This window comes from Staurois parvus, unplaced genomic scaffold, assembly GCF_062004578.1.
Source record: "Staurois parvus isolate SC_StPar_1 unplaced genomic scaffold, SC_StPar_1.0 ptg000104l, whole genome shotgun sequence".
In the NCBI taxonomy this organism is placed as follows: Eukaryota; Metazoa; Chordata; class Amphibia; order Anura; family Ranidae; genus Staurois; species Staurois parvus.
The window spans coordinates 9024576-10178008 of record NW_028317900.1 but is presented as its reverse complement, the minus strand read 5'-3'; the positions used below and the strand labels follow the sequence as shown (position 1 = coordinate 10178008).

General features: G+C 41.6%; 1 protein-coding gene across 8 annotated transcripts; it reads right to left on the bottom strand.

The window, feature by feature from the left end:
* Nucleotides 1-184710: 184710 nt before the first annotated feature.
* Nucleotides 184711-1139271, bottom strand: RYR3 (ryanodine receptor 3). 8 transcript variants are annotated; one of them, XM_089671311.1, is made up of 104 exons: nucleotides 1139106-1139271; nucleotides 996406-996525; nucleotides 935232-935339; nucleotides 916345-916365; nucleotides 861429-861503; nucleotides 859103-859181; nucleotides 843346-843458; nucleotides 838384-838489; nucleotides 835445-835538; nucleotides 829742-829816; nucleotides 829496-829652; nucleotides 828152-828316; nucleotides 820958-821079; nucleotides 816298-816487; nucleotides 800708-800843; nucleotides 796611-796706; nucleotides 792708-792826; nucleotides 786577-786710; nucleotides 784262-784503; nucleotides 760693-760885; nucleotides 758499-758715; nucleotides 757835-757939; nucleotides 756502-756605; nucleotides 745584-745667; nucleotides 736861-737020; nucleotides 721159-721306; nucleotides 719133-719338; nucleotides 717595-717769; nucleotides 714442-714650; nucleotides 714196-714356; nucleotides 699882-699918; nucleotides 699501-699664; nucleotides 698026-698191; nucleotides 697389-697475; nucleotides 696588-696814; nucleotides 678696-679500; nucleotides 678167-678367; nucleotides 677131-677233; nucleotides 672757-672894; nucleotides 659142-659415; nucleotides 656611-656725; nucleotides 656376-656508; nucleotides 651774-651877; nucleotides 641105-641240; nucleotides 636418-636598; nucleotides 634125-634233; nucleotides 632565-632685; nucleotides 624220-624389; nucleotides 614221-614441; nucleotides 603119-603209; nucleotides 598772-598912; nucleotides 591680-591861; nucleotides 582308-582386; nucleotides 578333-578422; nucleotides 559824-559970; nucleotides 550803-550865; nucleotides 526074-526149; nucleotides 514650-514773; nucleotides 514346-514461; nucleotides 511382-511449; nucleotides 509045-509166; nucleotides 503307-503356; nucleotides 495408-495468; nucleotides 494816-495054; nucleotides 491478-491559; nucleotides 471628-471758; nucleotides 468099-468419; nucleotides 465061-465301; nucleotides 464883-464970; nucleotides 460813-460905; nucleotides 452101-452271; nucleotides 445294-445353; nucleotides 444566-444694; nucleotides 444180-444292; nucleotides 441994-442093; nucleotides 417878-417984; nucleotides 415710-415761; nucleotides 378344-378391; nucleotides 378007-378106; nucleotides 377101-377180; nucleotides 376570-376646; nucleotides 376127-376200; nucleotides 373661-373678; nucleotides 365459-365539; nucleotides 363816-363904; nucleotides 360047-360175; nucleotides 341283-341387; nucleotides 337565-337646; nucleotides 332596-333914; nucleotides 281142-281200; nucleotides 274118-274289; nucleotides 273342-273428; nucleotides 272555-272761; nucleotides 266152-266282; nucleotides 245856-245898; nucleotides 225815-225942; nucleotides 223509-223569; nucleotides 223249-223395; nucleotides 218620-218754; nucleotides 217613-217769; nucleotides 210893-210957; nucleotides 199475-199575; nucleotides 196008-196059; nucleotides 184711-186389 (listed from the first exon to the last, which is right to left on the bottom strand). In XM_089671311.1, the coding sequence occupies exons 1-104, from the start codon at nucleotides 1139151-1139153 to the stop codon at nucleotides 186294-186296; spliced, it is 14634 nt and encodes a 4877-aa protein (XP_089527437.1). In that variant the 5' UTR covers nucleotides 1139154-1139271; the 3' UTR covers nucleotides 184711-186293. The 8 variants fall into 8 exon arrangements, with proteins under 8 accessions (XP_089527437.1, XP_089527438.1, XP_089527440.1 ...); XM_089671312.1 differs by lacking the exon at nucleotides 441994-442093 and adding an exon at nucleotides 441396-441492; XM_089671314.1 differs by having other exon boundaries at nucleotides 591680-591843.
* Nucleotides 1139272-1153433: the final 14162 nt, after the last annotated feature.

Sequence of the window (1153433 nt, the reverse complement as noted above, 5' to 3'; positions counted from 1 at the left end):
GGTCCACACAGAATCTGGTGCAGCTGTGCATAGTAACCAATCAGCTTCTTACTTCTGCTTGTTCAATTAAGCTTTGAAAATAAAAGCTGGAAGTTGATTGGTTACTATGCACACCAGCCCCAGATTCTGCGTGCTTCAGTTTTAGTAAATCGTCCCCAATGTGTCAAAGCCTGCATTCACAGCTGAGCAAAGTAAGTTTCTAGTGATTTTTTTAAACTTTTTGGGGGGCATTTTACAAGCTTTTTGGAGGTGTTTTTGCATGTCTAGGTACTTCAGGTGTTTGGTTCATGGACTAGGAAAGGGAAGAAGAGATAGAAAGGAGGTGCAAAAACCTGCATAAACACACATGCCACACACACTGAAGTCTATGTGGGCAAAAATGCCTGAATAAAAAAAAAAAAAAAAGCTCATGTACTTTTGTGGATTTAGAGTGTGACCTGTTTGAATTTGAAAGAATGAGATTCTGCATGTTGGGCATAGTTAGATGTTAGGGAAAAAAGCTGAAAAATGCTCACATGTGAATGAGAGAAAACTGATTATTTCTAGCATGTGATTAGGTCGCATAGGTGCTTCTGTAGGAGAAGCCCTCTTTCGGTTAGTAAAATGTATCATGGGGTTCTCCAAATGTTAAAGGTTATGTGGTACCCTTTAGGTAAATTTTGATAGATCCTCAATATTCTTCCATTTAAAAACAAGGAACAAGAAACCTTTTATTGAAAATTGCAGATTTACACTCACCGACCACATTAATAGGTACATCTTCCTAGTGCCAAGAAAATATCCCCCACACCCTTACAACACCACCAGCAGCCTGAACTGTTGATACAAGGCAGGATGGTTCCATGCTTTCATGGTGTTTATGCCAAATTCTGACCCTCCCATCTGAATGTCACAGCAAGCAGTCTATCCATTCTTCTCTGAACTCTGACATCAACAAGGCATTTTTGTCCCAACATTGCCGCTCATTGGATATTTTTTCATTTTCAGACCATTCTCTGTGAGCCCTAGAGATGGTTATGCATGAAAACCCCAGTAGATCCGCAGTTTTTGAAATTCTCAGTACAGCCTTTCTAGCACCAACAACCATGCCACGTTCAAAGTCACTTAAATGTCCTTTCTTCCCCATTCTGATGCTCGGTTTTAACCATTTGACCTCCGGAAGGTTTTACCCCCTTCATGACCAGGACATTTTTTGCTGTTCCGCACGGTGCTACTTTAACTGGTAATTGCTCTGTCATGCAACACTATACCCAAATGAAATTTCTATAATTTTTTTTTATTATTGTAAATTTTTATTAAGGGCCGAAGCCCATTCTTCAAGACAAAATTACAACAACACTTTAGGTGTAAACATTGCATTGAAAGAAAATCACATTCAATATAAAGAAGAACATAAGCAAAAGAAATGTGAACGTAAAATAAATAGACATCATGGTAAACTGTACAATGCGTAAGCACAAAATGACATAAACCTGCACATTGTTGAATTACATTATTTGTCAGAAGCTAAGCAAGTAGAGATGTGTATGAGCTATATAAGGAGGGGGGGAGAGGGGGGAGGAAGAAAGTCTACTAAAGAGAGAATGATCCCATGGTTCATGGTGAGTAATCACCCACCAGTGCTGTAAGATATTCCATTTCTCTGATTTCAGAGATCACTCTTAAAAGATGATTTAGTGTGGGGATATCGACTGATTTCCAATGTTGTGGTATCACCCGTCTAGCAGCTGTCAAAATACGTATTCCCAACCTTTTAGACCGCTTAGAAATACCCTTAAAGGGTAGCCCCAAAAGGTAGTGTAATGGGTCTAGGGGAAGGTTAACATTGAGCACTTGCTCTAAGACCATCTTAACCATATGTCAATAACTCATAATCTGTGGACAGAACCAAAAAATGTGCGCCAAGGTGCCTGCTCCTCCCATGCACCTCCAGTACCTGTCAGACAGATTTGGGTTGATTGCGTGAAGCACTACAGGGGTCTGTACCAATGCATCAATATCTTATATAAATTTTCTTTGTACACAACACAACGAGAGGTCTTAGTAGCAGAGTCCCAAATCATCTGCCAGCATTGCAAAGAGATTGGGCATCAAAGTTCTTCTTCCCATCTCTTCATATAATGGTGAGGGTGATCAACAAGAGACCCTGCATTGAGGAGTAGTTTATATAAAGAGGTAATGAGATGTTGTTGGGAGGGAACTTTGGCAGCTATCCTCTCAAAATCTGTGGGGTGGTCAAGTGTTAAAGAGGAGCTCAAGGTATGAAAAAAGTGATGGAATTGTAGATAGGTATATCTGGCTGTTACAGGTATAGTGGGTTTCCACGCCATAATCTCCTCAAATGACCGAATCCTTCACGAGACTGGATTGATCAGATGACAGAGTTGAAACATCTCATTTGTTGCCCAAGAACTCATATGTGGGTAAGACAAACTATCTGGGAGCTCCGGATTATACAAAAACATTCTACAATGGAGAGCATACAGACAATAACTGTTGGGATTTCACACAGGCCGACCAGTTTTGAGGGTGAATTTCATATAATCAAGCATAGGGGGGGGAGGAGACAGAGGTAATGCATACTGAAAAGGATGTAGCAATGAACATGTGTGGATCGGATAGATATATCCTAATTTTATCTCTGCCCATCTATTCTGGGGTTTTTGGGTGAACCATGATAGTGTCTCAAATGAGTGGCTAGATAGTATTTGTTAATATCTGGTACTCCCAGACCTCTGTTGTTTTTAGATGTCAAGAGAACCGTTCTCGCTATTCGAGGCTTTCTGGCGTGCCAAATAAATCTAAGAAATGCTTGCTGTAGAGTGTTTAGTTGAGCTTGTGGTATTGCCACTAGGAGGGTCTCAAAAAGGTAAAGTAACTTTGGTAAAATTGACATCTTTAACACATTCACCCTGCCTAGTAAGGATATCTTATAGGTATCCCACTGATTTAGGAAAGCATAGATTTCCCGAAACAGTGGGGGATAGTTAGCCTCAAACAATTGAGCATAAGTTGGAGTTATATAGGTGCCTAGGTATTTAATAGATGACATGCACCAGTGGTAAGAGTAGTTTTGTTGGAGCAATAAGAGATCTTGGGATGGGATATTGAGGGCAGAGTTTCCGTTTTTTAGGTGTTTATCTTATAGTCAGACAAGTCACTAAAAGCTTGTAAAAGTTTATGCAAAACAGGCAAAGACAAGTGGTTTTGTAATAGTCAGTAGAACGTCATCTGCAAAAAGTGAGCGTTTATACTTCTTCCCCCTCACAGTCACCTGACTATGTCAGGGTGTGCTCTGATTGCCACTGCCAATGGTTCAAGGCATAACACAAATAGGAGCGGAGACAGGGGACACCCCTGTCTAGCTCTGTTGAGCATGGGAAAAGTGTCAGATGTGGCAAAGGGAAGCTTAACCTGTGTGGTAGGTCATGAATACATTGCCGTAATTGCTTTAAAAAAAGGCCCTTGTATTTCTACATGTCACAGTAGTTCAAACCTATAGGGTCATCCCAAACGATCAAATGCCTTTTGAGTGTCTAAACTTAACAATAGAGCTGGTGTTTGTGAGCCATTGAGTATATCAACCAAATTAATGGTATGCCTGGTGTTATCTCCTGTCTGTCCTGCCAATACAAATTCAACCTGATCATTGTGTATGATTTTGGGAAGTAAAGGAGCTAAAAGTTTCGAAAAGATTTTATAATCCGTGTTTAATAATGCTATGGGCCTGTAGTTAGCTGGGGTCGTTGATATGAGAATGTTGGAACTGTGAATGACGTTCTTCTCTGCTCAGCAGGGAGGAGTAAAATTCCAATAGGGCAGGGCCTATATCTTCGATAAATTTCTTATAATATGTGTAAGAAATCCCGTCTGGACCCAGTGCTTTGTGTGACTGGAGTGCTTTAACAACTGCACATAGCTCCTCCATAGTAATGGCTGCGTTCAAGAATAATCTATCTTCCCTTTTAAGTTAGGGATGTGAAGAGCTGAGAAAAAAGCATCAAAGGCAACTCTATGGAAAGTGGGGTGTACGTCTGGTGATAGAAAATTATAAAGCTTATGATAAAACTCTGTGAACACCACCTGGGCTATCTGTTGAGGGCAAAACGTGGGAGTGCCATCTGTTTGAAATAAGAATTCAGGAGAGGAAGTAGCCGAATGTGTTTTCAGTTTATTAACCAACATTCTATGAGGCTTATTAGCATATTGATAGAACTTCTGTCTCATCCATTTCTTCGCTATAGAACTGGCTTCAAGCGTCTTAAGTTGATCCTTAAGTTGTACCACTAAATGAAGTTTAGGTAAGGAGGGTGAATCAATACTTTTTTTTTCTGCTTGGGATAATTGGTCATAAGGTCAGTCTTCTGATGGAGCTGGGATTTCTTAAGGCGTGAGCTTTCCATTAAAAAATGACCTCTAATAAACGCTTTATGAGCTTCCCACAAAGTTGAAGATCCTGAGACTGATCCATTATTGAGCTAAAAAAATTCACGCAATGCTTTCAAAATAGAAGACTCTTGCTTGACGTAAGAGTGTGTCAGTCAAGTGCCAATGGCATGTACGTGAGTTTGATTGATCTACAAATAGATCTAAAGCCAAAAAAGAATGATCTGACCAAGAGTTGGAGACAATATCGGATCCCACTGTCTGTTTAAGAAGGGGGGCTGAAAGCAAAAAATAATCTAATCTGGTGTAGATATGATGTACAGGGGAGAAGAATGAAAACTGTTTAGCATTCGCATATTGTATTCTTCAAATACCAAACAGCTTATGTCCCCTGATCCATTGACAGAAGGAGGTGGACTGTTTCATAACACGTTTTGAGGCCAATTGGCCCCGAAGGGATCTCCTATCTCGTGCGGGTGTTATAGCTAAATTAAAGTCTCCACCAATAATCGTGAAGGGATGTGAAGAAGCTAAAAGTGGAGATATAGAGTCTCTAAAGAACAACAATTGATTAGTATTAGGAGCATATAGTACATTAATAATTGTAATATAGGTGTCACCATATTGACATTGCAGTAGTATAAAGCTGCCCTTGGTGTCTAGTACAGAGGACAACACCCCGATAGGGCAACCTTTCTTGATAAGAATAGCAACACCTGCTTTACCAGAGCTGTCCATAGTGGAGTATATTATAAGAAAATACTTAAAAGCAAAGTTAAATGAGCTTCCCTTTTTGAAATGTTTTTCCTGGATAAGGATAATATCAGCTTTAGACTGACAGAATCCCCTAAAAGCTATTGACCTCTTCTTCATTGAATTTAAACCTTTAACATTGCAAGAGTATAGCCGTAAAGACATGTTGGTGTGTTTTGAACATGAATCAGTTGTATGCAGGGTGATATGACAAATAAACCAAGCTGTTCTAACAAAGAATAACACAAAAAACAAAAACTAAGGAAGACACATCCAGTGCGTCTCAGAAAAACTAGCATATACAGAATAAACAAATCCAAAAACGATTTGCAAACATAGTAGGATACCAAAATATGGAGGAGGCTAGAGCAACCAAGGCTGCCCAGGCATCCACAGCAATAGCTGTAGATGTTTGGGGACAACATAGGGAGGGTGAAAAATGTGCGGTAACTTCTCTTCCAAATTAAAATGCAAATAACAGGGTAACATCAGAGACAATCCCAACAGGGTATCTGATTTATCCCCAAAAGGATACCAAAATGAATGGGCAAGACATGTCTATAGACATTGAGTCTTAGGTAGCAGCAGCTGTGGTTTGCATGACATCATCAGGTAGTAGAAGATAACCAAGATGCAGAAGACCGTTGAGGAATCGGAAGGCATGTCTTGTTTCTGCACCTTGCCGGGGTCCACATCTTGTTAGGAGTGTTGACTGCTCTTGGCTTAGGTAAGAGTAGTGCTAAAGCTTCGTCCGGGAGAGGGGGCAGGCCCAAGTTATGCAGAAACGCCTCTTCTTGAAGATCTTTGATCATGTGTTGAGTGCCATCTTTGGTTATGGTTAACCTGAACGGAAAGCCCCATCTGTATATAATGCGATGTTTCTGAAGGTGGAGAGTAAGCGGACGAAGTGTACATCTCTTAGACAGTGTGATAGGGGACAGATCACTATAAATTTGGAGTTTTCCCCTCTAAAGTTAACCAAGGCCGTGTTACGTGTAGAATTCAGCAGAGATTCCTTACTATCATAGTAGTGAAATTGGATAATGATGTCTCTCGGTCTCGCGCCCAGTGGAGGTTTTGGAGCAAGAGAGCAGGGGGCCCTATCCATTCGCCAATCTATGTCCAGAACCACTGGGGCCACTGCGGTGAATAGACCTCGTAAATAATCTTGCAGATCAGTGTCTCCTATTGACTCAGGAACAACGCGTATACGGAGATTCTGACTCCACTCCCTATTCTCCAAATCTTCTTGTAGTAATTGCAACTGTGACATCTGTTGTTTCAAAGAATGATCATCTTCCTCCAGTACATGCACATACTGCACCAGATCATCAAATTTGGTTTCTAGGTGATCTGTACATTCTTCAACCAATGCTATCTCCCCTCTGAGCTCCTGAGCTATTTTTCCCACTGCAGCAGAAATAGTATGGGACAAACTCTGCAGAAGACCATGTAACTTATCATCCAGAATGTCTGCTGTGAGATAGTGGACAAGAGAAGGGGGGGATAATGCAGAGTGCTGTGGTACCCCTGTGCGATCATCCAGTTCTGCCGCTGGGATGATGTGATCACTCAAGGCCTGGCATGCGGCCCGTGACACATACTTATCTATATGTGTAGGCCACAGATGCCTGTAGGGTGATGAAGCTGATACTTGTGCTCCTCTGTTGTGGTAGGCTATCATTAGTTCCGGAGGAACTGGAAGAGAGAACGGTAAAGCGGAGAGGAGTCTGCAGCCTCCGCGCATGCGTCCTGAAATTTCTATATTTTTTTACGCACAAATCTAGCTTTCTTTTAATGGTATTTAATCCCCACTGGGTTTTGTATGTTTTGCTATGTAAACTAAATAAATAAACTATATAAAATATTGGAAATTCTGAAAACACTTTTTTCTTAATTTCTGTTATAAACCTTTGTCAACAAATAATCTTTCTTCATAAATTTAGCTTACAATGTAGCCTGCTACATTTCATTAGCAAATATAACACAAATTGGTATAGATCATTTAACCACTTGCCCTCATGAGGATTTACCCCCCTTCCTGACCAGGCCTCTTTTTGCTATGCACTATTTGAACTGGTAATTGCGCAGTCATGCAATGCTGTACCCAAACAAAATTTATGTCCTTTTTTTCACACAAATATAGCTTTCTTTCGATGGAATTTGATCACCTTTTTATTTTTCACGGTATAAACAAAAATAAAATTTTGAAAAAAAAATGATATTTTTTACTTTCGGCTATAAAAAATATATAGTAAGCTCCAAGTTAGTCATAAATATAGGCCAAAATGTATTCTGCTACATGTCTTTGGTAAAAAAAATCCCAATAAGTGTATACTGATTGCTTTGTATGAACGTTATAGTGTCTACAAACTATGGGATAGATACTGCAATTTACGCATTTTTTGCTGTACAGCGGTGCACTAGTTTAACTGAGAATTGCACGGTCATGCAATACTGTACATAAATTAAATTTATGTCATATTTTCACACAAATAGAGCTTTCTTTTGGTGGTATTTGATCACCTGTATGCTTTTTATTTTTCGTGCTGTAAACAAAAAAAGACTGAAAATTTTGAAAAAAAACCCCAATATTTTCTCATTTCTGTCATAAAAAATGTCCAAAAACTCAAATTTCGTCATACATTTAGGCCAAAATGTATTCTGCTACATGTTTTTGGTAAAAAAATCCCAGCAAGTGTATATTGATTGCTTTGTGTGAAAGTTATAGCGTCTGCAAACTATGGTATAGATAATGGAATTTACACAGCTTTTACTTTCTGACTGCCTATTACATTTCTTGAGGTGCTAAAATACCAGGATAGTACAAACACCCCTAAATGACCCCTTTTCGTAAAGTAGACACCCTAAGCTATATGTTGAGAGGTATATTGAGTCCACGGAAGATTTTTTTTTCCACAAGTCTTTAGAAAATGTTAAAAACATTTTTAGTTTTACACAAAGTTGTCACTTAAATGATATATTGCTCACACAAGCCATGGGTATATGTGGAATTACATCCCAAAATACATTCTGCTACTTCTACTGAGTATGGGGATACCACATGTGTAAGACTTGTTGGGAGCCTAGCCACATGCAGGAGCCTGAAATCCAATGACCACTTTGAAAGCCTGAAGGTGCGTAACTTCCTCATTTCGCTTCCTCATTATCCTAGCACAGTTTCGGAGGCCCTGAAATGCCAGGATAGCATCAACCCCCCCCCCCTCCCAAGTGATCCCTTTTTGAAAAGTAGACACCCAGAGGAATTTAAAAAGAGGCATGGTGAGTATTTTGCAGATCTCATTTTTACTCACGAGGTTTTGAAATATAAAAAAAGAAAAAATATGTTTTTGTTTTCTTTCTTTATTTGGGGCTAAACGCTAGTGCTGGTAGTGAACAGGGATGATTCTGCTAACACTGCGTTTTGGGGGCACTAATACTAAGGGGGCACTGGTATAGTTTTGTTCATGATCAATATATTGATCCATACAAACACTAAACTAGTAATGACGGTGATCAGCGACCTATAGCGTGAGTGCGATAATGTGTGGGCAATCTAACGCTAGCTGACCCTAGCTGGGAGGGATGCTAACTGACCCTGATGCTAACTGATATCGCTAGTGGCACTAATACAGTGATCAGTGAAAAATACTGTACACTAACACTGTACTAATGGCACTGGCAGCATGGCAGGGGGCAATCAAAGGGTTAAATGTGGCAATAAAGGGGTTAAAATATCTACCTAATGTGTGTGGGTGCAGTGTGCTGCTTTTACTCATGTGTGATGGCTTTCTTCTCTCTCTGGAACAAAATGGTTCCAGGGAGAGAAGAACCAGCTAGATCCTGTGCCTGTATTTACAAATACAGGCACAGCTCTGCATCTCCATTCGCTGTAGGAGATCAGCAGAGTCCCGGCCAAAATCACTGGCGGAGACCTGCTCACATACACCTCATACGACAAATGACAGCAGGGGTCAGCGGAAGAGCAAAGCGGGCGGGCGGTCAGGAAGCAGTTAATGTACAAACTATGGTATACACTGTATATTTGAAAATTGATCAATCCTGTTGTATTGACAGCCTGTCTCATTTCTTGAGGCCATACAATACCGGACAGTACAAATGACCCCTAGGAAGTTCAAGGTATTTAGTAAGAGGCATGGCGAAGTTGTAATTTTTTGTCACAATTTGCATACTGTCACAGTGCAGTACAGTATCATCATATGACTAGTGTGGCGATGATCGGGGATACGGGCTGGTGATGGTATGTAAAAAAAAAAAATAATAATTTTTCATTCAATTTAGTAAATTTTCTAAACATTTTGTTCCTTTTTTTTTTTTTACATACTGTCATCAGAGTAGTTCAGTATAACTGTGATGATCACTGTTATAAGCAATAGTTTTACATTCATGACAGCTTGCTTACTATTACAATGATGTGATTGGCTACAGGTAATCACATTGTACAAGGTGCCATGTACCATGTGATAGCTGTGGGACAATCACAGCATCACAATCCTAAGGAAGCTATAATGAATAGAAAGCCTTTATGACAGTTTTTCTTACATGCAGTCATAGCAATCACATGATACCCCGACTGCTCACTGTGGCTGGGTTCTGAGCACCGTGATCCTCTCTGTCTTCCGGACACAGTGGTCACAGAAGGGCGCGCCAGTGACCATGTGCTGAGCGGTGTACTATTATGTCGCTTAGCCTGTAGCCCCCACCCTCCCGCAGTAAATGTACTGTGGGCGGGCAGCAAGTGGTTAACTTCAGCAAGTTGTCTTCACCACGTCTACATGCCTAAATACATTGAGTTGCTGCCATGTGATTGACTGATTAGCAATTTGTGTTCCCAAGCAATTGAACAGGTGTACCTAATAAAGTGGCTGGTGAGTGTATATCACATCACTTTTATTTACATTTATTAAACAGTTTCCAAACTGCTATATATTAGATATGCACCCTGTTTCTTTCCTACAAGGTAGTGAAGCCATGGCAGACACTTTATTAAGTTTATCTCACCTTTTAACCTTCTAAATAGATAGAATTTCTGTATAAATTGTAGAAAATGGCAGTTAGTGTTTCTCTACATTGCTTTGTATTTGTTACAGGGAATTGCCACCTTTGCCTTCCTGCCTCCTCCTTCCCTTCTGTGTTCTGGGTTCTCATTACTGAATGTGATACGAATATAAAATCCTGATGGAATTAATATAACAACATTTGCAAAGTGTTATGTGTTGACTAAAAAAATACTCCAAGCAGTGAAATTGAGGTCATTCATCCCAGGAGATCTTACAGAAACAGTCCCACAATAGCATGTACAATTTTGTGAACTGTTATTTAGAAGAAAATAATTTTCTGCACCCTATATGTATACGTTAAGCTTCATTTTTTTGTTGCTTCCGACATTTTTTTTATTAAACTAAAAAAAATGTATACATTTTCCAATATTATACAATTTTTCCCAAAATGCAGATTCCTTTGTAGGTGCAAATACATTTGTCCATCTCTTAAATCTACATATTTATGCAGCTACAAATGGGTTGCTAATATTTTTTTTTCTAATATTATTTTCCAAGGGCACTTTTTTGCCTAAAAAGGACTTGAGTGTTGTTGGGAAATGTCTAACTTAATGAGCAAGTTTAAGGGCTTATCTGTATACCTTATATGTACATCTTAATAAAACTGAGCAGGAAAAGGAAGACATTCAGGAATCCATGCTCAAATTTCTCATAAATAGGTGGACAAGAGCTGAGTGAGTGAAATGAAAACCTGACATTGAGAAGCACTAAATATAGTAAGTACACTGCGGACAAAGGGAAAGAGATCGATGGAGAAGCAGAGAGCTGAAAGCACATCCATGGGAAGACTGCAATACGCTGAAGCCAATAATTAATCTGCATGCTAGTGTATTTATGTATCATTTATAATGTGTATACTGTACATAACACAAGGTTTGTGCTTCACTAGAAGTTCATTATTAAGTGTTAAGTAACTGATCATCAAACATACTTCTGGCTTTTTGGTTCAAATGTATCTGATTAATCCTTTTTTTTTAATTTAATGTACTTCTCATTCTAAATTTATGTTAGACAGTAAAAAGTATTAAAGCTGAACTCTTTGCACATAGCTAAATAAAGAGGTACAATATACTGTATATAGGCGAACTGTTTTATCTGCCAAAGGATTTGTATTTCATCTATTCTGCCCTGAGATTTACACAGCTCTGCCATATTGGGCAGACCTAACTGGTAGGGGAGAAGACCTGATTTTCCACTTCTACAATTCAGTACCACTTACTGGTCTTGTTCCTCCCCCAGCTTGTGATGAATATGAAAAAAGAAGCGGCATAATGGTAAACTCTACTGTGTCACTCTGATTGCTCCTCCATTGAGCCATAAAGTGTTACCTGTTCTGTCCTCGCTACACTTTTCCCTGTGTGTAACTCGACACGCAGCTAAACCCTTCTATTCTGCAATAAACCAGACTGAATATAATCCTGAACAAAACAGGGTGGATGAAACTATTGAAAAAAAAAACAGATAAAAAAATGCTTACAACCATGTGTAAGGAAGATAAAGCCTTCTGAGTGCATTAAAATTCATTAAAGTGTATTTTTTCCCAAAACATTGAGTTGGAAAAATTGCTGCACACATACCATGTGACATAAAATATTGCAACAGCAACCATTTATTCGCTATGGCTTTTGCGGTAAAAATAAATAACTTTAAAATATATATATATATATATATATATATATATATATATATGGGCGTTTTAAGTCATTTTCTAGCAAAAAATACTGATTTTTACATGTAAACCAAAACTGTCTGAAAAGGTCTGCTCTTAAAGTGGATATTTATACTTGCAGCTTTTTGACATAGAATGTGGTCATATCTAGAGTCTGTGTTGATGTTCTTTGGGCTTGTGTAAATGACACCACTGAATCCTTAAATCCTTCCTGATTTAGACAAATTTTTCAACTTCTGAAACAGTTACCAGAAAAATACTGTATATGCATAAGCTTGTCAAGTTGTATTTGAAGAAGACTTTTTCTAAGGCTCTGAATCGCAATTAAACCATGATTAGAGCCTTATTCATCAAACAAAGAATGTTAAGAGCAAGGCTCAACCTATCTTGCCTTCCATCTTGCCAATATCTCTGCTTGAATGACCCCTGAACAACATCCAGGAGATTGCAGGCCTCTTTTGCCTCATTCATTGATCATGGCTGAACAATAACAAAAACCTTGTTGGAAACATGGGATACACAGAAGAGGGGAAAACATGAACCTCCCAACATTAAAACCCTATACAGTACAAGAAAGGCTAAAGCAAATTATAAAAACATGAACCTCCCAACATTAAAACCCTATACAGTACAAGAAAGGCTAAAGCAAATTATAACAAAAAGACTCTGGTTCTGTGTTTATTTTCTATTGATCTGAGTTTTTTTACTTCCATTAAAGGGATAAATCCACATTAAAGAGTTTTCTTTTTTCTACATTAAAAACACAGGAATTCTTAGACTGGTGGGTTACACTGTCACCTTCGAAGAAATGCACACTGGAATAAAAAAGTAGGCCAACACAGGGAAACCCTGTCCACAACCATCATACCTCTGTTTTTGCTTTTGTCCTTGGGAAAGTGGCCATGTTTCCTCCAGCTCTGCTGGTAAATTCATGCCAGATATGTTAGATACTGGAGGTTTCACCAATAAGCCAATGTGTGCAGGCTTTCCAAGTTTACAGCTTTATAAGTTTCTTATATTGAAGTTCTCTCATTACCAGCTCTGAATTTCTGGACATTTTTTCACTCATTTACTGTTTCAGCCCAGTTATGGAAATCCTGAACTGCTCTCCTGTTGGCCATGCAGTGCAGGTTTCCAGTTCAATATTTACACTAGTGTTTCTTCTTTGATAGTCCTGTAGTTTCAGTTCACACAAGATGCTGCTATTCAGATCAGACCAGTTAGTCTAAGGTTTCCTTATGGTGTTATCAGTTCAGGGCTAAAGCAGTTTTACTGTCCTTGTCTCTGCAAATCATTGTTGTGAGGGTCTAGCAGGCTTATGATAGGTTGGCTTCTCCTCTGTTTAGTACTGAGGTGACTATAGCTAACTGGCCATTTTGTTTGGAGTTAAAATTCCCCTTTTCTGTCTTCTACTTTACCAGTTGGCCCCTTAGGGTGGGTGGCCCATTCTCATTTATGCTCAGGCCATATAATGGGAGTTGGGATGTAGCCGGGTTGTTGACATTGATAGGGATATTGAAGTCTCCAAGGATGATGGTGGGTAGCTCAGAGGAGAAGAAGAAGGGTAGCCAGGTGGAAAAGTCGTCAAGGAAGCGGGATACGGGTCCAGGAGGCCGATAGATTACTGCAATCCTCAGAGGGGTTGGAGAGAAGAACCAGATGCAGTTAGCCTCGAAGGAGGAGAAGGATAGAGAGGGGGGGTTAGGGAGAACCTGGAAGGTGCTCAGCGGTGACAAGAGCATGCCGACCCCACCACCTCTACAACCGCTCGGTCCGGGTGAATGGGACCAGACGAGACCTCCATAGGAGAGTGCCACAGGGGAAGTGGAGTCAGTGGCTTTGATCCAGGTTTTGGTGACCACTAGGAGGTTGAGGGAGTGGGAGATAAAGAGGTCATGGATGGCAGTGAGCTTGTTGCAAACCGATCAGGCGTTCAGGAGTGCAACCAAGAGTGGAGGGGTGGATGCGGGGAGGAGGGGGACAGGTATAAGGTTGAGGGGGTAGTGGTGGTTTGTGGGAGTAGGAGGGTGCCTAGTGGGTGAGTGAGGTGGTGAGGGGCCAGAGTTCGGGGAGATATCCCCGGTGGTTAGGAGAAGGAGAAGGGTGAGAAAGGTGGCATGGGAGTGGGATGTGCAAGAGCGTGTGGATCTGTTAGTGGTGGCGTGTGGGTCGGTGGGAAAGTGGAGTATCAGGAGGAGGTGGTGAGAGCTGTAGTGGGGAGATGGAAGTAATGAGGGTCCGATGTAAAGTTGTTTTGGGGGAGTAGGGGGGTAGAGGGAGGAGATTTTGGGAAGGGAGGAGAGGAGTACGAGGAGGAGGAGTACAGGTGGCATATTAGGAGGGTGAGTGGAGTGCTGGCCAATTGAGGGAGGTGAAAGGTTTCACATCAGGGTGTATAGATGCGGAGAGTCTGTCGCGCAGTAGCGGAGGCAGAGTCAGGTCTCGTAGGTTCATCTGTGGGAGGAGAGGGAGAGTGGTGGGCAGCTGGGTCCACTGCTGGCTAGTCGCAGTGGTGTGTGGGTGCTGTGGGCCAGCGTCTGTAGGTACTGTGGCCAGGTGTCAGGAGGTGCTGTAGAGCACGGCGTCTGGAGGTGCTGTAGGGCAGGGAGATAGAGTGAATGTCTCCTAAACTTGCAGTGTTCAGGAGATATTCACGCTTGAAGCAGCCAGTGATGTCACCAGCACATGCACACTGTACTCTGAATTGGCAGCACACTGATTGTGTTGTCAATCCACAGCACAGCGCCGCAGCCGTGACTTCATCATGTGACCTCATCGCAGCCCGGCCAATCAAATGGCCTCAGCCCGCAAAGTCAGAAGGAAGAGCTACTGAAGATGGAAGTGCTGACAGAGCACCCATAGAGGGCTTCATTTTAAGGTAAGCCTGTTTTAAGGTAAGTCTGTCATAATGTGCTAGAATGCAAGGCCATATATTTTTTTTCATCCAGCAGTGTACTACCTCTTTACATACAGCAATTTTCACAAAATCCCATATTTCTCTAATTGTTCGACTGGGTAAGTATTTTTAAAAATCAGTTTCTTATTGCCAGAATGAAAATCTTACTCGGAGAAGTAATATTGCCTTTTTCAAATACTGTTTCAGTAAGATATTTCTTAAATGATGGTATCTGTGAAACTAGTGTTTGGTTAAGTTCAAGTTTTCCTGCTTGTAATTAGGTGACTTTTTACCCAGGACTTTGCTTAAATCAGAAAGTCCCAAACACTCACTAGTACACATTGCCAGATGAAAAACCATGTTGAGGGCTATTTCCCAGCAGTTCCTGGGAATGTGTTCAGTCACAAATCTTGTGAAGGAACAATACCACTGATGCAAGTGAGCCTCGCTTAGATCCTATCAGTCTCGTAACTGTTCCAATGAGCACTCCATGTCAGCAGATCACTCATTCACAGTTCAAGGCATATTAATGTCTTGGATCATCATACAATAAATCACACTTGATATTAAAGTTACAGATAAGATATTACATTTGAGTAATATATGCTCAAAATTGTGTCAAAATGTTTTTTTTTAATCTGATGAATCCTCTTAGACTAATGGGTTGTTCCATTGCTCTGTCTAATTGCACACCGGGGAAGCATCTATCTAATCATGTGAAATCACAACTAACAATGAGCCAGTGCTTGCATTAGATGCTATTATATAACAATCGCAAATACTGTATATACAGAATGTGCTCTTACAGTTGATATGTACAAGAATATAAATTTGATTTTGATGGTGCTTTCCCATTTGAAGCATTGACCTACTGTACATATTACCATAGCTTAAAAAAGGAAGGGTGAGGATTGCTGTCAGAATATCAGTGCCTGTGGCCCCACTGGGGGGATGTACCATCACTTTCTGTTCTGCTGTCAAAAGATTGGGATATCAGGTGTTACAAGTACAGGAAGAAACAGGCAATAAAATCTGACAAATGTTCTAACTCTTACCCAATTGTTTTTTTTGGTTTTTTTGGGGTTTTTTTTAATGAATTTTTCAAAAAGATAGAAAGTATTGTGGAAATGTCAGTATGAATTGTAACACTTTACATTGAACTTTATCTTGATAAATCAGTTAAAAAAATATGAGTGATTAGAATAAATGAATACATGTATTGAAACAACACACAAACTGCAATGGCTTATAATGAATATAAAGCTTTGCTTTGTCATTGCAGTATGAGCTGTTTAATTTTGTAACTAATTTTCCTAGCTATTTGTTTTTAGAAAAAATGAGGATTTAATTTGGTATGTTATTTCAGTAAAACCCTGCACTCCTTTTTATTATAGGCTGCAAAATGGACAAACAGTTAAAACAAAAAATAATGAATCTAATACTTTTTAATAGTGTAATTATAACTGACATTTACTTTATTAAAAGCACACTGCCATCTTTGGGATGCCGTGACTATTACATGCTCAAGGTTTGTTTTGTGAATGAATCATTAGTCTGAATGCAATCATAGCTGACATAATGAAAACATACCAGGGAACCACTCTGATTGGTTCCTGTTTATCTAGTGGGGTACAGATTTGGCCAGAATTGCAGAGCAAAAACGTTTGGGGGAACTTATCTCAGATGACTACAAAATGAGCAAAAAAGCGTGGCCAGGCAGTTACAAAAGCAAATAGAATTCTAGGCTGTATCACTAGAGGGATTGCCAGTAGTAGGAAGGAATTCCCGATCTCCTATACACTGTACATCTTAAGTTGGAATTAATTTAGAAGATTTTGTCCAGTTATGAAGACCTAACTTACAAAAAGATATTGATAAGACAGAGTGGCCCTGATTTACTAAGAATTGAGTCTACCAGCAGACACTGAACATTCAGGCAGACTCAATTAAATCAATCAAGACCTGTCAGTCTTCTGAAAGGCATCTAGCAAACTCATTGAAAAGCATCTACTTTGTAGACTCTTTCCTGTTAGTAAATGTGGAATCACTGCTGGCACATTTTAGGTGCAATACCGGATATGTTCGCTAGGTGGCGCACAACCATGGGCTTTGTACAGCTGGCGTTTTTGTGTTTGCATATGAGAATACTTATACCTTAAAGTAAAAGTACACCTATATTTTTTTTGGGTGCTGTTTCTCCAAAATGATCAGCCAACTAATGCATTTCCTAATGAATGTCATACATTCTATTTTCAAATGTCATACATTTTCACACTTATATCTCAAATAATTGGGAATGTCTAGTTCTAATTTCCCAATATAATGATGTATCTTCCTTCTCTTTAATCATGTAACTATTCTATGTTAAAGTAATAGTGCAGCGCTATAAATGCATGTTATCAATCATAAACGCATGTAAAATCAAAAAAGTGCAAATAATTGCAATAATGATGTAAACTGGTAAATGGCGCTAAAAAAAAGTTCATATAATCATTCCTGAATAATGGAATGTCATTCGTGTTAGAGTACCAACTCAGAGAGTGCCTATGAATGGCACGTGTGTTTTATCCGTGACGGACAGTAGTGCAGACGGTTTATCCGTAACGGACAGTATAGCGGACACTCCTCAATGGCGGTGGCATGGCGTCAGCAATAGGGCTCCATTCAATGCATTTTGTGTACCAACACGCCCTCAGGGGCACACCAATAGGATGTGTTGGTACACGTAATGCATTGGGTGGATCCCTATTGTTGACGCCACACTGCCGCCATTGAGGAGCGTCTGCCATCTTGGTACTCACTTTGCTGTTATTTTTATTACTCCACGTGGATATTTTAAATTGTTATTCGTGACCATTATAATAAAGTACTACACTATTAAGCACCTTTCTGGCTCCAGTAGCTGAGCTATTTCCTCCCCAGGACCCTGATGGATGGATGGAGTTGGATGACTAACCCATAGCTGCCAGCATACCGCTGCACCCCCAGATGTGTGATGTGTATAACCCATGCGCATTAATACTTTTGTTCTGGTGAGTGTTCACTCGTCCCAAGGGTGGATTACCTTTCACGAGTCCATGCACTACTGTCCATCACAGATAAACCACACGTGCCATTCATAGGCACTCTCTGAGTTGGTACTCTCACACAAATGACATTCCATTATTCAGGAATTATTATATGAACATTTTTAGCACCATTTACCAGTTTACATCATTATTGCAATTATTTGCACTTTTTTTTTTATTTTACATGCGTTGATGATTGATAACATGCATTTATAGCGCTGCACTATTACTTTAACATATTTCTATTCTGGGACTGTTGCCAATATCCTGAGTGCTAGCTGCTACCTTCATATCTATACCTATATTTATATTTATTTTGTGTAATACCATTTTAATAGTCTATATAATTTTACCAGCGCTTGCGTTATCATTATTTTTAAACAATATAACTATTCTACATTGCAGCTCAAAGTCTGTCTCCTACAGTGGTTTAGTGGTTAGAACTCAGAACTTACAGCACGTGGGTCATGAGTTCTAATCCCAGTCATGGCTGCATCTCAGTTGGCATGCTTTCTCTGCATGGGTGTGTTTCTGCCAACACTCCAAAGACATGCTGTTAGGTTAATTGGGCCTAGTATATGTGAAAAACAGGCATTTTTTGAAAAATCGGTCGACGTTACCACCAACGGCAAAAAAATCGGCCGGACGGCATTTTTACTTCTGTCCCTTGCAGAGAGCTCCGCTATTATATTTTACATGAAAAGTATTGTGGTTGCAACATTGTATTCATTTCGGATACAGATGTTTTTATTCGGATACAAATAAAATTGCTGCAACCGCAAGACTTTTCATGTAAAATATAATAGCGGACTGGAATTCTTCTTCTTCAATAGAAAAAAATATGTGCCAAAACCCCAAAAAATGGCCGACCAATTAACCCACTAACGGTGCAAAAATTGGCCGATTTTTTTTTTCAGTCGATTTTCGACCCATCTATGGCCTGCATTAGATTGTAAGCTCCTTGACATTTGTAAATGCCCAAAATATGGAGATCAATTTCCAGGGATCTGTCAGTGCCAGGAATATAGATCAATTAATTAAGATTTTGGCTACTGACCAGAAAGTGGAAAGGGAGTGAATCTTACCTGCGTCCTGTTCTTCTGACAAGTTTGAAATATTTCAATTTTCCTTCTGTTTATATTTCATTACAACTTTATCTTCTCTAAGGCTGCGTTCACACTAGCTTTGTCAGCAGGCATCACACAGGCATTTGGGAAGCGTTTTTTACGCTTCTCAAACGCCTATGAAAATTCTGCACATGGCAGCACACAGTGCTGTTCACACTGAAGCGTTAGCATTGCACCACGGCAAAACTGGCACCTCATGTCGAGTCAGGAGGAGTTGAAGCCTCCCATTCAAGTCTATGGTGCCGCTCCTCAAATGCCTGGCAGATGTTTGCAGTGTGGTTGCGAGGCATTTTCGGAGCATCAATACCATTTAACTTCATTACAGACATTTGTGGTGCAGTTTTAACGCTTGGTAAATGCTTACCACATGCCTCAAAACCGCACATAGGGTGTTTGGGGAGCATTTGAGGAGCGTTAAAAACGCTTCCCAAACGCCTGTCAAACACTATAGGGGCATTTGGCAAGAGTTAGAAATAAAGTCAAGTGTGAACGAGCCCTTAAACCTCTCTCCTTATACATCTTGACCCCCTCCATCACCCCCCCTGTCATCACCTGTTCCATCTGCAAATCTATGAATCCCCGCCCCACTCTTTTTATTTAACTATTTATTGATCTTGTTAATGTGTCTCATTTCCTATCACCTACAGCTCAGATCTAGCATTATTATATGATTCCTGATTGTATCTCGCCACTAGTCTGATTGAATTCACAATTCCTGGTCAGTCCCGTTCCCTGACCTATAATAACCTTTAGGGCCAGTTCACACTACATGTGTTTCAGTTGCTTTTTTTGCATTCAAAACGCACAGAAAGAAGGTTATATGGTTGTCAATGTCATAGTTCACATCAGCGCTTGCAGTTCCAGTGCATTGCAGGTGCTGCCAAAAAAGTCAAACAGGCTGAATTGTTTATGCATAGAACTGTACTAGAACGCGGTAAAATGCCCTGGAATGCACTAAAACGCACATGTCCTTAATTAAATTTTAGAAAAAGAGAGGGGAAAAAATTAACTGGAATGCATAAAAAATGAACTGAAACACGTCAAAAACGCATCCAAACTGCACTGGAACACACCAAAAACACATCCAAAATGCACTGGAACACACAAAAAATGCATCCAAAATGCAGTGGAACACATCAAAAACGCATCCAAAATGCTCTGGAACACACTAAACATGCATCAAAAAAGTGCCTGCAAAAACACATCTGGAACACATCTAGACTGTTTCTATAGTGTAAACTGGCCCTTAGGACTTGTTCACACCATTTGTGGTGCAGAAATGCATGCAAGAGCATGCATTGTCCAGCACAGCAAAGAAATGCAATGCCCTCTGCAGATGTGCGCAGGTACCATGATGAAAACTTAATTGCACCTCCACATGTCTAGTAAACACAGATGCATTCACAGCCACCAAAACGCATGGCACTACACTACTTTGCAGTTAGGTGCAACACACTTTTACAATAACATGCCTGCAGTATTTTTGCATGTTCCCACACATTAGGTAGGCCATTGAAATTAATGAGCTGAGGAAAAAAAACTAACAAATGCCCCATTCCCACAGGTCCTCTGTCCTGTACAGCATGAATGAGTGGGTTGTTCATGTGGCTAGAGCCACCTGTTACACTATGGGGACACAGCAGCTGTATGAACACAGGTTTTAATCTGACAGGTGTGAAGGCATGGGGAAGTGGCCCTGAATGCTCACTGTCTGTGTTCAGGGCTGTACACCTGCACCCATATGCTTGTCAAATTATAACCTGCAACATTTCCATTGTGTAACATAGGTTGCCTGCAAACGGCGATAGCCACAAAAACAAACCACTGATTCCCACTCTACAGGCCACAGCACCCATGTGAATGAGCCCCAAGACCTCAATTACACACAGCTTTATTTATGAACTCAGTACAGTTTTATCATTTAGAATTCACAGGAATATGGTTGGGATTATGTCAATTAATAATGTTTTTAGTGTATTTTTACCATAAATATAATTTGGATATTTTCTCTGGTGGTGGGGGTCTGTCAGGTATGCTGTCGGGGGCCCCGTGATATATAACAGTGGCCCTGGGTGTATGCTTGTGTCTGTGCCACCTGTATAGTTAGGAAGAACCTTGAACCTCTGCTATGTACCTCAATGGATCTAGGAATTGGACATGTTTTCAACTGAAAATACAATTATTAGTAATGTTTCCCCTGCAAATGAGGATCAGCTCCTTGGTGGAGAACAGCAATCTCGACATGTCCAGATATGGTCTGGAATTCCACAAAAGAACAATTCACAAAACTAAAAAATAGACTTGCAAATTACCACTAAACTCTCCTAACTACACTCCCATCTACTAACACTCCCAACTACCACTTCCGGGTGCGTGCAAACGTCCTTCCGCCAACGTCATGACGTATTTCCGGTATGACAGCTGCTCTAGCGCCTCCTCCAACAGCCGTCTTGGTGTTTATTTGTGCACCAATTTTACATGTAGCTCCATTGTGTATATGACATTCGCAAATATGTTTGCAGTTCTATTGTGGATTTGGCATTGGCGAATGTATGTTTGCAGCTCTACTGTGTATATGACATTGGCAAATATATATTTGCTGGTAAAAGCCCAAAGTCAATATAAATTGGGGGGCCCAATTTATTACTGTTAACAGGATTGTAGAAAAATAGCTAGCTGGACATTGAACACGACCTATTCATTGGTACATAACATGGTCTTGGTGCAATAGGGGGCTTTTGGTTTGTTAGTTTGGACATACTTGCATATGTGCACTCTAACAAGGAAGATTTGGGCATATTATATAGCTAGCAAAAAAGTAAGTGTTAGGGGTGCTAGTACATTAATTTATTTCAGATACTTATATAGCACTGTCAATCTACACAGCGCTTTACATATATATGTGGTAAATTCACATCAGTCCCTAAACCTCAAGGGGCATACTATCTAACTTACATTCATACATACACATACTAGGGCCAATTTTGGCAGGAACCAATTAACCTACCAGCATGTCTTTAGAGTGTGGGAGGAAACCAGAGTACCCAGAGGAAACAGGCACAGGGAGAACATACAAACTCCAGGCAGGAGGTGCCATGGTTGGGATTCAAACCAACGACCCTAGTACTACCAGTTGGAAGTGCAAACCATTTGGCCACTGTGCTACATTCGACTAGAACATGAAATAATCCCCCCAAAAAATACATAGTCCAAATGTTTATTGATCAAATACACATTCCACATTTATTTGGACAGCAACAACAAGTAGGTAAAGGGTCAGAAGTCTTCCTGCGCTATAAAAGGAAGTATACCTAACCTGAAGCTGCCAACACTCAAAAACTGATACCAAAAACAGTGTTAATCATATATATAAAAATAGTGTAGCGCTCATAACAAGTCAATATATACAATGTGACTCTTCACTGAAAAATACTAAGAAGATAATAGAAATAAAATCATACAATGTGACTCTTCACTCCAATAGTGCAAAACATATATAGTGTACCTAAAATGAATATCTGTGCCCCTCACTTCAGATCGTGCTCACACACTAAATAAATACAATAACTAAAAATGTGCCTTTCACTTGGGAACAAACGTGCACATACACTTAATTTTAAACCATGTATCAAAAAAACCCCTAACAAACATGGGGCTAAACATATAGTGCTAAAAGTGCAAACAAAAAGTGTCCACTCTTCAAAATGATCATAAAAATGTCCAAACAGTGAGGAATAAAATCATGCAATGTGCTATGGTGTTCAACAATTCCGTGATTGTGCCAAAACTCTTCTTCTGTTTGTGGCTAGATTGCCTCCTCACCCCTAGGGGCCAACACGCTTGCAGGATCACCCTGGATCCTTAACCATTAGCCGCCCGGCCAATGGCCGTTTGGCGGCTTCAGATGTGCCTCTTCATTCCGGGTGCACACCATTTGGCGTGCTCCCGCACATGCGCCGTTTGCGGTAATGCAGAGCGGCGCAGCAGCGGGATCTGTCACGGGCCGTGCACCTCGGACACGGCCGATGACAGATCCGAGTACCGGCTCCCGTTGCTGGTACCATGTGACCTGCTGTGACCAATCACAGCAGGTCACATGACAGTTGTATACAATGGATGGCTTCATTCATGATGCCATCCATTGTATACTAGTGCCTAGCTGTGAATGGTCACAGCTAATCACATGCACATGTCATGTAATTAGCTGTGACCAAATCACAGCTAAGCACAAAAAAAAAAAAAAAAAAAAGCTGAATGAATCGATTTCATTCAGGTAAATGCTTGCTTATAGCAAAGTAATTCTTTGCTATAAGCAAATTGTGTAAAAAAAAAAAAAAAAATACTGATCACTTCCCCAAAGTAGTACAGTGTTACTATGGTAACATTGTACTACTTTGGTCATAGTAAAATATGAAAAAAAAAAGTAATAAAAAATTAAATATAATAAAAAAATAAAAAAAATTAAAAAAATATATATATATATTTTTTTTTTATACTGTCACCAGTCAGTGTCCCTGTTAACCGCCATGCCAGTTATATGATGACGCTGTACTGCACTGGTGACAGTATGTAAAAAAAAAAATAGTGAAAATAATTTTTTTAATTTTTTCATTTTCCGAAAAATTATGACAAAAATACAACTTCAAAAAACTCCTGCCTCTTATGAAGTACGTCGGACTGTCTACTCTGCAAAAAGGGGTCATTTGTGGGATATCTGTACTGTTCTGACATTCTTGGACCTCAAGAAATTAGATTGGCCATCAGTACTTCAGGATTGATCAATATTCAGATCTATACCATAGTTTGTGAACTCTATAACTTTCCTACAAACTAAAAAATACATCCTAATTTGGGTTATTTTCACCAAAGACATGTAGCAGAATACATCTCGGCCTAAATTTATGAAGAACAATTATTTATTTGTAAACTTTTATAACAGAAACAAAGAAAAATGTGTTTTTTTTTCAAAATTTTCTGTCTTTTTTTGTTAATTTAGCAAAAAATAAAAACCCCAGCGGTGATTAAATACCACCAAAAGAAAGCTCTAGTTGTGTGAAGAAAATGATAAAATTTTAGTTTGGGTACAATGTTGTATGACCGCGCAATTGTCATTCAAAGTGTGAGAGCGCTGAAACCTGAAAAATGGCCTGGGCAGGAAGGTGTAAAATTGCACGGTATTGAAATGGTTAAATCATATGGATCAGCAGCCTTCTTCCTCCAGTAGGTCTCCTTATGGGGCTCCTATTGCCCCTAAACAGCCCAGATGTCTCTAGGGAACAGTGGCTCACCCACTGAGCCCAGCCAGGCGGTATGGAGTGTCCGGGGTACCAATGGTCAGGAGCCCCTCTCCAGCCAGATCTGCATTTGAGCTCTATGCAGTTTAATACAAGAACAACCAAACCAGCTCTCTAATAAGTGACACCTTGATCCACCTATACGTAGGAGCGAGCGCCTAGCAACACTGCAGACATTGAAAATTCAATAACTCATTGGTAAATCTACAGAAAATATGGTGAAATTGCCAACAAAAAGCACAATTTTAAATTGCATCTAGTGTGAAACAAGCAGGCAATTCAACAAAGGAAATAAATCTTTGAAGGCATGCGGTATCTGCATGCTCGGATAAGGGTCTGTTAAGGATTTGGGGGGGGGACTCCATGCCATTATTTTATTAATTTTTTTTTTAATCCTTTTCTCTCTCTTGCTCACTCTTCTCATGGTTTGACAAACCTTCCCAAAAGGAGGTGGAGTGCAAACCAGCATTATCCAATCAATCATTAGTCCAGACCCTTATCTCATCCCATCGTTTGACATTTACATAAGGTTCAACTTTAAAGGTGTTTGAACAGACAAGGCCTCATTCTAATTCACATTCTAGGGATCATTTAGACAGAAAGCAAAGATGCTGCCACCAGCGCATGTATGTTAGGGTAGTCACACGTAGATCATGCAAATTAATTGCCGTGGTTGGGATTCAAACCGATAACCCTAGTGCTGTGAGGCAGCAGTGCTAATCACTAATCCACGGAGCTGTTGAACACTAGTCCTGCCTGTATTTCTGTGGTGTGAATCAACCATAAGTCCCTGGGCAAAGTCAGTGTAACTAGCCAGATGTCTCCAATGTGACACAAATGTTGTGCCAATTCAGATGTATGTTGGTTCTATGCAGGGGCGGACTGACCATTTGGAAACTCGGGCATTGCCCGAGGGCCTGGGGTCAGTAGGGGGCCCCATGAGATGCCCCTGGTACCTTTTTCATAGGCTTTTTTGTTTGGACAAGGACACAGGGGCCCCATGATCCCCTATTGCCCGGGGGCCCCATGAGTTGTCAGTCCGCCCCTGGTTCTATGTATCCCAATACAAAGGATTGCAATACTAATACCTGGGTTTACCAACGCCTCGGTTAACGCAATTTTTGGTTTACGAATGAAAATCCATTGAAAATAATGCCTCAGTTTACACAATTGTTAATAATTTTTTTCGCAGTACAAAGTGTATGCAGCGCTGATTTTCAAATGTAAATGCCAGCCTTTTTTTTTTCTTCACTATAGTTCACAAGCTTAGAAGTCACTTTCCCCGAAGTTACAGAAAACTTTGTATCTTTTAATAAACTCAAAGTAAACATTGTTTCCTTTAGGGATATAAATTCCAAGAAAACTTTCTCTTTTAGCTGGGGGAAGTGACAACTGAATTTCTGAGCTATAGTGAAGAAAAAAAAAGGGAGAATTACATTTAAAACCCAGCACCATAATAAATAAAAAACGGCATGGGGTCCCCCCTCCCATCCACACCAAGCCCTTCGGGTCTGGTATGTATCTTAAGGGGTAACTCCACACCAAAATGTAAAAAAAAAATGGCGCGGGGTCCCATCCACAACAAGCCCTTCGGGTCTGGCATGGATATTAAGGGGTAATTCCATGCCGAAATTAAAAAAAAACTGCATGTGGTCCCCCCAAAATCCATACCAGATCCTTATCTGAGCATGCAGCCTGGCAGGTCAGGAAAGGAGGGGGGACGAGCAAGCGCCCCCCCCCTCCTGAACCATACCAGGCCACATGCCCTCAACATGGGTGCTTTGGGGCAGGGGGGGCTTCCCCCCAAAGCACCTTGTCCCGATGTTGATGGGGACAAGGGCCTCTTCCATTAGTGGGATAATTGGTCGGCCGTTTTTTCGGGATTTTGGCACATTTTGTTTATCGATAAATTTGGAAAACAAACGGCCGATTTTGCCGATCGGACAATTTTTGCGGCAATAATCAGCAAAATCAGATGATTTTTTTCCAAATTTAAGATTAAAAAAAGTGCCAAAATCCCAAAAAACGGCTGACCAATTAACCCACTAACGGCCTGAAAATCGGCCGATTTTTTTTTCAGCTGAAAAATCGGCAGATTTTAGCTCCATCTATGGCCTGCTTTTCGACCGAAAAAAAATCGGCCGATCACTCGGGCCGTTAGTGGGTTAATCGATCGGCCGTTTTTTGGGATTTTGGCACATTTTTTTTATCGGTAAACTTGGATAAAAATCGCCTGATTTTGCCGATCGGCCGATTTTCGCGGCAATGATCGGCAAATCGGCCAATCTTTTACTGATAAAAAATCTGCGCATGAGCCGTGACCTTCAAAAAAAGAAGAAAAAGAAAAATGCAGGCCATAGACGGGGCGAAAACCGGCCGTTTAAAAAAAAAAAAAAAAAAAATTAGTTGTTCAATCGCCTGACATTACCACCAACGGTAAAAAAAAATCGGCCGATTTTCACCCGTCTATGGCTGGCAAATATAATAGCAAAGTAATTACTTCTGTCCCTGCAGAGAGCTGCGCTATTATATTTGACATTAAAAAGTATAGAAGTTGCAACATTGTATCTATTTGTATCCGAATAAAAACATCTATATCCAAAATGGATACAAATAGATACAATGTTGTAACCTCTATACTTTTTAATGTCAAATATAATAGTGCAGCTCTCTGCAGGGACAGAAGTAATTACTAATAAATAATAGAAAAAACTGCGTGGGGTCCCCCCTCCCATCCATACCAAGCCCTTCGGGTCTGGTATGGATATTAAGGGGTAACTCCACGCTGAAATTAAAGAAAAAAACAGGCTGCTGTTCCCCCTAAAATCCATACCAGACCCTTATCCGAGCATGCAGCCCGGCAGGTCAGGAAAGGGGGGAGGCGAGCGAGCGCCCCCCCTCCTGAACCATACCAGGCCACACGCCCTCAACATTGGGGGGTGCTTTGGGGCAGGGGGGATCCCCCCCAAAGCACCTTGTCCCCATCAATCACAGCGACCCGAAAAAAGAAAAAAAAAAGTTCCGCACCCGACCAAGGCTAGCTGCCTTATGCAGCCAGTCTTGCTGACAGGTCTTAAGGTAAGGGGCGGGGGCCAGCCGGGGACATCATCCGAGTGACCCCGCCCCATGTTACATGCTTGATGTCCCCGGCTGGCCCCCGCCCTTACCTATTTAAGAACTGTCAGCGAGACTAGCTCCTGCATAAGGCAGCTAGCCTCAGTCTACAGTGGACCTTTTTTTTTTTTCATTTTTTGGGTCGCCGTGATTGATGTTGGATCTACTTCGGGGGACATTGTTTTATTAAAGGATTTGTCAAAGACCCTGTACTGTGTTTGTTTACGTTACACTTTTGCTTTTTTTGTGAATTAGTAGCGGTACCGTGTACCGCAGACTTATTCACGTGGGGGGGGGCGGGATCTGGGGGCCCCCTTGTTAAAGGGTTGTGGGGAAGAGGCCCTTGTCCCCATCAACATGGGGACAAGGTGCTTTGGGGGGGAGCCCCCCTGCCCCAAAGCACCCCCCCCATGTTGAGGGCATGTGGCCTGGTATGGTTCAGGAGGGGGGGCGCTCGCTCGCCCCCCCTTTCCCGACCTGCCGGGCTGCATGCTCGGATAAGGGTCTGGTATGGATTTTAGGGGGAACCCCACGCTGTTTTTTTCTTTAATTTCGGCGTGGAGTTACCCCTTAATACCCATACCAGACCCGAAGGGCTTGGTATGGATGGGAGGGGGGACCCCACGCTGTTTTTTATTATTTATTAGTAATTACTTCTGTCCCTGCAGAGCTGCGCTATTATATTTGACATTAAAAAGTATAGAGGTTACAAAAATGTATCTATTTGTATCCATTTCAGATATAGATGTTTTTATTTGGATACAAATAGATACAATGTTGTAACCTCTATACTTTTTAATGTCAAATATAATAGCGCAGCTCTCTGCAGGGACAGAAGTAATTACTTTGCTATATATTTGCAGGCCATAGACGGGACGAAAATCTGCCGATTTTTTTTTACCATTGGTGGTAACGTCGGCCAATTGAACAACCGATTTTTCGTTTTTTTGTAAACGGCCATTTTTTTTACCCGTCTATGGCCTGCATTAATGTTTCAGCTGTCAGCGGGGTTCCCATTAAGAATTGTCAGCGAGACTGGCTCCTGCATAAGGCAGCTAGCCTCAGTCTAGAGCGGACCTTTTTTTTTTCTTTTTTGGGGTCGCCGTGATTGACGTTGGATCTACTTTGGGGGACATTGTTTTATTAAAGGACTTGTCAAAGACCCTGTACTGTTTTTTTTTTACACTACACTTTTGCTTTTTTTTGTGAATTAGTAGCGATACCATGTACTGCAGACTCATTCACTCGGGGGGGCGGGATCTGGGGGCCCCCTTGTTAAAGGGGGCTTCCAGATTCTAAAAAGCCCCCCGCCCGCAGACCCCCACAACCACCGGCCAAGGTTGTGGGGAAGAGGCCCTTGTCCCCATCAACATGGGGACAAGGTGCTTTGGGGGTTTAACCCCCTGCCCCAAAGCACCCCCCCATGTTGAGGGCATGTGGCCTGGTATGATTCAGGAGGGGGGGGGCGCTCGCTGGTCCCCCCCCCCTTTCCTGACCTGCTGGGCTGCATGCTCGGATAAGGGTCTGGTATGGATTTTAGGGGGAACCCCACGTTGTTTTTTCCTTAATTTCGGCGTGGAGTTACCCCTTAATATCCATACCAGACCCGAAGGGCTTGGTATGGATGGGAGAGGGGACCCCATGCAGTTTTTTTTTCTTGCAGACCTTTATTTTTACACTCGGCTTCGAAATAAGTAAAATCATTACAGAAATAATTATAAAGGATAAGAAACAAAAATAGAATCAGAAGAACTAAGGAAATCAAATTAGAATACATAAAGATATGCCTAGTGCTGTTTGTTAAAACAGTAGACGCGACTGAGTGCCGTCTGTCAGTGGACTCCACACAGAGATTTACTATTGAACAGCGGCTAAAAAGCAAGCGCCCACAGAGGACGTCTAAAATGTGTTCTGCACATGCACATTTATATCGGCCAAAGACGCTCTACAAGCGTCTAGTTTTTCACAATGTCGACTTTCTTAAAAAACACTATTTTTAACACATTTTAAATTTTTTTTGAAAATGGCAAATATTGTTTAAAGTGAAGTCTTGATTTTTGGCAAAGCAAATTTCAATGTGAACATGTTTCTGCAGTGATTTTTCATGGTGTTAGACATGCCTCTTAGCAAGTCTGCTTTTTGAGTCTGATTCCTGCTCTGTGTCTCATTAGTAAATTCAATTTGGCGTCTACTTGTTGACACTCTCTTTAGTAAATCTCTTTGCGGTGTAAAAGTAGACGGTCGCCACTAAAAAATAGATGTTCGCCCACGGAAATGTGCCTGGGCACAATAGTAAATCAGGGCCAGTAGAGTCCAGAGATGTGCAACAAAAGTGGTGAGGAATAAAACATATCAGGAGAGACTTTAGGAAATTATTATGTACAGACCGGAAGAAAGAAGGGAATGAGGAGACATGACTGAAACCTTTACATACATTAAGTATGTGAATAAGGTTCAGAAGGGCAGTATTTTCAATATGAAGCCAAGATAATGAACACGGAGACATGACCTCAAACTAGCTGGAGAAAAGTTCAAAATTAATTGTGAAAGACCGCCTGGCACCTCGGCTGGGTGCTTCTGTCAGAGAGCTGCTTCCTCACCAGTGGGACACAGAAACAAGGTATTATAGCTGGGCATTGCACCCAAGAAAAAGACAACACTAGCTTAGGTACAACTGGAACTCAACGTTATTGAACATTCACACCAAATTTATATCACATAAAATCAGTTAAGAGCTTGATCACATGATTCTACAGAATACAACCTGTAAAAGTGATATTATCAGTACATCTAACAATACCTATAATGAACAGCTAACATTTAACAGTGATCTAATCAAACAGTAATCTAATTAACAGTTAGCAGTTAACAGTGATCTAATTAACAGTAAGTTAATCAACAGGCAGTCACCCAGACCAGCTAGGAGCCCAAACCAGAAAGCAAAGTACATTACATTATTAATAATGTACAAAGTACACTACACATGCTGTCTTTCAGGTGTTTGCCTTTTACTTGTATAATCGGTTCACTAGAAAAGTCATCATAAGACAAAGCTCATACAATATTCCAAAAGTCTGGAAAAGTGGAATTCATTTATCTTCATAGACTTCTTGAGGGAGATTGGTTTCCCAAGTAGAGGAGCTTCTCTAACCCAGTCTGCAGGAGGGCCACCATATTTCCTCTAACCATTAACCTATGCCAGATCAATATTACACCTTTCTATCCACTCCAGAAGGGAGTTTTTATTGTCTTTATTCAGAGAATTAATCCAAGCTTCGCTCTCGGCATTCATCATGTTATTGTCCATCATTAGAGAATGATCTGCTCTCTCCATGGGATCAGAGGCTGAACTGAGCATTTTTCCATGCTCTAATCAAGAGAAGCAGACAAAATCCTTTGTCTCCTCCATGGGCCCTACTAAATGGGTAGAAGGCTAGCCCCTAGTCTTCTCCAAAAGACCCTTTCTGGTTGGGTCTGCCACACAAATCATAGAAAGTATTATTTTAATGAAAGGGTTGTTGATGATTGGAATAGTATTCCAGCAGAGGTAGTGAGTCAGTCAACAGTAAGTGATTTCAAACATGTTTGGGATAAACATAGATCTACTGTATACTCAAAGACAAAACTAGCAAACTCGATTGAGGTCCTAGTCTTATTTCTGCCACCATTCTTCTAGTTTTTTATGTTTTCTATGTGTCTGGCATTGTCACTGACAACCTGCTCTGATAGTGGTAGCCACACTTTGTGTTGGTCTCTAGCTTTTGTAGTCCAGTGCTGGTCAATTTATCTGTACCAAGACATCTATAATAATGATTGTGTTGAATTAATGCCCCCCTCTAGTGTCCAGCTGTAATAGTGACATTGTGCTAATGACACTGAGAGAGAGGAGGATCTCATGGAGAGCAGGGGATTGTGGGACATGTAGTCCGGATAGGAGAGACTTTCCAAGAACCTATGCTGCTGGGAACTACAGGATCCAGCCTGCTGGAGGAAGAGAGGTGAATGTTGGGGGAGGATATATAAGTCGAGAATGTTCCTCCTCTTGGGACTACAGTCTCGAGCTGCAAGCAGGGACCTGGCTGCTGTGAAGAGATGAGCAGGGCATGCGGTCCGGATGGAACGGGAGTAATTGGTGTGTGTGCTATTGACCATCCACCAGAACACCCGTCTGCAGTTTCCTGTTGACAGACGTGACTGATCCAAGGCATGAGCAACGTCACCGTCACCGTCTCATCCTCAGCGAAATCCCAGTGTCACCAGTGACTAGGCCGAGCATTCCAAACCAGTTGCAGATTCTGTGGGACCCTTCCAGGACACCCTGGATCTCTTAAGCCATGATATCGCCAGGATTGGTGAGTGGGCACAACCCCACAAAGTGTACACTCTTCACTAAGGGACACTGCATGCAGACACCTTTTTATACCTCACACCTGCTTACAAGTTTTAGACCCTATGCCTGGAATCATCCCCGTAAAATATTGAATATTTCTGGTCTCCTTTGCACAGCAATCATTTGGACCCTCATTTAGCAAGCTGAAGACTCAAGACATCCTTTCCACTAGAACTCTCCTTGATACTCCTTAATCCCAGGACTCTGGGCTTATCCATGTACATATGTTAAAGGGACTCTATTTAAAACAGTTTACTTGCATAGCTCATACATTTAATATATAGAGTGTGCTGTTTAAAGGGCCTGTGGCATCAGGATTCTGAGGGAGCAGGCTGACATGATAAAGTCTTCCTCTTCCCTTTTCTACCTGAGGTCAGAGGCCTCCCTTACTGACTATATTTGAAACCCTATTTGAATTATTGTGTTTACCTCTTCCAAGTTCACCTGTGGTCATGGTTTTGAATTTCCAGCAAGGTGTTTGCCGTCTGAGAGGTATTCTAGTAACTGGTATTTACTGTTTACTGACTGGATAATTCTTAGTAAAGACTCAACTGCATTACTGCATTCAAGTGTCAGTGCAACTTTTTCCTGTGTGCATTATGTCTGAACCCAGAGTGTCAGAGCAAGCTTTGGGGGTCCATGTCTTACAGTGGCCCTCATGAGGGTAGCACTACACTTTCAAAGGAGAAAAACAGATTAATGTTCCCTCCACACATAGCCTTATACAAAGGAGCATTAATCCTCGTTCACATTGACATACATAAACATACACACATGTGAGATTTGTGTTTGCCTTCAGAGGATGCACAGGTGTTCCAGTGCATCTGTGTGCAGGCAATACCTTTCATATCAATTGGGATGCAGTGGCTGCACAGACACAGTCCATATGTGTGCAAGTGCATGTCCCTGAATGCAGACAGTGTGAGTTTGGGGACACTCACCTGCACCCACACAGATGTTGTCTTGACAAGGCTATTTCCGTGCAGCTGCTGTATCCCCATGGACATGAAAAGGAATAATACATGGATGAGTGAAACACCTGTACATCCTATGCGGGCAAACAAGACTCTTCACACAGGTCTGTACTTAAGTAAATTCTTATAAACATGGCCCTAGTCTGCAGATTACAGGCATAATGCACATACTTATCTTTCTTTTGCTTCACATTCATTAAATTGTCAGAAAGAAAGAAAAATACCAGTGTAATACCCTGCAGGTTAGCCAGATAGGGTGGTTTGGTTTTTTTTTAGGTAGAGGCTGAGTAGCAGTCTAGGATGAGTCAACCTGTGGGTGAGACAGGAGTTCACTCCAGGACAGACTAGGGAGGTTCAGAAGGTCAGAGCTTCTGGAGCCTTCCCACCTCTCCAGAACCTTGAGAGCTTTCAGGAGGAGGAGGGACGAGGGAGGGGAGGAGGCTCAGATCTGCATGCTTGAGGGTCCTTGGCCAATACCCTGACAGGAGGCTGGGCATTGTGACCAAGCCAACCCTTAAGTATCTCAGAGCCTGGGAGCAGTCAGGCAGCGTTGGGTGGAAGATGGACTGAGAGGAAGGCTGGAGTGAAGAGCCTGGGAGAGGACCCTAGGGGCCCAGGGAGTGGAGCCCACTGGCAGGCAGGATTCTGGAAGGGAGGATCTCCTTTGTCCCATTGTCTCCTTGGGAGGACGGCCTGTGAAGCAGGGAAGGTGCCAGCCCAGCATAAGGCCTGAAGGCAGCCACCAACTCACCATGCAAACAGGGAAAAACAGAGTGAGTACTCCTACACCCCCTGGACCAGATAAAGGGAGAGAGTGGTCAGGTGCAATACCCAACTAGTCTTCACCCAGGTCTGTCCTCAATCTACAATTCTTGGGCCCCCTTGCCCAGGGAATACCCTCAGGCTGCTGGGTGAAGAGAAGGATTCATCCAGGGGTCTGACGATTTATACGAAAGAGCTTTGGAGGCTCTTAGAAGAGAGACTATTTTTGTCCACATTTTTTGTACATAGTTATTCTAAGTTGTCCTCAAATTTACAGTTTCTCTTCTCATCCTGTATACCCCTAGACCCCATCCAAGTTGTTAACCCCTAAATAAAACAACAAAACCAAGCTCTTGGACTGTTTACTGTCTCCAGTGTGCAAAGTGTGGAATAAAATGTGTTGCCTGTCTGTGTAGAACTTTAGGGGGACCCAAAATTCAGAGACTCCTAAGGGGGTATTGCTACACTTGGTACTTTTGGTATGAAGGAGCATGTGGCACACTCCCTGTGAAATCTAAAAGAAGCAAAGAGGTAGCAAAAGAAAAGTATGTGGTGCTGGGTAGGGGGAAGGTAAAGTGATTTGGTTGCTCTTCCCTCCATGGCAGATCACAGGTTAGCTGTATTTTCAAGCATCTTGAAAATGCAAGGTAGCAAGCAGGAAAAAACCAAATCAGTACTTCTGAATTATACTAAGTTGCACTGCCCAAACTATATATAAACCACTTTGCCTTTACAATATTTTCAACAATAATAAGGAATGTGCAAGTAGCTTGTATTGCCTGATACCTGGTTTATATTACAGCACCTTTACCCAAAATATTTATTTCAGTAACAGGTGGAGCCTGATGTGCTGCTAACTGCTGGATTCCTTTATTCATACCTGGGAACTTGCCAGTCAAATTTCTGTAATTATTTGTAAACGTTGCTTGTGGAAGAGTCCTGGAGACATGTCAAAGTCTCTCGTGACTATTGGAGTGCTAGCCAGAGGTGAAACTGAGGCTTTGCTTGCTCAGGTTCTGCAGAGAAACAGGAAGTCCCTGGGACTAGGCCCACATGGATGCAGATAGTACTGTGAGGCCCTACTTTTGGTGGTCAACTCTCAGCACATAGATCTGACAGCACTGGAGTGACTTTTTGGGGAATTACAGTGGAGAGACTGTTAAACTTTCACTTTCCAAGGCCAACAATTTAGTACTTTGGATGGAACAGCACAGCCTGTCAGTAATAAGCAAAATAAATTGTCAGTTTTCAAGTAACTACTATGCTTTGTGATTACCCTGGCGGTGATCTCCTCCCAAAAGTTGAGGATTTTATTTTTACCGATGTGGCTGTTAAGGAAGTACTAGTATTTGATAACATTGTCTGGGGGATAAATAGAGGATGTGCTGCTGCCATGTCAGCCTCCGGCTGGGGCAGCAACAAGTCTATGGAAAATGTTAAACAGGAAGTAATAAAATGCATCTGGAATTTTAGACATTTTTGGACCCTTGAAACGCATTCAGCACTCTTTGGAATTTCCCCCTGACTTGGGAATAAAGTTGTATCTGGACCTTTTAGCAGTGGTATAGTGCTTTGACTTCCATTTTTGTTACATTAGATCTTAAAGACATCAGTGGACCTTTGACTAGTGGAATGTTGGGAAGAAGAAACTGCAGGGACTGGTCTAGCAGTGCAGTGAAGCCTGCAGGAGCAGAAGATCAGGCATATAAAACTACTATGCCTGATCCCCTAGGCATAACCAAGCAGCAAACTCTTGCAGTACAGTTGTAGCCTTACTGCATGGGAAGACTTCTAGTTGTTCTAGAGTTCAGCTTTGAAGGATAACTAAACCCAAGAACAAAAATGTAATATAGTGTATCTCAGCTTACCAGTCCTTTGCTGCATTTGTAGGCAGGTGCAGTTCACGTCCTCCAATGTAGGTGGCACTCGACAAGACCAGTACCACAACTGGAGAGGTAGTCAGGAGCAATCTGGTTTCTCTATGATTACCTGGTCCCTGAAGGCAGTGTTTCGGATGGCTACACTGCATTCAGGTAACCCCTGGTGTCAATCTTGGGTCAGCAGAGCCTTTATAAGTCCCTGCCCCCAGGTTTTAGCATTCTTTCGCAAAGTGGTCAGAGTAGGGCAAGATCACCCATCTGTCACGGATAGCGATTAGTGGCAGGAGAAGGTTCCTGACAAGTAGGGACAGGCTAGAGACACATAATCCTGCACAGAAGCCTCTCCTTTGGGACTGGACTGGCAAGGCCCTCTGAAGATGGACGCTATCATTGCATCTTACACGCTGCCTCTCTGCACTGAACTGTGAGTTTTATGATGAGGTGCTCTCCTGCTTGGATTGTTTGTAATTGTGCATATTCTTCAATACAAGGGTTTTTTTAGTTATCTGTACCCGCACTCTGTGTCATCACTGCTGCCACACCATGCTGTACCTACCCACATGGTGGCTGCATTTGTTTTCATTTTACAGTACACAAAATACCAGTTGGCCTTGCTAGAATGTGATATCCTGTTTTGCTTCCTGTGAGCTGCACTGAAAGAAAAAATCAACCTTATGTAATGCAGATGAACATAGGCAGACATATTTATGGCTCATGTCACAGATACAGTGGAGGACTGAACATAGCCACCTAGAGACATAGAGAGTTTTTATTCTAAGAATTAGTAGGTGAAGACAAAGGAAACAAGCCAAAAAAGCAATGTAGTCACTCCACCTATGCATCTATGCAGTGGTGTATTTAGGTTTTGTGCTGCCCTAGGTAACACAAAAATCAACCGCTGACGCCAGATTCCCCCCCCCACTTCCCTGCCTCAGTGGTACCGCCCCCCTAAAAACGTACTCTTCACGGTAAATACACTCCTCCTCTCCACCAAGTATAGAGCCCCCCTCAGTACAGACCCCCTCTCCACCAAGTATAGACCACCCTCCCCACCAGGTATAGTCCCCCCTCAGTACAGAACCACCTCCCTGAGTACAGACCTCATTCCCCTCTAAGTATAGATTCCCCCTCCCTCAGTATAGACCCCCCTCCCCACCCAGTACAGACCCTTTTCCATCACTATAGACCCCCCCTCTCTCAGTACAGACCCCCCTCCACTTATGCTAGTAGGGAGGTGGGGGGGTCGGATATGTGCGGGGGGGCACTTTGGGAGGGGAGAGGGCTTGTGCTCTTGTGTGGGGTCAGATTTTAAATCCAAAACCAACTTCTAGCATAGATCCTCTCCCCTCCCAAAGTGCCCCCCCCAGCACATATCCTCCTAACCCCCCCAATCACTAATTTTTTTAAACCCCTCCCCCCACCTTCTCGGTCATGCTGTCCCCCTCCTCCACCCAGGAACAATATAAGAAAATTGGTACAGACCTCAGATCAGCACAGACATGCACAGTGGTGTATCTCTTCCTCCCCCCTCCTCCTCCCGTGTACATGTAGACAGCAGGGGAGAGGGAGGTGGCTTTGGTGCACTCTGCTGGGAGCCAGTCGGGGACAGAGCTGTGGATCAGTGTAGCTGGTTCGGTGTCAGCTCTGGTGCCCCTGCCGATGGACCCTGCTTCTGTCCGCCTCCCCTTTGCACACACAATGACCACAGCTGAGCACTGGCCGCTCCCAGTCCCAGCACTCTGATCACTCTGTGTCCTATGTCACTGCTGCCCGGGGAGGGGGGGGGTGGCGCCGCGCCGCCCACCAGAAAAATGCTGCCCTAGGCAAACGCCTTGTTTGCCTTGCAGTAAATACGCCCCTGTATCTAAGGACTTGTAAGAAGCTGCAATATATTACATTTTTGGGGGGCTAGATTTGTTTTCATGGTAACATATTAAATTTAACTTTCTCTGTCTGATATTAGAGATTGTAATGAATTTGACAGCCCCGCTGATTGTGATTAGTTTGGTAATTAAATTATATTGCTGAAGTCAATAAAAGCACACAAAAGAAAGGAAGACCTACTACCCAAACAGAGGTCTAGAAGGGGTTGGATGTATTGGTTTGCTCTCATGGAGATTATTTAGGGTATTTACTTAGGGTATGTACTTAGGCCACATTCTGATGCTCACAGGCTGAGTCCTGGAGCACTTACATGTCTAGCTTTACCACAATCACATAACTGCAAATATAACAATTTCATTAAAATCTTCACATAACAACTGTGTATATTTTCTCTTGCTATTTGAAATGTGTGATAGTATTTAGTTAATATCCCTTACAGCAAGATACAGTAAGCCACTGACAACAGGAAAACAAATGGATGATTGGATTTCCACGAGAATTGTTGCAAGCTCTTCTGTACTTTTCTTGACCCTAAACACATTTTCATGTGTTTAGGGTCAGGTATGCTACATGTCCCCTGTTGAAGGCCAGGCATTATGAGAAACATAGCTAATTAATGATGTTTTTGTTAATTGTGTCACTTTTGGCATTCCAGTAATTCACAAGCAAAGAGCAACACTAATTGGGAGCGCATTGTCATGCTGGCTTGGTGACAGGAGATATTAATGAATGCAGAGGTTCTGATGGGATGTGCTAATGACCTCAGCTGTGCCTCGGTAAATCTGCACTGTATATAGGACGTTAGAATCCAAAATGCATGCTTGTAGGGTAGAGTTTATCTATAGCAGTAACGTATGTATGAGTGTTAAGGAAACAGTGGGCCTCACATAATGCATATAAAATTCTAATGAGGTAAGAAGGTCAACAAATCTATTTGGGAAGTCATCTTTGTTCCTATTGTTCCTTTCCTCAGGCTTCTTTTGTAAGATATTGAAAAGATTTGATCACAGCCTACAGGGGCTTTGCTGAATGATATAATGATACAGCTGTAATTGTATTCTATCTCTGGTCACTGCAAAGTGACAATGTCATTATAAAATGCCGTGTACAATCAATAAGATTTCATTTGAAAGATATACGCCTGAGTTTTCAGGGCAAGTAGGAGGACAAGCCCCCTCTTTGTGACCTTAGATTGTCCTATTGTCATCTTCCCTTACATAAACTAGTCTGTAAGTTCCTGGACTCGACTTGAACATTTTTGTATTGTTTGCTGCAGGTTTGGTGTTGGATGAGACCTTAATTGTAACTCTCAGCCAAGTAAAGTCCTGTGCTGCATATTCTAGTTCAATTTTATCAAAGTTTGAACTTAGAGAACATGGTATGGAACATGTAAACACATACCAGTGAATTACCTAAGCTTCCTGCACAATTATAATGAAATAACCCGTCTAATGTCGTTTTCTATTTAAGAATGAAATAGAAATTAGAGCAGGGTCTACAGCTAATTAACAGAGGGAATATGGTAGTTTTCCATATAGAAAGCTTCCGCAGATCCCTGCCTGCTCACAGATGGCATACCAGATGTGAGCTGTCACACAAGCACAGCGGAGCTGCTGGTCAACATTCAGTGTTCCCCTCTGTCTCGGTGGCTTTGTAAAAGTCTCCTTCTCTCCCACTCTTTTGTTGCAAAGGCCCCTGAGAGCTGTAGTAATTTCCTAGCAGAGAGCAGTCCCACTGAGATCTGATTGAACTACATATCCCATGATTCTTCTCTTCAACACTTTCCTCCCCTTGGCATCTGGTCTAAGCCAATCAGCAGGGGACAATGGAAGACATTGAAACTTAATGTGCAGACATGTGGGAACTTGCTGTCCCACAGTAGTTGATGCAAACAGTCTTTTCTCAAGGAACTTTAGGCTAGCACTAAGCTACACAAAATACTAACAACTACATAGAAAGCCATTCACATCTCTGCATTGAGCTACATCACCAATCATGTTTTAAAATATCACTCAAAATCATCCTTTCCTCTCCTCCCAAGGCCTCCTGCTCTAGAGCTCTCTTGTCTCCTCCTCTCATGCTAGTCTCCAGGAGTTCTCCAGGGCCTCTCTCACCCTCTGGAACTACCTCAATCTGTCTGGCTATCTCCTTCTCTGGCCACCCTTTGGCAGTCCCTGAAAACTTATCTCTTCTGGGAAGCCTATCCCACCTCCACCCAATAACTGAACTTTTAATTCTTCCATCAGCTCATCCCTCATAGATACCTTTTGTACCATCTGCTCAACCATATTATATCGTAAGCTCTTATGAGCAGGGCCCTCTTAACCCTCTTGTATTTTATTATATTGTAACTGTATTGTCTCCCTTTACACTTTACATTACATTGTAAAGTGCTGTGCAAACTGTTGAAGAAGAAGAATACTTCATATTGCTTGCTTTAGAAAGGTCTGAGTTGAGATTCTTGCCTCATGGTGGGAACCCATTTAAAAATCAGAAACCTAGTGAGGGGTATAGAGTAAATTTTCTAGAGCTGTTAAAATGCTAGTCAAATTTACATCGCACAGGCTCGCCCTGATCTGTTGAATATGAACAACTGAGAATTCAAGCAAGGATTGTCTTTTCCTTTACTGCATGCTACCAACTGAGAATTATCAAATAGTATTATCCAGAAAACACTGCAGTTGTGCTATAGTTTGAAAATCCACTCGGTTTACCATAACCTGTTTTTTTAGAAGTTCAGTTTAGTCAATTTACAGTGGTTTCAGCACATGTAAGACATGTAAGGTCCTAGTTTTGTGTAACATCCTATCTACGTGCTTGATGTACCAGATTGAATCCAACAAGGCATTTGAATTTGACTGGTGTCTATGAACAACTTCTTAGTACTTGATGCTTTCATTCATCAGATGTCCTGTTTTTGAGAGACTGAAGACACTAATGAGCCTACATTGTGTGTGGTTAAATAGTGCGGGAAATACTTTACTCCACTGCAAACACCCCAGAAAATGGAAATCCTAAATCCCCAAAATCTCAATAATTACAAATGGTAGGTGTGGATTGGAGTGGATTGGTGGACTCTTGCTATGCTTGAAATTTTAATCTTTGAGCAGGTAGACAGAATTCCCTGTATGCATTTAAAAGATTAATTTCTGGTTTTGACTAGTGTAGTGTGTATGTTACCTCAACATTTTATATTTCTGATGTAGTGTCCTTGCCCTGGGCTAGCTAAATGTAGTATATAGCTTTGCTGTAGCCAGCTGAGCTACAATTTCCTTTTTAGGCCTGATCAGGTTTATCCCTAAACCTGGGGGGTGATTGCTTCTGCCTACCTCTAGAAGAATGTTCCAGAAATAGTTTGGGAAGATCAATCCCTTGGGTATAAATACTTATCTAACTCTAGCTAATTCCTTAGAGATTGACCCAGAAGGTTTGGCTTGGGAGAAGATAAAAATTTGGGAGGGGGAGCATGTATGTGTGTGTTCCAGAGATGTTACCACTGCTGGGCCTCAGCAGGTGTTATGGCTTAGGGCTTGAACAAAGCTTGACTTAAGGAAACTTTCTCATGAGCTTCAGATACAGAACTGCTCATTGAGGCAGAGATGCCAATGGTTGTTGCTTAAGGATTGTGATTGTATACAGGGTCATATTGACTAGCTGTCCCTTTTTCTGCTGGAACCATTGCTCAGGTCTCATGCCTCAGGTCTTCTGATCATCTAACACCATATCCCTGTGCTCATAGACAAACGCTTTACCTCTGTGAACTCTCTTTACAAATTCTGTACCTCCATCAGCTCTCTTGTACTTGCAGCTCCCTGCTACTCTGGCCCTCCAGCTTGGGCCTCTGACTGTTCTGTGCAGACATTCACACCTCTGGCTGCTCCCTTGCACCCAAATGGGGGTGGAGCCTAGAACTCTAGTTCTGATTACATTAAGAATCGAGCACATACCTGCACCATCAGTGTTCCAGTTTTCTGTTAAATCTGTTCCAGTCTGCTTTCTAACACTTTCTAAATGTCATTTTTGGAGATTCAGATGTATCCAAATTTCTGAGAGGACATAGTAACGAAAGGAAAAAAGTTCTAACAAAATGTTTGCATTCATTCAGGTTCGTTCGGATTCATCGAGCAGCTTGTTAAGGAGCAAGCGGCCACCGTGTCCTTAACAACCCTGAGTCATCTGCTTTCAGAGGAATTCCCCACTGTCAGCAGAATGTAAAAGTCACAGTCTCTCCATGGGAAAGAATAACTGAGACTGAAACAGCTGATTTTGATGCTACTTTATGTACACATTTGAGAAATGGAATGGTTCACTTTAAAACAGACGTATGGCCAAAGCTTTTTGTCCATGCATTTCTTGTGGGTTGCAGGAGAGCACTTACTGTTGCTTTCCTGTGACCCAGAGTCAGCTTATAGTGGGTTATTGTCTGTTATCAGCTGACATGGCAGAGGATCTGGCAGGCTCTTGACAATATTGACGGAATCCAAACAGGTGCCTGTTTGGCAGCTGACTCAACCTCTCAGCGTGCCTCCTAGAGCCTGAGATAGCTACACCCACCCCCTTTCTAGTCCCACACTCCAGTGAGAACTGGAGGGAAGAGCAGAGAGTGAGAGAGACAGAGAACGGAGGGATCAAAGGTCATGTAATTGCTCAGTTCTGTGTTTAAGCCGAGGTAGGACAGCTGCAGCATGCAGATGAGGATGTGTGTGTGTTTTCAAATCCCACACTTATCCTTTAAAGGATAAGTTCAACTTTTGTAACATGTTACACCCATATAAAGGGTGTAACATGTTACTGCAGGGCCGCCCCCATACCCTTCCCCCAAATCCCCCATTGTGACAGCTAGTGAGGGATCTCCCCCCCCCCCACTAGCTTTCATATTTAAAAAAATGTGAATGGGAGCCTCTACGGCTGTCAGCTTGTAGTTCTCAATGAATTACCACGGCACTGATGAGCACTGTGGTAGTTCATTGATTCTTCCTGTCAGTGTAAAACTGCCGGCACTGACAGTCTGCAGGAGACCTGCATGGCACCAGAGATCTGCTGATTGCTGGTGCATTGTTTTCCAGGCTCTTAAAACTAAAAATTGTGCATTTATTATGTTTTGTTAAAAGGTTAACGTAACCCTTAAATCATTACTATATTTCATTGCCTTTAACCTTGCTATCCATCTGTAGGTCAAGATACCTCGCCCACTTTTTAATTTCAATTCTTTCACTATATTACATTTTTTATCTCTGCTATCTGTTCATTCTATACAAGTTCAGTTCTTTTTTCTGTTTTAGACAATAAAAATACTAGCTATTTGTGAAGCTTCATTGTTCTGTTCTGCTTTAATACAGATGACACCAGTAAAAGTTCATTTAGTAAAACACAGGCTTGCCTATAAAGCCAATTGCCAGTAGCGCAATTTTTCAGGATAAATATTATGAGACAGTCATTTACAGCAGTGATAAAAAATGAGCAGAGGGTATAAAAAGTGTGTTTATCAGACAGTTGGTACTTTGAGGCCTTGAGATCGCAGTAATGTTGCCTTTATAGTTACAGTTTATTTCGCTATGCTCTTCTACATACTGTGTAATATTCTGTCAGCTCTCTAATATTCTTATACCATTTTGGCATGTATTTTACATAGTATTATCTTTGCATAGGGATATTTCTACTGAATAACATTTGCTCTCTTTCCTAATTAAGTAACAGTCATTGAATAATCTCTTATTGAGATGTGCATGATGAAAAAAGTTGTTTTGGAGTTATTCGTTTCCTTTTGTTATATTCCTTATGTTAGAATGATTTGTTTTCGAAATGCATTTCATATATTCAGATTCATTTAATATATTCCTTGTTCCGAAACAATTTGTATTTTCAGAAGTTGTCTCACAAGTTTTGGATTAGTTCCTTACCTTGTTATGTTATTCCGATGCTTTAAACACAAAGGCTTGGTTTACACTAATGGAACCCCAAAGTAGTGTGACTTCCAGTGCAGCTTTACATTGTGACTTACTTTCAACTTGATGCCATTTGCTTGCAACGTCAATGCAACTTTAAAGCAATTCTAAAGCTTAATTTTTTGGGGGGGAAATAACAAACATGTCTACTTACTTCCTGTGTGCAGTGGGTTTGCACAGAGCAGCCTGGATCCTCCTCTTCTCAGGTCCCCCGTATGCTCTCCTGGCTCCTCCTCTCTGTCCGGTACCCCCACAGCAAGTAGCTTGCTATGGGGGCATTCGCTGCTCCATGTGTCCATTCACACACAGAGCCGAAGCTTGGCCCCGACCCTTCTCTCTCCTCATTGTCTGACTGGCTGTAATTGCCAGCAGTGGGAGCTAATGGCACTCGCTTGCTGTCTCAGCCAATGAGGTAGTAGAGACCCGTGCAAATAAGGCTGTCATTCATATCGCTGGATCGTGATGAGGCTCAGGTAAGTATTGAGGGGGATGGTGGCACTGCTGCACACAGAAGGATTTTTATCTTCATGCATAGAATGCATAGAATGCATGAAGGTAAAAAACCTTGAGCCTTTACGACCACTTTAATGCAACTTTTTTGCAACTTTGGCCAGTCATAACAATATAAAGAGTGATGCATATTATTGAACTTCCAAAACCCTCTGAAGTCACAAAGTAATTAAACGAAAGAATACAAAGGAATTTGTTGTTTTCGTTATAATTTATTTTGGATTCATTGAAATTCATTTCTATTGTGATTCAGAGATTCAGATAAATCCAAATCTCCCAATAACGAAAATGTTGTCCACATTTCAATTCATAACGAAAAGGAATTTCTCTGAAAGCAGCTTTTCTGTTATACACCATACATTTGTCCAAGTGGGGTGAAGGAGTTAAACAAAACACCAAGTATTGTCTTTCTGAAATGTGCATATCTGAAACATTTACTTTAGTGATAGGAAGAATTTTCTTATACAGATAGACCAGACACCTACCTTATGCTTTCTAAGGCTTTAAGAAATGACGATGCTGTCTAGTTGCTATGGGCAACACATACAGATCTACATTGGCAGCTTAGCCAAGTTCCATCATGTGTGAAAAGAGAACATATTAATAAACAATTTAGTCACAGATGATATATTTCCAAAATTCTGAATGACCTAATCTAAACATGTATCCACAATTAAAATTTGGGATTAAAAAAGTGCTGGGAAATGGGAACCATTAAAAAGACTGGTGGTACCTGTAATGTAACAGAAATCATATTGCCAGCACTATTGCACCTTAAGAAACATTATGGGGGAGATTTACTAAAACTGGAGCACTCAGAATCCTGTTCAGCATTGTATGGTAGCCAATCAGCTTCTAACTTTAGCTTGTTCAATTAAGCTTTGGAAGTAAAACCTGGAAGCTGATTGGTTTCTATGCAGAGCTGCCCCAGATTTTGCACTCTCCAGTTTTTGTAAATAACCCCCTATGTGAATGTGTTTGAGGAACGTAGCCAAACTACCTCTCCATACCACAATGCACTGTCAGATGAGAACCGCAGAAGGAACGTGTCTAAACATGTGCAAATACTGACTTATTGTGGGCAGTGGAGGCCATGGCAGGAGAAATTTTCTTACAAAGCAGGTTTTAGACCTAAACCTTAAGATGTTTGTTTCTCAGTATTTGGTTCATCTAGATTTTATTTGTCCCTGATAGTTCTTTTAAACTTTAGTTTAACTCTTTCTCTATACATTAAAACCATTTGGCTTCTGGAGACTTGGGTTGAAAGCAAAAAAGCCTTATTTTGAAGTATTGTTTTGTTCATTTGTTCATCCGTCACACCATACCCTGATACAGGTTGTACTGTATGTTTGCTTCCCATATCCTTCTACAAATGATCTGTGGTTTCCATATCTTGCACTCCTGAGAACTAAGGACAAAGGTTTAGGAGGTCTGTCCATAGGCTTTGGGCTCATTGACACTCGCATCCAATTGGCATCATTTTGAAATGCTTCTGAGGTTATTCAGAAACTACTGCATTTGACCTGCTTCAGGTGGAATTTGCACTTCTATAGACATGTCTGGGAATGCAAAACTGGTTTGATGTGAGCAAAAGCATATTGACACAGGACCTTATTTGATTTGGATAAAGGGTTCCATATTTAGTCGATAAACGTACTATACACTAGTGGTTCTGAGGGCATCATTGACCACAGTCCAGCATTCTAGAGATCAATGTCTCTCCCTTGACCTGATGAGCTCGGTTATATAATGCTAAGTCTACACTGGTATTTACTTAGCTTTATTCTTTAAAGTGATTGTAAACCCTTACATACTGTATACCTAGTGAAGTGACTGGCCTCAGGTGATATGCAGAGATGAAACAAATCCTCCTACATAAGTTGTGCCTGTTTATTGGCTTGTCTTCTCTACATCTGTTCAAAGAGCTGAATTTTAAAGCTTGTCTGAGAGATCAGAAAAGAGGGGCAGAGAGATGATTTTACACTCTGCAGAGCTCAGTTTGGAAGCTCTGAGAGCTGACTGGAGGGAAGAGACACACACCCTCCACACAGCTCACAGGAACAGAGCTGATGCTGTCAATCTGCTGGAGGTCACTCCCCTGTCACCATTTTTCTCTTAGGCCCTGATTCACTAAGATGTGAGTGTAATAGCAGAGACTGACCATTCAGGCAGACTCCGGTCAATCAATCAGTCGTCTGACCAGCGTCTAGCAAGCTCATTGACGAGCGTCTATTGACTACTTTGCTATCACTGGCACAGTTTTAGGTGCAATACCGGATATGTTCGCTAGATGGCGCACAAGCGCGGGCTTTATTTACATTGGCGTTTTCATGATGGCAAAAGAATTCTTAGAATGTTATAAATACACCTGTATTAGAATTTTCTATTTTATTCTATTTATTTTCTTGCTGTGTCTCCAAAATGATCAGGAAACTAATGCATTTACTAATGAATGTCATACATTCTGTACTCAAATGTTAAACATTTACACACTTATATCTCAAATAATTTATATACTTCTAATTTCCCAATATAATTATATATCTTCATTCTCTTTAATCACGTAACTATTCTATGGTAAAGACAAGTGCAGCGCTATAAATGCATGTGATCAATAATGAACGCATGTAAAAACCAAAAAGTGCAAAGAATTGCAACAATGATGTAATATTGTAAATGGTGCTAAAATAAGTTCATAGAATCATTCCTGAATAATGGAATGTCCTTCGTGTGAGAGTACCAACTCAGAGAGTGCCTATGAATGGCACGTGTGGTCTCTCCGTGACGGACAGTAGTGCATGAACTCGTGAAAGGTAAACCACCCTTGGGACTGGTCTACACTCACCAGAACAAAAGTATTAATGTGTATGGGTTATACACATCACACATCTGGGGGTGCAGCGGTATGCTGGCAGTTATGGGTTAGTCATCCAGCTCCATCCATCCATCCATCCATCCATCAGGGTGGGTGCCCAAATGGTCCTGGGGAGGAATTAGCTCAGCCACAGGAGCCAGAAAGGTGCTCAATAGTGTAGTACACTGTCACAGGGGTGGATGACCTTTCACGAGTTCATGCACTACTGTTCGTGGTTATATTTATCTTGTGTAATACCATTTTAGTAGTCTATATAATTTGACCAGCGCTCGCTCTATCATTTTCAAACAATGGAACTATTCTACATTATAGCTCAAACTGTGTCTCCCACAGTGGTTTAGTGGTTAGAGCTCAGAACTTACAGCACTTGGGTCATGGGTTCTAATCCCGGTCATGGCTACATCCTAAAAAATGGAGATCAATTTTCTGGGTTGTGTCAGTGCCAGGAATATTGATCAAACAATTATGATTTTGCCTAATGACTAGAAAGTGGATGAATGTACTCTTCTGCCAATTAGGAAATGTGCCATTTTCATGCCGTGTATATTTCATTGTAACATTTTTCTCTTTTAAATCTGTCTCCTTATACAACTTGACCCCCTCCCCCACCCCGCCATCACCTGTCCCATATGCAAATCTATGGATCACCGCCCCACTCTTTAACTATCTATTTACTGATCAAGTGAATGTGTCTCATTTTCTATCAGCTACAGCTCAGATCTCACATTATTATACAATTGCTGATTGTATCTCACCACTAGTCTGATTGAATTCACAATTCCTGGTCAGTCCCGTTCCCTGACCTCTAATAAACTTTAGGGCCAGTTCACACTACATGTGTTTCAGTTGCTTTTTCGGCATCACAAACGCACAGAAAGAAGGTTATATGGTTGTCAATGTCATAGTTCACATCAGCGCTTGCATTTTCAGTGCATTGCAGGTGCTGTAAACAAAGTTGACCACGCTGCATTGTTTCTGCACAGAACTGTACTGGAACACATTGAAACGTCCTTGAATGTACTAAAACGCACATGTCCCTAACTACATTGAATACAAAGAAAATAGAAAAAAATAAGTGGAAGGGATATAAAAATGCAATGTAAACATGTCCAAAACGCATTCAAAATGTACTGGAACACACTAAACATGCATGCCAAAAGGGCATGAAAAAAACCCATCAGGAACACATCTAGACTGTTTCTATAGTGTGAACCAGCCCTTAGGACTTGTTCACACCATTGGTGGTGCAGAAACGCATGCAAGAACACACATTTTCCAGCACAGCAAAGAAATGCAATGCCCTATGTAGATGTGCGCAGGTACCATGATGAAAACGTTGTTGCACCTACACACGTCTATTAAAAACAGCCCCATTCACAGCCACAAATACGCATGGCACCACACTACTGTGCGGTTAGGTGCGACACACTTGGAAAATAACATAAAAATAAGCCAACATGGCTAAAACATATCTTGAAAATATGGGGACTCTGATATCCGGCGACAGTCCGTTCACGAACGAGAAGCAATTCTGCACCCCTAAAACCAACATAGAGGAAAGGGATGGTCAAATTGCTGTGCTGCTTCCAAACCACCTCTGGCATGCCAGGGTCATTATGCAGGTCCTCGATGCCAGTTCTTGCCTGCAGCCACAAAATATCCACTGGCCACGAGTGAAGGTGAGTGGAGGACGTGAAGGTGGATTTCTACCAGCTTCAACCGCAAGCAGTACCACTCCTGAAAAATGAGAGCAAATAATCATTGACACGTCATCATGACAGTCAATTCTCAGTGCAGGCTATCTAGAGTGTCTTTCCTTTTTAACCATTTCAAGAGTTCAAGGAAACATTCTTGGAGCATCTACTGTGTTTGGAAAGGCCAAAGGTCCCCCCCCTCCCCCAGGCACACTAATGCTTATGCAGACCATAGACGGGGAGAAAAACGGCCGATTTTTCTTTTAAAAAATGAAAAATTGGTTGTTCAAGCGGCCGACGTTGCCAGCAATGGTAAAAAAAAAATCGGCCGATTTTCATCCCGTCTACAGCCGGCAAAAAGTGTCTCTGCAGAGAGCTCCGCTATTTCTTTGACAGTTCCTTGACATTTACAGCGGTTGCAACAATGTATCTATTTGTATCCATTTAGGATACAGATGTTTTTATTCGGAAACAAATAGATACAATGTTGCAACCGCTGTAAATGTCAAGGAACTGTCAAAGAAATAGCGGAGCTCTCTGCAGGGACACTTTTTGCCATACTGGAATTCCTCTCATTTTTCATCCTTCTTCTTCTTCTTCTTCATCATCATCCTCTTCTTCTTTTTCATCATCATCCTCTTCTTTTTCATCATCATCCTCTTCTTCTTCATCCTCTTCTTCTTCATCATCTTCATCCTCTTCTTCTTCATCCTCTTCTTCTTCATCATCTTGATCATCATCATCCTCTTCTTCTTCTTCTTCTTCATCATCATCCTCTTATTCTTCTTCATCATCATCCTCCTCTTCATCATCATCTTCTTCTTCTTCTTCTTCTTCTTCTTCATCATCATCCTCTTCTTCTTCATCATCATCCTCTTCATCATCATCATCATCCTCTTCTTCTTCTTCTTCATCATCCTCTTCTTCTTCTTCTTCTTCTTCTTCATCATCATCATCATCCTCTTCTTCTTCATCATCATCATCCTCTTCTTCTTCATCATCATCATCATCATCATCATCATCATCCTCTTCTTCTTCATCATCTTCTTCATCATCATCATCCTCTTCATCATCATCCTCTTCTTCATCTTCTTCTTCTTCATCATCATCATCATCCTCTTCTTCTTCTTCATCATCATCATCCTCTTCTTCTTCATCATCATCATCCTCTTCTTCTTCTTCATCATCATCATCATCCTCTTCTTCTTCTTCTTCATCATCATCCTCTTCTTCTTCTTCTTCATCTTCATCCTCTTCTTCTTCTTCATCATCATCATCCTCTTCTTCATCATCATCCTCTTCTTCATCCTCTTCTTCTTTTTCTTCTTTTTGTCTTCCTCTTGCAGGTCACTGCTCATGTGCAGATTTTTTATCAGTAAAAAATCGGCCAATTTGCCCATCATTGCCGCGAAAATCGGCCGATCGGCAAATTCGGCCGTTTTTTTTTCCAACTTTACCGAAAAAAAAAATCTGCCAAAATACCGAAAAACGGCCGAACAAATAGCCCACTAACGATCCGAAAATCGGCCGATTTTATTTTCGGACGAAAAATCGGCCAATTTTCGACCCATCTATGGCCTGCATAAGATATGGTGTGGCCCTAGGGTCAATGTGTGTTTAGAATACTTCCAAAATGCACATACAAAAACACTCCATCCAAATGCATGTTGCATTTCTATAGCATGTTAAACAGAAGAAAAATGCACTTCCATAATGTTAACATGCGCAAGTAAAAGTAGACAAAATCCACATCCTTTTATTCTGGCTTCACATACATGCATTGTGGTCTAACACCGCACTCCTGGGCAAATCACATGCAATTTGTGTGCGTTGCAATTAGAGACAAACATTTTGCACACCTCAAATTGCACCGCATCCGGGCCAAAAATGTGCAGGACCCTTTTTCAGGGTATGCACATGTATTGTACTGTCCAAGGCATTGCACACTAACGCATTGCACACTAAAAATGTCAAATACGTTAGTGTGTACAGTGCATGAGTGTAAAATGCGTTAGTGTGTACAGTGCATGAGTGTAAAATGCTTTAGTGTGTACAGTGCATGAGTGTAAAATGCTTTAGTGCACACTGCAGTGTACAACGCATTGCACACTGTAATACACTGTAATACCGTGTACACCCACACATTGTAGACTGTAATGCACTGTACACTATCATGCAGGATGGAGCAACGCATTGCACACTGTGATACCGTGTACACCCACACATTGTAGACTGTAATGCACTGTACACTGTCATGCAGGATGGAGCTACGCATTGCACACTGTGATACGCTGTCCACTGTCATGCAGAATCCAGCAACGCATTGCACACTGTAATACCATGTACACCAACACATTGTAGAATGTAATGCATTATACGCAGTATACATGTCCAGATATTCAAAGATTAGCCATGAAGGCCTAGCTGGTTACCTATTGGGCGACCGCAGATAGCCGAATAACGCTACACTGCATCCAGGCAGCTCTGGGAGGGTGTCATATGACATCCTGGCAGAACGCGCTCTCCGTGATTGCTGTGTCCTAAGGACACAGCTGATCACGTGATGTGGTAAAGGCCAATCACAGCGGCTTTTTACCATGTGATCAGCCATGTCCAATGACACGCTGATCACCGGGAAATGCATTTGCCGGGTCTTGGCTGCACTTTCATCACGCTATCAGAATGTGTGGAAAGTACTGCCGAGAACCAGCAGTTATCAAAGCAGGGGTCGGCCCCGATGATCAGTGCCCACCAGTGCCACCCAACAGTTACGCCCACCTGTGGCCAGCAGTGCCACCCACCAGTGCTGCCTCATCAACGCACATCAGTGTTGCTAAATTACCAGTTTACCAAATGTTATAATATAAACAGACTTTTATTCATTATGAGCTATTTTGTGGTTTATCGAGCAAAAAGTAAAACACACAGCAGCAAGTCAATACCACCCAAAGAAAGCTCTATTTGTCTGAAAAAACTGATATAAATTTAAGATGGGTACAATGTGGCATGACCGCACAATTGTCATTCAAAGGGTAACAGTGCAGAAAGATGAAAATTGGCCAGGACAGGAAGGGGGTAGGAGTACCCAGTAGGCAAGTGGTTAATATCATTGACCCATCAATACCCAGGAGCTAATGTACAGATAAGTAGCATGTGCACCAAGTGAGATTCTGCTAGGCCCCACCCACAAAATTGCAATTACCTGTCCCTCACATGTTATAAACATGTTTGCAATGGCCACACTTACTGTACATATAAGGATCATCTCCTCAGTTGATAACTGTGCTCTCGCCATGTCCAAATGCCAATAAGGTTATCAAAATTTTCAACCAACACAAAACCTCCAACCACTTGTCATCCACTTACACTCCCCACAACCACTTCCGGGTGCGTGCGCACGTGATGACGGACTTCCAGGATAGCCGTTCATGCGCCATGCGGACACCTGTTTGGTGCTTATTTGTTTGCAATCGCGCATTTTTATGTGCGGCTATGATAGCTTTCGCAAATGTGTGTTTCTTATTGATTTGTTTTTTTTAACCTTGGCTAATATTTGTTGCCAAAGGCCAAAAATCAACAAAGTGTGGACTATTTTATTACTGTAAATCGAATTGTAGAAAACCTGTAGCTGGCTGCACAGTGAATGTGACATTCATTAGTACATAATATTGTGGTGCAAGTGGGTTTTTTTTTTTTGGTTTTGAAAAAGCCAGTTTGCACACACTTGCATATTCACGCTCTTACAAGCTACATTTGAGCAGATTATATAAGTATACAAAGTAACTATTAAGGTTGTTCATATATTGAACATAAAATAAACACAAAAACATCGGTCAAATATTTATTGATCAAATATATCGTCATTTATTTGGTCAGCAGGAACAAGTAGGTACAGTCAATATCTTGGTGAGTCACAAAAATAGGATTGATGTGGTAAAAATAAAACACTCCTGCTCATAAGAGCTTACAATCTAAAGATACTTCTAATGAACTGTGTGTGCTCAGGTTATAGCAGGAAACAAAGGGGAAGATGAATCAAGTAACATTTTCATGCACATAGGATTTACTTACACAATCACGTAGTATAAAGATCCATTCAAAAAAAAAAGTCTTCAGATCAAAATATCAAGAAAACAAAGCATGTGAAAAAAAACCCTCCCACCTCTACAAATCCCCTCCCACCTCTACAAATCCCCTACACATACATTTGTCAGCAGGTTTGTCAGAAAAATGCATTGGAGTCTAAATAAGCAAGCAAAATTAAAACAAGAGCAGATTTTAAACAAAACGATTGACATGTGTGAGGCTTTCAATGCAAAGAGAAAAAACACAATCATTGTGCAATAACACACAAACACTTTACAAGGCCAAAAATATGCAAACATTTCCAGCCCACTTCCAAACACAGCCTGGGTGGTGTCTGGGGCAATTCAGCACAAAATCTCTTCTTCCCCCAAACCACTACAAGCAAGGACTTAGTCACAAACCACCCGGCCTAGTAACAGGCCAAATCACTCCCTACTGCACATCTTTATATAAGCTAGGTTGTATTTGGAGCACGCCAAACAAGGCCCCACACCCAATGAAGCCACACCCACCACTGACCTTAGTTTGGTCAGTGAAAGTGTTTTCACCTGATGAATCCGCTTCCTACCTGCATTAACCCTTGGTATACAGGCCCCACAAATCAGAAAGAAATATACAGTGAAATGTACGTGTGCAGCATACCACAGAACATTGAGCAGGGATGTGAAAGGGAACCCCAATTGGAACCGTTATTGCTACTATGGTCACAATTCCCTCCAGATTCTCGCATGAGTTAAGACAGTCACATGACCACATCTTGTATGCAATACTGAAAATGACAAATCGATTTGACTAGTATGGTGAATTTCCCATCAATTGGCAAAACACTCCAGAAATCAAACATCACCAAACATTACACTCTGGGCAAAGCTGATTTACAAATCCTGCGACTTACAGTAAAGTTGACCATTTTAATGCAATTTTCAAGACATCTGACACAGATCTCTATGCAAATTGCCACTAAAGTAGTACATGTACTACTATAGAAATCAGTGTTTGAAACGCACCCATGTGGTCACTCTAATAGCAGACAATAGGGTGCGACTTTGCAGACGATTTACAACTTGCATGTTGTGCAAATCACATGCCAAGTCCCACTCAATGTGCACGCTATTGGAGCGTTCATATTGTTGTGGTTCAAACTTGGTTGGAGCCGCAAGTAATAATAGAGTAATGAATACACTACTTTTCATGCAATTTGCTGAGAGATCGGTGTCGATTGTCTTGCAAATTGCACTTGAAATCACCATGTACCCTAACTTTGAAATCATGCAACTTCTATGCAAGTCACATGATGTGACTGTGGTGTCAATAACACCACTTAGAAATCTGCTTTAATGTGACCGGGTAGCCCCCAGTAACATTGTTTGCGATTGCCATGCAATTGGCATTACAGGCGACTTGCAAATCGTAGACCAAGTCGCACCCTATTGGCCACTGTAGGCTCTGTTCATATCCAATTGGATTGTGAACTCGTGCAACTTCACTGTAAGTTGGGCAATTGCCGCATCAGATTAGATGTGACAGTGGTGTTAGCCCCCAGTAACATTGTGTGCAATTTGCCATGCAAAGGGCAAGTTGCTGGCCATGCCAATCGCATGACAAGTCGCATCCAGGGTGTGCAATTTCAGGTGCGATTTGTGAATTGACATGGTACCTGATATTGGATATAATGAATGTGAATGTGAGTGTATTAACGTACGCCATTTGTTGCAGTGAGAGTTCAAAGGTATTTGAAGATTTTGGCCATTTATTAGCAATTTAACATCTAGACTCAAATAGAAATCGCAATGCTACACACAATTGAAAACACAACTAGTTAGTAATTCTCTAGAAAACACAGTAAAATTGGCAACTTAAACAGTAATTTTCATTTGCATATAGTGTGAACGAAGCAGGAGAATTAACAAAGGAAATAAATCTTTGAAGGCGTGCGGTCTGCTTTGCATTTGGTGGAAAAATCCATACCAGTATTTGTGACAAGTTTGATGTGTGGATTCACCAACCAAGTCTTTTCTCTCTCGCTCACTCTTCTTTGTCTCACTGGCTCGCTCTTCTCTCTCGCTCACTCTTCTGTATGTCTCTCTTTATCACTCTTCAGTATGTTTTTCTCGCTCACTCTTCTTCATCTCACTGGCTCGCTCTTCTCTCTCTCTGTCAGCTCTTTGCTTGCCAAATCCTTCACAAAAGTGGGTTGAGTGTAAACCATCATTATCAAATCTATTAGTGCTCCAGGCTCTTATCTTACCCCATTGTATGACATTCACATAAGGTGCAGCTTTGAAGGTGTTTCAACAGACAAGGCCTCATTCTAATTCACATTTTAGGGATCACTTAGACAGAAAGCAAAGATGTTGCCAGAACATCTATTTGAAGACAGCCACACACGGAGATCATACTACTTCCTTGCCGTGGTTGGGATTCAAACCGACAACCCTAGAGTTGTGAGGCAGTAGTGCTAACCACTAATCCACGGAGCTACATTGCTAATCCAGCCTGTATTTCTGTGCTGTGAATCAATCTTAGGTCCCTGGGCAAGTTCAGTGTAACTACCAGATATCTCCAATGTGACACAAATGTTGTGCTATGTTGCCAATTCACATGTATGATGGTTCTATGTATCCCAATACAAAGGATTGCAATACTAATACAGGCGTACCTCGGTTTACCAACACCTCAGGGAACGTCATATTTGGGGTACAAATGCCAAACCATTTCAGTTAATTGGTCTGTTTACAAATGTTTGAATAATTTGGTATGGGCATGTGGCCTGGTATGGTTCAGGAGGGGGGGAGGCGCTCGCTTGTCCCCCCCCCCTTTCCTGACCTGCCGGGCTGCATGCTCAGATAAGTATCTGTTATGGATTTTGGGGGGTACCCCATGCTGTTTTTTATTTAATTTCAGCGTGGAGTTACCCCTTAACATCCATACGAGACCCGAAGGGCTTAGTATGGATGGGAGGGGGGACCCCACGCCGGGTTTTTTACAAATTGTTTATAATTCCCTGCAATACTTTTACATCAACTGTCAGTGGGGAACTCCGCCGACAGCTGAAACATGAGCGCTGCATTGGTTTTCGCTACTAAAATGCTGCATGAGTTGATAACATAACTCATGCGGGATTGTAGGAGCGACAGCCATGTGTTAATGTTTCAACTGTCAGCGGGGTTCCCCACTGACAGCTGAATGTAAAAAAAAAAAAAAAAAAGCGTGGGGTCCCCCCTCCCATCCATACCAAGCCCTTCGGATCTGGTATGGATATTAAGGGGGAACTCCACGCTGAAATAAAAAAAAACAGCTTGGGGATCCCCCCAAAATCCATACCAGACCCTTATCCGAGCATGCAGCCCGGCAGGTCAGGAAAGGGGGGGGGACGAGCGAGCGCCCCCCCTCCTGAACTATACCAGGCCACCTGCCCTCAACATGGGGGGGTGCTTTGGGGAAGGGGGGCTCCCCCCCAAAGCACCTTGTCCCCATGTTATTGGGGACAAGGGCCTCTTCCGTTATTGGGATAATTGGTCAGCCATTTTTTGGGATTTTAGCATATTTTGTTTACCAGTAAAGTTGAAAATTTTTTGTTCCAAATTTACTGATAAAAAAAATGTGCCAAAATCCCGAAAAACAGCTGACCAATTAACCCACTAACGGCCCGAAAATCGTTCGATTTTCTTTTCGGCAGAAAAATCGGCCGATTTTAGACCCATCTATGGCCTGCTTTACATGGGTCTAAAATCGTCCGCAAAAAAAATCGGCTGATTTTAAGCCCGTTAGTGGGTTAATTGGTCAGCCATTTTTGGGGATTTTGCAACTTTTTTTAATTGGTAAATTTGGATAAAAATTGGCCGATTTTGCAGATCGGCCGATTTTAGCTGCAATGATCGGCAAATTGGCTGATCTTTTAACAGATAAATAATCTGCACATGAGCCATGACCTGCAAGAAAAAGAATAAAAAAAAAGAATAAGAAAAAGAAAAATGCAGGCCTTAGATGGGGCGAAAACTGACCGTTTTAAAAAAAAAAAATCGGTTGTTCAATGGGCCGACGTTACCACCAATGGCAAAAAAATTGTTCGATTTTCGCCCCATCTACGGCCTGCAAATATAATAGCGAAGTAATTACTTCTGTCCCTGCAGAGAGCTGCGCTATTATATTTGACATTAAAAAGTATAAAGGTTGCAACATTGTATCTATTTGTATCCGAATAAAAACATCTATATCCGGAATGGATACAAATGGATACAATGTTGCAGTCTCTATACTTTTTAATGTCAAATATAATAGCGGAGCTCTCTGCAGGGACAGAAGGAATGTTTCAGCTGTCATCGGGGTTTCCCACTGACAGCTGAATTTTAAATTATTTCCGTGAATTAAATAAATAATAAAAAAAACAGCGTGGGTCCCCCCTCTCATCCATACCAAGCCCTTCAGGTCTGGTATGGGTATTAAGGGGGAACTCCACGCTGAAATTTAAAAAAAAAACAGCGTGGGTCCCCCTCAATATCCATACCAGACCCTTATCCGAGCATGCAGCCCGGCAGGTCAGGAAAGGGGGGGGACGAGCGAGCGCCCCCCCCCCTCCTGAACCATACCAGGCCACATGCCCTCAACATGGGGGGGTGCTTTGAGGCAGGGGGGGCTCCCCCCCCCAAAGCACCTTGTCCCCATGTTGATGAGGACAAGGGCCTCTTCCCCACAACCCTGGCCGGTGGTTGTGGGGGTCTGCGGGCGGGGGGCTTATCAGAATCTGGAAGCCCCCTTTAACAAGGGGGCCCCCAGATCCCGCCCCCCCCCTACGTGAACGAGTCTGCGGTACATGGTCCCGCAGACTCCTTCACAAAAAAACTAAGTGTGGTGTAAAAAAAACACAGTACAGGGTCTTTGACAAGTCCTTTATTAAAACAATGTCCCCCGAAGTAGATCCAACGTCAATCACGGCGGCGGCGGCAGGGACCCGAAAAAAGAAAAAAAAAAAAGGTTCCGCTCCCGTCGGAGGCTCCCAGCCTTGTGAAGAAGAGGCTAGCTGACAGTTCTTATATAGGTATGGGGCGGGGCCAGCCGGGCACATCATCCCCGCCCCTTACCTATTTGAGAAATGTCACCCTGTCTCTCCGCTGAGGCTAACTAGCTGAATGCAGGAGACAGTCTGACATTTCTTATATAGCTATGGGGCGGGGTCAGCCGGGAACAGCAAGCATGTGACATGGGGCGGGTCACTCGGATGATGTCCCCGGCTGGCCCCGCCCCATAGCTATATAAGAAATGTCAGACTGTCTCCTGCATTCAGCTAGTTAGCCTCAGCGGAGAGACAGGGTGTCATTTCTCAAATAGGTAAGGGGCGGGGATGATGTGCCCGGCTGGCCCCGCCCCATACCTATATAAGAACTGTCAGCTAGCCTCTTCTTCACATGGCTGGAAGCCTCCGACGGGAACGGAACCTTTTTTTTTTTTTCTTTTTTCGGGTCCCTGCCGCCGCCGCCGTGATTGACGTTGGATCTACTTCGGGGGACATTGTTTTAATAAAGGACTTGTCAAAGACCCTGTACTGTGTTTTTTTTACACCACACTTTTTTTTTTTGTGAAGGAGTCTGCGGGAGCATCTACCGCAGATTCGTTCACGTAGGGGGGGGGCGGGATCTGGGGGCCCCCTTGTTAAAGGGGGCTTCCAGATTCTGATAAGCCCCCCGCCCGCAGACCCCCACAACCACCGGCCAGGGTTGTGGGGAAGAGGCCCTTGTCCTTATCAACATGGGGACAAGGTGCTTTGGGGGGGGAGCCCCCCTGCCTCAAAGCACCCCCCCATGTTGAGGGCATGTGGCCTGGTATGGTTCAGGAGGGGGGGGGGGGCGCTCGCTCGTCCCCCCCCTTTCCTGACCTGCCGGGCTGCATGCTCGGATAAGGGTCTGGTATGGATATTGAGGGGGACCCACGCTGTTTTTTTTTTTAAATTTCAGCGTGGAGTTCCCCCTTAATATCCATACCAGACCTGAAGGGCTTGGTATGGATGAGAGGGGGGACCCACGCTGTTTTTTTTTTTTTTTTTTTTTATTGTGGACCTTTATTTTTACATTCAGCTGTCAAAATAAATATTATCTAGACCTTTGAAATAAGTAAAATCATTACAGAAATAATTATAAAGGATAAGAAACAAAAATAGAATCACTAGAACTAAGGAAATCTAGTTAGATTACATGAAGATATGCCGAGTGCTGTTTATTAAACACAATAGTCGCGAGCGAGTGCCGGCTCTCAGAGGAATCCACAATCAGATTCACTATTAGTCAGTGGCTAAAAAGCAAACGCCCATGGCAGAAGTCTAAAATGTGTTCTGCACATGCTCAGTTGTATCTGCCAAAGACACTGCACGGGCTTCTAGATTTTTACTGTGTCGATTTCCTTGAAAAAAACGATTTTTAACACATTTTTAATTTTTTTGGAAATAGCAGATATTGTTTAAAGTGAAGTCCTGATATTTGGCAAAGCAAATTTCTAAGTGAACATGTCTCTGCAGTGATTTTTCATGGTTTTAGACTTGCTTCTTAGCAAGTCCGTTTTGTGAGTCTGATTTCGGGCGTGTGTCTTTTTGTGAATTAGATTGGGCATCTGCTTATGGGCTCTGCTCAATAGTGAATTAGGTTGCAGGGTAAAAAATGACGGACGCCCATGAAAATTGGGCTTAAGCCCATAAATATGCGCCCACGCCCAATAGTGAATCAGGGCCTTAGTGTCAGGAAAACTTGTCAGAAGTGAATCATGCAGATAGCAGAGGAACAAAGCAGCAGACAGAAATGGCACTTAGTACTCCTAATCAGGGGTGTATTTACCACAATGCAAACAAGGCATTTGCCTAGGATGGAATTTTTCAGGGGTGCAGCACCTCCCCCCCAGAACAAGAGATGGAAGAAGGGACAAAGGTGCCATGGGAACCAGGTGGGATCCAAGAGAGGTTGCAGGCTGCTTGATGGTGTATGTAGAGCCTGACTCTCATTCCCAGGGATATCCAGAGCTGTGAAGATGAGTGCCTTTCTTTCTATATATGGGGGGCAGGGGTGTTGTTGGTCAATGTCAGGCTCTCTTCACGGGAAGGGGGGGGGGGTGTTGGTTGGTGTCCTTGGGGGCAGACAATTTTTGTGTTGCCTAGGGCAGCACAAAACATAAATACACCACTGCTCCTAATTGAGACAAGTACACACTATAGAGGGATATGCTTTGTTCATATTTCATGTTTGAGGTTTACAGCCACTTTAACTTCTCAACATGCACTCATGACATGTATTGGAAACTCTTGACTCAGGCTCAGACGTAATGAAATTTTTAAATAAATTAGTGCAAATAAAAATAATGTTCAGTAAGCTATATAAACTGTCAGATCACTGAAAGATCAATATTCAATAGCTGTTAGACATTACAAATTACTTTTTAAACTGACTAGGTTTGTGTAGGCTAACAAACAAGGTTATGTGCCAAGCAAGTTTTGGCTACTTCGCACACCAATTCCTCAGTTTTAACAGCAAAGTCTGTTTGCATATGCCTGATGGAAAAGGTGGTTCAGTAATGATAAGGATGTAGTGTTCCAAAAGCAAGACTTTCAGTACAAGGCTTTATTAATATCATTGATGCTTATAAAAATCTGAATGCAAATGCATTTCTCCCAGCACAATGGAGACAAAGGCCTCAGTGATGCACCTTATCTTCAGCTATTTCAGGGCAACTTGACAAAGAATTGCCATGTTAACCTTGAGGAGGAGGAGGGAGTAGTGCTTTGATTAACCCTTTATATACTGTAGTTGGCTTGCACTGGGCATGAGTTCTTTTTCATGAAAGGTTATCGGAAATGAAAGTACCTCTTTGTCTATTTTGTTTTTTGCACATGTATGGGACAGACGCTATTAAAATAATTACTTTTTTTGTTGATAAACTGTATGTTTTTATATAATTTTTTCTCTATTTAAAGTGTCCTTTTTTTCATTTTTTTACCCTTTTCTGGTTCTTCATGGAGCTCTGGACTTTGGATTGAAAAATTCCATTTGTTCATGTGATGGCAGGTTTTCTTCACCTATCCAAATCCACAGTCAAAGCTCTTTTATGTGTGTAAGCTGCAACAATGACACCAAAGGGACCAAAGAGAGCTGTACCTTAATATGCTCTATATTGCTTAAAACACACCAATAGTAGCAGAGGCATAACTAGAACCTTCAGGGCTGTGATGCAGGAAACCATGAAGGGACCTCCTGGCTGGGGCCTTCCCTCCAGGCCCGGGACCCTTCCCACGCATCCTAGGGGCCCTTTTCTCCCATCACGGGGCTCTTTATTATGGTCCCATAGCAGGACCCCTTTACATGTTCTGCAGCAGGCCCCCTTCCTGCTGTCTGGGGGGCCCCCCACATTCACAAATGCAACCTTTGCAACCCAATTTTTTTAGGAGTCAGGGGTCTTGTCGGGAACCATAAACCAGGCAGAGATAGAAAGGGCAGTTAAAATCACACCTTTAATGAAATAGTAAAAATAACACAGTTCAGGAATGTAGTAAAAAAAAAAGACAGGATTTGGATGCCAGTGTGGATATTCAGACAAGCCAGGTTCAGGAAACCAGAAGTCAGTGTAGTCAGGAGTCAAAATCAGGAACAGGAATCGAAAGAGAAGTCAGTCAGACTGAGTTGTACACAGAAACACACTGGAGATCATAGACCACGCAACGGCGAGGAGTAAATGAGCTAAGCTGCTAAAATAGCAAAATGGGCTGGCTGTAGGCTGGACTAATGAAGCAGGTAATGGTATCCAGGTGAGTCACTGTGGGGACAATCAGTATCTGGTAATTAATCAACAGCTGAGCAGCTTCTGAGCACTGAAAGAAAATAGCTGCTAGTTAAGTCGCAGGAGCCCAGCCCTGACAGGTCTAACCAGACCTCTGATGTTTCACCTTTGGGACAGAGAAAGAAGATTGAGGACACAGCCCTAAATCTCCAGCTCTGCAGCCGCAGCTGTTCAGAATTAAAGAACCGGAATAGCTCTGTAGAGAGCATCCTGTTCATTCACAAAAGGAAGCATAGTAAACACAGTTCACTATGCTTTAGGTGTGAATGATTAGAGTCAGAGTCAGTCAATGGTACTGATCTCTTACTCTGTTCATTCAGAAAAAGAAAGGGCCTGTAAATTACACTTTTACCAGCCCCTTCCCTGCTTTCCATCCTGACACATCACCCGCAGAAGCCATGGGGGGAAGGGGGGGGACCAGCAGCACTGTGGGGGTCAGGGGAGCACACCAGGGCCTGGGGGCATCATATAGAGGAACCAATCCCTTCCAATTTCTTCCTGCAGAGATTGAGTGCCTGCAGGAGGAAGATGAGGATAAGCAGGCTTTCAGTGGCAGGGCATTGGTTCCTCTACATGTAGCCACCCCTCCTATTCAGGAGTACAGGGGAGCCTCATGAGCCCCTTGGAGCATAAGGCCAGGTCACAATTGTGACCCCTATAGCTTCAGCTCTGAATAGTAGGAACACAGTACTGAAGCATGCACAGCAACTGCAAGATTAACCTGCATAATCAATTTTGTCTGCGACATCGGGTATTCATGTTACAGCTTAAAGTGGTTCTAAAGTCAAATAATTTTTGACCTTAACGCATTCCCTGCATTAAGTTAATAAATGTCCTACTACTTGTTCTGGCTGCTCCCTTCCCTCAAACACCTACCTGACACCTCTCACTATCCAGGGCTGTCCCTGCTGACAGCCCCACTATTCTCTCTTCCTGGATTTACAGGCTTTACTGGCAGCGGAAACCATTGGCTTCTAGATTGTAGGCTCGAAAGAGGAGGGCCCTCAATCCCCTCATGTTTTGCATTGTATTGGTATTGTTCTGTCACATGTTCTGTCCCCCTTTGAAATGTACAGCGCTGAGTGAACTATTGGCGCTTTATAAATACTGTACAATAATAATAATAATTGGCTCCTGCTGTTGTCAGTCAAATCTGGGGATTAGGGAGAGGGGGGACATGGCACAGCTGGCATTATGTCTGTCTATGGGCACATTAAGCCCAGCTCTGGAAAACACAGCTTGCCACAGGGGCACTCCCAGGAAGATGCAGACTGGGACTAGGAAAGGGACTGCTCTCTGCAAAATCTTGCAGGTAAATATGAACCTTTTCTTTATTTCAGGAAAACACACTGCCTTTAAAACCACCTTAAATCAACTTCAGAGCCATTTTAATTGCTTTTATAATAATCTTTCCACCAGAGAATGCAGACTTCCATCAGAGTATTAGCACAGGTGTTTTGCTTCCTGACATATTCTGTTCCATAAGTTTAGGTGAGCTGTGTCAATAGAAATTAGAAGCAGAATGAACAGATTGCTGGGGGGTAAGGTAAAGGATAAAATTATAACCACATTCATTGGTTTACCAAAAGTTTCAGGGCCAAACTTTGAACTTGGCATTGGTTTATCATCAGTACAGGATGCTTCTAAATACAATCGGAATGTATTGACAGATGAATATCACTTTCAGTTGACCTCATTTTGACTTGTAATTGACTTGCTTTAAGGGAAATTTGCATTCCTATAGACTTGTGTGGGCATGTTTGAAGTGAACAAAAGTCCATTCACCCTGGTACTTAGACATAAAAGTGTAAAAGAACTTTTCCAAAATTAAACCTAACCTCAGATTACTTCTACATCAGGTTGAGGAGGCATTGGTATAACAATGTTATTCAGTGCTGAAAACCGACACTAGTAGTGTTCAGTGTGAATTTTTGTACTAACTCCTGAAATTAATATTAAACTCCTAAACTCCAAATAACATTTTTCAAACCCTTAATCTGAACCTTAATCCTTAGCAACTAACCTGACCCTAACACTTAACTTTTATTTGCATGCCTAACCTTAATCACTAAAGTATACCTAAAAACTTTTTTTGTTTTGGAAAGTAGTTATGACACCTGTGAGGTTTTTACTGTTCTCTGTGCCCATTAGGGAGATTCACCATCTATATTTGTCCTGCTTACCATTATCATCAATAATCTTCAAATATGGACACTAGTGCTGTTGACCCTGACTAGAAACAAGGATTCCCTCACACTGATATATTCTCACCTCCCATTTTTACTTTGGAACAGGAAGTGGAAATTTTCCCACTAGGATCCAGATTTTAAAAAAATGAGCAGCTTATAACCTTAAATTTTACTGAATCTATAAATTAAAGTAAAAATTCAGTTTTGGCATAAAAATGATTTTCATGGGTTCCTCATACCCACATCTATACCCATACCTATACCATAGATACAGTATGAACCAGTATCCCACAGTCACCCCCTGTGCCAAGCCATGTGGTGTTTACATCTGTTTTGGGTAGGAGTCTGTGCTGCAGTGTGCAGTTAAAAGAATAGGTTCAATAGAGGTGAAAGGGAGACCCAAGACAGCTTTTTAATTGCACTGTGTGATTGCATTGCTTGGCAATGCATACATAGTTGTTTCATGTTGCTATGCAGCTTATACCTTGCTCAGCCCATAGTTTCACTATTCAACAATTGATAACAATTACTTTCTAACCTACCATGTTTAACTGTAAGTGGTTTTGGTTGCACAACCCAGCTCCTAAAATCCCCTCTGTAACTTTGGCTTAAATTTAGGTCTTCTGGTTGTCTGTTGCTTTTTTCTTTTTTCCTTTATCACAAGATTCTACTTGAAGAAGAATTCCAGGTATGGATATTTTATACAACTGTAGCACCCTCCTAGATAGGTGCTAGGTTAGGTAAATCTAGTTCTTGGGCTCTTCTGTAATCAGTGGAGCTGCTTGTGATTACTCTGGTGTGCTCTGAGTTTCACAGGCTGTGGGTTTGACTGCTTTCCCTTGTCTTCTGGATGGTTTTGGAGAGTAGTAGGCTGTTAGAGTCAGATTTATAGTCTGAATATTTATGCGGTCCCAGCCAATCCCTAGGAGAGGATGCCCAGTTGGTGACTGGGAGGGAGCATAAATAGTTTGAGGCCTGGAGCAGAGGTGTTCTTGTCCAGGAGGAGAAAATTCCAGCCTGAAAGGCTGCTTCCCTTCTGTGCATGGTGGTCATGCTTCATTTACTCATTGAGGTCCCAGCTGAGCTAGCTCGGGGGCCTATTCTGCTGGACTTTGCTGGAATTGACTGAGGGATTTCTATTTGGGGATCTGGTCTGAAGAGTTCACAGGGGAAATGTCTGGCTGATCTTGGAAGGAGGCATCCTTGAGTATAGACCCGTGTGTGAGATCCCAGTGATTGTGTGCTGCTGTTGTCCCTCTTGCATCAGAGTCAGCTTGTGCTAAAAATGGACATTGCTCATGGTGTCCCTGTGTAGCTCACCAAGGACTGTGCTAAGAATCTTTAGGCATAAGATAAGTGTCCAAAAGTTACAACTTAATGTTACTAGAGTATCCCATGGTTACCCTGCACTGATCCAAGTTTAAGTTTTCAATAAAGCATCAAAAAAGGATACTTCTATAGCAAAAAAAAGTGAATGAGACAGTGTGTCTGCCTGCTAGTGCACTTATTAAGGAAAGAACCTTGGGTCCAAATTAGAAGACCCTTTCAGGGCTGAGTGCTACATGTAGTGGCTCGACCAGGATTTCCCCCTTCCTTGCCCAGCTTCTCAAAGTGTATTCAAGTCTCGGCAGTGTACAGTGAACTGTGTCTGTGCTCTGTTCAAGCTACTGTTGCCAAGCTCCCACCCATTGTCACAATCTCCACTCCCACCTCTCTAAGGCCGACCATAGATAGATAGAATCTAGGCCGCTTCCTGAACCTGCTGTTTGTGCCCCCCCCCCCCCCACCAGGAGAATACAATGGCTCAGCTGGAGCAGGAGGAATCGAGTAAATTACTTTCCTGCAACCCATGGTTGCAAAAAAGAAATTCACTCCATGTAGGCCTAAGCCTCTTATGTAGCAAGAAGAGGTTCACTAAAAAAGAAAAAAATGGTATTTAGACTAATTTACATATACAAAAATATGCTGCCTTGCATTTCGATTTTAAACTAAATGGGCTGTTTTGCAAGGTAAAGGTTCACATACTTTAACTTAAAAAAAAAATTGGCAAATCAGTGTTGTATTATTTGGTATTTGTGGTAGAAGACGAAGATATCTAAAGTTTCCTTTGTTGTTTTATGACTGCCCTGTGCGTTACATCTTTCAGATGGCCAAATATATGCATGCAACATGGACCTAGTTTTTGTTGTGATGAACTAAGCTAACTATTCATTTCTTCTTCCATCTCATGGTGACTTTAACACTTGTTTTCTATTCGATAAATTTCTGTACCTCGTGACGCTCAATGTGCGTGCTGCTATTTTATCTTTCCTCCTGGTTATATTGACCAAAGTGCATCAGAGAGAATGAAAAATTTTTCTTGAAGCTTTCATCTGCTTTCTTTTGAATTCTGCAGGGGAAACTGTTTAAGTAAGATAGGGTAAAATGAGCACCGAAGAAGGTTGCTGTATGCTGAGTGAAAGTTGGACATATAATTACATGTTAGGTCTTCCAAAGCACTAGTACTTCTGATTTTTTCCCTTCCATCTTTTATTGCAAATGTCCCATCTTTGAAGTAATTTTTTTTTTCACCTAAATGTCAACAGAAACCACGGCTGTGTTCCATCACAGGCACATATTTCCTTTTTTTCTAAAAAACCTGCAACTTGCGCGCTTACCTGCCTGTGCAAGATGATACAAAGAAGAGAAATACAAAGCAACATGTTTCCCTAGTAAAACAGCACGCATAGTAAAACACACACAGTACACAGTTAACCCTTTGATCGTCCAGAAGTTAACCCCTTCCTGTCCAGTGTCATTGCTTTTATTAGCACTGATCACTGTAATAGTGTCACTGGGGATGTCAGTGGCAGGCAGTCAGTTCCCACCCAGTGTCAGAATGCTTGCCGCAGTCCCGCTATAAGTCGCTAATCTTTGCCATTACTAGTATAAAATTTTTTTTTTAAAAATTCCAGTATATATACCGCCATTTGTAGTTGCTATAACTGTCAAGTAAACCAATTCATTTACACGTATTGAGATTTTTTTTTAGCAAAGACATGTAGCAGAATACATTTGTTGTTTGAAAATTTTTCTTTTCAGAAAATTAGTTTAATTTTCTAAAGGTTTGTGGAGTCAAACTGATGTTTGTGTTTGATTAGAGAATTAAAAGGAGCAGGATGGAAAATGTTTCTTGAACAAATACATTTCTAAATGTGAGGATGGTTTTTGTTTGGGAAAAATTTTAGATATTGTAATGAAATCTGTTTAATATGTCTGGAACTACATTGAAATAGCAGGTCTGCATGTAATTTTAAGGGCTTTCAAACTAAATTAATTGACTCAATAATGTCAAGAAATAATGTGCAATCGTTCAAATGAAATCTGGATCTGTTTGGCCAGCTTTAGGTATCATAAGAACTTGATAACACCTGTGCTCATGAAAGGTTACAGCTGACTAAAGAAAATACTGCCTATGTTAGCATTGCTAAGGACCAAATGCTAAGGACAGAAGATAATGTATTGTTATATGTACCCAATTTTATGTTTGGAGAAAACACAATACGCCATACTAAAGCAAAATACAGTATTTCTCCATATGTGAAGCATGGCCATCACCATTCACTTGGTCAATTAGGGTCATACTCTGGAAAGTATCAACGTAAATCTGCTATGGGGATCACAGGTATGCGCCCACAGCTGCAGACAAGAAGCCTGTACAAATCAATGACAGACACTGTGGCTGTTGGTATGTAACTGCACATCATAGTTACATAGGTTGAAAACAGACACAAGTCTTTCTAGTTCAACCAATAAATCATCTGTATCCAGAGCGGCCCATCTGTCCTTAATCACATGTAATTGCTTGATGTGTGGTTACATGCATTATTGATTTGTGCAGTCTTCCTGTCTTGGCTGATCACACACACCTGTGATTTCTGCTTCAGATTAACACTGATATTTGCTGGTTTATGACCCTAATTAGCCAAATAAATGAGACCTTATGGCGTAGGGCAGTTTTTCTGGCTCAAAGAATGGATGACCTAAAGTTGCATAGGAACCAATGAATTCCTAGTTGTGTCAGGAAAATCTGCTGCAGAGTGTCAGGACACCTACCTGCGGTCTAAAACTCAACAAGCTAGGTCATGCAACATAACTGTCTAAACCACAGGAGTAATTCAATTATGAGCTTTGAGCTCTGTCTAATAAAAAGGCTATGCTGTGAGCTAAAGCAGATTTCTCAAACAAAATATGCAAGAAGTATGCATAAACATGAACTGAAATAAATTCAAATGCAGGAATAGGTCTCAATTGCTTGGGAATTGAGGCTAGTGTTTATAAAGGCGGTTACTCTGGTACGTAATTTAGGAGATTGCATCCTTTTTCCATCATTCTTATTTATATAATTTGTTTTTATATTATATATATATATATATATTATCATTATAGATAATATGCTGTTGTATAAGTAAAAGAAAACTTTTATGAATTAAATTGATTGTTGTTATTGTTGTTGTTATTGTTATTAGTATGATTGGCTTATAGTGTTTGTCTCTCTATGCTTTAGGATCCCATAGGAACGCTTAAAGTAGGTAGTTTCCATGGTACAGATGGGCTAAACACACACAAAATGCATTGTATATGTTTTTGCATGATTACTAATCATTTGAAATTAGCCTGTTCTTGCCAGTTCCATCTCTTCTTTAGAATCTTCGTCCTTTTGAAGATCTGGAAATGTTAGTAGAATCTTTAGCAATTTCTAATGCCTTATATAAAGTAATGGCACAAACCCATGGACAGATTAAGTGGCCTGATTACATGCGCATATACTTTAAAAGTAAAGAAGCATAAAGTGTTATAATTTGAATAACTGGATTCTGGATGTTGCCCCCCTCCTTAATTCTAGAGGGGAAAGTCATTCACTGCCTTTCCTGTAGGTTTTATTTAGCAAAAGCAACTGTGTGCAGTAACATATAACATCCAATCAGGTTTCACCTTTTATCAATTTACAGCAGTCAGAACCTGTCACTGGGTTACTACACTTTGACTGCAAAATTAATTTACAAATGCCTGGTGGAAGAAAATGTTAATGGTAAGTCAGGTTTAACCACTTGAAGACCTGCATATTAAACCCCCTTCCTGTCCAAGCCATTTTTCAGTCTTCAGTACTGTGATACTTTGACCAACAATTACTTGGTCATACAACACTGTACCCAAACTTATCACTGGGTTTTATTTTTTACTATAGAAAGGAAAAACCTTAAAATTTTGGGGAATAAAATGGTTTCCTTAGTTTCTGCTACAAAACTTTGCCAATTAAATCATCTTTCTTCATAAATTTAGGACAAAATATATTCTGCCACATTTCTTTGGTAAAAAATTTATATTATTTAGCCTATGTGAAAGTTATAAAGTCTACAAAGTATGTTATATATTTGAAACTTATCAACCCTCAGCTCTGTGTATACAAAGGAGCATGGGGGAGTGCTTGTCCATAATGGGCACGGTATTGACACAGCTCCAGATTATCCACATTGGCTCACAATTGATATGATCCAGAAATATTTAGACAGAATAATGATGAATAAAGCACCTTGACTGGATGGCATACATCCACGGGTCCTTAAAGAATCGAGCTCTGTCATTTCAAAGCCATTGTTTCTCATTTTTAGGGACTCTTTTAGTGACTGGCATAGTACCACTGGATTGGCATAAAACCAATGTGGTGCCTATATTTAAAAAAGGGTCAAAATCTTCACCAAGTAATTATAGACCTGTTAGTTTAATTTCCATAGTTGGGAATATACTGGAGAGTTTAATAAAAGACCACATAGATGAGTTCTTGCTGGAAAAAAATATTTTAAGCAACAGCCAGCATGGATTCATGAAAGACAGAAGTTGTCAAACAAATCTGATTTCTTTTTATGAGAAGGTGAGCAAAGCCTTGGATAGAGGGATAGCGGTGGACGTGGTATACTTGCATTTTGCAAACGCGTTTGACACAGTTCCCACACACGGCTAATGTATAAGGTAAAGTCTACAGGCTTGGAAAAATCTGTATGTAAATAGATAGAAAACTGGCTAAAAGAACGTATTCAGAGAGTAGTGGTTAATGATTCATACTCTGAATGGTGTAGGGTTGTCAGTGGTGTACCCCAGGGTTCAGTGTTGGGACTCTTTCTTTTTAATATATTTAAAAACTATATAGGGTCTGGGATTAAAAATACCATTTCAGTTTTTGCAGATGACACCAAGCTGTGCAGTGGAATAACGTTCTTACAGGATGTCTCCAATTTACAAGCCGACCTCAATGCACTGTTTAATTGGGCAACTGTGTGACAAATGAGGTTTAATGTTGATAAATGTAAGGTTATGCACTTGGGGGTTAAGAATATGCATGCATCATACATACTAGGGGGGTACAACTGGGGGAATCAATGGTGGAGAAGGATCTGGGAGTTCTGGTAGATCACAAGCTTAATAATGGCATGCAATGCCAAGCTGCGGTTTCTAAAGTGAACAAAATCCTCTCTTGTATTAAAAGAGGTATAGACTCCAGAGAGAGAGATATCATATTACCCCTGTACAAATCATTGATAACACCTCATCTGGAATATGCAGTTCAGTTTTGGCAACAATTCACAAAAAGAACATTGCGGAACTGGAGAAAGTACAGAGAAGGGCAACCAAACTGATAAGAGGCATGGAGGAGCTCAGCCATGAGGAAAGATTACAGGAACTAGTTTTATTCTCTCTTGAGAAGAGGATATTAAGGGGGATATGATCAACATGTATAAATACATCAGTGATTCATATAGTGCAGAGTTATTCACCCTGAGGTCATCACAGAGGATAAGGGGGCACTCTTTACATCTGGAGAAAAATAAATTTAATCTCCAAATATGGAACGTTTTCTTCACAGTAAGAGCCGTGAGAATGTGGAATAGACTCCCTCAAGAATTGGTTCTGGCCAGCTCAGTGGATTGCTTTAGCTTTTGCAGGAGAAAATTGGATCATGCTTTGCTGTTTTTTTTTGCTTTCCTCTGGATGAACTGTGGATGTAGGATTATAACTTTTTTTTTTATGGTTCAACTGGATGGACTTGTATTTTTTTCAGCCAGACTAACTATGTACTCTGATATACAGATTGCCTTTCTCATTTCTTGAGTCCTGAAAATTCTAAACACCCAAATAATGATCTATTTTTGGGAAGTAGTCACTTCAAGGTATTTGTAAGACACATCATACATTTTTTTAAGTTGTAATTTTTGCCACATTTGTTTTGAAAATGAAGAAAGTAAAAGTTATTTCTCACACACAGCATGGACATACTTATAAATTATAATAATACACCAAAACACATTCTTCTACTCAACCTGAGTACGGGGATACAATATGTGTGAGACTTCTGAGATGCATAGCAGGGCCAAGAATTCAAGGAGCACCTTCAGTCTTTTAACTGGCATACATTTTACATGTGATGCTCTGACTACATAAGAAAATTACAATGCATTTTTTTACACAAAGTTGTCAATATATAGGATATCCCTAATATACATTATGGGCATACTGAGAATTACACCCAAAACACATTCAGGGTTCAGGAACACTGTTGCTGGCTTACACTGGTCTAATGATACTGGGTCTGGTGCAGCAGTGACCAGGAACACTGTTGCTTGCAAACACTGGTCTGGTGACACTGCAACTGGCGTAGCAATGATCAGGAGCACTGTTGCTGACTTACAATGCTCTGTTAACACTGGCACCAGTGTGTCTGCGATCAGAAACACTGTTGCTGGCTTACTCTGGTCTGGTGACAGTGGGACTGGTGTGGCAGTGATCGGGAACACTGTTACTGGCTTACAATGAACTGGTGACTCTAGGTCTTGTGCGGTGATGATCAGGGGCACTGTCGATGGCTGCACTGGTCTTGTGTGGCAGCGATCACAAAAACTATTGCTGTCTGTACCACTCTGGTGACAACATGACTGCTGTGGCAGTGATCAGGGACACTGTGGCTGTCTGTACTGGTATGGTCACACTTTACTGGCATGGCTAGTGATCAGGGCCAGCCAATGGCCTTGATCACTAGCCACCCCAGTACAGCGTGGCTGGGGTGACTGCTTTAGTGACACCATATAAAAAATAAAAAAGGTGACAAAGTGTTTCCTACAGTGCCGAGCCTTTGTTTACAAGTGTGATTGCTGTTATTGCTAACAGCTATCACTTAGTATAGGGCCAGTTTTATTGGTCTTGTACCTTGATCTGTGATCTGCTGTGTTTTAAGAATACAGTCATTACAGGGCACACATGAGCAGTGGGAGCGGGAGGACATCTCTATATGCCTTTTCAGCTGTTATGTATACCAGCCAGACGGTAAGTGGCTAAAGAAATCCTGCTAGCAGACAATTCATTTCAACAAGAAATCTTTCTATAAGATTATGAAAGATTAAGATTAATAACATTATCATATCCATCTTATTACCTGTAAAAGTTTCATTTGTGTAGACAAAGCCCTGGGACTGCTGCTGGGTGTCACCATCTTGAAATAACATGACTTTGGCAGCTACAGCACATTCAGAACTGTTACTCAATTTGACACTCAATAGCATTCCCCTTCGCTTCTTCCCCAGAAACTACATGTAATGTTATACACTGGGGACCACTGGGGACAAGCATTATCCAGCGGCCCCTGCGGGGGTAGTGCTACATAATGAAAGCAAACTTGTCATTCAAGAGAATTCACCCTTGTTCCAAGTCAGTGAATTAGTAGTTAGTAAGGCTAGACACAGGGGTTATTCCTTGACCATACCACTGTAAAAACAAGTGTGTAATCACAGGTCCCATATTTCCGACCTCACAGAAATGAATCAGAAATGTGTGGGGGTTATTATAGCATTCTACTGTAGATATGCATTATGTTACAGATATCCCCATCTTGTGATGAGTTAGTACCATACTGTATAATGCTCATGGTTCTGATAATTCAATTTTAGTCACTATTAAATTTAAGGGAAATGACAGATGATTATTACCTATAATTACCATAATTCAGGTTTATGCTAATTTGGGCAACTCAACATGTTTCTGAAATTTTAATTGCATTATTTTATAATATTTATTTTCTGAATTCAAGTGGAAAAAATCTCATATAAAATGTGGCATATGAAAAAATTATTTTCCATTGCCAGCCATGTAGATTTTTTTTCTGCCTTGGCATTTTATGTCTCTTTTGGCACTTAGAATTCTGATATATCCTGCAGCACCTTTAGCCCTGGTTCACACCTGAAGTAACATCTAATGTATTTCTATGGCACTGTCTTAATAGCTGTGATTTCAAGTAGCATGATTTGAAAAATAGTTCCTGCATTACTCTTTCACCACTTCAGGGCAATTTAACTCCCATAGACTATTATTATTACAAGTACAGTATAGCACTGTCAATTTACCAGCACTTTACATTTATTTTATACATCAGTCCCTGCTCAAATGGAGCTTACAGTCTAAGGTCCGTAACTCACATTCATACATATATTAGGGAAAATTTATATAGGAGCCAATTAACCTACCAGCATGTCTTTAGACTGTGGGAGGAAACCGAAGAACCCGGAGGAAATCCATGCAGGCACAGGGAGAACATGCAAACTCCAGGCAGATAGTGCCAATGTTGGGATTTGAAACAACAACCCTAGAGCTGCAAGGTGGAAGTGCTAACCACTTAGCCACTGTGCTGCCTATAAGGTAAATGGCACTGAAATCTGTGTCTATATCAGCACCACTTTTAAGTTGCACTTTAAATGGGACCAAATCACACCACTTTTAAATCGCATTCTGTGTGAACCAGGGCTAACTGTTAACACTTCAATGTTCAACAGTGCCTCACCCCCTCTGTGCAATAAACCTCTTCCCTTCTTTTTCCATGAACTGCACATTAAAGGATTATTAAACCCAAGAAAAAATGCAATATTTTGTGCCTAACTATTGCTTCAATGTGGTGACTGCATTCATTTTTATCTATCAGGCTAAGATTATTTTCAGCATGTACAGAACATATCTGTTGATCGTGCCAGAAATTCCATGACTTAATGTTACTTCCTGTAAGCTGCACTGCAAACAAAGCAAACGGGTGGTGATGAACAATGACAGCAATCATGGCTTTCTCCATAGATGCAGTGGAAGGGTGAGCATTGCCACCAATAGGACAGGAAATGTGTCATCTGCAGGATTATCAGGTAAAACTAAAGGCAAAAAAGCCTTCAAAGAATATGAACGCAGTCAGCTGATTTAATACTTGGTAAGATGCAATATATTAATTTTTAGTTTTGGGTTTAGATATGCTTTAAGCTTTTACTGTTAAAATCACATCATTATTTAGTTCAAGTGCACTTTACATTGATTGCACATTGAATTATGTTATACTGATCAGCTTTTTACACTGGCTGCAAATTACAGTGCATCCAGAAAGTATTCACAGCGCTTAAGTTTTGCCACATTTTGTTACGTTACAGCCTTATTCCAAAATGGATTAAATTCATTTTTTTCCTCAGCATTCTGCAAACAATACCCCATAATGACAACATGAAAGAAGTTTGTTTTGACATCTTTGCAATTTATTAAAAATAAAAGACAAAAAAAAAACACACGTACATAAGTATTCACAGCCTTTGCCATGACACTCAAAATTGAGCTCTGGTGCATTCTGTTCCCACTGATCATCCTTGAGATGTTTCCACAACTTGATTGGCGTCCACCTGTGGGAAATTCAGTTGATTGGACATGATTAGGAAAGGCTATATAAGATCCCACAGCTGACAGTGTCAGAGCACAAACCAAACCATGAAGTCCAAGGAATTGTCCGTAGACCTCTGAGACAGGATTGTATCAAGGCACAGACCTGGGGAAGGGTACAGAAAATTTTTTGCAGCATTGAAGGTTCCAATGAGCACAGTGGCCTCCATCATCCGTAAATGGAAGAAGTTTGGAGCCACCAGCAATCTTCCTAGAGTGGAGCACCTGTTTCTCTATGGAGAGAGGAGAACCTTCCAGAAGAACAACCATCTCTGCAGCACTCTACCAATCAGGCCTGTATGGTAGAGTGGCCAGATGGAAGCCACTCCTCATTAAAAGGCAAATGGCAGCCCACCTGGAGTTTGCCAAAAGGTACCTGAGGGACTCTCAGACCATGAGAAACAAAACTCTCTGGTCTGATGAAACAAAAATTTAACTCTTTGTCCTGAATGCCAAGTGTCATGTCTGGAGGAAGCCAGGCACCGCTCTCCACCTGACCAATACCATCCCTACAATGAAGCATGGTGGTGGCAGCATCATGCTGTGGGGAGTTTTTCAGTGCAGGAACTGGGAGACTAGTCAGGAATGAAGGAAAAATGAATGCAATAATGTACAGAGACATCCTTGATGAAAACCTGTTCCAGAGCGCTCTGGACCTTAGACTGGGGTGACGGTTCTTCTTTCAACAGTAAAACAACCCTAAGCACACAGCCCACATAACAAAGGAGTGACTATGGGCCAACTCTGTGAATGTCCTGGAGTGCCCCAGCCAGAGCCCAGAAGTGAGCCCAATTGAACATTTCTGAAATGTTCTGAAAATAGCTGTGCACGGACGTTCCCCATCCAACCTGATGGAGCTGGAGAGGTACTGCAAAGAAGAATAGGAGAAATTGCCCAAAAATAGGTGTACCGAGCTTGTAGCTTCATACTCAAAACGACTTGAGGCTGTAATTGGTGCTTCAACAAAGTATTGAGCAAAGGCTGTGAATACTTATGTACATGTGTTTTTTTTTAGTTTTTTATATTTAATAAATTGCAAAAGATTTCAAAACGAGCTTCTTTCACTTTGTCATTATGGGGTATTGTTTGTAGAATGTTGAGAAAATAAATTAATTGAATCCATTTTGGAATAAGGCTGTAACATAGCAAAATGTGGCAAAAGTTAAGTGCTGTGAATACTTTCTAGATGCACTGTATAAGCTCTACATTGCTTGCCTGTATATTATATACTTTGCACTGCTCAGCTGAGCAGACTGTGTATTATGTACTGCACATTGCCCACTGCATAAACAATGCTGTACATGATACTTTTCACTGTGTTCAGCTGTGTACACTGTACTGTACATTATACAACTACAGTGTGCGCTACCCTGTATATTCTGCACTGCATAAACCTTTGTATGTAATGCAGTATACTCTTCAGTGTTCATCTGTATACATTGTAGTATACATTGTATATTCTACACTGATCAACACAATACACTTTACTATATGTTATTTACTCTTCAGTTGGCTGCGCACACCACCTTACATTCTAAACACAAAGCTACTCTACTGTACATTCTATGCAGAAAATGATATACCTCCGTGTTGTAATGTTATACCAGTTTTATGAAAAATACTTCATTTATCAGGAGGAAATTTTTGAAAAAACTACCTGTCCAGGGGCTAAATTGGTGTCCTAATCTACCCTAATGTCCCTCATGACAATCTACTTGTCCTGATAAAAAATAAATACATTTTAACCAAAACTGTATTTAAATCTGAGGTGCTGTTAGGAATGTCTGGGGCTTTAAAAAAAAAGGGGGGCTTTATGGCGACTTAAACATTTAATATTTTTAACATTGAGCTCTTTATCTCCTCCTCCTCTCCCTGCCTGTCTCCAGCATTGCACTGTAATGAGCACTGATTGGCTGCTCCTCAGGAAAGGGGAGTGTCAGGGCTTATCCTTTATCCCTTTCGCTGCCAGAGCCGTTTTTGTGTTTTTTGCACAAATTTAAAAAATAATTTTAGGCCTGAAGATCACATAAAACCCCCAAACATTATACATTTTCTGAAAGCAGAGACCATAGACAATAAAATAGTTGTAGTTTCAAATTTTTTTGTTGCATGATATTACCGCAACATTTCAGTAAAAAATACAAGTAAGTTAATTTTAGGGCACAAAAAAGCAATAAATTACCCTATTTTTTTAGAAAATATAAAAGATGAGGTTGCATCGAGTAAGTAGATTTCCAGCTTGTCAAACCTTAAAGTTGTGCGTGCTCATGAAATGGTGACGAACTTCAGTACTCTATATTTTCTATAGGTTGGCACTTTTAAAGCTCCTTATAGGTCATCAGTTTAGCATTACGGAAGAGGTCTGGTGCTAGAATTATTGCTCTCATTCTGGTGAAAGAGGCGATATGTGACATGTGTATCGCAATTGACTGTTTCATGCGTACAGTAGGTGCCCCAGCGTGTGCTTTTACATTTTTACGTGCGTATATGTGGGGGGCCTCAATTTTTTTTTGGGGGGGGGGATGGTATGTGCTTGGGTGTAACTTTCATTTTTCACAATTAAAAAGAAAAGCTTTTTTTTTAACTTTTTTTTTTCATTGCATAGGGGACAAAGTTCCCTATGTGATGATTTTTGGTGACAGGTTCTCTTTATTGAAACACCCAAGGTCTAAAAGACCCTACGTGTCTCCCCTCTGCTCCACTGAATGTAATACAGTGCACATTGCTCTGCATTACATTTTTTCTTGGCCTCCATGGCCAGGATTCTCTCAACGGGGAGCCGGAAGTGACATTATAACATCACTTCTGGGTCAGGACAAGAAGGGGAGGGGAGCGGACTCTAGCCAATGGCGGTGAGCCGGTCCCGGGCCTGCAGATGAGCAAACAGAGCCTGAGAGACCTCACGGGGTGGGGGTGGGGGGGGAGAGGCTGGCGCTATGTGGAAGCAATCGGGTGGCAGCACTGTCTACAGCAGGGCTAAGGTTAAAAAAAACTACCTGCCTGGTGCCCAAAACTACATGCCCCTGGCGTCAGGCGATAGGAATGGAACATCCCTGATAGACAACCAGTAAATACATAAGTATTTTAGTTATTTGAAGAGACAGAAAAACATTTGCAGTTAGGGGTTACTGGTAATAAATGTATCCTTGTCTAAGGGAGCTTTATGTTAGGTGGCCCACAACAGATGGTGTTTAGTAAGCATTGGCTTTCATAAAGTTGTATTATATACTTAAATGAAACCCCAAGTTTCCCCCTCTGCCTTCCATTTGTCCCCAGCCCTCATCTAGGGGCTCCCCTGGCAATATTGTATATTTTTTGTTTATACCTACCTTTTCCAGATGTCTTCAGGCTATGTGGGATTTTCTTGCTCTTTGTCGATTGTCTGGCACTAAATGGTTCTCAATGATGCTGATGTAATAAGCATCATGATACTGTGAGTGCAGTGCAGGGTGGGGTGAGGATGGGTCCATGAAGTCCTGCACTCACAGGGTGTCCTCAGTCTTTGCGTCAGTGTTATTCAACCTGAAAAGCTGAAGACATCCAGCGGTGGAAAGAATGACTGCAGGTGACAGTTTCAGAGGGGAGATGAGTGTTGTAGCCAGAGCTGGGATACCATTTAAAAAAAGATTTGTAAACGGTTTTCCAAAACTGGGCTTTAAATAAACTTGAGAAACTGTACTTTGTACTGTATACTATTTTTTAATTGCAATGTGCCATACCTCTGTATGCATCACCCTCTGTGTCTGAAAAGGGGATCACAGATCTCTGTCTATTCTCCCTGTTCAGTCACCTGACACTTCATTGTTTTAATCATCATGATCTCTCCTTGGCCAAGAATGGGCACATATTTGCTATTCCTTTGTAAATAAATCAAAGTCCAGTTTCCAGCACAACACTAATACCCCAGCTGCACAAACAAGAAGCTGCTTATTTCAATGTGTTGAATACAGCATACTACATAAATACAGAACATGGCCAAACCCACAGCAGTTTCTGTAATGCTCCTAACAAAGGTCACACATATCTTCTGTAACTCCCCGATATAGCACATTCCAGAAAATGTTTCATTTAAGTCATTCTCCTTGAACTGAGTTTTAATATCTGTTGCCATCGATTGTGTGCAGCTAATGCTGTTGTGTTAGATTTGTGTCCTTTTCAAAAACAAGTGCATTTGATTTCTTGCACTGTTCCAGGAAATCCTGTATGTCCACATGCTGCTGTATTCCAGACTGTATGGAAGATTTGTGGGCTATTATCTAAAACTGAATAGATATTTCTGTCATGAACATAAATAAGAGTTATAAATAGATGCCAGTTCCATGTTTTTGGCTCACATGTCTAAGATTTGTATCAAGCCTAGATGAAGTGGGCGATATTTACTAAACCTGATGCACTCAGAATCTGGAGCAGCTGTGCATGGTAGCTGATCAGATTCTAACTTCAACTTGTTCAGTTAAAGCGATACTAAAGGTTAATTTTTCTGTTACAATGCCCTGTTCTGTGTAGTGGTTTTGCACAGATCAGCCGGGATCCTCCTCTTTTCGTGTCCTCTCAAGCTCTCCTCCTTTCTGTCGGGTGGCTTCATAGCAAGGGGCTTGCTATGGGGGCACCCACTGCTCAGTGTGTCCAATCACACACAGAGCAGCAATTTAGCCCTGCCCCCTCTCTCTCCTCATTGGCTGACTGGCTGTGATTCACAGCAACGGGAGCCAGTGAGGAGGCAGAGACCCGAGACAGCCAAGGCTGTCATGCACATCGTTAAATCTCGATGGGGCTCAAATAAGTAGTGAGGGTGCTAGGGGGGATGCTACACACAGAAGGTTTTTTACCTTCATGGATAGAATGCATGAAGGTAAAAAACCTTGAGATTTTACAACCGCTTTAAGCTTTGACAATAAAACCTGGAAGTTCATTGGTTTCTATGCAGAGCTGGACCAGATTTTGCACTCTCTAGCTTTAGTAAATAACCCCTGTGTGCCTGTTCATTGAATGGTAAAAAGGTAGAAAAGGATTGTTTGTATACAATGACTTACTTTACCCATTTTTTCATATTCTACATTCTCTTTTTCAGCAGCTTCATGTTCTCCTTCCTTGGCTTAATAACTTGCATTACCTTGAAACCTCTGTGTCCTGTTTACCTTACTTAGCAGTGTCCTGAAATAACCTGTCCCCAGCTTAACACCATAGTGTTCCTGAAAGGAAACATTGGGGTTTACTGTAGCGCTACCCCCTTGAGGGCCACTGGAGTTTACTGGGTCCTCCTAAGCTCTGCACAGCCAGGCAACACACATTTTCCACACTTTCTACCAGAGTCAGTAAAACAGTGCTTGAGCTTGATTTTGTTGTTTTTTATTAGTGGTTAACAACTTGGATGGGGTCTAGAGGTATGTGGGATGCTCACAGAACTGTAGAACTTTGAGAAAAACTTTTTAGCAAAAAAAAAGAATGTACACAAAACATGTACAAAAATCAGCAACAGTCTTAGTAATGAGCACTGAGTCCCCTTTGGTGAACCTCCACAGATCCTCTCCTCATCCACCCGGCTGTCCTGAGGGTATCCCTGGGCAAGGGATTCCAAGATCTACAGTGAAGTAGTCCCAGATGAGAACTAGTTGGGTATTGCCCCTGACCGCCTTCTCCCCTCTCTGGCCTAGGGGGGTGTAGAAGTACTCACACTGTCCTTTTCCTGTAACCTAATAGGTTGCAGTTGCTTTCAGGCCTTACAATGGGCTGGCTCCTTCCCTGCTGACAGGCTGTCTTTCCCAGCATACTGTGGGACAGTGGAGATCCTTCTGTCCAGCTTCAGCCTGTAGGCAGGCCCCCCTTCCCTGGTGCCCTCTCCCAGGCTCTACACTAACACCTTCCTTCCCTCCATCTTCCACCCGACTCCAACAACTCCCCTGCTAATCAGGCTATCCCACATTGAAGGGTTGTCCTAACCACCATGCCAGGCCTCCTTCCTGGGGATTGGCTGGGTTCCCTCAAACATGCAAATCCAGACCTCCTCCCCTCCTCCGCCTCTCTTCTAGAAAGTTCCAGCAGTTTCTAGAACTGTGGAAGGTCTCCAGAAGCCATGACCTGTAGAGCCTCCCAGCCTGTACTGAGGTAACCCCACTGCCTCACTTTCAAGGCTTCTACCGAAACCTCTGACTCGCAGGCAAACCTCCTAGCTAACTAGAGACGGCTACATTAATAAACTTGTAAGTGCAAAATCTAGTGCAACACTGCAGAGAAACCATTCAGCTTCCAGGTTGAAGGCTTCATTCACACTACTGCCGTTTGAATATTTTTATCTCCTGCCTTTCCGATGTAGATGTAGGAAAGATCTACTTGCCAGCCAATTCGTTCACGAGGTGTGTGTCTATACAGAATAGCGGAACTAGCAGATATTCTTCTCTAAACTGACACAATAAAGGATGAATACAATAAATGCACATTATTATTATTATTATTATAATACAGGATTTATATAGCGCCAAACAGTTTGTGCGGCGCTTTTCAAAATGAAGGTAGACATTACAGTTACAATGCAATTTGGTACAAGAGGAAACAGAGGGCCCTGCTCGTTAGAGCTTACAATCTAGGAGGAAGGGTTGAGTGATACAAAAAGGTAATAGTATCTCCTAATACAGCAACCAGTGCAATAGAATAATGAACATTGGTTGCCTCACATAAACCACAACATGATATTTAATATGTCGTGTACAGCTCATCTCTTAAAATCGCATAGTAAGCAGGCATTGCTGGCCAAAAATCAATACTATATTTGCAGCTCAATAACCACAATATACAGCATAACAATGGCTAGATGCACATAGTATCATGCAAAAAACTATTACTACTAACATAATTTAGCATAGATTCATGCAAAAGTAGACATTAAATGACATAAAAATACTGTATATTCAGCAAGACCACTTGACTTTGTCCAACAAAATTCCCAATATGCCTCTAGGTGACACGTTGTAATCAAAGGTCATGCTGGCATTTTCTTCTGTTTTTCAGGTCCTCCAGACAGTGTGATATAGGTTAGCTGCAAGCTTTGACTGGCAGAAGAACCTCCCTTTCTGCATGGCTGGCATACTACACTGCATTATTTTCTTGCTGACATCTAGTATTGTGCTTTTGTTCTTCTTGACAACTAGTGATTTTTTCAAATAGATACTGCACTAGGTGAACCCTTAAAACTATATGAGCACTGTGGAGACCTTCACACCACTGAAAAACTATGGTAGCCCTAGAGGACGTCTTTTGATGACGAAACATGTCGGGCAGAGCCTCCCTCTGATGTTATCGTGCTGTCGCCCATCTTGGATATGGTTCATGTGAATGCTTTTAATCGTTCTACAGCTTTCTGGCACTACACTTTGAGTTTACATTTGAGTTGAAGTCCAGGAAGTTCCATGTTTTGTGGCGTAATACAGGAAGCCTGCCAGTGCTCTACATTATAAAGCTGGTTGGGATCTCCATTAAGGGGTCTCCATTTTTGGTAAGCCTCCATTCATTGTTTTGGTGGTGGTGTGCACTCTGGTGACCAGTTGTAGCAAGTTTATCTACATTTGCACTTACAGCATTGTCTACAATAATACCATCGATTGTGGAATTTTCTTCTCATACTTATGGACTATGGTTTATGTCTATTATGACTTTTTGTTATTGTTTTTTTTTTTGTACTAACCTTTATGTATATTTGAGGTGAATTTTTTGCACATTGAGATTTGACCTATCCTCAACCTCGATCACTCTTCAGAGGTGTGAGGGTCTTCATAGGGCTCATAGATAATGCATGATATTTTAGGTTAATTTGACCACATATCACGGTTCCTTACACATATTTATGATTACTGTACTCACTCCATTTATTCAATCAATTTTTTCAAATTTTGATCGCCCTTCAGAGGGGTGAGGGTGTTCATAGGGCATATGTATGTACTTATTTAGTTTAACTAATATAGTGTTTTATTTTCAATTTTTGATCGTTTTTGGTGTGAAGGTCTCCATGGTGCTCATAAAGTGTTCAGCTAGCGCAGTAGACATTTGAATTAGCCTTTTAAGAGAATGTATCCTCTTATATACTTTTAGCTTTGTGACTTCAGTTGATTGGGGATTTGCGCGGTTAACTAGTGATTTTTGCTTTGTAATATTTCAGTTTTTGAACATTAAAGTGATTCTAAATGTAAAGTTTTTTTTTCTTTAAAATAACAAACATGTGTCATACTTACCTGCCCTGCGCAGTGGTTTTGCACAAAGCAGACCCGATCCTTCTCTGATTCCCCGCTGGTGCTCCTAGCTCCTCCCTCCTCCCCCCACCCCCCCTGTAGTAAGACCAAGGTACAAACATATGTACATATGGTAATATTAAAAAGTGTGCTTTTGTATATATTTAGGCATACTTCCTAATTTACAGCATCAACCTACAAGTGGAAGGACTTAGTATGATCTCCTGACTTGGGCTGCAATCTCATTTAGTGAATTGCCTGGCCCTTTCTTTCACTGATGGTTCCATGTGTCTCAGGTCTAAATTATAATAATTTCATTAAACACCAATGTTTTCAAATTTTGATACTCTTTTTATGTTTTTTTTCATCTTTTTATATTTGTACCACTGCATTGCCAATTAGCCTTTAAAAAGATTTTTTTTTAGTTTTGGAAGGAACGTGGAAGGGTTAAAGCCTTTGTCTGGTTTATTATTGCTGTCCTCGCTGGGTACCATATTTTCCGGCGTATAAGATGACTTTTTACCCCTTGACAATCTTCTCAAAAGTCGGGGGTCGTCTTATACGCCGGTATACGGCATGCTGACACTTTTTAGGAGGGGCAGTGCGGTGCCACCGCCGCCCCCCTCCAACGGAAGGGACACTAAGTACAGGGGTGGGCAGGGGCTGCTGTCTCTTACCTGGCTCCGGTCCTGCGACAATCCGGTCCAGGAAGTGCGGCTGCTCCTTCATTCGGTTCGACCACTGGATGTTCGCGCGGCTGCTCGGGTCCGCCTCCTCACCGGTGATTGGCCGCCAGAACTGTAGCTCAGGAAAGGCACACAGGTGGCCAATCACCGGCGAGGAGGCAGGGCCCCGCGAAAATCGAGTGAAGGAGCGGGCGGTAAGTGTGCCGTGCAGAGGTGCTGCTGCAACCACATATGCTGGCTGCAGCAGCACCATACTAGAACAGGTGTAATTGGTGTCAGTGGGAGGAATAGTGCCCCATCATTGGTGTCACTGATACCAATGATGGAGTACTATTCCTCCCACTGACACCAATGATGGGGCACTATTCCTCCCACTAATACCAATGATGGAGCACTATTCCTCCCACTAATACCAATGATGGGACACTATTCCTCCCACTGACACCAATGATGGGGCACGATTCTTCCCACTGGTGTGCATTGGAAGAGGGGTAGTCTTATACGGCGAGTATAGCCCAAACACTACATTTTAACAGGAAAAGTAGGGGGTCGTCTTATACGCCCAGTCGTCTTATACGCCGGAAAATACGGTAGATTCGCCCTTTCTGTATGGCCTGGTGACCATTGTCTGGTGTAGAAATTCAAATTTTTGCACACTGCCCATATTTCCCTAATTATTGGTATAACATGAAACATGGTCTGAAGAGTGGAGTTCACTGTTAGCCTTGTTTCACACTTCTGTGGTGCGGCATATGGCATGTGATTTGCACAGGAACCATACCGCATTTGCACCAAAAAGGTACAGGACCCTTTTTTTGTCCGCACTAGAATTGGATCGCATGGGTATTCACACCCATGTGATCCGATTCTGCACATCGCACCACGATTTGCAAACCGATTTTGGGGTGTTGTTAACTTAACACACACACCCGCAGCAGTTCGCATGTACAGGGAGCAATTATGATGCAGAGCGGAATTCGCATAGAAACCAGTGCAAATTCTGCACCGCACCAGTGTGAACCCAGGCTTACTGTGGTTGTAAAGGCTCAAGGTTTTTTACCTTCATGCATTCTATACTTTCTGTGTGCAGCAGTGCCCCCAGACCTTTCAATACTTACCTAAGCCCCTTCAAGATCCAGTGATGTGCATGACAGCCTTGGCTGTCCCGGGTCTCTGCCTTCTCATTGGCTGAGACAGCAAGCGGGAGCCATTGGCTCCCACTGCTGCCAATCACAGCCAGTCAACCAATGAGGAGAGAGAGGGGCAGGGCAAAGCCATGGCTTCGCGTGTGAATGCACAGATGGAGCAGCTGGTGCCCCCATAGCAAGCTGCTTGCTGTGGGGGCACACAACAGCCAGAAGAGCGTGCGGGGGACCCAAGAAGACGAAGATCTGTGTAAAAACACTACACACGGTAGGTAAGTATAGCATGTTTAATTTCCAAAACAAAAATGAACCTTTAGAATCGCTTTAAGTGCTAAATAATGCCTGTGCTTGATATCTGTTTATGAAGCCAGGGGGATTATTGATTGAAAATTGGCTAAAACTAGACTATCTACAGTTGCAAGAAAAAGTATGTGAACCCCTTGGGATTACGTGGAGTTTTGCATGAATTGGGCATAAAATGTGCTCTGAACGTCATCTAAGTCACAACAATAGAAGAACACTGTCTGCTGAACATAATACTACACAAACATTAGATGTTGCCATGGTTTAATTGCACATAACTTGTAAAAATTCACAGTGCAGGGAGGAAAAAGTATGTGAACCTTTGGACTTAATAACTGGTTGACCCTCCTTTGGCAGCAATAACCTCAACCAAACGTTTCCTGTAGTTGCAGATCAGACCTGCACAACGATCTGGAGTAATTTTGGACCACTCCTCTTCACAAAACTGTTTCAGTGTAGCAATATTCTTGGGATGTCTGGTGTGAATCGCTCTCTTAAGGTCATGCCACAGCATTTCAATCGGGTTGAGGTCAGGAGTCTGACTGGGCCACTCCAGAAGGCGTATTCTGTGCTGTTACAGCAATTGGTTTGTTGAATTACTTGTATGCTTTGGGTCATTGTCCTGTTGCATCACCCATCCTCTGCAGAGCTTCAGTTGGCGGACAGATGGTCGTACGTTTTCCTGCAAAATGTCTTGATAAACTCTGGAATTCATTTTCCCATCAATGACAACAATCCATCCAGGCCCTGAGGCAGCAAATCAGCCCCAAACCATGATGCTCCCTCCGCCATGTTTTACAGTGGGGATGAGGTTTTGATGTTGGTGTGCTGTGCCTTTTTTTCTCCACACATAGTGTTGTGTGTTCTTTCCAAACAACTCAATCTTGGTTTCATCTGTCCACAGTATATTTTGCCAGTAGTGCTGTGGAACATCCAGGTGCTCTTTTGCATACTTCAAACGTACTGCAATATTCTTTTTGGACAGCAATGGCTTCCTCCGTGGTGTCCTCCCATGTACTCCATTCTTGTTTAATGTTTTCCTTATTGTAGATGTGTCAACAAAAATGTTAGTATGTGCCAGAGATTTCTGTAGGTCTTTAGCTGACACTCTGGGATTCTTCTTTACCTCATGCAGCATTCTGCGCTGTGCTCTTGCAGTCATTTTTACAGGACGACCACGCCTAGGGAGAGTAGCAACAGTGATAAACTTTCTCCATTTGTAGACAGTCTGTCTTACCGTGGACACATGAACATCAAGGCTTTTGGAGATACTTTTGTAACCCTTTCCAGCTTCATGCAAGTCAGCAATTCTTGATCGTAGGTCTTCTGATAGCTCTTTTCTGCGAGGCATGGTTCACATCAGACAGTGCTTCTTGAAACCAGTAAACCCAAAACAGGTGTGTGTTTTTTAAGGGCAGGACAGCTGTCAGCAACACATCCAATATCATCACACTGATTGGAGTCAAAGTTGGCTCACTCCTGGCTCCAATTATCTCTGGGAGAAGTCATTAAGCTAGGGCTTCACATACTTTTTCCTCCCTGCACTGTGAATGTTTACATGTTATGTGCAATTAAACCATGGCAACATCTAATATTTGTGTAGTATTATGTTCAGCAGACTGTGTTCTTCTATTGTTGTGACTTAGATGCCGTTCAGAGCACATTTTATGCCCAATTCATGCAAAACTCCACGTAATCCCAAGGGGTTCACATACTTTTTCTTGCAACTGTATATTCCTGGTGCCCAACACATGGCCTGTAAGCTGCATGCAGACTACCAGCGAGCTGTGTGTGGCCCACGTTGTTTGGGCTGGACCTGCCACCTGGAGCACTGAGTCTGAAGTATTGGGCACCTGAAGTCACAAAGCAACAGCTTGCAGATGCTTGCTGCTTCCCTGATAGCCCTGGTCACATGGGCCGTTAGGTGAACATGTGACTTTGTGGGGCTAGGACTGAGGCTGTCAGTTCCACCCTACTAAAGGAGAGAGATGAAAAATGCAAAGAAAATACAGTGAGTTAAATAAATTAAATAAATAGAATACATGGAGCGAAATACTGTATATTACTCAATGCAAGATAGTCTAAGATAGTTGAAAAAACGTTAATTTTTTATTAGGTACTGAATTTAGGGAGGAAAAAAGGAAAAATATGAACTGGAAATAAATCTGGAATTCACACTTTTCCGGTGAGATGTATTGTGTTAACACGTGTTCTTTCTCACATTAATGTGTAATGCATTAGAGCAGCCCTTAACAAATGTGCTGGCTACACACCAAAACATATAAAGGATAGAAATTCACAATTTTTGGCAATGTAGCCTATCACAATGCATGGTAGTATGTTACCATGAATTGTGGTGCATTGCATGACATGTGCGTTAGAGTACCTTTCAAACTGAATGGCACTAAAGTTCACTAATGCATGTTGCATGCATTAAGGTAAGGAGCACATTACCCCAACAGAAAATTGTGAATCCAACCTCAATAGCCCATCCCCACTTTTCTGCACTGAACTAGAATGCACGCATTTTAGTGCATTAAGAAATGTTGTGGCATGCAACATTAGGCAGCCCTTTCAAAATGAATGGGCTTCAATGCATGAAAATTTTGACTCCAACCTCAATGGCCTATTCCCAGTTTCGTTCACTGAACTAGAATGCACACATTTTTTGTGAGTTGAGGCATGCAGCGTTAGGCAACCTTTTTTCAGTGCAGTGTACAGTTCGTACTTTGCTGTAAGGCATGCATTTTTACTCGTGTTAATGCAACACATTTAAACTACACATGTTACTGTGTGGCATTTAGGACATACCATAGACTGCACTTGAGGCCCTAATTGGCCACCACTGATCTGGATTATCTGAAATTCCATTAGAATGATATTATGTGGCCAGGTTTGTTTTTTTTAATGAGTGCATAGAGGCAAATCACAATCAGAAGTTCTCTTTGCTTTTCATTTGCATTGTTTTCTACAGGAATATAGAAAACTGGCAGGATTTCTAGGAAGCATCATTCTCTTACCGCTTTCATAAAGGCAATCACTTGCCCCAGTTTACTAAGCTGTTCAGTTTCTTTTTTCTCTATGTTGTAGTTTTATTCATGTGAATATATTTATTTGAATAATGCTCAAAGCTTTATAAATGAAGCTGACTGTGCATCAAAAGAGCTGTCAGCATGTAGACACAGGGCTTAGAGACCGCAGGATGCTGTAATGAAGAGTGACATCGAAAGGCTGGAAATGTATCATACTGAAATCCTCACTGCTAGATCATCCAAAACTACAGGAAATTCATGTATTCACTGCAATAAAAAGAAGAAAATGTACAGGCTTTCATAATTTTCAAATTGGGTGGCCCTTTTGTGTTTATTTTTGCTGGAATATCACCCAATTTTTTAAACAGATCCCCAGTTCTAATCCTTTCGTGCACTTCTTGTCTAGGATAGGAGATTTCAGCATGTATCGTTATGCTTTTTAAACAATATAAAAGGGCCAAATATGACACAGTATATTATATATATGTATATGTATACTGTATATATACAGTATATAATACACATACACACACCATGTGTCAGAGTTTTACTTAAACAAAACTGTAGCAAGATTTTAGATGATTTACACTTTGCCTATTTTTATTTCTCTGTGTAACTTTAGATCTGCTGACCTCTGTCCCTTGTTACCATCTCTGTCTAGCAGTATTACATGATTATTTAATCTGTGTAAAGGCATGGAACAGCTACAGTATGTCTCTAGCAACTGATATTGAACTTGGGCAAACAGGGCCCTTTTGTGTAGAAGGAAGTTTGTCTTCAAGTTGTTCTCTCAAGACGAGTTGGACATCCTATAATCCCTTATCCCTATCCAAATTGTATTTCCTCAATAAAACAACAAAAATAAGGCCATGGACTGGTCATTGTCTCTGCGAGGAAAGTTGGAAAATGCATGTTGCCTGGCTGTGAAGGTATTGTGGGACCCAAAAATCCAGTGGATCCTAAGGGGGTAGCACTACACAATATATTTAAAAAGTAATTAATCCTTGTATTTGCTGTATGTGTGTAATGTGTGTAACAGGCACGTTGTCCCTAAAAGATGTAAGAAACCCATAGACCAGGCATCACTAAATGAATACGGACCGAGTGACAGTACCGTCCGGACTTAGCAGCCTGAGTGGACTCCTCCCACCATTGTAGCTGTTAGAAATCAGGAATGGCAGGGTGGACTCCTATTCTGTATGTACTCACCTGCCACCGCCGTAGCTGTGCTGCTGTTGAAGTCACAGCAGGGAGGAGGGCGGAAGGAATGGAAGAAAGGACTCCTCTTCCGAATGTACCGGTTTGCTGCCACCGCCTCTGAGCTCCAGCCAGGGATGGAGGGTGGGAGGCACTGTAGGTCTACAGGGGGAGCGGGGGAAGGGAACCTTTCATATTAACAAGCGGGTCACTTGCTTTTTAACAAGAAGAGTTGGTCAGCTCAAGCCCTCACTGGAGACCTTCTGTGCCTCCTGCCCTCCTCCCTGCTCTGAGTTCAGTGGCTGCTGTGGCAAGTCAGTACATTCAGAAGAGGAGTCCTTCCTTCCTTTCCTCCCACCCTCTTCCCTGCCGTGACTTCGGTGACGATGGAGGTGGCAGACGAGTATATGTAGAACAAAAGTCCGCCCTGCCATTACTGCCACCCTCCACAATGCTGTTAAGGTAGGGGAAAGATTATGGGGGGAGGTGGTTGTGATGTCAGAGGGGGGGGATCTGTGATAAGGAGGGGGGGCTGTGATGTAGGGGAGCTGTGATGTGGGGGGACTGTGAGAGGGGGGAGCTGTGATATGGGGGGCTGTTAGAGGGGGGAGCTGTGATATGGGGGGACTATGAGAGGGGAGAGCTGTGATGTGGGGGGACTGTGAGAGGGGGGAGCTGTGATATGGGGAATGTTAGAGGGGGGAGCTGTGATATGGGGGCTGTGAAATGGGGGGGTTGAGTGTGGAGCTGTGATATGGGGGGCTGTTAGAGGGGGGAGCTGTTATATGGGGGGGGCTGTGAAGTGAGAGGGGGGAGCTGTGATAGGGGGATGTTGTGATACTGGGGGGCCTGTGATGTGAGGAGAGCTGTGATAAAAGGGGAACTGTGATGTTAGAGGGGGAGCTGTAATATGGGGGGCTGTGATCTGAGAGGAGGGAGCTGTGATATGAAGGGTCTGTGATGTCAGGAGGGAAGAAACTGTGATGTGGGGGGTTGGGATGTGAAGAGGGGCTGTGATGTAAGTGGAGCTATAATGTTGGGGGGGGGCTCTGACGTGAAAGGGAGTTGTGATGTACAGGTGGCTGTGATAGGAAAGGGGAGACTGAGGACATTATTTAGGGACTGTGATGTGAAAGACCTGACTAATAGAAGAAAATGAGATTCAGACCTCTGCAGAAAGAAAATGTTATCAACTGGACCTCCTTGAATTTTAATTCAGTACCCCTGCCATAGACTATAAATGAGCATTATTTATGCAATTCCTCCTTTTGGCCACAAGATGGGGTTATGCAGAAGCTGGCCTTTTCCTTTAGGAACTTCCAGAAACACAAAGCACACTGGGAAGTGTAGTTTGTAGGCAGCATATGGACACTGGATTTGTTAGAGTAAAACTACATTTCCCAAATGCCCCAGGAGCAACAGGGGAGGAAAGGGAACAACCACATGGCCAGGGACATCAGGAGTGAGAGAGAGAGGACTATGTGGAGGGGGACTTTGTATCCACAGCTGCAGGAGCAAGAGGCTCTCCCACTTTACCTGTTTGCTGTGGGCAGAGCAGAGACCCTTCCTGTCAGCAGACTCCATTACTGGGCGGAGGGCCTACTGCAACAGGCACCTCATAAGCAGTGTGGCTACTCAGGGCTACTTCCTGGTACACCCACACAGACAATGCTGTATCCCTGGGTGGTCAGGTTGCCAGCCAGTCAGGCATCCTTCATCTGACTGGAGATCCTGCAAGAGCCTGTTTGGGGACATCCTATCTCCAGGAGTCTTGGTATCTTCAGGATTGGTGAGCGGGCAGAAGCCCAGTTTAATGTTACATTCAGAGACACTGCATGCAGACACCTTTAGACCCCCCCCCCTTTTTTCCTACATCAAAGGCCTTTTACTGGGAAACAAGTTATATCCAACCACCTTGCTGGTCGCCATTGCACAGCAAATTTCATTGGACCCTTCGTAGCTAGCTGAAGCTCTTGGACCTCTTACTTCAAGGACTCCTCCACCCAATGAAATCATCCTACAGAATGTGTTACCATTTAAATTGTTTGTAGCACCTGCTGATCTTAAAGGGGAACCCTTACCCAGATTTCACATCTTGTGTTATTATTTTTCTGTGGCCATAGAACTTGATGCAAAGTCTTTTCTTCCCCTGTTGTTCCTGGGATCATAGGTCCACCTCAGGTTGGTCGGCCCTGCAGTCAGGCCCATTGTTATGGTAAGGCCCTATGTACACAGGACACTTCTGAACGATGGAAACTGACTGCTGGAAAATGTAGGTTAAAAAACATCTGTTTAGGTGCGTTTGCATAACACGTTTATGTGCATTTGCGTTTAGAAGCGTTTTTTAAAGATAAACACAGGAGAACCTCCCAAATGCCCAGAATGCACTGAAAAGTGGTAAATTATTAACTATTTCAGACTGTTTCAGAAAAATACACACAGTAGAAGCAGAGACAGCAGTATGTGTTGAGATAATTAGGTGTGAGTTGCTCATTAACATTTCTTTTGTTTCCAAGGGTGGGAAAGGTGTCTGGTGGAGGGAGTCATTAAGGCCACCTGGCAGGGGGTCTTTCTGAGGATTTGAGGTGTGAATGGGCATTAACAGATCTTTTGTTTCCAAGGGTGGGAGAGGTCTGAGGTGTGAATTGGTCATTGCAATGTGTGACAAGCTTGGTAGGAACATCCTTTTTTCAGTGTTTTGTCCATATGAGTACATTGAAAACACTTTGCATGCATTTTTCATGACGAAAAAGGGCTCTGGACAGCATCGGGAACTGAAAGAGTTAAAAAAATATTTTGAGATGCAAACTCCTATAAATGCGATTTGCCACGTTTTGCGTTTGAAACGCTGATAAAATCGACTGCTGAACGCAAGTTTTCTGCGTTCAAAAAAACGTCTGTAAACTCAAATGCCTGTAAACGAAGGTGTACATGGACACATAGGAAAACATTAGGGAGAGTTCAGGGGCTGCTGAAAAAACCGCTGAACAGCTCCTGAACCTGAGTTTATAAGCTGCAGTGTACATGAGCCCTAAATCTTGTATATTTTTGTGACTCTGTTTAATGCTAAATCCTGCAATCTGGGGAATACCCACAGTTTACATTTTAGTCATTTCTGTTGACCTAATAAGCTCTAGTAAATTATTATCTTGCAATCCCTACTATTCCTTTTAGTGTCTTTTGCACTTGTGCCTGCAGGGATTTTATTTTTTAACCAGGTGTGCCCGAGGGGCTGAGGTTGTTCTGGGTTTGATGTGCAGAGCAGAGAACCCAAAATTACCAAGCGGCTCCTTAAGGGTGGCACTACATGTGTATTATAGTAGTGGCATTTTTAAATTTATCAGTAATGTTTTTTCAGTTTAACACATTGAGTACAGTAAAATAAACATTCCCCAGTAAACTATTTAGCAAATGTCTTACTCCCGTACTTACAGTTTGAAACTTTCAATGCTGCTGGCTCCTGCTCTCTCAGTGCTGCTTCCCTGAACTTCTGACCCTCACAGGAAAGAGTTAACAGTAGAATGTGCAATTTCCAGTCAGTCTTTTGGCTTGGAGGAGTAGGGCAATGCGTATTCATTAATGCAAGCAGTGTAGAGAGACTCAACTAGTCCCTGCATGCAAGGGTGGCTCCCAAAGATGGAACAAGAGAAAGGAACCATCCTAAAACTGGAAAGCTAGGGCAGTGGTCATGGCATCAGCTTAAACTGGAGCATAAGCAAAGATTAAAAGACAAAGAAGCTTCACACTCAGTGATTAACCACATGCCACCCAGCCACTGTAGAAATACGTTGGCAGCGCAGCACGGCTGGGCAAAACCATGTTTTAAAAACGGGGCGTGCGAGGCGCGCCACCACCCTACCTGTCCCGCCGATCACGGCCGCGGATGTCAGTTGCCGGGTCACAGCCGGTCGTTAGCGGCTGTGTCCCGGCGATTAGCGGCAATCACTGACAGAGAGCACAGCTGCAGTAGCTGTGCTTTCTGTCAGTTCCCTGACAGCTCCTGACATGCTGAGCAGGAGAGAAGAGCCCCCTAGTAAAACACTCCCCTCACACAGTTAACCCTTTCAATGGATAATAAAATTAACCCCTTCCTCCCCAGTGTCAGTGTTTTTTTTTTTTTTGCACTGATCACTGTATTGGTGTCACTGGGGATGTCAGTGAACCCAAGTCAGTTCCCCCCCCAGTGTCAGAATGTCCACCGCAGTCCCGCCATAGTGTCGCTGGTTGCCGCCATTATTAGTATAACAAAAAATTAAAAATCCCAGTATCTTTCCCGCTATTTGTAAATGCTATAACTTTCATGTAAACCAATCAATTTACACGTATTGGGTTTTTTTTTTAGCAAAGACGTCGCAGAATGCATTTTGGCAGAAATTTATGACTAAATTAGATTTTTAAATTTTTTTTTACTGGACATGTTTTATAGCAAAAAGTCCAAAATATTGTTTTTTTTCCTCAAAATTGTCAGACTTTTTTTTTTTTATAGCGCAAAAAATAAAAACCGCACAGGCGATCAAATACCACCGAAAGAAAGCTCAATTTGTGGGAAAAAAGGATGTAAATTTAATTTATGTACCGTATTGTATGACCGCGCAATTGTCCGTTAAACTAGCGCAGCGCTGTATAGCAAAAAATTGGCGTAAATTGCAGTATTTATACCATAGTTTGTAGACGCTATAACTTTCACACAAAGCAATCAATATACACTTATTGGGATTTTGTTACCAAAATCATGTAGCAGAATACATTTTGGCCTAAATTTATAACTAACTTTGAGTTTACTATATATTTTTTAGTAAAAAATATTGTTTTTCTTCAAAATTTTCGGTCTTTTTTTGTTTATAGCGTGAAAAATAAAAAGTGCACAGGTGTTTAAATACCACCGAAAGAAAGTTCAATTTGTGTGAAAAAAAGGACGTAAATTTCGTTTGGGTGCAGCATTGCATGATCGCGCAATTATCAGTTGAATTAGTGCAGCGCCGAGTAGCAAAAAGAGGCCTGGTCATTAAGGGGGGTAAATCCTCAGGAGGGCAAGTGGTTAAAGCTGGCTATAGATGGATCTTTGTTTTTCTTTTAAGCCAGCTGGCTGATTAAAACTAACCAAACCTTTCATGGTGGATAAGGGAATTCTCCCCACTGCACTATTGTATTTTGACAGCAGGAACTTCCTTGGTTAGAACACACTGATCACTGCTGCAGCTGATTGGCTGCAGTGCTGATCACAGCAAACTTTTTCAGCAAGCCCGTTCAAGGGCAGTCAATCCTTAAAGCAACTGCTCCTGGAAGGGAATTGCCATAGATGGATCCAAATTCGGTTCCCAGCTGAACCGGCGGAATTTTAATCCATCCGTAGTCAGCTTAAATTATCTGCTGAAAGGGCATAAAAACTGACGGATTAATATAATGTAAACATTTTTAGCATTTAAACTATTATCTGTTTTTGTGTTTCAGGAGATTCTTTTACCCAATTCTGGTTAGAAACTGACACGAAGTTAAGCTGGCCACAGACGGTCCCTGCTGAAACGAACCATGTATGGCCAGGCTGAATGTATCCAAGATGATCGATCGATCAACTTGGGTACAACCAGCCTGCTGTATTTTACATGTGATTATTAGTAGTGGCTATTATAGTGACTAGCAATAATTTCTATGTTCTCTTGGTGGGGACGGCTTGGGGATTCCCTCATCAACACTGACTCTGTTGATCAGGGAATGAAGCAATCTTCTTTCCTTCAACTTGTGGTTGTAGGAAAGAAAATTGCTCCATCTATGGCCTGCTTTAGGTGCTAAGAATAAAAGCAGTACAGAGGTGAGAGTTCAGTTTATATGTACAATACACGAAAGTTATGACTGTGGGACACGTGCGGTATCTAAACCCCCCTGTCCTAATAATTACATAGTTTTATGTCTGCTCAGAGAAGAGTATATCTGTGTTGGTCCACTTTTTACTTTGGGCTTTAGACAAGAGACAACAGTTGCCCAATTTGTTTTTTTTTTGGACATCACTCTCTGTGGTTTAAGCAGAAAGCTGCCAGTCTATACCTTCGATGGAACAGCTGTTCATAACCTGGACCATGGACATGTTCTGATCACTACCAGGTTATAGCTACACCTGCCCTTCTCCCGTAATGGGATACACTGATATACAAAATAAAATCTCATTTTCCTTGACAAATTGCTGTTGTTCTGCCTGTATTCTAGCAAAAGGCTTTCTTCTTTGATCAGCCATTTTGGTTTAATTTCATTGTGTCTGGAGCTGTGCATATTTCTGGTCACTTTGCTCAAAGACCTCATGGTACTGCACATGAACTTCCTCCTCAGCTCGACAAGAATAAAAATAGATAAAGCATTTAGATAAAACAATTAACAAACTGGCGCCAGATGTAATTGCTCAGGAAGGTTCATGCCTGCAGAAGTCTTTCAGAGTATCTATCTATAGGTAGTATTCATATATCACTTGTGCATAATAATATAGTATATTCTGTTTCCATTCCCTGAAATATGTCATGAGAGATAATGGAACCAGATGCAGCACAACTCAGCCACATTTGCTCAGTCCACAATGCAGCATGTTTAGGTGTTGTTGAGTAGTTTGTAGCGTACTGATAAACCTAAGACAGCAGTTAATGTCTGTCACAGCAAAAACATTTTGGAAGAAGAATTTTGGCTTTCCAGTGATTGTTGCAAGAATATGCAATTATCAAATCTTTTGCCCAGGAAAGGGCTTTACTTATGTATAGTCAGTGTACAGTGAGGCATTGTGCACATGTGGAAAATGTAACAGAGAACCACTGATACAGAACAAGCATGCAGATCAGGTATTCTGTCTTTACACAGGCCAGGCTTGGTTCATACTGCTTACAATTCAGTGAATCAGAAAGTACTGGAGACAGCCAGGCAGCCATATTTCTCTGAGAGGTTTCCATGTATGCCTGTTGTCACCCACTGTTTAGACTAATGCTAGACTTGCGTTTTAGACTACTTATTAGTAAATTGGAGAGCACATTGGTACATGCCTGTAGCACTGCTCTTTGTAGAGCGCATAAGGCCACATCTCTGTGGTGCAGCTAATTTTAGTGAGCAGACGTAGAAGTCTGGGATGCAGCTTTTTGCAGCGCATACAGGCACATCTCTGTGGTGTCTCATTTTGGAGGGCACAACCTGACATGTCTATGATGTATCTTTTTTTTTTTTTTTTTTTTTTTTTTTTTTTTTAGAGAACACACAGGCACACATCTGTGATTCAGTTTATTTGGGTTTGTACACAGGCACATCTCTACAGTGAACCTTTTTTTAAAGTGCATACAGGCACCACACCACAGTACTGGAATACAACATTATTTTGTATTGGGAGGAATTCAACATTCCAGGTTTATCCATCATTTACTTTCCAAGCACTGACAAGCAGACTTTCTCGACTGTCAACTTCTGGATCCATGGAGATGGGCCCTACACCCAGAAGTGTTCCATGACTTGTGGAAGATGCCAGATCTGGAGCTCCTGAGCTCTTAAGTTCAACAACAAACTAGACAGGTTTGTCTCCAGTTGCAGATCCTTTGGAGGAAGCAGTGGATGCTGGAGAGGCTCAGTGAGATCAGTACACCTTGACCTATGACTTTCCTCCTTTGAAACCCCTTTCTCGACTCCTCTGCAAAATAGGGATGGAGGGTATTTGATTATAGCTCTGGACTGGCTTAGGTGGAAATAATGATCAGAAACCTGGCAGAAGCATCATGTGATCTTCCAGATCATCAGGATCATCTGACCTAAGGATTGGCTTACCATCCTGTTTCACAGTTGCATAACACATGGAATACATACTTTGCTTGGTGCAAGGAATGAAGCTTGCATTCTAGAAAATATCCTGTGGGATGTGTTCTGACCTATTCTTGATCAGTATTTAGCTCTTAGTACCATCAAGGGTCAAATGTCTGCTCTTTCAATCTTGTTGCAGGCACAGCTATCCTCTCATTCTTTTTTTTTTTTTTTTTCTCAAGGTTTTATTAAACATGGAATAAAGTCATACAAAAACCAGAGCACATCAAGAATACATACCTTGCTTCAAGGAATCACCTACAGTTATAAGAGAGCCAGTGTATTCAAAGACAATAAAGGAATAGGAGGCACAAATACCAAGCCAGTACACATTATGTTACACAAAGAATTAACAATATAATATCACCTTTATTAAGCTATTACAATATGCGGTTCATAACCAGGTCTACTGGGGCTAAACCAGGAGTATCTAACCACGGGGCCCATAATTTGAAAAATTTACTGGTGCAGCCTCGGTGTTGGTATATATATTTGTTAAGCCTATTGGTATCCCCCATTTCGGCTACCCATTATTTCAGTGTGGGAGGGACAGCAGATATCCAGTGTCTCAGAATCAACGTTCGTGCCTGAAAGAGGGATCTAGCTATGGCCTGTTTAGGGATATCCTCAACAGAGAGATCACCCAGGACACCGAAAAAACTATATTTAGGGTCTTCTGGGATCTATACCTGGAAAACCCTACTAATAGTGGCAATAACCTCCTTCCAATAAAGGTGTAGCTTCGGGCACCTCCACAGCAGCTGTATCAGGTTACCGTGATCTCTACTACGAGTGCAGAGAGGGTCTGCTCTTATGCCCATACGAAAAAGCTGTACTGGTGTAAAGTGGACCCTCAGAAGGAGGTATAGTTTGGAGAGGTGTTGGGTCACATTTAAGGAGCACTGAGCCAAGAGTGCTTCCTCCCACTGCTCCCCCTCTAGGTTCCCTATAGCCTTCTCTCATTGGGCTAGTCCTATAGAAAAATATTTAATAACATAGCATAAGCATGTGATATGAACCCCTTTATAGGAAGTCACCTCAAACATTGTTAAATTGTTAAAGGTAGGAGAAGAAACCCAACTATCCGTTCCTTTTTGAGCCCTTACTGCATGTTGGAGTTGCATATAGTAAAACTGCATATGGGAAGGGAATTGGAACTGCACTTGTAGGTCTGAAAAAGGGTGTAAGCTGCCATTGTGAAAAATGTGGCATAGATGACTAATACCATAATGTTTCCATTTTAAGCTGTATTGTAACAGCTTAAAATGAGAATTATCCCAAATGGGGCTAAACTTCGTAAAGCCTTTAACTTGTTGCATCGCTCTAACTTTACTCCACACTTTTTGTAACAAAACATATGTAGGGTAAAGCTTATTGGATTTGCAAAAAAGTAACGCTTCCAAACCAGTAGCCACCTCTGCGCCGACTGTGTATTTCAACAGTCTAGTAGCTGGGTCTTGGAGATTCACCTCAAGGTTAGCTTCGGAATGCATGGCCTGTGCTATGTGTTGTAGCTGGGAGGCTAACTGCTCCAATTTAACTCTGTAGGTTTTAGATTGCCATAGGAGAGATTGATAAATCCAGTTAGTAACGCAGAACATTTTCAGAGGGATAACAACCAAAGAATTGTGGAGAACAAACAGTAATTTCGGCATGAGGGTCATTTTAATAAGAATGATCCTACCTACCAACGACAGTTTGACCCCGGACCACACCTTGACCTGATCTCTAAAGTGGGCAAGGAGAGGTTCCAAACTCAGATGATTGTATTCAAGAGGGCTTGGAGTAATCTGTATGCCCAAATACTTAATAGAGGGTGAGACAGGAATATTTTGTAGCGGTAGTGCCTGCAGGACCGGTTTGCTATCTAATAACAAGGGACAAATTGGACCAGTTTATGACCAACCCAGAGTAAGAACCAAAGGTTGTCATGACCCTCATAGTTTCTTACAAAGAAGAGGATGTGTCTACCAGCATCAGCATGGTATCATCAGCGTATAACATAAGGTTTTTCATTAAGGTCATCGTAATGGAACCCTTGAATTAGCTAATTGGACCAAATAAGAGAGGCCATTGGCTCAATGGCAAGGGCAAAAAGGAGTGGGGACAATGAGCAGCCCTGTCTAGTACCTCCATGGAGCGGGAAACAAGGGGATACCCCTGCCGCCCCCATGATAACTGTATTAGGGGTGTGGTAGAAATGTTAGACCCAGGAGATGAACCCAAATTTGTGCATAATAGCCCAAAGATAAGCCTATTCAATGCTATCAAATGCCTTATGGGCATCAAGGGATAATAAGGCTCAATCTCCCATATTATCCGCCCTTGATTGTATGTTTAGAAATAGTCTGCGCATATTAATGGTGGGGATTTTTGAGGCATGAACCCGGATTGATCCGACTGTATAATAGAGGATATGACTTTTTTCAATCTAAGGGCTAGGACTTTTGCCAGGTTCTTCACGTCACTCTGAAGGAGTGAAATGGGTCTTTATGATCTAGGGTCCAGCGGGTCCTTACGCGGCTTCAATATCAAGACTATATGGGCCCTAGGCATCGAAGCCGGAAGGCAACGACAGTCTTTTGCATCATTAAACACTTTAACCAAATGTGGTAATATAGTTTCTGAATAGTATTTATACACTTCCATGGGTAGGCCATCCTCCTCTGGGGCCTTCGAGTTTGAAAACTGACTGGGTGCCAGCTGGAGCCCCTCCAAAGTCAGAGGGGCATTTAGTTGCCTCCTAGAGGCCTCAGTGAGGCATGGCAATTGTATAGTGTGGAGATATTTTGAGAGGGAGTCCTCATTTTGTTTAGATTGATACAGGGTTGTTCTGTCTCTCCAATCTAAGCATTGATGATCTCTGTAACTTACAGTTATGATGAGATAGCGATAACTTCAACATCAGTTGGATACCACAGTCGGTGACTCAATTGATAAGACATCTTGTAGATCTTGTGAAGTTTATTCCATAAACTGAGAGAATCTTACAACAATGAATATTCGATAGATCAAAAGATCATAATGTTTCCTGCTCCATGACATGATGCTAGAGCTGCAATGCATTTCTGGGAAAAGGGGAGGGCTATCTATACAGCTTGAACTAAACCAAAGGAAAGGAAGGAGCAGAAACAAAATATAGAAACACTTAAAGGCATATGACAGTCAATATGACAGTCATGTGAAACATGACATTCCCCGTCGAAATCTATCATTTCTATTATAATAAACTTTAGTTCAAGTCCAATATAAATAATAAGGATTCTTTCCAGGAACATCTGCAAAACAAGAGGGAAGGGAAGAACAAAGGAAACAATGCAAACATTTAGCATAATACTTGCAGATGTTGGTCTCAAAAGTCCAGGCTGAGGCATGGAAATCCATATTCAGAGGGGAAGGCAGCAACATGCACATTAATTCTTACCTCCCTTTAAATCAGGTTGATGACTTGTCTTCCTGTTTGGGCAAAAGAAGTACTAGTACCTTTTATAGGCCTGGAGTAAAGGTGTGTAGAACCTTCTTTCATGGTGGATATAGCCAAGATGTGTCCCGAAATGCAGAAGTAGGTACTTCACAACTGCCGCAGTCAGCAGGGTTGAAGCTAGTGGGAACATAGTGCCATTGTTCAGGCGTAGAGAAGACCTGAATCTCTCTTCTGGTGGCATTTTTTAAGGATGCTTGGGTGTAAGAGCGTGGTATCTGGAGTTGTTCTAATGCTTTTAGAGACTGTTTCCAGGATTCCCACCTTTTGTTGTTTCTCCTTAGGTAAGGGGGTATCGCAGTCTGAGCTTTCAGAAGTAAGTTGTCTCATCAGTATCTTACCCTGAATGGTGAGAGGTGTAATGAAACCTAATGGATCATAAATGCTGTTCACTGTAGACAGTGCTCCTCGCTTTGTGGAGGGCTTGTCACAGGCTGATGCTTGAAATGTGAATGTGTTTTGTTTAACTGCCTCCCGCCCGCCATATAAGGAAATGATGGGCGCAAGGCGGTTCTCTCGTTTTGGGAGGACATCATGACATCCTCCCACTCTAACCACGCATGTGCGGCTCAGGGAGCACGCAGCACGGCGATCGGTGCTGCGCTGTGTCAGACACAGCAGATCACCGATCAACAGAAAGAGACAAAGATGTCAGCTCGGTCATGTGACCAGCTGTGTCCAATCACAGCTGATCACATGTGTTATGGACCAGCCGGTGGTAGCCTCTAGCGTTCCACAGACCAGAATTCCCCAGGGTGCGGAATCTAAGTTCCGACCTGCTTGTTCACCAGAGCCCCTAATGGTGGGGATGGACTTGGAGCAAGCCGAGACCAGGTCGTGGCCCCTGGGTGCAACCAGCTGTGGTAGAGGCACCTGTCAGTGGTATGCAGCAGGTGAGAGTCTGATGTGAGGAGGTAGAGTAAGCGAGGTCAGACAGGCCGGGTCGGTAACAGCGGAGCAGGTCGGTACAAAACGGCAGGCAGAAGAATAAATGGGTCACGGTCCGGGTTTGGCAACAGGAGATCAAAAGTGCAGGAGCAGGCAGGAGAATGGTCAGGCAAGCCAGGGGTCAGAGCAGGAGAAGTCAGCAGATCAGGATCCGGCAGGGTCAGTAGCAAAGTAAACTCACAGGAACACAGGAAAGACCATACGGCACTTGAGCATTGCAAGAGCTGGATTTAAATAGCCCGCCCGACTCCTGACAGGCGTTCCTGGGTCCTAGTGCTTGCTCAGCGCCGGAATTGGTGACAGGCGTGCCTGGGTCCTAGTGCCCGCCTTGCTGTACGTTTCTTCAGTATTCTACGCATGTGCGGATTCGATCGCCGCAGCGATCTTCCCATTCCCTGACATTGCCCCCCCCTAACGGGCAGCCTCCGGATGCCCAAACGATTTCTCCTTTGAGGCTGGTTGTGAAGGAAATCCCGAATTAACCGAGGGGCATGAACATTACGAGCAGGTTCCCAAGAGTTTTCCTCTGGCCCATAGCCTTTCCACTTGATGAGATACTGTGTTTGCCCCCCCCCCTCCGCCTGCAGTCAATAATAGCCTCCACCTCAAATTCCTCTTCCCCATCTATGTCTATGGCCTCTGGGGGTCTAGATCTACAATCTGTAAAATGATCTGCTACAGCGGGTTTCAGTAGGGACACATGAAACACAGGATGGATTTTGAAGGACTCGGGGAGTGCCAGCTTATATGCTACCTCATTAACCTTACGCTCTACCCAGAAAGGACCCACAAATTTGGATGCCAACTTTCTCGATGGGCACGCCAGTTTCAGATTGGTAGTGGCCAGCCACACCTGGTCCCCAGGATGTATAACCAATTCCCCCCTTCTCTTTCTATCAAATATCCTTTTACTGTCCTCCTGGGCTTTTGCCATGGTTTCTTGTAATAACTTGTTATTGGTTGTAAAGAAATTCAGGGTCTCTTGAGCTGCTGGGACTGGTTTTTCCGGGATCAAATCAGGTAAGAACGAGGGATGGAAGCCATAGTTGGCGAAGAACGGGGATTGCTTAGTGGCAGAGTGGCAAGCATTATTGTATGCAAATTCCGCTAGGGGTAAGGGTGCCAGCCAGTTGTCCTGGAGGAACGATTTATAGCACCTAAGGTACTGTTCTAGTGTCTGGTTGGTTCGCTCAGTTTGACCATTTGTTTGCGGGTGGTATGCTGAGGAAAATGAAAGTTCAATTTCCAACCCTTCGCACAAAGCCCTCCAAAACCTTAAAGTGAACTGAACACCCCGATCAGATACAATGTTTTTTGGCACTCCATGTAGCCTTACGATCTCCCTGATAAATACCTGTGCTGTTTTCCTCTCAATGGAAGGAAGTGAGCCATTTTTACAGGGGGGGTGGAGCCTGAACATGGCGGCATGAGAGAGTGTAGTGTAAAGCACTCCTCACTCCCTTCCCCAACAAACCTCGCTATGGTGTCCCTACCCTATAACTAGCTGCACTGGAGAGCGAGTGGAGTCTTACCCGGCTGGAGAGGGATTTTGGAGACGACGTGGCGGCAGGTCCAGGAGAGAGACGTCTGGAGTTCCTTCTCTCCTCGTGTCTCTCGTGGTAGCTCCGGAGGAGAAGCAGGGTTGCCCAAGAGACGAGCGTAGCGTCATAGCGGCGCTGACACGTGGGCAGCCGCGGAGGAGCTCTGGGACTAGGAGAAACAGCCGGCTTCCCGGCATCCAGGGGAGCCAAGTGAGCGGTGTAAGGCGGTGCAAGGTGGAACACCAGTGTACCGCTTCCACGTCACCTCCATGCCACCTCCACACCATCCCCTCCACACTAGTCCCAACCATCTTCCAACTAGCAAATTAACACTAACTACCATACCATCTATAATTACCATACCTCCTCCAATCTTTTGAAAGCAAGATAAAAGTATAAAGGTTTAAAGAGACCCAAAGGAATGCCCCAAAGAGAGACAACTACAGGAGAGGACTGCATACTGACAGATATCCCACAGAGGAGGGTGAGTGATAACTGCGGGTGTACTGCAGGGCTCCTTAGATACTCTTTATATACTCTTCATAATCTGGACTTATGTACTGGATTTTTCTTTTCTGTATATCGGATTTATGCAATGGTTTTCCTTGTGTTTGTAATAAGACATTGTATTATCTAACTTAAAAGAAGGAAATAGGGGATTCCCGGGAGGGTCTGAAGGTCTGGAGGAGCTAAAGAAGAGGAGTTTTTGGAATAAGAATAAAATTTAAAAAAAAAAAGGAAATATAACATGAAAGGTATAAATACTAAAGGGAGTGGGCTTAAGAATTCCCAAACTGGTACGATTAGGAAGTATATGCCACAAGGAAATTTGACCCCAGAAAGATCTCAGGGAGTATGTGAAAAAAGTGAATTGGAAATAAGTTTGGATAATAGTCCGAGACTTTCCTTGGGACCGGTATATAACAGCCAACAATTAACAGAAGGTATAGAGTCGAGAGAAATTGAAAGAGATCTGCAAATACCAAATAAAAAGGAAATGGCGGAAATGTTTAAAAATTTTAAACTATCAATAAAGCAAGAGATGGGGACAACTCGGGAAGAATTGGATCAATTACTAACCAGGGTGGAGGAAACAGAGGAAAAAGTTCATGTTCATGCCCAAATTATCCCAAAATTAGAGAGATGGATAATAGATAACAGAAAATAACAAAAAAACTGCTTTTTATGATGGAAGAACAAGAAAACAGAGAAAGGAGAAATAATCTGAGTAAGAGGAGTCCCAGAGTTGACCCAGTGAGAAAATTTAAAAGAGTTAATTGGCAAAATCCTGAACTCCATAGTGGATAAATCGGAGGTTGTGATGTTTAAACTGGATGGAGTGTATAGGATAGGGAAGTACCAACAAGAAAAAGGATCAGAAAAACCAAGAGATATAATAGTTAAATTTCATAATTATGGAGATAAAGAGGAGATATGGAAAAAGATTAAAGGAAGAACAAGTATTATAGATGGAGGGAAAAAAAATCCAAATTTTTGCGGATTTAACAGCAGAGACTTTGAGACGAAAGAGAACATTTAAACCCTTATTAGAAGCGATGAAAAAACATAACGTGAAATATAGATGGGGTCAAGCGGCGAGTTTGATTGGTTGGAGAGATGGAATTTCTGCAACTTTAAGATTTCCGGAAGATCTGGAAGATTTCTGTGATAAATTTGGACTGCAGAGACTAGAGATACCGGGTTGGGAAGTGGAGGAGGGAGATTCATATACTTTTGGGGAAGGAAAGTGGCAGCTGGTTAGAAGAGGAAATAGAGAGTTATTAGATAAAGGGTCACCAGGGTGGAGGGGGGGAAGGGGAGCGGTCATGGGCGGAGCCAAACCCCCAGGGTAGGGATCAGAGGTGGACAATGCTCTGAAGGCAAAGGAGGCCTTGGGGGTCGTGGTTGGGGGGGGGTGTAGGAGGGGGAGGGTAGGGAGGGTAATACTCTGCAAAAGGGAGGAGAGAGAGAGAGAGGAAGGGTGGAGGATAGAGAGAGATAAGAGGAGTGGGGTAACATGGAAGAAGTTCAGTACGTAACTTATAATGTAAAGGGGCTAAGTTGTCCTGGGAAGAGATTTAGATTATTTAAGGAGTTACAACACAGAACATCCTCAGTAGTTTTTTTGCAGGAGACACATTTAGAGATGGAATCGAAGGTTAAGCTGAGGACCATACATTTCCCGGTATGGTATTATGCGGGCTCACCAATAAAAAGAACAAAAGGGGTGGCTATAGGTTTTGCAAAAAATATAAGGTTTGAGGAGGAGAAGAGAATAACAGACCCAGAGGGAAGGTTTCTGTTTCTGAGGGTAAATTGCAGGAAATTGAATGTACATTGGCTATTATATATTGCCCAAATAAGAAACCAGAGATATTCCTGAGGGGAGTATTGAGTAGGCTGGTGGACTTCAAAAGGGGTCGCCTGATAGTAGCTGGGGACTTTAATATCTGCATGGACTCACGGATGGATACTACTTCTTGTGTGAGGAGGGAGGAGAGTAAGTCCTTGAGATTATTAAAGAAATCATTGAATGAATATCAATTAGTGGATATATGGAGAATTAGGCATATGAAGGATAGAGATTATACTTTTTTTTCACAAGTTCATAAGACTTACTCTAGATTGGACTATATATTGGTAGATCATCAATTTATAGATTCGGTGGTAGAAGTAAAAATTGGAGGAAGCTCTATTTCAGATCATGCCCCTGTTGCAATGAAGTCAAGATGGGGTAGAGAGGAAAGAGGAGGATTTGTTTGGTGGATGAATGAGACACTTCTTCAGGATGAGGAGATCGATCGAAAGATTGAGATAGAAATTAAAAGATTTTTCGAAGAGAATGAGACAGAGGAAATATCGGTTGCAACAGTGTGGGAAGCCCATAAGGCTTACATTAGAGGACTATTCATTGCAATAGGGGTAAAAAAGAAAAGAGAAAGGAGGGAAAAGATTAATAGACTATTAAATGATATATTCGATCTGGAACAGTCTCATAAAAGGAATACATCTAAAGAGATAACGCAGAGAATAATAAAGAAGAAAGAAGAATTAGAAAAGGTAAATGAGGAAGAAAAAAGAAGAGTTTTCAACAAAGTAATAAGTGAAAGGTATAGATGGGGAGATAGGCCAGGAAAATACTTAATGAGGGCCTTGAGGAAAAAGAATAGGAATTATATAGAAAAAATAAGAAACTCCAAAGGTGAAATGGTGCATTCAACTAAAGATATCTCTAGAGTATTTAAGGATTATTATAGTGAACTATACAACATCATACCCCAGGATACTCCTAATAGTGCTGAAACAGTAAATAAAGAAAAAAGAAGAACTTTTTAAAAAAATGCAGGTTTAGCAAAATTAAGTGAAACCCAATTGAACTCCCTAGAATCAGAAATTACGTCAGAAGAAATAGAAATGGCATTAAAAACACCGCGGTGGGGAAAAGCCCGGGTCCAGACGGGTATACCGTAAAATACTATAAAAAATATAAAGAGCTACTAATACCCAAATTGAAGATATATATGAATGCTTTGGGAGGAGAGATCGAAATAAGGGGAGAGTCCTTACAGGCTAACATAGTTTTAATTCATAAGGAAGATTTAGACCCCTCTCAATGTGCAAGTTATAGACCAATTGTGCTGTTGAATGTAGACACCAAACTTTATGCAAAGGTCCTGGCAAATAGACTAAAAGTCTTGATGCCAAAATGGATACACAGGGATCAGGTGGGTTTTGTCCCGGGAAGAGAGGGTAGAGACAACGGATTGAGATCACTGTTGCTCATTCAGGAAGGGAAGAAAGGGAAAACCCCAGTAATATTACTGTCAATAGATGCTGAGAAAGCATTTGATAGAGTGAGTTTGAGATTTATGATGGACACCCTGGAGGAGATAGGGCTGGGAGATAGAATGAGGAAGTGGATTGGTAACCTATATAGAAGGCCTACTGCCACTGTTATGGTTAATGAAGGAAGATCAGAGACTTTTAGGATGTAAAATGGAACAAGACAGGGATGTCCTCTATCTCCACTGCTGTATGTCTTATCGTTGGAGCCACTGCTGTCTATGATAAGAAAGAACATAAATATAAAAGGAATAAAGATAGGAGACAGAGAACACAAAGTAGCGGCCTATGCGGATGATTTAATGTTCTATGTTGGAAACCCTCGGATATCACTCCCAAATTTAATGAAAATACTGAAGGAATATGGGGAATTATCAAACTTAAAAATTAATCCAACAAACTGAAATCTTAAATATAAATCTTAAAAATAGTGAAAAAGAAAAAATACAAGAAGAATTCCCTTTTGTTTGGAGAGAGAGAATTAAAGTACCTCGGGATAAAATTGTCTGTTTCAACTAAAAATATGTATAAAATTAACTATATTTCACTTTTAAATGAGATCAAGGAGGAGTTGAAGAGGTTGGGGAGTGGAAATCCGTCTTGGATGGGTCGTATAAACTTAATAAAAATGATAATTGTGCCCAAAGTTTTATATAAATTTCAAATGATCCCAATTAAACTTCCAGAGGTTTTCTTTAAAACACTTAGAAAAATAATGTTGAGATATATATGGAGGAATAAAAAACCTAGAATACGTTCTGAAATGTTGACTAGAACTAAAGAGAGAGGTGGTTTAGGACTCCCAGATTTTAAGAGATATTATAGAGCGGTGATAATTGCGAGAATTTATGACTGGACTCATAACCCAGGGAAAAGCTGGGTTAAAATCGAAAACACACGGAGTAGGACAAATTTAAGTAGGATTATATGGTTACCAGCACAATATAGAGTATTAGATGTTAATACAAGTGTGTACACTTTTATTGTTTGAAAAGTTTGGGAAATGTTATATAGACAAAAGGGATGGGTTTTTAACTCACAGTTAATGCCACTAAGAAATACAGACTATTTTGTTCCCGGGAAGGAAGATATCACAGGGAAATGGATCATAAAACAGGACGCGCAATTAAGAGATATAATGGTGGGTGAGGAAATAGGTACATATAGAGAGTTGGAGAAAAAAAAGGGGGAGGTTTTTAGTAGAATGGATGAGATAAGATATTATCAATTGAAACATTTCTTTGAGTGTCTCTCAAAACCGGTGAGAGCTAGAAAGGAGTGGAATTTATTTGAAAGATTACTAGAAACACGGGGAGATGGGAGACACGGTGTTGCAAAAATTTATAGAATATTAACGGAATTAGACACGGGCACAAAATTAATTGATGTAGAGAAATGGGAAAAAGACATGGGAAGGGAAATAGATGAGGAGCAGCAGAGGAAAATGTTTAGATTAATACACGAAAATTTTAGCATGCGGGAAGTAGAGTTGAACTACAAGTGTTTAGTTAGATGGCACATTACACCGAATGTGGAGATTTCACCACTGTGTTGGAGAGGGTGTGGAGAAGTGGGTACGATATATCACATGTGGTGGGAGTGTTCAAAGATACAGGTGTTTTGGAAAAAAATTATTTATTTACTAAGAAAAATTACTGAGATCGACATTAGATTGGATCCAGAGTTATGTCTTCTCCATATCACCGAGCTTTCAGTGAGGTCATACAAGGATTCAGGGATTTGGCATTTCCTAAGCGCAGCGAAGAGTTTGATACCTAGATTCTGGAAACAAAGGGAGGTGCGGACAGAGGAGGATTGGATGGTCAGAATGAATCAGATTTGTGGGTTGGAAAGATTGTATTATACGCATATAGATAAGATGGAAAAGTATCATATAAAGTGGAAAAAATGGGAATAGTATAGAGAAAAAGTGAAATATATGATGATGATTTATACCCCTTGAAACAAATATGGACTGTAGAAATGTTTTTTTGGGTTAGAAGAGAAATGCAGAGTGGGATGGGGGGGGGGGATTTTCCAAGGGTGGGGGTCGGGAGGGGAAACTGATAGGGGTGGTTGAAGACGCGGGAAATAGATAAACTATGTCAGTAGGAAGATATTAATTTTATGTCTTCTTTTTTTTTTCTTTTCCTTTTGTTAAAGGAGGAAGTGATTGTGATTTTTACTTGGTTGAAAAATTAATAAATATTTATAAAAAAAAAAAAATATAACCTTTTACTGTCCTCCTGGGCTTTTGCCATGGTTTCTTGTAATAACTTGTTATTGGTTGTAAAGAAATTCAGGGTCTCTTGAGCTGCTGGGACTGGTTTTTCCGGGATCAAATCAGGTAAGAATGAGGGATGGAAGCCATAGTTGGCGAAGAACGGGGATTGCTTAGTGGTAGAGTGGCAAGCATTCTTGTATGCAAATTCCGCTAGGGGTAAAAGTGCCAGCCAGTTGTCCTGGAGGAACGATGTATAGCATCTAAGGTACTGTTCTAGTGTCTGGTTCGCTCAGTTTGACCATTTGTTTGCGGGTGGTATGCTGAGGAGAATGAAAGTTCAATTTCCAACCCTTCGCACAAAGCCCTCCAAAATCTTGAAGTGAACTGAACACCCCGATCAGATACAATGTTTTTTGGCACTCCATGTAGCCTTACGATCTCCCTGATAAATACCTGTGCTGTTTCTGAAGCAGATGGTGTACCTCTCAATGGAAGGAAGTGAGCCATCTTGGAGAACCGATCTACCACTACAAAGATCGCAGTATGGTCTTGTGATGGCGGTAATTCCACCACGAAATCCATTGCGATCATACTCCAAGGTCTGTCAGGCACCGGCAGTGGTCGCAGCAGGCCCCAAGCCTTCTCTCTGGTGGGCTTGTTCCTGCTGCAGATAGCACAGGATTTGACATACCTTTTGCAATCTTTGGCCTTGCTTGGCCACCAAAACATGCGTTGGAGCAAGTCCAATGTCTTGTGTACCCCAAAGTGGCCTGCTAACGGGTGGTCATGGCAATAGCCTAAGACCAGAGCTCGCGTCTCGTCGGGTACCAGGATCTGCTCCCCCCTCCACAAGAGACCTTCCTTGTTCTGCAATGAGACTCCGGGTGGCCTAGGAGTCCCCGTGGAAGCAGCTTGAAGTCTGGTTAGGAGTTCGGACTGAAGTAGCAAAAAGCTACTCGCCGGCAGAATAGTATCAGGTTTGGCTGTCTCCCCCGGTTCCTCAAACATCCGGGAGAGAGCATCCGGTTTAGTATTCTTAGATCCAGGCCGATACGTGATGTGCAGAGTAAACCTTGAGAAGAACAATGCCCATCTGGCCTGACGTGGCCTGAGGCGTTTCGCTGTCCTCAGATATTCTAGATTTTTATGGTCAGTATAGACCAGGATGGGATGCAATGCCCCTTCCAATAGATATCTCCATTCCTCCAGTGCTTTCTTAATCGCTAACAACTCCCAATCCCCAATATCATAATTCTTTTCTGATGGGGAGAGCTTTCTGGAAAAGAAAGCCACTGGGTGCATCAGCTCCTTCACTCCTATTCTTTGCGACAGAATAGCTCCTACCGCATTTTCCGAAGCATCTACCTCCAGAATGTAAGGTAATGAAGCATCGGGATGACTCAAAATAGGGGCTGTCGTCAATAGTTTTTTCAAGGCTTCAAAGGCGGTCTGTGCCTCAGGTGTCCATCGGAAACGCACCCCCACCTTAGTGAGCTGAGTGATGGGAGTTACTAGGCCCGTGAAATTTTTAATAAATTTCCTGTAAAAATTGGCGAAGCCAATAAATCGCTGGACCCCCTTTTTATCCATGGGCACTGGCCATTCTAAAACTGCAGATATTTTTTGGGGATCCATCGCAACTCCATCGGTTGAAATGATCAACCCCAAAAAGGGAATGCTGCTCTGCTTAAAGCTGCATTTTTTAGCTTTAGCATACAGCCCATGCTTGCGCAGCCGCTCCACTACACTCCTGACGTGATCTCTATGTGTCTCCAGGGATGAGGAAAAATTCAGGATGTCATCCAGATACACAATCACATAGATGTCCAGGATGTCCCTAAAAATGTCATTCACAAAGTTTTGGAATGTAGCCGGTGCATTACAGAGACCGAATGGCATAACTAGGTACTCAAAGTGCCCAAAGCAAATGCGGAAGGCGGTCTTCCACTCATCCCCCTCCCGAATGCACACCAGATTATAGGCTCCCCTGAGGTCTAGTTTGGTAAAGATGGAGGCCGTCTTTAGCCTCTGAAATAATTCAGGGACTAAGGGAAGGGGGTACCGGTTCTTAACGGTGATCCTATTCAGGTCCCTATAGTCTACGCACGGCCTCAGGGACTGGTCCTTCTTCTCTACGAAAAAGATTCCCGCCCCGGCTGGTGAAGTGGAGGGGCGAATAAATCCCTTCCGCAGACTGTCATCAATGTATTCTTTTAGGGCGCCCAACTCTCATTCAGACAGCGGGAAAATTTGGCCGAGGGGAATTTCGGATCCTGGGAGCAGGTCAATAGGGCAGTGATAGGCCCGGTGCGGAGGGAGAATCTCTGCACCTCGCGGGCTGAACACGTCAAGGAAATGATGGTATGCGGAGGGCACAGTCTGTGCTAGATCTGTATCTGTATTCACACACAACAAGGTTAGGGGCCCTGGTGATGACTTTAGGAGACAGTGCTCCTGGCAGTATAGTGAGTGAAATTGAACAGATCCAGTCTTCCAGTTAATTTGGGGATCATGAGCCCGTAACCATGGGAGCCCCAAAATCACTGGAAATAGAGGGGACGCAATAGCGTCCAAGCAGAGGAGTTCCTGGTGGTGGCCTGCTACTGTGGTGCACAAAGGAGGGGTCTCTCGATCTACCAACCCTGATTTAATTTGTGAACCATCAGCCAGAAAAATATTCAACCCTCGTTCTTTGGACAATATTGGAATTCGTTGCTGAGCTGCAAAGTTAAGGTCCACAAAGCAACTGCAGGCCCCAGAATCAATAATAGCCATTACCTGCACGGTTCTTCCTGGGAGCTGGAACGAGATGGGCACGACTACATGAGTAGGGTCATCTACACAGGTTGGAGACATAGAAAAAATGGTAGAGTACTTACAGAGCTTCTCAGGACAGGAACACACCATGTGTCCTGCTGCTCCGCAGTATAGGCATAGATTATTCACTCTGCGTCTGTGGCATTCCTCAGCAGTGAGAGATGGCTGCATTAACCCAAGTTGCATAGGCTCTGTTCCGTCCGCAGGTTCAGGACTCCGATTGCTGACTGCAGGATGTGATGGGATTGGGACCCATGGTAACATCCATGTAGGCCTTGACCCTTGACCAGACCTTTCCTGCCTTCGTTCCCGTAACCTACGGTCAATCTGAATTGCCAGGGTGATTCATTTCTCCAAAGAATCAGGCAAACCTACCCTGGCCAATTCATCCTATAGGGGCTCGGATAATCCTAGGCGGAACTGATGGCGCAGTGCTGCATCATTTCATTGCGTATCTCCAGACCAACGCCTGAATTCCGAGGCATAATCCTCTGCTGCCCGGCGTCCCTGCTGCAGAGAATGTAGGGCTGCTTTGGCCGAAGCGGCTCACTGAGGATCGTCATATAATTGTGACATCGCCTTGAAAAATTCTGCCACAGAGTTCACATGCGAATGGCGAGCCTCCAATAGACGATGTGCCCAGGCCTGGGGTTCACCCTGCAGCAAAGCTATCACGAATCCCAGCTTCACAGATTCGGATGCAAATGTTGGAGGTCGAAGTAGAGCTGGCAGGAATTCAGGAAGCCCGAAACTTCCCTCGATCTCCATGGATCCGCCCAGTCATTGGGACTCGAGGCTCCGGCGGGGGAATGGAGAATACTGCTCCAGCAGAGGGTCCTGCGGGGCTAGTGGTAGGAGGTGAACCGAACGGGTCTGACGCTGTAACAGTAGGAGCGGCTAGATCCTGGACGCGTCCTTCCAAGTGTTTATAACCCTCTTCCAGCATCTTGACAGCTTGGTTAAGCGCGGACAGATGGTGGCACATCTCTTCCCAGGGAGAGGGTCCTCCTCCAGACTCCGTCATGGCTGTATGGTTCTATTAGGGACCAGCCGGTGGTAGCCTCTAGCATTCCACAGACCAGAATTCCCCAGGGTGCGGAATCTAAGTTCCGACCTGCTTGTTCACCAGAGCCCCTGATGGTGGGGATGGACTAGGAGCAAGTCGAAACCAGGTTGCGGCCCCTGGGTGCAACCAGCTGTGGTAGAGGCACCTGTCGGTGGTACGCAGCAGGTGAGAGTCTGATGTGAGGACGTAGAGTAAGCGAGGTCAGACAGGCCGGGTCGGTAACAGCGGAGTAGGTCGGTACAAAACGGCAGGCAGAAGAATAAACGGGTCACGGTCCGGGTTTGGCAACAGGAGATCAAAAGTGCAGGAGCAGGCAGGAGAATGGTCAGGCAAGCCAGGGGTCAGAGAAGGAGAAGTCAGCAGATCAGGGTCAGTAGCAAAGTAAACTCACAGGAAAGACCATACGGCACTTGAGCATTGCAAGAGCTGGGTTTAAATAGCCCGCCCGACTCCTGACAGGCGCTCCTGGGTCCTAGTGCTTGCCCAGCGCCGTCATTGGTGACAGGCGCCCCTGGGTCCTAGTGCCCGCCTTCCTGTACGTTTTGTGAGGATTCTACGCATGTGCGGATTCGATAGCCGCAGCGATCTTCCCATTCCCTGACAGCATGTAAATAGGGAAATGTCGGTTATTGGCATTTCTCTCCTCACAAACTGTCACACTGACAGCTAGAGAGGAGAGGAGAGCCGGTAATCGGCATTCCTCAAAAGGGATATGTACACTGATCATCAGGGCACTCTGATGATCAGTGTGGCCCCAGCAGTGCCACCTGTCAGTGTCCATCAATGCCAGCTGTCAGTGCCACCTGCCAGTGCTTATCAGTGTCACATCAATGCCACATGTCAGTGCCCATATGAGCTGGCAGTCAGTGCCACCTATCAGTGCTAGTCAGTACACTGTCACACTCTATACATTTGATCGCTTTACAGTCCTTTGCAAAGTGTTCTGTGGAGACACAGCATTTGTAGCAAACCCCAAATTTCTTCAAAAGTTCCTTACGTTCTTGGAGGTTTTTCTTTCTGAAGCTGATACATTTCTTAAGTGGATGTGGTTTGTTATGTATTGGACACTGGCGATTTGGGTCCGAAGTTCTCTTGTTTTGATCAGTCTTTTCAAGAACTGTAGCAGGTGCCGGTAGAACATTAGTCCTTTTCACTAACGCTGGACCTCTACGTCTCTGTGCGACATACGTGTGTTCGTAGGTCTTGGAGAGAGTGTACTGAGAGGTTACAGTCCCCATATGAGAAATTTGGGTCATTCTTAGTGTCTGAAATTCTTTTGATGAATTTGCAGAAGTAGGAAAAAGGAGGAAAGGCAACTCTATGTTCTTCTTATACTTTTATCCAATCTTTTTGCCCATCTTTCTTGAATTCCATATGGTAGCTTGAGAACAATAGATTTGATGCCATGAGAGGTGTCAAGGTAACTGAGACCAGGTAAGCTGATGTCAGCCTTAGCAAGTTGAAGCTCTAATAGAACAGCGCTGAGTTCTTGAAACTTTAGATTGTCGCTAGCAGAAATCCTTGGGAAGTTTTGCAACCTTTTTGAATAAAGCATCTTCAATGGCCTCTGGGCTGTTCACTTCTGCCCCAGCAGCACCAAGGCCTGCAGCAGGGTTGTCAATATGAACTGCTTTGAGCTTCTTGATGCGTTTAGTAGACTGGGGACCTAGCCATCTGATAAGTAGATCTAATTCCTCTGTGGCATTGATGTCTAGGTCACTCAATGTGGCCTTAAAAGTGGATTTCCAGCCTCTGTAATTTTCAGGCTTGTCATCAAACATCAGGCCTGTCTTAACAAGCTCTCTGCGGAGCATGTATTTATCAAACTGTGACATGTCTGTGTTTTCATATTTTGGGTGCATGACTGCAGGTGGAACAGAGGTTGGTTGTGACAGTTGGTGGACTTACGTGGAGTGACTTGGGAACATATGTTGCTGCTAAGGCATTCAATGCCGAAACTGGCATTGAGTCCATTAGCATGTTGGTTTGTAGAGTAGTGTTTGCTAGGAGGTACTCTGTTGGTGCCAAAGTATGATGGACTGTCCATTAAATGCACACCAGTGTCTGCGGCTAGCTGAGATGCTGCAGTCTGATGTATTGGAGGATATAAAGGCAAATGGTCTTGAGGTACAGTAGGTGCAGAGAAGAGACTTTGATGCAGTAGTTTGGCTGCTGTGACAGGGAGTTGACGTTCTGGAGAGGTGTGTGAAGAATCTGAGACATAAGATACAACTGAGTGTCTGGAACTGCTGTCTCTTTTGTTTTCACTAGCGGCTTGTTCTAAGACCCTTAACCTTGCCATGGCTGTGGCATGCTCACATTGTTTTTCCAGAACTTCAATTTCTGCCTTTTGGCGTGTGAGCCTCCATTTCTGCTTTCTGATGTGCGGCCTGAGCCTCCATTTCTGTGGCCTGAGCCTCCATTTCTGCTTTCTGATGTGCGGCCTGAACCTCCATTTCTGCGGCCTGAGCCTCCATTTCTGCTTTCTGATGTGCGGCCTGAGCCTCCATTTCTGCGTTCTGATGTGCGGCCTGAGCCTCCATTTCTGCGTTCTTATATGCTACCTAAGCTTCTATTTCTGCTTTCTTTTGGGCGAAAGCTGCCTGAATTTTTGAAGCTTTAGCATCAGCACAGGCTTTTTAATAGTTGTTGACTGAGTGCAGAAGACCTTGATTGTAGGGATTTGGAAGATCTTGAGGAGCGTCTAGTACAGGGGTCCTCAAACTATGGCCCGCTGGCCACATGCGGCCCGCAGAGGACATTTATCCGGCAGGGGCGTATTTGCCGCGAGGAAGGGACACGAAGTATAGGGATGGGCAGGGGGCTGCTGTTTCTTACCTGGCTCCGTGTCCCAGTCCCACGACGATCCAGTCCAGGAAGCGCTGCTCCTTCATTCACTCCGGCCATACCCTCAATGTTCGCGCTGCCGCTTGGCTCCGCCTCCTCACCGGTGATTGGGCGCCAGAACTGTAGCTCAGGAAAGGCACACAGGCAGCCAATCACCTGCGAGGAGGCGGAGCCGAGCGACCCCGCGAACATCGAGTGAGGAAGAGGCCGGAGTGAAGGACAGCTGACGGGTAAGTGTGCCGTGCAGATGGTGCTGCTGCAACCAGGTATGCTGGCTGCAGCAGCACCATGCTGGAATGGGTCAGCAAGTTAAGTGTCATTGGTGTCAGTGAGAGGAATAGTGCCCCATCATTGGTGTCAGTGGGAGGAATAGTGCCCCATCATTGGTGTCATTGGTACTAATGATGGGTCATTATTCCTCCCACTGGCACCAACGACGGGGCACTATTCCACCCCCCACTGGCACCAACGATGGGGCACTATTCCACCCCCCACTGGCACCAGCGACGGGGCACTATTCCACCCCCCACTGGCACCAGCGACGGGGCACTATTCCACCCCCCACTGGCACCAGCGACGGGGCACTATTCCACCCCCCACTGGCACCAGCGACGGGGCACTATTCCACCCCCCACTGGCACCAGCGACGGGGCACTATTCCACCCCCCACTGGCACCAGCGACGGGGCACTATTCCACCCCCCACTGGCACCAGCGACGGGGCACTATTCCACCCCCCACTGGCACCAGCGACGGGGCACTATTCCACCCCCCACTGGCACCAGCGACGGGGCACTAATCCACCCCCCACTGGAACCAGCGACGGGGCACCAATCCACCCCCCACTGGCACCAGCGACGGGGCACCAATCCACCCCCCACTGGCACCAGCGACGGGGCACCAATCCACCCCCCACTGGCACCAGCGATGGGGCACCAATCCACCCCCCACTGGCACCAGCGACGGGGCACCAATCCACCCCCCACTGGCACCATTCCACCCCCCACTGGCCCCAGCGACGGGGCACCATTCCACCCCCCACTGGCCCCAGCGACGGGGCACCATTCCACCCCCCACTGGCCCCAGTGACGGGGCACCATTCCACCCCCCACTGGCCCCAGCGACGGGGCACCATTCCACCCCCCACTGGCCCCAGCGACGGGGCACCATTCCACCCCCCACTGGCCCCAGCGACGGGGCACCATTCCACCCCCCACTGGCCCCAGCGACGGGGCACCATTCCACCCCCCACTGGCCCCAGCGACGGGGCACCATTCCACCCCCCACTGGCCCCAGCGACGGGGCACCATTCCACCCCCCACTGACACCAAGGACGGGCACCATTCCACCCCCCACTGACACCAAGGACGGGGCACCATTCCACCCCCCACTGACACCAAGGACGGGGCACCATTCCACCCCCCACTGACACCAAGGACGGGGCACCATTCCTCCCCCCACTGACACCAAGGACGGGGCACCATTCCTCCCCCCACTGACACCAAGGACGGGGCACCATTCCTCCCCCCACTGACACCAAGGACGGGGCACCATTCCTCCCCCCACTGACACCAAGGACGGGGCACCATTCCTCCCCCCACTGACACCAAGGACGGGGCACCATTCCTCCCCCCACTGACACCAAGGACGGGGCACCATTCCTCCCCCCACTGACACCAAGGACGGGGCACCATTCCTCCCCCCACTGACACCAAGGACGGGGCACCATTCCTCCCCCCACTGACACCAAGGACGGGGCACCATTCCTCCCCCCACTGACACCAAGGACGGGGCACTATTTCGCTCCATAAGACACACTTGGGGGGAAATGTCTGTGTGTCTTATGGAGCGGCCGGCCCAGTATTCCCTCCGCCGTTGTATGTCCGCAGTCTCTGGTTATCTCCTGTACTGTGTCCGCAGTCTCTGGTCATCTCCTGTACTGTGTCCGCAGTCTCTGGTCATCTCCTGTACTGTGTCCGCAGTCTCTGGTCATCTCCTGTACTGTGTCCGCATTTGTTCATAGTTTTTTTTTTTTTTTTGGAAACTATAGTCCAGCCCTCCAAAGGTCTGAGGGATAGTGAACTGGCCCCCTGTTTAAAAAGTTTGAGGACCCCTGGTCTAGTAGATGCAGAGTGATCACATCTGGATTCATGGAGCTGTGTTATTCTTACTTCTGCCTTCGTCTTTGTTCGCACCACTAAATTGTTTCTTTCAAGATTGCACTCCTCAAAACTCTTAATTCTTCCAAGTACCTTTTAGTGTTGTATTGCTTTAACAGAGCAATATATTTAACATGCAGTCTTTGATTATTCTCATAAGCAACATTCAATTGCTGGATAGCGCCCTCTAGTTATATTGGCTCATGAGATTGTTGGGAGAGAGCAGACATGCATTTAACAGTATTAGACCATAAGTCATTAGTATTAGACAGCAATTCTGACTTGTTAGCATTAATATTTTCTTGCACTTTCCAGGCTGGATTTCTTAAGCGTTTTTCTCTTTTATCTAAGTACTGCTCTGGGTGTAGCTCTGATTGTAGTTGTGTATTAGTTTCCCCAGACTGTATATTACTTTCCTGAAACATCATGTTAGCAAGGAGAGGGGTTGATAGAAAATTTACAGAGAAATGTATCACTTTTTCTGTGGCTGAGTTCAGGTTTCCTAGGCAATGATTGCAGAAAGAATTTCTTTTTCTTTCTTATATGTTCACAGGCAAGAGTTGTGGTAATGTATACAGATGCAGTGAATAAACTTGCAGTTGTAAAACATTCACATCAATAATTTGTCCTGACACTGATGAGTTTTATGCTGGGATATACTTGGAGGCATGTACAGACTTGTGTAGAGGTGGATGCACTCTCCAACTGTTATATCCAGTATCCATGTAACATCTCACTGTGTATTCTAGCTAGCAAGGATACTTATGAAGACAGTCCACTGATCCTATGACTAGCCAGGATCCTGAGAAGCATTCCACTGATCTTTTAACTGTTCTGTCTCTCCAGTCTAAGCATTGATAGTGTGATCTCTGTAACTTACAGTTGTGATGAGATAGCGATAACTTCAACCTCACTTGGATACCACAGTCAGTGACTCAATCGATAAGACATCTTATAGATCTTGTGAAGTTTATTCCATTAACTGAGAGAATCTTATAACAATGAACATTCGATAGATCAAAAGATTATAATGTTTCCTGCTCCATGACATGAGGCTAGAGCTGCAATGCGTTTTTGGGAAAAGGGGAGGGTTATCTATACAGCATTAACTAAATTAAAGGAAAGGGAGGATCAGAAACAAAATATAGAAACACTTAAAGGCATATGACAGTCAATATGACAGTCATGTGAAACATGACAAGGGTAGAGTATTAATGTATGAGTTCAGACAATATCTGAGGAGTTAGTAACAGACCCCTCACGTGTTCGCAAAATGCCAATGTAGGGAAATATCTGATGGGAATGTGCTATTTTAGCCAAAAAGCGACCAGTCTGCTCCCCCTCCTCATAGAAGCCCAAACTACGGTAGAAGAATTTCCGTTCCACAGACAGAGGTAATACAGCCATACATCTCTGACTCCCTGTTCCTGTCAGAGAGATCTGTTATAAAGTCCGCCTTCTAACGGCTCACCAATTGTGCTACTCTTTCCCTCTGTTCATTAGTAGCCCGTTTAACAGCCTGAATCTCTGAGATGAAGAGCCCTCAAAGGAAGGCCTTAAAAGATTCCCAGGTAGTGCCAAAACTAGAGGAACCTGCATTTTTAGCCCAAAAGTCAGATATCTGTGATTCTATATGGTCAGGGGATGGGAAAAGGTGCAGCCAAAAGGCATTGAGCTTCCATGGGGTCTTGGGCAAAGTAGAGGGAAGCCAGGCCTCCAATTTAACTATCAGAGGGTAGTGATTGGATATGCCTCCTAAGGGCATAACTAATATCATGGAGATATTGTTCAGCAGGGAAGGCACACAGGCACAGGTCTGTACAAGGCAAGTATAAATAGGATCTAGAAAAACAAGTGCCTTTCCCCTGGGTGTCTGTGACGCCAAGGATCGATCCAGCCCACTTTTGCAATAAATTTTGATAGGGCAGTGCAGTGACAGTTATCCCTCACAGTAGCAGGGGGATGTTTATCTAAAGCTGGATCAAAATACCCATTGAAGTCCCCCATTATAAATAGGGGTACATCTCGGTGGTGGAGCTGGTACTCTTGCACAATACTCAGGATCAGGCTGTTAAAAGGTGATGGGATACAGATAAACGCCAGGATGCATTTCAAAGTAAATAAGCAACACAATAATATAACATATCTACCCTCATCATCTATGACCAGGTCAAATTCCTGGAAATCTAGGGAGTTGTGTACAAGTACCCCGTGAGTAGGTGGTGCGAGTGGAGTGGTATGCTTTGCCCACCAATGCAAAGTTCAGACAGGATATAGAGTCAGCTGTAAGGTGTGTTTCTTGCAAGGCACAGATGGCAGGTAAGTCCTTATGTAGGGAGGTAGTTACACTTCAGGGGATTATGCAGCCCCTAATGTTCCATAACAGTATTGGTACCGTAGTCATTATAGGAATAGATATAAGTATATGACAGGATAATACATCAGTGCTGCAGCCAATCAGAGATCATAGAAATGGATAGTATACTGGCTGAAGAGTAGGTGACTTTAGTATGCCATCCATGTACAGTGAAGGTTTACTTCGAGTCCAGAACGGATTATGACAGAGGATGTAGAGCTCTGGAAAATTAGGACCAAACTGGCTGAGTAGATGAGCGCAACAGCGCTCCAACATGTACGGTCAGGTAGTATCGGAAGACATCGTACAGCAATAGGTCAAACCTGAACCAGGAAATCTGTAGTGTAGCAGTGATGCTACATACATAGATATAGGATACTTCCGAGGACCGTAAAAACAGGTAGAGAACAATGGGTTCTCTCAGCCGCAAGTACCATGGCAGTATATCATAACGTTGTACTGAAGAGAGTATTGAAAAATGAACCATACAATGCAAAAATAAGGGTACAGCTCTCTGCATTGAATATAGCTATTTATTCCCAGACACTGGTACTAACAGGAATAAGATGAAGGTGGCCTGTAGTCAGCACACAGTAGAAGAATGTGCAACCAAGGGAATGGGCAAACTCAGTCCTCCTCTGCAGCTGGTCTCCGGGCCTGGCGGAAAGCATTTTCGTTTGCGTCAAGCCAAGTGGAATCCTCGGCCACATTTTCAAAGAAATGTGCCTGTCCCTTGATGGCGATGCAGAGCTTGGCAGGGTAGAGCATGGCATAGGAGGCCTGCAATTTCTGAAGATGTTGGCCTCCTCCTCTCCTCATGGCCATCTGTAAACCAGTTTCATGCACCTTCCTGAAGATGTCACCATCCTGGCATTATGAAATGTGTTGTTGGTGTTGAATGCATTATCCATGATCGATAAACATCTACTTTATGAAGATAAAGTCTCCAAACACATCTTTTGCCAACAGACATATGCATGCTGAGTGGAGGAGGAAGGCTTAAAGGGACCGGTCACTACTGAAAAAAGATTCTATATACACGCCATTATTTGTGCACTTCAAGGGACACGTGTTTTTTTACCTAACTTTCTGTGAGGTCAAAAACTCCAGATGAGGGCGCATGTGGTGTTTGTGGTGGTGGATTAAGTTTTAATAAGATATATAGAGTTATGGAGTTTTTTTGAAGCTGAAGAAGCAACACTATTAAGAAACTTTTCAGTTAGGATTGTTCACTATATCTCATTATATTTGTTTGCATTCACATGTGGTTTTGGGGCATTTAAAGGAAGTGCGGCACTGTATGTTCATTTATTTTTATTATATGCATGTTAGGAGTATGTGTAAGTGTGAGCTGCTTTCTGGTTTGTATCTACCGTATTTGCCGGCGTATAAGACGACTTTTTACCCCTTGAAAATCTTCTCAAAAGTCGGGGGTCGTCTTATACGCCGGTATACGGCATACTGACACTTTTTAGGGGGCCGGCGCGGTGCCGCCGCCGCCCCCCCCCTTCCTGAAGGGACACTAAGTACAGGGGTGGGCAGGGGCTGCTGTCTCTTACCTGGATCCGGTCCCACGACGATCCGGTCCAGGAAGCGCGGCTGCTCCTTCAGTTCGGCCACTGGATGTTCGTGCAGCTGCTCGGCTCCGCCTCCTCACCAGTGATTGGCCGCCAGAACTGTAGCTCAGGAAAGGCACACAGGCGGCCAATCACCGGCGAGGGGGCGGAGCCGAGCGGCCCCGCAAAAATCGAGTGCAGGAGCAGCAGGTAAGTGTTCAGTGTAGAGGTACTGCTGCAACCACATATGCTGGCTGCAGCAGCACCATACTAGAACAGGGTCAGCAAGTGTAATTGGTGTCAGTGGGAGGAATAGTGCCCCATCATTGGTGTCACTGATACCAATGATGGAGCACTATTCCTCCCACTGACACCAAAGATGGGGCACTATTCCTCCCCCCCCACTGACACCAACGATGGGGCACTATTCCCCCCCCCACTGACACCAACGATGGGGCACTATTCCCCCCCCCCACTGACACCAATGATGGGGCACTATTCCCCCCCCCCCCACTGACACCAATGATGGGGCACTATTCCCCCCCCCCACTGACACCAATGATGGGGCACTATTCTCCCCCCCCACTGACACCAATGATGGGGCACTATTCCACCCCCCACTGACACCAATGATGGGGCACTATTCCACCCCCCACTGACACCAATGATGGGGCACTATTCCCCCCACTGATACTAATGATGGGGCACTATTCCCGCCACTGATACCAATGATGGGGCACCTATTCCCCCCACTGATACCAATGATGGGGCACTATTCCTGCCACTGATACCAATGATGGGGCACTATTCCTGCCACTGATACCAATGATGGGGCACTATTCCTGCCACTGATACCAATGATGGGGCACTATGCCTCCCACTGATACCAATGATGGGGCACTATTCCTGCCACTGATACCAATGATGGGACACTATTCCTGCCACTGATACCAATGATGGGGCACCTATTCCCCCCACTGATACCAATAATGGGGCACTATTCCTCCCACTGATACCAATGATGGGGCACAATTCCCCCCACTGATACTAATGATGGGACACTATTCCTGCCACTAATGCCAATGATGGGGCACTATTCCTGCCACTAATACCGATGATGGGGCACTATTCCTCTCGCTGACACCGATGATGGGGCACTATTCCTCCCACTGACACCGATGATGGGGCACTATTCCTCCCACTGGTGTGCATTGGAAGAGGGGTAGTCTTATATGGCGAGTATAGCCCAAACACTACATTTTAGCAGGAAAAGTAGGGGGTCGTCTTATACGCCCAGTCGTCTTATACCCTGGCAAATACGGTATTTAGTTACACTCACTGAATACGTCAATATAGTGTGTTACAATATTTTTTTGGCTGCTCATGAGAATTAATTGGTTATAAGAGATTAACAAATGCTGCAGTAGCCAGGGATGGGTCATACTTCATTGGTGGTGATATATTTTTACTGTGCAAGTATATAGTTTTTGGCCAGAGTTCAGCTTTAAGTTTACAGTATATATACATTGAGGAAAATATACATTATAAAGAGTCATGCTTTTATACTTTTTCATTTACTACAACATACATCGCACATTTTCCCAAAATCCACAGAATATTCTACTCATTTGCTTTGCAATAGAACATGCCTTTTAAGAGAGAAAATTCAGTGCTTTGAAATTACCCAATGTTCAGTTTGTGTCAGGTATATAAATCTCTCTCGATGTCTTGAAAATGGAACGCACCCCTCCCCCCCACTCAATACAAAATGCATTATATGTATATTTTCAGTTATTACATTTAAATAGTAACCTCTTGTACCATTTCTTTTCCTGTTTCATGTTCGTATAATGGAATCCTGTATTTGTTATCCCTATGAGACTGAACGCTATCTCCTTTCTGTTTCCATTAAGACTGTTCTGCTTGTGATTCCCCAAGCTCTGACATTCCTGTAGGCATTGAACAGTTTGGTACAGAGAGTGAATTATAGAGCCTTTTAAAAGTGTAGCTCTGAAGTGTAATGCAGCAAGAAACCAGGTGTGTTAGGAGCTGTCTGCCAAGAGATAAGGCTTCATGACAGCCAAGTGGCAGCGATTCAAGTGATGGTTACAAAAATTAGATGTGATCCCTGAACTGCAGTCATTAGCAGCTGCCTCTCCTCTGAGCCATTGCTGCCTGCAATCAGACTTCGATCGCTTTAATAGCAATGGGGTTTCCTACTGAAGAGCCCCCCGAATGTCCAAGCCTTAAAGCTGAGGGTAGATAAGGAGTCACTGATATCTGTGGCTTTAATTCTCACTTGAGACACAATGAACTTTAAAAGTGCAGCTGAGGGACAGTTAGCTGTCGCCTTTAATCCCAGAGGTTCTATCTGAATTACTTAGCATTTTCCTCCATGATACAGCTGCATACTAATAGGATGTCAATGATGATTTTAAAAATGTTGAAGGATGATGGGCAGCTCTTTGACTGCATGCTGCATGTTGGCTATGTGCCAAGGCAGGGTCCATTTTAGTCATTTATTGACTCAGAAGCTGGTTTTATTAATCTGTTAGCATTTGTCTTGTAATTATTGAGTAGAACAGTAGTGTTTCTATGTTTCAGTAATTATAACTACATTTTAATTTGTTCCAAGGTAGTCAGTTCTTTTAGTGTGTAAGTTCTGTAGTATGTCGGAAAGCTCTGCAGAAACTGTTGGCGTAATATAAATCCTCTGTAATAATAATAAAGTCTCTGCACATTTTGGTTATCAAGGCTGAACTGATATCACATGATGAATGTGATGAACTGCACATGGGTACTTTTCATCAGTACTAGATGCAGCATAAATGACTATTGAACTTATTCAACAAATACCGTAAATATATTTCTTAGGTGCTGATTTTTAAAGAGAAACTGTCACCTTGTGCATTTTGGGAGCATGGTATATTTTTTTGCATCAGGGTTTTATTTTTTTTCAGCTTTTGCCGCCCTGTCCTTTATGACCTGTTACTGTAAGCACAGAAGCCAGTAAGTGCCCGTTCACATATATGCATATTGGATGTGGTCTGAACCGCATCCAATCCGCATGACATGTGAAAAAACATTGCTTCCTATGGTGCCTGATTACATATGTCCTGAACACTGGCGGTGCAGATTCAGTGCAGTTTTAAAGAGTCATGTCCGATTTCTGAGCAGTGTGTCCTGTTCAGGTGCAGATTACAGGCTATTGACTTCTATGGGAACCGTTTCTAAACCGCATATGTGTAAATAGGAAATCCTGAGCTAATCTTGTCCTGAACCTAATGTAAACCTGACGTGGACCTGTGAACAACTACTGTGTCAATTGGCTGTGAAACTTGAGCTTCAATCTGCACCGTACATGTGTAAATCAGCTCTTCTGCACTACTCACTTCCTCTACCAGCTTCTCTGTTTACATTTACATTGAGCCTCACTATTACTCCAGAGGACTTCTCCCTGGAATTGTTAGGGGAATGATGGGAGCACTCTGTAGTGTGTGTGTGGGGAAGGCTCTCTATTACTTGTGGGAGACTCTGTACTGTGTGAGGAGGGATCTGTACTGTATTGGGGTTCTGTACTATGTTTGGGGGGCTCTGTACTGTGCGTGGATGGCTCTGTACTGTAATGGGAAAGCTCTGTACTGTGAAGCGGAGAGAGATCTGTTTACTGCGGGGAAGGGGGAGAAGGTAATTTTTGGTTATACAGTGGTCTGAGTTCCATGCTTACAGTGAGGAACAGAAGTATTTGAACACCCTGCGATTTTGCAAGTTCCCCGGTTCACACCTGTGCAGCTTTGAAGTCATGCTACTTCAGAGCCGACTATCAGTGTGATTTTATATGGGGCTTGCTAACATCTGTGTGACTTCATTTAACATGTCAATGGAAATCACAGTGAAGTCACATAAAAATAGCACAGGAACCTGCAACTTCGCTGTGACTTGAACAGTTCAATTTTGGCAACTAGGGTGAGACTTGTCATGGGACTTTGAACTGTCAAGTCACTTGACAAGCCGCACTGGTGTATACCAGGGCTAAGGGCTACTGTGCAGTGGGTATACACATTTGGAGTAGGATGCTTTTAGGAATCTGTAAAGGTGTTTGCAAGTCTATATACAGTGAGGAACAGACGTATTTGAACACCCTGGGATTTTGCAAGTTCTCCCACTTAGAAATCATGGAGGGGTCTGAAATTCACATTGTGGGTGCATTCCCACTCTGAGAGACAGAATTTAAAATAAAATAAATTCAGGAAATCACATTGTATGATTAAAGAATTTATTTGTCTTGCACTGCTGAACATAAGTAATTGAACACCTGAGAAAATCTGTGTTAATATTTGGTACAGAAGCCTTTGTTTGCAATTACAGAGGTCAAACGTTTCCTGTAGTTCTTGACCAGGTTTGCACACACTGCAACAGGGATTTTGGCCCACTCCTCCACACAGATCTCCTCTAGATCTGTCAGGTTTCGGGGCTGTCGCTGAGCAACACGGAGTTTCAGCTCCCTCCAAAGATGTTCTATTGGATTTAGGTCTGGAGACTGGCTAGGCCACTCCAGAACCTTGATATGCTTCTTATGGAGCCACTCCTTGGTTATCCTGGCTGTGTGCTTCGGTTCGTTGTCATGTTGGAAGACCCAGCCACGACCCATCTTCAATGCTCTGACTGAGGAATGGAGGTTGTTGCTCAAAATCTCACAATAAATGGCCCCATTAATCCTCTCCTTAATACAGTGCAGTCATCCTGTCCCCTTTAGCAGAAAAGCACCCCCAAAGCATGATGTTACCACCCCCATGCTTCACAGTAGTGATGGTGTTCTTGGGATGCAACTCATCCTTTTTCCTCCAAACATGACGAGTAAAGTTTAGACCAAAAAGTTCTACTGACCACATGACTTTCTCCCATGTCTCCTCTGGATCATCCAGATGGTCATTGGCAAACTTCAGACGGGCCTGTACATGTGATTACTTGAGCAGGGGAACCTTTCGTGCAATGCATGATTTGAAACCATGACGGTGTAGTGTTCTACCGACAGTGACCTTTGAAACTGTGGTCCCAGCTCTCTTCATGTCATTGACCAGCTCCTCCCTTGTAGTTCTGAGCTGATTCCTCACCTTTCTTATCATCAGTGATACCCCACAAGGTGAGATCTTGCATGGAGCCCCAGTCCAAGGGAGACTGACAGTCGTCTTTAGCCTCTGCCATTTTCTAACAATTGCTCCGTAGCCCTTTCCAGCCTTGTGGAGGTCCACAATTTTGTCTCTGGTGTCTTTAGACAGCTCTTTGGTCATGCCCATGGTAGTAGCTGGCATCTGACTGACTGTGGGGTGGACAGGTATCTTTAAAGAGCTCAGACAGGTGCTACTAAGTTAGATTAATGAGTGGAGTAGAGGTGGACTTTTTAAAGGCACAGTAACAGGTCTTTGAGAGCCAGAATTCTTGCTGTTTCTTAGGTGTTCAAATACTTATGTTCAGCAGTGCAAGACAAATAAATTCTTTAAAAACCATACAATGTGATTTCCTGAATTTTTTTTTTAATTCTGTCTCTCAGAGTGGGAATGCACCTACAATGTGAATTTCAGACCCCTCCATGATTTCTAAGTGGGAGAACTTGCAAAATTGCAGGGTGTTCAAATACTTCTGTTCCTCATTGTATATCCCCCCTGGCAGCATTCCTCCATCATTCCATCATCCATTGCAGACACAAAATATTTGTATTGTATGAGGGAGCATATGACCTTCCTAGCAGTCTCCGGCCAGATCCATGGCATGGTATAACATAGTTGGCTGTTTAAATCAATTAAGCTAGAGCCATCAGAATTCATCCTGCACTGATCTGACTTCAGCAGATTGAATTATGGTTGGTTATTATCAGGGTGGATTTGATTTAAATCAAACTGATTTAAATCACGATTTAAATCACTAGTCAGTAAGGCTTGATTTAAATCCTAGTTTTCTACATAAAGACTAATTCTTGCTGGTATAACTTTAATATGCAAGTAGATGAAGATTTTTAGAATAACAACTTTTCATATTAGTTTTTTTATCCCCAGTTTAATAGGTTAATCATTCATATTTGGACAACTTTTCTGTTGTACTTAGGAAGGAGAAAAATAATCATTACCTTTATAATAAAAATTTTAATAGATTTATTCAACTGAAACAATAACATTCCAGCATATGTTATTTGCTTAAACATCCATGTTTGTTAACTAATTTGGCTAAACAAAATATATATATTTTAAGAAACTTAGACTGTCAGCCCCTTCCTCCGCACACTTAGTTTCACTTTCTTCTTGTGCAGATCTATTCCACTCCAAACAATCAGAAAAATATTGTTTCTATTCACTGAACTTCTTGAAACTTAGCACTGAAGGGGTTGATTCTGTATTCATAGGTTTGTAGAAGTTAGGATGAAGGTCTTTTTCTTAACTCTGTTCATGTTATAACATTTTTGCTGTGAAGAAGAGGCATGTGATCTCTGCTGAGTCAGATTCAGTTTTGAGAACTGCAAAAGTAAACCAAGCATCTGTGATAATATCTTGTAGGCAGAGAAACTGCCCAATAATCTTACAAAAACCTCTGGAAGAGCATGACATTGTGAATGGATTCATGGAATTTACCAAAAAAATTAAACATATACAGCCTTATTCTACATAATTAAAAAATGAATCTTTATTTCATGATGGAATAACCTTTGGATGGTAATATATTCTCCTCAAAAAGCATTTTATTTAAAAAAAATCCGATTTTTAAATAAAAAAAAAATCCTTTTTTTTTTTTTTTTTTTTTTTTAAATCATTGATTTTTATCCACCCTGGTTATTATGGGTAACTGCTCCAAAGAATAAGAACTATGGGTGGTGTGGCTTAGCCATGGTGCTGTGAAGAACCACATTCACTATCATGTTTTATTTTACCATTCTACAACACAGCCGGGTCTCACACACTCCATGACCAAGATAAGAAAAAAAGGACTCAAAGATCAACTAAAAAGGCCACTAACAAGCAATCAGCTGCTTTTTTTTTTTTTTTTTTTTTTTTATCCAATTGGCAGCAAGCTCCACTGATGAGGGTTATAACTATAATGCATTTCCTAGGTCCCAGATCACAGTCTCCTGAGTGCTATCATAATCATCTAACAAGGAGATATGAATACCTCTACACCACAAGCACAAGGCCGGGGGGCAATTCATGTGGTCCTTGCACCTCTCCTGCAGCTACGGCACCCCCTTTTTCACCGTCTAAGGTGGACAGAACTCCTACTACAGATCCTGCACCTCTCTGTGCAGCTGCAGCAACCCCTCATCTACCTCCCCTGGTCTCAGCAGACTCCGGCAGCTGACTCCAGCCCTCCCCTGTTCCTCCTTCAGAACCTGCACTTTCTTCTTCCCAACTCAGTTCCCAGCTTCTTCCCAGTAGCCGCACAAGGTAAGAAGAGTGCACTGTGATGTAAGGGAGAGTGGGGGGGGGGGCTCTTGACATCTGATGTAAGGTGGGTGCTATGGCCCTCTTCTTATATTTATTAAGAGAATATTATGATTCTTTGCAAGCTGAAAGGAGGGTCATACACCACTGGTTATCCACAAGAAAGCCATGTTCTGTCTGAGCAGTAAACAAATATGTTTCTTCTGGATGATACCAGCGGTGTGTGACCCTGCTTTTCAGACTTTCATCATCTGCTACAGGAGTGCGAGTGGGCTCCTTGCTGGTCTGCACCTTTCATAGCTTAAGTCTTAAGTTCTTACTAAAACCAATAATATGCAGGGGTAAGGAAAAGTGAGCTGGCGGTCAGCTGCAGCCGCCAAAAATGTGTGTACCTCTGACCCCCTCCCACCGAAGCCACCACCGTAAAAAGGTTAAATATATGTAAACCCAGAGGTGGCAGCCCTAGATGTCACTGCTATCCTTAACAGCCAGGAGGGCAGCCCATGTAGTATTGGTGGTGAGGGTAGTGCAGAAAGGCTTGGACAGTTGGTGGTAACAGTGGATTCTATAATCAGAAGGACTGATAGAACAATTTGTTGACAGGATGGCCTCAACCGAATGGTTTGCTGTCTCCCTGGTGCGAGGGTTCAGCATGTGGTGGACTGGGCTGAAAAATTACTGGGAGGGGCTGAGCATGATGCAGCTGTCTTGGTACATGTTGGAACCAATGACAGAAGACATGGGAGGCAGAGGCTCCTTAAGAATCAATGTAGAGAACTTGGCTGCAAGATGAAGGGAAGGACCTCCAAGATGATATTCTCTGAAATATTGCCTGTGCCATGCGCAACACAGGAAAGACGGGGAGCTTAGAGAACTGATTGTATGGCTAAAGACCTGGTGTAAAGAGCGAAGGATTTGGATTTCTTGAGCACTTGGCTGACTTTTCATTGGGGTACAACCTATAGGCTAAAGATTGTTTGTTTGCATCTAAATGGAAGGGGGTCTGCTGTGCTGGGGGAGAGGTTTATGGGAAGGCCGGAGGAGTATTTAAACTAGGATCGAGGGGAAAGGTGAATTAGATTATAATGGGGCAGAGAAAGGTTCAGTCCCTAATGGTGGGTGGAGTGGGGAAAGATGAAGGGAGGGCTCTGGCAGGTAATAAGGTTCCCATGTTACAAACAACTGGAAATGGTACTATTTGAAGTAAAATAAATAATATGCAAACTGTGACAGGGAATTAAAGTCTTTTATTTACCGATGCCAGAAGTCTGCCAAGCAAAACAGGTGAGTTGGAAGCATTGGGGCATGAAGAAAACTGATTTAATTGGTATTGCATCTTAATCTGAATCTTGGCTTCGTAATTCACATTACTAGACTATTAATCTTCCTGGCTATGCTCTCTTTCGGAGAGCCAGGAAAATGGAAAGGTGGTGGTGTCTTTCTCCATGTGAGAAGTGATCTCAAAGTGAGTGTAAAAGAGGGCCTAGTTGATGGAGGTGGTGGAGACTTGGCTCCTTGCTCAGATAGAAAGGGATGCAAGGGCTGGGGCAGTGATAACTACCTGGAAAATGACTGGAGTAATGGCACTGTAGAAACAGTTAAAGTGCAAAAATGTATAAACCTTTTACAAGACAATTTTATGGTACAGTTCATAGGGGCCCCAACTAGGAATGATGCACTGCTGGACCTCAATCTCAAACCATGCTGAGCTTATTACTAATGTTCATATAAAAGAACACCTGGGTAGCAGTGACCATATCATGATTTTATTTAATGTCAGCTGTAAACAACAAATATTGGAAAGATAAAAACACTTAACTTTAAGAGAGCTAATTTTCCAAGGCTGAGGGCTACTCTCCAATGCTTAGGTTAGAAGGAAATATTGGCATCAATGAATACAGGACAGAAATGGGAAATCTTCAAAACCACTGTATGCGAACAAACTGCAAAATATATTCCCATGGACTCATGGCCAAAGTTAAAAAAGATATAAATAATAAAAAAACTGATTTTAAAAAATATGAAAAAATAAGGAACACTATCATCATTTAATTGTTACATGCAATATAACCGAATATGTAAAAGGGAAATTAAGGGCAAACATTTTAAAACGAACGACAGATTGCAAAAGAGAGTGAGACAAACCCAGAAGAATTCTTCAGATATCTTAATAGTAAAAAGGTCAGATCTTAACAGGCCCTTTACAAAATAATCTAGAGTGGGTGATTGGGGACAAAGAAAAGGCAAATTTACCCAATTCATTACCGGGCAATTTTACACCTTCCTGCCCAGGCCATTTTTCAGGTTTCAGCGCTCTCACACTTGGAATGACAATTGCGCGGTCATACAACATTGTACCCAAACTAAAATTTTATCATTTTCTTCACACAACAAGAGCTTTCTTTTGCTGGTATTTAATCACCTCCGGGGTTTTTATTTTTTGCTAAATTAACAAAAAAAGACCAAAAATTTTGAAAAAAAACCACGTTTTTCTTTGTTTCTGTTATAAAAGTTTACAAATGAATAATTGTTCTTCATAAATTTAGGCCAAGATGTATTCTGCTCCATGTCTTTGGTGAAAATAACCCAAATTAGGATGTATTATTTAGTTTGTAGGAAAGTTATAGAGTTCACAAACTATGGTATAGATCTGAAAATTGATCAATCCTGACGTACTGACAGCCAATCTAATTTCTTGAGGTCCAAGAATGTCAGAACAGTACAGATATCCCCCAAATGACCCCTTTTTGTAAAGTAGACAGTCCGACGTACTTCATAAGAGGAATGGTGAGTTTTTTGAAGTTGTATTTTTTTTGTCATTTTTCGGAAAATGAAAACATTAAAAAAATTATTTTCACTTTTTTTTTTTTTTTTTTTTTACATACTGTCACCGGTGCAGTACAGCTTCATCATATAACTGGCATGGCGGTGATCAGGGACACTGACTGGTGACAGTATGAAAATAAAAAATAAAAAAAAAATAAAATATATATATTTTATTATTTTTTACATTTTTTTATTTTTTTTTAAGATTTTTTTTTTTTCATATTTTACTATGACCAAAGTAGTACAATGTTACCATAGTAACATTGTACTACTTTGGGGAAGTGATCAGTATTTTTTTTATTTTTTTTTTACACAATTTGCTTATAGCAAAGGATTACTTTGCTATAAGCAAGCATTTACCTGAATGACATCGATTCATTCAGGTTTTTTTTTCTTATTTTTTTTTTTTGTGCTTAGCTGTGATTTGGCCACATCTAATCACATGACATGTGCATGTGACCTGCTGTGACCATTCAAAGCTAGACACTAGTATACAATGGATGGCATGAATGAAGCCATCCATTGTATAGAACTGTCATGTGACTTGCTGTGATTGGTCACAGCAGGTCACATGGTACCAGCAACGGGGCCGATACTCAGATCTGTCATCGGCCGTGTCCGAGGTACACGGCCGGTGACAGATCGTGCCACTGTGCGGCTCTGCAACCGCGCGAACTGCGCATGTGCGGGAGGACACCAAATGGCGTACACCCCGGAAAGCTAATGCATTTTTGCGGCCGCCAAACGGCTATAGGCCGGGCGGCAAATGGTTTATAAATACCTTCTTCAGCTCTGTATACAAAGGAGCTCATGTCCATAATGGGGGTGATATATCCACAATATCTCAGAATTGATATGATAAAAAAAATATTTAGACAGAATGTAGGTGAACAAGGCACCTAGACAGGATGGCTTACACCCTGTCCTAAAAAAAAATGAGCTCTGTCATTTCAAAACCATTGTTTACAATTTTTAGGGACACTTTAATGACTGGCATTGTACCACTGGATTGGCGTAAGGCTAATGCGGTGCCTATTTTTAACAAGGGGTCAAAGTCTTTACCAAGTAATTGTAGACCTGTTAGTTTAACTTCTATAGTCAGAAGATACCAGAGAGCTTAATAACAGACCACATAGATGAGTTTTTGCTAGAGAAAAACATTTTAAACAAAGTCAGCATGGATTCATAAAAGACAGAAGTTGTCAGACAAATCGTTCTTTTTTTGAGCAGGTGTGGAAAACCTTGGACAGAGGGGTGGCTGTGGACGTGGTATACTTGGATTTTGCAAAAGCGTTTGACACAGTTCCCCACACACGGCTAATGTGTAAGGTAAAGTCTACAGGCTTGGAAAAATCAATTTGTAAATGGATAGAAATCTGGCAAACAAATCGTATTCAGAAAGTAGTGGTTAATGATTCATACTCTGAATGGTCTAGGGTTGTTAAGGGTGTACCCCAGGGTTCAGTGTTGGGACCCTTACTACTTAATATATTTATAAACAATATAGGGTCTGGGATTATAAATAACATTTCAGTCTTTACAGATGACACCAAGCTGTGCAGTGGAATAACGTCCTTACAGGATGTCTCCAACTTACAAGCCGACCTCAATACACTGTTTAATTGGACAACTATGTGGCAAATGAGGTTTAATGTTGATAAATGTAAGGTTCTGCACTTGAGGGCTAAGAATATGCATGCATCATACATACATACTAGGGGTGTACAACTGGGGGAATCAATGGTGGGGAAGGATCTGGGGGTTCTGGTAGATCACAAGCTTAATAATGGCATGCAATGCCAAGCTGCGGTTTCCAAAGTCAACAAAATAATTTATTGTGTTAAGAGAGGTACAGACTCCAGAGAGAGATATATATATATCATTAGTAACACCTCATCTAGAATATGCAGTTCAGTTTGAGCATCAGTTCACAAAATGGATATCGGGGAACTGTAAAAAGTGCAGTGAAGGGCAGGCAAATGAATAGGCATGGAGGAGCTCAGCATGAGGAATGATTAGCTGAACTGAATTTATTCTCTCTTGAGAAGAGATTAAGGGGGGATATGATTAACATGTATAAATACATCAGTGGTTCATGTTGTGAACCACGTGTTGAGTTATTCACTTTAAGATCATCACAGATTTCCAAATATGGAAAGGCTTCTTCACAGTAAGGCTACTTTCACACTGAAGAGTTTTTGAAGCATTTTTGCGTACAAAAAGCACCTGAAAAGCTCAAGAAAAATGCTTCCCTTATGTATGTGAATGAATATCTATGTATATTTTCACACTCAGGTGTTGCACTTGCAATGTGGTGTAAAAACTCCTGCTTGCAGCATCTTTGGGGCATGTTTGGTGAGTTAAAAAAACTCCCCAAAAACGCCTTTTCCCACTGAAATCAATGGAAAACTTCTAAATAGCGCCTCACAAACGCCTTTTTAAGTCACTTGTCCTTTAAAAATGCTCAGTGTGGTAAAAACACCTATGCATTTTTGCTGTTTTTGCTGTGCATCAGAGTGAAAGTAGCCTAAGAACTGTGACAATGTGGAATAGAATCCCTCAAGAGTTGGTTCTGGCCAGCTCAGTAGATTGCTTTAAAAAAGGCCTGGATTCTTTCTTGGATACACAGAATATAACTGGTTACTAATATTTATAGGTAAAGTTGATCCAGGGAATATCCGATTGCATTTTGGCGGATCAGGAAGGAATTTTTCTCACTGCTGGAGCAAATTGGATCAAGCTTTATTGGGTTTTTTGCCTTCCTTTGGATCAACTGTGGCAATGGGATATTGTATACGGAGGTTTTCTGTGTGTGTGTGGTTGTTTTTTTTCTTTTGTTATGTTTGTTGAACTGGATGGATTAGTGTCTTTTTTTTCAACCAGATTACCTACTATATGCAACTGTGTTTTTAAATACAAGCAGTGTAAGTACAGTACACTGTATGTACAGCAGAGCTTAGAGAGGAGGAAGAAGCAGCACAAGGAGCGTGTGTTGCAGTGCAACAAGCATTCTGGTAGGACAAGAGAACAGAGTGACACAGAAATAAGCTCATCAGTGTCCTGCTGCATTTTTCATTGTCCAGTCCCAGTGTGGGGGTGTGGAGGAGACCTGTGATTTAAAGTGAAACTGTAGCTGAGAATGATCAGGGCCCCTCTCCTGTCAGGTAGGACTGTTCTGTGTGGCAGCACTGTGTAAATATCAGGACTTCGGTCAGAAATACAAATCAAGGCAGGTAAAACAGCTATGACATGCATTTTTCTTTGCCTGGAGTTCAGGTTTGAAGGACAACTATGCTTTCTTTAAAATATCCCCTAGTCCCCTAAGCTAGGTTAAAAGGATCAAGGGTGTTAAAGCAGAACTAAACCCATTCTTATCTGTTTCCCAAAACTGTTACATTCAAGGCATTCTTTCATTTATAACTGTCCCAGTTGCTTGTGCTCACAATTAAACTGTCAAGCCATTAAATACCTGGTATGATAACTGATCACGTGCAGCACCATGGCAACTGCAGATCAAACAAAGGCTCCCTTGGCTGTAAAGGATAGGAGGGCTTAGTTTCACTCTAGTGTAAAGTAAGCACTGAGGTGTGGAAGGTTGGGGGCTAAGGAGGGGTGCTAGGAGATATTGTGGAGAAAGCGTAGTTGTTTAAAGTTTAACTCCATGCAGATGATGATTTCTATGTAACATTTTCCATTGAGAATCCATGGCTGAATTAAAATTACCCCCCTCCCTGTTTGGAGGGGTGTAATAGAGTTTCAAAAGTCAGCTTAGCTCTCAGGAGACCACTCTATGATTAAGTGCTCTGCAAGTGATTTTTGCTGTGATGTAGTGTGTTTTACAATGTTTAACAATTTAAAAAAAATAAAAAGAATAAGGAACCTGCAAGTATTGGGCGGTGTGCAGTCATCCAATTATTTATGATTTGAAAGTGACAAGCTGGACTTGCACACAACTTTCACTCTGCAAGTGTGATCCAACATGGAGCTGCAAATATGAAGAGAAATATTAAAGCAGAACAAATTCTTACCCCTGAAGACAATCACCAAGTGAAGATTTGTAAGAATTTCTGCATTGTGAAGATGAGCCTTTGATGCACAGAAGATGGAAAACTGGAGACAGAAAGTCATTTGCTACTAAAGGAAGAGGCAGCACTTGGAGCTAATTGGGAACTTCTGCGTGCACATGTGCAGACAGAGAACATGCTGACTTATCAGTGAATTGCTATTTTTTATTGTTATCCTGGAAGCATTGCTTAGGATCCTGTCAATGCTGGGCTGCAACAAATTCCCCAAGAACCCCCAATTCTCCCTTCTATCTACACCCCTGCTAATCCACCCACCATCTTTATTGAGGATGGTGAGCAGAAGCACTGTAAATGTATTATATTAACTGATACCTTAACTTTCCTGATTGAGCTCAGGAGTGTGTCTACTGAGCACTCCAGTGTTTATTCATAACTGAAGAGTATGGCCTTTATTCAGCGGGAATTTGGGGGAATGCACCTGCAGCACTGATTTATATGTAGTGACAACGGGTGGTGGGTTGTGCTGGAGGGTCATTGATACTGGCGGATCTATTGTTGCTTGGGGATTTTTTTTTATATGGGGGAAATCTATTGTTGCTGGGGAAGTGTATTGTTGCTAATAGGGGATTTATTGTTGCTAGAGGCTCCTATGTTGCTAGAAGGGTCTATTGATGCTGGCTTCTAAGAATTCTATTGTTGTTGGCAAAGGTATATTGTTGTTGGTGGATCTAGTGTTGCTGGGGATCAATTTTACCTCTTTTCTTGTTATTAACAAAATCCTTACAAACTACTTAGCACCACAAAATGATACAGTCTGGCTGTCAGTTCTCCCTTCTGCCATTAGGTGTCATTAGCACATCTAGCACTAGTTAGGTGGATTTTGCTTAGTGCATGTTGGGTAAGGGTATAAATATTTGAGTGAACACACTGCGTTTTGACTCCTTCAGGCCTTAAAAGGCCTGCGTGGAAATTGATCCTGCGTTTGCCTGCCTGAAAAAGCATGGATGTGAAGGAATCTTAACTACTTGCCATCCTGAGGATTTACCCCCCTTCCTGACCAGGCCTCTTTTTGCTACTCAACGCTGCACTAATTCAACTGATAATTGTGCGGTCATGCAATGCTGCACCCACACAAAATTTACGTCCTTTTTTTCACACAAATAGAGCTTTCTTTCGGTGGTATTTGATCACCTGTGCGCTTTTTTATTTTTCACCCTATAAACAAAAAAAGACCAAAAATTTTAAAGAAAAACAATATTTTTTACTTTCAGCTATAAAAAATTATGTAGTAAACTCAAAGTTAGTTATAAATTTATGCCAAAATGTATTCTGCTACATGTTTTTGGTAAAAAAAAATCCAAATAAGTGTATATTGATTGTTTTGTGTGAAAGTTATAGGTCTACAAACTATGGCATAGATACTGCAATTTACGCCATTTTTTTGCTATACAGCACTGCGCTAGTTTAACGGACAATTGTGCGGTTATGCAATACGGTACATAAATGAAATTTATGTCCTGTTTGTTCACACACATAGAGCTTTCTTTTGGTGGTATTTGATCACATGTGCGCTTTTTATTTTTGGCGCTATAACCAGAAAAAGTTTTGAAGAAAAAAACAATATTTTCTCATTTCGGTCAGAAAAAATATCCAAAAAAAACTAAAACTTCATTATAAATTTAGGCCAAAATGTATTCTGCTACATGATTTTGGTTAAAAAAAATCCCAGTAAGTGTATATTTATTGCTTTGTGTGAAAGTTATAGCGTCTACAACCTATGGTATAGATAATGGAATTTACACAGCTTTTACTTTCTGACTGTTCATCACACTTCTTGAGGTGCTAAAATACTGAGAGGCATATTGGGGTTTATTTACTAAAGCTGGAGAGTCCAAAATCAGACTCCCTTCTGCATAGAAACCAATCAGCTTCCAGGTTTCATTGCCAAAGCTTCATTGAACAAGCTGAGGTTAGAAGCTGATTGGTTTCTATGCAGAAGGGAGTCTGATTTTGGACTCTCCAGCTTTAGTAAATAAACCCCATTGAGTCCATGGAAGATTTATGTTTTTTCCACAAGTTTCTGGAAAATGACAAAAACATATATATTTATTTAATTTTTTTTTACACAAAGTTGTCATTTAATTTATTTATTTCTCGCACAAGCCATGGGTATATGTGGAATTACACCCCAAAATACATTCTGCTACTTCTACCGAGTATGGGGGTGCCACATGTGTGAGACTATTTTGGGAGCCTAGCCACATACAGGAGCCTGAAATCCAATGACCACTTTGAAAGCCTGAAGGTGTGTAACTTCCTCATTACACTTCCTCACTACCTATCACAGTTTCGAAGGCCCTGACATGCCAGGATAGCACCAAACCCCCCAAATGACTCCTTTCTGGAAAGTAGACACCCCAAGGAATTTAAAAAGAGGCATGGTGAGTATTTTGCAGATCTCATTTTTTCTCACAAGGTTTTGAAATATAAAAAAAGAATAGAAAAAATATTTTTGTTTTTTTCCTTCATTTTCCAAAAACTTGTGGCAACAAACGAGATCTGCAAAATACTCACCATGCTTCTTATCAAATTCCTTGGGGTGTCTACTTTCCAAAAAGGGGTCATTTGGGGGGGGGTTAGGTGCTATCCTGGCATTTCAGGGCCTCCGTGTTAGGTAGTCTGGAAGTGTAATGAGGAAATAAAGTCCTTTAAAAGCCTAAAGGTGCTTATTGGATTTTGGGGTCCTGTACTTGGCTAGACTGCCAAAACGTTTCTCACATGTGGTAAGGTGATGCGCTGTGGCATAGAGGAGGGTGGGGGACTCTTGACATCTGATGGTGGTGGGGTTGCTGTGGACAACTGCTTATAATTATTATAGGAATAATACAGTTCTATGCCAGCTAAAAAAAAGGTTCGCAAACCACTGGTATCAACCATGTTCTGTCTCGGCAGTCTCTAGTAAAGTTTCTTGTAGTTGATTTCAGTGGTGTGTGACCCTCCTTTTCAAACTTGCATCATCTTCTACAGGAGTGTGACTGGGCTCTATACCGGTCTGCACCTGCCATTCACAGCTTAAGTCTTAAGTTATTAATAAACCAGTAATAATTGAATGCAGAGGCAATTTTGTAATATGATAAAGATTAGATGCATCTAAATAGTCTTACAGATACAACTGACCCTTTTGAGGGCAACCATAATTCTGATGTGTCCCACAATGAACCACTGACCTAAACTATCTGAACTTTATACCCTTTTCTCCCTGGACTGTAAGTAATAAAACGGTGGTGATACTTCTGTAAAGATTTGGCAAAAGGGGATACAATCTGAAGTGAAATTTTCATTTTTTTCAGATTTAGGGTGTCCAAAAGAACTTTACCTTTTTAAAAGCATTAAAATGAAATACAGACCACTATAGCTCTCTTCAATTTCAAATCTAAGTAAAGTGCTGTGAAAAGATATTTGCCCCTTCCTGATTTTTTTATTTTTTTTGCATATTTGTCACACTTAAATGATTCCAATCACCAAACAAATTATAATAGTACACAAAGATAGCTCAAGTAAATACAAAATGCAGTGTTTAGTTGATGATTTAATTTACTAAGGGAAAAAAGCTGTCCAATTCTGCCTGTCCCTATGTAAAAAAGTAAGAGCCCCCCTCCCCTTGCTAAATCATGAATGAACTGTGATTTATCATATGTTTTGGAAATCTGAGTTAAATTTCACTTGCTACACCTAGGCCTGATTACTGCCAGACCTGTTGAATCCGGAAATAATTTAAATAGAAGCTGTCTGACAAAGTGAAGCACACAAAATGACAACATGCCACTATCTAAAGAAAGACAAGAACAGATGAGAAACAAAATGAGTGACATGTTTCAGCCTGGAAAGGGTTACAAAGCCATTTCTAAGGATTTGGGACTCCAGTGAACCACGTGAGAGCCATTATCCATAAATGGAGAAAACATGGAACAGTGGTTAACCTTCCCTACCAAAATTAGTCAAAGAGCACAACGACGACTCATCCAGGTCGTAAAAGAACCCAGAGCATCTAAAGAACTGCAGGCCTTGTTTGCCTCAGTTAAGGTCCGTGTTCATGATTCAACAAAAAGATAAAGACTGGGCAAAAATGGGAGAGTTCTGGGGTAAAAGCCACTGCTGACCAAAAAGAACACAAAGGCTCATCTCAGATCATTTACCCAAAAACATCTTGATTATCCCCAAGACTTTTGGGCAAATATTCTGTGGACTATTGAAACAAAAGTTGAACTTTCTGGAAGGCACGCGTCCTGTTACATCTGGTGTAAAACTAACCCATAAAAAGAACATTATACCAAAAGTCAAATACGGTGGTGGTAATGTGATGTCTGGGGCTGCTTTGCTGCTTCAGGACCTGGACAACTTGCCATAATTGATGGAAACATAAATTCTGCACTCTACCAGAAAATCCTGAAGGAGAATGCACAGCCATTAGTTGCTGACCTCAAGCTCAAGCGCACTTGAATTATGCAGCAGGACAATAATCCAAAACACTCCAGCAAATTTACCTCTGAATGGCTCAAAAAAACAAAATTAAGGTTTCAGAGTAGCCTAGTCAAAGTCCAGACTTAAATCCAATTGAAATGCTGTAGCATGACTTTAAACAGGCCGTTCATGCTCGAAAACCCTCCAATGTGGCTGAATTAAAACAATTCAAATCAAATAATGCAAAGCAGAGTGGGCCTAAATTCCTGCACACCGATGTGACTCATTGCTGGTTATCACAAATGCTTGATTGCCGCTGTTGCCGTCAAAGGTGGTACAACCAGTGATTAGATTTAGAGGGCAATTACTCTTTTTCACATAGAGCCAGGCAGGTTTGGACAGCTTTTTTTTCCTTAATAAAGGAAATCATCATTTTAAAAACTGCATTTTGTATTTACTCAGGTTACACTGTTCAACAAATTTTTATTTTTTGCCAGTTTTGGAAACAAAAGGATCCATTTCTTAATGAATTTCACATTCTGAGTTCAAATATAACAATGAAATTTGTCAATTGGCTCTAGTTTTTCTGTAAACGGAAAGTTTTCTACTATAGGCGTAATGACTACATAATGCACAATAATTATATAGATAGATGTCTTTCCACAAATATAAAGCAAGTGATATTGACTACATAACAAAGCCTAAATGGCATAATATATTGCATAGGATTACCAAGAAAAATTATAGCCATAAGTGTCATGGAAATTTTGTATTGTTGGTCGAACTTTAAATGTGTCATATATTCGTGTTATTCATATGTCTCTCGTGTGGCTTAATTAAAGCTCTGAAGGCTGCAATTGGGCCATGCGCATGTACAATGTATGTATTACAGTACTCAGCTTGGTAATGGATGAGATGGCAGATCTGCGCTTATAGACCGGCGTGTATACCACCACGGCATTCGATGCGAATGTCGCTGGCAGTAGACCGTGGGCCTGTATCCACATATCAGCAGCATAGTACCACGTGGGCTTCATAACGCAAGGCGCCAAGCGGTACGAACTCCACGTGTAGGCTTATGCATATCTTACAACCCATTACCAATCTGAACTGTATCCGGATGGATGTGTTTTAATAAAGATCGTATCGGGCCCATCCAGGTACAGACTGATATTTTTAGGGAGTGCTTGTGCAGAGAATGGACATACCAATAGAAGCTAGTAGGACAGGAAATATGACCTCAGATGGCTCATGGGGGGGAAGGGGAGGAAGTCTGCTGACCTCAGAAGGCTCATGGGGGAGGACCAGTGATAGATAATAGGAAAGGCTATGCTCCAATTGGAATGTACATCCTGTGTATAGGCACTCCCCATTGCATTGTTCGGTGGGAGGGGATTGACTTTATTCATGTGGGGGGCATGTGTGTATTTTTAATAAAACAGAGAGCTGGGTCTGAAACCAGCCCTTATGTGAATTCAACCACCATCCTGAGAGTGTCGTTTGATCATTCTAGGGTAACGGAGCTCCACCCCCACATCTCAACAGAGCTAAAAGTAGTTGGATGGGCAGGAATCGTGTAGTTTAGCTGCAGTCGTGGTAAGCGAGATTCGCACAGCTTTAAGGGGGATTGCTGCGCATCCAACTGCGAGTACTCACGGTAAGGAGAAATTCGTTAAAGCGAATTTCCAAGACAGTTTGGCGAGCCTGGTGGATACTAACGCGTATTCTTGCATAGCTAACCAAGAACGGGGGGGAATAGCCATCATGAACTAGCAAAAAGTATGCCGGCACATTTCAGGTCTCTCTGCCATTAAGAGGATCGCTTTTTGCGTGTTCGTGTGGCTGATTTCGCTCTCTGTTAGCTAACAAGAATTACCGCTTGGCAAGGACCTAGTTTTTTGTCCTAAACTCTTGATTTGTGGGTGAAAGACAAGGGTTTGTCTCTGCGGAGAGCAGCAGAGGGGTGGGTTTGGTTGGCTGGATTTGGTAAGTTTAAAAATCTTCCAACCAAAAATTAAACGGGTATATGTTTTAGCGGGTAAAAGTTGTTGCATAGTGTTAGGTAAGTATTTGTGGGCTGTAGGTACTGTGGTAATTGCTCTACCCCCCTCCACGTGAGGTAATTATTACAGTGCTGAAAGGTTTAGGTTAATTGTTAACTGCTGTAAGATCTCTGTGTGTATGTAGTCTGTGCAATGTTTTGTGGTACTACTGCTCCCAGCGAGCATGCAGCAGGGGGTCCTTTCTGTTACATGTGCATGTTAGTGTGATATGTTGGTGTTTTATGTCCGTTCTGTGATTGTGCCAAATTGTGTTGTATGTGTACTTCATATTGTTGTGTAATTGTCCAGTGTATGTTCTGTCCAAAAGTCTGTTTTATGTAAGAGGTTAGAGGCAATTTTGAGGCTAGAGTCTGCCATGTGCTCCTCTGTGGGGGGGCCATTCTAGTGTTACCATGTGCTTCCCTGTGGGGGGTAATTCTAGTATCTGCCATGTGCTCCTCTGTGGGGGGTCATCTTCTTGACTAACCACATGGACTCCTTTTGTTTGGTGGCCATTTTGTTGGCTACCATGTGCTTTCCCTGTTGGTGGCCATTTTGTTGACTACCATATGTGCAGTAATCTCTATGCAATGTGTATGCAGTTTCCTATATGCATTTGAGCCATATTGTGTTTTTAATCCAAATTTTTTACAGTTTCATTTGTTTGCTTTTAGCTTTAAATTTGCGTATTGCCAGCCAATTTAAAGTGTGTTAAGCGAGTTTTCCCTTCACGTGTTCCACATTTAGTGAGCGCGGTGAAGTCTGGGTTTTTGCACATAGATTTCTTGTATAGTGATTATGTTTTTCTTGTGTTTTTCCTGTTAAAAGTAGTTCCTTATTGTAAAGCGGGTTTGTTTTAAGCTGCTGTGTCACGTGTTTCGCGTCCAGCAGACTTTTTGTGTAAACGGTTTTAGGTGGTTGCAGCGAAGATTGCGTGTGTAACGTGGATCGTTTAGCGGTGCTGATAGGAGTGATTTTTGCGTCAGCAACAAGGTTACTTTTGGCGCAGTTTTTCGGTTTACCTCTGTGTAATTGTTTTACTGTGAAACGTCCCGTGTTTTTCATAAGGATCCACTTTGTCCTTTTTAACAGTTTTTCAGGTTGAAAAAGGGTTTTTCTGTGTGTATTAGGAAAGTTTTTTTCTTTACACAAATTTCCTAAAGGTCAGTTAGCAGGTTTCTGGCCAACCAGTGACCCCTAAGTAACATCCAAGAACCCCTCTTTTTGTTTTGACTTGTGTTAGCTACTGTGTGCAGGGAGAGAAAAGCCACTTTCATCATTGTGCGGTGTGGCCTGCCAAACACAGTGGGTGATGAGAACCACATAAATTACGCTGTGGGAGTGGCCGGTCCAGGGAAGTATAACACTTAGCCTGGTTACCACAAACACTTCGGGTGGTCAGGATCACATAAATTGCGCTGTGGGAGTGGGAGGTGTGCTCTCAGTCTGACCGCCACTTGATGCGCTTCGGGTGATCGATAAGTATCACATAAATTACGCTGTGCTGGGAAAGTGGTGGAATCAGGCCTCTCGGTAGGATCCCACCGAGTGCTCCAGGGGGTAAACAGGTACCCGGACGCGGGATATATACCAGTGACTAGTCACGATGGGCAGTAGTCAGTCCATGAAGAGAGAGGGGGAACCAGCCCTCTTCAGGGTAAGGACAGCTGCACAACTGATGAAGGTGAGTTTGGGGGGGAAGTCTACAGAACCCCTCAAAAGGTGGAATAAATGGTCGAAGGGTACCAGATGGGAAATTCCCCGGGAAGGTACATTTGACGCATGGAGGTGGGAAAAATTCATCTCTGAATTTGAACCACGGATGCAGGCGTCAGAACTAGAGATCGCACAGCTATGGCTTCACAGGTCAATCCGATTAGGGAAGCAGGGCATACATAAACTGGTGTCTGTCCGGAAGAACCAGGTGATGTATACCTGGCCTCCAGAGGGAATAAAACAGGAGGATCCAGTGTCAGAGGTGGAGGAAGCTCTTTCAGGGCTGACTCTACTAAGGCAGGCAGGATCAGGGTCTGCTGGGGTTCCCCAACAACCAACAGTGGCTGAGATAAGTATAACTGCACCTGTCTCTTCTGTTAGTGACATCACTCTTGATGTACCTTCCGTGTCTTCTGTATCTATGCCTCAGCCTCTACCTCTACCTCTCCCTTCTTCCTGCTTCACCCCAGCTCCTTCTGTTTCCAACTATGAAGCCTACTCAACAACCGATTTGCAGACTATCTGTGAATCAAGGGGAATAGACACCCGGTTAAGAAACAGGGCGGATTGCATCAAAGCGCTACGAACCACTGATCAGACCCCTGCCCCCCAGCTATACCCTGATCTGAGGGACCTCAAACCTGAAGGTGCAGTAAGCGAGGTGGTTAATCTAAGCCCACCGATGAAGCTGGGTCAGCCCTTGCACTCTTCCCGGACCGAGGCCTATCCAGTCAGAGTGCAGCAATTTGAAGGTCCTCCCAATGCACAGGGGGAACGGACTTTAGGGGAACGGGTAGTTTGGCATGTCCCCTTCACCCCGGCAGAGATCCGCACTATTCTGGCTGAGCTCCCGGACTATCGAGTCAATCCGAGAGGATTTGCTCGAATGTTTGGACAAAACCAGTTCAGCTATGGTATGAGCGGGTCAGATTGTGCGCAGATCCTGCGGGCTAAGGTGGGCATGGAAGTGGCCAGTACAGTGATTGCAGGGTGCTCTATAACCACTCATGAGGAGATGACTTCAGGGGGCAAAGAGTTCTGTACACAGCTAAAGGCAAAGCTTCCAGAAATGTATGGTGCTACCTCTACTACGGACATGATGAAGCTCACCCAGGGTCCTAATGAGGAAAGCGCCTGCTTCTGGCGCCGTCTCAAGCAGACGGCACTGGATGCGGATCTGGAAGTTGGACCTGATGCTCCAACTGAAGGGGTAAAGGTGACCGCGACGCACATTCTGTTGCGGGCCAAATTTTTGGAAGGCATCAATATTAAAATTCGGGAAAGGCTGGTTCTGGCCCGACCCGAATATAATGAGATGTCTATCCCTGCTATCCTTTCCACTCTTGCGGCAATAGAGAGGGAAATGGATAGAAGAAAACAAGACAAGGCCAAAGTTCTTATGTCCCAGACCCCACACGAAAAACCAAGGGATCTGGGTCACAGGAAGGATAGGCCCCCACCCAGGTGCTTCCAGTGCCACCAAATGGGGCACATGAGGAGGAGCTGTCCCCAATTACCTAAAGGTCGGTGGCAGTTCATTCCTGATGAGTCTTCTGCCCCTATGACCACCATGGTAAGTAACTCCTATGAATCCTCATAGGAAGTTGACAAATCGGTGTCGGCCCAGATCCATCTTTTTCTAGAGGAATTAAAATATCCCCTCCCTTGCCTCACCGACACCGGTGCAGCAAGAACGGTCCTGCGAAAACAGGACATCCAAGGCAAGGTACCCCTCTCAGGGGAAAGCCCTCCTAACCCCAATTAACCTCACTATCAAACGATGCACTATTCTTAACCCAGCTTCTCTTCTTCCTGTGTTGGAAGATGAGAAGGGGGGGGGGAGGACAGCAATGACAGTGCTGAATTTTGCAACACGACTAACAATGCTAACACCTTTTCTGCTAACATGTCTTCTTTGTCCACTACTAACCTCTCTTCCAAAGGACACGACTGCATTTCTTTGGTGGAACTGGAGTCAGCGGCGACACACCCCATATCATCCCGAGAGTAACGGTAAGGTTGAACGTCTTCCGATACCCAAAAACCTTGGCCTGAGTGTCCCCCCATTGCCCCCTATTCCATCCGGAATGCCCCTCGGCAACCACATGGGCTGTCACCCTACGAGGTGTTGTTTGGGGGACCTCCCAAAAACAGGGTTGTACTTTCCTCAACAGTTGTCATCTTTGCATTCACAGCTTACAGGTTATGTGCAATCTCTGCAACGGGAGCTGCAGAAGATACACCATCGGGTTCGCGAATCGCTCCCCGATCCAAATGCAATAACAGGTGTTCTTTCTATTGAGCCAGGTGATTGGGTCGTCCTAAAGAAACATCAAATAACCATGGTTCACTGGACCATACCAAGTCCAGCTGACGACACCTACCTCACTCAAGCTCGAGGGACGAGACAACTGGGTGCACGCAAGCCACTGCAAGAAGCTTTTCAGCTACACCAGAGAATGAGGGGTGTCATTTTCCTTTTTCTTTTTGTTTGTATGTCTTACATGTGTGTGAACGGAGGAAAAGACGGCAGATACCCCAACCTTTTATTTAAAATGCATCTGCGTTTAGCCAGAACCGCCAACAAAACCAACTGTTGGGTATGCTCTAAGCCCCCACCCAGTCATCACATGTCCGCAATGGCCGCTGTTCATGCCCTATATGACATCCGCGTCGGCATGAAAAAGCAAGGGACCCCTGGTCAGCCCCCACATAGACATTTGTCGGTAGAACTTAATGACACATTTTTAGCAGGTAACATCAGTTTTAGCACCAATATTAGCTCTAGCTCCTGTAGGACCCTCGTCAGTCCATTATGGGTAACTGGGCAACTAGGCAGCCCTCAGGTGTGCTTTAACATCAGCTTTGGCACAGGTAACAAGTTTGTTGGGACTACCACCTGTGAGGGAGGTATAACTGTCAATCTGACTAACCAGACTTCCCTTCTGAGTAACAACACTGACCGACCAGACCACGTTTGTTGGAAGGACGGATGTGATGTGCAGACTGAGGGAGCAATCCCCCAGTCTGTGCAACTGTTGCTCAGTGCCAGAGGCCGAACAAGGAACTCCTCCTGCTCTGCTCTGACAGGTCCATACTATTTTCTGTGTGGTTCGGCAGCCTATAGAACATTTCCCCAGAACGCAAAAGGTTCGTGTGCCCTCATAAAGCTAGTCCCAGCATCCTATGTAGTGATGGATCATGAAGAGTTGATGGTCCGCAAGAAGGTAAGGATGGCAGGGAGAGTTCGCAGAGAGCTGTTCTCTGAGGGCGACCAGGCATGGGCTTGGTTCCCCTCATGGACAGGATGGGGAATAGAACTTATGAAACGCCTGAACAATTTTTCTGTCATCGTGGATAGTATGTTTAACGAGACCGTAGAGGCTGTCAGAGAAATTGCCCAAGAACAATGGCAGATGGGAATTTTAGTGCTTCAGGAGAAGATGGCCCTTGATTATCTTTTAGCCGCCAAAGGGGGGTTCTGTGAGTTCATCGGAGAGGATTGTTGTACTTGGATAGAAGACACCGATGACAAGGTCCAGGCCCATATGGACAAAGTTAGTGAACTACAGGGAAAAGCTAGAGCTATAGCTAGAGAGGGTTGGAATCCGTTCAAGGGTTTGGGAGGATTGGGAGATTTCCTGTTCTCCATCGGATCTTGGTTGAAGGAAGTGGGAGTGTATGTCCTGATGCTTCTCTTTTTCATCTGCCTTTTATATGCCGCGGTGAGATGTTCCTGTTGCCTCATCGACCGTGTAAGCCAAGCTCGGGCAGACGACCACATCTCCATGCCCGCTCCTGGGATCCCACTCCAACCACTGATCGGAGGAAGACCTCACCAACCAACCACCTTCTCTACAGATTACGTCCTGGCTTCCCTCTAATTTATCTCCCTGAAGACCCCATTCTCCAAGACCTTCAAGCAAGCTTCAAGCCTCATCATGGTTTGTGTCTGCGATTTGGAAAACTGTCTGGGTCGAGACCAGCCTTGTGTGGCCCCGTCTGCAGGGGCAATTTGAGAATCTGTTGCTGGATCTCCCCAGACCACCGTGGGATCACAAGCCTTATTCATACCACAAGTCTGTTTGTGGTTTTTGCAAGAGCCTTCCTGTAGTGAAGGTTCCAACGCTCTTGAGGATCATTGCTTCAATCAAGCCTGTTTGCGTCGAGTCTGCGTCGGGTCTTGTTGTTTCAGGTACCCCGTGGAGCTTTATTCTCAGGGACAACTACAGGAACTCTTTGAAGTTTGAGACTACACCCATCAAGCTGAAGAAGATCAAGAAGGGACACGAGGAGAATATGATAAAACAGGAGGGAATGTCATGGAAATTTTGTATTGTTGGTCGAACTTTAAATGTGTCATATATTCGTGTTATTCATATGTCTCTCGTGTGCTTAATTAAAGCTCTGAAGGCTGCAATTGGGCCATGCGCATGTACAATGTATGTATTACAGTACTCAGCTTGGTAATGGATGAGATGGCAGATCTGCGCTTATAGACCGGCGTGTATACCACCACGGCATTCGATGCGAATGTCGCTGGCAGTAGACCGTGGGCCTGTATCCACATATCAGCAGCATAGTACCACGTGGGCTTCATAACGCAAGGCGCCAAGCGGTACAAACTCCACGTGTAGGCTTATGCATATCTTACAACCCATTACCAATCTGAACTGTATCCGGATGGATGTGTTTTAATAAAGATCGTATCGGGCCCATCCAGGTACAGACTGATATTTTTAGGGAGTGCTTGTGCAGAGAATGGACATACCAATAGAAGCTAGTAGGACAGGAAATATGACCTCAGATGGCTCATAGGGGGGAAGGGGAGGAAGTCTGCTGACCTCAGAAGGCTCATGGGGGAGGACCAGTGATAGATAATAGGAAAGGCTATGCTCCAATTGGAATGTACATCCTGTGTATAGGCACTCCCCATTGCATTGTTCGGTGGGAGGGGATTGACTTTATTCATGTGGGGGGCATGTGTGTATTTTTAATAAAACAGAGAGCTGGGTCTGAAACCAGCCCTTATGTGAATTCAACCACCATCCTGAGAGTGTCGTTTGATCATTCTAGGGTAACGGAGCTCCACCCCCACATCTCAACAGAGCTAAAAGTAGTTGGATGGGCAGGAATCGTGTAGTTTAGCTGCAGTCGTGGTAAGCGAGATTCGCACAGCTTTAAGGGGGATTTCTGCGCATCCAACTGCGAGTACTCACGGTAAGGAGAAATTCGTTAAAGCGAATTTCCAAGACATAAGCTAAGTTGAATCATTTTAATACTTAGGATTCTCACTAGTTTTGTCTTCAGTTTGTGTCGGTTTTGCTTCTCTTGGCTTTTCTCTTGTATTCGAGGAAAGGGCTATCTCTTACAACTGCACGTGACTACACGCTTCAGGTTCTTCCTCACTTGACTCAACCACGAAGGATTCTGGTGCTTTAGGAATTGGTAGCCCCTCTCCATGAGGAACTGGACGTACTGCCGATGGAATATTTGGATAGTGCACAGATAACTTTTTCTTCTTATTTAGCCCTTTTACAATTGGAGGCACCATACAAAAGTAACAATTACTAACATGATCTGTTGGCTCTCTCCAAATCATTGGCACAGCGAAAGGCATAGATGCCTTTTTTCCATTCAACCATTGCTCCAGTGCCGTCCCACAAGAATTGCAGCATATATGTGGTGCCCAGCTCTTGTCCTGGTCTCCTATCTTGCAGCCAAAATACAAGTTGTAGGCTTTCTTAATCATTCCTGTTATCCTCCTTTTTTGTGAGATAAAAGTTATTTCACCGCAGATATAGCAGAAATTATCTGCTTTATTCACACAAGTTCGAGGCATTACTGAGTAGCCTATATAAGCATAAAACGAAATGTAAAGACGCTGTCCAACTACAATCAGCTACAGATACTGCAGCTTTTATGCAGTGAAGTGATGCAATTAAAGGCTAATATTGCATCATCTCAGTATACATGCAATTTTCTATTGGTCACCAGTATCAATTGCGCAATATGCAGCTGAAGTTGCATCATAATTTTGAATGGCTTACGTCATTAGATGGGTGAATATATCATGGAAACTGGAGCCAATCAACATTTTATTTTAGGGTCATTTTTCTTTTCAGCACCCCAAAATTATGTAAGATTAGCTAATTTTATGCCCAAAACTTTTTACCTGTTGAACAGTGTTATCTTTGTGTAATGTTAAAATTTGTTTGATGATCTGAATCGTTTAGGTGTGACAAATATGCCAATAAAAAAAAAATCAGTCATGCTGGACAGTCAGCACTTGAAACAGTTGGTACATTATTATGTACTGTAGGTAACACAGATTAACAAGAGTTGAAGAGATGGACCCAGAGTGGGTGCAAGGCAGAGTGTTAAGAGTGGGGGGCTGCAAAGTGGTGATAGAAGCAGGGAACAAGGGTGAGAGCATAGGCATACAGGTGGGCATTTGTAAGCATGGTGGTGGGGGAAGGGATTTAAAAGGTGGGGTTTCAGCAGAGTGGTGAAGGGGCCAGCAAAGAGGTGAGCAGCGGAATGATGTAAGCTTAGCGGGCACGTGAGGGTGAGCTTAACTCCCTCAATCTTGAAAGATAATCAGGAATATTGCGGCAATGTCACATGCATGTGCAGTCATGGCTGTTCTGTACCGTCACCACTGTGCATGTACAGGATTTGTCCACCATTTGTTTTGCAACACAATATTGCAGAGAAATCCTGTGCATATGTGGTACTAGCAGCACAGGGCAGCCGCCATGCGCAGGATATAGCTGTCATACTGCTGGCTTCCATTGTGTATATTGTATTCTGTAAGCATGACCAGGTGTTGGGAAGGCATGGTGAAATGGAATACAGCATAGCAAAAAAAGTGACTCTATGGGCAAATAAATTGCGCATGCTCGAAACAAAATCTGGGAACTTAGGCATACTACCATATTGATAGGCGGAACCCTGACACCATCTTGCTGAAGTCCAGGGGGGAAATTATTATTTTCTTTTATCCAAATAAAAAAATGTGCACCTCTCAGGTGAGTATACCTGCTATAGTCCCTTGCAAGGGCTCGCCAACGTGTATACTGAAGAAAGCGAAAATGATGGCCGCACACCACCGTAGGACTTGATACAAACAAAAAATATTTTATTTCTCCATTCTCAGAGAGCCAGCACAAAGAACTAGTGAACTGTTTATAGATGTGTTTCACACAGTTAAGTGCTTATTCATAACATGGAGGTTGTCAAGAGCGCTACTTTTTAAGTACACAGACACAAAGCGCATCACCTGCACAATTTAGCATTTAACATTTTGACAAAAACATTTTAAAATGATATTTGTGTAGTGCTTTTAAAATGTTTTGTCAAGATGTTTGTAATACAGTACAAGAAGTTGTAATTATTAGATTAGAATGAGAGTCAGCAGTGAATAGACCGAGGGGATCCTAGAGAAACCCAGTTTCTCTTGACTTCCTCCTCCAGCTGCATTGCCGTTCCAGACAAGCATCACCTGCAGTGGAGAATGTAGACTGTAGCTGCCTATATGTGAACACAGTTTGTCATACCATCCAAAAATGCAACATAAAGCTCTGTCATGCAAAGAAGAAGCCATATCTTATCAGGATCCAGAAACTGGCGCTTTTACCTCCTTCCTACCCAAACCAATTTTCAGCTTTCAGCGCTGTCGCACTTTGAGTGACAATTGCGCGGTCATGCAACACTGTACCAAACAAACATTTTTTGCATTTTTTTAAACAAATAGAGCTTTCTTTTGGTGGTATTTAATCACCACTGGGTTTTTTGTTTTTTGCTAAACAAATGGAAAAAAACTGAACATTTTGAAAAAAAAAAGCTTTTTCGTAGTTTCTGTTATAAAATATTGTAAATAAGTTTTTCTCCTGCACTGATGTGCGCTAATGAGGCTGCAGTGATGGGCACTAATAGGCTGCACTGATGAGGAGGCACTGATAGGTGGCACTGTTAGGCGGTACTGATTGGAACTGTTAAGCGGCACTGATAGGCACCACTGAGTGGCACTGATAGGCAGCACTGAAAGGCAGCTCTGATGGGCACTGATATGTGGCATTGATGTGCACTGGTAGGCACTGATATGTGGCATTGATCTGCACTGATGGGCACTGGTATGTGGCATTGATGGGCACTGTCAGGTGGCAATGATGGGGCTACACTGATCATCAGGGCACTGATAATCCATGCCCTGATGTTCAGTGTACATGTCCCCTCTGAGGAATGCTGATTACCGGCTCTCCACTCACGCGCTGTCAGCATGAGGAGAGGACTGCTGATAACTGGCATTTCCTTGTTCATATGCGATCAGCTGTGATTGGACACATCTGATCACATGACAGAGCCTGTGTCAGCGGTTCTTTACTCTGATCGGCGATTCGCTGTGTGATGCGCAGGTAGAGTGGGCGGACGTCCTATGACTTCCTCCCAGAACGAGAGGCCCGCCCAACACACACACACACACACACACACACACACACACACACTTTTTCTCAAAATTAACAGACTTTTTTATAGTGCAAAAAAAAAACTGCACAGGTGATCAAATACCACCGAAAGAAAGCTCAATTTGTGGGGAAAAAAAGGACGTAAATTTCATTTGGGTGCAGCATTGCATGACTGCGCAATTGTCAGTTAAAATAATGCAGCGCCGTAACGCAAAAATGGCCTGGTTAGGAAGGAGGATAAATCCACTGGAGGGCAAGTGGTTAAGTGACAAGTGGCTGATAAAAGAGTAGGAGAGAGGGATGATTGGATGGGGATGGAATGGCCTTATTACATGCCTGGTTCTTGGCAAATTTAAATAATTTCCATAGATACATTTGTGTGAGGAAATGATTGGATCATTTCCCTTGGACAGTAGTCACACCTAAATCACCTCCCACTAATGCAGAAGAACAGACTCTACATAGAATATATGGAAAATATACAGATACCGCAAAAAGGTAACACAGATTGGCATGTATGTTACGGTGCACAGTTTTTATTTTGCAGTCTTGGAGTGTTTGCATTAAAAAAGATACTTAGTTCCACCTGTAGTATACCTATCCTCAGACATTTGGGGGCTGCCATTGCTGAGCTACTTCTTCTAATACTCTTTGACTAGGTGTTATGATGACCCACTGACTTAAATACTTTCTGAATCACTGGATTGAAACAAGTATAATCTCAGAAAAGTTGGATGAGAGCCCTATTCAGAAAATTTAAGAAAAGAGGCTCTGTAATAGAGCCAGAAATCTAGCGAGCCTTACAAAAAGAGGTCAGTAATGGCAACCTCCAAGTGTTTATCATGATTGCTTTAAATCACCTGTCAGAAGGGTCATTATCTAGATAAGTGGGACAGCTGGCCTGGGCCTACTGGTCCAGGTGGCTCATCAGATCAAGGGCAATTTCTAGTCTGGCTTGGGAGATATAGAAAAACACGTAATATATTGGTTTCCAGGGTCCCCGGACCTTAGATCTTGGTTACACAGTAGAATCTACATGGAAGAATTCCAACTATGTAGATTCTTTCCCTGGGCCCAGGAGTGTCTTCAAGAGCACTGGGTCTATTTATGAAGAGAATGATGGTTTTACGAATCTGTACTGGAACTTTTCTTAACCTCTTGCTAAGAATGCTTGCTACGTAATGCATATATGTGGTGGAAAGAAAGGTGGGTTTAACTCCGAGGTGCCAGACATATTGCATCCACTGTAGCTCAAGGTTTGTGTGCTGAAAGCGTGCAGTGATCACTGACCGCTTCCAATCAAGACTTCTGCCTGGGAGCCAGCGAACATGTGACTGCTGTGAGAGCCAATGACAGGGCATTGCCTCCCTGGCAGTAAAGCCCCCTTAAAGGACCTCGGGAAGGCGGTGTAAAGGGGTTATGAATCATGTATAGATTAAGCCCCGGTTCACACCTGTGCAGCTTTGAAGTCATGCTACTTCAGAGCCGACTATCAGTGTGATTTTATATGGGGCTTGCTAACATCTGTGTGACTTCATTTAACATGTCAACGGAAATCACAGTGAAGTCACATAAAAATAGCACAGGAACCTGCAACTTCGCTGTGACTTGAACAGTTCAATTGTGGCAACTAGGGTGAGACTTGTCATGGGACTTTGAACTGTCAAGTCACTTGACAAGCCGCACTGATGTATATCAGGGCTAAGGGCTACTGTTCAGTGGGTATACACATTTGGAGTAGGATGCTTTTAGGAATCTGTAAAGGTGTTTGCAAGTCTATATACAGTGAGGAACAGACGTATTTGAACACCCTGGGATTTTACAAGTTCTCCCACTTAGAAATCATGGAGGGGTCTGAAATTCACATTGTAGGTGCATTCCCACTCTGAGAGACAGAATTAAAAAAAAAATTCAGGAAATCACATTGTATGATTTTTAAAGAATTTATTTGTCTTGCACTGCTGAACATAAGTATTTGAACACCTGGGAAAATCAGTGTTAATATTTGGTACCGAAGCCTTTGTCTGCAATTACAGAGGTCAAACATTTCCTGTAGTTCTTGACCAGGTTTGCACACACTGCAACAGGGATTTTGGCCCACTCCTCCACACAGATCTCCTCTAGATCTGTCAGGTTTCGGGGCTGTCGCTGAGCAACACGGAGTTTCAGCTCCCTCCAAAGATGTTTTATTGGATTTAGGTTTGGAGACTGGCTAGGGCACTCCAGAACCTTGATATGCTTCTTATGGAGCCACTCCTTGGTTATCCTGGCTGTGTGCTTCGGGTCGTTGTCATGTTGGAAGACCCAGCCACGACCCATCTTCAATGCTCTGACTGAGGGAAGGAGGTTGTTGCTCAAAATCTCACAATAAATGGCCTATTCATCCTCTCCTTAATACAGTACAGTTGTCCTGTCCCCTTCGCAGAAAAGCACCCCCAAAGCATGATGTTACCACCCCCATGCTTCACAGTAAGGGTGGTGTTCTTGGGATGCAACTCATCCTTCTTTTTCCTTCAAACACGACAAGTGAAGTTTAGACCAAAAAGTTCTACTTTGGTCTCATCTAACCACATGGCTTTCTCCCATGCCTCCTCTGGATCATCCAGATGGTCTTTGGCAAACTTCAGACGGGCCTGAACATGTGAGACGGGCCTGAACTTCAGACGGGCCTGAACTTGAGCAGGGGAACCTTCCGTGCAATGCATGATTTGAAACCGTGACGGCGTAGTGTTCTACCGAGAGTGACCTTTGAAACTATGGTCCCAGCTCTCTTCATGTCATTGAGGAGCTGCCTCCCTTGTAGTTCTGGGCTGATTCCTCACCTTATCAGTGATATCCCATGAGGTGAGATCTTGCATGGAGCCCCAGTCCGAGGGAGACTGACAGTCGTATTTAGCCTCTTCCATTTTCTAACAATTGCTCCAACAGTTGATCTATTTTCACCAAGCTGCTTGGCAATTGCCCCGTAGCCCTTTCCAGCCTTGTGGAGGTCCACAATTTTGTCTCTGGTGCCTTTTGACAGCTCTTTGGTCTTGCCCATTGTAGTAGTTGGCGTCTGACTGACTGTGGGGTGGACAGGTGTCTTTAAAGAGCTCAACAGGTGCTACCAAGTTAGATTAATGAGTGGAGTAGAGGTGGACTTTTTAAAGGCACAGTAACAACTCTTTGAGAGCCAGAATTCTTGCTGTTTCTTAGGTGTTCAAATACTTATGTTCAGCAGTACAAGACAAATAAATTCTTTAAAAATCATACAATGTGATTTCTTGAATTTTTTTTTAAATTCTGTCTCTCAGAGTGGGAATGCACCTACAATGTGAATGTCAGACCCCTCCATGATTTATAAGTGGGAGAACTTGCAAAATCGCAGGGTGTTCAAATACTTCTGTTCCTCACTGTATATTATGAAAAGGCATTTTTTGGAAACTCTGCGTTAGTTGTTGTGTTGAAATGTGGTAGCAGTGAACCACTTTGTAATTAATGGTACAATCACAATCGAAAGATCAGCTTTAGTGCGCATCCCTGGCAGCTGAGGTTAGAATGGTTCCCATGGCAACAGACATGCTTTGCACCAATCAGTCATTATTAAATGTTTGGTAACTGATGCACAACACAAGGCTGTTACAAAAACACAGAAGTCCCGGATCCTTAAAGCAAGATAGACTTTCACAGAGCAGTGGCAGTATGGAATATGGCATCGTATGTGTTCTGAGCAGAAGGAACTATAGCACAGCAATGTTGAATGTCCTGCCATTACTGAAAGTTGATGACCTTAAAGAAGGACATTTGTAAGACATGGGAGGTGTGATAGGAAACTCACATTCATCCCATTCAGATCACAAAACTGAAAGGTAACATATCCCTACCCCAAACATACCTCTCTCTACTCACTTCCTCCCCGGGGAGGACTGACAACTCATGTGGCCCCCCGAGCAATAGGGGATCATGGGGCCCCTGTGTCCTTGCCCAAACTCAAAAAAGCCTATGAAAAAGGTACCAGGGGCATCTCACAGGGCCCCCTACTGACCCCGGGCCCTCGGGCACTGCCAGAGTTTCCAAATGGTCAGTCCGCCCCTGCTTTCTCCCCTTCTTTATCCCAAGTCTTTTTTTTTTTGCTGTATTGGTTACAATGCTAAGGTCTATGAAGATCCTTCCACATATGCCATATCTGGTCCTTTGAGCACAGGAGGTTTACTATTCTTAACTTATGGCCCCATCGTTGGTGCCAGTGGGGTAATTAGTTCCCCATTTCTGGTATCAGTGGAAGGAACAGTGCCCCGTTGTTGGGGTCAGTGAGGAACAGTGCCCCGTCGTTGGAGTCAGTGAGGAACAGTGCCCCGTCGTTGGGGTCAGTGAGGAACAGTGCCCCGTCGTTGGGGTCAGTGAGGAACAGTGCCCCGTCGTTGGGGTCAGTGAGGAACAGTGCCCCGTCGTTGGGGTCAGTGAGGAACAGTGCCCCGTCGTTGGGGTCAGTGAGGAACAGTGCCCCGTCGTTGGGGTCAGTGGGAGGGACAGTGCCCCGTCGGGGTCAGTGGGAGGGACAATGCCCCGTCGTAGGGGTCAGTGGGAGGGACAATGCCCCGTCGTAGGGGTCACTGGAACAGCGCCCCATCGTTGGGGTCAGAGGAAGGAACAGTGCCCTGTCGTTGGGGACAGTGGGTGGAACAGCGCCCCATTGTTGGTGTCAGCGGGAAGAATAGCGCCCTATCGTTGGTGTCAGTGGGAAGAATAGTGCCCCATATCAGTGGAAGGAAAAGTCCCCCAAGGGCCGGATAAAAGCAACCAAAGGGCCACATCTGGCGACCCCTCTCTTATAGCAACCAAATTACACCTAAGTGGTAACTATGTCCATAACTGTGTTTTTACTTTAGGACCAGTGGACTTCATCAGGGTGGGGACAGCCACAACAGGCTTGCTTAATTTGGACAAGGTACAGCCCATCTCCATTTGTACTATGTTTTTCAGTTTTTTAGTGTATGAAAATAACAATATCACATATAACAAAACAACAGTACGCGTTTAAATGATTTCAAAGGAACACCCAGCCCTGTATTCTTGAACTGTGCCTTTTTCATGCAATAAAGCTGTTATAGGTCCCTGTTTGCTACTCTAGGTAAAATGGCACTTGGTTCTAGCTGCTAATGTATGACTGCTGATTTCAACTGGGGCAAGTTGTGCTTTTCCATCTTGAAGCCTTCAGTCTCCTCCCTCTATGTAATTATTCCAGTTAGCATTTATTGGGACTGCCCACATCAAATGTCTGAGGAAAGACCATAAGGAAAGTGTGACAGACCACCTAGCACTCCACTTGAGTGCTTCTGTCACGTACCTGGATAGCGAGCCTGACATAAAGAGGCAGGCCTGCCATACAGCTCCGGCTCGAGGGCTACTGATAGTGGGATAGCAGCCGCAGGAGCATGGCGCGGTTTGAGTGCCTGTGATCAGTCCAATAGTCTGTGTTTCAGTTGTAGCCATCAAGTAGGCAAACCAGCAGGACAGACCGATGGCAGAGAGCCATGCTGGATGGATGGATCACTGGGGAGCAAGGTGGAGGATGTAAGATCAGACGAGCCGGGTCGGTAGCAGTCAGGCAGATCAGGCATAGACGGCAGGAGGTAGCGTATTCGGCCAGGTCAGCAGCAGAGGTTCAATCAGACAAGAGCAGGAGGCAGAAGAGTAATCCAAGACAAGCCAGAGGTCAGGGCAGGTAGCAGACAAGCTGGTTTAGTATCAGGAGTCAGGCATAAGGATCAGGATACACATTCAGGAGCTAAAGACCAAACAGCAAAAAGACATTACTGCAGCCAGTTTAGATAGCCCTTTTGGCACCAGCATTAGCGCCAGGTGTGCGCCTGGATGCGCGAGTGCGCACGCACGTGCCTATGCCCAAGTACATGCACATCTGTCCAGCCCATCGTCCTGTGCATTCGCATATTTGTGCGCCGCGAATCTTCGCCTGCATTATGGGCAAGCCTTTCCTGACAGCTTCCTTCAGAGAGAGGATTCCTTGCCACTGGGACACAGGAACAAGGTATTATAGCTGGGAATTGCACCCAAGGAGTAGACGACACTAGCTTAGGTGCAACTGGTACTCTAACTCCCTTTATTGAAATTCACACAGACTTTATACTACACAGGATCAGATAAGAGCTTGATTACATGATCCTAAATAATGCAAACTTTAAACAGTAATATCATCAGTACATTTAACAGTGATCTAATTAACAGCGAGCAGCTATCTAATTAACAGTAAACTAATCAACATCCAAGCACCCAGGCCAGCCAGGAGCCCACCCCAGACAGTCTGGCAACAACAACAATGAATACACAAAGTACATTACACATGCTGTTTTTCATGTGTCTGTCCCCCACCTGTGCCACATGTGCACTAGAAAAGCCATCATAAGACAAAACTCATACAATGTTCCAACAGTCTGAAAAAGTGGAATTAATTTATCTTCATAGATTTCTTGAGGCAGATTGTTGATAAATATTTCTGTCCCATTTGGAGGAGCTTCTCCAACCCAATCCGCAGAAGGGCCCCATATTTCCTCTGACCATTAACCTGTCCAAGAATAATATTACACCTTTCCATACACTCTAGAAGGAAGCTTTATTGTCTTTATTCAAAGAATTAATCCAAGCTTCACTCTCATGTTCATCACATTGTTCTCCATCATTAGAGAATGATCTGCTCTCTCCATGGGATCAGAGGCTGAACTGAGCTCTTTTCCATGCTCTGACCGGGAGAAGCATGGGCCATAATCAGTGGGTAGAAGAGGCTCCATTTTGTTTAGTGCCAAGAAATATAATACTCAAAATATGCAAAAAACCTAAATCCCAAAAAGACCTCTCCCTGCTTTCATAGGGTTGACTGAGAGCAGTGGGAGCCGTTGGTTCTTTCTACTGTCAGTCAAAACTTGTGGGTGGAGAGTGGGGGGGCAGGGTCGACCCGAGCTTGGCTCAGGGTCAAGAATGCACGAGTGCCCCTATTGCCCCTATTGTTTTTTTTTTCCAATTTTTAAAATAGTGGCAGAATAAAAAAAAAGCAAATTGTGTACTATGGATTCTGGGCTGTACTATGGGTACAAACGACAACTAACATACACAAGTGGTATCGTTGCGATCGTCAGGAGCAGGAGAAATTATTTTGGGTTGTTCTTTGGTAGTAGGTTATGGTAGTACCAAGAAATATACAGCTAAACTTAAAAAAGGTTTTTTTTGTTTTTTTTTTTTACTATTTTGGGTCAGTTTTCCTTTGATAATAAAAAAAAAATCAGGAGATATCCTATACCATTTACCACCAAATGAAAGCGCAATTTGTCCTGAAAAAAACAAGGTATAACCCACCTGGATGCACAATGTAGTTGTGATGATATGTACGGTTTTGCTAACACATGTCAAAGTTGCAAAATTGTGTTTAGGCGATCTGATTTGTTTTATCCTTCAGCACAAAGGGGTTAAGTTATAACTCCCTAAAAAGTGTTGGAAGTGGAAGTGCTGGAATTCAGCTTTAAATTGTTATTCAATTCCATCTACATCTACTATTCAATCTAACACTACCCTCTCCATAGGCTGGCAGTGTTGCTGTTCAAGGGTGGCTCCACTGCTCCTCAACAGAGCAGAGCCACTCCAGATTAAAATAATATAAAAAAGACTAAGAAATAAAACAAATGTAGTTACCACATGTATGAACTGGTAAGCTGAAGTATACTATATAAAGTTTTTGTTTTGGGGTTTAGAATTTTATCTGAATTTATTAGAATTTTTAATGTGTGTTAACATGGTGTGGTGTGCTGCGATTCATCTTGAATATCATCCCAGGGCACTACTACATTGTACTCCAATGCATCTGCATTGCAGCACACAACATTGCAAGGTAATGCACATACTATTCATTGTGGTGCCAGGCATGGGAAATAATGGTGTATACTGATTTTCACTGTGTTGTGGTTCTGGGGCAGCCCATGTGCAAACTGATGTCCCTATCTCTATTATACCTGCCATCATCAACTGGCATAGGTAGTTCTCTGGGATAAATGACGATGATGGGCTATGTGTATATATAAACAGGTACAGTAATTATATTGGCTAAACATAATAACAGAGACAGTGTACATAATGATTGGTTGTGGCATTGTATCTTGTGATTTATTGGGCAGGATATATATTGATTAATTGACTGAGGCTGTGTATATATTAAGTTAAGCTATCACTGTTTTAAAAGTGAGTGTAGCTAAAATTGTGACTATACATAAAGAGGGCCTGACCTCTAAAAGTGAGTATTTGCTTTGTTAAAGGGAAAATCTAGAAATGTTAAAACCCAATTTTGGGATAATGTTCACCCTTTTCCCACCTCCTCTGACTAATCGCTGGAAACAACCTAAATGCCCTTTTTACTTATCTAAAGCTGCAGTTATGTGACACTATAGTCCAGAGCTTTCTCTCATCTTCGGTCATCTGGGGGGATGGGGTCCTCCTTCAGGTGTCCATGTCACTGCTTGCGTGATGTGGATTAGAAATGTGCATGATGAAAACATTTTGTTTCGTTTGGATTCATCCATTAGGTAAATTATTTCATTTCTTCATATTCGTTATGTTAGAATGATTCGTTTTCAGGATTTGTTTCGTATAGTCATTGTTCCTAAACTATACATATTTTCTGAAGTTATTTCAGAAGATTGGCTGTATTCATTGGTCACAGTTCCTTAAATATGCAGATCAGGCCCTCTTCACCCCCCCCACCCACTGTCTTCTAGAAGCTTCTCAAGCTTCTAGAGCAGGGGGAGATTTCAGGGAACGGACCTGCAGAGCCCTCAGCCCTGGCTGCTATCCAGCTTCTAACTAAAAAAAAACCTAGCTAGCTCCCCCTGGCAAACTAGAGGGGTACTGCAGGTGGATTATTTGCTTATATTTGAACAAAGTCTCGTGTATGGCCAACTGTTGCAGATATACAAGGCACATGTCGTCGTATTGAGGAAATGAAGACAGAATTTCTGTCTGTCCACACTACGCTGCATCCATGTGTTTATCATTCTGCATTGAACAATCTTAACAACTGGTTGCCCTAATGAATTTCTCTGTTTTTTAAAGTTTTATTTATTCAGCTCCCTGTGTGATTTATTATATATTTACATATTAACAGAATCTCCAAGCTGGGCTGAAAGCCGCCTCAGTGCTCCCATTAACATATCATTAATCAGACAGGAGCACAAACAGAAAGCGTTTCCATTTACACCATGTATTTGCATTTATATGCCAAACAGAGATAATGTTTTTCTGCTCTGCTGGATTGCAATGTTAAGTATTTGTGGAGCAGAGTCTGGCAGGGAGCAGAGAGGTGAGCCATGCTGGCGTGGACCAAGGGAGCATCATTAGAGCACAGCCACCATGGTGCTGATCAGATGCACTGCACACACCGCCTGCACTGTTTGTGATCGGCCAGCTTGAAAGATTTGTTTTTGTAGGTAGGACTAAGCACCCATATCATGATGATTGCATTGTTTAAATGATGAGGCCTGAATAAATGACATCACTAAGCAAGTGCTTGGTAAAATTTCAGCTGTTTGATTTTATAAATGCGACTGTTTTATGCTTTTGATTCTGTATTTAGAACCTATATTTACTAACCGTGGAGAAACTGTCCTTTCTTTGCAATTGTTATTTTAACGTTTGGCCATATAAAGCTTAAATGCTGCAAGTGAAACATACTAGAGGCTGCACACTATATGTTTATGGATTTTGTTAATTTCAAAATTACATTAGCGCTAATGGGATTTTCAGGTTGGCTGACTATATATTGCAATATTGAAGAAAAGGTATTTTGGCTACATGGTGGCAACTGAGAGAAGCAGAATTTAAAGCATTCTTTTTACATTTCATATAAGGTTTACCCTTTTTATACATCCAGCTGAGCCAGTATTGACGCAACTAATACTTGTCAATTTTCCCTACTGAGCAGCATAAAATATTTTTATTTTACTTTTGCTTTTAAAATATATACATTTAACATTGGATATTTTAGAGCTATGTAGTTACGCTTAGAGATGACATAAAAATTCTGGGTATTTTTTTTCTTCTATCATATTGATCTTTCTGAATGTTGGAGGAGCTGTATTACATGCAAATAATTAATTTTGAACGCAATTTAGGTAAATACGTAGGATTTTGCAGGAATATATGTATTTTTTTTACTTATTAAATGTATTATATGTTATCTATATAATAGAGATCAGCTTGATTAATATACTTTTAATAATATCCTAGATTGTAAGCTCGAAATAGTAGGGCCCTCGAACCCCTCGTGTATTGTTTTGTTACTGTATTGTCTCATGTTCTGTTCCCCACTATAATGTACAGCACTGAGCAAACCTTTTGGCGCTATATAAATACTGTATAATAATAATAATAATATCAGTTAAAGTTTTAAAAGCATGCTGTTATGTATAATTTGTATTATTATTATACAGGATTTATATAGTGCCAACAGTTTGCTCAGCGCTTTACAATATAAAGGGAGACAATACAGCAACGATACAGTTCAATACAAGAGGGTTAGGAGGTCCCTGCTCCTTGGAGCTTACAATCTACGAGGGAGGGGCTGGTGGTACAAAAGGTAATAATAACTGTGGGGGATGAACTGATAGGAGGAATAAAAGATTCAGTTATTAGCAGGATAGGCTTCCCTGAAGAGAGAGGTTTTCAGAGATCGCCTAAAAAAGGGCAGAGTAGGCGATAGTCCGATAGATTGCGGTAGAGAGTTCCAGAGGATGGCAGAGGCTCTGGAGAAGCCCTGGAGACGAGCATGGGAGGAGGAGACAAGGGAGCTAGAGAGCAGTAGCTCATGAGAGGAGAGGACGGTTTGGGTGATATTTGGAGACAAGATTGGTGATGTAATTTGAGCCAGATTTATAAATGGCTTTATATGTTATTGTTAATGTTTTGAATTTTATTAGTTGGGCAATGGGAAGCCAGTGGAGGGATTGGCAGAGGGGTGGCAGATATGGAACGGTTGGTAAGGTGGGTGAGTCTGGCAGCAGCATTCATGATAGACTGAAGAGGGGATAGCCTGCGATGAGGTAGGCCAATGAGGAGGGAGTTACAATAGACAAGGTTAGAGATAACAAGAGAGTGAATAAGTTGCTTAGTGGTTTTAGAGGTTAAAAATGGGCGTATCTTGGAGATTTTGTGGAGATGAAGTCTACAAGATTTGAACAGTGATTGGATTTGGGGCTGAAAAGACAGATGGGAGTCCAGGATTACACCTACTATCCTGGCATGAGGGGAGGGACTGAGGATTGTATTATTGATCTTGATGGAGAAGTCATGGGAGGGGGCACGGCCTGGAGGGAATAGTATGAGCTCAGTTTTAGAAAGATTTAGTTTGAGGAAGTGGAGTGACATCCATGCCGATATGTCAGTTAGTAGGTCAGTGTCAAGTTCCTACCTTTTCCCAGAGGTTATGCTGCTCCATGTGCCGGCATCCATCTTGGGTTTCTGCAAAGCATGGTGGGAGCCTTTTACGCTTTCAGGCATCTGCGGTCCATCCCCCAGAGGGGTGTGGTTGATCACATTTAAGCCTGTTGTCTGCACTTACTCTTTGCATTCGTGTCTTGTATGTTCGTGTTGCAGCAAGCTCTGTTTCTACTCTTGTGGCTCTCCTGGAAACTAACTCGGCTTTGACTAGACTATTCTCAGGGTTATCCCTTTATTTGACCTCCCGTTGCTGAACCCAGCTTATGACCTGTATATTCTTGTCTACCGTTCTGTACTGTCTGTCCCGCTGTTATCGACCCGGCCTGCCCGACTACGCTATTGTCTTATCTGGTTCCTACCAGCTATACGCCATTGGCGGCGGCCAATGACTCGGGGGCCGCGACCTGGTCCCTGGCTGCGTCAACTCCATCCCCACCATCAGGGGCTCTGGTGAAGGGCAGCCTGGGGCTTAGACTCCGTGCCCTGAGGGACTCCGGTCTGTGGGTGGTGGTTGTCGTCAGTTGGTGCGTGACCCTGCCATTAGGCCTGCCTGTCCGTTCCACAGCTCCTGCCCTGACATTCAGCAATGCGAGAGGAGACTGAAAGGGTGAGGTGAGGAGTAGAAAGATAGATTTGTATGTCATCAGCATAGAGATGGTACTTAAAGCCATGGGAATTTATCAAGTGACCAAGGGAGGAGGTGTAGATGGAGAAGAGAAGGAGTTCAAGGACAGAACCTTGAGGGACTCCTACAGAAAGATGAAGTGGAGAGGAGGAGACAGAGTTATAGGTAACGCTGAAGGAGCACTGCAATAGGTAGTAGGAGAACCAGGATAGAGCAGAGGAGGAGAGTGGAGTTTTTTAAGGAAAAGGGGATGGTCAACAGTATCAAAAGCTGCAGAGAGGTCAAGTAGTAAGAGTAATGGAGTAGCCATTGGTTTTATCAGTTAGTAAATCATTAGTGAGTTTTAGTAGGGCAGTTTCAGTGGAGTGGAGTGAGCGAAAGCCAGACTGTAAAGGGTCAAGAAGGTTGTTGTCAGTGAGGTAGGAGCTCGGGCGATTTGTAGACTAAGCATTCTAAGATTTTAGAGCTAAATGGGAGCAGGGAGATGGGTCTTAAGTTCAGATTGGTGGGGTCCAGCAAGGGCTTTTTAAGTATGGGAGTGATCTGTTCATGCTATAGAGGTGAGGGGAAGGTGCCAGTAGAGAGGGAGAGATTGAAGATGTGAGTGAGGGAGCATAGGATGGAAGAAGAGGGTGACCATAGTAGTTGTGAGGGGACAGGATCCAGGGGCAGGTAGTGAGGCGGGCTTCTGAGAAAACTTTAGTGACGTCTTCAGTAGTAGCAAGGTCAAAAGAGGCTTGTGTTGAGGGAGGTTTAGTACAAGGTATACTAAGTGGGATGGATGTCTGTGCAGTGGAAATGCCCCTACGAATTGCATCAGTCTTGTTTTTGAAAGGGTTGGAAATCTCCTAAGCAGTGAGTGAGTTACTGGGTGGAGGTGGAGAAAGTAGAGAGTTAAAAGTAGAGAAGAGACGACGAGGACTGGATGACAAGGTATTAATAAGAGTGACAAAGTAGGCTTGTTTGGCAGCATGGAGGGAGGAATTGCATTGTAGCCTCCCTAGTGGTCTGATTATGTCCATATTTGTGTGCTCAAAGCAGTACATTTTTTTGCATGGAAATATGTTGTTTTTTTATTGTAGGCCTGTAATTTTTAGGAATAACTCACTGAAATCTGTCCGAGCAAGAGTCTAGTAAACATCCCGGTTATGTTAAAACTTGAAACACGAAATCATAAATTATAATTTAACAATCATAAAAATAATAATATAATAAATGTAATTCAATAATATAATCAAACCAAAACCACAGAAATTTCAAATATAGCGCCAAGTTTGCACATCACTGAGCAAAGTCGCAAAATCGTTTTCAGTGTCTAATGATGAATTTCCCCACGAATCATCACTCAATTCTGCAACTGGTTAGAATTTACTATCGCTGTTTTCTAGCTGGTTTAAAATCGCTTTTGACCTAAAGGAACGCTTTTTGGACACCATGGACATTTCTCAGTTTCAAGGCAGAAAAAACAGTAAAAATGCAGGCAGGGCACAGGACAAAGCACTCGGGACAAAATGTATAATGTTATACTATGTGATTTTAGTGAATTTAGTGAATGTCACTTTTAAAATGTTCAAATTTCCCACCATTTCTGTCCCCCGTACGTCCTGACATCACAGGGAATGGACCCCGGAAGACAGATGCTGGCATCGGCCAGAGGACATTGCCAGGGACACTGCAGGAGGGACATCGCGGGAGCGCAGGACAAGGTAAGTGCAGAAATTATCCCAGAGCAACGCTGCAAATTAATTCTTGAAATAAAACTTATTTTACCTGCCTAGCACACACTGATATAAGATGACTATTTTACCCAGGATACAATTTTTTCTGCAGATAGTGTCTGTACCCCTACCCAAGCACCTCTTTACACAGATTGAAAGCCTGTTTTATTACGTTTGTGTGGAATGGAAGGAAGCCACAAATAGCTATGACTATTTTAAAGTGAACTAAACAGTCAGAGGGTCTTGGTATATCTGGTATACTACAATACTATACAGCAGTTGCCCTTCAGAGTATCCTAAACTTGCAGTTTCATGCTCCCTCTAAAATCTGGGTTCCAATAGAAAAAACACTGACTGGATCTAACATCGGGAGCCCAAGGGCTATAGATGTCTCTAAGAATGAGTATCCACTTTGACGCCTAGCGCCCTTAGAGTGTAGGATAAGCGCAGTTGCTCATCTTCATTGACCCTTCCTGTGTCTCGGCTACCACTGGTGGGTGGACGTGGGGGGGGGGGGTTACCCATGGTTTCCCCGGAGAAAGTCTAGTCTCTAATTGTCCATTAATTTTCTCCTTGTATTTGTAAATCATAAAGATTACATTTAAAAATGTGAAAGTCTCAAAAAATAGTTTACTGTAAACATTGCAATAATGATTATGCAGTCAGTGAAAGTATCACATTTTCCCTGTAAAGGGATGATCCACTTCCAAATTTACATTAGGCACAAGTTTCAATTTATTTCAATGGAAAACACAAGTAAAAATGCAATCGCATCCATTAACACATGCATTATTACATGCCTTAAGACATGTTGTGAAGCACATCAATGCATCATGACACGTTCTCACATCAGGGTGTGCATCAATTCACGTTGACATGCGTTATGATGTGTGTTGACATTTAATAAAAAGTGCATTTTGACACATGTTGACATGTGTTTTGATACACTTCGATTGATTTTAATGAAAAACGCATCAGGGAAAAAAAGCATAGATTTAAATCCAGCCTTATGGATGGAAGTTAGTGTTCCAAACTACCTAATGGCCTTGTGTATGTTTTGTGATCTATAGCGACAAGATCTTTCTGTTGTGGTTCTTTCCACCATCCATTTGCAGGCTTGCTCTTGTATTTACTGTAATGTAAACCAAATCCATCCAGAAATGTTATATGCCCTCACATTGCCAACTGTATTTGGATTGGACTGTGAAAGCTCCATTTGTGTTGCTGGTGTTGAGCTAGTGCTGGTAGTATAAGTGGGGGTACTAAGACCCAGATCCTGAATTTTATGTTATAATAGTATAACAGAGTTTAACCGTTTCAATACCGGGCAATTTTACACCTTCCTGCCCAGGCCATTTTTCAGGTTTCAGCACTCTCACACTTTGAATGACAATTGCGCGGTCATACAACATTGTACCCAAACTAAAATTTTATCATTTTCTTCACACAACAAGAGCTTTCTTTTGGTGGTATTTAATCACCGCTGGGGTTTTTATTTTTTGCTAAATTAACAAAAAATGACCAAAAATTTTGGAAAAAAAAAACACGTTTTTCTTTGTTTCTGTTATAAAAGTTTACAAATAAATAATTGTTCTTCATAAATTTAGGCCAAGATGTATTCTGCTCCATGTCTTTGGTGAAAATATCCCAAATTAGGATCTATAATTTAGTTTGTAGGAAAGTTATAGAGTTCACAAACTATGGTATAGATCTGAAAATTGATCAATCCTGAAGTACTGACGGCCAATCTAATTTCTTGAGGTCCAAGAATGTCAGAATAGTACAGATATCCCCCAAATGACCCCTTTTTGCAGAGTAGACAGTCCGACGTACTTCATAAGAGGAATGGCGAGTTTTTTGAAGTTGCATTTTTTTTTGTCATTTCTCGGAAAATGAAAAAATTAAAAAAATTATTTTCACTATTTTTTTTTTACATACTGTCACCAGTGCAGTACAGCATCTTCATATAACTGGCATGGCGGTGAACAGGGACACTAACTGGTGACAGTATGAAAAAAAAATATATATATATTTTTTTTATTATTTTTAATTTTTTTACATTTTTTTTTTAAAAATTTTAAGATTTTTTTTTCATATTTTACTATGACCAAAGTAGTACAATGTTGCTATAGTAACATTGTACTACTTTGGGGTAGTGATCAGTATTTTTTTTTTTTTTTTTTTTTACACAATTTGCTTATATCAAAGAATTACTTTGCATTTACCTGAATGACATCGATTCATTCAGGTTTTTTTTTTTTTTTTTTTTGTGCTTAGCTGTGATTTGGCCACAGCTATCACATGACATGTGCATGTGACCTGCTGTGACCATTCACAGTTACGCACTAGTATACAATAGATGGCATGAATGAAGCCATCCATTGTATAAAACTGTCACGTGACCTGCTGTGATTGGTCACAGCAGGTCACATGGTACTGGCAACGGGGGCCGGTACTCAGAGGTACACGGCTGGTGACAGATCGCGCCGCTGCGCGGCTCTGCAACCACGCGAACTGCGCATGCGCAGGAGGACGCCAAATGGCATACACCCCGGAAAGCTAAAGCATTTTTGCGGCCGCCAAACGGCTGTAGGCCGGGCGGCTAATGGTTAAAGTAACAGTAAATTCTGGTTTTAAAAAAAATAAATTCTAGCTTGTTTTCTTAACTAAAAAACAAAATCTCTGTTATTGCCCCCAGCCTCCTCCAAATTCCGTTCTTTTTTTTTTGGGGGGGGGTTACTGCTACTGCAATCAAACTTCCTCTTAGAATGTGGCTTAGTGAGCTCAACATTGTCCCACTGTATGAATGCCACCCTGTAGAGTCTATGGACAATGGGGTATAGAGCATTGCACATGACTGCACCTAACATTCACTGCTCATCCCATACAAATAAAAAAAGTGTGGGAGGAAAAGGAGAGGTTCAGGAGCTCTTGTTACAAAGAGACAAGAAAACACAGTAAGAAACAATTTCATCAAAAATAGATTACAAGGCCATTAAGTAGTGCATGTGTACGGATTATTTCTGGAGAACAAAGATATTGTTTAGTGTCACTATAAGTGCTTCAGTTAGGAGTATAATAAATACAGCGTATCATACAGATTGCAGGCGTATGTAATGCAGATTGTGATATGTAATGTACTGCCCCTTGCACTGGTATCAGTGGTATGTCTGTTACAATGGCATCAGTGAGCAAATATTTTCCTACACGTTCGGTGTGAGTATTTTGCTCCCCTACATTGGTGTCAGTGGGAATAGAGTCCTGTACATTATTGTCAGTTGAACGCACTGACACCAGTGTAAGAAACACACAGTACTTCCACTCAGTAGATGTATTATGTCTCTTACATTTGTGTCACTGGGAACAATATTCACTTTACTTTGGTTTCAGTGCAAGAAATAGTGGTCCAGTACTGATTTTCAGTGGTTGTTACCTAAGAGAAGCAACCCTTAAAAGAGAAGTATGGCCAAAGCTTGTTTGGCTGTACTTCTCATGTGGGTCGCTTACTTTTGCACTCCTATGTCCCTTGGCTAAAGTCTGCTGTTAAAAGCGAAAACGATTTCTCCTGCGCTCCGGGACCCAGGCCGGTGGTGAGTAGGTGGAATTAAGTAGAATTAGAATTAAAAACTCCAGAGAAGCAACCACTGGAGTATCCAAGGTCGTGCAGCTCCAAACCAAGACTGGGGAAGCCCGAACAAACTGCGAAGTGAAACAACAAGAAGCGCACCAACCTTGTGCATTACCTCAATAACCAAAATTTATTAAATGAAGGAAAGGTGCTCACAAACAGCGAATAAAAACAGGCATGTAAGTCCACCCAGGGACTTCAAAGGTAAGAGGCCAGCGCGAATCCCATCATGGGTGTAGGTACTCAGTCCAGCTGATGCGTTTCGAAGGTCATGCCTTCTTCCTCAGAGCTAGCTGTTTTTATTCGCTGTTTGTGAGTACCTTTCCTTCATTTAATAAATTTTGGTTATTGAGGTAATGCACAAGGTTGGTGCGCTTCTTGTTGTTTCACTTCGCAGTAAAGTCTGCTGTTGCCAGATGACACAGAGCCACTCCAGTCTCTGGATGTATCCCAACAATTATGTCAGGATCCACCCAGATGCCTGGACCAGCAGCTGGCTCAGCCCGTCAGTAAATCTCCGAGAGCCTGGGACAGCTGCTTCTGCCCCCTGCATAGCCCGGTGCTCAAGTGAGAGCTGGAGGGGCAGAGCACAAAGCAGTGATTGACAGTTACTGCTCTTTGCTCAGAGCGAACCTGAGAACTGAGTGAGCAGCTATATAGGGGAGTATGTTTTTTTTTTTTTTTTTTGCTTCCCACACTTCTCTTTTAAAATATTGCACATGCTGTGCAGCTCTGCTCTCATTACTGTGTTGCACCTACACTTTGTATATACTGGCCCAGACCTATAGAAATGGGAACTATGTTGTTACATATGATGTATTATTAAACAACAACAAAAAAACCTATGGACTTCAACCATGTGATGGTGGTGCTACATAGGTGCTGGGAGAAGCACTCCATGCTGCTCCTGATTGGTTAAGCTCTAATGCAGAGACTGCATAGGTGGAGCTCCTAAAAACGAAGATGTGAATGAATGATTCGCCCCACCAGCATTTATTGGTTTTAGTTGAACAAACACTTCATACTGTGTATTTCTTCTTTTTACTTAAAGGTTAATACTAGAGATGAGCGAATTATTCAAAAATTCGGTTCGGCTGATTCGCCGAATTCGCCGATTAAATTCGCTTCGTGCCGAATATATTCGCTGCAAATTTAACTTATAAAAAGGGTGTTTCTAGGCTTCAGAGAGCCTTTATATTAGTGCAGAACACTGTACCTTTAATTTAAATGCCCTTGGAGTCTGCTGGGGAAGAGAAATAATACTGTCAGTCAGTATGACATGCAGATGAGTGCCGTCGATCTTAGAATCACCGCACACTTCACTCATTTGGGCAGTCACGGGGCCAAAACCAGAGTGTGGAGCCACAGTGTGGCGGTGGAGGCAGCAGCAATGGGAGGCCATACAGCACCCTATGACAAAATGGAACCCACCAGCAGTGTGAGGAGACCTGAAAGTGGCACATGGCAGAGTGTGGCGATGGAGACAGCAGCAATGGGAGGCCGTACAGGGACCCATGACACACTCTGGACCTGGCAGCAGCATGAGGAGGCGGTACAGGGGCCCATGACAGATTACGGGCCTGGCAGCAGCATGAGGAGTCGGTACGGGGGCCCATGGCAGATTACGGGCCTGGCAGCAGCATGAGGAGGCGGTACAGGGGCCCATGGCAGAGTGGCGGAGCGTAAGCAGGTAAAATTGAAGGCCATACAGAGGCCTATGTTAAAAAGTCCCCCCAGCAGCAGCGTGGGGAGACGACTATCAAGAGTCCAATGGCAGAGTGGCGGAGCAGAAGCAGCTTCAATTGAAGGCCATACACAGGCCTAGGTTAAAAAGCGGAAGCCGTCAGCAGCGTGAGCAGACGACAGAGACACATGGCGCAGGGTGGCGGTGGATGCAGCAGTATTCGGAAGCCAAACACAGGCCTCGGTTAAAAAGCGGAAGCCGTCAGCAGCGTGAGCAGACGACAGAGGCACATGGCGCAGGGTGGCGGTGGAGGCAGCAGCAATGGAAGGCCATACAGCACCCTATCACAAAATGGAACCCACCAACAGTGTAAGGAGACCTGAAAGTGGCACATGGCGCAGGGTGGCGGTGGAGGCAGCAGTATTCGGAAGCCATACACAGGCCTAGGTTAAAAAGCGGAAGCCGTCAGCAGCGTGAGCAGACGACAGAGGCACATGGCGCAGGGTGGCGGTGGAGGCAGCAGTATTCGGAAGCCATACACAGGCCTAGGTTAAAAAGCGGAAGCCGTCAGCAGCGTGAGCAGACGACAGAGGCACATGGCGCAGGGTGGCGGTGGATGCAGCAGTATTCGGAAGCCAAACACAGGCCTCGGTTAAAAAGCGGAAGCCGTCAGCAGCGTGAGCAGACGACAGAGGCACATGGCGCAGGGTGGCGGTGGAGGCAGCAGCAATGGAAGGCCATACAGCACCCTATCACAAAATGGAACCCACCAACAGTGTAAGGAGACCTGAAAGTGGCACATGGCGCAGGGTGGCGGTGGAGGCAGCAGTATTCGGAAGACATACACAGGACTAGTTTAAAAAGCGGAAGCCGTCAGCAGCGTGAGCAGACGACAGAGGCACATGGCGCAGGGTGGCGGTGGAGGCAGCAGTATTCGGAAGCCATACACAGGCCTAGGTTAAAAAGCGGAAGCCGTCAGCAGCGTGAGCAGACGACAGAGGCACATGGCGCAGGGTGGCGGTGGATGCAGCAGTATTCGGAAGCCAAACACAGGCCTCGGTTAAAAAGCGGAAGCCGTCAGCAGCGTGAGCAGACGACAGAGGCACATGGCGCAGGGTGGCGGTGGAGGCAGCAGCAATGGAAGGCCATACAGCACCCTATCACAAAATGGAACCCACCAACAGTGTAAGGAGACCTGAAAGTGGCACATGGCGCAGGGTGGCGGTGGAGGCAGCAGTATTCGGAAGACATACACAGGACTAGTTTAAAAAGCGGAAGCCGTCAGCAGCGTGAGCAGACGAGAGGCACATGGCGCAGGGTGGCGGTGGAGGCAGCAGTATTCGGTAGCCATACACAGGCCTAGGTTAAAAAGCAGAAGCCGTCAGCAGCGTGAGCAGACGACAGAGGCACATGGCGCAGGGTGGCGGTGGATGCAGCAGTATTCGGAAGCCAAACACAGGCCTCGGTTAAAAAGCGGAAGCCGTCAGCAGCGTGAGCAGACGACAGAGGCACATGGCGCAGGGTGGCGGTGGAGGCAGCAGCAATGGAAGGCCATACAGCACCCTATCACAAAATGGAACCCACCAACAGTGTAAGGAGACCTAAAAGTGGCACATGGCGCAGGGTGGCGGTGGAGGCAGCAGTATTCGGAAGACATACACAGGACTAGTTTAAAAAGCGGAAGCCGTCAGCAGCGTGAGCAGACGACAGAGGCACATGGCGCAGGGTGGCGGTGGAGGCAGCAGTATTCGGAAGCCATACACAGGCCTAGGTTTAAAACTGGAATCCAGCAGCGTGAGCAGACAAAGACGCACATGGCAGAGGATGGATCTGGCAGCAGTATGAGAAGGCGGTACAGGGGCCCGTGGCACAGTGTGGTGATGGGGGCTACAGCAACTGGATGCCAGAAAGTGGCCGATAGGGCTATATACTGCATGACTACATAGGTGGTTTTTATATTGGCCTCCCTCTCAGCAGGTGTGAAAAAGGCCACCATTTTTGAACGGTAGCGAGGGTCCAACAAGGTGGACAGCCAAAAGTCATCCCTCTGTCTGATGGTTATTATTCGGCTGTCGCTACGCAAGCAGGCGAGCATGCTATGGGCCATTTGTGCCAAGGAATGCGAGGGACTCCCTGCCTCCATCTCCACAGCATACTGCCACGGTGCGTCTGGGTCCTCTGTCTCCTCCTCCTCCTCTACCAGATGCTCCTGCTCCTCCACTCCTGTCCGCTGAGTGGAAAAACCACCCATTTCACTCAATAATTCCTGAGCACCAATGTCCTCCTCTACCTCCTCCTCTTCTTCCTGTCCTGCCCCCACAGGGGTCATGTGGCGTTGAGATCTGTGCGCCACGTCTACCGCACCCTGACCAGCCATTGTTAGCAGCATTTGTTCCAGGACGTGCAACAGAGGAATGACGTCGTTCATCCCATAGTCCTGCCGACTCACGAATAGCGTGGCCTCCTCAAAGGGCCTGAGCAAGCGGCAGGTGTCACGCATGAGCTGCCAATGGCTGACATCTAAGTTACACAGGGGAGTACCTTTATCCGCTTGTAACATCAGGAAATCGGTGATGGCCTTTTGCTGTTCGTAAAGGCGGTCTAACATATGTAGGGTTGAATTCCACCTTGTTGCAACGTCGCAGATCAGGCGATGCTGTGGAATTCCGTTCTGCCGCTGCAGCTCAAGGAGGGTGTGCTTTGCGGTGTAGGAATGGCTGAAATGCATGCAAAGTTTACGTGACATTTTAAGGATGTCTTGCAGTGGGATGGTGGATTTTAGGAACCGCTTGACAACCAGATTGAACACGTGAGCCATGCATGGCGCATGGCACAACCTTCCTTGACGCAGAGCAGACACCATGTTCTTTCCGTTGTCGGTCAACATGGTTCCGATTTTCAGTTTGTGCGGAGACAGCCATCTGTCGATTTCTCTGTTCATTACACTCAGAAGTTCCTCCCCTGTGTGACTACGTTCGCCAAGGCATACCAGGTGCAGCACAGCGTGACATCGTTGCGCCCTGCACATGTGATATGCCGGTCGGGTAATGGGACTTGGCACGGGGGTGGCGGCTGAGGACACGGAGGAAGAAGAGGTGGTAGAGGCGGACATCTTTGCTGGACCAAGGACGTGCAAACGTGGAGGCAAAAGCGGCGTGACCTGTCCAAGTTGCTGGTGCGGCTGTGCCGGCACCATGTTCACCCAGTGGGCCGTAAATAACATGTACTGTCCCTGACCGTAGTTACAGCTCCACACGTCGGCGCTGCCGTGCACTTTGGCAGAGACCGACATGCTCAAAGACTGGCCCACCATCTCTTCTACATGTGAATGCAGGGCTGGCACTGCCTTTTTGGCAAAGAAATGCCGGCTTGGCACTCTCCACCGCGGCTCGGCACAAGCCATCATTTCTCGGAAAGGTGCTGAGTCCACCACTTGGAAAGGGAGGGACTGCAGCACCAGCAACTTGGACAGGAGGACGTTCAGCTTCTGCACCGTCGGGTGCGTGCTCGCAAACTGTTGTCTCTTGGAAACGGTTTTCCCAGGCCACCGAATGGCGACGCTGCATATGCTGACGCAACGCTGTAGTCCCAACATTGGCCCCCTGGCCACGATTGACTTTCTGGCCACATAGTCGACATACGGCTACGTTTACTTCCTCGGGCGGCGTGACGAAAAATTGCCACACCGCCGAGTAGGAAACTTTGCCCCCACTACTCCTCACTGGCTGACTGCTACTTCCTCCGTGCACACCGGCACCACTACTGGCCGTGGTGGTAGGCTGCAGTGGAGCTGGTGCTCTACTCCATGGCCGTTTGGCTCCACTGACACTGCTGCGACCCTGCTGCCTCCTGGGCAACCCACCAACTGTTTTGCTCACTGGCAAGCTGGCACCCTCTTCTCCTGATAATGCGGAAGCAATAGCCTGATGACGACGAGGCTGCCAAGTGCGATCAGCCTCATCATCATCAATTAGGGTCTCCGCGTCACTACTAGCCCCCTCGGCTGCGTGTGGGTCAGGAGACGGACCTGTCTCTAGACCGGCTACCAAGCCACTCTCCTCGCCAGTACTTCTTCGCCTGGCTGCTGAAGAGGCGGATGTCTCCCCCCGTTCCTGACCGCCCTCTGTTAGCTCTTCCTCACTGTACAGTGGGGCTGAGCCCACAGCATGCGATACTTCGCTTGGTGAGGGAACACCAAAGGACAGGGGCAGGTCGAGGACACGTGATTTCAGTGGGCTTGCTCCCGGGCCATGCCAACTAACGGTTGTGTCTGACGTACCCACCGACCTTTGGCTGTAGATGTCAGAGGTGACCTGGGAAGAGGAAGACGACCGAGTCAACCAATCGATGACGGCAGGGTTGTCGGTGGAGACACGACCGCTGGATGACACCGGGAGCACTGGCCTCTGGCTGCGACTAGTGCTGCCTCGACCCCTTCCTCTGCTGCCACGTCTGCTCGCTCCTGAAACATTGCCTCCTCTGCCACTCCTCTGCGTGTTGTCTGACATACTCTTTAATTCAATAAGCACCCCAAAAATAAAACCGGATTTAACTCTTTGAACGTACAATAGTGGTTGTGAAGCAGAAAGTCAGTTTATTTAGCACAATCGGTCAATTGCAGCTTGCCGTTGGCTGGAAACTGTACGTTTATGTCACTGGAATGCACTAATCACCCAAAAAATATTACCGCCACCCGGCGTGTAAATGGATCTAACTCTTTGAACGTACAATGGTGGTTGTGAAGCAGAAAGTCAGTTTATTGTACACAATCGGTCAATTGCAGCTTGCCGTTGGCTGGAAACTGTACGTTTCTGTCACTGGAATGCACTAATCACCCAAAAAATATTACCGCCACCCGGCGTGTAAATGGATCTAACTCTTTGAACGTACAATAGTGGTTGTGAAGCAGAAAGTCAGTTTATTTAGCACAATCGGTCAATTGCAGCTTGCCGTTGGCTGGAAACTGTACGTTTATGTCACTGGAATGCACTAATCACCCAAAAAATATTACCGCCACCCGGCGTGTAAATGGATCTAACTCTTTGAACGTACAATAGTGGTTGTGAAGCAGAAAGTCAGTTTATTGTACACAATCGGTCAATTGCAGCACCAACTGTGCACGACAGCCACCAAAAAAAAAAAGGGTGTATGTCACTTTAAATTTTTGATTCTTTGATAGCTGTGGCCCTGAGTAACGATTCTGTGTCCCTGAGTAACGATTCTGTGTCCCTGAGTAACGATTCTGTGTCCCTGAGTAACAATCCTGTGTCCCTGAGTAACAATTCTGTGTCCCTGAGTAACGATTCTGTGGCCCTAAAGTCTCTGTGGCCCTAACTCTGTCCCTTAATACAGACAGGTCTGTCTCTCTTGAATGACCGGAGGCTAATGGAGAATTCTAAGATGGCCGCGATTTATAGCTCCACCATTACACAGTGCTGGCTGGCTGCTGATTGGCTAATGCGATCACATGTCATGATTCATGACTCATGAATGCATTATGGGTCAGCGCGCCTTGTCTGCGCGCCTTCCCAGAGATCCCCGCCCCATCTTCTCTGTCCATTTTCTCCTGTCGCCACACATGTCGCCGCCATTTTTGGGAAAATTCTGCTATCGTTTCCTTTTTTAGGCTTTCTTTCTTCTATTTCCGTATGGTAATTTATCCAGCAACTCTGCTGTTTTCCAAGCTCTCAAGCAGAATGTATCAGTTTACATCCATTTACCACTGGCAGAGGTGATTAAACCGCCTCCCGCTTGCCATATAAGGAAATGACGGGCACAAAGCGGTTCTCTCGTTCTGGGAAAAAAATCACTTATTTTCAAAATTTTATAACACAAACTAAGAAAAAAACTTAGTTTTTTTCAAAATATTCAGTTGTTTTTGGTTTGTTTAGCAAAAAATAAAAAACCCTGAGGGAATAAATACCACCAAAATAAAGCTCTGTCTCAAAAAATAACAATTTCATATGGGTACAGTGTTGCATGACCGCGCAATTGTCATTCAAAGTGTGACAGTGGTGAAAGCTGAAAATTGACCTGGCAGGAAGGGGATATAAGTGCTTGGTAGGCAAATGGTCAGCTTTTATTAATTCATGTAAAACCTTTATCCCAAAAGGAAAAAAAGTTTGCTGTAACTGTATTATAAAGTGTTAGCAGGAGTCTGGCTTCAATTTGGTATTGTATTCAAATCTGCTGATTTAACACCCCCCCCCCCGACTGACAATGCTGCTCTCTGCTGTGCTCATTGCTCATTCCTCCAAAGTGGTGTCTCACTGATACCGGAGGTATGTTACTGGTCAGATCACCAGGTGAAAACAGAGGGATAAAACCCAAAGAAAGGAAAACTGATGCAGCCACCATATCTAATGCTTGGTATGCTGCAATATAATACATTTTTGGTTTTGGGTTTAATATCGCTTTAACAAATAGTTTTTATTAGTTTAATCTACCTTTAATAGGCTGCGTAAATGTTCTATGTTGCTAATGACAATGGCTTGATTGATTTTTTTTCCTTCAATTACCCATATAGAAGAGAATGTATCCCGCATCATTTTGTAGATATCGTATTGTATGACATGAGAGAAAACCTGAATGACTCACCAGCAGGCAGTGAATGCTCTAAAAATAACTTTTCTCTGCTCCCCTCTGGAATGTAGCTGTCAGTTATGAGATGGAATGATAACCCAGATGCAAGGTACCGTAAGATCACACTTTGGGCAGGTTGCTGGAGAACTTGGTCGAGGCTGAAAGCACATCCACAGCCCCATTTATACTAGATCTGTGGCTAGGCCGCTTGGACAGTCTACTCTTCTGTTTTGCAATGGCAAGTTGTGGTCTGCATATTACATTCAGCAGGAAATATTTTTATATAATCAAGGAGAGATACATTTATATGCTTCATTTCACAGTCTTGTCTGCCTTTTATCTGTTTGTGAGGTTTGTAGGCGGGGCCAGTAGTAGAGTACCCAACGTCCTGAAGCAGCACACAGATTCTAAGAAGAGCTAACAGCTTTTGTATGTAGCAGTTTGTGGGTTAAGGAGCAATATGGTCCCACACGTCATGTGCTGCTGTGCCATGAAATGAATTAAGTGTAACACTGTACGCTTCAAATAAAGTTCTGTAAAAAAAGGTAAAACGCACATCATACTGCCCCCTGCTGCACAGTTCTGCAGCTCACAATGCAGTGCAGACAGCAGCGTTTTGGGCTGAAGGTTAGTGTGAAGAGGCCCTTAGTGATGTGTTTCTTGAATTCCCTGCTCTTAATTAAAGTACATGATTTGCCTGCAATGGCTTGCTGGACACACAGCAACAAAATAGGGTTTATTAACTAAAGCTGGTTCATTCAGAATCTCGTGCACTTCTGCACAGAAACCAATCCGCTTCCAGGTTTTATTGCTAAAGCGTAATTGAACAAACTGAGGTTAGAAGCTGATTGGCTACCAGGTCAGGTGCACCAGATTCTGAGTGAACCAGCTTTAGTAAATCTACCCCAATGTGTCCCTGGAAATTTTTTCATTGTTGGTACCTAAGCTTGTGAGCTCCAGCAAACTAACCTTTAGACTTCCTTCACATCTATGCATTCCATGAACATGTGTAAATAGGTGCATTCTGTGAATGCATGAAAAACGCTCATTGCGCTTGTGGTGCCATTGTTAATGGCATCATAAATGCAGCCAGCAGACATGTGACAAACATGTTGTCCTATGGATATCATGCAAAAATTGGGAAAAAATGTGCATGAAAACACACATTCACACAACACTAAGATGTGAATGCAGCCATTATGGTCCAATGAGAGCAGACCTTAACATTACTATGTTGGCAAGGCTTATGCAAACCAAAAGAAGCTGATTAACCTCACTAACAGCAACTTCCATTAAACCCACATCAGTAAAAACTATCAATATATGCTGTACTGCATGCTAATTACACTCCCTCATTCACTATGGGATTTGTCTTCTGTGTTCTGGCTGCAGTTGGAGATTCTGCAGAGCAGCCAGTTTACAGTATGTTGCTATGCTGAACATTTCCTCCCTGTGAAGCCCATGTGACTATAGAGTCACACATGTGAGCATATGCACAGAAATAAATGACAGCCCACTCCGCCCTCCTTCTCAATGCCCACTAAACAGCTCCGCACTATGGGAGCCGGATATTACATGTTGATTGATGGAGGATTCACCTTCCTGTAATCTCTACACGCATACAAACAATAGACACAGGCTGGAGGGGCATGGAGCAGGCTGTGACTGTCAGAATCACTTCCTAGATATCATTACAGTGTACTTTTGTTAACTCAATAGAAGCTCTTCCCACCAATGTTTTCCTGAAGAACAGAGTGAGCTGGGGAAAGTCACATGACTGCTGTATATTTGCTGTGAGGTACTTAGATTTTTTTTTTTAACCACTTGCTGTCCCACTCACAGTAAATCTACACAGACAAGCATAGCGATGTACTGGTACATCACCAATGCACATGCGCACTAGTGCACCCCCTGGGGCATGCAGTGGCACCATCCGTGACCGCTGTGTTCTCCAGACAGATCAGTGTTCAGTACCCAGCTGCTGTGAGCAGCTGGAGTATCATGTGATCGCTATGACCAACCATAGCAATTACATGATATTATATAAGCAAACTGTCATGAATGGCTTTCATTCGTGAACAGCTTGCTTACTGATGTGATGCTGTGGGATTGGCCCACAGCTATTTCATGGTAACTGACACCCTGTACTATGTGATTAGCTGTAGCCAATCAAAGCATGTCAACAGTAAATAAGCTGTCATGAATGGAAAGCCATTCATGACTCTTAACTTTTGCGTGTAACAAAAAAAAAAAAGTCCCTGATCTCCACCAAGAGCAGTACAGTGTCATTATGGTGACATTGAACTACTCTGATGAAAGTATGTCAAAATGAAATAGTAAAAGAAAAAAATGTGATCAAAAATTAAATAAAAAAAATATTTATTTTTATTTTTTTTACATACTGTCACCAGTTAATATCCCTGATCACTACCACGCTGGTCATATGATGATGCTGTACTGCACTGGTGACAGTATGGAAAGAAATTGTGAAAGAAACACATTTTATTAAATTTCTTAATTTTTACAAAAAAAGTGGGATAAAAAATACAACTTGAAAAAACTTGCCATGCCTCTTACTAAATATCTTGGACTGTCTACTTTCCAAGAAGGGGGTCATTTGGGGGTTATTTGTACTGTCCTAGTATTTTAGGGCTTTGATAAATGGGACAGGCCGTTAGTACACCAGGAATGATCAATTTTCAAATAACTTAATTACCATGCATACCACAGTTTGCAGACTCTATTACTTTCACACAGACTAAATAACATACACTGATTTGGGTTATTTATACCAAAAAAATGTAGCAGAATACATTTTGGCCTAAGCTTATGAGGAAAGTTTATTCATTTGCAAAATTTTATAACAGAAACTAACTTTTTGCTTATATAATTATAAAAAGCCCAGTGGTGATTAAACGCCGTAAAAAGAAAGCTATAGTTGTGTGGAAAAAAAATATACATTTAATTTGGGTACAGTGTTGCATGACCAATCAAATGCCAGGTAAAGTAGCACAGTGATGAACAGCAAAAATGCCCTGGTCATGAAGTGGGTAAAACCTTTCAGAAATCAAGTGATTAATGAATACAGAGGCATCATACATGTATGTAAATAGAAGGGATAATGCATATTAAAGTGTCTTTGTTTAGTATCACTTTAAGATCCTGTACAGAACTTGCAAAGTTCCTTCCAGGTTTCACTAAATTACAAGTCTTCCCACAGAGTGCTTCAGAGGTTACCCAGAATCACATATTTGTTGGTTCTGTTGAGCATGTTTTACTGTCTGGAATAGGTTTACCAGACTTATCTGCAATGTTCTCTCTAGAACCATCTCAAAAGATCCTTTAGCCCTGCTGTCAGGTGACAACCCCCAAGCAGGTGCATACCTACAGGGGTCAGAATTGCAACCTGGCTCCATGCTTCAGGGAGCTCATGCAGCTGCCCTCTACAGCTGGATAGGAGAGGTGCGGGGACAGCATATAGTGGAACCAATTCCTTCCATTTTCTTTCTGCAGCCACTGAATGTCAACTTTCCCTCCTCTCCCTCACACAGGTATTCAGCGGCTGCCCCTAGGCCTCTGTGGTTTTTTTTTTCCCAGCCCCCTGTGCTCTCTCCTGGCCTTCCTGTGCTCTCTCCTGCCCCTCCTCCCCCATAATGCTGCTGGCTTCCCCTTTCCCCCTCCCTCCAGCTGCTGTGGGGAATGCTTTCAGGAAGGAGAGCAGGAAAGTGGGCAGTAAATATATCGTTTACTGGTTCCTTTGTTGTCTGAATGGACAGAGTCAGTGATTGGTACTGATCACTGACTTTGTTCATTCATAACTGAAGTATAGTAAACAGTGTTACTATGCTTCAGTTTGAGAATGAATGGAAAGCTCTGTACAGAGCTATTCCTGTCCATTCATTCTGTGCTGCTGACGCTGCAGAGATGGAGACTGAGCGCTATGACCTCAATCTCTTTTCTCTGTGTCAAAGGTGAAACATCAGAGGTCTGTTTAGACCCCTGATACCGCATTAAAGCTCCCCAACAGGGCTTCTATAAAATAGTAATATTGTAAAAAAAAAAGACAATAAAATAGAGAAAATATATAGCAATATACTAAATAAAAAAACTGAGGACACTTATGGCATAACTACCAGAGTCGTAAAGGTTGCACTTGCGACTGAGCCCTTTTTTTCCCTCCACCGGGCCTGAAGGGAAGGACCCAAGGCTGGGGAGGGAAGGTTCCCATCTAGGGGTCTGGGGGGGGCGCCCTTCATGCTTTCTTGCACTGGGTCCCTGAAGGTTCAAGTTACGCCTCTGCCCCTAAGGATGTCTGGCTCACAGACTAGTCCAGCACATAGAAATGGCTATCTGGACCCATATAGAGTCCAAATGGAGAACAACATCTTCAAAATAAATGGCTATTAAAAAAAATAGTACACTCAACCATAATATTTGGGAAAAAAAAGATTTCAAAACAGATTCCTTAGAGACCTGTTTAAATACTCTGCAACCTTGGCTAAACGTTAGCTCATGAACAAGATGAATTAAATGCATGCAGGTGATCGTTTACCACACACAATAGTCTATTGATTTTTTAGATATTTTTTACAGCAAACGTTAATTCATAAAGACTATTACATGGTTTATTGCTTCTTAAAATACAGTTAGCTTCTGGCTAAAAATAACATTGAGTTTCCATGAGGTGCCTATCGACAAGAGCAGAAAAAAACATTTATGTGCTAATAGAATGAGTAAAACTCAGCATGTTGAGACCATAGGAGTTTCAGTAGTTTAATGTTTTTATTTCATGAATAAACATAACACAAGTTAAACATGTATATTTGTGAAATGGCCATCTTCAGAGTGAAAATGTTTCAGGAAGGTTAGTGTGTGCTCCGAGCTACAGGGAGGATAGCGTGTGATCTCTGCTCAGGCATCCTGTTGGAACCACAGCACAGCATACCTGACAACCCCCCCCCCCCCCCCCCCCCAAAAAAAAATTTTTTTTTAAATTAACAATACACATAAATCATTATTAGCAAACAGGGGGCAGGAAGGTACAGTACAGGGGAGGGTAAGCAGATACAGTACAGGAGGGTGCAGTATAGAAGCAGTAAAGTATAACAGGCTGTCACTGGGCTAAATCTACAACTGGAATGACGTCTTCCCCTCCAGAGTTCCTGGCTGTCTTCTGGCACTTTGCAGGGGCTAAGGAAGAACCCCAAGATGGAGCATTTATTACTATTGCTGTACACATCCTGCCCACACAAGCAGCAGTAGTAAAATGCTCTACCTTGGGGTTCTTCCTTAACCTCTGCAATGGTTGAGGTGGGGAGGAAGAGAGCAGTGAAGACAGCTGGAAATGTGAGAAACAGGAACTGACCTGAAAGCAGAGAAACTGCAAGGACCCCCCCATGCACTTAGGACCCCTGGGTAGTTCCCAGAGGTGCCAGCACATTAAGATAGCCTTTAGGAATGAGCCAGTCCTGACACATCCCCCTTTTCCCTTGGCATCTGGCGAGAGAGGCTACTGGACACACACACCACACCGACCCGCCTCCCTGTCTGGGCCCCCTCCAGGAGGACTGGTGGGCTCCCCCTATTGGCGGCCCTGATCACATAGCTGTTTATGCTTCTACTCGTGTAAAGGACCTTAAGCTGCTAATATTACTTATCATTTTTCCTTGTCAACTTTGTGGCCAGCCAGGATTTACACATTGCTTTTCTTTCAGACACTATACTCCTGTTAAACAAGATTGGATCTTAACAGCTGCCAGACCCTCTGCTGGTATAAAGAAATCTCACATGGCACCCTCACATCCATGATTGATGAGCCTCTTTCAGTCTGCATTATTCACAGAGTAGTTGAAGGCCACATTAACCCCCTAAAGTAGTGGCAGGACAATGTGTGTAAGTGTCATAGTGTGCAGGAAGGCTGTCCGGAATCAGGCTGAAGAAGGGGAATGCATGTGATTGGAGAAGGCGAGGACTTTCCAAACTGAGAATGTGATACAACAAAGGAGGGGAATCTGCTTATGCTGCACACATGCATTTGTATTCTGAGATGGAAAAACAGGTCATGTTTTTGTAGAATGATGGGCTCAGTGAGGATTATAAATGATGGCATTAATGTTCATTTGTTGTTAGTGCCGCAAAGACAGAACAACCAATCCACACGTACACATAGCTTTGCTTAGCTGCCACCCCTTTGTAGAAGACTGCAGCATCTATGGTTGGTTTGTGGGAAAAACTGCTGCCAACAAATATGAAAGCTGGGCACATATGATAAAACATAGGAGCGTACAGTGTGTTTGTGTACACTTACTATATTCCAGCAACTCCTACCTTGACATATGATGTCTGCTCAGCTGCTGTGGAGAGCGCAAGCTGTATCTCCTGAAGACCGACTGGACAGTATGATCGCCGGATACCTTCCAACCACAGCAGTACTGTGCCTTATAAGCTCCAGCGAGCTGACTGCACCTGGGAATTAGGACCGGCTGTACAAAAAAGTCTGTTCTGCCTTTCACATAGAAATTGGTTGGCTTTATATAGAAGGGGCTGTTTCAAGCAGAAATAAGGGATTTTGCTCAATATTGTTACCGGATCATCTGCTTTATAGCAAAAATAAGTTGGTGCAAAAAAAAAAGAGAGAAAAGCAGTGGAATGGTGTATGTTTTATTTCATATTTGAAGTACTGAACAATGAACACCCAGCATAAAGCAAATCTTGTACCAAACGAAGAAATAAGAAGGCCAACTTTCTGAAAATGCTGGTTCCTGGCCCTGCTAACCCTGATCTGCATACTTTGTCTGGGGTCAATAACTCAGACTGAACTGATCCAGTGTCTGGTGTGTGCAAAGGAAGACAAACGGCTTGGCTGGTTCATAATTTATTTATTGCGATGGGCACTTTATTGTATTTGAAGAAAAATGCATAAAGTTAGCAGCTTCACTACAGCACTTACCAATGACCAGAAAGCAGTGCTTGAATTTTGGCATAATATTTCCATTTAAGAGAATATAATTTTAATTTAAGATACATTCCAGTTTCTTTAAATAACAGTAAACTGTCATTGAAAGAAAAACTAAATAGCAACTGAATGCAGTTTCTCATTTCATACAGTAAGACAAAGAACAGCACAACATATGTGTATTTTGTTAATCTAATATACTAACATGAAAGAAAGGAAAAAAAAAAAGTCTTGCATAGCTACGTCTACAGACGGTTAAGGCACTTAATCGATTAAGTTCACGGTCGAAAAAGTGTTAAGAACTAACTTTTCCTTACTAACTTTTCCTTCAACTGCCTGAAGCTGCTTCTCACTCTATACAGCGAAATGCTACCATTGTGTCACACTAGACTATCTTACATAGGTAAACTTGTATAGTTCGAGCTCCCAGCCAGAGATATCCAGCAGCTTACCATTAGTACCTAAGGCCATGACCATTTCAGCCTGTGTACATCCAACTGAATTTCTTTAGGCTTCATAGCATAAACATCCTTACAGTCGCAACAAACTTCGATTAACTTGACGTCTGTGACTAGCATCTGATAATTATTATTTTGTTTTAAATGACATCCTTAAAAGCCTAATTGGCAAAGTAAAAAAAAAGAAAAAACTGCATGCTTCTCCAGACACAGAATCATTTCTAATTGTTGGGTGAGTCTGCATTATTTGTGGTTTTAAACGTTTGTAATAAATCTGCACTTCAGCTGCTGTGATAGGAGAAAATGCCATAGCAGCTGATGTGATGGGAATTTTGTGAACTAAATATGTGTGCCAATTAGCCCTTTTTAGTCCTTGGGCAGCCAAATGTATGGCATTATTTTAATGAGATGTCTGCCCGTGGTTTTATCACTGACAAAAATCAAGATTTGCTGGGAAGCAGATGCAGTCAGGCTGAATAGCACTGATTTGTAAACTTTCCCCATTAGTCCTCACTAGTTTGCCCCAAATCATAGTTACTGTCATTGTATGTTTTAAGTGACTTGAAAAATGCACTATGGCTAAATGAGCATGGTGTAGCACTGGGTTATTGATGCATTGTAGTGATATTTTTTCTGTAAATCTCATATTTCATTGCACATTTTTCTGCAGACCTGTTTATATAATACACACCCACAGGCAGGTTGTGGCACTGTTGGGAAGATGTGGCCTATGGGTAAACGTGTCCATTTTGGGTAAGTCTTTATTCCAGATGCAGTCTCCTCCCATTAAGCTTGCTCTCAGTGAAATATTTATTCATTATCCAAGTAGGTCTTCATATTGTTTGCGGAAACAGTCACCTGCTGGGAAGAAATCCCAACATCTCTCCTGATACATTTTCCAGACATAAGATTCCTGAAAGAGACATTGAATGATTTGTAAATGCATGGAAAGTAGGTAATTTCATTTTATTTTCAGTCTATTTAATGTTTGGGAACAATTTGGGAACATGAACAATGAAAGCTCTATTGCTAAAACACAGCTTGTTCAAAAACATATAATAGCACGAGATGGTAAAAGATGTCTTGGTTTGTATAGAACTATAAAATAACAATAGATGTACCACTATCCCCTCCCTCCTAGATTGTAAGCGCCAAGGAGCAGGGCCCTCTAACCCCTCGTGTATTGAATTGTACTGTCTCGTGTACTGTCTCCCATTATAATGTATAGTGCTGAGCAAACTGTTGGCGCTGTATAAATACTGTATAATAATAATAATACATTTAACACTACATTTGTATATTGATACAGTGGTCTCTATTTTTGGGACACTTGTGAATTTTTATTTGTATTTGTTTAGTCTTGATTAAATTGGCACATAAGCAGTTCAGCTGTCTTGGGGTTGTTTTTATGAACAAAAAAAAAACATTGGCAACCACTTGTGTGACTTCTTTGTTGATGGACTTCTGAGAAAGTTTATTAGTATGTATATTATCAAAAATCTGTAAATTAATATTTGCTTTTAAACTACTTGCAGTTCAGTGGCTTCACTATTATTGACCTCTTATGAAAAGCCATGAGTGTAACGGAGTTAGTATTGTAACAGTAGGTGGTCTGCTTTTTTTCCCTGTGAATTTATCAAGTTGACTTCCCTAGGGGCTGGTTTGCCTCTCACAAATGTGAACCAGAATGTCAGCCTATGAATCATTTATTGCATTTTGTGGAAGCTAAACCATTAAAAAGAACTCTTTCACTTATATACTCAAAGGTACACCCACTCAGCTAGCTGCAGATGAAGTGTTCAAATAGTTGTATCAATTAAAGGGGAGCCACAGCCAAATAAATATATGTTTTAACATTAGATTATGCGTTTACAAGAAATCTGGGGTGTAACCGCTGGCCAGTACCAAACCACTAACACAAGTTTGAAAGTGGTGCTTATGAAGGACAAGCAAGGAGATCACCTGGCATGCATGTCTGCTATTCACTTCATGTTTGGTGAACTAGGTATGACTATTAAGAAAATTATTAAGAAAATTAAAACTGGAGTTACCTTATGCATTAGCCTCCCTAGCGGTCTGATTATGTCAGTATTTCTGTGCTCAAAGCGGTACATTTTTTTGCATGGAAATATGTATTTTTTTTTATTGTAGGCCTGTAATTTTTAGGAATAACTCACTGAAATCTGTCCGAGTCTAGTAAACATCCCGAGTATGTTAAAATTTGAAACACGAAATCATAAATTATAATTAATCATAAAAAATAATACATTTAATTCAATAATATAATCAAACCAAAAACACTGACATTTGAAATATAGCGCCAAGTTTGTGCATCACTGAGCAAAGTCACAAAATCGTTTTCAATGTCTGATGACAAATTTCCCCACGAATCATTATCACTCTAACTGCTTTTGACCTAAGGGACGCTTTTTGGACGCCATGGACATTTCTCAGTTTCCAGGCAGAAAGAACAGTAAAAATGCAGGCAGGGCGCCGGACAAAGCAGTAGGGAAAAAATGTATGTGAAATGCTTTGATACAGTAATGTTTTACTATGTGATTTTAGTGTATTTAGTGAATGTCACTTTTTCACATTTTTAACCACTAGCATACAGGGCACTTATACCCCCTTGCTGCCCAGGCCAAATTTCAGCTTTCAGCGCTGTCACACTTTGAATGACAATTGTGCGGTCATGCAACATTGTACCCATATTACATTTTTATAATTTTTTTGAGACCGAGCTTTCTTTTGGTGGTATTTTAATCACCTCTAGTGTTTTTATTTTTTGCTAAACCAAAAACCACTGAAAATTTAGAAAAAAAAGTTTTTTTCTTAGTTTTTGTTATAAAATTTTGTAAATAAGTGATTTTTTTCCTTCACTGATGTGCGCTAATGAGACTGCAGTGATGGGCACTGATAGGTGGCACTGATGGTCATTGACAGGCATCACTGATGGACACTGAAAGGCAGCACTCATATATGGCACTGATAGGCGGCACTGATAGGTGGCATGACTGGCACTGATTGACAGCACTGATAGGTAGCACTGACTGTCATTGATAGGTGGCACTGACTGGCACTGATAGGTGACACTTAAAGGCAGCTCAGATGGGCACTGATATGTGACATTGATGGACACTGACAGGTGGCACTGCTGGGGATACACAGATCATCACGACACACTGATCATCAGTGCCCTGATGATCAGTGTAATGCCGTAATGCCGATTACTGGCTCTCCTCTCAAGCTGTCAGCGTGACAGCTCGTGAGGAGAGAAATGTCGATAGCCGGCATTTCCCTATTTACATGTGATCAGCTGTGATTGGACACAGCTGATCACATGACCGAGTCGACATCTACGGCTCTTTCCGTTGATCGGTGATCCGCTGTGTCTGAGGGACACAGAGCACCACCAATTGCTGCGAGCTCCCGGAGCTGCGTATGCGCTATTAGAGTGGGAGGACGTCATATGACATCCTCCCCGAGCGAGAGAACCGCATTGCGCCCGTCATTTACTTAAATGGCGGGCGGGAGGCGGTTAAATTTCCCACCGTTCTGTCCCCGTACGTCCTAAGGTCGCAGGGAACGGAACCCAGAAGACGGATGCTGGCATCAACCGGAGGACATTGCCGGGAACACTCCAGGGGGGACATCGCGGGAGCAAAGGACAAGGTAAGTTAAGAAAAGATCCTGGAGCAGCACTGCAAGGTATTCCCGAGTGTTGCTCGGGGTTACCGCTTGTGGTGCTGAAACTTTACCCCGAGCTACACTCGGGAATACCACCAGGGAGGTTAAGAGAGGCAAGAGGACAGCAAAGCAAAGTTATTTACTAGACCATTGTCTCTTAACCCAGCTTTTTTCAACCACGGTGACTTCAGGAATGCCTTGGCAAAATGCTTAAAAATTTCCCTAGTTGCCGAAAAACTGTATACAAGCCAGTGGGTGGATCAAGCCTTTTTTACAGGTTTTAATTTTGCAGCATTACAAACTTGGGCACTGTGTGAGCCAGCCACTGGTGTCCTAACAACTGATGACATCATTGGTTGATAAGGAGGATGCTGGGAATCAGTACAGCATCATCTTTTGCCTCTTCTCTGCCCCTCTCCATCAGCACTGGCTGATCGCATTAGGTGGGAATAATAATTCCCCTCTAATGTTGGGTGTCCTATGTTTTGGATGATGCTGCATTATGTAAAACTATTAGTCTAGTTTTTACATTTAGAATGGGGTGCCTGGAGATTGTTCATAATTTTAAAGAGTGCCTTGACTGAAAAAAGGTTAAGAAACACACTTAAAGTGGAATTCAACCCATAACAGTTCGGTAACAAAAAATGTTCCCTTGTCTTTCTATGGGAGGTGGACACCCCACATTGATGAAGGCCATATACGTACACTATATTGCCAAAAGTATTGGGACACCTCTCAAATCATTGGATTTAGGTGTTCCAATCATCTACATGGCCACAGGTGTATAAAATTAAGCACCTAGGCACTGGACTCTAGAGCAATGGAGAAGTGTTCTCTGGAGTGACAAATCACACTTCTCTGTCTAGCAATCCAATGGACTTGTCTGGGTTTGGCGGTTGCCAGGAGAACAGTACTTGCATGACTGTATTGAGCCAAGTGTAAAGTTTAGCGGAGGGGAGATTGTGGTGTAAGGTTGCTTTTCAGGGGCTTGGCCCCTTAATTCCAGTGAAGGGAACTCTTAAGTCGTCAGCATACCATGACATTTTTATAAATTTCATGCTCCCAACTTTGTGGGAACAGTTTGAGGATGCTCCCTTCCTGTTTTAACATGGCTGCTCACCAGTGCACAAAGCAATGTCCATAAAGATATGGATGAGCAATTTGGGGTGGAGGAACTTGATTGGCCTGCACAGAGTCCTGACCTCAACCTGATGGAACACCTTTGGGATGAATTAGAGCGGATACTGCAATCCAGGCCTTCTCATCCAACATCAGTGCCTGACCTCACAAATGCACTTCTGGAAGAATGGTCAAACATTCCCATAGACACTCCTAAAGCATGTGGACAGCCTTCTCAGAAGAGTTGAAGCTGTTAGAGCTGCAATGGGTGGGACAACTCAGTATTGAACCCTATGGACTAAGACTGGGATGCCAATAAAGTTCATGTCTGTAAAGGCAGGCATCCCAATACTTTGGCAATATAGTGTATGAGCCACAGCTCACCATTGTATTTTGTTGAGGTTTTTGGGTTAGGTGAGTGCTCTGGTATTCTGTTTATTGTTGCCTATGGGTGGTTCCGCTCACGTCCCAAAATGTTTATCTGACACCCCCCCAACTGGGTTTTTATTTTTTTGCTATATAAAATTTAAAAAGTACTGAAAATTTGGGGGGAAAAAAATTTTTTCTTAGTTTCTCTTTTTTCATAAATTTAGGCCAAAATGAATTCTGCTAAATTTCTTTGGTAAAAATAACTCAAATCAGTGTATATTATTTAGTCTGTGTGAAAGTTATAGAGTCTACAAACTATGGTATGTACACTGCTAAACATTTAAGGAACACTTTGAGATCTCAATGGGGGAAAATATCATGCTGGATATCTATACTGATATGGACTGGGTAATGTGTTAGGAATGTAAGGATGCCCCATCGTTTGATGGAAATGAAAAATACCAACCAACAGAGGACAGAATTGAAAGACACCCAGCAGCCTAGTCCATTTTGGTGAAATTTCATTGCAGCAACTGAGAATGGTACTCAGTAGTTTGTATGGCCCCGACATGCTTGTATGCATGCCTGACAACATTGAAGCATGCTCCTAATGAGACAACGGGTGGTGTCCTGGGGTATTTTCTCCCAGATCTGGACCAGGGCATCACTGAGCTCCTAGACAGTCTGAGGTACAACCTGGTGGTGTCAGATGGAACATGATATCCTAGAGATGTCCTATTGGATTTAGGTCAGGCGAGCGTGGGGGCCATTCAATGGTATCAATTCCTTCATCCTCCAGGAAAGGCCTGCATACTCTCGCCACATGAGGCCGGGCATTGTCATGAACTACGAGGAACCCAGGACCCACTGCACCAGTGTAGGATCTGATAATGGGTCCAAGCATTTCATCCCGATACCCAATGGCAGTCAGGGTGCCATTGTCTAGCCTGTAGAGGTCTGTGCGTCCCTTCATGGATATGCCTCCCCAGACCATCACTGACCCACCACCAAACGGTCATGCTAAACAATGTTACAGAAAGCATAATGTTCTCCATGTCTTCTCCAGGGTCAGCCTATCTAATTTTTTGAGGGTATAAAATGCCAGGGCAGTACAAATAGCCACAAAAATTTTGGAAACTAGACAGTCCAAGGTATTTAGTAAGTGGCATGGTGAGTTTTTTGAAGTTGTACATTTTTTGTCACCATTTTTTGGAAAATGAAGAAATAAAGTTTTTTTTATCATTTTAATAGAATTATTAGATTCTAGTTCCCCATACGTCTATCAGTGTTGCATATAGGCATGTGCAAGGCAGGTGCAGAGGGAATATGAGATGCCACACTTCTTTTCAGCGTCAAAGTAAACAGAAAAGCAGAGAGGAGTCGTCAGCTTGCTCTGTGTTCTGCCCTGCCTGCTTCCTTCCCACAGTTGTTGTGGCTTAACTAATTTGTCCTGGCAGCTTGCTCTGGGTAATTGGGAAACTAAGTGGGGGAAGGAGTTCTGCGAGGGGGGAATTTCTGTTCTGTTTTGAAAATTGATTGGGGATGGTGATGCTGAAGTTATTGGGTGGTGATTACTGGTCATACTATAAATACTGTACATACATGACATGATAAATTTTACAGTTCTTGTGCAGGTACTTTTTCAGTGTAAATTGTCTCCGGGTCTTTGCATTGCTTCACTGGCACACTAGTAAAAATTCTGTTCTTGGGTCCTAGTATAGAAACAATTTTCTCATTCTCCAGAATAACATGCTTAACCTTCCATTATGTAAATTATCTTGTGAGCCACTGGAGTATAAATGTATTAGTTCGCTGGTTTAACTGCCCACTCTCATGTACTGTGCGCTTAACTATGCTTAACCTTCCGTTTATCGACATGGGCCGGACGGGAGCGCTGCTGATGCAGATGGACGTTTCTAAACATCCCCCCGCATCCATTGCCTGTGCGCGCTCCCTGGGATTGCGTGGCACCGCAATCGGTGGTCGCTATGTCCTCCGGAACACAGATCACTGTATGGGACATCTGTGTGAGGTCCCGATCATGTGATCACTGATTGGCCAATCAATGATTACATGAACAGTAGTAAGCAATGATGTCAGGAAGTGACATCTTGTTGACTACTTGTGAAATCTGTGAATGATCACAGAGGTCACATGGTACAAGGCTATTCACAACAGCCTTGTACCATGTGACAAGCTGTGACCAATCACAGCTCGCACAGTATTTCTCAATGGCTGCTGGAATGCAGCCAGAGAGAAGAAGAAATTATTGCTTTTACACCCATAAAGGCTGTAAATGCAATCAGTGTAAAAAAAACATAAAAAAAATCTTCATCAACCCCCACAAATAGTACAGTGTCACTATGGTGACACTGTACTGCTAGGGTGACAGTATGTTAAAAAAAAGAATTGTAAAAAACATTTTTGAAAAATTTATAATTTTTGGTTATAAGCTAATACTAAAAAGATAGATGAATACATTTTGGCCATGATTTATGAAGAAAGATTTATTTATTTGCAAAATTTTTATAAGAAAAACACTTTTTTAAAAATTTTTTGGACTTTTTCATTTATATAGCAAAGAAAAATAAAAATCCCAGTGGTGAATAAATACTACCAAAATAAAGTTTTATCTGTCTCAAAAAAATGCTAAAAATGTATATGGGTACAATGTTGCATGACCGCGCAATTGTCATTCAAAGTGTGATAGCACTGAAAGCTGAAAATTGGCCTGGACTGGAAGGGGGTGAAATTGTCTGGACTTGAAGTGATGAAAGTGATTGTAAAAAATATTTTTCATATGGCTTTGAACAGAGCAGCCCTGTCCTCCTCTTCTTGGGTCCCCTGGCACTCCCAGCTACACCCCCCCATAACTGCTATGGGGCGTTATTGCTTCAGTGTTGCCTCTGTGTGTCCATAGACACAAAGAGTGCCTCACCCCCCCCTTCCTCCTCACTGGCTGTGATTGACACTGCTCTCATGCCTATCATTGGCTTGAAATCAAGCTCAGGTGAGTAAAAGGGGGGGAGGAAACATTGTGCAAAAGGTTTTTTACCTTAAAGTGGTTCCATAGGCATATGCATTATATGTATGAAGGTAAAAAAACTTTCAGTGTGCAGCTCCCTTATGCCCCTCTAATACTTACCTGAACCCCATTGTGATCCAGCACTGTACACGGGTGCCTCAACTATCCCGGGTCTCTCCCTCCTGATTGGTTGAGACACAGCCAGTGAGCCATGCCCTGTGTGTCCCATAGGTTCACAGAGGCGGCTTGGGATCGAGCACGCATGAGTGCCCCCAGAGCAAGCAGCTTGCTCTTGGGGCACTCTGGCAGGGGACTTGAGAAGAGGAAGATCAGGGCTGCTCTGTGCAAAACCATTGTACAGAGCAGGTAAATATGACATGTTTGTTTTTTAAACTGGAACCTTTAGAAACCACTTTAATGCATAGAATGAATTAAGGTAAAAAAAACCTTTTGCCTTTGGAACCATTTTAAGAACACCTACACTATACCACTGGAACTCTTTCATAATCTCACATGTACCATAATTAAAGCATTTCCTTAGGTAACAAATTAATGTAGCTGTGCTTCTACCTAGAACTGAGGAAACTACACACTGTTGGTGGCTTTTGAAGACAACCTCACAAGTGTATGCAACTTCATCACTGGAGCATCAGGCGAGGAATGTAGTAATCCTGATACTTGAAGTTGTTTGAGGATACATTGGTCTGAGGCCAACCTTATTTTTTAAAGCAGTTCTGAATCTGAGTGATTATGCCAGGGCCACACAGACACTTCACATTTATTTTCTTTGGACGTGAAAACCTTCATTCTGTGTGCATGTCCAGCACTGGGTTCAAATTTAACTGGGTGTGCAGTCTGCTGCGGGTTTCAATGTAATCCTAACCACACCCTACATGTAGATTGTAAATGCAGTGTATTTGTCTTTGCTGGATTGCATGGTACCGCAGTACTATGCAATCCAATTACAGTGTGTTTTCAAAAGTAGTGCCTGCACGACTTTTATAGCAATCCAGTGCTATTTCAGCCCAATCAAATGAATGGCCTGAAAATCGCATTGCACAGAAATGCAAAGAGAGGAGAGTGAGGAAATTCATAGGTTAGCATATACAAAATCGTATTGTGTGTGGTCAGTGAAAATATTACAGGAAAATATAAAAATGTGGTATCTATCAAAATTACTGTGTGTGTAATGAGGAGATGGCTGAGAACCCCAGTCAATTGTGGTTCGATTCTTTGTTGCATAGTTACAAAACTGATCATAGTAAATAGGGAAGTAGTTGAGAAAGCTATTAGCTAAGACAAATTATTTAGTTATAATATTGAAGATTTATGCAATACACAGCTAGATGGAAACACTTTTCCTTTTCACAATAAATACAGTTTCAGCATAAAGGCACAGTTTGGTTGTAGTTTATTCATTTGGACATTCTGTCAAAGCATAGAAAATATAATTTTTAAATGTTTATAAAGCCCTGATCAACAAGACTTCACCAACGAATTGCAAACAAACATTTATGATATTGCAGCTTATGAATTCTTAGATGTAATGGCTACATTCGTTTTATTTTTAAAGTGATAAAAACATTTCTTAATGGATTTCTCGCATTAAGGTAAAAAACAGGGATGAATAGGTGCAGCGCTGTGCATGGCTGCATCTCTTCTCCCCAATCTTTCTCTTCACACAGCACTCAAGCAGCAGCAGAAGCCATTGGCTCCTGGTGCTGTTAATCAAATGCAGTGAGAAGTGGGGGGCAGGACTAAGTCCTGCTGTGTAAGTCTATGGAGAGCAGCTCCATAGACACACAGCTTGGGAGCACGCAAACACTGTGTGCCTCTATAGCAAACAGCTAGCTATGAGGACACACTAAGAGGAGGAAAAGCCAAGATCGCTGGCTGGGGGACCTGAGAAGAGGAGGATCAGAGCCACTCTGTGCAATACTGCCGCACAGAGCAGGTGAGTATAACATATTTGTTATTTTTATTAAAAAAAAATTTTGAGTTTAGTAACACTTTCTTTTATTATCATCTAGTGATCCAGCCAGGAATCTCCTGGTTTTTTTTTTAAAAGCACAAGCTCTCCAGCAGAATGTATCAATTTACATGCATGAGATAAACTATGTAATGCTAGCAGTGGTGGTTAAAATGATCAGCTTTATTTAATCATGTAAAATCTTTATCCCAAAAGGAAAAAAAAAACTGTTTGCTGGAACGAATGCAGCCACCAGCTCTAATGATTGATAGCTGCAGTATATTAAATTTTTGGTTTTGGGTTTAATATCACTTTATTTTTTCCTAAAAGAGACAGAAAATGAAGAGCAACAGAAAACCTACCTGGCCGGTGTGTTCTGTTTCATCTTTATTAATTATATACATAAGGAAGAACCTGAAACAAGCACAATGTTATTCACATAACTCAAAAAGATAAGGCTAGAAGAAAATTTCTACACATTGCTAGTGATTACTGTTAATGAGCTCTGAACAAGGCTGATGCATGGGTATTTCTAACAGATAAGCATTACAAATCAGAGGAACAGAATTCCTATTTTTAATAAATGGACCAAAATGTTGTTAGCTTTTTTTCCCTCATTGAAGCCATTCCTTTATCTCTATTTTGGGAAGTTGTTCAGATATTTTAGTAAAATATAGGGTAGCAGAGGCAAATAATTTCTTTTGGCACCATGATTTTGGCACTGTAAGACTGTGAGGGTAGCAAGGTAAGTACATAGTATTAGGGATTAGGGTCCAGTTAAGGTCTGGTCAGAGTAAAGTCTTTTTTTAAGGGTTGGGTTATAGTGATACTAAAGATTTTTTTTTTTAATTAACAAACAAGTCATACTTACCTGCTCTGTGCAGTGGTTTTGCACACAGAAGCCCAGATCCTCTGCTTCTCAGGTCCCCCACCGGCGCTCCTGTCACCTCCCTCCTGTCAGGTGCCCCCATAGCAAGCAACTTGCTATGGGGGCACCCAAGCAGGCATGTTCCTGAGCCACAGCTTTGCGTGTCCATTCACACACACAGCCACGGCTTGGCCCCGCTACCTCCCTCTCCTGGCTGTGATTGCCATTGGCTCCCACTGCTGCCAATTAGGAGTGAGTGTTCCCAGGGAACATTGCTGGTTTGGGATGGGGCTCAGGTAAATGTTTTGGGGGGCTGCTACACACAGAGGTGGTTTTACCTTCATACATACAATGCATAAAGGTAAAAAAACCTTGAGCCTTTACAACTACTTTAAGACTCTAGTCCTTTAATCTAGTCCCCAAGTTCCTCCCACGGTTATGTTTTCAGGAAGTTCCTTAGATGAAACTAGAGTAATTACTGAGCCATTAGTATTGATTGGGGACCAATTCACACCAGAATGCAGTGTGCTGCAATCCACATATTTTCTTGCTTTGAATGGACTGTAAGTATAGCAAAAAATAGGTTTTCCATTTTTTTTGCACCACAGCATAGCACAACACATAATGATCTGCGGCACGCTCTAATTCAGCTGTGTGCTGGAGAGCCATTGGGGTGGTATTCAAAATGTGCTCCTAGCAGGCTGCAAAGTGTTATAGTGCCATTTAGTCATGCTGAGTCACATTTCACCATTTGCTGGTGTGAACAATCCCAGATGGTGTAAGATGACCAAGTAGGAGTACTTGAGGCCCCTTGTATGGGATAAACAGCCAAACTGCATAGGATTGAGTGGAGGGGTTTTTTATTGTCCTTGACACTGCTTGGGAGACTTTGTCACACATCTGTCTTTTTGACAGCAGAACTAGAAATGCGAAAATCAGTTGTGATTGGCAAAGAAAGGCACAGACAGTAATAATAATCGAATAATAAAAATTAAAATCACAGCATACACTTTCATTTTTATAACATCATCATTTGACAATCCAATATAAGATTATTTGAAAAATCTCCATTCATGCTGTGAATGCAGACTGTCTGCTGGCCATATTTTTCAATAACTTCCTGAATTCCCTACATGCTTTGTAGATTTTCCTCTGATCATTCCATTGGCTTACTGTTGATTTATAAAGACTATATATCCCATAGTACCTTGCTGCCTGTAAGCAGATATGATGTGGAGTGTTTCCTATACTGACTGTGCCTCCTGTAGTTCAGAAGGAAGGCTCTGTGAAATTTATGACACAAGCAGTGCATATACACAAAACATAGTGCATACGTGTCACAGAATTCAAGGAATTAAATGTGTGGCATTCTTCAGTAGGTTTGTTAAACTTCAAGAACTCCAAAATTAATAGGAGCAGGCTATAAATATTTGAATACATTCACTTTTACCTTAGATACAGTTTGTTTAAGGCTAGCCTGTAAGCTGAAATTCCTATAGAAACTGACAATGGGAGGCAAATGCAGGCACCCTTTGGAGCCTTCATGTTTCTTTGCAGATCACCTTGTTACCCATTATTACAAGGACTTATATAGTGCCATCAATGTACGCAGTGCTTCACATATACTGTATATTGTACATTCACATCAGTCCTAGCCCTCAAGAGGCGTACATTCTAAGGTCCCTAATTTACATTCATACATACACATACTAGGGCCAATTTAATCAGGGCCCAATTAACCTATCAGCATGTCTTTGGAGTGTGGGAGGAAACCATTAAAATCTTATCACTCGTAATCAAATCGATCAGGATCCCTTTCCAGTTCTGATGTCCATCCCTCTCTGCTCTCCTTCTCTTCCAATTGGTTAATTAGGCTACCCATCACACTTTGCTGTCAAATGGCAGTAGATAGGTAGGGGCAGGCTACAGAGCAAATAGGAAGAAATTTTGTCATTACTTACCTAATAAAACACAGGGAATTTCAAAATAATAGGGTTATCTGAAAAAAGTGTGCATATAGGCATTGGAAGGTGTCTGCACTTGGGCTCCCTCATCAGTTCTAATTGGTTATTGTTAAAGCTATCCTCATCCCAACATTCCCCAAATGTTAGTCAGGCCAAGTAGATTGTTTATAGGTCAGGGACATAAATGCACACACTTTTAAATTACACTGGTTTTCCATGCCAAAAGCACTATTCTGAGAATAATTGTGTAGAAAACTGATGTACTAATTACAGGGAAATAAATAGACCTGGCTGTTTTTCACATACAATGAAGGCAGATTACTAACACTTGTTGAAAAGACTGTTAATATCATTGACCCTATTGGCCAGTGAAAATTCATGAACAGTTGTTCCTGCAGGCAAGAAGGTATAAATACTCACTGGAAACACTTAAGGGTTCGCTTTGTAATTCCTAATCTGCTGAGTGACATATTTGATTGCATTGGCAGTAGCTATGACAGCTCATGCTTAGGCATTCTCACTTCACAGCACTATCTATCAGCAGTAAAAGTAAAAAAAATCATCATGATATGAGCTGACTTCAAGAGACATTTGTAGATATCCTGTAGGAATTAACATTTGACACCTGTGGCTATACAGCGTCTGTTTGAAAAGGTCAGTGTGGAAGAATTCCTTCAGCTATGTCTAAGATTGCACATGAAATGTTTGAAGGAATATTTAAATATTTTCATCAGTTGTCTCTACCTGTCTTCCTTTTCTATATGCTATCAGCCACCACTTTTCTCCATCACACACAGTACAGATCCGCAGCAGAATGAATGAAAGCATGTGCAGGAGTTTGCGGCTTCAACCATTTAGGACGCATGAATAAAACTGAAAAAATGTGCCTGATTGTGAACATCCATCTTCTCTGGCTGGCAAAGTTTTTACAGAATACAACATTTCACAGAGAGGATCCAGCACTCACTGCTAAGCAGAAGAATCCTTTTCTACTTACAGATAGTTGGCCAAATTGTGCTCTTGTAAGGTGTGCGTTTCAAAGCCATGCGGAGTCGTGTCAAAGTAATCATTTCCGATTCCACAGATGAAACATTTCGTCTGAATGGAAGAAAAAATATTTGAGGCTTTAATTTTGGGTAGTATGGATACAGTGTAGTACGGCATAGCCTTTATATGGAACTCTAGCAAAAAATTTGATTATTGACTAAAGTGGCAAACTAGTGTTAAGTAAAAGAAAAAAAATTATGTCTCAATGTGTCCACGAATGTCAGTGGAACAACATTCTGTGAATATAGCACAGAACTGGTCAGAACATGTGACTATGCCATAAGACAACACAGTTCACATCAATATAACAGGTAGCAGAAGGCATCACTTGCCATAATGTGATTTAGCAAGTGAGGACATATCATCTGTCATAGGGCTCCATGTGCTCGGGGAGTACCTTAAAGAATGTCTCTTATGCTTGGTATGTTCCTCACAGGGTGTCAGTATGGCAACACTTCAAAATATCACAATGTCCCATGTAGTTACATTCTTTAACACATTTTATCAGTGTCCCCAAAGCATTGGAAAACCCCACCCTGTCCCACTGAGGTGTCACCAGAGCAGTGATGACTGGAGGTAAGAACAACTGTTCAAACTTGTGTTACAATGTGCCGTTAAAATATGTATATGGTATGTATTGAATGGGAACTATTGTCTTTTAAAATGCTCTAGTTTAGCTTAATGTTGTCAGTTTGTGCTAACATATCAGAAACCTTATTTTACACGTAACAGACAGTTCTAAGCATAAATGAGTACACCCCCACAGATTTGTCAGAAATCAATATTTTCTATGGGACACTATACTACAAAATACTCCCACAAATGCAGGTGATTGAGTGCAAAAAAGATTTGTGAATTTGCACACACAAAGTATTTTTCTTAACAAATTCATTCAACACCATGTTGCAAAAATGAATACACCCCATTGAAAGTCTTAGGAGCAAAGCTAAATTTTAGACAACAGAATCCTAATTAACAAGAATTCAACTACAAGTGAGTCTATTTATTAATTAAACAGGTGTCCAGCAGACAGTTGATAAAAAGACATTACTTAACAAAGAAAACCCTTCCCATTTCATGCTGTCAGCAATGGTACCACATAGAAGAGAATGTCATAAGGTCTGAGAAAGAAAATAATTTCTTTACACAAGAAAGGTGAAGGCTAAAAGAAGATCAGCAAAGCTTTACTTATCAGTCAGAATACTGTAGCAAAAGTGATACAAAAATTTAACAAAGATGGAATTGCAACCATCTCACAGAGACGTCCAGGCATTCCACTGAAGTTAACACCTTTTTCTAATGAGAAGGGTTGAAGTAAATTGCCATGCAAGTTCACTGCAGTTAACTAAAGAAGTAGAAAGCCAAACCGAGGTGATTGTTTCCAGTGACACAATATGGCGTACAGTGCAGAGGAATGTCATGCATGGGTGTCGTCCACAAAAGAAGCCTGGAATTTGCCAGGGCCCATTGTGAAAAAGAAGACTACTGGGACTCTGTGACTCCATAGAGTTTTGAAGCCATAAGTTCCAAAAACATTTATCTTGGTATCATCATTCCAGACTACAAAGGTGAGAAGTACAAAGAAAAATGCATGGTGGTGGTAGTGTCCTTCTGTGTGGCTGCATGAGTGCTGCTGGTGTTGGGGAGCTGCATTTCATTGATGGTATCATGAATTCACAGATGTACTGCTCTATATTGAAAGAGAAGCTGCTACCATCACTCTGTGCCCTTAGTCGTCGTGCACTGCTCCAACATGACAACGATCCAAAACACACATCTAAGGCCACTATTGCATTTTTGAAGAACAACAGGGTGAAAGTGATTCAGTGGCCAAGTACAGTCAGGTCCATAAATATTGGGACATCGACACAATTCTAACATTTTTGGCTCTATACACCACCACAATGGATTTGAAATGAAACGAACAAGATGTGCTTTAACTGCAGACTGTCAGCTTTCATTTGAGGGTATTTACATCCAAATCAGGTGAACGGTGTAGGAATTACAACAGTTTGCATATGTGCCTCCCACTTATTAAGGGACCAAAAGTAATGGGACAATTGGCTTCTCAGCTGTTCCATGGGCAGGTGTGTTATTCCCTCATTATCCAAATTACAATGGGCAGATAAAAGGTCCAGAGTTAATTTCAAGTGTGCTATTTGCATTTGGAATCTGTTGCTGTCAACTCTCAAGATGAGATCCAAAGAGCTGTCACTATCAGTGAAGCAAGCTATCATTAGGCTGAAAAAACAAAACAAACCCATCAGAGAGATAGCAAAAACATTAGGCGTGGCCAAAACAACTGTTTGGAACATTCTTAAAAAGAACGAACGCACCGGTGAGCTCAGCAACACCAAAAGACCCGAAAGACCACGGAAAACAACTGTGGTGGATGACTGAAGAATTCTTTCCCTGGTGAAGAAAAACACCCTTCACAACAGTTGGCCAGATCAAGAACACTCTCCAGGAGGTAGGTGTATGTGTGTAAAAGTCAACAATCAAGAGAACACTTCACCAGAGTGAATACAGAGGGTTCACCACAAGATGTAAACCATTGGTGAGCCTCAAAAACAGGAAGGCCAGATTAGAGTTTGCCAAACGACACCTAAAAAAGCCTTCACAGTTCTGGAACAACATCCTATGGACAGATGAGACCAATATCAACTTGTACCAGAGTGATGAAAAGAGAAGAGTATGGAGAAGGAAAGGAACTGCTCATGATCCTAAGCATACCACCTCATCAGTGAAGCATGGTGGTGGTAGTGTCATGGCGTGGGCATGTATGGCTGCCAATGGAACTGGTTCACTTGAATTTATTGATGATGTGACTGCTGCCAAAAGCAGCAGGATGAATTCTGAAGTGTTTCGGGCATTATTATCTGCTCATATTCAGCCAAATGCTTCACAACTCATTGGACGCTGCTTCACAGTGCAGATGGACAATGACCCAAAGCATACTGCAAAAGCAACCAGAGTTTTTTAAGGGAAAGAAGTGGAATGTTATGCAATGGCTAAGTCAATCACCTGACCTGAATCAGATTGAGCATGCATTTCACTTGCTGAAGACAAAACTGAAGGGAAAATGCCCCAAGAACAAGCAGGAACTGAAGACAATTGCAGGAGAGGCCTGGCAGAGCATCACCAGGGATGAAACCCAGCATCTGGTGATGTCTATGCGTTCCAGACTTCAGGCTGTAATTGACTGCAAAGGATTTGCAACCAAGTATTAAAAAGTGAAAGTTTGATTTATGATTAATATTCTGTCCCATTACTTTTGGTCCCTTAATAAGTGGGAGGCACATATGCAAACTGTTGCAATTCCTACACCGTTCACCTGATTTTAATGTAAATACACTCAAATTAAAGCTGACAGTCTGCAGTTAAAGCGCATCTTGTTCATTTCATTTCAAATCCATTGTGGTGGTGTATAGAGCCAAAAATGTTAGAATTGTGTGGATGTCCCAATATTTATGGACCTGACTGTATGTCTCCTGATTTAAACCCAAACACCTATGAGGAATTCTGAAGAGACAAGTTGAGCTTCACTCTCCATCCAGCATCCAGGCTCTAAAAGGGATCGTTCTTGAAGAATGGAAAAAGATAGATGTGGTCAACTTGTTCATTCCATTCCTAGAAGACTTGGTGCTGTCTTTACAGATCATGGAGGTCATACAAAATACTAGATGGAGTAGTATTTGTTGTGGAGTTTTTTCATTTTTGCATCAACTAATTTGTGTAAAACTGAAGATTTTGTAATCTAAGTTATATTATTTACCCTTACTTTCACGTAATGAGCTAAACAAATGTTTAGCGCATTTGGCCTATTATAATTTATAGGTGAAACTTCAAGGTGAGCAGGGATTGGGGCTACAATTCAAGCACTGTTGGGAAAAATGAGCTAGGGCTATTGATTCAGGGCTAGGGCTATTGTTGAATGATAGCAAAACATATGTTGGATTGGACTGATACAACTTCACATTTTGCACGTTTGTGGACTGATACTGCATATTTTTAAAGCTGATGTTTTCACATTTTGAGGAGTTAGCGCATCACATTTTTGTTTAACTATTTAATTTGAGTGAAAGTACACTTGATGAGTGAGTGCAGTAATCTCCTCCTTCCTTTATTGAATTTGGGGTGTAGCAGTGCACAAGCCTTTACTATTTGTATATACTGTAGATCAGGGGTCAGCTTCGTTTCAGTAGATCTTGGCCAGGTGACTGATAGATCTTGGTGTGGGTTTGCTGACACGCCATTCCAGAGCATCAAACAGAGTTCAATCCAGAGGAACTGCTTGTAAAGTTGGAGCTGTAGTAGGGAGCAAGAGCCACATAAGTTGATGTCTGCTCTGTAGTGCTGCTCTTACGCCCTGTTATGGTTGGTGGGTGTAGCACCTGCCAAGCATGACTCATTCAAGTGAAGGAGGCCGCTCCTCAATTGCCCTGCAACCTTGTGCAGTACAGCAAACAAGGGGTTAAATGAAGTTTGAAGGTCTTTAGCTTGCTCATTCCATGCCTATGAGACATTGGAACACCTGAATCCGATGATTTGGAGGGGTGTCCCAATACTTTGCAGGGTGTCTTGCTGCTCCTCATTGTCCTCATTTCTCATTGAAAGTCTTACAGGATTTGTCTGACTGAAAACAATATGCTGTGTGCAATCTTTAAGCATTGATTGACTTGACTACTAGAAACATTGTAGATGTCTCATGATATTAGACTTTAGCTCACTAAAGAGCTTGGGGAGCAAAGGTTTTTTTTATTTTTTTGGCAATAAATATTTTTTTCTTTCTCATCCATTGAGGGACACAGGAATTCCTAGACTGTTAGGTTATACTGCCCCCTATAGCAGAAACAGACCAGAAAAAACAGTCACCCTCAGTCGACCAAAGAGTGCAGATTTTCCTAGGTTTACTGGTGTTCTCTCTTCAGCTATGATGAATTTCTGGTAGCTTTACAGTCATCTTCAGTTTCTGGCAGATTCAGGCTGGATATGGAAATCCTGAAAAATGCTCCAGTTGGCCAAGCAGTGAAGGCTCCCAATTCGTTATCTATCTACGACAGTTCTGCAGTTAGCAGTGACTATACATCTGTGTTCTAGTTCACACAGAACTCCCCTATTCAGGTCAGGTCAGTATGTCTGGGGATTCCTTACTGAGTCGTTGGTCCAGAGCTCAGGCAGTTTTCCTTTCCCCATCTCTGCAACTCATTGTTGAGAGTACCCAGTAGGTTCCTCCTGGGTTATGCATCCTCTCTTTGGCACTGAGGCAAATTGTACAGTATTTGGTACAAGGGCAACTGTAGCTGACTGGTCATTTTGTGTGGGGAGTGACAATTCACCCTTTATTCTGGGCTTGCTTTACACCTTATGCATTTTGCAAGATGGCCACTAGGGGGGATTCCTCATGTTTATTTTCAGCTACAGGCCTTACTATGGAAATGTTTTCATTTGCTTTTTTCCTACTTCCTTCCCCCACCAACTGCACTGCAAGCCCCAGCCTCAATTAAGTAAGAGCACATGAATGCACAAAGGCAATATCACAGCTATAACAGTGAGACTTTTTGTACTGTCTACTATACAGTGCCTTGAAAAAGTATTCATACCCCTTGAAATTTTCCACATTTTGCCATGTTACAACCAAAAACGTAAATTTACTTTATTGGGATTTTATGTTATAGAACAACACAAAGCGGTACATAATTGTGAAGTGGAAGGAAAATGATAAATGGTTTTCAAAACTTTTTACTCTGGTACCCCTAACTAAAATCTACTGGAACGAAATACCTTCAGAAGTCACATAATTGGTAAATAGAGTCCACCTGTGTGTAATTTAGTCTCAGTATAAATACAGCTGTTCTCTGAAGCCCTCAGAGGTTTGTTAGAGAACATTAGTGAACAAACAGCATCGTGAAGGCCGAGGAACACAACAGACAGGTCAGGGATAAGGTTGTGGATAATTTTAAAGGGTTAGGTTATTAAAAAATATCCCAAATCTCACAGAGCACTGTTCAATCCATCATCTAAAAATGGAAAGAGTATGTCACAACTGCAAAACTACCAAGACATGATCGTTCACTTGAACTGACAGGCCGGGCAAGGAGAACATTAATCAGAGAAGCAGCCAAAAGGCCCATGGTAACTCTGGGGGAGCTGCAGAGATCCACAGCTCAGGTGGGAGAATCTTTCCACAGGACAACTATTAGTCATGCACTCCACAAATCTGGCCTTTATGGAAGAGTGGCAATAAGAAAGTCATTGTTGAAAGAAAGCCATAAGAAGTCCCGTTTGCAGTTTGTGAGATGCCATGTAGGGGACACAGCAAATATGTGGAAGAAGGTGCTCTGGTCAGATGAGACCAAAATTGAACTTTTTTGCCTAAAAGCAAAACGCTGTGTGTGGCGGAAAACTAACACTGCACATCACCCTCAACACACCATCCCCACCATGAAACATGATGGTGGCAGCATCATGTGGGGATGTTTTTCTTCAGCAGGGACAGGGAAGCTGGTCAGAGTTGATGGGAAGATGGATGGAGCCAAATACAGGGCAATCTTAGAAGGACACCTGAGTCTGCAAAAGACTTGAGACTGGGGTGGAGGTTCACTTTCCAGCAGGACAACAACCCAGAACATACAGCCAGAGCTACAATGGAATGGTTTAGATCAAAGCATATTCATGTGTTAGAATGACCAGTAAAAGTTCAGACCTAAATCCAATTGAGAAAAACTTGAAAATTGCTGTTCACAGATGCTCTCCATCCAATATGACAGAGCTTGAGCTATTTTGGAAACAAGAATGGGCAAAACATTCACTCTCTAGATGTGCAAAGCTGGTAAAGACTTACCCATAAAGACTTGCATCGGTAGTTGCAGTGAAAGGTGGTTCTACAAAATATTGACTTGGGGGGGCTGAATACAAATGCATGCCACACTTTTCAGACATTTATTTGTAAAACAATTTAAAAACCATTTATCATGTGCCTTCCACTTCACAATTATGTGCCACTTTGTGTTGGTCTATCACATAAAATCCCAATAAAATACATTTACATTTTTGGTTGTAGCATGTCAGAATGTGAAAAATTTCAAGGGGTATGAATACTTTTTCAAGGCTCTGCATCTGCAACTGTGTGGCAATATCTACAGCAGGGGTGTCAAACTGGCGTTACCCTTGCAATGCCTAATGGGACTTGTAGTTTGGCAACAGCTGGTGTACAGCATTTATAGTAAAAAAAAAATGTCCCAGCTTCATTTCATCACGCTTTCATTTTTGTAAATGTTTCTAGGTTTTGTTATTGCATAATTCCCAAGAATCTTAGTTAAACTAATTCTAAAGGCTCAATGCATGCATTCTGTGCATGCAAGTAAAAAAACATTTTTGTGCAGCATCCCCCAGCCCCCCTAATGCTCACCTAAGCCCCCTCTTGATCCAGTAATGTGCACTGGAGTCTTGGCTATCCCAGGATTTCCTCTTCCCATTGTATGAGACAGAGACAGGAGCCATTGGCTCCCACTGCTGTCAATCACAGCCAGTGAGCCAATGAGAAGAGAGAGAGAGGGGCTGAGCCACGGCTCCATGTGTGAATGGACACATGGAGCAGTGGGAGCCCCTGTAGCAAGCTGCTTGCTGTGGGGGCACCTGACAGGAGGGAGGGGCCAGGAGAGCCTGTGGGGGACCTGAGAAGAGGAGGATCCAAGCTGCTCTGCAAAACCACTGCACACAGCAGGTAAGTATAGGCATGTTTGTTATTTTTTCTTTAAAAAAATATAGGCCCTTAAAATCACTTTAAGGTGCTGGATATACAAAGGAGGGAATTTACTAAAATTGGTGCACTCAGAATCTGGTGCAGCTATGCATGGTAGCCAATCATCTTTCAACTTGTTCAATTAAGCTTGGAAGTTGACTGGTTTCTTTGCAGAGCTGCACCAGATATTGGACCATGAAGCTTTAGTAAATAACCCCCAAACTGTTTATTCTGCATGGCCTTCGAGGGACAACATCTCTTTGGATCAATTCTAGATACTATTTTTCTAAGGTGCTATAACACCCATCTTCCTAAACTGAAAAAGTATTGAGCAATAGACTGCTAAGCTTCTCCCCACCAGCTGTTAAGTATTGTCTCTTTGTTTATCCACCTCTTCTTCACAACCCTCCATGACTCTGAGTCTGTCTGAAACTCAAAGTTTGCCAAATTCTCAGACAAGCATTCCTCAGCATGTAGGTGTTCTACTTCCTAGAGTAGGGGGACCGCTTGAACAACTTGCATCTCCAAATCCTGGGTGCTATCCCAGAGCTATAAACTAGAGCTTCACTCCCTGCCCTCTCTCCAGTTGCTCATATAAAAGAAAATTTTACAGATTTGCAGATTTACATCAAGTTCAACTTCTTAACTGTTCCCATGCATGAAGAGGCATTCCTCCCCATCTTGGATCTCAAACTTCAGAATATCTTCAATTTAATCCAAGAATTCCACATGAAATCCACCATATCCGATATCTCCCAATTTCACCAAGTAGATTTTCTGTGGACATCAAGGATGTGTACCTGCTTGTCCCTATCTTTCCAGCACATTTAAGTTTCCTTAATTTTTGTTGTAGGTTCCCTACACTACCAGTTTGCAGCTTAGCCCTTTGGCCTCTTGTCTGCTCACCAAGGTGCTAGCTCTTGTATTAGCCCTGCTACACACTCATGGCATCCCTGTTGAACGCTAATTAGATGACTTCTTTGAGGAAACAGTCGGCGTGGGCTTCTGTCAGACAACATGGCCTCGACTGTCCACAAGTTGCAGTGATTCAGGAGAATCCTGAACCTTCAGAAATCATTGCTGAAATAAACTGATAGTCTCCAAGTTATCTTTATCTAGACCTGGACACAGCTCAGGTCATAGTGTTTCTTCCACAGTCTCAGATTGAACTTTCCAGGCCAGGAGTTGCTTACTCTCTACTGTTTCACAAGAGTTTTTGGCCTGATGGTATCCTCCTTTGAGACAGTTTCATTTGCCCAGTTTCACTTCAGACTTGTACAATGCAATGTTCTGTCAGCATGGGACATGTCAATCAGGCCTCAGGTCCCTGAACAGACTGATTAATTTGTAACCAAGGACCAGGTTGTCCCTGGCCTGGTGGCTCAGGAAGCTGGCTCTGGAATCAAAGAATTCCTTCCTTCCCATGTTCTAGAAGATCCTCATAACAAATGCCTGTCAGGCTGGGGAGGAGTCATGGGCTGCCTGTTGATGCAGGGGGTTTGGTCCTTGTCTCATGTTTAACATCATGGATTTTCAGGTGGTTTGACTATCTCCGCAGTGTTGGACCATCCTGCTAAAAGGTCACCTTATTCGGTTTTAGCTGGATACTGCCACAATGGTGGCATGCATAAACCATAAAAGAGAATTAAGAATTGTTGCTGTGCAAGACAGAAGTTTGGGACCTGTCTTGGGCACAACGTCTACATGTAGACAATTTGTAAGCAAACATCCTCAGATGACAGTGCCTTGACTTGGGGAAGTGTTCTCAACACCTAATGGTGTTTTGGGACCTATGTTGCAGGTAGGTAAAGCCATATGTGTATCTTCTGACCTACAGAAGGATCTACAGACTGGTAAGAATTATCTAAGGTGCAGAGATCCTTTACCAGACATAGTGGATGCTCTGGTAGCTAGGTGGGATCAGTACACACTGCTCTATACCTTCCCTCCCCTAAAATTGTTTGTGTCTGCTTGCATTTAGGTGTAAAGCATTTCGGGGTGCCTCATTGCTCCAGACTGGCCCAGGTGGATATGACACACCAATCTAGTAGAGTCTCCTGGTGGATGCTCAATGGGTTCATCAGATGGTCAAGATCTTTTGTCCCAAGACAGATTTCCCATCCTACTTCAAGATCACTAGATTTAATGGCATGGTTGTTGAAGCCCAGATTTGTATGTATCTCTGCATTGAATACATAGAAAGCTGCTGGGTCTGGACCAGAATTTGTCTCTCAACACTGTCAAGGGTCAGCTTTCTGCCCATCTATCTGGTTTCAGAGACTGTTGATCTATTACTTCTTGATTTAGACTTCTGTATGCTGCGTTTCCCATGTAGCTACCCCTGTTTATCTCCCATTACTATGTAGGATCTGAACCTGTTCTCTCTGCACTTCAAAAGCCACTGTGCAAACTTTCTCTGTCTACTTTCATGCACAAGTTGGTACTTCTTGTAGTCATCATCTCTAAGAGGCAAGTGTTTGAAATAGTGGCCTCTTACTGCAAGGAACCTATTTTGTTTTTGTACAGCAACAATGTAGTGTTTAGACTTAGCACATCCTTTTTGTCTGATATAGATCTGCATTTCACCTGAAACAGGATATTTTTGTCTTGTCACTCTGTCTGGCTCCTGATTACCAAAAGGAAAATTCCCTCCATTGCCTAGATATGTTTTTGTATCTTTGGAATTGGGTACCATTCTTTCCTGTCAAAATGTGCTCTACTAGGTCTGAGAGCTTTTTGGTCTATTCAGCATCAGGCATCCTTTCACACTTTGCAAGGCTACCACCCGATTCTCTGTTTCTTCTACAGGTAGATATGTAGACCTCATTTGATGCCATATTCTGGGATCTTCTAGTGGCTATATGAGCTGCAAGCAGTCCCCAGTTTTTCATGGGTTTGTTAGACTATTTTGCCCATCCCTCTGTTGGTCTGCTTTTGGACATCCCAACAGCATAAGAATTCCTGTGACCCTCAATTCCAAAAATATATATATTTAAGATAAAGAAAAGATATTATGGTAAATACAAAAATCCTGCCTTTTTTAACTTAAAAACGTAATGGGAGTTAGTATTACTGCACTGAAATTGATACAACAGTCCCTTTAGGCCTCATGAACATGGGGAGTCTGTAAACGCCTCTCTAATGCCAGAACTCTTGGTAGGAAAATGCTGCTTAAAAAACATGCTATAAGCAGTGTATTGCACATTTGTTTAGGCATATCTAGCTGTTGAGGGTTAATGCATTCAAGTGGCTAGACTATTAATTTATTCTGGCTATTGGAATGCATTAACACACAATGTTAGATGCGTCTAAGGTTTATGAGCATTTAGGTGTGTTCCACATTTTTTTCTGCACTTCAGCCCCTCTCCTGAATGCACCTTTGGTGGGTTTTCTTCAGCCTGTAAATGTTGCTTTTCTATAAAAGCCTGTAAACACCTACAGTATGTGTGCATGGACACATAGGTTCACATAGAGGTGTTTTCACAGACTAAAAAATACATGCTCAACGCCTGTAAAAATCATGTAAGAGGCATTTTTAAAGCTCTGTGTGCATAAGCCTTTGTATGGAGTGTATCTGCTGTTTTTCCTAGGTACATACAGTTACTTTGCTGGACTTTTGCATACCTCCATGTCTTCCCTCACTTGTTCCTGTTGATCTCTCAGCTCTCCAAAAGCATCAATGATCAAACCTATGGCAAAACATACCAAATATTATATGAAAAGCAGTTATACTGGAACCTTTATCAATTAATATGAATTCATGTACTGTTGGGTTTACAACTGGCCCCTGCAGAGTGTTTTCTTTTGCTGCTGTCTTGTAAGCCACAATCCTTAGCATTGTAGCTAAATTATTTAAAAGGAATAGCTCTGAAATTTAGACTATATGAAACAGCGTTTGGAGAATGTTAGTTATAGAAGCCTAGATCCCCAGATCAAATTTAGCAGCATCACTGTGCACCAGTTAACTTGACAATAGTTATATGACCAATATGCCTTGATAAATATTTTTTTCAGTTGTGTATGAACATAAGCAGAAATTTGGATTTAGGGTGGAACAATTTACTGGATAACTAAAAAGATTGTAATGCAAGCTTTTGAAGCATATCAACCTCTTCTTTAGACAATATGAACTGACAGTAAAAAACATGAATTTTATACATAAAACAACACGGATACAGATGCTATAAAGTAAACAAATGAAAGGCATTCAGTGCTAAAAAGTTTACAAAACATAGATATGGATCTATGTGAAATAGAGAAAATGTCCTGTCACACTTAGCACCTAAAGCTGGCCATACACTCATCAATTTTTAGCAGATTCATGCTGAGTCGACTGAAGTTCATTCTGTGGGTGGCTTTGTTGGCACCACCCTGCTCAACAAAAGTGGATTGTTCAATTGACTTGTTGAAGGAGCCAGGTGGAAAGTTGTTGGCCAAAAAAAGTGGCTGCATCCAGTCAGATGCCAGCACTGTTAATGTATTCTAACAGCCGACAGCACCAGCTGTCAGAATACAATAGCCTGCAGCAGTAGACTCATCTATCCATACCATTTAGAGTGAATGAAGGAATCTGTTAGATTTCTTTCATCCTGTATAAAGCAGATTTAGTAGAGATGGTGTGAATCTTTGTAAAGCCCCTTTGATGTGGAGATGTGTCTGGGATGATAGTCCACAGATCATCATAGTGGCACATACATTTTCACACACAACAATATAATCAGTAACCTCAACTAAATCACAAAGAGACAGCAGAGATGGCTGCTCTGGTTGGGACTTGATCCTGACTCCAGGAACTGTCCTTTGTCCTGCTACCCTCCAAACTCAGCCTGCGAGTGTCTATACTCTATGTGAGAATGGCCACCCCTCACTGTACAGACAGGCAGGCAGTATACACACAGAAGCAGTCTCTGTACACCAACATAGCATTTTACCTTCAGTCTCTCTTATTGCAGCTACAGCGACTAGTATATATAAGAACTACCTGAAACTGTTGTACAAATCAGCAATCTTAAAGTCTAACTCCATGTTTACTGTGCCCTTAAATAGTTCATCTGGTCCAAAACAAACTATTTTCTTCACTAACAAGTTACACCAACTTTCTGGCTGCACTGTATAAACTGTATTTAGCATCAGCTATGCAGTATACAGCACTGTGCTCCGCCACTGGGATGGAGGCTTCTATGAATGAATACAAACCTTTCATTGATTGGCTGAGGTGGAAATTGTGATGTCGTCTGCCTGTCTCAGTCAAGCAGAGTATTCCTAGAATACAAGGCTACCTGTAAAACTTGATTTTGTTCTGGGAGCGGGATGGGAAGAATCCCATCCAACTACTGGATCACAGTGCTGTATACTGTGCAGTATGTAGATGAAGCTACATACAGTTTATACAGTGCTCCTGAAAAGTGCCCCTTGATCATTTGTTCCAGCTTGGACCAAACTAACTATTTAAAGGCACAGTAAACTAAGGCTTCAACAGAATTGTCACAATGGTTTCCTGAATCAGGCACAGGGCTTTTTAAAGGCTTCACAAGAAAAGTGCCTCAAATGCTGTACTGAATAACACTCCCTGATTCTTACATAAACTAAACGTTTTAGCATCTAATGCCACTTGCGTGTTGTTTCATGTATAACATGAATGTTAATTAATTTCAGTTCATATTGTGTAAAGAAGAGGCTGATGTGCTTTGAAGGCTTGAACTGCAATCTATTTAGTTTGCCAACAAATAGTACCACCCTAAATCCAAGCGATTATTTTTGTCGATAGCTACCATGGTACCACACTCTGTTTATGGGTACACGGAGCATTTATTAACATATACATTTATTATCTTCCTGATCATGTTTTTATAAACTGACAAAGGTGTTTAAATAGTATGTTTTGGTTATTTTTACATTAAACAAATTTTAGTCACAGTTTATGCAGTTATGTATTTTTTCAAATCATTACATGCATTTTTAAATGCAACCAATACAAGTAACATAAATTTTACAAAGTATTATCCTCCTGTTATCATCTACACAACAGCAATGAGGGGCAGCACGAGGAACCAACCAGGTGTGATATATTACACAATGTGCTGACAAAGAACATGTTGACTAGAGGAGAGACCAGACAGATTAACTTCTCAGCCCGCTGCATTTTCTTCAATGTCTATGAGGCTGGAGGGGCTGAGTTCCTTAACTGGAGAAGAGGTCACAATTCTGGCTGTGTTGTCTAGAAGGAATGTGCAAAGCTGACCATACATGGGTCAGTTTTTTTACTCAGCCTGCAGGTTGAAAGAATAAAACTGACCCAATTCCCCTACCCACACATTCAATGTGGATCTGGGAATCCTGTGACATTGTATTCTGACAGTGGGCCTCCCCCACTGTCCGAGTACACTGTTCAGTGCTGCAGCCAATTAGCTGCAAGCAGTGATTGAATTGAAACTTTCCAGCAGGACTACTTATGAAAAGTGAATCAAAAGTCGAACAGGAGCTGGCAAAAATGGATTGAAATTTGGCCGGTTCAGCAGGAACTGGCCGAATTTCAATCCATGTATGGCCAGCTGAAATCTCCGTTCTGGAAGGAAAGAATTACAAATTCTTTGGTAGGTAAAACAGTTCCCATGTATGCATTTCATCTGTGTATCTAGCGGTGTACATGGAATTCAGTTTTAAACCAATTTAATTACATTATTTTATACACAATTCACAACAGTGACAGCTATGCCTCTCCCTCTGTGCACAGTAAGTACAGAAAAAGAGAGGGTTGGTTTTTAACCACCTTCCGCCCGCCATATAGTACAATGACGGGCGCAAGGTGGTTCTCTTGTTCTGATATGACGTCCTTACATACTCAGCGCGCATGCGCGGCTCAGGGAGCATGCAGCGCGGCGATCGCCGGTGCGCTGTGTCCCTCGGACACAGCGGAACATGGAAAGAGCCGAAGATGTCGGCTCGGTCATGTGAGCAGCTGTGTCCAATCACAGCTGATCACATGTAAACACGGAAATGCCGGTTATCGGCATTTCTCTCCTCTCAAGCTGTCTTGCTGACAGCTCGAGAGGTGAGGAGAGCCGGTAATTGGCTTTCCATGGAGGGGACATGTACACTGATCATCAGGGCACTGATGATCAGTGTGCCTTGATGATCAGTATGGCCCCAGAAGTGCCACGTGTCAGTGTCCATCAGTGCCAGCTGTCAGTGCTAATCAGTGCCACGTGACAGTGCCCATCAGTGCCACATATCAGTGCATACCAGTGCACATCAATGCCACATATCAGTGCCCATCTGAGCTGCCTTTCAGTGTCACCCGTCAGTGCCACCTATCAATGCCAATCAGTGCTGCCAATGAGTGCCAGTCAGTGTCGCCTATCAGTGCCAGTCAGTGTCGCCTATCAGTGCCAGTCAGTGTCGCCTATCAGTGCCAGTCAGTGCCGCCTATCAGTGCCATATATCAGTGTCATGTATCAGTGCTGTCTTTCAGTGCCCATCAGTGATGTCTGTCAATGCCCATCAGTGCAACCTACCAGTGCCTCCTCATCAGTGTCCATCATTGCAGCCCCATTAGTGCACATCAGTGAAGGAGAAAAATCACTTATTTACAAAATTGTATAACAAAAACTAAGAAAAAACTTTTTTTAAAAATATTTCAGTGGTTTTTGGTTTGTTTAAGAAAAAATGTATTTTTGGCATCGATAGGTGGCACTGACTGACCACCAAAAGAAAGCTCTGTCTCAAAAAAAAAAATGATAAAAATTTCATATGGGTACAGTGTTGCATGACCGCGCAATTGTCATTCAAAGTGTGACAGCGCTGAAAGCTGGAAATTGGCCTGGGAAGAAAGGGGGTATAAGTGCCCTGTAGGCTAGTGGTTAACAAATCTCATGTGGCCACAATGATTGGTTTCTGAATGTTAAGGTGAAACCTGTGGCTAAAAGGGTAAGCACAGTTTCAGAACAGAGGTATGGAATAGAAACGTACTGGATTTTCATATTGGTCACTTTGTCCCCAGGTGGTCTGAATGAGGAATTAGATGTTAACACTATTCTCTAACACATTTTACTCCGCCTTATCTCATCATTTTAATTTTTAACCAATTTTTTTACATTTATTTATTTATTTCAGGTACTTATATAGCGCCGTCAATTTACGCAGCGCTTTACACACACACACACATATATATATATATATATATATATATATATATTTTGTACATTCACATCAGTCCCTAACCCTCAAGGGGCGTACAATCTAAGGTCCCTAACTCACATTCATACATACACATACTAGGGCCAATTTAGACGGGATCCAATTAACCTACCAGCATGTCTTTGGCGCGTGGGAGAAACCGGAGTACCCAGAGGAAACCCATGCAGCCACAGGGAGAACATGCAAACTCCAGGCAGGTGGTGCCGTGGCTGAGATTTGAACCAACGACCCTAGTACTGCCAGGCAGAAGTGCTAACCATTGATTTTTTTTCAATTTTTTCTGACAAGTATTCGCAACATATTCTATTTTATTTATTCATTAATTTATTCCATTATTTTTTAATCTTCAATTTAAATTTTTTTCCCATCCTTTTTCCCATATTATGTTTTTTCCATATTCATGCGTTTATTTCCATACATCATGCATTTATTTACTAAATTTAATTTTAATATTTTTTTCCATTTTCTATTATTATACTCATTTATATACTTATTCATATCCATTATGGCACCCCAGGGAGGATTATGCATAGTTTTTTATGTTTGTGTTTTTTTAATTGCTTTTTATCTAATTTTTTCATATTTTTATTCATTATTTTATTCTTATCCCCCCTTTTTTATATCATTTTAATTCTTCCCCCATTACCTGTATCATGGTAATGTTTGTCATTTGTTTCCCCTTTTTTTCCCCTATTATTGTAATTTTCCCCTGCTACTGTGTTGTCTTCCCCTACTTATGCTTTTAATTGTAAGACCCACATGTTCCTCATCACTAACCCACGTTTCCAATTATGCTAATTGTTGTTCCCGAATTGTTGATTGCCAATTAAGGCACATTAGCCATTATAAAAGGAACGGCCCTTCTGCCATGTCATTCCCCTGCTTGAGAAAGGAGTGCGCTTCCACCATTAGAAGTCAGCGCATGCTCCGAAACGCGTCACATTGCATCGTGGTCACCGACGACATCACGCCTACACCGACGTTGCGGTTCAGCGTGCGTTCCAGCCGCCATCTTTAGAAGTACGTGCATGCTGGCCGGCTAGCTCCACATCTGTCTCCCTCCTGAACCACGCTCCCTACCACTGAGATGTGGATGATGCAGGCACCAGTGACAGCCGTTCCACATGGTGTTTCTATACCACAATACCCTACATGCTTTTATTACTCTACTACCATGTGAGTGTTCCTACTTTTTATTATATATTAAAGTGGTCTGCTGCACTTAGAGGCGCTTCTTCCTCTCTCCTTCAGAACCGAGAACCGGTGTGTGCTGCTGTTTTTAAGATGGAACACAGATTATCCTTCTTTTAGCCTGAAATTTTAAAACATGACTGTCCAACGTCTCTTTCAGCTAGTAATGCCATATATTCTAAGAAGCCACAATGTATTACATTTTAAAAATGGTGTAATGGCTTATACGTCTGCAGATAAAGTTAGTTTGCAAGCAACTCCCTCACTACTTGTGGCTGGAGGGCGGTCAGAACATCAGAAGTTGGCAGTGTTCTAAATAATTTAACAAAGTTAAGCTGGCCATAGATGGATCAAAAATGGTTCAGCAGGAACCGGCCAAGATTTGATCCATCTATGGGTAGGCTGGTTTCATTTCATTGATCAACTTGGGTACAACTAACCTCTCAGTTTTTTTTACAAGCAGTTACTGCCAGCGGCTATAGCCGCTAGCGCAGGGCTTGAAAATTCCACTCGCCAAATGGGAGGGGTAATTCCTTTCTGGCGAGCACAGTAATGCCCTGCACATTTATTGATGGAGCGGGTGGCTTGCAACACGATCCCCAGGCTTGGGGATCCACTTGCGCTCCAAGCCTTGTTTTGAAGCTGACTTTAATTTGGGGGACGGGCCTGGGGTGGGGATGGAGGCGGCCCTGGGTAAGGTTTGGTGGGGCAACTGGTGAAGAGTAAGGTTTTTGCCTGGCTAGTAGGTCTAGACTTGAAATTTTAAGCCCTGCGCTAGCGATCATTATTGTGTTCTTCCAGCCAGGTAGGCTCCCCAATGGCAGAACACAATAGTGCTGCGGGAGGGATTCCCCCATCAATACTGACTATGTTGATGGGGGAATTTAGCGATTTCCTTTCCTTAAACCTGTGGTGGAAGGAAAGAAAATCACATAATCTTTGGGCTGCTTTATTCACCTTGAATAATGGCCAGAAGTATGACGATAACAAAGAAGAAGAAGGTGATGTCAAACACAATACGATACATCTCGTAAGGGTCACCGGCAGGGTCCTCAATCTCATCTCCAATTCCACCTCCAGCTCTCACTCCCACATACATGTGGAACAGATAACACTGTAAAGCAAGAATAAAGCACAGTTGATCTGGTCAGCAAAACCAAGCAATGTGTCAGAATCATGTAGTACACTTATGGAAGTTGCAAACTACAATTACTGTCCCAGGTTCCAAACAAGGCAGGACGGGTTCTTAGAAGGGTGATGGAGGCATAGGCCTCACATGACCAATAAAGCTGGTACCATTACATTTTTAATACATAAAATAAAATACATAATATGGCAATTACAATGCTAATCATTATTTCATCAATAAAAGCACACAATATGGATACATAACAGACTAAAACAAGTAACCATCACTCTTTATGTATTTGTGGATGTAGACAGAGCTCTCCCCTTTGCCCTGCTGTCACAACATGTTCTCAATCTGGATGTTTGGCCCCAATGAAATTATATTCTAAGCCAAACTAAGTGAACATTTTGTGGGACAGCTGAACATGTCTATAATTCCAAGTAATTAAATGGTTTTCATACAACCAGAGAAAAGTGTATGATATCTGATTGGTTGCATGGTTATGGGATAGTCCATTGCAGATTTAGATATGTGGATAAATACTGGAGTTTAAGGAAGACAACTGTTGCTTATAACTGATTCTAGCCATCACGGTTTTGCCACAAGTTAGAAGATCTAAGTAATTGTTAAGATGTGATTAGTGGTATAACACAGGCATGTTCTTTTTATCCAGTTGTAATACATAAGCCATGTTATTAAAGTCTATAGTGTTCACTATGTGCCAGGCTAGGAGATTTCTACCCCTAACATTGGACATGGGTCTTTGAAGGAGTACTAATATTGTGCTACCTCTATCCAATTATATTTATTTTTGCATATGTTGTTTGGGACATACCGTCATCATGTCATCACATTTCATATCAGGGTCATCTTCATCTTCACTTTTGTTATAAAATTTTCGGAAGAAGTTGAAGGCCACAACAGTATAGAGATAAACAACTACAGCCAGAAGACCGACTGTGAGCACCAGCTGGGGAAACATATGACATTAACCATAAACCAGATCTAATTCTACATTTCAAAAACACAAACATTTGTACACATGGAATTAAGAACACACATTATGAACACAGTGGACCTACCTACACAGTAAAACCTCTTTGTAACCACCAATCAGATTGAAAATTCCAGACAATGGATGACAGAATTTGCAAATCTGAAAGTGACTTGCTTTGGGCAACACAGGAACTAAACAATACCCTTTTCCTAATGATATGTTAGTTGGTAAGAACAATTTTAAAGACAGAATGGTTGATAAAATATAATGCTGAACAATTTTGTGCCCAGGCTGTGTTAATGGACCTTCATCTTATACAGCTGTAGAAAAGAGTGCTGGAGAAGAGCACTGAGTAAATGAATGAACTGTAAGCTATGCAACATCATTTATTATACCAAGTAGCAGCTGTGAAACTGCAATAGTATTATAGTAGCATCCCTGTATAAATCCTCACACTCAGTCTTCTATGTTTGATCTGTGTGATCTTGAAATTATCTTACAACTATACAGCCTGAATTCTCCCTCAGTATCTGAAACACGAGTCTGAACTGTGAAATCTGGTTAAAGACTGCAGGAGATTGGATGCAACTTTAGGAGTCATTCAGTCCACTTTTTTTTAACACTTTAGCAAGGAGAGTAGTTCCTTTTGCTACACGTCTGATTTGAAATTTTAGCAAGTCTGCCTAGATTTCCAAAGCAAATACTTTCAGAAAACATTCCGTACTGTTGTAAAATCTTGGAAAATGACCGTGCCATTAAAATTTGTACTATGAGGAGAAAAGTACCGCACTACATGAATACACAGCTGTAAAGTCCATCAGCAGGGATACATTTTATAAGCTCATCTCAGAATTCATATCTATTAAAGGTGGTCTGTACTGTCATATTCCCTGGGGTTTATAGAAGAAGAAATAGGACAACTGTGGCATGTGCTTGATGCTCTATTTTGGAAAGCGTGCATCCAAAGGTGATGGAATTTGAAGTCTATTTGTTGATGTATATTTTCCAAAATAATGTCTATATCTTAAAGCAGGCACCTGTTAACTTGCATTTGCCCGCCAGAGGATTTACCTCCCTTCCTGGCCAGGCCATTTTTTGCGACACAGCACTGCGTTACTTTAACTGACTATTGCGCAGTCATGCAACTCTGCACCCAAATTAAATTTGCGTCCTTTTCTTTCCCCACAACTTGAGCTTTCTTTTTGTGGTATTTGATCGACTGTGCGGTTTATTATTTTTTGCACTATAAACAAAAAAGACCTACAATTTAAATTTTTAATATATATATATATATATATATATATATATAAATAATACAGTGATCAGGGCTAATAAAAAGCACTGACACTGTACTAATGGCACTGGGCAGGAAGGAGTTAACATGGGGGGCAATCAAAGGATTAGCGGTATGCTGTTTTATTATGTGGGCTGTGTGTGTGTTTCACAAGCACAGGCGCGCGTGCCCCCTACATGGAAATGAAAAACGTATATAGTGTTTCTGCTATAGGGCAGCACGGAAGCAGTTAAAGGGTGGGTTGTATAAAAGCAAACTATTCCTTCAGCAACAATCCTTAACATTTTAGTCTTTTCCTATTCTTACCTCTATTTATAGCATTGAGGTGGAGTTTATACATAAAAATTACTAGGCCAAAACATGCTAAAGAAGCAGACTTTTATAGTGCAGAATGGCCAAAACACATCTAGAAAAGAATTTCCAAGTTGAATCCATGGTATCTCAAATGTGTATTAAATCAAGAGTGAATTTAAATCAAAAAGTTCCTTCTTAGAAAATGAAGTTACATTTTCATGAGCTTTAGAAATACCCGGAATTAGCAGGCACAATTATTTCAAAGAAAAAAAAATAAATAATGCACTCAAACCTGTACGCACGCTCACCACGCAAGACTCAATTGCTGAAGAAAAATCATGGTGAAGCTTGTTTAGTTTGCTGCACAACATTTAGACAAGCCTGGGAAATACTGGGAGAATATAGTCTGGCCAGATGAGAGCAAAATTGGACTCTTTGGATGCCATAATACACACCATGCACGGAGGTCAAATGGCACTGCACATCACCCCAAAACATCATACCAACAGTGAAGTTTGGAGGTGAGAACATCATGGTGTGGAGCCGTTTTTCACCATACGGAACTGGCAAACATCATATCATATCATTGAAGGAAGGATGAATGGAAAAATGTACCAAGACATTCTTGATAAAAATCTGCTGCCATCCACCAGGATGATGAAGATGAAATGAGGGGACATTTCACCAAGACAATGATCCCAAACATAAAGCCAAGGAAACTCTCAATTGGTTTCAAAGAAAGAAAATAAAGCTGCTAGAATGGCCCAACCATCCAATCACCTGACTTGAATCCAATAGAAAATCTATGGAAAGAATTAAAGATCAGAGTTCATAGAAGAGGAACCTTCAAGATTTGAAGGCGGTTTGTGTGGAAGAATGGGCCAAACTCACACCTGAGCAATGTATACGACTAGTTTCTCCATACAGGAGGCGATTTGAAGCTGTCATTACCAACAAAAGATTTTGTACGAAGTGTTAAAATAAATTTCAGTTAGCGTGTTCAATACTTTTCCCTTTCATTCCATTTTATTACACGTAAATTAATCTCTGAACGTATTTGTTTTGGTTTCTTTGTATGTAAGGATTCCATGGGTTGTTACTGACATGTGGTGACATGTCAAGAGCACCTTTAGAAATATATTTACTGAGAAAAATCGTGACGTGTTCAATCCCTATTTTACCTGCTGTACCAGAAACCCCGGAGATAACATAGAACACAGCCATATTGGGATGAAATGTTCCTGACTATGATTAGCCTTCATTTAGATGATGTCACTAACTTAACTTAACCTGAGTAGCCTGCCACTTTCAGTTTGAAAGCAGATAACTGTAGGGGGATGACCATAAAACAAGCAAAAAATGCACAGAAGTCGAGAACCCCAAGATTCTGGAGATACATTCTCCATATATACAGTATATACAAATTATTTATACATTAGTTCATCAAAAATATTAACATGATCAGGGTTGTTTCTAAAATTATTATTTTTTTCTTAGGTAAATATGAAATATTTTACATGAATATTATGCCTGTTTTGAGTCAGCAGGTTGATTTGTATGCCCCTTTTTACATATGTATAACTACTGAAAAAATAATTTTCTTTACAAACTCCTTACTCACTTTACATATAACTGAATGGCATACAGTGGTGACTGATTCTATGTTGTACAGGGTTTAGGGTCTAGGGTTTGAGTCACAAAGGAAGTCACAAGGCAAGCAAGTACTGCTGTGTACTATGGAGTGCTCTGAAAAACCTTTGTCATGCAGTAAATGTTTGTTTGTAAAACAAAGACAGTATATACAAAAAAAAGATTCAATAGAATTGTTTGAAAAGGTGTAACACCTTTAAAAAAACAACTAAAATCTGTTTGATCCAGAACCATTAGAGTCTCCTTTTAAAAGGAGGCAGTCCAGGAATTTCTATAATTTCTGTATTTGGTCATCCAGATGTTAACTTTTTATTATTACCATTGTTAAAAAAAGCTTCATAACTTTTAGGCCAAGATCACAACTGTGCAATGCATTATCGTGTGTTGTGCTAAACTTTGAGTAAAAGTAACAAATTTAACATAAAACTATTTTTCTAAAAACATAAACCTGATAAGGAGGACAATTGTCACTTAATTCTGAAGGAAGGGTTCTGCAGGGTTTTTCATGCGACCAGTAAAATTTAATAGTGCATGCTGTGAATGTTTAAAGCAGCTGCTTGGCCTTTTCATAATTCATGAGAAAACTACAACAAACAGCAGCCACTAAAAGCCAATAGAAAGGGGATAGGCAGAAAGGAGTTTGTAGAAGAGCAGGTAACATTTAGAGATGGAAACTAAATGTTATCTGCTAACAGAGCAAGCAATGATATTACAGAGAAGTGGAGTTGTACATTAGTTTCCTTGATAAACTTTTTCTTACAAAAGTGCATGACCCAACTATAAGTACTAGTACAGAAGTGGCAAGAATTACTATCTAATCTAGTGCTAATATCAGATATTATGGTTTATGAACAGCTTCCATGGTTTTTATGACTATCCATTTACAAAGGCTCCACATATCTCAGCTATTCATGTAGGATGGATGGCTAAGTGTACTACACCAAAGGTTGAACTGTGAAATGAGCAGCACTTAATTCAGCAGTCTGCAGCTAGGCAAGACTCTTTCTGGCATAAGTAATGTGAACATATTAGTGGATTCAGTGAGTCATAGACCATACATGCTGCTGCTAGAGAAACCAGGCCATGCTAAAGTGTAAAGCCTTCATCTTTTTTTTAATCTTGGTGCTTATTTTAGAAAAATTGCAATCAAATGGTAATCTGTGTCATGTATAAGATTAATTGCTATAATCAGATTTATTAGAAATGTAAGAACATTTAGACAGGTTTACCTGTTTTCCATTGTGGGTTACTGAGGAGAGAATAGTTCTTAGGGTCTTGAAGCCCATTGCAATGTCCAGGAGATGAGCTGCAAAGAAGAAGTTGTTGTAGTGTCCAAGTATTGACATGGTTGTGTACCAGGCAAGGTAAAGGAATGACTGCAAATAAAACAGTGAAAACATTTATAAATGACAACACAGCCCAGTTATACCTTCGCTACATAAATGGCATCTTCAACAACAAAGTTATCTATATGAAGACGGATACTTACATTGTCAGTAAAAACCACTCCAAGCTTCCAAATGTGGTACTTCATGTCAATTGAACTCAGCCTACCAAAAAAAAAATTTGCATTAATTGTTGTATTATTTTTTTATGTGTGTACATTTGTGTACAAGAATCTATTGCAGTGTTCTGTATTTTGGTTGCTTTTTTATATTTCGCTCCTATTAATGCTTTTTTGTTTCGCACAGTGGAATAAAATGTGTGTGTTCTGAAATGAATGAGTTAAAGCAGAACTTTAGTTTATTCTGGCATAAATGCTTTTTCCTTGCTAGCATTTCTAATTGTACACTGAGCCATACACATGCAGCCTGGTGCTTAGTGCACAGTTGAAAAAGGCTGGATTATACAAAATATAAAGTTTCAAACATTTTTGCAAAAAGTGAATCAAGTCAATATATTATTTTAATGTAACTAAAGAAAGAAACTAACACAGTAATAAACTATTATCCAGTACAAAAAATATATATATTTTGTAGGCATATAGCCCTGTTATATAACAACTGGCAGCATTGGTTGTTAGAAAACAATAGCCCAGCAGGGCAGATTCATCTGTCCTTGGTTTGATGGAGGAATTTGGTAATTTTCTTTTGTTTGGCCTGCAGCCTGAATAAAAGGATTCTACACATGTATGGCCAGCTTGAGTTGAACCAAAATGAATAAATGAAACAGAAACAGTGTAGAGGGAATAACACTTGGCATGGTAGAAATATACCACAAAGTGAGATTGCAATAGAAAAAAATGACACCATACCAACTGTGAGCATAGTGACAAGACACAAGGTGGACCTACTGCCTCATCAAGGTCTCTTCCAAGCATAATTTTCCAAGCAGACAATTGTTTCCATGTGTGCTGCCTAACCACTTCTGTACAAACAAGCAATAGTTGAGACCACATAAACTGAGTGCAGCTAATGAGAAAAAAATCAAGTCCACTTCCTATGAAATCAGATGTCCAGCACCACAATCAACTCAGAACTGGCAGAATCCACTGAAATGTAATGGAGTTTCCTTGCAGGTTTAGGGATGCATTTCGTAAAAATGGGGTTTGTGATCTTGACAAATCTTAAAAATAAGTAATTATTTTCCTTCAGTGCAGTAAAGGAGGCTGACTCCTATCAGTCCAAAATTCATTATGCAGCATGACAATAATCCCAAACATAGCCCAAATTATAAAACAGTATCTGCTACAAATAGTATGCCCACAGAGTTCTAATCTCAACAACCCTCAGGCAATTACTTGCAGAGAGAAACAACTAAGGCTTGGTTCACCCTAGTGCGATTTCAGGTGCACCTTGAATCACACAGAATTGCACGACAATGGAAATCACATCGTTTTCAATGGTGTCCATTAACATGAATTCAACACAGCATGGTGTGATTTTGGAAAGGGTGCAACTGTAGTGTAATTCCAGTGCGATTCTGGCCCCACAGAATATGAAAACCAAATCCAAAATGCAACCAAGTAACACTACATAATCGCAATGAAAATCAGATCAAATTGCATCTGCACTAGTGTGAACCTAGTCTACCATAGCCAAGTCTGCAGCAGAACTGTGGCAAAATCTCCAATAGGATTGGAACAACCAACCATGTGATTACCTCCAGAAACTGTATGCATGTGTACATCTAAAACTGCTGCTTCTTAAAGGAAAAGAGTGGTTACACCAAATAATTTTTTTTCTTTTTATTTCCCTTTTATGCCGATTAATAAAAACTATTAATTGCATTATTTGGTGTAGCATTTCCACTTTAAAACATGCCTAAGAATAATGTACTGTATACAGCTTAGGTTTGTGGCATAAATACATACAATTCTAAGATAACTCAGTTTTAAATGTTAGTGCTTAGGATCCTTTCTTACATGCATTCCTAATTATGAATTACTCTTGGTCTGTATGAACATTCTGATCACTGCGGGGAGACAAAAAAATAAAAGACACTTTAACAGATGAAAAGTTCACTTATAAATGATATGGAGATTTCTTTCTAGAATGTCACCTCAAGGTCAGCATTATGCAAAGTGTTTAAATGTGCCTGATCCCAAGGCTAATGACTATATGGAAATGAGAAGTACATGTACATAGTAAGTTGCATTGGCAATGACAGGAGCCGATATGTGTAAAAAGAGCGATGCTGACTTTCTCCACTGCAATGAACTTATGAGCAATAAACATTTGCTTGGCAAAGTAGGAACACTATCTATGTGCAACATTCAGCACTCATGTTCACAGTATTTTACTGATTATAGCAGGCACTTATAATAATTAAAAGAAACAAATATTTTATACACACCATGATACAAGTGATCCCTCCTCTATTTTGGTCTTTTCTACAGGGCTGAAATCAAGAGCATTCTTATCCAATCCAAGGAGTTCGGCAATTCTATCTGCTCCATATAAGTCTCCGTATTTGTTAATTACCTTAGCAAAGAAAACAGTTTCACAAACATTAAATTCCACAAGGATATATTTTCTAACAAACTGCCAGCAGAGACATTTATTAGGAGAAGCTTGCTGGTAGGTGAATTGGATCCTGTAAAAATTGGCCCTAGTATGTGTATGTATGAATGTAAGTTAGGGAACTTAGATTATACATCCCTCGTGGCTGGGTTCACACTGATACGGTGCGGAATGCGCAGCGTTTTCTGTGCAAATTCTGCACCGCATCAGAATCACATCCCATTCATGTGAACCGCTGTGGGTGTGTATGTTAACTTAACAACACCCTTGAATCGGTCCGCAAAACGTGGTGCGATGTGCAGAATCGGATCGCATAGGTGTGAATACCCATGCAATCTGATTCTAGTGCGGACCCAAAAAAAGAGTCCTGCTCCTTTTTGGTGCTGGTGTGGTGCGATTGGAGCCATACAAAATGTATGGCTCCAATTGCACCGCACACAAATAGCATGTGATTTGCACAGTAATGTGGTGCACTGCATATATGTGAACCCAGCCTGAGGATTAGGGACTGATGTGAGTGTACAATATATATGTAAAGCACTGCATAAATTGATGGTGCTATATAAGTACCTGAAATAAATAATTAAAAAATAAATGAAGTGCAGCTAGCTGCAGTGTTAGGGACTGTTATAGACAGCACATGGTACATTTATGAGCAAGGCAATGAAAGACAACAGACTCCTCACCTTTACCAGTTTACGCCCTGATTATCTAGAGATGCTCACAGCTCTTCAATAGGTAAACTGATCTAATCTGAATATTTCAGACCTAAACCTAGCCATAGATGGATCACAGTTTAACCGTTTAGGGGCCAACCAAATTTCGATCCATCTATGGCTGTTCAAGTTTTAGTGATCAACTCCTCTCGAACAGGACTGTTGGAAATTTTGTGTTTGATGTATTCTGGCAGAGGAGGAGTCCTGTTGTCAGTATATATAAGAGTACAGCAGGCAGGAGTCCCACATCCAGCTAAAATGTGAGGATGGGGAAATCTGTTTTTTTTTTTTGATCAGCCAGTTGGCTAATCAAAAAAACCATTTATGGTGAGCTTTAGGTCAAGGCAACAGTATCAAATCCAAAACATCAGTACTGTCTGGAGAGATGTTAACCACTTAGGCATTATGCTTCCTTCTAAATGACATTGTATGAAATGTGGTGGAAGGAACACTTTTATTGCCTTTATTCATGGATCTCCACAGTAGGTTTTGAGTTTGTATTGGTTGTATTGGGTATTTACATAAGACACATTTCTATGGCCTTGTGAAGCTATCCTCACTGCTTACTGAAGTAACAGATTTGTTTGCTGTTTACAGTGATAAGCAATGCACTCATAATACTTTTATAAGCACACTGAAGGACAAAGAAAATGCAAGGCAACTTCTAACAAGTATGTTGCTAAAAGTTGCCATGGGCTAAGAATATAAACTATGATCAGACAATTATTTCTGAACATCTGTCCCATGTGGCAAAGAGCCACTTATTTACTATAATTTCATGTGTGCTAGAAGAAATATAGATTGTTTATTGCAATGACAAAAAAGACAAAACAATTAAAATGCAATACATCTCAGTCAACAGTGCAGAGTTGAAGCTCTAAGTGAGATAAAAGCTTATTAACGATGTTGCTATGCATTATTAGCTTAAAACACGCCACATGGAAAAGACTCCAGGGATTTACTGAAGAGCTGTTAGAATAAAACTGACACTATGTTACCTCAATATAATTTTGAAGTACTCCAGTAAAAGGGAAGAATTAAATATTTTTTGCTAGTGCAGAACAGATATTTTAAATGCTGACATTCATTTCATTTGCACAGAAAAGGCATTCATTTACATGTAGCTTTACAGTACAAACAGTTCATAAGTGGATGCATATTATGAGAAGTTTATCAAATCTATTCATCTTAAAACACAGTATTAATATCTGTATTAGACTGTTCTGTTTGGACATATACTCTAGATCACTGGGCTGAAATTAAGCACAATGTTATTTATTTTAAATAATACTGGAAAATATATTTCTTTCAATAGATTTCCTATGCTTCTTCCCAAGATGTCTCTTACAACTGTCATCTCTATAGTGTTGCAAGCTAAAGTATGCTGCTAACATTAGTAAATGGATCAGAAAGTATATTAAATTTACTTGTTTTAAAGGTTTTTTTTATGTTTCTATAGTTAGTTCCTGGTTTCAATGGCTAGGCAAATGATGTCATACATCCCAGGAGTCTTCAGGAGGGGAGAAGGGGCTCTATCAGTTAAGCACACCCTCCTGCCTGCATGCCTGAGCTAAGGGTAGATGGATTCCAGATTTCAGAATGTAAATTAATATGTCTTCACTTAAGATGTTCATGGCCTGGAATGCTAGAGGGGTGTTTTTCAAGGTAACATCTCAGCAAAATAAAAGCATTGCGACGTAGATGGATGGGGGAGTTTGCTTTGAATATTAAAAATGAATTAAATAGTGTTTTATCCACACATACATTTCTAATGAAGAGAGGACTTTGGTCAAATGCATAGGGGAAAAGGATGTCTAGGAACTGCTTGAGATTCCTTGGCTAGATAGAAATACAGTGGGTAAAATAAGTATTGAACACATCACCATTTTTCTCAGTAAATAAATTCCTAAAGGTGCTATTGGCATGAAATTTTCACCACGTTGGTAACAACCCATGCAATCCATACATACAAAGAAACCAATACAAATACGTTCAAAAATTAAGTTATGTGTCATAAATTGGAATGACACAGGGAAAAAGTGTTGAACACATGAAGAAAGGGAGGTGCAAAAAGGCATGGAAAGCCAAGACACCAGCTGAAATCTATCAATAATTAGAAAGCAATCCTGCCCCTTTTCAGTGCAAATTAATATCAGCTGGTTCAGTCTCAATTGATGGCCTATACAAAAGGTGTCTCATTACCAAGGTGTCACACAAGAAGCATCTCATAATGGATAAACGCAAAGAGCTCTCTCAAGACCTTTCACAACCTTATTGTTACAAAATATACTGATGGCATTGGTTACAGAAGGATATCTAAACTTCTGAATGTTCCAGTGAGCGCTGTTGGGTCCATAATCTGGAAGTAGAAAGAGCATAATTTCACCATAAAGAGGTCACGACCAGGCAAAACATCTGACAGAGGAGTGAAAAGAATTATCAGAAGAGTTGTCTAAGAGCCAAGGACCACTTGTGGAGAGCTTTGGAAAGACCTGGAATTATTAGGTACAATTGTTTCAAAGACAACAATAAGTAATGCACTCAACTGACATGGAACCAGCAAACACAAATGCTCCTGCGCTTGGGGATGGACTCGATGCAGGCTACAACCACATTAAGAATGTCCTGGAACACGCACACCTTGCTGCCCTCAAATGGACCGGGGGAATCCAAATATACTGAGTGGGGAAAGAACAAAGAGAGGGCGCACAGGCCTAGTGCATTACCATAAAAAATGTTTAATAAAAAATAAAGTAGGTGTTGTACTCACAAACGACAATGTAGTCAAGGCACATCATAAAAGAACAGCTGGGTCAACACCGCGCTGAGTAACAGTCCGCAATAGGGAGTGTAGACATCCAATAGGCTGACGCGTTTTTTGAGGACTTGCCTCTTCCTCAGAGGCAAGTGAGGAAGAGGCAAGTCCTCAAAACGCGTCAGACTATTGGATGTCTACACTCCCTATTGCGGACTGCTACTCAGCGCGGTGTTGACCCAGCTGTTCTTTTATGATGTGCCTTGACTACATTGTCGTTTGTGAGTACAACACCTACTTTATTTTTTATTAAACATTTTTTATGGCAATGCACTAGGCCTGTGCGCCCTCTCTTTGTTCTTTCCCCACTCAACTGACATGGCCTGTATGCACGCGCACCACGCAAGACTCCATTGTTGAAGCTTGTTTAAAGTTCACTGCACAACATTTAGACAAGCCTGTGAAATACTGGCAGAATACAGTCTGGTCAAATGAGACCAAAATCAAACTTTTTAGATGCCATAATACACACCATGTTTGGGGGTCAAATGGCACTGCACATCACCCCAAAACACCATAACAACAGTGAAGTTTGGAAGTGGGAACATCACATTGTGGGGCTGTTATTCAGCATACAGTACTGGCAAACTTCATGTCCTGGAAGGAAGGATGAATGGAAAAATGTACCAAGACATTCTTGATAAAAATCAGTTGCCATCTACCAGGATGATGACGATGAAACGAGGGTGGAAATTTCATCAAGACAATGATCCCAAACACAAAACCAAGGAAACTCTCAATTGGTTTCAAAGAAAGAAAATAATACTGCTAGAATGGCCCAGCCAATCACCTGACTTGAATCCAATAGAAAATCTATGGAAATAACTAAATAACAGAGTTCATACAGGAGGAACCTTCAAGATTTGAAGGCTGTTTGTGTAGATGAATGGGCCAAAATCACATCTGAGCAATGCCTGTGACTAGTTTCTCCATCCAGGAGGCATCTTGAAGCGGTCATTACCAACAAAGGATTTTGTACAAAGTAGTAAATATATTTAAGTTAGCGCATTCAATACTTTTTCCCTGTGTCATTCCATTTTATTACACATAAATTAATTTCTGAACTTATTTGTTTTGGTTTCTTTGTATGTATGGATCGAATGGGTTGTTACCGACATGTGGAGAAAAATTTCATGTCAATAGCACCTTTATGAATATATTTACTGAGAAAAATGGTGATGTGTTCAATACTTATTTTACCTGCTGTAACTACAGTTGCAAGAAAAAGTATGTGAACCCCTTGGGATTACGTGGAGTTTTGTATGAATTGGGCATAAAATGTGCTCTGAACATCATCTAAGTCACAATAGAAGAACACAGTCTGCTGAACATAATACTACACAAACATTAGATGTTGCCATGGTTTAATTGCACATAACATGTAAACATTCACAGTGCAGGGAGGAAAAAGTATGTGAGGCCCTAGCTTAATGACTTCTCCCAGAGCTAATTGGAGCCAGGAGATAGCCAACCTTGACTCCAATCAGTGTGATGATATTGGATGTGTTGCTGACAGCTGTCCTGCCCTTAAAAAACACACCTGTTTTGGGTTTACTGGTTTCAAGAAGCACTGTCTGATGTGAACCATGCCTCGCAGAAAAGAGCTCTCAGAAGACCTACGATCAAGAATTGTTGACTTGCATGAAGCTGGAAAGGGTTACAAAAGGATCTCCAAAAGCCTTGATGTTCATGTGTCCACGGTAAGACAGACTGTCTACAAATGGAGAAAGTTTAGCACTGTTGCTACTCTCCCTAGACGTGGTCGTCCTGTAAAAATGACTGCAAGAGCACAGCGCAGAATGCTGCATGAGGTAAAGAAGAATCCCAGAGTGTCAGCTAAAGACCTATAGAAATCTCTGGCACATGCTAACATTTTTGTTGACACATCTACAATAAGGAAAACATTAAACAAGAATGGAGTACATGGGAGGACACCTTGGGGGAAACCATTGCTGTCCAAAAAGAATATTGCATCACATTTGAAGTTTGCAAAAGAGCACCTGGATGTTCCACAGCACTACTGGCAAAATATACTGTGGACAGATGAAACCAAGATTGAGTTGTTTGGGAAGAACACACAACACTATGTGTGGAGAAAAAAAGGCACAGCACACCAACATCAAAACCTCATCCCCACTGTAAAACATGGTGGAGGGAGCATCATGGTTTGGGGCTGCTTTGCTGCCACAGGGCCGGGACAGATTGTTGTCATTGATGGGAAAATGAATTCCAGAGTTTATCAAGACATTTTGCAGGAAAACGTACGACCATCTGTCCACCAACTGAAGCTCCGCAGAGGATGGTTGATGCAACAGGACAATGACCCAAAGCATACAAGTAATTCAACAAAACAATGGCTGCAACAGCACAGAATACGCCTTCTGGAGTGGCCCAGTCAGAGTCCTGACCTCAACCCGATTGAAATGCTGTGGCATGACCTTAAGAGAGCGATTCACACCAGACATCCCAAGATTGCTACACTGAAACAGTTTTGTGAAGAGGAGTGGTCCAAAATTACTCCAGATCGTTGTGCAGGTCTGATCTGCAACTACAGGAAATGTTTGGTTGAGGTTATTGCTGCCAAAGGAGGGTCAACCAGTTATTAAGTCCAAAGGTTCACATACTTTTTCCTCCCTGCACTGTGAATGTTTACATGTTATGTGCAATTAAACCATGGCAACATCTAATGTTTGTGTAGTATTATGTTCAGCAGACTGTGTTCTTCTATTGTTGTGACTTAGATGACGTTCAGAGCACATTTTATGCCCAATTCATGCAAAACTCCACGTAATCCCAAGGGGTTCACATACTTTTTCTTGCAACTGTAGTTTAGAAAACTAATTATTTTGCTATATATTCTACCCAGTTTTCTTATTTTGTGGTATTATTTTCTGTTTCTGAGCAGGCAAATACATTTATATTTAATGGATATGTAGCTATTTTACAAACATTGATATCTATATTATCTATACAAACAAGTATATTCAGAGTAGATACATTGAATTATACCATACCACATGTTAATACAATCAAAATGTCAACTTAGCAGTTATTCTTAGCAGAATTCAGCCCTTTGCACTGATCATGAAATATATGGCGGCGGGAGCGGACGCACATCAGTGAGCTCCTGCGCTCCTGGCCCCAATCCGCTGCCATCTGGGCCGCAGCGGGGCCCCTATGACACTCAGGTCCCTGCCTGGCCACCAAGGAAGGCCACCAGACCTTTTCCCGGAGCTCCGGGAATCGCGGCCTACTGCGCACCCGAAGCCGCACCCTCGATTTTTGCTGCGGCCGACCCGGATCGCCAGACGTCCTCCCGGACTGCCGCCGCTCCGTTCCCCGGCTCCCGCCGACCTGCCTGCCTCCCCAGGGCCCTCCCCATCAGCCCTATGTCCTCGCTGACCACCAGGAACCGGCTCGACCCCACAGTGGACTGCTGCTCCACCACCCAGCCCGCCGACCTGCCTTTCTCCCTGGAGCCCTCCCCACTGGCTCTCAGGCCACCAGCATCCAGCTGCCACCTCGGGACACCCTGCTACCGACACCCAGCTGCCCACACCCGGCGGCCTTGCCTGGGGGCTGCTTCGCCAGCCCCAGACCAGGGACCTCTCCAGGCCTCTCGAGAATCGACACAACGCCGCACTTCCGCCACCCGCATCAAGAGGGTAAGCCTCCTCTATCAGTTCTCTCCCTCCGGGTACCACGCGGCCGGGCACCTACCACCTAACAGCCCAAGCCCTGTCCAATCCGGCGGAGTCAAGCCTGCCACGCGGCCCTACCGCTCCCACCGACGCTGGGCCCCTAGCACCCTCAGTTGCTGGCCTGCAACATCCACTTGCGCTGCTCACTTCACCCACGGACACCGAGCCCTACTGCAACTAGCCCACTCCACCTCCAGACATCGGTCCATACCACCTCCTGCCGACGACCCTTCAACACCTCCTGACGCCGGGCCCTTCAGCGCCTCCCGACGCCGAGCCCTCAGCACCTGGCCCACAACATCCACCTGCGCTGGCTCACTTCGCCCACGGACGCCGAGCCCTACTACAAATACTAACGCCCAGCCCACTCCACCTCCAGACGCCGGCCTACACCACCTCCTGATGCCGGCCTACACCACCTCCTGACGCCGGGCCTTCAGCACCCCTGACACCAGGCCCTCAGCACCCCCTGACACTAGGTCCTCTGCGCCTCCTGCCAAAGGGTCCTCAGCTACTCCTGACACCAGGCCCTCAACACCTCCTGATGCCGGGCCCTAATCACCTCCCGAAGCTGTGCACTCCACGCCTCCCGACGCCGGGCCTCCAGCACCACTGACGCCAGGCCCACAACGCCTCCAATCACCGCGTCCCACGGCTAGTCCAGCCGCCGCACCACTGTGCCCACCGACGCCGTGCCACAACACCCGCAGACGCCGGCCTACAGCACCCACAGACTGCAACCAGCCAGCTGCGGCCCCAGCCGCCCACCACTCCCTCTCCCCTCCTACGATTGGACACTGATGAACTCCGACATGGCATAATGGACTCTCCCCATCCTCACGTCCTGACTGAAACCTTCCTCCTCTCCGACCCGATCAGCATTCTGCCCACCCTAGCATGCCACCTGCACTCCTCCTCGTTCTCCTCTCCTCCATCCCCAAACTTGCCTCCCTCTACCCCCCTACTAAAACACCTCTACATCGCACCCTCACTTCTTTCCTCCCCCCTCTACGGCTCTCACCACCTCCTCCTATTACTCCACTCCCCCGCCGACCCACAAGCCACCACCAACCGACCCACGCGCTCCTGCACCTCCCATTCCCATGCCACCTTCCTCACCCTCCTTCTCCTAACCGCCAGTGACATCTCCCCAAACCCTGGCCCTCCATCTCCCCCTCCCAGCACCCCCCTACTCACGCCAACCACCGCAACCCCCTCAATCTCATATCTGTCCCCCTCCTCCCCACATCCACCCCTCCCCTCTTGGTTGCACTCCTGAACGCCCGTTCAGTTTGCAACAAGCTCACTGCCATCCACGACCTCTTTGTCTCCCACTCCCTCAACCTCCTAGCTGTCACCGAAACCTGGATCCAAGCCACTGACTCCACCTACCCTGCTGCCCTCTCCTATGGAGGCCTCGTCTGGACCCATTCACCCAGACTGAGTGGACGCAGAGGCGGAGGGGTCGGTATGCTCCTACCACCACTGAGCACCTTCCAGGTCCTCCCTAACCCTCCCTCCCTATCCTTCTCCTCCTTCGAGGCCCACTGCATCCGGCTCTTCTCTCCCACCCCCCTACAGATTGTGGTAATCCATCGGCCTCCAGGTTCCGCATCCCCCTTCCTTGATGACTTTGCCGCCTGGCTTCCCTTCTTCCTCTCCTCCGAGCTACCGACCATCATCCTAGGCGACTTCAATATCCCGATCAATGCCAACAGCCCGGCTACTTCCCAACTCCTCCTTCTAACCTCCTTCGCGCTCACACAGCACTCTCAGTCCTCCACCCACTCCAACAGAAACACCCTGGACCTCATGTTCTCCCACCTCTGCACCCCCCACGAATTCACTAACACCCCCTTCCCCCTCTCTGACCACCACCTCCTCACATTCTCCATCTCCCCCTCCCTCAACTCCCCCCCCCCCCCCCCCCGAAGCATCTAACCATCACCCGCAACCTCCGCAATCTGAACCCGACCCATCTCCACCCAGCAGCTGACCGTCTGTATGGCAGAATCCTCCCTCTGTCATGCCCTGACCTGGCCACTACTGCATACAACGACTCACTGTCAGCTGCCCTTGACTCCCTGGCATCCCTAACCACACGTTTCAACCCTGGCAAACCGACCACACGAAATGCCTCAAACGACGCAGTCGCGCGCTGGAGAAACTCACAATCCACCTCTCCACCCAGCCTCCCACCCTCCTTCAACCCCTCAACCCTCCCCTCCCCTGACCTCATAGTCGCACTACCCCCCACTATACCTAATGCCCCGCACATCATCACCTCCCCAACACTCCGCTGCTTCAGCCCAACTACCCCCGAGGAGGTCTCTAAGGTCTTCACTGAAGCCCGCCTCACAACCTGCCCCCTGGACCCTATCCCCTCACAGCTCCTCCAGTCACCCCCCCTCCCATCATTCGCTCCCTCACCCACATCTTCAATCTCTCCCTCTCCACCGGCACCTTCCCCTCCCCTCTAAAGCACGCACACATCACCCCCATACTCAAAAAAACCTTTCCTTGACCCCACTAACCTTAACTACCTTAGACCCATCTCCTAGTTGCCCTTCACTTCCAAGCTCCTTGAGCGCCTAGTCTACAATCGCCTAAGCGCCCACCTCACTGATAACAACCTCCTTGACCCCCTACAGTCTGGCTTCCGTCCCCTGCACTCCACCGAAACCGCCCTACTTAAAATCACCAATGACCTGCTAACCGCCAAAGCCAATGGCCACTATTCTATCCTCCTGCTCCTCAAACTCTCCGCGGCCTTCGACACTGTTGACCACCCTCTCCTCCTTGCCAAACTGCACTCCCTTGGCATCAAGGACGCTGCTCTCTCCTGGTTCTCCTCCTACCTTTCCCAACGCTCCTTCAGCGTCACCTGCAACACTGCCACCTCCCCCTCCCTCCCCCTCTCTGTCGGGGTTCCCCAAGGCTCTGTCCTCGGGCCCCTCCTCTTCTCCATCTATACCTCCTCCTTTGGCAAACTTATTCACTCCCACGGCTTCAATTACCACCTCTATGCCGACGACACCCAAATTTACTTCACCCCCCACCTCACCCCCTCACTCTCTGCCCGCATTGCCCACCTCCTAAACGACATATCAGACTGGATGTCGCTCCATTTCCTCAAACTTAACCTATCCAAAACCGAGCTCCTGGTCCTCCCCCCCACCCCGTGCCCCCCCCCCATCTTCTCCATCACTACTAACAATGCCACCATCTCTCCCACACGCCAAAGTCCTGGGTGTCACCCTGGACTACCACCTCTCCTTCCTACCCCACATCCAACTGCTATCTAGATCTTGCAGGCTCCACCTCCACAACATCTCCAAGATACGCACATTCTTCACCCCAGACACCACCAAACAACTCGTACACTCCCTCATCATCTCACGCCTGGACTATTGCAATTCCCTTCTCACTGGCCTACCCAAACAAACGCTATCCTCACTCCAGTCGATCCTAAACTCAGCGGCTAGACTCATCCACCTCACCAACCGCTCCACATCTGCCTCCCTCCTCTGCCAATCCCTTGATTGGCTCCCGATTGCCCAACGCATCAAATTCAAACTGCTAACTCTGACCTACAAAGCCATTCACAATGCCGCCCCGAACTACATAACTGACCTGATACCCAAATACTAGCCTACCCGTGCCCTCCGCTCCTCACAGGACCTCCTACTCTCTAGCTCCCTGGTCTCCTCCTCCCACGCCCTATTGCAGGACTTCTCCAGGACTTCCCCCATCCTCTGGAACTCCCTACCCCAATCCAGCAGACTGTCACCTACCCTCCTCACCTTCAGGCGCACCCTGAAAACCCTCCTCTTCAGGGAAGCCTACCCCAACCTCACCTAACACCCAACCTCACCTAACAACTAACCTCCTCCACTCCTCCCACCACTCCATCCCCCACAGCCATCTCCTCCTGTACCACCTTCCCCTCCCTCCTAGATTGTAAGCTCGAAAGAGCAGGGCCCTCAAACCCCTCGTGTAGTGTATTGTTACTGTCTTGTCTCATGTTCTGTCCCCCTTGCTACTGTACAGCACTGAGCATACCCTTTGGCGCTATATAAATACTGTATAATAATAAAAATAATAATCTGTTGGGGAGCTTTAGTACAGCATAAGACACAGATGTAATTTCTGTGCTGTCTTGCCAAAATAGTGATAATGCATCATTTTGTGCAAGCATTTTGACCTCTGTGAGTTTAAAAATCTCACATGTTTATCCTAACAGGCTGGATAGTGCAAACAAAAGGAGCAAGCAGATCTGTGATCTTTTCTGGCTGTGTGTTTACTTAAACTCCCAACCTGCAAGTACCCTCTTCAGTGCTGAAGGGCATTACCGCAGGAGATGCTTCACTTAAGAAATGACTGACATCTCCCACCCCTGGTGGAATTAAACATGATCCCAAAAGGAAATGTCAGTAGTAAGTGAAGCACCTCCCAAAGTAATATAGCCTGCAGTACTGAGGAGTGTACTCGCAGATTGGAATACTAGGGTTCATTTACTAAAACTGGAAAGTGAAAATCTGGTGCAGCTGTGTATGGTAGCCAATCAGCTTCTAACTTCAGCTTGTTCAATTAAGCTTTGACAATCAAAAATGGAAGCTGATTGGTTTCTATGCACAGCTGCAAAGGATTTTGCACTCTCCAGTTTTAAACACACAGCCAGAGAAGATCACAAATCTGCGTTTTTTCTTTTATATGCAATTTTTTGGCATCTCACAGCTCGCCATTATGTTTTTTCTTTTGTTATTAGGGTACCAATGTTTGTGTGTTTTTGGGCAGCCACTAGCCTTATAGATATTGTTTTTAAGATAACAATAGTCAGGTCTCTCCACTGGCAGGAAAATACTGCCCCAATCTAATAATGGAATTTTAACTAATCATATAATTTTCACCCTCCTTCATCCTTTCACAGCTAACAGTTGTAACATTGTGGTATGGTTTACAGACAACATTTCAGTGCAATAAATTCACCCAGTGCTCAGCTGGGACTTAACATCCTTCCACAAGTCTTAATATCCATGGAAACTTAGCTGGTGGATATTATTCTCTGATTAAAATGTGGATTTGTACAGACAGCTGAAACCACAATGCTTGGCTTTTCTGAGTAAAGTACTGAGCAGGTTATGCTGTTTTCAGATTGATTATTGACAGCACAGCACCTCAGAAATATGTGAACATTTTACCTCTGTAATTTAGTTCAGTCATAGCTTTCTTCTACATTTGCTAATTAATTTCTTCTGTCATGTCTTGTCATATTTTCAAGTCAATACTTTTAAAAATGACTAAATAAACAATCTGATTATTGTATACTAAGGATCACACAAGCACATTCTGATTGCAAATCAAAAACACAGCAGAAACATTACAGCCATAAGATTTTATGCCTCAGTTGATACTTGCTTAACCACTTGTTGTCCAACCGCTTTTTACAAATAGACAGACTGCTGCTTCCTGAGGGCAGGAGGCAGTTTTAAAACTGGCTCCCTTTGCAGTAGTCATGTGCACTAATGTGTGAATGAGCATGTTCTGTGATCACAGTGTTCATGGACAATAAAGTAGTACCTGTACTATGTGATCAATCGCAGCATTCAAAAGTTTAAACAAAGGCTGCGAGAGAAAATATAGCTTTTCTTAGCTGTGACTGCAGCAGTGCTTTTTACAGTGCACCAGGTCAGCCACATGTCCCTGACTGCTATCCACACCAGTGCAATGTCAGCAGACCAGTATAAGCCAGTCACAGGGTCCCTGATATATAGCTACCACAGTCTCAGTGTCCCTAATCATTAGTCACACCAGTCCCAGTGTCATCAGACCAGTGTAAGCCAGGAACAGTATTCCACATCACCGCAGCACCAGTGCTAGTGTTGCCAGACAAGTGCAGCCAGCAGCAGTGTTCCTGATCATTGCAACACCAGTCCCAGTGTCGCCAGGCCTCTGTAAGCCAATAACAGTGTTTCTGATCACTAGCCACAACAGCCCCAGTGTCACTAGACCAGTGTAGACCAGCAACTATGTTCACACCACACCAGTGCCAGTCTCTGCAACAGTGTTCCTGTTCACTAGCCATACCAATTCCAGTGTCCCCTGACCAGTGTCAGCTAGAATCAGTGTTCATGATTGTTAGCCATAGCAGTCCCAGTTTTCCCAGACCATCGTAAGCAGTAACAATGTCCGGATTGTTGCCAGACCAGTGCAACTAGCAACAGTGTTCGTGATTGCCTCCACACTAGTCCCAGTGTCACCAAACCAGTGTAAGTCAGCAAAAGCGTCCCTGTTTACTAGCCATACCAGTGTCTGTGTCACCAGACAAGTATACACCAGCAACAGTGTTCCTGTCTGCTGCCTCACTAGTGTCAGCTGACCAGGGCAGCCACCAACAGCATTCCTGATCTCTAACCACAACAGTGTCAGTCTCAACCAGTGCAGCCAGCAACAGTGTCCTGATCACTGCCACACCAGTATAATATAACCAAAGACTTTGTAAGCCAGCAACAGTGTCCCGATCACTAGCCACACTAGCACAGTGTAACTAGAGCCAATTTAAGCCAGCAACATAATTTTGATCACTAGCCACACTAGTGCCAGTGTAAGCCAGCAACATTGTCCTTGTCACCACAACACTGGTACAGTGTCACCTGTACCAGTGTAATCCAGCACCATTAACCTGATCGCTAGCCACACCAGTACAGTGCCATCTAGTATCACTGTTAGCTGAAACAGGTGTCTTGTTTATCAACCAGTACTGGTGTAATCAGGTATTTGTACAGATACTTCAATAAATGTAAAAGAAAATGTACAACAGTGAGGAGGCCTTTCAAATTCTAAGCATGACTGATGAGGGAGACCTCTCAATCAGATTTGGAGTATGAACTTGTGGAAGCAATGATTCCTTAATGGCCTCTGATTCAGAGGATGAAGGGGTTTCTGGTAAAACAATCGGGTGTACTATGTCAACAAGTGCTGAACATCCTACTGAATTTCGGCAGGCAAGCACCAGCAGCACAGTATATCCTGGTGAAGTGGCAAGCACAAGTAGTGGGCCGTTACATCAGCCACAAAAAAATTAGGCGCACACACTTCACAGGGCTAAACTAATCATAAAAAGTTAGAATTTAAACATACTATCCCAGACATAATAATATATATACTGAAATCAACTTCCAGTGAAAATTTATAAAATAAAAATTCAGTGATAAAGAAACATCCAGTGAGCAAATGAACAAAATTTAGTGATAAAAAAGTCCAGTGATAAAGAAATGTTCAGTGATGATGATAAAAAGAAAATACAGTGTTGAAAAACACAGTGGTCACAGTGCGCCCCCACACGGGTGTGCACTTACCAGTGTTTTAATCTCCTTTGCCTTTAGTATGTAAAAAACAGAAGAGGGCTTCAACTGGTAAGTACTGGGAGTCCCCAAACCTGACTCATTCAACAATCATGTACCAGGGTTTCACAAAGTATCCACTCCGCTGTTACTCCATGCCCAACCACATCATGGTCTCACATATGATATCTTTATTACAGAAAAATAATAATTTTCTTTATCCATTTTCCGACAACTTGTGGGAAAAAAATTAAATATTGAAAAGACTCACTATACCTTTTAAAAATACTTTTGAGTTTTTGGTTTCCAAAGTGTGGAACATTTGTTTTGTTTTGTTGTTGGCATTTTCCTTTAAAAATCTAAAAAGTTAGTTAGGAAATAACTTGTGCTCCTTGAAAGCCTGAAAATGCTCATTGGATTTTTGGCAACACTTTACAGCCAGGCTATTAAAAAGTGTCACACAGGTGGTATTACCATACTCGGCAGGAGAAGCAGGACATGTTTTGGGGTGTAATTTTAAGTTAGCCCATGCTGTGTGTTTAAAATATCCTATTCATTGTCATCTTTGTGTAAAAAAAAATAGTTATGACCCTTTGAAACTTGTGGCAAAAAAGTTCACTTTTCAAAAGACTCCCTATGGCTTCTAAAAATATGAAATGTGGTCACTGTGTGGGTGCTTCTACTGTTCTAGTGCTCCAGGGCCTACAAAAATGTGATAGGTAGTCAGCAACTTACATACATAATTTATGCCCCTTGAAACCTTGAAGGAGCTTATTAGATTCTAGGCAGGGTCCTCTATGCAGCTAGCGTCTGAATAAGTCTCACATATTTGGTATTCCCATATTTAGGAGGAGTAACAATGTATTTTTGTGTGTAATTCTAAGTTTGCCCATACAGTGTGTTAGAAATATCTTTTAGTTTACAGCTTTGAGTAAAAAATAAATTTTCATTTACTTTCCGCATTTTCCAAAAGTTTTTGTCAGAAAATAAATCTTCAAAAGACTCACTATGCCTCCTAAAATACCTTGGGGTGGTTGTTTTCCAAAATGTGGTCAGTTATGCATTTTTCTAATGTCCCAGTACTCCAAAGCTTCCAAAAATATAATAGGTAGAGTCAAGAAATTAGGTGCGTAATTTATGCCATTTGAAAGCTCTTTGTGCCCATTTATATGGTTAGGCTGCAAAAAAGGCTTACACATGTGGTATCCTCATACTTGAGATAAGTAGAATGCTTTGGGGTGCAATTGTAAATATGCCTATGCAGTACGTGGAGAATATAATAATATGCAGTCAGAACACCTGGGTTGATACATTTCAAATATAAATATCTTAGTTTGTAGCTCTCTATTTGGTATTTTTTTAACCAAAGAACTGTAAAGTAAAAAATAAACCTGTGACAGGAGTGACTTTTGGGGGTGGGGGACCCCTGTCTTAGCTCCTCCTGTTCCTCTTATGTCTAAGGCACCCTGTGCCTGTTAGGGGTACAGGGTGAAATGTTCTAATATTGGTGTGGGGATTGTTCATTGCTCTCTGCCATGCAGCTGCATCCCATTGTTCTAGCAAACTATTATGGGATGTAATGTTTGTGTATTGGTGTGGGGGTTGTTTGTTATTCACTGCCATGTGGTCCCATTGTTCTATTATGTGTTTGTGTATTGACTTGCTGGGAGGTGCTTTGGAGTGGAGCCCTCCAGGGTGCTGGTATGGACAAGGGCAAGTGCTATCCAACCCCAGGGGAACGGGCCTGGGACCAACGGAAGTTAAGGATGCCATTCCTGGGAGAGCGACCCCAGGAGTAATGGGTGACTGAGTTGGACAGGCTGGTCCAGCAGGAGATATTGCTGGACAACAGATATCGGGCTCTGCAATGGTACGCAGAGCAGGAATATTTAGTGGTGACAACAGAGTGCTCTCCGGAGGAATATGACTTTGGTGGCCCTGGATTGCTGATGGAGAGCCTTACAGATCATTTTGTGTTCGGCGATGAAGGAGAACCTAACCTGGAAGAGTTGCGAGAAGACAGAGAGGCTATGTTCGGTCTCACAGGGGTCTCGGGCTTGAACCAGATCTGGAATACCTGCTGAAGAAAGAACTGCATCTGGAAAGGGCATACAGGCAACTGCTAAAACATGTTCGGCAGCATGCCCAAGAATCGGCAGTGGAAATTCCAGAGATTGGGGATTTGATAGACTTCTCTGCTGAGGAAACACAACCTGGTAAGCTTCCAGCAGAAAAGCTGGCAACAGAGCCAAACATTTGTGAACTCTGCCTAGCACTGGTAACATCTTCTGAGTTCCACGGGCAGGAGATGCTGAACCCCTATCCCCAGACACCAGTTCCAGAGACTGGGAATTTGATTGACTTTTCTGCTGAGGAGGAACCAGCCGGCACGCCTCCCACAGAAGAGCTGGCATCAGGGCATGGCGTGGTTGACCTCTGCCCACAACAACCAGCACCGCAGGAGCTATAGGAAGAGGATGCAATCAGCACCTCACAACAGCAGCTTGAGCTGATGTTCATGGATGGGACTTCGGTCTCCACTGAGACAACCCCAGAAAAGGGTCTGGCATTGGGACAAGAGGATGTCAGCTGTACTTTGCGAACACTGGGGGATGTCCATCAAGTCAAAGTGGATGAGACTACAGTCGCCACCTGGATACCCCAGGGATGCTTGGCAGTCGGCACAGATCCCCCACCGCATGATGGAGCCGGCCCAGCCACCCTGTCTTCTCCCCAGCGGCTGAGAGGACTTCAGGGAGAAGGACCAGTCCGTACTTCTCCCCAGCGGCGGGTATGTTCAACGGGAGAGGCAGAGGTTGGCTGGGTGAGTAATGCTTTGTGTGGGACAATTTGTTTGGGGTACTGTGTGGGTGATGGCATTGGGGGACTGGAAGTACAGACTAACTTCGGAGTCCATCCGTCTGGGATTCACTCCTGCGTTAGGGGAGATATGTGACGGGAGTGACTTTTGGGGGTGGGGGACCCCTGTCTCAGCTCCTCCTGTTCCTGTTATGCCTCTTATGTCTAAGGCACCCTGTGCCTGTTAGGGGTACAGGGTGAAATGTTCTAATATTGGTGTGGGGGTTGTTCATTGTTCTCTGCCATGCAGCTGTATCCCATTGTTCTAGCAAACTATTATGGGATGTAATCGGGCGTATTTACCACAAGGCACCTGCCTAGGGCGGCATTTTTCAGGGAGGGCAGAACCTCCCCCTAGAAGAAGGGATGAAAGAGGGCACACGCGTGCCATGTGAACCAGGTGGGATCCGAGAGAGGCTATGGGCTGGTTGATGGTGTATGTAGTGCCTTACTATTGTTCTAGGGGATGTCCAGAGCTGTGAAGATGAGTATCTTTTTCTTTATTGCCGGGGGGGGGGGGTGCAAGGCTCTCCTGGGTGGGGGGCAGGGGTGTTGTTGGTCAATGTCAGACTCTCTCTGCAGGAGGGTGAAGGGGGGGGGTGGTGTTGATCGGGGTCTGTGGGGGCAGACAATTTTTGTGTTTCCTAGGGCAGCACAAAACCTACATACACTACTGGATGTAATGTTTGTGTATTGGTGTGGGGGTTGTTCATTATTCACTGCCATGTGGTCCCATTGTTCTATTATGTGTTTGTGTATTAACTTGGTGGGGGGTGTTTCCAGCAGCCCTCCTGATGGAACTGTCTGTTGGGATGTGTCTCTGGTTGCGAAATTTGGTTTGCCCCATCCTGTGTCCTTATGTAGGGAGGTGGGTTGTTCCCTTGAATGTTTATATCTTGTGTCTGTGTAAAAATAAAGCAGTCCACTTCCTGTTTTAAGAAGAGTCTGGTCCTGTCTTATTTCCTGTATGGTCAGGGTGGTGTACGGGAATCTGTGTTCGGATAGGGAAGCGAGAGTCTAACGGAAATGCCCTAGCGAAGATGGGGTCCGGTTCCATTACAAAACCGAATGGTGATTAAATACCATCAAAAGAAAGCTTTGAGTACAGCACTTCATGCCGTAGTAATTGTCAGTTAATGTATTACAGTGCTGAAAACTTGGCCTGGACAGGAGGGGGGTTTAACATGCTGGTCTTCAAAGGGATTAACAAACACAGATGTATTTCAAAATGACACTGTAGCACTAAGAATTTTGTGAGGACCAGAGGAACTGTAGTAGGGACCAGTGTTTCTCAACCTTTTTTTCAGTGAAGGCACCCTCTGAAATTATGGACAATCCCAAGGCACCCTTTAAAAATATGAACAATCTCAATGCACCATTTAAAATGATGGACAGCCTTGAATCACCCCATTCCAAAATGTACAACTTGATTCTACATAATGCATCAATATCCACACACATACAGTAGGACACCCAACATTTAAGGTGATTTATTCTTCTAAATCAAAAACACTTTTGCACACTGGTACTGACTAGTATTCTAGTGTTTCTCTTTTTCCTACGTTTTTCTCTATCACTCAGCTAATGTGGCCCCAGCGCTGATGGAGAGAGGCAGGGGAGGGAAAAACAAGGATGCTGTGCAAGCAGCCAGTGTCCTGCTTATCAACTGATAGCATTGTTTTTTGGAATGCTGGCGGCTAGAAGGTCGTAATGGTGCACAATGAAAACTTGTGGCTTTGTGTAACTAAAAGGCAGGCTTAATCCACCTCCAGCTTGTATACAATTTTTTGATAATTTTTTGGCATTTTGCCAAGGTACCTCTCAGGAAACCTCAAGGCACCCCAGGGTCCTGGGCATCCTGATTGAAAAAGGCTGGTATAGCCCATCCAGATATCAACTATTGTCTTGGAATGGTAAACTGCACAAGTGCTGCCCTCTTCAGACTGGGAAATATTGAAAACAGGTGTACTCAAAAACAAAAGGGCAAAAAGACATTACCAGTTAAAACATTTTTTGGAAAAGGAGAAAGTAGAAAGTGCATACTCACAATGGCCAAAGGAAAAGAAACAATATAGACCAGACCTAGTTGGCAGGGTAGCCCTCATGAAGATGAGTGTCACCACATCCCAGGAGTCACTGAGACTCTCCAGCTAACACATGTCAAGGGACAGACCCTCTTCTTCAGAGAATCAAGCTGCTTTGAAGAAGAGGGTCCATCCCTCCAAATACCTTATTTTTTTGTGTGCATCCATCTTCAAAGTGGTTAAGCTAAAATAAGTTGCAGTTGTTTTGTACTTGCTATATTAAATCTTTTTTATAGTTAATATCAATTGTGTTTCATGTACTATATTAAACATTTTATTCCCGGGGAACTATATAAACAAATATTATATTGTATGACATTCACAGTAACTATACACACAGGAAACAAAGGTCTTACCTTCCTCTTAACAAACTTATCCCAGTAATTATTAGGGAAAGACCTACAAACAGAATAAAAAAAGTTGCATTCAAATCACCTGCAACACCATAATAAACATACCATAGATTTAAGTGATCTGAATTTCAATGACAAAAGCAGATAAATTGCTACAGTTAATAAGGGACTGGATTAGGCTTAGATTGTTTTATTCTTGAAAATATTACTTTTTAGTAATCCATCCTAAAGATGTCACATTCTCCTAAGATAACTGCTTGCAGTATTTTCTACCATTCAAACACTCAAAGGTAATCTTGATAATCACAAAATGCTAGGAAAGAATATAGGGGGCATGGTCTAGGCATGGAGGCATGAAGCAGCACAGAAGCTGAGCTTCTGAGCCATCTACCTTATACAGCTACCTTGCTGCTACTAGCTTCCCTTGTTTGAATTTGCCACCATAGAACTTTTCAAGGTTTTTAACTGGCTCAACCTCCTCAGCTGCTTGTACCTGCCAACAGACCCTGAAGTAGATGGAGAGTGTGATACCATGATAAACAGGATACAGCTGTAACACCCAAACAATAACGAATCATAGAGACCTGATACAATGACCCCTACCTCAGTTCGTTTGAGTTTTGACATCTTTGTGTTAACACTACATTTACTGAAATTGTTTTATCCTTCAGACTCCCAGAGGGAACCACTCTTTAAAGGATGTACTGTTAGATTTTCCCTTTTGTTGGATAGCAGAGACGTCAGCGGCATGTCTTCACAGGGCTCCTGAGAATCCTATCCTTCCTCCCACCATCCAAACCGCCCCCCCCTTCCCCCACCTGGGCAGACAACCTCATTCACATGATTTAACCCTCCCTGCTCTCAGCCTTTGGCTGCGACAGTCTAATAGGTTAGACAAGTAAGTAGAACTCATAAATGACCCCATGATTGCACCACCTGCTCCTCATACCTACTTGGTTACTGGGTTTCAATGCAAGATATACTGTATTTTTCGCTCCATAAGACGCACCTGACCATAAGACGCACCTACGTTTTAGAGGTGAAAAACAAGAAAAAAAAATATTCTGAACCAATGGACTGCAGACACAGTACAGGGGATGACCAGAGACTGCGGACACAGTACAGGAGATGACCAGAGACTGCGGACACAGTGCAGGAGATGACCAGAGACTGCGGACACAGTGCTGGAGATGACCAGAGACTGCGGACACAGTGCAGGAGATGACCAGAGACTGCGGACACAGTGCAGGAGATGACCAGAGACTGCGGACACAGTGCAGGGGATGACAGAGACTGCGGACACAGTGCAGGAGATGGCCAGAGACTGCGGACACAGTGCAGGGGATGACCAGAGACTGCGGACACAGTGCAGGGGATGACCAGAGACTGCGGACACAGTGCAGGGGATGACCAGAGACTGCGGACACAGTGCAGGGGAGGACCAGAGACTGCGGACACAGTACAGGAGATGACCAGAGACTGCGGACATAGTACAGGAGATGGTCAGAGACTGCGGACACAGTGCAGGGGATGACCAGAGACTGCGGACATAGTACAGGAGATGGTCAGAGACTGCGGACACAGTGCAGGGGATGACCAGAGACTGCAGACAGTGCAGGGAATGACCAGAGACTGCAGACAGTGCAGGGAATGACCAGAGACTGCAGACAGTGCAGGGAATGACCAGAGACTGCAGACCTTTGGGGAGGGAGGGGGAACGGGTACCTGAATTTGACAGGTACCCGCTCCCACTTCCGCGGAGTTGTCCTTCCCTCTTCTTCCCGGGCCGGCTTCTGTGACAGCCGGGTGCCCACTGCGCATGCGCGAGAAGCGCTGCGCTTTGTGAATGGCCCGGCGCCTTCTGGGACCTGTCATGTGTCCCAGAAGACATCGGATCATTCACAAAGCGCAGCACATGCGCAGTGGGCACCCGGCTGTCACAGAAGCCAGCGCGGGAAGACTGTGCAGCGCTGGAGCGAGGAACAGGTAGGGCCCTGCAGGAGAGAACAGCTGAGCGGCCGGCCCGGTATTCTGACATGGTGGCTGCAAAAATACCGGACCAGCCGCTTTATATTCGCTCCGTAAGACGCACTGACATTTCCCCCCCTTTTTTGGGGGGAAAAAGTGCGTCTTATGGAGCGAAAAATACGGTAATATCTAATAGCTATGGTGATACTACAAATCACAACGTAATTGTAACAAAGGTATGGACCGCTCCTTTTTTGGGGGGGTGAACGCTGTACTTCATAATATTTTAGTGCCCACTGCAGCCAGTAATGCACATGTTTTAACAGCAAACCTCCTTGGAATTTTAATTACCCTGACGGAAGCAGACTGCTTTCTTACCAAGGTGAAGGTCTTGTTGGCCTGGTGGGTGGGGTGGAGCTGCGTCCAATGTACACACTCAGTTACCCAGGTGAGGCAATTTGCAGGATTATCACCCAAGTGTAGGTTGGGTGGGCATGGCTTTATCTGATCCACTAGACGTGATGAGCATTTTAGTATTCCAATCCTTCAACACATTTTCCTTCCATATCAAGCCGGTTTCATCCCCGCTAGAGAAGCAAGGGATAACACTATCTGTACAATTATTATCATCTCTGAAGCTAAAACCTCATCCACCCCTTTGTTCCTGCTGTCTATGGACACAGAAAAAGACTTTGATAGGGTTTATTGGACTTATGCACATTAACCCATATCAGAGTCTTAGACCCCATGCTTACCTGGATTAACACTTTGTTTACCACTTCCTCAGTGACTGTCTGGATAAACAGTAGTGAATCTGCCCCATTTGACATTCATAATGCGACTAGGCAGGGATACCCCTTTTCACCTCTAAATTTTGTGCTAACCCTCAAACCCCTCTTAAATTATATTCAGACCAATCCAGATATCTCCTGCCTTTCAACCTGAGTATACCACCAAAAGGTTGCAGCTTATGCTGCTGATCTTTTTTATATCACTAACCAGATAATTTCCCTTCCATCCATTCTACAGGAACTTCGTATATATATATGCCACACTTTAGATGAAGATACTGTGAAATTTTATTGGGCTAGTTTTCCATCCCACTGGGTGTCTTAGTCCATCAAATATCTGGGTATGAATATTCTTGCTGATCCTTCCCTGATTATTAAGCTACACTATCTTCCACGTTCACAGTCCCTACAGAAAGACCTAGATTCCTGGACTAACAATGCATTCTCCTGGTCTGGGAAGTGCAATGTGCCTTAAAGTCAGAGTTTATTAAATTTGTCTGGCATGATAGGGTTCCCCAAATTAGTTGAGATATTCTGATTAGAAAAAAGGTGAAAGAAGGAGTAGGGACTACCGGATCCAAGATACTATTGCACTGCAGCACATATGGCACGGGTAATCGACTGGTGCAGACTTGGCGATTACAAACTGTAGGTCCTACTTGAATAGGATTGCTCTCCTGTTCCGATGTCAGAGTTCCATTGGGCTGGACAACAGGTGCATGGATCCTCCCTTAAACTCCCTCTAATAGGTCCGATGCTCCATGAAGCTGAAAGTCATATTTCAGGTCTTTCAGGGTGTACAAACCCTTACACATCCCAGCTAATGCAGTAACAAAATTTTCAGCTGGCACTTGCTTTTTCTGAATGTTCTTTAGTTAACAGCTTTTACTTTACAAAATCCAGTTAGTTGCATAACAGTTCTCCAAACTGAAGGTCACATTATCCCACACAGAGGAGTTGGCTACCAATACTCTTAGTTTCTGCCTGGCTGCTTTCATAGTCTATCACCCTCAGGTATATTTAACAGGCCCAAGTTGGGCCTGCAGAGGGAAAACACAAGGTTATCTTACCATGACAAACGGGAGGCCTTTCATGCTTCACACTGGTTGGAGACAGGATGAGGATAGAGACCATCCTAAAAGGGACATTGGCTGTCAGGAACTGCTGGTGCAATGTGGTTCCCAAACATGGATGGTGTAGGCCTAGTGTCCACCAGTGGGTGTCTCCCAGCTGCCAGCAAATCCCAGCAATTGGTCTTGATCTAATAGTTTCTGCTCAGAGGCTATTTTGTCCCTCCTCTATTATTCAATAATGCCTCAGTGTTTTGCCTGTGTGTCCCATGAACTTGTTCCCTGTGACCTATGATTCTGTTCCTGTGCTCAAAAACCATCTCCCTATTTTGGCTTATTCCTTGCTCCTCAGCCTGATCTTGCTCTGCTATGGTTATCCTGCCATCTGTGCATAGTTTAGTTTAGGTAGGGCTGCTTATTTTTTCTCTCTTCCACTGATTAGGTTCGTTTTATGTAGGTTCACTGGGTTTTGGTATTCTTTGGTGTATTGGATGTTTGTACTTAGTGTTGTATTTGAATGTGGTTTATTAGGAAAATAACACAAATTATACTTTCATTCAATGTGGAGCCTGGTGATCTTTGATCCATACATATCTGGTTATGCTTGTTTCATAGGATTCCAGCACTTGGTATCATGACATTAAACCCCGCTACAGGTAGACACCTTCACAACATCTTAAAGCTTGGGAAATAGATCTTGGCCATACTTTCACACAGAACCAAGTTGAATGGATCCAATTCCCTAGTCACGAATCTTTGGTTTCTAATAAATGTCAAGAATCCTGATATAAACTGCTTATTGGGTGTTACAAAGCCCCTGGCCATCTCCATTAAGTCTGTCACGTTGTCAGTTTCCCTACTGCACCCTGTTTGGTAGGAGGCATCCTTTGAGCCTCAATGAAGCCTCAGTTGCTGCTCAGAAACTGCTGTCAAGTTGTTACTCCATGTTGCCAGTGTAATACTGGTTCTAATATAGATCTGTGAAGTCACTGTTGTCACTAAGTATTGTTGCCTCCGAAACACGTTAGCTGTTTTTATATGACTTTTTTTTAACACTTAAAATGATCTTAGACTTTTTTTATCCTGTTTTTGTCTTGCGCTCCGTTCTATACTTCTACAATAACAAGGCTTAGCAAGTAGGAAAAGGTGGGGCCAAACTAAAATTTTTCAGGGAAAAGCAAGATTTGCCTGTCGTGTTACCTGCCTGTTTTACATGAAGCTTTCAGTGAAGTTAACTGGTACTTATAATATGTTTGCCAAGGTTTTTGAAATGTTTACTTTTTAAGAAACTTATTAGGAGAGCCACTGTTTAACTTGCAGAAGTAGTGGCAACTCCATGACAGGCACAAATTTCTGTACAGGCATTTTCCTGACCAACAATTAGTAGGTGTTTTGGGAATTTGGGCAATGGCAGCCTCCAGTGTTCCACTGAAGTCAAACCTTTGGCTATAGCAAATAACATCTGTTATAGCAGTTTCCCTGTAAGGGAACACAGACAGTCATGACCTATGTTCTGCTTATGATATCAGTTAAAGAAATCATACAAATTAATAAATAGAATGTATTTCTGCATAACCTCTTTATTACCCTTTTTAACCTTTTGTTCCCATTAGCTATTATTTTCATTCTACTTTTTTTATTTTCTCTTTAATACATTTTATTTTAACGTTTTTCAGTGTTGCATAACAAGGAAACATGCAAATCTATATAAAAACACCTTTTTAGTCTGCAAATAACTTTGCCATGCTTTGTACCAGAAAAATCGTTTTAATGTAATTTTAAATAGGACAAATTATAGCATAAATGTATACTTTTTGCTTACAGTAAAAAAACTTAAAAAACGAACACTGGTCAAAAAAAAAAAAAATTCCCTTTTCTATATCTTTTTTTTTTTAGACACCATAGAAAAATCATGGAATATATTTTTTTCCAAACAATATATATATATATATATATATATATATATATATATATATATATATATATATATATATGTATATATTTTCTTTTTTATTTAATGAATTAAATATTCAATTAAATTCCATGCACAGATAATGTCAAGTGCTGTACAAGTGCTGTTCTTCCTTGGCATGGCTTAATACGGGCAGAAGTACCCTGTGCTGTTCTGTTATTTTATTTTGTTGTTTCCCACAATTGTTTTCTGCTGTTAATTTTAAGGTGGATAGGCAATTTCCCATTTTGGTTCAAGCCACCAGATATCTCCTACCCCCACCCAAGGGATGCCCCCCGATTCAGGGGATGTTTTGATGAAAAAGCAAATAAGCTGTTCAATATTTTTAAAGTGTATGGTTTCTACATTCACCAAAAATGAAATGAACTGGCACAAAAATTCTGCTCACCTGTTAATCCAACTAGCAGTCTTTTAGATTTGTACATAACACTCTGCCCATTACACAATGTTCAGCTTGTTTTATTACAGATTACTGTCCTCAAATCCTTCAGTACACTGCATCTTTTACTCACAGATTGCAAATCTCAATCTATTTTCCTAGCCATTGTTTTCTATTAGCATCTTTATAATCAGTCTGCCTAATTTTAACATTCCAATTGACATTCCTTTCCTCCCTAGAGCTCACACAAGTGCGCTCTGGACCTACTTACTTCACTTGCCTTTACTTTGTATCACATTTTTTATGCTCTTTTTTCCCACTTTTCTCCCGGATCATAACCTATTAACATTTATCCTCCTCTCTTTCCTTCCCATAAACCCTCCCTGTGTAGACAGGGCTTGCGCAAACACAGAAATAATTGCATTGTAGATCTCTGTTATTTTACTGACTGACTATCTTAAACCTCTTGCTGTGTTTTCCTTAACTATTGAGAAGTACCACGAAATGCTATACAAAAAATTCAGCCTTGGACTTAGTTGCCCCTTCACCAATCCATGTATCTCTTTGCGTTGGTCAGAGACCTTGGAGAACCAAACATACTTAATTGGTGAGGAAGTTTTGACAAAAATGGGACACTGTTAAAGAACAAAACAAAGCTAGAGAAGATTTACTAATTTACAAACAGCTCCAGGAATACAGGAATGTGTCCTCATTTGACAAACAATCATAATTATTTTCTCTCCTATATACAGTACAATCAGGCAGTGCAAACCAGTTTTGCAGTTCAACAGCATACTCTGTCCTCTGCCTCCAACCTCCTGTTCATCACCTTAAGATTTTGAAGTTATTACTAATTTTGTCACTAGTTAATTTAAATACGTGCCACTCTACAAACCAGGTCAGCTGGCTTTTATTTTCTGATTGTCTTCAGTCTGAATTTGATTCTGATTATTCCACTTAATTCACCATCACTAAATTTGCCAAGGGTCCACTGAGCATCATATCTAAATGCTACTACTGCACATACTTGATTCTTTTTGAAGTGTCCTCACTCAGTCCATAATACTAATGACCAGTATGCTACTGAATATCCTCTACTCTTTAGATATTAAGATCTTGAATTTCTTGGATTTTTTTTACCTTTCTAGATATACTTTCAATGTCTTCCATTCCAATTCCTCTTCACATTACTCTCATTTTGTTGGTATTCAAAAAGCTTTCCCTTGTCTTCTCTATAACTATAGGCTTTGCCAGCTGATTATAATATTTGGCTTTCACAACACTTATATTCTGATAATATGCTGATAATTCTGATAGTATAAATTAAGATTTTAATTTAACTTCCTTACTTTCATGCTCCTGTCTCTTTGGCCATGTATAAAAGGATAAAATGTGTTATTTTTCCACTGTTTTCAATTTACTGCCCTGTGTGCCTCAACAGTTACTGTTTAATAAAATAACCACAGCTCTCCAAGATTTTTATTTATGGGTAATGTCTGTTTCCACTCTTTGACTTAACTAATTCCAGTGTGGGCCAATTGTGACATTCATTTTCCGACATGTATAAAACATCATTTTTCGCTAGAAAATTACTTAGAACCCCCAAATTATATTTTTTTGAAGCAGAGGCCCTAGAGAATAAAATCGTGGGTGTTGCATATGTGTATGTCACACAATATTTTCGCAGCAGTTTTTCAAATGCAATTTTTTTTTAAATACCCTTTTAAAAACACTGAATTTATGGGTATGCACACAAACACTATAATACCCAATTGTTTGCTAAAATCTAAATGATGATATTACGCTGAGTAAATAGATATCAAATCATGTCACGCTTTAAAATTGTGTATGCCTGTTGAACGGCACATTATTACATTACATTACATTGAGTTTATATAGCGCCAAAGGGTTTGCTCAGCGCTGTACAATAGAGGGGGGGACAATACATGAAACATTACAGCAACTACAAACAGCACACGAGGGGTTATAGGGCCCTACTCTTTCGAGCTTACAATCTAGGAGGGAGGGGGTAGTGGTACAGGAGGAAGTGGCTGTGGGGGATGGAGTGGTAGGAGGAATGAAGGAGAGCAGCAGGTAGGTGAGGGTGGGGTAGGCTTCCCTGAAGAGGTGGGTTTTCAGGGAGCGCCTGAAGGTGAGGAGGGAAGGTGACAGTCTGATGGGTTGGGGTAGTGAGTTCCAGAGGATGGGGGAGGACCTGGAGAAGTCTTGCAGACGTGCGTGTGAGGAGGAGACCAGGGAGCAAGATAGAAGGAGGTCCTGTGAAGAGCGAAGGGTACGGGTAGGGTGGTACTTGGGAATCAGGTTGGTGAGGTAGTTAGGGGCAGTGTTGTGAATGGCTTTGTAAGTCAGAGTGAGTAGTTTGAATTTGATGCGTTGGGCGATAGGGAGCCAGTGGAGGGAGAGGCAGAGGGGGGTGGCAGAGGTGGAGCGGGTGGTGAGGTGGATGAGTCTAGCCGCTGAGTTGAGGATGGTCTGAAGCGGGGAGAGCCTGCACTGGGGTAGGCCGGTGAGGAGGGAGTTGCAGTAGTCAAGGCGTGAGATAATCAGGGAGTGCACAAGTAGTTTAGTGGTGTCTGGGGTAAGGAAGGAGCGTATTTTGGCGATATTGCGGAGGTGGAGCCTGCATGTGTTTGTGAGTGATTTGACATGAGGTTGGAAGGAGAGGTTAGAGTCCAGAATGACTCCAAGGACTTTGGCTTGCGAGGCGGGATTGATGGTGGTGATGTTAGTAGTGATGGATAGGATGGGGGGGGGGGGCGCGGGCAGGAGGGAAGACGAGAAGCTCGGTTTTGGAGAGGTTGAGTTTGAGGAAATGGAGCGACATCCAGTCAGAGATGTCGTTTAGGAGGTGAGTGATGCGGGCGGAGAAAGTGGAGGTGAGGTGAGGGGTGGAGAGGTAAATTTGAGTGTCATCAGCATAGAGATGGTAGTTGAAGCCGTGGGAGTGTATGAGTTTGCCAAGGGAGGAGGTGTAGATGGAGAAGAGAAGGGGTCCAAGGACAGAGCCCTGGGGGACCCCAACAGAGAGGGGGACTGAGGGGGAGGTGGCACCATTGTAGGTGACACTGAAGGAGCGTCGGGATAGGTACGAGGAGAACCAGGAGAGAGCGGTGTCTCTGATGCCAAGGGAGAGTAGTTTATTAAGGAGGAGGGGGTGGTCAACTGTGTCGAAGGCCGCGGAGAGGTCCAGGAGGAGGAGGACAGAATAGTCGCCTTTGGCTTTGGCGGTTAGTAGGTCGTTGGTGATTTTGAGGAGGGCAGTTTCGGTGGAGTGTAGGGGACGGAAGCCGGACTGTAGTGGATCAAGGAGGTTGTTGTCAGTTAGGTGGGCGCTTAGGCGGTTGTAGACTAAGCGCTCCAGGAGTTTGGAAGTGAGTGGCAGCATGGAGATGGGTCTGAGGTTGTTTGGGTCAGAGGGGTCCAGGGAGGGCTTTTTGAGTATGGGGGTGATGTGCGCATGCTTTAGGGGGGAGGGGAATACGCCGGTAGAGAGGGAGAGATTGAAGATGTGGGTGAGGGAGCAGATGAGGGAAGAGGGGGGTGACTGGAGGAGTCGAGAGGGGATAGGGTCCAGGGGGCAGGTAGTGAGGCGGGCTTCTGAGAAGACCCCGGTGACTTCCTCAGTGGTAGTAGGGCTGAAGGAGTGCAGAGCTGGTGGGGTTACGGTAAGCGGGGTCTTGGGTGTGGAGGGGGGCAGTGCGGTTGCGAGGTCAGAGGAGGGAAGAGATGAGGGTGAGATAAGGGGGGGGGGAGGCTAGGTGGGGAGGTAGATTGCGAGTTGACTATGTCCTGACGGATTGCATCAATTTTGTTGTGGAAATGAGTGGCAATTTCGTGGGCGGTGAGTGAGGTACTGAGTGGAGGAGGGGGGGGGGAGAGCAGGGAGTTGAAGGTGGAAAAGAGACGGCGAGGGCAGGAGGAGAGGGTGTTGATCAGGTTTACGAAGTAAGCCTGCTTGGCGGCGTGGAGGGAGGAGGTGTAAGTGAGGAAGGCAGATTTGTAGAGGGAGAATGAACGGGGGGACCTGGTTTTGCGCCATAGTCTCTCTAGCGCGCGACTGCGACGTTTGAGGCATTTAGTGTGGTCGTTCTGCCAGGGTTGGAGCGGTCTGGGTTTGATGTAGCGTGTGGTTAGGGGTGCCAGAGAGTCTAGGGTAGCTGATAGTGAGTCGTTGTACGTGTTAGTGGCTAGGTCAGGACAAGACAGTGGAAGGATGCTGTCGTGTAAGCGGTCGGCAGCTGAGTGGAGGGGGGCCGGGTTCAGGTTGCGGAGGTTGCGGCTGGTGATGGTTTGGCGCTCTGGGGGGGGGGAGTTAGGGGAAGGGGAGATGGAGAACGTGAGGAGGTGGTGGTCGGAGAGAGGGAAGGGCGTGTTAGAGAACTGGTTGAGGGTACAGAGGTGGGAGAAGACGAGGTCCAGGGTGTTCCCAATGATGTGGGTGGAGGATTGAGTGTGCTGTGTGAGCGCGAAGGAGGAGGTTAGGTGGAGGAGTTGGGAAGTAGCCAGGCTGTTGTCATTGATGGGGATATTGAAGTCCCCGAGGATGATGGTTGGTAGCTCAGAGGAGAGGAAGAAGGGAAGCCAGGCAGCGAAGTCATCCAGGAAGCGGGGTATGGATCCGGGCGGCCTGTAGATCACTGCGATCCTTAGGGGGGTGGGGGTGAAGAGCCGGATACAGTGAGCCTCGAAGGAGGAGAAGGTTAGGGAGGGAGGATTAGGGAGGACCTGGAAGGTGCTCAGCGGTGATAGGAGCAGGCCGACCCCACCACCTTTGTGACCGCTCAGTCTTGGTGAATGGGACCAGACGAGACCTCCATAGGAGAGTGCCGCAGGGGAGGTGGAGTCAGTGGCCTGTACCCAGGTTTCGGTGATGGCTAGGAGGTTAAGGGAGCGGGAGATAAAGAGGTCATGGATGGCAGTAAGTTTGTTGCAGACCGAGCGGGCGTTCAGGAGTGCAACCGAGAGAGGGGGGATGGATGCGGGGAGAAGGGGCACAGATATGAGGTTGAGGGGGTTACGGCAGCTGGCGGGAGCAGGGGGGTCCCTAGAGGAGGGGTGAGGTGGCGAGGGGCCAGGGTTCGGGGAGATGTCCCTAGCAGATAGGAGAAGGAGAAGGGTGAGGAAGGTGGCATGGGGATGGGAAGTGTAGGAGCGTGTGGGTCTGATAGTGGTGGCACGTGGGTCGACGGGGGAGTGGAGTAGCAGGAGGAGGTGGTGAGTGCCGTAGTGGGGAGAGGGGAGAAGTGAAGGGGCAATGTAGAGCTGTTTTGGGGGGGTAGGGGGGTAGAGGGAGGTGATTTTTGGGATGGTGGAGAGGAAAATGAGGAGGAGGAGTGCAGGAGGCATGTTGGGGTGGGTGGGGTGACAGTTGGGTCAGGGGAGGTGAAGGGATACAGGTCAGGGCAAGGTGGTGTGGGGAATCTGTATTACCGTGGGAGAGTCATTTGAGTCCTTCTGTAGGGGTAGAGTGAGGGTGGAGGGCGGCAGCTGGTTGGCAGCAGTCTGTGGGTGCAGTAAGCTGGCGACCATGGGTGCTGTGGCATGTCTTCAGTGGGTACGGTGGTTCGGCTAGTGGAGGGGTTGTAGGGTGCGATGGCTGGGGGCGATGGTAGGCACGGCGACTGGTGATGCTGGCGGCTCGGTGACTGGGGTTGTTGAGGCCAGGCGTCGGGTGCTGAGGGCTCGGCGCCGTGAGGCGCTGAAGGTGTTGAAGGATCGTCATCAGGGTCGAGCGGGGCGTTGCGGTAGCGATCGTTGGCCCTGCGTGGTTTGTGCTCAACCGTGATCTGTTGCGGCCGGTAGGAGAGATCGCGGCTTCAAGGGTCGTGGTGGGCCATTAGTCGCCGGGGTATCACCAGAGGGAATAGCGTGCCGGAAAGCAGGGTGCTGGGCGAGCGGTCCCTGGTGTGGTGGCTGGCTGGTAGTCCCAGGTGGGGTGGTGGGCAGGGGATCCCCGGTGGGATGGTGGCCGTGCTATCCCTGGTGGGATAGTGGCTTAGGGTCCCTGGTGGTTTGGGGTTTCAGGTGGATGGTGGGATCCCTGAGTGAGTCCTTGGAGGCTGGCGGTGTGATGGTGGTTGGGCTCCCTGGTGGGTAGTGGGCGCCCCTGGTGAAGTACCTGGTGTCCTGGAGCGTCGGGGTGGAGGTGGATCCCTCCTGGGTTAGCAGGACCGTTGGTGGTGGTGGTAGCTTCCCGGAGGAGCGGAGGCGTCCCGCCGCGGCCGCAATTACCGCCGCGATTCCAGCCACGGCTGGCAGGAAACACCGCGGCTTCGGGTGCCGTGGTAGGCCTCAAGCTGCTGCGAACCGCCGGAGCTCCGCTGGAAGGACGGAGTGACTGTGGGTGTTGGTGGGGACCTCGGCAGCAGGCACAGGGGCCCAGATGGGCCCTGATGGCAGCGGTAGGTGGCACCAAATTACAGTACCTAAAAAGCCTTTACAGGTTATCAGTTTAGAGTTACACAGGAGGACTGGTGGTGTGATCGGTGTTTACATATGCGTACAGGACTGACGCGTGCGTTTGCGGGTGAACGAAGGGAAAAGAGGTGCTTTAAAATGTATCTTAATTTTAATATTTATTTTATTTTGAAAACTTTTTTTTTACACTGTTCCTTATTCACTTGTATTGCTATCACAAGGGATAAACAACATCCCTTGTGATATCATGGGCTGTGACAAGTCCTCTTTATGGAGAGATCTGGGGTCTGTTAGTCCCCATACTTCTCCTCTGCCCTCCATAGCATTTGATCATATTAATATTGGTTTGATCAGATGCTTACACAAGCCAAGCTAGTTTACACAGGACTGAACCTGAACACAAGGCTGAAACTTTGCAACTGAAAATCCTTGTCGCTTGCGGTTTCTGATGAAACACAGTGGGGTGAACAACATCAGTTCCTCTCACTGTGTCCCAGGAACCAGCTGCCCGGTGAAGGCGGCAGCAGGAGGAGGGTGACTCTCTACCACCACTTGTAAAAGTAATCCAACGGCTCTATAACTGCTAGTATTACTTTTACATGGAAGGGAACTGCTGACTCTAAAAAATTATATGTCGTTCATTACTGCAGCTGCAACAATTACCAAGATATCCCCCTTCCCGTTCAAGGACATACGGGTACGTACTATGGACAGGATACTCAAAAACAGACACCACCTCTTGCGTGAATCATCTACTTCACATTTTGCTTATAAAATGCTGCTCTCTTCTTCATCATTCTTTGTAATGTGGCCAGTTACAGAGAAATAATTAAAAATAGCTCGAATATATCAAGTTTTCTTTAATCTGCTTTCCCCAGATATAATTCCAGTAATTGACAACTATTAAATCAAGTGCAGTCTTCACTCTGCAAGTAATGCTTTTGCTTCCACTCTAAACACACCTTCATATTTTAGGCCTCTCACAAATCCAATGCATTCCATTCTAACTTCTATATTCCATTGTGTACTATAAAACTCTTCAAACTACCCTTCAAACGCAACTCTTCGGGCAACCATATATTTTGACCAAAGGCATTATTTTCCATTACAGAATGCTTTCTCCTCAACTATCTGTCAAGGCAAACACTGTAAGCCAACATTAAACTTACTTGTCCCAATTAACTTTTGTTTTGGTCCTTTATTCCTGTAGATTGTATACCTCAGCAGGCAGGTCTTTGTCTCAGTTTTTTTAATGACATAATATGTTGTTTCTGTACAATTATATGTAGCTGCTTTGGAAATAACTGCTATGGCTGCAGTTTGTAGTGTCATAGCTGATTGGCTCTCTTATGTCCATGAATCAAGTCACCTAGCTTGCCCCTATTCGCTAAAGGCACAGGCAAATTCTTGTTCCAGGTCACACTGTGTCTAATCGATGCCTTAACATTTCTTAGTGCTGCATCACAAATGTGGAAGTGCTAATGTGATGAAACACACCTCTTATTTTCACTGCTGTGCCTGATTGTGGCTGCATTGGATCTAATTACAACACCGAAACCCTCTAGGCTCCTTCTCTTGAGCTTGTAAACATAGGAAGCCACTTCCTATGGTCGCAGACAAGCTGGCTCAACCCCAAGCTGGGCTGTGTACATCTACTTACACACACTGTGGCTCAGACCCCCCCCCCCTTTCCTCAATTGCTGGACTTGACTGACAGTGGTGGTGGCAATGGCTCTTACTGCTCTCAGCCAAGCCTGTGAGAGAGCAGAGAGAGGCAAGAAGACAGGCAGACAGGCACAGCAATGGATTGATACAGGACTCAAGTAAGTATTTTGGGGAGAGAGGGGGAGAAACGAGAAAATGAAATGTCTTTTACCTTAATGCATAGAATGCATTAAGTAAAAAAAACTTATGACTATAAAGCCAATTTAAGCTGTCATATGCAGAACACTAGACTGAGAGACCCAGGGATTGTGGAAAATGTAGTTTTTTCACAGGAAGTGTCAGTTCCTAGACTACAGATCAAGGTCACGTATCAATCTGTGCAGTGCCATTGAGCATGTCTTATGTTTGAACACACATAGAAGCTGCTGACATTTTTAGAATGCCTTTAAAGAGTTCTTAATCCTAAAAATGAAGATGTATTATATTTCAGCTTACCATTTCTTAGTGGCTGCATTTGTTTTATCTTTTTGAGCTATTTTCACCCCATGATCACCTAGGCGGGGCAGGATCAGATAATGTTGTAAAAAACAAAAAAGTGTGAATAAGAAAAAAAAACTCCTTATTCATGTACAGGACTGGAGGAGGAGTGGAGCAGAGGGACAACATTTTGAAGGGTGAAGATCCAATTTAATTTAAGTAAACCTTTATTCCAAAAAAGTGTTAGCATGTTAGCAGGAGTTTGGCTTTAATTTGTTCGTCAAGCCCATCTAAATCTGCTACAGCATCTAACACTACCCTCTTCCTAGATTGATAATGCTGTTGTCAAAAGGTGTCTCTTTGCTTCTTTATCCAAAGTGGAAACACCCTAAGACAGGGAATGTGTTACTGGCTGAATCACCAAGTGAAAATTAAGGCAAAAAAGACCTTAGAATAAAACTACTGCAGCCACCACATTTAGGGATTGGTAAACTGCAGCATATAAATATGTTTTGGGGTTTAACGTGGTTCTAAAGGCAGAAAGTTTTTTCCCTTAATGCACTCTATGCATTAAGGTAAAAAACCTTCTACATGCAGCTCCCCCCTTCAGCCTCCCCTTATACGCACCTTAACCCAATCTCAATCCACCGATGTGCACGAGAGCAGCAGCTCTCTTGACTCCCTCCCTTCTCATTGGTTTAGAGACAGTGGCAGGTGTCATTGGCTCCCACTGCTGTCAATCACAGTAAGTGAGGAGGAGCTGGGTTCAAGGACACACAGCACAGGCTAAGGAGAGAGAATGCATGAGTGCACACATAGCAAGCAGGGGGTATTCGGTGGGGGGGGGGGGAGCACCAGGGGATCCAAGAAGAAGAGGATCAGGCTGTTTTGTACAGAACCATTCCACTGAGCAGGTAAGTAAAACATTATTATTATTATACAGGATTTATATAGCGCCAACAGTTTGCTCAGCGCTTTACAATATAACGGGAGACAATACAGCAACAATACAGTTCAATACAAGAGGGAAAGGAGGGCCCTGCTCCTTGGAGCTTAAAATCTAGGAGAAACATGTTATTTTTAAAAAAAATCTAAAGTGATCCTTTATGATCACTTTAATACTGCTTTACCTATAATAATTTTAATAGGTTCTCTTGCTCTTTCCTCTTCATTTCACACGTTCAAGATTGTTGTTTTCCAAAAGCCCAACAACTATGTGGTCTTGACAATGCAAAATCCACCCTCCTAGCAACAATGAATATGATTAGGTCTGTTACAAGCTGCTACTTAATCTATACCTCTGACTGATGTATTGTACTTCAACCTATAATACATTCCAGAACAGGCTACACCAAATTTATCCAGACAAATCTGACCTCTTTTCACTCTGGAGTAGGCATGCTATCCTTCTGAGACAAAATTGCTCAGAATCATAACTGGGTCACCTCCTCTACAATCACACTTACTCCAGAACTTACCTTCTCTCTGATTCCATGCCCAATCTCAACAGCTAAAATATCTAGTCAGATTTTGCAACTCTATAGCCAGGGCAGTTATTCCCAGGCACTGGCACTCCACCAGGACCCTGACCATTCCAGAATGTATTGCCAAGATCTGCCAAATGATGAAAATGGACAAAATCATAGATCAGCTTCATACATATGACTCCTTCAGAAACAAATGGACTGCATGGATTATTTTCATGGGGACCTTGGAATGGGCCAGCTAATATTCTGCCCAGAGCAGGGTTACATCCATGACTGTCTGCTCTATCATTTTCCCGCCCATTTCATATGCTACTTACTTATTTTCCCACTCCTCACCCATATTCAATTTGCCTGACATACCCCTCTTTTTTGCCCCTTTCCACCTTGAACAGCCTTTATAGTCATTTTTATAGCTCTTTTAGATCTTGTTCTCCTAAATAATCTATAACTACCCCAATTTAATTTAGAGGTATACTCTCACTGTGTTGTTATACCATAAGCTGGCAAGTTGATTGTTGGGTAGGGGTGTGAGATCTACTGTATTGATGAAATTTGTTAAAATGTAATTTCACCTTTTCACAAAAAAATGAAAAGGTAAACTAACACCCTACACCTTCCCCACCCCCAATCTCCACTGCACTTTACTCAGGTGTCCTCACCTCAGGGCAGACACAGAGGATGTATCTATACTCCTCCTACGGGGTTGTGCTACACATCTAAATACATAGATGTAATAGATACAAATGAGCTGTTTTACTTGCCAAATGATTTGTATTTCTGTCGATTCAGTCTTGAAATTTAAACAGCCTTGTCACAGTAAAGCCAAAAGGACAATATCAATTTCTGTTACAGCTAAGGAATACAGTAGTGTCATCTCTACCCCAGTGAATGATCAGCAGGGTGATAAGCCCATCCCTTTGCTCACTTTGCTCACTCCTCCTATCACTATCCTTTCTGTTTCTGAAAATTTGACCATGAACAAGCATGCGGATAAGGAAAGTCAAAGTGAAGTAATACCTCCTCATCTGCATACTTATTTCAGATCAGGGACTGAAAAATTGCAGAAGCCATTGGATGGTGGCACTGGTGATTTCAGAAGGGGGGATCAGCAGTGGCAGCCTCCATACTTCCTAAGTACAAGTTTGCTTTAAAACCAACATGATGCAAGATATAGCAACATTACACAATTATTTCCCCGTGCCTTAAAAGTAGTACATGGGATAGTCCACAGTCTTAACTGCCTAGGGTAAATAGAAAAGCACTTAAATGAATAAAGAATGAATATGTACGATAATGAATACAGTGAGTACAACATATGAATAAAATATGACTTAGCAGTAATGGACCGAAACAACTGTAATATGTCAGTAATCAAAGTGTGGGTATGAGTCAGTGCAAGAAATAACCCAATTGAAAAACTAGTTACACAATATGTAAAATTACATAAACCAAATTAGATTTTTGGAGTACGGTTAAACTGAGAATTCCCAAAATTACCCTCTACCTTCCCAAACTTAGAGGCGGTCTCAGCTTCCCTAATTTCTCTGCTTATTATCATGCAGCTCATTTAGCCCTTCTATCTAAATATGATGCAGTACATGAAGCCCCACTCTGGGTAGTGCTAGAATCGGTTGACTCCGACCCTCTATCAGTAGCCAACTTCTTATGGCTTCGTCCAGCTGACCGTGCTAGCCTCAGAAACCCAGTGACAAAACACTTCCTGTCAATATGGAATAAACTAAAGATAACTTACAGATTTCAGTCCACATACAACCCACTCTTATCATTTCTCAGTCTTCTACCCGGCCAGGGAATCCCATTTCGAGTGTGGACTACATCAGGCCTCATCCGCCTGGTTAACCTGTCATCCACTATGTCCTTCCAATCCTTCCCAACCCTATGCGAGACAAATGGTCTCCACAGTCTGAAATGTTCCAATACCTACAAATTAAAAACTTTTACCTACCATTCATACATGCTAGAGATTTACTAAACCAATTTACTAGATTTGAGCACTTCTGCAAACGTGACCGACATGCAAGAGGCCTCATCTCGACTCTCTACAATTAACTTCTTACAAAACAGGACACAGGCCCACCAACTTATGTAGCTAAGTAGGAAAGAGACCTTGGCTGCACTTTAGACACTGTAGACTGGTCCGAAATATGGTCAGCAACTAAAGCTTCCTCACCTAATATGCTGGCAGTCGAGACCAACTATAAAGTACTGAGTAGATGGTATCTGGCCCCAACTAGAATCATTAAATTTACACCTATTATGCAGCCTCCTGTTTCCGGGGCTGTACTGAGGCGAGCACTTATATGCATATATGGTAGGACTGGCCAGTGGCCCAAGACTTCTAAAAGCTATCTTTAGGCTGACCTCCACTGTATTTGACCTACCTCTCAGTCCAGATCCTACAAGTGCCTTCCTTAACCTGAGGCCAGCAGCTTTGACGTGTAGGCAATCCAAGCTTTTGATCCATCTCTTAACGGCCACAAAACAAGTGATAGCTAGAGCCTGGAAATCCCCCTCCTTGGTAGTGGCTGAAACCAAACATAGAATGAACTGCACCTTGATTCGCGCAAAGATGGACGTGCTTGAAAAGACCAGATGGGCAAATTCAATAGAACATGGCAATCCTGGATCAAGCACTGTTTACCACCTGATTTTGCAGGAACAGTGCTTAAATCTTGGTAATGGAACCTAACCCATGTACCATACTTACCGAATATTGAGCAGCTGCACACCCTCTGAGGAAATTCTCACTACCTTCTATTCCCTTTCTTCCCTTACTTTTTCTATTTTCCCTTTTCTGGTTTCTTTTCTTCCACTTTTCTGTTTGTGTCTCTCCTATTGCTCCTGACAATCTTTCGCTATGACTCTTAGCAGAACTTAGCGAATCCATTTGTACGATACTCCCTGGGCTTAACCTCCATTACAGTTCTCACAGCGATTCAGTATTCACTGAAGAATGTCAGGAGCGACCACTCAGCTAAGTTGACCAACCCTCAAGGCCACTATCCACATATTCTTCATTATTCTTCTTTACTGTTGATGTATGATGTTCAATTTGCAAACCAGGACTGAACTCAGTTTTGTAACTGTTGTACACTAGACCTACTGTACATGGACAGTCTGCTTTGCATTTGTTTCATGTTTTCTTACTTGTTAAACTAATAAAAAACTTAAGCAAGAAAATTAGATTCAACAAGAGTCTTAGTTGTATTTTATTATTTTATTTGGGGTTTTAAAGGGTTCAAACTGTAAAAAAAAGTGGCACTCCCCCCCCCTTCTAATACACTAATATCATCAGCCATGGATGATTCTGATGATATGGCCGCTGCCCCCTTACTGACTACAGTGCAGGTATAGTGATGTCAGCAAGAGGAGCAACAATAGAACCATCTGGAAATTGGCATCAGGAGCAGCTTCAGCGTATCAGTCATCTCATCTCAAAATGGCAGGGAGGAAGATTGCAAGACTGTAGCTTCTTTATTAGCAAAGTAAAGAGGCGATTTTAATTTATTGCAATGTACTAAGGCTTTAATTAGGCTATTATTCCATTTCTCCTTTCTGTTCTTATTCTATTCATGAGTATTTGGAATGTGTACATAATCATGTGTTCTCAAACATAGACCATATCACAGAATTGTCTAAGTCAATTTTTTGTGGTCTACGTGCAGGTCCCATCCCAAATGTTAATTAATTGAATCATGTCTATAGACGCACAGAACCCAGCTTGAGGGTGAGCCTGCAGTGCGCCCCATAGGAAGCAGCTTCCTATGGTGGTGCACAGAGAAGAGGAGGAGCCAAGTGGCAGGAGACCCCATAAAATGAGGATCAGGACCACTCGAACAAATCCATTGCATAGAGCAGGTAAATATATCATGTTTGTTTTTTTTTTTTTTAAAAGAACTAAATTAAGCATTACAACCTCTTTAATCAATTTGTGGATAAGAAAAATATTTTACTGCATAGCAGAAAGGAAGTATATTTACTACAGAATCATAATAATGCGGTATCAAAGTCATAAAATTAACATATCTTACGGAGTATTGATGACAAGGCGATCCCATTGCCCCTTAATGTCATCATCTGAAGGCTGTTCTGTGATGTATAGGCCATCAAACTCCACATTGCGAGCAATTTCCTTCTCACGTTTAAATACCACAAGAGGAACCTTTTGGAAGACAATGGAAAGGAATGTGTCATTAAATATCTGGTTAGTCCTAGGATAAATTACAAAACCGCTCTTTATGAAAGTCATCTCATTGATGTAATCAAAGTGGCTGAGTCTGACACTTTCCTCACCTTAAGCCAAGCCCCTCAGATGCATTTCACCCTGACTGGGCTTATTCAAATGAGCTCTTTCTTAACCACCACTTGGAGTGGTAGAGGACCCAAGAAGAAAGCTTGCCACTTGGAGCTGTGCAATCTCTTTATCTGGTTTTTTTGATTATCATTTCAAATCCACTTTTAGAATATATTTTATCTGTTATATACTGTATATATATTAGTAAAATAAAAAGATAATTATCAACTCTAACCTTTAGAAAAAAAGTTTGATATATATCATAGTAAGATCTATTCTGTTTTTTATTTGTGTGTTTGATACCAGTCATAGCAATGATTGAGATATATATATATATATATATACATATGAAAAAGAAAGTATGTGAACCCCCTGGTCAATAGACAAACACAATGTGCTTAAGTTGGTACACACAATTTAATTCTATTTCTGTTTAATAAACACACCCATTAAACGTTTACAGTGCTAGATGAAAAAGTAAATGAACTCATAGACTAATTACTTCAACAAAAGCTAAATGGAGTCAGTAGTTTGTACACCTGGAGTCTAATTAATTAAATGAGTTTGGAAGTGTGTTTTTTTAAGATTGCTGTTCATAAGAAGCATTAGCTGATGTGAACCATGCCCCACAAAAAAAGGAGCTCTCTGAAGACATACAATCCAGTGTAGCTGATCTGCATAATGCTGGAAATGGATCAAAAGTAATCTCAATCTCAGTGTGTAGGCATCCACCAATTGACAGTTAAACAAACTGTCTAAAAATGGAGACAGTTTAGTATTGTGGCTACTCTTCCTAGAAGTGGGTGCCTAGCCAAGATAACTTCCAAGGCACAATGTAAAGTACTCAATGAGATAAAGAACCACCCACAAGTAACAGCTAAAGACTTGAAAACATCACTGGAACTGGCAAACATCTCTGTTCATGAGTCTACTAAAAAGGACACAGCTTACCACCATCAAAACATCATCCCAATATTGAAGTATGGTGGAGGGAACATCATGCAAATTATCTTGCTTTGCTGCCTCAGGGTCTACACCAGTTGTTATCATCAAGAGGAAAATTAATTCCCAAGGTTATTAAAATATCCTACAGGATAATTTCAGAATAGCTGTCTGCCAGATGAACCTTAGCTTAATAAGATAATGACCCTAAACATCAAAGTAAATACACTACAGACTGGCTTCAGAAAAGGAAAATGCCTCTTTTGAAGTGGGCCAGACCTTAACCCCATATAGATGCTGTGGAATGACCTCAAGGGAACTGTTCACCCTGAACATCCTACAAATGTGTCTGAGCTGAAGCAGTTTTGTAAAGAGTAATGGTCAAAAATTCCCCCCTAACATTTTTTGTTAGCTGTAAACAGCAAACACATACTGGAAAAATAAAACCGCTCAATTATAAGAGAGCTAATTTTATGAGGCTGCTCTCCAAGACTTAGACTGCGAGGGAATATTGGCTTCAATTAACACAACACAGAAATGGGAGTTCTTCAAAAAGACTGTATGTGAACACACTGCAAAATATATTCCCATGGGCAACAAGTTTAAAAGGCTAAAAATCAAACCTAATTGTGGCTTAAGGCCATAATTAAAAAAGCTATAGATAATAAGAAAAGAGCTTTTTTAAAATATAAAAATGAAGGAACACTATCATCGTTTAAACATTACAAAAAATATAACAGAATATGCAAAAAGGAAATAAAGGCCGCAAAAATTGAAAACGAACGACAGATTACAAGAGACAGCAGGAACAACCCCCAAAAATTCTTCAAATATATTAATAGTAAAAAGGTCCGGTCCGAGCATGTAGGCCCTTTACAAAATATTCTAGAGTGGGTGACGGGGACAAAGAGAAGGCAAGTTTATTAAATACCTTCTTCAGCTCTGTGTATACAAAGGAGCATGGGGGAGCTCTTGTCCATAATGGGTTATGGTATTGACATTGGCTCACAATTGATATGATCCAAAAATATTTAGACAGAATAAAGGTAAATAAAGCACCTGGACCGGATGGGATACACCCACGGGTCTGGGTCATTCCAAAGCCATTGTTTCTCATTTTTAGGGACTCTTTAATGACTGGCATAGTACCACTGGATTGGCATAAGGCCAATGTGGCACCAATATTTAAAAAGGGGTCAAAAGCTTTACCAAGTAATTATAGACCTGTTAGTTTAACTTCTATAGTTGGAAAGATACTGGAGAGTTTAATAAAAGACCACATAGATGAGTTCTTGCTGGAAATAAATATTTTAAGCAACAGACAGCATGAATCATGAAAGACAAAGGTTGTTAAACAAAGCTGATTTCTTTTTATGAGGAGGTGAGCAAAACCTTGGACAGAGGGGTGAAGGTGGACGTGATATACTTGGATTTTGCTAAAGCGTTTGACACAGTTCCCCACACAAGGCTAATGTGTAAAGTAAAGTCTACAGGCTTGGAAAAATCTGTATGTAAATGGATAGAAAACTGGCTAAAAGATTGTATTCAGAGAGTAGTGGTTAATGATTCATACTCTGAATGGTCTAGGGTTGTCAGTGGTGTACCCCAGGGTTCAGTGTTGGGATCCTTACTTTTTAATATATTTATAAACAATATAGGGTCTGGGATTAATAATCCCATTGCAGTCTTTTTAGATAACACCAAGCTGTGCAGTGGAATAATGTCCTTACAGGATGTCATCAATTTACAAGCTGACCTCAATGCACTGTTTAATTGGGCAACTATGTGGCAAATGAGGTTCAATGTTGATAAGTGTAAGGTTCTGCACTTGGGGGCTAAGAATATGCATGCATCATACAATATGGGGGGGGGGACAACTGGGGGAATCAATGGTGGAGAAGGATCTGGGAGTTCTGGTAGATCACAAACGTAATAATGGCATGCAATGCCAAGCTGCGGTTTCTAAAGCGAGCAAAATCCTTTCTTGTATTAAAAGAGGTATAGACTCCAGAGAGAGAGATATTATATTACTCCTGTACAAATCATTAGTAAGACCTCATCTAAAATATGCAGTTCAGTTTTGGGCACCAATTCACAAAAAGAACATCGGGGAACTGGAGAAAGTACAGAGAAGGGCAACCAAACTGATAAAAGGCATGGAGGAGCTCAGCTATGAGGAAAGATTAGAGGAACTGAATTATTCTCTCTTGAGAAGAGGAGATTAATGAGGGATATGATCACCATGTATAAATACACAAGGGGGATATGATCACCATATATAATACATAAGGGGGATATGATCACCATGTATAATACATAAGGGGGGATATGATCACCATATATAATACATAAGGGGGGATATGATCACCATGTATAATACATAAGGGGGGATATGATCTCCATGTATAATACATAAGGGGGGATATGATCACCATGTATAATACATAAGGGGGGATATGATCACCATATATAATACATAAGGGGGGATATGATCACCATGTATAATACATAAGGGGGGATATGATCAACATGTATAAATACATCAGTGGTTCATATAGTGAACTCGGTGTAGAGTTATTCACACTGAGGTCATCACAGAGGACAAGGGGGCACTCTTTACATCTGGAGGAAAAGAAATTTAATCTCCAAACACGGAAAGGTTTCTTCACAGTGAGAGCTGTGAAAATGTGGAACAGACTGCCTCAAGAGTTGGTTCTGGCCAGCTCAGTGGATTGTTTAAAAAAGTCCTGGATTGTTTCTTGGATACACAGAATAAAACTGGATACTAACATTTATAGGTAAAGTTGATCCAGGGAATATCTGATTGCCTCTCGGGGGATCAGGAAGGAAGTTTTTCCCCTGCACAAGCAAATTAGATCATGTAATAAATAATATCAAACGAGCCCTGAGTAAAATAGGTAGAGCAGCTGGCATGAAAGGTAAAACCTCTAAAACCTTCTCATGAAATCATAACATAAAATATGCAGCGCTATATAAGATGATGATAAATAAATAAATCAGTTGCTTAATAATATCATAAGCAATAAAATGGTAATAAAAGCGCTTCAGAGCGCTAAACACAGTAATGTAGGGAGGTGCCCTACTTGGTGACGTCACTCCGCACGGCCCACGTGGATGGCCGGCGGCCATTTTGGATTCAGTCATTGCCAGATGTGAGTTCATATCTCTTTACCTGATGTATTGTTCCATCGCCTAATAAAGTACTACACTATTGGAAGTTCTTTTCTCTGGCTTGTTTGTTATAAGCCCCCCTAAGGTGATTCCCTGTTACTCTACATGTACCTTCACGAGTGGTTCCCCCTGCTGGATGTATAGTGTGTTCCTGGAACCTGGAAATGTACGCGGTGTGTTACCTGTCTTGCTGATGTTTGCCAAATGACCCCCAGTGTCCCATTTCCCAGATCCAGATGACCAGGAGTTGGTTTTGATATACTCAAATGCGCATTAGATTGCGCTTTCTGGTTAGTGCAATCTATACTCATTTTCAGCCACTGGAGTCACAGAGTTACACCTTTATATTGATATTGAACTTGAAATAATTTGATTTTACACCACTTTATTACGTCACACCTGGACGTTATTCACATTACTGTGTTTAGTACTCTGAAGTGCTTTTATTACCATTTTATTGCTTATGATATTATTAAGCAGCTGATTTATTTATTTATCATCATCTTATATAGCGCTGCATATTTTATGTTACAAATTGGATCATGCTTTGCTGGGTTTTTTTGCCTTCCTCTGGATCAACTGTCGGTATAGGATTATAACTTTTTTTATTTTAATGGTTGAACTAGATGGACTTTTGTCTTTTTTCAGCCAGACTAACTATGTAACATTGCACAGGTCTGATCCATGGTTACCGAAAAGGCTTACTTGAAGTCATTGCTGCCAAAGGAGGTTCGACCACATACTAACTCCAAGGTTCACTTAATTTTTCCTTTAGCACTATAAGGCCTCATGTACACATGAACTCTCCTAGTCGTTAAACTCTCCTGGCAGCAGAACAATGCTAAACGCAGGAAAAATGCGGTACCGCGTTTACCTGCGTTTTTAGAGCTTGGGCATTTATTAATTTGATTGGGCAAAGTATTTTTCATTGACATGGATAAACGCCCAAGCACTAAATGCCGCTAGTGTTTAGCTGCGTTGCCACATGTTTTTGCTGTGTTTAGCGTTCTTTGGCCAAAACATTCTTCTCCTGAATGTGATTATTCTGCGTTCAGAAGAGGAACGTTTAACTGCCTCTAAACTCTGCTGCTCCTAAACACTGATAAAAGCCTATGTGTACATTGGACACATATGCTTCTATTGAGTTGAGTTCAGGGACTTTGGCAAAAAAATGCTAAAAGCTCCTAAACTCACGTTTAGGAGCAGCAGTGTACATGAGGGCTACATATTCATCGAGTGTGAGAAGTTAGAATTGTTTGTGTGTTACCAGCTTGAGCACATTATGTTTGTGATGTTGTGAAGATCAGATGACATTTAGGGGTTTATTTACTAAAGCTGGAGAGTCCAAAATCAGACTCCCTTCTGCATAGAAACCAATCAGCTTCCAGGTTTCATTGCCAAAGCTTCATTGAACAAGCTGAGGTTAGAAGCTGATTGGTTTCTATGCAGAAGGGAGTCTGATTTTGGACTCTCCAGCTTTAGTAAATAAACCCCTTAATGTCAAAATACTGAAGAAAACCAGTTACCTCCAATGAGGTTCACATACTTTTTCATGCTACTATATATATATATATATATATATATATATATACACACACACACACACAAACATACATTACTTATTGAGGTGTGGTAGCAATTTCCAACAGTGTCCATATGAAAAGGTATATTTTATGCTCAGCCTTACTACCCCAGAACAGGACACTCCCTTCTGTACCTTATTGCATTTTAGTTTGTTACTCTGCCTTGTTGCAATACAGAGGAATGTTAAGAATTTTATATTTTACATTGAAACATTTATTTGTCTTATCATCAAAGTTTGGAGGTATTAGATTGGACTACGTGAATACATTAATTCAAGGTTAGTAGTAAATATTTTTACCAAACTTTTTGAGATTAGGAATTAGTCAGGTATATCTGTAAAATGTTGTTTTAGTCATTGATGCATATAACCTCATCTGATGCAATGTATCAGTCAGAGCCCCACAACATCTTTTAAGTGTTACCTTAAGACAGTAATATCCAATAACACAGAGGAAAGAAATTATGGTGTGAATAACAGCCAGGATACGCAATGTTGGAGCCATGTAGCCAGTGGATTCCTGTAGAACAAAGTAAACGGCTCCCTCCTCTGCTTCCTCCTCGTCTTCCTGATATGTGTTCCAGAGGTTTGGTTCATTATCTGTGTCATCACTGACTGGTTCCTCAGTTACCTAACAACACAGAGGAAATTCTAATGATACCAAGTAGTATTTGACTGAGCACTACAGGAAAAGGTTTTTAAGTACTTGAACAGTAAAGAAAACTGCTTTCAATTTATCATACTGTATGTAGCTACTGTATGTCAAGGTTAATGCAGCAATGATATTATTTACATTATCAGCATCCTAACTAGTCTTATTAGTTCTATTAACATTTTCTTTTTTCATACTGCACATCACATCATTTATTTCCTGAGATACCAGGCCAAGGCCAGTACAAGCTTCAGTATTTGGAAACTACAAAAACGTTCTTTTTTCTCTGTTTAACCTTTCTAGCACATGGATTGGCAGCAAAGCGACATAATGAGCAGCGTATGGGCTGACTGAGAAAGAATAAAGCACAACTGAGCTTCAGTGTGATACTGACGATGAAAGCTCGTCTTGAGAACAGACACTGAGATGTCTGTCTTTATAAAAGTCTTTTCTCACTAGAGGACAATAGAATAAGAAATATGAGAAAAAGATTCTGTTCTTAAAGTACATTGACTGAAGACCACTCTACAGCACAGATATGTCATATAAAAGGCATTACCTTGTAGAACAATAAAATGAAGTTAATGGCAAATGCAACAAACAGAGCAAGGAATCGTAGATTGTAGAAATTTCTTGCCAGATAATTCTGAAAGGAAAGAATAAAAAGGATTAAATTATAAAAGATATGTCTTGGATCCATATTTAGCTTTAAAGTATTCAACATGTTTTTACTGTGCTCTCTCAGGGACAGCTGATTTTTTTCTATGGTCATTTAGTTTAAAGATAAACGATGTAAGTTTTTATGAAAAGTTAAGCTGAAATATTCACGTTGATTAAATAAATTGCTGCCAAGACATGGACATAGGTCACTGAAAATCAGATTATGAAAGTAGGAGATACAAAGAGGATGGTGAGAGAGGTAGGGAGAGTGCTGCACAATCTGAAAAGTTTTAGTAGCATCATAGCTATTTACTTTGGTAACATTTACCCAAGACGTTAGCCGATTTATTTCATTTATATTTTATAAAACAAATAAAAAATGGAAAATGAGTCTTTATATATATTAATGCAGATAAGAACATTAACCCTTGTTCCTGAATTATTGTTGTGGACAGCACCTCTACAAATACTTCTTTTATGGAAAGTTTTTTTAAGCATATACAATATTTTACCTTATCATGTTGAGTTTTTTATTCAGGTACAAATGTTTACATTTACAGATTGCCATATTCTTCCTGAGCATTTGCTACCCAAAAGAACACATTTATATTACATTTTATTTGGATTTAGCCTATAAATGTTACGGAGATGCAAATGTTGCCTGAACATTCTTACTAGCATTTTGGTTTGGTAGATCTCCAGTCCTGCCAGGAAATTTGCCATGAATGCTTCAGGCTCTTCTTTTTTCTGTCCACGTCTCCTCTTCTTCCTTGGTTCTGTTTTGCTTTCTAATAATTCAGATTGTTCTTCAGTTTTAGCTTTGTCCTTTTTTTCACCATCCTCCATACTGCAAATTGAAAGTAGTTACTGTTAGTAAAAAGCTTATATCACTTTAATAACCACCATAGTCACTCCTAGCAACCTTGGAAAATGTGGTCAGCTTAGCATGATCAGTCGCTAAGTTAAGTAGGGCTGTACTTGTGTTTGGAAGGCTCCATGCACACTGGCTTAAAAATGCTTCTACATGTTCTACATGAGTTTTGTGTTTTGCCTGTAGATGCAGCTCAGTGTTATCCTATGTGTCCATGCACATTAGGACGATTAGAGGCATATTTTTTATACATTTAGGTAGACACTTGTTATGAATGTAATTTTATTATATCAAGATTAATAGAGTACACTGAATTTTGTTTTTTGCAGTTAAAAGAAAAACCAGGCCAGAATGTGTAGTACTTTGAACTATTAATGAAGGTTTGCAACCCCAATTATGATCTCATTAGTGCCTGTTCAGGACTCTGGTAGATGTCTTATGACATGGCAATTTTCATGAAAGGGCTTAATTGGAAGTCTTTTAGGGCTGTGCAGACCCTGGCTAAGTACGGTTTATTCAACGTAAACTGCTTAAGCTGGTTGTTGTTGTGCAGGGGTTGTATGAAATATGTCAGTTCTCTGCCTGGTCACAGACACAAGTTCTGATTCTGGTTGTTTTATCATTAACTTAAGAATTTTGAAGAAAGAAGGGTAGTACTGTGTTCCATACGATTTATCAACATTATCACTGCATTGATATAGCTGAATGCCATTTCTGAAGGTATTCATCATTTTCAAATATAGAAAACATAAAGAGCATATCTGCACACATAATGGTGGCTACAGCTTCACTATTTAAAGTCAGATTAAAGTTTAAAAAAAAAAATTGCTAGGAGGCAGAAGCATTTGGTCACTCTGCATGCCTCTTCTTTTTTTCTCCCAGCAACTGTATACTTTTTGTACAAAGCAGGTGATGCAGTCACAGTTCAGTGTACACTCCTGCCTCCCTGCTAGTATCTATACGATGCTGAGAATGGAGTCAGGTTCCAGGATGATGTATATTCAGTGCATATGCATGGGAGTTAGATCTACAGTGGCCATTTTAAGGCTGAATAAGGAAAACACTGAACTGGTAGAGATCACAGCAGCAGCAGAGGACAGTGTAGTGACAGAGAACATGGAATTGTCAGCAATGGAGGGAGACTAGCATACACACTGCACATTAGTGCAGGACCCCCCCCCCCTTTTCACAGTAACTTTAGCCACATCTGCTGAAAGTAACAAAAATAAAAAGGTATTAGAAAAAATGATTTATAATGTAAAACAGTCTTGTACTTGAATTTTAACTCAAAGTGAAACTGTGCTTTGCCCACATGGGGTAAATCAACAGGTTCCATTTAACACAGCGCACCCCCGGCAGGGTATACTTAACTTCCTTTTACCCTTTTGCTCCCCTGCTGCTTTGTTCAGCCACCAGGGAAAAAAGGGTAGCCCTGTGTAAGCTGCCAGTTGCTGGAGTCATAACCGACACAGGGCTATTGACTGCCTGTTTGACAGTGCTGTTTCGGAGTGTGTCACATGTTCCTCCATAGCCGGAAGTATTTTTTACAGCTCTTGGCACTCAATGGAGCAGTGAAGGGCAAAGAAAAGGGGAGCGGATTTAAAGAAAAACAGTTGTTTTGTCTGAATGGGAAAAACTCATCTAGCTATATTACAGACTTGACATTGTGAATAAATGTAATAGGAGGGCTGAAATGCTTGTTTTCCTAAAATAAATGCAACTCTATGCTCCCTTCAGCACTAGTCATATAAACAGAAGTGCAGACATTTGGTTACCGGAGACCTGCTGGGGAGGATCAGAGATGTTTAGTTATGTGAGCAGCAATGGAAAGGAAAGGCAGGCATTTTCCCATCTATTATTCTTTATTAAAGCGGAGTTCCAGCAGATTTTGTGTTTATTAAAAGTTGTAGCTGTAGCTGCTGACTTTTAATAAACACACACTTGCCTGTCCCAGAGACCAGCGATGTTCTCATGCGCAGCGTCCCTTCTCCCCTTCTCTCCTCCACGGCACCGGCATCTCTACTGTGGGCACCAGGCTGTGACAGCTTACAGCTTCACAACCGGATGCCCACTGTGCATACGCGAGTTGTGCTGCTCATTTTCATTGGTCCAGCAGTCTTTTGGGACCTGTGAAAGTTCCCAGGAGACTAGAGGGAGAAGGGGGCCGAACTTCGCTGCGGTGAACTGAGCCAGAAGTGTTAGTGGGTACCTCTCAAAAACAGGTATCCGCTTCCCCCCCAAACCAAAGGTGCCAAATGTGGCAGTGGAGGGGGGGAGGAGGCAAATAAGTGGAGCTTCCGCTTTTGAGTGGAACACCACTTTAATCCATTAAGACTATTCTTATACTTTTAGGTACACATTTGAGTAGATGTACACTTTAATTAATCTGCGCCAATCAAATATACTCAACTAAAGTCAAATGTTAATTCAGACACTTTCAGGAGCCTGCATGTTCCTTTAGATATCTTCTCAACGTCAAAGTTTTGCTATTGGCAAGAAAGGCCATCCTACACAGTAACCCTACACAAAATTGGGTTAGTATAGATGTGGCTGTGTGGGCAGAGCTCTGCATAGCTGCACTCTTTTCAAAAAGTGACAGCAGATGCAGTGAGAAGAACCCCCACTTGTTGTCACAGAGGGGGTGAGGTTGCAAAAGCTGGAGCATGTGACTTGTTCCTCTCTAAATGTGGGTGGAACTGTAACACGTTAAAAAGGTGAATTTAGCCTTTAAAATGAGTGCAGCTTTGCTTATTCTACCCCTCAGTTGTTAACTATCTATATTTAGGTCCATATATATTTGGACACAGGTACAATTTTCATACCTTTTGGCTCTGTATGCCACCAGAATAAATTAAAATGAAACAATCCAAATGAATTGGAGGTGCAGACTTTCAGATTTAATTCAGGGGGTTGAACATAAATATCAAGTACAAATTTTAAGAACTGCAACCATTTTTATACACAGTCCCTCCATTTTCAGGGGCTCCAATGTAATTGGACAAATGAATATAATCATAAATAAAATGTTCATTTTTAATATTTTGCTGAGACTCCTTTACTGGCAATGACTGCCTGAAATTTGGAACCCATAGACATTACCAAAGACTGGGTTTCCGCCTTTCTGATGCTTTGGCAGGCTCTAACTGCAGCTGCCTTCAGTTGTTCTTTGTTTGTGGGTTTTTCTGCCTTTAGTTCTGCCTTCAGCAAGTGAAATGCATGCTCAATTGGGTTGAGATCAGTTTATTGATTCGGCCATTGCAGAATTTTCCACTTTTCCTTCAAAAGCAGCACCTTTTGCAGTGTGTTTTGGATCATTGTCCATCTGTACTGTGAAGCGTCATCCAATCAACTTGGCTGAATCTGGGCTGGCAGTATATCTATAAACACAGCAGCATTCATCCGGCTGCTTCTGTTTTCTGTCACATCATCAATAAACACCAATGACCAGTACCAGTGGAAGCCATGCATGCCCATGCCATCACACTGCCTCCACCATGTTTTACAGATGACGTTGTGTGCTTTGGATCATGAGCTGTTCCAAGCCTTCTCCACGTGTTTTTCTTCTCGTCATTCTGGTACAGATTAATCTTACTTTTATCCGTCCAAAGAATGCCTTTCCAGAACTGGTTTGGCTTTTTTAGATTTTTTTTTGGCAATGTCTAATCTAGCTTTTCTATTCTTCAGGCTTATGAATAGTTTGCACCTTGTGGTGATCTCATGAAGTCTTCTCTTGATTATAGACTATGACAATGATATGCTCACCTCATGGAGAGTGTCCTTCACTTGTCTGGATGTTGTGAATGGGTTTTTCTTTACCATAGAGAGGATCCTGTGATCATCCACCACTGTTGTCTTCTGTAGACATCCATGCCTTTTTATGTTGCTGCGTTCACCAGTGCATTCTTCTTTCCTCAGAATGTACCAAACTGTTGATTTGGCCACTCCTAATGTTACTGCTATCTCTCTGATGGATTTGTTTAATTTTTGAAGCCTTACAATGGCCTGTTTCACTTGCCTGGACAGCTCCTTTGAACGCATGATGTAGGTTCATAGCAATAGATTCCAAATGCAAATACCACACTTAGAATTAACTCCAGAACTTTTACCTACTTAATTGATGCAGAAATAATGAAGGAGTATCCCACACCTGGCCATGAAACAGCTTTTGATTCAATTGTCCAATTACTTTTGGTCCCTTGAAAAAAGGGGGGATGGATACTCAAGAGCTGTAATTTCTAAACCCTTCCTCCAAATTGGATGTACATACCCTCAAATTAAACACGAGAGTGTGCACCTTCAGCCCATATCCATTATAGAACTATAACTTCAATGTGTTTTGGTAAATACCTGAAAAAAACTAAAATTGTGCCTGTGTCCAAAAATATATAGACCTAACTGTATATACACATACACTATATTGCCAAAAGTATTGGGATGCTTGCCTTTACATGCATGCTTGCCTTTAATAGCATATCAGTCTTAGTCCATAGGGTTCAATATTCAGTTGTCCCACCCTTTGCAGCTGTAACAGCTTCAACTCTTCTGGGAAGGCTGTGCATAAGGTTTAGAAGTGTGTGTATGGGGATGTTTGACCATTCTTCCAGAAGCGCATTTGTGAGGTCAGGTACTGAAGTAGGACAAGAAGGCCTAGCTCGCAGTCTCCACTCTAAATCCTCCCAAAGGTGTTCTATAGGGTTGAGGTCAGGACTCTGTTCAGGCCAGTCAAGTTCCTCCACCCCAAACTCACTCACCATGTCTTTATGGACCTTGCTTTGTGCACTGGTGCGCAGTCATGTTGGAACAGGAGGGGGCCATCCACAAACTGTTCCCACAAAGTTGGGAACATTAAATTTTCCAAAATGTCTTGTTATGCTGATGCCTTCAGAGTTCCCTTCACTGGAACTAAGGGGTCAAGCCCAACCCCTGAAAAGCAATCCCACACCATAATCCCCCCTCCACCAAACTTTACACTTGGCATAATGCAGTCAGACAAGTACCATTCTGCTGGCAACAGCCAAACCCAGACACGTCCATCTGATTGCCAGACAGAGGAGCGTGATTCATCACTCCAAAGAACATGTCTTCAATTCTCTAGAGTCCAGTGGCGGTGTGCTTTACACCACAGCATCCGACACTTTGCATTGCACATGGTGATGTAAGGCTTGGATGCAGCTGCTCGGCCATGGAAACCCATTCCATGACGCTCTCTACGCACTATTGTTGTGCTAATCTGAAGGCCACATGAATTTTGGAGGTCTTTAGCTATTGACTCTGCAAACAGTTGACGACTTCTGCGCACTGTGTGATTCAGCATGTGCTGACCCCACTCTGTCGTTTTACGTGGCCTACCACTTCATGGCTGAGTTGCTGTTGTTCTCAGTTGCTTCCACTTTGTTATTGCACAAGTGGCAACCTATCACGGTACCACAGTTGAATTCGCTGAGCTTCTGAGGGGACCCATTCTTTCACAAATGTTTGTAGCAGCAGTCTACATGCTAAGGTGGTTGCTTCTATACACCTGTGGCCATGGACGTGATTGGAACACCTGAACCTAATGATTTGGAGGGGGGCCCCAATACTTTTGGCAATATAGTGTGTGTGTGTATATATATATATATATATATATATATATATATATAAAATATCACGGTGCTAAAAAAACTACTAAACGAACTACCTTCTTATATGTATAGAAGTATAATTTTTATGCAATAAGTATATTTCAACTATTTCACTCCAAATTACCAAACAGTGTGTACAAAATCTTTCCCCTTTATAGACTTTTCATGGAACCAATTCACTCACATTTGTTGTGCACTTTATCTGGTGCACATGGGTATACTGCATATATCGTTCATATCCAATAAAGATGCCTGTATTGTGATCTCCACTGCTATGTGATGCAGATCACACAGCATTGCAGGTAACAATACAGACATCTTTATGGGATTTTAATTATACTGTATATGCGGTATACCCATGTGTACCTGATAGAGAGCACAGCAAAATGTGAGTGAATTGATTTTATATTTTTAATAAATGTTTACAAAAGAGTGAGGAGGAGACAAGAAGGAAGAGATGAGTAAAGAGCTATTAAAACCTGTGAAGAGGAATGGCTTCATTTGACCTCTATAACAGGCCGCTTGTTGCATGCCTGAAATAGAGTGAGAATTTGATGCTGAAGTCGTTTCAGTTCTTGCTACAGGGCAAGGGAAGCATTGTCACTCTGAGGCTGAGTGCTGTGAGGGCCTTTAACAGAGTGAACGTTCATCCTGCTGTTTCAATTTAGCTCCCGTTTGCCTGGTCTCTACCACAGCTACAAGTAAGGGTATTCTCCTCATGGAGTATAGTGTGGGAGATACGTTAAGCGTGAACACACAAAAAGCCAGGTGTAGACTGTTCTACAACAAATCCATGTGGCCAAAGGGCAGGAGGAAGTGCCTGAATACCTTATAGGGGCTCTAGGAGGAAGTGACATTAAAGTGTGTGACCAGTGGTGTGATGTAACACCTGGTCATTCACATGAGGCTGTGCTTTGAGTAGCTGAACTTCACCACCAAGTTTGAAAAGTTAGCACTGTGAAGTGAATACATTCCAAACACAGCCCCATTTACACAGTAACTGTCAAATACAGGGTAACACTCTCTTATTTATCCACAATGATTTTCAAGTGTCCTTCTATGCAAAATAATGAGCTAAAAGTCAAGGGTAGTTTGAACAGTTATGGATAAGTGAGTATGTGAAGCTTACTTTTACAAATGATTTTAAGCACTAGAAGTACTGCATTGTTAAAGAATGGTGACAGAGCAGATATTTCAAAAAACTTACTCAGCCTTCTCCGATTCAGCTTTAGAGTTGTCTTCATGTTCTTTAGCAATTTCTGCTTCCTGCAACCACAAAGTAAGAATCGTATTGTAAGAATATTCATGTTATTTTATAACCACAATAAGAATTACATTAACATGGTTATTGGTGCATGCTGAAGATCTTTTACTTACTTTGGTCCTGCAGACTAAAGCAGTTTTGCAGCTAAATTAATTTGTTGAAAGAAGATTTTTCTAGCTATAACAGAAACCTTTTTCACAGTTCTTCTCTACAGTAATTCCTTTCACGATTTTATTTAATGATAAGGTCTATTTTTAGAACTATTTAAAGTTCACCATGGTAAAATGAGATATAGGAGTAATGGACAGCTAGTTATTCCTGGTCACATGCATATGCAGCCAACTATAATGTCTGTAGACAACTGAAGGCAAAACTTTTTTTTTTTTGGTATTGGATAGAGTAGAGATTGATTAGAACTCCTGTTTGTATTGCTGTCTTTGGCCCTGTTAGGGGGATACATCCTCTCTATTTGTCCTGTTTGCCATTATCAATTAAAAGTGAAAGTAAAAGATACTCCAAATGTGTTGGCCCCAGAAAAGTAATAGAGTGGAAGTTTCCAATGGGGACACTAGTTCTGGTGACCTGGGGTCCCCAAGAAATTCCCCTAATTTGCAGAAATTTTCAAACTTCCTGTTTTGGCTATAGGACAAGAAGTGAAGTTAAATCTCCCCAATGGGAAACAGATGGCAAAAAATAAACTGGCAGGGGTTATAACCCTTCCTTACTCTATCCAAAATGATAAAAAAAAAGGTTTTTCCTGTAGTTCTAATTTAAAGATGTTTTAAAATCTGAGATATGTCATTCTGTATAATCCCTCTATATCAAACTGTAGATTTTCCCACAGGGTGATTTGTCTCAGGCATTACTGTGTCAGTTTCCTGACAATGACATATGGATATGCCCAAGACATGCAGCCAATCAAGCACTATATGTGTGCAGTATTATATAGAAACTTTTTATTTCTCTCCCAGAAATTGTGTTTTATGTAGAGCCTGTTCTATTTCACTGTTTAGTTCTGAAACTACTCTGCTCATGGACATCACTAACTGATCCAGTTTTGAATCCCCTGGTCAGTTTACAATGATATATCCACCAATTGTGCTTGTGCAATGTAGACTACCATAACTAATTTTCAATAACACAGCTGCCCTTGGGGGGGAAAGGTCAGATGTTCTACTAAGAGCAATCACACACAAATTTGAAGAATGGTTCCCTTCCTGATGTACTACGGAAACAACTCTCTATGGTTACAAATACTTTCCTGTGCTGTAATTACTGTATATGTACCATTGATAATCCCTACATGCCTAGATAGTCACCTGAGTTATGTGACACATGCTCAAAATAGTCACAACAATTTTACCTGGAGTTTCACTTTACTGATAACAGTTCTGCTAAAACATTTATGTTTTTGTTACAGTAGTGGTGAAGTGGAGAATTACCCCGGCTTTTAATAGAGGTATAATTGAATAAAAGGAGCTGAAAGCACATTTCGCCTTATAACTTAAAAAACACTGAAACCGTTTTTTTTGTAAAAAAGGCTATTAATCTAGCTAAAGTGTATGTGAATGGATAACTCAGAGATGTTTTTGTTTTGTATTTTTGCAGAAAAGCTTTATAAAATATATTTACATTTTTATTTTCAAACATGATTTGTATTACATTTTTCAGGAAAAGAAAAAAGAAACAAAAAAAGAAAAAAAGACAACTCAGAGTACACAGCTATACCCAAGACATTTGACCACATGACAGTGGACATTACTGCAACAGACACTGACCATAAACAATACGGGCCCTTTTACACCCAAGACAGTAGGATGCAGTTGGCTGCACTATGGACTGCACTCCAACTGCATAGACAGTCATAATCAATTTAATCCTATAGACATAGTTCACATCATTGCAGTGCAATGCAGCACAGTTAACAAAAGTAGAGCATGCTGCATTTTTCTGCACTGCAAATTCGGGTGAACACACTGCAAATGCGCTACAAACACATTTCAAATGCACTGCACTGTTCCCCTTAAAACAAAAAAAATATTTTACTGAATATTATAACTTGTCCCTCCCCATTCCACTTCCTGGATCTGTGCATGTGGTGTTTGTGCAGAGCCAGTGTACAGCCATGATGGCATACAGGTCACCCATAAATGCAGAGGACGTCATCACAATGGCCCCAGAGTACCCTGTGCTCTATGACTCCAGACTTAAGCATTATAAGGGCAACAGAAGAAAAAGGCAGATCTGGGTGAAAATTACAGCAAGAATTTACAGATTATGAAGAAATGGAAACAGACAGATAGGAGAACACTGGTAAGTTGAATACTGCACGTGTTTATCACGATAGCCATATCAGTCTTCCAGAACACAGTGCAGTGATCACATGATCCTTGCTTCTGCCTGTACCAATGATGGAAAATGCTTCTCTCTACAAACTACGAAGAAATAGGGACCTCAACAGAAATAGAACAGCAAGCGAGCATGAAGCACGTGTCAAACAAACAGCAAGCGAGCATGAAGCATGCGTCAAACACAATTCAAGTGCATGTAAACACGCAGTCAAAAATGCGCAGTTATGTGCAGGTTCTGGTGTGAATAGGACCTAAGACTGATAATAAGCAGAGTATAATACAACATACATACTGTAACATACAAGAGACATCATAAATCAGGCTCTGGAGGTAAGAGTTTTTGGACAGAGGACATGGTCCCTAGAGCTTGTCCAACTGATGCCCGTGTCCCCTAAGTTCATAGGTTAATCTATGGGAGGGGTGCATTACATTTTTTTGACATAACAAAGAAGTCAAAAGAGCTCTTGGAAGACATAGTAATAGAAAAGTAATTGATGATTCACCTGTGCATCCCCATGAATATGATTTTTAGGCTTTTTTAATCAATATTGTTAATAAAGCTTGTTATATACTTTTTAACCTTCATGATATTGCTTTACATGCTACTGCCTCAAAACTCTCATGGGAAATGCATCTCACACTTAGTATCTGATGAGGGATGTTGGCAGTCCTAGGGTTTAGCTAATGACACTATCTGGTGTTTTAATAAAGGTGTACTTTCTACTTATTACATGAGAGCTCCGAACTCTGCTGTTATTGTTCTAAGAAGAGGTTGAGAGAAGATTGGTGAACTGCTGTTAGTGCAGTGCCTTCAGTTTGTGAAGCATAGTGCCATACTGAGCTTCATCCCTGTGTGCAGTGCCTTATACAAATAGTACTTTTAATACAATCATCTATTTGTGAATCTTCCTATAAGTTTATGTTATTTGGCTTTTAGGTGTTATTTGAGCTCTATTTGTGATTTTTGTTTACAGCTTTCTATAATGTCTTTCCTCAATTATACCTAGAGCTACATTTCCTTAAGCCTCAGCCTAGATCATTCAGACTGAGTGTTGCACAAAGGAATACTGTGTTTTTTACTGTTTCTCCAAATTCCTTAAACTGACACAACAGATGAAAGAGAGATTGCTTTGGTTCAGATATCTGTATGAGGATGTAGCTGCTGTATACTGATTTACCATTCTTCTAAGGAGTTTCCACAGAGGTCTTTTAGTAGGGGAGAGCTATGACTCAAATTGGCTGCACTGCAAATTCATAAATTGAAAAAGAAAGGGACATTCCTGTTTTGTACACCTATGACTTTGAGGTGATAAAGCTGCCCTACATTGGCAAAAGCCGTGTGTGTGTGTGTCAAAAGAGACTATCACCCTCTTTGCAATGTTCACATGTGTAAAATGTGTGTTTATAAAGAAACAGCATATGTTTATTTTGGTAGGTATTTTGGTTGATCATTACCCACAAAGAAGCCAATGTGTTTATCTAAATCAGAGGTCTTTCTAAACAAAGGGTCAGTTTACTGTGCTGCAGATTTTAGGGGAAGCTGGACTGTGGCCAGTGGGAGTTGAAATTGTCCTGCTATCAAAGAAGCAAACAATTCTACATCTTCAGTGGGAGGAATAGTGCCCCATCATTGGTGTGAGTAGGAGGGATAGCACCCCATGATTGATGTCAGTGGGAATAATAGTGCCCTATTATTGGTGTCAGTGGGAGGAACAGTGCTACATTGTTGGTGTCAGTGGCAAGAATTATACCCCCATTGTTCGGAGGGAAAGTGCCCCATCAATGGTGTCAGTGGGAGGAATAGTGCCCCACTGTTGGTGTCAGTGGCAGGAATTATGCTTCTTTTGGTGGTGTCAGTGGGAGGAATAGTGCTCTATTGTTGGTGTCAGTGACAAGAACTATACCCCGATTGTTGGTGTCAGTAGAAAGAATACTGCCCAGAGGGCCGGATAACAGCAAGAAAAGGGCCACAGTTTAGAGACCACTGATCTAAATCATTAGGATTTTAGTGAGTATTTTGCATCACTTTTTATTAAAAATGTTGGCCAATAAGATTCACATCTACTGGAATCTTATTTGGATTTTAAAATAAGGACTATAAGGGCCTTGTGAATTGAAGGGGTAATATAGCTTGGTCAAAGGCTATATTAAGGGTAGCTAGAAATTGAACACTCAGCTAAGGTTTAAACGTAACATTCCATAGGGAAGCCATCAAGGCCAGCAGTTTTTTAACTGGGAGTTGAACAAAGGCAAGTTTGATCTATTCTGTAGTAAAGGGAGCATACAATTCATCACTTGCTACAAGGGAAAGGGTTGGTAGGGAGACCTGGCTCAGATAATTTAACAACTCCACCAGCATGTATTGTGCAGTAGAGCCATAAAAGTCAGAGTACAAGGCATCCAGAATGTTCTGTGTCCGGGTACAGAGCTGACTCATCTGGTTCAAAACCCGAGGAATAGCAGTTAGGGAATATTCAGGTCTAGCTAGGTACGTAAGAAGTCTCCCAGATTTATTGTCAAACTCAACATTTTTTGAGCAGTATTTAGCATTTTCCTTTGGGTTTTGCAGAGAAGGAAAAGTAAATGATCCTTTTACCTGCCAGTCCATATAATGCTCAGAAGAAGGGGTAGCTGCATGTGCTTTCATATTATTGTGGATAATTCCAATATGTAAGATGAATGAGCCCCTCATGGTAGCCTTAAATGCCTCCAATTTGAGGGTTTTTGCTGATAAAGAGGAGTTGTTCTCACAAAAGTGTAAACTATCTTTAGCACAACCAGCCAGATGATATAATCTAACCAAAAGGGCATCATCCACCAAAGGCATGTACATTTCAGGCCCAGACTGTACTTCCAAATTAAGAGGAGTATTGTTTGAGATTCCCCTGATCAAATTGTAAATACTGCCAAATGCAAGATTTATGCAGGATACAGTTCCATGGGTTTCTGGGTAACAAGAGAAAGCTCTGTCCTCTAGATGCCTCCATCTCCAAACATCAACTATAGTATATATCTGTTAATCTAGTCTATAAATTGCAGGTTTTGCTTACATGAGCCTGCCAATCAGTCTAGGTGGACATCAGGGATTGCATTAAAGTACCCCAGGACAAATATGGGTCTCTCAGATAACTCCCAGGCCCTCAAAATAGCTCTGTGCAGAACTCCAAATCCAGTGGGGGACAGGCATAAACAATAAAAATGAGGTACCGTCTATCACTACCCTACCTATAAAGAAACACTCCAGTGGATTTAGTCCAGAAACTCAGCATTGAGGGCCTCAGACAACAGGTGTAAGGGATTTCCGGCAAGATGAATCGCGAACTCCTGGAGAAGAGTTGCCAGTTGTGCTCATGCACGCAGAAATGCACAATCGTGCACATGCACACACACACGGCGAAGATTGGCGCCAGACGGCCTATTTAAAGAGTGTCTCTGCCCATGTTAGGTGCTGACTGGTCTTCAGCTCCCCCGTGTCCTGCTTGCTCCCGTGTGATTCCTTTGTTGCTTACCCGGCTTGTTCCTGACCTGACTCTGATTGCTCTCCTGATTGATACTCGTTCCTGACTTCGGCTCTGCTCCTGACCTTGGCTTTCCTTCTGATTCTGTACTGTGCTGCCCGACTGTTGATGACCCTGGCTATTCCCATGACACTGCTCCTGTCTCTTGTCCTCATTACCTGCCTTGCTCTGGTGCACGCCTGGCAATCTACAAGACCTGCTCTGCTTTTTACTACTGTGCCTTAATCAGAAGATCATCGGTCCTCCAGGGTCATCATCTACAAGAGCTGCAAACAACAACTACTGGCGCTCTTGTCCCCCTGGTCCCTAGACTCCCTCTGTCCCAACTCCAGCGGGGTCAGGGCTAGTGACACAAGTGAGGCCGACCTCGTCATTTCAGTCTCCCATCAGGTACGTGACAACAGGATAGAGACCCTTCTTAAATATCAGTTGTTGGCAATAAAATTTGCATACACACCAAGTGAGTGTTGTAAATTGTGAGGTAATGAACGCCAGGTATCTCATCAACTTGGAATCTAGTCCCCTGGTGTTTCAAGAGAAATTTTTGTAATTATAAGTCATAGTCATTGGTGCTATATTTAAACATAAAGGATAAATCAAATTACTATCCTGCAGAAATGTTACAAAAAAAACATTTTTTACAATTGCTTCAATTCATGCCCAAAAAGATATTTCCCTCCAGCACTTATTTGTCCTAACTTGGATCCTCAGAATAAGCAAAACAGAATCCTAAACTTTAACAATGTGGGCAGTTGGTTGTCTGATAACATGATCAGGTATGCAACATAAACTATCAAAAGAAAGACAGTAAAGCAGCCCAATACAAAAGTACCATAATATGAGGATAGAATATAATTGACATAAGCAAGAGGGGTGTTCCCCTTTTGTTTTCAACAAGAAATTACTCTATCTGTAAAGCACATAGGATAAAGACAAGGATAGTTCATTCTCAATAGATCTGGCAATCTGGTACACCCCCAGGCAGTCAAAACATTAAACACAAAGCCCACCAGGAAGAAAGCCTGACTGGCCAATGTCATAGGATGATATGTCATAAGTAACAGAGAGGCACAACATCCAGAAATATCTGTGGGGAGAAAATGTCCTTTACAGTGGACAAGAGAGAGTATGTAACAGTCACTCAAAATAGTAGTAGTTAGTTACATTCAACTGGACTTTTGTAAGGTTGAAGACATTTTCATAGCTTGTCCAAACCTCTTCTTTAATTCTAATAGGGTCAGAAAAATACCACAGCATGGAAAGGCAGATGTTACTGTCTAATGACAGGAAGGGAAGCGCAAAAATCGTGAGTCCACCTTGTTCTAGTTACATAATCCCCAACACTGGAGGGCAAATTCAAGTCAAGACTCAGCGGTTTTCCTACACATTAAAGTACAGTATTTGTGAACACACTACTATGATTGGTAACTTTTACACATTATAAATAATTTCCTAAGCTGCCATTATTACAAAAAAGCTGAATTGTTTAATGTGTTAATGTGTGATCACACAGACTCTTGTTCCTGTTTGGAGTTACAAGATGCTGGAGTAGATTTACTAAAACTGGTGCACACAGAGTCAAGTGCAACTGTGCATGGTAGCTAATCAGCTTCTAACTTCAACTTGTTCAATTAAGCTTTGGAAATAAAACCTGGAAGCTGATTGGTTCTATTCAGAGCTGCACCAGTTTTTGCACTCTCCAGGTTTAGTAACTAAGAGTTACTAGAGTAACAGAGTGGCAGAAGAAGCCACTGCCAATCAACACAAAAAGACCGGATGGAAGGCTTTGTGACCAAACTGACTATGGTAGATACAGGCATGCTGTGCATCAGCTCAGCATTCTGTAACTCCAAGCAGAGTGCACAGTTATGTAAAGTGACCGGTCAAGCACAAACTGCTTCTGTGCTTGCCATGGTCATTTGCAATTTAGGTAGAACAGGGATTGGTACAATTATCAGGTATTTCCCAATCAAAGCTAAAACAGAAAATCCTGGATTTACCAACACTTACATATAAACACAGCACCTATTTTTAATAGGTTTTGAGTAACAAACACTTTAAGGAAAAGGAACATGCTTTTGAGGTGAACAACTGGTTTGCAATAGGTGTAAAAGAGGCTAAGTCGAACTGGAACAACCATCATTGAACATATGTGCCTTTCACATAAAATGCCATTTTAACATCTACTCTATGGAGTTTTGACAGCAATTCACACCTTCAGCAATGTAAATCCAAGGATTAACATGTATGAAGCCTTTCTGACACCAGGGATGTGATTATGTAACCAGGAGAGGGTGCTCTCACAATGTGCACACCTCCCATTCTATCCTTTGTCAATAATAGTGTATCTGCCTTTCCATAACTGGATGAAGGTGTTGGTGATGCCTTATAACAAGAACATACCGAAATTTATAGCTCCACTCAAGACTCACTCCTCTTATCATACACGGAGAATCTGGGTGCTGGCTATTGTAGCCTGTCGCCACTCTCCATCAAAGATATTAGAAAATATCAGCCACACTCCAAACTAAGCTTCTCTTGCATTTATTGACGCATTTCACCACTCCTGGCTTGCTCAGAAGCATAGGGGAAGACTTCCCCCACCCTTCTGAGCAAGCCAGGAGTAGTGAAACACACCAAGGAAGGTATGGAGACATGTTGTATGCAGCCACTTTAGTGACATACAATACATACAGCAAGAGCAGCTAGGTTTGGAGTACAGCTGAACTTTTCTCATATCTTTATCAGTGCTGCTTGTTTGGATATAAATGCTGAGATATATTACTGACACCCATTAGAACTGAAAAAGTATCTTTGGAGAAGCTATAGAACAACTTCAAAGCTAAAGAAAAAGTACTATTGTGAATAAAATATGGGTTTATGGGATTTGCAAATCATTGCATTCTGTTTTTTTTATAGATTTTACACAGCATCCCCATTTTTGTTTAATTGGGGTTGTACTAGATACTGTATATCACAACCTGACTAAATGTAAGCCTTCACAGACAACAGTCACTTATGATTGATGCAGTTTGACACCAAGGTCTCTGTGAGTGGTATGGAAATGCTGAAGCATTATCACTAGAGAGTATCAAGGCATCCCAACAATTATATAACTAGAAAAGCTACAATTTCTGGGGAAATTGTGGGAAGTGTTCTTGCCTCCACCAGTAGTCTACAACTGGAGTGGGCGGAGTAACTGGGTGGAGTGGCTTGTCACTCTGCTGCCTGCTCACACACCTGGGTTCCTATGGCAACTCACTCTACAGCAAGGGCAGAGAAGAGCGGTAAAAACAAACTGCTCCAACTTGCTCACTTCACTGGCGGTTGCCATCTTCAAATGGTTGTAGTTTAAAAATTATACATCCTACACCGAAGAGCTTTATATTGTGAGAATCACAAGACCTACATTTTGATGCATAGTATGTCTCTGAAATATTAAAAATGAAGGCACAGTCGCAGTTTAGAAATTGCCCTTCAAATTTGAGGTGGCTAGAGTGGAGTTTCAATGAATGTCAATGGGCGGCATGAGTTGCAAACAAATGGTCATATTGTGAAAACTATCAGGACTATGGCTTAGCCGACATTTTTAGTGGCAGCATGGATAGCTGAACGTTTTGATATAAGATTTGTGTAGGTGGGCTTGAAAATGAGGGAGTGATGGCAGTTTAAAAATCATGTCCTGATTTTTCAGCTCACACTCTAGCTTTTGTCAGCTCCCACTCTAGTTTTGAACATTCCGCCATTCATTCCTATGGGACCAATTTCACCACAAAAACGCTGATATTTTGTGAACCATTCAGCGAAACATTCCACAAAGTAATAGCACACCAATCGGGAACAATCCGCACGTTTTGGTATATTACTGTCTATGTAGTGTAAAAACTGTGGGAGGAGTTAGGGTGGTAAATTTGGCTATAATAATAAGAATATATATGTGAGATAACAGTAAGTGGTCTTGCCATGCAAGAACAGTTAATAAATAGGTAAAACAGATTACATAAAAGGAGAGCTTTCAGTATAGAGTGGAGGATAGACTGAATTATTATTATCCCAAAGAGAAGGTTTTCAGGGCAGACAGTGATCAACTGCAGAGCTGTGTGTCCACTCTGTAGGTCCTCTGGACCAAAGACAAGGTTACGTTCTAAAGTATAAATGGTATAATTCTTTAGAGAAATGAAGGCACAGCATGCCATCAGTCTCTTCTTGGGGGACCACAAGATGTGGAGTTACCTTTGCCAAACAGCCAGTTAGGAACTTAATTTGTCATCAAGAAGAAGGAAGTTTTGTCATCATTTACTACCCTGAGCTTAGCTGGGTAAAATATAAAGTAGACAACATTCCTGTCAGGGAGGAATTTCTGTACTGTACATCCTGGAAGGAAGATTGCTGTCTCTAGACCTCAGTGGAGAATCAGAGAAAAAGGCAATATATGTACTATTAAAGTTTAATATTTATGTATTTCATACAACTCTAAGTATAGCGACTTTGTCCTAAAATTTCTGAATGTTGGCTAATAAAAGTCAGAGTTCAAGGAAAGCTACGGTTCTGATATGAGCGTGCAGTAAACAATATCGGGGGGGGGGGGGGCAGAGCATAGGAGGCCAGCAGGGCAGTGTACAAAAACAGAAATCAGTAGCGGAGTTTACTGGCAGTCAGCAGGGAAGAGGATGGGGTTTAGCAGAGCAAAGGGCAGGGATAAGCAGTTTGTCGGGCACATGGGGTCAGCAGGGCAGAGGTCGGGCGATCAGCATGGCTGAAGACAGGGATCAGTATGGTAGTGTATTGCAGGGATCAGCAGTTGGTAGGCCGTGTACAGAGGGTCAGCAGGGCAGAGGACAGTCAGTCAGCAGGGGAGTGTACAGGGGTCACTATGCCAGTGTACAGGGGGTCAGCAGGGCAGAGGACAGTCAGTCAGCAGGGGAGTGTACAGGGGGTCAACAGTGCACAGGACATATAATATGTTTTTAAAGGCAAACTTAGCCTCTAAACAGTATAAACAATGTATAAACATTGACAATACTCATAACAAGTAATCTGACTGGCTTTACAATTAAAAAGTCAAAACAGGATGACAAAATGTGGGCAAAACTGGGATTATGAAAGACATGGGGCACCCTGGAAAAGAACAGAGAAATAAGTTCTGTGGCTGACCAATGGGAGGGTCTTAAAGGGGGATTTAGCAGAATCTGTGCCTGCTGTATACAATGCACGCCTATACCACAATCCTTGTACCCACAAAATACTAAATACTGTTCCACAACCGACAGTCTTAAAGACATAAACCTCAGGAGCAATTTTTTTTAATTAAATGTTTCCATTTCATATGTTTTAATGCATACAAAAAATATATTTTTGCTCTAGGAGGCCATACTTGGATCAAAACTCACCTGCTTCAGTAGGGACTGGTTGAATTTTGATCCATGTATGGGCAGGCTGGTTGTACAGAAGTCAATCTACCAATCAACTTCTGTACAGTCAGACTCTACGAAAATGTCTGCACAATTAGCACTGCCGGCTATAGCTGGCAGCACTGATCAGTGTATTCTGGCGGCATTGAAGTCTCTTCTCTGTCAGAACACATTATCTTCGCAGGAGTGATTCCCCAACTACACTGAATTTGTGGATGAGTAAAGACTAATGTATGGGCTGCCTTACTGAGCCTACCTTAAAGAAGAACTCCATTAAAACCAGCAACTGTTGATAAAATGAACAAACCTTTTTCAGGTCTATGTATATTGTACAAAATACAGGGGTCAGAATAAGTAAAAAACAAAACAACCTATGGAATGTAGCAGTCAGGATGAGTGCCACATTCATATCAGAGTCCCCCCCCCCCCCACTACATCAATGTCCCCAGAGTGAAAGCACCTTACATTACAATCTGCAGAGTTTCCCTTAAATCAGAGTCTGGCACAGTGCCCCCCTTACTTGAGAGTCCAACAGAGTCCCCCCTTACATCAGAATCCAGTAGAGTGCCCCCTTACAGCACAGTCTGGCAGCCAGAGCCCATGACAAAAGGATTTTTTACAGGCACTTTTCTCCTGTCCATGAACATTTGCGGATAGCAGAAAAGTGTCTGTTTAATACAAACTGTCTGTAAATTCTTGGATGGTTGGCAACACAGAGTTGGGGTGTACACATGCTGCTACTGTGATGTTTTGAGGCTGTGGAAGAAATCCTATCCACTGTTGCTTTCTGTGGGCACAGTGCCTGCTGAATGTGACCCATTCAAGTGAATGAGGCTATTCTGCAAGCACCCCACAACTGCGTGCAATGCACGTGGTTGCAGTGTGCTACTGTGGAGTTCTAGGCATTAAAGCAGGTGGTGAGGAGGTTATACATCTCCTCACTGCCTGCCAACTGATCTGAAGAGTGATTTGAATGCAGACCCCTCTTCAGAGACCAAAGCTCATGTGTCCAATCCCCTAAAGGGATTCTGGGGCTGGACAGAAAGAGATTAAACAGAAGCACTACAAACTTGTGAATAATAACTCCATCAGTTTATCCAGCCTTCAGATTGTCAGCCATTCCCAATAAGTTGTCCCTGAATTTTAACATGAACAGAGAGGGGGAGGGAGACAGATGGGGGAGAGAGGGGAGGAAGACAAATGGGGAGAGAAGGGAGGGACATAGAGGGAAGGGGAAGAGATGTGGGAGAGAAGGAATGGAGATAGAGGGAGAAAAGGGAGGGAGATAAGAGTGGGGAAGGAGAGATGGGGAGAGAGAAGGGAGGGAGCTACAGGGGGAGAGAAGGGGTGGAGAAAGAGTGGAGGTAAAGAGAAGTAAGGGAGATAGAGGGAGAGAGAAGGTGGGGCGATGGAGGGGGGGGAGAGACAGTGGGGAGAGATAGAGGGGGGAGAGAAAGGAGGGAGAAGGTGGGGAGATAGAGGAGGAGAGAAAGGTGGGAGATAGAGGGGGAGAAATGAGGGGGTGTGTAGATAGAGGGGGAGAGATAGACGGGGGGAGAAGGTGGGGAGATAGGCTATATTGCCAAATGTATTGCCACACCTGCCTTTGCACACATGAACTTTAATGACATCTCAGTCTTAGTCCATAGGGTTCAATATTGAGTTGGCCCACCCTTTGCAGCTATAACAGCTTCAGCTCTTCTGAGAAGGCTGTCCACAAGGTTTAGGAGTGTCTCTATGGGAATGTTTGACCATTTGTGAGGTCAGGCACTGATATCGGATGAGAAGGCCTCTGCTCTAATTCATCTCAAAGCTGTTCTATCGAGTTGAGGTCAGGATTCTGTACAGGCCAGTCAAGTTCCTCCACTCCAAACTCGCTCATCCATGTCTTTATGGACATTGCTTTGTGCACTGGTGTGCAGTCATGTTGGAACAAGAAGGGGCCATCCCCAAATTGTTCCCTCAAAGTTGGGAGCATGAAATTGTCCAAAATATCTTGGTATGCTGACGCCTTAAGAGTTCCCTTCACTGGAACTAAGGGGCCAAGCCCAACCCCTGAAAAACAACCCCACACATAATACCCCCCTCTACCAATCTTTACACTTGGCACAATGCAGCCATGCAAGTACATTTCTCCTGGCAACCGCCAAACCCAGATACATCCAGCAGATTGTCAGACAGAGAAGCATGACTCATCACTCCAGAGAACACGTCTCCACTGTTCTAGTGTCCAGTGGTGGCGTGCTTTAGACCACTACATCCAACGCTTTGCATTGCACTTGGTGATGATGTAAGACTTGGATGCAGCTGCTCGGCCATGGAAATCCATTCCATGAAGCTCTCTATGCACTATTGTTGCACTAATCTGAAGGCCACATCAAGTTTGGAGGTATTTAGCTATTATGCACTGTGTGCTTCAGCATGCACTGACCCCGCTCTGTTATTTTACGTGGCCTACCACTTTGTGGCTGCGTTGCTATTGTTCCCAGGTGCTTCCACTTTGTTATAATATTACTAACAGCTGACCATGGAATATTTAGTAGCAAGGAAATTTCGTGGATGGACTGCACAGGTGGCAACCTATCACGGTACCATGGTACCACGCTTGAATTCACTGAGCTCTTGAGAGTGACCTGTTCTTTCACAAATGTTTTTAGAAGCAGTCTGCATGCCTAGGTGCTTGATTTTATACACCTGTGGCCATGGAGGTGATTGGAACACCTGAATTCAATGATTTGAAGGGGTGTCCCAATACTTTTGTCAATATGGTATGCAGGGGGGGGAGAGAGGGGGAGAAATAGAGGGGGAAAAGAAGAGAGGGAGACAGGTGGTAGAGAAGGGAGGGAGATGGGGAGAGTTCAGCTGTAGTGAAGAGCTCAGCTTGGCTGCCTGTGCCAGTTTGGTACGTGAAAGTAGACTAGCTTCTCTGCAGAAATTGGCTGCTACCTGACTGACATTTACCATAGTGTGGCTGCACACTGTATTCTTAGGTGGGAGGGAGCAGGCAAAATGGAAAGATACCCATAGACTGCAAGATAACTGTAGGCTAAAGCATGTGTGGTAGACCTGCTACTCCTAGCATCCTCTAATGTTCACAGTCAAGCCAAACAACACCCCCCCCCCCAAATCTCTGTACTTTAAATTTTAAATCAGTAATACTGGACATCTGCAGTAACAGTAACATCCTGTGGGAAGGCAAGAACCCTAGGGTTAATCGTTTAATTTAATAGCTAATTAGATTGATAAGAATTGTTTGTTTAACACATTGGGGGCGATTTAATAAGACATTTGCAACACATTCCTGGTGGTGTGGATTGCAGTTCCAACGAATGAAACAAATGCATGTAGTCTATATTTAAGTCACTTTTGCTTGTGTGTGTGATGGCACACATTTAAGTGATGTTGTATCACTGAGACAATTCTGTCATATAATTCTTGGAAAATAACTCTAATTAACTTCATATACACTTTATGAACACATACATGAATCTGTTACAAGTTGTGCCATTTGTGTACTACCACAAGTCTTGTTTCTAATGAGTATCTGCAACACTCTGTACTCTCACAGATTATCCTTAGGGTAGAATGCATCATGACTAGCAAAATATAACCAAACGTTTTGGTGATTTTAAAATCAATAAAAAATTATTTACAAACGTTTTTTGTTTTTATTGCTAATAGTCTTGAAAACTTGAATTTGCCTTCCAGGCAAACACTCTAACTTGAAGAAGACAGTTAAAATGGCAAATAAATAGGCAGATGACATGGGAAACAAGCTGTTTCTCAATAACATTAGACTGGTCAGTCTCTGATGATTCTTGAGCACTGGCTTTACTCTGAATTCAGCACTGATGACCTATCCTCCCGTGTCATTTCAGAGAAAGCCTATAGTTTCTCCACCCTTCTTACACCTCTAAGTTCCTCACCATGCTCAATGGTATTTCAGTTACTAAACTACAGGGACTATATCTTGTGCAAGGTCATAGACAAATATCAATATTTGATATGATAAAATATCAACAGTACTATGGTTTCTTTTTACTCTGGCTTCTCTGTGACGATCGCGGCGTCAGACCCCAACTCTTCTCACCAAACTCGTGACTGAAGGACTAGCCAATCTAAAACCGCACTGTCACGTGTGCAACAATGCCACACCCAGCTGCACCCTGCTCAAAGATTTTCCAGCTAACGGACCACAACCTGTGTGCCAGCAGCCTGGGAGCGATTGTTACTGGGTTAGGTTAATTACGCAATTAACCTTTCACACTGCCACCACCTCCTTTTTGTACAGAGAATGAGGAAACTCGGCAATATCAGCAATAACACTATGATGTTTGAATAATCGTCGGTATACCACTGTCACCGCAGGCAGAGATATACCGAAGTTTAAAACACACACAGTAGCACTTTTCAGAGGCAGGGATTTTTAATTTGCATTAAAGAGCTTTAGAAACAGTTCAACACTTTCAGAAAGTAAGATTTATTACTAAAAAGGTGCAATAAAAATATTTACAGAAAAATATGGAGCCAATATATATATCTAAATATACAGAAAGCAATAGCACAGCAAAGAGATAACAGAAAGAAGTTTAGAGGGATAAAGTACTTGCCGTCAGCCTTGGTTTTAAGCAGATCAGGTTTCAGAGCAAAAAGGATGCCTTGTCTCCCAACGTTAGTTCCGATGTTAAAAGGGAGATTCTACAACTTCAACTCAGCTTAGCTTTTTCTAGAAACTTCACAGGGTGTGTCCCTGAAGCAGAGAACCAATTGCCTCCTTTGGGGAGCGGGTTGTGTAGGTGGGGAGCTCACGCTATGAGCAAAGCCTTCACAAATTATACTATGGCCAATAACTTTTCCTAGGTACATATAACATTCTATCCACGAGTAAATTAATACCCAGAATCATCTGCTGAAAGGTTACATATGAAATATGACATACCTGCTTGAATGGTTAAGGAGATATCATTTTCTGCTTTCCTGTATATGTCAGATAGGGGGTGTAATCTATCAGGCGATTTGTATTAGAGTGAGCCATCCGAATATGTGCTCTTTGTTTGGGTAATTGTTTCCTATTTGGAGATATCAAATTATATGGAAAACTGGGTTTTAAAATGTAAGTCTGTTTTACGACCCCCTGGAAGATCTTTTGAAGCTCAGTGAGGGCTCGGTTTATGGCTTTACAATCCCTTCTCCAGCAAGAGTCTTGCAGACAGAGGGGCACCAGCTAGTTGTGGGATTTATAACCATGATGCACTCCCAATGAGTTTGCTGCCTGTGATCTGCATCAAACAGACCAAGAGGGAGGGGGGATGAGGAAAGCTGATTTGGGAGTAGAAATGATACAAAATGGAAGATTCTTAACAAGATGGATGACCACGTCCATCTCGGTATGCACAATTGCTACATTCTCCACACAAGCAAAAAAGCAACACTCCCAATTCCTTACAATTAAACAAAAGCTGCGCTCTATGGATTTCCAATATGCCATGATCTTTCTAGCCAAAATACATATTCAGTACCAGGGCAGGGCACAATTTTTTACTGTTCCAGATAACACTCTCACATCTTCTCCTGGAGTGGCTGACCCTGCAAGAACCTGCTCCTAGGTCTGATGTGACCGAGCAAGGATATGATACTCCCAGTTTACTGTTTATGACATGGTTGCCATTCTTTATATGCGTTTTTGGATAGGTCCAAGTTAGTTTCAGGTGTACTTGGGTAAGGGAGTTTTATACGGTTACTTCAGTCTGTTCATTGACTTCACAGCTTTGTACACTATTGTTTATACATGTTTGTTGTGTCTGCAGTTAGGAATATGTGTAAATGTGTGTACTGTGATCCAAAAATGTGAAAGCTCCTGGTCCCGACAGTTTTTTTAAGGGCTATTATAAAAAAAAATTACAGAACACTTGGTCCCATATCTATGTACACTCTTAAATGCTATTTGTAAGGTGGAATAATTGGGACCATCTGATAATTATGCCTTTATCAATGTGGTGCTCACATCGGGTAAAAATATGTTGGATGTTACTACTTTTAGATCTACATCTCTTATCAACTGTGATTTTAAAAACACCGCCGTGAATGAACGTTTGACCGCGCACTTCAAACTCAACACAAGTCTATGGGACTTGAACTTTTTAATTCAAAAATGCCCATTTTGAAGGCTTATATGCAAGTTATTGGCCATAAAAAGGGTATGGGGATTCAGGTACTGCCCTGAGGGACACGAATCAGTGAAAAACATTTTTTCAAAAAGTACTGTTTTTAAAGGGGCAGTAATTTTTCATTTCTTAAAGTAAAAAAAAAATGAAAAATTCTTTTAAATATCATGCCTGGGGGTCCCCTTAAACGACCTGCAAAGTTGCACATCTGTACAATGTATAGACCCTGCTGCAGCAAGTGCGATTGGGTCAGCAGGCGTGTTTTTTTTTCTTTCGCGAGTTGACGTCATCGGGACAACGCTGGATGCTGTGACTGATGGATTACATCGATCAGAACCATTTTTTTGGCTTTTTTATTAACTAAAGGCATTTTCTAAATGTAACCCTTTAGTGAATGGGTAGGGGTACAAGTACCCCTTACTCATTCACAAAGGGGGGCAGCATCAGGGTGCCCCCTTATTTAAACGGGTACCCTGATGCTAATGACCCCCTTGCCCGCAGACCCAACAACCAGTGGGCCAGAGTTGTGGGGAAGTGGCCCTGGTAAGCCACAAGGAGGGGGGGGCGCTCAATCACCCCCCCCTTTCCTGCCCTGCCAGACCTGTGCTTGGCTCAAGGGTCTGGTAAAAATTTAGGGGGGACCCCACGCTTTTCCCCCCCATTTTTGGAGGGTGGGGTTCCCCTTTAAAGTCCTACCAGGCCTTGTATGGCTTTTAGGGGGAACCCCATGCACTTTAAAAATAAAAAATATTACTGTGTACTAACCTTCCTACCAGACCTAAATTGCCTGGTATGGATTAGGAGGGAAACCACACTGTTTCTTTTTTTTTTTATGTATTTTTTGGTTTATTTGTTTTTTTTAATTAATTTATTTTTTTTGGGGAGATTATTTCCCTTCTGTCTTCAGCAGTGTCCAGCAACACACTGCATAAGGCTGCATTGTAGACAGCCTTATATAGTGAGGGGCGTGAACTTAGCCGTGAGCCATGAGTGACCAAAGTCACCAGGACTTTGGCCAATCATAGCTCTCACAGTGCGTTATGGTGTGATTGGCCAAAACACTGCTCAGGTGCATTGCTTTGGCCAATCATGGCTCTCACAATGCACTATGAGAGCACAGTGCATTGAGGGGCGCTCGGCAGGTGAACAGCCTGGCAAACACCCTTACCATTCATGTGTTCAGACGGCTGATGTTCAAACCCAACACTATACATGACCAGAGCCCTAGCGTGCATATTAATTCTTTTTTAAAACATTATATTCACAAAGACCAAGCTGGTTTTGTCAGAATTAGGCAGGTGGTTGTTAAACAAGGTGAGTAACTGATTTTTTTTCAGTGACACAATCTAATTCGGATCCAAAGCCTAAGCTTCAAGCCATGCTTTTGTAAACCGATTTACATAAATCATTTAACGGCTTGTATTGGGAATATCTTCTAGCCATTCTCCTATCCTAAAGGTTTTGGTCCAATTTTTTCAAATTTGTAAATACACTATGATATTTCTATGGCCCAAGTCTCACCTAAAGGTTTTAAGGTAGCACCATTTGCCATTTCTAGAAGTATGAGACAAGGATGTCCATGGTTTCCATTGCTGTTTGTATTAGCAGTTCAACTGCTAGCAATTGCATTAAAATAAAATCCTAATATTATGGGTATTCCCTGCAGTACAGAGGAGCACAAATACTCTTCTCTTATGATATTTTCCTACCAATTACAGGCCTCTCTCATCTTTTTAAGTGGGAGAACTTGCACAATTGGTGGCTGACTAAATACTTTTTTGCCCCACTGTATATACTGTATGCTTTTAAAAAGAACTTACGAAAATAGTGTATCTTTGTCGAGCTCTACCCATACCTGTTAATAAATGTGATGTAGGTGGATTTCAAAATCTTTTGGCGCATTATATCTGAGAAAAAAAAGTCCATCAAGTAAAAGGAGAATATCATATACCCCCAGACCCATGGGGGAATTTGTGGATGCCATGCATGATAAAATATTATCAGGCTGCTCAATTTGCCTAAGTAATGCTTAGCATGTGTAAACTGAACGCATCTCAATGGGTCAACATGGAAATTCATTCTAGCTCTGCCGGATCTAACAAAGCACTCTTCTGGCTGGCACTCATCACATTCCCTGGCATTGTGGGATAGGCTGAACACAAATCATAATTTATAGTTACTGCACTCACTACTTGCTCGTTTCCTGCCGGAAACAATATAAAGTCCTTTCAATGGTGGATTAACAAAGGCTTTCAAAAATAGTTGATATCATGAGGGTATTAACTGGACTATTAAGAATTTTAACACCAGCTACTTCCTAGTTAATTGTTTCATTTTAACCAAATTCACTTCTATCTCCATATGTAGACATACAGTATCTCTCAACAAACAACTTATCCTGGATATACTTTATTTGAAACACTGTCAAAAAATGTTGATATAGTGAGGTGTCATATCACTAGTATAAACAAATAGTATATTAAAACATTTAGCAACATAAAAGTTAATGCCAGAGGCAAAAGACAGGTCATGTGGTCACTGTGACTGGCCGTCACAGTAATCATAGGATCAGAAGCCTGTTGCTGACAGTGCAGTCAGAGTTCTAGAGGTGTGTAATTGAGTGTGCTCCCAGTACAAAAACAGTGACACATAAATCTGGTATCAGATCATAAGGCCCACTCCATGCTGCCACATACAGTCATGGCCGAAATTGTTGGCACCCTTGATATTTCTCCAGGAAATCATGTATTTCTCACGAAACGTATTGCATTAACACATGTTTTGCTATACACATGTTTATTCCCTTTGTGTGTATTGGGACAAAACAAAAAAAGGGAGGAAAGAAAGCAAATTCGACATAATGTCACACAAACCTCCAAAAATGGGCTGGACAAAAGTATTGGCACCCTTTCACAACTGCGGATAAATAAGAATGTTACAAGCATGTGATGCTCCTGTAAACTCACCTGGGGCAAGTAACAGGTGTGGGCAATATAGAAATCACACCTGAAAGCAGATAAAAAGGAGAGACGTTCACTTAACCTTTGCATTGTGTGTCTGTCTGTGCCACACTAAGCATGGACAACAGAAAGAGGAGACGAGAACTGTCTGAGGACCTGAGAACCAAAATTGTGGCAAAATATCAACAATCTCAAGGTTACAAGTCCATCTCCAGAGAACTAGATTTGCCTTTGTCCACAGTGCGCAACATTATCAAGAAGTTTGCAACCCATGGCACTGTAGCTAATCTCCCTGGTCGTGGACGGATGAGGAAAATTGATGAAAGATTGCAACGCAGAATAGTCCGGATGGTGGATAAGCAGCCCCAAACATGTTCCAAAGACATTCAAGCTGTCCTGCAGGCTCAGGGAGCATCAGTGTCAGCGCGAACTATCCGTCGACATTTAAATGAAATGAAACGCTATGGCAGGAGACCCAGGAGGACCCCACTGCTGACACAGAGACATAAAAAAGCAAGACTACAGTTTGCCAAAATGTACTTGAGTAAGCCAAAAGCCTTCTGGGAAAACGTCTTGTGGACAGATGAGACCAAGATAGAGCTTTTCGGTAAAGCACATCATTCTACTGTTTACCGAAAACGGAATGAGGCCTACAAAGAACAAAACACAGTACCTACGGTAAAATATGGTGGAGGTTCAATGATGTTTTGGGGTTGTTTTGCTGCCTCTGGCACTGGGTGCCTTGACTGTGTGCAAGGCATCATGAAATCTGAGGATTACCAAAGGATTTTGGGTCGCACTGTAGGGCCCAGTGTCAGAAAGCTGGGTTTGCGTCCAAGATCCTGGGTCTTCCAGCAGGACAATGACCCCAAACATACGTCAAAAAGCACTCAGAAATGGATGGCAAAGAAGCGCTGGAGAGTTCTGAAGTGGCCAGCAATGAGCCCAGATCTAAATCCCATTGAACACCTGTGGAGAGATCTTAAAATTGCTGTTGGGAAAAGGTGTCCTTCCAATAAGAGAGACCTGGAGCTGTTTGCAAAGGAAGAGTGGTCCAAAATTCCGGGTGAGAGGTGTCAGAAGCTTATTGATGGTTATAGGAAGCGACTGATTTCAGTTATGTTTTCCAAAGGGTGTGCAACCAAATATTAAGTTAAGGGTGCCAATACTTTTGTCCAGCCCATTTTTGGGGTTTTGTGTGACATTATGTCATATTTGCTTTTCTGCCTCTGTTTTATATTTGTTCCAATACATACAAAGGGAATAAACATGTGTATAGCAAAACATGTGTTAATGCAATACCTTTTTTGTGTGAAATACTTGATTTTCAGGAAAAATATCAAGGGTGCCAACAATTTCGGCCATGACTGTATATGTCCACATTTTAATTCCAAAACATAATTTCTTATGTTTTCTGTTTACCTCTAAGGATCCTTTGCTGCTGACAAGACGCCAGGCCCGAATGGTATACCACCTAAATGGTATAAGCCACAGAAAGATCACCTTACTCCACACCTATTAAAGGTGCACCTGGAGGCATTGACAAGAGGTAAATTTCCTGCTTTATGAATAAGGCTATTATAGCCTTCATACCTTAACCAGGAAAAAACAAAGAGCTGTGCACATCCCATTCATTTACTAAATGGAGATATGAAAAAGCCTTTGTGTGCCCATTGATTCTGTGCACTGGCATTTTATCTGGGAAACTATGCAAACTATGGGTATAGGCTCCTTTTTACTTAAAAAGAGTAAATGGCTCTATAGTAAACCACTGAGTTTGCATTAAAGGAGATACTTCATATGTTTACCCTTTTCAAAGTGGCATTCATCAGGGTTGCCCCATTTCCCCACTTCTTTTTGCCATAGCAATGGAGCTCTTGGCATGATTAATTAAAATATTACTGGCAATTTTTGGAATTCAGTAGGTCCCCCCACGGGTGCACACCTCTTTAAACGTAGAGGATGCACTAGTTTCCCTCGATAGTTCTGAAGACTTGTTTATAGCCCTCTTTGATATAATACAAACCTTTGGTGTGACCTCTAGTCTGGAAGTAAGCTGAAAAAAACAACAGCATTCCTATTGGTTCCCCTACATCCTATCCATTCCTAGCAAGCCTAGCAAGCTCCAAGCTCTCTGCTGTTACTAGTTTCAAACATCTCCGTGTTCACACAGTGATCTTTTCAAACTGATATCACTATGTTATAATCCAAACGGAGTCCAAATGGAAGGTTTGGTACATCTTCCTGCTTAACTTAATCGGTAGAATCAACTCATGATGATATACCTCCCTGAATATCTCTAGCTGTTTGGGGCCTCTGTCTTCTTTCTCCCCTGGAAAACCTTCCAGCAAATTCACTTCCTCCATCTCTTCCTCTATTTGGAATACCTCTATCCCAAGAGTGTCACAATCCACATTACAAGCTTTTTGTGTAAGACCCAGCTTGCTTTCTGGACTTCACCTTTGCCTCTTGCCTTCATTTGGTACCTGCTTGACTGATACGGACATTGGCTTGCCTACTGGACTTGTCTCTGCCTCCTAATCTTGTACAACACTGCCTGGTTGTTACTGACCTCAGATTGCTTCCTGGGCCTTGACTTGCCTACCGATTTTGATACTCCGCTGTCCAGCTGCTGTTGACCTTGTACTGCTTGTACCTCAGATTCCTCTTTTGTCTTTTGCTTCGGTGTTAAGTTGTTCCTAAACCCCAGTCCTGTCTAGAAATCTACTGCTTCCAGCTCTACTTACCTGGCTTCAACACAGATCCTGCCCAGCCTGAAAACCTTGGCACTCTAGTTACTCTCTGAGCTTACACTCTCTGCGCTCACCTTAGAAATTTTGGGCAGGAGGTGTAACAAGAGCCTCCTCAGCTACTCGGTCTCCACCAGGTACATGATAACTACTGGAGATAGGTATCCAGAAATCCTGCAACAGAAACTGGTTTTACAGCCTTTACAAACCCAGAGGTACTTTTGTTAGGTGCTCTTGAATATTTTATCCCTAATTCTCTCAGAAGAACCATGTTAAGATTATTATGTTTCTATGCATGTAAAACTATACTGTTCCACTGGAAAAAAAACTGCTCATCTTTGAGGCAGAAATGTGCTCAGACAAATTTACTATTATCCGGCTAGAAATGGCCAACATCGAGGCTTATTATCATTCACAACTTCTGAACTATAATTTTCATACTGTATTATTCTATGCTGACAGCGCTATCCTTAATCTAAACAAATGTGATTACACCAAAGTATACCATGTAAAATCAAAACCATGTAAAACAAAATAAATCACAATATGTATACAAAAAAATTCAAACATAAATTGTGCTTAATATAGTGTCCTTAGCTTTTACACTGTTTGCACTTAGCTCCTATTTCATAGTTCATGCAGTATGCCATGTGAGATCAAAACCATATATAAAAGGCTGGCAAATTAGTTTGTGGGTAGCACATTGTAAAACACGCATTTAAGTTCATAGAAGGGCAATTAACTTAAACCAGATTGAAAACTTTACAGATCTTACAAATCTTTGGATCTAAAGGATGAGAAATCTAAAGGATGAGAAAGCAAGATTTTGATCAAGGATGCAGATGTTCTGAGTAATTGAACTTGTAGGTCTTTCTTACCTTTAATTTATATAACTCTAAGGTCTCATGCACTCGGGACGTTAAAAAAAAACCTCTCCTAGAAGCTGTCCTCCTGGCTGCAGCATTTTTGCGGAGAAAATGCCCGATACTTGTAAAAGTATCTAACGCTTTTATAAGTGTTTAGGCGCGTATACAAGCGTCAAGTACTTGGGTGTTAATTTAATTGGCCAGAATGATCATTTATTCTGGCCATTGAAATTAATAATGCTCAAGCGCTAAATGCGCCTAACGTTTAGATGCCTTTAGCCGCATCAACCGTTTTTTCTGCCAAAATTCGGCTGCTTCTGGAAGCACTGGACCTGGGTTTTTTTCCTGCTGGTTAACGTTACTGCTGCTAAAAGCTTCTAAAAGTCTGTGTGTGCATGGACACATAGGATAACATAGAGGGTCATTTGGAAGCAGTAAAAAAAATGCTTGATGCCCCTAAAAGTGGCAGCAAAAATGCCCTATGTGCTTGAGACCTAAAATAGGTAAGATACAAGTCTAAATAAATGTTGACACCTGGCAAAATGTGTGAAGAAAAATATTTACTGAATACACCATAGCCAGAATTACTTGTGGAAATTACAGAAGGATATTTTTTATAAACTAAATGAAAAGGCATTGAGGGTTGGCAAACCTAGATTAATATTCCATAGCAACAGGAACCATGGAAAGCACAAATTGTCATGGACAAATAGCTGATAGACAACAAGCAGACAATAAAAAATAGGCAGACAAACACAAGACTCAGTGAGACACCATATAAACTAATATTAATAAGCTTTTGATTGAAATGCAGATGACATGGACTGATTTAACATGTAATACTCAAGAGAAAATGTAGTATGCACCATTCACCAACCAGGACAATATTAATTTCACTGTGATCTGTACTGCTGATCAATACATTTCTGGTTATGCATTCAGTTTAAAAGTAACAACTAATTAACATCCACCAGCTAATTAACATTCAGCACAATCTAATTAGATCCCTTGGATGCTAGACTAGTCTTCAATATATCCCTGCACATGAGAACAATGGTGAAATGTGTACATTTTTATATAGAAACCTTTTAATTTGAATCTCCAAATGACTGGTGCAAGTGTGGCATTGTCATGTGTTTATTCTATAAACTATGTACATAATTAACCTAGTCTTTGAATACGGTTGAAAGTGTGATATATGTTCAAGCACATTAAACACAGTGGATTCAGTTCTAACCCTCTACGGAATTACATATGAAAGTAGGAACTGTCCTAAGAAATTTAATAAGGTGTGGATAGACGCTTATGGTCAGGAGGTTGTAGATGGCATGTGAAGAATAATGTTTATTGTCCTATCCCTCTACATATTTCCTTCTTCCCTTCACCCCCCCCCCCTTCCCTTGCTGGAGCCCTATCCGTGTCGTTTACCCCCCCCCCCTCTCTTTCCAACTTCCCCCTCTCCTATTTTTCCCTTTCCCTCTTTTCTGACCAGTTGTATCTTGTAACAGTCTAGAGTGGGATCTGCCTACTTCTGTTTTTCCTATCTCAGTGTAAGAGGAACGACTATGTTTTCACACGTAACCGATCAGGCATGTTACATTATCCTTTGCAGTTCTTTGAACTATTGACCGCTATTGCTGAATCCTGTAAAAAATGTTATTGTACCATGTACCTGCATACCAATTGTACTACCATGAACTCTGTCTTTGTCTAGTAAACCTTAATAAACGTTTTTGTAAAAAAAAATAAAAACATAATAAATGAATTACCCATTTATACACTATCACATTTTTTAAAAATCTATGTATGATGTGACCACAGAACTCTTTTAAACTATTTTCTTGAAAACCATTTGCATGGCTGTGAAACAGAACAAAAATAGTTACCCTATGAAGTGACCAATATGTCAGGAAATGCCTGGTGGCATATGTCTAGCAAAGTCTTACCAGCACTATGAAGCAGCCACAACAACATTAATGTAGCCCTTAGAACCACAAATAAAGTCCAACAGAAAATGCTTGGGATCCCCTCGACAGTAAGAAATGATATGCCTATTGAAAGGTTTAGTGACATTACACCACAACTTTAGCCAGCTACAACATCCTTGTTGTGAATTAAATGTACTACAGAACCACAAGCCTTTTCTTTGTGAAAGCATTGTGACATAATATTACTTTTTTCTGTTAAAAAACATTAATATTACATATTTACACAAGTAAATGGTGTAGCAATCATGCACATAGAGATGGACGCGGTCATCCATTTTGCTCCAAACCCCTTCATTTTGTATCTCTCCCAAATCAGATTCCTCCGATATCCCCCCTCCCTCTCTGTTGAGTGACATGTGGTCTGGATGATGACAGAGATCACAGGCAGCAAACTCATTGGGAGGAAGTCATGGCTATAAACCTTACTAGCTGGTGCCCCTATGTCTGTTAGACTCGTGCTGGAGAAGGGATCGTAAAACCATAAACAAGCTTCACAGACATTCCAGGTAGTCGTAAAAACAGACTTACATTTAAAAACTCACTTTCCCATATAATTTTATATCTTCAAATATGACATAATTACATAAACATGGAGCACATATTCGGACGGCTCACTTTAAGACAAGTCGCCTGGTATATTACACCCCCTAGCTGGCATATACAGGAGAGCAGAAAATTATATCTCCTTAACCATCCAAGCAGGTATCTCATATTTCATAAGTAGACATTCAGCAGAAGATTCTGCATATTAATCTACTCATGGAAAGAATGTTATATGTACCTAGGAAAGGTTATTGGCCATAGTATAATTTGTGAAGGCTGTAATGGACCGCCTGACAGCACCTCTATCAATCCCCTGGCAGAGCCTCTCCAGAGTGCGGAGTCTAAGCACCGGAGCACTTGTTCACCAGGGCCCCTGATGGTGGGGGTGGACTTGGAGCGCTCTGGTACCAGGTCGCAGCTGCTAGGTATCTTCAACAGGGGTAGAGGAGTCTGACAGGAGCTCCAGGGGGCTAGGAGCCTAGGGATCCCTGCGGGATGGATGGATGAGCTAAATCAGAGTCATACAGGCCGGGTTGGTAACCAGCGGGTCAGTGAGGTACAAAACGGTAGGCAAAGGATAGTCGGGTCACATGCAGGGTCAATACCAAAAGATCAGATTTAAAGGGGAACATCCAGGAGCAGAGTCAGGCAGGCCAAGGGTCAGGACAGGAGAAGGCAGCAAGGTCAAAAAATCCAGATCAAGATACTCACAACACAGGTAACAGCATACAAAGACCATTCGGCAACAAGTGTTTGTGCAGAGCTGGTTTAAATAGCCCGCCCTGCACCTGACAGGCGCAGCCTAGGTCCTAGTGCCTGCCTAGTACTGTCAAGACGACGGGTGCACCTGGGTCCTAGTGCCCTGCCACCTACATGTCTTGGCAGACACCTACGCCTGTGTAGACCCATGCGTCGCGATGGTCCCTGACATTGGCTTTGGTCATAGCCTGAGCTCCCCGCCTACACAACCCCCTCCCCAAATGAGGCGATTGGTTCTCTACTTCAGGGAGACACCCTGTGGAGTTCCTAGAAAAAAGCTGAGTTGAAGTTGAAGAATCTCCCTTTTAACATCGGAACTAACTTTGGGAGATAAGACCCAAAGGCTTAACCCAAGGCTGACGGCAAGTACTTTATCCCTCTAAAATTCTCTCTGTTATCTCTTTGCTGTGCTATTGTTCTCTGTATATTTAGATATATGTATTGGGTACATCATTTTCTGTAAATATTTTTATTGCACCCTTTTGATCTTTTAGTAATCAATCTTACTTTCTGAAAGTGTTGACCTGTTTCTAAAGCTCTTTAATGCAAACCAAGCACCCCTGCCTCTGAAGAGCGCTACTGTGTGTGTGTTTTAAACTTTGGTATATCTCTGCCTGCGGTGACAGTGGTATACCGACAATTATTCAACCATCATAGTGTTATTGCTGATATTGCCGAGTTTCCTCTTTCTCTGTACAAAAAGGAGGTGGTGGCAGTGTGAAGGGTTCATTGCGTAATTAACCTGACCCAGTAACAATCGCTCTCAGGCTGCAAGTACACAGGTTGTGGTCCATTAGCTGGAAAATCTGTGTGCAGGGTGCAGCTGGGCGTGGCATTGTTACACACATCACAGCACGGTTTTGGATTGGCTAGTCCTTCAGTCACGAGTTTGGTGAGAAGGGCTGGGGTCTGACGCCGCGATCGTCACATATTGTACACATAATAGTGCCTTTATTTAGGTACTATTATGTGGAAGTACCTTCCAAGTGAGTGCATTTCATTTCAGGTTTTGTAAGCACCAATCATTTTCTGTCTCTGGACAAATGCAGCAATTGATAGACATGCACACAAGAAGGAAACAATGACTGAGATATTTACTGCTTTAATCAAAATGTGTGATAAACGCTGTTTAATGACTAAGGAGATTATATTCTTCTCTACCCTGTACATTTCAACACCTCTTTACACAGCTGAAATTTTGTGTCTTTCAAGGGACAATACTGAGATTTGACTTTTCCCTATACTTATAACTGCATTTGTGAAGTCTCCCTCACTGTAAGATATATTCAGATCACACATACTGTATAAATCTGAGTTTCTTTTTAAAATATGTTTTTCAGTGACAGCTATGTTAATAATTTTGCAACTGTTAACCACTATAAACTATAATCTCAGCAGTCACTGCAACCAATACTAGTCCCACACAACATGTATTACAGTGGAGGTAATTTACAGGCAAGCTGAGCCAAACAAAGTATGTATTTATGGATAAAATTCCAGACATTTGTATCTTTAGTGACTTCAGGGATAAAGTGTAAATAACATTTATGAAATCATTATAGGTTCTTCCTGATTTATTGTCACATGACACCAATACCAGCAGGGAGACCAGTACCGCCGTACCTGTAATTTAAGCAGTCCAAAGACATAAAGGGGTTTATTTACTAAAGCTGGAGAGTGCAAAATCAGACTCACTTCTGCATAGAAACCAATCAGCTTCCAGGTTTCATTGCCAAAGCTTCATTGAACAAGCTGAGGTTAGAAGCTGAATGGTTTCTATGCAGAAGGGAGTCTGATTTTGGACTCTCCAGCTTTAGTAAATAAACCCCAAAGTGACAGTCAATCCCAAGACTATGGTGACAGGCAGAAGCTCACCAGAAAATATTCCTCAATATTGCTGGTTAGAACATTCATCTGAGTGGAAATTGTTTTCCCCAGAGATAAACGGTACTGGCACATTCACCTCCTTCCCCTCTTCTCTCCATTGGCAAATGGAGGATCGAACTAGTGCTCTGCAGTGCTCCAAAGGTTTGCAGCTTGCCAAATTAAACTAACAGGATTCATTGCAAACTGATGTGCCTGCACTGTGTAGACATATTTTTATCTATATCTGTTTGCCAGTTGAACTTCCCTCTAAAGCCCTCCAGCCTGGGCAATAGACAAGTGGGGGGTTATTTACTAAAGCTGGAGAGTCCAAAATCAGACTCCCTTCTGCATAGAAACCAATCAGCTTCTAACCTCAGCTTGTTCAATGAAGCTTTGGCAATGAAACCTGGTTTCTATGCAGAAGTGAGTCTGATTTTGGACTCTCCAGCTTTAGTAAATAAACCCCGCGAGGTCTGCTGGAGCAATAGGATGACATGTCTGAGATGATGAGGTGTGCTGGTGGTGGTATCCGGTGTTAACTATTAAGAGCTTTGACTGTTCTTGGAGAAGGAGACAGCATTCCATTGAGTGGAGACAGATTGCTATTTGACCTTCCTGTTATTAAGGTGTCATATTGATTTGGTGAGTGCATAGTGTATCACCAACTCACTGGGTGCAACACATGTTTTTCTGAGGTGGGGGAGAAGAAGCAAAGTTTGGGGCACATTTGTTATAATAAGAAGTCACGGTTCACTAAAAAGAGTGGATTAAATTTCAAATATTCACACAGGACTTTGATCTGGAACTTTTCACTATTTTCTGGTTTGTGAATTTAAATGTTTATGTATTAAAGCACCTAATAATTTTTGTTGTATGAATCTAGGTCCATGTTTTTATTATAGGCACACTGTGCCCCCTGTTTTTGAAATAATTAGGACTTGTGTTGTGACTTATGTCTTGACTAGAAAATTGGAAAGCCTGAAAAATAATTGGTGTTATGTTGTAAAACAGACTGTTTGAGGGAGGTCTTCCTTTAAACAAGGAATCCTTTAGCTAATGTACCTTTTGCCCCTGAATGAGAAACTTAAGGGAAGTAGCATTTAACAGCAGCAGACATTTTTGTGAAGACTTGCCTAACTTGAAGAATGCTGCACCATTGTAAGCAGAGCTGTATGGTTTAATTTAACTGTACAAATACTGTTACAAGTCTAAAAACGTAGTAGGAGATTTCCCCTGTTTCTAGGATATTTCTGCCCTTGTCCAGAGAGCTAATGCAAAAAAAAATCAGTAAACTAAATAGTCACGAGGCAGGAGATTATCCATGTATACAAAATTTGTGGTGACCATCTATAGGGACCTGAATATGGTTAGAGGCAGAAAAGGAATGCCAGTAGGAGGACTGAACGCTATAGCTCCTACTAGCAGGAAGTATCTCGATTATGGAAATGCAGCTTCAAATTCTAATTTTGGGCATTTTGGGATTATAGGGACAAGCAAGGGTTCAGTGGATATGATGGGTTTGGAAAGATGAGTGCTGCCCTTAAGGTGAGAGAGGGCTAAAAATTTTAAAGTAAATTGAAATAACATTTGTAGTTTGCTAACGCACGGTGTATCATAAACAATTGTAATTTTATTAGGTTTTTAAAATCTGTTTTCACCTTTCATCTTTTGTTGCATATCGGCACTGCTGATCTCAGGCAGCCTCTCTGCAGCCCCTTTCTATCTACATCCATGCATTTGAGTGATGGCTGTGTAGCATTTCTCAGTGAAAGTTTCCTGATGGTGACACTAGTGGACCATACCTACATTATGTGTGTTAAAACAATCACCTGTAGTCTCCACTGGGAGACTGTGTGACAGGTTGACAACACAGTAGAACAACTGAAAGAGCGTTGTCACCCTCTAATGGGAAGTGCCCATAGAAGGACTTTCATGGCAGGATCACTGTAATAAAAGCAGTGGGTTAAAATTATTATAACTATTGAAATATATACATAAGTGTGCAGCGATTAACAAAGTGACAGATAATTGTAAGAAAACAGAAAAAATGTGTCAAAAAATAGTCCATCCAAAAATAAAGAAAAAGTCCTGGAGGTTGTGATGAAACAAAGGAAATCCAAGGATAGTTGTGTCACCAACCACTCATGCAAAAGGCTTACCAGAAAGGCATCACCCCCTGTTAAGAGTGGTCAATCGTGCTTTGTTAAACCCAGAAAGCTGGTCACTGGAATCCTGCGGATCACCAAAAGAGCAGATAAAGATCTTGCAAACAACGGACCTTACTTAGGGTAGCTAAACCACTCAGCATAAGGCTCAGACTCATAGTAGGAAACATTCAGCCCCAATCCCAAATTTGACACTGTGTATCCCTGCCTGGGGCAGCACAGACTTTGGGGCACAAAACAGCTACTACTGAACATGCATATAGATGGGAAAGCCTTTAGCTTTAACAGACATGACCTGTCTTCTCCCCAAGCTTGGAAGATCTTTATCTCCTTTTTTTGTGATCCGGAGGAGGATTTGAGTGACTGGCTTTCTGGGTTGTTTAACAAAGCGTGATTGACCACTCTTATCAGGGGGTCATGCCTTTCTGGTAAGCCTTTTCACTTGTCACTATTATTTCAATAGATTATATATATATAAACCTGCGCTAACAAAAATTTTATTAAATGATCAATAATCAAAAAATGAAGTGTACAACAGCTGAACACAACCCTGATACTAGGCAATAACCAATATATACATAAGAGTGCAGCTCTTAAAAAAGTGACAGATAATTGTAATAAAACAGTGAAACAATTTGTCAAAAAATAGTCCATCCAAAAATAAAGAAAAAGTCCCAGAGGCTGTGATGAAACAAAGGAAATCCAAAGACAGTTGTTGTGTCACCATTTTTTGACAAATTGTTTCACTGTTTTCTTACAGTTATCTGTCACTTTTTTAACCACTAGCCTACAGGGCACTTCTACCCCCTTCCTGCCCAGGCCAATTTCCAGATTTCAGCGCTGTCACACTTTCAATGACAATTGCGCGGTCATGCAACACTGTACCCATATGAAATTTTTATCATTTTTTTAGACAGATAGAGCTTTCTTTTGGTGGTATTTAATCACCTCTGGGATTTTTATTTTTTCTTAAACAAACCAAAAACCACTGAAAATTTTGAAAAAAAAAGTTTTTTCTTAGTTTTTGTTATACAATTTTGTAAATAAGTGATTTTTCTCCTTCACTGATGTGCGCTAATGAGGCTGCATTGATGGGCACTGATAGGCTGCACTGATGGACACTGATGAGGAGGCACTGGTAGGTTGCACTGATGGGCATTGACAGGCATCACTGATGGGCACTGATGCGCACTGATAGGCGACACTGACTGGCACTGATAGGTGGCACTGATTGGCAGTACTGATAGGTGGCACTGACTGGCACTGATGGGTGACATTGAAAGGCAGCTCAGGTGGGCACTGATATGTGGCATTGATGTGCACTGGTATGCACTGATATGTGGCATTGATGTGGCACTGATGGGCACTGGCACGTGGCACTGATGAGCACTGACAGGTGGCACTTCTGGGGCCACACTGATCATCAGGGCACACTGATCATCAGTGCCCTGATGATCAGTGTACATGTCCCCTCCGCGGAAAGCCGATTACCGGCTCTCCTCTCCTCTCGAGCTGTCAGCGTGACAGCTCGAGAGGAGAGAAATGCCAATAACCGGCATTTCCATGTTTACATGTGATCAGCTGTGATTGGACACAGCTGATCACATGGCCTAGCAGACATCTTCGGCTCTTTCCATGATCTGCTGTCTCCGAGGGACACAGCACACCGGCGATCGCCGCGCTGCGCGCTCCCTGAGCCACGCATGCGCAGTGAGAATGGTAGGACGTCATATGACGTCCTATCAGAACGAGAGAACCACCTTGCGCCCGTCATTGTACTATAGGGCGAGCGGAAGGTGGTTAAGCGCTGCACTCTTATGTATATATTGGTTATTGCCTAGTATTAGGGTTATTGTGTTCAGCTGCTATATGTTATACACTTCATTTTTTGATTATTGATCATTTATTAAAATTTTTATTAGCACAGGTTTAGATATATAATCTTGAAATAACAGTGACATGTTAAAGCTTATCAAAAATTTTAGTGATTGGGTTTACACACTTAAAGTGCTGTCTTCTTTTGGATCATAATGTTTTTCATTTGTCAAGCTCAGAGATCCATTTGTCTCAGTCAGCAAGGTACCTGTAATAGCAGCTCTTACTTTACAAAACTTTAGTTTGATAGTACTTAATAGCTCCACTGATGTCATCTGCTGCAAGAGATCTACCATGTCGAGACTCAGGGAAAGTATCTTGTCTTTGAAGGATCGGATGATCATGAATCATGACACTGTGCTTTGGTGTGAAAGACCCAATGTTGTGCTGATCTGCTCTGAACGTGTTCCTAATTAAACAACATGTGCTTTTTTGCTTTCATTATCTGCAGCCTTAGAATCTAACCTTATTTGTTAGTTGTTACATGCCACCCGTACACCTTTCCCATCCCTGCAACATGAAATCTGAAAGCTGTAACATTAATGTCCATAATTGGTAATTGGTCTGTGACAGTTTATAGAAAATTGCAATAAAGTCTGACCATGATGTCAAATATTCAGCTTAAACTTGACAGACATACAAGCAATCTAAGTGCCAGATTCTGATACTGCAGGGCAAATTATTTATTTTTCAACAATACCACCACAATTTTCTCCAGAAAAAGAAACTATTTAGCAAATCATTCACAACAGAAGAACATCCAAAGAATTATCACTTCTCAGTTGTGGTTCCAAATATTACTAGTCACAACAGTACAAGAATGAGTCTAAGATGGTGTGAGAAATAAGTGCAGATAAGTGGTTGAGAGTTCCTGTGCTAAATAAACATAGCGTCTCTAGAATATGGACTATGTTGTTCCAGTGCTGTTCTACATGTGCTCGTATCATTGGGGGATCATATACAGTGCATCCAGAAAGTATTCACAGCACTTAACTTTTACCACATTTTGCTATGTTACAACCTTATTCCAAAATGGATTACAATAATTTTTTTCCTCAACATTCTACAAAAAATACCTCATAATGACAACGTGAAAGAAGTTCATTTTAAAATCTTTGCAATTTATTAAAGATAAAAAATTAATAAAAAAACACATGTACATAAGTATTCACAGCCTTTGCTCAATAGTTTGTTGAAGCACCTTTAGCACCAATTACAGCCTCAAGTCGTTCTGAGTATGATGCTACAAGCTTGGCACACCTATTTTTGGGCAATTTCTCCCCTTCTTCGTTGCAGTACCTCTCAAACTCCATCAGGTTGGATGGGGAATGTCGGTGCACAGCCATTTTCAGATCTCTCCAGAAATGTTCAATCAGGTTCAAGTCTGGACTCTGGCAGGGCCACTCCAGGACATTCACAGAGGTGGCCACTCCTTTGTTACATGGGCTGTGTGCTTAGGGTCATTGTCCTGTTGAAAGATGAACCATCGCCCCAGTCTAAGGTCCAGAGCTCTGGAACAGGTTTTCATCAAGGATGTCTCTGTACATTGCTGCATGCATCTTTCCTTTGATACTGACTAGTCTCCCAGTTCCTGCCGCTGAAAAACATCCCCACAGCATGATGCTGCCACCACCATGTTTCAGTGTAGGGATGGTATTGGCCAGGTGGTGAGTGGTTTCCTCCAGACATGACGCTTGGCATTCAGGCCAAAGAGTTCAATCTTTGTTTCATCAGACCAGAGAGTTTTGTTTCTCATGGTCTGAGAGTTCCTCAGGTGCCTTTTGGCAAACTCCAGGCAGGCTGCCATTTGCCTTTTACTGAGAAGTGGCTTCCGTCTGGCCACTCTACCATACAGGCCTGATTGGTGGAATGCTGCAGAGATGGTTGTTCTTCTGGAAGGTTCTTTTCTCTCCACATAGAAACGCTGGAGCTCTTTCAGAATGACCATCGGGTGCTTGGTTACCTCCCTGGCTAAGGTCCTCCTCCCTCACTCGCTCATTTTGGGCGGGCGGCCCGGTCTAGGAAGATTCCTGGTGATTCCAAACTTCTTCCATTTACGGAAGATGGAGGCCACTGTGCTCATTGGGACCTTCAATGCTGCAGAAATTTTTCTGTACCTTTCCCCAGGTCTGTGCCTTAATACAATCCTGTCTCGGAGGTCTACAGACAATTCCTTGGACTTCATGGCTTGGTTTGTGCTCTGACATGCACTGTTAACTGTGGGACCTTTTATAGACAGGTTTATGCCTTTCCTAATCATGTCCAATCAACTGAATTTCCCACAGGTGAACTCCAATCAAGTTGTGGAAACATCTCAAGAATGATCAGTGGGAACAGGATACACCAGAGCTCAATTTTGAGTGTCATGGCACAGGCTGTGAATACTTATGTACATGTTTTTTTTAGTTTTTTATTTTTAATAAATTGCAATTAACTTCTTTCACATTGTCGTTATGGGGTAATGTTTGTAGAATGTTGAGGAAAAAAATTTATTTAATCCATTTTGGAATAAGACTCTAACATAGGAAAATGTGGCAAAAGTTAAGCGCTGTGAATACTTTCTGGATGCACTGTATGCATGGTTAGGTTTCTGTATAGACAAGCCATGTCCTAGAGTGGAAGCCTGGCAGGGGCAGCACACAGCTTGGAACACATAGGGGGAAAGCTGGTGCACACAGAATCTAGAATCTAGTGCAGCTGTGCATAGTAATCAGCTTCTAGGTTTTATTGTCAAAGCTTACTTGAACAAGCTCAAGATAGAGGCGTATTGGTTACTATGCACAGCTGCACCAGATTCTGTGTGTACCAGTTTTAGTAAATCTCCTCCATAATGTTGTTCACAGTAATTCAAACTTGTGTGTAACTTGTGTTTCAAAGTACCACTCTTCCTGCCACTGTAAACCATTGTTGTATTGGGGTTTATAGATCTAGAACTGTCTTGCTAGAAGAATAGGGCAAAGGCAAAATTAGAAAACTGAAGGGAAAATGCCCCAAGAACAAGCAGGAACTGAAGACTTTTGCAGTAGAGGCCTGGCAGAGCATCACCAGGGATGAAACCCAGCGTCTGGTGATGTCTATGTGTTCCAGACTTCAGGCTGTAATTGACTGCAAAGGATTTGCAACCAAGTATTAAAAAGTGAAAGTTTGATTTATGATTATTATTCTGTCCCATTACTTTTGGTCCCATAACAAGTGGGAGGCACATATGCAAACTGTTGTAATTCCTACACCGTTCACCTGATTTGGATGCAAATACCCTCAAATTAAAGCTGACAGTCTGCAGTTAAAGCACATCTTGTTTGTTTCATTTCAAATCCATTGTGGTGGTGTATAGAGCCAAAAATGTTAGAATTGTGTCGATGTTCCAATATTTATGGACCTGACTGTATAAGAAAGTCACAGATGGGTAGAAAATAAATCTGATTGGCTGACCCCTTATAATATGTATCATATTGCATCATCTCTTAAAACCAAGTGGGATATTTCTGTGGTTTCGTGACAGATTATATGCAGCTACATTAGTTGTTGTGACAGTGGTGACACATAATTCAGCAGGACAGTAACAGATTGTGTACAGTGACATATTACATACACTGACTTTCACTATGACAGTTAGTGAAAGATCATACACAGTGACATTAATCAAGACCATTTTACCACAGACAGAATATCCTTATAACCAAAGAAAGTGAAGCCATTTTAGCATGCCCATTACTGTACAATCCTGCAGTACAGATTTAAGCACACATGCATACACAAACAATCCTGCTCTATGTACACACTCAAAACATGCAATTCTGGATAACAGAGACTCGCATACATCCCCATCTTCCCTTATCTTCCATAACAATTACTGAAAAGAAATGAGAACTATTCCCTGCATTGCAGGAGGGGGAAAGAGAATGCTGCTAAACTGTGCATCAGATGGACAATGCGGGGTAAGTGGACATTGCTTGCCTGAGACATACAGACACTTCACACATCATACAACATTCCTCTCAATATGTAATGAGTCTGGTGGGACGATGGGTTCTGCACACTGATGAATATCTATAAAGATGGTACCAACCTTGAGGAGTGAACAGAATGTGTACTCATATGAAACATGTTCTGCATAGCGAAATAATTCACAACTGGGGACAGACTGCTCCTAGGGACCTCTCTGTAGTGAGTTCCTCTTTATGGATCATTGGCAGAGGCCTGCTCTTCAATATGTGGTGTGGTCATAAGCCATTCAGTTTGCTGGTAATGAATCCTTCTGCTGAAGCATTTGTTTCCTCCCTTGGTCACAGTGTCCACCTGTTGTTCTTACTACTGTTCCTTTTGCCTTTATTGGTTTCCCTACACCCCAGACCTCTTTCCTGGTGTGAGCAAACCTGCCCTACGTTCAGGTGAGTTGCACACCTACATGGGCATGGCCAGGTGCATGTTCCTAGACTGCTACACACCCATTTCAGAGTACATCACAGTGTATACTCTAGTGGTCCAGTTGATCATCTGTCAATAGAGTGTTTGTCTGTCAATAAAATGTTTTTCTCTGCGTAATCTCCAATAATATTTTTTTCATTTGTGGCTGTCTATCCTGTCCTCTAATTGTTCCTAGTAAACCCGATTCTTGCTAAGTTCCCAAAATTTTGTTTTATTTGACTATTAGCTTCTGTCTGTTCTCAGTCTATATAGACCTTTTTAGCTTCCTAAGACTAATATTCATGTTTACATCTATCCTTTATCTGTTGCACTCCCTGCATCTGATCTCTTGCTTGACCTGGCTCTCTTAGTACCCTGCCTGCCTCCACTTTCGCTGTGTCAGGCATCCTCCACACTCCTGTATTGATGCTTGGCCCTACTTACTGGTAATGACCTTTGGCTACCTATCTTGTGCCAAATATAATGCCCCAGTTCTATATTAAACGCTAAAAAGATAAATACAAACACATATTTATCTTAGTGCATCAGGTAAAGTTTATCTAAACCCAAGAACAAAAATGTAATGCATTGCAGGCTCCCCAGTCCTAAAAATGGTAGCTGCATTTTGTTTTTTTTTCCAGTTTCTTTTCCCCCTTTTTTTCACAGTAACAGATTTCCAGCCCAAGGGTGACAATCCTCACTCACTCACTGTACTGTAACTAAAGTAAAGCAGCATTTTCACCCTAGGACAGAAGATATTTTAGACCTACTGAACTCCCCCTCTCCATAACTACAGGTCACAATGTGTACAGGGCAGGGTTGGTAACACTGCTTGAGATGTAAGTGCAGCAGAGAGTGCAAGAAGTTATGAACCCACTAGATTTCAGGAAGAATTAACAGATTTGTTTCCAATACTTTAACTGTCTGTAAAAAGACAGAAGCTGTGAAAATCTTCATGCGTTCGGGGGGGGGGGGGGGGGGGGGGTTGGGGTGTCTGGAATAGTTTTTTATTTGGTACAAGATGCACATTTACCCCCAAATCTTTGTTCTCTTTTAATCATCTAAATTATTATCCTGGATGTATACTATTGGTCAATGTCGTTTACATACTCAATTTAGGAACGTCTGCTATGGAAAAAAGTTTCACATACCATGATGTTAATATTAAACTCTAAATACGTGTAATCTAACCTACAGATTACAAGCCCTGTCATCAGTTTTGAAATCTTGATTGTCTATTTTACATTTCACTAATAAACTACAGTGTGATACTTGAGGCAGTGTATTATAAAGATTAGACTTAAAAGGTGCCAAAAATGGGAGTGAAATGCATTTTGGAGGCCTACCTTGAATGGGCATGGTATGTTGATGCGGCTATGATGTGTATAATCATGTATTTATGTTTTACATTATATGTATCACTTTTGTATGCTTATTACTTATTATGTGTTTTTCATATTGTAGTGTCCTAAAGTAGTATTTTTACATCTTGATAAAGCATTATTGCGAAACATGTTGAAGTCACTACTTGCCTACCAGGAAACGAAGACACTGAAGAATAAGATTTGTATCATGCTGACATATGTGAATAACTAATTTTTAAGATATATGTGCATTTTTTTAGAAACAAGCTTTGTATCAAAAAATACTTTTTGGATGCTTATTTTTTGCAATGGTTTTTGGCGCCTTAAAACGCCCACCATTATAATACTATGACTTATGTATGTTTCCATTATCAAGGGATGTGGTGTCTAGTTGGCCCTCCCACAATCTGTCTTATTTTTTGTGTTATTTACTGTGTACTATTGTGCACATGGAGATGGTTCCTTATAAAAAAAATCAGCACAATATATGACAAATACGTTAAACGAAATACATCCCTAAAAAGGTCATAGGATGAAAAATATTCCCTAGCATATGCTACGAGAAAACAAAATGATTGTACTTACCATAAATTCAATTTCTTGGAGGACCATCCCAGTATAATCCTTCCTATTCCATCATGTCTCAGTTTTGAAGGAAGACGATATCAGGAGCAAGATCATAGAAACAGAGGGATGGGACCTCTACCCCTCAATTCCAAGAAATGGAATTTATGATACATACAAAAATCTAAATTTCTTTCTCGTTACATTCAGAGCTCAGCATAAATGAGTACACCCCAACAGATTTGTTAAAAGACCTTTACTTTCATTACAGAATCAACATTTTCTATGAGACACTATACTACAAAATACTCCCAGAAATGCAGGCTTTTGATTGCAAACAATCAAAAAAGTATTTTTCCTAACAAATTCATTCAAGACCATGTTGCAAAAATGAATACACCCAAATGAAAGTCTTAGGAGCAAAGCTAAATTTAGACAACAAAATCCTAAATAACAAGAATTCAATTACAGGTGAGTCTAATTATTCAATAAACGGGTGTCCAGCAGACAGTTGATTATAAAAGGATGATACTTAAAAAGAAAACCCTTCCTATTTCACGCTGTCAGCAATGGCACAACATGGAAGAGAAAGGCCTGAGAAAGAAAATAATATCTTTACACAAGAAAGGTGAAGGCTACAAGAAGATCAGAAAAGCTTTACTTATCAGTCAGAACACTGTAGCAAAAGTAATCCAAAAATTTAACAAAGATGGAACTGCAACCATCTCACAGAGATGTCCAGGCCCTCCATGGAAGATAATACCTCCGCAGGAGTGTCTTCTGATGAGAAGGGTTGAAGAAAATCACCATGCAGGTTCACTGCCGTTAGCTAAGGAAGTAGAAAGCCAAACTGTTTCCCATGACACAATACGGCATACACTGCAGAGGAATGACATGCATGGGTGTTGTCCACGAAGTAAGCCTCTCCTAAAGCCCATGCACAAAAAAGCCCACCTAACATTTGCCAGGGCCTATGCTGAAAAAGAAGAAGACTACTGGGACTCTGTACTCTGGAGTGATGAGACCAAGATAAATTATTATTATTATACAGTATTTATATAGCGCCAACAGTTCGCTCGGCGCTGTACATTAAAATGGGGGACAATACATGAGACAGTACAATAACAATACAGTGCGAAACACGAGGGGTTCGAGGGCCCTGCTCCTTGGAGCTTACAATCTAGGAGGGAGGGGATAATGGTACGGGAGGAAAAGCTGTGGGGGATGGAGTGGTAGGAAGAGTGGAGATCGGCAGTTAGCAGAGGGTGGGGTAGGCTTCCCTTGAGAGGTGGGTTTTTAGGGTGCGCCTGAAGGAGAGGAGAGTGGGTGATAGTCTGATGGATTGGGGTAGGGAGTTCCAGAGGATGGGTGATGCCCTGGAGAAGTCCTGGAGGTGGGCATGGGAGGAGGAGATCAGGGAACTAGAGAGAAGGAGGTCTTGTGATGAGCGGAGAGTGCATTTTGGGTGGTATTTGGATATTAGGTCGGTGATGTAGTTTGGGGCAGTATTATGGACAGCTTTGTACGTCAGTGTTAGCAGTTTGAATTTGATCCATTGGGCAGTCGGAAGCCAGTGGAGGGATTGGCAGAGGGGGGTGGTGGAAACGGAGCGGTTGGTAAGGTGGATGAGTCTGGCCGCCGTATTCAGGATCGACTGAAGTGGGGATAGCCTGTGGTGAGGCAGGCCAGTGAGGAGGGAGTTGCAGTAATAGAGTTGTGATATGATGAGGGAGTGGATGAGCTGCTTAGTAGTTTCAAGGGTTAGGAATGGACGTATTTTGGCAATGTTGCGGAGGTGGAGTCTGCATGAGTTTGTCAGCGATTGGACTTTGGGCTGGAAGGATAGATTGGAGTCTAGTATGACACCAAGTACTCTGGCTTGCGGGGTGGGCTTGATGGTGGCATGGTTGGACGTGATGGAGAAGTCAGTGGGGTGCGCTGGCTGGGGGAAGACTAGGAGCTCTGTTTTGGAGAGGTTCAGTTTAAGGAAGTGGAGCGACATCCAATCTGATATGTCGTTCAGTAGGCTGGCGATTCAGGCGGAAACTGAAGGGGTGAGGCGAGGGGTTGAGAGATAAATTTGCATGTCGTCGGCATAGAGGTGGTAGTTGAAGCCGTGAGAGTGTATCGGTTGGTCAAGGGAGGAGGTGTAGATGGAGAAAAGAAGGGGCCCGAGGACAGAGTCTTGAGGGACCCCAACAGAGAGGGGGAGTGGGGGGGAGGTGGTAGTGCTATAGGTAACGCTGAAGGAGCGTTGTGATAAGTAGCATGAGAGCCAGGATAGAGCGGAGTCTCTTAGGCCAAGGGAGTGTAGTTTCTTGAGGATGAGGGGGCTGTCGACTGTTTCGAACGCTATGGAGAGGTCGAGGAGTAGAAGCACTGAGTAGTGGCCATTGGCTTTGGCGGTTAGCAGGTCGTTTGTGAGTTTGAGTAAGGCGATTTCGGTGGAGTGTAGGGGACGGAAGCCGGACTGTAGGGGGTCAAGGAGGTTGTTGTCGTTGAGGTGGGAGCTTAGGTGAGTATAGACTAAGCGCTGAAGGAGTTTGGATAAATGGCAGCAGGGAGATGAGTCTAAGGTTGTTCGGGTCGGTGGGGTCCAGGGAGGGCTTTTTAAGTATAGGAGTGATGTGTGCGTGCTTCAGAGGAGATAAATGTTAAATGTTTTTGGATCTGATGGCTTCAAAACTGTATGGCGTCACAAAGGTGAGGAGTACAAAGAAAAATGCATGGTGGCTACAGTGAAATATGGTGATGGCAGTGTCCTTCTGTGGGGCTGCATGAGTGCTGCTGGTGTTGGGGAGCTGCATTTCATTGATGGTAGCATGAATTCACAGATGTACTGCTCTATATTGAAAGAGAAGATGCTACCATCACTCCATGCTTTTGGTTGTTGTGCATTTTTCCAACATGACAATGATCCAAAACACACCTCTAAGGCCACTGTTGCACTTCTGAAGAAGAACAGGGTGAAAGTGATTCAGTGGTCCAGTATTGTCTACTGATCTGAACCCAATCGAACGCCTATGGGGAATTCTGAAGAGACAAGTTGAGCAACATTCACCATCCAGCATCCAGGCTCTAAAAGAGGTCATTCTTGAAGAATGGAAAAAGATAGATGTTGCAATGTGTCGGCAAATTTTTCATTCCATGCCTAGAAGACTTGGTGCTGTCCTTACAAATCATGGAAGTCATACACAATACTAGATGTAGTCGTTTTTGTTGTGGGATGTATTCATTTTTGCATCAACTAATTTGAGTAAAACTGAAGATTTTGTAATATAATATATTATTATATATATAATTGTAATATAATATAATATTACCCTTACTTTCATGTAATGCGCTAAACAAATGTTCTGTAAGACTCAGTTTTGTAAAAAGTTTGGAAATTGTTCTTGTGTTCATTGAGATATTGATTAAAGTCTTACCTTTCATAAGGGGTGTACTCATTTATGCTGAGCACTGTGGTTACATAGTTGGTAAGGGTGAATAAAACATCAATCCATCCAGTCCAACCTGTGTGTAGGTGTGTGCTCATATTAAAAAAATCATAACCCTGCATACTGTGTTCGCTAAGAAGACCATCCAAGAGTTTTTTGAAACAATCAATACGTCCCGCTGACACCACTGATTGTGGAAGTGAGTTCCACATCCTTACTGCCCTGATAGTGAAAATCCCCCTATGCAGTTTAAGGTTAAACCGCTTCTCCAATTCCATTGAGTGGTACCGTGTCTTCTTATATTCCCTGAGACTGAATGGTTTATTCTTTATGCTAGAATCACCATTAAGATATTTGTACATTACTATCATATCCCCTCTCAAGCGTCTCTTCTCCATGGAGAATAGGTTTAACATCTCTTGTCTTTCCTCATAACTGAGGTCCTCCAGTCACCTTATTAGTTTTGTTGCCCTTCTCTGAACTCTCTCTAGTTCCAGCACATCCTTCCTGAGGATTGGTGACCAGAAATGGATGGAATACTCCAGATGTGGCCGAACCAGAGTTTTATAAAGTGGCAGGATTATAGTTTTATCTCTTGAGTAAATCCCTTTTTTTATGCATGTTAACATTCTGCTGGCTTTGCTTGCTGCAGCCTGGAATTGCATGCCGTTGCTGAGTCTATCATCTACTAGGACCCCCAGAGCTTTTTCCATCAGGGATTCCCCCAGAGGTTCTCCCCCTAGCAAGTAAGTTGCATTCATATTTTTAACCCCCAAGTTCATTACTTTACATTACTTTACATTTTTCAACATTAAACCTCACCTGCCATGTAGTTACCCACCCCTTTATTTTATTGGAGGTCTTATTGTAAAGTTTATATGTTCTGCTGTGATGTTATAGCCTTTCTTATCTTTGTATTGTCAGCAATACTGAGATTGAGCTAATTATGCCAGCCTCTATATCATTTATGAATAAATTAAACAGAATTGGTCCCAGTACAGAGCCTTGGGGTACCCCACTTACCTCTCCAGACCAGGCTGAGTAAATGCAATTTATTACCACCCTTTGGACACGCCCCGGTAACCAGTTTTCTATCCATGTACAAACCCTATGGTCCATGTCTACAGACCTAAATTAAGCATTCATGTGGGACTGTATGGAATGATTTTGCAAAATCCAGATACACCACATCCACCGGCCTTTCCTGAGCTATATGGCAGCTCACTTCCTCATAAAATGCTAACAGATTGGTTTGGCAAGAATGACCTTTCATAAATCCATGCTGATTACTACTAATTATACTGTTTTCATCAACAAATTGGATATAATCCCTTATCATCCCCTCAAATAGTTTACATACTATTGTTGTTAGACTGACTGGCATGTATGCTGTCCATAAAAATTAAGAATAGGGGTCTGGCTATAGCCTGACTGAGTTCTTTGAAGATTCTTGGGTGGTTTATTTGCGTTAAGTTTTTCAAGTCTTTTTCAGACACTGTCTTCTGTTAACTACAAGGGTACTTTTTGTAATGTGTTCCTAATGATACAGGCATGGTTACTATAACCCCCCTTTTTCTTTGTAAAAACTGAGGAGAAGAACGCATTTACTACAGTTGCCTTCTCCTTATCATTTGTAACCAACTCCCCTCTGTCATCTTTTATGGGGCCAATATGTTCTGACCTCACTTTTTTACTGTTAATATATTTAAAAATGTGTTTTTATTTACTCTCCTGTGCTATGTGCCTCTTGCAGTCTATTTTATCTCCCTGATTATGTTTCTACATTTCTTATTGCATACCTTGTAGTGTTGGAATTCCAACAATGTCCCATCTGTTATTTTTTAAAGGCCATTTTTTTCTCTATAATGTATTTTTACTATAATGTTTTGCCGCCCAGGTTTAACCTTTGCGGTTTTATATTTAATGCCTATTGGAATGCACTGGACAATACCTTTCTTTAATATGCTTCTAAAGTATTCCCATTTTTTCTCACTGTTCAATGTTTTTAAGATTTGGTCCCATTTAATATCTTGTAGTATTGAGCGTAGTTTAGAAAAGTTATCTCTTTTGAAATTCAGTGTTCTACCCTTGTGCCTCTTTTTCCTATGAAAAAAAGATGAAAGGAATCAAAGAACAGGGAGGTACCAGTCTCTGGAACAAGATCACAAGTGCTGAGGTCTAGCCTTTGAAGGTACTCAAGGCCAACTGTTTGATAGTAGACCTTGCAGTAAGCAGAACACCAAACTTTTAAGATTGTGGGAATCACAGATTCAGATATACCCATCACTCAGGAGCCCACAGAGCATCCGCCAGAAGTCTGATCAGATCAGAATGCCCTATCCTCCTGGGCCAATCCAGAGCTATGAGTATTACCAGAGTGTCCTCCATTTCAATCCTGCAGAAGAGATGAGGATGGAATTTCATGGGAGAAAAGGTATATATCAAGTTGTACTGATCACACAGAGCCACCAGAGCATCCATTGCTTCTGACAGAGGCTCTCTCTACCTGGCAGCAAACTCACCTAGTGTGTTGTTGAACCTGAATTCAAGGAAGTCCATTTGGCATCTTCCATCTGTCATGAAGGTCCTGGAGCATCTCTAGGTGTAAGGACCATGCCCCCAGATGCAGGTGCTGTCAGTTGAGGCAGTGTTCTTGCTAATTGTTCATGGCCAAAATGTAAACAGCAGACAACGCCAGAACATCGAATCTGAACCAGGGAACCCATGGTTGCAAGCTGAACACCCAAATTGCTAACAATGTTATCTTCCAGATTAGTCTCCAGGATTGTGACAACACTGCGCAGATGACTCAAGACCAGGTGATCCATGTTACAACCTGACTTACAGCCCAACCTCCTCCATTCCAGTCATAAGAACCATGCCGGCTGTGGTCCCCATAATGTGCTACTACTACTGTCCTACGGTCTGAACAGGGGAGGAGGCAGACAGCATAACTCTAGGTTACAGACCTTGGAAGCCATCTCCTGTACACAGATATGCTGAGTTTGTAAAGGTTAACAGATGTCACCTGAACTTGGAAAGTGGGGGCTGCCCTTCATGCTAAAGATAATTTTCAGCAGACATGGGAGATTTGGAAGCACAAGACTGAACATGAAACTTAGGCTTGGGAGTAAGAAAAACTCTCCTTGGCCTCCAACAGGAGGGTGAGTCTTCCTAGGTGATGTCTAGGCTTCTTCTGCTGGTGTAGGTAAGTACTCTTGATCCCAGTGACTTCCTTGAGGAGGGTTTCCAAGGCAGATCCAAAGAGGCGACCCTTGAAAGGCAGGTATAGCAAACCCTTTTTAGCATGCCTGCTCCTCAGCCCAACATGTTCACTGTCTAGAGACTTGTATGGGATATACATGAGATAGCCACAATCCTGCCCATGCAGTAGCTTAGGGTTGCTGTCATGAGATCAATATTCTCCATAAATAAGGGATCAGTTTGGAGGGAAACAAGATCACTTCCTATTGCTCCAACCCATTCTGCTAAAATCTGATAGACAAGCATCACCACTAGGGCATGTTGCAATGCAGGGCCAGTCAGAGAAAACACAGCTTTGGAAAGAATCTCCTGGTTATTGTTGGGATCCTTCAAAACAGGCCCATCCTTCATGGGATTTTCAGTGCTCTATTAAAACAGAATATTTAATATTTGGTATCCACTTCTTGATAAAAGACTCCTCAAATGGGTATAATACTGCCAAATGTTTGGGAGGTGTAAACAGCTTATCAGGACTCTCACAGTCCCCATATAGGATGCTTTGGATTAGCAGGTGCACTGGAAAAGTGTTGGTAGTCTTAGCGTCTCTAGGGGATCCCAGACAGATAGCCGCACTAGTAGAGAAACTGCAAGCTGATCTTTCTACAGAGCCAAAATTGTCTCTAAACCCTCAGTGTTTCTCAGTTTAACATATTGAGCACAACAAAATACAAATTCCTCAGTAAACTATTTGTTAAAGTGGTTGTAAACCCTTTAAAAGAAAAATGAACAAAGCATATTTTCATACAGTGTGCACTTGCCTCAGTTAATAGTACCTAGTGTGGATTCTGGCTGCTCTCTCCTTCTACTGCAATCTGCATCTGTTACTGCAGACAGTTTTTTCTCACACCAGCCAACCCATTGACTGTATTGAGGGGTGTGTCCCCCTCTACATTGCTTCCACTCAAGTGTCAGATTACATTCAGCTCTGTGCTGTGGAACATGTAATGTCAGATCCCTGCCACCTGCCTGCTGGATGCTGAGAAATACCATCTTATCTGTGTACTTTGAAAGGCTCTTGAGGAGTGAAGACTATGGATAAACAGATATCACTTTTGTGGGAGGATTTGTTTAATCATTGTGTAATATCTAAGGCTAGTCACCTCAGTGAGCTTATGTAAGATTTTACAATCACTTTCAAATTCTTACCCATGCAAATGCAGTTTTCAACTTTCAATGCTACTGGCTCCTGATTTCTCAGGGCTGCTTCCCTGAACTTCCACACTTCACAGGAAAGTTTGTGGGCAATGCAGTTGGAGTAGTCTGTTAGTTTGTAGAAGAGGGGGGGAGTGCTTTGCCACCATAGACTATTGGGCTGTGTGTTTCTATTAATGCACACAGTGTAGGGAGACCATCCCTGCATGCAAGTGTTGCTTCATAAGATGCTGCAAGTGAAAGGTGTCACTCTGAAACAGGAAAGTTGTGGCAGTGATCATGATACCAGCTTAAACTGGAAGAAAGGCAATGTTTAAATGATGACCTTTCATACTTGGTAAGTGCTTAAATCAGCTGCTGAAAATTCTTAAATATGAGAGTTTAATGGCACTTTAAGGTTTTTTAAGGACTCAGTATCAGACAGAGCCTCTGTGGCAGAAAGCTCAAAGGCCACAGACAGATCAAAAATAATTTAACAGGGGAAGGCATAGAAGCATGCTTTGTTGTCTGCGGTCAGCAATCAAAGATTGCAATTTGGCCCATAAAATCCTGAATAAACACAAAGAAATCCTCCCTAGATAGAACCAATAAGGGACCACACTTGAAGGAGCTAAGGAAGACTCCAAGGGCTTAAACAGAGGGCAACATTCCAAGCTGTCAGCAACAGGACCTAAAACTGGTGTACAGCTCCCCATGCTGGGACTATATGACTTACTGACAAAGTGAGTCTTCAGATACCAGGTCACACCAAAGGCTGGGTCATTATCTGGTTCCATAAAACAATCCACAGCTAATACAATATGCTCAGGTATGATAAGCACAACAATGTGGACCCCAGTGCCTGAAGGTCACATTCCAGAGGTCTGGGTATGGCCGTCAAAGCTATTGCTGAGGATTTGCTGACACAGAGAGATTAGAGTATAGAATCTAGCTCTAGAAGCTTGTAGGAGAAGACTGAAGAAAATATAATTTTGAATGAAGAAAAAAAATGGCTAGATTGCCAGCTCCAACTTCAAACCAACGCAAAAAACTATGTTGAAAGTGCAAAAAATCACCGTGTTCTAGGAATGTTATACTCTAGTAAAACAACGTACCTAGATACATCAAAGTGTGTCTTCAGAGACTGGGTTACACCAAAGGCTGTGCAATGACTCTGGGTCCATAAAGCAATGTAAAGCTAATACAATATGCTCTCCATGATCCCAGCAGTTCATTGCCATGTGAGAAACTTGTGAGTTCATTACCATTGTTTTGTTATTTCTGTTAACATACTGTAGCCCCTTATACACTATCCAATTTTGATTGCACAGATTGAGTTCTGATTTTTAGCAAGTGAAGCGCTGTTTTTTTGTTATTTTTTTTTATATTTTAAAGTTGCACTTCTATTTGTCCAAAATGCAATATTCTTGTAACGCAATGTGGTTTTATTCATAAAGACATTATATCACAACGGCTAAATCTGTGTCCATAGTGCACGTAGTACAAAAAACTTAATACCATAAAAAATAACATGTTATTAGATTTTTACTCCAGAAGTTTGGACATTCTACAGAAATGCTTAAATAATCCATTACTATTAACTAAACCCATTAGATTTTAGTCAACTAAAATGTTTTTAGTCGACTAAAACGTACTGGAGATTTTAGTCAACTAAAATGTAGGAGATTTTAGTCATCTAAAATGTACTGGAGCATTTAGTCGACTAAAATACGACTAAAACAATTCAGTTGACTAAAATACGACTAAAACTAAAATGGCGTTTTAGTCAAAAGACAACGACTAAAACTAAATCGAATTTTGATGTCAAAATTAACAATGATACCAACAAATTTTTTCATCAAACTATCAAACAATATACCAGTTAAAAATAAATCATTTAAACTAGGTATTTGTGTGAAAAGAGCAGACCAAAGCACAACACAATACCAAGTAATTAGAAAAAGCAGGGTCTTTCTAAACATTAATTGCTCTGTCTTCATTAGGGCCAAAATGAACATCGCAGTTCTGCATCAGATAACTATGGAATATTGTTGCAATAATGTGACCTTGGCCTAGTTCCTTAATGCTTGTGACAGCCAGTAAGTTGGCTCTATGATAATACTCCCTTAAGCCAAGACATTAATTGCAATTTATTTAAAATAAACAAGCAAACAATAGACTCCTAGCTATAGCAATTTTAATTCCCTGGACTAAGAATGTATGTGTACTTTTTCTGAAAGAGTAAAATGTTTTCTCATTATGAACATAGAAAAACAAAATATTTCTCCTGTTCTATATGTACAGTAGCCTTTGTTTTATGATCATGCTTTAGATACAGTAAAACCCGGGATGTAAATTTTAAAATGAAAATAGACATTTAATGTTGCCTTAAGGCATCATAACAGAGCATCTGCCAACTAACAAGCATAACTAACAAGTAGGCCTGGTTCATTAATTCACTTAGACAATCAGAAAAAAAAAAAAAGATTGCCAGCTCCAACTTCAAACCAACACAAAAGACAGTCTTGAAAGTACATAAAAACCACTGTGTTCTAGGAATGTAATACTCTAGGAACACAATGTTCCTAGATACACCTATTCTCTCTTCGATTACACTGTTCAACAGGTAAAAGGTTTTGGGCATAAAATTAGCTAATCTTACATAATTTTGGGGTGCTGAAAACAAAAATGACCCTAAAAAATGTTGATTGGCTCTAGTTTCCATGATATATTCACCCATCTAATGACGTAAGCCATTCAAAATTATGATGCAACTTCAGCTGCATATTGCGCAATTGATACTGGTGACCAATAGAAAATTGCATGTATACTGAGATGATGCAATATTAGCCTTTAATTGCATCACTTCACTGCATAAAAGCTGCAGTATCTGTAGCTGATTGTAGTTCGACAGCGTCTTTACATTTCGTTTTATGCTTATATAGGCTACTCAGTAATGCCTCGAACTTGTGTGAATAAAGCAGATAATTTCTGCTATATCTGCGGTGAAATAACTTTTATCTCACAAAAAAGGAGGATAACAGGAATGATTAAGAAAGCCTACAACTTGTATTTTGGCTGCAAGATAGGAGACCAGGACAAGAGCTGGGCACCACATATATGCTGCAATTCTTGTGGGACGGCACTGGAGCAATGGTTGAATGGAAAAAAGGCATCTATGCCTTTCGCTGTGCCAATGATTTGGAGAGAGCCAACAGATCATGTTAGTTGTTACTTTTGTATGGTGCCTCCAACAAAAGGGCTAAATAAGAAGAAAAAGTTATCTGTGCACTATCCAAATATTCCATCGGCAATACGTCCAGTTCCTCATGGAGAGGGGCTACCAATTCCTAAAGCACCAGAATCCTTCGTGGTTGAGTCAAGTGAGGAAGAACCTGAAGCGTGTAGTCACGTGCAGTTGTAAGAGATAGCCCTTTCCTCGAATACAAGAGAAAAGCCAAGAGAAGCAAAACCGACACAAACTGAAGACAAAACTAGTGAGAATCCTAAGTATTAAAATGATTCAACTTAGCTTATGGCTATAATTTTTCTTGGTAATCCTATGCAATATATTATGCCATTTAGGCTTTGTTATGTAGTCAATATCACTTGCTTTATATTTGTGGAAAGACATCTATCTATATAATTATTGTGCATTATGTAGTCATTACGCCTATAGTAGAAAACTTTCCGTTTACAGAAAAACTAGAGCCAATTGACAAATTTCATTGTTATATTTGAACTCAGAATGTGAAATTCATTAAGAAATGGATCCTTTTGTTTCCAAAACTGGCAAAAAATAAAAATTTGTTGAACAGTGTTATTTACCAAAGAAAGCAGAGAAGACTTAAATGCTTCATTGAAAGCAATACAGCAAAATACATTTTTTATACATCTAGAGAATCAATTATAAAGGAATTTCAGGGACAACAAAACTGCAAAAGCACAGTATGCAGAAGAAAAATAATCCATGAAAATAACACGAAAAAAAAGAAATTGTAATATACTCACAAGAGCTTTTCTTTTTTTGTGGACAGCACTTTCCAAGCTAGTTGTATCCTCTGTTCCTACAATCTCCGAGAAGTCACCTAGGCCAATTTCTGGACCATGCTTAGAGCCTTCTTTTTTTGTTTGTATACCAAATATCTCAGGGATGTCAATCTCTCCTTTTTCTCCTTTTACAAGTTGGGCAAGTTCTGCTGATGAAGCGTTTTCAGGGGCGTCTGCTTTTTCAGTTTCCATGACATCGTCGTGGATTCCAAACTGAGTTGGATCAGGCATGTCTCCTAATATTTTGGTAACTTTAATGTTTTTGGCCCCTTCAACTAAGCCACCTCCAAACACAGTGCTCCAAAGAATCTGGAATATTCCCCATACTACAGTAAACACAAATTGGAACAGACCAACAAATAGCATCCAGAAAAATGAGAAGAAAACTTTCACTAATTCTTTAATTGTCATTTTTTTCACCTTCCTAAACTGTTTACTAATGTTCTTCAAAGTTAACATTTTGAAGAAGTTTGAAGTGTTTTTCCTAAGTGCTGTGCAAGCTACAATAAAAGCAGAAGATGATTCCAAAGACTTTTCTTCCTCATTTTCTTCACCAACTTCAAGCAGATGGTGAGGTTCCTCCTCTTCTTCTTCTTCAGGTCTATCAGCTGTATCTGACTCAGAAATCTGAGATGCCAGCTGCATCTCAAAAATTGTGTCCTCACAGAAATTGACAAACAGCTCCATTTTTTCCTGTTCTCCGCCTTCATTGACCACATCAAAAATAAATTGTCTCTTGGACTCCTTGACTTGTGGCTTCTCCCACTGTGTCCGGCTTGACTCGCTTATCTCAAAATATACTCTTTCTATTCTTTTTGCTCCACCCATGATTTCGATACGACCCAAGTATGGAGAAAAGTAGTTCAGAACACTGTTTGCAGGATCCAACAAACACTGTAGTCGTGAATCATTTGGCATATGCTCTGAGAGATTAGTCAACAGAACAGCCACATTAAATCCAATATCTTTAGCTGGTTCATGAAATCTGTCTACAAATTCAACATAGTTAAACATGTCATTTTCATCTGCTTCAGCACAAGAGAGAAGGAATTCAATTTCAGATTGTGCGTATTGTTTTTGCCCCTCCATGGCTTTTTGGAACTCCTTTTTGGAGATAATACCTTTCCCTTCTGGGTCATACTCTTTGAATGCATCAGAGCTAGTTAGGTCTTTCAGCTTTAGGAACATGTCAAAGAACTTAAGTATCATTTCAACATTGCTGGAAGATTCTACAAGAGTGTCAACCATTTGTTTTCCAATAGTTCCATTAACTACGTTGCCTGCAAAATTGAAAAAATAGAGGATTATAAAGAGAATAAAAATAATTATATGATCATATTTAAAATAAGTATACATTTAAGATGTATATGTTTAAACAGTACCTTATGATAATATGTGAACGTTATTAAATTCATATGTAAGTTTATATTAAAAGTGTACATATAGCCAAAACTTTTTTTGTTTTAGTTTTTGATATGGCCCCTGTCAGGTTTAGTACCAGAGCAGGAAGTGTAGGGAGTGCAGGATAACTTAGGATACACAAGAGTAGTCCCCATGGTAAAACCCCTAGGCAATGTTCTTATAGCATAAAGAACCCTTTGGTTTCCAGCCCACCCCTGGTTACCTGAGAAAGAAACCCTGTCTGTGGATAGTGCCCTAAGGGTCAGGTTATGAATAGATGGGGTGATGGCATGTGTTTGGTCACTCTTCTGCTGGCTGGCCCCAGGAGAAGGGACTATTCTCTAGGGTATGGATTGAGTGAGAATGTAGTCAGCAGGACATTGCATGTGAACTTTCCCCTTAGAGGGTCTTCTCCCTGATTGGGGTCTAGAATGAAGCATTCCATTGCTGGAGGAATGAAAGGAACTGGGCACAGGTCTTGGCTTTGTTGTCCATTTACTGCTCTCATCTAGTTACTACTGCATTTAGAGTGTCATAACCTTATTAATTATATGCCTCATGCTATGGTCTTTATCTTTATCAATATATTAGTAAAAAAGTTAGTCTACTTTAGTGGTGATGTCTCCTAGACATGGATCTTTGCAGGAAAAGTGAACAGAGCAGAACAAACCGAGATGTGGGGAAAAAAATGTTACTATATTCCAGCTGAGCCAGGCTGGGTTACCCTCAGATTCATTTAGGAAGTGTAGTCTCACTGTGTACCACTTTGTCTACACTAGTTACGGTGATTGCTCGGCAATTACCGGGAGCTGGTGAGTAATCACCGGCTGGGACCCGGTGATTGACAGCCACAGCCGCGTATGGCGCGGGCCCCCTACCTGGAAATGCTATATATTTATATCTGCTATAGGGCAGACAGGAAGTGGTTAAACTCAAATCTAAGTTTGTATGGGTTTTGATAAATTGACTCGGAGGTCTTATCCTGGATGGGGTTTATATCACACATGGAATGTTGTGCTTGCCGAGGTGACTGACCCAACCTTGGGTTTTAGGCACCTGACTGGAAGGCCATTGGTGCTTGATTAGAGGAGGGGTATCTCAGGCAGTGAGAGGCTGCTTCATGAGCCGAAGGAACACTCCAAAACTGAATGTGCTGCTGCAGCTCAAACAAAAAACTGGTTGGCTCTCACTTGTGTTTCTTACATGCACCCCAGGTGGAAAGATTTTGTGCTAAAGTTCTTAATAAACACGAGTAAAGTCCCATCTGATATTTCCTATGTGAACTCTGAAAACATTGACCTTTTGCCTTTGCCATCTGTAACTCATCCCTTACATAATTAATTTGTCTGTTCCTATGGACTTGTAAAAGCAATATCATTAAAATAAAAGGCAAAGAGCTAATCCTGAAAAATCCTGAACTTTGCTGTTCGGCAACAAAGTTCATGTAGAGGGCTTTGTCGCTAACTGCTTCTGGTAGAAAGATGTCATTATCAAACATCCACTCCCTTTAAACTGGGCCCTCTGTGTATCATTTTGAAAACTCTTTTTGCTCTCATCTTTGTTGAATATTTTCCATTATACAACACAGATGACTATGCATCTGTCATGTTCTTGTCTGATCTTGATTTGTTTTCAGAATGTATGTACCCATAAACTAAGATAATAAAAGTCTGAAAAATAGCACAGTCAGGTATGCCTACAAATAAAATCTCAATTTAAAAAATATTGTTATGAATTCCCATATAGAGTTTACATTTCCATGTGTAAATATGAAGTTGTCATTGCCCTCTGCAGCCCCCTGGTACACAAAATGGGAAACCGGTCAAAAGTGATTCTACTTTCCCAAGGCAAACTCTACAGTGAGGACAACCCCCCTCAGGTGAGCACACATAGGGGTATTGTCAAAACCAGTGGCAACATACAGTATCAGACTATAATAGATAGAATCTATATGCATAGCATCAATAGAAATATGTAATAGCAGTAATATTTCTAACCCCTTTGTTATGGTAGCAATAGAAAAATACAACTGGTGATGCATGAGCAGAGCACAATTTTTTTTTCCCTTAGGCAACACACTCATTTAGAACAGAAATCAACTAATAAAGTGTGTTTTGTTTATTTTTTTTTAATAAAGACCACGTAATAGTACTGATCAACATGCTGAGGCACCCAAAATTAGTCAAATAGAAGTCAAATGCAAGGGTGCAACTTTTTGCCTATTTTTGGGTGAATTTGGCAGGCTTAATGAACCTTTCATTACATCTTTTAAAGCCCTTCAGCACCACAGTAACATTACTTCTGGAACTTCAAAGAAGACACCAGTGGTTGCAGCTGCACCACCCACTGATCATAAGGGTCAAAGGGAGAGCTGGTATAGAAACACTTTTCACAATAACACTATCATGTCTCAGGCAGTATGACCTGTAAGTTTAAAGATAATATGGCCCATTTGAACACCAATATGAATAAAACTTGTAACTGCTGCCACATTTTCTTTGTGTTAGAAATCCTGCTTTTGGTAGCCAAATTGTCTGGCCTCATCACAGCTATGCCATGAATTTATCCTGCTGTTTGCTTTGCTTACCCACATGATAGCCACTGCAATATGAACAATGATGTTCATAAATGACTTTACAACTAACAGGACAGAATGCATTCTCAGATTTACCAAAAAAGGTGGAACAAGCAAATTGGGGAAATAATAGAGCACAATTCTAATTGTGGTGGTATGTGTGTGTGTGGTTGGGGGTAACTGCCATATGATCTTGAAAAATCCCCATAGCTTTAGTAAGGTTTCATTTGTTTTGTTTGTAGATGTTCATTTATAGCATTTAAAGCAGTTGTTATGGCTGAAGTAGTAAACTGAATATTCTGTGAACAGTAATCAGTCTGTGCAACAGCTCTACAAATCAGAAAAGCATGTGCATATTATATGCGAATATTGTTAGTATAAGCCTGATGAGGAAGGATTTACTTTATCTTTCATTTAAGTGAAAACCTAGCTTTAGACTCAGAACTTTGTTTTTAGCAGTTTATGTATTATCAGTGAGAAAGAAGTCAAGTTATGAGTAATGTTTATGGTGGTCTTCAAGTCTGATGTTATTGATGAGTTAATTGTATTTTCTCTGAGGAAAAGTTTTCTTTGCTACCTTTCTCTTTACAACACTTCAACAAGCATATCTGTTTAAATCATTCTAAATGGAAATCATCCAACAGCACTGATTCGTTTTTTCTTGTTCTATTACCCTACATGTAAAATTAATTCACTACACCAAATTTTCACATGTAGGTCAGTATAAAAAGCATGATTTACCCAACTAAAAATGACCAAATAGTGATTTACATAATGTAATAGTGGTAGAGCATTTACTTGGTGGTCTACAGTATCCCTAATTATCCCGGAGAGAAATATGACTTATAGTTACTAAACAGCAAGTTTAAAAAATATAATGCTTTTATATATCAGAAGAAGACCTGCAAACACAGAACCAAAGAGGGGACTTCTAACTTATATCAAATATCTTACCTTCCAGTAGAGACAGCAGCATGACCACCATGTCTTGAAGAAGATCAAGAAGCTGCTTAAGCAGTTCAATCTGGCTAGAGTCCTAAAATTCACAATATAATAATATTAATAACTTATTCAATAAGCTCTACATTGCTTAAAATGATCTGCTCATGCAGATGTTTTTGTGGTTAAGAAAAAAGTACTTGTGTGTTTAACTGATTTAAACTCTATGTAAGATCTTTGCTATGCAAATGAAAACCACTGTATGTAGGGCTGGATTATATGTAGCCTCCATAGCAGTCTGATTATGTCAGTATTTCTGTGCTCAAAGCGGTACATTTGTTTGCATGGAATTATGTATTTTTTTTATTGTAGGCCTGTAATTTTTAGGAATAACTCACTGAAATTTGTCCGAACAAGAGTCTAGTAAACATCCCAGGTATGTTAAAATTTGAAACACGAAATCATAAATTATAATTTAATAAATAATCATAAATAATAATAATACGTTTAATTAAATAATATAATCAAACCAAAAACACTGAAATTTGAAATATAGCGCCAAGTTCGCACATCACTGAGCAAAGTCGCAAAATCATTTTCAGTGTCTGCTGCCGAATTTCCCCACGAATCATTATCACTCAATTCTGCAAGTATTTCTAATTTACTATCGTTGTTCTCTAGCTGGTTTAAAACAGCTTTTGACCTAAAGGGATGCTTTTTTGACACCATGGACATTTCTCAGTTTCCAGGCAGAAAGAACAGTAAAAATGCAGGCAGGGCACAGGACAAAGCACTAGGGATAAAATGCATGTGAAATGCTTTGATACAGTACTGTTTTACTATGTGATTTTAGTGTATTTAGTGAATGTCACTTTTTCACATTTTTAAATTTCCCACCGTTCCGTCCCCGTACGTCCTGACGTCGCAGGGAACGGAACCCAGAAGACAGATGCCGGCATCGGCCGGAGGACATTGCCAGGGACACTGCAGGAGGGACATCGCGGGAGCGCAGGACAAGGTAAGTGCAGAAGAGATCCCGGAGCAGTGCTGCAGGGTATTCCCGAGTGTAGCTATACTCAGGAATACCTCCACGGAGGTTAATGAGCCAATAAGCAAAGAAGATCTGGAACCTTAAACCCCACCCATATATGCAGGCCACACTCCAAATCAGGCACCCGTTGGGCTGCTAAAAGTACAAAGACAAATTCAGGCTTAAAATAAATGTATATTTATGGAGCTGAACTGTAAAATGTGGATGCTTCCATTAAAGTATAATAACCTGTGAAGTAAAAAACAAACAAGTAACACTTTTAAAGCTGCAGTTTAACTAAAAATAAAATCAGTACAGCTTTAGTCACAACATATACCTGTAATGACATTTGTCCCATGTTGTTCAGGCAGACTGGTTCCTGGAGCAATCTTCACTGCAAGGATGCCTGTCTTTTTCCTGTCTCTGAATTTCAGAGCTGCAATGGTTAATAGCTTTGGGTCTTTGAGCAGAGCAGCAGTAAAGATTGTTCAACATGGACCAGTTCCCTCCACCTTTAAGACAATTTTTTTAATTGATTATATTGCCTGTAACACGATCAGTGAATAGGGAAAAGTCTGATGAGTCACAATATTCTTTCCCCATTCGCAGATTGTGTTACAAGCAGTGCAATCAATGGAGGAAGGAGTGGGTGGCCCACGGCAGACCATCTTTACTTTTGTTCTAATATGAAAACATATTAAAAAATAAAAATGAATTAATCCAGTCACTGTGGCATAATGGCCGGCTCTATCCCCTGTAAAGGTAATGGCCACAAATCATATCAAATCTCCTTATGTTGGTCTCGGGCAGGATGGATGACTCCAATTTGTAATAAAAACATGGATCTATACTCACTGGACATCCCTATGAAGACGTGTTGTGGGGCAAAATGCACAAGGGCAGGGATAAGCAGTGGCGCCGTCACTGGCTCAGATGAGCAGCAGTGCTGTAGCAAGCTGCCCATTACTTTCCACATTAGTGAGTATATATGTATATATATATATATATACATGTTTTTAATAAAAATTGGAGTAAGAAATACTATGTGTATAAAGAAACAATATCTGCGCTGGGTCAGAATATTTACACTACTAAAGCAGCCACTGAAACAACAGTGCTATCAATTAAAACTACAACAAAATCAAATGACAGCAGCACCAAAATAGCCATATAAAAGGCAAAGTTTAATCTCCACTGGGTTTTCAGTGTCTAGGAAGTGGGCAAGGTGATCTTTTTACACACTACCAAGAATGGAAGTAACAGGCTGAGGGATCAGCTGAAAACCAAGCTAACTTAGCTACTGGCCTAAAAAGGGTTGTACAAATATTTCACTAGAGGACACAGCAAATCCTGTATCATGCATACTATTGAATTTTCCATAGATGCACACAAAGAACAACAAACAAAGGTTTATTTACTAAAGCTGGAGAGTGCAAATCATGATCCCTTCTGCAGAGAAACCAATCAACTTCCAGGCTTTATTGCCAAAGCTTAATTGAACAAGCAAAGGATAGAAGCTGATTGGTTTCTATGCAGAAGTGAGACTGATTTTGCACTCTCCAGCTTTAGTAAACCCCAAGATGTTACAGTTAAGCAGGAGGTAGTAGTGATTTGTCCACCAGGTTTCCTGACTATATAGAAAAGATCGCCTGAGGATGATCACCCCTCCTCCATTTCCCAAACAGAAAACTACATTTTGGGTTTAGCAGCTTTTTAAGTACAATGCCCCATTTTCTAATGGACATTTACCATATATTATTAACTGCACTTTTGTCAAAAGGTCTTTGACTGCATTCTTGTAAAGAGGTCTGTATGTATCAGCTAAATAGGTTTAATGTCAATCAAAACACAAAAACACTTTTCAGAAAGAAACATATTAGGATCTTCATGTGTCTCATCTTAAAGTGCCATGATAGGCACTTTAAGATGAGATGCAATGTATAAGGGCCATTAATGGTTATGAGGAAGATGTGAACCAAAGGGCTGTTTTCTTTTCCATTGCAATTACTTAACAAGAAACATATAATAATGCCAATTAGCAGCCTGTGCATCACTAAACAGACCCATACAATGGAGATAGATCCTCCCAAGTCATCAGCTGGTTGATTGATTTACAGATAATTTCTTGAATATGATTTTCATGTTAATAAGTAACCACTTCAGGATACCTTTGTAAGACTTTGAGGAAACATTGTATGTTCAGTTGTATGTAATAATTTATGTATTTCACATATATACTCAACAGATAGGAAATTTTAATGAAATTAATTTTTTTTTTTCAAAAACAAGAATTACTGATTATGTTTAGTAGATCTGTACCTCCTACTCATGGTATAATAATAATAATAATAACAATAACAACAATCCAGCTCTACTCTCTACAAGTAGACAGAGGGTTAGTGACACCCTCATTGACTTTCACCATCACCTTTCTGTAAACATATGAACATTTCTAGCCTGTTCATACTTATTGTTCTCTGCCTACACTCTGAGGAGCAGGAGAGGATGTAAATTTTATTGTAATAAAAAAGTAAAAGTCAAATATGCTTATATTATTCCAAACATAATTCTCATAATATTAATGGGTGGCTATTTCAAACATTGCATATGCAAGAAATATTTATTAATTTTGAGGCACATGAAAGCATAGTAAACATTAAAAACTACACCAGCAGTATTACACATTTTAAATAAGATTATTACCTGTGACAGTTTCATTTGCATGTTTGCAAAGACATGGAGAAAACCAACCACAGCATCCCATAGCCTACTGTGTGCCAAACTCTGCTGGTTTCCTATGCATGGGCCCTGCAAACAGAAGGCACATGTTACAATATAGTTTCAGTTCAACTGGAACAGATCAAGATATTCTAAACAAAAAGCAGGAAAACAGAAAATAACCTGATCCCATTGTTATTGTTTTGTGCTGTATACTGATCACATTGAAAAAAAAAAAGGATTATACATACAATTACTCTTCATTATTGTCACCTTGATGATGTTTTTCTGACAGCTGATTAACATCCATAACTCCTCATCTCCAATATACACCTGCAGGGTTCTTCATCTTTTTACTTATTATAGAGCTAACACTAGGAAAATCAAGTACATGCCCAGGGCACAAACATTTGTTCTATAAAGTTGGTATTTGTTGTTTTTCAAGTTATCAGCTTTTGAGGTTGGAAATAAAAAAATTAGGAGGTTTTCCAATAATGTTAATGGCATCATCTACTAAAAACATACTGGAGAAGTCAATAAAGTATTACCAACAATTTTCTGGTAATAGTTTTCTTAAGAATTTCCTGTGCCTAATTTAGACAAGCATTAGGCCCATTGTCAGTAATATTGCTGCCATATGCAGCAAATTCAGGTAGTTCTAATTTTCAATATTCAAAGCAAACTCACCCATCCATCAATGTTACCATGTTTTATTTTGTTAAGAAATCACCATGGGTTATAGGCTCATACCTTCAGGTCACTAGACACTGAAAAACTTAGAGGAGATGCCCCTCTGAGATGCTTCCCCTATAACCCTATCCCACTCCATAGGACCTCAGTTTGGTAGCATCAATGCAGTGTAAACAAGGAGAGTCTGGGTGGCTTGTGTACTGCACTCCAAGATATGGAATTTGCAGGTAAATTAAAATTCCTCTTATCTTAATCATACAACAGGCCACAGGTAACTTATCCAAACACCATGGCACGTGCCCAAGCAATGAATACAAGGGGCAACAACTAAGCAAACTTAAGTGTGCCAACAGGTTAAAAAAAAGGACCCAAGCTCAGAATGCCACTGCAAGAACCTAGCAACCTAAAGCTTCATCCATAGAGGACTGGATATCCACCTGGTAAAACTTTAAGAAAGCATGAACAGAAGACCAGGTGCTGGCCTTACACAGTTAGACAACAGAGGCCAGGTGCCTAAAAGCCCAGGATACTCCTACAGATATGGTGAAGTGGGCTCCACCGTGATCCTCCGTTCAATGGTAGATTTTGAAGCAGGGTGTCCCTTGTGAGTTCCCAAGGACAGAAAAAACAGGGAACCCATTTGTCTAATGGAGGCAGTGGCTTTAAGATACACTCTAATGGTTCTAACTAAATTGGGGCAATGTAGAGAGAATTCTCTATTTGAATGCTTAGGAGCAGAGAACAAGCATGGCAGGACAGTGTCCTCACTGAGATGGAATGTTGAAACCACCTTTTGAAGAAAGGGTGGTCTTGGGTGTAAAACAAGACTCTTTACAGGAAAAGGCTGTCCAGATACACCAAAACACCAAAAAGGTTTGTAGTTGACGTTGAAGCCTGGTTAGAGCATGCAGGTGCCCTGCATTTAGAGGTGCTAGGAACTCCTGAGGATGGTGGTTTTTGAACCTTCCTCTGAGGAAGTAAACCCTTCCCACCTGAGACCTCTTTGAATAATTGGTCAAGTGCCCCACCAAATATACATTTTCCCTGGAAGGGCATATGTGTGAGGCACCGTTTAAAGGCAGCTTTCACTGTCCAAGCCTTTATCCATAAGATTCCGCGCAACTGCATGGAGATTAGAACCATTCTGGATTTTTGTCTCGTGACGTGTTCCAGGGCATCTACACAAAAAAGGCAGAGCAGAAGGCAATTGCTGTGTAACAGCATGAGCCTGAAAAACAGGGTCATGTTGGTTATTTATTGTCCTAGTCCAGTTAGCTGCTGTTTCTGACATACAGAAATAGAAGCAAGAGCTGGTTGCAGGAGTGGGCCTGATAGATTATTATTATTATTATTATTATTATTATTATAATACAGGATTTATATAGTGCCAACAGTTTCTGAAGTGCTTTACAATCTAAATGGAGTCAATACAGTTACAATGCAATAAAATAAAACAGGGTTAAGAGGGCCTTGCTCATAACAGCTGGCAATCTAATAGGGTGGGGCAAGAAGTATAGTAGGTTATAACTGTGGGGGATGAGCTGATGAAAGAGTAAAAGTTCAGTTAGTTGGAGGAATAAGCTTCCCTGAAGAGATGAGTCATTAGGGATCGCCTATAGGTGGCCAGAGTAGGATATAGCTGGACAGATTAAGGTACAGAGTTCCAGAGGAAGAGAGAGGCTCTGGAGATGAGCATGGAAGGAGAAGACAAGAAAGCTTGAGAGCAGGAGGTCTTGGGAGGAGTGGAGAGGAAGGTTTGGGTGATTTTTGGAGACAAGTTTGGTTAAAGGAAACTTTTAAGGGTGTCTCAAATATTCTATCAGCAGAATCTTTGAGAAAAGTAATATCTTTAATAGTTACAATTACATGTTTGTTTAGGACAGAGATGGCAGAATCAACCACAGGAATGACCCACTCTTTTTCCACTGGATAGAGTTCAAAGGTTTTTATGAGAGTGAAAAGCCTTTTCTAATTGTCATAGACTGCACATTCTATCTGTTCATGGACAGAGAATGTTTTGCAAGTTTTTGTAGGTCTCTTTGTGCTCAGAAGGGGCATTGCAAAATGGAGGAAAGTCAATCTGCACAATGTAAAGGTTTTTGCAGGCAGAAGCAATACGCTTTTAAATGTTATCAAGCATGTTGCGTGAAGCTCCCTCTTCAACATAGCAACAATGTAGGGGAGAGAAAATTTTACCAGCTCCCTTTAACACTGCCTCAAAACCCTCTGCATTCCCTTCTGGTTCCTCTAGGAATGGCATATTGGATCTGACTCCAGCAGAGAAATGAGTAGGAGAAGATACGGGCATAATGAGCCCTGGATAAAGGTGGTTGTATTAAAGTAGTAATCTGTCCAAGAAAATGATGCAAAACATTGTGCTTTTGTCAAGTAAGCTGCTTGTTTAGTGCCAGAATTAGAGTTAAAATCAAATGCTGAGGGCTCTGTTAAAACCAGTTCTTGCTCTGGTGGAAGGAATACATTTAGGTTGAGTGTTGTGCAGTCCTTTGGAAGAGCAAATGTTTACCTGTTGTTTTAAAATTGGCTCACTTTTTCCTAGTCTCCACCATAGCTACAAATGAGGGTGTTCCCCTGAGGGGTACTCATGGAGGTACAGTGTGACAGATAGGGTAAGCATGTTCAAAAAAAGTATGACATAACTCTAGTGTATACCATTCTGCAATGAATACGTGTGGCAAAAGGTTGAGAAGATGCGCCTGAGTACTTTATAAGGACTCTAGATAAAAATGGAATTAAAGTGCGTGATCAGTGTTGTGATGTAACCTCTGATCAGCCATGTGAGATTGAACTGTGAGTGGTTACATTTTAGCACCAAGTTTAAAAAGCTTGCACTGTGAAGTGAATACATTCCAAGCATAGCCCTGGTTTAAAAGTATCACCATATCTTAGCTATCAATGAAGCAGGACTGCATATAAAGTCCAGGCTTTGCCCAGCACAATGGGCATACCGCCGAGGGGTTTTCAGGGTCTGGGTTCTTTCTCAATGGACCATGGCCCTGAACCTGTATAGCACTCTGTGACTAACTCAATGTGTTGCAACATGTGCCAAGGCAAACACCACAAGCAGGATCCAGTGCCCGAGGAAAACTTACCAGCCGTAACCACAATCCAGTCCAGGTAGGGCTGATTAGGTTTTACCAAGGTTGCACCAATCCATATACAGTGCTTATGTGTAAGAAAGAGAAGACAGAGAGGGCAGATTTAAGAATTCAAGAAGTTAGTAAAGTAAAAAAATATTATCTAATGAAGCTGATTCCTCAGTGAAGGAGAAAAGGTCCATCACCTTCAGACACTAGCAAAAAATTGAGGACTTATGGCGTGGGGTAAAGTTATAAGGGAGGAACCCCAGAGGGGTATGTCCCCAAAAGTTGCCAGTGTCCAATCACATGAAGGTATGAGCCTAGAAGACATGGTTTATGGTTAAGTTGTTCTGTACTGTACGATTAGGATAATAAGTTTAGGCCACTCTTTCCAAGGTGATGGCAACAGGAACGGCAACCTTGTGAGTGACAGTAGACAATGATATATCCTGGAGAAGCTCAAAAGGCAGGTTGCGATTCAACAGGATCACAGGGGAACAAATGGTGAAACAATGTGAGCAACACCCTGTACAAAGGCTTTCACTAAGGAGTGAGAAGCAAGAAGTTTTTCAAAATGAATTGCCAGGTCAAAGATCATGCCCTTGGTGGTAGTCGAAATCAAATGTTGATGCAGACTGATTGAAAACATGCCACAGAATACTTCCTGGGATAGAAATGTCTTGCTTCATACCATAAAAAACTTGTCAAGTGAAATGGTACACCTTGCAAGAGGTTAACTTCCTATCTTTCAACAGTGTAGGGATAACTGAAGCAAATAGGTCTCTATTCTCAGGACCTGGGCTTCAACATCTAGGTCATTAAAGCTAGCGACCATTAAGCAGGGTGATAGACTGGCCCTTAGGACAGAAGTTCTGGACAATATGAGAGGCCCTATAGACAGTCCATCAAATATCTGATGAGGTTTGACTACCATCTCAGCCTAAGCCAGTTTGGTGCAATAATAAACCACCGGATTGCCCTTCATTTTGATCTGGGGGAGGAAGGAACCACAGAATGGGAAAGGCATTGATAAGTTTAAAGTGATGCCATGGAGTCATCAAGGCATCTAAATGCAAGGGCCAGTGGATGCCTGAACCTCGAAACATACCTTCCCAGTTTGTTGTTGAACCTGGATGCCAGGAGGTCCACATCTGATGTCTCCCATCTGGCATAGAGGCCTTAAAACACCTCTGGATGAAGGGACCAGTCTTTGGATGTTGATGAAGCCCACCTGCCAATTTTTCACACCTAGACTGTGCAGGGCAGACAGGGTAGTAAGTGTAAATCCAGCAAAACCAGAGTCTGACCCATCTCTCTTTGAGGTGCAAGACATCTGGTTCCCGGTGGTGGTTGATGTAAGCAACTGCAATGGCATTGTCTGAATTAATCCTGATAGATTGACCCTGTAGTTGAGAGGTCCTGCACTGAAGAGAAAACCAAATCACTCTGAGCTCCAGAACATTACCACAAACTTCCTCCAGCAACCAAGTCCCTTGCATTTAGAGAGAATCCACGACTACTCCCCAGCACACTAGGTTGGCATTTATCTTGAGGACCTTCCAGGGCAGGAGCTGAAAGGGCTTCTCTGATTTCAGACCATTATTTGCGACCCACCATGCAAGGGCAAGCTGGGTTGTAGGTGAATGTAGCTGCCATGCAGCCAAGATGTTGAGATGCTACAGTCCGGAGTAAAGCTGGGCGTAAGAGATGCCATGAAAGTGAGTGCAGGGTTTGGAGCTTGTTCCATGGAAGGAAAATCTTGGACAGGAAGATGTTCAGGAGGAGACCCAGATACTCCAAGTGATGAGTCAATGGCAGTACAGGTTTCTGGATGATGTATTAAGCTGTGTTCTTTTACATGAACCAAGACTATTAATGTTAGGTAAGACTGATTGTTTCAGGTCTCCAGGTCTGTCCAAGTCCAGGCATGTGTAGACTGTGTCAACAAGAGCTGTAAAGGTGTACTTAAGTTTTGGAGTTATATTGGTAGACAGAGACCTCATTAAGGTGCAGCTGTGTTCACCTGGAATACCTATTATGTGCTAGAAAATACAGAGCTTCACCGTATTAATTAACATTCACTTTACAAAGCGATCATACACTCTGCAAAGTGAACATTAAAGTATAATTAAAGGCAAAACTTTTTTCCAGTTTTGGATAGATTGGAGAGGGATTAGAACTCCTATCAGTTTTTATTGCTGTCTGTGTCCCCGTTAATGAGATTTGTTCTCTCTATTTGTCCTGCTTGCTTATCACTATAATTGTAAGTGAAAGCAAAAGAAAATCCCAAATTTTGGGCTGTCCCATGAAAAGAGGGGAAATCTTTCCATAGGAACACCAGTTCTGGTGACCTGGAGTTCCTCATGAAATTCTGTTAATTTGCAGGGATTTTCTCCCACTTCCTGTTTGGCTGTCAGACAGGAAGTGAAGGAAAATCTCCACAATCGGACACAGAAGGTGAAAAAAAAATCAGATAGGAGTTATAACCCTCCCTTGCTCTACCCAAAATGAAAAAAAAAAGTTGCGCCTATAGTTCATCTAAAAAAAAAATTAAAGTAGAACAGCCTCTTCTCCTTCAATAAATCAACCCTTCTCTATTGGTCTATAATGTATACTGTATGCGTGAATCATTCAAGAATTGCAGTGTACCCATCAGTTCATTCCATATCTCCATTCCTGCCTTCAGTATTAACCAAACAAAGTTAGAAGTACCAGCAGTGGAATAAAGGTTCTGTCTGGCTTTGAACCTCTGCCGATTAGCTTTTGTTGACTTTAGGAGGTGGGTTTTGTATTCCCATACAACTCTTGCTTTAAGTAGGTAAAATGTAGGTCAGAAAGAGGTCAACCGAGGTCAAACGTAGTTATCAATTAATTCTGAAAGATCTCAGTAGCATCTCAAACTATTATCAAATTGATATAATTGAAACAGGCTCTTACTTTTTCATCACAAAGTATAACTTTCACAGTAGATCCATTGTTTAAAATAGGTGACTAGTTCATATATCTTGTATAGAGGACCCCATTAGAGGCTCTCTAGGAACATCATGAAGGTAGGCCTGGACTGTATTGCAGTGTACACAGGCAGGATTATATCTCTTAACTGACATGGAGATACAATGGAATCCCTCAGGAATAATGTGAACCTGAAAAGTTAAACTAAGCACTACACATTTTGCACAGTATGTGGTACTGGTGAGTCTGCTGAATATTAAATGCACTGGTTCTTCTAAAGAAATTTGCAAACAAGTGTTTTTTTCTGGCAGCTGTCCTTGTGGGTGAAGACATCCTCTTTCTTTTTTATCTGCAGCCATGAGATCTGGCACACACACCAAAGTATAGTTTAGACTACCAGAAATTGGCTTTCATAGAATTCTCTTACAGATCTGTATTGATGTTTACAATCTGCACAGGAGCAGGACTGTGTTTATGCGCTGCTGAAGGCTAAGTTATTGCCCATCGCACATCACAGCCACATCTTTGTACAACACTGAAAGCAAACTCTTTCATGAAATACAAACTCCCCCATTTCAGCTGATAAAGGAGCTAGAGAAAAATCACTTATTTATTCTGTATAAACATCGATAATTTACTTTTATGAGAATTCTTTTCGGTAGTTGCCATCGTCTACATAATTTGCAAAAATGATTTAGTCCGCATTTATTATTACAAAAATAAAAAGTGGGACATTACATGGAAATACTAGGCAAACAGTAAATACACTTTATATGGTATATATAAGGTTTGTGGTTTAAACATAAAGGAGGGAATTTCCTAAACTGGAGCAGACAGAATCTGGAGCAGCTGCACATGGCAACCATTCAACTTCTATCTTTGGCTTTGAATATGAAACATAGAGGTTGATTGGCTGTCATGCACAGCAGACTGGCTGCTCCAGTTTTAGTACATTTGCCAGTTGATAAAAAAAAGCCAGTAATTGTAAATATGCAATCTACAGTATGTAGGTCTGATGGTTCAAATGATATGCCTTGAAAAGATTACCCAATCCCATAAATCACTTAGGTTAATTTTAGCTTGTTCATTTAAGCTTTGACCAAAAAAACCTGGAAGTTCATTGGCTTCTGTTTAGAGCTGAACCAGATTTTGTACTCTCCTGTTTTAGTAAATCAAACCCTTTGTTAGGAGTGTAGTAGTCAGGAGTGTGCGCCATGTGGTAGAGCAAACAGTGTTCAGGAGCTGGGCATTTATAACATCTAGAGTACATTACAATCTGTTAACAGACATACTCTGCATCAGGGGTGGACTGACAACTCATGGAGCCCCTGGGCAATAGGGGATCATGGGGCCCCTGTGTCCTTGCCCAAACTCAAAAAAGCCTATGAAAAAGGTACCAGGGGCATCTCATGGGGCCCCCTACTGACCCTGGGCCCTCGGGCAGTGCCTGAGTATCCACATGGTCAGTCCGCCCCTGCTCTGCATACAGTGCTGTGCGGTATACTCTCCTTACTGTTGTGTGATACATGCTTATGGCTGCTGCACTCTGCAAATTATATACTCTTGACCTCTGCACTCTGGATGTCTATAGTGTTTGTATATTCCTGACCAAAGTGTTCATTAAGTTGCTAATTAATTCTTGACTATTGAAGTTTGTTCTTAACCACTTGTCCACCAGGGCCATTTTTTTTTGCATACGTTAAAATGATTATTTAAAGCGCGACACAGTAGTTATATTGTTAAAGCTAAGATTCTGGAGTACAATGTAAAATGGTGGTAGTTGCAATTTTTTATGTTGCAATATTAGCGCACATGTTTATCAAGCACAAATATTCAGTTAAACATACAATGAAGTTAATTTTAGTGAACGCAAACACAACACATCACCCATTTTTTGTAAAATAAAAAAGATGATTACATAAATACCTAACCTGTTAAGCTTATAAATTGTGCACACCCATGAAAAGACGGCAAACTTTTTTTTTACTCAAAATTGTCCATAAGCATTGCTTTAAAAGCCTTTATAGGTTATCATTTAAGAGTTAACCATGAATGATGGCCCCAGAATTACTGCTCTCACTATGACATTTGCGGTGATAAGTAACTTGTTGCACATTGTGGTTGTTGAACGTAGGTACTAGTGATGGGCTTCATGTTCAAGTCGAACGCAAGTTCGACTCAAACATGAGTAATTCGTGTGTTCACTGAACACATGAATGGTAAGGGCGTTTGGCGAGCAGTGAGGAACGCCACTGACAACTGAAACATTAAAGAATGTTTCACTATTAAAATGCCGCATGACTTAATAATATAGCTTATGCAGTATTTTAGTAGCTGAGCTGTATCTTACCACATACTCAGATGCGGTAAGATATCGCTCAGTAAATTGTCCCTGTTCGAACCTACCGAAAGTTTGACAGTGAACTTCGAAGGTTTGACTGTGAACCGAACAGGGGGGTGTTCAGTCCATCACTAGTAGGTACATTAGTTACTTTATTTTTTTACTTTATTTATCCTTTACAATATATAGCAGCTACAGTATGTGTTTGTAAACAACGCTTGTAGACAAGTGGTTTTAAAGCAGGCTCAGACAAGGAGAGTTACTACAACTGGAGCACTCAGAATCTAATACAGCTGTGCATGGTAGTCAATCAGCTTCCAATTTAAGTTTGCTCAATTAAGCTTTGACAATAAAACCTGGAAGCTGATTGGTTTCTTGGTAGAGCTGCACCAGATTTTGCACACTCCAGTTTTAGTAAATCTCCCTCAAAGTGATTGCTTTCTGTGTGCAGTTCCAGATTTAAATATTTCCCAGCTCCTCCTGTACCTGTCACAGCTTATGCTGACAATGACTGAGTCATTTGCTAAGAGTATGAATGAATACAAATGTTTTAATCTCACAACCCTCAGCCCTGGTTGATTTTCAGTGCAAATTCTGCACCGCATCAGAATCGAACACCGTTCAATGCGAACCGCTGCGGGTGTGTATGTCAAGATAACAACACCCTGAAAGTGGTCAGAAAAACGCGGTGCGGTGTGCATAATGGATTACATAGGTGTGAATACTCATACGATCCGATTCTAGTGCGGCTCCAATCGCACTGTGCACAAATCACATGTGATTTGTACAGGAATGCGGTCCGGTTCCTGTGCGAATCACATGCGATATACCGCACCGCATATATGTGAACCCCGGCTAAAGGTTCCAGAAAGAATCTTCCATTCATTCCTACTTTTAGCAAGTGGCTCCTGCTTTTAGCTTCTGCAAGATCAGTGTGAGGCTTTGCAGGGAGCTGCAATCACTCTCACAAGTATGACTCAGCTCCTCAAGTCTCCCTGCTTGCATACAGCACTATACAGATTCTAAGCAAAGTTGCACACGAATAATGATCATGTAGAGGGTGTAAGCAGGAGCTATTGTCAACAGCATGAATAAATCTGGCCATATATTAATTAAAAAAAAAAATTATCCAAATTTCTCATCCAGAATTCACTCTGAATGAGAAACTACAAGTCCCAACAGCCTTAGCAGCTGTAGTTCTCCTTTAACTACCATGGCACTATGGAGCACCGTGGTATTTCATTGATTCTTCCTGTCAGTATACCTGCTTGTCCGTAAATCCCGTACGAACAATCATATATACTGGCAGGTCTACAGGAGAGCTGCATGGCACCCGCAATCTACTGATAGCTGGTGCAATGCTTTCCAGACTCCAGCAGCAAAAAAAAAAAAAATGCACATTTTTTTACCTGCAAAAAAATGTGCATTTATTATTTTTTTTAGCAAAAGGTAAACTTGTCCTTTAACCATCACTGGGCTTTAAACCATTATGTAAATTCAAAACATTAACAAAAACGTAAAAAGCCATTTATAACTCTGCCCCAAATTACATCAACGATCTTGTCTCCAAATATCACCCAAACCGTATTCTTCACTCCTCGCAAGACCTCCTGCTCTCTAGCTCCCTTGTCTCCTCCTCCCATGCTCATCTCCATGACTTTTCCAGAGCTTCCCCTATCCTCTGGAACTCTCTACCCCAATTTATCAGACTATCACCTACTCTGCTCACTTTTAGGCGATCTCTGAAAACCTCTCTCTTCAGAGAAGCCTATCCTGCCCTCAGCTAATAATGGAATCTTCTACTCTTCCAACCAGTCCATCCCCCACAGTTACTACCTTTTGTACCACTAGCCCCTCCCTCCTAGATTGTAAGCTCCAAGGAGCAGGGCCCTCCTTTCCCTCTTGTATTGAACTGTATTGTTGCTGTATTGTCTCCTGTTATATTGTAAAGCGCTGAACAAACTGTTGGCGCTATATAAATCCTGTATAATAATAATAATAATAACAATGTAGCTTTTGTAGTTTTGTTTTAATACAGTAGTTAGAATAGACATATGCATGGTGTTGTATATCATCATATATCATAGCTTGTGCTTGAAGCAAAGAGTCTTTATTTTTGCTTTATTATGTTAAAACACCAATAAGTAACCACAATTTAACCGCTTGCCGCCCTGCCACTGTGTATATACGTGTGCAGGGCGGCAGTGGAGCGCAAAACCACATTTAAAAACGGGTTCCGCGCTCCCGACACTTTCGCCGGCAGGGGGCGCACGCGCGCGTTCCCGCCGACCCGCGGGTGATCCGATTCGATCCAGGAGGGATCAATCATTAGATTTCAGCCAGTGATTTCTGGCTGAAATCACATGATCGGTCCCTGTCCTATCCTGTCCTGTGTTGACAAATACACAGGGCAGGATATGATGTCATTCTTCTCTGCCTGGACACATTCCGTTCCAGACAGAGAAGAAGACATCCAAAAAGTAAGTACACAAGCACTACACTACAGTTAGAACACTCTAGGACACATTTAACCCCCTGATCGCCCCCCCCCCCGTTAACCCTTCACTGCCCTGTCACCAGTGTCACTGATCAGTGTTGCTGGCGACTTCCGATAGTGTTAGCGCCCCTCCCAGATAGCGCCAGATTGCCCGTCAGTACACCAGTAATCCCGTTTAACCCCTTGATCGCCCCCCCCCTCCAGTTAACCCCTTCACTGCCCTGTCACCAGTGTCACTGATCAGTGAACCAATTTTTACTGATCACTGTATCAGTGTCGCTGGCAACTTCCGATAGAGTTAGCGCCCCTCCCAGATAGCGCCAGTTTGCCCGCCAGTACACCAGTAATCCCGTTTAACCCCTTGATCGCCCCCCCCCCCAGTTAACCCCTTCACTGCCCTGTCACCAGTGTCACTGATCAGTGAACCAATTTTTACTGATCACTGTATCAGTGTCGCTGGCGACTTCCGATAGGGTTAGCTCCCCTCCCAGATAGGGCCAGTTTGCCCGCCAGTACACCAGTAATTCCATTTAACCCCTTAATCTCCCCCCCAGTTAACCCCTTCACTGCCCTGTCACCAGTGTCACTGATCAGTGAACCAATTTTTACTGATTACTGCATCAGTGTCGCTGGCGACTTCCGATAGTGTTAGCGCCCCTCCCAGATAGCGCCAGATTGCCCGCTAGTACACCAGTAATCCCATTTAACCCCTTAATCTCCCCCCCCAGTTAACCCATTCACTGCCCTGTCACCAGTGTCACTGATCAGTGAATCGATTTTTACTGATCACTGTATCAGTGTCGCTGGCGACTTCCGATAGTGTTAGCGCCCCTCCCAGATAGCGCCAGATTGCCCGCCAGTACACCAGTAATCCCGTTTAACCCCTTGATCGCCCCCCCCAGTTAACCCCTTCACTGCCCTGTCACCAGTGTCACTGATCAGTGAACCAATTTTTACTGATCACTGTATCAGTGTCGCTGGCGACTTCCGATAGTGTTAGCGCCCCTCCCAGATAGCGCCAGATTGCCCGCTAGTACACCAGTAATCCCATTTAACCCCTTAATCCCCCCCGTTAACCCCTTCACTGCCCTGTCACCAGTGTCACTGATCAGTGAACCAATTTTTACTGATCACTGTATCAGTGTCGCTGGCGACTTCCGATAGTGTTAGCGCCCCTCCCTGATAGCGCCAGATTGCCCGCCAGTACACCAGTAATCCCGCTTAACCCCTTGATCCCCCCCCCCAGTTAACCCCTTCACTGCCCTGTCACCAGTGTCACTGATCAGTGAACCAATTTTTACTGATTACTGCATCAGTGTCGCTGGCGACTTCCGATAGTGTTAGCGCCCCTCCCAGATAGCGCCAGATTGCCCGCTAGTACACCAGTAATCCCATTTAACCCCTTAATCCCCCCCCCCCAGTTAACCCATTCACTGCCCTGTCACCAGTGTCACTGATCAGTGAACCAATTTTTATTGATCACTGTATCAGTGTCGCTGGCGACTTCCGATAGAGCTAGCGCCCCTCCCAGATTGCGCCAGTTTGCCCGCCAGTACACCAGTAATCCTGTTTAACCCCTTGATCGCCCCCCCCCAGTTAACCCCTTCACTGCCCTGTCACCAGTGTCACTGATCAGTGAACCAATTTTTATTGATCACTGTATCAGTGTCGCTGGCGACTTCCGATAGAGCTAGCGCCCCTCCCAGATAGCGCCAGTTTGCCCGCCAGTACACCAGTAATCCTGCTTAACCCCTTGATCGCCCCCCCCCCAGTTAACCCCTTCACTGCCCTGTCACCAGTGTCACTGATCAGTGAACCAATTTTTACTGATCACTGTATCAGTGTCGCTGGCGACTTCCGATAGTGTTAGCGCCCCTCCCAGATAGCGCCAGACTGCCCGCCAGTACACCAGTAATCCCGTTTAACCCCTTGATCACCCCCCCCAGTTAACCCCTTCACTGCCCTGTCACCAGTGTCACTGATCAGTGAACCAATTTTTATTGATCACTGTATCAGTGTCGCTGGCGACTTCCGATAGAGTTAGCGCCCCTCCCAGATAGCGCCAGTTTGCCCGCCAGTACACCAGTAATTCCATTTAACCCCTTAATCTCCCCCCCAGTTAACCCCTTCACTGCCCTGTCACCAGTGTCACTGATCAGTGAACCAATTTTTACTGATTACTGCATCAGTGTCGCTGGCGACTTCCGATAGTGTTAGCTCCCCTCCCAGATAGCGCCAGATTGCCCGCTAGTACACCAGTAATCCCATTTAACCCCTTAATCTCCCCCCCCCAGTTAACCCATTCACTGCCCTGTCACCAGTGTCACTGATCAGTGAATCGATTTTTACTGATCACTGTATCAGTGTCGCTGGCGACTTCCGATAGTGTTAGCGCCCCTCCCAGATAGCGCCAGATTGCCCGCCAGTACACCAGTAATCCCGTTTAACCCCTTGATCGCCCCCCCCAGTTAACCCCTTCACTGCCCTGTCACCAGTGTCACTGATCAGTGAACCAATTTTTACTGATCACTGTATCAGTGTCGCTGGCGACTTCCGATAGTGTTAGCGCCCCTCCCAGATAGCGCCAGATTGCCCGCTAGTACACCAGTAATCCCATTTAACCCCTTAATCCCCCCCGTTAACCCCTTCACTGCCCTGTCACCAGTGTCACTGATCAGTGAACCAATTTTTACTGATCACTGTATCAGTGTCGCTGGCGACTTCCGATAGTGTTAGCGCCCCTCCCTGATAGCGCCAGATTGCCCGCCAGTACACCAGTAATCCCGCTTAACCCCTTGATCCCCCCCCCCCCAGTTAACCCCTTCACTGCCCTGTCACCAGTGTCACTGATCAGTGAACCAATTTTTACTGATTACTGCATCAGTGTCGCTGGCGACTTCCGATAGTGTTAGCGCCCCTCCCAGATAGCGCCAGATTGCCCGCTAGTACACCAGTAATCCCATTTAACCCCTTAATCTCCCCCCCCCCCCCAGTTAACCCATTCACTGCCCTGTCACCAGTGTCACTGATCAGTGAATCGATTTTTACTGATCACTGTATCAGTGTCGCTGGCGACTTCCGATAGTGTTAGCGCCCCTCCCAGATAGCGCCAGATTACCCGCCAGTACACCAGTAATCCCGTTTAACCCCTTGATGGCCCCCCCCCCAGTTAACCCCTTCACTGCCCTGTCACCAGTGTCACTGATCAGTGAACCAATTTTTACTGATCACTGTATCAGTGTCGCTGGCGACTTCCGATAGTGTTAGCGCCCCTCCCAGATAGCGCCAGATTGCCCACTAGTACACCAGTAATCCCATTTAACCCCTTAATCCCCCCCGTTAACCCCTTCACTGCCCTGTCACCAGTGTCACTGATCAGTGAACCAATTTTTACTGATCACTGTATCAGTGTCGCTGGCGACTTCCGATAGTGTTAGCGCCCCTCCCTGATAGCGCCAGATTGCCCGCCAGTACACCAGTAATCCCGCTTAACCCCTTGATTCCCCCCCCCAGTTAACCCCTTCACTGCCCTGTCACCAGTGTCACTGATCAGTGAACCAATTTTTACCGATCACTGTATCAGTGTCGCTGGTGACTTCCGATAGTGTTAGCGCCCCTCCCAGATAGCGCCAGATTGCCCGCTAGTACACCAGTAATCCCATTTAACCCCTTAATCTCCCACCCCAGTTAACCCCTTCAATGCCATTTCACCAGTGTCACTGATCAGTGAACCAATTTTTACTGATCACTGTATCAGTGTCGCTGTCGACTTCCGATAGTGTTAGCGCCCCTCCCAGATAGCGCCAGATTGCCCGCTAATACACCAATAATCCTGTCTAACCCCTTGATCACCCCCCCCCGAGTTGACCCCTTCACTGCCCTGTCACCAGTGTCATTGATCAGTGAACAGATTTTTACTGATCACTGTATCAGTGTCGCTGGCGACTTCCGATAGTGTTAGCGCCCCTCCCAGATAGCGCCAGGTTGCCAGCTAGTGCACCAGAAATCCAATTTAACCCCTTGATCGCCCCCCCCCCCCCCAGTTAACCCCTTCACTGCCCTGTCACCAGTGTCATTGATTACAGTGAACAGATTTTTACTGATCACTGTATTAGTGTCACTGGTGACTTCCGATAGTGTTAGCGCCCCTCCTAGATAGCGCCAGCTTGCCCGCTAATGCACAGGATTTTTTTTACCAAAAACATGTAGCAGAATACATTTTGGCTTAAATTTATGACTAACTTTGAGTTTACGATATATTTTTTATAGCTGAAAGTAGAAAATATTGTTTTTTTTCAAAATTTTTGTGGTTTTTTTGTTTATAGCGCAAAAAATAAAAAGCGCACAGGTGATCAAATACCACCAAAAGAAAGCTCTATTTGTGTGAAAAAAATGACTTAAATTTCGTTTGGGTACAGCATTGCATGACCGCGCAATTATCATTTGAATTAGTGCAGCGCTGTATAGCAAAAACAGGCATAAATTACAGTATCTATACCATAGTTTGTAAACGCTATAACTTTCACACAAAGCAATCAATATACACTTATTGGGATTTTTTTTTACCAAAAACATGTAGCAGAATACATTTTGGCTTAAATTTTTGACTAACTTTGAGTTTACGATATATTTTTTATAGCTGAAAGTAGAAAATATTGTTTTTTTTTCAAAATTTTCGTGTTTTTTTTGTTTATAGCGCAAAAAATAAGAAGTGCACAGGTGATCAAATACCACCAAAAGAAAGCTCTATTTGTGTGAAAAAAAGGACATAAATTTTGTTTGGGTACAGCATTGCATGACTACGCAATTATCATTTGAATTAGTGCAGCGCTGTATAGCAAAAAAAGGCATACATTACAGTATCTATACCACAGCGTGTAGACGCTATAACGTTCACACAAAGCAATCAATATACACTTATTGGGATTTTTTTTACCAAAAACATGTAGCAGAATACATTTTGGCTTAAATTTATGACTAACTTTGAGTTTACGATATATTTTTTATAGCTGAAAGTAGAAAATATTGTTTTTTTTCAAAATTTTCGTGGTTTTTTTGTTTATAGCGCAAAAAATAAAAAGCGCACAGGTGATCAAATACCACCAAAAGAAAGCTCTATTTGTGTGAAAAAAATGACGTAAATTTCGTTTGGGTACAGCATTGCATGACTACGCAATTATCATTTGAATTAGTGCAGCGCCAAACAGCAAAAAAAGGCCTGGTCATTAAGGGGGGTAAATCCTCTGGGGCTCAAGTGGTTAAAATCCTAATATCCAAAGGACTTTTGTTTACTTTTCTGCTGGATATACAAGTTTATAGTTTTCACCCATATATGCCTTTGAATTCCTTAATAATTGCGAAATAAAACTGCAGATGTAAATCAAGCTTCAAATCCACATGGCTTGTCCATCAAATAGGCATGAAAAACTAAGTTGGTATGCATAAATGACAAAATCATATAACATACCATGTTGGGGCAATCCCTTGCACTGTGCAGTATGCCTCTACAAGTGGACTCAGAGCTGACAACATTATGAAAGATCTATATTTTTGGCAGATGGGGAATGTTAGGTCTTTATGTAGAAATTATGTATTACCAATAAGAAATGTATACTTTGTCCTTTGATAGTAACATTATGTTAGTTTTTAAAGGTATATTTTATGGCATTTAATGGTGATAAAAACTGGATTTGGCCACAGTACTATATTTTACATTTTAAAAGAAACCCCTGTAATTAAACAAAATACATGTTAAATGTACTCTTGATTATAAACCTGTGGATGTGATTATTGGTTCAGTTCAGGTGCTTGGGTCATTAAAAATACCACTACCCAAAGACTGGTTTGTCATTGGAAACCCAAAACTCGAGGAAGCTCTATAATAAATCAGTAAGATGTCTGTATACCAAGAAGGTGCAAATGAGATCAGGATCAGAATGTTTTAGGGTTGATTTAAAAATGGAGAGTGCAAAATCTGGAGCAGTTCTGCCTGGTAGCCAATCAGCTTCTAATTTCAGCTTGTTCAATTAAAGGGTAAATCCACTTCCGTGGGGAAAAAAAAATAGCAAATAAAAAATAATATAGCTTAAAAAATTGTGACACAAGTCATATTGAAAAGTATTAAAAAGTACCCTTCCCTTTCAATCTGCAGCGCTGTCATTTTCCATAAAGTGCATTGCAATATAGCTACCTGGAGGTGTTCTGTACATAGAATGTATACAGAATGCCCCCCAGAAACATAATTTCTTGTGATTGGCTCACTGATTTTTTAAGAGGTCTGCACTAAGATACAAGTCAGATTTCAGGCATCCCTTACAACAAAAATGGCATTTTTGGCGAGATACTCCCAATAGGAAATCATATCTATAGGGATGCAGACCCTCGAAGTTTCCTCAATAGAGCCCTGCAGGTGCAGCAGCTGATTGGTAATTATGAAACCACTCCCATTAGATTCAGTTTCTACATGGACACAGAGAAACATACAACTCTTTCTTCAGAATAACAAAAAGTAGGAATCTGCAACAATGTTGGTTAAAATCTTTGAAATGTACATAGATCACCCAGAGGGGAAGGTTATTTTCTCAACAAAAGTCTTTGCAGCTTTGAAAAAAAAAAACTGGAAGCTGATTGGCTTTTGTGCAGAGCTGCACCACAGTTTGCACACTGCAATTTTAGTAAATCAATTCCTTAGTTCACTGGTTCTCTGACCCTTTTTGTCCATGATTTCCCATTTTTATTAATAAAAAAGTGACAGTCTATTTGAACAGATAACTTATTAATATGCATTTAAAGATTGAAAATAAAACTGCCAAATTTGAAAAATAAAAAGATGGTGAACAAGTGAAAACATGTTTCTATTAAAAGTACATTTATTTGCCCCTAGCTGAGTGCAAAAGTAATCCTAAATGTCAACATTTTAATATATTTATTTTCAATACAATTTTAATAAAATTAAAAAAAAAATCTAAAGTAGCTGCTACTGAAACATACAAAATCGTGTATATAGTATGTTGTACACTCTGGCAATAAAAACAAGTTCACAACCTCTTGAACATACTTTACTCAATTTACGTTCTCTGATATCCAAGTCATTGAACATAATGAATTTCACCTATAAAGTTTCTCAAGTGAAATAGATTGAAATGCATACAATTTGTAAAACAATTGTTACCTGAATGTATTCTGTGAGCGAGTTGAATATTTGTTTGGTAACAGCCAGAGACTTGGAAAAGTTGTGCTGTCCAGATTCATCAATCACATCTTTCCCTGAGTAGTACCAGTAGAAGTCACTGATAGATTCCTGTAGAAGAATCACATTTGCTATGGTCTGGAATGAACAGATCTTTAGAGTTACTGGGTTTGCACCCCAAGTGTATCATTCAATTGTATCTTTATCAGGCCTGTCTACCAGAATGAAATAATGTTACGCCTCCACAACTTTACAGATGACTGTAAGGAACAAAATACTTTCAGCCATGGAAATCTACTGGTCTCTCTGTAAATTGACCTTGTATAATAACCTCAAATACAATCATATATTAAACAAAGTCTGTTTTTTTTAAGCTGATACAATCTAATAAATCTTCTGAGATGGCAATGCCAAAGAATTCCACGATGATGATGATCAGAAAAATACATACTTAAAAGGATATGAATACATACTTAAATGTCAAAACTAATTGTATTTAACTGAACACTGTCAAGTTAATTTCAATGTCTAGCATTGAAAATATAGTGGATGGACTAAAACTGTTTGGATAGCCCTTACATATGAGCTTAAAGTGTTACTAAACCCCAGACCCTGCATTCACTATATCTGGTCTCCCACAGTACACAGAACATGGAGATGCAATTATTTTAATACATTTAAACTGCTAAATACCTTTTCTTATCAGCAGTTAGAACAGTCTTGTGACTTCTATCAGTGTCCAGCTGAGCACTGGTTAAAGCTTGTAGAAGGAGCTTTCATTCTCCACTCACTGCCTGTATAGGCTGCATAATCCCTGACCCTCTGTCTGGACAGCACTGATTGGTCCTGTTCTGATCACATGAACCCTCACAAGAAAAAAAAAACTCTCAAGCAATACACAACAAACTGAGCATGTGCAGCTTGCCCCCAAGGCTCTGTTCTATCAGCAGATGGATGGGGGACAGTAGAAGAAGGGGGGATAAGAGAAGACAGGATCAAGTATCCTTTTTTACACAATGCGGAGGATTAACTCCATAGGTTCCACAAAGAGGTATAACAAGCATGCTTTACTGAATATACAGACTGATTTTACTGTTGTGGGTTTAGTAATACTTTAATAAATACATAGCGACTAATGGTAACCCATAGACAAGAATGCCATTTAACTTTTTGGTAAAAGTAGAAATGATAAAAGGCTATGAAAAGGCTATTATTTTCACTGTATAGCAGTACTCTGTAAACTGCACTAGTCAAATAGACCCAGAAATCTGGACCATAGCTGGAGAAAGCTTTATCTAAATATTCTGCAGTGATACCCAGTGAAAAAGTGAATATTCAGATGACTGTCAAAGTTTTCAGTATTGTTGTCATTGGGATTGAGTGATAAGAGCTGGAAAAAGCAAATTTAAGTGATGCTCCATTCTCATCTTTGTGTATAATATGTGCATTAAATTAAATGTAAAAGTAATTTTCAGTCTTAAAATCTTCAGCTTTTCTTTAATCATACCTAGTAACCCTGACATGAAGGTTTTTATTCAGACACTTCGGGGTTTATTTACTAAAGCTGGAGAGTCCAAAATCAGACTCCCTTCTGCATAGAAATCAATCAGCTTCTAACCTCAGCTTGTTCAATGAACCTTTGGCAATGAAACCTGGAAGCTGATTGGTTTCTATGCAGAAGGGAGTCAGATTTTGGACTCTCCAGCTTTAGTAAATAAACCCCTTCCTGTCTCTGTCTGCCAGTTGTTTACTTGCATTGTCACCCTGTTACATGCACTTCTAATAGAGATTGTGCAGTTGATTTTGACAAATTAGGCTGTTCATTTCACAAGGGAATTTTTGCTTAGCTTAGTGAATGTAGTGGAAATTCAATTTGCAAAAAATACCCAATCATGTGCAAGGAAATACAGTGTTTTTGCTTGCTCATGATTGTATGATGGAATTCAACAAAGCTTTACCTCATTCACTATATCAGAGGTGATTACCTTGCAAAGTGAGCAGTCTATGTGACGTTATTAAATCCCTAAAATAAGGCCAAGCCAATGATCATAAAGGTCATTTTCACATGGATGTCATCAGTTCAGTCAGTGACAAGAAGGAAAACAGATGAATACCGATTCAGGTTATATCAGTTTTTCTCTATTTTCAGCTCAATTCAGTTCAGTTCAGTTGCATACACTTTAATTTGTTATTTTTTTAAGTGTTGAAGAAAACAGTCATAGTTGACAAAAGTATAAACAAAAAACACATTTCTTGCATAAAAATGGACATAAATATACAACATCCATTTACGTAGGCCTTTTCTGGGTTTTTTTCTGCAGATGTACACTGACTCAGATAGAAGCAGATATAAAAATGTATATCTGTTTACATCTGTCCACCAATAGACACATAGGGGTTGAATTACTAAGGCTGGAGTGTGTAAAATTTGGTGCAGCTCTGTATAGAATCAGCTTCCAGTTTTTTTTTACAAAGCTTAATTGAACAAGCTGAAGTTAGAAGCTACACCAGATTTTGCACTCTCCAGTTTTAATAAATCTACCTCACAATGTGGTTCACTCTGGATCTGTCTGATAAACTGGCAGACAGATCCAGACTGAACACTCGCGTGAAATGACCCCTATGCAGGAATGTTTTGACATTGTCTCTACCTGGAAGCTCACCCTAAGTACTGACATGCAGGGGTTTATTTACTAAAGCTGGAGAGTCCAAAATCAGACTCCCTTCTGCATAGAAACCAATCAGCTTCTAACCTCAGCTTGTTCAATGAAGCTTTGGCAATGAAACCTGGAAGCTGATTGGTTTCTATGCAGAAGTGAGTCTGATGTTGCACTCTCCAGCTTTAGTAAATAAACCCCACAGCGTCTACTAAAGTGCTTGATTCATGTAGACCAAAATTGGCTGCAAAAAGTGTGCAGGAAGCCAGCAGCACTGGGTTACAAAAAAGGATGAATGGTGAAAAGAGATAAACATATGACTTTGATGAGCTTTAGCAATCTAAATGTCATCTAGTTAGGGTTAACATCCAGCCTAGGGTGTGTTCTAATGCAAATTCAATGTGTGCATTAAAAGTATTTGTGGTTTTGAAAAGCAAAGCAGTGAATTAGGCCTACAAGTGGAACAGTTACTCCAGCAACCATTATGTTTTAATTTTTCAACGCAAACAAGGGATCTGATTAGTTGCTATGGGTCATTTCTTAAGTTTTCTTTGCTCCACACTTGATGTTATGCACACATTACCATTTTCACATAATTGTAAGTATATGGAGTGGGATTTCTTAAGGTTTTACATGCTGTTCTGTAGTGTTAATGTAGCCCTTCATCACAAACTATTCTGTTCTACTTGCCCTTCTAGAAAATTAACTGCTGCATCCTTTTCTATATTACCTTTACACACATTTTCTCTGTTACAAAAGGCAGCACAGTGAATCAAATTAATATCACATTACCAATGCTAAACAGTGGAATAATATACCCTTACATTCTGTAAGGAATCACATTCCCATTGCATGAGCTGAGGTCAAATCACAATAAACCTGCTGATTAACACACTAAAGCATTGCAGATTTAGCAGAGGTTTTCTTTCTCTCTCATTGTTGTTCTTTGTGTAGTGAATATTATTTTGTGTCATAGACCATATTAAAGACAATTTTCTGACAATTGGGCTCCAGAAAATGCCATGCACTTATAGAGGATTCCTGGTGGATGACATTCTATTTCTGAGCACAGCAAAAAAACATGCTTTAATTACCTGGAGTCGGAGAAGATAATCCACGGTGCTAATAATAATATTTACAGTAGTGGTATTGCCCATCTGAGTTCTGAGGAAATTCTGAAAGTCTTAAAAAAAGTATGAAAATGCACTTAATAGGCTTTCATTACAAAAGGTACATGGTAACACATGTGTTGTGTATATTCTACGAATCATACAAGCCTTCAGAAATGAATTGTCCACTTGTTTTTTAAGATTTTATAGAAACCTGTTCCGCTGTGCATTTGTTGATTTTTTTTACTTTTTATAAGGATGAACAGATTGGTGGGATAGCAGCATTTGTACTTTAGATCTTACATACAGTACTGCATATTCCATGTATTTTCGCTGTGTGTAAAGGCACATATGAATGATGAAACTTAACTATATTATTTTATTATAAATACATACAATAGAAAACAGGATACATAATGGATATGTGTTGTTGCCTGATTTCTATGAACAACTGCCACTGGACTATAGAGTCTACTAATCAGTAGCCTGTGGAGGAAAAGTTGGCTACATTTTTTAACTGCGTCACCTATCAACCCCTGAGCTCTGCATTACCTAATACTGACCACTGAACTGTGAATTACTACTGATCAGTGAACTCTCCAGTTACTCACTATCAACCACTGAACTCTGCATGACTTATTACTGATCACTGAACTATACATCACTTACTGCTGACCACTGAACTCTGAGTTCCTAGATACTGAGTACTGAACTCTGCATGACTTATTACTGACCACTGAACTATACATCACTTACTGCTGACCACTGAACTCTGAGCTCCTAGATACTGAGTACTGAACTCTGCATTACTTACTACTAATTAATGAACTCTGCAATACTTACTTCTGACCACTGAACAATGTGTCAATTATTACTGACCAATGAACATTACATTCCTTACTACTGATCCCTGAACTCTGCTTTACTTACTACTGACCCCTCCACTTTGTGTTACTTACTACTGACCCCTGAACTGTGCGTGGATACAAAGAAAAGTTTGGTTTTTAATTGATTCATTTCTGTTCTTAATTGGGAGGTAATACACCAAGAAAGTCCCTTAGTGTAGTCTTGACAAGTTTTTTTTTTTGCATCTTTTTTGCACTAAACTACCAACCCCTGAATTCTGCATTGCTTATTGCTGACAACTGAACTCTGCATTACTTACAACTGATCAGTGAACACTGCATTACTTACTACTGACAACTGAGCTCTGTGTCACTTATTACTAACCTCTGCACTCTTCATTCCTCCTCAATGACTCCTGAACTCTATGGTCCTTGCAACTGACCACTGAACTCTGCGATATTCATTACTGATCCTTGAACTCTACAATACTTACTACTGACCACTGAACTAAGTGTCACTTAAAATCAAATAAATACTAGCTAAGGGGAAAAGGCGAGGAAGGAGTTATTATAGGGTTAAATAAAACAACTTAATTAAAAACTGCAACTGACATTATGCCAGATCAAAGAAACATTATTTGATTTGCAAATACTGTTGGCAGGCTATATTCATACATGAACAACTATGTATGAAGAACTTTTTTTCTGATGAAATATGCAGGGCTGAGACCCCAGTTGTGCTTCCCTCACTGAACGCCCAGTCCTGGTAAGTAAATATCTTACCATTGTTGTGTCCTTCACACAGAAGTTGCAGGAATCTAAAAAGGTCCCTTGTAAATTCATCATTCTGTAAAACCTTCTCACCTTGGAAACACAAATGATATCAAGTCATATTAAGTAAATACATGAGTTCATGCGTAATCTGTCCTGTATAGTTATGCTATCATCTGTTTTAGCTTTAGTTGAGTAACAGGTATCTACACCACAAAGCTTGAAATCCGTTGTATGTGACTAAACCTAATGAGTTTCAAAGTTAATATTTACAGGTCATTGTTTTGGTTTTGTTGCAATTTTTGTGTTTGTGAACATTTTTGAAGGATCTTGAAGGATTTTAAATTAGATTTGGTAGAGTAACTTTCATTTGCATTTGTTGTTGCTTTTGACATGCGTCACATTGATTTTGCTTTAATACTTTGCATAGAAGTTGATGGAAAAGCATTTCAAGGGCAGCTTATACTTATCGCAATCACATCTCAACTATGTTTGAAAAAATTAAATATAAACCATTTTTCTCCAAAAAGTAATTGAAAGCTTGCTGCATTTAGAGCAGAATTAAACCCTTCGATCCATTACAGCCAAGGAAGTTGCGGTCTTGGCTTCTGTTTGATCTGCAATTGGCAAAGTGCTGCACATGTGATCAGATTTGACACCAGCTATTTGATTACTTGACAGTTCGGTTTAGAGCTGGCATGAGCGCACTAGTAATACTAACAGTCATCTCTTAAATCATGCTTTGACTCTTTTCAGAAACAGTTAAATTGGTGGGTTTAACTCCACTTAAACTTGCATCTGGGTCCAATGCGCATCTAGCCTGTAGCAACAGACATTTGTTTCATTCAGAACAGATACAAATCCATAGGAATGCAAAAGCAGCTAAATGCAGGTCAAATGCAGATAAACAGCACCTACAGTGAATTTTGAATAATTGCAGAGGCATCCCAAACCGATGTAAAAAGCATGCTGCATTTTCCCATTAAGGCTACTTTCACACTGCTCCACTTAAAAAAATAAGTCAAAACTGCATATGCGTTTTTGCTGCGGTGTGTTGAATTTTTGATGCTTTTTTGATGTGTTTCTGTTTTTTCCCCACTAGACTAAGCACTTCCTACAGGTGTGTTGCATTTTTTATGTGTTTTTGCTGCTGTTTCCATTCATTTCAATAGAGGGATGTGTTTTTGTTGCAGTTTTTTCAACAGGACAAACATGCACCAAAAATGCAGCAAGCGGGATTTTTTTCACCACTGCAGTGCAACGGATTAGTGTGAAGAGTGCCATAGGATTTAAAGGGATGCAGTTTTCTTCCTTTTTTTTTTAACTGAAGATCGCACCAAAAGCAGATCAGTGTGAAAGCAGCCTAAAGCAGACACTGACCCTCATAAATCTCACACTAGCTCTAAGAGAGCATATATCCTGGGTATGAAAACATACAAATACATTTTTAAAAATCACAAAATTGAGATGCGACATCTTTAAAAAGTTTATATTTTGTTAGATCTGAAGACTACATCGTTCATTTGTGGTCTGTGTACTTAAAAGTTGACTGCACTTTTGTTTGAGCATTTTAACATAATTTATTACTCTGAAAGTGACCGCATTAAAAGAAAAAGAGTGAATCTGAGTGTCAATTCAAATACAAATGACAGCAGTTCAAATTTACTAAAATTCTTGTGATGCATGTAGCTAAACAGGGGGATTGTTTTGGGCATTCTTTGGCCAGGCACATAAAGCTGATGTAGCCATGCAACAGCTGTATCATTATGTCATTCTGGTACATTTACAGATGAGACTATGGTTAATCCTTTTTCCCCTAGTGCCCAATACTGGGACTGCTACATCATTTCCTATTAGCAAAGTGGATTCCGTTTCTCTGACAGCGGAGGATATTGGGACCTGTAGTCCTATAGCCAATATATATCCTGCTTTTGAGCAGAAAAACCGCTAGACACGTCTAAACACACCTTAACACTAGGTGCATTTAGTGTTTGGGCATTAATGCATTCCAATAGCTCCTTAACTCATGTGCAATATGCGGCTTCAGGCACATGTTTATTTTTCCTGCCAGTGGTAAAAGCTGTTCAGAGGAGAAAATCAAATGCCCTATGCCCAAGAGGCCTAAAAGTGCTATGAAGATAATGAGGCCTGAAGGATGATAAAAATGAGTAAGATATGCAGGCCAACCTTGTTGTTCTGAAATTTGCAAACCCAGCCAGTGATATTTTTTTAAAAAAGGTCCATCTTTCTCTGACCCTCTTTCAGACAGGACACAATCAGTTCACCTTTTGAAGAAAATAGCTAATGTACGCAACTAGCTCTAATAGGTTAGAGAGAAAATTGAATCATCTGTGACTTGTCTAATGCTCCCTATACAGGTATAGAATATACCGACAATTTTCATTTTTTAAAAGATCATTCGACATTCAAGCCGTTAGAGGACTCAATTTTACAGCTGATTTCGAAAGTAGGCCCGGCTGTCGATGGATCCAAATTGAAAACTTTCATTGTTTCAACCAAAGTGTAAACGTTTATGTGTTAATCGAAAAGAAAAATCCCCTGTCTAGTATTGCCCATGTCCTTTGGTGAACCTGAAGAAGAATCTTTGAACAAATTTTATTCTATGTGTTTAGTGGACAAATCGTTGTCAAGAGACATATAGTAACTGTAAACAGGCGATATTCTATACGTTTATGGCCAGCCTAAGTGTTGGCATGTCCTGGCACACTGCAGCTGTTAGTCACTGCCTCTCAGCATTAATGGAGCAAACAGTGTTTCTTAATTAAAGTGATTCTAAACACAAAAGGTTTTTTACCATAATGCATTTTCTGCATTAAGGTAAAAAAACAACTTTCCTTTAGCTAGTCCCTCATCCCTAAACACTGACCTGAGTCCTCTATCAATCCAGTGCTGTTCCCGGCTGCAGTTCTTCTTCCCCTCTTGATCTTTTTAGAGGAGTCTCTGAGAGTAGCAGGAGCCATTGGCTCCTCTGCTGTCAGTCAAATCCTGCGAGGATAGAGCTGGGGACAGGGCCAAACCATGCTGTGTGTGTCTATGGACGCACAAAGCTTGGCTCAAGAGTGAGCCTGCATGAGTGCCCCCACAGCACACGGCTTGCTATGGGGACACTTGGAGAAGAGGAGGAGCAAAAAGTGCTGGCAAGAGACCAAAAAAGAATAGGTAAGGGACCGCTCTGTGCAATATACTTGCACAGAGCAGGTAAGTAAAACACCTTAAATTGTACACCCCTTGAGGGTTAGGGACTGATATGAATGTACAATATATATGTACAATGCTGCGTAAATTGACAGCACTATAGAAGTACCTATAATAAATAAATAAATGTTTATTATTTTTTTAAAAATTGAGACTTTAATATCACTTTAAAATGGACTTGGTGTCTGAGGGATGAGAGTAAAATCCCAGGAGGCCTATATAGAATTGCCAACTGACCAGAATGATGATTATGAGACCATAAATAACACAATATTCAAAAAGTATCAACTTACAACTGTATAGGTATTCGTAACAGATTCGTATCACTGCAGAAAGGACATGCAGACTCACAACAATTTGGTTCAAGGGACTGAAACAGATTTGTATGAATCAACAAGACCCAATGATCCAGGATCAACTTCTGCACTTCTACCTGAAGAAGTTTGACAATTTGTGTTGGGGCAAAAAGGCAGCAGAATTGGCAGATACCTTTATTAGTACTTAAGTATCTGACCACTGTGGGGCTCCCTCTAGTTGTTGGAATTGAGGGAACACACCATAAGCAACCCCTGAAAATGAAGTTTCCAAGTGGCCAACACCTGGAACTCCTGGTAACAAGCTAACATCAGCTGAATATTGCAGAAGTTATTCTTGCAAGCCTAGACACGTCAGGAGAAGTTGCCTTGAGCAGCATCAACATCATCCTGGCCAACCAGCCAGCGCCAATTTTCTGTGCTGTTTGTCAGTGGAAAAGCAAGAGGCAACAATACCAATATACAACCTGTCATCATGGGTACCCAATTCATGACTGGCTTCAGAGACTATGGAACATAAGTCATGGTAGTTTGCTGGGTAAAAATTAGTAATAAGTGTTACCACGCAACAAAAGATTATATCTACTGTATATAAAAAAGCAAGCTTGCACTGTCTGTGATCACCCACAGTTCAAAAATCAAGAATATATATAAAATAGGGCAGCACTTTGCATACACATGCCTCGCTACTTCTCATGCTTAAACATGCCTCTGTTGTGCAATAGTCCATGTATCTAAACAAGTGAATAAACAAATCTGTGAACAAAAACAACCAGGGTTTTTCTAAAGCCATATTGATTTCGATCCCTAGGGAAGCAGAAATGTTATGACTCACATATTGACTGTGTTTCTTTTTTAATGTATGTACAGGTATATTGGCACACTTTATGTGTTTATTACAATATTTTTAGAGCATTTGATGTGTTATCATTGCTTTGAGTGGCATTGGATACGATCTGAGCCCCATGGATGGTTGTGGATTGGTGTTTTGGAATACATGATGTGGTGGTGTTGGAAAGTGGAATTCAATTCACAAGAGGAAGTATAGAGATTATGCTGGGTTTTTTTTGTTTACAGATTTGTTTATGCACTTCTTTGGACATGCAAACTTTATTGCAAAATATTTTAACATGAATTTTATTGCACAGTATAAGTATAGTTTGCTGTGTAAACAGTTCAGTAAACAGCCTAGATGGTCTAAAAAAATTTACTCAACTTATAGTAAAAGAGAAAAAAAAGGGAAGAGAGTATAGCAGTACAGCTCCAGAGTGGATTGCTGTGTGAATAGGACACAAACAATTACTTTTTTGTGTGTTTCGGTGGTGACTGGCATTCTTTCATGCAGAAAAACGATGGCCACCACACTATGAGTGAATTGACCCTTACTTTAGAGACATCCGGGGACGATCTAACCAGATGGGCCAGAGGTTTAATCTCCAAGGCTAATAAAAGTGGGGACAGCGAGCAATCCTACTACCCTGTAGGATTGGAAACTGTGAGGACTTGAAATCAGCACAGTTCACATAGGCTGTAGGGTCACTATAGAGCGTCTAAATTCAGAAACATTATTTTGGGCCAAATCCCCATTCGCCCAGAATTTAAAAGAGATATGGGCAAGACAGAGAATCAAAGGATTTTCTGATATCTAACAATAGTAACATGAGTGGGATATTCCTTTTTCTAGAGGTCTCTATTAACAGAGCTATTTTCTAAATGTTATCACTAACTTGCTTAGCAGGCAAAAAGCCCCGTTGATCTTTATAAATAAGAGCCCCTACCCCTTGGTTTAATCTGGCAGCCAAGATTTTTTGTGAAAAGCTTATATCATTGTTTACCAGTAAAATGGCACAGAAGTTTGACAAATCAGAATTATCAGTGTTGGGTTTAGGATTTATAGGAATTGCAGCAATAAGAGATGGAAGAACTGTCAGTCATGAAGGCAGTTGAAAGCATCATGTAAGAGACAGTAGCTTTTGCAATTAAGTAGCTGTTGGGGTCGGGTATTTTATGTAATTTTACAGATTTTATTGCTAAATTTAATTCCCATGATAGAGCACATAATGAATTCGGAACCCATGAAAAAAATATTTGGAAAAAGAAGGCATTGGCTTTTGCTAAAGAGTAGGCATATGAAGGGACATACAATTTCAAAAGGTAGTGATGGAATATTTGGACTCTTTTGGTAGGATTACTTGTATAGGCATTTTTCCAATATGCAGGTGAAAGGGTTTCTGTGAGAGATCATATTTCCACAATGAAGACACCAAAATGAATCTTGTTTGCCTTTAGTTAAAAAAGTGTTTCATAAGCCTAAGTGACTTTTCTGCCAACACCAGCAGAAGGAGATTAAGGTCACATTTAGCTTTACCAAGTGTGATTTTGTGGCATCTGGCAAGGCTTTGTCGAAAGGCAGATGCCTTTTCATGAAGTTTGCAATCAAGAAGTTGAAGGTGGGCAATGCATTCCTTATTAAGAGAGTAGGTCACTTGAATGCAGTGGCTGGCTTCTTAACACCGCCTTTAAGTTTCCCAAAGTGTAAGAGCATAAATATCCAGACTGCAATGTAATGAATGCAACATCTATAGTTGGGAAGATAGTGGAGAGTTTATTAAAAGACCACATAGATGAGTTCTTCCTGGAAAAAAATATTTTAAGCAACAGACAGCATGGATTCATGAAAGACAGAAGTTGTCAAACAAATCTGATTTCTTTTTATGAGGAGGTGAGCAAAACCTTGGACAGAGGGGTGGCTGAGGATGTGGTATACTTGGATTTTGCAAAAGCATTTGACACAGTTCCCCACACAAGGCTAATGTGTAAGGTAAAGTCTACAGGCTTGGAAAAATCTGTATGTAAATGGACAGAAAACTGGCTAAACGATTGTATTCAGAGAGTAGTGGTTAATGATTCATACTCTGAATGATCTAGGGTTGTTAGTGGTATACCCCAAGGGTCAGTGTTGGGACCCTTACTTTTTAATAGATTTATAAATGATATAGGGTCTGCGATTAAAAATACCATTTCAGTCTTTGCAGATGACACCAAGCAGTGCAGTGGAATAACATCCTTACATGATGTCTCCAACTTACAAGTCGACCTCAATGCACTGTTTAATTGGGCAACTATGTGGCAAATGAGGTTTAATGTTGATAAATGTAAGGTTATGCTTTTGGGGGCTAAGAATATGCATGCATCATACATACTAGGGGGAGTACAACTGGGGGAATCAATGATGGAGAAGGATCTGGGAGTTCTGGTAGATCACAAGCTTAATAATGGCATGCAATGCCAAGCTGCGGTTTCTAAAGCGAGCAAAATCCTCTTTTGTATTAAAAGAGGTATAGACTCCAGAGAGAGAGAAATAATTTTACCTCTGTACAAATCATTAGTAATACCTCATCTGGAATATGCAGTTCAATTTTGGGCACCAATTCACAAAAATAACATTGGAGAACTGGAGAAATTACAGAGAAGGGCAACCAAACTGATAAGAGGCATGGAGGAGATCAGCTATGAGGAAAGATTAGAGGAACTGAATTTATTCTCTCTTGAGAAGAGGAGATTAAGGGGGGGATATGAACAACATGTATAAATACATTAGTTCATATAGTGAGGCATTATTCACCTTGAGGTCATCACAGAGGACAAGGGGGCACTCTTTATGTCTGGAGGAAAAGAAATTTAATCTCCAAATAGAGAAAGAGCTGTGAAAATGTGGAACATACTCCCTCAAGAGTTGATTCTGGCCAGCTCAGTGGATTGCTTTAAAAAGGCCTAGATTCTTTCTTGGATACACAGAATATAACTGGTTTCTAACATTTATAGGTAAAATTGATCCAGGGAATATCCGATTGCCTATCACATTGGATCATGCTTTGCTGTTTTTTTTGCCTTCCTCTGGATCAACTGTGGGTGTAGGATAACTTTTTTTTTTATGGTTGAATGGATAGACTTTTGTCTTATTTTCAGCCAGACTAACTATGGAACTATGTAATCTAAACGCGAGTAAGAAAGGGTACGTTTTACTGTCAAGTGATTAGTCAATGAGATGAGTTCAATAGTGTCAACAGCAATAGAGAAAAGCATTGCAATTGGCACTAGTGTATGATCTGTCTGTGAAAAGGAGTCGTAGGGATATAAACCAAAATAAGAATCTTAAGAGGTTGGTTGAAACTCTTTCCAATAGTCGCTCAATGTGTTTTTCAGAAATAGAGTTCATAAACTAGGTTTTTCTTTTAATGCCGCCCTCTAACAGATATTTTGTGATGTATGCTATGTCGGGTATCTACAGTAACTATACAGATAAATGAGTGCAGATATCTACAGTAGCAAAGTTATATACTGGTAAATTTATTTAAATGTAATACATAGTTACATTTAAGTAACATTTTATTGAATGTAACACATAGTCTGCAATTACAGAGTCCGAGAGGAGAAACTTGCACTTGAAAACATAATAAACATATGTGAAAAAAAAAAGAAACCAGAGGATATAAGAGCTGAATATTAGTGATAAGCAGATAATTAATGAAAGTCTGCAGGCTTATGCTGATAAGATGAAAGTTGATCTGCTAGTTTATCAAGTAGAAACATGCAGCCCTCAGCATGACATGTAGAGAGTAACAAATGCCTAGAGTAAAATGTAATTAGGGTTGCATTTATCTGAAGAAGAAGCATCACCTACCTCGTTCCCGGACAATGACTGTGCATGGAAGTATAAAAAAGAGGGAGAAATAGTAAATTGCTGTTGCATAATGTAGTTTCTACAGTCAGCACTTTTCAGTGACAAAATGGACCTTAACATGCTCTTCATCTGGGCAGTAATGTAAATGCTCAATCAGACTTTCTCTCAAACCGCTTGACAAATCGATCATAAAATAGATGGAAGGAACAATTCTAGTTCATTGCTTCAGAGAAATATTTGAAAATATTTGTTTTCTAAACAAAAGCATTGTATAGATGTGATATCAGATTGCGGTTTCCACACTAAACCCTTAGGAGATCTCCACAGTATGTTTGTTAAATATTGCACTAAAGGCAATTCTAAAAGACCTGATAAAGGGATGGATAACTTATAAGAAATGAATAGATAGCAAAGGATAGTCTGATACTAACATCAAAACACTAATACAGGTCTGAAAAATAAAGAGTTAGTCCATCTAAAACTGCTATTTTGTTATGGATGAACACTATTGATGTGAACCTATTCACATCTCAAATATATTTGGATCACTTTAGCCTGCCACCTTAGTTCTCAGCTCTGCCACATACAAACAAGCTGCTGATTAGGCCTGTGTGTTTGATTCGCATTGGACAAAATACCACTGTAGATCCAGTGCACTTCTGGTTTGCTCACTTTGTTGCCAGTCAAGCCCAGATGAAGGGGGCACTTAGACCCTTGAAACACATTGGATACTTTTTGAATTGTACCCCTGACCTTCAACTGAATAAAGTTGTATCTAAACCATTTAGCAGTGGTGTGGCGCTTCAATTTCAACTCTTTTTACAACACATCCTGTGATAAAGTCTCAACTTTCTTGCTGCAGCACTGTAAATGCATATAAATCCCCAGAGAGATGCCACATCGTAGGAGTTAGGAGCCGTCAAAGTAAATTAGAAATTATTGGATGTTTCAATCCTCTGGCATACTGACAAACAAAAAAGATCAAATTTTGGTGGATTTACATTAAGAGCAACATGGTTAATGATTTCCTAAAGTGGCTACAGTGACAAAACATGTCATTAACCTCCTTAGCGGTTTTCCCGAGTGTAGCTCGGGGTAAAATTTGAGTACCAAGAGCGGTAACCCCGAGCTACACTCGGGCTTACCATGCGGAGTTGCTCAGGGGGTCCCTGCAGCACTTACCTTGTCCTTCGCTCCCGCGATGTGTCCCCTGCAGCGTCCCCGGCCATCTCCTCCGGCCGATGCCGGCATCCGGCTTCCGTGTTCCGGTCCCTGTGACGTTGGGATGTATGGGAACCGGCGGGAAATTTGACATTTTTAAAAGATGTCATTTTTGCGGTCATTGCTGTTTCAATGCATTTCACATATATTTTGTCCCTACTGCTTTGTCCTGTGCCCTGCCTGCATTTTGTCTGTTCTTTCTGCCTGGAAACTTAGAAAGTCCATGGCGTCCAAAAAGCGTCCCTTTACATCAAAAGTGGTTTTAGACCAGCTAGAGAACAGCGGTAGAAAATCAGAACCACTTGCAGAATTGAGTGATAATGATTCATGGGGAAATTCGTCATCAGACACTGAAAACGATTTTGCGACTTTGCTCAGCGATGTGCAAATTTGCCTCTGTATTTCAAATTTCAGTGTTTTTGGTTTGATTATATTATTGAATTAAATTTATTATTATTATATTATTATTTTTTATTATGATTTATTAAATTATAATTTATGATTTCGTGTTTCGAGTTTTATCATATCCGGAATGTTTACTAGACTCTTGTTCGTACAGATTTCAGTGAGTTATTGCTAAAAATTACAGCCTACAATAAAAAACTACATATTTCCATGCAAAAAAATGGTACCGTTTTCAGCACAAAAAATCGGAAATCATACCGCCGAGGAGGTTAAGCAACTTGAGTCTTTCTAAAATTTTGCACCATATATTTGATATTGTCTTTTAACTGGTTTGGGCATTTAAAAAAATGGTGTGGAAACATGGATCAGTTCCAGTATAGACAAACATCCAGCAACTCCAAATATGTGTTCAGCCTATGTTTTTAATGGTCAGTCCACCAAAATGTGGATTGTGTCACCCCAAAGCTGACAGGCTGTGTATAAAAAGTTAAATAATATTCCCCACATGCACAGATGCAACTGCCTACATTTAGAAACCCTAAAATGTGAGTACTATCTAGTGTTCTGGTCCTATATAATATTTTACACAATTTTTTACTGCTTCTTTAGATGAATACTGAGCATGGAGTACAGCTTTCAATTTCTACACATTACAGTATTGCAAGTGTTAGCATTAGATGCTTCAGTCAGGATTCAGGATCTTAGTTTCTAAGTTGGATTCTTAAATGTAGTAAAGCCATATGCTGTTCACAATGTCTGTTACTTTTTTTTTTTAATAAAGTATGACTTTACTCTTCAATGATAGGCGTTCATGGGAAAGTGAATGACGCTTAAACTTACGTGTTCCTTCTTCTGTAACCATTCCAAGGCCTTCTGCTTTGTTCTGTCTCTCGAAAGCATTCAAGTCAAGAACACTGAATAAAGAAGGAAAAAGAGACAAAGAACAAAATTAGAATCAGTCTTGAATCGACCTACGTTGGTGAGGGGGTTCTGCTGTACTGTTAGTAACACTGCTGAATTGACCTTGTGTGTAGTGTACCCTGTAAGGTAAAAAAGCGGGGGCTTGAATCAATTGTTGAACCTAGTTAAATGCTTTACAGTGTCATATTTCACTATGAGAAAAGAAGCTTGTTGAATGTTATGTTTTGCACTTAGCAAGTGAAAAAAAACAGCATTACATTTTCCCAAGGCCAAAGGAAAGTGCACTCTAGAATTGAGAAAAAAAAAAAAAAAAAAAAATATATATATATATATATATATATATAAAATAGAAACCCACTCACCTGCATGACATCATTAAGCCAGACAAACTCTGAAAAAATCCAGCATCCTTTTTCTCTTTCAAGTAATCTAACATTTTCTGTGAATACAAATACGATCTTAAGACAGAATTCAACTTCAAAAGAATAACCTTTTTCAGACACTAGTATATATCTGTCAAACAACAAAATTTAAAGCTGGCCATGCACTATACAATCTGATTGTACTATTCCTGTACAATCACCTTTAGCTTTACTAAAATTATATACTATGGTGACAACTCTAAGCAACCCTTTTACTCTGCATCTATCCTGCTAGGCTCTCGTACTACATAGCTAATGGTGAATCTAAAGGAGACCTGGAACATGCAAACTTATCATCCACATATAATTTTTATAAGAAATTAATTGTCTGATTTTAAGAAACTGAATTTTAGAAATAGTGTTAAGGTAATTGAAAGTTTAAACCTAGATTCCTGACACATTTCCCTTTTTATGATCACACTGTAGATTGATTAATAAAGTGTAAAGAAAGAATTTAGTGGTCTGCCTTACCTGTTGTACCACAGTATTGCCACCGTTTAGAATCGCTATTCCAAGTTTTAGCGTTTCCACAACCATAGGGCTCATTTCACCTGTGTAATAAAAAATATACACTCTCAAAGCAATGAATATTAACAGATTATGGATAATTAATAAAGTAAATATTTAATAAAAAAAGGGTTATTGAGTCAATGCAGTTTATGTTCAGATGCTGATACAAATTTTAATTAATAATTTATTCATTATATAGTAGTCTGTAGACTGCTATATAAAACAATAAACAGTTATCTTGTATAAAGCAGTCCCAGTGATGCACCCAACCACCCAATATGTGCAGCCTTCAGCCTTTCCGATCCTTGAAGTGTGTGCTACCTACGGCTAGCCACACATGGATCGAAATTTGGCCGGTTCAGCAAGGACCAGCTGAATTTTGATTAATTTATGGCTGCTCCTGTTTGAAAGGAGTCCACCTAGTAATCAACTCTTCTTGAATGGGACTGTTGGAAAATTTGGGTTCGATCAGCACTGCAGCTAATAGGCTGCAGCACTGATCAGTGTATTCTGAGAACGATGGAGTCCCACTGTCAAAATACAATGACACTGCAGGGAAGATTCCTCTGTCCATCATAAATGTGTGGATGGGAAAATCATTTTATCCTGGTTGATATAAAAAAAAAAAAACATCTATGACCAGCTTTAGCCTGATGAGCTTTCTTTGGCTCAGGCTAGCAATCATTCTCTATAAGCTGGCCTCAAGCTCACCACAAATTTCATAGTCTGACTACAATCTCCTGTAAACCAGGAACACTTTAATGATATCATTGTGTAAAATACCCAGAATCGTAAAGATTCAGGAATGAATGAAACAATATGCATGACTTTGAGGAGCATTTATACCCCCAGAAAATGAAATCTAACCTTTACTTGCACTGATCATCTGGAGCACCATCTCAGCAGCCCCCCTTTCATGTAGACGGGCCTGCTGGTATAATGTCTTTTGTTTTTCCATTTCTTTTTCCTGTAAACAGAGAAATTAGATGGTATATTTTTACAACAACCTTTGAACCATCCAAATGCAGCACTACAAAAACAAACACTCTGTAGCTTAACAAAATACACTGCATATTTTAGCTGCTGTTGATTAAAAAGGAGGGATGAAAAATGTGTGCAATTACATTAGAGAAGCCAGTAAAATAATTTTAAATCATTACCCTATTGGTAATGTGTAATTATATTAGAAAGAGAAACAACTCACTTCAAATGTTTTTTCTTTTTCCTCATCTTCTTCTTCATTTTGACAGCTCTGCAAAGGGGTAGAGAATCAGTATTTTCTTATATAAAATTGGATATTATATGCAACTGCATTCTACTTATTCACCACACCAAAGTGTCATACAAGTAACAAAGATCACTAGTACCTGCAGAAAAGTGACCCCTTTATTCCAACACTACACATACAGTGATTTGAAATTGGCAATCTAAATATACTAATCTAAAACTGGCCACACACATCACATACAATCAATTGTACACTCTCCTTTATATTTACCAATACCGTACAGTGCCTAAATAAATGGCTATAGATTAAAAGGATTGCTTAGGCCTTCCCAAAAAGGAGATTTTAAAAAATGACCACACTAAGTAGAACACACCGTGGTCAGTTTTCAAGTTGCTCTGGGAACTCAGTGTGCTTTCCTCTAATAATCAGACTTGTCCTGACATGATCAGTGTGCTTCTGTTTCTCCTCCCCCAGCTCTTTATGCCGCTGAGAACAGAAGGTATGTAATCACTTATTTATAATGTTTTTTTTACACAAATGTTTTATCATTGTTTTTTTTTTGCGCTATAAACAAAAAAGTACCGACAATTGTGAAAAAAAAACAGTATTTTTTCTTTTTACTATAAAACATTTCCAATAAAAAATTTTAAAAATCAAATTTCTTCATAAATTTGGGCCAAAATTAATTCTGCTGCGTCTTTGCGAAAAAAAATCCCAATACGTGTAAATTTATTGGTTTATGTGAAAGTTATAGCGTCTACAAATGGCAGTATATATACTGGAATTTTTTTTTTTTTTAATACTAGTAATAGCAACGATCAGGGACTTATAGCGGGACTGCAGCGGGCTTTCTGACACTGGGGGGGGGGGGGAGAAACTATCTGCCAGTGACATTCTCAGTGACAATAATACAGTGATCAATGCTAATACAAAGCACTGACACTGTACTAATGACACTGGGCATGAAGGGGTTAACATCTGAGGCAATCAAAGGGTTAACTGTGTGCTGTTTCACAGTATGCTGTGTTTTACTAGGGAGGCATGCTGACAGGAGAGAGACCTGTGTTGGTAATACACGGTCTCTCCCCTGTCAGCTTTACCCGATGGTTGCCGAGTGTTGGCCAGTAATCGCCAGCCAGGACCCAGTGATTGACATCCCTAGTCACCAATAGTGACGCAGGTAAGGCAGCATGCACAATGCAAATCATGTATATATACATGATTTTGCACAGTCCTGCCACCCTGTAGCAGTACTTCTGCTACAGGGTGGCAAGAAAGTGGTTAAAAAGGAACTATACTCACCTTGGATCCATCGATGCAATGCCCCAGAGCTCCCCACCTGTCATCTTCAGGCATCATCGTCGGCTTCTGGGTCTTATTTGTCAGCTGCTTTCATTGGCAGGGTGGGGATGACATCACTCCAGCGCATGCACGAGACTTCAGTCTGCTGAATTTGCACAGTGAGCGGCACCTGCGTGGCTCTCTATGGAGGAGTGGACAGGCAAATAGGTAACTTTGATGTGGAAGAGATTAAGCATGTCTCTTCTGCATTAAAATTCCTGCCTGTTTGCCCTTTTTTAATTTTTAATCATTAAGTTTTTCTAAGGTTTCTAACTGTTTCTAAGGTCCCTGTGCCTCCAAGAACTCTAGCGAAGAACGATATCTACATGATATATTTGCAAGATCAGTAAGTTATAGAAATAGTAATAATTAAAAGAATAAGGACTTGGCGTACTTACAATATTTGACACCCAAGGTAGATATGTTTTCAATAACCACCCCCCCCCCTTCCCCGCTTGCTATGAAAACATACTACTGATCATGATTTTAAAATAAAAATAATCATAATAATGGCCAGGAAAGAATCCTGCCTCAAATTGCTGCAGTATATAGAAATGTGTCCTTACACTGGTCTTCAGTAAAGGGTCTCTTTACACTGGTGGCCAGTAGGAGAGGTGTCCCCTTACAGTGGTCAGTGGGAGAAGGGCATCCTTAAATTATGAAATGATTAAATAGATACACTCTACATCTATGTTCAGTGAGAGGAAGTATGCCGCTTACATTACTGGTCAATTAAAATAATGCACCAATTGGGGGTCAGTGGGATGCTGGCTCTGTTAGGTGACTATGACCCTGGGGACTATGTAGCAGTCTGATGGACGTTCAATCTACTACTACTCAAGGAACCCTAGCATCCTGTGGAGGAACTTAAGTGTTCCACAAAACCCTGGTTGAACTGCTCTAAGCAGACATGTACTTGCAGAAGATTTAAAAAAATATAAAACTTTGGTGATCACTCCTTCTCTATAACATGTCATTGTTATAGATCTATGAATGAGCAATAACAAAAACAGTTCCTATGCCTCATGTTTCTGTCACAGTGGTCCAATGGCAAAGGAGGGCACAGACAATGTATTGATCTAAAGGTGGGCAGGGCCGCCATCAGGGGGGACAGCTGATACACACGTAGGGGACATGCGGGGTCCGAGGGGCCCAGTCACCCGGGTGTCCAGAGCTGCACACTCCAATACAGCTTCCTTTGTTTTACTGGCAGCAGTGGGTGAGCAGAGCATCAGGGATCATATGAGCGTGGTTCAGTCAAACTCTTCTATAAAATGTTTATGTTTAAACCTAAATCTAGGGATGCACTATACTATTTGTTTTTACAGGAGCTGTGCAGTAAACCTCATGTGTTTTGGACAGGAATCGCACTGCATTCGTGTTCAAATCGCATGGAAACTGACCCCCAGTAACATAAGACCACCCAGCAACAATATATCCCACCACCAGCAACAATATACCCCCATGCAAAAAAATTATCCCCTCCAGTAACAATAGATCCCTTAGCATTCAGTATCAATAGACCTTCCAGCAACCCTTGCCATTACAAACATTCAGTGCCGGAGGTGCGTTCCCCCTGAAAAGAGAGACAGCAGTCTGTGGTACTGAGATCACAAGCAGGACTGTTCAACAATCAACAGATTTCCAAAAAAGGCAATACAATAGACTGGGTTAGTACAGGAATGCCAAATTATTTTATGATTACTTTATATACATGCATACAAGTTTTTGGATGGAATCAGATCATGTGCATTGCATTTAGCAAGCGTTAAACATGCTTGAGTTGACGTGTTGGCATACAGTTTTAATAACGTGTTGCGTCAATGTGCTTTTCATAGCAGAGGCCAAAATAATTTATTTTGTTTTCCTTAGTGCACTGCATTTCAATGTAAGACATTGGTGTGATTTTGGCCTATAGGAAAAATGAATTTCAGCATTGCGAATAACACAACCTATTATTATTATTATACAGGATTTATATAGCGACAACAGTTTACACAACACTTTACAATATAAAGGGGGACAGTGCAATTACAATTCAGACAAATAAAGAAGGAAAAGGAGGGCCCTGTTCATGGAGTTTACAATCTAGAGGGAGGGGGAGGTGGTACAAAAGGTAATAGTTGCAGGGGATTGATTATCTGATGGAGGTGACTCAAGTACAGTTCTTAGGTGAAGTTGGGGTAGGCTTCCCTGAATAAATGAATTTTCAAGGATTGCCTAAAGGCAGACAGGGTAGCAGCTACCTGGACATACTGGGGAATGGAGTACCAGAGGATGGAAGTGGCTCTGGATGGAAGTTCGGGAGACAAGCATGGAAGGAGGTAACAAGGGAGCTAGAGAACAGGAGGTCTCGGGATGAGCGGAGAGGACGATTTGGGCGATATCTGCAGATGAGGTTGGTGATGTAGCTGGGAGTGATGTTGTGGATGGCCTTGTATGTTGTGTTAGTATTTTGAATTTTATATGAGGGGGTGAAGTGAAGAGCCAGTGAAGAGATTGGCAAAGAAAGGCAGCAGTCATGGTTCGGTTAGTAAGGTGTATTAGTCTAGCAGCAGCATTCATAATAGACTAAAAGGGGGATAGCCTGTGTAAAAGGAAGGCCAGTAAGGAGGGAGTTGCAGTAGTCAAAGCAAGAAATAGCCAAGGAGTGAATAAGTTGCTCTGTGGTGCCATTAGTCAGGAAAGAGTATCTTTAACCCGTTCCTGATGACAAAACATATATATGACAGCACAGAATGTGCCTAATGCTGGGCTAACACATATATGCATATCTGTTTTTGTGCTGACAGCATGCTCAATAGCACTCCCCTAGCTGTCATTGATGGGTCCTGATCACAGAGTAACTATTGGGAGTCAGCAGGGGGTGTCAATCATAGTGGTCACTTGTTTAGGAAGCCTTCCCTAAGGTAAGGAACACATCAAAAGGTGAGAAGTTAAGTGCCAAGTCACATGAATGTCTCACACACAATGCTTAGGAAGAATGGACGAACAGTAATAGGGTGAAGTACATATAACCACAGACTGTACATTACTTTATATCTCAGCCCCAATACACCTGCAATTCTGAATAATGGTAATGGCCTGTTACTATGACAAATGCATCCTTGACAATCACCAAGGGTGTTTTTGTATCATTCACATGCCAGTGTTGCTGTGGAACCTCTACATGTTTGCAATCCATCCTATTTTATACACCACAGGAAAGTGGGATGCAAAAGGCACAGGTATCAAGCCTGCTATGTTACAGATTACTAGAAACATAGTTGGATCAAGATGTATCTCACATAAGCTGCTCCAAACATTATGTATCTGACATATGGTGGATAAGTGATCACAGGTATTTACGCATGTATAAAAATTTATGTAAAGGAACAGTCATTTTTTTTTTAATTCTTTATTTTATTTTCAAAGATACAACCAATGTGAGTCACCACAAAATATAGGCTAGCTTGTACAAAATTCACCATAAAACGTAACAGTCAACAACTAATTAGGCATAGGCAAAAAGGCATACGTTTCTTGTTCTGTGCAGTCAATGGTGATTTCTAAGATGAAAAACAGGTACAAGGAAGGAAAGCCGCACATCACAACAAGACCTTTTGTGTAGAATGTGGAGCTCCACACCTCCCAATCTGTTTCCCTCACCCCCAAGGCTTAGTCATGGACCTGTGTCACAGGTATTAGGTGGAAGCTAAAAGCGTATAGATCGTTATCTCTCATGGTAGTCTAACTTTCGTAGTTATTCCCAGATGCAGATATGTCTGCTTCACTGGTGAAAGAATCAAAGCGAAAAGAAGAAAGGAAGTCAGAGAGAGAACAGCGAAGTGTGAAAGTGGGGCAAAATAAATAAGCTGGGAGTGGGAGTGTGAATATGAATGTGTGCAAACAGGGGTGTGGTTGGCTTGGTCCAGTCAAATAGGTCTCCTCAATCCCTTGGGAATGTTATACGGCTGTGAGCTGGCCAAGTAAATAATTATTCTTGGGATTCCATGATCGCTCTATATTACTGGGAGCAGGTGAATTCAGTCCAATGGAACCAAGCAGAGTGGAAGCTTTCTTCACTGCTGATCGTTAATGCGACAACTTTATTAATATTTAACACCATAAAGGCCCAAATTTGTCCTGAAAAAATAGTATATTTCACCTGGATACACAAAGTACTAGTACAAAGTTATGTACATTTTACTAACACGTGCAAAAGTTGCAATACTTGATCCAAGGCATTAAGGTTCATTTTATCTTCCTCATTATGAGTTAATAAGCCTATCCCTAACACTAGTACTACCCTAAGTCTAACTGTATTTCTAACCACAGTTTAAACCTGCACCTAGTACTAACTGTCATTCTAGCTCATTACAATGACCAAAGCCACAAATTAACAAAAGAAAATATAAAATTGAATGGCTATAATAAAATTAACCACTACCTATCTTCACACCAAGTAGTACTTGTTGTAGGGCTTCTGTATGATGCCAAGAGATGTCCCTATTAGATGAATATTATGGTGCCACTCCATCAGGGAACAGTGTCTGGTGTGGTTTTTAAACTGCTTAAATGTAAGTAACGCAAGTGATGCTCTCAGGGACTGCTCTTAGTGCCTTAAAAAGAATGGGTTAAATTGATAACCATCACCCAACTCAAATGATTTCTGTTGTACTGTACAATGCTCATATTGTGATCGAAAAGCAGACAAACCAGAGAGAAAGATCTTGAAATGGAGTTGGTTGACAAGGCAGCATTTTCACAGCTAATGTTAAGCAATTACATAGGCAGGTCATCAATTTCTTTAGTTGATTTAAAAGGTATATAGGTATATATTTGATTAGGTGCAGTTGTGAACTACTCAGTCAATTGGACAGTTAAGGCAGTTTTTTTTTTCTTTTTGTCCAAGAACCATTTGAAGCCTTCATTTTTAGTGATAAGTCTTATGGGGGATTTGGCCAAACTTTAGAGTGCAAGTATGTGTGTATATATAAATTGTATAAGTGTGTATATATACAGGGGTATATATAAAAAAAATGGAAACACTATATGATTTGCAGGTGTGAAAGTGATGACATGTTTCGCTTTGAAAGTGGAAGTAAGGGAACATTCTTTTGCTTCCGCTGTGTAATGAGACACCTAGCTAACAGGTGAGAAGCCTCACTTTCGTCATTCACTGCATGCGCTGCTAGCAATTAGGAGTCATGTTAGAGCATAGTGCGCTTCAAAGAGGGCAAATTGTTGGTGCCCGCTTAGCTGGAGCCTCTGTGACTGAAGTTGCCGATTTATTTGCCATGTCGCGAGGTACAGTATCAAAGGTTATGATGGCATATACAGTTTCTAGGAAAACGTCATCTGATAATCATAAGCGCGGTCGACATGGTCAACTGACCAAAAGAACATTGCACAGGATTGTGACCTGGAAAAAGAAAACAACTGCTGCAAAAGTGACTGCAGAGCTCAATCTAATTTTTCACAGGACTTTTGAAAGGGTATACAATGCAAATATTGATGGTCTAAAAGTTTTCAAGAAGGGGTGATTTAAATACGATCCACCTTCAAAAGGAGAAGTATTGGATTTAAAAATTAAACTCATTAGTCCCTTCTTGCAGAGGTAAGATCTTGGTGAAAACTGCCTTGCACTCCAGTGTCTGATAGTGTTTATAAATTAGTATATTTTTTGTTTTGTATAGAGTTGGTCACCTTTGCCAGTTCTATTTGATTTTATACAGTATTTGAGTGAGACAACGATGTCCTATTTTATAGAATAAGTTCACCTTTCATAACACGTTACAAGGTGTAACATGTTACGATCAGACTGGCCCCGCCCCAGTTTGACAGCTAGCGGGGGATCTTCTCCACCCCCCCAACTATCAAATTTTAAAAAACATGGCCTTGCAAGGCTCCACCCACCCAGCCAATTGACTCATTCACAGTTCTCTGTGAATGAGAGACTACAAGTCCTGACAGCCTTAACGACTGTTGGCTTGTAGTCCTCAATGAACTACCACAGAGCTGTAGAGCACCATGGTAGTTCATTCATTATTCCTTCCTGCCAGTATATCTGCTTGCTTGTACAGTACATCCTGTACGGGCAAGCAGATATACTGACAGATCTGTAAGAGACCTGCATGGCACCACCAATCTGCTGGCACCAGGCTCCTGCAGACAAAAATAATAAATGCACATTTGTTTTACCTGCAAAAAAATGTGCATTTATTTTTTTTTTATTAAAAGGTGAACTTATCCTTTAATAAGGGTGAAGGGGTATTGCCTCTTTTTGTAATTTAGATTTTCGTGAATTAATAAAGTTTATACGGTTTTGTATTAACTGAAGCTACCATTAACTGAAGTGTCCATTAAGCAGCCTCTGTATGATTGGGCCAGATTCCTACCCTAGGTCCCTAGTGTCATTTATTTTGCTTGTGGTTTTGGCTGCAGTGACCGCACCTGTTGGGTCAGCTGGCAGACATTTAGTGACTACCCATTTTTTCTGTTTTCTTTTTGTACTGTGCATTACACACCCCTGACTCTTGCTCTCTGTTTCGTTTGCACTGCTGACCCCTACTGTGTATTACACATGTCCCCTGCATTCTACGCATTACACATTACTGACCTCTGCTCTCTGTGTGTAATTTACTTCTAAACTCAACACCAAATGTGGCACTCTGTGTGTTACATTATCCTGACTGTTGAACTCTTTGCATTACATACTCCTGACCACGGCACTCTGTGTTATGTATTCCTAAACTCAAAAGTGACTGTAGCATTCAGTGTGTTATGTACTCCTGACTCCTGTACTCTGCCAGACTTCTCCACTATATACACCAGACCTCAAACTTTCCACTCGCCTGCTTGCATTTGTCGAGTGAAAATAATGTGGGGGTGAGTGTGTCCCAGGCAGGGCCGACTATAGCAGTAACATAGGTATCCCGTGAAGATCCAAGGATGCACAAATCCTATTGCCCGACACCTAGGACATGTAGTACTGGGTCACGGGCAGGTGTTCTTTTTTTACATTTACCCCTGTTACACCTCCATTCTCCCTCCCCTCACCTAGCCGCCACCCTCCATCTTATGCAGCCCGCTAACCTCCCCTTGAGGGATTTCCTGACCGCCTGAGGTCACATGACCCACACACCCCACCCCCTCATCCAGCTCCCTGCACGCTGGGTTGATGCTATGCATCTTCAGAGAAGATGAGCTTGGACATTCCTCAAGACGTTGTCATCCTTCTCAGAGGTGACTGCACAGCTCTCCAGACTCAAAACTCTCCTCTCCCTATGCTCATATTAGTCATAGTCATTGTACAAATGCTTCCTATTTTCTTTCTTGTGATTTATAACCAGTGAGTGTGGTGTCATGGGGAATGCAAAATTTTCACATCTTCCCTGACATCGAAATTTTTTTTTTATTTATTTATTATCAGTTATTCTCAACTACGAGAGATTTTCTAGGTGCACTGGATATCATGATATAACAACAGGGTAAGAGTAGTAATTTAGTAATTAATCAATACAAATTTTTAAAATAATTTATTTGTATTATTTTATTTTTCTTTTTATTTCTGTGTTGTGATGTTTTAGTTGCTTTAGTGATCAGGTTAATATGTGACCCTTCTGTTTTTCACTGATGATGATAAATCTATATTTTGACTAGTACTGCTCTCTGGGGGGCTCATACACCCGGCATATATTTTTTATAGATTTGAATACAATTGTGTTGTCTATGGCCTCCTACATATGGGTATAAAATAATACTATCCACACAGTGTCTTGCTGGCAAAGACATCTACCTTAAAAAAAAAAAAACGAAATAAAACAAAAAAACACACATAAAGCTTGGGTATACACTAATAGAAATGTGTTCAACAGTATTTGATTTATTTTTCTAATTGTTAGTGGAGTCAAATCAGGGGCGTTAATTGGGGAGTGGGGTCTTTCAGTGGGGGACTGGAGGAGGACATGGGATAGGGGAGATGGGACTGGAGGAGGAGATGTGTACATCGCCTTATGTTAATATTGTTAAAGTTGTTGTTAATATTTATTTTTGTAACTTCTGTTCAAATTCTGCATAAAACATTTAACAGTGTTATTTCTTTAGATAATTACAAGGGCATATTTAGGGGTGGAATTAGGGGCGGGGCGGGGCAGGGCGGGGGTTGGGTGGGGAAACTTTGTGCCGATACACTATATTGTACATTGCTTACGTCTCACCAAAGTGTTCATTGTATAATAAATACATTTTGGTTGCTAAGAAGTCCCTGACTAATTTTAATGAAGTTCTTATTTAAAGTAGAGGCAGTCAAAGTGTCAACTCTCTGTCTATTTTCGGTGAGCACAAATACTGTACATATGTAATTGAAATGTGTTTTTTAATTATTGTGTTGAGGTTTATATTTGTCTGTGAGACTACTCCTTGTGGCACAGCAATCAAAGCATATTTTATAAGTACAGTTTAACCATGCCCCTTAAGCCCCTTCCACTATTAACAATTTGGACAAACCCATTGTTCGCTGCCACATGCACAGCTTACCACACTACTGCTTTCCTTGGGGTACCCAAAAGTGCCCCAGGTCTGTTACAATCCTAACAATGCTGCTGGGGGGTGTGGTGAGAGATTTTCCTGCACCTCACAGACAGGAGTGACTGTACTGTCACTCCTGTTGGAAGGAGCATAAGCTCTCTGTTGCAAGCCTACTGTGGGTGGAAGAGCTCAGTCTCAGTGTAACATTGTTGGTGAGTGAGGGTAAACTGGCCTTCTTCTGGTCTCCCATGGTCATGTGACATCCCATGACCCAAGACAGAAAGAAGCAGAAGCTGCCTTCATTCCAGGCAGGGCTGCACTGGGGTATAAAATGTGAGTACAGGGGATGAAGGGGACAACTCAGCCCTAGACTTTCTTCCTTCTCCTCCTCAGAACCCCTCAGTAGCCTCTTAGCTTTCTCCTTCTCTTAAGGCTTGTTCAACTTTGGGGAGCCCTCGAAGAGTGATCCACCATGGATGGCTTTTCAGAGGGCATTTGGTAGGCAATGAAAAGGCATTATGTTGCTTCCTCACCTCCTGTTTTAACCCCTAAAATTCCATTTTGCTGTACGTGCCACTATTAATCCCATTGCCTTGTCCATCCAGGGAAGGAAGGGGGTGAGTGAGCAATTTACCATTTTCACCATGAGCACTGGATGACCTTGTTCTGCTACTGGTTTGGCCTGTGCTGAAGAGGGAGAATGTTTGAACCTCTGAAACACATTGGCTTTTATTGACTGTGACTTATAATAAAATTATTTTTTGGTCTTTACAAAGTATAGTAAGTGTCTGATGCTTTCCTCCTTACTCATCAGCTTTTCAGACATTCTGGGGTTGATTTTCTAAAGGGAAATAGGCTTAGCTTAGTGAATAAGGGGAAGCTCTGCTGACTTCCATCATCCAATCTTATGCAAGCAAATACAGTTGTGCTCAAAAGTTTGCATACCCTGGCAGAAATTGTGAAATGTTGGCATTGATATTGAAAATATGACTGATCATGACAAAAAATGCTCTTTTATTGAAGGATGATGAGCATATGAAGCCATTTATTATCAAATAGTTGTTTGGCTCCTTTTTAAATCATAATGATAACAGAAATCATCCAAATGGCCGTGATCAAAAGTTTACATACCCTGGAATGTTTGACCTTGGTACAGACACACAAAGTGACACACACGGGTTAAAATGCCAATTAGAGGTTAATGTCCCACATCTGTGACTTTTTAAATTGCAATTAGTGTCAGTGTATAAATAGTCAATGAGTTTGTTAGCTCTTACGTGGAAGCACTAACTAGGCTAGATACTAAGCCATGGGGAACAGAAAAGAACTATCAAAAGTCTTGCGTAACAAGGTAATGGAACTTTATAAAGATGGAAAAGGACATAAAAAGATGTCCAAAGCCTTGAAAATGCCAATCAGTACTGTTAAATCACCTTTACTGCATCAATGACACAAAAAGGCCTGGTTAGGCATGTCAAGGTGTTGTCAGGCATATTGTAACTGGGCGTTTTTATTTACAGGGAACACGTCCAGCCAGTTAACTGCCATCATTTAATACTTTAATACTTGTAGTTCACTACAGCTTTTTTGCTGTCTTAAAGCTTCGGGACCTCTCAGAACTGCAGCACATATCAAATGTAAGCCTCACCCACCTGCATTTAAGAGAACGCTCTTTATTTATAGTTTTATCTCTGACAAACCAAGTTGCTTGTTTGAAAAGCTGCAAAATGACATTTTTCAATCTACACATGCACAGTATGATTTATCATCAATTTAGCAATAAAGAGAACCTTTATTGCTACATTTTAATGCCAATATATAACATTTAACTCATTTCTGTGAAATACAGAAAGATTAAAAATCACCAAAGCAGGAAAGAAATTAATTTTTCCCTTCCCAATCACAATATTCGTGAAATCAGGACTCACTGTAGTAAATAAACACTGACTAAAATACCTTACAAGCTTGGATAAGCTACATTTAAAGCGGCTTATCTGTAGTGCGAGTGTTCAAATGTAATCCAATCAGATGTAGACAAACACCAGAGAAAACTGAAAGCACAGCCATAAAATCTCTGAGGTTTGTATTGTGGATAACAATGTGTCGCAGATGCTTAAATTCTCACAAACTGATTAAAATCACTGCAGTACACGGTGGTTTCATCTACAGATATGAAGAAATTGATTTCATAGTGTGAGTTAGTGCTCTTATCAAAATAAGCCATGACCTTTGTGAGAATACCTAGTAAATTAATCTTTTCTTCAAACAGCCAGCCAGTGTTCAAATTAAAATCCTGTAACTGCAGTTTTTTGCAAATACATTAAAGTATCTGTAAAGTCACAGATTGTAAACACACATAGGGACAGTTTATATTGTTCCTAAATGTGCCTTTGTTTGCAAAATATGGAGGTAAGCCCTATAAATTTTTAAACCGCTAGGTCCCTTCTTTCCACTAAGTTCTGATGGTGAAGAATCAAAACCTCCCACACTACACTAACCTATTTAACCACCTTCCACCCGCCATATAGTAATATGACGGATGCAAGGTGATTCTCTTATTGTGGGAGGACGTCATATGACATCCTCCCATTCTCACCGCGCATGCGCGGCTCAGGGAGCGCACAGCGCGGCGATCGGCCATGCGCTGTGTCCCTCGGACACAGCGGATCACCGATCACGGAGAGATCCAAAAATGTCGGCTCGGTCATGTGATCAGCTGTGTCCAATCGCAGCTGATCACATGTAAACAGGGAAATGCCGGTTATCGGCATTTCTCTCCTCTCGAGCTGTCACGCTGACAGCTCGAGAGGAGAGGAGAGCCGGTAATCAGCTTTCCGCAGAGGGGACATGTACACTGATCATCAGGGCACTGATGATCAGTGTGCCCTGATGATCAGTGTAGCCCCAGCAGTGCCACCTGTCAGTGTCCATCAGTGCTTTCTGTCAGTGCTCATCAGTGCCACATCAATGCCACATACCAGTGCCTATCAGTGCACATCAATGCCACATATCAGTGCCCATCTGAGCTTCCTTTCAGTGTCACCCATCAGTGCCAGTCAGTGCCACCTATCAATGCCAATCAGTGCCACTTATCAGTGCTGCCAATCAGTGCCACCTATCAGTGCAAGTCAGTGCCGCCTATCAGTGCCAGCCAGTGCCGCCTATCAGTGCGCATCAGTGCCAGTCAGTGCCGCCTAACAGTTCCAGTCAGTGCCGCCTATCAGTGCCATGTATCAGTGCTGCCTTTCAGTGCCCATCAGTGATGCCTGTCAATGCCCATCAGTGCCACCTACCAGTGCCTCCTCATCAGTGCCCATCAGTGCCACCTATCAGTGCCCATCACTGCAGCCTCATTAGCGCACATCAGTGAAGGAGAAAAATCACTTATTTACAAAATGTTATAACAAAAACTAAGAAAAAAACTTATTTTTTTCAAAATTTTCAGTGGTTTTTGGTTTGTTTAAGAAAAAATAAAAAACCAAGAGGTGATTAAATACCACCAAAATAAAGCTCTATCGGTCACAAAAAAATGATAACAATTTCATATGGGTACAGTGTTGCATGACCGCACAATTGTCACTCAGACAGCGCTGAAAGCTGGAAACTGGCCTGGGCAGGAAGGGGGTATAAGTGCCCTGTAGGCTTGTGGTTAAAGAGGTACTCCATACAGGAGCTGCTGTCAATCTGAACCAACTAGGGAAGGGGGGGGGGGTTGAGACTGAAAATGTCCAGGGGACGCATGCGCGACCAGGGATGATGGTGGACGCTGCTTGCTGAGCTCCGCTCATCCCCGGCCAATAGTGACTCACCCGCTCTGCTCCACAGCGATCCCGCCGCTTCGGGTGAGTCACACAGTATAAGCACCCGGCCTGGCAACAGGGAGAGGCGTCCATGGGGAAAATAGGGCGCTGGAAGCCCCCCTCTCCGCAGCTACAAGACCCGAGGCCCTCGCCGCTTCGGTGGTTTCTATCTAGGCCGCAATCCCTGGCCTCAAGTTGTGACAGGAGTCCGAGGAACGATCCCGGACCCCCAGTGGCCGCGGAGGGTACTACACCTTGCTCTAATACAGAGCAACTGACAGCCTCTGCTCTGATTCATCCCCAAATGGTGGATTCTGACTCCCAAGCCACAGCAGGAGGGGACATGGACCGTCCTACACCAGGGTATCTTCCAGCTTCTAGCCAAAACCGTCAGCAGGCTACACCATCATCTGTGCTTACAATTTCTGCATTGGACGACAAACTGCAAGTCTTTTTACGCAACATTACCACCTCTAAAGCCGCTGAAGTTGTTAAATTGGCTATAGATCTCAGAGGGGAAATAGCTCAAATTGGAGACTGCACGGATAAACTGGAAAACAAATTTGATGAATTGGTGCAATACGTTCATGTATTGGAGGAAGATAACGCGTATCTGAAACACTCCATGTCCCAAATGCAGCTCCAACAAGAGGACCTGGAAAACAGGGAACAGCGACAAAATATCCATATTCGCGGTATGTCTGAATCTATCACTGACGCACAACTACACCGCCATCTACTGTCCTTCTTCATCGCAACTGCTCCCAAGGTTCAAGAGACAGATCGGCAAATGGACAGGGCTCATCGCTCTCTGGGCCCTAAACCTGTTGAGGGCACCAGACCACGAGACGTTATGGTCCGCTTCCACTACTTTCAAAGCACAGAAGCCTTCCTGTTAGCGGCTCGACAAACATCTTCTTTGGAATTCAAAGTTGACAGACTCCAGCTCTTCTGCGACCTTTCTCCGATTACTCTTGCCAAGCGGCGTGCTCTGAAGCCGATCACCACACACCTCCAGCAACACCGTGTCCTGTATCGTTGGGGGTTTCCCTTCGAGCTGGTCGTCTCTAGGGACAATACCCAAGTTGTACTCCGGGATCTTCATGAGGTGGACTCTTTCCTAAAACAGCTGGGACTTCCACCTTTGTCGGATGATGTGTCCTCATTGCCTCCTACTCCATCTCGTCCCTCCGTCACCCCCAACAAGATCTGGACACCAGTCCACAGAGATCGGAAGAGACTCTTACACACCCCGCAACGTCCACGTTCTTCTCGACCAAGAGATCCGCCTGCCTGATGATTCTCTGGGGTGATCATCTGTGGTGAATATGGTGTTGATCCCTCCCCCCTGCTCCATACATGGGTTCTATACCGGTTTTGTTCTTTTGGCCGTCCAAACCCTTGTTGGGTGCTCTTTTTGCTTTTGTTTCTCCTGGCCGGGTTTGGCGACCTCCCTGTTGTGTTGGATGTCGTGCTGCCCCCGATCTTGTCTAGCCACTGGCCTACACGACTTGGGCTTAGTTGACGTTCCCAAGTTTATATCCTTGCGGATACCTGTTTTTCACTGTATTTTCTTTTTTTTTGTGTTATTTGATTGTTTTATGATTTTTGTGTTCTATTCTTCTACATCGATGGTATTTCAATCATTTTTCATGCTAATACATGTACTTCAATCGTTCTTATTTCATAATGGCTTTGAGGTTTTTGTCATATAATGTCAAGGGCCTCAACTCCATTCAAAAACGGTGGATGGCTTTGAAGGAATTTCGATCCTCAGGAGCAGACATTATTTTTGTTCAAGAGACCCATTTCAAATCAACTGGCTCCTTTCATTTTGCCTCGAGATTTTTTTCCCAAGCTTATTCAGCCTTTGATCCCTCCGGGAAGGCCGGGGTGGCAATTTTGATTGGGTCACACTGCTCCCTTCGGGTTGTTTCCTCCAAGGTTGACCAACAGGGTCGCTTCATTATTTTGAATTGTATGCTTGGTGACACACCCCTTGTTCTGTTGAATTTATATTCCCCAAATACGGGTCAATTGCAATTCCTTTCCCAAACACTCGCTAACCTAGATTCCATTTCCACTTCACAGGTGATTGTTGGGGGTGATTTTAATTTGATTTTCCCCCCCCCCATAAAGACAGGAAGGTTCTTTTTGAGTCCACCCCCTCGAGGCGGCAATGCTCCTCTTCAAAATCTTTTCGTAGATTGATAAGGGAGCATCATCTCTTTGATGCTTGGCGGATTAAACACCCCCTCCATAAACAATTTACTTTCTACTCCACCCCTCACCGTACCTTCTCCCACCTAGATCACTTTTTTATCTCTGCCTCACTGCTTCCACTCCTGGTTTCTTCCGAAATCAATCCCATCACTTGGTCTGACCACGCCTCTTTGACTTTAATCCTTTTCTTTCCTCCTGTCATACTGAAACCATGTCATTGGCGCCTTAATGAGACCTTTCTTTCCATGGACCATCTCAGAGATAAACTGTCTCGGGGACTTGACACCTATTTTGCCCACAATGTTGGCTCCGTAGCCTCTTCTTCAACTTTGTGGGAGGCCCACAAGGCGGTCTTTCGAGGACTCTGTATTTCTATGGGTTCTCATTTAAAAAAGTCTTCGGCGAGTGCTAGAGCCTCTCTCATACATCAACTATCTTTGGCGGAGTGACGGTTGTTGGTCAAGCCGTCCATTTCTGGGCTCCGGAGGGTAACATCTCTACGGGACCGAATGAAAATTCTCGACTCCAGTAAGACTGCACAATCCCTCTTGTGGATTAAGCAGAAATTTTACGAATTTTCTAACAAGCCCCATCGTATTGTAACAGGGTTAGCTCGGCAGCGGGTGTGTGTGACCCCCTGGATGGGTGCACAACACAAAAAAAATAGGCACAGCACAACAATAGTGGAGGTGAAACCAAACAGGTGCAATTTATTTACAGTATTTACAGAAAAAAAGGATAAACAAAAAGAAACATCAAAATAAATCCTGGCCAACTTGGCTACTTACTGCAACAACAGCTTCTCCCTAGCTACCCACTAGGTACAGCCTGCTGCTATACCTAGTTGCTAGTACTTGGAGGCTAGCCACACAGGCTTTGGTCTCTCTGCACACAGGTAACAGGTCAGCTCCCCAGACAGTTCAGGCACAGATCTGGTTCCAGGGTGGAGCAACTCCCTAAGCACTCTGGGAGGTTTTATAGAGGTGTTTAATGAGCCCACTACCTTCAGCTGGGCTCATTACCTCAGTGCTGAAGGACTCAGCACTTCCCTCTAGTGGTACAAATCCCCATAAAGCCTGAACCTGGGACAAATATATCGTCCATCCAGGACGCAACCAGGTGATTTCACCTGCCTACTGTCACATACCCCCCCCTCTTGTTTCAACCTTGGGGTTGTAACACCAGTAGCCAGGCAGGCATGTACCCGGGATAAAGCATCCACATTTCCCATCTGAACACCAGGGCGATGCTTCACCGTGAAGGTAAATTCCTGTAGGGCCAGAAACCACCTATTTACCCTTCTATTGGTCTCCTTATTTTGAGCCATCCATTTCAAGGGAGCGTGATCTGTGATCAGGTCAAAATGTCTGCCCAGCAGATAGTACCGAAGGGAATCTAGGGCCCACTTCACCGCTAAACACTCCTTCTCAATCGTGGCGTAATTTTCCTCGTGAGACTTTAGCTTTCGGCTGAGATAGATTACTGGGTGCTCCTCCCCCTGCCAAACCTGGGACAGCACTGCTCCTAAGCCAACATTGGATGCATCCGTCTGGACCACAAAGTCTTTTGAGAAGTCTGGGGAGTATAGGACTGGCTGGCTACATAAGGCCCTTTTTAAAGACTGGAAGGCTGCTTCAGCATCAGGGGACCACTTAACCATGACAGGCTCCTTCCCTTTTGTCAGGTTGGTTAGGGGTACTGCCATAGAAGCAAAATGGGGAATGAATCGCCGATAGTAGCCAGCAATTCCTAGAAAAGCCCGTACCTGCTTTTTGTTATTTGGGCGTGGCCAATTCTGTATTGCTTCCACTTTGTTTATCTGAGGTTTTATTACCCCTCTCCCAATAGTGTACCCCAGGTACCTGGCCTCCTCCTGTCCAATCGTACACTTCTTTGGGTTGGCCGTAAACCCAGCTTTCTGTATTGAGTCTAGCACAGCCTGAACTTTTGGCAAATGTGAGGCCCAGTCTGCGCTATGGATAATCACATCGTCCAAGTACGCTGCAGCATACTTCTGATGGGGACGAAGAATCTGATCCATTTTTCGCTGAAAGGTGGCCGGTGCATTCTGTAACCCGAACGGCATTCTTTTATACTGGAATGACCCTTCTGGGGTTACAAATGCAGTCTTCTCCTTTGCCGACTTAGCTAGGGGAATTTGCCAATAACCTTTTGTCAAGTCTAGCGTTGTCATGTACCGGGCTGCTCCTAGTCGGTCGATTAGTTCATCTATCCTTGGCATGGGGTAGGTGTCAAATTTTGTAACTTTATTCAACTGTCGAAAGTTGTTACAAAATCGCCAGCTCCCATCTGGTTTGGGCACCAACACTATGGGGCTGGACCAGTCACTTTGGGACTCCTCTATCACCCCCAAATCTAGCATTCTCTGTACTTCCCCACGTATTGCCTCCCGTCGAGCCTCTGGGATTCTATAGGGTTTCAGTTTTACTCTTTCACCCGGTGGGGTGATAATGTCATGCTCCACCCCCGAGGTTTGTCCCGGCAGCTCAGAAAAAACATCTGTGTTGCGGAGCACAAACTCTTTAGCCTCCTGTTTTTGAACTGTAGACAGCGTGACTGCTATTCCAACCTCCGGAACCAAGCAGTTAGATGGCGCTGGTGACAAACCCTCAGCAACTAGGGATTCCCTGTCCCTCCAGGCCTTTAGCAGATTAATGTGGTAGATCTGCTCCGGTTTCCGCCTTCCTGGTTGTCTGACCCTGTAATTCACTTCACTCACTTTCTCAATCACCTCGTAGGGGCCATGCCATTTGGCCAGGAATTTGCTTTCAACCGTAGGGATTAGCACTAGCACTCTATCTCCTTCAGCAAATGACCTGGTCCGGGCCCCCCGATTGTACACCCTCTGCTGCGCTAACTGTGCTTGGGACAAATGTTCCTTTACGATAGGCATGACCTGGGCAATTCTATCTTGCATTTGGGCGACGTGCTCAATCACACTCCGGTGGGGAGAACTCTCACTTTCCCAAGTTTCCTTGGCGATATCTAACAGCCCCCTTGGGTGTCTCCCATAGAGCAACTCAAATGGTGAAAACCCTGTGGAGGACTGGGGTACCTCCCGGATGGCAAACATCAAATAGGGTACTAAATAATCCCAACCCTTTCCATCCTTATCTACCACCTTCCTTAGCATTTGTTTCAGGGTTTTGTTGAACCTTTCCACCAACCCGTCAGTTTGGGGATGATACACAGAGGTGCGCAACTGTTTGACCTTGAACAGTTTGCACAGCTCTTTCATCACCCGGGACATAAAGGGGGTTCCCTGATCCGTCAGCAGTTCCTTTGAAATACCCACTCGGCTGAAAACGAGGAATAGCTCCTTAGCTATTGTCTTGGCAGAGGTATTTCGGAGTGGAATTGTTTCTGGATAGCGGGTGGCATAGTCGAGTATGACCAACAGGTACTGATGCCCCCTAGCGGATTTCACCAGCGGACCTACCAAATCCATGGCAATCCTTTCAAAGGGGACCTCAATGATGGGAAGAGGTACCAGTGGACTACGGAAATGGGGCATAGGGGCCGACTTCTAACACACAGGGCAAGAGGAACAGTAATTTTCCACCTCCTTAATGACCCCAGGCCAATAGAACCGCTGCAGTACTCTTTCCCGTGTTTTCTCCGCCCCCAAATGACCCCCAAGGATGTGTCCATGGGCCAACTCCAACACCAACTTCCTGTAAGGTCTGGGCACCACCAGTTGCTCAATGGTTTCTTCTGCCCCTTGAGCAACTCGATAGAGTAGGTCCCTTTCCACAAGGAAGTATGGATAAGCAGCAGTTTTCTCAGGACTCACTAGTTGACCATCTACTTTTACTACATTTTCCCGGGCTTTTATCAGTGTGGGGTCTTTCAGCTGTTCGGTTGCAAAATTTTCCCTATGCACCTCTAAGTCCGAGAACTCCACAACCGGCAGATTTTCATCTGAGGAGGCGGGCTCCTCCTCAGTTCCTTGGGTCTCCCCAGCTAGTACCGACAAGAGGAACTTGGGAGAGACCTCACCACACTCAGACGCTTTCTGGGATTCACCTTCCTGGTCTGCAGGGGAGACAGTGGGGGGGTCAGAACAATCCCAGAGTTCCCAGAATTTTGGAAAATCCCTCCCCACAATGGCATCATGTGGTAAATGAGGTACCAATCCTACCTGATGAGACAGGTTACCTTTGGGGGTCTCAAAAAACACAGTAGCCACGGGATACTCCCTAGTGTCCCCATGCACACAAATCACCGCCACCTTTTTATGCCAAGAGACCTTTGTAGTGACCATCTCCTCTCTTATCAAGGTTACCAGGCTACCTGAATCCAGCAACCCCACAATATTATTTCCATTAACAGTCATTTTGCACAAATGTTTCTCAGTGCCCGGGCTGGCCGTGCATACCACTGTCGCAAACAGCGACTGACGTCTATTGCTCAGAAAGTCACACTGCATAGGCTCATCCACCACTGGGCAATTAGCTGCAATGTGTCCCTCTTGCCGGCAGCGGTAACAGACAATTTTTTTCACCGCTTCTTCCAGCCTTGGCCTTCCTGGCCGCTCTTGCCAGACATTGGGTAATACTCCCACCCTCTCACTCTCTCCACCCTCACCCCTTGTAGTCATCTTACCCGCCGCTGGGGATGGTCTGGTCTTAGGGTGGAAAGTCCGTGAGTCTCTGGAAGAGGAGGTCCGGTTCTCAGTAGCCAAGTATCTCTCCACTAGATCCACCAGCTTGTCTGCAGTTTCTGGGTCTCCATGGCTGACCCAATTTTGAATAGTAGTAGGCAGAGACCTTAGGAACCGATCCATGACAACACGTTCCACAATTTTTGGGGCGGTCAAAGTCTCTGGCTGCAGCCACTTCCTGCTCAGGTGAATGAGATCATACATCTGTGACCTGGGAGGTTTCCCAAGCCGAAAAGTCCAATTATGTACCCGCTGAGCACGGACAGCGAGGGTAACACCCAACCGGGCCAAAATTTCCACTTTTAGCACATCATAGTTTTTGGCTTGGTCCGGCTCTAGGTCATAGTAAGCTTTTTGCGACTCTCCAGTTAATAATGGGGCCATCAATCCAGCCCACTGTTCTTTAGGCCACTTTTCCCTTTCAGCAGTCCTTTCAAAGGTGGTTAGAAACACCTCCGGATCATCCTCTCCCGTCATTTTTGGCAATAAACGGCCCACAGAAAATGATGGTGTTTTACCAGAATCAGCCTCAGGCTGCTGCCTCTGCTGGAGCTGCTTCAAAACAGCCTCCATTTGTTGCTGGTGTTTCTGGTCCTGTTGCACCAGCAATTCCCTATGGCGGACCTCTGCTTGTTCCAAGGCCCTCTGCTGGGCTGCAATGCTCTGCTGGAAACTTGCATTTGCCTGTTGTTGATTGGCATTTGCCAGAGCCAACTGTCTGATTATCTCCTCCATGCTGGCCTTTAGTTACCACAACTGCCCGCATCCTCCACCATATGTAACAGGGTTAGCTCGGCAGCGGGTGTGTGTGACCCCCTGGATGGGTGCACAACACAAAAAAAATAGGCACAGCACAACAATAGTGGAGGTGAAACCAAACAGGTGCAATTTATTTACAGTATTTACAGAAAAAAAGGATAAACAAAAAGAAACATCAAAATAAATCCTGGCCAACTTGGCTACTTACTGCAACAACAGCTTCTCCCTAGCTACCCACTAGGTACAGCCTGCTGCTATACCTAGTTGCTAGTACTTGGAGGCTAGCCACACAGGCTTTGGTCTCTCTGCACACAGGTAACAGGTCAGCTCCCCAGACAGTTCAGGCACAGATCTGGTTCCAGGGTGGAGCAACTCCCTAAGCACTCTGGGAGGTTTTATAGAGGTGTTTAATGAGCCCACTACCTTCAGCTGGGCTCATTACCTCAGTGCTGAAGGACTCAGCACTTCCCTCTAGTGGTACAAATCCCCATAAAGCCTGAACCTGGGACAAATATATCGTCCATCCAGGATGCAACCAGGTGATTTCACCTGCCTACTGTCACAGTATGTTGGTCAAGCTCAGTCTCGTTCTGCGTTGCCTGATCTTTTAATACAACCAAATGGAAGCCCTACCTATGACCCCCGGGTCATGGCAACCCTTTTTGGCTCATTTTATGAGAAACTGTATAATTGTCTGTCCCAAGATCTTCATCCACCCCTCACACAGTCATCGTTTGATAATTTTTTTGACCCCTTGTCCCTTCCGAGACTATCACCCTCAGACATTGCTAGCCTTAATGCTGACATTACGCTAGAGGAATTACTGGACGCAATTAAACATCTCCCCTCTCGTAAAGCTCCGGGTCCGGACGGACTGCCTTACTCCTACTATAAATCCTTTATTGGTATCCTGGCCCCTCATCTCCTCTCCTTTTATCGAGATCTTTTTAAGGGGATCACACCTCAGACTGAATTCTCCCGGGCATATATCTAAGTTATCCCTAAACCCTATAAAGATCACTCTATTGTGGACAACTACCGCCCCATTGCCCTACTCAATTCTGATTACAAGATTTTCACAAAAATTTTGGCCAATCGACTGTCCGGAATTATTTCCAAACTCATACATAGGGACCAAGTGGGCTTTGTACCTGCCAGACATGCTGCAGATAACACCAGGAGATCCATTAATCTGATTGACTTGGTTAATCGATCCTCCACCCCTGCTATGTTATTGAGCTTGGATGCTCAAAAAGCTTTCGACCGTTTAAGTTGGCCTTACATGTTCAGGGTCTTGGAGAGATTTGGTTTTAGGGGTCCATTTGTAGCAGCCTTGAAGGCCCTTTATTCGTCCCCCTTTTCGCAGGTCAGATTAGCTTCCTTTCTTTCACTCCCCTTTCGGATGTCAAATGGCACACGTCAGGGTTGCCCACTCTCTCCCTTGCTGTTCATTCTTTGTCTGGAACCACTAGCTATCGCCATCAGGTCGAATCCGGATATTCACGGGATACAATCCCATTCCCATGAGTACAAATTATCGCTGTTTGCAGATGACATCCTCCTCACACTTATGAGTCCCCATACCTCCTTACCGATTTTGCATAAGACTCAATTTGGGGCTATATCAGGCTACAAAGTCAACACGTCCAAAACTGAGGCACTCCCAATACATGTCCCACCTGACGTTTTATCTTCGCTTCAGGAAGCCTTTCCCTACAGGTGGTGCACCCACTCTTTAAAATATTTAGGTACTAATCTTACATCCTCTTACCAATCCATATATGAAGCCAATTTCCGTCCACTATTTATAGTGATTTCTCGCTCTCTGAAACATTGGGATGCCCTGCCCATCTCTTTCCTCGGACGCATTAACGTATTAAAAATGACCGTGTTACCCAAACTTTTATACCTGTTTGCAACCCTCCCCGTCCCTATGTCCAAACTTCACTCCCTTCAAAAATCTTTTCTGCATTTCATTTGGCACAACAAGCGGCACAGGATTGCACGTTCTGTTTTGCTCTCCCCACGCTCTAGGGGGGGACTGGGGATGCCGGATATAATAACATACTATTATGCAACTCACCTTCGTTTTCTCATGTCATGGTCTACCCATCATCCTCCCAACACTTGGACTGAGATCGAATCTTTGCAACTGTCCCCAGCTCATCCATGCTCCCTCCTTTGGTCGACCTCAGCAGTGGATGTTTCATCCTTCCGCCACCTATTCCTTGGTCCCATGCATTTCTCTTTGACTGTGTGGCAGAAATGTAAGGCTAAATTTACACTGGCCTCTGAATGCTCCCCACTGACAAATATCCTCTATAATCCTAATCTTCCAGACAATATGGCCATATCCCGGATGTCCCTCTGGGTAGTAGCTGACCTTTTTCAATTGCGTCACTTGGTACACCCAGTGACTCGTAAGTTACATTCATTCCTGGATCTCCAGAAAAAAGCTCTTTTACCTTCCCAACATTTTTATATTTACCTTCAAATACGCCACTTCTTTTCTACATTATCACCCTCATTGATCCTGGGGAAGCCTACTCCCTTCGAACGTTTATGCATGCAGGGTCCCCACCAAAGGGGTATTATCTCTAATACTCATAAACTTCTTATGGATGCCCCCTCCTTATCCAATGACACTCACCTCTACATGCGTAGGTGGTCTCAATTTGTACAACGTGATACTGATTTATTAACGTGGAAGAAAATTTGGGAAAATGCATCTAGATCTTCTGTCTGTGTGGTTTTTAAGGAAAATATATACAAGATCATGATGTTATGGTACAAAACACCTGAAGTTCTTCATGCTTATAATCCGAGTGCTTCTCCTGTCTGCTGGCTCTGTAGTAGAGACCTGGGTTCTCTCTATCATATCTTTTGGACATGCAGCTCCATTATTCCTTTTTGGGAAGAGGTCCGCTCCTTGTTGCAATCGTTGTTGCATATCTCTCTCCCACTTGACCCACTACATTTTTTGCTGGGTTTACCATTCCCGGGTCTACCTAAACCATCCAGAAAACTTGCTGTACATGTTCTGACCGTGGCCAGGAGAAGCATTCCTATATGTTGGTTATCTTCTACTCCCCCTTCATTGCCGATTTTGTACAAAATTATTGCTGATGTAAGACAGATGGAATATTTGACTGCATTACATAGTTGTTCGTTTGCTGTGTTTGAGATGATTTGGCGCCCGTAGGATACCTTCATTTCCTCTATGCCGACCTAAAATGTAAGGCCCTGATAATTTCCACACTGATTTTATACGATTCAGCTGGTTCTGATCCTATGTAGTTCTGCCATCAATGTATCTTTCTGTTATGCTTATTTTCTTTCCTTATCCTTTTTTAATATTTTGTTTGTACTTGCATGAAAACCAATAAAAATTGTTAATACAAAAAAAGAAAAAAGAAAATGTCCATGCTGCACTGATACATTGACAGCAGTACTTTGTACAGAAGCCTCTGTTTATCTAAACCAATGGGCTGCCTGTGTTCTGGTTACAGAAAGCCAGAAATAGAAGAGAGTAAAGTAGCAAAATCAGAGGTGGGAAGACTAGGATGGGAGAAGGGGTCTGACCAAGGTATTTTCAGTGTTAAGGATGACCCACGTATCCTAAATTTTCCAAAATATATCCATCATACCTTGCAGTTTGACTGTCTGTTGCTCATTCATCAGCATCCATTGAAATCTACAGTTGCAAGAAAAAGTATGTGAACCCCTTGGGATTACGTGGAGTTTTGCATGAATTGGGCATAAAATGTGCTCTGAACGTCATCTAAGTCACAACAATAGAAGAACACAGTCTGCTGAACATAATACTACACAAACATTAGATGTTGCCATGGTTTAATTGCACATAACATGTAAACATTCACAGTGCAGGGAGGAAAAAGTATGTGAGGCCCGAGCTTAATGACTTCTCCCAGAGCTAATTGGAGCCAGGAGTGAGCCATCCTTGACTCCAATCAGTGTGATGATATTGGATGTGTTGCTGACAGCTGTCCTGCCCTTAAATAACACACACCTGTTTTGGGTTTACTGGTTTCAAGAAGCACTGTCTGATGTGAACCATGCCTCGCAGAAAAGAGCTCTCAGAAGACCTACGATCAAGAATTGTTGACTTGCATGAAGCTGGAAAGGGTTACAAAAGTATCTCCAAAAGCCTTGATGTTCATGTGTCCACGGTAAGACAGACTGTCTACAAATGGAGAAAGTTTAGCACTGTTGCTACTCTCCCTAGGCGAGGTTGTCCTGTAAAAATGACTGCAAGAGCACAGCGCAGAATGCTGCATGAGGTAAAGAAGAATCCCAGAGTGTCAGCTAAAGACCTACAGAAATCTCTGGCACATGCTAACATTTTTGTTGACACGTCTATAATAAGGAAAACATTAAACAACAATGGAGTACATGGGAGGACACCAAGGAGGAAGCCATTGCTGTCCAAAAATAATATTGCAGCACGTTTGAAGTTTGCAAAAGAGCACCTGGATGTTCCACAGCACTACTGGCAAAATATACTGTGGACAGATGAAACCAAGATTGAGTTGTTTGGGAAGAACACACAACACTATGTGTGGAGAAAAAAAGGCACAGCACACCAACATCAAAACCTCATCCCCACTGTAAAACATGGCGGAGGGAGCATCATGGTTTGGGGCTGCTTGGCTGCCTCAGGGCTGGACGGATTGTTGTCATTGATGGGAAAATGAATTCCAGAGTTTATCAAGACATTTTGCAGGAAAACGTACGACCATCTGTCCGCCAAATGAAGGTCCGCAGAGGATGGATGATGCAACAGGACAATGACCCAAAGCATACAAGTCATTCAACAAAACAATGGCTGCAACAGCACAGAATACGCCTTCTGGAGTGGCCCAGTCAGAGTCCTGACCTCAACCCGATTGAAATGCTGTGGCATGACCTTAAGAGAGCGATTCACACCAGACATCCCAAGAATATTGCTACACTGAAACAGTTTTGTGAAGAGGAGTGGTCCAAAATGGCTCCAGATTGTTGTGCAGGTCTGATCTGCAACTACAGGAAACGTTTGGTTGAGGTTATTGCTGCCAAAGGAGGGTCAACCAGTTATTAAGTCCAAAGGTTCACATACTTTTTCCTCCCTGCACTGTGAATGTTTACATGGTATGTGCAATTAAACCATGGCAACATCTAATGTTTGTGTAGTATTATGTTCAGCAGACTGTGTTCTTCTATTGTTGTGACTTAGATGACATTCAGAGCACATTTTATGCCCAATTCATGCAAAACTCCACGTAATCCCAAGGGGTTCACATACTTTTTCTTGCAACTGTATATTTAACTGCTTCAATATGAATAGCATCAGTGAGCTATACCTATGCTATCATTTGCTTTGCAGCTGTCAAAACCTGTGTCATAAGTGTAAACTGGTGTTTGGTGAAGGTTGAGAGTTTAAGACTAAGGTGTGTCTCATATAGGTTCAGGGGAATTGTCTGTTGGAAAATAATTCATATGTTTTAATTTACCAGAGATTAAAAGTTATGAACAATGGGGCAGGTCCACCCTATGTACAAGAATAAGCCCATTTCAGAGCAGCCTCGGAAACATGTGTAGGGGGTATCAGAATATATATTTTCACTAAATAACTGAGGACCATGTACCATTTCAGCAGAACTTTGTAATTTGCTTCCACTGCAGTTGTGTTGCATGTGCATGAATTTATGGTACCCCAGATTTGGGCCCACTCCTCAAATGTCTTCACATTTGAACACATTTGTGGTTAAATGTCTTGCGCAGGTTTACTTCCCACTTTTGCAAGTAGCAGCTGACAATAGAGCAAATACTTGGCAGGAAGTGGCTGAAGGGCCAGGGGAAATCAGCAGCAGTTGAGAAAAAGTAAGAAAAAGGGTAAAAACAGTATTTTTTTAATAATACACAGTGCATTGATATTGCTTACCGTCATCTAGGTAGGGCTTAAATCTACCTTAATGTAGCACATATAAACTAACATACATGATTAACAAGAAATATACTTTGATCAGTATTTGGTTCAGAAAGATCAAAAGTGAACTTTTACAAAACAAGGTTAGGCATTTAGGACACAGGGATCCATATCAGAACATCAGATACATAAAGGAGCAGATAGAACCAAAATATAGGATATATTTGGGTACACTACCTATGCACTATTATAAATCAATATATAAATAATACAGCTCCTGAGACTACATGAGATATCAAGTAAAAGCATCATAAGAATAACAGTACATTGATGAGAAATGGGAAAGAATCCCACTAACAGTATAGGAATGATTTTCAATTGTGTTTTCTATATGAAATAAGAGTGAGCAAACTGTTAAAGTGGACTGTATTTTTGGTGAGGATAAAACCTATATTAGTTTATTTCCTACAGCTCCATGTAGCCAGATGGTAGCTGTGGGCAATGAACAGGATCAGATATGTCCAGCGCTCATCCAGCATGCCCTCTAATTGCCTGGAGTTTCTAAGGTGCTCTGCAGTTTCAGGAAGATTTTAAAAGCAAACCTGCTACATTTCCAACTTGCATCACTTGACTTGCTTGTCATTCTTCATCTCAGGGGTCCTTTCTGTAGCTGACTAGACAACCTCCAAGTGCATTTGCTCAGTTTAATAAGTATTCTGAGCAGTGTCTTTCTGCACCCTTTGACATACATTCAGAGCTTTCAACTTACAACAGCTCATGTAACAATGGATCACATTGATCACAGGAGCATTTTCTTCATGTGGTAACACAGTATGGTCACACATTGTAATTTCACTGTGTAATCTCATATCATTACTTTCTATATCATAAAGAAGCTGTAAGCCTGTTTGGAAGAGCTCCACAATGAGATATATGGCTACTGTCTCTAGGTGATCATTTCTCCAGCTAATACCATACATAAAATTCCTGTTTTTTGGCTAATAAGAGCTACATTACCAGAACACACTATGGACTTGAACTTCAATGTTGCACCATGGCAAATATAGTGGCTAAAGTGTGTGCTGATTAAGAGTACCTAGATAAAAAGTAAAAAACAGGTGGATAGGTAGACAAAGTATGTACAACACTTTGAAATTGCAAACCAGCATTTTATTTAAAAAAAAAAAGTAATTTAAGCAAAAGAGGGAGATATATGCTAATAACACAAGTATTCACCCCCTGATTTGATATTTGGTAGAACTATCTGTGGCTGCAAATACAGCTTATAGTCTTGGGTAAACATCTACCAGCTTTGCATAGCTGGATCTTGCATGTTTTGCCCAATCTCTGTCTTGTAACAGTTTCTCATTTATTGAGGCCCAGGTTAATATTGGCTATGTACTGCAACCACAGTCTAACATCTTTTACCTACTGAAACTGGTTTTTCTCTACAGTTGACCTGTATTTGTCTCTTTTGATCTCATCTCCTTTCCTTTTTTTTTTTTATAGAAAACACAGTTTGATTTTTGTTGTATCTAAAGCCTAATTTAGTTCAAAATGTTTTTAAGAAATCAGCAGAAGTAACATTACTTATATTTAATCTAAAGAGTCCCCCTTGTTCTGGTGCCCACTGTAATGGTGGAAATCTGACATTCTCTAAACCCCTCCCATACCCCACAGCCATGTGCTGCGAGGGTTAATACCAGTGCAGGATTAATGACAGGCTCTCATCAAGAGTGCCATCTATGCCTGCACTTTCCGCCCACCACCTCCATTCATAGAAGCTGTACTGAATGAATGCTGTATGAATGAAAAACGCTGTATAAATGTGAGACAAATGGATGAACGAAAGGTCTGCCTCCTCCATTCATAAATCAAGGTAGGGCAGGCGCAGTCAGTACTCTTGATGAGTGCCTGTCACAGGCTGAGCACTGGTAATAACCCCTGCAGCATTGGAAAAAAAGCTGTAGAGTATGGGCAGGGAGCAGAGGACTTTGGATTTCCACTATTACAGCCAGCACCAACACAATGGACAAGCGCCTTACCTGTGCTGCTATTCGTGGCCTTGGCTGTCAATCACCGGGTCCTGGCTGGTGATTACTTGTCAACACCCGGTGATCGAGAAGCATTACCGATAGAGAAAGAGAACTGTCATGCATGGCTTTGCATAGCAGAGCCATGCAAAGCAGTGTACTTACAGTGAAGCACACACACACACAGCACACAGAAAAACAGCACACAGTTAACCCTTTGATTGCCCCACATGTTAACCCCTTCCTTCCCAGTGCCATTAGTACAGTGTCAGTGCTTTTTATTAGCACTGATCACTGTATTGGTGTCACTGGGGATGTCAGTGACACCAAGTCAGAATGCCCACCGTAGTCCTGCTGTCCCGCTATAAGTCGCTGGTCGCCGCCATTACTAGTAAAAATAAAACATAAAAAAAAATCCCAGTATATATACCGTCATTTGTAAACGCTATAACTTTCCCGTAAACCAATTAATTTACATGTATTGGGATTTGTTTTTAGCAAAGACATGTAGTAGAATACATGTTGGCCTAAATTCATGACGTAAAGTCAAAAATATTGTGTTTTTTCTTCAAAATTGTAGGTATTTTTCTGTTTATAGCGCAAAAAAAAAAACCGCACAGGTGATCAAATATCACCAAAAGAAAGTGCTATTCGTGGGAAAAAAAGGACCTACATTTAATTTAAGAGCAGCGTTGCATGACCGTGCAATTGTCAGTTAAAGTAACACAGCACCATAAAACAAAACATGGCCTGGTGAGGAAGGGGGGTACATTCTCTGGAGGGCAAGTGGTCAATTTGCATTGTTTACAGTAGATGAATTAGTCTTGTATACAGTGATGTTTTTAGTCACTTTGTATGCTTGTTAACCATTTGCCACTCGCCCTATGGCCGAATGGTGGGCGGCAAATGTTATCAGCGTTCCGGGTGGACGCCATATGGCGTCCTCCCGCACATGCACAGATTGCGCTCCTGCAGAGCGGCACGATCTGTCACCGGCCGTGTACCTCGGACACGGCCGATGACAGATCTGAGTATCGGCCCCGTTGCCAGTACCATGTGACCTGCTGTGTCACATGACAGTTGTATACAATGGATGGCTTCATTCATGCCATCCATTGTATACTACTGCCTAGCTGTGAATGGTCACAGCTAATCACATGCACATGTCATGTGATTAGCTTTGGCCAAATCACAGCTAAGCACAAAAAAAAAACCCCTGAATGAATCGATGTCATTCAGGTAAATGCTTTGTGTAAAAAAAAAAAAAACACTGATCACTTCCCCAAAGTAGTACAATGTTACTTGGTAACATTGTATTACTTTGGTCATAGTGAAATATAAAAAAAAAATCTTAAAAAAAATAAATAAATAAATAAATAAAAAATAATAAAAAAAATTAAAAAAAATATACATTTTTTTTTCATTCTGTCACCAGTCAGTGTCCCTGATCACCGCCATGCCAGTTATATGATGATGCTGTACTGCACTGGTGACGGTATGTAAAAAATAAATTGTGAAACTAATTTTTTTAATTTTTAAATTTTCCAAAAAATTATGACAAAAAAAAATACAACTTCCAAAAACTCGCCATGTTTCTTATAAAGTACGTCGGACTGTCTACTTTGCAAAAAGGGGTCATTTGGGGGATATCTGTACTATTCTGACATTCTTGGACCTCAAGAAATTAGATTGGCTGTCAGTACTTCAGGATTGATTAATATTCAGATCTATACCATAGTTTGTGAACTCTAAACCTTTCCTACAAACTAAAAAATAGATCCTAGTTTGGGTTATTTTCACCAAAGACATGTAACAAAATACATCTCGGCCTAAATTTATGAAGAACAATTATTTATTTGCAAACTTTTCAAACAGAAACAAAGAAAAACTTTTTTTTTTCAAAATTTTTGGTCTTTTTTTGTTAATTTAGCAAAAAATAAAAACCCAAGCGGTGATTAAATACCACCAAAAGAAAGCTCTAGTTGTGTGAAGAAAATGATAAAATTTTAGTTAGGGTACAATGTTGTATGACCGCGCAATTGTCATTCCAAGTGTGAGAGCGCTGAAACCTGAAAACTGGCCTGGGCAGGAAGGTGTAAAATTGACCGGTATTGAATTGGTTAAGGACACTTTCTATATGTGAGTTGAAAATGTGTCTGTTTTTAAACAAATAAATTATTTTAATCTAACTTAGCTCCCACAAAAGATATACAGTATCTAATATATATATATATATATATATATATATATATATATATATATTGTGGGAACTCGCTTCAAAGTGGTAGAGCTTTTAAACGCACACAGCTACTCGCTTTCTTTTCAGGGCCTTTTTAGCCCACTTTTATTTAAACGAAAGTTCAAAACAGAAGTTTCCCACACAGGGGTATCGATCATCCACAAAACAACGGTTCAGCCTCCTGGCTTATACTCAGCTTGCTGTCTGTCTCCTGCAGACTTCTTCCCAAAAATATGGCACTTGCACACTGCTGGCCTCTAGCACACAGCTAGTCTCTAGCAGCCCCTTGCTGCTTTTGGCTTCCACCTCTCCTAGGTGAAGCCCACCTGACTTCCAGGCAGTGACCTCCCGTCTTCCAAGTGGAGCCCTCCTGACTCCTATCTGCCGGGGTGGAGCCCTGCTGACTCCTAGCTGCTGGGGTGGAGCCCTGAACCCTGGTCCTGACCCTACAAAAGAGCTGTGCACACCTGTGCAATCAGTGTAATGGCCATTCCCAAAACCTGGTCCCAGGATTGGAGATTTCATCCCTCCCAGATCTCTTTGAAATCTCCCGGCTCCAGATCCCAAAACAGACCTTACAAACAAAGGAGGAAAGTGAAAAGCCACTTTCCTCCGTATCAAACACTTACCCTGGAGCCCCTCAACCTGCCTTGTTGAGAATCCTGGGTGACAGATCGCCACACTGTCACATATATACAGTTGCAAGAAAAAGTATGTGAACCCCTTGGGATTACGTGGAGTTTTGCATGAATTGGGCATAAAATGTGCTCTGAACGTCATCTAAGTCACAACAATAGAAGAACACAGTCTGCTGAACATAATACTACACAAACATTAGATGTTGCCATGGTTTAATTGCACATAACATGTAAACTTTCACAGTGCAGGGAGGAAAAAGTATGTGAACCTTTGGACTTAATAACTGGTTGACCCTCCTTTGGCAGCAATAACCTCAACCAAATGTTTCCTGTAGTTGCAGATCAGACCTGCACAATGATCTGGAGTCATTTTGGACCACTCCTCTTCACAAAACTGTTTCAGTGTAGCAATATTCTTGGGATGTCTGGTGTAAATCGCTCTCTTAAGGTCATGCCACAGCATTTCAATCGGGTTGAGGTCAGGACTCTGACTGGGCCACTCCAGAAGGCGTATTCTGTGCTGTTTCAGCCATTGTTCTGTTGAATTACCTGTATGCTTTGGGTCATTGTCCTGTTGCATCACCCATCCTCTGCGAAGCTTCAGTTGGCGGACAGATGGTCGTACGTTTTCCTGCAAAATGTCTTGATAAACTCTGGAATTCATTTTCCCATCAATGACAACAATCCGTCCAGGCCCTGAGGCAGCAAAGCAGCCCCAAACCATGATGCTCCCTCTGCCATGTTTTACAGTGGGGATGAGGTTTTGATGTTGGTGTGCTGTGCCTTTTTTTCTCCACACATAGTGTTGTGTGTTCTTCCCAAACAACTCAATCTTGGTGTCATCTGTCCACAGTATATTTTGCCAGTAGTGCTGTGGAACATCCAGGTGCTCTTTTGCAAACTTCAAATGTGCTGCAATATTCTTTTTGGACAGCAATGGCTTCCTCCGTGGTGTCCTCCCATGTACTCCATTCTTGTTTATTGTTTTCCTTATTGTAGATGTGTCAACAAAAATGTTAGCATGTGCCAGAGATTTCTGTAGGTCTTTAGCTGACACTCTGGGATTCTTCTTTACCTCATGCAGCATTCTGTGCTGTGCTCTTGCAGTCATTTTTACAGGACGACCACGCCTAGGGAGAGTAGCAACAGTGCTAAACTTTCTCCATTTGTAGACAGTCTGTCTTACCGTGGACACATGATCATCAAGGCTTTTGGAGATACTTTTGTAACCCTTTCCAGCTTCATGCAAGTCAACAATTCTTGATCGTAGGTCTTCTGAGAGCTCTTTTCTGCGAGGCATGGTTCACATCAGACAGTGCTTCTGGAAACCAGTAAACCCAAAACAGGTGTGTGTTTTTTAAGGGCAGGACAGCTGTCAGCAACACATCCAATATCATCACACTGATTGGAGTCAAGGTTGGCTCACTCCTGGCTCCAATTAGCTCTGGGAGAAGTCATTAAGCTAGGGCCTCACATACTTTTTCCTCCCTGCACTGTGAATGTTTACATGTTATGTGCAATTAAACCATGGCAACATCTAATGTTTGTGTAGTATTATGTTCAGCAGACTGTGTTCTTCTATTGTTGTGACTTAGATGACGTTCAGAGCACATTTTATGCCCAATTCATGCAAAACTCCACGTAATCCCAAGGGGTTCACATACTTTTTCTTGCAACTGTATATATGCACACAATGCTCAGCATAACGAGTACACCCCTTCTGAAAAGTAAGATTTAATCAATATGAACACAAGAACAATTTCCAAAATTTTGACAAAACTGAGTTTTATAGAACATTTGTTTAGCTCATTACATGAAAGTAAGGGTAATAATATAACTTACATTATAAAATCTTGAGTTTTACTCAAATTAGTTGATGCAAAAAATGAATTCACCCCACAATAAAAACTACTACATCTAGTATGGCCTCCATGATTTGTAAGGACAGCAACAAGTCTTCTAAACATGGAATGAACAAGTTGGTGACACATTGCAACATCTATTTCCATTCTTCAAGAATGACCCCTTTTAGAGCCTGGATGCTGGATGGAGAGTGATACTCAACTTGTCTCTTCAGAATTCCCCATAGATGTTTGATTAGGTTCAAATCAGGAGACATACTTGGCCACTGAATCACTTTCACCCTGCTCTTCTTCAGAAATGCAACAGTGGCCTTAGATGTGTTTTTTGGATCATTGTCATGTTGGAAAAGTGCACAACAACCAAGGGCCTGGCGTGATGGTAGCATCTTCTTTTTCAATATAGAGCAGTACATCTGTGAATTCATGATACCGTCAATGAAAGGCCGCTCCCCGACACCAGCAGCACTCATGCAGCACCACAGAAGGACACCATTTTTCACTGTAGGCACCATGCATTTTTCTTTGCTCTCCTCACCTTTGTGACACCACACAGTTTTGAAGCCATCAATTCTAAAAACATTTATCTTGGTCTTATCATTCCAGAGTACAGAGTCCTAGTAGTAGTCTTCTTTTTCATCATAGGCCTTGGAAAATTGTTTGTGCATGAGCTTTAGGAGAGGCTTCCTTCGTAGACGACACACATGAATGCCATTCCACTGCAGTGTACCCTGTATTTTGTCACGGGAAACAATCACCCCAGTTTGGTGTTCTACTTCTGTAGCTAACTGCAGTGAACCTGCACGGCGATTTTCTCATCAGAAGACGCTCCTGTCAAGGTGTTAACGTCCATGGATAGCCTGGACATCTCTGTGAGATAGTTGCAGTTTCAACTTTGTTAAATGTTTGTATTACCTTTGCTACAGTATTCTGGCTGATAAGTAAAGGTTTGATGATCTTCTTGTAGCCTCCACTTTTCTTGTGTAAAGAAATTATTTTCTTTCTCAAGCCTAGTGACACTTTTCTTCCATGTGGTGCCATTGTTGACAGCATGAAATGGGAAGGGGTTTTCTTTGTTAACCACTTCCTGTCCGGACACTTTTACCCCCTTCCTGTCCAGGGCAATTTTCAGCTTTCAGCGCTATCACACTTTGAATGACAATTGCGCGGTCATGCAACATTGTACCCATATGAATTTTTTACCATTTTATTGAGACAGATAAAGCTTTATTTTGGTGGTATTTATTCACCACTGGGATTTTTATTTTTTTTGCTATGTAAAGGAAATGTCCAAAAATTTTGAAAAAAAGTGTTTTTCTTATAAAATTTTGCAAATAAATAATCTTTCATCATAAATCTGCCCTGCCATTGTAGCCATTTTAGGAATGTAACAGGCAGAAAGTAAAAACTGCATAAATTCCAATATATTGTATGTAGCATAGTTTGTAGATCCTATAACTTGCACACAAACCAATATACACGTATTGGGATTTTTTTAGCGGAAAGTACAAAATGTCTTTTTTTCAAAATTTTCGGTCTTTTTTCATTCATATCACATAAAATAAAAACCCAGTGGAGGTCATATACCACCAAAAGAAAGCTCTATTTGTGTGAAAAAAGGGACATAAATTTCATTACCAGTTGAAATAGAGTTGTGCTGAATAGCAAAAAATGGCCTGGTTAGGGTAAATCTTTCGGGGGGCAAGTGGTTAATATTACTTTAATACTTATGTGATTAAGATTTGTAAAACATTTTGGAAATACAGTATGTAGATTCTTTTCACCTTGATACTATGGACAGTTTTGTGTATACCAGTGACACAAAACCCCATTTAAATCTAGTTTAATTAAGGTTTGTATCAAAACAAAACATAGGAAGTATGTGGAGAGGGAATACTCATGCAAATCTTTTAGTAACAGTGATGGAAACCTGAGCAGCCATTCCAAACAACAGCACTGTCATGTATAAGGGAGGGAAATAAACCACATATTTAGTATTTTCATTTCCTCCTTGTGACCAAAAGGAACTTAACATATTTTAGCTTTAGCAAGTAGAGGTACCTAATAACATTGTCACTAAGTGTATCAGAGATCCATTCCAATCAGCACATTCACAAACATCTAACTACTAAATACACAAACATACTTGAAGGATGCCCTAAAGCTGCAAGTGAATTTACAGGACAATATGAATTAACCTTAAAGTGAGATTAAAAAAGCACTAGCTTTTTACCATATTTGCTAACAATTGACCATATTTAGTCAATGACATCACCCAGGATCCCTGGCCAGTTTATTTACAAACACCAGCCAGCTGGGAATCTGTCATTTTGAGGCAATAATGGGCAACATCGTCGGGTGGCAAGTTGTCATGGTGGAGGTAATTGTGATTGATGCTGGATCTGCATTGGAGGACATGGTTTACATTTTTTATAGAAATCTTTCTGATAGAACTTTTATGGTGTGCGTATTCACATTTCTATTATTGGGGGGGGGGCATGTATAATAAGTGGTATGAGTGCACTCAGTATTAATTCCTCAATGAGGGAGGATATCTGGGAGCTTCCAGATTACAATAGGCCCCCCTAACAAACCTCTACCTTCTTTATGGCAGACAGGATGTAGGGATGAGCCCTTGCTTTCTCAACATTAGGAAAAGATGCCTTGCCAGGAGGGAGGCTTGGCCACCGCCTTGCAAAATACCATGGTAATATTGAAAGACATGTGGCCTGATTTGATTCAGGAGAGGGGGGCATGCTCACTGCCCTACCTTTCTTGGCCACCCAGGCTTCATGCCTCAAAAAGGGAGTAGTGTGATTTTTCAGTGGAGCCCTACACCATTTTTCCTTGTGTTTTTTATGTTTACTGTGATAAAAGGAGCCTGGATTGCCTTCTCTGGTCTGTATGCCTAGCTTAACATACATTTTAAGGAAGGGTCTCATGATTTTTTAAGGAAACATACACAAAACCAGGAACAAAATGGTGTGGGGGGTAGTTTAGAAGCCCCCTTTTGTTCAGCCACCTCTGACGGGGGAATGTACACATGAGTGCCCCTTTTTATTCATTCCTCAAAAAAAAAAAAGTAAGAAAGACATATGTTTTGCCGAGGATAACATGTTGTTTTTTATAGGTGTAAAAGCTGTAGCTTCCACTGATGTCATACAGACCTATAGACAGAATTATTTTCTGCATATAAAACATGACTTACTTCAAACAATGAAATTTAAATAAAGTCATTTTTAGTAAGCAAAATAAAGTAGGTCAGCATGCAAAAAACCATCGATAAGTCAAAATTATACATGACAAATTTCTGCTAATGGAAAGCCTACCTTTGCCATCATTGCTGCATATGCTGTATACAGTGGGTCATCCTCCAACTTACTGTGAAGAAAGTGATCTTGGTCAGTGATAAATATACATCACAATGGGAATACTTTCATGATCTGTAGGGAGGTCATATACGTAATATTTGCATAACAGCTGTCTGATGCAGACTGAACTGGACCCAGTAGTATATTATCAGTAATTCCTAAGGTGTCATATTTTTCTGAAGTCAGCTTGGACACCATGTTTTTGTCTTTGGAACATATTACTAGATCAGATGGAACAAATTAGCATTCATATTTTGAAGAACAGCACAACCCACAATAAAGGATAAATTCGCCTTCGGAACATGATACATGTTACTCCTGTATTTAGGGTGGAACATGTAACATGTTCCAGTGCCTGCCTCCTCTGCCCACTATCCGCCCTCCCTGTGACAGCAGGCGGGTGTACTCTTCCCCACACCTGCTGTCACATTTTGAAAATAGTGTGGCTGTGTGGGGCTCACCCATGCAGCTGGGTCATTACACATCTACCATCGGCCTTCGCATCTGACAGCTTGTGGCTCCTAAATAACTGTGAGCACTCTCTTAGTTCATTGATTCTTCCTGCCATTCAGTAATTGTCTGCTCATAATACAAGGTACAGGCAGACAGCTGTACTGAGTGTCTACAAGCACCTGGCATTGCATCCATGATCTGTTGATCATAGGTGCAATGCCTTACAGACTACAGAGTTTAAAAAAAAATAAGGTACATTTTTACCTGCAAAAAAAAATGTGCATTTATTTATGTATTTATTTTTTAAAAGGTGAACTTTACAGACCCACATTTTTAGATTCAACCTATTGTTATGTGATTTTGGCCAAATAGTCCTTATCACTATCAAATTTGGAAAACAACAACAGACACCCCAGGTTGATTTATTTATTAGTTTCTTGTCAGAGATCTAAATATCAGCTGTTTAGTTTTGATGTGATGACATTGGGATATTGATTAGGGAGCAGAAATCAGAGTATTTTCATAACTAGCTCTACTAAAGATAAAAATTGTTGAAATTTTTTTTAACAGAGTTGTACTTTTAAAGTAAATATATTTCAAAACAGATTTATTCCGTTTACACCTTTAATCTTTTGCATATAATGTCTTTGAAAGACTTGCGTACTGGAAATTTTAGCAATATATACAAACAACTGTTTCCAATAGACTGGGTTAGTCCTACAACTCAACTTTAACCAACTCAAAATGAAAAAAAAGTACTAGACATTCTGTGACTTTTGGAACACACAAAGAGACAATCTAATCGAATATAGTGTAATACATGTTAACTGATCCTGCGTCTTTGGTGATCTTTAACAACTTTGTCTGTAAATAAAAGTTGGCAACTATTAAAGATTTAACTGTTGTGAGTTCAAATATAACAAAACTATTCCTACACTAGTTTAACCAGTGTTGATATCTAGCTCAGATTAATTGTATCTTTGAAAAGAGCTGCTTATACACTACAAATTTCACCTGACTCCTAAGGAACTGACCAAAATTCACTCAGTGGGTGACCCTGTTGGCCACCTTCTGACCAATGTCCCTTCACTGAAAAAATTGAAGGCGCTAGGCAGTAAATTATCAGTCAAATAGAAGCTGCATCCAATCAGATGCAGAGTGGGAGATTTGTCTATATGTGGTTCAAGCTGAATGAAAAAAACTATGTATGTATGTATGTATGTATGGCTAGCTTAAGTATGTTAAAAACTATGTATGTATGTATGTATGGCTAGCTTAAGTATGTTAAAAACTATGTATGTATGTATGTATGGCTAGCTTAAGTATGTCTAAAATGGTCTAAATACTAATTTAAATGATCAAATAGTTTATGTGTACCAACACGCTGCTAACAACACTTTAAAAGTTAAATAATATTCAGTTTCAAGTAATAATAAAAATATACAGATTTCGGAAATTAACCAAAATATACAGATTTTGGAAATTAACCATAACATACCAGCTGTCACAATCATGCAATATGCCATTTGTTTAATGAAATGATAATCTAGTCCTCTGGTCTCAAATACGTCATCGGTCATTCTACACAGAATAAACCGTATGAAATTGAATTTAAATGAATCACCTGTGACTAACACAAGAACCCCCCTCCCCATTGGTCCACTGTGAATTACCTCCTCTCAGTAAGGGCATTGCGACTGAAGTGTAAAATAATCTGGTGAAGAGGATCTGGCTTTTTCTCTGTCTCTTCCTCTTCTTCTTCATCTTTCTTCTTGGGTTTCTGGAAGTCGGTAACAATAACAAATGATCAAAGTTGATGAATAGGTCACTGACAGAAATGACATAATTACCGGCAGACTTATAAAGTGTTTTGTAGTAAGTTTAAATTCTGTTTTGGTATCTTTTCCACAGACTTCAGTTTATTATTGAGCACTGGCTTGTAGCGAACACAGGATCAATATATACAAATAATTCAGTTTAAAAGGCAGTGCTCTAAATAATTCCATATGCAAAACGTTATGGCATAGCAATGTATATATGAAAGACAGTTAAAGACTGTCAGTATTTCATAATTTTGTGAAGAATGCGGACTCTGCCAAGCTGAATTATAGAAATTAAGTGACATTACACAACCAACCAACAATGCAATGTAAAATAGAACAGTTTTCTACTTTAAAAGTGCTTTCCTTATAGGTATGTGTACTCCGCAGACAAGGCAGTTAACTAAGTGTACAGCTTGAAAATTAAGGTGACTAAGTTAATTCGAGAGCGCTACTTATGAAAATCAGTGTATAGATAAAAGATCTAGCCGCAACCAGCTGAGAACGTACTTACATTTTGGAAACTGCCCTGAAAAGTAGATGGAATCTGACTTTAGATATTATAACACTTGCTTTTATATTTGCGCACACGTTTTTATAAATGTCCCATTAAATATTTTCTTCTACCTGCTTAAAAAGATGGTACATGCACCCAACGGTGGTAGTAGCAGTTTCCAGGCCATCAGACATCTTTCTTTAGGCTGTTATTGTGTAATATAAAATATTATTTGAAATCCTAATATGCTGGTTATTTGCAGTCTGGCCAATATGATCACTACAAGCAGATTATCCAAATCATCAAAATATATAAACATCCATTTTTGTAGTTGTAGTGATTCCAAACAAAGATTAAGAGACCCAGGAATACCAAAAATGAAAATGTTTTACTAGGATTATTAAGCATTACTAATTAGTAGTAGTACGGTCATTTGTTGAATAAAATAATTATAAAAAACACTTATTGTTTATAAACCCATTTTGTTGTTTTATTATTATGTCATGAAGACTTTTTTTAAATACAATGTTTTAGCTACAGGACACAAGAGTCTAAACCTGTATGGTAGGAGGTCAGGTGATGCTGCATACTGTTACATTCCCATGGGAATAGCCTGAGAGAGTTGCACGATGGGATGGAAAAATGGGGGTACTGCTGCTTTGGTGACTACTGCAATGCCATTTTGAGTTGAGCTCTTTGTGTACTGAAGCTTGCAGTATGTGGCTATCCTCCTGTGTACTGAAGCTTGCAGTATGTAGCTAACCTGCTGAAAACAAAACCCTAAATACAAACATAAAATCATTTTAGGGAGGAATTAAAACCAACTTGAATGTTTTCATTTTGTTCTAACACCATAAAGGACTGGTATTTTTGTGAGCATGCAGGGCATGCAGGGGAGTGCACTGGGAAATTTATGTAGGGAGCAAAAGGGGATGGACAATGATCAGGGCAACCACGTGTTATGAGGAGGTGAAAGGTAAAGGATTGAATTCTGTATTAAACTGTGAGTTGACTTCAGCTCTGGGTGTCCTATGATATTTTTCAGGAGAAGACAAATCAGGGATAAAGCCAACTGCTTAAAATACATACACAAAACTAGCAGAGCTGAAAACAGAAATATGAAAACAGAAAGGAAAACAATTTCAGGTCAGAAAAAGTACTAAAGAAATGAAATAAAAATAGAAATGGCAGCAGTTATATTAAGTCTGTACACACAATTTGAATTCTACAGAAGTTGCATCTTACACAGCTTTTAAACGCTAGTGTTTGTGAAGAATAAACTGGTGACTGCGGCTCCCTGACAAGCAGTCTCTGACAGTGAAGATTCACAGCACTCATATTCTATGACACAAGATTTAGGATGGACTTTGGACAAATGTATTTAATTTTGCGATACACTTGAGCACTTTGTGGATTGGTTATATATGCACATTTGCACTTTGTTAAAGTTGATGTATACGAATATACAGATGCTCATGAGCACTTTGCACTAAGAAATATTTGTTTATTTCTAATTTATATATTTTTTTGCATTAAGGCAGTTTATGGTATGATTTTAGGGACAGCGCTCCCTTTTTTGCACATTTTCTATTTGATATCTCTTATTTAGATATTTGGGGCAGCAGCAGTCTGCTGAAGTAGTGTTTACTGCAGGACAACAAGCACAGGTCTGTTATCCATATCACTTTCATACTTAAGGTCCAACGAGGTTAAAATATATAGGGGTAGATTTACTAAAGGCCAATAGCCTGTGCACTTTGCAAGTGCAGTCGCTCCAGAATGAGAGGTAGCTCTGCTGACTTCCATCATCCAATCATATGCAAGCAAAAATGCTGCTTTTTAAAATGCCAGCCAGCCAGTGAAAGTCCCACAATGTACATCCATGGTAAAACATATCGTCCAGCATGTGATGCATGTCAACCATGATGAGAAATGTCCGTCAAAAGAAAAAAATCCTGACTACCAATGGTCACATGCAATCCCATTGCTGAGTGACACCAAATCACATCAATGGGCCACATTCGGTCAGTGATGTCATCATGCTAACCCCACCCCGGTGTTTACATGGCCAAAGATTCTCACCCAGTAAATGAGTGGGGCCAGGTGACCTTACTGGTTGCTTAGGGTGCCTGTTGCTTCCTTAGCAACCATTGACAACAAGTAAGCTGTCATATATAGTAGCAGTATATCTACTTTTGTTATATACTATACATGATGTTCAGCTTCCACCAAATAAATCAATAGACAAAATTTGGCCAAATGTGTGTTTTGACCTAACCTTGAGCTCCCCCTAATTCTTGAGATGCTGGATTCAACTGCTTTGCTAGCAAAATGCACATTGTTTGTACAGCCTCAATGTTTTTGACCCCAAAGGCAACCATATCCTTATAAATATACTGTAAGTCCTGAAGTCTGTGATCTCAGCATTTTTCATAGGCTGTATGCCCCAGCATAAAATAACTGAGTTTCCTGTAATTGTGCACATACCGGTAGTGAAAATAATTAATTCTGATGATGGCACACTTGCTTCATTACCTAGTCAACAAACATTCCTGCCCCAAACAGGATAATATTTGTGAAAATAATCCAAAAGCTATGGGGGGGGGGTGTGCTTTCTACACAAGCACAGGAAGAAACAGATAACGTTATATTATGGTTAAAGAATGTGTGGATTTTGTGCCCTTCATTTCACCCACTGGTTCTCTCATTACTGTTTAAATTATTTTTCATAATCTACTTTAACTAAAAAAATAAAAAAAAAGAAGCAGGTAAGTGTAGTTAAAGCTTTGAGTGAGATTGGCAGTACATGTATATTACATTCCAGAGAAGTTCCAATACTTCTGTTACCATGGCAGTGATCATGAGGGAGTGATGCAGGGCTAACTTTGAGAGTGTGCAAATGCAAAAAAAGCCTTTTTCAATGAGATTTTTAAACAATACAACACACAGTTTATCAGCCTGGCACATACAGCTATAGCATACAAAGCTTCAATTTACACTGACTAGCTGTCAAATTTATTAATAAATATACACTAAACCAAGGGAGTTTGGTAACAGTCACAAAGCTTGATATTCCTAAATGAATGTCCAGCAGTGACAAGGACATGCAATTTCATAGCTTTATCAATATGTTTATATATGGAGCAGGATACCTTTAAATATACTAACAAATTAAAGCCAAACTCCAGCTCACACTGCAGTTATAGCAACAGTTTTTGTTTCTGGAATAAAGGTTTTACATAAATAAATAAAAGCGGATCATTGTAAGCACCCCTAGTGGCTGCAAATTGTTTGTCTCAACATTCTAATTGACACATTTTCAGGAGAGTTTGTTTTGTTGAAAAAATGTAAGGCATAAGGCCAATGTGGTGCCAATATTTAAAAAGGGGTCACAATATTTACCAAGTAACTATAGACCTGTTAGTTTAACTTCTATAGTTGGGAAGATAGTGGAGAAATTAATAAAAGACCACATAGATGAGTTCTTGCTGGAAAAAAATGTTTTAAGCAACAGACAGCATGGATTCATGAAAGACAGAAGTTGTTAAACAAATCTGATTTCTTTTTATGAGGTGAGCAAAACCTTGGACATAGGGATGGCGGTGGGCGTGGTATACTCGGATTTTGTAAAAGTGTTTGACACAGTTCCCCACACACGGCAAATGTGTAAGGTAAAGTCTATAGGCTTGGAAAAATCTGTATGTAAATGGGTATAAAACTGGCTAAAAGATCGTATTCAGAGAGTAGTGGGTAATGATTCATACTCTGAATGGTCTAGGGTTGTCAGTTCAGTGTTGGAACCCTTACTTTTTAATATATTTATAAACAATATAGGGTCTGGGATTAAAAATACTATCTCAGTCTTTGCAGATGACACCAAGCTGTGCAGTGGAATAAAGTCCTTACAAGATGTCTCCAACTTACAAGCCAACCTCAATGCACTGTTTAATTGGGCAACTACAGTGGGGATCGAAAGTTTGGGCACCCCAGCTAAAAATTTGTATTAATGTGCATAAAGAAGCCAAGGAAAGAATGAAAAATCTCCAAAAGGCATCAAATTACAGATTAGACATTCTTATAATATGTCAACAAAAGTTAGATTTTATTTCCATCATTTACACTTTCAAAATAACAGAAAACAAAAAAATGGCGTCTGCAAAAGTTTGGGCACCCTGCAGAGTTAATATCTTGTACTGCCCCCTTTGGCAAGTATCACAGCTTGTAAACGCTTTTTGTAGCCAGTCAAGAGTCTTTCAATTCTTGTTTGAGGTATCTTTGCCCATTCTTCCTTACAAAAGTCTTCCAGTTCTTTGAGATTTCTGGGCTGTCTGTCACGCACTGCTCTTTTAAGGTCTATCCATAGATTTTCAATTATGTTGAGGTCAGGAGATTGTGAAGGCCATGGCAAAACCTTCAGTTTACGCCTCTTGATGTAATCCCCCGTGGATTTCGAGGTGTGTTTAGGATCATTATCCATTTGTAGATGCCATCCTCTCTTTAACTTCAGCTTTTTCACAGATGGCATCAAGTTACCATCCAAAATTTGCTGAAATTTTATTGAATCCATTTTTCCTTCTACTCGTGAGATGTTCCCTGTGCCACTGGCTGCAACACAACCCCAAAGCATGATTGATCCAACCCCATGCTTAACAGTTGGACAGAGGTTGTAGTGCAGTTGTAGTGGATGTGAGTTTTCTTTCTTTGAGGTTTTTGGTCTCAGAAGTCACTTTGGAAGCTGTTTTCAACATAGAGGTTTTTTTCTTTGAACTTTATGAATGACTTTGATTTTTGAGTGACTATATTTATTTTGGAGGACATTTTTTGTATTAGAGTCTCGGGACACGACACAGTACTCTGAAGGAATGGCTGTTACTTCAGAGCTCATGCACCAGCTGACAAAAAGAGCAAATATCTCTTAAACGATGCATGTTTAGGAGATATTCATTTTACCTACAGGTGAGCTTTATTGTAGGCTGTTTACTATTACTTTACCATAATATAGCAAGTGAGAGCTAGGTAGGATTTTGAAACCCCTGCCCACTGCCTTCACTAAATGCTGGGAGGGGGAGGTGGGTATTTTGATCATGTGACTGTAGTGATTGGCATTCACAGTGGTCACATGATCGGAAAGTGCCTGATTGCAAGCATGCATCGGGAGCTTTCCGGTACCCAGCACACTCTCAGCACAGTAATGTGTTTCCATAGGGATGCATATATGTGGCTGCTCCGCGTAAAAGCCCACCCACTGAGAGGCCACATATATGCATACTTCTGGTGAGAAGTGGTTAAGCAAGTAAAAACAACTAAAAAGGTTAGCAGCAATTTTCTATTTTTATTTTGTGTTAAGTTAGGCCATGTTATTCAGAACAAGTAACAAATATGAACTAGGCAATATCATAATCTTGCTGAAAAAGTGGAGATTCATTTTAAGTTACGTAAAGTACACCTGTAGAGAAAAATGATAGGTTTCCTTTAGTGCCTCCACTTCCCAGCAGAGAATTCCTGTCTTTCAGTCCCCCACTGTTCTGCTGAGGGCAAGGAAACTCACTCCTCTTTCTATCATGTGTCAGCACTGGAAGTTGTTGATTAGCCCAAACTTGTCACAAGGGGGTTGGGGGGGGCAGTGGGTTCTGGCCCCCCACAACTAGAACAGCATAAATCTTATACAAGACTGCCTTTTCTCACTGCTGACAACTAAACAGAGTGCGATCAATGAAAATGCAGTTGTGTGCTGCTGGGAAAACAAGAGTTAAAAAGAAACATGTTGCTTGCCGCAGATTTGCTTTAAGCTTGGCATAATCTGAGTATCACAACAAAGTTATCCATAGTTTAGTTATTACTCATTTCATTGTCAATTGCAGGGATAATTATTATTTTATTTTATACATTGAAATCTGAAATACATTAAGGCTTGGGTCACATACCCAGGTCTGCAATTTTTTGCATGTGATTTTTTCAAACAACAGGATCTTCTCTCAATAAAACTTAATAGGATCTCGCAGGACTAGGTTCTTTCCTATTGATTTTTACATGTGCTATGTTTTTCAGTTAAAAAGCTCACAGCAGCAAGCTTTTATGGCCCTAGCCTTAATGTAAGAGATATCGTAAAGAAAACCTGTGTCCAGACTATGCACATTAAAGTATTTACAACAAGAAGTAACATCACCTTAAAGGATAAGTTCACCTTTCGTAACATGTTACACTCACATTCAGGGTGTAACATGTAACATGTTACAATCTGAGCGGCCCCCACTCCCCCCAATCCCTGCTTTGATCATATTTTTAAAAAACCCTTGCCATGTGGGGCTCTGCTTGCCCGGCTGCATCACTCATTCACAGTATTCTGTGAATGAGAGACTACAAGTCCTGGCAGCTTTAGCGACTGTCAGCTTGTAGTCCTCAATTAACTACCATGGCGCTGTGGAGTGCCGTGCTAGTTCATTGATTCTTCCTGTCAGCATATCTGCTTGTTCCTACATCCCGTACATGCAAGCAGATATTCTGATAGATCATGGCACCAGAGATCTGCTGATTGCTGGTGCAAAGGTTTACAGGCTCCTGCAGGCAAAAATAATAAATGCATATTTTTTTTTACCTGCAAAAAAATGTGCATTCATTATTTTTTACTAAAAAGGTGAAATTTAACTGCAGTCTACAGTCTGTAGTCATCACCACAGCTGTTGGGATTTTGGAGAAATTAATCATGGTTCACAACAGAGGCACTGAAATCAAAACTTCTTTTACAGGATCCCATAGGCAGCCTATGAGAAAATAGAGGCAGGTTCCTTAAGTGGTACACATTGAGGCTCAGTTGGGGAAAGGGGAGTGGCACAGAGGCAGGAATGTCCATAGCAGACATACTGGGATTGATTTACTAAAACTGGAGAGTACAAAATCTGGTGCAGATGTGCATGGTAACCAATCAGCTTCTAAATTCAGCTTGTTCAATTAAGCTTTGCCAAAAACTGGAAGCTGACTCCAGTTTTAGCAAATCAACCATATTGTGTTACTGTGCTGCCTGCCTGGCCATTGCAGTTGTCATCACTCTTCGTTGATGCAGCACCACTGAGTGACTGGGCAGGAAACTGCTCAATGAAATGTTGTTGGACTGCTCATACATACTGAGCTTGTGTGTGTGTGTACTGACTGACTAAAATCTTACTACGGAATCTCTGATGTAATTTGTTGTACATATTACAAACAGCTAGAGAGGTCAGGGAAGGCTAGATTTAAAGCTATGTTAATTTTGTCATTTTTTGTTTTACGTAGCTTACTAGTGTAGACTGGGCTGAAGATATGCCACATAACGTCCAATAACCGGCATGCACATTTTTCTTGAGGCAGTGTGCTGCTCAATACAAATGGCACTGCACCACACCCCAAGATGGCCTACATCTTATTGCTGCTAGAAGGATTAACTGTTTGTTGACAGTTATCTTCTTGTTATCTGTAATTAAATCACTCAGTAGTAAAGAAATGTCATAGCCGGTGTAACCTAAGCATTACACATGCCGCCCTGCAACCTTTTTTACATTACTTTATTTTAATTTAATTTTCCATCATGTCTGAGGTAATTTTATAACGTATTAGTTGAATTAGAACAATTGAGTACTGTCAGTGCTACTTTTTTATTTCCACTTACATCCAAACTTTCATAACAAGCTTTTGGGATGTGCCCCCTTGTTGGAGCTTGAAGAAGGTGCACACCCCAAGAGCTTGTCCTAAAAATTTGGATGTTAGTGCAAATTAAAAAAAGTACCACGGACAGCACCCAAATTGTTCTTGTTGGCTTAATTTTTCAGTTTTTAGACACAGAACTATAGAGCTATCAACATTTTTTACTTCTCCCACAAATTAAAACATATTCCATGCTACCAGCATAGGAGGCAATTTCTCTTCAATGTTCTGTTTTGTACGTCATATGACTAATGAATTTAATAAAAGTATAATAAAGTATCTGAAATAAAGCACTAAGCTTTATTATATAAGTTATAAGTTAGGTGCAAATTGTTTGCTTGATGTAAACTATTAAAAAATAATTTATACCCTTGTTCTTTGAAAGTGGTTTGCTAATACTTGAAAAGTATACTAAGGTAAAAAAGATTTTTAACGAAAAACAAGTCTACCCTATATTAAACTCTAAGGTTAGCATGGACATTGGATCAACTGCTAACATATTCCGCTTTTTTGAATATAGTTGATATTCATTTCAATATTTTAAATATATGGTTTTATTTTCAATAATTCTGGCACAACTTAGAATCTCTTGTCAAAAGGCAGGTTGAACTTAACTAAAATAAAGCTGCTGTTCAGCTCTTGGGGTCTATATACAAAGGATTCACTAAACAATATTTCCAGTGAATATTCACCCAATACATTCCCCAAAGATTCAGCCAGACCCGTCCATCAGTTTCTGTATTTATTATGCAGGCAGCTGATGAAAGAATCCTGTTAAAACAAATGTTGCTGAGGTGAAGGTCATTTGAATATCTATAGCACAGTAGAGGTTATTTTCATATTTCTAGGCAAATCTTTATAAATAACAGGGGTTATTTCAATCACCTCCTGGTAATTGCTGCCTAGGAATAGACCTAGATAGAGATTGCTGGGCTAGTTACCACAGAGAGAGGGAGACACCCTTTCTTTAAAATGTATTTATTTGTTTAATTTAAAACATTAACATACAAGTCCTGAACCTGTAATAAAGCTTGTGTGATGGAGATTTAGCACTCTCCAAACAGCTCCAAAGCAAAAAGCAGTTTAAAATTACCCATTCTAAACCAGGGAATGTTTTGAATATTGTGCAAGGTGACAAATAGCAAAAGCTAGGTAAATTTCAATATGAATACATATTCACTAGGTGATAAATATGATGAAAAGTACAGTAAAGCACTTTTCCCATTGTAATACAGATGTAGGAAAACTTGGGTGAATGTTGTTTGATTTAATTGAATTTTGCATGAATTTCCTTTGAAAATAGGTAAAGTGATAAAAAGCGAATGTGTAATTTTGCACCAAAAAACAGGTACATGTTGGGCAAATTGCCCATCAAACCAATGAAGACTAGACCCTGTAATAAATAAATTGAATCTAAAAATGAATTTGTATGTGAATTTACTATACTTATGGAATACATTAGCCTATAAGCTAGTAACAATTCCTTGAGGATATAGACAGAAGGACTTTGACGGTATTTATTGGAGATTAGTTTCATAATAATTATATTAACAGTTTCTAAGCAGTTACAAAAATACTCTGTCAGTGTAATAACATTAATTTAATTTAATGCTTGAGTTATCAGAAGATTATAGAGTTTGTGTTTGAATAGCTCTTGAGAGAAAGACGTTTGTACCATGAAGGTTAAAGGGTCCCTGAGTAAGAACCAATAAATGTCTGAAAACCAGTGAATATCAGGAGGACTGCTGATACAGTTCATTTTACAGCACCTGTGCATATAAGAGTTTATGCATAATCATAATCTACTTTGCAACTGCAAGAGAAATAAATGCAGAGAAAAAAGCAGAGTTGTATCTTATCTTGAGCATTTATTAATAAACGTCATATAGAGGCCTGTAGTTAAAAGACCCAACTGAGTTACAGATCTATATTTCAAGAAAAACGATTGAGGAAAATATAGGTATATACCAACATATTTTATCGCTTAATTTCAAGCGCTGTCACTATAACCAAAAAACGTAATCATAAAAAACTGTCCAAAAGGTGGGCAACAAGTAGTTACTATGGTGACAGATATCATATAAATTGAAACATTCTGAAAAATCAGTATTTACTACCAGATGTCTTAAAACATCATTTTTTATTACCTATTTTTAAAAGTGAAACTTCAGTGTGGATTTGGATATCCTACACCACAAATTCAATTCGTAAAGACAACATGTGTATACAAAACAAACATTACATTCATTAGTGAATTAAAATATCCATATTCGGACACCTGTTTAGGCTCACATGCGAGTGGCATACTGCAGCAATATGCTGCTTAAAACAGTGTATCAATCACAAATTAAGATAGCCCTCATGTATGAGTCTGGGATCCCGTGAGGTCCTGAAACATCAATACACATTATAATGCATCATGAACTCATAAAAAAGCATAGAATTGAAAGTGTCAATTTCCGATATGGGCCAGGCCCTATATTAAATAGTGTGGTAGGTCTATAATCAAATGATGAATGAAGGATTGAGTCCCATTCAGTAAGTTAATAAGCCGCAAGGAAAGGGGAACATATCCCCGGTTTTCTTGTTACGAGTAATAAAGACTGCAATTGGCATAAAGTTCAAGCAGTGTTACACTTTATTTAAGAGCTTTCAGGTGATACACCAACTAGAACAAAGGTAAACCTCCCAATTAAATCAACAAAAATGCCCCCCTTATGCAAAAATAAGAGAATTGACCTCTGCCTTGTACAGGTACAGAAAGACCTAAAGGCTATAGATTGGAGTTGGAGATGCCTGGATAACCTAACAGGGGAAGAACGTAGAGCATTAAAAGAACTGAAGGAGGTTAAGGAAATAGTAATTAATAAGAGTGATAAGGGTGGTAATGTGATACTCCTGGATGAGAGTGCTTATGAAAAAGAAGTAAAACGACAATTAAGTGATGAAACTTCCTATTTACTTCTCAATCATAACCCATTCCTAAAATTAGTTAGTTATTTTAATGAAAAATTGAAATGGGCCAAAGCGGAAGGGTTGTTAACTAAACGTGAATTTCACTACCTCCAGATTAATGAGTACAATATACCAACTTTTTATATAATACTAAAGGTATATAAAAACCATAAAAATCCATCAGGAAGGCCTATTGTCTCAGCAATAGGAGGTCCCCAGGAAAGGATTGCTTGCTATTTGGACTCATTGATCAAAGATACGGTGGTCAAATTAAAATCTTACGTTCAGGATACTAAGGATGTACTTCTTAAAATCAATGAACTCAAAATAGATGCAGGCAATTGATTAGTAGGGGTAGACATCGAGTCACTCTATACCTCAATACCACATAAATGTGGATTGGGGGCAGTAGAGTCTTTTTTGTCATCGAATTACCCTAATTTAGCCCCACAGAATGTATTTATTGTGGAGCTACTGGCCTTTGCTTTGGAGAATAACTTCTTTACATTCCTCAACAAATATTATCAACAAATTAGGGGCAACTCTATAGGGGCAGCCTGGGCACCAGCCTATGTATGCCTCCATCTTGGATGCTGGGAAGAGAATGAGGTATATATCTCCACAATATTTAAAAACCACGTAAAAACGTGGTTAAGGTACATCGATGATGTGCTCATGATTTGAAGTGGTTCTCTAGATGAGCTACATATGTTCATTGCATTCTTAAATGTCAATGAGCGAAATATCCGGTTAACTTATACCTTCAGTCAAATCCAGATTCCTTTTCTGGATCTGTGCATTAGTGTAAAATATGAAAGGTTAGAGACAAATACTTTTCGGAAAGAGACATCTGAAAATACGTTATTTCAGGCGAATAGTCGCCATCCTAATTTCACAAAGAATGGAATACCAGTAGGGCAATTCTTGTGCATCAAGTGCAATTGCATAGACCCAGAGAAGTACAAGGAAGAAGGAAAAGAGCTTTATGCTAGGCTCCGTGAACGTGGTTATTCCCATAAACATATTAGGCGAGAGAGGAGAAAGGCTGCTGAACGTGATAGGGAAAGTCTTTTACAAGCCAGGGAAAAAGAAGTAGCCAACAATGAAGGGAATTCTATCCATCTAATAACTCAATAAGGAGCCCAATGGAATAGGGTACAAGAAGTTCTTCAGAAGCATTGGGGAATACTAAGTAGTAACCCAAATTTACTGTAAATTGTAGGACCTACACCAAAAATGACTGCACGTTGAGCAAGAAATCTGGGTGACATTCTTATACAATCAGAATTTGTTAAAAACCCCACTCCAAAATGGCTAACTAAGCATCGGTCTAAAGGCATGTTTGCTTGTGGGAAATGCCAGATATATCCATTTGTAGAGCATACCGATGTATTCTATGAGTGTACAAGGAAAAATATGTTACACGTTCTAGATTTAATTAATTGCAATACTACAAGAGTTGTATATATGATAACCTGCCCTTGTAATAAATTCTATATAGGAAAAACAAAATTCCCCTGAAGGTCCAAATAGGTGAACATATGAAAGAAATAAGAGAACAGAACCCTGAAAAACCCCTAGCTAGACATTTTGCCCTTTATCATAAAGGTAAACTGACCGGCATGAAAGTAAAGGTATTTATGTGCTCAAAATTCCCCAAAGACGTGGGGATTCTGACCGCATTTTGTTACAAAAGGAGAAAAGCTGGATCTTATAGTGACAAGCTCTAATACCATTGGAGCTCAATGTTGAAATGAACTTGCAAGTCCTTTTGGAAATATAAGTTATTAAAGCAAGTTGTGAATTAGATATATTAGCTCTATTCCTGACTACTCTACCCACTTGAGTATCTCTACTGAATGGTGGAACCTTTTTGCCATATTTTGATATAGTTATGTTGTAAAACCTAATAATATCTGAGCTATGATACTGGTTTTAATCTCTGCTTTGATGAGCCATGAAGCTTTAATATTGTTTCTATTTGAATGGCACACATGATACTTTCCCTTTAACTTATTAAGAGGTGGAGTGAATGTAGTTAAAAGGGACAACCTGAACACCGCCCGACGTTCAGATGAAGCTACGCTATCACCCAGCGAAACGCGTTGTCACACGTCACATCTAGTGACACCATCTTTCCATCCGGGAATCCATCAAGTTGGCGCCTTGAGTATCAGTGACGGCACCCTGGTCATCTAGCAGGAACCACGGAGGGACATGTCGCACACATGGTCCTTTCAGCAGGAGCTATTTCACCACATGGAGACAAATTGGGCCCACATCACCTGTCTGAGGCAGCATGTACCTCACTGTATGATCCGGATTGACATCAGGATGAGCATAGCGGCAGTGAAGTGGCGGTAATGTATGGGCCGCCTTCCGCTATGTTACACTTATTTGGAGACACTGGGACCCTTCATACTCCCCTTGTAACATAGGTCCAGTGGACTATAAGAGAGATGGAGTTAAAAAGGTACAGTGCCAATATTGTTCCTTATACCTTTGGATCAATGCTATCTACATCATCACTTTCTATTAACTTTATTGCTGCATTCATGCCTTTGTCTCCATGCCTTCTAATGTGTACTGCTTGAACTTTATGCCAATTGCGGTCTTTGTTACCTGCAACAAGAAAACCGAGAATATTTGCCCCTTTCCTTGGGGCTTATAAACTTACTGAATGGGACTCAATCCTTCATCCATCATTTGATTATAGACCTACCACACTGTTTAATATAGGGCCTGGCCCATATCGGAAATTGACACTTTCAATTCTATGCTTTTTTCTGAGTTCATGATGCATTATAATGTGTATTGATGTTTCAGGCCCTCATGGGATCCCAGACTCATACATGAGGGCCATCTTAATTTGTGATTGATACACTGTTAGGCAGCATATTGCTGCAGTATGCCACTCGCATGTGAGCCTAAACAGGCATCCGAATGTTGATATTTTAATTCACTAATGAATATAATGTTTGTTTTGTATACACATATTGTCTTTACGAATTGAATTTGCAGTGGAAGATATCCAAATCCACACTTAAGTCTCACTTTTAAACAAAGTAATAAAAATTTATGTTTTAAGATATCTGATACTAAAGACTGAATTTTTCAACTTATATGATATCTGTCACCATAGTAACTATTTTCTATGGCTATTTTTTATTATTGTTTTTGTTTTTCAGAAAATGTGTCCAAAGGTGAAAACCCATCTAGGCTGTACTTCCAATTTTCCTGTAACTAAGTATGGTACATGGTTAACAGTGTAATAAGACAAACAGTGGAAGACGTTTTTAGTTGAATGGTTTGAACCTTGAACTGATATTCTATATCTTTACAGTTAAGTAAATTTAATGTTGAATAAATTAGAACCCTTTACTACTGAAGGAACAGGCTAAATAAAGAGGAATTACATGTAAATTCTATATCTCTGTGAATAGTATAAGACACAGGCTTGATATTCATAGACCCTGGATAAAAGGCTGGTACCTTCAGGTGACTGGAAAACTGGCAAAGCTTTGATTGGCATGGGTGTACCCCTATAACCCTACCTCACTCTGTGAGACCTCAGTTTTTCAGCAAGCAATGCAGAGTAGCACAGGAACAGAAGGGAGGGTGTCCTGTGAACTATACTCCAAGATATGGAATTTACAGGTAAGCAAACATTCCTCTTATCTCAATCGTATAGTACAGGACACAGGCAGATTATTTCCAAACCCTGGGATGTCTTCATGCAATTAAAAAGGGTAGGCAATTGCAAGGCAAAGTGAACTCAACCAATAGGTGCAACAATATCAAGAGACAAGGGACCCAATTCAGAGTGCTGCTGAAAAAAATTGTGTAGCCAAACGCTGCATTTGCAGAAACTTGGATGTTCACCTGGTTGAACTTGAAGAAGGCATGAACTGAAGACCGGCTGGCGGCCTTTCAAAGCTGGGCAATGGAGGTTTGATGTCAAAATGCCCAGGACACTCCCACAAGTCTGGTGAAGTGAGCATGTAAGAGTGTTGGAGGTGTTCTTTCCTCTACAGTGTGTAGCCAGGTGCCTGGTTAAGAATAGAGAGTAAGAGAAACACTGGCTGCAGCTGCTGTCTGTAGCTGCTGCCCTGCATTGCTGAATTGGTTTAAAGCTGTTTTAGCAAGAGAAGAGAGCTGCTGAGCAAAAAGATTTCAATAGACTGAGTCAGGCAGCAATGCACTGTGGGAACTGTAGTCCTGAGGACAGACTTCACTGTCTAATCAAGAGCTTTAAGACTACATTCCCTAGACAAGATATTGCTGGGAGCATGGGAAAGAGCTGCATTTTCCCAGGTTATACAGGACACAGCTTTCCCGTTCCATGTGGGAGACTGCAGAGTCCAGTGTGCACCACCACTGCTGCATATCGGTGACCTGAGAAGGATCCAGAGTGCTGAGTTTGGGGGTGCCAACAGCCAGAGTCACCTGGCTGCATAGTAGAGATTGGACTAATTGCTGTGTGTGACCTGATGGTGAGCTGTAGTATCAATGGGATGGTGATCTGTTGCTGTGGAGAATTACCATCTACTGCTAGAAAAACTGAGTCCTTTAAGAACCGACCACACAGCCATCTAGTAGCCATATTGCTGCCTGCAGGCTTGACTGGGACTATTCTCATTTGCACAAACGGTGCAGCTAGGCCCCTTTGCTAGCCAGGTGAAGAATTAGGACTAAAGCCTTTCCCTTTACAGCTGCTATATAGAGACCTTCACCTTTGCTTGTGCTAAGAGGTACCTCTCAGGGGACATTGCACCATATCCAAGCCATTCTTCTAAAGTAAACTCTAGACTAGTTATAGTATTATTATTCACATTGTAGGTAATGCTTATTTGCACTGTTTACTGTTAACTTTACTGATTCATGGGTTAATCCCTGTCTAGTGGTACAGAATTCTATTCTAAGTTACCTTGGCATAGTGAATATACTGTCTAGTGGACTGTGTCTGAACCTACCTTCTGTGTGTTCATTTATGCTCAAACCAATAAATATTCCCATACTAATATATCCCATACCAATACATTGAGTTAATTTACTCAAGATAAAGATCTGGCTTGTTTGGGAGAGGCCAGAGATCTCCTAGAAGTTTGAGTATGTCTGTGTACCAGGTTCTTCTGGGCCAGTTTGGAGGAATGAATATCACCAGATTCTTCTCTTGCTCTATTTTCACACTGAATGAAAGACTGAATTCACACTGAATGAAAGATATATATGACCTGGAATGAAGTCCAGGGAATTACTAGAGCATCTGATGCCAGTGCTAGTGGATCCTTGGCCGTGGTTATAAAATGCAGCTAACCTGCTGCTGAACCTGGAGACCAGGATGTCCACATTTGAAGATCCTCATTTCTGATATGGGTGATTGAAGATATCATAATGAAGGACCCATGCCCCTTGGTCTAGGCAGTGACGGCTGAGGTAATCTGCCTTCCAATTGTCCACTCCTGCAGGCAGGGTGAGGTAGTGTTTCTTTGTCCATTAGATCATCAGACTTACTTATGTTAAGGCTGTCTGACTCCTGTTACCCCCCTGGTGGTTGATATAAGCCACGGCCATGGCATTGTCTGATTTTATCCTGATCAGGTGACTTTGAAGAAGGATGGTTCAGTGATTCAGAGCTTGGCTTCCTTGGGTGACCATGTTTACGTTAACTCTGAGGGACTGGAACAGGCCTCCTCAGCCTGTCAAACTGGCTTTAGTTGTTATGATCATCCATGAGTGTGGTAGAAGTCACTTCCCCATTGTCAAGGCTAGACTGGAAATCCACCAAGTTAGGGGTTCTTTGCTTGGCTGGAGAGGGAGGCAGACAGAATAGGTCTGCTTGTTCCAGGCCAAAAAGATGTTGCAAACTCTTGAAGAAGGATCTGATCATGAGAGAGGATTTTGTTTTCTGGAAGGAAGACTTTTGTCTGGGCTTTGTCCAGAATGAGACAGATATTCCAGGTGAAGGAAAGGTTGTAGAGCAGACTTTTAAAACCTGATAACCCAACCAATAGCCTGAAGCATCTGAATAGTTCTTTGAACATTTGTAGATAGTTGAAGGGGATATGAGTCCTTCAGAAGAAAGTCTTATAGGTAACCTGTTACTTGAATTCCCCGAGCTCTTAAGACAGCAAAAAGGGGTTCACTTACTTTTGTGAATACTCTAGGTGTGGAGGATGAGACAAATGACAATGCAACAAGTTGAATGTGTTTGTCTCCTCCTGCAAAGCACTGATGAAGTGGGTAAATGAGAATATCTCAAAAATCCTCTTGGATGTATACTGATGCTAAATATTCTAATAAAAATACACAAACACACACTCCACACTAAACCGGTAAGAAATCCAGTAATTACAAGTAAATGAATACCATGTATACAAAATACCACCTATAGATATGAAAACTATCGGTGACCACTCAGCATTGAATAAACATCAACTATTCAACAGCGAGTTGAATCAATTTACAACCATAAATCAATGGAAATTAATGACACAGGTAGCCTAAACAGACACTAGACACATGGCTAGTATAACTCAGAAGCATTTCTATGCAGCACGGAGGGCAGAGGAAGGAACTCTAGGTACATGTACAGATAAAACAGTAAAACAGCGCATAGAAGGACTCTAAATATAGTAGGATTTATTAAATAGAAAAAAACACTCAAAGCTAGTGCACTCATGAATGTTATCTTGTACTGTTGCATGTAACAATGCAGCAGGATCAAGCTGTGGAGTAAGGCCTAATAGTCTCAAACAGCTCTGGCCAGGGGATGTAGGGGAGCCAAGATGCCATGCAGGGATGCGTTTCTGGCGAAACCCCCCTTTTCTTCAGCCAAAAGCAGACTGATAAAAAGTATTTTTTCTGTTTAACTTTTGCAAAATGTTCTCTTTGTCTCACGGAGTCATTCACCAACCTTACTGTCTCCATATGAAACTTCAGAAAGTGAAAATACTTGTTCGGAGATTTTAGGTCCACAGTAGAATGAATACTCATGTTGTGTTTTGGCCAACGTGAATAGGTTTGAATAGAATCCTTTGAACCTATCCTCCAGAGGAACCAGAACAACCATTACATGGGATAAGAGATGGTTTAGAGTGGTCTGCAAATCTAACTGTCCTTGAGAAAATTTCAGTTGGTATGAGAAAATGAAGAGGGGGTAGAGTTTTGTACTCAGTTTTGAACTCCTTTGAAACCACCTATTGAACCCACAGGTCTGAACCGTCTGTGATCCAGAGAAGAAAAAAAAATAATAGACTTCCCACAGGAGTGAGGGCACGCCTTCATTGTGATGAGGGCTTTGGGGTGGACTTGGTAGGTTTTGTAATCCAAGTCCTGTGACAAAAGAAAGGACTGAGTTTTGGTTTTGAAAATTAAGCTTGAGGAAAACTCTGGGGTATTTTTCTTTTTGAGGAGGAAGCCCCCTGAAAAATGGGGGTTTTGGAACCCTCGATTGTGGAAGCAGGATTTTTTCCCCTGTGACAATTCAGATACAATTTGTTGAGTGCCTCACTAAACATATGTCCTTCGTGAAATGACATATTTGTGAGGCGACATTTGCAAGCAGCTTCAGCTGAGCAGGCTTATAGACAAAAGATTGTGCACATATGGATAAAAAAAAGAACCATTCTGCAGACCTTTATCATGACCTGCTTTAGGGTATCAACACAACAAAAAATATGACAGAGAGCAGTGTCTGCAAATGCTTTGTCAAGGTTCAGTTCTGGAATATAAGATCCATATGGTTGTTCAATGTAAGCTGTAGTATGACAAACATAAATAGCAGTAATAGTTGGTTGCAGAGCTAGGCCTGCAACAATAAAGACAGAACTTAAAAGTGTCTCTAATTTTCTATCTGCAGAATCTTTAAATTAAGGAACATCTTCTATAAGCACAGTAGGACTAAGATGGCAGGGTTTACTACCAGAACAGACCACTTTAGTGAACTCTTTTTTCACTGCCCAGAGCTTGGCAGTGATTCTCAGAAGGGTGAAAATCTTTTCAGGGTTAACCCAAATATTAGATATTGCCCATGCCTTTTGTTCATGAAGGGGAAAATATCTTTTCAGACTTAGCAGATCTCTGAGAAATCAAGGGGGCATGGTGAGATGGAGGAAAATGGAGTATGATAATGCTGATGTTTTTGCACAAAGCACACAGCAAAAGTGAATATATCTACATTCTCAAGCATATTGTGTGAAGCAATAACATCAGATGTATGAAAGGCTGGGGGTGAAAAATCTTCTGCAGCTTCCTCTCTCTCTGCATCCCCTAGAGGAGACATTTCAATTCCAGCAGAGAGGAGGGTGGAGAAGGAGCTTGGTGTTTTTGAGCTCTGGACAGTGATGGATGTATTAAAGTCCTTAGTTGTCTGAGAAAGTCTGACAGTTGCATAAAAATCTGCCTTGGTCAGATAGACCACTTGTTGCATGCCTGAGATAGAGCTAGAATCAGATGCATAGACTGTTGTTAAAATAGGGTTGTGCTCTGGTGAAAAGGAAGTGTTGCCACTCTGAGCAGTTTGAGTGTTTTTCAGGCTATTGGTAAAGCTAATGTTTGCCTGAATTTATGCCATGGTTCCCTTGCACCTGGCTTTTGCCACTGCTATCACTAAGGGAATTCCCCTGGGGTACTCATGGCATAGGGTGTGGAAATGGGGTAAGCATGTCAGTGAAAGATTACACAGCAACCTATGCGTCGACCATCCTGTAGCAAAGTCCTTGTAACAAAAGGAAGGTAGAATTTCATAAAGAAGTTTAGGTGAAAGAAGTTGCAATAGTGTGAACTTGAAACACATCTCCCAAACAAATACTATTAAGGAAACCTGTAATAAATTAAGCTACAGTATTGGTCCAATACAGGGTAAACTTGTCTTATATGTCCATGTGTCAGGGCCTGGGTTTGAACTTGGGATCACCACTGTGTCTGGCAATGTTTCTACTTGCTGAGCCACCTGGAATGCTGAACAGCCCCATGGACAATTCCTTGAATGATCCTGCCTTGACCTTGTTTGTCGTGAACCTTGAAACCTTTTGCTCCTCCCATGAATTTCCTAATTTAAGCCATGTTTCTGCACAGTTTGCCAGATTATTGTGCCTTCTCTGCCAATATCTTGCTCTTGTCTCTCCTGCTGCCATGCGTACATTAGCTACCACTCATTACCGACCTTTGGCTTGTTCCTCGACTAAGCTTCTGCCTGATCCCAACCTGCAATAACTTGCTACTGACCTTTGGCTTGTTTACTGCCTACGCTTCTGTTTGATCCCTACCTGCAATATCTGCTACTGGACACTGGCTTGCTCACGCCCTGGTGGGGCGATCCTGAGGACTGTGACCTGGTACTAACACGCAACAAAACCCATCTCCACCATTAGGAACTCAGGTGAATACCAGTTAGTGCTTATTTGCTGCACATTAGGTGAGCCCTTGTCATCTGCCAGGGTGAGCTGCTGGTATACCTATCTGCTGCTATAGCTACTGGTCTCCGAGCCTGACACCTAACCGTGACACCATGTTGCTGGACCATATTTAAGGTCCAGGCTTTGCCCATCATAGTAGACCCAGAGAGGTCTTAAGAGTATAGGTTCTATGGGGATGAACCACAGCCCTGGACCTATATAGCACCCTGTGGTTAACTACATACATTTCACCAAGTGCCAAGGTGAGAGCCTAAGCAAAAAAACTTTACAGGACGTCTCCACGATGTGCGATCTGGATACAGTTTCCAAGGTTTTACTGGGGTTCCACTGATCTGGATGCACTGCTTCTGTTGTACAGGAATACAGTGAGAATTTAATTGAAAGCTGAATGAGTACTCCACAGTAAAATAATAAAGAGAGAAGAAGTCCATCACCTAAGGACAATAGAAAAAAATGAGGCCTTGCAGAGTTGGGTAGGGTTACAAGGATACACCCAGGGGTAAAAGATTTGTCAGTGTTAAGTTACCTAATGGTCCAAAAGCTAGTGGTAAAGGGATCCAGATTTTCACAGGTTATCAAAATGTGTACATTACTTGAGCCACATTGGATTGTATTCAGCAACTCACTAGAAAGATGGGGATCCCACGAGAGAAGACATTAACCCGAGTGTAGAAATCCAAAAATCCTTAGGCATCCAAAGCCTTTAATGTTCAACTGGTTGCAACAATCAGGGCAAAGGACAGCCAATGCAATTTGGGGGCCACACAATCCCCCTTCCTCCAGCCCTGATGGGGGAACTGTGTTGTCGCAAACACGCGCATCAGAGATTGACGCGGTTCAACCATTTTGGCTTCAACCTCCATCTTGGTGAAGAGATTAACCGTCCTGAAATATCTTTTTCCTTCATCCTCCCCCTTCCTCTCTGTTCATCCACCGTGACACCTGGCTGTGGGTCACTGGCAGGCTACAGCAGCAGGGAGCCCAGAGCTACAAAACCCCCCTCAGGAGAGCTGGAGTCCCACTGTCCTGAGAACCTGTGTAATTTCACGCCTCGTAAAAAGATAATGGAGCCTTCCCCAGAGTTCAAGGCATTCCCAAGAAGCCCACACCAGATAACATTTTTAAAAGATCAATTTTTCCCCTATGTTTCATATCTTGGAATATGAGGGACTTACATAAAAACCAGACATCCCGTCAGATTGGCTAGGAGCAGGCGAACAGTTTGATGGGTCATTCGAATTATCTCAGGGGAGCCGAAACATAGAACTTGTGAACCGTGCAACATAATTCATATCTAGATAATCCTCAGACTTGTCTGCATAATAATATACCCGCGGGTGAAATGTCACTTGTGCAGCTGGAAAGTTATGGACCAGAATATGAATTATGAAAGATGTTGGCTCCAGTTTAGGGTTCCGCCTGACGATCCCTCCCTCAACAGGGGATTGGTCTTTTTACTTCAGAACCACCCCCTGCTGGGAAACTTTAAAGCAGGCTGTCAAGCCTAAGGGGGTTGAGTTTAAGAATTCTCCCATTTTTCCATCGTAACATAGGGAGATCAAAGCACCCTCCTGCTCTGACTTGGATCTGCTAAACCCAGGATTTTGGCAAGTACTTTAACCCTTTCACCTCTCCCTGATATCTCTTTACTGTGCTATGGTTCTCTGTATATTTATATATATATATCTTAGTTACATCTTCTCTGTAAATATTTTATTGCAACTGTTTGACCCTTTTAGTAATAAATCTCTCTTTCTGAAAGTGTTGAACGGTTTCTATAGTTCTTAATTGCAATTTACGAATCTCTGCCTTTGAAGAGACGCTACTGTTTGTTTAAACCTCTATATAACTGGCCTGCAGACCATTTTATACAGACAATTATTGCAATCATTATAGTGTTATAACTGATAATGCGAGTTTCCTCTTTCTCTGTACAAAAAGGAGGCGGTGGCAGTGTGGAGGGTTAGTTGCATAATTAACCCAACCCAGTAACAATCGCTCAGGTTGCAGGTACATAGATTGTAGTCCATTAGCTGGAAAATCTTTGTGCAGGGTGCAGCTGGGCGTGGTATTGTTACGCACGTCACATAGCGGTTTTAGATTGGCTAGTCCTTCGGTCATGAGTTTGGTGAGAAGGTCTGGGGTCTGACGCCGCGATCATGACATGTGTGGTCCCCGAAACTTGTTGCCTGTCCTTTGCCCTGTAAAGTAGACATTTTGTGTGCTGGTATATGAACAAGGCTAATGCCTTTGTTCATAGCCCTGGAGACACATGTTTGTTAGATAGAATTTTATAACAAAATTATTTCCTAAGAACATACAATATGTATATATGAAAATTTAAGCTGATCTAGTAACAGTACAGCTCTTTAAATGACACTGCAAGAGCCATCTAAACATTCAAAATGTTAACATATTAAACATTTATTTGAAGATAAATCGCAAAGCTCTGCCAATAGTTCTGAACACCAAAGTAATGAAAATCATTATTTATAAGTAATCTAATTAGTACTTTAGAAGTTTAAAGCAAATGAAATTAATAACTCTTACTGAGGAACCTCAGTAAAATTGTTACACGGTGTTGATTTGGAGACTCTTCACCTGAGGAGCCAAGGTTAACTATACTAATTATACCTATTAGTCATCGGTGGGGAACCTAACCAGAAGAAAAGTGAACAATGTTTGATTAGGTGCATGTTGGGTTGTGTTTAAAAGCTGTGAATGAAGCACACTTCATTTTAAGAAGTCACTTATTAGAAGCAATGCATATGTACTAATTAATTATTTGTGCTCTGAGCCAAACTTCAGCTAATCCCGTACTTACAGCCAAATCTTGAATTAGTGCCTCCTCAAAGGAATTTTCCTCTGTTTCTATCCAAAATCTCTGATAACCATGGAGGAAGAGGTTAATACAACGGTGCCTGGCAGGGGGTGAAAGTGGGATCAAGAGGGGTACAAAAGAACATAAAAAAATGTTCAGGTGACTCATGATTAGTAGGGTTTGGAATCTTGTACAATTTAGGAGCTCCTGATTGGTCAGCACGTCTTTCAGATTAAAAAGCCCTACTAGTGGTTTATGTTTTATCAGTGGGCTATATATGTCTAAGTGCTCTATGTCTCATTCTTGCTTTTAGCAGAGCTAAATCTATGGTATTTATGAAAAAAATATAATGGTGCATAAACACCTGCAACAATAGCAACAGCATGTTGCAGTTGTATATAGAAATCACACTCGTAATAACCTTTAGAAACTCAGTTTTCAGCTAATGGAGCAGGTATTTGGAACCTGTCTATAATAAATCTAGAAAACTGACCAATCAGAATATCTTGGCAAAATTGCACAAGCCAATGAAAACATCACATCATGGCTGGGGTGGAGTACTTGTGTGCACAAGGACAGGCGTAGCCACAAGTTACATTACCGTTAACACGAGTATTAGACTGTCATAGTCTGAGTTCTCATGTACTTTTTCCAGCCATATACGTTGGTAGGAGCTCAGGAAGAAATTGTTAATTTTGTGTCTGAAGAAAAGCATATAGGTTTTTATTCAAGCGCCAGCAACACAAGGAAAAGTTTACAAATATTAAATGACTTTCTAAAAAAGACGTAAAACAAAAAAACAAGAAGGAAAATTGGCATTGAACATGATTTGAACAAACTGCATTCTTATCCTATAGTTATAGAGGATAAGAATATTCTGATGCAAAGAAACAAACAGAAGGTAAATTACATTTGGGTGCAATTAATGCGTAAACAGCATTGCACATGCATATCATGTAGCACTGATCTATCCAATTATAGGCCAGACTGCCCCTCTGCCAAGAACACCATTGACAGGGGGCTTATCCTGTGCCAGTTCACAAGGACTGTGAGGCCACTGTACTGTTGTGCCTTCTTTGGAGATTCCATGTCCTTTTTTTTGTTTACCTTAAACTTACTTTGAAATTCATCTTTGCATAAAAGTATTTATTAGATATACTAGCCAATAGTGTTCATCCAAAATGTATTTTTACTGAACTAAATAGCCTATCTGCATTGGCCTCAATGAGGAAAATCCTTAAAAAATGCTGCAATTCACAGTGAAGTCATAGTGCAGATATATTATATGATCAGTAGCTAAAGCTGCCAACTTAGAAATAGATCCCAAATCCTTTGACAATGGGTGGCATTAAATTGAGCCTGAGCTGCTTTGCTTTGCATTTACACCTGTTTCAAATAATTCACAGTACTAAAAAGTGTATAGAGAACATACACGGTAAGGTGTATTTTCTTAAAGGTCCTTTTTTTTCTTTTAGAGAGAGCCAGGCATTGGTTGCAACAAGATGTCAGCACAAAGTAACAGACAGATTTAATAAACTGTTATTTACTAAGGAAAAATGTTTCATCATGATAGCTAGGATAAGAGAAAAGCTTGAAGCTTACAACACTATATATTGCCAAATGACAAAGAAATGTTATCAGCAGTAATAAGTTTAGAGAAAAGCACACCAGTAATAGCACTGACTCCAGCTGACAAAAATCTCTTGTAAGACTTGATAGATTACCAGTATGTGGCCTGTATTGCTAATCATTTTAATCATGTGTGCATTGTGCATTTCTGTTCTAATGCTTAAGATATATAATAGTATACTGCATTGTCACAAAGAATGTGTATATGCAAGTTATTTATGGTAGTTCTGAGTACACCTTACAGTTAATACAGTATAATTATAGATAGTATAATAATAGAAAAGGATCAGTATTACACTATATGCACAGTCTGCAATAGAGTACAAGCAAACAACTGATAATAACACCATGCTAAAAACCCTCATATAGCTTTATTTGGGACACACTGATCTCTCCCTTCTATATGCATGTGCAACTCAATTTATGCATGAATTCAAAACTTGGCATACATGACACATGCATACCTTATACATGGATTCATGTATACCTTTCATGCATATATCCAACTGATGCATGTCAAGCTCTGTTGGAAAACTTTAGTCATTGCCACATACTGAGTGTATTCTCTTCTTTGCCTGTCATTAGCACTTAGCTAGGAAATTGTCAGTGTATACATTAAAAACACATAGACCTGCATATAAACTAAATGCTTGCCTAAATATTATCACAATAAAATGTTGTTAGTAATGCAGTTTAATTGCAACCACTCTTTAAAAGCATAAAAGAGTGGCCAAGCTGTGTAAGACTGTTGAAATCTTTTTTAACAATACAACAGTGAAAGACCTTATAGGGTACCATTGGGAATCTATTAGTAGTTTTGACATTGCTGTAAAAGATGTTACTTGACAGATTGATATAATTATAACTAGGAAAGAAATTTAGTATTTTACCACCTAACTTAACAGTCATCCACAGCATGTTTACAAATCGCTCATGATGTAAACATGAGGGAAATGATAGCTTTAGGCAAAGAGCAAGTTCACAACAATGCAAATTGCAAAGTCAACGCAATACAGCATAGGAATAAAGCACAGAGAGCTGCACGTTGGGTTATTCTGCAGCAAAGATCACTCACAAAAAGGACATCCAGAGCCCCTAGTAGCTTCAGGCTCAACAGTAATGACAAAGAAAAAATAGGACACATCTCTTGAGCCTAACCTTGGCAGATTGTACAAAGGAGCCATGCGAAAACAGGCCACAACAGCTCGCTTCCTTTGCTTCGACAGGAGCTTGTGCCAGACAGCTTTCTTAGATCTCAAGGGCTGCTCCACCTGTGGTCAACGTGTCAAGATAAAAAGTCAGAGTCATTAAAATGGGGCACAATAAAAGGGTGATTCCATAAAAAGACAACTCAGTGAATGATAAATTAATTTACATTAAGCTTTCCCTACAAGAAGACAGTGAGTGGCACAGAAAATAAAAGCATAATCCAGTAATAGGTGAGCACTGCATTTTTAAATGCTTTTGTGTATTTTAAAAATTGTAAGAAATACAAATGACTTAGTTTGTCTAACAGATTGCCCTAAGAGGTTAGGGATTTCTACCTGTTCAAGATGGAAGACAGCTGCAGATATTTTCTGAACACGGTCTACTGCTTTCTCTGGATCCGTCTCATCACTTTTTAGAATATCCTTGTAGAGATTCAGCTGCCATTTCACTGCAGGGTCTTCAGACTGGCAGCAAGAGAAAGACAAGGTCAGTGTTCAAGGGGTGGAGGACAAGTGGAGACTGAGTAGCACAGAAGCTTATCTTAAATACAAATTTGCTAACATCAATTAGCTTTAAATGAACGAAATCAAGGATAATTTGTACTGCGCCAGCATGGAACGGCAAATTAATTGGGCCCAGGTGTGTGTCAAAAAGGCATTTCAAATAAAAGCTGGTAAAGTGAGCAACCCTCCAACACTAGTCGCTACAGGTCGCTGTTAAAAAAAATTATTATGTACATGAATGATTACTAAGTGTTTAATCATTTCTCCTGTTCTTTCAAGTGGAGCCTTGTTAAATTCTGCTAGACATGATAACATAGATCAATGTCCAACTGACTAATGCAGCAAACAAAATACTGAAATCTGGGCAAAATGGTTGGAATTCAGTACAGTCACATAGGTCAAATAGGCTAATTTGACAAAAGAATAACATTTTTTCAAACACATAATATTTAACTTTTATCTGATATGTAATATAATGTACATACAGTACCCACATTATATCATAACCCCAAAAATAAATGATCTCTCATCCTGTATATTGCTTTTTTATAAGCATGTACCTTCTCCTGCAGGTGGAGGTTGCTGCGTAGGTGTTCTTTTACTTCTTCATCTGTGTCTTTCTGTAAAAAGTATAGCAGCAGATGACAATGTTTGAATAGCTTTATCATTTAAGTTGTTTATACTTATACAAGGGGCGTTCCTGTCAAACCGGAACTTTTGAGTTTATATAATAAAAGAACACATTTCAAGGATTGGAAACTGCATTTATTTTTTGGCGTACTCCCCTGCTACATTTATATACTTATCTCAGTGTATAACTAATGCCTGGAAACCCCCGGCATAGAAAGATTTGTCACCACGCCTGAACTATCCTAGGACAGCATGCTTCACTTCATCATCAGTGCTGAAATGGTGACCATGGAAAGATTCATCTCTTGTGCAATTTCACGACAGGTTATGCATCGATTATCCAGGATCAGGTGTTCCACGCACTGAATGTTTACAGGAATTACTGCTGTGGGCTGGAAACCACCACGGCCAGGATCGTCACTGATGGACGTACGGCCATCTTTGAAATGTTTACAAAATTCAAATGTCTTACTGCGGCTGAGCATCTCATCATCATACTGTGCTTCTGTAGATATCCATGAGTTTTATGCCTTCATTCACAAGAAACTTCATCATCACACGCTGTTCCATGCACGCCCTAACGGTGTTGTCTGCCATCTTGATTAGCCCGCAAAATGTGCGCCAGCTTTAAGTAATAGGACACACTTGCCACTTACTACTGCATGTAATACCACCATGCTAGCATCCCTTTTTATACCTATAAAATGAAAAGTCCCGGTTTGATACGCCCCTCATATATTGATTACTTTGTTTTTCTATACAGATACTAGTGTTCTGTTTTATTTTCCTGGGCTGGCTGCACTTAAAGCGGTGTTCCAGTGAAAATAAAGAAAAATAAAAGTCAGCAGCTACAAAAACTGTAGCTGCTGACTTTTAAAAAACAGACACTTACCTGCCCCCCCCCCCCCCGCAGCCCCTTTCACCTGTTGCCCTGTGTTCCCGGCGCCAGCATCTTCAGTGTGGGCCCACGGTTGTGACAGCTTGTGGCTTCACAGCTGGGTGCTCACTGTGCATGCCTGGGTACCACATATTTTGAATGTTTCCGTAGTCTTCTGGGATCTGTCACGTGTCCCAGAAGACTATGGGGAGGGAGGGCAACTTATGCTTTTAATTGCCTAGGCAATCGCAGCGGATGTGGGAGTGGGTACCTATCAATTTTGGGTACCCGCTTTCCCCCCCACTCCCCAAAGGTGCCAATCCTTAACAGGGAACCGGGGACCCAAAACACACAGCCAAGGCAACAAAGGAGTGGCTCAAGAAGAAGCACATTAAGGTCCTGGAGTGGCCTAGCCAGTCTCCAGACGTTAATCCGATTGAAAATCTGTGGAGAGAGCTGAAAGTTCGAGTTGCCAAATGTCAGCCACCAAACCTTAAAAATTTGGAGGCATCTGCTGGGAGGAGTGGGCCAAAATCCCTCCTGAGATGTGTGCAAACCTGGTGGCCAACTACAGGAAACGTTTGACCTCTGTGATTGCCAACAAGGGAGTTGCCACCAAATACTAAGTCATGTTTTGTGAAGGGGATCAAATACTTATTTCCCTCATGAACATGCAAATCAGTTCATACATTGTTAGACGTGCATTTCTTTTGAATTTTTTGTTGCTATTCTGTCTCTCAGTGTTACAATACACCTACCATTCGATTTTTAGACTGAACATTTTTTTGTGAGTGGGCAAACATTCAAAATCAGCAGGGGATCAAATACTTATTTCCTTCACTGTAGGTCATCAGTATAGTGTACAGAGGAGGTCTCTTGCTAGAATTATTGCTCTCATCCTGGCGTGTGAGGTGATATGTAATATGTGTATCGCAATCAACGTTTTCATGCACAGGTGCACCAGCGTTTGCTTTTACGTTTGTACGCGAGTATATGTGGGGGTGGGGGGGGCTCAATTTTTTTTGGGGGGGAGGCTTTGTGCTTTGTAACTTTCATTTTTTTTTTTTTTATGTACTTTATTTGTTTTCATTTTTTGTTTCATTTACTTCATTTTTTTTCATCACATAGGGAACAAAGTCCCCTATGTGATGATTTTTGGTGACAGGTTCTCTTTATTGACATATCCAAGGTCTAAAAAGACCCTGCATCTCTCCCTTATGCTCCACTGAATGTAATGCAGTGCACATCGCACTGCATTACATTCTTTCCCTGCCTTTATGGCCGGGAATCTGCCAATGGGGTCCTGGAAGTGACATCATAACAACACTTCTGAATCAGGACAAGAAGGGGAGGGGACATGTCCACTCTCCTTCCTCTTCTCTAGGCGGTGAAGAGGGCCTGCAGATTGGCAAGCGTAACTCGGGAGAAACCACGGAACGGCGGGAAATTTAAAAATGTGAAAAAGTGACATTCACTAAATACACTAAAATCACATAGTAAAACATTACTGTATCAAAGCATTTCACATACATTTTGCCCCGAGTGCTTTGTCCTGGGCCCTGCCTGCGTTTTTACTGTTCTTTCTGCCTGGAAACTGAGAAATGTCCATGGCATCCAAAAAGCGTCCCTTTAGGTCAAAAGTGGTGTTAGACCAGCTAGAGAGCAGCGATAGTAAATTAGAAATACTTGCAGAATTGATTGATGATTCCTGGGGAAATTCGTCATCAGACACTGAAAACGATTTTGCGACTTTGCTCAGTGATGTGTGAACTTGGCGCTATATTTCAAATTTCAGTGTTTTTGGTTTGATTATATTATTGAATTAAATTTATTATTATTATATTCTTATTTTTTATGATTATTTATTAAATTATAATTTATGATTTCGTGTTTCAAATTTTAACATACCCGGGATGTTTACTAGACTCTTGTTCGGACAGATTTCAGTGAGTTATTCCTAAAAATTACAGGCCTACAATAAAAAAAATACATATTTCCATGCAAAAAAATGTACCGCGTTGAGCACAGAAATACTGACATAATTAGGCCACTAGGGAGGCTATGGGCAAGTATACCTGTAGCATGAATATATATTTAATAACTACCAAAGTAACATGTATAAAACACAGTGATACAGTGCTGCCCCTGAACAGTCAAATTATCTTCATGGAAACAGCATACTGATAATCTCCAACGTATGTTGTACACAGATGTCTGACATAAGTGTCTAATAGTGATTCTTCAGTCCATCATGAATGCTAATGTCAGACTCATCCAACTTACCAACCATTCAGTGTCTGCTACCCTCTCTGCCAATCCCTCCACTAGCTTCTGCTCACCCAACAAATTCAATTCAAAATGCTAACAAGAACTTACAAAGCCATTCACAACTTGGCCCCCAACTAGATCACTAACTTAGTCTCAAAATATCAACCTAATTGTTCTCTTAAGTCCTCCCAAGACCTCCTGCTCTCTAGCTCCCTTGTCAATTCCTCTCATGCTCACCTCCAGGGTTTCCCATCCTATGGAACTCCCTACCCCAATCTGTTTGACAGTCTCCTACTCTGTCCACTGTTTGATGATCCCTGAAACCCCTTCACTTCAGCGGCCTATCCTGCCCCCACCTAACAACTGTACTTGTATTTTCTCCATACGCTCATCCCCTATAGTTATTACCTTTTGTATCTCTTGACCCTCCCTCTTAGATTGAGCAGGCCCTCTCATTCCTACTGTATTCATTTGTATTAGTGCTTATGTTAATACAAAAATTTAGCTAAAAGAATGCTTCAGTCTAGAGTGTCACCCTTAAGACAAGGCATAAAAAAGGGTTATATTTAAAATCATAAAGTCAATCCACTGTACAATATATTGGTTTCAGTAAAAGATCCAATAATATATATATATATATATATATATATATATATATATGTATATATAAATATGTGTATATATACACATACTGTATATATGATTATATAATAATGTATATAAGAAATACGATAGAATAGAATAGTATCTCTGAAAGGCACTAAAATTTAGCATAAGTATCCAATTACAGAGTACTGTGGTAGAGTACAAATAAAACACAATGTATGCTCACAGTGAAGATAATGTAGCTGAACAGGAGGTTACATCTACATATCAGAAAGCCAAAATATTTGCTATAATATATCACTCTCTTACTAAATGGCATACAGAATTTATGCATGCTCCATCTGTAGTCACCCTTAACAGTTTATGTTAAAGTAAGTGTACAGGCTTCAAAAGTATTATTGCATAGGTTATGTGAAGAAAATTTGAATGCTAAAAACATGGTAAAATCCCTCTGATCTGAAAAGACATATGCAGACATACAGTATGTGTAAACTTATGACAAATATCTCCCCGAGGGGAAGTGCGCATTTGTAGTAACAGAGTCTTCATAGACAGGTATCTAAAAAAGGTATACAGAGTATACACAGGAAATGTGAAATCTCACAAGAAATCTCAATATTGTGGCAGTATACTTACTCAAGTGAATGAAATAGATGATCCATAAAGGTATAATCCTTTTAGGGCAATCATCCCAGAATACCTTACACTTGAAGTTCAGGGGCTGCATTGTATAATTGAGACCTTATGCATGCTATTATGTTATTTATTATATGTATTTTCAGGCTATAGATATACTTGCCCTAAAAGTAGTATTACATTGAAAACCATAAATGTAATCTATTGCAGCTTACCAATCATTAGATGTGGTGGCTGATCCATTTTCTTTTCTTAGGTTTTTTTTCCCTCTGTTTCCCTGTGTTTTCACATGGTGATACATTGAAACCAAACTCCAGCTTATTCTTTATAAGCAGTTACAGCAACCAGTTTTTACCTTTTGGGATAAAGGTTTTTCATAAATAAAATCTGATAATTGTGGGCACCTCTGCTAGTGTTAAATGGTTTGTCTCATCTCTGTAACTGATACATTCTGCTGGAGAGCTTGTTCTTTTGAAATACAGACCAGAGGCGGACTGACCATTTGGAAACTCTGGCACTGCCCGAGGGCCCAGGGTCAGTAGGGGGCCCCATGAGATGCCCCTGGTACCTTTTTCATAGGCTTTTTTGAGTTTGGGCAAGGAAACAGGGGCCCCATGATCCCCTAGTACCCGGGGGCCTCATGAGTTGTCAGTCCGCCCCTGATACAGACTTATTGGCTGGATCACCAGAGGAAAATAGGAGAAATAAACCATAAAATGGAAAATAAATGCAGCCATCACTCCTAAAAATGGATAAACTGTGTGTAGCAGCCAAGTTTCCTATGCCATTTCGTCATAAGAAGGTATAACACAGTGACCTCCCCTCCTCCTTCTTTCAGTTTATGCAATACACAAACTGCAACCAACAAACCACTCCTCAGATGCTTAATTGGCTTCTGTCAACACCCCTTTGACACCACAGAAAAGGAGAATGCCAGGACATATTGACAGCTCTCATTTTAACATCTAACCAAGGAACACCTAACAGGACTTGACCTAACAGGACCGTTTTTGGCTTATTCATTGGACTCTGCAAACCAGGACATAGTTAAGTATTCTTTGTTTTCAATGGCTTTTTATTTCTCTGTTGTCTCTTTATTTCTTTGTAACACTCTTTTTCTGTAAATAATTTATTTGCACCACTTTGACCTTATTAAAGAATCCCTGTGGTCCCACAAGCTGAAAAATCTTTGTGCAGGGTGCAGCTGAGAGTGGCATTGCTACCTAAGTGACACCACAGTATGAGAATGGTCAGTCCTATGTCACGAGTTGGTGAGAAGGGCAGGGGTCGGGTACTGCATTCATCACAGTTAGCTGTTGGATTTAATACCACTTTAAAAATGGTAATATATTTCGCTGCAGTTGACAGCTGTGTCAGAAGTCCCAAAGGATCTTCTTAACCACTTTCTTGAGGTTCCAGGGTTTTCATATATCATGAGGTTTTTTTTTCTTTGGGGAGATTTTCTCTGACATGACGGTGAGGGACAAGAAGTAAAACAAATTCATCCTACTGGGGAAACAGACAGCTGTAAAACAGAGCTTCTAACCCTTACCAATTCCACCCAAGCCAGAAAAAAAGGCTTTCAATGGAGTTCTTTAAATCCACCTTATCAAAACCTGTTTGGTTATGCTTTCTTATAACTCTTATAAACCATGATGCACATTAATGGCACAGATGTTGGATAATAAACCTAAAATAGTTTTATGTAGTTTGGAATAAATGGCTTTATAATATGACCCTGCAATTGATGTAAGCCAGAATCTCTAGGTGCTCAGTTAGCTGGGGACATAAAGGAATAATTAACATGGCCCCACCCACTATGCTATTTGGCCTTTAAATCCACCTTTCCACAACCTCTTTTATTCACATAAAAAAAAAATCTGGTCATCTACCCACTTATCAATGTTTGTTTGTTTTTCCATTGAAAGGTAGAGACAGAACCATTTATTTGACTTTGAACATTTTACTGGTTTATGTATTGACATCGATCATGAATCAGGTAGCTGTCAAACTAACAAAAAGGGTATAATCTTTTCCCATTTCTTTTCAACCGCTACATTCAAAAAGAACAGTGCATGCACATTATGCAAGAAGAATTTAACCACAGACACAGACTAATCCCAACATAAAGATAGAAATGCAAATGTGATATTTGTAGGCTGTGCACATTCTGAATGATAACAGCATTTATTTGCAGCTATCAGCAATTCAGGATGAAGATAATTTGTGCATAAATGGATGCAGAGGGATGTACATCTTTTTCTCACACACATTTACCAGCCAAAATCCTTAGATCACCATTCCAGGAATATTAGAAAAACAGCAATCTCTATGATGCTGCTGTACTTACAAGGCTATATCGGATCTTTGCAAGGGAAATGAGTTCCTGATCCCCCGGGGTGCACATGTTCAGCCCAATGGGTAGCATCTTTTTCAAGGCAGCCACAATCAGGGATGTCTGTATGGAGTAAAGATCTCCTCTGCGCTTTGTTCTCTTCCTCTCCTGATCTTGCCCTCCAGACTAGAATAGTGACACCATGAAGGAATGGTTAGGGACCAGATAATGCATAGCTATAGGGCTAAAAGGGACTGCATGTCTTTTGTATTACACTTACTCACACAAAGCATTTCCACAGCAATCAATATTATCTTGCATAATGTAATCCTAAACACCTTTTACAGATAAAAAACAACAGTCTGAGGATAATTTGGAAAACTGATACAAAGAAAAGCGGCCAAAAGAAACTATTCATATGTGTTATTTAATAAATGCAGTTCTAAAAACAAAGCCACACAAGGTATTCCTGGTGGATAGAACACCCTTTCCTATGCACCAGTTTCCCCATTTGCTCCTAAGGAAATATAATGAGCACATGTTTTTTGTGTATAGAGAGCTAGGCAGTAGTATGGAAACAAACTGTTCATCAGTGCTACAAACACCATTAGTTAAAGCATATCTAAACATTTACCAACTGAAAAGAATCCAGAGATATATAACAACTTGCAAAAAAACCTACTTGAAACCTTCAATAAACACCAAATGGAAATTTCTACTCTTAGGTTTCATTTGCTGATAACTGCAGCATGGTCAATATATCTGCAAATTCATATAGTGGAAAACTTACATCCAATATAAACATAATAGCTCCCTTGTACATTATATTTTTTAATATTTGTTCACACATCATGCCCGTTGCACCTAAAGTAATCATGAGAGTGACAGAACAGTGGGAACATTATTGTAATAGGTGTCATTGCGGTTCATGTCTTGTATATCTATGATGTTAGCCAAAGTGTATGAAGTAATGATGCTTGTAAAGGGAAGCCAAGCTCTGTAATGAACAGGATATTAATAACTATGCTAAGCACTTATCTTTGCTTAATCTGGCTTGGTAACTTATCCCTAGCAAAACCCCAGAAACAAAGCAACCCCTTGTTTAAATAAATCTTACTGTTTATTGTAGGTTAATATCTCTAAAAAGTAAGAGACACATTGAAGAACAAAAATAGCACTTGTGTGTGGCCATTTCTCCTCCCCAGTATGCCAAAGCTGAGAAAAAATGTTTTTATGATGCAATACAAACTTACTCTATTTTGCTTTATGGAATCAGTGCAAAAGAAATGTGAGAACAGACACAGACTATTGCATGGTACTATTATGGGCTACAAGTTTGCTCTTTTTCTATTAAAGTGAAAAGGGGTAAACATGCTAATTGGTAAAGATATAACATTTTTTTCTATGTGCTTACTTTAAAACATTATGCTGCTTTCCCACTAAAGTGGAATCCTTCATTAACTGAAAGAAACATCCTGAAGGCTCAGTCTATACAGATGTTCAAAAGGGATTTCAGCATACAATTGCAAGAAAAAGTATGTGAACCCCTTGGGATTACGTGGAGTTTTGCATGAATTGGGCATAAAATGTGCTCTGAACGTCATCTAAGTCAAAACAATAGAAGAACACAGTCTGCTGAACATAATACTACACAAACATTAGATGTTGCCATGGTTTAATTGCACACAACATGTAAACATTCACAGTGCAGGGAGGAAAAAGTATGTGAGGCCCTAGCTTAATGACTTCTCCCAGAGCTAATTGGAGCCAGGAGTGAGCCAACCTTGACTCCAATCAGTGTGATGATATTGGATGTGTTGCTGACAGCTGTCCTGCCCTTAAAAAACACACACCTGTTTTGGGTTTACTGGTTTCAAGAAGCACTGTCTGATGTGAACCATGCCTCGCAGAAAAGAGCTCTCAGAAGACCTACGATCAAGAATTGTTGACTTGCATGAAGCTGGAAAGGGTTACAAAAGTATCTCCAAAAGCCTTGATGTTCATGTGTCCACGGTAAGACAGACTGTCTACAAATTGAGAAAGTTTAGCACTGTTGCTACTCTCCCTAGGCGCGGTCGTCCTGTAAAAATGACTGCAAGAGCACAGCGCAGAATGCTGCATGAGGTAAAGAAGAATCCCAGAGTGTCAGCTAAAGACCTACAGAAATCTCTGGCACATGCTAACATTTTTGTTGACACATCTACAATAAGGAAAACATTAAACAAGAATGGAGTACATGGGAGGACACCACGGAGGAAGCCATTGCTGTCCAAAAAGAAGATTGCAGCACGTTTGAAGTTTGCAAAAGAGCACCTGGATGTTCCACAGCACTACTGGCAAAATATACTGTGGACAGATGAAACCAAGATTGAGTTGTTTGGGAAGAACACACAACACTATGTGTGGAGAAAAAAAGGCACAGCACACCAACATCAAAACCTCATCCCCACTGTGAAACATGGCGGAAGGAGCATCATGGTTTGGGACTGCTTTGCTGCCTCAGGGCCTGGACGGATTGTTGTCATTGATGGGAAAATGAATTCCAGAGTTTATCAAGACATTTTGCAGGAAAACGTACGACCATCTGTCCGCCAACTGAAGCTCCGCAGAGGATGGGTGATGCAACAGGACAATGACCCAAAGCATACAAGTAATTCAACAAAACAATGGCTGCAACAGCACAGAATACGCCTTCTGGAGTGGCCCAGTCAGAGTTCTGACCTCAACCGATTGAAATGCTGTGGCATGACCTTAAGAGAGCGATTCACACCAGACATCCCAAGAATATTGCTACACTGAAACAGTTTTGTGAAGAGGAGTGGTCCAAAATGACTCCAGATCGTTGTACAGGCCTGATCTGCAACTACAGGAAACATTTGGTTGAGGTTATTGCTGCCAAAGGAGGGTCAACCAGTTATTAAGTCCAAAGGTTCACATACTTTTTCCTCCCTGCACTGTGAATGTTTACATGTTATGTGCAATTAAACCATGGCAACATCTAATGTTTGTGTAGTATTATGTTCAGCAGACTGTGTTCTTCTATTGTTGTGACTTAGATGACTTTCAGAGCACATTTTATGCCCAATTCATGCAAAACTCCACGTAATCCCAAGGGGTTCACATACTTTTTCTTGCAACTGTATGTTTTTAATGTCTACTGAATGTTTGCCAGGTCTTACAGAGCGTATTGAACTAAAGGGATGAATACTCATGGGTGGTTACCAAGGCATTTGCATAGCTATGCAGTCAGAAGTAGAGTGCCTGCAGAACCTAATGTGCTTTAAAGTGTATGTATAGGCAAAACTTGTTTTTTAGCTTTAGAGTAGGCCCTGGTCAAAACCTTTGCTTATTTTTAGTTTATTTTTTGCTGCCTGTATTGCGTTGGTAAGATTTCTCTTTACTTCTAGAGTCGCATCAGGAAGTGAAAGGAATTCTCTCAGAGCCTAGGTTCACACATATGCACTTTAAAATCGCTGAGTTTTTGAGTGTGATTTAGCATTGCAAATCAGACATGTTTTTGTATGAACACCAATGCGTTTTTAATGCATCTTTACATATTTGTTAGCAATTTGGTCTCTCTGCACACTGCACTGTACACTCCATAAGGGAAAAGAAAAAAACGCATTGTATTATCACACTTCCTATTCAACTCTATGGAGTGCAATTGCACTGTCCCAAAGTCGCACAGGGCCATTTTTCAAAAACACACTGCAACCCTATCTGAACACACTCAATAAGAAGACCTTCAATTTGACTTGTCATGCGAATTCAGACTCTCAAATCGCATTAGAAAACGTGCATGTGTGAACCAGGGCTAAAGTGCAGGCAATTTCTCCCTAAGGAAGCTGACACTGGAACAAGAATCCCCACTGGAAAGATTTCCCCTCAACTCTTGCATTAGTGACAACTCTAAAATTTTGGATTTCCCACTCTTTTTGTTGTGGTGACAAAAAATAAAAAAAGGTTTTGACTAAACAAGCAATTTAACATTGTGGCACTTTTTTCCTGTTAGTTACTCTTCCATGAATGATCAATCTTGTTTAAGAAACAAATGACTTTGCTGCAAGTGTGCAGAATTTTCAACACACAAATTTACATTGCACCTGGTTCCTGTATGTACTGTATGCTTTGAAAAACAATGGGATTGATTTACTAAAACTGGACAGTGTAAAATCTGGTGCAGCTCTGCTTGGCTTCCAGGTTTTTTTTTGTCAAAGCTTAATTGAACAAGCTCGAAGTTAGAAGCTGATTGGCTACCATGCACAGCTGCACCAGATTTTACACTCTCCAGTTTTCGTAAATCAACCCCATAAGGTATCCCACCGGAAATAAGTACTTTCCTCAGTTGCTATCCTAACATTTCTACAGACCCTAATAAACACCAAAACCTGTTGTAGATTGCAGGGAATGCAGATTCATGCTGCTGCCAAACATTCAGCCCAGTACCATATCCCTAACAGAAATACCACTATTACATATGCATGTAATGATGCTCAGTTTATGTCAGTTAGTATTAGAATCTAGATTATTTCACTTTAGTACACTATACTGACTTTCTCTTTTAGAAACATAGATCCAGTAAAACCAAACCCAGTACTTACCATTAGTTTAAGTGATGTAATTTTAGTTGTAAAATCATAACGATTCCCTTTCCCTTAAACCATTAGAATAGATTAAAATCAAGGGATACAATAATTTACTTATTGCATTTACAACCTAACAAACAAGGAACTGAGCACTATTTTTAAAAAGTCAGTGAGCAATTATAATATCCCTGTTTGATTTGTCAATAAGTGTGGCATTGTATACACTTTGTAAACCTAGTATATTCTGTGCAATATATTTACTGACAATGATGTTACAAATTACAAATAAAGAAAAACAAAGCCTGCAATGACATTGTCACCACTTGTAATACACAATAGACAATACAGAATAGAGACTATAGACTAGATGAAACCACAATTTTGACATCAGGTGAAACATACTGTACTTCAAGTAGTCATGAAACAAGGCACATCAAATAAACAGCCCTAGAACAGCAGCCCCTCTGTGAAAGAACAATAGAAAACAAGAGAAAAAATGCTAAAACTTGAAACAATCAACTCCTCTGTATTTATTTTACAAAAAATCGTGTTGATTGTATTTTGTTATACTAGAGATGGCAAAATAAGTTGCATTAAAAAGTTGCAAATATTGCACCTGTATAGGAATTCAAGAACTGTGAAGTTGCAAAATAAAACAGAGGGACTAATGCTTTAAGACTGCAAGTCAAAGCTCTGAGCTACGCAAGCGTATAGTAAATTGTATATTGTGATATATGCACCAAACCAAGTTGTATTGTCTGGAGTAAAGAGTCATAGCATATCAAATAAAAACAATCAGTATTCGTAATATTAAGGCATTTTAGTTGTCAGGGCATAGACTGACATGGGTCTGTATGAAGAAATGTTTTGGAGTCACTTGATAAGGGTCAGTAAACAAACATGTGGCAAGAGTAAATGGAATCTGAATGCACAGTAAGGTCAATTACAAAATCCCTTAGGCAGATTTTCAAGGGAGATTAGAAATGGGCAAAATAGTAAATATGTCTGATTTCATACAATTTGAGATTTTCTCACAGGGGAATAAATATGCTTATGCAAAGAGATAAATTAGGGTTGGCTAAAGCTTTCCTTGAATTGCCATTGATCCCCACTGTCATTTCTAGATTTAGAGTCAGGATAGTCACTGTTGTACCACTTCAGACATGCCTGACCTTATGGAAAGTGCCTTAAGGTATGGTACTGATTTAGTAATGGCTACCCTCACATGTGCAGTTAGTGACAGAAACATATCTGTGAAATGCTTCTAAGGAATGCCTTTCTTATGCTGCTTCAAACATGGCTGCCCTTGTGTACTCTTGTTTCAAGCATGGTTGCCTGTGTTACCTTCTTAAATCTAACTTGACAATGATATATATCAAGCATAGCTTATTCCAGATACCTTCTATTCAATCAGTTTAAACTTGCATCACAGTGTATAACGTTGTCTAAATGACCATATTCAACATGATTTTAGGGACAAAATTTGATTGATATGCTGATGATTTTTCAGCAGTGTATCTCTTATAACATCGCTAAACTGCCTGTGTGGGAAGAACATAATAGCTTGCTGGGCATCAAAGCTTTGCTTACATTTGTGCCTTCAAACAGTTTTCTGCAAGGGTGATCTATGAAACGCACTAATATAGGGAAACACATTAACTATACCCATTGAAATGACATATACTACAAAAAAACATCAGTGGCGTCACAAGGGTGTGTTCTTATGGATGATCTGAATCATGAATCACTGTGTGTACCAAAGAAGAATGCAAGGTAATGTATAGTCATACAAAAATGTATATCGGTACTGTTAAACTCATAGAAAAAAATAAGTGGCTATTACATTTCTCACAAAACTTTCAACAACCCATAACAAATATAAGCTAAGGGCAAACAAGAGCTTTTAAAACCTGAAACCAGCCAAAGCTATACTCCTTGTCTATGTACACCTACGGACTACAGAACTGTGTGGTTGCACAATTGCATTTTACATCTGGAGAAACTTCAATTTACTAATATGTTTCTTGTTTTGACAATATGCATTAAGAAGAGATTTTAAAAAATCCGAGAAAGACACACTGGGGTTTATTTACTAAAGCTGGAGAGTCCAAAATCAGACTCCCTTCTGCATAGAAACCAATCAGCTTCCAGGTTTCATTGCCAAAGCTTCATTGAACAAGCTGAGGTTAGAAGCTGATTGGTTTCTATGCAGAAGGGAGTCTGATTTTGGACTCTCCAGCTTTAGTAAATAAACCCCCACTCTGTCACCCTCCTAAAATGTATGTGGTCTAGGGCCTAGACTGTGTTGCCTATTTACAGATCTTGGTCTACAAATGAGAGGGTATTTTCTAAGAGAGGCTTCTTTGAAAGGATAAGACCATTTCCCTTGACCTTGCATGCTGAGAGCATGCAGAAATGGACTTTGTGATCTTCGTTGATAGAAGTGACTGTAACAAAAAACTTTAGGGTGACTTTGTCCTTGGTTAATAAGACAGTCAAAAGACATTTATTTGTACAATTGAATGCTTGCAATGCAGGAGGTGAAACTTACAATTTACCATATCCTGGGCACACTCTAAGATAAGCTTTTTTCTGGGTGGAAACTATACTATACTATAGTCAACAAAATATATTGTAACTCATTTGACAGTCCATTGTGAAATGAGAAAAAGAGGGAACTCTGTGAACCTCTACCAAAATTCAACAGCCATATCTAAATGGTTTGATGTGTAACTGCCCTTGGTGACGCCACTGCTAACACTGATGGAACATATGAATGAATGGAGCCAGGCTAGCTAATACATAGACAGGTCATGCATGCTGTACCTTCACTTGTATGGGCTGTGTGAAAAAAAAATGCAGGAGACAAGTAAGTAAAACAGATGAAAATGAACCACATATTCCTTAATTATCTGTGAGATGACTATTCAGTTTACAGGTATATTTAAATGTGACTTTAACAGTTACCAGTCTTTACTGTCAAAATTTGTTATAGAGTCTAGACAGTATAAAAACATTAGAGCTGAACGTGGAACTGGAGGAATAATCCTGGATTGTTGCTGAGGAAAAATAGCTTACCATACTTACCAAACTGTGAACCTTCTAGGATGAATGTGCTTACATATAGCACACTAGAATACAACTGGAAAGTTTAGCATAGACTGTTGTCTAATCTGACCAACTGTCAGCAGATAAAAAACTACAACATTAAGAAAAATTACCTGGTATTTTTTATATCACTCTCCAATTTAATGGCTTTTTCTATTTCATCTGTCTACTGGCAGCTGTTGTCTGCACTCTCAATTTTCACCTCTGTAGGAACCTAAGATCACTATTTTAACCAAAATTTACCAAACTAATGTTTTCAGTGGTTTATGTGCACCACAAGTCCAAAGCCAATAAAAGTAACTATTGCATCAGACAAAACTGTGTCTTCTGCAACTTGTTTTTTAGCTAATTTTAATAGAACATAACAATATATTTTTACTGAACAAACGTATTTGTAATGTCAATTAAGACCATAGGCATTTGGCACACGTTTAATAGCACAGTGTTTCTCAACCTTTTTTCAGTCAAGGCACCATTTAAAATTATGGACACCCTCGAGGCACCCTTTAAAATTATGGACATTTTAAAATGGGGTGTCTCTAGACTGTCCATAATTTTAAAAGGGCACCCCATTCTAAAATGTGAAAAACAATTCTAATAGTTTTATATAGCGCAGCAAAATCCATGCATGTAGGACTCCCAACGTTAGAGGTGGTTTATTCTTCCAAAACAAATACACTTTTGCACACTGGTACTGACTAGTATACCAATGTTTCTCTTCTCCCTCAGTTTTTCTCCATCACTGAGCTAATGTAACCCCAGCACTGATGGAAAGGGGCAGACAGCTCACATCCTCCTTATCAATGGATGATGTCATTGGTTGTCAAGATGTTGGTGGCTAAAAGGTCATAATGGTACACAATCTAAACCTGTGGCTTTTTGTAACTAAAAGGCATGCTTGTTCCACCTGCTGGCATGTATACAAGTTTTGGGCAATTTTTAGACATTTTGCCAAGGCACCCCTGAAGAAACCTCAAGGCACCCCAGGGTGACTGGGCACCCTGGTTGAGAAAGGCTGTTCAAGCAGACTTACTTTAGACATCTTACTCTTGTTGTTTCCAGTCAGGAATGCCAAATTATTGATCTCATTCTGAATTACAAAATTCTGTTCTTCTCTTTTAAAATTCTAAATAATAGAACAGAAAGGGATATAAAAAAAATCACACACATGCATTATTAACATCATTTAAACATCAGTAAAGCCTATTTCCATGGATTTAACGTGCAAGATAATCTGAAGTGGTATTTTACAAATATGGCCCCTCTACATCTTCTCTCTCACTACTAGTGGTGGGTAAACAGAAATACCCTCTTCTATAATTCATATTGATACCATTAATACATTTAGGTTAATAAAAACAGGACATACTGCAATCTGAAATCATGTTGTCAAGAATTTCCAGTTATAAAATAGGCAGGTGATATGATACAGTGTGTCAATGAGTTTGTTCTTTCCCTCTTGCTAGTAACCGGTCGATTCATAAAAATTATTCCTATACAATAATCTGTGTTTTCTTACCTAGGTGCTTACTTGGGCAAGTGAAGTAAAATATTAAAATATTATTAAGAATGGCTTAACAGTAGTTAAATGGTTTGGTTTGTCTGGTTTGATCTGATTTTATATAATGGATCTTTCTGAGAGACATATCAGATGTGGCACTAATATTTTTTAAGGAGCTGTAGGGATCACACATGTGAAAAAACTATTTTTTTTAAAAAAGGGCTATAATAGAAGTGATTTCTAGCAATCTCATATGTCTCTTATTGGCCGCTGACACGTTTCCCCAGTCTCCAAAAACTCCTGTAGCATATGTTGTCAGCCTCTGACCATTTCCTATAGCATGTCTGTAGTTAATGACCATCTCTTGCACAATATTTGTATCTCTGACCATCTCCTGCTGTATGTCCAAAGCTTTTGGCTGCTTTTTGTAGCATTGCATTTATTGAATACTACACTGTAAAGTAAAGCTATGCTTGTAGAATTTATAATCAAGGTTGGAGGGTGGAAGTAATAGTCCCAGACCTTGATATCCAGTTAGAAAATGTTTTTATCTAGACTGTTTCAAGGGTCAGGCACCCTTGCCATGAAAGCTCATCTGCATGCTGCTGAATCTTGGTCAAGGGGGCCTCTGTGCTCTATCTTTAAAAAGGAAATAAAGACTCTAATAGGATATGGGATCATGTCCAGTCTAATTGGAGATGGTACAAAGAAATGTTTGGGATCATTTCTATGAAACTTAAAGCCTAAGTCAAATTTAAGAATAGAAAAATCAGCACAAGGGACTATACTCACAACCAATGTGAGGTTGAAATCCTATGTCTTCTGTTCCCCCTTACAGCTGTAGCTGTAAAATTCTGATGATGCGGGGGTTAATACATTGCAAGGGACCTGTCATATGCAATTGTCGAGAGTGCTATCTATGTCTGCCCTATTCCGCCCACCTCCTCTATTCATGGAAGCCGTATTATAGCTTCCATGAATTAACCACTTTCTATCCACCCTATAGCAGTTTTACTGCTTCAGGGCAGCTCTCTTGTACAAAATCACGTAAAAAAAGTAATTGCGCACTTCCACCACATGGGAGCGCATGCGTGCCGCTGGAGAAGATATTTTGCTGTGAACTCTCACAGCACAAAACGATCCACAAGCCCCGGCGATCAGTTGCTCATTGGCACCTGCAGATCGCCAGTCAAGAAGCAAAAGCAGTGCTATGGCTATGTTTAAACAGCCATAGTACTGTTTTGACAAGGAAAAGCCGTAAAGTGTTTCTCTGCAGAGCAGAGAAAACAATCCATCACTTCCAGAGGCGTAGCTAGGATATTTTGTGCCAGGGGACGAACTATAAAATTGGTGCCCCAGCCCCCCTCCCTGTTTAATCACATAAGCAATACCAATGATAGGGCACTATTTCTCCCACTGACACCAATGACACTTACCTTGCTGACCCCTGCTCCAGCCTAGGTTCCTTCCCTCTCCCATCCACAGCCAGCATACCTGGTTGCAGCAGCACCATCTGAACGGCACACTTACTGGTCAGCTGTCTTCACTTGCTCTGGCCGCTCCCTCACTCGATCTTCGCGCTGCCACTCGGCTCCTCCTCTCCAAGCTCAGCCTCCTCGCAGGTGATTGGCTGCCTGTGTGCCTTTCCTGAGCTACAGTTCTGGCGCCCAATCACCGGTGAGGAGGCGGAGCTTGCAGAGGGAGGTACAAACTGCCATAGGCTGTCCAGTGATCAGATGACAGGGGTGGCATGTCATCCTGCCCACACATCGCGTCCAGGGAAAAGAAGACAGCGGACCTGCGGACCTCTCTACCCCTCCTCTAGCAGCGCCTCCTGGACTGGATCATCGTGGGACTGGGACACAGAACCAGGTAAGACACAGCAACCCACTGCCCGCCCCTGTACTAAGTGTCCCTTCTGTTGGAAGGGGGGGCGGCGGCAACGCACCACCCCCCTAAAAAGTGCCACCCTAGGCAAACGCCTTGTTTGCCTCGCGGCAAATATGTCCCTGGTTGTAAGCCTCATTTTGGCGCCCAGGCACATATGTACCCCCCTGCCCCCCCCCCCAGCTACACCTCTGATCACTTCCCATAGTAAAAGCATCACCTAGTGTTTACCAAGCACATAGCAAGGCACACACTTAACCCTTTGATCACCCTAGATGTTAACCCCTTCCCAGTCAGTGTCAGTACACTGTCAGTGCATATTTTTAATGCTGATCATTGTATTAGTGTCACTGGTTCCCACAAAGTGTCAGCTAGTGTCAGTTAGTGTAAAAATGTCTTCCGCAATATCGCAGTCCTGCTATAAGTTGCTGATCACCGCCATTACTAATATAAAAAAAAATAAATAAAAAACATGGTTTGTAGACACTATAACGTTTGCGCAAACTAATAAATATACAATTATTGGTATTTTGCTTACCAAAAATATGTAGAATACATTTTGGTCTAAATTTAAGAAGAATTAAAATTTTTAATTTTTTTTATTGGATATGTTTTATAGCAGAAAATTAAAAAAAATTTTTTTTCAAAATTGTTAGTCTTTTTTTGTTTACAGCACAAAAAGTAAAAACCATAAAGGTGATCAAATGCCACCAAAAGAAAGCTCTATTTGTGGGAAAAAAGGACATAAATTTAATTTGAGTGCAGCATTTCATGACCGCGCAATTGTCAGTAAAAGTAACGCAGTGCCGTATCACAAAAAAATGGCCTGGTCAGGAAGGGGGGTAAATCTTCTGGAGGGCAAGTGGTTAAAAACAAGCTATGAATGAAAGAGGCAGGCCTTTCCTTCATCTGCCCATCCTCCAAACATGAAGCTCTTTTCGATCATGAAAGCTATAGTACAGCTTAGCCTTTAAGACATGAGAGTATACTCTATTGATATAAACAATCTTTAGAGATGCCTTTCTGAACCTTTTCAACACAGAGGAACTCTTTCTTTACTTTTGTTTCTGGTCTCAGGGAACCCCTGCTAAAATTACTATGGAGTTTATTTACTAAAGCTGGTTCACTCAGAATCTCGTGCACTTTTGCATAGAAACCAATCGGCTTCCTGGTTTTAGTGCTAAAGCTTAATTGAACAAGCTGACGTTAGAAGCTGATTGGCTACCATGCACAGGTGCACCAGATTCTGGGTGAACCAGCTTTAGTAAATAAACCCTTATATCTACAACTCATGATACATTAGTGTGATGGCCAGTAGAAAAAATACTCCTTACACCTGTGGTCATTGAGAAGAATTACCCCCTTACAGATAGCTAAAATGATCAATGGTGTCGGTGGGAACTTATCTGAGAGGCAGAAATTGCTCCTTGCTCAAGGAACCCCTAACAAACTCTGGAGAAACCCTTTGGGTTCCTTGGAACCCTGGTTGAGAAACCCTGGTTTAGAGTGAGGACTGTTTGTCATATTCTACTTCTTATCTAATCTGGATTAGTTTTAAATAACTTTAGACAGTTCAGAGACCAATTAATGATAAAAATCATAAACACGGCTAAATATAAACATTTTAACAGCCATCAGCAACCACTATATGGGAGGTATCTGAAATTATACATGTACAATGAAAGCAATATATAACAAACAGAGAGGTCTCTTACATGTGATTTACACCAAAGAATGAAAACTTCAGCCACCATTCTGAACAGATCATCAGAATCAACATCTGGTTTTTTGAGCCAGTTTGACCTAATTTGCACAAATTAAGCAACAGTTATTCTTTCAGTCAGAAAATATAACCATCTATAACAGAATACAGTAGTTTATGCTCCATTATACCTGTTGTTATCTACGTATCGGATCAGCATAGGATAAAAAGCATAGAGATCTCTACATAAAACTGCAAACTCATCCAGAATGAGCAACTCTGCTTCCTGAGTGTCAGCCTTGCTGTCTGCTTTCAGCTGCTCCTCCTCTTGCACAATCTTTATTGCTTTCTTCTTCAGTTTCTCCAGTGTGGGAATAAAATGGCTCTTTAGAAGGTCTGGCTGGGCTTTGCTGATAATTGGCTGAGCATAGACTGCAAACAAACAGCAAGAGCCAGATTAACAGCACAAAGCACAAGTAAAGTTTGCAGTGAGCTTTTCATATAAACATTAATAAAATATTAGATGGGTATCATATACTGCAGATTACATATGTTTCATTCAAATGCCACTTTAACAAACCAATGAAGGCATATTTACTGCACATCTGAGCTTAAAATATTGTTCATCCTTGTTTCCTGAGGTTTCATACAAAAATACTAATTAAAACAGAAAAAAAGAAGAGAGGAAAATAACATGCTAGAGGTACTATGTACAAGAGAGTGTTTCTTAGAGTTGCAATCCAGCCTAGTAGATGTAATGACACATTCTTTTGTTGCAAACAACCAAAGTTGCTGGTCCTGAATAATATGTTTTTAGCAACAATTAAAAAAAATGTAGCAAAAAATCTGGTCACCAGAGACCACTATATTTATTGAAGCAATATTAAACAAAAAAACAAAATTGTATTATATTTCAGCATACCAATTCATAGGTGTGGTGGCTGCTTTAGTTTTCCTTTTTAGACTTGTTTCCTTTACTTCACCTGGTAATCTGACCATTAACACACTGGGTGTCTGCATTGTGGATGAAGTAGTGAAGCAGACACCTTTGGACAGCAGCATTGTCAGTCTGCGGAGAGGGTAGTATTAAACTAGCAGAGTTAGATGGAGTTGACGAACAAATTAAAGCTAAACACCAACCAACACTTTAGAAGCAGTTACAGAAACAATTTTTTCCTTTTGGGATATAGGTTGTACAAAAATGTAAGCACCACTGTCAGTATTAAATGTTTTTTTTCTCAAGTCTCTAGTTGCTGGACAGTGTGGTATGATAACGAAAGTTGAAAAATAATAGCCTGGCTGGCTGGATTACCAGGTGAAAAATAAAAGGAAAAAACTAAAAATACTAATATAGAATAGTCAGAATAGTCTAACCCTGAAATCGTATTTCTCCCTTGACCAGGCGGAAGAGAGGGAGAGCACGAGAAAGTGAAGGAGAGAGAGAAATGGAAAGGTAATACATTATTCTGGTTTTGTTTTTTTATGCGTTATTGAATTACGTATATGTTCATCACTATTGTTATTATCTGACCTGGGAGGAAACACACATACCCTAATATGGAAGTAGCAACATTTCCAGTATATGAGGCACTATTTAAAATATAACACGTTGCAGACCGCTTATTGCCAATTTTCTATAGTTTTCTTAATTTCTACAGACAGGATGTTTTGTGTTACCATAGCACACTGGGTCATTTTGCTACACATCAGATATAAAAAAAAAGGTGAACAAAATTAGGTAAAAACACATCAAAAACGTGTGTAGAAAAACGGAAAATGAACTGCGAAAAGCACTGCAAAACGGACAAAAGGCAAAGTGCATGGGTGTTAACGGAGCCTAATAAATGATCTGTACAAAGCAGCATGAAATAAGTTTAAAAGGTACAGTTGGGGAAGGGAGGTTGATGCGTTCGCACTACTCTCAGCAGTGATCATGATTAAGCGCTGAGAGTAGCGTGAAATGCACCAACCAATCCATCAGACTATCACCTACTCTGCTCACCTTTAGGCGCACTCTGAAAACCTATCTCTTCAGGGAAGCCTACCCCGCCCTCAGCTAATACTGGAATCCTCTACTCTTTCAACCACTCCATCCCCCACAGTTATTTCCTCCTGTACCACTATCCCCTCCCTCCTAGATTGTAAGCTCCAAGGAGCAGGGCCCTCGAACCCCTCTTGTATTGAATTGTATTGCTACTGTACTGTCATGTGTACTGTCTCCCACCATAATGTAAAGCGCTGAGCAAACTGTCGGCGCTATATAAACCCTGTATTATAATAATAATAATATGGGGTAAGCAATAAACTTTTATAAAAATGTTATAAGAAGATATGGTCTAAGCTTAACTATTTTCAGCAGACACAGTACAGAAAAATGTGCTACTTGTATGGTGCACAATAATCTATGACCTGAAGACTGGAACCAAATAAGGTTTTGAAGTACTATGCAGAACAATTACAGGACGGCATAATATAACTAATTCTTTATTATTTCTTAGCAATCAATAATTATATGCATCATTAAACATACTGTATAACAAACTGAACACAAGAATCTACAATTTGAAACAAGGGAACACTATGCTCTGAAGAAAAGATTCAAAATCAAGTATGATATCTTATGTATCCAGTCATTCCACAACAACAAAGAAAAATGTCTTCAAAGAAATTCATGTTTATGGTGTCTCAATGGTCAGTAGCATGGGAAAATATTACTTTCACATTTTATCTATGTAACCCAAAAAATGATCCACCTGCATAAGGCAAACTTTATCAAATATTCTGCATGTCACAGGTTCTTCCTCAACCAGAATACTAAAGTGAAACATTTGTTTGAAAGAAAAAAAGATGCATAAGAAGTAAAACAGAATGCAGGCTGTTTCAGTTTTAATTACCATACAGTGCTTGTAAAAGAAAACGCACACATGTACAACAGGGAAATATGAAGAAACTCATATTATTTGTCTCGATCAATGAAGTGTTGGTTTGACATTGAAACAGCAGAAGGATAAAGCAAGACCAGGCACCGATTAGGCACATTGCTCATTCTTTTTCCTTTTGTCAAAGCAATGTAAATTTGTTATTTAAACCAAAAGGGCTGTCAGGACATGATAAATGTCAAGCCAGTTTACACATAATTCCTTTAATACTTTATTTTTAAACCAACTGTTTGTAAAGTCTGGACATTATTTAGGGGTGTGAATCCACACATGATGACTAGGAGGATTACCTGCAATTCTCTTCATCCAAGATGCTTCATCTATTCCCAAATTGTTGTTTATGATTTTCAGGATGTTTCCCAGTATGACACTGAGGTGTTCGGACGTCACCTGCGTACAGCATGGCCTAGCATTTTCTGGCACATTCTCCGTACCTCTCTCCCACCAATAAGAAAGATAGTTGCATAGCATTGGAAGGATGACCTCAATAACATGTGGCATCTCTGTGTACCTAGCTCCAGATTCAGCCAAGTCATTAATCTCTTTCATAAGACCTTCTAGGTGTGGCATTTCTGGACACATCTCTTCCACTGTGTCTGGCATGCCTAGAACTGCAAAACAGATATTTTCATTAAAATAAATGGTTTAATTGTGCTACACAGATCATTTTCCAAGGACAATGCACCAGTTGATGACACTGAAAATAGCTGTTGATAATTCAATTATAAAAGAGATAATGCACACGCATCATTCTTCCTACCCACTCGAATTCAGACTTGGAATCAGTGATTGCATGTTAGAGCGATACATACTACTTAAAAGAAAGAAAAGGAAACCCCATTTCTGCTATTAAGATCAATAAATATACTAAAATCATACAGTTCTAAGTACAGGTGAAAAGAATGATGAGGGTTTTTTATGCAAGTCACTGAGACTTCAAAACCTTCTTTCACTCCATGGCATTGATTCGGTCTCTATGGAAATGTAATTCTGTTACACCTACAACAAATACTTTGGTAACTAGTTTTAAAAGGGATAAAAAAAAAAAAAGAGTATGGTAAAGACCAAGATGCAGGCACCACAGGAAAGAAATCACCAAGTGGCAGATTTATAAAGGGGTGAAAGGACATTCATTGTGCATTTACTGCACATTCACCAGTGAATCATTTACCAGGAAGATACACAATCACTAAATCCAGAAAGATTCATTACCATCTATTCTTTCATGGGAAGATGCTTCCTGCATCCCATGTATTTACCCTATTTATAGCATGATGGATATAACAGTCTATGCAGATTCACCAAGAACCTTTAATCTGCAAATTCTCTAAAGTGATCAAGCTGTATTTTAAAAGTTGTCTTAAAGGTCTGGAAGCGCAGGAACTGTGAAAAATCAACCTTTTGGAACAACGTGGTGGTGTCACCCTTACATTACATAATTGTGAAGCCAAACTTCACAATACCACCAAAATGAAAAGGTATAGAATTAAATGAATAATTATCTAAGCTGGTGGCAAACAAAAGATTTCAAGCAGAGTTACACTCAAAAGCGGAAGCTACACTCCCCCCCTCCACTGCCAAATTTGGCACCTTTTGGGGGGGAGCGGATACCTGTTTTTGACAGGAATCCGCTCCCACTTCCAGCTCAGTTTGCTGTGGTGAAGTGAGCCAGAAGTTCGTCCCCCTCCTCCCTCCCACAGTCTCCTGGGAACTTTCACAGGTAACAGAAGAATGCTGGACCAATGAAAATGCGCAGTGTGACTCGTGCATGCGCAGGGGGCACAAGGCTGTGAAGCCTGGTGTCCACGGTAGAGATGCCGGCAACGTGGAGGAGAGAAGGGGAGAAGGGACAGCGCGGGTGAGAGTATCACTGGACTCCGGAACAGTTAAGTGTGTGTTTATTAAAAGTCAACAGATACAGTTTTTTGTAGCTGTTGACTTTTAATAAACACAAAAACCACTGGAACTCCACTTTAAAGTAGAATTATAATTTATGCAGTGAAAACATTTTTTTCAGAAGGTATTATGAACAAATTCAAATTGAAAGTCAAATCAAAATCAAGGTATAACTAAAGGCAAACCTTTTTTAGTTTTGGTTAGAATGGAGAGGGAGTAGAACACCCATAAGGTTTGTATTGCTCCCTGTTAGGGATATTCACCTTCTATATTTGTCCTGGTGACTATTGTCACCAAAAGTGAAAGAACATCCCAATGTGTGGGTTGTCACCAGGGGAAATCATCCAATGAAAACACTACTTCTGGTGACCCTGGTGACAACCAGTGATTCCCTCACTTTGGAGGGATTTTCTCTCACTTCCTGGCTTCCTGCCTTCTTTGTACTTCTGGTGATAACCAGTGATTCCCCCACTTTGAGCTTCTATAGAGCTTATATATGAATTTTGCTTGTGAGGATGCTGGGGTCTGTCAGTTTTTTCGCTCAACCCTCTGGTTCAACAAAAACAAATGTCTGTGTATACCCTGCTTAGGTCAATATTCATTTTGCTAAGTAAACATTCTGTATTCACTTTAAATTTAAATCTACTCTAGATTAAATGATACAATGTATTCACTAGGATGCACTAAAGCAGGCCATACATGATTATTTTTCTTTCGTTTAATCAACCGGTTGACAAAAGGAAATTAATCAATTCCCCCATCCACATCCAGTATGTGGATGGGTGAATCTCTGCAGTAGTGGTATTGTACTCTATCAGCGAGGAGGCTTCCCTGCCGTTAGAATACACTCTAGCGGCATCCGTTATAGCCAGCAGCATTGATCGAGTGAACATTTTCCAACAGGCTCGTGCACATCTAAACCCCCCAAATTTTTTAATATACTGCAAGTTACCAGTTCTTAGATGAGGCAGCTGCATTACTTTTCTTTTCTCAGGCTTTTTCACCTTTATATTCACCTGCTAATTCTGTAAACAACACACTGACTGTCCCTGTGTAGGTATACTCAATCTTCCAGAGTATCTATGAAAGCCATGGCAGCCACCGAGGCTAGACGTCTAACATTTCTTCCTTTGTTCATAATGAATGATGGGATTAGTAGTTTATAATAATATAGTAATAGTTAAAAAATAGTTTAGGATAATATTATTTCCTTTTTGTTCAGCTCACAGAATGTGAGAAGGATGCTGCATTTCTGGCAAGATCAACAGATGCTTTCTGTACTAGATGAAAGAGTTTAAAGCCTGAAAAACAAAAACTAACACAGCCACTACATCTAAGGACTGTCAAGCTGATATATATTAAAATTGTATTTTTGGGTTTCAATATCCTTTAGCTTTGTTCATTATTTTACTGTTGAGCGCCTCTACTTCCTATGGGCTGGTGAAGATCCATTTTCTGATATCTTCAATAAACACCTCATAGAACTTCACACTTCAATAGTTAGAAGTTATTAGTAGTTTAAGGAGAAATGAGGGTTAAAATACTGAATGCATAATTTTCAGTAATCAAAAAAATATCTTTTGTGTATTAGCAAATTGCAATATTACATTGCATTTTGTGATGCTCCTATGTATTGTTGCTATGACAACAAGGATACCAATTCTTATGCAACATAGATATACTGTATAAGGAGTTTAAAACTCTGCCATGTATTTAAGTCAGCAAAATACAAAATAAAGTGAAATGATCTGATCTGCAGCTAGAATTGGTAAAAAAATTCTTACTAAATAACTTCTTCTTTTGTTTGGAACTAAATATACTGTATAATGTGTTTTCACCTATTAATTAAACAAAGCCCTAAATTCAAAAGATATAAAAGATTATCATAAAAGGTGCACAGCATGACAGGGGAAGGATACATACTAGCTCTCTCCCGAGGAGATTTGGTATTGAAAACGGAGAGTGGATTGTTGTGGTTTAGCGATGGCTCAAGAAAAGCTACCGGAATAGCTCCAGCTAGAGCTGCCAGACATTCTCCTAGGGCAGGACGCTGCCTGTAAAGAAAAATATTGAAAATCAGTTATATAAAGAATATTGGTAGTGTATATTTTGTTGTACATATTACAATTTATTAACATAAAAAAATTGGAATGCACCTTTCCCATCCTCCTTCCTAATAAATAAATTATCCACATGTCTTCTGCACTGTACCTGCTTTTCTAACTCATGGGTATGTGGTGATTATGCTGTATGTGCATTTAAATAACAAGCAACACTCAAATAATTTTTAAAGAAGAAGAGAAAAGTAATGACTTTTCAGGAAAGAGACGGTTGATTGCCACTTTGTTTATAATAATTTATTACTTGAGTCCCGAGCTTCATTTTATAGTGGCTATATTATACTTACCAGCTCTGTGCACTATTTTTGCACAGAGCAGCCCCGTTCCTCCTCTTCTCAGATCCCTCACCAATGCTCTGGGCTCCTCCTCTTCAGCAACTACCCCCATAGTAAGCCGCTTCCTAAAGGCATCATGGGGGTTTGCTCCCACGCCTCGTTGTCTGCGTCTATAGACACAGACAGTGGGACTTGGCCCTGCCCCCCACTACCTCCACTGGCTGTGATTGACAGCAGTGAAAGCCAATGGCTCCAGCTGCTGTCTCTTAGCCAAAGAGGAGAGAGAGACCGGGGAGAGCCACTGCTCTCATGCACATCGCGGGATTGAGATCAGCTCAGAGAAGTATAAGAAGGGGCTTTGCGAGGGGGGGGGATGGATACAGAAGTTTTTTTCACCTTCGTGCATAGAATGCACAAAGGTAAAACACTTCAGGCTTTAGAACCACTTTAAAGTAAAAACAGCACTTCCTTTCCATTCCATTGCAAGTGTGGCAATGACTTGAGTGACATTACTGTATGGCCATTCACTACAGCTGGTCAGGCAGAGCCATAGCAGCTCTCCCTAGCTTTTACATACAGCAGCAAATAATTGCTGTAGTGATATATTCTAAGCTGATCTCCCCTGACCATATCCAGAGCCCCAGCAATAAGGGCAAAGTTAATTAAAAAATGTAAAAATAAAGTAAGAAAACCGGATATAAAATAAATATAAAAAATATGAATAATATATATAAAATAAGAAAAATGATATGTAAACGAGTACTGCCATAAACCCATATACAGCTGCCTATAGCCATTCATTTTTCAGGGAATACACCCATACACTCTATATACAGTGCATCCAGAAAGTATTCACAGCGTTTAACTTTTGCCACATTTTGTTATGTTACAGCCTTATTCCAAAATTATTATTATTATTATTATACAGTATTTATAAAGCGCCAATAGTTCACTCAGCGCTGTACATTACAAAGGGGGACAGAACATGTGACAGAACAATACCAATACAATGCAAAACATGAGGGGATCGAGGGCCCTGCTCTTTTGAGCTTACAATCTAGAAGGGATGGGATAGTGGTACAGGAGGAGATAGCTGTGGGGGATGGAGTGGTAGGAAGAGTGGAGGAGGTCAGCAAGTTAGCAGGGGGTGAGGTAGGCTTCCCTGAAGAGATGGGTTTTCAGGGTGCGCCTAAAGGAGAGGAGAGTAGGTGATAATCTGATGGGTTGGGGAAGGGAGTTCCAGAGGATGGGTGACACCCTGGAGAAGTCCTGGAGGCGGGCATGGGAGGAGGAGACCAGGGAACTAGAGAGAAGGAGGTCTTGTGAGGAGCGGAGTGTGCGTGCTGGGCGGTACTTGGATATTAGGTCAGTGATGTAGTTCGGGGCAGTATGGTGGACAGCTTTGTACGTCAGTGTTAGGATTTTAAATTTGATCCGTTGCGCAATCGGAAGCCAGTGGAGGGATTGGCAGAGGGGGGTGGCAGAAATGGAGCGGTTGGAAAGGTGAATGAGTCTGGCAGCCGTATTCAGGATCAACTGAAGCGGGGATAGCCAGCGGCGAGGCAGGCCAGTGAGGAGGGAGTTGCAGTAGTCGAGTCGTGATATGATGAGGGAGTGGATGAGCTGCTTAGTGGTTTCTGGGGTTAGGAACGTGCGGATTTTGGCGATGTTGCGGAGGTGGAGTCTGCACGAGTTTGTTAAAGATTGGACTTGGGGCTGGAAGGATAGGTTGGAGTCCAGAATGACACCAAGTACTCTGGCCTGCAGAGCGGGTTTGATATTGGCGTTGTTGGATGTGATGTAGAAGTCAATGGGGGGTAGGGTTCGGGCTGGGGGGAAGACAAGGAGCTCGGTTTAGGAGAGATTCAGTTTAAGGAAGTGGAGCGACATCCAATCTGATATGTCGCTCAGTAGGTGTGTGATTTGGGCAGAGACCGAGGGGGTGAGGTGGGGGGTTGAGAGATAGATTTGTGTGTCGTCGGCATAGAGGTGGTAGTTGAAGCCGTGAGAGTGTATGAGCTGGCCAAGGGAGGAGGTGTAGATGGAGAAGAGAAGGGGCCCAAGGACAGAGCCTTGAGGGACCCCAACAGAGAGGGGGAGTAAGGGGGAGGTGGTAGCATTATAGGTAACGCTGAAAGAGCGTTGTGACAGGTAGGATGAGAGCCAGGAGAGGGCAGAATCTCTGAGGCCGAGGGAGTGCAGTATTTTGAGGAGGAGGGGGTGGTCAACTGTGTCGAAGGCCGCAGAGAGGTCAAGGAGTAGGAGCACTGAATAGTGGCCATTAGCTTTGGCGGTTAGAAGGTCGTTGGAGAGTTTGAGTAAGGCGGTTTCGGTGGAGTGTAGGGGGCGGAAGCCAGACTGTAGGGGATCGAGGAGGTTGTTGTTGTTGAGGTGAGAGCATAGGCGGGTTTAGACGAGGCGCTCGAGGAGTTTAGATGTAAGTGGGAGCAGGGAGATGGGTCTGAGGTTGTTCGGGTCATTGGGGTCCAGGGAGGGCTTTTTAAGTATAAATGGATTAAATTCATTTTTTTCCTCAACATTCTACAAACAATACCCCATAATGACAACGTCGAACAAGTTCATTTTGAAATTTTTGCAATTTATTAAAAATAAAAATGAAAAAAAACACATGTACATAAGTATTTACAGCCTTTGCTCAATACTTTGTTGAAGCACTTTTAGCACCAATTACAGTTCAAGTAATTTTGAGTACGATGCTACAAGCTTGGCACACCTATTTTTGGGCAATTTCTCCCATTCTTCTTTGCAGTACCTCTCAAGCTCCATCAAGTTGGATGGGGAGTGTCGGTGCACAGCCATTTTCAGATCTCTCCAGAGATGTTCAATCGGGTTCAAGTCTGGGCTCTGGCTGGGCCTCTCCATTACATTCACAGAGTTAGCCCATATCAAAAAGATGGCGGCTGCTGTCCGAAATCGGAAATTATGTCACCACGCTTCTGTCCTACCGGAGCCCTGAGGAAGTCACGTGATTCATGATGCGTAGGATGGAAGCTTGGTGACATCGTTTCTGGTTTCGGACGGCAGCCGGCATCTTGATACACCCATCTTGGTACACCCATCTCTGCTATTTATGTACTGTACTACATGCCTGTATGGGTCTGTGGACCAGGATTTTTATGCGAGTAAGCACCCACATTTATTTTTAATACATTTGAGAAAATATTACACTATCAGAAGTCCCTTGTGAATTGTTCTTTCATGTGTGGCCCATGTGAGAGGATTCCTTTAGTGCATCACGGAAGGGACATCCAAGATATTACTGCTGCGTGCTTTTGTTTGGAGCGTACATGATCATAGCCATAGCTGGTGTTTGATCCATATAAGAGGATTTCCTTGAAACATCTAAGAATATCATTGAGCATATTCATCTGAAGCATGTACGACCCTTTATGGGTCATGGCTTGAGGTGAGCGTGCACGCTAGCTGGTGGAGGAGTTTTATCAGTGGTCACTGGCTGATTCACACTTTACCAAATATTTATGCACTGATTGGGGCTTTGCACTTTATATATTATTTCACATATGATTATTGGTCACTATTAGTTATTTTGCAGTTTACTTAAACACTGAATTAATTCACTATTATATTAATATTTATTGGTCTATTATTTATTGTTGCATTTATGTCACCATTTGTGACATAAATGCAACAATTTGTGTGTTATTTTCACTTATGATTGCATTTAGTGCTCTGTGGGGTATTTATTTCTATATTTAGCCTGATTTTTGATTAGGTATTTTTTGAGTAGCGCAGAATCATGTTTTAATTATATTTATTTACACTGACTGGATCACGGTTGGGTGCTTGCTGCAACTCTTGCACTTTAGGTGTTACTGGCAGCGTAGGAGGATCTTTATATTCAAAACTACACTATATTGCCAAAAGTATTGGGTCACCCTCCTAATCTTTGGATTCAGGTGTTCTAATCACCTCCATGGCCACAGATGTATAAAATTGAGCAGCTAAGCATGCAGACTGCTTCTACAAATATGCGTGAAAGACTGGGTCAACTCTTAGGAGCTCAGTGAATTCAAGTGTGGTACTGTGATAGGTTGCTACCTGTGCAATAAGTTCATCCCTGAAATTTCCTTGCTACTAAATATTCCACGTCAACTGTTAGTGGTATTGTAACAAAGTGGAAGTGACTGGGAACAACAGCAACACAGCCATGATGTGGTAGGCCACATAAAATGACAGAGCAGGGTCAGCGCATGCTCAAGTGCACAGTGCGCAGAAGTCGCCAACTGTTTCCATAATCAATAAAGACCTCCAAACTTCACGTGGCCTTCAGATTAGCACAACAACAGTGCGTAGAGATCTTCATGGAATGGGTTTCCATGGCCGAGCAGCTGCATCCAAGCCTTACATCACCAAGTGCAATGCAAAGCGTTGGATGAAGTGGTGTAAAGCAAACGCCACTGGACTCTAGAGCAGTGGAGACGTGCTTTCTGGAGTGATGAATCACGCTTCTTTGTCTGGAAATCCAATGGACGTGTCTGGGTTTGGTGGTTGCTAGAACAGTACCTACCTGACTACATTGTGCCAAATGTAAAGTTTGTCTGGGATGCCGTTAAAGTTCATCTGGGTGTAAAGGCAGGCGTGCCAATACTTTTGGCAATATAGTGTACAGTTGTGTTCAAAATAATAGCAGTCAGACATCACTAACCTGATCAATCACTGTTTTTGGTAGAAATGATATTTCTACATGGCAAATAATTTACTAGCAGGTGTAGTAGAGTAATAGAAATCCAACAGACCCAACAGTCATGACATGCATGCTGCTGATTCTGTGTAATTGAATCACTAATTGAAAGGGGCATGTTCAAAATAATAGCAGTGTGGAGTTCTATTAGTGAGGTCATTCATTCTTTGCAAAACAGGTGGCAATTATTGCCCTTATTTAAGGAAGGAAGGCAGCAAATGTTGTACATGCTGGTTACAGTGCATTTCTCTCTGAAATTCTGAGGAAAATGGGTCATTCCAGACATTGTTCAGAAGAACAGCGTATCTTGATTAAGAAGTTGATTGGAGAGGGGAAAACATATAAAGAAGTGCAGAAAATGATAGGCTGCTTAGCTAAAATGATCACAAATGCTTTAAAATGGCAACCAAAACCTGAAAGACGTGGAAGAAAGCGAAAAACTACCATTCAAATGGATAGAAGAATAGCCAAAATGTCAAGGACTCAGCCAACAATCAGCTCCAGGAAGATCAAAGAAGGTCTAAAGTTACCTGTGAGTACTGTTACAATTAGAAGACGCCTATATGTGAAGCCAAGCTATCTGCAAGAAGCCCCCGCAAAGTCACACTGTTGAAAAAAAGACATGTGCTGAAGAGGTTACAATGTGCCAAAGAGCACATTGACTGGCCTAAAGAGAAATGGCCCAACATTTTGTGGACTGATGAAAGTAAGATTGTTCTTTTTGGGTCTAGTGGCCGGAGACAGTTTGTCAGACGACCCCCAAACACTGAATTCAAGCCACAGTACACTGTGAAGACAGTGAAGCATGGTTGTGCAAGCATCATGATATGGGGATGTTTCTCATACTACGGTGTTGGGCCTATTTATCGCATACCAGGGATCATGGATCAGTTTGAATACATCAGAATACTTGAAGAGGTCATGCTGCCTTATGCTGAAGATGAAATGCCCTTGAAATGGGTGTTCCAACAAGACAACGACCCCAAACACATCAGTAAATGTGCAACATCTTGGTTCCAGACCAACAACATTGACGTTATGGAGTGGCCAGCCCAATCCCTGGATATTAATCCAATAGAAAACTTGTGGGGTGACATCAAAAATGCAGTTTCTGAGGCAAAACCAAGAAATAGAGAAGAACTGTGGAATGTAGTCCAATCATCCTGGGCTGGAATACCTGTTCACAGGTGCCAGAAGTTGGTTGACTCCAAGCAACACAGATGTAAAGCAGTTCTCAGAAACAGTGCTTATACAAGTAATATTAATTAGGTGATTCAAAAGAAAGCAAAATCTTCAAACATTTTTTAGTTTTTATAGTGAATGTTTGAGTTTGTAAAGAAGAATACAAACACTGCTATTTTTTGAACAGTCTAATATTCACTTTTCTTCAATTTTTTTTAGAGGAACAACACAAATTTGATATATTTTTCTTCATGTTTTGATTTGGAATAGAATGTGTAATGTTCCCAATGCATTTGTGTGTATGGATATAAAAGCTATTAGAAGGATTTTGAGCTTTATTTACTTTTTTCAACACACTGCTATTATTTTGAACACAACTGTATATGTCTACCAATTTCAAGGGTGGGAAACTGTTCCTGATTTTTAAATGTGTATTTGTTATAGTACAATATTATTATCAGTAGTATTGCATGATATTAGTAAAATATTACAGCATCATGTCTGAAACAGCGATATTCCTGTTTTTTTTTTTAAATTATGTTGTTTTACTGTCAAGGTTGTGTGCAATTGTACATCAAAGCATCAGCTAAATTAAAAATTATTATTATTATGCCTGGATTGCTACATAACTGAAATGTGCCAAATGAGGCATAAACAAGATTGACTAGGAACAAAAGGGACCGCATCTCAAAACTATTCACTGTTTAAGCATCCAGATATTAAAATGCTAATATACTGTAAACCCAAAGTATTACTATTTGACTACCATACTAGAGAATATGAATATGGTACACAAGGAATTATACGTGTCGGACTAGTGTTAGTACACAAATATTCATAATTGACATCTTAATTGATTAAACTTTAGATACAGGTTCTTGTGGTTAACTTATTCAATCGGCAGCTGTGAAGTAAAATCTTTGATTCTGTACATGTGGTTTGAATGATACAGAGATAGAAAACCCAATTAATCAGCTAGAGGTATTTATTTATGTTCAGTTCCTGCTGGCTTTTTTCCCTGTTGCCTGAATTAAGCTGCTGGAACGTTGCATTGATTGGCTATCTCACAGCTTGCTGTCTGTTCTTTTTGACAGGCAATTTAGTTGCTACATGTCTGCCTCAATAACAGGAAAAAACATTCCGACAACTGACATTTCTACAGACAAGCAATTTATCCAGATGGAATTTTCTCTGCCGCCACACAAGTCCGTGCGTAAGTGGCAGAATGCGTAATATTACTGCCTTTGTAACACAGTTATGTAAAAACACAGACAACGGAGTTAAAGGGTTTAGGGTAAATAAAAGGAAGCTCCTGGGTACCGAGAAATAAAGGCCTGATAACATATTTTCTCCGCTTGTGAGCTATGGTTTTGACAGCATGTTTTGTGGAAGCTTTTTCCTGAGGAATGAGAGCTGCTGGGATCATTCCTGGACACAGTCTGCTCCCAGTCTTTAATCTATAGCAAATACTGTATTGTGAAGACAAGACATGTCAGAACATCTGACGCCTGTTTCTTGTACTCAGCAGCTGGAAGCACTGTAAGCGGCAGGCACGACCCCATTGTCTGTAAGTAAGCACTTCATTCTATTTCTACAGAACATCAGTGTAATGTTCAGGGCACAACCCATAATGTAATCCACTGACATCTACTTATTAGGGGTTTCTAAGCAAAGAATAACACATGTATATTATTTTCCCTTCAGAATGAGTTTTTGTGTCCTTGTAATTGTTTAAAGATCAATTTATCAAAAGGCCTTTTCATTTTGAAGCCAATTTTTAACCAATTCAGTCTCTTTTCATATAACAATAGGCTCAATGGAATAATAAAATAAACATGTTATCATGTGAAATTTCCTGGATAAATATTTCCCTCCTCCACCTTAAGCACAGACAGAATGTGTTTCTAAAAATCTCCCTCTCTTGTGTGATGCTTTGCTAATAAGCTGAACCCCCGCAAGGCAACAGAGGTTAATTGCGAATCTGCAAAAACCTTCTCTAACTACACATCATTGTCATACTCCCAGAGTGTCTTCCTTTAGCTCTGAATTGCAGTAGTCATTAAACTCTTTCTGTGCTTACAGGAAAAATGTATGTGACATTTCAAATCACATGTTATTTCTTAATCTACACTAAAAGTATTTGGACAACATTTTTTTTATAAAAAAAATGTACGCTTTGTATTAATTATCTTTATATACATAGCTGACATTATAAAAATGATAAAATATTTGGTTTATTTTTATAGACAAACAGCATTTTGCTAAAGTATTTCACGTCATATTCAGCTACATAAAATTGTACCAACAGAACTTTCCTCTATTATAAATTAAAATAGGTCAGATATGCAAACAAAAAGTTTATGTAAAAACAATATTGTTGTATTAAGGTGCAAGAAGCCCACCATATCGAGCTATGACTTAAGCTTTTTGAAAACAAAAAATAAAAAATATCAATAAATCTTGTTTTCAATAACACAGGTAATGTCATATAATGGGGTTCCTATTTAATGTTAACCCTGGTAGTAAAACTAGGTTAGAGCAGTAGTGAAACTCAGAACACATTTAAGTTTATCACTAATAGTGCATTTGCAGTACTACTTTATAATCTGGATTTACATGCAGATAAAGTGCAATTTATTTTAATGAGACGGCTTCATATTAACACATGGTTCATATTAACACATTTTGCTAATATACATTAAGAAAAAAAAGAGTGTATGCCCATTTTTTGCTCCATTGACCTAGATTTTCTATTCAAGCGAGTTGAATGGGATCCTTTCAAATTCATCAAAAGGACAAAGTTGTGAACACATATTATGCACACATTCCTGTAATATAATTGCTAGAAGGCAAGTCAAAAAGTAGCACAATATGAGCCATTCTGATTGTAAAGGGTGGCAAAATAACCATGAAAACAAATGAAGACAACACATCAGTTCCTAACATTTAATTCTCAATAACAGTCACCAGAACAATTTCAAATATTATATCCCAACATACAGAGGAAGATCATCAATTTGTGAGATAATAGGATTAACGCAGCAAAGTCTGCAAAAATATCCTTTCCCTTGTATTGTATATCTATCATAAAAACATTTACAATATTATTATTATACAGTATTTATATAGCGCCAAAAAGTTTGCTCAGCGCTGTACATTATAGTGGGAGACAGTACATGAGACAATACAGTAACAATACAATACACAAGGGGTTCGAGGGCCCTGCTCCTTGGAGCTTACAATCTAGGAGGGAGGGATATTCCTTATACACACATACATGTACAATATATCGTATATGTATATAAACACACACACACACTATCTATTTGGATGCTGCTTTAAAATGTATAAAATTATACAATGATATGCATATATTAATTGTTTTAGGAAGCAGGAGAATATTCCTTCATCAGTAAAACTAGTAACTTGCAAAAACAGGAGGTGACATGCAGAGGAGTCGGAGACTCCAAAATGGTATACCTCAGGCACATAAATTGCTAAAAGGGCGAGACTAAAGGGCAGGATTTAGAGATGGGACTTTTAGTACAAGAGAAGCCTGAATTCTATGTTAGTGCTTTCTTAACTGTTCAGTGTATTTTGCGATTACTGCTCTTTTCTTTCTGGAAGTCTGAAGATTATGTTTTTGAGTATTTTTGTACTGGCATTTACCATTAAACTGAACCATCTTTTGGACATAAATGTGAAGGAACTGAGGGCAACTAGTTGCATATGATTTGGAGCTAAAAATAAATCTACCCTTATTGTAATTTTCTGCAAAAATTTTAGACTAGAAGAGAGTGATAAACCAAGCTTTACCACTATACAGGCTGAATTTGAAGTGTTCATTCACATATACGCAGATTGGATGTGGTTTGAACCGCATCCAAACCGTATGAATTGTGAAATAACATTGCTTCTTATAGTGCCTGTACACATATGTCCAGTGCACTGCTGATTCAGTGCGGTTTCAAAAAGAGTCATGTACAATTTCTGAGCAGTGCGGTCCAGTTCAGGCGCGGATTACAAGCTATTGACTTCTATGGGAACCGTTTCTAAACCTGACATGTATGAACAGGATAAAATCCTGAGCTGATCCTGTCCTGAACCCGATGTAAACCTGACTTGAAACGGTGAACAGCTACTGTGTAAATTAGCTGTGAAACCTGAGCTCAATCCGCACCGCTGTGTGAATCAGTAAGGCAGTAGGTGCTTTGAGTAATTTAAAAAGATATGGGCATATATCAGGGTGGATTTACTTATGGCAAATAAACTGTTCATTTTTACAAATGCACTCTGAAAGAGCTTATGACCAGAGCTTATTAAACGAGGTGAACCTTCACTTTGCAAACGATACCTAATCACACGCAAGAAAAATAAAAAAACAAAATTTTTGTTTGCACATAATTGGATGATAAAAGTCAGCAGAGCTTCCTCTCATTTACTAAGCTCTGGAGCAAATGAGCCTTGCAACGTGCCTTTACCCCCGGTTCACATATATGCGTTCACATATATGTGGGGCCGCATTTTGCACGGGCACGAGAGCCGCGTTTTGCCCTCCTCATTTGAATGGACTCCCATGCCCGTGAAACACAGGGAAGAAGTCCCAGCACTTCTTTGGAAAATGCAGCCCACATGGGAACCTCGGTTTCCAGTACGGTTGCATTTTCCAGTGCGGGTGGAATGCCATTAGAACTAATGGCACCCACCTGAGGGTACGCATTTCTCTGTGCGGGTGGTGCGGCTGCACGGATTTTCGTGTGGATCCGCACCGGCACCACCCGCACATATGTGAACCTAGGGTTAGTAAATCAACACCAATAGGTATCTATTGCTGGTACTTGCTAACTGTCCTAATCCCTTCTCTTATTCACTACAAACTAAGCCTTTTTAATTGCACCCTCTAAATATAGCTCTATGTATCTTGGTGAAAAACATAAAGCTCAGAAATGACAGAAGTTGGAAATTTCACCCATTTCACCTATGAATGCCCTTGTGCAGAGTGCACAACTAACTGTCAAAGCCATTGCTGCTTTATGATTTCACTGTTTTTTTAGTTCTTCTTGTTTGTTTCCCCCTGCCTTTTTATTATATGTTTCTGTTTGACAACAACCTGCATAGCAATATAATGTCATATTATCCTATTTAGTGCAAGTACTGTATTCTTCTGGGGCATCATGGCAGCGCACAATGGGTTAGAACTGTCCCTTAACCCCATAAGAGAAAACAAGAGAAAACATGTATAAGGCTGGCCATACATTGATCAGATTTTTTCAGTCTGCGGTATGATAATAAAAACTGAATGGATTCCCCATCCACAAAGGTGAGAAGGATAGAGGAATCCTCCCCGCTGTGTTATTGTATTCTACAGCACCTACCTGTAGTGTGAATTATAAAGCAATCAGTTCAGGATTGCATCAGAAAGCTTAGAGAGCCACCATAACAGCCTGTTTCTTATACCTAATGTCAACTGGCAGAGGAGGCCCCAGAGATCAATTTCAGTGACCACTTGGAGGAAGCAGAGGAATCATGCCCTATGGGCTTTGATTTCAGCCTAGTGGATCTTTTTGTTACAGTTGTAAAAGAGGCTTTCCAATTAGAAAATTTAGTCAAACAGCCTGCGAAAGTAAGAAGGTACTTTCCCCACTTAAAGAAATCCAGTCATTCATTCCGTTTTATGGAGGAAATAAAATAGGTAATTGTGAAAGAGTATAAAAATAGAAAAGAAGCCTTGCCTAAAAAATAGGCTCACTAAACTGTATCACTTAGAAGAAAATAGCACATACAGTGTCAACAATTCTCCCCTCCTTGACACTACTGTTGTCAGACTGGCCCATCATGTTACCCTGCCAATTGAAGTCTTCTTCAAAATCCTGCTCGACAAAAAGGCAGATCTTGACCTGAAAAGGGCCTATCTGTGCACTGGAGCTGCATGCCATCCCTCTGTATGTGAGATGGGGAAACAGCTCTCATTGTTCGAACACTGTTTGTGTGCAGTAAATTATTGTGTGGAGTAAATGAATGTTTTGACTGACATTCTGCAGTTTAGCCACAAGATGTCACTGTTTTTCTAACACAGGCTCAGACTGCATAGATATTTGTATATTCATGAAGAGGTGGAGTTTTCACACAGAGTTGGGGTTTTAGTGAACAGGAAGAGGAGACTGCAGCCATGTTTTGAACGATGCTGAATGCAGGGGCCGTGTGAGCTGAGAATCCAATGACATCCAGGTGTGAAAGCGTCCCTCACTAACCAGAGATTGCTGCCAGGAAGCAACATTTGTTCTTTTCAGAGTCACCAGCGGATGCAAAGCAGACCCGGTTCGGTAAGATCGTGCACGCACCTCATTTCAGTGTTGGTGCCCAGAGACTGAGTCCAGGCCGATAGTTAGTTAGTTAGGGTCTCTGTTTGTGTCAGGCTGCAAGTGTTGTTACTGATCATTGAAAGGACTCCACCACTTAAAGTGACATTTCACATTGGAGAGCTGATAAAATCCTACAAACTCAAGCCAGACTGGCGTTTTGCTCAGAAGGAATACTCATGCACGTGCTACAGGACCAGTTATGGGAGGGGGAATACTGTAGATTTGTGTAAGATTGTAAGCTGTTGTGCTGCACCGCAGGCTAGCCCATACCGTACACCCATACACTGATTCCTGCTCTTTAGGGTAATAACAGGTAAGGTGGGGCAGCTTATTTGTGCCCGCCAGTAGGTAAATTACTTCACTTTCTACCTTCATCCATCAGAAGGCGCCGTGCTGTGCAGCACAAGGATCTCAGCCTTTGGGCTGGGTGTATGTAAATTTATTGTATGTTCCCAGCATTTGTGGTTGTGTTTACTTGCCACATCTAAGTAAAATTCTGTTGTGGCAAAAGCTGGTGTTGGGGTTGCTTTCCTCGTTCGTGACTTCACTGTATCCTGGGGAGCCCACCCTGGTACACGGCTTACATGTAGACCTGACATCTATTGCCTGGGCTATTCCTGGACCAACAATATTAAAGAGGCACTCAGAGCAGATGTCAGCAGAAATCATATAATTACTGTGCTCCAGGAAATTAAATTAGCAGGTGACTTTGTAGGAGAGGCTGCCATTGATGTCATCAGATGTTCTTTGCCATGGCCGGCAAATTTTTATAGGTTACTGGCAACTGTACAGGAATCACTTTGTACAGACCAATCTGCCAGCCTCTCGAAAAAAATCACTGATATGCATTAAGTATATCTAAATGCTCAGTACTACAAACAAGAATTCTCCAACTTCTACTCTCCATTTGTTCTGGTGAAGAAAAAGACAGGCGATCTAAAGACCTAGACCTGAAGTATCTGGATACTATCCTTTTACATGGAGTCTATAACTCTGGCTTTTCACCTGGGGGACTGGATGATGTTGGTAGATCTTTCTGTTGCGTACCTCCACATCCATATCCTTTTGGGTTTCTAAAAGATTCTTCAGTTTGTAGTCCTGGGGTACAACTTCCATTTGGTATGCCTACTGTACAGTACACTAGGCATGGGTCCTGGAGAGTAGATGTACAGTGGTGAAAATAATTATCTGATCCCCTGCAGATCTTGTAAGTTTGGCCACTTAAAAGAAATGGAGGGTCTATACTTTTTATCATAGGTGTATTTTAAATGATAGAGACTGAATATCAACTAAAAATCCAGAAAAACACATGATACAAATGTTATACATTTAGTTGCAGTTCAGTGAGTAAAATAAGTATTTAATCCTCAAGCAAAGCATGAAAAGCAAATCCAATCTAGGCCCTATCCAGCACTTGATTTTACTAGATATAGTCAAAAGCTAAACTTCAATTACCACAGAAGATCTTTAACCACTTGCCCTTCTGAGGATTTATCCCCCTTCCTCAGCAAGCCATTTTTGCGTTACAGCGCTGTCTTTTTTGACTGACAATTGCGTGGTCATATAACGCTGCACCTAAATGAAATTTACATCCTTTTTTTCCCATGAATCGAGCTTTCTTTTGGTGGTATTTGATCACCTGTGCGGTTTTTATTTTTTGCGCTATAAAAAAAAGACTGACAATTTTGAGAAAAAAACTATTTTTATACTTTTTGCTTTTAACCTCCCTAGCGGTATTCCCAAGTGTAGCTCGGGGTAAAATGTCTGCACCAAAAGCGGTAACCCCGAGCTACACTCGGGCTTACCATGCGGCGCTGCATAGGGAGTCCCTGCAGAGCTTACCTTGTCCTTCGCTCCCGCGATGTGTCCCCTGCAGCGTATCCGGCTTCTGTGTCTCGGTCCCTGTGATGTCGGGACGTATGGGCGCCACCGGCGGCGGGAAATTTGAAAATTTATAAAAATGTCATTTTTTTCCAAACAAATTTTACATAGCAAAACATTGCTGTTTCAACCCATTTCACATACATTTTGTCCCTAGTGCTTTGTCCTGTGCCTTGCCTTCATTTTGTCTGTTCTTTCTGCCTGGAAACTGGGTCCATGGTGTCCAAAAAGTGTCCCTTTAGGTCAAAAGCGGGTTTAGATCAGCTAGAGAACAGCAATAGTAAATCAGAACCACTTGCAGAATTGAGTGATGATTCGTGGGAAATTCGTCATCAGACACTGAAAACGATTTTGCGACTTTGCTCAGTGATGTGCGAACTTGGAGCTCTATTTCAAATTTCAGTGTTTTTGGTTTGATTATATTATTGAATTAAATGTATTATTATTATATTATTATTTTTTATGATTATTTATTAAATTATAATTTATGATTTCGTGTTTCAAATTTTATCATACCCGGAATGTTTACTAGACTCTTGTTCGGACAGATTTCAGCGAGTTATTCCTAAAAATTACAGCCTACAATAAAAAAACGACATATTTCCATGCAAAATAATGGTACCGCTTTCAGCACCAAAAATCTGAAATAATCATACCGCTAGGGAGGTTAATCATGTCCAGTGAAAAAATTTTAAAAGTCTAATTTTGTCATAAATTTAGGCCAAAATGTATTCTGCTACATGTCTTTGCTAAAAAAAATCCCAATACGTGTAAATTAATTGGTTTACATGAAAGTTATAGCGTTTACAAATGGCGGTATAGATACTGGAATTTTTTTTTTTTACTAATAATGGAGGCGATCAGCGACTTATAGTGGGACTGCGGCAGGCATTCTGACACTGGGGGGAACTGACTTGGTGTCACTGATATCCCCAGTGACACCAATACAGTGAGCAGTGCTAAAAAAAAGCACTGACACTGTACTAATAGCACTGGGCAGGAAGCGGTTAAGATGAGGGGTGATCAAAGGGTTAATTGTGCGCTGAAAGTGTTTTATTGGGGGGGGGGGCGGTGCGTTGGTGCTTCACTGTAAGGACACTGCTGTGGATGGCTGTGCTCTGCACAGCCATCCAGAGCAGTGTGCCCGAGTCAACAGGGAGGAGGAATGTTAGTAAACAAAGCAGCCCTCCTCTCCGTCGGAGATTCTCGGTAATCACCGGGTGCAGGCGGGTAATCACTGGCCGGGACCCGGTGATTGACAGCCGCGGCTGTGAATGGCGAACCTGGAAATGCAAAATCACGTATATAAATCACGTGATTTGGCGCACCCCTGCCACGCTGCAACAGTATATCTGCTATAGGGTTGCGGGGATGTGGTTAATGTACACACCAAGGTTTAGTCAGCAATGCGTTTACAATGGAAATATGCATCCAAGTGTCTAAAGCAGGAAACAGCTGACAATCGGGCCATGTGTAAAGCTGCCTTTCTGACAGATGCTAGTCTAAGGACCAGCTTTTGTCAAAGGGACAAGCTGGAAAACCAGCATCTGATCAATGCTCACAGCCAATGCAATCACAGATTAGTGTGTTCTCAGGGACAGTGGGAGATATTACTGTACTAACATTGCTTGTGTTAGTGCAGTAATCTCTCTCTTTTTTTTTCGTTTGGCCAGCTTGGTTGAACAAAAAACTGAATATGTGTACCAGGACACACTTTCATTCACAATACCCATGGTAAGGTTGGCACATTGGAGAAATGCAGGAATTTCAGCTACGATTCCTGGCTGAATGAAACAAATGAAATCTACAACAGCGTATATTATTCTCCCACGGTATGAAGGATTTTCTACGGTGGTGGTTGTGCTTGAATCTATTTAGACACAATTTCATTGTTCCAGATACCATTGCAATCCTTACCTCCGGTGCCGGCCATCAGGGCTGGGATACAAAGACCTTGCTGCTCAGAGGAGGTGGAAGTTCTAAGACTCCATTTTTGTCTGAAATGTACTGGAGATCAGAGCAGCCTTCATGGTCCTTCAATATTTTATTCACCTTCAAGTTAAACAGTTCAGATAAGGATGGACAACAAAACAGCTGTGGCATATAGCCACAAGGAGGGAAGAATGTACAGGTAATCAATGTTACAAAAGCTGGAGCCAATCACAGCCTGAGCCCAATCCAACCTATGGAATTTAAGCGCATTCTATGAAGCAGAACAATTCCTGTCCCTCAGACAGGGAGGAATGGTCCCTGAATACAGAAGTCTTCAATAAGGTTGCAGAGTTCTGAGAAATACTAGAAATAGATCTCTTATCATCTCCCTAAACCTATGCAGCTTCTTTCTAGCCCAGCACAGGTTTCCAGGAGCCCTGTGGAAAGACACAATATCCCATGCTCAGACCTTCTCAGCGCTTTTTCTCCTCAGTCTCTGTTTTCAAGGTTGCTACAAAGAGCAGCTCGTTTTCAGGGAGTGGTGATAGCTATAGCACTGTACTGGTAGTGCAGGCCATGGTTCTCCACATATCTCTACCTAAGTCTAGAACTTCCCCTGAAGATTCTGGGGCTTGACCAGGGTTTGTTCCCACTTTCGTTTCCAGATGAACTCAAACTAATTCCACACAGGTTGAGATGGAGATATTATCAAGCCTAGGTTGCTCGAATGCTGTGATCTCTACCCTAATGAAGGCAAGTAAACACTCAACATAACTTACCACAAGACATGGGAATGTTTTGTGTTATCAGCCTCTTTAAGGTCATTTGACCCTCCCCTACCTTAGATGAATAATGTTCTAGACTTCTTTTAGGAAGGTCTGGAAAAATGACTCAGTTTGAACATGCTGAATGTTCCCGTCTCTGCCATATCTGCCCTAATTGGCACTAGATGGTCCACAAATGCCCACTGAAGTCCAATTTATCAGGGTGTGTTTGAAAATGTAACCTCCCAGGGAATCAACCTTTCTGCAATGGGACCTATTATTAGTTCTTTTAGTCTAATTTTCAGCACCTTTTATCCAGCTTGAGACTGTTCTTTATGGAGCCTGACTCTTAAAACAGCCTTCCTTGCAGTGATCAAGTCTGCCAAATGTATCTCAGAGCTCCAGGCCTTGGCAGTTACTATTCCTCATTGCCAATTGTTTCTTTAGTCATAAGACCACTACTCCATTTTCTATCAAAGGTAACTTTGTACCTGAATTAAAACATAGTTCTTCCTACCTTTTCAGATGAATCGTGCCCAACTCATGCATTAGATGTTGGAAGCACTCATACATTGAAGCAACTACAGAGTTCATATCATCAGAAAGTTTAATGGACAGCGCTATACAAGGTCTCAGCTGAGATCATCTGTTAGGTGGCTCTTAAGAAGTACCTTGATAAATCATTACAGATAGAGCAGTCTTGTGACTTCTATCAGTGGCCAGCCGAGCAAATATTAAAACTTGTAGGAGGAGAAACTGAGCAATACACACCAAACTGAGCATGTGCAGAGTGTCTCCACACAATATGTCTTATCAGGAGATAAGAGGGGGGCACTGGAAGAAGGAAAGGATCAGAAAAGAAAGGATCAAACAACATTTTTACACAATGCAGAGGATTGATCCCTTAGGTTCCACAGTGTGCATAACAAGCATGATTTACTGCATATACAGACTTATTTTACTGTTGTGGGTTTAGTAACACTTCAATATACATATGCCTGTTTTAAACTATGTAACTATCCAAGGATCATTGGTACTGTATGTCTAAGAATAAAGCTGCCTGTCAACTTCTTAGGGTGACTTGACATGCATATGTTTACTCCAATTGAGAGCAGGGGGGCTTCACACAGTCATCTTTAGTGCTAGCTAGTCTAAGAGGCATAGAAGCCCAGACAGCTATAGGGAGTGGGTGCAGAAGGAATCCTGTGGTAATCCCCTTTCTTCCTGAACTTTTTCTTTGGACACCCCATCCCACCAGTGCAGCTTTTAAAAGCTGCCTAACCACATCAGGATATTGGTATACTCCCTCAACTTGCAGGGTTGAATTTCTGCATAACCAACACAGGCCACGGCCTAGGGTGGCTAGGTTGACATGGATAGAGAATATTGTGTTACTATATTAGTGGTTGTAATGTTTGATATTTTTAAATGTGGCTATCCATTGACTGGAGTAAGAGTGGCAAAACACAGTTGGCCCAAGGGGGGTAGAAAATGTGAAAATCCAGTCCAGTTCACCTGTGTCCCCTCAAGTCTCCAAGGTACATTACCTCTATTGCTGGTTAAACAAAACATACTGTGAAAGCTGCCTTGTCAACCATTGACAGTCAGAGGCTGGGGGTGAAGGGACATCAGAATTTTTCTAGGGACCCCATCAAAGTTTGCTATGATCTTCATTAGTTGTAGTCACAATCCAGCTCAGGAGAAACAAAAACAATCTGGCTTAGGCCTCATGCACACTATGCTCTTCTGAAAGCTTTTCTTTAGACAGAAGAATAGCAGTGTTAAAAATGTGCCTAAAGCCATGTTTTGCTGTGTTCAGTTGCATCAAGTGTTTGGGTGTTCATTCATTTCATTGACCAGAATAGTAATTTATTCGGACCACTGGAATTATGGACACTCAAACACTAAATGCACCTAGTGTTTAGGCACGTTTACACATGTTGGGCATTTCTTCTGCCCAAACGCTCTTCTCCTGATAGGAATTTTGATGCATTAGGATTTCTGCCCCTAAACATCCCACCTTCTAAATGCTTGTAAACACCTATGTGTGCATGGACACATAGGCTAACATAGAGTGGTGTTTAGGGGCAGAAAAAAAAAACTGCCAAACCCCTGTGAAACAGGTATTTTGGCAGTGCACTGTGCATAAGGCCAAGGTTTTCGAATCTGACTGATGAATATTTCTCATGAGAATTGTCAGCCAGGGGTGTTCAAAGGCACGTAAAGACGAGATCATCACACAATCCAGATGAAAGTGGCTTGATGGAATGACTGTCATCTCAGGTTTCCTATGTCCTGGGAGGTATTAAATGTCACAGACCAGGATTTACCGGTATAAATACCAATTAGTCCTGGGGACTACCTAGTTTGTCTTCAAGCCCTAGACTGTATCATCAACCAGATATCACCTCCCATCTTCAAGAACTGAATTTGGTCAATTTGCTTTCATCTAGGCAGATCTTATTTAGGTTGCTTAACATCAGTTACATCGTTTATAGAAACATTTTGCAAAAGGAAGAAATCTATACAAGTACCTTTCAACATAAATGTTCTTTCCTGTTCCAAGTGAGTAAAGGCTGCAGAGGATGCGGTAGCAGGAAACTTGAACATCGTCCACTAAAGAAAAATAGAGTAAAATATAAACCTACTTTAGCTTGTCACACATAATAGAAAATCATGTCAAACAATGTATACAAGGGGGTTGATTAATTAAAGGTAAAAAGGCTGTTCACTTTGTAAGGGAAGCTGTACATTGAAGGCAATGGTCCCAGAAATTAGTGAATGAGATGGGGCTCTGCTGACTTCCATCATCTAGTCACGAGCAAGCAAAAAATACTGTTTATAATATGCATGTTACTGGGTATTCTTTGTAAAGTGACATTTCACCAGGTTCAATAAACTCTGAGGAAAATGCACTTGCAAAGTGTATAGTCTACCTGCTTTGTTGTTGTATCACATACAGTCAATTATTTTTTTGGAGAATTACTGCATTTGTAATGGACATCTGTGTTGTTACTGCCTTAAGTAACTCTCTACTTATACTTGTATTAGTATAAGTGTAAAGTGTATCTAAATCCAAAAACAAAATTGTAATATATTGTAGTTTACCAATCCTTAGATGTGGTGGCTAAAGCAATTTATTTTATTTTGACCATGTGATCCTGCCAGTAAGACATTTCCTGTTCCAGAAAGACAAGACTCTCTCACTGTACTGTATCTATAAGGAGCCATGTTGTCACCCTAGGCTGATCCCCTGATTTGTAATACAAACACCATCCCTTCCCCTCATATGTATTACATAGGGAGGAGGGTTTAGTAGTTCACAGAAAATAACTGGGAAATGTTCTATCAGGGTCAACGGTTATTCTTCTGAATTTAAAAAAATTTGCTTATCCAAAAAAATAAAGCTCCTTTTTCGATGATCTGACTGCAGTCCTCTCAAATCTTATTCCTCTATCCAGAAAATATTACCAGAAATCATTACCAGAGCCTGTGACCCTAGCATGTGGAAGCAACAGTTTTCTTACAGTTACTCAATGGTTTGCCAGAGAAAACAAAATACACTGCACTGAACAGCTTACTTTTGCCCTTCAGAATAAATCTGTGGAACATATGACTATATGGTTTTACTGGGAACAATTTCTAATGTCTACTGAATACCTACAATACTCAGTAACTTTTTCACATTTACACTCCATCACTCTGAATTAGGGAAGGCCCCCTTAGAAATTCTCTCTCTGACCTTGTATTTTTCTTTTTTTTCCCTCTCTCTTTCTTGCCCTTCCCTCCTTCATCCTTCTGTATGCAAATTAAACTACTAAGAACTTGATGAGCATCTGACCCACTTGCATGACTGACGAGACAGCTGTAGAGAGGAGAGGGCTTTGGATAAACAGGTACATTCCTTGGGATCTTGCCAGAAGGTTCTGCCACTCCCGGCTATGTGCCGTAGGCTGAAGTGTGGTTAAGGTAACTTAATTACTAACCATTAGAATTTTTCTTCTTTGTGTTCAGTTTTTGAAATGGGGGTCACGCTGAATAAGCAGACCTTGCAATTTTAGTGTAAGATCCTCCTTAGGTTCTCCTGAGCTTCATACTTATAGACCATGTATAATACAGATGTTACCACTGATGTAAAATATCTATTTTTCTGGGTTTCCACAGAAGTTCAAATATAAAAAAAAAATACATATCTGTATGCAACCAACTGCTTAACAAACATTTTATTTTAGAATAGCTTTAAAAACACAAAACACATATTAAAAACATAGATATACCTATTAAAAACAAGCTCATAAGGCTCACAAGTGATCCTTCTAATTGGAAAATGTATGAATACATCCTAAAGCATAAATATATACTGGTTGCTGACTCATAGAAAGTATATTAAACATATAAATCACAAAAAAAATTAAAAGAGGATGTATTAATCACATAGAAACAGTAGTGATATTCTCTCAAGATGCAAAAGTTTCTTGGATACTTGTGTAAAGAATGTTGTTGGTCTTGGAGTGAATGAAAATAGCTGTAAAGCATTAAATTATAGATGTAATGGGTCATCCTTTTCATCTATAGAAACACTGCAATTGTAAACCTTTCAGATGAAATTCAGGAAAGGCTCAACAACAGCTTCATATATTGCTGAAAAGTTAAGGTAATCCTCAATGGCCAATATACAGGATCAATTAAAGGACCTTTTGCTGACATGATCTTCCAGACACAATAGTTGCATCCATAACCTGGAACCAGCACACTGGGGTGACACAGCCAAACTGTAAATATTATATAAACATTATCCAGGAGCCCTTGATACTCCAACCAATAAAGGGTCTCAAGGTAACCTGTAATCTCTAATAGAAAAGGAATGTATACACATGGTTTCTACAGAGACCACCAAAACCACATGTGTATGACGTAAAGAAATTGACAAACGTCTTGGGCGCTGGTAACCAAAAATGAGGTCTTGTAGCTTGTAAAGGCTATAACCACAGCTGCTCAATAAACCATAGGAGACATATGTGAATAGAACAGTAGCTGATACTGAGCGCTATTGGTAGTGGTCACTATTAATTTGGCTCTATACCACTAGCACTCAGTATCAGCTAAAGTGTATGAACTACATGTCACACATATTGCCATTAAATAGATGACCATAAAAAACATAAAAGTTCACTCACTCCCATAAGACTTCAAATTAAAGAGACTTATAGTCTGTGTGTAGACAAAATCCATTCATTAAAGAGGAATATACAGTAGGAAGCACCACCACACGATCAATGGGAGAGAAACAGTGTCTGACAGTGTCTGACTGGTTTCATTGGTATCCCAACTTCCTCAGAGACTGCCAACCCACAATTGTGTTCTACATATCTAAATCTCTAAACATCAGACTAGGCAAAACAAATGGTGCCCAAAAGGGCGAGGAGTGCCAAACACAGCTCCAACTCATTTCCTGGAAAACCAGGGCATTCTACTGTTCCACCCATTCCCTCCCATGAGGAAATACATCCTCTTTTCATTTTTTGTATGTCTTTAAAACTAATCCACTAATAAAAATGTTCATTAAACAGTTGGTTGCATATAGATGTAGGGGTGAAATTTTTTTTTCTGTTATATAATTATACATGGTGTGGGCTTTGAGGTCTGTTTATAATCTTTGTTGCTGTCATAATGCAGACATTGTACCGCCAGCCTCATGCTGAACCACCACTGACTGTTGGGATCTACAAAAACAGTTGCCAAATACACTGTGGATTACCAGACTCTGGTTGTAAACCGCTTATGATTTATTTTTATATGTGAAACAAGATATGTATAATGTGTTACACTGGAATGTCAATGAATTCCAGCTCTTTAAAAATGAATAACTTACACAGCAAATCAACTCCAAACTGATGACGAGCCACATGTTCAAAAATGGAAGTCAGTATAGGAAGGAGGGCCACTGTGGTGTAGTTAATGTTCTGAGAGACTCCCTTCATCTGAGTCCTGGAGTGAGTAAATTTCCCCAGCTTAAGATTTTCTAATGTCTTTTCTAAATCTTCTGCAGCATTTTCAAAGAAAGCACGAACTCCAGCTTTCACCAGCTCAGATCCAGACTTCATTACAGTGCTAAAATGACAGGAAAAGACAGACAAGTTTAGCTACAGCTTTCCTCGCACAGTAATTGAAAGCATAGAATGAGATGAGCAGATGATGCTTTCTATATGATTAACAAGACTGTTTCTTTTGGTCAAAAGGCAATTGACTGCAACCAGAGTTTGGCATAAACCTGTTTAACACAGTTAAGAGATTAAGAACTAGATTTTAAAACAATGGATTTCTATTTTACTAGTTTTTAACAATAACATTAAGATGAATATTTTATTTCCCAACACAATAAATGTATTAACAATTTTAGTTAATTATCTCAAATAATAAAGGAAGATACTGCAACACTAATATTAAAACCACATAAAAAGTACCGCGTGTCGAGAGTCTGGGCCAGAATGTGTAAACAGCTCACCATGGTGGCAGAATCACTTCCTGTAATAAAAAGAGAAGAGCAAAAATCTTATTGTGCACAACTACTGCTAGAACATGATGTTAATGAACAATGTTTGCACGAGCTACTGTATAATTCTTGTGTTTGATGAATGTGACAGTGGCACACAAGTGACATGCAATATGAGTAGGAATCAAAAACTTTAATCACAATGGCCATATAACTGTAGTTACAAGTATTAGGCTACTACAGGACAGTTTATTGCTTAAACAGACATTAAAACCTCTTGCACACGGGATGCCTAGAAATTTTTCTTTACTGATCTAAATGCAGTTCATTGCTTTTAATGGCCTTGTACACGCAGGTGCGTAAACTTTTTTTTGCATATAGATCATTAAAAAATACAAAAATCTGTGTTACTGGTCAGTATTTTTATGTGCGTACACACAAAAATGTATGCATACACCACCTTTCTTTGATTTAAAAAAAGCATACACGTAAATGTTGTACAGTCCATCCTCAGGTTTTTATTCTGCCAGGAATATCTGATGTTCATACATCAGTACCATGTGTAAGTACCCTAAATATGATTCCTCTAAAAGTAGATCTTAAGGTAAATATTATGTTATGTGAATACTCACCCTCCACACTGTAACTAAAACTAAATAGAGATCCATGAATCCTATACTGTTCTTTAAAAAACTGAAACAGTAATTGGTGTCTGTTCCCATGATCAATACCAAGGCATTGGTCACATGGTCTCTGTTGTGATTGTTTTGGCAGAACCAGCAAATGAAACAGCAAATCAGCTTCCCTGTTGAGCCTGACCCCAGAATCTTCCACATCAGCAAAGACCTCATAAAGAGTTACTTAGTAGGAGTTAGGAGACACCAAACTATTCCTACATTTCTCTTAAAGAAAAAAGGTAAGTTTGTTTTAATCAATCTTTAGGCTCCATGTACACTAGGAGATGGAAAAAAAACTGGAAAAACAATGGAAAAAACTCTCAATATGAGGATTTTTTTTCCTGTGTCTTTCCTTTTTGTGTGCTAGCATTTTGCAGTTTAGTTGGTTGTTAAGTAGCAGGCCAGCAAGCCGCCTGCCATGTCCTCAACAATCAGCGAGGTTCCCCGCTGACAGCTGAGTGTAAACAAAATAATTTCCGGCAATTCAATTTTGAAAAACAACCTGGGGTCCCCCCTAGTCCATACCAGGCCCTTTAGGTCTGGTATGGATTTTAAGGGGAACCTCACACCATAATTTTAAAAAATGGCATGGGGTCCCCCCAAACCATACCAGGCCCTTAGGTCTGGTATGGATTTTGAGGAGAATCCCACACCATTTTTTTTGTGGGGTGGGATCCCCCACAAATTCCATACCACACCCTTATCCAAGAATGCAGCTTTGCAGACCAGGAAAGCCCCCCCCCCATCCTGAACCATACCAGGCCACATGCCCTCAACATGAGGGGGTGCTTTGGAATGGGGGGGCTCCTGCCCAAAGCACCTTGGGTTGTGGGGGTCTTCCGGCAGGGGGCTGATCAGAATCTAGAAGCGTCCCCAGATCCCGCTCCCCACCATGTGAATTAGTATGGGGTACGTTGTACCCCTACTCAAAGAAGTGTTAAAAGTGAGTAAAAACAGAGCACGTTTTTTACAAATTCAAGTTCTTTATTCAAACCCCCCCAAAAAAACAAAAAGTAAATGTCCCCCGAAGTAGATCTAACATCAATCACAATGAACACAGACCACAGAATCAAACAAACGAAAAAAAAATTTCCGCACCCAACGCTGGCTGCTAAATCAACTAAGGGTGGCTGTGCCCCTTAGTTTATTTAGCAATGTCAGACAACTGGTGCAAACCTTTTTTTTTCGTGCATACACCACCTTGCCTTGATTTAAAAAAAACATACACGCAATTATGAGCAAATGTTGTACAGTCCATTCTCACATTTTTTTGACAGGAATATCTGATGTTTAAACATCAAAATAAATTTATGCACCCACCGTTGGCTCCCGCTGTCTGACAGCTCTGCCACCTCCTGCTGTTAAATAGATTAAGGGGTGGGGGCCACCTGTTGACATCATTAGCTGGCTGCGTCGCTTCGTTTATTTGGTGCTACGTCAAGTGTTTATTGTGATTGGCACTGGATTTAGTTCCAACAAGGTGCTTTGGGGGCAAGCTCCCCTACCCTAAAGCACCCCCCCATGTTGAGGGCATGTGGCCTGGTATGGTTCAGAAGGGGGGGCACTCGTTCTCCCCCCCCCATTCGGATAAGGGCCTTATATGGATTGGGGGGCCCCCATGTGTTTTTGTTTTTCAATCTTCATTGCCAGCAATTTTGTTGTTCACATTCAGCTGTCAATGGGAAACCTCACCGACAGCTGATGAGTCATCCATTGTTAAGGATGCAGTGGCCAGCTTCCTGGCCCGCTCCTTGACATCCAGATATTCACTGGTTGTTAAAGGCACCGGCAGCCGAAAAGAAAAACTGGCTAAGAAAAAAAAGACCTTGGAAACCAGCTTTTAACAGCAGTGGTTACCACCGTTTAGCAGTGTTTAGGAGCATTCAGCTTTTTTTCTGCCTGCAAATAGTTCCCAAAAATGCAAAAAAAAAGTTTGTTTTATTGCTCCTAGAAGCTGAAGCTTCAAAAACACTTTAAGACTACTATAGTGTGCATGTAGACAGGATAACACTATTGGCTTCTAGGGGCAGAAAAAAAACACTCATAAGTAGCTGCTAGGGGATCATTTTTAAGCTAGTGAGCATGGGGCCTTAGTTATTCAGTGGAGTGTGAACATTTATATAAATGTGCTCTCAGTTTAGACTACAGATCCATTTTACAGCCAAACTACAGCCAATATTTTTTTTCTTAGTAGAACGGAACATGATTAGAATTAGAATGTCAGGATTTGTTTACTGCCTGTTACTCCAGTGGGGAGATTTTTATGCCTGTCACACCAATACAAGAAAAACAGAGAAACAAGAAGGCACTGAGCTTCTATACTTAAAGTACTATTACATATTCAGCTGTTTTTAAATAAATGCATTCTAAACAAGCAGTAAAAGATGACACAGTACATTTTCAGCATTATATGTGTTCCAAACACTTATAGACTTTGCCCTTCCCCAACTTCCAGGTAGTGGAGCATATGCCCTGTGTTCTTACAGTGCAGGTTCCAGCTGCTCGTCACCAGTCACAGGGAGGAGCGCTCCCACAGTCTAATAGCACAAAGCAAGCCAGTAATGCACACACAAGGGTGGCTTCATAGACTACTGTGAGAGAAAGGAGCCATCTCAAAAGCATAAAAGAGAGGTAATTATCAGAGTGTAGTCTGTAGTCTAAACTGCAGGTGGCGATCAACCACAGCATCAATGCAGCTGGGGAAGGTGGTTGAGTGGAACTTGGTTTGTCTATGATTTCCTATGTCACAAGGGGGCCACTATCTGATTGGATGGGGGTGCCCCATGTGACTTTGTTGGCTATCTTGGGTCAGACAGTCTATTTATGACTCCGGCTCCTGGGAATGGCACGCTTTATACCAGTGGCTAGCATACAAAGAGGTTCCTGTCAGGGACAGTACTTAAAAACAGGGAAAGATTCTGAAGAAGTAGGAACAGTGAAGGGACTACGTCTACCCCTTTCAGGAAACCTTCCCCTTTGGGTGTGGACCGGCCAGGCTGCATTCTGCTTTTCTTCAACCCGCTGTTCCATCACTATCACAGTTGTAAGTGGCTCCGGACAGATGTGCTGCTCGCCAGGCCTGTTTGTCTTGCTGAATGTTTCTACAATATACTGTTATTGCCAACTTGGACTCTCTGGGATTTATTTACTAAAGCTGGAGAGTGCAAAATCAGACTCACTTCTGCATAGAAATCAATCAGCTTCCATGTTTTATTGCCAAAGCTTAACTGAACAAAATTGATGCTAGAAGCTAATTGGTTTCTATGCAGAAGTCTGATTTTGCACTCTCCATCTTTGGTAAATAAACCCCTTGTGTTCACTGCTTACCACACAACGCTGCACCTAGCTCACAAGGGGACAGACTGAGCTGGAAAAAAGGCAATGTTTCACATAAGAAGATACAAAATACCAAGTAAGTCCTTGTGATAGATATTTTAGGCCTACAATAATTGTTAACATTATTGTGAACTTCTGTTAAGGGTCTCAAGTCCTGTAACTTATTTACCATTTGTTGCATCACCTCAACGCCCCCCTAAGAAGGTTTCCTGTAGAGGTTTATGACTGTAGGGCCATCAGGCTGAATAAGCTCTGGTGTCGTCATTTCTAACACCTCCTAGGAAGTATTGTCATAAGTCCTCCTGTGGGAACTGGTTCCAAAGTAAGTATGCTTCCTGGACATTTGCCTATACAGTTGGCAAATATCTCTCACAAGTCACAGAGCCCCACTTTGAACAGAAATTACAAAATATTGGAACCTATTGAAGGGTGAGTCTTTACTTGGAATGTAGGGGAAGGGGGTATAAAGGTATGGCATTCTGTCTCTTTGTCCCGTTGCCTCTTTGGAAGACCAGTCATCATGATGTCTGCGTAACGTATTATTCTATGTTTCCTTTCTGTATTTCTTTACTGTAGTCTTTCTTTGTATTGGTAAAATTCTGTATTTGCATTGTAATATTACTACTTTTAAAGTTATACCGGCTACTATTTATTTTGTCATAATTGATTAGTAGTCAGCTTCTTTGCTGTGTAAATAAATTGGATCTGTATTTATTGCACAGTTGTTTTCCTTTGCTATTAACATTATTGGTAATAGCCACATCAGGATTGGCTAAATGCATGTACAGACAAAAGGTTGTAATCACTTATTTCATTTATAATCTTAGATCGAACCAAGTGAATAAATGCGGTAGCAAAACCGCCAAAACAGTCCTGTAATCAGCTTTTGAACTGGATTTAAAGAGGGAGGTTTTAATGTCACTTTAACCACTCTACTAAAAGTGTGTGCTTGCTGCTGTCTCCTTTCTTTTTGGTGAGCCATCCCATCACTTCATAATGACAGAATGTGGGGAAAGCTTCCCCAATAGGGGTACAGACAATATAAACCCAGCAGAAGTTCAAACACATCACCTTGTTGCTCAAAAAATACCTGGAATTGGGATTGCAGAAAAGAAACATTTTAGTTTTCAGATTTTGTTCTATAGACTCTGGTGTAATAGTTTTTAAACACACATGCACAGCTGTTGAATATTATACTCTATATCCAGCTTGAACAACCTGTGACTTTCTAGGTGACACTGGCAAAAGCAAGATAAGCATTCTACAAATATTGTAGTAAAGAAACAAACTGCCTGTAAGTAAATGTGCAGAAGCTTTTCTTTTTCACATCTTTCCTTCCTGGCAAAACTGGAGATCAGAGGATGGACAGATATATGCCAAAGATCTTTTAATCACTATTGAAAAATGGACTGCCCAACTATATACAATGCAAACAGAAGAATATATTTAACGTGCATTTGTGCTCAGACTATGGAAATAAACTCCTTCATGGCATAGGGTAAAACAAATTTTAATGCTGAAACATAGTTTTGCAACTCTGACATGTGTTAGAAAAACTGGACATATCATCACAACCCATTTAGTGTATCCAAGTGAATTATACTTTTTTTCAGGACAAATTGGTCTTTTATTTGGTAGTAAGTGGTAATGGATATTTCCTGATTTTTTTATTATTATCAAAGGAAATCTGGCACAAAATAGTAAGAAAATTTTTTTAACTGTTTAAAAGTTAGTGGTATATTTCGTGCTATTGCCATAACCAACTGCCAAAGAACAAACAAGAATCACTTCTCCTGTTCCTGACAATCGCAGCAATACCACATATCTGTATGTTATTTGTTGTTTGTACCCATAGTAAGGCCCAGAAACAATAGTGCTCACTTTGCTTTCTTTATCCTACCTAAAACACACTGACACTACTAAATTTAAAAATGCTTTTTTTTAATCCTACCTAAAATGCACCAGCCCAACCCTTTTATCTCAACAATTGGCTCAGACCATGACCTCTGACCCTAACCCTGACACTAACCTAGATTAACTTTATTTGTTATGTTTTTTTTCACATACTTTGTTTACATTTTTCTCCTCTAGCAAGTAGAATAAAATACAATTTATTTTTTACTCCATTTAATAAGAGAAAAAAAAACAGAGGGGTGGGCTGTACAGTAACTGATCACTGTGGTATCCAATCGGAGGCTATCACTGTAATTGTGATTGAAAACCAGGCATATATGCAGCCTAATGGTAAAAAACAACTTTTGCAGGTTACATTTATTAGACATTCTTAAAGCTGAAATAAGCTCTCTCAATCAACATTAACGTTTGGCATAGGCCAAAGTGATGTCATATATTCCATAAGTCTTCATGGACAATTATTTTTTCTTTCTTCTGGAGGAAAGGCTTTGTCAGCTAAGCAGACCTACCTGCCTGCATGCCAGAGCTAAGGGCACATAGATTCCAAGAAGTAAATACTACATGAATCTTCTGCCCTTACTTAAGATGACCGTGGCTAGAAATGCTAAGGTGGGGGATTTCAAAGTGATTTCCTAAGAAGATAAAGCATGGAGACATGGATGGGTGAGTTTGCTTTGACTATTCAAAATTAATTACATATCATATTCAGTTTGTGGTGCTCAAATACTGTTTAGTTCCACTTTAAGTGTTAAAATATTCACACATCTGCATTATGTTGCATGATAATTTGCATTGTATTAAGGCATTTCATCCATTCAAATTAGCTGCTGTACTCAAAAAGTTGCATGGAGCATTTTCTGCAGCACACTGCTTGTCAGTACACTGATGAGAGTTTTGCTGTGCCATAATGCAAGTGAGTTGAGAAGCTTCGTAAGGATGTCATCCAGAATAAATATTATCGTATCATACCTACACATGTAACACATTGCAATCTTACTGCAGTGCAAGGATGTGAATGGGCCCTAAAGTTGGGTTTCATTAAGTTTTTAACAGCTTAACACCTGTTGTTGTTTACATTAGAAAGATGGCAGCCTGTAAAGATCTGCTCTCCACAGAAAAAGAAAAACAGTCCAATGCATGTGTTAGAAACCTTAAATACTAATTTCTCCTATAGGCTACATATATTATCGAGGGCTTATTTTATGTGTTTAAGTGTTTTTATTGCTTGAATATGTAAATACTCAGGTGTGCATGACCTGAGCACAGGTTCACTTTAAAGGACAGGCACAATATATCTCTTTTTCCACCATCCATCGTATCTATTACTTGACCCTAATCACAGGTATGGGCAGGTTATGACCTTTATTCTGTTATCCATATATCTTCTGGTATACTTATAAATACATACCAATTGTTGTATTACTAATACTGGATCATCTTAAAGAGCAACTCCAGGCAAGAAGTGAAGCTGATTGAATATAACTGGTAATGATATGCAATTGTGCAAAAACTAGTCTACTCAATTTACAGTAATTTGAAATTAAAAAACATTCTAGTCTTTTGTGACATAATTTTGTTGCTATGAAACCTTCCATTTATCTTATTTTTGAAAGCTTAAGACAATTAGATTGCAGCAAATATAAAATTGTATCTTGTAAAACAGTCAAGAGCACTAGATGAACGCCAGGATGTAAATATGAAATTAGTCAGCTTAAATGTACAATTTCCACATTTGACTGGAGTGTACCTTTAAAATGGTCTGAAGAGCTATTATATAATATATTTTAAAATGAAAAAACATGTGCCTTGTAACACAAGATTTTACTTAAGGTGTCATCCCACACATCACACATAAAAACAGGTTAAGTGCTATTTTCATGCATTGTTTAGAAGAGAGAAACCTACTTGCAGTTCCTTTCCTGTCCTAACTGCAAACGACTTACCAAACAATGATATCCTATGTCTGACAAGAGCTGCCAGTTTGCAGAACAGACTGAAGTGACAGAGAAAAGTACAGAGGAAATGAGAGAAAATGGTATTGCATTAGGAAAATAGATTTAAAGATATTGAATAGACACAGAGATTACAAAAGTCCTACTTTCACCTACACACAGCATAGCAATATATATATATTTCTTATTTAGTAGAGATTGTTATGCAGTTGACAATGTCTGCTAATAATTTCTACATACATATTGATGGATTTCATGAAAACTCTTAGCTTACAATGTTTGTAATACGTATATAGTTTTACTATTCACGATGTTCATGGACAATTTTCTAGCATGTCCTAGAAAAGTCACTTTTAGACGAGCAGGTGGCGTTAGCACTGGAAAAGCCATTGTTTTCAGTATATTACCTTATACCTAACTGAGAAGGTAAGTCTAGCATTTAAGATTAAGATTAGGATTGTATTTATTAATTATCCATAATACTTATGTTTTAGAGACCTAAGTGTTAGATTAAGTTTAACCAATTCAATACCGGGCAATTTTACACCTTCCTGCCCAGGCCATTTTTCAGGTTTCAGCGCTCACACACTTTGAATGACAATTGCGCGGTCATACACCATTGTACCCAAACTAAAATGTTATCATTTTCTTCACACAACTAGAGCTTTCTTTTGCTAGTATTTAATCACCGCTGGGGTTTTTATTTTTTGCTAAATTAACAAAAAAAGACCAAAAATTTTGAAAAATAAAACACTTTTCTTTGTTTCTGTTATAAAAGTTTACAAATAAATAATTGTTCTTCATAAATTTAGGCCGAGATGTATTCTGCTACATGTCTTTGGTGAAAATAACCCAAATTAGGATGTATTATTTAGTTTGTAGGAAAGTTATAGAGTTCACAAACTATGGTATAGATCTGAATATTGATCAATCCTGAAGTACTGACAGCCAATCTAATTTCTTGAGGTCCAAGAATGTCAGAACAGTACAGATATCCCCAAATGACCCCTTTTTGTAAAGTTGACAGTCCTACGTACTTCATAAGAGGAATGGCGAGTTTTTTGAAGTTGTATTTTTTTTGTCATAATTTTTCGGAAAATGAAAAAAATTATTTTCACTATTTTTTTTTTTACATACTGTCACTAGTGCAGGACAGCATCATCATATAACTGGCATGGCGGTGAACAGGGACACTGACTGGTGACAGTATGAAAAAAAAAAATATATATATATATTTTTTTTTATTATTTTTATTACATTTTTTTTTTTTTTAAGATTTTTTTTCATATTTTACTATGACCAAAGTAGTACAATGTTACCAAGTAACATTGTACTACTTTGGGGAAGTGATCAGTATTTTTTTTTTTTTACACAATTTGCTTATAGCAAAGAATTACTTTGCTATAAGCAAGCATTTACCTGAATGAAATCGATCCATTCAGGTTTCTTTTTTTTTTTTTTTTCTCGTGCTTAGCTGTGATTTGGCCACAGCTAATAACATGACATGTGCATGTGATTAGCTGTGACCATTCACAGCTAGACACTAGTATACAATGGATGGCATGAATGAAGCCATTTATTGTATACAACTGTCATGTGACCTGCTGTAATTGGTCACAGCAGGTCACATGGTACCGGCAACAGGGGCTGGTACTCAGATCTGTCATTGGCCGTGTCCGAGGTATACGGCCGGTGACAGATCGCGCCGCTGCGCGGCTCCGCAGCCGCGCAAACTGCGCATGTGCGACACCCCGGAAAGGTAATGCATTTTTGCAGCCGCCAAATGGCTATAGGCCGGGCGGCAAATGGTTAAATATATTTTCATACATTTGTATGTTATCTATAGTTACACTGGTCCACCTTGGAAGCTATGTATATACCATACCTGACAAATGCTCCTGGAAGCTGGAAATCACTGAAGTAGACACCGCTATTTCAGTGAACTCCATTTGCTCCCTGATCACAGTTGCTTTCCTACGTAGCATTCGTTAAATGGTGCCCATGCCATATGTTCAAGCTCCTTTGTTCAGTAAGCAGAGATGCACTCGATATGGGGCCTAGATGCAAGTGGCCATCACTGAAGTAGCATTGTCTGTCAGGAACATTGTACCAGCTGTCAGGCTAGTGGAAGTGTGTATAAGTATGTAGGTAGTGTTGTAGGTAAGGAAGCCCAACTGCACATGCATCTTATTACAAACATACAGTATGACCATTAGTGGATATGCATGCATGTCCATTGCCACCAAAAAAGACTATTTAAACCTGAACCCTGCACAAGCACCTCGCTGAATGGTCGTCAGTCTTCTCCTATGTTTCTGATCCTGATACTCATTCTAATCCCAATATTGACCCAGCTTCCACCTAACTTGCTATTGGATTACTCTTGTTTGCTTATGTTTGCTGTCTATCTCTGTTACCAACCTTAGCTTAGACTACTGACCACACTTCTACCCATCGAATTTGAACCTCGCTGCCTGCTTGTTGCTGACTTTTGCCTGTCTCTGACTCTGATTGTATCTATGACTTGGTGCCTTACGTTCAGCTGTTACTAGTCCCAGGCTTAGGACCTGACTCCACTGTTAACAGAACATGGCAAACCCATGGTGTACTACCAATTGTACCCATGCTCAACTGATACCAGCACTCTCAAATTCAAGCCCACAGTGTTGCCACCATGTCAGATTTTCAAGGGTGCTCAGATGGGAGCTATGCGAGAGGCTATGCAAGAGGCCACCTTTGTCATCTCAGTCTTGGCATACAGGTATGACAATCTACTTCAGCTTCCAGGGGCATCAGCCAGTTATGGTACATACATAGTTACACTGGTCCAAGCTGTCACAATGTAACTATGCATAATATACTGATGCCTGGAATTGTTTGCTATTGCAAACAAGTGATTATCTATGAAAATATCGAATGATGTTACACACATGGTAATGTTCAGTACTTTGCAGCTGACTGAAATATCAATCAAAATTGTGATCTATCAGTGTTAAATGTAAATTATCCATTTAAAACAATCACTCGATCTGAATTGTGATTTGTTCAACAGATCAGAAGAGTTTGACAAAATAGCATCACAGCAGATTGTCTTGGTATAGTCTAAATCAATTTAAAGCTCAATTCAAAGTTCATAAAATTCCCAAATGTTTGGTTTGTGGTTTTTGTTCAATTTGATCATTTTAGTCACTGAATTGATTGTATTGATATGCATGTGGCCACCTTCAAGTGTCCAGACTATGGGCATTAAATTATTTGTATAATCTTAACAAGCAGTAAAATAGTTTATTTACAGGCCATCCCTGCCCTCTCTAGCTGTTTGTAATGTAAAAGCAATAAAAGTGGTATTAAGCCTAAAACCTAAAAGGCAATACAGCACAGCTTACCAATCAGATGTGGTAACTGCATACATTTTCTTTTTTAGGTTTCTTTGCCTCTGTTATCACCTGGTGATCTGGTCATAACACAACTCTTGTATTAAGGTGCTTCCATTCTGGATTAAGGAGTAACATAGATGCCTCTGGACAACAGCATTCTCTGTCTGGGGGGGTGGAGAGTGGTAGATGCACTAGCAGATTAGGTTATACTAACAAAGTGAAGCTAAACTCCAGCTAACACTTTATAAGCAGTTATAGCAACAGTTTTATTCCATTTGGTATAAAGGTTTTACATAAATAAATAAAAGCTGACCACTGTAAACACCCGTCAATGTTAAATGGTTTGTCTCAACCCTCTAACTGCTACAACTATAGGACAACTTGGTCTTTTGAAAAACAACATATTTACTGGCTAGATCACCAGATGAAAATAAAGGAAAGAAAGCTTAAAAAAGAAAATCAATGCAGCCACCACATCTAAGAATTGGTAAGCTGCAATATAAAATAAATGTTTGATTTTTGGGTTTAATATCACTTAATTCTCAGGGATCCTCAAAGAACACAGCAAAGACTCTAATGCCGGGTTTTAGTGGGGTTTGACAACTTTGAAACACCTACTGTGAAACACTTACATTAGAAGCCTGACAGACTGCCAAGATTCTATTGCAATATAAAGTAATAGGAGAGGATCTAGGGTTCAGTGCCTTTGTTGTGAACTTGAAAGGTACATTTCTCCACAATGCCTAGAGCTACAGAGGTGAACAAGTGTGTGTTTTAGGCCTCATGCACACTTGGCATTTGCCCAGCTCCTGTGAACACCTTTTCTCCTGGCAGGAGAAAAGCAGCTAAAAAAGTGCCAAAAGCCGCACTTTCCAAGCGTGTTTAGGCACGTCAAGCATTTGGGCATTGACTCGTTCCATTGGCTAGAATGAAAGTGAACCACCCTTAAAAGTGGTGCTTTTTACACTCAGTGTGCATGAAGCCTTAAAATGCTTTTACTGCTTGTTCAGAATATGTAAATATTTTAGTGTGTATAGCCTGGGCACATATTAAGAGAGAAATTTGGTTTTTTTACCCCCCAAATTATACTTACCTAGGTGGATGCAGCATTGGTCCGATGCTGCATCTGTGTCCTGCCGGTTCTAAGTGTGAGAACTCAGCAATCACATAATGCTGATCGCTGTGTTCTCACCGCCACTGTGAGCAGAGAATGGTGACTGCCAGTCACTGCTGTCTGCTCTGTCCCCCCCCCCCCCCCCCGCATTCACTGAAGTGCTGGGCTGTGGAGGGGGAGGGAGCTGCTCTCTGAGAGGCTGAGACAGGTGCTGCTCCGGACTCTGGGGTGGATCCCGACTTCGAGATCTTTCCCCAGCCTGGACCGGCTGAGTGACATCAGCTGACAGAGAGCTTCAGCGTGCTGTCACCTGAAAACAGGTCACAGGAGTGCAGAACTAACTGCATTGGCTGTACTTCTCCTTTAAGAAATGAGCTTCAGAGTTAGGTTAAATGTCAGGGGAAGGTTAGGTGTTAAAAAGTATTTTTAGGAATTGGTTATGAATTCTTTTTTCAGGTTGGGTTATATGTTAGTGTCAGTATAAGGCTTTAGTTTAGTTGTCAAGACACATAGTTTAATTTATTTTCTTTTTGTATTTAGTGCTGAAATCCCCACAACATTATTTTCAAGTGTCTCAAGATGACCTACACAAGAGTCCCAATGTGGAAGAGCAGTCCAGTATGAAGTCTCGAGATTCAAAACAAAATGAGTTTGATCAACTGAAAGTAATCTCTACCTAGATATCAAATGTTTTTTCTCTGGATTTTTTTGGACAGTGAAGTCATTACATCATATCTGGCCTGTCCAACAACTAACTAGATTTTGATTCATTGGATTGTCATCTCCAGCCAATTCAGAGACCAATTACCTGCAGATAAGCCCTCCTTCCCCATGGAAGAACCATATGTAAAACTGTATTATGCAATCAGTCAGATTAGGACACAACATTATCTTATCTTTGAAAACAGGAGAGCCCAAATCCTTTCACAGGCACCACTGCAATATACACAGTAATAAAAAAGAAAACATTTTGGCTAATGGGTGCCTGAATAAACCATAGGGTTTCCTCACTGTTTAACACTGACTAGCAACAAAAAGCTACACACACAACAGGACATTACATTATGAGTTGTGCCAGAAAGGCCAAATATGACATTTACAGGTTATTTTCCATAGTGTTGTAAGGTTCTTCAAATTAGCAATATACTATACGGATAATATGTAACGCCATATGGATATTTTATTGAAACACACAAGAACATCACTAATGTTAATGAAAGTCACAAAAAGGCATTTACCTTGCCACCATTTCTTTCTCTTTGTTGGATGCATAGCCACTACTACTGAGAGTTTTAATTGGAGAAGAGAGGAAGTACAGGCAGTGGTTCTTAAAGTACTGGTCAACGAGTGGCAAAAGAACCTACAAAAGAATTTTCAGCATGTGTGCACACTTTAAATTTTCATAAACAACTGTAAAAGATAAAACAAAACTGCACCAAAGGACACTGTTAATAAGAGTAAGTAACTATAAAGTTTAGTGTATTTCCTTCAAAAGCTTTAAAAGCTGTAAATATGATCTTGTTACCAGATATTTATGATTACAGCAGGATGCAAAAGCAACTTGACTGTTCATAATGCACGGCACTATATTGATGTACTGTAGCTTTTGGATTTTACATTTTTTAAAAGGCCACTAAACTTCAAGACAACAGAGGGTGGACTTGCTTATTCTAACTTATTTGCCTACTTTATAGCCTCCCAGCTCACCTTCAGTATATCTATGACAGATTGCACTAGCCCCCCACACCCCCAATCCCTCTCTTATGTCTGGGACACTACCCAGGTCCTCAGAGATCCTCAAAGATAATATCCATTGCTGTACTGTAATTCACTGTAATAAGCATTACCCTGTGGATGTTTGTTTATTAGTCTGGCTAATATCCTCTTATGAAACCAGTTGCACATAACACCTCAGACTCTCCTATAGTTTAACTACAGATTCAAGGAACTATATGCTCACCATGATGCCACCTGCAGGTCCAATAAGAGTATTGTATATATTTCTCAGCTCTTGTACAAATCTTTATATCCTTTGAAGCATTCAAGGGAAAAAAAATCACTACAAATTTTCTTCAAATACCCACAATGAAAGTGGAGCTGTCCACTTGAACACTTCATTTCACAACTCTGGTCGCACCAAACTTACCACAGCTTTCTATAAATGTTTGCAAGTTAAACTATCTAATCAATTTCAGAACTCCCACCAGAAATGGCTCCAATATATACCGGACCTTATACAGAATGGATTAGACATCCATCTTAAAAAAACAAATTGCACATATTTTGGCAGGAAAAAATTTGCATTTTTAATTTTTTTCCCACAGGAACCTGAAAAGCATTGCACCTGCAATTAGTGGTTCTCAAGAGCAATACAAGGCAACTGCAGATGGGACTTGTAAATTCATTTACAGATCTCTGTGAATGAATAACCCAGCTGTGTGGGGCTCTGTCAGATTTCAAAAGTGACAGCAGCTCCAAGTGAGGAGAACCCCCACTCATTCTCACGACGTAATCCAGTTTGTGCATGGATGGGCCCATTTGCACCAATTTATTCACCGCCTGCTTTATACTCCAGCTAAGCTATTCTGTATGGGTCTTGGGACTCATGCCCAATGGCCCGGGTGAGGTGTTACAGCTGAAGATTTGCAACACATGTTCTGGATTTTTCCACAAATCATTATTTCCTGGAACACTTTGTTTAATGCATTGACAACTCACTTGAGAGCGGTCATAAGCTGTATTTCTTAAAACGTTTCAATAAAAATTAATTGAAAGGAAAACGCACTTGAGTTTTCAAGCCCTGAAGGCACGTAAAGTTTGTCTCTTGTGCATTCTAAAAGCCATTGTACCTATACTCACTTTTTGTTTAGACTCATTCTCTTTTAAGGCAGGAAGACGATTCTTAACTGGAAAAATTATGCTCCCCCAACTCAGTGAGTTGGAGCCCAAATGGAAGTGTATTACTTATCAGGTTGAAAAACAGCCCTTTCCACAGATACCAGTGTACGACATGGTCTCAGAGGAGCCAAATCCTATAAAGAGACAGCTCCATGACAATTTACAGAGACCTTGTGTGTTAAGTGATGACTGCTGCATCAGACCAGCAGGAGAACACCCGGTGGATGTTCCACTTATACAGGAGGCCCTCACTGAAGGGCTCCTGACTCCTCTCTTGCTTGAGTCTCCGATCCCTGCAGACAACAGAGAGCTTCAGTGCAGCAACTATGGTTGATCAGATGACCCCTACAAGCTCAGCAGACTATTCTGGCATGTCTGAAGAAACGGTCCTGGGCCCAGGAGAAGGAGGTATGGAGGGATCTAGTGACCCTCATCTGCCTGCAACCAAGAAGCCACCGTGAGAAGATGATCACTTGCTATGTGACTCCACAGAAGACACTGCTGTTCACCGCCCTTTGTGGTCCAATCGTGGGCAGCTCCCTGCTAAGTATTTTTTGTATGAATTAAACAAAAATAACACACCTAATGTCACAATATACTACATGTTCATCAATCAAAAACATTGCAATGCCCAAAGTGTACTAAAGAATATAAACAAATTAACACACTTAGCTTACTTTGGCAAAAAACTTAATTTCTTGTTCGTGCGGGGACTTCTCACTTTTACCACTCCCAACAACTGCCTCTGTGGAGATATAAATGTGAATTATTATCCAAAGGAAGAATTTGAATAAGCTCAAATGTTATGTGTTTGTATTCATAAAAAGTATCTAGTATAATTGTATTAAGATAGGTCTCCGCATAATGCAAACAATAAAGAAATGAAAGACAGAATGTGGTTTCTTTAGCAGTTTTAGACTGGAGCTTCAAATCATCCTGTTTTCTTCACACTTGGAAGATTTTTTTGACCACTGCTATAGGTTCAGCTTTTAGAGAAACAGCAAGGCTAAGAATGTTCATATTGTTCTCATATCACTTAAACACATTATAAACCTTCTTACCTGCTGCTTGTGTTTTCACCAGCATAAGCTATGCAATGATCATGTAGTTTCATGGTGTTGTTTGTTGGAGTGTACACAGTCTTTAGCAGAGTGAATCTTCACACTCCTGTGTCAAAAGTTTCTGTTTATTGAAATTTGAGACATGCAGCATGGCACTGCAAAGTTCAGTGCAAGACCTCTGTCTGTAGTCTGAGATTTGCATATTCCTCTGAGGAAACTACACATCCCACAATCCCTGGATCTCCCAGTCTAGTGCTGGTGCAGGTGAGAGCAATAGAGTGTACCATGCTGGAAGACATGTTTGTTTCATAAAACATTTGTGATGCAACAGAAATGGCTGTGCATTGGGGCAAGGTAGGTGAATTAAAGCATGGAGATAGTGTCAGCCATGACACTACAAACTGCAGCCACAATGTGTGAACCCATCATTTCAAGGTAGGGTAAACAAACAGCATAGAGAGTATGCTGTAATAATCAGTGGTGTATTTTGGTTTTGTGCTGCCCTAGGCAAGACTAAAATCGGGCACCCCTCCCTACCTAAATTCGGCCCACCCCTTCCTGTTTAAGATCCACCCCTTCATCGGTAAACTCCACCCTTCCTTTTTAGGCTCCACCTCTTCCTTTTAGAGCTCCACCTATTATGTTATTCCATTATCGGTGTCATTTGGAGGAATAGTGCCCCATCACTGGAGTCAGTGGAAGAATAGTGCCCATCACTGGCATCAGTGGAAGGAATAGTGCCTCATCATTGGTATCAGTGGAAGGAATAGTGCCCCATAACTGGTGTTAGTGAGAGGAATAGTGCCCCATCACTGGTGTCAGTGGGAGGAATAGTGCCCCATCATTGGTGTAAGTGGAAGGAATAGTGCCCCATCACTGGTGTCAGTGGGAGGAATAGTGTCCCATTACTGGTGTCAGTGGGAGGAATAGTGCCCCATCATCGGTGTCAGTGGAAGGAGGAATAGTGCCCCATCATTGGTATCAGTGACAGTAATATTGCCCCATCATTGGTGTCAGTGGGAGGAATAGTGCCCCATCATTGGTGTCAGTGACACCAATGATGGGGCACTATTCCTCCCACACTGACACTGATGATGGAGCACTATTACTCCCACTGACACCAATGATGCTTACATTGCTGTGTTGACCCCTGCTCCAGCCTGGGCTCCCTCCCTCTCCCATCCACAGCCAGCATACCTGGCTGCAGCAACATCATCTACTCTGCCCAAATCCCGACAGCACAGACACTTACCTTTCCGATAATCTGTCTTCCTTCTCCGGCCGCTCTCCTCCTCTCACCGGCTCCGGCTGGTCCCTCACTCCAATCAGCTTCTTCAATCTTTGCGCTGTCACACAGCTCCTCCTCTCCAAGCTCTGCCTCCTTGACGGTGATTGGGTGCCTGTGTGCTTTCCCTGAGCTACAGATCCGGCGGCCAATCAAAGGCGAGGAGGTTGAGCTTGGAGAGGGAGGGACAGGCTGTCATAGGCTGCCCAGTAATCCTGGGGGTGTGGCCAGATGAGAAGGGTGGCATGTCATCCCACCCACATCGCAATCCACGAAGACACCGGACCAGACCCCTCCTCCAGCAGCGCCTCCTGGACCGGATCGAAGTAAGACACAGAGTCACAGTGACATGTAAGACACAGCAGCCCCTGTCCCTTTAACACGGAAGTGTCCCTTCCGTGGGAAAGGGGGGGGAGGCGCCGCTACCACGGCCACCCTAGGCAAACGCATTGTTTGTCTTGCGGCAAATACGTCCCTGGTAGTAATACCTAGTTAAAACAACAAAAACATTTGAAAGTGCACAATACATTTAACATCACAGTATGGCATGTCTGAATCATATGTATTTTAGCAGCACACAGAAAAATCATCCTATTTTACCCTTCAGTAGATTTATTCTGTACCCCTTGGAGATTCTTGTTTAAGATTCTTACTTAGAACCCTGTCAGCTGTATAATTTTTACCAAAATAACACCAACTGTCAAGAGGTAAAAAGAACAATGATCCTAATGCAACTACAGTGAACCCTGAAATAAACACTGTAGTGGAGAAACAAACACAAGGAAAATAAAAGAAGGCTAAATATCCATTGGGGGCATAAAACTAGAGCAGACAAAATCTGAAGCAGTTGTGCATAGCAACCAATCAACTTCTATCTTCAGATTGTTCAGTTAAACTTTCAAATTTAGGCTAGATGCTGATTGGTTGCCATGCACAGCGGTCTCCTCCAGTGTTAGTAAATTCCCCTCACAGAGTTACGCCCTCTGCCCCATGCCCAGAAGAGTACATTCATCATTACCCAGTACCCACAGGAAGACAGAAAAGGAAACAGTGTCTGATAGCAGATATAATTTCAGAAAACTGTCTAGATAACAACCCTTAAGGCCTGTTATAACAGGCCTTGGCCCAGTGTCAATATCATCATTTTGAGATGTCTCTGATATCTATTGCCTTTTATAAGAATGGAAAACCTGAAGTGAACAAAAGCCCACCGACACTGGCACTTAGAAACCTATTAATGCTGAATTACATTTTTCATTTGTGCACCCACTTTAATAGATGAAAGGATAAATTACCTAAATGTGCAATGAATTCCTGAGCCGAATCAACATAATGCAGGACTTTCTTCAGAAATTTAAAGGCAAATCTCTTCTCCATTGAAGAAGCATCTAACTCCATATCCTTCAATCCTCTGAAATAAATATTGGATGACTTTACCATTAATAGGTGAACTGAGTCTGTGTAAGAACTGTGTTAATTTGGGATACACACACACACACACACACACACACACACATATAGTGCATGCTGTATATACAGTATACACACACATAAATACATAGATAGATCTGTAACATTGGTAAATGTAGGTATACATACCTGGATATAGCATATCCATTTACTTGAAGGAATTTGAAAAGTTCCTGGGCTTTTTCACGATCCCTCGCCTTTTCTTTTGCCGTTAAGGTATCATAGGGCACCAACAGTGGATGGCTTCCTGCACCTACAGGGAAAAAAATTAGTTCTGATAAAGATTTCAAAGTATGGTGATTTTGTATTTCTTTTTTATATTTTGCCATTTTTAAGCTAAGATTTATTATGGATTATAAATATATTCTGTAATAAAAAAAAATATTTTCCATTTTTGTTAAAAAGAAATGAAACTCCGTTCTTATGTGCAACAAAAGGAGCAGCCAGCACTAGGGATTATGATACCAACCCAAAACAACTATGCAAGAAGTGGCATGATCATGCAAACCAAAATTGGGAAGGGGGCTTTGGCAAGATTAAGCGGAGGATCGGATGCTTGTACCATTATACATGCGATGTTGCCTGTGTGGCTATTCTGTTATGTGAGTGCATTTTAACTATTTTGATAAATTGGAAGATTGGTTTTACTACACCGTGGGAAGTTTCTCATTCTATATGTGTTCTCATTTTTGGAGCGGTTTATGAATGTGAGCATATGAAGATCCCAGGATACCTTGATGTTGCTTGCACCATGAGCTCTCTATGACCATACCATAATTGGGGGTCATATATATTTGGTAAGGACATCTGTACACACCTAGGTGATTGTGGATGTGCTTTCTTTTTTTCTCTACTGGTGGAAGACTACTGGTTGAAGATTCCATTGCTCCATGTTTGGAGTGTCCCTATATACTGCAAATTTGCACTGTCATCATTTATTGAACTTTTCCACTTGTGATTTGTGAATAAGATGGACACTTTTGTGAACACTTTTTGATTTGTGAATACGATGGATACATTAGTTTGCCTTTTATTATTTTTCACCAGTCTCAAAATATAAGTTGGTTTGAGGGCACAGACATCTGAGAATTTTTTTGATTGAGGATAATTAATTACTATATATATATTTATAGCTTGGCACTCTTTTGCATATATTCCATTTTTGTGTACATAAGCATAAAACAAAAACTATACAAAACAAAGTAAAAACATGAGCTGAAGATAAAAAAAATAGCATCAACCCAGTAGATTACAGTGAGCATACAGTATATCAAGAAGAATTGCAAGAATGATTACCATTTAAGTGGTTCTAATGTCAAGACACGGTTTACCTTAATGTATTCCCTGCATTAAGGTAAAAAATGTCCCACTACTTGCTCCCCCCCCCCAAACACTAGCCTAAGTCCTTTCTTGATCTAGTGCTGTGCCCGTCTGCAGTAGCGCTGCTCTCTCTTCCTCTCCTCACAGAACACAATGAGAGTGTCAACGCCTATGGTAGTGAGCTCTATAGATCCACAGCTTGGGGTTCCCCAGGGCGCGGAATCTAAACCCCAGCCTGCTTGTTCACCAGGGTCCCTGATGGTGGGGATGGACTTGCAGCAGGCTAGGACCAGGTCGCGGCCCCCAGGTACACCCAGCAGAGGTGGAGGAGACCGCTAGCGGGAGTAGGATGCAAGAGAGAAGACAAAGGGAATCCAATGGGCAAGCAGAGTTCAGGACAGGCGAAAACTAGCAAGGTCAGGAACGAAGCCGGGGTGGGTACACAGACAGGCAATACAGGATTCACAGCGGGAACACACAGGAGCTCCAACAACACGAAGTTGCTCAAGCAAAGTGGGACAGACTGAGCATGTCTTAAATAGACAAGCCAGCTAGGAGGAGGCCCAGGATGTGATGAAAGGGAAGGACATAAAACCCAGGGAATAGCACACGACGCCCACAGGTGAGCAGAGACAAACACACGTGTGAAGGAATCAAGAGCAGCAAGGAGGAAAAAATAAACACACAAGAGACTGCAAGCTAACTTGTAACAGTACCCCCCCTCTTACGAGGTCTCCCCACTTTTTTATGGCAAGGCTTAAGGGGAAACTTCTGATGAACAAATTCCACCAGACGGGGTGCAGAAACATCAGCAGAAGGAATCCAACACCTCTCCTCAGGACCATATCCCTTCCAGTCAACTAGATACAAGAGCTTCCCTCTGATGAATTTAGAATCCAAGATTTGCTTGACTTCATACTGATCCAAAGTACTCGCTATTGGGGAAGAATGATGAGGACAGGAAAATCTGTTGATGATATACGATCTCAGAAGAGAAACATGGAAAACATTAGGAATTCTCAGATGTGAAGGAAGGCGGAGTTTGAAAGCAACAGGATTGACCTGGCGAAGGATGGTAAGGGGACCAATGAACCGAGGAGCAAATTTCATAAAGGGTACCCATAGACGAATATTCTTGGTAGAGAGCAAAACCTTGTCACCCGGGAAATATTTGGGACTCACCCGGTGATGACAATCTACAGCTACTTTGTACTTAGAAGCTGACAGATGTAAGCTCTTGGAAACATTTGCCTCAGAAGGAGTAAGAATATCAGAACATATGACAGGAAACTGGGCTGGAGCAGAAACCAATAACCAGGATGAAGGGTCTGGTGAGGAGGCTGCCAGGGAGGGCACAGGAGTAGGCATGAAGGCTTTGATTTGTACAGTGGGCAAAACAGGCTGTACAGAACAGGAACCTGGGGTAATACAAGGAACAGAGGGCACTGTAGGATGTATGGGGGCAGGGCAGGGGACAGAAGGCACGGTAGTGTGTAGGGGGGCAGGGCAGGGGACAGAGGGTACATTAGCTACTAATGTGGAAACCACGGCTGGATCCAAAGCATCTGAAGGGACTTTTGGGGTCTCAGCATGCAGAGCACATGAATCTGGGAACTCAGATGGTACAGAGGTCACAGATGTTGGGACCTCCACCCATCCAGAAGGTCGCAACATAGGAGCTCTGAGCTGCAACATATGTAAAGGGACCGAAGGTTTGGGCAGCAAAGAGGGTAAGGAACTAGAGGTGGACAGCACCGGAAGGGGGCCCGCAATAGGAGTAGGCAGGGGAGCAGCCTTACTACAAGAAACATCTTGTAAGGTATGGCAATGTTGAGGGAGCATTGGAGGGGTGGTGGCCTCAGCCGCGGGTACAGTGCGAGGTGGGCGGACAGAACAAGACTTAATTAGATGACCTTCAGCCCCACAGTAAAGGCATAGACCAAATCTTAGGAGACGCGATTGCTCTTGTGGAGTAAGGTGTGTTCGACCTAACTGCATGGGCTCTTCAGACGTCGCTATGGTTGCAGAGGTAAGTTGATCAGGGACATTCTGGAAAACAGGAGCAAAAGAACCCACTGGAGGGTGACGAGGATGAGTCCTTTTCAGAGTTGTTCTTGGAAGGCCTGCTGGACCTTGACTCTCAGCGCCAAAGCCTGAAGTTGTTCCAGGACAGGCTGCGGTGTCTCTGAAGAGCGCATGGCTGGAGAAAACTGTCAATGCCTATGGTAGTGAGCTCTATAGATCCACAGCTTGGGGTTCCCCAGGGTGTGGAATCTAAGCCCCAGCCTGCTCTTTCACCAGGGCCCCTGATGGTGGAGATGGACTGGCAGCAGGCTGGGACCAGGTCGCGGCCCCCAGGTACACCCAGCAGAGGTGGAGGAGACCGCTAGCGGGAGCAGGATGCAAGAGAGAAGACAAAGGGAATCCAATGGGCAAGCCGAGTTCAGGACAGGCGAAAACTAGCAAGGTCAGGAACGAAGCCGGGGTGGGTACCCAGACAGACAATACAGGATTCACAGCGGGAACACACAGGAGCTCCAACAACACGAAGTTGCTCAAGCAAAGTGGGACAGACTGAGCATGTCTTAAATAGACAAGCCAGCTAGGAGGAGGCCCAGGAAGTGATGAAAGGGAAGGACATAAAACCCAGGGAATAGCAGACGACGCCCACAGGTGAGCACAGACAAACACACATGTGAAGGAATCAAGAGCAGCAAGGAGGTAAGAATAAACACACAAGAGGCTGCAAGCTAACTTGTGACAGAGAGTGAATCTTGAGAGAAGGGAGCAGAGGGTGTGGCCAATCTCCACATTGTGTCTATGGACACACACAGCTTGGCTTGGGAACGTACCTGCCCTAGTGCACCCTCAGCACACGGCTTGTTGAGGGGGCATTCGGAGAAGAGGAGGAGGTGCCAGCACCAACAGAGGACCCCAGAAAAGGAAATAAATCATTACACAGAGCAGGTAAATATATAAGTCTGTTATTTTAAGGAAAAAAAGCCTTTAGAACTACTTTAAGCAAGTAGAAGACTAAATGTAAATATGAAGCCCAATGCCTTGTCATGTATTGTTCTCTGACAATTATGTTCCTTTTCTCCCTAATATGTACCTATGTAAAACATAATTTTCTTAATGATCCAGCTTAGTCTTTTAGATCAAGGAAACACCCAAGACCTAACCAGCCTCGCCAAATGTGGATCTATGCTGCTCCAATGACCTACTTCTGCTTGAAGACATAATATTTGTCCTTGAAAATTTCTAGGCAGTGGTCCTACGTGCTTGGCATGATCTCCCACTGTTTGGGAACTTTGGCATTTCCAGGACATGAGATATGCTACAACAGACTTTCTGGTGGCATAATATTGTTAAGGACTGTAGAACATTCATTTTGTTTTGTACATCCTGTGCTCACACAAATAACTGTAGAACCAAGCCATGATTTTGCTTATTACAACACACCCTTAAAGCATGTTTGCCAAGGACGTCATTGTTGAACTGCCACTATCTCAAAAGTACAATTCTATTTTCGTGATGGTAGACTGGCTCATCAAATTACAGTTGTGCTCAAAAGTGTGCATACCCAGGCAGAAATTGTGAAATTTTGGCATTGATATTGAAAATATGACTGATCATGTAAAAAATGCTCTGTTATTGAAGGATGATGATCATATGAAGCCATTTTTATCAAATAGTTGTTTGGCTCCTTTTTTGAAATCATAATGATAACAAAAATCACCCAAATGGCCGTGATCACAAGTATATATAATCTGGAATGTTTGACCTTGGTACAGACACACAAGGTGACACACACGGGTTAAAATGTCAGTTAGAGGTTAATGTCCCACATCTGTGGATTTTTAAGTTGCAATTAGTGTCAGTGTATAAATAGTCAATGAGTTTGTTAGCTCTTAAGTGGAAGCACTGACTAGGCTAGATACTGATCCATGGGGATCAGAAAAGAACTGTCAAAAGTCCTGCGTAACAAGGAAATGGAACTTTATAAAGATGGAAAAGGACATAAAAAGATGTCCAAAGCCTTGAATCTGCCAGTCTTCACTTCCACTAAGAAGCAGAAAATTCAGGGACCTCTTGATACCAAGCCAAGGTCAGGTAGACCAAGAAAGCCACAACTGCCAGAAGAATTGTTTGGGATACTAAGGGAAACCCACAGGTAACCACAAGAAAAATACAGGTTGCTCTGGAAAAAGACAGTGTGGTTGTTTTGAAGGAGCACAATATGATGACACTTGAACAAAAATGAGCTGCGTGATCGAGGTGGCAGAAAGAAGCCTTTACTGCATCAATAACATAAAAAGGCCTGGTTAGGCATGTCAAGGTGTTGTCAGGCATATTGTAACCAGGCTTTTTTGTGGCATTGGTACAGTAAAAGTTTCTTTCTGGCACCTCGACCAAACAGCTAATTTTTGTGCCAGTATCACCTTGTTGTACTTCTTAAAAACAACCACACCATCTTTTTCCAGAGCAGCCGGTATTTCTTTTGAGGTTGCCTTTGGGTTTTTCTTTGAATCCCGGACAATTCTTCTGTCAGTTATGTCTGCAATCTTTCTTGGTCTACCTGACCTTGGCTTGGTATCAAGAGATCCCCAAACTTTCCACTTTTTAATAAGTGATTTAACAGTACTGATTGGCATATTCAAGGCTTTAGACATCTTTTTATGTCCTTTTCCATCTTTATTTATTTATTTATTTCAGGTACTTATATAGCGCTGTCAATTTACGCAGCGCTTTACACATATATATTGAACATTCACATCAGTCCCTAACCCTCAAGGAGTGTACAATCTAAGGTCCCTAACTTACATTCATACATACACATATTAGGGCCAATTTATACAGGATCCAATTAACCTACCAGCATGTCTTTGGAATGTGGAAGGAAACCAGAGCACCCGGAGGAAACCCACACAAGCACAGGGAGAACATGCAAACGCCATGCAGGAGGCGCCATGGTCAGGAATAGAACCCATGACCCATTTACTGCAAGGCAGACGTGCTAACCACTAAGCCACTGTGCTGCCCCATCTTTATAAAGTTCTTTTACCTTCTTACGCAGGACTTTTGACAGTTCTTTTCTGATCCCCATGGCTCAGTATCTAGCCTAGTCAGTGCTTCCACATAAGAGCTAACAAACTCATTGACTATTTATACACTGACACTAATTGAAATGTAAAAATCCACAGATGTGGGACATTAACCTCTAATTAGCATTTTAACCTGTGTGTGTCACCTTGTGTGTCTGTACCAAGGCCAAACATTCCAGGGTATGTAAACTTTTGATCATGGCCATTTGGGTGATTTCTGTTATCATTATGATTTAAAAAGGAGCCAAACAACTATTTGATAAAAATGGCTTCATATGATCATCCTTCAATAAAAAAGCATTTTTTGGCATGATCAGTCATATTTTCAATATCAATGCCAACATTTCACAATTTCTGCCAGGGTTTGCAAACTTTTTAGCACAGCTGTAGCTACTTTCCTCCCAACGAAAGGACTATTACGGCTTCAGACACAGCTGATGTCTCCTATAAAAACATGGTTAGATTTTTTTGTGTGCTGGATGATATAGGGGTTGATTTACCAAAGGCAAGTAGGCTGTAAACTTTGCAAAGGAAGTTACACTATGCAAGGGAAATTCTCCCAGGGCTTAGTGAATGTGGTGAATCATGTATAAGAACAATGAGGAAAACTGCATTTTTGCTTGCACATGTTTGGATAATGAAAGACAACAGAGCTTCACCTCATTCATGAAGCTCTGAAAGATTCTCCTGCAAAGTACAACTTCCCTTGCAAAGTGAACAGTTTATTTACTTTTAGTAAATCAAACCCATTGTGTCCAGTGGAGGGATCCAATTTTCTCATCAATCTCATCATCTTCTTGTGGAGAATATTAAATAACAAGGTTGAAGCAATTGTGAATTCCAAATGAGTCATTGGGCACTTTCAGTACCAGATTAAGTGGAAGCGGTTTGGCATGTCTATGTGTTTCCAGGATTCCAAGATTCTTAGGACCTCTAATACCTCCAGGACTTCCAGAGTTCCCAAAACTATGGTGGTCATATCCTCTGACCAGAAGAATATTTAGGCACCAGCCTTTGAAGTGCTGTGTCTTATCACCAGCTACCCCAGAGATAAAGTGTCATAATATTTGTCTGTTAGTTGCATGTTTGTTGCTGACCTGGACTGACCTGACTTTTCTCTCTCACCTGCCGTGAGCAGAAATAAGGAGTAAACACCACATTCCCCACACTGAACTCTTCCAATTTCTACAAATCAAACACTGGCTGACTTCGGTGCTCGTTGATAAAGACCCGATGGCTCAACTGTTTTATTTGAACATATTTGTCATAGGACGCCCTTCACACCCAAACTTGTATTGATTCTTTATTCTCATGGACTACATTGACTTCCTGCTCTTTTAATATCCTTACTATTGAATTGGCCTTCAAAACTGTAATGAAGTAGTATCTGGTCCCGCCTGGCGCACCTTCACCCAACAGCCTTTGGCACCTGTTTCCAGGGATGCCCTACCACAGGAGTTCCTCCATACATGGTGGACATGTCCTTCTTTCCCAGTTCTGGACAAACGTACTTAAACTCTTACACTTTTTATTTACCTGTCCGTTCCCAAGGGAACTGTGGCATGTCCTTCTGCACTTGAAAGCCCCGGGTCTCACCAAATAAAATTTAAACTGGCTACCTATGTACTACTGGTGGCAAAACAAACCAAAGCGAGAGCTTGGAAACAACAGTTCATACCCTTTACAGAAGTTTACATCCACCTAGACTTTTTCATTACCGAAAATCTTTCCAGCATTCTTTTGGATACCCATGAGAAATTCCTTAAAATATGGACTCCATGGATCCAACATGCCCATCCTTCTATAGCAACAGCCAGTTTTACATCGCTATAAATCCAGAGACCCTACAGCTTGAGCTTGAGTGCTCCTGACATCCTCTTGTTCCTTTCTCTTGCGCCTTCTTGTTTTCTTTTCCTTCCCTTGGCTCTCCTGCAGGGACGATTTATGGTTTGTTCTTATATATACTCCTTTGTTTGATCCTTAGCTCAGTGTATTGTATACACAGACATCTCCCTTACCATATTATAAATAAATAGTGCCGCGCTCCTATTACCTAGTATATATATATCTCTTTCTCCTAGAGGTGCATGATTATTTAACTATAACAATTCATAACTCTCTGTGACCAATAAATACAATAATAACATAAATAACAGTAATAAATAGTGGGTCACTGTGACTAGTGAATCAAACAAATTATATAAATAAATAAATCAAAAATGTTCTCCTGTTCTCTCCTCTATCCCCTTGTGCAGCTGCTCATGAGTAGATATCCTGACCAGCTCTCTAAGGATCTCCTTATTCCCCTCCTGGGGTTATCACCTCCTCCAATCCTCCTTATACCAGCTGTAATTGCCAACTTTTATCTTGCTGCCCTTCTTGTGGATAGGTACAATATTAGCTGTCCGCCAGTCACGGAGAACCTCTCCTTTCCTCAGAGCTTGTGCTGCTACATGTGGATGCCAGCACATGTAGCAGCACAAGCTCTGAGGAAAGGAGAGGTTCTCCATGACTGGCGGACAGCTAATATTGTACCTATCCACAAGAAGGGCAGCAAGATAAAAGTTGGCAATTACAGCTGGTATAAGGAGGATTGGAGGAGGTGATAACCCCAGGAGGGGAATAAGGAGATCCTTAGAGAGCTGGTCAGGATATCTACTCATGAGCAGCTGCACAAGGGGATAGAGGAGAGAACAGGAGAACCCCTATAGATCCATATCCACCTTCTGGAACAGCCTGCATGAGAGTATCATCCCATCCTATCAATCCTGGAAGGATTAAAAGCGTATTTTCCTGGATTTATTCAGGCAAATATTAAGGTGAGCGCATAGGGAGACCACTAAGCACTCGGCGAGAGGGAATAAGGAATCCACCTGCACACTGCACTTTATTTTAAAAGACTTTTGATATTTATTTTATTATATGCACGTGCACATTTATATAAGTTATTGCACAATATAAATGGAGTAATCACAGTGGATCAGAGGAGCACTAATCTAGAGTGTATGGATTTGTATTTTCTCAGTCACAATCAATTTAGGACTAATTGCTATTAATCACATGTTTGAAGATTTTTGATTTATTTATTTATATAATTTGTTTGATTCACTAGTCACAGTGACCCACTATTTATTACTGTTATTTATGTTATTATTGTATTTATTGGTCACAGAGAGTTATGAATTGTTATAGTTAAATAATCATGCACCTCTAGGAGAAAGAGATATATATACTAGGTAATAGGAGCGCGGCACTATTTATTTATAATATTGTACATACACTAGCAAGTGAGTTGGTGCAAGTGCCAGCGCACCAAACACATCATATATATAAAAATTGTAATATTATATATTACCCACTGAATACCTCATTACATAATAGCTCACAAGTATTTATTATTTATAACATCTCCCTTACCAACTCCTGATTCTGTATTATAGGCATATGTTTATCCTTCTATTATCCATATTGTTTCACTGTTATGACACGATTAATGCATCTTCTGACATGTCAATTGTCTTGATATTTGTTGCGGTTTTACCATTTTATGCATGACCGCATTTGATTTGTCAATCATTGATTTCACAGTTCTACCTGTATACATGACTGCAGTTGCCACTGTATCTTCTAAAAACAAAAATGTTTCAATAAAAATCTATTGAAAGGAAGAAGTTATTTTAGATCTTTATTTACATATTGAAATGGTAATTCAAAAGATTTTGGAGAAACTGTCCACATTTTGACTTACAACTCCAATTCTTTTGAGTACCCTGGAGCATGGCGGGTTGCTATTGTGACCCTTGCACCCCTTTTAAGCTCCACCCATGGGCATGCTACAAGAGATTGTCAGAGACCATGGACATGCTGCAGGAGATGCCCAGGGACTATAGACATGCTGCAAGAGATGATCAGAGACTAAAGGCATGGTGCAGGAGATGATCAGTGACCTCCATGCTCTGGAACTACCAGGATTCAGATTATCACTGCCCTGGACCTGCAGAACACTCTGCAGTTAACTGCACTGCAATGCACAACTCTACTGAGGGTGAGTGCCACACTGTGCTGAAAGGCAACTTAATAGGTTGGCCCTGCAACTTCCACGCATGGGGTGCTAAGTACCATTCCCTGAGGCACTGCTGAGGTGTGACCAATCCAGATCCAGAAGATGCAATCATATGGCATCAGCGGCATCAATGCAGCCAGATGAATAAAGGGCTTTTATGTGTGAATATCCAAGCAACCTCTTCAATCTTCTAGTAAATTTGAAAATATAAGCCAAAAACCTGCTCTCAGTTGAGAGATCATCCATCAGCTAAAAACATCAAGCAAAAAAATGAGAATTGCTGGGTGCAGAGGGGTTTATATGGGCTATCATGCCAGCTTTGTTTGCCAATGTCCTCACGTGAAGGTGGAAGCATATAACCCATGGTCAACACTTAAAGGAACCTGTGTCCTGTACTGTCTGTATTGCATGGGTGCTCAGCCTGTGGCACTCCAGCAATTGTGGAACTACAAGTTCCATGAGGCATAGCAAGGCTGACATTTGCAAGCATGACTCCCAAAGACAGAGGTATGATGGGACTTGTAGTTACATGGCAGCTGGAGGGCCACAGGTTGAGCACCCCTGCTGTATTGTCTGAAATCCAGAATTGTCCAGTGTTATCGTAAGAATTTCACTTAGCCCTCTTAGTTTTCATTTTGGACTACAGAACAATTAGCATCTATATTGTAGAGATGAGGAGATTGGGAGAGTTTAAGCAGTTTAGCAAAAGACAACTGTGGGGCTTTCGTTAAGACAACAAGTGGGGCTGTTGTTACGCAGTACACAAAATGCTGTGTGCTATCAGCCCACAACAAGAGTACATTTCTGGCAAATCAACAGGTATATTTCTTTCTACTGTAGGGATTTTAAAGGTATAAAACGTGAGCAGGTATTGCAGAGATGTCCATCAAATGATTTTTTTTTGCGCTGACTTACATTTTAATATTGAGATACAATTCTAGCAAACAGCTAACAGCGCCATTTTTACTATATTCTAAGTTTGGACAAGGACTATACCTTTGACTCTTGATAGACTAGGACACATACAAAATGCAAATAGCTTTTTTCAATTAACTGTTCTCTCACCTTTAGTTTCCAGCTCCATCTTCTTCTTTTTTGCCCATATATTGTGGTAATTTTCTGCCATTACTTCCACCATTCCCTATACAAAATCACAATTAGAACTTAAGCGGTTATCAGAAATGTCTTTTAAACACTGTTTTTTTACTAGTTAGAAGTATTATTTATATTATTGCCCAATTTTTCATCTAACATGTGAATATGTGTGTGGATTTGTAAGACTGTTTTATTTTATTTTATTTTTTTGCTCGTAATGCTTGTTCTAATCATTTTTTTTTTTGGATGCCCAGATGGTATTCCAGCAAAAGATTATCTCTTAATCATGATATACTGTAAATTAATATGTAAATCCAACCTTTCATACTCTTGATATGTGCCTGCTGTACGATGTACTTGTATGAAAAAAGTGTCCTGTTCTCTTTCTATTGCTTTTTTGTGTTAAATCCCTGGTGTTTCTGCCAGTCCCTCTGCTTTCCGATTAAAAACTGACCACACTATGCATGAAAACACAGTGTGGTCAGTTCTCTAGCTGTGCTGGGAATTCAGTGTGTACTCCTCTAATAATCAGTCTTGTGCTGACATGCTCCCCTACAAGTCATTCATTGGGAAGACCAGTGTGCTGTTGTTTCTCCAGCTTCACCTCTCTGTGCAGCTGAGAACAAAGGGTATGCAATCATTTATTAAAAAAAAGGAAAAAGGTATTTATATATTTTTTTATATCTATACACAAATGTTTTACCTTCTATTTATATTTTAAACTGTATGGGTTGTTTTACAAGGTGATGGTTTACATATAAGCAAATCTTTGTTATTCCATGTAGTAAATATTCTTTGTTATGTTTTATCCAAAAAATCTGTGGTGCATATTTGCTTGTAAATTTAGAAATAATCTGTGGACTAAAGCTGGCCATGGATGAATGGATGGATCGAAATTCAGCCGGTTCAATGGGGACCGGATGAATTTAAATCAATCTATGGCTGTTTCTGTTCATGAGAAGTCGATCTAACAATCAAGTTCTCATGAACACGCTAGTTGGAAAAGTTTGCTTCGATTAACGCATGCAGCCAATCAGCTGCAGCACAAATTCAGTTTTTTTCATTCAGCCCGTAATATTATAGAGAATGTACTTTTTTCGGTGTACTTTCTGGTGTGTGAGTCTGTCTAGGCATTTATGTGCCTGAACAGTAAACAATATTGTGAACAGACCTCAAAGCCCAAACCCTAGAGACAGAAAACTATATTCCACTTCTGGATCCCAAAGCAAAACAAATCTAGAAACCACTACTGTAGTAGATATGTGTACAGTAGTAGCACTCCTTTGCCTACAGCCTTAAAGTGTTACTAAACCCACAACAGTAAAATCAGTCTGTATATGCAGTAAAGCATGCTTGTTATACTCACTGCAGAACGTAAGGGGTTACTCATCGGCATTTTTAAAAATGCTGTTTGATCCTGACTTCTCTGATCCTCCCCTTCTTCCAGTGTCTCCCTCTTATCTCCTGATAAGACATATCATGTGGAGACACTCTGCACATGCTCGGTTTAGTGTGTATTGCTAGAGAGGGTTTTTTTTTCTTGGGAGAGTGTATGTGATCAGCCCAAGGTCAATCAGCACTGTCCAGACAGAGGTCAGGGGTTCTACATCCTCTTGGAGCAGAAAGAGAACTTCTCCTACAAGCTTTAACATGTGCTCTGCTGGATACTGATAAAAGTCACAAGACTGCTCTAACTGCTGATGAGAAAAGGTATTAAGCAGCTTATATTTACTAAAATAATTGCATTTAAATGTTCTGTGTATGTGGGAGACCAGATAGAGTGAATGTAGGGTCTTGGGTTTAGTAACACTTTAAAGCTGTTCATCTGCAATGTGCAATCTAAGACACTGCCTTCTCTGACTGAGAGTCTCAGGCTCAAAAGATTTCAGGTGAGAATGGGTGATATCCCTACCGTGCTGCTCACTGTTTTCTTTGCTGAAGGCTCTGATGTGAGGAAGCAAAACACTACCTCAATGCGGTGGCGTAGTTTGGGGGGGGGGAGGGCAGCCGGTGCACTCACCCTGGGTGCAAAATTTAGAAGGGCACAACTCCGTTCTGTCACCTCTTGTAAAGAGTGTGGGGGGAGAATTGTGAAGAGTGGGGGGGGGTGTATTTGTGAAGAGGAGAGACCTATGGGGAGGGGGGGAATTTGTGAAGAGCAGAGAGCTGTAAAGAGTGTGGGGGGGAATTTGTGAAGAGTGCGTGGGGGGGGAGAATTGTGAAGAGTATGTGGGGAGGTGTATTTGTGAAGAGGTGAGAGTTGTGGGCAGGGGGATATTTGTGAAGAGGAGAGAGCTGTGGGGAGGGGGATTTCTGATGAGGAGAGAGCTGTGAGGATGGGGGATTAGTGAAGAGGAGAGATCTGTGGGGAGGGGGGATTTCTGAAGAGGAAAGAACTGTGGGGAGGGGGGATTTCTGAAGAGGAGAGAGCTGTGAGGATGGGGGATTAGTGAAGAGGAGAGAGCTGTTGGGAGGGGGGATTTCTGAAGAGGAGAGAGCTGTGAAGATGGGGGATTAGTGAAGAGGAGAGAGCTGTGAAGAGTGTGTGTGTGTGTGGGGGGCATTTTGTGAAGCGTGTTTGGGGGGTATTTGTGAAGAGGTGAGATCGGGGGGGGGGGTAATTGTGAAGAGGTGAGAGCTGTGAAGAGTGGGGGGATTTGTAAAGAGCATGGGGGGGGGGGATTGTGATGAGTGTATGGGGGTGGGGTATTTGTGAAGATGTGAGAGTTGTAGACAGGGAGGTGTAGAAGAGGAGAGAGCTGTGGGAAAGGGGGGATTTCTGAAGAGGAGAGAGCTGTGGGGAGGGGGGATTTGTGAAGCGGAAGGATATGTGAAGAGTGTGTGTGTGTGTGTGTGTGTGGGGGGGGGGGGGAGACTTGTGAAGAGTGTTGGGGAGTGCCTGTGGAGCGGTGAGAGCTGTGAAAAGTGTGTGTGTAGGGGGGATTTCTAGAGTGTGTGTGGGAGGTTTGTGAAGAGTGTGTGGGGGTATTTATTATTATTATTTATTACAGGTACTTATATAGCGCCATCAATGTACACAGCACTTTACATATATATTGTATATTCACATCAGTCCCTAACCCTGAAGGGGCGTACAGTCTAAGGTCCCTAACTTACATTCATAAATACACATACTAGGGCAAATTTAGACAGGATCCAATTAACCTACCAGCATGTCTTTGGAGTGTGGGAGGAAACCAGAGTACCCGGAGGAAACCCATGCAGGCATAGGGAGAACATGCATACTCCAGGCAGGTGGTGCCGTGGTTGGCATTTTTGAAGAGGAGTGAGCTCTGTGTGTGTGTGTGTGTGTGTGTGGGGGGGGGGGGGGGGTTGTGAAGATGAGAGAGAGGTGAAGAGTGGGGGTATTTGTGAAGAGTGTTTGTGTGAGTGGGTGGGGGGTATTTGTGAAGAGGAGAGAGCTGTGGGGAGGGGGGAATTTGTGAAGAGTCTTGGGGAGTATTTGTGAAGAGGTGAGAGTTGTGGGTAGGGGGATATTTGTGAAGAGGACAGAGCTGTGGGGAGGGGGGGGATTTGTGAAGAGGAGAGAGCTTGGGGGGGGGGGTGTGAAGAGGTAAGAGCTGTGGGGGGGGGTTTGTGAAAGTTGGTGAGAGGGCAATAGTCATAATGATAAGGGAATTTCCCCATGACAGGTTTTTATTGTTATATAAGCCAGCCTATGTCCCTGTAACAGCGTTACGTCGGGGTTATTGGCTAGCCACTCTGCTGTGAGTTAGAGGGCGCAAAGTACTTGCCTTGCCCCGGGAGATGACAACCCACGCTATGCCAGTGCCTCAACGTGGCACCTCTACATGGAGATACAGTGTGGTACATGGCATGGCCAGTTAGTGAGGGGGAAAAGATCAGTTGCAGGGAGACTACAAGCACTAATAGGGGCTAGTTGTTTGACCTCTGCTTGTCATTATATTAGGCACACCTTCCAGAGTTTACTTCCCCTTCAACCTAGTGCACTAGAATTGTAATTAGATGGCTATTTTCATATTGCAAGTGCAGTGTTTCCATTTCACGTTAACTGGAGGCATGTCAGCCAGTCCAAAAATCAAACACATTATTATTATCAAGCAATAATAATTGAAGTTTCTTATTAGGGCATAAGCAAAGTTTCTATTCGGTTTACTACAAAAAGGTTACTGACAAAAAAGTCAAAGAAAGCAAAAGTTTTATTGGCCATATAAAAAAAGGAAGCCTGACTATCTGGTTTGATCTATAGATGAGAAAACAGGAATTTTAGCTTCAACTAATTCTGAATAGACTATTGTTTTAAAGAGGGGAAGCCTAGCTGATGTGTTCTATGCTGGAGGGCACTAGCCCCCTAGGTATTCATGGTGATTGGCTAGCTATTATATTGTTTATGGCTGTACGAAATACTGTATATGTAAGATTTATAAGGCATGGCCCTGAATGTGTTTTCCTCCTTTTTTTTTGTTTGTTTAGTTAAGTATTTGGTTTATTTATAAGTTATCTACGGGTATAATAATTTCTATATATAATTCTGTAGAGATATTCTGGATTCTTCATGTAAAAAAATTATGCAAGATGTTATTTAGACAATTATAGTTTACTGGAAGGTTTGTAATTATATTGACAATTGACTGTAAATGTAAAGAGAGACCGGTTTGTATGACTGTTGGTTTTGTTCAAGAAATGTCTAAACATTATTATTTATGCGGCTTCTTGGCAGGTGGGCTTTAACACTGAGAGGCCGCATATATGAGTCCTTATGTGAACATGTTTTTTGTGCAGAGAGCACGCTCCCTGTGTGCACCCAGCACAGTTAATGGCAGGTACCAGAAAGCTCCTGAAGCATACTTGTAATCGGAATCAGGAGCGTTCTGATTATGTGACTGCTGTGACTGACAATCACAGCAGTCACATTAACAGAATGCCTATCTCTGCCTCTCAGCATTTAGAACCTCTTAAATGGCCAAGAGGTGGAGGCAGGAAGAGGTTAAACCATAGACAATAAAATCCTTCTTTCTTCGAGTTAATTAAGGGACACAGAGTCAGAAGCAATTCAACAATGTATGGTTATGTTGCTACCTAAAGTAGAATTGGACAGACTTGCGATGAGAAGGCGTCAACGTACTGCATCCCTGGCATTCTAAAAAATTATGTGAAAATTTGATATAGTTGTAGAATACAGTGCATCCAGAAAGTATTCACAGAGCTTAACTAACATTTTGTTATGTTACAGCCTTATTCCAAAATGGATTAAATACATTTTTTTCCTTAACATTCTACAAGCAATACCCCATAATGACAATGTGAAAGAAGCTCATTTTTCAAATCTTTGCAGTTTATTAAAAATAAAAAATGAAAAAAAAAAACCCCACATGTACATAAGTATTCACAGCCTTTGCCATGACACTTAAAATTGAGCTCTGGTGCATCCTGTTCCCACTGATCATCCTTGAGATGTTTCCACAAATTGATTGGAGTCCACCTGTGGGAAATTCAGTTGATTGGACATAAGTAGGAAAGGCATAAACCTGTCTATATAAGGTCCCACAGTTAACAGTGCACATCAGAGCACAAACCAAGCAATGAAGTCCAAGGAATTGTCCGCACACCTCCGAGACAGGATTGTATCAAGGCACAGATCTGGGGAAGGGTACAGAAAGATTTCTGCAGTATTGAAGGTCCCAATGAGCACAGTGGCCTCCATCATCCGTAAATGGAAGAAGTTTGGAACCACCAGGAATCTGCCTAAAGTGGGCCGCCTTGCCAAAATGAGCGATCAAGGGAGATGTGCCTTAGCTAGGGAGGTAACCAAGCACCTGATGGTCACTCTGAAAGAGCTCCAGTGTTTCTCTGTGGAGAGAGGAGAACCTTCCAGAAGAACAACCATCTCTGCAGCACTCCACCAATGAGGTCTGTATGGTAGAGTGGCCAGACGGAAGCTACTCCTCAGTAAAAGGCAAATGGCAGCCCACCTGGAGTTTGCCAAAAGGCACCTGAAGGACTCTCAGACCATGAGAAACAAAATGCTCTGGTCTGATGAAACAAAGATTGAACTCTCTGACCTGAATGCCAAGTGTAATGTCTCCAGGAAACCAGGCACCGCTCACCACCTGGCCAATACCATCCCTACAGCGAAGCATGGTGGTGGCGGCATCATGCTGTGGGGATGGTTTTCAGTGGCAGAAACTGGGAGACAAGTCAGGATGGAAAGAAAGATGAATGCAGTAATGTACAGAGACATCATTGATGAAAACCTGTTCCAGAGCACTCTGGACCTTAGACTGGGGTGACGGTTAATCTTTCAACAGGACAATGACCCTAAGCACATAGCCCACATAACAAAGGAGTGGCTATGGGCCAACTCTGTGAATGTCCTGGAGTGGCCCAGTCAGAGGCCAGACTTGAACCCAATTAAACATCTCTGGAGAGATCTGAAAATGGCTGTGCACTGACTTTCCCCATCCAACCTGATGGAGCTTGAGAGGTACTTCAAAGAAGAATGAGAGAAATTGCCCAAAAATAGGTGTGCCAAGCTTGTAGCATCGTACTCAAAACGACTTTAGGCTGTAATTGGTGCTAAAGGTGCTTCAACAAAGTATTGAGCAAAAGCTGTGAATACTTATGTACATGTGGTTTGTTTGTTTTTTTTTTGTATTTTTAATAAATTGCAAAGATTTCAAAATGAACTTCTTTCACGTTGTCATTATGAGTTGGTTTTTGTAGAATGTTGAAGGAAAAAATGAATGTAATCCATTTTGGAATAAGGCTGTAACATAACAAAATGTGGCAAAACTTAAGTGCTGTGAATACTTTCTGGATGCACTGTATGTGTCCCTGGACAATGCAGAAAATTCCAGATGGAGTTAGGGAAGCCTCAGAGGAATGTATGGATTAAAGCAGGTGTGTGTGACACATTTAAAAAAGTGCAGCCTGTTATACTAAGTGCTTGAGACACATACAAGATGTAACAATTTAATTCCTGGAACTGACTGTACAAAAAAAAAAAATCTTTGGTTACTCATACACTACTGGTTGTTGTAACCTTCAAAATAGTCCCCTTGTGAAGCGATGCACTTTTCTAGATGACTGTGCCACTGTCAGAAACATTCCTGAAATTTGTGCAGTATCTTAGACGCAACATGTTGGATATCCGGAACGTCATCAAATCTGTGTCATTTTAAGTCATTTTAATTTTGAAAACAGCCAAAGGTTGCAGGGTGCTAAGTCAAAGGAATATGCTGGTTGGTCAAGTTGGAATGGATTTCTGAGCCAGGAACTTGCAAACATTTAACACATCATGGGCAGGAGCATTGTCATGGTGGAGAATCCACTTGTCAGGCCAGATTCCTGTCTTTTCCTTTGAACAGATTCCCATAACCATTTCAGAATTTCCAAGTAACAATGTTGGGTTGACCATTCTTGGGTCATTGTGGACATCTTCCCGCCCCCTCAAACTGTTTATGCCATTCAAAAACACTTGATTTCTTCATTGAATGCTCACCATAAGCCTGGTGTAACAGAGCTAATGTTTCACTCACACTTGCCAATTTTCATGCAAAATATGATGTTAATCCGCTGCTCAAGATTCCTGTCACTCTTTTTCTGCCAACAGCTCAGCACACACACGTGTTATTTCATCTATTACTCTGAAAAGACTGAGTCGGCTGGTCTGCCACACAGGCGAGTATAGGTTCGAACATGTCAGAACATGCAAATGACTGTGTGACTCACCACCACAGTGCTATGCATTCCGGGAATTAAATTGTCACACCTCGTACACTGTGTTGTAGCACTACAATCCAAGCTTCAGCCCAACAGGGAATTCCAAGAGACTAAGAGCACTCTCCCAGGTGCTTGCAACATAGTAAAAACTGCTATAGCACCAGCTCCACAGAATGCATGTGACACAGCAGTGCCGGAGCACAGTAACAGTAACAGTAACAGCATTTATGATATTGAATAATCACAATAAATCCCAAATTTCTATATAAGCACACTTCACCTCTACCCTTAAAGGTGTACAAATATAAACAATAATATGCTCAGTGAAAAAATACAATAATAGTAATAGACCTTTCCTCTAATCTGTGAATAAATAAAGTCCCAAGGATAAATCAAAAATTCTTATAAAAATCATATATCCCTTTGAGAAATAAATCCATAAATCCAAGTGTCCAAAAATTATGTGTCCAAAAATTATGTTCAAATCCTCAGCCTCTTGTAGCAACTTGATTTACCTCAAAAACAAAAACATAAAACCACATAGTGCATTATTCTTAATAAATAAAAATTATATAAGATCATCCAGTGATATTTCACCCAAGTGAAAAAGGTGTAAACATAAGGATATATATACAGACACATGTGCAAATACACAATGTGTAGTGCAAAATCGTGCAAGTGAATCACTCTTTTTGTGCTCAAAACACACGCCACAGAGTACACTTCTACTAGAGTAGGGAATAAATACCCTTACCAATGTTTTAAAATAACTTTTGCCTTAGTAACAATCATCAAGAAGACTGTATGATGGGATGAGTTTTTTTCCTCCTGCCAGTATCCTCGAATTTCACTTCCACCTCCTAACACCATGTGGATCCATCCACACTAGTGTTTCAGACCAATCTCCGTCATATCCGCCATCCAAATACCCAAATATAGAACAAAATATAGTGTAATACTGCCACACACTAAATTTCAAAAGCTTTAATGGTACTGCTTACAATGTTAAAATCTTGCTTATCGCATGGTATATATAGAAAACCTTTTTGCCGTCACCAGTCCAGGAGAGTCCAAACCGCCTGTGACAGTCCATATTCCCCTCTCCAAGATGGCCGCCACTTCACTTCCGATTCCTCGTTTGCGTCTGACGTCACTTCCCACTGACGCATTTCGTCATTGGACGTAATCATAAAGGGTCTTTATGATTACGTCTAGAGATGAGCGAAGTATTCAAAAATTCGATTCGACTGATTCGGCGAATTCGTGGAAAAATTTTGATTCGAGTCGAATATATTCGCTGTGAATTTAACTTAAAAAAGGGTGTTTCTAGGCTTCAGAGAGACTTAATATTAGTGCTGAACACTGTACCTTTAATTTAAATGCCCTTGGAGTCTGCTGGGGAAGAGAAATAATACTGTCAGGCAGTATGACATGCAGATGAGTGCCGTCGATCTTAGAATCACCGCACACTTCACTCATTTGGCCAGTCACGGGGCCAAAACCAGAGTGTGGAGCCACAGTGTGGCGGTGGAGGCAGCAGCAATGGGAGGCCATACAGCACCCTATGACAAAAATGGAAACCACCAGCAGTGTGAGGAGACCTGAAAGTGGCACATGGCAGAGTGTGGCGATAGAGACAGCAGCAATGGGAGGCCGTACAGGGACCCATGACACACTCTGGACCTGGCAGCAGCATGAGGAGGCGGTACAGGGGCCCATGGCAGATTACGGGCCTGGCAGCAGCATGAGGAGTCGGTACGGGGGCCCATGGCAGATTACAGGCCTGGCAGCAGCAATGGGAGGCCGTACAGGGACCCATGACACAATCTGGACCTGGCAGCAGCATGGGGAGGCGGTACAGGGGCCCATGACAGATTACGGGCCTGGCAGCAGCATTTGGAGTCGGTACGGGGGCCCATGACACACTCTGGACCTGGCAGCAGCATGAGGAGGCGGTACAGGGGCGCATGACAGATTACGAGCCTGGCAGCAGCAACTTGGACAGGAGGACGTTCAGTTTCTGCACCGTCTGGTGCGTGCTCGCAAACTGTTGTCTCTTGGAAACGGATTCCAAGAAAGACTGCTGACGGAATCCGTGAAGAGGAGTAGCAGGAGAAGGAGCATCTGAACGAGCGGAATATGCCAACAAGCGACAACAGGGGCCCATGACAGATTACGGGCCTGGCAGCAGCATGAGGAGTCGGTACGGGGGCCCATGGCAGATTAGGGGCCTGGCAGCAGCTATGGGAGGCCCGTAATCTGCCAGCACCCTATGACAAAAAATGGAATACACCAGCAGTGTGAGGAGACCTGAAAGTGGCACATGGCAGAGTGTGGCGATGGAGACAGCAGCAATGGGAGGCCGTACAGGGACCCATGAGAGACTCTGGACTTGGCAGCAGCATGAGGAGGCGGTATAGGGGCCCATGGCAGATTAGGGGCCTGGCAGCAGCTATGGGAGGCCCGTAATCTGCCAGCACCCTATGACAAAAAATGGAACACACCAGCAGTGTGAGGAGACCTGAAAGTGGCACATGTTTGGGGCATGATTCATGGCGGATTTAGTCAGTTGTGTCAGGAACTGGTGGTTTGAAATCCAGACTAATCCACGCTGCTGGTGGAGCTGCCACTGCTCCTACCACCCCACCCCTCCCCTGCTGCCATGGCAGCGGAACGCGAGCGCACAGGGCCCACAGTGTCTGAGGATGGACGTTGGCGCAGACAGGCAGAGACCAGCTGACTACATAGGTGGTTTTTATAGTACGTTATTTTGGCCTCCCTCTCAGCAGGTGTGAAAAAGGCCACCATTTTTGAACGGTAGCGAGGGTCCAACAAGGTGGACAGCCAAAAGTCATCCCTCTGTCTGATTGTTATTATTCGGCTGTCGCTACGCAAGCAAGCGAGCATGCTATGGGCCATTTGTGCCAAGGAATGCGAGGGACTCCCTGCCTCCATCTCCACAGCATACTGCCACGGTGCGTCTGGGTCCTCTGTCTCCTCCTCCTCCTCCTCTACCAGATGCTCCTGCTCCTCCACTCCTGTCCGCTGAGTGGAAAAACCACCCATTTCACTCAATAATTCCTGAGCACCAATGTCCTCCTCTACCTCCTCCTCTTCTTCCTGTCCTGCCCCCACAGGGGTCATGTGGCGTTGAGATCTGTGCGCCACGTCTACCGCACCCTGACCAGCCATTGTTAACAGCATTTGTTCCAGGACGTGCAACAGAGGAATGACGTCGTTCATCCCATAGTCCTGGCGACTCACGAATAGCGTGGCCTCCTCAAAGGGCCTGAGCAAGCGCAGGTGTCACGCATGAGCTGCCAATGGCTGACATCTAAGTTACACAGGGAGTACCTTTATCCGCTTTTAACATCAGGAAATCGGTGATGGCCTTTCGCTGTTCGTAAAGGCGGTCTAACATATGTAGGGTTGAATTCCACCTTGTTGCAACGTCACAGCATGAGGAGTCGGTACGGGGGCCCATGGCAGATTACGTGCCTGGCAGCAGCAATGGGAGGCCCGTAATCTGCCAGCACCCTATGTCAAAAAATTCAACACACCAGCAGTGTGTGAGGAGACCTGAAAGTGGCACATGGCAGAGTGTGGCGATGGAGACAGCAGCAATGGGAGGCCGTACAGGGACCCATGAGAGACTCTGGACCTGGTAGCAGCATGAGGAGGCGGTATATAGGGGCCCATGGCAGATTAGGGGCCTGGCAGCAGCAATGGGAGGCCCGTAATCTGCCAACACCCTATGTCAAAAAATTCTACACACCAGCAGTGTGTGAGGAGACCTGAAAGTGGCACATGGCAGAGTGTGGCGATGGAGACAGCAGCAATGGGAGGCCGTACAGGGACCCATGAGAGACTCTGGACCTGGCAGCAGCATGAGGAGGCGGTATATAGGGGCCCATGGCAGATTAGGGGCCTGGCAGCAGCTATGGGAGGCCCGTAATCTGCCAGCACCCTATGTCAAAAAATTCTACACACCAGCAGTGTGTGAGGAGACCTGAAAGTGGCACATGGCAGAGTGTGGCGATGGAGACAGCAGCAATGGGAGGCCGTACAGGGACCCATGACAGACTCTGGACTTGGCAGCAGCATGAGGAGGCGGTATATAGGGGACTATGGCAGATTAGGGGCCTGGCAGCAGCTATGGGAGGCCCGTAATCTGCCAGCACCCTATGTCAAAAAACTGAACACACCAGCAGTGTGTGAGGAGACCTGAAAGTGGCACATGGCAGAGTGTGGCGATGGAGACAGCAGCAATGGGAGGCCGTACAGGGACCCATGACAGACTCTGGACCTGGCAGCAGCATGAGGAGGCGGTATATAGGGGCCTATGGCAGATTAGGGGCCTGGCAGCAGCTATGGGAGGCCCGTAATCTGCCAGCACCCTATGTCAAAAAATTCTACACACCAGCAGTGTGTGAGGAGACCTGAAAGTGGCACATGGCAGAGTGTGGCGATGGAGACAGCAGCAATGGGAGGCCGTACAGGGACCCATGAGAGACTCTGGACCTGGCAGCAGCATGAGGAGGCGGTATATAGGGGCCCATGGCAGATTAGGGGCCTGGCAGCAGCAATGGGAGGCCCGTAATCTGCCAACACCCTATGTCAAAAAATTCTACACACCAGCAGTGTGTGAGGAGACCTGAAAGTGGCACATGGCAGAGTGTGGCGATGGAGACAGCAGCAATGGGAGGCCGTACAGGGACCCATGAGAGACTCTGGACCTGGCAGCAGCATGAGGAGGCGGTATATAGGGGCCCATGGCAGATTAGGGGCCTGGCAGCAGCTATGGGAGGCCCGTAATCTGCCAGCACCCTATGTCAAAAAATTCTACACACCAGCAGTGTGTGAGGAGACCTGAAAGTGGCACATGGCAGAGTGTGGCGATGGAGACAGCAGCAATGGGAGGCCGTACAGGGACCCATGAGAGACTCTGGACCTGGCAGCAGCATGAGGAGGCGGTATATAGGGGCCCATGGCAGATTAGGGGCCTGGCAGCAGCTATGGGAGGCCCGTAATCTGCCAGCACCCTATGTCAAAAAACTGAACACACCAGCAGTGTGTGAGGAGACCTGAAAGTGGCACATGGCAGAGTGTGGCGATGGAGACAGCAGCAATGGGAGGCCGTACAGGGACCCATGACAGACTCTGGACTTGGCAGCAGCATGAGGAGGCGGTATATAGGGGCCTATGGCAGATTAGGGGCCTGGCAGCAGCTATGGGAGGCCCGTAATCTGCCAGCACCCTATGTCAAAAAACTGAACACACCAGCAGTGTGTGAGGAGACCTGAAAGTGGCACATGGCAGAGTGTGGCGATGGAGACAGCAGCAATGGGAGGCCGTACAGGGACCCATGACAGACTCTGGACCTGGCAGCAGCATGAGGAGGCGGTATATAGGGGCCTATGGCAGATTAGGGGCCTGGCAGCAGCTATGGGAGGCCCGTAATCTGCCAGCACCCTATGTCAAAAAATTCTACACACCAGCAGTGTGTGAGGAGACCTGAAAGTGGCACATGGCAGAGTGTGGCGATGGAGACAGCAGCAATGGGAGGCCGTACAGGGACCCATGACAGACTCTGGACCTGGCAGCAGCATGAGGAGGCGGTATATAGGGGCCTATGGCAGATTAGGGGCCTGGCAGCAGCTATGGGAGGCCCGTAATCTGCCAGCACCCTATGTCAAAAAATTCTACACACCAGCAGTGTGTGAGGAGACCTGAAAGTGGCACATGGCAGAGTGTGGCGATGGAGACAGCAGCAATGGGAGGCCATACAGGGACCCATGAGAGACTCTGGACCTGGCAGCAGCATGAGGAGGCGGTATATAGGGGCCCATGGCAGATTAGGGGCCTGGCAGCAGCAATGGGAGGCCCGTAATCTGCCAACACCCTATGTCAAAAAATTCTACACACCAGCAGTGTGTGAGGAGACCTGAAAGTGGCACATGGCAGAGTGTGGCGATGGAGACAGCAGCAATGGGAGGCCGTACAGGGACCCATGAGAGACTCTGGACCTGGCAGCAGCATGAGGAGGCGGTATATGGGGGCCCATGGCAGATTAGGGGCCTGGCAGCAGCTATGGGAGGCCCGTAATCTGCCAGCACCCTATGTCAAAAAATTCTACACACCAGCAGTGTGTGAGGAGACCTGAAAGTGGCACATGGCAGAGTGTGGCGATGGAGACAGCAGCAATGGGAGGCCGTACAGGGACCCATGAGAGACTCTGGACCTGGCAGCAGCATGAGGAGGCGGTATATAGGGGCCCATGGCAGATTAGGGGCCTGGCAGCAGCTATGGGAGGCCCGTAATCTGCCAGCACCCTATGTCAAAAAACTGAACACACCAGCAGTGTGTGAGGAGACCTGGAAGTGGCACATGGCAGAGTGTGGCGATGGAGACAGCAGCAATGGGAGGCCGTACAGGGACCCATGACAGACTCTGGACTTGGCAGCAGCATGAGGAGGCGGTATATAGGGGCCTATGGCAGATTAGGGGCCTGGCAGCAGCTATGGGAGGCCCGTAATCTGCCAGCACCCTATGTCAAAAAACTGAACACACCAGCAGTGTGTGAGGAGACCTGAAAGTGGCACATGGCAGAGTGTGGCGATGGAGACAGCAGCAATGGGAGGCCGTACAGGGACCCATGACAGACTCTGGACTTGGCAGCAGCATGAGGAGGCGGTATATAGGGGCCTATGGCAGATTAGGGGCCTGGCAGCAGCTATGGGAGGCCCGTAATCTGCCAGCACCCTATGTCAAAAAACTGAACACACCAGCAGTGTGTGAGGAGACCTGAAAGTGGCACATGGCAGAGTGTGGCGATGGAGACAGCAGCAATGGGAGGCCGTACAGGGACCCATGACAGACTCTGGACCTGGCAGCAGCATGAGGAGGCGGTATATAGGGGCCTATGGCAGATTAGGGGCCTGGCAGCAGCTATGGGAGGCCCGTAATCTGCCAGCACCCTATGTCAAAAAATTCTACACACCAGCAGTGTGTGAGGAGACCTGAAAGTGGCACATGGCAGAGTGTGGCGATGGAGACAGCAGCAATGGGAGGCCGTACAGGGACCCATGAGAGACTCTGGACCTGGCAGCAGCATGAGGAGGCGGTATATAGGGGCCCATGGCAGATTAGGGGCCTGGCACCAGCTATGGGAGGCCCGTAATCTGCCAGCACCCTATGTCAAAAAACTGAACACACAAGCAGTGTGTGAGGAGACCTGAAAGTGGCACATGGCAGAGTGTGGCGATGGAGACAGCAGCAATGGGAGGCCGTACAGGGACCCATGACAGACTCTGGACTTGGCAGCAGCATGAGGAGGCGGTATATAGGGGCCTATGGCAGATTAGGGGCCTGGCAGCAGCTATGGGAGGCCCGTAATCTGCCAGCACCCTATGTCAAAAAACTGAACACACCAGCAGTGTGTGAGGAGACCTGAAAGTGGCACATGGCAGAGTGTGGCGATGGAGACAGCAGCAATGGGAGGCCGTACAGGGACCCATGACAGACTCTGGACCTGGCAGCAGCATGAGGAGGCGGTATATAGGGGCCTATGGCAGATTAGGGGCCTGGCAGCAGCTATGGGAGGCCCGTAATCTGCCAGCACCCTATGTCAAAAAATTCTACACACCAGCAGTGTGTGAGGAGACCTGAAAGTGGCACATGGCAGAGTGTGGCGATGGAGACAGCAGCAATGGGAGGCCGTACAGGGACCCATGAGAGACTCTGGACCTGGCAGCAGCATGAGGAGGCGGTATATAGGGGCCCATGGCAGATTAGGGGCCTGGCACCAGCTATGGGAGGCCCGTAATCTGCCAGCACCCTATGTCAAAAAACTGAACACACCAGCAGTGTGTGAGGAGACCTGAAAGTGGCACATGGCAGAGTGTGGCGATGGAGACAGCAGCAATGGGAGGCCGTACAGGGACCCATGACAGACTCTGGACTTGGCAGCAGCATGAGGAGGCGGTATATAGGGGCCTATGGCAGATTAGGGGCCTGGCAGCAGCTATGGGAGGCCCGTAATCTGCCAGCACCCTATGTCAAAAAACTGAACACACCAGCAGTGTGTGAGGAGACCTGAAAGTGGCACATGGCAGAGTGTGGCGATGGAGACAGCAGCAATGGGAGGCCGTACAGGGACCCATGAGAGACTCTGGACCTGGCAGCAGCATGAGGAGGCGGTATATAGGGGCCCATGGCAGATTAGGGGCCTGGCAGCAGCTATGGGAGGCCCGTAATCTGCCAGCACCCTATGTCAAAAAACTGAACACACCAGCAGTGTGTGAGGAGACCTGAAAGTGGCACATGGCAGAGTGTGGCGATGGAGACAGCAGCAATGGGAGGTCTCCCATTGTCCCAACATGGCCCAAATAGTCCCAACATGGGCCCCCTGGCCACGCTTGACTTTCTGGCCACATAGTCGACATACGGCTACGTTTACTTCCTCGGGCGACTTGACGAAAAATTGCCACACCGCCGAGTAGGAAACTTTGCCCCCGATACTCCTCACTGGCTGACTGCTGCTTCCTCCGTGCACACCGGCACCACTACTGGCCGTGGTGGTAGGCTGCAGTGGAGCTGGTGCTCTACTCCGTGGCCGTTTGGCTCCACTGACACTGCTTCCACTGACACTGCTGCGACCCTGCTGCTGTCTCCTGGGCAACCCACCGACTGTTTCGCTCACTGCCAAGCTGCCACCCTCTTCTCCTGATGATGCGGAAGAAATTGCCTGATGACGACGAGGCTGCCAAGTGCGATCAACCTCCTCATCATCATCATCTCCGCCTCACTACTAGCCCCCTCGGCTGCGTCTGGGTCAGGAGACAGACCTGTCTCTAGACCGGCTACCGGGCCACTCTCCTCGCCACTACTTCTTCGCCTAGCTGCTGAAAAGGCGGATGTCTCCCCCCGTTCCTGACCGCCCTCTGTTAGCTCTTCCTCACTGTACAGTGGGGCTGAGCCCACAGCATGCGATACTTCGCTTGGTGAGGGAACACCAAAGGACAGGGGCAGGTAGAGGACACGTGATTTCAGTGGGCTAGGTCCCGGGCCATGCCAACTAACGGTTGTGTCTGACGTACCCACCGACCGTTGGCTGTAGGTGTCAGAGGTGACCTGGGAAGAGGAAGACGACCGAGCCAACCAATCGATGACGGCAGGGTTGTCGGTGGAGACACGACCGCTGGATGACACCGGGAGCACTGGCCTCTGGCTGCGAATAGTGCTGCCTCGACCCCTTCCTCTGCTGCCACGTCTGCTCGCTCCTAAAACATTGCCTCCTCTGCCACTCCTCTGCATGTTGTCTGACATACTCTTTAATTAAACGATTATGTGTCCCTGAGTAACAATTCTGTGTCCCTGAGTAACAATTCTGTGTCTGTGCGAGTAACAATTCTGTGGCCCTAAGTAACAGTTCTGTGGCCCTCAGTAACAATTCTGTGTCTGTCCCTGAGTAACAATTCTGTGGCCCTAACTAAAGTTTCTGTGGCCCTAAGTAACAATTCTCTGGCACTCAGTAACAATTCTGTCTGTCCCTGAGTAACAATTCTGTGGCCCTAATAACGTTTCTGTGGCCCTAAGTAACAATTATCTGGCACTCAGTAACAATTCTGTCTGTCCCTGAGTAACAATTCTCTGGCACTCAGTAACAATTCTGTCTGTCCCTGAGTAACAATTCTGTGGCCCTAATAACGTTTCTGTGGCCCTAAGTAACAATTATCTGGCACTCAGTAACAATTCTGTCTGTCCCTGAGTAACAATTCTCTGGCACTCAGTAACAATTCTGTCTGTCCCTGAGTAAAAATTCTGTGGCCCTAAGTAAAGTTTCTGTGGCCGTGAGTAACAATTCTCTGGCACTCCGTAACAATTCTGTCTGTCCCTGAGTAACAATTCTCTGGCACTCAGTAACAATTCTGTCTGTCCCTGAGTAAAAATTCTGTGGCCCTAAGTAAAGTTTCTGTGGCCCTGAGTAACAATTCTCTGGCACTCCGTAACAATTCTGTCTGTCCCTGAGTAACAATTCTCTGGCACTCAGTAACAATTCTGTCTGTCCCTGAGTAAAAATTCTGTGGCCCTAAGTAAAGTTTCTGTGGCCCTGAGTAACAATTCTCTGGCACTCCGTAACAATTCTGTCTGTCCCTGAGTAACAATTCTCTGGCACTCAGTAACAATTCTGTCTGTCCCTGAGTAAAAATTCTGTGGCCCTAAGTAAAGTTTCTGTGGCCCTGAGTAACAATTCTCTGGCACTCCGTAACAATTCTGTCTGTCCCTGAGTAACAATTCTCTGGCACTCAGTAACAATTCTGTCTGTCCCTGAGTAAAAATTCTGTGGCCCTAATTAAAGTTTCTGTGGCCCTAAGTAACAATTCTCTGGCACTCAGTAACAATTCTGTCTGTCCCTGAGTAACAATTCTCTGGCACTCCGTAACAATTCTGTCTGTCCCTGAGTAACAATTCTCTGGCACTCAGTAACAATTCTGTCTGTCCCTGAGTAAAAATTCTGTGGCCCTAAGTAAAGTTTCTGTGGCCCTGAGTAACAATTCTCTGGCACTCCGTAACAATTCTGTCTGTCCCTGAGTATGAATTCTGTGGCCCTAACTAGCGTTTCTTTGTCCCTAAGTAACAGTTCTGTGGCCCTGAGTAACAATTCTGTGTCTGTGCGAGTAACAATTCTGTGGCCCTAAGTAATAGTTCTGTGGCCCTCAGTAACAGTTCTGTGTCTGTGCGAGTAACAATTCTGTGTCTGTGCGAGTAACAATTCTGTGGCCCTAAGTAAAGTTTCTGTGGCCCTCAGTAACAGTTCTGTGTCTGTGCGAGTAACAATTCTGTGTCTGTGCGAGTAACAATTCTGTGACCCTAAGTAAAGTTTCTGTGGCCCTAAGTAACAATTCTCTGGCACTCAGTAACAATTCTGTCTGTCCGAGTAACAATTCTCTGGCACTCAGTAACAATTCTGTCTGTCCCTGAGTAAAAATTCTGTGGCCCTAAGTAAAGTTTCTGGGGCCCTGAGTAACAATTATCTGGCACTCAGTAACAATTCTGTCTGTCCCTGAGTAACAATTCTCTGGCACTCAGTAACAATTCTGTCTGTCCCTGAGTAAAAATTCTGTGGCCCTAAGTAAAGTTTCTGTGGCCTTGAGTAACAATTCTCTGGCACTCCGTAACAATTCTGTCTGTCCCTGAGTAACAATTCTCTGGCACTCAGTAACAATTCTGTCTGTCCCTGAGTAAAAATTCTGTGGCCCTAAGTAAAGTTTCTGTGGCCCTGAGTAACAATTCTCTGGCACTCCGTAACAATTCTGTCTGTCCCTGAGTAACAATTCTCTGGCACTCAGTAACAATTCTGTCTGTCCCTGAGTAAAAATTCTGTGGCCCTAATTAAAGTTTCTGTGGCCCTAAGTAACAATTCTCTGGCACTCAGTAACAATTCTGTCTGTCCCTGAGTAACAATTCTCTGGCACTCAGTAACAATTCTGTCTGTCCCTGAGTAACAATTCTCTGGCACTCAGTAACAATTCTGTCTGTCCCTGAGTAAAAATTCTGTGGCCCTAAGTAAAGTTTCTGTGGCCCTGAGTAACAATTCTCTGGCACTCCGTAACAATTCTGTCTGTCCCTGAGTAACAATTCTCTGGCACTCAGTAACAATTCTGTCTGTCCCTGAGTAAAAATTCTGTGGCCCTAATTAAAGTTTCTGTGGCCCTAAGTAACAATTCTCTGGCACTCAGTAACAATTCTGTCTGTCCCTGAGTAACAATTCTCTGGCACTCCGTAACAATTCTGTCTGTCCCTGAGTAACAATTCTCTGGCACTCAGTAACAATTTTGTCTGTCCCTGAGTAAAAATTCTGTGGCCCTAAGTAAAGTTTCTGTGGCCCTGAGTAACAATTCTCTGGCACTCCGTAACAATTCTGTCTGTCCCTGAGTATGAATTCTGTGGCCCTAACTAGCGTTTCTTTGTCCCTAAGTAACAGTTCTGTGGCCCTGAGTAACAATTCTGTGTCTGTGCGAGTAACAATTCTGTGGCCCTAAGTAACAGTTCTGTGGCCCTCAGTAACAGTTCTGTGTCTGTGCGAGTAACAATTCTGTGTCTGTGCGAGTAACAATTCTGTGGCCCTAAGTAAAGTTTCTGTGGCCCTCAGTAACAGTTCTGTGTCTGTGCGAGTAACAATTCTGTGTCTGTGCGAGTAACAATTCTGTGGCCCTAAGTAAAGTTTCTGTGGCCCTAAGTAACAATTCTCTGGCACTCAGTAACAATTCTGTCTGTCCCTGAGTAACAATTCTCTGGCACTCCGTAACAATTCTGTCTGTCCCTGAGTAACAATTCTCTGGCACTCAGTAACAATTCTGTCTGTCCCTGAGTAAAAATTCTGTGGCCCTAAGTAAAGTTTCTGTGGCCCAGAGTAACAATTCTCTGGCACTCCGTAACAATTCTGTCTGTCCCTGAGTATGAATTCTGTGGCCCTAACTAGCGTTTCTTTGTCCCTAAGTAACAGTTCTGTGGCCCTGAGTAACAATTCTGTGTCTGTGCGAGTAACAATTCTGTGGCCCTAAGTAACAGTTCTGTGGCCTTCAGTAACAATTCTGTGTCTGTGCGAGTACCAATTCTGTGTCTGTGCGAGTAACAATTCTGTGGCCCTAAGTAAAGTTTCTGTGGCCCTAAGTAACAATTCTCTGGCACTCAGTAACAATTCTGTCTGTCCCTGAGTAACAATTCTCTGGCACTCAGTAACAATTCTGTCTGTCCCTGAGTAAAAATTCTGTGGCCCTAAGTAAAGTTTCTGGGGCCCTGAGTAACAATTATCTGGCACTCAGTAACAATTCTGTCTGTCCCTGAGTAACAATTCTCTGGCACTCAGTAACAATTCTGTCTGTCCCTGAGTAAAAATTCTGTGGCCCTAAGTAAAGTTTCTGTGGCCCTAAGTAACAATTCTCTGGCACTCAGTAACAATTCTGTCTGTCCCTGAGTAAAAATTCTGTGGCCCTAATTAAAGTTTCTGTGGCCCTAAGTAACAATTCTCTGGCACTCAGTAACAATTCTGTCTGTCCCTGAGTAACAATTCTCTGGCACTCAGTAACAATTCTGTCTGTCCCTGAGTAAAAATTCTGTGGCCCTAATAACGTTTCTGTGGCCCTAAGTAACAATTCTCTGGCACTGAGTAACAATTCTGTCTGTCCCTGATTATGAATTCTGTGGCCCTAACTAGCGTTTCTTTGTCCCTAAATAACGATTCTGTGGCCCTCATTAACAAGTCTGTGTCCCTGAGTAATGGTTCTCTGTCCCTAAGTAACTTTTCTCTGTCCCCAATTATCGTTTCTGTGGCCCTAACTCTGTCCCTGTCCCTAGTACAGAGCGGTCTGCCTCTGTTCAATGACTGCAGGCAAATGAAGAATTCCAAAATGGCCGCTATTTATAGCTCGACCATTACACAGTGCTGGCTGGCTGGCTGCTGATTGGCTGATGCGATCACATGTAGTTGAGGAATGCATTATGGGTCAGCGCGCCTTGTCTGCGCGCCTTCCCAGACATCCCCGCTCCGTCGCCGCACATGTCAGCCGCCATTTTCTGAAAAATTTCGATTCGCGCGTCCGAATTAGGCTATTTTTCGGATTCGGCACGAATCGAAATTTTTCCGATATTCGACTCGAATTCCACTTCGGATACTTCGATTCGCTCATCTCTAATTACGTCCAATGACGAAACGCGTCAGTGTGAAGTGACGTCAGACGCAAACGAGGAACCGGAAGTGAAGTGGCGGCCATCTTGGAGAGGGGAATACGGACTGTCACAGGCGGTTTGGACTCTCCTGGACTGGTGACGGCAAAAAGGTTTTCTATATATACCATGCGATAAGCAAGATTTTAACATTGTAAGCAGTACCATTAAAGCTTTTGAAATTTAGTGTGTGGCGGTATTACACTATATTTTGTTCTATATTTGGGTATTTGGATGGCGGATATGACGGAGATTGGTCTGAAACACTAGTGTGGATGGATCCACATGGTGTTAGGAGGTGGAAGTGAAATTCGAGGATACTGGCAGGAGGAAAAAAACTCATCCCATCATACAGTCTTCTTGATGATTGTTACTAAGGCAAAAGTTATTTTAAAACATTGGTAAGGGTATTTATTCCCTACTCTAGTAGAAGTGTACTCTGTGGCGTGTGTTTTGAGCACAAAAAGAGTGATTCACTTGCACGATTTTGCACTACACATTGCGTATTTGCACATGTGTCTGTATATATATCCTTATGTTTACACCTTTTTCACTTGGGTGAAATATCACTGGATGATCTTATATAATTTTTATTTATTAAGGATAATGCACTATGTGGTTTTATGTTTTTGTTTTTGAGGTAAATCAAGTTGCTACAAGAGGCTGAGGATTTGAACATAATTTTTGGACACATAATTTTTGGACACTTGGATTTATGGATTTATTTCTCAAAGGGATATACAGTCATGGCCGAAATTGTTGGCACCCTTGATATTTTTCCTGAAAATCAAGTATTTCACACAAAAAAGGTATTGCATTAACACATGTTTTGCTATACACATGTTTATTCCCTTTGTATGTATTGGAACAAATATAAAACAGAGGCAGAAAAGCAAATATGACATAATGTCACACAAAACCCCAAAAATGGGCTGGACAAAAGTATTGGCACCCTTAACTTAATATTTGGTTGCACACCCTTTGGAAAACATAACTGAAATCAGTCGCTTCCTATAACCATCAATAAGCTTCTGACACCTCTCACCCGGAATTTTGGACCACTCTTCCTTTGCAAACAGCTCCAGGTCTCTCTTATTGGAAGGACACCTTTTCCCAACAGCAATTTTAAGATCTCTCCACAGGTGTTCAATGGGATTTAGATCTGGGCTCATTGCTGGCCACTTCAGAACTCTCCAGCGCTTCTTTGCCATCCATTTCTGAGTGCTTTTTGACGTATGTTTGGGGTCATTGTCCTGCTGGAAGACCCAGGATCTTGGACGCAAACCCAGCTTTCTGACACTGGGCCCTACAGTGCGACCCAAAATCCTTTGGTAATCCTCAGATTTCATGATGCCTTGCACACAGTCAAGGCACCCAGTGCCAGAGGCAGCAAAACAACCCCAAAACATCATTGAACCTCCACCATATTTTACCGTAGGTACTGTGTTTTGTTCTTTGTAGGCCTCATTCCGTTTTCGGTAAACAGTAGAATGATGTGCTTTACCGAAAAGCTCTATCTTGGTCTCATCTGTCCACAAGACGTTTTCCCAGAAGGCTTTTGGCTTACTCAAGTACATTTTGGCAAACTGTAGTCTTGCTTTTTTATGTCTCTGTGTCAGCAGTGGGGTCCTCCTGGGTCTCCTGCCATAGCGTTTCATTTCATTTAAATGTCGACGGATAGTTCGCGCTGACACTGATGCTCCCTGAGCCTGCAGGACAGCTTGAATGTCTTTGGAACATGTTTGGGGCTGCTTATCCACCATCCGGACTATTCTGCGTTGCAATCTTTCATCAATTTTCCTCATCCGTCCACGACCAGGGAGATTAGCTACAGTGCCATGGGTTGCAAACTTCTTGATAATGTTGCGCACTGTGGACAAAGGCAAATCTAGTTCTCTGGAGATGGACTTGTAACCTTGAGATTGTTGATATTTTGCCACAATTTTGGTTCTCAGGTCCTCAGACAGTTCTCGTCTCCTCTTTCTGTTGTCCATGCTTAGTGTGGCACAGACAGACACACAATGCAAAGGTTAAGTGAACGTCTCTCCTTTTTATCTGCTTTCAGGTGTGATTTCTATATTGCCCACACCTGTTACTTGCCCCAGGTGAGTTTACAGGAGCATCACATGCTTGTAACATTCTTATTTATCCGCAGTTGTGAAAGGGTGCCAATACTTTTGTCCAGCCCATTTTTGGAGGTTTGTGTGACATTATGTCGAATTTGCTTTCTTTCCTCCCTTTTTTTGTTTTGTCCCAATACACACAAAGGGAATAAACATGTGTATAGCAAAACATGTGTTAATGCAATACGTTTCGTGAGAAATACATGATTTCCTGGAGAAATATCAAGGGTGCCAACAATTTCGGCCATGACTGTATGATTTTTATAAGAATTTTTGATTTATCCTTGGGACTTTATTTATTCACAGATTAGAGGAAAGGTCTATTACTATTATTGTATTTTTTCACTGAGCATATTATTGTTTATATAGTAACAGCATTTGTTAACTCTTAAGAGTTAAACTCCATAGGCAGAGAACTCATGCCAGGCTTTCAACAAACAGAAGGGGTGAGACTAGCCACTGCACTTTCGGCATTGGTGGTATGACAAGTGTCCTACAGTCACAGAAACAAGCACTGGAATGCAACAGTGCAAACATTCTCAGTCTTCTCCACTCCAGTGGGCATTCTTCAAAGGAGTCTTAATAGACTGGCTTACATTGGTGTTTGTATCAGAGCCCTGGGCCTGTAAAGTACTCTACGGCTAAACTAACATAGCTCAATAAAGTGCCTTGAAAGCACCACTAGCAGAGCTCAGTGCCTAAAGTCACATTACAGGCCTGCCCTCCAAGGAAGAGCCACCAGGGCATCGCTGAGGTGCAGCTGATCTGGAAAACTACAAAAAAAGAGTCCTTTTGGCTCTGTAATGAAGGAAGAAGCTTGAAGATATGATAAAAGAGGAATATACTATTGTTTTTCTCAGAGGAGAAAAGAAGGTTATTATCCTATGATAATAAAAAAATGTTTGAGCATGATGGAAGTGGGAGGAGTTATGCTGGCTGATTAACAGTTTTGTTTTTTTTTGCCAATGCTCCGGTAGGTGGCAGAATAACCATACAGCTCAGAATTCTTTCTGACCATGCCCATTACTGAATGATTAAAAATAATTCAGATTAGGAGGAAAGTGTTATTTGGTTCTCCTAGATATGTTATATGATTGTTCTCTGGAACAATTTATTGTTAACTTTTAGATAAAAATATACATACCTGGAGCTCTCTGGATAAGACAACATTGCTCAGATCAATTGGGACAGGAGTGTAGCCATTGCCCTAAAAAAAAGCACATAAATCTTAAGTAAACTGCATAATAAATCATTATATCTCTATTGCATTAACTAAACTTCACTTTCCTAGTCTGTCTACTGCTTCTGTACCTCTATGAATACTTATGATAAGGTCAAACTGTGCTTCTGCTTGCTGAATTAAAGTATAACTAAAAGCAAAACTTTTTTTTTAGATTATGATAGAGTGGAGAGCGATTAGAACATCTGTATGTTTTTGTGGCTGCCTGTGTCTCCATTAAGGAGATTCACCCTCTCTATTTGTCCTGGTTACCATTACAATTGAAAGTGAAAGTAAAATAAAATCCCAGATTTTGGGTTGTCCCCGGAAAAATAATAGGGGAGAAATCTTCCAAAGAGGACACTAGTTCTGGCAAAAAAAAATCTGACGGGTTATAGCTCCCCCTTGATCTATCCAAAATGTAAAAAAAAAGCTTTGCCTATAGTTCTACTTTAAGTGTAGAGCCAAGGAATGAATGAAATAAGTGCTTTCATTTATTTTTTAAAGAAATTGGAATTTTTACCTACCTGTAAATTTCATAATTTGGAGAACACTACAGGACACAAAATATCATAGACCATTGGCTATATAAATCTACCTACATGTGAAGAATCTGCACAGTTCTTTAGACATGAGGGAGATGAATCCTTCAGAAAAAGGTTGTGTAGGTACATGGTAGCTTGGATGCCCTGAGTTATTAATGTTGAATTTCCAGTCAAAATCTAACGCTAAACCTACTCCCAGTCCCATTCCAAGCCTAATCTATCTAATTCTGTAAAGAAAAGATCGCTATACTTACCTGTTCTGAAGCTACTCTGATCCGGTCTCCAGCAGGGGCTTCTGTGTAGAGAAAGAAAGCCGACAACAGCTGGGAAATGAATAGGAGATCATGAAGCTGTCATTGACAGCATAGCCTGGGACTGGACCTACGCGGCTTCAGAATAAGTAAGTATAGCAATCTCTTCTTTACAGGGTTAGATAGATTAGGCTTAGAATAGGGCTGGGAACTGTTTTAGCGTTAGATTAGGTTTTGGCTGGAATTTAAGTTTAAGAGGGGAGAAGGGGTGCAAGTACCCTTGTAAATATCCTGGGTGCAGAGGATAGGCCAAATGGCAGTGCAGCAAATTGAAAGTGTTTGTCTCCTACTGCAAAGTGCAGAAAGCACTGATGAGGTGGGTAAACAGCGTTATGGAGGAAAAAATCATAAATGTCTATTGATGTCAAGAATTCCCTTAGTCTCAGAGAAGCAATAACTGACCTTGCGAAACCTATGAATGCAAAGGTGCTTGTTTAAAGTGTTACTAAACCCAGGACTCTGCATTCACTCTATCTGGACTCCCACAGTACACAGAACATTTAATAGCAATTATTTTAGTAAATATTAACTGCTAAATACCTTTTCTTAGCAGCAGTTAGAGCAGTCTTGTGACTTCTATCAGTGTCCAGCAGAGCACTGATTAAAGCTTGTAGGAGTTTTCCTTCTGCTCTAGGAGGATGTAGAACTCCTAACCTCTGTCTGCACAGTGCTGATTGACCCTGTGCTGATCACATGCACTCTCACAAGAAAAACAATGATCTATAGCAATACACACTAAACTGAGCATGTGCAGAGTGTCTCCACACAATATGTCTTATCAGGTGATAAGAGTGGAACACTGGAAGAAGGGGGGGATCAGAGAAGTCAGTATCAAACAGCCTTTTTACACAATGCAGAGGATTAACCCCTTAGGTTCTACAGTGAGTATATCAGCATGCTTTACTGCATATACAGACTGATTTTACTGTTGTAGGTTTAGTAACACTATAAGGGTTGTAAGTTCAGGATAGGCTGAATACCACCAATAGGTTTTGAAAAGGTTTGAATAGAATAGAATCTGTTAAACCAGTCCTCCAGAGGGACCAGAAGAACCAATCCTTGCAATCCGTGGGAGAAAAGATGGTTCAAGACAGTTTGTAAATACTTGGCAAGTTTTGTTTGGTTCGAGAAAAGAAAAAGCTGAGGGGGTACAGTTTTAAACCCCTTTAAATTCTCCAATTGAACCCATAGGTCTGGGACTGCTCTGACACAGAGGAATGCAAACTGTAACAGACATTCATAGGAGAAAGGGTATCTCTTCATTGGAGAGGACTTTGTAGCCTACAATGCCTTGAAAAAGTATTCATGCCCCTTAAAATTGTTCACATTCTGACATGCTACAACCAAAAATGTAAATGCAATTTATTGGGATTTTATGTGATAGACCAGCACAAAGTGGCACATAATTGTGAAGTGGAAGGAAAATGATAAATGGTTTTCAAAATGTTTTACAAATAAATTTCTGAAAAGTGTGGCATGCATTTGTATTCAGCCCCCGAGTCAATACTTTGTAGAACCATCTTTCGCTGCAATCACAGCTGAAAGTCTTTTTGGGTATGTCTCTACCAGCTTTGCACATTTAGAGAGTGAAATATTTGCCCATTCTTCTTTGCAAAATAGCTCAAGCTCTGTCAGATTGGATGGAGAGCGTCTGTGAATAGCAATTTTCAAGTCTTGCTACAGATTCTCAACTGGATTTAGGTCTGGACTTTGACTGGGCCATTTTAACACATGAACATGCTTTGATCTAAACCACGGGTGTCAAACTGGAGGCCCTCCAGCTGTTGCCAATCTACAAGTCCCAAAGGCAGAGGCATGATGGGACTTGTAGTTTCACAACAGCTGGAGGGCTGCTGGTTTGACACCCATGATCTAAACTATTCCATTGTAGCTCTGGCTGTATGTTTAGGGTCGCTGTCCTGCTGGAAGGTGAACCTCCACCCCAGTCTCAAGTCTTTTGCAGACTGTAGCAGATTTTCCTCTAAGATTGCCTTGTATTTGGCTCCATCCATCTTCCCTTCAACTCTGATCAGCTTTCCTGTCCCTGCTGAAGAAAAGCATCCCCACATGATGCTGCCACCACGTTTCATGGTGGAGATGGTGTATTCAGGGTGTGATGTGCAGTATTAGTATTCCGCCACACACAGCATTTTGTTTTTAGGCCAAAAATTTAATTTTGGTCTCATCTGACCAGAGCACTTTCTTCCATACATGGCTTCTCGCAAACTGTAAACGGGACTTCTATGACTTTCTTTCAACAGTGGATTTCTTCTTGCCACTCTTCCCTAAAGGCCAGATTTGTGGAGTGCACGACTAATAGTTGTCCTGTGGACAGATTCTCCCACCTGAGCTGTAGATTTCTGCAGCTTTTCCAGAGTAACCATGGGCTTCTTGGCTGCTTCTCTGATTAATGCTCTCCTTCCCCAGCCTGTCAGTTTCGACCCTGATGAAGTCACGACGCACGTGACGCAACGCGTCGGTTTGTCTACTTCCTGGTGACGTATGTCCGGACACAGTGGCCATATTGGATTCCCCCAGGTGCATGCATATCTACCCACAGGCTGGGAAAAACGCTTGTTTATGGAAAGGAGCATGTGAGTGGTTTACTTTGTCACTTTTTACTTTGCCTATTAAAACTTACTACACTATGGAAGGCTTTCTTATCTTTTTATGAGTTGCATAAGAGAGGAGGAGGATTAAGGAGTCTGCCAGAGGAATACACCACTGAGGTGGTAACTGCTTTGAGGCCCTGTGTGGGTCGAGGAAGGGAGGTGAGCAGGCATTGCTGCCATTTGAAGGAGAGTACTTGCACTTAGAAGTGGAGATCACGTGTGTGTTCCAGCTTAAAGCACAGTCACATGCATGGAATATTTTTTCACCTTTGATATTGTCTTTTTCACTTATGGCATATATTAGTTATGTTTGATTTAGACACCATTGTATGTGGCCAATTATTCTGTTTTCATGTATATATACTTTGTTTAGTATATCTGATTTATGCACTACTTATTTAGGTTCTTAATGTGTGATATTTAGCCATTATAGTCATTTCGGTTGACATTATTTTTTCTATCCACTAGAGGGAGTTCACATATTTTCAATATATATCGTGGTCACTTTAATTTACTATTATACTTTATGGAGACACATGATTGTATTCATGAGATACAAGCGCTTCACTAATTTTATGTTTATTTCTCTGATTAATGCTCTCCTTCCCCAGCCTGTCAGTTTCGGTAGATGGCCATGTCTTGGTAGGTTTGCAGTTAGTTAGTGTGCCATACTCTTTCCATTTTTGGATGATGGATTGAACAGTGCTCCATGAGATGTTCAAAGCTTGGGATATCTTTTTATAACCTAACTTTGCTTTAAACTTCACCACAACTTAATCCCTGACCTGGCTGGTGTGTTCCTTGGCCTTCATGATGCTGTTAGTTCACTAATGTTCTCTAACAAACCTCTGAGGGCTTCACAGAACAGAATTAAATTACACACAGGTGGACTCTATTTACTAATTAAGTAACTTCTGAAGACAATTGGTTCCACTAGATTTTAGTTAGGGGTATCGGAGTAAAGGGGGCTGAATACAAATGCATGCCAAGATTTTCAGACATTTATTTGTAAAAAATGTTGAAAACCATTTATCATTTTCCTTCCACTTTACAGTTATGTGCCACTTTGTGTCGGTCCATCATATAAAATCCCAATAAAATACATTTTTGGTTGTAACATGACAAAATGTGGAAAATTTCAAGGGGTATGAATACTTTTTTAAGGCACTGTATGTGACAGACCCAACCAGGACAGGGGCTTTTGGAGGGGACTAGGGGCTAGCTTTCTACCCACTGATTATGGCCCATGGAGAAGACTTGGGATTTTGTGTGCTTCTCCTGGTCAGAGCATGGAAAAGTTCAGTCTCTTTTCCCATGGACGGAGCAGATCATTCACTAATGATGGACAACAACATGATGAATGCGAGGCTTGGATTAATTCTTTGAATAAAGACAATAAAGCTTCTCTTCAGGAGTGGATAGAAAGGTATAATATTAATATTGTACAAGGTAATGGTCAGTGGAAATATGGTGGCCCTCCTGCAGACTGGGATGGAGAAGCTCCTCCACTTGGGACAGGAATATTTATCAACAATCCCCCTCAAGAAACCTATGAACGTAAATTAATTCCACTTTTACAGACTGCTGGAACATTGTATGAGTTTTGTTTAATAATGAATTTTCTAGTGGACAGATTACACAAGTGAAAGCCAAAAACCTGAAAGACAGCATGTGTAATGGACTTTTTGTATCCAGGGCTGTTGACTTGTTGCCGGATTGTCTGGGGTGGGCTCCCTGACTAAATCAAAGCTGGCCTGAGTGCCTGGCTGATGATTAGCTTACTGTTAAGTAGACCTCTGTTTAATTAGGTTACTGTTAGCTGCTGGCTATTCATTAGATGTACTGTTAGATGTACTGATGATACTGTATTACTGTTTAAAATTTGCATTGTTTTGGATAATGTGATCAAGCTCTTATTTGATTTTGTGTGGTATAAATTCGATGTCAGTTTTCAATAAAGTGAGTTTGCACCTAAGCTAGTGTTGTCTAGTTCTTGGGTGCAATTCACTGCTATAATACCTTGTTCCTGTGTTCTTAGATGCAATTCCCAGCTATAATACCTTGTTCTTGTGTTCCAGCGGCGAGGAAGCAGCTGTCTAATGGAAGCACTCAGGTGAGTTGCCAGGCGATCCGTCATAGCCTGCTTGGTGGGTTTTGTGTTCCAAGTATTGCACCAAAAAAATTAGCTGGGTTTTGGCTTTAAAGATGAAGCCTGAGGGGAGCAATGCGGCACTCTGTGTTTTGAGGAGGTAGAAGCTCCTGAAGAGGGGGATATTAGAGCCTTTGGGCTGTGAAAAAACGACCTTTCCTCCCCTGGCATCTTTTATGATTTTGTCAAGTGCCCCACCAAAGAGACATCCTCCTTCAAAGGGCATACTAGTGAGGTGCTCTTTACAGGCAGTTCCAGGTTACCAGGCTTTCAGCCAATAAGGACAATAATAAAAGCCACTATGGAAATGTGCCCTTGTTCTAGGGCACATGTGCCAAACACCAGGCCCGGGGGCCAAATCGGCCCACCAGGCCATTTCATATGGTCCTTGCACCTCTTCTGCAGCTGCAGCACCCCATTTGTTTTTGTCCCAGCAGTTGGTAGCAGAGAGGAGGACAGAATTCTTCCACAAGATCCCGCCCTTCTCCGTGCAGCCAGGAAAGTCTGGTCTATGCCCCTCCCCTCATCTCAGCAGTCGGCAACAGAAAGAAGGACAGAGCTCCTCCTATAGCTCCCACCTCTCTGTGCAGAAGAAACATTGCCTCATCTCCACCTCCCCTGGTATCAGCCTTCAACAGACTTTGGCAGCTGACTCCAGCCCTTCTCTGATCCTCCTCCCAGCTCTGCCCCTAGCTTCTTCCCGGCAGAAGCATAAGGTAAGGGGGTGCACTGTGATGTAAGGGAGAGTGGGGGATTATTAACATCGGATGTAAGCGGGGCAGGGGGTGCTCTGGACATCTAGTCTTACAGATACAACTGGCCCTTTTAGGACAGCTATAATGCTGATGTGGCCCTGTTCTATGGCATCAACACAGAAAAGTAAGTTGATGATTACAATGTTACCTATGGTGTGATGTAACACCAGCTGATCCACCTGAGAAATTTTACTGCAAAGTCTGAAAGTTTAAACACTCAATAAGTGAAGTCAAACTGATAGATTAGTTGTTAAAACAAATACTATTCAGGAGACACTTATTAGTGTACTTCAAGTAGTGGAGATATTTAGTCTCATACTTGCCAAAAGGCTACAGTAGCGGTTCAATAACAGAACAAATCTGTCTTACCTTTCCACTTCGCTGGTCCCTATGTGGGTTTAGGCTTTGCTCATCATTGTAAGCCTGAGGGGTCTTCAGGCTCTGAGGGCCATAGACAACGGACCGCAGCCCTGGGCCTGTATAGTTCCCTGAGTTTAATGTGTTGCACTAAAGACTGTGGTGAGCACCCAAACAGGAACCAGTTACTAAAGCAACATTACAGGCCACAGTATAGGTTTGGATATGGCCCCCAAGGTTTTACCAAGGTTTCACTGATCTGTGTGTACTGCTTCTATTGCAGTAGAAAGCAGTGAAAAAGCTGACTGAAGAGTTCATTGAAGAATTTGAAATAGGAACCAGTTAAACACAGAAGCTACTCCATAAGGAAGAAGAGGTCCATCACCTATAGGACACTAGCAAAAAACTGAGGTCTCACTGAGTAGGGTAGGGTTATAGGGGGGCATGTCCAAAAACTTTGCCAGTGTCCAATCCAATAGAGGTAGCAACATATAACCCAGGGTCTATGAATATCCAGCCTATGAACGCTACTGTATGATTAAGACAAAATGTTTACTAAAAAGGAAAAATTTGGCCTATCAGCTGTTTTTATGCCATGGTACCAGATGGATGCAGAGGTGTGGGGTGTATTAGATTCACAAAGATCAACAGAGTGCATGGGTAAATCATTGTGCATGGAATTTGTTTGCTTGAAAGTTCATGTATGCCTAAAAGGTGACACAGACCCTAGAAGATGACTGAATGTACAGGTGCAATCAACACTAGAAAAGTCCTTTCTGTTTGGTTTTTTTTTTTTTAAATCATTGAATACATGTGAACAGTTTGGTTGCTTGAGTATTGCATATTCATGATGTGTAAGTGAAAGTCAGAGAAACAGCTTATCTCAGGGAACAACAGTGATTGGACAAGTGATTAGCTGGGATGAGGGGGCTTTTTTTGTTGCTGCACACAAATGTTTGATGTCTGCTCCAGCCAAAAACAGACTCATCACCAGTGGTGTAGTTTGGTTTTGTGCTGCCCTAGGCAAGACTAATATCGCCCTGCCCATCTAAATTTGTCGCATGCGACATGTAACATGTCCCAAAGCACATCCTCTGCCCCCCACACACCCACAGCTTGTACACATGTACACCTTGTACATGCCCCTAGTTCCCATACTAACATTTAAGTTTTACAACCATGCCCACATTCACATTCACCTTGTATATTTTGTGCACCCCCCTCCCCCCCCCCCTGAACACACTCACATGCACCTTGTACGTAGACCTCCCCAGTGTCCCCGTAGTCAAATGAACCTTTTAAATCCCAGGCCCTAAAGTGTCCACACTCACATGCAGCTTGTACACTCCCCACCCCCAATGCTTACACTCACATTGCATATCCCCCAGTGCCCATTCACAGACATCTTGCACCCCCCCTCCCCTCCCCTCCCACCCCCACTGCTTACACTTTTATATACCTTGTACACCCCCCAATGCTCATTCTCACATATAAGTCCCCAGTCACACTGGATGCAAATTGGCATGCGATTTGCATGCCATTCGATTTGCAAACCACATGCCAAGTCGCACCCTATTGTGAAAACTAAAACTAGAGAGTGCAAAATCTGGTGCAGCTGTGAATAGAAAGCAATCAGCTTCCAGGTTTTATTGTCAAAGTTTAATTGAACAAGCTGAAGTTAGAAGCTGATTGGCTATCATGCACAGCTGCAACAAATTTAGCACTCTCCAGTTTTAGTAAATAAACCACATTGTGTTTTTCTTAAAGTTCTGATTCCTTATTGAACAGGTTCTTTAGGTCTAACTCTAGGCACAAATAACCAGAAATAGTTATGCACAACAGGGCTGACCTTCAACATAATTTTTTTTACTGTTATCTTGAATTTCAGTGTTTCCATATATACAGTGATGAGATTTTCCTTGAGCTCCCAGATATGAACACCTAAAGAAGCTGTTGTTAAGGGGACGCAGTCTTCTGGTTGAGTGGGGATCCTTCAAGATGTGCAGGAACTATGGCAATTTTGTGGCTGTAGTCCCCAAGAGATATAAAAAGCCAGCGGGTGATTCAGCCCATCTGCCTCTACCTGTACCCAAAATATACCTATTGAGCGAGCTTGCCTTTTAATGCCAAGAAAGGCCAAATTTTATTTTCTATGTTTAAGGTAAAATGCCTAGTAAATGGTTCAATTTATACATGCATGTAATGTTGATCTATTACCTGGCTTGTTTGGGATATGCTACGCATCTTTTCATTTTCACGATGCAGTGCTAGGGCTTCTCCTTCTTTAGTTCTTTCTACACTCCATCCCATTGTTAGCATCGTTTTCACAGATTCTCTTACAGGCCAACGATAAATTTCTTTCTCCTGGCAAAGGATACAAATAAATTGTCACCTTGATACTGGAACAGTTAGATAGCACTCAGTGTTCCATGAATCTATAAATATTCACAACATGCTACTATAATGCTTTTAGGGTCAAAACTAGACAAAGTCACGGTGTACTGGGACTTGATTGCTGAATTGAAAAATGAAACATCAACCAGGAGATTTTGTGCACATCACAACTCATAGATTATATTCCAAACCATATAGCATCAGAAATGTAACCAACACAGATAGATGATAAGCAAACTAGAGATCTAGTATTCATGTCAACATACAACTAATAAAAAGGAATGGAAAAAAAATCAAATAAAGCCTCAGCTGCCTTATTATAACCAGAAAATGTTAAAAATGTAAACTATTAATTATATTACCAATAGAACATCTTGGAAAATGTTTACACCTTGGATCTTTAGATATAATATGAAATATTACTTTTTGATACAGTAATTATAAACATATTTCACCATCAGAAACATTTGAAATATGTAGCTTTCAACTAATATTCTATGTGTACCAAACATAAGCAATAGACTGTTTGCAATCTGTATGCGTGTCACATAATCAACAGTACTCCAAGGTTGTGAAAATGGATTGTGTGTTTATCAGTTGTTGCAGAAGTCAATTTTATTAATGTTTTAACAACAAACTGGCAGGTTGTGCCGAGATAAAACAGGGTCTGGGATGTGTTTGCTTCCCTTGCATACAGTGTGCATTCTTGCATTTGACTCGGTAAACTATTCCCTGTCCACACCAGCCTAAGCTTACTGTTCCAAAGGCTTATTTATCTGGGTTTTCTAATTCACACCTCCCAAGCTAATTTCAGGCACTCTGCGATATGTTTTTGGTTCAGATATTCTCCTATTAATCTGCGAATAACTAGAACTATTTCTCTCTTGTAGCCTTTCCTGGCCAGGGCCACAGACATGGAATAAGAAAGATGGCAGTAAATAGTCACAACGTTTAAAACTATGTCAATGGCAATTGATGAGCCTTTAAGAAAGGACCTCTTTGCTAGGTAGGCAAAGAACTTAGCGTATGTGATCCCTTTTGGTCTGATAAAGTGAATCTATAGCCAAAACTTTAAGTTTTAGAGTGGGGAAAGATTTGAACCACTGTCAGTTTTTGCTGCTGTCCTAGGCTCAGTTTGAGAGATTTCCCTTTGCTCATTGTCTTGAGGGAAACCTTTTTATTAGACAGGAAGTAAGGAAAACTCTCCAACAACAACACAGAAGTATAAATGCTTTTTAAAAAAAAAAAATTAAAAATAGCTGTAGATACACTTAAATATATAATTGAAAATGTTTTGTTATATATGTTTAATAAGTGCAAAATCATTATCTGCTGCAAGAAATTAGGAGCCATCCTGGGCATGCTTCCTGTCTCAAGGAGTGTAATTAACTTCCCCCTAGTTCTAATCTTTAACTACAGAACAATTAGTCTCCATGCTGTGAAGGTAATAAAAAGAGGAGGTATTCAATAGTTTAGCAAAAGAGAACTGGGCAGGGTTGACATCATTCAGTCCACAAAATTGCTGTGTTTTGCCAGCCCACAAAAAGAAGCTAGAAACTGACTTAATTTCTGGCAGATCAACAGATATTTTTCTATAGTTATAGGGTCTTAAAAGGGATAAAATTAGCAGAAATGTGTATGCATTGCCGTGATGTACTGCATATGTTTTTTTGCCCTGACACACTTTAACAAAGTCTCATGAGCGTAAATAGCTGGGTAACCCATGTAATGTTCCTGCAATTTCCTCTTTTGCCCAGTTCTTTCTTTTCAACTGAAATCCTTCAATTTATATAAATTTCCAAGTATGCTTAAAGCACTTCAAACAAGCTCACAAAATCCACCAATTTAGCAAAAGCTACAGATTTAAATTAAAACCTTTTTTCCCATATAACTGACTTATTTCTGCTGAGACAAACTGTACTAATTTATATACCACTCATTTATTCGCTATTTCTTTTTTTGTTAAAGATTTTCATAGGTTTAGGCAGTAACCAGATGTAGAGACAAGCAGAGATATTTTCTTAAACCCTATAAGAATGCTAATACTCACATTCTACATTCCTTACAAAGCTTCTTTTTTTCTATAGCCTGACAAACAAAAAACTTTTAATGTAGATATAGTTAAAATTTCTAGTGCGATCTGTATTTTGTTTAACTGCAGTCAAGCTACCGTTACCAGCCACAATCATTCAGAAGTGGTTACACACAAAAGGAAGATGAACAGGATGCAGCTTCAGCAGGCAGAGATTAGCTCAAGCATTAAAAGTTAACAATAACATGGATGGAATAATCTCAATTCCTTAGTTTTGGTATTTAGGTAAATATAGAGTGGTAGGATACAGTCTAACATTAGCAAAATACATGAAGAACACGGACCTTATCATATGTAACCAACACTTGATGCTATCTATAATTGTAAGCAATAATGGAGGTGCCAAATACATTCACAACATAAAAATTAAAAATTAATCTTTATTTTTGTTTTTATACAAGAGAAGAAACAGCAAATAAACAGCACAAGCTGACATTATTACAGTTTTTTGTATTTGATCTTTATTGACCCAAAATTACAACTGAAAATCAAACCAACATTTCTATTTCTCGTATTTCCCAGTTATTTGATTTGTTTTAAGATGTGGTTTGTAACTGTCATTTTATTTTAGCTGTAGGAAAAATATATCAAACAATTTTGTGTGAAATCTGGGGTTCAAAATCAAGATTGCATCATTTTGTGGGTAAGGCAGAATTCTCATCTTTAGTGTTACAGAACATCCACATGGATAGGGCATTAGAGCACATCCATTATATTTGAATGGTTGGAAGTGTCCAAAAGTGCTTAATAAGTGCTGGATATAACTAAAGCAGAGCCTTCAGTTTCTAAAATGTGGTCAATATTAATCCATATCTGCACATGTAAAGACTCCATACAAACTACTGACTACTTTAATCCGACTCAAATACACAAACATTTTTCTGATATACTGCAGAGTCACTTATGAAAAAGCATTTCTCATAGATATTCCCCATCGATAAAATTTAAATGATTAATTATTTAAAGCAGAACTTTACCCTTAACTTGATAAAAAGTATCTTTAGCAAGGAACATATATTCCACATTAATAATTATGCTACCAAAAGTATTGTGTGCTGTAAATTTCCTCCAGCATTGTTCGTTTCTTCTTGCTGGAGGCTGCCATTTTGCTGAAGACCAGAGTCCCTCAGCAGTAGTAAATCTTTACGCTGTCAGCAGATTGACCTCTACAGTTTCGCCAGTGCCAAAAAATAGAGAGCAACTGAGCATGTGCAGAGCAAAGGGGCCAGCATAAAGTGATCTAGCAGGTCTTCATTTTCTGAAGGAATTTACCAGTAGATAAAAGAAAAAGGCATAAGAAGATATGGGATGGTATCCAAGCCCTGGAAGCAAGAAAAGGAGTGGTGATAAGGCCAGCAGGTAAGGGGGGGGGGCTGGTTATTTTGAAAAAAAAGAAGATTATGAAACAGAAATGGCCAGAATAATTAATTATGTAGATACATATTAAAAACTAGCAGCTGATTCCACTTTAAAACCTAAAAAGAGGCTAGAAAAATGGGTTAAAGACGGTAAAAAGAAAAAAATATTAACAAATAAAGAAGCTAAATATTTGACACCCGAGGCACCTAAAATTCCGGTAATATACCAGGTACTCAAAATGCATAAAAATAACACCAAACCACAAGGAAGACTTATTATTAGTGGGATAGGGTCTCTGTATTCCAGATTGGGGGAGTACCTGACATCTATCTTCAGAACCTAGCAGGCATGGGTAAAGCAGTCTTAAAAGATAGTAAAGATCTCTTGAATATACTTAAAAAGGTCCCAGTGAATAGTAGAACCATCTTAGCCACAGTGGACGTTGAGTTCTTATACACTAGCATCAAACAAAGGGATGGGTTAAAGGCCACTAAATAGGCCTTAAATACACTATCCAATTTGAAAACTCTCCAAATACAGTATATTTTGGAAGGTTTGGAAATGGCCATGGCTAATAGTTACTTATGGTACAGGGGGGAGTTTTATAATCAAATAAAAGGCTTAGCTATGGGGGCAAGGTATGCACCAAATGTAGCCAACATTTTTTTGAACAACTGGGAGTAAGAGGAAATTTTTACCAAACAACCCTCCGAATTAGTTGTATATTAAAGATTTATTGATGATATTTTCATCATGTGGGAAGGAAATAGAGAGGACTTGGAATCATATCTGGAAGGATTAAATAACAACAAGTATAGCATTAGGTTCACTAGCAATATCGATGAACAAATGGTGGAGTATTTAGACCTTCAAATTTGGAAGAAGGTAAAAACATTATGTACACGTACCCACTTCAAGGAAACTGATAGAAATGGGTATACAGTATATCAGTAAGAAGTTGTCACCATACGGGATGGGTGAGAGCCATCCCGAAGGGACAATTCATGAGGATCAAAAGGAATTGACAATAAAGAAGAGGATTACAAAATCAAGTCAAATAAACTAATAGAAAAGTTAATAGAAAAAGGTTATAAAAAGGATATGTTAGAAAAAACAAGAGACCTGGTAAACAGAATGGATAGAGCTGAATTATTGAAGGAAAAGCAAAGGGCTAAGAGCAAATTTGATCTGTCTTTTGTAACTGGATACACAGTATAAAAAAGTAGAAAGATGTATCAACAAATACTGGCCAATTCTACTTTGAGATCATTCATTAAAAAAGATTTTTACCAAAAAGACCCTAGTTTATTTATAGAAGAGGTCTGGGACTCAGGAATTTGATAGCAAAAAACATAATAAATCCTCTCAGAAAGCAGGTAACTTTCCTGGATAGACAGGGTTTTTATAGATGCAAAAGGTGCAGAGCATGTAAATTAAAGAAGGACAAAAATAGAATGATGTCAAAATTTGTCTCGGACACCAGGAAAAAAATTCCAGTTGACAAATTCATAACATGTGATAGGAGATATGTCACCTATCTGCTAACGTGTCCATGCGGCCTATATTATGTAGGCCGCACAATTAGAAAGTTATCTAAAAGAGTGGAAGAGCATCTAACTAATATTAAAAATGGTTTCAAAAAGCATAGTGTATCAAACCATTTTAGGCTGGTACACAATAAAGATCCTGCACTCCTGTCTTTTTATGGTATAGATAGAGTAATTAAGCATTGGAGGGGAAGTGATTTAGTTAAGGAGATTTCCAAAAATGAAACACATGGATATCTAAACTTAACTCTTTGGCACCCAATGGGTTAAATATAGAAATAGACCTCAATTGTTTTTTAACCAATTTTTATGGAAGGAAATCATTTTGGTTTATACCCATCCTATAAAAATAGGAGCCATTAGTCAGGAATAATTACTTTATATACACCTAAGTGATTAAGAAGGGAGGGAAGAAATGTAATTGGCATTTATAGAATGCCGGGGGGTCATCATTTCAGGTTTTTCCCACTAAATGGCATCTTAACTAGACAGGTTTTATATAAAAAATAAAAGGGGCAGGGGTTTTCCAGTTTTTCAAAAAAGTCATGTATATGGTATTGTAATAATTTTTACAAAAAGTTTTTATATTGTTTTATACTTTTGTTTTTAATTTTTATATATACATGCTTGGTATTGTCAGGAATGGACTGGCCAGCAATAGTGGGACTCAGCTGCCTTATGAGCTGCAGTACCAGGGCTGGCCAGCGGGTGCTCCCAGCAATCAGAGACTCAACCTTGCAGCCAGTCAAACACCTGGAACTAATTATACTGGTGTATTTAAGGGACATTCAGACCTGCAGACTCTGCCTTGGTGTTGTGTTTCTCTTGGGCCCTGTATCCTGTTCCTTCTCTCTGTTCCTGTCTGATTCTCTGCTGACCCTGCTCTGATCCCTGGCTTGTCTGACCATTCTCCTCTGCCTGACCCTCTGTACCACGCTGCCCGCTACCTGCTGAACCTGGCCTGTGACCCCGACCATTCTCCGCTTGCTCCCCCTGTACCTACCTGCCCGACTGATATTGACCCGGCCTGCCTGACGACGCTTGCATTGTATGTACTGTTATCTGTGGGTGGTTGGTTTGTTTGCACTGTATTATGTTTTAGTATTGCACTGCGTTTATGTTTGTATGGTTAGTGTTAATAAATTACATTGTTTATAACATATCTGAAGTCTGCGTTTCCCTGCGTCAGTCACACACCTCTGGTCATACCCGGGAGCCCTGACATTACACCAAGGCCAATCCTGACCAGAAGTGGCTGCACAGGGAAGCCATCTTGGCTTGTTGATGGGAAGGATGGATCTGGATGAGGTTGTGTATTTATATCTGCTAGTGTTTGATGACAGGGAGTATGCTTATCAAACTCTGAAGGAGTATCCCCGGGATGAACTGCTAGAATGTATACGGCTCGCTCATGTTCTAGTAGATCAGGGCACAGAGTTCTCTTTGATTGAGGTTTGTGCTGAGTTGGTTTCATCTGGTACCCCCGAATGCAGGGATGAATTTTTGCCACCATTTAGTGCAGACCAGGTAGAGTCCCTGGTGTGGTTATTAGAGGATGATGTGGGTTACTTTCTGGAGCGTTATTCCACATGTTCACCACAGACACTAAGAGATTGTATAAACGCAGTGCAGTCATTGACCAGACAGGCTTTGTGTAAGCTCAGCTTTGTTCAACCCATACTGCAGACATGGACAGATTTGTTGCACCCAGCCTCAGTCAGCTTACAAAAACCCAGTCCTGCTTCTAATCTATTTCCTCAAAACTCTATTCCTGCATTCCCAACAGCTCCTCCTGCCCTGCTATCTACCGCATGTCAGTCCCCTGTTCCCACTCGCTGCACCTATCCTGCCTTTAACCCTGTAAAAAAGCCCTCTGTAGCAACTGCTCCCTCTCCTGTTCCATCCTCCAGTTCTTCTCTCTCTCCAGCTGCTCCATTCGTTTGCAGACCTGCGTTTACTTGCAGTGCTCCAGTAGTTAAAACCAGAAAAAAGCGAAAATTCTTTCCAACCAATACCATCCTGCCAGTATCCAAACCGGTGAACCTGCCTTCCGTGGTTCAGCCTGAAGCCTCTACTCAGCCTGAATCCTCTACTCAGCCTGATGCCTGTACTCAGCCTGATGCCTGTACTCAGCCTGATGCCTGTACGCAGCCTGATGCCTCTCTTCAGCCTGATGCCTCTACTCGGCCTGAAGCCTCTACTCAGCCTAATGCCTCTACTCGGCCTGATGCCTCTATTCGGCCTGATGCCTCTACTCAGCCTGAAGCCTCTACTCGGCCTGAAGCCTCTACTCGGCCTGAAGCCTCTACTCGGCCTGAAGCCTCTACTCGGCCTGAAGCCTCTACTCAGCCGGATGCCGGCATTCAGCCTGATGCCTCTACCCAGCATGATGAACTGATCCAGCCTGACGATCCTATTAGGCCAGTTGACTCGATGCCCGCTGTTGATCCAGATGATCCGGTACCTGATCCGGTGCCCGCTGTCGTGCCAATTGACTCAGAGCCCGCTGTCGTACCTGGTGACTCGATGCCCACTGCCTTGCCAGATGACGCGGTGCCCGCTGGCGAACCAAATGACCTGATGCCTGGTGACCCAGTGCCCGCTGTTATACCTGGTGACCCGATGCCCGCTGTCGAGCCAGACGATCCAATGCCTGGTGACCCGGTGCCCACTGCCTTGCCAGATGACGCGGTGCCCGCTGGCAAGCCAAATGACCTGATGCCTGGTGACCCAGTGCCCGCTGGCATACCTGGTGACCCGATGCCCGCTGTCCAGCCAGACGATTCAATGTCTGCCCCAGTGCCCGCGGTCATGCCAGTTGACTCGGAGCCCACTGCCTTGCCAGATGACGCGGTGCTCGCTGTCGAGCCAAATGACTTGATGCCTGGTGACCCGATGCCCGCTGTCCAGTCAGACGATCCAATGTCTGACCCAGTGCCCGCGGTCATACCAGTTGACTCGGAGCCCACTGCCTTGCCAGATGACGCAGTGCCCGCTGTCGAGCCAAATGACCTGATGCCTGGTGACCCGATGCCCGCTGTCCAGCCAGACGATCCAATGTCTGACCCAGTGCCAGCGGTCATGCCAGTTGACTCGGAGCCCACTGTCGTGCCTGGTGACTCGGTGCCCACCGCTTCGCCTGGGGGCCCGAGACCTGTCGCTCCGCCTGGGGGTCCGGCGCCCGCTGCCCCGTCTGGGGGCCTGAGACCTGTCGCTCCGCCTGAGGGCCCGAGACCTGTCGCTCCACCTGGGGGTCCGGCGCCCGCCGCTCCGCCTGGGGGCCCGATGCCTGTTGCCCCGCCTGGGGGCCCAATGCCTGTTGCGCCGCCTGGGGGCCCGATGCCTGTTGCCCCACCTGGGGGCCCGATGCCTGTCGCCCCTCCTGGGGGCCCGGCGCCCGCTGCTCCGCCTGGGGGCCCGATGCCTGTCGCCCCACCTGGGGGCCCGACGCCTGTCGCCCCGCCTGGGGGCCCGACGCCTGTCGCCCCGCCTGGGGGCCCGGCGCCCGCCGCTCCGCCTGGGGGCCCGATGCCGGTCGCCCCGCCTGGGGACCCGATGCCGATCGCCCCGCCTGGGGGCCCGATGCCTGTTGCCCCGCCCGGGGGCCCGGTGCCTGCTGCTCCGCCTGGTGGCCCGCTGCCTGTTGCCCCGCCTGGGGGCCCGATGCCTGTTGCCCCGCCTGGGGGCCCGATGCCTGTTGCCCCGCCTGGGGGCCCGATGCCTGTTGCCCCTCCTGCGGGCCCGGCGCCCGCCGCTCCGCCTGGGGGCCCGACGCCCGTCGCCCCGCCTGGGGGCCCGACGCCCGTCGCCCCGCCTGGGGGCCCGACGCCCGTCGCCCCGCCTGGGGGCCCGACGCCCGTCGCCCCGCCTGGGGGCCCGATGCCTGTCGCCCCTCCTGGGGGCCCGGCGCCCGCCGCTCCGCCTGGGGGCCCGATGCCGGTCGCCCCGCCTGGGGACCCGATGCCGGTCGCCCCGCCCGGGGGCCCGATGCCTGTTGCCCCGCCCGGGGGCCCGGTGCCTGCTGCTCCGCCCGGGGGCCCGGTGCCTGCTGCTCCGCCCGGGGGCCCGCTGCCTGCTGCTCCGCCCGGGGGCCCGGTGCCTGCTGCCCCGCCTGGGGGCCCGGTGCCTGCTGCTCCGCCTGGTGGCCCGCTGCCTGCTGCTTCGCCTGGTAATCCGATGTGCCTCTGCCCGGAGTCCTGCCCGATGTGCCTCTGCCCGGAGTAATGCCCGATGTGCCTCTGCCCGGAGTCCAGCCCGATGTGCCTCTGCCCGGAGTCCAGCCCAATGTGCCTCTGCCCGGAGTCCAGCCCGATGTGCCTCTGCCTGGAGTCCAGCCCGATGTGCCTCTGCCCGGTGTGCCGCTGCCCGGAGTCCTGCCCGGTGTGCCGGTCTTTGATATCCCGCCAGTTACCAGACCCGGGCGGTGGAACATTTTGCCCAGCTAGGACTGTTTGGAGCGTCCTGAGGCCGCTCCTTGAGGGGGGGGGTACTGTCAGGAATGGACTGGCCAGCAATAGTGGGACTCAGCTGCCTTATGAGCTGCAGTACCAGGGCTGGCCAGCGGGTGCTCCCAGCAATCAGAGACTCAACCTTGCAGCCAGTCAAACACCTGGAACTAATTATACTGGTGTATTTAAGGGACATTCAGACCTGCAGACTCTGCCTTGGTGTTGTGTTTCTCTTGGGCCCTGTATCCTGTTCCTGCTCTCTGTTCCTGTCTGATTCTCTGCTGACCCTGCTCTGATCCCTGGCTTGTCTGACCATTCTCCTCTGCCTGACCCTCTGTACCACGCTGCCCGCTACCTGCTGAACCTGGCCTGTGACCCCGACCATACTCCGCTTGCTCCCCCTGTACCTACCTGCCCGACTGATATTGACCCGGCCTGCCTGACGACGCTTGCATTGTATGTACTGTTATCTGTGGGTGGTTGGTTGGTTTGTTTGCACTGTATTATGTTTTAGTATTGCACTGCGTTTATGTTTGTATGGTTAGTGTTAATAAATTACATTGTTTATAACATATCTGAAGTCTGCGTTTCCCTGCGTCAGTCACACACCTCTGGTCATATCCGGGAGCCCTGACAGGTATGCACATCTCGGCAAAAATTCACTGAGACAAACTAAAGTGCTCACTACATCGGAATCCGGTAGGCAGCCATAATATGGTAGTCTCATTAGTATTATCCAATGGGAAATTTAGGCAAAGTATATAAGGCCCAGGGAAAATGGCGGATGTGAGCTTCCTGAGGATGCCAGATTAATGAAACATGTAGAGGTAGAGAGTTACGTCCAGCTACATCTGGGTCGTCAACGTCAGTTCCGTTTCTGGCTATTGGAAAGCATGCCGGCTCCAGTAAGAGGAGCGTCGGTTAGCGCAATACAGCTGAGTATATTAGTGCAAGGATTGGGGACCAACAAATGTGAGTGCACCCTTGTTGTTTACTACACCATGAGAATTTTCTTTTCTGACTTATGTTGATTTGAAACTGCGGAATTAAATGGGGAGAATATAGAGAAGAAATCAAATGATATTATAAAGCCTGGTGACACAAAGCGCAATTGACCTTCATTTAAGTAAGAGGTCATAAGTAAGGGGTCATGGATGGTTGGAGAGTGCAATATATTGGCATATAGTAGTGGAACACAAAGAGGCGTTTTGGCACACAATTTTGTGCGGGACTTTTGATTATTTGCAAACTTTTCATAAAGATAACTTTCTCATACATTATTTTTTCTGTGTTGAAATTCAATTAAATTCATTTTATTCCTCAACATTCTACAAACAATACCCCATAATGACAATGTGAAAGAAGTTCGTTTTGAAATCTCTGCAATTTATTAAAAATGAAAACAAAAAAACACATGTACATAAGTATTCACAGCCTTTGCTCAATATTTTGTTGAAGCACCTTTAACACCAATTACAGCCTCAAGTCATTTTGAGTACGATGCTACAAGCTTGGCACACCTATTTTTGGGCAATTTCTCCCATTCTTCTTTGCAGTACCTCTCAAGATCCATCAGGTTGGATGGGGAGTGTCGGTGCACAGCTATTTTCAGATCTCTCCAGATTCACAGAGTTGTCCCGTAGCCTCTCTTTGTTATGCTTAGGGTCGTTGGTCTGTTGAAAGATGAACCATTGCCCCAGTCCAAGGTCCAGAGTGCTCTGGAACAGGTTTTCATCAAGGATGTCTCTGTACATTGCTGCATTCATCTTTCCTTCGATCCTGACTAGTCTCCCAGCTCCTACCGCTGAAAAACATCCCCACAGCATGATGCTGTGACCACCATGCTTCGCTATAGGGATGGTATTGGCCAGGTGGTGAGCGGTGCCTGGTTTCCTTCAGACATGACGCTTGGCATTCAGTCCAAAGAGTTCAGTCTTTGTTTCATCAAACCAGAGAGTTTTGTCTCTCATGGTCTGAGAGTCCCTCAGGTGCCTTTTGGCAAACTCCAGGCGGGCTGCCATTTACATTTTACTGAGGAGTAGCTTTCGTCTGGCCACTCTACCATACAGGCCTCATTGGTGGAGTGCTGCAGATATGGTTGTTCTTCTGGAAGGTTCTCCTCTCTCCACAGAGAAACACTGGAGCTCTTTCAGAGTGACCATCGAGTGCTTGGTTACCTCCCTGGCTAAGGCCCTTCTCCCTCGATCGCTCATTTTGGCCGGGCTGCCCACTCTAGGAAGATTACTGGTGGTTCCAAACTTCTTCCATTTACGGATGATGGAGGCCACTGTGCTCATTGGAACCTTCAATAGTGCAGAAAATTTTCTGTACCTTTCCCCAGATCTGTGCCTTGACACAATCCTGTCTTGGAGGTCCATGGACAATTCCTTGGACTTCATGGCTTGGTTTGTGCTTTGACATGCACTGTTAACTGTGGGACCTTATATAGACAGGTTTATGCCTTTTCTAATTATGTCCAATCAACTGAATTTCCCACAGGTGGACTCCAATCAAGTTGTGGAAACATCTCAAGGATGATCAATGGGAACAGGATGCACCAGAGCGCAATTCTGAGTGTCATGGGAAAGGCTGTGAATACTTATGTACATGTGTATTTTTTATTTTTAATAAATTTCAAAGATTTCAAAACAAACTTCTTTGACGTTGTCATTATGGGGTATTATTTGTAGAATGTTGAGGAAAGATTAATTTCAATCCATTTTGGAATAAGGCTGTAACATAACAAAATGTGGCAAAAGTTAAGTGCTGTGAATACTTTCTGGATGCACTGTATATAGTTATTGGCATATAACACGGTTGTTTTATGATTAACACTGTTTTTATTCATAAGTGGCCCTGCACATCTATGGGGTTAGTTAACAAATATTAAAATTATTTATTTTGATCATAACAATTTATTTTTGGGTAGTAAGAGAAGGCGGTCAGTTATTTTTACCAAATATATGAACTGTTCTTAAACTAAATCTTAGTAATAGCATAATCTTTTTAATACCACATAAAGAATTGTAAACATTGATGGCTTTATCAAAGACATCATTTAAACATTCACCATGCAGGCTGGATAAAGTTTTGAACCCATGTATATGCAAACCATAAAAGTCAGTCGAAGTCTGCACTACAGGTGAAAGGGCCCTCCAAACCATAAACTCCTCCTGGGGCTCAAAGTGGGCAAATCTTCAAACTTGTCAGCGTAATCCACTATCGATCACCACCGTAAGCACTGTAGCCTCACTGCCCTCTTTAAATCAGGGAAATCCAATTCTAAAACATAAGCATAAGAAGGAAGCGCACCAGCCTAGTGCACTACTGTAGGACCCTTTAATGATTAAAACAAATCTTACAATATACTCACAAATGACAATGATGTATAAACATATCATATGGTGATGCCCTCTGCCCTCTGAGGAAGAGGGCATCACCCTTGAAACATGTAAGATGCTTCCTTTGTTGGACTTACTTTGATGGTGTAATTGACATTGATATGCTTATAGGTCATTTGTGAGTATATTGAAAGACTTGTTCTAATCATTAATTGTCCTACAGTAATGCACTAGGCTGGAGCGCCTCCTTCTTATGTCTGTGTTTTGAACTCTTATATGCAGTTACTGCTATATACAGCAATATACTCTACTCACAATACCTGTAGCTGCAGACTTGCACAAGAGATAAGAAGAATGTTAGAATATTACAGCTTGCAAACTTGCTTTAATGCATAAATATTTTCAGGATTTGTTGCAGGAACATCCCTCTTTACATAAAGAACATGGGTAACATGGGAAGGCTACTTGCACACTAAACCTTTAGCCCATGTACCTCCAATCCTGACCTTTTTTATTGTGGCTTTTTTTATTAGAGGCAGAGGCAACAGTACACACTAAAACACTAGAAATGGATGCACACAGACTTAAAGTGGTTATAACAAATCTGCCTACATAAGTTGTACATGTCTATTAGCAGTCTTCTCTTCTCTACAGTTCAAAGTGCTGAACTTATAAAGCTTGTCTAAGAGTTCAGAAAAAAGGGGGTAGGGAGCTGAAGTCACACTCTTCAGAGCTCACTGGGGAGAGTTCTGAGAGCTGATTGGGGTAAAGAGACACCCCCCCACCTCCACACAGCTCACAGGAACAGAGCTCAGATTGTCACTCTGCTGGAGATTCTTCCACGTCACCATTTTTCTCTTGGTGTCAAGAAGACTTGTCAGAAATAATTCATGCTGATAGCAGAGGAACAAAGCAGCAGACATAAATGATATTTAATTTTCTAAATTGTATACACTATAGATACACACTATAGATGGATATGCTTTGTTCATATTTTATGTCTGAAGTTTGCAACCTTTAATGCCTAGTGTGCAAGTAGCCTGGAGGTATTAACAGTTTGTTTATTTTGGTTTGGGTTTATTGCCTTATACCATTATTCATCTTATGTTACGCATCAGATGCTGGCGTGCTACACCAACATTCTTCATAGAAAAATTATTGACATTTTTTAATTATTTGTTCTGTAACATCTAAAGCTGTTCAATCCTGGAGACAGCAAAACAGCCCCAAACCCTGATGCTCCCGTTCCATACTTCACCATGGTGATTTGCTTTGTGATTGTTTCTTTACTTAATTTTACTTTTGATTTCCAAGGACTACATATCCCATGGTACCCTGCTGCCTACAGGCAGTGGTGTTTGTTCTGACTGCAATGTGGAATGAATATGTGATTTAAAATTTTGACCATAAAAACATGTTAAAGGTGATTAGAACCTCTCAGTTGAAAAGATCCTTATTGCAGAACATTAGTAGTTGTTAACCTGGTACTTCATAACTGTTTACTAAGGGTAAATGCGTTTTTACCACTGAAATTTCCTATGTTGTGAGCAAAGCACACTTCCACTCATGTGAATCAGTAGAGCTAGAGTAATCAGTCTGATTGGGTATTGTCAATGCGTTTACATTAATTTTTTCTAATATTTTATCTAATGGGAAACTGACATTGGATAACAGATTCTTTGCTGCACAGAACTATCTTTTGCTAATTGTGAGATCTTCTCCTGATATAAAAACTTGGTGTCCTCCCAGTTAGGCTGTTAGATAAATTTAGTTTTTGGCTTGCATATAGTAAGTGAAGTGGTTGTTCCCAGTTAGGCTGTTAGGAAAATTAATTTTTTGGCTTCACTGTAGTGAGTGGAGTGGTGGTTGATTGTTTGGCCTGCTCAGGATTTCTAGGCTGAGAGTTTGCTCCATCTGCTTCTAAAAGAAGCTTCTAGAGCATAAGGAGGGAGATTCAAATGATCAGCTTAATATTTATCATGTATTGGCCAATCGCTGGAAGGCAGCATCCAGAAGGTAGCTGGGGAAGTGATAAATGTGCAGGACCCTGAGTAGAGGGTTCTTTCCTCATCAAGAAGGGTTCCAGTACTCCTGGGGCTGTGGTCCCTAGGAGAAAGGTTTGCAAAGATAAGAGACCACCATTCGGGGCATTAGCATTTGCAGTGCTAAGGGACCAAGAAGGACAGCTAAAAAGGGGATACCTACTGAAGGACACTGTTTCGGAGTCCAGGTCTGGGGGAGAACTTTGTTGTCTTCCTTGATGAGGATCCACCTGAGGAGGCTGGGTGTCACACAGCTGTTAGGACACTGGGGACTGACTATTGTATAGAGGAGAGGGAGAACCAGTTGATAGAGACTACCCTGTGGTCAATAGCTGTGGGGCCTTAGATATTCTGACATCCCCAGCTACCTCCAGAGAACCTGAGATTGAAAGTTTTGAGAGAAGTTAGTACTTTTGTTACTGCTGCTGATCAGCTGGAGTATCCCGTGACCATAAACCCCTCTCCTGTTATATTTCTTAAACAGTAAATCCTAAAAAGACACTCCCCGGACTTTAATTGTTGCTATGCTTGGGTGACCAGTGGCCTCTGTACTACTTAGTAAGAACCTGTCTGTTGCCAGCAGCCCCTTCAGGGGTGAGCGCTACAAAACAAATATAAATAAAACAAAGTATGTACTACAAACACATTGATGTTGATTTCAACTTGCTCAGAAAGAATATTGCTCATGACTTTATACCTGAAACACTTGCATGAGTTCTGCTTTGTGTAAAATGCTGACGGGCACTATGGATGCTTTCCTTTTCCTGCATATAAAGACCTGTCAAACTACATCACTGTCAAACCTACACACCAAGGTATTTTCCTTACAGAATCTGTAGCCTGAAGCATCCTCTTCCCTAAAGGATTTTCGACAGAAGCTGAAATGGAGTCTTACGCATAATGGTTAACATTAACAACAGCTTCTGAGTAAACGCAATTTAAAATTCTGGTCAGTGTCATATATTCCTAAACCAGTACTCAGACATTCAGAAATTACAATTTCGTCTGCTCCAAATCACCAAAATTATACAAGGCAAACAAGTTATTGACCTCAGTATTTCACTACAAATTGAATTTATGCAACTGCTCTTATTCAAACTGACCAGTCTAGTATTCAAAAGCAAAATTTTAGTTGTAAAATTGATAGGCAAAAGGAACAACATGCAATACTAACGCAATAGCTTAGTGTACCCCATCCATGACAGCTCTTACTTTTCAATACTTGTTTTGATTAACATAGCTCCAGCCAAATGTAAACATTAAAAATAATGCCTTCATCCTTCAGTTGACAATTGAAAAATGGACAGCTATGCATTCCTATGGGCCAACGGATGTAAACAGATGATCATACGTTTACATCTATGCCCATTCAGGTTCAATTTGAAAAACAAAACAAGTCTCTATTCTTGTTCCTTTTAAAAGACAGGAATAAGTTATTGAGAAGCCGACACTTGCTGGCTTCCTAACAATGATGAGTCATCCCTGCTGACAAAAGAATGTAAACAAAAGAGCTGAAATTCAGAAGAAAATGGCTTGAGTTCTCCCCCAATCCATTCCAGGCCCTTATCTGGAGCATACAGTCCCGCAGGCCAGGAAATGGGAGACGAGTGTGCGCCCCTCCCCTCGAACCATTCCAGGCCACATGCCCTCAACATGGGGGGTGCTTTGGGGGAAGGGACTCCCCCTCACAAACCATTTTGTCCCCATGTTGATGAGGACAAGGGCCTCTTCCCCACAACTCTGGCCCGGTGGTACAGAACATAGGACCCCAACTCATTCACAAAAAAAAAAAAGAACCTTAAATAAACACACAAAACGGTTTTTGACAAGTCCTTTATTAAAAAAAATGCCTCCCGATGTAGATCCATCATCAATTACGTCGTCCAGCAATGTAGGTCAACGTCAATCCTGATGTACGTCAGCTGCTGACCTGCATGGAAAAAAAAACGCCACCCACTGAACCTGACCGTTCCTGTTGCTTGCTGACGCTGAATGGCATTGCCAGTTTTCCTGCTGCTGAAGTAAACAAGGGGGCAAGGCCATCCGGTAATGTTACCTGCTGACCCCTCACCCTAATGATGTTGAACATGGCCAAGGACACCAGAAGGGGGCAGAGTCACCTGGTAACATTACCACATGATATTTAATGCCAGGAGAACTGACAATGGTATTTTGTGTCTGCAAACGGTGGGAGCAGTCTGGTTTGTGGTCTGCATTTTTTTATTCATGGGGGTCAGCACCCATCATTCATCATAATGGACTTTATCCTACATTGCTGGATGACGTGACTGACGATGGATCTACATTGGGGAATGTTTTTTTTTTTTTAATAAAGGACTTGTGTAGACTGTGTTGAGTGTTTCTTTACACTAGTCAATTTTTTGTGACTGGGAAGGGGTACTATGTACAAGTATACTTGTTAAAGAGGGCTTCCAGATTCCAATAGGTCACCCCTCCGAACCCCCACAAACCACCGGCCAGGGTTGTGGGGAAGAGCCCCCTGGTCCTCATTAACATGGGTATATGGTGCTAAGCCAGGGGGTCCCCCTGGCAAAGCACACCCCTATGTTGTGGTCATGTGGCCTAGTATGGTTCAGCAGGAGAACAGCACATGGCTGTACCTTCCTTTCCTGGCCTGCATGCTCAGATAAGGGTCTGGCATGGATTTGGAGGGGGGGGACCAGCTCTTTTGTTGACAGCAGTAATGACTCATTGGAACAATGGAACAAATCACTGGTTGTTAGGGAGCCAGTAAGTCTATTGTCTTTGAAAAGCTCTCTTGCATGTGTAAGTTACAGGGATTAGGCAAACCATATAACACAGTAAGGGGTGCTTACAATGTTTAGCTTTTTTCATTTATGAAAAACCTTTATTGCAAAGGGGAAAAAAAATCTGTTACTGCTTATAAAGCATTAGCTGGAACTTGGCCTCAATTTGGCTTAAATTATTGATACGCTGCAGTATATTACATTCTTGGTTTTGGGTTTACCCCACTTTAAGTGATCTAAAGATTACTCTAAATTGTACATTATAACTAAGATTTTTCATAAATTGATTGCCAGCAGATTTTGCATTGAACAGGGCATTTTTAGGAAGAATGCAATATAAGACTGGAAAGAAAATTAAGGAGCACCATTTTACACAAACTTATTTGCACAGTGAAGAAGTAACATGGAAGTAACAAGCAAAAAAGGAAATCTTATACAGTATATGCTGTAGACACAGAAGAGGAACTTATATACAGTATACACTGCAAACACAGAAGACATGTGAAAGCACATCATATGAAGACATACTTTCACATACTGTATATTTACACATATATATGCCCCTTTATAGTTTATAACCTTTATAGTTGCAGTTTACAATTAGGTGATAAATATTAAGAATGCAGAAAAAGAGGATTACTCATGATTAAAGTAGCATGTGGTGAGTTTATGCTACCAAAACCATAAAAACCGAAACCAGCCACTATTAACTAAAGAGGATCCCTACTTTTTTACCTTTTCAGTTAGTGTCTTAAAAGGTCTCAGCAGAGGGTGGGTTTTTGTATTTTCGTCAAGAGTAGTTCCATACTTCCATCCACTGTGTAGCTAAAGAAAGACAAAAAATAAAAATGATCAACTACATGTTTCAGAAATACAGATAGGGCAAACATTATATCAAAATAAGGACTTTTGACTTATCTGTAAAACTCATCCTATGGAGTACAGTACAAGACTTAGGCTCCCTTAAAATTGCCAACTTTAGGTGAGGACACTGGCAAAAATAGTTGTTATGACAGCTCATAAAGCTCTAAGCAAACCTCAGTTTTTTTATCAAGAAATCAGAGCAAAATGCCAAGAAAGAGGGGAGGATGCCCTGTATTGTGTACTGTACTCCAGGAAAACAACCTTTCAGGAAAGTCAAAACTCCTTTTTTCTATACAGTGTGCAAATTGTACAGAACAGAACACAGGTTCCATTAAATCTTGACCATGGGGTAATACAACTGAGGGGTGGGAAAGATAGAAAAACAAATAGAATCAGGTTCTCACCTCAACAAGCGGTTTAAAGCATCCAACAGCTGAAACTGGAGTCAGTTGGAGCCTGATCATCCACCTCTTTAAACTTCACAAACGTATGAATAGAAGACCAAGTGGTAGCCTTACAAATCTGACAAAAGGACTCTTGGCTTTTGGTGAGAAACTGACTTAACACATCAAGTGAGCCTTAATAGGGAAAGGAGTGCTCCTTCCTTTCAAGCAGTAAACCCTAGCAATAACCTGCCTAATCCCCCTAGTTACAGTGGAGCCAGAGGCAGGACAGCCCCTGAGAGAGCCCAGAGGCAGGACAAACAAAGAATCTGAGGTTCAGATGGAATCAGTGTTTAAAGGATAAAGTCTGCATTGTGCATACTATATCTAAACAAGGTAGATAGATCTACTTTGGATTAGGACAAACAGAAGGCAAAATGATGTTGTGATTAATACGGAAAAAGGAAACAACATTAGGAAGAAGTGAGGCCTGCGGCCTCGAAACTAATTTGTATTTATGAACAGGGCAGGGTTCCTTACATGTTAGGACACCAAGTTCTGCGACCTGCCTCACTGACATGATGGCTACAAGAAAAAATATCCTATGAGAAAGGTTGGTCAAGGGAATATCCTGAATTGGATAAAAAAAAAGGTGGCTTCTGTAGAGCCCACAGGACCAAACAAGGCGAAGACAGGTGAACAAACTGACTGTGGTGCTATTGAATGTACCACGTGGTACTTGAGTTTATGGACAAATGCCACACAGAACCACTGTACCACTTGGTACAGTGTTCAGCCCTGTCTAGGCTCAGCATATAACAGCCGGCCATAGACTTTGACAGTCTGCAGACAGTGGAGCAATGCTTCCCGGGTACGCTAAAACACCTCAGGATTTCATGCACAGGAGATAGAAACCCCATGTACAAGGGTGAATGGGTGAATGGCTTTTAGTTCAAGAATGTTGAAGGGAAGTCTGTTCTCCCGCGACGACCATGTTCCTTGGACTGTGTCTGCCCCTAGGACACTTCACCAGCCTCCCATTTCCCTTCTGTCTTATGTCTGCCATGAGGGTGTGGGGATCTCCTGTGGAGTACTCACAACCTTGATCAGTGCAGATACTGTTGCTGTTGACCAGAAGGGCTGAGGCTGCCCTTTGTCCCATGACTGAGATTTCAGTATAAACCATTAAAGGCTGGTGCAAAGACCCAAGTCACAAACTGGAACTGTAGCGTGCCTGTCTGTAGCACAACAATATGCTCAAGATGGTGTTGCCACTGAATGTTCCAGCTTGGGAAGCCGGTGCAACAATGACAGAGCACTATGCCCAGGAAGTGGCCGATTCCAACAACCGAAGGAGTGACAGAGTGTGATTGTCTAGCTTGCAGTAACATGATCACTTTGTTTGCAGTGCATGGGCAGAGGTAAAGTATGTCTCCGCACTGCAATAACAAGAATGTACACGTGTTGTACTGGGACATGATGATGAAGCCGCTATATGTGAATTGTACTTTGTGAGGAGGAGATTAACACATGGATGATGTGCATGTAATGACAAGATGGATTGAGTATGGACATTCAGGACTAATTTGCTATATCTGCATTTACCCTAGCTTAAACATTATTCTATCATTGGACTAATCCATTGCTTGTCAACCATCATCCTATTGCTGGACTAAACTATTGCTTACACAGTCAGTGCTAATTAACCATTCGTACTGCAAGTCCATACTTTATGCTTTATATGTCTCCTCCTATTCTGCTTGACGCTACTCACCTGCTGTATGACAGCCCCATTAGCCTGCTTAATTTCCTAACTTTTGCATAGTGGGACATTGTTAGATTTACCAATCTGCTGCTAGATTTAGTTGATGCATGGAGTTATTTCTGAAGATTTTTTCATCTTAAGGAAACAGTTGGCTTCATCCATCCCATTGGGTTTTATTATCAGCATTATCCTCTAGCACTGAACCCCATTGGGATAGTGTCGCTATCATCATTGATCTACAAATTTATGGCACAGTTGCTACATTTATACTCCCAATGAATGGCCCTTGGGATTTATACTTTTAGATTTTTCTATGGGACTATACCAAACTTTTTTTAGGGTAATATGGCCAAACAGTAAGTTTATTTGTTTATTTTGCATCTCAAATGCCCAATCACGGCCCAAATCTAAGCTCAAGCTTCCAAGGGACTTAAACACCAGAGTTATTACCTTGATACTATTAGTATGATGATATTTAATGGCTGTATTGTCATGGTGTAACTGTATGTTTTTCATACTTGGCTTCTGAACAATTTTAGTTATTGTATACTGTGTGTTGTTTGTTTGTCATGTATCCACTCTCGTTAGATTTGATGATTAATTTATGATATATAAATAAAGTTTTGTAAGTGAATTCTTTTTGTACTTGATAAAGCAGTTTTCGATTAAACCCAGCCACAATTATTGTTACTGTATGAACTGTTTTATTCTGGGGAACCCCCTTTTTTTTTGTTTTCCTCAGGAATTATTTTTCTTTTACTTGTTTTTTTGTTCATGTGGCAAAGCCCACTAGGTGAGTGGTGAGGGGGGTTATTACTAAAAAATATGAATGCCTTAATTTCTGACATGGCTGCAACAAACTGTTTCAAAGTATCACAGCAGCCCTGTGCCATATTGCTCCTGGTCTAAGGTGAAAAAAAAAGACCATGCTGTTTGGGGAGCTGCGGGCCCAATACAACTGTCCACACAGCTCCTATTCGACACCTCCACAAATTAAAAAATATAATGGAATTCTTCAAATCTTTTGTACACCGCAATTCGTACTATTGTTTATTTACCAATATTTTGCAGAACACATCAAGGCATTATGTTATGCATAGTAATATAGAATACTAACATGTTTACATCCCTTCCTAGGGAGTCATGTTGTTTTCCATAGAAAGATAGAGTGCCTTGAATGTAAAAGATTAATTGTTTTAGTTATTTTATGCACCCTTCTAGGTCCTTCCTTTCATGCTCAAGAGAAATGAACATGTATGTTCAAAGTTTTTAGCTATTTTTTTATTTTTTGTGATGTGTTTAAAAGAAAGTACTACAGCCCAAAATAACAGTTCCGACTGACAATACAATTCATTATGTCTTCCTTTTGATTCATTTATTTTCCAAAATAAAAATAAAAATGTTCTTTGCTCACAGCCATTTAAGGCTGAAAAGTAGCCTGTGGTGCCTAACAATGAAACTGCTAACAGCAAGACAGCGTGTGCAGCAGAAAAATTCTGAATTCCCAAAGGAACAGGACATAATGCTCAATATTCCGTTCTGATAAAATATCTACATACATATTTGTGCATAAATATTTGTTGTGAACCAAGTTTACTGATATTGTACTCTTATGGCGCAATTTACTTTCTTTTTTTAAGAACGCTGTGTATGCTAATATTTTAGATAAGCATATTGTGAACATCACATATTCTGTACCTTGTCATAGGCCCATTTATCATGGGAGTGCTCTGAGTATTTATTGACAATATATTCCAGCTTCTCAGGTAATGTGAGGCTGTAAAACAAAAACATACAAAAAAAAAAATGTTTGTAAATCGGAAATGAAAAAGCTGCTTCAGCATGATTCCAATCTCCTCTTGAATTTAGCATTAACCTAGCATTATTACATTTCACTATGTCTTCCAGATTATCAGTCAGACAGATCCCAGAGGTGAAAAAATATAGATATAGTTATGTGAATTGCGATACACAGTACAAGAGAGAATAACATTTTAGTCTCATATTGTGCACATCTGAAATGAATATATACAGTAGGAGCCAAAAACAAACCATATAAAGCACATGTCACACTTGACATCCTGTCACTAGTGGAAAATTGTCAGCAACAGGATTGCTAAGGAAGCAAAGTAACAACTTAGCGGTGCTCATATAGCGCTGCTTCCTTGCTGGCGAGAGAGACCCTATAGTGCACTGACCAGCAAGAGAGTAATGTCCAAACTGCAGAGGTGGAAGTCCTGAGCTCCCAAAAGAGTAAGACCCACAGTTCAGCCACTGCTGTCAGGGTGCCAAATGGAGGGAGATCAGTAAAATCCTATGCACACAGAGAACTTGCAAGTAATTCACCATGTGCACTTCTGAGCTCTTCTATAAGTGTGCTAATCCTCTGGGCTAGCTTAGCTGCAGATCCAAGTATCCCTGTCCCAGATATGTATTTGATGGACACAGACAGAGCAATCTTAAATTTGCCTCTATAAGAAACTTCCACAACAGTATAAAAACGTTCCGGGTAATGAAAAATTTTCTAATCCTAACCTGTCCTCTCGTATGTTTTATGTCTTTCCCTGCTATGTCTTGCAATGCCTGTCTGCACATTATGCATGCTTTGTCTATATCCATCTCCTGCATATATCACCCATCACTATACCCTCTAGATTCCTCTCCTGCACATATTGGCCACATTCATACAGTACCTTCCACACTTCTCTCCTGTACACACTGGCTACTGTTCTACTCTGCACTCCTTTCCTGCAACAGTCCCTTCTCACTTATCTTCACAGCTGCTCTCCTGATTTTACTGGGTGCCGTCATACCCAGCACAATCTTCACCTGCACATACCAGCCAGGGAGGCAACTTGCAACAGGGAACTAAATTGAAAAGTCCGGCAGAGAGGAGAGAGTGTGGAAGAGGTGCAGTCTGTGCTCTTCTTCTCTTGTATTCTCCTGAACATACTACCCACTGTCATAACTTCTGCACTCCTCTTATGTACATAGTGAATGCCCTTATACTCTTAGTAACTTTCTCTTGTGTCCACTGCTTGCTGGCATATCTCCCACACTCATCTCCTGAACATACTACCAATCATCATACCCTCTGCACTTCCTTCCTGCATATACTACCCGATGTCATATAATTTGCACTTCTGTTCTGCAAATACTATCTGCCACCACACCCTCTGAACTCCTCTCTGTATACTGAACAATATTATAACCTCCACACCTTTTGCCTGCACATAATGCTTACTGTTGTACCCTCAGCACTCTTCTTCTGAAAATCCTAGATACCCTCATACCCTCTGCACCTCTCTCAACACATATTGCCCACTGTCAGCCCTCTGCACTCCTGTTCTGCACATATTTAAAGGATAAGTTCACCTTTTTTCAGGTAGAATTTCATTTTTCATAATAAATAGAAGCGTTTTTCAATTCCATTTCTGGCCCAGCCATCTCATTGTGCTTTTGTCTCACTTACCTCAGCCAGAGGAAATTTAAGTTTCTGAAACGCATGGCAAAGCGTGCATTTTCTGTGCAGATATCCATGCATTTGGAAACACACAGATGTGAATGGAGCCACATTGTTCTGTGTAAACGCAACATTTTCACTTTCAGGCCCCATTCACACCTAGAGTAGAGGGAGCACATGTTTTTTCGCTCGTTTTTTCCAGTGACACACATAGGGCAGTCTGTTGATTTCAATTGACTGCCCTACAAGTGGCAAAGTAGCACATGGGACATCTTGGTGCATGCACATTTGTACTGCAAGTTTTGCTGCATTTGTCACATGTTTTTTCATGTAGCAAAACGTATGCTTGTTTCTGTGTTTGGTGTGCTGTTATCAATTAATTACACTGAAAGCGCAACTAGGTCATTTTAGGTGTATAAAGGTGGCCATACACTATACAATCTGATTGTACAATCTCTGTACGATCTCCTTTAGATTTACCAAAACTATATAATAGCAGTACACAGCATCTATCCAATCACTCGGCCTGAGCCCATCTGTAGAGACGCTGGGATAGCCAGGAAAATGCACGTGGGGAGAGATCCCGGGGATGTTGTGAAAAATAGTTGATGGGTGCAGGGTGTGTACTAATGAGGTCGGTGCAGGATGTGTGTGCTAATGAGATCAGCTGGTAATCTGCTTCCAGGTCCTACTGGCTCCTCTGCCTACATTCCAGGAATTGAAAAAGCTTTCTAAGAAAGTTACCAAAGGCTAAGGTAAGGCCTTGCTCTCCAGATCAAAAAGAGCTTGTATATTTTTGCAACTGAGTTACAATAATGATATATTGGTGCCAAGGGGAGCTGGATTTTATTAAAAAAAAAAACACTGACAATACTCGCCGTGTGGGTAGTCGGATCACTGGTGACATCTCTGCCCCTCCCCTATGCGTTACGCTACAGGGACTCGTAGCTTCATCTTCATCGTTTTTTTATTGGAACTTTTATTCACATTATATTTTCATCATCATTATTTATTATATATCATGATATATATATATATATAGACATTTTTTATTTTTCAATATACATTTTTTATCTTTATTTTTTTTGTCTCATTTTTTTTATTATTTTTTATAATTAACGAGTGTATATTTCAATTAGTACACATAATTTGAATTTCTTCACAATTAGGTGAATATATTTATTTTATTTCTTCTGATTTTCACGGATAATATCACAACAATTAATATATTACTTTCTTTAGTATTATTAACTTTAGAGATATGCTATCTCATTCATCACAATATAAACTGTTCATGACTATACTGTAGAGAGTACATAGTCACCACCATAAGTGAGTAAGCAATTAGTCCTAAATAGAGCGCGGTACCTTATATTATATTCATTTTTGTCAATATTACCCCTTTTTGGAAAGTAGACGCCCCATGGAATTCGATAAAAAACACGGTAAGTATTTTGCAGATCTCATTTGTTGCCACAAGTTTTTGGAATATGAAGAAAAAAAACAAAAACATATTTTTTCTATTCTTTTTTTATATTTCAAAACCTTGTGAGAAAAAATGAGATCTGCAAAATACTCACCATGCCTCTTTTTAAATTTCTTGGGGTGTCTACTTTCCAGAAAGGGGTCATTTGGGGGGGTTTGGGGCTATCCTGGCAGGTCAGGGCCTTCAAAACTGTGATAGGTAGCGAGGAAGTGTAATGAGGATGTTACGCACCTTCAGGCTTTCAAAGTGGTCATTAGATTTCAGGCTCCTGTATGTGGCTAGGCTCCCAAAAAGTCTCACACATGTGGTATCCCCATACTCAGTAGAAGTAGCAGAATGTATTTTGGGGTGTAATTCCACATATACCCATGGCTTGTGCGAGAAATAAATCATTTAAATGACAACTTCGTGTAAAAAAAAAAAAAAAGTTTTTGTCATTTTCCAAAAACTTGTGGGAAAAAAATAAATCTTCCATGGACTCAATATGCCTCTCAGCAGATAGCTTAGGGTGTCTAATTTCCGAAAAGGGGTCATTTGAGGGTGTTTGTACTATCCTGGTATTTTAGCACCTCAAGAAATGCGATGGGCAGTCAGAAAGTAAAAGCTGTGTAAATTCCATTATCTATACCATAGTTTGTAGAAGCTATAACTTTCACAAAAAGCAATCAATATACACTTATTGGGATTTTTGTAACCAAAAACATGTAGCAGAATACATTTCGGCCTAAATTTATGATGAAATTTTAGGGTTTTTTTAGATATTTTTTATGACCAAAATGAGAAAATATTGTTTTTTTAAAAAATGTTTTATTTTCTTCAAAACTTTTTCTGGTTATAGCGCCAAAAATAAAAAGTGCACAGGTGATCAAATACCACTAAAAGAATGCTCTATTTGTGTTAAAAAAAGGACATAAATTTAATTTATGTACCGTATTGCATGACCGCGCAATTGTCCGTTAAACTAGCATAGCGCTGTATAGCAAAAAAATGGCGTAAATTGCAGTATCTATACCATAGTTTGTAGACGCTATAACTTGTCTAGTGAAGTGCAAGTATGACACCTGTGTGCTTAAACACCATACAGCAGTGATCTTCATGTGCAAGCCTATTACGGACAATTAGAAGGCTTACCAGAGTAAGAATCTCACATATGGAGGTATATTGCACTCAGCATGTATTAGCCTGGGGCCACATCTCCCCCTCTTTAACAGCTAGGACACAAATGAAGGAATAGCTTCTAACAAGTAGATCGCATAAGCACCAGCAGATCTTTCTACGACACCCCAATCCTCTCATCCGTATCAGGCATCCCCAATATAATATATATTATAAGAGGCAAGGGAAAGCTCTCATAGTGTAGTATATTCCAAACATTTATTTGTGTAAAGACATAAAAGCAAGTATAAAAACAATCAGGTAAAAAGATACTTATATAGAAGCCGCTGCTTACCAGGAGTCATAGATGTCAGGGTGGACAACAGACTCCACCCAATATGTTTCATCCAATAGGATGTCTTCAGATGCTACAATATATCTCTGTTTTTCACTTTGGTAAGCCTTCTAATTGTGATGGGCTTGCACATGAAGATCACTGCTGCACAGTGTTGAAGCCTGCGGGTGTTATACTTTGACTTTACTAGACAAGTTACAGTAACTTGGACTTTTATGAGTTTTGCACAATTTGGTTTTATGTTATTTATGTTAATATTGGTCATGCTAATATTGTGGAAACACTGCATTATATTTACTGCTAACACTTTCTTTTGGTGGAAATTAATAATCATTAGCTTTTTTGTTAATTTGTTTTTCTAAATAATTTGTTTTTATAAATGACAAATTACCAATATTTTCTCCTATAAACATATCAAACAAAATTGCCATGACAGTACCAATACCCACAAATGACCCCTTTTTGGAGAGCAGACATACCCAGATCTAATTTTTTCTGCATTTTTTGGAAATAATGAAACAAGTTGGTACTGAAGTGGTTAAACATGGAGCTTGGTACAATAAACACATTAATGTATAGGTCAGTGGTCTCCAAACTGCGAACCTTTGCTTGCCTGTACCCCTGGGGTTCTGTTACGCTAACTGGAATGAGGCACTATTCCTCCCACTGACCAAATGATGAGGCGCTATTCCTCCCATTGACACCAACAACAGGGCATCATTTTCTCCAGGGATATAAATGATCAGGTACTATTCTTCCAACTAATACCAACGGTGAGACACATTCCTCCCACTACTGAACACAGATGTTTTGAAATTGTTTTACTCCCTCTGACCACCAGGCTTGAGATTGCCTACTCCCACGACACTGGTGCATTTTCTACTCCCACTGGCTACAATCTGCCCCCCCCCCCCCCCACCACCTAAATTTTGAGAGAGAGTAAACTGGCCATTTTTTTAAGTTTGGTATAGGTCATACACAGTGGCAGGAGGAAGTGAAAGGGTTAAGGTACAGGTTACAGACAATGGAATATAGATGAAATGGTTAATATGCAGATGTTAAGGATAAAGGAAAGGATGGGTTAATATACTGTATATGTCCAATACAGGACAGGATGGAGATATTTTGTAAGAGGAAGGGGAGGGCTCCCAAATGTAAACACTACACTACTACACTGGGTACATTTGTGCTCACTGTGATTGCTCAGCCACAACAATCACAAGGTACAGAGTTATCAAGATCGATTATGTATACTATGTCTGTCTAAGCAATTGGATGACATTCACACTGAATGCCCAAAGGAGGATTTCTGAAGTACAGTTTATAAATGGCACTTCAAAAACAGATGCCCACCTCTCCACCGTTTTTTACAATAAGGCAGTAGGGAGGGGATTAACTGCTTGCCAACCGCCCGCCCACAATGTACTTTGGATGGGCGGCAGCTATAGGCTATACGGGTATGTCGCTCTGGCTGTACTAACACAGGGGGTGCTTTGCACCCGAGCAGCTCTCACATGGTACATGGGGCCAACACAACACCGTGTACCATGTGACCAGCTCCAGCCAATCACAGATCACTGTTATTTTGAACTGTAATGAACTTAACTCATTCATGAGAGTTCAAAGCAGGCTTTGCATTGAAGGAGCAATAATATTTATTGTTTCTGCAAAGCAACGTGTAAAAAAATAAAAGAAAAGAAATACCATATTAAGAATTAAAAAAAAAAATTTTTTTTTAAACTACTTGTGGACCGCCTGCCCGCATTGTGCTCTGGGCAAAGTGAAGTAGCCTTACGTTTCTTTCTATTTTGGGGTGTAAACGTGCCTGTGCCCTCCCGCTGTCCCCCCATAAGTTCAGGAAGAGAAGAAAGAACACCGCAGTGAATAAAAGTACTACATTTTACATGCAACATTAGATTAGCACATTTAACCCTTTGATCACCCTATTACCCAGCCAGTGTCATTAGTACAGTGTCAGTATATAGAATGTTTCATTGATCACTGTATTACTGTCACTAGCAACATCAGATAACGTCAGGGTCTGTAAGGTCCCAGCCAGGGTCAGCTAGCGTTAGATAGCCCACACACTATCGCACTCACGCTATATTTCGCTAATCATGCCTCCTTTATATAGTGTCTCCAAAAACACAGTGTTAGCAGGATCAGCCCCATTTCTGCCAGCACTAGTTTAGCTCCTCCACTGTTTTTTTTATGGAAGATTTGTATCAATTGATTGTGGGCCAAAGCAATTTATACGGACAATACATCGCCGCCCACTCAAATTCAGCTCTTGCCAGACAATTAGCAAACCTATCACTGTTTCTGAATTTAAAACTTTTTTGGGCCTAACCTTCAACATGGGCATAAAATAATAAATTGCAGTCATATTGGTCCACTAACATTATATGTTCATGTTCTCTGCTGTTACATACAGTATATGCCCAACAAGGACCAGCAATGTACTGGTACGTCACTGGACTTTGAATGGTTATACTGGGATGATGCCTGCAGCTACAGGCATCATCCTGGTATAGATTTATTCAGCTGGTGGTTGGCTTTCATGTAAGAACAATCCTGGTGGCTAATTAGCTGTGGTATCATTTTTACAAGCAGCGGGAAGGGACGTCCCATCCTCTCGCTGCTTTGCACGGCCTTCCACAGCTCTCCCTTCCCACAGGGAAATCTGAGAATGCAGCCAACAGTTCTGCTGGCTTACCATAGAGCTGATCAGAGATCAGAATGGCTCCAGTTATCCCTATGGTCTAAGAAACTGGAAGCTACGAGCATTTAATAATTTCCATTTCAATCTTGGTGTTATCAGATGCTTTAAGGGCAGAGGAGAGATCTAGAGTCTAATAGATTTTAGATATCTCAGAAAAGAGTACCTGTCACTGCCTATTGCTATCACAGGTGATGTTTACATTCCCTGTGATTACAATAAAAGATATTTTTAAAAAAATGAAAAGGGCAGTGCAAAAGGAAACAAAATCAAAATTAAAAAATCACCCCTGACCCCCCCACCCCCCTTGTAAACAGAGACTACACCATGCATGTGAGGTATCACCGCGGACATCAGATCGAGGGCAGTAACTCTAGCACTAGACCTGCTGTGTAAATATAAAATGGTAACCTGTAAAGGCTTTTAAAATGTTTTCTATCAATTATAAAAATGTATGTAGTTTGTCGCCGTTGCACGAGCATGCACAATTTTAAAGCCTTTCATGTTTGGAATCTATTTACTCGGTGTAACATCATCTTTTATACTTTATGAAACAATTGGGCAATATATTGTTTTTGTGCATTAAGATTCAAAAAAGTGTATTTTTTCCAAAAAATTTGTGTTTGAAAAATCGGCATGCAAATACTGTGTGACATAAAAAATTGCAACACACACCATTTTATTCTCTAGGGCCATTGCTTAAAAAAAAATGTTTATTCACGTAAACAAAAAGTGTCAGAATACGCTTGTTCTTCAAGTGGTTATATGTGGCAGAAGCTTCTAATATTGGCCCTGAAATGCCAGAATAGTAGAGGCACCCCCCCCCCAAATGATCCCTTCTCGGAAAGTAGACACTTCAAGTTATTTGCTAAGGGGTATAGTGAGTATTTTGCAGATCTCATTTGTTGCCACAAGTTTTTGGAAAATGAAGAAAGAAAATGTATTTTTTCTTTTTCAAAATCCTGTAACTAAAAAAAATACTCACCATGCCTCTTATCAAATTAATTGGGTTGTCTACTGTCCAAAAAGTGGTCATTTGGCGTGGGGGATGTGTTTATACTATCTTGGCATTGTACTTGGTTTGTACTATCCTTGGCCTCCGAAACTGTGATAGGTAGTGAGGAATTCATATGAGGAATTATGCCCTTTGAAAGCCTGAAAGTGGTCATTGGATTTTGGGGGCCTGTATGCGGATAGACTGCCAAAAAGTCTCTAACATGTCATATCCTCATACTCAGGAGAAGTAGCAGAATGTTTTAGGGTGTTAATCCAAATATAGCCATGGCATACGTGAGCAATATATAATTTAAGTGACAACTTTGTGTAAAAAAAATTTAATTTTGCAAAAATTTGTGGCAAAAAAATAAAATCTTCCATGGACTCAAAATGCCTCTTCGCAAATTCCTTGGGGTGTCTACTTTGCAAAAGGGGGTCATTTGTACTGTCCTGGCATTTCAGCATCTCAAGAAATGTGATAGGCAGTCAGAAAGTAAAAGCTGTGTAAATTCCAGTATATATACCATAGTTTGTAGACGCTATAACTTTCACACAAACCAATTAATATACACATACTGGGATTCTTTTTTACCAAATGCATGTAGCAGAATACATTTTGGCTTAAATTTATGGCTAACTTTGAGTTTATTGGCTATTTTTTATGACCAAAAGTAAAAAATATCTTACTAAATATTTTCAGTCTTTTCTTCTTTATATCACAAAAGAAAACACCAAAAGAAAGCTCTATTTGTGTAAAAAAAAGGACATACATTTTGTTTGGGTGTAGCGTTGCATGACCGTGCAATTACCAGTTGAAACAGCGCAGTGCTGAATAGAAAAAAATGGCCTGCTCAGGAGGGGGGGGGGGGGGGGTCAATCTTCTGGAGAGCAAGTGGTTAAAGCAATATCACTTACACACTTTTGGAGAAGTTATATGTAAGACTGTTGCAACTTACTTGGCAGTATTAATGGGTTTTGGATCAAAGTTTCCTTCAGCATCCACTGACATCTGCTTCTCAGGTGTTGCTTTAATTCTGGTATCAACGTAATCTGGTGGCAGAGCTCCAGCTATTGCACTGAGACAGGGCATGCACATTCTGAAGAGTTCAGCATCATACTTCTGCAGGAGAGATAGGAACTGGTTGGAAAGTCCCACAGAAAAACATGCAATTCGTTAGTGACAGCGACACAGCAAAATCACATCAGCAAATGGAGAACACATTTAGAACAGTAACAAGGCCACAGGTTCTGCATTTCAAGCTCAAAATCAACCATTCCACAAATTCATGCAAACATTAATAGGCATCTAGGATTATCTATTTAACACTTTATTATGAAATCTGTAAAAAGTCTGAAGTACCAACAAGCTAATAGGCTTCAATGAAATAAAGTGCTTCAATGACAATATAATGATGCACAGGAGTAGCAAATTAAAAAAATTAGTAGGTTCTTTCTTTTTATTTCAAAACATTTCAATATCTTAATGTTAGCATCATATTTTTATGGCAAAAAAATGAATTGCTGTAAATGCAGTTAAAGAAGGGTCGGCAACAGGTCAATCTCATTCTACCCACCCATTGCTACCACATGATGAATAGATTGCGACCCTGCCACATGGACTTCAGATTAAAGCGGTAATAAGTATTGCAAAGTTGAAAAAATTCCTAGCCTCCTCCTCATCTCAGACATGTCATATATTGCAGTCAAGAGGAGATCTAGAAGGACTTCTCTTTGTGAGGCGTCGGTGCATCTGAGGTTTGGTGAGTGAATTTTACAGAGGGAGTGGGAAATTTTGCTGTGGGTGAATTTAGCTTAGGGAGGTTTTTACTTGAAGAGGGGTATTTTGCTTGTGGAGGAAGATGTGTTTAAAGGCTAAGATCAACTTTTTGTTTTTTTAACTTCCAGCTTCCCTATGTGCTAATATACCATTAATGTACCTCTGTTGCAGAAAAGAAAAAGCTATCCCTATATTCTAGAGCAGGCTTTACCTCTGACTCCCACTTCTTTTTTAGAAAACTCCTCCATTACATCTTGCTATCCTTCTCTTGGGACGTGAAAACTGTTAGAAGACTAAGGAAGTACTTCAGCAGCTGACCACATATACAAACACCCTGTGCCTATCCTCTCCCTCGAGGAGATTGCTCCCGCCCACCTCTGCGGTTACATGCACTCATTGTCAGTGTGCCCCATTGTTATGTACCTTACCTTCTTCTTGCATAGATCATACATTTGGCAGAGTGTGCAGGAGCCGAGTGATCACACAACAGCCTATGTGGAGCAGAGCTGTAGTATGAAAACAGTGTGTCCCTGGAAGTCTTTAAAGCTCACCATGCACTATACCATTGGATTGTACAATCTCCTTTAAATCTAGCATCAAGTATGTAGTACAAGGGCCTGCCTGACTGGATACAGAGTGATTGGATAGATATGTGTGTTCTCCTATTATATAGTTTTGGTAAATCTAAAAGAGATTGCACAATCAGATTGTATAATGTATGGCCACATTTATATACCTAAAATGAACTAGATGCACTTTTGATGCCATTAATTGTTAACGGCACCCCAAATGCAGAAACATGCATGCACCTTCTTGAGTGCAAAAAATCACAACAAACGCATAATAAAAAAATGTGCAAACTGCAACGCACCAAAATACCACATGGGCTATTTTGCTGCATTTGTTGTGCGTAGGGCAGCACGTTGAAATCACTGGGCTACCCTATGCATTTTGCAGGTAAAACATGCCAAAAAAGTGCCAAAAAAGTGCATTCCAACTATGCTGTGTGAATGGGGACTGAAAGTAAAATTGGTAAGTTTACACACCACACCCCATCGTGAAAATCTCCTTTCCATGTACATGTAAAAAAGAAAGCTGACCATACGCTATGCAATCTGATTGTACAATCTCTGTACAATTTCCTTTAATTTTGCAAAAACAATGTAATAGGGAAACCCATCTGAAAAATCCATTCAATTTGTCTCTAATCAGGCAGGCCCTACATAGTTGATGGCACATCTAAAGAAGATTTTACAATTAGACTGTAAAGTGTATGGCGCCCTTAACTACAAGCCTACAGGGCACTTATACCCCCTTCCTGCCCAGGCCAATTTCCAGCTTTGCAATTTGAATGACAATTGCGCGGTCATGCAACACTGTACCCATATGAAATTTTTATCATTTTTTTGTGACAGATAGAGCTTTATTTTGGTGGTATTTAATCACCTCGGGGTTTTGCATTTTTTCTTAAACAAACCAAAAACCACTGAAAATTGTGAAAAAAAACTGTTTTTTCTTAGTTTTTGTTATAAAAGTTTGTAAATAAGGGATTTTTCTCCTTCACTGATGTGTGCTAATGAGGCTGCAGTGATGGGCACTGATAGGCTGGCACTGATGAGGAGGCACTGGTAGGTGGCACTGATGGGCATTGACAGGCATCACTGATGGGCACTGAAGGGCAGAACTCATATATGGCACTGATAGGCAGCTCTGATAGGCAGCACTGACTGGCACTGATAGGTGCCACTCACTGGCACTGTTAGGTGGCACTGGCTGGCACTGTTAGGCGGCACTGATGCACACTGATAGGCGGCACTGACTGGCACTGATAGGCGGCACTGACACAAAGGTAAAACACACCTTATTTTGTAATGCAGCAAGGCAATGCATGATGGGATATGATGTTTCCTTGATGGTCACATGATGATACAGGAAATAATGGGCTCAGAATGCATGGTTTTAAATTTTGAACAGAGAGGTGCAGATTCAAACCTGCCATGGACTTGGTAAGTGAGAAATAAGCATAGTGTGATGTAGTGGTGCACTGAAATGAAAATTCTGGTGCCGAAACTGAAAATTCAAGATGCATTTGGCCGAAAACGGAAATCGAAGTATGTTTTGTAAAATATGAAAGAGGATGTTACAGCGAGTAAATAGATACCCAACATGTCATTCTTTAAAATTGTGCACGCTTTTGGAATGGCGTCAAACTATACTACTTAAAAATCTCCATGGGTGACATTTTACAAATCTCTACAGGTTAGCAGTGTAAAGTTACAGAGGAGTTCTAGTGCTAGAATTATTGCTCTTGTTTTGACGTTCGTGGCGATACCTCACAGGTGTGGTTTGAACACCGTTTACATATGTGGGCGTGGCCTATGTATGTGTTCACCACTAGGTGGAACTTTTTTTTTTACATTTCATTTTTTTTTTTTCTTTACACGGTCCCTTTTATAAAAAAAAAAAAATCAGTTTTATTCCAATCACAAGGAATGCATGCATCCCTTGTGATAGAAATAATTAGTGACAAGTCCTCTTTTTGGAGAGATATGGGGTCAATAAGACCTAAAATGTAAAGCATTAGATCAAAAAAAGCATTCATCTAGTGCTTTAAAAAAAAAAAAAAAGTCCTTCTTTACAAGGCGCCGGAATTGGAAGTGACATCGCTCTGGTCCTCCAACGGCATAGAGATGAGTGGAGGCCATCTTTCCTTCACTCATCTCTATGCCCAGTGCCAGGATCGTTCGGTGGACTTCTGAACTCTGTGTTACATACTACTGGCTTCTATACTCTGCTTACTTAATACTAACCCCTAAACTCTGTGCTACTTACTACTGACTCCTGAATTCTACATTACTTACCATTGTCCCCTGCACTCTGAATAATTTACCCCTGACCTATGCATTTTGTGTTACATACTGCCTACCTCTGCACTCTGCATTGCTTACTTCTGACCCCCTGCACTCTGTATTACATACTAATGACCCCTGCATTCTCAGTTACTTACTCCTGACCTTTAAGTTCTGTCATAGATACCACTGACTCATGCACTCAGCTTTACTTGCTCCTGACCCTTGCACTGTGTGTTATATACTCCTGTGTTACACACTTTACTTTACTTATGCCTTACCTCTGAACCCTGTGTTACACACTACTTATCTCTACACTTTGTTTACAAGAGAAATATTTGGTGAACTAAGAAGAAAAAAAAACAGATGTATACTGTGATGGCTAGTATATTAACCACACAAGTAAAGTACTTAAAGTCCAAAGGTGGTTAAGGGATATTCCAACAATGCTTGACCCAGTGGCAGCCAATTCAAAAAAAGCTAGAAGAGACTGTGTGTGAACCATAAAAGAGAGAGAAACATCGCCATCTAAGTGAAGCAATATAAGTAAATATTTTGTTTCCACAAAACTGGCAGCTCACACTAGTAGTAGTCAAATTTTTCATTGTCGCGCTCTACTAACAAATGAATAAATGATTACCCAAACACAGAAGTCAGGCAACTCACAGCAAGTACACAGCAAGTGATTGCAAATACACACTGTAGATTGATTTTAAAGTGAGTTACATGTGAGTGCACCACTATATGTTTAAATAAATGTTTTAAAAGAAGATAAGGCACTATGTTTTTATTACTCTTTATGGCATATACATCTATGGAGGAAGAATCTTAAGGAAGTGAGGGGATCCTCAACTTTGAAGAGTGACATTCCCATCCAGCTCTAAAGAGACACAAGCTATATATAACTTCACTTAACTTAACGGTTTGGTCATATTTACTAGGTGAGAGCACAGCCGGTGAAGGTACACATTTGATTGTTATAACAACATAATATTGGTGGATTGAACACAAATCGTTTTGTTTATATCACCTGAAAGAGTGTGCAGTCACGGACTGAATATGGACACTTAATTTTGCAAAAGTGTTATTATACTTGGATACAAAATTTGCTTTGTTTTTTGGGTAATCACTTATTCATTTGTTAGTAGAGCGTGACACTATTCTTTCTGGATTTGCTATAACATTAGAATGGGTATGTGTGATATGTAGGCGATCTACTGTTATAATTTAAATAACTTACAGCACTTTATTGATCATTTTAAAAAACTTTTGGCACCATATTAGCTTGCAAGACCCCACATATTAGTAGTCAAATGACTGATAATGCTCATTCTAAAAAAAAAAAGCTGTGTGTTGTCAGCCCATAAGAGGACTTGGTGCATTTCTGACAGATTAACAGTTCTTTTTTCTGTACTTTTACAAGATACAGAAAACTCCCGTGCAGTGGGGCTGTGCCTGCAGTGCAAGTACTAGCTGCTCTTGTATGTCTGGAGGTGGAAATAGCAGCTTTACTTATCATGCTCCAGCAGTGGACTGTTTCTCAGTCTCCTCACATCCAATGCAGGACTATGGTTCCTGCGTCAATTCTTAAAATGTCAGAGGGCCTCAGACCTCCAGATTATGATGTCAGACTCTCCGGTGACCAGTCTCGCATTTTTAAAGTAGCATGCAGGAGTGGAGGATTGGGTAAATAAAAGCTCTTTACCAAGAGCCCTAGATATAAACAAGCAGGTAACTCTCACAGTGTGGGCGCAGCTCAACTGCAAGAAGGATTTTTATGTTTTAGGATTGGAGGAGACTGTCCAGAAGCCTCCTGTAATGTGGGAAAATGTACATGTATAGGAGAGAACTTTTCATGATAGACACATGGGGGTTGGCGTTGCTAACACACTTCTGGAGATGCCAGCTGTCTGGATCAACTGCTCTCAATAAACTGACCTAGAACAAGCATGCATATCTGTGAAGTCAGAGTAAAGTCAATCATTCTTTTTTGCATGCTTGTTCCTGGTAAATACTAAAAGTATCAAAGCATTACAGATAACAGACAGAGACACAGCTTTTGAAGGATGTGAAGTAGCAATGGCAGCCTTCATGTCTCTCACAATAAATCCTTTACGCAAATGTTGGTACTGCAGCATTAATGACATACAAACAACATAACTGACCACTCCCTTAATGGTTAGGTAATCATTACATTAAAATGCCATTAACATTTAGTACTGAAAATATATCACACAAATAGTGGCTTGAGACACAGGTCCCCATGCTGTTATGACACAAAATAAAGCAATAAATCATGCCACAAACACAGTTTAATTTTTGAAATGGTTGTTTTCATGGTAATTAGTTCTGTAAAAGTTTCAGTGTCGCATCAGTAGATTATCATAAACTTATGCCTCAAGGCAGTTTATAACTAATATACACAACCAAACCATGTTCATTGATTACAAGAGATCATTGGCTAGCTCATCAGAGCAAAGTGTGCTTTATTTTCTAGAAATAACTTAGCGAAGAGAATTATGATTTCATTATGTCAGCAATGCACTCCAGAGGATTCTTGGGAGGCACACAGCTCAAGTAAATATGCCGCCATGTAGGCTCTCCACGACAGAATTCAGCCTTATGATGGCAAATTAAATATTACTGTACCATTTATGTGAAGCAAACTGATGTTGTCTTGCGCACAAGAAGCATGCATGGTGAACCCATGTTATTCTAATCAACCTTCAAAATTTCTATCACTTTGTCACTCCATCACACAATCACCCTGAACACCTGTCACATCTTGTCATGGATATGTCACAGACGGGTGAGTCATCTATGATAGGACTTTCTCACATTCTTAATATTGCATACCTAACTCATATTTTATGCACATTTTAAATCCAGTTCTGCAATCTGTGCAGTTTCAATATATGCATAATTCCGTACTACGTTATAAAAAATGTGGGTAAAATCTGCTCACAGAACACTCTTCAAGGGGAAAAAATGATTACACAGCCAAAAGAGATCACCACGCATGCTGAACATTCAGATAAGAACATTTTTTCAAGTTAAAAAAACGAAAATCTCTTTAACAGCTTCATTTAACTTCCTGGTGTCAATACTGTTTTTACTCTCTTTGGTTTAGTGCAGCCTCAGGATAGCAACACTTCTAAATCTGCCTATGTGTTTTATTATCCTCAGTAGCAAGTTAAGCCTTAATACCTCAAATATTAAAGAGTAATCTATTTGTTCTTCCTGGCTTCAGTGAATTTAATGAAAATCTTTGGCTGCCATTTGAATGCATATCCAGCCAGCAACCCCCCCCCCCCCCCCCCCCCAAAACAAAAATGGATACTGAACTAACAAATAATGAACGCCTGTAACATTTTCAGACAAATCCAACATGGAAGATTCTATGTAGACAAGAGTGAAAATACCTTATGGGAAAGGGAATCAAAAATCCCCCAGAACAACTTCTCAGTCAGATGCAGTTCCTCCTCTGAGGCCAAACCATAGCTGCCCCATCCTGAAGGGAGGCAGTAATATTTCCAGCACTGTTCGTAATGGTTTGTCAAAAGCTGTGAAAATTCAATAAATATTTATTTTATTTTTTGGGTAAATACACTTTACTGAATAAAGAATTTCCATCCATCAGTGATATCAAAGTATGTCCACTTAAGAATATTGAAAGGTTAACGGCATTTTTTAAAAACATTTTAACATGCTCAGGGACACCAAACAACTTTGTAAATTTAAATATAACTTACCATTGCCTTGTCTTTACCTGTGGTTTCAGAGCTGTCATTACAGTCAGACTATAACCATTGTAGACACTGCATTGTCTACATTCAGTTTGCCTGAAGTCTGAATTGTTATTTAGAACTAAGAACAAAAGATTATAAAACTTCTGGAACACAGTTCCTGTATAAATGTAGCTACTATGTAGACAACACGTGTCTGCATATTCAGACTAAGAACAAGGGAAGGAAGGGAACACTGTGTAATGATGACAAATTCATGTCCCACCTACTATCTTCCATCTATAAGCTGTCAAATGTGACTCCGGAGGACTATGCACCCCCATCTAGTCGTAGGTGGAAGTCAGATTATCAGAGCCATACGACTAGCCCACAGATCCTCGATTTCTAATCACTTTCAAGAACAGGGATACAAATTACTGTCAATAGGGTCCTGGTGTTGAAGAATAAATTTTACTTCTAAGTCACAAAGATGTTCTGGCGATGCCACAAGGAGGCTGAAACACTCCTGCATATTTTCTGGCAGTGCCCTCTGGTACACCAGATTTGGACAGGAGTTAAGAATGTAGTTCTCCAATTGATATCCATGGACCTCGACACGGACCACCTGGGACATTAATTACATATTAACTTAGTAACTCTGTACTACTATAAGAACTCACTGACTGTACATTTGTTGAATGCAGCCTGTGTTTTCATTCTTGATCTTTGGAAGCAAACCTCTACACCAACACTAAGTTACTAGTTTGCTAGGTTGAATGAACTCAGATTTATGGAAAGCCTGACAGCTATGCTCTATAATAGAAAAGATACATTTAGGGATACCTGGATGCCCTGGATGGCCTACACTTGCTCCTCTCAGTATGACACAATCTCTGGAACCCTGAATCCTCAACACTGACTGGCTGGGACCTGACACAAGATGTAACCAGCCTGTTTCTTGCTGATCTCCTGTGGTGGGGGGTGATCTGTCGAGTGGAATGCACTACAGCACTAAAGTCATAATTAATACTGACTAGCGTCAGGATCCACTCTTCCCAAGTTCCCCTTTATTATCCTCCTTGTTCTATATTTTACGAGAGAAGGAGGACAAATCTAAGTTAGAAAAATGTATACTGTGCTGACTAGATTATCTCCTCTTTTTTAATTCCATACTAAAAGAATAGCACTGGGCTCATTCACTGTATGACATATCTTTAATACTTTTTTGCAGATCTATAGTGTACCTCGGATTAGGTGTCCCATTGGTTATGTGATACTTTGTGTATTTCTATTGTTTATATCAGCGATCTCCAAACTGCGGCCCTAGGGCCAAATGTGGCCCTTTGCTAGCCTTTATCCGGCCCTTGGGGCACTATTTCTCCCAATGATATGAGGTACTATTGCTCCCACTGACACAAACAATGGGACACTATTTCTTACACTGATACCAATTATGTGGCATTATTCCTCCTATTAATACCTATGATGGGTATTAATGGTATTAATGGGAGGAATAGTACCCCTTGTTTATTTTCACTGATGCTGGGCCCGGAACATTCTCTACCCCCACTGGTCACAATCTGGCCCTCCTAAAGTGTGAAGGACAGTAAACCAGCCCTTTGTTTGAAAAGTTTGGAGACCCCTGGTTTATATCATCATACTTCCCAGCTGGACACTACTTCTGCATATGCCAATGTGACTTGTGACAATAGCGTGAACATGTGATGTTACTATGTAATCTGCATCTCTGACCTGAAATATGTTTTGTAAGTGCACAGTGTATTGAATAAAAACTTGAAAATAACAAGGGAAGCATCAAGGATAATATATATGTGCATTCTGTTTTTCACAGTTTGCTGTATGGAATTACATGGGGTGGTGGGGAAGGGAAGACAGGTGGCCATAGCTTGGCTAAACATTTGCAAGAGCTGCCTTCTTCCAGCAATCTATGAATAAGAATGCAGTGCTTGTGATGATCTCTTAAAACAAAGTAGACACACTGTGCTCTATTTGCAAAGTTGTGTGGAATTCAGGGACATAGTAAAAGTTCATGGGGTTGATTTTTTTTAAAGTGTCTCATGCTGTCAACCTAGGAATCACATTCAAAGGAATGTAAAACCCTAGCATTTACTGCCATTCACTTTGTGAAGTGCACATTTATTTTGCTAAGCACACTCATTTGGCTAATTTAGTTCATGGTTCTAAATTTGATTATGGCTTGAGCATACATTTATTTAAAGCAGAACTAAACACTCCTATGCTATACAGCCAAGGAAGTTGACATCTTGAGCTGGCGATACATTATACAACTTTCTTATTCAATTTCCTTACATTTACCTTCAACTGTGTAGTCCAGGGGGCCTGCCTGATTGCATACAAGTTGAAAGTGTTTAGGTTTGGCCTCGTATTAAATGGTTTTAGTAAATCTAAAGGAGAATTGTACAAGAAAATTGTATAATGTATGGCCAGCCTTAGTTTCTGTTTGATCTGCAGTTGGCATGGTGCTGCACATGTGATCGGCTATGACACCAGCCAATTAATAATTTGACTCTTCGGTTGTGACTGTAAGTTATCATTCAAGGCATACCATGAATGTTAACGGTTTTGGGAAACAGTTCAAGTTCAAATAAAAATAAATAAATATATATATATATATATATATATATATATATATATATATATATATATTGTGGCAGTGCGGTATCCTGCCACGGTGGAAATCACAGTGGTGACCCAGGATTCTCAACCATACAGGTTGAGGGGCTCCAGGCAGATCTCATAATGCAGAGGAAACTGGTTTATCAGTTTCCTCTTTGGTTTGTAAAGCCTGTTTTGGGACCTGTAGCCTTGAGATTTCTTAGAGATTTGGGAGGGATGAAATCTCCAATCCTGGGCCCATATTTTGGGAGCAGCCAGTGCGCTGATTGCACAGGTGTGTGCAGGCCTTTTTGTGGAGGCCAGGCCATGATTCTGGGCTCCACCCCGGCAGACAGGAGTCAGGAGGGCTCCACCCCGGCAGACAGGAGTCAGGAGGGCTCCACCCCGGCAGATAGGAGTCAGGAGGGCTCCACCAAGGAGAGGTGGAAGCCAAAAGCAGCAAGGAGCGGTTTGAGAATAGCTGTGTGCTAAAACAACCCTGTGGAAGAAGTCTGTAGGAGACAGATATAGAGCAGTATAGCTGAAAGAGCCAGAAGGCTGAATTGTTTGGTTTGATGTTGGATACCCCTGTGTGGGAAGCATTTGTGTTTCTGGAACTTTTTCCTTTAAATAAAATTGGGCAAAGAGGCCCTTAAAAAAGAAGAGAGTTGCTGTGTGCTTTGAAGAAGCTCTACCACTTTGAAGCGAGTTCCCACAATATATATATATATATATATATATATATATATATGCGTGTGTGTGTGTGTGTGTGAACAGGCAGTGTTTTTTATGGCAGAAGAGACTTTCTTTGTTTCTTCTGCATTAAAGTATTCTTACTTGCTTGTTCCCAATGTACACTAAGCTGCGCATGCTGCTGGCCTGGGGTGTTTGTGGTTACCCACAGATATTACAAAATCACCTGAATTCAGCAATGATTATCTATTTTTTATAGGCACTTTAAAATGTTAAAAACAAGGAAAACCTTTAAAACACGAATAACAGATATGTATATAAGCACATTTCAAAGAATAAAGCTAATGTAATTTTAAAAGCACCATATCTATTGTTTGCATCTAAACGTTTTTAAAATAATAAAAACCAAGATCACCAGCCCCATGACCTTTTTACAAATAGTAGACTTTGAGCAAGATATTGAGCAGAAGAATGAGGCTCAAAATATGTTTGGGTAGAGTCCTCAACAGTCTAGGTCCACTACTGAGAAGTCTTATCACAAACTAATAATTAAATCTGTTTCAACATAGAACCTGGTCAGAAGTCTTCTTGCTCAGTCCCCCATTATAAACAACATTCAGCAGAAACAGACAATCAACAGTTGGAATAGGATTTTACAGTTGTGAAGCACATTAAATACATACAGGGTTATAGGTCATGCCTATTACTATCTACCTTCAGAGGCATTTTGCAGTATTCGTTGAGCAAGGGGACATCAAAAACAAGACGCCGTAGGAGCTGCTGGAGCATAGAAGGCCGCATATGACTGTAAAACAATCAGCAAAGAAGAGTGAGGTCACAAGGCTTGACATTTAAGAAGGAAAATAACTTTACCTACAACACTGTAAGCGTCTTTAATCATTTACAAGCAAGAAACATGGGACAGAGGCAATTACTAATCCTAAACAATGTATGCTAATATATAATTTCCCAAGAATGCTAATTTTGCAAGGAACCATTGCCCTTCATTATTTAAGTGTATTTGCAAAAGTAATATTTAAGCTCACTTACTCTTGATATTTAGCTTTTAGGAAAAAAAAAACATAAATAGCTCTTTGTAAACCAGAGACACATCTGTGATATCTGTGAATACTCATATTTGCTGGCATGAATTACAGCAACAGTACTGGTGTCTTAAGACAGTGGAAATGGAAAGATGGGTATGAATAAACCAGCCCTAATATGTTAACAATATCCACAAGAATCCTAACTGATTTAATTTAGGTTTTAAAAGGTGCAAACATTCTACTACTACTGTATACATGAAAACAACATATCAGCAATGTTTAGTCATGATATACGTGTTTTTTTCGTATGCTTTCAGGCATACATTTCTACAGTTGCTTTTTTGCATGTATATCCTCATCTATTTTGACTCCTAAAAGATGCTTCAGATTTATTTTGAAAAAGAGAAGTTGTTGAAATCAGTAAATATAAGTAAACAACACAGTTATGTCCACTTTTACAGTGGGACAGAAGCTAATAAGCAATCCAGGACATGAAACCCATAAAGGTCTTGTTTCTTTGTTCCCATTCTCTACTACACCATGCTGAACAGTTGAAAAGCTTATACAAAGCAAGATACTGGAAATTTCTACTGCGATGGGAAATTTTATTTTTTTTGCACACTAACATAAAAACAAATCTTTGTAGCCTGATGTGTTTGTCATGTTTACTTGACCAGATCTAAGCTTGGCTTACATTGGTGCCTGCAGGGTGACTACACAATTAAAGGTACTGATCACTGTGTGTCCCTATTTTTAAACAGAATTCATTGATATTCACTGCAGTTGATTTACTAAAGGTGTGCTTATTTCAATCATCCAATCATGTGCATTTCTTTCTTTTTTTTAATTATTTACCTTGCCCATGAATGGCTAATTAAGCTGAACACAGTTTTACCCCATTTCTTCGCTTAAATAACATTCACTTTGTTAAATTAATAACCTCTACTCTTTTAGAAAATCAACCCCAATCTCTAACTCCAGCCAGAGTAGAGAAGTGTTACAACCTGTGCCAGCTTTAACAGCTATCTTTGTTCCCATTGGAGATATTTTCACTTTACTTTCTGCCCAGATGATTGCACAACAAGTGAGGGGAAATGTCCCCAAACTGTACACAGGCTGACAAGATCTGCTCCTTGTAGTTCATTAAGGGTCACAGGACCCTATTATTGTCACAATCAGGTTCAAAGGTTGGCAGCTATAGCAGTGGAAAGGTTCACACAGAAACCAGGATGTTAAATACATGAGTAGATCCCCTGATGGGTGACCAGCTAGTGCAGGGGTGTAAGCACTAGCCAGTCTTCACTAGAGCTCCTGATGGTAGAGATGGGTTTTGCTGTGTGCTAGTACCAAGGTGCAGCCTTCAGGATCACCCCACTAGAAGGTGAGCAAGCTGAGGTGCGGTAGCTGATGTAGCAGGTAGGTATCAAGCAGAAGCATAGTCAGTAAATAAGCTAAAGGTTGGCAACAAGTGGTTGAAGGTTGGGATCAAGCGAAAGCATATACAGGGAACAATCAAAAGGCTGGGTGATGAGTGGTAGTGAAGATATGTACAGCAGCAGGAGAACATGGAGCAAGAAACTGGCTGAAGAAGAGCACAATAAGCAAACAGGAAGTGCAAATACATGACTTAAATAGGAAGTTCATGGGAGGAGCAAAGTTCAAGGATCACCAGAAACAAGATAGAAAGTAAGGTTGTCCATTGGGGATGTCCAGCATCTAAGGTGGCTCAGTAACAAGAACAACTGCCAGCTGGAGCCGAGGTCCTGGGTTCAGATTCTGGTCCTAACAGTTATTTTGACACAATTGGGTTATATTGCCACCTTCATAAGGATTTGGAAACTGCTAAACAAAAATGTTGGACCTCAGTTCCTTCCACTTCCAGCATGCTTCATTTTTTGTAGAAATTCAGCAGTACTTCGGAGCAGATCACAACACAGAGGGGCAAGACCTGTGTCCCTCAAAGTATTACAAGAAATGTTTTTTACAGTAAGTTACAAAATCCTGTTTTTATTATTCATTAAGAGACACAAGGCTCAGTTATTATGATACCATTGAGATTTCCAAAAGCAATCCAATCGGGGAGGGGGGCAACAAGAACAAAAATCTGGAGCAGCCTGTGGCTCAGGCCCTGTTCACATCTTTTGATTTGCGATTTCAGACAGAATTGCTACAATTCTGCCTGAGATCCCAAATTGTGTGGCGATCGCTGCACAATGAACAATACATGTTTGGGTGCCATTATGCCTTAATGGCCCTCCAAACGTGATGCAATTCTGCTATGATAGTCGATTGACAGAATCACATGGCAATCACAGCAAATTGTGTCTTTCAAAAGTGTGCAAAAAGAGCTGCCTGAAAGACCTTATGCCTGAGGCTGGCATCATATGAGGCCTGAACATCCACCTGGTAAAACTTAAGAGAACGTATGAACAGATGACTAGGTGGCAGCCTTACAAATCTGGGAAACCGTTTCCTGATGCCAAAACGCCAAGGAAGAACTCACAGAACTAGTAGAGTCTGTCTTGAAAAAATATAAGCCTGAGTAATCATTTTCTGAGTATTCAAGAAATAGCAGAACGAAAAGCAGGGTCCCCTTTATGGGACCCTCAAATATGACACAAAGTGTCTATCTAATTGAGACTGTTGCTGGACACAGAGATAGAAAAGCAATGTCCTGGTTGTCTCTCAAGGCTTGGGCATCAAATGCCATGACAATAAAACCAACGACTGTAAAGTAGGGTGATAAACTGGTACCTGAGGCAAGATATCCAGACAATCTTGAATGGCCCGTGGAGTGTACGTCAGACATTGACTCAGGTCTGTCTATAACATTTGTGTGGGCCACTTGAGTACTATGTAAGCATTGTATCTGGATCCTGCAGAGTAAACAAGGAAGGAGAATAAAAGACATAGGTTGTACTGATCCAATGGAGCCATCATAGCATCTGTTGCTTCCACCAAAGGATCTCTGTACCTGGAAACAAACCTACCCAGTTTGTTTTTTAACTTGGAGGCCAGAAGGTCCACATATGGCATTCCCCATCTGTAACACAGATCCTGGAACACTTCTGGGTGCAAAGATCATTCTCTTGGAGCAAGTTACTGAAAGCTGGAGGTAGCCAGCCTGACAAATATCCCCGCCTGGTATGTGAATAGCAGACAAGGCTGAAATGTGGAATTCTGCACAAACTAGAATTCTTTCAACCTCTATTGCCACAGCTAGACTTCTAAATGTACCCTAATGGTTAACTGTTTTGACTAGTTGATTGGGGGAACCAATCAACCAGGCCCAACAGGGGCAGTGCAAAAGTGCCACATACAGCAGAATTATATATGTCCAAAAAGAAGCACTATAATGATGTTAATAAACCAGTAATGCTTCTAAAATCCCACAATCCAAGATTGGGAGAAAGCAGAGTCAAATGCACGATATGCATCATTGCTCAAGCACAGACTAGTTGATCAATGAAAGTCTCATTTATTGTTTCTATACCTTTATTATGGACTCTGGTGTGACTGCGGACTGTGGAGTACCTGATATACTATATCCCCGGGTTTTGCTGAATTTGCACCACTGCTGTGGAATTGTCCATCTGAATTCTGATTGGGTTACCCTCCAGATGGAGAATCCAGTGTTATGGGGACAGTCAATTCACTCTGAGCTCTATAATGTTGATTGGAAGACAGTATTCCTCTGACATCCAAGTCCCTTGTACTGACAGTGTGCCTAGGGCTCCTCCTGAGCCTTTCAAACTTGTATCCATTGTGAGGATCATCCAATAGTGGGAGGAAGGATTTCCCAGACTCCAGAGCTGGATCTCTGAGCCACCAAGCCAGAGAAAGCCTTGTCTTTAGTGGCAGACAAGTCAGGTTGTCTAGAGATTAAACTAATTTGTCCCACAATTACAGAATGTTGTATTGGAGGGATCTGGAGTGAAACTGAGCAAATAGAACTGCCTTGAAGAAGTCTACCATAAAGCCTAAAACACACAGAGCTGTATGGCTCTTGAACTGTAGAGTCCACGTTTGGGAGAGGAGTATCAGAAGTTCTTCTTGAGGAAGAAAAACTTTGGCCTGGGTTGTATATAGGATAGGTCCCATAAATTCCAATCCAAGTGTTGTTTAAAACACCAACTCCTGAAGTTGCAGGATCAAACCAAACCTTTTTAAGGTCTGGACTTTTTGCATCACATTGTCAGTTGGTATGTGATCTGTTTTCTCAGAAGGAAGTCATCTAGGTATCCCAAAACGGGAATACCCTGAAAGTGCAGCGTGGCTAGCACCAGTGCTATAATCCTGGTGCACACTCAAAATTCAGGCAACAGACCAAATGGTAGGGCTACAAACTAATAGTTTTCAGGGCCCACAGCAAAATGGAGATAGTGCTAATGTGCTATAAAGATGGTAGCATGCAAGTCCTTGATCCAGTGGATATCCTTGAGGTCCAGAAAGTCTTGAAAGTCGCCTTGCTGGAGGAAGGCTATGATACACTTGGTGGATATCTTGCAGAATTTTAAACTATATTCTGCAAGACCTTCAGATCCCTTTTGTTTTTGAAAGAAGTAAACAATCTTTTATTTTACATGGCCAATAATGCCTTGGCTCAAAATATCCTCAAGAGTAACATGGAGGTCTTCTAGCCTGAGCAAATGCACAGGCAGATTGGACAACATGAAGCAGGCAATGACAATGGAACTCTAACTTGTAACTGGTTAAAAGCACCTCTCATACCCTGGAATCTGGGATGCTTTCTGTCTAGGTGTCTGCAAAGGCCATCAGATGTCCCCCCTACTTTGAAAAGTACAGGCATTCCTTCATGCTGAAATAGACTTGCCTGCTGCCTTGGGGAAATTAGATAGCTTTGCGATTGTACTGGGCACCTCTCTTAGGTGTGGCTTTGGATTATGAAATCTGAGAAAAACTAGAGAAACTGTTTTTGTCTATAAAAGGCAGGAAAAGAATTGCCAGTTTGAGGCTTAGGCTTCTTCTGCGGGGGTGATTGTAGCCATATTAGTGCACTTGCGACAGAAACAATTGAGTACTTTCCGTTATACTTTTTTTATCTGGACTAACATACAATTTTCAGGACAAGCTTTCGGGGTATGTTCCCTTCTTTAAGGTCCATACAGTACTTTCTTTAAGGTGTCTTCTCCTGTGCTGACACCTGCTAGTTTAATTTTCCTGCACAATTTAATTTCACAAATAGTTAATTTAGAAGCTTCAGGAACTACTCATAGGCCCACCAAACATCTGCCCTGAATGACTTTCACTCATCAGGCAGTCTTCTCCTAGACCAAGCTCCTCACACACACAGGCTACCTGAATCTGTCAATCTTGCCTTCCTTTGATCATGTGTGGGTGTGGTTTATGTGTGGAATGTCACATGTTGCTGTTTTTTTTTTCATTATTCATAAGTGGGCGTTACCTTTTGAAGAATGAATGAAAATACAGTCCATCTTGCAACACCCACTTTCCAAAGCTATATGATAGGTATCCTAGTATCACACATATGACACTACAGTTGCACTGTGATTGCTGCTAGGAAAGGTATTAACCTATGAATTCTTTGAACTTATTTATTTTGTACTGATACTATTGGATCATGAGGTATGTTACATTCGGTGGCAGAGGGATCATGTAATACTGCTCTTTTAATCCTATTTTGCAATATTTATAATGATAAAAAAAGCATCATGTGGTGCAGACTTAATTATTATTGTTCACTGTGATGGCATTATTAACAGTTTCTCATCTCTGATCATGGCTCATACAGAAGAAATGCTTGCGTTCGATCAGATAGAGAAAAAATAGCTCTCTTGTATCAGATAGGAACAGTATACCTATTGACATTTGAACTCTGTGTTCCTCATTACTGACCACTGAGCTCAGCATTACTTATTATTGACCACTTAACTGTGTGTCACTTACTATTGACCTTTGAACAATGCATTACTTACTAATAACCACTGAACTCTGTGTTCCTTTCTATTGACCCCTGAACTCTGCGTTCCTGCTGACTACTGAACTCTACGTTACTTACTGCTGATCACTGAACTCTGCATTTCTACTAACCATTGAAGTCTGCTTTTCTTGCTACTGACCAATGAAATCTCCATTCAACGCTACTAACCACTTAAAGAATAAGTTCACCTTTTGGACAAAAATAAAAAATGCACATTTTTTTGCAGGTAAAAAAATGTGCATTTATTATTTTTGTCCAAAGGAGCCTTGAAAGCATTGCACCAGCAATCAGCAGATTGTTGATGCTATGCTGGTCTCCTGCAGACCTGTCAGAATATCTGCTAGCCTTACAGGATGTACGAGCAAGCAGATATTCTGATAGGAAGCTTCAATGAACTACCACAGTGTTCCACAGCGCCATGGTAGTTAATTGAAAACTACAAGCCCCCAGCCACTAAGACTGTTGGGACTTGCAGTTTATTCATTCATGGAAGTCCGCGAATGAATGACGCGGCTGTGCAGGCGGAGCCCCACACAGCCGCGCTGTTTTCAAATTTGACAGATAGTATGGGGAAACTTCTCCCCATATTATCGGGGGGGGGGGGGGTTTGGTGCGCAGCTGCAGCTATGGAAGCATGTTACATGTTCCCAAGGGTGGACTGATCCTTTAAAGAATAAGTCCACTTTTGTCGAAAAAAAAAAATTCTTCTCTGGGTGATAAATGTACATTGCAAGGATTTTAACAAACTTTGTTGCAGATTCCTACCTTTTGTTATGCTGAGAAAAATATCTGTTTGTCTGTGTTCATGTCCAGAGCTGTGTGAGAGCGGTTTTATAATTATCAACCAGCTGCTGCACCTGCAGGGCTCTAATGATCTAATGAGGAAAGTGGCAGGGTCTGCATTCCTATTATCTCCTTTTGGAAGTATCTCACCAAAAAATACATTTTTGTTGCAGTGGATGTCAAAAATTTTAATTTTATCTTAGTTCAGACTACTGGGAAAAGCAGTAAGCCAACCACACAAACAGGAAATTACATTTCTGGGTGGCGTTCTGTACACTGTGTACAAAACCCTCAAGGTTGCTATTTTGCATTGCATTTTACAGAAAGCTACAGCACTACAGTCTGAACAGGAACAATCATTTTTAATAACATTCAATTATAATATGACTTGTATAGCAATTGTATGCACTATATATATATATTTTTTTTTTTTTTTTCTTTTTTTCTTACTACTTTTTGCCCACAAAAACTTATCCTTTAACTCTAACTTACTTATTACTGACCCCTAAACTGTGTGCTCCTCGCTAGTGACCACTGAACTCTGCATTAGTTACTACTGACCCCTGAACGCTGGTAGTCTGTGTAAATTCTGAGTTTGGTAAAACATGTGCAGGAAGAACAGTAATCTGTGTGCATAGAGATGCTGTACCTTTCTTTATATGCAGGAATGATGGTGGTTATAATGGTATTATCATCTTGCACAATGTTTGTATTTTGATATGCACCTGTATATGACCCCTGCTAAATATACAAACTGTGCTTGGGATTTATTGGCTGTCTATCTGTAGACTGTGTGTACATAAACAAATTCCTTGTGAAGTTGGGAATATAAACACACACACCTCTTTAAAGGGTGGTTCGCACACTATCAATATCAGCTGATATTGTATTTTTTAGCCTGGGAGCTAAATCAGTTGATTTATGGCCGATTCACACCACAATTTCTGCATGTGTTTTTTTTATTATGCGTTCTGGTGCATTTTTAATGCGTTCTGGTGCATTTTTTTCTCTCTTTCTTTCTCAACTAACCTCTTTCCTCCTGCCCTATAGCAGAAATACTGCTACAGGGTGGCAGGGCTGCGCAAAATCATGTATATATACGTGATTTGCATTTCTGGGTAGGGGGAATGCACGTGTGCCGCCCTACCGGCGTCACTAGAGATGTCAATCACCGGGTCCTCCCAACAACTGTGTATTTTTCTGGAGCATGTTTCCCTACTAAAACACATACAGCACATTATGTAAAGCATAACACAGCACACAGTTAACCCTTTGATTGCCCCAAATGTTAACTCCATTCTGCCCAGTGTGATTAGTACAGTGCCATTGCTCTTTATTAGCAGTGATCACTGTATTAGTATCACTGGGGATGGCAGTGGCAGTTAGTCTGTTCCCACCCTGTGTCAGAATGCCTGCTGCAGTCCAGCTATAAGTCACTGATTGCTGCCATTACTAGTATAAAAAAAAATGGAAAAACTAATTCCAGTATATATACAGCCATTTGTAGACGCTATAACTTTCATGTAAACCAATTAATTTACATGTATTAAGATTTTTTGTTAGCAAAGACATGTAGCAGAATACATTTTGACCTAAATTTATGATGAAATTTGATTTTTAAAATTTTTTTTACTGGATATGTTTTATAGCAAAAAGTCAAAAATATTGTTTTTTTTTTCAAAATTGTTTATAGTGCAAACAATTAAAAAAGGCACAGGTGATCAAATACCACTAAAAGAAAGCTTTATTTGTGGGAAAAAGGACATAAATTTAATTTGGGTGCAGAATTGCGTGACCGTGCAATTGTCAGTTAAAATAACGCAACGCCGTATTGCAATAAATGGCCTAGTCAGGAAGGGGGATAAATCCTCTGAAGGGCAAGTGGTTAAGGATATTCGCGTTCTGGTATATTTTTCATGTGTTCCAGTGCATTTTATGTGATCCATACAGAAAACATGCAGGATGTTCTAGTTTTGTTAACTGCATCCGAACACACTGCTCTTATGTGAACTAGAGCCATTGGAATCCAATTTAAACACTGTCCAGGTATTTTTGATGCAGAATAAAAACGCACTGAACTGCATCTTGTGTGAACTAGCCCTTAGTGGATCGCAAGATAGAGAGACCAAATGCAGTGGGACAGGTTCCCTTGCATTTTGGATCCATAATGTTGTAAAGCTTTGCAGGAACAACCTTATAGGGAACACCAGGCAAGACCTTGGTTACTAACAACCAGCTGCTTAAGAAGAGAGGTTCAATGGCTTGATGTAACCATATCACTGTGGGCAGCAGCAAAGACTAACCCAGGTATAAATTCAATGTCCATTTTGCAGACAGAAGCATTGGTGGGAAGATGCTGTCTCAAACTGGGAGAAAAGAGGGAAAAGAGCATGGTGTGTGTGTGTGTGTGTGTGAGAGACTCAAGCTAATGAGGCATTTAATTCTTCAGCGTGTTAACCTACTCAACAAAGACAGATGAAACTGGCGAGAAATGGTAGTGTATACTGTTACCAATTAATTTATTAGACTTGATGCTCAGCCCATATGGCATACTCATTTAAAGTCTTCAAAGACTTGGCAATACTAGATGCTGTACCATGGTTCTGGACCTGGAAAGTGTTCTGTAACTAACACAGTATAAAAAGGTCTGGGGAGAACCATAGACAGAGTCCAGTGCCCAAAGGTTGCATTCCAGGGAAGACCCACAATCTTCAGTTCAGCATGGTCCAGGTATCAGGATAACTGAGTTCTGTGTCCCTTAATAAGCAATGAAGAAAATGCTTTTTTTTCTGTCTGCATCCCCATCAGAGATATTCACACAAGGTGTAATGAGGCTGCTTTTGGCAGGTATTCCAGTGCAGTCACACTGAAAGTGTGAAAAATGCCTTGTCTCCCATGAGACAGATTCAGACCACCTTGCTGCAGTGGTGTGCGCTGAAAAAAAACACCCCCACTCTCCTCCACATTGAACCAATAAAGGCAAAACCCAGTTATACCAGACAACTAGAAAGATTCACGTAGGATTGACAGTATTGTGGAGAGACCAATGGCAGCAATCTGTCTTTTAAAATGCTTACCCCCCTCCCCCCCCCCCCCGAACACAGAGGATGACAGAAGAGGTAAGACTGCAGGACAAATGATGCCTGTATTCATTCCACTATGAAGTGCATAGTGACAACTAGGATGCTAATTAAGGTTATAGGGGCTAAATGGTTAGCACTTCCACATGGCAGTACTAGGATTGTTGGTTCAAATCCCAACCACAGCACCACCTGCCTGGAGTTTGCATGTTCTCTCTGCCTACTTGGGTTTCCTCCGGGCACTCTGGTTTCCTCCCACACTCCAAAGACATGCTGGTAGGTTAATTGGCTCCTGTCTAAATTGGCCCTAGTATGTGTATATATGAATGTAAGTTAGGGACCGTAGATTGTACACCCCTTGAGGGTTAGGGACTGATGTGAATGTGCAACATATATGTAAAGCTCTGTGTAAATTGACAGCACTATATAAGTACCTGTAATAAATAATAATATTTTGATATAGACCATCACTGCATAGAACTTTAGTGTAACTGCTTGAAAGTAAATTTGGGTACTTGTCAGTATACCAGCACAAATATAATCTATTAATAAAATGAATAAAGCTGTTACCAAGATAATTACATTCCAGGTCATCTACCGTATACATACTGTAGGTGTAAATATATTTACTCTTTAGTGTATAACTTTACACTGTTAATGCAGTTCATACTGTTACAAGTAGAAAAATATAAAGACGGCAGAGTGCAACCTTTGGGTTTGTGTTAGGTGCCACCAAGTTATCCAACATGTAGTTTATTACACTTGTTTTTAGTAGAAAACCTATATATTTAGAGGACCCAAAACAAGGGCTAGCTGGTAGTCCCAGTAAACAGTCACTTTGACACTTGAGGGCCCTTCTTAAGAAATGTGAACACAGATGCTTTATAACATGATCACAGAGCAACTAACTATAGTCTTCATTTGTGGCAAGGAAAAATATCTTACTGGCATATTGACAGCAAACACTCTTCAATTGTGTCTCTCTGAGCTTTGGTTAGAGAGCGCCCCTTGGACAGTCTGTATATTGTATGCAGGGTAGAATCTATAAGTGCTGCATAGTGCTCAGTGCCGGAAAAGAGGGGAGCACAGCGAGTAAGCAATGGGAGTACCGCAGAGCAGATATATCGGTTCAAAGCAAGAGCCATCTCAGTGACACTCAGGGAAGCCTGTAGAGAGAGGTAACTAGAGTGAGTGTATGTATTTGCCCAATAATCATGGCAGAACATGCAATTTAAAAATAATAACCTGTAGAAAGATGGATGTATATTTATAAACATAGACAGGACAAACAGATATTTAGTGCTTCATGCATGAAGTAAATAGAATACAATAGTGAGCAGATTCTAACATGCAAACATTCAACCAACAAAAACTTAAAACTGATTTGGTGAAACAAGGTTAAAGTGATTTAATGGCAATATTGTAAATAGATGGGTTAAGTAAAAGAAAATGTTCTGCAGACATAACCAATAACTAAACAAATACTGTATTTGATATCTACAGTACATCAAAAGAATGGCACAACTTAAATTTAAAGCAGAACTCCGGGCAAAAACATTTTTCCATGTCCTTGCTGCTGATCTCCTACCTTCACTGAATATGTCCTCCATATTCTGGTTCACTCAGTAGTTGCTTCGAAATAAGCTGATGATTTTCAAATAAAGCCGTTCATCCCCTGTGGTTTCCTGTTTGTAAGACCAATGGATGCTATGCCTCCTATTCCCCCAGCCTCTGGTCTTGGCACAGCCCCTCAGTAGTTCTTCCTCCAGGAAGCAGTGATGTATTTCCTCCCTGCTCACTGTAGTGGGGGGGAGTCAGACGACTGGTCTGTACCTCCCACCCAGGTAGTGTTCTAAGAATGACAGCTCAGGATACTTTGGGGTTTATTTACTAAAGCTGGAGAGTCCAAAATCAGACTCCCTTCTGCATAGAAACCAATCAGCTGCTAACCTCAGCTTGTTCAATGAAGCTTTGGCAATGAAACCTGGAAGCTGATTGGTTTCTACGTAGAAGTGAGTCTGATTTTGGACTCTCCAGCTTTAGTAAATAAACCCCTTTGGGTCTGTCCTGCCTCCCATAGCTTCAGCTGGGAGTCTCTGCACCTCCTCCACTAGTAACAGGGTATATACTATATATACTACGGATGCACAATATACAGTGCCTTGAAAAAGTATTCATACCCTTTGAAATTTTCCACATTTTGTCATGTTACAACGAAAAAGGTAAATGTATTTTATTGGGATTTTATGTGATAGACCAACACAAAGTGGCACATAATTGTGAAGTGGAAGAAAGATGATAAATGGTTTTCAATTTTTTTTTACAAATAAATATGTGAAAAGTGTAGGTGTGCATTTGTATTCGGCCCCCCTGAGTCAATACTTTGTAGAACCACCTTTCGTTGCAATTACAGCTGCAAGTCTTTTTGGGGATGTCTCTACCAGCTACATATCTAGAGAGGGACATTTTTGCCCATTCTTCTTTGCAAAATAATTCAAGCTCTGTCCGATTGGATGGAGAGCATGTGTGAACAGCAATTTTCAAGTCTTGCCACAGATTTTCAATTGGATTTAGGTCAGGACTTTGATTGGGCCATTCTAACACATGAATATGCTTTGATCTAAACCATTCCATTGTAGCTCTGGCTGCATGTTCAGGGTCATTGTCCTGCTAGAATGTGAACCTCCGCCCCAGTCTCAAGTCTTTTGCAGACTCTAACAGGTTTTCTTCTAAGATTGCCCTGTATTTGGCTCCATCCATCTTCCCATCAACTCTGACCAGCTTCCCTGTCCCTGCTGAAGAAAAGCATCCCCACAAAATAATGCTGCCACCACTGTGTTTCACAGTGGGGATGGTGTGTTCAGGGTGATGTGCAGTGTTAACTTTCCACCACACATAGAGTTTTGCTTTTAGGCCAAAAAGTTAAATTTTGGTCACATCTGACCAGAGCACCTTCTTCCACATGTTTGCTGTGTCCCCCACATGGCTTCTTGTAAACTGCAAACGGGACGTCTTATGGCTTGTTTTCAACAATGACTTTCTTCTTGCCACTCTTTCATAAAGGCCAGATTTGTGGACTGCACGACTAATAGTTGTCCTGTGGACAGATCCCCCCACCTGAGCTGTGGATCTCTGCAGCTCCTCCAGAGTTACCATGGTCCTCTTCGCCCTCCTTGCCCAGCCTGTCAGTTTAGGTGGCCATATCTTGGTAGGTTTGCAACTGTGCCATACTCTTTCCATTTTCGGATGATAGATTGAACAGTGCTCCGTGAGGTTTATAACCTAACCCTGCTTTAAACTTCTCCACAGCTTTATCCCTGACCTGTCTAGTGTGTTGCTTGGCCTTCATGATGCTGTTTGTTCAGTAATGTTCTCTAACAAACCTCTGAGGGCTTCGCGAACAGCTGTATTTATACTGAGATTAAAGTACACACAAGTGGGCTCTATTTACTAATTAGGTGACTTCTGAATGTAATTGGTTCCACTGGATTTCAGTTAGGGGTATCAGAGTAAAGGGGGCTGAATACAAATGCATGCCACACTTTTCAGATATTTATTTGTAAAAAATTTTAAAAACCACTTATCCTTTTCCTTACACTTTACAATTATGTGCCACTTTGTGTTGGTCTATCACATAAAATTCCAATAAAATACATTTACGTTTTTGGTTGTAACATCATAAAATGTTGAAAATTTCAAAGAGTACGACAGAAACAATTGAGTACTGTCCATGATACTTTTTTATTTGCACTAAAGGGGTACGAATACTTTTTCAAGGCACTGTATCGGTGGCCAAAAATAGTGTTATCGGCATTTTGACGATAAGAAAAAAGGTGCTGATAACGGCCACTGAAATCCCAATTTTGCCGACTAATTTGCAGCAATTTTACCTGTAATTGTGCTGCATTTTTATCCCTGATTTTGCCACAATTTTAACTGTGATTTTATGCGCGATTTTGCAGCAATTTTACCCGTGATTTTATCTGCAATGTTACTGCGATTTTACTATGTTTAAGGGTGCATTTTTCATAGGTCAAGTGACTCACAAAAAGGCATGAAAACCGCAGCATGTGTGTGTTTCTGCTGGATTTTCAAGCCATTTCAGGCCTGGTTCACAGCAATGCAGTCTGCATTTTGTCCATTTTGCGTTTTTGATGCTTTTTTTTATGCATTTCGTGTTTTTTATTTTTTTTTGGGGGGGGTGGCAATTTGTTGCTGGGCAGATTAAAAATGCAAAATGCATCAAAACCATAACACGCGTATCTTTGAAGCATTTTTGCAGCAGTTCAGACCTGGTTCATACCACTGCAGTTTGCGTTTTGTCCGTTTTCGCATGCTTTTTACAGTGCGTTTTTCAGCCAACTTGTTGCTTGGCAGATTAAAAATGCAGATTAAGGCTCCGTTCACACTAGGGCAATTTTGCTTGCAATTTGAAAATGTGTTGTGAAAATGTGCAATAGAGTGTTCATTCATTTCAATGGCATCTGAAAACATGGGGCGTTTTTGCTATGATTGTTGCGCATTTTTCCACGCGACAAAATCCTGGGACTTGCGACACCCAAGAACTGAAAAAACGCAAAACACATAAAAAACGTACTAAAAACATACATGCAAAAATGCAAAATGGACAAAACGCAAACTATATTGGTTTTTGCTTTTTTCTGAACCAGGCCTGAAATGCATTGAAAACGTAGCAAAAATGTACATGTTGTTTGTGTTTTGTGTTTTTACTCTGCCCAGCAACAAGCTGGCTGAAAAAAAGAAACATTCAAAAAAAGCATTACAAAAACATGCATGCAAAAACACAAAACGCATTGCAAAAAGCACTGCAAAACGTTTACTGCATTGGTATGAACCAGGCGTGAATTGCATTGAAAACGCAGCAAAAATGCATCAAAAATACACATGTGCTAGGTTTTGATGCATTTTATGAGTCACATGACCTATGAAAACGCACCCTAAATGTGGTAAAATCATGGGTAAAATCGAGGATAAAACTGCAGAAAAATGGTGGGTAAAATCGCCGTAAAATGGCTGATAAAATTGCAGGCAAATTCCAGGTGAAATCATGGCAAAATCATGGCAAAATTCCAAATAAAATCTCTGCAAAATCAGGTAAAATTGTGGCAAAATTGCTGCAAAATCGCGGGTACAATTGCAGCAAAATTCCAGGTATAATTCTGTGTAAAATTGCCGCACAATTCTTGGTAAATCATGGCAAAATTGCGGGTAAAACTGTGGCAAAATGCAAGTAAAATCGTGGCAAAATCATGGGTACCAACGTGGCAAAATCATGGGTAAAATCATAGCAAAATCCCAGGTAAAATCGCTGCAAAATGCATTTGTTGCGCAGAAAAACGTGCCTCAATTGCGGCATAAACACCCTGCGTTTACAGGTGCCATTGAAATGAATTACACCTGAACAAGCAATTGCGCACTTTCACAGCACATTTTCAAATCACGGTGTTTCCGGGCCACATTTTGAAACACCATAGTGTGAATGGAGCCTTATGTCCTTTGTTTCTACTCTGTTATGGCCAGGGATGTGATCACCTGGAAGCATACAAGCAGCGACGGCTGTTAGAAAAATAAGAATTAGAATTTAATATTTAGTTCCAGCAGACAACAGAGGATAAACAATCTAATTATGGGAATGTGTCCATATTTATTCTGGCATTAAAAACAGAATGCCAGGGCAGTTAGTTCCTATTCTGTTGTGACTGGAGAGTGAGTGATCACATGTGAGGATAGTAGTGGCAGCTGGGGAAAGTGTAGGCGTGTTTTCTGTTGAAGTGGGCGAGTACACATTCAACATGTACAGGCCTAGTGTACCTGCCCACACTCACTGCAATTCCCAAAGGTTGATGGAAAGTGTAGTTTCCTGAGATGAGTGGATATGATGTAATCCCAGCTGTTACACTTCCTCCTTGGCACTGCAGATGCTGTAATTTTTTTTGAATTACAGAGATGACTTCCTGAAAATTCAATTAGACTGTTCTCTTCAATGGTAAGGAATTTCACAAATGTATTAACTGTTTAGTGTTTTGTGTAGGGCGGTGTACTAATGGGTATATTTTTTGCCTATCCCGGAGTTCTTCTTTAATGGTAGAGAAATGCCAAAGAAATAATGTAATACAGGAGGCTTGTCTTTGCCAGGCTTTTACTAATATAGTATACTATGTGGCTAAATTGTTTCAGATCCCGTTGATTGGGGAAATGGAAATACTCTTTGTCCATAAACGTTTGCTGATATACCATTTATTGGTCACACAAGAATTCAAATCTACACTGTCAGTAATCTTCTGATCACATTTTCTAACACCTCCATTTTTTCCCATTCTGTTTTGGGTGATAATCAGACATGATGACCTTTCCTTTTTACAGATGTGCACCAAGAAACCAATGGCTGCCTGATACTACTGCAACAATCACAACATTAGGTGTTCACATTCTGTATTTTATCACATGTGGCATTAACCATTATCAAACCTGGTAATAAAATTAACTTACTATGATGCTTAGATTATAAAGGAGTAAACACTTGCAAGAAAACAAGTACAGCATTTACGCCTGATGCACACAAAGCTTACAAATGCCGCTTATACAGGTGTTCAGTGTTTTTTTATGCCTGTAAAAGCACCTCTGTGTTAGCCTACGTGGCCATGCACACACAGGCCCACAATTTCCTTCAATTAGACTGTGACAAGACTGAAGTCATTTTTATTAGCACCCCCCATCAATTATGTAAGGCCAGCCCTGGTAGCCTATCTATAGATGGCACTGTAATTGAGCTTCAGTCTAAATTGAAAATTCTAAAGGTGACATCTGATTCTAGTTTACCTTTTGATCCATACTTACAAAATGGTGTCAGAACATCTTTTTTCTACTTGAGAAACATTGCTCGGCTGCGTCCTATGCTATCATACACTGTAGCTGAAAAGCCGATCCATACATTTGTGTTCTCCCAACCTGACTACTGCAATGCTCTACTTGCTGATATACCTATATGTACCTATATGCACTATTAATCAACTACAATATGTACAAAATTCTGCAGCCATAATTCTCACTAGATCTGGTACAAGTGACCATACTACCCTTTCCTGGGAGTACTTGCACTGGCTACCCATCAAGTTTCTCATAGACTTCAAGATCCTCCTGCTCTACAGTATATGGCTCTTTATGGTTTGGCACCCCATTATCTGTCTGAACTTTTATCAACTTACCACCTCCACCCCCCCGTAACCTCCACTCCTCAAGTTCTGTATGTAATCCCTACCCACCTACACTTGATGGGAAACACAAACCTCCCCTGCTATGCCCGAAAACTTTGGAATTCACTTCCAAAAAACATCAGAGAGTCATCTTCTTTAAACTCATTCAAATCAAATCTAAAAACTTTTTCTTTAGACAAACTCTCACATAATTGCCCCTTTTGTCTTTTGTTTTATCCTGTGTATTTCTTGTGTTTTTGTTTAGCTTTTCTTTGTAAAGTGCTTTGTGAAGGCTACCTTTAATATTTTTATGATGATAGGAATTTACAGGCGTATTTGAAGAGGAGCATTTGCAGGCAGAAAAAAATGCATCAAAGGCGCCATTCTGAGAGGAGCTTTTGAGCAGAAAAAAAAAAAAGTGTACCTCTGCCAACTACTAGTCAATGAGCTCCCTACACTTGCAGACACCTGTTCCAATGCCTCGAATGAGAGGGAAAGGGGCGTGGAACGGACCAGGGGAGCACACAGGGGCCCAGGAGCAGCAGAAGGAAGAGGAAGCTGGACAGGAGGGGCAGCATTTACTAGAACTGTAAGACCTGCATTTTCCTCCTGCAGCGGCCGAATGCCAGTGGGAGGGAGAGGAAGAGAAGATGACATTCAGCTGCTGCAGGAGGAAAATATAGGTGAATAATTCTAGTAAATGCCTCCCCGCCACCCCGCCAGCTGGTGGGTGACAGGTCCACTTTGCAGCTCATAGCCAGCGCCCAGTCTCCACTCACCACATCCAGGGCTCTGGCACTGAAGATCCCCCCAGAGCCAGGTCTTCCTCAGCAAATCTGTCACAGCATCTTCACACTGGCCCTGAACAGCACAGTGATGTCTTTGTGCACAGCAGAAATATGTCCCCTGGGAGCAAGGCACAGTCATCAGAATTCCCAGCCAGATGCTGCCCAGGAAGAGGAGGGGGGAGTGCAGGTCACCAGAGACATCAGCACAGGTCAGTGCGTGGCAGTGGGACACCTGGGAAACTCCACCACAGAGACCCCCTCAGTCCAGGATGAATAATGTGGTGACCCTAGGTGTGGCAGGGGGAAGCAATCACAGGAATGATGCCCTGTGTCTGTCCCTGCAGCAGTTGAAAGCCAAGCTGAGACACAGACACAGGGCATCGTTCCTTTGTTTGCTCCCCTCACCCTGATCCCCCTCCTTGGCTTGCTCACAACTGGATTTCCCTACTGTTCGGGTCCCTGTGTGCCCAAGACCCCTAGAGGAGGACTGATGCTACCCCCTATCAGAGGCCCTGAGCAGCAGCAATCAGGACACCAGTGCGCCCTCCCCTGTCTCTGGCCAGGGCGATGAGCTGGGATCTGACAGAAACTTCATAGCTAACAGTCCTACACTGGGCCTGTTCCCTCCTGGACTCATTGAAGGACATCGGGAGCCTGGGGGTGATGAGGAGGAGGAGAAGGAAGAGGTGAGGCAAGGGTTGGCTGCACCCAAGGCGGCTACCTAGTTTGCCTAGTGGTAGAGCCGACTCTGTGCATAGGGGTGAATGTACTGATCAGGTCCACATGAAAAATTGAGGGGCAGACCTCATCGAACCCTGCATGTGAAAGGGCCCTAAACTTTACAGTAAATTGTAACATTCATATTTCTGTGAATAAATAGCTGCAAGCTCACTGGTATGTGTAACAATACACATATGCACTTTTCCCTATGTTGTACTATGACATATGTATCTGGATGCATTTCGGGTCAGAACATTTTATGGGGAAAGAAACCAAATCAAGGAATTCTTTTAGATAAATATTATATTAAAGAGAAACATACATGGTCAATAATTGGAACAGATACACAAGAGATAAAAAATTGTTAACCATTTCACACACACATACTGGAAACACTAACAAACGTTGGCATGCCATATTATGTAATAATGATTATCAAATGCACTTTTACTTTCTATTTTTGGTTTCATGGAAACATTAATTGTGGAAAATCACTACGTGAAATCTACTGCTACTCTCAAGCTACATTACTGCCCAATGATTCCTTGAATGAAGGAAACTCTGAATACTATATTTTCTGTTCGAAATTGTGCTTAAATAATCATTCTAGGTATTGTAATGTTATACATTACATACATATACACTGGTCCAGCTTGGACCAATGTAACTATGTGTATGACACCTGGCCAATGCCGCTGGAAGCTAGAAATCACTGAAGTAGGCACAGCTACTCCAGTGACCTCCACTTGCTTCCTAGTCCCATGCTGAGCAGCCAGCCTGAGGCATTATGAATACACAAAGTCAGCTCATCACAGACATCTTTCAGAGAAAACATTGCATTGTCTGAATGGATGCAAAGAGTTCTCTGTTAGGACAAGTTAGAGAGCATTACTTCCTGCTTGCCTCTCCACCTTGTCCCAACCGAGAATGCTTTGCATTCATTCAGAAAATGCAAGGTATTCTCTTAATGGCTCCTGTGCTGAAAGACCAACCTCCTGTGTTTACAATGCAGGAGAGCAGCCACCGGGCAGAGGGCCTAGAAGCAAGAGGAGATCACCGAGGTAGCTGTGTCTAATACAGTGATTTCTAACTTCCAGCGGCATCAGTCAGGCATGTATAATATGCCGAAGCCTGGAATTATTTTTTAAGGTTTATCAGCTTGGCTAAATGTTTGTATCATGACAATAGTTTCTAAAAAATTAACAAGATAGACATAGTGTACATCAGCTTTCTTCAACCAGGGTGCCCGGGCACCCTGGGATGACTTCAGGTTTCTTCAGGGGTGCTTTGGCAAAATGCCTAAATATTGTATGCAAAGGGTCATTGGTTCAAATCTCAACTACGGCACCACCTGCCTGGAGTTTGAATGTGCCTGCGTGGGTTCCCTCCGAGTACTCCTGTTTCCTCCCACACTTCAAAGACATGCAGGTAAGTTAATTGGATCCTGTCTAAATTGGCCCTAGTATGTGTATGTATGAATGTAAGGTAGGGACCTTAGATTGTATGCCCCTTGAGGATTAGGGACTGATGTGAATTTACAATATATATGTAAAGCACTACGTAAACTGACAGCGCTATATAAGTACCTGTAATAAATAATAAACCAGTGGGTGGATCAAGCCTGCCGTTTATTTACACAAAGCCACAGGTTTTCATTGTGCACCATTAAACCTCTGTCCTAAAAACCAATGATGTCATCAATTGATATTGAGGACATCGGGCACCTGCATAGAATTCTACTTTGCCCCTGCCCTTCTTCCTCAGCACTGGGGTTACATTAACTGAATGAGGGGGAGAAACTGAAATAGAGCAGAAACATTGGAATACTTGTCAGTACCAGTGTGCAAAGGTGTTGGGTATCCTATGTGTGCGGATGTTGCTGTGATATGTAAAATTATTAATTTATTTTTTTACACTTTAGAATGGGGTGCCTCAAGATTGTGCAGAATTCTAAATGGTGCCTTGATGGAAAAAAGGTTGAGAAAGACTGGTGTATATCGCTAATAATAATTTTTTGGTGCCCTCTGCTGACATAAACCAGGAGAAGCAGCTTAACTTAGTTTTCTTCTGATTTCTGCTTTTTCAGTCTCAGATCGACAGCAGCAAATAATTGTTACGTTAAAGTTCTTACATTGAGATAAAATGCAGCAATTGAGATGCTTAGAATGGATTTCTGTTAGTGGTGTACCTTAGACTTACTACGAGTAATTCCAATTGCTTACTGTATCAAGCGATGCCGATGCTCTTAGGTCAGGTAAAAAGGCCACCTCTAGCAGATGGAGGAGGAAGCGTTGGTCCTTAATGCCATAGACACGGTCCAGGAAAAGCACCATAGGGGCCTTGTGATCAGGGCAAAAACTGGCAGCCATGTCAGGCTCAAACACTGTGCCATCTGAAGGGAACATAAAACTTATATTACAGTTCTATAAAACACTATTAAAACCAATATTCCTGCTATGAATACTGTCAGGCACTGGAAGGATTGTGGACTGTGTGAACTATATGTCACCTAGTTTCCTCATATACATGTGGTGACGGGCTCCAGGGTAAAGAATGATGTGGAGAATACAAATTTTGTTTTCCCAAAATTATAGTGAGTTTTCTTCTGAGTCCTAGAGCCCAAATACTTTGTAGGGTGGGATAAATCCTCCATTCCTAGGTTCATGACTTACCTGGTAGCCAGACCTTATTATTAATCTCAGGTGACCACAGGCCTATTTGCATGTAAATTGGTTAATGCTAATGTAGGCCTGATAGTGTGTGAAAATGCTGACTGCAGACAAAACATTAAAAAATATACATTTACTGTCTATTTTGGGGAACCCATTAGAACAACACCCTGATTTTAGTTGATGGTTCTGATGAGCAGAGGTTTTATTTGTTTTATGTTATTAACTTGCAGTACAAAATCCTCTTGAATTGAAAGCTGTGTTTGCTGCAAAGCTGAATATAAATGTAGGGCAAACCTTTCTGGACTGTTTCTGCCCTTTGGGCCTGGTATGGATTTTGAAGGGAACTCCCACGCCAAAATTTTTATAAAAATGGCGTGGGGGTCCCCCCCAAAATCCATACCAGACCCTTATCCGAGCATGCAGCCCGGCAGGTCAGGAAAGGGGGGGGATGAGCGAGCGACCCCCCCCTCCTGAACCATACATGGCCACATGCCCTCAACAAGGGGGGATGCTTTGGGGCAGGGGGGCCGGTGGTAGTGGGGGTCTGCAGGCAGGGGGCTTATCGGAATCTGGAAGCCCCCTTTAACAAGGGGGCCCTCAGATCCCGCCCCCCCCTCATGTGAATGAGTATGGGATACATGGTCCCCATACTCATTCACAAAAAACAAAAAGTGTGGTGTGAAAAAAGACGGGACATGGTCATCATGTCACATGGGGTGGGGTCACATGCGTGATGTCCCTGGGTGGCCCCATCCCTTACATATTTAAGAACTGTCAAACCACCGGAGCAGGCAGACGGCGGGAGCCATCGTCGGAAGCGGAAACTTTTTTTTTTTATTCTTTTTTTTTCGGCGGCGGGCATCGTGATTGACATTGGATCTACTGCGGGGGACATTCTTCTTTTCTTTTAATAAAGGACTTGTCAAAGACCATGTCCTGTCTTTTTTCACACTGCACTTTTTGTTTTTCGTGAATGAGTATTGCGACCATGTACCCCATACTCATTTTGGGGGTAACCCCCACGCCATTTTTTTAAAATTTTGGCATGGGAGTTCCCCTCAAAATCCATACGAGTCCTGAAGGGCTTGGTATGGATGGGAGGGGGCACCCCACAATGGTTTTTTATTTATTATGGTGCCAGTTTTTAAATGTAATTACCTCTTTTATTTTTCTTCACTTAGAGATTCAGCTGTCACTTTCCCCCCCAATAAAAGAGAAAGTTTCTTTTAAGTTTATTTCCCCAAGTTAAAAGAAAGTGTTTTCTTTTATTTTTAAAAGCTTTCTTTAACAAAGCTTTCTTTAACTCTGGGGAAAGTGACAGCTCTGTAAGATATAGTGAAGAAACAAAAAAGCCGGCAATTGCATTTAAAAATCCGCACAGACATACACTTCGTATTGCAAAAGAAAATGTGTTAAAAATTCGAAAACGAGGCATTATTTTCAATGGATTTTCATTCGTAAACTGAAAATTACGTTAACCAAGGCGTTTGTAAACCGAAGTACACCGGTACTGTAAAACAAACAGGGAGACTCAGTGTGAACTGTCACTATGTGCATCTACCAGAAGACCTGATGCATCTGAAATAATGAGCAAGCTGACGTGAGGTCTTTGGATTGCTCAGTCAGCACTGTCATACCTATAAATTTTGCCACAAAATTCAACATGTTCTGCACCTGAGCCCCACCATGATGTGCTTGGCAATAGGGCGGATATATTGTAAGTATTGTTCTAAAGTTAACAATATACACAAACCAGGGTTGTTGTGTTTGATGTGTCTAAACTGCTGTTCTGTGTTCCTGCAGACATGCTGTACAGCTTTGGAATATAGCTTACAGATAGAAAGTAGTAAGAAATAAACCCCTCTAACTGAACATCGGAATTGATACCATGGGGCTGTCTACCTGTTTGAAGATGAATTCCAGCTGTGACAATTTTTACATAGTTATATTGGTCCAGCTTGGTCCAATTTAGGTATGTGTGTGTCATTTGTATTTATGTACCTTTAGGATCGCCATGAAAGCTGGAAATCATTGTAGCAGGCACCGCTACTACAATAGTCTCCTCTAGCTCCTGGGTCCTGTACCAAATGGCTGCCCTGCTGCATTGTGAACACAAAAGGTTGCTTGCTTGGCCTAGACTTAAAAGCCGCATCTCAATGAAAGCAAAGTGTTCTCTGATTGGATGAGGTGAAGAGGCGGGATGGTGACGTTATAATCTTCACTTCATCCAATCAGAGAAACTGTTAAGTAATTGATCAAATGTAAAGCAATATCTTAATGGTGCCCGTGCTGAGCAGATGACCTCCTTTGTTCAATAATCAGCAGTACAGCCTTTTGACACAGGACCCAGAAGCTTTCAGGGGGATCTCACAGGTATGGCACATACATTCCTAAATTTGTCCAAGTTGGACTAATATACCATGTAAAACTTGCTGGCATTCAGCTTTAAGCATCAGCACATTCTATTAGTCCATCCTATTCCCTTTTGTCAGTTATCTTGTAATCTAGGAAACCCTTTTGCTTACCTGAGAGATGCAACCAAAAAGAGTTCACTACAGGCTGCTTCCAGTTTCTCACATGCAGAATATTTATTACTAAGAAGGTTCTCATGGCCCCATTCATGTCTTTGATTTGACTGGGAATAGTACAGTAACAACGAAAGGAAGTTTCATAGCACAGGTTTAAGAAATCTGGCTACAGTGTACTACAAAACTAGGGCAAGTTAAGAGAGCAAAGGGGGTAGCTATAGGATTTGCAAAACATATAAGGTTTGAGTTGGAAGAGAGAGAGACAGACCCGGAGGGGAGGTTTATATTTCTAAGAGGTAAAATAGAAGACATTGAATGTACAGTTGCTAATATTTATTGTCCTAATAAGAAGCCGGAAAGATTCTTGAAAAGAATTTTAAAAAGATTGATGGATTTTAGAAAGGGGTATTTGATAGTAGCTGGGGACCTCAATTTATGTATGGACCCACAAATGGATACTACTTCATCTATACAAAGAGGGTAGTAAGTCCCTAAGAGTACTAAAGAAAGAGATAAGGGACTATCAGTTAGTGGATGGTTGGAGAATTATGCACATGAACGATAGAGACTATTCCTTCTTCTCAAGGGCCCATGAGATGTATTCTAGACTGGATTACATACTGATAGATCACCGATTAATAGAGTCTTTAATCAGAGTGATTTAATAGAGGTAAGGTCACTCTCAGACCATGCCCCAGTTGTAATGAAAATAGGATGGGGAAGAAAGCCTCCAGGTGGTTTGATGTGGCGGTTGAATGAGTCTCTCCTAATGGATCCAGAGACTGAGCGAAAGGTTGGAGAGGAAATTAGGAGATATTTTGAGGAAAATGAAACGGGAGAGATATCTGAGGCTACAGTGTGGGAGGCCCATAAGGTCTACATAAGGGGAATTCTTATTGCAATTGGGGCTAGAAAGAAAAGGGAAAGGAGAGAGAAGATCAGTAGGCTCTTAAAAGAACTGGAGGATGTTGAACAATTGCATAAAAAGAATATAACGAAAGAGATAATGCAGAAGGTAAAGGAAAAGAAAGAGGAATTAGAGATTATGATGGAGGAAGAGAAGAAGAGAGTCTTTAATAAAGTATTATGCGAAAGATATAGATGGGGTGATAAATCAGGAAAGTTTTTGATGAGAGCTTTGAGGAAAAAGAAAAATAGGAATTACATAGAGAAAATAAAAAACCCCAAGGGAGAACTGGTGCACTCAACTAAAGATATTGTGAAGGTGTTTAGAGATTATTATAGCAAACTTTATAATATTGCCCCTCAAGATTCAACACGTAAAGATGGAATAATAAACGTAGAAAAAAGAAGAATATATTTAAAAAACGCAGGACTACCGAAATTAAATGAAGATCTTTTAAATTCCTTAGAATCTGAAATTACCTATGAAGAAATAAAGATAGCATTAAAAAAAATCTATGATAGGTAAAAGCCCAGGACCAGATGGATATACTGTTAGATATTATAAAAAATATAGTGAACTGTTAATACCTACATTGAAGTCCTATTTTAACGCCTTGGGAGAAGAGATGGATATGAGACGAGAATCACTGCAGGCTCAGGCGGTCCTCATATACAAGGAAGGAAAAGATCCCACCCAATGTTCAAGCTATAGACCAATATCTTTGCTGAATATAGACACGAAGATTTATGCAAAGATTTTGGCAAATAGATTGAAAGTTTTAATGCCCGAATGGATACATGAAGATCAGGTGGGTTTTGTTCAGGGGCGAGAGGGTAGAGATAATGGGTTGAGATCACTGTTGCTTATCCAGAAAAGTAGAAAGGGAAGGTCGCCAGCGGTGGCTCTTTCAATGGATGCAGAGAAGGCATTTGATAGAGTCAAATGGGGATAAATGATGGACACATTGGAGATCTTAGGAGTGGGCGATAGAATGAGAACTTGGATAGGAAAGTTATATAAAAACCCCTCTACAGTGGTAATGGTAAATGGGGAGCTATCGGAATCTTTTGAGATGACAAATGGAACAAGACAGGGCTGCCCACTGTCCCCATTGTTATATGTTCTATCCTTGGAATCATTATTAGCAACAATAAGGAAAAACGTAGACATAAAAGGAATACGGGTGGGAAATATAGAACATAAGGTTGCCGCATTTGCAGATGATTTACTGTTTTATGTAGAAAATCCTAGGATAACGCTCCCTAATTTAATGAGGGCTTTGAAGGAATATGGAGAGATGTCAAACTTAAAAATTAACCCGTCTAAAACAGAGATATTAAATATAAACCTTTCAAATAAAGAAAAAAGGGGGATACAAGGGGAGTTTCCCTTTGTGTGGAGAGAGAGAGAATTGAAGTATTTAGGGGTAAAACTCACCTCGGCCTATAAAAACTTGTATCAAGCAAATTATATAGTAATGTTAAATGAAATTAGAGAGGAACTAAAGAGATTAGGGGGAGGAAATCGGTCCTGGTTGGGACGTATAAATTTGATTAAAATGGTTGTAGTTCCCAAAATCCTATATAAATTTCAAATGGTCCCTATTAAGTTGCCTGAGGTATATTTTAAGATACTGAGAAAGATGATGACAAGATTTATTTGGAGTAATAAAAAACCTAGAGTATCTTACGAAGTGATAACTAGAAATAAAGAGAATGGCGGATTGGGAGTCCCTGACTTTAAGAGATATTATAATGCAGTTATTTTGGCTAGAATATTTGATTGGACATATAATGCAAAAGGGAAAAGTTGGGTCACAGTGGAAAATTCACTTAGTGGTAATGATTTAAGTAGGAGTATATGGGTGCCTACAGAGTATAGAGGATTAAAAGAAAGCACGAGTGTGTATACTTTAAATGTGTTAAGAGTGTGGGATAAAATGCACAGACAGTTAAAGTGGGAATTTAATTCATTATTGATGCAATTGAAAAATTCAGGGTTCTTCCCACCAGGTAGGGAGGAGGTTTCAGGAAAATGGATCACGAATGAGAGTGCCCAATTGAGAGATATAATGAAAGGAGTAGAACTGAGAACACTTAAAGATTTGAAAAAGGAATAGGGAAAGATTTTCACTAGGATAGATGGCTGGAGATATAATCAATTAAAATGTTTTGTGGGGAAATTGCCTAAGCCTTTGAGAGCGAGTATAGATTGGAACTTGTTTGAGAAGTTGTTGGGATCACGAGGTAATGGGAGACACGGTACGGCAAGGATATATAAAATTCTCACTGAGTTAGATAAAGGTGGAAAAAAACTAATGTATATAGAAAAATGGGAAAGAGACTTGGGTGTGGAGATAGATGAGGTTAAACAAAAAAGAATATTTAGGTTGGTACACGAGAATATAAGCTCACGGGAGGTGGAAATGAATTTTAAATGTTTGACAAGAGGATATATTACACCAAGTATAGAACATAAGATGAGTAGGGAGAAGTCACCTTTTTGTTGGCGGGGTTGTGGAGAGATAGGCACGTTTTATCACATATGGTGGGAATGTCCAAAGATACAAATATTCTGGAGAGAAGTGGTACACCAAATTAGAAAGATTACGGAAATTGATATTAGTCTGGACCCTGGAACCTGCCTCTTACATAACACAGAAATAGCAGTAAATAAATATAAAGAATCAGGAATATGGAATTTTCTAAATGCAGCCAAGGGATTGATTCCAAAATTTCGGCGTCAAGTAGAAGCTCCAAAAAAACAAGACTGGATAGTTAGAATGGACCATATTGTAAGATTAGAGAAAATGTTTTATGCCCAGGAAGATGGTATGGGGATATATCAGGCGAAATGGAAAAAATGGGAAGAGCTTAGATCAAGTGTGAATGGACGAGAGTAAGGCCTCTCTTTTTCTTGCCCCCTTATGATGAGAGCATGATTTAGAGCCTCTTTTTTCTCTTGCCAAAGAGCGGTGGATGTAGGGTGGGGTGGGAGGTTAGGGTGGGGGGGTGACTATGGAGCTGCTAGTGGGGGGGTTGGGAGAAATAAGGAAAATATGGGAAATGAATGTTTAAATTAGATACTGTTGTTATATGAATGTAGAGAATTTATATTGTGGATTTTAAATTTCCTAATATTTTGAAAATCAATAAATATTTAAATACCAAAAAAAAACAAAACTAGGGCAAACTAAAGTAACACACTGGAATAACGCAGTGTTTACTGGATAGCAGTTCACTGATTGGTTGCACTTACATAAACTGCTCTCTAATTTATAGAACCTATCTCATCTTACTTTATGGCAAAGGGGATCATTAGACAATCATACATTTAATAACATTGGTAAGCTGACTCCTAAGTCTGAGTTTAAACTATGACCACTTATGTAACATATTATAATACAATGTCCAAATAGTAATGCACGTGCAAAATACTACTTTTCAGAGCAACTAATTAGTGACATAACTGTTTTTTCTTAATTCTTTCTTTCTTTATATTTGGTTATCCTGTGTGATGGCAGTAGCAGAAGGTGAAATTTTAAACAGCTTACAGCTCTTTGTACACAATTGGTCATTTACTGTCGGTTAACACTGAATCTGACTTTGAAATCGTGCGACTTCACTTGAAGTCGCACGATTTCAAAGCCACATGTTAGTGCGACTGAAGGTGTGACTTGGCTGATATCTGTGCGAATTTATGCACAGATGTCTATGCATGTCATACCTGAAATCGCAAAAAAAAATACAGGAAACTTTTTTCAAATCGGTTCAGCACTGCAAAGTCGGAGTCGCACCAATTTGAACGGTTCCATTGCGGGCAATAGGGTGCGACTTCTCATGTGATTTGAAACTGTCAAATCGCATGACAAGTCACACCGGTCGCATTACAAGTCAAACCGGGCTTACTGTTACAAATAGCCTAACTGAAATTTTCTGAGAAAAGAGAAACAGTAGCACATATTTAGAAAGTGTAAAAAAAAAAAACCAATAAGAATATTAAGCATAACAATAAGAAAGCTAAGTGCCGCACTAACTACCCAAACAATTATTGTAAAAATTATGTATTGCTTTCAATAGAAGCAAAAAAAAAATCAAATGGCAATAATGCATCTAAGCCCTGGATCACACTGGTGCGACTTTGAAATCAGGCTACCTAAACATGATTTCAAAGCTGCATATCAGTACAATTTGCACTGCCGATTTCATTGCGGCTTGCAACTTCATATAACAGAAGTCTATGCAAGTCACAATGACACCTGCAAAAAGTAGTGCGACATGAGTGGCAGCGATATGAACGGTTCCATTGCAATGGGGTGTGACTGCATGCAATTTGGAACTGTCAAATTGCATGACACTAAAAAGTGGTATCTGAGGTTATATGAAATTAGTGACTGACAAAAATATGTATTTTTATCTTGTAGAGAAAATTAAAAAGACAGTATTGTTTAGGTGTTTTACCTTTGTTAAAAGCAGGCAGCTTTAGAGGAATACTAATAATCCCAACAAGATCTTCCGTAGGTACAAGTGATCGCAGGATGGAACGTATTCGTATGGCTTCACCTTTGCCAGCTTGGATCAACTATGGGCAAACCAGAAATCCAGCACTTAACACACATTTACACAGGTGCCGTCATTGCTTACAGTACTTATAATTAAGAATCCATTATGTAAAGCAGTAATTGCAGCATGAGTTACTGTAAATGTTTTGTCCCTACATGCTACAAACTTTGGCTGGTTGTACTCTCTACATATTTATATAAATTAGAATTTCCCAATAAAATAAAAGGGAGTTTGTCGTTTAGTAAATTGCAGGTAACTAGTTATAAATCTGAGGCTGAACTGGGATAAGCAAATACTGTCTAAATACATGTGAATTGTGTAGTCTTACTGGAATTCTGTTGTGCTTTGTGTATTTCTTTCAAATCTGTGCAGTAATCCAGTGTGAAAATTTCCCTTTGTGCAGGAACTTCCCGTAATAAAGACTGATTACTGATACTCTCTTTCTTTGTGTAGGGTGACTGGTTTTGTCTCCACCCCTTTTCTGCAGACAGGCTGTAGTGGGTGAAGCTGGCTTGGTCCCTCCCACAGATCTGCTCTCTGCACAAGCTACGTACAGCACACTTTTACAATGTAATTTCTGGATTTGCAAAGGCATTGGTGCTCAGAAATGTATATTTTTTGTGGCGATTGAGAAATAGAGTGTATTCTAATTAGAGGTTTTTCCCCAGAGTTCAGTTTTAAGACATAACAGAAAACATGAACTATACCAAAGATGTGAAAATGATGTAACTGAGTGCAAAAAAAAAAATCCAAACAAATTGTGAACCACAAAACAGTAAAACAATAGCTGCACTCCAAAAATACCAATACAAATACTCAATAAGTGATATCCAGTTATTGTTGCCTATTGATAAAAAATAGTGAGTCTTACTTTAAATGTGCTCCTACCAATAACATTATTAATTCAAAATGCATGACACCAAACAATGAAAAAGTCTTTTGATGACAAAATCCAGTTTATGATGAACAGCTGTGTCCACAATAATCCTCCACCTGTGTAGTGAAATAGAGACTCTCGTGCCCACCACCACAAAAAACACACTGCTCCTTACTGAATAGTTAGACCCCAGATTATAGGTGGTCTAGTAGAGCATGATGCTGAACATATCTTGCTTGTAACATCCTAGATGGAAGAAAAGTGTCCCAGATTTCGATATATCTCCTGGTGGGTACGAGAGTGTCTAGTTCACTACACACATGGAGGATTATTGTGGACACAAATGTTCATCACAATTGAGATTTTGTCATCAAAAGACTTTTTCGTTGTTTGGTGTTTCTGTACCAAAAATGCTACAATTTTTTTTCTATGGATTACATAATTGTTTCACAGTTGATCAACCAGTTGATGTACACATGACACATTTTATGTTTTTATAATATCTTTAAACTCTCAGCACCTGATTATCTCTAAACTAAAACAAAATTATGTCATTTTTATTATGTTTTTGTATTACTTACATGTGGTTCTGGTGCACAACGTCCAAGCAAGTCTATGAGCGCAGAATAAAATGACATTATAGCATTTCCCATGTGTACAATCTCTTCTTCTTCTTCATCTTCTTCGACCCTAAATACAGATACAAATACTCTGTATGTGAATAGTCTGAGAATGATTAAAAATTTTTTTTAAAGTGTTATATATACACACAGTGGGGCAAAAGAGTATTTAGTCAGCCACCAATTGTGCAAGTTCTCTCACTTAAAAAGACGAGAGGCCTGTAATTGGCATCATAGGTAGACCTCAACTATGAGAGACAAAATGAGAAATAAAATCCAGACAATCACATTGGCTGATTTGGAAAGAATTTATTTGCAAATTATGGTGGAAAATAAGTATTTGGTCAATTTCAAAAGTTCATCTCAATACTTTGTTAAATATGTTGGCAATGACAGAGGTCAAACGTTTCCTGTAAGTCTTCACAAGGTTGACACATACTGTTGCTGGTATGTTGGCCCATTCCTCCATGCAGATCTCCTCTATTGCAGTGATGTTTTGGGGCTGTCGCTGGGCAACACGGACTTTCAACTCCCTCCAAAGGTTTTCTATGGGGTTGAGATCTGGAGACTGGCTAGCCCACTCCAGGACTTTGAAATGCTTCTTACGAAGCCACTCCTTCGTTGCCCGGGTGGTATGTTTGGGATCATTGTCATGTTGGAAGACCCAGCTACGTTTCATCTTCAATGCCCTTGCTGATGGAAGGAGGTTTGCACTTAAAATCTCACGATACATGGCCCCATTCATTCTGTCCTGTACATGGATCAGTCGTCCTGGTCCCTTTGCGGAGAAACAGCCCCAAAGCATGATGTTGCCACCCCCATGCTTCACAGTAGGTATGGTGTTCTTTGGATGCAACTCAGCATTCTCTCTCCTCCAAACACGATGAGTTGTGTTTCTACCAAACAGTTCTATTTTGGTTTCATCTGACCATATGACATCCTCCCAATCCTCTTCTGGATCATCCAAATGCTCTCTAGCAAACTTCAGACGGGCCCGGACATGTACTGGCTTAAGCAGGGGGACACGTCTGGCACTGCAGAATCTGAGTCCCTGGCGGCGTAGTGTGTTACTGATGGTAGCCTTTGTTACATTGCTCCCAGCTCTCTGCAGGTCATTCACTAGGTCCCCCGTGTGGTCCTGGGATTTTTGCTCACTGTTCTTGTGATCATTTTGACCCCACGGGGTGAGATCTTGCGTGGAGCCCAAGATCGAGGGAGATTATCAGTGGTCTTGTATGTCTTCCATTTTCTAATTATTGCTCCCACAGTTGATTTGTTCACACCAAGCTGCTTGCCTATTGCAGATTCGGTCTTCCCAGCCTGGTGCAGGTCTACAATTTTGTTTCTGATGTCCTTTGACAGTTCTTTGGTCTTCACCATAGTGGAGTTTGGAGTGTGACTGTTTGAGGTTGTGGACAGGTGTCTTTTATACTGATAACAAGTTCAAACAGGTGCCATTGATACAGGTAATGAGTGCAGGACAGAGGAGCCTCTTAAAGAAGAAGGTACAGGTCTGTGAGAGCCAGAAATCTTGCTTGTTTGTAGGTGACCAAATACTTATTTTCCACCATAATTTGCAAATAAAATCTTTCCAAATCAGCCAATGTGATTGTCTGGATCTTTTTTCTCATTTTGTCTCTCATTGTTGAAGTCTACCTATGATGCCAATTACAGGCCTCTCTCATCTTTTTAAGTGGGAGATCTTGCACAATTGGTGGCTGACTAAATAATTTTTTACCCCACTGTAGATAGATAGAGAGAGTATTTTTGAAAGTAAAAAATCAGGAATAATTGCCAACTTCTCGCCAGGGTGTATTATGCCATGACAGCCAAGCTGCCTCTCAGGATATAGCACACATCTGCGTATTCCACTTTCTTTCTTCCTTTTCAACAGCCTTTACCTCACCTCTGCTGTAAAGTCAAATTTTATTAAATTGTATGTCTCTCTATACCTGATCTCTTCTCCAAGCCACCCTGATTTTAGCAGAAACCAGAAAAAATGTTAACAAAAATATGCTACAACAGCTTTATCGCCTGTGAGGAAGCTACTGGTCTCCTCCTGACAATGGAAATCCTTTGTATGCCATTCATGATGCCATTGTCTGATGACTGGCTGATGATTTGAGAATATTTAGCAGTTTATAGACACCTTAAAAATGATAGAAATGCCACAACCTGGGAAAATTCTAAGTTGAATAGCAGTCATACATATACCATATGTTTTAATAAAAATATTTAGGAACGTTGTACTCACACTTCCCTCTGATACCCCTGAGAAGGAAGGTCCAGAGCTGGGTTCTCAGAGATATTAATAGCCTCCTGCATAGCTGCCAGCAAACCATTTCCCCCTTCTCCTCTAAGGGAAGGTCCAAAACACTCTGGGCGACGGATTAGTAGTTTCACCACCACACTGGCGTTTTCTTCAACACTCTCACCTGGAAAACAAGTGACACAAAGTAGTCAATGGTTACCAACCTGAATCTCATGGGTCTGCTGTATCGTAACATCAGAAGCACATTTACTTACAGGTGTATTTCCCCAAGGATAAAATATACAGCTTTCAGGCGATAATTAGGAAGGAGAGTACAAGGAAACTAACTAGGTAAATGAGCACAGCATGTTTATTTTAAAAGCAATCATTATATCTATAACATGTTTCCTGATGCTGTAAGCCACAAAGAAGAGAACCCCATGATTTTACAGTCTCTCCAAGAAATTTAGAGCAGAACTCTAGACTAAAAAAATAACTAGGCTAACAAATTGAATAGTAGAACGCTAGACTAAAAAAATAAGTACTTGAAAGAGGAAACTCTTGTTATAACAAGAATAATGTCAGTAAAATACTTTTCTATTACTTACCTTATCTATTAATCAAATATTCCCCGCGTGCCACTCTACACATCACACTGGCACTGTTTCAAATAAGATGGGCCAGGTTGAGGGATCCCAGTAAACATTGTACTTGTACTTGCTAACAATACAAGTCCCAGGATTTGTAGGGGAAGATTCAGAGCAAGAAATGTTGCTTCCACCACCAGTTGTTATCTTTAATGGGGATAAAGGAGTCTGCATCATAATTCTTGCAGAGCCCCAGTGATATCAGAATGCAACGAGCCTACCTATGTTTCCATATTGTCTTCACACTGGCATATCCCAGCAATTACTATCTTTAAATAAACAGTGGGTGGCCACATTACATAAAGAAGAGATCCCAAAAACATAGAAAGCAAATATTGGGGGGGGTTAGCATTGCCAACTGTAAACATAATTTCTGTCTGTACTTTTACTTTAAGCAAATGTATCAGATTCTACATTACCTAAGAATTCTCTGTCTTCGAAAAAGCCATTATAAAATGTTGCTTTTGCAAGGACATACAGATTAATATACAGTTCATTGATTTTTTTTCAGGCTATTGAAAACTGACCAGTAATTAATTCAAACACTACATATCAAGTATAATGAAGAAGATGACATTCGTTTGTGAATGCCAACTCTGCATATATTAACACCTCACACTGACTTGTTCTCTCTTTTCTTTGTCTACCTAAATCAATTAACATCTGCAATTATTCTCCATATTTTGTCACTGAAAGGCCAGCTGGGCTTTTGTATGTTATTTTGATGCCTTTCTGAATGGTGATTGAAAAAATAATCAGCAAAGCTGCAATATTTGAGTAAAAAAGAACCACTGGTTTAAAGTTCTAGAAGTTCTAGTAAAGTAATAAACCATAAGTATTTTATGGTAAAAATGTGACACTTCTAGTGATTGTTCTAAAAAAATTTTTTTTTAAAGATCGGCATAAATTAAAGGTATTCTGACTTTACTTAAAGACATCATAAACTTTCCTCCCTGCACCTTGTGTCTTTCACCTTCACAAAATGCGCACTGACCATGTAGTTTCATGGTGTCATTTGTTGGCCTGTACGCACAACCTATGGTAGAGGAAATTTCACATTCCATTGTCACCAAATTCTGTTTGTGTTCAAATATGAGGCATACAACATGGCACTGCACAGGTTACCACATGACCTCTGAAGTAAAACAAGAAGAAGCGCACCAACCTTGTGCATTACCTCAGTAACCAAATTTATTTATAAAAGAATGGTACTCACAAACAGCGAATAAAAACAGGCATGTAAGTCCTCCCAGGGACTTCAAAGGCAAGAGGCCAGCGCAAATCCCATCATGGGGGTGGATACTCAGTACAGCTGACGCGTTTCAAAGGTCATGCCTTCTTCCTCAGAGCTGAGTTTGTGAGTACCATTCTTTTACTAAATAAATTTGGTTACTGAGGTAATGCACAAGGTTGGTGCGCTTCTTCTTGTTTTACTTCACAGTTCTGTTTGGGCTTCCCCAGCCTTGGTTTGGAGCTGCACGACCCTGTATGCCCCGGTGGTTGTTTTGTTGGGATTTGATCTACTCACCACAGGCCTGGGTCCCGGAGCGCAGGAGAAATTGCATTTTTACCACATGACCTCTGTCTGTAGGCTAAGAACCGACACTTCCTGTGAAGTATCTACTGTACAATCCCTGGGTCTCTCAGTCTAGTTTTCTGAAGAGAAGTGGGATTTTTTTTTATCACATTAGCACTTCTACATGGAAATGGCAAGGCATGGATTTGACACTGTGTGACATGAAACCTTTGGCAAATAGGGACAAGCTAAATGAAGGAATACATGAACATACGATAGGGGAATCAATCAGCCATGGCACTACAACCTGCAGCCACAACATGTGAGCCAATCATTACAAGGTTAGGTAAACAAACAGCAAGAACATATGAAAGTGTACAATGCCTTTAAGCATAACTCCCAACTTTCTGAGATGGTAAAGAGGGGGTTCCTCTCCACAAAAAGTATGTAGGCAAAGCACAAAACTCTGGCATACCCCCATTGCATGGAAACTTCATATACAAAAATTGATTGATCAAACCCACAAGTGCTTTTTATACCACTATTATTCTTTTATACTTACTTTTGAAATTTACAAATGCAGCAGTTTAGAAACTGGGTGAAAGGGTTACACTGTAAAACAGTTTTTGAATGATAATAATGCCTTTTCTCTATAGAGGGACTTTGTTCCAAAAAAGGGGCAGTCCCTCCAAATCAGGGACAGTTGGGAGGTATATTTTGAGTACTATTACATTCTGTATATAACAAAATGGCACTGGCAATTGGATAAATTATGCATAAGGCACAATTATGCCTTTGCTCTAAGAAAACAAAACAACCCCCAGACCTAAAGAAAAAATTATCTAACTTTAACCATTTCCTGTCCCTAGGATGTACCCATACAAGTGGTTATACCAGGATCATGGCTGCAGCCATTGATGGGCTTTACTGTAAAAGTAATCCAAGTGGCTCCACAGCCACCAGAGTACTTTTACAGGGCACGGAAGGCCCCCCCCCCCCCCTGGCAACTATTCCTGAGCCTCACCGTTCCACCGGGGAGTCCAGGACCACTACACTTGGTTGGGCAGGCTGCAGACAGTGTAGAATTAAGCTGTAAGCGATGTGTATGCTGTCCCTTCTGGTTCTGGTTGTTTGTCTACTGGCCTGTACTGGGCAGACAGGGAGCTGATCACACCAATCTAGTTTTGATTGGCTGCTTTGGAAGGCAGAGAAAAGATAAAGAGTCTAATGCAGGGCCTTAATGCAGAAAATGCAGAGAGCAACACAAGTGTAAATGAATGCTCAGCAGCATGAATCAATGTGCGACGTATACAAGTGTTTTTTGTCTTCAAACAAACAGAAATTTGTACCACATCCACAGATATAACAATTTCAAAGGGAAACAGACCCATGAAGATTGCAAGTCTTCAGTAAGGTGTACTTCCTCTGCTCTCAGAACTGCAAATTATCTGCCCTTGTGATCTTCCCATGCTATGACCTCCCACAGCCATATTTAAGGCATAGATTACCTTTACCAAAAAAAATTGTCTATGCAAATAAAGAGCAGCTGTAGATAAAAACAAAGTGTGCAGCTTTGACCAAAGCTGAATAATGCTCTTGCTATAGGTGTAGGTCATTTATGTACCTCCTGAAGCCTGAATGAAAATCGTACTTTCCTGCTAGTTCACCTGCACAATCACAGGAGCAAGCTCTCAAATGGTGCGCTCAGAGCTACTTTGTCAGGGAGAGGAAGAGCATGTGAGGAGGTTTGAATCAGAGAAAGAGCTCACACCTGTGATGGTAAAGGTGAACAGTAAGAGCTAGCAGTTCATTCATTTTCTGCAAAATTACACTTTCACAATGTGTTCTATTGCTGACCCATAACCTCTATAGCACTGAAATATTCACAAAAACGACAGGATTTAAACTCTCATAAACTTTTCAATCCTGCGCTCACATACATACAAGCTGGTACAGCTTAATTTCTCATATATTTGAAAGGACATACAGCTGGCCCTTCCTCCTCAAGAGTGCAGTGCAATATAAAACAACTATGTAAATAAATATAGTGTAAGATACAGTTCTTTTCAGTACTTACAGTACTATTGTTTATATTTGATTGAAAAATACTTTCAATAAAAAATTACCCGAGTAAAAAAAATAAATACAGTGTTAAAAAAAAATAAAGTCATAACATGGCAACATATGCAACTATTGTGCCATATTCATTTCAAAGCACCATCAATGGTATGGTGACCAATCCTTTTGGCCTAAACTGTTAGCTCTTGAACTCCAGCTATGCTGGATAACATTATAGAATATACCAGTTTAATCAAATTCACAGAAAAAGGAGATCATCATTTAGTATTTGGAAGAAAAAAATCATATTGTGATTAACTGAGTTCTATCTGGCTACAAGTAATCTGCATATTTCCTTGATTTGTTGTTATCATAATACAACATTTACATAAACTGGAGGAAATCAGTGAGTACATTTATACTGCAAGCACACATGCTGCTTCACTTAGGAAGTGATATCTATACTTACAGTTTACAAAGACAGCAAAGCGTAAGAATGACAGGTAACGCTCTCCCTCTATAGGATTCCATCCAATATCTGGGTATCCTTTGGCTATTAACATTGGACAGCTCTGCAGTCCACAACCTGCCAAATATGTCACAACCTGTAAAAAAGCAAATAGTTCCACAGTGTAAATATAACCATGTGCTTTAGCAGAGACCTGAATCACTTCCTGCTATTAAAAAAATGGATAGATACCTAACTTTGTGAAGGTAAAACGAGAGTGATTTTAGATAAATTTAGTAGTTATGAGCTGGCTAAATAGGGTAGTAACCAGATTTGATTTTCCTATAGTATCTCTGTAACCAAAGACTATGAGAATAAATCAGAGGTGTTATGCCCTGTTGGCTCAGCAGCAGCAGGGGATTATCACATATAAAGAAGTAGTTATGATAGTTCAGCTGGCTTCATACTGCTGTAGGTAGTCACTGACTTCACGGTACTAGTTCCTTTCCTCCAAAAAACATGGATTTACAGTGGGGCAAAAAAGTATTTAGTCAGCCACCAATTGTGCAAGTTCTCCCACTTAAAAAGATGAGAGGCCTGTAATTGGCATCATAGGTAGACCTCAACTATGAGAGACAAAATGAGAAAAAAAATCCAGACAATCACATTGGCTGATTTGGAAAGAATTTATTTGCAAATTATGGTGGAAAATAAGTATTTGGTCAATATCAAAAGTTCATCTCAATACTTTGTTATATATCCTTTGTTGGCAATGACAGAGGTCAAACGTTTCCTGTAAGTCTTCACAAGGTTGGCACACACTGTTGCTTGTATGTTGGCCCATTCCTCAATGCAGATCTCCTCTAGAGCAGTGATGTTATGGGGCTGTCGCTGGGCAACACCGACTTTCAACTCCCTCCAAAGGTTTTCTATGGGGTGGAGATCTGGAGACTGGCTAGGCCACTCCAGGACCTTGAAATGCTTCTTACGAAGCCACTCTTTCGTTGCCCTGGCGATATGTTTGGGATCATTGTCATGTTGGAAGACCCAGCTACGTTTCATCTTCAATGCCCTTGCTGATGGAAGGAGGTTTGCACTTAAAATCTCACGATACATGGCCCCATTCATTCTGTCCTGTACATGGATCAATTGTCCTGGTCCCTTTGCGGAGAAACAGCCCCAAAGCATGATGTTGCCACCCCCATGCTTCACAGTAGGTATGGTGTTCTTTGGATGCAACTCAGCATTCTCTCTCCTCCAAACAAGACAATTGTGTTTCTACCAAACAGTTCTATTTTGGTTTCATCTGAACATATGACATTCTCCCAATCCTCTTCTGGATCATCCAAATGCTCTCTAGCAAACTTCAGACGGGCCCGGACATGTACTGGCTTAAGCAGGGGGACACGTCTGGCACTGTAGGATCTGAGTCCCTGGCGGACCATTTTTGGCCAGTCTTCCTTTGATGATAAAAAAAGGAGATATCCATTACCATTTACCACCAAATGAAAGCCCAATTTGTCCTAAAAAAACAAGGTATAATGCACCTGGATGCACAAAGTAGTTGTGATGATGTGTACGGTTCTGCTAACACATGTCAAAGTTGCAAAATTGTGCTTAGGCATTAAGGTTTATTTTACCCTTAGGAGCGAAGGGGTTAAGGTGTGATGTTATGTCTACTAGGAAAGCAATACTATCCATTGTGCTCTCATCTTGTAAAAACAGTGACAACTGTTTTGCTTTCTGACTTTTCAGTTGTACTAAGAAAGCTGCTACTTCTGTTCGAATGATCCAAAAATATTCCAATACACTGCCTTTACTCAGCCATCTCACATTTTTGTGCAGTAAAAGGTAATTTGCATTTGCCTAAACTTCTCTAAGAAACTCTCTTAGTAAACGATATTGATGGGATGAGGATACTGTGAGGATGTTGATATGTTTCATCATTGTGTCCATTATGTCATGGTTGTCCTCTTTCAACTGTGGCATGGCTCCTCTCTCCTTTCCCAACATGGCAGGTGATGACTGACACCACTTTTTTCAGATCTATCCTCCTCTTTCTCAGAATCTCCTTTATGGCCTCATATATGGCCTCATATATGCCTTGTCTTCTTGTATGTGTCTCAAGTGGTGTTACACCTAATGGGTCCTCACAGAGTTCTTTTGTTTCTTTGTGAAAACATCTTCCATATACCAAAAGCTGGGCATTATCAGTTATATCTGTTGATTCATCAATGGCTAAAGAAAGGCATACTGCACTCTGAATAGCTGCATCAAGTTGTGCCAATACATCCTCTGATAATAGTTCTGTCTTTTTTGCTGCTTTTGAAGCTGACAGTGGAATTTGGTTGATTTTTTCACACAGCTCATACTTAGTCTGGTTGAAAAAAGACATAGGTCCATCTAGTTCAACCAATAAAAAGGAGAATAACATTATACAAACCCTGGATCAACTTTACCTATAAATATTAGTATCCAGTTATATTATGTGCATTTAGGAAATATTTCAGGCCTTTTTTAAAGCAATCCACTGAACTGGCCAGAACCAACTCTTGAGGGAGCCTATTCCACATTTTCACAGCTCTTACTGTGAAAAAGCCTTTCCATATTTAGAGATTAAACCTCTTTTTTGCCAGTCATAAAGAGTGCTCCCTTGTCCTCTGTGATAACCTTAAAGTGGAACTACACTGCATCTGAGCACCACAAACCAAAAATGCTATTTAATTCATTTTTAATATTCAAAGCAAACTCACCCATCCATCCATGCCTCCATGCTTTATTTTGCTAAGAAATCATTTTGAAAAACACCCCCTGGCATTTCTGGCTGTGGCCATCTTGAGTAAGGGCAAGTGATTCATGTAGAATTTACTTCCTAGAATCTATCTGCCCTTAGCTCACGCATAGGCTGAGCGGAGAACCCTCCCTCCCCTCCTGAAGACTGCTGGGATGTATGAAATCATTTGCCTAGGCATGGTAGCCAGGAAGTAACTGAAGAAATGTAAAAAAAAAATTGAAAACAAATAAATATGAAATACTTTCCTATCTAATTACTAATGCTAGCAGAAGAAGGATTACAAATAGTCCACGTTGATTGAGAGAGTGAAGTTCCACTTTAAAGTGAATAATTCTACACTATATGGACCACCTATGTATTTATACATGTTGATCATATCCCCCCTTAATCTCCTCCTCTCAACAGAGAATACATTTAGCTCCTCCAATCTTTCCTCATAGCTGAGTTGCTCCATGCCTCTTATCAATTTGGTTGTTTTTCTCTGAACTATCTCCAGTTCCCCAATATCCTTATTGTAAATTGGTGCCCAAAATTGAACTGCGTATTCCAGATTGCGTTACTAATTATTTGTACAGGGGTAAAATGATATATCTGCAGTCTCTCTTGCCTCTCTTGATACATGAAAGGATTTTGCTAGCATTGGAAACTGAAGCTTGGCATTGCATGCCAATATTAAAATGTTACTAAACCCAGGACCTTGCATTCACTATCTAGGGTCTCCCACAGTACACAGAGCATGGAAATGCAATTATTTTAGAAAATATAAACTGCTAAATAACGTTTCTCATCAGCAGTTAGAGCAGCCTTGTGACTTCTATCAGTGCTCAACAGAGCACTTGGTTAAGCTTGTAGAAGGAGTTTTCATTCTCCCCTGATTGTCATATGAGAACTGCCTAACCCCTGACCCTCTGTCTGGACAGTGTTGATTGGCCCTGTGCTGATCACATGAACCCTCCCAAAGGAAAAAAAAACTCTCTAGCAATAAACATTAAACTGGGCATGTGCAGCTTGCCCCCAAGGCTCTGTTCTATCAAGAGTCAGGGACAGTTGAAGAAGGGGAGGATCAGAAAAGTCAGGATTAAACATCCTTTTTACGTGCTCTCGGTACTTCTATATGCACTCTGCGACATAGATACCAAAAAATTTTTTTGTCCATCGACATTCTTTTATTAGTTCCTTTCTTTGGCAGTCTAGGTTTAATAAACTGATTCTTTGTAGGCCTTGGACCCAAGGAGGCTTGGCGTGTCAACACTTTCACACATATTTTTTAGCTGCTCTCCTTACCCATGCACATAATTGGCTAATTTCCAATTATTCTAATTCCTCAGTCATCTTGGAAGCAGCGTACAGTGGCTCCTATGAAGCGCTTAGAAATCTACTATACCAGGGGGTGAGGGTTGTGTTTCCACCTCTTACCTCATCTATGTGACCGGTTGTTAGGGCATGGTCCACAGTTATGCCTAAATGTGCCTTGGATTCTACCTTTTGGTCTCCTTATGCTCCATTATGGTATAATCCTAACTTACCTGAATTTGAGTCCTCCCCTGATCCCTCGGTGTGTGCTTTGAGAGGTATTAAATACTTAGATAATATTTGTGACAGGGGCTTGTTACTTACTTTTGACCAATTGAAAATCCAATATGACCTTCCCAATTCTAATTTTTTTTTTTTCATTTCTACAACTCCACCATGCTTTTCGCTCTCAGTTTGGAGCTGGCACACTTCATCTGTTAACAGACGATCTGGAGTCCCTCTTACAAGATCCCTCACTTAAGAAGCCATTGTCTAACATCTATAAGGCATTGTTATCTACTGTCTATGTAGATCTTCATCCACTACAAATGAAGTGGCAGGCGCAGATTGCTGAGTTCGATGAGGAGGATTGGGAAGATGTTTGGGAATGTCCCTTTGCACAACACTGGCCAGAATGCATAGAATATTTCCTGAAGTGATATCTAATTGCTGGTGCTGTGGTGTGGCCTCAGCAGATTTCTTTCACACATTCTGGTACTGCCTTCACATCTCCACTTTTTGGATGGAGATATTAGAGTTCATTCACACCTTATCTACCATTAATGTTCCTCAGACGGTGGATGCGTGTCTCTTAGGTCTGGTTAATCCTTTGGCCCATACAAGAGCTACTAGAGCACTCCTTAATTTATTGCTCTTTTATGCCAGAAATGTCATTGTTTTGAGGTGGAAAGTAGCTCAGCCCCCCTCTTTAAAATACTGAAAAACATTGGTTAATTCTGTGGTGCCATTTTACAAGGTGACATATATTTCCAGGGCATGCCCTTAAAAGTTCAACAAAATTTGGGATGTGTGGTCGGAATCCTCCTCCAAGGTTGCAGTCGATACGGGATGAATTGAAATACCTCCTGAAAGGTGGATATTTTTAATATTTTATTGTCTGCATGACCTTGATTAAGACCCTCTTGGATCTCCTGACTACTCCAAGGAGTAATACTGTGTGTTGAATACCTTCCCCTATAGATCCTGCTTTCTATCCTTTAACCGCAGAGACCCCTAGTCATTAATATGTCACGGATACTTGGGTTAAGGTTAGCTAGAGTGAGTGAGCCAATCTTATGTTTTGGTGTAATGTTTTGTCTATGACAAGCAAGCTGGGGAATGCCCAGAGGCTCTGTTTTGTATTACTATTTACTATTAAAATTGAATAACATTTTTTTTTCAAAAACATCCTTTTCACACAGTGTAGAGGAATAACCCCTTAAGTTCCACAGTGGGTATAACAAGCATGTTTTACGGCATATGCAGACTTATTTTACTGTTGTAGGTTTAATAACACTTTAAGCTTATGATCTACCAGAACACCCAGATCCTTCTTCACCATTGGTTCCCCCAGTTTTACTGCATATTTCCATACCCATCAGCATGCCCCTTATTTTATGTTAAGGGGTACTCTGATGGGCACATTTTATGTTAGGGGCACTCTGATGTGCATATTTTATGTTAAGAGGCATACTGATGGGCAGATTTTATGTTAAGGGGCACTCTGACGTGCACAGAATAAAATGTGCCCATTAGAGTGCCCCTTAACATAAAATATGCCCTTCAGCGTACCCCTTAACATAAAATGTGCCCTTCAGAGTGCCCCTTAAGATAAAATGTGCCCATCAGAGTAACCCTTAACATAAAATAAGGGGCATGCTGATGGGTACATTTTATATTAAGAGGCACTCTGATGAACACATTTTATGTTAAGGGACATTCTAATGCGTGATCCCTCAACATAAAATCTGCCCATCACCGTGTCCCTGTAAGTACAAACACACCCTACCTTGAGGGCAATCAGGGAGTGGAAGCTGGCAGGGGTAGCAAGCTGCAGGGTGCAGAAGTTGTGCCAAAAACCTTGCTGCAGGAGGCAGGACACACATGTGACGTCATTGGTTGCTGGGACACCCATGGTCCCAGCAACCAATGACTGCTGAACAGCGGGGATCTGGCATTTTAGATAGCTGACCTAAATCAAAGATCTGCAAACTATGGCCTGTGGGCTACAGCATTTTATCAATCCCACAGCTAGGGTCAGTGGCATATCTTCACTGTACAATGATTGAAAATTAAGGTCAAGCAGAGGATGGCTATGAGAGGCGGTGGAGCTCTGATGTGTGGGGTACTCTGATAGTAATTTATTTCAGCCCATGCATATTTGTAAAATATATGATGTGACCCTTGTACTAAAAATTTGGAGACCCTAGTCTAAATCCATGCAGCATTAAAGAAGGGTCTCATACTCATAACATCAGCATGTAAAAAACAAAACAGTAATTGTCAAGACATCATTTGCCCCTTGCAAACGTCCCCTTAAAGCAGAACTAAATCTTCCTATCCTTTACAGCCAATGAAACTGCCATCTTAGCCTCTTAATCTGCAGTTGCCTTGGTGCTGCCAATGATCAAATATGACACCAGCCATTTGATGGCTTGATAGTTCGGTTGACAGCACAAGCTTACTATGACAGTTATCATTCTTGCAATGCCTTGAATCTGTTTTGAGAAAAAGTTAAATTGGTGGGTTTAGTTCTGTTTTAATGCTCAGGAGAGATATTGCTAACTGCCAGAACTGTATCTTAGTAGCCTGAGTTATGCTTAGTAGCGCCAAAAAGTATGCCCTTAAAGAGGAACTTCACTTAAGGCCTTGTTCACACAATATGTGCAAAAAAAAAAAGATTGAAAAAAAGCACAGATTTCACTTGCAGAGACACGAGTTTGCAACAGTTTTCATGTGTGTTTCAGTGAGTTTTATACACATTGCAGATTCCTGCACAGAAAAAATCTGCATGTGATACTAGTGTTGTGGTGTGAACAAGGTACATAGAGTACTATCATTTTTTTTGTGCATTGAAGAATGGGTGAAGAAAAACCTGCTTCTCTGCACCATGGTGTGAACGAGGCCTAAAAGTGAAAGTTCTGCTTATTCTCCTCTCCCACTTCTGCTTTTCTCCTTTAGGCTTGAATAGCAGAAGTTGGCCCCTACTCCCTCCTGCTGTCAACTTCTTGGAACATTTCACAGGCTGCTGGACTAGTCTAAAAATGCAGCATGATCTTGTACATATGCAGTGGGGAACCAACTGTGAAACAGCAGGAAGTCACAGCCATCTTCCCACAGCCAAGGTGGTGGTGCCGTTGTTCCCAAGACTGATGAAGAACCAGCCCGGGTGAAGACAGCACTGGATCCCTGGACTGGTGAGTGGGTGTTTATTAAATGTCAGCAGCTACAATATTTGTAACTTTTGACTTTTACTTTTTTTTTAAGACAAACATTTCTCTTTATTAATTTTAATAGATTAATTTTACAATAAGATGCATACACTATAGTTATGTTGATTTCAGCAAGCCAGCCTTTCATGAAGGAGACTAGTTTAACTCCCCAGAGACTACAGATTGGTCAGTATTTATGAAACAAGTATATAAAGAAATTTCAGTACAATTTACAAGATTTACTAATATTCAAAAGGAAGACATTGGGAGTCACACTTAATTTATCAGTACAATAGATATACTTTTCCATTACTCAGTAAAGTACTTAATGCAAAACTAAAGGCAAGATTTTTTGTTTTGTTTTTGGATAGAGTGCAGAGGGATTAGAATGATTGTCAGTTGTTTTTGCTGTCTGTGCCCCCATTAAGAATGTAGCGCTCACTCCCTTAGGAGCCGCTGACTTTGATTGGGTCAGGCAACACACATTTTCCACATCTTCACACACACAGTCAGTAAAACAGTCTTGAAACTGTTTTTTGTTTTTATTGAGGGGTTAACAACTTGGATGGGGTTTAGGGTTAATTGGGATGCCCAAGGAACTGCAAACTTGAGGACAAGCATCTTAGCAAACTGTACACTGTACAAAAATGTAGATCAGCAATAATAGCACTGTCTCTTTAAAAAGCATTGAAGTCCCCTCGATATAGCTCCTCAGACCTCAGATGAATCATTCCTCTTTCACCCAGCTACACTGAAGGTATCCCTGGGCAAGGGATTCAAAGATCTGCCAATTAAGTAGTCCTAGTTGGGTCTTGCACCTGACCGCCCTCTCCCTTTATCTGGCCCAGGGGGTGTAGAAGTACTCACACTGTCCTGTCCTGTTAGCTTGGTGGGTTGCAGCTGCTTTCAGGCCTTATGCTGGGCTGTCTCCTTCCCTGCTGAGAAGATTGTCCTCCCTAGGAGACTTAGCACATTGGAAATCCTTCTGTCCAGCAACCAGCCTGTAAGTAGGCTCCCCTCTCAGTCCCCACTCTCCAGCAGCTTTCTCCAGTCCATCTTCCACCCGACTCCCCTGTTGCACAGGCTCTGTCCTATTTAAGGGTTGCTATTGGCCACCATGTCCAGACTCCTTCCTAGGGATTGGCCAAGTTCGCCTAAGCTCCTGGAAGGGTGGGAGGGTTCCAGAACTTTTGACCTGTAGAGCTTCCAAGCCTGTACTGAGGTGAACTCTCTACTTCACTCTCAGGCTCGCTCATCCCAGGGCTCTAACAAGCCTCTAACAAAAATCCTACCTGGCTAAGCTAAATGGCACTACAAGAAGATTTACCCTCTTTATTTGTCCTGGTTACTATTATGACTGAAAGTGAAAGTAAAAGAAAATCCCAAATTTTGGGTTGTCCCCAAAAAAGTAAGAGGAAACATCTTCCAACGGAGACACTAGTTCTGGTGACCTGGGGGTCCCCAAATATTTCCCTTATTTGCAGGGACTTCCTCTCGCTTCCTGTTTGGCTATGGGACAGGAAGTGAAGGGAAATCTCCACAATGGAACATAAAAGGTGAAAATAAAACTGACAGGGGTTATGCTCTACCAAAAGTGAAAAAGAAACGTTTTGCCTATTGTTCTATTTTAATTATTATTCTATCATATTCCTTCATAAACTCTTAACTAATGAGTGAAATTAACACCTACATAATCGTCAGATTTTTGTGATGTTTTGATTTACTGTATATTCTAAATTCTGTTCTCACTTTGAACATTTGGCAATATTACAAATTAACAAAAAATGTAAATGGCCAGACACAATTTAAAACCTGTACGATTTTTCAGGAATTACATCTTGGATTATGAATTCTGGAAAGCACACATATTGTTATATCTCTGTTTTCCAAACTAAAACAGTTTGTGGCACAATCTAATGTTTGTTGGTGTTTAGAATTTTCTTACAGGGTAAAAGAAAAATGTGGTTATAATATGAGGATGTAACATATTGCAAAGATGTACTGATCAGATATGTTTAAGGTAATTGCTGCAGCAAATGTTAAACAAATATTACAAGTTGCTAGTCACTACGGAGACCAAGAATTTACACATACATTAAAGCAGAACGATAGGCAAAACTCTATTTTTCAAGGGAGGGTTATAACCCGTCAGATTTTTTTTTCATCTGTGCCCTATTGGAAAGGTTTCCCTTACCATAACCAAAACAGGAAGTGAGGGAATTCTGGTGGGTCACCCAAGAACAACAGAGCTAATGTCTCATTGGAAGATGTCAATATTATATATTATTAATATTTCCTGTTTTCTGTGTTTTACTAATTCTCTGCTAATATTACCACCTCAGGACTAGCACATGTAACCTAATACTGTAAGATACATATCAATGCAGGTTATCAATCCCAAGAAGGCTTTAAGGAGATTCTTTGTTTATTCTCTAACGACAGCATTTTTTACAGTTTTAACCATCTAAATTCTAATAGCACCTGTAAATTTCCTAATCTTTATCAAGGAAGTCGGCATCCTGCATAAAAATATCATTGGTTGCTATGATGCAACAACAAATGTCAACAAAGTAGCAAACCAAATGCAATTTTGATGTCTTTATTAACCGCTTGCCCGCCGCCCTATAGTAGAAGTACTGCTACAGGGCTGCACAAAAGCACACACATATATATATATATATATATATATAAAAAGGAAAAATTCCAGTATATATACACCGCCATTTGTAGACACTATAACTTTCATATAAACCAATTAATTTACATGTATTGGGATTTTTTTGGCAAAGACATGTAGCAGAATACATTTTGACCTAAATTTATGGTGCAATTTGACTTTTAAATTTTTTTTATTGGATGTTTTATAGCAAAAAGTCAAAAATATTGTTATTCTTTCAGAATTGTCAGTTTTTGTTTATAGTGAAAAAATAGAAAACTCAGAGGTGATCAAATACCACAGAGAGAAAGCTCTATTTGTGGGGAAAAAAGGACATAAGTTTCATATATGTACATTATTGCACGACTGCGTAATTGTAAGTTAAAGTAACGCAGCGCTGTATCGCAAAAAAATGTCCTGGTCAGGAAGGGGGGTAAATCCTTTGGAGGGCAAGTGGTTAAGGTTAGGCACAGGATGACAACACATTATTTCTGTAGTTGTTTACAAATGAATTACCTTCTCCAGGTCTGGTTCTTGCAAAGCCAAAGCAAGCTCATTGTTGTCCATTACAGATGCAGCAGCGACATCTAGTGGAGTAGATCCCCTCATAGAAGGAGATGCTATAGAGAGGTAGCATGCAAAAAGTGAAAAACAGTACATGAATATCTTTCTATAGTTTATTAGGCTTTTGCTGCTGTAAGGCATGTTCACATTTACACACACAATTTGAATTGCATGATTTAAAGTACTTGTAAACCCTTCCATATACCCAGTGAGGTGACTGGCCTCAGGAGATACACTGAGATGAAACAAATCCTCTTACATAAGTTGTACCTGTTTATCTGTACAGTGGTACCTTGGTTTACAAATGCCTCGATTAATGTAATTTTCGGTTTACAAATGAAAATCCATTGAAAATAATGCCTTGGTTTACAAGTTTTTTACAAATTTTTTTTGCAATATGAAGTGCATGTCAGATTTTTAAATGCAATTGCCGGCTTTTTTTTTTTCTTCACTGTAGCTCACAAGATTAGCTGTCACTTTCCCCTGAGTAACAGAAAACTTTGTTTCTTTTAAGAAACTAAAAGGAAACATTGTTTCTTTTAACTTGGCAAAATAAACTAAAAGAAAACATTCTCTCTTTTAGCTGGGGAGAAAGTGACAGCTGAATTTCTGAGCTATAGTGAAGAAAAAAAAAGCGGTAATTACATTTAAAAACCAGCACCATAATACATTTAAAAAATGGCATGGGGTCCCCCCTCCCATCCATACCAAGCCCTTCAGGTCTGGTATGGATCTTAAGGGGATCTCCCACACCAAAATTTTTTTTAAAATGGCATGGGTCCCCCCCCCCAAAATCCATACCAAACCCTTATTCGAGCATGCAGTCCGGCAAGTCAGGAAATGGGGGGGGGGAAACGAGCAAGTGCCCCCCCTCCTGAACCATAGCAGGCCACATGCCCTCAACATGGGGGGGTGCTTTGAGGCAGGGAGGGCTCCCCCCCAAAGCACCTTGTCCCCATGTTGATGGGGACAAGGGCCTCTTCCACACAACCCTGGATGGTGGTTGTGGGGGGTCTGCGGGCGGGGGGCTTATCAGGCATCGTGATTGACTTTGGATCTACTGCGGGAGACATTCTTTTAGTTTTTTCTTTTAATAAAGGACTTGTCAAAGACCATGTCCTGTCTTTTTTCACACTACACTTTTTGTTTTTTGTGAATGAGTAGCAGTACCATGTATCCCGTACTCATTTACATGGGGGGCAGGATCTGGGGACTCCCTTGTTAAAGGGGGCTTCCAGATTCCAATAAGCCCCCTGCCTGCAGACCCCCACAACCACCGGCCAGGGTTGTGGGGAAGAGGCCCTTTTCCCCATCAACACGGGGACAAGGTGCTTTGGGGGGGGGGGGAGTCCCCCTGCCAAAAAGCACCCCCCCCATGTTGAGGGCATGTGGCCTGGTATGGTTCTTTCAAATTAAGCTGTCAGTGAGGAACCCCGCTGACAGCTGAAACATTAACACATGGTTGTCACTACTAAAATACCGCATGACTTAATAAAATAACTCATGCAGTATTTTAGTAGCGTTTACTTTTTTCTGACCTCCGGAACGGATCAATTGGTTTCCAATGCATTCCTATGGGAAACAGTGTTTCAGTTTACTAGTTTTTCGCTATACGAAAAGTCCTGAACAAATTAAATTCGTAAACCGAGGTATTGCTGTATTTCTCTTACATCCATTTAAAGTGCAGAATTTACACAGGATCTCTCAGCTATGAAAAGCAGGGGACGGGGAGCTGAAGTTACATCAGTGAGGATAGTTCTGAGAGCTCATTGGAGGAAAGGGACCCCCTCCCCCTTCACACAGCTCACAGGAACAGAGCTGAGGCCATCAATCATAGGCTGTGCCCTCCCCTGTCACCTTTTTTCTCTTGGTCAGAAGTGACTCAGGCTTATAGCAGAGGAAGGAGGCAGCAGATAGAAAAGGCACTTAGTGCTCTGAACTGAGACAAACACACACTAGAGGGGGGTATGCTTTATTCATATTTCATGTCTGAGGTTTACAACCACCTTAAAAGCATCAAAATATATGTTTAGAAATCTAAGAAAATGTGTGTTATTGTTCTTGCTAGTATGGGTAGAGACAGATACAAAATCTGAAATATTTACCTTACCAGGAAAAAATGATGTCCCAAGTTATCTTCAGAACTGGAGACACATGTTATCAGCAATACTGTCTAGTTACTTGGTTACATGATCTCTGCTAAAGAAAAGGAGCAGCCAATCAAAACTCTCATCTTTCCCATCAGAGATGACATGTCCAAGAAATCTAGGCTCCCAGCACTGACAGAAATCAGCATCTCATCTTCTCCAGTAAGGTAAATATTTCAACCTGTTGTTCTGTAGTTATCCACTCCTGCTAGACTTTTAATGGTGCTTCATGTTATAATTTGAATCCTTGTCTGGTATAATAAACATTATGCTACAAACATGTTGAATCCAAAACTTTCACAAATACAAAGGGCATTTCAAATTTTCTATAAAATAAAAACTGCTTACTGCTAATAAATAGAACATAAATGTAGATCTCAAATTGAACGAGCTGGGAACACAAAAAATAATAAGGCAGGCAATATTGTGCAAATTACAATAAACTAAGTTCTAGCCAATTTCAGATTTACAAAATTAGAAATAAACAAAAACATTTCACTTCTGAATTTACTCCACATGTATCAGGATATTATGAATTTGTTTTTTGGCATTAAGATCTTAGTACTGTTAGATCTCAGTGTGAGAGTGGGTGGAAGGAAGTATAAACATTGACGGATTAATTTAGTAGTAGGGATTATGTTGAAGTACAACTGTACTTTTTAGTCACAGTCCCATTCCTTGAATGCAGCCCACCTGGTCTAATACTTACCCTATCTAATTTCAGCCTTCTTCACTGGGCACCCCTGCTCAAAGCACAACCCTTCTTCAAGAACTGTTCTGATTGGATCCTCTTCATTCTGTGCATGTGTATCATAGCCCCATTCATTCCTAAAGGGAGCCATACTTATGGTGGCCTACAGTAGTCCTTCAGAGTACAGTTCTCCACTTGAATGAATGAGTGGGGCCAGGGCACACACTTGGCAAAGACTCTTTCTGAAAATAGTTCCAAACAGGGCTGCACAGTAAAGATCGCTGGAATGCAGGCAGAGCTAGAAAGCTGCTCACACCAGGGGGTGCTTTAAAAATAGTTCTAGGTAGTCACTGAGGGAGGTTTGATTACTTGACAGCCTCATTAATCTTGAAGCTGTAAAGCTTTGAACATTAGCAGGGATGTTGGATTCCTATTGCCCGATGCCCGACACATGTAGCTCCGGGTGCCGGGCAGGTAGTTTTTTTCCTTTAGCCCTGCTGCGGGCAAGCAGCAGGGCTCAACTGTCAGGTAGAAGCATTCAGTGGCAGTGCTGCCGTCGATTGCTTCCACACAGTGCCAGCCTCTCCGCATCCCCCATGAGGTTTCCTGGGCTCCGCTTGCCCATCTGCGGACCTGGCTCACCGTCGGCTAGAGTGGAAGAAGAGCGGTCAAGTCCCCTCCCCTCCCCTTCTTGTGCTGACCCGGAAGTGATGTTACGCATTACATTCAGGAGAGCACAGGGGAGATATGCAGGGTCTTTTAGACCTTGGATGTCTCAAAGAGAACCTGTCACCAAAAATCATCACATAGGGGACTTTGTCCCCTATGTAATGAAAAAAAAAAAAAAAGTTTTTTTTTTTAAATTGTAAAAAAATTAAAGTTACACCCAAGCACATACCATCCCCCACAAAAAATATTGAGGCCCCCACATATACGCACATACAAACATAAAAGCACATGCTGGGGTGCCTATGCATGAAATCATCAATTGTAATACACATATTACATATTGCCGCACACGCCAGAATGAGAGCAATAATTCTAGGACCAGATATCCTCCGTAACACTAAACTGGTGACCTATAAAGAGTTTTAAATGTGTCAACCTATAGGAAATATATGGTACTGAAGTTCGTCGCCATTTCACGTGCGCACACAAATTTAAGGTTTGACATGCTGGATATCTATTTACTCACTGCAACCTCATCTTTTATATTTTACAAAAAAATAGGGTAATATATTGCTTTTTTGTGCCCTAAAATTAACTTACTTGTATTTTTTACTGAAAGTAAGCCCTGACACCCCTTCCTGACGAGCAGCCAATTGTTGTTCATCACATTGCAATGTCTCTCCCCTCTCTGCTATTCCTGGGGGTGGGGCTGGAGAGAGGCAGGGAGGAGAGGAGGAGATAAACAGCGCAATGTTAAAAATATTAAATGTTTAAGTTGCCATAAAGCCTCTTTTATTTTTAAAAGCCCCAGGCATTCCTAAAATCACCTCCGATTTAAATACAGTTTTGGTTACATTTTATTTTTTATCTGGACAAATAGATTGTCATGAGGGACAAGTAGATTGGGGTCCCAATTTAGTCCCTGGACAAGTAGTTTTTGTAATGATTAGGTAACAGAACCATTGGACTTTTATACAAAACAGAGTTCCCTGTTCTGGTTAACCATTCCCTATGAATAAAAAAAAAACAGGCTCAATGAAGACATACCTAAACCAACACTACTGTTCTCCAATAAGTAAGCTAGATGCTCAAACATGGCCTTTTGATTTTGCCGGCTAATCCTACAAAAATAGCAGAGGAATCTGCAACAGCTTGCCACCATCTTGGGAAAAGCAATTTGCTGTAAAATAGAAGTTGTGATATGTTTCAGCTTTACTAAACTGCATACAGAAAAATCCACAATTTAATAGACAATACTGTATTGTTATCATAGAGAGATTACCTGAGACTTGTCTCCTCCTAGCACATTCACCATTACCTCCATAACAGTCTCATGCATCCCTAAAACACGCATCAGATTTGGATGCTGATAGAAGACCTTGTTGTTCATGATGTCACTGAAAGCAAATTAAAGTTTTTAGTGTTTCTACTAAGCTATGACTAATGCTTCGGCTGAAACGCGTTAGTATTCTGCTGGGTTTGTTTGGATGTCCCAGATTGCTTATCTCTGACCAAAGTACTTTGAAAGATTGTTATGGTATTCCAATCCTCTCTTTAAATTTTTACCAGGGACACCTTTATAAAGAATATCACCTGGTTAAGCAAATGTGCAGCAACCTTTTCAGCCAATGAGTAATAAAAGGCATTTAGATAGCTTGAAAGAACAAACTGCTTCCTCCCTCTTGACATGTTCATTTGTAACTCTCCAAACAGACTTCCTCAGGACTACTTCAGCATGCTTTGCACAAGAATAGAATCTAGTAGTGTAATGCAAATACACTCCAGAGAAGAATTTATATGAAAACAGACGTGAACCCTTCCTTTGGACAAAACTGTATCCTCCAGCTGTGCAATCCACAAGCAAAAATTATGTTCAACATGATTGTAAACTACATACTTAAAACAGTATTAAATGTTCAGCATTTTTAAACTTAACACAACAAGTACAATAAGTATTACCCAGTAAACTATTTGTTAAAGTTCTTATCCAAGCACTTGTAGTTTACAACTTTAAATGCTGCTGGATCCTGGTCTCTCAGTGCTGCTTCCCTGAACTTCCAGTTATCACAGAAAAGAATTAATAGTGTATTGCATAGTCTACAGTCAGTCAGTTCGCTGGGATAAGGAATAAGGGAAGCAGAGGAGTGCTTTGCCATCCTAAGCTACATGACTGCGTGCTTCTATTGATGCACACAGTGTACAGAGACAAAACTCTTGTCCATGCATGCAAGGGTAGCTCCATAGGATGCTGCAATAGAAAGGAGCCACCCTAAACAGGAAAACCAGGGCAGCAGTCATGACACCAGCTTAAACAGAAACCTAGGCAAGGATTACAAAAATGGAAAAGAACAAACAAGGGCACACTCTCATCGTGCATTACCGTGGTATAACACGTATTTATTAAATGAAAAGAGAATATATACCCACAAACCAACGTGATAAAAGGCAGTAAAAAGTGGTCAACAAGGACAGTCACAATACATCTGTGTCTAATGGTGCAGATAGGCTAACGCGTTTCGGGGGCTAAACCCCCTTCCTCAGAGCTGGAGATGTGCCTGCTGGCCACAAGCTTATATACTAGTGAAATGTCAGAAGGAGGGTGGATAAGACCCTCCCACTCAAGAAAAAAAAAAAAAAACTTGAATGGTCATAATACCTGAACCAACAATCAGTGTGCTGTGTGCTTAGCACACTCTTATGCATATATGATGCAAATAAGCACACAGCACACTGATTGTTGGTTCAGGTATTATGACCATTCAAGTTTTTTTTTTTTTTTCTTGAGTGGGAGGGTCTTATCCACCCTCCTTCTGACATTTCACTAGTATATAAGCTTGTGGCCAGCAGGCACATCTCCAGCTCTGAGGAAGGGGGTGTAGCTCCCGAAACGCGTTAGCCTATCTGCACCATTAGACACAGATGTATTGTGACTGTCCTTGTGGACCACTTTTTACTGCCTTTTATCACGTTGGTTTGTGAGTATATATTCTCTTTTCATTTAATAAATACGTGTTATACCACGGTAATGCATGATGAGAGTGCGCCCTTGTTTGTTCTTTTCCACTAGTGGTCAGATTCACCGATCTTAAAAGGACAGCACCTCTTCGGTTGACATTTTGGCATCGCCTTGGTTGTATGAAGACTGGAGCGCTGGTTTCGTTTGTTCATCTTTTGAAGGATTACAAAAAGGCTGCATACTCAGTAAGTGGTTAGATCAGCAACTGAAGGTGCTTACAAAAACTGAAGGTTTAACACTTTATTCTAAACAAAAGGTCTCTAGCTAAGACAAATTTACATACTATCATGGCATATTGCACAGGACAAATGGAAACAATTTGAGAAGTCTTCCTGCACCTGATGTTCTCCACTATTTCTGATATGCTTTAAATTGATCCTCTATATAAATGTCATTTAAAATGTATTTTAATGTTCTTGACGAAATTGAGGCTATAATAAAGTCTTCTTCCAGATGTAGACACATTAAGAAATACCTTGGCCTTCGATCAAATCATCTCTACTAAATTATTATCAACCAGCGTTGACTCTGATTTTAACCTTTGACATTGATCATATGACCAAGTGCCTAAGGTTTTGATCCTATAACCATTACTGAAGTGTCAATTTCTCAGTTTAGCTTTCCACACTTCCATTCATCTTACCTGCGTTCATCCTACCTAAGATTATTATAATATTTACACTATGTTAACATTGAATGCAAAAAGTTTACAAGTAAAAGATTATATAGTCTGAATATTTTCGAATATATGGACACAGTGCAGTAAAACTATGCAGCAGTAAAATAGAAAGCCATACCCTAAGCCATCAATCATGAGCATCTCCTCCTCCTTGCCCATTCGTACACTTAAGAGGGATCGTATTTGACCCAAAGAAGCCAACAGGTTGATGGTATCTTCCACAGATGCAGCACTGATCGTATAGGTTTTCCGCATGGTCCGTAGTAACTCTCCAATGCTATCATACTGTCGTCGGAGAAGGCTAAACATGATACGCACAAGCTCAGGGTCTTGGATATGATCTTCTTGTGCCCAGCGCACCATTGTTTGTGAGATGAGCTCTTTTAGTGTGGCTGGAAATACATATTAAAGAAAAAAGGACATCTAATACTGAACCAATACAAAGTAGCAGGTATGTACACATTTTATGTTCACTCTCACGCACAGAGTAATATCAGAATAATAATAATATAACACAGAAGAAGTACTTGTTGGACTGACATCTGCAAGAATGCTGGCAAAGTTAACACTGGAAAATGACATATTACACCATTGTTTGATTGAACAATAACCAAATTCCCTATATCCCTAGCAGAGATGAGTGAATCTGCCGGTGTCAGATTCGCAGAGAGGGTTCATCAAATCCTGCTTAAAATTTGTAAACCCTGAGTTTAACAGCAAACATCATTGAATTCTATGGGGGGGGAGACTTGGGGCAATCTTGATACTAAATTCTGGCCATTTTCAAGGCTACTAGGTAAGGTATTGTCAAAAAGGGCAAGAGAATCTGGTCACTGCCATGTGCCAATGTAAGGAAAAGTCTGCTGCCTGCCCTGACCCTTGGCCATATTCCTGGTTATTTGATTCTACTTCCAGACCTGAACTCTGACTTTTACCTTGCTACTGTTTCTGCAACCATCTCTGTCCTGTGGACTGTCACTGCAGTATACCTTCCTTCTTCAGACCTAATTCTCGGCACTGTCTTGTATTTGAGTTGTTGGTCTTAAGTAGGTGTACCTGGGGGCCGTGATCTAGGGTCAGCATGCAGAGAAAGAGATCTTCACACTCTGATGCTCTGGTAAATATCGGATGGCCCTTTGGATCCAATAACTGAGGGAGCCAGTATTACCTACTCTCATTTGGGACCATCTCCCACTTCTGCAAGTCTAGATCCTTACTGTCAACCATCCGTTAGCCTACACCTCTTTGGGAAGTCTACTATCTGTCTTTAAAGCATCCCTTACAGTGTAGCTAGAGAATCCACGCTAGTGCAGTCATACCCTGGATAGACACCTGATGTTTTTATTCATGGGTAATAGGGCCAAATTGAACAGAGGAAGTAGCAGCCACAAAATATCTAAAAGCTATAGGGAAGCTTACCCTTAAGAATAAAACTAAAGCCCCCAACCTGGCACAAGTGTATTAGTATAGTTTGTGAGCTTCTCTTAATATCATACTGCATTTTCTTAAATGTTTAAAAAATCTTTTAAAAGATAGCTCACAAAAACACTTTAAAATCTCAAGGTTACATTCTTCCAACCCTTCCCATATCCCCAATTATTCCCAAAACTTAGACTTTGGGTATGTGTTTGGTAGAAATTGGCTAGTGCCAGGACAGTACACAAGTACCTGAATGGGCATCAAGTAGGAAGAAACAAGGCAGGTTTTATCCTGCAATAAAAATTAGGATGTACTGTCTGAGAGACTACACCAACAAACATTGTTCTGGACTGGATAGACAGTATGTGAACAGTTTTCTTAGATTGTAATATATTTGAAATAAACATCAGAATGTAATATTAAGGAGATGATGACTACAAAAATTGTGCAGTGGCTAGGCAGTATGTAAGCAGCTCAGGTAGACCTTAATATAAGTTGGAGAGATGAGACAGGTTTTAACCTGGAAGAGACTGCAGAGTGCGACCACAGATGGCAGTGGGCATCAGCTGGTATCAGGAGCAGCTAAAAATAAAAAAAGAAGCTATACTATAATCACCCCTAAATTTGTGGTCAGAACCTCAGAGCCCCTTTTTGCTGAGTCCTCTGCACTGCAACCCCTCCCCCAACTTATTTACAGTGTTCTGGACAGACCCCTGCAAAAACACTTGTTAGAGACCCTATTAGGTAGGAAACCAGGGGATTATTACAGGTCAGAAATCCTTCTACTTTCTTTTATTTTTACTGCGGCAAAACAGGCTCATCACTAGTGGATGGAAAAAGCCAACTATCCCATTTGGAGTACTTAAATCTCACATTCTTTTGTGCATGAGCTATGAAAAATATGGCAGCCACATTAGATGATAAGATGCCCATATTTCTAAAGTATGGGAGCCTTGGATCTCACATTACATATTGGCAGACTTTGAATGCACAATTTTAACTACCTAGACCAGGGGTATCAAACTCAATTACATTGTGGGCTGCATCAGAATTATGGTTGCCCTCAAAGGGCCAGTTGTATCTGTAAGACTATATAAATGTATCTACTCTTCATTATAATAAATAATTGCCTCTGAATTGGATTACTACTGGTTTTAGTAATAATTAAGACCGTGAAGGGCAGGTGCAGACCAGCACAGTGCCCAGTCACACTCCTGTAGCAGAACTCTGAAAAAGAGTCGCACACCACTGATAACATCCACAAGAAACTTTATTGGAGACTGTGCAGACATAGTTCTGCCATGGTGTACTATATGAGCAGTCTCCAATAAAGTTTCCAGTGGATACCAACGGTGTGTGACCCTCCATTTCAACTATTAAAGAATTGTATTTGTCTCATAAAAATTATAAGCAGGGTGTCCAGAACTCCCCCCCCCCCCGTTATATCAGATGTCAAAAGCATGCTCTCCCCTCCCAATCACCAATAGTCCCCCACCCTCCCCTACATCACAGTGCACCCTCCTTACTTTGTGTTGTTGCCGAGAAAGAGCTGGTGAGCAGAAAGTGCACAGTCTGGAGGAGGACCAGAGGAGGCATAGATGAGGAAGTGCTGCAGCTACATAGAGAGGAGAAGAATCTATAGCAGGAATTCTGTCCTCCTCTCTTCTGCTGACTGCTGAGACAAGGGGGGTTCTGCAGCTGCAGGAAAGGTGCGAGGGCTGGATTTGGCCCATGGGCCTTGTATTTGATACATGTGATCTAGACTTAGTGACAGATCTTCATCGAAGACAATTATTTAGACCTACTTGTGCTTGGGAATACTGTCTAGATGAGCATTGAAATAATTTTCTACTTCCCTCCCTTCAATTTCTTCTGGCGCCTTTCCTATCCACCTCTTGCCTTCCTCCTTCCTTTTTCACTTCCCCTTCCCCTCCCCCCTATATATCCCCCCTCATGTTCGTGGTCTGTTTACCTTGAAGAAGGATTTATGTTACTATGGGTGCATAATCCACCCTTGCCCCTGACACTTACCCGCTCTGGGAAAGTTTTTTTTCTTTTCTTTTAATGTGTTCTCCAGTGTACTTTTGAGATTTTAATATGAACTGTACTCTGCCAGATTATTTTTTTTGTTTTTTATTTGTATAGTCTGTAAAACTTTAATAAAAAAATAGTGCAAGAGAAAAGGCCAAACGGAGATTGTGGTGCACCTGGGGTGAGTGTGTGTATGTGTGGTGTTTTGGGTGCAACGTGTTTTTACAATTTGTTTCAAAGGATGCAGTGGGGTGCTATGAAAAGCAACTCTTGAATGGACTTTCACTGCCTAATGTTCTCTAAACAATCCAAGCTGGAAACGTTATAATCATTAAAAAAGGGAATATACCCCAATTAATAACAAAGGTGCCATCTTGGTAAAGGCTGAGCTTGGTAGAGGCAGAGATACAAGTATAAAGAGATAAGGCTGCAGCCACAGAAGTGCCTAGGCATACTCACATATCAGGGTACTGCTTAGGCAAAATTAACATTTCCAGACATTCTCTACAACAAAGTAAATATTTGACTTATATGTAAAATAATTTTCATGGATTATATTACAGGAGTCAAGTTCTTAGGCTCTGTTCACAACTATTCAGGTGTGACAATGCATACATATTTTTGTGCGATTCTGCAAGCTGCGTTTAGGGCAGGCCATTTATTTCAATGCAGAAAATCGCATGACTCTTTTTTAAAATTGTTCCACACCAAAACACATGGTACTTTGTTACCATGCATTTTGGCGCATGTGAAAAAGCACATTTTAGCAAGGTGCGTTGGGGTGCCATTAAGAATTAATGCTACCGCTACCTGCAACAGGGATGTACATTTTTTGTGCATTGCAGGAACGTGAACAACAATGCGTGAATTTCTGCAACACACAAATGTGAACCTGGCCTTAGTCTTGAGCTACTAAGTTATGCAACTATGATGGAATGATTGGACACTGGCAAACAAAGCTGTAAGGACAGGTCTAGCATAACTCTTTCCACTCCCAGCAAGCCTTAGTTCAGTAGCAAACAATAAGGGGTGAATCATAAGGAATAGAGGGAGAGACCTGTGTACATAGTTACATAGTTAGTCTGGCTGAAAAAAGACAAAAGTCCATGAAGTTCAACCTTAAAAAAGAAAAGTTATAATCCTACACTCACAGTTGATCCAGAGGGAGACAAAAAAAACCCAGCAAAGCATGATCCAATTTGCTCCTGCTGAGGAAAAATTCCTCCTGTTCCCCCGAGAGGCAATCGGATATTCCCTGGATCAACTTTACCTATAAATGTTAGTATCCAGTTATATTCTGTGTATCTAAGAAAAAATCCAGGCCTTTTTTGAAACAATCCACTGAGCTGGCCAGAACCAACTCTTGAGGGAGTCTATTCCACATTTTCACAGCTCTCACTGTGAAGAAACCTTTCCGTGTTTGGAGATTAAATTTCTTTTCCTCCAGACGTAAAGAGTGCCCCCTTGTCCTCTGTGATGACCTCAGGGTGAATAACTCTACACCGAGTTCACTATATGAACCACTGATGTATTTATACATGTTGATCATATTGCTTCTTCATCTCCTCTTCTCAAGAGAGTATAAATTCAGTTTCTCTAATCTTTCCTCATAGCTGAGCTCCTCCATGCCTCTTATCAGTTTGGTTGCCCTTCTCTGTACTTTCTCCAGTTCCCCAATGTTCTTTTTGTGAATTGGTGCCCAAAACTGACCTGCATATACCAGATGAGGTATTACTAATGATTTGTACAGGGGTAATATGATATCTCTCTCTCTGGAGTCTATACCTCTTTTAATACAAGAGAGGATTTTGTTCACTTTAGAAACCGCAGCTTGGCATTGCATGCCATTCTTAAGCTTGTGATCTACCAGAACTCCCAGATCCTTCTCCACCATTAATTCCCCCAGTTGTACTCCCCCTAGTATGCATAATGCATGCATATTCTTGGCCCACAAGTGCATAACCTTACATTTATCAACATTAAACCTCATTTGTCACATAGTTGCCCAATTAAACAGTGCATTGAGGTCAGCTTGTAAATTGATGACATCCTGTAAGGACATTATTCCACTGCACAGCTTGGTGTTATCTAAAAAGACTGCAATGGGATTATTAATCCCAGACCCTATATTGTTTATAAATATATTAAAAAGTAAGGATCCCAACACTGAACCCTGGGGTACACCACTGACAACCCTAGACCATTCAGATTATGAATCATTAACCACTACTCTTTGAATACGATCTTTTAGCCAGTTTTCTATCCGTTTACATACAGATTTTTCCAAGACCGTAGACTTTACCTTACACATTAGCCTTGTGTGGGGAACTGTGTCAAATGCTTTTGCAAAATCCAAGTATACCACATCCACCGCCACCCCTCTGTCCAAGGTTTGCTCACCCCATCATAAAAAGAAATCAAAGTTGTTTGACAACTTCTGTCTTTCATGAATCCATGCTGTCTGTTGCTTAAAATATTTTTTCCCAGCAAGAATTCATCTATGTGTTTTATTAAACTCTCCAATATCTTCCCAACTATAGACGTTAAACTAACAGGTCTATAATTACTTGGTAAAGATTTTGACCCCTTTTTAAATATTGGCACCACATTGGCCTTACGCCAATCCAGTGGTATTATGCCAGGAAGGAGAGCACACAGATATCTCATCCCTGCTGAACTCTGCACCAAGTTTGTTTTGCGTTTTTGCACACAATTCATTGAATTTTCACCTTTTACTTACAGTATTTTCCATATTTCTCAATTTTTATTTTTATTTATTAATTGGATTATTTATTTAATCATCGAAGGACATAAATTTGAATAATTTTGCACAGACTTTAATTTTTTTTTTTTATCACCAACTTTGTTATATATTTTTCAAATTAATTTATTCATTATTACCAACACATGTTTGGGTATTGATTGGCATCACAATCATGTATGGTTAAACATAAGAGATTATGCAGCTATTAGAGATTTAAAGCAAATACCGTTTTTATACTATATACAGGTAATAGATCTTGATAGAGCGCGGCATCTATATTTTCTTCATTTGTATGAAATCATGTGATATTCTTTTATATGGACATTAGTAATAATGTGTGTTTTTTGGACATTCATAATAAGATCTGCTGATATGTATATGTAATGGATGGTCCTGTAAAGGATTTTGCTGACCAGTCTAAAATTCTCTTTTCTTAATTGTACATTACAGGACACAAGAACTTTGTCTTAGACCACTGGAAAGTCCAAAACCAAAGCAACCGAGGGGGGCAACACAGAAAATACTAACAGACCCATGTAATAAAATGGGCAAACATAGTGCTCAAAGTTCAGAGAGCAGCCTGATGCACCTTACACCCATAACTGGCATCAGAGGAGGCCTACACATCCACTTGGTAAAACTTAACAAATCTATGAACAGAAGACTAGGAGGCAGCCTTGAAAATCACCATATAGTGGAAAAAAATCTCCCTGGGATGTTTGGAAGCAGGGCATAAGGAAGAAAGTACAATGTCCCAATCAGTGTGGAAGGAGGAAACCACTATGGGAGAAAGGAGGCCATAATCCATAAGACAGCCTTGTCCCTGTGTAAAACAGAAAAGTTTCACTAAAGAATAAGACTGCTAACTCTGAGGTGCATCTGATGACAGCAACAAGGAAGGCAACTTTGAAAGTGGGGAAAGAAAGGAGGATATCTCTAGGCTCAAGGGGCAGTATTTGAAGAACCAGCAAAATTAAATTCAAGTTCCACAGCGTGGAGGGCACATGAGGTACACTATAAGAGCCATCCTGTACAAAATCTTTTACTGAGAAGGCAAAAGGATTCTGGGAGAATATGGCTCAATCCAATACCACCCTCAATGGTAACAACACTTATCCAGACTGAAGGAAAGACAAGATTGGTCCTACAGAGTACTTTCTGGGATGGAACTTCCTAGCTTCACACCACACTAAGTAAATTTTCTAGGTGTGATGATACATTTTGGGAAAAGTTGATATCCTAGCTTAAAGGGGCACTGGTATGACTAAATACAACATACCCCTTCACTTTAGTACCTGGGCTTCAACAGCCATTATGTTAAAGCCAAGGAATGAGAAGCAGGATGGTAAACCAATCCCAAGGACCGATTATCTAGATGATTTGGTAGAGCCCACAAAGATTCTGCCAGGAGTATGTCCAAGTACCATGTCTTCCTGGGCCAGTTGGGCACAATGAGGGTCACCAGAATACCCTCCCCACTCAAACCTGTGACACAGATGAAGAAGAAGCCTGAGCATTGGAAATGCATAGATCAAGTTGAATTTATTCCACAGAGTGAACAGGGCATCCAGTGTGAAGGCCTAAGAGTCCCTGGACCTAGCAACATACCTGTCCAGTATATTGTTGGACGTGGATGCCAAAAAATCCACCTCCGGGGTCCCTTACCTGCAACAGCTCTTGGTGAAGAGATCACATCCCTGGAACCAGAAACTGACAACTAAGAGGTCCACCTGCCAATTTGGAATGTGCGTTCCAGATATGCTAGAAGGAGGTTCACTTCTCTGGGAGCAGCGTGATTTCTTGTGCCCCCTTAATGATTGATATATACCACCCTGGATGGGTGGCCCCATAATAGAGAGGTCCAGTGCTGCAGGGATAATCCAATCCCCAGAGTTCCAGACTGTTGATCGGAAGCCAGGCTTCTACCAATGACCAAATTCCTTGTTTCGAGAAGGTATCCAGAACTCCACAGCATCTCGACAGGCTGGTGTTCATCGAAAGCACACCAGCAAGACATGAGGAGAAAGGACTTCCCAAGTTACAATCCCTGAATAAAAATCTACAATGCAAGCATGGATTTTCTGTTCAAGCACATGGGATGATCTATTTGTTTACACACAATCAGAATGTTGGCTTGCAAAGATGTGGAGTGAAAACAGATGTATGGTATTGTCTGAAAGGCGGCTACCATCAGTCCCAAGATGCTCATGCAAAAGCAAATGGTGGGACATTTCCTCGATCATAGGGTTCAAACATAGGAGTAAATGGCCAGAAGCTTGTTTGGAGGGAGAAAAACATTAGACTAAACCCTAAATACTCCAAGGAGTGGGAAGGTTACCGCACCCACTTCTGGAGATTTAGAATCCATTCAACCCCTTGCAGGGTCTGCACCGTCTGATGGACATTGGCTGACAAGGACTGGACTGACTATTCCTTCAGGAGAAGTTATCCAGTTATCCAATGATGGGGATACCCTGAGAGTGCAGCAGAACTAGAACAGAACCTTGGTGAAAACCAAGGTGCTATGGACAGGCCAAAGAGAAGGGCAACAAAGTGGTAATGGTGCAAGCCCACAGAAAATGCACCCACAAAAAAGAACCCCGCTGAGAATCTTCAGATCCAGAATTGGGCAAATGCCACCCTTTGCCTGGGGACAGTAAATAGGTTGGCGTAGAACCACTAAAAATGTTCCTTTTCCAGAACTTGCCCAAGGACTCCCAACAAGAGTAACTGCTGGAGAAGTGTAGAGATCTGCCTGCATTTGTAGTGGTCAGATAGAGTGTAGTTCCACTTAAAACAAACCTTTAAATTGAGCCCACAACTTATCCAACCTTAAACTTCTAAACACCTATCACGCTGTAGAGTTCCCTGCACTGGGATTCTCTCTGCCAATAGCAAGCAGTCTCATGTTGAAAGTACCTGCAAGACCAAAGTACAAATTTTAGGGTGGCATTACATGTCAAAGCCCTGAAATCTTTGACAAAATAGATATAGCAACTAAAAGCCCTTTTGTGAAGAGTTGTGATAATGATTTATAATTTATTGAAAACTGAACTTCACTGCCTCATACAATACTTTATTAACTCAGAGAAATTAACAGTAAATAGTAATATATTAAATATGACATATTTAGTTTTCTAGATGCATAAATGCCATGAAGAATAAGTATTACAAGTCAAAACTCAAACTCATAACATAAAATGTAGTATATACAATTGGCCACTAGATGTCAATAACACACTCAATGATTCTGCAATATGCAGGAAGACATACCCTAAACCACAAAATTAATCCAGACACACAAAAGGGTTGATTTACTAAAACTGGAAAGTGCAAAATCTGGTGCAGCTCTGAATGGTAGTCAATCAGCTTCCAATTTTAGCTTGTTCAATTAAGCTTTGCCAAAAAAAAAATTGGAAGCTGACTGGTTTTTATGCAGAGCAGCTCCAGATTTTGCACAATTTAGTTTTTGTAAACCTACCCCACAGTATTCATGTAAAGCCCCATACACATGCTAGTCTCATATCAAAAGTGAAGCGGTTACTAAAGTTATGAAAATTCTTGTACGACAGAATAAAAATTAGAAATGTATTTGTATTATATTCGTCTTGTACGTTCCGATGAAAATTATACAATCTAGTATCGTACAAGAAAAATTTTCATGCTTTTGGACGGAAACTGTGTACTAAAAATCAGATTACCATATGATCACTCTGAAAGCGGTATTTTTTATACTATTTTCTGATCGTGTGTACTAGGCTTAAGTCTAGTGACAAATGGGATTAACATAGGTCCCAGATTCACAGCAAAATGTTCAGCAGTCTTCATTTTTCTAAATGTGTGTAGTGATTACTGCATGATGCAGGTGCTTTTGGTCAAATTAAATGCTATCCCTGTGTATAGAGCATGAACGGGCTGGATCACAAAGACCAGGGAACTAAAACAAAAATCACATTGGATTTTCATGTTCGAAAATAATTTCCACTAAGCTGTTCAGAAAAGCAATGACATTGGGTAGATCATTTTGTGTGTCCCCATTATTTCTTTAAAAAAACTTTAATAGTGAGATCCTCTTGCTTGCATTGAATAGTGGTTATGCTGCCAGGTGAAAAAAGGTTTGCCAAGAGTTTGATTGTTCACTGCCAGATATTCTGATTTCCCTGTAATCACCTTACCCTGTGCAGAGTAAACTGGTAAATTTAGGTGTACATATTGTTTTAACTTAGCTTGAACCCTATCTTCTTGTTTCAACCCTTATTACAAAAGAGCTGTAACAAAATCTCTACAGCAGGGAAGCTACTAACGACTGGCATAGAGCCATTTCTTAATGCTTTGACTCTTCTTCCATGTAATGGTATACCAAAAAAAGCAGTGCACAACTTGATATCCAAAAAATATTGGGGGGGGTCACGGGCAGCTGGCAAAGTGCTCAAACAGTATTTGTTACCCCCTATAACCACCCCCCTTTCCTTCCTTTTTTCTTTATGATTAACTTCTTTAATTAAATTAGTATAATAAAAGTACAGAAACTATCTCCTCTGGTTTTAAGTTTTCTTTTCAGGCCCTCCCTCCACCCCCAGCATCGTGGTCATCTTTATCCTGGCCAGTCTTAAAAAACAAAATTCAGTAAAGTGGTTATCTCCATTTCCTTTTGTCACTTTTATTAGGGTTCTGTCATCCACATTTGTGGGTAACAGTGTTTATGGTGGTAACTGCTGGTAGGTAGAGATATTTTGTACTTGATTCATAAAGGACTGAGCAGGTGGTTTTGTTAAAATATTAACATTGATATTGGTCTGTGCAATTGATAGTAAAGGTGTGGTATAATAATTTTTTATTGCATTGGTGGTTTAATTTGTTCCTGTTTGAGGCATTAAAACCCAATTTTCACAAAAAACTGTTCATTTTAGAAATTGTACTAATTGTTTTATATAAAGAGATTTAAACAGAAGCTATGGCTAGTAATATTATACTTTAGATCAGGCCTTGAAATTTCCACTCGCCTGCTCGCATTTCGCGAGTGGAAATAACATGGGGGCGAGGGCCAGATCGATTAAACAGCCAATGGATATGGAGCGGGGTGCCAGCACCAGAGGCGGAATAAGCTTTCAGGCATTAAGCACTCACACACAACCCAAGGGCCCAGTGTCCTTAGGAGGTCCTATGACAGGCTTCTGAAAGGATGGGGAGGGGCCGCAGGGTGGATTGGGCAAGCGTGCTACAAGTCCGGTCCGGTGAGAGGAGAGAGTGACTGACAGAGCCCTAGGAGGAGGAGAATCCACAGACTGGTGAGAACTCAGCATGTAACAGTGGGAGGAAGGGGGAGAAATGTCTGTGACAGGATTGCTTAGAAACGGAGTGTGACAGGTTAAGAGAGCCAGAGGGGAGACATGTGTGTGTGTGTCTGTCTGTATGTGTGTGTCTGTATGCGTCTGTATGTATATGTCTGTATGTGTGTGTGTGTGTGCGTGTCTGTATGTATGTGTGTGTGTCTGTATGTATGTGTTTCTGTATGTACAGTATGTGTATGTGTGCGTCTGTATGTATGTATCTGTGTGTGTGTGTGTGTGTCTGGGGGGTGCATTGTACCATAGTGGAGACCATGTGTTCTAAGAGGGGGCTTATATGCTCATTATAACCTCAAATTATGGGGGGATGGTGCTATAATTGTGAGTAGCAGAAATACCAGTCACCCCCCTCTTTTGCCCCCCTTCCCCCCTCTTTTTCTATCACCCCATTCTCGTCCTCTACCCCCTTTAAAAAAAAAAAAGAGGGGGGTGAGAGAGAGAGAAGGGGATGAGAGAAAAAGAGGGGGGGGGGAAGGGGGGCAAAAAAGGGGGGAATAAGGAGGGTACATATTTATTTCTGTAACCGTATTCTGCATAAAACATTTAACAGTGGCATTTAATGAGATAATTTACAAGGGCGTGTTTAGGGGAGGGATTAGGGGCGTGGCAGGGTAGCGGTTGGGTGGGGCAACTGGTGGTGAGTAACTCTTAAGGCCTGGTAGTAGCTCAGGACTTGAAATTGTAAGCCCTGCTTTAGGTATAATCAGGCTGTAACACTGCAACGTGTGTTTATTTTACCATAATGCAACAATTAACAGGAAGAATGGCAGTCTAGAGAGAGTCAGAGAGTCCAGACAATCAGAAAAATGAAGTAAATAACATTCAGTGTGCCAATCAATTTAACAAATGAAGGTTTAAGTAAAATGTTAAGTCATATATAAGCTCTTCTTTAGAAACGGCTGCAGCTTTGCTCACAGAGGATTTAGCATTCATCCTAGTTGGTGACAGCAAGATAAGTAGTACAGGTGAATCCCAGTATGTGGTTGCTCTATCCTTCTAACAATAAGCGCTGCCAAATTTAGACTGGGCTGCTGTGAAGCACATATAAACAATAAGAACAAGGTATCATAGAGCAAAAAGAGATTTATGATGATAATATATACATATGAAAGTAAAAGCAAAAGCTTGACAATCATATCTAATGCAAGTTAAGAATATTCAGAGAAGTGTAGTAAATGAGCATTCTGTCCTTTGGCTTCACAGTAGTATAGAATTGGCAATTGTGGACTGGTGTGTGTTTTATTCCAGCCATGTTTTATTTATCTTAACTGGACATTTAACAAAAAAAAACTATTACATTTCACTGAAATATCAGCAAACTCCATGTATAAACTCCTGAAACTGGTGTCTATTATGTCAGTCCAATCAGCTGTCATATTAAAAGGCTAATAATATCACTGTAACATAGCTGAGGAGCATTGCAGGTGAAAAGTTCAGAGAAAGCTGTCTGGGTGGGAAGTATGGGGAGATGGACAGTAGATTAGTTATCCACATGCTTATCATACTGAAAAGTTGGCATCTACAGTATGTTAGCAAAGATTTATGGCCAATACAGAAATCTTTTCAGAGTTAATATCCAATAGCAATATGCTTCGGTCAGCCCACTCCCTAGAGTGAAAAAACATATTTGTGTGCATTTGAATTATGAAGCTAAACATATATATGGAGCAAAAGGCATCCAAGTCATCTCCCTCTGCAGACGCTTCAGGGGTACCAACAGGTGGTATCATACCCATCACAGCTATAAACATGTGGTTATTTTTTCACACTGAATGTCTAGCGTTATTGAAATCGGATGCCCTAAGATGAGCTTAAAATTAGTACTGGAAGCTGACTCCTAATCACGATCTGTGAGAGAGTTTGTTTAGGAAGGCTCACTGTTACCCTAAAAAGCCACTATGATTTTTATGTTAGTTTACCAGCAGATATTAACAGAGATTGTAAGGGATTAACCCAAAGTGTCATATGTCTTCCAAACCCACAGATTCCAGCTACTGATTGCCAATTTTCTAAACAACCAGAACATTTTATGTTGAGTGGCTTAAACCACCATAAACGCCTGCTTTCCTATTAACCCATTCTGAAGATAATGTAATAGCTTTTACTATCACCACTTTATCCATCCTTGCTATCTCTATATATAACAATTATGGTTATAATGAGTTACTTACTAGGAGACTTCTCCTCCTCTTCTGCAGGATCTTGCTCTTCTGCCTTTGGCCGACCCTTGATCTTATATACTAGAGATCGAAGGCGACCTGTCCACGATGTATCTTCCTCCTCCTCCTCTTCTTCCTCAAGAGGAATACCTATAACATGAAATAATAAACTGAAAAGTAACTGAATAAACCAGTACCAGGTGCTTTAAAGTGTCATTAAAACCAGACTATTGAAAACTCTAATTACTTGCTATATAACAGAGTGCGCATACTCAGAAAGCCACTAACGCATTCATTTTGTGTAGAGTGAAATATAACTAATTGATTCTGCCTTCAGTTGTCCTTCCCATCTTCTCTCTGTCCCCATTGCAGCCTTAGATTCTGTACGCCAACTGTTGTCATCTACTGAGCATGATTCAGTTTCACTTCCCATCTAACCTCTTCATTTCCTCCTTTTTCTTATCTGTGCAGCCCGCGTGACTATAGGGTCACACACAATGGTGTATAGACTCCAGATAAATGACACTCCCATCCCTCCCTCCTCAGCTATGGACTCCTTTTGCTAAACACTATGGGGGATGGAGATAGTATGGTGTTTGATTACATTCACTAAGAAAAAAATCACAAAAAAGCTTAGTTGAAATATATATCGGTAGTAAATATTTCAAATGTTTTTGATATGTACAGTTGTGTTCACAATAATAGCAGTCAGACATCACTAACCTGATCAATCACTGTTTTTGGTAGAAATGATATTTCTACATGGCAAATAATTTACTAGCAGGTATAGTAGAGTAATAGAAATCCAACAGACCCAACAGTCATGACATGCATGCTGCTGATTCTGTGTAATTGAATCACTAATTGAAAGAGGCATGTTCAAAATAATAGCAGTGTGGAGTTCTATTAGTGAGGTCATTCATTCTTTGCAAAACAGGTGGCAATTATTGCCCTTATTTAAGGAAGGAAGGCAGCAAATGTTGTACATGCTGGTTACAGTGCATTTCTCTCTGAAATTCTGAGGAAAATGGGTCATTCCAGACATTGTTCAGAAGAACAGCGTACCTTGATTAAAAAGTTGATTGAGGAGGGGAAAACATATAAAGAAGTGCAGAAAATGATAGGCTGTTCAGCTAAAATGATCACAAATGCTTTAAAATGGCAACCAAAACCTGAACGACGTGGAAGAAAGCGAAAAACTACCTTTCGAATGGATAGAAGAATAGCCAAAATGGTAAGGATTCAGCCAACAATCAGCTCCAGGAAGATCAAAGAAGGTCTAAAGTTACCTGTGAGTACTGTTACAATTAGAAGACGCCTATGTGAAGCCAAGCTATCTGGGTCTAGTGGCCGGAGACAGTTTGTCAGACGACCCCCAAACACTGAATTCAAGCCACAGTACACTGTGAAGACAGTGAAGCATGGTGGTGCAAACATCATGATATGGGGATGTTTCTCATACTACGGTGTTGGGCCTATTTATCGCATACCAGGGATCATGGATCAGTTTCAATACATCAAAATACTTGAAGAGGTCATGCTGCCTTATGGAAATAAAAGCTATTAGAAGGATTTTGAGCTTTATTCACTTTTTTCAACACACTGCTATTATTTTGAACACAACTGTATAATTTAATTTAAATTGCTCTTCTGAAAATGTTTTAGTCATGTAACTGGCATAGAGCCATTCAGGGCTGTGCAGAGACAGATTCATACTGTAGAGAGCATACATCAGCAGAATAATAGGAGCCCCTCCCAAAGATCTTTCCCTGCAGATGCCAAAGAACAGAGAAAGATCATGTGACCACAGGGATTAGGTACTTATTGAATTTAAAAAAAAGCAAAATACAGTAGCATGATATATATAATTTATGTGAATGAATTATGGCAATTAGCACTTCTCTAATTAGTATCACTTTAATGAACTTAAACAGGACATCCCTTGCTCTTGGGTAAACGTTACATTCTGACATCTCACGCAAAAAAAAAATACTCTCCACTAATAACAAGACAATATCTCTTGGATTTTTGGGTAAACTACACTAAAAAGATTAGGCTTAGATGGATACTGATTTAAACAGCCTAAACATTCCAAACGTCTTAAATGTGATATTAACCGCTTCCCTACTGCCCTATAGCATAACTACTGCTACAGGGCAGCAGGGCTGCACATAATCACATATATATACGCTGTTGGCGGCTACAGATGTAAACACCACAAGTCTCTCTCTTGTCAGCAGTAACATGCTGCTGTGTATTTCTCTGCACAGCAGAGAAATACACAGCAGTAGGTTTCCCTAGTAAAACACACACACACAGCACACACAGTAAAACAGCACACAGTTAACCCTTTGATCTCCCCAGATCTTAACCCCTTCCTGTCCAGTGTCATTAGTACAGTATCAGTGATTTTTATTAGCACTGATCATTGTATTAGTGTCACTGGGGATGTCAATGGCAGTTAGTCAGTCCCCCCCAGTGTCAGAATGCCCACCACAGTCCCGCTATAAGTTGCTGATCTCCACCATTACTAGTATAATGAAGCAGCCACATGCCGTTGCAAAATGAATCAAGGACCAGGATATCAGGATCTGACTCAGGATGAGAAACAGGAGCCACAGAGATACTAGAGTTAGAAATGAAAGCAGACATTGATTTGAAAACCAGGTCCTGCTCTAGTGCAAAGGACGCATCATTGCTCTGAGGCTGAACGTCATGTGAATGTTCGTCTGCGATTCTGAATTGGTTCCCATTCGCCTAATCTCTCCCACAGCCACAGGAAAATTCCTAAGGAGGAGACCCCCTAGTGGGAAGATGGATAACTCCATCCATCCATCCACCCCCATTAAAATTCTTAAGGAAGCGAGGAGACCCCCTAGTGCATGGTGGGCAACTGTAGCCCTCCAGCTGTTGTAGAACTACAAGTCCCATGAGGCATTGCAAAACTGACAGTTACAAGAATGAATCCCAAAGGCAGAGGCATCATCGGACTTGTAGTTCACCAACAGCTGAAGGGCCACAGTTGCCCACCCCTGCCCTAGTGGGAAGAGGGATAACTCCATCCATCCCCAGGAAAGAGGGATAATCTCATTAATTTACCCCTAAGTCCAATTAAAGGGACACAAGCAGGGGCGGACTGACAACTCATGGGGCCCCCGGGCAATAGGGGATCATGGGGCCCCTGTGTCCTTGCCCAAACTCAAAAAAAGCCTAGGAAAATGTACCAGGGGCATCTCATGGGCCCCCCTACTGATCCCGGGCCTTCGGGCCCCTGGATACAAGCCTTTTCTGACCTCACTTAACGGTTTGGTCATATACGCCAGGTGAGAGCACAACCGGTGAAGGTGTACACTATTTTTATGACTGGTGGACTGCATGCTAATTACTTCATATCACACTACTAGAAGGAATATCAAAAGTCACAGATTAATTAAGGACACTTTTGCAGGAACTGCGTGATTACATTGTCACTTTTAATTTGATGTTGGACTATAGATTAATTTGATATCATTTTACTGCTGTTGTTAGTGGAGTGCAACACTATCTTTGATTTTGTTTACTATGATACAATGGTATGAGTATGTGTAGAGTGTAGGTGACCCACATCGCTTGTTAAACCATTTTACAGTAGCAATAATTCACTATATTTATTTATTAACAATTTGTTTACACCATAGTAGCTCACAAGACTCCACATTTTAGGAGTCAAAATGCCTGCCGCATTCCCACAGTCCCTCTATAAGTTGCAGATTTCCACCATTACTAGTATAAAAAAAAAAAAAAGTCCAGTATATATACCGCCATTTGTAGACGCTATAACTTTCGCTTAATCCAATTAATTTACATTTACTTGGATTTTTTTTTAACAAAGACGTAGCAGAATACATTTTGTCCTAAATTTATGACGAAAGTTGATTTTTTAAATTTTTTTACTGGATATGTTTAATAGCAAAAAAGTAAAAAATATAGTTTTTTCCCCAAAATTGTTGGTCTTTTTATGTTTATGGATCAAAAAGTAAAAATGCACAGGTGATCAAATACCACCGAAAGAAAGCTGTATTTGTGTTTGTGTTGAGGGTTAGGGACTGATATGAGTGTACAACATATATATGTAAAGCGCTGCGTAAATTGACGGCGCTATATAAGTTGCTGAAATAAATAAATTTGTGGGACAAAGACATACATTTAATTTATGTACAGCATTGCATGACCGCGCAATTGTCAGTTAAAATAACGCATCGCCGTATAGCAAAAAAATTGACTAGTCTGGAAGGGAGGTAAATCCTCTGAAAGGCAAGTGGTTATATAATGTTTTTTAGCTCTATAAAGTTACTTATATCAACAGATTTTGCTCAAACAAATTTAAACACAACCTTTGATACCTACCACAGTGCATGAGAAGATCTTCATGGAACTCATACAGCTCATCTCGTATTTCCTCTGGGCAAGGGCTGTCTTCTTGCATTTGGAAATTCAGAAGCATGTTAATCTTTCATTTAAACAAGAAAAAAAAAGACACCATAGTTGGTTTTAAGCTTAGATTTGCTCGACAGTAGCATAATTACCACCTATGACAAACTTTTGGGTTATTTGTGACTATGGTTACACTTTCCTTGTGTCGCAAAGCCAGTTTAAGAATTTAAATTTTATATCCCAACACTATCTATTTATACAGCCAACTATAGCCAACACTTTTTACTTTAGTTTTCTATTGAGTAGGGAAAGGTTAAAATCCCATCAATATAAACCCCCATCAATATTTTTTCTTTCTGTGTGCTATTAGAGAGATCTTCCTTCAATTCCTGTCTTGGAAACTCAACAGAATATGAGTGAAGATGTTTACGAAATTAGATAAATTCGCATTTGTCTCTTATTACTGGAAAGAATCCCCATTGTAAGGTTTTTCCCAAACCTTTTCTAAATGAGACAACTGTAAATTTTGTTTCAGTGACAATGGTCATCAGGATAAAAAGAGAGGGTGAATCTATCTAGAAAGGACACAAGGACAGCAAAAATAAATATTGACCTAGGCTACAATCCTTCCCTACTCTATCCAAAGCAAAAAATAATAAAAATAATAATAATAACATATATATATATATATATATACGTTGTCTATACTTTAAAGTTATTGAGACTCCAAGCTGTTCTACAGCTTTCTGCGCATAATTTTGTAGTTCAGTACTTCAGGAATAGTGCTTTTATACCTTTACCAGGAATAAACAATAGCGATAGACAATAACTGAAATAAATCAATTGCTTAATATTTATTTAACCATTTTATAATGTGTATGTTTCTCCCCAAGATGATATATTTGTTGGAATCATGTAATTATGAATTTCAATAAAACAAATAAAGCCCCTGACAAGTGACTTGTTTTGAGCTCAGCACAGCTAATATATTCTGTAGCCATAGTATTACCTGTTCCTGTGGAGGAGAGCGGAACTCTCTAGTCTTTTTGGCAGTTAGAGCTGCTGACATGTTCAGTGCCTGCATAAGTTCATTATATCGGAATTTCTGGTTGTATTGCAACTTTGAAACATATTTATCAGAAAAGGCGACAATGGATTCCACACGGTGTTTCAGCTCACAGTCACAGAAGTAATGAAGGAGTTCGCACATCTAAAAAAAGGTCTAGTATTACTACAAAATGAGTTAACCAAGCACTCAGCACAATCACCTGTTTTAATAGCAGAGTTAGACATTAACAAACAATACGAATAACTTATGTTAACAATGGCCAATTCAAGTAATTTAAGACTGAATAATTCTATCAAGAAAAACTTTTTTCTGCACACATTTCATGAACATGTGAATAACAGAAAATCCCATGCTTTATTATATTGTGCTTCTGATGCTTAGACATAAATTAACAATTACGACAGTGGACTTGTAAAGGACTAAACTGTAAAATGCTGCCCTAAATGAACTGTTTGTTTCGAAGACTCACCTGGAGCTTTACAGACTCTGGAAGTCGAGTCTGCAGTAAACCCTTGGCAGGAGCCTTGGCATCTCTTATTGCTTTCTCACCAGCCTCTACAGCTTTCTCTTCAACCTGAGCAACATCTTCCTTCTCCCCATTCTCTTCTGCTTCCTCTTCCTTGTGGTCGCCAAAAACATTTGGGTCAATGAGCAGTAAAATTTGACGAACATCCTCATCCTCAAAAACTCCCATAATAAGAAGAGTGGCAATAAGCTTGAGTACTGGTACAAATTGGAACTCTGCTTTTCCACCAACAGGGTCTCTGATGTGATCCCCACTGCTTTGCACAGCCTCTGTAAGCATGCTAATTGCTTTTGACTTAAGAATATCCACTGGAATTTCTGGGCCATGCTGTTGCCTCTCTTCTCCTGTCAGCACAAAGCAAGGAACTGTAAAATGAAGGTCTGACTTCAGACAGGTACTACGACCAACACCAGGCAAGCCATGCCTCTTTGACTCATCAGGGAACAGTCGAATTTGCCGTGTCTCATCAGTGATAGGTATGATAAACTCATTGTTCATCATAAGCTTGCCCTCCTTGGCAGACTCCAGGTAAATGCTGATAAGAAGATTATAGAAACCAGAACGCAAGAGGCCAGGCAGGTACTGGTTATCAATAGTATAGAGTAGCTGGGACTGATCCACATGACTGCACAAGGCATGTGCAACACGGTTGTTACCCAGTGCACATGCAGCACAGTATAATTTAAGAGTGTGGTAATGAAATTTCATGAGATCCTCTTGCTCAGACAGTTCCAAGATGTCAATACACCTGATAAATAAATACGTAAAACATAAATACTTAGAATGAAAAGAAAAAGTAATACCAGTATAAAATAAAACATTCAGTTTATTGTGATATCTTAAAAATGTATGTGCAGACAGGAATCTTATGATTTGTTTAGCATATTGTTTGGGGGCAATGATCAGTGAAATAACATCTAAAGAAGGAAAGAAAGCTGAATGAAAAGTGACTACGAATTAAAGACTGAGTAAGGTATAACTGATAATGTACTTAAAGTGGAACTTTAGTCAGAAATTTAAGTCCTGATAGATAACTTCATTCTTGCCCCTTTTGCAGGTATAGCTACACTATATTGCCAAAAGTATTGGGACACCCCTCCAAATAATTGAATTCAGGTGTTCCAATCACCTCCATGGTCACAGGTGTATAAAATTAAGCACCTAGGCATGCATGAAATTTTCTTACTACTAAATATTCCACGGTCAACTTCTACAAACATTAGTGAAAGAATGGGTCACTCTCAGGAGCTCCGTGAATTCAAACGTGGTAACGTGATAGGTTGCCACCTGTGCAATAAGTCCATCCATGAACTTTTCTTGCTACTAAATATTCCACGGTCAACTGTTAATGGTATTATTTTTCCAAAAATAATTTTATTGGAAGAGTTAAGGCAGATCAATATGAGTACAAATATGGGTTACAGTCCGAACAGACACAATATACAACATCCCGTTTCGCAGACGGGTTTGAATTGTATTACAAATCATAGTGAGATATAACTTTTATATCCAAAAGTGTATATCAAACCAGCAGATACAAAAGGTACAATAGGTAAATCATTATAGGTATATTAATTACTTGTAAGCCCTTATGTTGGAGGAATGTAAAGTGCTGGGAAAAAAAAAACACATGTTGGTATGTGCATTGTAATTTGTGTGCCCATTTCGGGAGAGTGTGATCTACGCGAGTCTAAGCACACCTGTATGAAAGATTACATGCTATATTTTATTGGAGATATATGGTTGACGAAATCGTACAATATGTGTGAGGTAAAGAGAAATCAGAGAGATGAAAAGCTAGAAAAAAAGAGGCAAGGTGAGGTAGAAGGGGGGAATATAAGGAGAGAAGAAAAAAAAAAGGGAGAGGGGGGGGAATGGATATGGTGTGGACGGGACGTTGGAAGGGGTAATTGCAGGTAAAATAAATCACGTTGTTTTATACGAGCCAGAAAGATAACTATATAGCTTATGAGTTAATATGTGCAAGATCATTTAATGGGCTAATATGTGGGTCAAGAACCTGAAAGATAGGTTATGATGTTGAGTCTCAATCCGTCTGAATATGCATTAAATACGTCACAGATGGAGAGGGTGTCGTATGACATAACATTGTGTCCAATTATTTAGTCAGGGGGTGTAGGCTGTTCATGCAGTAGTAGGTGATAGGTGGTAGTGGTTTTGAAGTGACTCCAACAAGCCCATGTCTTCCAGAATCTCTCGGGATGGTCTTTTGCTACAGAAATAAGTTCCTTCATTTCCTCAATTTTGTTGATCCTAGCAAACCATTCTCAAATAGTGGGAACATGTGTTGAATGCCAGTGAACTGGGATACATTGTTTTGCCACATTTACCGTGTGCATGGCGAGTTGAGACGCACATGTAGCCTTTATGTATATGGTTGTAAATGTGATCCCAGTCTTCTGGCGATAGTGGAAGTTGTAAGTCAGAGCTCCAGGCCTTGCAAGCTTTGCTAGACACGAGAGGTCAATTGTGTTTTCGAGGCATGTGTAGAGTTTAGATATGACATGTCTCTGGGGAGAGTCGGTAGAGAAAAGTTTTTCAAATGGGGTGAGTGGTCTTGTGTAATCTTTTAGGTGTGATGAGCTGTGTATAAAGTGATGCAGCTGTCTATACATCCATGGCGTCAGGGTTAGGGATGGCCATTTGTTCAAAAGGTGGTCTCTGAGTAAGAATGTCCCATCTTTGAAGAGCTGATGCAGTCTCAAATTGTCTTTGGGGCTAGACCTGGCGAGAAAGGCAAGAGACATACCAGGGGGGAAGTCAGGGTTCATTTTGATAGGAGTGAGTGGACCAGGGGTTCAAGAAAAACCTGTTTTCTGACTTAACAGATGATAACACGACAGAGTAGGGCCTATAAGAAGGTGTTCCCTGAACTCAGACGTGATGTGGGAATTTTTCAGCCAAGGGGAAGCGGCGAGCGGGGTCCTCGAAAATGCAGCTTCCAAGTTTACCCAAGCCTTACAGTTGTGGTTCGTAGACCAATCTACTATTCTTGCCATGTGACAGGCTCTGTAATACCGAGTAATATCAGGCAGTCCAATACCTCCTCCCGCCTTAGGCATGGTAAGTTGTTCAAAACCAATTCTGGGGTGTTTATTACACCATAGAAAAGAAGTACATAGTATTTTATAAGACTTAAAGAAAGAATTGGGTAGCTTGATTGGAATCGTTTGCATCAGGTATAGTAGTCTGGGAAGCACGTTCATCTTAAAAATAGCTTAAAAATCCCATGTCTGTAGATACTTGGTGATGCTACGTAAAATGGGTAAAACGTTTTTGGCATAGAGTTCTGTAAGGTGAGTCGATAATTGGATTCCTAAGTACGTGACTGCCAAGCAAAAGGAAAGTTCGTCTTCACCTGCCTGACCGTATCTTGGGTTAGGGAAACATTGAGTGCCTGGGATTTATTGAAGTTAATTTTAAAATTGGCCAAATACTGGAACAATTTGAAATCGTGTAGTAAGTTAGGTAGTGTAAAATGAGGGTCTGTCAGGAAAAGTAAGATGTCGTCGGCAAAGGCAGCTATTTTGCCATTGATTAAAATTCCTTTGATATTGTCATTCTGTTTAATGCAATTCAAAAAAGGTTCCAAAGTAATTATGAATAGGAGGGGGGATAATGGACATCCCTGTCTGGTCCATTGCTAATAGAGAAGGCGTCTGATAGGAGGCCATTGACACTAACTTTGGCCATTGGTGTTGTATACAGTGATATGATGAAATTCAAGAGACGTGGCAGAAGACCAAGGCCAGCCAGGACGGCCTCCATGTAGTCCCATGCCAACCTGTCGAAGGCCTTCTCAGCGTCTAGAGAGGAAGAAACCCGATTGTTTCTTCTGTGTCAACCAATGATGCACATTTATCGTTCTGATCATATTGTCTCTTGCCTCTCTACTGGGTACAAACCCTACCTGGTCAGTGGATATAATGGGGTCTGTGATGTGTAGTAGACGATTGGCTAGTATTTTGGCGAAAATCTTTAGATCAACGTTCAGGAGGGAGATTGGACGATAGTTAGCTGGCGATGCCTGGTCCTTGTTTTCTTTCGGGATAAGTGTGATGTGAGCCTCAGAAAGATGGCGCATGGACTGTCCTGGGGTATCTAGTGAGTTGAAAGCCTTTAGGAATAGGTGTGCAAGGATGTCTATGAAGGATTTGTAGTATGTGGTTATAAGTCCGTCTGGGCCTGGGCTTTTACCTGGTTTTAATTGTGCGATAGCATGTTGTAGTTCTGTCAGTGTCAAAGCTCCATCTAACTCTCGTGCTTGTGATTGTGAGATAGGTTTGCAAGATATTGTGAGAGAAAAGTCTGGATAATAACCTTACGTGGTCTAATATCCCCTGTCGGTTTTGGGGCTAAGGGTAGATTGTAGAGGGCAGTATAATAGTTTTCAAATTCAGCTGCGATATCCAAAGAAGATTTAAGTAAGTGACCTTGTTGGGAGTTGAGTTGATGAATAGTGCGAGCCACTTTTTTAGATTGCACGGCCCTGGCTAGAAATTTGCCACTCTCATGCCCATGTTTGTAAAAGAGTTTCTGAGATAAAGTAAAATTGCGCTTGGTTTTCTTTTCCACTATGTCTCGAAGTTGTTTGCGTGCCTGATCAAGTTCGGTCGCAGAGTTTAAAGCCTTTGAGCGTTTATGTGAGCATTCAAGTTTACATACTCTATGAAGTATAAACGTAAAAGATGCCTCAGCTATGCGTTTTTGAGAAGCAGCAATTAAAAGAAGGAGCCCACGTATCACACATTCGTGTCCTTCCCATTGGATGAGGGGTGTCGTTTCCAGGGACGTATTTTCCTTGAAGTAATTGGTCAAAAATTCACAAATTTGAAGGGTAACGGATGAGCCCGTAAGGAGAAAGGGATCTAGTCTCCATGTTTTGGACATAGGTGGGGCATCAGGAAGGTGTATGGTCATCATGATCGGGTGATGGTCAGAAAGAATCATTGGTACAATAGAGGCTGACTTTAATGTGTGTAAGTCTTTTTGTGAAAGAAAGAGATAGTCGATTCTAGAATAACGACTGTGAGGCGCGGAGAAAAAAGTGTAGTCTTTGTCAGAGGGGTGTAGGGTACGCCATGTGTCATGGAGAAGAAGGTCGTTCAGTTCAAGTTTGATCTGTTGAAGTGCTCGGAAGGGTTTTGATGAGGAGCCTGTCGAAGTGTCTTCCAACGGATTCAATGCTACATTAAAATCGCCCCCAAGAATCAGGATTGAAATGTTGCAAGTGTTTTAAAAACCTTACGGAAAAAGCTCACTTGTGCCATATTGGGACTGTAAATGTTAGCTAGAGTAAGCGGTTTGTTGTAGAGGGTGCCTTTAAGGAAGAGGAACCTTCCTTCTGGATTCTCGAGAGAATCAGTAATTGTGAGCAGGAGTTTTTTTGGAGATCAAAGTGGACACACCTTTTGTTTTCACTTCTGTGTTAACTTCATGGTAGACTGTCGGGCAATTAGCATTGGAGAATTTAGGGATATGATCAGCACGAAAGTGAGTTTCTTGGATGAAGAGCATGTCTGCTCGCAGGTTATTCATGTAAGTCAGAAGTTGTGAGCATTTCTCAGGTATATTTAGACCTCTTGCATTAAAAGTTGCCACAGAAAGTGTATGCTGGGCTCGTACGGATGCGGGTTTAGTAGACATTGTCTTGCTGCAGATGGGTGTGGGAACAGGTAGGGGGGACAAACGAGAGGGGGGGAGAGAGAGAAGAAGAAAAGAAAAAAAAAAAAAACAACACCCCCACCAGAGGGTAGAGAAAATGAAAAGTAGAAATAGGAGTGAAAAAAGAGAGAGGAAGATGCAAGAATTCAGAAAATAGTAGAGGTGGAAAGTGTTAGGCACCCACAAAAAAACCCATATAAATGCGGTATTATGTGGTCCTAAAACTCTCTTAAGAAACAAACTCTGGAGACAGGGTAGTCCGGCTACACCGTCCTGTATTGTGAATTGTATATGTTAGTGAGGTTATTGATGTATTGTGGGTAAATGTGAAATTCAATTCGGAGATGTTTAGTTGGACCCAGTGGTGTCCACTGTGGGGGGTCGTGGGAGAGTCCCAAGGATGACCGTCTAGGACCTACTAGGTATGGCAAGATCGAAAAATGTGTGTAACATAGGGTCCAATAAAAGGTAGCAGTGACACACGGAGATAGGTGGATATCAGCAAATTTTTGTAGGGAGAGGTATTCAATTTGTACTAAGGGGGCACGGGTAGGAGATGTTATATGTAGAAGTGTGTTGTATATAATATTATAAGTAATCGTGTTTAAATCTAGGGATGATTAATAACATGTATGAAGGTATGGTATTCGGGAGGATGGTTCCTATGAGTCTATGGGAAGTCTATGGGAAGGCACCAAGGTGAGGATGTGTAGCAAGGCGTGGCATAGTCATACAATTACATTACTATAGTATCACAAGATAAACAGTGGATAATAGTAGTAAGGTTCGTTCTGGAATTGCCCATGAACCATAATGTGAGCTATCAAAAGACAATGCAAAAAGGCCTCATTATACTGTGCTAGTTCATACTCAAAATATCAATCTTATATGAAACCTTGTAAAGAAACATCAATTACATAATGCAGTAAGATTCAGGGATGCAGGCCGACGGCAAAACATCTGGATAATCTGCATCTTCGAATCCCAAAAGAAGAGAAACATTGGCCCCAACCGAGGTATTCCACGCAGTGCAGCCGGACACTACCACAGATACAGGCAAACCCCAGAACAAGCGAGGTTGTGGTATGCCGCTTGATTGGTACCGTGACTATGCGGCCTGCTGAGAGCGTGGTCAAAAAACAATATTTTATGTACATATATCTGAAACTTGCATAAACGTAGATTGAACAGGTAGTATGCATAAAAGTCAGAAAAATCCTATGCGTTAGACATATCCTAGTACCTTAGCCAAGGGCAGTTAGGAGGTTGTCAATTGAAGATGGATTGCAACCTGGGTTTAGAAGGTAATCACACGATATATTGGGAAGAATGTGAAAGTAGCCATAATATGGTGGAAGGGTGATTCGCAGAGGAGGGAGGGGGTGGGGGGGGGGGCGGAAAAGTGTATGAGTGCTTTGCGGATAGTACCTCAAGTACTCGTGTGTAATTCTAGGGATGATCACTAACGTGTAGGAAAGTATGGTATTCGGAAAGTGGTTCCTATGAGCCCATTTGTAGGCAAGATGTTCATGAAAAGGCACCATGGGTAGGATGTATATCAAAGTATGGCCTGGTCACACAATAACAGTACTATAGTACCACAATATAAACAGTGGATAAGAGTGAGTAGGCTCGTTCTGGGATTGCTAATGGACCATAAAATATGTTTACAAAGGGCAATGCGAGAAGGCCTCATTAAATCGTATTAGCTCATACTCACAATCTCAATCGTAAAAAAAACCTTTTATAGAGACATCAATTACATAATGAAGTGAGATTCAGGGATGCAGGCCGACATCGAGGCAACTGAGTAGCCTGCATCTCTGGATCCTGAAAAAAGGAGAAACTCTGGCCTCAATCAAGGCTATCAGCACAGTGCAGCAGGCCACTACTACAGAGACAAACAAACCCCAAAACAAGCAAGGTTATGGTCTGCGGTTTGATTAGTACCGTAACTATGCAGCCCGCTGAGAGCAAGATCTAATATATTCTGTGTATATACATTTGAAACTGACATAAGCATAGCATGAACATGTAGTATGCATGAGAGTTAGAACAATCTAATGTGATACATATACCCTAGCATCTTAGCCAAGGGCGGTTAGAAGGTTTTCATGTGAAGGTGAACTGGAACCAGGGTTTAGGAAAGAATCACACGAGATATTGGGTAGGGTGCGGAAGTAGCCATAAAATGGGGGAAGGATGATGCACGGGTGGGGGGAAAGGAGAAGTGTCATTCGTAATGTGCCTTGCGATGAGCTGGTAGACTGTCCCCAATGATGAGTCTTCATCGTACAGGAGAGGGCGAGGTGCGGTGGGAGGGTCTACGTCGCCTTGCTCCTCCAGGGTGTCCGGCAGATTAGGCCTCCATTGAGTCTTCATCCATCTGAGATGGGAGGTGGGATTCTCCGGACCAGTTGGGCAGGTCCAAGATTGGAATATCTAGGATCTCGCAGAATGGTGCAATATCTTCCGGGAATCTCAGGATAGCTGATCGCCCCATGTGTGCTGCTGAAAGACCAAATGGGAATCTCCAGCGATATGATATACCCCTGGAACGTAGTAGATCCAGTAGAGGGCTTAATTCCTTTCTGCGTTGTAGAGTGATATGGGAGAGATTTTGAAATAATTTAATTTCTGCTCCATTATATATCACGCGGTTTTGGTCTCGTGCTCTGCGTAACATTTCTTCCTTGAGTCGGAAGTCCATAAGGCAGCAAATTATATCCCTCAGGGGATCAGTGTCCCTACCTCTAGGAAGTAGAGCTCTATGGAGGCGTTCAATCTCAATAGGAGACTCCTGTGGTCTTTCCAAAAGATCATTAAAAATTGGCCCATTTCAATTGCTTCAGGTACACCACGTACTCTTAAATTATGTCGTCTTCCCCTGTTGTCTAGATCTTCAATATGTCGATCAAACTCTCTCAGGTGCATAGTGTGCGTAGCTACAAGTTTGCATATATCATGGATGGCAAGGACTTACGTTATGACTTTATCCTCCACTGCTTCTAGCCTTTGTGCCACTGCCTGCATATCGATATGTAACTCTGCAATTGCTGCAGAGAGGGTTTCTTTGATATCTAGTGCTACTGCTTTCAAATCCCCTATAGTGAGAGGGGAGGTTGCAGGATGGCAGGCTGTGGGTGCTGCGGCTGGGCTCCAGCTCCGCGAGCGGGACGCTCTGTGAAGCGAGTGGGAGGAGGCAGCATGGGAGGAGGCCTCAATGTGCTCTGGGGTCTGGGACCGGAATAAATCCGGAATGCGGTGGCTGGCAGGTTCACTCGTCTGGCAGGGAGACCGCGTTCGTGGGGCAGCGGGTCTCCTATCCGCTTTCCCCACGTCAGCGGTGTCTCTCCCTGCTCTTGTCACGTGCTCCTACCTCCGTGTGTCGGAGCTCGGGGAATCAAGCTGCCATCTTCTCCAGGGTCAAGCCACGCCCCCCGTTAATGGTATTATAACAAAGTGGAAACAACTGGGAACTACAGCAACTCAGCCATGAAGTGTTAGGCCACGTAAAATGATACAGAGGGGTCAGTTCTTGCTGAAGTGCACAGTCGCCGACTGTCTGCAGAGTCAATAGCTAAAGACCTCCAATCTTCATGTGGCCTTCAGATTAGCACAACAACAGTGCATAGAGAGCTTAATGGAATGGGTTTTCATGGCCGAGCAGCTGCATCCAAGCCTTACATCACCAAGTGCAATTCATAGCGTCGGATGCAAATATACAGTATATGTGAGCGCACTAAAACGTTTTTTCAAGTAAAGATTGTTAGCAGCTGTGCATGAAAGTAACCAAATAAAACATTTAAAAAAACACAAAGTATAAAAGTACAGCGCTTAAAATTGATAGTAATAAATATGTGCAAAGTTCTTATATGATATGAGTAATGACAAATATTTCGTATTGGTAATAGAATACTAATAAATATGTGCAAAATTCATATACGATATGAGTAATAAAATCAATATATATATACAGTGAGAAACAGAAGTATTTGAACACATCATACAATGTGATTTCCTGAATTTCTTTTTTTTAATTCTGTCTCTCAGAGTGAGAATGCACCTACAATGTGAATTTCAGACCCCTCCATGATTTCTAAGTGGGAGAACTTGCAAAATTGCAGGGTGTTCAAATACTTCTGTTCAAATATTTTTATTGAAGAAATTTTCAACAATTTACCACAACATATTACAGATATATAAAACGATCAACGTTCACAATAAGAAAATGTATAATCAAGAAAACAGGTAATTATTAGAGAAAACACACAATTTTCCATTATTTAGCCGGGAATGATGTAGCAGGGCCTCGGATACTTGAGAGGTATGCTCAGAAGATTGTGAACTAAGTGTGGATGAATGTGTGATAAACCGTAGAGGGGAGAAGGGTTAGAAGGTAGATAGAGGGGGGGGGAGGGGGGGGGGAGGGGGGCACCAGTCCAATGAGTTGGTTACAGTATGGTAGTATATTATCGTAGTTGTCACTTAACAGAGCAATTAGGGTCTTGGAGCCACCGAGACCATTGAAGGTAGAATTTGTGGTATGAAAAATTTTGAATTGCTGTTCTCTTTTCCATCTCACAATGGAGATTAAGTTCTATAATGAGGGTTGAGAACAAAGGGGATGTGGTAGATTTCCACAATTTAGTAATATTGTTTTTTGCTATTGCTAGTATATGAATTATGATAGTACGAGAGTCCACAGGAAAATTATCTATTCCTATATGAAGGAGAGCTATAACTGGGTTTGGAGACGTTGGAACTGTAGACATGGTGGAGATCAGCTGAAATACTTTGTTCCAATACAATGTGAGAGATTTACAAGACCAAAGTATATGGAGGAGCGTTCCTATTTCTCCACAGTGTCTCCAGCACTTGGGCGAATGTTGTGTATAATAGAGATTGAGCTTAACAGGCGTTAGATACCACTGATGTAAGATTTTCATGTATGCTTCCCAATGGGAGTTACATTTGGATGCCTTGTATGTGGTATTGAAGGTTTTCGACCAAGTGCAAGGAGAGACTGATTGACGGAATATTTTTTCCCAGTTAATCAGGGAAGCAGTGTGAATATTAAACTGAAAGTCATTCATAATGGAGTAGAAGGTTGAGATTCCCTTTTTGGGGTAATGTGATCTCTGAAAAAAGAGGTGTGCTCTGGAGGGAATTATTCGTTCTTGAGATATATCCATTGTATGCAAGGCGTGGGCAATTCTCATGTATGAGAATTGTTCATTGTCAGGGAGGTGAAACTGTGTTTGGAGGGTAACAAAAGATTTTAGCTTATGAACTGTATATAAGTCACGGATACGGGTTATACCTTGATTTTCCCATTGTGTGAGGTTTAGTGAGGGGATGATGAGGTGCAATGTAGAGATTGGAGTAGGAATTTTTGTTGTTTCATTGCTTGGGTAATGAGAGGACAAGAGGTCAAACCAGGCTTGTAAAGAGGTTTTTATACATGGGTGTTTAGATAATGAAAGAGTTTGGCTATTTAGAGGGAGGAATAATAGATTATCAGGAGTATATGGGAGATGTGACGGAATTTCTAAGTGAGTCCACAATTTGTCTTTTGTAGGATGCCACCAAAAGAAGAGCTGGTCTAGGAGCACAGCGTTGTAGTAAGATTTTAAATGAGGATGGCCTGCTCCGCCCCTGGAGGAAGGTCTTATTAGTAGATTTGTCGTGCATCTAGGCTTTTTGTTTTTCCACATAAATTTATTTAGTATCGCTTGGAGTTTATTAAAAAAGGTATTAGTAACTGGAATAGGAAGGGTACGGAAAATATAAAGTATTTTAGGTAATATGCACATTTTTACAGATGCTATTTTACCCATTGTCGATAATGTGGGAGTATGGAGTTGTTTGAGCTCTCGTGGAATGGAGTCAAGTAGAGGTTTATAGTTAGCTTCATATAGTTGGTTAGTTGAGGGCGTAAGTTGTATACCCAGGTATGGAATGCTGTGTGATTCCCATGTGAAGGGGAACGGTTTGCTCAGTGTATTTTGGGTCTTAGGAGGGGTATATAGGTTCAAAATGGAGGATTTTGGCTCATTGAGCTTGTAGTAGGAGACTTCAGAGTAATTGTGAAGATGCATGCGTATCGATTGAAGAGATTTGTAGGGATTAGTGACCATTAGGATGATATCATCAGCAAAAAGGCTAATTTTATGGTCCATTTTGGAATGTGTAATACCTGTGAATGTTGGGTCATCTCTGAGTTTAGAGGCCAAGGGTTCAATTAATAGAGTGAAGATTATAGGAGAGAGGGGACAGCCTTGTCTAGTGCCATTAGAGATTTGGAAGGGCTTGGAGAGTGTGCCATTAGTTAAGACTGTAGCAGAAGGTTTGGAGTAGAGGGCGAGTATTGCCGACAACATCCAGTCTGTAAGACCAAATTTTTGGAGTGTGAGTTTCATAAAAAGCCAATGGATTCGGTCGAATGCTTTTTCAGCGTCTAAAGATAGTAACAATGATGGTTGTTTGGTGGTTTCAAGCTTGTGGAGGAGGGATATTATTCTTCTAGTAGCGTCCGGGGCTTGTCTACCAGGGACAAAACCTACCTGGTCAGGGTGGATTAGCGTGGGGAGGTAAGGAAGTAATCTTTGGGCAATTATTTTGGCATATAGCTTTATGTCCGTGTTTAATAACGAGATCGGTCTATAGTTTTGTACCAGTTGGGGATCTTTGTTTGGTATGGGAATGGTTGTAATTACTGACTGTAGCATTTCAGCGGGGAATATCCCCGTGGAGGCAACATGGTTAAATAATTCAGATAGATGTGTTGTAAGGTTGGATGCCATTATTTTGAAGTATTCGTTGGTAAAACCGTCATTTCCTGGGGATTTGTTTAGGGGTAATGTTTTTATGCTACGGTCAATTTCTGCAGGGCAGATTGGTGTCGATAGCGAGGTAAGTTGGGACGCTGAGAGACTGGGTAAATTGGTATTATCTAGGAAATGTTGAATGGTATTGGCGGTGGGTTGGGGCGTATTAATATCATCTTTGAGGTTGTATAGTGTGTGGTAATATGTCGCAAACGCGTCAGATATGTCTCAAGGGTTTGTGAGCAATGCTTGGGTAGTGGGGTGTTTAATCGAGGCTATCTTAGTTTTAAGTCGCTTTTGTTTAATCATTTTTGATAGGAGTGCATTTGCTTTATTACCAAGCGCGTAAAATTTGGATTTAGCTCTCTGTAGGTTGAGGTCGTATTCATGTAATAAAAGTATTCGTAGTTGTTTCTATCAGAGGCCAGGGACTCGGCTATGGTGGCATTTGGATTGGTTTTGTTAATTTCTTCGTTACGTTTAATGGAGGAGAGAATCTGATCTATTTGATGGGATCTTTGTTTTTTAATGTGGGAATTTAATTGTATGAGGATACCTCTCATGTAAGCCTTATAGGTGGGCCAGAGCGTGGTTATAGGCATGTTCGGAGTTGCATTAGTCTCAAAAAACAAGTTATGAGCTTCTAAAATATGTTTCTGGTATTCAGGGTTCTTCAGGATTGCAGAGTTTAATCTCCAGATTGGCGGGATTGCCGAGCGCTGGTTTTCGTCCACTGAGATATGAATAGGAGCATGGTCTGACCATGTTATCGTGCCAATTGTAGATGATGTTATATGTTGCAGTGTCCATTTGTCCGTGAGGAAAAAATCGATTCTGGAGTATGAAAGATGTGGATGGGAGTAGTAGGTGAAGTCTTTCTCGTTGCTATGTTGACATCTCCAGATGTCATAGAGGTCATGGTTATGTAGGAATTGATTGAAGGCCAGTTTAGTCGATCTTTTATTAAAAGATGAGTCTAGGTGCGGATTGCCGATGATATTGAAGTCTCCTCCAATGATAATTCTACCTTGTTTCAGTGAAGAGATGGTGTTGTAAAGTTTGTTAAAGAATTGCAGCTGGTTTTTATTGGGACCATATACGTTCACTAAAGTGTAGAGGTTGTTGTTCAGTTGGCATATTAGAATGTGGTAGCGGCCTTGAGGGTCAACGGTTTCTGATATGTGTTGGAACTGGATAGAGTCTTTTATAGCTGTAATGACTCCATTTTTTTTTTTTAAGTTCGTGGCCATGCAGATGTTTGGGAAACGGTGTAGGTGGAATTTGGGTATCTTGTTTGTAGCGAACTGGGATTCTTGTATAAAAACTATATCGGTCTGAAATTTCTTAGTTTCTTTATGAAGCATCGATCTTTTAAATGGAGAATTTAAACCCCGTACATTAAGGGATGTAATGTTGATCATTGTGCAGGTCTTGAAGCGCTAAGCGATATATTTGAGGTGGTAATTGAATGGATGTGAGGTTGTGCTAGCAGTTCCATGTGAGGGAGGAGGTAACCAAAAGTGAGAATTTGATTTAGGTTCGGTTGCTGGATTGAGGTGAAATTTCCATGAAAGTTCTTCATTAATCTGTTGGTAATAAGACGGATTTGAGCGACTGGTGATGGTGCCAAGGAGGGAGGTGGAAGGAAAAAAGGAGGGGTGTAAAAAAGAGACTTGCGGAAAATGCAAGTGGTCTGAGTAGCTTGCATTGCTACTTCAGATGTGGGGGGTTCAAACAGGCTTAGGCCATAAAAAAGGTCAAGCCAAACAGTTTCTAATAACATAAAACTTCAAAAACTCGGCCGATCGCCAGATATTGTTGAGGGAAAACGACATCTTTGAGGTGCTATGTTGATGTTATAGCGGGTGCGATTAGTGACACGTTTAATCAGCTTCCATACTCTGAGAATGAGAGGGTGCGTTTTGTGGTGTATCTTCAGGTATTATTTTCCAGGCTTTAAGCAGGTCTAGGCCTGCTTCGAGATTTTTAATGGTGAAGGTTTTACCATGTTGTTTCACGGTTAGTTTCGTGGGGAATCCCCATTGATATGGTATACTATGGTTCCTCAAGGCTTTAGTAATGGTAATCATCTTTTTGCGGTTTAGCAGCGTGGCCTTTGAGAGATCTGCGAATAACCGGATATTTGCATGTGGCGGTGGTAGTGTAGATGTATTTCTGGCTGCCAGCATGATTTTATCCTTTATATGGTAGAAATGAATCCGGGCTAAAACATCTCTAGGAATGGAGGCCGATAGGAATGTTGGTTTGGGTAGGCGGTGGGCTCGGTCTATGGCCAGCTCTAGATCTGAGATGGATGGAATGAGGGCTTTTATATACTGTTATATATAGGACAGTAATGTCTCATTAGTGACGCTTTCAGGTATGCCCTTAAATTTGATATTATTACGCCTTGAGCGATCTTCTAGATCGGCTAGTTTCAAATTGATTTGTTCGATGTCCAAAGTATGATCTGAATGTGCGTCAATTAAATCATTATGCGCTAAAATGACGTCGCCCATTTTGGTTTCAATATGTTGTATTCTTTGCTCTTGGTGTTTGACCACATTAGTGATGTGTACCAAAGATGATGATAAATCATTATGCAGAGTTTGCTTAAGGGATAATAGCATGTTCTTCATGCATATTTCGGTTACTGGCTGATCTGTTGCTGGGAATGCCTCTATGACAGGGAGATCTGTGTATAATTGTGAGGGTGGATCACTGAGGGTCTGGGATGCCTGCTGTTGTTCAGGGTCCAGTCTAATTCTGGACTTGGCTGGGCTTCTTGTGGTGGGGGACAGAGGGGGAGACAACTCACCAGGGTCCCCTGGATATAGCGTGTATCTCAGCCTTGGATCTTGTTGCTGGGCAGAGTAGTCCCCCTGCTGCCTGCTGTCCCTCATGTCACTGCCGCCGGCGCCATCTTGGATTTCTGCCGTGATGGCAGGGAAGAAATGTGTCAATTTCCCCAGCTGTCCCGGGGTTTTTCTCCTGCGGGGCATGTCTGGGGAGGATCGGGCACCGCTTATGCTGCTCTCTGTGCTGTCGGAATTCCCTGGGGTCAGTGTGAGCCGCGATCGTTCTGGCGGCTGGACGGAGCGGTTCACACTACACGTCCATGCAGGAGCCGGCCGCGCATGCGCCCCTTGGGTGTTCAAATACTTCTGTTCCTCACTGTATGATAAATAGTTCGTATTGGTGACTAAAATGGTGCCCGTATAATTCTAAGCGCTTCAGTCGGTGCTTGTGCTCGTTTTGAAACAGAAGAAATGCGCACTCACCAGACGCGCAATGTTTATGCGCGTTATATAATATATCCTGGTGTCATCAAGATAATCATCTGGGCCAGTTGTGGAAGTGGCTCCCTCTCAGGATGGATAGGTCTCAGGGCTTTAAATGATGATCCAGGGGCGTCCAGAGTTCCCCTTAGGGGATAGGTGGGTGCAGCTCACAAAGGTTAACTGGAAGCTCCCTCTCTAGAGGAATAGGGCTGGCATTGGGCGTCTAAAAGATCAATACGTCCCCAAGTAAAGATGGCCGCCGGAGCTCCGCAATGCTCCGACGCCGTGACGTCACAGCGTAATTGGCTCCTCCTTACGTGTTTCATGCACCAGCGCGTCTTCAGAGGGAACTGAGGGGTTTGGGCTTGGCCCCTTAGTTCCAGTGAAGAGAACTCTTAGGATGTCAGAATACCAAAACATTTCGGACAATTTTATGCTCCCAACTTTGTGGGAACAGTTTGGGGATGGCCCCTTCCTGTTCCAACATGACTGCGCACCAGTGCACAAAGCAAGGTCCATAAAAACATGGATGAGCGAGTTTGGGGTGGAGGAACTTGATTGGCCTGCACAGAGTCCTGACCTCAAGCTGACAGAACACCTTTAGGATGAACTACAGTGCAGACTGTGAGCCAGGCCTTCTCGTTTGACATCAGTGCCTGACCTCACAAATGTGCTTCTGGAAGAATGGTCAAACATTCCCATAGACACACTCGTAAACCTTATGGACCGCCTTCTCATAAGAGTTGAAGCTGTTATAGCTGCAAAAGGTGGGCCAACTCAATATTGAACCCTACAAACTTAGAATGGGATGCCATTAAAGTTCATGTACGTGTAAAGGAAGGCATCCCAATACTTTTGGCAATATAGTGTATGTAAAGTGGCTATACTGTGTCAAATCCAGTAAGGCTCTGTACCACCCTGCTCTGCACAGCCTCAGCTGTCCTGTATTCTCAGCACTGCCTCAGTGAGTCAGTAGAGGCTGATCTGCTGACAGCTGCACAATTTACTGCTGTTGAAGGGAAGCGACATGAATGACACAGACTGTGCTGAGGAAGGACAGGTTAGGGAACAAGGAGATAAAAGCAGGAGAGTGACAGGACAAACTGTAATGCCAGGAAGACACAAAAGAGTGTTATTTTATCTCCCTATTATTCTCTCCTTTCTCCCAGCACCTCTGCCCTGTTAAGCTGCTACAGCCTTCCTCTATAGTGGAATCAAGACATACAATCAAGGCTGGGAATGCGCACATGTTAATTTTAGAATGTGACATATAGTTTGTGAGCCTAAAGAGAGGGGTAGAGTACTCAGTAAGGAAGGGTATTATATACTGCAGGTTTGGTGTGCTTTCTGAAAGCACACCAAAACCCCTGAATGCAGGAGTATTGGTGCTCTTTCAAAAGAGCACCACACCTGCAAAATATAATTGAAGTCTAAAGCAAAGCGCAGCTAACCCGCATGAAAGCCACAGGTACACTGCGCTGCACCTTCGGTGTGGGTACACTGCAGCACATCAATGTGAAAGCAGCCTTAAAGGGGACTCAGGCAGTAAGGGCTCGTTTACATTTAAGATTTGGGTAGCAATGAAACTCCATAGTTGATATGTGTTTTTACCACACACCCCCAACCACTGGTGTAGCATCAGAGGTTGCAATGGCAACCCTGCCACATTCTCTAGGGGGCCCATGCGGCCTACCTGTCACATTCTGTTTTACACTTGGACAGGAGGGGTGGCAGGGATGGCATATGCAGGAACCGATCCTCTCCATTTTCCTCATGCAACTGCAGAAAGTTGGCTTCTTCTCCTTTCCCACCCGCCGGCATTCAGCGGCTGCAGGAGGAAAATGTTCATTATGCTATTCAAAATAAAAAATGTGAAATTCTAAACCACTTCATTTTATTGTGGCACATGACTGGTTACCAAGTCACTTAAGTGGCCCTTGCTCTTCCAAAGGTTAAGCTCCCTTGGTCTATACAATATTATATACTGCACAATATTACTCATATCTTACACCCATTATAACTGTATAACAGGACTGTACCGATTCTCTTCAGGTATATGCAAGGCCAACATCTGCAGCGGTTCTAGGCATTGCACCACCCAGCCGTGACGCTCGCTCACACGTTCTGTCTCCACTTTCAAGAAAATAGTTGGCATGCGGCTCCATAGCACTGGGGTTATAGTCTGCACATCCAAACGAGGTGGGCACTGTGAAACAGGATTTTTCTCTTCACTCTTAAATATTGCAGCTGATAGGGGCATGGTGTTCTGTTTGACCCAAAATTAAACACATAACATAAATGCTATTAATGTAAAATTATCAAGTTACAATACATTCTAAAAAATATAATTACAAGAACATTGTTCTTACTGCTAAGCAGTGTTCCACTATAAGTTTACTTTATTATTTCTTTCTATTAACGCAAGTCTGTTGTGGTTAGAGCAGGGGCAAACTGACCATTTGGAAACTCGGGCACTGCCCGAGGGCCCGGGGTCAGTAGGGGGCCCCATGAGATGCCCCTGGTACCTTTTTCATAGGCTTTTTTGAATTTGGGCAAGGAAAAAGGGGCCCCATGATCCCCTATTGCCCCAGGGCCCCATGAGTTGTCAGTCCGCCACTGGGTTAGAGTAATAAAAACAGACCACTGTACAATGATTGTTACGTAAACACTAGATAACCAACATAAACTGAGCACTACTATAGAGTACACTGCATCTACATAGATTTTACAGTGTAATAACCTAACAATGTATGCTAATATTATAATATAATATCATATATAATTAATACAAAGTTTATCTAGCAGTAACATTATGAAGTTAAACATAAAAAATACAGTACCTTTAATTTTCCAAGTTCAAATTGAAAGAGATTAGTGCTAGTTGGCTGAAGAAAGACTGCAGGAAACAGCTTGGTGTTTGGTTCAACCTAATATGTGAAAAATGTGTTTACTGGTAAAAATCAGGATATCACCATCTAGCAATTCCCTCTAAACATTATTCAAGCTCAGCATGACACCTCAAGTTATCTAAACTTAAAACTAGAATAGCTATAGTATAATACTATATTTTCAACATTGTTAGGCTTACATGGCAATTTAAATATAATAATTAACATATATTTAAAACTGACAATCTCCCAGAAATGGGTAAATTAGTGTGTTTTGAATAAATAGCATTTGAGTTTTACATATGGCAGTGTGAGCTACACAGTTAAATGGAATTACAGGTTGGTCAAATCTTGAATGGGTAATAGCATTATCACATATAACATTTCTAAACATTTTTTTTTGGCTACAAGTAGTTTGACAACTACAACATGTATTTAAAAACTAATTTTATTGCTCAACTAACTATATGTGTAAACCAACACCTCCACAGGTCCTTTATTCACATACAGAAAAAGCACCCAAATCATTTGTAAGTAATCAATACAGTTGGTAAGACAGGTATAAGTATAAATATTAATCTGAACATACCTGGTAGCAAGTTCCTAGGTCTTTTCCATTAGCTGTGAATGAAAGCAGCCCTGTGGCCGGATCAACAAGGCACCCAATGTCTATATCTACATTGCTGCGGCCTGACCTCTGAGAGCCCGTGGAGAGGTCCCCTCCCCACACCATGTAACAATTGCTACGTTTTACACTAGATGTTTCACAAAAAATAAAAACACAAAAGTAAATATGCAGGTTAGATATCAGAACTGTAGAATCATACCATTAGAAGAACAATAACTCATTTTACCAATATAAGCTCAATTTAAAAATATTTAACAGAGATAAAAATCCTTATTTTAGCCATGTGACTGATATTTCGATAAAAGTGAGGTTTTTTTCAGCTTAACCTCCCTAGCGGTATTCCCGAGTGTAGCTAAATGTCAGTACCAAAAGCGGTAACCCCGAGCTACACTCGGGCTTACCATGCGGCGCTGCATAGGGAGTCCCTGCAAAGCTTACCTTGTCCTGCGCTCCCGCGATGTGTCCCCTGCAGCGTCCCCAGCCATCTCCTCCGGCCGATGCCGGCATCTGGCTTCTGTGTGTCGGTCCCTGTGACGGCGGGACGTACGGGCGCCGCCGGTGGCGGCGGGAAATTTGAACATTTTTAAAAATGTCATTTTTTTCCAAACAAATTTTACATAGTAAAACATTGCTGTTTCAACCCATTTCACATACATTTTGTCTCTAGTGCTTTGTCCTGTGCCCTGCCTGCATTTTGTTCTTTCTGCCTGGAAACTGAGAAAAGTCCATGGCGTCCAAAAAGCGTCCCTTTAGGTCAAAAGTGGTTTTAGACCAGCTAGAGAACAGCGATAGTAAATCAGAACCACTTGCAGAATTGAGTGATAATGATTCGTGGGGAAATTTGTCATCAGACACTGAAAACGATTTTGCGACTTTGCTGAGCGATGTGCGAATTTGGCGCTCTATTTCAAAATTCAGTGTTTTTGGTTTGGTTATATTATTGAATTAAATGTATTATTATTATATTATTATTTTTTATGATTATTTATTAAATTATAATTTATGATTTCGTATTCCAAATTTTACCATACCCGGGATGTTTAATAGACTCTTGTTCGGACAGATTTTAGTGAGTTATTCCTAAAAATTACAGCCTACAATAAAAAACTACATATTTCCATGCAAAATAATGGTACCGCTTTCAGCACCAAAAATCTGAAATAATCATACCGCCAGGGAGGTTAAGAAAATAAAGAACCTGGCAAGTTAGCGTTAGGAAATTTGCCTATTATGTTAAACTGTGCTTTCTCTTCTTTTTGTTAAGCTTTACACAGGTTAAGTCACAAGCAGCAGATGACAGCCAAACCTTTACATCTTCGCTAGGCAAACGTAAAGAAACCATACTGCTGTAGATCTTAATACCTTTAAGTTCTAAAAACTACAGAACCACAATCATCTTCACAGTGCACAAGAATAGGAAAATGACAAAGCCAAACCTTTCATGCACTCTGCCTCTTTCATCTCCTAAAGTCACAGTCACAGTGCAGTTCTTGCTCAAGTCGAAGTTCTCACTATAGAAATGGTAGTCAGGAGTCACCCATCCTACCCATACAGAAGAGGGATCCTGACCAGCAAATATTCGTACAGAGTAATAATACAACTGGAAGGAAGGAATAAAGACAGAGCTAAATGTGCCTGTTGTAGTAAAGGTAATAATATACAAAACAACATACAAATATTATAATCAATTTAAAATAAGTGATTCAAGACTGCAATCCAAGGCTTACTTCCATGTTTAAAAAACAATCGAAACATCTAAATTCTACTTTATTTGATAAGAATTATTAAAAATATGACTTAATTCAAAATTTTCTTACCGTAGGGATATGTGAAGATACATCCTGAAGCTGGTTTCTATAAAAGAAAATGAATAACAAACAGCTGAATTGTAAGTATATAAATAGTAATATGTTTCTAAAAAAAAAAAAAACATAGGGGGAGATTTACTAAAGCTGGTTCACTCAGAATCTGGTACACCTCTGCTAGCCACTCAGGTTCTAACCTCAGCTCATTCTATTAAGCTTTGGCAATAAAACCTGGAAGCTGATTGCTTTCTATGCAGAGCTGCACCATATTTTGCACCATGCAGTTTTAGTAAATAAACCACACATTCATTGAACAGGCAAAGAGATTTTGCAAGCTTACAAATATCAAGTTATATAAATAGGTACCGTGAAAGTGCAGAACCACTGTACCATACTTCACAACAGGTAGCAATGAAGGTTGCAGTACTATAAGTATATTTTTACAAATCTCCTAACTGCTATAGATTAGTTTTGATTTCCACTGCAGACTAGAATTTGGTGAAGCTGGCAATACACTTAAAAAATTTAGTCTGAAAACTTGTATTTCATTTAGTTGCAAAACTTTTATTTCATTAATTCATTAGATTTTTGAATGGTTAATGGGGCCAAATCAACTTTTGTCTACTGTGTTGAGAAAATTTGAAGACGCATGGTGAAATTTTCTTTTCCAACACATTTCTAAAAGTGAATTTGGTTTTCATTTGGGAATTTACATTAATTGCAAAACTGAATGTTAAAAGAAAACATTTTTAAGTACTTTTAAACAACATTCAAATGTACCATGAGAATTTTGAAAAAAAAAGAAAAACAGTTTGAACATGCATAAACTTTAAAGAGTAACTCTTTTGCTAAGCAAGTCATATTGGGGTTGATTTACTAAAGCACCTAGTCGGCAAATGGTCGCAGTTCCTTGCATGACTGACTACTTTTAGACTGAGAAGAGATTTACTAAAGCACTCAGTCAACAAATAGACACGATTGGAATTGAAATTTACTAATGGTCACAAAACTTAGCAACCATCTAAATGAGTTCACCTCTTAGAACCAGGTGTACAGCAGAGAAAAATCTTTTTAATGACATGATCTCAAGCAATTTATACTTCCTATACACATCTTGAACATTTTAAAGAATAACTGCTTTAAAATAATTTTAAATTTGTCTGTATAAACTGATATATTTCAAAACATCCCAACAGTTATTCACTTTACCTAGTTCAAACGTCTCAGTAGAGACATGAATGAGCATGCCCAGAGTAGGGAATCTAAAAAGTACATTTTTTGTGAAGAGCTATAGTAAATGCTTAATAAAGCCTGGAAATGTTGTTGAAAAGAGTGAACTTGTTTTTGTGAAAGCATGATCAATAAACAGGCTAACATTTATATATATTTATATTTAAGGGTATACGTCAATACTTGTAACTATGCACAGAAACATCAACATAGAAGAACGTTTTCATTTCCTTTGCAAATTTATTTAGCTTTGTTTTTTTTTTTGCTTCTTACACAATATTCTTTTTTTCTCGTTTTTTAAATATTGCTAGTTTTTGGAGCATATGTTCTCTGCACTATATATACTTATGTATGTACTGCCATGTGCATTGAACATGCCCAGGGACTTGATATATATTAACTAAATGGTAGAAAAACTGCACTTGGTGCTCAGTATCTAACAAAAATCTATATCCAGAGTCCCATCTGTCGTCATGTACCACACACAATACCAGTGCTGAAGCAAAATTAAAAGGAATACAAATTTTGCACTGTGTTACTAAATTTGATGTGTGTTGGTTATATGTATCCCAATACAAAGGATCATAGAATTATTATTATTATTATTTAAAAAAATGTGATTTGTGTCCCAACATCATAAATACACATAAAAATTATGAGAAAAAACTCAGAGGGTGACACCACTATTCCACAGTGACACACCAATAAAGAAAAAATAGCAATTCATAAATCAATAAACATAGATCCAGATGGAAGTGCACCACCTATATGTAAATGTACAAATACAATAAGTAGTTATGTGTAAGAGGGTTCCACCATCATTGCAAATCATTGCAATATGTTTTCACTCGTGGATGTCAATAAGCAGCCTTGTGAATTCCAAACCAACACCAATTGCAGCTTCTTACCAAACAATAAGACCCCAAATTTGAGGTGGTCTTATAGCAGCATGTTGTCAGTAATCATCCATCCCCAGCCTTGGAACCATATAGCATATCACAGCAAGGTTGTTCAATAGCACTCATGAACTCCAGGGTGCATCAGCAGGAATTTACTGTTTGCACCTACACTCCCCCATGTATATTAAGCCATGTATGGGATAAGCAAACATTTCACACATCCCATAGTGAAACCTGCAGATTTAGTGTAATAAATATCATGCATCTACTCACATAAGTACAAGGATAAATCGCATGGCTTAATGTACATTGTAGAGAAACAGTGAATCCCTGTTTTATGGATTTTTTTTCCTTGTGTGTCACTTTGCGATAGGCAGGACCGGATGTAAATGTACAATATACAGTTGCAAGAAAAAATATGTGAACCCTTTGGGATTACGTGGAGTTTTGCATGAATTGGGCATACAATGTGCTCTGAACGTCATCTAAGTCACAACAATAGAAGAACACAGTCTGCTGAACATAATACTACACAAACATTAGATGTTGCCATGGTTTAATTGCACATAACACGTAAACATTCACAGTGCAGGGAGGAAAAAGTATGTGAACCTTTGGACTTAATAACTGGTTGACCCTCCTTTGGCAGCAATAACCTCAACCAAACGTTTCCTGTAGTTGCAGATCAGACCTGCACAACGATCTGGAGTCATTTTGGACCCCTCCTCTTCACAAAACTGTTTCAGTGTAGCAATATTCTTGGGATGTCTGGTGTGAATCGCTCTCTTAAGGTCATACCACAGCATTTCAATGGGGTTGAGGTGAGGACTCTGACTGGGCCACTCCAGAAGGCGTATTCTGTGCTGTTGCAGCCATTGTTTTGTTGAATGACTTGTATGCTTTGGGTCATTGTCCTGTTGCATCACCCATCCTCTGCGGAGCTTCAGTTGGCAGACAGATGGTCGTACGTTTTCCTGCAAAATGTCTTGATAAACTTTGGAATTCATTTTCCCATCAATGACAACAATCCGTCCAGGCCCTGAGGCAGCAAAGCAGCCCCAAACCATGATGCTCCCTCCGCCATGTTTCACACTGGGGATGAGGTTTTGATGTTGGTGTGCTGTGCCTTTTTTTCTCCACATATAGTGTTGTGTGTTCTTCCCAAACAACTCAATCTTGGTTTCACCTGTCCACAGTATATTCTGCCAGTAGTGCTGTGGAACATCCAGGTGCTCTTTTGCAAACTTCAAACGTGCTGCAATCTTCTTTTTGGACAGCAATGGCTTCCTCTGTGGTGTCCTCCCATGTACTCCATTCTTGTTTCATGTTTTCCTTATTGTAGATGTGTCAACAAAAATGTTAGCATGTGCCAGAGATTTCTGTAGGTCTTTAGCTGACACTCTGGGATTCTTCTTTACCTCATGCAGCATTCTGCGCTGTGCTCTTGCAGTCATTTTTACAGGACAACCACGTCTAGGGAGAGTAGCAACAGTGCTAAACTTTCTCCATTTGTAGACAGTCTGTCTTACCGTGGACACATGAACATCAAGGCTCAAGGAGATACTTTTGTAACCCTTTCCAGCTTCATGAAAGTCAACAATTCTTCATCGTAGGTCTTCTGAGAGCTCTTTTCTGCGAGGCATGGTTCACATCAGACAGTGCTTCTTGAAACCAGTAAACCCAAAACAGGTGTGTGTTTTTTAAGGGCAGGACAGCTGTCAGCAACACATCCAATATCATCACACTGATGGGAGTCAAGGTTGGCTCACTCCTGGCTCCAATTAGCTCTGGGAGAAGTCATTAAGCTAGGGCCTCACATACTTTTTCCTGTATGTGGGAAAAAAGTATGTGGGAGGGAGGGGGAGAGAGAGATGGAGGGAGGGGGGAGGGGGAGAGGCAGGGGGAGAGAAGGAGGGGGAAAGAGAGGCAGGGAGGGAGAGAGAGGGGGAGGGAGAGGGGGGGTGAGGGAGAGAGAGGGAGGGAGGGATAGAGGGGGGAGGGGGGAGAGATAGGGGGGGGAGAGAGAGGGGGGAAGAGTGAGAGAGAGAGAGAGGGGGGGTGGGAGGGGGGGAGTGGTGGAGGGAGGGAGGGGGGAGAGGCAGGGGGAGAGAGGGAGGGGGGAGATAGAGAGAGGAAGGGAGGGGGGAGGGGGAGAGAGGAAGGGAGGGGGGAGGGGGAGAGAGGGAGAGGGAGGGAGGGAGGGAGAGGGGGAGGGGGAGAGAGGGGGAGAGGGGGGAGGGAGAGAGGGGGGGAGGGAGAGAGAGAGATGTTATAATGACAGTAGGTGCCGTCTCCTAACAACCCACAGAATTTTCAGCCAAAAATGCATGTCAGTGCATTCAGGAGGTGTCTGACCATGTCCTAGTGTAGGTCCATGCAGAACACATCCATCATGTTCTCATCTGGTGGGCTGCACAAGAACACGCTGCACTGGGTGAACTTGAGCCATTGGAATAGATGGGAAATACTGGACGTGTTTTGGATGATGAATGTGCTTTTGGTAATTTGGCTGAAGCAGCCCTCACAAATGTGAGATTTCCTGCAAAAAAAGTCCTTGGGCATGTGTAGGGTACCTATACATGCCCAAGGACTTACAACATGCATTTTTTTTTTTAGCACTGAGCATGCTCAGGAACTTGGACATTTCACATTTTCTGTTGTACACTGCACAGGTACAGATGCTTAGATAACTGTTGCTTTCTTTCTGTGCGAGCTAAAGAAATGCCCGTAGCGGAAAAGGAAAAAAAGAATTAGCGCAGGGCAGGCATGACTAGGCCTAGAGTGGGAAGGAAGAATAGAAAGGGTTAAGTATAGTGCCAGGGGGTTTGTAAAGTATAGCTGGGGAGCTGGTTGGTAGAGGGAGAGCTTGGGTGGGCTCTTCTGCACCTTAGGGTGGGGTGTTCTGGTGGGGGGGCGTCAGTTGGAGCTGGACATTGGTGAGAGAGCTTCCCTCCCGCCCTCCCTATTTGGTGAGTATGGTGTTCCTCACGGGGGGAAAGGGGGGGTTATTTCGGTTCATGGGCGGTTGTTGGTCTTTAGAGGCGGTTCTTATCTTGGAGGTACAGATAATGGTGTGGGACCCATCGGTGGTATAGTGTGCCCGGGGACATTCCAGTTAACCAAGGTTTAACTGGAAGGTGGTGGTGCTGCACTGCGGACGGTATGGTTGTCTCCGAGCTGGTTGGTTGCGGCTGGAGGCCTTTGTGTAATATGGTTGTCCGCAGGTGCATTTCAGATCATTTTTGGGAGGTGCCTTCGAAGACCAACAACAACTATGTATGTTTCTGTTATAAGGACTGGTTGGTGTGTTAAAACATGTTTGCTAATAAAAGGCCGTGTTGGTCATTTTACTCCAAAATTGGTGTCATGTTTTTTGTAAGTATAATTCTAAAAGGGGGGGTTTGGTATGGAAAGGTAATGGTGGTGTAGTGGGATCTGGATGAACCTATCTCTTGTGCACTAGTCATGGCCTTAGATCTTTGGCCTGTAGTCTGTGAATTGATGCACATAGCCAAGGGCTAACACATTTGCAAAGAGTATTTGCCTGCTAATCAGGTGCAATCACTTGAGGCATTCATGGGGTAGGTAGAATATTGTGCTTAATGACCAATACCCTATGTTTGATGTTTGTTTTGTGTGTTTGCTATAATTGTTGCACATTTGTCCCTCAAAAGTATGTATTTTTTCAGTCTGATCATGTGTTTATGGTTTGTGAGTATCTGCTAACCCTTGTTGTTACTAACAAATGTCATTCTTTTTACCTGTTCAACTCCTAACTTTGATATAGTTTGCTTAATCATGTAGACAGAAATGCAGCTTCCTGTTTACCATAATCAGAAGTGTGTGTTTGTGTGGAAACTGGTGGGGTGGTGGGTGTTGGTGTTATTATTTTTTTTTTTCATACCCTGTTTTGTTTTTGAGAATCTTACACCTAACAAATTGATATGTGGGTGGAATGGTGAGATCTGTTGTAAATGTTGTGAAATGTGTTGCCTGGTTAATATTGGCCTTATGTTGTTCCCAGCTGTACACTGTAAAAGTTAGGTTGTGATCCCTTTTAGACTGTAAGCTCTTATTAACAGGGCCCTTCTAACATTATTGTAAAGTGCTATGCAAAATGTAGCGCCATAAATAGCATTGTTTTTTTTTTCTTTTTACACAAGTAAATGAATGAACCTAAATGTGTTGTTGCTGTCAAAAAAAATGTAGAATATTAAACTACGGTATTTCTGTATTTGTTAGATTAATAAACCTTTTTTCCTCAAGTGGAATGTATTGTTCACAACTATAGAAATAAGTGTACAAAATTAACATTTTATTCTGTACACATGGAAGGTGTTAAATAAAAATACCTCCCTCCCTCAAAAAAGAAAAAATGCCTTTAAAAGCTCCAAAGCTGAATTTCAGCTTTCACTGAATTCAGCTGGTGGATAGGTGTACTTTTCAACATGTTAACCCGGGCATTTGTTTTTTGTTTTTTTTAATTCAGCAGTTGCAATCTAAGGAACACCAATCAATTTGTAAATAAAGTCAAATAGTTTTCATAATAAATATATTGCTCCCTAGGGAGGATCTGTACTAACAGAATTGAATCCAATTGGAGAAGGGGTGGATGCCGCTTTACCAATTCCCAGGAGTCAAACAGAAAGCAATGTGAGCTCTAGCTGGCCTCAGCCATCACTCCAGCCATGCACACTAATGTTTTACCCTCTGTGACCAAGCCCCTGATGGGTGGGGCAAAACGTGTCAGAGGGCCTGGCTGGAGTGACGGCTAAGGACAGCTAGTGCTCACATTGCTTTTTGTTTGACTCCTGGGGAACAGTAGAGTAATGTCCACCCCTTCTCACATTCAGAATGCCTCTGGTATGACTAGGGACGCTGCTCCCCTCTCTGACGGTGGGGTGATTGAACTTTCTGCCCAGCTTTGAGCGGTACCACAAGCTTGCTCCAAGGTCTGAATCCAATTGGAGTTACTTTATGCAGCAAGCTTAATTACATCATACATGTGTGTGGAATACTGGAGTTGTTTATGTTTTATAAGGATAAAGCACTATGTTCTGGTCATCTCTTTTCGGTGCACATATGATGGAGGAGGAGAGCTAAGAAAGTAGAGGAGATTTATGCCATATATTGACACATCAGTCTATGTATAAGGGACACATGCCATTTATGATCTCACCTAGCGGTTTGGTCATATATATTAGGTGAGAGCACATCCGGAGGAGATGGATACACATGTTCATTGGTTTGCAGTATATAGAAGCATGGGGTGGAATTAAAGCATCTGTGAAGATATACATCAATTCAAGACTATTTATATTAGTAGATGCTTACATTTTACAAATAGATGTTTGTCACTTATTAGAGTTGTTTTATATGGTTATAAACATAGGTGAAGCGTGACACTGAACTGATATATATACATTGCTACATAATGCAGTTTACAATAAATCCAAGCACATTTTTGCCATAGTGTGACCTGATAAGAAGAAAATGCAGCATTACATATTCTTACAAAAGTAGGCAGGGGTTGAAGGTTACATTGACCCCAGATATACAGTATGTGCAGCATAAATATGTAGTCCAGGGATAGGAAAAACTAGATCAAAAAATAAGGGAGGTGGGAAAGCAAGGAAGAGAAAGGTGGAAAAATATACCTGCCAGGAAAAGATACCCCTCACTGCAGATAGGGATTAAATATAAAAGGATGAGGGAATAAAATGTTTTTTATTTTTAACTTTTTTGTCTGAGTATAGATCTATGTTTGTACCAAGCATGTTTGATTCCATTTACTGTTAACTTACATACTAACTACACTACTTACACATCTATTCCAAGCATCAACTACTCTTTCAGTAAAATATTACTTTCTCAGATTAGTGATTTTGGCGTTGCTGTGGCGATAAAGCTATAAAGCATAGCACTGTGTTTTACAAATATACATTATACTCTGCTTGCTTTGGGACTTGAATAAATTAAGTTTTAAAACAAATGTGGAAAGAAGAGAACCTGGCAATGTGATACATCAAACTCATGTGACTGGTTTCTTCTTCTGCGCCTAACCCACCCAAAATACTGGGTTAGGCAGAGAGAACACTGTTAGACACTGCAAGATCCACAGTGCAGCCTGCAGTTTATTTACTTGTAAAATCAAGGCAGTCGTGTGGAGAAAACAATGTGCTGTCATGCAGACAGTGGTACTGCACCCTGTTATAAGTAGTCTCCCATTTAAGTAATTAAGGGCCCATTCATATGTTCATGATGTGGATCAACAGTGGCAAATTTTGGGTTTTATCACATATTATCCTATGACACAGCAGTGTGCAAACTGCAATGTGATCTATTGTGATGCCATTAATTTGGAATGTCACCCCATCAATAGTACAGTGCAAAGTAATAGGCAACACATACATATTGCAGTGCATTACAAAACACATATTGTGCCTTATGGTGTGCTGTGATAAAAGGGTCAGATTTTTTTTAGTCTCTTCGAATTCAAAATTTATGGGCTTCCTTAACTTCTTCAGCCTCAGCCACTGCATAAAAACGTTTGCAGGGCGGCACGGCTGGGCAAAACCACATTTTAAAACGTGGTTTTGCAAAACAGGTCGGGGGCGCGCGCGAGGCACGCACCCGCCCTACCTGTCCCGCGGGTGTCAGCAGCGGGTCTCCGCCGCCGGGTCACGGCCGGTCATTACCGGCCGTTTCCCTGCGATTAGCGGTGATCACTGACAGAGAGCAGGGCTGCATTGTTTATACACAGCCCTGCTATCTGTCAGTTGCCTGTCAGCTCGTGACAAGCTGAAGAGGGAAAGAAGAGTTTCTCTCTCTCGATCAGCCTGTCCCTGTCCAGCACACACCCCGCCCCTAGGAAAACACTCCCCTCACACAGTTAACACTAAAAATGTTAACCCCTTCCTCCCCAGTGCCATTTGTACAGTGTCAGTGTTTTTTTTTTTCACTGATCACTGTATTGGTGTCACTGGGGATGTCAATGACCCCAAGTCAGTTCCCCCCCAGTGTCAAAATGTCCGCCGCAGTCCTGCCATAAGTTGCTGATCGCCGCCATTGTCAGCCTTTTTTTTATAGCGCAAAAAATTAAAACCACACAGGCGATCAAATACCACCGAAAGAAAGCTCAATTTGTGGGAAAAAAAGGATGTAAATTTAATTTGGGTGCAGTGTTGCATGACCACGCAATTGTCAGTTAAAGTAACGCAGCGCCGTAAACAAACCTCTTCTGTAACCGCTCCTGACCACCCTACAGCAGAAATACTGCTACAGGGCGGCATGGGTACGCAAAATCACATATATATATATATATATATATATATTTATATATATATATAAATATTTCGCCCTCCCGTGGTTTTCACACCCCTCCCAGATAGCGTCAGATTGCCCGTCAGTACACCAGTCATCACATTTAACCCCTTGATTGCCAGGAGCACGCTCATGTACAATAAGCCTCCATTGCTAGTATAGTGTCTGAACGGGTCAATATCTTTGATCATGTCAGCACTATACCAGCGTTCACATTAGTATAGCGTCCCCAAAAACCCTGCGTTAGCGGGATCAGCCCCGACACCTGCCAGCACTTGCGTTTAGCCCCTACGCTTACCCCCCCCCTTCTCCCCCAGCAAGTGCAGTGTCAGTAGGTCCCTGTCACTTGATACATTGCACACAAAACCGCAGTGTTCGCAGAATCAGGCCTGATCTCTGTTAGCACTTGCCGGTAAATTATGATGACTCTCATATGCAGCAGAGTGCCAGTACTAGTGCCGCTCTACCTTTTGGTGAACTGGCGAGTACCAGCGGTCTAGTACATCCTGGTCTTTCACATACCTCCTTGATTTTTGGAGCTGTTTTTCACGGACTATCTGTATGCGATGATTGTGGATCAAAGCAGTTTATATGCACAACAATTTATTGCCGCCAACCCAAATTCAAACCTTGCCAGACCATTCGCATGGAAACTCATCACAGTTTTCAAATTTACATTTTTTTTGGGTCTAACCCTCAACATGGGCATTACTAAAAGAAATGAATTGCGGTTGTATTGGTCCGCAGACCCGATTCATCATATGCCGTGTTCTCTGCTGCCATGGCCAGGCATAGATATGAGAGTATGTGTTTTATACATTTCAGCGACAATACACTCTGTCATCCTCGGGGTAACCCTGAATTTGACCGGCTCAACAAAATTCAGCCCCTCGCAAATCACCTTAACCTAAAATTTGCAGATGTCTATACTCCCCAGCAAAACATCTGCGTTGAGGAGTCCCTTATTAATTTTTCTGGCCGCCTTGCATTCAAACAATTTCTCCCCTGCAAGCGTGCCAGATATGGGGTCAAGATGTGGAAGACCTGTGAGAGGACAACAGGCTATACTTATAAGTTTCGGATTTACGAGGGAAAAGATACCTCTTAATCATGTCACGTGGAGCCCGCCCGAATGCCCAGACTACATGGGGAGCAGTGGCAAGATAGTTTGGGACTTGGTGTCATCATTTCTCCATATGGGGTACCACTTATACGTTGACAATTTTTATTCAAGCGTGCCACTATTTAGACATTTATTCAATCTTGGAATTGGCACTTGTGGAAAGTGTGACCTAATGTGTGCCCACCATTAGAAGTGGGTGGATGCAGGGCGGTATATTCTAATGGTGGGCATACCACACACTTTTTCTGGCAGAGAGTTCTTCTCATTTTTTCATTCAGTCCACTGGCTGTATACAAAAAAAAAAAAAGAACATAGCATATATAACCAACAAGGACCAGCGATGTACTGGTACATCACTGGATTTGAATGGTTATACCTGGATGATGCCTACAGCTGCAGGCATCATCCTGGTATCATTTTTTTCAGCCGGTGATCGGCTTTCATGTAAAAGCAATCCAAGTGGCTAATTAGTTGCAAGATTGCTTTTACAAGCAGTGGGAGATGATGTCCCCCCTCCCCCCTGCCTTCCACGGCCTTCGCGGGCAGTACCATGCCATCAGGGGAACCTGAGAATGCAGCCGGTGTTTCTGCCAGCTGACCATAGAGCTGATTGGAGACCAGAATGGTGCCAATCATCTCTATAGTCTAAGAATTCGGAAGCTACAAGCATTTTATCACTTCAGTTTCGCAGGATATAAACAGTGCCATTTGTAAATTGGGAAAGCATCTGATCACACCGATTTTGGTTTGATTAGATAATGTAAGGGCAGAGGAGATATCTAGAGTCTGATAGACCCCAGATTTCTCAAAAAAGAATATGACAATGCCCATTGAAGTTATAGGGGTTATTTGCATTTCCTGTTAAAGCATTAAAAGTGATAAAAAAAAAACATGAAAGGTACAATGTAAAAATAATTTTAAAAAAATCAAAATAACTAAAAAAAAAAAAATTGCCCCTCCCATGCGCGCACACCTGTGTGCACAAGCCTTGACCCTGTGCCGTTATGTAAACAGCGGTTGCACCATGCATGTGAGGTATTGCCGTGAACGTCAGTTCAAGGGCAGTAATTCTAACACTAGACCTCCTCTGTAAATCTAAAATGGTGGCTTTTAAAGCGCTGCCTATGGATATTAAAAATGTTTGCAGTTTGTCGCCATTGCAGTTTTAAAGCATGTCATGTTTGGTATCTATTTACTCGGCATACCATTATCTTTTATATTTTACCAAACAATTGGCCAATATATTGTGTTTTTGTGCATTAAAAGTAAAAAAAGTGTATTTTTTTTAAAAAATTGCTTTTGAAAAATTGCTGCGCGAGTACTATGTGCCATAAAACATTGTAGTATCCACCATTTTATTCACTAGGGTGTCTGCTTTAAAAAAATATATAATGTTTGTGGGTTTAAATTAATTTCCTAGCAAAAAATACTGATTTTTTTCATGTGAACAAAAAGGCTTGGTCTTCAGGTGGTTAGAAGAGTGAATGATGTGTGGCATAAACTTCTAATGCTGGGCATAAAACGCCCCCACCCCCCAAAACGCACCCTTTTTGGAAAGTAGTCACCCCAAACTATTTGCTGAGAGGAATTTTGAATCAATAGAAGAATTTATTTTTTTACCACAAATTTTTGGAAAATGACAAAAATAAATATATTTTTTTTTTTTACACAAAATTGGCACTTAAATGATTTACTGCTCACACATGCCATGGTTATATGTGGAATTACTCCCCAAAATACATTCTGCTACTTCTCCCGAGTATGGGGGTACCACATGTGAGAGACTTTTTGGCAGTCTAGCCAAGTACAGGACCCCAAAATCCAATAAGCACCTTCAGGCTTTTAAAGGGCTTTATTTCCTCATTACACTTCCAGACTACTTATCACAGTTTCGGAGGCCCTGAAATGCCAGGATAGCACCTAACCCCCCCAAATTACCCCTTTTTGGAAAGTAGACGCCCCAAGGAATTTGATAAAAAGCACGGTAAGTATTTTGCAGATCTCATTTGTTGCCACAAGTTTTTGGAATATGAAGAAAAAAAACAAAAACATATTTTTTCTATTTTTTTTATATTTCATAACCTTGTGAGAAATAATGAGATCTGCAAAATACTCACCATGCCTCTTTTTAAATTCCTTGGGGTGTCTACTTTTCAGAAAGGGGTCATTTGGGGGGGGGGGGGGGTTTGGTGCTATCCTGGCATGTCAGGGCCTTCGAAACTGAGATAGGTAGTGAGGAAGTGTAATGAGGAAGTTACGCACCTTCAGGCTTTCAAAGTGGTCATTGGATTTCAGGCTCCTGTATGTGGCTAGGCTCCCAAAAAGTCTCACACATGTGGTATCCCCATACTCAGTAGAAGTAGCAGAATGTATTTTGGGGTGTAATTCCACATATACCCATGGCTTGTGGGAGAAATAAATCATTTAAATGACAACTTCGTGTAAAAAAAAAAACGTTTTTGTCATTTTCCAGAAACTTGTGGGAAAAAAATATATCTTCCATGGACTCAATATGCCTCTCAGCAGATATCTTAGGGTGTCTAATTTCTGAAAAGGGGTCATTTGAGGGTGTTTGTACTATCCTGGTATTTTAGCACCTCAAGAAATGTGATGGGCAGTCAGAAAGTAAAAGCTATGTAAATTCCATTATCTATACCATAGTTTGTAGACGCTATAACTTTCACAAAAAGCAATCAATATACACTTATTAGGATTTTTTTAACCAAAAACATGTAGCAGAATACATTTTGGCCTAAATTTATGACGAAATTTTAGTTTTTTTAGATATTTTTTATGACCAAAATGAGAAAATATTGGTTTTTTTTAAAAAAAAAAATTTTCTTCAAAACTTTTTCTGGTTATAGCGCCAAAAATAAAAAGTGCACAGGTGATCAAATACAACCAAAAGAATGCTCTATTTGTGTTAAAAAAGGACATAAATTTCATTTATGTACCGTATTGCATAACCGCGCAATTGTCCGTTAAACTAGCGCAGCGCTGTATAGCAAAAAAATGGCGTAAATTGCAGTATCTATCCCATAGTTTGTAGACGCTATAACTTTCACACAAAGCAATCAATATACACTTATTGGGATTTTTTTTACTAAAAACATGTAGCAGAATACATTTTGGCCTAAATTTATAACGAACTTTGAGTTTACTATATATTTTTTATAGCTGAAAGTAAAAAATAATGTTTTTCTTCAAAATATTTGGTCTTTTTTTGTTTATAGCGTGAAAAATAAAAAGCGCACAGGTGATCAAATACCACCAAGAGAAAGCTCTATTTGTGTGCAAAAAAGGACGTAAATTTCGTTTAGGTGCAGCGTTGCATGGCCGCACAATTATCAGTTGAATTAGTGCAGCGCTGAGTCCTGGTCATTAAGGGGCCTGGTCATTAAAGAGGCCTGGTCATTAAGGGGGGTAAATCCTCAGGAGCTCAAGTGGTTAATGCACGTTGCATTAATGCAGGGCGTAATCTGAATAGGTTCATAGTTTTAAAACAATTAGCTTTATTGTTAAATATTTACCTCTAAAAAAATTTAATTTTTTTGTATGTAACTGGTGGTCAGAAGAATTAACATTTTGTTATAGTCAGTCAGGATTAATATCTGTACAGACATGTTTAGACATTCTATTACCTATTATAGTTTTGGGCAGGTATTTATATTTGACTTTTGGTAGGATATTTGTATTTATTACTGTAAATCAAAACTGCATAATGAAGAGAATTGCAGCCAAAGCATTATACCTTTTTTGGAAATTTTCTTCATTGTTGAATGCAGAATGGAACTCGACAGGCATACTCAGCCTGCAGTATATCATGTCTTCATTACTGTTCTGGGTTCCAAAGGTTTTGTGTGTAACTTTTAAGCATGGAGGGCTTTCTACAGTACCATCTTTCCTTGTCACCTAAAAATAAAAAAACATTAATTAGGCAATTGATCTATTTGGCTGTAATTATTATATACAGTTTAAATATAGTATACTCGGTTACCTCAATGTGAGGATGATCTTTTGGCACATTGACAAAGGTAGGTAAGCGTTTGCTGAACCACATGGCAACATCTCTGTTCATATTTACAGCAAATGGTTGAAAGCCCTCCTGCAGACCGCACATTGTGTAGTATTTGAAGGTGCTGGCATCCTTGCCTAGGTTCATGCGACCAATCTGAGACAGTCCCAAGGAGCAGACCGGAACAAAACCTGCAAAACACAATTGCAAGAAGCCAAATCTGTGTCATATTACAGATGGAATGCTCTGCAGGAAAAATCCTTTTTCAATCTGTCACAAAGAACCACAAGTTTTGCAAGAGGAATATTGCTCAACAATAAGATATAGACGTAATGTCTTACTCTATTCACTAGTAATACTTTTACAGTTATTTTTCCTTTCAATATGATTTTGGATTTCCAAACATCCATAGATAACCTCAGGGGACATCAAGACTACTGATATCGTTTAGCAATAAACATGAATGCAGTGTTTCAGAATAATTTTAAGTCCACCTGCTATTTAAACATATACACTAACCTTTGGCCTTCTTTTCACTTTGTTCCATCTCTCTATACGCCGGGATGCTCGGTATGCTTTGTTTCATTGCCCCATACCGGGCCTCTTGGCTCACCAGCAGAAGTTGGCTTCCTACCTGTTTTTATCGGCCACTAGAACAATTGCTCAGGCCTGAAAGAGTCCGTTTGTCCCTCTGCAGGGGGTGAGGGATCGTATGACCACTATGATGCTCAATGAACAGATGTCGAGTATCCGCAACGACTCCCAATGTATATTTTTGAAAATATGGGAGCCGTGGTTGCAATATGCCTTTCCCTCACTCCCCCCGGCTAGTCTGGGGATGTAATGGCGTTCGGTATTGGCGCTCTTGGACCCCTGCTCTTTGCCCTCCTTTTTTTTTTTGTCCTCTTTCTTCCTTTTTCTCTCTCTCTCTGTTTTTGGTGTGACTGGACAGCTGCATTTAGTTGTTATAGTCAGTTACATTAATGTTTTGTAACTTATGTGCCATTGGTTAATAAAAACCATTGATATAGAAACATATACACTAACCGGCCATGTTATTAGGTACACCTTGCTAGTACCAGAATGGGCCGCCTTTTGCCTTCAAAAATGCCTTAATTCTTCATGGCATAGATTCAACAAGGTGTTGGAAACATTCCTCAGAGGTTTTGGTCCATAGTGACAAGAGTTACTGTTGCCTTTCTATCATCTCAAACTAGTCTGCCCATTCTCCTCTGACCGCTGATATCAACAAAACGTTTTCATCTACACAACTGCAGCTCATTGGATATTTTCTCTTTTTCGGACCATTCTCTGTAAACCCTAGAAATGGGTGTGTGTGAAAATCCCAGTAGATCCGCAATTTTTTAAATATTCACAACCAGCCTGTCTGACACCAACAACCATGCCTCGTTCAAAGTTACCTAAATCCTCTTTCTTCTCTATTCTGATGCTCAATTTCAACTTCAGAAAGTCGTCTTCACGTCTAGATGCCTAAATACACTGAGTTGCTGCCGTGTTATTGGCTGATTAGCAATTTGTGTTACCAAGCAATTGAACAGGTGTACCTAATAAAGTGGGCAGTGAGTGTATATCAAAGTTGACTGTTGGAGGAAAATTACATTGCAAATAGCCTGAATTATCTGGGCACCAACCAAAATTAATTTATTGTACACTAATAATTTGGTGTATACTAGGGTTTGAATCAGTAAAGAAATGTACCGCTTGCCAGGGATGATATAGTGATATTCATTTGCTAATTAAAGAATAAGTAATTGTCCTGGACCTTCAATCATTCGGGTAGTAATTATTCTCTAGGCTTTTATGGAATGCAGCAGTCAAAAGAAAACAGCTAAAAACATTTCAGAAATATGCCAATATAACAGCACTAAACCTAATTGCCTCAGAGAAAATTAACAAGGAAACCGAGGTTCTTTATTGACATGATGTGACTCATGTCTTGTGTTGGTTGTGAAGGCTCTCTTATTCCTAAACTGCCACCAATCCAATGGAAACTCACCCTGCAAAGACAACAGAAATCTGTTTATTTGAATCTGATTGGTGTGAGGGGGAAATAAGCAGTTCTAGATTGACAGTATGGCCAGTTATTTTCCTCAGAACAGTGTATGGGGAGATATCCACCCAGTGTGAAGGAGTCTGGGCTAAAATGGCACACATGATGATGGGTGGGACACATTTGCCAACAAAATAGGGATTGGGTGGTTTTGAGCTCCAGAGATGCCTAGAGAGGAATATACTGTAGGTCAGTCTCCCTTTTAGAGGCTGGTTGTAAGAATCCACTGTCAGGCCTCGAGGTCGGGCTATGGAAGAGTTTGGGTGGGACAGCAGCCTTGCCACGCCTTACCTGCCTGGAAGCCTCATATAAAGGGATAGAAGCTTTCATAGGAAGGAACGCTGTGCTCTGAGTGCATGATGAACTGACTGATGGTGGTTTTGCTGTGTGCTGTTTTAAAAGCACTTGAAGGGTTCATCCACCAGTATGGCACTTGTTAAGCAAAAGTCTACTGGATGGCCTCTAACAGTTGCTAAATTAGGCAGCGCTTTTTTTGTTCTGTTTTATGCTGGTATCAAGACGCTTTGTATAGACACCTTAAAATAAATGTGGGATACGTTCTGTTTTAAAGAGGCTGCATTCTATGGTACCTTACTGCCACAGAGCTACCACTTGAGCAAGTATCCAGTCACACAAGACTCATGTGGACTAGCACCCACCTTAATTTCCACCCATTGCAGACAGCAGCCTTTATTATTATATTATTATTATTATTATACAGGATTTATATAGCGCCAACAGTTTGCTCAGCGCTTTACAAAATAATCTATAGCTTGCCTCACTCTCTTCCGCAGAACAGTGATGGATCAGGCTCCAACCATTGAGAAAAGTCATTACTGCCCTTTACTAGATAACATGAAATGGGATATTTAGTCTATATCATTGTTATTGATGTTCCAGCTTATTACTTGTACCATATGTTGGAATTGTAAGGCTCTGGAATGTGTCTTATTTTCTTGATTGCAACTGATAACTGTTTTTCTTTCTTGAAAAATATTCCTCTATTAATAATAAAAATATATTCAACTATAATTATGTTCACTTTTGTGAAATGTATCACTTACCATTTTCAATTTCAAAATCTGCAAATGCCAATTCAGACCCTTGGTTGGTGATTAGAAGTTCCCCATTTAATGTGAAAATCATAGATTTATCATCCAAATTAATCATTGATCCCACCACATCTCCTGGTTGCCAGTTGCGACCAAAAAAAGAGCTTCCCATGTTCCAGCAATGACCCTATGAAGATTAATGCATTAGTCATTATTTGCAAATTACTACACAGTTGCAACAAGGATTAACAGGGCTATCATAAATTGCATGGTGGTGTCAAGGAATTTATTAAGATATAATGATGCTTTGTGGGCAATTTTTCATCAAAATAGTTTTAATGCTTATTGGACTTGATGCAACACTTAAAGGGGTACACAACTTTTCCCAAAAAGGAAAGTAGGGGCAAATGACAATTAGCTAGTTTTGCATGTGGTCCCCTTGCAGCTGACCCTTCCTGTTTACTGAATTAGAATTCCTTTCCCACACTGTGATGATGTGTGGAGGCTTCTGGATGTGCAGTTGGAAGTATCTAGCACAAACTTCCATCTCACTAGAAATTTGTTTACAGCATTTATTTCATAAGAGCATCAGAAACAGCCAATGTGTTTGTGGGAATAGGGACCCCCCTTTTCCTGGGCTTGAATTATTTGCTAGTCAGGATAGAATTCACAGGGATCCTTAAATGTTAGCTGGATTGAAGTTAGCGTGTCCTAAAGGCAATGTAAATAGCCTGCTGTGTGGAAGCAACCATCTTGGTAGATATAGGAATTTTCTTCCTTGTGCTAGAGTTTCCAGCATGGAGAACTGTGAGCAGCACAGTAATGACATCAATAATTCTCACTTCAAATCTCCTAATGCAAGAAGTCTAAGGCAGCAGTGCCTTAGATATCACAATGCAGATATAAAGCTATAAGGCTGTAAGTACATGAGTGCCTAGGCACTTTCATATACTAGTAAGTGCAGCGCTACTTTTCAGGAGGAATTTAAGACAAAGGGTACACATTTTAAAACACTGCTCAGGTAAAATTAGCATATCTACATTTTCCAATAACATAGAAAAATTACAGGTCCAATTTAAGATGAACTAACAAAAGTATCACAACATCACTGTAGGCCTATTTACAGATTATATAGTCTACAATTACTTATACTGATTTGAAATACCATAGTAAGACTATACTGTAGTTCTGAAGCAGTGAGAGGGCTTGACAACTTACAAGAAAAAAAAACCTGTTTGTGGCTGAAACTCTTGTACCTACATTACTGGTTGCAAGTGAAGGAGTAGGCTTTTGTACAAAATCAATTTTAATATATCGGAAAAAGTGTAAAATTGAACAGTAAAACATGCTCTTTACTAAAACATTTATTTTTTGTTAGTCTTGTCTAAAAATTCTGTCAACTTTCCAAATCATATTTTTTTTGTAATCTAAATTTCTTAGGACCCACAGGTCACTGAATATCCAGTCATATTTCCCTAGTCAAAGGGAAATATGATATTTAGGAACACTGAAATTATGTAGGGTGTGCAGCAGAAAAAAAAAATACTCACTTTGCTTCCTTCAAATACAAATGCCCGATCATCTGCTCCAAGTTCAATGTCTGGCCTGCAGTTGGGTCGTGCCCAGCCTACTCGCATATCGCCTCCAGTCACCACTTCAAACTCAAAATACCACTTTCCAGATTTGACAGCATATGTCTGCTCCACCCTAAAGAAGCGAATCTTATCAATGCTGACTCGCGCCATCATTTGGTCAGCTACAAAAATATATACAGGAAAAAGAAAGTAAGTACAAACCTTAAAAAAGTGTGCCCATCTCTCCCAGCGAAAAAATGTGCTTAGAAAAACAGGCAAAAATAATTAGGTGGCAGAGTATGGCAGCAGACACTTATGAAGAATCAATTAAAAGCAATTATATATTGATAATACCATTATATCACGTCATATGAGATGATAGCAAAACTGAACAAATATCTGTATTAAAGACTACAGATTCAGTGGCTGATATGTCTCCTATATCATCTGATAGTTAACAGATTCTAACGATTGTGAGGTGTTTAAAAATCCTTTCTACAATCCAAATTTTCAAATTAATGTTAAAATATTTTATTAAAGCAGTATTAAACTGAAAAGCAAACATATTATATTGCAGCCTACCAATAAATTCGTAGATGTTAAGGCTAAGTTAGACTTCCTTTCCCTTTTTTTCACCTGATGATCTGGCCAAAAAGCCTGTTGTTTTTCACTAAAACAAGCTGTCCTGCACTTAAAAGGTTGAGACAAACCAGTTACCACTGTCAGGGGTGCTTACAATGATCAAATTTGATTTATTCATATAAAACCTTTATCCCAAAATAAAAAGAAAATCTGTTGGTATAACTAATTGTGTAACTGAAATGTGAGCTGGAGTTTAACTTCAATTTGTTAGTGTTTCCAAATCTGCTTGCCCATCTTACACTCCCCTACCACCCAGACTGATCATACTGCTGTCCAAAGGTGCCATCTGTGCTCATTCATCCAGAGTGGGGGCACTCTAATACAGGAGGTGTGTTACTGGCCAGAACACTGGATGAAAACAAAGGGAAAATTCTTAAAAAAGAAAATGAATGCAGCCACCACATCTAATGATTGGTAAGCCGCAATAAATTACATTTTTGGTTTTGGGTTTAACAGTAAGTTGGATATTAATGAGAACTTTATTGTGGATGGTGGCCCACAAATTACTGTTAAAGCGTGCTGGATAAATTAGAGAGCCATGTATCACTAGCAATGCACTAATACCAATTTTAACTGATGTCAAACTGTATGGGGGTTCTTTTTAAAACGGGAGCGTGCAAAATCTGATGCAGCTCTGCATAAAAACCAAACAGCTTCCAGATTATATTGCCAAAACTCAAAGCGGAGTTCCAGCAGAAAAAAAAAAACAAAGTCAGCAGCTACAAAAACTGTAGCTGCTGACTTTTAAAATACAGTCACTTACCTGTCCCATGATCCAGTGGTGTCCTCACCATGGCTGGTTTCACTGGCCGTCTTCTCTCCCTTGTGCCAGCATTGTCAGTGTGGGCACCCAGCTGTGACAGCTGCGCTTTGTGAATGGCCCCGTAGTCTTCTGGGACCTGTCACATGTCCCAGAAGACTACGGGGAGGGAGGGGGAGGACAACTTCTGCTTCCAATCACCTTAGACGATCTCAGAAGAAGTGGGAGCAGGTGCCTGTCAAATTTGGGTACCCGCTCCCCAAAGGTGCCAATCCTTAATGGGGAGCGGGGGACATAGACTTAAAGTGGAACTTCCCCTTTTGGGTGGAGCTCCGCTTTAACTGAACAAACTGAAGTCAGAAACCTACTGGCTACTATGTACAGCTGCACCAGATTCTGAGTGCACCAGTTTTAGTAAATCTCCCCCTATGTGTTGTCATAAGTTATTGATGCTTGCTAGTTTATCATTACAAATTAAGCCATTGTCAATAAATGGTGGGCAGTAATTTAATTACTTTTATTGTTATATTTTATGTAATCTTTGCAGGATCATACATGATCCTTGTTTTCTGATAGTTGAGGAGCAGCATGTATTCTTACTGATTTCTTGGTCTGGCGGTTCAATATTATAGCCATAGCCAATAAATGTTCTCACAGCTTCACGCAAGCTGTCTCTATTAGACTTTTTAGTCCGTTCATCTAGTAAAGCATATGGCACCAAGCGAGGGTTTCGTTTGTTCTTCAGGTCCTAAACAAATGAAAATTAACATAGTATTTATGGCACACCAACTGCAGAAAGCAACTAAAAATAGCACACATACTTTTTGTCATAACTCTAAAACTATAACTTTAATATTATCTATGCAAATTTTATGTATGCAATTTATAAGATATAGGACAAGTTGAACGATTTAGTTTTCACAATAGTTTTTATACATATCTTCACAAAAATATTTCTCTTTTACAACTATTTCTAATTAATGTATGCTGGCCATTTTGGGACACTATACTTTTGAAATAAAAATTATTGAAAAGTTCACATCTAGCGGAGGATCAGCCTTCCCAAATCTTTCATGAGTGTAGAACTGTTTTCCCATATTTTACTGGAATTCAACACACTTGAAAAGTTGCAAACTGTAAAATATATTGCAGGGTTAGCATAAATTATATTTTAATATAAGCTTCTCATTAGCTTGTGGTTTTGTTGTACTTTGCTACTTCTATCCCACTTTACTAGTTTTGCTCATTTTGTTTTTATAATTATTTTTATTAGTTTATTTGAACAAGAACAAGAACATACACTGAACAAAAACATGTACAGCTTCAAGCACTTAGCCCACTCAGGGGCATCTCAGTTAAAAGCATGAAAGGTTGCCAAACAGAGTTTTGGTCTGCAATCATAACTAACATACTGTAAAACATAAGGAATCACAAGACAATTGCTGCTGGTCATGACCAAATTAGGATAATAAGACAGAACATCCCCAGTACCTGAGACCCCCAAAACTACCAGAAAGGAGGCACCATGACAGACATAAAAAAACATAAGGGTCAGGTGTCGGTAGCTGTTGAGGGTTCCGCCAACTATTTTGCCCAAACTCTATCGTATTTTTTAGGACACCCTCTATGCAGATAAGTATCTTTGTACAAGGGTAAAGTGGCATTAACCTGCTGCTTCCAGAAAGTGAGGGAAGGGGGGCCCGCCTTTTCCAGCACAGAGTAATGGCTTTACTGGCGTAAAGACACACTAGCATCCTGTCCGCCACCCCAGAAACTATATCTTCCACTAAACCTAACAAGAAGACTTGAGGTGATTGGGTTAAAGAAATAATCACCACAACATGAACAATAGTCAATATCTGCATCCAGAAAGTAGCAATTGCTGGGCAGGTCCAGAAAATATGTATAAAGTCCCCAGGAGTGGCACCACAGTGCCAGCGCTCCGGAGAAGAAGGGTTCATTTTTTGCAATCTATGACGGGTAAGGTAAGCCCTATGAACAATTTTAAATTATATGAGGCAGCCTCTCGGACACCAGTATTTTACAGGGAAATTCCTATTCGTCATCCCAATCCTCAGTTGAGTCTAACCCTGGAATATCAGAGGCTCAATGGTGAAGGAGCAATGACAAATCAGGGGAGGACACTACAAGAAGGTGGGTATATAAGATGGAGGTGTTTTTTTGGCACAATTGTGGCTTAATATTCCCTCCAATTCTGAGCTTTGCAGCTGCAGCGTAGCAGCAGGGAATTGGCTCCTGAAAGCATGGGACAATTGCCAGTATCTAAAAATGAAAGACGAGGGTACATTGTGATGGGCCAAGAAATAATCTAAGGGGCGTAAGGATAAATTTGAGACCACATCCGCTACAGTTTTAATGTTATACTTGGTCCACGCTATGGGATCAGGAAACTTGTAAAAATGTGGCAAAGAAGGATTATTCCATAAAGGAGTATTCGGGGATATGGCAGAGGTAGGAAAGCTTTCACAGATGAGGCCAGCTTTCCAGGCCCTGAGGGTAGTAAGCATGGACGGAGTCAGATCATAAGGAGCTCCAGGACTCCTAAACAATAGAAATTGGAGGGCCTCCACAGAGCGCACTAGTGCATCCTCTAATTTTGTAGCAGAGTTAATCATTTCAGGTGACAACCACCATGAGGCTGAGACCATTTGGAAGGCAAGAAAATACTTGTGACAATCTGGAAGGGCGAGGCCTCCCTGGGAGGTAGGATGCATTTATACCTGGGGGGACGAAGGCCCCAAAGAAAGGAGGAAAATAATATATTAAGGTGGGTAAAAAAAGACTTGGGAATCCACTAGGGAGAGTTACGAAATAATAATTAAATTTGGGAAGGATTTTCATTTTAATTAAGTTGATTCGACCCAGGAGAAATAAGGGGAGATCCTCCCATGCTTTCAGTTTACCCTTGACAGAGTTGACCACTAGGGCCAAATTTAAAGGTATGTAGTCATTCACCTACCTGGAAACCAAGGTTTTTGAACTCCTCCACCTATTTCAGTTATAGCCCTGAGGGTGCATCCTGTCTGGACCCGATGCAAATGGAAAAAAGTAAAGACTTAGCCCAATTCCCGTCACAACCGAGAAATAGTTTAGGACATGCAGGGTGCCACGTAGAGAGGGACCAGCATCATTCAGAAACAACAAAAGGTCATCAGCATAAAGGGCAACTCTCTCTTCCAGCCACACCAACTTCAGGTTTTTAATAAGCGGGGACACTCGGAGTGCCTCAGCCAGAGGCTCCATGGCAATAGCAAAAAGTGCTAAAGAGAGAGAGCAGCCCTGTCTAGTACCCCTGAACATAGTGAATGTAGGAGAGAGGAGACCTCCCAAATGGATGGCAGCAGTATTGTCTGTAGCCACTTGATGAAAACCAAAGGGAATCCATTTCCTTCTAAGGATCTCCCATTAATAGGGCCACTCCACAGTGTCAAATGCCTTTTCGATGTCCAGCGAGGCAACCACTCTAGAACCCTCATTGATATGTTGGGTATGAAGGTTTGTAAACAGTCTGCGCAAGTTAATGTCAGTGAATTTTTGTGCCATTAACCCGGTTTGGTCTGAGTCAATTATCAAGCGTAAGAGGGGATTGAGGCTATTGGTTAGAAGTTTTGTCAGTATTTTCAGCTCATTATTAAGGAGTGCTATCAGCCTATAAGATGCACAGGATTTGGGATCCTTAGGAGGTTTGTATATAAGAACCACATGTGTGTCTGTCATGGAGCGAGGAAGGGAACCCATATGGAGACAGTGCATGTATAGAGAAACCAGGAGGGGAGCCAGCATTTCGACATGTTCCTTATAAAATTCTACGGGTAAGCCATCCAGGCCAGGTGCATTACCAGAGGAAAAGGACTGAATCACCGCTAGAACCTCCTGCGAGGTAATTCGGCATACCAGGTGGGACCTCTCAGTATCTGAAACCAACAAAGGGCAACAGGATCCAGAAGAGATGAGAGGTCCACCAAGGCAAGCTCAGCTGATAAAGTGGATCTACAGAGGTTTTGATAGTAATCATGAAATTCCTTGAGAATTCCCTCTGCAACAGTAATAGTTTCGACAGTGGGGGTAGCTCGGAGACCACTGTAAGGGGAGGCATCATGCTGGGATAATATGGCCAGCAACCTACCATTTATGTCCCCCTGTTCAAAAAATGTTTGTTTAGAGGTGTACATGTCCAACCTAGTAACCTCCGTCAGGTGTAGGTCATGTTTGGCAGACATAAGCAAGTCAAAATTTGAGGGATAAACTCCATATTGAGTGGATCTGTCAACAACCTGAGTACGGAGGGAGGTTGTGGTAGCTGTCTGATGTTTCATAACCGCTTTTATGGCAGAAATATAATGTCCCCAAGAAAATGCCTTGAAGGCATTCCACACCATTTATGGAGAGGAAGACCCTGCTTTGACATCCCAATACTCTTGTAATGCTGTGGGAGCACCTTCAGAGATTTTGGGATGCGAGATCCAGTGGGCATCAAGGCGCCCTAGGGAACCATTGTGGCTAGAACCAATTTTAAATGTAATCGCCATGGGACTATGATTAGACAGGCTGCTAGAGAGGTACCCCACCTCAGAGACTTCAGCTATCATTGAGGGATTCACAAAGGCCAAGTCAATTCTTGAGGAGGTTTTATAGGCAGTAAAAAAGCAGGAGTATGCTCTGGTAGATGGATGCTTCCACCTCCAAACCTCCGTGAGGCCAGTGGCAAGGGCCCAATTATAAAATTCCCCAGCATAAGACTTGGGTGGAGTAGGTCTGTCTAAGGCAGGCAAAAGAATAGTATTGAAATCACCCATAAAACAGAAGCTTTGCAGGGCAGTAAATGGTGATCAATTCCAGAATATCATAAAGTAAGATAACTTGAAATGGTGAGGGAATATAAACACTGGCAATTACACAGCGTTGATTGCGAATTACGAGTACTAGAGCAACATATTTACCCTGACGGTCCGTATGGACCACCTCAATGACACAGTGGAGTGACTTACTTATCAGAATTGAAACACCTCTAGCATATGTGGAGAACGAGGAGTGAAAGGCCCTCTGAAACCAGGGATTCTTTAGGGCCATCAGCTTGATGCCCACCAGATGCGTCTCTTGTAGCAATAAAATATGTTTTATGTATATGATTTTATCATATGATTTTACGTATTGGAACAGCAGGGCCCTTTTGAATTTTGAATTGAGGCAAGGACGTTCCAGGAGAGAGTAGTAATGTACTCACTCTGACCGGACATCATGGTAAATGGTCAACTGGCAATGGGGAGGGGGGGGGGCACCCAGACCCAGGGGATGGCAGCATTAGATAAGCAGGAAGTGAACACAAACCAGCACAAAAAACGCATTCAAATAACGAAACATACAAACTACCCAAGAACTTAGTACTTACCCTGCCAGTACCCAACATCCCCCTAACACAAGAGGGGAAGTGGGAAGCGGCCCGTGCCCAAAAAAGGAAACTTAACTGGGAGCAGAACTTATCCACTGCCAGTAACAATGTGCACTGCACAAAAGTTCACACGTTCAACTGAACTCAAAATAGTCAAAAACAAAGGAAATACGTTAACAAGATCAGGTGGGGCAATCAAACGTTAGAAAATAAGGCATCAGGGCTCCAATGGATCCATATCAGGCAGGATGTGTACGAGCAGTAACTGGCCTGGAAGGACTTAGGTACGCTCTGGAGCAAGGCTCAGCAGGGAGAGTGTAATGAAGCAGCCCTTTACACAAGCAGGTACTGTCAGGGATCTCCTCGATCCCCGCCGCGATGGGCCCGGCGCAGGCGCACTGCTCCACCCAGTACACGGGCACTAGGTCCGGGCCGGCCGCGGCGTTCGAGTTCGCGCATGCGCAGTAGAAGCCGCGGCCGCCCGCTGGGCACCAATGGCAGCGCAGGGCGGGATATTTAAAGGTCCCTGAGCTGTCATTTCGTTGCCTTCTGGTCTTACCTGCTTCCTGTGTTCCTGTACCTGTGCCTAGTAAGTTATTTGACCCGGATTACTCTTGACCTTGCTGATTTCTCCTGCCCAGACCCTTGCTTGCCTGACCTCTCTCCCTGGATGCCCCTTATTAGATCTGACCTCCTGTTGCTGACCTGGCGTGTGACCCGACGATTCTCTGCCTGCTCCCTTGTACCTTACCGTCCTCTACATTACCGACTCGGCCTGTCTGACTACGCACTTGCTCCGCCATCCATCCATCCATCCCATCAGGGTCACCCGACCTCCTCACATCTGGCTCTCCCTGGTTGGAACCCCTGGCGAACACCACTACCACTGACAGGTGTGCTCAGTAGAGGCGACCTGGTCTCGGGGTACTACAAGTCCATCCCCACCATCAGGGGCCCTGGTGAACAAGTACCCTGGGGCTTAGACTCCGCACTCTGGGCACGCCTGACCAGTGGAGTGCTAGTGGTGCCGCTCGGCGGTCCCTCACAGGTACTGTAGGTAATCGAAAAAAAAGTACAAACAATGTGGCCTTAACGGCCATTTACAAGCTGTAGGACTGAGTCTGAAGATCAAACAGGTAGAGCAATCAGCTTCTGCAGGCCACTAATGGGTATTCAGCCAGGACATAGCTGACTCAGGAGATTCAAAGAAACGAGCGTAGTCACCGTCCACCACCCGGAGCTTGCTGGGGTAGAAGAGGCTGAACTTGAGGGCCTCATCATGGAGGTGTTTTCGGACCACCGTAAAAGATCTGAGGCGCTGCTGGATCTCTAAAGAGTAGTCAGGAAAAAGAAGAATCTTGGCATTTTCATGGAGCAGGTCACGTTTTGCCCTGGCCACTTGGAGAATCTTATCTCGGTCTCAGTAGTTGAGGAGTCAGAGCAGGAAAGGCCTTGGTGGGTGGGCCCTCTCAACCACGAAGGTGGGTGGCATGGCAGGGAGATCCAGCAGGGTAGTAAGGGTAGTAAGGGAGGCCTCTGTAAATTCCTTGGGCCTGGGGCCCTCAGCGTGCTCCGGCAGGCCTAGGATGCAAATATTGTTTAGTTGGAGGCAATTCTCTATGTGAATTGCCTTCTCCTGAAGTGCCTTTATCTGTAGCTGTAGGGCATGCAGCTCCTGGGAGTCCATCCTGGTGGAATCTTCCAGCCTCCACTTCAGTCACATGGGACCTGAACTTGTCCAAGTCGTGACAGATCAGGCTGATATCTGATGCGAGGTAGTCTATTTTGGTCGTAAGAGTCTCTTTACATGAGCGCATCGCTTCCATGATGTCAGCAGAGGTAAGACCGGCTCGGTCACCCACTGCCGGAGCTGTCTGTGTGCCATCTGACATGGCTGGAGCAGGAGGCCTCGTAACCAAGATGGCAGCTGCTGGAGATGGAGAAAGGAGGGGAGCACTCGTATCAGGACGAGAGGAGCGCAGCCTTCTGGGGGACAGCAGAGGAGCCCTTGGGGTACCCGGGTGTTTCCTGGAGCCCAGGGTGTCGGTAGAGAGCTCATGTAAGGTAGATAGAAGCCCAGAGGGTAGAAAGGATAAAGTCAGGATCAGAGCTCTACAGTCACCCGTCCGCTCGGTTTCACATTACAACCATGCCTCAGTTTTGCTCATTTTTTAGAAAATTCAGTAATGTTGTTCTCAAATTCAAAAACCCGTTAACAGTTTTTCTAGTTAGCTGCCCTGAAGATTTTTATTTTATAAGGACATGGGAAAGAAATCAGAGTATTCTATAGAAGATTTACAGCATTAGTATGAGTACAGTATATACAAGTATGAGTGAACAATATAGGGTTTTATTTTTTCAAGAAGAAGCAAACTTGGTTTGACTATTTCTCTGCTATATTACATTTCATAACCATTTAGAAAGCATGTAAAATACAAGTACCTTTATTGTCAGTATATTATAAAATTTGTGTTTATTTTATGGATACCATTTGTCCCCATATTCTGTGAACAGTCATCGTATTGAGAAGTCTGTCCCTGGGGAACAAGCATCTAAGCATTGTCCCCAGTAGCCCGCACACTGATCACTGTCTCCACCACTTCGGAGGTCTGCCCCAAGTCAGCATGAATACGATTGAGGGAAGGGTGGAATGCTGTATCTATTCCACCTGCCGAGTTTTGGCCATGGTTCCCAACCTCCACCATGCCCTGCTGAAACTTGCTTTGCACCGAGAATTATTTACCTAAATGAGAGAACTAACCAAGACACTTGGGTCAGCCAGCTGCAGTGAATATACTTGAGTGTCTGTGTATCTACAGTAATGATGAGCTTTATTACAAACTTTTTAGTGTGGCCCTACCAAAACACCTTCCTCCCTTATGTGTGCAACACTTACATACTATGTGTGCTTCCTCCTCAAATAAATCCAATAATGTGATATTAAAAATTCCAACAAATGTATTATGTACTACAATACAACTACCTCCACAGAAACACACCCCTGTGTGTTTTTATGTAACAGTGGTTATTTGTGACATCCTCAAAATACAGTATGCAAAAAATCTCCTTCTCCTACACTCAAGACAATAAGTTCAAGTGGTTCAATAAGAGGAGGTGCAGAGTAATTGAAGATGGAAGCTATACCAAGCACATATGACTCGCCTGTAAAAAGGGAGTCTAAATTTTTGGTGAGTGCAGACCCAACGGGGATGGGAAGCACGAGTGTCACACGAAGGAACGTAGAAGCATTGAAATCAAGAGCACTTTAAGTGGACTGCACTAACGCACTTTGTGGGAGGAATTGCATATCGTGGATGTCACAAATGTGTAGTACTCAATACAGAGCTTGCAATATCAGAGCACTTTTCTGTATTTTTTGCATATTGTATTTTGGGGATGTCATAATTAACCACTGTTACACAAATACACACAGGAGCATGTTTCTGTGGAGGGAGGTGTAATGTACTACATCATAAATTTGTTGGAATTTTTAATATCACATTGTTGGATTTATTTGAGGAGGAAGCACACATAGTATGTAAGTGTTGCACACATAAGGGAGGAAGGTCTTTTATAGCACCATTTGGTAGAACCACACTAAAAAATGTTTTAATTTTGTCATCTATGTTCATCTGAGGATATAAGAGGTGTGGTAGGCAGCTACATTGCTGTAGTTATCAGTCCATAAGCGCAGATAACAAACCAGTGATGGGCTTTATGTTTGAGTCGAATGTAAGTTCAACTCGAACATTGGTCATTCGTGTCTTCGGCAAACACAAGAACAATAAGGGCGTTTGGCAGGCTGTTCGCCCACCACACCCCACAATGCACTGTGCTCTCACAGTGCATTGTGATTGGCCAAAGCAAAGCACCTGACCACCAGCACACTGCACTCTGAAAGCCATGATTGGCCAATGTCAAGGTAACTTTGGCCAATCATTGTTCGCAGCTAAATCCACGCCACACACTATATAAGGCTGCTTACACAGCAGCCTTGTGTAGTGTGTTGCTGGAGTTTAGTGGAGTAGTTAGTGGTGTGTTAGGAGTGTTGTTTAGTGTAGGGCGGTGTTGTGAAGAGCGGTGTAGTGGTGTCAGTGAGGTGTCAGTGTGTTTTTCAGCACTTATGCATCACTGCTGTTCCATTTTTTTTTTAAATATATATATATTATTTTTTTTTTTTTGCAGGATCAGGTTATGTTGCTGCATTAGTGTTCCCCCTTCCGTGTCAGCAGTGGTTTCCTTTTTTTTTTTTGCTTTCTTAATTTTTTTTATTGTATTTAATTTTTTTTTTACAGCAGCAGCAAAAACATTTTGGGAATAATTGCTGTTCCCCCTTCTACATCATAAAAAAGAGCAGATTTCTCCTTGCTCTTCATCTGGGATCTCTACCCCTACTATACCTTAAATTGTCTCAACAGCCTCCACTGAGAAGGATGATGGTATAGCAATGGGTGCCACAGGTCCTTGCACCCAATCTGCTAGCAGTACACCACCTGTTGATTTCACCAAGTAAATTTCGCTACCCCAGTTGCTGAACCGTAAATAAACAAAATACTGTTCCACCCATCCACATCCTCAGTGTCTAAATGCTAGCTGGGCCAAATTGCTAGTGTTACAACTGTTGCCTTTCCATTTGGTGAACTCTGCCCCCTAGCAAGTTCCGGAAATTTTTTTATTTTCAAGAAAGGCCATTCCAGCTCTGTACCATCATGTGGAAGGCAATGTTTTGGCCTCTTTGGACAAGGCGGTCAGCAGCAAGGTCCACATTACTTCTGACAAGTGGTCCAACAGGCATGGTCAGGGACGATACATTTCCTTCACAGCCCACTGGGTAACTCTGCTGGCAGCTGGGAAGGATGCAGGACAGGGTTTAATGCTGGAGCTTGTTCCACCACCTCACCTCCAAAATACTGGTGGTGATTCTGCCACATCTGTCTGTTCCACTCCCTCCTCTTTTTCTTACTCTATGGCCTCTTCTGCTGAATTGTTCTCTGATCCAGCAGTGCTCTGTAAGTGTTCAAGGGGCTACGCATGCAGTCAGCCTAAATATGTCATGCGGTTTTTCAGCTGGTGTGTCTAGGGGACAGATACTGTCAACATTGCAGGGGCAGGCTCAGAGCTGGTTGACACCAGGGCAGGTTGAGCCAGGAATAGTTGTATGCGACAATGGCACCAACCTTCTCCGCCCTCTGACACTTGACACATGTTCCATGCTTGGCACACGGCCTGAATTTGGTGGTGCAGCTTTTCTTGAACAGGTACCCAGGCTTATAAAATCTTCTGAGGCAGGCCAGAAACGTCTGTGGCCATTCCCCGTGGGCCAGTGTTTGGCTGGCTGACATTCAATTGGAATTCAACCTGCCCACCAACCGCCTCAATTGTGACTTGCCCACCAAGTGGAACTCCACATTGGCAAAGCTGCAGCGGAGCAAGGAGAGGAGGATCATTATTGGTTGGCAACCCTTCTTGATCCACCTTACAAGGGCAAAGTTGCAAAGCTCATCCTGCCTTCACAGAGGGAGCAGAGGTTAAAACATCTTGAGGATGCCTTGAAGAAAAATGTGTAACACCTTTCTAAACACTGGGAGGATACCATTTCCTGGACAACGTGTTTCTGAGGCTTTGTTTGGTCAAAGGAAGAGTGATGGAGAAGGCGGCTGGTTGACCAATGCCTTTAAACAATTCTTTAGTCCTCAGCGCCCAGGGCTGATAGGTTTAAACACCCATCGGCAGCGTCTGCCTCATATGGTGCAGGATTCTCTAGGGGTAAGAGCAGACTTGGAGACCTTTCCAATGGAGGATCCACTGGGCTACTGGGTCTTGAGGATGGATCACTGGCCAGAACTTGCTCAATATGCAATCAAGCTACTGGCCTGTCTCACATCCAGCATGCTTTCAGAATGGACATTCCGTGCTGCTGGAGGTTTTGTGACAGACAAAAGACTGCATCTGTCCACAGATTCCGTTGACCGGCTGACATTTATCAAAATGAATCAGTCCTGGATCAACCGCAGCTATCAAGCCCCTGATGCTTATGTAACTGATTAAATTTGTTATGGTTCTGGGATCTCTTGAAGACTGCCTATGCTGCCTATCCTATTCCTGATTATGCTAGCTTCTAACAATTTTTTTGGTTTAGAGCACCACCAACACCCAAGGCCCATTTTTTCCGCACCTGTGTGACAGGTGCATATAATTTGAATTTTTAGAGCAGGGTCCAATCCTGCACTCATTAAGAATAACTCTTAGGGGTTACGGTGTGAAGGCACCACCAACTGTTCGCCCAGCGAACACCCCACAATGCACTGCACTCTCACAGCGCACAGTCCCCACCCCACACTATATAAGGCTGCTTACACTGCAGCCTTATGCAGTGTGTTGCTCGAAACTGCCGATGACAGAGGGGAGAATACTCTCCCCGAAAAAAAAAAAATAATAAAAAAAAAAAAAAATAAAACAAAAAATACATTTAAAAAAAGAAACAACATGGGTCTCCCCCCTCCAATCCATACCAGGCCCTTTAGCTCTAGTGTGAAGGTTAGTAAAAAAAATGTTTTTTTAAAAAGTGTGTGGAGTTCCCCCTAAACTCCATACCAGGCCGTTTAGGCCTGGTAGGACTTTTAAGGGGAACCCCAGCTCCCAAAAATGGGGAAGGGGGAAGGGCGTGAAGTTCCCTCTACAAGCCATATCAGGCCCTTTAGGTCTGGTAGGAAAGTTAGGAGGGACCCCACAGTAAAAAATTCAAAACAGTGTGTGGGGTTCCCCCTATAAGCCATACCAGTTCCTTTAGGCCTGGTAGGACTTTTAAGGAAAACCCCACCCCCCAAAAATGGGGGGGAAGCGTGGGGCCCCCCCTAAATTTCTGCCAGACCCTTGATCTGAGCACAGGCTTGGCAGGGCAGGAAAGGGGGAGGGGCACATGAGTACCCGCTCTTGTGGCTCACCAGGTCACGTACCCTGGGACAGTGTCAAGGACAAGGGCCTCTTGCCTACAACCCTGGCCCGGTGGTTGTGGGGGTCTGCGGGCAGGAGAGCTCATTAGCATCAGGGTACATGTTTAAATAAGGGGGCACCCTTATACTGCCCCCCCTTGTGAATGAGTAAGAGGTATTGTACCCCTACCCATTCACTAAAGGGTAAATTGAGTAAAGAATAAAGATGCCAGACTATTGAACAAAAAAACAGTACAACAGTTTTTGACAAGTCATTTATTAAACTACAAATCTAGATAAATAAACCTAGAGCACTCTTCCTCAACCCTTTTAAAGCCAAGGCACCCTTTGAAAGCATATCAGTCTCAAGGCATCCCAGTCTAAGGCTAGGTTCATACTAATGCAGGTGGTTGCAGATGCAGGAATCGCAGCTGTTCCCGGACCTGCAACTAAAGCCCGCTGCCATTCAATCCTAACGGCACCCCCATGCATCTAAAAACGCACCACGTTTTCAAATGTGGGAACCACTGAGAAATTGCATAATGCAAAAGCACCATGCAATTTTCTGGCTACTGTGGTTTAAAAATGGCGCACCTGTTTTCCTGCATGAAACGCAGGCACAGCAGCCCATTCAAATGAATGAGCAATTGTGCTCGAGCAAACTTGGTTCGCAGAGCCACAATAGTGTGAACCTAGCCTAAGAGCTCATTCACACATGAGGTTGGGGGATGGTAAAACAATGTGGCTGAGCCTTCTTTCCCTTTACTTGCAGAGGTAGCAGCCAGGGTTATACACATACTGTACCCACAATGCTTTGTGTCTATGGCAGAAATTATACCCCCTGTTGTGTTTGGTAGGCATTACTGATGAACGGGGCCTCACTGCAACCACCCTGCAACCACGTGTACTGCATGCGGTAGCAGCACAGTGGTGCTGCATTTAGGAGGTTAAAACAGGCAGTGAGGTGGAGACATATCACTTCCTCGCTACCTGTCAAATGCCTCTGAAAAGCGATCTGAGCATGAATTGCTTTTCGGAGGAGCGCCATTCCTTACCATTAGTGCGAACATGCTCTGAAAAAGCAGTCCTGATAGCTTAGAAAAGCAGTTCTGACCGTACAGAGTGTAGAGGTCAGGATCAAAAGTAATATATAGACATATATACACATGAATACATATAAACATACATACACATACTGCACATACAGTACATGCATACATACACATATACATACATACAAGCACAAACACACACATACTGTACATGTATGCACAAACACTACATACAGTGGGGCAAAAAAGTATTTAGTCAGCCACCAATTGTGCAAGTTCTCCCACTTAAAAAGATGAGAGAGGCCTGTAATTTTTGATAAATGAACTTTTGATATTGACCAAATACTTATTTTCCACCATAATTTGCAAATAAATTCTTTCCAAATCAGCCAATGTGATTGTCTGGATTTTTTTTCTCATTTTGTCACTCATAGTTGAGGTCTACCTATGATGCCAATTACAGGCCTCTCTCATCTTTTTAAGTGGGAGAACTTGCACAATTGGTGGCTGACTAAATACTTTTTGCCCCACTGTACATACAGTCTTTTTAAAAAAAATGCAAATCAACTGACCTGCCTGATCCAGACACCTTCTCACTTGGCTGACTTTCACTTTCATGCTCTGCTTCAGCACCCCCACTGCCCAGAGGATGCGCGGTAGGAGGATGCTGAGCAAGTCAGCAGTCCTGAACAAGCAACCCCCCCCTTCAGGACTCTGTAAATTGTTGGCTTTGCTCATTACTGTCAACTCTCACATTACCGACAGTTCGGAACTCTGCCAGTCTCAGCCCTGTAACTTATACAGGGCTAGGACCGACAGAGCTGTGAACTGTCGGCAGAGTGAGAGCAGACAGGACTGCAGCATCCCAGTAGAGGAAGGCTGACACACAAAATATATATATATATATAGTATCTCACAGAAGTGAGTACACCCCTAAGTGAAAATGTCCAAATTGGGCCCAATTAGCTATTTTCCCTCCCCGGTGTCATGTGACGCGTTAGTGTTACAAGGTCAGGTGTGAATGGGGAGCAGGTGTGTTAAATTTTGTGTTATCGCTCTCACTCTCTCATACTGGTCACTGGAAGTTCAACATGGCACCTCATGGCAAAGGATCTGAAAAAAAGAATTGTTGCTCTACATAAAGATGGCCTAGGCTATAAGAAGATTGCCAAGACCCTGAAACTGAGCTGCAGCACGGTGGCCAAGACCATACAGCGGTTTAGCAGGACAGGTTCCATTCAGAACAGGTCTCGCCATGGTCGACAAAAGAAGTGCTCAGCATCATATCCAGAGGTTGTCTTTGGGAAATAGACGTATAAGTGCTGTCAGCGTTACTGCAGAGGTTGAAGGGGTGGGGGGTCAGCCTGTCAGTGCTCAGACCATATGCCGCACACTGCATCAAATTGGTCTGCATGTCCCAGAAGAAAGTCTCTTCTAAAGATGATGCGCAAGAAAGCCCACAAACAGTTTGCTGAAGACAAGCAGACTAAGGACATGGATTACTGGAACCATAAGCTGTGGTCTGATGAGACCAAGATAAACTTATTTGGTTCAGATAGTGTCAAGCGTATGTGGCGGCAACCAGGTGAGAAGTACAAAAACAAGTGTGTTTTGCCTACAGTCAAGCATGGTGGTAGGCGTGTCATAGTCTAGGGCTGCACGAGTGCTGCCGGCACTGGGGAGCTACAAATCATTGAGGGAACCATGAGTGCCAACATGACATACTGAAGCAGAGCATGATCCCCTCCCTTCGGAGACTGGGCCGCAGGGTAGTATTCCAACATGATAACAACCCCAAACACACCTCCAAGACGACCACTGCCTTGCTAAAGAAGCAGAGGGTAAAGGTGATGAACTGGCCAAGCATGTCTCCAGACCTAAACCCTATTGAGCATCTGTGGGGCATCCTCAAATGGAAGGTGGAGGAGCGCAAGGTCTCTAACATCTACCAGCTCGATGATGTCGTCATGGAGGAGTGGAAGGGGACTCCAGTGGCAACCTGTGAAGCTTTGGTGAACTCCATGCCCAAGAGGGTTAAGGCAGTGCTGGAAAATAATGGTGGCCACACAAAATATTGACACTTTGGGCCCAATTTGGACATTTTCACTTAGGGTTGTACTCAATTTTGTTGCCAGCAGTTTAGACATTAATGGCTGTGTGTTGAGTTATTTTGAGGGGATGGCAAATTTACACTGTTATACAAGCTGTACACTCACTACTTTACATTGTAGCAAAGTGTAATTTCTTCAGTGTTGTCACACAAAAAGATATAATAAAATATTTACAAAAATATGAAGGGTGTACTCATTTTTCTTCAGTTCTCTCACACAGCTAAATGTGCCTCCCCAGCTACAACAACAGAAGAGTGGAAAGCATCTCAACCCACAAATCAATAAAACGCATCCCAGAAAGTTTTCCGACCGCCCCTTAGCAACCAATGATGATGTTATCGGTTGGCAGGACAAGGGAGACCCATACAGCTTTCTGAGTGTCTGTGGCAACTGCATGCATGTTTGAAACAACAGACCAGCACCGCTTTAATCAAAAAAAGGCTTAACTGGTGGTGACAAGAATATTTTACTAGATGCCTACTTAGTTGGGGAGGTTTTCGGCTGTGGCACCCCTGGGGACTCTTTGTGGTACCCCAGGATGCCGCGGCAACTCGGTTGAGAAACACTGATCTAGAGCAAAAGAAGCAAAATTCCTGCCAAAGCAATTTAGATTTCTTTCCTCATTTAAAAGACAATAACGTATTAGTTACCTGGAAGGAAATCCTCACTAATATTTTGTTTTAATTTGTACCAGCTTTGTAAATCAACTACATTGGTTTTTGAAGTAATGCAAAAAGTAATGACATAAATACAGAATCTATTTTATAAACACAAAGCTTCCCTTCATGATAGCTTACCTGCTGAATGCCATAGGTCCATCCTTGTTTTATTCTGTCTTTAGCCCAGACATTATGTGCATTCTCTGCAAGTTTATCAACAAGAACTTCCTGGGCTGGTAACAGTTTTACATCAGACAGGTCCAACGGGGCAGGTTTGTAACCATTGGACATCATATAGCTGTAAATAATGATGGTTTGTACATTAATAAACTGAGCTTTACTGCATAGTTCATAGTACTGAAAATGTGCTGTATGTGGTCGTTTCATACTAAGAAATAGAAGAAGACTCCCCGCTGTAATGTTTAGTTAATTAAAATTTGATGGTTACCAACAGAGAGCTCATAAATCAATTATCTTTATCCTTAATATATGAATTCAAATTATTATTTCACTCTTTTTTTCAGAAATAGACTGAGCTTCAGGGGAAATCATATGTACAGCATGTTTTTGCACCATTATTATCAGGGAAGAGACAACCAAAATAATGCTAATAATCTAAATCTCAAGCTGTATGGATAGTAGCTACCTTCTTAGATGCAATATTATAGTGTGCAATCACGACTGCATTAGCATTGGTTTATATAACACAAGATATAAGGCGAGTGCAGATAATATGGTAGCTGCTAGCACAAAAGGCAAGGTAACAACCCCACAGTAATCAATTCAAATGTAAGTGCAGTGCTAAAGCATAAGTGACAAATGCAACTATAGAGTGCTTATGTGAATAGAAGTGTTCATACAATAAAAATGTCTCAGATCATATAAAATCATGGAATCATAAAAAACTCAAAAAATCTGAACATAAATAGTGAATATAAATAGTCCGTGGCACTACAGGTCACAGAAGTGCCAAGTGATACGTGTGTGCTTTTTAGCAATGTTAGTGATTATACATAGTTCGTGGCACTACAGGTCACAACAATGCCTGGTGATCATGGAACTACAAGGAGCAGCAATACCATCTGGGATGCTCGAGAGTACTTATGATCCAACATGGGAATTCACCACTTTATATGAATGTGTACTCACCAGAACACTACTTGTATAATAACGTTAATGCTGATCCTTATGGGGGTCGCAGGAAGACATAAATAGGGACCGGACTTCTCCAGGGTCAGGGCTATGCAAAACTAGCAAAAATCCTCCTAGGGGACAAGCTCACCATGGGAGTCGAAGGTATGGCAATATAGTGTAGCATTTATTGTAAATAGTTAAAAATAATCCATGTGGATACAGAAAAGAGTTAAATGCATAAAAGCATACCAAGATGGCCACCACTCCGAACTCCGGCAGCGGCGGTGTGATGTCAGCGCGTAAGGCTCACCCCCATATAAGGTGGTGAATTCCCATGTTGCATCATAAGCACTCTCGAGCATCCCAGATGGTATTGATGCATCTTGTAGTTCGACGATCACCGTGCATTGCTGTGACCTGTAGTGCCACAGACTATGTATAATCACTAATATTGCTAAAAAGCACACAAGTATCCTTTGGCACGTCTGTGACCTGTAGTGCCACTATTTATATTCACTATTTATGTTCAGATATTTAAAGTTTTTTATGATTCTATGATTTTATTTGATCTGAGACGTTGTTACTGTAAGAACATTACTATCCACATAAGTACTCTATGATTGCATTTGTCACTTATGCTTTAGCGCTGCACTTAAATTTGAATTGATTGGTTTATATAACATTGTCTAGTGATTTACAGTATATTCATGAGTTCACATCAACACCTTCAGAGCCACCTCACCAAGCTTAGCAGTTGCCAGCTGTAGCACATGGGCAGCTGATGGTTACAGGTTTTAATAGATATTGACATTTTTGGCAGTGGCTGTACCAAAATATTGTGCCATTTCCAGGGTGTTTATAACATTGTGTAAATAACCATCAAAAGAAAACAAACAGACCTTATGGTGAAAACATTGTCACAAAATTCAATCACAATTACACATGTGAATAACTTGATCCACAAAATTCTAAAAAACATCTATTTACTAGCTGCCAACATCATAGGAATATACCATTCCACTCAATCAGAAACAACAAGATCAGGTGCAGTGCTAACCAACTAAAAACCCCACTTTATATAAGTAGTGAATAATCAAAAAGGAAACACATAATATACAGGTGAAACTCGAAAAATTAGAATATCGTGCAAAAGTTCACAATCCTTTCCAGGCTGCGGTCATCCCTGCTGCTTGTGCACCTTTTTCTTCCACACTTTTCCCTTCCACATAACATTCTGTTAATGTGCTTTGATACAGCACTTTGGAAACATCCAACTTCTTTTGCAATTACCATTTGAGGCTTTCCCTCCTTATGGAGGGTGTCAATGATGATTTTCTGCACAACTGTCAGGTCAGCAGTCTTTCCCATGATTGTGATTCCTACTGAACCAGACTGAGAGACCATTTAAAGGCTCAGGAACCCTTTGCAGGTGTTATGGCTTAATTAGCTGATTAGAGTGGGACACTTTGAGCCGAGAATATTGTACCTTTTCACAATATTCTAATTTTCTGAGATTGTGGATTTGGGGTTTTCACGAGCTGTAAGCCATAATCATCACAATTAAGACAAATCACAGCTTGAACTATCTTGCTTTGCATGTAATGAGTCTATCTCATATATTAGTTTCACCTTTTAAGTTGCATTACTGAAATAAATGAACTTTTGCACGATATTCAAATTTTTCGATTTTCACCTGTATACAGTGCATACATAATGCAACAATAAAATCTAAAATATCAACATGAAAAACAGTATTATCATGTTTCTAAGAAGAATTTATCTGTATATGTGTGTGAGTGATCTTCTGCAAGCCCAAAAAAGTGTATTTTGTTTAATTTTTTCTAATCATCTACTTGATTTTCATCAAGTTCATAAAACACAATGCAGAAGTCATCTAACAGACTTGACCATATTAGCTATACACTATATTGATAAATATAACTCTAAAAGGAAGAATTACATTACAAATAATTCACTTACACCCAGATGTTACAGTGTAGTGCTTCTATATCTCAAAGAATGCTTAAAATTAGGAGGTGGCACTCTAGACAGTATTAACATGAATTTCTATCTTTGCAGCCAAATTTGAGAAACTCCCAACTATATGATTTAGGGGAATCTAGTGGGGGGGCTACTCTCAGGTATGGATTTGTGTCTTTGGACAGACTGAGCTTGAGGAAGCCCAACTACGTAACAGAAAAGTTAACTTGACTGTGTCCCAATTACACAAATGGCCCGCAAAGATTATTTTGGAGCCCTATTGGATAGATTTGGTTTCAAGGGGGAGGAGCTACCCCTCTGGCAGGACTGTAAAAGAGAGAGAGAGAGAGAGAGAGAGAGAGAGAGAGAGAGAGAGACACTATTTGTGAGGTCACATACTAAATATGGTATCTGAAGGTAACACATGAGGCTGGATTATACACAGGTTACTGTCTTACAGTTGAGGACCAAGTTTACTCTTTGAGGGGCACTACTGGAATTATTTGGCCTGCATGCCTGGGATGCTTTTGGATCTAAGCAGAGATGACCTCTGGGCCCACTGCACCAGATGTTGTTGACTACTTCTGTACTGCCATTCTTCCCTATAAAAGGGGTACAAAACCCTCACCTTCAGAATGGTAAAGGATAAATCCATGAAGTAGAGCAGACCGGGGGCTTGCTGTTGATCCCGCACCCTGCCACATACTACCTAAAGACATCACAGGGAATCTGCTGGGCTCCCAAGATGGTGGTGAATATGGGACTTTGTCTGTAACCCAGAGTTTGGAGGATGTCATAACCATGGAAAAGTAGGTGATCCCCATCCTGTCAACAGGTATGTTAGGCAGAGCTGCGCAAACCTTGCAATGTGACCTTGTTTCAGAGTGACAATCTGTTTCCAGGAGAGTTGAGGTGCTACAAGCCCCCTTCAGGCTTAATTGATGTCCCAGAGTTGACCTCTAGTAGAGAAGAGGGCTAGGAGCCAGGGAGCAAAAGGTACTCTCAGGGGGCTTGCGTTGGATGAGGCAGTAGTCGCTATGGAAACTGAGCATGACTTGTATAGAAATCTCCACTGTACCACTTTCCATAGAGTGACCTGGCACCAATTTGCTCCTCAGAAATGGACAGGACTGTAGATCGACAAGGATTGCCCAATTACAGCACTATTTCAATCATCAAACCAGCATGGAATACAGATGAGGGTTTCCATACATCATGAACATTTGGCTGCATGGAGCTGTGTGGGAGCATCTGGAGGCCTCTGACCATCAGTATATCAGTTGTTAGGAGAACTCTGTGAACTACAGCTCTTTTAAGCTGGGGTTGTAGGGTGTAGTGTTGGTAGTCAACAATTAACACAGTTCTCAATAGAGGTCAAGTTCGATGTCCGGACGGATAACAATAACAATTCACTGGTACATCTCCTAACGGCTAAACTCTAGAACAACAATGGATGGCTTATCTGGCAATGTTTGAATTCTCCTTCCATTATCATCTCAAAAAGAACAACCAGGCAGCAGAGGCCCCATACAGGTATGGATTAAGATGCTGAAAAAGGAAACAATCCCAGACTTGACTGGAGGGAGACCTAAGAGCAGACTTTGGGAAAACTGTCCATTTACTAGCATATTATTACTGAGCAAAGACCTATAGAGAAGGTAGAGTGCTGGCTCCCCTTATTTCAGGCACTCCGGTTACGTTGGCGGCCTAGTTCCAGAGATAGATTGAAGTGCTTGCCAGAAACCAAATGACAGGCCTTGCCTTGCCTTAAGAGACAGTATACTGTACTGCAGAATGATGTTGACCCTTGACTTGTTGCTGATCTGACAGGTCATGTTGTTAAGGGCTCAAGCCTTCTCCATGGAAGAGAGAATCCACGTGGGAATGAGACATTGAGATTCCAGATATTTTCCTCATTTAGGTGAAAAGCCATGAGTGTGGGTTTGTTCCAGTTGATAGAACATGTTTATTGACACTTTTGTGCTTTGTTAAGCTGTAAAGAGGGCTGAGGCCCATGTGTCACCTCTGACCTGGCACACATCAACATTGCTGGAAGCACTATCCATCAGCTCTCTCAACACATCAAAAGATGGTTACCAATATGTGCTTGTAATGGTGGACCACTTTAAAAAAAATTGTGATATCAGCACTGTCTCATGATCAGAGCATGACTGCCACCCAAATGGAGGGAAAGCATTTCTGCCTCCCTTACAGCTTGTTGCAGAAAATATAATTGGATCAGGGAACCTGCTTTGAAAGTGATTTCTTTCAGGAGTGGTGGCAATCTCCAGGACTCAAGAACACTCATACTAACTTGTACCATCAGCAGGGCAATAGGGCATGCAAGAGATTCAACCATACCCTGACATAACTGCTGAGAGTTTTAGTTCATGGGAAATGGAAGAGATGGACCCACTACTTGGCCGAAATGGACAGGAAATACAATGCATTCCATGACAGGTCGCTCATCCTATCACATCATGTAAGGCCATGCTCTTGGGGCTCCCACCAACCTTTAGGGTATTGTAACCACCAAAGAACTGGGGCACAAGCCAATGTCTTAAGTTCAGAAATGGAAGTTGCATCTGTCCAGATATTATGGGAAGAAATCCTAGGAATCATCTCACAGCAACCTATTCCAGTCGTACCACTCTTTGACATTCAAAATTTTAATATTTTAATCATTAGAGAATTAACTGCTCAAGGTGAGCCCTTCCCTGTTTTTCTCTTTTTGTTTAATATCAGAGAATGTTGCATAAGTTGAATAAAGTGCAGGAGAACCTTAACAGTGTGTTTTAAAAATGTGATGAATTATGTCAAAATGGGCCCTAAACCAAGGCTTTAATAAGAACAGCTTAAGAGAAATGTTTTAGGCCCATTGGCAGGGGGAGGGGCCTGAATATGGCGCTGTGAGCCCGTGATGTGAAGGAGCTCCAGACACAGGCTCTATGGAGGCTGCCTAAAAACCGCTCGACCCCACACCCGGAGCATGCCTGGATCCTGACGGTCGGAGCTGTCGGAGTGCCTGCGGTGCTCGCTGCTCTGCTTCTGCTCCTGTAGCATGTCCGGTCCTCCTCAGTCCTGCTCTCCTGAGCTCTCCTGAGTGGTCAGACCTGCCCGGGACACCGGTGCTGCTCCTGCTCCTCGGTCCGCGCTGGGGCTGAGAGGGACACCTGAGCTGGGTGTGGAGGGCGAGAGGCGGTCGGTGGAAATGGGGAGCCTGCCTCGGGAAGTGGTGCAGTGGAGGGGAGGGCACCTGCTCCCTGGAGCTCCTGGCGGGATCAGTGCCTGTCGGCAGTATGTGGAGGAGTGTAAAGTGAGGAGGAAGGAGGACTCCCCAAGGAGGACCGACCCTGGAGGAATCCCAGGAGGGATCGCAGATTAAAACCACACTGGAGAGAGCATGAGACCCTGAGACACATGCAAGCACAGGACACTCTGGATCTTCTGGACTGACTGATACCCCATCCAGATCACCCCACAAGGAGCCAGTGTACCAGGTTCAGATGGTGATGGTGAGTTGCCATGGGCAACGGCTGAATGATTATGCCAATATTGTTTCGTCTGTATTATAAGTTAATGGATACTTGAGAGGAGGGACTAGGCGGGCAGAAGACGAAGGTGCTGAGTGATCTCAGAGGCTAAGGAAGTGTGCTAATATATTTTCTTAAAGTTATACAGGACTGTTCATATGACAGAGAACATCTAGGAGGAGGGGTCTCACACAGGTGTGATAATATCGTTTGTGTGAAGATAACCAGCAGATACATTTATTCAATATGAGGAGCAGATCCGCCAAGGGAGGAGGGGTAAAAAATCTGCAATCGAAGGCAAATATGAGTACAATTAAGAAATATATATGACGATTCAGGAAAAAATAATTGGAAACGTGACCAATTATTCTATAAATACTGATAATGTAACAGAGCAAAATGTGATGGAACAGGGAGCCACATCTTAAATTCCTACAAAAACCCAGATGGCAGAAATGTTTGCAAAATCGGTTTCACTCATATAACAAAGATTCATACAACTTTTAAAAAGGCTTTGAACGATGATCTTGTACTTTTTTTTTGGGCAATTGCATTGCTGATTTGATGTACTGGTAGCAAGAGCCTGGAGCTTGAATCTGGTCTGAGTTAAGCTTGAATTACATGTCAGTCTGGTAAGGTATATGGGTTGACAGGTGCCATATTATTCAGACCACAGAGTGATATTTTACCACTTATTTATGTTTGGCGTGGCACAGATTCACAATATATGAAGAATAGCTGACCTCGCAGTGGCAGCAGGATCCTGGAGCACGATATTTTGTTGGTTTTATCAAGCCTGCACAACCTGTTAATTTGGTAAGGTGTATCGATTGACAGGTGGCACACGATTGATTGCACTGTATGACCACTAGTTGAAGGGTGGCGTGGCACATATTTATAGTGTATAGAGAAGTGTGGAATACACAAGCAATTGTTCACTTATTTTGGGCAAGGGTAGGAATTTTATCGCTGAATGTACATGTGATCACTGTGACACTGATTTTGAAGTACATGCACCAATATCATTTGCGTTTAAGGATAATGCACTATGTTTAGTTTATTTTCTTTGAATAGAAGAGGACGTATTGGTTTGATGAACATAGAGAATTGATGGAGCACTAAGAACTGGTGGACTATATGAAGATTCTATTAGGGTGCATGAATTCAAACTGAATAAGCAACATTTTTATTGAACATTGGGCATTTGGTTAATATTCACGGTGAACGACACTGTTTATATTAAACTTGAAAATAAACCCTTCAAAATCTGAGATCTTAAATATTAACATTTCAAAAGTAGAGATGCAGACCCTGCAGAAAGACTTTCCATTTACATGGAGGGAGAGGAATTAAGCTACCTGGGAAAAAAGTTAACCCCCTCAATAAAGAACGTATATCAAATTAACTATATCCCATTAATTAATGGAATTAAAGATGAGTTGAGAAGACTCTCAATAGGGCGGGTCTCGTATTAATCTGGTTAAGATGGTGATAGTCCCAAAAATCATTCATAAGTTTCAAATGCTCCTAATATATTTACCAGGATCAGCAGATGTGGGGAAAGGGGGACAATGGCTCACAAATGGTGGAAGTGTTCAAAAATGCAGGGGTTTTGGCAAGACATAATTCAATATATACAGGAGATCATGGGATAACTATTCAAAAGGACCCGTGGGTATGCTTATTCTATAAGTCAGAGATGTCAGTGAAACAATATAAAAATAGTATATTATACCATCTAATCCGCTCTGCAAAAGGTTTACTCCCCAAATTTTGGCAGGCACAGGATCCTCCAACAATGAGGGACTGGATAGACAGGATCGAGTATATAAACAAGATGGAGGAGCTATACCATATAGATGAAGATAGAATGGAAAATTTTTTAAAGGACTGGAGTAAGTGGTATGATTTTAAGACATCTGAAAAATACCTTGAAGTGATGGGTGCCCCGGTAGTAGAGTTGGAGAATTAAACTGAATAAATGAACAGTCAAAAAGTGAAGAGAGAACATAGGGTTTAGACTTAGATGTATAAACAGGGTAGGAAAGAAATGGAAAGAATTACTTGGACATGATAGTGGCTGATAGGGGTAAAGAAATTATTTGGATTGTATGTGTTTTGTTAAATTATATATTGTTTATCTATGTATTGAAATAAAACTTATTGAAAGATATTACTGAATAAAAAAACAAGATACAAGTTTCAGTCACATACTTTTTTGGGAGTTTTACTTTCTTAAGGTTTTCTTCAGCTGTTTGATTTGAGTGGACAATGAGACATCCCAAAGCAAGTAAAGTTCTGTAAAGGAAAAGAAGGAATACTGGTAAAGAAGTATTGCAAATAAAATGTACATACAATAGTACAATGGAAATTTCAAAATTATCATTCCTAGAATCTGTAATTATATAAATAACACACAGTTAAGTCGTGTATTACCCTGGGGATGTTAGATGTCCTTGATTGTTTAACGTAATATGTTGATAACCCCCCTGCATATTATTATTATTACTATTATTATACAGGATTTATATAGCGCCAACAGTTTGCTCAGCACTTTACAATATAACGGGAGACAATACAGCAACAATACAGTTCAATACAAGAGGGATAGGAGCTTACAATCTAGGAGGGAGGGGCTAGTGGTACAAAAGGTAGTAACTGTGGGGGATGGACTGTTTGGAAGAGTAGAAGATTCCGTTATTAGCTGAGGGCAGGATAGGCTTCCCTGAAGAGATAGGTTTTCAGAGAGCAGAGTAGGCGATAGTCTGATAACTTGGGGTAGAGAGTTCCAGAGGATGGGGGAAGCTCTGGAGAAGTCCTGGAGACGAGCATGGGAGGAGGAGCCAAGGGAGCTAGAGAGCAGGAGGTCGTGCGAGGAGCAGAGAGTACGGTTTGGATGATATTTGGAGACAAGATCGGTGATGTATTTTGGGGCAGAGTTATAAAATGCTTTATATGTTATTGTTAATGTTTTGAATTTTATCCATTGGGCAATGGGAAGCCAGTGGAAGGATTGGCAGAGAGGGGTGGCTGATACAGAACAGTTGAATTTGGGACTGAAAGGACAGATGGGAGTCTAGGATTTCACCTAGTACCCTGCATGAGGGAAGGGACTGATGACTGTGTTATTGATCTTAATGGAGAAGTCAGGGGAGGGGGAACGGGCTGGAGGGAATACTAACAGCTCAGTTTTGGAAAGATTGAGTTTGAGGAAGTGGAGTGACATCCATGCCAATATGTCGCTTAGTAGGTTAGTAATGCGAGAGGAGACTGAAGGGGTGAGGGGTAGAAAGATAGATTTGTGTGTCATCAGCATAGAGATGATATTAAAAGCCATGGGAGTTTATCAAGTGACCAAGGGAGGAGGTGTAGATGGAGAATAGTAGGGGTCCAAGGACAGAACCTTGAGGGACCCCTACAGAAAGAGGGAGTGAAGAGGAGGAGGCAACGTTATAGGTAACGCGGAAAAAGCGCTGCGATAGGTAGGAAGAGAACCAGGAGAGAGCAGAGTCTCGGAGGCCAAGAGAGTGGTGGCCATTGGTTTTAGCAGTTAGTAGATTAGTGAGTTTTAGTAGGGCAGTTTCAGTGGAGTGTAGTGAGTGAAAGCCAGACTGAAAAGGGTCAAGAAGGTTGTTGTCAGTGAGGTGGGAGCTCAGGCGATTGTAGACTAAGTGTTCTAGGAGTTTAGAGGTAAATGGCAGCAGGAAGAAGGGTCTTAAGTTGTTCAGGTTGGTGGGGTCCAGGGAGGGCTTTTTAAGTATGGGAGTGATGTGTGCATGCTTTAGAGGGGTGGGGAAGGCACCGTTATAGAGGGATAGATTGAAGATGTGAGTGAGGGAGCATAGGATGGAAGAAGAAGGTGACCGTAGTAGTTGTGAGGGGACAGGATCCAGGGGGTAGGTAGTGAGATGGGCTTCTGAGAAAACCTTAGTGACCTCTTCAGTAGTAGCAAGGTCAAAAGAGGAAAGTGTTGAGGGAGGTTTAGTGTAAGGTATGCTAAGTGGGATGGATGTCTGTGTAGCGGAGATGCCCCTACGAATTGCATCAATCTTGTTTTTGAAATGATTTGCAATCTCGTGAGCAGTGAGTGAGGTACTGGGTGGAGGTGGAGAAAGTAGAGAGTTAAAAGTAGAGAAGAGACGACAAGGACTGGATGACAAAGTATTAAGAGTGACAAAGTAGGCTTTTTTGGTAGCATGGAGGGAGGAATTGTATGTTAAGAAAGCAGATTTATATAGGGTGAATGCTTGCTGAGATTTGGTTTTACGCCAGAACCGTTCCAGCGCACGACTATGTCGTTTAAGATTTCTGGTGTTGTCAGTCTGCCAAGGTTGTAACGGTCGGGGCCTGATGCTTCGTGTTGTTAGTAGAGTAAGTGAGTCTAATGTGGATGAAAGCAAACTGTTGTAGACAGCAGTGGCCAGGTCAGGGCAGGACAGGGGAGAGATTCTGTCATAGAGGCGGTCAGTTGGAGAGTGGAAAGGAGCAGGGTTCAAGTTGTGCATATATACTTAAAGCTACTTACACTTACTACACCACAATATTAAATCTTAATTAAAGCTGGGGCTTAAGTCAACACACATATAACGCGATAAAATATCAATTATAAAATGCATAGTATTATTGATACAAGATCAATTAACATAAATTAATCACAAGGACAGGCTCATATATATACAGTTGTGTTCAAAATAATAGCAGTCAAACATCACTAACTTGATCAATCACTGTTTTTAGTAGAAATGATATTTCTACATGGCAAATAATTTTCTAGCAGGTGCAGTAGAGTAATAGAAATCCAACAGACCCAACAGTCATGACATGCATGCTGCTGATTCTGTGTAATTGAATCACTAATTGAAAGGGGCATGTTCAAAATAATAGCAGTGTGGAGTTTTATTAGTGAGGTCATTCATTCTTTGAAAAACAGATGGCAATTATTGCCCTTATTTAAGGAAGGAAGGCAGCAAATGTTGTACATGCTGGTTACAGTGCACTTCTCTCTGAAATTCTGAGGAAAATGGGTTGTTCCAGACATTGTTCAGAAGAACAGCGTGAATTATTAAAAAGTTGATTGGAGAGGGGAAAACATATAAAGAAGTGCAGAAAATGATAGGCTGCTCAGCTAAAGAGATCGCAAATGCTTTAACCACTTCCCGTCCGGCCGCTGTTTATAAACGGCAGGACGGGACACCTACAGGAGCGGGTTGCTGTCTCTAAACGGCACCTTCTATCTGAGGCTCGTGCGCGGCTCCTAGAGCGTGCACCCGCGAGCCCGATGATCGCCAAGTCCGACGGACACAGTGGATTACGTGACATGGTATGGGACCAATGAAATCGGTCCCATACCATGTGAGCAGCTGTGTCCAATAAGGATACAGCTTAAGTGTAAACAAAAGCCGCATGGTGCGGCTTCCGCCTCCTTCTCCTCACACGGAGTTGTCTGTGAGAGGAGAAACATCGAAGAAGAGGTTGTAGCTAACTGCCCTCCACCTCAGTGACACCTGATCGCCCCTAAAGTGGCCCTGATTGCCCCACGTGTCCCTGATCACCCCAATAAGTGGCCCTGATTGCCCCAACAAGTGGCTTTGATTGCCCATAAGTGGCCCTGATCGCCCCCACAAGTGTCCCTGATTGCCCCAAGTGGCCCTGATTGCCCCAAGTGGCCCTGATCGCCCACAAGTGGCCCTGATCGCCCACAAGTGGCTCTGATCGCCCAACAAGTGGCCCAGCAGTGTCCCTGATTGTCAGTGTCCCTGATCGCCACATAGTGGCCCAGCAGTGTTCCTGATCGCCACAGTGTCCCTGATCGTCACAGTGTTCCTGATCGCCACACAAGTGGCCAAGCAGTGTCCCTGATCGCCGCAGTGGCCAAGCAGTGTCCCTGATCGTCACACAAGTGGCCCAGCAGTATCGCCGCAGTGGCCAAGCAGTGTCCCTGATTGCCACACAAGTGGCCCAGAAGTGTCCCTGATTGCCACAGTGGCCCAGCAGTGTCCCTGATCACCGCAGTGTCCCTGATTGCCGCACAAGTGGTCCAGCAGTGTCCCTGATCGCCGCAGTGGCCCAGCAGTGTCCCTGATCACCGCAGTGTCCCTGATCGCCGCACAAGTGGTCCAGCAGTGTTCCTGATCGCCACAGTGTCCCTGATTGCCGCACAAGTGGTCCAGCAGTGTCCCGGATTGCCGCAGTGTCCCTGATTGCCGCAGTGGCCCAGCAGTGTCCCTGATCGCCACACAAGTGGCCCAGCAGTGTCCCTGATCGCCGCACAAGTAACCCAGCATTGTCCCTGATTGCCGCACAAGTGGTCCAGCAGTGTCCCTGATCACCGCAGTGGCCCAGCAGTGTCCCTGATCACCGCAGTGTCCCTGATTGCCGCACAAGTGGTCCAGCAGTGTCCCTGATCGCCGCAGTGGCCCTGATTGCCGCAGTGGCCCAGCAGTGTCCCTTACCACCACACAAGTGGCCCAGCAGTGTCCCTGATCACCGCATTGGCCCAGCAGTGTTCCTGATCACCACATAAGTGGCCCAGCAGTGTCCCTGATCACCGCATTGGCCCAGCAGTGTTCCTGATCACCACACAATTGGCCCAGCAGTGTCCCTGATCCCCACATTGGCCCAGCAGTGTTCCTGATCACCACACAAGTGGCCCAGCAGTGTCCCTGATCGCCGGATAAGTGGTCCAGCAGTGCCCCTGATCACCGAAGTGTCCCTGATCACCGCAGTAGTCCAGCAGTGTTTCTGATTGCCACACAAGTGGCCCAGCAGTGTCCTGATCATCGCAGTGGCCCAGCAGTGTCCCTGATCGCCGCAGAAGTGTCCCAGCAGTGTCCCTGATCGCCGCAGTGTCCCAGCAGTGTCCCTGATCACCGCAGTGTCCTCGATTGCTGCACAAGTGGTCCAGCAGTGTCCCTGATCACCGCAGTGTCCCTGATTGCCGCAGTGGCCCAGATCACCACACAAGTGGCCCAGCAGTGTCCCTGATCACCACACAAGTGGCCAGCAGTGTCCCTGATCGCCGGACAAGTGGTCCAGCAGTGCCCCTGATCACCGCAGTGTCCCTGATCACCGCAGTTGCCCAGCAGTGTTTCTGATCGCCACACAAGTGGCCCAGCAGTGTCCTGATCATCGCAGTGGCCCAGCAGTGTCCATGGTCGCCGCACAAGTGGTCCAGCAGTGTCCCTGATCGCCACAGTGTCCCTGATCGCCACACAAGTGGCCCAGCAGTGTCCCTGATCACCGCAGTGGCCCAGCAGTGTCCCTGATCACCATACAGTGGCCCAATCAGTGTCCCTGATCACCTTACAGTGTGCCTGTTCATAAAGTGTCCCTGATCTCTGCCACACCAGTGGATCCTGTTCACTGCCATCGTCTGTGAGGAGAGAGATCCAGTACAGCTAACTGTGAGTAATTTTCAGCCTTTGCACAGAGTTTACACGCACTCACAAAACATTGCCAGCCACCTCACTGTATCTCTGATTTTTGCCCAACAGTGACTAGTGTGAACCAACTGCAGCCAGATATCTGTCCCTCACTGCAACACCATCCTGATCACTGCCATACCAGTGGGTCCTGATCAGATTCAAAAATATGGCCAAAAGATCATATACAAGCGAGAAGGCATTTCAAATTCTGAGTATGACAGATGAGAGTGACGGAGAACTTAAAACATACCTTGGGGTGTTTGCTTTCCAAAATGGGGTCTTTTTGTGGATAATTCCATTGTCCTGATGCTCCAGGACCTCCAAAACAGCAATAGGTAGTTAAGAAATTAGATGTGCGATCTTTGCCCTTAGAACGCTAACAGGTGCTTATTGGATGTGGAACCCCTCTATGTGGCCAGACTGTGAAAAAGTCTCACACATTTGGTATCACCATATTCAGGGAGAGTTAGAGAATGTGTTTTGGGGTGTAATTTTAAGTATGCCTATGCAGTGTATTAGAAATATCTCATAGATTGACAACTTTGTGTAGAAAAAAATACATTTTCATTTTCTTTTCGCATTTTCCAAAACCTAGTGGCAAAAAATGAAGTCTTCAGAAGACTCTGCATGCCTCTTAAAACATACCTTGGGGTGTTTGCTTTCCAAAATGGGGTCATTTTGTGGATAATTCCATTGCCCTGATGCTCCAGGACCTCCAAAACGGCAATAGGTAGTCAAGAAATTAGATGTGTAATTTTTGCCCTTAGAACGCTAACAGGTGCTTATTGGATGTGGAACCCCTCTATGTGGCCAGACTGTGAAAAAGTCTCACACATTTGGTATCGCCATATTCAGCAGGAGTTAAAGAATGCGTTTTGAGGTATCATTTTAAGTATGCCTATACTGTGTAATAGAAATATCTCATAGATTGACAACTTTGCGTAAAAAAAAATACATTTTCATTTTCTTTTCACATTTTCCAAAAACATGTGGCAAAAAATGAAGTCTTCAGAGGACTCCCCATGCCTCTTAAAACATATTTTGAGGTGTTTTCTTTCGAAAATGGGGTCATTTTGTGGGTAATTCAATTGTCCTGGTGCTCCAGGACCTCCAAAACTGTGATAGACAGTCAAGAAATTAGATGTGTAATTTTTGCCCCTAGAACGCCTAAGGGTGCTTATTGGATGTGGGGCCCTTCTATGTGGTTAGGCTGTGAAAAAGTTTTACAAATGTGGTATCGCCATACTCAGGATGAGTAGCAGAATGTGTTTTGGGGTGTAATTGCAAGTATGCCTATGCCGTGTGAGAGAAAGAACTTGTTAAATGACAACTTTGTGGGAAAAAAAAAAAGAATTTTTTTTACTTTAATCATTTCCTTAAAAAATTGGCAAAAAATGACAACTTCAAAAAACTCCCCATGCCTCTCATTAAATACCTCAGACTGTCTACTTTCCAAAAAGGGGTCGTTTGGGGGGTATTTGTACTGTCCTGGCATTTTAGGGCCCCAAGAAATTATATAGGTAGTCCGTGCATCAGGATTGATACATTTTCAAATATATCAAATATATATACCGTGGTCTGTGGACTCTATAACTTTCACAAAGACTAAATAATACACACTGATTTGGGTTATGTCTACCAACAAAATGTAGCACAATGGATTTTGGCCTAAATTTATGAAGAAAGTATATTTATTTGCAAAATTTAGTATCAAATACTAAGAAAAACATGTTCTAGCAAAAAATAAAAACCCCAGTGATGATTAAATACCACCAAATTAAAGCTCTATTTGTTTGAAAAAAATGATAATAATTTCATTTAGATACAGTGTTGTATGCCTGAGTAATTGTCATTCACAATGTGAGAGCGCCGAAAGCTGAAAATTGGCCTGGACAGGAAGGGGGTAAAAGTGTCCGGACAGGAAGTGGTTAAAATGACAACCAAAACCTGAAAGACGTGGAAGAAAGCGAAAAACTACCATTCGAATGGATAGAATAGCCAAAGGCAAGGACTTAGCCAACAATCAGCTCCAGGAAGATCAAAGAAGGTCTAAAATTACCTGTGAGTACTGTTACAATTAGAAGACGCCTATGTGAAGCCAAGCTATCTGCAAGAAGCCCCCGCAAAGTCCCACTGTTGAAAAAAAGACACGTGCTGAAGTGGTTACAATTTGCCAAAGAGCACATTGACTGGCCTAAAGAGAAATGGCGCAACATTTTGTGGACTGATGAAAGTAAGATTGTTCTTTTTGGGTCTAGTGGCCGGAGACAGTTTGTCAGACGACCCCCAAACACTGAATTCAAGCCACAGTACACTGTGAAGACAGTGACGCATAGTTGCGCAAGCATCATGATATGGGAATGTTTCTCATACTACGGTGTTGGGCCTATTTATCGCATACCAGGGATCATGGATCAGTTTGAATACATCAGAATACTTGAAGAGGTCATGCTGCCTTATGCTGAAGAGGAAATGCCCTTGAATTGGGTGTTCTAACAAGGCAATGACCCCAAACACACCAGTAAACGTGCAAAATCTTGGTTCCAGACCAACAAGATTGATGTTATGGAGTGGCCAACCCAATCCCCGCATCTTAATCTAATAGAAAACTTGTGGGGTGACATCAAAAATGCTGTTTCTGAGGCAAAACCAAGAAATAGAGAAGAACTGTGGAATGTAGTCCAATCATCCTGGGCTGGAATACCTGTTCACAGGTGCCAGAAGTTGTTTGACTCCATGCAACACAGATGTACAGCAGTTCTCAGAAACAGTGCTTATACAACTAAATATTCATTAAGTGATTCAAAGGAAAGCAAAATCTTCAAACATTTTTCAGGTCATATAGTGAATGTTTGAGTTTGTAAAGAAGAATACAAACACTGCTATTTTTTTTTTAACAGTCTAATATTCACTTTTCTTCAATTTTTTTTTAGAGGAACAACACAAATTTGATATATTTTTCTTCATGTTTTGATTTGGAATAGAATGTGTAGTGTTCCCAATGCATTTGTGCGCATGCAAATAAAAGCTATTAGAAGGATTTTGAGTTTTATTCACTTTTTTTCAACACACTGCTATTATTTTGAACACAACTGTGTATATGTGTGTGTGTATATATATATATATATATATATATATATATATATATACACACACATACACTATATTGGCAAAAGTATTGGGACACCCCTCCAAATCATTCGATTCAGCTGTTCCAATCACCTCCATGGCCACAGGTGTATAAAATCAAGCACCTAGGCATGCAGACTGCTTCTACAAACATATTTGAAACAACGGGTCACTCTTAGGAGCTCAGTGAATTCAGGCGTGGTACCGTGATAGATTGCCAACTGTGTAAGAAGTCCATCCATTAAATGTCCTTGCTACTAAATATTCCACGGTCAACTGTTAATGGTATTATAACAAAGTGGAAGCAACTGGGAACAACAACAACTCAGTCACGAAGTGGCAGACCACGTAAAATGACAGAGTGGGGTCAACGGATGCTGAAGGGCACAGTGCACAGAAGTCACCAACTGTCTGCAGAGTCAATAGCTAAAGACCTCCAACCTTCATGTGGCCTTCATATTAGCACAACAACAGTGAATAGAGAACTTCATGGAATGGGTTTCCATGGCCAAGAAGCTACATCCAAGCCTTACTTCACCAAGTGCAATGCAAAGCATCGGATGCAGTGGTGTAAATCACACTGCCACTGAGTTCTAGAGCAGTGGAGACGTGTTCTTGGAGTGAATAATCACACCGCTCTGGCAATCCAATGAACGTGTCTGCATTTGGTGGTTGCCAGGACAATGGTACTTGCCTGATTGCATCGTGCCAAGTGTAAAGTTTGGTGCAGGGGGAATTATGGTGTGGGGTTGTTTTTCAGGGGTTGGGCTTGGCCCCTTAGTTCCAGTGAAGGGTACTCTTAAGGTGTCAACATACCAAGACATTTTGGACAATTTCATGCTCCCAACTTTGTGGGAACAGTTTGGGGATGAACCCCTTCCTGTTCCACCATAACTGCGCACCAGTGCACAAAGGTCCATAAAGTCATAGATGAGCGAGTTTTGGGTGGAGGAGCTTGACTGGCCTGCACAAAGTCCTGACCTCAACCTGATAGAACACCTTTTGGGATGAATTAGAGTGGAGACTGCTAGCCAGGCCTTCTCGTCCAACATCAGTGCCTGACCTCACAAATGCACTTCTGGAAGAATAGTCAAACATTCCCAAATACACACTCCTAAACCTTATGGACAGCCTTCCCAGAAGAGTTGAAGCTGGTATAGCTGCAAAGGGTGGGCCACCTCAATATTGAACACTACGGAATACGACTGGGATGCCATTAAAGTTCATGTACGTTTAAAGGCAGGCATTCCAATATACAATTATATATATATATATATATATATATATATATATATATATATATATATATATATATATATATATATACTGCTCAAAAAATTTAAATGAATGAAATTTCAGCAAAATGGACTAGTCTACTGAATCATTTTTTCACTTTGTTTTTCGGGGTGTCTTTGAATTCAGTCCTCTGTAGGTTAATAATTTCCATCAAACGATGGGGCATTCTTATGTTCCTAACATATTAACCAGTCAATATCAGTATACATACCTAGCATGATATTTTTCCACATTGAAATCTGAAGTGTTTTCAAAGTGTTCCTTTAATTTTTTGGAGCAGTATATATATATATATATATATATATATATATATAAAACCTGATTATCAAAAGAGGTACCTACAGAAAAAGTAGGTGCAGATAGGTAATCCATGAAAAGTGTAGACTGTATGTAAATTGAATTTCATACAAATATTAAACTGTGCATTTTACAATAGATATGTTATGACATTACATGTGTGTTAAACCCCATCTTCAGTTCATATTTAAAATTGGTATGTACAAAGTATGATTTTTTTTGTACTCTGTCCATACACTGTTGATTTGTAATCTTTCCTAAATGTATAGCCAGAAAGGAAGTACCATTATTTCCTACCTTACTTTGCAGCTTTCCTGCAAGGGGACTGTGAAACAGTATTGTCACTTTTCTGAGGTTCTCTTTGTACTCTCTTCTTCCTCCTGTAAGCTGCCATTGTCAAAAGCCACAGTCCCTACTGCCCACCAAGGTTTTGAGATTTAACAGATGAAGAGCAGAAGGGCTTAAGCTCTGCTTGGCAAGACATTAAGGCCCTAGGTACAGTCTAGCCCTAGGATCAAAAGGTGCCACTAAGGAACAGGAATAGTCTAAATGCTAGCTTAGGAACCTGCAGGCATCAAAGACTACTTTGATACATTTTAAGTTCCTTTTAACTTGCATTAAAAGCAATATTCCAATGTAGTATGCTTTATCTATTTACTCACACTAGAAGTAATATACATACATTAAATAAGTTTATTGAATGCATACATACTTTAATTTATATCGCCAGGAATTTAATTTAAAAAGCATTGTCTTATTGAGAGCCCAACACTGAATAATATGTTTTAGGCAAGTATTTCAGTTTTAACACTGTCATTTCAAGATGACAACAATTTTGCGAACTGCAACTACTAGCTTTTGAATGCAATACATTTGGAAAATTAGTAGTTCTGATAGATGAAAATAACTGCTAATGCAGCTACCCAATATTAGTTCCCTTAAATTGTAATTCAGAGTGTATAACTATACGAGGGATGAAAACTTACTTTAAAGTCTCTGTTGACATTTGTAGATTGTAGTTCTTCTCTGTTTCTGGTAGCTTTGCGAATTCTACCAAACAAGGATGCTGGCGTTTATTATCATCTCGTACCTACAACACAGTTGGAGAATCATTTATTTAAATGTAAAATATTCACATAATATTATGCTCAGACACCTTTTCAGTTACTACTTCTTACTTCTTACTTCTTCTGCTTCTTCCTTCTACTTCTTAAAGTGAGAAGTTCCAACACCAGAGAAATATACAAGGTCACAGGCCAAGTGAATTTGAAAAGGTCAAAGAGGTATTTGGAAAATCCTAGTGACCTGGAGTCTAGAAGTCCTCCTTTGCAAAGCTAACCCTCTCGCTCCTGTGGGAAATGACAAAGCCCGGGAACAATCTTTCTGTTTCCTGTATCTCATAGTAGGCGCTTACATACAGATATTGAATAAAGAGGCATAGTCTCTGTGGTGAAATGTGCTCATGTGGTCCCACGGTGCCACGATGACTGCTCCACAGTCACAGTTGTTGTCTAAAGAAATTAAGGTGATTACTGTCATTGAGCCCCAAGTTGGGTGCCAAAATTGAAGCATCCCTCCTGCATGGGGTAGGAGCAGACTCATCTCCAGCAGGGAGAAGGCTAGCATTTACCTCAGGGTGAATACATGGCTGCAGTGGACAGGGTCACATGACAAGGAAGGGCAAGGAAAGGCATCAGTCACTTTAGTCTTCTCAAGTTTTACCCAAGAAAGGTACATTTATTTGACACCCCTTGAATTCAGGGAGGCTACGCCTATATTCCCTAAAGCTAATACTTATGCAGAATGACTGACAACAATACCCACAGAACAACAGGCACTGATAGACATAGATTGATGTACATACACAAAATGACTTTGATGACAGATGGACAGAGAATGAGAGACCTTAACAAGCACAGACTGCAATGGATACTGCATATACAATATACTGATAACCAGGAATTGACAGTAAAGAACAGAAAGATATTCCTGAGTAAACTGGTAGCATTAGTCCCTGTACATATATATAAAACACACATTTAATCTATAGTACAGTAGCTACAGTATAAAGTGAGCTAACACTTATCAAAATTGTTAGGGCTTCAGCAAGAATGGAGCTGAATGTGTCTGTGTAATCAGTTTCAAAACATTGAGAGTGTACAGTGTATGTGAGAATGTGCTGTTTATAAAAATTTAAATTACAGAAAGTACCATGCATACTTAATAGAAGAGTTTATTATAAGTTAATAATGTCAATAGCACATTTCATACATTACAGAACAACAGTAAATGAACAGGAATTGAAAAACATATAGGTACCTTTCCATAAATCCATCCAAGCTCAATTTTGTTCATGCCCCATAGTTCATGAATATTTTCTGCTAGCTTGTCTCGAATCTTCTCAAGGTGAGGTGGTAAAACAATCTACAAAAAAGACAAGTTGTCACAATAAACATATTGAGTGGTGTATTTACCAACAGCCCAGCCACAAAAAGGGATTATAGGCTGATTTACAAACAGCTTGATAAATATATATTATTAGGTAAAAATTCAATGCCAAATTTCTCCTAGAATCCCTGAACACATAATAGTCAGCTCATAAACAGTCCATTATATTTCATGAGAGATAGCACTGAACGTTCACATTTCTATGTACTAGGAATGACAACTTTCTACATAAAAGTACTGTCTACAACATAAAATTAACATGCTGATGAACAATTAATGGATTAACCAATCGAAAAGAATGTTTCCAGATACCCATCTAGCTTCACTTCACCCTAGGAAGCATTGTACATTTACAAGTTGTGATGTTCTGCCATCATGAACAAATTTCACATATTTTATTTTTGATAGTATAGGTAAATGTCCTCCAAAATCGAAACCAAAGAAAAAATGTTTGACTGATTTTTTTTTGTTGTTTCTTTTTACCTTTAACCTGATGAGTAAACCTGCTTGTGAAAGAAACAATAAAATGTTATACCTGGCTGGTATCAATAGGACATGGGATGAATGAGGCTTGTGAAAGAAAGTGTGTTGTGCCCAACAAATCTCGAACACCTTCACAATCCCTCTTGTACTCTTTCACAGGTTCTACTCTCATCTTCTCTTTTGGTAACAAGGCTTCATAACATGGGGCATAGCCAGCAGGAGGTAAAAACTTGAATTCACCATGGCGGCCACCAAGAAGAAAGCGAACCCTAAAATGTAATACATAAAATAACATAAACATGATTTTAGTTGCTATCAGCATGCCAGCAGTAAAAATGGCTTCAAGGTCTATATCTACTTCTGCAGGTAAAATATGCATTTATCACGTGGAGAAAATTTAAGCATGTCCTATATGCCCTGTTGATGATGCGTTTGTTGGAAACAGTACATTAATTGCAGCAAGCAGGATTTTAGGGGATTGGTTGAAACTGTACCATTAAAAATAATAGCACCAAGCTCTCAAATTTGGCTTATCCACCATTTAACAGTGTGGGAAGGAAAGCTTAAAATTAAGAATTAAAAAATAGGTCCTTAAAATAAACTAGTATTAAATACAATTTTTCTTCTGATATATACTGGGAGATCTTGGATCATACTCTTAGTTCACACTACTGCGACTTATGCGACTCAAGTTGCAGCAAGAAAAAAAAGATCCCTACACTACTTTTCAGCGACTTTGGTGCAGCTTGAGTGCCCTAGAGTACAATGTTAAACCACAAAAGCCGCAAGCAAGTCGCAAGGAAATTGCAAGCAAGCCGCACGACTTTGGAGGCATAGCAGTGTGAACTGAGCCTTAGGCTGCATTTAAAGGTTCAGATAACATAGGGGACAACATTACTTTCACTCATTTGCACACACAGTAAGCTCAATTCACTGCCACTGAGGTAATGTTCTGTGGAAGAAAAATAAACAATTCATGTTTAAAACACAAAGGTATACATTTTCAATATGAGATAGCTTGAAATAAATTTTTAGCTATCAGTTACCTCAGGGCAGAGAGAGACAACTATAGGTAATATTACATTTCAAATAGCATATAGCTGCTACAAACAACAGTGTTTCCCTATGGAATTCACAATATTTCACTGGATTTATAGTGAGCTCTCCTGCTGTTTTTACATGTTATGGGACAGGAAGACTCTGTTTTCTTAATATGTATAGAGCAGATAGGGCCAGAAATCAGATAAAAGGTTTCCAATTTTTTAACCCCCTTTTTGAAAACCATACTTCAGTCTTTCCTGACCTGTGATACATTCATGCCTTGCAGCAACATAGAGGGGGTGCTGCCTGCTCTCCACAGTTATGTGAGAGTATTGAGTTTTATCCACAGTTGTAAACTATTTTCCGTTCAAATGTTATAACTAACACAGAAAAATGTGCACATTAGTGCACTCTCCTGACTATTTTGGAAGTATTTGCAGAGCTGGAGGTATTGTTGCGGTAGGTTCTACACTCTTCTACACTATGCCACTTAACCAATTAAAAAAAAGCTGTTAACAGATGTAAAGTACCTAAAGGTCAATGTACAGTACCCTGCAGCAGCCTTCATCAAGCAATATTCCCATTACACTCGTTCGTGGAGTAGACAAGAGACAAGCAGGTGCTGTATCAACTACCAGCTAGAAACTGGTAAGTAGAAGCATATATCACATTCACTAGCACACGGTGGGTCTTCAAAATTACATCCAAATATTTCACATCACAGGGGTAAAGTGCAGCATTTTGCAGCCTCACCGGACTCTTTCATCAGGCATGTGATCACATCACATGCTTGGCAAAGGGGGTCCTCCTTTCACTAGTTTATTTTAAGGGTCTTTTTTCAATTCTTAACTTTAGGCATGCCTTACCACACCCTTAAACTGCCTAAAACAAATTTGAGAGCTTGGTAGTATTATTTTCAATTATACAGTTTCTGGGCCATTCTGGTCAGAAAAAGCTGAGACAATTCCTGGTCATTTCTGCTCTCTTCTGTCACCAGTTTTCAGTCACTATGGTTGGCTGCCCTGCTGGCAAATTGGAATGTATGGAAAGAGGCAGAGGTGGACAAGATTTGACACTCCCAGAAAGTGACAACCTTTTGCCCGATTATTTGGGGCGTTTAATGTCTGCACATTATACCTATTGACATTTTTTTTTTATTTGCATTATTGGTTCTAAAAAAATAATACCTTGGAAATAAAACTCACTTGACTCCAGCAGAGAAGCTCACTACTGGAAAAAATAATCCTTCAGTATTGAAGTTTTCAAACATGCCTTGGACAGGTTGGCCATTAATGCGAAATGAAATGCTGGGCACTCCTAGGTCCAAGCAGCAGCTGACCACATCATCAGAAGCAAGTAAGTGCTGGTTACTTGAAGCCACTGCTCTTGGTACTCGACCTATATCAAGAAATTGAAGAATATTAGCTAGGTCACTAATGTAGATTATTTATCTATTCGACTGATGGAAGTACTGAAGTACTAAAGCTGCAGGATATTTTTAAAACAAAGTACGTAGACAATTTAATTGCAAACAGCATCATAATCTTCCCTCTTTCATGTGAGTCAACAATAAAGCACTTTGGTTAATGTCCACTCTTCAGGCGTCAAAGCGAACAGCAGGATAGAAGGCACATGGAATGAGTCACAGGTGTCATGTTGTGAATCACGCACCTAAGGCTCAGCATAAGCTTAAACACAGGTTACTAAAGAGACAGTTTCTGTTCTTCTGCTGTCCTAATTTAGCGATTTGGACTCCCAATAAAAAGCTAGAAATCAGAAAATCAGCATGCAATCCAGACAATACTATACTAAGAAAATTTAGGATAAGAAAATTTAGAAATGCATTGTTACAGCAGATAATATAGCCTTCAAGGGTAAGGGCTCTTTGTACAAATAATCCTTATTATCAAGTGCCGTTATAACACCAGTAATTAACTTGCTTACTAATTACAATAAACCATAATAAAAATGCAACATTTTGCAAGAATAGTATTTTCATAAAATTACTATACAATTCATTGTTACCATCCCACCAAGCAACAGAAGTGAATGCTAGTAAAAATAATCCGTTCTTGTGCAGTGGTGGGGAAACATATAGTAGAAATATTGTTATTAGGTATGTACTGTTACGATTTAGAAGCTGAAAAAAAAGTACTAGCCTGGTATAACCCTTCTTACTCCCAGCATGCCTCAGTTTTCAGGAAAGAAGTACTAGGCACAAACAGAAAGCAAACACCATACTAACCCTAATAAAAATTAAGACACTTCTCTAGACATTTCTTACAAACAAAAATTGTGAAAAGTTGCTATTTAAGTTGTCACAGTGTACCAATATATGAAAAAAATTACAAAAAACAGCAGTAACCACATAATATCAACAATACAAGAAAGATAAATAAAATAAAAAAATACAAAAAATAAATAAATACAGCATTGCTCATTCAAGAAATGTGTAAAAAAAATGACTATTGGTGTTACGAAATATAAACACATATTGTATACTATATAATTCCACTGTCTGAGATGTATCATCAACTGAGATTTACTCAGTACAATCTTTGCAGCCAAAGAAACACCATACACTATTAGGTAGAAAACAAACGCACTGAGCAGAGCTGATATTTTTGTTCAATACGTTTTTATTATAGCAGATGCAAGTAAAAAAAACAGGTACATCGTTCTTCAAAACAAACACTGAGCTCAAGAAAGGACCCAAGGCCCCACATCACACATAAATGAATATCTGACTTCCACTGAACAGCGTGAGGTACAGCAAACTGGTACAATATATTATACAATTGCCATGGGTTGTAAAAATAGAGTAGTTCAGCGCACTGATGAGTAGGTGTCCTAGAACGTACAGTCTATACCCAAAAGAAAAACTCCAATGTTTTTATAGTCAGCTGCACAATATCCTTACAAGTTCAGAGATAACCAATAGATGGAGACAAGTATCAAAGAAATGAAAGGGAAAATAATGGGGAAGGGGGAGCAAAGAAGAGACCTAGGGCCCTTGCTGGAGAGATTAAATAGTTGCCTGATAGGTAGTAATTGGTATGTTCACATAGGTAGCCCACAGTTTCCATATTTGTTCAAATTGGTGTTGCTTATCATTGACAATACTCACTATTTTCTCATGGTTCATAATCCAGGAAATCTTATCTTTTATGCATTTCAGAGAAACTGAAAGTGTTTTCCATGCTCCTGCGACTGTAATTTTAGCAGCTAAAAGAATGAAAAAGACCAGCTGTCGAGCGGAAAAGGGGAATCCCAGTGGGAATTCATTCAACAATGCTATTTGAGGTTGTTGTAAGACAGAGAGACTGGACACTCAATGGAGCAAGGAAAAGACCCTGTTACAAAATCCCCTGATTTTTGGGCAATCCCACCATGTATGAAGGATACAGCCCCATACTGAGTTTCCTCTAAAACAATCCGGAGAGGTATTCGGGTACATCCTAGCAAGGCGTAAGGTGACCAAGTACCATCTAGTCAGGACCTTGAGATTGGCCTACATCAAGGAGATATTCAAAATCCTCCTGAAGGAGTCTTGTAGTAGGGAGTTCCAGGATTCTGGTTCAAGGTCGAAAGCAAGGTCTCTTTCCAAGGCTAGCATATATAACTGCTTTTGGGGGGAGATGAGTAACAGCTCATATATCATAGAGATACTGCCCCTTGAACCCTGAACCTTAGTAAACAATTTTTCATAGGCTGTCAAGGAGTGAGGGTCGGGTGAGTGGGGACAAAGGTAATATAAAAAATGAGAAATTTGATAAAAACAAAACCATTCAGCCTGGGGCATCTCAAGGTTAGTTGTGCATTGGCAAACAGTGAAATAGTGGCAAATAGTGAAGGGTCTTCTGTGGGTGAAGAACTGGCCAATTCCATAAAGATTCTTGTCAGTCTGCCTTTTAAACTTCCTGATGTTCATACCCAGTTGGAATTTTGGATTGTTAAACAAATGAGCAAGGGGAGGCATTATTTTTCAAGCAGTCCCAGAGCGCAAATGATTGAGACTGTATCAGTGTAATAATCGATGGCCTGTCTTTAGATATGCAGCAGACTAAGTAATCAATAGGGAAGGAGCAAATAGCTTGCCTCGCCAAATATATATTGTAAAGCGCTGAGCAAACTGTTAGCGCTATATAAATCCTGTATAATAATAATAAAAATATACCCAGATAACTTTTTCAAGCCTAGAGTATATGACCAAAAGTTGTGTTAGTTGTGCCACTGTATAATAATTCTAGAAGTTGGGAACGTTGACAGCTGCTTACATGCAAATAGAGTGGTATTTTCTAGCCTAGCTCCTTCACACCCCAAATGAAACTAGGAACATTTGATTGGAAGTGTAGTAGATCTATCCTATTAATGGACACCGCTAAGGATAAAAACAATTGCATTTAAGCAGTATAAACTAGCAGTAAAACGCATGTTTTTTATTGACCACATGTATTTTATTGACCACATGTATTTTATTGACCACATGTATTTTATTAAGCCATCATAGGTAAAATAGAATCCATCTGGAGAGAAGGTCCCCTAAACATTGATACAACGGGGATAATCAACCATAAAAGAGGCAGGAAGACTATTCCCTAAATATGGTAATGCTCCATCCTGTCACAGAACAGAAAAGATTCTTGCACAGTGTCTGAAGAATGTTGGCAATAGAGGTATGAGGGGAAGTTACAAAAAGCAGCATGTCATCTGCAAAGAGAAGGCACTTTTGCTCCCAAGAGCCACATAAGTCACCCTTAATGTCACAGATGACAATTGCCACCATCTCAATTGCAATAGAGATAATTAACAAGGACAAGGGACATCCCTGACAAGTTCCCCTTGCATTCCCAATGTAAAGTGTTACTAAACCCACAACAGTACAATCAGTCTCTATATGCAGTAAAGAATGCTTGTTATGCTCACTGTGGAAGCTAGGGGGTTAATCCTCCACATTGTGTAAAACGGCTGTTTGATCCTGTCCTCTCCGATCCTCTCCTTCTTCTTCTGTCCCAAATCCATCTGCTGATAATACAGAGCTCTAGGAGTCACTCTGCACATGCTCAGTTTAGTGTGCATGGCTAGAGAATTTTTCTTTGGGAGGGTGCATGTAATCTGCACAGGTCTAATCAGCACTGTCCAGACAGAGGGTCAAGGTTCTTGCAGCCTCATAAGGCAGAATGAAAATGCCTCCTACAAGATTACTAGTGCTATATACTGCTGATAAGAAAAGGTATTTTGCAGTGTATATTTACTAATATAATTGCATTTTCATGTTCTATGCACTTTGAGGGACCAGATATAGTGAATGCAGGGTCCTGGGTTTAGTAACACTTTAACCTTGGCTTGGAGTTGGGAATATAAGACTCCTAACGTGAGAAGAAAATTTAAAATCTCCAGGCCTTTAAGACCTAGAAGATGTGGGTCCATGACACAGAGTTGAAGGCCTTTTGCAAGTCACTGGACAAGAGCCGGTCCTCCTGGTTGGTACCGCCATCCCATTGAGATTGCAGAAGAGAAATAATGTGTATTGCCGGCACCAAGGATCGAACACGGTCCCCAGTGCCCCCTCGGTTGAGCACACTGGACCATGGTATTGGTAAGTGTCCGACTATTAAAAGTCAGCAGCTACAATTTTTGTAGCTGCTGAATTTTATTTTCTGAAAACCTACTGGAGCTCCTCTTTAAGGTTATTATTAATTAGCAAAATGGGTCAAGTTTCCTACCTCTCGTGGGTCCTTGTTAGGCTAATAAATTCCATATTCAAAAAAGGATCAAGTGGGGTTCCCTGACGTAGATCGTTCCATATGGGGAACTAAGGTGTCCTGAAACTTACAGTAATAAAGTGCCAGCAAGCCATTTTGCCCTGGGGCTGACCCTGTCCATGTGTGCTTGAGTGCTGCTACTATCTCCAGCTCCATGATAGGTGCCTCTAAATGATTTCTATAGAAGACAGGCAGCAAAAGGCCATCTATATATTGGGCACACACTACAGGGTCCTCCCAATTCAGGGCTTTGTAGAGAGGGCCTCCAGCACTTTTGGAGTACAAGCTGTCTGAGCAACGTAATTTTGGAATATTGAAGCTATAGTAGTTGACATATTAATTAAGTCAAATGACATTCTAAAATGGTAATGGAATCCCTCACATTTAATATGAACAGGGCAGCTTATCTGAGACCCAGCTCTGGCAGAGGGGATAATGATCTTACCATACAAAAAAAACAAGAACAGAAGGCAAAACCAATTGTGTGACACAATGTATTACTTATTCAAATAAGCAGATGTAAAGTTTTACTTACATCTAGTGATGCTGCATAGAAAGCACTGGAATACAGCATACACAAAGTGAAGCCAATGTGTAGACTAATCTTCCTTACCTTTCGCACCTGGCCAGGATAACAACTGAATAGCAGAAACAAATCACCTGCCAGCTTCGGGGTACTTGTACAATTCAGAACATCAAAAGAAGAAGTGACTTAATTCTTTTCGTACTATCTACACTAAGTTAACCCTTACTAGCCTAAAACTTAAAGCATTATCCATCTGTTAACCCAATTTTTTTTTTCTTGTTCAAATATTTTATTTGTAACTTGGACAATAGCGCACAAGTAGTGTATAACAATTTTAGCAGGGAGAGATATCGCACAATGAGCATGTGAAATAAATGTTATGTATAAAAGTTGTGTAATAGAGAAATGTCATATTGCAAGTGTATGATTAAATTATAGAGGAACAAGCCACAAAGCAACAATACAAGCCAACGATCGTAACAAGTGAGACACATCTGTCTAAGAGGGGAGAACTAATTGCCACTTCCAAGCCATAACTTGGGATTACAGAGGGGCAAAAAGCTCCCAAGAATATCAGAGCTATCAAAAAAGAGAGTCAAGGGGAACGGGGTATGAAAGGTTGGGTTCCCTGGACTGTAGTAACATCCTCAGTAGGAATCACGATGAGAACGAGAGGTCACTGCAACTAAAGGCTCCAATAAGGTTGTGTCAAAGTCAAGAGGCAAGAAGTTATCACTCCATGGCTGACAAACTTTCTGATATTTGCAGATTCCATCATGTAGGGTTGCCTAATCTTGGCATAGACCATCGCCTTCATGATCCTGTTTTAAGTCGCTAAGATACAAAGGGTCAAGATTTTCCAAGACTTAGCTATTGTTGCTTGGCAGTGGTGGTCACATATAACAAAAATTGGAACTGGTGTCTTGTTAGCTCTGATGCATTATGATTTAAAAGCACAAGCTGAGGGTCCAGTTGGAGGGTGGTATGAAACAAATGACTGAGGATGCAAAATATTTCTAACCAAAAGTATCCCACTAACGGACACCAGATGTGTGTGTTCCAGGGTCACTACAACCGCGAAAACATGTGGACATGTAATACTTTTTTGTGTTATTTAAACTTAATGAATTGAAAAAAAGTACTCTAAAACAAACTAGTTACAAAATATAAATACTTAATATAAACTGTTGGAAGGTCCAAAAGCAGCCCAGCTGAAGGGTGGGCAAGAGCAATAAAACAATAACAGGATCACAAAAACAACAAAACTAGGAACTGATGACATCTTAAAGAGCCGCCTGAAGGACTTTATGCCAGGAGCTGGCATCAAATGAGGCCTGAACATCTATCCAGTAAAACCTGGAGACCATATGGACAGAAAACCACATGACAGCCTTGAGAATCTAGTAACCAGTAGCCAGATGCCTAAAGTCCAAGAAGCATTCACAGATCTAGTAGAGTGCACCTTAACAGGACAGGGTGGAATCCAATCCTTAAAACCATAAAACTGAATTATAATCTGTTGTAATCACTGAAACAAGGGAGAATGTGAAACAGATTCTCCTTTACAAAGACCATTAGGAAAAAATAAATAGAGTCAGTTTTTCTGAAGGAAGTAGTGGCTGCAAGGTAGACACTTACAGCACAAACTACTGTACATTCAGACAAAGAAGGAAGATTTTTTTACGGTTAACTGGAATTAGACAGAGAGTGTAAGGGACCGCCTGGCGACACCACTAGCACTCCACTAATCAGGCGTCCCCAGCGCACGGAGTCTAAGTCCCAGAGTACTTGTTCACCAGAGCCCCTGATGGTGGGGATGGACTTGGAGTACCCCGGGACCAGGTCGTGCTTACTGAGGGCACCCGTCAGTGGTAGGGGTGGTCGCCAGGGGCTCCCACGGGAGAGAGCCTGATATGAGGAGGTCTGGGAACCCCGCTGAGAGGAATGGATGGATGGATGGATGAGCAAGTGCAGAGTCAGGCAAGCCGGGTCGGTAACGGGGAGGACAGCACGGTACAAGGCAGCGGGCAGAGAATAGTCGGGTCACACGCCAGGTCATCAACAGTAGGTCAAATCCAATAGGGGACATACGGAAGAGAGGTCAGGCAAAGCAAGGGTCTGGGCAGGAGAATTCAGCAGTGGTCAGGTACAATCCGGGTCAGCAACTTACAGGTTCAGGTTCAGATACAGGATACAGGATACAGGGCAAGGACAAGACCAGAAGGCACTGAATGACAGCTCAGGGCCGTTTAAATATCGCGCCCTGCGCTGCCATTGGTGCCCAGCGCGCCGCGGCCGGCCCGGACCTAGAGCCCGCGTCCCTGCACAGGGCGGCATACTGCGCCTGCGCCGGGACCATCGCGGCGGGGATCGAGGGGATCCCTGACATTGCCCCCCCCCCTACGGGCAACCTCCGGATGCCCACCCGATCTCTCCACCACGGGTGGTCACGAAGAAACCGCCGGACAAGTCTGGGTGCATGGACATTATGGGCTGGTTCCCAAGAATTGTCCTCGGGGCCATAGCCCTTCCATTTTATAAGAAATTGGGTCTGGCCCCCCCTTCTTCGGCACTTCAGGATCGTTTCCACCTCATATTCTTCTTGTCCCTCCACCGTTATGGCCTCCGGAGGTCTGGATTCACGTTCTGGGAAGGCATCCGGGATCACAGGTTTAAGTAAGGACACGTGGAAAACAGGATGAATTCTGAATGCTTCAGGGAGGGTAAGTTCATATGCCACCTCGTTGACCATTCGCTTCACACAAAAAGGCCCCACGAATTTAGGTCCCAATTTCTTTGAGGGACAAAGCATTCTCAAGTTGGTTGTTGCCAACCAGACCTTATCCCCAGGCTTCAGCACCAGATTCCCTCTTCGTTTCTTGTTATATGCATTCTTGTTATCCTCCTGGGCCCGAGCGATGGCTTCCTGTAGTACTTTGTTGTTCGAGGAGAAGAAGTTTAATGCGTCTTGCGTTGCCGGAACTGGGCACTCAGAGACCAAATCAGGAAGAAAGACAGGGTGAAATCCGTAATTAGAGAAGAACGGAGATTGCCCTGTCGCTGAATGGCTTGCGTTGTTATATGCAAATTCCGCTAAAGGTAACAGTGGTAACCAATTATCCTGAAGGAAGGATGTGTAGCAACGCAAGTATTGTTCTAGGGTCTGGTTTGTCCTCTCGGTCTGTCCGTTGGTCTGAGGGTGGAAAGCAGAGGAGAGGGACAACTTGATATCCAGGGCCTTGCACAGGGCCCTCCAAAATCTAGATGTAAATTGGACCCCGCGATTCGAGACGATGTCCTCCGGGATTCCATGTAACCTTACGATTTCCTGGATGAATATTCGCGCAGTCTCGGACGCAGACGGAGTCCTCCTCAATGGTACAAAGTGAGCCATTTTCGATAATCGATCGATGACCACGAAGATCGCGGTGTGTTCTTGGGACGGTGGGAGCTCGACTATAAAGTCCATTGCGATCCCTTGCCACGGTCGTTCAGGAATCGGCAAGGGACGCAGCAGTCCCCAAGCCTTGTTCCTCGATGGTTTGTTTTTCTGGCAGACGGTACAGGATCTTACATAGAGTTTACAATCCTTGGCCATACTTGGCCACCAAAAAGAGCGTTGGAGAAGCTCCAGGGTCTTGGCTGGGCCAAAGTGTCCCGCCATCGGGTGGTCATGGTAATGTCCCAGGACAAGGGTCCGGACCTCTTCAGGGACCATGACCAACCCATCCTTCCATAGGAGTCCCCCCTTGTTCTGGAGGGACACACCAACTGGGACTGACGCGGCCGTGGATGCCTCCAATAGTTTGGACCGAAGGTCCGTCTGGAGCGCCAAGAAATTTCCTGCAGACAGAATCGTATCAGGTACCGGATCTTCTTTGGAGTCTTCAAACATGCGAGATAGTGCATCAGGTTTCGTATTTTTAGATCCGGGCCTATACGTGATGTGAAAAATGAACCTGGAGAAGAACAATGCCCATCTTGCCTGCCGTGGGCGTAAGCGTTTGGCGGTCCTTAGGTACTCGAGATTCTTGTGATCAGTGAAGATCAAGATGGGGTGCGAGGCACCTTCCAGCAGGTACCTCCATTCTTCGAGAGCTGTTTTGATGGCCAACAACTCTCGATCGCCGATATCGTAATTCTTTTCTGCTGGGGTAAGTTTCCTTGAGAAGAACGCTACAGGATGGAGCAACTCTTTGGTGCCCTTTCGCTGGGACAGGATGGACCCCACCGCATTCTCTGAAGCGTCTACTTCCAAGATGTATGGCAGGGCAGCGTCCGGGTGGCCCAGAATGGGTGCCGAGGTAAAGAGTTTCTTCAAGGCCTCAAAGGCTTCCTGAGCCTCCGGCGTCCATCTGAACCGGGTTCCAAGCTTGGTCAACTGAGTTATGGGGGAGACCAGACCCGAGAAGTTCTTAATGAACTTCCGGTAGAAATTCGCAAAACCGATAAACCGCTGGACGCCCTTCTTGTCCGCGGGTACCGGCCACTCCAAAATCGCCGAGACTTTCTGAGGGTCCATTGCGACCCCCGCGGTGGAGATAATCAACCCCAGGAACGTAATGCTAGGTTGCTCAAAGCAACACTTATCTGCCTTGGCGTATAACCCATGCTGACGTAACCGCCCCAACACCCTTGCCACATGTATCCTGTGATCCTTCAGGGAGGATGAGAAAATCAGTATATCGTCCAGGTAAACGATAACGAAAATGTCCAGGTAATCCCTAAAAATATCGTTTACGAAATGCTGAAATGTGGCTGGTGCATTGCACAGACCAAATGGCATGACCAGGTATTCAAAGTGCCCAAATCGTGTACGGAACGCGGTTTTCCACTCGTCCCCCTCCCTTATGCGAACTAGGTTGTACGCCCCCCTTAGATCAAGTTTAGTAAATATGACCGCAGTCTTCAGGCTCTGAAATAACTCTGGCACTAACGGTAATGGGTAACGATTTTTAATCGTGACCCTGTTCAGCTCCCGGTAGTCTATACATGGTCTCAGAGATTTGTCTTTTTTTTCCACGAAGAAGATCCCCGCCCCTGCTGGCGAAGTGGAGGGACGGATGAACCCCTTCTGGAGACTGTCCTCAATGTATTCCTTCAGGGCCCCCAATTCGAGTTCCGATAGGGGAAAAATTTGCCCAAAAGGAATCTCAGAGCCGGGTAACAGGTCAATGGGACAGTCATACGGGCGGTGGGGGGGCAGGGCATCTGCTCCCCGTTTACTGAACACGTCCAGGAATTCATGATATTCTGTGGGAATAACCTGTTTCAGATCAGAATCCCCCTCGGAGCATAGGAGGACCTGAGGGCCTGCTGGGCCTGAAGTGCGGCAGTGTTCCTGACAGTATGGGGAAGGGAACAAGATTGACCCGGTTTCCCAGTCAATTTGGGGGTTATGGGCCCGTAACCAAGGGAGCCCCAAAATGACTGGGAACAGAGGTGACGCAATGGCATCCAGGCGGAGGAATTCCCGGTGTTGGTTGGCAATGGTAGTGGCAATGGGGGGAGTTTCCTGATTAACCACTCCTGATTTTATCTGGGAACCATCGGCCAAAAATATGTTAAAACCCCTCTTTCTGGGTTGGAGGGGAATTTTCTGCTGACGAGCAAAGTCTAAATCCAGAAAACAACTGCATGCCCCCGAATCAATTATGGCTGTCACTTCCACGGTCCTTTCGGGGAGCTGAAAGGAGAGGGGTACAACTAAGTATTGGGAAGGACTGACATTGCCAATAGACAAGGAAGAAAAAGAGGTACACTTACTCATTTTCTGAGGGCAGGATCGTACCATATGACCGGCTTCCCCGCAGTAGAGGCAGAGGTTCTGCGAGCGTCTCCGCTGGTGTTCTTCTGGCGACAATTTGGGTCGAGCCAGGCCTAGTTGCATGGGTTCTGGAACATCTCCTGGGAGTGGATTCTGGATACTTGGTCTAGGTGGTTGGCTGGGGCCTAGGAATGGACCCCAGTTGTTTCCACGACCCTGGCCGGACCTCTCAAACCTGCGTTCCCGCAGTCGTCGGTCAATCTTTAACGTCAGGGCAATTAGGTCCTCTAATGACTCAGGAACCTCTACCCGGGCCAGCTCATCCTTTAGGGGTTCTGATAGCCCCATGCGGAACTGGTGCAACAAAGCAAACTCGTTCCAGCGAGTGTCCCCCATCCAGCGCCTAAAATCTGAGGCGTATTCCTCGGCCGCCCGACGGCCCTGTCGGAGTGTGTATAAGATTGCTTCGGCAGAAGCAGCCCGCTGCGGGTCATCATATAGGATGGCCATCGCCTCAAAGAAGTCCTTGACTGTTCCTAGGTGTGGGTCATTGTTTCCCCTTAACCGATGGGCCCAATCTTGGGGTTCGCCCTGCAACAGTGAGATTATAAATCCCACCTTCACTGATTCGGTCAAAAAGGTACGGGGTTGAAGTTCAAAAAATAGGAGGCAGGACTCACGGAATGACCTGAAGCGTGTGCGGTCCCCGTGAAAACGCTCCGGTAGGGGTACCCGGGGTTCCGCCATAGGTAGCGGGGCGGAGGCCCCTGATGCTGGCTCAAGAGCAGCCGGGGGTGCAGAAACTGGGGCCTGTGGGGCTGGGTCAGATAGGGAGCAGGTCTGGAAGCGGTGCTCCATCTGCATGCATTTATCCTGCAGGGCTGCTACGGCCTGCGTCAGGTTAGATAGATGCCTGCAAATTTCTTCCAGCGGGGAGGGCCCTCCTCTAGGCTCAGTCATGGCCTTCTGGTACTGTAAGGGACCGCCTGGCGACACCACTAGCACTCCACTAATCAGGCGTCCCCAGCGCACGGAGTCTAAGTCCCAGAGTACTTGTTCACCAGAGCCCCTGATGGTGGGGATGGACTTGGAGTACCCTGGGACCAGGTCGTGCTTACTGAGGGCACCCGTCAGTGGTAGGGGTGGTCGCCAGGGGCTCCCACGGGAGAGAGCCTGATATGAGGAGGTCTGGGAACCCCGCTGAGAGGAATGGATGGATGGATGGATGGATGAGCAAATGCAAAGTCAGGCAAGCCGGGTCGGTAACGGGGAGGACAGCACGGTACAAGGCAGCGGGCAGAGAATAGTCGGGTCACACGCCAGGTCATCAACAGTAGGTCAAATCCAATAGGGGACATACGGAAGAGAGGTCAGGCAAAGCAAGGGTCTGGGCAGGAGAATTCAGCAGTGGTCAGGTACAATCCGGGTCAGCAACTTACAGGTTCAAGTTCAGATACAGGATACAGGATACAGGGCAAGGACAAGACCAGAAGGCACTGAATGACAGCTCAGGGCCGTTTAAATACCGCGCCCTGCGCTGCCATTGGTGCCCAGCGGGCGGCCGCGGCTCCTATTGCGCATGCGCGAACTCACGCGCCGCGGCCGGCCCGAACCTAGAGCCCGCATCCCTGCACAGGGCGGCATACTGCGCCTGCGCCGGGACCATCGCGGCGGGGATCGAGGGGATCCCTGACAGAGAGTTCTAGTTGGGGTAAAAGGCTGTACCTAAGGAAGGAAGTTCTAGGTCTCAATACCACCTCATTCTTGTGCAAGACCAAAAAGGTTTTTTTTGTATAAACATGATAAGGCCACCAGCTCAGATACTCCCATTGCAGAGGTGATGGCAACAAGGAATGCAGCCTTGTGATTGACAATAAAATGGAGAAATATAACTGATGGGTTTAAACTCTTTTTTGAATAGCAGAAACAACCAAATTCAAATTCCACAGGGACACAGGGAGCTTAAAGGGGAAGCCACATGATAGCTCCCTGTACAAAAGTCTTACTTAAAGAATGGGAAGCTATCAGTCACTGAAGCAAGACTTGCTTCACATCAAGCAAAGTATGACGTCTCGGTGGGATAGTACACCTTGCAGGCTTCCTAACCCTTAACATTGTGGAATTACCATTTCAGAGATGTTCCTGTCCCTCATGAACCAGGTTTAATCAGTGATATTGTTAAGCTGAGAACCGTGGAGTGAAATAGTAAACCAGTCCCTGAGAAAGAAGATCTAGATAGAGCTTCAGCCAGGAGTGTGATCAGGTCAGAGTATCACATCTGCCCTGGCCAATCAAGAGCCATAAAGATAATAGAATGCCTTTTATCTTGATCCTACAGAGTAGATGAGGAAGACATTTCCGGGGATGGAAGGGTATAGACCAGGTAGCATTAATCTAACTGTGTTACCAGAAGCACTGACTGCTTCTGCCAGAGAATCCATTTACTTGGAGACAATCCTATCCATTTTGTTTTTGAACCTCAAGGCTGGGAGGTCCACATCCACCTCCACCTGTGACATATGTCCTGAAACACTTCTGAGTGCAGGGACTGTTCCCTGGCATCCAGGGAGTTGTGAGGAGGACAAGACCGATTAGAAGGAGCTCACTACCATAACTGAGGGAGGGAACAGTATAGCCACAAAAACTAGAGAAGCAAAAAAAGGGGCACAAACATTGATGAAAAAACAGAAAAGCATGAGAAAAGTATGAGAAAGAAGGAGAAAAGTAGCTACACCAAAGGGTGGTGTCAGCACCTGTGGTAATGAGCCCTTGTAGATAGTCAACTTGGGGTTCCCCAGGGCACGGAGTCTAAGCCCCAGCTTGCTTCTTCACCAGAGCCCCTGACAGTAGGGATTGACTTGCAGCAAGCTGGGACCAGGTCACGGCCCCCAGGTACGCCAAGCTGAGGATGTGGAGTCCGCTCACGGGAGCAGAGTACAAAGGGAGGAGACAAACAGAATCCAATAGACTAGCCGAGGTCAGGACGGGCAGAAGACAAGAACGGTCAGTGAACAAAGCCAGGGTCGGTACACGAGAGTCAAATGCAGGATACAGGAGATTGCAACACACAGGAGCTCAGACAACTAAGAAGTTGCTCAGGCAAAGTGTCCTAGACTGAGCATGTCTTATATATGCAGGCAAACAAGGAGGATAGCCAGGAAGTGATGGAGGGAAAGGAAATAAAACCCAGAGAACAGCAGACGACGCCCATAGGTGAGCACAGACAAAGCACACATGTGAAAGGGATCAGGAACAGCACTGCAGCAAGGAGGCTAGAATACACAAACAAGAAACTGCAGACTAGCTGGTGACAGGTGGACTGAAGGATCCACATTTCTAAGGTACCACCAGATAAGTACAGTGACAACAAAATAGATGACTGTGATGTAAAGTGAATGAAATAAGCCCAGAGACCCTCTAGGGACTCCAAGATGAAGGTCCCTAGGATGAAGATGGAATCCCTAGGGGGTTCCCTGCTATATCTCCTATGTATGGGCCAGAATTCAGTTGGTTTATTTTTTTTTTTACCTTTGATGGATTTGTAAGTAATATCCAGTGTTTTTCTGTGCTTTTTTCCCTAACAACCTGGTTTCCCTGAATATATTCATGAGTTCTCACATCTCCTGAGGAAGTGAGAACTGTCTCACGAAACGTGTCAAGATCTGTGCAAAAGCTTTTTTACCATGAATTTTTCAAGATCTTGAACATATGTGTAACTACTCATGATATATGTGTATCATCACTTTATGTATGTGTAATAAGGTTTTTGTATCTAGCTCGAGTTTTTTAATATGCCTATTTTCAATAAAATGTGAAGTTTTTTACTGTTCTTGTGTCTCACAAAAGTACCTTGGGCACTTTTTTGATTTTGTATCATTGCATTTCTAATGGAACTGAATCACATTATGCCCACACACATCAGCCCTCTATTTTGAAGAATTGCCCCTGCCGTTGAAGTAATTATTTCAGACATAGAAGAGATGCAAATATTTAATTTTCTGACATTTATCAAGTGCAATCAAATGCCTAATGACAGAGAAGAAATCCCTACATAGGAATATGCACATAAGTTTAAAGTGACTTTAAAGTTTCAAGGCAAGTCTGCATACCACCATTAAAAGATAACTCCAAAGTCATGCTTTTACTGGGTACAGCCATCCCAAGAGTCCACAAAGTACAAGAACAGTGCACAGAGCTTTGTAATTATCCTCATGCTCAAAGGACTGAACTATGTTCAGTGCAGAACTCAAGACATCCCCTTCTAATCTTAAAATGTGCTATGGAAGCATAAACGTTATACCCACTCAGCCAACAAAACTTCCTGTGGGTGATCAAGTCTACATCATGGAATCTACATCTCACAGCATCAGTGAAACAATATCTCAAATTGCTACCAATGGCAACAAGACTGATCTTTCAATAGGTATCCAGAAATCTACTAATGCTAAAGACCTACACAACAACACTGATGTTCACCAGTTCATGGACTGTGTAACTAAGTCACCTTCTATTTTGGTAGATACCACCAAGTAGCTCACAGCAATCCAGCTGCAACCTCAGACTGGTCCTTTCATCATTGAAAATACATCTGACAAATAGAAAAACATTACTGCTGCTTAAAGCGGAGTTCCACAAAAATTGTAGCTGCTGACTTTTAAAATACAGACACTTATCTGTCCCTCGGTCGAGCAGTGTCCTCATAACAGCTGATTTCACCGGCCGTCTTCTCTCCCTAGCATCCGCATCTTCAGTGTGGGCACCTGGCTGTGACAGCTTGCGGCCTCTCAGCCGGGTTCCCACTGTGCATGAGCGAGAAGTGCTGCGCTTTGTGAATGGCCCTGTAGTCTTCTGGGACCTGTCACGTGTCCCAGAAGATTACAGGAAGGGAGAGGGGGAGGACAACTTCTGCTTCCGATCACCTAGTCGATCGCAGCGGAAGTGGGAGCGGGTACCTGTCAATCAACTTTGCTGAATTCAGCTGAATCTGGGTTGACAGTATATCTGTAAACACTGCAGATTTAATCTGGTTGCTTCTGTCTTCTGTCACATCATCAATAAACACCAATGACTCAGTGCCACGGGAAGCCATGCATGCCCATGCCATCACACTGCCCCACCATGTTTTACAGATGACGTTGTGTGCTTTGGATCATGAGCTGTTCCAAGCCTTCTCCCCACTTTTTTCTTCCCATCATTCTGGTACAGATTAATCTTAGTTTCATCTGTCCAAAGAATGCTTTTCCAGAACTGGTCTGGCTTTTTTAGATTTTTTTGGCAAAGTCTAATCTGGCTTTTCTATTCTTCAGGTTTATGAATGGTTTGCACCTTGTGATGAACCCTCTGTATTTGCTCTCGTGAAGTCTTCTCTGGATTGAAGAATTTGACAATGATACGCTCACCTCCTGCAGAGTGTCCTTCACTTGTCTGGATGTTATGAATGGGTTTTTCTTTACCATACAGAGGATTCTGCAATCATCCACCACTGTTGTCTTCCGTCGACGTCTGTGCCTTTTTATGTTGCTGAGCTCACCAGTGCATTCTTCTTTCCTCAGAATGTGCCAAACTGTTGATTTTACCACTTTTAATGTCCCTGCTATCTCTCTGATGGATTTGTTTCATTTTTGAAGCCTTACAATGGCCTGTTTCACTTGCATGGACAGCGCCTTTGAATGCATGGTGTAGGTTCACAGCAATAGATTCCAAATGCAAATACCACACTTAGAATCAACTCCAGACCTTTTACCTGCTTAATTGATGAAGAAATAACAAAGGAGTAGCCCATGCCTGGCCATGAAACAGCTTTTGATTCAATTGTCCAATTACTTTTGGTCCCTTGAAAAAGGGGGGATGGCTACTCTTATGAGCTGTAATTCTTAAACCCTTCCTCCAGTTTGGATGTACATACCCTCAAATTAAACCTGAGAGTGTACACTTCCAGCCCATATCCTTTATATAACTATAGCTTGAAGAATATGTTTTGGTAAATACCTGAAAAAAACTAAAATTGTTCCTGTGTCCAAATATATATGGACCTAACTGTATTTTTCTGTGCTGTATTGAACTGCATCAGGTTATCATTGTTCAGTAGTATGATTTTGGTTTCTTCCTCGGCTCTCCCCTTCTGTTTAGTGCTAGTTAGTTCAGTCCTAGCCAGACATCCCTCAGTTTCTTTTGAGTTCCCTCAGCCAGAGTTAATACTTCAGAGAGAAAGCTTAGGAAGGTCATTGTCTTCTTACACTTAAAATCACTGGAAAGACATCCTCTATACTACAATTAGATGATGTAAATGTTTGTTGGATTCAACTTCTGGTTCTTATTGAAAAGTTAAGATGCCTGTGGTTAATGCCGATCCAGTAGGTGACTCTACTATCTGGACAGACTTGGTCTAAGGAGGTATGTCAATGCATAAAGTGGCATTAGAAACAGAGCTGTCAGGCATAATTATGCGCCAATCCAGAATACCCATAAGCCGTGCCTGTTCTTGCACACATGTGCACACTGGCGCACAAGCCCGCCACTGGGCTGGTGTCAACCGGGCTATTTAAACAGCACAGCAAACCTGGGACTTTGTCTTATGGTCTACAGCATTTTCTGTCTGATATCTGCTCCTGTGTTGATCCTCTGTTGCCATCCTGATCCGTCTAACCACACTTGAACTTTGCCTGAACCGACCCCTGGCTTGCCCTTTGACTACGTCTCTGTTTGATCCTTTTGCCTGTCTGCTTATCATTGCCAACTCCTGCCAGAACTTGACCACTCATCTGTCTGCTGCTCTGCTCCTGATGTGCCTGCTAGTGACCGAACCGGCTTGTCTGACCCTGCTCTATGTACTGTCAGTATCCTGCCAAGTGCCTGCTGCCTGTGACCTCAAAGCTTGCCAAGTGCCTGCTGCCTATAGCTTGCCAGCCTGCCAAGTACCTGCTGCCTGCTCACCAGCCTGCTCTGCTGGCTATGCTGCGTCACAGTCCAAACTTCACCAAGTGCTTACAGACATCTCATCTGCAGCCATCATCACTAGAACTGTCAGCCACGTGTGCCACTTCTGGCTTGCATGCCTCTTATTGCCTTATCAGGTGTACCGAAACAGAGGTTTAAGAGCTCACCTTCCTCTCCACATCAGGCTCCATTACCAGGTACATGACAAGAACAGGAGATTTGTCCCATTTGAGTACAATTTTCAGTTGAAGGAAATGAGTGTGATTTTACACAAAAGGAACTGCTTCAAAGGAGGCTACCATCTGACCCAGGACCAGATGTTTTTTCTGTCGGAAGAAACACTCTGGAAAGCCTGCTGTCCAGAACTAAACCCAGGTACTCTCAGAAGTAGATTGTTCAGATAGTCAAGACTGAGATCTTTTGAAGTTGTAGCAGGGCTAATGCATTGGTGAACACCTGGGGATCTGAGGTGAGCCGAAACAGCAGTTTTTGTCCTCTAACGTGAACATAAGTAAGTTCTGGTGGCTTCAGCAAATGAGCGCATAAAGATAAGCAACCTTGACTTTGACAGATGCAGAAGAGGATGCAAGAAGTCTACTAGCAAGGGGGCCACTATGGTTTGGATGGGTTCCTTTTGGAATTTGTGAATTCACACATACTTGTTAAGAGATTTGAGGTCCAGAACAAGCAAACTCCATCCTTCTTTAAGATTGTGAAAAGGTTCAAGTAAAAAATCATAAGTATTTTGGAGGGGGGGGGGGGCCGAAACAATTACCCCCTGCTGTAACATATTGGATATTGCTCTGTGTAAGTTCTGTTTCCACAGAGGAGACAGGCAAAAATTGGCCATGAAGAAACAGTCTGGAGGTGAAGAATGAAATAATATTTTGTAGCATGACCCTGTCAACTTGTTGACCTTGTTGTCCGAGATATGCGACAACCAAGAACCCCCAAATTTCAGAATACAACCCCCCACCTTAAGAGGGTTGGGGCAAACCTTCACGAGGACTGTTCCTCAGTAGGTCTGGTAGATTTGTGCTGCCAGGTGCATATGGACCCTGAGGAGATGGAAGGCTTCATGGACTTGCTGCCTTTGATGGAAAAGGGTATTTCCTAATGTCCCTTGTAGCCAGAAACTCAAGGGTGATGGAAGATGAACTCTAGCTAGAATCTAGTTGCCACCTGCCTATGAAGGAACACTGTGGCTGGGCAGTAAGGGCCAGCTTCTTATAAATGTTCCTCAAGAAAGTTTTCACAGATGGCACTGTGTGAGTTGTCAGAACCAAATCTGCCAAGGTGATGAACTGCATGTGCTGGATGATAGGTCTGGAGGAATACAAGGATCTATAGACATCCAGCTTGTCACCCAGAATTCTGTGAGTGAAGAAATGAGCAAAAAAAACCTGAAGGACAGAATTGAAAAAGAATCCCAGTACAGATTCTTAGGTCTTAGCTCCTTGAGCCAGACACAAAATCTAAGCCCTTGTTAACAAATGGGGGACTGACCACCAGCAGGGACCAACCACCTTCGTTAGTTTTTATACCTAGCATCCAACTCCTGCAGGTGGAACTATATTTCAGTGTCTCCAGATCTTTGTTGTGTTCTTCAACTAATGGAGGAAAAAAAAAAGCTTTTAGACAGGGCCTCCAGTCGCTTGTTGATGGGGTCCTTAAACAGAGGCATATCCTCAACAGGGATGGTTAGAGCTTTGTTAAGATGGCATAGAGAGGAGAGAGAGTCAACTTTTTAACAAAATCCTCCTCTTAGGAGGTGTGAATACCTTGTTAGAGATCATTGAATATCTGTAGAGTATTACTGAAAATAATGGGTGCACCAGAAAGGTCTTAGCAATCCTGGTGACCCCAAAGTAGCCTAGGTTAAGAACAGTACTGGTAGAAGCTGCAGGCAGATCCTCAAATTGTATGGTAAAGCGAAGCAAATAAGTAATAGCCAAGATGGTCTCTTTAAGTCTAAGAGTATTAGCTGAGACCTGTGACTCCTCGGTGTGGTATCGTTCAATGAGGACTTAAGAGACCCAGTATCAGATAAAGTCTCAGTGACTGAAGGCTCAGAGATCACTAATGCTCAGGAAGGAAATATAGATTCTGCAGGGGAAGACATGGAAGCACACTTAAGACCTCTGCAGTAAGAGTCAACAATCAAGACTGCAATTTGACCAAACAAAAATTAAGTGCAGTGGTCACTAGTGTTGAAAGCCTAATATATACTCAAGAAAACATCACCATAGTGAAAAACGTACATCGGTGCCATTATGAAACAAAGAAAAAAAAATTCCTACTTTTCAAAATTATACAATACTGTCCTTTTTTAAAATATGACCCAAACGTATGCAATGATCTCTTTAGTGTTCAATCTTAATATAATATTACACATGGATCCTGCATGGAAAATATTGTGACACACCACCACACTGTGTTCATTGAATGTGTAAACTTTAGAATGTTCTGAATCTCACATGTAGCAGATTTCATTGCTCCCCCTGCATTCTAGAGGATTCTAGAATGCAGGGAATTCTAGAACACAGAAGGCTTAAAGATTCAGATGGGCAGCCTGAATATTTATTATGCTGCAGCCAATACCTGGGGAGTTGTGCCCAGTAGGTGGTGGGAAAGACATATAAATAGTCTGGCCAGCTGGAAGAATCCCCAGCCTCTGGGGCTATTGAGGAAATCCTCCTGAAGTCAATCAAGGTCCCAGCTGTGGCACAGCTGGAGGCCTATTACTAATTTATTCTGAAGCTAAGGATCTGATCTGGAGGACTCACTGAAGAGTGCAAAGCTGGAAAAGTGTGCGGCTGTCTTGTGGCAGTGTGAGTATTAACCCCTCCTTCACTGAAGAGTGTCTGATGGAAGCTAAGAGCTGGGTAGCTGTCCTGAAGCATAGAGATGTCTGAAGGAAACTGGAGAGTTTAGCTGTCATGAAGAGACATTATGAGAATAAACCTAAGCTCAAGGAACCAAGAGGCTACGTGCTGGTTTTGAAGGAACAGTGCCAGCAGCAGCTCTTTCTGAGACCACTCTCACAGGGTTCCAATCCTGGCCATTCCTGTAAATTCCTGGCATAGAGACTGTTCAAAGAAATCTAACCTAGTCAAGAGTGTGCTCTAGATTACTTTTCAGTGTGCCTTGAGTATCCCATACCACCCTCACCCCTCTTCCATCCCAAGTTCCACAAGCAATAAATATAAAAAAGACAACCCCTAGACTGTTTATTGGAACCAGATTGAATGGACTGTTGCTGTGTGCCTGGCTGCCTCTCCATTGTTTTAGGAAAGGGGGTAGCACTACATTAGTTTAACAGACCATGAAAGGCTGGGCATTCCTGTTCAGCAGTGATTTGTCCATGGTAGTGCAGTGTAGGCTGCTTATTTACAAAAAAAAAGTTTGTAAAAAATGTTGAGGCAACTAGTGATGCCAATTAGGCAGCTTGAAAGAACTGCAGAAGAATCATGTGTGTATTTATACTCCTCAAAACCTGCAGTAACATTAATAAAACAGATAAACAAGGACTATTTACTGTGGTAGGTATTTGCTCAGCTTATAAAACAATCAGGTTCCAGGTTTTATTGTCAAAGCTTAATTGAACAAGTTGAATTTAAAAGCTGATTGGCCTATTTCATCATTGGCACCAGTAGGGTTTCCCCAGGGGAACAGCTTTCCTATTTTGGACCGTGGGTGAGGGATGGAAATGTTAGTTTGTTTCATTTTATGGAGGGTGGTACCCTGGCCTCACTTACCTACTTAGGGAGCATTTTGGTGGCTTTCCTTTCGATTTCTGGAACCACAGCCAGCTCCACCATTTCTTTTTCACGCAGACTCACCTAACTCAGATTAGGCCCACCCTTACAAGCTTCAAGCGCCTGTGGGCTGCCAGAGACCCCACCCCACATATGATCTCAGTTCTCTATAAACTACTTGCCTTGGCTACCTCCAATCCTAAATTGATATACATCAGGAAATGGGAACGAGACCTGCGGTGTGAGTTTACTGATGAGCCGCTGCAACACTTACATGGGTTCATGCATTCTAGTCCTATTGACACTAAGGGGTTTATTAACTAAAGCTGGAGAGTGCAAAATCAGACTCACTTCTGCATAGAAACCAATCAGCTTCCAGGTTTCATTGCCAAAGCTTCATTGAACAAGCTGAGGTTAGAAGCTGATTGGTTTCTATGCAGAAGGGAGTCTGATTTTGGACTCTCCAGCTTTAGTAAATAAACCCCTAAGACTCAGGAGAATAACTTCAAATTGTTGTTGAGATGGTACCGTATGCCCACTGGACTTGCCCTGATCTACCCCCGTCCGTTTATGACAGCTGCTGGAGAGGCTGTGGACAGAGAGGTACATTCCACTACATTTGGTGGGACAGCCCTGTGCTCTTGCCTTTCTGGGTGGACATCCAGGACTGCATAGCGAAGATTTTGGACATAGATCTCCCCCTCTTTCCTAAACACTTTTTACTTCACACCCCCACCATACCTTTTTCCCACTACAAACGCAGCACTCTTCCTCACCTCCTCAATGCCGCAAAACGCCTTGTTCCTGTCCACTGGAAGAGCTCTCATGTCCCCAGCCAATAAGATTGGATTGGGAAGGTGAGATAATGGAAGCTGAAGAGTGGATCGCAACATGTAGGGGTACTCAGGACCACTTAACGCTATCTGGGCATCCTGGAGGCTCTATGCATCCGGATCACCTGCACCCTCCTCTAGCTTAGATGTAACTCTGCTGGCATTTGCGCATCCCACCTTCAAACAATTTGTTCAGGCGCACCAGCAATCCTGATTTTCCCCTCATGCCACTGTATACTTAACTGGGCGGTAGTTGGGGTTTCCTTTTATTTGTGAATACTGACATCTCTTTTTTTGTACTCCAGCCCGCGACCTAGATGCAGTTGACATGTTTACATATTGTGACAAGACCTAATACCTCAGGTTAGCTTATTATGCCGCTAGTCCTTATTCTGCAGTGGAGTCGTGTATCTTTTATGATTGAACATCAGTGGCTCTGGAAGACTTGAGCTTGCCTTGTTGGTTATGACCTTTTCTGTATATACTGAATGAGAATTGTCTATTTAATTTGCTTTGTACTGTTTCCACCGTAAATAGAGATCACATAAAATCTGATTGGCTACCATGCACAACTGCACCAGATTTTACACTCTCCAGTTTTAGTACATCCACCCCAATGTACTGGCACAGTTCTATATGTGTGTATTCCAGTCACAATGTGCTGGAATATTAGGAAACTAAATACTGCGTAGCTTAAGAAAAGCCAGGGTATTTGCAATCTCCTGAAACCATATGCACATGTACAGCCAAAAAGAACTGGTTAATGGGGACATGGATGATGCCTCAAAAGGGCCACCAAACATTTCCTAATTAGGACTGTTTTATTTTCGTTAACAACGAGCAATGTTTTCTTATCAACAGCACCCTTGCAAAGGATTAATGGTTGCCACCTTACATTGTATTAACATTGCCTCTTTTTGTTTCAGTGGACCATGTCCATGTTGCTGATAGTGTTTATATGTTTGAGCTGCTGAGCTATTGTTTACTTGTTATTGTACAGAAGAAAAAGAATGTCAGTGATTTCTGCAAATGGATCACTATTTATGATAACAATTTGATAACTGATATAACATCAGCCAATTTGAAAGCAAATATTACATTACCCCGCCTGTCTACAAACTGTATATTGGATAAACTATGGATACTTTGTGAATTCTCAAAATTTAAAATAATCTAGGAAAACACTTACCAGACCACAAGTGGAGACCATCAAAACCATAGGAGAAAAGATCATCACCTACACCATTGCCTCCCCATCCTTCACCTCCTCCAGGATATGGAGCATAACCTGAGGTTGAAGCCCAGCCAACGCGCAAATGAGTTGGTTCTGGTGTCAAAAATGGATCTACTTGATCAATGATCATCTCAAAGTACCACTTTTTGTATTGAGCTGAGCCCTCTGCCACGCCCAGGAAGATGTTTGGTCTCATGCTGAAAGACACATGCAAACATCCATATGGTTATGCCAAAATTTCATGGTAATTTTAACAAAATTGTTTCTTACTATGCTGTAAATGACCACTCATGCCTAAGACTTACACAATGGGGTCTATGTATAAAAAGTTTCCTAAATGAATGTGGCATACATCCACACAGCTCCAACGAAACTAGATAAATTCTGGGTTATATAATTATCTTCTACAATCATAAACAGTATCTAGTGTGCAAAATTTATTTTTTTCCTGTTTCTAAAAACAAATACCACATTATGGCCACTATAGGGCATGTATGATCATAAAAGATAATTATATAACATAGACTAAGACAAGTTTCGTTGGAATTGTGCAGATGTGTGTCACTTTTATTCAGTGACCTTCTTATACATAGACCTCTATGTCATATACTTGCTCAAGATAACATAAATCTCAGCCATTAAAGATTAAAATACACTATAGGACTAGTGAGTAAAAATAAATATTTACAAGAAACAATTTTATGTTCTAAGGACAGGAAAAGAAGGAAAGTTGTAGTGAAAAAAAAATAGGAAAGCTATGGATATCCAATCATACTCTGAGGGAGCAAAGCTTATCTGAATACATAATTATCATGTATTTTAAACCCATACTTTGACATAGAATCATCCTGTCTCCCATCAGCCTCTATGCCTCAATCAGCTTCCAGGTTTTATTGACAAAGCTTAATTGAGCAAGCTGAGGTTAGAAGCTGATTGGTTTCTGTGCAGAGATGAGTCTGATTTTGCACTCTCAATCTTTAATAAATAAACCCCACTGTTCTAAGCCTTCTGCTCTTCTGTTAAATCCAGAATGGGTCCTTTTTCAAGTGCCTACAAAAATGTTTACGTGATATGAGCACTTATTATTGGACAACCAGTGGACCTCTCAGGATCGAGGAGAGAGCAGATTTACTTACTCGACCTTTTGCTCCAGCAGGCTCAGTTCACACTGCTAGACTGTTCCCTAAGGCATCTTCATCCTTATGCTTTGATGTTCGCAAATTTTCCAACATCTTTAAGCACAATACATGGTATGTATAGTCTTGCAATGGATGTGAGGACACCAAGGAATTGTTCACAAGCCATTATTAAAATGTAAACACTAACTAAATGTTTTGTTTGCAAAAGACTCAAGTATCATTTTTTGCTTTTTTTCAGAGCCAGTTTTCTGAATTTGACAAAAGTAAATCATGCCTACGTAGTGTATGTTGAAATACCCTTAGAAGCCCATATGACAAGAAGACAAAAAGGGGCACAACAGGGAGAACACCTTATAACACGAAAATCCTACCTGATTTACATTTTGAAAAACACTGGTACCTCTGATTTTAGTGGTTGTGTGTTGTACAGATCAAAAAGATCTCAAAAAGAGAGCTGTACATTTAAAGTGGTTCTAAGCCCCCGGTCACATTGGGTGTGATTTGGCATGCAATTTACATGCCAGGTGACATGTAAATCATATGCCAGGTAGCACCCTATTGTCCGCTATTACAGCGGTCATATTGATGCGGTTCTGACTTGGTCGGCGCCGCACTGATTTCCAAAGTAGTGCATGCACTACTTTTGTTGCAATTTGCATAGACATCTGTGTCAGATGTCTTGCAAATCGCAAGGAAATCAGCAGGTCACCTGATTTTGAAATCGTGCAACTTCACTGTAAGTCCCATGATTTCAAAATCGGCTTTAATGTGACCAGAGTGTAAAGGCTCAGGGTTTTTTACCTTCATGTATTCTATGCATGAAGGTAAAAAAGCCTTCTGTGTGCAGCGGCCCCCCAACAACCCTTAATCTTCATCTGAGCCCCCATCTGATCCAGCGACATTCTCGACAGCCTTTGCTGTCTAGGGACTCTTCCTCCTAATTGGCTGAGATCCCTTGGCTCCCGCTGCTGTCAATCACAGCCAGTGAGCCAATGAGGAGAGAGCAGGACCGAACCGCGGCTTTATGTGTCTTATGGACGCACAGAGCAGCAGCTCAGCGATGATAAAATAAAGCCAGCTGATAAGATAAATAAAATTTAAGATCAACAACAATAGAAGTTTAAATTCTACCTGGTGACATCATTAACCAAGCGGGTTTGTAACAATAAATCTCTCCTAGGCAGCAAGTTGTCACAGATGAGGTTCTGATTAGTACGTACTGCAACTCCGTTGCAAACACACAGAGAGCAAAGGACATCCAGGACCTGATAAATTAAGAGAATCATGAAGAATACATATAGCAACCAGGAATAGATCAGCATGTGTAGAGTCAAATAAGAGCTTTCACTTCTATTCCACTACAAATCATTTTTGCCTCTAGACATTGGGTTGATTTACTAAAGGCAAATAGGCTGTTCACTTTGCAAGGGAATTGCCACAAAGCTTAGTGAATGTGGTGAAATTGCACTTTGCAAATAATACCCAATCACATACAAGTTAAAAAAAAAAGCAAAAACAGCATTTTTGCAAGTACATGATTGGATAATAGAAGTCAGCAGAGCTTCACCTCATTCTCTAAGCTCTGGAGAAAATTCCCTTTCAAAGTGCAAATTCCCTTGCAAAGTGAATAGTCTATCAGTCTTTAAAAAAAACAAACTCTTTATATACTCAAGATCACGTGAGGCACTGGCCTCATGAAGAAAACAAAAAATCGAAGAATTGTAACTTACCTGAAAATTCCATATCTTAAAGTACAGTACAGGACATAGGTATCTTTTTCATATACCATAGGATAAAGGCTTGTACCTTCAGCTCATAGGACACTGACAAGCTTTCAAGTACACACCCCTCCTTAAGAGTAACACAGAGAGTTTAGGGATGGTGGCCTGTGCTCTATCCTGTATGCTAAGATATGAAAAGTATAAGCAAGTCAACAGTTCTCTGATCTTAATCATACAGTACAGAACACAGGCATCTTATTCATACACTATGGGACTTCCCCAAGCAATAATTATAAGGGTGGACAAAAACTAGGCAAACAGAATTGTGCTCACAGGTCCAAAAATAACAACAGAGTGCCACTGCTAGAACTTTGCAGTTGAAATCTGTGTCAGAAAAAGATTGTACATCCACCTTGTAAAACTTTGAAATATTATGTAAAGAAGACTAGCTGGTGGCCTCCCACAGTTGAGAGACAGAGGTGTGGCCCCTTAAGGCTCCACAGGAGCTCAGGCAGAGGTTTTTGTTTTGAGCACAGGCTCCAGCAATCTATTCCCTTATCCACCGTGCAATGGTAGATTTTGCAGCGGGCTACCCTTTTTGCGAGTACGCAAAGAAAAAACAAATAGGGAATCTGTTTATGGAAGTAGTAGCTTTTAGGTACACTTTAATGGCTCTGACTACATCCAGGCAATTTATGTTGAGGTCTGAAATGACAGGATCAACCAGGAATGGCCCACTTGTTTGTAACCTGTCTTCTACTGGCTAGAGTTCAGTAAAGATTTTGAGGGGAGAAAAAAATCCTTTCAAGGAAGCTAATCATCATGGACTGCCCATTCTATCTGTTCATGAACAAGGACTGTTTTGCAAGTCTTTGTAGGTCTCTTGTTTCCCAACAGGGCCTAGCGAGATGGAGGAGAGACAATCTGAACAATGCCAAAACTTTTGCAGACAGGAATGAGCTTTGCAACGTTAGCAAACATGTTGCAAGAGGCTCCCTCTTCAACGTAGTGACAGTTTAGGAAGTGAAATCGTCCACAGCCTATTCCAACACTCAACATCCTCTTTATTCTCTAGGACTGGTATATCAGGGTGCAATTCCAGTTGAAAAATGGGAGTGGAAGAAGAGGTGGGGCATTTTAGAGCTCTGGATACAGGTGGCTGAATTAATGCCGAAATCTGTCCATGGAATTATGACATAGATGCAGAAAAGTCTGATTTTGCTAGAGGTAGATTTGGATGCTGGGACAGGTGTTAAGACCAGTTCCTGCTCCAGTGCAAGGGACACATCATGACTCTGAGCCAAAATGTTTTCATCCCTTCAGCAGAGCGAATATTCTCTTGCTATTTAGAGTTGGCTCCTTTTTGCATGGTCTCTGCCATAGCTACAAATGAGGGTATTTCCCTGTGGGATACTCATGGAGTAGAGGTTTGGAGATAGGGTAAGTGTATCTAGTAGCATTATGCAGTAGTTTTCCACTTTAAAGATTTTGGAGGTAAAATATGATGTAACCTTTTCCAACATATAAATGATAACTTAAATTAATAACTTCAACAATTAACTTTAAAATGTGCTATGTGGAAACCTCTACCACTGACCCTGGTGGGACAGGTAATTGCTATTAAGGTGAACTTGCTCTCAACAGTTCTACATTTCTTTAGACAAGCCCCTATCCCAATACCTTAAACATTTTTCAACAGAACGCACATTATTACTAATGTCCATATAAAAGAACATCTGGGTAGCAGTGACCATAACATGATTTCATTTATTGTTAGCTGTAAACAACAAGCACATACGGGAAAAATAAAAAAGCTCAACTTTAAGAGAGCTAATTTTCCAAGGATGAGAGCTGCTCTCCAAGAATTAGACTGGGAGGGAATATTGGCATTGATGCAACACAGAAATGGGAGTTCTTCAAAAAGACTGTATGAGAACACACTGCAAAATATATTCCCATGTGCAACAAGTTTAAAAGGTTAAAAATTAAACCTATGTGGCTTATGGACAAAGTAAAAAAAAACTATATATAATAAGAAAAGAGCTTTTATTAAGTATAATATATTTATGAAGGAATGTTATCATCATTTAAACATTACAAAGAATATAACAGAATATGTAAAAAGGAAATAAAGGCCACAAAAATTGAAAACGAACGACAGATTGCAAAAGATAGCAGGACAAACCCCCAAAAAGTCTTCAAATATATTAATAGTAAAAAGGTCAGGTCCAAGCATGTAGGCCCTTTACAAAATAATCTAGAGTGGGTGACTGGGGACAAAGAGAAGGCAATTTATTAAATACCTTCTTCAGCTCTGTGTATACAAAGGACCATGGGGGAGCTCTTGTCCATAATGGGCATGGTATTGATACAGCCCCAGATAATCCTGATTGGCTCACAACTAATATGATCCAGAGATACAACATTTAGACAAAATAAAGGTGAATAAAGCACTTGGACTGAATGGCATACACCCATGTTAAAGAATTAAAGAGTTAAAGAATGGAGCTCTGTCATTTCAAAGCCAATGTTTTTAGAGACTCTTTAATGACTGGCATAGTACCACTGGAGTTGCGTAAGACCAATGTGGTACCTATATTTAAAAAGGGATCAAAATCTTTACCAACTAATTATAGACCTGTTAATTTAACATCTATAGTTGGGAAGATACTGGAGAGTTTAATAAAAGACCACATAGATGAGGTCTTGCTATAAAAAAATATTTTAAGCAACAGACAGCATGGATTCATGAAAGATAGAAGTTGTCAAACAAATCTTATTTCTTTTTATGAGGAGGTGAGCAAAACTTTGGACATAGGGATGGCTGTGGATGTGGTATACTTGGATTTTGCAAAAGCGTTTGACACAGTTCCCCACACGGCTAATGTGTAAGGTAAAGTCTACAGGCTTGGAAAAATAAGTACGTAAATGAATAGAAAACTGGCTAAAAGATCATATTCAGAGAGTAGTGGTTAATGATTCATACTCTGAATGGTCTAGGGTTGTTAGTGGTGTTCAGTGTGGGGACCCTTACTTTTTAATATATTTATAAACAATATAGGGTCTGGGATTAAAAATACCGTTTCAGTCTTTACAGATGACACCAAGCTGTGCAGTGGAATAACATCCTTATAGGATGTCTTCAATTTACAAGCTGACCTCAATGCACTGTTTAATTGGGCAACTATATGGCAAATGAGGTTTAATGTTGATAAATGTAAGGTTATGCACTTGGGGGCAGAATATGCATGCATCATACATACTGGGGGGGGGGGTACAACTGGGGAAATCAATGGCGGTGAAAGATCTGGGAGTTCTGGTAGATCACAAGCTTAATAATGGCATGCAATGCCAAGCTGTGGTTTCCAAAGCGAGCAAAATCCTCTCTTGTATTAAAAGAGGTATAGAGAGAGATATAGTATATAATTTTACCCCTGTACAAATCATTAGTAACACCTCATCTGGAATATGCAGTTCACAAAAAGAACATTAGGGAACTGGAGAAAGTGCAGAGAAGGGCAACCAAACTGATATGAGGCATGGAGGAGCTCAGCTATGAGGAAAGATTAGAGGAACTGAATTTATTCTCTCTTGAGAAGAGGAGATTAATGGGGGATATGATCAACATGTATAAATACATCAGTCATTCATATAGTGAACTCGGTGTAGAGTTATTCACCCTTAGGTCATCACAGAGGACAAGGGGGCATGCTTCACGTCTTGAGGAAAAGAGATTTAATCTCCAAATACAAAAAGGTTTCTTCACAGTAAGAGCTGTGAAAATGTGGAGTATACTTCCTCAAGATTTAGTTCTGCCCAACTCAGTGAATTGCTTTAAAAGGCCTGCATTCTTTCCTAGATACACATAATATACCTGGATACTAACATTTATAGGTATAGTTGATCCAGGGAATATCGGATTGCCTCTGGGGGATCAGGAAGGAATTTTTTCCGCTGTAGGAGCAAATTGGATCATGCTTTGCTGGGTTTTTTTGCCTTACTCTGGATCAACTGTGGGTATAGGATTATAACTTTTTTTTATGGTTTAACTAGGTGGACTTTTGTATTTTTTCAGCCAGACTAACTATGCAACTATGTAACCAGATCATCTCTAACTTTATATGGGATGGGAGGTGCACCTAAACAATTACCCTTTATTGGGGTGGGCTAGCACTCAGCTGCTTTCAGAAGTACTATTGGACAGTGGTATTGGTCACAGTCTGATGGTGATTTTCCTGATTGGCTACTAACCCAGCAATAAATGTGTTTGGTCCCTTCACTGGAAACTAGTTCCTCACATGCTGGGACTGGCCTTGCGGCACAGAGTACCTAGAGACCTAGTCTGGAGTCACGGAGAAAGTTGTAGAGGAGGCCCCAGGGGAAGAATAAGAATAGAGATATGGAGAGGTGTGTTTCTTGCATCCATTAGTAACATGCGGAACATTGTCACTAGGAATGAGGTGACAGGGCTGCTGAGTTGGTTGAGACAAGTACAAGCTCCACAGTACCAACTCAAAAATCCTGGGGAGAGGTGATCTCTAACAGAAAATGTGTCCTCAATTCATTAGTATCATGAGTGTGAGAAGTATTACAAAGTCTTAATTGTGTGGTTTGCTCTGCTCGTTTCAGTTTGCAGTACTGCCTATGTATGGCTCAAATCGCACCGCACACAATTTGCATGTGATTTGCACAGGAATGCGGTGCGGTTCCTGTGCAAATCACATGCGATGTACCGCACCGCATGAGTGTGAACCCAGCCTCAATGATGATTTTACATGACTGCAGCTCCTGCCTGTATTACAGGCATTAGTGAGTGAAGTTTCACAGTACCCCCACTAGGATGCCTTAAGTCCCACCCACATGCTTGTTATTGCCTATAAACAGTACATAGACAAACAACATGTATATGTGAATGGTATGCTTTTTAAATCTTATATGCCAATGCTTTAATGAATTCATTGCCACCCCCACCCACTTTTTCCTTTTCCTTAATTTTGCTCCTATATAACTACATACTCTATTAAAATTGAACCATAGTGCCTTTGACCTGTAATGTAAGTGGTAAGCATATGTTTTGTAACTTTAAAAGCTAATAAACTTTACCTGTTAAAAAAAAAAATGCATTAATTAAAACAAAAATGTACTTTTTAAACACGATGCTCAGAAATGTATTGTATTCAGTATTCTGAATTCAAATGTTAATTTACAAATTTCCATTCAAAGAAGGGAATATGAATGACAATCCACAAAATAAAAAAAAAGACATTTCATTGTTCAACCCCAGTGACTTATTCTATATTTCAATCACAATGTCAGTGGCACTGTCTGCTTTTTAATCTGCTGTTGCATAGGCAAGGCAGAAACAAATCGCCTAAAATAAATGAGCATTTAGCTAGTCTCACAAAACATATATGTGCTAGGGATCTCATCTGTATTCATAAACTACATTAACATTTTTGTACTAATGGATGCAGAACCATATTGTCTATCTTCTACCCTGAGGTCATAAAAAAAAATGAGCAAGTGTTCCTTTCATATTACCTTGTAGTTCCTTCCATGCTTGTCCAACAGGGAAATGATAGAGCGAATGTGTCCTTTCTCTATTAAGTTTAAAGCCTCTGGGCTTTCAATCAAGATACTGTGCAGAACCTCCAAAATTCCTTTAGCAAGACAAGAAAAAAAAGTTGTATAAATGACCTTTGTATTGTGCTGTGGTGTATTTTGACACCAGTTTGACAGAAGCTTTGCATCCCTACCCTGAACTGTTAATAAGATTCCTACATAAAACATGTTGAACCAGTCGCTGCCACTTCAAACTGAAAACTGCTGTACAAGAACAGACAGGAGTCAGGTTAATATAAAGTTTTGTACTGCTGGTAACTGTGTAATGCTGTGACTAGGCATAGTTTGTTATAGATCTATTCCAAATCTAGTTATACAAGAATGTACTCCATTATTATTAAAGTAGTTGCTCTACCTTTAAAAAATGCACCTAAAACTATTTAGACCTAATAACCACAGGCATGAAACTTATGGTATTGCTAATTAAAATGTAGTGGATTGTATCAATGTCAAACATATTTTAGGAAAAAAATATTTTTGTATTTAAAGCTCATCTTCAGTGAAACTGTATTTTCTTAGTTTTGGGTAGTATAAAGAAGGACACAGGGCACCCACTACTTTCCTGACAACAACATGTCAGCACAGCTGGGTAAGGGCCCTGCCCCCCATGCTTCCAGGACCTAACTCATAAATGTGAGCGCACCTGCAGCCTTAATGTTCCTCTTTTTTCCTCCCATGTGCAGGATCTAAGTGTGCTCCTCTACCTGGCTGGTCAAAAGAGCTGTCTGTCCATCCATGCGTGTGGATTTCAGCTGGACACGGTCCCTGGTGTACCGGCTAAAGGACCCATATACCAGGGAGCCCTGCTGCTGGTCCTCGGGCGGCTTTTATAACGGCTAACTGCCTTATCTGGGGTCCACTGGGTCCATGTGAAGTGGGCAGCGGTGTAAGCAGAGTCTCTAGGCACGCATGCCAGTGTTTACAGTCGGATGGCGGAGGTTGGGTGAGCTATATGTAAAAATGCTTTGTATCCAAATGAATGCTGCATTGCTGGCTATTGTTGTGCCTTGCTCCCTGCAGCTGCTGTGCATACCCTGAGCTCTGCCACAGATAATACTTTGCATAACAGGTGCACAAAGTAATACTTTGTCTGTTCACACATGGCATTACCTGTTGGTTGCTTCTCATATTTGCTTTACTATTTTGCCATTATGCCAACCCCCTCTAAAGATCAGCATTCCCAGAGAAGGTAGAGGAGTCGCCTGTGGATGACTACTGTAGCCAGCATTGCCTGTTGTAGTATAGGATATCCCTTTAATATTTGTTTGTGGTCTCCAGTTTCTCAAAAACTGTCAGGGCAAGGTTTGGTTCATTAACCACATGGTGACTTCAGGGCTATGGTTGGAAGCTGAAGTATTGGCATCCCTCTAGCAGTGGTTAACCCTTTACAGTTGGTTACTAAGCAAGCTATTTTCTACTTCATTAAATTATTGGGTTTTTTTTTCTTTTTTTTTGTTTTAGCTGCTTTAAGTAGCAGGCAAAACCCTGTGAAAGGATTATCTAGTCTGGCGATGAGCAGTCTCAGAGCTTTCCCAAGCAAGACAGCCCTCTTCAGACTTTTCAAAAAAGAAGACAGATAAACATGAATGTAAGTGTTTCACTCACTCTGTGAAGGGGTTATGTGTTCTAACAAGGAGCAGTCTCATAGGCTTCCCAGGTAGAACAGCCTCTTCAGGCTCTCCAAAGGGGAAAAGACAAATGGACATGACAATATAAATCTTGCTTTGTTCAAAGCAATCACAAATGAGGATGATGACACCCAACAAGCTGTCATAGAGTGCCTTGCACCTGAACTGACCCTGGCCTGTTTATTGACAATGCCTCTGCCTATTGTCTTGATTATTTATCAACCACGTTTCTGCTTTACGCCTGCACTGACCTGGTCCTGTTAATAGACCATATTTTTTGTCTGCCGCTTGTGTTATTTCGCCCTGCTACTGTAGTAGTGGGATTCAAGATAACACAGGGGTCTCACATATGTGAGGGGCTTCAGAGTAGTAATGTTCCGAGAACAGAAAACCAATTTTTGGTTCTCTATGGGATTTTCCAAGATCAGGGTCTTCGTCTGAAGGCTTTGCAGAGATGGGTGGGACAAAACATCTACCTATGTGCCCAGGTCTTACCTGACCAAGGCCCTAAGCCTGATGTTACTGCCTGCTATCTGGACCAATACTTTGGCTTTGCTGACCATATCTCTGCCTGCTGTGTGTATTGACCCAGGACTTTGTATGGACCATGTTCCTTCCTGCTGCCTGGACCAATATTTTGGCTGAGCTGACCATATCTCTGTCTGCTGCCTGTAATGACCCAGGACTTTTTAAAAACCATATTCCTGCATGCTGTCTGGATGATTCCTTTGGCTGTTACTGACCACATCTCTGCCTACTTCCTGGACCAATGCTCTCCTCTGTGGACAACTGCTCTACTATAACCACAGGTAATCTTTTATTTAACCTTTGTTTAGCTAGGCTGTGTAAACATTTTACACATGTGGTATCCCCATGCTCAGCACGAGTAGCAAAATATATTTTGGGGTGTAATTGTTGCTATGTCAATGCTTTGTTTTAGAAATATCTTATAAATTGACAACTTTGTGTAAAAAAATGTAATTTTCAAAATACCCATTATGCCTTATAAGATATATGTCGGGGTGTTTTCTTTCCAAAATGGGGTCATTTTGTGGGTGTTTCCACTGTCCTGGTGCTCCAGGGCCTTCAAAAATATGATAGGTAGGCAAGATGTGTAATTTATGTCCCTATAACGCCTGTAGGTGCTACTTGGATGGTGGGCCCCTTTATGTGGACAGGTTGTGTAAAAGTCTCACATATAGTATTGATATACCCAGGGCAAGTAGCAGAATGTATTTTGGAGTTTAATTCTTTCTATAGCCATGCTTTGTTTTAGAGATATTTTATAAATTAACAACTTAGCAAAATGTGTTTTGGGGTGTAATTGCAAGCCTGCCTATGTTTGTGAGAAATAACTTGGCAATATGACAATTTGAGTTAAAAAAAAAAAATTTCTTCAAGAATTGTGGGAAAAAATTCCAAAAACTCACCATGCCTCTTACTAAATACCTTGGACTGTCTACTTTCCAAAAAGGGGTCATTTAGGGGGTATTTTTACTGTCTTGACATTTCAGGGCCTCAAGAAATGAAATAGGCAGTAAGTATACCTGGTTTGATCAAATTTCAGTGATACGTAGCATTAGACTCTATAACTTTAACACAGACTAAATAATATACACTAATTTGGGTTATTTTTACCAAAAATATGTAGCAGTATAAACGTTGACCTAAATTTATGATAAAAAAATTACTTAATTTCAAAATGTTATAATAGAAACTAAAAGAACGTGTTTTTTTTTTTCAAAATGTTCGCACTTTTCCTTATATTGCAAAAAATACAAAAAAAACCAGTGGTGATTAAATATCATCAAAAGTAAGCTCTATTTAAGTGAAAAAAATGATAAAAAATTTTGTTGGGGTACACTGAAGCGTGACTGAGTAATTGTAATTTAAACTGTGAGAGAACTGAAAGCTGAAAATTGGTATTGGCAGGAAGAGGGTAAAAGTGCCCTGTATTGAAGTGGTTAATATTGTCTAAATATTGTTTCTGTGTACATACTGGTTTGCACTCAGAAACCAAAACAATATGGTAGCAGCACATGAGAGCGCACTATTGCAGCACAGTGGCATGTATGCCCTTAAAGGAAAAGCATTCCGGAAACAGGGCAACAGAAGCCACCAGCACTGGATGAGGACCTTGGCTGATACAGGTAAAAGATGATTCTTGATAAAAAATGAAACTGTGTGGACATACCTGAAGAAGACTCAAGACGCTCTAGCTTACTAATAAGCCAATCAAGATTATTGGAAAATTGTGCGCAGTTACTTCTGTTTCCACGAATCAGGGCAGCTAAAAGAACAAAAATAATATTACTGAAAACAAGACAAACATAAAAGAAATAAAAGATTGCATAATAAGCAACATCCTTTTCCACTGTATACCAGTAATGACTAGAAGGGTTCGACAATTAAAAAAAAAATAAACATCAATGCAGCCTGTAAAAATCTGCAGGAGCAGAGAATTACAGTTTCATGATACATACAGTTGGTTCATATACAGTATTTGGTGAAAAAGAACAGATTCTGTCAAAAAACAGCTTCTAGTACATATAAAAGGTAACAAACACCCATCTCCAAAAAAAGAAAGGCTGATAATCACTAAAACCTGGCTAACATCTTTCAACGGTCTTGGAGCCTCTTTATCAGAGTTATCATCACAAATGAGTCCTTTTATAGCGTTTGCATATTATTTTATCCTTTATGTTTCCAAAGCAAGAAACATACAGTAGATTCATAACTGCTTTAAGACCATGGCTATATGCTCCTTGATGAAAAGACTCTACTAAAATTAGATCAAAACAACTGATATGATCACATAAGAAATTAACCTTGCTTTTGGTTCATTATATTTCAACAACAATATGATGTAATTTACAGACTTTTATGTTTGCGTTCTATTTTATCATTTTATTTAGACCTGATGAAGGCACATGACCCTTAAAACCTATTGATTAAGCTTCTTATGGTCAAAATATAGAGTAAGGATGGACATTTTATTTTTTTGTGTGTTGTGTACTCGGCTGGCCCACACAGGATACCCCCCTTTCACCCCAGACAAGCCTCTCCCTTTCTCCCTTTAATTCCTCTCTGCTGCCCACCATGGATTTTAGGCAGATTACCTGGACACTGTCCCCATCTCTCTTACCCTTTACCCATCTTGGATTCTGGAATACCTTACTCCTTCTACCACACCCCCATCTAGTCATACTTCTTCGTAGGTAGTATTGTGTTTCTGATGGAGCTTCTCCAAGCTTACAGTTACCGATGCCTTTTAGCTTAAAACGGAGTTCCACCCAAAAGGGGAAGTTCCGCTTTAAAGAATGGTCCCACGCTTCCCATTAAGGATTGGCACCTTTGGGGAGCAGGGGGGGAGGACGGGTACTTGAATTTGACAGGTACCCGCTCCCACTTCCGTTGCGATCACCTATGCGATCAGAAACAGAAGTTGTCCTCCTACCCTCCCTCTCCTAAGTCTTGTGGCACAGGTGACAGGTTCCAGAAGACGACGGGGCCATTCAGGAAGCGCAGTGCTATTCACGCATGCACAGTGGGCACCCAGCTGTGAGGCCACAAGCTGTCACAGCCGGGTGCCCACACTGAAGATGCCGGCGCCTGAAATACAGGACGGCTGGTGAAACGGGCTACAGCGGGGGCAACGCGGGATCATGGGACAGGTGAGTGGCTGTTTTTTAAAAGTCAGCAGCTACAGTTTTTGTAGCTGCTAACTTTTATTTATTTACAGAGTGAGTGGAACTCCGCTTTAAGATGTCATTTTCAGTGTCATCTCTACTTTATTCGGTGGACCTATTCCTATTGTTTTCTTGCCTCTGTAACCTTACTGATGTTGCATTTTTTTCTATATGCAAATGTTTTAGATACCTGATAGCAGTACTCAAAAACCCAATAAAATGTTTTTGTGAAACAAAATATAGAGTAAGCAAGGTGGAAGCATGGGAGTGCACACAAGTTGCAAGCAAGTCCAATAGTCCAATATTTATTAATATCAGCAGACATCAAAAAAGAAACCAGTGCATTTCAGGTGGCCAGTAAAGCAGCCTTTAATGGTGATCAGAAGCTGGGAAGCTCAAAAAGCTGCTGGTCAAGAATCTGGGTGGATCCCAACTTTAAAGTCAGGATCTTTCCACGGCCTGGACCAGTTCAATGAAGTCAGCCGACATTAGGCTTAAGCCCACTGTCGGCTGAAAACGGGTCACAGGAGTGCAGAAATAAGTGCATTCCTGTGACCTAATAGAGTTTTGGCCTTACTCCGCCTTTAAATCCTTACACTTGCCCATCTTTCTACTTTTAACACATCAACCTCAGGGACAACATGTTCAATTGCTGCCTAATATATCCCACCCACGTTTAGGTGTCATTGTAATCCATGTTATTCACTTTACCTGTCAGCAGTCATTAATGTTATGGCTGATCAGTGTATTTTAGGACTTTAGCTGGTATTGTTAAAAACCTAGTGGACTTGCTTGGAACTCGTGTGGCACTTCCATCCTTCCACCTTATATACTATTTACATTCCAATTACCCATCTGCACCTAGCGCCATCTTGAAAACTGTTTTTTCCCTAGGATATTGCAACTTGCTAACCTCAACCCTAATAGCGATTCAGCTTATTAGGGTCCAGTGCTTCAACAACTACTTTATGTCTGCTGATCAAAATACAGGCTCTCATATTTAGAAAACACTGTGTGTGTTGAAGTGTGTTATAATAAATGCAGCTGCAAGCACCTACTCAGTATAGCATCTCGCACTAGCAAAAGGATGCTGTACATTGTTAAATTGTTGTTGCACTCCAGCAACACATTTCACTTTCAGGACAAACAGTAGACAGGATTGCAAGTTTTCATCATTTTATAAATTGTCAGGTACAAAAAAAAATGTGACCCTCTTCAAGGTAGTCTCTAAAATAATTTATTTTGATAGGAAGTGAAATATTAATCCCTCTTAAAAAAAAAAAAAACTTTAAAATTATGTCTAAGTAAAGTTGAAAGCACTGCTATTCATGCAGTGCAGCTCTTACCGTAACCAGAGGTCAGACATACCTCCATTTTTCTTCTTTTCCCCACTACTGCAGATTGATGCACAGCTGTGGGACTGCAAGAAGCAGCCATCAGTGCTTAGAAAACCATTATCAATTAAATTAATAATAGGAAAATGTGTTTAACAGCAGTACAGGTGCCCCTAAAATAGGCTTTTACATGGGCTCTTATAAAACTGGAAGGTTGTGCAAGGATTATAGGCCCCCGACAAATTCATTTTTATGGGAGGGTGGAGATGTGGGATGCATGAACCCTGATTTTTACGATGCAAGTCAGCAATGCATAATCAGATTGCTTGACAGAAAAATGCTTGGTTAATACCTGTTCAGTTCAGTGAAATCCTTAAAGGATAGGCTTTTAACAAAAAATAATAAATACATATCTTTTGCAGGTAGAAAAAGTGCTTTTTGTTTTTTTTTTAGTTTCTGGAGCCTCTAAAGCATAGTACCAGTGATCAGCAGAACGCTGGTGCCATGCAGGTCTCCTGCAGACCTGTCAGTGTTTCTGTGTGCCAATAATTTTTGCAAGCAAGCAGATACAGTACTTACTGACAGGAAGACTCGATGAACTACCACGGCGCTCTACTGTGCCGTGGTAGTTCATTGAGAACTACAAGCCGACAGCCACAAAGGGGGACTTGTAGTTCACTCATTCACAGAATAATGTGAATGAGTGACGTGGCCGGGTGGGTAGAGCCCCACCTTGCCGCATTCCTTTAAAATTGTGCTAGCTAGCAGGGAGAGAAGATCCACTGCTAGCTGTCACAGTGGGGGATTGGGGGGTGCAGGGGCCGGTCCATTCGTAACATGGTACACCCTGAAAATGGGTGTAACATGTAACGAAAGATGAACTTATCCTTTACAATCTATCCTTGATTTTAGGGACTTACTTAGACTTCACAAAGCCCCTGGCTCTCCTATAAAAGTTATAAAGTTAGTAAAAGGCAAAAGAGTAGGGCCTCGTTGAAGTATATTGTCCAAGTAGAAGTTCAATCAATGCTGGCCATGGCTCAGAGAACCCTGCCTGTCCACCTCTGATCCCTGCATGTTCACCTGCCATTTCCTTAACGTATCTTGCTTGTTTCATGGCAGATAATAATGCCAAAATCCCTATCTTAACCTGTAAAGAGAATTATGTGTACAATATAGCATGCAACTATGGTTTTTTGCAGTTAGCTATTAAACCTAAAGTTACCGGCAAGCACCAAAAACTGCATGTTTTTAAAGTGATCACTTACCTAGCAATTCATAGAAGAGGTTCAGTATTTCTTTCCATGCTGGCCCAGCTTTTTCTCCAATAATTTCAGCAAAGTGTGCCGCACTGCTGTACACATTTAGGCGATCAATGCAATTTAGTACTAAAGCCAACATTCCCTAAAGAAGAAGCAGAAATGTCAATTGTTGGAACAGCAAATGGATTAATCAAATAATAATTGAATTCTGTGCAGTGGAAAGGATCAATAAGAGGGCATTTAACTTTCTGCTAATTACTGAAATTGTAATCGTACCCCTTTCAATTTTCTCCTATGCTCCCAATAGTTCACAGTACAAAATGTTCTATGAGACACATACTTAAATAAACTGTTAAAAAGTGTTTGCATCTAAAAAAAGGCCTATAACAATTTAACTATCCATATGGCGTAATTATGCATCTAACAGTTATTTACATATAAAACATTATAGGAAAAAAAGGAATTGTGCATGACCACTCCCCTTCCTCGGGATAAAAAGAGGAAAAGCAGAATATACATACACCATGCGATATAGGCATGTACCTTCAGGTGGTTGGACACTGGCAAAGCTTTAGAGAACAAGCCCCCTAGAAACTTCCTTTATAACCCTACCCAACTCCATGAGTCCTCAGTTTTGTAACAAGCAATGAATAGTAAATTAAGGAATGGAAGGGAGGGTAGCCTGTGTGCTGTACTGTACTCCCAGATATGGAATTTACAGGTAAGTAAAAGTTACTCTTATTTTAAACATACACGGGCAGAATATTCATACACCATGGGACTTTCCCAAGCAATTAATAGGAAGGGTGGGCAACAATGAGGTAAAGAGAACTGTTCCAACAGGCCCACAACAAGGGTCAAAAGACCCAACCTCAGAAAGCCACTGCGAGAACCTTGCAGCCAAAAGTTGTATCAGCAGATGATCAAATGTCCACCTGGTAAAACTTTGAAAACTTTCAAAAAGCATAAAAAAAAGACCAGGTGGTGGCTTTACACAACTGGGCTTGTTGCCAAACTGCTCATTCAACACCCATCGATCTGGTGGAATGAGCACAGGAGGAGATTTCTTTTGAGAATGTAGGCTCCTGCAGTCAGATTTTCCATCGTGCAGTGGTGGACTTTGAACAGGACACAAAAAATCTAATTGGAGCATTAACCTTGAGGATTACAATAGTAGCACACCCAAAATAACGAAACAAAATTTCATCCAAAATTCAAATCAAATTCTAATCAAATCGAATTTGATTAGAGTAGAATAAAATAGAATAGAAAATACAGAAATAGAATAGAAAATAAAATAATAGAATAGAGTAAAACAGAACAGAATAAAATAGAATAGAAAATAACATAATAGAATAGAACATAGAATAGAAAAGAATAGAGTAAAACAGAACAGAATAGAATAGAATATAAAATAAAATAAAAGAATAGAATAAAGTAAAAAAGAATAGAAAATAAGGGAATAGCATAGAATAAAATAGAATAGAAAATAAAGACTAGAAAAGAAAATAATAGAATAAAACAGAATAGACTAGAGTAAAGCAGAACAGAATAGAATAGAAAGTAAAATAATAGAATAAAATAGAATAGAAAATAAAGGAATAGACGAGAAAATAATAGAACAGATTAGAATAGAATAGAAAACATTCAAAAATAAAAGAATACAAAGAAGAAACATAATAATAGAATAGCATATAATAAAATAGAAAGAATATACCCATCTTCCAAACTGCAAATTATGAATAGAACAAATTTGAATTTGAATAGAATAGAAACAAACTGAATAGAAACAAATAGAATAGAAAAGAATAGAATAAAATAGAATACAACTGTCTTCCAAAATTTAAATTTAAGATAGAATAAATTTGAATTAGAATAGAATAGATTAGGATAGAAAAGAAAATAATAGAATAGAATAAAATAGAATAGAAAAAAGAATAAAATAGAATAAAACAGAAAGAACTGTCTTCCGAAATTTGAATTTCAAACAGAATAGAAAAGAATAGACTAGAAAATAAAATAATAGAATAGAACAGATTAGGATAGAACAGAAAAGAATATAATAAAATAGAAAAAAATAGAACAAAATAAAATAGAATATAACCGTCTTCTGAAATTCGAATTTCAAATGGAACAAATTTGAATTTGAATAGAATAGATTAGAATAGAAAAGAATACATTAGAATAGAATAGAAAAAACAATAGAATAGAATGGAATAGAAAAGATTAGAACAGAAATAAAAGAATAAAATAGGAATGAATAGAATAGAAAAAACAATAGAATGGAATAAAATAGAATATAACCGTCTTCCAAAATTAGAATTTCGAATGGAATAAATAATAATGCTAATTCTAATTTTTTGAATTCGGTGGAATTGAATTCAATTCAACTGAATTTGGAAAATTTGAATCAAATTTGAAAATGAATTATTGAAATGAACCTAAGCGAATTTCGAAAACAAATTTAACTAATTTAACCACATAAAATTATTTAAATAATGAATCGAAGCAAAATAATGTTTTCATTCTGCACATGTCTAGTGACTGTGGAATTATCATGGCGTCTCAGGTTAGAGCTAGAGGATCCCTGGTTCTGGCAACAGAGGCAGTTTGTTGTTCATTTCAGAAGCTAAGATGTTCACATGTGGAATCCCCCATTGTTTACATATTAGATTGAAGACACCTGGATGAAGGGCACAATCCCACTGATCAAGGTGATGGCAGCTGAGATAATCCACTTTCCAGTTGTCCACTCCTGGAATGTGGACCGCAGAGATCAGACAGTGAATGAGTTTCCAAAAGACATTCTAGTTCACTACCTTCAAGGCAGCCAGACCTCTGGTGCTCCTTTGATGGTCGATGTAGGCAACTGCCATGATATTTTCTGACTGTACCCTACAGAAGGGGGGGGGGGAGGGGGGCAGTGATGCAGGACCAAACTGATTGCTCTGAGCTCCAAGACATTGATGGGAAGCTTAGCGTCTCTTAGTGATCATGTTCCATGCATTGTTAGGGATTGGAACACTCCTTTGCTTAAGAGACTGAGAGTGTTTGTTGTGATAACTTTCATGTGATAGGGAAGGAAGGACTTCCCCACTGTTAGGCCTGGGGTGGTGATCCACCAAGATAAAGAGTTCCTTACTTGGCTGGACAGGAGCATTGGCAAACTGAGAGGAGCTTGCTTGTTCCAGGCTATCAAGATATTTTGTTGGAGAGTTCTTGAATGAAATTGGGTGAATGTTACTTGCTTCGAATGAGGCTTCCATTAGGCCCAGAGTTCTAATGGAGAATCTGAATTTGGGATGTCTCTAAGATTTCAAGACTCAGGCATGTGCTCTTAGAGAAAATGCATTCCAAGCAAAGGGAAGGCTGAAGATAAATTTTCTTTTAAATTGAACACTCAACCAACAGCCAGGAGCATCTGAAGTGGATATTTTCTAATAGCTACAAAGGAAATGAGTCCTTCAGAAGATGGTTGCCCATACAGCATGTGACATAGATGCCATGAATTCTGAGGTCAAGCAAAGGCGCTAAGACCCTTGTGAACACTTTGACAGCAGACGATAGGACCAAGGGCAATGTGACAAACTGGAAGTGGTTGTCTGCCAATGCAAAGTGCAGAAAGCACTGATGAGGTGAGTAAATGGGAACATGTATATAGGCATCTTGGATGTCCACATATGCCATATTTCCCCTAGTATCAGAGAGGCAATTATTGATCTTGAGGGACCCATGCGAAACTTTGGCATTTGAAGGAATTTGTTGAGAGATTTTAAATCTAGAATTTGAGGAATACCCTCATTTGGCTTTGGTGCAGTTAACAGGTTTAAATAAAATCTTTTGAACTTGTCTTCTGGTGGTACTGGCACAATGGCACCCTGGCAAAAAGGAAGGTTTGTGGCATTTTACAAATATAACTGTCCTTGGGCAGTTTAATGTGAAAGAAGAAGCGGTGAGGTTTGGAACTCTATTCTGTACCCCTTTGAAACCAATTGTTGAACCAATGGGTCTGGGACATCTTTTACCAGAGAAAGACAAACAGCCCCAACATAAAACAAGATTGAGAATCATCAGATCCAAGCTGCGCTACCATACAACGTTACTCCCAATCCACGTTGGGAAGTAACGCTGTATGGTAGCGCAGCTTGGATCTGGTGACTCTCAATCTTGTTTTATGGTGTTTTTATTAGCTTATACATGTGAGTGCATTACCTCTTAATAAAAATATATTTATTACATACCGTATATACTCGAGTATAAGCCGAGTTTTTCAGCACATTTTTTGCTGAAAAACGGCCCCCTCGGCTTATACTCGAGTCAACGTCAAGGGGGGCGCGTACAGGGGTGGGCAGAGGGCTGCTGTCTCTTACCTGGCTCCCACGATGATCCATCCAGGAAGCGCTGCTCTTTCCGTCACTCCAGGCCACTCCCTCACTCCTGCCGCTCGGCTCCGCCTCCTCACCGGTGATTGGCCGCCAGAACTGTAGCTCAGGAAAGGTACACAGGCGGCCAATCACGGGCGAGGAGGCGGAGCCAAGCGGACCCGCGAAAATCGAGTGAGCGAAAAGCCAGTAAGTGTGCAGTGCAGAGGTGCTGCTGCAACCACATATGCTGGCTGCAGCACCATACTGCAACAGGGGTCAGCAAGTGTCATTGGTGACAGTGGGAGGAATAGTGCCGCATCATTGGTGTCACTGATACTAATGATGGGGCATTATTCCTCCCACTGACACCAACGATGGGGCACTATTCCTCCCACTGACACCAATGATGGGGCACTATTCCTCCCACTGATATTAATGATGGGGCACTATTCCTCCCACTGACACCAATGATGGGGCACTATTCCTTCCACTGACACCAATGATGGGGCACTATTCCTCCCACTGATACCAATGATGGGGCACTATTCCTCCCACTGACACCAATGATGGGGCACTATTTCTCCCACTGATACCAATGATGGGGCACTATTCTTCCCACTGACACCAATGATGGGGCACTATTCCTCCCACTGATACCAATGATGGGGCACTATTCCTCCCACTGACACCAATGATGGGGCACTATTCCTCCCACTGATACTAATGATGGGGCTTAAACTCGAGTCAATAGTTTTTCCCAGTTTTTTGTGGTAAAATTAGGTACCTTGGCTTATATTCGGGTCGGCTTATACTCGAGTATATATGGCACTGCACCATCAGAGTGTCCTTTGTTTCCTCTACTAAGGGTAGAAATCTCTGACTTCCAACCTCCTTAACCACTAGGGGACCACCCGCAGTACATATACTGCTACAAGGCGGCCCCTGTGCACAGGATCACGTATATAAACGTGATCCTGCATTCCGGGGTAGGGGCGTGAGTGAGGCGTATGGCCGCCCTACCTGCGGCACCGGTCGCGGACACAGGTGTCAATCACTGGGTCCTGGCTGGTGATTTCCGCCGAAGCCCGGCGATTGCCAGCAATCACTGACAGAGAAGAAGGCTGCATTGTTTTCAATGGAGCTTTCCGCACACTGTTCCAGGATCGCTGGACACAGCCTCCCAGTAAAACACTCCCCTCACACAGTTAACCCTTTGATTGTCTCCAAAAGTTAACCTCTTCCTCCTCAGTGCCATTTGTACAGTGTCAGTGTTTTTTTTTTGCACTGATCACTGTATTGGTGTCACTGGGGATGTCAGTGACCCCAATCAGTTCCCCCCCAGTGTCAGAATGTCCGCCGCAGTCCCACCATAAGTCGCTGATCGCCACCATAAGTCGCTGATCGCCACTATTATTAGCATAGAAAAAAAATCCAGTATATATACTGCCATTTGTAAACAATATTTGTAAACGATGTCGCAAAATACATTTTGGCCGAAATTTATGACGAAATTTGATTTTTAAATTTTTTTACTGGACATGTTTTATAGCAAAAAGTCCAAAATATTATTTTTTTCCTCAAAATTGTCAGCCTTTTTTTTTTATAGCGCAAAAAATAAAAAACGCACAGGCGATCAAATACCACCAAAAGAAAGCCCAAATCGTGGGGAAAAAAGGATGTAAATTTAATTTTGGTGCAGTGTTGCATGACCACGCAATTGTCAGTTAAATTGACACAGCGCCGTAACACAAACCGCTTATGTAACTGCTTCCTGACCACCCTATAGCAGAAATACTGCTACAGGGCGGCACAGGTGTACAATATCACATATATATATATATACGTGATCCGTGCTCCCGTAGTTTTCACGCCCCTCCCAGATGGAGTCAGATTGCCCGTCAGTACACCAGTAATCACATTTAACCCCTTGATTGCCAGGAAGACGTTCACACACAATAAACCTCCATTTCTAATATAGTGTCTGAATGGATCAATATGTTTGATCAGATCAGCACTATACCAGCGATCACATTAGTATAGTGTCCCCAAAAATTCAGCATTAGCGGGATCAGCCCCGGCACCTGCCAGCACCTGCGTTTAGCCCCTACGCTTACTCCCCCCCCCCTCCCCCAGCAAGTGCAGTGTCAGTAGGTCACTGTCACTTGATACATTGTACATTGTACACAAAACCTCAATGTTCGTAGAATGAGGCCTGATCTCTGTTAGCAGGGAAATGGGGGAGGTGGGAAATTTTAATGGTTATACCTGGATGATGCCTACAGCTGCAGGCATCATCCTGGTATCATTTTTTTTTCACCTGGTGATCGGATTTTATGTAAAAGCAATCCTAGTGGCTAATTAGCTGCAGGGTTGCTTTTACAAGCAGCAGGAGACAGTGCCCCACCTCCCCCGCTGCCTTCCACGGCCTTCTTGGGCAGTCCCGTGCCATCAGGGGAACCTGAGAATGCAGCCGGTGTTTCTGCCAGCTGACCATAGAGCTGATTGGAGACCAGAATGGTGCCAATCATCTCTATAGCCTAAGAAATCAGAAGCTACGAGCATTTCACCACTTCAGATTTGCAGGATATAAACAGCGCCATTTGTAAATTGGGAAAGCATCTGATCACACCAATCTTGGTTTGATTAGATAATGTAAGGGCAGAGGAGATATCTAGAGTCTGATAGAACCCAGATTTTTGAAAAAAGAATATATGACAATGCCCATTGAAGTTATAGGGGATATTTGCATTCCCTGTGATAGCATTAAAAGTAATAAAAAAAGAAAAAAAAATTAGGGGACAGTGTAAAAATAATTTAAAAAATCAAAATAACTTAACCCCCCCCCCCCGGGCGTGCGCACCTGCATTCATGAGTGTTGACCCTGTGCCAGTATGGAAACAGCGGTTGCACCATGCATGTGAGGTATCGCCACGAACGTCAGATTAAGGGCAATATTTCTAACACTAGACCTCCTCTGTAAATTTAAAATGGTAGCTTGTAAAGGTTTTTAAAACGTTGCCTATGGATATTAAAAATGTATGCATTTTGTCGCCATTGCACGGGCATGTGCAGTTTTAAAGCAGTCATGTTTGGTATCTATTTACTCGGCATACCATCATCTTTTATATTTTCCCAAATAATTGGCCAATATATTGTGTTTTTGTGCATTAAAAGTAAAAAAAGTGTATTTTTTTTTTAAAATTGCGTTTAAAAAAATCGCTGCGCGAGTACTATGTGACATAAAAAATTGCAGCACCCACCATTTTATTCACTAGGGTGTTTGCTTTAAAAAATATATAATGTTTGGGGTTTAAATTAATTTCCTAGCAAAAAATGCAGATTTTTTTCATGTGAACAAAAAGTGTCAGAAAAGGCTTGGTCTTCAGGTGGTTAGAAGAGTGAATGATGTGGGCATAAATGCCCCCACCTCCCAAAACGGCCCCTTTTGGAAAGTAGACTCCCCAAACTAATTGCTGAGAGGCATGTTGAATCAATAGAAGAATTAACTTTTTTACCACAAGTTTTTGGAAAATGACAAACAAAAAAATATTTTTTTTTTACACAAAATTGTCACTTAAATGATTTATTGCTGACACATGCCATGGGTATATGTGGAATTACTCCCCAAAATACATTCTGCTACTTCTCCTGAGTATAAGGGTACCACATGTGAGAGACTTTTTGGCAGTCTAGCCAAGTACAGGACCCCAATATCCAATTCCTCATTACACTTCTGGACTACCTATTACAGTTTTGGAGGCCCTGAAATGCGAGGATAGCACCAAACCCCCCCAAATGACCACTTTTTGGAAAGTAGACACCCCAAGGAATTTGATAAGAAGCATGGTAAGTATTTTGCAGATCTCGTTTGTTGTCACACGTTTTTGGAAAATGAAGAAAAAAAACAAAAACATATTTTTTCTTTTCTTTTTTTATATTTCAAAACCTTGTGAGAAAAAATGAGATCTGCAAAATACTAATTATGCCTCTTTTTAAATTCCTTGGGGTGTCTACTTTCCAAAAAGGGGTCATTTGGGGGGGGTTGGTGCTATCCTGGCATTTCAGGTCCTTCGAAACTCTGATAGGTAGTGAGGAAGTGAAATGAGGAAGTTACGCACCTTCAGGCTTTCAAAGTGGTCATTGGATTTCAGGCTCCTGTATGTGGCTAGGCTCCCAAAAAGTCTCACACGAGTGGTATCCGCATACTCGGTAGAAGTAGCAGAATGTATTTTAGGGTGTATTTCCACATATGCCCATGGCTTGTGCAAGAAATATATAATTTAAATGACAACTTTATGTAAAAAAAAAAGTTTTTGTCATTTTCCAGAAATTTGTGGAAAAAAAATAAATCTTCCATGGACTCAATATGGTTCTCAGCAGATAGCTTAGGGTGTCTACTTTCCGAAAAGGGGTCATTTGGGGGTGTTTGTACTGTCCTGGTATTTTAGCACTTCAAGAAATGTGATGAGCAGTCAGAAAGGAAAAGCTGTGTAAATTCCATTATCTATACCATTTGTAGACGCTATAACGTTCACGCAAAGCAATAAATATGCACTTATTGGGATTTTTTTTAACCAAAAACAAGTAGCAGAATACATTTTGGACTAAATTTATGATGAAATTTTAGTTTTTTTGGATATTTTTTATGACAGAAATGAAAATATATTGTTTTTTTTTTTTAAAAAAACATTTTTTTCTCAAAATGTTTTTGCTTATAGCGCCAAAAATAAAAAGCGCACAGGTGATCAAATACCACCAAAATAAAGCTCTATTTTATGAAAAAAAGGACATAAATTTCATTTATGTACCATATTGCATGACTGCGCAATTGTTAAACTAGTGCAGCGCTGTATAGCAAAAAAATGGCGTAAATTGCAGTATCTATACCATAGATTTTAGATGCTATAACTTTCACAAAAAGCAATCAATATACACTTATTGGGATTGTTTTTACCAAAAACATGTGGCAGAATACATTTTGGTCTAAATTTATAACTAACTTTGACTTTACTATATATATTTTATAGCTGAAAGTAAAAAATATTGTTTTTCTTCAAAATTTTCGTCTTTTTTCGTTTATAGCGCAAAAAATAAAAAGCACACAGGTGATCAAATACTACCGAAAGAAAGCTCTATTTGTGTGAAAAAAGGATGTAAATTTTGTTTGGGTGCAGCATTGCATGACTGTGCAATTATCAGTTGAATTAGTGCAGCGCCGAGTAGCAAAAAGAGGCCTGGTCATTAAGGGGGGTAAATCCTCTAGAGGGCAAGTGGTTAAAGGGACCGGTCCCTGTTTTGGCCTGATGTTTTTAAAAGGTGTCTGACCACTTTCATATGGTTGATGATCGGGAGAGTGAAGAGCTGTTTGCCTACTTGGTATTACAAAGCGCAATTCTATTGCTCTGTGGTGAGAGTTCTGTGAGCACTGAGGTGACACTGTCTGCATGTTTCATGGCACTTCCTCTGATGGGTTGGTTTCTGAGCACATGAAGAAGCACAAGTTTGAAGAATTATTATTGAACCACTACTGTTGATTTTGCATTTATGGACTTGCTTTTATGGACACTTCATTCTTATGTTTTGTTTATTATTTAGTTATGCTTTATTTCACTTCATGACACTCATGTTTTATTTATAATTTATTTTATGCTGGGTAAAAAGATACCAAACATGTCACACCTTAAAATTGCATACACCAGTGGAACAGCGCCAAACTATGGTACTTACAAATCTCCACTCAAAGCTTTAGAAGCCTTTACAGGTTACTAGTTTAGAGTTACACAGAAGGTCTGGAGCTAAAATTATTCCTCTCTGACATTTGTGGTGCACCTGTGGTGCGATCGCTGTTCACATATGGACTGGCGCACACTTCCCCGTTTGCAAGTGAGTACATTTTATTATTTATTTTATTTACTTTTTTTTACACTGTCCTTTTTTTGTATCACTTTTATTGCTATCCCAAGGGATGAACAACATCCCTTGTGATAGCACGGGCCATGACAGGTTTTATGGAAAGAAGCTGGTAACTGAAGTGACGAAATCCTTGTTGCTTCCGGTTTCTGACTTCACACAGTAGGAGGAACAACATCAGTTCCTTTCACTGTGTCCAAGAAACCAGATTTTGCTGGTAATTTCTTTACAAGGCTCCCCAGTGCCCCTTGCACCTCCTGTAAAACTAATCCAGTGGCTCTAGGTACTAGGATTACTTTAGAAGTGAAGGGAATTGCTGACTGAAAAAAAATATCTCAGTCCTTGCATATCTCAGTCCTTTGAACAAAGGAACATCTTCAATAGCTACAGTGAGAAGGTTATATAAAAAGCAAGTGTAGCGGTCCACTTCCTGTGATAAAATCAAAATGTGAATATATAGTATAGGCACCAAAAAATCACTAATAAATTTCTCAACTAAAAAACATTTACATCAAATAAACCTCTACAACATTCCTGACCCAAAATGAGTGGGAAAAAAAACACTTTTAAATAGCATTCCACCCAAAACGTGTCACAAAGTGCTCCAATAATACGTGATTATAAGTGTAACGCCCTTTGGGTTAGCTAGGTTTGTTGTCTTTTAGATAGAGGCTGAGTAGCAGCCTGGGAGTGAGGCAGGAGTTCACCTCAGGACAGGCTGGCAGAACTCTCTAGAAGAGGGGTGGAGGAGGGGAGGAAGACCAGATCTGCATGTTTGAGGGACCTTGGTCAATCCCCTGGCAGGAGGCTGGGCATGATGATCAGGGCAACCCTCAAATATCACAGAGCCTGGGGAGCAGGGTAGTCGGGTGGAAGATGGATTGAGAGAAGGCTGGAGTGCGGAGCCTGGGAGGGAAGCCTACCTACAGGCAGGGTGCTGGGCAGGAGGATCTCTACTGCCTCAACATCTCCTAGGGAGGACAGCCTGTTAGTCAGGAAGGAGCCAGCCCAATGTAAAGCCTGAAGGCAGCTACCAACCTACCACACTGACAGGACTGGACAGTGCGAATACTCCCACACCCCTTGGGCCAGATAAGGGAAGAGGGCGGTCAGGTGAAATATCCAACTAGTCTTCACCCAGAACTGCTTAACTACAAGCTCTTAAGAAACCCCATGCTCAGGGATACCCTCAGAAAAGCTGGGTGAAGAGGAGGATTCATTCCGGATTTGAGGAGGTCCACCAAAAAGGGACAGTGCTATATTTTTGCTAGTCTACCTTTTTTGTACATAGTTGCTAAGAGGTCCATCCTCAAGTTCTACAGTTCCTTGGGCATCCTATATGCCCCTAAACCCCATCCAAATAGTTAACCCTTAATAAAACCAACTAAAAACCAAAACACCAGCTCAAGGACTGTTTTACTAACTCTGAAAAGTACAAGTGTGCAAAATGCATGTTGCCTGGGGGATGCAAAGCAAACTCAGCACCTTTTACAAGGGTAGTGCTACACAAGCTTTTAAAAGTTCATTATACGGAGAGAATTAGATGTCCCCTTTTTCAGGAATTGCTGTATGTGAAGGTTGCATCATCAAGCAAGGAGATGTCTCCCTAAATTGAGGATTTTGTGCATCAGCTAGCATTTCACAAGGAGAGTGTGGCAGAGGGCCTGGCTATAGTATCTATATGATGGCAAGTGTTTAATGATCTCATATATATATATCTCAAATCCTGATTTTTTTTTTTGCACATGTGTAGTGATCAAAGGTTACAATCAATGGAGAGCACGTTATATTAGCATTTACGAATGCCTTGATTTCTGTGGACACTTTAATTAACATTTAAGAGCTTATAATCACATAGTATTGGAGCACATGAGTGACAGTTTTGTGTGGAGTGCCATTTAAAGTGGGGTTTTTTTTCCACTAATTTTGGATCACGAAGGTTATAGTGATTTGTTTTGTGTAAATGTTTTTAGTTGAGAGATTCATCAGTAATTTTTTTGTGCATCTATATTCACATTTTAATGTAATCACTGTGTGGATCAATACACTTATTTATTATTTAAATTAGTCTTGAGGCATACATGATATGATTTTTGGTGTTCGCTAGCTCTACAAACAAGTTATTGGTGGTGTTTGGTAGCTGTGCTGGGAAATATGTTATATATATTACAGTGAAATGTTTCCTTAGGACAGAGATGGCAGGATCAATTACAGGAATAGCCCACTTTTTTGGGAACTCAATTTTAACTTGATAGAGTTCAGTAAACATTTTAGGAGTGAAAATGTTTAAGGAGTCACCCAGTCTTATAGACTGCACATTCTATCTGTTCATGAACAAAGAATGTACCCAGAGGGGCATGATAAGATGGGGAACAGTCAGCTTGCACAATGTCAAGGCTGCTGTGGTAATGAGCTTTTCAACATTATCAAGCACGTTGCATGAAGCTCCCTCTTCAATATAGTGACAATTTGGGACAGAAAAATCTTTTGCAGCTTGATACAAATTTTTCAGTCTGTGTCCTCAAGGACTGGCATATCAGGATCCAACTCCGACTGAAAAAATGGGAGTAGAAGAGGTATGGTGTGTTTGAGCCCTGGGCGAATATAGTTGTATTAAGGCAGTAATATGTCCAAGGACATGTGACATAGAAGCAGATAATTCTGCTTTAGTCAAAAAGGTTGCTTGTTTTGTGCCAAAAGTAGATCTATAACTGGATGCTGAGACTGGTAATAGATCTGATGCTGAGTGTTGCGCATGCTTTTGGTAGGCTGAATGTTCACCTGCAATTCTGCAATGGCTTTCTTATGCCTTGTTTCTACCATAGCTACAAGTGAGGGTATTTCCTTTTGGGGTACTCATGGCATAGGGTGTGGAGTACACGGTAAGCATATCTGCAACACACAATAACCCAGGTCTTCACTGTCCTGTAATGAATCCTCATAGCGGAAGACTGGGACCTTGTAATTGTTCCAAGTGGAAGTTGAGTTAAAGTATATATCCAGTGATGTAATGTAACACCTGGTCATCCACCTGAGACTGAGCTCTACCTGGTTCAATTTTAGCTTCAGCACGTTTTACACTGTCAGAAATTTCAAACAAGGCCCATAAAGTCCAGGCTTCTCCGAAAGGGTTCTTTGATGACTGGGTTCAAAGATGAAGGAACAAGATCCTGTATATCACCCTTCTGCTAACTCAATATGTTTCACCGAGTGGCAAGATGAGCGCCCATCAAGGATCCAGACCATCCCCAGAGTGCAGGGTACAGCTCCCAAGGTTTTACGGAGGTTGTGCCAATTCAGATACACTGCTTCTCTGTTGGCATTAGAAGGCAGTGAGGGCTTAACAGAAGAAACAAAAGATAAAATAATAAAGAAAGATAATAAATTAGTTAAGCCATGGGCGAGTTTGCCTGAAGGAGAAAATGTCCCTCACCCACAGACACTAGCACAAAACCGAGGACTCACAGAGTGGGGTAGGGTTATAGGGGATGCACCCAGGAGGCACATCCTCTAAAGCTTCGCCAGTGTCTGATCAACTGAAGGTACATGCCTATAACCCATGTTGTATGAATATTCTGCCTGTGTCCTATACTGTACTATTAAGAGACATGCTTTGCTCCTATGACATGATACATGGCTGATCCTCCATAACATGGAAAGCATTTAAAAGGTTGGTTATATTTAGCAATCTCAGTAGCTTGTTTTCATTTTGGAACAATATCTTACTTTTTAATCAGTGTAAAAGCTAATCTACCATATTGTAATTTATTTGGAATTAATGTACACACATGTGTCAAACAGGGATGCTAGGGACAGTTCTACACATCTTTACATTCTATAGCTAGTCCTGGCTGGGCTCTCCATGGATTTTCTGGATAACATGTTTTAAATCTGATCTGCTTTCTGGCTGGATAATTCTGGCTTCACAGAGGACATTATTTAACTCGCAAGAAAGAAATGCACCAAGAACCATATAAGCTAAATATGACCAAGGCTTAGCCTCGAGCAATGTTCATGTCTAGATTTATGAAAAGGTCCCATATGCCCAAGTCTAGCATAGCAAAATTTTAAGTGGGTGACAAAGAGCCCCTTGTTCTTGTATATTATCACATTCTTTATCATATTTCCTGATTATGCAAGTTGTAAAGTAGAATTTAAGCCTAACACTGGCCTAAGTAGTCTTAAAAATAGCCCTCCACCCCCACCTCCGCTACCTATGCTGCCTAACCTGTGCAAATATTTGTATATGTGCATAGTGTATTTGTAGTCCAATCTCCAGTCACACAATCCGCAGCTCTTGCTCCCCTGTGCCAGTAAGCGGTGGCTGCAGGGGAGAGGAGGGAGTGCCCCCAACGGCTCGGACATGGGAGCTTATGAATCACATCAAGGCTCACAGAATTCCCAGTGCTCCCTCCTCTGCCACTCACTAACGAATTCTACTTTAAAGTGGTTCTAAACTCTAAAGGTTTTTTTACTTTAATGCATTCTCTGCATTAGGGAAAAACTTTCCACTGTCTGCTCCCCCTCCCCTTCGCTAACACTTACCTGACCCCTCCATTGATCTTGCGCTCTTGCCCGGCTGCAGGTCTTCTCTCCCTGCTCTCACACTTTGCTGAGAAAAGCGGGAGCCATTGGCTCCTGTTGCTGTCAGTCAAATTCTGTGGGAAGGAATTGGGGAATGGGGCGGAGCTGAACTGTGTGTCTATGCATGCATGCATGCAGCCTGACTCAGGAGCACCTCTGCATGTGTTCCCCCATAATAGGCGGCTTGCAATGCTGGCCATGCGGAAAAGGAGGAGGTGAGAGCGCCGGTAAGGGACACTAGAAGAGGAGGTAAGGGGCCTCTCTGTGCAATGCCCTTGTTTATTATTTTAATTGAAAGAAGAACGGTTTACAATCACTTTAAGGGAAATCATGCAGAAATTAATAATAATAAATATAGTCATAGCACAATGATGATGTGCATAGAAGAAAGATATGAAAAGGAAAGAAAGAAAAAAAAGATTTGGTTCAAATAAAAATTAAATAAAGTGAATAGAACATAAAAAGAGACAAAAAAAGCAGAACTAAGTTCCTGCATATTCACCTCTCCTCCAGCAGTGCAACGTTTGCAAGCATGTGGGTTCGGCGTCTTCGGCCATGTTGAGTGGCTGGCCCAGGAAGACGCAATTCCCACGCTTGCACAGTGGATTTAATTTATCTAGGCACTAAGGCATGCCCTAAAATATGAATGATCACAATAAAGTACAAACTGGAACATGACAAAACTACCCATATTCAAGATTTCAGTACTGCTTTCAGTAATGGTACTTTTTATATTACCTCCTCTTTGAAAAGGTTCTGCCTGTTCTTTAGTGAACGGAGTTTATTCTGTTTATCTTCATGTTCTAGATCTTCCTCTGGAGGCTGAAAATAAGTAATCAAGTCTTGCAGGGTTTGAACTACCTCCTCAATAGGCAGGGCGACGGGGGTTGTTACTGTCCGATTATTCCCCGTTAAAGAATCCAAATTGCTACAAAAATAAAAAAATAAATATATTTGATGATGTTCTTTAAGCAACTACAAAGTTGGTTTGTATATAGATTATCAGTATAAGACATGTCTTTTCAAAATCTGCTGTGAATTAAGAGAACTGAGGGTACTCCATATTCAAAACCTGACTCTACTTCTATGAAGTAGAAGCTTGGACACATTCCTTACCCCAATTTCGAATACAATATGTTTTTGTTGTTGTTGGGTTTTTTTGTCTTTTTTTTTCTCAAGAAGCAAGAAAAATAATTAAAAGGTGAGTTCACCTTTGGGGACGTTATATGTTCCACCCGTTTTTAGGGTGGAGCAAGTAGCATGTTCCCACTCCTGCAGTCGCTGCCCACTCTGCTGCATCTCCTGATTTTCCCAAATAAATCCTTATTTAGCCTTAGTGTGTCAGAGTGTATGGCATTTCTGAATGCCATTGGTGAACAGAACATATACCATCTTTAGTTGAATGGATCACAGAACTAGATTCCACTATGCAAATGAAGAGCTTGACTCCTGAAGCACATGATAAACAAGAATGTTATACAAATACTTCGTCAGCTTGAATATTATTTGGACCTTTCAAGAATTTAAATATCTTTGCTCTTTCTGGTCATATTGAGTTGCTTTTGTTGCCTGGCCAGGGTGGGGAAGCAGGGTTATTGCCCTGTTGTTCCTAATTATACCGTATGTCCTATGACATTCCATATAAAGCTGCACCAAATTTTTCTAAAGTTTTATCTGGGGTACTTGCCCCCTCAGAATACATTTTAAGCTACTATCCCATCCTAAATGTAGAGGAGGAGCAGGTGTTTCAGATGCATCGATCTAATATCTGGCTTCAATATTGACGACAATAGTAGAATGGTTTTATAAATAACCTTTTAAATTGTGGGTGTAGTTGAGCAAGGTCTATTTCCCTAGACCTTAGAGAGCTACCATGTGTAGCCCCGGTCTGCAGCATCAGCAGAGGAGTGGCTGCATAGACCAGGCTGTCAGTAACAGAGATAATTTAGCTATTTTCCTGTTTGGTTATATTGAGTTGCTTTTTTTGCCTGGCCAGGATGGGGGGAGCAGGGTTATTACCCTGTTGTTCCTAAATATACCCTCTATTGCTATGTTTCCCTATATTCACCTAATATGAGCTGTACTGAATTCAGTATGCTTTACTGCTATTTTAAATAATTACTTTAGTAACCTTCCCTTCAAAAGAAACGTATCCTTTACCATACATGGGTTTGCCTTACTCTTTACCTCTAACATTGTATTTGATATCTTCTTCTCTCATACACTAGTGAACAGCATGTACAAAATTTGAATTCACTTTTATTCGGCACACAGCACTGCCTGCATTATAAACACTTCCCTCCTTTTTGTTCCCTTTCTTTCTTTTATTACAATTGGGAACTTGCTAAGACCTTGAAGATTACAGCTTATGTACCTGATACCAAGCACACATGCTTTTTAACAATATTCATATGTGCATAATAAATTATATCAGTCATCTACACTATATTGGCAAAAGAATTGGGACAGCTGTCTTTACATGGACAAGAAGGTTGATGGCATTCTAGCCTTAGTCCATAGGGTTCAATATTGAGTTGGCCCACCCTTCAGAGCTATAACTGTGACGGTCGCGGCGTCAGACCCCAGCCCTTCTCACCAAACTCGTGACCGAAGGACTAGCCAATCTAAAACTGCGCTGTCACGTGCGTAACATTGCCACACCCAGCTGCACCCTGCACAAAGATTTTCCAGCTAATGGACCACAATCTGTGTACCTGCAGCCTGGGAGCAATTGTTACTGGGTCAGGTTAATTACGCAATTAACCCTTCACACTGCCACCACCTCCTTTTTGCACAGAGAAAGAGGAAACTTGGCAACATCAGCAATAACACTATGATGTTTGAATAATTGTTTGTATACACAATGTCACCGCAGACAGATGTATGCAGACATTTAAAACACACAGTAGCGCTCTTCAGAGACAGGGGTTCTTAGTTTGCATTAAAGAGCTTTAGAAACAATTCAACACTTTCAGAAAGTAAGATTTATTACTAAAAGGTCAAAAGGGTGCAATAAAAATATTTACAGAAAAAGATGTAGCCAATATATATATATATAAATATACAGAGAGCAATAACACAGCAAAGAGATAACAGAAAGAAGTTCAGAGAGATAAAGTACTTGCCAAAGTCCTGGGTTAAGCAGATCAAGTTTTCTGAGCAAAAGGGCCTTATCTCCCAAAGTTAGTTCCGATGTTAAAAGGGAGCTTCTTCAACTTCAACTCAACTCAGCTTAGCTTTCTGCTCCAAGCATAACAGCTTTTCTAGGAACTCAGCAGGGTGTTTCCTTGAAGCAGAGAACCAATTGCCTCATTTGGGGAGGGTGTTGGGGCGGAGACCCCAGCTAGAACCAAAATCCCTCCCAGCTTATATCATGACCCATAACTTACCCTCGGTGCATGTAGCAACCTTGCCGCTAGTATATTAATATGCAGAAGCTTCTGCTGAACGTCTAGATATGAAATAAGACATACCTGCTTGAGACGGTTAAGGAGATATCATTTTCTTCTCTCCTGTAGATGTCAGCTAGGGGGTGTAATATATCAGCCGACTTGTATTAAAGTGACTGATCTGAATATATGCCTGGTCTCCTTGTGAGTCTTTCATATTCCAAAATATGAAATCATAGGGGAAAATGGATTTTGAATGTGATGTCTGTTTTACGGCTTATCTGGAATGTCTTTAAAGCTCAGTGAAGGACTTGGTTTATGGCTTTACAATCCTTTTCCAAGCAAGAGTTTCGCAGACATACGGAGGCCAGGCTAATTGCGGTTTATAACCATGAGCTCTCCCACTGGACCTTGATGCCTTTTGAACTGAGCATCCAGGGACCACGTGTCACTCAACAGAGAGGGAGGGGGGATTCGGAGGGAAGCTGATTTGGGAGTAGACGGGATATAAGATGGAGGATGCTTAGCAAGATGGGTGACCGCGTCCATCTCTGTATGCACAATTGCTACAATAACAGCTTCAACTGTTCTGGGATGGCTGTCCACAAGGTTTAGAAGTGTGTTTATGGGAACATTTGACCATTCTTCCAGAAGCGCATTTGTGAGGTCAGGCACTGATGTCGGATGAGAACGCCTGGCTCTGCTCAAATTCATCCCAAAGGTGTTCTATTGGGTTGGGGTCAGGACTCTATGCAGGCCAGTCAAGTTCCTCCACCCCAAACTCCCTCATCCATGTCTTTATGGACCATGTTTTGTGCACAGGTGCACAGTCATAGAAGAATAGCAAGGGGCCATCCCCAAACTGTTTCTACAAATATGGGAGCATGAAATTGTCAAAAATGTTCTGGTATGCTGAAGCCTTAACAATTCCCTTCACTGGAACAAAGGGGCTAAGCCCAGCCCCTGAAAAACAACCCCACACCATAATCTCCCCTCCACCAAACTTAACACTTGGCACAATGCAGTCAGGCAAGTACTGTTCTCCTGGCAATTGCCAAACCCAGACATGTCTATCGGACTGCCAGACAGAGAAGCATGATTCATCACTCCAGAGAAAACATCTCCGCTACTCTACAGTCCAGTGGCAGTGTGCTTTACACCACTACGTGGTCTCCCACTTCCTGGCTGAATTACTGTTGTTCCCAGTTGCTTCCACTTTGTTATAATATCACTAACAGTTGACCGTGGAATATTTAGTAGCAAGGAAATTTAAAGGATGGACTTATTGCACAGGTGGCAACCTATCACAGTACCACGCTTGAATTCCCTGAGCTCCTGAGAGCGACCCATTCTTTCACCAATGTTTGTAGAAGCAGTCTGCATGCCTAGGTGCTTGATTTTATACACCTGTGGCCATGGAGGGGATTGGAACATAGAAATGGAATGATTTGGAGGGGTGTCCCAATACGTTTGGCACGTAGTAATAGTGTTTATGGAAAGCACTGTTTTTTATCAATAAATAAAACTGAACTGAGAAATAAAGTATATTTGCATTTCTGGTATCAACGGCTTTTTTTTTTTACCGCACGTACTTAAATGCATAGCTCACCTTTACCAAAAAACTGCCTATGCAGATAAGGGAGTTATGTAGATAAAAACAAGCTGTTCAACTTTGACCAAAGTTGAAAAATGTCCTTGCTATAGGTGTAAGCTTTTATGTACCTCATGAAGCCTGAATAAAAAACGCCCAGGACATTGATAAGAGATGCACAGCTGTTACTATTCACCTTTATCATCAGAGGAGCAAGCAATCATTCAAACTCCACTTATGCAACAGCATTGGAAATGGGCACTTTACAAGATGAGCGTGCCATGATGTGCAAATTTGCTGTGCATACTTGTACATTATGACAAAACCTCTTGTGAGGCTGAAAAATGTACTTCCCCTTTAAGATGATACAAGAAAATAAGGACAAAGCTGGGTTTAAACCCAGCTAGTTGACTCATACCTAATAAACTGACTAAACAGGCCTGTGGTGTTACGAATGATTCTAGCAGCCTGGGACTCTTCATGCTGACACTTCTGTAAGGTAACGCCATCGTCCATATGACCTTCCTGATGCAGGATTGCCTGTTCAGATATAAACAGATATATAATAGGTCAGTTCAGGTGTCATTTTTGTAATTTTCTTCTTAGCATAACTCTTTGAATTTAAATCTCTATAAAACTGATTCTTTTCACTTTACCTAATTTTCCATTCTATTCTATCAATTAAAATATTGTTTATCTAAAGCCAAAATGTGTTATGTGAGGGGAGATTGCTGTACTAAAATCGCATCATTAGTACAGAGACCTCCTTGCGAGCTCCTCAGTTTTTTTTTTTTCATTCAGCCCCAAAAATACTTACCATGTGCACCAGGCTTTTGTCCCTAATAGAAGGTTTCTCCTGTATTCCGTATTTCATAAATTTGATAATTTTCCCTCACCTTCCATACTGGTGACAATGTATACACACTGCTCCTATGCAGGAGGGCATCTTGAAAACTTACAATGTTGCATGCCGCTGAAGAGAGCAAGAAGGACAATTAAATACAGGAACAAAGGCAATTTCAGCCTCATGCTAACCATCTTCTTAACTTGCTTTCCTGGAAGCGAAACCTCTTGTATGGCCCTTGACTCATATTTATAAAAACAGTATACTCCCCTCCTATTTAAAGTGGTAGTAAAAATCTTGTAGTAAACGAAAAAGAGGTATCCCCGTGCAGGTTTAAGTCATAATATACTAGTATGCACTGCGTACTAGTACATTATGACAAACGTACCTACAAACGGAGGCATCCAGAGCTGCGCTGTCATGGCTCCCCAGCACTTCCATCTTCACCTGGTCTTCCTTTCAGGTTTGGAATATTCGGCTGCTTGAATGACATCACTTCTGCGCATGCGCATGGAGACACATCGCCACGGCATGCAGAGTGTAAATGTTGTTTGAGCTGTGCATGTGCGGCTCAGATCACATTAGTAGCTGACAGGCGGGGGTAGGTTTATGACAGAAGAGATCTTTAGGGTCTCTTCTGTTATAAAAGTCCTGCCTCTCAGTGGATTTTGCATTTATTAAATTTCCTGCCACTTTAAAAACAAGAACTGCCTTCTGAGGACTACATTCTGGATTTTTGCGTATCTCCACTTGCATATAACTTCCTGAAAATGCCAAATGGCTTTTTTTAACATTATATACCATATTTAACACTTTTACTTTGTTTTCTCTTCCAGATCATAATTTCACTGCTTTAAAAAAACCATTTTTTACTGGGGAACGTGTTTTAAAAAGTCAAGAATCTTAGTTTAGGGCAAAAATAAGTTGCTCTAATTTTCAAAGCATGTTTTTGCAGAGCAGACCTTAAGGGCACATTATACAAATCTCATACAATAAAGTACCAAACCTGTACCAAAAAATGGTAATTTTAACTTTCCTGTAAATTACACATTGTGGTGTGCAGTAAAGGGCACAGGATCTGTAGTCAGAGTCCATGGGTTATATGCCACTACGCTCAAATGATTTTAGCAATGGAAAAAGTTTTGATGAATGCCCCCCCAGAAAATGTGAAATCAACCGGGTTGGAAAGAAAGGGAGGATTGGAGGAGGGGTTGGCAGGGAACTGCAAGACAGAAGAGGACTCGACACAGACACTTCCCTGCTTAACTATGCAAATGAAGGAGATCACTGCCTTGATATTTGTCCTGATCCCATGAAGGTGCTCTGATCCCTTGTGCTCTGATCTCATGTGCCCTGTTCCCATGTACCCTGACCCCATGTGCTCTGATCCCATTTAAGGTGCTCTGATCCCATCTCTTCTGATCCCGTGTAAGATGCTCTGATCCCACGTAAGGTACTCCCATAAACAATGCTCTGATCCTATGTGCCCAGATTCCAGGTAAGGTGCTTTGATCCTATGCAAGATGTGCTGATCCCATGTAAGGTGCTCTAATCCCATGTGCCCTGATCCCATGTAAGGTGCTCTGATCCTATGTGCCCTGATCCCATTTAAGATCCTCTGATCCCATGTGCCACAATTCCATGTAAGGTGCTCTTAACCCATGTTTCATTATCCCATGTAAGGTCCTCTGATTCCATGTGCTCTGGTCCCATGTAAATTGCTTTCATCCTATGTGCCCTGATCCCATGTATGGTGCTCTGATCCCATGTAAAGTGCTCTAATCCCATGTAAGATGCTCTAATCCCATGTGCCCTGATCACATGTAAGATGCCCTGATTTCATGTAAGGTGTTCTGATCCCAGGTGCCCTAATCCTATGCAATTTGCCATTCTGAGTACCCCATAATGTGCTCCCATGTAATGTACCCTGCCCCCCTCATTCTAGTGTGCCCTCCTAACCACCTGTGATTTTGTCCTGCTGCCCCCCTGAACATTTCTTATCTCAAATTTGACCCAGAGTTGAGCATCCGTGCAGAAAAAAAGCAAGCAGAGGTTTTACAATAAACATGTATGTTTTAACATTGATTCTATTATTTAATGCTATTTCTAAAAATAATTGTTCTATCAACAGCTGACTGATCACACCAATGTTCCATGAGCTGTAGATCTGAACATTATTTCAGGGGTTCCTCGAGATCTCAAACTTTTTGTCAAGGGTTCCAAGGTAAAAAGGTTGACAAACACTGCACTAAGGGGTCAGAAACAAAACAATATAGAGAACAATGGAAACCTGTCCACAGGCAAACAAGGGTCATTAGACCAGAAACTCTCAGATGACAGCTTGAAGCACCTTACGGCCAAAGTTAACATCAGCATCAGTCTGGAGGTCCACCCAGGAAAACTTTAAGAGGGTATCAGCAGAAGAAAAGGTTGCAGTTTGCATACCTGTGAAATGGATGCTTGATGATAAGCCAATTTAGAGACATGCCTGACGGAGGTAATGGTCATCAAAAAGGCCACTTTACTAGTGAAATTCTCCAATTCAAGAATGGACAGCACAGAAACCTGGTCTAGACCAGGTTGAAGGATGGCCAGTATGTGGGGAATATTTTGCTTTTGCACCAGTTAAAATAGGCCTTCAAAGTGCAATTTGAGGATCTTACAAGAAGTAGATTTTCTCACTTTGAGCAAGTAGGAAGGACAGAGTCAGTAATGCCTCTATCCTGTAGGACCTGGGTTTCAACAGCCATACCATTAAAGGAAGCAACTGAAAAGCAGTGTGGAATAAAGGGCCTTGTGACAAGAGGCCTGGTCTGTTTTTAAGAGGCAAGCCTTTATACTAAGTTCTAAAGAGCCAATTTGGGACAATATGGATCAATGGAGTCCATTCCCCCTCTATCGTTTGAAGCAGTCAAGGGAAAAGCTTTACTGAAAGGAATGCATACACCAGACTGAGCAGGGTCCAAGGAATCACTACGGCATCCACCGCAAAGGCTAGAGCGGGGACAGCAACCTGATTTAACCCATGATTGCTGTGCAATGCGTGCAATTGCAACACAGTAGAACAGCAATTAGAAGTTTAAAGTAGGTGTTGAGGAGGCGACACTGTGCCAGGTGATCTTTGACTTCTTCCATGTTTTTCAGGTAGATCTCCACCTCTTTAAGGTTGCCTACCCCTGGGCTTGAGGAAACCTGGATTTGGTCACAAACCTGTCCAGGTTCTTGTTGAATCTGAAGGCCATGATGTCAACATATGGTGTTCCCAACTTCTGACAGAGAATTACAAAGATCATGATGTAGAGATACCACTCCTCTGAGTCCAGGCATTGGTGACTCAGGAAGTCTGCCTGCCAGTTTTCTATATCTGGTATGTAGATGGCCAAGAGAGTTGAAACATTATTCTCCACCCAAGAGACAATCATTCTTGCCACCTTTAGGACTGCCTGACATCTGGTTACTTCTTATGTAGGCCTCAGCCATGGCGTTGTCCAAATGTACTCTTACTGGGTGACCTTGTAGGACAAGGGCCCAGTGTCAGTCTTTTGGCTGACATCTGTCCTTGCCACCTCCAAGGGAGAGGGAAGGAATGATTTCCTGGATTCTAGGGCTATGTTGGAATTCACCATGCTACATTTTTGCTTGGGTGGATAGTAGTTGGTGATTCAGAGATCGGAACTGTTTGTCCCACCTAATGAGAATGATGAGCTGAAAAGGTCTAGAGTAAAAGTGAGTAAAGGGAACTGCCTCAAAGGAGGCCACAATGAGCCCAAGAACCCTCATGCAGAAGCAAGTCAAGGATTGCTTGGTTGACCAAAAAGTTTGACAGGTGAACCCCACTGAAGAAACCTTTTCCTGGGGGAAGATTTTGGCCTGGGCCATTTCTACAGTCAATCACAGATGTTCTAGGTGATAAGAAAGTTGATCACCTATCTGAAAGTTTGAGGGAGCTGGATTGTGCTTTAAATGTTGGAAAGCAAGATTAAGCAGTCTTTCATCAGTAGGTTGTCTATTCCGTGACATGGATGCCCTGAATTTTTAGCAGAGCAAGCATCTTTGTGAAGATTTTTATGCAGAAAAGAGCTTTTGATGCAGAAAGGGAGGGCAAGAAATTGAAAGCGTTGGTCTCACAGCAAAGCACAGAAACAGTCTGTATGTGGGAAAGATGGAAATGTGAAGATAGCTATCTTGCATGCCCACTAAAGCCATAAATGATATGAGAAAAGTTATGACAAATCTTGAAGACTCTATGAGAAATTTGGGGCCATATAGATAACTGTTGCAGCCCAAAATAGGGTGCTCACCTTCATTGGGTTTTGGGACTGTGAATAGGTTTTGGTAACACAATTCAACCTTTTCTTCTGCAAGAACTGGGATTACCATTCTTTGTGCCTGAAGTGGATTCAGAGCAGCCCACAAGACAACCTATATTTTATGTTTAAGTTGGCAGAATAGAGGGTAGGAGGGGGAGGCAAGGAGATCATTTATATTGTGTAGCCCCTGTAAACAACAGATTAGACACAGAGGTTCAAGACATCTCTTATACAGACCAGCATGAATGCCAGGTGTAGAGAGGGCTTCAGAGTAGGCTTGAAAGATTTTTGGTTCTAAAGTGTGCGACAAATGGATGGACTTGCTTTTGATTAAGAGAAGGATGTCTGGGAGAAGTGCAAGGATCCCTTTTGGGGAGAAGAGGTAGTAGTCATAGTAGTAGTGGTTTGTTTTTTGGTTGTTTGTTTTTTGTGGGGTAGAAGTACTTTCCCTCTAGTTACCCCTTCACCAAACAGGCATTCAACACTGAAAGGCATGCATAAACAGATGCATTTTATAAACAGACTCAGCAAACCAAGCATTTAGCCACAAAATTCTACACATCCACAGAGAGCAATGTCACCCTAGAGACCTGGCAAATTATATTCTGCAGGCCATCAACACAAAATAGCAGCGATGTAGCCATGTGCTTCAATTGTTCTAGGTCTAGGAGAACAGGGTCTTCCAACATTGAATAATGGCCTCTATTCATTAGTCCAGTCCAGTTAACTACAGTCTCAAAAATGGACATTGCCACAGTGGCTAGTTTTGAGGCAGGACTAGGGACCACCTGAGAGGGAGCTAAATGGAGGGAGGGAGCTGTGGTAGTATGAGACCTTGCTCCGATTCAGGGGAACAGCTAACGCCTTGAGTGTTTGGCTGATTTTCCTTAGTTATGTCTTTAGCCTAGAGTCCTATTAGACCCTTTTTTCTTAGCTCCTCTGCATATTGTCTTTGCTGCTGCTAAGTGAGGAGATTCTCTGTAGGGTACTAATAAAATGGATGCGAAATGAGTGGGTATTTGTATGTCCGGGAAAAGATCCACTATAACCCAGGTGCTAACCAATGTCCTGTATCTGAGTCTCTGGAGAAACAGGTAGCGAGGAGTAGACATGCTTCTTGCAATCTCAGCAGAAATGGTGGGCAGAAGTCCAAGCAGCAATTTTGAATGTGAAAAACCAGATTCAAAATGTAAACATTACCTTCTACCAATAAAAAAGAGACATTTACAGAAGGAGATAAAACACTAAGTGAAATAACACCCCACGTGTAAATCAGGACCAGGTCACAATTACAGGGAAACCTTGTCTTACCTTGTCTAGGCTGCGGGTTCCCAGAAGGAGCCATACCCAAGAAGGGGTCTTCATGGTCTGGGTGCCATAGGAAAGGGCCTTGGCCCTTGAAATGTATAGCACCCTATGGCTAACTACAATTGTTGCACCACATGCAAGGTGAACGCATAACAAGGATCTAGTGTTCGAAGCAAACATTGTGGTGTGGTGAGGGCAATGCATTTGGAAATTGCTAGTGAGTCCTGAGGCAATGAGCAGTTGGATCCTGATAGAAGCGTCAGTCAAAGTAGTGAAGAAAAATGAAAAGGATTGGTGTGACAGTTTCTCCAGAGGAGAAGAGGTCCTACACCTAAGAACACTATTAAAAAAAAAAAAAAAGTGAGGTTAAATGAGGGTGCATTGTGGGCCATTCCCAGTAAAGCTTTTGAAATTAACCTATCACATGAAGACAGCAGCATATAACCCATGGTCTATGACTATAGACTGTGTGTCTACTGTGCGATTATGATATCTTATTTTGTATAATCACTTACAGAATATGGTCACCATAACAAAGCTCCTTTCAGTGCTCTGTGTTTCTGACCTGAGGTGACTATTCGGACAGAAGATGGCCTTTTAATGTTAGACATCAGTGGTATGACAATCCAATATCCACAGGGTATGTGTATATGCTGCTAGCCTAGGCTAATCTTAGGGAATGGTGACTGAAAAAAGGTAAACAGCCTTGTCTAATAATCAATGTTTTCTCCTAATAAAACTGTACTTCTGCTGCCTTTAGTTTTAAATACATATATGTATGTGGTTGTTTTTTGTAAGTCCATTTAAGTAGGTTATGTACATGTACAGTAAGGGTATGGGAATTGCTATCATTTTGACACAATTGCTACAGTAGACTTTCACATTTTAACTAAGAGCCCCTATTTCCACACAAACATTAGTTTGCAAGGGCACATACAGTATGCAGAGTGTTAACTGAGGATATTAGGTAAGAATGGAATAACTCAAAAGAGAGTACAAACCCCAACAGTGGATGTCATTTTTTATGTTAACATACAGTACATCCAAAACCAAATGGGCTGGGACTCATTCTTTCATTTACTTTATTGTATTGCACATTATTTCCTTTTATTTGCATTTTAGAGTATTCAGTTGTAACTTGTTTTCTTACTCTTCTTTTAAGTGGTCCTAGTCTTGCTGTTTTAGCATCTTGGGCTTTGTAGGTTAGCCACAAGCCACTGTCTACATGCTGGATAAAGCAAATGGAATCTCCGTATTTTATTTCTGCTACTCCCATTCCATCGATGTCTCGTTTAGGCCCAGAATCCAATTTTTCCTACATCAAAAAGAAGAATGTCAGTGGGAATGTACAAAAGGTTCTGTTGCACTAATTGAAATGAAATAGAATTTTTAAGGGTTAATAATTATGACAACACAAACTACGCTAATGCTGCCTTGTTATTCAGCATGCACACCATTCCTGACTAATCTCTATGTTCACAAACTTCAAAACTCTACATAGAGACATTGCCACATAAAGCAAAGCCTTTTTTCAATGTTGTGTGCTATTTGGATAATTATAACCCCAGCAAGACTCACACTGCATACATCAGTGGTCTGTGACTCATGGGTTGCCATCAAGTCATTGTGTTAAAACAGTCCAACAAACACAAAGATGGTGACCGTTATAGCAGTTTGTTAATTATAGGGAGTTAAATTCTATAAGCTGCTTTTTTGCAATTTTTTTTGTGAATGTCAGGCATCTGCTGTGTACAGACAAATGTGAGATATAAAGGTTACTGGTAGTTAGAAAGGAATGAAATTAAATAGCACAATACTATTTAACCATGCGAACCATATGGTGAGGATCTATGAAAAAGGCAGTGAAATACTTGATCTCATTACTTCTTTGGGATAACATTTTGATTCTAATGTAACTCTGAAAGTTCAACAGGCAAATTCTTATCTGGCATTAAATATCTGTGTCTAAATCTAAAATGTCTAAAATGCGCTTTCATAGACTACCATTCTTCCTCACTATTCTGTAAGTTAAAATACTCAGTTAATGGTACTACAATGGTAGTGGTAAAAATTGGACGACCTACTTTAAAATTCATAAATAACTTAATTGCATAATACGAACTCTGCCCAGTAACTGCTTTAAGAGATGCCAAGATTTAATTTTACACTAAAGTGAATTCCTAATGGTTTTTTAAAATATCATCCCTCCTGTTCTGTGATTATTTTTTTCTATGTTCAGTTCAAGGGTTTTTCAACATATGGGAATGTATTCAGCTATTCAGCCCATTCAGCATCCAACAGTGATTTGACAACAACTGGAGAGAACATTCTGTCTGCTGCTTTAAGGGTTAATCATATCCTATTAGTAATTTAACATTAGCAATTAAACATCTATGTCTTTATGTCAAGAGATCTTTCTTATTACAATGGACCTCTTTTTTATTCTACAACATAATGAAAAAACAAGTGTGGATTAGTAAAGAATTGCACTCACTTTGGATGCTCTGAAGCAGAAAGCTGATGATTTAGTATCTGACTTTGCTCGGTCTTGTAGCACTAGTCCTTGGTCCTCTGTCAGTGCCAAATATTGCCCAGTTGTAATATGGCGAAGGCGGAATGTCTGCCCCCATCGGATGTGACTTCCACTCCAACTGAGTTAATAAAAGGAAAGCATTGACATTTACTTATCAAACTGTACTGCTGGTTTAAAAAATAGTTTATACATATTTGTCAAGGTTACCTGATTCTGAGGGGTTCCACTCTCCATAATGACCTGGCTCGAACACCTGCTCCACCTGCTTCATAATTTACTTTCCTAATAAAGTGAAATGTTCAGAGAAACAAAATGTACATTCCATTAACATAAAAAGCTGAGTTATTGGATAGAGGTAATAGAAAATATATATTACACATTTATCTTTATCTGTGGTTTCCAAAGTGTGGAATGAATAGCAATGGTGGTACATTTTTACTATAGGTGGTAAAAAAATAGGATTTTTACCTAGAAAATCCTTTTCTTGGAGTACAGTACAATACAGGACATGGGATCTTTAGTCTTAACCATGGGCTATTTGCAGCTACAATCAGGTCAAATGACACTGGCAAAATAAAAGCTGCAGGGACATTTCCTATATAACCCCTCCCACTCCCCAACAAGCTTCATTTTTGTAGCAAGTTAAAGGGAGATTATAAACAACAGAACAGAGGAACCTCTGTCCTGTTCTGTTCTACAAGAAAGGGATTTTTGCAGAGAAGTCTAAAATCCTATTTTGTTAATCGTACATTACAGAACAAATATTTAGTCTTAACCAGGGGCGGGCTGACCATTTGGAAACTCGGGCACTGCCCGAGGGCCCGGGGTCAGTAGGGGGCCCCATGAGATGCCCCTGGTACCTTTTTCATAGGCTTTTTTTGAGTTTGGGCAAGGACACAGGGGCCCCATGATCCCCTATTGCCCAGGGGCCCCATGAGTTGTCAATCCGCCCCTGATCTTAACCATGGGTTATCTAAAAGAAGTCCAGTTACTGGGTGGGAAATACAGCAAACAACTGTTAACAGGTCCACCAAACAAACAGGCCAAGGCGAGGATCGACAGAACTAAGAAAGCAGCCTGATGCACCTTATGCCCAAAAAAGGTATCCAATGAGACCTGAACATCTACCTGGTTAACTTTAACAAATGTGTGAACAGAAGATCAGGTGAGAGAACTACAAAGTTGAGAAACAGATGCCTGATGCTGAAAATCCAAGGAAGCACTATCAGATCTGGTAGAGCGCACCCTAACAAGAAAGGGTAGAATGTTATATTTTTTACAATAGGCTCTATTACTTATCCACCTAGCGCTGGTCTAACAAGAAGCAGCAAACAACTATAGGAATCTTCAGGTAGGACAAAAAGGGAACCTGATTGCTGAAAAGAGACTGTAGCCAATAGGTAGACCCTCACAGCATGTACTGCATTGAGACAACAGAGAATCATTTCCTTGGGATGTTTCAGAATAGGCCATAGGGAGGGAAGAACAATGCCCTGGTTAAGGTCGAAGGTGTACTCCACCCTAGGGAAAAAGAAGGCCTCAGGCCTCATTACAACCTTATCCATGTGTAACACTGGGGAAGGCCCTTTACAAGGGAAGATGGCAAACTTAGCAGAGGTGATAGAAATGAAAAAAAACACCTTTTGAGTGAGGCCAGACATGGGGAAATCCCAAATGAGTTTCCCAAAGTCCCAAAAGCCAGCAACTGCGAAGCAGGATGGTGGACCAGTCCTTAGAACAGAGGTTCCAGAAGGGAATGTGGAATGTCTGCCAGAAGTTTGCGTGTGCCACATTCTATAGGGTCAATTCGCTGCATAAGATCATCAGAATGTTCTCCATCTCAATCCTGTGCAGCAGACAAGGAAGCAGCTGTAGAGGTAGAAAGGCACAGATCAGGCTGAAGTGATCCTGATGAGTCATCCAGTGTGAAGGACCAAAGGTCCCTGGATCTGGCAACTATCCAGTATATTGTTGAATCAGGATGCCAGAGGATCCACATCTGCCTTTCACCACTTGTGGCAAAGGGCTTTGAATACCTCTGGATAGAGAAATCATTTTCAGAATCCTGATGATGATGAGAAAGTACACCTGACAATTTTCCACCCTGGGATTTGAAAAGCTTATAGGGCAGGAATGTGCAGTTCCGCCCAAATGAGAATCAAGTCAGATTCTTGATGAGCGGCTCAACTTCTGCTGACTCTTGATGTAGGCCACTGCCTTGGCATTGTCAGCTAGAATCTGGCTGGGTGATCTTGCAACTGAGAGATCCAGCAGAGATGAAGATACAGTGCAATTGCCCTAAAAGGTGGAAGCCTCCTGCACAGAAGTCATCCAGGACTCCTCCCCAGCCTGATTGACTTGCATCCATTGAAGGAATGTTCCCCATCTTTGGGGAAAAAGGTTTCCTTGACTCCAGCACCAGGTTTGAAATACACCACATTAGGGAGAATCTGACCGTACAGGTTAGATGCATTGGGCAGTCTAAGGAGTGAGTCTGTTTGTTCCATTCAGGCAGTATGTTGCTTTACATAGGTCTGGATTGAAACTGGGCATATAGTACTTCCTCAAAGATGGCTGTATTCAGTCCTAAGACCCTCATGCAGGTTGGAATTTGGGTTCTGACTCTGGAACCAAAGGGTCTGAGCACTAGAACGGAGAGACAGAAGTTTGTCCTGTTTTGTAAAGATCCTGGACAGGACTGTATCCAATATCAGGCCCAGATACTTCAACAGTAAGATGGTCCCAGCAATGACTTCCAAGGGTTGGGGATCCATCAGACTCATTGCAAAGTCTGCACCCTCTGTCTGACATTGGCTGAAAAGATTTGCATGGTTTGGTCCTTTACAGGAGATCGTGCAGGTATCCCACTATGTGAATACCCTGAAAGTGGAGCAGAGCTAGGACTAGGGCAAGAACCTTGATGAAGACCCGGGTTTCTGTTGGAGAGCCAAAGAGAAGGGCAACAAATTAGTCATGTTCTGTGCCCATGGTAAAACACAGGTAGTGTTGATGAAAAGGAAAGATTGGTATGTATAAGTAAGTATCCCTGATGTCCACGGAGGCCATCAGTTCAAAAGAGGCAATGACAAACCTGGCAGATTTCCTGTGGAACATTTGGATTCACAGAAACAAGTCAAGACTTTTCAGATCAAAAATGGGTTGCATGCCACAATTTGTCTTGGGAAGAGTCAAAACATTTCTTAGTCAGGATCTGGGGCAACACGGCTGCTGATAGAAATTGCGGGGCCCCATACAGCCTACCAGACAGGGCACCCTCCCCCCCACAAAAAATATCAGTGATATTTTGCTAAAAATACACTAAAATCATTATTAGCTGACACAAACACAAAATGTCTGATAAATCCAAAATATAAAACTGCATTGAGGCAATTGTGTAATTGCTCTTTGTGTAAATTAAGTCTTGGGGCTCATTCACATGGGCCACGTGGCTTGTACAGTGTGAATAAATGGATTGTTCATGGGGATGGAGCCACCTGAAGCTGTGTGCAGGCAGTCTGTGTTACACTATGGAAGTACAGAGGCACCTGCTACTCTGTGAGGACACAGCAGCTGTTATGAACACATCTGCAGGTCCTACATTTAAAGGTGTGTGGGTACAGGTGTACAGCCCCAAACATGAATAGTGGGCATTTGGGGAAACTCACCCACACCTGCACACCTGTCAGATTAAAACCTGCAGCTGTGTTCATAACAGCTGCTGTGTCCCCACAGAGTAGCAGGTGGCTCCAACCACATGAATAAATCACTCATTCACATGGCCAGAGTGTGTGTGAATGAGACCCCTTTTTTTTTTTATAACTACTACTTTTAAACATTTTTTTAACAACCCTGCTGGGCAGATGAATGAGCTGGAAGTGCTCTGTACAGAGGCTGTCTGTTTATTCACAAACCGAGTCTGTAATGGGTGATGACAGTGTAAAGTTGCACTGGATAGGGGAATGAGAGATTTGTAGCAGTGAACTGAGGGGGAACCAGACTAGGAGACAGGAGTGGGAAGCCAAGCTACATAAACATTGTGCCTTGCCAGATAAGATAAAAGACACCTATGGCTGTGACTGTGTCAGAGGAGGTGGGAGCAGAAAAGAATATACAGACTGGGCAGTTGGAAGAACAGAATCGACTGTGAGACAGGTTAGATCAGAAGGGAGGAATACAGGAGGTACAAGAGTGAAGGACTGAGACTGCAGGGAGACTAACCTGGGCACAATCAATGGGACTCAGAAGAAAGAAAAACTGGAGCATGATTGCAGGGATGAGGAGTGATGTATGACAGGGAGAGTGAGTAGGGTAAGAATCTGGAAGGAAGGGGGATGAGAAACAAACTTACCAAGATAAATAGAAGGGAATGGGGTAAGCAGAGCTAACAACAGAGCACTGAGCCGTGCTGCGAAAGAATGACAGGAGGCTGTGGATCGGCTGAAAATGTAGCAGAAAGGCAGAGTGAGAGAGCCACTTGTTGGCTACCCAGGTCCCCTGATGAACTGATAGGGCCAGGGCCCAGTGCTAGAGGACCGGTGGTACCCCCTTACCAGCAACCCTGACAACAACCCCTGTGAGAGAAGCTGCTAAAGATCAGTTTGAGGATCCACACATTTTGGAAAGGAAAATGTAAAGTATGAGAGCACGTAGCCCTTGGAAATTAAATTCTAGACCAAAACATCTGAGATTTCCTGTGACCAGATAGCCATGAAGGCCAACAGACATGCCATTATCATTGATTAGAGAGCATGGACCTGGATTTGGCTGTTTTGGAAGTCCACATCTTCCAACAGAAGCATGCTACAGATTTTGACTATCAGCTCAAAGCCTGAGAGGGACGAAAGGATCTTTTACTAGTTTCAGAAGCAAAAGCCCTACCTGTTGAAAGACTTTTTTTCTGGGGGAGTAGAGTACTTTACCCCGGTGATTTCCTTAAAGTAATACTAAAGGCTTACATTTTTTTTCTAAAAATAACAAGCATGTTATACTTGCCTGCTGTGTGCATTGTTTTTGCACAGAGCAGCCCTGATCCTCCTTGGGTCCTCTGCAGGCTCTCCTGGCCTCTCCCTCCTGTTGGGTGCCCCCCCAGCAAGAAGCTTGCTATGGGGGGCACCCACTGCTCCCTGTGTCCATTCACACACGGAGCCGTGGCTCATCCCGCCCCCTCTCTCCTCTCACTGGCTCACTGGCTGTGAGTGACAGCAGCAGGAGTCAATGGCTCCAGCTTCTGTCTCAGCCAATGAGGAGAGGGAGTCTCAGGATAGCCGAGACTCCAGCGCACGTCGCTGGATCGAGAGGGGGCTTAGGTGAGTACTGCTGCACAGAGAAGGTTTTTTACCTTCATGCATAGAATGCATGAAGGTAAAAAACCTTGAGCCCTTTACAACCACTTTAATGTACTTGTCTGGCAAAGTACCAAATAGGCACTTTCCCTCAAAGGTATCTTCTTGCATGAAAGTTCTTCTGACCAGCATTTGAGCTAGAGGATCCTTTGAATATCAATATAAAGGAGGCTCATTCTAGATATCTAGCAAAGTGTATTTGCAAAGTCGTCAACTTCATAGTATAAGGCCAACAGGAAAGGGTAAAGGTGGTCATGCACAGAGGGATCCATTAACATAGAACCAGGGTCTTAGGCTATGTGTTTAATCCAGAAAGCAAGGGTCTGGCAGATAACAGATTGTAAGACCTGCTAGGGAGACCAAGGCCTTAAAGTGGGCTCTCAACCTCTTGAAAACAGAATTATCTTCATCAGAAACGTCAAATGTGTTTTTAGGGCAAGAAAGGGCTGGGCCAAGAACAGGGAATGTCCATTTCTGAAAGAAACCCTCCTAAATAGGATATTACTGAGCAAAACACTTTTGAGGAGCAAAAATAGTTTGTACATTTTGTAAGCATATGTCCCCATACCTATGCTGGGCCTCTGCTGGGTCAGTAGATGGGATCGTCAAACATTCATCATGACCATGGAAAAACCTGACAACATGTCCACCAAGAAGATACCCTGAAATATAAACACATGTAAGGCATAATAAGGTGTATGAAACAGTCAACAACAATTTTTAAAGGATAAGTTCACCTTTTGTAATATTTTACACCCATATTCAGGGTGTAACACATATAATCCCCCATTGTTACAGCTAGCAGGGAATCTTCTCCCACTGCTAGCTATCACAATTTTATTTAAAAATGCTGCCATGCAGGGCTCCACCTGCTTGGTCATGTCATTCATTCACAGAGTTTTGTGAATGGGAAACTACAGGTCCTGACAGCCTTTGTGGCTGACAGCTTGTAGTTCTCAATGAACAACAATGGCACTGTTGTTGAGCACTGTGGTAATTCATTGATTCTTCCTGGAAGTGTAAAACTGCCTGCTCATATGAGGTACAAGCAGACAGAATACACTAGCAGTCTACAGGAGACCTGCATGGCACCAGCAATCTGCTGATGGCTGATGCAATGCTTTCAAGGCTCCTAAAACCAAAAATAGTAACTGTACATTTTTTACCCGCAAAAAAAATGTGCATTTATTATCTTTTGTTAAAAGGTGAACTTGTCCTTTAAATATGTTCAATCAACAATAATTTTGAAATATGTTAATAAGCTGATATATCTCAACCCATGTAAGTTTCATTAAAACTTCAATCAATCATCAACAAATGATAGGGAGGAGACTAGAAAAAAAGTACAACAAAATAATCCTTTCAGTATAACATGTTCTTCTTTCCTAAGTAAATATTATTTAGACCATTGCTTTAGATCTTTTCTTTAAATCATCCAGGGTCTAAAACAATTAACGGGACAGTAGTAACCCAGATGATGATGGAATTAAGTCCTTTATGAAATTATGCAGTAGTTACTAAGTAACCCACAATGTTATATGTATTGATAGTATCAAGTTTTTGAAACAGTCTTTTGAAGATGTCATCAAGAAAAAGCTTTCAGACGTTATAAGTGTGCAAAATCCAGAGGTTGAATTCCCAAGAAGTAGTTTAGTCCCAACACTTTTCACAGAAGCAAAATTAGGATTTCACAGTTGGAATCCCCTCAGTTATTTACTTGTTCAGCAATATAGGAAATCCACTGGGCACTGTGACACCATCATTTGGTTTTGTAATGTCCCAGGAGTCTAAAATAGCTTTCCCCTGGATTTCCTAAGAGTTATTAGAAGCCAGCTTATGACTGAACTTTTCAGAAACCACACAAAGATGAAATATACACTTTGGGTGGAGGTTTCTTTTAAGTATATCATATAATCAAAGGTAGCTTATATAAGTGTTAAATGCTTGTAAACATACTATGAGCACTGTAGAAGTGTTACTCAGGTTATCTGTAATCCAATTTAAAATGTTGTTTTAAATGTCTTAAATGTCTTCGGAGTGTATAATTAAAAGGTACACAATAAAAGATGCCCTGCATTTCCCTTGCATTTGCTAGCAATTAGTCACAGAGAAGATTCAATATGCTTCTATCACAAGAAGCTATATTTTCAACACAGTAAAAAAATCAAGATAATTTATAACAGACAAAATGTACACAGGATGGTTTGTCAAATCAACTGGCTATAAACATGACTGTGACATTTCTTAAACACAATTTATTTAATTTAAGTAACAAAAGATTACATAGAGATGACACTTATCAATGTGCATCATATTTAGATCCTTAGGGCATTGAGCTCAACATGATAAAGATAAAACCAGGAGGCTTTGCTGCTGCTGTCAATGCTAATGGTAGATCTGCTGCTTCAGGCCATTTAACTGTACTTGAGAAATACAAGTTCTGCCTCACAACCAAAGAGCAGGAAATTCAAATTTGAGTTGTATCTCAAGGGCACCAAAACCAAGCCGGTAAACATTACAAAAATAGGAATATTAAAGTGATATTAGACCCTAAGATTTGTATGCACTTTCAGCAGCCAATTTAATCCATTACCAAGTATGCAGCTTCTTCATCTTTTAATCCTTGCTTCTGTTTCAGTTTAAAGATGAATTACAGGAACTCAGCCACTTATATATGCGTAGGCATGCTGAGAGTTAAGTCCAATGAGGTGCATGCCACCTTCCAATCGCTACACTCTAGGGCTCTTGGAGGAGAGAGGCTGTGTTGGCAAACACAGCATCTCTGCCCGCCCCTCCCTTCTGCTGCCGATTCAAAGGATGCAGCTTCTGAAGGAGCTGAGACTAGCTGAGACAAGAAGGTCTAGAGTTAGAGCTCCAGAACACTAGCGAGAGCTATCATTCTGGAGCTCTATAAAACTGTTAGATGTAAATTAAAGAGATAGGTCCACATGGCATGCGTCTTGTTGTACTTAACTCATAGTATGCCTGCACATTTATCAAAGTGGCTGATTTCCCAGAATTCAGCTTTAAGCTGGTGCCATGGCTTCTGTCCCTGGTTTCCTGGTTCAGAATGGCTCTTTCTCTTGCAGTATCCTACAGTGCCACCTTGCATGCAGAGACTAAAGTTGTGTCTGCCTACACTGTATCCATCAATAAAAACACACAGGCACAGTACTGCCCTGCTCCCCTCCCTCTTTACTCCAAAATAACAGACTCACTGGAGATTGCACTGTTCACTGTTAGCTCTTTGCTGTTAAGACCGGAAGTTCAGGGAAGCATCATTGAGAAAGTATGATTCAGCAGCATGGAAAGTTGTAAACTGCCATTGCTGGGGTAAGAATGTTAACAAATACTTTAATATGTATTGTTTTTTTACTGTGTGTATCAACAGAATCCTGTGTATAGCAGTGACCACATACAAAGCACTCAGTATAAAGTGAATCATTATGGAAAAATGTAGCGCAATTAGGTGAAAGTCAACATCAACTTAACTGGCGTAAGACAGACCTTCCTCCACACTGCTCCCGGAGCACGTAGGATGGACATTCCACAGTGTTTGCATAAAGGAAGCATCCACCTGAATATTTCCCATTCCATTGGATATGGAGAGATGCTATGGGATAAAATTAAGAATTCTTTACACAGTTGTATGTGCTGTAAACACAGTTCTAAAGAAGGATTGAACACAACATTGCACTGATTCTGCAAGAGACATAAAAAAATAAACTTGTCTTGTCTTTTGTGCAGTAGAACAATTTGGTTGGCATCTTGTGCACTCAGAAACAGGACCCCCTTTTATCAATTACTGACACCAAGAACTAATCTTTTAGTTTTGACAAAGTTCCCTTACAACAAACGACTTATTCAAATAACCAAGAATACTACCAGCCTTAGAAGAACAGAGCATCTTTTTAGCTGCTCAGCTCATCCTCAGCACACTTCAAGTGCAGGTTTACATTGCACATCGCATGTGATTCACACAGGAAACACACAGCATTCCTGTGCAAATTACACGTGATTTCTGTGCGGTGCAATTTGAGCCATGCATTTTGTATGGCTCAAATTGTACCACATTCTCACCATAATCATGCAGGACCCTTTTTTTGTCCACACCAGAATCGGATCTCAGTTCACATGGGTGTTCACACCCATACAATCTGATCCTACAAATCGCACCGCGTTTTGCAAACCGATTTCGGGCTGTCATAAACCTGCAGCGGTTCGCATGAACAGGGTGCAATTTTGATGCGGTTTGGGAATCGCACAGAAACCTGGAAAATTCTGCACCGCATCAGTGTGAACCAGCACTTAAGCTAAGGTAAATAACACTTTGTGTTGTCTCTAATCTCAGTGAATAAAGCAACATTTGTTGTTTGGCCACTTAAAGTGTTATTAAACCCAGGACCCTGCATTCACTATATCTGGTCTCCCACAGTACACATCACATGGAAATGCATTTATTTTAGTAAACAAACTGCTAGATACCTTTTCTCATCAGCAGTTAGACCAGTCTTGTGACTTCTATCAGTGTTCAGCAGAGCACTGGTTAAAGCTTGTAAGAGGAGTATTCCCTAGGAGGGTACAGAACCCCTGATCTCTGTCTGGGCAGTGCCGATTGGCTCTGTGCTGATCACATGCACTCTCCCAAGAAAAAAAAATCCCTCTCTAGCAATACACACCAAATTGAGCAGGTGCAGAGTGTCTCCACACAATATTTCTTATCAGGAGCTAAGAGGGGGACACTGGAAGAAGGGGAGGATCAGAGAAGATAGAATCAAACAGCATTTTTACACAATGCAGAGGATTAACCCTTAGGTTCCACAGTGAGGAATACTGCATATACAGACTGATTTTACTGTTGTGGGTTTACTATTACTTTAAGCTTCGGAAGATTTTACCCCCTTTGTGACCAGGACATTTTTTGCTATTTAACACTGTGATTTTTAACTGCTAATTGCTTGGTTATGCAACTCTGTACCCAAATTAAACTTATAACATTTTTGTCACAAATATAACGTTATTTTGGTGGTATTTGATTACCACTGGATTTCTTATTTTCTATTATATAAACAAAAAAGACTGACATTTTGAAAAAAAAAGTTTTTACTTTCTGTTATAAAACATATTCAATATAAAAAATTAAAATTCGGCCATAGGGCGGGCGGCAAATGGTTAATGACTGTGACAAAGCATGTATCTGTGTGAAACGCATAGTCATAGCAACCAAGTCCTGTTATGGTCCGCCCCAGGCACTCTGGCTTCTCTGTCCATCCATGTACCAGTTTCTGTGCTTCACTGATGTCACTTCCGGCACGTGCTGAAGTCATTTCCAGTGCGCGAGTTCCAAGGACATCCGAGGCAGCATCCTGTCCTGTGAGTGGTACCTTCTCACAGTTGGCAACCTATCTTGCAGCAGAGCAGTCCACAGGATTCCTCTCCACTGCCTCCTGCACCCTGCTCCGAATGTACCTATTTCTTCAGCAGTAAGCCAATTTCATTGACCACATTTGGGCTACACCACCCACTTTTTCCTTTGTTTACATTGGACATATGACTATGAACAATGATTTTAATTCCTTTGAAGTGGATAATAAAATCCTTCTTTTTTACTCTGGATAACACTGTCATTATCCTTGCTAATTTTTAATACTTTACTGGTCACTAATAATTTGGCTCTATACCAATAGCACTCAGTATCAGCTACTGTTCTATTCACATATATCTCCTATGGTTTATTGAGCAGCTGTGGTTATAGCCTTCACAAGCTACAAAACCTCATTTTTGGTTACCAGTGCCCAAGAAGTTTGTGTCAGAGCCTGGGATTGAACCTGGGCCTTCTGCGGTGAGAGGCAATGTTTCTTCTCACTGAGCCACCTGGAAAGCTGGATAGCTCCCTTGACTATTCTTTGGATGATCCTGCCTTGGCCCTGTTTGTCTTGAACCTTGAACTCCTTGCTCCTCCTTCCTATAAAAGCCATGTCCAAACACTTCCTCCTTGCCAGATTATTGTGCCTTCCCAGCCAATATCCCACTTACTGTTCCTGCTGCTGTCTACATCTTCGTTACCGACCTTTAGCTTGCTACTGACTACGATTCTGCCTCATCCTATCTACTACCATTTGTGACTGACCCTTGGCTTGTGACTGACTCCGCTTCTGTTTGATCCTTAATCTGTTTGATCCGCTTTTGGTTTCCAGCTTGCTCATTCCCTGGTGGGGTGATCCTGAGATCTGCGACCTGGTATTAGCACGCAGCCAAATCCATCTCCACCATTAGGAGCTCTGGAGAAAACCGGTTAATACTTAGACCCCACACCTCAGGTGAGCCTGCGTCATTCCCAGGGTGATCCGCTGGTGTACCAACCCTGCTGGTTTCAGGTAAGCCTTACACTGCTGTAGCAACTGGTCTCTGAACCTGACCTAGACCATGACAGTTTGTCAATCCACAGAAAACTGGACATCCAGCTGGTAGAACTTTGAAAAGGTATAAACAGAGAACCAGGTGTCAGCCTTACAAAACTGGGCAACAGAGGCTTTTTATCTGAATGTCCTGAAAACACCCACCGACACGGTGGACTGAGTGCATAAAAGCACGGGATGAATTTTGTCCTGTGGCACGTAAGCTTTGGTGATGTGTTGTCTTATCTATCTAGCAATGGTGGACTTTGAAGCCAGATGTCCCGTTTCGAGGACCTGAGGGTTGGTGAGTAAGTCTGTCTTCTGAAGACATGAAGAGCATTTTTTTTTTGGGGGAGGGAGGGGGGTACTTTGGAACAGCACACAAAGAAGAAATGACTATGACTTAACTGAGGGAAAAGACCGATACCATCCTAGGAAGAAAGAATGGCCTTGTCCTTTTGCAGGATGAGTGATAGCTCCCTATAAGAGTGGAATGCTAGCTCTGAGACATGTCTGACAGATGTGATTGCAACCAAAAAGGCCAAAGGGAGAGATTATCTAAGGGGATTTCCCTGATTATTTAAAGGGTGGTTTCTGCCTGGCAGAGAGAACCAGACTGAGGTCCCCAGGAAGAAAAAGTTGCTTTAAGGGGGGCCTGATCAAAGATACACCTTGAATAAAGGTTTTGACAAGGTAGAGCAAAATCTGATCTTTTAGTGTGCTTAAAGTGGTTCTAAAGGTTAAAAGTTTTTTTACCTTCATGCATTCTCTGCATGAAGGTAAAAACTAGCAGTATGCAGCTCCCTCCCCCGCCCACCCTCATACTTACCGGAGCCCGATCCTCAATCCATTGTGATCTAAGTGATTGAATATTAGTGTCAAGTTTGAGAAAATTATACTGCAAAATCAATATGTTTTAAACACAATTCCAGTTTCCTGCTAGTTATAAGGTATGAATACATTCTATTCAGGATTGTGGGGCTACAGATATGGTACAATAAACAGGATGACCCTGTCTTACCTATCCATGTTGCCTGTCTCTATATAAAGTTCAAGATTCACATGTCTTCAGGGCCTGGGTTCCATACAGAAGGACCATGCCCTGGACCTGAATAGCACCCTGCTAACTACACAAATTTCACAAAGTGCTGAGGTGAGTGCCCAAATAGGATCCAGTGTCAGAAGAAACATCACAGGCTGTCCCCACAGGGTATGGCCTGAGTACGGCTTCCAAGGTTCTACAGAGGTTGCACCAATATGGATGCACTGCTCATATTGTTGAATTAGAAGACGGTAAAGAGCTGATTGAAGAATCCAAAGAAAAAAAAATACACTAATTAAGCTAAGAGTGATTTCTCTGTGAAGAAAAAGAGGCCTTAGGACACTGGCAAATAACTGAGAACCCACAGAGGGTAGGGTCATAGGGGGATGCTGAGTGAGCATGTCCTCAAAGGCTTGCCACTGTTCAGTCACCTGAGGGTACCAGCCTATACCCCAAGGTCCATAAATATACAGCATGTGTCCTGTACTGTTACAATATCATTAAATATAGAAGAAGTGCGAAGGTAGTACTAAAAGAACCTAACCATCTACATGTGTCTACCAACTGATGACTCAGCTATGTCCCTAGATGAAAGGACAATAAGCTACTAATTCAAATATTTGTAGACATATGCCAATCTCACTAATGGCTACTCAAAGGAACTGAAAATCATTTTTTGCTGGGCATGATTATATTTGCTAACCCAGTCCAAAACTAGTTTCAGATATGAATGTTAAGCTACTAGAGTAAATGTTTTAAATGCACTTTTAATAAACAAGCAAAAAATAATCACTGAACTAGTAAAGCTATACAGGTGACAATGCGACTGCATTGAAGTCAAAAAGTCAATTCCATTTTATGTGATGAGACTACAGAGAGATCCTTACAAATCCCCTTTCAAGAATCATTTGGTACAACTCTATCACCATCAAAATAGCGTAGCTCTATTACCTATCATGTTATAATTCTCTACCTGTAACAAATTTATATTACTTGCAAAGTCTTTTTTGTGCATTGACAAATACTTACTAGGTATCTTTCAGAAGAAACACTGACTAAAATCAGATCGTCTCCAATTCGAACCTTTTCTCCTTCAGATCTCTGTTTGGATGCAGGATGTATTGTCCACCAACAGGCTTCTCCTGCAATTAAAATATGGTTCAATATTATTTCACCATAAGATTACTTTTCAAAGGGCAATGAAAACCTCCAAAAAACACTTTGAGCCACAGTATACTGATCTGGATACACTGTATAAAAAAGGGACTAGACTCATATACATGAGCCTGATTTTCAAAGTCATTGGCTGATTTACAGTTGTGCTGGTTCATGATTGTGCTATGAAGGGATGTAGATCCATGTAGTTTTAGTCTGCATTCCTTCAGGCACCTGGCTTTTTTAAGTTGGCAGTTTAATGGTAATGGCCTGAAGAAACTTGTTTAGAGATACAGAAGAAGAATGCAAAAAAAATAAATTTAAATATTTTCCTTATGTTCAATTTTTAATATTATGCAAAAGGATAAACACATTACATCTATTTTCTAAACACAGCCACTTAATCACCTTTAATACCTTTTGTGTGTATAAATTAAAAACATCAAGATTGAACTCCAGGTATGGATTTTTTTGTATGCTTATATTGGTGCTGCGTGTACCACTGTAAGCATGCATATGCCAAAAATGCACAGTGTTCTGTGAATGGTGCCAAGCAAGGACCCCAGTCTTTGCTATGCAGAAGGCAGCCATTTGTCAGGAGACTCAGAAGACAGAAGCAATCACTGTAGTAGTGGTGACTACTACAGTCATTCTCTAATTCCACAGCGGTCCCACAGGTATGGCATATGCATACTTATATCAGTAGTTACTAAATGGCAGACCGAGGTCCAAGAATGGCAGCGCTCCTGCCCAGATCACCAGCCCACCAGACTAGAATGACAGATCTGCCGCTCAGCAGGTCGGTCATCCTGACAACCGATGACATCACGTGTGCACCCTGCCCCTTTCAGCTCACTGTCTCCCGGCTCCCACTCCCTGCCTGTCCACAAGCGTGCACTCTGCCCCCTTCAACAAGGATCCCAGCAAGCTCCTGCCTTTCGCTTCTGTCTGCCCTCAAGGTAGGGTGTGCTCTTTCAGGGGCACTCTAATGGGGACATTAATATTAAGGGGCACTCTGATGGGCACATTTAATGTTAAAGGGTAATACTGATGGGCACATTTAATGTTAAGGGGCACTCTGATGGGCACAACAGAGAATGTGCCCATCAGAGTGCCCCTTAGCATACAATTTGCCCATCAGAGTGCCCCTTAACATGAAATGTGCCCATCAGAGTTCCCCTTAATATAAATGTGCCCATCAGAGTGCCCTGTAACAGAAAATGTGCCCATTAGAGTGCCCCTTAATATAAATGTGCCCATCAGACTGTCCCTTAACATAAAATGTGTCCATCAGCATGTCGCTTATTTTATGTTAAGGGACACTCTGATGGGCATCTTTTATGTTAAGGGGGCACTCTGATGGGCACATGTAATGTTAAGCGGGCACATACTGCTGAAAGGTGCACTCTGATGGGCACATGAGATGGAAAGAAGCACTCTGATGGGGAATATGATGTAAAGAGGCACTCTGATGGGGAAATTAGATGGAAAGGGGTACTTTGAGTGTAAGGGGGAACTCTGTCGGGAATACCTGATGTAAGGTGGCACTGTAATGGGGATACCTGATGTAAAGGGGCACTCTGTTGGGGACAACTGATGTAAAGGAGCACTCTGATGGAAACACCTGATGTGATGGGAATACATGATGTAAAGTTACACTCTGATGGTGACACCTAATGTAAGGGGGCACGCTGGTGGGCACATCCTATGTAAGGTGTCACCGTGATGGGGGAACCTTATAAAATGGGGCACTCTAATGGGGACAACTGATGTAAGGGGGCACACTGATGGAAGACAGCAAATGTAAGGGGGCCTTCTAATGCAGAAACCTGATGAAGGGGGCACTCTGATGGGAATCCCTGATATAAGGGGGCACTCTGATGGGAATGCCTGATGTAAGGGGAAACTTTAATGGGAATGCCCAATGTAAGGGGCACTCTGATGGAAATACCTTATGTATGGGGGCACTCTTATGAGAACACATTACTTAAGGAAGCACTCTGATGGGGACGCCTGATATAGGGGGGTACTCTGATGGTGGAAACTGATTTATGGGGAAAATTTGATGGTAGAACCCAATGTAATAAATGACTCTGGAGGGGGAACCTAATGTAAGGGGGAACACTAATGGGGACATTTTTTTTCGGACATCAGCCAGAAGAAGATTTTAGTGACCGGACCTCCTTGAATTTTAATTCAATACCCCTGTTATATATAATGTACTGTAACTGTGCAATAAAATCCATACCTGGTGTTACGCTTTAAGCCTTCAGTGTGAAAAACATGTAAATATGCATAGTTTACAGTTCTAATATATTTACAACCCAGTCATAAGGTCATACATTATAAGGCCATAGGGAGGCTCTTACAAATTTTAACAAGTGTACTTACAGTGTCTCCAGTCTCTGTCACTAGACATTAGTTAATTTACAGACTGTTCAGTTATCTACCATCTACAGACTGGCCAACAGCTGCAGAAAAAAAATGTGTAACAGGCCAAGGCTCTTGACGTGTAGTGCTACAAAGAGAACTTTTGTCAGATTGTCTGCAAAAAATACTAACTGTAAAGCCTCAACATCACCAATGTATTCTCCCTTGCATTATTTATTGTCCAGTGTAGTTTTGAATAAGATTTTTTGCAAAGAGGTAAAAGGGGTAGTGTTTTAAAGAATAAACACACTTTTAAAGAACATTAGCATTTGGCTGTACATAAAATGGTATATATATAGGCTGTTACAAATCATTTTCTTGTGTAATTGGCTACGGTTTCCTTATTACATTATGTGAGAACTACCTCATGGGATAGATTACAGAGTATGGAGGGGAGATGATTTATGTGCCCTCAAGAAGGAAGGACAACCAACCTAGAGGATGGAAATTTGGAATGTGCCTAACTAACTAATATCAGGGGAATAGAGATGCTGGGAAATCTCTAAGATAGAGTCTGTAGAGCAGTTACATTATTGAATGTGGCTAGTGAGATGGGCAGGCAAATGCCGAGGTATCTGCAGATGGCATGTGCAGGCAGACAAGCACATAAAGGGGGTACTAAGGACAGGGGCAATGCAGACTTTCCTAGCATTAGGTTGGCATAGACTTAGGCCAGTGTCAAGGCCAATTCTTTCAAGGATGCAAGATCTGAAGACTGCTCAACTACTACAGTAGGTGACCCAATGATCTTTGAGCTTGATACAGAGAAGGAGGACATATCAAGATGCAGGGCCATGTCTGAGTGCTGTAGGCAAGAGAGGCCTGTGTAGAAAATTGAGTCCACATAATGGAGCTAGCCTTCAAGCATAGTGAGGATTATAGTGCCAGTGACCTAGAGAGAGGAAACCAAGCACCGACTTTCCCGGAAGTGTCCAGCAGCAGAATTGAGGGAAATTCACATGGAGATACACATGTTTGTGAATATGGTGTCATCCTTTAGGGACAGATATATAGATGGATAGAAACTTTCTAAACAAAGGGCCAGTTTATTGTCCTTCAGACTTTGGGGGGGGCTTGACTGTGACCAGTGTAACTAGAAAATGTCCTGGTGTTAGAAGGACATATCTTTAGTGTGAGGAATAATGACCCATCATTGGTGTCAGTGGGAGGAAAAGTGCCCCATCGTTGGTGTCAGTAAGAGGAATCATGCCTCATCGTTGGTGTCAGTGGAAGGAATCGCGCCTCATCGTTGGTGTCTGTGGGAGGAATCGTGCCTCATCTTTGTTGTCAGTGGGAGGACTAATACCCCTTCATTGGTGTCAATGGAAGGAATAGTGCCCCATCATTGGTATCAATGGAAGGAATAGTGCCCCATCATTGGTATCAATGGAAGGAATAGTGCTCTATCATTGGTGTCAGTGTGAAGAATAGTACACCATTGTTGGAGTTAGTGGAAGGAATAGTGCCCCATTGTTGGTCTGAGTGGTAGGACTAATGCCCCATCATTGGTGTCAGTGGGGTGAACAGTGCCCCATAATTGGTGTCGTGGAATTAATAGTGCTCCATAATTGGTATCAGTGGGAGGAATCGTGCCCCATCATTGGTGTCAGTGGGAGAAATATTGCCCCAACATTGGTGTCAGTGGGAGAAATAGTGGCGATCATTGGTATCAGTGGGAGGAATAGTGCTCATTGTTAGTGTCAGTGGCAAGAAATATGCCCCCATTGTTAGTGTTAGTAGGAAGACTAGCACACCAAGGGCTGGATAAAGGTATGCAAAGGGCAGCATCCGGCCCCTGGGAAGCAGTTTGGAGACCACTGGATTAGACATATATTAATATAATAAGTAGTATAAGATATAATAAGTATTACAAGGTTGGGGAGAAGCCCTAAAAGGGTGTAGTGTCACCCACACATGTGTTTGGGCCTATGGTCAAAGAACTGGCTCTGAAGCTTTTTCAGGAAAAGGCTTCCAAGGTACATTTTTACATGAAGACTCAGGGTCTAGGTAGGGGTATAATGACATAGCAATGCAAGATGTGGTGAGTTCAGCAGTGTAAAAACTATACTGAAGTGTGGAGAGATGGGGAAAATAACCTCATCGCATTTTTTTTTTTTTTTTTTTAGAAGTAGGGGCAACTCTTAAGGAAAAGAAGGTTTCTGATCTGGTCCAGTGGGCTTAGTCATGAGGAGTATGCCATGTGGGGAAGGATCCACAGTAGATGTTGCCTCCCTGAGGTGACAAACATCATATCTTCATGGCAGGGGAGGACCATATAATGGGAAGGTGAGATTGAGGTTAGTAGGATATGAAGCCCCTTTCCTTAGTAGCTGCCTCAATGTATTCCTCAAGGGATAATCCAAAGAAGAGTGTACATTTGACAGTCTGCTGACCAGGCTTTAAGCCATAAGATTCTGTGCATACAGTTGTGACCAAAATTATTCAACCCCCACTGAAATTGAGTGTTTTGGCCAGTTTGACATTGCTTTTGATCATTCAGTCATCTTGCTTACATTTACATTAAAGAGGCACTTGTAGGTCAGACAAATATAACATAACAGTTATAATGAAATAACCACAAATGTCTTTTCTGTGCTCACAGCATTATCAGTTTTATTCAACCCCCAAGTGACATTCAATCTTAGTACTTAGTACAGCATCCTTTTACAGTTATAACAGCTTTTAAACGTGAAGCATAGCTTGACACAAGTGTCTTGCAGCGATCTACGGGTATCTTCGCCCATTCTTCATGGGCAAAGGCCTCCAGTTCAGTCACATTCTTAGGCTTGCGCACTGCAACTGCTTTCTTTAAGTCCCACCAGAGGTTCTCAATCGGATTTAAGTCTGGTGACTGCGATGGCCACTCCAAAATGTTCCAGCCTTTCCTCTGCAACCATGCTCTAGTGGACTTGGAGGTATGCTTGGGATCATTGTCCTGTTGAAAGGTCCAACGTCTCCCAAGCCTCAGGTGTGTGACGGACTGCATCACGTTTCCATCCAATATCTCCTGGTACTGAAGAGAATTCATGGTACCTTGCACACGCTGAAGCTTCCCTGTACCTGCAGAAGCAAAACAGCCCCAAAGCATGATTGACCCTCCACCATGCTTCACAGTAGGCAAGGTGTTCTTTTCATCATAGGCCTTGTTCTTCCTCCTCCAAACATAGCGTTGATCCATGGGCCCAAACAGTTCTAATTTTGTTTCATCAGTCCACAGAACACTATCCCACAACTTTTGTGGTTTGTCCACATGGCTTTTGGCATACTGCAGTCGACTCTTCTTATTCTTTGGAGACAGCAAGGGGGTACGCCTGGGAGTTCTGGCACGGAGGCCTTCATTACGCAGTGTGCGTCTTATTGTCTGGGCTGAAACTTCTGTACCCACATCTGACAAATCTTTTCTCAGTTCCTCAGCAGTCACACGGGGACTTCTCTCCACTCTACGCTTCAGGTAGCGCACAGCAGTCGAAGTCAGCATCTTCTTTCTGCCACGACCAGGTAGCGTTTCAACAGTGCCCTTTGCCTTGAATTTGCGAATGATGCTTCCTAAGGTGTCTCTTGGTATGTTTAACATCTTTGCAATCTTCTTATAGCCATTGCCCTTCCTGTGAAGAGAAATCACCTCTTCTCTTGTCTTCCTGGACCATTCTCTTGCCTTCACCATGTTTGTAACCACACCAGTAAATGTCTAGAAGGAGCTGAGTATCACAGTCATTTTAAAGCTGCCTAATTGGTGCTTATTATGCTTGATTGCTGCTCGGTGACATCCACAGGTGTTTTCAATACCTGATGGAAAGCACCTGTATGAACCTCTGTTCTTCAGAGTGGTAGTCTTTAAGGGGTTGAATAATTGTGGCAATGAAGAAACCACATAAGAACCATTTACTACTGTATTACATAAACAATTGATGTCATTTTAGTTGCATTTGGGTAGTTACAACGTCCTTGTAGGATTTGATTCTGAATACAATTCCAAATGTACACTATAGTCCCTAAACCCCTTTACAGCATTGGGGGTTGAATAATTTTGGTCACAACTGTATGCATGGGAAGTAACACCAACCTGGAGATCGTACAGATAATGTTCTCCGCGGCTGGCTTTCACACAGAAGAACAGTGCTGAGGGCAAGAGTTGTAGTCTTGCAGCAAGATTAGGATTATCTATAATTTAAGAAAGTTCACCATTAATCTCCACAGTCCAGTTTGCCATGGTCTGGGCAATCAACATGGTGACAATAGCCAGTAGCAGGGCTGGTCCTTCCAAGGCAAAGAATGACTGGAAAAAGAGTTTCTAGACACCTATCAACTAAATCTTTAAAGGAGGGAATAACATTGATGAACAGTAGATTGATTTGATTAATTTGAGACAGGCTGCATCCACAGTGGGAACATCTTTTTAAACTCCCTTCCCACAGTGTACAAGGCAGCAAATGAGCCTTCATTTTTGTGCTTGGAAACATTTGTTGGGGATGAGTAGTAAAAGTGGATCTATCCAGTGACTAGAATACACTAGAATACACTGCTTCAACCAAAGAGTCCACAGTAACCAGCATGTGGTGAAAAGTTGAAGTAGTAACATCATGAAATTCTGGGGATGAAAAATAATTCACCGCCTCTGCCACAATGTCAGGGTATTCCTTACCTACTGCAAATGGAAGTGAACTAGGCATTCAGGTTGCACAGAAGATAATTGGGGGTTGTGAGGCAGAAGAACACTTACATAAGTTAGTACCCTGTGATTCCAGAAGTGGCAATAGCCTCTGAACTAAATAAGACATAGTGGCATGTCTTATTTTGTCCACAGGCATCTGTCAGGCATGCTCACAGATGTGAAACATGTAGCTCATTTGATTTAGTCATATGAGCCACATGTTTCACATCTTTGAGGGAGCCTGAAATAGTGTGTCATGATAAGATCTTGCTTTGTAACAGGCTGCTCCAGCATGTCTGGTATTAAAAATTCACAGTAATCCAGACACTAACCGAGCTTCCATGGCTGTGTATTTCGAGTATCAGGCAACAGGTGAGAAAGCAAGTCATCAGCTTGCGTTGCTGGCTGAAATGACAGCCAGGAGTGCACAGTAAGGAGTCTTATGTGCACTACATCACTAACCAGAGAACTTCCGTTAGTGAGGTGGAGGAAAGACAGTCAATTATTAAACAGGTAAAAGGTTATGATAGTGTTACCTATAAGGCAGAAGAAATGAGACAATAATAGTCAGGGTAAAATGCACAAGTAAAGATTACCCCAAAACCTGTGCCCTCCAAACCGCTTGTGTGCTTACCACTGAGGTATGTCTTGTTGGATAAAAGGATATAGTGTACTATCTTCTACATGTCCAGGAAATAATCCAAAAGTTTTCTTACCTTGTCCATGTTGCTGGTCCTGCTCAAGGTCCAGGCTTTCCGCCTTCCTGGTGGGCAAATCACAAAGGGGTCTTCAGGGTCTGGGTGCCATAGGAATGGACCAAGGCCCTGGATCAGAGGTTAACTTACTCTCTGCATCATGCTTTAAGCTGAGTGCTGAATGTAGAATCCAGTGCCTGAAGCAAACATTACAGGCCAGCCCCACTATTGCGGGGTTCAAGTGCAATTCCCACAATTTGGACAAAAACATCGGTACCAGGCTCTTCAGTGGGATGGAAGAACCCAGTAAAGGTGTCGGGCAGCAGCAGAAGGAGGGGCCACCTCCCTCTCACCCTTATAGCACCTGTAAAAGTGATCGAGCGGCTGCATAGGTGCTCAGATCACTTTTACATAAAAGCCCATCACCTGTTCTAAAAATTATACCTCAATATTGCTGCAGCGATGAACAAGATATGGCGGCTCCCGTACGAGGATGCATATATACATAAGGAGGACAGGAATGGGTTAATATAAGGCTATAGTTTGGCTGTGATAACTGATTTATTTACAAGGTATGTAGGAGGATTTGTTTTATCTCTGTGTATCATTTGAGGCTAGTCACTTTATGGGGTATATGTAAGGGTTTAAAATCACTGTAAAAGTTTAATCAGATTTAAAAGGAGGGCTCAAAACATTCAAAACCAAATCTTACATTCCTTAAACTCCCACTTATCCCAGCTATTACACACAAAAATATAGCATTTAAAATGACTGTTGAGTCTCTAAACTGTAAGCACAGGGGGTGCACAATAATATGTAGCCCAGCATAAGGCAATCCACAGTAACTTGGCACAGTATAGCACCATACAAAAACTAGCTCTCCCTACACAGACTGTCGTTTCTCTTAAAATTACTCCGACACACACTGACAAAGTGCTGGGAACCCACCCTTTTATAATGAGGGGTCTGGCACATAACAGAGCCCCTACTATTGACTCATCCAAGCCAGTGGACCTAAGTTAAAAGGCCATGCAGTGTGTTATGGTTACAAAATCTTATGTTAAGCAAAGTTCACCATAAACCTTGAACACACCGGATTGGCCTTGAACCCATTGTAGTGGTGAACCCGAACTTGATCCATATTTACAAAATGAAGCAAAAATCTTTAGTGTGACTATCAGTGCACTTTTAGGTACTACAGGTGAAAATCGAAAAATTAGAATATAGTGCAAAAGTTCATTTATTTCAGTAATGCAACTTAAAAGGTGAAACTAATATATGAGATAGACTCATTACATGCAAAGCAAGATAGTTCTAGCCGTGATTTGTCATAATTGTGATGATTATGGCTTACAGCTCATGAAAACCCCAAATCCACAATGTCAAAAAATTAGAATATTGTGAAAAGGTGCAATATTCTAGGCTCAAAGTGTCCCACTCTAATCAGCTAATTAAGCCATAACACCTGCAAAGGGTTCCTAAGCCTTTAAAAGGTCTCTCAGTCTAGTTCAGTAGGAATCACAATCATGGGAAAGACTGCTGACCTGACAGTTATACAGAAAACCATCATTGACACCCTCCATAAGGAGGGAAAGCCTCAAAAGGTAATTTCAAAAGAAGTTGGATGTTCCCAAAGTGCTGCATCAAAGCACATTAATAGAAAGTTATGTGGAAGGGAAAACTGTGGAAGAAAAAGGTGCACAAGCAGCAGGGATGACCGCAGCCTGGAGAGGATTGTCAGGAAAAGGCCATTCAAAAGTGTTGGGGACTTTCACAAGGAGTGAACTGAGGCTGGAGTCAGTGCATCAAGAGCCACCATACACAGACGGATCCTGGACATGGGCTTCAAATGTTGTATTCCTCTTGTCAAGCCACTCCCGAACAACAATGTCAGAAGCATCTTACCTGGGCTAAAGAAAAACAGACCTGGTCTGTTGCTCAGTGATCCAAAGTCCTCTTTTCTGATGAGAGCAACTTTTGCATCTTATTTGGAAACCAAGGGCCCAGAGTATGGAGGAAGAATAGAGAGGCACACACTGCAAGTTGCTTGAAGTCCAGTATGAAGTTTCCACAGTCTGTGTTGATTTGGGGAGCCATGTGTCATCTGCTGGTCTTGGTCCACTGTACTTCATTAAGTCCAGGGTCAACGCAGCCGTCTACCAGGAGATTTTGGAGCACTTCGTGTTTCCTTCCGCAGACAAGCTTTATGGGGATGCTGACTTCATTTTCCAGCAGGACTTGGTACCTACCCACACTGTCAAAAGCACCAATGACCGTGGGATTACTGTGCTTGATTGGCCAGCAAACTCGTCTGACCTGAATCCCATAGAGAATCTATGGGGCATTGCCAAGAGAAAGATGAGAGACATGAGACCGAACAATGCAGAAGAGCTATTGAAGCATCCTGGTCTTCCATAACACCTCAGCAGTGCCACAGGCTGATAGCTTCCATGCCACGCCGCATTGAGGCAATAATTGCTGCAAAAGGGGCCCAAACGAAGTACTGAGTACATATGCATGCTTATACTTTTCAGAGGTCCGATACTGTTCTATGTACAATCCTTGTTTTATTGATTGCATGTAATATTCTAATTTTCTGAGATTGTGGATTTGGGGTATTCATGAGCTGTAAGAAGCCATAATTATCACAATTATGACAAATCATGGCTTGAACTATCTTGCTTTGCATGTAAGAAGTCTATCTCATATATTAGTTTCACCTTTTAAGTTGCATTACTGAAATAAATGAACTTTTGCACGATATTCTAATTTTTCAAGTTTCACCTGTATATTGGTAAAGTGGATGTTATCGAGTCAAACAGAACTTAGACTTTTTTACCGATATTTACAATATAACTGCTTTTACATTGCGTTGGATGCTCTTTACATTATATAATGTCTGTTTATATTGCTGAATTACTATAAGTCAATTAATTTGTCCTTCTCTTTTAGTACATTTTAACATTCACAGTTTAATGGGTAAACACACAAGACACACAAGCTGAAATGGCATGGGTGGATTTACTAAAGGCAAATAGACTAAGCACTGATTTCCATCATCCTATCATGTGCAAGCAAAAATGCTGTTTTTTTTTTTTTTTTTTCATTCGCCACATTCACTATGCTCTGGAGAAAATGAGTGCAACTGCATTTCCAAACTACACAGTCTATTTGCATTTAGTAAACTAACCCCTATGCTAGGCCATTTTCTTTATGGTGGTTAAATTTACCATTAGTGGGGAAGATCCAGAGAGGACCGAGAGCTCTAGGGAAGAAAGTTGCTACAGCATTTCTTCAGACAGGAAGTAGCGTGCATGGTCTTAGGTGACAGTTTCTCTTTAGGACAGCCTAGGACAACTGAAGTTGAACCAAGGGTACAGATTGCATATTTTTTTCTTGCTCTAGTTGTTAGAAGATGTTATTTATCCACTCTTGGCCTCCACATACCCTTTGCAGGCTTTGGTGTCAAGGTGTTTTTGCCCCAGGTCTCGGGGACAAAACAGTTCAGCATGGAAGATATTAGCCTGTTATACATCTTGAAGTTCTAGGAGCTGGGCTCGGGTACATGTTTTGCATAAGAATATACAAAATCTTCAATTCTTTCCCTTCACTTGGAAGAATTTCTGGCTTTATGGGAATCAAAAATAATGAATGGTCCTATCTCTCTTCAGCTGACCAGCAATTCATGTGCCTTTTCATAGTGCCCATGCACTACCTACTATCTAAGGTCCTGCCCCTTAGCTTCACATCAGAACCATGGGTATTAGTCAGGATGCTGGGCTCAGTACTAGCTTTATTGCAATCCTGAAACATTCTCAAAGTGGGATCCTTAGAAAACCGCTTTTTGCGTGGGCTTCAGTGAGCAACCTGGACTTAACCGCTGCATACTCCAGCAATTTGGGTCCAGAAACGTCATCAGATCATATCTGGGACCATCGAAATATCTGAATGATCCTGCATTCAGCTCAGAACAGAGTGCTTTTTCTCATTGATAACTTGACACACTCTGGTCTCCGTACTAGGAGTCATCTTAATCTCTACGTTTGTATGAAAGTCCTAGATCTGAGGGTAACCTCTTGTGAGACAATTCCTTTGACCTAATTTCATCCCAAACCTTTACATGATGGCATTCCCCCTTCAAAGGACAAGTTGATATGGTCTTTGAACAGGTGATTAGACTATCACACTAAGGCTCAGGAATCAGGCTCTGGAGTGAGGGAGTCCTCCTTTTCTGCTGTTTAAAAAATTTCCTTATGAATACCAGTCAGTCGGTTGGAGGAGACCTGAACAACCTTGTTGTCCAAGTAACATTCAGAAATTTTGGGTGGTTGGACTGTCTCTGAAGAATTAGACCTCCTTAATGTAAGTTTATACAATCCAATTCAAGCAGACAAGTCCATGAAGGTGGAGGCAGTTTTGTCCCCTGAACTATTTCTTTCCTCATTTGTCTCACAGGTTTGTGATGGACAGCATTCTGATGTTCCTCACTATTCCAGGCTGGCCCAGACATTAGTGGCATGCCAACCTAAAAGAACGCCAGACAATTGCTTCCAGGGATCTACTGGATCAGGATCTTCTGTTCCCAAGGAATGTTTTACCTTCCAGCTTCATGGCTGCTGCCTTGAACAGCCTGATCAAGACAAGTTCAAGTTCTGAGAGAGGAAGCATAATGGAGTGTAGGAATCCCTTGATGCTAAGCTGTGAGATCTACTTCTTGTAAAATCTATCAATGGACATGCAGTTCATGATTTCCTTGGTATAGACCTCAGGACTTCTCCCCTGGAATTTTATTTGAGGGACAAGTCCTGTCATGAAGTGGGCCTGGGTCAGCATTTGGCTTTCGGCACTATTAGGACTCTCAGCGTTGCTGCGCATGTGACTCGGTGGAATCTGAACTCTTCTTGGTTTTTGCATTAGGGAAGTTTGTGCTAAGACCCAGTTTTTCATCTTGCCTGGGGTATTTTCTATCTGTCTCCCCAAACAGGACATCCTTAGCCCATCTGCCTCCAGTTTCCCCAATAGGAGGTTTTCTTCTATTGACTGGATGTGGTCAAGATGGAAAGTCTCTCTCTCAGCCTCTACTTCCTTCAGACCGGCTATTTCTTTTTGTTTTTCAAGATAAGCCTTGTACTGATGATCCAGTTCCATCACGTTGACTCAGCAGACCATCATCTAACCCCATGGTCTTGTGTTCAGGTTCCATCCTTCCTGAAAGGATGCACTCTACTAAATCTATGAGTGTTTCCTGAGCTTTTGGCTTTAGACGACTGTTTCTCACTTCTGCAAGGTTGCCACTTTGAACTTTTATCTTCAATTTCTCCTGTGTTCTGCCAGGTGGGCATTCAGCCTCCTTTGAAGCCAGCTTCTGGCTCTGTTAACTGAAGGCAGATTACAGCTTTGCTGTTGTCATTGTATTACTGGCCTATGGGCATTTGTTTGCTGTTTGTCTAACTCATAGTGGGATTGGTTTTGATCATCCTTGGGTTTAACCACTTGCCTAACGGGCACTTATACCCCCTTCCTGACCAGGCCAATTTTCAGCTTCAGCGCTGTCGCACTTTGAATGACAATTGTGTGGTCATGCAACATTGTACCCGTATGAAATGTTGATCATTTTTTTCACACAAATAGAGCTTTCTTTTGTTGGTAATTACTAGCCGCTGGGTGTTTTATTTTTTGCGCTATGAGCAAAAAAAGAGCAACAAATTTGAAAAAAAAAAAGATTTTCTTTGTTTCTATTATAAAATTATATAAAATAATAAAAACAGGGATTTTTTCTCCTTCACTGATGTGCACTAATGAAGCTGCACTGATGAGCGTTGATAGGCGGCAGAGATGGGCACTGATAGGCGACACTGATGAGCTGGCACTGGTAGGCGACACAGATGGGCACTGACTGGTGGCGCTGCTGGGCACTGATGAGTGGCACTGCTGGGCGGCACTGATTGGTGGCACTGCTGGGCTGCACTGATGGGCACTAGTGGGCACAGGTGGGTGGCACTGCTGGGCACTGATGGGTGCAGGTGGGTGGCACTGATTGGCACTTGTGGGCAGCACTGGTGGGTGGCACTGCTGGGCACAGATTATCAGATGATTGGTGCCGATCCCTCCTCTGACAACAGTTGGCTCTCGGCAGTACTTTACTCACGCTGTGACAGCGCGAGGAAAGTGCAGCCCATAACCGGCAATTGCATTTCCCGGTGATCAGTGTGTCATTGGACACGGCTGATCACGTGGTAAAAGGCCGCTGTGATTGGCCTTTTACCACATCACGTGATCAGCTGTGTCTGTAGGACACAGCGATCATGGAGATCGCCAGGTGCGCACCCCCAGGGGTGTGCAGGAGAGAGGGTTGTGGGAGGATGTCATATGACGCCTTCCCAGAACTGGCCGGCTGCAGTGAAGCTGCCATTCAGCTATCTGCGGTCGGCATGTGGTTAATATACTCTCAATACATCCAGATCAAAGATAGCACACTTGCAAGCAACAGTCACTTAGGTACACAAAACAGCTATACCTTGCCAAGAAGTATAGAAGGCATCAACTCACATTGACCCTGTGATTCCTAAAGATAATTCAAAGAGCCCACTAGAAGGCTGGGCTGGAGCCACCATAAGTAATTGCTGCACACTCAATTAGTAGCATTTGAACATCATGGGCACCTTACACAGAGTCATCAACAGACATGATAGGCAGGGCAGCCAAAGGGGTCCTGTTATGGAGGTCTCCTTCAGCACTAATAACGAGCACAGTAGTCCCCACTACAGATGATTTTGGCTGGAAACTTTTTTATAAGATAGGATTTACATGCACTCGCATGAAACCGGTTGGGGCAGGAGCTACACACTGACGTGTAGCCACCACTTCCATGTCTGGAACTGGCGGCTTTCCTTGTAAGTTCTTTGTTGCTGCTGTCCTCTGGCAGCTTTAATGTCGGTGAGTGCATTTTAGCTCTGTTGCTCACGTGCAGTGGAGAGGATTTCCATTCGTTGGTGGAAGACACTTTCTTTGCGGAGATATTTATCACATATTTTTTGCATTAGACTTTATTTACACTGATTTATTTTTCATTTTTGAGTATTGTGGAAGCTGTATGCACATTATGAATGTCATGTTTAGCACATGCTTTAAGCTTGTAATATTCTATATTTAGACGTGCTGCATTATTTTCTTTGTTGGTTCGAGTATTGTATATTTAACTATTCAAACAGTCCATTTCTTTTTATTTCTTTAGCATTGACCTCCTTTTTATGCTTTCACATAAGATAGGATTTGCTTGAGCTTCCCACCCTGGTAGCTAGTTACTGGTCTACCACATGTATGCTGCCAGGTTGGCACTAGGAAGTTGGAAAATTGTATCAATTATAGCTTTGCACTTGTCTTGTAGATGCCAGTAGGCGGGGATACTACCACATTTATGCTGCCAAGCATTGGTACCAGAAAAGGAAAATTAAGTACTTGTTACAATTTTCATTTTGTTTGCCCATGTACGGCAAAACAATGATTTATGTCAATATCCCCACCTGGATACCCTACTTCAGCCACTGGCAACAAGGAAAAGAGGCCTGTGTAAACTCCAAGTCATTCTAATCAGAGCTTACAAAGCTGAAGATTATCTCCCAGCTTCCATGTGACAGCACTGGGCCTATCACCAAAAACCAGCAATGTGACATGAAAGGAAGGGCAGAAAATTAGATGTCCCTGCATAGCTAGAAATACCAGATATTTTGCTTGTTATTGGTGACTAAATGAAACAGCAGAGGAATAAAGCAAAGGTGATTGTGTGTTAAGAAAGAATGCTTAAAAAATTAATTGAATGAATATAGAAAAAGAAAATGAAAAAAAAATTTCATACCTGTTGCTGTGTCCTGCAGTCCAACATCAAATGCAAGTTTGTCTGTGAGAGATCTGGATGTAGTCAAGCATGTCAAGTACTGTTAAAATGTAAAATATTGAAGATAAAATTAATAGTACTGTTAGTACTGTTATCAGGTGCATCAACATGTAATATAGTAACAAATGTGTTTATATAATAAACTGTTTTTGAGATGCCCTAAGGCTAAGAGCGTTTCAAACAGTTAACAAAACTGTCACTTCAAAAAAATAAAATAAATGTACATTTGCTTAAATGTCAAATTACTTCAAATCATATCTTTTCACATAGTATATGACATGTTTTGAGAAAGAAAGAAACAGTGGGGTTTATTTACTAAAGCTGGTTCATTCAGAATCAAGTGTACTTCTGCATAGAAAGGAATCAGCTTACAGGTTTTATTGCTAAAGCTTAATTGAACAAGCTGAGGTTAGAAGCTGATTGGCTACCATGCACAGGTGCACAATATTCTGAGTGAACCAGCTTTAGTAAATAAACCCCAGCGCGTTGACAATATCTATTTAAAACACATTTTCTTTTTATTATTTGCTATATGATTGTATAAATTAAACATATTGTACAGATATTTTAACTTTAAAAACTTTATTAACCACTTCCTGTCCGGACACTTTTACCCCTTCCTGTCCAGGGCAATTTTTAGCTTTCAGCGCTATCACACTTTGAATGACAATTGCGCGGTCATGCAATACTGTACCCATATGAATTTTTTACCATTTTTTTGAGACAGATAAAGCTTTATTTTGGTGGTATTTATTCACCGCTGGGATTTTTATTTTTTTTACTATGTAAATGAAAATGTTCAAAAATTTTGAAAAAAGTGTTTTTTTAAATAAAATTTTGCAAATAAATAATATTTCATCATAAATCTTAGCCAAAATTTATTCCGTTATTTTTTTAGTAAAAAAAAAAATCCAAATTAGTTTATAACCAAAAATTATAATTTTTAAACATTTTTTTTTACATTTTATTTTATTTTTTTATATTATTATTTTTTATTTTTATTTTTACATACTGTCACCCTAGCAGTACACTCACCATGGTGACACTGTACTACTTGTGGAGGGTGATGAAGATTTTTTTTTTTTTTACACTGATTGCTTTTACACCCATATAGGATGTAAAAGCAATCATTTCTCTTTCTCTCTGTCTGCATTCTTGCAGTCATTGAGAATTACTGAGTGAGCTGTGAGTGGTCACAGCTTGTCACATGGTACAAGGCTGTTGTGAATAGCCTTGTACCATGTGACCTCTGTGATCATTCACAGATTTCACACATAGTAAGCAATGATGTCACAAGTGACATCTTGCTTACTACTTTGCATGTGATCACTGATTCGCCAATCAGTGATCACATGATCGGGACCTCGTACAGAGGTCCCGTCCGACGATCGGTGTTTCACTGTGTCCGGAGGACACAGCGGGCACCGGATCGCGGTGGTGCGCGCTCCCAGGGAGCGCGCACAGCTAGAAAAGGCGGGTGCCGTTTATGAACGACAACCCGACCCTGGACTGCCACCGCCCTGCCGTTTATAAACAGCAGGCGGACGGCAAGAGGTTAAAGCATATTCAAACCCAAAAACAAATGTAATATATTGCAACTTTACCTGTCCTTTTGGTGGCTGCATTAGTTTTCTGTCTTTAGACTTTTTCTCCTTAAATAACACACTTCTTGTCCCTGGGTGGCTAGCATGATATTAGAAGTCCAGCCTATGTGGCAACCATGGCTTTCTTCATAGATACTGCACTGCATTCATGGTTGCCACACATGCTAGACTACTAATATGTCTGCCTTTGCTCATCATCATTACAGTGCAGTGGTCCCCAAACTGCAGCCCAGGGACCAGATGCAGCCCTTTGTTTGCTTTCATCTGGCCCTTGGAGCACTATTTCATCCATTGATAGCAACTATGGGGCACAATTCCTCCCATTGACACCAATGAAGAGGTAATATTCCTCCCACTGACACCAAAGATGGGGCATTTTTCCCCACTGATGTAAGGACCTTTATTACTCACAATGGCCACAGTCTGGTCCCCCTAAAGTCTGCAGGACCATAAATTGGCCCTTTGTTTATAAAATCTGGAGACCCCTGACATAGTGTTTCCTGGGATTAGTAGTTTACATAAGAAAGATGTATTTGCATTTTGTTTGTGCATTAAAAAGCACCATGAGACTGAATGAACATACAGTATGTACATACCTAAATGATACTGTACAATAGACATACAGTAATGAAATTAAAACAAGTAAAGTTCTGCTAATTCAGTAATAAAAAAAGGCTACGTACCATTCCACTAAATGAATGTCTAAGTAAGATGGCATGGCCGTAGAGTAAAGTCCTGTGTCCTCCTCCTTGTGATGCCTGTGGAATAACAACATTTCATTAACATCATCCTGTAAAAATGTAGAAATTAGGAACTTATAGTACTATATCTAGGAGCTTGACCTGTAACTTCTGTCTTTGAAAGGTAGATACAGTAGATGCATTTTGTAGATATTAAATTTGGACATTTTATACATGATTTGGGTAGGGATGTCTTGAAATAATAATTATACATACAACTTTTATTACATTGTGAATAATATGCAGGGACAAATCCAATGTCCCAGAAGGAAATTCTAAAAAAGTATAATACCATTCTTTGCTGCAAACTGCATATGCTATACACAATGCTCAGACCTGAAAAAAACATGCAGCAAACCAAGGACAGTTAGACTACATACCAAGCACATTAACCAAAATATAAAAAGACAAAAACAATACAAAGGACAGCGAAAAAAAATCAATTTCATGATAATGAGGGGAGTGCTTTGGGGATATTTGCCTCGTATGAATTACATGCGATAAGGTGTCTTTTTAAATGAGCATGCCATCATGGCCTTGTCTTCTTATTACAGAATGTACTCAGAATTCTCAACATTCTTATTAAGAGGTTGTCTTTTTTCACGACAAAAAAGATCCTTACCTTCCTGGTAAACTTCTTGAAAGCATAAAAAAGATAAATATAATTGAAGAAGCTATAAAGGCTATCTATTAGTGCATTACAGAATTCTAGCCTTCATGAGATCTATCAGGTTCCTTTTTTTCTGTAGGGGCATTAACACAAAGTTGGCCAATTTGCTCATGTAGCATACAGATTAAGAGGTGTACTTGTTTTCATACAGCATAGCAGGCTTTGATGTTAAAGCATCTGTGTACATAGGGTATACAGGATAGTGAATAATGAACCATGGTTATCATTACTAATACAAAGAGAAAGGAGCCATTTATCTGTTTAGAATACTCTTGCATTGAGCGATTTTGGCCAGATCAGACTACAAGACTCAAATCTGTGGTTATCAGAAAAACTCCCCAATACAAACAGCCAGAGTGATCTTGTGTGAATACCTGACTTTCCTGCTCTCCACAACCCTCTTCCACAGCTATGCTTAGGCAGTGTAAACTTGCATGTGTACGGTTAGATCTCAAGACAGACCCTTTGGCCATTAGAATATGCCTGAAAATGTTATCTCCTCTGACACTTTTAGGAAACTTTACCATTGCTCCAATAGAAGAAAGTGCCACATTTGGAGTCTTGTTGCTCTCTGTTGTGATCATCTATGTCCACAAAAGTGAACAAGTGTCATGAAATAATTTGAAATAATTAAAGTGGAGTTCCACCCACTAACCTGCCTCCGCCCCCTGCTGCCACAGAGCAGATACCTGGTTTTGATAGGTACTAGCTCCCACTTCCGGATCAGTTCTCCACGGCGAGCTGAGCTGGACGTTTCCCCCCACAGCGCTGTGGGACATTTTCAGGTGCCAGAGGACCACGACCCATTCACAAAGCGCAGCAAAATGCGCACATGCACAGTAGGAAACTGGCTGTGAAGCTGCAAGGCTTCACTGCCAGTTTCTCTTAGTCAAGATAGTGGCACCAGCACCCAACAGCCGACTGAAGAATCGACTCGTGGCAAGGGCACCACTGAATCCCTGGACAGGTAAGCGCCCTAATATTAAAAGTAAATACCTACAGTATTTGTATACTGTAGCTACTGACTTTTATTTTTTTTTTTTGGGGGGGGGGGGGGAGAACTCCTCTTTAACACTGGCCAACTATATTCTTCAGAGGGAAGTTGCATTATGGCCAGCATGACAAAGGGCCTACTCGAAAAAAGCCTCAACTGTAAACAGACTATAATAATTATGTTGGCAAAAACAATGAATGTGACACTAAACTCTGTTTTTAAAAAAGATATTCAAATATGTATTCTAACTCAAAAAGTTCCTTTCATAGCTCTCAGCCTCCTTTAAATCTCTAAACTTTTTTTTTTTGGTGCAATGTCCTGTCTTCCTGTTAGGGGGTATCTATGTTCCTTCTCCATGGTCCTACTCAGGGCCAGTGCTTTCACTAGGCAAACTAGACAGCCAGCCGCCTAGGGCGCACTGCCACCTAGGGGCACCTGGGCACAGCAAAGGCCAGCAATCACTCTGTGTGGGATGCCGCCATGTCATGAATGATCCTCCAGCTGAGGAGAGGTGTGGCAGAGATGAGGAAAAAGGACAGAGGAAGATACCGGGTGTCTGGGGCCAGTGTAGCATCTTAACTGTAGCTCCTTCTAGTGTTCCTCTCAAACTCAGTCCCTTACTGCAAGCCGGTTGACCGCTGCTGCTCACTGTGGAGTTCCAGCCCTTCTCTTACCATTCATCAGTGGAGGCAGAGCTGCGCCTGTGTAATATCTGACTCTGATGTCTCGTGTTTGTGTGAGTGTGACCTGGAAAGCTGGCCATCCATCACATGTGCAATGTATCAGTGAGTGATGGCACCATCATGATCCCACAGTCTGCTCTTCTAGTGCCTGCTGGCCCTGCTGATCTATGTTAGTGTTGGTGGAAGTGTGTTGTGTCAGATTTGTCACTGCATGGGATTGCTTAGTTCAGGTGTTCTCTGTGTGGGCTGGGCTGCCTGCTGTCACAGTGTTTTATCTTCCCCCATTGCCTGGGGAATTCCAACCTGGGATCTGTCAGAATGTGGAGCCGTCATCCTCCACTCACTGCAACTGTCACCCTGCAACGGCCAGCCACAGATACAGCCTGTTCGTGACACTGATTGTGTCTTTAATATTGGTGCTGGTGTCATCTTATGGCACTTATTTTTGCAAATTAAAAGAAATTTAGCAGTTTTATGGTTTATTTATTTAATAGTTTCTATTGTTTTCAAAAAAAGTTTTTTTTTTTTTTGGGGGGGGGGGTTGCAAGTAGCTGGTTTTACCTTGGGTGCAAAATAATGTAGCACCGGCCCTGGTCCCACTGTATGTAGAAACATATGCAGGCCATAGACGGGTCGAAAATCGTCCGATTCTTCGGCCGGAAAAAAAAATCAGCCGATTTTTGCATCGCTAGTGGGTTAATTGGTCATTTGTTTTTCGGGGTTTTGGCACATTTTTTTTATCAGTAAAGTTGGAAAATGTGCGGCCGATTTTGACGATCGGCCGATTTTCCCGGCAATGATGGGCAAATCGGCCGATCGTTTTACCGATAAAAAATCTGCACATGAGCCATGACCTGCAAGAAGAAGAAGAAGAATTCCAGTCCGCTATTATATTTTATATGAAAAGTCTTGCGGTTGCAACAATGTATCTATGTGTATCCGAATAAAACCATCTGTATCCGAAATGGAAATATTGTTGCAACCGCAAGACTTTTTCATGTAAAATATAATAGCGGAGCTCTCTGCAAGGGACAGAAGTAAAAATGCCAGCCGTAGACGAAATGAAAATCGGCTGATTTTTTTTTTACCGTTTAATCGTTTTTAAACGATTTTTCGTTTTTTGTTTTTTTTTAAAAAACAGCCGTTTTCGACCCGTATATGGTCTGCAATAGCCTCCCTCTCTTGCTTGCTCTCTAGATGGACTGGGGACTATGGGATTTTTTGGTGTGCATAGAGCAGTGCAAATGACCGCAACTAACATGCACTGCTTGTTCCAAACAAACGCAAGTGATGAGTAAAAGAAAAGGCTCAGGAGCTCAAACAGAGCTTTTAAAATCAGGATAATGCTGTAAGCAACTGTATGTCTGATGTGGTAGATATTCAGTTATCATACTGTGTCTCAGGTCACAGTACATTATTGGGTACAAGTGCCTGAACACAAATAGAGCACATTTTTTCCATTTTAATAGTTTTTATTACAACTTTTAAGAGAAAAAAGCAAACATATGTAAGTGTACAGAAAAATAGTATATATACAGTACTGTGAAAAAGTATTTGCCCCTATTCTTATTTTTAAACATATTTGTCACATACATAAATATAAAAATGCAATTTAAATTATGACTTCATCTTTTAAGGGACAAATGCTGTCCAAGTCCACCAGGCCCTATGTGAAAAAGTAATTGCCGCCTAAACCTAATAACTGGTTGTTCCACCCTTGGCATCAACTGCAATAAAAGAAAATGAGTCTTTCACCTCGCTATGGAGGAATTTTGGCCCACTCTTCTTTGCAGAATTGTTTTAATTCAGCCACATTGGAGGGTTTTCGAACATGAACGGCCTATTTAAGGTCATGCCACAGCATGTCAACCGGATTTAAGTCCGAACTTTGGCTAGACCACTCCAAAACCTTAATTTAATTTTTTTCTAGCTATTCAGAGGGGAACTTTCTGGTGTGTTCCAGATCATTGTCTTGCTGCATAACCCAAGTGCACTTAAGACTGAGGTCACGAACTGATGGGCGGACATTTTCCTTCAGGACTTTTGCCTTGGAACTCTTACATGCATGCCATTTTTGCCCAGTCTCTTTCTTATTGTTAAATCATGAACACTGACCTTAACTGAAGCAGGGGAGACCTGCGGTTCTTTAGATGTTGTTCTGGGTTCTTTTATGACCTTCTGGATGAGTCCTCATTTAGCTCTTGGAGTGATTTTGGTAAACTTGCCATTCCTGGGAAGGTTCACTACTGTTCCAAGTTTTCTCCATTTGTGGATAATGGCTCTCACCATGGTTAACTGGAGTCCCAAAGCCTTATAAATGGCTTTGTTACCCTTTCCAGACTGATACGTCAATTTCTTTGTTTCTCATCTGTTCTTGCATTTCTTTAGATTGCTGCATAATGTGTTGCTTTTGAGATCTTTTAGTGTGTTTCACTTTGTCAGACAATTTCTATTTAAGTGATTTCTTGATTCAACAGGTCTGGCAGTAATCAGACCTGGTGTAGCAAGTAAAATTTAACTCAGCTTTATATGGTTAATCACAGTTCATTCATGATTTAGCAATGGGGGGTGACAATTGCTATTTCACATAGGGCCAGGTAGGTTTGGACAGTCTTTTTCCCTTTTAAAAACTGCATTTTGTATTTACTTGAGTTGTCATTGTATAATATTCAAATTTGTTTGATGATCTGAATAATTCAAGTGTTTTTCAGAGCAATATATATAATTTGCAGTAGTAAAGCTTGTCACTTTTCTTATGTTGCCAAGAGATTATACCCATAAAATTCAAATTTACAGATTGTGGAACAACTTGCTAGGTGATTTTCTTTAGTTCATAAGTAAATTACTTTTTGTGAAAGCTACAAATTGTTTTCTCCTTGAACACACCATGGCTTGTTTTGAGGCAAATAATATATGGATCACACTTATTTTATTCATACTATACCTCACCATTATAATTAATATAAAAAACAAATGTCCTCCCTGGTTCTACATTTTTCTTTTGAGATACACTACACTATACACTATAATAGGTACAAAGTATGTACCTATTATATATACACAAGTATGAAAAAACTGCATTACAGCAAAATCAGTTATTGGCATTGTTTTTTAACTAAAAGAGGTATTAAACCCAAAACAAAAAATGCAATATATTGCAGCTTACCAATCATTAGATGTGGTGGTTTCGTAAGTTTTCTTTTTTTAGGCTTTTTTTTCCCTTGTTTTCTGTCCAGTGACAAAACTCTTGATTTATTCTGCCTAAACTGCAGATGAAGGCGCAACATAGACACTTTTGGATGGCAGCAGTGTCAGTATGGGGGGAGGGAAGTGTTAGACTAGCAGATTTAGATGGACTCGACTAACAAATTTAATTCAAACTCCAGCTAACACCTTATAAACAGTTACAGAAACAGTTTTTTTTTTCCATTTGGGACACAGGTTTTACATAAATAAATAAATAAATAAATAAATAAAGGATGATCATTGTAAGCATATTTTACAGTGTTAAATGGTTTATCTCAACCATTTAACTGCTACAAGGATAGTTTATTCTGTTGAAAAACAACAGATTTACTGGCAGGACCACCAGGTGAAAATAAATTAAAAGAAAGCCTAAAAAAAAAATAATGCAGCCATCACATCTAAGAATTAGTAAGCTGCAATATAATAAATGTTTGCTTTTGGGCTTAATACCGCTTTAACCATTTTTCCTGCACATTTTTAAAAACTTTTTTTTGCATACATGTTAAAATCTGCATTTTTGTCTATTCTGTCCTGTAGAATAAAAAAAATTGTAGTTGCAAGTTTTTTATATCGTACGATATAATGAAAAAGTTTTCCGTAAAAAATACACTGAAACAATTTTAGAGCAAACAAACACAATATATACCCAATGCTTTAGTAAAATACACTACTCAAAAAAATTAAAGGAACAGTTTGAAAACACATCAGATCTCAATGAGGAAAAATATCATGCTGGATATCTATATCTATACTAATATGGACTGGGTAATGTGTTAGGAACATAAGAATGCCCCATCGTTTGAAATGATCAACCTACAGAGGACTGAATTCAAAGACACCCTGAAAAACAAAGTGAAAAAATGATGCAGCAGGCTAGTCCATTTTTCTGAAATTTCATTGCAGCAACTCAAAATGGTACTCAGTAGTTTGTATGGCCCCCACGTACTGGTATGTATGCCTGACAATGTCGGGGAATGCTCCTAATGAGACGACGGATGGTGTCCTGGGGTATTTCCTCCCAGATCTGGACCAGGGCATCACTGAGCTTCTGAACAGTCTGAGGTGCAACCTGGCGGCGTCAGATCGACTGAAACATGATATCCCAGAGGTGTTCTATTGGATTTAGGTCAGGCGAGCGTGGGGGCCATTCAATGGTATCAATTCCTTCATCCTCCAGAAACTGCCTGCATACTCTCGCCACATGAGGCCGGGCATTGTCGCGCACCAGGAGGAACCCAGGACCCCCTGCACCAGCGTAGGTTCTGACAATGGGTCCAAGGATTTCATCCCAATACATAATGGCAGTCAGGGTGCCATTGTATAGCCTGTAGAGGTCTATGCGTCCCTCCATGGATATGCCTCCCCGAACCATCACTGACTGACCACCAAAACAGTCATGCTGAATGAAGTTACAGGCAGCATAACGTTCTCCATGGCTTCTCCAGACCCTTTCATGTCTGTCACATGTGCTCAGGGTGAACCTGCTCTCATCTGTGAAAAGCACAGGACGCCAGTGGTGGACCTGACAATTCTGGTGTTCAATGGGAAATACCAATCAAGCTCTATGGTGCAGTGAGCACAGGGCCCACTAGAGGATGCCGGGCTCTCAAGCCACCCTCATGAAGTCTGTTTCTGATTGTTTGGTCAGAAACATTCACACCAGTGGCATGCAAAACTAGTGAAAAACAGTCAGAAAAGAGGAGTAGGGAAAAAAAATTCAGTGGCCTCCACCTGTAAAACCATTCCTGTTTCGGGCTCGTCTCATTGTTGCCCACATGTAGTTAATTTAATTATCACCAAAGCAGCTGACTCTGCTTAACAACCCATTATGCTACTTAACTGAGGAGTTTAATTGACTTAATGCTATACCATGATTGAAAAGTTTTCCTTTAATTTTTTGGAGCAGTGTATAAAAGAAATGGGTATGTAAAGTAAAAAGATACCAACATGTCAAGTCTTAAAATTTTGTGCGCCCCTGATATCACGAAAAACTATGGTATCTAAAATTCTCCATAGGCAACACTTCTCAGTCTGTAGTTAACTGTGAATTATGGCACTAGAATTATTGTGCTCACTCCGACGTTCACATGGTACCTCGCATATGTGTTGTATTCCTAGTCTACATACACAAGCACGGTCTGTGTGCGCATTTGGGGGATGTGCGCAGGGTGACAGGGTTATGTTTTTTTTTCTTCATTTAAGTTTATTGCTACCACAAGTAGCTAAGAAGCCCCCCCCCCCATGTGATAGCATTGGGCAAGTGACAGGTCCTCCTTATGAAGACATTGGGGATCTATTAGACCCCAATATCTCCCCAGCAGTTCACAGCAGCATGCTTGATTTGCTACTTCCAGGCAACAGCCAGGGAATGACAGTTCTAAAAGTGGAAACACTCAGAGCTGAGTGTTTCTGGCTTCCTTTACTTCAGGGCAGATAGAGGAACGGATGTTTCTTAGTCTCTCCCCACTCACCGTCCTGACACTGTTAGATGTGGTCACTGGCTCCACCACGAACCAAGGCCTTCTTTTAAACTCTTCACTATCTGGATGTACTGTACGTAGCACATCCAAAGAGGTGAAGTTTTGGAGCATAGAAAAAAAAATGCTTGTTAGTATGCTTGACCATGGTTCACCTAAACAAATCTTCACAAATGTCACAAAAGACAGTTTATGAAAAAAATATTATTTCAAGTAAACAGTTTCCAATATGGAAAAAAGTGCTGTGTTATTTTGCAGATTCCTTTACCAGACTAGAGTTGAGCTGCAGAACTTTAACCACTAGCCTACAGGGCACTTATACCCCCTTCCTGCCCATATGACATTTTTATCATTTTTTTGTGACAGATAGAGCTTTCTTTTGGTGGTATTTAATCACCTCTGGGTTTTTAATTTTTTCTTAAACAAACCAAAAACCACTGAAAATTTTGAAAAAAAAACATTTTTTCTTAATTTTTGTTATGAGATTTTGTAAATAAGTGATTTTTCTCCTTCACTGATGTGCGCTAATGAGGCTGCAGTGATGGGCACTGATAGGCTGCACTGATGGACACTGATAGGTGGCACTGATGGGCACTGATGAGGAGGCACTGGTAGGTGGCACTGATGGGCATTGGCAGGCATCACTGATGGGCACTGAAAGGCAGCACTGATACATGGCACTGATATATGGCACTGTTAGGCGGCACTGACTGACACTATTAGGCGGCACTGACTGGCACTGGTAGGTGGCACTGATGCACACAGATAGGCGGCACTGACTGGCACTGATTGGCAGCAATGAAGGTGGCACTGACTGGCACTGATGGATGACACTGAAAGGCAGCTCAGATGGGCACTGATATGTGGCATTGATGTGGCACTGATGGGCACTGGCACGAGGCACTGATGAGCACTGACACAAGGCACTGATGGACACTGACAGGTGGCACTGCTGGGGCTACACTGATCATCAGTGCCCTGATGATCAGTGTACATGTCCCCTCCGCGGAAAGCCGATTACCGACTCTTCTCTCCTCTCGAGCTGTCAGCGTGACAGCTCGAAAAGAGAGAAGTGCCGATAACCGGCATTTCCGTGTTTACATGTGATCAGCTGTGATTGAACACAGCTGATCACATGACTGAGCCAACATCTTCGGCTCTTTCCATGATCTGTGATCCGCTGTGTCTGAGGGACACAACGCACCGCCGATCGCCGAGCTGCGCGCTCCCTGAGCTGCGCAAGCGCGGTGAAAATGGGAGGACGTCATATGACGTCCTCTCAGAACGAGAGAACCACCTTGCGCCCGTCATTGGACTATATGGCGAGCAGGAGGTGGTTAAATTGTAACTCCACTTTCTAGTAAATTCAGGCACTGTACAGTGTACAGAGCTGTAGCCCTTATAACCCTTATATATACCCAGTGAAGTGACCAGCCTCAGGTGATACACAGAGATTAAACAAATCCTCCTACACAAGTTGTTCCTGTTTATCTGCAGTCTTCTCTTCTCTACAGCCATTTAAGATCCAGAATTTTTACAGCTTTTCTGAGCTTCCAGAAAGTATGGGGCGGGGGGCTGAATTTACACTCTGCAGACCTCAGTGAGAGAAGCTCAAAACTGATTGGAGGGATGTGACACACCCCCTTCACACAGCATACAGGAACAGAACAGAGGGTGTGTGCTGCAGCTCCCTCTCCGTCACCTTTTTTTCTCTTGGTATCAGAAAAACGTGTTAGAAGTGACTAATACAGATAGCAGAGGAACAAGGCAGCAGACATAAATAACACTTAGTGCTCTGGATTGAGGAAAGCACACACTATAGAGGGATATGCTTTGCTCATATTTCATATCTGAGGTTTACAACCACTTTAAAGCAAACACAGAGGGCACAGAGTGAAAACAGACACAAAATGGACAACTCTAGTGCTCCTCTTTTGTCCTTTGATGATGAATTGCTTGAAAATGACTGTATTAATTGAGATCAGTAAGGGCTTGTGTTAAAGCTCTGTTTAGGCTTTGCACACTTCCAGTCTTGTTCCACTTGCTTGTTACAGCTCTGCCCAGGTTTGTTCAGGCATTGCTTTTTTCCAGCCTTGTGCTTGTCACCTCTCTCCAGACATTGTTCATTTCCAGTCTTGTTCCAGCTCTATCTCTGCATTATTATAAAAAATCTCTGCACTTCAGATGTGTCTCCCCCAAATACCTTATTGTATATGTATGTATATATATATACAGTTGTGTTCAAAATAATAGCAGTGTGTTGAAAAAAAGTGAATAAAGCTCAAAATCCTTCTAATAGCTTTTATTTCCATACACACAAATGCATTGGGAACACTACACATTCTATTCCAAATCAAAACATGAAGAAAACTATATCAAATTTGTGTTGTTCCTCTAAAAAATTTGAAGAAAAGTGAATATTAGACTGTTCAAAAAAATAGCAGTGTCTGTATTCTTTACAAACTCAAACATTCACTATATAAACTGAAAAATGTTTGAAGATTTTGCTTTCCTTTGAATCACTTAATGAATATTTAGTTGTATAAGCACTGTTTCTGAGAACTGCTGTAAATCTGTGTTGCATGGAGTCAACCAACTTCTGGCACCTGTGAACAGGTATTTCAGCCCAGGATGATTGGACTACATTCCACAGTTCTTCTCTATTTCTTGGATTTGCCTCAGAAAATGCATTTTTGATGTCACCCCACAAGTTTTCTATTGGATTAAGATCCGGGGATTGGGCTGGCCACTCCATAACGTCAATCTTGTTGGTCTGGAACCAAGATGTTGCACGTTTACTGGTGTGTTTGGGGTTGTTGTCTTGTTGGAACACCCATTTCAAGGCATTTCCTCTTCAGCATAAGGCAGCATGACCTCTTCAAGTATTCTGATGTATTCAAACTGATCCATGATTCCTGGTATGCGATAAATAGGCCCAACACCGTAGTATAAGAAACATCCCCATATCATGATGCTTGCGCAACCATGCTTCACTGTCTTCACAGTGTACTGTGGCTTGAATTCAGTGTTTGGGGGTCGTCTGACAAACTGTCTCCGGCCACTAGACCCAAAAAGAACAATCTTACTTTCATCAGTCCACAAAATGTTGCGCCATTTCTCTTTAGGCCAGTCATTGTGCTCTTTGGCAAATTGTAGCCTCTTCAGCACATGTCTTTTTTTCAACAGTGGGACTTTGCGGGGGCTTCTTGCAGATAGCTTGGCTTCACATAGGCGTCTTCTAATTGTAACAGTACTCACAGGTAACTTTAGACCTTCTTTGATCTTCCTGGAGCTGATTGTTGGCCGAGTCCTTGACATTTTGGCTATTCTTCTATTCATTCAAATGGTAGTTTTTCGCTTTCTTCCACGTCTTTCAGGTTTTGGTTGCCATTTTAAAGCATTTGCGATCATTTTATCTGAGCAGCCTATCATTTTCTGCACTTCTTTATATGTTTTCCCCTCTCCAATCAACTTTTTAATCAAGGTTCGCTGTTCTTCTGAACAATGTCTGGAACGACCCATTTTCCTCAGAATTTCAGAGAGAAATGCACTGTAACCAGCATGTACAACATTTTCTGCTTTCCTTCCTTAAATAAGGGCAGTAATTGCCACCTTCAAAGAATGAATGACCTCACTAATAGAACTCCACACTGCTATTATTTTGAACATGCCCCTTTCAATTAGTGATTCAATTACACAGAATCAGCAGCATGCATGTCATGACTGTTGGGTCTGTTGGATTTCTATTACTCTACTACACCTGCTAGTAAATTATTTGCCACGTAGAAATATCATTTCTACCAAAAACAGTGATTGATCAGGTTAGTGATGTCTGACTGACTGCTATTATTTTGAACACAACTGTATGTATAAGTGATTGCTGCAATTTAAAAAATGTGCTACTGTTCCACAAATCTTATATGGAAAAACAATAACTGCATGTATCACCTGAATAACCAATTATATCAAATGTACTATTTTGTGCACAACAAATAATGAATCTGAGTGAACCTGCCAGCTAATACAGCATAGGATTGCAAGCTCCCCGAAAGAGAAGAACGCCCACACCATCAAAAGGGGTCACCCCATAAGTACATATGACCATACTAGAGATAGGTGGTCATGAATAAGGGTGAGTGTAAGTCCATGTGGGGCACAAGAATATGATCAAGTGGACAGCACTTGTATTTCCTGAAGCACAAGCACTTTTTGGCACTTTATTGGGACTTTATGATTTATGATATGTGGGACTAATTACCATATTTGTTTATATTGCATATCACTAACTGATATGGTGTTTATATTTGTTGTGCACAAGTTTGCACATTTGATATAACTGGTTATTTAGGTGATACAAGCAGTTATTGTTTTTCTATCTCTTCATTGCCACAGCCCAAGATATCCTTGCGACTTTTCCTAAAGTTCAGTTCTGGCTTTCCAATGTGCTTCAGCACACAGTAATGATGCTGAAAGTGGACTAGAGGGTATTTAAACACTAGCCTTTGCTACGTCATCAAACCAGCTACCCATGAGAAAGAACTATAATTGCTTGACACATCCCTCAACTTGCTGTTTCTTCTGCCTTTTTCATTGCTAACCTAGCCAGCCTGACAACCCTCTACTTGCTGCCTGCCAAGACCCCAGTCTGAACATAACTACTCTCTCATCTCCAGCCTAGTTTATTGCCTACTCATTGCTGACCCAGACTGTCCAATAATGCTCTTCTCATCACTGCTATGACCCCTTACTGATCCTTACTGTGCTCTAGTCTCTTGTCCCTGCTAACTTCTGGTGGGGCAATTTCAGAAGCACTAAACTGAAGCCATCTGCAGTGAAGAGTTCCAAGGTCCATTAAAGTTGCGAGTCCTTTTCCATCATCAGGTACTCTAAGGAAGACCTACTTTAGATTCTGCTCAAGAGGGCACCATAATAGCTTGTTTTGAAGCTGGTTTATGGCTTGCTAAGAATATGATGATATGTAGAACTGCCTGGCCACAGATTAATTTTGTGATAGGATAATCAACTATACTTTCTATAGAGGCGTTACACATCTCATTAACTCAGTGTACTTTAGTAGATTTATAGGTATTATAGTATCCATGGCAAAATGTTTGTAGCCATGTTTGTATAGATACATCTGACAGTGTGTCTTTCAAGGGTTAATTTATTAAAGGTAAAATAGGCTGTTCATTTTGCAAGATAATTTTCCATGAGCTTAGTAAATGCGTGGAAAATGTACTTTGCAAAGAATACCCAACTACGTGCAAGGAAAAAAAAAATGTTTGCACATGAATGGATGATGGTCACCAGCAGAGCTTCACCTCATTTTACTAAATTTTAAATTCCCTTGTCAAATGAACAGCCTATTTGCCTTTGGCATATCAAACCAAATAGGTGTCATTTGTAGGTACAATATCTGAAATAGGAACTCTTTGTATTGCTGTATAGATATCTTTAAATTTGATCCCAGAAATTGGCATGTGGATAATAAATATGAATATGGCAGATGGTTAATAAAAGTGTTAGTCTGAACAAATGCTGGGTGCTATATAGAATGTATTTACATCACATTTTGATAAGTATTTCCACAATAATGTTGTGCCTATGTGAACATGTCCTTTTCATATGCAAATAATTGAGTACAGCATTTCTTAATGCACATACTACAAATGATGATAATACATAAAGTAACACAGTAGGATAAAAATGAAAGAAACCAACTGTTATCTCCTGTGTCAAGAATTTGGAGAAAGCTGTAGCTATATTTCAACTACATTTTTTAAATATTCAACTGTACACACATGCACAGGGATAAACATACTCATTTCTGCCCCAAACAGTGTCAGGTTGTCGAGTGCTAGGTTTTCCCATGGCTGCAAAATGATCAGAACAAACACTCTTGTGGTGACTGCTCTGCAGTGTGCCTATTACTTTATCTAGTCTGAAAAAACGTAAAAGTTTGCTTAAGACCAGGTTCACACAACATGTTAACATGCAATACATTAAAGCAGCCTGTTCATTCTGAATGGGCAGCCAACACACCCCTGCAAACAGGAAATTGCATCTGACCATTTTCCAGGAACACAACACATGGTATTTTTTTTTCAAAATCAATCTTTATTGTGAGAGACTCTCGAGGAGAGAATCAGCAAGTATAAAATATATTGTATAAATCCTTATATACAATTGCTGTTAAAAAAGAAAACAGCAAAAATCACATAGTGAAACATGTGACCTGGCACCTATTTCAAGAGGAGAAAGTCAAGAAGTAAATGTTGATATGACGTATGAGGGCAACAGCCTCCAAGACAAAAATGGGAAAATATCTTATAGCTGGTGCATACCCCAGCTTCACTTATCAACAGACTCAATTTAATAATAAAGTAAAATGGGGGTGTGGTCTTGGCATGGCTGCGTGAAGACGTGCTTTACCAGAGCTCCCAGCCGGCAGCTTCTCCATAGCTTACCAGCAGCAGACACCCCATATTTTGAGCCTTCTCTAGCTCCCAGAAAGCAAGCTAGTGTCCCAGGGACGAATCCATTGGCATGCAGCGCTATTTAAGAGCACGTAAACCAGCGGTCTCCACTCTGGACCCAGCCAATATGACGCCTACCCGCCCTGTGACACCAGCGGCGGCTGCGGCCTTGATCCTGGCAGAGCGGGCTACACAGCAGGAGGACACACATCTAATGCCTCCTTTCACACCGCCGAGCGATCTGTCCCCCTGGCTTGCTCTCCCTGACACCTAAAAGGGATCTGTGCACACACAGCCTGGCCTAACATGACTCTGCAGCGGGCCCTGCTTCTCCAGCGGGATTACAGCCTCAGCCAGGCCTCGACATCTTCCCAAGTAGATCCAGGCTATCTCCTCAGGGCACTGTGAATACCTTAATGCCCCCTATATTTGACATGGAGACTATGACAGCTTCACCCACAGAGCAGACATTGTGGTTTCTCCTTCAGCAGTTGCCCACTAGGGCTCACTTTAAGACACTTGCAAGCAGGGTGGAGACTGCACTGAGGGGTGAGGTACAGGGACTTAAACAGGAGGTATCTGCTCTTGACTCTCGGTTGTTGGTGATAGAACAAGAACATAACACTACGTCTACACCCTGACCCTGCAATCCTCACAGATGAACCTTTTCAGAGCAAATTGTTCACCTCTAACTATTTACTTGATAACCTGGAGAATTGCAGCGAACAACAAACTATCCGGCTCCGAGGGGTCCCTGAGTCAACACCTCAGGGACAGCTCTGATCTACAGTAATGGCCATTTTCAACAGATACCTAGACCGTCCACAGGATACGGAGATTATTATCGACAGAGTCCACAGGACCCTTGGACCTCAGCCCCCTCTACCGGATAGGCTACGAGATGTGTTGTGCTGCTTACATTCTTATACCCTCAAGCAGGAAATATTACAGCGAGCATGTAGGTGTCTTAGAATTTGACAATGCAGCCATCCATCTCCTGCCAGATGTTTCGAGGCAAACTCTGTTAATATGCAAGACGCTCAAACCTCTACTTCAATGGCTTGGTGAATTGGATCTAACCTACAAATGGGGCACCCATTCCATGTGATCATGAGGAGGGGGATTCGTATATTCTCCCTCCATCAACCTTCTGAGCTTCCTGATATTTTCACTTTTGCAGAAATGGACCCGATCCATGTGCCAAAGTGACTGACAGTTGCTGTCTCGCCAGATCCTCCACCAAGAGTTCTGAGGAGACAACCCCAAAGGGAAAGATCCGACTGCCGTTCCCATAGAGGACGGCAACGGAACTCTCAACAAAATGCATCATGCATGCAAGATGTAGTCTCTCACATGGCCTTTCATCATAGTTCATCTGAGACCACTACTCTGGCTCTCCTCTATAGTTTCCAATGGTTACTATAATTTCTGTGGCACCAACAGCCCTTCCAGCCCCTCCTTATTGTTGGACCCGATTCGGGGGCCTCCAACCATCCTAGATGAACACTGTTCAATCCGAGCAGGAGCCTGAACACATGTCTCCTTACAGAGTACTAACAGTATGGAGGGGATATCTCTACCCTTCGTTAAGGGGCCTGGCAGGAGACAGGGTACACCCTCCTTTTACATAAGCTATGCCACAGTGACTATTATTTGAACCATGTTATTAAAATATATCCTTTCCCGTACCAGCAGGAATGATGGCAGTGATGTTGTAAGGGACCGCCCGGCGGTACTACTAGCACTCCACTGAATAGGCGTCCCCAGCGCACGGAGTCTAAGTCCCAGGGTGCTTGTTCACCAGAGCCCCTGATGGTGGGGATGGACTTGGAGCTTCCTGAGACCAGGTCGTGGCTACTGGGTGCGCCCGTCAGTGGTAGTAGTATGCGCAAGGGGCTCCCACGGGGAAGAGTCTGATGTGAGGAGGTCAGAAGACCCCGCTGCACGGGATGGATGGATGGATGAGCAAGGTCAGACGGGCCGGGTCGGTAACAAAGAGGGCGGCAAGGTACAAGGCAGCGGGCATAGAATGGTCGGGTCACACGCCAGGTCAACAACAGCAGGTCAAATCCAATAGGGGGCATTCAGGAGAGAGGTCAGGCAAAGCAAGGGTCAGAATAGGAGAAACAGCAAGGTCAGGTACAATCCGGGTCAATAACTTACAGGGTACAGGTTCACAGGATTCAGGATGCAGGAAAGACCAGAAGGCACTGAATGACAGCTCAGGGTCGTTTAAATATCCCGCCCTGCGCTGCCATTGGTGCCCAGCGGGCGGTCGCGGCTTCTACTGCGCATGCGCGAACTCGAACGCCGCGGCCGGCTCGGAACCAGTGCTCGAGTCCCTGCGCCGGGCGGCATACTGCGCCTGCGCCGGGACCAACGCGGCGGGGATCGAGGGGATCCCTGACATTGCCCCCCCCCTACGGGCAACCTCCAGATGCCCACCCGATCTCTCCACCACGGGTGATCGCGAAAGAACCTCCGGACAAGTCTGGGTGCATGGACATTATGGGCTGGTTCCCAAGAATTGTCCTCAGGACCATAGCCCTTCCATTTGATAAGGAATTGGGTCTGGCCTCCCCTCCTTCGACACTTCAGGATTGTTTCAACCTCGAACTCTTCTTCTCCTTCGACCGTTACCGCTTCCGGGGGTCTAGATTCCCGGTCAGGGAAGGCATCTGGGACCACAGGCTTCAGAAGGGACACATGAAAGACCGGGTGGATCCTGAGCGTGTCAGGGAGGGCGAGTTCGTAGGCTACTTCGTTAACCATCCGTTTAATGCAGAAGGGGCCTATAAATTTGGGTCCCAATTTCTTTGACGGGCAAAGCATCTTTAAACCTTCTCCCCAGGCCGCAATACCAGATCTCCTCTCCGTTTCCTGTTGAATGCTTTCCTGTAGTCTTCCTGGGCCCGACTGATGGCCACTTGAAGCTTCTTATTGTTCGCAGCGAAGAACGTTACCACATCTTGTGTTGCTGGTACTGGGCATTCCGACACCAAATCCGGGAGGAAGACTGGGTGAAAGCCATAGTTGGCAAAGAACGGGGACTGCCCTGTTGCTGAGTGGCGGGCGTTGTTATACGCAAATTCCGCTAAAGGAAGAAGTGGCAGCCAGTCATCTTGAGTAAACGAGGTATAGCATCTTAAGTATTGCTCCAAGGTCTGATTGGTCCTTTCGGTTTGACCGTTAGTTTGAGGGTGGAACGCAGAGGAGAGAGATAATTTGATGTCCAGGGCTTTGCACAGTGCCCTCCAGAATCTGGACGTGAACTGGACCCCTCGGTCCGAGACAATGTCTTCAGGGACCCCATGCAACCTGACTACCTCACGAATGAAGACTTGCGCGGTCTCGGCCGCCGAGGGGGTTTTCTTCAACGGGATGAAGTGGGCCATCTTGGACAAGCGGTCCACGACTACCAGGATTGCCGTGTGGTCTCGGGATGGCGGAAGCTCGACTATAAAGTCTAGTGAGATCTTTTGCCAAGGCCGTTCAGGAATAGGTAAGGGTCGCAGCAGACCCCAAACCTTGTTTCTTGCTGGCTTGTTCTTCTGGCAGGTGACACAGGACCTGACATAGCCTTTACAATCCTTAGCCATGTCTGGCCACCAGAATGAGCGTCGGAGAAGTTCCAGGGTCTTTTCTGGGCCAAAGTGCCCCGCCATTGGGTGGTCGTGGCAATGCCCCAAGACCAGGGTTCGGGTTTCTTCCGGCACCACAATTCGGTCATCCCTCCATAGGAGTCCCCCCTTGTTCCGGAGCGGCCCTCCGCCTGGGGTAGAGAAGTTTGTGGATGCCTCCATTAGCCTGGAACGAAGATCCGACTGAAGGACCAAGAAGTTACCCGAGGACAGGATGGTGTCAGGTACTGGGGTCTCCTTGGCGTCTTCGTACATCCGTGATAACGCATCCGGCTTAGTGTTCTTTGATCCCGGCCGGTACGTAATATGGAAGTTGAATCTCGAAAAGAATAGTGCCCATCTCGCCTGTCGCGGGCGTAGACGCTTGGCGGTTCTCAGATACTCTAGGTTCTTGTGGTCAGTAAATATTAAGATGGGGTGCACCGCACCTTCCAGCAGGTACCTCCATTCCTCTAACGCCGTTTTGATCGCTAGTAGCTCTCGATCACCGATATCATAGTTCTTCTCCGCTGGGGTCAGCTTCCGTGAGAAGAACGCTACAGGGTGGAGCAGTTCCTTGGTGCCTTTTCGTTGGGAGAGGATGGAGCCTACCGCATTCTCCGATGCATCTACCTCCACAATATAGGGCAGAGCGGCGTCTGGGTGACCCAAAATGGGTGCCGAAGTGAACAGCTTCTTTAAGACTTCGAAAGCTCCCTGCGCTTCTGGTGTCCATCTGAATCGGGTTCCCAGCTTGGTTAGCTGAGTAATGGGGGAGACCAGACCCGAGAAGTTCTTGATGAACTTCCGGTAAAAATTTGCAAAGCCGATGAATCGTTGGACGCCTTTCCTATCTGTGGGTTCAGGCCAATCCAGTATTGCAGCGACCTTCTGGGGATCCATCGCGACCCCCGCGGTGGAGATAATCAGGCCCAAGAAGGCAATGCTGGATTGTTCAAAACAACATTTTTCTGCCTTGGCGTACAACCCATGCTGCCGCAACCGCCCCAATACTTTTGCTACATGTATTCTGTGTTCCCCCAAAGACGGGGAGAAAATCAGAATGTCGTCTAAATAAACGATCACGAAGACGTCCAGAAAGTCCCTAAAAATATCGTTTACAAAGTGTTGAAAAGTGGCCGGAGCATTGCACAACCCGAACGGCATGACCAGATATTCAAAATGACCGAAGCGGGTGCGGAAGGCCGTCTTCCACTCGTCCCCCTCCCTTATGCGAATCAAGTTGTACGCCCCCCTCAGATCCAGCTTGGTAAAAACCACTGCTGACTTTAAGCTTTGGAACAGCTCAGGTACTAATGGTAGTGGGTAACGGTTTTTTATCGTGACCCTGTTCAATTCCCTGTAATCGATACATGGCCTTAAGGTTTTGTCCTTCTTTTCAACAAAGAAGATTCCCGCCCCCGCCGGTGAGGTGGAGTGACGGATGAACCCCTTCTGGAGGCTGTCCTCGATATATTCCTTTAGGGCCCCCAATTCGGGCTCTGAAAGGGGGAAGATTCGCCCAAAAGGAATTTCTGAGCCGGGTAACAGGTCAATGGGGCAGTCATAAGGGCGGTGGGGGGGTAGAGTATCAGCTCCCCGTTTGCTGAACACGTCTAAAAACCCATGGTAGACCGCAGGGATTACTTGTTTTAGTTCCGCTTCCCCCTCAGAGCACAGGAGGATTTGGGGGGCCCCCGGGCCCGAAGTGCGGCAGTATATCCGACAGTATGGGGAAGGGAACGTGATTACTCCGGTCGCCCAGTCAATCTGGGGGTTATGGGCCCGTAACCATGGGAGCCCCAGAATGACTGGGAAGAGGGGTGAAGCTATAGCATCCAGGCGGAGGAATTCCTGGTGCTGGCCGGCAATGACAGTGGTGATGGAGGGGGTTTCCTGGTTCACTACTCCCGATTTTATTCGGGAACCGTCGGCCAAATAAATATTGAACCCCTTCTGTTTCAATTGAAGGGGAATACCCTGCTGGTGAGCAAAATTAATATCCACGAAGCAGCTGCATGCCCCAGAGTCAATTATGGCCGATACTTCCACGGTCCTTTCTGGAAGCTGAAAGGAAAGGGGTACCACTAAGTATTGGGATGGACCAACATTGCCAATGGATAAGGAAGAAGAGGTGCACTTACTCAGTTTCTGCGGGCAGGAACGCGCCATATGACCAGCTTCGCCACAATAGAGGCACAGGTTCTGGGATCGTCTGCGCAGATGTTCCTCTGGGGATAGTTTAGGCCGTGCCAGGCCGAGCTGCATGGGTTCGGGGTTGTCTCCAGGTGGCCGGTTTTGGACGACTGGCCTAGGTGTTTGACTGGGACCCTGAAATGATCCCCAGGGATTTCCATGACCCTGGCCGGACCTCTCAAACCTGCGTTCCCGCAGTCTACGGTCAATTTTGATGGTCAGTGCTATTAAGTCCTCTAAAGTCTCAGGTACCTCCACCCGGGCGAGCTCGTCTTTCAGGCCATCTGATAGGCCAATACGGAACTGATGCAGGAGTGCGAACTCGTTCCAGCGAGTATCCCCCATCCATCGCCTAAAATCAGCTGCGTACTCCTCCGCCGCTCGGCGGCCTTGCCGGAGCGTGTACAGAGTAGCTTCAGCAGAAGCTGCCCGCTGTGGGTCATCATACAGGATGGCCATAGCATCAAAAAAACTGTCAACCGAACTGAGGTGAGGGTCGTTTTTTCCCCGTAATCGATGGGCCCAGTCTTGGGGTTCACCCTGCAGGAGGGAGATGACGAACCCCACCTTCACGGATTCAGTCACGAAGGTTCGGGGTTGTAGCTCAAAATAGAGGAGGCAGGACTCGCGGAATGATCTAAAACGTGTGCGGTCCCCGTGAAAACGTTCCGGTAAGGGTACTCGGGGGTCGGCCGCCGGGAGTGGTGCGGATGCCCCAGACACCAGCACAGGGGCTGCTACAGCTGGAGATGTGGTGACCGCGGCCTGTGGGGCGGGAGCGGATATAGTGCAGGCCTGGAATTGAGTTTCAATCCGCTGACATCTATCCTGCAGGGCCGATACGGTCTGTGTCAAATTGGACAGGTGCCTGCAGATCTCCTCCAGCGGAGATGGACCTCCTCTAGACTCAGTCATGGCCTTCTGGTACTGTAAGGGACCGCCCGGCGGTACTACTAGCACTCCACTGAATAGGCGTCCCCAGCGCACGGAGTCTAAGTCCCAGGGTGCTTGTTCACCAGAGCCCCTGATGGTGGGGATGGACTTGGAGCTTCCTGAGACCAGGTCGTGGCTACTGGGTGCGCCCGTCAGTGGTAGTAGTATGCGCAAGGGGCTCCCACGGGGAAGAGTCTGATGTGAGGAGATCAGAAGACCCCGCTGCACGGGATGGATGGATGGATGAGCAAGGTCAGACGGCCGGGTCGGTAACAAAGAGGGCGGCAAGGTACAAGGCAGCGGGCATAGAATGGTCGGGTCACACGCCAGGTCAGCAACAGCAGGTCAAATCCAATAGGGGGCATTCAGGAGAGAGGTCAGGCAAAGCAAGGGTCAGAATAGGAGAAACAGCAAGGTCAGGTACAATCCGGGTCAATAACTTACAGGGTACAGGTTCACAGGATTCAGGATGCAGGAAAGACCAGAAGGCACTGAATGACAGCTCAGGGTCGTTTAAATATCCCGCCCTGCGCTGCCATTGGTGCCCAGCGGGCGGTCGCGGCTTCTACTGCGCATGCGCGAACTCGAACGCCGCGGCCTGCCCGGAACCAGTGCTCGAGTCCCTGCGCCGGGCGGCATACTGCGCCTGCGCCGGGACCAACGCGGCGGGGATCGAGGGGATCCCTGACAGATGTCTACAAGGGGTGCTGTTTATCTTTCGTGGCCTGATGTTTCTTATTATAATGTACATCACTTTTTGATGTGACATACAGTAAATTGGTTTATGATTGACTTGCCCTTTCTCTTCTCCCTCCCAACTTACTTCTTCTCACCTTCTCATTCCCTCCCCTTCTAACCCCCCACCCCGTCCACACCCCTTACTTCCCTAGTGCCCCTCCTTATCCCTCCCTACCCTTTCCTTCCCCCTCTTATGGTTGTTTCCCTATTATACTCAGGTTACCTAAACACCATACCTCTCCTTGGAAGAGACGTTTGTTTACCGTATTATACATGTTGATACATTTTCATTTTACGGTTTGTGTTTGTTGGATTAGCTATCAGCATGTCTGAGATCCCCCATATATGCTGTGTGGTCCCATATGACCGGGGCTCTGTAACTAGTAGTACCTTACCGCCTCCCACTCTAGGCCTTCTCTGCCCTAGTGGAAGTAAAATCTCTCTGCGGAAATTACATTGTAGGTTGTCTCTTTCCAGATACCTTACTCTTTTCCTTTCTGTCTGCTCCCCCCCTTATTGCCCCCCTCCCCCCACCCTGTGGAAGGAGGATTGAGGTATTGTTACAAGTGCCACCATGGCATTGAAGATCCTCTCCTGGAACATTAAGGGCTTGAATTCTCCAGAGAAACGAACAAGTTGCTTAGTGGGACTCTGGAGGCATAGAGCACATATAGTCTTTCTTCAGGAAACTCACTTTAGCTGCTTCCCGTCTGCTCTATAACAGAAATACTGCTACAGGGCAGCATAGGTGCGTAAAATCACGTATATATACGTGATTTTGCATTTCCGGGTAGGGGGCATTCAGGAGCCACGGCTGTCAATCCCCGGGTCACAAAATAAAAAGCGCACAGGCGATCAAATACCACCGAAAGAAAGCTCTATTTGTGGAAAAAAAAGGACATAAATTTCATTTGGGTGCAGCATTGCATGACCGCGCAATTGTCAGTTAAAATAACGCAGCATCATAACGCAAAAAATGACCTGGTCAGGAAGGGGGGTAAATCCTCAGGAGGTCAAGTGGTTAACATAGACAAAATTCCTAAACTATACAACAAACATTTCCCAATGGTCTATCATAGTCCATCTCCATCTTCTAAATCCAAGGGTACCAGCATTTTAAAATCAAACTCCCTTCCCTGGCTACTCCTTGATGTCCGCACTGACCATGAGGGAAGGTTCCTACTGCTTAAAGGCCGGATCTACACACATACATTTACCCTTGCAAACATTTATTTGTCCAACAGTGATCTACTTTCAACCCTAACTACATTCCTCTCTACACTTGACTCCTTCTTAGAAGGGACTCTAATATTGGGAGGTGATTTTAACCTGACCCTGGACCCTCGCCGAGATTACTCTAAGGGCACCTCCTTTTTACCTAGAAAGGTTAGACACCATCTTCAGGACCTTCTCCATTCCCATCAACTTATCAATATTTGGAGGACATTACACTCACAGGAAAAATATTATACCTTCTATTCCTCCATGCATGGCTCCTATATGTAACGGAACCGGACCCAGACCGCACTTGGGTATTTCCGTTGGACTCCAGCTTCCCTGTCCGAACACAAATCCCCGGACACCACCGCTGATCATGCAGGAAATAGACAGCACCAGACTCTCTTAAGAAAGGAAGTCAACTGCTTTATTTTAACACAAACACAAGATATATACACAGGGTGGGGAAATACAACCAGGAACAGGAAACACATCAACAGGCCATCCCATCAGGAGGGAAGGGCTGCCAGAAACACCCCATACCAAACCAAGACACACAATAGAACAATGGGATACACCATGTGGCAGTAGACAATAGGGGAACACATGCATCCCATAATAATTTGCTGGCAAGCAAGACACAATAGAACAATGGGGCAACCAGGTGGCAGTGAACAATGGACAACCCCCACACCCAACCTATACATGTTTACACAATATCCAGACAGAGCACCCTGCACCCCTTACAGGCACAGGGTGCCTTTACACATAAGAGAGATTTGGGGAGATGATACAGGGGTCCCCCCACCCCCAAAAGTCACTCCCGTCACATATGTCCCCTTTCGGCAGGAGACTAACGCAGGAGTAAATCCCAGATGGATGGACTCCGAAGTTAGTCTGTGCTTCCAGTCCCCCAATTCCAGCACCCACACAGTACCCCAAACAAATTGTCCCACACAAAGCATTACTCACCAAGCCAACCTCTGCTTCTCCCGTAGAACATACCTGCCGCTGGGGAGAAGTACGGACTGGTCCTTCTCCCTGAAGTCCTCTCAGCCGCTGGGGAGAAGACAGGGTGGCTGGGCCGACTCCATCATGCGGTGGGGGATCTGGGCCGACTGCCCAGCATCCCTGGGATATCCAGGTGGCGACTATACTCTCCTCCACTTTGACTTGATGGACATCCCCCAGTGTTTGCAAAGTAAGGCTGACATCCTCTTGTCCCAGTGCCAGACCCTTTTCTGGGGTTGTGTCAGTGGAGACCGAAGTCCCATCCACGGATATCAGCTCAAGCTGCTGTTGTGAGGTGCCGATTGCATCCTCTTCCTGTAGCTCCTGCGGTGCTGATTGTTGTGGGCAGAGGTCAAACATGCCATGCCCTGATTCCAACTCTTCTGCGGAAGGCGTGCTGGCTGGTTCCTCAGCAGAAAAGTCAATCAAATCCCCAGTCTCTGGAATTTCCACTGCCGATTCTTGGGCATGCTGCCGAACATGTTTTAGCAGTTGCCTGTATGCCCTTTCCAGATGCAGTTCTTTCTTCAGCAGGTATTCCAGATCTGGTTCAAGCCCTGAGACCCCTGTGAGACCGAACATAGCCTCTCTGTCTTCTTGCAACTCCTCCAGGGTAGGTTCTCCTTCATCGCCAAACACAATATAATCTGTAGGGCTCTCCCACAGCAATCCAGGCCCACCAAAGTCATGTCCCTCTGGAGAGCACTCTGTTGACACCCCTAAATATTCCTGCTCTGCGTACCATTGCAAAGCCCGATATCTGTTGTCCAGTTGTATCTCCTGCTGGACCAGCCTGTCCAACTCAGTCACCCATTGCTCCTGGGGTCGCTCTCCCAGGAATGGCACCCGTAACCTCCCATGGTCCCTGGCCCTTTCCCCTGGGGTTGGATAGCATTTGCCTTTGTCCATACCAGCAGCCTGGAGGGTTCCTCTCCAAAGAACCTCCCATATCCACTGCCTGAGCTCCAGGTACTGATCTGTAGACACAGTCCTGGGGTATATTGCAAGAGCAAAAACAGTCTGCAGCAGCCCTGGGAACTCTGATGTCAGGTCCATATCTCCACTGGGGTGACTGACGTCTCCTTTCCTGATCTTGAATCCCAGAGGTGGTTTGGACATGTTCACAGCTTGGAAGCACAATCCCACCACTGCCACCAATGTAACGGAACCAGACCCAGACCGCACTTGGGTATTTCCGTTAGACTCCAGCTTCCCTGTCCGAACACAAATCCCCAGACACCACCGCTGATCATGTAGGAAATAGACAGCACCAGACTCTCTTAAGACAGGAAGTCAACTGCTTTATTTTAACACAAACACAAGATATATACATAGGGCGGGGAAATACAACCAGGAACTGGAAACACATCAACAGGCCATCCCATCAGGAGGGCAGTGCTTCCGGAAACACCCCCCACCAAACCAAGACACACAATAGAACAATGGGATACACCACTTGGCAGTAGATAATAGGAGAACACATGCATCCCATAATAGTTTGCTGGCAAGCAAGACACAATAGAACAAGTGGAACCAAGTGGCAGTGAACAATAGACAACCCCCACACCCAACCTATACATGTCTACACAATATCCGGACAGAGTACCCTGCGCCCCTTACAGGCACAGGGTGCCTTTACACATAAGAGGGATTTGGGGAGATGATACAGGGGTCCCCCCACCCCCAAAAGTCACTCCCGTCACACTATTCCAGGATTGATTTCTTCCTGCTCAAACACTCGACCATTCCTCAGGTCTCTAAGGTGGAAATTGGTCAGACTGCTCTGTCGGGCCATGCACCAATCTCCTTGGAATTATTGGTACACACAACCCAGCCTAATCATCGACTTGGAGACTCCATGAGTTACTTTTGAAAGAACCCATCATAGCTGCAGATATACTTCAGGAACTCACTACATTTTTTACTAACAACGTAAATTCCGTCGATAACCAGCTCTCAGTATGGTCCGCCCATAAGTGCTTTGTAAGAGGGATTCTGATTAAACATGGCCATTTAGCCAAGCAGAAAAGGGCGAAAACATTGTCAGACCTCCTGACCCGGCATATCCCAGAGCGCACACATAAGACGGGAATGGATTGTACAGTAGAAACCGACGTCTTGAGGGTATTAAAGGCCCACCGCTCTTTCTATGAGTTTGGCAACAAATGTGGCTGCTTATTGGTCAATGCCATGTGGGCCAAACGATCTCGAACTTATGTATCCGCCCTCTCACCTCCGTCTGGCCCGAAGATTCACTCTACTCCGGATCTAGCTAAAGCCTTTAGAGATTTTTATTTTACGCTTTACAATCTGGGCCCAGCCTCTACGACTCCTCCGAGCTCAACGATGCTCACAGATATGCGCCATTACATCCAGGAATCAAACCTTCCAACACTTACTGATGAAGAAAGAGACACTTTGTCCCAACCTATTTTGGTGGAGGAATTCACTGTAGCCATGGCCTCTACCCAACCTGGAAAGACACTGGGACCAGATGGTTTCACCATAGCCTATTTTAAAATCAAATTTGTCTTTAAGTTTTACAACAGAATATACAGAAAAGAAAAAATGACCAGTGGTTACATACACATATGAACAATCATCAGGCTCAAACAGGAGATGAGCCAAAGAGATAACAGTAGTCAGTGAATGTGAATTTCACCAGCCTAATTAGACAAACACTGATAAGTAACATGTATACAACTGAGACATATATCTTAAGGACCTATCCCATAAGAAGGCATAAAGAGCATCAATATATGTCCAAGTAGAGTTCACCATATAAAACAAAGCAAAGAAAAAAGATAAAGGGAGAGAGATGGGAAGAAATAAGCACAGGAAGAGAGGAACAATAGAAGGGAGAGTCGGGAGTCGGGACAGACAAGGGGCAGAGCCAGAATAGCACAACTCTAAAGAGGCCCAGGGTGGGCTTCCCAATCATACAAATCGAAAGCAAGTGCACTGACATGAGACAGACAACCGTGGGTCCACCAGACCATACGGACGAGGTCTAGGGAGGCACAGTAGGAGCACACAACTCCCAAAGGGTCGAGGAGGAGGAAAAATGGAGCCAGACCGACCATAATAACTTATGTTTTTCATAGGTATCATTGGAAAATGTCAACATCTCTTCCATTGGCATGATATAATTAATTGCAGAAACCCACAGCGGTAGTGGGGAGGTGGCCCTTTTCCAAAAAAGAGGTATCAATTCACGAGCCGAAGACAGGAAGAAACATAATAAACATTTCTTCTGTGCCACCAATGGGCCTGGTAAAATGGAGAGAAGAGCAAACTTTGGCGAAGAGGTCAAGGACTCACTATAGATTCTATTATAGACTTCAAAAACTTGGTACCAAAAGGGTCGAATTTTATCACAATCCCACCAAATATGGAACTGAGTACCCACATCCATATTACAATGCCAACAAAGATTGGATGTAGATGGAAATATCTTGTGAAGGGAATAGGGACCCCTATACCATCGGGAGAGGAGCTTAAAATTATTTTCTTGAGAGTAGCAAGATATAGAGGATTTATGGGTGAAGTGGAACGTAAACCATTCCTCAGCAGATATATCTTTGCCAATATCCCGTGTCCATACACTGGTGAAGGGCGAGAGTTCAAAATGGATTGAGGCATGTAGTACCCTGTAAAAGGAAGCCAAGACATGTCTCGGAGAAAGGGAACACAACCGCTCAAACTCAGTAAGTGGGCAATGAATTTGAGAAGTGGAATGTAAATGTTTACAAAACGAAGATAAATGTAAAGCAGTCAGCCAGTCCCTGGGGTCGCCCGAGAGGAGTGGGAGACCTGTCTGAGGGTGGATAAAGTCCCAAGCTACCAGCCAAGAGGTATGGGCAAAGGGACCCAGAACAGGGGATCCCGTCCCTTGGGGAAAGGAGGGATTATAAAATATGGGTGATAAAGGGGAAGGGTCGGAGGATAGAAGGGTAAGGAGACCGCGTTTATACCACAAGCGCAATGCCGCCACAGTCAAAGGAGATAGGCCAGGTAGACGCTGAAGGTCATGGCCCAGAGGAGAGCCCGTAGGTCGATTTGAGATAGGTCCTGTTATATCATACAGGAGGCTTTCTGAAAGGGTCTGGGGAACCAGTCAAGCATACGTGCCAACAGGACGGCCCTATAATACAACTCAAAATCAGGTAAACCCACTCCACCTCTAAGCTTCGGATAGGTGAGCAGCTTGTACTTTAATCTCGAGAAACCTCGATTCCAAATAAACCTGATTGATAAAGAGAGGAAAAAACTCTTGGGCACAGAGACTGGGATAGTCTGGAAAACATATAGCAGTTTCAGATAAGTGTCCATCTTAAGGGTATTAATGTGTCCAAACCAGGGCAGAGAGGAGGCTCCCCATGATGCCAAGTCTTTGCGGAGGCACGTAGGTAGGGGCAAATAATTAAGCAAGTAAAGTGCAGCAAGATCAGAAGAAATCAGAACGCCTAGATACGAAATAGCCTTTGGGTGCCATTGAAAAGTTGGAGCGAAGGTGTGACAGCACACTATCAGGTAGAGAAATATTTATTGCCTCCGTTTTTGAGACGCTAAGTTTAAAGTTACTGAACTAACCAAATCTGTGGAACTCATGAAGCAGGCTGCTGAGAGAGATGAGTGGCTGTTGCATATAAATTAGGAGGTCATCTGCATAAAGAGAAAGTTTATGATGTGAGGAGGGGGTATGAATGCCTAGTATAGAATCGTTAGCCCATACAGCCCGCGCAAGGTGCTCCATAACCAAAAGTAGGGGAGAAAGAGGGCGATAGCTACTGCAAAGAGATGGATCCTTACCTGGTTTTGGGATAACCGAAATATTAGCGGAAAGAAAGGCCGGGGAGGGCAAATGAGAGTCATCAATGGTGTTAAAGGCCTGAGTTAAAAGCAGGGCCAACAGAGGGGCAAATGTTTTGTAGAATCTTGGGGTAAACCCATCAGGGCCCGGGCACTTACCAGATTTAAGGACCTTGTTTGCTCCAAGAACTTCCGGGACAGAAAAGGGCTCCTTGAGGTCGAGAGAGTCCTGCACATCAAGAACCAGTAATGCTGTCTCAGCAATGTATTAAGTCATTGCCTGGGAGCAAGAATCCATGGAGACAGCAGGGATAGCGGGGGACAAATTATAAAGTTGAGAGGAGTAGCGTTCAAACGCAGATGAAATTCCCTTGTTGTGGGAAATTTTGGTGCTTGAATATATTGGATAGGGTGATGGGATGGGCGAGGGTGGAGTACCCACGCTAGATGCTGACCACATTTGTTAGCTAGAGAATAATGGGTGTTGCAGGCTTTATCTCATATGATAAGGGAGGAGAGGTCTAGCAATTGGAGTAAATCTTGACGGGCATTAGAAAGGTCCACCGCAAGCCCCGGCTCCAGGATACATTTGTGGGAGGACTCTAAGGCTGCAATAAACAAAAACAACTGAGGAATCTCTGCCAAAAACAACCGAGGAATCTCCGCCATCTGAGCACTCTTCAATCGGGAGCCATGCTGGATGAGCACTCCTCGGAGGACACCATTAAGGGCCTCCCACTAGGCAAGGGGTCCTGTGGTATCCGAAGCATGATCCAGAACAAAGTTTTGTATAGCCTTCGTGACCTCCGTGACACATAAGGAGTCTTTAAGCAAAGTATCATTCAAACGCCAGGAAAAGCAAAGTGAAGGCATGGGGAGATTGTGTATAATGAGATGAATGGGGGCATGGTCCGACCATAAGAAATGACCAAGGGAAGCCGAAATAGGGGAGTCGAGTAAGGATTGTGAAACAAAAAAATAGTCAATATAACTATAGGACTCATGAGCCGCTGAATAATAGCTATAATCTCGCTCTGAAGGGTGCAGGACACGCCAGACGTTTACTAAGTGCAGGCCATGTAGATGAGATTTGATTTGAGTTAAAGGAGAGAGAAGATCTACCTGAGGAGGTGTCTGCAGCAGGAGACAGGGCTATATTAAAGTCACCTCCCATGATAAAACATAGACCACCAAAGGTGGACAGTTCGGATAGAACCGCAGAGAGAAAGGGGCCCTAGTCCTGATTAGGAGCATAAATATTCGCCACCGTAAAAACAAAGTCCAGATATTTTGATTTAAGAAAAATATAATGGCCGGCCGGATCTATGAAGGAGTCCAAGACCTCAGGGCTAAAGGTACTATGGAAGGCCGCCGACACCCCCCTAGACTTGGCCCATGCATTAGTGCTATGATACCATTGATTGTAGTAGCGATTACGGAGGACTGGCATACTATCCGTGTGGAAATGAGTCTCCTGAAGGAGCAAAATTTGTGATCTAGTTTTGTGAAAATGTTAAAGCATCTGGCTCCACTTTTCCGGGGTATTAAATCCCCTACAATTAACAGAGGAAAAACCAATTGGAGTCATATCCGTCATATGTAAGATAAAGCAAGGGAAACGTACAGTTGTGGCCAAAATTATTCAACCCCCAATGCTGTAAAGGGGTTTAGGGACTATAGTGTACATTTGGAATTGTATTCAGAATCAAATCCTACAAGGACGTTGTAACTACCCAAATGCAACTAAAATGACATCAATTGTTTATGTAATACAGTAGTAAATGGTTCTTATGTGGTTTCTTCATTGCCACAATTATTCAACCCCTTAAAGACTACCACTCTGAAGAACAGAGGTTCATACAGGTGCTTTCCATCAGGTATTGAAAACACCTGTGGATGTCACCGAGCAGCAATCAAGCATAATAAGCACCAATTAGGCAGCTTTAAAATGACTGTGATACTCAGCTCCTTCTAGACATTTACTGGTGTGGTTACAAACATGGTGAAGGCAAGAGAATGGTCCAGGAAGACAAGAGAAGAGGTGATTTCTCTTCACAGGAAGGGCAATGGCTATAAGAAGATTGCAAAGATGTTAAACATACCAAGAGACACCTTAGGAAGCATCATTCGCAAATTCAAGGCAAAGGGCACTGTTGAAACGCTACCTGGTCGTGGCAGAAAGAAGATGCTGACTTCGACTGCTGTGCGCTACCTGAAGCGTAGAGTGGAGAGAAGTCCCCGTGTGACTGCTGAGGAACTGAGAAAAGATTTGTCAGATGTGGGTACAGAAGTTTCAGCCCAGACAATAAGACGCACACTGCGTAATGAAGGCCTCCGTGCCAGAACTCCCAGGCGTACCCCCTTGCTGTCTCCAAAGAATAAGAAGAGTCGACTGCAGTATGCCAAAAGCCATGTGGACAAACCACAAAAGTTGTGGGATAGTGTTCTGTGGACTGATGAAACAAAATTAGAACTGTTTGGGCCCATGGATCAACGCTATGTTTGGAGGAGGAAGAACAAGGCCTATGATGAAAAGAACACCTTGCCTACTGTGAAGCATGGTGGAGGGTCAATCATGCTTTGGGGCTGTTTTGCTTCTGCAGGTACAGGGAAGCTTCAGCGTGTGCAAGGTACCATGAATTCTCTTCAGTACCAGGAGATATTGGATGGAAACGTGATGCAGTCCGTCACACACCTGAGGCTTGGGAGACGTTGGACCTTTCAACAGGACAATGATCCCAAGCATACCTCCAAGTCCACTAGAGCATGGTTGCAGAGGAAAGGCTGGAACATTTTGGAGTGGCCATCGCAGTCACCAGACTTAAATCCGATTGAGAACCTCTGGTGGGACTTAAAGAAAGCAGTTGCAGTGCGCAAGCCTAAGAATGTGACTGAACTGGAGGCCTTTGCCCATGAAGAATGGGCGAAGATACCCGTAGATCGCTGCAAGACACTTGTGTCAAGCTATGCTTCACGTTTAAAAGCTGTTATAACTGTAAAAGGATGCTGTACTAAGTACTAAGATTGAATGTCACTTGGGGGTTGAATAAAACTGATAATGCTGTGAGCACAGAAAAGACATTTGTGGTTATTTCATTATAACTGTTATGTTATATTTGTCTGACCTACAAGTGCCTCTTTAATGTAAATGTAAGCAAGATGACTGAATGATCAAAAGCAATGTCAAACTGGCCAAAACACTCAATTTCAGTGGGGGTTGAATAATTTTGGCCACAACTGTATACCACCAACAGCACCCCCCAAGTCCCCCCCAACTCCCGAAAGAAGAGTAATAACAAAAAATTGAGTAAAGAGGAGGAAAAGGGGAAAAAGAAAAGGAAGTACCAGAAGAGAATAGATAGAGGACAGGAAAGGAGAAGCCAGAAATAAAGGGAGATCAGAAGGGAGAAACTAGCAGACAGAAAAACCATCTAGATAACATACAGTGTGTCAAAAAAAGGTACACTGAGGGGCCTAGGTAGGGAACGTCAAAGGCACAATGATTCGGTCCTGGCCCAGGCTCCCCGCAGGGAAATATAAACCTCGAGAGAAGTCACCCTAATAAAAGAGCGGCCAACTCATAAAAAAATGTGTATAGTAAACCCTCGTAACAAGTAAAAAAGGGAAAAACACATATAATTGGCACAAATCTAAATGCGTTGAAATAAGAGCATGGAACCAGCAGAACCCCAGAAACCAAACGAAAAAACACAGGCATAGCTAAGTGCAAATACAAATGGACAAAAGAGGAACCTCCCGTTTTAAATGGATAGAAAATCAGCCATCTGGAATCTTCTGGGAGGAGGACTTGGAACGCTTCTTCCGTCTGGACCGTTGCCAAGGTAAAGTAAATGGAAGGCCCAGGGTCGGGAGTGGAAAGGGCCAGTCTGGGACAGATACTTGAGGCAGTTCGAGAGTACCAAGGAAGGTGGGCAGATCCCCAAGGGTGTGGAACTGTGTGGATTTAACATTCTGGGGAGCTCAGAGTTGGAAAGGGAACTGCCACTGATAGCAGATGTGTCTTTCCAGTAGCAGCTGAGTGAGTTGGCACAGGACCCTGTGCATGTTCAGAGTCTGGCGGGAGAGGTCAGGGAGGAGCATCACCGGTATCTCATTGAATAAGATGGTATCTTGTGTGCTAGCCGCACACATATTGGCATCTTTGACCTTGAGATAGTGGACCCTGCATAGGATATCACAAACAAAAGAGGGGTCAGGACTCCTGACGGGACTATCTGCCTTATCGTGGTTTGGTCATTGTAATGTGCTGAAGATGAATGTTATGCCACGGTTATTATATCTATTACAGGCCCTACCAGTTAAACTGCCATAAGCTTTCTTCCACTCTGTGCCCTCTGCCTTCACTCGATTTGTTTGGCATGGTAAACATTCACGCTTAAGTAGGAATTTGTTACGCAGACCCAAACTGAGAGGTGGCATAGGCTTCCTGGACCCAGCGTAATACTATATACCTGTTTAAATGAAAAGAGTGGTGGACTGGTGTAGACACCAGATATATAAAGTATGGGTCACATTCTTCCAGGAAATGGTGGGGCCCCTGCTTGCAGGACTTCCATGGGTAGGAAGGCAACACATATCCCAACTTACTACTCACCCAAAATAAGTCCCGTGCTGGCCGAACTGAACACATTTTTTTCACATTGGCATCTTTGGAGAGCTTCACCTCCCCCATGATGCCAATAATAGGCCACCCAAGATTCCTACCCAGGCTTCCGGATTCTAGCTTCTGATCCCTGTCATCTCAGGGTCTAATGCATGCATCTCAATTTCTATGTCCCACTGGGTGGGTCTCACTGAGTACCTTGTTTCCCAGCCCATCTACCTCTATCAGAGATTGTTGGAAGACCCTTCAGTTATCTCATTTCCTGTATTCTCTACATAAACATTCACTTTTCCCTTGAAAGTTACACACATTCGAAGAGATGTGCTTAGAAGGCCCGATCCAAAGCTCTCTTTCTACCTCTTACAAACACCTTCTAGAACTCAACACTCAGTCTGACCCCCCTTTACTTAGGTAAATGGTAACAAGACTTACAGGTCACTTTCTTTGACTCCAAAAAGGAACGAATACTCCTCTTTGCACATAAACCATGCCTATGTAACAAATACAAGAGACCACCTACAAAATAGTAACTTGTTGGTACAGGGCCCCGTCGGTCCTTGCAAAACTGTACCCTCAACAAAGTGATTGTTGTTGGAGATGTGGTTTGTTTGTAGGTACTCTCTTACATATCTTTTAGGAATGTCCCAAACGTCAAACCTTTTGGTAACCTGTGCTCCACCTTATTCAAAAATTTAAGGACATCTCCCTATGAGATAATCCTTATTTTTAATTTTGCTCAATCTAACTCCCCTATCGCAGAAGCGGTATCTTTACTAAAACACCTGTGGAATGCGGCATTCCTAGTTTATAGAAACAACAATCCCCCCCAACAGTTGCCCAATGGCTTGCAAGGGTGAATGATATAGAACAGCTGGAGGACCTGACCTCAACCCTGTGAGACAAGACTGAGGAACATAAGACCAGGCGATTCTATTGGAATACAGTTTGTTTCTCTGATGAATATATTCAATACGTGTGAATAGCATAGTCTCCTTCTGTCTGCTTTCTAAATAGATGGAGGTAGAGACACGCCTCCCCCGAGTTCCTTCAGAGGCTATCCCCTCCCCCCTTCCACCTCCCTCCCCATTTTTTTTTTTATGGAGGTTTTTTTTTTTTAATCTTTGATTGATTCAAATTCCTTCAGATGCTCTGGTATACTATCACTGTCTGAAAACACTGGTAGGTAGGTAAAGCAGCTTCTGCCTATAACCAGCTAGATTGTGTAGTGATCTCACACTGTAAACTCTGAAGGAACTAGGTGAATGCACTAGTGGTCTATAAATTGCCACACTGGTTGGTTCTGTATAAATAAAGCTACAAATGTGCTTCCTAATGATAAAAGAGTCAAGTATATTTATATGCTACCTGTACCCTGGATACAATATTTTTATTTTAATATTGAGTCAATTGTTTTTTGTTAGCAATATATCAATAACCAGCACTGCACACCAAAGTTAGCTGTGTTGTAAGCTGTGCATCAACTGCGTGACTTATAACAGCCTTTCTCTACTGTGGGGTGCCACCTTAGGTTGCTGCGGCATCCTGGTAGAAAAAGGCATTTAGATGAGACTGAGCTCTTGCTCCTCCACTGACCTGTAGAACAGCACAACAGGGGGTTGGTCAGAATAGTGACAAGCAGGCAGGAAAGTGAAAGCAATGGAAGGGGGAGGCGGTTTCTTGAGTCCTGAACTCCCCACCTCCTTCTACAGTGCAGTACCCAAGTTCAGGTACAGTACTGCCAACTGATAATAAGGATATGTGTGTGTGTTGTGTTTAAAGGTGTATGTGTCTGTGTTTATAGGTGTGTATGTAAGTGCGTGTGTGCTTACAAGTGGAAGGCATGCATGTGTTTATATGTTTGTGTATGTATGTTTATATGTTTGTATGTTACTATGAATCTTGACCTCTATTCCTGTACAATCAGAACTGCTTTTTCAGGGCTTGTTAAATATGGCAGCATAGACTGCTGCCGTTCTGAAAAGCAATGTTTAGATCACTTTTCAGAGGCACTTGACAGGCAGTGAAGAGGTGATATGTCACCTCTCCGATGTCTGCTTTTAACCCCCTAAATGCACCATTACCAGCCTGAAACCAAGTGCAATAAACACGGTTGTGAGGCAGATGCAACTCAGTCATATTCACCTGTTGATATGCTCCCAGTCATGACCACAACATGTGTACAACCCTGGCTGCAGGGAGCAGTTGGGGGTGTTAAAAATGTCTCAACCGCATGGTTTTACTCCCACCAACCTCATGTGTGAACAAGAATTAATGTCACCTCTGTGTATCTGCTAAAAGCAGCGCATTTGTCTGCATGTCAGAAACATGCGCAATTTTGTGCACATTTCCTGATATACAGTAATGTGAACCAAGCCTTAAACTGATGTGCTTCAAGGCTGAAAATGCTTTTCAACAGTGCCCTGACTGGAAAAAGGTAGAGAAACACTGACTTACAAAACCTACATACTGACATTGAACATGTCATTCTATTTATTATAATTGTGTAAAAGCATCCATATAGCAATATGTTTTATCTATAGTCTGCTGTTTGGTAATAATGGTTCTAAATCAAACATTTAAACATACATATCTAATAATATACTGAAAACCCTGCTACTGTATACTGCCAGCTCTTGAACAAGAGATATGACAGATACTAATGCTGGTAAAAGTAGTTAGGTTAATTACCCTATGAACCTCATTAGCGGTTTCATCAGCTAAGTGTGCAGTAGGAAAGAATTCCATCAATTAATATTTTAGCGGCAACATTAACATCAGACCTCATTGTGTACATTTTTCCCCATGAATTTAAGGGTAATGCATACATCCCATGGCCCAGGAAAAAAGAAAATAACACCCACATTAAAGAAAAAGTATAATGTATCTGCACAGAAAGATTGACCACAGACGTAAGTTAAAACAAGTCAGTGCTGGCAGTATGATGTAGATCTGCTGTGCACACTCAGCAGGATTATCTCTTCTCAGCTCAAGCACTCTCAAATGAGCAACTGTCCAAGCTGTATGTCATCCCCTGGGTCTTTTCTTTACCACTGCGTCTGCAACACACCAATTAAAGGTGCAGATAAAAAAGCCTGCATCACCACTTTTTTTTCTGACAGCTCAGTGCAACCAGATGCCAAGGGGACCATTCCAGTAACAAAGATGCACAGAGCTGCTTTTTCGGAACACAGTGTTAAATTCCATGTACCATACAGAGCTCTCATTTATTTTACAGAGGGACCAAAGGTCCAAGATTAGTCCTATTTGAAAAATTAAAAGGAGGCTACTCTATATCTTCAGTCGTTTTCATTCTGAATGGACAATATACATTTTAGCAAAAAGTAATTTTGATGTGGCTTTCACAGTTTTATATGCTTGCACAAACATTTTGTATACCATATCTTATATATGAATTTGTAAATGCACCATCTAGCAATTGTTAGAAATTGAAATCAGCCTCTTCTTGGACTACTGTTAGAAAATAAAATATACAGTAAGAATACATTTAGTCCCCATTCACACTGGCGGACTACCCAGTAAGCAGGCGGATGACAAGTCCGTGTTCGCTCCGCTTATGCAGAGCAGTCACGGACACAGACTGCCTGTCTGTTTACATCTGACTGTCATCCGTCTGATAGACCAATGGGAAACAATCCGTGTTTTCCAACACATTTTTACATATATGTATGGCTTACACATTTTTACATATATGTATGGCTTACTCCAGTAAACACATGAGAAAAATAGTAAAAACAGTGAATGGAGCCTATGTCACCTGCTGTATTACTACACAGGAAACACAGCATGCAAATGTAATCATGAAAAATGACTGCCCCTGGGTACATGTACAATAAATCTATAAAGAAAAGAAAATTATTAATATATTAACACATTTGTATTAAGCAGATAGTATGCCTTTTTTATTTAGTGCATATACAATATCATGGCATATTAATGAAAAAAAAAATTTTTGAGATACAACCACAGTTGTCAGCAGCCTGTATTAAAGTATATTTAATGTAGATGATAAAATGTAGGAATTCTCATATGACTGCCCACACCTTAGCCCTACATCAACTCTCTAGGAGGCCTTAAATCCTACAAACACTGGTATGTTTATCTCTACATCTACAAGGGCTAGCTCGCCCCCTAAAACTGTTGGTTGTTGGGAGATCTTTATGTCCTGTGGGGATCTCTGGACAATGAAAGCTTTGGGGCAGCCCTTGGTTTCTCAGCAAAAGTTAAGATTGTCATTTCAAAATACCCTGTGGGCTCAACTAACACACACAGCAAACGGTGCCTGCTGATACTATAATTTCTATTTTACTTTACATTAGAAAATGTTGTCACTGGTGAACCATGACCTTAAAATGTATGTTACCCCAACATTTCATTTTCCTCAAATGTGTCTGTTGTAGCATGTACTTGTATTGAAATGTATCCTGCTCTCTTTGCATTGCTTCCTTTGCGTAAAATACCTGGTGATCCTGCCAGTCCCTCTGGTTCCCTATTTCAAGCTTAGCACAAAAGGGCATGGAAGCACATCCATCTCAGTCATCCTGTACTCCAGTGGTCGGACGTGTCCAATATATAAATACACACACAAACATTTTCTGTTGCATTTCTATTATAAACTGAACGTTTTTTTTGTTTTTTTTAACAAGGTAAGGTTTCATATACTTTAACCATGGTTTTATAGGTAAACACACAGATTGAACATGAAAAATGTATAGTTGCACTGCATAAGTAGTACCACGCAAAGCCTCCTGTATAATGTCCTGCTGGCTCCCCCTTCGCTTCAGATGCCACTCCCTCAAGGAACACATTCTGCTCCACCTATCCGCAACCATGCCAAACTTGGGCTGCAGTCTGTAAATATCAACCATATCACAAAATGAAGTCTGCCAAGCCCCTCTAACACATTTCCCCCAGATAGGGCTTAATACGTTATGGTAGACAAACGGTAAAACAGTATAATATAAAGAACTCAATCATCATCACAAGAAAAAGTCTCAAGGGGTTTCAGGGAGACAAAAGGCCTACGAACTACAAAAATGAAGAATATGGTAAAATGTCCCACCATTTAGACTGTTTTTGCCAACATCTCAAGATATGAAGACCAATAAAAAAATGTTACTGGGACTTTGTATGGCAAAAAACACAGTGAGTATACAAAAGTATAAAACAGTAATGTTTATTACAAAAAATTATTGCGATAAAAAGAATCAAAAGATTTGATGAAGTGAATTACAATACAATGGTTCATAGTTCACATACAGAGCATACACAGTGCGCATAAGACCTGACAGCCTGTAATACATCGACTGACAAATGGGCTAGCAGCCCGAAAGAATTTGTACAGTGATATTGTCCAGATAAATCCAACGCATTTCGGAACTCATGTTTTCTTCAGGGAATAAATATGTCAGGTCTAAAATATAACAATGTATCAGATAAGTGTGAACAACATAATACATGATATCACTTTGAAAATATGTGAGAAAAAACTGATTACTCACTTACAAATTGCACCACATCGACTAATGGATATATTCATAAAAAACTGAATTCGAATGCTCGCCAAGTGACATGTTAGGGAGAGGGCAGGCAGGGACCATCCAACAGCAAGGAACACATTACAAAAGCCAATAAGGGGATCTACCGAGTATAATAGAAGCCATAAATGAGGAAAAACTCCTGTTTGTTATTTAGCACAAATGGGTATTATAATATATAGCTCGAACACATGGATTATTGATATGGAGGCTCAATTAAAGTATGTAATATAATAGTATAATAAATAGCCTAATAAGTTCAACCCAGGTAAAGGTAGCAAGAAACACATATATGAGCATATAAAAAAACAAACTCACCCCACTAGAAGGAGAACATAAAAGAATATTAAAATATTATAAAGTGCTCACCATCAGTACCTCTGTATTATCACATGGAGCCACCTCAAGATCATCCAAGAGAAGTGAGAATGCAAAGTGGCTAGTATAAATAGTGATAATTCAGTGCTCTCAAGCTAATGACCAGCTGCCTATGTTTGGCGACAAATATAATTACTAATTAAGTGTTTGAATTATCCCCCTATGTGTGCTGCACAAGGCAGTACCATGGCCACAAATAGCAGTCCCCCGGCCACATGATCACATGGCGTTGCCCTGCCCACCCACGCATTGATGCTATGCGCAAGCACGATGGCATCACGCACATGCATGGCGCTGCGTGCACGCAGGCCACAGCCTACCAAGGGCACCGCCCATCCACCCAGGAATATACTGACTCCACATGGGGAAGTGTGAACTACAGACACCCAAGGCCGAGGCCAGATAACATAAGGCTCTCCCAAGATAGTACACTGAGGGGGCCCCACTGGGCCACCCCCAGACTGTCAGCGAGAGCATCCACCTTACAATGTTCATAATATATAATAATGGCACAAGTAGTACATACAAAATAATGCTTGAATAGAAAAGGAGAATATCAGAGAAAGGACATAAAATATGAAACAAAATATACTACATGAATAGCACAATGAGTGGAATAAAATTGAAGATTTACAGATCCTTCTCACAACCCTCAAAGCAAAAACAAGGCAAAAATGGTTTGAAATTGAAGGCCTCATTGAGGCTAGGTGGATTGGTGGCATTGAGTTTGTAAATCAACCTTAGTTCCCCCTGTAAGAGGATCTTGTTAAAGTCCTCTGCCCCTCGTGGGTTTGGGTGGATACAGTCTAGCCCTAAATAAATATATTTGTGGAAAAATGTCCCCAATGAACAGATGCCACATGTTGACCCAAAGGAAGCTCAGGGTCACTCTTGCGCATACTGCTGACATGTCGGTAGACTCTGCACCAAAAGGGCAGCTTGGTGTTACCGATATAGAAGCACCCACATTCGTATGATAATAGGTAAACAAACCCTAAAATCTTGCAACTGCCATAATGTCTCAGGAAAAAAGGTTTGAGTGTTGGGAAGTTGAATATGCAGTCACATGTCCATAAACTTGCAATTGGAGCAAGACCCACAGGGAAAAGTCCCCCATGTTTTGCATTGTGTTGGATGTATCTGGACAATATCACTATACAAATTCTTTTCGGCTGCTAGCCCATATGTCAGTTGATGTATTACAGTATAGACCATCAGGTCTTATGCGCACTAAGTATGCTCTGTAAGTGAACTATGAACCACTGTATTGTAATTCACTTCATCGAATCTATTGATTCTTTTTATTGCAATAATCATTTGTAATAAACATTACTGTTTTATACTTTTGTATACTCACTGTGTTTTTTGCCATACAAAATCCCAGGAGAAAATTTCAATCTTTTGTTGGTCTTTATATAGGAATTAGAGTGGGCAGAAGAAAGTACAGCCCATGTATCATCTATTATATGTATGTCCTTTTTGATCATAACTGACCATCGCTGATAAGTTTTCATCTGACCAAAAAGGATTCAGAATATACTATGTTGCTGCTGAGAGTAATACAATTCAGATGCCTTCTGCTGTGGAAGGTGGATTTAAGAAATAGAAGTGCAATTTACATATGAAAGAGGACCTCTAATGTGGAAAAGAACTATTCACCAGTATTGCATATGTCCTCTATGCAGGTGTTTTTTTTACCCATTACTGATTTATCATACCTTGTTCTGTACTGTGTCTCTGTGTGGAGATGACCCTATTGACAAAGGAACAGGATTTTGCTCCCCCACAGCTGCCCCCCTGATTACTGGTGATCTTGTGACAGTGGAGGGAATATTTAGGAAGCAACAAGAGAGGTGCGGTAAGCACATATCCACAGAATGAAGGAAGCAGAAGCACTATGATCCTTGTGCCATAAGCCCTCAGGTAAAGCTTTTTTCCCAGCAAGGAGAACAGTCTGAACCCAACTGTAGTATCCCGCCAAGATGCCATCACTGCATATCGCCAATCATACACGGCCAAGGTATTCTTAGCTCCACAGCTAAAAGTATACAAAGGGCGTGTATACATGTACAACCCCTGGCAAAAAGTATGGAATCAGCACTCTTGGAAAAATGTTCATTCAATTGTTTAATTGTATAGAAAAAAAAAACAATTACAGGCATGCCTCAAAACTATTTTCGTTTACCATTCCAACCTTCTGACTTTAAGAAACACTTACAAAAATAAAAAAAGAAAGAAAACTGTAGTCAATTGCAACTGTTTTTGCAGATCAAGCAGAGGGTAAAAATATGGAATCACTAAATTTTGAGGAAAATAATATGGAATCACCATGTACTTTGCAGTTCTAAAATAAATATCTGCATCATATTACATCTGCTAATTAGTCTGCAGTTAAAAAAGAGTGCTTGCACACCTTATTGAGCTGTTGCACCAAGCTGATAGACATGAATCATGGCTCCAATACGAGAGATGTCAGTTGAAACTAAGGAAGGATTATAAAACTTTTTCAAGAAGGTAAATCATCATGGAATGTTGCAAAAAATGTTGGTTGTTCCCAGTCAGCTGTGTCTAAAATCTGGACCAAATACAATTCAAATGGGAAGGTTGTAAAAGGAAAGCGTACTGGTAGAGCAAGGAAGACATCAAAGCATCAAGATGGAAAACTAAAAGCAATATGCCTTGAAAACAGAAAATGCATAACAAAATAAATGAGGAACATATTGGCAGAAACTGGAGTCAGTGTCTGTAACCGAACTGTAAGAGATCGCCTAAAGGAAATGGGATTTATATACCGAAAAGCCAAATGAAAACCATTATTAACACCTAAACAGAAAAAAAACAAGGTTACAGTGGGCTAAAGAAAAGCAATCGTGGACTGCGGATGACTGGAGGAAAGTGATATTCAGTGATGAATCACAAATCTGCATTGGGTAGGGTGATGATGCTGGAACTTATGTTTGGTGCCATTCCAATGAAATGAATAAGAACCACTGCCTGAAGAAAACATGCAAATTTCCACAATCATTGATGATATGGGGGAGTTGCATGTCAGGTATAGGTACAAGGGAGATGACAGTCATTAAATCTTCAATAAATTCACAAGTTTATATTGAGATTTCGGACACTTTTCATATTCCATCAATTGAAAGGATGTTTGGTGATAATGACATAATTTTTCAGGATAATAATGCATCTTGTCATAGGGCAAAAGTCATGAAAACTTTCCTTCAAGAAAGACATATAATGCCAATGGCGTGGCCTGCAAATAGTCCGGACCTCAATCCAATTGAAAATCTATGGTGGGAATGAAAGAAATAGGTCCATGACAAGACTCCAACCTACAAAGCTGATCTGGCAACTGCAATAAGAGAAAGTTGGAGCTGGATTGATGAAGAATACTATTTGTTAAATCCATGCCTCAGATAATTCAAGCTGTTTTAAAAGCCAGAGGTGGTGCAACAAAGTACTAGTGGTGTACTGTAATGTTTTCTTTTCATGATTCCATTATATTTTCCTCAGAATTAAGTGATTACTTAATTTTTTCCTCTGCTTGACGTGCAAAAACAGTTGCAACTGACTACAGTTTTCTTTCTTTTTTATTTTTTTAAATGTTTCTTAAAGTCAGAAAGTTGGAATGGTAAATGAAAATAGTTTTGAGGCATGTCAATGATCCGTTTTTTTGTACACAATTAAACAATTGAATGAACATTTTCCAAGAGTGGCGATTCCATACTTTTTGCCAGGGGTTGTATCTGCAGGCTGGGGAATGCCCCGACTGCTTATGACAGACGATATGCAGTGACAACCTCCTGGCAGGATAGCTCACTTGAGTTTGGAGAAAGATCTGAACAAACCTGAGCTCATCCCTACTTGTGAGACTAGAAGTAAGAGGCAACAAACCTTTGATGATCCTACACTGTAGATACTGCATGCAGCTATAACGCTGAAGGTGCAGGCACTGGCCTCTTGTCAGATCCTTCCTTGTTTGTGGTGTACTATGCTTTCTAATTAGATTGATCCATCCAGTATGTCAAAAAATGTGTAAGAAGACAAGATGTATGCATTTTTTACATTTCCTTTGTTATAAATTAAGATTTTAATTTGCACATAAGCATGTGAAATATACTGTATAGTTTGAAAAGAAGCATTATAGAGTAGTAGGAAGACTATTGGTATAAATACTAATAATAAAAATATATGCTAATTCGAATAATTTATTTGGGTGTTTTCAAACAATTCCTACTGAGACTACCAAATAAATATTAGTAATGAACAAGTGCTGAACTATTTAAATACATCTGACAACCAAACATGAGATTTTAGACTAACTCTTATTACTTTCCATTAGATTAAAGTACAGTGGATATAAAAAGTCTACACACCCCTGTTAAAATGTCAGGTTTCTGTGATGTAAAAAATGAGACAAGTTATTTTAGAACTTTTTCCACCTTTAACCACTTCCCGTCCGGCCCATGTACATAAACGGCCGGAAGGGAGCAGTGCCGAAGCGGGTTGCAGTTTATAAATGGCCCCCGCATTCATTGCCTGTGCGTGCTCCCTGGGAGCCCGCTGTGTCCTCCGGAACACTGGTCCATGTACGGGACCTCTGTGTGAGGTCCCAATTCATGTGATCCCTGATTGGCCAATCAGTGATCACATGAATAGTAGTAAACAAGATGTCACATCCTGACATCATTGCTTACTACTTGTGAAATCTGTGAATGATCACAGAGGTCACATGGTACAAGGCTATTCACAGCAGCCTTGTACCATGTGACAAGCTGTGACCAATCACAGCTCTCACAGTATTTCTCAATGGCTGCAAGAATGCAGCTAGAAAGGAGAAATGATTGCTTTTACAGCTTTTATGGGTGTAAAAGCAATCAGTGTAAGAAAAAAAAAAAATCTTCATCACCCACCCACAATTAGTACAGTGTCACTATGGTGACACTGTACTGCTAGCGTGACAGTATGTTAAAAAAAAATTAAATAAATAAACAATAATATAAAACAAAAATAAAAATGTAAAAAAAAATTAAAAATTATAATTTTTGGTTATAAACTAATTTGGGTTATTTTTTTTACTAAAAAGATAACTGAATAAATGTTGGCCAAGATTTATGAAGAAAATAATTTATTTTCAAAGTTTAATAAGAAAATCACTTTTTTAAAACATTTTTGGACTTTTTCATTTATATAGCAAAAAAATTAAAATCTCAGTGGTGAATAAATACCACCAAAATAAAGTTTTATCTGTCTCAAAAAAATGCTAAAAATTTATATGGGTACAGTGTTGCATGACCGTGCAATTGTCATTCAAAGTGTGATAGCACTGAAAGCTGAAAATTGGCCTGGACAGCAAGGGGGTAAAAGTGTCCGAACTTGAAGTGGTTAAGGCAGTACATAAAAATGAATGAGCTGCCAATGCATTGAAACAATACAAAAATCAGGCATGTATCAAATTTTGTAACCCATGGTGTGCTGCAGCGAGCTGCAACACATTGGCTTTGCCTTTGCGTTTTGAGGTGCTATTCAAAACTGACTTGTTTCTGCATGTTCTCTAAAGGCTGAAACGTGACAACTGTATAAAAATAACAGAGTATGTCGGGCCCATTTTGTGAAGCACGCCCCAAAAAGTTTCCTGCAGTTCTGCTAATACCTATTCTACTATCTTCCCAGACAAATGAATTTTACCAGATTTAAAAAAAAAATGAGATATGAAGCTTTTAAGGTCAAATGTGTCCAAAGTTTATGAAGCATAGTGGAGCAATGTTATTTATAGATTAGCACAATGTCTATTAGTAGAACAGTTAGGTTGATGACACACAGGCAATTGTGCCGCTAATGGTCCTGCTGCTGGCAGTTCATCCAAATCAACATTTTGTAGTGCCTTTTGAGATTATTTATCAAAAACATAATTTAATTTCAACAGCAAACCAGCCCAGCCGTCTGTTAAGGGTTAACTGTTTCTTGGTTGGAATTCAAAAGACCTTCTAAGGAAGACATGCAAACACTGGGTGGAAGGGTTTCTTCCAGAGACAATAGACTATTTGAATATCCACAGGTGATCCAAGACAGACAATCCTGAGAGGTTTAGGTTGGCCACTATAAGGCTAGCTAAAGTGTATATATGTCAACAAATACTGTTTGTATATTGGGGTTGAGGAGAGTACACCTAAAAAAGTTAGACAATCAAATACAAAGATGGACCTCTAAACATTGAGTCACCACACCGACAAGTTAACAATACCTAAGATATACTTGTAAGCCTGAGAAGAGTAAACAGAACCTTGAAGAGAGTGATAAACCAACAGGCTTCTCAAAGAAAGGCCACACAGAGAACTGGTTGTTTACCCTTTGGTCTTTACAATGGACATCAGTTTCCTGTATCATTCTTAAGACTAAAAGTTAAAACTCAGGACTTATGGTTTTACCTACAGAGACATTAAAAGAAAGACACAATATTCACACGCTTTCTCAAACAAAAATATATTCAGCAGAGTTGGGGATTGTATACCACTAAATTAAGTATGAAATGATGAAAAGTAAGATATATTGTGAATTAGCATCAGTTGTATGTTTTATCAGAAAACAAATGCTTTCACACACGTTTGAACCTCAGGGAAATGAATAACTGAATCCACATATATCTTCTATGGTTCCTATCTAGGACATTATAAGTAGAATCAACTATATATTTTGATGAGACGTCTACTTAATACCTAAAATCACATTGGGTTCCACCCAAGGTATGAGTCATCATAAATACTCAAATTGTTTTGTGATACCTGACTGCCACCTGGTGGACAGGGGAAAGATAGCTTAGGTACATAGACTTCTCAATCGGCCAATCAAAAAGCCTGTTGGGAGGGTCTTTTAGAACAATAGTTTAGATGGTATAAAAAGCCATGCACCTCATTTAAAGAAAAAAACTCACTGGAAGGAAAAACTCACTGAAAAAACCTCACTGAAAAAAACCAACAAGCTGAAGAAATCTGACGAGGCTGAAATCCATCTGAAGAACTACTGCTTAACTCTTTTCAAACTTCTAAAAAACTTTACTAAACTTCTAAATCTCTGTACCTCTAACTTCCTACATTTTCCTACACTATTGTACTATCTCTCACTTGCCCCTGTGGTCATCCCTGAAGGCGTTTCCATCGCCAGCTGAATCCACTGGGAAGGTGTCATAGTCCAAGTTCTGGGTGTGGTGAGATTATTTAGCTCTAATATTATATTGCATATTTCCTCTGTTGTTTAGAGTAATAATCGCTACATTAGAGTGATAATAATTGCATTGGGTGTTTAGATATATAGAGAGATCCGTGTATTACTGCTAGGAATTATTTAGTGTCATTTTAAATTTTTTTTTACATATTTCATAAATTATTAATTTTTATTAGTTAGAGTATAATTTATCAGGGAATATTTTCTCCCATTCCTATGGCCACGTTATGAGAGAAAATGACCTCTGAGATACTCTAAATTATCAGTTATTACTAAATTTAATTTTAATCATTATTATCTAGAAATATTGTAATCTGTATTACCATTATCTAGAAATATTGTATTGTGTATAATATTGGTATAGTATATATCTTTGATTGTGTGTACCAGTATTCATTCATCACCAGTCTTTTGCGTTTTGTGTTAATATGTATATAATTTTTGTACATAAATAAATTTATATATTTATCTATTATAAGGCAAATTTTGTGTGTATGGTACGAAATCATACTGGCTAAAAGGATTCAAGGTATAATAATAAGTGGTGATCAAATTATCAAGGTGTCCAAATTATTGGTTCATTAAATATTTGCCGTATTTGACGGCTGGAGGCACTGTAATATTTTATTTAAGGGAAAGGGACACCGCCCTTTATAAGTAGAATAAATCCTTACATAAACCACCACAATTTGCAGCATTGGCAAGAGACCTCCTGTTTTGTGCCTATGGAATTGCTCCCTCTGTAGCTCAGGCAGTGTGATGACATTCCCATCGCCAGAGTTTGTGATTCAGCAACATTTGGGCCAACAACAGAGCAACATCTGGCTGTGTGTGCCTACAGAGGGAGAATTTCCCTTGAGTTAGCAGCAAAATCGACCGTGTGTCGCCAGCCTAATTTTACAGTCTAACTCTAATAATTGTAAAGGTTACTTTGTTTTTTACTAATACATTAACAAAAGGTTGAATCAAAAGTGAGCCATTATGAATAATAACTAAGCCTCCAAATGGTCAGGTCAGGGGGGTCTAGCATATTCCAGTGTTATTTCACACAGAATAGTACTCTGAATATGTAAATAGACTTTCAGAGTTAAAAGGGACGTTTCCTTAATTATACAACCTTTTAATGAGCCCTAGTACCTGGATAAATCCAAGTATAATGTATCAACAGTAGGTAGTATGCCACAAAAGGTCTGGATAATAGACATGAAAATCACCTGTACTGTAAGCTAGGTCAGACTAGTTTTACCTGCATAACTGGACGACCAAAGCAGAAACTCTACCTTTACAGCCTACCCTTTAGACATTTTAAAAATGTTTCAATGAGTAAATAACTATTTTCTATAATGTACAACAATTTACTGCTGTTCAAAATATACTGACCTATTGTAAGTTTTCCCTGCATACTAAATTATAAACATTTTGCCAAAAGGCTAGCTGAGAAAGACTGGACTTTTATTTTGAATTTAACAACACCCCTATTTCTATTATAGCTTTAGCTTTTGACACAAGAAAAATACCAGGACTGGAAGCAAAGATTGGATAAAGATCACTATAAATATCAGCGAATAATTAAGGTTCCATCTTTTTTATTATACAGTAGATACTGTATGTTGACTATACTGCATATCGGTTTTACAGAAACCATTATAGGAACAAAGACAATAATAATATGTAAAAATATATATAATATTATGTTATACTTTCTCAATACAAAAAGCAAAAACCTTGCTAGATGCTACACCACATTTTCCCACTATTCTACTCTTAATCACATTATAAACTTTAGGATCATGGTTGTCAGTCAGAGAGTGTGGTGAGGATATCTCAACTCTACATGTTTCGCAGGTAACATATAGTCTGCTTCATCAGGAGAGCATTAGCAGAATAAAGAACTTGTCTATGAATCTATCTTAAAGCAGGGCAAACATTGATACATCAATAAATGTTTCAAACACCATCGTATGCTGTACAGTCAAAATTAATAAAGCAATCATGCGTATAGGGTATGCTTGTATAATCCAAAAGGGTCACATAAGAGACCCAGAACTCTCATACATATCTTGGTGCTCAGAGGGGTATAAGGAGTGGCAAGCCCCACTGTACCATTCTAATTTATGCAGTCATTGTAATATATTTATCATCTGAGGCAACCAAATTGTTTTCCATAATACAAGAAACATTATGAAATGTACTGTTAAAAAATTAAATACATTTCAGAACTGTAGGAGGATCTCTGACCTGGAGAACTGAGCTGGACAGCAACTAAGAGGATAAGTTAAATAATACTTTCAATAATGAGCAAATCAATCACCTTCAATTATTTCCAGGCCAGAGTGACATTTAGGAGGATAGTAATCAGCCCACCTACTGTAGCTAGTGCAAAATAGTCCAAAAAAGAAGGCATCCAAACATGTTCTGGTCTTAAACTTTTTTTCAATACTATACAAAGTTTGGCCAATCCTGGCCCTAGTCTGTGACCGTGTTTGCGTGGACACAGCAGCTCATGTATTTGAATGGGCTGCTGTACCTGTGGGAAACATAGGGAAAGCACCTTTTCTAAAATCCCAGCTGCTGGGAAACCTAGAAAAGTAGCAAACGTTTATGTAAATACTTCTAATCTAAACTACATCTAATGCAGGAATCCATGACCACTGCACAGGCCCGGATCCTTTGTGATCCACAAGTTACTGGAGTACACCTCTGGAAAATTGGTAAAATATTTGGTTCACATCATATTCTTGATTGTCTTCAGAGGCAGGAGCAGTGATTGTAATACGTCGAGAACATTTAGCTTAGCTAAAGAAGCGAAACAGAGACAGAATCAGAAATCTTGAGATTTTTAGGAATTGACAGTCTGAAGCAGACCAAATTTATCTTGCAGATGATCACATAGGACCTATAAACCTAGGAACAAACTTCAGAGATGGCACTATGTTAGTGCAGCGTCAGACTCTGCCGCCTACTTGGAGAGATAGGGTTTGAATCTGCAACAATTTGCAAAGACCTTAAATGTGTTGGTGGCTGTTTGCAGCAAGCTTTGTACTTTTGACCAGATGTAATTAAAAGGCTTTTGAACAACTGCTAAAACAGGAAGGTCTGCAAAGCAAAAAATCGGAAGAGTTTTGAAGTTGTGGATATTTTTCTTAGCCTGTAAAGAAAGGGGGTTTTCTGAAAAGTGGAGCTCACTTGATTATTGTGGCAAAATTCAGCCCAAAGGTCATGATGAGCAGATTCCAAGGTATACTTCCAACTGCTGGCTGATACTCTCTTAGTCGCCTGTTGTATTAAGGGTGGTGATTTACAGATGGCTTTTCAAAGCCAAGAAGTAAATTGTATGCCCTGATTGGAGCCAATGTTGGGTGAAACCTTGTGGAGATAGAAGATTTTTTGCCCAAAAATGGGGACCAGTGCAGGAGCAGAAGGAAGGCAAGAAGGTGGAATGATGTGTGCCAACTCGGAAAATCGATCAACGATGACCCAGATTACGGTATTGTTTCTCAAAAGTGGAAAATCAGTGATGAAGTCCATGCCTATGTGGGACCAAGATTCCTTAAATCAGGCAAGATGTAAGAGATACCAAATGCAGATATCCAGCAAGGGTGACCATATCAGTGAGCTGCACCTCAAGGAATCAGGGACCAGACCAAGTATGATTAAATAAAGTGTATTAACATAAATAACACCCTTCCAACACCAAAAAACCACAAACAATGTAAAATTTAAAAATAAATGTGATGCAGCAAACCCAGAACAACAACCTAACTAACAAACGCTATGTGCAAAGGGAGGGAGCTCACATGAATAGGGCAAGATCAGGACAGGGAGAGGCTACAAGGAGAGTGAAGCAGGACACAGGGTACTGAATGCAGGACACAGGATAGTGAGAGCAGAGTACTGGCTCCTGGGAGAAGGTCACAGGATACACGACACAAGATCAGATAGAGACATGGCTCATAGGTAGAACACTGAAGCACTAACTTTCATTAAGGGAGGGATTAAATACCTTCCCAGCAGCCAGTATCAGGTGCAGCTTAATTACTAGGATAAGTTGGCTGCTAGGAGACACCCGCTGGTGACCCAGGTCCTGACGAGAGTCCTGACACAAGGGTATGAGAAGACTGGCAGAGACTTGAGCAATGTAACGATGAACACCCTAATCAGGGACCAGACCAAGTATGATTAAATAAAGTGTATTAACATAAATAACACCCTTCCAACACCAACAAACCACAAACAATGTAAAATTGTTAGTTGAAAGTTGAAGCACTCCCCTCTCTCTGGTAAATACCACTTCCAACAGATCTCTGTTTTTCACATCAACTCTTCCTTTTGTAAGCTTTTCATGAAGCCAACGCTAAAAAGTAAGTGTGTAAGTGTGTCTGTGTGACCGCTAATTGCCGCCACCGTGGCACTTCCCCCGATCCCCTCACTGACAGTGATACGTCAATTTTGGCCAGGGAGTAGCATCACTTCCAGTTGCCAAGCAGTCCGACCCTGACTAGTTTCGTCTCTTTCGACTTTTTTGAAGGGTTGGGCACTGGTGTTATGGACTATTTGACTTTTCTTTATACATTGTTTAGGAGCATGTTGTGAATTCTCTGTATATTCTTTGAATAATGAATAGCAACATTGTTGGGGTTATTATAGGCACTTTATGATTAGTGACTTTATCTACACAGCACTACCTTGCCCTTTAATTAATTTGGATTCTCTAATTTCATGGTCAAGTACAATAAACATATATAGACATTTTTACAATTGATTTAGATTTCCTCATTGTAATTATCCATATCTACTATCGCCTACATATTCCTGACTGGTCTCTTCTTTTTATAAAAATGTAAATGGAGCTTCAACCAAATACCCAATAAATACTCCTCACCCTTAAATAGGTATACCTAAGATTGGTTTCTGCCTCCCCATGGGATTCAGAATTTTCTCCTCTTTGTAATTATATTTCGGCATACCCCAATCATTTTTATGAATGCCAGCAATTCCCTCTACTGAACTTTGTGAGAGCTCTCATATTATTTTTTTTTAAACTACATCAAAATATATCTGGGTTGGAAAAAAAAGCTGTTATGAGTATCCATATACCCTAAACCTAATATACTCTTGGTTACAAAGCTATAAAAGTCATATCTGTGATGTAAAATGTGTAAACTTCAGCAGGCTTATATGGGTAGGTCAGGACTGGGTGAAAATTACTCTGCCAAGAAGATTCTAATAATTGAGCCCCAAAAAACATACCAAATGGAAAACTTAAGCTGCAATGAGAAGAAAGGATTCAAGAGAATAAAGCAAGGCGAGTGAATTTGAAAGGAGCTGCCAACTGTGATGAATGGTAAAAACTCAAGATAAGGCTCTCCATGGTTTGAACACCAACTAGTGGATGTTACTGAGATTCTATAGCAGACTATAAAAAAATAAGCAATGCTTAATTAACAAAGCAAAATTACTATATGATTCAGACTCCAGAAAAGAGGTCAGACTCCTTTTGTATACTGATGTAGTTGTATGGTTTTAAACTCATAATTACAGTTAATTGAAAAGTTGTTGAAAGAAAAATAATAAAATGAACAGATTTACATTTTAAAAGATTTATAATTCATTCTGAGTATAAATTATTTGAATACTAATGTCAGCAATCACAACTGAAACTTGATTTCCTCTTTACCCTTGGTTTTAGAAACAAGATGATTTACATTTTATGCCAATAGCTAAGAAATTAAAGTATATTACAAGAGGAAAAGCATTTTGATCATATTTCAACATATGACATTGTTATACTGTATGTTATATCCCAAATATTCTTTAGCCAAAATCTTGTCCAGCAGCAAAATGACGTATGAAAAAAATGTTGGAGTTAGAAAAGTCACTCATATCGTTGACCATTGTAAACAAAAAAAATGATTACCAATGGGCAATGGTACAAAAAGTAATAGGTAACTGACTCCTAAGTTTGCAGTAAACACACAAGGAAGATAATAGGCACACAATTTTGTAAGCTTGGAAATCACACTTTGGTTTTGAAATTATATAAATATATATATATTTTTAACTTTGTTTTACTTATTTTTATAAAGTTTATTTATATGATATAGACAAGAGGTACAGAGAGGAAGTGTCTGATGATTCTGCATAAACATTGTTAGATTACAGACATAACATAAACAAAACATAATTACATAATTCTTTTTTCAATTTTTTTTTGTAAGACATGAATATTGCTGTAAGGCTGTTACAATATTTTCTGTTTAAGGTTTCCATCTAAGTGAAACATAATTGTGTGTTTGTAAAGCAAACTCAGAGTCAAGCCTTTACTGGTGGGTTAATCCTGAGACATTCATGTCCTGGTACGTAATAAAACTGCAAACTGGTTAGAAAAGCTTTTAGAACACAACTAGCAGACGGCACACAGATCCATCTCGAAAAGAACCTGATCAGGCAAAGTAAAGAACTGGTGAAAAGGAAAGAAAGTTAGGAATAAAAAAGGAGAGAAAACATACTATTGACTTTGGTGGACAATGCTTTTTCAATTGAGAGCACCTTAACTGCAATCATCTTGTTCTCCAGAGACTGTGATTGGGTTAACAAAAGACAAAGGAATAGCAGCAGCTCTCAATTAGTAGGTACTATGCTATACATAGTGCACACACCGTTCAAACTCATTCACTATGAGTGTATACAGGCTCTTTTTACTTAAATGTCCACTTATGCATACCACTGAACCTTTTATGGATGTTAACAGCTTGACTTTTGTGGCAGAAGCAAGAATTACAGCAGATATGGCAGAAGGAAATATAAAATATTTACTAATGCCAGCCTGAAGCATTACAATCAGGGACTGGCAGGTTTGTATACCACTCTAGAGGACACAGTAAGCTAGGGTAATGTCTATCTCTCTGTTAGGAAGTTGCCGTTCCACAGAACACATAGAGAATCATATTTCTACTGTTAAGAATTCAGAGAATGAAAGCGGTATGGCACTTGTTATGCTCCCTCCTTCCAGGACCAGAGAGATTTTAAAAGCTGCAACATCTCCAATAAATGTGCAAAAACAAAAAAAAACAAAAACCTTTTTTTTCAAATTAATTTATTATTGTGTTTAATAATGCATTTGTATTTGACAGTTGAACTATTAAACATATGGCACTACATATGAAAAATGAAAACTGCAGGCTGAAGGTGGCAGTGTAAATTTTAAGGCTGAAAACTCTCATTTTTGTCAGTGGAGCCTCCAGCTTGCATGTGATCGCTATGTCAAAGCTGGCTTACTGATCACATGATGGAGAACTACTCTGATTGGTTCCTGATCATCAGTTGGGTCCCCTGCTGTCAGTTTCTGTGACCATGCTAAGTGTTGTCAGCTAGCTCTCATATAGAAAAATGTTTATTATTATTAGGAACGTCAATATACAGATTGTGGGTGGGAAGGGATTTAAAAATACTAATAAAGGTTTCATTTATTTTTTTATTTCCTATTTAAAATGCAGCAGAATGTCAGTTCCAGTGACCATAACATTGTTCTTAGCGCTCTGATAAAATAAATGAGTAAAAAACAGCTGGGAGGAGCAATGAAGAGATCAAAATCACAGTTTTCTCTGCATGCCTTGGTGTGGTAGTGGTTTATAGTTGAAGCAGACATCAACATCATTAATATCCACTCTGGTATAAATAAGCTCTTAGACTTTTATTAAGGAAAAATGAAATTGATATCCGACAGGTCCATTTGGCACTTGGTCATGCAATAGTTTCCCAAATGTCTATTAGAAATCCTGGTAGTTGGTTAACATTGAAATAAAACAGTACAATAAAGGCATCTCATTTTTCCATACTTTATTTTTACAGACCTGTAATATTCTTTTTTGCTTTTAAATAACATGGTGATATTAAAATGAATGATGACAGATGTTGTGCTAGGTACTCTCAAGTGAAAAAGTCACAATCTCCATGCAGAAAAAAATCTTGGACAAAGGCAAAAGACGGAGAACAACATACCCATCTTGAGAGGTCACTAGGCTATTAAAGTAAGAAGAAAATCATAAAGTAAATGTTAATTTGACAATTCTGCAGAGACATTTAAGATCAGAGAGCGATGAAATTATTATTCTTTAAAATGAAAAAAAAATGTTCCTTGCAACAATTTAAACTTGTATGCAGCAACAGAACACATGTAATTAATAATAAACAATTTAAGATCAATTTACAAAAGAAACAAAATGAATCCCATTTGATACACCTATCCATTTCCTATGGTCCTATCTTTCCATTTCTAGGAGTGCCAACATGCATAAATGTGGCAGTGTATCCCGTGCACATAAGACTCAATCCTGTAATGTGAGGAGTGGTGAATATCTGTGAAGTGTTTTTCTCATTCCAATATAATCATATCAGTGTATCTTGATTGTTTTGTAAAAATAAATAGATAAATATGGGGGTGACTGGTGTAAAAAACACATCTACCATTTCATCTCACACTACACTAGCATGGAACATGTAGCCTACCATTATTAATTGAAAATGGCAAAGTCTGAAAGTAATTAAATAGGCACTACTAAGATAAAAAATATTTTTTTTTCCAAGCCAAGGCTTTTTTTTTTTTTATTTTGGCAACTGCAACAAACTGCCTAGATATACACTTTAAAATGACATATACAAAGATTTTCCTATGTGAATTACTATGTGAATTTCTCAATGATAAGCATATCAACTTTTATTGAACTGTCTTTTGACATTTGAATAGATTGGTCAGTGCATAAAGATTTGTATGGTACACCAAAAACTATTGTAAAAGTAGCTCATAACACCTACTATCAATAATATACAGTTGCAAGAAAAAGTATGTGAACCCCTTGGGATTACGTGGAGTTTTGCATGAATTGGGCATAAAATGTGCTCTGAATGTCATCTAAGTCACAACAATAGAAGAACACAGTCTGCTGAACATAATACTACACAAAAATTAGATGTTGCCATGGTTTAATTGCACATAACATGTAAACATTCACAGTGCAGGGAGGAAAAAGTATGTGAAGCCCTAGCTTAATGACTTCTCCCAGAGCTAATTGGAGCCAGGAGTGAGCCAACCTTGACTGCAATCAGTTTGATGATATTGGATGTGTTGCTGACAGCTGTCCTGCCCTTAAAAAACACACACCTGTTTTGGGTTTACTGGTTTCAAGAAGCACTGTGTGATGTGAACCATGCCTTGCAGAAAAGAGCTCTCAGAAGACCTATGATCAAGAATTGTTGACTTGCATGAAGCTGGAAAGGGTTACAAAAGTATCTCCAAAAGCCTTGATGTTCATGTGTCCACGGTAAGACAGACTGTCTACAAATGGAGAAAGTTTAGCACTGTTGCTACTCTGCCTAGGCGTGGTCGTCCTGTAAAAATGACTGCAAGAGCACAGTGCAGAATGCTGCATGAGGTAAAGAAGAATCCCAGAGTGTCAGCTAAAGACCTACAGAAATCTCTGGCACATGCTAACATTTTTGTTGACACATCTACAATAAGGAAAACATTAAACAAGAATGGAGTACATGGGAGGACACCACGGAGGAAGCCATTGCTGTCCAAAAAGAATATTGCAGCACGTTTGAAGTTTGCAAAAGAGCACCTGGATGTTCCACAGCACTACTGGCAAAATATACTGTGGACAGATGAAACCAAGATTGAGTTGTTTGGGAAGAACACACAACACTATGTGTGGAGAAAAAAAGGCACAGCACACCAACATCAAAACCTCATCCCCACTGTAAAACATGGCGGAGAGAGCATCATGGTTTGGGGCTGCTTTGCTGCCTCAGGGCCTGGACGGATTGTTGTCATTGATGGGAAAATGAATTCCAGAGTTTATCAAGACATTTTGCAGGAAAACGTACGACCATCTGTCCGCCAACTGAAGCTCCACAGAGGATGGGTGATGCAACAGGACAATGACCCAAAGCATACAAGTCATTCAACAAAACAATGGCTGCAACAGCACAGAATACGCCTTCTGGAGTGGCCCAGTCAGAGTCCTGACCTCAACCCCATTGAAATGCTGTGGCATGACCTTAAGAGAGTGATTCACACCAGACATCCCAAGAATATTGCTACACTGAAACAGTTTTGTGAAGAGGAGTGGTCCAAAATGACTCCAGATCATTGTGCAGGTCTGATCTGCAACTACAGGAAACGTTTGGTTGAGGTTATTGCTGCCAAAGGAGGGTCAACCAGTTATTAAGTCCAAAGGTTCACATACTTTTTCCTCCCTGCACTGTGAATGTTTACATGTTATGTGCAATTAAACCATGGCAACATCTAATGTTTGTGTAGTATTATGTTCAGCAGACTGTGTTCTTCTATTGTTGTGACTTAGATGACGTTCAGAGCACATTTTATGCCCAATTCATGCAAAACTCCACGTAATCCCAAAGGGTTCACATACTTTTTCTTGCAACTGTAGCATTTCAATTTCAGATGTATTGTAGTGTACTATCTTCTAGCTCAGTGGTCTCCAAACTGTGGTCCATGGGCCAGATGCAACCTATTGCTTGCCCTTATCCTGCCCTTGGGCACCATTCCTCCCAATGATACTAGGCACTATTTCTCCTACTGACACCAACAATGAGGCACCATTCCTTCCATTTGCACCAACGGTAACACATAATTTCTCCCACTTCCACTGACACCAATATTGGGGCATAATTAAATGATAAATGAATGCTCAAAGGAGCATACAACTACTTATGCAAAAGGTGAATTCCATTAAAAAACAACAAACCAGTGAGCCACTGCTTTGACAATATCAAACAATAATAAAGTATGAGTATAATGAATTTCTCATAAAACAGCACTTCACTACATATGATAACAAGCAGGATAAATAGATGTACATATAGATAATAAGATGTTCACTTATTCTCTTTTTAAGATGTCTTTTGGTCCGACCTATATAAATAAGACTACATGGGCACTCCAACACATACACCACATGAGTGGTCTCACTGAAATATCCAACTCTCTGCCATTAGCTGATGATCTAAACTTAGTAATGCCTCTTAATCTACTTTTGACCATATTGCATGCCGTACATCTCCGGCATGCAAAAAAAACAGATTTACTCCAAAACATTTCCAATTTAGTAGGTGGATTAAGTGCCTTCTTTACGACCCTATCACCAAAATTGAGGGCCTTCCTATAAATAAACAAAGGTCTAGCTGGTAGAACAGGTCCTAATATTCTATCCATCTGTAAAACATGCCAATGTTTGGCAAACATATTCTCGACTTCTTTGTAATGGAAATTGGAGATAAAGCCCCATTGCTGATTCCCAGTGGTCTCATCTGCTTTCTTATCCTTTAAACATTGTTCTCTAGGTACATTCAGCACCACCTTAATAGTGTCCTGCAAAATCTCTTCCTTGTAACCTTTTTCTACAAATCTTTGTGATTAATTGCGATTGGGCCAGAAAATCAGAGTCCAGGCAATAATTCCTTTTCACTCTCAGTAGCTGGCCCTTAGGGATCTTTTTCAACCACAAAGGATGTCTAAATATGTTGACAACTAAAAAATGTCTTTCTTTCTTACTTTACTGATGTTCTAACTTGATATTATTGGTATTATTATTAAGGAAATTCAGGAATTTTATTAACTCTCATTCAGATCCTGTCCAAATAAAGAACAAGTCATTAGTAAACCTTTTATATAGTAAAATTTGATTATAATTATGTTTAAATATAAATGTATCCTCCCATTCTGCCATGAAGAGGTTAGCTATGCTCTGCGCAAAACGTGTGCCCATTGCTACTCCCCTCCTTTGGGAGAACAAGTCACTATGGTACCAAAAATAGTTATGTCACCTGGGCAGGAAGGGAGAACAAGGCTCACAGGTCGGTTTTACTGGCTCTACTATTTAAAAAAAAATAAAAAATCAGTAGTAGAACCAGTAAAACCCACCTGTGAGCCTTGTTCTCCCTTCCTGCCCTGGTGACATAACTATTTTTGGTACCATAGTGACTTGTTCTCCCAAAGGAGGGGAGTAGCAATGGGCGCACGTTTTGCGCAGAGCATAGCTAACCTCTTCATGGCAGAATGGGAGGATACATTTATATTTAAACATAATTATAATCAAATTTTACTATATAAAAGGTTTACTGATGACTTGTTCTTTATTTGGACAGAATCTGAATGAGAGTTAATAAAATTCCTGAATTTCCTTAATAATAATACCAATGATATCAAGTTAGAACATCAGTAAAGTAAGAAAGAAAGAAATTTTTTAGTTGTCAACATATTTAGACATCCTTTGTGGTTGAAAAAGATCCCTAAGGGCCAGCTACTGAGAGTGAAAAGGAATTATTGCCTGGACTCTGATTTTCTGGCCCAATCGCAAATAATCACAAAGAGATTTGTAGAAAAAGGTTACAAGGAAGAGATTTTGCAGGACACTATTAAGGTGGTGCTGAATGTACCTAGAGAACAATGTTTAAAAGATAAGAAAGCAGATGAGACCACTGGGAATCAGCAATGGGGCTTTATCTCCAATTTCCATTACAAAGAAGTCGAGAAAATGTTTGCCAAACATTGGCATGTTTTACAGATGGATAGAATATTAGGACCTGTTCTACCAGCTAGACCTTTGTTTATTTATAGGAAGGCCCTCAATTTTGGTGATAGGGTCGTAAAGAAGGCACTTAATCCACCTACTAAATTGGAAATGTTTTGGAGTAAATCTGTTTTTTTTTGCATGCCGGAGATGTACGGCATGCGATATGGTCAAAAATAGATTAAGAGGCATTTCTAAGTTTAGATCATCAGCTAATGGCAGAGAGTTGGATATTTCAGTGAGACCACTCACGTGGTGTATGCTTTGGAGTGCCCATGTAGTCTTATTTATATAGGTCGGACCAAAAGACATCTTAAAAAGAGAATAAGTGAACATCTCCATAATATTGCAATAGGATATAAATATCAGTGTGTCTATGCATTTTAGGAAACATCATAATAAAAAAATGAAATTTTGGGGTATAGACACCATTCCCCATTCATGGAGAGGGTCTAATAGGGAGGGGGATCTAAAAGGGAGAAAAAATGGATATATGTGACTGATTCCCTGGCTCCCAAAGGTTTAAATATAGAGATAGACATCAGTTGCTTCATAAGTGATTATTGAGGTTCATCTGTTGTTTTATCTTTGAATAAGGTCATAATTGTTATTATGTTGTATTTTAGAATTACATTTTCTTATGTTGTTTAAGCTGTGTTATCGGAATATTAGCTGCTATGGTCGTTTTTACCCACTAGATGGTGGCTGATATTTTGAATGGTCAATTGAAGGGTTAAGAGAACTGGCTTTATAAGATCGCCTGTCCTCACGTATGGTCACACCCTCAGAGGAAGCCGTAATGACAAAACGCATCAGTGACTTTTTTCTCAAAACACACTTTTATACACCTTGGTGGATGAACTGACAATTATCATTCTACTCTTTATCATATATTCCTTATTGTCTATATCTACATCCATGTATCCTGCTTGTTATCATATGCAGTGAAGTGCTGTTTTATGAGAAAATCATTATACTCATACTTTAATAATGGGGCATAATTTCTCCCATTGACACCTATGATGGGGTACCATTCCCCTCCCTGATACAAACGATGGGGCAATATTCCTACCAATGACACCAACAATAGGGCACTATTCCTTAAATTTATCACCAATGATGGGACACCATTGCTCCCACAGACACCATCAATAGAACGCCCTTCCTTCAACTAATATCAATAATGGGGTACTCTTCCTCGTCCTACTGACTACTGCTATGTAATTTTACTACTCCTAGTCCTGGGGCATTGTTGCTTCCACTGATGCTGGGGCATTTTCTGCTACCATTGGCCACAGTCTATCCCCCCTATAATCTGAAGAACAATAAAAACTTTATTTAGAAAGTTTGTAGACCCCTGTTCTAGTCTATGCATAATCAAAAGCAATGAACTTTGTTTACAATCAGAAACACATTTGTTGATATGGAAATATCATATAAAACAAAGAACGCAATAAAATGGGTTGTTGTTAAACATATTAAAATAGGGATAATACACTATGACAAAATTAATACAATACATTAAAACAATTCTGTACATTGAAATAAATTTGGCTCTGACAATTTGATGTGATATGACTATAATTGTTCCTTGCATTGTTGCAGTAAATGAGGTTAACTGTGTTTACTAGAGATGAGCGAATCGAACTTGGCGAAGTGGAATTCGTTTCGAATATTAGGAAAAATTCGATTCGCACCGAATCCGAAAATTAGCAAACTTCGGATGCACGAATCGAATTTTTCCCGATCGGCCGATTTTCATCCCTTCTACAGCCGGCAAAAAGTGTCCCTGCAGAGAGCTCCGCTATTTCTGACAGTTCTCTGACAGTTCCTTCACATTTACAGCGGTTGAAACATTGTATCTATTTGTTTCCATTTAGGATACAGATGTTTTTATTCGGAAACAAATAGATACAATGTTTCAACCACTGTAAATGTGAAGGAACTGTCAGAGAACTGTCAGAAATAGCGGAGCTCTCTGCAGATACACTTTTTGCTGTACTGGAATTCTTCTTATTTTCATTCTTCTTCTTCTTATTTTCATTCTTCTTCTTCTTATTTTCATTCTTCTTCTCCTTATTTTCATTCTTCTTCTCCTTCTTCTTCTCCTTCTTCTTTTCATTCTTCTTCTCCTTCTTTTCATTCTTCTTCTCCTTCTTCTTCTTTTCATTCTTCTTCTTATTTTCCTTCTTCTTCTTATTTTCCATCTTCTTCTTCTTATTTTCCATCTTCTTCTTCTTCTTCTTCTTTTCCTTCTTCTTCTTATTTTCCTTCTTCTTCTTCTTCTTCTTCTTCTTATTTTCCTTCTTCTTCTTCTTATTTTCCTTCTTCTTCTTCTTCTTCTTCTTCTTCTTATTTTCCTTCTTCTTCTTCTTCTTCTTATTTTCCTTCTTCTTCTTCTTCTTCTTCTTCTTCTTCTTATTTTCCTTCTTCTTCTTCTTCTTATTTTCCTTCTTCTTCTTCTTCTTCTTCTTCTTCTTATTTTCCTTCTTCTTCTTCTTCTTCTTATTTTCCTTCTTCTTCTTATTTTCCTTCTTCTTCTTATTTTCCTTCTTCTTCTTCTTCTTCTTCTTCTTCTTTTCCTTCTTCTTCTTATTTTCCTTCTTCTTCTTCTTCTTATTTTCCTTCTTCTTCTTCTTCTTCTTATTTTCCTTCTTCTTCTCCTTCTTATTTTCCTTCTTCTTATTATTTTCCTTCTTCTTCTTCTTCTTATTTTCCTTCTTCTTCTTCTTCTTCTTATTTTCCTTCTTCTTCTTCTTATTTTCCTTCTTCTTCTTCTTCTTATTATTATTATTTTCCTTCTTCTTCTTATTATTATTATTTTCCTTCTTCTTCTTCTTCTTCTTCTTCTTCTTATTTTCCTTCTTCTTCTTCTTCTTCCTCCTCATCCTCATCTTCTTCTTCTTCATCTTCTTCTTCTTCATCTTCTTCATCATCTTCTTCTTCATCATCTTCTTCTTCATCATCTTCTTCATCTTCTTCATCTTCTTCTTCATCTTCTTCTTCATCTTCTTCATCTTCTTCATCTTCTTCTTCATCTTCTTCTTCTTCATCTTCTTCTTCTTCATCTTCTTCTTCTTCTTCATCTTCTTCTTCTTCATCTTCTTCGTCGTGCCCCGTGACTGCCCAAATGAGTGAAGTGTGCGGTGATTCTAAGATCGACGGCACTCATCTGCATGTCATACTGACTGACAGTATTATTTCTCTTCCCCAGCAGACTCCAAGGGCATTTAAATTAAAGGTACAGTGTTCTGCACTAATATAAAGGCTCTCTGAAGCCTAGAAACCCTTTTAATAAGTTAAATTCGCAGCGAATAAATTCGCATTGAATCAAATTTATTCCGCAAATTCGGCGAATTAGCCGAATCGAATTTTTGAATAATTCGCTCATCTCTAGTGTTTACCTCTGCAGGTAATATCAAAGCATAAAATCATTTTAATGCAACAGAAACTTGATAAAAATATATATGCTATGCATATTTACCTCCTCTTTTCATGGTATAAAATTATTCTGAAGATGATCACTTCTTATTCTTGTAATATTTTTTGCTAACTATATAAATAATGGTTGGATGAAAGCTTGCAGCTAAATATATACAGTACTTTCACTGCCACTTCAAAATTGAATAAAATATATATAAATATATAGTCAGGTAAATTAATTCAAGCCATTTTTATGCCCATGCTGACATGATTGTGAAACATCATGAAAAATAAGCTGACTGCTACACTGTGTCCTTGAAACCAATATGATTAATCAATCCAGCATGTGCAGCCGGTGGGCAACCCATAGTATAAAAGAACGGTATGACTTTACCTTGACATAGATCTCAGAACTGACCTAATTTTACAGAACAGTTCCAGTGTGTGCACTGAAAACATACATGAATTGGTTGTACCTTATAAAATTCTGATACCTTTAGGATTATGTAGCATTTTTTTTGTATTGGGCACCCAAACAAAACTAACGTTTCAGAGTTGTCTTTTATATGTGGATCTTGTTATCATATATCCATGTGAAAAACCTCTTCCCTATAGACTTTTAAGTAGAGACTAGGACAAACAGTATCATTGCCCTTTAAGACAACACAGGGACAGGGTTCCTAACATGGCACCCGGAAGCCCTTGTTTTTTTTAAAGTCTGTTGCTGCTTCTCCAGTTACACCATCAATTTCCACTGACAGTTTAGTAGAAGTAAGTAAATTAAGACATATTGCAGGAAGTTTCATGATACTGATATTATATCCTCAACGCATTCTATCAGCTCAAGTGTAAATCTCAGGGAAACTTCCAAAAACCCCCATATTTTTTTGACTTGGCTGCTCTTTAAAGGCTGAAAGAAAATGATAATATGAAACTGCTCACAGGACCAGTTTGGACAGCTGGCACAGAAAACATTGTGGATGAAAGGCAAATAGGATATACACTGCAAGTGCACTTGGAAGTGCACTGAAAGTGCATTTGCTCTAGATCTGAGGGGAACATGCAAGGAAAATTAAAAAAACAGCATTTTTGTTTGCACATGATTGGATGACAGAAATCAGCAGAACTTCGCCTCATTTTAGAGCTTCCCCTTGGATCTAAAGCAACTTGAGGTACACTGGCAGGTGCACTTGCAGTGCACAGCCTATTTATCTTTAGTAAATCAACCCCATGGTGTAAAAGGCATTTGCACTTCAACTAGGCATAACATTGTAATTTAAAATATGCATATAGATAACACTTTCTGCTCAACATGAGCTCCAGACTTCTATTCCTTTGTTAAAGTGAGGACATACCCATACAACATTTTAGACTTTACCAAAGAATGTAGTTTCTGCTATTTTTTATGAATCAAGTAACAAAACACTGAAAGGAATCCTGTATGGAGAGTAATAACAGGATTTTTTGTTACTCACCGTCAAATCCCTTTCTCTGAGTTAATTGATGGACACAGCCTCTTCTTCTGTATCCATTACCAAGCAGGGTTTAATAGCCCCACCTACAGGAGTAGGACACTAGGCAGAAAAAAATTCAGGTCCGCCTATAAAACCCTCTCTCTCTTAGAGGTCTCCAGTCAGTCACAAGCAGTGTCAAAGGAGAGTCCATCATAGAGGGGAGGGTGCTGTGTCTGTCAATGAACTCAGAGCAAGGGATTTTACGGTAACAAAAAATCCCATTTTCTCTTACGTTCATTGACGAACACAGCTTCTTCTTCTTTATCCATTACCAAACAGGGATGTCCCCAAGCAGTGCCACAATAAGGGGTGGGCAAACCAAACCCCAGGTAATCTGCCAACACTCCGAACAATCGCAAAAGGTGTCTGAGTGGCCTGCAAAACTTTGCAGCCACAACTAGCATTGAAAATGCCAATACATCAACCAGACAGAACTTAAGAAACACACAGCAACCAGGTCGCTGCTAGCAACCTTAATCAGGCACCTTATGCCTGAATATCCCTGAGGTGCTAACCGCCCTGGAGAAGAGTGCTGTAGCAAGTAAGGGAGATTCTTGTCCCTAAATGGCATACGCCTGCATAATTGTCTGCTGAACCCAATAGGAAAAAGCAGCAGAAGAGGCCGCAAGGCTTTTTTTCTGACCATCCATGAGCACCAGGAGAGAATTGAAACCTCAAAAAAAAAAAAAACAGCCATCACAGAGAAGTGCAGAACCACCTCTGTAGGAAGTGATGGCCAATGTCACAGGGAAGGAAGAGCAATGTTCTCAGTCAAGTGAAAATCCGAAACCATCTTCGGAAGGGAGGAAGGGGAAGGCAAGAGCATCACCTTTTCCTTGTGGAAAACCAGATAAGGATGCAAACAAGATAAGGCCGCCAACTTTGCCACCCACTGAGCGAAAGAAAGAGAGGAGGCAGCTTACTGAAAAAGAGTAGGAAAGGGAATATCCTGAATGTCCCCAAAGGGAGGCATCTCACAGGTCGACAACACCACATTCAAATCCCACGGTGCAAGAATGCTGGGGTTAGCACATGCCGAATTCCCTAGGGGCAGGTGCGAACCCAAGGTGCGTGGCCAAGAGACACGGAAGGAAAAACAGCTAGAACAAAGCCAAGAGCCATGACCCTTTACCCACACCTGCGCCACTGAAAAAGAGCAAGGATGGAATCCAAAAGGCTGAGCAATACACAACAAAAGCTCTCGAGGTGTGATGATAAATCTACCTGAAGGTAGACTCACGAGCCTTTAGCATAGATGGAACACCAAGCCAGACAACCCCCAGTCCTTTCAGAAGCTGGCATGCAGTAGCCATGCTGTCAAAGCCAGCAAAGGAAAGTAGGGGGGACACAGGGCCCCGAGATATAAGGTCCTCCCCCTAGGCAGCTGCAATGGAGCATCCTTTGCCACCGCACCCCAGATGGCAAGGCCCGTCCAGAGCTACTGGGAGGACCAGGATCATTTCAGTCTCTCTCCAGCGGAATAAACAAGGAATCATTCGGAAAGGACAGAAGGTGTAGATGAAATTGTTCTGGTCCCCCGGCATCACTAACCCATCCACTGTGTCTGCCAGAGGATTTAATGATCTTACCAAGAATCCTGGAATCAAGGTGGGATGCCAGAACACCCACATCTGGAATCCCCCAGTGAAGGCAGAGGTAAGAGAACACCTCCGAGTGCAGGAACCACTCACCCTGATCCAGCATCTGATGGCTGAGAAAGTCTGCTTGTCAGTTTCAACCCTCAACACATGTACATGTATGGAGGACAAAGTCAGAACAAACCTTTTTGCCCATCTCAGAGCATGAGATGCCTCCAACACTGCTTACGCACTTCTTGAGCCCCCTAATGAATGACATATGCCACGGCAGCGGCGTTGCCTGACCGGATCCCAATTGGAAGACCCTGTAGGTGATTAGTCCCATCGGTAAGTGACAACCTAATTGCCCAAAACTCTAGGCCATTGATGGGGCAGTCGAGCCTCCTCCAGAGTCCAACAACCCTGAGCTGAGTCCTATATCAAGACTCCTCTCCAGCCCGACAGGCTGGCATCCACCATGACCACCTTCCATTGAAGGGGAAGGAAGGACATTCTGTTCAGTCACAAGAGAAGAAAGACCCTGGTTGACTACTCCAGGTGAATGTGACACTCCAAGGGAGCAGAGACCAATTCCATTTGGACAGGATTGCCTACAGAAGTGTGCTTGCATGGAACTGGATATCTGGAACCGCACAAAGATAGACGCCAGGAGGCCCACATCCAGTCAGAGAAAAGGCAGGACAGGAAGCTTGCAATTCAAAAATCTGCCAGACCACTGCCAAAGGTCCTGTAGTTTGTCTGACAGGTGAAACACCCTGGCCTGCTCCGAAACGAGCAGCAGACCCAGACACTCCAAGCACTTGGATGGGGCGACACAGACTTCCAGAGGGTAGGGATGCACACAAAGTCCTATAGAATTCAGCAGGGCTCTGCACGCCAAAGCAAGGCGTCCAGGTAGCCGAGCACAGCAATCCCCTGTTGTCACAACAAGGCAAGAATCAGGGTCATAATTTGGGAAAACACCCGAGGAGGGGAGGCCAAACCGAAGGACAGTGTCACCTCTTAAAGTAAAGCATGTCCCTGCTGATGTCCCATGCAGAAGGGAATTTGTAGGTATGTGTCCTTGATATCTGTTGACGCCAGAATAAATCCTCTGGTGAAAAGAGGCCACCGTTGAACACAAGGATTCCAGTCTGAACTAGTGAACAAAGGCATTCAGGTCCTTGAAGTTCAGGATCGGGAAAACCCCATCCATTGTGGGAACTGTGTACAGGTCTGAGGAAAAACCCCAGAACCGCTCCAACTTGGACACCAGAACAATCCCTCTGTGAAGAAGTAGAACAGCCCCATATAGGGCCATCAGATGTGTTGGCAAGAGCAGCAGATTAGAGGAAAAAACCTGACCAGTGGAAGGCAATAAAGTTCCATTTTGTAGCCCCTCAAATAGGAAGGAAAGTCTACATTTTGGCCAAACATCAGCAAAGCAGTGAGAACACAAAACCCAAGACTACCAACACAATGCCATCTCTGCCATCATCAGCATTAGAAGAATCCACACCCGCCATGAGAAACTGAACGCAGTGCAAGGCAGTACCACATATAATGTACTTCTGGCAAGTCAAGTATGACAGGCCTCGCAGGTACCTGGTCAGCAGCCAGTACTTCAGCCACAACCATGAATGGAGAGCTTGGGGAGAAGGGGAGCAGTAGTAACAGATGTGCCACGTATGCAATTCCAGCCATGGACCAAAACTGGTCCACCAGAGCCACCACACACCTGATCCACATGTTCGATATTCCAACTGGGTCACCACAGCTTGGTCCACAAGACATGTGTTGGGGAAACCAGGGCCATGGCCATCACAGACCAAAAGTCCATCCTACGGTCCTTCTTAAAGGGCAAAGCCCCACCCCCATCATTATGCACACCCAGGCAGCCAGGAAGGGAGGGGAAAGACCAAAGCACAGGAGGTCCACTGCATCAGACGCCCTGCCAAAGGTGTAATGCACCCTAAGCACCTGGGACCACAGACACCATCATGGACATTCCCAGGGCCCGTGCCAAGCTGGCAAAGAGTGCAAGGTAGGCGAAAACCGCAACAGACATATCCATCAGGGCTTACGGCCCAGAGATAACCCCCATAGGACTGTTCTCTGCAGGGGGAATAACGCTGGTCCTGAGACTACGAGAGGGGGAAGCATGTGGAGAGGGAGAACCCCCCTGCATCTGCCATCGACATCACTGAAAAGCCAAGTGGGATCCGCTCATCAGCGGGCTGAGCACTCCAACAGTGTCCACCCCCCACAGGCAATGCAAAGGAAACATGGATGCCCCACCTACCCGAGAAGGCAGTTGCCCACGGGCCACTGTATACCTGCTAGCAGGGGAAAATTCCTGATCACAAAGGACCAGTATAGGGCACCATCAAAGCCCAAGGTGACTAATCCATTTCCAGTGCCCCCCAGAGGGCTCCAACTCCCCTCCTGGAGTCCGAGCCCGAATCAGAAAAGGAAGGGGGTTATTAGGGTTGATGCTGATGGGGCGGCTGACGAGGTAGACCACCACCAGGTCAGGAAGGGGGGGGAGAACACCTTAGGGACCAACCACCCCAGGGAGCACTCGCACCACACACCGCGTCCAGAAATAGAGGGGAGGGCACATCTACTTACCAATCCAAATAGAGTGTGCGGGTAAGGCTCCCATGACAGATCCTCCTCTCCACCAAAGTGGAGGGGCTGTCGGCCAGGGGTAATGCTGTGACACGGACTATAGGTGCCCAGTCATATGTATCCCCATGAGACATTTAACTTGCTGGCTGTCCCGCTCCAGGATGGGGCATCGGTCTGTGCATGCTCACTGGTAAGACTGTGGTGATCACTGGATCTAGATTATCCAGCTCGTCGCCCAGCCCGACTGTTGATGGAAGACCTCCACAGGAAAATAAAAAATCCCAGGAACAACAGATATGAAAAAGCCATGGTACCATAGGTCCCAGCAAAAGATCACGACCATACTCCTGAAGACACCAGGCAGAATGATTGGAGACCTATAGCACAGAGGGGGTTTTATGCCTGGAGAAGACTGCCACATTTTGTTCTGCCTAGTGTCCTACTCCTGTAGGTGGGGCTCTAAAACCCTGTTTGGTAATGGATAAAAAAGAGGCTGTGTCTGTCAATAAACGTAAGACAAATACAGCCTGCCATTGCTTGAACTTCTTATACATCTAGTTGCCATTCTGCCTCTGCCATCAATACTTTATGACGTACTAACCCAGTCTGATGTAAGAATTCCTGATTTGCATACATAGTTCAAGTCAGAGACACCAAATTAATGCCAATGGAGCTTGCAAAGCAAATGCTTTCAGAAAGAGAGGTCAAAAATGGTATTCTTCATATTTCTCCAATACAGGCTTTAAGCCGGGTTCACTCCAATGCTCCATGGTTTGGGTGCAGTACAATTTATGCACATTTTACACGGTTTTGGGTGTGCTCCCATTGAATTCTATTAGCCTGTGCATTTTCATGATAATGCATCAAAATCCTGCATGCTGCTTCTTTGATGTGCTTTCAGAAAAATCAGTGGGAGTGCATCTAAAACTGCATTTAAAACACAAATTAAAATGCTCCACCCAAACCGCAGTGCACCTGTGTGTACCCGGCCTTAAGGTTAAAGTCTTAAAGTGAAAAGACAATCTACACATCTGGATGTAATTACAATCCATTATTTATATGTAATGCTGCTGTATTTTTGTCACAGACAATTTTTTCTTAGTATATCACTGATAATCTAAGTGGTTTTCTCTATTGGCTTTGACAGACAAGGTTCCACAATTCTATCATTAGATCAAACATTAGTTGCCAACATTTGGTTCATAATTAATAAAACCTGCCAAACAGTAGATATATCAGCATTGCTACATAAAGATATATAATCTCTATAGTTACTGGGCAATACCTATATTTGAAATGGCCATTCTGTACAGTAAGTGATCTACCAGTGAAACCATTTTTAACACAGAACTTCAGCATTAAAAACAATAAAAAGAAACATCCCATTTCATAAGAGTCAAATTTAAAAAATTATAACATATACAAAGTAAATAAATAAATACATACAGTAAATAAAAAAGTAGTGGTACTTCTTCTTGATTAGAAGTCACCAGTCTGGGCTTGTCGTGCTGTTACACTAACCAACACTCACACATCATTACCTGGACACTGCTACATCTCATATCTAGCCAGGAAGCATCAAAATTATAGTCTGACTATCATTAGACTTCAAATGCAAGAATTTGACTACTGTTGTTAGACAATGCCTGTCTTGGACACCATCTTGTAGCCTTACCAGTTTTATACTTGTACATGCATGCGACAGGAAGCATTTAGACCTGCATTTTCGAAAAGGTATTTAAGCACTATAAAACTGATCCTAAAGCATTTATGCAATATGCAGGCTTCTGTTCATCCAAATGTACAATTTCCTGAGTTACACACAAGATTGTCCTATTTTCACCATAAATACTGAACCCATGGCCATGGTGAGTCACCATAACCCCGATTTAAAGGATCAAAAGCTACATTATCTCTTTCTCCCCAAACACCCCCTCTCTTCAACCACTCACCTGCTTTGAACATCTTTGCCTCCATGACCCACTGTGAAAAAGAGCAATTTTCATAATTTATTTGTTCCAACTAGAAAGCCAACATCCTTCTCCCCTGCCATACATGGCACAGTGGGAAAGAGATCTAAATAAACAGCTCGATTCCAATGAGTCAGCAAAAAGTTGGGATAACACAGTTCACTGCTCTATAAATTTGATAGCCATGAAGAGCAAGTATAAGGTTTTCTCAAGCTGATTTATTTTTGTACATTTTGTACAAAGATCTTCTCTTCACAGTTTTTATGATTGTAAGCTGGTATCCTACTACCCACCTCTTTGTTGAATATGTACCCTACTACATATCTTGTAGGACTGCCCAAAATAAGATGTTACTGGGTAAATGTTTACCAATTGATACACACGGGGTCCTGTGTAGAAACATCTGGAAAAATCCATGGGAGGCAGTGATTAATATTAAACCAGGTGGCTGTAATAAATTCCAATTCAGTCTTGTTTTCTTTTTTTTTTAACAGCGGCTAAACAAACCTTGGCTAAAGTGTAAATATCAGTTGGGAGCACTATGGCCTAAGGCAAGCACACCCCTTCAACAAATGCCTCAGGCGCTCCTGTCTCCCTCTCCCTTCCCTCTCACCCCTACTTATTTTACCCCCTGTCCTCTTCTGTATCCTCTTCTCTGTTATCCTTGAGGTAGCCAAAGATGACTCATCGTTTTTCGATCAGCCACCAAGCTGTTAAAAAAAGAAGACAAACAGTGTCCTCCATCCACACAATCGAGGTGGATAGAGAAATCCTCCCCAGTGAGATGTTGCATTCTGACAGCAGGATTTCTTTGCTGTCAGAATAAACTGATCAGCGGCTACAACTGCTGATCGGCAAAAGTGTTAGAACATTCCCTTAGATTGACTTCTGTAGAACAAGGACGACCGTATATAGGTCAAAATTCAGCCAGTCCCTGCTGAACCGGATTAATTTAGATTAATCTATGTCCAGCTTTACTCTTCATTCTAATTGTTCTACATAGGCACACACGTCTCAAGATGTTCTCAAGATGCCAAGGCAGTGGCAAACATTATACCATAATGCGTTCAGGGTTATTTAACATTTGTTAGTGATATCTGTACTTGATATGTGCAGTCTGACAGCTGTACTATTCTTCAGCCTTATGTACCCCCTTGACATATTTTGTTACAAATGCATCTTTGATGGACTCATTACCATGTAATCTTGTAGCTAGTTGTACTTCTATGTAAAATCAATAAATATCTTTGAAACATTCAAAACTCAGTATTATTTGTTATGCATAGATAACAGAATAGAAGCTACATATGAGTTTACTTTTCGTATAAAAAGCTTATATATAGTACTTAAATTAATTTGTAGGATGTCATAATATCAAAAGAAGCATTAAACATGTTGGCAAAGTTACCTTAACAGAAATGCAGGCATAACCTCTGTATTTGTGTTCTGTATGTGTCTAAAGCAGCCCTTTTAAACCAGGGTGCTCAGGCACCCTGGGGTGCCTTCAGGTTTCTTCAGGGGTTCCTTGGCAAAATGACTAAAAATTGTATACAAGCCAGTGGGTGGATCAAGCCTGCTGTTTATTTACACAAAGCCACAGGTTTTCATTGTACACCATTACAACCTTCTAGCTGCAGGCATCCAAAAAACCAACAATGTCATTGGTTGATAAGGAGGAAATTGGGCACCTGCATATAATCCTTGTTTGCCCCTGCCTTCTTCATCAGCACTGGGGTCACATTAACTGAATGAGGGAGAGAAACTGAAGAAGAGCAGAAAGAGGAACACTAGTCAGCACCAGTGTGCAAAAGTGTATTTGCTTTGAAAGAATAAATCACCTCTAACCTTGGGTATCCAATGTGTGTGGATGCTGTTGTGATATGTAACACTATGAGCTTATTTTTTTTACGCTTTAGAATGGGGTTCCTTGACATTGTTCAGAAGTTTAAAGGGTGCCTTGATGTAAAAAAGGTTGAGAAACACTGGTTTAAACAGTTAGAGAGGCCACTGCACACTTATGATTGCTCTCCGATGCTCTGTGTGCTCATATAGTGGCACATAGCAATCCTCTACAACTTTCTGCCCACTCTTATGAATGACATTTTTGCTCTACTTTGGGTAATTAAACACAATGTTCAGTTTGAGCTGAAAAGCACAGAAAGCGCAATGACTACCACAAAAAATAGTATCAGAATATATAACAGCTTGTTGGAAAGGTTAGGATTCTGGTGGCAGAACACGGGAGCACTAATCTTTAAAGTGAACATTCTGTTCCCCAAGCTTATGAACATTGTGGTACGTTCTTGACTTGTCTCACCAGTTGTTTCAAACACACACCTTCTTCCCAAAAATCTGCAGCCTCAGAAGCTCTGTTACTACTAATATACACAGTCTGATTTTTGGGCACATACAACAGCTAAGTCTTCATCTCCATCTCTCACCACTACCCTTGGCAATCATGTATGTGTCCTGTTGACTATCATATAAAGTGAAGAATATTTGTGTGTAAGCTGTGTCTGATACCCTGAAAGTTTCCTTGTCTGTGTTGTACAAGTGACAGGATGGCAGTGTCCAATGGGAGCAAAATGAGACTAGATGAACAGACAAAAAAATGTGTTTACTAATCATGCACCAATTAGTTTTTTATGTATCTGCATGTTTAAAATATGGCAGCAGTTCATATATATATTGGGAGAGAAAAGGGTTGCTTTAAGGAAAGTTATGGTATTGCTACTTTCCACTTAATAGGGGGCAACACACAAGTGTTATATACAGTATGTACACAGACACACTACACATGAAAACATGCATACATCATACATACTTTGAGTGTGACATAAAACTCCACTAGAGTACAATGTTTTAATAAATTCAGGAACAATGTAATATTTAACATAAAAAAAGCAGACAAGCTTACATGCAGAGCTAATATAAACCAAATCCCCAAAAAGCATATACTTTATTGACAATCAATATTTTAATTTGGGATTTAACAAGTTCTGAATAAATAAAACATTTACTGTTACAGCACAATGTTCATTTTGTGCTTTGTGAACTAATAATAACACAAACAACTTTCCTAAATATATCACAAATGTCTTGGTTATTTCAGTCATGACCAAGTTTTAGGAAAAAAAGTTTTATGGAGCTTCACTATAACAAAAGCCAAAATTTACTTACCCCTTCATTTCCATTTGCTATTGTGTTTGCCAACATCTCCTGAAGGGCTCTGACAGAGAGGGACTGCTCCAGCACAAAATTACAAATGCACAGGTCAGGAGGGACATACTGTGAAAGAAAAAGGATAGCATTTACCATACAATATAATGGAGACAATAATTATATAGAACCATGCACACAGAATGTAAAAAATTGGGTTTGATTTTGTTTCTGCTTCTAAATGTCTCTCTATGTTAACCATTAGCCACACATACAGTAGGCATTTACAGGTGTTCACAGGCAGGAGCTCTTACAGGCAGAAAAGAAAATCCAGAGCTAGTACATTCAGGAGAGGAGCGTTTTGCCACAAAAAAAAAAGGCTGACGCAGCTAAACGCCTGTAAACATGACTAAACCCGCTTAAGCGCTAGGCCAATGGAATGAATGAATGTCCAAATGCTAGATGCACCTAAACGCGGCTTTAGACACTTTTTAATGCTGCTTTTTTTCATCCTTGGAGCACAGGCATCCCGTGTGTATGAGGCCTATGTATACAAAATATATCCACCTTCAAAAAAAGTAGAACAGGAGATCAGGATTTAAATAAATATCAAGCAAATGTTTTCACCTGCTGAAAAAAAGCATTGATTTATTGTAGTTTAAACAAAACCTAAAATACAGTAAATTAAAAATTATTCTTGTGTGTACAATCTCACTCCATCACCAACATTTTAGTTCAAATATCTCTTTATTCATACATGTTTTAAATAACACAGAATTGCAGTCAGGTGTATAATATACTGTATTTTGAGACTTCGCGTACATTAGCTTGACAACCATAATAAAGAGGTTGTAAAGTTTATTTTGTTCCTGAAAATAATAAGCATGCCATACTTACCTGCTCTGTGTAATTTGTTTTAAGTGTTGTACAGAGCTGCCCAAACCTCTTCTTCTGGGGTTTCCCACCTTCTCTTCTCAGAGTGCCCCCATAGCAAGCGGCACTCATGCAGGTTCGATCCCAAGCCAGGCTGTGTGTGTCCATAGACCCACACAGTGCATTTTGACCCTGCCCCACAGGATTTGATTAACAGCAGCTGTAGCAAGGTCGGGCTCAGGTAAGTGTTTTAGTGTGTATGGCTAGAGAGGTTTTTTTTTCTTTGGGAGGGTGCATGTGATCTGCACAGGGCTAATCAGCACTGTCCAGACAGAGAGTCAGGGGTCCTGCAGCCTCATAGGACAGAAAGGAGAGTGAAAGCTCCTCCTACAAGTTTTAACCAGTGCTCAGCTGGACACTGATAGAAGTCACAAGACTGCTATATACTGCTGATAAGAAGGTATTTAGCAGTTTATATTTACTAAAATAATTACATTTTCATGTTCTGTGTAGTATGGGAGACCAGATATTGTGAATGCAGTGTCCTGGGTTTAGTAACACTTTAAATATTAAAATGCATTCTTCTTAACTCAAAACATAACAGATTATTTGGAGAATGTTTATACACATACCAATAGGTAATTCAGATCAGATGACCCATGTACTTTTCAAAATATCTGCTTTTTGACAATTTTGGACATAATTAAAGACATAGGTTTATCATTCATAAACAATACTGCTGCAATCCAGGGACTGGCTTACAATCACACTCTCTCCTAGTTGTTGACTCTCCAGCTTTGCTAAGCTGTAACTATTTTACACATATACAAATAAAGCAATAAGTGCAAAATGTGTCAAGGCATTTGGTTGCTGCTGTTATGTGCTTTCTGGAATAAAGACTCCTTATGCTCTACTTTTAGCCACTATTTGTGTACTTGAGTCTTCAGCCAAACCAGTAGGGTATAGTTACGTCAGGCAGTGATTCCATGTCTGCATGAAATTCTTTGATCTCTACCAATTATAGTATACTCTGTACATTACCTCTCAGGGAAAGAAATAAATTGGCCATTTTGTATTTTCCTGGCTAAATACTATTTTTCCCTTCCAATATACAAGATATGGTATACAAGATAGCGAGCGCTCTCTAACAATGTCAGCAGCTAGAACACTATAGGCAACCACAGTGCCTCAGAAATATATCAATATGACCTTAAAACAATAAAGTGCAGCGCTTAACCAGGTGAGGAAGACAATAAGTAAGTAACCACAGTGAGTGCTTAACCAAGTAAAAAAGTCAATGTGTAGGTATCTGCAGTAAATCACTGCATGGATGCGAATTCCCACGGCCTCCACTCTGTCAAAATAGTAGAAATGCGCACTCACCGGAAACGCATAGGATATGCGCATGTGTGATTATGCATCACAGGCAATGGGAACATCAGAGGTTAGGCAGCCAGGCATCTCCCTCATGGTGGGTCATCACAGACTCTTTGATAAGGTCCAGGGGTCCCCTTAAGGTCAGCCAGGTGTAGTAAAGGAATCTCCTCTCAGGATGGCAAAAGTGTTTTCACTGTGGGAATGAAAGCTCCAATAGGAGCCCCAGAGACAGATGCCAGAAATAGTGTAGTATGTCCAAAAATCAGTGCTTTATTGAAAAAGGTAACAGGGCAGTAACAGGGCAGTATGCATGTAAATCATACTCTGATGATGTGCCTGTAGCACGAAAGGCCTTAGGAGGAGCTGTGCAGAGCGTGACGTCATTCCACCGCCGGAGCCACGAGGAGGCCCGGCGGTCATCACTATCAAGGGTCAGTACTGCTGCATATCTATGTTAATATATGATTTACATGCATACTGCCCTGTTACTGCCCTGTTACCTTTTTCAATAAAGCACTGATTTTTGGACATACTACACTATTTCTGGCATCTGTCTCTGGGGCTCCTATTGGAGCTTTCATTCCCACAGTGAAAACACTTTTGCCATCCTGAGAGGAGATTCCTTTACTACACCTGGCTGACCTTAAGGGGACCCCTGGACCTTATCAAAGAGTCTGTGATGACCCACCATGAGGGAGATGCCTGGCTGCCTAACCTCTGATGTTCCCATTGCCTGTGATGCATAATCACACATGCGCATATCCTATGCGTTTCCGGTGAGTGCGCATTTCTACTATTTTGACAGAGTGGAGGCCGTGGGAATTCGCATCCATGCAGTGATTTACTGCAGATACCTACACATTGACTTTTTTACTTGGTTAAGCACTCACTGTGGTTAATATACAAGATATATTTAACAAACAAAATGGACACAATACATGATTTGCAGGTGTGAAAGTTACAACATGTTTTGTGTTGAAAAAGGAAGTGATGTAACATCTTTTTCCTTCTGCTGTGTGATGAGACACCTAGCTAACAGGTGGGAAGCCTCACTTTCACCATTCACTGTGTACGCTGCTAGTAATACGGAGTTATGTCAGTGCTTACTGAGCTTCAAAGAGGGCAGATTTTTGGTGCCCACTTAGCTGGTGCTGTAATGGTTGTGAACATTGGGTGCAAGCTGTATGTGGAAGCCAGTTTGCTCGGTTCATCCCAGCCACTTTGTCAGAAGAGGCATAACCACAGTTGCATGGCAGACAGCTCTTATCAGTCTGTTAATAGGACTAGCAGAATCTAACCAAAATACACATCTCAGTGCCGCCAAGCTGTCTGACTTTCCTGCTTGAGTGAGCGGAGTTTTAACAGATACCTGACAGCCCCTATTGTGAATAGTAAATGCCGAAGCAATACACATTCCTTATAGACTGGTTATCAGCCAAGACTCTAAAACTTCAATATATTTCATAACTCATGAAATAATAACAGCAGAGCCAGAATAAGGATATACGTACCTCCCTCAGTTAATGTGTAGTGTTTCAAGTCCAAACATATATTAGACAATACGAGTGTTGTCTTATATCAATTAGAGGATGACAAGTGTATTTTTAAATGTATCTTCCCGCAGCAACTAGTCCAACAGTTCTTTTCCAGAGAGATGCATTTATTCGGATAAAGATATTTGCAACAGATGACAAAAATCCAGCTGAATACTTGTAAATATTACAATGAACAACAGCCCTCAGAGTCCCATTTAAGATACTTTATATCAAACATGGAGATACTACACTGTCCAGCATATGTCCAATCTATAATATGCACCTAGGTAGCTTCCATGCATGCAATAATGTGAGTTATGATCTATACCTGTGCTTCCATATTAATGAAAGGAAGAAGCTTTCGCCCAGCCAGAAAACTTCCCTTGTTATACAGTTTACTGGAGGGGTTTCTGATTGGCACACAAACCACTTTTGATCTTGCATGAAAAGACTTCACTTGCCATTACTGTAAATAACAATTAAGGTCACTATAGTGTTTAACAGGTAAACAAGTCACCCTTTCACCATTTCCCATGAATACCCCCTAGAGTCTAATCACCATCAATAAATACTTCTTGTATGGTCAAATCACATCCTTAAAAATGTAAACAATGTACCTTTTGAAATGTCTAATTAGATAAACAGGCTATTCCCCAAATACCAATGTGAGCTTGCATAAATTACCATAGCAAAGAGTTCTTTTGATGTGTAAAGTGGTCTTGTCACTGGCTTGTCCAAGAATGAACAGTATGTGTTTCAATATCTTCAATATATATATATATTACACACAATATACTACAATGGGGAGCCACTGGAACACCATATCCCTCCCGGGTAAAGTAGACATCCAAAACATGCCATATTTATATCCATTTCGAAGCTAACTTCTTGCTGGTCATATATTTGCAGGTTAGCAGACTGTAACCTGTAGGTATTCAGAGTTATTAGTACTTATAGAAAACTGTACCAGGGATACAATCATAAACACAGTGACAACCCAGGGCCACTTTTCAGCTGCTTAATTGGTCAGGTGGTCTCTGTCAACACCCCCTTGATGCCAAAGAAAAGTGGACAGCAACCATAGTTGACAGCTCTCCTGTACCATCAAAGGAAGATCTGTCAAGTTGAGAGCCAATATATCACCTTGCTGATTAACTGAAATCTGCTGAAACCAGAACTTGCAAGTATTTCCATTTTCAACTCCTTTTTATTTCTCTGTTGCATTTTTGTCTAATTATTTCTTTGTAATACTTTTTTTGTAAATATTTTATTTGCGCTATTTTTCTACCTTTTCATTATTAAACCATATTTTGAAAAGCGTTAACATTGTCTTTAATGCCCTTATGCAAGCTAAAAGAATCTGTCTCTTTGAAGAGTGCTACTGTAGAATAACTCTCTGGATATAAATGTGGTGACTGTGTGTATAGGTGTTCATTTAGAATTATAATTGTCATTGCTGATATTGTGAAGGGTCGATAGGCCCAAAGCTATCTGGTGGCAGTTTGGGGGTAAAGGGTTAATTGCTTAGTTAACTTAACCCAGTGAAAATCACTCTCAGTCTGTTGGCACTTAGATTGGGTCCCGTAAACTGGAAAATCTTTGTGCAGGGTGAGGCTGAGAGTGTCATTGTTGTGTATCAGTGACAGTGTGGTGTGAGGTTGACTAGTCATTTGTCACAGGTTGATGAAAAGGGCAGTGGTCTGACACCGCGTTTGTCACAGGTGCCTCTGTGACTGAAGCTGCCAATTTATTTGCTATTTCGTAAGGTACAGTATCAAAAGTTATGACAGCATATACAGTTTCTGGGAGAATGTCATCTGATAAGCATAGGTGTGGTCAACATGGTCAACTGACCCAAAGAGACAAAAGGACATTACGCAGGTTTGTGACCAAAAATAGGAAAAACAACTGCTGCATAGTAACTGCAGAACTCAATCTCAGTCCCATGAAGTCGAAACATACTGTACATAGCAAATTTCCTAACTGCTGTACTCCCAATGAATTTAAACATCATGGATTTATAGCTGCCCTTATCCATGTGAGGTTGAATTTGCATTTCCTTACTAAGATTGCGGATGAGGGGTGTCTTGTGTCTATGGAGGACAAGGGCCTCTTCTTTACAACCCTTGCCCAATGGTTGTGATAGTCTGTGGACAGAGGGCTTATTGGAATTGGGATGCCCTCTTTAATAATTAGAGGACCCCCATATACTGTCCCCACTTCCATACGTCAATGAGTATTCACACTACAGCAGCCAGAAATGTGTGTAAATCTGACAAGATGACTTGGGCAGTTGTACAGCTACCTGATTTCTTCCTCACACCCCAGGAACATCATTCCCCCAACATGCTTATCAGGCTCTGTTTTCCCATCGGTAGACCACAGACAGGGATGGAGGGGATCGCCAGGTAAAAGAGAGGGAGATTAGTGAACACCCATTCCTTGATCTCCCCACCTAGTAAGAACCTAGAAGCAACGCGTAAGCTTCACTTATGATTTATGCTATCACTTTTCCCGGCTGCTGTGGCCAGGGAAGAAGCTAATTGAGCATGGTCTTTGCGCCATTCACTTCAATGGAGGCCAGTTGAGACAACAGGGGTATGAAAGACCCTTGATGTCTCATCAAAGAGAACCTGTTATGCCACAATAGTATCACATTGTGCAGCACGTTACATATTGTGTGAATGCTGAACTAAGAGCAATATTCTAGGCCCATTATTCACTGTTAAGGCTACTTTTACACTGCTCTATTGCAAAAACAAGGTAAAAATGCATACGTTTTTGGTGCATCTTGTATCTGTGAAAAAATAGCATGAAACTCCAAAAACGAAACTATGGGTGCATGTTTATGCGTGTTTGCTGCATCGGTGATGCATTTCCATTCATGTCAATGGGGAAGTGAGTTTTTATTGCTTTTTTAATGATGGACCAAACGTGTACCAAAAAGGCAGCTTGCAGGACTTTCAACAATGCTCACAACTGACTAGTGTGAAGAGTTCCATAAGATTTAATGGTCATGCATTTTTCACGTTTTTTAACGCAAAAACAGAATAAAAACAGATCAGTGTGAAATCAGCCTTACTCTAAACTGATGGTATGGTTATACTGAGCAGGCCTTAAATGTTTTTTTTCTGTTTTCCAGTGTCCACCTCCTGATGGCAGCAATATAACCCACACATCTATGATTTACTATATACCCATGGCTCGCTATGGATGAAAAATAAATATGTTTTATGTAGTGTAATACTCATTTTAGATCACTTTTGTAAGAACATATTATGCCCAGAAAGAATCAGATTAACCTTCACATACTGTATTTTAGGCAACTTGTTGTTGCAAGATAATGTGATTTAGAGTCAAACTACATCAAAGCAACCTTATAGGATTCTTTCTAAATTCAATCACAAATTAATTGATGAAGAATACAGACCAGTAAAAGGAACATAAATTAACAACATTGGAGAATATTTTTTATATTATGTTTGCAAGGCCTGCTCTAAACAATAGACAACCGTTTCACTACTTCAAGCAACCAAATCTTTAGCTTTATTATTTACCCAAAGACATATCATCATTAATAAACTGGGCTTCATTGGAAGCTATAGTCTGAGGCCACCTGATATAAAATTGATTCTTCTGCTGACAACACAAGCCTTACTTGCCAAAAGGAAACAAAATTTTTGACCTACTGAGAGAACATAAGAAAAAATAACCAACCAGAATTTTCATGCTAAAATTGAGGAAGCTTGTATGGAATTTAACTTGGGTCCGACAAGGCATGCCAAAAAAGACTGAAGATTCTTTATCCTTATACTGTAAGCTTTCAAGACTGTACTGTAAAAAGTTTGTAGATATTTTCATACCTCAGCTTTACACCTCACCTTTACATACTTTTCAGTTACCCAATACACTCTTCTGCAACCTGAGAATAACATAGCATAAATCAATGTGCTATCTAAGAGGGATGAGAGTCTAGGATAGTATGCTAACCACAGCCTAATATCCCCCATCAGTAATGACGTCAAATCTGTTAAAATTGCATTTTCTACTTTCTCACATACAGTGCATTTAGGTTAGCTTTGTACTTGGTTAACAAGTTTTGTCCCAGATAGTCAATGACCTTATATCTGTCATCCAATCACAGTGGAATAAGAAAGGAGATATAAGAAGCATATTATTGTCTACTGCAATCTCATGCAGATTGGAATCCCCGGCTACACACCTAATTATACCTGAGGGACCAGGGCATGTCCAGGAGCTTATGATACAACGCGCTTTTCATTAGCGCTTCCGGTGAGTGTGCATTCTATATGTTTATATATATTCATCCAAATGGAATCAGTAATCTGGGACTATGTAGAAGTTTTTTGAAGATATCATCAGCTTTAAGAAGTTCATACAATTTTGGACATTTTATATCTTTGTACTTGTCATGACTATATGTTTCTCATAGATATTTGTATTATTCTTATTTTAATTGTATATGCTCATTTTCTGAGTAATATTTCTCAGTATTATTTGCGTCACAAAACGCATCAATCATACACATGCGTTTGGGAGACGACATTCACTATTTTTTATTGATTCATTTGAGGGCTTTCTTGCTGTACCCTTTAGTGTGTTCAGCTGCTCATTACTGTTATCAATATTAGCGCTCGCTCCACTATCTATACATCTTTTAATATGTAAATCTGTAAGCGTTCTCAAAGCCCATTTGACCACGTTTATTCCATCTGTATGCCTAATGCTCGTATAAAGGGAACTTACATCAATGGTGGCTAAAATTAAATCCTCACTTACTTTAAAATTTCCCACCAAGTTGATGACATGTTGACTATCTTTCAAATAAACTGGCATTTGGGTAACAATAGGCTGAAGAAAATGATCAACATATTCTCCAACTCTGGCATGGATGAAATCAACTCCATCAACAATTGGCCTACCTGAGGGATTAGTTAAACTTTTGTGGATCTTGGGTAAGTAATAAAACGTCGGTATCCTACAACTAGATGGTATTAAGTACTTAGCTTCCTTATTATCAACTACTCCACTTTTTTTAGCTTCTTTTACCAAAACATTCAATTCCTTCTTGAACTCTTTAGTTGGATTTCTGTTTAGTTTCTCGTATGTGGCTGAATCTCCCAAAATCCTATTAATTTCTGTTACATAATCCTGCCTGTCTAATACCACTATTCCACCCCCTTTATCAGCTGGGCATATGATTATGTGATTCTTCCTCTCTAAACTTTCCAATCCTGTGGTGATAGTGGTGAGATCTTTAAACTTCTTAACCTTTTAATTCTCTCCATTCCAAATCTACCATCTGTTTGAAAACTTCTACATTATGGCTAGTTGTCGATGGAGGGTTGAAGGTCAAATTGTTTTTTAAACCACTGTATGTAAATTTGCTCATGGACACCATATTATTAGCTTTAGTATTGGGTCCTGGTAGGTATCATCTCAAACAAGTCTGCCCATTCTCCTCTAACCTCTGACATCAACAAGGCATTTTTGTCCACACAACTGCTATTCACTAGATATTTTCTCTTTTTCGGACCATTGTCTGTAAACCCTAGAAATGGTTGTGCGTGAAAATCCCTGTAGATCAGCAGTTTTTTAAATACTCAGAAAAGCCCGTATGGCACCAGCAATCATGCTACGTTCAAAGTCACTTAAATCCCCTTTCTTCCCCATTCTGATGCTCGGCTTGAACTTCAGCAAGTTGTCTTCACTACATCTAGATGCCTAAATTGCTACCATGTGATTGGCTGATTAGCAATTTGTGCTACCAAGCAATTGAACAGGTGTACCTAATAAAGTGACTGGTGAGTGTATATACACATCCAGATGCCTGCATGGTATGTGAGGAGGCTCAAAACTGTGTTACCAAGGTGCACATCACAAAAAGCACCAGTACACCATATTGTCACATCCAAGACTGGAAAAGTATTTTGTCATGCCTTATATTTGACAGGTGATACTGATAAACAGTTGTTTTATCCATGTCTGTGAGCATTGGCTTATGTTGAGTGTTTACATATGTTTGACAGAAAGCCAGTAACTAATCTTCCATACAAACGTCTATGTATTCTTCAGACTTGCTTTTTTTCAGAAGAAAAATCCAAATTATAATCTGTATGTTTCTTTACAGCCATGTAGTCTGTATTTCTGTTTAAAACTTTGACAGTATATTTACTTGGTGACCTTCACCAAGTACTTTACCCTCCCTTGCAATGTAAAATTAGAACCTGACAGAGCAACACTGCATTAGCCACATGTAAACTTGTCTATGTGATGATGGAAAGGAGGGGGGTTAAAATTGGATCAGCCAGTGTAATGTCTATTCTGTAAGCTTTTGTTAACAATTTGCAAAGGATTCCCAAAACCAGATGCAAACCATACCAGTTCCAATCTGAAACCATACTGTGTAAGCTGTCATTATTTCACCAACAGCTCCCAATAGAAGCTGGCTTCCTTCCAGGCCTAATGCATGTCATGAATGGAGGTCTGCTGTCGGTGTTAGGTCATACTGGGTCTAGACACTGGCACAGAAACCTATGAGATGCCGATTTAATAAGCCTACTGTGGAATTCAACAGATGCTAATGTGTTTAACACTTCATTTCATATCAGTGCAATCAATCTACAAAGTGACACTTGAAACGTGTTCAAACTATCTTGTAGATGTTTTATAGTAAAATAGGGTCTTTTAAGTTCGTAGTATATGTAGGTTTGATTTTTTTTTTATACAATTTCTATTCAATGCAGAGATACTTACTAGAATTTAGCTATGTGCACTATTTTAAAGTGTACTTTTATTTTAGAGAATGGGTGTGAAAGAGGGTAGTTAAGGCAGGGCCATCTTAAAAGTGGAACTTCACTCTCTCAATCAACATTGACTTTTTTAATCCTTATACTGCTAGCATTTGTAAATAGATAGCAAAGTATATCATATTTACTTATTTTAACTTTTTTTTTTTACAATGTTTCAGTTACTTCCTGGTTCACATGCCTAGGCAAATGATATCAAACATCCCAGCAGTCTTCAAGAGGGGAAGGAGGGTTCTCAGCTCAGCAATTGGCTGAGCTAAGGGCAGATGGATTCCAGGAAGTAAATGCTACATGAATCATATGCCCTTACTCAAGATGGCCACTGCCAGAAATCCTGGGGGGAATTTTTCAAAGTTATTTCTCAGCAAAATAAAGCATGGAGACATGGCTGGATAGGGGTGTTTGCTTTAAATATTATCAATGAATTAAATACCATTTTTGGTTTGTGGTGTTCAGATGCAATGCAGTTCCACTTTAATAGCAACATGGGCCCCTACAAGCCTGCCCTAATTTACGCACCTATTCTCAGGAATTAAAGTATAAATAGTTGAAAGAGTCATTAGATTTATAATTAGATTTGATAGATCCGTGCTGCAACTTCCGCGCAACCATGTGCAATACACGTGGTTGTGGTGGGGTGTTGCAGCACTTAGCTAAAACAGGTGGTGAGGAGGCATCATTGCTTTCTCACTGCCTGACGAATGCCTCTGAAAAGAAATCAATGCGTGAATTGTTTTCCAGAGCACTGGCAGCCTTTTTCAGGCTGCATTCACACATAACGCAGAGCTGCCGGAAAGATTCACTACTCTAGCAGCTCTGCATTGCCAGCTGTGGTAGGGCAGTGTGGTGCGCGATTCAGTGCATCATATGGCTCCCTTTTTTTATACAAACTTCATTTTTATGTGTCGTACACTTCATTCACCACAATGTACAGCAGTGAGGCATGCTGCATTGCTGTACATTGCAGAGTGCGCTGCAATAAAATGCAGCATGTCTGCATTTTATTGCAGCACACAGAGGTGCAGCTGTATGCTGCATTGCAGTGTGAATGGGACACATAGCAAACAATTGTTTCCTGAGTGTCCCTGAGGTGACAGACATTTTGCAATGCAGTAAAACATCTGTCACCATATATAGTGTAATATAGGCTACAATCATACCCATGATTAGGGCTGGTGTGAATTGTAGCACCAGTTCCTCCTGTAGCTCTCAGCGGCTGTCAACAGGTAGGTGCAGCCGCTGGCCCTGTTCACTATAATGACAGGTTGCTTGTGGCTGCACCTATCCGTAGCTCTCTGCACAGTTAGCGATTGCCTGTAGTGATCGCTGCTCAATTAGAGACTCATAGCAGCAGAGAGAGGGACATCTGAAATTGTCAAGAGGGGTTAGATACACTTAACGATTATCCAGCCAGGATCTACCACTATGCAACTGCTGTAGTGTGTATGTACTCCAATTTAGCATGTGTCCTACACACCTGCACATACACACAGAAAGCCCTTTCACAGTGCCGTGTGTGTGTGCGTGCATGCGTGCGTGCATGTGTGTGTGTGCACATCAGGGAGTGGAGTATGGGTGGGGCTGCCAGGGCAGGCACAGCAGGGACTTGCCTGTTCAACACACTGTACTGTACACTCATTTCTACTACTAATATTCCCTACTATTCCTGTGTCTCTCAATAGCTCACTCACAGGATTTGTTTGATATATCGAGTAACAGGATGGGCATAGCCCAGTGATGCACGCTCCCAGCCACAAACTCTCAGGACTACCAGATAGGTCGAGCCGCAAAGACCAGCAGTTGACAACTGTGAAATTGTGGGTAGCAGGTGCATGCACTGCCACTACTAACAAAATTAAAGTTAGTTAATGTGTGTGCAGTGCAGTGTACCATGCCACCTCAGCACTGTCAGAAGCTTCCCCCCAAATCCAACTGGCCCTGATGGGGCCCCATGTGCACCTGAGGCCCCTGGGCAGTGCCCAGGTGTGCCCAGAACATAAGACGGTCCTGAGGTAAGGTTGTACTTGGTTTTTGTATTATTAGGATTATAGGAGCGTAGAACATGGGATGTTTTTTCTTTTTTGGCTACAGCTGCCTTACTGACTTCAATAAACATAGAGTGAGGGGATAACCACATGCTACTAATGCTCATCTGCCCTGAGAAAAATATGTCTGCTGCTATTTCTGACATCTTTATCTACAAATGCCAGCTTCCTATGTACCATGTTGATGATTAGGTTTCTAATCTCTAGTCTAACAACTAAATTAAATTATAATTCTTAGATTCTTATTTGCTGCATTTTATCCCAGTTGTGTGAGTCTGAAGGCCCATGTAACAGACATGTGCATGCTGGAACTTTTCTTTTAATTTTGGATGCATTCATTCATTGAAGAATTTCATTTCATTATATTTGTTATGTTGAGCTAATTAATTTTTGTAATCCGTTTCCTATCTTCGGCATTTAATTAGTATATTTGTTGGTCCGGGTGGATTAGAAAAATGTTGCAGTTTTTCCTGAAGATTGCTATATATTTGATATATTATCGAATCGAATAGATCCAATATTTTCGGATGCTAGTCCAAGCCACTGAAAGAAATGGCATGACCTGATTAGACACTATTGACTGGCGTCATGTGCATCTGAATTAATGAATTGTAAGAAATTCTGATCTATTCATTATCGGAATCATCGAACAAATTTTGAAAATTTTATTAACTTCCCCATGGGCCCAAGCTACTATTTCATCAGTGTCGGTTCACTTATATGCGTATTGGAAGCAGTTTGAATGACATGTGAAATAACATTGCCTCCTATGGTGCCTGTTTACATATGTCCGGTGCACTGGCAGTGCGGATTCATTGCAAATTCAAAAAGAGTCCTGTATGATTTCTGAGCAGTGTGGTCCAATTCAGGTACAGATTATAGGCTATCGACTTCTATGGGAACTGCACATTATCAGTTGTGAACAGGGTAAAATCCTGACCTGAACCTGATCTAAACCTGTTCTAAACCTAACCTGAACCACTGAACAACTACTGTATCTGTTAGCAGTGAAACCTGAGCTTTAATCCGCACCGCAGATGTGTGAATCCACACTCATATGATGTCATCCAAATGAAATGAGTGAAACAAATGCATTTGTAAATTTTGTTATAACTTTTTAGCGGATTCGTTGACATTCACTACTAAGTCCATTCGTAAATTTGTATACATCCCAATCTCCAAAAATTAAATTTTCATATGAAAAACAAATGGAAATGAAACAAAATGCACGTCTACCATGCAACTATCATTTTCAGAAGGAATGTACTTATCTCCCCAAGATTATTTTTCCCATGGACCAGTGATTTGCAATGTTAAATCATCTTTCTGCCCTACATTGCTCGGAGTTCAAAAAGCACAAGTGAAATTTGTAAACAGTTTAGATCCATGTCACACCACAGCCTTTATTTTTTTAATTGCAAATTAATGCATTAAAGATCCTAACTAAATTCATGATCACTATATCACCACAGTGTAGTAGTCTGTGGATAATGACCTCAAGAATGCCATATTTGAGGCATGTGACCTAAACCTTGCCTAACATCAGTGCTAAAGCCCTAACCCCTGAAATACCTTATTTACATCAGATCTTTCCATGAACACTCCTGTCCTGATGCTGGTCTTATGTTAAAGGAACAAATAGTAGTAATTTGGGAAATCCATTCGGAAAAAAAAAAAAAAAAACAAACAATTTTGGTTATATTATGTTACACATACATTGTTGTTTGTTTGCCTTTAAATAATGTTGTTCCTTCACCCTCCATAGCTTGGAGATGATCAGTATAGCTAGTCCCTTCCTCTTTTCAGTATGTCTTTAGTGCCTGTACTGAGTACATGTAATTGCTGGACTTGGACAAGCCATGTATTTTTTGAGCTATCTGATGTTCATCTGTTTTGGATTAGCCTCCCTAGCGGTCTGATTATGTCCATATTTCTGTGCTCAAAGCGGTACATTTTTTTGCATGGAAATATGTATTTTTTTTACTGTAGACCTGTAATTTTTAGGAATAACTCACTGAAATCTGTCCGAACAAGAGTCTAGTAAACATCCCGAGTAGGAAAAAAAATTGAAAAATTAAATCATAAATTATAATTTAATAAATAATCATAAAAAATAATAATATAATAATAATACATTTAATTCAATAATATAATCAAACCAAAAACACTGAAATTTGAAATAGATCGCCAAGTTCGCACATCACTGAGCAAAGTCACAAAATCGTTCTCAGTGTCTGATGACGAATTTCCCCACGAATCATTATCACTCAATTCTGCAAGTGGTTCTAATTTACTATCGCTGTTTTCTAGCTGGTCGAAAACCGTTTTTGACCTGAAGGGACGCTTTTTGGACGCCATGGACGTTTCTCAGTTTCCAGGCAGAAAGAACAATAAAAATGTAGGCAGGGCACAGGACAAAGCACTAGGGACAAAATGTATGTGAAATGGTTTGATACAGTAATGTTTTACTATGTGATTTTAGTGAATTTAGTGAATGTCACTTTTTGTCATTTTCAAATTTCCCGCTGTTCCGTCCCCGTACGTCCTGACGTTGCAGGGGACGGAACCCAGAAGACAGATGCCGGCATCCGCCGGAGGAAATTACAGGGAACACTGCAGGAGGGACATCGTGGGAGTGCAGGACAAGGTAAGAGAAGAACAGATCCCGGAGCAGCGCTGCATGGTAAGCCCGAGTGTCCATTATACTTTGTAGTCACAAGGGAAATGAGGAGAGCACGAAGGTGCGGGATACACAGGTAGTTTCTACCTCAAAACAATGCCCTAGATTTTAAGGCTAGTAGGGCAAACATTCTGTGTGCTGTTGGGAGACGTTGCTTGCACTATCTTGTAACCAGCAGAAGCCTGTGTTTGTGGTAGCCATATATTCACTTTAAATGCAACTCAAGCAGTCTTTCCACACCTTAAAAGATAAGTTTAATGTTGGGAACATGTTACATGATCCACCTGTTTTTAGGGTGGGACATGTGACATGCACCCAATGCTGCAGTCGCTATCTGATCCCCCTCCTCCCTGTGACAGAAGTACATAGAGAAGTTCCCCGTACTAGCTGTCACTTTTTAATAACAGCGCGGGTTTTGCCCAAATGGCCGCACCATTCATTTACAGTGTTCTCGGAATGAATGAAATACAAGTCCCGACAGCCTTAGCGGCTGTCAGCTTGTAGTTCCCAATAAACTACCACGGCACTGTGGAGCGGCGTGGTATTTCATTGATTCTTCCTGTCAGTATATCTGCTTACCTGTACATCCTGTACAGGCAAGCAGATATACTGATAGGTCTGCAGGAGACCTACATGACACCAGCGATCTGCTGATAGCTGGTGAAATACTTTACAGGCTCCTGCAACCAAAAATATTAAATGCACATTTTTTTACCTGCAAAAAAAACAGCATTTATCATTTTTGGTCAAAAGGTGAACTTATCCTTTAGGAACACAGGACATTACTTTGAGGACAGTGAGGGGCACATTTTAGACAGAGAGGACAACTGATTCACAAGACGTTTGAAAGAAGGCAGTGTATGTCAAATTGGAAGATCCACCCCTGAACAGGGGTGGGGACCTTGAACTCCATCTGTTTTCCACATATAATGCCATTTTAAAGTATAACTAAGGGCAAAACGTTTTATTCTTTTTAAGTTTTGAATAGAGTGGAGAGGGATTAGAACACCTGTCAGTTTTTATTGCTGTCTACGCCCCCGTTAAGGGGCATAGCCTCTCTATTTGCCTCTCAATTTGTCCTGTTTACCATTATCATTGAAAGTAAAAAAAAAGAAAATCCGAAATTTTGGGTTGTCCCCACCTGTAAATCAGTTTTACCCTTTTTATATTTCAATGTTTTTATTAAGAATAATGAAGATTCAACAGTAGAAAATGTCACATAAAAAGTAACATGAAGTTCTCAAGGTGTCATTACAAAAAGAATGAGAATACATCAAGGACACCTAGAAATACGAATCAGAGGATCTTCAGACACCAGCCCCAATACCAGAGGTTCCACTGGTATATGTCCTAGAGTATATGTATAGTGAGCAGACATCAGTTTTCCCCTTTTTAACCCTTTCGCACCTAAGAGTAAAACAAATGTTACTGCCTAAGCACAATTTTGGAACTTTAACATGTGCTAGTAAAACTGTACACATCACGGCAACTACTTTGTGCCTCCAGGTGGATTATACCTTGTTCTTTCAGGACAAATTGGGCTTTCATTTGGTGGTAAATTGTAATGGATATCTCCTGATTTCTTTTTTATTATCTAAGGAAAACTGGTCCAAAATAGTAAAAATAAAATATTTTTTTTAAATGTTGCTGTATATTTCTTGTTACTACCATAACCTACCACCAAAGAACAACCCAAAATAAATTAGCCGGCGCCTGACAATCGCAACAGTACCACATATTTGTAAGTTATTTGTTGTTTGTACCCATAGTACAACCCAGAAACAATAGTGCACATTTTGCTTTTTTATCCTACCTAAAACACACTGACACTAAGTGGCACTAATAATAATTGGACACAGCCCATCATCAATCGAGGTAAAGAGCCATTGGCCATGGCTCTTTATCATGTGATCAGTTGTGTCCAATCACAGCCAGTCACAAATGTAAACACAGAGTGGTAACTTACTTTTACCAGCTTCCTCTCCTCACACACAGATCTTGAGTGAGAAGAGGAATCTTCTAACAGTGAGTTACCATTCTGTACACATTGCACAAACAAAGCCACAGTGCCCGCCATCAGTGTACCTATCTCCCATCAGTGTACCTGTCGCCCATCAGTGAACCTGATGCCCATCAGTGTAACTGTCACCCATCAGTGCACTTGTTATCCATCAGTGCCCATCAGCAGTGCACCTGGTGCCCATAAGTGTACCTGTCGCCAATCAGCAGTGCACCTGTCGCCCATCAGTGCCCATCAGCAGTGCACCTGTCGCATATTGTCCATCAATGTCGCCATCAGCAGAGTACCTATCACACAGCCATCATCATCAGAGTACAGTCACGCAGTCACCATCACCAGCCGACCCATCCTACAGCCACCATCAGCAGTCTACTTGTCCCAATGCCACCAGAGCCAGCCATGTAAAAAAAAAAATTACACTAGTGAGGAGGCGTTCAAAATCCTCACTATGACGGATGAGAGCAGTGGGGAGCTCTCACTGTCCGATTCTGATTCAGTGTATGAACCCATTGAAAGTAGTGGATCAGCGACTAAACAGAGGAGGAAAGGGTCCATTCTAAAAGGATACGGGCTCTGAAAACCAGGCAGCCACCAGCAGCGCCATACACCCCAATGTTCAATCGGCAAACGTCAATGGCACTAGACACATGGATGAAAGGCCCAGTACCATCACTGGAATTTCTCATCAAACCCCAAGAATCAGGGCCCAAACATACCTCCGAGATGCTCTTGCCAACCCAATATGGCTGCCCTCCAACTCAGGATCAGCAAGCTTCCCCCCTTACAGCCAGGTGTGCAGGCCAACACTGAACATTTTTCAGACATTTATTTTTTTATTTATTTATTTTTGCCCGACAGTTTACTTCATTTTATTGTGGACCAGACAAACCTTTTTGCACAACAATTCATTACTAACAACCCCAGTTCATCCTATGCCCGTCCATTTGAATGAGCCCTCTTACATTGGAGGACTTTAGGTTATTTTTCTCCTCACCCTTAACATTATTATTATACAGGATTTACATAGCAGCAACAGTTTGCACAGCGCTTTACAATATAACGGGAGACAATACAATTACAGTACATTTCAGTACAGAAGGAATAGGAGGGCCCTGCTCATGGAGCTTACAATCTAAGGAGGTGGCACAAAAGGTGATAGATGTTGTCAGGGATCCCCGCGGCGCTGGTCCCGGCGCAGGCCCAGTGCGCCGCTCTGTGCAGGGACGCGGGCACCAGGTCCTGGCTGACCGTGGCATTCAGGTTCGCACATGCGCAGTAGGAATCGCGGTCGCGCGCCGGGCACCAATGACAGCGCAGGGCGCGATATTTAAACGGCCCTGAGCTGTCATTCAGTGCCTTCTGGTCTCTTCTGCATACCTGTACCTGTGATCCTGTTTCTCTGTAAATTGCTGACCCGGATTGGACCTGACCTTGCTGTATTCTCCTACCCTGACCCCTGGCTTGCCTGACCTCTCTCCTGGATGCCCCTTATTAGATCTGACCTCCTGTTGCTGACCTGGCGTGTGACCTGACTATTCTCTGCCCGCTGTTTGTACCGCACCGACCCCACTGTTACCGACCCGGCTTGTCTGACCTTGCATCTGCTCATCCATCCATCCCACCATGGTCTCCTGACCTCCTCACATCAGGCTCTTCCCCGTGGGAGCCCCTGGTGAATACCTCTACCACTGAAAGGTAGACTCAGGAGCCACGACCTGGTCTCAGGGTACTCCAAGTCCATCCCCACCATCAGGGGCTCTGGTGAACAAGTACTCTGGGGCTTAGATTCCGTGCTCTGGGGACGCCTAATCAGTGGAGTGCTAGTGGTACCGCCAGGCGGTCCCTTACAGATGTAGGGGATGATCTGATGGAGGTGGCTAAAGTACAGTTCTTAGGTGGAGGTGGGGTAGGCTTCCTGAATAAGTGAGTTTTCAAAGATCGCCTAAAGGCAGACAGGGTGGGGGCTGACCGGACATACTGCGGTAGCGAGTTCCAGAGGATGGGAGAGTCTCTAGAGAAGTCCTAGAGGCTAGCGTCGGAGGAGGTGACAAGGGAGCTAGAGAGCAAGATGTCTTGGGAGGAGCAGAGCAGGCGTTTTGGATGATTTATTCTGCTGTAATGCCCATGTCACGCGATGAGATGATCATGCGATTCCTTCATTTCAGGGACTTATACCCAGTGCCCTCTCCGAGATCAACCCAACTATGACAAATTCTTCAGACGTTTTCTATCACCACTAAAATATTAGCCCATATTACTAACAGCCTGTCATTTCCCCATTTTCAATATCTCTGCTGATCATTTGCCTCCTGCCTCAACAAACCATGACACTGCCTTCTACCTTAACTGACTCTGGCCTGTTTATTGACTATGTCTCTGCCTGCCATCTGCATTGTTTATCCAAAACGTTTCTGCCTTCCACCTGAACTGACCCTGGCCTGTTTATTGACTATGCTTCTGCCTGCCGTCTGGATTATCAAGCACGTTTATGCCTTTTTTTTGGACTGACCTCTGCCTGTTAATCGACCATGTTCTTTGCCTGCCACTTGGATTAATCTTATGCCCTGCTACTGTAGTAGTGGGATTACACAGGGGTCTCACATATGTGAGGGGCTTCAAAGTAGAGTTCTGAGTAGAAAAAACTAGTTTTTGGCTTTCTCCAGGTTTTGTAATTCACAGAACAGGGTCTGTTTGTCTGGAGGCTTCAAAGAGCTTGGGTGGGACAAAGTCTCTACCACTATGCCCCGGTCCTACCTGACCAAGGCCCTAAACTTGATGTTCCTGCCTGCTGCCTGGACCAATACTTTGGCTGTGCTAACCATATCTCTGGCTACTGTACTGACTCAGGACCTTTTATGGGCCATGTTCCAGCATGCTGCCTAGAAAAATACTTTGGCTGTGCTGACCATATCTCTGCCTGCTGCCTGTAATGACCCAGGACATTTTATGGACCATGTTCCTGCCTGCTGCCTGGGCAAATACTTTGGTTGTGCTGACCATATCTCTGCCTCCTGCCTGTAATGACACAGGACATTTCATGGACCATGTGCCTGCCTGCTGCCTTAACCAATACTTTGGCTGTGCTGGCCATATCTCTGCCTGCACTGACCCAGGACTTTTTATGGAGCTTGTTCCTGCCTGTATGTCAGCCTGCTGCCTGTACTGACCTGGACCTATGCTCTCCTCAAACAACAGATAATCTTTTGTTTACATTGTTTCCTAGACAGTGTTTGTTGATTTTTGTGTTACACTTGTTGCAATGTTGGGCACATAATCTGTTCAGACACTGAAAAGGTCTTACACATGTGGCATCCCCATAATCAGGAGGAGTAGCAGAATATATTGTGAGGTGTAATTATTGGTATGTCCATGCTGGTTGTTAGAAATATCCTATAGATTGACGACTTTGTGATAAAAAAAATACATTTTCATTTTCTTTCCACATTTTCCAAAAACTTGTGGAAAAAAATGAAACGTTCAAAAGACCCATTATGCCTTTTAGAAAATGCTTTGTGGTGTTTGCTTTCCAATATGGGGTCATTTTGTGGGTGTTTCCACTTTCCTGTGGCTCCAGGACCTTCATAAACGCGATAGGTTGTCAGGAAATTAGATGTGTAATTTTTGCCCCCAGAAGGCCTAAAGGTGCTACTTGGATGTTGGGGCTCTCTATATGGCCAGGCTGTGGTATCCCCATACTTAGGAGTATCAGAATGTATTTTGGGGTGTAATTTTTGGTATGTACGTGCTATGTGTTGGAAATATTTTATAAATGGACCACACTGTGTAAAAAAAATATGTTTTAATTTTCTTTCCACATTTTCCAAAAACCTGTGGAAAAAAATGAAATGTTCAAAAGACTCATTATGCCTCATAGAATATACGTTGGGGTGTTTGCTGCTCAAAATTGAATAACTGTGGATAATTCCATTGTCCTGGTTCTCTAGGGCCTTCAAAACTGTATTAGGTATTCAAGAAATTCAATGTGTAATTTATACCGCTAGGGCACCTGACAGTGCTCCTTGCATGTTGGGCCTCTCTGTGTGGCTAGGCTGTGAAAAGGTCTCACACATGTGGTATCCCCATACTCAGGAATTTGTTTTTGGGTTGTAGTTGCAAGTATGCATATGCCATGTGAGAGAAATAACCTGTTACTATGACAATTTTGTGGGGTTCTGTCCTGGTTTGTTAATGTCTCAAGAAATGAGATAGGTCATCAGTACATCAGGTGTGATCAATTTTCAGTGATCGGTACCATAGCTTGTAGACTCTATAACTTTCACACAGACCAAATAATATAGACATATTTAGGTTATTTTTACCAAAGAAATGTAGCAGTATAAAATAAAAAAAACCCAGTGCTGATTAAATACCACCAAGAGAAAGCTCTATTTTTGCTCTATTTGTGTGAAAAAGGACAAACATTTCATATGGGTACAGTGTTGCATGATTGAGTAATTGTCAAAGTATGACAGTGCTGAAAGCTGAAAATTGGTCTAGGCAGGAAGGGGGTATAATTGTCCAGTAGGCAAGTGGTTAAAAAAATCCTGTCTCAAAATATACTAACCCTGACCTTTGACCTTTACTTGACCCAAATACTAACAATTAAGCCTTGATCTAGGTAGTTTTCTTTATTTTGTATTTATGTATTTATTTATTACACACAGTTGTTTATTTTTCTCTCTCTGTGAGCAGAGTATCCTTCCTCTCCATTCACAGAGAGAGAAACACAGAGGCAGGCTTCACAGTGACTGATCACTGTGATAGCCAATCAGAGACTATCACAGTGATCAGTTGACCCAGAAATGGGAGTTCTGGGTCCCAATCATTAGTACTGTACCCGAGGCTCCTGGTGAGACCCCGGTTTCTGTGCTGGAAGAAGCCCAAGCACATTGGGCGAAACATGTTGGATCACACGCCCCCACGTATGTTCCGTACATGACGTCATCACGCACAGCAGCTGCATCTCTGGCCTCCATTGCCTTCATGGGCAGTACTATCGAGAATCCCTCACCTACAGCGGTATTCCCCTCCAGCCAACTCTGTATACTATTCAAAGTGCAACTTAATTGCCACCTGGTGGGACTGTAATTCCACTGCTCCAAGGATGGCTGGAACCAATGGAAAGTACCTGTCACAAGGGAGGGTGAGACACTGATGATGGTATATGCCTACTTATGACTACATTAGTCTGCTTACCATGCATGTGGCTTTAAGACTCACTTTTAGAGCATGAAGCAATCTATTGCCCAGTTGTGTTTCTCGTGATAATGTCACTATGTACCTATAGATGGAAATCTAGTGGACATATGACTTACAAAGTCACAGACTTATTTCATGTTCATTACATGCAGCAATTAATCTTTCTATATGTATTCCATATGTGGACACTTGGTTCATCAACTATCCCTCAACACTATGGAATTAATGTGCCATTTAGGTGAGATATGGGATTGATCTTTTGCGCCTACAATTTTGATGGGCTCTAACTTATAGAATATCAAGTGAACACTATGGTACCACAGTCACTTCTCAGTTCTGATGGCTGCAGCATTCCAATGTGACTTATTTTGCCTCTATCCAGCTTATTTATTCCCAGGTATGAATGTGTGTGGCCGGATGAGCAGCTGCATGGGTGTTTAGACAACGTTGTCTTTTTAATTTAATGAAGTGCTGGAGGTGGTTGTTCAACTTTTTAGTCTGGTGTGTTACTTTATACTTTCTTCTAATAAAGCCAATTTTTGATAAAGCTGCATGGTCCCTAATGAAACTTTCTCTAGGGGTACCCTTCAGTACCTCTGTCCTTCCCCCGGTCTCTGTGCTGGGAGTTCGCTTTGCCATTCGCTCCCAGCACAAAGACAGATAACCAGTTTTGATCCTAAGATTAATTGATTTTGATCAGCACTACATATGATCTTTCTGGGTAAAAGTTGACTTAGTAATTTAAGAGAAATGTGTAAACCTGTCAGGAATTGTTTTTAAATTTTCAACTTGACAAGGTTGTCAATCCTTTTAATATATTGGGTTAGAGGTAATGTTCTGTTTGTTTTTGCTTAACTTTTTTAAGGTCAAACCTCTTGGACTATTTATAGCATCTGCTATCTGAGGAACTATATTCCTTATTGCTAGTTATGGTATATGCTTAGTTACATTGGTTTAAGCTTGTCCCATGTAACTATGTAAAAACCCCATACCTGGAATTTTTCTTTAAAGTATATGTACCACCTGTGTGGATATAAATGTTGGGGTATCTTCCTGACACTCAATGGAACATGAAAAGTAGCCAGGAAATGCTATGAAACATCTTCAACAAATACAGCTGAATGTGACTCACTACTAACAGGGCCGGATCTGTTGGTTATGTGTTAGAGAAGACACTGGTAGCTTGTGATGAGGCAGAACTCTGTTTTACTTGTGTGGCGTAAGTTGCAAACATACAGAACACATTTCAGCAGACACCTTGGTTTTGAAGAGAGGGAGAGAACCAACACGTTTTACACATATGCACAACTAGTAACCTTAGTGTACAGTGCCATCTACTGGTCAAGTGATATTAACACACAATACTATATAGTACATACTGTTGTATCTCCAAAACCCCTTCTCAACGGCATGTGCATAATTATATGATATTTAGTCTCTTTTGTAGAAAACAATGACGTTCCCTTGGCAAAGGTTTGGTGAGTGCGTCTGCAGTCATCTCCTCTGATGGGCAGTACTGGATGTCGATAACCCCTTGTTCTTGCATGTCTCTGAGCAGATGATATCTTACATCAATGTGCTTGGTTCTTGGGTTAATCTTCTCAGAGTGTGTAAGCTTTATGCATCCCTGATTGTCTTCAAAGATGGGTGTGGGTTGTGACATATTCAGTCCCATGTCTAGTAGAAGTTGACGAATCCAAATGGCTTCTTGACATGCATGTGCTGCTGCTATGTATTCCCCTTCAGTTGAAGAGAGTGCAACAGTCACTTGTTTCCAATGGTTTTGCAACCAGGAGGGAGTTCTGTTAGTGACCAAGTTTTATTTTCTTGAAGTGATTTTATTTCGTCTTCAGTTGCTTTTCTCCACTGATCAGCTTCCCTTCTCGGCAAAGTTTCTATGTCTTCCCAGGATGTTGGCTCCTGTGTTTGATGTGTTTTAGCAGCGTATGATAACCTGCGGGGTGGTATCCCTTTTGTCATTCGAGAGGATCTTCTGCTATCTTGTTCTTCAGTGGGTTCTATTGGCTCGTTGATTGTAAGTCCCACTTCTTGTTCTGGCTCTTGTCCTGCTTCGCATGGGTCAGTGTCTCTCGCCGATTCAGCGCATAAATCCTCTCCATATTTTTCAAGAATTGTATTATCTGGTGCTTCACTTTCATCAAAATAAACACTGCGGCTTACTGTGACCTTGTTGGTCTTTGGACAAAGGATTCTATATCCCTTACTCTGCTCACTGTAGCCCACCAGAATGCCTTCTATGGCTTTGTTCTCCAACTTGGAGCGTTTCTGACTTGGAATGTGGGCATATGCTTTATAGCCAAACACTCTGATGTGTCCTACGTAAGGTTTTGATCCATTCCACATTTCATATGGTGTACTCTCAATAGCTTTTGATGGGAGCCTGTTTTGTAGGTATGTTGCAGTCATTATTGCTTCTCCCCAGTATTTGTTAGGTAAGGCAGCGTCCAAAATCATACATCTTGTCATTTCTACAAGAGTGTGATTCTTTCTTTCCGCTACGCCGTTTTGCTCAGGAGTGTAAGGTACAGTTGTTTGGTGTATAATACCTTGTTTCTTTAGGTATGATTCCATCTCTTTATTCATATATTCCCCTCCATTGTCAGTGCGTATTATTCCAGGTTTCCTTTGAAACTTGTTGCTTGTCATAGCTACAAACTCTTGAAGTTTTTCTAATGTCTCACTTCTGCTTCATTAGATACATTATTGTGTACCTGGAATAATCGTTGATGAAAGTCAGTAAATATCTGTTCCCGCCAGGTGTGATGGTTTTCATTGGTCCGCACATATCACTGTGTATCAGTTCCATGGGTTTAATGGTTTTACTCTGACTGGTCTGTGGAAGAGAGGTTCGGGTGGCCTTTGCTTTGATGCAACACGTGCACTTGCTGAGTGTGTGGCAAGGCAATATTTTCATGTCTTCTGATAGACCTCTCTTTGCAAAGTCCTTTATAGCTTCTGGGTTTCGATGCCCCAATTTTCTATGCCACAGGTGGATGCACTTGTCATGTGGGTTATGAGTTGCCGCATTAGCCTTCTCACTTTCAGTGACGATTTTGTACAGATGTTCATTTAATCTTCCTCTTGCTAGAATTTGCTTTCCATTTTGAATTGTGCATTCATTACCTCTGACCTGGACAGTGAGTCCATTGCTTGCAAGGGTTTTAACTGATAGGAGGCTTCCTTCTAGGCTTGGAACATATAGAACATTCTTTACAAGGATGCTCTGCTTGCCCCCTGATGGCGTTTTGCAGTTCAGAAATCCCTGACCATTACCTTTCGCTGTAATACTTTTCCCATTTGCTAGGAAGACTTTATCTTTTACACTAAAATCAATTTCTGTGAAGAATGTCTCGTCGCTTGTCATGTGACTTGTTGCCCCTGAATCAATGTACCATCCGTGTGAGATACTATTCTGAGTCACTTTAAAAGTACCACTCCATGATGCACTTTCATTTTCTTTCATGACCGCTTTAGCTCTCTCTCTTGTGGGTAGCTCCCGCTTTCGCTGCTCAGCTTTCCAGATTGAACAGTTCTTTTTCAGGTGACCGGCCTTTTTGCAGCGAAAACATACCCTGGTTTCTTTGCTTTGTCTTATGCCTTCATGAACCTTCAGAGCTGCCTCTGGTCTCTCGTTCTCTTGACTATGCAAATTTTCCTTTCTTCTGCTGTATTCATCAATTAATTTTCCCTTAACATATTCTAGCGTCAGTTCAGTTTCCGGTCTAGTTTCTAGAGCATTTATAATTGCACTGTATGATTCTGGAAGGCTGCATAGCAGTAGTGCCACAAAATGAATGTCTTTCATTTCTTCACCTATTGCACCCAGCTGGTCCACAATTTCTAGCATAGCATTTACATGTTCACCGATTTCCTGCTCTTTTTCCAGCCTCATCTTATACAGTTTGCGCAGCAGATATAGTTTACTGTTTAGGTTTGCATGTTCATGCAGTTTTTGTAATGCAGTCAACATACCTTTAGCTGTGTTTTCTTTCCTTATATGAATGAGTTGATCATCCTCCGCTAACAGGCTTATGACTGCTTTTGCTTGCCTGTTTTTTCTGTCCCATTCTTCCGGGTTGTCATTGGGTCTGTGTGTATCTAGTACCTGCCACAAGCCATCTTTGGATAACAGCATTTCAAGCTTAAACTTCCATAGCTGGTAGTTGGTATTGTTGAGCTTTGCTATTGTAAAAACTTCATATCTGAAGCACTTGCCATCTTTCAGTGAATTGGATACAGCTCGTTTCCTCACACAGGATTTGGTAGGATTGTAAATGCAGCACTTACTTGCTTGTAGTTCTCCTTTTTTCCAGTGTCTGGAGCTGGGCCCATAACCTGTTGGTTATGTGTTAAAGAAGACACTGGTAGCTTGTGATGAGGCAGAACTCTGTTTTACTTGTGTGGCTTAAGTTGCAAACATACAGAACACATTTCAGCAGACATCCTGGTTTTGAAGAGAGGAAGAGAGAGAACCAACAAGTTTTACACATATGCACAACTAGTAACCTTAGTGTACAGTGCCATCTACTGGTCAAGTTATATTAACATACAATACTATATAGTACATGCTGTTGTATCTCCAACAGGATCTAGGGGGGTGCTGGGGAAGGCAATGCCTCCCCCAGATTTTGGTCTTTCCCCCTCCCCCCCCAGGACCAGTGGCATCAGCAAGGTGGGCCCTATAATGAGGCACTGAAGCCCAGCTCAACCACCATGGTGCACATAGCCACAAGAAAAAAATGTAAGTGTGTTGAAACTTTGCATCTCCCCAGATCAGACAGGCTAGATCCAGTCCTGATTACTGCTAGCTGTACTATAATCTGGATACTATAATCTGGATATATGAGAACCTTAACAGGTTACAAAGTCTCTTTTACTAAAAACAACTCTATAAAAAATGAAATACCACTTTAAAGTGTATGTGAAAAATTATATTCAGTACATTTTTGCATTACATCTCATTTCTCGGTTTCAGAAAAAAACACTTGTTAGTCTGCCAGAAAAGCCAAGTGCTACTAAATTCCTTTTGGAACTACAGAACTCTACCTACCCAACGACCCTCTCTGTTCCACTCCACATGCCTACATTGATTTCTGTCCCACCAAACAATACTTCTACCTTCATGCCCATGAGTCTTCCTGAATACTGTCAGCTCTACAGGTGCACCCGATTCTGAGTGAACCAGCTTTAGAAAATCTCCCCCTGTGTGCAGAGGAAAGGCTTTAGCAATATGTAGTTCTGGAGGGTGTACCTCCATCAACATGAACTGAGCTCCCAGCAGCTGCCCCTGATTGACATTACAGGAACAAAGTTAAAGAGAAAAAAAAATACTTGGAAAAACTCTAGAGATGAATAGGGAGGTTTGGAGCTAAATTTGGGAAATTCCTCCTAAACATTCACTTTATTAATTAGAAAAGCTCTTTCTTTGGAAACTGAATCAATATCAAAGCAGAACACATTTTGTGGTACCTGATTTCACGTATTTCTTTTAAAATCCATTTTTATTTAAAATGAGAGGTGCCTATAACCCCCTGTAGAATAATATACACAGAGAACTCTCTGGAGATTTGTTTTTAAGTAGCACGCATGTTTAGTAAATACGCCAAATGTGTTTTTTTTTCCTAGCCTAGTACATAAGTACTCTTACTGAAAGGATATCTGCTCTAGAATTCTCACACAGCTAATTAATAGATAACATTCATCTTGAAAAAATCTGCCTATTGTAATTAAGCTAAATCATGGGAGGGAAAGCAAATCTTTTACTGCAGCCGTTTGCAAAGCAAGCTATTTCTTGTAACATCCTACTGCGGCCAGTTCAATTAATTCATCATGACCCTCTCTGCAGTGCGTTACTCTACCCTTTGCTGTATAACACACTCTGCCTTCGCTGCACAGAAAAGAGCTAATATATTAAAACTTCAGAGGATGGCAAATTGCAAAGCACATTTGATAAAAATACATTTAATAAGCTGGCAGACTTGTCAAACGGCATGCTTGTAAAATATATCTCTCTCTCATATGCCCAAGAAAAAACATTTTTTATTTTGACAATTATTAGAATTGATCAATTCTTGATTAGCACCTCTGTAAAACAAATAACCCATTATATGCATGTAAAAGTTTTTTTTTTGGCTCACCAACACACCAAGTATAGCTATAATATTAATGCATACATTGCCAGTTGTGTATAGTCCATGATGGTTACAATCAACATTATTGGACCATTAATATGACAGATCTATTAACTCGAGCAGACAGGTTTATTCATGCCCATGGAACAATCAGCTCTTTGTGCTGAGGAAACCACAGGACTATAGGCTTGGGAATAACATGTATACATATATGATAAACTAAAACACTGAGTTGAAGAAATTGTAATATTGATATGATCTTTTTTTGTATTTTCCACTGTATAAGGCAATATGACTGGGGATACAATTATGGCCCCTTTCACATGGGCAGACTCTGTTCTGATCAGCAGGGGATCAGCTCACACACCCCCTGCTGACCGGAGCAGTGCAGATGGATGGCACATCCATGTCCTTTAAGTTTATGCAGAGCAGACACAGACAGAGCCCACTCTTCTCTATGGGCAGCCGGGAGTAAACGGACTCTGCGGTACATTTCCACTAGGCTACCTTCTGATCCGATCCACCTAAACAGAAGGGAACAGATCCTCTTCCATTTTGTTCAACAGATTGGATTGGACCCAGAGGTAGGCGGGTGTAAAAGGACATGTCTATAAAAACCTGCCTGTCCATAGGAATGCATGGACCCTCCGATCAGGTCTGCCCAAAAACCTCATAGGTGGACCTGATCAGATTGCACGTGCAAAAGGGACCTAAATGTCAAATAGATTGTTTTCCTAAACATTTGGAATCTGAATGTGTAAACAACATGATCTGTTATTGCTACACAAAGGCTGCACACTCATGCTACATTTTTATGTCAAATCAAAGGGGTTGATTTACTAAAGGCAAATAGACTGTGCACTTTGCAAGTGCAGTTGCACTTATTTTTCCTGCTAAATGTAAATGTGCAAAGAAAATTTAAAAAAACATTTCTCCTTGCACATGATTGGATGATGGAAATCAGTAGAGCTTTACCACATTTACTAAACTCAGGGGAAAATGAGTGCACCTAGACTTGCAAAGTATACAGTCTATTTGTCTTTAATAAATCAACCCCATTTTCTGATTTTCAGTCAACATTTTTATTTATTTTTTTAAGAAAGAATCTTGATATTGATTTGAAGGCTAGGTTCACATCTAAGCAGGTGCGGGACTGCATGTAAATCATATGCATTCCCGCACCAAAAACATGCTGTGTAAGAGACATGTGGAGGTGCCATTAATTTTTAATGGCACCCCCACATGTACCGCATAGGCCATGCTGTTTTTGTGCGGCTGCAATTTTAGAAAAGAAACCCTTTCTCTGTGTTTCCTGCAGGTACAGCAGCTCATTCCAATGAATGGGCTGCTAAGCCCACATAAACGCAGCCACAGAGAAAACACACAGATGTGAATATAGCCAAAGAGTACATACAACTTAACTGAAGGATCCACCATAGCATAACTTGATTCCTAAACACTGCAATGCTCTCCTAAGGCTAGGTTCACATCTATGCAGGTTGCGGTTCACAAGTTTTTCCCGGCATGTTTTGCAGTGCATTTTGCGTTTTTGAACACACTTTTTTTATGCTTTTTTTGTTCATTTTTTTTTGGCTAATAGGAAAGTATGAAAGTTCTGTTCATGTAGTGTGACTTTGATGCAACTTCGATGCATCTTTACACTCTCTGGCACTAAAGTAGCATCGAAGTCACACTACATGAACAGAACTGTCATACTTTCCTATTAGCCAATAAAAACAAACACAAAACACATAAAAAGCAGGTCAATTGAAGTCTATTACACGCAAAACGCAAACTGCTGCAGGAAAAAAGTTCCTGGCCCTTTCCAAGAAACACACCAGCTCAAAACACAGAAATGTGAACTAGATCCATAGGAAACAATGTTAAATGGACTGTAGTGCGTTTCTGCAAACTGAAAAATGCACTGAAATCTAAAGTGTGAACCTAAGGTAAAAGTCCCACGTTTATTCCAATTCATATTCAGTGAACTCATATGGAACTACCAATTTTTTTAAATATTATTTCCTGATAAAATATGATAGGATGCAAGATGAATATCTACATCAAGACCTCATCCAGGCAACCTTTCCCAGGCCGCATGTCTATATGTTTCAGGAGAGATCTAGAGATTGCTTCTCATTGCTATATGGGGGGGTTAACTACGAGGACCTGAATTACATTAAGATAAGGTAGGTGTCCCAGAAGCACCTCTATGTAGAGCAACAAAGGCCTGCCTCACAATGACAGAATTCAGCAGCAATTTAAGCAGTGTGACAGCCACCTGCCCTGTATTATTATTTATTTCAGGTACTTATATAGCGCTGTCAATTTGCTCAGCGCATTACATATATATTGTACATTCACATCAGTCCCTAACCCTCAAGGGTATACAATCTAAGGTCCCTAACTCACATTCATACATACACATACTAGGGCCAATTTAGACAGGATCCAATTAACCTACCAGCATGTCTTTGGAGTGTGGGAGGAAACTAGAGTACCCAGAGGAAAACCATGCAGGCACAGGGAGAACATGCAGACTACAGGCAGGTAGTGCCATGGTTGGGATTCAAACCAGCAACCCTAGTACTGCCATGTCGAAGTGCTAACCGTTTAGCCACTGTGCTGCCCATATCATTTATTGTCATCAGCTTTCTGTGCTGCATTCTACCTGTATAATCTGCAGATCGGAGCTGTAAATATTTTCCTGCATAAATGCCACACTATTGTAGCTTTCATTTATAAATGGCTGGTATGTGTAAAATAAAGAGGAACCAAAGTGTTGCTGTCAAAAACTGCAAGCAGGCTCTTTATTGCAAGCGATGTCTCAAGCAAAACCTAGCTGCCTGATAGCACTCTTTTTTGGAATGTATACTGAGCATGTGCAGTACTGACATCATACCGAGCCAGCTAATGAAGATGGCCACAGAAAATGTTGGTGGAGGCAAGAGACATGGAAAGCTGAAGTAAAGGTACATTTAGCTCCAAAAAAAATTGAACATAGCGAATTATTATTATTGCGTTCATTTCCCTTAGTTTTTTTTTTGTTTGTTTTTAATAACAGAAACCTAAGTCTAGAGTCTTCATGAAAATGACAAATTCCAGAAGAAAAATTATTGTTCACCCTAATTTGTTTTCTTAAAATTTACAGTTAAAATTCTACTAACCCTAATTATTTAATTCAGCTAGATTTTTTTAAGTTTGCCTATACATGCTTTCAATTTGTGTTAATTTTTGAAACACTGAATTAAAGAGCTTAGTGGTGGGTGCACTATGGCATTTTTCATTTGGGTGTCAGAAGACCTTGCCCAGCACTGCCAAGGCCCACAGGGCTGAAAATATTCATAGGTAATATACCACTCTCTAGTGTTCTCATGGATGATATTGCCAATTACGTCATATGCTATTTGTCCACGTACTGCACTGTATAAGAGCGCTCAGGGCATTATTATGCTTCTTAACTGTGCTTTTAGAGCTGATGAATTTCCTGCAGAAATACTGAAAACAGAGTGGGTATAAATCTAACCAGTACAATGTCCAAGTACAGTATGTTGTAGCATTAATGCTGTAAATGTGTGCCTTGAACAGATTTTCTGCAGTCTTAAAAAAAACAAACATTTTTACATAAAATGTGTTTTACATACTAAGCCAGTAATATTAAAAAATGTATACATTAGAGTCAATAGACTGACAGAATTTTGGATATAACATTTGCTATATTTGGTTTGTTGGTCATTTAAATTAAAATGCAAAATTATGTGCAAATAAAGATTAATTTCCTGGTGCAAAAATCTTTTCAAGCATTTAGATTTATGATACATGGTCAGGAGAGGGGATCCTTTAGGGCCAGTTTGCACTAGAATGTGCACATTCCCAATGCACAGTTTTCGCAGTCCATACATTTCAAGCACTACTTTTTCATTTTGCGCTGCACCAAACTGCATGGTACAGGCACTCATGCACATCTTGCAAAGGCAGCACATTCACGTGTGCTGCAGGAAATGCACACGGAAAGTGCCTTTCCTGTACTGTGTTCCATTGTTAACCAGCCACTAAACATCTCCATTTAGTGTTGATTATGGAATGGAAGGAGGTGTGTTTTCAGATCATCAAATTAAAAAGATGCTTATGCTGGATAATTTGAGATACTAAGTATATATTGAGCAGGCATTTAAAGAAGTATCAACACAATTTGAAAAGCATTGTTGAATGTCCCAGGGAACCAACATGCATGTGTGTGTGGGTTGTCCACTCCACCAATGGCTAAAGCCCAAAGTACTATGGAGGACCTACAGTAGAGCACTGTGCACTCACCCGCTCTTCAATCTCACTGAGCTGGATATTGTACATCTTTCAGCGCAGCCAGTACTTTCTGTATTGTGTGTACCCGCCCTGTCCTGCCAGCCACAAACCAGGCAGCGGATACCTGGATGTAGTTGCTCTTGCATTAGTAAGCCACTCAGAGATGTTCTGGTAACTCTCGAATAGAGCCCACTTACTGGCTGGTATCTTCTCCTTTGACGATATTTTGCCTGAAGGCCACAACGCGATGGCCGTTTCACAGCTGTTATACATGTGTTTGCAATAACTGCAAAATCCAACAGGTTGGTTGCACCCAAGTTGATCGATTTATCTACTTGAATACAATCAGCTTGATCATACATGAATTGAAATTAAGCTGGTTCATCAATCAACTTGGGTACAACCATCTTGTTGGATTTTTTTTCATGCGATTTTTGCCAGCGGCTATAACGTTGGGTGAGGCAATCCCCCATCATTCCCTGCTGGCCAAATTTTGATTCATGTATGGCCAGCTTTACAATTCATTAATCTCCTGTTGTGTAGCATGGTCGTAGCATGGTGAGGGGATGTGCTGTCAACCATAATACTTTAGCAAAGAAAGAAAGAAAGAAAGAAAGGATCAGAGTGGATGGACATGTAGCACTTGTTCCTCTGGGAGATTCAACAGCATTTTTAGGCTGTGGTGATGCCCCTTCTATAACTTCTGGTATACCAATGCCATTCATAAATTGTGTTGGAGGCTTCTGTGGGACCTCTCAGCATGTAGGCTGAAACCACCAGCTGTCAATGACAGCTAAGGTCCTGTTCTAAGCCCAGGAGGTGAAACTATCAGCTTCTGAGCTCCTGATCATTCTTCAGTCTGTTCAATAGGAGCACTCTGTAGAAGTGACTTCTGTGTTGTGTTTACATTGGAAGGGATGTCACATTTTGAGTGACATCACTCCTGTCAGTACTGAGGCTCAAGAGCTCAGGAAGAACTGTTACAACTCTGCAGCACCTCTATGTACAGCAGATCACTACGATAGCTATCTATTGCTTGCTGGTAGTAGCCAGCAATAGAACACTATTAGGAGTAATCTGTTGCTGCATGGCTGCATTGGGGCGGTCTAGATTTCATCTCCACTGACTGATTCAACACCCTCCATGACGAACGAAAGTAAAATAACATAGAATTTTTAAAAAGTGTAATTAAAATAGAAAGATAAATACAACACAGACATTTGTATTCACTGTACATGTATCAAAACCTCAGATTTTTTAGTGATTCCGTACCTGTGGAAAAAGTCCCTGTTGTGTTAATTTGCCCCCTCATCAACCCAACATGATCTTATCTCAATGTTACATTAACCACTTGCCTAATGGGCACTTATACCCCCTTCCTTACCAGGCCAATTTTCAGCTTTCAGCGCTGTTGCAATTTGAATGACAATTATGTGGTCACGCAACATTGTACCCATATGAAATTTTTATCATTTTTTTCTCAGAAATAGAGCTTTCTTTTGGTGGTATTTACTTGCCACTGGGGGTTTTATTTTTTGCGCTATAAACAAAAAAAAGAGCAAAAAATTTGAAAAAAAAAGGTTTCTTTGATTCTATTATAAAATTTTGCAAACAGGCAATTTTTCTCCTTTACTGATGTGCGTTGATAAGGCTGCACTGATAGGCAGCACTGATGGGCACTGATAGGCAGCACTGAAGGGCACTGATAGGCAGCACTGAAGGGCACTGATAGGCAGCACTGATAAGTGGAACTGATAGGCGGCACTGATGATAGGTACTGATAGTCAGCACTGATAGGCGGCACTGACTGGCGCAACTGCTGGGCACTGACTGGCAGCACTGCTGGGCTGCACTGATGGGCACAGGTGGGTGGCACTGATGGGCACAGGTGGGTGGCACAGGTGAATGGCACTGCTGGGCACTGGTGGGTGGCACCGCTGGGCACTGGTGGGTGGAACTGGTGTGTGGCACTGCTGGGCACCGATCATCAGGGCACTGATCATCAGTGCCCTGACAATCGGTGATGATCCCTGCTCTGACAACTGCCAGTTCTCAGCAGTACTTTCCCCACGTTCTGACAGCGTGAGGAAAGTGCAGCTGAGAACCGGCAATTGCATTTCCCTGTGATCAGCGTGTCATTGGACACGGCTGATCACGTGGTAAAAAGCCGTTGTGATTGGCCTTTTACCACATCACGTGATCAGCTGTAGGACAGCCGTAGGACACAGCGATCACGGAGATCGTCGGGTGCGTGCCCCCAGGAGAGCGCGTTCTGGGAGGACGTCATATGAAGCCCTCCCAAAACTGGCCGGCCGCAGTGTAGCCATCATTCGGCTATCTGGTTAAGCAAACCCATGTGGGCAAATTACATATGCTGTGTTGGGAAAAAACACTGGAAAATGCACTTTTTTCAAATGTGTTACTATTTATTCCCACTAAGAGCCTGGGAAGTAAAAGTATATGTTTTCAATTTTGCTACTAAATTAAAGTACTGTCTGTCCTGAAAAGAAATTATGTAGGATATGTTATGGTAGACTCAGGGGCGGACTGACCATTCGGGCATTTCCTGAGAGCCCGGAGTCAGCAGGGGGCCCGTGAGAGGATCACTGTCCAGTAACAGTGTGGGGAGCAGAGGAGGATGCAGTCTCAGATCCTGACCCAGAAGTAGCTCACCTGTCACTTCACCTGGTGGCAGAGTGAGTCGGGTGACGGGTCTGGACACTGTGCTGGTGATGGAGCCGGTGGGTGCGGGATGTTCACTACACACACTGTATACACCCCGCCCCCATAGATGATATGTATCGGGAACAAAGTCGGAGGTGATCAGTGCAGGGGAGGGACAGTGACAGCACCGATCTCCCTGAATGGATTTCAATGAAGCAGCTGAAAGCAGTGGGAGGGAGAGACTTCCAGCTGCCTCGTTGAAATCCATGCAGGGAGATCGGTGCTGTCACTGTCCCTCCACTGCACCGATCATCCCTGACTGTGCATCGGATTTCCCTCCCGGGCCCCCCCCCCCCTCTGTGATCCTCAGCGCCCCCCTCGCAGGTCTGTGATGGCTTGTCACCTCTGACAGTGTCCATGGCAGAGGAGAGAGGATCTGCTCTGCCTCCCCTGACCAGATCAGCCAGCAGCACTGTGATTCATTCTCTCTCTCTCTCTCTCTCTCTCTCTCTCTCTCCATCCCTCCCTCTCTCTCTCTCTCTCTCTCTCTCTCTCTCTCCATCCCTCCCTCTGTCTCTCTCTCTCTCCCTCCCTCTGCCCCCTTTCTTTCATTCCTCCATCCCCTCCTTTCATTCTTTCCTCCCTCCCCTCTTTTCATTCCTTCCCTCCCTTTTCTTCCTTCCTTCCCACCCTTCCTTCCTTCATCCATTCTCTCCCTCCCTTTTCTTCCTTCCTCCCCCCCCTTCCTTCATACCTTCCTCCATCCATTACCTCCCTCCCTTTTCTTCCTTCCTCCATCTCCTCACTTCATTCTTTCCTCCCTCCCCTCCTTTCATATCCTTCCTTCTTTTCTGCCTCCATCCCCTCCTTTCGTTTCCTTCCTTCCTCCCTCCCCTCCTTCCTTCCCTCCCTTTCCTTCATTCATTCCTCCATCCATTTCCTTCCTGCTTCCATCCATTCCCTCACTCCCTTTTATTCCTTCCCTTCTCTTCCCTTCCTTTCTCTATTTATTCCCTTTTCTGCCTTCCTCTCTCCCCTTCCTCCATCCATTCCTCCTTTCCTTTTCTTCCTTCCTCCATCCCCTCCCTTCAATCTTTCCTCCCCTCCTTTAATTTCCTCCCTTCCTTCTTTCCTTCCCTCCTTCATTCCTTCCTTCCTCCATCCATTCCCTCCCTCCCTTTTCTTCCTTCCTTCCCTCCCTTCTTTCCTTCCTTCCTTCATCCATTCCCTCCCTTTTCTTCCTTCCCTTTCTTCCTCCCACCCCTCCATCCTTCCCTCCCTCCCCTTCCTTCCTCCATCCATTCCCTTCCTTCCTTCCTCCATCCATTCCCTCCCTCCCCTTTCTTGCTTCCTCAATCTATTCCCTCCCTTTTCTTCCTTCCTTCCTCTCCTCCCCTTTCTTCCTCCATCCATTCCCTCCCTCCCTCCCTTCCTCCCTTCCCTCCTTTTCCTTCATTCCTTCCTCAATCCATTTTCTTTCCTTCCTTCCTCCATCCATTCCCTCCCTTTTCTTCTATCTCTTCCTTCCTCCATCCCCTCCCTTCATTCTTTCCTCCCATCCCTCCTTCCTTCCCTCCCCTTTCTTCCTCCATCCATTCCCTGCCTCCCTCCCTTTTCTTCCTTCCTTCCTTCCCTCCATCCATTCCCTTCCTTCCAATATAAGGGGGTACATGTTCTGTTTATTAATTCCAATCTAATAACAGCCCAACATATACTAGTGCTCCCTGTTCACTTCCTACTGACACTGTCCACTACCTGCACAAAATCATTATGAACAAAATACAGAAATAAATTGTGAAAAAATAATTTAAAAATTAGATAATAAAAATTAAAACGTTCTGACACCCATGCCATTGCTCTACTGACACCATCCACTGGCCACCCAAAAGCATTTTGAAAAAAAAATGATAAAAATAATAAAACATTAATGTGTAAAAAAAATATCATAAAATTGTAAAAAAAAATAAAATAATACTAATAAAAATGAAGAACTACTGACACCACCTACTGATAGCATCCTACACATACTACCCACACGCCATACACTCCGCACTTCTCTCCCTGTACATACTACCCACTGTCATACACTCCACACTGTACATTCCCTATTTAACATTACATCATTCTGCATTATATAAGTCATCTCAGACGCTATTTAATCACACCCCTTTTAAGCCATGCCCAATTTTTAGCACAATTTAAAACACACCCCTCATCTCTCTCCCCACATTGCAGCCATCTTTAAACTTGAAAGTGCCCAGTGGCTTCTACGGAAAGAAGCCGGGAACATTCATGCAGTTTTTGCTGCAGTAAATATTTAAATGCCCCTCTATGGAGCTGAGCTGCAATATGTAGGTAGGGTGTTGTGTGGGTGTGCTTGAGTGTAGGCGGGGGCACAGAGGGCTCCATTATCTCTTACTGCCCGGGGGCCCCATGAGTTGTCAGTCCGCCCCTGGGTAGACTACAAAACCTAAAAGATATAACGTGCTAAACCAAGATGTTTCTGAAATGGAAAATGTGCTGGTGTGGAAATGGTTAATAAAAGAGACACCAGCATGTGTAGCACTTTGGAATCCAGCTAATTGCCAAGTTGTAAAGAAAGGGGTTTCACCATTTGGGTAAAATTAAGAGATAACTAGCCATTTGAATAAAGTTGAAGGAGAGATTGGTTCCAGGGAACATAATGTCAACCCAAAATTTAAAGGAAAGTGGCATAATTCAATTTAATCAAACACCACACATCATATGCCAAACCCGTTTGTAAAACGAGCTGTCAAAGTGTGGATCAATCATATCTACAACAGGATGTTAGGTTGTTGCAGAATACCCATATTAAAAAGTTGCCAAAAGTGTAGACAAAAAGGAACATTCCATAAACTTTTTGGTGTCTATAACTGAATGCACTCTGGTAAATCAATTATTTATTTACAGAAGTCCATCAAGTATGTTCATGAGGTGACACAATCACTTTTGGTTCAGATATTCTGCTTTCATTGTTACCTCTTCACATCCAGGCAGAACATTGGACAATAAATCATCCTCACCACTGCTGTAAATCTAGTGTGGATAGGATCCAGGAAGTAAGGGGGTGCTGATAGCAAAGTACCCAGTTTGCCCCGGATCATGAGCTGCTATGGTGCAGGCAGGCCAGCTGCAAGCACCAAAGCAACTAATGAAGCTCTAGGGCCAGGATGCATGGCATCATTCATTGCTATGGTGATGGCAGATGGCTCAAGCACACTAAAGCAAAGCATGGCTGTAATCCTGGGCAAGTGGCATGCAGGGCCATCACTAGCATTTAAGAAAATAAGTAAATCCATCTTTTTCAGTCTTCCTCCTGCCCTCTGCAGCACAGCTGAAGTCAAAATGTAGAGATCTGATGTGAGGAGGGAACTGTGTGATTGGGGTGATGGGGGGGGGGGCTCTCTAATGAGGGGGATTGTGTGATTGGTGGGCTCTGTGATGGGGCCCTGTATGATCTGGGGCACTGATGGGGAGACTCATGTACAGGGGTCTTCTAATGTATACAGTGACTGATGTGAGGGGGGATCTCATGTATGGGGGGCTTAGATGTATAGGGGGGTCTATGATGTAAAAGGGGAACTCTTATGTGATGGGGGGGCCTCTAATGTGATGAAGGATCTCCAATATGAAGTGGGGAATCTAAAGTAAAAGGGGACCCCTGAAGTGATGGGGGGATTTCTGATAAGAAGGGGGCATCTGATGTGAAGTTAATTTCAACAAGGAGGTTGTGTGCATTGTCCCAAGCACACACTTCTCATTAATAAGTAACATGTGAGGTTTTTTTTTTTTCATTTTAGACTGGGGTACTTTGACATTTTCATACTTTTACAGGGTGCTGCACCTGAAAAAAGTTTGAGAAGCACTGTTCTAGGGTGTGCAGTGCAGTAGAGGAATATAAACACAAATGTACAGTAGCTGAACATAACTCACATATCCTTTGGTAGGTAAAGACGTAAACATATATGCACTTCAACTGTGTATTCTGCTGTTTGAAAATTCTTGCTCATTTCCTCTTATACATTTTTTTTATTTTTATTATATCTTTTATTATTTTTTTACAATACAACACAACTATAAAAAGAACTTCCAATACATAAATTCCAATTGCATTGTCTTATCCCCTTCCTCCCACCCTCCAATTTCCCAGTCCATACCAAAATACTAGTTTCTATCATTTCTCGTGATTATCTATCTATATCTGTACCTGTCAGGAATGGACTGGCCAGCAATGGTGGGACTCACCTGCCTTTTGATCTGCAGTACCAGGGCTGGCCAGCGGGTGCTCCCAGCAATCAGAGACTCAACCTTTCAGCCAGCTAACACCTGGAACTGATGATACTGGTGTATTTAAGGGATGGCCAGACTTGCAGACTCGGCCTTGGTGTTGTGTTTGTCCTGGGCCCTGTATCTGTCCTGCATCCTGTTTCTGTTCCTTTGCTACCTGTTCTGATCCCTGGCTTGTGACCCTGACCATCCCTCTGCCTGACCCTCTGTACTACGCTGCTTGCTACCTGTTCTGATCCCTGGCTTGTGACCCTGACCATCCCTCTGCCTGACCCTCTGTACTACGCTGCTTGCTACCTGCTGAACCTGGCCTGTGACCCCGACCATTCTCCGCTTGCTCCCCCTGTACCTACCTGCCCAATTGATATTGACTCGGCCTGCCTGACGACGCTTGCTTGTATGTACTGTTATCTGTGGGTGGTTGGTTGGGTTTGTTTGCACTGTATTATGTTTAGTATTGCACTGCGTTTATGTTTGTATTGTTAGTGTTAATAAATTATATTGTTTATCACATATCTGAAGTCTGCGTTTCCCTGCTTCAGTCACACACCTCTGGTCATACCTGGGAGCCCTGACAGTACCCCTTCCGTCCCATCTCCTCTCTGTCGGGTATTCCATTAAAACGCCCTCTGATACTCGTCCACCTATATTTCCACCAGTTCCAGATATCCTTTAGATGTTTTGAAAATTAACCAGCTACTCCACATTTTCCTACATTTTTCTATTCTCTCCTCCTCAATATGACACAGCTCCTCCACCCTGTAGATATTTTCCACTCTGTTAACCCAGTCATTTATTCTTGGTGGGTCTGGGGCAAGCCAGAATCTGTGAGTAAAGCTCTTAGCCGCACTAATTAGATGATATAGTACCCTGTTCTTATGTAGTTTTACTAAAGGTTCAAATTTATAAAATAAACATGTCCTCGGGTCTCTCTATACAGTAATCCCACATATTTCCTGAATATATTGTAATATTCCCTTCCAGTAATCCTGTATTTTCGGGCAATCCCACCATATGTGTACCATTGTTCCCTTTTACCCACATCTTCTCCAACATAAAGGTGAAACATCTACTTGTTTTTTATGTGCTTTACTCAGTGTAATATACCATCTAGCCAAACATTTGTAATTCATTTCAACTGCTCATATTCGTCACCTCATGTGTTAATTTGAATATTTTTTTCTTTTGTTGCTCATTCAATTTTGTTCCAATCTCCTGTTCCCATTTTTCCAAAAACTCAGGAGGATCAGCACCCTCCATATCCATAAGAATCTTATAAATCCTGGAGGTGCCTTGTTTAGGAACTATAGTTGCATTCAACAGTTTTTCAAATGGGTACAGATCCTCCGACGTCCTCAGTGCTTGTGGGAGTGTTGAAACAAAATGACCTAATTGGCTATACCATAACTTGTCTAATGTAAAAAATATTTTTTTTTTCCTTTAAGTCAGAAAATGTGTGCAATTTCCCCTTATTCAGTATATCTTTCAAAAGTGTATTCTGATCTTTAATCCATTTCCATGAAATATTATCCTTCCCTGGGGGGAAATACTTTGTTCCTGCCAAGGGAATCAAAACTGAATTATATTTCCATCCCTTTTGCTTATGCATTCTATCCCAAACACTTAAAACTTTCATTGTCAGTGGACTAATATTCACATCTAAATGTGCGGAATGTATGTGGTACCCAAACCATCTTAACTGTGTCTTACTCGGGATCCCTTCCATATTCACCCAACCTTTCCCTTGTGAATTAAATATTCAGTCTATTATTCGTGATAATATCACCACTTGATAATATTTCTTAACATTTGGCATACCTAAACTCCCATTCCCTTTTGCCCTACACAATACCTCATACCTAATTCTCGGTTTCTTATTTGCCCGAATAAACTTAAGTATCATCTTCTTTATTATCCCGAAGAAAGATCCTGGTAGATGTACTGGGAGCATGTGAAACTTATACAGGATTTGTGGTACTAGCACCATCTTTACCAGATTTAAACAACCTATCCAGTCAGCATCACTTTTTGACAATCTCCCCAGCTCCTCCTTTACTTCATTTACTAAAGGGATATAATTTGCCTGATACAGGGCTTTTATTGAAGGAGTTAGTTGTATTCCCAAGTAGCCTATTTCTTTTCCCTCCAAGTAAATGGAACGTCTTTATGTAAACTCAGCTTCTCAACTTTTGATATATTGATGTTTAAGATTTCTGACTTTGCATGGTTTATTTTCAGATTTGATAGCTTGCCATATTGTTTTATTAGTCTCATTAAATTAGGCAACATTATTCTAGGATTTACAATATAGAACAACATGTCATCTGCATATGCTGCCACCTTATACTCCACTTCCCCTATCTTTATTCCTGCCATGTCTACACACTTTCTTACCCTCGCCAAGACAGGTTCCAGGGATAAAACAAATAATAAAGGAGAAAGTGGACATCCTTGTTTGGTTCCATTATACATTTTAAAGAACTGAGAGAGGGATCCGTTACCCTTAACCACCGTTGACAGAAAGATATAAAGCCCTTTTATACACTTTAACATTTTGGGCCCTATTCCTAACACCTCTAGCGTATCAATCATGAAACCCCAGTTAACCCTGTCAAAAGCCTTTTTGGCATCAATTGACAGGAATAATGTCGGCAGTTTCTCTCTTTTTACTCTTTGTAGGAGGAGCAATGATCTCAGACCATTGTCCCTACCTTCTCTTCCGGGAATGAATCCTACCTGATCCAGGTGTATCCACTCCAGCATCAATTCCTTCAGTCTGGTTGACAATACCTTATTGTACAATTTGGTGTCAATGTTTAGTAGGGATATGGGTCTGTAACTGGCACACTGTGTGCTATCTTTCCCTTCTTTAAGTATAATCGTTATATGTGCCTCCCTCATTTCCAGCCCCTCCCCTATTGCATTTATATAACCACACATTTTAGGGACTAGGAGATTTCTAAATTTTTAAAGTAAAACCCACAGTATATCCATCCAGGCCAGGGCTCTTTCCTTTAGAAGTAATTTTTAGGGCCAAGGTGATTTCTTCCAAGGTAATAGGTCTCTTTAGGGCCTCTAATTTTTCTTCTGCTATTCTTGGCAATGATACTTCATTAAAATATTTCTGTCTATTTTTCTTTTTTTCCTCCTCTGTTTCTTTTTGGTTTTTGGGGCTCACATTGTACAACCGGCTATAATATTTTTGGAACCTATTAGCAATATCAGTGGTGGCGTACACCTTTTTTCCTTTCTCATCTTCAAATTTTTTTATTAAGTTTTTGGATTTCTTTTCCTTTAGTTTCCTCATCAAGTATTTTCCAGGTCTATTTCCCCACTGATATCTTTCTTTTGAGACCCTGTTGAAAATCTTTCTCAACTCCTGTTCCAAAAGATATTTTAATTCTTCTCTTTTAATACTTATTTTTTATATATGTCTGTACCTATCTTCTTTTTGTGTGACTGTTCTAACTTGTAGAGCTCCTCCATCACTGTCTTTATTTTTTTCCCTCGTTCTTTCCTTTTTTCTGCTCCCATCGAAATCAATATTTCTCAGATATATGCTTTATGTGCCTCCCACATTGTGGCCACCGACACCTCCTCAGTCTTATTGAGCTCAAAGAATTGATTAATTTGCTACCTTAACCTTTTTTCTAATTCAGGATCCTGTATAAGCATCTCATTTAATCTCCACATAGTTATTTTATCATGATCCCCTCCTAGTCTCATCGTGACAGGAGCATGATCAGAAATAGACATAACCTCCATGTTGGCACTAACCAAAGACTCCAATTGTCTATGTTCGATCATTATATAATCTAGTCTTGAATACGATCCATGTACCGGGGACAAGAAGGTGTTATCTCCTTCTCTTGGATGCTTCATTCTCCAAGTATCGGTCAATTGACACTGATACAATAATCTCTTCAATAATTTTGATTTCTTACCCCCCTCTCTCCGCGTACAGGATGACGCATCTAGCTGAGGGTCTAAACACAGATTTAAATCTCCAGCCACAATCAGACTACCCTTTTTAAATTCAGAGAGTTTCCTTAACACATCCTCCAAGAATGTTACTGGATTTTTATTTGGGCAATAGATATTAACTAGTGTATATTCAGATCCTTGTAATTTTCCCCTCAGAAATAGAAATCAGCCCTCTGGGTCCTCCATTCTTCCCTCCAGGATAAAACTCACATTTTTTGAAAACCCTATTGCCACCCCATTAGCCCTTTTAACTGGAGAGTCTGCGTAGTACCATGTTGCGTAGTACTTCGTATATAACTTAACATTTGTATTGTGGGTTATATGTGTCTCTTGAAGAAATACTACATCTATGGAAGGTTGGTGAATTTGTCTAAGTATCTTATGTCTTTTTGTTGGGGAGTTTAACCCTTTCACATAGTAAGTCATAAACTTAATCAAGCTCATTTCAACTATTATTTCCCTACCCTACCAGGATTCCCAACATAGGAAAACAGATAGAGACATTTTAAGATATGGACTTTCTCCCTTCCCTCCCTAGCAAAAATCCCCATTTTCTTCCCTCCCCCCCTCTGTTTGTCCGCCCACCACCCCATTTCCACCCTCCCTTCCCCCTTCTTCTCTTTCCCCTAAAACACTCCTGGACCACATATTGCCCTGGAATCTGACGTTAAATATTCCCACTAGTGATTCCTAGAGACTCAGAACACGCCGACCCCAATCCTTAGCTTGTATCATCCACATGATTGGCATCCAGACCACCTGCCAGATCCACGCTCTCACTGCCCCACCATCCCTCCCACCCATTATCTCAAGCCAGGAAAGAAGGGACCGGGGGTGAAGGAACCATGATGCGGCCATGGAGGGCCGGGGGGAAAGGAGAGAGAAAGAAGAGGGAAAAAAAGGTCTCTCTCCAACTCTCACCCCCCAGCCCCCCGTCCCCACACCACACCCCCTACTTCTTCTTCTTAGATACCTGCTGCCATTTTCCTAATCCCTGCCTTCCACTCACTCCAAGCCCCTCTGACCATCCTTCAAGGTCTATTTTCTGTAAGTCTAATTTTTTGCAGAAGTCATTGAGGTCTTCTGGGAAGCTCAGCTTTGCCGATTTTCCATCTTTCCATCTGATTAAACATGCTGGAAAGCCATAGTTATATCAACCTTTTTTCTCTCTCATGTGCTCCAACAACGGTTTCAAAGTTCTTCTAGCCAGTGTCTCTGGAGCAATGTCCGCAAACATATGCAAGTTTGTTTCCTCATAGTTTATTTCGGTATAGTCTCATAAACCTTTCCATATTCTCTCTCAGTCTTCGAAATGATGAAATCAAACTATCACATCTCTGGGACTTTCTACCAGTATTCCTTTTGGCCCTCTAATCCTATGTACACTCTCAATCTTCAACTTGCTGTCGCTGATCTTTCCATTATTGGATTACACACACTCTTTATTTTCTCCCATAGATCCTCTTCCTGTTCCTTTTCTTCTGGAAGACCCCTGATCCTTAAGTTATTTTTTCTATTGCGATTCTCCTGGTCTTTCACTTTAAATTAGATCTTTCTCTGTTCTTTGCGCAGCACTTCCACTTGCGTTTCTAATTTATTGATTAATTGCGTGTATGCTTCACTCTACTTCTTCAACTCGAGTTAGTATCTGACCCAAGTCATTGCGTAAAGTCTCCATCTCACTTTTCATGAACATCTCTACGTTTGCGAATATTTCCACCATCTCAGTTTTTGTAGGTATTTATGACATGGCTCCTTGCTGTTCCTAATTTCCTTGTTCTCTTACATTTTCCATGTTTATACATTCTTTAGTCTGATTCTCTTACAGATTCAAAAATGATAATCTGGCTTGATCTCCAACATACTTTTTAATTCCTTCATGCAGTTTATCCATGGTTTGGGTCCTGCATAGGCATGTATTTTTTTATTGTACTTGTATTTGCATTTGATTGGGGGGTTTTTGATCCCCCCTTTAAGAGATCTACTCTTCATTTTGTTTAAGGGTTTACCGTTAGAAAGAAAGACTTCTTTTTTTTCCCCCTTTCTTCTGATGGCTTTTACCGCCTTTATTGTGTTACTTTGGAAGTAGTAATTATCTAGCCAGTTCCACCAACTCTAAACACCTCGACTCATGTAATCCTCACATAGTTCTCCATCCCCCCCAGTGCACAGGTGAATTTTAAATCGCAACAATTGTATCTAGAACAACAAAGAATTAAAGGATTAAATGTCCTTCCGTTACCTACGGCCCTGGCGACCCTGCGGCCCCTAATAATCACCCAGGGAGGGGTGCTGGGCCATTTTTGACCCAATCTCAGGGTCCCGGGAATTGCGGCCTACCGCGGCCTATGAAGCCGCGCCCTTAATTAATTCCGTGGCCGGCCCGGAACGCCGCCCATCAGATCGGATCGCCGCCGCTCCGGCCCCTGCTGACTTACTTGCTGCCAGGGTGAACTCCCAGCGGCCCTTGGCTCTCTCCATCAGCCCCAGGGGCCACTCCAGGCAACCCAGCAACCCAGGCGTAGCAAGCAGGCTCAGCAGCAGGATTCTCAGCAGCAGGACGAGCTCCGAAGGCCTCCCCAACCCTACCTGGAGGAGGAGAGTGGTGTCACCTAGACCCCCCCCTCTGAGGCAACTGCAGCACCCGGCCTTGCGGGGCCTGCCGTGGCCTACCACAGCACACCCCCCCTGAAATCCATCCAGCAGCAAACCCGCAGCCTGTAGCCTTAAAGGACCACCGCGACCTACCACGGCACACTCCCCGGTCACCCGAGCAACTGTGAGCCTGCAGCCCAAAGGAACCTCGCACACGCATCCCTACCCACACCTGAATGAGGGAATTGGAGCGGGCCCATCTCCACCTGAACCCAGCAGATGAACCTGGCCTTTGAGACCTGCCACAGCCTACCACGATGCGGCCTGACCCCAGACCTGCCACAGCCTACCTGTCAGGGCAGGGCTGTGGAACGGACAGGTAGGCCTAGTGGCAGGGTAACGCACTGGCTGACGACAACCACCACCAACAGACCGAATTCCTCAAAGCGCGGAGTCTAAGTCCCAGGCTGCCCTTCACCAGGGCCCCTGATGGTGGGGATGGACTTGACGCAGCCAGGAACCAGGTCGCGGCCCCCGAGACACCCCGGCTGCGGTAATGGCCGCCGCCAATGGCGTGTAGCTGGTGAGAATGACAATAGCGTAGTCAGGCAAGCCGGGTCAACAACAACGGGACAAAACAGTACAGAACAGTAGACAGAGAATCACAGGTCACGGGCCGGGTTCAGCAACGGAAGGTCAGATCGAAGGAAAACACAGAGAATGGTCTAGTCACAAGCCGAGTCAAATACCAGAAGAGTCACGAGCATATACACAGAGCTGTAGCAAGACAAAGACACAAGACACAAGTGCAAAGAGCATGTGCGGATCACAGGCTTATATGTACTCAGCCACACCCCTCTGGGGGATGGACCTCAGAGACCTGAAGGCATAAAAGCTTCCCACCATGCTCAGCATAAATCCAAGATGGATGCCAGCACATGGAGTAACATAACCTCTGGGAAAAGGTAGGACCTTGACACTACCACGACGCGACCTGACCCGGACCTGAAGCCCTTCTGTCTACCCCCCATGAGTAGTGAGACCTGCCACAGCCTTCTTCGACACGGCCTGACCTGAGACCTGCCACAGCCTACCACGAAGCGGCCTGACCCAAACCTGAGGCCCTTCTGTCTACCTCCCATGAGTACAGCTGACATCCATCCCTCAACGCCCCGAGTAAAATTTCACCTTACTATCTAGAACTTACACAAATTGGAACTTGTAGCTTGATCCAACTATACTACCACTCCTCTACACCGGTATCGGGCGCCACAGATTCCCTTGGGCCAGTACCGCCCTTGGCCACACGACACGTAACTGAACTCTACCGAACTTAGCACGAGAACTCTAGCTGCAGGAAGACACAACTACGAAAAAGTCCACTGCACACTGGACCATCTGCAATCAAGCACCCGGGAAACTCCTCTCCACACCCGACTCCCACTCCGCTTACCTTTGGAAATGCCCCCTCTACTCCTCCTTCTCATATTCCTCTCCTGCGTCCCCAAAATCTCTTTTCTCTGTCCCTCTGCTCCACCCAAACAACTGTACATCTCACCTTCACTGCTTCCATCTCCCTACTACTGCTCTCATCACCTCCTCCTGATACTCCACTCTCCTGCTGACCCGAACACCAGAACTGAAAGACATACGCGCTCATATACATCCTGCTCCCATGCCACCTTTCTCACCCTTCTTCTTCTCCTAACCTCTGGGGATATCTCCCCAAACCCTGGTCCTCCACTACCTCGCCCACACACAAGACATCCTCTCTCTTCCGTAAACTGCTGCAACCCCCTCAATCTTATATCTGTCCCCCTGCTCCCCAAAACCACCCTCCCATTCTCATGCACACTCTGGAATGCCCACTCGATGTGCAACAAGCTCACCTCCATCCATGACCTCTTTGTCTCCCGCTCCCTTACCCTCCTAGCGATCACCGAAACCTAGGTCCAAGCAACAGACTCTGCCTCCCCCACAGCACTCTCCTATGAAGAGGTCGGAAGGTGGTGGGGTTGGTTTGCTCCTGTCACCACTGAGCACTTTCCAAGTTCTCCCTAACCCTCCCTCTCTATCCTTCTCCTCCTTCGAGACCCACTGCATGCAGCTATTCTCTCCAATCTCTCTGAGGATTGCAGTGATCTATCGGCCTCCTGGACCCGTGTCCGGCTTTTTTGACGACTTTGCCGCCTGGCTACCCTTCTTTCTCTCCTCTGAGCTTCCCACTATCGTTCTCGGAGACTTCAACATCCCTATCAACACCAATAACTTGGCTACAACCCAACTTCTCCACATAACCTCTTCTTTTACACTAGCACAGTGCATACAGTCCTCCACCCACTCTGACGGGAACACTCTTGATCTTGTCCTCTCTCACCTTTGCACTCCCTGCAACCTCACAAACACCCCCTTTCCTCTCTCCGATCACAACCTCATTACCTTCTCCGTCTCCTCGTCCTCAAACACCTATCCCCCCAAACGGCAAACAATTACCAGCAGAAACCTCCGGAATTGGAACCCTGCTCCCTTCCACTCTGCAACCAACCAGCTTTACGACAGCATCCATCCCCTGTCCTGCCCTGACCTGGCCACTGCTGTCTACAACAACTCGCTTTCAGCTGCTTTAGATTTGCTGGCACCCCCAACAACACAAAGCATTAGGCCTTGACCGCTACAACCCTGGTAGACCGACCACAGCAGAAACCTCAAACGACATAGTCATGCGCTGGAGCGACTATGGCATAAAACCAAATCCCAACAAGCGTTCACCCACTATAAATCTGCCTTCTTAATGTACACTTCCTCCCTGCACGCTGCCAAACAAGCCAACTTTATTACCCTCATTAGTACCTTATGCTCCAGTCCTCGTCGGCTCTTCTCCACTTTTAACTCTCTACTTTCTCCACCTCCACCCAGTACCTCACTTACCGCCCACGAGATTGCCAACCACTTCAAAAACAAGATTGACACAATTCGTAGGGACTTCGCCACTGCTCAGACACCCACCCCACTTAGCAATCCTCACACAATAACCCCCTCAACACTTTGCTCCCCTGACCTCACTACCACCGAAGAGGTCACTAAGATTTTCTCCGAAGCCCGCCTCACCACCTGCCCCCTGTCTCCTCACAACTCCTGCGGTCCCCCTCCTCTTCCATCCTATGCTCCCTCACTCACATCTTCAATCTTTTCCTCTCCACCAGTACCTTCCCCGCCCCTCTAAAGCACGCACACATCACTCCCATACTTAAGAAATCCTACCTGGACCCCTCCGACCTGAACAACCTAAGACCCATCTCCCTACTACCATTTACCTCTAAACTCCTAGAAAGCTTAGTCTACAATCGCCTGAGCTCCCATCTCACCGACAACAACCTTCTCGACCATTTACAGTCTGGCTTCTGCCCCCCACACTCCACCAAAACTGCCCTACTCAAACTCACCAATGACCTACTAACCGCCAAAACCAATGGCCACTATACTATAATCCTACTACTTGACCTCTCTGCCACTCTTGACACGGTTGGCCACCCCCTCCTCCTCAAAAAACTGCACTCTCTTGGCCTCCGAGACTCTGCTCTCTCCTGGTTTTTCTCCTATCTATCGCAGCACTCCTTCAGTGTTACCTATAACGCTGCCACCTCCCCTTCACTCCCTCTCTCTGTCGGGGTCCCTCAAGGCTCTGTCCTCGGACCCCTCCTCTTCTCCATCTACACCTCCTCCCTTGGCCAATTGATAAACTCCCACGGCTTCAACTACCATCTCTATGCAAATAACACACAAATCTATCTCTCTTCCCCTCACCTCACCCCCTCAGTCTCTAATCGCATCACCAGCCTACTAAATGACCTATCGGACTGGATGTCACTCCACTTCCTCAAACTCAACCTTTCCAAAACTGAGCTTCTAGTATTCCCTCCAGCCCATGCCCCCCCCCCCCCCGACTTCTCCATCAAGATCAACAACACTACCATCAGCCCCACCCCTCACGCCAGGGTACTAGGGTTAATCCTAGACTCAAATCTGTCCTTTCAGCCCCAAGTCCAATCACTGGCAAACTCATGTAGACTTCACCTCCGCAACATCTCTACGATACAAACGTTCCTAACCTGGGAAACCATTAAGCAACTCATCCACTCCCATATTATATCATGCCTTGACTACTGTAACTCCCTCCTCACTGGCCTACCTCACCGCAGGCTATCCCCACTACAGTCCATCATGAATGCTGCTGCCAGACTCATTCACCTTACTAACCGCTCTATATCTGCCACCCCTCTCTGCAAATCCCTCCACTGGCTGCCAATTGCCCAATGGATAAAATTCAAAACACTAACACTGACGTATAAAACAGTTCATAACACTGCCCCTAATTACATCACCAACCTTGTCTCTAAATACCACCCAAACCGTACTCTCCGCTCCTTGCAAGAGCTCCTACTCTCTAGCTCCCTTGTCTCTTCCTCCCATGCTCGTCTTCAGGATTTCTCAAGGGCTTCATCCATCCTCTGGAACTCCCTACCCCAAGCTATCAGTCTATCGCCTACTCTGCTCACCTTTAGGCACATTCTGAAAACCCATCTCTTCAGGGAAGCCTACCCCGCCCCCAGCTAATACTGGAATCCACTACTCCTCCTACCACTCCATCCCCCACAGCTAATTACCTCTTGTACCATTATCCCCTCCCTCCTAGAATGTAAGCTCCAAGGAGCAGGGCCCTCTAATCCCTCTTGTATTGAACTGTATTGTTACTGTACTGTCTCCCTCCATAATGTAAAGCGCTGAGCAAACTGTTGGCGCTATATAAGTCCTGTATAATAATAATAATAATAATAATAATATTTGGAGACAAGATTGCTGATGTAATTTGGGGCAGAGTTATAAATGGCTTTATATGTTATTGTTAATGTTTTGAATTTTATCCGTTGGGCAATGGGAAGCCAGTGGAGGGATTGGCAGAGAGGGGTGGCAGATACAGAACGGTTAGTAAGGTGGATGAGTCTGGCAGCAGCATTCATTATAGACTGAAGAGGTGATAGCCTGCGATAAAGTAGGCCAATGAGGAGGGAGTTACAATAGTCAAGGCGATATATAACAAGAGAGTGAATAAGTTGCTTAGTGGTTTCCGAGGTTAAGAACGGCTGTATCTTAGAGATGTTGGGAGGTGAAGTCTACAAGATTTGGACAGCGATTGGATTTGGGGCTGAAAGGACAGATGGGAGTCTAGGATTACACCTAGTACCCTGGCATGAGGGGAGGGACTGATGATTGTGTTATTGATCTTGATGGAGAAGTCAGGGGAGGGGGCACGGGCTGGAGGGAATACTAAGAGCTCAGTTTTGGAAAGACTGAGTTTGAGGAAGTGGAGTGACATCCATTCCGTTATGTCACTTAGTAGGTTAGTAATGCGAGAGGAGACTGAAGGGGTGAGGTGAGGGGTAGAAAGATAGATTTGTGTGTCATCAGCATAGAGATGGTACTTAAAGCCATGGGAGTTTATCAAGTGACCAAGGGAGGAGGTGTAGATGGAGAAGAGTAGGGGCCCAAGGACGGAACCTTGAGGGACCCCTACAGAAAGAGGGAGTGAAGAGGAGGAGCCAGAGTTATAAGTAACGCTGAAGGAGTGCTGCGATAGGTAGAAGGAGAACCAGGAGCGAACAGAGTCTCGGAGGCCAAGAGAGTGGAGTTTTTTGAGGAGAAGGGGATGGTCAACCGTATCAAAAGCCGCAGAGAGGTCAAGTAGTAAGAGTATGGAGTAGTGGCCATTGGTTTTAGCAGTTAGTAGATCATTAGTGAGTTTTAATAGGGCAGTTTCAGTGGAGTGTAGTGAGTGAAAGCCAGACTGTAAAGGGTCAAGGAGGTTGTCGTCAGTGAGGTAGGAGCTCAGGCGATTGTAGACTAAGCGTTCTAAGAGTTTAGAGGTAAATGGGAGCAGGGAGATGGGTCATAAGTTGTTCAGGTTGGTGGGGTCCAGGGAGGGCTTTTTAAGTATCGGAGTGATGTGTGCATGCTTTAGAGGGGAGGGGAAGGCACATTAGAGAGGGGGAGATTGAAGATGTGAGTGAGGGAGCATAGGACGGAAGAAGAGGGTGACCGTAGTAGTTGTGAGGGGATAGGATCCGGGGGGCAGGTAGTGAGACTGGCTTCTGAGAAAACCTTAGTGACCTCTTCAGGAGTAGCAAGGTCAAAAGAGGAAAGTGTTGAGGGAGGTTTAGTATAAGGTATGCTAAGTGGGATGGATGTCTGTGCAGTGGCGATGCCCCTACGAATTGCAGCAATCTTGCTTTTGAAATGATTTGCAATATCGTGAGCAGTGGGTGAGGTACTGGGTGGAGGTGGAGAAAGTAGAAAGTGAAAAGTAGAGAAGAGACGATGAGGAGTGGATGACAAGGTATTAATAAGAGTGACAAAGTAGGCTTGTTCGACAGCATGGAGGGAGGAATTGTTTGTTAAGAAAGCAGATTTATATCGGGTGCATGCTTGGTGAGATTTGGTTTTACGCCACAATCGCTCCAGCGCACGACTATGTCGTTTAATATTTCTGGTGTCGTCAGTCTGCCAAGGTTGTAACGGTCGAGGCCTGATGCTTCATGTTGTTAGAGGAGCAAGTGAGTCTAGTGTGGATGAAAGCAAACTGTTGTAGACAGTAGTGGCCAGGTGAGGGCAGGACAGGGGAGAGATTCTGTCATAGAGTTGGTCAGTTGCAGAGTGGAAAGGAGCAGGGTTCAAGTTGTGAAGGTTTCTGCAGGTAATTGTTTGCTGCTTGGAGGGATAAGTGTTTGAAGACGGGGACACTGTGAAGGTGATGAGATTGTGATCAGAGAGAGGAAAGGGGGTGTTTGTGAGGTTGTACGGATTGCAAAAATGGGAGAAAACAAAGGTCTAATGTATTCCCATCAGAGTGAGTGGAGGACTGTATACATTGTTCTAATGCAAAAGATGAGGTTAGGTTGAAGAGTTGGGATGTAGCCGGGTTGTTGAAATTAATGGGGATGTTAAAATCTCCAAGAATGATAGTGGGTAGTTCAGAGGAGAGAAACTAGGGTAGCCAGACAGACAAATCATCAAGAAAGCGTGACACCGGTCCAGGAGGCCGATAGATCACTGCAATCCTCAGAGAAATGGGAGAAAACAGCTGAATGCAGTGAGTCTCGAAAGAAGAGAAGCATAGAGAGGGAGGGTTAGGGAGGACTTGAAAAGTGCTCAGTGGGGATAGAAGCAAACCAACCCCACCTCCTTTCCGACCACTGAGTCTGGGTGAGTGGGTCCAGAGAAGGCCCCCATAGGAAAGTGCTGCGGGAGAAGAAGAATCTGCTGCTTGAAACCAGGTTTCTGTAATTGCTAGTAAGTTAAGGGAGCGGGAGACAAAAAGGTCATGGACAGAAGTGAGCTTATTGCAGACAGAGCGGGCATTCCAGAGTGCACATGAAAAAGGGAGGGTGGTTTTTTGGAGCATGGGGATTGATATTAAATTGAGGGGATTGCGGCTATTCCTGGAGGAAGGAGGGTGGCTGGTGTGGGGGTGAGATACTGGAGAACCAGGGTTTGGGGCGATATCCCCAGAGGTTAGGAGAAGAAGGGTGAAGAAAGTAACATGGGAGCGGGATGTACACGAGTGTAAATGCCTTCCAGTCCTGGTGTTTGGGACAGCAGGTGAGTGAAGTATCAGCAGGAGGTAATGAGAGCAGTAGTAGGGAGAAGGTAGCAGTGAGGGTGAGATGTGTAATCTTTGGGGTGGAGCAGAGGGGCAAGGAAAGGAGATTTTGGGAACGCAGGAAAGTAATATGAAAAGGAGGAGTAGAGACAGCATATTTAAAGATAGGTGGAGTGGGAATCAGACTTGTAGGAGATGTTTCCCAGGGTGTTTGCTTGCAGTCCATCCAGCGTGCAGTAGAGTTCTTTGCTGTATATTCCTGCTGCTTGAGTTATCCTGCTTTAGTTCAACTGCTGTGTTCAACTGCTGCTGATTCGCACTCCAGCAAAAACCGCACTCACGCACAACACTGCACTCCATCTGTGACTTTGCCCCCCTATCTGTAACCTCCCTCCATGAGCTGATCTAAATTTATAGGAAGATTGTCAAATGAGCAACTCTTCTCCGCCCCAATTAAGAACTGATAAGGATCACATGAATTGGGGGGGATGTTTCTCAAACACAGACCAGACACAGGCCAGAGCAATAAAAGAAGTGCAGCAAGAGGTGAGAATCTATCAACAAACAGACCAAAATATATACACTTTTTGTTCAGAGATAGCAGAAGTCTACACCGCGTTCCAAATTATTATGCAAATTCTATTTAAGTGTCACAAAGATTAAATATTTTGTTTTTCAGTTTAATTCATGGATGGCATTGTGTGTCAGGGCTCTTTAAACCACTGAAAACAATCTCAGACACCTGTGATAATTAGATTGGCCGGTGAGCACAGTTTAAGGAAAAACTACTAAAGGATGGTGTTCCACATTATTAAGTAGAGCACCATTTTCAAGCAATATGGGGAAGAAAAAGGATCTCTCTGCTGCTGAAAAGAGTGAAATAGTTCAATGCCTTGGACGAGGTATGAAAACATTAGATATTTCACGAAAACTTAAGCGTGATCATCGCACTATTAAGAGATTTGTGGCTGATTCAGAGCACAGACGGGTTTGTGCAGATAAGGGCACATTGAGGAAGATTTCTGTCAGATCCATGCATCAGATCAAGAGAGCAGCTGCTAAAATACCATTACATAGCAGCAAACAGATATTTGAAGCTGCTGGTGTCTCTGGAGTCCAACGGACATCAAGGTCTTGCAACTGTGCATAAACGTTCTGTTCGGCTACCAATAACCAATGCTCACAAGCAGAAACAGCTGCATTGGGCAGAAAAATACATGAAGACTAATTTTCAAACAGTCCTGTTCACTGATGAGTGCCGTGCAACCCTGGATGGTCCAAATGGATGGAGTAGTGGATGGTTGGTGGACGGCCACCCTGTACCAACATGGCTGTGACGTCAGCAAGGCGGTGGTGGAGTGATGTTTTGGGTTGGAATCATAGGAACAGAGCTGGTCGGCCCCTTTAGAGCCCCGGAAGGTGTAAAGATGACCTCTGCAAAGTATGTGGAGTTTATGACTGACCACTTTCTTCCCTGGTACAGAAGGAAGAACTTTGCTTTTCATAATAAAATCATCTTCATGCATGACAATGCACCATCTCATGCTGCAAAGAATACCTCTGCATCAATGGCTATTAGGGGGATAAAATGAGAGAAAGTCATGGTGTGGCCTCCATCCTTCCCTGACCTCATTCCTATTGAGAACCTTTGGAGCATCCTCAAGCAAAAGATCTATGAGGGTGGGAGGAAGTTTACATCCAAACAGCACCCCTGGGTGGCTATTCTGACATCTTGCAAACAAATTCAAGCAGAAACTATCCAGAAGCTCACAAGTTCAATGGATGCAAGACTTGTGAAGCTGCTATCAAATAAGGGGTCCTATGTGAAAATGTAACGTGACCTGTTAAAATGTTTAAAAAGTTAAAATGTTGTTAAAAGTTTGATTGAAATAGCTTTTGATTTCAGTAAATATGCTGCAAACACAACAAATGACAATTTTCAGTTCTTTACAACCTATAAAGTGTTTTGAAACTTACTGTGCGTAATAATTTGGAACAGTGCATTGTAAGTGTTTTATGTTTAACAAAAATACTGTTATTCTTAGGAGGTTTGTTCAATAAAATTTGAATTGTACTCTTAATAGTTGATAACATGAGAATTATGCTGACTGTTATTTACATCAATTATTTAGGTAAATGAAAAAATATAATTTGCATAATAATTTGGAACACGGTGTATGCAATGTTGAAGTTACAGTTTAGAGTGGAGGTGAAAGCAGCAAGTTACCCAGAGATAGCAGAAGTCTATGCGTTGTTTAAGTTACAGTTTAGAGTGGAGGTGAGAGCAGCAATTTACCCAGAAATAGCAGAAGTCTATGTGTTGTTGAAGTTACAGTTTAGAGTGGAGGTGAGAGCAGCAATTTACCTGTGAAAAAGCAGAGAAGCCATGATTAGGGTGCTGTGTTTAACTGCTGCTGATTCGCATATGTGTCAAAGTGGCCTGGAGTGTTTCAGGGTCTCACAAGGCTGCTGTCTCACTGCTTTCCTATTCCTTTAGGACAAATTGTCACATTCACAATTGCCGCCATAGTCCTCTGTGCTGTCACATGGGTGGTCACATGGTCGCATGGTCACATGGATGCTCTCACCAGCCCCTTCTCCTCCTGCACTGCCGCTTTCAGCTCCCTGTCCTTCGGTGTACAGGGAGTCCAGCACTCCTCTCGGACCACCGCCACCTGTGACTCTTCCAAGGGCTTCTCCGGTCAGCACCCGCCACCACCGGCACCCCTCATTGGCCGCCACCAGGACTGCCCTTGGGATCCGACACAGCCCCGGCCCAGGGATCAAGTAAGGCAGCTGCTGTCATGCGTGGCGGGCGCCAAGAGCTCCTACTCCTCACGTCATCAGGCTCAAGCCACTCCCCCATTTATTCTTATATTATTATCCTCCTATTCGATCTTCCTTATTTTCTTAAGCTTGCCTCAAACATCATGGTGCTCCAGAAAAAATATGTAAAACTTGCAGAGCTTTGCCTGTCAAAATATGCCGTATTCAGAGCTGTATGACATTGTCTAGTGGAGCTTCCACATTTTATTTTGACAAACAGCAGATACCATCTTTTGTTCTTCTGAAATGTGCTTAATACAATATCAAATGGTGAACATAAGTAAGGGTTTTTATGTTAGAAAGAGAAAAAAAAAATGCCTTTTCTCTTTTTATTATTGAAGATACTCTAATTTTGAAAAGTTCACTTGTCTTTTTCTTGTGGGTTTTGATATTCTAGGTAAAATATAAAACATCTATTAATACAGTATGCTGCTTAGAGGGTTAGATTATCAATGGCTGTATATATTTATTTGTGCTAGTTTTCTTATTCATGCAATTAATTTATTGCCAGAAAGCAATTATGCTGCTTCACGTACTTGTGCTTCTCTGTTACTTTCATAATCTGTACAGACACATTGTACACCTATGTTTTCTGGATGGCTGGCTGCTCTGACAAGGATTTACATTTGCATATGGAAATCACATTTGAGAAAGGATGCTTGAAAGATAAGCTAAACCCATATGTCACTAAAAAAAATAGCTCCTACACAGATCTGCATATAAATCTTAGTTTTTCCTACATATAAACAATTCTCTCTCTAAGCTTCTTGCCACATCTGAAGAAAACAACACCATTCTCTATTTAAAGGGTCTTTCAACCCAAAGCCACACATTGATCGAAATTTTGTTGGTTCAGCAGGTACCAGCTGTGATGAACTCCTGACACTCAACTGGGTATCTCCACCAAGAAGCTACTTCCCAAGCTCCTGGAACACGAGAAAAGTGACTATATCCATAGCTACGCAAAAGAACTAGACAACACCAGTTTTTGGAGCAAACATGAACTGCTTTATTAGAGAAACACACTGGATCTATACAGAAAACCATCAGATACGAGCTAATCACAATATCATAGATAATGCACACTCCAGACAGTCTGGCACCCACAAGGGAATGCATTATACATAGGAAGCCATATGTTACTATGATAGTTCTTTTGGGGTAATCCCGTGGGAGTAGCAGAAATCCTGGGATACTAGTCAACAGCCCTAGACATACAAATTATATGGTCCAAAAACCGACATGTTCCATGGATGGGGCCGAAGTGACAGCTGGTTAAAACTACCCAGGTGCCTTTCACAGAGTAACTGGGCAACAGTTCCATAGCCGAAATCTCAGTGAGATGTAACTCTGAGGTTCCTAAGCAAGCTCCCTCTCAGTAACCACCGCAGCCCATGACCCACCAAAAGGAGAACATAGTCCCAAAAAAGCGATGTGGCAGGATAATGGGCCTTCAAAGCAACTCCTAGTAAAGTTAGTGGGCATTCCTACTGGTCCTACCCATTATACAGTTCCATGCAAATGTGACTAGGACCCAGTGAAGTGCTGTTGGAGTGCCTGTGCTAGATGGAAGTCCGGATGGCATAAAAGTCAACTAGTGACCAGCTCTTTCTGGATAACTTGAAAACACAGAGTTCCCCCGTCAATGGTTCTCCTGCAGCCCCAAGTCCATGACACCAGCCAAATTTTGATCCATGTATGAGGCAAGCTGATTGTTTCTAGGTCGATCCATTGACTGACTTGGGTACAGCCAGCCTATCAGATTTTTTTTACATGTGATTACTGCCATAGCTGTTAGCAGTAACAACTGTGTTCTCTCAGCCAGGAATTCTTCCTGTGCACACCCCCTCCTGCTAGCAGAACACAGTAGCGCTGTGGGAGGAATTCCTCCATCAACACTGACTGTATTGATGAGAAAATCAAGCAATTTTCTTTCCTTCCACCCATGGTAGGATAGAAAATTTAATAATCTATGGGCTGCCTTAGGAAGATATGTTATACCTATGTTGAGTTTCATAGGCTGAGTCAACCCCTAGCTTCTTTAGGTATTGAATACACCACTGGGAAACTATCCCTGCCATGATTCTCAACGCCTGTCTACCTAGGAATTCTGAGTTTCCAAACCTATCTATTTGTCCCACATTGCCTTCTGTTAAGTCCACAAGAGTTATATGAAACTTTCAATTGGTTTAACTCGCCAGCACCTACTGAAAACTGAATTATCATTTTTTGAGGGAATGACCCTTTAAAACCACCTAATACATTATGTACTGGTCAACATTTTTTTATTTATAGCTATAGTCTTTTTGGATAATGCTGAACACATACAGCACTCTTAGTTATACACTGTCAAAAATGAAAACACCCTGCTCAAAGTATCTAAATGGACAAAAATAATGTATTAGTCGATCAAAAACTGAGATGCTAATGATAGTTAACATACTATGGAATACTTATAAATCTGTAGAAAATATATTATTCACAAAAGTGTTGAACTTGTTCATATTTTAGTTTCTGAAATTGAATTATCTAACTGGTCACTAGAGGCAAGTTTTCCACTTTTTCCTCTTCACCAGTTTTAAGAATGAGGCTTAGGCTGACCTTACATTATTCAATATCCTTTCCTTCAAACATGCTATTTATATATACACTATATTGCCAAAAATATTGGGAAGCATGCCTTTACATGCACATGAACTTTAATGGCATCCTAGTCTTAGTCTGTAGGGTTCAATATTGAGTTGGCCCACCATTTTCAGCTAAAACAGCTTCAACTTTTCTGGGAAGGCTGTCCACAAGGTTTAGAAGTGTGTCTATGGGAATGTTTGACCATTCTTCCAGAAGCGCATTTGTGAGGTCAGGCACTGATGTCAGACGACAAGGCCTGGAGCTCGCAGTCTGTGCTCTAATTTATCCCAAAGGTGTGCTATCGGGTTGAGGTCAGGACTCTGTGCAGGCTAGTCAAGTTCCTCTACCTCAAACTTGCTTATGCACTGGTGTGCAGTCATGTTGAAACAGGAAGGGGCCATCCCACAAATTTGGGAGCATGCCATTGTCCAAAATGTCTTGGTATGCTGACGCCTTAAGAGTTCCCTTCACTGGAACTAAGGGGCCAAGCCCATCCCCTGAAAAAACAACCCCACACAATAATTCCCCATCCACCAAACTTTACACTTGGCACAATGCAATCAGGTAAGTACCATTCTCCTGGCAACCTCCAAACCCAGACATGTTCATCGGATTTCCAGACAGAGAAGTGTGATTCGTCACTCCAGAGAATACGTCTCCACTGCTCTAGAGTCCACACCGCTGCATTCAATGCTTGGCATTGCACTTGGTGATGTAAGGCTTGGATGCAGCTGCTCGGCCCTGGAAGGCCATTCCCAGATACTGTTGTTCCCAGGTGTTTCCACTTTGTTATAATACCACTAATAGTTGACCGTGGAATATTTAGTAGCAAAGAAATTTCACTGATGGACTTAGTGCACAGGTGGCAACCTATCAAGGTACCATGCTTGAATTCACTGAACTCCTGAGAGTGACCGATTATTTAACAAATGTTTGTAGAAGCAGTCTGAATGCCTAGGTGATTGATTTTATACACCTGTGGCCATGGAGGTGATTGGAACACCTGAATCCAATGATTTGGAGGGGTGTCCCAATACTTTTGGCAATATAGTGTGTGTGTGTATATATATATATATATATATATATATATATATATATATATATATATACAGTATATATATATAAATATATATATGTATAGGAAACAGACACTGCATATACACACATATGTTTACTGTATGTACAACCTGCCACTGCTTACAGGCACTGCCGAACAGTGCCAGAGGAAGCAGGGGACATAATTCCTTTGTTTCCTCATCACATTGCAGCTATGTTCTCTTCTCTCCCTGCTATCTCTCTGTGGTGGAAAAGCAGAAATTAGATAATGAACTAATAAAACACCTAATAAAACTGGCTGTTTGCATTGACCTCACTGGTAACTTCTCACTGAGCTGTGATAAGAGGCAGAGAACAGCATATTTAATTGCTGCACAGTGGAGATAAGCCAGGATAGTCACTATTGTGGCCTATCTCAGTTTAATAAATGGACACCACAGTATAATGTGTGGAATTTATTTTCTTACTTTGGCTTCTGATGTTGGCTCCAAGAAGCAAAGTCGATTTCCAAGTCCCTCAGCTGCCAAACAAAATTTCCTCTGTTCCTTATGGATGGTTGCAACACACTGAAGAACAACTTCATCATCCTAGAAACAAAAAAAAGTAAAGACTGTATTATCATAACAGGTAAGGGTAGAGGATACAACATTATTTACAGGGGGCAGTTACTGAAACTGATGTAATCTGATACTGCCAAAAGACCAATATTTTGCACATAAACTAATGAAAACTAGTAAGCAAATTTTGTGTGTTGAACATTTTTTTTATTTTGGATAAAGTGGGGAAGAGTTAGAACCTCTAATCCCAAGTTTTTATTTCTGCCTGTGTCCATACTCGTGGAAGTTCACCAAACATGAAAGAAGGGACACGTGTTCCAGTGTCAGCTGTCTGAGAGAGGATTATTTGTCCCATGGAGAGATCTATTTGCACTTTTGGTGGAGTATTGAGACAGCAAGTAAAAGAAAACCTCCTCAAAAGGATACAGACGACAAAAAAAAAGCTTGCATTGGTTTTAACCATTTCTTTCTCCATCCAAACCTAAAAATCAAAAGTTTTGGCTTAAATATATCTTATAAGAATGGCGGATTGATATTGATACTGACATCACAAACACTGCCTTTGGTATGTTATTAAAATGGCTCTTTATGAAATGATGAAGAAACATCACTCAAACCAGAACAACCTGTATACATAACTGTATTTTGACCAAGTATCAGTTAAGAGGCCTTGTCAACATTTTTTTATTATATAAAGGGGGGGATATGGTAGTATGCAGATGATGGTAACAGAACAACCCACTGAGAGGTTTGCAGTTCACAAACCACGTAACACAGACACAAATTCAACTTCTATGAGTGTTTGGTAGTCAAATTATCTCAAACATCTTTGTACAGAACTACTGTGCTCATATCCTCCCTGGTATATATTGTACAAGTGAGTCTAGGGTACTACCAACATCTTCAGAAATGGGGCAAGGAAAACTGAAGTTTCAACCCAAGGTAGATCAGAAAAATGTACAAGAAATAGAGTAAAAAAGGAGCAAACCAAGAGAAAAGAATAGAAAAGAGAAAAAAAGGGGAGGGGGAAGGGGGGGTTAGGGGGGCCCTGCCCCCATTGCCTCATAACCTCCAAGTCAGTACCTGAAAATATGAGAACATTACTATGCTTAATGCCCTACAAAGTAAGTAAGAAACAAGGGACTGTAATTTGGGAAGCCTCATAATCTACGGTAGATATCTCTTGTATTGCTCAGTTGTTTTGAAATGAGACCAGCAAAGCCACATGTAAGTAAACCTAGGCAACCGGTCTTGTGAGATATGAATCAGTTCTTCCATTTCCTCTATTTTGTTAATTCTGTTGAACTATTAATTGGCCAAAGGGACATGCGTGGACCTCCAATGAACTGGAATGCATAATCTGGCTGCATTGACCATATGCATAGCAAAAGATTGCCAGTAAACCGTATTAGAAAGAAAGGAGTAGTGCAGCAGATATTGTTCTGGTATAAAGTTTACAGTATAAGTTGTGACGTGTGCAATCGTGTCGTGTACCATTTGCAGAAAGGACGGATTTAATCACAAGCCCCCCAGATGTGTAGCATGGGACCACTTGCAGAGCCACATCTCCAGCAAATATTCGGGATCGAGGGAGAGAATTTGTGTAGAATAGTAGGGGTCCTGTACCACTGCATTCAGATTTTGTAGCAGTTTTCCTGGATTGCTACATTCAGCTAGCTTTTATGGACATGTTCGTTGACAGTTTCCCAGTCTTCGTGAGATAAGGAATATTGTAATTCCTTTTCCCATGCTTATCAGGCGCAATCTAGTGGTGTATGTACAGCTTGGGTCAGCAAAGAATAAAGTGCTGAAACAAGGTGCCTTTGAGGAATTTGTTTGAGACATAGTCTTTCAAATTGTGTGAGGGTCCTAGAATAGAGTTCAGCAGTGGCTGCGAGTAATAAGAAATTACGTAGTTGAAGATATGCCCATAATGGGAAGAAAACATACTGAGAAAGAGCAATTAGTTGAGCATAGGTAAGAAGTTTATTTTTGGAATAGAATTGGTAGGCTAAGACATCTTTGTGTGGCCAGGGGGGGAAGTCAGAATTGCCTCATACTGACGGTAAAGGACCTGGTCGTGAAGACAATGTGGAGAATTTGCAGGCCTGTCTAAAACTGGTTAGGGCTGGGCCTATAAGAGAATGATCCAGAGAGTAGGAGGAGTGCAACTAAGGAGGAGCCAGAGCAATAAGTGGAGAAGTGAGGTACTATAGGAATTTTCTAATGGGACCCATGCTTTCCTGTAAGAATTAACATTCCAATCGACTATTCTGGTGAGTAGACATTCGTTGTGGTACAAATCCCTCCCTTAAGTTTTGGTAAGCTGAGGTGTGAATATTTAATATGTGGAGGAGAGTTCTACCAGATAAAAAAGTAAACAGTTCAATTTCTTTGTGGAGAAAAAGGATGGTGGAAGGTGGATTGGGACAGTCTGCATTAGATAAAGAAGACATGGAATTTAATTAAGGCTGAGTGTTCAAACCATGACACATTGAGGCTGCTCCATTGCCTAAGATCACTTTGAATTTTCTCTAACATATTTCGGAAGTTTCTGTCGTAAAGTTCCGAGAGGTTAGCTGGAATTTGAATTTCAAAGTAAGTAATAGTGTCTTTCTTCCAAGTGAATGGGAAGTATTGCTGACAGTGAGTAAAGATAGAGGGAGATATTTAATGCGTATGACTACGCATAACTGGTTTTTAAGTTTTATATCTGCCTAAACAATGTTTGATGAGTAAGGAGATTAGGCAGGGACATGCAGGGTTCAGATAAGAATAGGAGCAAATTGTTGGCAAAGGCCGCCACTTTATACTCCTCATTCTTCAGCATGAGGCCCTTGATATCCGAGTTAGCACGCAGCCTATTCAGGAAAGGTTCCAGGTTCAATATGAACACCAATGGTGAGAGACGGCATCCCTGGTGTGTGCCATTTTTGATGGGGAAGGCATTGTACAGATGACCGTTAACTCTTACTTTGGCTGATGGAGCATAGTGTAGCGCTAAAATACTAGCACACATTTATGGGCCCAAGCCAACTGCCTGAAGCATCGCTATCATATAGTCCTAGGCCACCCGGTCAACTGCCTTCTCCATATCAAGGGAGGGGAAAAAGCCTTCATGGGTTCCAGTCAAGAGCCAATGATGTAAATTAAGGGCCTTTATGGTGTTGTCCTTTGCCTCCCTGCCAGGCACAAAGCCTCAATCAATGTATATCAAGGAAGGGAGGGCAGGTAATAGTCCGTTAGCCAACATTTTGGTGTACAACTTGATGTCTACGTTTAATAAGGAGATGATGTTAGCTTCAAGTAAACATTCTAAGGAGACCTGTGAGGTAAGCATGGAGTTAAAAGTTTGAAGCAGATGCAGAAGTAGGACTGTGTCAAGACACTCATAATATTGGACCACCAGGTCCTTGGCTCTTTCCAGGTTTCATCTGCTTTAGGGTAGCCCCTAGTTCCTGTAGAGTAAATTGCCTTTCCAGTTCTTGAGCTTTCTGTGTAGGGATAGCTGCTGGACAGTAGGTACACAGGAATGCTTTAATCAAAAGACAGCATGTAGCCGGGCTATTTGAGTTCAGGTTGAAGGGTGGAAGATTGTAGAGATTTTTGTAGTAAAGCTCAAACTGTTTGGCTATGTCCTCGTTTTTAGCCAAAATATTGCCAGAGTGATCACAGAGATGGTGAATAGTGTGGGAGGCTTAAGATGTTTTAATAGCATGAGCTAGCAGTTATCCACTCTTTTTGCCATGCTCATAGAATACTTTTTGGTGGAGAACATAGTATTGATGCGTTCTTTTCCCTAATTCTTCCAGCAAGAGAGAGCAAGTATGCTCAACTTCATGCAGAGTATCTTGTGCTCTTGTTGTTTGTGCACTCTCTCCAAAAACTGAATGCGATCGGTCAGGACTTGATGTTCTCTTTTAGCAGCAGCAGACATGGAAAGAAAGTCACCCCTGACCACAAACTTATGTGCCTCCCATAAAACATTAGGTCTGATATCCAGGGAGGCATTCTCTGTGAATTAGTTAGTAAAACAAGTGGTAATATGTCACACATTTTTAGGAACCTTTAAAAGAGATGCATTGAGTCTCTAGAATTTAGTGGTAGTAATAGTTTCAGGGAAGACTATTGTCATTGTGACCGGGTGATGGTCGGAGAGAAACATGGGTTCAATTGTAGGCTAGTGAAGAAATGGGAGGTCAGTTTGTGTTAAGAAGTAATTAATCCTTGAATATTTTTGGTGGAGGTCAGAAAAGAAAGTATAATCCCTACTATTTGAGTGTATTGTCTGCCAAGTATCATAAAGAGCGCATGTAATTGCTTTTTAATTTGGCGCAGGGCCCTGTACGGCAGGACCGAAGTGCCAGAAGAGGAGTCAGTAAGGTAGGATAGAGGTTCTTTAAAATTGCCCCCTAGAATCAACATCCCAGACAGGGGCGGACTGACAACTTATGGGGCCCCCGGGCAATAGGGGATCATAGGGCCCCTGTGTCCTTGCCCAAACTCAAAAAAGACTATGAAAAAGGTATCAGGGGCATCTCATGGAGCCCCCTACTGACCCCGGGCCCTCGGGCAGTGCCCGAGTTTCCAATTGATCCCAGAACGAAATTCAAGAGACTGCAGACCTTTCGAAAGAAGGATACTTGTTGTTCATTGGGGCAGTAGATATTCGCCAAGGTGATTGGCCGAGAGGCCAAGGAGCCCTTCAAAAACAGGTACCTGTCTTCAGGGTCGATCAAAGAATCAGAAATTTGAAATTGGGAGTGTTTGGATAATAGAATTAACAACTCTTTAGTCCTAGAATAGGAGTTGGTGGCGTGTAGCGTGGTGGGAAATTTTTTATTAGTAAAATTTGGTACAGAATCTGATCTAAAGTGTGTTTCCTGTATGAAAATTATTTGGGCTTTGTGCTTGGCCAACGCAGACAGAATTTGGCAGCACTTCTCTGGTATGTTCTACCCTTAGCATTAATGGAAAGACATGTCAAAGACAGGGAACTGTCAGAACTGGAGAATTTATTCATATTGGGGCATGGCATGCTCAAGAAAGCCAAAATTAAAAAAAAATTACAACAAGAGGCAATCCAAGAGAGAGTGCAAGCAAATATGTCGGACTACTCAGACACAAGTGGAGGAGGGCTTCCAGAGAGGTTGATAGAGGAGTTTTGGGGGGAATTGGGATGCAGACCAGGGGGAAAAAAAAGTGGGGGTATTAAGAAAAGAAAGGAGACAAATAACCCAGGAGGTGGAAATAAGTAAGTTACTCCACCTAATGAAAGGAAGACAAGAGCCGGAGGGTCAGTCACTCACCAAGGGGCTGCTGTGTGGGGTCATGAGATAGACTAAAGCAGTTGTGAGATTGCACATTGGAGGACTTAAGTTGCATTTGAAAGAAAAGTAATGGAAGACTTGGATGAGTACACTAGGTATGGAAAACCTTAGACCAATAGAGTCATTCTTCAGCTAAATGCAACTCGGTGTCATGCTATATGAACGTCATATGTGTTAAAGCACTTGTAACAAAACAGATATTATGATTAACTTGGAAGGTTGCACAGAGACTATAAAACCCAAAAGGTCAACACATCATTACATAGTCTTATCGCAGAGCCTGTGTCACTTTAGGGGGAGGCGATCCAGAGCACATATTGAGAACTATTGAATTTGGTAAGACCGACACTCCAGGGGGTGATCCCACAACAGGTTACTAGGGTAAAAATTGTCATTGGGGCCAATCAAGGTTAATTGGCATCATCATTGCGCCCTCTCAAGTGCAAGGAGGTCATATGTTATCAGGTTCCCCAAAGGTACCCCAATATAAAAAAATGTAGAACAAGTATTTGCCCATGCAAATGGGGAGTGTATGCATGTAGAGTGAAGCTGGGCGACTGGTTATAGAGGTAACAAATTGGTAAAAAGGAATTGGGTGACCATCAGGTGGCTAATGGTTGCGCCAAATAGGTATAACAATGCCACATCCAAAGCTCAGAGAATACATTTAAAGTGCAGCAATTATGGACTTTCTAGGCACATAAACTCGGTACCATATACAGTAACTTGTCTAAAAAAGTATCAGTGATTTAAATCACTGATACTTTTTTAGACAAGTTATATGAAGAAATATATGGTTTTACATACTGTAGTGCTGAGTCTATGTGCCTAGAAAGTCCATAATTGCTGCACTTTAAATTTATTCCCTGATTATAGAGGTAAGTCACTGTTTTTGTAGATATGGGGAAGAGCTAATTTTCCAAAAAGGGAAAGACATGCTATATGCAGGGGTGGCAAGACTGGAAAAACATGGAAACATAAAGGCAGTACTTAACTGCAGCCAGAAGCAGAATTGACTTAAAGCTCTTGAGACTCAACGGTGTGTGGGAGATGCATTCAGGGTGTGAAGGTCTATGTCCTGTCTAGCAGAACGCTGAGCAGGAGAAATGGGATCCAGTCGGTGTCTGCAGGATCTGTGCTTTGGGAGAAGGGTTGCAGGATACACATTGTCATGGTTTTGTAGGGAAGAAAAAGGAGTACCAGTCTGGAACTTTAACAGATGGTAGCGTCAGAGCTTCACAGAAATTATGCAAATCTTCTGGCGTTCGCAGGAGAGCTGTGTGCTCCCTATAGGTGAAAGACAGAATGGAAATATCCATCTGTAAGGAATTCCACATGTTCGGAGGATTTCCAACAAGGTGCACAAGGCTCGCCTATTTTGGAGTGTAATTTGAGAGAGATCCTGAAAAAGTCTTATTTCAGTCTCCTGGTAGAGAATGCAATCACACTCTCTGGCTTTGCGAATTATCTCCTCTTTCAGAGGGAAATTGACAAAGCAACAGATAATATCTCGGGCGGTTCCATTTTCCCGGGTCTAGGGTGTAGAGCTCTGTGGATTCTCTCCATTTCCAGGGGTGACATAGGTGGGCGGGTGAGCAGATCATTAAAGATGAAATACACTGTTTGCTCCAGAGTTGCTGAATCCACAGCCTCAGGTAGCTCCCGTATTCTAATGTTGCATTTGCGGTCCCGGTTATTCTGGTCCCCAAGATGCCTGTGCATCTCTAGTAGATGTGGTAGTTGAGAGTCATAGGTCCGCTGCACCTGACGAATAGCGTCAGAATGTATATGGGTCGTCTTTTTCCACCTCCCCCAGGTGGGAACTGATACCCTGCACATCGAAATGAAGGTCTGTGATTGCAGCTATTAAGGTATTTTTGATATCTGAAGCCATCACTTGTAGGTCCAATAAACTGGGCGGTAAAGTGGCTGAAGCAGAGATCATTCCCCCATTGTCTGTAGGAGCCTCAGAACCACTGCTGGTAGAGTGGGAGGTTGAGGCCTGTGTGGACATGCGACTCTCAGAGAGCTGAGTGCGGAACAACTCCGGGATGTTCCAGCTGAGCTGGGTACCTGTGTCCCAGGGTGTGCGGGGGTGTAGAGACACTCCTGCTAGACTTTCCCATAGCAAAAGAAAGCTGGCAACCCCCAAAGGAGTGATTAATAATCCTCCATGTACGAGAGCTCCTAGTTCAAGCAGCCATCATGGACCGCAGTCAAGCCACACCCCTAAATCACTAGTTATTAATTAAACATTTGCTAAGCACAGTAATCTAAACAGTTGGCTGGAATGCCTGCCTGAAAAACATGCTTAGTGAACACAAACCCATTTTAGTAAACTGTATGAAATATACACACAAACATTTGAATGGTTAGAATACTAGATACTGAATATCTGCAATAGGTAAAATATGGGGCTGCCACTGCTCACTTTCTTTTGAAAAAGGCTAGTTGCCCTGCTGTGTCTCGCTTCTGTATTTCTAAGTCACACACTCTGAGCAAGCATACAGTTAAAGCATTACTAAAGGCTTTATTTGTTTTCAAAATAACAGACATGATATACTTACCTATTCTGTGCAAGGGTTTTGCAAAGAGCAGCCCTGATCCTCCTCTTCTTACTGATCCTCCTCTTCTTAGGTCCTTTGCCAGCACTCTGGGCTTCTCCCCCTTGTTGAGTGACCCCATAGCGAGCTGCTTGCTATGGGGGCACTCGTGCATGCTGGCTCCACTATGTCCATAGGATACACAGAAGGGGGTCTGGTCTTGCCCCAGCTCCCTCCTCACTGCTGTGATTGACAGCAGCCGTAGCCAATGACGTCTGCTGCTGTCTCTGACCCAGTGAGGAGGCAGAGAGCCAGGACAGCAGCCACTCTCATGCACCTTGCTAGATTGGGATCAGGCTCAGTTAAGTATGGGGAGGGGGCTGCGGGGGTAGCTGCATACTGAATGTTTTTATCTTACTGCATAGAATGCATGATGGTAAAAAAACCTTCAAGTTTTACAACCATATTCATAGGAGTCAGAGACATTTAAAAAATAACTTTTACCTGTGTTGTAGGTAAGTAACTCAAAGTATTGAAGCCAAAGCATTGGCATGACAACCAAGAAATCATTTACTATTTTAGAAGGAGAGGTTAGAAATAGTAGTCTACATACATGTTTGTTATGCCAGGTGTCCTTTAAACCAAGAATTAGGTGTGTATGGACCATTTGCACACTAATATGAGTCAGCTGGGCTGAATGGTTTGTTTCATTTTCTTTTCCTCATGAATTAAAAAAAAATGAAAAAAGAATACTAATCTCAGTAAGACAGTGACATGGAAAAGAGATTCCTGTCATACCTTTGCTTCCTTCAATCTGGGAGCGTGCAAGCATTCCTTACTGACACTTACTCAGATGTCAAAAATAGGCATGTCAACATCTGCTGCCATGTATTTGCTGACCACACTAGTTGCAAATTCAAACAGTAGCCTTTGTATCGTGTTATGGTGGTTAATATAAATTCTGATGCACTACTACAATTATGGCTAGGCCATATGTCAGAGGATGTCACTCTTGCAGCCACACCTGATACAGCATGGAGTGTGGACACAGCACTTTTATTTTTGTAGCCAATCTACACTGCTAACTTTAGGAAGCTTAGAGCTCTTCAGATACCAGGAAAGAAAGCTGACATCCAATTTTGTGACAACTTAAAGTAGACGTAAACTGATCACTAGTACATCATACAGACTTTCACTTTTTAAAGTATGTCCCCAAAAAAATTAATATTTTAAAATCTGCTACTTTTATTAATCCTGTCATGAAGGTCCTTGTGCAGGTACTTCCTGTTATAGCGTGACAACACTTTGTCCCCAGCCTCCCAGTTATTTCCCTGTATTGTCACCCTGTCACATGCTCTACTATTAATGACAACACATCATGGTGGTGTGCATTGATATTATGTGGTATACCACAGGTATGGCACATTGTTGTCAGCATCAGGAAACCCATTCTGAGAAATGAAATTATGTGCAGCAGTTGCTGGGGTGTACTGTATGCATGCAGACAGGAAATGGCTGCCAAGTAGCTACAGAAGAGTAGCAGTACTGATATGCAACAAAGGACAAAAAAAGTTAAACAGTGTTATTTTTTAAATTGTTTTTTGTTTAGTTTTTTTTTTTTTTTTTTTTTTTAATGTGACGACTGCTTATGATACATGGTACATCAGCAAACTAAAATCAATTAGTTAGGTTTTAAATCTACTTTATAGGTAATATAAACTCATCTGTAAGTATTTATTTTGTCTGTGTATATGAGTATGCAATTACAAAAGTAAAGCTGGCCATAAAAAGGAAAAAGCAGATTCCTCCATCCATATAAATGGCATGGATGGAGGAATCCCCTCCACCAGAGTATTGTATTCTGATGGTATCTTCTGCTGCTATCACAGTACACTAATTAGCAGCCAATTGTTTGCAGAAGCTGTTTTTTTTTTTTTTAATAAATATTTATTAGAACATCTTGAAAGCTTGTCATATTGCATATGATACAAAAGAAAAATAACAGTGTAAAAATACAGCAAGGGATATCACATATGACTGACAAACCAATAACAATGACAAAGGTTCTAAACTACAACCACTCCTAAGATTCCCAAACATTTATATGATAACAGGGTTCGTGGTCAATTTGCACAAAATAAAAAGCTAAGGGGGAAAGAAAAGAGAAGGGAAGAGGAGAAAGAAAGCCAAAGAACAAAGAGAAGGAAAGAGGAGAGGAGTAACAGTCCTCAAAAAACTGGTCTCAATGTGGAGCTCAAGTATCATAACCAATATATACCGTATTATCAAATATTGTGATACATTAAGTCTACTGAACTTCAGAAATGTTAAAGACCATAATATCTATATATTGGGGAATGGACTTGAAAGCCAACCAATATGACTGGATTTTTTTTAGATAGTTATTGGCACAAATCATAGGTGAGGTCTTCCATTATACAAACATGTTCTATAGCTTGAAATCAGAGTTTAATAGGGGGATATAGCCTGTCATTTCCAATATAAGGACCTATAGGTTTATTAACGCAATAAAACAGAATGACCTATGAATCTCGTGGGACAAAGGAACCTTGAATAGCATCTGTAAGTGTCAAAATGAAAGACCAATATGGATGTATAAGCTCATCTCTGCCATTTTGGAAGATAGATAAGAGATATATGCTAGTAAAATTCTGTCCCATTGATCATCATTAAGCGTTTGTCATAATTCTGTCTCCCAGGCGGTTAGGAATAATGGGTAGGAAGCATTGTCCACATCCTGCATAGTATGGTAGAATTGAGAGATTTCACAGGATGAACCTTTCATGGATGCAAAAATATCCCCAACAGGATTAAGTTCTTTGCGTGATCTTAATGGTTTGGTAGAGAGAGTTGGGCATAGCGCCACTCATCTAATTTGGTCAACGTTGAAGGGTGTTTGGGGAAATTTTGTTTGACAGCAGTCAACCAAACAATCGACTTCTACTGAGTGGAGATGACCACACACTGATTGAAATTCATCCAGCTTAGCAGGGACTAGTCAAATTTCGATCAGTGTGTGGCCAACTTAAAGTGGTTGTAAAGGCGATCCAGCGATGTGCACTGAAGTCTCAGCTATCTCAGGACTCCCTTGCCTCATTGGCTTCCGCTGCTGTCAATCACAGCCAGTTAGCCAATGAGAAAATAGAGGCGGGTCCGAGCCTTGGCTCTGTGTGTGAATGGACACATGGAGCAGGAGCTAGGGAGTGCATATACTTGGGTGCTCCCATAACAAGCTGCTTGCGGGGCACCCAAAAGGAGGGAGGGGCAGGAGTGCCGGCAGGGGACCCGAGAAGAGGAGGAGCCAGGCTGCTCTGTTCAAAACCACTGCACACAGTAGGTAAGTATAGATATGTTTTGTTTTTTTTTTAATTTAAGCCTTTTTGAATCACTTTAAGAGAAGCTACACTGATATTCCCAGTAAATGGAATGTGTGCTTTTCATTCAGACATTGTAATTTTTTTTGGGTGAAATTTCAATTTGAACTGTTAATGTATAGGTCCAAAACAGACAGCAGTTCAAATATTATAGTCAAACCTCACAGATTTATAATGGACCGAACATCTATGTGAGTCAAACTGATTGGGATTTCAGATTTTTTTAAAGTGTACAATAAGAAAAAGGGGCACGCTGCCATCAATTCTTGATTACCAGCAGCTACATCTAAAGTAGTGGGAATCTCACACATATTAATAGTGAGCCAGTCAGACTGACTGAATTGATGTCTGACATACATCTATTCAGCTTGTATTCTTAGGAGCAGAGGCAGGCAAGTCTCTCAGAGCTCTCAGCTTAGTACATGAACCACAGTCAAAAGAATATAAAAAGTACTTATTCCCAATTCCTAATGGTGGAATCTCCAGATTTGATAATATAACAAAGTACTGGCTCAGATTAGTGGGTAAAAGTTTTCAGCAGCCTTAATGATAGCTCTTATGGAATGAAGACAAGGGATGGATGAGAGGATGGATGGATGGATAGATCGATAAATGGAGAGCTCTAATGAAATTCTGCTGCTTGGCACATCATATCTGGGAGGAATCCTCAATGGTATATACAAGACAACAAGGTAGCCAAAGTGCTGGAATTAGTAAAAAACAATGTGCCATTTAATAAAAAAACAAATATCCAAACGTACATTCAAGTAAGAGAAGTGCTGCTTGGACAGTGCTGCTTAAATCAAATAAAAAGCTCTTCATAATCAGTCTAATTTATGGATAGTCTGTTTTGGGCAAAATGACAATCCACACATTTTAAATAAACCTACATTTTGTTTTGCAAGATTTGCATTGTACTATATATGTGTCACAGCAGAATCTAAGCAGAAACAACAGGAGGAGGGCCCTTATTCAGTACACATTATATTTATAATGTGTTATGTTTTTGAGATTTTAACCCGCATCATAACATCATCAAAATGTAAAAAAATCATAAGTGTTCAGTTTTAAAGCTCAACAAGGAAATACAGTATGTTGCTGAGATTAGAGAACAGTTTGAAATGTCTCTGTCACATGAAATGATCATGCAGTTTCTCCTGCATCTTTCAGTGGTGGATGTGCCTTGAATAATGTATGAGATACAGGGAGGGAAAACTCCCAAGTAATATTTCAAGAAGGTAGTTACACTGATTGTTAATGCTGACTGGATATAAAGACAGATGACTATGTCGTGTTGTTGCAGCCAGGTAGCTTGAAAGTCTTGGTAGTTTAATTCTCATCTTGCCTAAATAATAATAAATATCTAAAAAGAATGGGGCTAGGATGCCACACACAATATATTTTCACTGAAAAACAGAACAGCTATTGTAATAAACAATGGTGCAGTAATATCATCCAGCTTCCATGTTAGGTATGCCTGCAAGCAAGACATGCCCTCACACACCACTGGCACTGCAGCTTTCTTCTGTCAGCCTAACTTACCATGTCTCCAATCAGATTTCAAAATATGCTGCCAACCACGTCATAATAAAACATCTCAAACTGTAATTTAAAGGCTAAGTTTACCTTCTGGGAAAAAATAATACATGCACATATGTTTGCAGAAAAGAAAATGTACATTTAATATTCTCTCCTGCAGGAGCCTGCAAAGCATCACACCTGTTATCAGTGGATTGGGAGTGCAATGTCAAGCTCCTGCAGGCAAGCCCTACAGCTTTCAGCCCATACCTCCATATGGGCTGTCAGTTTGAAAGCTGCAGGGTTTATAGATGAACTATAAGTGAGCTTATCAGCAGTTCATTAAGAACTACAGGGCTTCTGCAGCAATGGCAGATGGGACTTATAGTTCTTTCATTCACAGAGCATGCTACATATTACACCCTAAATATGGGTATAATGTGTAATATGCTCCAAAAGGTAAACATCCTTTAAGTGGAATATAAAACTCCAAAAAGAAAGCACATGTCCAGAATAGGATATATACGGTTGTGGAATGTGGTTAGTAGCATATGGTGAAAGCTAATGGCAGACTTGGTAGATTAGACTGACAGAGCAATATTGCTGTGCCAACAGTGAGTCTTGTATCATGTCATCTTTGTAGTATCATCTACCTTGCTAGAATAAAAATCTGTCTGTCACACCTGACTCTCTCAGTCAAACTTCCAAGTATCACCCTGGTAACATACAAGCAGGATAAAGTCACAGAGAATTTAAGTAGGCTTAAAGCAAAAAATGAATCTCTGGAAGATCCAAGGGCTACCTTCTCTACCCTCCCTATTCAGTATTTTATGCAAATTACAGATGCAAAACAAGGCTAATAGACTGTAATAAGGATTCTGCTATTGTTTTTTTTAAGCCTACTGCTGATTCTGTAGAAAATAAATGCAAAACCAAAAATGTAATATATTGCAGCTTATCAATCATTAGATGTGGTGGCTGCAATAATGTTCTTTTTAAGGCTTTTTCCCTCTGTTTTCACCTGATGATCTGGCCAATACCACACCTTCTGTATTAGAGTGCCCCTATTTGGGATGAAGGAGCACAGGGACACCTTTGGACAGCAGCATTTGTCAGTCCGTGGGAGGAGGGGAATAAAAGATGTACTAGCAAATTTAAACACACTAACAAATTGAAGCCAAACTCCAGTTAATGCTTAACAAGCAGTTACAGCAAACCATTTTTTTTTTCATTTTGGGATAAACGTTTTACATAAATAAATACAATCTGATCATTGTAAGCACCCCTGTAAATGGTAAATTGTTTGTTTTATCCGTATAACTGCTACATTCGTAAGAGAGCTTATTCTATTGAAGAACAACAGACTTCCTGGCCAGACCACCAGGTGAAAATAAGAAAAAGAAGCCTATAAATGAAAACAAATGCAGCCACCACATGTAAGGACTGGAAAACTGAAATATAAAATGTTTGCCTTTGGGTTTAATACCATGTTATCTATTGATAAAGGGATTTATAGAACAAACATATTCTAAGTCCTTCCTAATGATCCTTGTCAGAAGGTTTCTGATGTCACTTTTAATTGAGAATATCAGATTTTTTTTTTTTTTACATGCGCACAAATATCTTTTTTTCTGATTTCTCTCCCTCACACCTCTGTGACAAGACAGCATGATATTTAAAGGGAAATTTAAGCATATGAAAAATTGCCAAATAAGCCATTTTGTAATTTTATGTTATTATAAATTACTTTTGTATTTAAATCTAAAGCCATTATAAGTTTCTAAATCTATCAAAAAATTAAATGCAATATGGCAGCCGGAGGCATTCTGTACACACTGTACAGATTGCCCCCAGAAATGTAATTTCCGGCTTGTGAGATTGACACACTGGTCTTCTCAGACATCTGTAATAAGATACGAATACAATTTTAGGTATCCTCAGCAATACGAATTTCATTGTTGGTGAGTGCTTTCTAAGGGATATTTTTTTCTTTCTTCATTAAAACACTGAAAGTGCACCAGGTGGTTATTATAAGTGCAGACCCCCAGGAATCAGTCTTGAACGGATATAGTGGAATAAACTTTTTTTCTTCAGAACAGAAAAAGACAGGACTCTGCTGCAATGTTTGTTAAAATCCTAGCAATGTACATAGCTTACCCAGAGGTAATGTTTTTTCCTAAACAATTTGAAATGATAAAATTGCAGGATCAATGGACTTTCATCACATTTTGGTCTAACACAAAATTTACTTTCACTGAACAAACTTGTTTTAGCTAAAACTTTGTGTGTTAATGAACATCTTAGTATTTTCTGCTCTTTGTTGCCAGTGTGTCAGAAACTTTAGTACATACTGACCATTTTTTATTTTTTCTTTAAATTACAAACATGTTTTCCTTGCCTGCTTTGTGCAATGGTCTTGCACAACACAGTCTCAATCCTCCTCTTCCCCTGCCAGCACTCTTAGCTCTTCCTCTTCTCCGTATGCCACTATAGGAAGCCACTTCCTATGCTGGCACACATGCAGACGTGCTCCTGAGATTGGTTGTGTATATCTGTTGACAGACACCGTGCGGCTCATCCCCGCTCCCGCCACACAGCATTTGACTGACATCAGCAGCAGCCAATAGCTCCCACTGCTGCCTTATCCCTGCTCTCAATTACAGCACTGGATCAAAATCGGCTTAGGTAAGTATTTTGGGAGGGCTGAACATAAAAGGTTTTTTTACCTTAATATAGAACCAAAAATCTTTAGTCTTTAACCTTTTTGCTGCCAGAGCCGTTTTTGTATTTTTTTGCACAAGTTTACAAAATCATTTTAGACCTGAAGATTACACAAAACCCCAAAACATTATATATGTTCTGAAAGCAAACAGCCTAGAGAATAAAAAAGTGGTAGTTCCAATTTTTTATGTCACATGATATTATTGGTAAGGTCTAGTCTTATTTCAGTAAATATCACGCTGAAGAAGGAATAGTGCCCCCATCGTTGGTGTCAATGGGAGCAATAGTGCCTCATTGTTGACTTCAGTAGCAATAATTATGCCCCATTGTTGGTGGGAGGAAAGGAATAGTGTCTTGTATCATTAGGAGGATAAGTGCCCCGAGGGCCAGATAAAGGAAAGCAAAGGGCCACATTCGACCCTGGGGCAGTTTGGAGACCAAAGGCCTATGTAAACAAATAGGCTTCCTTAACCACTTGCCCTTCTGAGGATTTATCCCCCTTCCTGAAAATTTAGGTCAAAATGTATTCTGTGACATGTCTTTGCTAAAACAAAATCCCAATATGTGTAAATGAATTGGTTTGCGTGAAAGTTATAGCGTTTACAAATGGCGGTATAGATACTGTGTTTTTTTTTTTTTACTAGTAAAGGTGGCGATCAGCAACTTATAGCAGGACTGCGGGACTGCGTTGGGCATTCTGACACTGAGGAGAACTGACTTGGTGTCACTGACATCCCCAGTGACACTAATACAGTGATCAATGCTAAAAAAAAAGCACGGACACTTAACTAATAACACTGGTCAGGAAAGGGTTAATTTGAGGGCGATCAAAGGGTTAACTGTGTGCTGGGAGTGTTTTACTGGGGGGTGGTGTGTTGGTGCTTCACTGTAAGCACACTGTTCTGGATGGCTGTGCTGTGCACAGCCATCCAGAGCAGTGTGCCCGAGCCAAGAGAGAGGAGGACTGTTAGTAAACAAAGTAGTCCTCCTCCCCGTCGGAGATCCTCTGTAATCACCGGGCACCGGTGGGGAATTACCAGCCGGGGCCCATTGACTGGCAGCCGCAGCCACGAATGGCGGCGTGGGTAGGACTCGTGTGCCCCCTACCCGGAAATACAAAATCACATATATATACAGTGGGGATCGAAAATTTGGGCACCCCAGCTAAAAATTTGTATTAATGTGCATAAAGAAGCCAAGGAAAGATGGAAAAATCTCCAAAAGGCATCAAATTACAGATTAGACATTCTTATAATATGTCAACAAAAGTTAGATTTTATTTCCATCATTTACACTTTCAAAATAACAGAAAACAAAAAAATGGCGTCTGCAGATGTTTGGGAACCCTGCAGAGTTGATATCTTGTACTGCTCCCTTTGGCAAGTATCACAGCTTGTAAACGCTTTTTGTAGCCAGCCAAGAGTCTTTCAATTCTTGTTTGAGTTATCTTTGCCCATTCTTCCTTACAAAAGTCTTCCAGTTCTTTGAGATTTCTGGGCTGTCTGTCACGCACTGCTCTTTTAAGGTCTATCCATAGATTTTCAATTATGTTGAGGTCAGGAGATTGTGAAGGCCATGGCAAAACCTTCAGTTTACGCCTCTTGATGTGATTTCGAGGTGTGTTTAGGATCATAATTAATTTGTAGAAGCCATCCTCTCTTTAACTTCAGCTATTTCACAGATGGCATCAAGTTACCATCCATATATATACGTGATTCTGAGCACCCCTGCCACCCTGTAGCAGTATATCTGCTATAGGGAGGTCGGGATGTAGTTAATATATTACGTGTTAACGTCTGTGCACCCCTCAAATTACCTTTAAACATTAATTTTCCCACTAATCGCTGTGTCTGCACCAGTCTTTTTCACCATCTCAGAACCTCATTGTAAATTCTAAGCATTCCCACCCCTTTCACTGCCACAGTAAGTATCTGTAGAAGTCAGCAAACAGAAAAAAAAAACAAACAAAAAAAAGGGTTTTTACATTATGATATGATTCCTAATGCTCCTGCACATAATAACTCTATAACTGTAATACATGCTACTTTAATCTTTTTTTTTTTTTTTTAACTAAAAAACAGCTTTCCATTATAGCTGAGAAGACACTGTGAGATTTGTGTTAAGCATACAGGGTAAATTTCAATGCTTTAATGACCAGATGTTCTGAAGACAATAAATCTACATGGTTAAAACAGCTAAATAAATTTTCCTTACTGGACAGCCTGAGTCAGTGTCCACAACCTCTGTAACCCTTAACAATACAGTAATGGATATGTGTTATCTTCAAAAGCACATCGATTTTCTGTTTAAATTGTTTCAATAGCCCCAACATAGGGTCCCTACCATTCGCAGACCCCTCAGCAGCTGCATGAGCTGCTTTGGCTATTGCTACACCACTTAGAACTGGAACTAAAAGTTTTAAACATTATTATTATAATTATACAGGATTTATATAGTGCCAACAGTTTGCTCAGCGCTTTACAATATATAAAGGGAGACAATACAGCAACGATACAGCTCAATACAAGAGGGTTAGGAGGGTACTGCTCCTTGAAGCTAGCTGGTTTATTTGTATGGCAGAAGGGACTCTGCATGCCTTTTCTGCACTAAAACCTTTTTCCTCAAGTGATAATTTTTCTTCTAACTGTAAACTGACTGCTGTGCAAGTGTAGCTCAGTGAACAATTCCAGCATCTTGAAGAGAAGAGTTTTGGGATGAAGCCATCCCCATCACCATGTATGTAAGTTACATCATCCATGACCAACTAATGGAGAAGGGAGAAGGCTGCAGGCTGGAGAAAAGATGGTGGGGACACATAGATGAGGAGAGGCACAGACTTCTCATCAGGAGAGAACACTAAAATGTAAACCCACCTAATGTGCAAGAATGATGTACATACTTGCACATTGTAGCAGGGGGTCTGGGGCTTCCAAATAACTACAGTTCTGCTTTAAAGTGAATAGTAAACCTCAGACATGAAATATGAACAAAGCATATCCCTCTATAGCAGGGATACCGGATTAAAATTAAGGAGGTCTGGTTAGTAAAACCTTCTTCCAAATCCTACGCACCTGGGGGGGCAGCACTCCCAGATTTTAACCTCTACTATTTAGCTGCCCATCTGTCTAATTTTTTCCACTTAGATAAAGGGGATAAAGACCGTTATCTTGCCTTGGTGTGTGCTCCAGTCTTCTCTTGGGCCACTCATTCCTTTCAACTCCTGCTAAAGAGCATGCAAAACTCCTCAATTATGCGTGGCCACAAGTGTTACTATACCACCATGGAAGACCTGGTCATTAGCCTCCTGTAATTTGCAAGTCCCTTCTATACATGCCCACGTCCCTCTATGCGACAACCTGAGCCTCCCTGAGTTGCTTACTCTCCCTGACTCTCACTTATGGATCAACAGAGGGATTATGTACATCTCTCAGGTGTTCACCAGTGCTGGCATTAAACCCTTTCAAGACCTTAAGACCTTGAATCAGAATTTGACCTCCCCAGCTTTATGTTTTTCTGATATCTCTAGCTCTGACACGCGCTGCATGTCCAATTCAGTGACTCTATCTCTGGACTCTTTATACCTTATGGATGTGAAGCTGGGTACATAATCCAAAAAATTTACGTCCATATTCTATAATGCCCTTCTCTTGCCTCCTGCATCGACCTAGGCATATCAACTTAAATCCTGATGAGAGGCGGACGTGGGAGAGCTGGATGATGAGGTGTGGGAGTAGGTGTTAATCTCAAGTAAATTGGTCTCCCCAAAATTGTCGGATCATCTCAATGACCTGTATGTACTTCATAGAACCTATGTAAACACTCCACAGCTCTGTGGAGTGTTTACTTATATATTTGATTGTTTTTTTCCTTTAATGAGCAGCAGCATTTATATTTAGATCATACACTTTTATTTTTCTTGGCGCACGTTTATTTCATTTATACTTCATAGAACCTACTTAACGCCTATTCAGCTATCTAGATACCGACCACAATATAGTCCACTGTGTCCTAGATGCTTGACTTCCAATGGTACCTTTTTTCATCTCATATGGTCTTGCTCCAGGGATACTGGATTCAGGCGATTCGGTTCCTCCATGACAAAATGGGCTGACCCCTTACTCTATGCCCTAAGCAGTGTTTACTGGCTCTACTCCCCGACTCTGAAACCAACAAATTTCAGACTATTTTCTTACAGGAAACTCTCTTTACAGCCAGATTACTACTTGCTCAAACTGTTGAGCACTGTCACCTATTTTTCCGCATTGGGTTGCTGCAATAAATAGTATATTACCATATAAAAAGGTTATCTACAGTCAGATCCATGAATATTGGGACATCAACACAATTCTAACATTTTTGGCTCTATACACCACCATGATAGATTTGAAATGAAACGAACAAGATGTGCTTTAACTGCAGACTGCCAGCTTTAATTTCAGGGTATTTACATCCAAATCAGGTGAACGGTGTAGGAATTACAACAGTTTGCATATGTGCCTCCCACTTGTTAAGGGACCAAAAGTAATGGGACAGAATAATAATCACAAATCAAACTTTCAATTTTTAATACTTGGTTGCAAATCATTTGCAGTCAATTACAGCCTGAAGTCTGGAACGCATAGACATCACCAGATGCTGGGTTTCATCCCTGGTGATGCTCTGCCAGGCCTCTACTGCAACTGTCTTCAGTTCCTGCTTGTTCTTGGGGCATTTTCCCTTCAGTTTTGTCTTCAGCAAGTGAAATGCATGCTCAATCGGATTCAGGTCAGGTGTTTGACTTGGCCATTGCATAACATTCCACTTCTTTCCCTTAAAAAACTCTTTGGTTGCTTTTGCAGTATGCTTTGGGTCATTGTCCATCTGCACTGTGAAGCGGCGTCCAATGAGTTCTGAAGCATTTGGCTGAATATGAGCAGATAATATTCCCGAAACACTTCAGAATTCATCCTGCTGCTTTTGTCAGCAGTCACATCATCAATAAATACAAGAGAACCAGTTCCATTGGCAGCCATACATGCCCACGACATGACACTACCACCACCATGCTTCACTGATGAGGTGGTATGCTTAGGATCATGAGCAGTTCCTTTCCTTCTCCATACTCTTCTCTTCCCATCACTCTGGTACAAGTTGATCTTGGTCTCATCTGTCCATAGGATGTTGTTCCAGAACTGTGAAGGCTTTTTTAGATGTTGTTTGGCAAACTCTAATCTGGCCTTCCTGTTTTTGAGGCTCACCAATGATTTACATCTTGTGGTGAACCCTCTGTATTCACTCTGGTGAAGTCTTCTCTTGATTGTTGACTTTGACACACATACACCTACCTCCTGGAGAGTGTTCTTGATCTGGCCAACTGTTGTGAAGGGTGTTTTCTTCACCAGGGAAAGAATTCTTCAGTCATCCACCACAGTTGTTTTCCGTGGTCTTCCGGGTCTTTTGGTGTTGCTGAGCTCCCCGGAGCGTTCCTTCTTTTTAAGAATGTTCCAAACAGTTGTTTTGGCCACGCCTAATGTTTTTGTTATCTCTCTGATGGGTTTGTTTTGTTTTTTAAGCCTAATGATGGCTTGCTTCACTGATAGTGACAGCTCTTTGGATCTCACCTTGAGAGTTGACAGCAACAGATTCCAAATGCAAATAGCACACTTGAAATGAACTCTGGACCTTTTATCTGCTCATTGTAATTGGGATAATGAGGGAATAACACACACCTGGTCATGGAACAGCTGAGAAGCCAATTGTCCCATTACTTTTGGTCCCTTAACAAGTGGGATCACATATGCAAACTGTTGTAATTCCTACACCGTTCACCTGATTTGGATGTAAATACCCTCAAATTAAAGCTGACAGTCTGCAGTTAAAGCACATCTTGTTCGTTTCATTTCAAATCCATTGTGGTGGTGTATAGAGCCAAAAATGTTAGAATTGTGTCGTTGTCCCAATATTTATGGACCTGACTGTATATGCATAGAGAATGCCCTGCTAAATATCATAAAATATGGGATAAATGGCTTGGCTCTGCATCTACCTGTGTTGCAGAAGATGACATGTAATTATGGGTTATTTACCTTTGTCCTTCTGTTATGTGCATCTATTCATGTGGTATTTGTACCTTGTTAGATGGACTTTGTTAGATTTATTCTGCTTGCCTATGGTAAGTATACTTTTGATTGTGTGATTATACTTTTTAACATTGAAATTTTTGTTTGCTGTATAATGTGGTCACATATCTTCTTCTTTTAATAAAGAGTTTGCTTGCTAAAAACAAAAAAACCTTCTTCCAGCAAAGGTCAGAATCACGTTTATAATATGACTCTTTACTTCTCTGCAGCTGAGGAATGCAGGTGAAATTGCACATGTTCCCGACCCGAAGAGGAACACACCACAATTTAGCACATGCATGCACCAACCCACATGGCCCTGCAGCAACATGCAGCTTGGTGCTGCGTGATTTAAAAAAAAATGGTCAGGGACTTGTTTCCCCGCATTTCTCATGGGTAGTGCAGTCCATTTAAATGAATGGGCTGACATACCTGTAACATGCGCACAAAAATGCGTGTGCACAGATCTGAACTTGCCCCATATCACAACTACATCCTTACATCAGTGTCTACAGTGCCCACTGCACATCACAATTCCCTTCCCTTCACACCAAGATTCTCCCCTTCACAGTAGTGTTCTAATACCACCAAGACATTAACCCCCTCCAACAGTACTGTCCTCAGTCCCCCCACATTACTGTCCTCAGGCGTCCCCATTACAGTACTCAGCCCCCCATTACAGTCCTCACCCCCCCCCCAATATTACAGTTTTCAGCACCCCCCCACATTACTGTCCTCAGCCCTCCCATTAATGTACTCAGCTCCTCCACATTACTTTCCTCAGCCCCCCATTACAGTCCTCAGCCCCCCATTACAGTACTTAGCCCCCCTCATTATAGTACTTAGCTCCCCCACATTGCTGTCCTCAGCCCCCCTCTTTACAGTACACCCCCACCCCCCATTACTGGAATCAGCCCCCCAGTTACAGTATTCAGCTTCCCCACATTACTGTTGTCAGTGCCCCATTAACAGTACTCAATTCTCCTACGTTATTGTACTCAGCCCCCCATACAGTAGTCAGCTCCTCCACATTACTGTTCTCAGTCCCCCATTACAGTACACAGCCCCGCCACAATATTATCTTCGGGCCCCTCCACATCACTCTCCTCAGCCCCCCCATTACAGTCCTCAGCCCCCTCTACATTACAGCACTCAGCCTCTACACACATTACAGTACTCTGCCCCCCCCTCCACATTACAGTACTCAGCCCCTGCACCATTCCAGTACTCAGCTTTCCCCCACATTACAGTACTCAGCCCCCACACACATTATAGTGTCATGGAAATTTTGTATTATTGGTCGAACTTTAAATGTGTCATATATTCGTGTTATTCATATGTCTCTCGTGTGGCTTAATTAAAGCTCTGAAGGCTGCAATTGGGCCATGCGCATGTACAATGTATGTATTACAGTACTCAGCTTGGTAATGGATGAGATGGCAGATCTGCGCTTATAGACCGGCGTGTATACCACCACGGCATTCCATGCGAATGCTGCTGTCAGTAGACCGTGGGCCTGTATCCACATATCAGCAGCATGGTACCACATGGGCTTCATAACGCAATGCGCAAGCGGTGTGAACTCCACGTGTAGGCTTATGCATATCTTACAACCCATTACTAATCTGAACTGTATCTCGGATGGATGTGTTTTAATAAAGATCGTATCGGGCCCATCCAGGTACAGACTGATATTTTTAGGGAGTGCTTGTGCAGAGAATTTTGCATACCAATAGAAGCTAGTAGGACAGGAAATATGACCTCAGATGGCTCATAGGGGGGAAGGGGAGGAAGTCTGCTGACCTCAGAAGACTCATGGGGGAGGACCAGTGATAGATAATAGCAAAGGCTATGCTCCAATTGGAATGTACATCCTCTGTATAGGCAATCCCCATTGCATTGTTCGGTGGGAGGGGATTGACTTTATTCATGTGGGGGGCATGTGTGTATTTTTAATAAAACAGAGAGCTGGGTCTAAAATCAGCCCTTATGTGAGTTGCAACAGCATCCTGAGTGTCGTTTGATCATTCTAGGGTAACGGAGCTCCACCCCCACATTTCAACAGAACCAAAGTATTTGGATGGGCAGGAATCGTGTAATTTAGCTGCAGTCGTGGTAAGCGAAATTCGCACAGCTTTATGGGGGATTTCTGCGCATCCAACTGCGAGTACTCACGGTAAGGAGAAATTCGTTAAAGCGAATTTCCAAGACAGTTTGGCGAGCCTGGTGGATACTAACGCGTATTCTTGCGTAGCTAACCAAGAACGAGGGGGGGAATGAACTATCATGAACTAGCAAAAAGTATGCCGGCACATTTCAGGTCTCTCTGCCATTAAGAGGATCGCTTTTTGCGTGTTCGTGTGGCTGATTTCGCTCTCTGTTAGCTAACAAGAAATACCGCTTGGCAAGGACCTCATTTTTTGTCCTAAACTCTTGATTTGTGGGTGAAAGACGAGGGTTTGTCTCTGCTGAGAGCAGCAGGGGGGTGGGTTTGGTTGGCTGGATTTGGTCAAGTTTAAAAATCTTCCAACCAAAAATTAAACGGGTATATGTTTTAGTGGGTAAAAGTTGTTGCATAGTGTTAGGTAAGTATTTGTGGGCTGTAGGTACTGTGGTAATTGCTCTACCCCCCTCCACGTGAGGTAATTATTACAGTGCTGAAAGGCTTAGGTTAATTGTTAACTGTTGTAAGATCTGTGTTATGTGGTCTGTACAATGTTTTGTGGTACTACTGCTCCCAGCAAGCATGCAGCAGGGGGTCCTTTCTGTTACATGTGCATGTTAGTGTGATATGTTGGTGTTTTATGTCCGTTCTGTGATTGTGCCCAAATTGTGTTGTATGTGTACTTCATATTGTTGTGTAATTGTCCAGTGTATGTTCTGTCTAAAAGTCTGTTTTATGTAAGAGGCAATTTTGAGGCTAGAGTCTGCCGTGTGTTTCCCTGTGGGGGGTCATTCTAGTGTTACCATGTGCTTCCCTGTGGGGGGTCATTCTAGTATCTACCATGTGCTTCCCTGTGGGGGGTCATTTTCTTGACTAAACCACATGGACTCCTTTTGTTTGGTGGCCATTTTGTTGGCTACCATATGTGCAGTAATCTCTATGCAATGTGCATGAAGTTTCCTATATGCATTTGACCCATATTGTGTTTTTAATCCAAATTTTTTACAGTTTCATTTGTTTGCTTTTAGCTTTAAATTTGCGTATTGCCAGCCAATTTAAAGTGTATTAAGCGAGTTTTCCCTTCACGTGTTCCACATTTAATGAGCGCGGTGTAGTCTGGGTTTTTGCACATAGATTTCTTGTATAGTGATTATGTTTTTCTTGTGTTTTTCCTGTTAAAAGTAGTTCCTTATTGTAAAGCGGGTTTGTTTTAAGCTGCTGTGTCGCGTGTTTCACGTCCAGCAGACTTTTTGTGTAAACGGTTCTAGGTGGTTGCAGTGAAGATTGCGTGTGTAGCGCGGATCGTTTAGCGGTGCTGATAGGAGTGATTTTTGCGTCAGCAACAAGGTTACTTTTGGCGCAGTTTTTCGGTTTACCTCTGTGTAATTGTTTTACTGTGAAACGTCCCGTGTTTTTCATAAGGATCCACTTTGTCCTTTTTAACAGTTTTTCAGGTTGAAAAAGGGTTTTTCTGTGTGTATTAGGAAAGTTTTTTTCTTTACACAAATTTCCTAAAGGTCAGTTAGTAGGTTTCTGCCCAACCAGTGACCCCTAAGTAACATCCAAGAACCCCTCTTTTTGTTTTGACTTGTGTTAGCTACTGTGTGCAGGGAGAGAAAAGCCACTTTCATCATTGTGCGGTGTGGCCTGCCAAACACAGTGGGTGATGAGAACCACATAAATTACGCTGTGTGAGTGGGCGGTCCAGGGAAGTATAACACTTAGCCTGGTCACCACAAACACTTCGGGTGGTCAGGATCACACAAATTGCGCTGTGGGAGTGGGAGGTGTGCTCTCAGTCTGACCGCCACTTGATGCTCTTCGGGTGATCGATAAGTATCACATAAATTACGCTGTGCTGGGAAAGTGGTGGAATCAGGCCTCTCGGTAGGATCCCACCGAGTGCTCCAGGGGGTAAACAGGTACCCGGACGCGGGATATATACCAGTGACTAGTCACGATGGGCAGTAGTCAGTCCATGAAGAGAGAGGGGGAAGCAGCCCTCTTCAGGGTAAGGACAGCTGCACAACTGATGAAGGTGAGTTTGGGGGGGAAGTCTACAGAACCCCTCAAAAGGTGGAATAAATGGTCGAAGGGTACCAGATGGGAAATTCCCCGGGAAGGTACATTTGACGCATGGAGGTGGGAAAAATTCATCTCTGAATTTGAACCACGGATGCAGGCGTCAGAACTAGAGATCGCACAGCTATGGCTTCACAGGTCAATCCGATTAGGGAAGCAGGGCATACATAAACTGGTGTCTGTCCGGAAGAACCAGGTGATGTATACCTGGCCTCCAGAGGGAATAAAACAGGAAGATCCGGTGTCAGAGGTGGAGGAAGCTCTTTCAGGGCTGACTCTACTAAGGCAGGCAGGATCAGGGTCTGCTGGGGTTCCCCAACAACCAACAGTGGCTGAGATAAGTATAACTGCACCTGTCTCTTCTGTTAGTGACGTCACTCTTGACATACCTTCTGTGTCTTCTGTCTCTATGCCTCAGCCTCTGCCTCTACCTCTCCCTTCTCCCTGCTTCACCCCAGCTCCTTCTGTTTCCAACTATGAAGCCTACTCAACAACCGATTTGCAGACTGTGAATCAAGGGGAATAGACACCCGGTTAAAAAAACAGGGCGGATTGCATCAAAGCGCTACGAACCACTGATCAGACCCCTGCCCCCCAGCTATACCCTGATCTGAGGGACCTCAAACCGGAAGGTGCAGTAAGCGAGGTGGTTAATCTAAGCCCACCGATGATGCTGGGTCAGCCCTTGCACTCTTCCCGGACCGAGGCCTATCCAGTCAGGGTGCAGCAATTTGAAGGTCCTCCCAATGCACAGGGGGAACGGACTTTAGGGGAACGGGTAGTTTGGCATGTCCCCTTCACCCCGGCAGAGATCCGCACTATTCTGGCTGAGCTCCCGGACTATCGAGTCAATCCGAGAGGATTTGCTCGAATGTTTGGACAAAACCAGTTCAGCTATGGTATGAGTGGGTCAGATTGTGCGCAGATCCTACGGGCAAAGGTGGGCATGGAAGTGGCCAGTACAGTGATTGCAGGGTGCTCTATAACCACGCATGAGGAGATGACTTCAGGGGGCAAAGAGTTCTGTACACAGCTAAAGGCAAAGCTTCCAGAAATGTATGGTGCTACCTCTACTACGGACATGATGAAGCTCACCCAGGGTCCTAATGAGGAAAGCGCCTGCTTCTGGCGCCGTCTCAAGCAGACGGCACTGGATGCGGATCTGGAAGTTGGACCTGATGCTCCAACTGAAGGGGTAAAGGTGACCGCGACGCACATTCTGTTGCGGGCCAAATTTTTGGAAGGCATCGATACTAAAATTCGGGAAAGGCTGGTTCTGGCCCGACCCGAATATAATGAGATGTCTATCCCTGCTATCCTTTCCACTCTTGCGGCAATAGAGAGGGAAATGGATAGAAGAAAACAAGACAAGGCCAAAGTTCTTATGTCCCAGACCCCACACGAAAAACCAAGGGATCTGGGTCACAGGAAGGATAGGCCCCCACCCAGGTGCTTCCAGTGCCACCAAACGGGGCACATGAGGAGGAGCTGTCCCCAATTACCTAAAGGTCGGTGGCAGTTCATTCCTGATGAGTCCTCCGCCCCTATGACCACCATGGTAAGTAACTCCTATGAATTCTCATAGGAAGTTGACAAATCGGTGTCGGCCCAGATCCATCTTTTTCTAGAGGAATTAAAATATCCCCTCCCTTGCCTCACCGACACCAGTGCAGCAAGAACGGTCCTGCGAAAACAGGACATCCAAGGCAAGGTACCCCTCTCAGGGGAAAGCCCTCCTAACCCCTACTAACCTCACTATCAAACGATGCACTATTCTTAACCCAGCTTCTCTTCTTCCTGTGTCGGAAGATGAGAAGGGGGGGGAGGACAACAATGACAGTGCTGAATTTTGCAACACGACTAACAATACTAACACCTCTTCTGCTAACATGTCTTCTTTGTCCACTACTAATCTCTCTTCCAAAGGACACGACTGCATCTCTTTGGTGGAACTGGAGTCAGCGGCGACACACCCCATATCACCCCGAGAGTAGCGGTAAGGTTGAACGTCTTCCGATACCCAAAAACCTTGGCCTGAGTGTCTCCCCATTGCCCCCTATTCCATCTGGAATGCCCCTCGGCAACCACATGGGCTGTCACCCTACGAGGTGTTGTTTGGGGGACCTCCCAAAACAGGGTTGTACTTTCCTCAACAGTTGTCGTCTTTGCATTCACAGCTTACAGGTTATGTGCAATCTCTGCAACGGGAGCTGCAGAAGATACACCATCGGGTTCGCGAATCGCTCCCCGATCCAAATACAATAACAGGTGTTCTTTCTATTGAGCCAGGTGATTGGGTCGTCCTAAAGAAACATCAAAGAACCGGACTCGAGCCACGGTTCACCGGACCATACCAAGTCCAGCTGACGACACCTACCTCACTCAAACTCGAGGGACGAGACAACTGGGTGCACGCAAGCCACTGCAAGAAGCTTTTCAGCTACACCAGAGAATGAGGGGTGTCATTTTCCTTTTTCTTTTTGTTTGTATGTCATACATGTGTGTGAACGGAGGAAAAGACGGCAGATACCCCAACCTTTTATTTAAAATGCACCTGCGTTTAGCCAGAACCGCCAACAAAACCAACTGTTGAGTATGCTCTAAGCCCCCACCCAGTCATCACATGTCCGCAATGGCCGCTGTTCATGCCCTATATGACATCCGCGTCGGCATGAAAAAGCAAGGGACCCCTGGTCAGCCCCCACGTAGACATTTATCGGTAGAACTTAATGACACATTTTTAGCAGGTAACATCAGTTTCAGCACCAATATTAGCTCTAGCTCCTGTAGGACCCTCGTCAGTCCATTATGGGTAACTGGACAGCTAGGCAGCCCTCAGGTGTGCTTTAACATCAGCTTTGGCACAGGTAACAAGTTTGTTGGGACTACCACCTGCGAGGGAGGTATAACTGTCAATCTGACTAACCAGACTTCCCTTCTGAGTAACCACACTGACCGACCAGACCACGTGTGTTGGAAGGACGGATGTGATGTGCAGACTGAGGGAGCAATCCCCCAGTCTGTGCAACTGTTGCTCAGTGCCAGAGGCCGAACGAGGAACTCTTCCTGCTCTGCTCTGACAGGTCCATACTATTTTCTGTGTGGTTCGGCAGCCTATAGAACATTTCCCCAGAACGCGAAAGGTTCGTGTGCCCTCACAAAGCTAGTCCCCGCATCCTATGTAGTGATGGATCATGAAGAGTTGATGGTCCACAAGAAGGTAAGGATGGCAGGGAGAGTTCGCAGGGAGCTGTTCTCTGAGGGCGACCAGGCATGGGCTTGGTTCCCCTCATGGACAGGATGGGGAATAGAACTTATGAAGCGCCTGAACAATTTTTCTGTCATCGTGGATAGTATGTTTAACGAGACCGTAGAGGCTGTCAGAGAAATTGCCCAAGAACAACGGCAGATGGGAATTTTAGTGCTTCAGGAGAAGATGGCCCTTGATTATCTTTTAGCCGCCAAAGGGGGGTTCTGTGAGTTCATCGGAGAGGATTGTTGTACTTGGATAGAAGACACCGATGACAAGGTCCAGGCCCATATGGACAAAGTTAGTGAACTACAGGGAAAAGCTAGAGCTATAGCTAGTGAGGGTTGGAATCCGTTCAAGGGTTTGGGAGGATTGGGAGATTTCCTGTTCTCCATCGGATCTTGGTTGAAGGAAGTGGGAGTGTATATCCTGATGCTTCTCTTTTTCATCTGCCTTTTATATGCCGCGGTGAGATGTTCCTGTTGCCTCATCGACCGTGTAAGCCAAGCTCGGGCAGACGACCACATCTCCATGCCCGCTCCGGGGATCCCACTCCAACCACTGATCGGGGGAAGACCTCACCAACCAACCACCTTCTCTACAGATTACGTCCTGGCTTCCCTCTAATTTATCTCTCTGAAGACCACATTCTCCAAGACCTTCAAGCAAGCTTCAAGCCTCATCATTGTTTGTGTCTGCGATTTGGAAAACTGTCTGGGTCGAGACCAGCCTTGTGTGGCCCCGTCTGCAGGGGCAATTTGAGAATCTATTGCTGGATCTCCCCAGACCACCGTGGGATCACAAGCTTTATTCATACCAGTCTGTTTGTGGTTTTTGCAAGAGCCTTCCTGTAGTGAAGGTTCCAACGCTCTTGAGGATCATCGCTTCAATCAAGCCTGTTTGCGTCGAGTCTGCGTCGGGTCTTGTTGTTTCAGGTACCCCGTGGAGCTTTATTCTCAGGGACAACTACAGGAACTCTTTGAAGTTTGAGACTACACCCATCAAGCTGAAGAAGATCAAGAAGGGACACGAGGAGAATATGATAAAACAGGAGGGAATGTCATGGAAATTTTGTATTATTGGTCGAACTTTAAATGTGTCATATATTCGTGTTATTCATATGTCTCTCGTGTGGCTTAATTAAAGCTCTGAAGGCTGCAATTGGGCCATGCGCATGTACAATGTATGTATTACAGTACTCAGCTTGGTAATGGATGAGATGGCAGATCTGCGCTTATAGACCGGCGTGTATACCACCACGGCATTCCATGCGAATGCTGCTGTCAGTAGACCGTGGGCCTGTATCCACATATCAGCAGCATGGTACCACATGGGCTTCATAACGCAATGCGCAAGCGGTGTGAACTCCACGTGTAGGCTTATGCATATCTTACAACCCATTACTAATCTGAACTGTATCTCGGATGGATGTGTTTTAATAAAGATCGTATCGGGCCCATCCAGGTACAGACTGATATTTTTAGGGAGTGCTTGTGCAGAGAATTTTGCATACCAATAGAAGCTAGTAGGACAGGAAATATGACCTCAGATGGCTCATAGGGGGGAAGGGGAGGAAGTCTGCTGACCTCAGAAGACTCATGGGGGAGGACCAGTGATAGATAATAGCAAAGGCTATGCTCCAATTGGAATGTACATCCTCTGTATAGGCAATCCCCATTGCATTGTTCGGTGGGAGGGGATTGACTTTCTTCATGTGGGGGGCATGTGTGTATTTTTAATAAAACAGAGAGCTGGGTCTAAAATCAGCCCTTATGTGAGTTGCAACAGCATCCTGAGTGTCGTTTGATCATTCTAGGGTAACGGAGCTCCACCCCCACATTTCAACAGAACCAAAGTATTTGGATGGGCAGGAATCGTGTAATTTAGCTGCAGTCGTGGTAAGCGAAATTCGCACAGCTTTATGGGGGATTTCTGCGCATCCAACTGCGAGTACTCACGGTAAGGAGAAATTCATTAAAGCGAATTTCCAAGACAATAGTACTCCCCTCCCCTCCCCCCACATTACAGTACTCAGCCCCCACACACATTACAGTACCCCCCCCACACACACACACATTACAGTGCTCAGCCTCCACACACAATACAGTACTCAGCCCCCATCATTACAGTATTCAGCCACCCTCCTCCCCCTTCCCACATTACTGTTCTCAGCTAGCTCTCCCACATTACCCCATTCACACTAATGTCCTCAGCTCCCGATCACATCTACCTACCTTACACCAATGGGAGGGTGGGAGGCACAGCAGGTCTAAAAGTGTGGAGGGAGCTACAAGTTGGTGATTGATTGCTTGTAATGCCCTGCATCACCTGCTTGTTTACTTCAGGCAACTCTTGCCCTCCCTCCAGAGCTATCCTGTCTCCCGCTGTCGGCTCTGCAAAGATGATGGCGGTGACAACTAAGAGAAGAGCAAGCTCTTAAATAGCAAGACCACTGCAGTCCGGGTTGGAAAGTGATTGGGTCCGGACCTGGACCAGACTCCGACATTTTGTGGTGCCTGCTCTATAGTGTGTACTTGTCTCAATCCAGAGCACTAAGCATCATTCATATCTGCTGCCTCCTTCCTGTGCTATCAGCATGAATCACTTCTGACAAGTTTTCCTGACACCAAGAGAAGAATGATGACAGGGGGGAGATCCCCAACAGATTGACAGCCTCAGCTCTGTTTATGTGTGCTGGGTGAAGAGGGTTGTGTCTCTTCCCTACAATCACTGATGTAACTTCAACCCCCCTTCCTCTGCTTTTCAGAGTCAAAAGATCCTGTGTAAATTCTGCACTTTAAATGGATGTAAGGGAAATATGGCTATAGATAAACAGGTACAACTTATGTAGGTTAATTTGTTTTATCTCTGTGTATCACCTGAGGCCAGTCACTTCACTAGGTATATGTAAGGGTTTATAACCACTGTAAATTTATAGTTTATGTATATAGAATGGAACAAGAAATTGTATTTCTACAGTTACAATTGGATGCTGAGAAGCATACTGATAATTAGGTACACAAGTCTGCAATAGGACATCAAAAAAATAGACTGGAAAAAAAAAAACTTTGTTCAGTGCATTCCCTGATTTACTTGCAGCCTACATCCTCATATATTACTGCAAGTAATTACTGTTTCAATCTGTTTTGTTCCTCACAAAGAGGAAAAAAAATACACAAAACAAATCAAGCCACATATAGTGTGCTTAAGGAACCTCTTAGAGCTAATGCCACAATGGATCTAAGTTACCCATAACAGAGAGAATAAGGAGAACGTATTAGATAACATATATTTCCGAACTTGCAACTGCAAATAAATATCTGTCATTGCATTCAGTGCTCGACAATACCAAATTAAATGACTAATATAAAAAAAAAAAACACATACAAAATTTCTGGGAACAGACAGAGCCAATTTTCTTCCTTTCATTGTCCATCACAACCAGAAATCACTGCCAATATTTCAAAGTATTTTAAAGACCTTGATACTTTCATTTATTAGAAACACCATTCGCCAAGATCTCACACTGACTTTTATTTTTACTGGAACTGCCCCAAGTGTGTGCATATAACCTTTTCAGGGACAAGTCTATATACAACCAGGACTGTTGTTAGAAACCACGGGGGCCCCATACAGCCAACCAGACAGCCCCCCCACCCCCTACACCCAAATAACCCACAGTTTACTATGCTTCAGTTATGAATGAACACAGTGAGTAAGTGTTACCCATCACTCATTGTGTTTATTTAGGATAGGAAGGTGTTGGTAAATGTGACATATTTACTGGACCCTTCCCCCCCTCTCCATCCTGATGGATCCTATTGTGTGCTTGCAGATGCCAGTGGGAAGGAGAGAAGGGAAGTCGGCAGTGCTGTGGGGGCACACATGGGGATCTTGGGCAGCAGGGGAAATGTATGGTGCACTGGGAGTGTGATGGGTGCGGCGGGGGCAATTAGTAGATTCAATCCCCTGTATGGCTCTCTTTGCAGCAGCTGAAGGCCAGTGGAAGGGAGAGGAGAGGAAGCCAGAGAGAGCCATAAAGGGGATAGGTTCAAGTAAATTCCCCCCCTCCCCCCGCTGTACCAATCACCCTCCCTGCCCACATCCTATTCACCGAGCTGCCTGCCCCCCCCTGCCAGCCTGAGCCCCATGCAGGAGGACTGGTGGTACCCCCCTTATCCACGGCCCTGTATACAACACTCAAATATTTTGGCAGCAATATTCTTAAAACCAGGAAAATTGTATTTGCACATTTGTCAAAGTCCATCTCAGAGATAAAATGGACCTAAATAGGGAGACCTTGGTGAGTATATTTTGCTTTAGAAGGTAAGAACAAAAAATATAGCCTATAGCCATAAGAATTATCATAGTAAGAGTGCCAATACTGTAACCTAAATATTATGCTGCACAACATAATCATCCTACCATGTTTCAGAAATTTTGGGTACTCATTGTTCCCCAGGAACCACACTGGCAGGATAGTGATGTCATATCCTACAATGCAGGATACAGGGGGTAAACATTTATTCAAACGTTTTTCCATGAAGGTACACCTTTATCCTTCTAATATTAAGCAGCTTCTACAGGGAGGGGATCCCTGATCTAATGTAGCAGAACGTGCATTTTACTGTGAGGCCTGCTTTACCTGCATTTTTTAAAAATAAAAATGACAAATCCTAATAACTCATAACTCATAATAATAATAACAATAGCAAACCTGTATAACAGAATGCTGAAAGGTATTAACTCAGTGGGAACACTTTACCAGCATCATTTATACCCCATGCACACTGGGGCTCTTCTAAACACTTTTCTACATTGTAAGTTCTAAGTTGTGTTTTTGTAAACTCTTTAGAAACATTTAGGTCAGTTTTGGAGTGCCAAGCAAGTGGGCTTTAATTGATTTAATTGGCTAGAATACTAATTTATTCTGGTCATTTAAATTAATAAATGCTAAGGCATTAAAACACACCTAGTCCTTAAGCGTGTTTAGGCACAGTTTGGTGTTTTTTCAGCCAAAATGCTCCTCTCTTGAACACACAAGTGTTTTTTTTCTGCCTCTTTGGAAGCTCCTGCCTCTAAACTCCTGTATATGTGCATGGACATTTAGACTAACTGTAAAACAGGCATTTTTGAGGTGCAGTGTGCATGAGGCCTAATAAGCTAAAGAAACCATAACTCTTTTTCAGCATCTACAGACTGAAGCATTACATTAGCTAGTGGCTGTTCCCCCCACACATGATAGATAACAGTGAATGTGAATAAATGATGTGCAACATAAGAATAACAGAAAATGTTTTAGTTATTATTGTATTCCCAGTATTGGGTCAGCTTTTATAAATGTTTGCATGATGAATGATCTTTCTAATGATAGTTATAGCTTTTTTATATCTTTGTTGTTGGTATGATTTGTTTCTACCCCTGAATTACTATAACAGGTGAATCCATTCTGCCAAATTGCAGAACCTAAAATAACACTTAGAAGCATATTCAGCAACAGGAATGTTGTGGACACATATTTTCCAATATAGGTATATGTTTCCCTAAAACACACCAGTAAGTATAGTACAATACTAAATGACAGCACAGTCTCTCTCTCCATCTATAACAGAAATCACCATTCAGCTACACCACAGCCTTCTATTATCATGATGCGATTGGAAGCTAGGGAACCAGGGAGCATTGTGAAGGGAGAATTTTTTGTTGCAATACGTCATCATATCAGCACTTGGTATAGATCTTTATATTATTGAGGTGAAGAACTTAATTGAGTATTGTGATCAAGGTGGATAAAAATCAATGATTTAAAAAAAAAAAAAAAAAAAAAAAAAAATCGGATTTTTTTTATTTAAATCGGATTTTTTTTATTTAAATCAGATTTTTTTTAAATAAAATGCTTTTTGAGAAAAATATATTACCATCCAAAGGTTATTCCATCATGAAATAAAGATTTGTTTTTTAATTATGTAGAATAAGGCTGTATATGTTTAATTTTTTTGGTAAATAAATTCCATGAATCCATTCACAATGTCATGCTCTTCCAGAGGTTTTTGTAAGATTATTGGGCAGTTTCTCTGCCTACAAGATATTATCACAGATGCTTGGTTTACTTTTGCAGTTCTCAAAACTGAATTTAACTCAGCGGAGATCACATGCCTCTTCTTCACAGCAAAAATGTTATAACATGAACAGAGTTAAGAAAAAGACCTTAATCCTAACTTCTACAAACCTATGAATACAGAATCAACCCCTTCAGTGCTAAGTTTCAAGAAGTTCAGTGAATAGAAACAATATTTTTCTGATTGTTTGGAGTGGAATAGATCTGCACAAGAAGAAAGTGAAACTAAGTGTGAGGAGGAAGGGGCTGACAGTCTAGGTTTCTTAAAATATATATATTTTGTTTAGCCAAATTAGTTAACAAACATGGATGTTTGTTTAAGCAAATAACATATGCTGGAATGTTATTGTTTCAGTTGAATAAATCTATTTAAATTGTTATTATTAAGGTAATGATTATTTTTCTCCTTCCTAAGTACAACAGAAAAGTTGTCCAAATATGAATGATTAACCTATTAAACTGGGGATAAAAAACTAATATGAAAAGTTGTTATTCTAAAAATCTTCATCTACTTGCATATTAAAGTTATACCAGCAAGAATTAGTCTTTATGTAGAAAACTAGGATTTAAATCAAGCCTTACTGACTAGTGATTTAAATCAGTTTGATTTAAATCAAATCCACCCTGATTGTGATGGATTCTCTGTTCAGAATTGAAAGTATATATCTTTTTCTAATTTGTGTCCATTTTTAACCCTATATCAGCGGTCACTAAATGGTGGACCGCGGTCCAAGAATGGCCTGAGCAGCACTCCTACCCGGACCGTCAGCCCGACACACTAGAATGACAGATCCGCTGCTCAGCAGGGCGGTCATCGGCGCCCCACTGCTTGCAGATCACTTGCTCCCATCTCCCACTCCCTGCCTGTCCACAATTGCACACCCTGTCCCCTTCAGTAAGGATCCTGGCCAGCTCCTGTCTGCCCTCAAGGTAGGGTGTGTTCTTTCAGGGGAACTCTGATGGGCACATGTATATTAAGGAGCACTCTGATGGGCACATTTATATTAAGGAGCACTCTGATGGGCACATTTATATTAAGGAGCACTCTGATGGGCACATTTATATTAAAGAGCACTCTGATGGGCACATTTATATTAGGGGGCACTCTGATGGGCACATTTAATAGTAAAGGGTACTACTGCTGGGCACATTTAATGTTAAGGAACATAGAATGTGCCCATCAGAGTGACCCTTAGAATAAAATGTGGCCATCATTCCCAATCAGAGTGCCCCTTTCCATCACATGTGCCCATCAGAGTGCCCCTTTCCACAGTATGTGCCCTTATGTGCTGCTTAACATAACATGTTCCCATCAGAGTTCCCTTTAACATAAAATGTGCCCATCTGAGTGACCCTTAACATAAAATGTGCCCATCAGTGTTCCCCTTAACATAAAGTAATAGGCATGCTGATGGGCACATTTAATGTTAAAGGTTACTACTGATGGGTACATTTAATGTTAAGGGGCACTCTGATGGGCACAACATAGAATGTGCCCATCTGAGTGCCCCTTTCCACAGTATGTGCCCATCAGTATTACCCTTTAACATTAAATGTGCTCATCAGAGTGCCCCTTAATATATATATGCCCATCAGAGTGCCCCTTAAAAGTGGAGTTCCACTCACCCTGTCAAAAAATAAAAGTCAGCAGCTACAAAAACTGCAGCTGCTGACTTTTAAAAAAACAACCACTTACCTGTCCCTCGGTCCTGCGGTGTGTCCCTCTAGGCGATCAGACTGGAAGTGGGAGCGGGTAACTGTCAAATTCGGGTACCCATCCCCCCCTACCGCCCCCCCCCAAACGTGCAAAGGTGCCAATCCTTAATGGGGAGCAATCCTTAAAGTGGAACTTCCCCTTTTGGGTGGAGCTCTGCTTTAACATTAAATGAGCCCATCAGTATTACCCTTTAACATTAAATGTGCCCATCAGAGTGCCCCTTAATATAAATGTGTCCATCAGAATTCTCTTTAATATAAATGTGCCCATCAGAGTGCCCCTTAATATAAATGTGTCCATCAGAATTCTCTTTAATATAAATGTGTCCATCAGAGTGCCCCTGAAAGAACACACACTACCTTGAGAGCAGACAGAAGTGGGAGGCAGGAGCTTGCTGGGATCCTTGCTGAAGGGGACTGGGCACGCGCTTGTGTACAAGCAGGGAGCAGGAGCCGGGAAACAGTAAGCTGTAAGGGGCAGGGTGCACACGTGATGTCATCGTTAGCTGGGATGACTGGCCTGCTGAGTGGCGGATCTGTCATTCTAGTCTGGCGGGCTGGCAGTCCGAGCAGGAGTGCTGCTCGGGCCATTCTTGGACCTCAGTCTGCTCTTTAGTGACCGCTGGACTATGGGATTTGTACTGTGCAAAGAGCAGTAGACATGACAACAACATGCACTGCTTGTTCCAAACAAATTGCAGTGAGAGAGAAAAGGAGAGGTTTGAAAAATCACACAGGAAATTACAATGATGCAAACAACATGCTAAGTAACAATTTCATGAAAAATAGATTACAGGCCCATTACATATTGGATATGCAGGGATTATCATTATTTACTTATTAATTTATTTTTGAGGGGGAAAAATAAGAATATCATTTAGTGACACCTTGAAGTGTACACACACACACAAACAACACAGGATACAAAAAAGGTCATACATATTTTATTAATCTATTCTCCTTTATTTATTTAGTAAGTGCTTCCATCCCTATTGTAAACATTGTTCTATTACCTGCACTGCATAAGTGGTAAGCTTCAGTGGAATTCCTCTGCACCAACATATTGGAGGTTTTAAATCCACAATTTTCAGGTACCTAAGCTATCACAGGCTTCGGGAGTGCCCTGGAGTGCCTGTAGTGCCCTGCAGCAATGGATCTGAATCAATTGGCACTTTCTAACAGCTAGTTTGCTATTATCTGCCTATTTCAAACTGTCTTTCATGGTTACAGGCCTACTCTATGACCCCATAGATAATGAACATTCTAGCCTACACAATGAATGTGTGGCTGACAATCAATAAAGTCTTTTTTAATAATAACAATACCATATGGGGGGCGTGTCCAAGATGGCGATCAGAGCGAATGTGTGAGAGAGGAGCTCCAACACTTTATGATTCTTTTCTCCATGATTTTGGAGCACCGCTGGGCGCTAACACTTTCGGTAGACAGCAGATGAGGACCCGATGCACAATGAATACAGCGAGTGAGTCTCCGGAGACGGTTTCGCAACTGGGCCACATGCTCAACATGGCCACTCAAACTGAGACCGCTGAGCAGGCAGCTGCAGAACACAATCAGTTTCAGACTCTAATGCAAGCGATTACAAGCTGCCAGTTTACCCTAACTACTAAAATAGACTCTCTCCAGATTGACATTGGCCTTATTAGGAGGGACATGGAGACGTTTTGCAACTGGCTATCGGAAGCTGAGCGTCACCTCGAGGATTCTGAAGACACAGTCTGCCCAATTTCACACCCTTCGTACTAAGGTGAAATACCTAGAGTCTAGAGATGAGGATGCAGAAAACCAAAACTGGAGATATAATCTCTACATCACTGGAGGGGGCTGAGGGCCAAGACCTGGTGGCTTTTTAAGAACAGTTACTGTGCACTCTGCTGCCTTAAGTGCTATTTTCTTTGTACTTCCTACTGGAGAGGGCCCATGAAATGCCATCAAATTGGGGCCCCCCTGGTGTGCCTTCCCACACCTTCATCCTACATCTCCTTCATTTCCATGACCAGGGATTTGGTTCTCCAGGAATCCAGGAAACAAAAAACACCCTGTCATGAAGTTGATGATCTTCCCAGGCTATTCAGTGGAGACGCAGATGCTGCAGGTGAAGCTGGCTTCCGTCGGAAGGGGACCAAATATAGTATGCTTTTCTCAGCAAGACTATTGATACAAGAAGGTAACTTTGTTCAGTTCTTTACTTCCCCCGAGGAGGCCAATAGCTTGAAACGCTACCCAGCTTTACAACATGGGGGCCTGGGTAGTGTGTACTATCCACCTAGGCCTGTGGCCTCAACCCACACGACCTCTGTTCAGATATCTACTGGGTCTACGGTCTACGTACCCCATTTGCAGATGAGTACCCTCTTTGCTCTATGTTACCGGTTGGCAGCTTACCATATCACAGCTGATGCATCCCTCACGGCCCTCCCTGCTTGCAGTCTACCTCCAGTTGCTGTATTGGCCGCAAGGATCCTGCCCTCGGTTGGAAATGCATATTCTATTCTCTGATATCCTGGGAGCAGCTGCCTATGATAATATTCTGTGTGTAGACAGTGGTTCCTGTTGGTGGATGGTCTGCTGCGGCGTCCCTGCCTACTCTCGCCTTGACGTGCCATTCGGATAGCATCCTTATGCAATTTCCCACTAAATTCTGTTACTCAACACTCAATTTGAGGCAAATTGTAAGTGTTTAGTAACCAGCTTTTGTATATATTATTATATGTAAATTATTATTATATTATTATTATACAGTATTTATAAAGCGCCAATAGTTCGCTCAGCGCTGTACATTACAAAGGGGGACAGAACATGTGACAGAACAATACCAATACAATGCAAAACATGAGGGGATCGAGGGCCCTGCTCTTTTAAGCTTACAATCTAGGAGGGAGGGAATGGTGGCACAGGAGGAGGTAGCTGTGGGGGATGGAGTGGTAGGAAAAGTGGAGGAGGTCGGCAAGTTAGCAGGGGGCGGGGTAGGCTTCCCTGAAGAGATGGGTTTTCAGGGTGCGCCTAAAGGAGAGGAGAGTAGGTGATAATCTGATGGGTTGGGGCAGGGAGTTCCAGAGGATGGGTGACACCCTGGAGAAGTCCTGGAGGCGGGCATGGGAGGAGGAGACCAGGGAACTAGAGAGAAGGAGGTCTTGTGAGGAGCGGAGTGTGCGTGCTGGGCGGTACTTGGATATTAGGTCAGTGATGTAGTTCGGGGCAGTATGGTGGACAGCTTTGTACGTCAGCGTTAGGATTTTGAATTTGATCCGTTGCGCAATCGGAAGCCAGTGGAGGGATTGGCAGAGGGGGGTGGCGGAAACGGAGCGGTTGGAAAGGTGAATGAGTCTGGCAGCCGTATTCAGGATGGACTGAAGCGGGGATAGCCAGCGGCGAGGCAGGCCAGTGAGGAGGGAGTTGCAGTAGTCGAGTCGCGATATGATGAGGGAGTGGATGAGCTGTTTAGTGGTTTAGGAACGTGCGAATTTTGGCGATGTTGCGGAGGTGGAGTCTGGAGTCTGTAAATTATGTATTATATTGGCTATATTTATTTTACATGATGTTTATGTTGTAGACCTGACACACCTGAAGAAGGAAACAAAAGTTCAGAAACGCGTTGGATTTGTCTGAACAACATCAGTTGATGTATCACAGACTGTCAGGTTTCATGCACATTACTTATGTTTTGTATTCAGTTTATGTATTATTGCATTATCAGCTACAACACTGAATCTTTTGATTCACTTTTTATTGTGTGAGCATTTTGTAATAAATATCTCTTTTTTATATACATTTGTATACTCATCATGGTTCTTGCCGCATAAAGTCCCAGGGGAACATTTACATTTCGTGTCCTTTGGGATGCAGGCAAGAACCTCTGTGGTGGGACTCCTTTGCCATATTGTTAATTTGTATATCCTCTCTGCAAGTGGTTTTTGCCCTTGTTTACTTATTTTTTTTTGGTTGCCCACTGCAACCTACTTTTCTGCTGATTACTTTTTCTTAACTTTAGAATATTGTTTTACTGATTCTCCTCCCTTCCCTTTCCTCCCTTTCCAAATCCCCTCTCTCTCCCCTCCTTCTTTCCCCTCCCCTCCTCACCTGAGAATTGAATTATGAGTGTTTGTTTTCCTTGTTGTGCACCTATATTTTATAAGGTTATACTGCTCCTTGTCCTGAACTACTCTGATGCTTCAATTGTCGTATCTGAGAAATATCTATGCCGCCAATTGCATTTGCTGCAGTTTATGTACCGTATCACTTTTATGTATCTTTTGTACAATGTACCAACTAGACCTCTTTGAGTTTTGTATTGTTTTCTACTTTTATGCAAAATGAAATATATATCTGTTAAAAAACCAACAAAACAAAACAATACCTTACAGTTTCTCTAAAGGCTTTATAAATGTTTTTTTAATGTAAGCACCGTGGAACACAGTATAACAGAGGTGTATAATAAACTAAAAAAGCCACAATTTCTGGGGAAATTGTGTGAAGTGTTCTTGCCTCTACCAGTAGTCTACAACTGGAGTGGGTGGAGTAAGTGGGTGGAGTGGCTTGCGTAACTGTTGTGTGGTTGGAGTGGCTGGAGTAACTGTGAAAAGTCTAATTTCTTTTCATAAATGTAGCTAGTTGAAACACCTCAAATACTCTCTACTGTAGAAAACTTATTTCCAAACCTTTAACCAGAAGCCGGCCAAACTGTCAAGAATTCAAAATTAGATTTCAAATAGGGCAGAGAAGAGCGGTTAAAAACAAACTGCTCCAAATTGCTCACTTCACTGGCAACTTCAAATGGTCGTAGTTTTAAAAACTATAAATCCTACAGCGAAGAGCTTTATATTGTCACAAGACCCAGACCTACATTTTGATGCATAATATGTCACTGAAAAATTAAAAATGAAGGCACAGTCGCAGTTTAGAAATTGCCCTTCAAATTTGAGGTAGCAAGAGTGGAGTTTCAATGAATGTCAATGGGCAGCATGAGTTGTAAACAAATGGTCATATTGTGAAAACTATCAGGACTATGACTTAGTCGTGGACATTTTTAGTGGCAGCAGGGATAGCAGAACGTTTTGATATAAGATTTGTGTAGGTGGGCTTGAAAATGAGGGAGTGATGGCAGTTTGGAAATCATGTCCTGATTTTTCAGCTCACACTCTAGCTTTTGTCAGCTCCCACTCTAGTTTTGAACATTTCGCCATTCATTCCTATGGGACCAATTTCACCACAAAAACGCTGATATTTCGTGAACAATTCGGCGAAACATTCCACAAAGTAATAGCACACCAATTGGGAACAATCGTTTTGGTATATTACTGTCTATGTAGTGTAAAAACTGTGGGAGGAGTTAGGATGGTAAATTTGGCTATAATAATAAGAATATATATGTGAGATAACAGTAAGTGGTCTTGCCATGCAAGAACACTTAATAAAGAAAAATACAATTTGTGTACTTTAAGTCCTCATGCACAGTGGACGTTTTTACAGTGGCTGTTTTTGGCTTTTGATGTTTTTTTCTACAGCCAGTAAACTCCCCAGCATGTTATCCTATGTGTCCATGCACACATGGACTGTGATCAGCGTTTCTTGGTAGGGGCATATTTTGGCTGGAAAAAAAACCCAGAACTAGTGGGTTTCTAGAGGAGTTTTTTAGCTGTAAAAACACTCTAACGTTGAAAACTGCAGCAAAACGCAGTAAATGGTTTTTTTTGTAAAAAAACCCGCTAAAAAATGCAAACGCGAAAAAAAAAAAACAGCAGAAAGCTGCTAAACGCTAATGCAAAAACACTAAAAAACGCTGGAAAACTCACGTTTTTAACATGATTTCACACAGCTAATATTACTAACGTTTTTAAAATGCCCAGTGTGCATAGAGCCTAAATGTTATACAGCTGATACCTTACTTAAAAATCTTGACCATCCAGGGACAGTTTCTGTGTCAAATCTGTACAATCTAAAATTGTTCCTAGAAAGCAGAAACAGCTGCCACCTGTGCCAGTGAAGAATTGCCCAGATGTTTTACATGTATTAGCCTATATCATTTACAAGTGAAAAGGCACTCCATATTTACTGCCATACAGAAAATGCTATCTTATTACCGTAGCTTACAATAGGAAAACAGATTTTTGCCTAGTGCAAAGTAAATTTTTCATAAGGGGATGTTGCTTTAAATCTGCATGTAAGATTCTCCATATTTAGAAATGGCACAGGCACATATAGAGGCTAATATTGTCTTCTAAACGGAATGACACATGCACACATTCTGAAGATCTGCATTCTCTAAACATAGTATAGAAACCTGAGTACATATAACATGAAAAGAAGCTTGCCAGTGTATTACTGCACTTCTATCCTCATGAGGCATGTGTGATAAATTACGGTGTTGGAGACCAATTTCACACCATCTGTTTTCAGGGCAACATTACTCACACACCTTTCATCTATGTAACTATAATATAGAATGTGAAATATTTACTGTCTATGGGCTACTGGCAACTGCAGAAGGTTATCAGCTAAAGCAGACAAAATGTTTAGGCTGTTAATAGTCAGAATGATTAGGAGAAACATGTCTATTGCACAGTTAATATAATTACACATACAAAAAAAAAAAAGTTGATTTCTAAGACTAAAGGTAAGGGCATATTGATTTAATGCCAAGAACAACGAGGTCCATTCTGTCATTTTCTAGGGCAAGTTACAAAATAGCAGATAACAGCTGTGGCATATGATTGCTATGGTCAACACTTTTCATTTCCTCCATTTTTCATACTGTGACTAATGATACTTTTGCTGAAGGTTAGAAGTATGCCATTTTATTATAATCACTGAGACTTCAACAATGTTTTTATTATATGCAAAAAACATCATATCGCCTATGTGGACTTTGCTTTATTCCCTTGACTCATTTATTATTTACATCCAGAAAGTTACTAGTTGAAAATGGGACACGGAGGCATACTTAAGGAAGCATAAATGGGATACTCTATAAAGAAATCTTGGCAGGAACACAAAAATATGTCTATATTGTAATATGCAACTTACAGAACCCAGCTGTTATAATAATGACATGATGAAGGGGTCCCACTACAACCCCAGAAATGGATCTGCTTGTCCTTTTGATTTTATATTGAAATAAACTTTTCACAGTCTATCAACATTTTGTTTGTAACTCCTGTGTCTCCTGTACCTCTTATGTTACTATTGCATTCTGTATTTCCTCCTCATGTTCTCTATAGATCCCACGTGTCAAACACAAGGCCTGTGGGCCAAATCCTGTCCACCAGGCCATTTCATTTGGCCCTCACACATGGCGTTTTTTCAGCCATTCTACCACTGCCTGCTCCCTGAAACCACACTCTGTGCATAGCGCACCCCTAAACTCCACACATAACGCACTCCTGGTATTTATTACCCTTATAAGATACTACCACTGTCAGTGCAATTTGGCCAAACCAATCGTTCAATGTGGTTCGAGGGGGGTATTTGCTGAATTCTTGCACCTATTCTCTGGAAAAAAAAGCCCAGTTTAAATATATCTTGTCTTACCAATACAACCTCCCCTTTGAGGGTACCATTAATGCTGATGTGGCCCACGGTGAAATTGAGCTTGACACCCTTGCTCTAGATCAGTGGTTCTCAACCTTTCTAATGCCGCGACCCCTTAATACAGTTCCTCATGTTGTGGTGACCCCCAACCATAAAATTATTTTCGTTGCTACTTCATAACTGTAATTTTGCAGTGGAAGGAGTAGTGCCCCATCGTTGGTGTCGGTGGGGGGAGGAATGGTGCCCCATCGTTGGTGTCGGTGGGGGGAGGAATGGTGCCCCATCGTTGGTGTCGGTGGGGGGAGGAATGGTGCCCCATCGTTGGTGTCGGTGGGGGGAGGAATGGTGCCCCATCGTTGGTGTCGGTGGGGGGAGGAATGGTGCCCCATCGTTGGTGTCGGTGGGGGGAGGAATGGTGCCCCATCGTTGGTGTCGGTGGGGGGAGGAATGGTGCCCCATCGTTGGTGTCGGTGGGGGGAGGAATGGTGCCCCATCGTTGGTGTCGGTGGGGGGAGGAATGGTGCCCCATCGTTGGTGTCGGTGGGGGGAGGAATGGTGCCCCATCGTTGGTGTCGGTGGGGGGAGGAATGGTGCCCCATCGTTGGTGTCGGTGGGGGGAGGAATGGTGCCCCATCGTTGGTGTCGGTGGGGGGAGGAATGGTGCCCCATCGTTGGTGTCGGTGGGGGGAGGAATGGTGCCCCATCGTTGGTGTCGGTGGGGGGAGGAATGGTGCCCCATCGTTGGTGTCGGTGGGGGGAGGAATAGTGCCCCATCGTTGGTGTCGGTGGGGGGAGGAATAGTGCCCCATCGTTGGTGTCGGTGGGGGGAGGAATAGTGCCCCATCGTTGGTGTCGGTGGGGGGAGGAATAGTGCCCCATCGTTGGTGTCGGTGGGGGGAGGAATAGTGCCCCATCGTTGGTGTCGGTGGGGGGAGGAATAGTGCCCCATCGTTGGTGTCCGTGGGGGGAGGAATAGTGTCCCATCGTTGGTGTCAGTGGGGGGAGGAATAGTGCCCCATCGTTGGTGTATGTGTGGGAGGAATAGTGCCCCATCGTTGGTATTAGTGACACAAATGATGGGGCACTATTCCTCCCACTGACACCAAAGATACTTACCTTGCTGACCCCTGCTCCAGCCTGGGCTCGCTCTCTCACTTACCTGTCATCTCTCTTCCTTCTCTGGCCGCTCTCCTCTTCACTTACTCGGCAGCTCCCTTGATCTTCTTTGATCTACACGCGCTGCCGCTTGGCTCCTCCTCTCCAAGCTCCACCTCCTCGCCGGTGATTGGCCGCCTGTGTGCCTTTCCTGAGCTACAGTTCCCGGTGGCCAATCAGCGGCGAGGAGGCGGAGCTGTTGAGTGATCCCGGAGGTGTGGCCAGGTGACAGGAGCAGCGTATCATCCCGCCCACACATCGCCTGAGTCAGAGGAGCGGTGTCTCGGTTCCTAAAACCATCGGAAATATGTGTTTTCCGATGGTCTTAGGCGACCCCTGTGAAATGGTCGTTCCACCCCCAAAGGGGTCGCGACCCCCAGGTTGAGAACTGCTGCTCTAGATGGTGGGTTGGTCTATTTTCACAAGGATTTCTCTAACTGTCAATGTTAGTTGCAAAATAAAAGCAGAGAGCAAAGCTTGCTTTTCTCACCAGGAAAAGGGGGCAAATTAATATGACCTTTCACACAGTATATATACACTCACCAGCCACTTTATTAGGTACACCTGTTCAATTGCTTGGTAACTCAAATTGCTAATAAGCCAATCACAATGCAGCAACTCAATGCATTTTGGCATCTAGATGTGGTGAAGATGACTTGCTGGAGTTCAAACTGAGCTTTAGAATGGGGAAGAAAGGGGATTTAGGTGACTTTGAACGTGGCATGGTTATTGGTGTCAGACGGGCTAGTCTGAGTATTTAAAAAACTGCTGATCTAATGAGATTTTCACAGTAAGTGACAGCTGTGTGGACAAAAATGCCTTGTTGATGTCAGAGGTCAGAGGAGAAGGGGCAGACTTGTTTGAGATAATAGAAGGGCAACAATAACTCAAATAACCACTCGTTACAACCAAAGTATGCAGAATACCATCTCTGAATGCACAACATTCAGTTGGACTTTGAAGCGGATGGGCTACATTAGAGGAAGAGGAAGAAGACCACACCAGGTGGCACTCCTGACAGCTAAGGACAGAAAACAGAGGCTACAATTCGCACAGGCTCACTAAAATTGGCCAATAGAAGATTGGAAAAACGTTGGTCTGGTGAATCTCGATTTCGTTAGATAAGGCTGTATGTGAAAATCCCAGTAGATCAGTAATTTTTGAAATACTCAGGCCAGCCCGTCTGGCACCAACAACCATGCCACATTCAAAGTCACTTAAATACCCCTTCTTTCCCTATACTGATGCTTGGTTTGAACTTCAGCAAGTTGTCCTCACCACGTCTAGATGCCAAAATGCATTGAGTTGCTGCCATGTTAATGACTGATTAGCAATCTGAGTTACCAAGCAATTGAACAGGTGTACCTAATAAAGTGGCCAGGGAGTGTATATTACCTTTAAATGGCTGCAAAAATAAACTGCTGTAAAATTCCATGGCAGCCCAAAAGCACTTAAATAGGAGGAAAGTCACACTTGTATAGGAATCAAAAAGCATACTGGTAATAAAGCTTGGATGGTGAACTACAAACAAGTATATATATATCAGCCTTATGGTCCAATAAAAAGAAATGTGGTCTTAAAAAATGCAGGCGTTTCTAACCAGTGGCTTATACAAGAGAAGTATGGCCAAAGCTTTTTTTGGTCATACTTCTCTTCTGGGTCACAGAAGCACACTTAGTCCTTCATTCCTGTGACCCAGAATCAGCCAACAGTGTGCTAAAGCCCACTGACATCACAGAGCCACTCCAGGCTCTGAAAGGATGCTGACAATAATGTTGGGATCAATCAAGATGCCTGATCAGAGGCTAGCTCAGGCTCTCAGCAAGCCACTGAGATCCCAAGGCAGGTGATCCCACCAACTCCCCAGCCCAGTGAGCGCTGGAGGGGCACAGCACAGAGCGGTGATTGACAGTCAAAGCTCCTCTGCGCCAGGAAAACTGAGAACTCAGTGGTCACGTGATTGCATGGTTCTTAGCCTTAGATCTGGTGAGGGACACCTGCAGTATCACAACAATGCTGCAGCATGGAGGTATGTATGTTTGTTTCTTTTGTACCCCAAACATCTTTAAGCTCAACATATAAGTACACATCTCTTTGATAACCAGATATGTTGAGGTTTATTTACTAAAATAGGCTGCGCATTTTGTAAGGGGAGTTGCAATTTGCAACTAAATTTTCCCCAGAGCTTAGTGAATTTGGTGAAATTTCACTCTGCATAGGCAAAAAAGTGCAAAGTCAGCAGAGTTTATTCTAATTCACTAAACTTTGGGGGGACTTCCCTTGCAAAGTGCAACTTCCGTTTAGTAAGTCAATCCCACTGCATACTTACCAATAGCATGAAGCCTGTCTACTTAAAAGGCTAGTAGACTGCCAAATAACTACCTATGCAGATAAGGGATGTCTGTACATGGAAACATGCTGTGCAATTTTGACCAATAACGCTTTTGCTATAGGTGTAGGCCATTTACATACCTCATGAATTCCCAGGACATTGCTTGGATGTTGCTAAAAGAAGCCCAGATACTACTGTTCACCTTCACCATCACAAGAGTGAGCTCTTTCTCTGGTTCAGAATTCCTCACATGCTCTTTCTTTCCCCTATTGCAGTCGCTCTGAGCTCAGAGTTTGACAGCTGACTGATGTGATGGTGAAAATGAACAGTAATAGCTGGACCTCACTTAGCAACATCCTGGGAGTTTTCAGGTCAGGCTTCATGAGGTATGGAAATGGGCTACACTTATAGCAAGAGCAAAATTCAACTTTATTCAAAGCTGCACAAATTGTTTATATCAACAGACACCCCTTATTTGCATAGATAGCTTTTGTTAAAGGTGAACTAACTCTCTAGTACAGGTGAAACTCGTAAAATTTGAATATCGTTCAAAAGTTCATTTATTTCAGTAATGCAACTTAAAAGGTGAAACTAATATAAGAAATAGACTCATTACATGCAAAGCAAGATAGTTCAAGCCGTGATTTCTCATAATTGTGATGATTATGGCTTACAGCTCATGAAACCCCAAATCCACAATCTCAGAAAATTAGAATATTACATGCAATCAATAAAACAAGGATTGTACATAGAACAATATCGGACCTCTGAAAAGTATAAGCATGCATATGTACTCAGTACTTGGTTTGGGCCCCTTTTGCAGCAATTACTGCCTCAATGCGGCGGGGCATGGAAGCTATCAGCCTGTGGCACTGCTGAGGTGTTATGGAAGACCAGGATGCTTCAAGAGCGGCCTTCAGCTCTTCTGCATTGTTTGGTCTCATGTCTCTCATCTTTCTCTTGGCAATGCCCCATAGATTCTCTATGGGGTTCAGGTCAGATGAGTTTTCTGTCCAATCAAGCACAGTAATCCCATGGTCATTGAACCAGGTTTTGGTGCTTTTGGCAGTGTGGGCAGGTGCCAAGTCCTGCTAAAAAATGAAGTCAGCATCCCCATAAAGCTCGTCTGCGGAAGGAAGCATGAAGTGCTCCAAAATCTCCTGGTAGACGGCTGTGTTGACCCTTGACCAACACCAGCAGATGCCATGGCTACCCAAATCAACACAGACTGTTGAAACTTCACACTGGACTTCAAGCATCTTGCAGTGTGTGCCTCTCCATTCTTCCTCCATGCTCTGGGTCCTAGGTTTCCAAATGAGATGCAAAAGTTGCTTTCATCAGAAAAGAGGACTTTGGACCACTGAGCAACAGACCAGGTCTGTTTTTCTTTAGCCCAGGTAAGACGCCTCTGACGCTTCTAGCCCAGGAATAAGACATTTGAAGCCCATGTCCAGGATCCGTCTGTGTGTGGTGGCTCTTGATGCACTGACTCCAGCCTCAGTCCACTCCTTGTGAAAGTCCCCAAAGCTTTTGATTGGCCTTTTCCTGACAATCCTCTCCAGGCTGCGGTCATCCCTGCAGCTTGTGCACCTTTTTCTTCCACACTTTTCCCTTCCACATAACTTTCTATTAATGTGCTTTGATACAGCACTTTGGGAAAATCCAACTTCTTTTGCAATTACCTTTTGAGGCTTTCCCTCCTTATGGAGGGTGTCAATGATGGTTTTCTGCACAACTGTCAGGTCAGCAGTCTTTCCCATGATTGTGATTCCTACTGAACCAGACTGAGAGACCATTTAAAGGCTCAGGAACCCTTTGCAGGTGTTATGGTTTAATTAGCTGATTAGAGTGGGACACTTTGAGCCGAGAATATTGCACCTTTTCACAATATTCTAATTTTCTGAGATTGTGGATTTGGGGTTTTCATGAGCTGTAAGCCATAATCATCACAATTATGACAAATCACGGCTTGAACTATCTTGCTTTGCATGTAATGAGTCTATCTCATATATTAGTTTCACCTTTTAAGTTGCATTACTGAAATAAATGAACTTTTGCACAATATTCAAATTTTTTGAGTTTCACCTGTATATGCTGTATCATTCAAATGTCTAAAGAAAAACAAACACCACCCACATACTGTATAAAATAGCTGGTGAAAATTTTATGTGTCTGCGACTTTCCTTTTGTCTATAGATTTGTGTGTGCAGTTTTCACTGTGGTATATTGGGTTGTGTTTTATATATTAACCATGCCTGGATCTAAGATCCCCTTAAAGCGGAGTTACAACCACGCTGTCAAAAAATAAAAGTCAGCAGCTACAAAAACTGTAGCTGCTGACTTTTTAAAAACACACACTCACCTGTCCCTCAGTCCCACGATGTGTCCCCTGCAGCCTATTTTACCAGCCGTCTTCTCTCCCTGGGCGTCGGCATCCTCTGGGTACCCAGCTGTGACAGCTTGCGGCTTCAAAGCCGGATACCCCCTGCTCATGCGCGAGTAGCGCTGTGCTTCCTGAATGGTCCTGTAGTCTTCGGGGACTTGTCACGTGTCCCAAAAGACTACGGGGAGGGAGGAAAAGAGGACATCTTCCACTTCAGATTGCCTAGGCAATTGGAGCGGAAGTGGGAGCGGGTACCTGTCACATTCGGGTACCCGCCCCCCAAAGGTGCCAATCCTTAATGGGGAGTGGGTGACCAGTCTTTAAAATGAAACTTCCCCTTTTGGGTGGAGCTCTGCTTTAAGAGCTCAGAAGTTGTCTTGAAAACAAGTTCACTCTACATTTCCATTACCCTAAGTAGCAACAGAAGCATAATTAAAGTAAATTCATATTTCACATATTACTTTCTAAGGAAAATCATATAGCCTACTTTAAAATTCAGGACTATTTTTGAAATTTCCCTCATACCTTAGGAATGCTTAGAAATGTGTCTGTTTACCCATATGTGGCCAGTTGATGTTTTGTTATGACATGATTTATTGACAGGTGACTGAAGGTTAAAAGACCATTTACAGTGTTCTATATACAGTTGCAAGAAAAATTATGTGAACCCCTTGGGATTACGTGCAGTTTTGCATGAATTGGGCATAAAATGTGCTCTGAACATCATCTAAGTCACAACAATAGAAGAACACAGTCTGCTGAACATAATACTACACAAACATTAGATGTTGCCATGGTTTAATTGCACATAACATGTAAACATTCACAGTGCAGGGAGGAAAAAGTATGTGAGGCCCTAGCTTAATGACTTCTCCCAGAGCTAATTGGAGCCAGGAGTGAGCCAACCTTGACTCCAATCAGTGTGATGATATTGGATGTGTTGCTGACAGCTGTCCTGCCCTTAAAAAACACACACCTGTTTTGGGTTTACTGGTATCAAGAAGCACTGTCTGATGTGAACCATGCCTCGCAGAAAAGAGCTCTCAGAAGACCTACGATCAAGAATTGTTGACTTGCATGAAGCTGGAAAGGGTTACAAAAGTATCTCCAAAAGCCTTGATGTTCATGTGTCCACGGTAAGACAGACTGTCTACAAATGGAGAAAGTTTAGCACTGTTGCTACTCTCCCTAGGCGTGGTCGCCCTGTAAAAATGACTGCAAGAGCACAGCGCAGAATGCTGCATGAGGTAAAGAAGAATCCCAGAGTGTCAGCTAAAGACCTACAGAAATCTCTGGCACATGCTAACATTTTTGTTGACACATCTACAATAAGGAAAACATTAAACAAGAATGGAGTACATGGGAGGACACCACGGAGGAAGCCATTGCTGTCCAAAAAGAATATTGCAGCACGTTTGTAGTTTGCAAAAGAGCACCTGGATGTTCCACAGCACTACTGGCAAAATATACTGTGGACAGATGAAACCAAGATTGAGTTGTTTGGGAAGAACACACAACACTATGTGTGGAGAAAAAAAGACACAGCACACCAACATTAAAACCTCATCCCCACTGTAAAACATGGCGGAGGGAGCATCCTGGTTTGGGGCTGCTTTGCTGCCTCAGGGCCTGGACGGATTGTTGTCATTGATGGGAAAATGAATTCCAGAGTTTATGAAGACATTTTGCAGGAAAACGTACGACCATCTGTCCACCAACTGAAGCTCCGCAGAGGATGGGTGATGTAACAGGAAAATGACCCAAAGCATACAAGTAATTCAACAAAACAATGGCTGCAACAGCACAGAATACGCCTTCTGGAGTGGCCCAGTCAGAGTTCTGACCTCAACCCGATTGAAATACTGTGGCATGACCTTAAGAGAGCGATTCACACCAGACATCCCAAGAATATTGCTACACTGAAACAGTTTTGTGAAGAGGAGTGGTCCAAAATTACTCCAGATCGTTGTGCAGGTCTGATCTGCAACTACAGGAAACGTTTGGTTGAGGTTATTGCTGCCAAAGGAGGGTCAACCAGTTATTAAGTCCAAAGGTTCACATACTTTTTCCTCCCTGCACTGTGAATGTTTACATGTTATGTGCAATTAAACCATGGCAACATCTAATGTTTGTATAGTATTATGTTCAGCAGACTGTGTTCCTCTATTGTTGTGACTTAGATGACGTTCAGAGCATATTTTATGCCCAATTCATGCAAAACTCCACGTAATCCCAAGGGGTTCACATACTTTTTCTTGCAACTGTAAGTGGTCATTACTCTGTATGGCCTGATACGTGTAATTTGATGGTCTATTCTCTGTGGCTGGGCTATGACACATGAGCACCTTAATATCAGAATGTGGCAGTGTGAAGAAAGCCACATCAGTATTGGAGGTCTATTTTTAAGTTACACAAACTGATAAGGAGGGCAAAAGAGGAGAGGGTTTATCTATAAAAGAGTACATCTAGGTTAACCATTTGCAGACTGCCCGCCTGGAATGTACTGCAGATGGGTGTCCTGTACAGGCACAGTACCTGTACTTCGGTGGCCTCTTCCAAGCACAGGGCATGCTTGCCCCACGCCCGTCAACACCCACTGTGATGGTACACAACGGGAGTTTGTTGGTGATTGGCTGTGTCCAATCACAGCCCAGAGCCCTGTGTTGACAATCAATACAGGGCTCTGTACAGAGGGAACATTCTCTCCATTTCTTCTCCCGGCAAAGCAAGGAGAATAAACAAATAGATTTTTTGTAGAAAGCAGCACACATTACACAAACTAACACTTGTTAGGCACACACGTAACCCCTTGATTACCTGAGATGTTAACCCCTTCCCAGCCAGGGTCACTAGTACAGTTACAGTGTATAGTATTATAACTGATCTCTGTATTAGTGTCACTGGAGATGTCAGTGTCAGTTAGTCAGTTCCCACCCAGTGTCATTTAGTGTATGATTGCCCGCCCCACTATCACAGTCCCACTATAATTCACTGATCACTGCCATTAGCCCAATCCATCAGACTGTCACCTACCCTCCTCACCTTCAGGCGCACCCTGAAAACCCTCCTCTTCAGGGAAGCCTACCCCAACCTCACCTAACACCCAACCTCACCTAACAACTAACCTCCTCCACTCCTCCCACCACTCCATCCCCCACAGCCATCTCCTCCTGTACCACCTTCCCCTCCCTCCTAGATTGTAAGCTCGAAAGGGCAGGGCCCTCGAACCCCTCGTGTATTGTATTGTTACTGTCTTGTCTCATGTTCTGTCCCTCTTGCTACTGTACAGCGCTGAGCATACCCTTTGGCGCTATATAAATACTGTATAATAATAATAATAACTAGTAGTATAAAAAAAATATATAAAAATTCCAGTATACATACTATAGTTTGCAGATGCTATAACTTTAACGCAAACCAATCAATATATACTTATTGGGATTTTATTTTTACCAGCGACATATAGCAGTACATTTTGGCATAAATTTATAAAGAAATCTGATGTTTTTTATTTCCTATTGGTTATGTTTTATAGCAGAAAGTAAAAAAAAAATATTTTTTTCAAAATTTGTGATCTTTGCATTTATATAATGAAAAATAAAAAACTCAGTGGTGATCAAATACCACCATAAAAAAGCTCTATTTGCCTGAAAGTAAAGTAGTGCAGTGCTGAATTGCAAAAATGCACTGGTCAAGAAGGAGGTACAACCTCCCAGAGCTGAAGTGGTTAATTTAGGATAATTATTGCATAATCAGGCTACAACTAAAATATCTATAACCAACATCAGGCTTTCCAGCATACTATATGGGTAAATTATATATATATATATATATATATATATATATATATATATATATATATATATAAAGTCTATTTAAAATGTTTTTGTGGATACATTACCAGGGACAGAACTTACTTCTAGATGTCCTGCTAGTTGCTGCTTACTGTATAAGTAATTCCTTTACAGATGCCAGGTACTTCCTAGGGTGATGATATTCCAACACTGCAGGCTTAAACTCCAACTCTAGTTTCGCTATAATTTTTGGTATCGCTCGCCCTCCCCTTCTTCCACTTCTCGCCCATTGACAGAACTCGTAGTATTCTTTCCCATAATGCAAAGCACACTGTGGTTGGAGGAGGTGGCTCCACTCCTCCTCCATTCACAGAACAGTTTGCAAAGGGCAGGTCACTTCAAGGCATCAAACAAGTCACTGTTTTCTCTGTTAACCTCCCTGGCGGTACACTCAGGGGTAAAGTTTCAGTACCAGAAGCGGTAACCCCGAGCTACACTCGGGCTTACCATGCAGCGCTGCTCCGCGATCCCTCGATCACTTACCTTGTCCTGCGCTCCCGCGATGTCCCTCCTGCAGTGTCCCCGACAATGTAATCCAGTGGATGCCGGCATCTGTCATCTGGGTTTCATCCCCTGAGAGCGTCGGGACGTACGGGGGACAGAACGGCAGGAAATTTGAAAATGACAAAAAGTGACATTCACTAAAATTACATAGTAAAACATTACTGTATCAAACCATTTCACATACATTTTGTCCCGAGTGCTTTGTCCTGGGCCCTGCCTGCATTTTTACTGTTCTTTCTGCCTGGAAACTGAGAAATGTCCATGCATCCAAAAAGCGTCCCTTTAGGTCAAAAGCGGTTTTAGACCAGCTAGAGAACAGCGATAGTAAATTAGAACTACTTGCAGAATTGAGTGATGATTTGTCGGGAAATTTGCCATCAGCCACTGAAATCGATTTTGCAACTTTGCTCAGTGATGTGCGAACTTGGCGCTATATTTCAAATTTCTGTGTTTTGGTTTGATTATATTATTGAATTAAATTTATTATTATATTATTATTTTTTTATGATTATTTATTAAATTATAATTTATGATTTTGTGTTTCAAGTTTTATCCTACCCGGGATGTTTACTAGACTCTTGTTCGGACAGATTTCAGTGGGTTATTTCTAAAAATTACAGGCCTACAATAAAAAAATGACATATTTCCATGCAAAAAAATTTACCGCTTTAAGCACAGAAACATTGACATAATCAGACCGCTAGGCAGGTTAAAAGAATCACTTTAACTAGTTTGGCATTCGAGCATTTTTTTAAATTCTTTATTTTTTACTTGTCAAATAAAGAAAATCTTCATTTTTGGCAATAAAATTACTTAAACTTCCAAAACATTACTGTATATATGTTTTCTGAAAGCAGAGATTTTGTAAAATAAAAAGATGATAGTTGCAATTTTTATGTCATATGATATTTGTGCAACTGTTTATTAAACACAAATTTTTGGAAAAATTTAATAAATGTATTTTAGTGCAAACACACATGATATAATACCCATTTTTGGTAAAATATAAATGATAGGGTTGTGTTGAATAAATAAATACCAAACATGCCAACTCTTAAAATTGTGTGCTCCCACGATACCGCAAAAAACAACAGTATGCAAAAATCTCCATAGGTGACGTTTTAAAAGCCTACAGCTCATCAGTTTAGAGCTAACTAGGAGCTCTTGTGCTAGAATGATTGCTCTAACTGTGACTTTTGAGGGAATACATCACAGGTGTAGTGTGACCGTGGTTTACATACGCATGCGCACCCTGGGCATGCTCTTGCTCATGTGTGCGGGGCAATGTTGGTTACTGCAAATATTATTTCATATACATTTTATTATAATTTTATTGTTTTTAAACTTATTTTCTTTTATATATTTATATTTACTTTATTGCTATCACAAATTTGATAGCATTGGCCAGGCGACAGGTATTATTAATAGACCTCAATATCTCCCCTGCCCTTCACAGCATCTAACCATGCACAAATCTGCTTAGTTAGACGTGTCCCCTAGCTATACCAGCCAGGAAATGAAGGATCTGAAACTGGAATTGATGAAACTGCTCACTTTCACTTTGAAGCTGAGAGCTGGCTGAAGAGACAGAGCACATGCTGAGGGCTGATACTGATTTGTGACAGTTCACTCTTACGTCCAAAGAGCTGAAGTAGTTAAACCAACTCTTATTTTAAAAGTAACTGAATGGATCAAGGAACATATTAACAATTTTGAAAATTAAATGTTTTTTCTTTTTTGGGGGATTGGCACAGATATTCCACGGTAGTGCCTGGCTTCACATAAAAAAAAAAAAAAAGTTAACACAATAGCTTGCCTACTATCCCTACAAATAGTGTGAATTGGCAAGATTCACCCCCGTTGACTTTAATGCAAATTGTCCAAAGCTTAGGTTCAGATTTAATTGAACTGAATTTTACAGGACTTGTTATTCACTAGTGACAATCTAATCAGAATGATAAAAGTGGTTTGTATTAGGTACATTTTAAACAGAGTTTTTGAAACAGGCAACATTTTAAAAAGGTACCATTTTGCCACCACGGCTGTCAATCACAGGGTCCCGGCCAGTGATTAATCGCTGGCACCTGGTGATTGATGAGGATCTTCGATGGGGAGGAGAGCTGTATGTAAACAATACAGTTCTCCTCTGTCAGCTCATGCACACTGTTTGCATGACTGTGCACAGCATCCAAAGCAGGGTGATTACAGTGAAGCACCAGAACACAGCACATAGTAAAACAGCACACTGTTAACCCTTTGATCTCCCCTCATGTTAACCCCTTCCTGCCAGTGCCATTAGTACAGTGTCAGTGCTTTTTTTTTAGCACTGATCACTGTATTGGTGTCACTGGGGATTTCAGTGACACCAAGTCAGTTCCCCCAGTGTCAGAATGCCTGCCGCAGTCCCGCCATAAGTCGCTGATCGCCGCCATTACTAGTACAAAAAAAACTTCATGCCCCCCCCTTTCTTAGTCCTGCATTTTGGTTCTTGGTTTTTTCCCCATTTTTAGGGAAGCCTTCTTGTTTTTCTGTGGTTCTTTGTCATGGCAGCAAGCAGCGTATAAAGTCCTGGTAAGTTAGCATGGGTCAAAAATGTATTTGGTAGGGACCCATCTGAGGTACAGCTCCCAGTAGTTGGTATCTGTGATGTGTTGTCTCCGAGTCTGTGGTGTGGTAGCTGGAGGCCTAATTAACTTGGTCGCAGGTACTTTCTTCTTTGATGCCTAATTGGACCTTGAGGCTCCAGTTAAACTGTGTTTAATGTGTTATTTATCTGTTATTTATACAGATTGTTAATGTTATTTTTATTTTTTATACAGATATTTATACAAATTGTTAATAAAAGGCTGCTTTGGCCATTTAACTACAATATAGCAGATATAAGAAGCACCACAGAAAATGCAAAATAAATCAAATAATAAGCAGCACCTCTAACCAAAAAAGGTAAAATAGTGTACAAATAAAAAGTGCGCTAATTATTCACAAAACATGCAAGGATAAATAATAAAAATAAATAAATTCATAAATATAAACATAAGTCCAGCCACCATAACAGTGATAGTCCAATATCAACTTAATGTCAATCTTGAAAACAAACACCCATGTGCAAATCCGACACCAGATGAAATGAATACACTCACCAGAGCTATATGCTGATTATATTATAAACCAGCATGATAGCATTTTGCTCTGGGAGCGATGATCTGCAGGACATCCAGGGTATTTGTTTTGAAGATTGACATTAAGTTGATATTGGGCTATCACTGTTCTGGTGGCTGGACTTATGTTTATATTTATGAATTTATTTATTTTTATTATTTATCCTTGCATGTTTTGTAAATAATTAGTGCACTTTTTATTTGTACACCATTTAACTACAGCTTGTGGTTGTGTGTGGTTATTTATAGGAGGTGGTAAAGGGAGTGAATGTCAGAGAAGAATGGAGACAAACCATCTTTAATACCCTAGTCATGTTTTGTCTGGTGTAAATATAATGAACTTAACTCTTGCAAGCCAACGTTATTTAGGGAAATGACATCATTCATCTGGCATAGTCATGATCATTTGTTTTTCATGTCCAGCTGTCAGTACATATAAGTGGACAACCTAAAGCAATAAATGTATTACCTACTGCAAGCATTGCGGTGTGATTAAAGCTGCCGTCCCCTTGCTGAGTGAGGACACTTTATTCTGTAAGTTGGTTTTCAGCGTGCGGCTTTCAGTGCCAAATCTAAATATAATATATTTGTTTGAATTTCAGCAACTGTAAAAGGCAAATTCATGAACACTTCCTGAAGAAATGTAATGCTCTATCTGCCTGTGCAATGAATGGTCATTCTTTTAAGCTACAATCTTGGAGAAATACGGGGGTAGATTTACTAAAGCTGGTTCACTCAGAATCTGGTGCAGCTGTGCAACCAGCTTCTAACCTCAGCTTGTTCAACTGAGCTTTGGCAATAAAACCTGGCAGCTCATTGGTTTCTGTGCAGAAGTGCGCCTGATTTTTCACTTTCCAGCTTTAGTAAATAAACCCCACAGTGTACAATAAAGGATAGCTTTCTTCAATCTCCTACTAAAAGCTTCCCAGTTCCAGAACTACTACTGTATGTTATTTTGTATTTCCAGGTAGGGGGCATGCGCACCACCCTACCTGCGCCGCCATTGGCGGCTTCAGCTGTCGATCACCGGTTCCCAGCTGGAAATTCCCCGCCGGCACCCAGCGATTGCCGAGGAATACTGACAAGGGAGAGGTCTGTATGTAAACAATACAAATCTCTTCCCTGTCCCTGTATAGCAGAGCAATACAAGGCACCATACTTGCACAGTAAAGCACACACAGACAACACAGTTAATCCTTTGATTGCCCCAGAAGTTACCCCTTCCTGCCCAGTGTCATTTGTACAGTTCAGTGCTTTTTATTAGCAAAAAATACTGCATTACTCTGCTATACAGGGACAAGGAAGAGATTTAATACACAAATATAAATAAATACATATATATGTGTAAATTAATTGGTTTGCGTGAAAGCTATAGCGATTACAAACAGTGGTATAGATACTGGAATTTTTTTTTTTACTAGTAATGGCGGTGATCAGCAACTTATAGCGGGACGGCGGCGGGCATTCTGACACTGGGGGGGAAGTGACTTGGTGTCACTGACATCCCCAGTGACACCAATACAGTGATCAGTACTAAAAAAAAAGCACTGACATTATTATTATTATTATAATACAGGATTTATATAGCGACAACGGTTTGCTCAGTGCTTTACATTATAGTGGGAGACAATTGTACTAATAATAAATTAATTGGTTTACGTAAAAGTTATAGCGTTTACAAATGGCAGTATATATACTGGGCTCTTTTTTATATATATATATTTTTTTTTTTTTTCTAGTAATGACGGCGATCAGCGACTTATAGCGGTACTGCAACATCCCCAGTGACACCAATACACTGCTCAGTGATAAAAAACAAACAAAAAACTGGCACTGTACTAATGGCACTGGGCAGGAAGGGGTTAACATGAGGGGCGATCAAAGGGTTAACTGTGTGCTGTTTTACACTGTGCTTTGTCCTTGTGCTTCAATGTAATCACACTGCTTCCAAAACAGTGTGCACGAGCTGACAGGGAGGAGAACTGTTTTGTTTACCAATAGTTCTCCTCCCTGTTGGAGAGCCTCGGAAATCACCGGGCGCTGCCGAGTAATCACTGGCTGGGACCCGGTGATTGTCAGCCGTGGCCGCGAATGGCGGCATGGGCAGGGCTCGTGCGCCCCATACCCGGAAATGCAAAATCACATATATATATACGTGATTTTGTGCACCCGTGCCTCCCTGTAGCAGTATTTCTGCTATAGGGCAGTCGGCAAGCAGTAAAACAGTGTGAAGGAAATCAAGCATTTAGAGAAATCTCACCGAACACAGGGAGAACACAATAACAGAATACATATTTTATCCAAAGTGAGCTTGGTTTTAAAGACCCAGGTCAGAAGACAACAGAGCAGAACACTTGGCTGCCAACAACTTAGAAGTGAATCTAGCAACACAGCGCTTACAGTGTAAAGGACAAGAATAAATGCCAGATTGCAAAAAAAGTTTAAATGAAAGATACTGCAGAAGCTGAAGCTGACTGGTTGCTCTCACCAACAGCACTAACTGAGATAGAAGAGACAAAACTTGTCTCAGACACTTTCTATTATTTTCCCCTTTGTGCTAATGGTAAGTTGGCATGGCAGTATTTGCTCACCATGTGGTGACAACCACTAAAAGAACTCCATGCACATTATTTTAATGTCTGCATGTTCTGCTAAAATATAACAATTCACTTAAATTGTTTTAAAGACAATATATAAATATAGTTTGGATCATTATTTTACAGGAGAAGCTCTATTAGCAGGAATTTAAAGCATAAGCAAGCTCTCACCTTCTAAAACAAACAATTCAGTTTAAAATAGGAATGAAAGGGAAACATTTGTGTATAGATATAAAAAAAAAACACTATACACACTTTTTTTCCCTTTTTGTGATCACATTCTATCTGTTCTCAGCTGCATAAGAGCTGGGGGAGTAGAAACAGCAGAACACTGATCTTCCCAGTGAAAGTCTGTACAGGGCGTGTGTCAGGACAAGTCTGATCATTGGAGGAGAGAAGACTGAGGTAGATTTACTAAAAATGGAGCACTATGGAGCATTTAGAATCTGGTGCAACTGTGCATTGTAGCCAATCAGCTTCTAACCTCAGCTTGTTCAATTAAGCTTTGGCAATAAAAACTGGAAGCTGATTGGTTTCTATGCAGAAGTGAGCCTGATTTTGCACTCTCCAGCTTTAGCAAATAAACCCCTGAGTTCCCAGCACATCTAGAGAACTGACCATGGTGTGTTCTCCTGCCTGGTGTGGTCAGTTTGTTTTTAATAGGAAAGCAGAGGGACTGTCAAGAACACCAGGAAGCAATACAAAGAAAACAGGATACATTTTAACACAAGTACATGGTACAGCAGGCACATATCAGGAATATGAGATGTTGGCTTTACAAACTCTTTAAAGTTATATTGAAAAATGACACCAATTTCATTATGTTCAGAAATGAATGGTTGTCCTTTTTTTGTGGTTTGTACCATATTTTAAAAAATGTTTTTTTTTTTACGCTTTGTTAAAAACTTTGTAACCATACACGTTTGTAAGATCACCTTTTCTGGGGTAAAGGCATTACATAGGCCCTTTTCACACGGGAGCACCGATCGGGTCCACTTGTCCATTTTCCAGGCGGACCTGATCGGGCCATCCATTGCCCTTTATGGATCGGCGGATGTAAACAGACATGTGTCTCTTTACACCTGCCTGCATCTGCTCAGATCTGCTAAAAGCAGACACATGGGGATCCGTTCCCCATCCTTCTAGCAGAGCAGATGACAGTCGGATGAAAATGGTCAGGTGGTCCGTTTACATTTGACCACCCATAAAGGAAAGCAAGCTGTGTCTGCTGAGTGGACAGATCCCTGCTAAGTAGGCAGATCTGCTGGCAGAGCCCACTTGTGTGAAAGGGGCCTTATGGAGGAGGCACAAGCAGATAGTGGGTACTTTTAAAACTGACACACTGATTACTACTTCGACCCGATCTTATATATAAAAAACGAGTATTCTTTCGTGCCGCCCCCTCCTGTTTCTTCCCCCCTATTCCAATTCATATCTCTTCTTTAATTAAACCTAGTTACCTCGAGAAAGTTCACTCGACAATGAGCATACCTCTCATGTAACACCTGGATTCTAAAAAATCCCCGGCCTATCGGTGGGGATCCTTCACGCATATCTATGTTTGTGTGTACTATGCTTTCCTAAGTGAACTTGATATCCTCATTTACCCTGTTTATTCTTTTCTGTATGTTCAAAAACCTTTCAATAAATAATATTTGAATATAAAACTGACACACAACCATTTCTAATATAAAATGTTGTAGGTAGTAAAATAAACAAAACATTAAATAAAATTCCAGCTGGCCAGTCACTTACTAAACATACTAAAGTAGTGGTCTAGACCTAGCCAGCTCACGAAAAAAAAAAATTCCAGTAACTTTACTCAGGTTAGCTTCCATACCCCAGGACAGAGAGAGAGAGAGAGCTCTCCTACCAGCTTTTCTTTATATCTTATATTGGAAGGGAGTTGTAGTGGCAATTGGAGGTCTGTACTGACAAAACGTGGCCTAGGTTAGAACTCACTGCAAGTGACACAACACAACACAAAGTAAAACAGTTATATACTTATAAGACTTAAAGTGGTATTAGACCCAAAAACTAAAAAAAAATATTTTATTGCAGCTTACCAATTTTTAGAAGTGGTGGCTGCATTAATTTTCCTTTATTCTGTTTTTTTTCCCTTATTTCCACTGGTTGATCCTGCCTATAAGTCTGTTTTTTTTCCACGATGTCCAGCAATAGTTGGCAGTTAAAAGGTTGAGACCAACCATTTAACCAGACTGGTAGGAGTGCTTACAATGGTCAGGATCTATTCATTTATGGAAAACCTGTTGCAATAGCTACTTAAAAAAGGTGTTATTGGAGTTCAGCTTTAATTTAGTCAAGTCTGTCTATATCCATCTGCTTGTTCCCTCTCCCCAATTGACAATGCTGCTATCCAAAAGTGTCTTCGTTGCTCCTCCATCCAGAGTGGTGACACCCTATGAACCACTGGAAATGTGTTCTCATAAAAAAAAGAAAACTAATGCAGCCACTACATTTGCATTTTTGTTGTCAGTTTTGATGCCACTTTATGTTAATAGATGTATGTGGTTTTTAAAGTTCTGTGTAACTGATTTATATATTTTTTTCAATATTAATGGAATACTTTTGTGGAAGCCATTGCTGTGCATCTCAATCCATTATGTGCACATTTTGGCAAAAGTATTGGGACACCCCTCCAAATCATTGGATTCAGGTGTTCCAATCACCTCCATGGCTACAGGTGTATAAAATCAAGCACCAAGGCATGCAGACTGCTTCTACAAACATTTGTGAAAGAATTGGTCACTCTCAGGAGCTCAGTGGATTCAAGCGTGGTACCGTGATAGGTTGCCACCTGTGCAATAAGTTCATCCATAAAATTTCCTTACTAAATATTCCACGGTCAACTGTTAGTATTATAACAAAGTGGAAACAACTGGAAACAACAGCAACTCAGCCAAGTGGTAGGCCATGTAAAATGACAGAGCAGGGTTAGCGCATGTTAAAGCACACAGTGCGCAGAAGTCGCCAACTATCTGCAGAGTCAATAGCTAAAGACCTCCAAACTTTGTATGGCCTTCAGATTAGCACAACAACAGTGCATATAAAGGTTCATGGAATGGGTTTCCATGGCCGAGCAGCTGCATCCAAGCCTTACATAATCACCAAGTGCAATGCAAAGCCTTGGATGCAGTGGTGTAAAGCATGCCGTCACTGGATTCTAGAGCAGTGGAGACATGTTCTCTTAAGTTACGAATCACACTTCTCTGTCTGGCAATCCGATGGACATATCTGGGATTGGCAGTTGCCAGGATAACGGTACTTGCCTGATTGCATTGTGCCAAGTGTTATGTTTGGTGGAAGGGGAATTATGGTGTGGGGTTGTTTTTTGGGGGTTGGGCTTGGCCCCTTAGTTCCAGTGAAGGGAACTCTTAGGGCATCAGCATACCTAGACATTTTGGACAATTTCATGTTCCCAACTTTGTGGGGACAATTTAGTGATAGCCCCTTCCTGTTCCAACATGACTGAGCACCAGTGCACAAAGCAAGGTCCAAAAATACATGGATGAGCGAGTTTGGGGTGGAGGAACCTGACTGGCTTGCACAGAGTCCTGACCTCAACGGAATACAATAGTGCTCAATAGAACACCTTTGGGATGAATTAGAGTGGAGATTGTGAACCAGGCCTTCTTGCCCAACATCAGTGCCTGACCTCACAAATGCGCTTCTGGAAAAATGATCAAATATTCCCATAACACACTCCTAAACCTTGTGGACAGCCTTCCAAGAATAGTTGAAGCTGTTATAGCTGCAAAGGGTGGGCCATCTCAATACTGAACCCTACAGACTGAGATTGGGATGCCATTAAAGTTCATGTTCGTGTAAAGGCAGACGTCTCAATACTTTTGGCAATATAGTATAAGTGTGTATACTATATGAGTGAGGATTTTCAAAAGTATAATTCCATCCTAAGAAATGAAAAAGATAACTTGCTGATAACATACAAAAAGAGAAAATCCCTTTACCATATACAATATAAGTCACTGTATAAACTGTTCAGTCTGTACTATGCTGTTCGAGATGTTGGGAGTCTCAGGGCACAGTGCACCCAGCACTCATGTTTCAAAACTCTTGTGCCAGCTCAGCTGTCTCTGTGTCTGGGAGATCTCAGCATGCTGCCAGGATTCCTAATTTGGCTCCCATGTGTAAGTTGTCTCAAAATCAATAATGGGTATAATAAACTGGGTATGTGACATTACAGCATAAAAATGGCCTTTATATAATATTACAATATGATTTATATATATATATATATATATATATATACATACATACATACATATATATATGTAAAGTGTATGTTTGTAGGTAAGGGGGTACCCTGATGCCAAAACATTAAATGTGTATTATGCACTGTTAAGCAAGAAATGTATTGATTTTTGGGAAGCTTGTAAGCTTGAAAGAGCAGGGCCCTCGATCCCCTCATGTTTTGCATTGTATTGGTATTGTTCTGTCACATGTTCTGTCCCCCTTTATAATGTACAGCGCTGAGCGAACTATTGGTGCTTTATAAATACTGTATAATAATAATAATAATAATAACATTGTTTGTTATACAGTATGTACTGGGTAATAGCACTGAATAGTGCAAATTAATAAATCATAAAGGAATGGCACAAGGACGTTATACATGTCACATCACATATTTCAAACCACATGCATTCTCTTCATTTCACACAATGTGAAGCACAGTCCATTAATGTGACCATGCCTACGGTCTATTTAAAAGGAAAGACAGGCATTTTAATAGCTTCATGTCCAGCCATAGAACATAAATAGCTGGATGGAAGCAGCATCAGACACAGCTGATCACCAGTCATTGTACCAGGCCACTGTGATTGGTCACAGCGATCGCATGGTACTGGGGCCAATCACAACAACCCTGTACCATGTGACAGACCAATTACAACATCACACTAGTACACAATGTTTTTTGAAATTGTACACAGTATTTTACCAATTACTAATTATAGTGTTCACCATTGTAATAAGCAATCACAAAAAAAAATCCTGAGCACCTTCCTCTGCAGTAGTACAGTGTCACTATGGTAATACTGCACTGCTCTGGTAAGAGTATTTAAAAAAAGATGTGAACAATGGAAAACATCTAAATTATAATCACTTTAAATAATAATAATAATAATCATAATATCCATCTTACAAAAAATCTTAAATGTGTATTAAATCAATGCCCAACACGCCATGCAATATGTGTCAATTTCCAAAGTGTTAATCTTCTTTTGTATCACCCTCTCCATCTTCATCCCCCTGAAGAAATTATTTCTAGTGAAATGTGTTGGGTGGGGAAAGCAGTCTGACATCTTCACATTATGAGCATGCACACTGGGTACCTATTCCGATATGCACAAATTACATTTATCTTATGTGAGTATATTATGTGGCTGTGAAGCCGCAAGCTATCACAGCTGGGTGCCCACTGAAGATGCCGGCCTCCTGGAATCCAGGACGGCCGATGAAACGAGCTGCAGGGGACACACCACAGGACCGAGGGACAGGTAAATGGCTGTTTTTTAAAAGTCAGCAGCTACAGTTTTTGTAGCTGCTAAATTTTTCTTTTTTTTATAGGTCGAGTGGAACTCCGCTTTGAGTAAAGGGAGTAAACAATTGTTGAAATATATATAGACTGCCATTGCTGTCCTCTCTCTATTAATGTTAGATGCTTGACTGCCTTTGACAGCAGTACTTTGTTTTCTCTACGGTCACTGAATCACTTTCCATATAGCTAATGTATAAAATATTGAAACCAACGAATCCAAATTACAGCCAGGTAACTAGAAATTTCATGAGAATTTCGAAATTGCAGCCAATATACAGTATTGCTTTCAATAAACAGTACTTGTTAAAAATATATTTTGCTTAAAATGCTTTAATAAGCAAAACTGCCTTCTGTACAGGTAGTGTTGTCTGTACATATACAGTATTGAATAAAAGTCTTAAAGTTATATTAAAACCTAACTTTTTGCCTAGAAATGCACTTAAATCTGTCTCAGAACTTTGCAAAACTTTCTGAATTGTTGCCCAGAACTACAGGTGCATGAGTTGCAGATACACAAAAAAACTGTTGCATGTACCTTGGTAAACATGAGGCGTGAGAGGCCTTTAATTTTGTCACTGAGTTTCTTGATACATGTCTCTGTATTTTATCATTTTAAACATTCCTTATGCAAAAAATGAAGCAATACAATAAGATAGTTATATGTCCTTGTAATAGACCACTTCCTAGTTAAAAAAAATAAGGTCTTTAAATGCATACAACCCAAAGCTTGATATATTAAATATCGCACATAGGTGCTAATGATCAATAACATTATGGGGTAGATTTACTAAAACTGGGGAGTGCAAAATCTGATGCATCTTGGCATAGAAATCAATCAGGTTTTTTTGTCAAAGCTGTATTGAATAAGCTGAAGTTAGAAGCTGAATGGCTACCATGCACGGGTTCACTAGATTTTGCACTCTCCAGTTATAGTAAATCAACCTGGTAGTGTAGGTAGATTCAATGTTATTAAATAAAATATAAGTAGCAGTGGCAGACAGATATTTCCAGATAAACTGCCCAAGCTCTTCTGCAAAAGCACAAATGGGCAAAGCTGAGAATCCAAAACACATTGGTCAACCACACAAATGGAGTGCTACATATCAGAAGCTTAAATCCAGATTTATTTTTCAAGAGACACACTGGAAAGATACTGACAACTCTACACTAAAAAGATGATTGACTGGAAAAATCATTGCAACTTCCTACAAAAATTGAGAGTAGTCACAATCATTTTCAGTAAAAATCTACCCTACACATTACAGCACACAAAAATGTACCCAGACAGCAGATATGCATTTATAGACTTAAAGATTGCAGGTGTTACCTTTGTACTATTTATTTCCCCAAAATCAATGTTTTCCTGTTCTAATCTAATTGTAAATGGTGACTTTAACGTCACTCTTCATCCTTTTCAAGACCACCCCAACCACAGTCCTGCAGCTTATGCATCAAGCACCTACTGACTCAAACCTCCTTAGTTGAAATGTTGAGTCTCTCAAACACCACAGAGCACTGTGAACCTGCTATTCTATAGCACATGCCACATTCTCTAGAATCAACCCTGTTCTTGTTGATAACACTCTTTTTCTCCCCTCTCCCTCCTCAGTGGTTCCTGCTGTTGCCTTACTGTCCTGTGAGAAAAGACCAAACCAGTAGATTATTCACCCAAAATAAATTCTATAGATGGGGCAATAAAGTTGGTTTGCAACTGAGGAGGTGGACAAAGCCACATGCTTTCAAGTGACTTATCTTAAAATGAAATGACCCTGACAACACATCCATCAGCGATCCTTCCACCATCACTATCTTATTGAACCGCTATGACTGACAACTCTATACAGCCCCACCTTCTCATCACACTACTCTTGAAGTTTTAGATACCATAAAACTTGAAGTGCACTTATCCTAAAATGCAGACTAATGTAATACCCTAAATGTATATACAAATGTAATACCCTAAATGTCACCATTATGTAATGGTGTCCTACTATATCCTAACTGTTGTACTGCTTTTTTTCCTACTTTTTTTCCCCATAATCAACAATGTATGTTGTAAACATTTGAATGCTTGGAAACTATTTTCTATCCTCAAAAAAAAAAAAAAATGTTTGAAGGAAAATAGCTAATATAAACGTAGTATCAGTGTTGAGTTTGTAAATGCTCTCCAGTTTAAATTAGATCTTCTAATTTTTAGAATATTATTCTTCTCATAATACAACTAAACTTTGCTTTCAGGTCACCATGACATTTTCATAGTAAAATATGTCTGTGTAACTAAATGACTAGACAAAATAGCTATTAAAAAAGAAGACAGTCCGAGACAACACATTTTTGTTACATTTTTTTTAATATGGAACACAGTGTGTATAAAGTTTTTACTTATTTGCCATTTTACCCACATTAAACTGGATGATTATACAAAGTATTATTTATACTTTAAAAAAAGAGCATCAGAAGGACAGAATCGTATTATCTAATAATGGAAAACAGAGTTAAATACAACATGATCCTATCCACGACAGGAGAATATTATGATGAAAATCCACTGAGCAGCACCCGATAAGCCTCTGAGAGACCTGGAAACAAAGTATGGGTTTCCACTGTCTGTTACCTGCAGTGACTGGACAAGTTCCCAGTCTCAAACACAACACGCATGTACATATCTTGTAACACTTCAGGCGAAGACACAAGCTTGTATCTAATTCTGATTTCTGCCAGAATTTAATATATTTATAACAATACATACAACAAATGAAAAATAAAAACAAGCAAGCAAACTGTTTCACATCTATCTGCTTTAAAGCCCTTATTTAATGTTTCTGTTTTCCCTTGGGTGGTTATTAAATGGCAGAAACAGGTGCAAGAGAAGTGCAAGGAATACAAATCTGATACATACATTACAAGTAACTAGAGCTATCTTAACAGACTGCCCTGCCAAATAATTTCCTGACACACATTCACATCTAAGGTTGCCCAGACCACATATGTGACCAACTGAAGCACAGGTAGAACCTATAAATACATTTTTATTAAAACATATGGCATCATTTTAAAATTTTTATTTTGTTAACAAAATATGTGATCACAGCATTTTTCAGACCGTAACTGCTTGTTAGGCCTATGGCAAACGGGATGTTTTAAAAAGGCTCCTCATCTTGGCAGCAGCCTTTTTTTTCAGAAAAATGCCTGATGCTTCTCAAAGTACCTAATTCTTTTGCAAACGTTTAGGTGCGTTTACCAGCGTCAAGCACTTAACTGTTAATTAATTTAATTGCCCAGAATAACAATTTATTCTGGCCATTGAAATGAATTAACACTCAAGCACTAAACATACCTAGCGTTAACACGCGTCAAGTGTTTTTTCTGCCAAAATGCTGCTGCTCCTGGATGCACTGGCCCTGGATATTTTTCCTGCTGGTAAATGCTACTGCTAATAAAAGCTTATAAATGTCTATGTGTTCATGGACACATAGGATAGCAAGGAGGGCTGTTTGGAAGCAGTAAAAAAAAATGCCTGGCACCCCTAAAAGTTGCTGCAAGATCGCCCTATATGCATGAGGCCTAAAAGGCTGGATTCAATTTGTTCAGGGTTCATTTTTTCAATTACTAACAAATCTAAATTGTTAATCAAAACCTTAGCTCACATCAGTACTCCGCACACCCATATTGTCTGGATATCTGTTTATTCATATTTACAACCATCTTTTAATAGGGATCAAATAATAAAGAGCTAATTTCCTGGCTAAGCATACTTTCATTACATAGAGAGCCTCATTTTTTGATGTAATTGTGTAGCTTAGCACTGAAAAGCCACATAATTACAAATCGCAAAGTCCATGTGTGCAGATATCAGCTGATCCTAATTCCCCAGGATATTCCCACTTCCCACAATTAAACAACTGTCTCTGGATGTTGGTACCTTTTCGTAGCTTCTCTTTGTTCTGTGTGATATTTGCTGTAATCAATCTACATGTATTAATGAAAAATATTTAAAATCATGTGAGCACAGCTGGTGATGTATTTGTCAGTCTAAAGCACTAGTCATCTGGATGTCCCTTCATATAGTTACATTTCAGTACTGTGACCTGCTGGCAGCTACTGTATGTATTATAAGGTCATAGAAAACATCTACTGACTAGACAACATTCTATTACATAGTATTAAAAATTAGAAAGTGAAAAAGGAATCATAAGTAAAAAAAAAATCACGATAAATGGGAAGGTTGAAAAAGGAGCCATAAAAACTTGCATAATTGTTGACTTATAAGTATCAAAATTTCAACATGTCTTTGAAGCTGTCAGTCACAATATAAAATGCATTTTAAATGTTATCCTGGTTTCCCACTAGCAATAACAGTGTAAAGCTCTCCTATGCCGTAATTGTCAACTATAGTGAGGTGAAAGGATATTTGCATCCCCCACCCCAGCTTCATGCTTACTCCTGCAGCAGAGCAGTGTCATGTGAAATGCTTACTCATTCTCCACCAGAAATCCTCTTTGGCACCGACCATGCCTGCACACTAAGCAACGATAGACTTGTATTGGGTACCCCATGAAGCAGCACTAGTGTCTGGGACAGCCCCATATAAGTTTCTGTGAACTCCGTGCGCAGGTACAACTGGCTCCAGGAAAGGATTTCTTTACGGGAAGAATTAAACCCTTTACATGATAGCTGAAGTGAGGGGTGTTAAGCAAGTTTGTTTTGCAGGAAGGGTGGGGGGGGGGGGTGAAAAGAGAGAGCCACCGCTCTCACGCACGTTGCTGGATGAATATCAGACTCAGGTGAGTATTTAGAGGGGGGTTGGGAGGGGAGATGCAGGCAGAAGGTTTTTTTTACCTTACTGCATTAAGGTAAAAAAACTTTCTGCATTTAGAAGCACTTTAACCCTTTCCCACCCAGCCTATTGTAATATGAAGTCCTCCCAGGATGGGCACACCCCATGCTCCGGTGTTATCTGTCACCCACTGTGTCCACAGGAAACAGCTGATGACAGATCACTGTACTGGCAGATCACATGACAATTGTACACAACAAAAGGCTTTAATTCATGCCCTATTGTGATGAGCTCTGTGATTGGTCATGGTGATCACATGGTACAGACGGGGCCAATCACAGCCCATCTGTACCATGTGATTAGCTGTGAACAATCACAGCTAATCACAATAGTAAACACTGAATGAATAGTTTTCTTTCAGAAAGAAATGGATGCTTATAGCTGTAAAATTCAGTTATAAGCAATCATAGTGTGTAAATAAAAAATCCTGATCACCTCTCCAGAGTTGTAAAGTGTTACTATTGTAACACTATATTGCTCTGGTTACTGTATGAATAAAAATTGTAAAGAAAAGAAAAAATGTAATGAAAAAGTTGTTTTCTTTTGTACTGTCACCAGTCAGTGTCCCTGATCACCGCCACACCAGTTATATGATGATGATGTGCTGCACTGGTAACATTATGTAAAACATTTTTTTTTAAATTGTAGAGATGGCTTATCTAAGGAAAAAAATGGTGACTGCATAATAAATCACCCTAAAATAACTGCCGAAAAACAATGGCTGGTGAGTGTCATCTCATGATTCCAGGTACCTTTATTGAATAAAACTAAGCAAAGGTATCCAAAACTTAGCAAGAGCATTATGGGTAAAAAAAGCAACACATGTAACAGAGAGGCAGTACTTATAGATTTCTATGAAAACTGCCAGTTCTTCCTATGCAAAACATTCCACTAAGCTAATACAATGATAGATTTCATACAAAAAAATGCTCAATAATGCTTCATAAATGATTTCTTGGGCCAGTTGTGAGCTGAACCTTACTGATATAAGGATGTCATCACTGCCATGTTGGACATAATGGGGGAGATTTATTAAAACTGTAGCACTCAGAATCTGGTGCAGCTGTATATGGGAGCCAATCAGCTTGTTCAATTAAGTGTTGACAATAAAACCTGGAAGCTAATTGGTTTCTATGCAGAGTTGCACCAGATTTTGCAACTTTAGTAAGTAACCCCCACTGCAATAATTGTAGCCAAGATTTGATAATTTTCCTATCAACTGTGATGCCCACAAGGGAAGATCTAACTGTTTTGCAGAGTCAAACATTTTCATATACTAATAAGAATATCCTTATAGAGGATATTTATGCTATCAAAATTAGTGTGTGAGGTAAATTGCTTCCAACATTGCACCTGTTTTTTTCACTTCCTTTCTGAGAACTCTTCCTCTCTCTTTGGTCTCAAAAACTATATGTCACTTACTTTAACCACTTCAATACAAGACACTTTCACCCCTTCCTCACAGTCTGTGCTCTAATTCATCCCAAAGGTGTTCTACCGGGTTGAGGTCAGGTCTGTGTAGGCAAGTCAAGTTCCTCCACCCCAAACTCTCTCATGTCTTTATGGACCTTGCTTTGTGCACTGGTTCACAGTCATGTTGGAATGGGAAGCGGCCATCCCTAAACTGCTCCCACAAAGTTGGGAGCATGAAATTGTCCAAAATGTTTTGGTATGCTAACACCTTAACAGTTCCCTTCACTGGAGCTAATGGTCCAAGCCCAACCCCCCAAAAAAACAACCCCACACCATAATCCTCCCTCCACCAAACTCTACACTTGGCACAATGCAGCCAGGCAAGTACCGTTCTCCTGGCAACCACCAAACCCAGACATGTCCATCATATTGTCAGACAGAGAAGCGTGACTGGTCACTGCAGAGAACACATCTCCACTGCTCTAGAGTCCAGTGGCAATATGCTTTAAACCACTGCATCCGATGCTTTGCACTGCACTTGGTGATGTAAGGCTTGGATGCAGCTGCTCAGCCATGGAAACCCATTCCATGAAGCTCTCTACACACTGTTGTTGTGCTAATCTGGAGGCCACACGAAGTGTGGAGGTCTTTAACTATTGACTCTGCAGACAGTTGGTGACTTCTGCTCACTGTGCGCTTCAGCATGCGCTGACCTCGCTCTATCACTTTACGTGGCCTACCACTTGGTGGCTTAGTTTCTGTTGTTCCCAGTTGCTTCCACTTTGTTATAATACCACTAACAGTTGACTGTGAAATATTTAGTAAGGAAAGTTCACGGATGGACTTATTGCACAGGTGGCAACCTAACCTATCACTGTACCACACTTGAATTCACAGAGCTCCTGAGAACGACCCATTCTTTCACAAATGTTTGTAGAAGCAGTCTGCATGCCAAGGTCTCTGATTTTATACACCTGTGGCCATAGAGGTGATTGGAACACCTGAATCCAGTGATTTGGTGAGGTGTCCCAATACTTTTGGCAATATAGTGTATGTATATCAAATGCAACACACTATCACATGGTACAGATGCACTGTAATTTACCCTATCTGTACCATGTGATCATGGTGACCAATCACAGAGCTCATCACAAAAGTACACAATAAATGGCTATGAATGAAAGCAATTCATTGTGTATAACTGTCATGCGATCACTGTGAATGGTCAGAGCAACCACACTGTACCATGGCTGACCTGGTACAATGATCTGTCATCAGCTGTGTCCCATGGACACAGCAAGTGACTGATTGCGCTGCAGTGTGGCCCCTAGGGCGTGTGACTGGGAGGATGTCATATGATGTTCTCCCTAAATAGCAGTGTTCCCGCTTGCCATCATTTGTAAATTTGTTGGATGGAAGGCAGTTATTTTAAATAAGTATATTTCTAGCCTTGATTGTAAGTCTTGGCGAATTTAGAGAGGAAGGCTGTTAGAAGTTATATAGTACTGAATTTCACAGGATGATGGAGATAGGAGGGAATATCATGGAGATAAGATAAGGAACTATGCCTGTAAGATTAAAACTGGCCATAGATAGTTTGAATCTTGGCCAGTTGGGCAGTAACCGGCCAAGATTCGAACTATGTATTGGCAGGCTGAATGTCCCAAAGTTGATCAATCAATAAACTTGGATACAACCAGTCTGCCAGATTTTACATGCGATTCATTGTGTTCTCCAGCGGGGACGGCTTCCCTCACCGGGAGAACACAATAGCTCCGCGAGAGGAATTCCCCCATCAACACTGTCTGTGGTACCCGTGGTTGCAGGAAAGAAATTCATTCTGTCTATGGCTGGCCTAACTATTTTGTATCTCCCTGGCTGCAGAATTTGTCTTGTCACCTTTCCTGCTTTTCTTTTCTCCCTCCCTAGTCTGTATTCCCTCTGCACAGTCTGTGTCATTTCTTTCAGGAACTTATTGTTTTTGTATTGTAAAAAACTACAACAATGTTTATCTAGGACATAAACGTTATGCAGTTGTACACAACCTCAACCAGGTAGTGCATTTATGAAAACATATGGAGCAAAAGTATGACAGCACCTCTCTGCTGTGTTGAAAGAATTATATTACTTCTTAATAGAGGTAATATAACTACAATCAATATAACTACAATCAATAGTTATAGTTAAAAAGGCCTGCTGCCTTTTTCCTTAAATTGTCCCTATTAATTCCTGTGGGTGAACCATATTCCTGCTATCCTGTGAAATATGGCTCTCCCAAAGAAAATGAGCAAGCCATGGCACATACAGTATGTGCACTAAGAAAAGCAACAAAAGCCGTGCAGCCACCTGGCAGAGTTGCACAGTGAAGCTTGCTGGAATGGGGAGGAAGGTAAGTATTTAATATACTCAAAACAACCATTGTGCTAAACCATTATAAGAGTAGAATTTTTTTAATAGAGATATCATCCACAAAATGTTGTTCTTAATATTTTTCTATCCTAGGTAAGCTGTATATAAATATAACCAATGTTTTGTTCAAACACCTATATAGTACACACACTTAACATATCCATCTGCCTTAATTCACAGTGTTGAGCCTATAACAGTAGACATGTATTAATACTAATAAGTTAATATTGTGCTCTTTGCAGAGGAAACTACTAGTCATATTTTTTGTAAGCTATCAGCATAATCCATTGATTGTCAGGTAATGTTAAATTCAAAAAGGTCACAACCCTAAAACCCTAAGAAACTTCTATAATTGGTAGGGTCAGTTTTAAACTGCACATTTACCCCAAGCTACTATAATCTATATTAAATATACAAATTACAAACAGATAAACATGAATTAGTGCATTTTGTTCAACAAAGATTCCAGCTACCTGAGAATTTTGCTGATATACTTGAAAAAAAACAAAAACAAAAAAACCCCTCTGATTTTCACTTGTTAAACCACTGACTAAAGAGTCCATATATAATATATAACAGGCATACTTGTAGGAATCCTCTCTGACATTCTTAGCATTAGAATAGCTTCAGCAGTTTGGTAGTCAAGGGACTGATCAGACAACTGTTGCTTGCAAAATACAGTGTGTATGGCATGCTGCCAGGTTCTTGCTGACATCCAGGAAATGCAGATCTGCAGAATGCGGGTTTCCTTGGTGCTAAATAGTATGGGATGTGCACTGTGCTGTGGAACACGGATTTAGAAGGCCAGAGACTAATTCCATGCACATGGACAGCAGAATTTTAGTGTAACTGTGAGGTTGAGGCTAATAAATTTAATAACTTGCCGATTTCTTATACCTTTTGGGAACTCTAGTGATGAGCTCTCCCTTTGAACAGCTACAATTTCTGTTCCTGTCTATCTGAGACTTTGCAAATTCAACCACAAAGATCCCAACACCAGTCCTGGAGAGTTGAAAGAAACTGTTAAGTGATCTAACCCTCCAGCATCTGCTATAAAATATTAGTTCTGTGTGGAGTAACCACAATAAAATTTAAATGATCAATTAATACATGCGGGCAATAAGTAAATAATAAATGTTAAAAATAAATATCAATAGTTAAATTTTTGTGGGCAGCAAGCAGATAAAATACCTATATTTAGAATAGTTTCTGAGATCTGCCATTTACAAGGTAGCTTTCTCTTTCTGCATCACTGTTAACTGCCATGTTTTTGACCTATTACCACCTACAATCATGTTGAGGTAAAATTTATATATGACCTCCATTTGAGAGCCAGCAGCTGACACTTTGAATTTATGGTGGTTCTTAACCCTGGCTGTGAGTAGTAGCTCAGGTATCCACTAACAATAGGAATCAGAGTGGTCCACAATCACGTGACTACTATGTCAGCAAAAATATTGTGATCATATGTTGGCTGGAGTCATCAGTGAAAAAAAAAAAGAGCTGCAGTACCATCTGTTTGTCACTCCAATTTTCAGTTACACAATTAAACACTCACAAAAAAGAGTTTCACATGGATTGCATTTGTCAGCCTTTAATAAAAAAAACAAAGCAGGTTTTTAGTTTTAACAGTGCACCAAACAGAAGCCTTACAGTTCTTTAAAAAATAAAAAAAATGTAGGTATACAAATCAGGGCTATTGGTGCCTTATTAAATACATGCTGAAACTTCTAAATTATGTCTGGGCATCTAGGCAGCAATGACCTCTGGTCATGAAGGGTTGATTAAGGAAAAATATTCCAAGATCAATATTTTCTTTAACCATAGCATGTTTCTTTAGCATGTTTGCAAACACTTGTCTAAGTGTGTTGATCAGATGCGCTATACAGTATGTCAAAGGAAACAACCAGAGATGAGTATGAAAATACTGAGAGTTTGACATATTATTTGTAAGGTGTAAATTAAGTTTTGACATTCCTAGTGTGTGTCAAAGATTTCTTATTTTCCCTTAAAATATCTTGACCAGGCCCAGACTAGAGACTGCTGGAAAAGTAACATAGGATGCAGGGGGTGGGGGATATTTTAGAAGGTGAATGACAACAGGCTGGCCCACATTTTATCACACATATTTCGTAAATAAATCCTCAAAGGAAAAGTTTGTGAACTGATATTTACAGATATGAAAACTGATATAGCTAGTACCAGTTTATTTTGGACATCTTTAGCCTAAGGTACCTGTAAGATAGATGTGTAATGTACATTATTTTGGTCAAATTAGGCAATGATTGACTTTTCTAGGAGAGTTTTATGATGCCTACATGAAATAAGCAACTAGACAAGAATAGATAGACACTGGGGGCAAAAACATTGATATAAACAAGTAGAGTGGGCATAATTAGGTATATTTCATGAAAAAAATACTATACAATGAGGTTGTATTGTAAACCAAGTCAAAAGACCAAATTATTTTGTTGTTTTTATTTTAAAAAGTAACAAGCAGTATTTGCATTGGGAAATACTGGGTCAAAATAAGGACAGCTTCCCAATACCCTCTTGAACCATGCACATTTGTTGTTGACAGGATTATAGGGGTAAACGTGTTAAGCTTGTGAAGTTTAGGTATGTTGTATTATTGCTCTATAATCAGAAGCTTAAACCTGCTCCATAAAGCAGGAAATGCTGGAGCTCTGTAATCTGGAACAATGAGAAGAATTTGACAACAGAGAGACTGCCACAGCACATTAGTTAGTGAATAATCTGTCTTTCTCAAGTGACATTACAAAGTCAAGCAGGGTATGGCTTTTCTTAGAAGGGTTCCTTTACTAATCACAGAGTTAAAATGAACACAGTCCCAGGCTGAAACTGTAAAAGAAAGCTTTAGAAAAATAGCATGCCAACACCTGAAACATTGTAAATTTGTTAGTCAGACAGAGGCTGTTCAAGATGCAGTGTTCTTTGATTTATGATCATGTGCACATCGTTGCAATGAGTATACTGTATATTTAGAACTTTAAATGCAAAGAATCTTTAGGCTCCATACACACTAGCCTTATTTTAAGCTGCTAGAAGTTATTATCAGCATATTGTTTCTGCTCCTAGAAGCTAAATAGTGTTATCGTAAGTGTCCATGTATGCTACCTTAGGCTGTTAGCATTTTTAGAGCTTCAGCATCTAGGAGCAGAAAAAAAAATGTTTTTGTAGAGTTTTTTGGAGCGTTTTTCCAGCAGAAAAAAAACTAAAAACACCCCAAACACTGTTAAATGCTACTAAAGTGCTCTTAACAGTTTTTTTTCCCTCTGCATGTACTGTACAAACGCTAATAGAATGCTAACACTCCTAAATGCTTCTAAACGCTACTAAAACGCTACTAAAAACACTATTACGAGCTTTTTTTTATCCAGCGGTTTTCCCCAGCGTTTGAGCTTAGTGTGCATGGAGCCTAATAAGGCAAACCTGTGATGAGAATATCTAAGCTGCCACTGGTACCTCATTCTGAAAGTGTCTGGTTGAGTCAACCTAGGTTCACACCTAAGCGTTTTCCGCAGCATTTTGCATTTTGTAGAAACGCAGTACAGTCCATTTAACATGATTTCCTATGGGACAGGTTCACATTTCCGTCTTTTCACCCGGTGCGTTTTGAAGGGGTCAGGGACTTTTTGAATGCAAACAGTTGAGTTTTTGGTTCTATAGACTTCAATGGAAATGCTGCAGAAAAGCACATAGTGTGTATTTGTGTAATTTTTGTCGCATTTTTTATGCGCTTTTGATGCTCTTTGCGTTTTAAATCTGTCTAGCAACAAGAAAATGTAAAAAAAAAATGCATCAAAAACACAGGTGCAAAAACACAATACAGAAACAATTCAAACACCAACTGTATAGGTGTGAACCTAGCCTTAAGCTGGCAATACACTTGTAGATTCTTGGATGAGAATATTCATAAGAAAAGTCGTATGAAAATTATTTGTATGGAGAAATGTCATTTGAAAATTGTCTTTTCCTTTTAACATTCAATTTTAAAATGAATGTCATTTCTGAATGATAACCACATACACTGGTTGAAAATGCGTTTGATCAAGAAAAGTTTTCCTTTCTGCCCTTTCGAATTTTCCTGTCACTGCTGTCGAAAAAATAAACATCGATTTGACTCCACTAACGGTTAGAAGATCAAACGAATATTCTTGAAACAAAAAATCTTGAATGAAAATCTATACGTGTATGGCCAGCTTTAGTCTAAGTTCACACTATTGCAGGTGGTTGCAGATGAGGGAATCACAGCTGTTCCCGAACCCACAACCACCAGCAGACAAAATGTGCTGTTCTATAGAGATGTGTGGTGCTGCCATTTATTCTTATTGGCACACCCACGCATCTTAAACTGCAGCGTGTATGCAGGAACTGTAGGGAAAGTGCATGGTGCAAAAGCACCATGCGATTTTCCAGCCAGTGTGGTTTAAAAATGCTGCAGGAATATACAGGTGAAACTCGGAAAATTAGAATATCGTGCAATAGTTCATTTATTTCAGTAATGCAACTTAAAAGGTGAAACTAATATATGAGATAGACTCATTACATGCAAAGCAAGATAGTTCAAGCCGTGATTTGTCATAATTGTGATGATTATGGCTTACAGCTCATGAAAACCCCAAATCCACAATCTCAGAAAATTAGAATATTGTGAAAAGGTGCAATATTCTAGGCTCAAAGTGTCCCACTCTAATCAGCTAATTAAGCCATAACACCTGCAAAGGGTTCCTGAGCCTTTAAATGGTCTCTCAGTCTGGTTCAGTAGGAATCACAATCATGGGAAAGACTGCTGACCTGACAGTTGTGCAGAAAACCATCATTGACACCCTCCATAAGGAGGGAAAGCCTCAAAAGCTAATTGCAAATAAATATAAATAATATCGCAGTATACACTTAGAGGCGCTGTGTTTTCTTTGGCAAGAATCTGTAAGGAGTATTCACATTTAATGTAAAACACATATCACACTTACATCATGGTATACTGTATACTGCTCAGAGTGCAGAAGGGGATCACCAAGACCGCTTGATCAGGAAGCCTCCATGTGAACATCGGACCCACCAATAGTGTAACAAACAGCGACATCTACGGCCGCCTACCATGCAACTCAATGACAACAACCTAGCATAAGAGAAATGGGTGGACAGCTACGTGTTCCAGGGGCCCTGTCCCCTCTGTCAGGCTTACTGATCCAGCAGTATTGGTTTTCCAGGCAGTACTTGCAGTTTCCCCTTCTGCACTCTCCGCAGTGCACAGTAACCCTTGATGTAAGTGTGATATGTTTTTTGCAATAAATGTGACTACACCCTGGCTATTCTGTTTTCTTTTAATACTTTCTAAATCGCTATCATATAGCAAGAGCAAGATAAGAGCTTCAGATCTGCATAAGTCAGGATCTCGATCACCTGCTGGTAGCACTGTAGTTCTGTGGGCGGAGGGTTGTAATTTTGGTGTCTACTAGCAGGTGTATCCCAGCAGCCAGCAGATCCCAGTAATCAGTTTCCACCTGATGCTGGAAGGATGTGTATGTCCTCCCTTATTAGTGCCTCTCACACCAGTGTTTTCCTTTGCTGCCAGATACTGCTAGCCGTTGTGTCCTGTTCTTGCTCTTGCCCTGTATCCTGCTGCCTTATACCTGCTCTCCCTTGTTCCTGATCCCAGTTTCGGTTCCCCCTTCCCATCTGCTCCTTGCACCTCCAGTTTTCCCTGCTTTTCTGTGTTCCTCATTTTGTAAATATTGTATATAGTTAGTTTTTAGGTAGGCTTTCTGTTTGTTAGTTATTAGGTATTCTGTCACTGTGTTTTGGTTCACTTATATTTTCAAAATTGCTGTGTGTTGGTGTTTGGGTGGATTTTGTTTAACTGTAAAAATTTTTAACTTAAAGTATACTCAGTCTGGTCCCAATTTCCTGAGTGTTGCCATGCAAATCTGGCCATCCCTGCTGCTGACCCCTGACAGCATACTTGTTCTCTGGGTCAGTGTTTCAGAAAATATTGTAGCCTGAGAGCCAGCATCATAGGAATTTAGTAAATTGGGGGGGAATCAGCCATGGCAGTCTACATTTATCCTTCCTTACAGATTAAGAATTTGTAGTATGGCTTAGAATAGATGACAATTACATTACACTTAGGTATCATTTCTACAGAAATTCATAAAATTCAGAAAGCTGGCCATTCAGTATGCAATTTTCTTGTAAACATTTCCTTTATATTTACCAAAACCATATTTTATGAGGTCAAATCTAAGTATGTTCAATTTGTATGCAACCGGAGAGGCACTTGCACTACATAGTTGACGGTAAGGCAAGGGTTTACAAACTTTCTTTCATAACTGTACATAAAGTATAAAAAATATTATATATTCTTATGTCTCTATGGGGACCATTGGAGATACAGTGGATATCATTTTTAATTATACCACTAATAAAAAATATTCTTTTTCCCCATGGGGACCATTAGAGATACAGTGGATACCATTAGATTTATTGTAAATAATGTTTTGCTTAGGTTATCAAACACCCATTTAGTCTTTCATGCTGTCAGACAGAGTTCTACAAGCTTTCAATCCACTATGTACAGTCAGTAAAGAGATAGGGCTATATAAAGAGGATTTGGATTAAACACTTTGTAAACCCTTAGTCTTAATGAACCTCTTGTGAAAGATGCCAAGAGAAAGAGTTGAAAGCAGATGGCTGCTTGATACTACAGAGTAAGTAGAATGCTGGCTTTAGTAATGGAAAGAAAGCCATTTTACAACAGAATTACCAATGACTTAGAGCAATTTGCTACACTGATAACAATGTCAGACAAAGGGAGATAACTGTTAAGCAGACATGAAACATTTAGATAGGCAGGCCATACATAATGCATCAGTGTTGATAGGGGAATCCCTCTTGCAGAGCTATTGTATTCTCCTGGTAAAGAAGTGTGGGGAGGGGCCGTCCCTGCCGGTAGAACACAGTGATTACAGCTAGTGGCTATAATAGCCGCTAGCAATAATCGCATGTAAAATCCGACATGCTGGTTGTACCCAAGTCATACAACAATTGACTTAGGTACAATCAGCATGCTCAAAGATGATTTGAATCTCAGCCGGTCCCTGCTGGATTGTAATAGCAGGAGAGGGGATGGAGTGCAGCATGTCAACTGGTACAACGTGAAATACAAAGTGACCCCATCTGGGCCTACCTGTTAAATCCCATGGCACTGACAAATAAAATACTTCTGGACATTCACATATACATTCTAGCTATACATAAAACGTTACTATTCTTTGGGGTTGATTTACTAAAACTGGAGAGTGCAAAATCTGGTGCAGCTTCTAACTTCAGCTTATTCAATGAAGCTTTGACAAAAAAAACTGGAAGCTGATTAATTTCTGTGCAGAGCTGCACCAAATTTTGCATTCTCCAGTTTTAGTAAATCAATCTCAATATCTTGTAAAAAAATGTCTTTGCTAAACCAAAAAGGAAAAAGCCAGAAAACGCTACTGCCACTTACAACATAACACTTTTGAAAACAAAACCACCTGTAAATTCAGATTTTTAGTAGATGTAGTAGAAGTTATAATGCCAATTCTTCAATTCAGAAGACACCAAAGGAATTATTCTCCTTTCACCTATGATGTGGTTAAGGTTGCAGTGCTTGTAACCACAGCAATCTGGTTGCTGGACAACCAATCAAATACAGGGCTATTACCACCAGCTGTTGGGTTTTTTTTTTTTTCAGCAAATGGCAAACCAACTTAGGTAACCCAATAAAGGCAAAGTCAATCAGTACCAAGGCTGTTTAGCATTTCAATGAAATCAACGGTTGGAATAGGAGCTGCACGGTGTCAACTAGCAAAATGGTTGGTGATGAAAGGATTTTCATTTTCATGGACTAAAGGTTGCATTTGTAGTTGAGAGAAGATCTACAGGAGAATGAAATGTTTTCATCTTATTAACTATACTATATACTTTACTGTACTTCTAGCATTCTGCCATGAAAATACAAAAATTTATGGTAATTGTTTACTGAAGTTGAATAATAAAAAAACGCTTTAAAAAAGTACTAACAGGCATAATAAATAGTAAGAACAAATTCTTTCAGCCTCTCTCTAGTTTTTTAAATATCATCAATAATGTACTGTACATATATACAACAATTTACTCTCCTGTGGCTTTCAGGCATACATATGACTAAACTTTCAGAGAAGAATACTAATTGTTTTTATGCAACATAAAGGTATAAAACAAATAAGCCCGGCAGATGAGCAGTAAATCGTAGTAAAAGGGCAATTAAAAAATTGTGAGGTAACTTGCAGATTGAAAATACCTGAAGTATTTGTACAGCCAGTTTGTTTCATTAGCAGCAGGTAATGGATTAAATCATTAAACATGAAGCGTGTTACCATGGAATCAGGCCTTCTACAGGGACATAAGTATTCACAGATTCACAGGCCAGGAAATAAATGATACTGAACAGATCTTCAGACTTTACTAGGTCACCCGAATTATACTCTAGTAGAGAAAGAGAACTTCTGCTCCTCGGATACTTTCACAACATGGCAAAAATGCTGCACCAAATATATTTGTATATTATGATTTTCCAGTTCAAAAATATTGACAAGGCAATTTTAAATTACTTTTGTATGTCATATCACTGGCATGATGCATAATCCAACTTCTTTTGAATTCTAAGTTACTGACTGAAACTTTGTTGTTTCCTTATACATATAAAACATTATTAATGCCTTAATGAGTTCAACCCATCTTTGCCCTACAGCAGAACATTATAACAGACAGCACCATAGTATTATAAACCAGCCATCATATTTCATGGTTCAGATAATATTTTGCTGGCTGTATGCAGTTTTCTTTAGACCCATACATAACACTATATATATGTATCAAAAAGCTCAACTTCTGTCTCATATGTCTAAACAGCAGTATTTCAATAGTACTGTGAATTTTCAAAGTGATCTCAACTGGCTGAGGACCTATGACATACCTCATACGTTTTTGGCCCTGATTACACTGGCGGCCATGCAGCAGCAAAAATAGGTGGTTGAATTGTGTTTTTACTGGCACCCCAACTTCCCGCATTAACCTACCATGGTGGCCAGACAAAGTGGTACACATGCCATAGCAGCAGTGCTTTGTGTTACTGGCAAAAAGGTATACCACATGTTGAGTTCAGCAGACAGTACCACGGCCAAACATGACCAAGCCACAAGCATGTCTAATGCAGATAGTTTCATCATGGTGCAGCAGACTTTCAATGGTGATATGTCGTGTCTGAACTACCTGTTGACTGTCCCCTAAAGTTCAATCAATTCTGGAATGCTTTTCAGAGGGCACGGCAAGTTTGAACAAGGTGTCCTACCCCACAAGGCACATGCCCATACACAGTATCTATGTTTTATCTATGTATAGCTGTCATTTTGACAGCTTCTTTAGTGCTAATCAACATAAATAGGTCTTTCTGCTCTGTGCTAGATGAACTGGAAGCACATGTTGACACATTATTGATCAAGCCTTGGCAAAGGGGGCATGCCCTTGAAATGCATTGTGGTAACAGCAACGTGATGTACAGCGCTGAGCAGGAATGAAGTTTTCCATCACTCCAGCTGCCAGGTCTGAAGGCCTGTTAGGAGCTGAAGGAGGAAGACCACAGCTCCCTAACAGCAGTGCAGCTGGTCCCTGTACTGACTTATATCACCCCACCTTCTGGCTGTGTCCAATGCAACTGCCCACAGCTGAGTTATGTGAGTGCACACAACGTTTGAATTAAAAGTTATGTTTTATTGTGCAAGGTCATTGTGCTCTCTTTTTTGTTTCTGTTTTTGAAGCAGGCATTTCTTGTGTTGCTGTCAAGGATCTATAGAGAAATTAAATTAACCCTTTATTGGTTTATGCTGCAATTTCAGCTGCACCGGACAAAAAGGGACAAGTTGGATTTTCTTTTCCTAGGATTCTTTTTGTTTTTTAATTTTTCTACTCTGATATAGTAACACCAGTTGTGTTAAATGATCATTGAACAAACAACTGAACAAAAAAAAAAAATTATAAATCTTAGTTTTGTGCTATAAAAAAATAACACAATTACTGCCAAATGAATAGGCTCATCACTAAAGTGTGAAAATGACTGTGGCACTGAACTGGTTAGGCTAATTTGAGACAGAAAGCAATTTTATTGTTGACAAGCAATGTTTTTTCTTCTGACAAAACCTCCTATAAACACCTTTCTTAAACTTGTGAATACAGCTATTATGAAGGGCATGATATTCCCATGGATGCTTAGCTGTCACAATACGGTGTAATATTTCAAAGGACTTTAATGTGTAATTATGTTCTAAGTGGTATAAAAGCATGGTATACTAAACGGTGTACTAAATGTAATGTTTACAAGTGAGTGTTAAGCTGGCAATACACGTATAGATTCTCGATCAAGAATTTTCGTTTCAAGAAAATTTGTTTGATTTTCTAATCATTAGGGGGTCAAATTGATGTTTGTTTTTGACAGCAGTGTTGGGAAAATTCTAAGGGGTAGGAAGGAAAACTTTTCTCGCTCAAATTTTTGGCCAGTGTATGTGGTTATTGTTCAGAAATTACATTCATTTTAAAATTGAATGTTAACAGCAAAAGACAATTTCTGAACAACATTCATCCATTCATCAAAGGTTCAAAGCATCTTTTGTAGAACTTTTCTTATGAATATTCTCGCCTGAAAATCTGCAGGTGTATGGCTAGCTTTAGTTTGCTGTATTGGTTGGTGAATTAGTTAACTGTGTAGAGATCGCAGTAAAAAAAATGAATTCTAAATAAATAAAAAGGATTTTGCTCATACCTCTACCCTACTGCAAAAAAATATATTAGTCATATAAAGTGTATAAGATTAGAACTGAAATACATAATTAGTAGAAAAGCCAATGGATGACTTCCGACAGATATTGTTCCAAATCCTATTTATTAATTCTCATTAAAAAAGGCAAATAATACACATAAATAGACAAAGTTAAAAAATACCAGTGGACTGAGTGAGAAATTGATCTCTCCTATGCCTTATGCATGTTTTCTATTTTATTTTAAGGAGTCTACTTAGCCCTCCTACTTGATATTTTGGCACTACAGAATTGTTAGTCTCTATGTTTTGGAGAAAAGAATAGGGGTGAGCCTTAATAGTTTAGCAAAAGCAATAGGGTGACGGGGCTGAAACCACAGTTAAGAAAATGTTGTGTGTTGTCAGCCTACAAAAGTATTTTTCTGTACTTGCAGGGTCTTTAAAATGATTAACCCCTTGATTCCAGCACCTCCCAACCTTTTAAGGAGGTTCAGATGTCGGAAGATGGGGGGGGGGTTTGTGGTTATGTGACCACCATGATTGGCTGTCACAGCGGTCACATGATCGGAAACTGAGTATATATGCACAGTGATCTGACATAACGCAGCAGTACCATCATTTGACATGTGGTTTTGAGGAAAGCTGGATATCTTGGATTGATACACAAGTGCTGGTTGACCACTCTTAATTGGGGGTCATATGATTCTGGTAAGCCTCCCTTTGTTGTACACTGAGGTGCTGTGTGGGTCATCATTGGTGGCATTTGACATCCACGTCTGTCATTTCCCTCATATTTGAAGAACCACTAAATTCACAGTTTTTGGCTCCACTTTTGTATTCCTTTATTTTTTTTTGTGGTGACACATAACTTTGATATATTTGAATTGCACTATTGTATTGCACGAACATTTTAATTTATTTTAGCGGTGAATTATTGTTTTGTGATGTTTATTATACTATGTATTATGGTATCGTGCTAGTTGCTATGTGTTTTGACATCCAATGGAGTCCTAGCACGTTATATTTTCGTTCTCATAATTAGCGCTCCTACTTGTTATTTTTGCAGGGTCTTCAAAATTATTAACCCCTTGATGCTGGCACCTCCCAGCCCTTTAAGGGGGTTCAGATGTCGGAAGGTGGGAGTGGGGTTTTTGGTCATGTGACCACCATGATTGGCTGTCACAGCAGTCACATGATCGGACAGCTCTCAATTGCAAGCAGAGATCAAGAGCTTTCCGTTAGCCACCGCTAAGTGTGTCGGGAGTGCGCACATTGCGCACTCTCAGCACAGTTCTGTTTTTCTTTGGGTATACATATACGCAGCCTCTCTGTATTAAGGCCCACCTACTGAGAGGCAATTTATATGTGTACAGCCGGCGGGATGGGTTTTAAAAAATGGGGAGATGTTCATGTATTACAAAGATGTACTGCATGTGGTTTTTTTGTTTTGTTTTTTTGTTATTTTGCTTTGACATATTATTCTTTTTAAGGAAAAATACATTTACAAGTTGCTCTCCATTTGGTACAGGCACACCATATGCCATTTTGCTTTTGAGGAATTCATTGCACACCACAAAAAAGGTTACACATGTTTTCAACTATACTGTGACCAACTGTTGTCCTTATCACTGCCTGCATCATAACCCAACCACTACCTATTACTATATCTCTTCAGGAAAAATGTTGTATACATGAGTAATGTATGTCAGTATACTGTAAGTATAGGAATATCCAAGAAATATAAAACAACTGTGGCTCAGTCCACTATGTTCCACCTATAACTAAAATATCTCTTTGAGTGAACTGACACTTTAAAAAATGTGTTTGTGTTGCCTCTGAATTCATCATAGTTTTTCGTAGCTCCTTCTAAGTAATGGCTTTGTCCATGTCTCCTTGCAATACAGGCAATTGTAATGTAGTCTAATATTTTAGTGAAAAGAGTATTTTTCCCATCTGTCTCAGCTACTGAACTCTATAGCTCAAGGGTGTCAAACTGGCAGCCCTCCAACTGTTATGAAACTACAAGTCCCATCATGCCTCTGCCTTTGGGAGTCATGCTTGTAACGGTCAATCTTACAATGCCTCATGGGATTTGTAGTTTTGGCAACAGCTGGAGGGCCGCCAGTTTTACAAACACGCTATAGCTCCTTCAGACGGATTATTGGCTTCTGCTATTCTGCCACAAGTATATTTTTCTGGTCAGAGTTTTTAGTAATATTTTCTTTCTAGGCAGTGTCTTGTTGGTGGTTTTACTTGATGTAGCTTTCACTTGATATCCAATAGTATTTAATGGGATCGTAAAATAATTGTATATTGCTGCGTACCATTTTCTAGATTTAGCAATTTGGTTTACTTTATCTCTAACCTCTTTAGAATGAGCTTTAGACTTTTATAGCTATCCTTTAAATTTACAACCTTAGAAATAATTTATGAACCTTTCTATCAAAAATATTTTGCAGTTTTGTTTTCTTTTTAATTAATCTGAGAAGGCTATTTGTAAGACAAATGTGATCTTTTAGAGCTTGAACACTAACTATCCAAGCAGACAATAATTTTACTTTTTTCTAACATAAAAAGACATGTTACAAAAAAAGCAAAATATGGAATTGAAGTTTTGATCTATATTCCATAGTATTAATTGATACTTAACAGAATTAGTTAACAAATTAACAATTCCAAACAGTTACTTCTTCTTATTAGTCTTTCTCTTTGTATAAATACTGGAATGTTCAAAAATTTGGGTCTTTCATAAATAGCAGTGTAAACTGTAGAATCTATGGTTACTTTTTCACTAGAAAAAAGAATGTGTATAGCAGAATGTACTGTATGTGGAAAGGAGTCTGCTTAATAAAGAAAACTGTAAATCATATTAAAAACAAATATTGACTTTAAATCAGTGTCTAAAATTTTTCAGGATGTCATGTTAGATTTTAAGGCTACTCTCTATAAGAAAATAATATAATTGTAAGTTCATGGAATCTGATGTAAGATATGAGCCACAGAAACCGCTAACGCAAGTTGTCTAAATCCGATGACATAAATCACAAGTCCTGATTTAATCAAAACAAATTCACAAACCCCATCTCTAAAACTCCCTTGCATTCAGCTATCCTCCCCTATAACAGTAGCTGCAAATTAGGTTGTGTTGTAATCAGATACAATTTTGTGACTGTAAGAATCAAGAAATTCTGCCTGCCCTGGACATAAATTGTGACTGAAAGACCCTATGACCTCCATAAAAACAAGGGTAACAAGACCCTGTGACCTGCTTAAAAACAAGGGTAGGGAGAACCTGTGGCCTGCTTAAAAACAAGAACCATAATATTCAACTTACAGGCTTAGAAACATAAAGCAGAAAAAGTATGAACAAAAAATCAGTTAAAAACAAAAATTAAAAGCCTGAAAATATTCAAACAAACATAATATTATATAATATGAATTCCCTGGTGTAGACCACAATAAAGAATGAACTACTTAGAACTTGAAGTATTTTAAAATGGCAGAGTTATTTAGATCTTCAAGTATAACCTATTACAAACGTTCTTTCAGATTCTGAATCTGGAATTAGCTACACTTATACAAAATAACTAATCCTAACCAGACACCCCAGAATATTTTGTGTTTGCCTGCATTAGAACAGAATTCCAGGCAAATAGTAATACACTAACCTTAATAAATCCTGTATAATAATAATCAAGCCATCTTCCTATTAAAATCATTAAGAGCCCATTTACACTAAGGGCTCTTTCATATGGGCAACTAAAGCAGAGGCTGTCAGAAGTCCATTCTGCTTCCTTCTGTGTATGGGCTTTTTATGTACTGATATAAAGCTCTGCAACTGTGGGCCAATCGTTTGATTGTGGTGTGCTCCCACTGATCCTCATGGATGTGTTTGACCGGCGTTGTCATCTGTTAAAGGGTAACTGAACTATTGTGGGGAAAAAATAGCAAATAAAAAAAAGAATATAGTGTATACCAGGGGTCTCCAAACTTTCTAAGGAAAGGGCCAGTTTACTGTCCTTAAGGCTTTAGGGGGATCAGACCGTGGCCAGTGGGAGTAAAAAAAAAGCTCCATCATTGGTTTTAATGGGAGGAATAGTACTTCATCATTGATATTGGTGAGAAGAATAGAGCTCCATTGATGGTGTTAGTAGGGGAATTGGTGCTCTATCATTGGTGTCAGTTGGTGGCTGGGCCGGGACAAGAGGTGGGTAGGAGGGACAGCTGCCATGGGCTCAGCAGAGCAGGGGGGGGCAGAGAATGGACGCAGGACGGTACACCCTTCCTCCAACATGCATTAGTAGTGGGGGAGCAGTTCCGCATCCTTTCCCTGGGCACTAGATGGACCTGTTCCGGTACTGGTTGTTGGAATAGTGTCCCAAGGGCCAGATAAAAGCAGACAAAGGACCTCATCTGGCCCCCTGGCTGCAGTTTGGAGACCACTGGTGTATACAATTACTACAAAAGACATATTGTTATTTAGTGTTATTAAAAATTACCTTTCCATTTCAATCTGCATCTCTGTCATTTTCTGAAAAATGCAATGCAATATGCCTACCTGGAGGCGTTCTGTGCACAGATAGTGTACAGAATGCCCCTCAGAAATGTAATTGCCTGCTTGTTTGATTGGCTTACTGACTTTCATAGGAGCATGCACTAACATAAAACTCAGATTTTGAGCATACCTTGCAAAAAAATTTCATTTTGGTGAGATATTCCCACAGGGAAATCATGTCTAAAGGGATGCAGACCCTGCCACTCTCCTCATTAATGCCCTGCAGGTGCAGCAGCGGATTGATAATTATAAAACCACTCCCATACAGATTCACTCTGCACATGGATACAGACAAACAGCTATTTCTTCAGAATAACAAAAGGTAGGAAATCTGTAACAGAGGGGAATGTTTTTTTCTCAACAAAAGTGAAGTTACTGTTTAAATTCTGCAGGGTATTTACATCCAAATAAGGTGAACGGTGTAAGAATTACAACAGTTTGCATATGTGCCTCCCACTTGTTAAGGGACCAAAAGTAATGGGACAGAATAATTATAAATCAAACTTTCACTTTTTAATACTTGGTTGCAAATCCTTTGCAGTCAATTACAGCCTGAAGTCTGGAACGCATAGACATCACCAGACGCTGGGTTTCATCCCTGGTGATGCTCTGCCAACCTCTACTGCAACTGTCTTCAGTTCCTGCTTGTTCTTGGGGCATTTTCCCTTCAGTTTTGTCTTCAGCAAGTGAAATGCATGCTCAATCGGATTCAGGTCAGGTGATTGACTTGGCCATTGCATAACATTCCACTTCTTTCCCTTAAAAAACTCTTTGGTTGCTTTTGCAGTATGCTTTGGGTCATTGTCCATCTGCACTGTGAAGCGGCGTCCAATGAGTTCTGAAGCATTCTGCTGAATATGAGCAGATAATCTTGCCAGAAACACTTCAGAATTCATCCTGCTGCTTTTGTCAGCAGTCACATCATCAATAAATACAAGAGAACCAGTTCCATTGGTAGCCATACATGCCCACGCCATGACACTACCACCACCATGCTTCACTGATGAGGTGGTATGCTTAGGATCATGAGCAGTTCCTTTCCTTCTCCATACTCTTCTCTTCCCATCACTCTGGTACAAGTTGATCTTGGTCTCATCTGTCCATAGGATGTTGTTCCAGAACTGTGAAGGCTTTTTTAGATGTCGTTTGGCAAACTTTAATCTGGCCTTCCTGTTTTTGAGGCTCGCCAATGGTTTACATCTTGTGGTGAACCCTCTGTATTCACTCTGGTGAAGTCTTCTCTTGAGTGTTGACTTTCACACACATACACCTACCTCCTGGAGAGTGTTCTTGATCTGGCCAACTGTTGTGAAGGGTGTTTTCTTCACCAGGGAAAGAATTCTTCGGTCATCCACCACAGTTGTTTTCCGTGGTCTTCCCGGTCTTTTGGTGTTGCTGAGCTCACCGGTGCGTTCCTTCTTTTTAAGAATGTTCCAAACAGTTGTTTTGGCCACGCCTAATGTTTTTGCTATCTCTCTGTTGGGTTTGTTTTGTTTTTTCAGCCTAATGATGGCTTGCTTCATTGATAGTGACAGCTCTTTGGATCTCATCTTGAGAGTTGACAGCAACAGATTCCAAATGCAAATAGCACACTTGAAATGAACTCTGGACCCTTATCTGCTCATTGTAATTGGGATAATGAGGGAATAACACACACCTGGCCATGGAACAGCTGAGAAGCCAATTGTCCCATTACTTTTGGTCCCTTAACAAGTGGGAGGCACATATGCAAACAGTAGTAAATCCTACACCGTTCACCTGATTTGGATGTAAATACCCTCAAATTAAAGCGGACAGTCTGCAGTTAAAGCACATCTTGTTTGTTTCATTTCAAATCCATTGTGGTGGTGTATAGAGCCAAAAATGTTAGAATTGTGTTGATGTCCCAATATTTATGGACCTGACTGTATATGCATTTACTGGATTTTTGCTGCACCTGATCAACAGAAATCATGGCAAAAGTGCAGCTTCTGACTTCATGGAGTCGCACCAATCAAAAAAGTAGTTCCCGCACCACATTTGCCAATTTGAGGTGCGACGTGCATAGACATCTCTGCATGAAGTTGCAGAGATGTCTATCAAGTCGCACCCCAAGTCGCACTGCCATCCGACTTCAATTTCAAAGATGATCCAGTGAGAACCAGGGCTTGAAGGCTGAGGAACATTACCAACAATATTGTTTTTCAGTGTTTATTGTCATAAGTATTGCATAGTTGGAGCATAAAACTTTAGAACTTTTATAACACAGAGCACACAACAAGCTAAATCTATGTTCATTCTATAATTGCTTGTGTACTACTCTTTATCAGCCCAAGACAAAAGCCCTATTTGAAGCACCCCTTAAAAGAGCTAATGACTACAATGCAAGTTTGCAACCTAAAGTTTATTTCCACTTTTGCAGTTAAACATGAGCAAACCCCACAATATGCATTTATATAAGGACATTTTCTGACACCGGAAGTGAAAGAAACTCTTCAACAGCAACTCAGACAAAAGTAAAAATGTTTTTTGTAAGTTAAGCATGGGAATCCAAAACCCCTGTCATTTTACTGTCAATTCCCCATTGAAGAGCTTTTCTCATTTATTTTCTGGTAAAAAACCGTACCAAGAACAGAAAGTGAGGGAATAAGTCTCAAATGAAGCCCCAGGTAGCAGTAGAATATGGAAACCATGCAACATTTTTAGGCAGGTGTAAAGAAATGCTGTAAAGTGAGAATGCTTCCAAAGTATATATTTTAATTGTTTATTTTTATCAATTTACAAAATGTAAAGTAAGCAAAACAGGATTAAAACCTAAATCAAATCAATATTTGGTGTGACTATCCTTTGGCTTCAAACCAGCATCAATTCTTACACTTGCACAAATTTGTGCACTTGAAAAAAAAGTCAGGGATTTTGTTGGATTACAGTCAGGATGTATGATTAACCAATTACACCAAGTAGGTGCTAATGATTATCAATTTTATATGTAGGTTGAAATATGGTCATTAACTGAAATAGAAACAGCTGTGTAGGAGGCCTAAAACTGGGTGAGGAACAGTCAAACTCTGCTACTAAGGTGAGGTTGTGGAGGCCAGTTTCATGTCATAGGTCATACACCATGGCAACTGAGTACAGCAACAAGACACAAGATAGTTATACTGCATCAGCAGACTGGGGTTTCAAGATGTGCCATTCAAGCTCTTTTGACGACACACAAAGAAACGGGCAGTGGCGAGGACCGTAAATGTAGTGGTCAGCCAAGGAAACAGTATGTAGCAGATGAAAGACACATTAGGAATAATTCTCTATGACATTGGAAGATGTCTGGTAGTGCCATCAGAATAAAACTGAAGGAAACCAGTGTGGCCCAGGTAAACCTATCTACTGTCTGGAGAAGTCTGGCAGAAGTGGTCTTCATGGACGAATTGCAGCCAAAAAGCCATACCTCTGACATGGAAACAAGACTAAGTGACTCAACTATGCCTAAAAACATAGGATCTGGGGTACAGAAAAATGGCAGCAGGTGCTCTGGACTGATGAATCAAAATCTGAAATATTTTGGCTTTAGCATGAGGCAATTTGTTTGTGATAGGCTTGAGAGCTCTACAATAGCGAGTGTCTGCAGACAACGGTGAAGCATGGTGAAGGTTCCTTGTAAGTTTGGGGCTGCATTTCTGTAAATGGTGTTGCAGATTTGATCAGGATCAATGGTGTACCCAATGTTGAGAAATACAGGCAGATACTTATCCTTCATGCCATCAGGGCCGTGTGTGATTGCCCCCAAATGTATTTAATTTACAATGACCCTAAACATACAGCCAATGTCATTATGAACTATCTTAAGCGTAAAGAACAAGGAGTCCTGGAAGTGATGATCCCACAGAGTCCTGATCTAAACATCAGTGAGTCTGGGATTACATGAAGAGACAGAAGGATTTCAGGCAGACTACATCCACAGAAAAGCTGTGATTAGTTATCCAAGACGTTTGGAACAACCTACCTACTAAGTTTCTTTAACCACTTTTACCTCCTTCCTACCCAGGCCAATTTTCAGCTTTCAGCGCTGTCGCACTTTGAATGACAATTGTGCGGTCATGCAACACTGCACCCAAACAAAATTTGTATATTGTTTTTGAGACATATAGAGCTTTCTTTTGGTGGTATTTAATCACTACTGGGTTTTTTATTTTTTGCTAAACAAACTAAAAAACACTGAAAATTTTGAAAAAAAAAAGAGTTTCTGTTATAACATTTTGTATAAGTAATTTTTCTCCTTCACTTATGTCCGCTAATAAGGCTGCAGTGATGGACACTGATAGGCCGCACTAATGAGGAGGCACTGATAGGTGGCACTGGAGGGCATTGACAGGCATCACTGGTGGGCACTGATAGGCATCACAGATGGGCACTGAAAGGCAGCACTCATATATGGCACTGAAAGGCGGCACTGATAGGCAGCACTGACAGGTGGCACTGACTGGAACTGATAGGTGGCACTGATTGGAACTGTTAGAAGGCACCGATGGGCACTGATAGGTGGCACTGATTGGCACTGATAGGTGGCATAAATTGGCGGTACTGATAGGCATCACTGACTGGTACTGATAGAAGGCACTGACTTGTACTGATAGTTAGCACTGAAAGGCAGCCCTGATGGGTACTGATTTGTGGCATTGATGTGTATTGTTAGGCACTGATAAGTGACTTTGATGTGCACTTGTATGTGGCATTGATGGGCACTAACAGGTGGCATTGATGGGGCTACAATGATCATCAGGGCATTGATCATCAGTACTCTGATGATCAGTGTAGATGTCCCCTCTGAGGAATGCTGCTTACCAGCTCTCCTCTCCTCATGTGCTACCAGTGTGAGGAGAGGACTGCCGATAATCGGCATTTCCTTGTTTACATGCAATCATTGGCTCTTTAGTGTGATTGGTGATCCGCTGTGTCCCAGGGACACAGCGCATCAACGATCGCTGTGCCACAGGCCCCCAGGGGCGTGCATGCACAGTTGGAGTGGGAGGATGTCATATGATGTCCTCCCAGAACGAGAGAGCCACTCCCCAACCGTCATTTCCTTATATGGTGGCCGGGAGTCAGTTAAAAACTGTGTGCAAGTGTACCTAGAAGAATTGATGCTGTTTTGAAGGCAAAGGGAGGTCACATTAAATATTGATGTGATTTGGGTTTCTCTTCTGTTCATTTACTTTCCATTTTATTCATTGATAAAAAATAAACTATTAATGCTTCTATTTCTGAAAGCATTCTTAATTTACAGCATTTTTTCAAAAGTGTTTGCACAGTAGTGTATATATTAGTGTGTTTATGTGTGTGCATGTTTGCATAATTCTTACCTTTTAGATGTTTCCCAGGAGAAAGCCTTGTGGCTGGCTGAAAGGATTTCTGAACAATGTCAAAGTCAGTCTGACTCAGTAAAAAGGATAAGAACAGGATAAGGCTAAATGCACACTGGAATAAAAAAGACGACAGTACTGCTGGCAATAAAAATGCAGTAAAAAAGGCAGTAAAAAATTTGGAGCAGTTTTTGTACTAAAATTTGGGAGTGTTTAACATTTTTTCTGCAAGAAAAGCTCTCTAAAAAAATCAAAGCAGAAGGGTTTTTTTTCTGCCTCTAAACGCTGAGCTTAAAAACACCTGTAGACTATCTAATGTGCATGGACAGATAGGATAACATTAGTTGCTTTTACAGACAAAACAGTAAACTCCTCTTTCATTTTTTTAAAGTGTGCATGGAGCCTGAATTTCCTCTCATTACCACATAAAGCAACTTTTAGAGCTTTAACTCTTTGTTAGGACTGACAGCGTGCAAAAACAGTTTGCAACATATAATGAGATCTGACAATAAAGACAGGGTTAGTTATGGCAAACACAGCTTTCCAGCCCCCTCATAAAGAGAATTAGTATGATTTTTAAAGCTGGAGTTATCAAAAAAGAGTATTTAAAATGCAATCTTTTATTTCAAGTTATACTATGTGAACGAGAACATGTAAAAAACATAAATTAGGTGTTTTTCCAATTTGGCTGCAAAAGTGGAAATATTCATTAAGGTTTTAATAGATAGATCAGTTTAAATTTACTGCATTGTTACCAATGTTTGCATTTCTTTGTTTGTAAAAGTCAATCAACAAAAATCACATAGGAGATACAGTATTTTGGTAAAGTTCAAGTTATTAATGAGAAGCAAAGGCCTCCAGTAGTTAAAAACTGGATTTCTGATATTCCCATAAAACTGGTTCTTGGAGTACAGGGCCTGAACATCCACCTGGCCGAATTTATCAAATGTGTGAAAAGAAGACTCTCCTAACCTTCCTACCAGACCTAAAGGGTCTGGTATGGATTAGGGTCCCCCTCCCCGAACAGTTCTTGTTTTTTTTGGGTTTTTTTTGAGGGGGGGGGGGGGTTGTCAGTCAGTCCAGCTGCAGCTGGTTGCATACTTTGCATGTATTTTAAGGGGACCCCCCAGGCATGATATTTACAGGAATTTTTCATTTTATTTTTTTTACTTTAAGCAATGAAAAATGACTGCCCCTTTAAAAACAATACTTTTTGAAATGTATTTTTTCACTGATTCATGTCCCTCAGGGCAGTACCTGAGCCCCCATACCCCTTTAATGGCCATAACTTGCATATAAGCCTTCAAAATGGACACTTTTGAATTTACAAATTCGAGTCCCATAGTATTAAGTTTGAAGTTCACAGTCGAACATTCATTAAGATAGAATGTTCGACCATAAACCGAACAGGGGGGTGTTCAACCCATCACTTGTGTTCATATACAAAGGATTATCATCTACAGGATCTGTTTTCTTAAGACAAGAGATATCAGAGTCCAGTAAATGGATTGTCCATTTTTGGATGAAGCACTTCTTGATAGTATATAGCTGAGCAAAATATTTAGCGGGAGCAAATAGCTTTTCCCTGTGAGGCCAGTCATTGTATAAGATATGCTCTGAGAGTGAGCAAACTGGGGAGATCTTAGCAGGTTTGGGTAATTGTATGGACCAGTTTTTGGGAAACTTTAGGGCAAGCAGGCTCTAATGCTAAGCAAGAGCATACAGCTTCAATAGAGGTAGCAATAGTAATCTTAAGCTTGGTTCCCCAAGGCTCGGCCTACAAGTCAACTGATCTGGAAGTTGCAGAAAGAGCCATAGTGGCTATAGTGCAAGAAGGAATCTTGACTGGAGAAAAACCTCCACAAAAAGATGTAAGCTTCTCTTAGTAGAGAGAAGGGGCACACCGCCTACGGACACTAGCAAAAAACTGAGGCTATGTCAGGGATCCCCTCGATCCCCGCCGCGATGGTCCCGGCGCAGGCGCAGTATGCCGCCCTGTCCAGGGACGCGGGCTCTAGGTCCGGGCCGCGCCGCTGGGCACCAATGGCAGCGCAGGGCGCGATATTTAAACGGCCCTGAGCTGTCATTCAGTGCCTTCTGGTCTTGTCCTTGCCCTGTATCCTGTATCCTGAATCTGAACCTGTACCTGTAAGTTGCTGACCCGGATTGTACCTGACCACTGCTGAATTCTCCTGCCCAGACCCTTGCTTTGCCTGACCTCTCTTCCGTATGTCCCCTATTGGATCTGACCTACTGTTGTTGACCTGGCGTGTGACCCGACTATTCTCTGCCCGCTGCCTTGTACCGTGCTGTCCTCCCCGTTACCGACCCGGCTTGCCTGACTCTGCACTTGCTCCGCCATCCATCCATCCATCCATTCCTCTCAGCGGGGTTCCCAGGCTCTGGTGAACAAGTACTCTGGGACTTAGACTCCGTGCGCTGGGGACGCCTGATTAGTGGAGTGCTAGTGGTGTCGCCAGGCGGTCCCTTACAGGCCATCTCAGAATGGGAGGAGTTATAGGGATGTCCCTGCAGCTTTCTTTTTTGTCAGTGTCAGATCACCTCAAGGCTGCTACATACAACTCATGGTTAAAGGCTAAAGATCCTGTGTCCTGCACAATATTTTAAACCTTTGTGATATTTATGTGGATTGTAAGTTTTAAGGAGACATTTACTGTGGCATACAACAACATGTTAAAATGATTCAAATGCTGTACTGCACCTAAATTTATTTACACAGTCCATGTTTCCGAAACTTTAAAACTGAGCAGGGAAACTCGAAAAAATGCTTTTCTTAATGAGGCAAACTACAAGCTACTACAATAAAAATATGGTGCACCTACTGCAGAGTAAAATCAGGTCCCCTAAAGTTAAAACTGTCAGCAAAAGATCCATAATAAAAGTGGTATTCTTGTAAAAGGCAAGTAAAAAAATCAGGTCCCCTCCCCTGCCAGACAGGACTGTGCTGTGTTGCAAAGCTGTAAAAAAATCTCAGAACTGGATAGACAAAAAAAAATCCTTTGGCGGGTAAACCAGTTTATATTTAGCAGCCTGCTTAATTGGCATCTAGAGTGATCATACTAATAACCCCTACATATTTATCCAATTGTATCAGTCCAGTACATACGTTGTTCAACAGGATCAAGCCATAATGAAGGGGGACCCTTTTAACCTCCGAAACACGTAGGATTTTCACAATACCAGGGTCTGAATAAAACTCTAGACTTCATAAATTTTGCTTCTGGTGCCTCCCAGCTGTCACATCTAGTAATTGTGAGCCAACCTTCAGTCACTACTCATGTGAGAGTTGTCTTAACCAGTTCGGCTCCAGAAAAATGTTTTTTATTTTTTGCATACATGTAAAAATCTAAATTTTTGGCAAAAAACTACTTAAACCTTCAGAACATTATATATTTTCTGAAAGCAGAGGCCCTATAGAATACAAAAGTGATGGTTGCAAATTTTATATCTCATGATATTGCACAACTGTTCAATAAACACAAATGTTTTAGCAAAAAAAATAATAAAATGAATTTTAGTGCAAAAACACACAATAGAATACCAATTTTTGGTAAAAATATAAAAGATGAGGTTGCATCAAGAAAATAGATATCAAACATTCCATGTCTTATAATTGTGTGTGCCAGCGATATCACCAAAAACTACGGTGCCCAAAAAATCACCATAGGTGACGCGTTTAAAAACGTTTACAGCTCATCAGTTTACAGCTAACTAGGAGCTCCTTTGCTAGAATTATTGTATAAACTGTGACATTCACAGTGATATTTCACACGTGTGGTGCAACCACAGTTTACATACTAGTGCACACCCTGGGCTTGCGTTTGCACAGGTGTGCGTGGGCAACGGGGCTTATCGCTATTTTTTTTAAATGTAATTTTAATATATTTTATTATAATTTTTTTTAAATTTTTCCTTTTTTAAGTCACTCTTATTTGATTGCTATCACAAGTAGTTAAAGTGATTCTAAAGACTTTTTTTCAGAAAAAATAAACATGTCTATACTTACCTGCTGCGTGCAGTGGTTTTGATATATGTGCTACACTTACTGCATTTCTTATAGCACAATATTTTTTGCCAACAGCTGGGAACTCAAAGGACATTGACTATATGTATAACAGCCCAATCCAAAACGATAAAAGAACTGTAATGCAATAACATTGCTTGTGTGTGTATTTATATACAGTATGTATACACACACACACACACACACAATCTCATTAATAAAAACATCTAATTGGACAGTCAATCATTTGTCATTCACAGTTTCAAGAAAATCTAGCTTATCACTGCACAGGCAGCAGATTACAACTTCACTTGTCCAGTTAGTCACTTGAATAAACATATTAAAAATAGCAATTGCACCTTAAGGCCAACTGACTTGGCACTGTAATACTGTAACACAATATCATGGGTTGGGTTCTCCCCGACAGCCATGACATCACTCAGGCCAAGCAATCACTCACAGCTTGCCCTCTCAACTGCAATGAGTTCTTCTAAATAAAGAATGCTTGTACCCTGCTTGCTCTTTTTTTGGATGTAGCTTGCCGTATGGAAAAACTTACCCACTTCTACAGGAAAGAGTACTTTCTTCACTCTCTGCAAACTTAATTTAATTATTTGCATACTTCCTAATGTTGAATGACTTTCTATTATCTTCAAAATATTGGTAGTATTTGCATATTTCTTAATATTGAATACATTTTCCACATTACAGAACTTCCCATTATTATTTTTTTAAAAATTTTTGTAACATTTTTCCAAATGATTTAAATGTCCAAAAGCAGTCTATACCCTAAATCTGTTTATTTTATATATTCTGCCCAGCAGAGTGTACGTCATGTTTGTCTAATATCTTCCAGCTTTTTCGGTGTGAATGTGGAGGACCCTTACCATTGCCTCAGTGATATGGTTATGCCATAGTTTGCTACACATGACAGTTTGTAATGATAAGCTCACTCATTTCTAAACCAAGTAGTGTTGTAAGGTTTACACAAGCAGGGAGGATAGTCATAAATAATGGATTTATAAATCTGAAGATACAATCTCTGCAACACATGATGGATAAGCACTGTACAGTTCTGCTTGGCAGTGTAAAAAGCAAGTACATATTATATTTTATTGTATTCATAAATCAGCTACATCTATCATTAAATGTAATTAGCCCTTTTAAAACTAAAGGTGGACTCGGTCTTCTAATACAGTGCAAAATTCCCAAAGTGAAAGGTTTTAATTTCCTGCAATGCATACCTACACTTTTTTTCTTACAGGGGGTAACCCCAGTCTGATACTAGGTGTACTGGTTGTGTCAAGTGCTTCAATACCAATAATATCGCTGTGATGCAAAATCAGTGGGGTTTATTTATTAGACATATAGGCTGCTCATTTTCCTTTAGTTTTGTGAATTTGGTGAAACTTCACTATGCAAAGAACACCCAATCGCATGAAAGAAAAAAAAAAGATTTTTGCTTGCACATGATGGGATGGAAGTCAGCAGAGCTTCACTTCAGTTGTTAGGCTGGAGGAAAATTCCTCTGCACAGTAAACAGTCTATTTCACCTAATAAATAAACCCCAATGTGTTAATTTTCCTGCATCTGCAAGGATATGAACCACGTTATCAGCTTTTCTTTTAGCAGCTGACATATACACACATCTGACTAATTAAAACCTGGTAACGTCTCTGCATTGACTCGCACACCCACCTTGCCTGAGGCATATAATAGCAGCCAGGTGGAAAAATCCTATGCAGCCAATCAACTTTTATAGCCTAAAAATAATGGAACACAGGTACTTGTTCAGATCCAAAGTTGTCCATAGATAAAGTAATTGTTACCCACGTTGATTAAAATTAGTTTAATTGGTTGATCATCTAACATCTATGAGTAAATCCAGAGCTGTGTAATTTAGATTTGACTGAAAGTGAAAAGAGCAGGTGGCAAAACAGAAAGTGACAGAAAAAGGACAGTATTTGTGAGGGTAATATCCGTGGTCCTAACAATAAAGGAGCAATGCAAAATGACTATAAAAATAGTTGTGGTGTGGATGTTGTTCACTACCTAAAGCCATGCATAACAGAGCAGCATTTTGTACTGATGCATTTAGTAATAGGAATCAAACTTATACATTTTTAAAATAAATGTTGTGAGCATGTGGGTGTGGCCAACTTTCTCTGCACATGGGAGTACCTCTTCTCGTGTACGTGCTCAACAATGCCTGGGACCAGGCTGGGCATGTGTACAACATGCAAATTTCTCCTTTGAAACACTCTGTCCCATATCACTGCACACCTTGTCTCCCAGAATATAGCACTTTTAAAGGGACACCACTGAGCTTGTGTCCTGCTCCACCAGTCTAGTATACTACTGCCACCTCACTCCCAGTGACAGAATGGGCTCCACTAAGGAGGAAGTCAGAGCACTGATCTCACTCACTACTGGAGGACCCATCACCCATGCCTGGTACCACTCTCCATTGTTTGGATGCTATTACATTTTCACCAGTTCATGGTTACCCGTAGGAACTACATAATTTCCACCGAGTTAACCCTCCATGATGGCTTTGCAGTAACATCAGACCAGGCTTTTAACAGTTAACAGAACTTTACTGAATGCATTCTCACCTCTCATTACAGTTCAATAATGCATCAGCAGTCTCTTCCAGCCAACTAGACACAGGCTGCCCATTCCAAGAGATAGACAAACAAAACCAGCACTCCAATCTTCATGCAAACCAAGGAATTGCCAAAATGCCGATCGAAAAGGTGCTGCCTTTCTGAGATCGGGAAATCTGACCACTGGTAAACAAACACTCTAGGGTAAATTCACTTGGCTCTTGCACATTATGGACCGATAAATAGGGAAGGTATGCAATGGGCAGCTTGTAAATGAAAACAAACAAGGGCATACTCTCATCGTGCATTACCATGGTATACCACGTAATTTATTAGATAAAAAGGATGTATACTCACAAACCAACGTGATTATAGGCAGTATGGGTGATCCACAAAGACAGTCACAATACAACTGTGTCTAATGATGCGAATAAGCTGACGCATTTCGGGGGCTGAACCCCCTTCCTCAGAGCTAGAGATGTGTCTGCTGGCCACAAGCCTATATACTAATGGGATGTCAAAAGACACTCCCACCCACTCTCTTTTTTTCTTTTTTTTTGTTGGTCAGCTGAGAGTGGGTGGGAGTGTCTTTTGACATCCCATTAGTGTATAGGCTTGTGGCCAGAAGACACATCTCTAGCTCTGAGGAAGGGGGTTCAGCCCCCAAAACGCGTCAGCTTATCCGCATCATTAGACACAGTTGTATTGTGACTGTCTTTGTGGATCACCCATACTGCCTATAATCACGTTGGTTTCTGAGTATACATCCTTTTTTAGCTAATAAATTACGTGGTATACCACGGTAATGCACGATGAGAGTGTGTCCTTGTTTGTTTTCATTTACAAGCTGCCCATTGCATACCTTCCCTATTTATCGGTCCATAATGTGCAAGAGCCAAGTGAATTTACCCTAGAGTGTGCGTCACAGGTAGGTAGAGGTTACATGTTTCAGAGTGAGCCTCTTCATCTTCTTCCCACGAGCAGAGCCTCCCCCCCCCCCCTTTTAAGCAGCACAGAATGGAGGAAAGAGCCCACAAAAGCCCAGGAAACAGCAGGACCTGGCTTAACCCCTTCCCACCTGGAATACCTATCTAACACATCAGCAGCAACTTCCAAACAGTACAAGTTTAATTTTTATTACTAAATATCATCAGAACTAGATGCTGCTATGTTATGACCAGCTCTAAGTTATTGTACAGAGACAAGAAGAGTGTCTATCTCTGCACACTGTTTAGCAAGTTGGCATGTTTTCTGCTACTACCTCCTCTCCTGACACTGGTGGTCAAAGACGCTGTCTGTTTCACAGCGAATGGGCAACTAGCAACCAGTCATGTTGACAGTGGACAGAGCAGATTACATAGCCAGTAGACAGCTTGCTACTGGCTATGGAATTCTCCCAATCACAAGGGGAGTGGACCACCCAGCTACAAAACTCATTGGATGCTGTGTTGTCTGTGTGACAGGTGCAGCAGTAGGGAAGGAGCTCAGTCACACTGGGAACAAAGTGTCTATATGGATACTCCAGCCTCAGTGTGCCTCTGCGCAACAAATTGGGTGCTTGCCCTAAATTTGTGTACTTGTTTCCCATAAGGACATGAATATGCGGCAAGCACCAACATTTGTCATGCGGAAGCACAAAGAAGTTTTGAGAGTGTCATAGACACTCTTAATGTATTCCCCAGAAAGTTTGCAAGAAACAGATTCGAAATTCTACTTGGTCCATGTTTTTGTCTGCCTTACCAGAAAATCCCCATGTAAAGCTGGTGCTCATATTAATTACCAGCAAAATAATGTGAAGCAAAAGCTGAGTGGGATAAGAAGCTTTCATTACCTGCTCTGTCAGTCATCAGTAAGTGAAAGAAGGTACCCAAATGCCAATGCTATGCCCCTCACCCCCACTTAATCAGGACCACATAGCTTCAACTTCCCTAATGCTACAAGTCACGCTTTCACTTCTGAGTTTAGCTTGTCTTAATTCAAGAGAAGTTATCTAGTTAAACTTTTATGCTTTCTAGATCACTTTTTCTCACGTTTAAATTGGGTTTAGCAGCATTTACATGTTTGTAGGTGCATCTAGATTTTTTAATTGGATCCTGGACACACAGAATTTTATTTTCTCTTAACACAGCTAAACCGACCTCACCTAAATGCGGGTAAATGCTCAGTTTGAATGATACCTTTGAAAAATCACTACTTGCTTTTATGTTCATTTAGAAATGTCCTCTACATGCATATAAACACAAGTTTGACAAATTCAGTGTAAATGAGACCTAATTCTCTTGGCAGAACCTCAGACTATGAGAAGAAGAGGAAGCAAAGGACTCCCAGGAAACCAGACAGAGAAAGAAGCTGCTTGATTTGAAGTCTCTGAGAGTATATGTTGTAAGCCTGTTAGCGGTTTCCACTGCAGCAGTCTATCTCAGCAGGAAGCAGTCCTACTTTTAACCACTTGCCCTCCAGAGGAATTACCCCCCCCCCCCCCCCCTTCCTGACCAGGCCATTTTTTACGATACGGCGCTGCAATACTTTAACTGACAATTGTGTGGTCATGCAATACTGCACTCAGATAAAAAACGTATGTCCTTTTTTTTCCCACAAATGGAGCTTTCTTCTGTGGTATTTAATGACCTGTGTGTTTTTATTTTTTACACTATAAACAATAAAAGACAGACAATAACATATCCAGTAAAAAATGTAAAAAAATCAAATTTTGTCATAAATTTAGGCCAAAATGTATTCTGCTACATGTCGTTGCTTAAAAAAAAAATCCCAACACGTGTAAATTAATTGGTTTACATGAAAGTTATAGCATCTACAAATGGCAGTATATATACTAGAATTTTTTTTTTTACACTAGTAATGGCGGCGATCAGCAACTTATAGTGGGACTGCGGCAGGCATTCTGATACTGGGGGGGGGGGGGGGGGGACTGACTAACTGTCACTGACATCCCCAGTGACACTAATACAATGATCAGTGCTAATAAAAGGCACAGACACTGTACTAATGACACTGGGCAGGACGGGTTAACATCTGGGGCGATCAAAGGGTTAACTGTGTGCTGTGTGTGTTTTACTGTGTGCGGTGCTTTACTGTGTAAGCATGCTGCTTTGTTTTGCTCTGCTAAAGCCCTGCCGTACTGTATCAGCTGTTCTACTATAAGGCGGTCAGAAAGCAGTTAACAGGCAAAAGTCCCACAGATATAACATTGCCTTAGACAACACTCAAGAGTTTGGACAGAAGCAGGAGTTTCTCTGGCTTCAATGTAGTGGTCATTTTCCTATAGGCAGAAGTCTCTGTGGCAATATGACTGCAATCTCTCCGAATTCGGCAGTAGTTCATCTGTTAACCATGCCACTGCTCTACCTCTACAGGTAGCAGCGTCTGGCAACACAGCAGCATTTCCATGCTAAACTTGATTCATTTTATTTATTACAGGTACTGATATAGCGCTGTCAATTTGCACAGCTCTTTACATATATTGCATATTCACATTAGTCCATGCCCTCAAGAGCTTACAATCTAAAGTCCCTAAAGCCCCTGTTTGTCCATTTTTCATTTATCCATTGATGGATAAAAAACAGACATTAATGCATCTCTATAGAAAATGGATGTAAAACGGATTATTATCTGTTTACATCCATTTATATCCATCAACATCCATTTTTTTAAACAGATGAAATCCAAATATTTTGAAAAACAGGTGTAAAAGGACAAAAAGTCTGTTTTTGCATCTGTTTTTGCATTGGTAATGGATGTAAAAAACTGATGTAAAACTGACCGGAATATGTTTTTTTCTTTGAAAAAATGTGACTGAACTGATGAAACAAGCGGAACACCTATTTGAAAGAACCCTTACTCACATTCATACATACACATACTAGGGTCAACTTAGACAGGAACCAATTAACCTACCAGCATGTCTTTGGAATGTGGGAGGAAACCAGATCATGTATCTTTAATTGTAGGGGCAATAATTTAAACTGTCATCTTCTACTTGCATGGCCAAGTAAAGATAATACACACATACATGTGAAGCCACATCCCATTTGAAGCCATATCCAATATAAGTAATATGCACCCTTACTTATTATGTTTTGCATGTTGCAAAGATATTAGATATCATTGCAATGTTAAACTCACACCTAAAGGCCTCAACAGAGAGTCGCAACTCACAGCACATAGATTATTCACCCACTAGATATAAAAAAGGCTTACATTTCCACAAAACGAAAAAATTTGGTATATTTACTAACAGACATCTGTCCTGAGATAGGCTTACCAGCTTATGTAGAAAAAAGGTCTATTTTAAATGAAGCTTTGAGCAAAGTACTTTACCAAAAAGGAATAAAGCAATGAATCTGAAATTTGTTCACATGCTTTCGTTTTCACTATGGAGAAACAGAATACTCTTGAACCAAGAAATACTATCTCTTTTTTTAACTGCATATAAACTCCTGTCAATCACTTTTTTACATACCCATAACTGAGATGACTGAAAAAGGTATTGTAACATGCATAGATCTATATTATGAGTGCATGCCAAATCCATATAGAACAATAAAAATAGAAATGTATTTGGAACACTAGAATAGATTCTTATTCTATTTTTTTAAACTGATTATATTAATAAAAAGAAAACAGGAATCCAGTATACAAGAGCCCCGTCAGGCAAATATTGACAAGAGCCAGAAGATATATAGTACTCTTTGGGTGTTAGACTAGCGATAAATGTTAGTATTATTTTAATCTATGTTAAAGTGCAACTCCTCCTTCTGGACTAGAAATGTATTTAGAATTTTATTTGACATTTCTGTCCCGCTAAACATCAGCTTTAAATTGCTTCTCACTGCATTGGACCAAGTCTCCATGGAATGTCAACATCCCCCCCCCTTTTCTTGTGCTAGGCATACTATTTCTCTTTGAAGTAAAATCACATGCTGCTGGTTTGCTACATTGTTTTACAAACTTGTACTTAAGTTACCCTTCCTGCAGATCCTATCAAAATGTTTGCCAGCCTATATGAAAATGGTGCTTTTAGTAGCTAAAAATCTGTAGGCGAAAAAATAGAACAAATACTGACCTTTCTCCCGGATTCTGTACAGTGGAGGAAGACTTCACACTCTGGCAAAATCCCATGGAAAGTGGAACCCCAAAAATCGTGCGAGAAGACACTGCATCATAGTGCAGGGTAATGTTCTCGATGTGCAGCATTTCCCAAGATCTCATCTGAAGGATGATGATATTACCTTTGCCAACAGAAGCCAGGGATGGACAAGTATATTTAGTACCTTTTTGTACTGATTTTTTTTTTTTTTACTGTAAGCTGCTTTTTGTGGCTGAAATGGGTTCCTAATATTCTTAGCGTTTTTGCATTTTTACTGCCGGGTCTGCTTTAAAGTGCATTGTATAGCAAATAATTTCTATTTCCCTGTATGAGTAGGTCCTCTTGAGGTGCAATAATGTCAAGTATTTGTCTACACCTTCTGTGTCATCAGTAAGCTGTGTGGGTTTTTATCCAAGTTACACTTTCTGGTCAAAGCCCTGGTGCCAGGTTGCTTGCCAAAGTATCTGTGGCTGATAGTCATCAAGGTGCCTCTGTGCTGAAATTATGTTTGGGCCCCCCTCCACATGCATTAGAGCTCATTAAATTATAAGATAAAATAATTATTTTTGAGAAAATTGTTATATCATACAAAAATGTTTTTATGTCTGTTAATTAAATGTTCGGAGGAGCAGAAGAGAAAAGTATCCTGAGATAAAATAAAGACTGAAGTTAAAATAATGAATCTATCAAAGTGAACTGAGCCTATTATGTCAGTGCCACATAATGCAATATTGCGCCGTCACTGCACGTTATACTGCATCATGTGATTACAGTAAATTACGCAAATAGTCACAAGTACATATTGCACTGTAACAGAAAATTATATGCACCAGAAACTGCACATAATATCACCAAGCAAGAATTTAGCCTGCTGTAACTCAATACATTGGCAGGCAAAGCAAAAATTACACTGCAAAAGTGCTCTATAATAACTAACATTATTCAGCCATCTATCACCCAACAGCATCCCCTCTCTGTGCTTCTCCGAAATTCACCTAGCAAACTTAGGCTCCTACCAGTGCCTTCCTTCCCCTGACATACTGGTGTTCAGTATAGATTTCTTTCTGTACTGTAAAATGGTATATTTGACCAGACCACTAATGGAAAAGGATCTAAATGTCCCCATTGCATTGGTAGTCATTGTGTATTTCCCTTTTACGTTGGTGGTTATTGTAGGTTCCACCATATGTTGGATATGAAGGTCAATATCACTTTTCACTGCTGCATTGGTAGTTTGTGTAAATGCTTTCATTACAATGGTGTTCAGTGATAGATAGACTCATAGTGATGTGCCCCCAATCATTTGAGTTCTGTGAGTGAAGAGTCAAATACAATGGTGTCATTGGGTGTATGGTCCCTATTAATTTGTTTCAGTGGGAAGTGGGCCCCCATTAATTTGTGATCAGTGGGTTACTTACCTGAAACAGACACTCAGAACCTTTACCTGTAATGGGCCCAAGGACCTCAGAGGCTCCTGTGTGCCTGCACAGCTGATATGCCTGCCATGGTCTAGTAGTGACAGCTGATGTGCAGCATCATAACCAAAACCAGGTTTACAGACACAAATGTAGTCCATAAACTTCTTGGGTCGAGTACTGATTAAAATGTATATTTATTGCAAGAACATTCCTGTGCTGCAGTCTGTATTTGAGCCTACAGTTTGAGAAGTGCTTGTACTGCCATATGAGGAAGGCACATGGACAGCACGGTGTAACAGAACCGACCCAGACTGCACTGGAAGTTCTTCCTTCAGAATACAGCTTCCCTCTCCGAACACCAACAACAGACACCACAGCCGACCATACAAGACTAGACGACACTGAGACTGATCACAAGATCATATGCAAACGCAGCTAGATACAGAAATAGACTTAACACTCTAAACAGTAAGTTAATTAGGTTAACTAGCTGGATGACCTAAACAAAAGGTGAATGGGAATTCACACCTAGACAATGGTTTGATGAATTAGAATCTTCCTACAGAACAGATGGTCCAGCTCCTTCAATTCAATTGTCTAGTTCAGAATCAACATCCAGGAATAGTCTTCATATGTCTGATAAATATTACTGTCCCATCTGAAGTAATTCCAACCACATTCTCAGCGTCCATTAGTCACCCTGTGCTCCTAAGAGACACAGGTTGACTTGCACATAAGAGGGATACGGGGAGCTGAGACAGGGGTCTCTCAACCTCTGCAAAGTGAGCTGGGTTCTATGAGCCCCTCACTCAAAGTGACTCCCGTCACACACGGTCCATAAGAGGGAACTAGCGACTGATCACAACCTGCTCACAAGAACAATTTATCATATATGTAAAGAACAGCTGTAATACATGAACAGTATATTGTTGATGATTGCTTATAGGTTAATGTATTCTAAAATTGAATTAATAGCAAACATGTCATCCATAATTGGCATCAAATACTGTTTCAGAGACAAAATAATATATTTATGCTGAAAAATTCTAAAACACACAGCTTAACCTTTAACACACTGAAGGAAATGTACAATATTCCTACAAGAAAAGGAAACTTACAGGTATTCATCTGCTCTTCTAAAGAAATGGATAGGGAAAACTAAATGTAGACACTCTTAAAACTTTTGCATGGGAGGAACATTTTTACCCTATATTACAGGGGGAATATCCAATCTTTGATTGCATCTGGAGAACTAATTTCCCAGTAATAGAAACACATCACTTTCTTTAAATAGTATGTAAAAGATATGCAAAATTAAACAAAAAAAATGGGCATACTCTATGCCAACAAAAGGATAAGCTAAAAAAATCAGTTTTAGAAACAACCCATCCTCCCCTCATTTATATCCCTAAATGTCCATCAAAGTCCCCCCCTCCATGTGTACCCAGCAGAGTCCTCATTTACATCCATGTGTATCTAGAAGAGGTCCCGTTACATTCATGTGTGCTAAGGAGGCAGAGCAGGTCCTAGCAAACGACCACAGCGGAGGGGTGGGGAATCTGAGCTTGGGACTAGGGGAGGGTCACAGCTGGCTGACTGGCAGTGGTTGTGTCACTCTCTGTATTACAATACTAGAATAGTGCACCCACTGCCAGCCAGGGTATTTCCACGGATGGTTGTTGTAGGATGCATGAAATCTTATGGTAGGCCAGATGTGGTCCTTGTGCCATAGTTTGGAAACCCTTGTACTAGAGGTTGTAACATTCTACCATAGACGGGCCGAATTGTCGGCCAATAAACGAAAAATCGGTTGTTGCTGCCATGGATGCTGCCACCAATGCTTACGAAAAAATGGCCATTTTTCATAGATTTTCGAGCATGACTGATAAAAAGAAACAAGAAGATCCGCAAAAAACAACCGACAGCATTGCCCCACTAACGGTGTGAATATCGGCTGATTTTTCGGTCGGACGAAAATTTGGCCGATAAACGACCCGTTTATGGCCTGCATAAGTCCTATGTCCATCTCTAACCTCTTATCTTGGCTGCTGATGTATGCAGAAAGCAGGGACCCATTATTGTTACAATAAGGGAGCAGGGTTCTTTAACTTAGTTTAGATTATGGTGTCCATAGGGAGAACAACTGCATCTATGGAGACAGTCTTGTCTAATGTCTAAAAAGAGGTGACTAGCATCAGATAATATTTTTTCAAACTAAATGCATGTATATTAAATAAAGAGTAACATTTACTGATATTTATTAGCATTCCAGACATTACAGTACTCCCTTGATAATGCCTTTACCAGCTTTCCTTTCCTGAAAAATTGAGCCATTGTTGACCAGATAGCCCCTAGGGTTAGCATCTACTTCCTGGATTCAGAAGCTGGCCATGAGATGACATGAACTGTATAGCAAAGTAAATTAATTAACAATCTTTTTTTCAAACATAATTCTTCATCTAATGGAGTATCTTACCTGCAAATAAAATCTTTCCAAACAAATTAGGTCTAATGGAACTTTGACATGATATTTAAGAAATCATGGAATACAGATTTCCAGAAATCCCATACAAAACCAAATAATTCAAAACACCTTCTAATCGGTGTGAAGGAGCAATTGAAAGTGATAAAAACTACATCTGCATCCACTGAGCTGAAATGTATTTAAAGGATAAGTTCACCTTTGGGAACATGTTCCACCAGTTGTAACATGTTTACACTCCCAGAGCCACTGCCCACCCCACTGCATCTAGTGACAGCTAGCAGGGGATCTTCTCTCCCCACTAGCTGTCACTATTTATAAAAAAACAAAAAAACGCTCCACTAAAATGAATACGTCATTAACAGATTTTATACAAGTTACATATGTAATTATCTTTTCCTTAGCATTTACATCTTCAAAGACTGCAGAATACTTTCATAGGACTAGTCTTAGAGCTAAGCTGTAAGGTGCTTGAAGAACTAGATTAGTTTAAATATTTTTTGTAAGTTGTTTTCCTTTTTTTCTAATTTCCTACAGCTGAAAAATAGTTAACAGTTCAGAATAGTGTAAAAAATATTGTGGAACATTTTAAACTTGAAAAATGTAAGACAAGGGTGGTATGCTATATTTATCTTACATTTAAGTGTGTTTGTGTCCACTGAGCATTTTGAATAGTTTTTCTAAGATAAACAAAAAACTACTAGCCCATCATACAGTATAATGCTAATGGAGGGTACTCCAAACTGCTTTACTTCACAAAGATGTACAGTGCTGCTAAGGGTTGTCTCAGTTCCCGGTATATAAATATGAAAGAAGTGAAATTACCATTAGCAAGCCCTTTTCAAGAAACCTCAGGCTCATACTTTGTTACCACTTTTTTGTGTATTTATATTATACATCATGTAGACAGGTAATCACTCCACAATACTGTTACAGCCAAGCATAGAAAACAGCATTGCTACTTAATGTAAACTTTTGCACAATAAGCAATACAAACTTTATGGGGAGCTTCCACATATTAAAATAACAAATACTTTATTCTTGTAATTAGTATTGCTACTGTAGAGCCTTTACTATCTGGAGAGCTATTGCCACTACAGCATGCAATCAAATTCTTAAGGGTGTTGTTTACTAAGAGGGTTAGGCTGGCCATAGATGAGTCACTTTTTATAGTTCAACCAGCAAGTTGAATGAAAAAAATATATATGAAATTCCTACATCCACAAATATGATGTGGATTTGGGAATACTCCCACTGCACTATTGTATTCAGTCAATGGGGAGACTTCCCCGCCATCAGAATACATTGATCAGCTCTGCTGGCTATAGCCAGTGGCATTGATAGAGCGGCAAAAAATCAAGCAGGGTGGTTGTACAGAAGTCGTAGAACTCTTTGGTTTTGTTGCAGGCTAGCTGGTAAGTGACCTGGGAATTTTTGTTTTGGATGTGCGTTGCCCTACATGTGCTCCTTACTGCTAGTTATAGGTTGGGGTGGTTATCATTTGTTTGTACAGTTGTCTAAAAAGCCTAAAAAAAGAAACCGAATCCTGCCACCACATTAAATGATTGGTAAGCTGCAATATATCACATTTTTTGTTTTGGTTTAATACTGCTTTAATAAAACAGGACAACAGAACAACAAAATTGCTCCAAAGCACAAGCTGCTATAGCCAATAATAATATACAGACAGCATTTATAGCAGAAGTAAGTATTTTCTGTATGCAAAAGCTCTAAAATTGCAAGTTAAAAATATGCATGCATGCATACTTGCAAATGTTTTTTTTTTTGTTTTAATATTTGTATTATCCATATGCCATCTTATCTAGTCTGTTCAGCAACATAAGCCTGCATTCATACCTGAGCAGAGTGTAACTAAGGACTGCTAGTGAAACCACGTATGTCGTGTATTTACAGGTGCTCCTATGGGGCCAAAAATGACTGAAGAGGCTCAAATAAAAAGCCTATGCACTTTTTTGGGTATAGGGCATAAAACTAAGGGTGACTAAGTGCCCTATTGTGAAGAGGGACAATTAGAAAGAATAGGATTCAGCCTGTGGAGAGGTGGCAGGTACAGGGATATGAGCAGAAAAACACTCAGGTCCCATTCACATTTGGAATTGTGGGCATAATCACAGCGATTCTGTCCACTAGTCCAAATTGCAGCAAAATGCACAATACTGGCTGGGTGCTATTATTCTTAATGGCACCCCATAAGTAGTGCGATTCTGCCACGATTGTCATGCAAAAGCGCAGGGCAATCACATCAAAACGCCCAAAAAGGAGCAGGAGCTTCTTCTATGTGAAAAAACACACACAGGGCAGCCTATTCAAGTGAATGGGCAGCCCTATGTGTGACACGTGGAAATTATTCTTTCAGAATCGCAAGCAGGAACGATCATTCAGCTTTCTGAATGGGGCCTCAACTGTGAATGGGGGAGAGGCCATGAAGACGAAAGTGATGTTATTATTTCTTTACAGAAAGATCTATGTAGATAAATATTTTTTTCTTTGCTATGAACTTGATGTATAATAGGGAAGCTCTATTTCCAAGCAATTCTTTTCTGCTCTTTTTTTCAGCCAGTATTTCTTTGTTTTTAAAAAAGAAAGTTGCTAAAGTAACTAAAAGGCAAAGCTTTTCTTTTTAGTTTTTGATAGAGCTGAGAGGGATTGGAACACCTGCCAGTTTTTATTGCGGTCTGTGCCCCTATTACGGAGATTCACCCTCTCTATTTGCCCTGTGTACAATTATGATTGAAAGTGAAAGTAAAAAAAAAATCCCAAACTGTGAGTTGATACCAGAACAGTAATAGATGGTAAATCCTCCAATGGAGACACTAGTTCTGGCGACACTCCAGGATTCCCTGATTTTGGAGGGATTTCCTCTCACTTCCTGTTTTGGCTATGAGATAGGAAGTGAAGGGAAATCTCACCTTTAAGACATTGATTGCCAAAAGAAAAAAAAACTGACGGGTTATAATCCTCCCTTACCCTATTCAAAATGCAAAAGAAAAATGTTTTGACTTTAGTTCTACTTTAACAAATTAGAAAAGAGAACATGGGACAGGACTAGGAGGAGCCCCATTTTTCTGTGCAGTGATGGTCCCTACCCTTATTATGCAAATATAGGAGTATATTGACATACTATGAAGTGTCAAAAGTCTATGACATCTGGATTGTTCAGCCAGCAGAGCTGAAGCCAAGAGCTCTGAGAATCCATGGTTCTACACTGTGCCTGCACAGCAGTTGTGAGGCATTCTGGAAAAGCCACAAGATGCAAAGGGGTGGATTTACTGAAGGCAAATAGACTATGCACTTTGCAAGCACACTGCACTCATTTCACTTAGTAAATGTATCTGTGGTAAGGCTCCACTTTGTAAAGAATGCCCAATCAGGTGCAATGAAAATTAAAAAAGAACATTTCTTCTTGATTGGATGATGATTGGATGATGGAAATCAGAGGAGCTTTACCACACTTACTAAAATGAGTGCAACTGGACTTGCAAAGTGCACAGTTTATTTGCCTTTAGTAAATCAACCCCAAAGTCTTGTAGATAGGCATTTGTGCAAAGTTTTAAACTTTAGGGGACAAAAAAGAAAAACTACTTTAATTATGCTTTAAGGTCTAGTTTATATTAGATGCAGTTCAGTTAAATTTTTTTCTGCATCAAAAATGCATACACAGTGTTTTCAATGTATTCCAATGGCCCTAGTTCACACCAGTGCAGTCACTTCCAGTCACTTTCCGGTGTAGAAAAAAAGTAGAACGCGCTGCATTTTTTCTGCACAGAACTACTGGAACATAGCAAACTGCATCAAATCTGCACTGTGGTATGAACTGTAAGCAAAAATGTATCTGGAATACATCCGAAGTGCGTTTTTGTGGTGTGAACTGGCCCTAAAACTGAGTTTTTCAACTGGGGTTCAGCGAAAGGTCCCCAGGGGTTCCACCACTGCAGGTGGAAGAACAGGTAAAGCAAAAGCCAAAGTGACTAAAAGGAGAAATGTTGCAGAGACAGAGGAGTTCCATACAGATCTTGGAAAACTCATTGTGATGGAGCTTTTTGGGCACATCAAAGGGTAAATACACCCAAACAAGTAAATAAAATAAAAAAATCCAATACAATGTTATTAAGCTTACCCTAAAAATCATATATAAAACAATTAAAACCATTCGGCAGATAGAACATTACACCACAACCCTTTTTCTAGACACAATTCGTCGTCACCAATCCCATTCCCACAGAGAAACACAATCTGAGTTCTTTATATAGTGACGTTGGCATAGAGCAGCATGTAGTAATCCTAATTCATCACGTTCTAGTCAGATGTGGCAAAAAAAACATCCCCTAGCATCGCTGTAGCAATTGCATGATGCTTTTCCTTAATCCCTGCCACTTACTTTGTAAACACTGTCCAGCAGTATGTTACCCACCTGACAGCGTCAGACGTCAAGTCCAGTATGACACTGGAAAGGAGAGCACATCTGTACAGCATCATGGGACAGAAGTTGATTTCACGAAGTTAAAACAATAGCAATGTTGGGATATTATATTTGCACAAAAAAGCAAAGGCATAATATTCTCATTCACTTTGTTAGTTTGCACTTTCCTTTGGTGTTAGTGAGAGCAGTTCACATTGGTATCAGTGGGAGTAGTGAATGTCCTATTTACATTGTTGTTAATGGCACCCATTGACATCAGTGTCAGGTACATACACATACTACTCATTTACACTAATGCGAGGGGCATTATTTTCCCACTGACACTAGTGTGGGGGGCATTATTTTCCCACTGACACCATTGTGAGGGGCATTATGTTATCACTGATACAGTACTTAAAAGATTTTTTTACCTCTGAACACCGAAACAAATGTATTTTATTGCCACTGATTTCTAATACTACATTTGAATATAGTGCAGCAAAAAAGTACATTTTCATATTAGAATGGTAAATTATATTACATATTCTTTAATCTGTTCTGATCTGAAGATCTAAAAATTATTTCAAGAGTTCTCCAAGATCTGGAATCTCTTTAAGGGTTCCTCCAGGGTAAAAAGTTGAGAGACTGCTTTGAGAGCTGGTATTTCTAAGTTGAATGTCACCCAATGAAGATCTTTTTTTTTTTACAGATTTTATGTGTCAACAGTCTTATAAAGTGTTCTCAAAGAAATTAAAAGAGAATTTACCTTATTCAATGAGAAACCATTTGCAGTCTTTTGAAAAGCAATGTGCTGTCTGTTAACAGTCATACTATGGCTAGCGACAGACCTCGCTACTGGTCTCCTAGAGAGAGTCTGCAAACAAACTTACCCCAATCAAATCAGATTTTGTTGTCCAGTATTTTATTCCGAACACAAATGGAGGAAAACATGGACATAGCTAGTAATTATTTCATTTAGTAGCTTTCATATTTACACATTGCAAACCTATTAACATCATGTTTCACATTACTGTTTATTCCTATACTTACAAGTTATAAATTACTCATGGAAAATGTAGGTAATGTCTGTCTGGACTGGCCTTAATAAGCAACAGCATCAAAAGCAGGAAGTTTCTTATCTGGAAGATGGGTAACATGGAGACACTGTATCTCACTGTATCTATGTCCTGTCACAATACATCTTGCCACAGCCTCTTAAATTAGATTATGTTACCACATGGTATTCCTTTCAATCTCGGAAAACACCTCATTGCCCTTTCACATGAACAGTAACAGATCCAAACTGTCTACAAGATTAACTTCACATCCACATCCTCATCTGATGTACTATTTTTGCTGTTCTTGTGAATGACGAGCAACTTCAGATTTCACTCCAAACATGGTCTTGATGCAAATTTCTTCACAATGGGACTTTAATCTATTAATGTGTATTTTTGCTACAGAAACTTTTACTAAGCATATTATCTTCCTGAATGCCTAATTTTGTTTCCAAACGTGTTCATGTGAAACAGAGGTAAATAAATAAACAAAATAACTCTTGCACCGCTGTTCTTATGCCTACCCTTAGCCCTGGTTCACATATATATGGATGAGTTTTGTACCACATTCAATTTGCATGACATGTGAACCAAACTGGCTTTCTATGGAATCGGTTCACATATGTACAGCTGCAGTGCGATTTTAAAAAGAGTTCAGGTGCAATTTCTAGTGTTATATAATTTGACAAATCACACCTGAACCACTGAACACCAGACTCTTTTTAAAAATTGCACTGAAACCAGCCCCACACATGTGAACCTGGGGTAACACAGTAGATTAATTTCACCCCTAAAATAGTATGCACCTCTCCAAAGATTGCACACAGCACATAGCTGTGATTTTAAGTATTTCTGGTGGTATGATTCATTATACATTTCTTATTTATATAACAAATCTTGCCTATTCATACTAGTAGCAAGTACATTCAGGAACCAGCTTTGACTCCAGGGGCACTGACCAGGTCATCAGGTGATACCAAAACAAAGCTATGCTTGAATTCACTGAGCTCCTGAGAGAGATCCATTGTTTCACACGTTTGTAGAAGCAGTCTACATGCCTAGGTGCTTGATTTTATACACCTGTGGCCATGGAGGTGATTGGAACACCTGAATCCAATGATTTGGAGGGGTGTCCCAATACTATTGGCAATACAGTGTATGTCTGCACAGCATTAATTGGTGCTGTGATGGTCATATGACATAAAAAAGGCTTTCAGAATAGAGAATTAAAATAAATAGTAGCAACAAAGTGTTTTAAAGTTTCATACAAATGTGTACAGTGCCCCTTGAAATTTTTCTCATTATGTGATGTTGCAACCAAAAACATAAATGTATTTTGTTGGGATTTTATGTGATAGACCAGCACAAAGTGGAACATAATTGTGAAGTAGAAGGAAAATGATAAATGGTTTTCAATTTTTTTTACAAATATCTGGAAAGTGTGGTGTGCATTTGTATAAAGCCCCCATGAGTCAATACTTTGTAGAACCACCTTTCACTGAAAGTACAGCTGCAAGTCTTTTTAGGTATGTCTCTGTCAGCTTTTTATATCTAGAGAGTGATTTTTTTGCCCATTCTTCTTTGTTTTTGGTTGTGGAAAATTTCAAGGGGTATGAATATTTTTTCAAGGCACTCTATTTCAAAGCAAATACTTATTATTTTGTTTTACAATAACATGCTGTTAGAGAAGTTTAAGTTGACTGACAGTAGCTTTCACTTTATTCACACTGTAAAGAGATCTGAAGGAGGTTCTGCAAAAACACACTGTATAATGTCCCTCCAACCTGTGTCTATGGTGTGTGTTGTGACTAACAAAGAGGTGAAGTCTCCATTAATCACCATCTATTATCCAGCTCTCATAGTGTTTAGCAATATGAGGACATGGAGGAAGAAGGAGAGAAGGGGAGTGTAATTTACAACTGTGTATACACCCACATGTGTGACCCTATAGTTGCATATGAGGTTTCGTAACAAGCCAACAGATGGCAGCACAAGGCTGCACACACAGTCACAGGGAGCACCGGCCTTTTTAAGTCAGTGTGCCAAACGACATCATCCTGTGTACTTCGGAAGATGTGAAACTGATGTTATTCTGACCACATGTGTCACCACATCTGCCATTTCATCATGGACAGTAAGTTAGAACAAAGAGCAAATGTAAAAAATGTACATGAAATCCATACACCCAAGTTTTGCCATTGGCAATGATCATCAACATGAAGGACAGGTCATCTACAACATGCTGATGCAGTTCTTGGCAAACTTGGACATGGTGTTCCTTCTGCTCCTGAGTCAGCAGCCTAAGAATGAACTTGGCAACAACACCGTGCATTCTCAGATCACACGTGAGGACTGCCTGGACTGTTCTGTATGATGCACCGACAATGGCAGCAGCACTGTGGATTGTTCTCTGACGATCATCATGCACAAGTTGCTGAATGGTTTCAACATTTTCAGGGGTTGAGCTCATTGAAGGCTTTCCTAATCTCTTGTTGTCTTCCAGTTATGTTCTTTCGCTCTTTGAGTGTGCTACTCAAAACACCTCGAATGACTCATTGCTGCATCACCGTAAACTTGCAAAATCATGTAAAATGTCTTTGTGTCAGATCTGCCCAGTTTCACGCAGATTTTCACATTTGCTCTTGTTTCTAACTTTCAGCTGTCCATGATTAAATAACAAACGTGGTAACGTACATGGTCAGAATAGCACCAGTTACACAGGATGATGTCTTTTGGCACACTGACTTATGAAGATCGGTGCTCCCTGTGACTGTGCATGCAGCCATGTGCTCTAACCTGTTGGCATGTAACAAAACTAGTCTTGAAACTTTTTGATACCACCTCATAAGCTGCACAGATAAAAAAAAGAGCAAATGAACAGCTTAGAAGGAAATTGAAATTGGAGCACGCTCAGTGGATGTCAACAGCTGGGATAGTGAACAGCAGGATCAACCAGAATTTTTGCATTCTACAGAAAACAAATGCTCTAGTGGATGAGTGAGTATGAACGCAATGGGGAAGATTTACTAAAACTGGTGCAATTAGAATCTGGTGCAGTTGTGCATAGTAGAGAATCAACTCCTAACTTCAGCTCCTTCAGTTAGGCTTTGGCAATAAAACTTGGAAGCTGATTGGTTTCTCTGCAGAGCTACACCAGATTTTGCACTCGCCAGTTTTAGTAAATAACCACCAATGTAACATAGCATGTATTAACAGTTTTTGATGATTTGAGATTAATGACACTTTAAGCTGATTGTGTGGCTGCTTCTTTTCTGCTTCATCAATCTTGTTGGTTAAGTACACTCTGTACTGGCACAATATTGCCATTTTGGAGTGCTCTGGTTTAAATAAAAAGTAGAGTATGGTTTTAAAAAATATAATCATTGTATCTTTTTATCCTTGTCAGAGCTCTTTATTTCTTCCAACACTGTATAGCTTTTAAATGAGTAGCTGTTAATGGCATTAAATATAGCCAATTAAGGCTATACATAGGTTGTACACGTACAAGAGTTACATCCATCTTCTAGCACTGGTCTTAGCATTTGGCACTCTCTTGGGAAGGTATTAAATGGGGAAGCAATACAAATGAATGAGGATTCCAGCATTAGTGGTGACAAAGGTGGCTGTTCATGCTCATAGCAATTCAGCTCAATACATTTTTTTCATGCTCAGAGTCCAAGGAAGCCTTTGACAGCATCAGGAAACGGCACTAAACTTGCCCGCTTTAAGCATGTGCCTACAAGTCTAACACTTCTCCTATTTCTTATCACTGGAAGCATAGCTAATCTGCAGTCCATCACATGGCGCTCTCCTAAACTGTGTGCCTGTGCCTAGCTATTCCACCAACAGAAAATCTATGCAAAAAATGTTTGGCAGTTTTCATGGAATTTTTCTTGGTTCAAACACAATCAGCTGTGATGTGCAAAGGAAAAGGAATGGTTACAAATAAAGCATTATGTATCTAAAATGTAGGTCTGTTTCACAGAAATGGATGCAGACTTATGTAACATGCCCAGTGAGTGTACAAACAGGACCTTTCATTTGGATTAATGATTAGCCAATCAGTACAGAGTTTTAGTTTGTCCTCTATTAGAAAATGGGGCTATTCCATATTATACTAATGACACAGTGCATGGCTTTATAGATGCACTACATCATCATGACATACAGTGGATATAAAAAGTCTACACACTCCTGTTAAAATGTCAGGTTTCTGTGACATAAAAAAATGAAACAAAGATAAATCATTTCAGAACTTTTTCCACCTTTAAGCTCCCTAGAGGTATTCCCGAGTGTAGCTCGGGGTAAAGTTTCAGCACCACAAGCAGTAACCCCGAGCTACACTCAGGAATACCCTGCAACGCTGCTCCGAGATCTCTTCTTCACTTACCTTGTCCTGCGCTCCTGCGATGTCCCTCCTGCAGTGTCCCCGGCAATGTCCTCCGGCCGATGCCGGCATCTGTCTTCTGGGTTACGTTCCCTGCGACGTCGGGACGTACGGGGACGGAACGGCGGGAAATTTAAAAATGTGAAAAAGTGACAATCACTAAATACACTAAACTAACAGTAAATAACACAGTAAAACATTACTGTATCAAACCATTTCACATACATTTTGTCCTGAGTGCTTTGTCCTGTGCCCTGCCTGCATTTTTACTGTTCTTTCTGCCTGGAAAATGAGAAATGTCCATGGCGTCCAAAAAGCGTCCCTTTAGGTCAAAAGCGGTTTTAGACCAGCTAGAGAACAGCGATAGTAAATTAGAACCACTTGCAGAATTGAGTGATAATGATTCGTGGGGAAATTCGTCATCAGACACTGAAAACGATTTTACGACTTTGCTCAGCGATGTCCGAACTTGGCGCTATATTTCAAATTTCAGTGTTTTTGGTTTGATTATATTATTGAATTAAATTTATTATTATTATTATATTATTATTTTTATGATTATTTATTAAATTATAATTTATGATTTTGTGTTTCAAATTTTAACATACCCGGGATGTTTACTAGACTCTTGTTCGGACAGATTTAAGTGAGTTATTCCTAAAAATGACAGGCCTACAATAAAAAAAATACATATTTCCATGCAAAAAAATGTACCACATTGAGTACAGAAATACTGACATAATCAGACCGCTAGGGAGGCTAATGTAACCTATAAACTGTTCAACTTAGTTGAACAACAAACTGAAATCTTTTAGGTGTAGGGAAGTAAAAATAAAAAACATTTAAATAATATGGTTGCATAAGTGTGCACACCCTTAAACTAATACTTTGTTGACATTTTGATTTTATTTCAGCACTCAGTCTTTTTGGGTATGAGCCACGGCACATCTTGACTTGGCAATATTTCCCACTCCTCCTTGCAAAAACACTCCAAATCTGTCAGATTGCGAGGATATCTCCTGTGCACAGCCCTCATCAGATCAATCCACAGATTTTCGATCTGATTCAAGTCTGGGCTCTGGCTGGGCCATTCCAAAACTTTAATCTTCATCTGGTGAAGCCATTCCTTCATTGATTTGGATGTATGATTTGGGTCGTTGTCATACTGAAAGATGAAGTTCCTCTTCATGTTCAGATTTCTAGCAGAAGCCTGAAGGTTTTGTGCCAATATTGACTGGTATTTGGAACTGTTCATAATTCCCTGTACCTTGACTAAAGCCCCAGTTCCAGCTAAAGAAAAACAGCCCCAAAGCATGATGCTACCACCACCATGCTTCACTGTGGGTATGGTGTAGTTTTGGTGATTTGCAGTGTTGTTTTTGCGCCAAACATATGTTTTGGAATTATGACCAAAAAGTTCAAACTGGGTTTCATCAGACCATAACACATTTTCCCACATGCTTTTGGGAGACTTCAAATGTGTTTTTGCAAAATTTAGCCAGGCTTGGATGTTTTTCTTCATAAGAAAAGGCTTCCGTCTTGCCACTCTACCCCATAGCCCAGACATATGAAGAATACGGGAGATTGTTGCCACATGTACCACAGCCAGTACTTGCCAGATATTCCTGCAGCTCCTTTAATGTTGCTGTAGGCCTCATGGCAGCCTCCCAGACCAGTTTTTTTCTCATCTTTTCATCAATTTTGGAGGGACGTCCAGTTGTTGGTAATGTCACTGTTGCGCCATATTTTCTCCACTTGATGATGTCTGTCTTCACTGTGTTCCATGGTATATCTAATGCCTTGGAAATTATTTTGTACCCTTCTCCAGCCTGATACCTTTTAACAATGATATCCCTCTGACGCTTTGAAAGCTCTCTGAGGACCATGGCTTTTGCTGTAGGATGCAACTAAGAAATGTCAGGAAAGACCTACTAGAACAGCTAAACTTTATTTGGGGTTAATCAGAGGCACTTTAAATGATCGCAGGTGTGGACTGACTCTTATTTAACATGATTTTGAATGTGATTGCTTAATTCTGAACACAGCTATATCCCCAGTTATAAGAGGGTGTGCACAGTTATGCAACCACATTATTTTAGTTATTTACGTTTACTTCCCTCCCCCCCCCAAAAAAAAAAAAGATTTCAGTTTGTTTTTCAATTGAGTTGTACAGTTTATAGGTCACATTAAAGGTGGAAAAAGTTCTGAAATTATTTATCTTTGACTCAGTTGTTTACATCACAGAAGCCTGACATTTTAACAGGAGTGTAGACTTTTTATATCCACTGTAGATGCCCTGTTTTGGGTGTTACTAAATCCTTATTTGGGGGATATCTATGCTCACAGTGTCATGTATAAAGGGGTATATTAAGGGTTCAAAATGTTCTGCAGAATGTTTCATAATTCACAGTAGTAACATTTTATTACTGTTTGTTGATCAATATGTTGTAAATGACATTTTGGATAGGGAAATAAGAATGCATGTCAGTCAACACTTCACACACTCTACATAGCTAGGCAGTTTTCAGATTTTTCATGCTCATTTCATTCAGTATTTCACATTATAATTATGGGTAGAACATAAGGGCGCACGATATGTACAAACAGATGGGTGGCATGACAAATCTATGGCAATATTCCCCAAGGCAAAAATGATTCTATTACACCTTAACTGTTAGTTGCATAATGTACTGCAGTTATTATTCTAGTGAACAGTAGAAGCTTAAAATTTCAGCCAAAAAATAGACACTTTGGGCTTGATTTACTGAATGCAAAAGGCTGTTCACTTTGCAAGGGAAATTGCACTTTGCAAGGCATCCTTCCCCAAAACTAAGTGCATGCTGTAAAATTTCACTTGACAAAGAATGCCTAATCGTGTGCAAGGAAAACAAAGAACGGCATTGCTTGCACATGATTGGATGATGGAAGACGGCACAGCAATTTACCTTGCACTGCAAAGTGAACAGTTTATTTGCCTTTAGTATATCAGACCCTATGGGGTTTATTTACTAAAGCTGGAGAGTCCAAAATCAGACTCCCTTCTGCATAGAAACCAATCAGCTTCTAACCTCAGCTTGTTCAATGAAGCTTTGGCAATGAAACCTGGAAGCTGATTGGTTTCTATGCAGAAGGGAGTCTGATTTTGGACTCGCCAGCTTTAGTAAATAAACCCCTATGTGTTATAGAATACTTGGGGGGGGGGAGCCTGAAGCCTCTTTTGGCATTTGGGTATTCAAAACCTAAAACTAAGCAGTGCAAATACATTTACTGTGGGCGGGTGACATAGGCAGGTTGGATTATGTACTTGTACGTCATCCAGCTTGTTCCGAGTTTGGGGCACGCATGCCCGCGCCTGATACTAACCCCCATTGTCACTGGCTACAGCAGGATTTTGTCAGCAGATCCCAGCCAAAGATTTATGGCTGAGACCTGCTGATCAATTGTAACCAATAACAGCACAGAGTCGTGTGTTCAAAAACACACAGGGCTCTGTACACAGACCAGCGATTTGGCTGTTTCTTTTCCCTGCAAAGCACAGTAGCAGCCCATACTTTCTTCATTAGTACATTTATATACGGTCTGATATTTCCAAGTAATACTTTTGACCTGGATATTTTGAAAAATGGCATTGTTTAGGTCATTTTCAAAGTTGGTTGGGAAATATTTGATGTTATTCATAGATGATTCCATAAAGATGTCCATACACTTGTAGAATTTTGTACAAGCATTCTTATGAAAATTTTCCTCAAAACATGAGAACATTCTTTCTTGCCATCATTGAGTCAACTAACTTTGTTCAAAAGCCCTTAAAATGTCATCCAGATCTGCTATTTAAGTATATTCTCAGACAGGTTTCACTACAATATATACTATTTTATGTATTTTTTCCCAAATGAAAACATTCTGCTCCTCAGAAATTTTTTGTCACTGCTGTCAAAAATAATTGTATATTTGACCCAACTAACCATTAAAAAAATCAAACAAGCATTCCAAAAATGTTAAAACAGTGAAAATAATTAACGAGCGCTTGGAGATAGATGACAAGCAGCAAGCATGAAAGGCACAAACCCCAAACCTTCACACTAAAAATAATAACACATGCAGCGCTACAAAAGGTTAATATATGTTGTATAAAGGATAATAAGTGATGGGCTACTGGTGCTTAAAAGTGATTGGAAAACGTCCTCATATCATGATACAATAGTCCCAGTAAACAGTGCAAAGGTGGTCGACTCCGCGCTGAAAGGTGTATAATATTATGCACTCACCAGAAAGCGCATAATATGCGCATTTGAGTTGTCAGACCACTCCTGGTCCTAGAAAGCTGAAACAGTGTAGATCATCTGGCAGGCTGTCACTCTGATGGGGATACACCTTTCCTTAACCAGCAGGGGGATTCCAGACATCCAGAAATACTCAGTATCACTGATCCAGACTCCTCAACCAGGGCACTCATATAAGATATCCACCTTAAGAGAGGGGGGGGGGCTTGACCAAAAAGCCCACCCCAAAAAACACTGATAGTGTAGTATGTTCCAAAAAATCTTTATTGCAGAGTAAAAGTGATCACTCACAGGGTATCCCAGAATCAAAGATGGCCGCCGGCCTCCACGAGGTACGGAACGGCGTGACGTCACCGGCTAGGCTCCACCCTGACGCGTTTCGTGCGGACGAGCACGTTGTCAAAGCCCTTTGACAAGAAGCCCTGCTTCTATCAGTGTTTTTTGGGGTGGGCTTTTTGGTCAAGCCCCCCCCCCCCTCTCTTAAGGTGGATATCTTATATGAGTGCCCTGGTTGAGGAGTCTGGATCAGTGATACTGAGTATTTCTGGATGTCTGGAATCCCCCTGCTAGTTAAGGAAAGGTGTATCCCCATCAGAGTGACAGCCTGCCAGATGATCTACACTGTTTCAGCTTTCTAGGACCAGGAGTGGTCTGAAAACTCAAATGCGCATATTATGCGCTTTCTAGTGAGTGCATAATATTATACACCTTTCAGCACGGAGTCGACCACCTTTGCACTGTTTACTGGGACTATTGTATCATGATATGAGGACGTTTTCCAATCACTTTTAAGCACCAGTAGCCCATCACTTATTATCCTTTATACAACATATATTAACCTTTTGTAGCGCTGCATGTGTTATTATTCCAAAAATGTTAATTTATGTACATAATTCTACTAGTCTACCCTACAGAAAAAAATTATTTCCACAGCATGTACACCCTGCATGACCATAAACCACTGTGGAGAGGCATCAGGACCTGTTATGACGACATCAGGTTCTACAAGCACATACAGATTTCTCACTGCTCTTTTGCAATTACTCTAAAGTGAAAGTTACCATTCACTGAAAAAAGCACAGCAAGCCCTCCACCCCAACCTCAGAATCAGTAATGGTATTATATTGCTATACTGCAGATTTTGTGGCATGCATTAAAAGAAATCAAACCATAAATACCATAAAAAGATAAATAATTGAGGAGGATGACCAGAAGGATTAAAGTGTTACTAAACCCACAACAGTAAAATTAGTCTGTATATGCAGTAAAGCATGCTTGTTATACTCACTGTGGAACCTAAGGAGCTAATCGATTGCATTGTTTAAAAAGGCTGTTTGATCCTTTCTTCTCTGCCCCTCCTCTTGTTGAAATGACCACCTGATACAGACTGAACCCGTAGTCACATGCACATGCTCAGTTTGGTGTGTATTGCTAGAGAGGTTTTTTTTTTTCTTGGGAGGGTGCATGTAATCAGCACAGGGCCGATCAGCACAGGGCCAATCAGCACTGTCCAGACAGAGGGTCAAAGGTTTCACTTCCTTCTGGAACAGAAAGAAACTCCTCCTACAAGCTTTAACCAGTGCTCTACTGAAGTCACAAGACTGCTCTAACTGCTGTTGAGAAAAGGTATTTAGCAGTTTATAGTTACTAAAATAATTGCATTTCCATGTTCTGTGTACTGTGGGAGACCAGATATAGTGAATGCAGGGTCCTGGGTTTAGTATCACTTTAAAATTTGCAGTTATAATCAGTCCATAGGATATCAGCTGGTATGAAAAAAAAAATCACAGAGCTTGCAGCTGAAAAGATTGCGGACGGAACCTCTGACCCAGAAGTGGAAGAATCCTACTCTCTTGTCACTGAGACTCCCCACTCTAAACATGTTATTAGTGGGTCCCATTTCTTCTGACGATCCTTCCATCCCCAGATGTTCTCAGCTGAAAGCCCCAACTCTGGCTACCACACAAAGGTTTGCTACTCCAGGCCACAGAAAATCGCTGTTTGCTTCATATTCTTGTGAGTGCAATCATTTATTGTTATTGCTGGAGCTGCACACTGACCTCATCCTGAAAACATTTATCTGCTGTCTGCCAGGCTCATTGCTGCCCCAATGATCACTCTTCTTTCAATGACTACCGGTTTGAAATTGCTTGTTGCAAGATTGCATCCATTCTGATTGCTGTGTGCATTCATGTGAAGAGTCCAGATACTGACACTGCAAACAAATCCGCTCCAGTGACTTTTAATTGCATTAAAAATGAGAATTAAAAATAAGCACAGAATTGGAGCTTTGACTAATAGGAACCAATCAAATTTCACTGTTTACTTTAGGCAAACATTAAATAAAAATTCTGATCGATTGTTGTGAGATACAACTGCAGTTGCCTGCCATTTTGTTTCTTTTCAGTTCCAATAGATCAGCCCTATAGCTGCTTATGGAAATACGTTATTGATTTTAGTGTATTTATAGTCCATATTGTTTTTTAGTTTGCAATGGATTGAGTAGGGGATGTTAAGAAGAGGGATCGGCAACAGGCTGATCATGATCTAACTATGAACTGCTGCCATGTTGGGTCATGGAAGGTTTTTAAAGAATTTACAAGGTACTGGTCTCCACAAGGTTGAGAACCACTGATCTATTGAAAATCATTAAAATAATATTATTACTGCAGAGGAAGTAGGAAGGGCTTTGGTATTTTTCCCTTTAAAGGTGCATTTATCTATTTAGATGTTGGCAGCTATGGAGTAAGCCTCCACCACCATTAATGATTTTTTTCATTCATTTTAGCTGATCAAAAACTGTACAAGCTATCCAGTTGATAATTTACAGAATTTGTAAGATGAAAACTGCAGAACTAACACACATTGATTATGATTGCATTCTATTGTTTTGCTAAACGCTAAATGCTAAAGTAAAAAATATTGTATGTAAATGTGTGTCCTGAATATAATTGAAAACATTCTTAAAATAATAACAAAAGGAATAACTGAATATAAAAACTGAAAAATACATGACCTTAGTGATAAATTATTTTAAAATTCTAAGGTAAAAGGTTGAGGATTCAGCTACTGTTTGGCTAATTATACAGTTTTTTTGTAAAGATATTTGCACGGTGTGACCATACATTTTCTAAGATACCAAAATCCATAGCTCAGAATCAGTAGTAATGGCTGGCTAGGGGGTTATTTTTTGCCAAAATTCAAAGGAGGAAAATTTAATAAGATTATCCATGAGGTTATATTAATTTCAATGACATTTAATCTTGGTAAACTGATGTCATTTTATAAAGGCAATGCAAGTATATAATATATACCGGAGTCATTTTCTTATTTATCGCAGGAGCTAACTAATACTGACAATACTACAGTAGGTCACAAAACTGTTTAATTTCTGTCGTATTCATATTTAGACTTTTGTATTTTTGCAAATTGCATATTTTTTAATAACAAAGCTCAATATTTTGTTTTATGAGGTAATAACAGCAAGTAGCAATACTGTGTTTTTTCAGTTTTTTCTCTTAAAGCGTCATGCACACAGGGCATTTTTGCAGCCACTTTTAGGTGTGTCAGGCATTTTTTTTTTTTACTGCTTCTAAATGGCCCTCTGTGTTATCCTATGTGTCCATCCACACATAGACTTTTAGTAGCTTTTAGTCCTCATGCACACTGGACGTTCTTACAGCTGCTGTTTTGGCTTTTGGCGGTTTATCTACAGCTAGTAAACTCCCCAGCATGTTATCCTATGTGTCCATGCACACATAGATTGTAATCAGCATTTTTTGGCAGTGGCGTTTTATGGCTGTGAAAAAAACCCCAGAACTAGTGGGTTTCTAGAGGAGTTTTTTAGCTGTAAAAGTGCTCTAACGCTGAAAAACGCAACAAAACGCAGCAAACCAGCATTTTTGGATTTTTTTTTTTACCCAAAAAAAATGTTTTTGTTGGTGCTAAAACTGCAAAAGCAGAAAAACGCTGCTAAACGCTAATGTAAAAATGCTAAAAAATGCTGAAAACCTCAAGTTTTTAACGTGAATTTACACAGATAACGTTAGAAGACTTATTAAAACGCCCAGTGTGCATGGAGCCTAAGTAGCAGTAGCATTTACCAGCAGGAAAAAAACCCCAAGGTCAGTGCATCCAGGAGCAGCAGCGTTTTAGCAGAAGAAATGCCTGACGTGGCTAAAAGCATCTAAACGCTAGTCGTGTTTAGCACTTAATCGTTAATTAATTTAATTGACTAGAATAAATTATTATTCTGGCCAATGAAATGAATTAACGCCCAAGCACTTGACATTTGTAAACATACCTAAACGCTTTTAAAAGCGTTAGATACTTTTACAAGTGTCAGGCGTTTTTTTCTGAAAAAATGCTGCTTCCAGAGGACAGCTTGTAGGAGAGGTTTTTTTAATGTCCTGTGTGCATGAGGAATAAAAGAGTATACAACCTGGAAATTTTGCAGTCTGAAGTTTAGATCTGGAGACCTAATAAACTGAGCAGTGACAATTACAAAATAACGTAATCTTTAGGACTTTGAAGTATCAAACATTAAAGTGTTGGTTTGACTTCCGGTTCCGGCGCTGATGCTGTGAGGAGGTGAGACCCGCGGCTCCCGGGATCCCCGCATACAAAGCCGGCATCCTGCACAGGGGACATCTGTCAGCGGCTTCAGGAGCTCCCCACTGGCCCCCCCGCACGATCCTCAGTCCCTCCAGCATGGAGCGATTCCTCCTGCCGACTCCTCAGAGCTCAGGTCCCACCACGAGGGGAGAGGGATGCGGCTCTCCCCCTCCTGCAGCCAAGATGGCCGCCGCCCATGTTAATTCAATGGACACAGGCACAGAGGCTGTTATAAACGCTGGTGCAGATGTACACACCCTCCCTGCACACACTGATATAATTATACCAGCCCTGACCTCTACTCCTGGCACCTGTAGTTCCACAGAAGTGTATGACAAAATTGCACAAGCAGTCGCTGCCATTCTACTGCCCACAATCACACAAGCCGTGGATCATGCAGTAGCCACAGGCATTGAACAGATCAGAAAAGACATAGGTGATCATAGTAAACGTTTAACTGAAGTGGAACAGCGTCTGTCAGATTTGGAGGACGATGTTCACTCGCTGCGCTCAGGTGCGCTTCAAACCAATCGTACGCACCAATCCATCCTAGACAAGTTGGGTGATTTAGAAAATCGCTCACGCAGAAATAATCTGCGCATAGTGGGCCTTCCAGAATCATTTACAACCGGGGTGCTTCCAGAATTATGCTCCACACGTATACCCTCAGCTCTAGGTCTAACCACTTGTCAGGTCGAGAGAGCTCATCGCTTGGGGCCGCCTTCGAATGACCGCCGTACACCGCGATCGGTGATAGTCAAGTATCTCAACTATGCTGATCGAGTGTCTATTCTTAATTCTTTCCGCAATTCTCGATGCCTACAAGTAGACGGTCAAAAATTACTCCTATTTGCCGATTACTCGCATGAAGTATCCCGCAAACGTAAGGCCTTTCAGGAAATATGTGCCACGCTCCACCAAAGGGGCTACAAATTCACCCTGGCTTATCCGGCTACTCTCCGCTTTACTACACCTTCTGGCGATACAAAGTCTTTCGTCCACCCTGAAGAAGCCGCTCAATATTTACAAGATTCTTTGATGGCTACGGATGGTGCGACGTCTCCTCACCCTCGCACCTCTGGCCCTAGAGATCAGCGAAGCCCTCGCAAGGATCCACCGAAACGCCCACGTACCAACTTTGCTCCCTCTAAATCTCGCCAATCCTGAGCTGGCGCACTCTCTCAGGCGCTATACGGTTTACTCCACGAATTGGACCACCTGCCTCATTTAACTGACTAAAAGTTTCTTGTGCCTTTAGCTATCATCTTCAGTCCACAGATAGCTATACCAGCGGTTAGAAAGCAATAACTTAGTTGATCCTGTGGTACTTTCCTCTCATTCTGCTTGATAGCATATACTTATACTTACTGTGTCATCTCTTCTCTGTGCCTTGCCTCGACCACGGTTCCGCTCTGGTCATTCGATTTGTTGAGCCTCTTTTCCCTTTGGCGATGCCATTTAGGCATGGGGGCCATGCTCCCCTGCCCTCTCAACAACTCCAATGAGCCACTGCTGCAGATCATTACTCTGCTATTTCCCGGTTACGTTGGTCGCAGTACAGGGACAGCATGCAGATTTATGTGAAGTCCAATACACTGTTAAGGTTTTTTGTTTGTTTTGCTCTTCTGATAGGCCCCAGTTGGGCCACCATGTTCCACTCTCTCTCTCCTTTCTTCTGTTCTTTTTTCTTATATTTTTCTGGAGAATCACCCCTTCCTTGGGAGTCGACCATACTTCATCAGAAATTGGGCGGTAATGGGGGGATAGCTGGCTCCACCCTACAAAACTGTAAGTCCACTACCTTTGTACTCACCTCCTATCACGTGACCTAATGATACGTATTTATTCTTGGAATGTCAAGGGCTTAAGATCACCTCATAAACGCATGGCTATTCTCCGCCATCTCTGCCGGCTTAGAGCAGATATAGCACTACTCCAAGAAACACACTTAGGCCAATCTGACTTTGTTCGTATGAAGAAACTTTGGGTAGGGCACGTTATAGGTTCTCCCTCACTCAATAATAAAGCGGGTGTGCTCATTCTGATACACAAAAAGCTCGCACCTGACATAATCTCGGTTAACACTGATGAGGCAGGCAGATTCCTAGCGGTACACCTCAAAGTAGGCTCTCAATCACTGGTCCTCACCAATATTTATGCTCCAAACTCACCGTCAAAACAGTTTTTTCAGGACCTGTCCTCAAAGCTGTCCGCCTACATCCACCTACCTTTAGTAGTCGGAGGGGACTTCAATTCACTTATGAATGCCTTTGAAGATAAGTCAAAATCACTAGAACACAATCATCGCCCACTTTCAGAGTCCCAATCAACGCTCACACAACTGTCTACATTTGCGGAAGCAATGCAATTAACAGACATTTGGCGTTTAGCCCACCCAGATGGGAAGGAATTCACCTTCTTTTCTCCGGTGCACCATTCGCTTTCCAGAATAGACTATTTTGTTTGCAATTCTATTGCTTTGCAATACGCATCTTCCTCAGATATACATGACATAGTTATTTCGGATCATTCTCCCATATCCATAACCCTCAACTATCTTAACAACACACAATCTTACAAAACGTGGCGCTTTCCTTCCTTCTTAGCAAATAACCAGGAGGTGTTACGTCAACTCCAAGATACTTGGGCAGACTTCCAGATCACCAATGCAGCTCACTTATCCAATCCTAACCTATTTTGGGAAACGGGAAAGGCGGTTTTACGTGGTAAAATCATCGCCTTTACATCTGCATATAAGAAAAAGGTCGCTCTAAAATACACAGAAGCTAGCAACCGACTCCGACGGACTCAAAAAAATTTGGCTGACTCCAACACACATGAACAGAGGAAAGCTTGGCTAGAGGCAAAACACCAATTCGAAACATGGGCAACAGCACAAGAATCCATGCACCAATCACATCTTGATTTACAGTATCATAAATTTGGCAACAAGCCGGGCAAACTCCTGGCTCGCTTGTGCCGTAAACCGTTTACTCCTACACAATTCACCTCCCTCAAGGACTCTCAGGGTATATTGAAACACTCCCCTGAAGAAATTGTTTCCATATTGGAAAGTTTCTACGCTAAACTATATGGCCCCGACCCTATTGACCAATCACAGGCTTTGTCTTTTCTAGAAGGCATTGCTCTTCCTCAAATCGATCCCGTAGCACTCCAATCTCTTAATGCTCCTATATCTCAATCCGATATTCAATCCGCTATAAAAACTCTGGCTAATGGTAAAGCCCCTGGCCCAGACGGATACACTTCTGAGTTCTATAAACTCATGGTCACAACCCTTTCACCTACCCATCAATCAGTTTACTGCTCTATACTAGAAGGGGGTGCCTATCTTCCGTCTGCCTTTCAGGCACATATAAAATTAATAGCAAAGAAAGACAAAGACCCGTCTGACCCAGGTTCCTATAGGCCGATCTCCCTTCTAAATTTAGATGCCAAAATTCTATCAAAAATTATCGCAAATCGTTTAGCTATTATCTTGCCTTCCATCATTCATCCCTCTCAAGCGGGCTTCATACAAGGACGCTCTGCTGCTTCAAACATCCGCAAAGTACTAGCAGTGTTAAATCATGCTAAAATTAATCCTCACCAAGATCTAGCGATAATCTCTCTTGATGCTGAAAAGGCCTTCGATAATGTTAACTTCCAGTGGCTGCAGATGGTTTTACATAGATTTGGCTTCTCAGGCCCTTTCACTCATGTAGTCCAAGCTATGTACACCTACAGCACAGGTGGTTGCTGCAGGGCACACATCTACCCCTATTAAACTGCATAAAGTAACAAGACAAGGGTGCCCCTTATCCCCCCTGCTCTTCAATTTGGCCCTAGAACCCTTAGCCCGCTTCCTTCTGTTCCACTCACAGCTGCACGGAGTCCAAATAGCTCAACAAGATCTACGTTTAGCCTTGTTTGCTGATGACATTTTAATTTTCACTGCCAACCCAACTCATGACCTGCCCTATATACAGGATATTTTCACAGCCTTCAGGCACTGTTCGGGTCTTCGTATTAACTTCACGAAAAGCGAAGTCCTTCCCTTATTCCATGCACGCACTCCCTCATGGGCTCATAATTCTCATTTCAAAATTGCCCCTTATCATATTACATACTTAGGAATCAAAATTGGAAAACTTGCCTCTTCTCTCTACTCGCTCAATTTTTCACCAACAATTCAAAAAATTATAGGCGAACTAGAGGTATGGAAAGAGTTACCACTGTCACTTGTAGGGAGAGCCCACCTCTTCAAGATGGTGAGCTTCCCGAAATTGTTATACCCTCTTCAGACCATCCCTCTACTACTTAAGCATACGGACATACTTAGACTAAACAAAGCGCTCTCTACATTTATTTGGAAAGGACGTCGGTCACGCATTGCCCTGCATAAGCTATATCTGCCTAGATGTGAGGGGGGAATTGGTCTTCCAAATATCAGAGTATATAATCTCTCCTGCATCTTACGGGTGTGTATAGATTGGTTGACCAAATCCTCCAACTATTCTAATCTGCAACTGGAATCTGCCATGGCCCATCCTTTCGATCTTGCAGCCCTTTTACATTCAAACCCTAACTCACTCCCTCCACACTTAAAATATAATCCACTCATCCGTGATACCCTTATCACATGGAGGGAGATCAGACGTAAATTAGGTGTATCCCCATGGGTTTCCCGTTTCCTCCCCATACATCGTAATCCTGCTTTTTCTGTCCCTCAACAACACGCAGCTTATGATCTATGGTTGGAACGGGACCTCAAACTAGTTAGCCAATTATACGACATGACCTCTGGCTTTCCTTTATCTTTTTCTCAGATTTCAACATCTTTCAATCTACCTCCTCACCATTTTCTGTATGTATTGCAAGTTTGTAATTATGTGAACAAGATAACATTGGTTAAATCTGGTCGCTTCCGTTCCTCGTTCATAGACATCTTAGTTAGAAATCAAAAATACAAGATATCCCACATCTATGGACCATTAAACCTACACTATGTGCACCCTCTAGAGGCCTCCACTCCTACTTCTTCTTGGATCAGAGACTTTGACAACACACTCTCAATGGATCAAATCCTCACTGGTTTCAACAATACCTGTGCCTTCAACTCCAATGAGTTCTGGCGAGAGCAACAATTAAAGTTAATGCACCGTGCCTATATGCCATGCCTGTATGTCCGTGGGAATCCCTCGGTCTCTACCTGCCCTTTGTGTGGACACTATAAACCTTCGCTAAAACACAGATTTTGGGATTGCCAACTAATATCTTCTTTTTGGTCCCAACTACTCAGCTATATTGCCTTCATCACTTCTCTACAACTACCAAGGGACCCTTTACCTCTTCTCTTCGGCAATTTGGAATCGGTCTCCACAGGGGCTCATCCGCTTCAGCTTGCCATTCTCCGAGCCACGAAACCATGGCTGTCCTCTTGCCTGATGGTCGCGAGGAGAGCCATATTGAAAAAAATGGGTCTCCAACAGTCCTCCAAATATCTTGGATGTCAAGTCAGCTCTTAATGCACTTCTTCGTCTGGACCAGCTCCACTTCCTCACCTCATCCCTCCAGCACAGAGAGGATCAATATAATCGAAAATGGAGACTCTATGTTCAAAAATCCTTTCCAACCACAGAGCATCAATTTTTCCTTCATGGCTCTTCTGGGATGCCCCAATCTGGAAACATGATCCAGTAAATCCGGACATATTGTTTTGATTTATGAGGATTTAAGGTGTGCATGACTATATCTAAAACACTTACAATACTCGTTTGTTGCTGCTCTCACATCACTTCTAGCCAATCTAGGCAACCATGCCATATTTCCTTTCATCTACCTCTTCTACCATTTTCTTTATACTTCATCTTCATCGCACATTCTTTTATAACTTCTCCCCCCCACCCTTAATCAGCGAGGACTTACAACACGTATATCAATTTTTGATACAGGGAGTTGCCTCTAGCTCTATTATTCTCTCAAAACACAGCGCTCGGCTCATTACCAAATATTCTCAAACGACTTCTTGGGAGGGGATCCTCTGGCCCGTTCCGACATCATTTTTTCCACCTCTTTCTTTTTTTTTTTTTTTTCCATCTTTTCTCCATACTAGCTTCCTTCTCCACTTTCTTCTCCTTCTGAATAGATCTACCTATCTTCTCTGCTCCTTCTTTTTTTTTGATTATCTCCTCTTCATACGCTTCTCTTCTACTTCAACATCCACGTCTTACGCATGACAACTGACATACTCTAAGCACCCCAGTTCCCATTCAAAGTTCTGTGATATGTCCTGACCTTCTTATCTTTGGATATATATCATAGCTCACCATTACACATCCCCTACACACTCTACTGACTCACAATGCCTCCCCTCTTTTGTCTCATCTGCCTTCAGAGTTTCTGTTCAGAGGTTCTAACTGCTGACATTTCGTGAATCTTTCTGATCAGTTTTCTATGCAAAATATTGTATTGCTCATATTGGTCAATCTATCAGTTCTGTTACATAAGTTACTTTGTTGCCATGATGCATCCTTGGAGTGTTTCATCCGCTGAGTGTTTGTAAATTGAAAAACTCAAATAAAGCTTTGTTTAAAAAAAAAAAGTGTTGGTTTGTACAATAGCTGATTCAAATATAAATCTCAATTAGATTCTTAAAATAGGCGAGACGTGATTATACCTTATATGACATATGTTTTATTATATTAATACACCAATAGGTAGTACAATTGATTTTTCAGGATTATTAGGACTATACACTGAAATAGGAAACTCACCACAGATACCAAACTTACTTTCTGTAATATCTAGGCATACATTCCATGTTAATGATTACAGGTTTAAAATGATCTATAGGTAGCCTAATTCTTGCAGATAAAGTAATGTAAGTGGTGTCCTCGCTCTATCCAAAAGTGAAGAAAAAACGTTTCACTTTCAGGGGCCAGACTTTAACCCCCTAATCAGGGCTTAAAGGCTAAGTTCACCTTTTTACGCATAACTTCACTTTTTATAATAAATGGATCCTTTTGTGATATAATTTCTGGCCCAGCAATCCCAATGTTCTAATCTCTCACTTACCTTGTCCACAAAGAGTCTGAAATTTCATATTTCTGTCTGAGTTTTAAAACATTCTTTCAGCTTGCATCACTTCCTGTAGGTAAGATCCCATCATTCTCTGTGTTTATCCATCACAGAAACGGGAGTGATAGGGAGTGCATTACCAGTCTGGACCACACCTCCCTCATTACTATGCCACCATCTATTTCTTCCCTTAAAGTGACCATACACTTTACACTCTGATTGTACCGTCTCCTTTAGATCTCCCATTAGCTATGTAGTGCAAAAGCAGGCCTTATTTGATACAAATTGAATTGATTGTTCAGGTGGGTCCTCCTATTCCATAGTTCTGTTAAATCTAAAGGAAACTGTACAATCAGATTGCATAGTGTTTGGCTATCATTATAAAAATACATAGGGAGGGAGTAGATGGAGACACAGCCATTCACATCTTCACATACCACACACTTTTTTTTTCTGAAATGCACAGAAAAGTATGCATTTTCTGTGCAGTTTGCCATGCGTTTGGAAATGCACAGATGTGAATGGAGCCTCATTGTTATTGTGTAAACACACCGATTTCACTTTCAGGCCCAATTCACACCTAGCATAGTCAGGGCACATGTTCTTTTACTTGTTTTTCCCATGAAAAGCATAAGGCAGTCCGTTGATTTCAATGGGCTGTGCTACATGTGGTAAAGTAGCTCATGGGATAATTTGGCGTAGTGCGAGCTGCACATTTTTTACTGTATTTTTTGCTGCATTTGTCACTAGTTTTTTCATGTGGCAAAATGTGTGTTTGGCACTGAAAATGCAACTAGGTAATTTTAGGTGTATAAAGATGGCCAAACACTATACAATCTGATTGTGAAACCTTTGTACAATGTCCTTTAGATTTACCAAAACTATATAATAGGAGCACACACCATCTATCCATTCACTCTGTATCCAATCAGGCAGGCCCTTGCACTATATCAGGGGTGTCCAACCTGTGAGGCGCATGCGGCCCCAGAGAGTTTAGCATTCAGTTGGGCCCGTCTGCAGAGACGCTGCAGAAGCCAGGCAAATGCACATGTGAAGGGATGCTGGGAATGTTGTACAAACATAGTTGATGGGTGAAGGGTGTTTGTTTTAATGAGGTCAGTGTAATGAGCTCAGCTGATTCAATCCTTCCTGTTTCTTACTGGTTTTTCTGTCTTAAATCTACAAACCAGGAATTGATGAAGCTCTAATTTCTAAGAAATACAGCAAGGGCTAAGGTAAGGCCTTGTTCTCAAAATCAAAGAAGCTTTTATTTTTTGGCAATGGAGGTACATTAATGGTATACTGGTATATAGGTGAACTTAGCTTTTAAAATGCTGTATAGGGTGCAAGAAAAGGACTCTTAATAGCAATGAGTAAAGTAGCTTCAATAGCTGATATATTGCAGCTTCTTACTATTACGTGTTTTAAGTCATTTTATGGCTACTAAGCAATATGTACTGTATATACAGTATTAAAAACTTTCTTGAAGGGGGTACACAACCTGGCCTCCAAAACATGCAGGCTTAATTTTTCCTTTTGTAATAAACACATAAGAGTGAATAAATTCTCTCTGACTCAACATCTTTGTATCTACATTTGTGAACGCCTTCCAAGATATCCAAGTAGGCTTGGCAGCAGTCTACCTAGAGCCACTTTACTACTTGAACAAAAAATACTTTACTTTACAAGTACTATCTAAGAGCAAAAACAACTCCAGCACCTCCATATTAAAGAATATGTAAACCCAACATTATATTCCTGATATGTTCCTGCTGTACCATGCACTTGTATGAAAACGTATCCTGTTCTTTTTGTATTGCTTCCTTTGTGTGAAATACTTCCCTCTGCTTTCCTATTAATAAATGATCACACTAGGCAGGAGAGCACAGCGTGGTCAGTTTTCTGGCTGGTCAGTTCGCTTTAAAATAGAAATATGAAGTAATTAAATATAAACTAACAAATGACAATGAAACAAATTATTTTATCTGCAACCTACAAATGTAGTCCATTCCATGAGTAGAACCAGGGTAGATTAGCACCATGCTTGTAGTAGATATAGCTGAATGGAAAACTTCAGTTTACTTCCTACTGTACTTTATTCACTGAACAAAAATTAGCTGCCATCCTCTTTCACCACAATGCCTATTGGGAGTTTTCAAGCAGCTTTCCTAATATTCACTCAACAGTGGAAGTACATCTTGATTTAAAAAAAATGATCTCCTGGGGGTCTGCCTGTTCAGAAACTGCCTTTTCAGAATCCACAGTTTTGCCATTTTAAAGTGAACTTGCCATGGGAGAAATAGGAGACTCACCAATGCAGACTGTTTGGTTTGATGTTGTTATTATTATTGTTCATATAGACCTAATGGCATGAAAATAAAATGAAAAAGGTAGTGATAACACTTTTGTACTTCTATTGTGAGTTGTTTCCTGTGCAACTATTTTTGCCTTCATTAACCACTTGCCTACCAGGCACTTATACCCCCTTATTTACCAGGCCAATTTTCAGCTTTCAGCGCTGCCGCACTTTGATTGACAATTGCGCGGTCATGCAACATTGTACCCATATGAAATTTTGATCATTTTTTTCTCACAAATAGAGCTTTCTTTTGGTGGTAGTTAATTGCCACTGGGCGCTTTACTTTTTGTGCTATAAATAAAAAAAGTGCAAAAAATTTGAAAAAAAAAAAAAAGTTTCTTTGTTTCTATTAAAAAATTTTTCAAACAGGTATTTTTTCTCCTTCACTGATGTGCGTTGATGAGGCAGCACTGATGAGCACTGATAGGCGGCACTGATGGGCATTGATAGGCAGCACTGATGGGCACTGATAGGCAGCACTAAAGATCACTGATAGGCAGTAGTAATGAGGTGGCACGGATAGGCGGCACTGATAGACAGCACTAATGAGGTGTCACTGATAGGTGACACTGATGATGGGTACTGATAGACGGCACTGACTGGCATCACTGCTGGGCACTGACTGGCAGCACTGACTGGCACAACCCCTGGGCACTGACTGGCGACACTGACTGGCAGCACTGCTGGGCTGCACTGGTGGGCAGCACTGGTGGGTGAGCACAGGTGGGTGGCACTGGTGGGCACAGGTGGGTGGCACTGCTGGGCACAGGTAGGTGGCACTTCTGGGCACAGGTAGGTGGCACTGCAGAATGGCACAGGTGGGTGCACTGCTGGGCACAGGTGGGTGCACTGCTGGACACAGGTGGGTGATCTGCTGGACACAGGTGGGCGGAGCTAGTGGGCGCACTGCTGGGTACAGGTGGGCGGAACTTGCGGGTGGCACTGCTGGGCACCGATCATCAGGGCACTGATCATCAGTGCCCTGATGATCGGTGCCAATCCCCGCTCTGACAACTGCCGGTTCTCGGCAGTACTTTCCTCACAATCTGACAGCGTGAGGAAAGTGCAGCCGAGAACCGGCACTTGCATTTCCCTCTGATCAGCGTGTCATTGGACACCGCTGATCAGGTGGTAAAAGGCCGCTGTGATTGGCCTTTTACCACATCACGTGATCAGCTGTGACCGTAGGACACAGCGATCACGGAGATCGCCGGGTGCGCGCCCCCTGGGTGCGCAGGAGAGCGCGTTCTGGGAGGACGTCATATGACGTCCACTCAGAACTGGCCGGCCGCAGTGTAGCCGTCATTCGGCTATCTGCGGTCGGCAGCTAGTTAAAGTGGTTGTAAAAGTTGAAGGTTTTTTTACCTTCATGCATGAAGGTAAAAACCTTCAGTGTGCTGTCCACCCTCCCACCCCCTGCCTAATACTTACCTGAGTCTGATGTTCATACAGCAATGTGCAAGAGAGCAGTGGATCTCCCAGGTCTCTCTCTCCTCATTGGCTGAGACACAGCACAGTGGCTGCAGCTTGCTCTGGGAGCACTCAGCAGGGGGAAGGAGCCAGGTGAGGTACCAGAGAAGAGGATAGTCAGGGCTGCTCTTTGCAAAACCATTGCACAGAGCAGGGAAGTATGACATGTTTGTTATTAAAAAGTATCCCTTTAAAGTATACAAAGCCCACTTTTCTGAAAAATGTTATAGAATAGCAATGTAAATATATATTGTCTGAAGGTGGTCTTTCACATGTTACATATTTTACTTGTTACAGTTCTCAGATTCTGTTGGATCTGATGGCCAAAAGGCATATAAAATATACCTGAATATTTTGTCCAATGCAAAGAGTATTTTTTCAAGTACTTCAGTCACATAGCATATTACTTTAAATAAAAAAAAATACCAGATGCAAAAGCAGTAGTACAACCTATATCCATATCAAAAGATGTTACTGCAGTATGTAACTACCCATACATACCAGCCTGTCCTATCCTTGTCAAAGCTGCCCTCCCCCTTTTGCTCAATTATGATAGGCTTCCTTGGTATCCTATTGAAATGGTTCGTAATGGCTCACATTACAAGGAAATACTGGCCAAAAGACTAATACATGAGAAAGAATTTGTAAGCATTGAGTATGAATATCCTCCTGTATCATATTTAAATCCCTAAGCTTGTAGATCAGGCAAGAAAGGATTTGTGGCTTGGAGATGTACACCGCCGAGTGTGATAGATAACGCACAGTATCTGTGGTAACAACAGCCATGTGTGCACATATTAAACAGGAAATGCTATGACAGATCGTGGAATTCCACTGGTATTATACACACTTCATCATGAGAAAAATTAAGCCACACAGCTAGCAAATCAAATAGATTTAACAATTCTCCCTTCTGGAAGTGAAAGACCTAATTCTGAACACTTCCAAAGAGCTAATTCTTGTTTCATGTAGGGGTTAAGGACATTATCTATAACAATGCAGTGCTGTGACATGATGTGTGTGCTTTGTGAGGAAGGGAAAGCTCTCTGCAGAGGCGCAGATACATCTTTGTGCAGAAGCAGTCCCTTCTGCTGGAGCTGCACAGAGATGGGCATTTAAGCTATGCCATGGCTCATTAGAAAAAAAAAAAATCTGGCAGCCGTGACCAATTATCTTGACTGATAATTACAAATGTAGCTCCTCAAACCAAATATCTAATTCACAGTCCTTTCTAAGGCAAGGCAAGAAAAAAAAAAAAAAAGATTCCTTAGAGTCTTGAGGAAAGGTCATGTGCCTTGTGTGGTGTGGATATTAGATATTATTAGACAGGGTTCCCTCATCTGCAGCCAAACTATCTGACACCGGTAGGAGCACAGCACCTGCTACATGAAACCGCATGCTGTGCTCTCCTACAGATACCAAACAGAAAAATAATAATTCAGTACTTAAGAAAGAAAAAAAACAAAAGGCCCATGCTCATCGTTTGTCTGCAGCCATTGGCTCTGCAGAGAACATAAAGTTTACAGGTAAGCACATAGGCTTATCACACAGCAACCCAGAACAGAACAGGGTAAGGTCTGATAATGAGATACAGTATGTATTTATGTCTCTCTGGGGACTGAAGAGATATGACAACCAATTCAGATTTACTCTATATATCAGACAAGTTTATTGGATAAAAAAAAATGCCAACAGTATTCTTCCTTTCTGCACAATGCATTACTACATAACATGCAGAAAAGAGAATCCAGAAGATAATCCTACTTGCAGTCATCAATGGAAAGAAAACATGAAGCATATACATTCTAGAGATGCTGCTACAAAACAACGTGACTTGAAATGAAAGCAGTACTTACAGTGCGGAGGAATTGTATCTCATCCTCCACTTCGCCCCCTTCAGCCATGGCTCTTGAGGAGTCAGCTCTGCTAAGACTCTGCTTGCCTCCACTGTCAGCTCAGCGTGCTGTGCGACTCATCTCCTAGCGATATTAGCATACAGCTAATCCACCACCATATAGGGAGCCGAGCTACCGTGTACTAACTCTACTGCACTGCAGACTGTCAACCCCCTCACTGCCAGCAGCACAGTCACACCACACTCCCAGACAGCACACTCATATACCACATGACTATAGTGTTCAACATATACAAGGATCCACTATGCAGTAGATGGATGGATAGACATACACACACACACTATATATGTTTACAGCATATAGAATTGCCTATATAGAGAGATGATTGTGTGTGAACAGACCCATACCTTTAATGATTTTTTGTATTTAAATCCATATATATTTACTGCATCAACTCGAGCTACTGAACACTGTCCAAAAACATAGTTGTGTCTGAATGTGACATAGATTAATGCATCAGTAGAATGCAGCCCACTTATAAACAAGCTCTGGAAGAGACTTCAGTAATTTGAACAAAACGTTTGCAAGTTGCAAGCGTGCACTAGCGTCTGGCACATCGTAGCTGTGAAATCATTCGGCTCCCCTCTGCAGATCTGTGATGCACTGCGATATGCTGTAATATTATTATGACGGCCTTTCTATTGGGTAAGCTCTTGGAACACGATCAATACTCTGGGTGCGGGTCATATCTGAATGCAATATTCTGGCCAGGTTAGCTCCTTCCTAATGAGATTCATGTCAGCCTTCTACCTACTACAGAGCACATTCTCAGAAAGAGACTGCTGAGCTTAGGACAAAAATCAATCATTTGAGTACCAATAGATAAAATCCCTGCAGCTGCAGATTTCTGTAACTGTACACTGCCTGGGCTTTCTGCGTAAATTATTTACATTCATAGCAAAGCAACCTAAGCTGCAATCAAAGAATACAATGCAACCCTGTGGCAAAACAAAGGAATTAAATACATGTATCAATTTAAACTATTTGCTGCAGGTTTTAGTTGTGTATTTATACAATACCTAGTTTCTGAGTTAATTAACAAATGATGACTAATCATAAGGCAAATGTGACAGCAAAATGGATCCCTAAGCACTGCATGTGTGCAATTTAATTAGTAATGGCAGAAATAATATGCTCATTATTCTTTGATTTTGGAATATTTAATTTGGAACGTGAAATATTACCTTATTTGCCTAGATTAAAATTAGACCTGCTTCAACACAACTGAAAAAAAACACTTGTGTACGTAGGTCATAAGTAAATGAATAAAAACTATTTTAACTAATTGCACAGTTTTCTAGGTATAAAACATACACAACATGGATGAGTAGGTGAAACCGTGCACTGAATTTTAATCAAAATACAAAATTAAGGGGCCACTCATTAGCAGCATCCAAGATGGCCGCTCGGTAGGCATGCTCCTCACATCGGCCGATCCGCCAGCTCTCAGGGGGGTCAGATAGTCGCTCATTAACCCCGCAAGATCACTGCTACCCACCCACCCTGATGGGGAAAAAAAACAGGGGTCACCCATGCCTCCAGCGCACAGCAAGCCGTGCCAGAACTTGCAGCCTACCTGCCGGAGGCCGCATCTGAAGCCCCAGGGTCAATTTAGGAGCCGCCGCCACTGCTACTCGCGGGTGAGCCAGATCCTGCCGATGAAACAGACACTGCGTCAGAGGCACCCTTGCAGTTCCCCGCACCGGCTCTGTGGGAGTTCCTGGGTCGCTTCAAGTCTATGCTGCAGACAGAATTGTCCTCCGCTACCTTCAGGCTGGCAGAACGTCTTTCACCAGAAATTAGGGAGCTGGGCAATAGGACAAACGACCTTGAGGATAAAATGGATGCTGCGGTCACAGTCATTGAAAGCCATGAGCAGAATCTGTGCGACCTTAAGAAAGAATTGGTGGATGCACTGCTCCGGCTTGAAGATTTCGTGAACCGTTCCCTCCGCGGCAACTTACGCTTACGGGGTATTCCAGAAGCCATTACAGATCTCACCTCAACTGCTACTGCCCTGTTTCAGGAGCTAACTCCTGCCATTCCCATTGACCGACTTGAATTTGACCACATACACCGTGCATTGGGTCCCAGGCAGCCGCAGGGTCCCCCAAGAGACATTATCATCAAATTTACCTATTATCGCACTAAGGAAACCATTCTCATGGCGGCCGGAAACAACCTGGACCTCAGTTTCCAGGGGCATCACTTCCAGCTCTTCTTGGACCTCTCCCAGATCACTCTTCAGAAGTGCTGCTAGCTGAAGCCCTTCACCTCGGTCCTGTTAAATCGCAGAATTAAATACACATGGAGCTTTCCGTTCCGAATCACCTTCAACTACCAGGGCCGTAGCCACTCTGTTGCCACGCTGGAGGAGGCCAACTCTCTCCAGGAATCCTTACACCCTATCCTGCCGGGAGGCGCTGCGCAGAGTCTAGCACATTCCTCTGGATCTCTGGCGGTGCCGCTTCCTCTGAACCGCCTCTGGAAGAAGGCATCCAACTGGAAGAGGGCCCTTCCTCAGACCCCTCTACAACCAAGTCCAACTTGCTCTTCATCGGGCTGAAGTTGTATCTAGGACTTCCTCCATTGTGCTTCACAGTTGAATCCTTTTGACGGGACAATAAGTTTGGCCTTTTAGGCGTTTTCAGTAATGATAGTGTTATATGATTGGGCCCTGCCTGGCCGGCTCCCTGGAGTTCCGTCTTTGAGTGGGGGGGGGGGTGTCACCTCCTGGACATGAGGTCTGTGACTTTTTGCCACTGAAGAATTCCACGGGTCCCAGCGACATTGGTTGGATTCAGGTTGGTGGAATGGGCCGATAGTTCCGTCGGGCTCAAGGGAGGGAGGTGGCTCGAGTGGGCCCTTATTCAGTGCTAGGATGACAGTCTTGCTGGGGCACTGGGAAAGGGGACCATCTGGAATGTGTTGTTTGGGTTCCATTGCAGCCTGTAGCCATCCCCCTTGGAGGGGGTTGGGCTCTCAAAGCCTAGTTGGGTTTCTTACAAGAGGGTTTCCATGGGTGTGACCCACTTCCTGGGGACTCATATATCTACTAATGTGGGACTCCGTTATCTTATGTTTGTTGCCTTTTTGCCCCCTGAGGGCCTATGTTTTTGATGTATCCATTTGCAGCCATGTGTTCGGTGGTAGGGCCACCCCCAACTGGTATCCTCTGAGTGTAGGATGCATTTCACCATAGGTGTGGTATGGCTATGTCATTGTACATACTCTCTGTGTCTCTTTTTTTTTTTCTTTTTCTTGTCTTCTGTTCTTTTCTGGTTTTTCTGTTCTTGTTTTATGCAGGGTTCCGGGATGCCATGGACCAGCTGTCCTTGGAAGTGGAAATTGTTGGCCGACCTATGCCTTTTCTGCTGAGCGGATTAAGCCAACCCCGCCATGGCTTCGCCCCTTTTGAAAGTACATTCACAAAATATATAAGGCTTTAATTTGCCTCAGAAGCGGTCCAAAGTTTTTCATCACCTCAAATTGCAACAAATTGACCCGGTATGCTTGCAGGAAACCAGGTTTACCCAGTCCTTTGCCCCATAGTATCTTTTGCCTCATTATGCGACTTTTTACACGGCCTCGCTACTGAGAAACAACGGGGTGTTCTGATAGCCTTAAAACACAATCTCCCTCGCACCTGTGCACGGAATATAGCGGACCCCATGGGTAGGTGCTTGCTCCTGCAGGGCATCCTCTGGGATCAGGAGGTCACTTTTGTCTCTTATTACTCCCCCAATCGCTTTCAGCACAAATTTTTCTCACATCTTTGTATCGTAATTTCCCAACACTCCAAGGGCCTTCTTCTTCTTTTGGGGGATTCAAATGTTACCTTGGATTCCGCTCTAGATAGGCGGCCCCTTCTCACAACTTAGTGCAGGAGGAACGTATGTGCTCACTCCTGCAGTCTGTGGGACTGGCAGACATTTGGAGGGAACTTCACCCAACTGAGCACGACTTCATGTTCTACTCAAATCCTCATAACAGTTTCTGCAGAATCGACCACGTATTTATGCTTCTCCATCAGCTTCCTTTAGTCTGGCAGATAGCTATCCCTTCCTCACCCTGGTCAGACCATGATCCCCTGGTTCTACTTCATGCACTTTCAGGGTTGGCACAGTGCCCTTTTCACTGGCACATTATTGAGTCTTTATTGAATACTCAGGACACCTGCCAGCAAATTGAATCTTCCATACAAACATATTTTACGGAGAACTCGGGATCTGTTTCTTCAGCAGTGCACCTATGGGAGGTGCATAAAGCTATGGTGCAGGGCCACATTATACAGCTGGCTGTGGCTCGGGAGTGGGAGTGTCATCTTTTGGACCTTCACTCTCTGCTAGCCGCTGTGGACGCTCGTTGGAAGTTGCACCTGTCCGCAGCCCATAAACGAACGCGAAACGCCCGGCTGCAGAATTGGACTTACTTGCATCTTTGGAGGCTGAACGGGCCTTGCGTTGGACCAAACATAAATTTTATACCTGTGCTAATAAACCAGGTCCGATGCTGGCCAGGAAACTCAGTTCTCTGGGGAAACCCCACAAACCAGTCCGGTTGCGGCTCTCTGTGGGCGGCTGCACTTCCATTCCCCAGCAGATCGTCTCACTTTTCGCAGATTTCCTTTCTCACCTGTACACCAAACCAGATCCCTTTCCTGTAGCTCAGGCGGATGCGTTCTTTCAAGATCTACAACTTCCTGGATTGTCTGAAGCGGCTTGGGTAGCCCTTAATTAAGGTGTAACTGTATCGAAAGTACTTCATTCTATCAAAACTTTACGGTCCACAATGGCCCTGGGTCCTGATGGCTTTTTGGGTCTCTATTATAAGAAATTTGCAACACCGTTGGCGCCCTTTTTGGCTGGTTACTTCAATGAATTGCGACAAGGTTCTCTACCCTCTCCGGACATGCTTAGAGCTCACATCTCAATGATTTCTAAGACAACGGAAGACATGTAGGAACCCATTTATTTTATTAATGAGGCTCTGAAGATATTGGGCAAGATTCTTAGTCTTCGTATCAATAAATACTTGCGTAGTCTGGTCCACAGGGACCAAGTAGGTTGTCCCTTGGAGGCAGGCGGGTGATAATGTTTGTAAAGTAGTCCACCTTATACACCTTCTGCAACAGTGAACAATTCCAGGATTCTTACTGTTTTTAGATATATACAAAGCTTTCGATTCCCTATCCTGGAAATACCTGCGGTTTGTGCTGTCCCGCTGGGGCTTTGGGGAATCTATCCTTTCTCAGATCCAGGCCTTGTACTCTTCCCCTTCGTCTTTGGTTAAGTATGCAGGGTATTTCTCAGATTCCTTTCCTATTTGGGGAGGGATGAGACAGGGATGCCCCCTGTCTCTGGCACTCTTTGTCATGGCGCTTGAGCTGCTGACTTTGGCACTCTGGGCTGATTGTAATGTATCAGGTGTTCCTTACGTGGGACAGGAATTTAAGTTGAACTTTTTTGTGGATGATGCCCTCTTTACTCTCACTAAACCATTAACGACGCCCCCAAACTTGCAACAGGTTCTTGAGCGTTTCTCCTTGATTTTCGGTCTCCATATTGATTTGGATAAGACTGTTGCTCTCAATATTACTTTGGCTTCAGATTTGGTTTCACGCCTACAGTCCCACTTCCCTTACAAATGGGCTTTCTCTTTGCTTGAATACTTGGGCATTCGCCTGACCCCCACCTATGGCTCTTTGTTTTCTGCAAATTATTATCCATTGCTTCGCTCTGTGTCCTCTCTTATGCACTCTTGGTAATTTCCGCATCTGTCCTGGATAGGACGGGTTAACTATTATTATTTCCACACCCTCCCAGTACGGGTTCCTCCCCATTTCCTCTGGTTGATTCAGGCAAGGAATATGCGATTTATCTAGGCTTGTGACTTAAATGCATATGTGAGTAAAGTGCTGAAAGTGCAATATTAATATAACTAGTTTAAGATGACATAAAATGCAATAAAATAAGTTCATCAGAGCATTTGTGAATTTAAAACCCATGGGTGTACCCCTGAGGACGTGTTAATACATGAAACGCGTTGGGTGGAGCCCTATTGCTGACCTCTAGCCACCACTACTGATGAGCGGCAGCCATTTTGGTACTTTATTCATTCATTTATTTATTTATTTATTTTATTACTCCACGTGGATACATTTTTATGTTACTTGCTATTATTACCTTAAATAAAATTCTGCAGTATAAGCACCTTTCTGGCTCCTGTGGCTGAGCTAATTCCCCCCAGGACCACCAGGCACCCACCCTGACAGATGGACGGATGACCCCTTAGCTGTCAGCATACCGCTGCACCCTCAGATGTGCAATTTATTATAATCAATGCGCATTATAATTTATGGTCTGGTGAGTGTACATCCCTACCAAGGGTGGATTTCCTTACACAAGCTTTTGCACAGTTACTCTTCATGGATAACTTCACGCAGGAGCGGACTGACCATTCGGGGACTGCCAGAGGGCCCGGGATCACTAGAGGGCCCCATGAGAGGCTCAGTCCGTCCTCTGGATATGCCGCTGCTGAAAGGAGGAAAAAAGAAAGTGTTGCAACGGGGCAGTGCCACGGCAGGCACTTCGGACACCTCTCCTCGGAGTTTCCTCAGAGGGTCGGGTCCCACATCCCTGCCACAGAACTGGCGGCCAGAGAAGAGAGCGGAGTCATCGTTGTGCTGACCTGCCCTATATCCTGCAGCAGGTCAGTGTGTAATCCCCCAACCCCCATATAAAGAAATGACGGACGGGCGGCGGTTCTCTTGTTCTGGGAGGACATCATATGACGTCCTCCCACTCCAATGATCGGTGGTATGCTGTGTCCCTGGGACACAGCGGATCACTGATCAGCGGAAAGAGCCGATGACTTCAGCTTGATCATGTGATCAGCTGTGTCCAATCACAGCTGATCGCATGTAAATAAGGAAATGCCAGTTACCAACATTCTTCTCCTCTCCAGCTGTCATGCTGACAGCTTGTGAGGAAAGGAGAGCCAGTAATCGGCATTCCTCAGAGGGAACATCTACACTGATCATCAGGGCACTGGTCAGTGCCCTGATGATCAGTGTAGCCCCATCAGTGCCACCTGTCAGTGTCCATCAATGTCACCTGTCAGTGTCCATCAATGCCACCTGTCAGTGCCAATCAATGCACTTCAATGCCACATATCATTGCTAATCAATGCCACATATCAGTGCCTACCAGTGCACATAAATGCCACATATCAGTGCCTACCAATGCACATAAATGCCACATATCAGTGCCCATCTGAGCTGTCTATCAGTGCCAGTCAGTGCCAACTATGAGTGCCGCCTATCAGTGCCATATATGAGTATTGCCTTTTAGTGCCCATCAGTGATGTCTGTCACTGCCCACCAGTAATACCTGTCAATGCCCATCAGTGCCACTTACCAGTGCGTCCTCATCAGTGCCCATCAGTGCCACCTATCAGTGCCACCTCATCAATGCCCATCACTGCAGCCTCATTAGCGCACATCAGTGAAGTAGAACAATTACTCATTTACAAAATTTTATAACAGAAAATTTTCGGTTGTTTTTTGGTTAGTTTAACAAAAAATAAAAACCCTGAGGGGATTAAATACCACCAAAAGAAAGCGCTATCTGTCTCAAAAAAATTATAAAACTTTCATATGGGTACAGTGTTGCATGACCTCGCAATTGTCATTCAAAGTGTGACAGCGCTGAAAGCTGAAAATTGGTCTGGACAGGAAGGGTGTATAAGTGCCCTGTAGGCTAGTGGTTAATAGTAGTTTTCTATTCTATATTCCTTATATTAAACAGTGATATCTGTACACTGAGTGGCACTCAGTGTACAGATATCTGTGTTATGTGTAAGGAATAGCAGTCAGTGTACAGATATCAGTGTTAACACTGATATCTGTACACTGCGTGCTATTCCTTATATATAACACTGATTTCTGTACATCGCGTGCTATTCCCTATATAAAACACTGATATCTGTACACTGAGTGGCATCCAGTGTACAGATATCAATGTTATATATAGGGAATAGCACGCAATATACAGATATCAGTGTTATATATAAGGAATAGCACACAGTGTACAGATATCAGTGTTATATATAAGGAAGAGCACACAATGTACAGATATCAGTGTTATATATAGGGAATAGCACTCAGTGTACAGATATCAGTGTTTTATATAAGGAACAGCACTCAGTGTACAGATATCAGTGTTATATATAAGGAACAGCACTCAGTGTACAGATATCAGTGTTTCATATAGGGAATAGCAATCAGTGTACAGATATCAGTGTTTTATATAAGGAATAGCACTCAGTGTACAGATATCAGTGTTTTATACAGGGAATAGCAATCAGTGTACAGATATCAGTGTTTTATATAGGGAATAGCACTCAGTGTACAGATATCAGTGTTTTATATAAGGAATAGCACTCAGTGTACAGATATCAGTGTTTTATATAAGGAACAGCACTCAGTGTACAGATATCAGTGTTTTATATAGGGAATAGCACTCAGTGTACAGATATCAGTGATATATACAGTGGCTTGAAAAAGTCTTGCCCATTCTTCTTTGCAGAAATGCTCAAGCTCTGTTATTGGATGGAGAGAGTCTGGGAACAGCAATTTTTAGGTCTGGCCACAGATTTTCCATTGGATTTCGGTCTGGACTGTGACTGGGCCATTCTAACACATGATGATGCTTTGTTTAGAAAGTTTGGAGACCCCAAATTTAGATCAAAGGGCCAGTTTACTGTCCTTCAGGTTTTTGGGGGCCGGACTGTGGTCTTTGGGATCAGAAATTGTCCTGGCATCAGTGGGAGTAAACCATGCATCTTTAGTATTAGGGGGAGGAATAGCATCCCACCTTTGGTGTCACTGGGAGGAATAGCGCCCCATCGTTGGTATCAGTGGGAGGAATAATGCCCCATCATTGGTATCAGTGGGAGGAATAGTGCCTTATCATTCATGTCCAGGGGCGAACTGACCATTCGGGCATTGCCCAAGGGCCCGGGGTCAGTAGGGGGCCCATGAGAGGATCACTGTCCATTGACAGCGTGGGGAGCGGAGGAGGAGGCAGTCTCAGATCCCGACCCAGAAGTAGCTCACCTGTCATTTCACCTGGTGGCAGAGTGAGTCGGGCGACTGGAGGGGAGGCTTCCAGCTGCCTTGTTGAAATCCATGCAGGGAGATCGGTGCTGTCACTGTCCCTCCACTGCACCGATCATCCCTGACTGTGCATCGGATTTCCATCCTGCCCCCCCACTGTACTCCTCATTCCCAAAAGGTCTTTGATGCCTCATCTTCTCTGACAGTGTCCAGCCCCTCCCCCCATCCGCCACAGCAGAGCAGAGGAGAAAGCCGACAACTCTGTGATGCTTTTGTACTCTCTCTCTCTCCCCCCTCTCTCTCTCCCCTCCTCTCTCTTTCCTCTCTCTTTCTCTCCCCCTCTCTCTTTCTCCCTCTCTCTCTCTCCCTCCCTCTCTCCCATCCATTCCTCCCTCCCTTTTCTTCCTTCTTCCATCCCCACCCTTCATTATTTCATCTCTCTCTCTCCCCCCCCCCTCTCTCTCTCCCTCCCTCTCTCTCTCTCCCTCCCTTTGCTAGAAGTTACAGCACATGATTTCTGCTTGCTGATTGGTTGCTACAGGTTACTGCACAACCTTACAGCTCACTGGTTGCTAGAAGTTACTACACAGTATTACTGCTCACTGGTTGATTGCTAGAGGTTACTGCACATCATTACTGCTCACCCATTGGTTGCTAGAAGTTACTGCACATAGTTACCACTCAATGATTGGCTGTTAGAGGTTACTGCACATCATTACCACTCACTGGTTGCTAGAGATTACAGCAGATCACTACTGTTCACCGATTGGTTGCTAGAAGTTACTGCACATAGTTACCACTCAATGATTGGCTGCTAGAGGTTACTGCACATCATTACCACTCACCGGTTGCTAGAGATTACAGCAGATCACTACTGTTCAGTTATTGATTCCTAGAGGTTACACCACATCCTTACAGCTCACTGATTGGTTGCTGGAGGTTACAGCACTTAATTACATCTCACTGATTGATTGCTGAAGAGTACAGCATTATGCCATCACTGCCTGCATACCATGGACTGAGGAGGCGAGGGGACCCACCAATAGACAAAAAATTCCTAGGGATCCTAGGACTCAGTGGCAGTGCTGGGGGGGAGGGTGTTATCAGTCGCAGTACTGGGGGATTGATGTGATCAGTGACAGTGCTGGGTGATTGATGGGATCAGTGGCAGTGCTGGTGGGAGGATGGCATGAGTGGCAGTGCTCGATGGGGATGGGAGGTGACATTTCTACACCATCCACCAATGTTAGGGGGGATTTACACTGACCACCAGTGTAAAGGCAATTCTGCAATTACCACCAATGTAATGAGGAATTTGCATTGACCACCAATGTAATGAAGAATTTAGAATGACAACCAATGTAATGAGGTATTTAAAAAAAACTACCAATACATTTCTACACTGACCACCAATGTAAGAGGGAATATACACTGATCACCAATTTAAGGGGGCTTCTACATGGACCACGATTGTAAGGGAGGATTCGACACTGACCACAAATTCAAGTTAGTATTTTTTTACGGACTACTAATATAGTTTCTACACTGGCCACCAATGTAAAGGGGATTTACACTGACCACTAATGTAATAGGAACATTCACAGTAACCACCAATGTAAGGAAGACATTCACACTGACCGCTAGTGTGAATGAAAGGATTCTACACCATGCCACAATGTAATGAGAACATATACACTGGCCATCAATGTAATTGAGACATTTAGCCTATGTCCACAGTAGTGCCATTAATTGACACCCTCACGCATCTGCTGACGTGCACGTTCTCTCATGCACCAAAATTCATGGTGCGGTGGCACTGTGTGGCTCGGTGTTATTTTGAAAAAGGGTCAGGGACTTTTTTTTCCATATTTCTAGTGCACAGGGAAGCCCATTGAAATGAATTGGCTGCCCTATACAGGACGTACAGCTTTATCCACCCCGTCAGTATACCTTTGCATCCTAAATTTCCCTGCTAACCTCTGCACCCCAACCTCCTCCCCCAGCCTAACTCTACAGGCCTCCTCTGCTCATCTTTTTACCCACCTCCCTTACCTCTGTACATCCCCTCCTTCCTCACCTGTGCACTCCAAACTATCATTTTTTCTCTGCCTACCTCTGCAAATCCCACCTCCCCCCCTACTTTGCTTATGTTTGCAGAACAGGCTGATGGTAGATTCAGTGACCACAGTTGCAGGCAGGACTTTCAGGCATGTCCCTGTTTACCTCCCCAGTGGGCAGCATCTAGTCACCATCACCTCTGCTGAAACCTTTGGGGGGCGTAATATACATGTGAATGCTGCTGCTATTTACATATGAATGCCACATTGCCACTTCTATTTACATATAAGTGCCACTGTTATTTGCATATAAACACTGGTTATTTAGATGTGAATGCTGACACAGTCTGCACATGGAGTCATCTGTACATGGCAATAGGGCAGAGCTGGGCAGCATAAGTGACAGCACTTCACACTGAGATATCAGGACACAGCACCACAGGATGAAGACAGAAAGGGGCAAGGTAATGTAAACTGGGAGAGTTGGCAAGTATGAGGCAGATATATATATACACACACATACAAAGTAACAAAATAATTACTATTTGAATTGAAAACAATCATGAAAAAACCTGAGTTAACAAGTGAGATGTGGCTACCAATTACTCAGCTGCAACTGCTGTGTTCATTGAAGCGAACTAGACACTAAAAATTTTAAACCATCAAAAACACAGTACCAAATGTTTTGCAAAAAGAAAGAAAAACCTGTATTTGGAACACATAATTTTAGGATATACATAAACATATATTCCATCAAAAAATCTTCTAGTCATAATAGTGTGACACATCCAACTCATGATTTAACCCAAAAGGTTTCCTAGTGCCCAAACTAAAAATCCAAAACACTTCTTTTTTACACTGTATTCTAAACCTGTCTCCCGCTCTCACAGGGACTACAGCCCTTTCCATACCTTGAATCTGTAATGTAGAACAATTGCCATCATGACATTCGTTAAAATGATTCACTACATTTGTAGAATGCTCCTTACCAATATTACAATAGTTAGCATGTAGGCAAACTCTAAATCTACGGGTTGTACGACCCCCATACTGAACTGAACAAAGTGTGCAGGTGATGACATAAACCAAGTTTCTTGTTTTACAATTAATAAAGGAAAGCATTTTAAAATCCTTCCCCTTACTCATTGAATGCACTGTGTCTCCATCTCCAATATGGGGACAACGCATGCAATTACTTCCACATTTGAATGTGCCCCTAAATTGGAGCCATTGAGAGGTTGAAACAGGTTTACTAGGAAACAGACTAGGGGACTGATACCCTCCCAAGGTAGGTGCCCTTCGTGAAACTGTTCTAATGCCTTTAGCAAGGACCTGAGCATACACAGAGTCATTATACAGCACTGGTAGATATCTCTCTATTGTATGTCTGATTTTAACAAATTCCGCACTGTATGATGTTGAAAAGACTGGAACATTAAAGGTTCTAGATTTGTTTTTGCTGTCAATCAATAGATTATATTGTTTTTCATTCCTAGCGATGCCTAAAGCTCTATTGAATACCGACGCAGGATAACCCCTACATGTAAACCGATTCCAAATTAACTGGGTCTCCTTCTCAAAATCATTATCATTACTACAGACTCTGCGGAGTGTTAAGGATGCCCTGAATCGGCCCTAAGCAGAGTGTTACCAGCGCACAATTTTCTATAGAGTCTAGATAAAATCTTATCCTCTTCACTGCTTAAGATGACATAAAAAAAAAAGATCAATCTACTGTGCATATGTCCCATAAACTGAAAATTCAGTTCATTATCATTCAGATCATTCATATACTTTAACTGCTTTAGGACCGCCCACAGTACTGCTACAGGGCGACCCCTGTGCACAGGATCATGTGTATATATATTGTGGGAACTCGCTTCAACTGGTAGAGCTTTTCTTGTTTAAGCAAACAGCAACTCGCTTCTTTAAGGGCTTTTTTGCCCACTTTTATTTAAAGAAAGTTCAAATAACACAAATGCTTCCCACGCAGGGGTATCCACCATCAAGAAATACCAACAAAGATTCAGCCTCCTGGCTTGTACACAGTTCACTGTCTGTCTCCTGCAGACTCTTCCCAAATTATGGCCACTAGCACACAGCTAGTCTGGCTTTCACCTGACTCCATGGCAGAGACCTCATGTCTGCCGGGATGGAGCCCTCCTGACTCCGTCTGCCGGGGTGGAGCCCAGAACTATGGTTAGGCCTCTACAAAAAGGCCTGCACACACCTGTGCAATCAGTGTGCTGGGGGTTCTCAAAACACGGACCCCGGATTGGAGATTTCATCCCTCCCAGATCTCTTTGAAATCTCCAGGCTCCAGATCCCAAAACAGACTTAATGAATATATGAGGAAACTGAAAAGCCAGTTTCCTCTGCAATACATCAACTCTCTGGAGCCCCTCAACCTGCCTGGTTGAGAATCCAAGGTTCTCAGCTTTATTTTGACCGTGGCAGGACACCGCACTGCCACAATATATATATATATATATATATATATATATATATATATATATGTGATTCTACATTTCCGGATAGGGGGTATGCGCCCTACCCGAGCCGCCGATCACAGCCCCGGGTGTAAATCACCGGGTCCCGGCCGGTGATTACCTGCTGGCGCCTGGTGATTATCGGTGATCACCGACAGGGAGGAGGACTGCATTGTTTACCAACAGCCCTCCTCCCTGTCAGTTTGGGCACACTGCTCACGATGGTGTTCCCTCCAGTGTCAGAATGCCCGCTGCAGTCCCGCTATAAGTCGCTGATCGCCACCATTATTAGTATAAAAAACAGAAAAATTCCAGTATCTATACCGCTATTTGTAAACGCTATAAAACTTTCAGGTAAACCAAATAATTTGCACGCATTGGGATTTTTTTTTTAGCAAAAACATGTCGCAGAATACATTTTGGCCTAAATTTATAATGAAATTAGATTTTAAATTTTTTTTACTGGACATGTTTTATAGCAAAAAGTCCAAAATATTATTTTTTTTTCAAAATTGTCGATCAGATTTTTTTTTTTATAGCGCAAAAAATAAAAACTGCACAGACGATCAAATACTACCAAACGAAAGCTCAAGTTGTGGTAAAA

Excerpts from the sequence above, each read along its gene's own strand:
- RYR3 (XM_089671311.1), bottom strand. The coding sequence starts at position 1,139,153 with ATGGCTGAAGGGGGCGAAGTGGAGGATGAGATACAATTCCTCCGCACT. Across the intron at positions 225,943-245,855 it reads ATAAGTTTGTTAAGAGGAAG|GTAATTAACAAATACGGAGA; the intron begins GTAAGACCTTTG and ends TTCTTTGCTAAG. Across the intron at positions 223,570-225,814 it reads GAGGGATCACTTGTATCATG|GCTGAGTTCAATTGACATGA; the intron begins GTGTGTATAAAA and ends TTTTTTTGGTAG.